The sequence below is a fragment of the Pleurodeles waltl genome, chromosome 7, assembly GCF_031143425.1.
Source record: "Pleurodeles waltl isolate 20211129_DDA chromosome 7, aPleWal1.hap1.20221129, whole genome shotgun sequence".
In the NCBI taxonomy this organism is placed as follows: domain Eukaryota; kingdom Metazoa; phylum Chordata; class Amphibia; order Caudata; family Salamandridae; genus Pleurodeles; species Pleurodeles waltl.
In genome coordinates this window covers 664397230-665550662 of record NC_090446.1, presented here as the reverse complement: position 1 = coordinate 665550662, position 1153433 = coordinate 664397230, and the positions used below count along the sequence as shown (strand labels likewise).

General features: G+C 46.3%; 1 protein-coding gene across 1 annotated transcript; it reads left to right on the top strand.

Annotated features, from left to right (window-relative positions):
* The first annotated feature begins 58901 nt into the window (after positions 1-58901).
* LOC138246951 (uncharacterized) lies at positions 58902-59276 on the top strand. The gene has a single exon (XM_069201697.1). It carries the CDS (start codon positions 58902-58904, stop codon positions 59274-59276), a length of 375 nt encoding a protein of 124 aa, XP_069057798.1.
* The last annotated feature ends 1094157 nt before the right edge of the window (positions 59277-1153433 follow it).

Sequence of the window (1153433 nt, the reverse complement as noted above, 5' to 3'; positions counted from 1 at the left end):
ACCACAATTTCCCTGAGGGGTTTTCAGAGTTCCATGCCAAGACTGTCACAAATCACCTTTACCATCTGGGTTTGGGTGAAGTGCTGCAAGAGAGTCGTGAACGTTTGGCCAACTGCTGCCAACTGCTGTGGGAGTGACTCAGTCGCCTACACGCAGAGGTGCTGCTGCCCCAAATTCAGCAGTCTTATTGTAATACGAGAGTCCTTATGACAGTATAGCAGAAAAGACAACAAAGAGAAGCCCTTGTAGTTAGTGGAACACATGGAACATATAACATAATACCACATATAAACTAATTCATTTATTGGATCCTAAAGTAGACAAAAACCCTTTATGAAAAGCTGTTATTACTGAAATATAAAAAAAAAAATTCAGAACAAATATATTTTAATGATAGCTGAGATAGTGTGTCTGATAACAAATCCCACAACACCTAGAGAAAACTACAGTAGGCAGAAAAAGACAAATCAATTAATGTAAATTAAAATAATAACCATGACTCAACAAACCCAATCACTATTGAGGAAAATTTTGAAAATCAATTAAAAAAAATGTGAACTAATATCTGGTGTCCCTTCAGAGCCCATGGACCCCATATGAGAGCACTGGGGCAGCTGACAAAAATTAGTTAAGTTACCTAAAATTAATAACCATGTCATATGTATTACACCAGTCCATAAACACAATAGCAGAAAATGCAGACAAAAAAGAAAGAGGGCAAAAATGTCCAGGGGCTTCACAAAACCCCTAAAATACAATATTCTGAGCAAAACACTTTTAAAAGTGGCAGAAAAGATTACTTTTTATCCAACACACAGACAAGAATAATAAAGCTGGCCATAAAAGGAGAGAAAGATATCAAAATGTCCCCAGCACCACAAATGACTAATGCCCCTGCAGTTTTGTTCCTCATTACATGGTGTGCGTTATAACCGTAGTCCAGACTGTAGGCCCTCTAGAAACAAGCAAAATAAAATATGTCCAAAAAAACGAGGAAAAACAGGGATATCTTTCTCCTCTCAAACATCAGAATTTCAAAAGGAATTATTTTGCAAGGAACTGAATTACTTGATTGTCCCCAAAACATCCAAAGCTCGATGGCACAGGAGAGAGACAAATGATGAGTGATGCTTTCCCAAAAGTATTAAAATCCAAAGTGGCCAAGGAGTGAACAACAATATGGCAAGACAGGAACAGCAAGTTATTACACTATGTACAGTAGACTCCCTCTTTGGAACATGTGTCCCTTAAAAAAAGGTTTTCACACTCAAAGGTTTGTTCAAATTGTCCTTAAGAATAAAATGTTTTCAGTGTGAATTTTGCCTACTAATTAATGTCTGGGTTCACAAAAACTGTTCATACATTCGCCAGTGCTTTGAAAATGTTCCTAGCAGTGTTCTTGTGTTCCTGTAATAACGTTTCACCGCAAATGAGGTCTTGGGGGGTGGGGGCAGCCAACCGAAGGAAGGGTTTGCCACCTGCGGATCTTTGGGAGTGGGTGCACTCAAAATTGACTGCACTCCACATCATTTCTTTTAAGGGGTTGGACTCCTTTGGAGCTCAGTATGGCCCAAGGATTTTTAATAAAGGTGAAATGGTGGCTGGTTTTTTTTCAGCCCCTGTGTTTTTGTTGCTCTCCTTCAGTGCAGTCCACCTTGCTTCCGTATGGCACCAGCAAAGGAGAAAGTTGCGGAGGCCATGTGGCTGCTGTGTACACCTCCTAGCACAGGGGGGGGCGCCAAACTCTGGCCAAAAGAAATATTATACAGATAACATGCCTTTGTTTTAAGCAGAAGCATGTTATTGCAGTTTTAAAAAGGTAACAGTACTTAACTGCAATGTTTAAATAGGTTTAAACCTATTTAAACATTGCCATCTTTCTAAAATAATAGTGAAAAAGTCTGAGGGGGGCCCAATGATTTATATTTTTCAACTGGGGGGGCGCGGCATAGAAAAGTTTGAAGACCACTGCTGTAAAGCCTTCCTCACTGGCTGCACCAGCTCTACCTGTGCTAGGAGGTGTACACAGAAGCCACATGGCCTCCGCAACTTTCTCCTTTGCTGGTGCTTAAGATCAGGGCCGCTTCCCCGAAGGTCAGAGGAAGAGGCTATGTGGCGCTGCAGCCCTCGGCCTCACATGAGAATGTTTGTGGGGTGGGTGGGGAGGAGGGGGATGCCTCAGCTAAGGCAAGATCAGCCTGCACACCCCCACAGCTTAATTTGGTGCCGTGATGGCGGAAGGGCACTCAGGGCACACAAAGTGATGCGAGGGCACGGCTACATACAGGGCAGCAGCACCTCCTTTGCCTGATTAAACATCGGCCCGGTCACACCAAAAGCATGTCTATGAGCTTGGGACCAGTAATGAGAGTGGTGGGGCATTGGTCTTCCTATGCAAGAGACCGAAAGGCGCTCCACAGGTACTTTGGAAGGCACAAGCCAGCTAATAGTTGGGGGGTGCCGGTGCAACGAGTGGGTCCCTAGTCTGGGGGTCCCTGTAGATAAAGGGGCCCCACTACCTAAACATGCAAAGAACCCCAGTTTGAAGGAGGAAGCAGACAGAGAGAGAGACCCCTGGTTGGGGAGGTGGGACTGCGCCAAGGGATATTACAGGCACTGCAAGTCACATTGGTGGATGGTGGCCCCCAAGGGGTGTGCAACAGCAGGAAACACATCACAGGGCCCAAAAGGGAAGGGAAGGGTGGTTAGGGACTGAACCGCGATGGGTGATGCCAGCAAAGATTTAGGCAGTGGGCTTGAAATGGAGTGGGGTGAGGAGGATGAGGGCCAAGCATATAGAGGTCATGATACTCATGCTGCAGGGGAGCAGATGGCACTGACAATCCTTCATGGGAGCATGGGCCCCGGGGGTGCACAGGCAGAGTAGTTGGGTGCAGGGCTCAGAATCAGGTGCAGGGTCAGAGGCTTGAGAGTGGGGCATCAGCACAGTCCTGTCTTCTATTTTTTAGATCTACAGCCATGTACTGACTCTGCCCCCAGCTGGCTCGAATGCACCAAGATGAAGAGAATGGCTGAGCCCAGCATGCCTTTCCAGACACCTGTGGGGTGTTACTGTGCAGCCAATACAAGTAGGTGCAGGATGACTTTGTTGGCTCCTACACTAGGTAGGTCCAGGGTGACACTCAGGCAATGTGGAACTATGGGCGGAAGGGTGGTGTCCACAGACCAGTATGGTGGGGGTTAAATTGGCCCCCTGGACACCAGATGCATGCCTATGGGTGTAGATATTGTCTCATCCCCAGTACGACATGGAGGAGGGGCCTGAGTCGGGCCAGAGAGGAGGACACATGAAGTGTGTCCTTAGTGGTCTATGGAGAGGACAGCCTTGAGGAGGGCAAAGGGAGTGAGAGGAGAGATGACAGGGAGGGGAGCTGAGCTACTGCTTTGTTGAGTATTTTCCAGACAAGGCAGATGGCAGCATTGGAGCAGAGGAGGCCACTGGCGATGCAGAATGTAGTGACACAATCACCGTACTTTGAGCAAGGTAAAGAGCTTAGCAAAGGGTATGGGCCTTGAGCTTTTATCTACAGGTGTGAATGGGTTGTAGGAGGAGTGCAAGCTGCTCAAAGGTAAGTATGTCACGGACGTGGGGTTAGGCACAGATGCGTAACAAATCGTGTCAGAAGTGGCAGAGTCAAAAGGAACTAGGCACAAGGAAGACATGGCCAAGTGAAGGGGGCTCAGTGGCATCTGGCACACAAAAGGGATAGTTAAAAAATAGCCTAAGAGTAAGGAGCTGAAGGTGAAGTGCTTACACTATATGGGTACGGCTAAGCCTTTAGGGGCACATTTAATGTTGACAACAAAAGAAAAGATTTGGAAAGGGGAATATGTTGAAGCTCATACATATGGAGGTCCACTCAAAAGAGCAGTCGAAAGAAAAAGAATATGAATTAGCCAAGAGGGCACAGGTCTCCCTACAGCGGCATTCCTAATCTACACCAGCATCTATTGTGAGAACTTTCCAGAGCGATGTGTGGCCATGTTTAAGTAAATGGACGTTATTCAGAAAGCCCAGCTGACATTTGGGGTTTATGCAATGCCCAATATGATGAGGAATTCTGGGTGCAAAAGGCATGAGACCGAGAAGCGAAGTGGGAGGAGTTCACACCACTGCACCCGCGAAGTTTGTTAAAACATTCTTTACAGCTAGCGGTGAGCCACTCATGGGCAAGGGACAATTTCCATAGCAGTAGGAAGGAATTAACAGGGCTTCCTGGGATTTTAACAAGAGTTCATGCTCTAGGTAATATTTTTGGTTCAGGCATGAATGCTCTAATTGCCCAGGAAAGCACACACTCATCCACTGCATTTGTCAGGAATCCCCAATGTGCCTTCTGCGTTATCAGTCAGCATCCACAGAGACTGGGAATAAATCATATCTCTGTTCTTGGTTAAACCTTCATGTTTCTAAGTAAACATAATGGCCCTCATTACAACCCTGGTGGTCGCTGCACACATGGAAGTCACAGGAGCCTGAGTAGGGGTAGATGGCTCTTAACACTGGTGGGGTGGTTGCCACATAGCCTGCCTCATGAAGGGACCTTGCCTGCAAAACTCGCCCTGGCCTGGGGTAACCCATTGCACACCTTCTCCACCCAGACACCTTCCATGTGCGCTGAATCAGCTGAATGAGAGTGTACTCACCGCCTTGTGGCTGCTGTGATGCCCTCAAGTGCCCATCCAACTCCGGATATGCCACCGCCAGGATCCGGAACACCAGGGGGGTCATGGTGCGACGGGCACCCCTCCCACGTTCGGAGGCCATCCCCAACTGGGCCTCTGCCGTCTTCTTGCTCCAGCGGCGAATGTCCTCCCATCTTTTCGGGCAGTGGGTGCTCCATCTGTGGTGGACCCCCAGGGTCTGGACTTCCTTGGCGATGGCACGCCAAATATCCTTCTTCTGGTGGGCGCTGACCTACAGGAATAGTACAGGGGAAAAGGAGAAAATACAACCGTCCGGACCGTCACAGTCGTTGCCCCACATTCCCACTCTTGCCCTGACGCACATACACTCACCGTCGTTTCATGCAAGCCTCATTCCCCCCCACCCCCATCTCCCATCCACACCACTCCAAACAGGCATTGCCCATACAGCATGCTCACTGTGTACTCACCTGTTTGTCTGGAGGACAGTAGAGTAGCGTGTACTGGGGGAGGACCCCATCCACTAGTTTCTCCAACTCCTCCGATGTGAAGGCAGGGGCCCTTTCCCCAGACACTGTAGCCATTGTCTCTTCCAGACTGAGGTCACAGCAGCACTTGCAGTGTAGGTCCTCGGCTGTCAAAGATAAGGTGTCAAGTGAGTGAACAGAGAGAAAATGGCGGTCACGTCTGCGGCGGTGCGTACCGTCACCACCGGCGTACATCGTCATTGGCTCCTGGGACCCATAGGGTCCAGTGTTAACCAATGCATGATTGCGCTGCGGTCTTCGACTGCCTACCGCGACGGTGTACAACGCCACCGCAGTTACCTCATATCCCATTGTCCCACCTTACAGGTCAGGCAGCAACCATTTCAGGGGGCCACATGGCATTATTTTTAAATGCGTCACACATATCTAGGCCTTGCATACACACTAAGACAGGCACATAGCGGATTGACAAATGTGAGCAATAAAGTTTTGTTTTCGTACCTCAGTGTTGGCTGACCCTCTGCTTGCTGTTATCATCCATAGAGCACGTCTGCTGGGGCAGGTGAGGCAATGGCGGCATCCTCCGGTGTACAGACCACTGGTGGACCTGTCGACAATGGAAAAGCAACATGTAATTGTGACCTACAGACTTGATCGTGCCACAATCCATGAACTGTGTGCCCAGTTGGAGCCAGACCTGATGTCAGCTATTCGCCATCCCACAGGTATCCCCCCTCTAGTGCAGGTCCTGTCAGTACTCCATTTCCTGGCAAGTGGGTCTTTTCAAACAACAGTGGCCATTGCATCAGGGATGTCCCAGCCTATGTTCTCAAACGTGTTGTCCAGAGTGTTGTCTGCCCTACTGAAACACATGCGCAGCCACATCGTGTTCCCTCAGGTGGAGGATTTGCCTACAGTGAAAGGTGACTTCTATGCTCTTGGACATATCCCCAACATCATAGGTGCCATTGATGGGACTCATGTGGCCTTGGTCCACCCCGCAGGAGTGAACAGGTGTACAGAAACCAGAAGAGTTCAAATTCTATGAATGTGCAGATGGTGTGTTTGGCCGAACAGTACATCTCCCATGTGAATGCCAAGTTTCCTGGCTCAGTGCATGACGCTTACATTCTGAGGAATAGCAGCATCCCTTATGTGATGGGGCAACTCCAGATGCACTGTGTGTGGCTATTAGGTGAGGACATGAACCCTGTACAGTGTGAATAGTTGTCTGGGTCGGGGGTTGTCCCTAAGGGTTAGTGTGTGTCTAACAGTTGTCCCTCAACATTTTCAGGTGACTCTGGCTACCCCAACCTGTCATGGCTACTGACCCCTGTGAGGAATCCCAACACAAGGGCCGAGGGACGCTACAATGAGGCACATGGGCGAACTAGGAGGGTTATAGAGAGGACGTTCGGAATCCTGAAGGCCAGGTTCAGGTGCCTCCATATGACAGGTGGTTCTCTCTACTACTCACCAAAGAAGGTGTGCCAGATCATCGTGGCCTGCTGTATGCTGCACAACTAGGCTTTGCAACGACAGGTGCCTTTTCTGCAGGAGGATGGTCCTGAAGGAGGTGTTGTGGCAGCTGTGGAGCCTGTGGACAGTGAAGAAGAGGAGGCAGAAGAAGAGGACATAGACAACAGAAACACCGTGATCCATCAATACTTCCAGTTAGACACAGGTAAGAAGACATCACTGCCTCCTACATCTGATAGACTTGTTCTACCTCTCATCTGTCTGTCACTTTCACCCAGTGTATGCACCCTGATTTGTCACTTTCCCTTTCGATTTCACAGATGTGGGTCCCACTGTGTGACCTCTGCTATGTTTCGTCATGGACTAGAGCTGTGTGACATAGGTATGTTGACAATACAATGTACATTGCTATTTCCCTCAGTTATTGCAAATGCACATTGGTGAAAGCACAGACTGACTCCAGATTGTTTTGTGATTTGAGGGTGTTTATTTAAGTGCTAAATAATGGAGGGGGTTGTAAAATGGTCAGGGGTGATGGTGGAGGAATGTCCATGGCAGAGTCCAGTCTATTAGTCTCAAAGGTGCATTGTCCAAAGGGGTATAGGAAGTGGAGCTAGGGCAGTTTAAGGATGGACAGGGTGACAAAGTGAGACAGAAGGATGACACTCATGGTGGTCTCATTTCTTGGCGGGGGTATTGGCATTGTTCTCTGTCTTTGTCCTGGATCTCAGGGACCACTTACTGGGTGGTTCTCCATCTGCAGGGGGTGGGGTGCTGGTGTTATGGTCCTGTGGCTTTGCCTCCTGTCCACCAGCGCTGGTGGGGGTGGAGGGCAGTTCATCGTCCAGGCTAGTGTCAGGGGCCCCTTGTTGTGCCACAGTGTCCCTCCTGGTGTTCACAAGTTCCTTCAGCACCCCTACAATGGTTCCCAGGGTGGTATTGATGGATTTGATTTCCTCCCTGATCCCCAAATATTGTTCCTCCTGCAACCGCTGGGTCTCCTGAAACTTGGCCAGTACCGTTGCCATTGTCTCCTGGGAATGATGGTAGGCTCCCATGATGTTGGAGAGGGCCTCGTGGAGAGTGAGTTACCTGGGCCTGTCCTCTCCCTGTCGCACAGCAGCCCTCCCAGTTCCCCTGTGTTCCTGGGCCTCTGTCCCCTGAACCGTGTGCCCACTACCACTGCCCCCAGGTCCCTGTTGTTCTTGGGGTGGTGGGTTAGCCTGGGATCCCTGTAGTGGTGGACACACTGCTGCTTGATGTGACCTGGGGACAGAGATATGGGCCCGCTGGGTGGGTGCTGTGCTGGTGTGTCCTGAGGGGGGGGGGGCTCTGTGGTGGCCTGTGCCAGTGTGAGGGGAACCGACTGTCCCGAGGTCCCAGATGGGCTGGGCTGGTCATCTAGAGCCAGTTGGACAGATCAGCTGTCATCACTGTGGGCCTCTTCTGTGGGTGGAGTGGACATGTCTGGAACCTCCTGTCCTGTGTCGTTGGGTAGGGGTCCTGCAGGGGTGTAAAGGCATGATTATTGCATCTGTGTGTGCCATGGTGTGCTATGGGTCGGTGACCCTGTACCCCAGTGCTTCCATTCCTGTGTAGGACCTTGTGTGCTAATTGTTTAGGGCTCTGTGTGGGTATGTGTAGTGGCCATGCATTGGTGATGGGTGTCCATGCTTTGTTGTTGCATGCCTGGTGTTGGGATGTGTGGTTTGTGATAGTGGGACATCTGTGAGGAGTTGGAGTGATGGGGGTGAGGGCAAGGGTTGGGGTATGTGATAGCATGCAGGTAGGGTGGGGGATGTTATAGTTAAGATTTGACTTACCAGAGTCCATTCCTCCAGCTACTCCTGCGAGGCCCTCAGTATGCAGTATAGCCAAGACCTTCTCCTCCCATGTTGTTAGTTGTGGGGGAGGAGGTGGGGGTCCGCCGCCAGTCCTGTGAACTGTGATGTGGTGTCTGGGGACCACGGAACGCACCTTCCCCCGTAGGTCATTCCACCTCTTCCTGATGTCATCCCGTGTTCTTGGGTGCTGTCCCACTGTGTTGACACTGTCCATGATTCAGCACCATAGCTCCATCTTCCTAGCTATGGTGGTGTGCTGCACCTGTGATCCCAATAGCTGTGACTCTACCCGGATGATTTCCTCCACCATGACCCTGAGCTCCTCCTCTGAAAACTTGGGGTGTCTTTGCGGTGCCATGGGGTGGTGTGGGTGATGTGTGAAGTGGTGTGTGTAGTGATGTGTGGGGTGATGTTTAGGGGTGTGTGGTGTTTTGTGCGTGGATTATGTATGTGTGATGGTGTTGTGTGCCTCTGTATGCTGGTGTTGTCTTTCTGGCATTCATCAGAATTTTTGGTAGTAAGGGTTTCTGGGTAATGTGGGTGTGTGTTTTATATTGTATTGGGTGTGTGGGAGTGGTGTTTGTATGTGTATCAGGTGTGTGTATTTCGATTTGTCCAATGTGGTAGTGTTTTGTATATGTGTGTGTATTTTGAGCGTGGCGGTGTGTACCGCCAATGGAATACCGCGGTTGAAAGACTGCTGTATGCATTTGTGGGTCGTGATTGTGTGGGCGTATTCCTGTTGGCGTGACAGTCGAGGTTTTGTTATCGCCATTTTATCACTGACCTTTGGTGTGGCGGACTTGTGTGGGTGTCTAGATTATGGCGGATGGATTCCGAGCTGTTGGTCATAATACCTGTGGCGGAATTCCACGGCCGCGGCGGTGTGTTGGCGGTCTTCTGCACAGCGGTATGTGGCATTTACCACCAATTTTGTAATGAGGGCCAATGTGCTGTGTTACACAATTGGTTTTATCAATGCTTGTTTTACCAATGCTTGTTTGCTAATGTGAGCAGGTGTAGACATGTGTTTCTAATTGGGTGTGGTGTAGACATGTGCTTCTAATTGGGTGTGGTGACTCATCCACATGTGGAAACTCAACTGCTTTCCTGATTGGCTATAAAGAGCAGAGTGAAGCATGCCTCCCTGCTTGGCTTTGTTTTGCTTCCTGACCTCAACATCTGATTTGGCAGTCCAGCCCCTGCTGTCATCCTCACATTCAGAACTTTTGAGGGAATTCTTTTCTTTGTTCCTGTACCAGCTGACACCAGGCATTCCACCAGCACTCCGGAAAAGACTGCAGCTAAGTGACTAGTATTCTCCAGGGAGTGTGTTCTTGAGCACAGCGCTTTCCTAGAACTGCTGGTGTATTTCAGACCTGTTTATCTTGAAGAGACAAATGCACTTCTGAACATTCTACATTATTATTGTAGTTACTTGCCTAAATGTGCTTCAGGAAATCTGCTTGAGCTCAAGTGCTACAAAAAGTGACAGTGCAATTGTAAAAGAGCATTTAAACTACTTTTCTTTCTCTAATAGCATAACTCTTGGATTTAAATTGTGTCATTCATGCCTGTGTTTCAGGTTTGAGGAATTTGCTTTTGAAGGGATTTTCACACACACAGTTAAACCAAACTAAACTGTGCCACCCTAACTGTTTAAACCCAGAGTGATCATTTGCATTTCTTGGATTGTTTTTGTTCCTTTTAGTTTTACCCTATGCATGCAGGAAAGTTATACATGATATAATTAATGCTCTTTTTTGTCTTTCTTGTGCATGATAAGTGCAACCACAGTTCTAATTGTAGTGTGAAACAGTGAATCTCTGTGAAGCCAGCCCTAGTGTTGCAGTACTTATTGTTATGGTACTCAGTTTGGGTTTTTGCTAATGCAGTGTTAGTAATTGTGCCAGCAGTTATGATTATCCAAGAAAGGTGCTGGAGCAACCCGATGTTCTTCTACCACTCCCGTGCCCATATCAGAAAGAGAGATTCAGTTTCAAGGAAGTTGAGTGCACTAACTCTACTATCACTCTGTCAACAATGACCTGCCCAGCTGAAGATACAGGGTGCCTGGCTGGACCGGCAAGACGTGGCAGTGTTTTGTCTCCTTCTCTCCCACTCCCCCTTTCCTTTTGGGACACCTGTCAGGGTTTCTGTGTCCACCAGGAAGTGCCGAGAGATGTTCCAGGAGGTCGGGGCATACCATCAACCCTGCAGACATCCTGGCCCCGTCTCGACAGCATTAGCGGAGCTACCAGCAATAAGGGGGCAAGAATGGGGCAATGGCAAGAGCACAGTCAAACACAGAACACTCAGCATCAACAGAAGCAGTTTAATAATACGGGAGGCAGGGAGATGCAAGGGCCTGACCCAAAAGGCTGATACACCAATTAAATTGGAAAATTTGGAATACTAGTTGGATTTCTATGACAGATCAGATCGGTTACGTTTTTTGACCGATGGCTTAAGACAGGGTTTTAGACGAGATTACGATGGCACCAGGGGGCAGAGATGGGCAGACAACTTGCACTCAGCAAAAGAGCGCAAACAGGCAGTGCAAGAAAAACGTCACAAAGAAATTGTGGAGAGGAGGATGGCAGGCCCTTTTGAGGATTGGCCTATGGGCAATCTGATCATCACCTCTTTTGGTTTTGTACCCAAGAAAGAACAGGGCCAATTCTGCTTCATCCAACATTTGTCCTGACCTGAAGGCAGCTCAGTGAATGACTTTATCCCAGATGAAAGAGTGGCAGTGCCCTCCTCATCAGTGGATGTGGTCATGCCTCTAGTGGTAGCAACAGTCAGAGGGGCTTAGTTGCCAAAATACAACATAAAGTCTGCATTCCGATTAGTCCCAGTACACCCAGATGACTTCCAGCTACTAGGAATGCACTTTGATGGGAAGTGGTATGTGGACAAGGTGTTGCCAATCGGCTGCTTAATATCCGGTGCACTTTTTGAGTGCTTCACTTCTTTCCTATAGTGGTTGTTCACATGACAGACTGGTCATAGCATGGTGACACATTACCCCTTGACGATTTCCTGTTTGTGGGGGTGCCCGGTTCAGCTCTGCGTCCGGGTATGAGCTCAGTGCTGTCTCTTCTGGGAATAGAATTGGACGCAGACAGGATGGAAGCAAGGCTGCTCAGGGACAAAAAAGAGGCCATGCAGTTTTTGTTAGTCACCTTGCTGTCAAAGGAATAAGTGAAGATGAGGGACATACATGTCCTGTTGGACCATTGCAATTTCACTTGCAGAGTGGTGAGGACGGGAAGAACTTTCTGTAGGAGGTTGGCCTGGCAGGAGGCAAGCTACCACACCCTCATGTATGCCTGTCAGCTGCGATCATGGAGGAACGTAGGATGTGTTTTTTCTTTTTGGACACATTCAATGGCATTCCGATGCCTAGACAGTGGGAACTTGGGACAAACAAATCATTTCTGATGCAGCTGGTGGTTTGGGTGTTAGCCTGCATTGACAAGGCAAGTGGTGTGCAAAAGAGTGGCCGGAACACTGGAACGTGGGTGGCAGAAACATTGCATTTCTGGAATTCTTCCCCCTCATGCTGGCCATTTCACTATGGGGGGAACAGATGGCACACAGGAATGTCATAGTTAGGGTTGATAATATGGCAGTGGTGCAGATAGTGAACAGGCAGTCAGCCAGGGATGAGCAGGACTTGAAGCTGTAGCGAGTTTTCGTCCTGGAATGCTTGCGATTGACATCTCTTTCAAAGCACGGAATGTCCCGGGGGTAGAGAATGATATTGCGAATGCTCTGTCTGATTTTCAGTGGCGGTCGGTGATAAAGTAGCCGTAATACCGCCAACAGGCCTGCGGCAATAAATATGAAATTATGACCATGGCGGAAACCGCTCAGACAGACAGCCACTTTAACACACCGACCACCAGGGTGAAAGTAACAGGCACCACGGCGGCAACCGCCTACAGCCAGGCGGAAGACACTGTTCAACCCACTGTATTATGAAACACCAATCTGCCACTTTTTCTGGGGCGGTACCAACGATATCAAAAGCCTGGCGGAAACAGAACACAGAAGGGAAAGCACTCACCTGTGGAGACTCAGGGAAGAACCACGTCGCCATGGAACCCGAGTTGCATGTGTTCCCCATGCTCTTCTACCTTCTGCTCCATTACGAACACCAACGCTGGTGAAGACGTCCACGGTGAGTACTGCCGCCTAGCACACAGGGGAGGAGGGAGGAAAAAGAGAGTGACACACACACACACAACACACACACCCCAAGACCATACACACAAACAGATGCAGTAACATTACATATTTATGCCGTACCCCTCAGGAATAATGCAAGGACAAAAGGAATTGATTAAAGTGAGTGTAATAAGATAAAATAGTATAAATACATGCATCCAAATCAAAAAGTGTATACATATTTACAAATCTAGGGACACTGCCCAGTCCACAATGTCCGTGGGCCACATGGCCACATCAAATAGTCCAAGGCCCCACCTTACTCCTGCAACAACACTGAGAGAACAGGGGCATCAGGTCAAAAATATCCAGGCACCTCAGGGGGATGGTGAATGGGGGGGCACCTCAGCCGGAAGATGGTACAACGCCAGTGGTTCTGGAGGGGGCAACATACCCTGTGCTTGATCCTGGAGAGTGCAAGGGCACAGTCTCTCAAGTGGATGACTTGCCCACTGGCTCTGGAGGGGGCAACATGCCCTGTGCTTGATCCTGGGGAGTGCAAGGCCACGGTCTCTCAAGTGGGTGATTTGCCCACTGCTTGGTCCTGGGGAGTGTAAGGCCACAGTCTTTCAAGTGGGTGATTTGCCCACTGCTTGGTCCTGGGGAGTGAAAGGCCACAGTCTCCCAAGTGGGTGACTTCTTCCATTGGTTCTGGAGGGGGCATTGTGCCCAATGAGCTTCATCCTGTGGAGGATGGAGTAAGTGGATGGCATTTCCACTGGTTCTGGAGGGGGAATTGTACCCAGTTAGCTTAATCCTGTTAACGATGGGGTGAGTGGATGGCTTCTTCCACTGGTGCTGGAGGGGGCATCGTACCCTGTGATGCAGATCTTGGGAAGTGCAAGGTCACAGTCTCTCACCTGGGTGTCAGACCCACAGGATTTGCATGGGCCAGGCTGCACAACAGCTCATGGATGCAGGACTACACACTGTCCGCCGGCGGTGACAGCTGCTCAGTGGTGGCAGTGGTGCTGCTAATGGTGGAGCTGGCAGTGGTGGGGGGAGGCTCCAGCCCTTCCCCTGCAACCTCGGACAGCTGCCCCTTGGGGCTGCTGCTGCTGGCAGTGGTGCTGGTGGCGGTATTGGTGGCAGTGCTGGCAGTGGTGGGGAGAGGCTCCAGCCCTTACTCTGCAGCCTCGGATGGCTGAACAACCAGGTTGGTGGTGGGGGCTCCGGCTGAGTCCCAGCACCAGGCCTCTTGTCCTTTCTGCCTGCTGGTGCAGGCCCCTTGCCCTTCCTGCCAGCAGCTGGGGGTGGCTCCTCTCTCCTTTTGGCAGCAGCTGGGGACTGCTCCTTTCCCTTCCTTTCAGCAGCCGGGGATTGCTCCTTGCTCTTCCTTTTTAGCAGTTGGAGGTACCTACCTTCCCTTCCCTGCAGCAGCTGGGGGGTGCCTCTTTGCCTTTCTTTGCAGCACTGGGTGCAGGCACCCTTTCAGTGTGGCTTCCTGGTGCCTGGGATCCCGGGATCCTTTCCCACATGGAGTAGCTGTGGAAACTACTGTGCCCATGGACTGGGTGGCTGAGGTGCTTGCCTGTGTTTTGACCACCCTGGCCTGACATGAGGGACTTGGGGCGGGTCTAGGGAAGAGGTCAATGTTGGCGAGGAAAAGCTTCTTAGGGACATTGGGGCGGGAAGAGGGAGATGGTTTGGGAGTGGAGGAAGAGGGAGTGGTTGTAGGACGTGTCAGTCTGCTGTGTTTGGATGCAGGTGCATGGGCTGGATGCTGGTGCGAGGTGGATGGCTGTTGGGTGTCTGAGTGCTTGCGTTTGTGTACTTTGGGAGGAGAGGGCACAGACACAATGGGAGAGGACACAGGGGACGTGTGCATGGATGTGGGGGTGGTGACTGCCAGTGAGGGCCATGTACTGATAGGTGTGCTGGTGATGGTGGTAGTAGATGAGGATGTAGTCCATGCAGGTGTGAGTGGAGATGCAACTGGGAGGGAGGAGGACCACAAGGAGCATAGGGCCACAGTGGAGGCAGTGGATGTTGGTATGTCTGCTTGTGGATGGTGTTTGTGTGAGTGCCTGTGGGATGAAATGTGGTGCTTGTGTTTGCCATGTCCACTCTTGTGTGTTGTCCTAGGTGCATGCTGGTCTGACTGTGTGCTTGGGATAGGTTGGTGTTGAGGGGAATGGGATTGGAAGGAGGAAGCTGGAGGGGGGAGGCTTGAAACAGGGACAATGGCTGCCATCAGAGAGGAGGCCAGAGCCTGGATTGATCTATGTTGGGCCACCAAGCCAGTGTGAATGCCCTCCAGGAATGCATTTGTCTGTTGCATTTGGGCTGCCAGCCCCTGGATGTCATTCACAATGGTTGGCTGCCCAAGAGAGATGGATTGCAGGAGGTCAATAGCCTCCTCACTCAGGGCAGCAGGGTGTCAGGAATAAGGCTGTGCGCGCTCCAGGTCCTGCCCGAAACTCTGCTGCACGTATTTGTGGCGCTTCATGCACACCACTTGTCATCCCCTCTTGTTCTAGAAGCAGTTATCAGCGCCGCCTCCCCTGCGGTAAAGCTCATGTAGCTGCAGGGTCAGGACATTGGTAGACAAGATGCACTAATCAGTGCTATTCAATGAATGGACTACAATTCTCAGGTTTTTAGAGGCAGCAGCCATCTTGGGGTGTGGCAGGCCTAAAAAGCCCAGCCACACCCAAGCACATTGCTCACTATTTTGAAGACTTCGATGCAGTCAGACCTCGTGGGGGTTCCTCTGGAGAAGAGCAGATTTCCTGCATGGCAGATTGACAGCAAATCGGAGTATCCTTGTTTCCATGGTGAATTCAGATACGAGTAGGTCGTACTCGTAGCGGTAAGGTCTTGATGAGCCCAATCTTGTAGGGAGTCGTTACTTCCAAAAGGAAAGCACCCCTTAGCACAACGAGCAAAGCGCTTTCAGTCCAAAGAGTAAAGCGCTCTTGGCACGACAATAAAAGTGCTTCAGGCCAAACGAGTAAAGCGGCCTTGGCGCGATGATCAAAGCGATTCGGACTACAAAAGTAAAGTGCCCCTTGGCACAATGAGCAAAGCGCTTTCAGTCCAAAGAGTAATGCGCTCCTGGCACGACGATAAAAGCGCTTCAGGCCAAATGAGTAAAGTGGCCTTGGCGCGACAATCAAATTGCTTTGGACCACATTAGTAAAGTGCCCCTTAGCACAACGAGCAAAGCGCTTCAGGCCACATGCGTAAAGCACCCTTGGCACGACAATCAAAAGTGTTTCAGGCCACAAGAATAAAGCGACCTTGGCACGACGGTCAAAGCGCTTCATGCCACATGAGTAAAGCACCCACTTAGCACAACGAGCAAAGCGCTTCAGGTCACAAGAGTAAAGCGCCCTTGGCACGACAATCATAGCATTTCAGGCCACATGAGTAAAGCACCCTTGGCACGAGGATCAAAACGCTTCAGGCCACATGAGTAAAGCACCCCTTAGCACAACAAGCATAGCGCTTCAGACAAAGCAAGTAAAAGCGCTCTCTGGCATAATGAATAAATCACTTCATGTATGATGATCAAAGCGCTTCATGAACAACAAACAAGGTGCTTCTGCCCAACTAACAAAGCGCTTCAAGTTCAATGAGTAAAACTTTCAAGCCTTAGTAGTAAATGTGAAACGTTTTGGAGATAAGCAAATAATATTTTCATTGTTTTTTGGGAAGCATAATATGTGAGATACATATTTAAGTCTTTGAGAATTTCTAGGCTGAGATCAAACGTTTATGTTATGAGTGCATAATTGTTACATGATTGATATTTGGAGCATGACCATAGTCCAAAGCTCTTGCCATCTCTAGGTTCAGAGGTTGCAGTTTGTTCTTGTTCCATGATTCAAAGAAGGGGCTACACCCAATTCACAAAGGGTCTCAATCTGATACCACGGAAACGCCTTTATTCAAGAGTCTATAAGTGAATTTATACTGTTATGAAGAGTATATGCATATTTGTTCTAACTGTTTCTTTTCAGATCTCTCTCCCTGCAGTTCCCTACCCTAATTCCCTTCCCCGCCTGGCTTCATCATAACTTTGTGCTCTGATAGCTTTCTGAGTTGGTGACGCCAGGAGGTGGGCCTTTTGTTCAGCAGCATACAGATCCTGAGGAAAGGGCACTGTGACACAGGGCTAACTGGGGCAGGGCCTGAGGTGCCTGGGACGAAGGAGATGCCCACCCTCCTGGGTGAGCAGGCACTGGAAACTCGCTAAGGGACTGCTGGGAGAGTGGTGCTGGTACGGGGGTGCTGGCTGTACCTGTAGCTGGGGTGGGCACAGAGGTGTCCGCCACCACTGGGGAGATTCCATTGGAGGAGGTATCAGTGTCAGAACTGTCCCCTCCTGTCTCCGCTGTGGTGCTCCCCTAGCCCTCCATCCCACTGGTGCTCTCACTGTCGGTGGATTCGGACTCCTGGGTCCTGTGGGATGCAGCTCCCTCCGTCGCCGGTGCCCCTGCTCCTCCGCCACATGATGCTAATGCACATAAGGACAGGGTGACAAAACAAAAAGGGGGGGTGAGACAAAGGATACACTTGGTCAATGACGCCACCAACACCATCGTTGGCGTACACAACACACTCACACATGGGGATCAGCCCTAGACAATGCACTACCAGTCATAATGCTAGTCACCAGCCCATGGATAGGGACACCTAACGCAAATTGCAGCATACCTGAGACCCACAGACCCCTGCCCAGTAGTGGATGCCTACTAGCTTGGTAGGTATACTTTCTCATCAGAACCCTTCCCTACATGGGACCTACCCTGCAATGCCAGGCCTGGCCTAGGGGCACCCACAGGGCCCACACACCCCACCAGGATACCACTCCACCAGGCGTGAGTTGCAATAATGGGCATTGTACTCACCCCCTTGTGGCTGCTGTGATGCCCCCAAGTGCCCATCTAGCTCCGGAGAGGCCACCGCCAGTATGCAAGCAATCAGAAGGGTCAGGGTTCGAGGGGCACCCCTTCCTCGTTGGGAGGCCATCCCCAGCTGGGCCTCCGCCATCTTCCATGCCCAGCATCTCAGGTTCTCCCACCGTTTCTGACAGTGGGTGCTCCACCTGCTGTAGACCCCCAGGGTCCCCATGTCCATATACCCTTCTTTTGATGGGCCCTGACCTGCAGGAAAAATGGACACAAGGAAAGGTAATAGTCCGACCGTCCTGCCTGTTACACTCATGTCTCACCATGCCCCTTCCCATCCCCATTGGCACAGACATGACCCACCATACATGCTGCACACTGCCCAGGGCCCATTCACCAACCTCCCCACATGAGGCCTTCACACACACCACTCCGTGGATTCATGCCCCATGCATCGTTCTCACAGTGTACTCACCTGTTGGTCTGGAGGCCCATAGAGCAGTCGGTACTGGGGTAGGACCCCACCCACTAGTCTCTCCAACTCCACCGAGGTGAAGACAGGGGCCCTTTCCCCAGTCACACGAGCCATGGTCGGTTCCAAACACAGGTCACAGCAGCACTTGCAGTGTAGGTCCTCTCCTGTTGAAGGTCAGGTAGCAAGTGAACGCACAGCAAGAAAATGGCGGTCACGGCCAGCGGCGTACATCACCATTGGACACTGTACCCAATAGGGCCCAATGATAACCAATGAGGAGTTGCACTGCAGTTCTCGACCACTTCCCGCAACGGCGCACAATGTGAGGGGGGTGCAGCCACAAATCTTAACTGTGTCACAGCACACAAATGCACCATTTGGTCATCTCCAACATATTACTGTGACAATCACAACATGCATTGAATTGTAGTGTTTGGAATGTAGAGATAATGACCAGCTGCTCAATTTTTTGCCTCCTAGATTGAAACCGCTGCAGATGAATAGGAGATGGAGACATCCCCCAGTGTATAGACCCCTGGTGGACTTGGCAACAATGGAGGACAGGCACATTATCCTCACCTATAGGCTTGACGGGCCACAATCATTGAGCTGTGTGCCCAATTGGAACCTGACCTAATCTCTGCCATCCGTCACCCCACCGGATCCCCCCTCTTGTGCAAGTGCTTTCAGTGCTCCATTTCCTGGCAACTGGCTCCTTCCAAGTGACTGTGGGATTGGCAGCAGGAATGTCTCAGCCAATGTTCTCAATAGTGCTGACCAGAGTGTTGTCTGCCCTGATTAAAGACATGTGCAGCTACATCGTTTTCCCCCCAGATAAAGGATTTGGCCACAGTGAAAGCTGATTTCTTTGCAATGGGACATATCCCCAACATTACTGGTGCTATTGATGGAACATATATTGCATTTGTTCCCCCCGGTGAAATAAACAGGTGTTCAGAAATCGAAAGAACTTTCACTCCATGAATGTGCAGCTGGTGTGCCTGGCGGACCAGTACATCTCCCACGTCAATGCAAAGCATCCTGGGTCTGTGCATGATGCTTTTATCCTGAGGAATAGCAGCATCCCAAATGTGATGGCCCAACTCCAGCGGCATAGGATGTGGCTCATAGGTGAGCCCTGGTTCCCACCCAGTATATGTTGGTGTATGGTATGGTGTGGGCCCTAAGGGTTAGTGTGTGGCTAACGTTTGTCCCTCAATATTTGCTTGTGACTCTGGTTACTCCAACCTCTCATGGCTACTGACCCCCTGTGAGGAATCCCAGGACAAGGACTGAGGAACATTACAATGAGGCACATGGGCGAACAAGAAGGATTATAGAGAGGACCTTTGGCCTCCTGAAGGCCATATTTCATCGCCTCCATCTGAGTTTAGTTAGTTTAGTTTTAAGGATTTATAAAGCGCGTAGTGACCCGAAGGCATCCCAGCGCTAAACCTAACCTGACCAGTGCTAGCAATAGGAGAATTCAGAGAGATACCTACAGAAAAGAATGGTCTTAAGTTTTTTTCTAAAAAGCAGTTCTGAGTGTTCATGACGGAGTTCAGAGGGAAGATAATTCCAGAGACGAGCGGCCTTGGTGGAGAAGGAGTTGGCCCCCCAGGCTCTCTTAGACCGCAAGATGGTCACAAGTCGAGAGGAGGAGGACCTTAGACTTCGAGAGGGGACATAAAGATATAGCCGCTTTCTAAAGAACATTGGACCCTTATCTTGCAGGGCTCTGTGAACAATGCATAGGGTCTTGAAATAAATACGCTGCTTAATAGGGAGCCAGTGAAGTATGGAAAAAGCAGGCTTAGCGGATAAATGTCTGGGAAGATTGACAAGAAGCCTGGCAGCTGCGTTCTGGACTGTTTGCAGCCTTTTTATGACATAAGCCGGGGCGCTGAGAAAAAGTGAGTTCCCATAGTCCAGACGGGAAAGGATCAGAGTTTGAACAAGGATTCTTCTGGCCATAGGGGGAAGAAGATTAAAGATTTTCCTAAGGACTCTTAAAATGCCAAAGCATGTAGAGGAAACTCTTTTTGCTTGATAATCCATGGTCAGGCGAGAATCCACCCAAAAACCAAGGCTTTTTACCTGGTCCTTGGGAGGAGGAAGATTGTTGAAGGCCTCAGAGTATAGTGAAAGGGGAGGGGCTGGGGGGGCATTGCCTAGTACAATGACTTCTGACTTTCCATCATTAAATTTAAGCTTAGACTGGATCATCCAAACTCCAATGTCTTTCATACAACACGAAAGGTTGGCCGCCGACGAATCCCCAGAACTAGATAGTGACACCACAAGTTGAGTATCGTCGGCATAGGTGACCAAAGACAGATTGTAGGGAGCGATCACTTTAGCCAGCGGGGATAGATAAACATTAAAAAGAGTTGGACTCAGGGAGGAGCCCTGAGGAACTCCATAAGTCAATGGAAAGATATCAGAGAAGTAGGCTCGGTCCAGGACTTGAAAAGATCTACCTTTGACGAAAGCGGACAGCCAGGACAATGCTAGGCCTCCTATTCCTAATTCAGAGAGCCTACAGCAGAGAAGGTTGTGATCCACCGTATCAAAATCTGCGCTGAGATCAAGTAGAATCATGGCTACATGAGACCCTTGGTCCAGAAGTTGCCGGGCTGACTCCGTCACTGTAAGGTGACAGGTGGATCCCTGTGCTACTCACCCAAGAAGGTCTTCCAGATCATCTTGGCATGCTGTATGTTGCACAACCTTGCCTTGCGTCGCCAGGTGCCTTTTCTGCAGGAGGAGCAGGCTGGAGATGGCCGTGTGGCAGCAGTGGATCCTGTGGACAGTGAAGATGAGGAGGCAGAGGATGAGGATGAGGACAACAGAAGTGCAATTATACATCAATACTTCCAATGAGACACAGGTAAGACAGTGTTGATACACATAAAATTGACGGTTTGATGTGTGCATTGTCACTGGCAGGCTGTGCATTCCTATTTCTATGCCCACTAACTGTACCCTTTGGTATCTCTTTTTGCAGATGTTGGTTCCCCACTATTGCTCCTGGTGTGTTCAGTGCAGCCAACTACAGGTCTTCCCAATGTAAACATTCCTGTACAGTTGAATTGCAATGTTTAAACCTTGTTAAACTAATACATACTTGAATCATTTGACATACTCATACTTGTATTTTTGAAAAGGGTGTTTATTTAGGTGCTAGGAAGTAGAGGGGCGAGTGTAGTGGGCTGGGGTAATGATGGAGGAATGTCCGGGATAGAGTCCAGTCTATTTGTATCACAGGTGCATTGTCCAAGGGGGCATAGGAAGGGGAGCAATAGCAGTTCAAGTTGGACAGGGTGACAGAGTGGGACACAAGGATGACAATCAGGACAGTCTTATTTCCTGGCGTGGGTCTTGACAATAGTCTCTGGCTTCTGCCTGGTTCGCAGGGAACGATTGCGGGGTGGTTCTCCTTCTGCAGGGGGAGGGGTGCTGGTGGCCTGTTGTTCCTGTGGCGGGGCCTCCTGTCCACTAGCGGCAGCGGAGGAGGAGGGCTGTTCGGTAGTGTGGCTAGTGTCAGGGGCCCGGTGGTGTGACACTGCCTCTCGAAATGTTAGCCATGTCTGCCAGCACCCCTGCAATGGAGACCAGGGTGGTGTTGATGTCCTTCAAGTCCACCCTGATCCCCAGGTACTGTCACTCCTGTCACTCCTGCTGCCGCGTGTTCTCCTCCAACTTGTCCAGTATCTGGCCCAGTGTATCCTAGAAATCTTGGTATGCTCCCAGGATCACGGTGAGTCCCTCCTGGAGAGTCGGTTCCCTGGGCCTGTCCTCCCCTGTCTCCCAACTACACTGTTGTCCTGTGCCTCTGTCCCCTGAACCGTGTACCCACTGCCACTGACCCCAGGTCCCTGATCGTCCTGTGTTTGTGGAGTGCCCTGGGGTCCTTGTAGTGGTGGACACACTGCTGATTGACGTGTCCTGGGGACTGAGGTATGGGCCCGCTGGGTGGGTGCTGTGGTGGTGTTTCCTGAGGGGGAGGATCTGTGGTGGTGTGAGAGTGTCCCTGGGTAACCAACTGTCAGGAGATCCCTGATTGGCCAGGTTGGTCATCCAGATCCAGGCGACCAGAGCTGCTGTCATCACTGTGGGCCTCTTCTGGGGGGGACTTGATGTTGCTGGCACCTGTGGGGATGTAAATGCACTGTTATTGTTTCTGCATGTGACATATTGTGCATGAGTGGGTGGCACTCTATGGTTGTTATTGCCCTGGCGGCTTTGCCTTGTGTGTGTTGTTATTTAGTGGGCTAGGTGATTGTCTCTAGTGTGCATGTAGTGGTGAAAGGTGTCCATGCAGGTCTGTGAGGGGTGTCCATGCATTGGTGTCGCATGCAGGGCTTGGTACTGAGATGAGTGAGATGTGATGGTGGGGTGTGTGGAAAGTGGTGGAGTGATGGGGGTGAGGGTGGGGGTATGTGATGGCATGCAGGTAAGGGGGTGATAATAGTATAAAGTTGACTTACCAGAGTCCAGTCCTCCTCCTACTCCTGCCAGGCCCTCAAGATGCATGATTGCCAAGACTTGCTCCTCCCATGTTGTTAGTTGTGGTGGAGGACGTGGGGGTCCACCGTCAGTCCTCTGTACTGAACGCTGATGTCTTGCTGCTATGGAACGTCCCTTCCCCTGTAGATCATTCCAGCTCTTCCTGATGTCATCCCTTGTTCTGGGGTGCTGTCCCACGGCGTTGATCCTGTCCAAGATTGTCCACCATAGCTCTGTCTTCCTAGCAATGAATATCTGCTGCACCTGTGATCCAAATAGCTGAGGCTCTTCCGGGAGGATTTCTTCCACCAGGACCCTCAGCTCCTCCTCAGAGAATCTGGGGTGTCGTTGTGGTGCAATGGGTGTAGTGTGAGTGGTGTGGGTGAGGGTGTGTAGGGTGATATGTTGGGGTGTGTGATGTGAGGTGCATGTGTGGTGTATAGGTGATGGCAGTATGTGGCTCTGGTTGTGTGAGTGCTCTTGCTGTCTCTCTCTGGTGGCACTTGTTTGAAGTCGTGAAGGGTTGTGGGTAATGTTGGTGTGTGTTTTACATTGGTGTGTGTGTGTGGTGTGTGTATGTGTGTCAGGTGTGTGTAATTTGAATTGTCCAATGTGGTGTTATTTTGTTTGAGTATGTGTATTTTGAGTGCATCGGTGTATACCACCAATAGTTTACTGCCATTTAATGTCCGCTGTGGTGATTCGTGGGTCATAATGTTGTGGGTGTTGTTCTGTTTGCTTAATGGTGTGGGTTTGGATACTGCCACTTTATCACTGACCCTTGGGCTGGCGGACTTGTGTGTGTGGCTGTTTAGTGACGGATTGGTTTGTGTGTGTCATGATATGGTTGGCAGTTGTCAGCTGCCGTGGCGTTATGTTGGCCCAGTCGGCATGGCGGTAAGCTTGATTTACCGCCAGTGTCATAATGAGGGCCAATGTGTTTTTTGCGCTCCCCAGCCACCATTTTAGTAAAGATGACCTGGTTGCTGGGTTTTTTAGGCTCCTGCGTGTTTTGTTTTTTTACCCACCCTCCCATCCCCTGGGTTGAGTCCATTTCGGCAGGTCCGTTGCTGTTTAATTAGACTAGGCCTTGGTTTTTAACAAGTGCTCAAGGCGAAGTTATTTTGGGATATGCTTTGTTTTCGCTGGAAGCAGGTGCTGAGTAGTGACCTTGAAAGTATGCCAAGAGGTTCACAGAACTTGATGTGGCATTTGCTAGTGGTAAATACAAGAAAGGGAAAGGTGGACTAGGAGTTGAAGGTTAAGAAGGGCATTGTTTTTAAGTTAATACTTGCAGTTTTAGGATGGAGGAGTAGACTAAAGTTGTTAAGGTTTAAAACGTTGCTAATTCAATAAATACAGGCAGGGTGGGCTATTGGCGGGTGGGACTGTAGGAGTGGGCGGGGGTTTGGTTAGTTTACTGATTGTTTAGTGAGGTAGTAGTTTTGTGAGGAAGATTTGCCCAGGTTTATGTAATCTTTGAGCACCTGTTTCAATAATACGGCTTTATCCACACATACAAAGTACTGTAAATGATAGTTTTTACCTGTACCCACAGCTCTCGAATAACTCTTGATTACGAAATCTGGTGTAGTTATACAACATATGGCATTTCACATTACAAGTGTGATGGAAAGTGTTCGAGATTACCATGGCACAGTATTTGCCATTTCCCAGGTAGAATGCTGGTTTGTGGCGGCTTTGGGAGCAGAACGGGCTGTCTTCTCTCACACGTTCCTATATTGCCCCATTCTAGTCATGGCCTCCTAAATTGTGGGGCTAGTTTAAACAATCCTCCCAGGGATAATTTTCGTTTCTCTTCCGGCCCCTTTGCCTTGCCTTCAAAAAACGAATAGCACAGTGACTCAATCTTGTGAAAAATATTATTTACAAGCAATTCATTTTACTACCGAATCGCCAACAGTTGTCTGGCAATACATTTCATATCCTTAGATTATACTATGTGTAAATCTTCTTTCAAAAATTGGCTGTAGAAATTGTTTTGAGCACACAGTCGGGTTCATTATTCCAATCGTTATATTGAAATTAAAACGAGTAGCACTTCTGTATCTTTATCATCTTCCACTTGATGGAATGGAATTTTAGCTTAAAACTCATTTAGATAAATATATATATATTCGCCGTTTTATATACATTTTAAGACAAGAAGCATTTAGGGCCGTATCTATACTTTTTGGCGCACAACTGCGCCAACGCAGTTGTGCGTCAAATAATTTAACGCCGGCTAACGCCATTCCAAAGCGCCATGCGGGCGCCTTATTTATGGAATGACGTTAGCCGGCGGAGCTGCCTGGTGTGCGTCAAAAAAAAAGACTTACACCAGGCAGCGCCGGCGTAGGGGAAAATGGAGCTTGGGCGTCAAAAAATGGGGCAAGTCAGGCTGAGGCAAAATTTTCGCCTCAACCCGATTTGCGCCATTTATTTTGACTCCCAACCCCCATTTAAATGACTCCTGTCTTAGAAAAGACAGGAGTCATGCCCCCTTGCCCAATGGCCATGACCAGGGGACTTCTGTCCCCTGGGCATGGTCATTGGGCATAGTGGCATGTAGGGAGGCACAAATCAGGCCCCCCTATGCCACCCAAAAAAAAAAAAAATAATACTTACCTGAACCTACCTTAAGTTCCCTGGGATGGGTCCCTCCATCCTTGGGTGTCCTCCTGGGGTGGGCAAGGGTGGCAGGGGGTGTCCCTGGGGCATGGGAGGGCACCTCTGGCCTCCTTCCGAGCCCACAGGTCCCTTAACGCCTGCCCTGACCAGGTGTTAAAAAATGACGCTAAAACGGCTGGACGTTATTTTTTTTGACCCGCCCACTCCCGGGCGTCATTTTTGCCCGGGAGTGTAAATACGGCGCACATGCCTCGGAGTCATTTTTTAGACGGGAACGCCTACCTTGCATATCATTAACGCAAGGTAGGTGTCCACGCAAAAAAATGACGCAAACTCCAAGATCTTTGGCGCTAGACGGGTCTAACGCCAAAGTATAAATATGGAGTTAGTTTTGCGTCGGATTTGCGTAAAAAAAAACGACGCAATTCCGGCGCGAACAGAGTATAAATATGCCCCTTTGAGTGCAGACACTTTAAGGTTAAATGTATCGACCTTCACAAACAGACGCTTTAATTTTTGTACTTGTCTTCTACAGGATGTGTTGTGTGCCAGTTTATCTGTCCAGGTGTATCTGCAATATGCCGTCATTATGTTTTGGCATTATTAACTAACCGTGCTATTTTTGCAAGGCCGGATGCAATGGCTTGGTATTATTGCCTGACTCCCAAAATATTTTCTTTCTATAATACTTTTTAGCTATTTTAACTGTATTGTAATTCTGTAGTCTACAATAAGTGAAAGATTGATGAGTGGTTTGATTGACTCATTGACTAACATAGCTAGATACTTATGCTGCTAGGTTCCCCTAGGCAAGTCAGTTTTCCCTAATAAAATTGCACAAATGTTTAGTAATATTTTCTTTGTTTTCTGATGAACAGCACTGAGGGTCCCATTGCGGCCCTGGCGGCCGGCTGTACACCGGTGGTAACACTGCCAACAGGCTGGTGGTGTACCGGCAGTGTATTATGACCATGGCGCATTAGCCACAGCCATACCGCCGGCCCCTCCAACTGACAGCCAGGCTTCAGCCAGGCGGTCATAATCCCCAACCGCCAGCCTGTCCATGGTGGTAAACACCGCCATGGAAAGGCTGGCGGTAAGGGGGACTCGGGGTGCCCCTGGGGCCCCTGCACTGCTCATGCACTCAGCATGAGCAGTGCAGGGGCCCCCAGGCACAGCTGCATTGCGCATTTCACTGCTCGAATTTCGGGCAGTGAAATGCGCGACGGGTGCTGCTGCACCCGCTGCACATCAACACTGCAGCCGGCTCTATTATGAGCTGGCTGCAATGCTGATGTGACTTTTCTGCTGGCCCAGTGGACGGAAACTTTGTTTCCATCCGCTGGCCCAGCGGAAAAGTCATAATAGAGAGCCACACATACCGCCAGCACTGGTGGTATAGTGGCGCCCGCGGCTTCGGCAGTCTTTTAGTAAGACGGGCGAAGTCATAATGAGGGCCTGAGTGTAGCTGTCTCACAGAGCTGCTAGGGCTGTTAGCAATTAACACATACAGCCTTGGGATGTGCCAACTTGCCTACATTTTCCTCCATGAAACTCATAATGTTTTTAAGTTTTTTTCCGATCTTCAAATTTATAGGAAAAATGTCCACAAAATGTGGTTTTCCTGGAAAAAGTCTATGTCAAATTAAAAACTCAGTTATAGGATTTGTTTCGGTGAGGTTTGACAAAAGTTTATTTATTCAAGTGCTAAATATGTCAATTGAGGAAAAGCGTACTGCCATAATTTGACATTTTCAGACCCTTTAAATAGCCTCAAAACCCATGAGCAAACTTTCTGTGTTGAAATTAAAGTAATCTATAACATTTCATTTGTGGATAAATGTGTGGAAACTGGGCTGATTGCAGAAGCCCCCTCACTTTTTTTTAGCCAATACTGATGGTTTCTGACTGTGACTGTGTCCTGGGCACTGCTAGCCAGTTCCGGGGCCAGTGCTCTGTTAAAAAAGGTACATGTAAATTAGGTCTAATTATAATTGGCTCTGACAACCTACATATAAGCCCCTAGCACATAGTAGGGCATTTCGTTTTTTGGACTCCAGTATGGTTAGTACACCAATAGGTGCACTGCTGGGGTGTCCATTGTCATTGTAAAGGCAGGCCTACCTTAAGGCTGCTTTTAAGTTCAAATTAACCCCAAATTCGACTTCGGAATTAAAAGTACTTTCAAAGTCAAAAACTACCTTATTTTTGTATATGTCACCCCTAATGTCTGCCCTAGGTGCCCGAGGGTTGCGTGCAGTGTAAATGTAAGCAGGGGCTTTATAAAATATGTTTTATAAGCCCTGGTGAGGGAAAAACAACTAAGTTAATGTTTCCTCATTGTAGTCAATGGGCTTCACAGGCTAACATTAGGAGACTTTATTTTAAAATAATAATGTTTTATTTCCAATAGAGATGAGCTAAATATATTGTTTGGTACCAAATGCAATGTTATAATACATCCAACAACTTGCCAATGCTGGATTTAATATAACTAGTACAGACAAAGAGTTTTAAAACTTTTTCTGAGTTACCAAATTCAGCCCTGCAGTGCCCTTCCTTGACTGGTCAGCCTCTGGCAGCCTGAGCCAGGCTACCTTAATGAGATGTGAAGTGGCCTGGGCTGAGACAAAGGGAGCATCTGGTGGGAGGAGAACTGCTGCAGCAGATGGCAGAGCAGGATGAGGGAGAGTAGCCAAACTGGTCTTCAAAGAAGGGAAAGCCACTTGGGACAGAAACTGGACCTCCCTCATTCCCTGCCCCAGTGATTAGATTAGGAGGGGGTGGTAAGTGTGTGGTAATGGAGTCTTAGCCACACCAGTGAGTGCGCTCTGCCAGATCTAACCTCCATATTGGATTTTTAGAGAATGTTGCTTTCAGGGACTGATTTTTGCCACACTTCACGGGAGGTGGTCACCCTAGAGGGTGGTGGCTCACACCCCATTGGACAGGAGCACCCCCCTGCTTCCCCACAGAGCAGCAAGGATAAATATGGCAGAGCTGCCCCACGATTCAGATTTGTGCTGGAAGAAGATACTGAAGATGAAGGACTGGTATGTTCGACCCCTCACGTGCACCTGAAGAACTGCACTCACAAGGACTGCACCAGCTGCACACTTTCCGCTTCACCAACGAAACAACTTTGCCTTGCTTCTGCAACTCCAGAAGTGAACTTCCTGCAAGCTAAAGGTACTAAGGAGTTGACCAGAGTCCCCTGCATCAAGTCCTGCAAGAGGAGCCCAGCTCACCAGTATCCAGTGACCATTTGAGGATTCTGACCAGATGCATTCTGGGAATTGTTGTACCAACTCCCAAGGAGCAACTAAGAACTTCTGGAACCATGGATCAAGTTTGTGGACACTTCAAGCACCCAAAAGGACCTCTAGAACAAGATCCAGAAGTTTGGAGAAACTGTTGTAAAAAGCTCGATAAGATAAATAGAGGTGCATTGTGGGAGTTGTAGTCCCAGACCCCAAGAGGCAAACCAGAGCCTCTGAACCCTTGGCTGGGGCTGTGGACCACTTTTTTGAATCAAGAAACACTTCTGAAAGTAAGTGTAAAAGTGTTACATAGTGGGTGGACTGAACTCTGGATCCCTGTCTAGTGGAACCTTTTTTAACCCTTTTAGTGCTATTTGCTTCTAAGTGCTTGTTTTAATTTTAATCTTTAAATAAACATATCTCTGGATCTCTACATTGGATTTCTGTTGTTTTGGTTTTATTTTAAAGATACGGATATGAGCTATATGTATAAACTGGTGTTGGATTTTTATTGCGTGTTGTGATTTAATGTTCTGTTGATATTAAATGCTTTACCCACCTCTCTCCTAAGTTAAGCCTAACTGCTTGTGAGCCAACCTACCAAGGGTTGAGCAAGGATTAATTTATTGAGACCTTCACTAGACCTAGTGGGGGATTGTAGCCTATTGCTAAAAGTAGGTACCTACCTGCCCGCCTTTCCTAATAGTCCACTTTCCAACAATAAATATACAGAAAAATGTAAAACAAAAAAAAAAATGCTTCTGGAATATGACATAGATACTGTAGTAGTAATTACAACATTTATGTCCTGCTGAGTATTTCAAGGGGTGGTGGGGGTATGCTGCAATTCAGAAAAACATGTGGAAAAGACAGTAAATTCACATTGCAGGTTATTTAATCATATTTTTACAGCTGGCAGTAAAGATTTAAAAAAATAGTCACTGTGAGCGTCATTTAAAGAATTAGTAATGTATGTGTTTTTTAAAGATTAGGCTACAGCAAAGGAGAACGATTTGAGGATCTATTTTGATTACTTGCCAATACAAGGATGCCTGTGCCATTTAGCTCATGAAAGAATTCCACAGGTGAAGCTGGTGTAATTACCCTCCCTAAGTGACTTCCCCACATAGCCTCTGAGGACAACCAAAACTTTCTGACTAGCCTGAAGTAGAACTACCAAAGACCTTAAAGGGCATCACTGGCCTGACCAAAAAAGAGCACCTCAGAAATCAAACGTGGATGTGGGTGAGGGGTAGTGCTCCATATCTGAAGGTACCTCATGCACCATGACTGAAAATGATAGAACACAGAATAAAATGTTGTCATGTAATTGTTAGAGTGCCAGAGGAGGGCTAGGGCATGGAACAAAAAAATGGCCCTAAATAGATAGGGTTAATTCCTTTACATGGCACAAAACAACAATTAAGGAAAATACAGTAGACAGTATTACAATATAAGTCAGTGGACTACAGGTAGAACTCTGAAAAAAGAAAAAAAATTATCTTCGGATTATGGTGAAGCATAATGGAAGAAACTAAATCATGGCTATGAAAAAGCAGTAAAAAAGTCCAAAAGTTCACCATTAAGTGAAGCCCTTAGTAGGTGTCCAAAGACCCTGAAAGGTGCAAGAGGGCCCCTTGAGAGAAGACTATAAAAAGTGCTTGTGATGGCATTTCAAACATACTGTTTTGAAAAGGCCATTTCCTGGATAAGATGATGCAAGGACACTGGAGGCTACTCAACCAGTGCCCAAAGCTGCCCCCCACGGTTTTCCCAGAAGGTTACCCAAAGTAAGGTATGTTAAGACAGTGCGAGCAAGTCCCTGTATCAGGCACTAATGAGCACCCCCTAAGAAACCTAAGTAATGCCTTCACAAGTCTCTCCGTAGTTGCTAGTAGTAGGCCATCAAGGGCACTTTGATCAAGAGCTAGTAATAGATACACAATGGACCTTTGGGTGAGCCTTCCTGCAAGGGTAACAGGGTCTTCTCGCATTGTCTAGTGAAAAGCAAGTGAGGGCACCTTTGAGCAGGCTTATTTTATCACTGGTGAAGGAAAAGCCCCAGATAGTGCACCCTGGTGCCCTCGACTGAACACATGCCACTTTCCCATAATTATGGAACAGGATAAAGAGTATGAGGAACAGGGATACCGTGGTTGTAAGATAATTTTGAAGAACTAATGTTGTCTCAAGCAACAGGAATATGTCCGAATGTCGATTTCTCATTCTTATTTGATATAAAAGGCCAGGCTTTGAAGCACTCAATGGCTATTGCTATTAATTATTCTAATCTGCCGGATATAGTCACAGACAAAATCCACTTGTTGTATCAAATGTTGCAATTTGACAGAGGCCGTCTGTCTCGGCAGCATTTCAAAACACTGGGATTTTCCAGAGCGAAGTTACCTGATCTGGTTCATTTCAATAATGTAAATACTATGCTGTAAAGCAACTCCATATTAACATTTCCCATAATTCTAAAGCAATCACTACTTATTCTATATGATTGATACAAGCAAATTGTTTCTATGTGTGTGCACATGTGATATATAAATAATTTCTGCTTGAAGCATTGGACTCAATTTCACTTGTATTTTGTGAGGCATACAAAAATAAGTCATGTATGGTTCATCTGTGATACTGTTGAACCCTAGCTAAATTGATTATACATATCACATCATTGCTTGAAACTATTAATTATTTAAAAAGGCTCTTCTATGCCTCTCTATATCTGCCATAGGGTGCTTTTGAAAGCCTTGGAAGTAGGAAATACTGCATTTCATGACTGTTTTTGTTTCTACCTGCAAAAACTCTTGGAACTGAGGCCCAGATTTATACTTTTTGACGCAAAAGTGCGCAAACGCAGTTTTGTGTCAAAAAGTATAGTACCGGCTTGCGACGTTCCAGGATGCCAGCCGGGGGCGATATTAATGGAAGGGCACAGTCCGGCGCAAAGGATGGTATAGCCTAAAAAAATAATAATAACATTAGCCGGGTGGGGTTGGTGATATGGGAGAAGGAGGTTTTGCACCAAAAAATGACGTTAGGCTGGTTAGAGTAAAAAAAGATGACTCTAACCAGCCTAGCTTCATTTCCTGGCACAAAACCATTCATACCACATGACTCCTGTCTTAGAAAAGACAGGAGTCATGCCACCAACCCAATGGCCAGCACGTGGGTCATGGGTCCCCTGGGAATGGCCATTGCACCCAGTACAATGTGTGGGGGCCCATTTCAGGGCCCCTGACTGCACTTAAAAAAAAAGTAAAATACCTACCTCTACTTACCCATACTTACCTGGGAAGGGTAGCGCCTTTATTTAGGCCTATCTCCCTCCCGTGCACCATTTTTGCACAGGGGGATAATTAAGGCACTTAGGGCCATATTTATACTTTTTGACGCAAAACTGCGCTAACGCAGTTTTGCGTCAAAAAAATTAGCGCCAGCTAACGCCATTCTGAAGCGCCATGCGGGCGCCGTATTTATTCAATGACGTTAGCCGGCGTTAGCCGCCGGAGCTGCCTGGTGTGCGTGAAAAAAAATGACGTACTCCAGGCAGCGCCGGCGTAGGGGAATATGGAGCTTGGGCGCCAAAAAATGGGGCAAGTCAGGCCGAGGCAAATTTTTTGCCTCAACCCGATTTGCGCAATTTTTTTCGACTCCTAACCCCCATTGAAATGACTCCCGTCTTAGCAAAGACAGGAGTCATGCCCCCTTGCCCAATGGCCATGCCCAGGGGACTTCTGTCCCCTGGGCATGGTCATTGGGCATAGTGGCATGTAGGGGGGCACAAATCAGGCCCCCCTATGCCACAAAAAAATAAAAAAATATATACTTACCTGAACTTACCTTAATGTCCCTGGGATGGGTCCCTCCAGCCTTGGGTGTCGTTCTGGGGTGGGCAAGGGTGGCAGGGGGTGTCCCTGGGGGCACGGGAGGGCACCTCTGGGCTCCTTCCGAGCCCACAGGTCCCTTAACGCCTGCCCTGACCAGGCGCTAAAAAACGGAGCAAAAGCGGCTGGACGTCATTTTTTTTTACCCGCCCACTCCCGGCGTGAATTTTGCCCGGGAGTGTAAATACGGCGCACATGCCTCGGAGTCATTTTTTAAACGGGAACGCCTACCTTGCATATTATTAATTCAAAGTAGGTGTCCACGCTAAAAAATGACTCAAACTCCATGGACTTTGGCGCTAGACGCGTCTAACGCCAAAGTATAAATATGGAGTTAGTTTTGCGTCTGAATTGCGTAAAAAAAAACTACGCAATTCCGGCGCAAACAGAGTATAAATATGGCCCTAAGGTCTTAGGGCCAGATGTACGAAAGGATTTTACCCATTCTGTGTCAATGGGAAAAAGCTTTCGTACATATGGCCCTTGGTCACTTCTTTGACTGGAACGCCTACCTTGCATCTCATTGACGCAAGGTAGGTTCACACATCCAAAAAATGACTTTAACTCCAAAAGTTTTGTGCTAGACTTGTCTACAGCCAAAATATAAATATATGTTGGAAATTGCCTTTCTGCATTGTCACCCCCAAATTTTTGGCCTTCCTTCTTCTCTTTTTCTGACCACATTTATGCTGGCTTTAGGACTCTGCACGCTTTACCATTGCCAATCATTGCTAAAGTGCATATGCTCTCTCCCTAAAACATGGTGACATTGGCTCATACCCAATTGGCATATTTAATTTACCTGTAAGTCCATAGCAAAGTGCACTACATGTGCCCAGGGCCTGTAAATTAAATACTACTAGTGGGCCTGCAGCACTGGTTGTGCCACCCACATAAGTAGTCCTTGACCATGTCTCAGGCCTGCCATTGCAAGGCCTGTGTGTGCAGTTTCACTGCCAATTCGACTTGGCATTTAAAAGTACTTGCTAAGCCTTAAGATCCCCTTTTCTGACATATAAGTCACCCCTAAGGTAGGCCCTAGGTAACCCATAGGGCAGGGTGCTTTGTATGTAAAAGGGAGGACATGTACCTGTGTAGTTTATATGTCCTGGTAGTGTAAAGCTCCTAAATTCGTTTTGCACTGCTGTGAGGCCTGCTCCTTCCATAGGCTAACATTAGGGCTACCCTCATATACTGTTTGATTGGTAGATTCTGATCTAAAGGGAGTATCAAGGTCATATTTAGGATGGCCAGAATGGTAATACAAAATCCTGCTGACTGATGAATTTGGATTTAATATTGATATTTTAGAAATGCCACTTTTAGAAAGTGGGCATTTCTCTACACATTAATCCTGCTGTGCCTTATAATCCATGTCTGGCTGGGTTAGTTGACAGCTCCCTTGTGCATTTCACTCAGACAAACCCAAACACAGGATGCTTAGTCACACCTGCACACCTCTGCATACTAAATGGGTTTCCTGGGCTCGGAGGGTGGAGGGCCTGACACTTACATGTCAAAGGACAGTGGCCTGCCCTCACACAATGGACTGCCAAACCCCCTACTGGGACCCTGGCAGACAGGAAGGAACTGAAAGGGGACTTTGTGCACTTTGAAGCCACTCTTTAAAGTCTCCCCCACTTCAAAGGCACATTTGGGTATTCAAACAGGGCCTCTGACCCTACCAACTCAGACACTTCTTGACAAGATACCTACTTGGAAAGGAACTCTGAACCAGACCCTGCAACCTGCCAAGAGAAGCTGCCTGGCTGCCCAAAGGACTCACCTGACTGCTTTTCTGAAAAGGACTGCTGCCATGCTGTTGCCCTGATGCCTTGCTGCCATCTGGCTCTGTTGAGAAGTGCTCTCCAAGGGCTTGGATTGAGCTTGCCTCCTGTTTACTGAAGTCTCAGGGCCAAAAAGACTTCATGTCTGCAAATAACTACTTGTGCGGCAAAAAATCGATGCACAGCCTGCCGGAATCGATGCACAGCCTGCATCTCAGTGAGAAAATCACTGTACACCAAAACCGAACAATGCAGCCTGCTCCCCGAGTGGAGATTGACGCAGCACCAGCGTTGCAACCAGAACTTTGACGCATGGCCCACTGGATCGGCGCATAGCCGAGCCAGAACGACGCAGCCCAACTTCCTGTGATAAGAATCGATGCAGCACTTGCTGTGCAACATAAATTTCCCTGTATCGCCCACCGGATCGACACATCTCCTATGTCTTCGTTACACATGCCCAGGATTTCTCCGCATTGTCCCCGGGGCGTCCAAATACCCCACAACGCAAAGAGGATCCAAGTCCATGCACCGGAAATCATCGCAAGGCCCTTGCTGCGTATATAAATATTGAAATATTGACACATCTGTGTGCGCCCGGAGAAACCAACACACACTTCCCAGTTTTCTATGCATCTCCTTCTCTACGGTCCCTTGTGGATAATTTAGACACAAACCAGGTACTTTGTGCTTGCAAGGGACACTTATTGTTTTTAAGAACCTAAGACTCTTTTTTTATCATTTTCTAAAGTGATATTTCAACGTGTATATATTAGAATCTTGGTCGTTTTGACCTGCATTTAATCAGATAAATATTCTATATTTTTTTCTGTGGTGTTTATATTTTGTTATTGCATGATTTATTGCACAAATAATTTACACATTGCCTTCTAAGTTAAGCTTGACTGCTCAGTGCCAAGCTACCAGAGGTTGGGCACAAGATAATTTGGATTGTGTGTGACTTACCCTGACTAGAGTGAAGGTCCTTGTTTGGACAGGGGGTAACCTGACTGCCAAACAAAGACCCAATTTCTAACAATGGGGTTAAATTTGCACTGAATTATCATCCCAAAAAATTACGCTAATTCAGTGCAAAAAAAGTATTAATCTGGGCCTGAGTGCAGAGATCTGTAACATCTGTCCTGCTAAGTGTAGATAGTTGCAAAACATTGTGCGTGCACATGAAGGTAAGAATCTGGCCCTCTCTAACTTGATCTTAGTAAATGAGTAACTTTACTTGACTCTTATCATAGTCAAAGATGAAGTGCCCACGATGTGACAATGAGACTACTTTTTCCCTCAAGGTTAAATATCTAGGCCACAATGGCCTCTATTCTGCCAACTACCCATGTAATGAAGCAGGCACTCACTTCACAGATCTGTTCTTATGTTTATGGCAACGAAGGCCAGCAAAAAAGTTCAGTATTGCAATTTCTTTACCATTCAGATTTCAACCTTTGCACATTTTTTTCTACAGATGATATGATATTTTGTGCAAGATTCTCAAAATGTCTACTCGCATTCTTGTTGTACTGTGAGCAGCCTCAGCCTTTGTGCTGTTTAGGACTTCGCTAACAGACTGTGGGGCATATTTATACTCTGAGTGCACCGAATTTGCATCATTTTTTTATGCAAATATGGCACAAACCCAACTCCATATTTATATTTTGATGTTAGACATGTCTAACATCAAAATATAGGAGTTTGCACCATTTTTGGATGCATGCAGCTAGCTACCTTGTGTCAATGAGATGCAAGGTAAATGTTCCCATCTAAAAAATTGTGATATCCCCATATTTATCACCCCTGCTAAAATGAACCACGGGTAGGAGGAGGGACCACATTATGGTGCAAAGCTTGCTTTGCACAATTATATAACGCCTGGGTCAGACAAGGTGTTAGGGGACCTGTAGACGCATTTCCGTGGTTAAACACCATGAAATGGGTCCACAGGTGCCCTCCCTAAGCCCCAGGAACATCCACACAAAAGGGACACCAGAGGATGATGGACTCCATCCCTGGTAAGTAGGGTAAGTATTTTGAATTTTTTTTAAGTGCGTTAGCGCAGTTTTGTGGCAAAAAATAGAAATATGGGCCTTAGTTCCTTCAATTCTAAAAAAAAAATTTCTAGAACATAAAAGAGGCTCCTCGTCTGCACTCAGGTTTATGGTTATATTGCCCTCTCTAGGATTCTGTAGGTTCATAAATCATTATGACTTTCTTCTTTCCTGGTTGAAGACAGTGTGACATTCTGTGTAAAATATAATCTTGTAAATTGAGGCAGGTCACCCGTTACTCTATCTATCAACCAGTCGGTGCTGTAATGGATTTTAAATCTGTCTCACTGTACAAAGTCATGTTTATGGAGCTCAGTAGTATCACAAGACGCCCTGCATTTCGCAGATGATTATTTTTCCATCTACATCTGTCAAGCACATGAATTAGATAAATGTCCTTACTATTCAGACTGGGAAGGATGAGGCATGCACATCTAGAAAAGTCCAACACAAGCAGGTGGTAGGCATGACCTGTTTGCTTTCATTAACTTTGACATTATGAACAAGTTGAAGTAGACTGATTAATGGAAACTGTTCCTTCCAGGTTCCACTCGGATCTCTGCTAGAGGAACGCCTCCAACTTAATTATAATACGTGGCTCAAGGTTGTGTTATCTATGATGAACGGTGAACCTCTTTAGGGGGTTAAATCAGCCTTAAATTAATTACCATGTTTTTGCTGGGGTAGTGAGGATGGGTTGTCTTAAATGGAAATTAAAGGGCAATCTTATACATTTTGTTTAAATATGCATACCACCAGGAGGAAAGAACCTCTTTAAAAACGTTTAACGTAGCGACAAGAGCTTGATGGTCAGACAAAGTAGAAATCTAGACATGGAAAAAACCCTTATTCATGCCTTGAAAACGTTGTATCCAGCATTTTTCATTTAGAAGAAGGTTAAATGGAATACCAAACTCTTTCTGTGACCATCATACGCCTTACCTATTATTTTTTTTCTCAAAATCATATTTTAGCATAAGCTCCTTTTGCTGTTCCAGCACACCTCTGTAAATTCAGAAGTTAACTTGTCACTAATTTTATTCTCTTATTAGAAAGTGGTATATGGGCCTTGCTGGCAAAAGCGAGCTCAGCTGTTTCTAGCTCAGTTCAATCATGAGCCGTACTAGTGAGATCCAAGAAGCTTTATCATTAATAGTTCGTATCAATATTGCAGATGCTTACCTTTAAAGATAACTTATTTATACTGCAGGGAACCACAGCCGAGAGAGGCGACATGCAACCTCACAAGAGAGCTGCTACGTATTCAGCCTGCCTATAGCAGGAATTGACACAGGGATGACGGACTAATGCAAAAAATCAGTGAGGGGAAAATTAACATTAATGATAATGAGTAGTGCAGAAAAAGATAAATAAGAACATTATTAGATACCAACCACTACTGAATTCAGTGGTCTAACAAAAACTCGGTTGTATACTGATGAGTGCTGTGGTAGGTTCCCCAACCAGCTGCACAAATAGTGTGTGGGAATAAATTCAGAATTTTTCACCCGCACAAGTGGCTACTCACAGTTTTGTACATGTATATTTTTTTATCAAGTGATGTGACACAAGTCCTGCTTCCTGCATATAGTTCTTTGTCGTCATAGTTCCTTCAAGTGAATGCCTATAACACATAGGTCTCAAGGAGACCTATTTTTCATATTGTACACTGTGGAGGGACGTGCTCAAGGCAACCGCTCCACAATGATCAATCATTCCTTGCAAAAAGCATCTGGCGGCTGCAGAACATGTTTACCCAGGAGTGGCTGTCACTGTGTTTTCCCTGTATTTCTGGGCAGCCCTGTATAGAAACAGGTAAAATATACTCTTCCTGACAGCCAGCGCCTGTCAATGGCCTTTTCTCATTGCTGTACGATTGTTGAATTACCCCTAGACTGCCCTGTTGAAGAGCACATTGGTTGGAATGTTTGGGCAGAAGCTTTAGCGTTGAATGTGCCTGTTGGTTTTGTGATGGCCTGCCTGGATGTCGGTTTGTTTGTGTTCTACTGGAGGTAACAAGTGCAGACATTCACCTGCTTTGTGTTACTGCTATTTGCTACTGAAGAAATTAGTTGTGATCTGTTTTGATGTCTCTAAAGAAGGGAAGTTTGCTATCACTTGTTCTCTTGTCTTTCTTGATTAAAGCTATGACTCTCTGGATGGAATTTTTTGTATGACACCTTGGGACACACAGGTTTTTGGGTCAGAAAACTAGAGCAGAAAGATGTTCTGCTCTTGGTGAGTGTCTAACATGTACACCTGTGATTATTTATTAACGTACTTGGGGCCAGATTTACAAAAAAGTGGCACAGTGCTGCACCAAAATTGGCAGCACAGCGCTACGTCACTATAGAAATGTAGGGATGCACCATATTTATTAGAATACAGCGCAGCCCTGCGTTTTCCCCTGCGCTGGTGCTAAATTTAGCTGCCAGTGCCAACGCATGCATCCTTGCACCATCGTGCAAGGGTGTCTGCATGGAGGGGTTTGATTGTTTATGTGCGGAAGGTGTCCCTTCCTGCACATAAACAATCACTAATGGCAATTTGGCACTTCTTTGTGTACAGCAGAATACAAATTTCATTTTTAAAGATTGTTTATGTGCAGGAAGGGACACCTTCCCACACATAAACAATCATTTGTGGCATTTTGCTCTTTCTATGCGTGCTGCAGAATGCAGCTCACATAGAAAAAGCAAAACAACGAAGAGGAATAAAAGTGTGGTGTGGCATTAGATTTTGGCACTGCCTCAGGTACAAGAAAACACGTAAATCTGGGGCAGTGTCAAAATGCAATTGGTGTTGCTGTGGCACGCCCACAGCAATACCCATTGCATGCCCCTTCCACGCAAAGTGCTGCATGTGAAGGGGCCATATTTACAAGGTGCCATTAAGCCACAAAATGTGGCTTAACGCCACCTTGTAAATACAGCGCAGGGCAAAGCGCCACCGGAGCATCACCTAAAGTGACGCTCCTGTGTGCTAGGGACTCATAAATATGCCCCTTGATTCATACTGCATGAATAGTATTTGGTACTTGAAAGAGAGATTTCTTTCTTATCACACCTACCCTTAGCAAAACAAAAACACACACACACACAGCCATCCATCCCTGTACCAAACAAAACTATCAACGACAAGCACACTGGTAGTTTCTAGGAAATCCTAACTAGTAGTGAAAGAGAATGGGAACTACTATAGCTATGATACACAAGACATAATCAGGGACTTTTTAGCACTCTGCTTGTGAAATGGATAACGGTCAAACATCAAAAGATGTGTGCAAAATATTACGACTGTGCCACACACAGTGAAACAGGACCAAAGGTTAATGGCGGCATAGGGTCCGGATATTTAAGGACGCATAGGAGCACTCCACAGGGCATGCAAAAGAGACAATCAAAATTGAATTATTTGCTGGCTGCACTTTTCAGTGCAAACAAACTGCAAAACATATATCTATACTTCAATACTAATGTAGCTAAAACAACTCTTTCAAATTATCTGTAATTCCTATGCTATCGGTACAATCCAATAGTCTTGGCGTATTATTTTCTTGCCAACTGGAAGTTCTTCATTAATTCACTGTTGTGATTTAATCACCTATTTTGAACAGAGTATCACGTGAGGTATTGCTTGGTGTTCTATTAAAATCACAGAACACATGATATTCTGGTTCACCTGGACCACATTATCTAATAGGTTGTCCGTGCCACGAGAGTAACACCTTAGGTAGTGCTACTGCCTGATGGTGAAAACCATGCTGGTTGAAACATCTCTCCAGCGGCTACCGTTCCTCATCATTGTCAGCCATTCAGCAAAAGTGAGCCCCAAGCCAATCCAGTCCTACCCTGAGTCTCCACTAGTTTCAAATACAAATTCAACGTTATAAAGAAAGTGGACACTATACAAAGATTGCACAGAAATTGCCCGGTAAGCAAGCAGGGATTTGATCTGATCTGGATGATACTTGTAAGTGCCACTGAAATTTCTCCATTACGCCTGCTGGCATTTTGAAGGAGGGCAACAGAATACCACTTAGAATCCTATATATGAGGTAAGTGAGAACACAGGCGGTAGGTTTTACATAATGGAGACTCGTGTGTGGGTTAATCAGAACAATCAAAAATGAAACGCATTTGCTCAGTCTGTGGGAAAAGACCGTCATTGACACCAGGATAGAGGCGTGCATCCACCCTGTACTGATTCAGCTGCAACACAGTAAGACAGTGGCAAAGAACTGTGAGTATATTTTGTAGGATCCTAATTGTACTATATAATATCAACTGACTAACTGACCAATGTGCCCCACTCCTATTCCCGTATGAAATTCACCACAAATGTTAGCTAACACGTGCAAGGGCATTTATGACATTACCCCGCATGGCATTACAATGCGTGCCTTTACCTTGCATGTAATACCACAAGTTCACATTTATAACACACAACATTACATTGTGGACCTTTACTTTGCATGTTGATGTATATATAAATATGTATACTGGTTAGGTTCAGTTATAATTAGGCTTAGAATTTACACACACAAAATTCAACAGTTATAGTTATACTTATCTCAAAAAACCTAACTCTTGTTAAAGCTGAATTTTCCTAATGAATATTCATGTATTCTGAGTGTTGAATTTGCATATAAAATGAATTAATGTCGAAAAATAATGCTCACATTTGAAGTTGTGCCTACTTGAATGGCCGCTAATGTTCACGTAGTGTACTTATTAACCTTTCGGGTGCCTTGGACGAGGTCACCTCGTCCAAGGCACGGGAACTGGGGGGAGCGCTAGCGCTCCCCCCCTGTGCTCCCCACCCACCCCCCCAAGGCAGGGATGGAAGGGGAAGCCCTTCCCCCCCACCCCCCCTGTGACGTCAGCGCGCGAGCACGCACTGATTTGTGACAGGGCCTCCCCCATCGTGCTGGAAGCTCAGCTTTCAGCACGATCGAAAGAGAAATGCTCAGCCTTTCTCTTTCGATCACATCGGGGAGGCCAGGAGAGGCTTCAAAGGGAAGGAAATGTATTTCCTTCCCTTTGAAGTCTCTCCGAGTGTTTCAAAAGCCGGATTGCTTGCAATCCGGCCTTTGAAACGGCCACTAGACACCAGGGATTTTTTTTTTTTTTACTGAAACTGGCATAAGGGAGCGACCCCTTGGGCAAGGGTCGCTCCCAATGGGGGGCATTTTTTTGGAAGGCCTTTTCTGCCCCCCCTGGGGGCAGATCGGCCTATTATTAGGCCGATTTGCCCAAAGGGGGGGCAGAAACCTCTAGGCACCAGGGATCATTTTTTTTTCTTCTTTTTTTTAGGTGGGGAGCGACCCCTTAGGCAAGGGTCGCTCCCCTATGGGGCAAATTATATTAAGGCCATTTCTGCCCCACTTGGGGGCAGATTGGCCTATTTTGATGAGGCCAATCTGCCCCCAAGGGGGGCAGAAACCACTAGACACCAGGGAGTTTTTTTTGTTTTCGTGAATTTCATGCAAGGGGTGCGGCCCCTTAGGCAAGAAACCACTAGGCACCGGGGATTTTTTTTTGGTGCCAATGTCACGCGGGGGAGAGATCCCGTAGGCAAGGGTCGCTCCCGGGGCGGTTTGGGGGGTGTGGGGACAAATTTATTTTAGGCCATTTCTGCCCCCCTGGGGCATATCGGCCTATTGTTATTAGGCCGATCCACCCCCAGGGGGGGCAGTAACCTCTACGCGCCAGGGCAAATAATTTTTTGTATTTTCTTTTTTTTTTTTGGTGTTTTTAGAGATGGGGAGTGACCCATTAGGCAAGGGTCACTCCCCTGGGGGGCAAATTGTATTTAGACCATTTCTGCTCCGCCGATTTTAGGTCAATCTGCCCCCAAGGGGGCAGAAATCACTAGGCACCGGGGATTTTTTTTTGGGCGCCAATGTCACGCGGGGGAGCGATCCCGTAGGCAAGGGTTTCTGGGTAACATAACCCAGTGAGAGCCCCACAAGTCACCCCATCCTATATTTCCCGATGTGTCTAGTTTTAAGAAATGCACAGGTTTGCTAGGTTTCCCTAGGTGCCGCCTGAGCTAGAGGCCAAAATCTACAGGTAGACACTTTGCTAAAAACACCTCTGTTTTCTTTCAAAAAATGTGATGTATCCACGTTGCGTTTTGGGGCATTTCCTGTCGCGGGCGCTAGGCCTACCCACACAAGTGAGGTATCATTTTTATCGGGAGACTTGAGGGAACGCTGGGTGGAAGGAAATTTGTGGCTCCTCTCTGATTCCAGAACTTTCTGTCACCAAAATGTGAGGAAAATGTGTTGTATTAGCCACATTTTGAGGTTTGCAAAGGATTCTGGGTAACAGAACCTGGACAGAGCCCCACAAGTAACCCCTTCTGGGATTCCCCTAGGTCTCTAGCTTTAAAAAATGCACAGGTTTGGTAGGTTTCCCTAGGTGCCGCCTGAGCTAGAGGCCAAAACCTACAGGTAGGCACTATGCAAAAAACACCTCTGTTTTCTTTCAAAAAATGTGATGTGTCCAATTTGCGTTTTGGGGCATTTCCTGTCGGGGCGCTAGGCCTACCCACACAAGTGAGGTATCATTTTTATCGGGAGACTTGGGGAGCGCTGGGTGGAAGGAAATTTGTGGCTCCTCTCTGATTCCAGAACTTTCTGTCAGCAAAATTTGAAGAAAATGTGTTTTTTTTTAGGCCAAATTTTGAGGTTTGCAAAGGATTCTGGGTAACAGAACCTGGTCAGAGCCCCACAAGTCACCCCATCTTGGATTTCCCTAGGTCTCTAGTTTTCAAAAATGCACAGGTTTGGTAGGTTTCCCTAGGTGCCTGCTGAGCTGGAGGCCCATGGGTACCCCTTCCCTTTTGCGAATGGGTTACCCCCAGTGTGACACTGGTGGCAACTGCGATTGCTTTGCGACCGCGTTCGCGGTCACAAAACAATACAGCATTGCGCTGCGACTCGCAGTTAGGAAGGGGAACACTCCTTCCTAATTGCGACTCGCAGTCCCGTTCTGCGAGTCGGTAACCAGGTTACCGACTCGCAAAACAGGGGTTGGGCATTGCAATGTACTTTTTGCACAGCTCAATCAGCGATTTTCGCTGTTTGCGACGTGCAAAAAACTTTGACCATCTGGCCCCAAATTGTGATTTTCCACTGTGCTGACCAAATGCTCGTAGTTGAAATTCTTTCTCATGAGAACTGCTTGCTAAAATATGTTGTACTAGCTAGGGATACATTGTATAACATAATATGTGTAAGAATGACCTTCCCAGGAGAAGACAATGGATGTACTAACTGGAGTATAAGCTGCAACAATATTGATACCTGACAAGCCCAACTTCGGGAACAGGAGAAGAGGAGCCAATCATAGACATGTGAACGGTATAATACTAAATTTGTAGATTTGGGGTTCTATTTTTATTGGACTAAATTTCCTGGCCAGTAAGAAATTTGATAAGGCAAGGCGCTGGTGGCTTTTCCCTCTTTTTAAGGCTAGTGGAGCAAATTCCACAAAAACTGCACTCACACTTTGCCTAAGGCCAGGTAATATGAGCGAGCATAACGCCTCATCCATATGGGCCACTTAGCCCCAACTAAAAGAATTGCTAGCCGAACTAGGGGTGGCTGATTTTTAAAACTTTTAAAATTTTACAAGATCTAATAGGGCCCTAGGCGATAGTGGTATGACGAATTAATGGTCTGCCCCACGCTAACATTAGGGTCCCTCTTTCCCCTCTAAAAGACCATGTAGCTATGTGAGTTATTATTGCCAATATAAAATACTGTGAGCACAAGCACTTTGCCTCCGGGTCCCCCTACGAGTAGAGGACAGGTACTGACAAAGGGCTGCCTTTCTTCCAAGATGTGGATGGGTATATGTGACTTTTTATTAATAGAGTGATTGTTGCTACTATGTTTTAAATTGTGACTATGGGACTATTATTAATTTTTAGTCTTTTATGATGTCTACTTATTCTATTATTGTAAGGATTGTTCCTGATACAATTTAATAAAATTGGATTGACAGCCTCACAGTAGCAAAACTACTGCTTAGGGAACTGATACCACGTTTTGGGTTTCTTATCTCTTTAGAATCAGATAGGGGAAGTCACCTCAACAATGAAGTAGTCAAATTACTATGTGCAGCCTTAAACATTGAGCAGAAGTTGCATTGTAGTTACCGCCCTGCAGCATCAGGACTAGTGGAACAGATGAATGGTACCTTGAAATCAAGAATGGCGAAAATGAGTGCATCCACAAATCTGCAATGGCCTGATGCACTGCCATTAGTTCTGATGACAAAATGAGAAACACACCCCTTCTTTTCAAATTATTATTTTCTGAACTGCCTGAAGATACTGTGCTTTCCTGAACTTTAATACTGAATCCTTGCTGACCGAACTAATGTCCAATTGACGAAGACTGTCAAAGCTTGCTGAACCATACTGAGGCAAGGTGTATGACGATGTTACTAATTGTTATGTCTATTTGCTTTTGTCCCTAGGTACCAACTGCTACTTTTGATAGAGCCATAGTTAGATGTTTTTCCAAATTTGTGTTGACTAAATTGTTTTGCATGAAGTTCAAAAATGCTATTCTACTCTGGAGTTGGTTAGGGTATTCACTGACGATGCTCGCTACATGTAATAACAGTTGATGTCTTTTCCTTGCTGAATCTAAATGTATATAATTTTGTTTGCGCAGTTATTCGTGATATTAATTTGTATTGTAGCCTGTACAATGTGTAGTGCCTCAAGCTATGACTAGACTGAAATTTTTTACGTGCTTTGGTCAGCCAGTATTGTTTCTGTATGTTTATAATTTGATTTTGATACTAAGGGCCAGATGTACAAACCATTTTTCTAGTCGCAAATGGTCTGATTCGCAGAATCGGCCTGTTTGCGACCGTAAAAATGCATATTGGGATGTACAAAGCCCAATCTGGGTTTCGCGATTCGGTATTAGGAAGGGACGTGTCCAGGGCGTCCCTTCCTAATACGGAATCTAAATGGTATGTGTGATTGTTTTGTGACCGTGAATGCGGTTGAAAAACAATCACAGGTAGCACCTATGTCAAACTGGTGTTAACCCATTTGCAAAGGGAAAGGGGTCCCTAACGGACCACTCCCCCTTCGTGAATCCATGCAAAAAAAAATGTTAAGAGCGGGCAGTGGTCCCATGGTTGTAGAAGGAGTGTGCACACTCTGAAGTGAGAAAGTAGGAAAGTCGTCGAACTTCACATGTGTGTGGCAATTTGTGCTCAGAAATTGTCCACGTGGTTGTTGGGATACAAACGGTACACGGTCTAACATTCCAGAATATTTTGAAAAGTGTATTAGACACTTGGGCCCTCATTATGACATTGGCAGTTAATGTTGCTTACCGCTGCAGTGACAGCCGCCAACATACCGTTGCAGAGGCGTGCACCCATTCGCCATATTATGACAGACACACTAAACTGACGGTGTACTGTCACAAACACATATATCCGCCATTCCAAAGGTAAGTGGTAAAGTGTTGGTAGGGACACTTATACCCTCACTCCAACAAAACAACGCCCTTCACATTATAACCCACTAATAACCACAGTAGATATTCAACTGCAGCAAACCATTGCCGGTACACACCGGCCTGGTCAGAATGGCCACCCAAATATAAAACAACACAACATTGGCTAATACCAAAAACACACACCTGACACTGATACACACACCATACCCACTCACCCACATCACTATAAAACACACACCCACATTACCCACAACCCATAACGAACATGAAAAATAGCAAAGAGATAGCCAAGCAAATCACAGCATCAACTACACACACCACTAACACCCAACCATCCTTCACACACCCCACACTGACCACATAATACAACACCCACTGCACAACACACACCACACAACACCCATGTCCCCACAAAGGCACCCTCATTTCACAGATGAGGAGTTGCGAGTCATGGTGGAGGAAATTGTCAGGATAGAGCCACAGCTGTTTGGAGCACAGGTACAGCAACTGTCTATTGCAAGGAAGATGGAGCTATGGTGGAGAATTGTGGACAGGGTGAACACCATGGGACAGAATCCAAGAAGAAGGGACAACATCAGGAAGAGGTGGAATGACCTACGGGGAAAGGTATGTTCCATGGCAGCAAGGCACCAGCTCGCTATCCAGAGGACTGGCAGTGGACCCCTACCTCCCCCCCCACAGCTGACAGCATGGGTGGAGCAAGTCTTCGTAATACTGCATCCTGAGGGACTCATTGGAGTTGCTGGAGGACTGGACACTGGTGAGTCAATATTTACTACCTATCACTCCCCCATACCTGCATGCCATCCCACCCCCTCACCCAGTATCCCATCACTCCACTCCATCCCACACAGTGCACCTACCCATTTGACTAACCCCAATGCTAACTAACAATCCCACAATACATCTCCCTATACAAACAAAGGTGGCAGGGCATCAGCAACAATATTGGGGAAGGTAGGGATGTACAATATGTCACAGACATGAAGCATAATACATCACTTACATCCCCACTGGTGTCCCGGTCAATCTCAGCGGCGAGGAGGTGCCACGACCATCCAGTCCCCCAATAGAAGATGACCCCAGTGATGACAGTATTTCTGAACTTCTGGATCTGGATGAACTGCCTGGTCCATCAGGGACCACTGGTCAGTCGGCCACCCCAGCCTACTCCCAGTCCACCACAGAGCCTCCCCCCTCTCAGTATCTAACACCATAGCACCCACCCAACGTCCCCACACCTCTGTCCCCAGGACACGTCAATGAGCAGTGTGCCCACCTCTACAGGGTCCCCAGTCCACACTTCACAGCCAAGACAATCAGTGTCCTTGGGTCAGTGGGCACACTGTTCAGGGGACACAGGCACAGGAGGAAAGGGACACTCGGAGGACAGCTGTGCACCAGGGGGAGGACAGGCGCAGGGAACCGACTGTCCAGGAGGCACTCACTAATGTCCTTGGGGCTTACCAACAATCCCAGGACAAGATGGACCAGATTTTCACCATCATGCAGGAGAACCAGCGGGTGTAGGAGGTACCCATCATGAGATCAGAAAAGATTTGCAGGCCCTCAGCACCACCATGGTCTCCATAGCAGGGGTGCTGGCTGATTTGGCCACCATCATGAGGGAATATACAGCACACCAGCAGACCCCTCCACTAGCCAGTCAAATGACCAGCCCACCACATCTGCTGCAGCTAGTGGACAGGTGGACCTGCCACAGGACCCACAGGCCACCAGCACCCCTCCCCCTGCAGGAGGTGAACCACCCCGCAAACGTTCCCTGTGACCCAGGTAGATGCCAGAGACAGTTGTCAAGACCAAGACCACAGCCAGAAAATGAGACCCTCCTGAATTTCCCCCTTGTTGTCTACTGTCTCACCTTGTCCAATGTGAACTGCTATTGCTCCCCTTCCTATGGCCCCTTGAACACTGGGGCTGTGCTACAAACAGACTGGACCAATACCCTGGACTGACCTCTACCATCACCCCATTTCATTGCACTATTCCTTCTATAAATTTCACTACAATAAAACACCCTTGAACACAACTTGAGTGATAGTGCTTTTTGTGATGAAAATTTGCAATTATGTTAACAGTTAAATCTTGTGCAATTGACCTGAGCTTTGTGATAGCATACAGAAAATGAACTGTAGCCGTCTGTAGTCATCACATCAGTGCATAGTTGTAATAACACCAATATCTGCAAAATGAGAAGGCATAGGTGACAGCCAGTTGAGATGCAAAGGAAGTGACTGTCATCCCGCTACAGCCACACTGAAAACAAAAATAATCAGAGGAATGGACATGCAGGTAAGGCAGTGGTCAGGTCCACTGCCTTACCTGCATGTCATTGGAAGTACTGCCATATTACTGATGTTATTTTGTCCACATCCTCATTCCCTGCCTCCTCATCCTCACTGTCCCCAGGGTCCACTGCTGCCACAGGTGCATTTCCAATCTCATCCTCCTGCAGATAAGGCACATGTCATCTGAGGGCCAGGTTGTGCTACATGCAGCATACTACAACTATCTGGCAGACCTTCTCAGGGGAGTAGCACAGGGATTCCCCTGTGAGATAGTGGCAACTCTGCAGCGCTTTATGCGCACCATTGGTCATCCCCGCTTGTTCCAAGAATGGCCATCAGCATCGTCTGCCCTGTGGTAAAGCTCACGTAGCTACAGGTTCAGGGCATTGGTGGACAAGATGCACTTATCAGTACTATCCTATGAAGGGACTACATTTCCCATGTTTTTAGAGGCACCGGCCATTTTGGGGTGTGGCAGGCCTAGAAAACCCTGCCACACCCAAGCATGTTGCTCACTATTTTGAAGAATTCGATGCAGCCAGACCTCGTGGAGGTTTCTTTGGAGAAGTCCAGAGTTTCTGAATGGCATAGTATCGTCTAACCAAAGTCCATGGTGCCTTAAAAAACGAGTAGGTCGTACTCGTAGCGGTAAGGCCTTGCTGAATCCAAGTTTGGAGGAAGTAATTACTTCCAAAAGGTAACGCGCTTTTATGCACAGTAATTCGAGGTGGTTCCGTTCACAGATGTAAAGCGCTCTTTTGGCTCAGTAATTCAGAGCATTTCAGTTCACAGAGATAACGCGCATTGTGCACACGTAATTCAAGGTGTTTTCCATTCACAGATATAAAGCGCTCATTTGGCACAGTAATTCAAAGGGTTTCAGTTCACAGAGATAACGCGCTTTGTGGACAAGTAATTCAAGGTGTTTCCGTTCACAAATGTAAAGCGCTCTTTTGGCTCAGTAATTCAAAGCGCTTCAGTTCACAGATGTAACGCGCTTTGGCGCACAGTAATTCAAGGTGTTTTCTGTTCACAGATATAAAGCGCTCTTTTGGCACAGTAATTCAAAGCATTTCAGTTCACAGGGGTAACGCGCTTATGTGCACAGTAATTCAAGGTGTATTCGTTCACAAATGTAAAGCACTCTTTTGGCACAATAATTCAAAGCGCTTCAGTTCTCACATGTAAAGCGCTCTTGGCATGATAATTCAGGCTCTTCAGTTCCCATATATAAAGCGCTTCAATTCACAGGAGGAAAAGGTTCTTGGCACAATGATCTAAGTGATTTAGACTACTTGAATAAAAGCTCTTCCTGGTGTTATTAAGTAAGGCGCTTTAGGTTTAATGAGTAAAATCTTTTTGACATTTATTATCATGAAAGTGAAAGTATTTTGGAGATAAACAAATCAAAGTTTTCTTTGCTCTTTAAATAACTTAAGATATGAAAAACATATTTAAGTCTTTGAGATTTTCTAAGCCATGATCAAAGGTTTATGTTGTGAATACATAAATGTTACAGGATTGATATTCTGTATATAATCATAGTTGAACGTTCTTGCCATCTCTTGAATATGAGGTCGTGTTTCACAAGGGGCTTCAAACTCATTTCAGAAGAGGTCTCCACCTGATATGTCGGAGACACATTTAGGCCGTCATTATGAACATGGCGGGAAAGACCGTCGACCGCTGTGTTGGCGGTGAACAGAATCCCGCCGGCGGCTGCGAATGGAAACCCGTCATATAATGATAGAAAAACCCAACCCTGCCAAAAATTCCCAGACCACCACTCCCCGCCAGGACCCTTTCAGCAGGAATCCCGGCCCACCCCACCCCGCCATGGCCAAGCACACCCACATCCCGCCCTCCAAATAATAATGCACAAATCATCTCGGAGGACAGTGGAGGCCGGACGAATATTGGCGGCTGTGACCGCCAAAGACGGCAAGTGGGCCGAACATCAACAAGTGCACACATTGGCTAGGCCTATCACCCACACACATGACACACATCCAGAACACCATAAAACACCCCCAGACACCCCCCACAATCCCTTGCAACGAAACCAGGACCAGAAGATGGAGAGCACCAGAGCCAGACAGAGAATGCCAGCAGACGGGACACGCATAAAGACCCACACAGGAGCACCCATACCCCATCCCCAGTCCCGACTCCATCCACCACCCTCACCATGTCCCCACCAAAAAATCCTCACTTCACCGAAAGGGAGCTAAGGCCCATGGTGGACGGGATCCTGAAGGTGGAGCCACAAATATTCGGTTCCGAGGTGCAGCACACACCCATTGCGCAGAAATTGGAGCTGTGGCAGACCATTGTCAACAGGGTGAATGCAGTGGGACACCATCCATGCACCAGGGATGACATCTGCAAGAGATGGAACGACCTGCGGGGGAAGGTCAGGGCCATGGTATCCAGGCACCACATTGCAGTGCAGAAGATTGAGGGAGGACCGCCACCAACACTACCCAACTACACCAACTGGGAGGAGAAGGTACTCGCCATCCTGCACCCAGAGGGACTCACTGGAGGAATGGACTCAGGTAATTCATCTACAATTTCCCATATACAACACATCTGCAATTGATGCACCACCCCACCCACATAGACCCACACCCCACCCACCCATTACCCACCACATCCACCACCCTGCATTACCCACAACTCACTACCAGGCCCACATCCCTCCCCCTGTGCACAGCCATCCACCCCTGCACGTACCCACAATGGAATAATAACCCCCACCACAATGTAACCCCACCACTGCCACTAAATGCAATGTCCACCTCACAAAGGCACCCTGGAAGGCCACTGAAAGTCACACGAGCACAAAATTGCACAGTTCTGTACACCTCAAACCCTCAGGCATATGTAACAGACATGTCTATGTCCCCCAATAGGCACCACCACCCATGCAACCCTAATGGAGGGGACAAGGAGTGCCACAGCACTCCAGGGAGACAGAGGCGCATCACAAGACCTTGGCGAAGGACCCCTGGACACTGATGAGCATGCAGGCCCCTCACACAGCACTGGATGCCCCACCCAGGAAAACACTGTCACCCCTAACACCCAGTCAAGAACAGCAGGCCAGGGGAGGCGTAACCACACAAGTGGACCCAGGGCACAGACAGGTGGGACACAGCTACAGAGGCCACAGTCTCCCACTCCCAACATGCAGGAAGGCGAGGGCCCCAGTACAAGTGGCACGCAAGACCTGCGCAGGGGACACAGGCACAGGGGGCCAGGGCAAGGTAAAGTGCCCTAGTGGGTCAGGGGGTAGGGCACCGGATGGATGCAGCAGCCCAGGATGTCATTGGAGAGGTATTGGGGGCCTACCAACATACTCAAGACAGGTTAGCACAGATTGTGTCCACCCTGGAGCAAAGTCAGAGGATGCAGCTGTAACAACACCAACAGGCCATGGAGCAGTGGAAAGAGCACAATGCCACAATGGCCACCATTGCTGGAGCACTGCTGCAATTGGTCAACAAACAGTCAGACACCCACACTGGACAAGAGGCCCCCACAACAGCCCTAGACAACCAGCAACAGATGACCCAAGCAGCAGAAACAGCACAGGAAATACCCTCCCAGGAATCACAAGGGCCAACCATGCCACCCCAAGAAGCTCCACAGCAGGCACCCAAACGGAGTCTCAAGCCAAGGTATGGCACTGGAAACCCAGCTAAGAACAAGCCCCACTCCAACAATTGACACTGCTACTACTGCAATGCAACCATCCCACCCATTCACCAACTACACTTAGCTGAGGGCTAAATAAAGTACCATACTACTAATAGAACCCACCTATGACATCCAACAGGGCTGCCACCAAGTTGGTTTTGAGGACACCCAACACTTATGACTTCCATCACTGTACATAGCACATTTCACTGTATTCGACCAATACACAACATTTCTCACCTGTAACACTGTCCCCTGTCTTCAATGTTCAACAAAGTGGAGTATGGATGCAACTGGCAGGGAACAACTTTATTGTCAATTTGTGCTTGGTGGTAGTAATGTGTGTTTCAAATTATGCAACGATGGAATGCATACATTGTCTGTCAGTAACATGCTGCAGAGGTCCATGTCTCGCCTATCATGACCAATCCCCCCTACATGACATGGCACACTTACAGTATCAGACACTAACCACAATTACAGGCTTAAGTCCCACACAGTTATTGGAAGTAGAATTGTATCAGTTGGTTCCTGGAATTGACATCTTCCCCTTCCTCATCCTCACCATCACTCTCCTCACCTCTCTGAGGTAACTGATCAGGAACCATAGCACCCTCCACCTCCAAAAGGGGGATAGAATGTCTCACAGCCACGTTGTGCAGCATGCAGCAGGCCACCACTATTCTACACTCCTTATCAGGCCCATAGTCCAGGGAACCCCCAGAGATATGTAGACACCGGAATCTAGCTTTCAGGAGACCTATAGTACGCTCTATCACCCTCCTAGTACATCCATGGGCCTCATTGTATTTCCTCTCTGCATCCATCCTGAGATTCCTCACTGGTGTTAGGAGCCACCGCAAGTTAGGATAGCCAGAATCACCTAGAAAAAGGGTTAATACAGAGTCATATTTGTAATGTACCTTAGTCAGACAGGCTGGTTTTCTGCAATGTGTCAGTTGGTGACAGGCAAACTTACCTATGATCCACCCTCTGTCCTCCTGTAGTTGTTCCATCTTCTGTGGCACACTACTGTTCCTCAAAACAAATGAATCATGGCATTCACATGGGAAATGTACTGGTCTGCAGTACATACCAATTGTATGTTTATGGAGTGAAAGTTCTTCCTGTTTCTGTACACCTGTTCACTCACTCTTGGGGGGATGATAGGTATGTGTGTGCCATCGATGGCACCTATGACATGGGGAATGTTTGCAAAGGCATAGAAGTCAGACTTGATGGCAGGGAGGTCAGCACTTTGGGGGAATCGCACATGGGACTGCAGATGTTGTACATATGCATTCAGAAATCTTGTCAGTACCTGGCTGAACATTGGCTGTGAGAAACCAGCACCCATGCCCACTGTCACTTGAAAAGAGCGCGTGGCCAGGAAATGTGCGGAGAGCACCTGCACCTCAGTTGGAATGGCATGCTGATTAAGATTTCCGGGACTCATTGCAGGATCCAGTAATGCACATAGGTCCTGAATAGTTGCATGTGCGAGTCTGTAAGTGATAATGATCTGACGCTCCACCATGGTCCCCATATTCACAAGTGGTCTGTACACTGATGGTGCCCTTCCTCACCACAAGGGTCGGTACCTATGAGGGGTAAGAAAAAGGAGTGATGTGCACACATACATTGACATATTTGCTAAATACATGCAGTGCATTGTTCATAGTAGTGTCTGTACAAAACTACAACCCTACAGATGTACATGTACATCACTAGGAGAGAACAGAGTAAATCATCTGTGATTATATACTCAATGGTTAGAGGCCTAGGTGCTTCATATGGCTAGTAGGCCCAGCATTATGAGTATTATGAATTTCCAAATGCGTAGGTGATGGCAAAATGTCTGCCCACTGTATTTCTGCCCCTTCGTTGTAGAAGTGACCTAATATCGCTAGCAGTTGACGTCAGAGCGTACAGCGGTGTTGACGCTGTTCGCACCCTCATTGGCTAACATGGATGCCAATGGGGAATCCTGGTGTATCATGATCACTGCCGGCCGTGACGGTGCATACCGCTGGGGGACGTACGCGCGTTCGTCATCGTTTGCTCACTTGACTCCCTGATCTTGTGCGGACAAGTACTCCACTCTGTGTACTGCTGTGGCCTGCTATGGATGTTCCATGTGGGGCAGAGGAAATGGCCCCGGCCTTCACCCAGGAAGAACTGGAAAAACTAGTGGAAGGGGTCCTGCCCCTGTACGACAGACTCTACGGCCGGCCAGAAGTACAGGTGAGTCAGGGTTAGGGGGGCACAGTGTGAGTAATGGATGGAGTGGATTGCACAGATGTGTGCTCCTCTGAGCCAGGTTTGGCCTTGGTGCATGGAATGCTGCGTGCCACTGTCCTGCATGTCTGGGAGTACTGTCTGTCCTTTGTTTGACAATCTGCCAGCTGTTGCCGTCGTGCAGGTGCCTGACCTCTGTGTTCCATTTCTGTGTCACCCTACTAGGTCAGCACCCACCAGAAGAGGGCACATTGGCATTCCATCACCAAGGAGGTACGGACCCTGGGGGTCTACAACCGGCGGAGCATCCACTTTCGAAAGAGGTTGGAGGACCTGCGGCGCTGGGCATGGAAGATCAGTGAAGCCCAGCTGGGGAAGTCCTCCCAACGTGGAAGGGGTGCCCGTCGGGCACTGACCCCCCTCATGCGAAGGATCCTGGTAGTGGCATACCCAAACCTGGATGGGTGCTTGAAGGCTGCACAGCAGTCACAAGGGGGTGAGTACTCACAGAACATACTTCATCCTGGAAGTATGAGTGTGTGTGCGATAGGGCTCATGGTGCTAGGAGCAGGGAATTTGACTGGTGTCCATCTACTGTCTGTTCCCCAAAGGGTGTAGGGGTGTCCCGGTCAGGTTTCACCTACCTCAGCTCCAACTCAATTTCAGGGGATGGGTGTAGGTCAGGGGATGGGTGTAGGTCAGTATACTGCTCAGTAGTCAGGGCTATGGCCATGGGCATAATGCATGGTGCTGCCTGTTGGGTGTGTCTGCTGGGTAGATGTATGTCTGGCCATTGTGAGCTACAAATTAAAGTTTCTGTGTGGCCTATGTTTGGGCTGCACGTAGTTCCACCCTATGTATGTTCTATGGTCAAGTTGCAGTGGCCTTCGGTCGGGTACATCCCTATTGTTGTGGGGTGTCTGACTTGTGCTGCTGGGAAGGGTTGGGGGGGCAATGCAGAGTGGGTGGAGTGGGTGGGTATGTAACTTTGCCCTTTCCTCCCTTGTGTCTTAGGTTGCGGTACTTACTGTTGTCGTCTTCGTCAGCGGTCTCAGTCGTGTAGGTATATGGCAAGGAGCAAGGCTGGCATGATCAGCAGCTCTCTGTCCATGGCTGCCGCTGCACGTTTTGTGGAACTCTGATGAGTCTTTCCTTCTATTTGTTTCATTACCGCCTGGCTTAGTGTGGCGGTGGTTCCTGCCCCGGAACTGTCGGCGGAATGGTGGTTCATAATTTGATGGGCGGGTTGGGCCTTTCCGACTGCCTGTGGGCGGACTCTGCCATCGTCAGCAGGACTCCTTTCCTGGCAGTGGGTGGTGCGCGGGATGCATGCGTTTAGTTTGGTTCATTATTTAGCGGTCCGGCCCGCTCCTCTGTTGGCAGTTTCTACCGCCACTGCCGGCGGAGCGGACCAGACCGCCATGTTCAGAATGAGGGCCTTAGTCAGGAGTCTATAAATGATTTACGTTTCTATGAATGAGTAAATACATATTGTTCTAACCTTTCCTATTCAGATCTCTCTCCCTGCTCTTCCCTTCTCTAATTCCCTTCCCTCCGACTGGCTTCACCATAACTCTGTGCTATAATAGCTTTCTGAATTGGTGATGCCGGGAGGCGGGCCTTTTGTCCAGCAACGTGCAGATCCCAAGGAAAGGACCCCATGACAGAATCCAGTCTTCACAGTGGCCAAATCTTCCACTTGGGGGAAAGCTATGTAGCTGCACATGTGTTTGAGCAAGGCAGACAAAACCCTTGCCATCACGATTGAGAACATTGGCTGTGGCATTCCTGCTGCCAAGCCCACTGTCACTTGGAAAGAACAAGTTGCCAGGAAATGGAGCAATAATAGAACTTGCACAATAGGGGGATCCAGTGGGATGATGGATAGCTGATATGAGATCAGGCTCAAACTGAGTACACAGCTCTGTGATTGTGGCCCTGTCCAGTCCGTAGGTGAGTATTATGTGCCTGTCCTCCAGTGTAGCCAAGTCCACAAGGGGTCTGTACGCAGGGTCTTGTCTCCTCCTCCTATACCTCCACAGCAGTATGTATCTAAGGGACACAAGAGTGAGAAGGGTGTCACAAACTGAACAATGGAACCACCACCTCAGTGTTACTGAGCATGTGTGTAATGGAACAATGTGAATGGCAATGTATGTACAATTTACCTCAATGACACAGTTTCCAATTTCTGATTGCTGTCCATCACCATAAAATGGCGACCGCCTGTCCTGTAAGTATGGACAGGTGAAAGTGATGTAACTCCACTGGCATTGTGCGTCATGGTGGAAGGTGGTCTTGCACCGCTGTGCTATTCCTCATTAGCAAAATGGGGCTCTATGGAGTACAGTGTCCACTGGGGAGCACCGTTGGCGGTGACAGTGTCCACCGCCATGGATGTGACCGCCATTTTCTGTCTATAACATCACTTGATTCCTGACTTTCCACAGGACTACACCCACACTGTGTGTGCTGCTGTGACCTGTGTCTGGTCCTGCCATGGCCTGTGTGACAAGGGAAAGGGGAAATAGCCCCTTCCTTCACTTTGGAGTAGTTAGAACGTCTGGTGGATGGGGTCCTACCCCTGTATGAACAGCTGTATGGGCCTCCAGACCAACAGGTGAGTACACCATGGTGGCGATGCATGCAACAAGGTTGCATGGAGATGTGTGTGCTGGCAGTGTGTCATTTGGGTTGGAGTATGTCTGATGGTAGTGCACATGCAGGGCTCTGGATGATGTGTGTGCCAATGGAGATGAAAATGGTATTTGTGGGCCATATGTGTGACAGGCTGGATTGTATGGTTAATAGTATCCTCCTGTCTGTATTACCTCTGCAGGTCAGCGCCCATCAGAAGAAGGGATTGTGACATACCATCGCCAAGAAGTTGCGGACCCTGGGTGTCTATAGCAGGCGGAGCACCCGCTGAAGGAAAAGGTGGGAGGACGCTGGGCACAGCAGACTTCGGAGGCCCAGCTGCGGATGGCCTCCCAGAGAGGGCGGGGTACCCGTCGTAACCTGACCACCCTGATGGCCCGCATTCTGGTAGTGGTCTACCCAGAGCCGGAAGGGCGCTTGAGGGCAGCACAGCAACCACAAGGGGGTGAGGACAGTGAAAACCATTTTTGTTGGCTGGCATGGGATTCTGGTGGTGGTTTCAGTTAGTGGGTGCCCCTTAATGACAGACATTGCTGCATGGTCCTGCTCAAAGTAAATGGGTGTATAGCAAAATCTTGTAAATAAGCTAGGTGGCGCTCCATGTCAGACAGGGCTTAGTAGGTCCCAGGAGGGGTGCAATTGGCGGTGGTTGGCTCTCGTCTTGCTGTGGTACCTAGCCAATGGAATGCCACTGTGATGCATAGTGCTCAATCCTGATCCCTGTGTGTGATGGTAATGTGTATGCCATCTCTGGTGATGGTGCTGTAATTCACCCAGTGCTCCCTTTCTCTCTCCCCCTATTTTTTCTGTCATCCTGTCCATGTGTGCATTTGCATCATCTGGTGGAGAAGCAAGGGCACCAGCGACAGAGGGAGCTGCATCCCACAGGACCCAGGAGGCAGAGTCCACCGACGCCGAGGGAACAGTGGGACAGAGGTTAAGGGGAGCACCACAGCGGAGACAGGAGGTGAAATACTGAGTCTGATTCCTCCTCCAATGGAAGCTCCCTGGTGGTGGCGGACACCTCTGGAACCAACCCAGCTACAGGTATAGCCGCGACCCCCCCTTCCAGCACCGCCCTCCCAATATCCCCCCACTGAGTTGCCTGTGCTCGCTCACCCATGGTGGAAGGCATCTTCTTCGCCCCAGGCACTTCAGGCCCTGCCCCAGTGAGCCTTGCTGCCCTCAGTGAGGAGGCTATTGACCTCCTGAGATCCATCTTTGTAAGGCAGTCAACCACAGTGAATGCTATCCAGGGGCTGGAATCCCAGAAGCAGTAATGCAATGCCTACCTAGAGGGCATCCACGGTGGGTTAGCAGCCCTACAGAGATCGTTCTCTCTGATGGAAGCCAGTGTCCCTGTTCCTACCGTCCCTCCTCCAACTACCACTTCCCAGTCCTAGTCTCCTCAACCCAACCCATCCCATGCACACATACAGACAAGCATGCACCCAAAACATCACACAAGAGTGGCCCAGTCAAACACGGGCAGCACACTTCAGGCCACAAGCACTCACACAAACAATAGACTGTTGCACACACAACATCCACTGCCTCCACTGTCCCCCCCCACATCCTCCTCCTCCTTCCTCACAGTCAAATCCCCACTCACACCTGCATGCACTGCATCAACAGCCACCACCACCATCACCACATCAAGCAGCACACGCACCTCACTTGCAGACACCTCCACAACAGCCATCCACCTCACACATGCACACTGTCCATGCACTTGCACCCAAGTCCAGCTGACGTATACCTCCGACAATCACTCCCTCAACCTCCACTCCCATCCCTCCTCTCACAACCCGCCCCAAAGTCACTAAGAAGCTTTTCCTTGCACATCATGACCTCTTCCATCCCCTCCATCCCCCCTGTCCTGCCCGTAAGAGAAGGGTCACAACGACCCAGCACAGAACATCAGCCAAACAGTCTACCACTGCCCCCATCAAATCATCAGCTGCTGGCACAAAGAGCACCCAGAATTTTAAAGGGAGGGCTAGGGTGGTGAAAACCAAGGGACAGGAGATGGGGACAGTGGAGGCACCTCCTAGTCCTGGAAGCAATGGCACAAGTGACATGTCAAAGGCCAACGAGACCCATCACAAGAGGGGACACATGGATCCCCCTCCACCACCAAAGATTGCCAAGGATCCCACTCCACCACCAAAGAAAGGGAGGGTTCCAATCCACCACCAAAGAAAGGCAAGAGGCCCCCTCCAGCAGCAGTGGGCAAGGAGCCCCAACCTCCAGCAGAGGCAGCCAGGATTACACCTACACCAGCAGTGGGCATGGAGCCTCCACCTCCTGCAGAGGCAGCCAGGGTTATACCTCCACCAGAAGTGGGCAAGGAGCCCTCACTTCCAGCAGGGGCAGCCAGGGTTACATGTCCACCAGCAGTGGGCAAGGAGCCCTCAACTCCAGCAGAGGCAGCCAGGGTTACACCTCCACCAGAAGTGGGCAAGGAGCCCCCACCTCCAGCAGAGGCAGCCAGGGTTACACCTCCTCCAGCAGTGGGCTGGGAGCCCTCACCTACAGCAGAGGCAGCCAGGGTGACACCTCCACCAGCAGAGGGTAGGGAACCGTCACCTTCAGCAGAGGCAGCCAGGGTTACACCTCCACCAGCAGGTGGCAAGGAGCCCTCATCTCCAGAAGAGGGCAAGTAGCCCACCCTCCTGAAACTGTTTGGCAAGAAGCCCCCTCCAGAACCAGTGGCCACGTTCACCACTTCAGAGACTGTGGCCTTACACTCCCCACCACAAACAATTGGGCAAGGAGCCCCCTCCAGAACCAGTGGGCATGTTCCCCACTTCAGAGATTGTGGCCTTACACTCCCTACCAGAGGCAATTGGGCAAGGAGCCCTCTTCAGAACCAGTGGGCATGTTCTCCACTTCAGAGACTCTGGCCTTCCACTCCCCACCAGAGATAAATGGGCTAGGAGCTCCCTCCAGAACCAGTGGGCATGTTCCTCACTTCAGCTGAGGTTCTCCCTCCCCCCTCCCTCCCCCTGAGGTGCCTGGCCATTTCCAACATGATATCCTGCACAGTGGATTCCAGATTGTCAGGAGTCAGGTTGGGCCTTGGACTGTGCCCTGTGTCCATGTGGCACTTTTGTACTTTGGACTGGCTATTGGCCCATTCTGGACATTGATGCCTGCATTTCCTTTCGAATAGACATTATAGTGGCTATTGGCATCAAATTACAGTGTTCATTCATTCTCATTGTGGTCCTTGTTTTAATTTAACATGGGTCCTGTGACATTCGTTTTACTCTGCAGCTGGTTCTGTGTATGGTGTGTGTGTTTTGCGTGTGTGTGTCACTCTCCTTTTTCTCCCTTCCTTGTGTGCTAGGTTGCTGCACTCACCGTCATCGTCTTCGTCAGCATTGGTGATCCTGGTGGGCCATGGCGTAGAAAAGATTCAGGAAGACTTGAATTTCCGGTTCCATGGCGGCGGCGTTATCCTCTGTGTCCCTGAAGGTGAGTCTTTCATCTTTTGTGCAGTGTTTCTTCTAGGCTTTTGATGGCATTGGTACCGCCAGGGAAATCCTGGCGGTTTGCTATGTCATAATATGGTGGGCAGTACCTTGGCTTCTGCCTGGCTGTTGATGGCTACCGCCGTGGCCAGTGATGTTAACGCCCTGGCGGTTGGTGTGGTACATTCGCTGTCTATGGGAGGTATCACCACCATGGTCATAATTTGGCGGTATTCACTGCCAGTCTGTTGGTGGTATTACCACCACTTTAACACTTACCACCACTGTCATAATCAGGGCCTTGGTTTTTGTTGTAATTTGTCGGGTTTAATAGGTAGATCGGGCATGGTCGACAAATCAGAGTGCAAGCCAAAGTGAGCAAAATCAATTTTTCGACTGAAATCTGGTGAGTCCTATGTGCACCAGGACAGACCCACTGATCAGTTGAGAGTCAAATTTGTAGGTCAAATTTTGCTTGTGAATTGGGGAAACTGACAAAGAAGAAGTAGCTGCTAGAGCAAAACACCATCAGTTAAAAATCTGTAAGGTTTCTGAAGCGATTCTGTTACCTTACCTGTAGGAAATGGACAAATTGGGTTTTGATTTTGGGCCAGATGTATCAAAGCTTTTTGCATTCGCAAACGGTGCGAACGGCCGTTTGCGAATGCAAAAATGCCTTTCAATATGTATGAAAGGCATTCACTATGCAATTTTAAGGATTCGCTAAAATAGCGATTCCTTAAAATTGCGACCCAGTTTAAAGAATCGCAAATTGCGATTCTCTAAATAAGAAATCACAAATAAGGAATCCTTATTTGCGATTTATTAACCACATGTATAAAGCTTTTCCTTAATGCAAATTGGGCATTAAGGAATAGCAATTACCGCAAAATACAATTTGGTGGTAACCATGTGGAAATTTTTAAAAATACATTAAAAATGCATTTTTAAAATTGACATGTAACACACACATGCCCCTTTGGCATGTGTGTGCCTTACATGTCCTAAAATAATTTTTGAGGGTGCAGCAGAGGGGGCCTTAAGCCCTCAGCACCCTGGGGTTTGCATTTCTGAAATTGCAAACTCCAGTTAGGAATTTGCCATTTGGGAAATGCAAAAAATGTGCAAATATGGGCCTACAGGCCCATAGGTGCAAATGGGGCCAGAATCGCTATTTGCGATTTGGTAATAGCATTTGCGATTTTTAGAAATCGCTAATACCGAATCACAAATATGATACATACCATCTTGTGACTCAGAAATAGCTATTTCTTAAAAATCGCTATTTGAGAATCGCAAAATGGATATTGATACATCTGGCCCTTTGTTTAGTGCATGCAATAATTTGCATTAGTGTCATGTGAATTTGAGTTTGGGAGGACAAGCCGCAAGACTTTGTCAGCCACTGTACGTGTGACTGTGACTGGAGCAGCGCTTGGATAGGTTGGTTGGTGAGAAGGGTTGCGCATGGATTGGCGGACAACTGTGAAGCACAATCGGTTGAGAAGGTTGGTGAAGAGAATTCTGGGTTTAAAAGTCACTTCCTGATTTGAATTTGAATAACATACAGGTCGCAAAAATGAAATTTTTCAAAGCTTTAAAGAGTGCTTTAAGGGGAGATACGTACCTTACAACAAGTTTAGGAGATATTGCACCATCAGAAGGTACACCAGCTAACATTGTAATCAAAGAAAAGGGTGCTGCGCCATGTCTTTGGCTGAAGCAATGGTGCAAAGTGACAGAGAAAGGATGGGACCTTGCATTTCCTACCCACAGAACATTTCAGCTGAGGAGCTTAAAGAGTCTGAGGAGGGTGCTGTATAATCTGAAACCCCCTCTGAGACCAGCACAGTTCGAGGCATTAGCAATCTGGGAATTAGTAGCTAGACCTCAACAGAAGTTTGAGAGAAGAATGAGAAAGGCAAAGAAAACACTAGTGGAGGCTAGATGGGATAGTGATCAGTGGTGTTGGATAACCAAGACTTTACAGGGGATTAAGTTGTTTCCAGCGATTATACAGGACAACGAGAGAGCAGGAAGAAAAGCTACCAGAAAAACAATTAGAAGCCCTTCTGAGAGTAGGGAGTGGATACAAGAGTCTAGAGGATCTCTCACGTTTGAGGAAGACTCAGACAATGATGAGATTATTTTGCAGTTATTGATAAATTGCCCACCACCATATGCAGCACAAACGAGTGGTCCAACCTCTAGTGTAAACCCTTCAACACTGACAGAAGTTGACATGACAATGAGTCAGTACAGATTAATCCCAGTATGACACCAAACCCAATGCAGAGCAGCCTTAGTGCACCTACTACTCCAGTAACACAAAATCAGGTGCCACAGTCGAAGGTCCTGAGAATTTACCCTAATTTACCTATTGTGGAAACAGCCACAAACTTAATAGTGCCTACAGGACAAGTTTTCCTAAAACCGACATTCATTCAGATAGAGCCAACTCCACTTTTACTGCCCCAAGTGCAGTCACACGCAATGCCAAAGTACAATTTATGTCCGATAATAGGGACACAGTCAGGGTAGGCCTGCACTGATGAGCCAGAATATGGAAATTATTCACCCACGGGACTTAAATGTCAGACCAAGCCCAGATGCTGTATCTGTACCTGTCACCATTGGTCCAATTTTACCTTTCTTTTCACAGGAGAATAACAGTGCAAGTGGACAGGGAGTCTTGAGTCAGAATGCAATGAGGGGAGGACTTAATGAGAATACTAAAGTAGCCTCTCCTATAGGACAGACATTTGACGGATCAAGATCATTCCTAGAACTCAGCCCACTCGGATTTCCTCCGGATACTGTCATAGGGTTGAACGTTAGTCATAGCCTGAAATTACGGACACCCCAGTGTGCAGAGGTAGTTGTGCAACCGAAGCCACATGCCCAGGCCAACAACATTTTGTTGCAAAGTTTGGCTGCCCAACAATTGACTGAATGGTTAGACAAGCTGAATACCACGCAGAGTGCTCCAAGGGGAGAAAAGTACTTGATCTTTGTGAGACTAGGAATTGAAGCGGGTTAGCTCATTGAAGGGATTATGGGGGTGAACAGACTAGAATCCTACACAGAAGCAGAATTGAGATATCTGTGGCAGAAGATTACGAGGGAAGTGAGCTATGTGCATCATAGGCTAGCAGATTTGGAATAGAAGTACAGCATGGAAATAGTGAACACAAAACACTTGAAATAGTGTTACAGGTTGGATTTTGACACAACGGATTTCAAGCACATGATATCTGCAGGAATGAAGGCAAACCTTAGGGAGTTATTCCAAAGTGTCCAGACATGGGGAGCATTAGACAAATGGGAAGGCAGAGAGGTAAAGAAAAGAGATAAAAGAAAAAGGGATTCTGCGGATCATACTGCAAACATGCAGCAGGGTAAGGGTCTGGTGAAAATTTTACCAAAGAGAGGGATTCCAGGAGGTAATTTTGTCAATGTCGCTTGGATCAAAGGTGATATTCCTTCCTTTACAAATGACTATCCTAGGTTGAGAGAGAAGACAGTAGAATGGTAGCAGCAGATGGACAGGTTCGTGAAACTTGCAAAATGCCTGTGGGAAGACTTGAACACTCTATTAGATATAGTAGTTCCAGTTGATTTATGAATGGAGTGCAAGAGGAGTATAAACTGGCTTACAAAAGAGCCAGAGAGAGATCCGGCTAGAGGTGCGCCATCTCCTGAGGTAATGAAATATTATTACAAGGTGATTGAATTCTTGAAAACAAGAATTTTGCACAACATTGACTAGCAGAGAATATACAGCACAGCTCAGGAAGCAAAAGAGTTCATACATGCATATTATGAGAGATTGTTGCAGGTGTTTAAGCATTACAGTGGTACAGAGACAATTGAGCCCAAAGACATGAATCATTTTGTGTTCAGGTTTGTGGAAGGATTGGGACCTGAAATTAACCAGGTGATTAAGAGTCATTTGATTTGCTGGCATGCAAAGCCTTTTGATTATGTATTGCAGTATGCCAAGTACTGTAGGGACAAGACTGAATTGAAGCAGAGAAAGCTGAAAGAAAGGGCAATGATAATGCAGATTAAAGCTGCACAAACAGGGATGCAGGAATATTTTCGGCAGCAACAGCAGCACCAGGGAAATGTGGTATTTCAAAATTAGATGAGAGGTAGAGGTCATGGAGGAATTGGTAATGGAAACCGTAGACCCGATTTGAGTACTGTGGTGGTTCAGAATGATGTGCAGGGAATTAAGAGATTGTTGCCTTGTCATGCGCACAGAGCGGTCGGACATTGGAAGCGGGAGTGTCCGATGATGGTACAAGAAGGTTTGTTCAGCAAACAAGTGACATCAATTAGTTCCAAAACAAGAGAGGACCGAGAATGAGAGCTCATAATCCAAATGTTCATAATAATGTGAATCAAATGCAACATTTTCAACCCATGCAGCAGGTGCAAATGCCATGTGTACAAATGACACAGTTGCAGCCAATGAAAGAGCAGGTTCAAATGGTAGCTAGACAGCAAATCCAAATACCTCAAGCCCCGATGGAACAGCAGCAGGTCATGCTTCCTCAATTCCTGTTACACAGTGAGAATGGAATAAACGATGATGGGTTGAGCGTGAGTTCAGATGAAGGGGAATGTGTGCTCACAGCTTGGCAGTAGATCAGAAAGGCTCATATGTGAAGGGAAAGGTAACGAATGACAAGGTTTTATGCTTGACACATGAGCTACACGCACTACAGTGAGAACTGCAGACGTTCCAAACTTGCCCTTTTCAGTAAAATCAGTCCAGATTGTAGGAGCAGCAAATCAGTATTTGACCAATCTAATCACAAAACCAGTTCACGTTAAAATTGGCAGCTTTAAGGGATTACATAAATTCGTAGTCTGCGATTCAAGTCAGGTATCCCTATTGGGAAGCGACTTGCTGTGTAAAACCATGTGCTCGATTACTTGTTCAAATGACGGAATCGAGATACAGACAAACAGTGATGATGAGAATGACCCAGCTCCAGAGACAGAGTGTAAACTATAAATGAGTAGTACCCCTGATTAATTTCTTTCTAGTATTCACAGTGAAGTAGCTTCCTCCTGATTAACAGGGAACGGTTAAAGAGAGAGAGTGTGGGATCTGACAGGGAAAGAGATTGGCCTGATAAAATGGAGTTGAGCCAGTTAAAGTTCCTGTAAAACCTAATGCAATTTTTCCTCAGATTCCCCAGTATCACATGCCACAGGACATCCTTATGAAGGTTGCTCACATAATTGCAGTATTTGTAAACAAAGGGGTCTTGAAAGAAGTGTTGAGCAGCCCATGTAATTCACTGATAATGTGATTGAAAAAGCCTTGTGGGAAGGTTCGAATTGTTAAGGACTTGAGAAAAATAAATGACATTGTGATTAAATGTTGCCCGTGGTGCCAAATCCAGCTGTGATACTGTTACAGATTCCATGGGATGCTGAATATTTCACCGTTATGGACTTGTCACAACCTTCTTTTCTGTAAGAGGGTAAATTGGTTTAGCCGAATAGTTTGCTGTCTCAAATGGCTATGTTTTATCATGACCAAGCACATGTTGGGAGGGATGCCATGATTAGCCTCTTTAAATAAAATTGGAGCAGTTTATCATCGTTGCGTCATTTGTCAACAAATGAATGAGGGAAAAGGGACAGTGGTCAATTTGAGCCACATTGGAAAAGCAGGAGGTCCATTCAGCAGAATGCAGATGGATTTTATTGAGCTACCAGTGTGTGGAGGATTGAGATATGTGTTGGTGATTGTCTGCATCTTTAGTCATTGGATTGAAGCTCACCCTACACAAAGAAATAACAGCCTAACAGTAGCGAAAATACTGCTCAGGGAACTGATACCACGTTGTGGGTTTCCGATCTCTTTAGAATCAGACAGGGGAAGTCACTTCAACAATGAAGTAGTCAAATTACTATATGCAACCTTAAACATTGAGCAGAAGTTGCATTGTAGTTACCTCCCTGGAACATCAGGACTAGTAGAACAGATGAATGGTACCTTGAAATGAAGAATGGCAAAAATGTGTGCGTCCACAAATCTGAAATGGCCCGATGCACTGCCGTTAGTTCTGATGACAGTGAGAAACACACCCAACAAGACGACAGGATTGTCACCGCACGAGAACCTCATGGACAGAGCAATAACGTTACCAGTGGTTCCTGCAAATGCTCTTGTGAACATAACAGATGATATGTTGTTGGACTACTGCAAAGGTCTGGTTGATGTGGTTTGCTCTTCCTCTTAGCAGGTGGAACCCACCACACTGCACTCGTCCCAAGATCAAGGACCCAGCCTGAGAGCTGGTGACTGGGTTGTGGTCCGAAAATACTTGAGGAAGAAATGTTTGGAACCTAGGTGGAAAGGCCCTTTCCAGGTAGTTCTGGTCACTACCACAGCTGTGAAGTGTGCTGGAGTTCCGAACTAGATCCACGCAAACCATTAGAGAAAAGTGGCCTGTCCTTTGGACAACGAAAAGGAGTTGTGGAGAGTATGAACAAGGAAATGACAAGCCTCAGAGAGAAGAAAGAGGAACTGAGACCGGATCTGAGCACATTGAGAAAGGGTCAGTCATTCCTGTGAGAGACGAAGGAGAAGACCTCCAGGAGAGTGACAGTGACCCAATCTCAGTTGAGGCAGAAGGAGAGTCTAGTCAGAGGAGGGCTCTCCCAGAAGTAGACAAAGTTGAGAGACAAACAGGGCAAACACCAGACCACGAGGGGGAAGGAGTTGAGGCGGATCAAAGCCAATGTGGAGTGACTCCTCCTGAACCAGTTTCGGGTCCATCAGGAGAAAATCATGCAGAGCAAGGAGAAGTTTTGAGTTCAACACTGAAAATAGCATTGAGCAAGGGTCCAATGAAAGGAGACAAGTGGCCGGAGTCACAAGCAAAGAGAAAGGAAGCAGTTGTTGTGACAGCAATTGAGGCAGAATTAGATATGACAAGTAGAGAAGACCTGAGTGAAGGAGAATTAAATGGAGATCGAAAGTTGAAAAGAAAGAGAATTGCAAGTCGAAGGTACGCAGGTCCTGAATGGGCGTATGCAACAACAAGTGAATGGCACAGATAATTTTCGTCTTTTTGTTTTGATTGAGGCATTCCAGGTCAATATTTTGGCACTTGAATGAAATTAATGAACTGCGCTGTTGAGACAAATTTGAGAGAAGTACAAAGAAAAAGAGACTGTTGAAAGTAACCAGAAAATACTTTTGAAACTTGACTTGACAAGCTGCTAAACCAATTTTTGACAAAGGATCCCGTTAGTGAGACTGAAAGCTGTAAATAACTGCTGAAAGAAGATTGTTTTTGATTTTGCTGCATGGTTACTAAATTTTTCTCCTCTACATTCTGATTCTTTACAGATCATGTATAACATTAGCTAGCAGAGTAGGAAGAACAGGTGCTGTAAACACAGTATTGGTTTGGCAATTGTGAGGGTGATATTGCGCTTGATAGTGATTGTGGGTAAGACTGTTCTTGACAAGAGTAAAGCCAACCATACTTCAGCTTTAGAGATAACTACTGCATTAACAGAGATAGAGAAGTTTAGGTTAGATGAGAAGTATCGATACATAGACAATGCACAAGGGGAACTTTTTCTTAATGTCTTTTATCCCTTGTTGAGTGAGTATGTTGATACGATGGATGCGAGGAATTGTTACGTGTGTGCACAGATTCCTTCATCAGTCGAAGAAGGAATTACCTATCATAGTTTGCCCCTTACTTATGGATAAGTTGTAGTATGTTACTAACAAGATTCTATAACCAGGAGCACATTTAGTATTTCTATTCTAACCATGACGTTGTGTTTTTGTTTGTCCCCATAATTAGATACCTGAGTAGAGGAGCAAACAACAATTACATACTATTAGTGAGAGGTTTCTTTGAGCCTACATAACGTTTGGCACAGCATATGCAGACAAGAATAACCTGACATGCTTGGTTACACCACTAGAATAGGGCTTCTTAGATCAGACAGATAACAGGAGAAAGACATTAAGGGAGAAGTAACATAAGGGTTTGGAGAAAAGGACTTTTAGAAATGATTATTCTTTTAGTGAAATAAAAACACAAGGGAAATTAGCTTTAGATGTGCAACATGTAGAAAATCTTTGTGCATATAGACCTAAATCTAGCACTGACACTTTTTTGTGTGGAAACGAGTGAATGTAAGCATGTGTTTTTGTTTCAGAGTAAATGGACATTTATGTTAAATGTACAGGATCCAGCAATTCCTGGTATATCTTACCTTTGTGGACCTAATGCTTATTACCATCTTCCAAGAGGATGATATGGCATATGCTACTTGGGGATAGTTTTCCCAAAGATATTCCATCTTGATGACTTGAAAAGATTTCCAAAAATGACTGTGTTACATCACATTAAACAAAAGAGAGCATCTCCTTCTGGTATAGTGGAAGATATAATTGGAGCAATGATTCCTTCAGTATGAATTGTTCTGAATTCTATAAAGATTTGAAAGTTGTCTACTATTGTGGAAGACATGTTGACAAATTTTTCAGGAGTCATGATCCGAATAGATACAGAAATGGCTGCGGTAAGATCTACGACTCTTCAGAACCGCCTTGCGTTAGATATTCTGTTAGCAAACCATGGTGGAATTTGCAAAATGCTTAATTTGAGGCATTGCTGCTCTTGCATTCCTGATAATAGCAAAGAAATTAGAAGCTTACTTACTAATTTGACTGATGAAAGTGCTAATTTGGAAGAGTTGAAAGAACCAGGGGCCAGATGTAGGAAACACTTTGCGAGTCGCAAACGGCAACATCTGCCGTTTGCGACTCGCAAATGCGTGTTTCCTATGCAGAAATGCATTTTGCGAGTCGTTACCGACTCGCGAAATGCATTTCCGAATTGCAAATAGGAAGGGGTGTTCCCTTCCTATTTGCGAGTCGCAGTGGTATGCAACTCCACGCGGTCGCAAATGGAGTCGCAGTTACCATCCACTTCAAGTGGATGGTAACCCACTCGCAAATTGGAAGGGGTCCCCATGGGACCCCTTCCAGTTTGAGACTGGACCCCAAAATATTTTTTCAGGGCAGGGAGTGGTCCAAGGGACCACTCCCTGCCCTGAAAAAACCAAAACAAAAGGTTTGGGATTTTTTTGAAATGCAGCTCGTTTTCCCTTAGGGAAAACGGGCTCCATTTAAAAAAAAAAAAAAAGCTTTATTGAAAAGGCAGGTCGCTAACATGGAGGCCTGCTGACGTCAGCAGGCCTCCATGTTAATGAGTGCCTATACTCGCAATGGGGCCGCAATTTGCGACCCACCTCATGAATATTCAAGAGGTGGGTCATTGCGACCCCATTGCGAGTTGCAGACGGTGTCTGAGACACCGTACTGCATAGCAATTTGCGACTTGCAAATTGCGAGTCGCAGGGACTCGCAATTTGCAAGTCGCAAATTGCTCTCTTCCTACATCTGGCCCCAGGTGTTTGGGAGAAAGTTGGTAAAGGATTTTTTCAGTGTGAAATTGGCTCAGCAACATTGGTAAAGGGATACTATTGAAAATAATACTGGGGATATTGATTATTGTGATTGGCATAATTGGAGCATGGGGAACATGTAAGTTATGTAGGATGATCAAATTTAAGAAAAAGAAAAATTATCACCGGGGGGAAGGAATGAAAAGGGAAAAGAGGTGACAGATATTAAAGGGGATAGAGAAGACAACATTTTAGCAGATCAGAAAATGTGTGTGGAAAGATCTAAGTATGATGACACCTATCAGAGGAGGGATTGCTAATGCTGAATTTTTCAAATGAATGTTCATGTATTCTGAGTGTTGAATTTGCATAGAAAATGAATTCATGTAGAAAAATAATACACACATTTGAAGGAGCGCCCACTGTAGTGGCCACCAATGTTCACGAAGTGTACATATTAACAGCTTATTAATGTAAAATGTTGAACTAATGTTTGATTAATGTAGTAGTATGTCATATTAAGGGTGATGCATTATGTATTGGCTTTATTAATTATAGGCCTTAATTTAACGAGGTCTTGGGCCTAGTTGCATGGCCTCATATCAAGCTGCATTTCGTAGGTAATTTATAAAACGCTGCTTAGAGAATTAAATTGTGATTTTCCACTGTGCTGACCAAGTGCTCATAGTTCAAATTCTTTTTCATGAGAACTGCTTGCTAGAATATGATGTAATAGCTAGGGATACATTGTAAAAGTAGTATTTTTAAGAATGACCTTCCCAGGAGAGCAATGAATGTACTAACTGGAGTATAAGCTGCAACAATATTGATACCTGACAAGCCCAACAATGGGAACAGGAGAAGAGGAGCCAATCATCGACATGTGAACCGTATACTAATAAATTTGCATATTTGGGGGTCTGTTTTCATTGGACTAAAGGCAAACATGCGATTCTTTGGCCGGAAATCTAACTTAGCCGACTGCACCAAGAGGAGAGAGCCCACTTTTCCAATTATTGTTTTCTGAACTAACTATAGAGACTTTGCTTTTCCTGAGCTTTAATGCTGAATCCTGATGCCTTGCTAACCAAACTGATGTCCAATTGGCGAGGACTGTCACAGCTTGCTGAACCATACAGAGGCAAGGTATAAGACGATGTTCCTAATTGTTATGTCTATTGGCTTTTGTCCCTAGGTACCAACTGTTACGTTTGGTAGAGCCATAGATAGATGTGTTTCCAAATTTGTGTTGACTAAATTGTTTTGCATGAAGTCCGAACATGCTATTCTAATGAGGAGTCAGTTAGGGTATTCACTGATGATGCTCGCTACATGTAATAACAGTTGATGTCTTTTCCTTGCTGAACTAAATGTATATCATTTCGTTAGCCCAGTAATTCATGCTATTAATTCGTACTGTAACCTTAGGATGTGTAGTGGCTCAAGATTTGATTAGATTGCAATTCTTTAGGCGCTTTGGTCAGCCAGTATTGTTTCTGTATGTTTATCATTTGATTTTGAGACTAAGTTACGTGACATTAGCATTGTTAACATAAGGAAATAAACATTTTAACTTTTACATAAAGGTGTGGCTATTCATGGATGTGAGGTCATGGTGTGTGGAACTTACTGACTCCTATTGATTTTTGATGTCATTGATTGTTACTCCTATTGAATATTATTGGTGCGGGGCCACATGATGGGAACTACTCAATGCTCAGTCAAAAGGTCCATCGGCCTACACGCGTCCCCTTCTAAGTTCACTTAATAAGGTCTGATGTGCTAACACTCTTGCCCTAATGTAACTATAACTCACACTCCCACCATACAGTTTTCTCACCAATAATTGTTTTGCGAATGTTGTAGTGATATTATCAATGATGTCATAGGTGAAGTAATGACTGATGTAATATATGGGGTAATTGCCAGTATATTACATGGGCACGAGTCATAGGTTCCTTGCCAACTTGACAGCGGGCAGAAAAACTTATGAAAAGTCTGCTCCCAGCAAGCAGGAGCAGTTTTCCTGCTACTGCATGCTGGGACCAGGTTACAGTTTGCTCTTGCTTGGAGGGAGCTGTCATAGCTCCTTCCTGGTGACAGAAAACTATGTCCCAAGGGTGGGCACCTCTGGACACGGGGAGCTGGTCCTTGGAGTGGCGGTCCCGAGGGCCATTAATGGCTCCAGGAGAAGGTGGATGCACGGCTCCTCTCCTTTGATTTTTTTACAGCAAGTCCTGGGGAAATTGTGGTCCCTGGGGCCAAAAACGTCCTGGAAGGGGGGCTATGTCCCTCACCCACGTCCAAAGTAGCAAAGGCCAAGGGGAGGTGGTGGTAAATGAAGCCGAGTGTGGCCCGGGAGAAGGGCCGCATGACCCATCGCCCCCAATTTTATTATTTATTGCCCTGGGGAGGTCACGGCCCCCATCTGCATAAATTATGCCCAAGAGGACCCCCCTCTTTATTTAAAAACACAGCCCTGGGGATGTAGTGGTCCCTGGGGCCTTAAATGGCTTTTAGAGAGGGGCGTGCGGCCCTACACCACTATATTTTTGTCCTACCCTGGGGATGCTGCAGTCCCTGGAGCCAAAGTTAGCCATGAGGAGAGAGGCCACTTTTTCTCCCTCCCCTAAATTAATAATTAAAACAATTACCTCGGAGACCTTGCCTACTCGGGGGTCAAATTTAAACAAGTACAGGAGAACACACTCGTCTTTAAAAAAAACTAAATGTCATTAGGATTTGCAGACCCTCTGTGATTTTTGCCACAAAAATAAAGAAAAAATAAGGCCCTGCTGGGGTCACTGGACGACCTCAGTACCAGGCCTACGGGTCAGGGTATTCCTACCCTCCCTTCTTTTTTAAACTTTTTGTTTGGGACAGAGTCTGAATTCCAAAATGGTGGCCAACACTTCCTCGTTGAAGTATTAGCAGCCAATCATATTTTAGCATGAAATCTCAGGGATCCATGGAGGATACGCATCATTAGATATACAAATTTGTTTTTCCGATAATATTTCAAAAACTACAAAACAGATTTACACCAAATCACAAAAAAGCACTGTTTCTAAGCCAAGAGCTATCTTTCTGCTAAATTTGGTTTAATTATGTCTAGTGGTTAAGGTAGTAGTCCTCTTTAAAATTCCCTATGGACATTGCCATTGTTTTAGAACCCCCTTTTTAATTTTCCATGCAGCCCCCTCCTCCATCTGATTAAGGCCAGACCCCGGGGGATGGGGTCTCTGGGAGCCGAGATAGGCACACGCCCCTTCTCCATTTTATAGAGGTGGGACCTGAGGAGAAGGGCCACGCTGCCCCCACCCATATATACCATTGTTCTCCCTTTAACTTGCTAGGAATATGCAAATCTGCCAATCACCTGGAAGCTGCACTTGTTTGGGCCAGCACCGTCTACATTCATGGGCTAGATGTACCAAAACTTGGGTTTGCGACTCGCAAATTGCGAGCCTGGGTGACTCGCAATTTGCGAGTCGCAAACCCATATGCAGAATGGTGTCCCAGACACCATATGCGAATCGCAATATTAATTAGGTGGGTCGCAATTTGCGACACCTTTACGATTCGCTGCACTCACAGGGATGGTGGCCTGCTGGAGGCAGCAGACCACCATGTCTGTGACTGCTTTTTAATAAAGCCGTTTTTTTATTTTTTTGTATTGCAGCCCGTTTTCCTTAAAGGAAAACAAGTTGCAATACACTCGAGAACATGAAACTTTTTTCTTTCATTTTTTCAGAGTAGGCAGTGGTCCATAGGACCACTGCCTGCGCTGAAAAAATATTTTCAGAGCCATTCACAAAGGGGAAGGGGTCCCATGGGGACCCCTTCCCTTTTGCGAATGGGTTAGCACCCATTTGTAATGGGTGCTAACTGCGAATTGCTTTGTGACCGCGTTCGCGGCACAAAGCAATTCTGCATCGCGATGCGAATCGCATATAGGAAGGGGAACACCCCTTCCTATTTGCGAGTCTCATTCCCATTTTGCGAGTCAGTAACCAGGTTACCGACTCGCAAACTGGGAATGAGCATCGCAATGCGCGTTTGCATGGTGCAAACAGCAACATTTGCTGTTTGCACCATGCAAAATGCATTGTACATCTGGCCCCAAGTGTTTTCCCCCCTTTTGCAGAGATCATGGGCAGCTTCCCAAAGGGTCCCCCAGTGTGTTTCCGAGTGATTTTGATGGCACATTCTTAATGCTGAGGAATATGAGGACATCTCCACAAAACAAAGAAGCACTTACTTTGACCTTTTTATAGGAGAATCAAATTATCACAGAATTCTAGAGACACAAACAACAGGAACTATCATTTTGTCAAAACATACACAAGGTCATGGTGACATTTCCTTTTGCTCCATTACACAGCTGTAGTGTAGAATACACAGTGAACATTTACCCAAGGAGGGAGAAAAAACTAAAATTTGGTAGATACTTTATGCAAAGCTGTGGGCTCTTGTTGAAGAAAAGGCAGGTGAGGTTGTTCCTTTGTGGCAGAGTCACTCACACAGCTACTGACACACCCACACAGACGCTCACTCACCCACTCACAGGTGTAGTCAGACACTCATGCACCCACTCACATACCCAGAAACTGGCACACCCACTCACCTGCCCACTTACAAACACACACCCACTCACAGACCCACTCAGAGACCCATGCACCCACTCACAGACCCACTCAAAGACTTACACACCCACTCACAGATCCACTCAGAGACTCACACACCCACTAACAGACCCGCTCAGACTCTCACACATATGCTTACAGACCCACACAGGCACTCATGCACCCATTCACAGAGACACTCTCACAGCCACTGTCACACCTAGAGACACCCTTTTACACCTACTCTCATACCCGCTCACATCCACAAAGACCCTCTCACACCCACTCTCACATTCAGAGACATGCTCTCACACCTATTCTCACACCCAGGGACACAGGCAATGCGTCCAACTCCTGCTGCACATGGTCAAAGGCTGTGCACAGCAATGGGCTGCATAGTTAGGGGGGTTGGCCACAGGGTCTGGCCACAGCCCAGGCCCTGCTGACAACCACCACCATCTGCCAAGCCAAAGGTTGTGGGTGGTACAGGGTTAGGTGCTATCGGGGTTTGGCCACAGTGCCTGGCAGTGGGCAAAGCTCTGTGGCCAACCCCCGCCATGCACAGCCAAAGGGCGTGCATGGTGATGGTTGGATTAATGTATAGTAATGAAAATTACTTTACGTTAAAAAAATCACAGAAATTCACAGAAAAATCTAAGGTAACAGGCACATTATAGTTAGGAAATAAAATTTAAAAAACATAGAAATTCACAAAAGGCAGATTTCTGAAAAGTGTTGTTGCACCTAGTGCAGCGCCACTTTTCTTGCGCACTTAGGCACCCCTCTGATACCGCCATGGAAGCGCGTATTTAAAATACGGCGCACCATGGCGGTAGTTAGGGTGACTAGCATTATCGTTTTTTATGCTAGTCTGGCGCTTTGCAGGATTAGCATCAAATGTGATGACACTTATCATGCAAAACACCCAGAAGCCCATTGTAATCATTGGGAGCCTCTATTTAACGCCTGCACTCAGAGAGGCGTTAAAAAATGCAGATAAAAATGGTGCAAATTAATCTCATAGATTCCTTTGCAGCATTTTTATGCCCCCCTAGTGCCGGAACGCCCCACCCTGCATACATTATGCCTGGCGCATGCATAATGTGGAACAAGGGGTTACAAAATGACGCAATGCAAGCACTGCACCACTTTGTAAATATGACGCAGCATTTTTCCCCTTCCAAAGCCATATTAGCGTCACAAAAGTGATGCTAATGTAGCATTGGAACGGCACAAGGCCAGCATGAATCTGGCCCCAAATGTTACAGGGATGTTACAGTTAGGTTCTGAATTTACATGCACAAAACTGGAGAAATTCAGCAGTTATAGTTAGAGTTATTTCAAGTAACTATAACTCACGGCCTAAGGTAATCATAACTCACATCCTCACAATGCACAGCTAATTACCTCAAATATTACAGCACGCACAACAACTTTTATAACGCCAAGTAAACTATCAGTGAAACATTAGAAGTCAAATTATTGAATACACAAAATGTGCCTGGCGATGGCACGAGATATAGTTACATGAAATAACACTTTTTAAGTGAATTTTGTAAGTGAATATATATATATATATGAATTTGTTTCGATAACTGGGATCTAACCAATGGGATCGGTGCAGCCGTCAGATGGTCATCAGTCCATCTGTTGAAGATTTATATATATATATATATATATATATATATAGCTATATCTATATATATATATATATATATATATACATATATACAAATATATGTATAAATATATGTTTATATATAAAATGTTTGTATCAATACGTCTATGTGTATGTATATATATATATAACTATATATATATAAAAAATACATTGGGAGCACTATTCACAAATTAAAAGTCAGATTCTTACAACATTTTAGAGCCATAAAAACCAAGATAGAACCTATCCGTTGGCTAAACATTTCTGGGACACACACAAAGGAGATTGTAGTACATTATCTTTTTACGGCATCAAATCCATCAAAAACAATCCTAGAGCTGGAAATAGAACATTAGAGCTCAGGCAAATGGAATCGAAGATGATTCTATTATTAGGCTCTGAATCTTCTTGGGGGCACAATCTTGATGCTGAGTTATATGTCCATCTTAGATGATACTATAACCATCAATTGTATTCATTTTTGAACTTATAAAGAGACTCTGAATGTTTTTTAATTCTGTAAACATAACTGTGAATATGATATCATCTCACTATTATCATGTTTATGAAGGTAGATGAGAAGATTATAACCATCATAAAATTTAAAAGGGTAACTATTTATGAACTTATATTTATTTTTATCCCCAATTGAAGTTTTAGGAACTTTGTAGAAAAATGGCAATTTTCATGATTATATATGTCTCTTTTTGTAATTGGCTTTAGGATCATACCTTCCTTGTAACTTAAGAAACGTAGAAAATTTAATCAACATATATATACATATGGGATATAGGACTAAAGAGAAACAAAGAAACAAAATCTTTTAAATTAATACTTTAGTTCTTTAACACTTAGTTTCACTTTACATGCACATTTTGCACATATGACTAATTTATCACTTAGCACTTTGCACTTTAAGCCTAGGCCCTGTTTAAATACAGATTAAGTACATGCATTTATAGAGCCACTCTTTATATAGATAAGGACAGAGAAGAATCAATCCAAAATATACTAGTATTAGAGACGTATTTAAGTATCATAACACAATCAAATATGATTCTGATGTAAGGCACCAACTGGCTATATATATAAAATAAATATTAAAAAAGAAATTGTAGGCCAATTGCTAATTGAGTAACTACAACACGAGATCATAGATCATATTTTATTGAAAGTCATTTAGATATTGCAACTTATTATTATCAATATGAGGTTGCATTGATGACACAGAAAAGATTTTGAATATAAACATAATGCAATTGACTGTTGTTATATATAAAAAATTACATATTGAGAAATCTTTGTATGACAAATCGGGGTCTTTTATGATTAATTAATTAATTATTTAATAATCCTGTAATAATTTCCAATAGTTAATCTTTTACAATTTATCAATTTTTAGGATTGATTCATGTATAACAATAAATTATTTATATTGTTTTTTAACATTTTGCAATATTTATAAAATTCGTGACAGGCTGATGGTGTCTATAAATTGAGAAAGCTATAAATAAATATTTATATACCTGTAGAGAAGGATACATTCCATAGAAATTCAACAAACAAAATATACTTTAAATAACATTTGATCAATTTGATTGAATGTAGGTTGACCAGAACAACTGATAACTGTGGTCTCAATGATGAATTAACATGCATTATCATTTATTGAATAGTTAACCTACGATCGATATCAGAATGAATCAATGATATGTATTGTCTCTTTGGATTTTTTTAGGTGACACATATAAGATATCTATGTCGCACTAATTTAAATTATTTAAAATATCTCAATGGATGTAGGTGATTCTGTTACCAATTGTGGAATTTAAATATAGATCTTTGCATGTTCTAAGATGGCCTCCGCTTTAGATCACACTAGGTTGTTATGGAAATAAATGAAGGATTTTAACTTGCATTTAAATGATGCCGGCTTTGTAGCCAGATTTGTCCAGTAGAAGGCGTTTTGCCGAAACGCGTTGACATCATATTTCAGGACTCTGTGTTACCTGTATAAAGAAATAAATTAATGAACTGAATTCGAGCTTGCTGGATATGAATTTGTTTCGATAACTGGGATCTAACCAACGGGATCGGTGCAGCCGTCAGATGGCCATCAGCCCATCTGTTGAAGATTTATATATATAGATATATATATATTCACTGAATAAAACAAAGGTTACAGGGGCGTTATAGTTAAGGAATAAAATTAATAAAACCATAGAAATTCACTTAAAAAAACAAGGGTTAGAGGGGCGTTATAGTTAGGCTCAGATTTTAAATATATCAAACCATAGAAATTCACCAGCTATAGAGTTATCTCAAGAAACTATAACTCTTGCCTAAGGTAACTATAACTCATGCCCCACCATGTGCCCCCAAGGCTGATCTCAGCCCCTAGGATCCCATCCCCGGCCTAAGCATTAAAAAAAAATTCGGGGGGACCTCGTGGCACCCCCTCCCCAGGCCAATCTGACACAGTGAAGCCCATCCCCTAGAACACAGCCTAAACATTTAATTTTTAGGTCATCCCCTATGGCCCAGTGTAAATATTAAATTTCTTTTGGGGTGCCCCCCCAAGGCCGATCTCCGCCACGGGGACCCCATCTGGCGCAGCCTGGCCTACATTTTTTTGGGGGGCTGAGCCCCCCTCCTCAGGTAAATCTTGGCCCCAGAGACCCCATCCCCAGGGGTCCAGACTAATTATTTGTTTATTTTTGGGGAGGGGGGTCGCGATCCCAACCCCGGTGTCCCCATCACCCAGGGCTCAGCCTTGTGACCTGGGTGGCCCACAAGGGCAGCCATTCTCAATGTTGGGGACCGTGGGGGCAGCAGTCGCAATGTTGGTGACTGTGGGAGGCGCATGAAGGTACCCACTGTCCCAGCTACCTCCTTGCCTCCTGCGGAAGCCAGCATTGCTGTCAAAGAGAGGGAGCTGCTTAAGAAGATCCCTCTCTGTGAGGCAACGTTTCCTCTCTCTCCCTACCTGCATATCAGTGGGAGCTGTTTGACAGCTCTCCTGTTCATCGGAGTGTAGTCTTTGCTGTGGCTTGGTGACAGATGTCAAAGCTTCCACTAAGCCACAACAAATAGAAATGTCTCAGGGATGGTAAATTCCAGGACATATCAGTAGCAAGCCCGGAGAGGGTGGGGGTCCCCATGGCCATTAGTGGCTCATTGAGAGGGGCTGGTCAACCCCATTCCGATTAAAAAAGCCCTGGGGAGGTGGTGGCCTGAAATGGACCCCCTTTCTAGCTTTTATGGTATTCCCCGGGGTGGTGGGGGTCCCTGGGGTTGGGGGGAGGGCTATGCAGCCCCCCTGCATGATATTTCTGTGAAACCCCTTGGAAGTGATGGTCTCTGGGGCTGCGGGGGATGGACATGGCCCTTCCACTTTTTATTACCCTATAGCCCCAGGGAGGTGGTGATCCTTGGGGTTGCAGCAGGGCCATGCCCCCCCCTGTTTGAATTACATTATAGCCCTGGGGAGGTGGTGGTTCCTGCAGCAGGGCCTTGTCCCCCCCGTTTGAATTACATTATAGCCCTGGGGAGGTGGTGCTTCCTAGGGCTGCGGGGGGCATGTGACCCCTGCGCATTGAGTTTGACAATAGCCCCAGGGAGTTGGCAGTCCTTGGGGCTGCAGGGGAGCCGTGTGTTGCCCTGCATTAAATGTATTAATAGCCGCATGGAGGTGTTGGTCCCTGGAGCTGCGGGGGGACCACATAAAATTAAATTGAAGCCCCTGGGATGTGGTAGTCTCCACGCCCACCGCATAAATTTACATATAAGCCACAAGAAGGTGGGACTTGACCCACCCGGGGCTTCAGAATTATGAAGAGCAGGAGCCTGTGTTTCGTTTTAAAAAAAAATGTTTGCCATGGATTTGTGACCCCATCGTAAATTTGCTGCAAAAATTTGTTACAAAAATGGTTTTTAGCTCTGAGGGGGTCCTTCTAGGGCACCACCACTAGAGATGAGGGGTCATACTGTCCATACTCTGGCCTTTTTCTTAATTTTTGAATTTTTTCTGGGACTTGGCTGATGCAGAGTCCCAAGACGGCTGCCAACACTTCCTTTTTGAAGTGTTTGCAGCCAATCAGATCTCAGCACAGGATCGGGAGGGGTCACCAATCCTTCACGTCCCTATATATACAAATTTGTATTTTCTTTTATTTATCTTAAACTACTGAATGTATTTACACCACATAAAAAAAGGTTGCTTTCTGGACCAAGAGCTACCTTTCTGCTAAATTTGGTGTAATTACATCCAGTGATTTTGGCGCTATTGCTGCTCAAAATCCCTATGGAAAAAAGAAAGGGGAAAACGCATTTTGCGACACCCCTTTTTCACGTTTCCCACTTGACGGATCACACCGAAACTTTCCAGAGAGCAGCTGACATGACTGGAACATTTTGGGGATTTATTTTTTTTGACGATTATCCTACCGGAGCCAAAGATATAGGACATTAAAAAGCGCTTTTTCTATAAAAACTAGATCCTAACTATAACTACCATGTGGTGATCGCCACTTTATATACAGTTCCACGTCTGCCTCCATTAAAGAATAGAAAGAACAAAGATTTTTGTGTCACCTAGCACTGGCTGACGATGGCTATTGTAATTTTCTTTATGATTATCACATGAATTAATACCAATGGCTGGCCCATCTCAGTATTCTTCAAAAGATCTTACCCATCAAGGAAGCTTGAATGAAAAGACTCTGATGTGGTAGGAGTTTTTCTGAGCAGTTGGCTGCCAGGAAGACTCTGAAGGAAGGTACTGCACAACGACTTTCCCGCTCAAGAAGTGCCTTCAAAGAGCCCTGTGAGAAGCTGGAGAAGGAATTTACATTATGCAGTTAGCATAAAGGTAAACACATTGCCCAGCCCCTCGCTGTGTCTCTCGCTTCAAATAGCGACCGTCCTTTTGTTTTTTTCCACCAACGGATCAACGAATGAGGTCCAATTCCAATCTGTCGGTTGTAAGAACAAATAAGTGTCAATTATTTCACTTTCCACAAGATAATTTCACCCACCACTATCTAGAACCTGTTAGCATAGAAAATTAACATGGTTACACAGTATTTTACAGAAGAGTTTTGCTTCCCGTCATAACGTCTGCCAAAGTCCTGCAGAAAATCTGAATATTACTTTTCCTCTAAAGCAGTGATACTAACAGTAAGGCCTGGGGGCTACATGCAGTCCTCTTCACCTTTACATGCAGCCACCTGGTCAACAGCGGCACTACGCTGCCTTTGACTCTACTCATACTAACATCAAAAAGAGATTACATAAACAGGCAAGCATTTTCTTAAAGGTTAGTTGAAGTAAAAGATAGGAAGTAACTAGGTTGTCCTGCACCAGTTAACTTTAGGAACACCTGAAGTTTTAAAGACACCTTGCAGCAGAAGTGTAAAAATATGTTCAAGTATCATCATAATTCAAAAACTGTATTTCATTAACATGCAGAACCATTTCATCTTAGTACATCAGATTATCAGTCAATACATTGAGAATTATTTTAAAAAAAGTTATATTTTCCATTGATTTGGAAATATTCATTCTTCCTCACTGACAACTATGTCAATAGTGAATTAGGAGGCATTTTATGCACACTTTTTGGGTGGCCTGGGTTTCTATTATACATGTAAAACTTTAAAGTTTATTAAAGCAAACATAGAAACATAGAAGGAGGTTTTTACAGCACACATCCTAAAGTTGTGTATATCAAGGTCCTCTTATATGTGATAACAAAGAAAAAGGAGGGAAAGTGCAATAAAACGTTTGCCTATGATCGCACAATTTGGTTAAGTAAGGAAACTGGGACTAATGCCAGATTTTCTTGTTTCATATTGTGCGATTTAGGCACTAGATTTATATGTTTGCTCTCCAAAACCCACCTTATCGCCAAACCCATCCCCCAAACACCCTCACCCCACCCTCACTGGTATAAATATGCCCTATGTCACATAACAAACCAAACTTTTTTGCCCCTGGGAAAATGTTTGAAAGTCCCCATGACCTAAAGCAATATATAACAAAAAACTTGATAATTTTGCTTACACAAAACATTCTGTCAGCTTGCTCAAAATAAAGCAAGAAATCTTATTTGAAGCCTAATTTCAGGCCTAGTGCATATTTGCTGAGAGAACACAATACAGAAATCAGTACAAAAAAAGAACAATGCGAATATGCACTGGGGCTTGAAATCCATATTAATATTATGAACACACATAGGAGAATGCTGCTCATGAAAGAGCCACAGCAAATAGGATAGCCCATGACAAACAAAAATTGATGGTAGTTTGGTGGTCCCTGGTGTTGGTTAGAGGTTGATACTTCACCATCCAGTGTGCACTTATATATATATATATATATATATATATATATATATATATATATATATATATATATATATATATATATATATATGTTTAACTCTAGGGCAGACCTTGATCAGAAAACGTTGATGATACACAAGACAAACCTCCTAGTGAGCTGCTGTTACCAGGGTGTATGAAATGAGATTCTTTTGAGAGCTTTTTACCTTAAGAGAAAAACGCACAACTATTAACTTGGTTAACTTGGTGAAGCTGCACACAATTCCCACCTCTGGCTATCGGGTTGCACCGACAACGTAGTCCCCTAAGGAAAACAGCAGGAAATCAACAGAGCAAAACACCTAAATGGTTCATAGCAGACCTATAGGAATCCAAGTGCTCCTGCAGATGACTGGAATGGAAATAAAGGATCAGCAAATCAACTGAAACCTGCACAGCCTACAAGAATGCAGTCACCATGCACTACCAGAACATCAAAGGCACCACAGAAGCCACCTTTCAAGCACGCCTCAGCACCAGCACTCACAACAGCAAAGAGCTCTTCGCCATCGTCAATGAGCTCACGAATCCTGGGACAGACGCCTCATTCCATTTCTCCCTCCCAAGACCTCTGTAAATACCTTGCCACCTTCTTTCACTGAAAAATCTAGGACATCTACGAAGGCTCCAGGAACCATATCCCGCCAGCCTCACTCACCATCATGGAAATAGCACCTCACCGGATCCTGAGCTCCTGGACCCCCATCACCAAAGAGGACACCCAAAGACTGATGAACTACATCCACTAGGAAGCATCCTCGGATCTGTGCCCTCATCATATCTTCAGTCTGGCCAGTGCCACCATAGCACGGGAGCCCCGGCAAACTATCAACTGATCCATTGAGACCGCCATCTTTCTCTCAGACTGTAAGCATGCCGACATCAACCCGCTACTCGAGAAATCGCCAACGACCCTAGGGAGCTGATGAACTACAAACTCATATCTCTGATCCCTTTCCCGGCCAAGGTAATGGAGAAGGCCGTCAACTAGGAACTCACCAAATTCCTTGAGACACACCATATCCTAGACCCATCCCAAATTCAGATTCAGAAGCAACCACAGCATTGAAACCGCATTCTTAGCAGCCACCAATGACATATGCATCATAGTGGACCACAGAGGCATGGCAGCACTCATCCTCCTCGACCTCTCCACTGCATTTGACACCGTCTCCTTGTCTGCAACAGACTACACAATGCTGGCATTCGAGATAGAGCACTGGGTTGGATCAAGTCCTTCTTCACTGGAATAACACAGTGTCAGACTACTGCCGTTCACTACTGAACCCAAAGACACATGGTGCGGAGTGCCCCAAGGATCTTCACTTGGCCCAACACTTTTCAAAATCTACATGGCCCTGCTTGCCAACATCATCAAACAACATGGGCTAAACATAGTCTCCTATGCCAACAACAGACAACTGACCCTCTCCCTGTCCCAGGTCTCTGCAAAAGTCAAGAGAAATTTCCACAACAGGATGAGAGCCTCAAACTCAACTCGGACAAGACAGAGATCCCTTTAATCAGCTCCACCGCTTTTGCCTGGAATGATTCCTGGTGGCCCACCGCTCTAGGAAAAGCTCCCATGGACCATGCACACAACCTGAGCATCATCCTGGACTCCTCTCTATCCATGACCAGCCAAGTCAACACCGTCTTTTTGTCATGCTTTCACACACTTTAACTCTTGCAGAAGATTTTCAAGTGGAATCCCCCCGACACTAGGAACCCATGCACTCGTCACTAGCAAACTAGACTACGGCAACACACTCTATGCTGACATCACCAAGAAACTTCAATGAAGACTAGAAAGAATCCAGAATGCAAGCGTATTACAAACAAACTCCTGATCCACACCTACAAGGCACTGCACAACATAGGACAGGGATACCTCAACCACTGCCTCGCTTTCTACATACCCAACAGACATCTCCATTCCTCCCAACTCACCCTTGCTGCCATCCCCAAGAGCCGGAAAAGCACAACAGGAGGAAGCTCCTTCTCCTCCATAGCAGCCCAGACATGGAACACGGTAACTCTCAAGCTCAGGCAGACTGCATCACTGAAGCAGTTCAGGAAGGACCTCAAGGCCTGGCTCCTCAACCGAGCAGCATGCCCACAAACAGCACCCTGAGACCCTATGGGTGATTAGCTGTGCTCTACAAATCTCTGATTGATTGATTGAAAAGCAACAAATAAGTATTAATCACAATTCAGGTACTAGTCTAGAACCTAGAAAGAGACAATGCCTGTATATTACAAACAAATGGCAATTACCATATAATGCCCTGAGAAATGAATTAAGCAAAATGCCCTAAGAAATGAATTAAGTGAAATGTCAACCATACCAGGAGTGATAGCACACATCCCAAGGGCACCACAGGTTTGGCCCCTGTCCCACTGTCAGCCCCGTAATAGTCTCCTGTTTCCTGATAAAGGGTCACGGTAAGAAGTGTTTCATTTGAGCCATTGGTTGCCGGTGGGAGACACTGGCACTTATTTTTGGGGACCAGCACTTATTTTTCCTGTTTAGGCACTCTCTAAAAGCACAAGAGGGAAAGCATACAAAAGGGAAAAAAAGAAGAGAAAGTTGGAAAACCCGTCAACAAGGGAGAAAGTATGATCCTGCAAGAGTGTGATAAAGGGATTCTCTGGCAGTGAAATATAGAGTCCAGAAGTAACTTCAGGACTAGGGATCTTTGGTATTCTGCTGCAGGAATGAACTCCTGACTGTCTAGCTGTGCCTTGGAAGATGTGTGGCGAGCCCACCACCCACTGTATCTAGACTACTACTATTATTCACTTATCCATAAGGTACATACTAGAATTGATAGGTTTGTGTGCAATGGACCCATCAGTGGACAGATAAGACACTCAGAGTATTTAGGCCGCCCATTCTCTGACCACAGCCCGCCTCTGCTGCATATGCAAGTGGCAGATCCACGTCCCCCTATCCCGACTTGGCGCCTACAGCCGACTGCACAGGAAGATGCCAGTTTTAGAGAAGTGCTGTCTGTGTCAGTGGCGCAGTTCTGTTCCTGTAATGAAGGCTCAGCAACACTGAGGGGGATGGAATGGGAGGCCCTCAAGGTAATGGTGCGAGGCCACTGTATAGACCAGACGACGGGCAATAGGGCAATAGGTGAGTATTGGAGGGAGACCTCATGCATCTTGAGGATCAATTGCATGCCTTGGATAATGAACAAGACCACGGCCCTGAGGCTGTCCACTGGTTGTTGGAAGTCCGGGAGGAATACGCAGTGGACCTTGAGAAGCTTAGGTGTCATGAGAATATGGAGTATATGCGCAGGGTTCATGAGGAGGAAGGCAGGGCTGGACGGTTGCTGGCCAGGTTGGTTGGTCCCCACACAGTGGGGACCCCGATTACTGGGGTTACATTGTCTGACGGTTCTCTGGTACATGAATCCCTCAGTACAAACACAGTATTTCGTGATTATTACTTAGCGCTGTATGCCCACCTGGAGACTCCACTACTGGACACACTAGATGACCTATTGACCGAATTGCAGCTGAAGACCCTCACTGAGGAGAACGCTGCACTGCTGGGTGCAGAGGTGACAGAAGATGAAGTGAAATTGGCTATCAAGGACTTGGCGACAGGTAACACTCCTGGGACGGATGGCCTTCCCCCAGAGTTTTACAAATCAATAGTAGGTATCTTGGCCCCAATGCTGGTAGCAGTGTAGGTGGAAGCCTATGGGTGGAGCCTTCTCCCTGTGACGCTGAGGGAGGCCCTGGTGGTACCCCTCCCTAAAACTACAGGTTGACATGCGGGGGGTAAAAGACTTCCAGCCCCTCTCCATGCTCAATACTGATTATAAAATTCTGAGTAAGGTACTAGCCACCAGACTTCTGCCGTATATACAGAATCTGATCCATGATGACCAATGCAGGTTTATACCCACCAGAAACACCTCACAAAATCTCAGTAGACTGTGCACAGTATTATATAGTTCCCCACACCCAACGGACTCAGGTGCAGTGGTAGAGTCAGTAGACCTGGAAAAAGCTTTCGACACGGTGAGATGGGACTACCTTGAAGTTACGATGCAAAAGTTGGGATTGGGAGAAGCATGGATTAAATGGTTTTGGTTGTTATACGGTTCCCCAACTGCAGGAGTAAGAACCGGGCGGCTGCTCTCGGATGAATATGACATCCATAGAGGTGCCAGGCAGGGGTGTCCGCTCTCCCCATTGCTCTTCGCATTGGCTATGGAGCCCCTGGCTGAGTGGTTCAGACAGAAAGGGCATGGTAGATGGATATGTCGGGGAGGAACGGAACATATCATATTGTTATTCGCTGATGACTTGTTGATTTACCTAAGAGATGGGAAGAGAGATTTGCCGTGGGTGCTTGAGCTATTGGAAAGATTTGGGACCTATTCAAGGTTACGCCTTAACAGAGGGAAGACCTATGTGCTTCTGAAAGTTGCTGGCAGTGCCCCACCTAACACTTGCCCGACCAATGTTAATTGGGCTCCTAACACATTCAAATATCTTGGGATTCAAATCTACCATGACATAGTTGATTTGCGGGAGGGCAATCTGGGCAAAGCAATACGATCCCTTAGATCTGTGGTTGTTTTTTGGCATTCCCTCAACTGACCCTTCATGGCGCGCATTTCATTGTCCAAGATGATTATGCTCCCCCGTCTTCTTTATTTCTTTGTTAACCTGCCAGTTACTGTACGGTACACACATTTAAAGCATTAGACACCCTCGTCAGAGACCTAATATGGAATGGAGGGTGCCAAAGTGTTGCATTGACCACCCTCTGCCTATGTCCGGAAGCGGGGATGCTGGTGGTCCCATTCTTTGAACTCTACTATGTGGCGGCACAGCTGCACTGGCTGGTGCGGTGGCTGACTGACCTCGGGTTGTCCGAGGTGTATTGGGATGGGGCTGGACAGCGTGCAGACAAACTAATGGCTGGATTATTCCAGCTGAGACTCCTGTCCCAGCGGGGTGAGTTTCTCATGACTGCGGCCTATAGGGCCTGGCTTAGAGCACTTAGGCGCAGTGGGATCCAGACGCACCATGCGCCTGGGATCCCATTGGTGGGTCTTCCACTTGGTGAACTCCCATGTTGCTTTACAGAGAGACAGATGTCCCCCTGGACGGAGGCGGGTCTGATTACCGTGGGCAACTGCTATGCCCAGGGTGCTTGGCAATCTTTTGCGGAACGACAGGTCCAGCCAGAACTCTCGAGGGGTCAGTTCTTGAGATATGAGACAGTGTCCCGAGCTTTCCAACACTTATGGGGGGAGGGTACAGAGGAGCCGCCCACACATGCAGTGCTCCAGACGATATTCCAGATGGGTGGAGCACCCCACTTGGTAACCTGGCTCTATAAGGCACTAACTGGAATGGCGAGTAGGCCACTACATTCTCTAAAGGCTTGATGTGAGGCAGATGCGTGCAAGGAACTGTCATAGATTCAGTTGGGATAAGTAATTGCATCGGCATTTCACATCTCACAGAACACTCGCCTTAAGCTAATTCAGTTCAATCTCATACACAGGACATATCTTACCCCACATAGGCTCCAATCCATATAAGGTGGGGAACCCCGGGCCTGCCCTAGATGCCGTGCTTGGGACGCAGACTTAGGGCACACGGTATGGGGGTGCCCTACCCTGGGAGTCTACTGGGCTGGGGTGGTGGTGTGCCTTAATCTTGCCCTAGATAGGTCCCTACCTGTGATCGTGGAGGTCTGCCTACTGGGCCTCCTGGTAAGGAAACCTCCTAAAAAAGTGGGGAACAGGTTCATGGAGCTGGCTCTAGTGCTAGTGCAGCGTATGATAGCATTAACCTGGAAAATGCTTGAGGGACCCCGGCTTACAACATGGGTACACAAATTCACACGCTGGGTCGGGGAGAGGACTTTAAGGAGAGAGGAATCACAGGCGCTCTGACACCAACCTATAGTACATCTCTGGGCGGAGATCATGGAAGAGTGGGAAGCAATCAACCTCCCTGATGACGCCCACACAGAGTCCAAAGTTGAGGAAGGCCCAGGATAAGGCCCTATCATTAACGCCACAATGGTACATCGGAGGTTAATGTGGCCTCCCAAATAAAACTTGGGGCTACCAACCCAGCAGCAACAGACGAGCTGCTACTCACCGAATATTGTTGCAGAATCGTTGGAGGTTACACGGCACGAGGACATGGTTAATTAGTTGGTAGAGTTACACCTTAATGTTATAATGTCTATATTTTCAATTGATGTGGTTTGAAATGACATAGATCTGCTCTGGATAACAACAGGGCCTCACCTGAGGGCATGATATCTGGTAATAGAGAAACTTGGTAGAGGTTTCATACAGTGCAGCAGAACACGAACACCAGAGCTTGGGCAAACTAGGCCTATTTGGAAGTAACAAATTATGGTAAGCATATAAGAATAATTATGAGTATGATATACTATGTATGCACAAAATTACGCATTTATAACAGTGATGTATAGTGCCGTGGCTATTGTCAAAACACCAATATTTTTATTTATTTTTTAATGGATCCTTGGTATTCTGCTGCAGACATTTAATAGCACTGCCCATCGGCATCTGAGAATTCATTATTTTACAGACTAAGCACTGTGGGTAAGGTATAAAACCTCTGAGACCAGCGTGTCAAAGGAAGGCATCCCAGTGGTAACAGCTGCTAATATTGGTGGCTGTCATACCTTGGAAACCATAATAATGCTTTGGTGTAAGAATTCATATCAGTGGCAGAGTCCAGTCAATATAGCTTCTTATTTGGCCATAGCAAGATAAGGCAGTTTTACCATATGTTGCAGTGCTCCAGTTTCCAAAAGACTTTTCAGTGGAGTAGGAGTGAAGCTGTTTGAAAATGTTGCAGGATCCTGACAAGGAAGCTTCAAAGGATGTAAATTCTTTGTATGTTGCATACTCAGTAATTCTATCACCAAAGTCTTGCATGCTCCGACCAGGAACCAAACCTCACTGCATTGATTCATAGTCATTTCAAATAAACAACCTCAATTAAATAAATCAAAATTTCAGATATTTATTAGTTTACTGCACAGGCCCTTCAGTGCTTAATTTATGCTGATTTTTGAGGGTGGGTGTGGTGTCGCTAGGAATTGCTATAGTAAATGTCATAATAAGATGTAAGGTTCTAACTTTAAATGTAAGTAGGTCAGTTGACAGGCAGTTGAGTGCAGTCTTCGTTTGTGTGGGTGAACTTTCCTGCACTTCCCCACTACGAGAATAAATGCTTATGAAAAGCCATCCCTCATCCGCCTTGTAACTACAACTTAAAATGAGCCAGGAAAACATACATATGTGCGCATTATTGGACAACATGGGAGGCATGTGAGTGCTGGTGTGGCAGGGGAGCATAGACAGAGAACCCATATCGAGCTGATCCGTGTGGAACCAAGTACCATCACTGTGGAGAGGATCTGTGAGGAGCCAAGTACAATCGCAGTTATGATTTAGATGGTTCTGCAGTTGAGGCACTGCTGGCATTATATCCGTTGTAGGTATTGCCGCAGACTTTACTGAGCATAAGCTCTGTGTGGAGTTTGAGGAGCTGTCACACGCAAGTGCAGATGCCTTGTAAGCAGTGAGCAGCACTGTTGTGTACAGCGTCATCCATGGTGGAAAACTATGTAGTAGAAGAGACTAGTGTGTCGCTCTTCAAGGAACTGTGTTATATATATGTCAACGAACCAAGTCTAGCCTAAAATATTGGGAAATTAGATTTTACTTTCGGTGGCACGGTGCACCTATAGCATGTTGAGTGTGAGGAACGTAGTCAGGAATTTTTTATTAAATGACACACAGTCACACGTAAACCTGAAGCATGTTAATTGAATATACGAGTTCGGCCTTCAACTACAGGAACGTGACCGAATTGGATTTATACCTTTTTAGTGTATCACAATATCTTGCAGTGATAGGAATACTACCAAGTTATCACTATAATACATAGGAAATATCAGTTTTACAACTACAATGACGTTATTCATTTTTAGCGTATCACAATGATGTACTACATCAACAGTGAAATGCACACTACATTTATAGACAAAATATTCAGATTGGTTTAACCGGTTCTGTGCCTTGGACGAGATGATCTCGTCCAAGGCTACAGTTCCCCTGTGCCTTGGACGAGATTATCTCGTCCTAGGCACAGGGGAACTTGGGGGCGCGCAAGCGCGCCCCCCCGTGCACCCCCCTTCCCCCCCCAGGCGGGGATGGATGGGGAAGACCTTCCCCTTCCACCCCCGCCCCCCCCCCACGGCAATCCGATGATGTCAGCGCGCGCACAGCACGCTGACGTCATCTAGTGTTGCCGGCGTGCTGGAAGCCATTTGCTTCCAGCGCGTCTTCGGAGCAGGAGCTCAAAGGTGAGTCCTCTCCGTTTTTGGGGGGCGGGGGTTGAGAAAACAGACACGGTGGGAAAGGAAAGGGTTTTTCCTTTCCCCCTGTGTCTGTTTTCTCAAGATTCCTGCTCCACGATCGCGGGCAGGGCCCGCGATCGTGGAGCAGGAATCTCCACTAGCCACCAGGGATTTTCTTTTTGCCTAAATTAGGGGGCGACCCCTTGGGCAAGGGTGGCCCCCCCCGGGGGCAATTTTTATTTGTATTTCGCCCCCCCCCTGGGGGCAGATCCGCCGTTTTTTCGGCGGATCTGCCCCCAGGGGGGGGGGGGCGAAAACCACTAGACACCAGGGATATCTTTCTTTGTGTGTTTTTGGGGGCGACCCCTTGGGCAAGGGTGGCCCCCCCCGGGGACAATTTTTATTTGTATTTCGCCCCCCCTAGGCACAGGGGAACTTGGGGGCGCGCTAGCGCGCCCCCCGTGCACCCCCTTCCCCCCCAGGCGGGCATGGACGGGGAAGACCTTTCCCTTCCACCCCCGCCCCCTCCCACGGCAATCCGATGATGTCGCTGACGTCATCTAGTGTTGCCGGCGCGCTGGAAGCCATTTGCTTCCAGCGCGTCTTCGGAGCAGGAGCTCAAAGGTGAGTCCTCTCCATTTTTGGGGGGCTGGGGGGGTTGAGAAAACAGACACGGTGGGAAAGGAAAGGGTTTTTCCTTTCCCCCTGTGTCTGTTTTCTCAAGATTCCTGCTCCACGATCGCGGGCAGGGCCCGCGATCGTGGAGCAGGAATCTCCACTAGCCACCAGGGATTTTCTTTTTGCCTAAATTTGGGGGCGACCCCTTGGGCAAGGGTCGCCCCCCCCGGGGCAATTTTTATTTGTATTTCGCCCCCCCTGGGGGCAGATCCGCCGTTTTTTTGGCGGATCTGCCCCCAGGGGGGGAGAAAACCACTAGACACCAGGGATATGTTTGTTTATGTGTGTTTTTGGGGGCGACCCCTTGGGCAAGGGTCGCCCCCCCTGGGGGCAATTTTTATTTGTATTTCGCCCCCCCCCCCTGGGGGCAGATCCGCTGTTTTTTCGGCGGATCTGCCCCCAGGGGGGGGGCGAAAACCACTAGACACCAGGGATATCTTTGTTTATGTGTGTTTTTGGGGGCGACCCCTTGGGCAAGGGTCGCCCCCCCCCGGGGGCAATTTGTTTTGTATTTCGCCCCCCCTGGGGGCAGATCCGCTAATTTTTCGGCGGATCTGCCCCCAGGGGGGGGCGAAAACCACTAGACACCAGGGACATCTTTGTTTATGTGTGTTTTTGGGGGCGACCCTCCCCCGGGGGCAATTTTTATTTGTATTTTGCCCCCCCCCCCCCGGGGGCAGATCAGCCGATTTTTGGGCTGATCTGCCCCCGGGGGGGGGGCAAAAACCACTAGACACCAGGGATTTTGTTTTTATTGTTTATTTTGGGGGCAACTCCTGTGGCAAGGGTCGCTCCCCTGGGGAGCTTTTTTTTTTCTGTTTCGGCCCCCCCCGATGGCAGACCAGCCATTTTTTGGACGATCTGGCCCGGGGGGGGGGGTGGAAGCACACTAGGTGCCAGGGATTGTGTTTGGTGTTTGTTTGGGGGCACCCCTTGGGCAACGGTCGCCCCCCCTAAGGTGGGGAAAATTTGTATTGCCCATCTCTGCCCGTAATTTTGTAGGGCCATCTGCCCCCAAGGAGGGCAGAGACCACCAATACGGCAGGGATTCTTTTATTTTGTGTTGTGCTGGGGGTGCCCCCTTGGGGAAGGGTCGCCCCCTGAAAGGGGGCACAGAGGTGTTGCCCATTTCTGCCCCCCTTGGGGTCAGATTGGCCAATTCTTTTACGCCCATCTACCCCGAGGGGGGCAGGATCCACTTAGGTACCAGGGACAACTTCTAAGTTCTTGGTGGTGGGGTGTTTGTCAACTGGCAAAGTATTTGTATTTGTGATTATAACAATTTATTTCTTCTTTTTCTTCTAGTTCAACGCTTTTGCTTCCTTTGCTGTGGATCTTTGCGGTTTTGGCAGTAGTTGTCCTGTGGTTTGCATAGTTGCATGTTTTAGGTAAGTGAACGCAATTTACTCCAAAGGAGTATTGTTGACATGTTTGTAGGTGGTGTACTAAATGCAGTATTGTGTGTTTGACATTGTCCTTAGATTTGAGCACAGTGGTGTTTGTGTTGACATATGTCTAAATTGCTTTTTTCTTTTTTCTTTTTAGTGGGATATCATTGGTGATTGCTGTCTGTGCAGAGTAGTTGCTTGGTGAGTAGCTATTTCAGGCAACTGTGTGGTATAGTTTTTTGTAGTACATAACTCTTTGTGATAAAGCTACACTTTGTTTATTACTTATTTTAGTGCTAGTTGTTGTTGGCAATCCATTTGTTGTTAGGATCATGGCTAGCCGCAAAGTGACCGCTCAGCAGGTTGTTCGCATGCTCTTTGAGTCGTCTTCAGACCATGATTACGACACTGACTCTGCATCTGAGGCAGAGGAGGAAGCAGGAGATTCTGGAAGTGAGTTTTCTGTCCGAGAGTATTCTTCTGATGAGGAAGCTACTCTCAGTGCAGATGAAGGGCCTGTGTTAGAGGAGGACATTGATGTGCCAAGAGTGCAGCAGCCTGGGGCTGCAGGGTTTTCCATTGGAAGACCTGACACCTGGATTGCCCCAAACATGGAGCAGCCACAGTTACCTGCATTTACTGGTCTCCCAGGGTGTAGAGTTAATACGGAAAACTTTCTGCCTGTCCATTTCTTTCACTTGTTTATGGATGATGTATTTTTGGAAGAGATTGTGGAGCAGACAAATGTGTATGCAGAGCAATATTTGCGGGACAACGCTGCCAGACTTAAGCCTCAGTCTAGAGCTACTCATTGGGTTCCCACATATCTGGAAGAGATGAAAAGGTTTTTAGGTTTGCCTTTTTTGATGGGGTTGATCAGTAAGCCGTCACTGGCTTCTTATTGGTCTACTAGTCCCTTGATGGTAACTGCTATATTTCCTGCAACTATGACACGTAATCGGTATTTGCTTCTTCTTTGTATGCTGCATTTTGTAGACAATGCTTTAGCCTTGCCACGAGATCACCCTGATTGTGACCGCCTTTTTAAGATTAGGCCTGTCCTTGATCATTTTGTGGATCGGTTTTCAGAGGTCTATGTCCCAGGCAAAGAGATAAGTGTGGACGAGTCTTTGGTCCTTTTCAAGGGGCGTTTAGTTTTTAAGCAGTACATTCCTAGTAAGAGGGCACGGTATGGGATTAAATTGTATCTGCTGTCAGAAAGTAGTACAGGATATGTGTATAATTTCCGGGTCTACACTGGTAGGGATTCCAGTATTGACCCTCCTGGTTGTCCGGCCACTTTTGGAGTTAGCGAAAAAATTGTGTGGGAACTTGCTACACGGCTGTTTAACAAAGGTCACCATTTGTACGTAGATAATTTCTACACTGGAGTGCAGTTGTTCAAGGAGTTGTTTAGGGTGGACACTGTTGCTTGTGGCACAATCCGTTCTAACCGGAAAGGCTATCCAAGGGAGCTTGTCTGTAAAAAACTTGAGAGGGGACAGTGCAGTGCCTTGCGGAATAATGAGCTGCTAGCTCTGAAATTTTCAGACAGGAGGGATGTGTACATGCTATCGACCATCCATGATGAGAGTAGTTCCCCTGTGGCTGTTTGGGGTCAGGTTGCGGAAGTGCGCAAACCTGCGTGCATTTTGGACTACAATAGGCACATGGGTGGTGTTGATAGAGTAGATCAGAGGTTAGAACCTTACACTGCTCTTCGTAAGTCATATGTGTGGTATAAAAAGTTGGCCCTACATTTATTTCATTTGGCAACTTTTAATGCCTTTATTGTACACAAGGATTGTTCACCCGAGTCAAGGATGACATTTGTTAAATTTCAGGAGTCGGTGATAGAAAGCCTTATTGTGGTGGAACCGGCAAGAGTTCCTAGAGTAGAAGTGGTGGAGGATGTCCCTAGATTGAAAGATCGGCACTTTCCAGATCACATTCCTCCCACTCCCAAAAAAGACATGCCCACAAAGAAATGTAGAGTATGTGCCCGGAGATTAATCCGGAGGGAGAGCCGGATGTACTGCCCCGAATGCCCTTCAAAGCCTGGGCTGTGTGTTCCCGGCTGTTACAGAAGTTACCATACCCAAAACAAATTCTGGGAAATACCTTGAGCGTAAGCTGTCTGTTTTATATTTTCATATGTTTCACGGTTGGCATCTGTTGTGTATTTAGTTAGAGCTTTTGTGTTTGTAGTTTTGTGCATATTTTATAATTAGTAGTTTCTTTGTTTATAAATAAAAAAAGTGATTGCGGTGTGCGTGGGGTGGCGCTTGGCTGGCGGTGTGCGTGGGGTGGCGCTTGGCTGGCAGTGCCAGCCGAACGGCAGTCCACACTCCCATCAGCTGGTGTGATTCTTGTATCAGGCATGTGGGCGTATGTAAGTGATGGGCCCTTGAGTTGCGCGGTCTGTCGATGTGAGTGTTGTAATGTGCTGGGCCCGTGGCTGGCGGTGTGAATGGTCTTGTGCGTGACATGTATGAAAGGTGTGTGAATGGCCTGTAAAGCGGTTGGTGCCTTGTTGCGGCTTTACAGCTCACGAGCTGTGAGTCATTGGTTCACTTTTTTGCCTTTCAGTTATTAGCAGTGCATTTCAGTTTTGTGAAATCTCTTGTTAATAAAATTTGATCCACTGAACCATCACTCACCCTCGTGCCAAATCCAACCAGTATGTGTTGTAAAAAAAGACAAAACCTGCTCCGCTGTAATCAGGCGTCGCAGCACACCTGTGACACGCTAGGTGCCTTGGGTGGGACCCCGATGATGAAGCATGCCACCAACTTGGTTGGTGGGTGAGGGGTCTTCTTCACATAACCTAAGTGTGTTTCTTTTCACAATTTTAGTGTTTGGCACATCACAGACGTATGTGCACACATCAAAGTGATATATTCCAAAAATGCCTGTGTTTGGGGGGGGGGGGGCACCTATGTTTTTGGTTCAGGGTGCGGCTTTCATGTAGGGAATCCTACAAAACCCAGAAACTTTAAAAAAATAGGCACCCCAAGGAGTCCAGGGAGGTGTGGCTTGCGTGGCTCCCCCAACTATCCCTTCTATCCCTTCAGGTTTTGGGCCTTATTCTGTTGCAGGCACCTGGCCCACCCACACAAGTGAGGTATCATTTTTATCGGGAGACTTGGGGGAACGCTGGGTGGAAGGAAATTTGTGGCTCCTCTCAGATTCCAGAACTTTCTGCCACAGAAATGTGAGGAACATGTGTTTTTTTAGCCACATTTTGAGGTTTGAAAAGGATTCTGGGTAACAGAACCTGGTCCGAGCCCCGCAAGTCACCCCATCTTGGATTCCCCTAGGTCTCTAGTTTTCAGAAATTCACAGGTTTGGTAGGTTTCCCTAGGTGCCGGGTGAGCTACAGGCCAAAATCCACAGGTAGGCACTGTTTTCTCCCTAAATTTTGGATGTGTCCACGTTGCGCTTTGGGGTGTTTCCTGTCGCAGGCGCTAGGCCTACCCACGCAAGTGAGGTATCATTTTTATCGGGAGACTTGGGGGAACGCTGGGTGGAAGGAGATTTGTAGCTCCTCTCAGATTCCAGAACTTTCTGCCACAGAAATCTGAGGGACATGTGTTTTTTTAGCCAAATTTTGAGGTTTGCAAAGGATTCTGGGTAACAGAACCTGGTCCGAGCCCCGCAAGTCACCCCTCCTTGGATTCCCCTAGGTCTCTAGTTTTCAGAAATGCACAGGTTTGATAGGTTTCCCTAGGTGCCGGGTGAGCTACAGGCCAAAATCCACAGGTAGGCACTGTTTTCTCCCAATATTTTGGATGTGTCCACGTTGCGCTTTGGGGTGTTTCCTGTCGCAGGCGCTAGGCCTACCCACGCAAGTGAGGTATCATTTTTATCGGGAGACTTGGGGGAACGCTGGGTGGAAGGAGATTTGTAGCTCCTCTCAGATTCCAGAACTTTCTGCCACAGAAATGTGAGGGACATGTGTTTTTTTAGCCAAATTTTGAGGTTTGCAAAGGATTCTGGGTAACAGAACCTGGTCCGAGCCCCGCAAGTCACCCCTCTTTGGATTCCCCTAGGTCTCTAGTTTTCAGAAATGCACAGGTTTGGTAGGTTTCCCTAGGTGCCGGCTGAGCTACAGGCCAAAATCTACAGGTAGGCACTTCGCAAAAAACACCTCTGTTTTTTTCCAAAATTTAGGATGTGTCCACGTTGCGCTTTGGGGTGTTTCCTGTCGTCGGCGCTAGGCCTACCCACGCAAGTGAGGTATCATTTTTATCGGGAGACTTGGGGGAACGCTGGGTGGAAGGAGATTTGTAGCTCCTCTCAGATTCCAGAACTTTCTGCCACAGAAATGTGAGGAACATGTGTTTTTTTAGCCAAATTTTGAGGTTTGCAAAGGATTCTGGGTAACAGAACCTGGTCCGAGCCCCGCAAGTCACCCCTCCTTGGATTCCCCTAGGTCTCTAGTTTTCAGAAATGCACAGGTTTGGTAGGTTTCCCTAGGTGCCGGCTGAGCTACAGGCCAAAATCTACAGGTAGGCACTTCGCAAAAAACACCTCTGTTTTTTTCTAAAATTTAGGATGTGTCCACGTTGCGCTTTGGGGTGTTTCCTGTCGCCGGCGCTAGGCCTACCCACGCAAGTGAGGTATCATTTTTATCGGGAGACTTGGGGGAACGCTGGGTGGAAGGAAATTTGTAGCTCCTCTCAGATTCCAGAACTTTCTGCCACAGAAATGTGAGGGACATGTGTTTTTTTAGCCAAATTTTGAGGTTTGCAAAGGATTCTGGGTAACAGAACCTGGTCCGAGCCCCGCAAGTCACCCCTCCTTGGATTCCCCTAGGTCTCTAGTTTTCAGAAATGCACAGGTTTGGTAGGTTTCCCTAGGTGCCGGCTGAGCTAGAGGCCAAAATCTACAGGTAGGCACTTCGTAAAAAACACCTCAGTTTTTTTCTAAAATTTAGGATGTGTCCACGTTGCGCTTTGGGGTGTTTCCTGTCGCCGGCGCTAGGCCTACCCACGCAATTGAGGTATCATTTTTATCGGGAGACTTGGGGGAACGCTGAGTGGAAGAAAATTTGTAGCTCCTCTCAGATTCCAGAACTTTCTGCCACAAAAATGTGAGGGACATGTATTTTTTTAGCCAAATTTTGAGGTTTGCTAAGGATTCTGGGTAACAGAACCTGGTCCGAGCCCCGCAAGTCACCCCTCCTTGGATTCCCCTAGGTCTCTAGTTTTCAGAAATGCACAGGTTTGGTAGGTTTCCCTAGGTGCCGGGTGAGCTACAGGCCAAAATCCACAGATAGGCACTGTTTTCTCCCAAAATTTTGGATGTGTCCACGTTGCGCTTTGGGGTGTTTCCTGTCGCAGGCGCTAGGCCTACCCACGCAAGTGAGGTATCATTTTTATCGGGAGACTTGGGGGAACGTTGGGTGGAAGGAGATTTGTAGCTCCTCTCAGATTCCAGAACTTTCTGCCACAGAAATGTCAGGGACATGTGTTTTTTTAGCCAAATTTTGAGGTTTGCAAAGGATTCTGGGTAACAGAACCTGGTCCGAGCCCCGCAAGTCACCCCTCCTTGGATTCCCCTAGGTCTCTAGTTTTCAGAAATGCACAGGTTTGGTAGGTTTCCCTAGGTGCCGGCTGAGCTAGAGGCCAAAATCTACAGGTAGGCACTTCGCAAAAAACACCTCTGTTTTTTTCCAAAATTTAGGATGTGTCCACGTTGCGCTTTGGGGTGTTTCCTGTCGCCGGCGCTAGGCCTACCCACGCAAGTGAGGTATCATTTTTATCGGGAGACTTGGGGAAATGCTGGGTGGAAGGAGATTTGTAGCTCCTCTCAGATTCCAGAACTTTCTGCCACAGAAATGTGAGGAACATGTGTTTTTTTAGCCAAATTTTGAGGTTTGCAAAGGATTCTGGGTAACAGAACCTGGTCCGAGCCCCGCAAGTCACCCCTCCTTGGATTCCCCTAGGTCTCTAGTTTTCAGAAATGCACAGGTTTGGTAGGTTTCCCTAGGTGCCGGCTGAGCTACAGGCCAAAATCTACAGGTAGGCACTTCGCAAAAAACACCTCTGTTTTTTTCAAAAATTTAGGATGTGTCCACGTTGCGCTTTGGGGTGTTTCCTGTCGCCGGCGCTAGGCCTACCCACGCAAGTGAGGTATCATTTTTATCGGGAGACTTGGGGGAACGCTGGGTGGAAGGAAATTTGTAGCTCCTCTCAGATTCCAGAACTTTCTGCCACAGAAATGTGAGGGACATGTGTTTTTTTAGCCAAATTTTGAGGTTTGCAAAGGATTCTGGGTAACAGAACCTGGTCCGAGCCCCGCAAGTCACCCCTCCTTGGATTCCCCTAGGTCTCTAGTTTTCAGAAATGCACAGGTTTGGTAGGTTTCCCTAGGTGCCGGCTGAGCTAGAGGCCAAAATCTACAGGTAGGCACTTCGCAAAAAATACCTCTGTTTTTTCCCAAAATTTAGGATGTGTCCACGTTGCGCTTTGGGGTGTTTCCTGTCGCCGGCGCTAGGCCTACCCACGCAAGTGAGGTATCATTTTTATCGGGATACTTGGGGGAACGCTGGGTGGAAGGAAATTTGTAGCTCCTCTCAGATTCCAGAACTTTCTGCCACAGAAATGTGAGGGACATGTGTTTTTTTCGCCAAATTTTGAGGTTTGCAAAGGATTCTGGGTAACAGAACCTGGACCGAGCCCCGCAAGTCACCCCTCCTTGGATTCCCCTAGGTCTCTAGTTTTCAGAAATGCACAGGTTTGGTAGGTTTCCCTAGGTGCCGGCTGAGCTAGAGGCCAAAATCTACAGGTAGGCACTTCGCAAAAAACACCTCTGTTTTTTTCCAAAATTTAGGATGTGTCCACGTTGCGCTTTGGGGTGTTTCCTGTCGCCGGCGCTAGGCCTACCCACGCAAGTGAGGTATCATTTTTATCCGGATACTTGGGGGAACGCTGGGTGGAAGGAAATTTGTAGCTCCTCTCAGATTCCAGAACTTTCTGCCACAGAAATGTGAGGGACATGTGTTTTTTTAGCCAAATTTTGAGGTTTGCAAAGGATTCTGGGTAACAGAACCTGGTCCGAGTCCCGCAAGTCACCCCTCCTTGGATTCCCCTAGGTCTCTAGTTTTCAGAAATGCACAGGTTTGGTAGGTTTCCCTAGGTGCCGGCTGAGCTAGAGGCCAAAATCTACAGGTAGGCACTTCGCAAAAAACACCTCCGTTTTTCCCCAAAATTTAGGATGTGTCCACGTTGCGCTTTGGGGTGTTTCCTGTCGCCGGCGCTAGGCCTACCCACCCAATTGAGGTATCATTTTTATCGGGAGACTTGGGGGAACGCTGGGTGGAAGGAAATTTGTAGCTCCTCTCAGATTCCAGAACTTTCTGCCACAAAAATGTGAGGAACATGTGTTTTTTTAGCCACATTTTGAGGTTTGCAAAGGATTCTGGGTAACAGAACCTGGTCCGAGCCCCGCAAGTCACCCCTCTTTGGATTCCCCTACGTCTCTAGTTTTCAGAAATGCACAGGTTTGGTAGGTTTCCCTAGGTGCCGGCTGAGCTAGAGGCCAAAATCTACAGGTAGGCACTTCGCAAAAAACACCTCTGTTTTTTTCCAAAATTTAGGATGTGTCCACGTTGCGCTTTGGGGTGTTTCCTGTCGCCAGCGCTAGGCCTACCCACGCAAGTGAGGTATCATTTTTATCGGGAGACTTGGGGAAACGCTGGGTGGAAGGAGATTTGTAGCTCCTCTCAGATTCCAGAACTTTCTGCCACAGAAATATGAGGAACATGTGTTTTTTTAGCCAAATTTTGAGGTTTGCAAAGGATTCTGGGTAACAGAACCTGGTCCGAGCCCCGCAAGTCACCCCTCCTTGGATTCCCCTAGGTCTCTAGTTTTCAGAAATGCACAGGTTTGGTAGGTTTCCCTAGGTGCCGGCTGAGCTACAGGCCAAAATCTACAGGTAGGCACTTCGCAAAAAACACCTCTGTTTTTTTCAAAAATTTAGGATGTGTCCACGTTGCGCTTTGGGGTGTTTCCTGTCGCCGGCGCTAGGCCTACCCACGCAAGTGAGGTATCATTTTTATCGGGAGACTTGGGGGAACGCTGGGTGGAAGGAAATTTGTAGCTCCTCTCAGATTCCAGAACTTTCTGCCACAGAAATGTGAGGGACATGTGTTTTTTTAGCCAAATTTTGAGGTTTGCAAAGGATTCTGGGTAACAGAACCTGGTCCGAGCCCCGCAAGTCACCCCTCCTTGGATTCCCCTAGGTCTCTAGTTTTCAGAAATGCACAGGTTTGGTAGGTTTCCCTAGGTGCCGGCTGAGCTAGAGGCCAAAATCTACAGGTAGGCACTTCGCAAAAAATACCTCTGTTTTTTCCCAAAATTTAGGATGTGTCCACGTTGCGCTTTGGGGTGTTTCCTGTCGCCGGCGCTAGGCCTACCCACGCAAGTGAGGTATCATTTTTATCGGGATACTTGGGGGAACGCTGGGTGGAAGGAAATTTGTAGCTCCTCTCAGATTCCAGAACTTTCTGCCACAGAAATGTGAGGGACATGTGTTTTTTTCGCCAAATTTTGAGGTTTGCAAAGGATTCTGGGTAACAGAACCTGGACCGAGCCCCGCAAGTCACCCCTCCTTGGATTCCCCTAGGTCTCTAGTTTTCAGAAATGCACAGGTTTGGTAGGTTTCCCTAGGTGCCGGCTGAGCTAGAGGCCAAAATCTACAGGTAGGCACTTCGCAAAAAACACCTCTGTTTTTTTCCAAAATTTAGGATGTGTCCACGTTGCGCTTTGGGGTGTTTCCTGTCGCCGGCGCTAGGCCTACCCACGCAAGTGAGGTATCATTTTTATCCGGATACTTGGGGGAACGCTGGGTGGAAGGAAATTTGTAGCTCCTCTCAGATTCCAGAACTTTCTGCCACAGAAATGTGAGGGACATGTGTTTTTTTAGCCAAATTTTGAGGTTTGCAAAGGATTCTGGGTAACAGAACCTGGTCCGAGTCCCGCAAGTCACCCCTCCTTGGATTCCCCTAGGTCTCTAGTTTTCAGAAATGCACAGGTTTGGTAGGTTTCCCTAGGTGCCGGTTGAGCTAGAGGCCAAAATCTACAGGTAGGCACTTCGCAAAAAACACCTCCGTTTTTCCCCAAAATTTAGGATGTGTCCACGTTGCGCTTTGGGGTGTTTCCTGTCGCCGGCGCTAGGCCTACCCACCCAATTGAGGTATCATTTTTATCGGGAGACTTGGGGGAACGTTGGGTGGAAGGAGATTTGTAGCTCCTCTCAGATTCCAGAACTTTCTGCCACAGAAATGTCAGGGACATGTGTTTTTTTAGCCAAATTTTGAGGTTTGCAAAGGATTCTGGGTAACAGAACCTGGTCCGAGCCCCGCAAGTCACCCCTCCTTGGATTCCCCTAGGTCTCTAGTTTTCAGAAATGCACAGGTTTGGTAGGTTTCCCTAGGTGCCGGCTGAGCTAGAGGCCAAAATCTACAGGTAGGCACTTCGCAAAAAACACCTCTGTTTTTTTCCAAAATTTAGGATGTGTCCACGTTGCGCTTTGGGGTGTTTCCTGTCGCCGGCGCTAGGCCTACCCACGCAAGTGAGGTATCATTTTTATCGGGAGACTTGGGGAAACGCTGGGTGGAAGGAGATTTGTAGCTCCTCTCAGATTCCAGAACTTTCTGCCACAGAAATGTGAGGAACATGTGTTTTTTTAGCCAAATTTTGAGGTTTGCAAAGGATTCTGGGTAACAGAACCTGGTCCGAGCCCCGCAAGTCACCCCTCCTTGGATTCCCCTAGGTCTCTAGTTTTCAGAAATGCACAGGTTTGGTAGGTTTCCCTAGGTGCCGGCTGAGCTACAGGCCAAAATCTACAGGTAGGCACTTCGCAAAAAACACCTCTGTTTTTTTCAAAAATTTAGGATGTGTCCACGTTGCGCTTTGGGGTGTTTCCTGTCGCCGGCGCTAGGCCTACCCACGCAAGTGAGGTATCATTTTTATCGGGAGACTTGGGGGAACGCTGGGTGGAAGGAAATTTGTAGCTCCTCTCAGATTCCAGAACTTTCTGCCACAGAAATGTGAGGGACATGTGTTTTTTTAGCCAAATTTTGAGGTTTGCAAAGGATTCTGGGTAACAGAACCTGGTCCGAGCCCCGCAAGTCACCCCTCCTTGGATTCCCCTAGGTCTCTAGTTTTCAGAAATGCACAGGTTTGGTAGGTTTCCCTAGGTGCCGGCTGAGCTAGAGGCCAAAATCTACAGGTAGGCACTTCGCAAAAAATACCTCTGTTTTTTCCCAAAATTTAGGATGTGTCCACGTTGCGCTTTGGGGTGTTTCCTGTCGCCGGCGCTAGGCCTACCCACGCAAGTGAGGTATCATTTTTATCGGGATACTTGGGGGAACGCTGGGTGGAAGGAAATTTGTAGCTCCTCTCAGATTCCAGAACTTTCTGCCACAGAAATGTGAGGGACATGTGTTTTTTTCGCCAAATTTTGAGGTTTGCAAAGGATTCTGGGTAACAGAACCTGGACCGAGCCCCGCAAGTCACCCCTCCTTGGATTCCCCTAGGTCTCTAGTTTTCAGAAATGCACAGGTTTGGTAGGTTTCCCTAGGTGCCGGCTGAGCTAGAGGCCAAAATCTACAGGTAGGCACTTCGCAAAAAACACCTCTGTTTTTTTCCAAAATTTAGGATGTGTCCACGTTGCGCTTTGGGGTGTTTCCTGTCGCCGGCGCTAGGCCTACCCACGCAAGTGAGGTATCATTTTTATCCGGATACTTGGGGGAACGCTGGGTGGAAGGAAATTTGTAGCTCCTCTCAGATTCCAGAACTTTCTGCCACAGAAATGTGAGGGACATGTGTTTTTTTAGCCAAATTTTGAGGTTTGCAAAGGATTCTGGGTAACAGAACCTGGTCCGAGTCCCGCAAGTCACCCCTCCTTGGATTCCCCTAGGTCTCTAGTTTTCAGAAATGCACAGGTTTGGTAGGTTTCCCTAGGTGCCGGCTGAGCTAGAGGCCAAAATCTACAGGTAGGCACTTCGCAAAAAACACCTCCGTTTTTCCCCAAAATTTAGGATGTGTCCACGTTGCGCTTTGGGGTGTTTCCTGTCGCCGGCGCTAGGCCTACCCACCCAATTGAGGTATCATTTTTATCGGGAGACTTGGGGGAACGCTGGGTGGAAGGAAATTTGTAGCTCCTCTCAGATTCCAGAACTTTCTGCCACAAAAATGTGAGGAACATGTGTTTTTTTAGCCACATTTTGAGGTTTGCAAAGGATTCTGGGTAACAGAACCTGGTCCGAGCCCCGCAAGTCACCCCTCTTTGGATTCCCCTACGTCTCTAGTTTTCAGAAATGCACAGGTTTGGTAGGTTTCCCTAGGTGCCGGCTGAGCTAGAGGCCAAAATCTACAGGTAGGCACTTCGCAAAAAACACCTCTGTTTTTTTCCAAAATTTAGGATGTGTCCACGTTGCGCTTTGGGGTGTTTCCTGTCGCCAGCGCTAGGCCTACCCACGCAAGTGAGGTATCATTTTTATCGGGAGACTTGGGGAAACGCTGGGTGGAAGGAGATTTGTAGCTCCTCTCAGATTCCAGAACTTTCTGCCACAGAAATGTGAGGAACATGTGTTTTTTTAGCCAAATTTTGAGGTTTGCAAAGGATTCTGGGTAACAGAACCTGGTCCGAGCCCCGCAAGTCACCCCTCCTTGGATTCCCCTAGGTCTCTAGTTTTCAGAAATGCACAGGTTTGGTAGGTTTCCCTAGGTGCCGGCTGAGCTACAGGCCAAAATCTACAGGTAGGCACTTCGCAAAAAACACCTCTGTTTTTTTCAAAAATTTAGGATGTGTCCACGTTGCGCTTTGGGGTGTTTCCTGTCGCCGGCGCTAGGCCTACCCACGCAAGTGAGGTATCATTTTTATCGGGAGACTTGGGGGAACGCTGGGTGGAAGGAAATTTGTAGCTCCTCTCAGATTCCAGAACTTTCTGCCACAGAAATGTGAGGGACATGTGTTTTTTTAGCCAAATTTTGAGGTTTGCAAAGGATTCTGGGTAACAGAACCTGGTCCGAGCCCCGCAAGTCACCCCTCCTTGGATTCCCCTAGGTCTCTAGTTTTCAGAAATGCACAGGTTTGGTAGGTTTCCCTAGGTGCCGGCTGAGCTAGAGGCCAAAATCTACAGGTAGGCACTTCGCAAAAAATACCTCTGTTTTTTCCCAAAATTTAGGATGTGTCCACGTTGCGCTTTGGGGTGTTTCCTGTCGCCGGCGCTAGGCCTACCCACGCAAGTGAGGTATCATTTTTATCGGGATACTTGGGGGAACGCTGGGTGGAAGGAAATTTGTAGCTCCTCTCAGATTCCAGAACTTTCTGCCACAGAAATGTGAGGGACATGTGTTTTTTTCGCCAAATTTTGAGGTTTGCAAAGGATTCTGGGTAACAGAACCTGGACCGAGCCCCGCAAGTCACCCCTCCTTGGATTCCCCTAGGTCTCTAGTTTTCAGAAATGCACAGGTTTGGTAGGTTTCCCTAGGTGCCGGCTGAGCTAGAGGCCAAAATCTACAGGTAGGCACTTCGCAAAAAACACCTCTGTTTTTTTCCAAAATTTAGGATGTGTCCACGTTGCGCTTTGGGGTGTTTCCTGTCGCCGGCGCTAGGCCTACCCACGCAAGTGAGGTATCATTTTTATCCGGATACTTGGGGGAACGCTGGGTGGAAGGAAATTTGTAGCTCCTCTCAGATTCCAGAACTTTCTGCCACAGAAATGTGAGGGACATGTGTTTTTTTAGCCAAATTTTGAGGTTTGCAAAGGATTCTGGGTAACAGAACCTGGTCCGAGTCCCGCAAGTCACCCCTCCTTGGATTCCCCTAGGTCTCTAGTTTTCAGAAATGCACAGGTTTGGTAGGTTTCCCTAGGTGCCGGCTGAGCTAGAGGCCAAAATCTACAGGTAGGCACTTCGCAAAAAACACCTCCGTTTTTCCCCAAAATTTAGGATGTGTCCACGTTGCGCTTTGGGGTGTTTCCTGTCGCCGGCGCTAGGCCTACCCACCCAATTGAGGTATCATTTTTATCGGGAGACTTGGGGGAACGCTGGGTGGAAGGAAATTTGTAGCTCCTCTCAGATTCCAGAACTTTCTGCCACAAAAATGTGAGGAACATGTGTTTTTTTAGCCACATTTTGAGGTTTGCAAAGGATTCTGGGTAACAGAACCTGGTCCGAGCCCCGCAAGTCACCCCTCTTTGGATTCCCCTACGTCTCTAGTTTTCAGAAATGCACAGGTTTGGTAGGTTTCCCTAGGTGCCGGCTGAGCTAGAGGCCAAAATCTACAGGTAGGCACTTCGCAAAAAACACCTCTGTTTTTTTCCAAAATTTAGGATGTGTCCACGTTGCGCTTTGGGGTGTTTCCTGTCGCCGGCGCTAGGCCTACCCACGCAAGTGAGGTATCATTTTTATCGGGAGACTTGGGGAAACGCTGGGTGGAAGGAGATTTGTAGCTCCTCTCAGATTCCAGAACTTTCTGCCACAGAAATGTGAGGAACATGTGTTTTTTTAGCCAAATTTTGAGGTTTGCAAAGGATTCTGGGTAACAGAACCTGGTCCGAGCCCCGCAAGTCACCCCTCCTTGGATTCCCCTAGGTCTCTAGTTTTCAGAAATGCACAGGTTTGGTAGGTTTCCCTAGGTGCCGGCTGAGCTACAGGCCAAAATCTACAGGTAGGCACTTCGCAAAAAACACCTCTGTTTTTTTCAAAAATTTAGGATGTGTCCACGTTGCGCTTTGGGGTGTTTCCTGTCGCCGGCGCTAGGCCTACCCACGCAAGTGAGGTATCATTTTTATCGGGAGACTTGGGGGAACGCTGGGTGGAAGGAAATTTGTAGCTCCTCTCAGATTCCAGAACTTTCTGCCACAGAAATGTGAGGGACATGTGTTTTTTTAGCCAAATTTTGAGGTTTGCAAAGGATTCTGGGTAACAGAACCTGGTCCGAGCCCCGCAAGTCACCCCTCCTTGGATTCCCCTAGGTCTCTAGTTTTCAGAAATGCACAGGTTTGGTAGGTTTCCCTAGGTGCCGGCTGAGCTAGAGGCCAAAATCTACAGGTAGGCACTTCGCAAAAAATACCTCTGTTTTTTCCCAAAATTTAGGATGTGTCCACGTTGCGCTTTGGGGTGTTTCCTGTCGCCGGCGCTAGGCCTACCCACGCAAGTGAGGTATCATTTTTATCGGGATACTTGGGGGAACGCTGGGTGGAAGGAAATTTGTAGCTCCTCTCAGATTCCAGAACTTTCTGCCACAGAAATGTGAGGGACATGTGTTTTTTTCGCCAAATTTTGAGGTTTGCAAAGGATTCTGGGTAACAGAACCTGGACCGAGCCCCGCAAGTCACCCCTCCTTGGATTCCCCTAGGTCTCTAGTTTTCAGAAATGCACAGGTTTGGTAGGTTTCCCTAGGTGCCGGCTGAGCTAGAGGCCAAAATCTACAGGTAGGCACTTCGCAAAAAACACCTCTGTTTTTTTCCAAAATTTAGGATGTGTCCACGTTGCGCTTTGGGGTGTTTCCTGTCGCCGGCGCTAGGCCTACCCACGCAAGTGAGGTATCATTTTTATCCGGATACTTGGGGGAACGCTGGGTGGAAGGAAATTTGTAGCTCCTCTCAGATTCCAGAACTTTCTGCCACAGAAATGTGAGGGACATGTGTTTTTTTAGCCAAATTTTGAGGTTTGCAAAGGATTCTGGGTAACAGAACCTGGTCCGAGTCCCGCAAGTCACCCCTCCTTGGATTCCCCTAGGTCTCTAGTTTTCAGAAATGCACAGGTTTGGTAGGTTTCCCTAGGTGCCGGCTGAGCTAGAGGCCAAAATCTACAGGTAGGCACTTCGCAAAAAACACCTCCGTTTTTCCCCAAAATTTAGGATGTGTCCACGTTGCGCTTTGGGGTGTTTCCTGTCGCCGGCGCTAGGCCTACCCACCCAATTGAGGTATCATTTTTATCGGTAGACTTGGGGGAACGCTGGGTGGAAGGAAATTTGTAGCTCCTCTCAGATTCCAGAACTTTCTGCCACAAAAATGTGAGGAACATGTGTTTTTTTAGCCACATTTTGAGGTTTGCAAAGGATTCTGGGTAACAGAACCTGGTCCGAGCCCCGCAAGTCACCCCTCTTTGGATTCCCCTACGTCTCTAGTTTTCAGAAATGCACAGGTTTGGTAGGTTTCCCTAGGTGCCGGCTGAGCTAGAGGCCAAAATCTACAGGTAGGCACTTCGCAAAAAACACCTCTGTTTTTTTCCAAAATTTAGGATGTGTCCACGTTGCGCTTTGGGGTGTTTCCTGTCGCCGGCGCTAGGCCTACCCACGCAAGTGAGGTATCATTTTTATCGGGAGACTTGGGGAAACGCTGGGTGGAAGGAGATTTGTAGCTCCTCTCAGATTCCAGAACTTTCTGCCACAGAAATGTGAGGAACATGTGTTTTTTTAGCCAAATTTTGAGGTTTGCAAAGGATTCTGGGTAACAGAACCTGGTCCGAGCCCCGCAAGTCACCCCTCCTTGGATTCCCCTAGGTCTCTAGTTTTCAGAAATGCACAGGTTTGGTAGGTTTCCCTAGGTGCCGGCTGAGCTACAGGCCAAAATCTACAGGTAGGCACTTCGCAAAAAACACCTCTGTTTTTTTCTAAAATTTAGGATGTGTCCACGTTGCGCTTTGGGGTGTTTCCTGTCGCCGGCGCTAGGCCTACCCACGCAAGTGAGGTATCATTTTTATCGGGAGACTTGGGGGAACGCTGGGTGGAAGGAAATTTGTAGCTCCTCTCAGATTCCAGAACTTTCTGCCACAGAAATGTGAGGGACATGTGTTTTTTTAGCCAAATTTTGAGGTTTGCAAAGGATTCTGGGTAACAGAACCAGGTCCGAGCCCCGCAAGTCACCCCTCCTTGGATTCCCCTAGGTCTCTAGTTTTCAGAAATGCACAGGTTTGGTAGGTTTCCCTAGGTGCCGGCTGAGCTAGAGGCCAAAATCTACAGGTAGGCACTTCGCAAAAAATACCTCTGTTTTTTCCCAAAATTTAGGATATGTCCACGTTGCGCTTTGGGGTGTTTCCTGTCGCCGGCGCTAGGCCTACCCACGCAAGTGAGGTATCATTTTTATCGGGATACTTGGGGGAACGCTGGGTGGAAGGAAATTTGTAGCTCCTCTCAGATTCCAGAACTTTCTGCCACAGAAATGTGAGGGACATGTGTTTTTTTCGCCAAATTTTGAGGTTTGCAAAGGATACTGGGTAACAGAACCTGGACCGAGCCCCGCAAGTCACCCCTCCTTGGATTCCCCTAGGTCTCTAGTTTTCAGAAATGCACAGGTTTGGTAGGTTTCCCTAGGTGCCGGCTGAGCTAGAGGCCAAAATCTACAGGTAGGCACTTCGCAAAAAACACCTCTGTTTTTTTCCAAAATTTAGGATGTGTCCACGTTGCGCTTTGGGGTGTTTCCTGTCGCCGGCGCTAGGCCTACCCACGCAAGTGAGGTATCATTTTTATCCGGATACTTGGGGGAAAGCTGGGTGGAAGGAAATTTGTAGCTCCTCTCAGATTCCAGAACTTTCTGCCACAGAAATGTGAGGGACATGTGTTTTTTTAGCCAAATTTTGAGGTTTGCAAAGGATTCTGGGTAACAGAACCTGGTCCGAGTCCTGCAAGTCACCCCTCCTTGGATTCCCCTAGGTCTCTAGTTTTCAGAAATGCACAGGTTTGGTAGGTTTCCCTAGGTGCCGGCTGAGCTAGAGGCCAAAATCTACAGGTAGGCACTTCGTAAAAAACACCTCCGTTTTTTTCTAAAATTTAGGATGTGTCCACGTTGCGCTTTGGGGTGTTTCCTGTCGCCGGCGCTAGGCCTACCCACGCAATTGAGGTATCATTTTTATCGGGAGACTTGGGGGAACGCTGAGTGGAAGAAAATTTGTAGCTCCTCTCAGATTCCAGAACTTTCTGCCACAAAAATGAGAGGGACATGTATTTTTTTAGCCAAATTTTGAGGTTTGCTAAGGATTCTGGGTAACAGAACCTGGTCCGAGCCCCGCAAGTCACCCCTCCTTGGATTCCCCTAGGTCTCTAGTTTTCAGAAATGCACAGGTTTGGTAGGTTTCCCTAGGTGCCGGGTGAGCTACAGGCCAAAATCCACAGATAGGCACTGTTTTCTCCCAAAATTTTGGATGTGTCCACGTTGCGCTTTGGGGTGTTTCCTGTCGCAGGCGCTAGGCCTACCCACGCAAGTGAGGTATCATTTTTATCGGGAGACTTGGGGGAACGTTGGGTGGAAGGAGATTTGTAGCTCCTCTCAGATTCCAGAACTTTCTGCCACAGAAATGTCAGGGACATGTGTTTTTTTAGCCAAATTTTGAGGTTTGCAAAGGATTCTGGGTAACAGAACCTGGTCCGAGCCCCGCAAGTCACCCCTCCTTGGATTCCCCTAGGTCTCTAGTTTTCAGAAATGCACAGGTTTGGTAGGTTTCCCTAGGTGCCGGCTGAGCTAGAGGCCAAAATCTACAGGTAGGCACTTCGCAAAAAACACCTCTGTTTTTTTCCAAAATTTAGGATGTGTCCACGTTGCGCTTTGGGGTGTTTCCTGTCGCCGGCGCTAGGCCTACCCACGCAAGTGAGGTATCATTTTTATCGGGAGACTTGGGGAAACGCTGGGTGGAAGAAGATTTGTAGCTCCTCTCAGATTCCAGAACTTTCTGCCACAGAAATGTGAGGAACATGTGTTTTTTTAGCCAAATTTTGAGGTTTGCAAAGGATTCTGGGTAACAGAACCTGGTCCGAGCCCCGCAAGTCACCCCTCCTTGGATTCCCCTAGGTCTCTAGTTTTCAGAAATGCACAGGTTTGGTAGGTTTCCCTAGGTGCCGGCTGAGCTACAGGCCAAAATCTACAGGTAGGCACTTCGCAAAAAACACCTCTGTTTTTTTCAAAAATTTAGGATGTGTCCACGTTGCGCTTTGGGGTGTTTCCTGTCGCCGGCGCTAGGCCTACCCACGCAAGTGAGGTATCATTTTTATCGGGAGACTTGGGGGAACGCTGGGTGGAAGGAAATTTGTAGCTCCTCTCAGATTCCAGAACTTTCTGCCACAGAAATGTGAGGGACATGTGTTTTTTTAGCCAAATTTTGAGGTTTGCAAAGGATTCTGGGTAACAGAACCTGGTCCGAGCCCCGCAAGTCACCCCTCCTTGGATTCCCCTAGGTCTCTAGTTTTCAGAAATGCACAGGTTTGGTAGGTTTCCCTAGGTGCCGGCTGAGCTAGAGGCCAAAATCTACAGGTAGGCACTTCGCAAAAAATACCTCTGTTTTTTCCCAAAATTTAGGATGTGTCCACGTTGCGCTTTGGGGTGTTTCCTGTCGCCGGCGCTAGGCCTACCCACGCAAGTGAGGTATCATTTTTATCGGGATACTTGGGGGAACGCTGGGTGGAAGGAAATTTGTAGCTCCTCTCAGATTCCAGGACTTTCTGCCACAGAAATGTGAGGGACATGTGTTTTTTTCGCCAAATTTTGAGGTTTGCAAAGGATTCTGGGTAACAGAACCTGGACCGAGCCCCGCAAGTCACCCCTCCTTGGATTCCCCTAGGTCTCTAGTTTTCAGAAATGCACAGGTTTGGTAGGTTTCCCTAGGTGCCGGCTGAGCTAGAGGCCAAAATCTACAGGTAGGCACTTCGCAAAAAACACCTCTGTTTTTTTCCAAAATTTAGGATGTGTCCACGTTGCGCTTTGGGGTGTTTCCTGTCGCCGGCGCTAGGCCTACCCACGCAAGTGAGGTATCATTTTTATCCGGATACTTGGGGGAACGCTGGGTGGAAGGAAATTTGTAGCTCCTCTCAGATTCCAGAACTTTCTGCCACAGAAATGTGAGGGACATGTGTTTTTTTAGCCAAATTTTGAGGTTTGCAAAGGATTCTGGGTAACAGAACCTGGTCCGAGTCCCGCAAGTCACCCCTCCTTGGATTCCCCTAGGTCTCTAGTTTTCAGAAATGCACAGGTTTGGTAGGTTTCCCTAGGTGCCGGCTGAGCTAGAGGCCAAAATCTACAGGTAGGCACTTCGCAAAAAACACCTCCGTTTTTCCCCAAAATTTAGGATGTGTCCACGTTGCGCTTTGGGGTGTTTCCTGTCGCCGGCGCTAGGCCTACCCACCCAATTGAGGTATCATTTTTATCGGGAGACTTGGGGGAACGCTGGGTGGAAGGAAATTTGTAGCTCCTCTCAGATTCCAGAACTTTCTGCCACAAAAATGTGAGGAACATGTGTTTTTTTAGCCACATTTTGAGGTTTGCAAAGGATTCTGGGTAACAGAACCTGGTCCGAGCCCCGCAAGTCACCCCTCTTTGGATTCCCCTACGTCTCTAGTTTTCAGAAATGCACAGGTTTGGTAGGTTTCCCTAGGTGCCGGCTGAGCTAGAGGCCAAAATCTACAGGTAGGCACTTCGCAAAAAACACCTCTGTTTTTTTCCAAAATTTAGGATGTGTCCACGTTGCGCTTTGGGGTGTTTCCTGTCGCCGGCGCTAGGCCTACCCACGCAAGTGAGGTATCATTTTTATCGGGAGACTTGGGGAAACGCTGGGTGGAAGGAGATTTGTAGCTCCTCTCAGATTCCAGAACTTTCTGCCACAGAAATGTGAGGAACATGTGTTTTTTTAGCCAAATTTTGAGGTTTGCAAAGGATTCTGGGTAACAGAACCTGGTCCGAGCCCCGCAAGTCACCCCTCCTTGGATTCCCCTAGGTCTCTAGTTTTCAGAAATGCACAGGTTTGGTAGGTTTCCCTAGGTGCCGGCTGAGCTACAGGCCAAAATCTACAGGTAGGCACTTCGCAAAAAACACCTCTGTTTTTTTCTAAAATTTAGGATGTGTCCACGTTGCGCTTTGGGGTGTTTCCTGTCGCCGGCGCTAGGCCTACCCATGCAAGTGAGGTATCATTTTTATCGGGAGACTTGGGGGAACGCTGGGTGGAAGGAAATTTGTAGCTCCTCTCAGATTCCAGAACTTTCTGCCACAGAAATGTGAGGGACATGTGTTTTTTTAGCCAAATTTTGAGGTTTGCAAAGGATTCTGGGTAACAGAACCTGGTCCGAGCCCCGCAAGTCACCCCTCCTTGGATTCCCCTAGGTCTCTAGTTTTCAGAAATGCACAGGTTTGGTAGGTTTCCCTAGGTGCCGGCTGAGCTAGAGGCCAAAATCTACAGGTAGGCACTTCGCAAAAAATACCTCTGTTTTTTCCCAAAATTTAGGATGTGTCCACGTTGCGCTTTGGGGTGTTTCCTGTCGCCGGCGCTAGGCCTACCCACGCAAGTGAGGTATCATTTTTATCGGGATACTTGGGGGAACGCTGGGTGGAAGGAAATTTTTAGCTCCTCTCAGATTCCAGAACTTTCTGCCACAGAAATGTGAGGGACATGTGTTTTTTTCGCCAAATTTTGAGGTTTGCAAAGGATACTGGGTAACAGAACCTGGACCGAGCCCCGCAAGTCACCCCTCCTTGGATTCCCCTAGGTCTCTAGTTTTCAGAAATGCACAGGTTTGGTAGGTTTCCCTAGGTGCCGGCTGAGCTAGAGGCCAAAATCTACAGGTAGGCACTTCGCAAAAAACACCTCTGTTTTTTTCCAAAATTTAGGATGTGTCCACGTTGCGCTTTGGGGTGTTTCCTGTCGCCGGCGCTAGGCCTACCCACGCAAGTGAGGTATCATTTTTATCCGGATACTTGGGGGAACGCTGGGTGGAAGGAAATTTGTAGCTCCTCTCAGATTCCAGAACTTTCTGCCACAGAAATGTGAGGGACATGTGTTTTTTTAGCCAAATTTTGAGGTTTGCAAAGGATTCTGGGTAACAGAACCTGGTCCGAGTCCCGCAAGTCACCCCTCCTTGGATTCCCCTAGGTCTCTAGTTTTCAGAAATGCACAGGTTTGGTAGGTTTCCCTAGGTGCCGGCTGAGCTAGAGGCCAAAATCTACAGGTAGGCACTTCGCAAAAAACACCTCAGTTTTTTTCTAAAATTTAGGATGTGTCCACGTTGCGCTTTGGGGTGTTTCCTGTCGCCGGCGCTAGGCCTACCCACGCAATTGAGGTATCATTTTTATCGGGAGACTTGGGGGAACGCTGAGTGGAAGAAAATTTGTAGCTCCTCTCAGATTCCAGAACTTTCTGCCACAAAAATGTGAGGGACATGTATTTTTTTAGCCAAATTTTGAGGTTTGCTAAGGATTCTGGGTAACAGAACCTGGTCCGAGCCCCGCAAGTCACCCCTCCTTGGATTCCCCTAGGTCTCTGGTTTTCAGAAATGCACAGGTTTGGTAGGTTTCCCTAGGTGCCGGCTGAGCTACAGGCCAAAATCCACAGATAGGCACTGTTTTCTCCCAAAATTTTGGATGTGTCCACGTTGCGCTTTGGGGTGTTTCCTGTTGCAGGCGCTAGGCCTACCCACGCAAGTGAGGTATCATTTTTATCGGGAGACTTGGGGGAACGTTGGGTGGAAGGAGATTTGTAGCTCCTCTCAGATTCCAGAACTTTCTGCCACAGAAATATCAGGGACATGTGTTTTTTTAGCCAAATTTTGAGGTTTGCAAAGGATTCTGGGTAACAGAACCTGGTCCGAGCCCCGCAAGTCACCCCTCCTTGGATTCCCCTAGGTCTCTAGTTTTCAGAAATGCACAGGTTTGGTAGGTTTCCCTAGGTGCCGGCTGAGCTAGAGGCCAAAATCTACAGGTAGGCACTTCGCAAAAAACACCTCTGTTTTTTTCCAAAATTTAGGATGTGTCCACGTTGCGCTTTGGGGTGTTTCCTGTCGCCGGCGCTAGGCCTACCCACGCAAGTGAGGTATCATTTTTATCGGGAGACTTGGGGAAACGCTGGGTGGAAGGAGATTTGTAGCTCCTCTCAGATTCCAGAACTTTCTGCCACAGAAATGTGAGGAACATGTGTTTTTTTAGCCAAATTTTGAGGTTTGCAAAGGATTCTGGGTAACAGAACCTGGTCCGAGCCCCGCAAGTCACCCCTCCTTGGATTCCCCTAGGTCTCTAGTTTTCAGAAATGCACAGGTTTGGTAGGTTTCCCTAGGTGCCGGCTGAGCTACAGGCCAAAATCTACAGGTAGGCACTTCGCAAAAAACACCTCTGTTTTTTTCAAAAATTTAGGATGTGTCCACGTTGCGCTTTGGGGTGTTTCCTGTCGCCGGCGCTAGGCCTACCCATGCAAGTGAGGTATCATTTTTATCGGGAGACTTGTGGGAACGCTGGGTGGAAGGAAATTTGTAGCTCCTCTCAGATTCCAGAACTTTCTGCCACAGAAATGTGAGGGACATGTGTTTTTTTAGCCAAATTTTGAGGTTTGCAAAGGATTCTGGGTAACAGAACCTGGTCCGAGCCCCGCAAGTCACCCCTCCTTGGATTCCCCTAGGTCTCTAGTTTTCAGAAATGCACAGGTTTGGTAGGTTTCCCTAGGTGCCGGCTGAGCTAGAGGCCAAAATCTACAGGTAGGCACTTCGCAAAAAATACCTCTGTTTTTTCCCAAAATTTAGGATGTGTCCACGTTGCGCTTTGGGGTGTTTCCTGTCGCCGGCGCTAGGCCTACCCACGCAAGTGAGGTATCATTTTTATCGGGATACTTGGGGGAACGCTGGGTGGAAGGAAATTTGTAGCTCCTCTCAGATTCCAGAACTTTCTGCCACAGAAATGTGAGGGACATGTGTTTTTTTCGCCAAATTTTGAGGTTTGCAAAGGATTCTGGGTAACAGAACCTGGACCGAGCCCCGCAAGTCACCCCTCCTTGGATTCCCCTAGGTCTCTAGTTTTCAGAAATGCACAGGTTTGGTAGGTTTCCCTAGGTGCCGGCTGAGCTAGAGGCCAAAATCTACAGGTAGGCACTTCGCAAAAAACACCTCTGTTTTTTTCCAAAATTTAGGATGTGTCCACGTTGCGCTTTGGGGTGTTTCCTGTCGCCGGCGCTAGGCCTACCCACGCAAGTGAGGTATCATTTTTATCCGGATACTTGGGGGAACGCTGGGTGGAAGGAAATTTGTAGCTCCTCTCAGATTCCAGAACTTTCTGCCACAGAAATGTGAGGGACATGTGTTTTTTTAGCCAAATTTTGAGGTTTGCAAAGGATTCTGGGTAACAGAACCTGGTACGAGTCCCGCAAGTCACCCCTCCTTGGATTCCCCTAGGTCTCTAGTTTTCAGAAATGCACAGGTTTGGTAGGTTTGCCTAGGTGCCGGCTGAGCTAGAGGCCAAAATCTACAGGTAGGCACTTCGCAAAAAACACCTCCGTTTTTCCCCAAAATTTAGGATGTGTCCACGTTGCGCTTTGGGGTGTTTCCTGTCGCCGGCGCTAGGCCTACCCACCCAATTGAGGTATCATTTTTATCGGGAGACTTGGGGGAACGCTGGGTGGAAGGAAATTTGTAGCTCCTCTCAGATTCCAGAACTTTCTGCCACAAAAATGTGAGGAACATGTGTTTTTTTAGCCAAATTTTGAGGTTTGCAAAGGATTCTGGGTAACAGAACCTGGTCCGAGCCCCGCAAGTCACCCCTCCTTGGATTCCCCTAGGTCTCTAGTTTTCAGAAATGCACAGGTTTGGTAGGTTTCCCTAGGTGCCGGCTGAGCTAGAGGCCAAAATCTACAGGTAGGCACTTCGCAAAAAACACCTCCGTTTTTCCCCAAAATTTAGGATGTGTCCACGTTGCGCTTTGGGGTGTTTCCTGTCGCCGGCGCTAGGCCTACCCACCCAATTGAGGTATCATTTTTATCGGTAGACTTGGGGGAACGCTGGGTGGAAGGAAATTTGTAGCTCCTCTCAGATTCCAGAACTTTCTGCCACAAAAATGTGAGGAACATGTGTTTTTTTAGCCACATTTTGAGGTTTGCAAAGGATTCTGGGTAACAGAACCTGGTCCGAGCCCCGCAAGTCACCCCTCTTTGGATTCCCCTACGTCTCTAGTTTTCAGAAATGCACAGGTTTGGTAGGTTTCCCTAGGTGCCGGCTGAGCTAGAGGCCAAAATCTACAGGTAGGCACTTCGCAAAAAACACCTCTGTTTTTTTCCAAAATTTAGGATGTGTCCACGTTGCGCTTTGGGGTGTTTCCTGTCGCCGGCGCTAGGCCTACCCACGCAAGTGAGGTATCATTTTTATCGGGAGACTTGGGGAAACGCTGGGTGGAAGGAGATTTGTAGCTCCTCTCAGATTCCAGAACTTTCTGCCACAGAAATGTGAGGAACATGTGTTTTTTTAGCCAAATTTTGAGGTTTGCAAAGGATTCTGGGTAACAGAACCTGGTCCGAGCCCCGCAAGTCACCCCTCCTTGGATTCCCCTAGGTCTCTAGTTTTCAGAAATGCACAGGTTTGGTAGGTTTCCCTAGGTGCCGGCTGAGCTACAGGCCAAAATCTACAGGTAGGCACTTCGCAAAAAACACCTCTGTTTTTTTCTAAAATTTAGGATGTGTCCACGTTGCGCTTTGGGGTGTTTCCTGTCGCCGGCGCTAGGCCTACCCACGCAAGTGAGGTATCATTTTTATCGGGAGACTTGGGGGAACGCTGGGTGGAAGGAAATTTGTAGCTCCTCTCAGATTCCAGAACTTTCTGCCACAGAAATGTGAGGGACATGTGTTTTTTTAGCCAAATTTTGAGGTTTGCAAAGGATTCTGGGTAACAGAACCAGGTCCGAGCCCCGCAAGTCACCCCTCCTTGGATTCCCCTAGGTCTCTAGTTTTCAGAAATGCACAGGTTTGGTAGGTTTCCCTAGGTGCCGGCTGAGCTAGAGGCCAAAATCTACAGGTAGGCACTTCGCAAAAAATACCTCTGTTTTTTCCCAAAATTTAGGATATGTCCACGTTGCGCTTTGGGGTGTTTCCTGTCGCCGGCGCTAGGCCTACCCACGCAAGTGAGGTATCATTTTTATCGGGATACTTGGGGGAACGCTGGGTGGAAGGAAATTTGTAGCTCCTCTCAGATTCCAGAACTTTCTGCCACAGAAATGTGAGGGACATGTGTTTTTTTCGCCAAATTTTGAGGTTTGCAAAGGATACTGGGTAACAGAACCTGGACCGAGCCCCGCAAGTCACCCCTCCTTGGATTCCCCTAGGTCTCTAGTTTTCAGAAATGCACAGGTTTGGTAGGTTTCCCTAGGTGCCGGCTGAGCTAGAGGCCAAAATCTACAGGTAGGCACTTCGCAAAAAACACCTCTGTTTTTTTCCAAAATTTAGGATGTGTCCACGTTGCGCTTTGGGGTGTTTCCTGTCGCCGGCGCTAGGCCTACCCACGCAAGTGAGGTATCATTTTTATCCGGATACTTGGGGGAAAGCTGGGTGGAAGGAAATTTGTAGCTCCTCTCAGATTCCAGAACTTTCTGCCACAGAAATGTGAGGGACATGTGTTTTTTTAGCCAAATTTTGAGGTTTGCAAAGGATTCTGGGTAACAGAACCTGGTCCGAGTCCTGCAAGTCACCCCTCCTTGGATTCCCCTAGGTCTCTAGTTTTCAGAAATGCACAGGTTTGGTAGGTTTCCCTAGGTGCCGGCTGAGCTAGAGGCCAAAATCTACAGGTAGGCACTTCGTAAAAAACACCTCCGTTTTTTTCTAAAATTTAGGATGTGTCCACGTTGCGCTTTGGGGTGTTTCCTGTCGCCGGCGCTAGGCCTACCCACGCAATTGAGGTATCATTTTTATCGGGAGACTTGGGGGAACGCTGAGTGGAAGAAAATTTGTAGCTCCTCTCAGATTCCAGAACTTTCTGCCACAAAAATGAGAGGGACATGTATTTTTTTAGCCAAATTTTGAGGTTTGCTAAGGATTCTGGGTAACAGAACCTGGTCCGAGCCCCGCAAGTCACCCCTCCTTGGATTCCCCTAGGTCTCTAGTTTTCAGAAATGCACAGGTTTGGTAGGTTTCCCTAGGTGCCGGGTGAGCTACAGGCCAAAATCCACAGATAGGCACTGTTTTCTCCCAAAATTTTGGATGTGTCCACGTTGCGCTTTGGGGTGTTTCCTGTCGCAGGCGCTAGGCCTACCCACGCAAGTGAGGTATCATTTTTATCGGGAGACTTGGGGGAACGTTGGGTGGAAGGAGATTTGTAGCTCCTCTCAGATTCCAGAACTTTCTGCCACAGAAATGTCAGGGACATGTGTTTTTTTAGCCAAATTTTGAGGTTTGCAAAGGATTCTGGGTAACAGAACCTGGTCCGAGCCCCGCAAGTCACCCCTCCTTGGATTCCCCTAGGTCTCTAGTTTTCAGAAATGCACAGGTTTGGTAGGTTTCCCTAGGTGCCGGCTGAGCTAGAGGCCAAAATCTACAGGTAGGCACTTCGCAAAAAACACCTCTGTTTTTTTCCAAAATTTAGGATGTGTCCACGTTGCGCTTTGGGGTGTTTCCTGTCGCCGGCGCTAGGCCTACCCACGCAAGTGAGGTATCATTTTTATCGGGAGACTTGGGGAAACGCTGGGTGGAAGAAGATTTGTAGCTCCTCTCAGATTCCAGAACTTTCTGCCACAGAAATGTGAGGAACATGTGTTTTTTTAGCCAAATTTTGAGGTTTGCAAAGGATTCTGGGTAACAGAACCTGGTCCGAGCCCCGCAAGTCACCCCTCCTTGGATTCCCCTAGGTCTCTAGTTTTCAGAAATGCACAGGTTTGGTAGGTTTCCCTAGGTGCCGGCTGAGCTACAGGCCAAAATCTACAGGTAGGCACTTCGCAAAAAACACCTCTGTTTTTTTCAAAAATTTAGGATGTGTCCACGTTGCGCTTTGGGGTGTTTCCTGTCGCCGGCGCTAGGCCTACCCACGCAAGTGAGGTATCATTTTTATCGGGAGACTTGGGGGAACGCTGGGTGGAAGGAAATTTGTAGCTCCTCTCAGATTCCAGAACTTTCTGCCACAGAAATGTGAGGGACATGTGTTTTTTTAGCCAAATTTTGAGGTTTGCAAAGGATTCTGGGTAACAGAACCTGGTCCGAGCCCCGCAAGTCACCCCTCCTTGGATTCCCCTAGGTCTCTAGTTTTCAGAAATGCACAGGTTTGGTAGGTTTCCCTAGGTGCCGGCTGAGCTAGAGGCCAAAATCTACAGGTAGGCACTTCGCAAAAAATACCTCTGTTTTTTCCCAAAATTTAGGATGTGTCCACGTTGCGCTTTGGGGTGTTTCCTGTCGCCGGCGCTAGGCCTACCCACGCAAGTGAGGTATCATTTTTATCGGGATACTTGGGGGAACGCTGGGTGGAAGGAAATTTGTAGCTCCTCTCAGATTCCAGGACTTTCTGCCACAGAAATGTGAGGGACATGTGTTTTTTTCGCCAAATTTTGAGGTTTGCAAAGGATTCTGGGTAACAGAACCTGGACCGAGCCCCGCAAGTCACCCCTCCTTGGATTCCCCTAGGTCTCTAGTTTTCAGAAATGCACAGGTTTGGTAGGTTTCCCTAGGTGCCGGCTGAGCTAGAGGCCAAAATCTACAGGTAGGCACTTCGCAAAAAACACCTCTGTTTTTTTCCAAAATTTAGGATGTGTCCACGTTGCGCTTTGGGGTGTTTCCTGTCGCCGGCGCTAGGCCTACCCACGCAAGTGAGGTATCATTTTTATCCGGATACTTGGGGGAACGCTGGGTGGAAGGAAATTTGTAGCTCCTCTCAGATTCCAGAACTTTCTGCCACAGAAATGTGAGGGACATGTGTTTTTTTAGCCAAATTTTGAGGTTTGCAAAGGATTCTGGGTAACAGAACCTGGTCCGAGTCCCGCAAGTCACCCCTCCTTGGATTCCCCTAGGTCTCTAGTTTTCAGAAATGCACAGGTTTGGTAGGTTTCCCTAGGTGCCGGCTGAGCTAGAGGCCAAAATCTACAGGTAGGCACTTCGCAAAAAACACCTCCGTTTTTCCCCAAAATTTAGGATGTGTCCACGTTGCGCTTTGGGGTGTTTCCTGTCGCCGGCGCTAGGCCTACCCACCCAATTGAGGTATCATTTTTATCGGGAGACTTGGGGGAACGCTGGGTGGAAGGAAATTTGTAGCTCCTCTCAGATTCCAGAACTTTCTGCCACAAAAATGTGAGGAACATGTGTTTTTTTAGCCACATTTTGAGGTTTGCAAAGGATTCTGGGTAACAGAACCTGGTCCGAGCCCCGCAAGTCACCCCTCTTTGGATTCCCCTACGTCTCTAGTTTTCAGAAATGCACAGGTTTGGTAGGTTTCCCTAGGTGCCGGCTGAGCTAGAGGCCAAAATCTACAGGTAGGCACTTCGCAAAAAACACCTCTGTTTTTTTCCAAAATTTAGGATGTGTCCACGTTGCGCTTTGGGGTGTTTCCTGTCGCCGGCGCTAGGCCTACCCACGCAAGTGAGGTATCATTTTTATCGGGAGACTTGGGGAAACGCTGGGTGGAAGGAGATTTGTAGCTCCTCTCAGATTCCAGAACTTTCTGCCACAGAAATGTGAGGAACATGTGTTTTTTTAGCCAAATTTTGAGGTTTGCAAAGGATTCTGGGTAACAGAACCTGGTCCGAGCCCCGCAAGTCACCCCTCCTTGGATTCCCCTAGGTCTCTAGTTTTCAGAAATGCACAGGTTTGGTAGGTTTCCCTAGGTGCCGGCTGAGCTACAGGCCAAAATCTACAGGTAGGCACTTCGCAAAAAACACCTCTGTTTTTTTCTAAAATTTAGGATGTGTCCACGTTGCGCTTTGGGGTGTTTCCTGTCGCCGGCGCTAGGCCTACCCATGCAAGTGAGGTATCATTTTTATCGGGAGACTTGGGGGAACGCTGGGTGGAAGGAAATTTGTAGCTCCTCTCAGATTCCAGAACTTTCTGCCACAGAAATGTGAGGGACATGTGTTTTTTTAGCCAAATTTTGAGGTTTGCAAAGGATTCTGGGTAACAGAACCTGGTCCGAGCCCCGCAAGTCACCCCTCCTTGGATTCCCCTAGGTCTCTAGTTTTCAGAAATGCACAGGTTTGGTAGGTTTCCCTAGGTGCCGGCTGAGCTAGAGGCCAAAATCTACAGGTAGGCACTTCGCAAAAAATACCTCTGTTTTTTCCCAAAATTTAGGATGTGTCCACGTTGCGCTTTGGGGTGTTTCCTGTCGCCGGCGCTAGGCCTACCCACGCAAGTGAGGTATCATTTTTATCGGGATACTTGGGGGAACGCTGGGTGGAAGGAAATTTTTAGCTCCTCTCAGATTCCAGAACTTTCTGCCACAGAAATGTGAGGGACATGTGTTTTTTTCGCCAAATTTTGAGGTTTGCAAAGGATACTGGGTAACAGAACCTGGACCGAGCCCCGCAAGTCACCCCTCCTTGGATTCCCCTAGGTCTCTAGTTTTCAGAAATGCACAGGTTTGGTAGGTTTCCCTAGGTGCCGGCTGAGCTAGAGGCCAAAATCTACAGGTAGGCACTTCGCAAAAAACACCTCTGTTTTTTTCCAAAATTTAGGATGTGTCCACGTTGCGCTTTGGGGTGTTTCCTGTCGCCGGCGCTAGGCCTACCCACGCAAGTGAGGTATCATTTTTATCCGGATACTTGGGGGAACGCTGGGTGGAAGGAAATTTGTAGCTCCTCTCAGATTCCAGAACTTTCTGCCACAGAAATGTGAGGGACATGTGTTTTTTTAGCCAAATTTTGAGGTTTGCAAAGGATTCTGGGTAACAGAACCTGGTCCGAGTCCCGCAAGTCACCCCTCCTTGGATTCCCCTAGGTCTCTAGTTTTCAGAAATGCACAGGTTTGGTAGGTTTCCCTAGGTGCCGGCTGAGCTAGAGGCCAAAATCTACAGGTAGGCACTTCGCAAAAAACACCTCAGTTTTTTTCTAAAATTTAGGATGTGTCCACGTTGCGCTTTGGGGTGTTTCCTGTCGCCGGCGCTAGGCCTACCCACGCAATTGAGGTATCATTTTTATCGGGAGACTTGGGGGAACGCTGAGTGGAAGAAAATTTGTAGCTCCTCTCAGATTCCAGAACTTTCTGCCACAAAAATGTGAGGGACATGTATTTTTTTAGCCAAATTTTGAGGTTTGCTAAGGATTCTGGGTAACAGAACCTGGTCCGAGCCCCGCAAGTCACCCCTCCTTGGATTCCCCTAGGTCTCTGGTTTTCAGAAATGCACAGGTTTGGTAGGTTTCCCTAGGTGCCGGCTGAGCTACAGGCCAAAATCCACAGATAGGCACTGTTTTCTCCCAAAATTTTGGATGTGTCCACGTTGCGCTTTGGGGTGTTTCCTGTTGCAGGCGCTAGGCCTACCCACGCAAGTGAGGTATCATTTTTATCGGGAGACTTGGGGGAACGTTGGGTGGAAGGAGATTTGTAGCTCCTCTCAGATTCCAGAACTTTCTGCCACAGAAATATCAGGGACATGTGTTTTTTTAGCCAAATTTTGAGGTTTGCAAAGGATTCTGGGTAACAGAACCTGGTCCGAGCCCCGCAAGTCACCCCTCCTTGGATTCCCCTAGGTCTCTAGTTTTCAGAAATGCACAGGTTTGGTAGGTTTCCCTAGGTGCCGGCTGAGCTAGAGGCCAAAATCTACAGGTAGGCACTTCGCAAAAAACACCTCTGTTTTTTTCCAAAATTTAGGATGTGTCCACGTTGCGCTTTGGGGTGTTTCCTGTCGCCGGCGCTAGGCCTACCCACGCAAGTGAGGTATCATTTTTATCGGGAGACTTGGGGAAACGCTGGGTGGAAGGAGATTTGTAGCTCCTCTCAGATTCCAGAACTTTCTGCCACAGAAATGTGAGGAACATGTGTTTTTTTAGCCAAATTTTGAGGTTTGCAAAGGATTCTGGGTAACAGAACCTGGTCCGAGCCCCGCAAGTCACCCCTCCTTGGATTCCCCTAGGTCTCTAGTTTTCAGAAATGCACAGGTTTGGTAGGTTTCCCTAGGTGCCGGCTGAGCTACAGGCCAAAATCTACAGGTAGGCACTTCGCAAAAAACACCTCTGTTTTTTTCAAAAATTTAGGATGTGTCCACGTTGCGCTTTGGGGTGTTTCCTGTCGCCGGCGCTAGGCCTACCCATGCAAGTGAGGTATCATTTTTATCGGGAGACTTGTGGGAACGCTGGGTGGAAGGAAATTTGTAGCTCCTCTCAGATTCCAGAACTTTCTGCCACAGAAATGTGAGGGACATGTGTTTTTTTAGCCAAATTTTGAGGTTTGCAAAGGATTCTGGGTAACAGAACCTGGTCCGAGCCCCGCAAGTCACCCCTCCTTGGATTCCCCTAGGTCTCTAGTTTTCAGAAATGCACAGGTTTGGTAGGTTTCCCTAGGTGCCGGCTGAGCTAGAGGCCAAAATCTACAGGTAGGCACTTCGCAAAAAATACCTCTGTTTTTTCCCAAAATTTAGGATGTGTCCACGTTGCGCTTTGGGGTGTTTCCTGTCGCCGGCGCTAGGCCTACCCACGCAAGTGAGGTATCATTTTTATCGGGATACTTGGGGGAACGCTGGGTGGAAGGAAATTTGTAGCTCCTCTCAGATTCCAGAACTTTCTGCCACAGAAATGTGAGGGACATGTGTTTTTTTCGCCAAATTTTGAGGTTTGCAAAGGATTCTGGGTAACAGAACCTGGACCGAGCCCCGCAAGTCACCCCTCCTTGGATTCCCCTAGGTCTCTAGTTTTCAGAAATGCACAGGTTTGGTAGGTTTCCCTAGGTGCCGGCTGAGCTAGAGGCCAAAATCTACAGGTAGGCACTTCGCAAAAAACACCTCTGTTTTTTTCCAAAATTTAGGATGTGTCCACGTTGCGCTTTGGGGTGTTTCCTGTCGCCGGCGCTAGGCCTACCCACGCAAGTGAGGTATCATTTTTATCCGGATACTTGGGGGAACGCTGGGTGGAAGGAAATTTGTAGCTCCTCTCAGATTCCAGAACTTTCTGCCACAGAAATGTGAGGGACATGTGTTTTTTTAGCCAAATTTTGAGGTTTGCAAAGGATTCTGGGTAACAGAACCTGGTACGAGTCCCGCAAGTCACCCCTCCTTGGATTCCCCTAGGTCTCTAGTTTTCAGAAATGCACAGGTTTGGTAGGTTTGCCTAGGTGCCGGCTGAGCTAGAGGCCAAAATCTACAGGTAGGCACTTCGCAAAAAACACCTCCGTTTTTCCCCAAAATTTAGGATGTGTCCACGTTGCGCTTTGGGGTGTTTCCTGTCGCCGGCGCTAGGCCTACCCACCCAATTGAGGTATCATTTTTATCGGGAGACTTGGGGGAACGCTGGGTGGAAGGAAATTTGTAGCTCCTCTCAGATTCCAGAACTTTCTGCCACAAAAATGTGAGGAACATGTGTTTTTTTAGCCAAATTTTGAGGTTTGCAAAGGATTCTGGGTAACAGAACCTGGTCCGAGCCCCGCAAGTCACCCCTCCTTGGATTCCCCTAGGTCTCTAGTTTTCAGAAATGCACAGGTTTGGTAGGTTTCCCTAGGTGCCGGCTGAGCTAGAGGCCAAAATCTACAGGTAGGCACTTCGCAAAAAACACCTCTGTTTTTTTCAAAAATTTAGGATGTGTCCACGTTGCGCTTTGGGGTGTTTCCTGTCGCCGGCGCTAGGCCTACCCACGCAAGTGAGGTATCATTTTTATCGGGAGACCTGGGGGAACGCTGGGTGGAAGGAAATTTGTAGCTCCTCCCAGATTCCAGAACTTTCTGCCACAGAAATGTGAGGGACATGTGTTTTTTTAGCCAAATTTTGAGGTTTGCAAAGGATTCTGGGTAACAGAACCTGGTCCGAGCCCCGCAAGTCACCCCTCCTTGGATTCCCCTAGGTCTCTAGTTTTCAGAAATGCACAGGTTTGGTAGGTTTCCCTAGGTGCCGGCTAAGCTAGAGGCCAAAATCTACAGGTAGGCACTTCGCAAAAAACACCTCTGTTTTTTCCCAAAATTTAGGATGTGTCCACGTTGCGCTTTGGGGTGTTTCCTGTCGCCGGCGCTAGGCCTACCCACGCAAGTGAGGTATCATTTTTATCGGGATACTTGGGGGAACGCTGGGTGGAAGGAAATTTGTAGCTCCTCTCAGATTCCAGAACTTTCTGCCACAGAAATGTGAGGGACATGTGTTTTTTTCGCCAAATTTTGAGGTTTGCAAAGGATTCTGGGTAACAGAACCTGGACCGAGCCCCGCAAGTCACCCCTCCTTGGATTCCCCTAGGTCTCTAGTTTTCAGAAATGCACAGGTTTGGTAGGTTTCCCTAGGTGCCGGCTGAGCTAGAGGCCAAAATCTACAGGTAGGCACTTCGCAAAAAACACCTCTGTTTTTTTCCAAAATTTAGGATGTGTCCACGTTGCGCTTTGGGGTGTTTCCTGTCGCCGGCGCTAGGCCTACCCACGCAAGTGAGGTATCATTTTTATCGGGATACTTGGGGGAACGCTGGGTGGAAGGAAATTTGTAGCTCCTCTCAGATTCCAGAACTTTCTGCCACAGAAATGTGAGGGACATGTGTTTTTTTAGCCAAATTTTGAGGTTTGCAAAGGATTCTGGGTAACAGAACCTGGTCCGAGCCCCGCAAGTCACCCCTCCTTGGATTCCCCTAGGTCTCTAGTTTTCAGAAATGCACAGGTTTGGTAGGTTTCCCTAGGTGCCGGCTAAGCTAGAGGCCAAAATCTACAGGTAGGCACTTCGCAAAAAACACCTCTGTTTTTTCCCAAAATTTAGGATGTGTCCACGTTGCGCTTTGGGGTGTTTCCTGTCGCCGGCGCTAGGCCTACCCACGCAAGTGAGGTATCATTTTTATCGGGATACTTGGGGGAACGCTGGGTGGAAGGAAATTTGTAGCTCCTCTCAGATTCCAGAACTTTCTGCCACAGAAATGTGAGGGACATGTGTTTTTTTCGCCAAATTTTGAGGTTTGCAAAGGATTCTGGGTAACAGAACCTGGACCGAGCCCCGCAAGTCACCCCTCCTTGGATTCCCCTAGGTCTCTAGTTTTCAGAAATGCACAGGTTTGGTAGGTTTCCCTAGGTGCCGGCTGAGCTAGAGGCCAAAATCTACAGGTAGGCACTTCGCAAAAAACACCTCTGTTTTTTTCCAAAATTTAGGATGTGTCCACGTTGCGCTTTGGGGTGTTTCCTGTCGCCGGCGCTAGGCCTACCCACGCAAGTGAGGTATCATTTTTATCGGGATACTTGGGGGAACGCTGGGTGGAAGGAAATTTGTAGCTCCTCTCAGATTCCAGAACTTTCTGCCACAGAAATGTGAGGGACATGTGTTTTTTTAGCCAAATTTTGAGGTTTGCAAAGGATTCTGGGTAACAGAATCTGGTCCGAGTCCCACAAGTCACCCCTCCTTGGATTCCCCTAGGTCTCTAGTTTTCAGAAATGCACAGGTTTGGTAGGTTTCCCTAGGTGCCGGCTGAGCTAGAGGCCAAAATCTACAGGTAGGCACTTCGCAAAAAACACCTCCGTTTTTCCCCAAAATTTAGGATGTGTCCACGTTGCGCTTTGGGGTGTTTCCTGTCGCCGGCGCTAGGCCTACCCACGCAATTGAGGTATCATTTTTATCGGGAGACTTGGGGAAACGCTGGGTGGAAGGAAATTTGTAGCTCCTCTCAGATTCCAGAACTTTCTGCCACAAAAATGTGAGGAACATGTGTTTTTTTAGCCAAATTTTGAGGTTTGCAAAGGATTCTGGGTAACAGAACCTGGTCCGAGCCCCGCAAGTCACCCCTCCTTGGATTCCCCTAGGTCTCTAGTTTTCAGAAATGCACAGGTTTGGTAGGTTTCCCTTGGTGCCGGCTGAGCTAGAGGCCAAAATCTACAGGTAGGCACTTCGCAAAAAACACCTCTGTTTTTTTCAAAAATTTAGGATGTGTCCACGTTGCGCTTTGGGGTGTTTCCTGTCGCCGGCGCTAGGCCTACCCACGCAAGTGAGGTATCATTTTTATCGGGAGACTTGGGGGAACGCTGGGTGGAAGGAAATTTTTAGCTCCTCTCAGATTCCAGAACTTTCTGCCACAGAAATGTGAGGAACATGTGTTTTTTTAGCCAAATTTTGAGGTTTGCAAAGGATTCTGGGTAACAGAACCTGGTCCGAGCCCCGCAAGTCACCCCTCCTTGGATTCCCCTAGGTCTCTAGTTTTCTGAAATGCACAGGTTTGGTGGGTTTCCCTAGGTGCCGGCTGAGCTAGAGGCCAAAATCTACAGGTAGGCACTTCGCAAAAAACACCTCTGTTTTTTTCCAAAATTTAGGATGTGTCCATGTTGCGCTTTGGGGTGTTTCCTGTCGCCGGCGCTAGGCCTACCCACGCAAGTGAGGTATCATTTTTATCGGGAGACTTGGGGGAACGCTGGGTGGAAGGAAATTTGTAGCTCCTCTCAGATTCCAGAACTTTCTGCCACAAAAATGTGAGGGACATGTGTTTTTTTAGCCAAATTTTGAGGTTTGCAAAGGATTCTGGGTAACAGAACCTGGTCCGAGCCCCGCAAGTCACCCCTCCTTGGATTCCCCTAGGTCTCTAGTTTTCAGAAATGCACAGGTTTGGTAGGTTTCCCTAGGTGCCGGCTGAGCTAGAGGCCAAAATCTACAGGTAGGCACTTCGCAAAAAACACCTCTGTTTTTTTCCAAAATTTAGGATGTGTCCACGTTGCGCTTTGGGGTGTTTCCTGTCGCCGGCGCTAGGCCTACCCACGCAAGTGAGGTATCATTTTTATCGGGAGACTTGGAGGAACGCTGGGTGGAAGGAAATTTTTTAGCTCCTCTCAGATTCCAGAACTTTCTGCCACAGAAATGTGAGGAACATGTGTTTTTTTAGCCAAATTTTGAGGTTTGCAAAGGATTCTGGGTAACAGAACCTGGTCCGAGCCCCGCAAGTCACCCCTCCTTGGATTCCCCTAGGTCTCTAGTTTTCAGAAATGCACAGGTTTGGTAAGTTTCCCTAGGTGCCGGCTGAGCTAGAGGCCAAAATCTACAGGTAGGCACTTCGCAAAAAACACCTCCGTTTTTTTCCAAAATTTAGGATGTGTCCACGTTGCGCTTTGGGGTGTTTCCTGTCGCCGGCGCTAGGCCTACCCACACAAGTGAGGTATCATTTTTATCGGGAGACTTGGGGGAACATAGATTAGCAAAACAAGTGCTATTGCCCCTTGTCTTTCTCTACATTTTTTCCTTCCAAATATAGGAGAGTGTGTAAAAAGACATCTATTTGAGAAATTCCCTATAATTCACATGCTTGTATGGTCACCCCGGAATTCAGAGATGTGCAAATAACCACTACTCCTCAGCACCTTATCTTGTGCACTTTTTGGAAATGCAAAGGTTTTCTTGATAGCTATTTTTTACTCTTTATATTTCAGCAAATGAATTGCTGTATACCCGGTATAGAATGAAAACGCACTGCAGGGTGCAGCTCATTTATTGGCTCTGGGTTCCTCGGGTTCTTGATGAACCTACAAGCCCTATAAATCCCCGCAACCAGAGGAGTCCAGCAGACGTAACGGTATATTGCTTTCCATAATCTGACATTGCAGGGAAAAGTTACAGAGTAAAACGTAGAGAAAAATTTATGTTTTTTTCACCTCAATTTCAATATTTTTCATTTTCAGCTGTTATTTTCTGTAGGAAACCCTTGTAGTATCTACACAAATGACCCCTTGCTGAATTCAGAATTATGTCTACTTTTCAGAAATGGTTAGGTTTCTGGGATCCAGCATTGGTTTCATGCCCATTCCTGTCACTGACTGGAAGGAGGCTGAAAGCACAAAAAATTGCAAAAATGGGGTATGCCCCAGTAAAATGCCAAAATTGTGTTGAAAAATTGGGTTTTCTGATTCAAGTCTGCCTGTTCCTGCAAGCTAGGAAGCTGCTGAGTTTAGCACTACAAACCCTTTGTTGATGCCATTTTCAGGGGGAAATCCACAAGCCTTCTTCTGCAGCCACTTTTTCCATTTTTTAAAAAAAAAATGAAATTTTCACTGTATTTTGGCCAATTTCTTGGCCTCCTTCAAGGGAACCCACAAAGTCTGGGTACCTCTAGAATCCCTAGGATGTTGGAAAAAAAGGACGCAAATTTGGCTTGGTTAGCTTATGTGGACAAAAAGTTATGAGGGCCTAAGCGCGAACTGCCCCAAATAGGCAAAAAAAGGCCTGGCACAGGAGGGGGAAAAGGCCTGGCAGCGAAGGGGTTAAAACAATCATTAGAGTATCATTGCAATAGGCCTTCAAAGGTTAAGTATTACCATGTATTAATTGGGTGTCACACTTATAAGGATATAAAATTATATTCAGCCATTGAGGAAGAAGGGTCAGAATAAGTTTCTGCCACTAGGAAGAAGAAACTTCTTCTACATAGCCTTGGTACAGACATATTAAAGTTTTTTTTTGACCAAATGGAAAAAATGAAGATCTGGCGAGGAACAAAATGTATTTAAAAATGCATTAGAGCAGTGGTTCCCAACCTGTGGTCCGGGGACCTCTGGGGGTCCACAAAGCCTCCTCAGGGGGTCCGTGGCTGCTTAGAATTTTTTTTAATATTATCAGATTCCCCAACTTTCAGTAATGACTCACAGGGGTGGGGTCCACAGATTCCAATAATGATTCACTGGGGAACCCTGGGTTTCAATGCTGATAACTTAGGGGTCTACATAAGTCAAAATGTTTGGAACCACTGCATTAGAGAATCTTGATGGGTATTATCAGACCACTGTTTGTGTAGCTATCGATAGTTACAATTTTTTTCAAAGGAAACAAGGGAAGTCTGACCCAGTAGAAGACTATGTTTCATCCTTGAAGAAATTGGCAATATCTTGTACATTTGGAACATTGCATGATGATTACATATATGACCAAATTATCATGCACATCAATGATCCTAATTTTCAAGACAGATATTGGTTGCTGGTGGTTCATCACTAAAGGATATAGTAGCATTAGTCAAAAAGAGCGAACTATCGTAGAGGTGTGCAAAGTCAGCTATGACTAATGCGACAACCTCTTCTGAGTGTAAAGGAAATTAAACAGTTTTCAAAGTATCTAGTGCACGCAGCAATAACATTTAAGAGGGTAAAAGTAATAAAAGGAAGCACAAGGGTCCTTTTAAAAATATAAATATAAATTGTTTTAGAATTGGTAGTAAAGACCACCTTGAAAAAGATAAACATTGTCCTGCACTTAAAGTAAAATGTTTGTTTTGTGGCAGTATAGGACACTAGGCAAAAGTAAGTAGAAATAAAAATAAGGAAACCCAGAGTGTGAAATTGATTTCTGAAAGGTCAGATTCCGATCAGTGAGAGGACGAATATGGGGAGCATACTGGAGTGTTGTGTGTGCATTGCCCAGTACTCAATTTGGAATCATACCAAAAAAATAAACAAATACGTGAGATAAACATGGGTGGTGTATGTATAAATATAAATTCAGATTCAGGCTCACAAACACTATCATCAATAGGAAAATGTGGGAAGAATGTTTCACACAAGACCTAGGTGAAAACATATTCATCTTGTTACATTTACTACAGAGATAATCCCCATGTTAGGTTACTGTGAATTACCATTTGAATATAAGAGCAGGAAAACCATAGGCAAGCTGTATGTAGCTGAGGTTGCCCCATCTGTTTTAAGATGGAAGGAGCAAAAAGCCTTGAATATACTATTGAACCCTAATGGACAGGATCAAGTTTTTTTGTTGGAAGAAACAGAGCAAGTCTTGGTTACTAAACTTGAGACAGATTTTCTTGAAGTGTTTTCAGGGAAAATAGGTAAACTGAAAAACTGGGTACAAAAGATAATATTGAAGAATAAAGCAGAGCAAGTAAGTCATAAAGTAAGGAACATTCCTGTAAGCATCAAGAATGAAGTGTAGGTTGAACTAAACAGAATGGTGGAGGATGTCATTGTTGAGCCTATAGAGTGCGCATAGTGGCTGGCACCCTTAGTAGTAGCCAGAAAAACAAATGGTAAATTAAGTTTGTGCATTAACCTTAGAGACGTTAATACAAAATATTATAGTAGACAAATTTCCCTTACCAAAAATTTCAGAACTAGAGGCAAAGGAGTCTTGTGGTTTTCTACAATCGACATCACATCAGCCTACCACCAAATAACAATACAGGAAGAGAGCAGGAAATTGACTGCCTTCATCACATCTATGGGGTGTTTCCAATTAACCGCATGCCATTTGGATTGGGGTGAGAAAGTAGCCTCTTTCTAGCATGGTTACCCATATTTTTGGCCTGTTTGTCAGTATGTTTGACTGTGTCTCTGGGACCCTGCTAGTCAGGAACCAAGTGTTATGGTTTGTGGCCTACTTGTCATTACGTTTCACTGTTTTTGTCAGTATTCTTGACTATGTCACTGGAATCCTACTAACCAGGACCCTGTTGCTTATGCTCTCTATGTGCCCAAATTTGTTACTACATACTGGTACCCCAGTATTTCATTTCAGATTGGCATACTGGTCACCCCTTATAAATCCCTAGGATATGGTACTTAGGTACGCAGGGCATTTGGGTTTCAGGGGATCTCTATAAGCTGCAGCATTACTTTTCCCACCCAAAGGGAGCCCAAGCAAAGGCTTCTGCAGGACTGCCATTGCAGCCTGCGTGAAATGGTGCATGCACCCTTTCACAGCCATTTTCACTACACCAGGTCACTTATAAGTCATCTACATGTCAGGCCTTCCAAACCTGAAGGCTGGGTGCAAAGAACCTGTGTGTGAGGGCACCCCTACACTAGCAAAGGTGCCCCCATGTCATCCAGGACCATTTTCACAGACTTTATGAGTGTGGGGATACCTTTTTACGTATACACTGGACATAAGTCAATAACTATGTCCAGCTTCACAATGGTAACCCTGAATATGGCCATGTAAGGTGTCTGACATCTGGTAATCATACCCCAATACTGATTCCAGTATTGGTTGCACAATCCCATGAACTCTCGGGGCTCCACAGTGGACTCCCAGTACTGCCATACCAGCCTTCTGAGGTTTTCTAGGCAGCCCCAGCTGCTGCCACCTCACAGTCAGGTTTCTGCCCTCCTGTTGCTTGAGCAGCTCAAGCCTAGGAAGGCAGAATAAAGGATTTCCTTTGGGAGAGGTGGTTACACCCTCTCCCTTTGGAAATAGGTGTTACAGGCATGGGAGGGGTAGCCTCCCAGAGCCCATGTAAATGCTTTGAAGGGCACAGATGGTGCCCTCCTTGCATAATCCAGTCTATACCGGATAAGGAATGCCCAGTCCCTGATCTGGCATGAAAATAGACAAAGGAAAGAGGAGTGACCACTCCCAGGTCCATCATTACCCAGGGGTGGTGCCCAGAGCTCCTCCATAGTGTCCCTAGGTTTTGCCATCTTGGATTCCAAGATGGTGGAGCACTCTGGCAGTATCTGAGAGGGTAATGCCAGCAGCTGATGTAAAACTGACAGGTGCTTACCTGGTTAGGTGACCAATCCACCTTTCAGGGCTATTTAGGGTCTCTGCTCTGGGTGTTTCTTGAGATTCGGATTGCAAGACTCCAGCAGGAATCCTCTGCATCCTTTACATCATCTTCTACCAATGGACCAACCGCTGACCACTCCAGGAACTCCACAAAACTGCAACAAAAAAGCAAATATGACTTCTACAACCTTATGACTTCAGCTCCTGCCAGCAACTACAACAGTTTCCAGGTCATGCATCCTCCGAGGACTGCTTGTCTTCAGCCTGCACCAGAACAACTGAAGGAATCTCCTGTGGAGTGACGGCATCACTTCCCTCTTTCAGCCAGCACTTCTGTGCAGGGACAACCGGTGGCTTGGGTCCCCTCTCCAGATGACAGGTGTGGATCAAGCAACACAGGTGGTAGACTAGGGTGATTCCGAATGTCCCAATGTCCAGCTGTCCAACTTTGGTAGAGGTAAGAGAATGCCTCCCCACGGAAGACAGTAGCCTTGTGCACCATGTGACTTGCAGAGGCCAAGGCTTGTGTGTGACCTTCCAAGAAGTTCTTCATGCATAGCACAGCTTAGGCCACCAGGACTCCATCCTGTGATGCACAGTTTCCTGAGTGGTTCTCCAGTGATGTGGGAATTATTTGTGCTGTGCTGCATGGGCCTCCATTTGCACTTTCTTTGTCCCCGTGCTGTGGGACTCCTGTGCATGCTGCCTGGTCTTCTGAGGACTCTCTGAGTTGCTGAGAGCCCCCTCTGTCTCCCGATCCTAGGGTAACGGTCATCAGGTCCCTCCTGGTCCCAGGCAGTGCCATTTTCCACTAACTGCAAGCTTTGCGTGGCCCAAGACTTGCTGGCGGAATCCAGCGGCGCAAACCAGACTGCATTCATCCATCCGGCATGGGAAATCTTTTGCACCAACTGAGAACCCGCATCTGTCTTCTTTGGTGCAACACTGACTTTGTCTTCTCACCGGTGGTTCTTCTTTTGCCCCTTCATCCGGGTTAGCAGGGGCTCCTGTTCTCCCTGGACTCTTCAGTGCTTCTTAGACTTGGTCCCCTTCTTCCACAGGTCTTCAGGTTCAGGAATCCATCATTGGTGTCTTGGCAGTCTTTTCTGGTTCTTGCATAATCTTCTATCACGACTTCTTGTGTGTTTCAGGAAACTTACTGCAATTTACTCCTGTTGTCCTGGGCTCTGGGGGGAGTCTTTTACTTACCTTAAGTGTTTTCTTACACTCCCAGTATCCCTCTACACACTACACCTGTTTAGGTGAGAAACCAACTTTCGCATTCCACTATTTTAGTGTATGGTTTGTGTTCCCCCTAGTCCCATTGCAACCTAATGTGATTTTTACTATTTACACTGTTTTCTGACTATTTACTTACTTGTTTTTGGTTACTAGTGTATATATTGGGTATAATACTTACCTCCTAATGGAGTATAAGCTCTAAGGTATTTTTTGGCATTGTGTCACTAAACATTGTGTTTTTGTAACATTGAACATTGTCTTTCATGTATGTGAGTACTATGTGACTACATTGGTATTGCAAGAGCCTTGCATGTCTTCTAGTTCAGCCTTGGCTGATCTGCCTATAGCTACCTCTAGATCGCCTGGCTTCTAGACACTGACTATATTTCACTAATAAGGGATATGTGGACCTGGTATAAGGTGTAAGTACCTGTGGTACCCACTACAAACCAAGCCAGCCTCCTACAAATGGCATCTGATGTGGCTGTCTTCCAAAGGTTAATGCACCAGCTTTTGAAGGTAATCTCAGGTGTAATATACTTTCAGGTTGATATTTTGATCATGAGGAAGGATAAAATTGAGGACGATAATAATTTGTACAGAGTGTTAAAGAAACTAAAAGGTTATGGGTTAACAGCGGAATTAAACAAATGCAAATTTTGTAGACAGTTAGTGACATATCTAGGTCATGAGATCAGTGAAGAAGGAATATTACCTAAAAAGAAAATTTTAGAATCTATCAGAGATGCCCTGGCCCCCACATGTAAAGATGAGGTAAGATCATACATTGGTCTCACAGAATATTATGCAAAATGTACAAAAACGTTTGCGGAAAAAACATACAATGTTTGTTAACTATTGAAGGTTAAGAAGAGTTTGAATGGAATAGAAGAAGGCAGACATAATTCGTGAAAATCAAAGAGGATATATGTAATGCTATTCTCTGACAAGAATTTGACCCCAAAGCATGTACAGTTCTTTCTACTGATGCTAGTGGCAAAAGGTTTGGGTGCTGTTTTGACCCAAATCTCAAGCAAAGGAAGAGAGAGTACCATATCCTTTGCTTTCCGATCCTTGACATTTACAGAGGAAAAGTATTCTGTCATAGACAGAAAAATGTTAGCCTGTGTGTGGCAGTTAGGAAGTTCAGACAATTTGTATGGGGTATGAAATTTACCTTACGGACTGATCACAGGCCATTATTAAAAGTTTTAACTACTGAAGGTTCAGTCACAGCCCCTCTTCGTATAGCCAGAATACTTGCAACTACTAGACTATACTTATGAAGTAGAATACATAACAGGAAGGAAGAACAAGGTGGCGGAGTATCTGAGTAGATCACTGATAATGGGGGAAGCACCATGTACCAGCGAATGGAATGACAATAGGTTACCTGTTGTAGGTGGTGAGACGGGCTATTTCAGAGAGTAAATGGAACAAAGGATATGATTAAGATGCCGTTTTGAACACAGTATCCAAATATGTATTACAAGGATGGCCAAATATAAGTAAAATCTCCGAAGAGTATATAACGTTGTGGGAATTGAGAGATGGATTGTCGATCTCTGACTCAGAGTTTCTTTTTAGAGGAAATAAAGTGATTCCTCCACTCAATTTACATCAGAGTATTTTAGAAATAAAGCATGAAGGACATCTAGGAATATTTAAGTCTAAACAGAGGGTCAAGAATGCTTACTGGTGGCCAGGAATAGGTGCAAGCATGGAAAAGTTTGTAATGAATTGTGGGCAATGTGAGAATGCTGATAAAACATGCATAGTTTTGAGACCACCTAGGGGTCTCCATGAAGTACCCACAGGGCCTCGGGAAATATTGGCTATTGACATTTGAAGTCCTATTTTAGATAAGAATGGGAACCCAAAGAACATTATTGTGTTACTAGACACATATTCTAAGTGGCCTGAAGTAGAAATATGTGAAAAGATAGATGCAACAAGAGTTGGTGCATTTCTAAAAAGAACCTTTCTGAGAGAAGGAATATCCAAATCACTTTTAAGTGACAATGGTCCATAATTTGTGGCAGAGAAGTTCACTAAATTTCTCACAAGGAATGGCACTGAGGAGAAAAAAACAGCAGGATATAATCCTGCCAGTTACGGTGCAGTGGAACAATGAAATAGAGTGATCATGGGGTGTATTCAGGCTGCCATTAATGCTGGGAAAAATTGGGAACCAGAATTAAATAAATGAATATGGGCATACCACATAATTCCCACAGTGACAGGGTATAGCCACTTTAAAATGTTGAAAGGATGGGATCCTTTCACTATAGGCAACTCTGTGTGGATGTCACAAAGTATTCAAAGTAATTGGCCACCAGAAGTAGTCAGAAGTAAACTGGAGAATGTATGCCATAAATACAAAATATGTTAAAATGCATAATATGAAGGAAGAAGATTGGGTATGGATTAAATTGGATATAAATCTGAAAAAGGGTGAAAGTCAATTCTCTAATCCAATACAAGTGAACAAAGTGTATTTGTGTTCAGCTAAGCTAAGTAATGGGAACATTTGGCATTTTAGTAAATTATGTAAATGTGATAAGTCTATATACGTGGAAGGAAGTAAATCAAGAGTTTCTGGAACAATGCTATGGGAAGAAGAAGACAACATTGTATCCAGTTCCGGCACTGCTCTTGCCTGTCAAAATAAGTCTACTGTTAATCCTGTGAGCCCACCTCAAGAAGTTAGTTGTGAGACTGCTTCTAAGGATGTCGGCAGAAGAAAGAAATTTAAAAAATTGGATTATGGCATCAAAGAAATGAAGAGTTCCAGCAGAGTTACATCATTACCCACCAAATTTAAAGAGTTTGTGATAGGATGATGCGATCTTATGTGAGCTTAAGCTAGGGTATACAAGTTATGGTCATGTACACCTTGCCTTGCTTGGAGTAATGACATACCTATGAGTGATCATGCACCTACTTTTGTTTAATTTATGTTCTAGTGTAAATATCTAGTTGTTGTTTATTATCTTGTGAGCAACATGTGAAGAAGAATTACAGGTTATAAAGAAGAAGGATGTGTAGTGTCACTAGGTAGTTGCTATAACACAAGCCATAATAAGATGTGAGGTTCTATGTTGGAATGTAAGTTGGACGGTTGATGGACAGTTGAGTGCGATCTTCATTTCTGCGGATGTACTTACCTGTTCTTCCCTGCTATGAGATGAATTGTTTATGAAAAACAGCCTGTGATTCATATCCAAAGAGAGAAAAGTGCAAAAAAGTGGAAAGAAGAAGGTAGAAGAGAGGAAACAGTGACTAAAAGAGATAGCAGGGATAAAAAAGAACTTGCTTAAGTTAGATAAAGAGGCAAGGAAAGACAGCTGCTGGATTAAAGAAGCATCAGGTGGGATCAAATCTACATAGCCTTAGTGTTGATCACCTTGACTGTAAATAGTGCTGGAGACAGTCTTCTGAGCAAAACGTTGGGCACCAGCACTTATTGTTTTCAAAATTAAGCACTGGGGACCATTCATTGTCCCAGTTTGAGCTGTGTGCACATAGGGGCAGATGTATAATTTTTTCATGCAGTGCAATACATCAAGCCACCTTGCTACAGTGCACTGTGTGAAAGGGCAGGAATCTGCCATGCGTAAGATTATACAGTGCATTCCTGTCCTTTTTTAGCATCTAGGCACTTTAGGCTGCCTAGCACCAATGCATTACCAGTCAGCCTGACTTCACGGTCATTCCGGCTACATTCTTCTCTGCAGCAGCAAATTCTGGTCATCAGCTCCTCGCAGAGCATCGTGGAGCCCTTGTCGGCTACAGTCTGCAGCTTTGTTCTGCTGGAGATTTTTAACTTCCAAAATGAAGATTCAGTCCAAATGTAGAAATCTTTACTGTGACTTTGTCTAGCGGCTCCCCGACCTTGACACCTTCTCTCCGGACACCAATGACTGCCTTGCCCCACTGAACTTTCCCTTCTCATATATTTATTTTCAAAAGAGACTGGGCCCAATCCACCCTGCATATCTCAACCATGCTCCATTGGCGTCATCCCTAACTTTTGCCTTTGCCCCGGTCTTGCACGGCCAGATGTTTTAGTCATTAGATTATACTAAAAACCTAGTTTATACTAAAAACTTTCAAAATTCACAACTCTGGCTTTACTCTGCTTCTACTAATTGGATTTTTGTTATTTTGGTGCCAAACATTTTATAAAAATGTTACTCTATTTTCTAAATTGCTGTGGGATTTTTTTCTAGTGTTGTGTTTTCACTTTGTTACTGTGTAAATTCTGTATAAATATTTTCCACATTGCCTCTAAGTTAAGTCTGATTGTTTTTGTGTCAAGCTACCAAGGGGTTAAGCACAGGTTACTTTAGTAACTTTTGTGGTTCACTGTGACAATGATTGTGGTTGTTGCTTGAGAAGAGTTCATACTCTCATCAAACAAAAACCCAATTTCTAACACTGTTGAGCAAAAGTTGCTTTTGAAAAGTTAGTTTTTGTTCTGCCTAAAGTGTGTAGGCATTCTAGTGGCACCTGACAGCTGGATGGCTCTTCTGTGATGAGATATCAATTGTACAGAGGACAAAGGGCATGGGTGTGGACTGTTGCTGTTCTTCTCTTGGTAGAATGGCCTGGGGCTCTGCCCAGTGAGTGGATGCACTTTAAAGGGGCCTACCCTGTCACATGCAGATAAGCTTAACATCAGGCCTGTCCCTTTCCTTTGAACTAGTGGATCTAGCTCCCCTCAATGTGCATGACTGTAGAGGCCGGGAGGCCTGCTGCAGACGCTCTTGGTGGCTAGAACTCATCACAAGGATCAAAAGAAGCCCAAGATCAAGAAAATCAGACCACCAGGGCCTGAGGTATGCACTCTTGCACTCTTGAAGATTGCCAATTTAAATATGCCAAAAGAGGGAAGGTGGGGCTCCGCAGATACTTTTTCAAATTACCCCCCGCGGGGCGGTCACTTCTTGGGATTGCGCATATCTAAGCAGGTGGCCTCCCGCTGCCTTATTACACTGCCTCGACCCTCGTGAATTCCATTGGTTCTGCCTTTTTTTTTTTAGTTGGGTGTTCTAGGTCAACCTTGTTCAACCAGTGTCTTCTCAAGGATTATGAGACCCACAGCAAGACATACTTCAGGGCCCCTTTTTAGAACAACTGCGTATTTTATTACCTATTCTCTAATAATGCAAGTCCCACGATGAAAAACGATATTGAATAATAAGTTAAAGGCTGAAACATAGAAAAAAACAGGTGCGAGAGAAATTTTTTGATTTCTCACGTTCCCCTTGGTTAAGTCCAATCAATCAATCAATCAATAAATTTATAAAGCGCGCTATGTACCCGTTAGGGTTTCGAGGCGCTAGGGGGGAAGGGGGGGCTGCTATCGTTCGAAGAGCCATGTCTTGAGGAGTCTCCTGAAAGTGAGGAGGTCCTGGGTCTGGCGTAGTGAGGTCGGGAGTGAGTTCCAGGTCTTGGCGGCGAGGTAGGAGAAGGATCTGCCGCCAGAGGTCTTGCGCTGGATTCGGGGGACGATGGCGAGGGCAAGGTTGGCAGATCGTAGTTGACGTGAGGGAACGTGGAAGTTGAGTCTGGTGTTCAGGTAGGTAGGTCCGGTGTTGTGTAGTGCCTTGTGTGCGTGGGTGAGGAGTTTAAAGGTGATCCTCTTGTCCACGGGGAGCCAATGGAGGTCCTTCAGGTGAGGGGAGATGTGACATCGGCGGGGTATATCGAGGATCAGGCGGGCGGATGCGTTCTGGATGCGTTGGAGTCGTTTGATGTCTTTTGTTGGGATGCCTGTGTAGAGTGCGTTGACGTAGTCAAGTCTGCTACTGACGAGGGCTTGGGTCACCGTCTTTCTGGTTTCTGTTGGAATCCACTTGAAGATTCTGCGGAGCATTCGGAGGGTGTTAAAACAGGAGGATGAGACTGCGTTGACCTGTTTGGACATGGTGAGGGCGGAGTCGAGGATGAAGTTGTCCCCTTTACCCATGCCGCAACAGTCTGGGACCGATCACTCCCTATACATTAAGAATTAATTGCTATGAAACGGCAGGGGTTCTTGCAGATGCGGGATACTGACTTAAAAACTGTGTAACTCCTCAGTGATGAGTAAGGATAAATATCTCTCTGCCCTCCCTTTAGTCACATCCTTGCAACATGAACAATCACTTAAATTAAACCAGTTTGAAAGAGTATGGGATAACGGTTATAGATAACCTTTTGCAGGGCAATTTATGTTATTTTAAGTCAAGTTTCAACGACAAATATTTTAATTCTCCCAAAAGCAATTTTACCGCAGGCCGTACGTTCAATCAATACGTTTACTCACTCTGCTTGAGGAAACCGTGGATATGTAATGTCTTGGCTGCATTCAGTGACATAGCACGTTTCAATTTGTTTCAGTCCCGAGGGAATGTCAAAGCCCCCAACCAACTTTTTAAGCATAAAGCAAACATATGCTTCTCTAGGTCATAAGTAGGTCAGGAAAAGAATATAGATTTTAAAAGGAAAAGTTACGCAGTGCACGATGGGTAATGTACTATAAATAAATGATAGCAGGCTTCGGCAGAACTCCCGCAAAGGCCGCGCCGGCACTGACATGCACATGCACACATATGCCCTTCACAGCTCATTCCACCTCTCGGGTCCAGGGCTTTGTTGCATCGATCCGGGGCACACAGTCAATTTAGAGAACACACAATACTTTCCCACCGCCACAATCCGTGTTACAGAGTCATATTAAACGCAGTCCCGCGGCCAGCTGAAAGTACACTGACAGGTCGATCTAGAATACACCAGTTGGAAAATCCATTCACTAAGTCCACGGTGTCGTGCCCTCTGCTCAAGGAGGTCGAGGGGGCGAGCTTTATATATTTCCGTATTTACCTATATTGTAAAGTGCTTCAAGGGAAACAACAAATATAACCCATAGTTTAGATGGAAGCAGAACGATTTTAAAGGACGTTTTGTTCTGTTTAGATTTCTTTTATACGTTACATTTCGTTTAAAGTATTATTGCACGACCTTGACGTATTCTCTCAAAATCTACAAAAATATGCAAATATTGTGAAAATCTATTTTATTGAGAATTGAGAAAATTAGGGCTTTTCCATTGCTTTTAATGTCGAATGATCCCTATTTTAACCATTTAGCACATAAATATACTATGGCGTACTGTTCTCTTGTTATTGTGGAGTCACCAGTGGAAAAAAGCTACATACGGCAAGCATTTATGAACAGAATACTTATAAGTCATTGGAGCCAGCGGCAAATATTAGGAAAATCTATGTTGGGCAATTAATAACTTTACAAAAGTTTGCACGCATGATAAATATCTTTACACACCACTACTCTAAAGCGCCACCATTCGCATGTCATTGTGCCTCTGTGCAGCATCTTTCCTAAACAAAGGCATTTTACAATGTTACTTCTCAGGGTCAAGTAATGATCTATTGTGTTTCATTGCATGAAGAATTAGAGATGGGGGCAGAGAATAATGGGAGTGTTTTTCACCTAGGTATTCCGAGTCAGATGATGAAGACAATGAGAGTGAAGCTTGAGTTGCTTATGAAGTAACTTAGGGGGCATATTTATACTCCGTTTGCGCCGAATTTGCGTCGTTTTTTTCGACGCAAATTCGACGCAAAACTAACTCCATATTTATACTTTGGCGTTAGACGCGTCTAGCGCCAAAGTACATGGAGTTAGCATCATTTTTTGGCGTGAACACCTTCCTTGCGTTAATGATATGCAAGGTAGGCGTTCCCGTCTTAAAAAATGACTCCGATGCATATGCGTGGGATTTATACTCCCGGGCAAAAATCACGCCCGGGAGTGGGCGGGTCTAAAAAACCCGCATTAGCGCCGGATTTTAACGCCTGGGTCAGGGCAGGCGTTAAGGGACCTGTGGGCTCAGAATGAGCCCAGAGGTGCCCCCCCAATCCCCAGGGACACCCCCTGTCACCCATGCCCACCCCAGGAGGACACCCAAGGCAGGAGGGACCCATCCCAGGGACATTAAGGTAAGTTCAGGTAAGTACTTTAAAAAAAAAAAAATTGTGGCATAGGGGGGCCTGATTTGTGCCCCCCTACATGCCACTATGCCCAATGACCATGCCCAGGGGACAGAAGTCCCCTGGGCATGGCCATTGGGCAAGGGGGCATGACTCCTGTCTTTGCTAAGACAGGAGTCATTTCAATGGGGGTTGGGAGTGTAAAAAAATGGCGCAAATCGGGTTGAGGCGATTTTTTTGCCTCAGCCTGACTTGCACCATTTGTGGACGCCCATACGCCATTTTCCCCCTTCGCCGGCGCTGCCTGGTGTACGTGTTTTTTTTTTACGCACACCAGACAGCGCCGGCGGCTAACGCCGGCTAACGTCATTCAATAAATACGGCGCCCGCATGGCGCTTCAGAATGGCGTTAGCCGGCGCTAATTTTTTTGACGCAAAACTGCGTTGGCGCAGTTTTGCGTCAAAAAGTATAAATATGGGCCTTAGATCCCTCAGGTGAAAAACACCTGTGTTATTCACTTTTTACCCTTCTTAAATGCTATGTCATGCATGGTCCCCAAAATAAGCTGACCTTAATTTAAAAGGCTATGCGAAGGCAGAGGAGTAATGAAGAAGGCAATCATAACATGGCCTTTCCTCCCAGTTCCAAACTAAAAAATACACGTGGCCTTCTGTCATCCACTCCTACCCCCAAACCGTCTGTGCCTTCCCTCACTCTCTCCACCTAAAGCTGTACTCTATGCTCTCCAGGGAACATGGAACCTGCACAGCACTACCTGGTTCTCGGAGAACCCTGTAACAGCAGCATGGAATTCAGTTATGTAGTAACCATGTGATAGCAGGGAATAACCAGATTTGGAACATGGTATTCATGGTAGTGCTGCTCAATGAGGCCCATACACAACTTGGATATCATAAGATGCCAATTTGCAATGTTTGTCCTTGGGGCGCTATCAAGTAAGTAGTAGGCTAGAAAGGATGTAATATTTTGAGGGGAAACCCAGGCATTGTTCGCTAAACTGCAAGTGGTTCCTTGTGTTGAAGTGGGGTGTGGAAATATAATGTCACAGAGAAGCCTCATCTACACAGAGAAGCCAGGAGTTCTTTCTATGACAATACAAAAGTTTTGATCAGTATGAAACAGCCAGCAATGCACAATGATCATCCTGGTGAAAATATGTGGATCTTCTCACCAAGGCACACTGGACATTGTCCGCATAAACACAATGGACAATGCACACAATTTTGATCTGGACATTTTGACACTGGTCTTCAAATTGAGGCTCTGAAGAAAGGTGTAAAGATGATGTTTCAAATGGATGATGGACGGTATTTTAGGTGAAAGGTTATGTATGACAGGAAGCCAAAATCTGCCCAGCACGTAGTTTACAAAGAAACTGACCCAACTCAGCAATAATAGTTACAAATTCAAAGTCCAGGCACCAGATTCTTTGGTCAGAGGTGTAATCTGATAGCTCAAATTTAAGGCACCATGGGGCTCATTTACAAAAAGGGGCGCATCTGCTCTGATGCGTCCACCTAACGATGCCACAGGAGTGCAAAAGTGTCCACAACAGTGTCAGAAATTCTGATGCTGCTGTGACGCTAACCCTTAACATTGCTGGACTAGCATCAACATTTTAACGCTAGTCCAGCAATGCTAAGGGGGCCCCATAGGAAACAGCACACCCTCACTTTTAAATCCTACCCTGAGCAGGCATTAAAAAAATGACACTATGCTGGTGTCATTTCTGCGGGGCTTTATACGAAGGAACGCACACCTTGCATGCATTATGACTGGTGCAGGTATAATGTGGGGCAAGGCTTTACAAACTGGCGCAATGGTGACATTGCACCAAATTGTAAATATGTTGTGGGGTCAGGTACTGTTTTGCGCCACCTTAGCATAAAGAAAAATGATGCTAAATTGGTGCAAGGGGATTGTAAATGAGCCCCCCCCCATGCCTCTAAAACTGTTAAAATGTCCTGCTGTTTTTTTCACTGTCGGATTAGCCCTCATTGAATTCCTCTAGGCTTTTGATAACGTGCTTGTGAGGGGCTACTGTAGTTGGAGTGGGTGGAGGGCTTTTTAGCTCTTTTCTGTGAGAGAAACAGTCCTCTTTCTATCAAGGTGTTGAATTCAGAATGTTCAAGGAAATGGTTTCCAGGGCCAGGGGCTTTGAGGTTAAGGACTTTCCTGTTAATTTAACAGTATACCTAAGATCCAAAATCTTCTGTTGTTCTGTAATACTGTGTTATGCTTAGCTATTTTGGGTCTGTGTCTAGGTCACTGTCAATCATGTGAATCAAACATAGAGGGTCATTCTGACCCTGGCGGCCGGTGGCCGCCAGGGCCACCGACCACGGGAGCACCGCCAACAGGCTGGCGGTGCTCCAACGAGCATTCTGACCGCGGCGGTTCAGCCGCGGTCAGAAGCGGAAAGTCAGTGGTCTCCCGCCGACTTTCCGCTGCTCGTGTGAATCCTCCATGGCTGCGGAGCGCGCTCCGCAGCCATGAGGATTCCGACCCCCCCTACCGCCATCCTGTTCATGGCGGGAAAGCCGCCATGAACAGGATGGCGGTAGGGGGGGGTCGCGGGGCCCCTGGGGGCCCCTGGCGTGCCCATGCCAATGGCATGGGCACGGCAGGGGCCCCCGTAAGAGGGCCCCGCAAAGTATTTCAGTGTCTGCCTTGCAGACACTGAAATACGCGACGGGTGCCACTGCACCCGTCGCACCTTCCCACTCCGCAGGCTCGATTACGAGCCGGCATCCTCGTGGGAAGGTCGTTTTCCCCTGGGCTGGCGGGCGGTTTTTCAGCAACCGCCCGCCAGCCCAGGGGAAAACTTGTAATACCCGCCGCGGTCTTTTGACCGCGGCGCGGTATTTCGGAGGGGGGAATTCTGGCGGGCGGCCTCCGCCGCCCGCCAACATTGGAATGACCCCCATAGTCTTTTAAAGTTTCCCTTGTGGAAAGAATGATGCTGGCTGTTTAGAAAAAAGCTGCCTGAAAATTGAGGCAGTTGCAGATTAGACCATTTTGGTGGCAAACGAGTACTGAAGACCCTGGAAGGTTCTGAATTAGTTGTTGCATTTGTTTTCTAATGAAAAGATCTTGGCCTATGTTAGAAATGGGGTCTTTGGTTGGCAGTCAGGTTACCCCCTGTCCAAGCAAGGACCCTCACTCTAGTTAGGGTAAAGGAGAATCACTGTCAGCTAACCCGCGCTCACCCCCTTGGTAGCTTGGCACGACCAGGCAGGCTTAACTTCAGAGTTCTAGGTGTAAAGTATTTATACCAACACACACAGTAACTTAATGATAACACTACAAAAGGACACAACTCAGGTTAGAAAAATAGAAAATATTCATATAAACAAAACAACACCAAAATGACAAAAATCCAACATACACAAGTCAAGTTATTAATTTTAAAAGCAAAAGAGTCTCAAATCCTTTTGTAAACAGGTAAAACATTGTTAGCGTTGAAAAGTACCTGGGTAGCGTCAAAATAACACGCACGGGCAAGTGTGTCAAAAAAGGTTAGCAATGCGTCAATTCCGCACCCGCAAGCAAGACTGTGCATCGTTTTTCCTTCTCTCGTCCAGTCGGCCTGCATCGGTTTTCATCTCCACAGGAGAACAATGCGTGGATCCTGGCAGCACTCAGGTCTGGGCAGGCTTTCTGTCGTTTTTCCACGCCGAGCAAGGTTTGCGTAAAAAATCCTGCCACACAGTATTAGCAAAACCGCGCTGTGTGGGTTGTGATGTTACCAGCCTCTGTTTGCGGTTTGGTGTGTTTTTTCTCCAGCCGCGTGCGTCGATCTTCCAGCCGCGTTGCATAATGGGGCATCGATTTCAGCCACAGAGCCAGCGGTGCATAGTTTCTTCAGCCGCATCTCAGAGGTTGTATTGGAAATTTCCCCACACGGCAGTCGGTGCATGGATTTTCAATCTTGGTCTGCTAGCTTCACCTGTCAAAGTCCCAGGAACTGGATAGGGCATCACTTGGCAGGGCAGGAGTCTCAGCAGAGAGTCCAGGTGCTGGCAGGGGAAGTCTTTGATGGCCTGAGACTTCAACCACACGAGGCAAGCTCCGGACAAGCCCCTGGAGATTTCTTCACAAGCAGGAATGCACAACAAAGTCCAGTCTTTGTCCCCTTTCACCAGGCAGAAGCAGCAACGGCAGGATAGCTCCACAAAACACTGTCACAGGCAGTGCAGCACTTCTCCTCAGCTCTTCAGCTCTTCTCCAGGCAGAGATTCCTCTTGATGTCCAAAAGTGATCTAAAGACTGTGGTTTTGGGTGCTCTTCTTAAACCCATTTTGTCCTTTGAAGTAGGCTTACTTAGATGGAAAGTCTCTCTTGTTTGTGAAGTCCTGCCTGCCCAGGCCCCAAACACACCAGGGGGTTGGAGACTGCATTGTGTGAGGTCAGGCACAGCCCTTTCAGATGTGAGTGACCACTCCTCCCCTCCCTCCTAGCACAGATGGCTCATCAGGATATGCAGGCTAAACCCCAGCTTTGTGCCACTGTCTAGAGAGAGGTGCAAACAGCCCAACTGTCAAACTGACCCAGACAGGGAATCCACAAACAGGCAGAGTCATAGAATGGTTTAAGCAAGAAAATGCTCACTTTCTAAAAGTGGCATTTTCAAACACACTATCTTAAAATCAACTTTACTAAAAGATGTATTTTTAAATTGTGAGCTCAGAGACCCCAAACTCCACTTATTTATCCGCTCCCAAAGGGAATCTATGCTTTAATCATATTCAAAGGCAACCCCGATGTTAACCTATGAGAGGGATAGGTCTTGCAACAGTGAAAACCGAATTTGGCAGTATTTCACTGTTAGGACATATAAAACACATTAGAATATGTCCTACCTTATACATACACTTCACCCTGCCAACGGAGCTACCTAGGGCCTACCTTAGGGGTGTCTCACATGTAATAAAAGGGAAGGTTTAGGTCTGGCAAGTGGGTACACTTGCCAAGGCGAATTGGCAGTTTAAAACTGCACACACAGACACTGCAGTGGCAGGTCTGAGACATGATTACAGAGCTACTAATGTGGGTGGCACAACCAGTGCTGCAGGACCACTAGTAGCTTTTGATTTACAGGCCCTGGGCACCTCTAGTGCAATGTACTAGGGACTTACCCGTAAATCAAATATGCCAATCATGGAGATCCAATTACATACACATTTGATATGTGAGCACTTGCACTTTAGCACTGGATAGCAGTGGTAAAGTGCCCAGAGTAACAAAAACAGCAAAAACAGAGTGCAGCACACATCAACAACCAGGGAAACAGAGGCAAAAAGTTAGGATGCCAAGTCTAACAGACCAAATGAAACGTTTTGCATAAAGATTGAGGTTTCTGGAGCCAAGCATGAGAACGAGAAAAACCTACACATTTCAAACTATGGGCCAGACTTAAGAAGCCCCTTGTGCCATCTTGTACCACATTAGCGTCATTTTTCTGATGCTAATGTGGTGTTAGGTTGGCAAAAATGTGTTGCCATATTTACAGAGTGGTGCAATGCATGCATTGTGCCAGTTTGTAAACCCTTGGCCACATTATGCCTGCACCAGGGGGCGTTCCAGCGTTAGGAGGCCCAGAAAAATGGTGCATTGGAATCTATGAGATTCCACTGCGTAATTTCTAGTTCCATTTTCAACGCCTCCTTAAGGCAGGTGTTAAAATGAGGCTCCCATTTTTTTCAATGGGCCTCTTTTCACTTTGCAGAATTAGCATCAATATTTTTGGCTCTAATCCTGCAAAGCACCAAATTGCGTCAACATTTTTGATGCTAGTCCCCTAATGTGCTGTATCATAAATACGGAACACACATGGTGGCATTAGGGGAGCAGAATGGGGTGCATGAAAAGTGGTGCATCATGACATGATGAGCCACTTTTCATAAATATGCACCTAAATCCTATAGTGCTCAATAAAGAGATTGAATTACGTTTTTTGTTGCAAATTATCTTTCTTTTAAAGGCATTTTATTGCCATTTCCAGACATAACCATACATGTGGGGCTAAAAGAACTAGTCTATATTTTCAGCTGAAGAAGGATTGCTTAAACAGATAGGAAACAACCCCATTCCACATTGCCTACTTCCCCACACCACACCCATCCTCCACCCAAAGTGTGGGTGACAACATCCAAATTATAAGCCACTAACAGGTCACAGATTTGTTGATTGTGGGTTCTCATGATCTCCAATTAACTGTGATATGATATGTCTGCCATATGTTTGCCAATGGTACCTCCTTCAGATCACTACACAAATAGAAATCCAGAAACAGAACAGGAAAAACAGGGAATGATCAGGGGTAGTTCCTCTGCTAAGGCGGAGGAGCATCACCACGCTGGATTTCCAAACAGGAACAATAAAATGATAATAAGGTACACTACGTTATTTTCATTTTATTTTTCCTTGTAGTGCGGGCATGACTGGTCTGGAGGGAGGGGGCCGGAGGATAGCTATGTGCACACAAAGTGCACATGTCTGTTTGGCTGGCCGTGTTGGACCAGCCAAAAAGACATGCACACTTTGCATGTTCTGTAGCCGGCAGTATAGTACAGCCAAGGAGAGAACATGCCCAGGCTCCTATTCCCAGTCTGAGAGGAGAAGCAGGCCACTCTGACCAATCACAGCACTGCTGTCAGCAGCGTCATGATTTACTGGGAGCCTGTGCAGCCGGGAGGAGGAACAGGATGGAGGGGAGACCAACACGTATCCCCTCAAAGGTATGTGTTTTGTGTTTTTTATTAATGTAATTTTTTTTTAATGACCCCCCTTGCCTCTTTTCGCCCTGTCCCACCCCACCACCTCTGTTTAGTGGCAGCCACCACTGGTAATAGATCATCAGCTTAATAGAAAAGAATACTAAACAAAATGGTCTTAATTGTGCTACAGCTGAATAATTCTTAGACAACCTAGGGGCATATTAGGAGCTCCTAGCGCCTCCTTGCGCTACATTAGCGTCATTTGTTTTATGCTAAAGTGGCCAAACGAGGCCAAAATCGCAGGGGTATATTTACAAAGTGGTGCAATGCATGCATGGACCCATGACCAAGTGTACCCTTTGCCTCTTCCCCCCTCTTTTTGTTTTGTCACCCTGTCCTTCTGTGCATTAGCCTCATCTGGCGGAGGAGCTGAGGCCCCAGCGACGGAGGGAGCTGCATCCCACATGGCCCAGGAGGCCAAATCCACTGACGGTGAGGGCACCAGTGGGATAGTTGGTGAGGGGAGCACCACGACGGAGACAGGAGGGGACAGTTCGGACAGTGATACCTACTCCGATGGAAGGGGGGTGGCGGACACCTCTTTGGCCACCCCAGCTACAGGTACAGCCGCCACCCGCCGTACCAGCACTGCCTTCCCAGCAGCCCCTCAGCATGGTTCCTGTGCCCGCTCACCCAGGAGGGCGGGCATCTCCTTCACCCCAGGCACCTCAGGCCCTGCCCCAGTTAGCCCTGCTGCCCTGAGTGAGGAGGCTATCCTGCGATCCATCTCTGTTGGGCAGTCAACCATTGTGAATGCCATCCAGGGGCTGGCAGCCCATTTGCAACAAACAAATCCATTCCTGGAGGGCATTCACTCTGGCATGGTGGCCCAACATAAATCAATCCAGGCTCTGGCCTCCTCTCTGATGGCAGCCAATGTCCCTGTTTCTAGCCTCCTCCCTACAACTTCCTCTACCCAATCCTATTCCCCTCAACCCCAACCTATCCCAAGCACACAGGCAGACCAGCATGCACATAGGACAACACACAGGAGTGGTTCAGGCAAACACAAGCACCACACATCATCCCATAGGCACTCAAACAAACACCATCCAGATGCAGACATACCAACATCCACTGCCTCCACTGTGTCCCCCACCTTGTCGTCATCCACCTCCCTCCCAGTAGCGCCACTCACACCTGCATGCACTACATCCTCATCCACTACTTCCATCACCAGCACGCCTATTACTACACACCCCTCACTAGCAGTCACCACCCCCACATCCATGCACACGTCCCCTATGTCCTCTCCCACTGTGTCTGTGCCTCCTCCTCCCAAAGTACACAAACGCAAGTACTCAGACACCCAACAGCCATCCACCTCACAACAGCATCCAGCCCATGCACCTGCACCCAAACACAACAGACAGATACCTCCTACAACGACTTTCTTTTCCTCCACTCCCAAATCTTCACACTCTTCCTGCCCCAATGCCCCTAAGAAGCTTTTCCTCTCCACCATTGACCTCTTCCCTAGCCCTCCCGCTGTCCTTCACGTCAGGTCAGGGTGGTCAGAACCAAGGCGAGCACCTCAGTCATCCAGTCCATGGCCACAGTAGTGTTGACAGCTACTGATGGTGGGAGAGGATCCCGGGAACCAGCCAGCAGCACTGAAAGTGCGCCTGCTCCAGGTGCATCAAGGAAGGGCAAGGAGACGCCACCAGCTGCGAAAGAGAAGGGCAAGGAGGCACCACCAGCTGCGAAAGGGAAGGGCAAGGGGCCTGCAGGCAGGAAGGACAGGAGGCCTGGTGCTGGGACTCATTCGGAGCCCCCCCACCAACCATGGTGGTTCAGCTGTATGAGGCTGCAGGAGAAGGGCTGGAGCCTCCCCACACCACTGCCAGCACCGCCACCAGCACCGCCACCAGCATTGTCACCAGTACCACTGCCAGCAGCAGACCCAGTGGGCAGCCATCCGAGGCTGCAGGGGAAGGGCTGGAGCCTCTCATCACCCCTGCCAGCACCGGCACCAGCACCGCCACCAACACCACTGCCAGCAGCAGCCCCAGTGGGCAGCCGTCCGAGGCTGCAGGAGAAGGGCTGGAGCCTCCCCCCCACCACTGCCAGCACCGGCACCAGCACCACCACCAGCACCACTGCCAGCAGCAGCAGACCCAGTGGGCAGCCATCTGAGGCTGCAGGGAAAAGTCTGGAGCCTCACTCCACCACTGCCAGCACCGCTACCAGCACCGCCACCAACACCACCACCAGCACCACTGTCAGCAGCAGCAGCCCCAGTGGGCAGCCATCTGAGGCTGCAGGGGAAGAGCTGGAGCCTTCCCCCACCACTGCCAACTCCAACACCATCCCCCGCCACTGCCACCACTGAGCAGCCATCACCGCCGGTGGGCAGTGTGTAGTCCTGCCTCCAGGGGCTGTAGTGCATCCTGGCCCCTGCAAATCCTGTAGGTGTGACACCCAGGTGAGAGACTGTGACCTTGCACTCCCCAAGATCTGCATCACAGGGCACAATGCCCCCTCCAGAACCAGTGAAAGAATCCATCCACTCACCCCATCCTTCCCAGGATGAAGCACACTGGACACAAGGTCCCCTCCAGAACCATTGGAAGAAGCCATCCACTCACTCCAACCTTCCCAGGATGAAGCACACTAGGCACAAGGCCCCCTCCAGAACCAGTGGAAGAAGCATCCCACTAGAGAGACTGTGGCCTTCTACTCCCCAGGACCAAGCAGTGGGAAAACCACTCACTTCAGAGACTGTGGCCTTGCACTCCCCAGGACCAAGCAGTGGGAAAACCACTCACTTCAGAGACTGTGGCCTTGCACTCCCCAGGACATCACACAGGGCATGTACCCCCCTCCAGGACCAGTGACGTTGTACCATCTTCTGGCTGAGGTGCCCCCCCATTCCCGGTCCCCCTGAGGTGCCTGTGTATTTTAGACCTGATGCCCCTGTAGTGTTCTCTCCGTGTTGTTGCAGGAGTGAGGTGGGGCCTTGGCCTATGTGATGTGGCCCTGTGGCCCACATACATTGAGGACTAGGCAGTGTTCCTCCATTTGTAAATATGTATATATGTTTGTATTTTGATGCACTTATTCATGTTATTTTATCGTATTACAATCACTTTCTTCCAAACCTTTTGTCCTTGCATTATTCCTGAGGGGTACGGGATGTATGTGTAATGTTACTGCATCTGGTTGTGTGTATGGTTTTCACGGGTGGGGGTGTTGCGTGTTGCGTATGTGTGCCACTCTCTTTTTCCTCCTCCCTCCCTTGTGTGCTAGGCGGCAGTACTCACCATGGTCGTCTTTGCCGGTGTTGATGTTCATAATGTAGGAAAAGGTAGACGAACATCGGAAAAATTTGCAATTCGGGCTCCATGGCGTCGTGGTTGTTCCCTGAGTCTCCAGAGGTGAGTCATTTGACTTCTGTGTTCTGTTTCCGCCGTGCTTTTGATGTCATTGGTAAGGCCCTGGAAAAGGTGGAGGATAGGCCTGTCATAATACAGTGGGCGGTACATTGTATTCCACCTGGCTGTTGGCAGTTACCTCCATGGTGCTTGTTGATATTGCCATGGCGGTTGGTGTGTTAAAGTGGCGGTCTGTCTGAGCGGTTTCCGCCATGGTCATAATTCCTTTTTTTTTTACCGCCGGCCTGTTGGCAGTATTACCGCTGCTTTATCACCGACCGCCAGGGTTTTAATGAGTCCCAGTGTGTCATTCAATCTCTACACCTGCCAATCCTGAGTCCTTATATAGTCCTTATAGATGATACAATAACACAGGAGAACATATTGCAAGCTATTACAGACCTATGTCTTGCAAATCTCAAGGGGAGGACAGGTTCCCAGTAGAATTTTAGAAAAATAGTAGCGCTCCTACACACAGCTGCCAAGCCTTTTCTCCCTCAGGTGCCAAGCCTTTTTTTGGCTATTTGAGGCAGTTTGTGCTTAGGCCCACATAACTTTTTGTCCACATAAGCTACCCAAGCCAAATTTGCGTACTTTTTCCCCAATATCCTAGGGAGTCTAGAAGTACCCAGAGTTTGTGTGTCCCCCTAGAGGAGACTAAGAAATTAGCCAAAATATGGCACAAATTTCATTTTTTTATTTTTTGTCCTCATTTCGCCACCCACGCTTTGGTTAAGAGGAAAAAGGCAATGGTCGAGGCAATACTGGCATGGCATTGTTCAAAAAATGGGAAAAAAGTGCTCCAGAAGAAGGCATGTGTTTTTTCCCTGAAAATACCATCAACAAAGGATTTGCAGTACTAAAATCACCATCTTCCCAGCTTTCAGGAACAGGCAGACTTCAAACAGAAAACCAAATTTTTCAAAACAATTTTGGCATTTTACTGGGATACACCCCATTTTTACTATTTTTTGAGCTTTTAGCCTCCTTCCAGTTAGTGACAGAAATGGGTGTGAAACCAATGGTGGATCCCAGACAGCTAAACATTTCCAAAAAGTAGACAAAACTCTGAATTCAACAAGGGGTCATTTCTGTAGATCCTACAAGGTTTTCCTACAGAAAATAACAGCTGAAATAAGAAATATTGAAATTGAGGTAAAAAAACAACAATTGTTCTCCATATTTTACTCTGTAACATTTCCCTGCGATGTCAGATTTTCAAAAGCAATATACCATTACATTTGTTGGGTGCTCCTGGTTGTGAGGATATATAGGGCTTGTAGGTTCATCAAGAACCCTAGGTACGCAGAGCCAATAAAGGAGCTGCAGCTTGCAATGGGTTTTCATTGTATACCCGGTCTACAGCAATTCATTTGGTGAAACATAAAGAGTAAAAAATAGGTATCAAGGAAACCTTTGTATTTCTAAAATGGTCACAAGATAAGGTGTTGAGAAGCAGTGGTTATTAGCACATCTCTGAATTCTGGGGACCCCATACTGGCATGTGAATTACAGGGAATTTCTCACAAACAGACATCTTTTTTGCCCACTGTCTTATATTTGGAAGGACAAAATGTAGAGAAAGACAAGGGGCAATAACACTTGTTCTGCTATTATGTTGTCCCACAAGTCTCCCAATACAAATGGTACCTCACTTGTGTGGGTAGGCCTAGTCCCGCATCAGGAAAGGCAACATGGACACATCACATTTTTACATTGAAATCTGATGTGTTTTTTGCAAAGTGCCTAGCTGTGGGTTTTTGCCTCTAGCTCATCCGTCACATAGGGAAACCTACCAAACCTGTGCATTTTTTAAAACTAGAGACCTAGGGGAACACAGGATGTGGTGACTTAAGGCGCTCCCACCAGGTTCTGTTACCCAGAATCCTTTGCAAACCTCAAAATTTGACAAAAAAACACTTTTGCCTCACATTTCAGTGATAATTTCTGGAATCTAAGAGAAGCCACAAATTTCTTTCAACCCAGCATATAGCTAAGTCTCCCGATCAAAATGGTACCTCTCTTGTGTGGGTAGGCCTAGTGCCTGTGACAGGAAATGCCCCAAAACACAACATGGACACATCACATTTTCCCATAGAAAACAGACCTGTTTTTTGCAAAGTGCCTAGCTGTGGATTTTGGCCTCTAGCTCAGCCGGCACCGAAGGAAACTTACCAAACCTGTGACCAGACACATATGGGAATCTAAGATTGGGTGACCTGTGGGGCTCCCATCAGGTTCTATTACCCAGAATCCTTTGTAAACCACAAAATGTGGCCAAAAAACCCACTTTTTCCTCAGATTTTGGTGTGGAAAGTTTTGGAATCTGAGAGGAGCCACAAATGTCCTTCCAACCAGCATTACCCCAATTCTCACGATAAAAATGATACTTCACTTGTGTGGGTAGGCCTAGTGCCCCCAACAGGAAATGCCCCAAAACACAACATGAACACATCACATTTTCCCAAACAAAATGGACATGTTTTTTACAAAGTGCCTAGCTGTGGGTTTTTGCCTCTAGGTCATCCGTCACATAGGGAAACCTACCAAACCTGTGCAATTTTTGAAAACTAGACAACTAGGGGAATCCAGGATGGGGTGACTTGGGTGGCTCTCACCAGGTTCTATTACCCAGAATCCTTTGCAAACCTCAATATTTGGCAAAAAAAACACTTTTTGCTCATATTTCGGTGACAGAAAGTTCTGGAATGTGAGAGGAGCCACAAATTTCCATCTACCCAGTGTTCCCCCAGGTCTCTCGATAAAAATGGTACCTCACTTGTGTGGGTAGGCCTAGTGCCCGCGACAGGAAATGCCCCAAAACTCTATGTGGACACATCAAAATTATCAAATATAAAACTAAGGCCCATATTTATACTTTTTAATGCAAAACTGCGCCGGCTAATGCCATTTTGTTGCGCCAAGAGTCAAAATGGATCCCAGATGCCACTACACACCCCAGGAAGATGACAGCAGACCAGGAACTAGCCAGGATGATCCATACAAGAGCCAGGACACTTATAGAAAGAAAAGAAAGTGTTGCTTCAGTGCAGAGGAGCAGGAAATTCTGGTTAAAGAGGTGACGGAACACCAGCACCAACTGTTTATCACCTCAAAGTTGGCAATCAGTAGGAGAGAGGCCATATGGCAACAAATTGTTGACAAGATTAACAGTGTGGCCGAAGTACGCAGAACAGTCACTGAGTGTAAGAAACGCTGGCACGACTGCAAATGCAGGACCAAGGAAAAGATGGCCAGGAACAGGAAGGCAGCACTGCAGACTGGAGGGGAGAGTCCAGCACACCAGGAGGCCCTGGACCACATGGAGGAGATGGTCGCAGCCGTCATCCCTGAGGAGATCGTCACAGGGATTCAAGGACAGGACAGCGCAGACTACCAGGAGACAACACACATGCAGGGTAAGTCGCATGGGGAATTATAATGCAATAATGTCAACTGCAACCGGGGGGCGGGGGAAATACCTACTACACATTGCATGTAAGTCATCATATACATGGAGTGGCATGGGTAAAGGGGCACCACAGGGGGGCATGGCCTGCACAAACAGAAGCTGGGGCACACCATTACACTACACCAACAGTCCCATGGGGTCATGCTGTCATGCCAACGATGGAGCAAAGGGAAAGCCACGACAGGAGGGAAGGCCACTACGTCAAACTTACATCCTGGCACTCGTCAGCCAACATATCTCCTACATTAACTAGGGCCCTATTAGCAATCCTCTAGCCAAACTGACAACTGCAATGTAACTGCAACAACAGTTGCCACTACCACCTCTGATCTCTGTGCAGCTCAAGTAGCCAATGGCAGTAACCTCCCCAAGGAACATCCATACCTAAATTAGGGGGTGAGGATGACATCTGCAACAATCTCCTGAAACAAGACAAAGGCCCCAGTACACTCATATGTCAATGCCCATAGGTGTCACTAACATCAGCCACTGTAAACAACAATAGGAGCGACGCAGCACTAAGGACACACCCATGCTGCATATGTCAGGGTCCATCCCGTGCCTGGCTAACAAGGCAACATCACAAATGTCATACTGCTCAGACAACAGCATTGAGGAGGGGACACATGGAACTGGTCACTGAAATACACCTGCACAGTCAGAGAACAAAATAAGACACTGATAAGACTATCAGGGCAATCCAATGTAACAAACATTACCCAACATCAGCAGGACACATCAACAATGTCAACATCCATATCACAACATAACATTGCAATGCATAGGATATGCTACATGTCAAGTAAAATTAAGTCGATGTGAACGATCAGGGATTGGGGCAGGTCCTGTTAGTTAAGTGTGGTGCCAGGGCCATCACAACACCTACAGCCACTGAAAGGTCTCACCATGAGAATGGATATACACGGAGGGTCGAGTAGGACAAGAAGGTGGCAATTCTCTAGTTGGCATAAATCTACACCTAGAGCCTATGAGGCTTACAAGTCGGATAACTCAATAACATACATGTGACACACAGGTGGGCCATAGGCCTGAAACAATGCCCATCTGAAGGATTGCAGATATAAACACAAAACAAGATCACAAAGTGAATTCATCAAAAGGCAGGCGCGTCATGTCAAAAATGTCACAACACAGACACACTAATTGTACCCTGTTTCATTGTAGAGGAAGATGGATTTCCTGCCAATATGCCTGTCCCAGATTTCCCTGATGACATGGATGACGAGCACATAAACATTCCACAGGAGACCATCCAAAAGGTCCTTGAAACCCTCCAGACCCCACCTTCAGTCACAAGGAGGAGCACAGAACAAGCAGCCATCGCAGAGGACCCACCCACCACCCCAATTGCAAGACCTGCCAGCTCCAATACAGCTGAGGACTCAGACGACACAGGCACCAGCTTTGAGCGAACTGTAGTTGGAGTACAGCGGGAGCTGGCCAAGGAGGTGGGGGTGGGGATGCAAACTTTGGCAGCCAGCCTAGAGGGGGTGCGTTCATGCATGATGTCATCTGCAGATCAGGCAGCAGCTATGCAAGCCCTCACATCCATACTGCAAGTACTACAAGAAACCGTCAAGGAATTCACCACTGCAGTAAGGGAGTTGCCACAACACCTCGCACCCCAAACATTCCACTGCATGCACAAATGCAATCATGACTCCCTCAGGGCCGACCTGGCTGCCTACCATCGTGATGTGGCTGCTATTCTCAAAAACCAGCAGACCCTCCTTGCTGCAGTACTGCCCTTAAGACCTTCACAGGGTGCAGCGACCGGGATGTCTGACTCCACGTCTTCTAACACTGAGGTGTGTGTTGCCCCTTCACAACCAACAACAACAAGGACAAAGCAGGCAACACACACATCAGAAGAAGAAGACATGGAACAGATCACATTCACACTGAAGAGTACCCGGAAGCACTAGTTCCTGCACCATGGCCTACTTTGACCAAGGTCCAACGTTTTGTCAAATGCCAGTCTTACAACAACTATACTCAATGACTGTTCTGCTAACCACTGTATAACTTTTCAGCATCTGTAACATCAACCCAGCATGTCAGTAGCATTACCTACACCCCTTCTGTAGGATCACCATGTAAGATTTCACTAGAATGGACTCAGCAAACATGGACAATGTACATATTGGACTACAGCACCTATCAATAAATAGCACTTGCACAACAAATATGTCTCTGTGTAATTTGACACATCAACTGTGCAGTAGATAACACAAATGTGCCTGTGTTCCAATCATGTAGCTTGTCAATACAATTGTCCTGACATTATGTAGTCAGAACCATCTGCACAGTGGCCAGGATTGCATCATAGCCTGCCCATCCTGGGGAGAATAACTGATGAAGTGAGAAACCACACACCATCATGCTGTGTTGGACAGAATAATAGTTCCTCAAGAGATATCAAAGTCAACTATTAGTGGCTGTTAAATGTTGTCACCATGCAATACTAACAGATTGAACTGTGCAGTCTAATCTAAGCAAACACTACAAAACACAGCATGAATCAATCTTTCTGAGTTAACACCCAAATAGGTAATCATGCTGAATATTGACACAAATGATCTATGTCAGTTATGAAGACAAGAAGACAAGAGTGTTAACAAGACCTCATCTTCGAAGGCGTCCCTGAACATCACACTGCAGTCCGACCTACCACTGTCCCCACAATACCAAGTCTGGAAGCACACTTTGTGACGTAGAAAACATACTCATCGACAAAAATCCTTTGTGATCCATGTCAACTCCGATTGGTGGTTCTAACAAATGGTGGATTCTTACCAAGGTAGCACTGGGGTAGCTGACATTTTACACCTCAGTTTGTATTTGTTTGTAGCATAGGACACAAATGTCATAGAACAACAATCATCTACACTTATGCCAAGGCCATGATCAAGTAGCAGTTAACACATAATGTAAAGGGCTATCTATATATTTATTCAAAACTAATCACACCAGAGGCAACTAAGGGAGAAGTCATACCTACCCTAATCTAACCTGACTACTCATTACCCACAACTGTCCCTAACTAACCTAAGCTAAACTTACTCTTCACATATAACGAATTGTTCTAAACATCAACCCCCCACCCACCATTATGAGGCACGACACATGGAGGACAACACATACTAACCTACACACATACTATACTATCGTAAACAATCATATATTTTTATTTTATTTTATTTTTTTTAAATATTTTTTATTTTTTTATTTATTTTTTCAAACACACAGACACCCCAACATTGCCCCCCACCCACCCACACATTTAATAATGAAAAGTAGAAAGAATCAGGACCCCCCACCCCCTCCCTAACACTAACTAAACTAACAACCTATACTAACCTAACACTAATCCCCCAAGCCCACTAATCATGATAACAAGGAAAGAGGAGGGAGGGGAGGGAATTTTGTCCATAAAAAAAAGTTATTCCTGGATGTTGGCCCTCCAGAGGGTCCGCCTGATCGATTTGACCCGCTTTTTGATGTAGCTGACATCCTGGCTAAGATTGTTCATCTTCCTTAGAACTCTGTCCATCTTACGTTCCAAAGCCAGGAATGCCGCAGGGTCGATTGTTAGTGCTGGTGCCGTTTGTGTCCTGGCTGAGGTGCTCTGTGGCCGTGTGGAGCCTAGCCCACTGGACTGTCCTGCAGCTGTCACACTGCTGGGGCATGGGTGTGCTGCAGATGTAGGGACAACTGTCCCATCTGTGGGTGGGGCCACCTGGGGAGAACCGGTGGTTGTGGTGGCTGTAGTGGGCAACCTTGGGCCACCCTGCGGTGAAGCCCACCATGCTCCGGAGGCCCGATCAGACTTGTAGGTACGGGCCATCCTTTGGAACCCCAACTGCACCTGCAGGATGTGTCTGTACCTCATGGCCCGCCTCTCAAATTCATGCTTCTGGGCAGGTGTCATGTTTGCAGCTGTGAAGACAAAGGGCAACTATTTACCATAGGAACTGCATTGTGTGGAATAGCACAAGTGGTCAATCTGACAATACATCTACTGTACTTGTAACAGCTCATATCACCATACAGATCATTGAAAGTCTCAGAGGAGGTAAATGGAAACCCTGCCTACAAAGGTCATCCCACACATAGCACATACAAATTCTACATGATGGGTAACAACTGGCAATAACTTGTCATCAAAGTACTGACAGTTGCAGCTAACAATCATGCTGCACCTCCTCTGCCTAGTGCCTGGACTACATATGTCAGTGTATGTGATGTTAATCACAAACCTCAAGGTCTGCGATTTGTAATGGGATTTGCTAGTACAGTACTCATGTGCCACACCTCAGTGTGTACACTAGGTTCAATTTTTTTTTCAAATAGTCACAAATATGTGTAACATACTGGTTGCTTCAGTCCTAGGTACCCTATTCACAAACTCATGCCTGTGTTTGAGGGGGGGGGGGGGGAGAACAACAAACAATTCCAAAATACATGCACACCCAGGAGTGTATAGAAAGCTCAGCATGTTTTTGGCTCTACACACACCCCACCAGTAAGGGCTATCAACAAATTGGAGTCAGCTAAACCTTGTCCTATCCAAGGCCCACACATGTCAGAATGTATAGACCTAGGTCAACATCACATACTTCAAGTGAGGCATAATTTTCAACAGACACAGAGGAGCAAGAACACCCATGATCATGAATAGCATGTACACCTAGGCCTTTGGACTCTAGTTCCACACACTTGTAGTACAACTTGTGGAAGTACATGCTCCCAGAAGGTCCAACCTACAGTGTACTCAGTACATTGGTTAATAGGGAAGCAGCAGTCTTCAGAAAAGCCTTTTGCAGAAGCTATCTGGGAGAATGTCAGTCTGACATGCAGACTCAGTCCGAGACAAGTCCCAGTGCAACTCTTATTGTAACTAGTGTCTTCCACATGACTCACCCCAGTTCTCATAGCGGACCCTACAGGAATGGCCTACAAACCCAAGATCAGACAAATGGATAAGCATTGGTCAACTCAAAATATAATAAGAACTGAAATCCCACTAATGGAACAAGACTAAGGATTGGGCAGCGCATCACACCTTGCAATGTGTTAAACACACTGGAGTCCATCACACATCACCAGCAAACACAAAAACAGAACACAGATGTCAACACTCACTGTAGGTGTCGGGGTCCTCAAAACAACCCACCTTTCCCACTGTGTTCGGTGCAGGTCCACCTGTAAAGCATGGAAGGAAGAATATGCTCAGAATCAGTGCAGTAACAAACAATTTTTTAAAAAAATTACAATTTGTAAGCTGACATGGGTAATGAAACACTTTCAGACATGATCATACTGCATGGACTCTTTAATGGACAACATTTACATAGGATGGGTCTCCTGCTACAGTTACACACACTTCTACAAACATGCAGTGGCCCTGACTGTCATGTGGTGGCAAACATGCACCTCCATTAGTGAGCAGCAAGAATATTGGTGTGTATTCGTCTATTCATGTGCATCCAAGAGAGACATCCATAGACTACTTACTTGAGGACTGCATGACCTGTCAAACAGCCTATGTGGTCATGACACATTTGTGACAGATAGGTACATGGTACAGAGGGGCTGGGACTTTGGCAATACCTCATGTTGTAAAAGTGTAATAAATTGATGTGTCCCAACAATGGTGATTGGCACCAAACATAGATGTTTGTACCCTAGTCCATACCTTTGGACTACCATCCCTAATTGGATTTTGGCACAATAAACAAAAAATACCTGTCTAAGATGTTAGCTGAGGGCACCTGACTCCTTTCCAAATATGGTTCATGTTCAGATCTGGTATGTATCAATAAAATATGAAGAGGCACATTAATCCCTAACATGCATAGCACTTCCGTGAACACTTTCCTTACACACTCACCAGACACACATGAGACATATGTCTGGGCCACATTGATATCATCAAATGACGTGAAGGAAGCACTCATTTTCTGCATCATGTAGGGTTTCCAATTTCAGTCTAGCTATAGCGTCAACATATGTAGCTATGATGTTAGTACATCCATACATCACTGGCAATTGTGACCTGTAGAGTCCTGATTGCCTCATTAATGTTTTGCTTGTCTGACACAAAGGCGGCACTAAATTACATTCAGCAACAAGCAACCTGTAAGTGTGCAAAACATGAGCTGCCTGACTGCTAGCATTTGTCATCCTTCACATAGTGCATCAATTACCCTGTATGTTTCCTCAGCATTACACACAGTCAGCTACTTATCTGGCGGATTGTGCACCAATCATCTCATGTCACTACACAGCTTTTAATTGTGCACATTTACATGATTTGTACTCACCAACATGGCCACCAATCATGATTCCCAGGTGGTCCAGCAGATCTTGCTCCGTGGAGATCAGGTCAGCCCAGCGGTGCTTCAGTTGATGCTCATTGCGTTGGCTCCCATACAGACGCACCAAGTGATGGCGCCCCTTCCCCCACTGGACTTTTCGGGCCTCAGTGTGATACCCCTGTATCACCTACCCCCGGCCTCCAGCATCAGTGGGAGGAAATGGCACACCAGCCATATGAACCCCCCCCAATTCCTCCTCACCCATCCTGGAAAGACGTGGCCTACCAGACATTTAGGCACAGAAAAGGGTAAAATGTAGTGGTAAAAAAAAGAAGAAAGGGGAAAATGGGGAAAGTTGGAGTAAGGAAATACAAAGTAAACTTAACAAATAGAAGAGCCCAACTATCCCCTATATTACAGTGCCCACAACAGACTCCCACAGACAATAAATACAACACTGGACTGGACAAATGTAGACAACACAGACTCAGACAGTATTCTACAACAATATATTAATGACAAAACAACAAGTAAGATGGCACTCTGGACACAAAAGCACAAAATCACAGGACAACACTCTGCAAACAGCCACACAGTCTAGAATAATCACAGACTGCAAAGTGAAAGTGAAAGTACACCCACTGTACAGAATCTGTAAACAGGATATCCTATTACATCACATCCTGCATAACATGGCCGGCGTTTTTTTCCATTATGCGTCATATTTTCACGCATACAGCTTGTGCGTCATATTTTTTGACGCACAGGAGTGCAAATAATGCTGAATCAAAATATTTTTAATAATTGGTAAATATTATTTGTTTGCGGCATAATTTACACTTCCAGAGGTGAAAATTAAGCCGCATCCAAATATTATTTACCAATTATTAAAAATATTTTGACTCAGCATTATTTGCACTCCTGTGCGTCAAAAAATATGACGCACAAGCTGTATGCATGAAAATATGACGCATAATGACAAATATGTATTTTACATGTCCAAATGAGTCATGAAATTTTCCTTTACCAAACAGTGCTAAATGATAAATACTGGGGTTAGCGAAAGCAAATGTGCCTTACAGGATGTATGGAAGGTATTCACAGTGCAATAGTAATGATTGGCCAAAATGGAGATTACTGATAATTGCGCACACATGTAGGTAAATGCTGTTTGTGACTTTCCAAATATGAAAGCGCTAACAGGATGTCTTTATTAGCTAATTTGTGAGCACATGTATCAAGCTATTCCAAATTGCAAAATGGCCATTTAGGTAATGCAATTGACGCCTAAACAATTTTTGGGGGTAACCATGTGCTAATTACGAGTTAATGTAGCTAAAATATGTTTCACTATAGACATGTAACGCACACATGCCCCTTAAGCATGTGTGTGCTTCACGTGTCCGTAAAAAGTTTTTAATTGGGGTGCAGCAGAGGGGGACTTAGGAGCCCAGCACCCTGGGATTTGCTGTTCCTGACTTGCGAATAAATCAACGGTTTTACCAATTTCAGTAATGCTAAACCATTGGCAGCAGGCCCATAGATGCAAATTGAGTATGATTCTCTTTTTGCAAATCTGTAATACCATTAGCCCATTTGAAGTTTGCCCTATTACTTCTTTAGAGAATTGTGACATACCATTTATCATTGATTTATTAGGAAATTCTCAAAGTTCCTTATGTTATAATTGCAAATAGTTTTTTGATGTGTGTGGCCCTTTATGCATTACCTGGTTTAGTGGCATGTTTCAATCTTCATGCTAGGTTACAATTGGGACACTACTGTGATAGGCTGCTTGCAACCACTTTGTTGATTGGATGGTACATGTACATGTGTGTGGTCCAATGTTGATCCTGTATCAACTGTTAAGATGTATGTTGTCACTGTTACGTCCAGGTCTCATCATGAGTTAGTGGCAGCTAATCGTGTATCTAATGAGTATCCTTTGGAGATAACTGTGAGTAAAGTCATTGAGGACATGGTAACCTACACGTGGATGGTCCCACCCTGTCACTGAAGACGTGTAATGAGACTTTCAACTGGGTAACCTTGGTGTGCTGAGTGAGAGAATGTCTCAGGTGTCAGGATGCGGCATGTGTCATTGCAACATTTGTACTCAAGTTGGCCTCTGTGGATGGAAATGCATCTGGAAACATCATAGCCTCTGTGCAGAATAATATGGCTGGTATTCACCACACACGAGCCATCTCTATTATTTGGACAATGTTACTCAGTGTGTGAACTGTCAGGGTCCTCAAATGTGTCGACTTTTAATGGACATTATCTGAGGTTGTTGGTTCTGCTGGAGGCCACGTACACCATCAAAGGCTGTGGGCCAGGTACACTGTCACACTTTGTAGTTTAGACATTAATGAGGCCCAGACAACGGATGGGCCATGATTTAGCTATTCAAGGGCACTGTAACAAATATGATACCAATAAGTCAGATGATGCAACACAATGTATTTAAGTATACATTGATGAGGTAAATGACAAATTAGCGTCTGAGGAAAGAGAGGTTTTGAACAGCAAGGGTGGTCCATATGTGGCCACCGGGTATCTTTAGGGTGACCCACGGACAGGTGCCAGTCAGGCTGACAGGATGCAGGGTCAATCAGGATCCAGCTCTTTCAGAATTGACATGATCAGTGGTCTGACTAAGACTGGTCAGAGGGAGCAGTAGACAGTTGACATGTCAAACTTTGTATGTCCTGTGTTGTTCTGAAGGTGACACATGAACCCAGATACAGTGTTACTCGGCAACATTAGTAGCAATGCTTAACGATGTAATTGTCAAAATAACTACATCTATGCTGTAGGAGGCATCAGCATGGACAGTGCATGTAAATTTGGGTGGTGTGCATGGAGGTGATCACTGGTGTGGCTCCATCAGTGCCTCACAAGTCCTGTCGGATGAGAATTGCTTTCAAATGGCCTACAGTACCTTTCACACGGGAAGCAAACTACAGGTGATACCAGGCCTTAAAAACTCCAAGCCAGTGTATTATTTGAGCTGACTCCCATGCAGTCAGATAGTACAATGACAATGGTATACCAAAGGAAAGGGTGTGGCACACTGGATGACTCTTGTTAGTGTGTGTGTGTAGAGGAGGGCATATCAGGGTACACATATTTGTATTCCAGGGACCTCTTCAGACAGGTGGGGTGTGACCAGGCGCTTGGGTGTGTCATGTTTTTAGAAAAGGGCTGACATGTAGATGGGATGTGATGTGCTGGATGCTTGTCATATGTGTGGCACTTGTGCTGTGTATGCTCTGCTTATGTGTAACTCTAGTGACAGATAGTCTTTGCAAAGATTGTATGTAGTTGGAATTACTGCTGCCAAGGGTCTGGTCATACATTCCTGTTCCTGATGCAAAAGCATGTCAACTGCCTGATGTATGAGGCCTGTTTTCCCCTAGTTGAGTGATGGTGTTTTAGTTGTGTGCCATATGCTGCGATGAAACATGTATCCTACATGTATGTGTGTAATAGGTGTGGTCCTCAGCTATTGCCCTTCAAAGGTGAACTGTACAGGATGTCAGTCATTTACATTGTGTGTGTATGTGACCGTTGTATGATAGGCATCACATTTGTAGTGGTATTTTCTGTGCCCTGATTGTTATATCATCAATGCTCCATGAGGCGACACTCTTCTCCTGATATTTAGAACTAAAGGTGTGCAGAAATGATTAGCCAGACCATGATCTGGTGTTTCTTATCAGTGTTTATTTACAATAGTTCATTAAGTGGTGATGGTGATAATATTTTTAAAAAATTGTTCACAATGTGTTGGCGCCTACGCACCCCAGCAGCCGTGTTTGGTTGTTCCCCCTCATGTTGCAGGGCAACATCCTCCTCTTCCTCGTCTTCAGGCATGTATGGGTCTGGTTCCAGGAGGGGAATGTTCCTTTTGATGCAAATGTTGTGCAGGATGGAACATGTTAGTATGATCTTACAGACCATCTCGGGGGAATATAGTAGGCTACCACCAGTGATGTCGAGGCAGCGGAACCTTGACTTGAGGATGCCGAAGGTCCGCTCGACAATGCTGCGTGTCCTCTTATGGGCGTCGTTTTATGCACACTCTGCAGCTGTACTCGGGTTGCCAAATGGTGTCATTATCCATGACTGGATGCCATACCCCTGATCAGCTGCAAGAGAAAAAGAATGGGATCATGTTGATGTAGCTGGCACTATTGAATAGACCTTTAATGGCGGTAGTTGTCTTGCGTTGTCTGTGACTCTTTTGTGTACTGATGTGACATCCTATACTTGTAGGCTATACCATCTGCATTGTGTTGTTTCCTTGGCTGTGCAAGTGTTTGTCTGCTAACCGTTTGTCATCAGTATGTTTTGGGATTTGCAGTACAGTGTGCCCTCCCTAGCATTGTGACTTGTGATACAGGTGTCCGTGTGTCTTCACTTGGGGTGAGATGATAGTTCCATGTACAGTTAAGATAGAAAGTGTTGTTCACACATTCATATGTAAGTACCCTGGACATCCCATACCTTTAGTCTTCTGCAATGTATTAATGTAAAGGTCATTGGGACACTTACAATTTGCAAGGTGACATTTCAGCAACCACACTCATTAATGTCTTCACATTAGGCTGTACAGTAATTTCCAATGTGTGACAGGTTCAATGGTGACTTAAGAAACATGGCTAGTGATGTCAGGACCTCAGTGTGTTCCTGTTGACATGTTGCTGTTGTGGTGTATGTGTTGTGTGTCCTAGAGGGTTGCTGTGCAGTGTGTATATATGTAGGTAATTGTACTTACCAAGTCCATTGCCATACCGTCCATCCTGGAAGTGTTGGTTGATGGTGCAGTGACGGAAGATGTATGAGTCATGTACACTCCCAGGATATTTAGCCACGATGTTGGTGAACATTCCTTGGTGATCGACAATGGCCTGTACGTTGATGGAATGTGTGTGCTTCCTGTTGCAGTAGAGGTGTTCAGTTGCAGCAGCTGGCACAAGGCCTACATGTGTGCAGTCGATTGCACCAAGGACGTGTGGGAAGTCACTGATTGTGTAGAACCCCTGTTTAGTTTCCTGCTGCTTCTGCAGTGTGTTAGGGAAGCAGATGTGGAGGGGTGTCACTCGAATGATGGCATCCAGTACTTTCGGCAGAAATGTGGAGAATGATGGTTATGATATTCCGCCAACCAGGGCACCAGTTGTTTGAAAAGAGCCACTTGCCAGCATGTGAAGTACGGCAAGCAGCTTTATTTCTGTTGGTATGGTGTGGGGTGTCACCAAAGTGGGGGCCAACTGCTGTTCGATATTTCGCAGCAGCTGCTGAATGGCCTGCCAGTTCAACCAGTACCTCTGTATGATGTTGTGTTCCCTGAGGCCCTGAAGGGTTGTTCTTGGGCGGAATATCCTCTCCTGCCTTCTGCGCTGCCTTTGGGGTCCCTGCTGGTGTTGTTGTAGCTGCTGTTGTTGCTGCTGGGCTCTGCGTCTGCGTGCACGCTGGATTAGAATCACCTCCATGGCTCCCTTTTGCTGCTCTGCTGCTCTGCTGTTTGTTCTGTGTGTTCTGATTAAATACAGGTGTGTTTGCCCCATTTTAACGCCTGCCCTGACCCAGGAGTTAATTTTTTACGCAAATCGGGCTGTGCGTCATTTTCTGGCTCCGCCTCCCGGCCGTGCGTCATTTTTGCCCAAAAGCATAAATACGACGCACGGCCGTTTAAGCCATTTTTTGGACGGGAACACCTACCTTGCTTATCATTAACGCAGGGCGGGTTGCCGCATCAAAAAAATGACACACACGGCGGAATTCTGTCGTCCGCGGGCGTCAAAGTTTAAATACGGGGCAATGTTTTCGCTGATTGTGCGTCAAAAATGTTGACGCACAATCGGCGCAAACGGAGTATAAATATGCCCCTAACTGTTTTTGCGGGTGGCACCAGCGTTTGTGGCCCGAGGCTCAGCAGCCATGTAGGGAAAACTATGAAACCCAAACATTTCTGAAATCTAGAAACCCAAGGGAGTCCAGGGAGAAGTGACTTGCACGCATCCCCCAGTGTTTTCTTACCCAGAATCCTCAGCAAACCTCGAATGTAGCTAAAAAATCAAATTTTTCCCACATTTCTGTGTGGGATCACCAAACCGGCACAAATTTCCTACCACCCAACTTTCCCCTCCCAGTAATATGATACCTTGCTTGTGTGGGTGGGCCAATTGCCTGTGACAGGGAAGAGCCAAAAACATGTTGAAAATGAGGGCGAACCAAAGCGGGTCCAAAAGAGCAGTTTGAAAAAAAACATTTTAGGCTGATAAGTGGGGCAGAATTTGTATTGGTATAGATGTGACAATGATGGGTGATAGGAATTTTGTGGACTCCTGCAGATTTTGGAAAGTTCCATCTCAAAAATATGGGAAAAATGTGTGATTTCAAGCAAAGTTGAAGGTTTGCAGGGCATTGTGGATAAGAAAATGGTGCTTGGTGCATGTGTTGCAAACGACTTTAGACTCAACCAGAAGTTTCGTTTTCAGATGTAGCTAGGTAGATTTTTCTACATGGCCGCGTCCCAAAGTCCAAAAAGTGCAGCCCTCAGCATTCCAGGTGGGATGATTTTTAGAGTTAGCCAAACTCTCACGGCCCAAATCTAAAACCAAAAGCCAAAATAATCAAATGTCCTCTTGCTTGCTGTGGGATAAGGTGCTTTAGTGTGTGCAGGGGAGAGCTGAAAAACTGTTACTCCCTTCAGTTGGGATGGGGGCATAACCATTCCCATACTGGTTGGTAATTTTTTTTTTTATTCCCTGGAATCTAGTAAGCTTTCTGCTTCCCCCCCCCCCCCGGGAGTAGAGCAGGGGTAATTGTCCCATCTGCCCACCGGTGGGCAGAACAACTTTGTCCCCATTTATTTCGAGGGGAGGTATGGCCATAAGAGAGTTACTCTTGCCCAAGGGGCTGCCCCCCAAACACAGCACACATACACACACACAAATTCCTGGTGCCTAATTGGTTTCTCTCCCCCCCCGTCAGATGGGCCTAATAGAAATAGGCCTATCTCCCCCCGGGGGGCAGAAATGGCCTAAAATAAATTTGCCACCCAGGGGAGCGAACTTTGCCTAAGGGGTCACTACCCATCTGTAAAATATAAAATCATTAAAAAATCCCTAGTGTCTAGTGGTTTCTGCCCCACTTGGGGGAGGATTGGCCTAATTAAAATAGGCCAATCTGTCCCCAAGAGGGGCAGAAGGGACCTAAAGTACACTTTCCCCCAAAGGGGAGCACCCATTGCCTGAGAGGTTGCACCCCTTATGCAAACCGACGAAAAAGAAAATCTATGGTGTCTATTGGTGACCTAAAACAAATGGGCTGATATGCCCCCAAGGGGGGCAGGAATTTCCCAAAAAATTTGCCCCCAGGGAAGCAACCCTTGTCTAAGGGGTCAATCCACTCATGTAAAAAAAAAATATATATATATATATATATTCCTGGTGTCTAAGTAAAATAGGCCGATCTGCCCCCGGGCGGGGGGTAGAATGGCCTAATAACTTAATTCCCCCCTGGGGAGCGGTCATCAGTCATCAGACTTCACTGGGGTAATGCGGGGGTGGGGATGGAAGGGGAATTTATTTCCCTTCCATCCCTTACTTGGGGTGTGGGTGGGAGGCCCACAGGGGGAGCGCTAGTGCTCCGCCACATGGCCAGGTGTAGGAGGAGCTGGTCTCGTCCACGGCACTGTTTGCAATGCATTGCTAATTTTCAAGACTTTGCTGCAGGATTACAGGGTGTGGTCCTTATTCTAAGCCTTTCTAGAATCCTTTCCTGCAGCCTAGCTGAGTGTGGCACGTGGGCGGGGCCTGGGTTTATTTAAGGGACTCAGCCCAGCTCCACGTGCTCACTATTCAGAGGTCCCGGTGCAGAGCAGCAGTGTTTTCCTGAGCTCCTGTTCCAAAGGCCTACCTAGGATTTCCAGGCCCTGTCTTCATTTCCTTGGTGATCTTCACGAAGAGCGGTGAGGCTGAGGTCGGGTTAGGCCCCCGACTCCGTTTTCAGAAATACTCGAGTTTTGGGCCTTTTGGTTAAATTGCGTATGCAATGGTTTTCTTTGCATTTAAATCTTGCAGTTCGGATTTGCAGTGTACACGATCGTACCTTGGCATTTAAACATTTAAAATCTTGATGGTTGAATCAGCAGCAGGGTGCACGATTCATTCTTGGCATTTAACTATTACAGTTCAGATCAGCAGTGTGCGCAATCGTATTTTGGCATTTTAACCCTTGATGGTTGAATCAGTAGCAGTGTGCATGATTCATTCTTGGCATTTAACTCGTGCAGTTCGGATCAGCAGTGTGCACGATCATATCCTGGCATTTAAACCTTGATGGTTGAATCAGCAGCAGTGTGCACGATTTATTCTTGGCATTTTACCATTGCTGTTCGGATCGGCAGTGTGCGCGATCATATCCTGACATTTAAAACTTGATGGTTGAATCGACAGCAGTGTGCATGATTCATTCTGGGCATTTAACTCTTGCAGTTCAGATCAGCAGTGTGCGCAATCATATCCTGGCATTTAAAACTTGTTGGTTGAATCAACAGCATTGTGTACAATTCATTCTTGGCATTTAACTCTTGCAGTTCGGATCGGCAGTGTGCGCAATCATATCCTGGCAATTAAAACTTGATGGTTGAATCGGCAGCAGTGTGCATGATTCATTCTGGGCATTTAACTCTCGCAGTTCGGATTGGCAGTGTGCGCGATCATGTCCTTGCATTTAAAACTTGATGGTTGAATCAACAGCAGTGTGTATGATTCATTCGTGGCATTTAACACTTGTAGTTCAGATCGGCAGTGTGTGCGATCACGTTTTGACATTTGAACTTTGATGGTCGAATCGGCATCAGTGTGCGCAATTCATTCTTGGCAATTAAAACTTGCAATTCAGATAGGCAGAGTGCGCAATTGTATTTTGACATTTAAATCCTGATGATTGAATCAATGATAGAGTGCATGAGTCATTATTGGCATTTAACCCTTGTGTTTCAGATCGGCAGATATCGCGATCATTTCTAGACATTGAAATCTTGATGCACAGCTTGATATTTAAAGTGTATAATAATTCATAAGCTTGAAAGCCTAGACAGAGTTTATCCTTGCAGTATCATTCATAAGCTTATCACAGTTTATTCCTGAAAACCAATGTGTTCATTGATTACTGTTATAGTGTGTCCTTACAGTATCATTCATGAGTCTAACGCAGTTTATTCCTGAAAAAACTAATGTGTTTATTGATCACTGCTATTAAGTAATTTCTATTCAAAGAAATAATTCAAGTCAGTTCAAGGTTCAGACCATAACATTGAATTCTACAAAAAACTCTCATAAGAAAACTTGCATAATCCTTATTTATTTTCCAGGTACTCAGAGTTAATAAGATCATGACATAGGAAAGCTGTTATCAGTATATAGATCTTATGAACAAAGTTTATGAAAGTCAATGTGAATAATCTGGCTATTGTGTCTTAACTTTGACTTCCACAGGTCTCCATTCCCGATGTTCCCAACCTAAAACCCTATCCCCCACTTTCTCATTCTTTAACTCTGTGCTATAACGTCTAGTAGAGTTTGGATCTGCCAAGAGGTGGACATATTGGGAACAGACGCAAACCCCGAGGATCAGGACTCCTTGACACACCACCACAACCCTCCAACACCCACCTGGACCTACACCCCACCCAGCCATTACCCACCACATCCACCACCCTGCAGTACCTACAACCCACTAACAGGTCCACATCACTCCCTCTGTGCACAGCCACCCACCCCTGCACGTACCCACAATGGAATAATACCCCCACCACAATGCAACCCGACCACTGCCACTAAATGCAAAGTCAACCACACAAAGGCACCCTGGAAGGACACTGAAATTAACACCAGCACAAAATAGCACAGTCCTGTACACCTCCAACCTACATGCATATGTAACAGACATGTGTATGTCCCCCAACAGGCACCACCACCCATGCAACCCTAATGGAGGGGGCAAGGAGTGCCACAGCCCTCCAGGGAGACAGAGGCACCTCACAAGACCTTGGCGAAGGATCCCTGAACACTGATGGGCAGGCCCCTCACACAGTCTTGGATTCTCACCATGCAGCGGCCCCACCCAGGAAACTACTGTCACCCCTAACAACCAGTCAAGACCACCAGGCCAGGGAAGGCATACCCACACCATTGTACCCAGGGTACAGACTGGTAGAACACAGCTACAGAGGCCACAGTCTCCCACTCCCAACATGCAGGAAGGCGAGGGCCCAAGCACAAGTGGCACTGCCAGACCTGTGCAGGGGACACACTCATAGCGGGCTAGGGCTAGTTCAAGTGTCCCAGTGGGTCAGGGGGGAGGCCACCAGATGGATGCCTCAGCCCGGGACATTATTGCAGAGGAATTGGGGGCCTACCAACATACCCAAGACAGGTTGGCACAGATTGTGTCCACCCTGGAGCAAAGTCAGAGGATGCAGCAGGAACAACACCAACAGGCCATGGAGCAGTGAAAATAGCACAATGCCACAATGGCCACCATTGCTGAAACACTGCTGCAGTTGGCAAAAAAAACAGTCTGACACACCCACCAGACAAGAGGCCCCCACAACAGCCCTAGACAACCAGCAACTGATGACCCAAGCAGTAGAAACATAACAGGAAATACCCTCCCAGGAAACCCAAGGGCCATCCATGCCGCCCAATGAAGCTCCACAGCAGGCGCCCAAACGTAGTCTTAGGCCAAGATATGGCACTGGAAACCCAGCTAAGAACAAGGCTCCCTCCAACAATTGACACCGCTACTAATGCAAAGCAAGCATCCCACCCATTCACCAACAACACTTAGCTGAGGGCAAATTGAAGTACTGTTCTACAAAATGGACCCATCTAAAACATCCAACAGGGCTGCCACCAAGCTGGTTTTAAGGGCACCCAACCCTTACGACTCTCATCACTGTATATAGCACAATTCACTCAATTCTACCAATAAAACACATTTCACAGCAGTAACACTGTCCCCTGTCTTCAATGGTGAACAAAGTGGAGTATGGATGCAACTGGCAGAGAACAACTTTATGGCCAATGTGTGCTTGATGGTGGTACTGTGTGCCCAAATTTTGGCAAGGATTGAATACATATTTCTTTTGTCAGTACCATGCAGAATTGGTCCATGTATCGCCTATCATGACCAATCCCCCCTATATGACAGAGCACACTGACAGTATTAGTCACTAACCCCAATGACAGGCTTAAGTCCCACACAGTTATTGGAAGTAGAGTTGTATCAGTTGGTTCCTGGAATTGATATCTTCCCCTTCCCCATCCTCACCATCACTCTCCTCACCTCTCTGAGGTAGCTGATCAGGACCTATAGCACCCTCCACCTCCAAAAGGGGGATAGAATGAATTGCTGCCACGTTGTGCAGAATGCAGCAGGCCACCACTATTCTACACACCTTATCAGGCCCATAGGCCGGGGAACCCCCAGAGATATGTAGCAACGGAATCTAGCCTTCAGGATACCTATAGTATGCTCTATGACCCTCCAAGTGCGTCCATGGGCCTCATTGTATTTCCTCTCTGCTTCCGTCCTGGGATTCCTCACTGGTGTCAGGAGCCAACACAAGTTTGGATAGCCAGAATCATCTACCGAATGGTTCAATACAGAGTTGTCATTGTAATGTCCCTTAGTCAGACAGGCTGGTTTCCTGCAATGTGTTAGTTAGTGACAGGCAAACTTACCTATGATCCATCCTCTGTCCTCTTGTAGTTGTTCCATCTTCTGTGGCACACTACTGTTCCTCAACACAAATTAATCATGGACTGAACCCGGAAAGATGGCATTTACATGGGAAATGTACTGGTCTGCAGTACAAACCAATTGGATGTTCATGGAGTGAAAGTTCTTCCTGTTTCTGTACATCTGTCCACTCACTCTTTGGGGGATGATAGCTATGTGTGTGCCATCGATTACACCTATGACATGGGGAATGTTTGCAAAGGCATAGAAGTCAGACCTGATAGCAGGGAGGTCAGTACTTTGGGGAAATTGCACATAGGATTGCAGATGTTGTACAAATGCATTCAGAAATCTTGTCAGTACCTGGCTGAACATTGGCTGTGAGAAGCCAGTACCCATGCCCACTGTCACTTGAAAAGAGCCTGTGGACAGGAAATGGAGTGCGTAGAGCACCTGCACCTCAGTTGGAATGGCATGCTGATTACGATTTCCTGGAGTTAGTGCAGGATCCAGTAGTGCACAGAGGTCCTGAATAGTTGCACGTGTGAGTCTGTAAGTGATTATGATCTGACGCTCCACCGTGGTCTCCATATCCACAAGTGGTCTGTACACCAATGGTGCCCATCCTCGCCACAAGGGTCGGTACCTACGAGGGGTTACAAAAATGAGTGATGTACACACATACATAGGCACATTTTGCAACATTTATACACTGCATTGTTCATTGTAGTGTCTCTACAATAACTGCTACCTGACAGATATACATGTATATCACTAGGAGGGAACAGAGTAATTCATGTGTGCTACTATACAGAATCGATAGAGGCCTAGGTGCTTCATGTGGCTAGTGGGGTCTGGATTGTGAGTAGTAGGAATTACAAGATGCGTAGGTGATGGCAAAATGTCTGCCCATTGTAGATCTGCCCCTTTGTTATGGAAGTGACCTCATACCACTGGCAGTTGACGTCACAGCGTAAGGCGGTGCTGACCGCTGTTCGCACCCTCATTGGCTAACATGGATGCCAATGGGAAATCCTGGCGTACCATGATCGCCGCCGGCAGTGACGGTGCATACCGCCGCGGAACATACGGGCGTTTGTCATCGTTTGATCACTTGACTCCCTGAGCTCGTGCGGACAGGTACTCCACCCTGTGTACTGCTGTGGCCTGCCTCTGGCTATGGATGTGCCACGTGGTGCAGGTGAAAGGGGCCCTACCTTCACCCAGGAAGAACTGGAGAAGCTAGTGGACGGGGTCCTGCTCCTGTACGGTAAACTCTATGGACGGCCAGAGGTACAGGTGAGTCTGGGGTTTGGGGGCACTGTGTGTGTAATGGATGGTGTGGATTGCACATATGTGTGCTCCTCTGAGCCTGCATGGGTCATGGTGCATGGAATGCTGCGTGCGACTGTCCTGTTTGTCTGAGAGTACTGTCAGTCCTATGTTGGACAATTTGCCAGCTGTTCCTATCGTGCAAGTACCTGACCTCTGTGTTCCATTTCTGTGTCGCCCTTCTAGGTCAGCACCCTCCGCAAGAGGGCACATTGGCATGCAATCACCAAGGAGGTGTGGACCCTGGGGTTCTACAAGCCACAGACCACCCACTGCTGCAGAAGAAAGCATGTGTTTTTCCCTGAAAATAGCATTGACAAAGGGTTTGTGATGCTAAAATCACCATCTTCTTAGCTTTCAGGAACAGGCAGACTTGAATCAGAAAACTGCATTTTCAACACAATTTTTGCATTTTATTGGGACAAACCCCTTTTTACTATTTTTTGTGCTTTCAGCCTCCTCCCACTTAGTGACAGAAATGTGTGCGAAAGCAATGGTGGATCCTGGACAGCTAAAAAGTTCTGAAAAGTAGACAAGATTCTGAATTCAGCAAGGGGTCATTTGTGTAGATCCTGTAAGGTTTTCCTACTGAAAATAACAGCTAAAATAAAATATATTCAAATTGAGTTGAAAAAAACAGCCATTTCTCTCCACGTTTTCTTCTGTAACATTTTCCATCAATGGCAGATTTTTAAAAGCAATATACCATTACATCTGGTGGACTCTTCTGGTTGCGGTGATATATAGGGTTTGAGGGTTCATCAAGAACCTTAGGTACCGAGAGCCACTAAGCGAGCTGTGCCTTGCAATTGGTTTTCATTTCATACCTGGTATAAAGCAATTAATTTGGCAAATATAAAGAGAGAAAAATAGGTATCAAGGAAAACTTTCTATTTCCAAAGTGGACACAAGACAAGGTGTTGAGAAGCAGTGGTTATTTGGACATCTTTGAGTTCGGGTGTCCCCATTCTAGCATGTGAATTACATGGCATTTCTCAATAACACTTCTTGCTTACACACTGTCTTATATTTAGAAGGAGAAAATGTAGAGAAAGACAATGCGCAACAATACTTATTCTTCTATTCGGTTTTCACTCATGTCTCCTGATAAAAATGGTACCTCACTTGTGTGGTTAGGCCTAGTGCCCGTGACAGGAAACACCCCAAAACACAACATGGACACATCACATTTTTACATTGAAATCTGATGCGTTTTTTGGAAAGTGCCTAAATGTGGATTTTGGCCTCTAGCTCAGCCAGCACCTATTGAAACCTAGCAAACCTGTGTATTTTTTAAAACTAGACACATCGGGAAATATAGGATGGGGTGACTTGTGGGGCTCTCAGTGGGTTATGTTACCCAGAAATCTTTGCAAACCTCAAAATGTGGCAAAAAACCACTTTTTCCTCACGTTTTGTTGATGCAAAGTTCTGGAATCTGAGATGGCCACAAACTTCCTTCCACCCAGCATTCCCCCAAGTAGCCCACTTGGCTACTGGTACCTCACTTGTGTAGGTAGGCCAAATCCCCGTGAGAGAAAATGCCCCAAAATACAAGGTGGACACGTCACATTTTCCCAAAGAAAATGGACATGTTTTTTGCAAAGTGCTTAGCTGTGGATTTTGGCCTCTAGCTCAACCGGCACTTAGGGAAACCTACCAAACCCAGACAGTTTTAAAAACTAGACACCTGGGAGAGCCCAGGGAGGTCACATTTTCCTCCCTTTTCTTTGTAGGATCACTGTGCCAGCACAAATTTCCTACCACCCAATTTTCCCCTCGGTCTGCTGATAAGACCAATCCCTCACTTGTGTGGGTGGCCCAGGTGCCTGCAACCAGGAAGGGCCAAAAACGTGTTGAGATTGAGGGGATAGCACACCGAGTTGATAAGCACAATTTAACTTGATACATTTTTTGCTGACTCTGCTTTGGGGACCCACACAAGTGAGGTATCATTTTATTTAGGAGACTGAGGAGAACGCTGGGTGGTAGAGGAGCCTGGGTAAGAAAATGTTGAGGGATCCATGCAAGCCACACCTCCCTGGACTCCCCCGGTTGTCTAGTTTTAAAATGTCTGGGTTTGGTAGGTTTCCCTAGATGAAGGCCACACCCAGGACCAAAAACGCAGGTGCCCCCCCCCTGGAAAAAGAGGTAGTTTTGTAATAGATCATTTGAAGTATCCACATTCTTCTGTGATGTTCCAAACACTAACATTGGGAAAAGAAACACACCTAGGTTATATTAAAAAGAACCTTCACCCACCAAACAAGTTGGTGGCATGCTTCATCATCGGGGTCCCACCCGAGACACCAAGCATGTCACGGGTGTGCTGTGACACCTGATTACAGCGGAGCAGGTTTTTTCATTTTTACCACACTCACTTGTTGGATTTGGCATGAGGGTGAGTGATAGTTGAGTAGTTCAAGTGTTATTAACAATAGATTTCACAAAAAGGAAATGCACTGTTAATAACTGAAAGGCCAAAAAACTGAACCAATAGCTCACAGCTAATGAGCTGTAAAGCAGCAACAAGGCACTAACTGCTTTACAGTCCATTCGCACACCTTTCATACATGACATGCACAAGACCATTCATGCTGCTAGGCGTGCCATTCAAGGGCCAATCACTTTTATGCGCCCACATGCCTGACACAACAATCACACAAGCTGATGGGAGTGTGTGGACTGGCGTTTGGTTAGTTGCCAACAGCAAGTCACTATTTACACCACCAGCCAAGCACCACTCAAGGCACACCGACAGCAAAGTGCCTCTCCGGGCACACCGCCAGCCAAGCACCATTCCACGCACCCCGCCAGCCAAGCGGCGCTCCATGCACACCACCATGACTTTTTTTTAAACAACAAAGAAACCACTAACTAGTTAGAAATAAGTACAAAACTACAAACACAAAAGCTCTAACTGAATACATGATAGTAATGCCAACCGTGAAACTGAACAAATGAAAATATAAAACAGGTAGTTTACGCTCATGGTAGTTCCCAGTAATTTTTTGGAGTGTTGTAACTCCTGAAACAGCCACCCACACACAGCCCAGGCTTTGAAGGACAATCAGGGCAGTACATCCTAGTCTCCTTCTGGATACCTCTTCGAGCACAGACTCTACATTTCTTAGCAGAAAAGTCTTTTTTGGCCATGGAAGGATTGTGCTCAGCAAAGAGGAGATCTTTCAATCTAGCCACATCCTCCACCACTGCTTCTCTTGGAACTCTTGCCTGTTCCAGCCCAATAAGGCTTGCTATGACAGACTCCTGAAATTTCACAAATGTTATCCTTGACTCTGGAGAACTATCCCTGAACACAACAAAATAATTAAAAGTTGCCAAGTGGAACAGGTGAACCGCTAATTTCTTATACCAAACATAAGCCTTACAAGCAGCAGTGTGAGGTTCCAAACTCTGATATACTCTATCAACACCACCCATGTGCTTATTGTAGTTCTAAAATGCACACAGATTTGCACACTTCAGCAACTTGACCCCAAACAGCCACAGGTGAAGTACTCTCATCATGGATGGTAGTTAGCACGTAGACATCACTCCTGTATGCAAATTTCAGAGTTAGCAGCTCATCATTCCGCAGGGCACTGCACTGTCCCTTCTCAAGTTTTATTATAGACAAACTCTCTTGGATAGCTTTTTCCTGTTAGAGCGGATTGTGCCACAAGAAACGGTGTCCACTCTGAACAATTCCTTGAACAACTGCACTCCAGTGTAGAAATCATCTACGTACAAATGGTGACCTTTGTGAAACTTTTTTCTACCAATTTCCCACACAATTGTCTTGCTAACTCTAAAAGTGGGGGGGGGACAACCAGGGGGGGAAATACTGGAATCCCTACCAGTGTTGACCTGGGAATTATACAAATGTCCTATACTACTTTCAGACAGCATATACATCTTAATTCCATACTGTGCCCTCGTGCTAGAAATTTACTGTCTAAAAACCAAACGGTCCTTGAACAGGATGGAAGACTTGTCTACAGATTTTTCTATCCCTGGAACATAGACCTCTGAAAACGGATCTACAAAGTAATCAAGGGTAGGCCTGATCTTAAAAAGATGGCCTTATTCAGGGTGATCTCATGACAAGGCTAAAGCATTGTCAACAAAATGCAGCATCCGAAGAAGAAGCAAATACTAATTGAGTCAAGTCATTAGCAGTGCTTTAAATGGGCCGGTACTCTCCGGTACTGAGTACCGGCACTTTTTTATTTTGAGAGGGAGAGTACCGGCATAACTCAAGAAGAACGTAATACTTTTAATTGGAGAGTACCAGCACTTCTCAGAAACAAGCAGGTACTCTATTACAGAGTACCTGCACTTCTAGTTTTCCATTTAAAGCACTGGTCATTAGTAGACCAATAAGAAGCCAGTGACGGCTTCCTGATCAACCCCATCAAAAAAGTCAAACCCAAGAACTTTTTCATCTCTTCCAGATTTGTGAGAATACACTGGGTAGCTCTAGAGCCTGGCCTAAATCTGGCACTGTTGTCCCTTAAATATTGCACAGCATAAAAATTATTCTGCTCAAAAATCTCGCCCAAAAATACATTGTCACAACTGAAAGAAATTGATAGGCAAAAAGTTTTCCGTATTGACTCTACGTCCCGGGAGACCAGTAAAAGCAGGCAACTCTGGCTGCTTCGTGTTTGGGGCAACCCAGAGTTTAGGTCTTTCAATGGGAAACCATTCAGCCCCAGGCTGCTATACTATTGGTATATCAATGTCCTCCTCTAAAGCAGGCACTTCATCCGCACTGAGAGTGGCGTTATAATCAGATGATTCCTCTCGGACCGAAAATTCACTGCCAGAATCTTGCACTTCCTCCTCTGCCTCAGATGCAGAGTCCGTCTCATAATCATGGTGTCAGGAATCCCCAAAGTGCCTTCTGCATTATCTGTCAGCATCCCATGGATTAGGGTTAGATCATATCTCTGTTCTTGGTTAAACCTTCATGTTTCTAAGTAAACATAATGTGCTGTGTTACACAATTGGATTTATCAATGCTTGTTTTACCAATGCTTGTTTGCTAATGTGAGCAGATGAACACAAGTGCTTCTAATTGGGTGTGGTGTAGACATGTGCTTCTAATTAGGTGTGGTGACTCATCCAGATGTGGAAACTCCACTGCTTTCCTGACTGGATATAAATAGCAGAGTGAAGCATGCCTTCCTGCTTGGCTTTGTTTTGCTTCTTGATCTCAGCATCTGATTTGGCAGTCTAGCCCCTGCTGTTATCCTAATATTCAGGACCTTTGAGGTAATTGTTTTCTTCGTTCCTGTACCAGCTGACACTAGGCATTCCTCCAGCACTCCGGAAAAGACTGCAGCTAAGTGACTAGTATTCTCCAGGGAGTTTGTTCTTTGAGCGCCACGCTTTCCTAGAACAGCTGGTGTATTTCAGACCTCCTATTTTGGCAGAGTGTTTATCTTGAAGAGACAAATGCACTTCTGAACATTCTACATTATTATTGTAGTTACTTGCTGTTAGAAATGGGGTCTTTGGTTGACAGTCAGGTTACCCCCTGTTCAAGCAAGGACCCTCACTCTAGTTAGGATAAAAGAGAATCACCCTCAGCTAACCCCTGCTTACCCCCTTGGTAGCTTGGCAGAGCAGTAGGCTTAACCTCAGAGTGCTGGGCGTAAAGTATTTGTACCAACACACACAGTAACTTAATGAAAACACTACGAAATGACACAACACCAGTTTAGAAAAATAGGAAATATTTATCTAGACAAAACAAGACCAAAACGACAAAAATCCAACATACACAAGTCAAGTTATGATTTTTAAAAGGTTTAAAATAAAAAGAGTCTTTAGGTAGTTGTAACAACACACTAGCGCTGCTAGCGTGTAAATGTACCTGGTTTGCGTCAAAAATAACCCCGCACGGGCTGTGCGCGTCGAAAATAACCCTGCACGGTTATATGCGTCGAAAACAACTCGGCACGGCGATGCGCGTCGAAACAGCCAGCCACGCGACGGTCCGAAAGTCCCGCGGCGCAGGTTGCGATCTCTCAGCCTTCGTCAGCGATGCTGCGCGTCGTTTCTCCTGCTCCGGGCGTCGATTCTTCGGTCGCGTTTCCTGCGGCGTCGTTTCTCAGCTGCGGAACCGGCGTCGCGTCGTTTTCTCAGCCGCGATCGGATTCGCGTCGATCTTTTCTCCGCACGGCGCTCGGTGCGTGTATTTTTGTCCTTAGGCTGCCAGCCTCTCCTTTCAGGGTCCCAGGAACTGGAAGGGCACCACAGAGCAGAGTAGGGGTCTCTCCAGAGACTCCAGGTGCTGGCAGGAAGAAGTCTTTGCTATCCCTGAGACTTCAATAACAGGAGGCAAGCTCTACATCAAGCCCTTGGAGATTTCTTCTTCAAGATGGAAGGCACACAAAGTCCAGTCTTTGCCCTCTTACTCTGGCAGAAGCAGCACTGCAGGAAAGCTCCACAAAGCACAGTCACAGGCAGGGCAGCACTTGTTCCTCAGCGATCAGCTCTTCTCCAGGCAGAGGTTCCCCTTGATTCCAGAAGTGTTTCTAAAGTTTGTAAGTTTGGGTGCCCTTCTTATACCCATTTTAGTCTTTGAAGTCACCTTCCTTCAAAGGGGACTCACACCTTCTTGTGAAATCCTGCCTTGCCCAGGCAAGGCCTCAGACACACACCAGGGGGCTGGAGACAGCATTGTCAGAGGCAGGCACAGTCCTTTCAGATGAGAGCGACCACTCCACCCCTCCCTCCTAGCAGAGATGGCTAATCAGGAAATGCAGATCACACCCCAGCTCCCTTTGTGTCCCTGTCTGGTGTGAGGTGAAAAACAACCCAACTGTCAAACTGACCCAGACAGGGAATCCACAAACAAGGCAGAGTCACAGAATGGTTTAAGCAAGAAAATGCTCACTTTCTAAAAGTGGCATTTTCAAACGCACAATCTCAAAATCAACTTTACTAAAAGATGTATTTTTAAATTGTGAGTTCAGGGATCCCAAACTCCACCTGTCCATCTACTCTCTAGGGGAATCTACACTTTAATCATATTTAAAGGTAGCCCCCATATTATCCTATGAGAGAGAGACAGACCTTGCAACAGTGAAAACGAAATTGGCAGTATTTCACTGTCAGGACATATAAACCACATTACTATATGTCCTACCTTATCCATACACTGCACCCTGCCCTTGGGGCTACCTAGGGCCTACCTTAGGGGTGCCTTACATGTAAGGAAAGGGAAGGTTTAGGCCTGGCAAGTGGGTACACTTGCCAAGTCGAATTTACAGTGTAAAAATACACATACAGACACTGCAGTGGCAGGTCTGAGACATGATTACAGAGCTACTTATGTGGGTGGCACAACCAGTGCTGCAGGCCCACTAGTAGCATTTGATTTACAGGCCCTGGCACCTCTAGTGCACCTTACTAGGGACTTACTAGTAAATCAAATATGCCAATCATGGATAAACCACTTACATACAATTTAAACAGGAGAGCATATGCACTTTAGCACTGGTTAGCAGTGGTAAAGCGCTCAGGGTTGAAAAGCCAACAGCAACATGTCAGAAAAATATAGGAGGCAGGAGGCAAAAAAGTCTGGGGATGACCCTGCAAAAGCAAAAGTCCAACACAACCCCCTACCAGCCTAAAGCCAGGGGAGAACAATCAATACCTTGATGTACTTCCCTGATTGGGGCGATAGAACAAGGACCCAGGCCCACAACAGCAGGGGCATGTTCCAGTTCTACGCCTTCCTGACTCCAGTTGGATCCCTCTGTCCATACTCTCAGGGCCCACTAAGCTAACCCATGGGGAATCCTTCTCCACATCTACAGACACCATCTGTGCAACACCTAACTTTACTTTGCTCACAGATGTATTGCAATGGGCAGATAGTACCACCAAGGCCAACACAGTGGTGTTGCCCACTCCACCCCCGGGGTGTGACTCTCGTCCTCCCCCCCCCAGGGGCAACTCTGTCCACCAGGACAGCAAGCCACAGTGGCCCCAGACAACTGTCAGGGATGAGAGCCCGACCTCAGGCCTCTCTAACCACTGTGACTGTGAAGAGTGGGGGGTGGTAGCCCCAGGTGCCTGGCACCCTTTGACCACTCTCTCTTCCACCAGGTCAGGGATGACAACCTGACCCTGGTCCTCCCCTCTGGGGCTGTGTACCCTCCCTGCAGAAGCGGCACCCCCAGAGTCAAAAACTGTCAGGGTGCTTGTAGAAGCAGTCGTGCACAATTCTTCTATCAGTGCAGGGATGTTAACCTGCAACTGATCCTCCAACCTGGGGTCTGTACCTTCAGGTTGGACCAGGGCCAGGGGTGAGGCTTCCCTCCCCCTGCCCTCTCTTCTGGGGTCCTGAACCACCCAACTAGGAGTGGCCCCCCCAGAAGACAACATGGTAGGGGCACTATTAGCAGTAGCCCCTTCCTCCAGGTCAGGGGAGACACCCTTAACCTGGCCTCCCAATCCAGGGTCTGTACCCACAGACTGGATCACTGCCTGGCAACCCAGGACTTCCTGGGGGGCATACCTACCCCCTACCAGGTCAGAGTTTACCCTCTGAACCTGGTCATCCAACCTAGGGTCACCACCCTGCGGTTGAACCACTGCCTGGCACACCAGGACTTCCTTGGGAGCACACTTACCCCCCATCAGGTCAGAGTTTACCCCCTGCACCTGATTATTCAACCCAGAGTCACCACCCTGCGGTTGAACCATTGCCTGGCACACCAGGACTTCCAGGGGGGCACACTTACCCCCCTCAAGGGACACACGGTCCCGAAGGGCCACACAAGAGTCTGGCTGGCGCAGGTCTCCTGACCTCTGCCCATCTGACAGAGTCTGGATTCCCCCCAGCCCAGAAATGGTCTCACCAAGGTCATTCATGGGGGGCTCTGCTCTCAGAGCTGACCCCTGACCCTCCAGGTTCTCCACTGGGGTCCGCAACCCCCTCTCAACCCTCTGTCTGGACTTCTGCACCCCCTCACTAGGAGTGGTACTGCCAGACACCAGAACTGGTGGGACGCTGGCTACAGCCGCCCCCCCAAGTTCTCCTGACACTGTGGGGTCTCCCTCAACAGATGGCCCTATGGTACAGGCTAGGCTCCCCTCCTGGTATTCCCGCAGGGAACCCTCCAGGACCTGGGACCGGATCTCGGGCACCTTGGGCCTCAACCCATCCCCATTCCCTCTCCTCTGAGACTGGACATGGGGTCCCTCACCCATCCCACTACACTGGGACCTACCTGGGACACTACAATCCTTCCCTACCTCACCTGGTTGGGAACTACCTAGACCACTCCTCTCAGGAGCACCCCCAAATGCCTCTTCAGACTCTCTGGTACTCACCCAGAAGTCTGCCTCCATTGTAAGCTCCCTGGGGTCAGAGAACTCACACTCCACCTGGTGTTGGCATAGCTCTGGAAAATAAGGACTAGACATATGCTCTCCAGCAATTACATCACTCAGCCCCTCACATGAATTAACCAAAGTACCCTTCACCCAACCATCCAGTGACTCTGCCTTGAAAAAGCACCCCACATCACCCTCCTGAGACTGGTGAGACAGTACCTGACTGTCCCTGACACTCAACCCACACTCTTCTGGGATGTCTTCACACTCCATAACCAGGACTTCTACCTGGGGGGAACCCCTCTCCCTGTCACTCTCAACTAGAGTCAGTAGAGTGTCCCTCCCACCAGTAGGAATATGACTCCCCATGCCAGTTCCCCAATCCACCTCAGGGACCCTGTGCATCACTGGAGCTACCTCATACCCCTGAACCTCCTGGCGTGTGTTAACTCCCTCCTTCAAGCAGGGCACCACCTCTCTGGGCATGTGTACTTCTTCAGCAGTACTGGATACAAGATTTTTGCTGCCACCATCTGAACTGGATTCAGCCCTCATGGCCTCCAGCTTCAGCTCCTCACAGCTCAGCTCTTGAGCTGCAATCCTTTCTTTTTCCAGGACTAAGGCTCTCTGCTCCTCAGCCCTCTCAAGCTCTGCATCTAGCTCTTCCAGACTCCGGATTCGAGCTAGGAGCCACTCATCTCTTTCTGTTCCCTCCTCTTCGGAGTAGTCATCCTCCTCAGACTCATTTGGTGGTGTTGCCTGACAACGTTTCAATTCATACTGAAACAGGGCTGACTCAAGATCCTCCCTTCTGGATTTCTTGTTCACAGCCAGTCCTCTTTCCATGCAAAATGCTTTAAGCTGCCACTTTTTATACATAAATAGGTGCCAGAAATTGACTTCCATTCTGCAAAGGCTTCACAACCAAAAAACAAAGTCCAAAAATATCATCAATACTTCCAGGAGGACATCAGAGAACAAAAAGCAGAATCACAAGACAAGTAGTATGTGGTCACGTAGTGGTCTGAGATCAAAACAGTAGTGTACACTTAATTACTGTATGTCAAGTACAAACACAAGTCCAAATCCCGACCGCTGGTCACCAATGTTAGAAATGGGGTCTTTGGTTGACAGTCAGGTTACCCCCTGTTCAAGCAAGGACCCTCACTCTAGTTAGGATAAAAGAGAATCACCCTCAGCTAACCCCTGCTTACCCCCTTGGTAGCTTGGCAGAGCAGTAGGCTTAACCTCAGAGTGCTGGGCGTAAAGTATTTGTACCAACACACACAGTAACTTAATGAAAACACTACGAAATGACACAACACCAGTTTAGAAAAATAGGAAATATTTATCTAGACAAAACAAGACCAAAACGACAAAAATCCAACATACACAAGTCAAGTTATGATTTTTAAAAGGTTTAAAATAAAAAGAGTCTTTAGGTAGTTGTAACAACACACTAGCGCTGCTAGCGTGTAAATGTACCTGGTTTGCGTCAAAAATAACCCCGCACGGGCTGTGCGCGTCGAAAATAACCCTGCACGGTTATATGCGTCGAAAACAACTCGGCACGGCGATGCGCGTCGAAACAGCCAGCCACGCGACGGTCCGAAAGTCCCGCGGCGCAGGTTGCGATCTCTCAGCCTTCGTCAGCGATGCTGCGCGTCGTTTCTCCTGCTCCGGGCGTCGATTCTTCGGTCGCGTTTCCTGCGGCGTCGTTTCTCAGCTGCGGAACCGGCGTCGCGTCGTTTTCTCAGCCGCGATCGGATTCGCGTCGATCTTTTCTCCGCACGGCGCTCGGTGCGTGTATTTTTGTCCTTAGGCTGCCAGCCTCTCCTTTCAGGGTCCCAGGAACTGGAAGGGCACCACAGAGCAGAGTAGGGGTCTCTCCAGAGACTCCAGGTGCTGGCAGGAAGAAGTCTTTGCTATCCCTGAGACTTCAATAACAGGAGGCAAGCTCTACATCAAGCCCTTGGAGATTTCTTCTTCAAGATGGAAGGCACACAAAGTCCAGTCTTTGCCCTCTTACTCTGGCAGAAGCAGCACTGCAGGAAAGCTCCACAAAGCACAGTCACAGGCAGGGCAGCACTTGTTCCTCAGCGATCAGCTCTTCTCCAGGCAGAGGTTCCCCTTGATTCCAGAAGTGTTTCTAAAGTTTGTAAGTTTGGGTGCCCTTCTTATACCCATTTTAGTCTTTGAAGTCACCTTCCTTCAAAGGGGACTCACACCTTCTTGTGAAATCCTGCCTTGCCCAGGCAAGGCCTCAGACACACACCAGGGGGCTGGAGACAGCATTGTCAGAGGCAGGCACAGTCCTTTCAGATGAGAGCGACCACTCCACCCCTCCCTCCTAGCAGAGATGGCTAATCAGGAAATGCAGATCACACCCCAGCTCCCTTTGTGTCCCTGTCTGGTGTGAGGTGAAAAACAACCCAACTGTCAAACTGACCCAGACAGGGAATCCACAAACAAGGCAGAGTCACAGAATGGTTTAAGCAAGAAAATGCTCACTTTCTAAAAGTGGCATTTTCAAACGCACAATCTCAAAATCAACTTTACTAAAAGATGTATTTTTAAATTGTGAGTTCAGGGATCCCAAACTCCACCTGTCCATCTACTCTCTAGGGGAATCTACACTTTAATCATATTTAAAGGTAGCCCCCATATTATCCTATGAGAGAGAGACAGACCTTGCAACAGTGAAAACGAAATTGGCAGTATTTCACTGTCAGGACATATAAACCACATTACTATATGTCCTACCTTATCCATACACTGCACCCTGCCCTTGGGGCTACCTAGGGCCTACCTTAGGGGTGCCTTACATGTAAGGAAAGGGAAGGTTTAGGCCTGGCAAGTGGGTACACTTGCCAAGTCGAATTTACAGTGTAAAAATACACATACAGACACTGCAGTGGCAGGTCTGAGACATGATTACAGAGCTACTTATGTGGGTGGCACAACCAGTGCTGCAGGCCCACTAGTAGCATTTGATTTACAGGCCCTGGCACCTCTAGTGCACCTTACTAGGGACTTACTAGTAAATCAAATATGCCAATCATGGATAAACCACTTACATACAATTTAAACAGGAGAGCATATGCACTTTAGCACTGGTTAGCAGTGGTAAAGCGCTCAGGGTTGAAAAGCCAACAGCAACATGTCAGAAAAATATAGGAGGCAGGAGGCAAAAAAGTCTGGGGATGACCCTGCAAAAGCAAAAGTCCAACACTTGCCTAAATGTGCTTCAGGAAATCTGCTTGAGCTGAAGTTCTACAAAAAGTGACAGTGCAATTTTAAAGAGCATTTTTACGTGACTTTTCTTTCTCTAATAGCATAACGCTCGGATTTTAATTGTGTCATTCATGCCTGTGTTTGAGGTTTGATGAATTTGCTTTTGAAGGGTTTTTCACACACACAGTGAAACCAAACCAAACTGTGCCACCCTAATTGTTTTGGATTGCTTTTGTTCCTTTTAGTTTAACCCTATGCATGCAGGAAAGTTATACATGAAATAATTAATGCCCTTGTTTGTCTTTCTTGTGCATGATAAGTGCAACCACAGTTCTAATTGTAGTGTGCAACAGTGAATCTCTGTGAAGCCAGCCCTAGTGTCGCAGTACTTATTGTTATGGTACTCAGTTTGGGTTTTTGGTAATGCAGTGTTAGTAATTGTGCCAACAGTTATTATTATCCAAGAAAAGTGCTGGAGCATCCCAGTGTTCTTCCACTGCTCCCGTGCCCATATCAGAAAGAGAGATTCAGTTTCAAGGAAGTTGAGTGCACTAACTCTACTATCACTCTGTCAACAACAACCTGCCCCCCCGAAGATACAGGGTGGCTGGCTGGACCAGCAAGACGTGGCAGTGCTTTGTCTCTTTCTCTTCCACTCCCCCTTTCCTTTTGGGACACCTGCCGGGATTTCTCTGTCCACCAGGAAGTGCCGAGAGGTGTTCTAGGAGGTCGGGGCATACCAACGCCCCTGAAGACATCCTGCGTTTCAGGTGAGTGGCCCCGTCTGGACACATGGTCAGAAGATGACTCAAAAAATCATACCAACAACCTACTGAGTGGTCATCCTGGAGCTAACCATGATCCTTTTTACAAAAAGTAACTTGACAAATGTACCACCAACAACCAGCATTGTGTAAGATAAGTAATAAACAAATGCCCTTAATTAGCTCCCCTTTTTTTACGCTAATTCATCGCAAACCTAACTCTATAGTTATACTTTTGCACTAGATACGTCTAATGCCAAAGTTATGGAGTTTACGTCATTTTCTGGGTGTGGAAACCTACCTTGCATCAGTGAGAAGAAAGGTAGGTGTTCCCATGCAGAAAACAATGATTTATATATATATATATATATATATATATATATATATATATATATATATATATGTATATATATATATATATATATATATATATATATTATTTTTTTTCACTCGAGGGCCCTGACTAGAGGCTCCCTGCATGGTGCTGGCCTCATTGACCAGGCCCAGGGGACATTTGTCCCCTGGGCCTGGCCATTGGGGTGGGGGCATGACTCCTGTCTTTACTAAGACAGGAGCCATGTCCATGGGGGTTGTACGTCAGGAAATGGCGTTACACTGCTTAGAGGCATTTTATTGCCTATAAACACTGTAGGGCCTTAATTTGGCGCACAAGCACCGGTTTTCCCTACACCATCTCCACCCGGTTAGCGTCCTTTATAATGACGCTTACAGGGCATTAGCGCTGGCTAGCACCATTCCATAAATATGGCGCCTGGCTGGCATCCAGGAATGGCGCTAGCTGGCGCTATACTTTTACACGCAAAACTGTGCTAACGCAGTTTCGCATGTGAAAGTATAAATATGGCCCAAAGTGTGGCTTTATCACAAAGAGTTATAAACACAAAAACTATACCATTCACTTGCTGGAAAAAGCTAGACTCACCAGCAACTACTCTGCACAGACACAGCAATCACCAATGATATCCCACTAAAAAGAAGAAAAAAAAGAATATTAGACATAAGACAACATAAATATTGTGCACAAATCTAAGGACAATTTCACACACAATCCTGCATTTAGTACACCACTTACAAAAATGTAATTCATGCACGGCAACAATACTCATTTGGAGTAAATTGTTTTTTCCTCCACAAATATGCAACTACGCAAACTGCAGGTCAACCACTGTCAAAAGCACAAGGAGTCACGGCAAAGGAAGCAAAAGCTGTCAACTAGAACAAAAAGGAGAAATAAACTGTTATAATGACAAATGTAAATACTTTGCCAGTTGACAAACACCCTGCCACCAAACATTTAGAAATTTCCCCTGGTGTCTAATGGTTTCGGCCCACCGTGGGGACAGAAATGGCTAACAGTCAAGTGCCCTTTGCCCACACAAAACAAAACAGAAACAGAAACTATCTGTGGTGTCTAAGTGGAAGGCCTAAAAAAATAGGCAAATCTGCCCCCAAGGGGCTCAGAAATGGTTATTAATAATGTCCCCCCCATGGGGAGCAACCCTTGCCCAAGGGGCAGCCCCCCAAACAAAAAACACACACACAATCCCGGGTGCCTAAGTGGCTTTTGCCCTCCTTGGAGGCAGATGGGCCTAAAAAAAATAGGCCGATCTGCCCCCAAGGGGGGCAGAGATGGCGAACAGATCTGTGTCCCCTTTGGAGCTTGACCTTTGCACAAGGGGCCACCGCTGCACCAAAAAAATAACTTTTTAAATCCCTGGTGTCTTTGTGGCTTGGCCTAAAAAAATAGGCCAATCTGCCCCCAACGGCGGGCAGAAATGGCCATTAGTAATGTTCCCACCATGGGGAGTCCCTCCAAACAAAAATCTCACACACAATCCCTGGTGCCTTAGCGCCTCTGCCCCCCTTCAGGCAGATGGGCCTAAAGAAAATAGGCCCATCTCCCCCCCCCAAGGGAGGCAGAAATGGCCAACAGTCCTGTGCCCCCATTGGGGGTGACCCTTGCCCAAGGGGCCACCCCCAACACAAAAACAAAGAAAACTAAAAAAAATCCCTGGTGTCTTCGTGGCTTCTACCCCCCTAGGCTGATCTGCTCCCAAGGGGGGCAAAAATGGTGATAAACACTATGCCCCCCTAGGGAGAGTGACCCTTGCCCAAGGAGCCGCTCCCCTCACATGTAATACACACAAACACAAAATCCTTGGTGTCTAGTGGACATTCCTGCCACCCCATCTTGGTGCGATCGGGCAGCAGGAATTCCGAAAGAGACAGCGAGGGAAAGGAAAGGCCTTTCCTTTCCCCTGATACCTCTTTTAGAGGAACCCCCGCCCCCCGGCCAGAGGACAAACTTACTGTGTTTCTCTCTGGTTGCACTGGAAGCAAATGGCTTCCAGCGCGATGCCCGCCTCTAATGATATCAGTGCGCAAATGTGCGCTGATGTCATTAGATGGGGGTGGAGGGGCGGGGATCGTAGGGGAAGCGCTTCCCCTTCCATCCCTGCCCCTAGGCCCATGAGGGGAGTTCTAGTGCTAATGGTTACAGCTTTGGCACAGGAGCGCTGTGCCACAGAACTTAACGATTACATCCCTGGCACCACAGAAGTTAAGGCACTAACAGAGAAAGTATTTTGCCCCCATTTCAGAATTAGCACACCAATTGAAATCGAGGCCAACATGTCAATCTATTTTGAACTATATTGATATATGTGCATCTCTATGTGTTATCAATTACAGAGTTCTTTGCCTCATTGTTCACTTGGAATCACTGGCATTGCACTCCACTTGTTTCAATCTTCATTCTAGGTACTTTGTTAAATGCATGCAGTTTTACATCTCTGTTTTAGTACCTCTGCCTTTCTCCTGCACACTCTTCCTTTTTTTATTTTTATTTATTTATTATTTTCAGTGAACAGGTGACAAACATCGAAATAGCCCATAGAACAGTGAGTACAGGATTAAGGCAGTGTAAAGTCCCACATCAATATGTAAGAGGCCCAAACCGTGCCACCAGCATCAGTTAGTTCAAACAGGAACACAAGTCCATAGCCATCCAACCGGCTCAGCCAGAACCTCCTCCTTAAAGTAGTAAGCCATTAAGAATCTAAAGTCCGGGGACAAGAAGAGCAATAATGCACGTTCATAGGCCAGGAACATTCAGAACCACCTACAAATAGAGTAAAATAATAACAGGGGAAGAAGGAGGGGAAGGCAGGGCAGCGACCATCACACACAGCAGCCATGGTGCATGAGAGGCCATCATCAGCCACAATACCACACGCGTGGCCCACCAGCTCACATCTAAGAGGCTCTATTGCAGGGACTTCAGATAGGTACGCAGCAGCCCCCAAATATCCTGCGACCGTGCAACATCAGGGGCCAGTTCCCAGAAAGTCGTCAATTGTTCATGAGAGAATGAGCCATCATGCATCATGCAGCCAGTCAGACCCTCGGGGAGCCCGGCCACGACCCCAGCACTTTGCAACCCTGCGCTTCGCAAGCAGCAGCAGTAGGCCTACCAACCACCTGTGGGCCGACATCACCTCCTCAACATATCCTAGCAACGACAGCTTAGGGGAAAAGGGCAGCCACAGACCAGTTATATCCTTGATCGTGTCCATTACCTCCATCCAATAGGTGCGAACATCCCCACAGGCTCAAGCAAGGTGCAGAAATCAGCATCCGGGGCACCGCTCACAGTTCGCATCCGCACACAGGCCCATAGCATAAAGGCCTTGGGGGTGTAGTATATGCGATGTAGAAACTTGAAATGGATAAGGCGCAATCTGTAGTTGGGAGACAGCATCCTCATATGCGCACAGCATTTCCGGCCCATCTCCTCTGTAATAGTCTCTCCCACATCCCCCTCCCAGCGGGCCTTAACAGCCCTCCCAGCGCCGCCCTGCTGATCCTGTAAACAATTATATCATTTAGTAATGAGCTTACACTGCGACTGTGCCTGGCACAGCACCTCCAAGGCCTGACATACCAACGGCATCTCAGAAAGATCTACGCACACAGCATAGCGCAGACACGCAACAGGTATATCCGATGCAGCACGGTATCACGACCCGCCCCCCAGCACAGTCTCCGAAGAGACCAACCGCCCGTCCTAAAATCAGTCCCCTAGCTCAGCAAGATCAGAATCCTGAAAAAAGTGGTGTAGTCGCACATCGCTAAACATCCTTTCGCCTGCGACACCTAGTACTAACATTGAGGGAGCAAACGGCGCATCCACACCGGACCTTCACAGCATCCAATCCACGCCCTAATGGTTCACTGGACCGTGCTCATGCCGCACACCCTACGACGGAGAAGAGCCCCAAGCACCCTGGACAAGCAGTGGCGCCAGACCGCACCACTTTCAGGCACCAGCTGTGGCAAATACCGAATAGGGTGCAACCAGTAATATGCAAAGTGGGCCTGAGCACAATAATAATAAAGCTCCAAGTCAGGGGCGGCAAGCCCACCCAGCTCAAAAGGCATCGTCAGCGTCTCCCAGGAGACCATGGGCTGCCCAGCCGCACATATCAGGCGTATCAGTGCAGGCCGATGGCGCCGCAAAAAGCTTGCAGTGAGAATACGAGGCAGATTCAGAAACAGGTATAGGAATTTAGGCAGCACCACAATTTTCGCAATCGCAATGCGCCCTAGGAGCGAAAGCGGCAACGAGCGCCATGCCTCAGCCCTGCCATAATTAGCCATCCAAAGTGTCTCCACGTCCCGGCTGAGCCAATCTCCCAGATAGCGTACTGGGCCATCCGTCCATCCAATTGGATAACGGGAGGGAAATTCCGCCATCCCCGCCAAGAGGGGCATCACCACTGACTCGGACCAGTTGATCGCAATACCAGTGAAGTTGCCGAATCATACAATCTCATCCAGGAGCACCTCTACATTTTTCTGCAGCTTGCGCACATACAGCGCTATGTTGTCAGCATACAAGGTAAGCAAAATAGGCTGCTGTCGGAACGGGAGCCCCCTCTTATTGTGATGTTGCCTCAGATACACCACAAGAGGCTCCGTCGCGATTGCAAATAGCAGTGGGGAGAGGGGGTACCCATGTCGAGTCCCTGAGCAATCTTAAAGGGTCCAGGATCATTTCCATTTAGTCGCAGTCTAGCCGTGAGTTCTAAATACAGTAGTCGGATCAATTGCACAAAGCGCACACTCATGCTCACTCTTGCAAACAGCGCAAACATATACTCCCATGCTAGCGAGTCGAAAGCTTTAGTGACAACCCAAAAAATCAGCTTCTGCATCGTCCTCAGCCTCAATCGTCCTCGTGATCACAAAATACGTGCGCAGATTATGAGACGTGGATCTACCAGGCACAAACCCGGACTGGTCCGGCAGTACCAATTCCGGAAGCAACGGTTGCAACCTTGTCGCAATCATCTAGGCCAGGATTTTATTATCAATGTTGATCATAGAGAGCAGGCGGTATGGGTCACAGCAATGTGGATCTTTACCCGGCTTTAGAATCATAACAATCAGAGCCTCTCACAGAGAGACAGGTAGAACCCCAGTCTCCAAAGATTCTGCATAAACCTCCGAAAGATAAGGAGCCAAGATATCAGCATATTCCTTATTGAGCGCAGGAGTCAGAACATTTAACCAGGGGCCTTATCTCCAGGCAAACCGCAGATCACCGCCAGAACCTCCTCAACAGAGAAGGGGGCGTCTAAGTAAGACCTATGCGCATCATCAAAGCAGAGTAAGGAGATTTCAGAAAAGTAGTCCCGAGCCGCATTGATATCCAGCCCAGAAGGCGCAGCATAGAGATCTGCGAAGAATTTGGTGAAAACCTGCATCACGCCGTCTGTCCCCACCACTCGCTCACCCTCCGCACTGTCAATCTCAGTGATATAATTACTAGCCCAGAGCCGATGCAACATATGCACCAGCGTGCGCCTGGCTCTCTCGCCTTCAGCATATCGTCCTGCCCTGGCATATTTCCCCAAAAAGCAAACTTCCCGAAGCGGGGCCTCCTCATACCGCGACACAGACTCCCGTAAATCAGTCAGCATGGCACCAGACCAGTCCGCCACCAGACATCTCTCAAGCTTTGCAATCTGGCCCTCCAAGTAAGCCAATTCCCGCCGCAACGTTTGCACACTCTTTCTGCTGGTTTGTCATCACTTTGTTAACATTACAGCTACATTATTAACTTATTCTAACTCAGTGGCAGCTCCTTATCAGGAGCTTCAAATTACAGCCTTGCCTCCCGTGAGGCGCCACCTACTGCACCTTGCAATAACTGCTAATTATTTAACTGAGCATTCTCCATGAAAACATGAATACTGCCAGAATGCCCATAAGCCCCATCAGACTAGTCGCAAGATTCCTGATATCAGGGGGTGGTGGGGGGGGGGGGGGGGGTTACACAGTGTTGTTTAAAAGTACATCACTCTATAGATGGACTTTTGGACTGTGCATATGAGGGGCATAATTCAACTGTGATCCAACACACAGGCACAATACATTTTTTTAGCATTCATACTGTGCATGCCTCGGATAGCACAGTATTTTTAGTAAAATGTTGCTGTCAGGGCACACATAAGTGTATCTCTAAGGCCAATGAGACACCTTATAGAGAAGCAGGGACAAGATGGCCAGCACTGTTCAAGCTTTCGTTTTTTTTAGCTCAGTGCTTCTATCCTTTCAAGAATCTGAGAGAGGACTTGAGGTGGGTCTTGCCTTTTTCAGAACTGGCTTTGCTGCTCTCTCAGGCTCCCTGTTCAGAATTATGGCTTGCTGGTTCCAAAACCCAGTGACAGATTCCTGCTCTGCTGCTGCCATGGTGCCTCTGATGTGCCAGCAAAGAAGCAAGGTAAGTAAAAACAAATGTTTCTCCATGCATGTGTGTATGTGTTTGTGAGTGTATTTGTGAGTTATTTGGAGTGAAACACTGAGTTAGAGTGTGTGTGAGTGTATTGAATACATGAAAGTGAGCATGAGGGAGTGAATGAAGTTCCGTAGGATATAATGGATGGTAATACAGCGGGCGGGAGATCGGTCACTTTTGGGATGGATTAACCCCCTCCACCAAAGTTGTAATCAGGCCCATAGTATGGTACTCAAGTTTGCACTAATCCCTACGGACAGCTGAATGTAAATTGTGCTCCCTAGCTTTGTGCACTGGCTTTTACTTAAAACCGTTTGCTGTATTTGTAATAACAAGTGCAATATCTGTAAGATGCAGTTGCATCATAAAGGCCCCCTCTGCACTCATGGTGCTGGGATTCCCCCCGAGCTCCTGGTGGACACCCACAGCACAGCACCCGGGCTTCACCTGAGTGAGTCTGGAGGGGGGGCCCTCCATGTTTTTTGCAGGGCCCCCTCAAGTTTTGTTACGCCACTGGTAAGATTTGGGTAATTATACTTGCAAAACCATTGTAAAGGCCAATTCTGCACACTATTCCCCAATATTATCAACAATGTTTGAATTGGTTGAGAAAACGCTGAGCCCAGGGTGCAGTTATCATTTACACAGGAGTGCTTATCTGTATTTGGAGTTAAACTGCATTCTCTGTTTTTAAATGATTGAGAAGCACTCTGAATAAAAGTACAATGGCCCTCATTACAACCTTGGCGGGCGGCTTCAGCCGCCCACCAAGATCGGACCGCCGGGCGGCCGCCAATGCGGCGCACTCCCTCCGTGGCCATTTGGAGATCCCCATTGGGCCGGAGGGCGGAAACCTGGTTTCCGCCCGCTGGCCCAGCGGGGATCTCGGGCGCAACACAAGAGCCGGCTCCAAATGGAGCCGGGGGTGTTGCGGCTGTGCTACGGGTGCAGTTGCACCCGTCGCGCTTTTCAGCAGACAGTGAAAAGCTCCATGGGGCCCTGTCAGGGGGCCCAGTGACTCCCCTTTCCGCCAGCCTTTCCCTGGTGGTTCAAACCACCAGGAAAAGGCTGGCGGGAGGGGGACTCGTAATCCCCTGGGCAGCGCCGCGGTCGTAATACCCCAGGAAGCACCGCCAGACTGTTGGCAGTGCTTCCGTCATTTTAGCCCTGGCGGTCTAGTACCGCCAGGGTCAAAATGACCCCCAATATGTCTTAAATAAAGGCATGTTTATTTACAAATGCTTCTACTCTAGGCCAACCTACTAACGGCCAAGGATGTTTATGGCTGCCTGTAAACTGACTCTGGAAGAACTGACTAAACATCTAGGATCTCATGACCCTGATTATCTTTAGAGTGCACTGTCCCACTCTGCAACCTGGTGCAGAATGATAGTGTGCATCAACTTCATGCAGAATGCATGCACCGTATACAGTGCATCATAGAAAGACAGAGCCACTTACCATTTTACTGTTTGAAGCCTTAGTTCTGCCTTTCACTGTAGGTGTATGCTCGTTCTCAAGTTCAGGGGCCGGTTTATCAAGGTTTCACGCAAAGCGGCATGAAAAGGAGAGGGCAGGAATGACCCATATTTAGCATTATATGGCACATTCCTGTCCTCTCCTTGCACTGGTGCTTTTTGTACAGCATTGTGCCAATGCAGGCACCCTTGTGCCATGGCGCATGGCTGTCTGTGTTGCAGGAAGAACTGGAAGGGGTACATTCCTGCACAAAAATGCCCTCAAAAGTTTAGTTCCTCTTTCTAAGTGTGTTGCAGAATGCAGCACATTCAGAAAGAGGAAACAACAAGGAGAAATAAAGATATTTCTCCTCATTTCACCTCCCCTGGGAAGGTGTAGCATTTTCATCTATGCCCAGGTTTATCAATCTTGTTAAATCTAGGAATGCACTAAAATACATGGATGATGCCTGAGAACACCCATGCTCCATCTATGAAATGCCTTCCCAGGGCAGAATATTGCAAGGTTGTAACATTCACTGCCTTGCATTACTCTAGATTTACCAAGGTGTCCTTGCATGGATTGGTAAATCTCTTTCTAGGTTTTGTGTTGCCCTGCCTCACCTTACATGGCACAAGGGTGACTAAAAAAATTTATAAATATGGGCCCTAAAGTGCGACGGGATGCTCCCACAGGTGGGGTCAGTGATGACTGCACCAGACAACAAGGGGAAGACCAGTGGCACCACTTCAATGTGGATCACATTCAGTGTGTTTTTGCCTCTGTGCCCAGGTTTGTAATATGGCACAAGCACAATGGCAAAGGGCTCCCTTATTTGCATAGTCCATGCCGCCACTCAGATGAGGGAATAGCACATGTATGAGTCAACTGGTACAAATTATGCACCATTGCAATCTATATTATGATATGGTACCTCACAAGTGTCTGTTTCTCCTTCTGTGATACCAGAAGTGCCCACAAGGTCCAAGGTTGTTGTGTACCTTTTTCAGGGGTCTATTCAACTTAGGGCCTTATTTATACTTTTTGGTGCAAAACTGCACTTAGGCAGTTTCCCCCAAAAAGTTTTGCACCGGCTTGCACCATTTTTTAGCGGGAAACATCCTTTTTTACGACTTTTTTTTTACGAAGGTCGTGGTTAACGAAAGCGCAGCAACGCTTTTTTTAACCACGACTTCGTTTTTTTGTGCCTTAACTACGTATGTTCTGAACAACGAACATGCGTGGTTAAGGTACAAAGAAGGGACTTGGCGAAGGTAAGTGGTGGGTTTAGGTTTTGGGGAGTGGGTGGGGGGTCACGGGGTTTTAGGTTTTAGGGTGGGGTTGGGGGGTGGGGCGTTTTTGGTTTTGGGGAGTGGGTGGGGGTCACTGGGTTTTCGGTTTTGGGGTGGGTTTGGGGGGTGGGGCGTTTTTGGTTTTGGGGAGTGGGTGGGGGGTCAGGGGGTTTTAGGTTTTGGGGTCGGGTTGGGGGGGTGGTTTGTTTTTGGTTTTGGGGAGTGGGTGGGGGGTCAGGGGGTTTTAGGTTTTAGGGTGGGGTAGGGGGGTGGGGCGTTTTTGGTTTTGGGGAGTGGGTGGGGGTCACGGGGCTTTCGGTTTTGGGGTGGGTTTGGGGGGGTGGGGCGTTTTTGGTTTTGGGGAGTGGGTGGGGGGTCAGGGGGTTTTAGGTTTTGGTGTGGGGTTGGGGGGGTGGGGTGAGGGATGTAGGGTGAATGGTGCCTATTGCTAATGATTTTATCAGGAATGCCTTTACAACGAAATATCGTTGTTAAGGCATTCGTGGTAAAATCATTAGTAGTAGCAACGAGGTCAGTGTTCCGACCTCGTTGTTAAGGCAGTAGTTGTTTTTGCAGTCGTTGTTTCGTCGTATATTCTTTTTTAGCACCAGCTGGGCACCATATTTATGGAATGGTGCAAGCAGGTGCAAAGGGTAGGCTAGCTTTAAAAAAAATGACGCTAGGCAGTTTTGAGTCAAAATAAATGATTCTGACCAGATTAGCATCATTTTTTTACGCTAAGGGGTATATTTATACTCTGTTTGCACTGAATTAGCGTAATTTTTTTTAACTCTAATTCAGTGCAAAACTAACTCCATATTTATACTTTGGTGCTAGACCCGTCTAGCGCCAAATTTATGGAGTTAAATTCATTTTTTGGAAGTGGAAACCTACCTTGCCTTAATGAGATGCAAGGTAGGCGTTCCCGTGCAAAAAAATGACTCTATGGCCTTAACACCATATTTATACTCCCATGTAAAAATGGTGCAAGGGAGGGAGGAGGGGTCAAAGCTTGCTTTGCCCCATTTTTTAAGACCTGGGTCAGGGCAGGCGTTAGGGGACCTGTGGCCCTCTTTCCATGGTGGAACACCATGGAATAAGCCCAGAGGTGCCCTCCCTAGGCCCTAGGGGCAACCCCACCCACACTAGATGGACTGCTAGGATAGGGGACCCCATCCCAGGTAAGTACAGGTAAGTGCATTTTATTTTTGAAAGTGCCATAGGGGGCCCTGAAATGGGCCCCCATACATGGCACCGGGTGCAATGGCCATGCCCAGGGGACCCCTGTCCTCTGTGCTGGCCATTGGGGTGGTGGGCATGACTCCTGCCTTTTCTAAGGCAGGAGTCATGTGGCATGGTAGGTTTAGCACCATAAAATGACGCTAATCTGGTTAGAGTCATTTTTTTTTACTCTAACCTGCTTAAAGCTATTTTTTGGTGCTAAACCCTCTTCTTCTATACTGCCAGCCCCACCCGACTAAAGTAATTTTTTTGAACTCTAGCCTACCCTTTGCACCGGCTTGCACCATTCCATAAATATGGTGCCCGGCTGGTGCACAGAAATGGTGCAAGCCGGTGCTAAACTTTTTGGTGCAAAACTGAGTTAGTGCAGTTTTGCAGCAAAAAGTATAAATAAGGGCCAATATTTTGTACGTTTGCGCCACTTTTGCATCATAAAATGACGTTAAAGCGGTGCAAAAAAAGTTTAAATCAGGGCCTTGGTGCTAGATGGGTCTAGCACCAAAGTATAAATATAGAGTTAGATTTGCAGCGAATTAGAGTAAAATAAATGACGCTAATTCGGTGCAGAGTATAAATATGCCGCAGAGTATAAATATGCCCCTAAATATGGCATTACGGCCATGGAGTCATTTTTTGCAACGGAACGCCTACCTTGCATTTCATTAAGGCAAAGTAGGTCTCCACTTTCAAAAAATGACTTTAACTCCATAAATTTGGTGCTAGAGGGGTCTAGCACCAAAGTATAAATATGGAGTTAGTTTTGCACCGAATTAGAGTAAAAAAAATGATACTAATTCGGTGCAAACAGAGTATAAATATGCCCCTTAATGTATACTGGGAAGTATTACATAGTGCCTACCATAATTTCCCACTTGTGGCTCAAGCCTCTCTTGCACTATTGTACTTCCAATTGCTAACTAAATGCTCCTTTTGTACGCTTGATTCCCTAAGGGTAGCTTTGCTGAGCCCACATGATGTTGCAAGATTCAAATAAATGTAAAAAGATATTTATGATTTAAAAATTCTCAACTAAGAGTGTCAATCCTTACTTTCAGAGATGTGAGCAGGTTTTGAGCTCTGAACAAATAAGACAAAGTCATTCTATGCACTACACTTAGGACCTCATTCTGAACATGGCGGGAAAGACCGCACCGCTGGTGGTAAATACCGCCAACAGGCTGGCGCTCTGGGACGCCAAATAATGAAGCACATGAAAAACAGGCAGCCAGAAAACCACTCACCACCAGCAGAGGAATCTCAACAACAACGGAAGAAGTAGCCCACAGGCCGATGGAAAGGCCGAACCCGCCCAACAAATAATGAAGCACAAGACCGCCGTCAGTTCCAGGGCGGGAACTACCGACACTCAAAGCCATGCGGAAATTAACCTAATAAAAGGAAACACTGACCGGAGGCCCACACAACACGCCAAAGCAGACATGGAGAGAGAGTTGGAAATCATGCCAGTGCTGCTCCTTGCCATATACCTCTGCGACTGTGACCACCGACGAAGACGACGGCGGTAAGTACCTCGACCTACTAAACAAGGGAAGAAAGGGCACAATTACATACTAACCCACTCCACCCACCCGGAAGCACACCCACACCCCCTCACAACATCACAAGCCAAAAACACCTGAGCAAGAGGTACTTACCTGACAAAGGCCCAAGACAACCTGCCCAAAGTACCCACATGTGCCCAACCCCACCCACATGAAATGAGGAACCACGGATCCAGAGTGTGCCAACACCAACACTGGGCACACAAACTTTATTAAAGCTCCAGGAGCAACAGATTGTCCAAATGAGGCCATTGGCCAGTCCATATCCAAAAGGCTGATGGGCCAAAATGTCCCGAACTTGACTCCCACATGTGCACATGGTACTCCACCATAAAGGGGCATCAATGGGGTAGCCAGGCACCTCAGGGAACAGGGACAGCAGGTGGTGGGGTTGGGGACTTACATTTGGGGGGGGCTTAGGCTTCTGTTTGGGAGGTGGAGGGGGCTTTGGTTTTGCTTTGGAAGGTGGGGGAGCGGGCTTGGACAAGGGGGTGGGAAATGGTCCAGGGCCAGCATGAGGCCTCTTGCTCCCTGGGGAAGGGGCATGGTAATGGGGAGGGCGGACAGGGGCGGACTTGGACGTGGAAGGAGTTGACAGAGCAAGGAGGTGTGCACGTTTACGGACAAGACGGGGTAGGCCAATGGGTTCAAAAGGGTCTTCACAGGATAGGAAACGTTTCTTAGGGGCATTAGGGGTGGACCTGGAGGAAGGTGTGGGAGTGGAGGTAGAAGGAGTGGTTGTACCAGGTGTAGGTGTGCATGATGTGGATGCAGGTGCCTGTACAGTATGCTGAGGTGTGGTGGATGTGTGTTGGGTGGGTGTCTGGGAATGTCTGAGTGTAATGGGAGGAGGAGGGGTAGACACAGTGGGACAAGACAGCCTGCTAGTGTAAATGGATGTTGTATGGGTGTCTGCAAGTTTGTGAGTGTGCTGCAAGTGTTACTCAAAGTTGTTGTGGTGAGTACAGGTGTGGTGTCTGGGGTGCATGACTGGATGTCTGATGTTGTGGTAACTGCAAGAATGGGGTCAGCAACAGTGAATGAGGGTGCAGTGCCTTTGAGTGTGCATGTAGAGGTGACAGGCAGGGAGGCGGAAGAGGTGGACACAGTGGGGGAAGTGGATGTTTTTGTGTGTGCCTTTGTATGTTGACTTTGTATATGCCTGTGGTGTGAAGTGTGGTGCTTGTGTTTCTGTGTGTGCTTCTTGTGTGTTGAGGTGGATGCATGGCTGTCTGAACGTGTGCTTGGGATTGGTGAAGGGAGTGGGGTGCTGGGAGGGGTAGAGGTGGTTGGAGGGGGGACAGAAAGATCAGGAACACTGGCTGCAGTGAAAGAAGAGGCCAGAGCCTGAAAAGATCTCTGTAGGCCAGACATAGCACTGTGAATGCCTTCCAGGTATGCATTACACTGCTGCATCTGGGATGCTAGCCCCTTGATGGCATTCACAATGGTTGTCTGCCCTACATAGATAGTCCTCAGGTGGTCAATAGCTTCCTTCGTGAGGGCAGAAGGGCTGACTGGGGAAGGGGATGAGGTGCCTGGGGCGAAGGAGATGCCCACCCTTCTGGGTGAGCGGGTATGGGCAACTGGGTGGGGCGCAACTGGGAGGGCGGTGATGGTATGGGAGGTGGTGGAAGATGGTGAAGATTGGGTGGGCCAACTGGGGTCTGCCACCACCAGGGAGCTCCCATCAGAGGAGGTATCAAAGTCACTACCTTCAGTGGTAGTTGCCTCCCCCTAACTTGGCATACAGGGCTATGACCCCGTCCACCAGCTTCTCCAGCTCCTCTGTGGTGAAGGCTGGGCCCTTTCTTCTGTGACTCATGCCATTTCCAGTACCTGAGTCAGGACACAGCAGCACACTCAGTGGAGTACTTGCATGCACGGAATCTGAGAGTCAAGTCAACCTGGGGTGACGAAATGGCGTACGCTCCGCAGGCCATGTGCACCATCACCGCCGGCGGCGATCATGATAGGCCCATATTCCCCATTGACAACCATGTTAACCAATGAATGGGTGCACGGCGGTGAACACCGCTGTACGCCATTACGACAACCGCAAGCGTTATGAGGTCACTACCACTGCTACATATCTGGATGGGGGGGCTACATTTTGCAAACTAATACGCAGTTATTAATTGATCATGTGCCCCATGCAGGCCCTATGGACCCCAGCCCTCAAACGCATGCCCAAAAGACTATTTACTCACCACAACAGTCCAGATATATCAGTTGAGGACATGTCATTCCAGTTTAACATCCTACAATGCTTATGTGTCACCTAAATGTTTGACTGCAGTATTAAATACACAACATGTTGTGCTAATGGATTTGTGTCCCTCACATGTGTTCTCCACTCCTCCTAGATACAGACCCAGGTGGTGAGGGAGGGCCCCATCTGTGTACAGACCATTTGTTGATTTGGAGATCATGGTGGAATGTCATATCATTATCAATTACAGACTCACTCGTGCTACTATTCATGAACTGTGTGCGTTACTGGATCTAGTACTCAGAGCAGCTAATCAGAATCAGCATGCCATCCCTACTGAGGTGCAAGTGCTCTCTGTACTCCATTTCCTGGCCACGGGCTCATTTCAGGTGACAGTGGGCATGGGTGCAGGGTTTTCACAGCCTATGTTTCGCCCTATCCTGTCAAAATTCCTGGATGCATTTTTACAACATCTGCAGTCATAGGTGAGGTTTCCCCAAAGTGCTGAACTACCTGCCATCAAGTCAGACTTTTATGCCTTTGCCAACATTCCCCATGTGATAGGTGCCACTGATGGCACCCACATAGCTCTATTCCCCCAACAGTAAGTGAACAGGTGTACAAAAACCAGTCCATGAAAGTTCAATTGGTGTGTACGGCAGACCAGTACATCTCACATGTGAATGCCATGTTCCCTGTATCAGTCCATGATTAATTTGTGCTGAGGAACAGCAGTGTGCCACATATGATGGAACAACTACAAGGGGACAGAGGATGGATCATAGGTGAGTGTGTCTGACACTTTCTATGTAGATAGCTGACAGTCAGGCTGTCTGCAACTAAGGATAGTTAGTTACAGTCATGATTTGCCCACTTTTGCAGGTGATTCTGCCTACCCAAACATGCATTGGCTCTTGACACCAGTGAGGAATCCTAGTATAGATGCTGAGAGGAATTACAATGAGGCCCTTGGACATAATAGGAGGGTGATTGAGTGCACTATAGGTCTCCTGAAGACTAGATTTAGTTGCCTCCATCTTTCTGGGGGTTAACTGTGCTATGGCCCTGAGAAGGTGTGTAGAATAGTGGTGGCCTGCTGCATGTTGCACAACGTGGCTGTGAGGAAATCTATCCCCCTCTTGGAGGAGGAGGGTGCTGTATATGTTGACCAGCTTCCTCTGAGAGGGGATGAGAGTGATGGAGATGATGGAGAGGGGGAAGATGAACACGCCAGGAACCAACTGATCCAACTATACCTCCAATGACTATAAGGTACTGTTCGCTGATGGTGTTGTCTGTACTGCATACTGTCAGTCTGAATTATTCTCTATGGGGGCGTGGGGTCTGTAGCCATTTACACTGTAACATGATTTTCAAGTGCCATGTGATATGATTAACAACTTGTTAGACATTTCTGTGTACTCCACATCAAATTGTGCATGAGGTGCAATTCCTGCAATAAAGGTCTGATTACTGAATATAACTGGCAAATGTAATCACACTTTGGTTTGATTCAACATGATAACAGGGGACATTGAAATTGGTGTAAATGTGTTTTAATATGGGTCAGAAATGCATTTGTGCTCTTTACAGTGATGGGAGTGGGCTGATGGTGGGTGTCAATAATAGCTACATCGTCTCAACAATTGGTGGCAGTGGTCACATGTCCATCAGTACTTTACTAGTTTTTGAGTTGATATTGGCCGGTGAGGATGGTGGTTTAGTGGCATATTTGGGAGACAGTTCGTGTCAGAGTCACTACTTTGACAGTGCCTTGGTCTTGGCAGGTGTACCAGTGCCATATCTGGGTCTGAGGGTCCGTTTGAGTGTCTCGTGTCAGGCTGTACAGGTGCTGGTTTCCTCTGTGTCCTTAGACAGTGGCACCAGTCCAGTTGCTGCTGCTGATGTTGATGACTGGTCTGTATCATGGTCTGTGATAGGGACTTCCTGGTTTGTGGGGGGTCTCAGGCTGGGTTGGGAAGTGGTGCAGCAGCGCCCCTGCAATAGTGGCCATGGTGGCATTGAGTTGTTTCCACTGCTCCATGGCCTCTTGGTGGTGTGCTATCTACAGCCTTTGATTCTGCTCCAGGGTGGCCACGATCTGGACCATCCTGTCCTGGGTATGGTAGTATGCTCCCAGGACCTCAGATATCATCTACTGGGCTGCAGGCTCCATCCTTTGGCTTCCCCCCTGGACAACTGATGCCCTCCCACTGGGCCTAGCCCCCTGTGCCCGTGTCCCCTGCACAGGTCTGGCGGTACCACTTGTACTGGGGTTATTGTCATCCTGCCTGTTGGTGGGTGGAGACTGCGGCCGCTGTACTTGTGTTCCACCAGTCTGTGGCCTGGATACACTGGTGTGGGGTTGTTTGCCATGTGCTGAAGTCGATGGCTGGGTGATAGTGGTGTCAGTGGTGTCCTGGGTGGGGCTGCTGGATGGTGACAGTCCAGGACTGTGTGATGGGCCAGGGTATTGCTCACTGTCCAGAGTTCCCTTACCAGTGTCCAGAGTGGTGCCTCTGTCTCCATGTGGGGCGTTGGCACCCCTTGGCCTTTCTGTCAGGGTGGCATGGGTGCTGGTGCCTGTCAGAGGGGAATGGACGTGTATGTTACATTTACAAAATCGGATAGGGTGCACAGGGCAGCCCTATTTTGTGAAGATTTTCCACTTTTGGGCCATGCAGGGTCATCTTGTGAGGTTACCATTGCATTTAGCATGGGATGTGGAGGTGCATTATGGGTGGTGTAGTGCCATTATGATACCTTGCAGGGGTGGATGGCTGTGCACAGGGGGAGGGATGTGGGTCTGTTGGTGCATTTGTGGGCATGCAAGGTGATTGGATGTAGTTATTGGGGCCAGGGAAGGGTGTGGTCCTGGTGGTAGTTGTAGGGGCGAGGTGGTGCATGCATTACAGGTGTGGTGGATATGGGGTAATTGTAGATGACTTACCCAAGTCCATTCCTCCAGTGAGTCCAGTGAGGCCCTCTGGGTGCAGGATGGCCAGTACCTTTTCCTCATAGTCGGTGTAGTCAGAGGGTGTTGGGGGGGTTCTCCCCCAGTCTTCTGGACCGCAATGTTGTGCCTGGATGGCATCAACCTCACCTTCCCACGCAAGTCGTCACATGTCTTGAAGATGTCGTCCCTTGTGCATGGATGGTTTCCCACTGCATTGACCTTGTTCACTATTGTCTACCATAAGTCCATCTTCCTGGCGATGGGTGTGTGCTGGACCTCTGCACTGAATGTTTGATCCTCGCCGTTGAGTATCTCATCCACCATTGTTCTTAACTCCTTTTCTGTGAAGCGTGAGTGCTTAGGGGGTGCCATGGTTTTTGTTGTGGTTGGTGTGTTGTGTGGATATTGGTGTGCGAGTTGTGTGTCATTGCATTCAGCGTCTGCTTGTAGTGTTGTCAGTCTGACTTCTCCTATTGGCGATACAAAGGATTGTGGGGTGTGTATGTGAGTGTTGTTTTATAGTGCTGTGGATGTGTGTCAGGTGTGTGGGTTTCAAACTTTCCAATGTGTGCATTTCTTGATGTTGTGTCCCATTGCTGGCTGTGGCGGTCTGTACTGCCAATGGTTGTTCGGCATCCACTAACCGCTGCGGTGATGTGTGCATCATTGTTTGAAGGGCGGAGGATTTGTGTGCTCGGCAGTGGCGGGGTGGTATGTCCAGCCTTTCTGCCGACAAGGCCCTGGGGGTGGCTGGTGGTAACAAATATTTGTGCAGGTTTTGTTTTTGGCCTCTTTATATGGCGGGTGTCTGTTCACCGCCAATGGCGGTATTCTTTTCATAGTTGCCACAGCGGGCGACGGTGTTTACCACAATGTTCATAATGACCCCCTTAATGTTCAGACAGTGATATGTATTATAAAAATATGTAGGGGTTTTTGGATTCATAAAGGAAATTCAAGGCATGTAAAATAATGAATAAGGAGGCACAACTCACACTAAGGCCTATATTTATACTCCCTTTACGCGCAAATTTAACACCATATTTATATTTTGACGCTAGACCCGCCTAGCGTCAAAATATCAGAGTATGTGTCATTTTCTGGATGAGTGAAACCGCCTTGCATCAATGAGATGCCAGGTAGGCGTTCCCGTTCAAAAAATGACTCAAACCCCGTATACCATATTTATCCAACCAGGCAAAAATGGTGCACGGCTGGAAGGCGGAGGCGGAAAATGATGCAAATCCCGATTTGCGTCAAATTTTAACGCCTGGGTAAGGGCAGGTGTCAAAATGGGGCAAACACACCACTACTTAAGGAAAACTCACACAAGCAACATCATTGCTCAAGAAGGACGACATGGAGGTGCTACTCATGCAGCATGCCAGGCGACACAGAGCACAGGACCAACAGCAGCAGCTACCACCACACCAACATGAACCCCAAAGGCAACGCAGAAGGCAGGAGAGGCTATTCTGGACTAGGACAACCCTTCTGGGCCTCAGGGAACAGAATATCATCCAGAGATACAGATTCAATTGGCAAGCCATATAGCAGCTGCTGAGCCACATTGAGCCACAGTTAGCAGCCAGCTTGCAGACACCCCACATTATTCCACCAGAGACCAAGCTGCTAGCTGTCCTGCACATGTTGCCAAGTGGCTTATTTCAAACTACTTGTGCCCTGTTGCCGGGGTCTCACAGCTCTCATTCTCCGCTTTCCTTCCCAAGGTACTTGATGCCATCATCTCTCTCACACCCGACATCAGCTTCCCCAACACACAGCAGAAGCAGCAGGAGTCCAAACAGGGGTTTTATCAAATTGATGCCATTGACTGCACACATGTCTGGATTGTGCCACCTGCTAAGACCGAGCACCTATACCGCAACAAAAAGCACACACACTCCATCAATGTGCAGGCCATTGTTGATCACCAGGGATTGTTCACCAGCATCATGGCAAAGTATCCTGGGAGTGTACATGATGCCTTCATCTTCCGCCACTGCACATTCAATCGGCACTTCCAGGATGGACAATATGGCAATGGCCTTCTTGTCAGTAAGTCCATAAACCTAGTAATTTACACAGAGCACAACAACCCTGTAGGACACACAAGACATACACCACTACATTTACACGTGGCCGGGAAGACACTGTCATGTTTGATATCCTGACCCGATGGGATACACACCTAAGGACAAATGACGGCTGCAAATAACAATAGATGCCACTCCAGAGCCACAAGGGACCAATTTAAAACCACACAGTGACAATGACATGGCCTTAATTGGCACTACAACTTGGATGATTAACCATTCAATATCACATAAGGCCACAGTCAATCCCATACCCTACCAAGCAATACTTCCTGTGTAACAGGTGTGTAATGTGTGTTACTGCAGGTCAAACACCATGAGACACATAGCATGATGACACTGACTCAAATGAAGGTGACATGGAATTATTGAGGCAGTACCAACATCTCACATCACTCCTGGGGTGACATTGCCAGCTAGCAATAAGGAAGTGGACTGTGCTATGAAAACAAGTTGATGTGACATTAATGCAAAGTGCACACTGCTACACATACTGAATGAGACAATTCCCCATATACATAACAGATGTACAAGGAGATGGACCTTCCTACACTAAAACCTTCACCCCCCACAGCCAAGTTAGCCAGCTCACCTGGAGCAAGTTCAGTAGTGTAGGTGCACAGTTGCACATGAGCCAACTGGGTGAGGGAACAAAAACAGGTTTGCATAGAACTTGTCACACATGGGATAATTGTGCATTGTCAATACTTAACACTTCAGTGCTGCCAACTTATGGAGATGAGTTCTGCATTGTCACCAAATCAAAGGGCCTCAATGTTGCATTTCACCTGCAATTACATATGTCTAATTGGATGGGATGTCCAGGCCATGTAGTGCAACCATGTTACCACCACAGTGGAATCTATTGTGTGTGGAAGTATCATGTCACCTCCAGCGAATGCACACGGACACATCTTTCTCACTACATAACGCAAGGGAGATACACACTAAACTTCAAGTTTCTAAATATACCACAGATATCAGGTCAATTAGCCAAACACCAGTTTTGCTAGACAACCCATTGCAGAAAGAACATCACAGAAGACTACGATCCCACACAATACCACAAACACATATGAGTCACAGACAACACAAGATAACAACTTCCAAGCAAAGTAACATTCCTGGTGCAACCAACAACAAAATACCTACCCCCATTTTTTCTTTTAGCTGATCAGGGTTACGGGATCCAGCCATGGATCATGACCCCATTTGCCAACCCAAGCACAGCAGCAGTGCGTGCCTATAATGAGGCACATCGTAGGACACGCACCATAGTTGAACTGACTTTTGGCATCCTGAAGTCCAGATTCAGGTGCCTGGACATCACCAGAGGCAGCCTCCTATATTCCCCAGAAATGGTCTACAAAATCATTTTGACCTGTGCCATCGTCCACAACATTTTCGTTAGGAGGAACATTCCCCTATATGAACCTGAACTGCCTGAAGAGGCGGAGGAGGAGGATGCTGTCTGGGAAAATGAGGGGGAACATCCTAACACAGCTGCAGGAATGCATCGTAGACAACAGATCGTACAAAAAAAATTCCAACTATAGTCACTATCACCATTTTGTTATGATATGGAATTAAACACCTCACTTCATCACTCAATCATGCTCTGGGTAATTATTTATGCATCACATGATCTCTAGGAATCTTAATTAGAGTATTGCCGAATGGAGCATTGCAGAAAGACACATTTGCATACTTCAGATGCCACATCATATTTGATGTGTATGAATGTACAGCAAACATCACACACAGTTTTTATAAAATACATCCTGTCTATTTCACATTTGAAGGGCAATTTCATAGGTCCACAGCTATGAGACACATCCATGTTGCGAGCATGGTCCATTGTAGCATATGACACCCAACTAAGACACCATCAATCATAAGGTAAAAAAGTGCATCATACATGAGGCAGTGGATGTGCAATTGCATTGGTAACAGGAATGTATGACCAGACTCTTGACAGCAGTAAGTGTGACATTAGCTATCTCTGCAAGGAGCATGTGTGAGAAGAAGTGCATCAAATCTGAAAATGAACAGCACAAGTGCCCCATGTATGACAAGCATTGCTCACAAGACATGCCCTGCACAGTCCATTTCAGGTAATAAGTCCTGCCACTGCCATTTAAGTCTCTGCCCACCCTTCTCTAGGGGGCGCTGTTCATGGACTAACTGTACCCTGAGAATCATCATCTACACTCACCCAGACTCCCATTCTGACTCCTGTGTGCTTCCCTCTTCAGTATGGCATGCCATAGTTCTAGTTCATCAGTCTTTATGGACTTCAGGTCCCATAATGCACTGCCTGGTAGTCGGTTAGACCTGTAATCTGCTGTCCATTGATTCCTATGTGAAATGCCGGTTGGCCCCTTGAACTGGATTCTCAACTCCAGGACTTGTGAGAGACTGAAGGTGCACACACCTGTGAGCACTCTCATGCAGCCCAGCCAGTTGAATCTGCCCTGCCCTTGCTGCTTCCTGGAACTGCTTAGAAGCTGACATTTCTTGAATCTCTTTGTAGTGCATTAGAGTACAATTTATTTGTGTCCCAGAGCCCTTCGGGGATTGTGTAACAATGCAGAGTACACCAGAAACTGTTCTTTGTTCCCACAGTGTTGTTCCTGCTCATCCCAGTCAGACTCTGCTCACTGTGTATTTGCCTTTTTCATGTTTGTTCCTGACAGAGGCTGCATCCTGTTAGCCAGACTGGTTCCAATCTTTGCTTTAACCAGAGACGTTCCCTGTGGCTACATTTGCCTCATAGTTGGTTTCCATTTCCTCTTGGGGTATTGTGTCTGGTAGGTCTACGATCAGTCCTCAAATGTATAGAATAGTTTAATTTGTTTACTTATCATATTTTGTTCTGGGACATGTTTTCAAAGGGGCAAATCCAGCCCCCATCTCTTGTCTGATTTTGCATGTATTCAGTAGTGCCAAACAGTGACAGTGTACTATGGCTGTATGCCTGGATTTGGTACTGTGCCTCCAGCCCAACAAACAAGGGCTGCTAATGTGTATGTAAGGACAATACATGTTTGTGCACTAACGGTCCAGACACAGATTCACTTCTGCTGCCACCTTTTGATGGGGCTTGCATGGTGACTAGCTGTGAGATTAATCAGCACAGAGGCACTGATGTTCCCTGTTGCGGTGTGAATTTTAGAGCCCTACCCTGTGTGCAGATGTAGTGATGAAACCTGCCTGTTTTTCTATTACTGATCCATAATGTATTTGAGCACACCAAGGTTGCTCTGTCGTCAGCCTTCTGAAATCTCTGCTGTACCACAGCTGCCCTCTCCCCTTGTATGCCGTTACCTGATCTGTGGCTTTAGGTCAAATCAGCTTTGAAGGATACTATGTTAATTCAAGGGTTGGCTCCACAGACTCCTGACTAGACCTGCACGTAACTGTTACACCATGGAGGCCAATACTGACACAGGGTACACATGGCCACACACTTGAACAGGACACTTTTGTGCAATGAACCACTGGAAATATGTGAACACATGCAGCATGGTCTGCTGGTCCACCACAGCCACAGGAGCAACATAGGTCATTTACATGAGTCAAACTGTGGTGTACATAACAATTTTATGATTGGATTTGAGACTCTGTGTCACAAACACTGTACCTACCTAGCATGTTCAAGTGCCTGACTCATGGGTAGTATACACACAAGTGACCATGAAGTGGTGTCCAACACTTCATTACATGTGAGGGGTAACATACCTGACTTATCCCTCATCAGCCATCCTCGATCTTTCCTGGGTATAGTTAGTCACAGGAAATGTATTGTCCCCAATGTCAAGCAAGTACACACAGCATAAGAGGCAACAGATATTACAAACACATATCATGACTGATGTACCTCATTGAATGGCATCTGATGGTTATACCCAATTGTAACACATTCATACATGAACATTACCCCAAATATTTTACATGCCGTTCCCACAGAGGCACACAAATAATTTGAACAGACAATTCACACACAAAACACACAGGCCATGATTAATTTTTTAGTAGCATAGCCTTGCTGTCCTCTATTGATGCAACACCTGCGCAAACCTGAACAATCCAATTAAATTTCCAAAGTTTGTTCTGCTGTTGCGTCAGTTAAGAGAGCTAATACTGCACAACAACATAAGTATTATGGGCCGCAGTAGTATGGTTTGCCACATGTGCCCAAACACTAGAACACACACCGCAGGTCATACCGTCCTATCTTTGTCTAGTTATAGGCTGCATGCATGTTAAAATTAGAAAAATGACTCAAACACAGCTTAAGACAGAATTGTTTAAACAAACGCATCAAAAATTATGCTATGCATCGAAAAATGACACATATGTGTTAAAAATGACACATATACGTTAAAAAATGATACATATGTGGTAAAAAATGATGCTCACACACATTATATATCAATTGGTCCCTAGCGTTAATTCCACCAGTGCACCGCAGACATGCGGATATCTATTGAAAATGTATTGATCCATGAATGCGTGGGATTTTAATTCATATGTGCCAAAAAATATTGACGCAAACCCCGTAAGTGTAAAACATTTACACGCAAGGCAAAAAACGGGCAGCAAATGAGACAGGAACTGATGTAATAGGATATCGGGCTTGCAGAAATGGTACAGTGGGTGTACTTTCACTTTCACTTTGCATTCTGTGATTATTTTAGGCTGTGTGGCTGTGTTTTGACTTGTCTCTCTGTGAATATTGTGAATTTGTCTCCTGTGTGCTCTTTATATTGCCTTTTGATGTTTGGTAAGTGTCTTTTGTATCCTGTGCAAGTGCATTTGTGTAATTCATTGTATTTAGATTTGTCTTTATACTGTTGGAAGTCTGTTTGGGGGTAGTATTCATTGGGGTAGTGTTGGGCTGTCTGTGGGTTAGATAAGTTTCCTTTTTCTACATCCTTTCCCTGTTTTTCTCTCCTCACTTTTGATTTATTGTATTGGTGTGATGTTGGGAAGACCACAGCTGGGGCAAATGGGTGAGGAGGAGCTAGGGGCATTTGTTTGGCTGATGTGCCACTTCCTCCCCCTGATGTTGGAGGCTGGGGGCCGAGTGATACAGGGGTATCAAACGAAGGCAAGAAGGCCGAGAAGGAGAAAGGTGCTGTTCCACCTGAGGCGCATTTCCAACACCCAATGCAACGTTCACCAGCTTAAGCATCGCTGGGAGGACCTGGTGGCCTGAGAGCAGGATCTGCTGGACCATCTGGGTGTGGTGATTGGTGGCTCTGTTAGTGAGTACCAAATTGACTGATGTATACAGTACAATGCTCTGGAGTGACAGTAGCAGATGTTGTGACATGCTGCATGCAATGTTTGTGGACATGTGGAATGCAAGTTGAACAAACAGTGAATGTACCAGGAATGGTATGTATTTCACATGGTAATACATGGAAACAATGTAGTCCACAATTTTGTGTAACCATGTCCGAACAGTATTCAGGGCCATTCGTATCAAGCTCTTCATAACTTTCACTATTATCTGAGGCCCATATTTCTACTTTGTTTGTGCTGCATTTGTGTAATTTCTGGACGCAAAAGTAGCGCACACTTGCTACATTCAAATATAATTTGCTAATTTGTGCTCCTGTTGCATCAACAAATGAAGCAAATGTGACACGAAATAAATTACACATCTGGACCTAAGTTAACTGTTTTTGTGCGTTTACGTCTGGACAAATAATCATTCACATGGCCAAACCCAAATGGGCCATTATGCTACCAGATTGCATTATCACAAAACAGGGTCATCTCGTGGCTTTCCGGAGTAGTCGTTGAAATCCTATGATTGAGTAGCAGGTCCCAACAATTTTTTTTTTGCTTGGGCATAATTGCTGGGACTGAGCTAGTGCAGTTACCATTTGTGTCACTTTGGTGCCAACCCATTTTATAACGTGAAAGAGTCAGCATGGGATCCCTGCTCTTTGTGAATGCATGGTCACACACTATTTTTGAGCATGATGTTGTGGAAGGGACCACTGACTGTTTCCATGATACTATTTTAGTGAAGAAATAGTTTGTTATTTTACTTTGAGTACACCCCTGCTGAAATATTGCAGCATTTCTACAAATGTACACTTCTCAGTATGAAGGCAATCACAGACATGGTGGTCTGCTGAGATCAGCAGGCCAGCATTCCTGTGAGTGCCACCATTCCCAAGGTGTTTTCAAATAGAGACCTACATCATCATGTTTGCAGAAGTAAGTCATTTGCTACCCCTTTTTTTGTTAGCGGACAGTGTCAGTTCGGGTATACTACCACTGATCACCCAACTTGGCAATTCTAAGTTGCTGATTCTGGCAATGTGTGATTTACAATACCTGATATGGGTACACAGGGCCCAGAGTAACACATTTCAGGTGCAATGACTACACCTGTGCCTATGCATTCTGTCAACGATGATCAACTAAGACACTGTCAGCATACATCATTTTGCTGTTTTGAATCAGAAAAGTGGCCAATCCAGGTTTAGCGTAACATTGTCATCCAGTAACACACAGGTTCCCTGCCATCATGTTGTCATAGGGGGCATATACGGCTTAGGGTACACTGCCAATGTGGCATATGTAACCTACATACAACACTGGCACACCTATTATGGACCACCGAAAGCAGAATAATTCCTGAAAGCAAATCAACCCACATGACCATCACACAGTTACTCATTGTTCCTTGATGCACAAGCCCCAATACCTGAGTCACTGGTATTGCAGTGCACCAGGAATGTGGCAGTGCATGTGTCTCCCAATTACAAAAGATGAAATGGAGTACCATCTGGAATGTAGTAAGCACAACATTGAGTAATCATGTTTGGCACCACATGATTGTTAGGGCCAGTGCATGTGTGCATATGTGTGTCTATCACTCACTGGAGTGAGAGTGTCAATGCATTCTTGCAGTGGTATGTCTGTTGGGGTGTCTACATGGCTGATGTGCAGCTCAATCATATAAAATGTCACACACAGTGATTTGTTGTTCCAACTTTCGTACAGTGAGCAGACATTGATCACATATTACCCTCCATGTTTTACAGGTGGACCAGCCCGCTACACAATAGGTGAGGTGGCTCGATTCCAGGACCTAGATGTTTCCAGTAAAATGTTTGTCCTGTGTTGTGTTTGCAGCTGTTGTGTGATTGACTCCTGTGTGTTGGACTCATTGCAAGTTATGATGAGCTGGCACGTGATCTGATATGTGACTTGACTGGAGGTAGACACAGTGTTCCATGGAAGAGTTAGCCATTCACTGGCAGAGAGTCATATATTGGGAGTCGAGTGCTGCGCAATAGGCATGGGCAGCTGAACAAGGTGATTTTGTTGCCACATGTATGCTAAAATTTGATTTGGAGGTGGCCAGTGTCATCCTTTAGTCAGCAAGTCATACCCAAATTCACACAGAACAGTGATGCATCAGTTTTACACACCAACTTGTGCATCCCTGTTAAGTAATGAACATGTAGGACTGTATGGGTGACTGTCCCACAGCATCTATCTCCACATTTTGTACTCCATTTACATGGCACTTGAGTGAAATGTCATAGGCGTGCATGCAGGTCAAGGCCAGATGGATGTTTGCATCAATGTGGTTGATTTAGGAAATGTGTCAGTGAGATCTGATGTTAATGGTTGTCCACAAATAGAAACATGAATGTAGATGTGATTGTCCAATGGTTGACTCAATCCTGTTGGCAGGCCTCCTTACCTGTGGTAGACTGACTAAATCCATGTACAGCTGGACAAAGCTTTGTGGTTGTCCTTGATGGTTGAAAATATGTATTGCATGCCCATCCCCCTGAGGCACAGGGTTAGGGGGAGAAAATATGTGTAGCTAGGTGTGATGGTCACAGTGTAGGTGACAGACATGTAAATAAAGCATTTGTGTGTGCCAAATTACAATGCCCCCTTATGATTACCAACTGCATTCCATCCTGCCAGTTCCATATTCAAATCAAAGGTCTTGTGTGCCATGAATTAGATCCAGAAGATAGGGATTAGTTGACCTGGCACATGTTGAGTACTTGCAACATTTGTTATGTGACGAATAGCAGTACAAATATGCACAGATCATTTAATTAAGTACACACCTTGTTGTGCATTGCTGTGCTGTTAAATAGTTGATTGGTAGGCTGCGTTGGCATGTCATTCCTCAGGGAAATTCTATAATCTGTACTGTGATTTGGACTGCATGTGCTATTTGTGAGGAAGTGTTAGATTATCATCTGTACATGTATCACGCAATGATGTCACTAGTGTTTACCTGTCCTATTTTTAGAGCTGCCCACATGAATGCACAAGAAATCCATGAATTTCAGAGGCGGGCAGTGCCGTACCGACACATCCTTGATGTGGAGACTGGGTTCCGTTTGATGGCTAGGCGGTATCGTCATGAGAAAGCCGCAGGAGCATGGGGGGCATTTTTAGCCAAGGGGGGCCAGCATTGGCCACAACTGCCGCCACCACACCAAGTCAAAGCACAGTGGACACTGGGATGACAGCCACTCCCGCTGATCCCTCAGACTCGTCAGCACAAGGCCCAACACCAGAACCTTCTGCACCTCCAACCACGGCACCAGCACCTTCTACATCAAGTGCTACGCAGACCACCACAGCTGGGGTAATGGACACAGCAGATTTCAGAAATCTCCAACGTGACATGCATCGTATGTTGCGCCACATGGACACTCTACAGCAGGAGGTGGCCCGCAACAGCAGGAGACTGCGAGCAATAAAGAAAATCCTGAGGAGGGCCAATCTTTGAAATTATTGATCCTCACCCCTAATTCCATCCCCTCCCTCCTCCCTCCTCTGTCCTCTTACTTTTTTTCAGTGGGTTTAGGGGGCTTAGTGTTAGGTTAGAGGAGGCTGTCAGTTTAGTTAGGATAAGTGGGTTGGGGGGTGGGGGAGTTATAATATTACTTGTTTGTTTGTGGGAGGGTGGGTGGGGGTTGATGCTGGGGTTTATGTGTATTATTAAAAAAATACAAAAAATATATATTTGTTTAACATTAGTTAGTATGTGTTTAGGTTAGTATATGTTGTCCTACACGTGCCCCGTTGTGAGAAACTGGGGCTGATTGCAGAGGCCCCATAACTTTTTGCCCCCATTTTCCACTTTATGCTGGTGTTTTCCTGACTCTGATGGTGCCCTGGGTACTGCTAACCAGTCCCAGGGCCTGTGCTCTGTGTAAAATGGATATGCAAATTAGGCTAATTATAATTGGCTAAGTAAACCTACCTATAAGTCCCTAGTATATGGTAGGGCATGTAGGTTTAGGGACCACAGCATAGGTGGTGCACACCTAGGTGCATTGCTGAGGTGCCCAGTGTCATTTTAAAAGCAAGCCTGCCTTGCTGGCTGCTTTTAAATTAAAGTTATATGCAAATTCGACTTTGGAATTAAAGGTACTTCCAAAGTTTTAAACTACCTTATTTTTACATATAAGTCACCCCTAAGGTGTGCCCTATGTGCCCCTAGGGCTGGGTGCCATGTAACTATAAGCAGGGACTTTATAAAAATAGATTTATAAGCCCTGGTGAGGTAAAAACAGCCAAATTCGTTTTTCCCTCATTGAAGTAAATGGCCTTCATAGGCTAGAATGGGCAGACTTTATTTTAAATTTTAAAGTCTCCTTAAATGTTACATACCAAGAATTTGGTATCAAATTGATTGTTATAATAAATCCCACAACTTCCAGTTGTTGGATTTAATATAACTAGTGCAGGTAAAAAGTTTAGACTTTACCTAAAAAGTTGCCAATTTCAGCTCTGCATTGTTTTTGCTGCTGTGCTCTGATTGGCCAGCCTGCAGCAGCTTCTGCCAGGCTACTTTAATGAGGTGTGAAGTGGCCTGACTTCACACAAAGGAATGTGCTTAGGGGAGAGAATCTCCCCTCAGCAGAGGGTGAGGCAGGAAGGGGGAGGGCTGCCAAACTGGTCTTCAAAGGCAGAGAAGGACATTTGCAGCACCCAGCAACACCCCCACATCCTGCAACCCCAGACAATTAGGTGCCCCCTTGATTAGATTAGGAGAGGGCAGGAGAGGGGTGTGTTTATGATTTTTAGCCACACCAGTGGGTGGGCTCAGCCAGATCTCTCCTCCAAAAATCAGATTCATCCATTTTGGATTTTTAGAGACTGTTGCCTTCTGGGATGGATTTTTGCCACACTTCCCAGGAAGTGGTCATCACAGGGGGACGACCCTGTCCCTGATTGGAGAACCAGGGCCCCCCTGCTTTTCACCCAGGAGCAAGGATAAAACTGGCAGACCTGCACCCACGCCTCAGATCCCCACCAAATTTCAAGAAGAAAGAACTACAAGGAGAAGAAGGACTGCCCTGCTGGACCCCTGGCCTGCACCTGGACCCTGCACTCAGAAAGACTGCACCAGCTGCACACTTGGGCTTCACCACAAGAAGGACTTTGCCTGGCTTCCACTGGTTCAAGGAGGGACTCCCTGTTTGCTACAGGTGAAAAATTGCTAACCAGAGTCCCCTGCACCAACTCCTGAAAAAGTGACCAGCTGACCACTGCCCAGTGGCCAAAAAGGAGTTTGCGCCAGGTGCACTCTGGGAGTTGAAGTCCGCACTTCCCAAGGACCATCACAGAACTTCTGGACCCTTGGGGTGAGCTGTGGACCCCAAAAGAACCTTAAAAGAACATCTGGGTGAAGCCCCAGAAGTTTGGAAAAGATTGGAGAAATTTTGGAAAAAAGCTCCATAAAGTGACCGACCCGACGCGGAAATTCTAGCCGGCTTGCCTCAACCGCGACCCGGCCTGACTTCGTGGTTCGTCCCGGTAAAGAAAAACATCCAAAAAAGAGACTAAGTCCGAACGTAAAAAGTTGACCGGGACCTTCCAGCCATCGTATCCGAGAAGGGCTCCACGGACGTCGGATCAAGATCCAGGTTTACCCCGGTCGAAGGATTTTCATCTCGAAAAAACGACTAAGTCCGAAGGTAGAAATCACCACCGAGGAAACCGACTTCGCGTATCCGGACAAGGGCTCCAGGAGGTCGGATCCAACTGGCAGGTTCGTCCCGGTGAAGAAAAACTTCAAAATAAAGACTAAGTCAGAAGGTAACTTTTTAACCGAGGCTTCCCGCGACCTGTATCCGAGCAGGGCTCCATCGCGGTCGGCCTGAAAGTTTGACTTTGTCCCGGTCCTGGTGCAACCAGATGACCCGGTTGGCGCTTTTTGTTTCTATGCGCTAGAAAATAATAATACTTTAAAAATTCATATCTCCGATTCCCCTGAACCGATTTTAATCGTTTTTGTGTCATTTTAAAGATAAAAATATAAGCTATTTTTATAAATTGGTTTTGGATTTTTAAACTGTTTCCTGTGTTTTATTTAATTACTGTTTTGTGATATTTGAATGCTTTACACTTTGTCTCCTAAGTTAAGCCTTGACGCTCGATGCCAAGCTACCAAGGGTAGAGCTGGGATTAATTTACTGAGACCTAACTGTACTTTTGTGGAGGTTTGTGGCTTGTTGCTAGGTGTAGGTACCTACCTGCCCTACCAATAACCCATTTTCCAACACCCGTCATATAGGGGGGATGGGGGGATTGATGTTTAGAATGTTTAGTTACATGTGGTAAGTAAGTTTAGCTTAGGGTTGTTAGGGCCAGTTGTGGGTACTGTTTAGTTAGGATAGGTTAGCTTAGTTTAGGTGTTTGCCATAGTTTAAGTTTCCTTTCATACATATATAATAAAGTTTGATGTACACCTATACAGTATGTGTCATATGCTTGGGGATCAGGGCCTTTGCATGAGTGTACAGTGTCAAATTTGTGTTTACCTGTGTGTTCCATCCTGCATCCACATTCCATTCTTGACAGGGTTATTCCCACTTCCAAATGAGCTGTCACATTGGCAGCTACAACAAAGCTACTTCTCTATTCATCTGCCATCCATTGAACCCACCACTCAAGGTAACTATGGTTCCCAATGAGTTGTAAAGGTTGGTGTGTTTTTAAAACTGTCATCGTTTGAGTCCTGTGTTTGAGTCTTGGGCACTGTGGGATGTCTGTCGGCAGCCTGAGGTTCATGTGAACTCTGATAAACTGAGCTGGTGACGTTATTGTCCAAACACTCGTACACATCCATTCCTGCTATATGGTGTGGGTGTGGGTTTAAAGTTTCGAGTCACATGTCACATACATAACAATGGTCTTGTAGGGAATCTGGGCCACATTGAGTTTCATCTTGTAGATACTTTGGACCTGACATATACATTTCTACACAGCATTATACTGTTTGAGATGCTTTAACTTCAGAAATAAGCCAAAGGCAGCACAGATGATAACATCCAGACCCTTGTGCATGGATATCAGCCCACATTCTTTCTACACTATTGTATTGACATTCTGTGGCCATTGACATGCTACATTCATCACAAACCTCCTACACAGTTGATGTGTCACATTACACAGAGACAAAGTGGTTGTGTACGTGCTGTTTATTTTAAAGTGCTGTAGTGCAATATTTACATAGTCCAGGATTGTAAGTCCATTAGTGTGACACCTTCTATTGTGACGCAACACAAGTGCAATGGTGAGGGGCATGTCATTGGACATGCTGTGATGGAGTGTCATTCAGTGCAGAGGAAAATGAATTGCCAATTAGGTAGTAAGAGACAATTGTAGTCCATTGTGTTAAGGTAAACAGTGTGTTGGAGAACAGTGCATGTTACCAACTGTAGCAAGACTGGCATGTTAACAAGCACATGACATAGGAAAATCAGTGCCCATGTGGCATGGACTGGTGCTACCGGGTACTTCTACGGCTGAACGTGATCTGTTCCACGTGTTCATCTTCTGTGTGTGTCGTCTCCTCTGCCCTTGGTGGTGGTGGATTTGAGGGGGCAACACACACTTCAGTGTTTGAAGAAGTCGACTCTGAATTCCCGGTAGCTGCCAACTGTGGGGCTATTAAGGGCATTACTGCAGCAAGGAGGAGCTGCTGGTTATTGAGTATAGCAGCTACATCGCTGTGCTAGGCTGCCAGCTGGGCCCTGAGGGGGTCATGATTGCAGTTGTGCATGCAGTGAAATATTTGGGATGCCGGGTGTTGTGACAACTCCCTAACTGCTGTGGTGAAATCCCTCACACACTGTTGTAGTCCTTGCAGTAGGGATTGTTGGACTTGCATGGCTGCTGACTGTTCTGCGGATGACATCCTGCACATGTGCATCCCCTCAAGGCTGGCTGTCATATTTTGCATCCCCACTTCACATCCTTTGCCAGCTCTCGCTGTACTCCAACTACTGTCCTCTCAAAGGTGGTACCAGTGTCATTAGAGTCCTCAGCTGTGTTGGATCTGGCAGGTCATACTATTGGGGTGATGGATGGGTCCTCTGTGACGGCTGCTACATCTGTGCTCCTCCTTGTGACTCAAGGTGGGGTCCAAAGGGTTCCAAAGACATCTTGGAGGGTTTGCTGGCTAATGGTTGTCAGCTCATCATCCATGTCATCAGGGTAGTACAGGACAGGCATATCCACAGGAGAGCCATCGTCCTCTGCAATGAGATATTGTACAATTAGTGTGTCTGTGTTGTCGCACTTGTAATGTAACATCACTGACTTCCTATTAGTGGAACATTGTAGTCTTGGTTCCTGTTCATTGTTCCTATCATTAATATTATCATTCTCACAGGCATAGGCCCCACCTGCTTGTCACATGTAGTGTGGGCAGTTTGGGGAATTGTCTGCGTCACATCCTCTAGGTGTACGTTCTGTCCAAATTGTGTCTTGCCACCTTCTTGTCCTACTTAACCCTTCCTCTACTTCCATTAGCATGGTGAGGCCTTGCAATGCCTGTGGGTATTCTGATGCCACTTGCACCACACATAACAATATAGGACTGACCCAGTCTCAGATATTTCACATACAACTATAACTTGCAGAGACCTAGCACATACCATGTATTGCATTGGCATGACACGATACGGGTATCAGAATTGGTAGTGTGTCATGTTGATGTTTGACAACGGGTGCTACATTGGATTGCACTGATGGGCCTGGCAGTGTTCCATTTCCTCTTATGACTGCGCGGGTGTGTTTCACTAGCTAGACACAATGTCCTCCCCCTCAATGCTGTTGTCTTAGCAGTATGACAGTTGAGATGTTGAAAGGTCGCATTGAAGCAATTGTAACACAGGCACGGGGAAGACCCTGGAATGGGAAGCATGGGTATGACATTACTGCTGTGTACTTCTTAATGTAAGTAACAATACATGATGTTTATTGCGCCTATTAGACATGAGCATTTGACAGGATTGACACTTTCTTAGGAATTGAAGGGGATTGATCACGTCATCATCCTAAACCCTCTATTTTGGGTGTGTTTGTTCCATGGGCACCTAACTGCCATTTGCTACTTGACCAGCATACACACCACAGGTGGTAGTGGTAACTGTTGTCAATGATAAATGTCACTTGCAGAAATGGCCTGAGACTGGACATTGTCCCCTAGTTCATGTTGTGGCAATACCAGGTGTCCTGTGACAGTAGCCCAGTTTTACATTCTACCCTACCCTCCTGGTCTGTCTTTGCCTTTCCAACAGCCTTGGCATGGCAGAGTACCCCCATGCAAAGATTCTTGGTGTTGTGTTGTGCCCCTGGATTCCCCTGCATAGCCCATGCACCTGTGCCGTGCCCCTTTTCCCTTTCCACTGCCTGATTTCCATGGCTGACATGCATTGTGTAGTATGTATGCACCCCACCTTCTCGCAGTTAACATTTAGGCATTTTGGTGCCCATGTAACTTACCCTGCATATGTGTTGTTTCCTGGTAGTCTGCGGTGTCCTGTCCTGCGATTCCTGTGACGATCTCCTCTGGGATGACGGCTGCCACCATCTCCTCCATCTCGTCTGGGGCCTCCTGCGGTGCTGGACTCCCACTTCCAGTCTGCAGTGCTGCATTCCTGTTCCTTGCCATTTTTTCCTTTGTCCTGCTCTTGCAGTCATGCCAGCATTTCTTGCGCTCTGTGACTGTTCTCCAGACCTCTGTCACACTGTTTACCAAATTGCCTCTCTCCTCACCACCTGGCAATTTTGAGGTGACGAAAAGTTGATGCTGGTGCTCGGTCACTTCTCTGACCAGTATTTCATGCTCCTCTGCACTGAAACAACACCTCCTTTTCTTCTTCTCCCTCTCCTGGGTCTTGTCTATGTCCTCTTGGCTAGTTCCTGGTCGATTGGGGTCTCTGTGGGGTCTCTCCTGGCTTCTGGGATCCATTTTGGGGCTCTTTAGCACTGTTTGCTGCGTTTGCACTGATTTTGTATGCTAATGCGGTGGAAAATGGCGCATATCCAGTTTGCGAAGTAGCAAACAAGATTAGAGTCATTTTCCCCGTGTTAATGTCGTTTTGCTTTATGACGCGGCGCAATGGTTAGAGTAAAAAAAAAATGACTCTAACCTGTGCTTTGCGCCACCGTGCGTTAGCCTGCGTTAAAGTTTTTGACGCAAAACTGCATTCGCACAGTTTTGCATCAAAAAGTATAAATATGGCCCTAAAAGCTCACAGGTGTTATCACCTTTATACTGATAAAAGCTGAGCCAGCACATACAACAGCTACAACATTTTGTATTTGTGCTTTTTCAGGAAGATGTTGGGCATAAGAAAAGGTATGACCTTGGTGAGGGAGGTTTGTGGTAACAAAATTATTTCCAGGTCTCTCCATAGGTGGAAAACATTTATTCAGAGCCGAATGCCTGACATCTGGCACCTAGATTAAATCATTGTACATGCTTGCCTTACCAATGGAGGTCAACTAGTTTCTTTGCATAATGAGCACTAGTGACTGAGTGAGCTCATCAGAACCTGCACACCCAGGAGGTTAACAAACAGTCACAAAAAGTACAATATGGACACACTGGACACCCTGAGGGACAGCACCAAGTAGTTAGGACCTCAGTGGGCTCAGCAATTCCTGTAGTTCTATTAAAAAGTAACTTTTATGAGAATAGTGACTGTTTGCTTCAGATACACATGAAGCATCTCCTCAAAAACACAGAGGCCAATTTACAATTATATTTTAGATTATGTAAAGTAGTACACCCCTTTAGTATTTTACATACTCTTACATGGCTTTCTAAATTGGCCTCAAAATGTATGGGTATATACTAGGAATATCCTGGTACTTTTTATATACCTTTTGAATCTTTATTTTGGCTACAAGCCAAAAAAGTACAAGACAAAATATAAAATTGTTAAAGCATTAAAATCAAACATCATTCACCAGGTAGATGAACAAAACCATATATAAATCAATAAATCAAACAAATCAAATAAAACATTTGATAACAGCATATACAGTAAAAACATTCCATGAACTCAATAAAATGGCCACAGCAAAGGAACAACTACACTCTTCATCCACAAATTCTCCAAGTGCTAGCGCATGAGGGAAACAGGGGACTCTAGAAACACACTATGCTTTAATAAAATGTGCAGATACAGTCTTGGACCACACGTCTCAAAGTGCTAGTGCATGAGGAGGAACAGATTGTACAGGAACACCCTGTGCGTTTATGGTATCAGAGCCCATGTTGGACTTGGACAACATGCTCTTAGTTCTCTCCATCATTGGGAGTTACTGGGAGACAGAAAAGACAAGGCTTTGACTCATGTTATATCTCTATATACGAAGAGCCTCAAGATATTGTTTGACCCCCAAAGTTTGACATAATGGGAGTACCCATTTTTTCCTCCCCTTCTCACAGGCAGGGTAGAAAAACAGTGTATGTTCCACAGTTTCCTTACTGGAGCCACAAGTGGGACATGCCCACCTGCCTTGCCCATGAGACCGTCCCCCTGCTGAGGTGAAGGAGGGCAGGGGGAGTGTCATAATGAAACTGGAGGTAGAGTTTCCTAGTTACTGCAGGTTCATTCTCGTCAGGGAATCGCACCGCCTTAAACTCGCCCTTCACCGAGAGGAAAGCATCAGACAGGGGGCCAAAGGAGGGTTGTGTCTGCAGTAGGGCCAATGTATGCTGGCCATAATTGGCTTTAATGGTGTTCTTACTAGTGGACAGAGCTGTCATTGAATCATCCCACAAAACCCCATAATCGACCTTTCTCAGTGTGTCTCTGATGCATCTTTTCCACTGGATATTGCCAGAACCTGGCAAACCCATAATTTCTTCCAACCCCTGATGATATGCTACAAGCTCGGGGGAGTCTAGAACCTCTTCCAATAGAAGATTAGTCTCTACCGTATCCCTTCTGAGATCGGCAGGATACTCATATCCAAGCTAAGTGGGAGCAAGGGGGTGCTAATAGGGTGGCCTGTCAGCTGGCACAAAAAACAGTTTTCCATTAGAATAAGGTCTGCTGCGTCCTTATGACCTGAAAGCTCCACTCTTTAGAGGGCAGCCCCACAGCCTGCTGTTTGTAGATTTTCTGTGTCAGTGAAGTTAGACAGAATTTGGCACTACTCAGCACTTTTAACAACCCCCCGCATGTTGCTCGAGTTTAAGTCTGCACCTACCAATTTGATGAAACCAGTCCAACTGCTCAGTGAGTGAGTCCTAAATACTCAAAGGTATGCGCAGGCTCCAGCAGGGAGCCTTTAAGCCGTGGATTGGGTATGCTGGTGCGGCAGGGGTTGAAGACCAGGTATTTTGTTTTTGAGACAATGACGTCCAGACCCCTCTTACTACAGAAAGTGTCAAAGCTGCCTAGAATCCTCTGCAACCCCTTGGGTGATTTGGATAATAATAAAGTATTGTCCACAAAAATCACATTATTGCCTGTGAGACTTGCGGAATCTCCCTCATACCCACTCAAACAGTAAATCCAATCAGTAATATAAATTGGAAAAAGGGTAGGGGCTAAAACACAGCACTGTCTCACCCCTCTTGTGACAGGAAAATGGTCTGTTAGCTCGCCTAATTGACAACATCTCGCCTAGGCATAATTGTGCTCATGAAGTCTTATGATGTTGGCCAATGAAAATTTAGGAACACCTACATTAGCCATCACCTGCCACAGCGTGAGCCTCAGGACCAGGTCGAATGCGGAGCGGAGATCTACAAACACTACATACAACCTCCCGCTTCCCAAAACCACAGTTTTCCAAAAAAGCATTTGGAGGTGGAAGGCCTGAACTAGTGTGCTGGTGCTTTTCCTAAAGCCAGCTGTAGGTGGGTGTGCACTTTCTCAGCAGCTAGCCATTCGTGTAACCTTCCTAAGAGGATCCTGCTGAATTACTTCAGAGAGCAGTCGATGAGGCTTACAGACCTGTAATTAGACCTAAGTGATGAACAGCCTTTTCTGTAAAAAGGAACAATTTCAGCCACCAGCCTATTAGGTGGAATTGTAGCCCCCTTCAATCTAGCATTAAAAAGAACTGTAAAATAGGGACCCTAGACATCCATCTCACTACAATAGAGTTCAACCAGGATTTTATCAGGGGCTGGGGCCTTGTTGGGGATGATCTTAAGGATCGCAGATTCCACTTCTTGTAACAGAATGCCGGAAGGTTTGTCTCTATTGTACACATATCTCAGGTCCACTAAGGTATCACAACTGGAAGCTACCAAAGCGGAGCCAGCCTCTCCAATTACAGAGTATAGGTTAAAAAAATGTGTGAGCCATTCAGCAGCAGGGACATTGGTCTCCACAATGTGGAATCCCTCAGCAGAACCTGTAGACACCAAGGCTCTGATTTATACTTTGTGATGCACACCAAGGCCCTGATTTATAATTTTTAATGCAAACCTGCGTTAAGGCAGGTTTGCATCAAAAAGTATGGAGCCGGCTAACGCCATTCCAGAGCGCCACCTGAGTGCCATATTTAAGGAATGGTACAAGCCAGCGCTAAAGCCCGGTTCTCATCAAAATTCATGACCCCAAACGGGTGGGGGAAGTGTAGGGAAAACTGGAGGTTGTGCGTGAAAGAATGGAGCTAGTCAAGTTAGGTAAAAATAATGACTTTAACCTGACTAGAGCCATTGTTGGTCATACAATCCTTATGGACATGACTCCTGTCTAAGTAAGAACAGGAGTCATGCCCCCAAGCCCAATTGCCAAGCCCAGGTGACTAAAGTCCCCTGGGCATGGCCATTGGACACAGTGCCATGTAAGGGGCCCAAGTTAGGTTCTCCCTATGGCACTGTACGAGGATGGCAGATTTATGACTCGAGACGGCAGTGTTTTGGTTTCAGAGAACTGTCTTTTATTGTTCTTGAGACAGTATAAACGGTAAGTATTAGAGACAAAAGGCCAGATGTAGCAAACCATTTGCGACTCGCAAAGGGCGAAAATCGCCGTTTGCGAGTCGCAAACGTGAGTTTGCCATGCAGAAATGCATATTGCGAGTCGTTACCGACTCGCAATATGCATTTCCGACTCGCAAATAGGAAGGGGTGTTCGCAGTGGGATGCATACGCGGTCGCAAATGGCATCGCAGTTACCATCCACTTCAAGTGGATGGTAACCCACACGCAAATTGGAAGGGGTCCCCATGACTGGACCCAAAAATATTTTTTCAGGGCAGGGAGTGGTCCAAGGGACCACTCCCTGCCCTGAAAAAATACCGAAACAAAAGGTTTCGTTTTTTTAAAAGTGCAGCTCGTTTTCCTGTAAGGAAAACGGGCTACACTTAAAAAAAAAAAAACTGCTTTATTTAAAAGCAGGTCACGAACATGGAGGTCTGCTGACGTCAGCAGGCCTCCATGTTAGTGAGTGCCTATACTCGCTATGGGGCCGCAATTTGCGACCCACCTCATGAATATTCATGAGGTGGGTCATTGCGACCCCATAGCGAGTCGCAGTCGGTGTCTGAGACACCGTACTGCATAGCAATTTGCGACTTGCAAATTGCGAGTCGCAGGGACTCGCAATTTGCAAGTCGCAAATTGCCGATTTGCTACATCTGGCCCAAAGTTGTTGAGAATAGGTAGGTTGTGGGGTTATTTTCTTGGTTGACTTCTTAGCTCGTCTTCTTCTCTTCTTTCTTCCAGTACCTCGCGGGGAGCGTGGAAAAAACAAAAGAGAATAGGTACGGTAAGTGGGGAAGAGGTTTTAGGCTGTTCTCTCTTCTCTTTCCCTTCTCTCTCCCTCTCCTTCCTTGTCCCTGTCCCGGTTGTCTTCTTGACTCCTTTATTTTTTTCCCTGGTTTTTTCTCTCTTCTGATTCTCCTGAGCTGCTTCTTTCCTGCCTTTTCCCTCTTTTGCGTCTTGAGTAGGTCTTCTTTTCTCTTGTATGTGTTTTTCCGTCTCTCTCTCTCTCTCTCTCTCTCTTAGTTGTTTTGATAATAACTCAAGTGGACTTTTCCGCTGTCTTCATTCCCTTTTCTCTTTCCTGCGTAAGCTCTATCTTCTTGGTGCCTTATTTTCTGTCTCTCTTTTGTCTTTCCTCTATATACCTGAGTTTAGTGATGCTTTCTTACTCCGTTCCCGTTACCATACACTTCCAAATCAGTGCTCCCCCGTCTCCAAAGTGCCCGTTTTCCTTTCCCCCCTCCTTTCCCTACTCTTCTCCACCTCCCGCCTCCCTTCCCCGCTCTTTTCCCTGTTCGCGTCTCCGTACCTGGGGAGGCCACGCTTCTCCTGAAGCGTGGCGGCTCAAGAGTAGGCTCCCCGGGGCCAGCGGTCTTCCGTTCCCCGCTGCGGTCCCTCTGCTCCAGACTGCCCCGTAATCACACTTGTCCGGTCGCCGGTCTCCGTGATACCGGGTTCCTCGTCCTCTTGCTCCTTCCACTCCTTCCGCTCCTCCGCTACCGGTTCCGGGATGTCTCGGCTCCAGCTCACGACACCCTCTGACATAAGCGAAACTCCACTTTTAACCTGCGGCCGTTCCCGCGATTGCTGTAACCAACCAACCAAAGCGTCGGAGTCTCCATTCGTCTCCAGGTCATTTGTGGCAGAGTCAGCACAAGCAATGGAATTGTGTGGGTCGGGTCGGAGCGACCCATCACAGGCACTTTTAAAAAAAGGTAAATATTCACCTCTACTTACTCTACTTACCTCCTCTCGTGTCCTCCTGGTGTGGGTGGGGGTGTTCCTGGGGCTTGGGTGGGCACCTGTGGGCTCTTTCCATGGTCACTGACCATGGAAATGGGTCCACACGTTCCCTAACACCTTCCTTGACTCAGGTGTTAAATAATCGTTCAAAGAAAGCTTTGCACCATTATTTGACCCCTTGTCCCCCGTGTGTGATTTTAGCACGAGGAAAAATATGGCGCTAAGGCCATAGAGTTATTTTGGCACAGAAGCGCCTACCTTGCCTCTCATTGACGCAAGGTAGGCTTCCACATCCAAAAAAACTGACTTTAACTCTATAACTTTGGCGGTAGATGGGTCTATCTATCTAGCTGGAGTTAGTTTTGCACCGAAGTTGCTTCAAAAAAATGATGCAATTTTGGTGCAAAACAAGTAAAAATATGCCACAAAGTACCAGAAGGACTGCTGGTCTCCCTTTTGCACATCATCCAAAAGTCCTTTCCACATCACAACCTCCCACTCCCTTTTGGCTTGCTATATGTCCCTTTCATATGTCACCCTCCTAGTTTTAATCTCATTCCTATCGTGTTGCTTGATAGCTTGCATCAAAGAAGCCGTATCCTGTCTGCAGAAAAGATTGATGCTGGGGGAGACTGCCTCCCTACAGCCTTTTTGGTCCACCCCCCAAAAAAAGTCTTCAAAGCTCTTGAAACATTCTGGGGCGGCCTTTTTCTGTTTATCACTAGAATCACCAGGCCCTAACAGGGATAGTAGGCCTTTCATGTATTCTGCTACATTATGTAGACTACCTCCGCCAACTCCTCAGAGTGAACCAAAAGACACCATTTAAGTCAATGCAAAGCTTTCATATACAATTATTGCAAGCAGGGTTTTCAGTGGGATGAAAAAGGTGGGAAACATTTGAAAAGGGCCGTGGCCTAAGAAGCATAACTAGGAATCCTTTCCAAGCAGTTTGGCCTACCTAATAAAAGACATGTAACTAAAACCTGCACTCCTGATAGCCTTCCACCTGATGAGTATTTTGGTGCCTCTGTGTGAACTTTCTGTTATTGCATCCAAATGCATAAAAACAATGGACATCTGCCTAACACAAACCAGAACAATTGGGTTTGCCAATGAGTAACAATGATTTTGAATTAGAAATGTTTTAACCTTGACAGTAGGATTATGTGGACTAAACATTACTCAGGTCTGTGTAAAGGGTAACAGTCTTCGGAGTCTTAATCACTCCTGTTCTTTCCCTCACACGTCTTTCCTTTGCAATGTCTCTATTAGACACTTATGCCCCTTTTCTCCAAACATCTTTCTGAAATCTTCCATATGCATATCTCACACCTCATCTAGTTTCTCTTCTGCACCCTGTTACCATTTTCTTCTGCATATATTTCCTTTCATTTCCTTCACTTCTCCATTCTTCTGCACTCACTTACCTGTAGAGACTGTCTTTTCTTTTAGTTTTGCCCTGTCTATATTTGAACAACTTGGTTCTTCTTTCACATACTTTCACATAATATTACAACTACAATTGATCCCATCATCTTTACTCTGTGTGCTCTGCAGAGAGGTCAAGGATTTAATGAGCAGGTATTCCAAACTATTTTATGACCCACTGACAGGCACTGTTAGAAACCTACTTCAGACTGAGCTCCATAGCACTCACTGGTACCACATCATAAATGGCCAATCAGAACCTGAACACACAAAGTAACTCAGAGGTGTCTCGGTTCACTGTACTATATGAGATTAATATGATGCATGAAAAAAGTACACAAGCACAACATCATAGAAAAAGAAAACACTCAGAAACTAAAAGATTAAACAAGTAAAATGTAAACAGGGTCTGCAACCCTGACATGATTTACCTTACAGTCATTGTATAGCCATTAATCAGGATTTTTGCCTGTAAAATTAAGGGCATGAATGTAAGACCCAATAGGAATCCATTACAATGTCAGCTTTTAATTACTGACAGGTCTGAGACCTGGAGGGACCCACCCCACTTAAAGGCCTAAGTTTAAATAGGAAGGATTGTGCCAACTTTTGCACTTTTACTAGTAGAGAGCTGAACTTTTTGGGTCAATTCACAAAAGTTTAAATAATTTGTGAGTTTTCTATGTGAAATCGTCACACAAATGTATCCTCACACCCATTTTTTCTTAGCCTACGGAAATTGTTCATACTGAACATATACTGGCAAACCCTTGTGTTAAAATTGTGGATAGTATGGTCGGGTGATATGTGTGCTGATTACAAGTATTGCCATCTATGGAATGCTAGTGCACTGGTTGTATGGACCTTTGTTTGTCAATGTCATGCACTCACCTGGTCCCAACCGCGGAGACAACACTGGAGCTGATGCTGCACCTCCACTCCCTCTCAGGATGATGCAAGATCCAGGCACAGAACTCCTAGATCCCACACCATCCCAAAGGGGAAGGGGACAAACTAATATAAATAAATATAAATAAACTTTCTGTACCGGAGCTGCTCAGTGATGGTACTACTCTGCTTAGCAGGATGCATCACTCCTGAGACCTTCTGGGCATGCAAAGGTAGATGTCTTTGGGACCAGTATCTCTGGTTTTGTGAAGATCCAACAGTGGGAACAACAGAAAGAGGCTATTACCATCAGTACACTAGCAAGCCTCTACATAATTTTGCAATACACTGCTTCTATAACCAGCATTTACAGGCTTCTTGAAAATCACAGCATAGTAGCAGTATAACCAGATTCTTGGATGAGAATTTTCTAAGACTCTTGAGGAAGAACTTGAAATACTGATAGAAGCCTCTGAGACTCCCGGGGTTAACTCGGAACACAGACTAGAGTTACTGGCACTCCCGCTGTTACACGGATACATGGATTGGAGTTAGGGACAGTGCCAAGGCATCCTAAAAACTAGGATACATTCGGTACATAGGCTGGAGTTTAGAGAAACTCCCAAGGTATGCTAGAAACAGGGTTACACTCGGAATTATTTACACTCAGAACAAGGATACACTCAGAGCAAGATTGCAGTTAGTGACACTCCCAAGTTTACACTAGGTTAACAGGTTGGAGTTGCTGACACTCCCAAGGTTACACTCGGTACATAGGTTGGAGTTACTGACACTCCGAAGGTTACACTTGGTACATAGGTTTGAGTTAATGACACTACAAAAGTATGCTAGAAACACAAACTGGAGATCACAAGGTTCATACAAAATCAATCCCTTGTAAAAGAACATTCTTCTTGACACTTCTGTTGAATGGTGTAACACAGAATTAGGTCTCTGGTCCATTAGCAAAAACATTTCAAGCTCTAAAGTTGGAGAGAGGGTCCAGAGTAAGGACAAGCAAGGAATGCTGAAAGAAAAGTGGAGAAAAGGAACTGGAGGCAAGTCTAGAGTCTTGAAGAGGCTGAAGTCAGGCCTGCTTACTACTGGAAAGAATTAGGGGACTCTAACCTGATGGGAAGGTACTTAGCCCTGTCTAGTACTTTAACTTGAATCTGAAGATGGCAGGAGGCTCATTGCAAGAAGCTCAGGAGTAGGCAGAATTGTAGCTCAAAGAGAAAGACACAAGAAGTGTCACAGAAGCCAAGGTCATGGGATCATAAGGAAAGCTTGGAAGACGGGCATGGGTAGTTCTTAGAGACTCAGGAATTGAGTGCAGGGACAAAGCTTATGTAGGACTGGAATGCTGGAAGATTCGGGTGATTCAGAAGGTGAGTGCAGGGATGATGCTTGGGAGTGTGAAATGTTCCAATGAACCTGGGGAAAATCATGTGTTACATACAACGAATATGAGGCCTAGCAGGTGGCAGGTATGAATAGTAATTGACAACAATAAACAAGTACAAAGGAACCCGAAGTGCATGATTGAACAATTCAGTGGTTAACATTGGGAATGTAACTATCCTAAATAGACATGTGGAATGTGCAGGTGCACAATAGACCAAACTTGCATATCAACAGACAGGAGAGTCAATTTTCAGGCTTTCTGAGAGGGGGGCCATGGAGAGCTCGAGACGGGAAGGCTATACAAGTAATGGGTGACATGAGCCCGGTGAGTAAAATCCACAGCACATAGGGCACAAGATGGAGTTGTGACAGTTGACAAGGAGAAGAGAAAATGGCCATCATCTAAATTAAAGCATATAGGCAATAAAAGCACGAAAGACTTTTACTACAGTCAGTAAAATGAATTTGTGTGCCAGTTTTAAAATTTTAATTATTTATTCAGTAAGTATTCGACTTTTAATTATCAGATTAAAAAAGTATATAATCCAATAATCAATGTTTCAATACAAGAAAGAATACAACAATTATAAGTATTACAGATAATATTGTAACAATACAATAAGCATGTTCCATAAAGAAATTTCCCTAACCTAAATTAAACTAGATTGAAATAGAATAAGGTGTCAGATCTGATACCCCTGGAAAGCATTCTCAGCTATAAATCAGCAGACATTAAATAAAACAGAAAATATACTAAGTAATCTCCCATGAAGAAAAATATGATAACAAGAAACTCAAAGATGAGTCTTAAGCACATGCGAGTGAGAAAAGTCCCTCTCTACATACAATATTCTAAATGGTAATGTATTTCACTTTCTAGGTTCACGCCATCCAAGAGGATTTCAATAAACCATTGAGATTAGGTAAACTTCCCAATTTCTGACATCTGCATATTGGGCCATAGACACAAGTCCTTGAAAAGATACCTTGTCCTCATCTTGCGGTTCAGATAGTTGTTCCCATGAATCATCCTTCCTGTTGTCTCCTCTCCTCCGGGTGAGAACCTCTATACCAGTTGTCTAATACAGAACAAATGCTTGTTCACTAACTAGTTGAAGGTGTCTGGAAAATTACTTTTTCTGAAGAAAAGAAAACTATCTTTTGCAAAACAACAGCTCAATGTGAAAAAAATGGCCTTTCGATGTTAGTGAATTATTTTGCAGTCAATGCTGCATTAACAGATAAGCTTAACTTGCATCACATTATTATTATATTATATTTGTATATATTATCTAAATACAATTGCCTATTATAAATTGTATTCAACTATACATGTTACATTACATATACCTTTGCACTTTTTGGTCAAATATGGTATTTTGTAATATGAAGAGCTTGATCAGTTTCCTCCCTTTGATGGTTGATAACCATCATAATTTTCCACAAATTAATCTCTAAGGCACACCTTTGTTCCTTGCTGTGTTATCAATTGTATTGTTCAGCGTTTAAACACCCTTCATCTTCTAATATTTCCTCTTCTTTCTCTCTTCGATTCCTAATTCTTCCCTCATGTCTTTCTCTTTCATAATTCTTCTTCCTAGTTGGTAGCATCTAAATCTTTTATATAAAGCGTATACTCATATTAAACAAATGCAAGGAATCAATGTAGGTTGCATTATAACCTTAAAAAGACCTCCTCCTGCATTTGCAAACCAATTGCTTATGGCAGAAGGTCTTTTGCCTAAAGTTCCTAACAGACTATTTGTGTCTAAAGTTTCTAATTCAGGTTTCAAATCAGAAACAAGTTTGTCAAATTCTTCTTCCTTTCTACTCTTGCCAGATATAGATGGACAGCAATGTTGAGCAGTCAACATTTTACGGACCCTGCCTTTTTCAGCTAATAATATATCTACAGCTGATTGATATTGCAAAGCCATTGATTTGAGGGGTGTAATTTTTTATGTGTGGGAAGGTGTCCCTTCCTGCACATAAACAATCACTAATGGCGCTTTGGCACTTCTGTGTGTGCTGCAAAATGCAGCACACACAGAAGTGCCAAAGCCTGATTTCCAAATGATTGTTTATGTGCAGGAAGGGACACCTTCCAGCACATAAACAATCATTTCTGGCATTTTGCTTTTTCTTTACATGCAGCAGAATGCAGCACACATAGAAAAAGCAAAAATCCATGAGGAATCAAAGTATTCCTCCTCATTGCGCCTTGCTAACGCCACTCACGGGGGTGGCGTTAGATTTCGGCGCTGCCTCAGATTTATGAAATTTCATAAATCTGAGGCAGTGTCAAAATGCAGTGGGTGTTGCTGTGGCACACTCACAGCAACACCCATTGCACTCCCTTTCCACGCACAGTGCTGCGTGGAAAGGGGCCGTATTTACAAAGTGGCGTTAAGCCACAAAAAGTGGCTGAACGCCACCTTGTAAATACGGTGTAGTGCTAAGCTCCACAGGAGTGTCACAAAAAGTGACGCTCCTGTGGCGCTAGGGGCTCATAAATACGGCCCCAAGTCTCTGGTGTTAAGATCGTGGCACTGTTGCTGGCTTGGACTGGCAGCAATAGCTCCATCCTGAAGAGAAACAGAACGCACCAGTAGTCAAGAATCATGTCATCTGTGATGTTTACAAGCACTTTTGAAGACACAGCAAGCAGTTGCATAGCACATCAAATGAGAATTCTCATGAGGAGAAAATCCAGACCTCCTGTCAGAAGTGCTTCGAAGACTCATCAACACCAATGGTAAAGCATCTGGACATTTCAAGGAAGTAGATGCACAGAATTTGGCCAAATGTTATTTAATCACCCCATTTTGCTGTTAAACTATGCCAGAAGCTTCTTGACGATAGCTACAATGAAATTCCTGTCCACTTGAACTGCAACGAGCAGCATTCTAATGACCTCATCATTAAAATGAGTCATTCTGCCTGACTACAGAGAAACTGGGAATCAGAACTGTGGAATGAGTGCGTAACTGCAGCTTGGCCATAGTGAAACTTTTCTCTCTGTTGGTTAGGCTTCCACCCATTGTGAAAAAATGCACAATACACTAGGAAATTTCTCAGCATGTTGCAAACAGGCATTTTGATAAAATCAAACTGCATCTGGTTAAAGGGTCCTCCTGATCTTTCTATGTGGCCTAATGTTATAGGGGTTCCCTCCCTACATCCCTCTGCTGACATGTTACATCCACGCGTCATCGCTCTTCAGCTGAAATTAAGTCCCATATTTATACTTTCTTTGCTCCACATTTGTGTCATTTTTTGACGCAAGTGGCGCAAACTTACAAAATATAATTGCATTTTGTAAGTTTGCGCTGCTTTTGTGTCCAAAAGTGATGCAAATGCAATGCAAACAAAAGAATAAATATGGGCCCAAATACCCATTGATGGGAAGGCAACTAGGAAATGAATTTTGTTTAATTGCAGTCTTGTCAGATAAAATCTCAATTCTAAGTTATCAATCCAATATAAATAAGGTTCTATACCTGACGTGGTAATTAAGGGAACAGAATTCAAAACAGAATTCATATCCAGTGCTTTATTCTATTCTTTCACCTCTCTATGTGATAGATTTTTTTTTATTACTAGTCCTTTGGTTTGTGGATAAATGATATCTGGATTATCGAAAAAACGGGCAATTCCTATGGTATAAAAAGTTATTTTAACATATGCCATCCAAGAAATGCTACCCTCTTTGTCCAAATTTTGGCAGTTATTTAGAAATTTCATTGAGAGAACTGCCTCCAAAGTGCACTAAATTTTGACCCATATTAAAAGCAATGCCATGGCTATTGGATCATCTAAGAAATGCATGCCTAACTCTAAGGGGCGTATTTATACCCCATTTGCGCCTACTTTGCATCATTTTTTAAAGTAAATTCAGCACAAAACTAACTCCATATTTATATTTTGACGTTAGACACGTCTAACATCAGAATTTTGGAGTTTGCACCATTTTTCAGATGTGTGAACCTACCTTGCGTCAATAAGATGCAAGATAGGCGTTCCCATCTAAAAAATGTTGCTAACCCCGTAGCCCCATATTTACTTTTTCCAGTTCTGAAATGATGCACGGGTAGGAGGAGGGGCTAAATAATGGTGCAAAGCTTACTTTGCACCATTATTTAATGACTGGGTCAGACCAGGCTTTAAGGGACCTGTTGTAGAAGGCTGGCTTGGTTTATAGTGGGTACTTTGTGCCAGGTCCAGCTTTCCCTTATTAGTAGATTAGAAGTGTTCTAGCAGTTTAGGCTGATAGAGGTAGCTATAGCAGAGCAGCTTAGGCTGAACTAGGAGACATGCAAAGCTCCTACTATACCACTTATATCACTTAGCACTATATCATAAGAAAACACAATACTCAGAGTAACTAAAAATAAAGGTACTTTATTTTAGTGACTGTATGCCAAAAGTATCTCAGAGGATATAGGCCCATATTTATACTTTTTGACGCTAAACTGCGCTAACGCAGTTTAGCGTCAAAAAATTTAGCGCCGTCTAACGCCATTCTGAAGCGCCATGCGGGCGCCGTATTTATGGAATGGCGTTAGCCGGCGCTAGCAGACCGGCGCTGCCTGGTGTGCGTGGAAAAAAACCACGTAGACCAGGCAGCGCCGGCGTAGGGGGAAAATGGCGTTAGGGCGTCTTAAAATGGGGCAAGTCAGGTTGAGGCAAAAAAATCACCTCAACCCGATTTGCGCCATTATTTTCGACGCCCAGACGCCATTTAAATGACTCCTGTCTTAGTAAAGACAGGAGTCATGCCCCCTTGCCCAATGGCCATGCCCAGGGGACTTATGTCCCCTGGGCATGGTCATTGGGCATAGTGGCATGTAGGGGGGCACAAATAAGGCCCCCCTATGCCACCCCAAAAAAAATTAAAAATATAAAAAATTATACTTACCTGAACTTACCTGAATGTCCCTGGGGTGGGTCCCTCCATCCTTGGGTGTCCTCCTGGGGTGGGCAGGGGTGGCAGGGGGGGTCCCTGGGGGCAGGGGAGGGCACCTGTGGGCTCATTTTGAGCCCACAGGCCCCTTAACGCCTACCCTGACCCAGGCGTTAAATAGTGGCGCAAATGCGGGGTTTTTTGACCCGCCACCTCCCGGCCGTGATTTTTGCCCGGGAGTATAAATACGACGTCATTTTTTTAGACGGGAACGCCTTCCTTGCATCTCATTAACGCAAAGAAGGCGTTCACGCAAAAAAATGACGCTATTTGGCCATACTTTGGCGCTAGACGCGTCTAACGCCAAAGTATAAATATGGCGTTAGTTTTGCGCCGAATTTGCGTCGAAAAAAACGACGCTAATTCGGCGCAAACGGAGTATAAATACGGGCCATAGTCTCTTAGGAGGTAAGTGATATACACAAAATAAACACACAAACCAAAATCAGGTAAGTTAACAGTTAGAAAAGTAGTGCCAACACTGTAGAACACAACAGAATGCAATAGGAGACAACAGGCCTAGGGGCAACACAAACCATATACTCCAAAAGTGGAATGCGAACCACGAATGGACCCCAGGCCTAGTGTAGTGTGTGGAGGGTCGCTGGGAGTGTAAGAAAACACTAAGGGTGTCCAAGATACCCCACCCCAACACCCTGAAAAGTAGGAGTAAATTTACCCTACTACCCTAGAAAAACAGTAAAGTCGAGATAGGGGATTCTGAAAGGCAACAACTGACTGCAAAGCACTGAAGATGGATTCCTGGACCTGAGGACCTGCAAAGGAAGGGGACCAAGTCCAAAAGTCACGCAAATATCCGAGGGGGCAGGAGCCCACTAAACCCCGGATGAAGGTGCAAAAGGGCTGCCTCCGGTTGGAAAAGGCCAAAGATTCTGCAACAACGGAAGGTACCAGGAACTTCTCCTTTGGTCAGAAGATGTCCCATGGTGTGCTGGAGGATGCAGAGTTGTTTCAACGCAGAAAGACCACAAACAAGCCTTGCTAGATGCAAGAGTTGCAGTTAAAGGTTTTGGGTGCTGCCTGGGCCCAGGAAGGACCAAGAGGTCGCCCCTTGGAGGAGGAGACAGAGGGGGCACTTAGCAATACGGAGACACCAGGTAGCAGGAAGCAGCAGAAGCAGGTAAGCATCCTCAGAAGCACCTGAACAGGCGTTCAGAAGATCTGAGGATGATGGTTGACTCAGCACAACAAAAGAGGGTCCCACGAAGTCGGAGTCCAAGTCAGCGAGTTGGGCAATGCAGTACGGAGTCCTGGGGACCTGGGCTAGGCTGTGCACGAAGGAAGTCTTGCAAAAATGCACAGAAGCCCTAGCAGCTGCAGTTCACGCAGTACACAGGATTACTGACTGGCGTGGGGAGGCAAGGATTTACCTCAACCAAATTTGGACAAAAGGGCCACTGGACTGTCGGGGACACTTTGAACCAGCTCCTGTGTTCCAGGGACCACGCTCTTCAAGATGAGAGGGGACCCAGAGGATCGGTGATGCAGAAGTTTGGTGCCTGCGTTAGCAGGGGGAAGATTCCATCGACCCACAGGAGATTTCTTCTTGGCTTCCAGTGCAGGGTGAAGGCAGACAGCCCTCGGACATGCACCACCAGGAAACAGTCAAGGAGAAAGCCAGTAGGATGAGGCACTACAATGTTGTTGGTAGTCTTCTTGCTACTTTGCTGCGGTTTTGCAGGCGTCTTGGAGCAGTCAGAGGTCGATCCTTGGCAGAAATCGAAGAGAGAAGTGCAGAGGAACTCTGGTGAGCTCTTGCATTCTTTATCTGGTCAGATACCCACAGGAGAGACCCTAAAGAGCCCTCAGAGGAGGATTGACTACAGAGAAAGGTAAGCACCTATCAGGAGGGGTCTCTGACGTCACCATATGTGCCCTTCAAAGCATTTGCAGAGGCCAGGAGAGGCTACTCCTCTCAGGCCCTTAACACCTATTTCCAAAGGGAGAGGGTGTAACACCCTCTCTCAGAGGAAATCCTTTGTTCTGCCTTCCTGAGACTGGGCTGCTCAGGCCCCAGGGGGGCAGAAACTGTCTGAGGGTTGGCAGCAGCGATAGCTGCAGAGAAAACCCCAGAGAGTCAGTTTGGCAATACCCGGGCTCTATGCTGGAGCCCCGGGATGCATGGAATTGTCCCCCCAATACCAGAATGGTATTGGGGGGACAATTCCATGATCCTAGACATTTTACATGCCCATGTTCAGAGTTACCATTGTGACGCTACATGTAGGTATTGACCTATATGTAGTGCATGCGTGTAATGGTAACCCCGCACTCACAAAGTCCGTGGAATTTGCCCTGAACAATGTGGGGGCACCTTGGCTGGTGCTAGGGTGCCCTCACACTAAGTAACTTTGCACCTAACCTTCACTTAGGGAAGGTTGGACATATAGGTAACTTATAAGTTACTTAAGTGCAGTGTAAAATGGCTGTGAAATAACATGGACGTTATTTCACTCAGGCTGCTGTGGCAGTCCTGTATAAGAAATGTCTGAGCTCCCTATGGGTGGCAAAAGAAATGCTGCAGCCCATAGGGATCTTCTGGAACCCCAATACCCTGGGTACCTAGGTACCATATACTAGGGAATTATAAGGGTGTTCCAGTGTGCCAATCAGAATTGGTAAAATTAGTCACTAACCTGCAGTGACAATTTTAAAAGCAGAGAGAGCATAAACACTGAGGTCCTGGTTAGCAGAACGTCAGTTATAGAGTTAGGCATCACACAGGGAACACATACAGGGCACACTTTATGAGCACTGGGGTCCTGGCTATCAGGATCCCAGTGACACAGGCAAAAAAAATATACATACAGTAAAAATGGGGGTAACATGACAGGCAAGATGGTACTTTCCTACACCTGTGGACTCAGGTCCATTATGAACACCATGGATTGGGTCCACAGGTGCCCTCCTCAAGAGCCAGGAACACCCTCACCCACACCAGAGTGACACCGGAAGATGGGGAACTCATCCCAGGTAAGTAGGGTAAGTATAGGTAAGTATTTTATTTTTTATTACAGTGCCATCGGAGCCTAACTTGGGGCCCCCTGCATGGCAAAGAGTGCAATGGCCATGCCCAGGTGACACTGGTCCCCTGTGCTGGCCACTGGCGAGGTGGGCATGACTCCTGTCTTTTCTAAGTCTGTGGTGTGGATGGTTTTGTAGTAGAAAATGACACTAGTCTGGTTAGAATCATTCTTTTTTTTACTCTAACAGCCTAACGTCATTCTATGGTGCAAAATCCCCCTTCTTCCATACCGCCAACCCCACCTGGCTAATGTTTTTTTTTTCTACGCTAGCCCACACTTTGCACCGGCTTTGAATTTGAAATGATTTCACTTCCATTCGCACATGTCTTCACCACTGAGCCTATTCATAAAGAAACAGTTTTTAAGATGAATCCAACATTTCAGTAAGTGTTTTAGTAGGTTAGATGATCAAGAAACAACGCTTCAACACTATCTCTAATTATTTACTTGTTACCATAGAGTATTTACATCATGAAATGTTATACTTATGACCATGACACAGGTCAAAACTAAAAAAGAGGAAAGAACTAAGGAAGGAAAGGAAAAGGAATTTCTCTACGTCAGCAGTTTAATCAAGTACATGTTATCGTGCACGCTTCAAATGCAAAGTCATGTTTAAATCATGTTTAAATGCATTGTTAAGTTAAGGCCTTAAAACCCTTTCATACAGGGTAATAATGTAATGTTTTTATTCTTACAAAACCTCCTCTCTCACAACCTAACCATTACATCCCTCCCAGTGTGTGCAGGACCACAAAAATGTTGCATCATGGGGATCTTTAGCAACACAAAAGAATGATGGACGGAGTGCTGCAACTTTTCAAACACTCCCCACAATCACAGATCTAGGTTTAATCCATTGTTCTTTTGCTCACCGTGCCACCCCAGTTTGGACCCAGCCATATGCAAATCAGTCTTGATCCTGTTCCCCATGGGAACAGTCCAGCCCATTCTGTCAGGCCAGGTCCTCCCTGGACTGGAAACAAGAATCCTAGGGCCAGTTTCGGGTTATCACCCTTCATCAGCCAGCCTAGCTTAAATTCAGTAGCACAGTGAATACTGGACTCATGTCTGGACACAACATTCCCACCTAGGGCAACTTTTGCAACACAAAAGGATGATGGACAAAATCCTGAAACTTTTCAAACACTCACCCCCAGTCACAGATCTGGGTTTAATTCATCATTCTTGCGTTCACCATGCCACCCCAGTTTGGAACCCACCATACGCAAATCAGTCTTGACCCTGTTCCCTATGGGAACAGTCCAGCCAGAACTGCCAGGGCGGGTCCTCCCTAAACCAGAAACAATCATTCCATGACTGGTTTCAGAGAATGACCCCTCATCAGCCAGATTAGCTTGAATCCAGTTGCACAGTGAGCACAGAACCCACGTCTGGGCCTACCATTCCCATTTAGGGCAACTTTAGCAACACAAAAAGTTGATGGATGGAGTGCTGAAATTTTTCACTCACTCACCCCCAGTCACAAATCTGGGTTTAATCCATTGTTCATTTGCTCACCATGCCAACCCTGTTTAGGCCCAGCCATATGCAAATCAGTCTTGACCCTGTTCCCCATGGGAAAAGTCCAGCCCGAACTGCCAGGCCAGCTCCTCCCTGGACCAGAAACAAGCATCCTAGGACCAGTTTCATGGTACCACCCTTCATTAGCCAGGCTAGCTTCAATCCAGTATTACAGTGAGCATGGGACCCATGTCTGGGCTTACCCTTCCCATTTAGGGCAACTTTAGCAACACAAAAGGGTGATGGACAGAGTGATGAAACTTTTCAACCACTCACTATCTGTCACAGATCTGGGATTAATCCATTGTTCTTTTGCTCACCATGCCACCCCAGTTTGGACCCAGCCATATACACATCAGTCCTGACCCTGTTTCCCATGGGAACAATCCAGCCCGAACTGCCAGGCCTGATCCTCCATAGACCGGAAACAAGCATCCTGGGACTTTTTTCAGAGTATCACCCTTCATCAGCTAGGTTAGCTTGAATCCAGTGGCACAGTGAGCACAGGATCCACATCTGGGCATACCCTTCACACGTAGAGCAACTTACACAGCACAAAAGAAGGATGGCCAAAGTGCTAAAACTTTTCAAACACTCACTCCCAAACACAGATTTGGGTTTAAACCATCATTTTGCTCACCACAACACACAAGTACGGATCTAACCATGCGTAAATCAGTCTTGACCCTACTCCTCCATGGGAACAGTGCAACCCAAGCTGCCAGACCAGGTCCTCCCTGGAACAGAAACAAGCATCCAAGAACCAGTTTCAGGGTATCACTCTTCACCAGCCAGGCTACCTTAAATCCAGTGGCATAGTGAGCACGGGACCCACGTCTGGGAATACCCTTCCCACTTAGGGAAACTTTAGCAAAACAAAAGAATGATGGATGGATGGAGTGCTGAAACTTTTCAAACACTCATCCCGAGTCACAGATGTGGGTTTAATCCATTGTTATTTTGCTAACCATGCCACACCAGTTTGGACCCAGCCATATGCAAATCAGTCTTGACCCTGTTCCCCATGGGAACAGTCCCAGGATGCTTGAATCCTGCCCAGGGAGGACCTGGCTTGGCAGTTCTGGCTGGAATGCTCTTAAAGGGAGCAGGGTGAAGACTGATTTGCATATAGTGGGGTTCAAACTGGGGTGATGCAGCAAACAAAATAACAATGGATTAAACACAAATCTGTGACTGGGGGTGAGTGTTTGAAAAATGTCAACCCTCCGTTTTCCATTTTATTTTCTGATGTTGCTTTGTGTGCCCTAAGTGGCTACGATATGCCCAGATGTAGGTCCATTGCTTGCGGTGCCGCTGGATTCAAGCTAGCCTGGCTGATGAAGGGACGTACTCTGAAACCAGTCCCAGGATGCTTGAATCCTGTCCAGGGAGGACCTGGTTTGGCAGATCAGGTTGGACTGCGCCCAGAGGGAGCAGGGTCAAGACTGGTTTGCATATATCAGGGTCCAAACTAGGGTGATGTGGCAAACAAAATAAAGCTGGATTAAACCCAGCTCTGTGACTGGGTGTGAGTGTTTAAAAAGTTTTATTTTGTGATGTTGTTTTGTGTGCCCTAAGTGGCTAAGGTGTGCCCAAACGTGGGTGTCTTGTTTGCCGTGCCACTGGATTCAAGCTAGCCTGGCTGATGAAGGGTGATATTCTAAAAACAGTTCCAGGATGCTTGAATCTTTTCCTGGGAGGAAGTGGTTTGGTATTTTCAGTCAAGACTGATTTCACTATAGCGGGGTCCAAACTGGGGTGACATGGCAAGCAAAAAAACAATGGATTAAACCTAAATCTGTGACTGGGGTGAATGTTTGAAAAGTTTCAACACTCCATCTATCATTTTATTTTGTGATATTGCCTTGTGCACCCTAAGTGGCTAGGTTATGCCAAGACGTGGGCTTCTTGCTTGCTGAGCCACTGGATTCAAGTTAGCCTGGCTGATGAAGGGTGATACCCTGAAACCTGTCCCAGGAAGCTTGATTCTTGTCCAGGGAGGACCTAGCTTGCCAGTTCGGGTTGGACTTCTCCGATAGGGAGCAGGGTCAAGACTGATTTGCATATAACGGGGTCCAAACTGGGGTGACGTGGCAAGCAAAAATAACAATGGATTAAATCCAGATCTGTGACTGGGGGTGAGTGTTTAAAAAGTTTCAACACTCCATCCATCGTGTTATTTTGTGATGTTGCCTTGTGCACCCTAAGTGGCTAGGGTATGCCCAGACTTGGGTCCCTTGCTTGCTGCACCACTCGATTCAATCTAGTCTGGCTGATGAAGGGTGATATTCTGAAACCGGTCCAAGAATGCTTGAATTCCCTCCAGGGAGGACCTGGCTTGGCAGTTTTGGCTGGACTGCTCCCATAGGGAGCAGAGTCAAGACTGATTTGCATATAGTGTGGTCCAGACTGGGGTGACATTGCAAGCAAAATAACAATGGATGAAACCTGGATCTGTGATTAGAGGTGAGTGTTTAAAAAGTTTCAACACTCTGTCCATCATTGTATTTTGTGATGTTGCGTCATGTGGGACACCAGGCTATCTGGTAATACTGGTCTTTCATTTGCTGAAACCCAAGTTTCCTTTGAACACAGCCTGCTCTGAACCTTCCTTGATGTTCTGCCTCTAAAACCCCTTTGTGTAATATTTTGATTTATTTCCACATGTTACCAACAACAGCACAGAAAAGGTAGTGTCCTCATCAGAATAATTTGTATACACTGTTTAAAATGTGCATGCTACAATTGCACCACACCATGCAACTTCATCTGCATACCTATTTCCAACTGTTAAATAATAATTTCCACTTATGTGGGCTGCACATTAATCTACAGTAATTTCTTGTGACAATTGTAAAGCTTCCAACAGTTTCATCACACATTCTCCATTTCGTATTGGTGTCATGACTCCCATCTGTGACCACAACTGCCCGAATTCATGGACCACACCAAAGCCTTCCTGACTATATGTAAGTATAGTCACTCACAATTGAGCTGAAGGACTACAGGCTCACGTAAGGATAAATTATTTCACCACTTGGGCAGAGGAAACACTTCAAAGCCAGAAGGCTTCCACTACTTGCTGATTTGTGCAAACAACATAAGCTGCTCTCAAAGAACCCTCATTGTCTCTTAAACATGAGCCATTCACAAAAATTACACAGTCATGCTCATCGAGAGGTTTATCTTTAATGTCTGGTCTTGGCTTGGTGCCGAAACTGTAACATCAAGGCAGCCATGCTCAACCTTATCTACATCCATTTCATTTCAGGTAATGGATACAATGCCTCTGTATTGAGTGTTTGACACCTTTTTAGAATCATATTCCCAGCTGCAAGAACTGATTGTTCATATTTTTGCTCTGCAGTCTGTGAAAATACTGTGTTTTGGTAAGAGTGAGGAATATTTGGACTGAGTGAGGGACCATGACTTTAAGATAGTGTCACATCACTATGTTCTCACTTCTCACCATACTAATGCAAACAGCTGTAACTGCTTTAAGTCAGTCTTGTGGTAACATGGTCAAGAGCAGTTTAAAAATATCCTACAAGTCTTCAAGAGTCTCCATGTAACTGAGTAAGCTCTGAGACAGCCCAGCCCTCCCTCCCTTGAAAAATAATTTGAATGTTTTACTACAATCATTTCTATTGCTGGGGCATGACACAGACTTTCTCTCACCTTAGAAATACCTTCAAATCAATTGTTGTCTCATGGGAGTGGGTCAGGCACTTCCTTTTGAATCAGCCTCTGTAAATATTTGGACACTCTGGAAAAGCTGGGTATGTACTGTCTACAGTAGCCCACCATTCCCAGGAACACCCAGACTTCTCTGTGTGTTGTGGGTGTATGCATTTTTAAGTTTTAGATGCACATTTCTTGCAATGTGCTTGTGAAGTCTCTTGTAAATAAAAACAAATCTTAAAAAGTACTTACAACCCATTCACTCCATCAAAGTGCATTTGTTTCCATACCATCTCCCCTCTTTCATTACACCCTTCCATGTTTTGCTTGCAATCGGAGGCCCCCTTCCCCACATCATTGCTTGCACCCTCTACCTTTCCCTATTGTTACCAGTTTCTTAAGATGTGTTTCGCTCTGTAGGCACCATGATATCATGGTGCCCTGGCTGCAGAGTCTGCAAAAATGACCCAAATATAAATAACTCATACAATAAGCATGGGTACCCAATTCTAATGTAGTATTGAAGTTTGAAAAACTATTAACTCTTCATGATGTGGCTACAGGTTGTGCTAGGAAAAAACAAAGACCAAAAGGCTGCCTAACAAAGTAATAACTTAACAATATAATGGATATGAATTAATAATACAATCAGTTGGAGCAGAATAGCTGCATTGGAGCCAACCAAATATTACAAAAGGTATTTATTAAATAAAATATATTATATTCACCCATAAACGTGACTGCAATACAAAAAGCTAATTAAACATATATGTCTCATATAGACTCCATTCATTATACAAAAACAAAAGAGATGAATATGTATCAGTGGTTCACAAACATCACTCCTCTATATAAAATTTGAACCACTCACACCATTATACCACCATACGTTCTCTCCACATATACACTGACAATAACTATCATACCATTCACCCACAGGTCTGAAACATATAAGGGTATAGAAAGTTCACCAAAATGATACTTTGTCCATACAGCACAATGAACATTTCTTATGCAATTTCCCTTTCCCTTGTGTAATGTGAAGAAAATATGTGCTTTTAGCCAAGGTTTGAGGTTTGCAAAAGCTTCGAGGTAAAAAAGAACTTCTTAAGACCCATGCACATTACACCACCCTGGAGTCCCCCTTTTTGTCTAGTCTTTATAATTGTCTGGAATTGGTCAATTTCCCTGGGTGGCTATGAGCCATTGATCTGATCCGCAGTTACCTATATTGCCAAACTGGGTCTTTTTTCTCTCGGGTATTTTGATGTCTTTAGGTTGTGTATTGGATCATTTTGTGTTGCGACGCTGTGCCCAGTATCACAATTGGGGTACCATTTTAATCAGGAGAAGTGTGGAAACACTAAACAGTAGGAATTTTGCAAACCTCACATCTTTAGAAACATTCTCCCTCAGAACAATGAGGACAAATTGTGTTTTAGCCAAAGTTTGAAGTTTGCAAGTGCTTCTGGGTGAAAAAACGTTGGTGGTCCACATGAGTCATGCCACCCTGTACTCCCCTGAGTTTTCAGAAATAACTATGTTTAGTACTTTCCATATTCTGCAGGTACTCTCACTGTAAAAAAATCATTGATTTTGTTGGATTAAATGTGATGTCTCCAGGTCGCGTTTCGGGGTGTTTTGTGGAGGTACCATTTATTTTCGAGAAATACGCAGGAATATAGAACAGCGCAACATTTGCTATTACTAAATTGATTTCTTTGCATTTTTGGCTTCCAAATGCAAGCCAGTGTTGTAAAAAGAAACATTTTGCAGCATTCCATCTGAATGACGACAGTATTAGTAATCCCACCTTCAGAATTATACATATAACCACTGTTCCAAAACTCAGTATTCTGTGCACATTTCAGAAATACATAGGCTTCCTTCATGCCCATTTGACGTTCATTATACTTCACCATATGAATTGCTGTATGGTCTGTATACAATGGAAACCATTATACAGAGCAGCTCAATTGTTGGCTCTGGGTATAATGTGTTTTTTGGAAATGTACAAAACCTATATATATGCCTAGATCAAAAGAGTCTGTCAGATATAACAGTATATTTTTTCTGTAAATCAGATATTGTGAAAAGATTACAGATGTACACATTGTCAACGATGGGTATTTTTTTCTACTTATTTTCATTATTTTTTAATTTCAATGATTCATTCTTTTGAGAAAACTTTGAAGGATATACACAAATCATCCCTTGCTGAATTCAGAATGTTATCTACTTTTCAGGAATGTATAGCTTTTTGGGATCACCCACAGGTTTTACACCTCTTTCCCAAAGGCAGCTCATCCGCAATGGCGGAGGAGCGCCGCCCCACTGGCTAAGAGTAAGTAGCTTAGAAATAAAACAATATTTTGTTTTACTTTTCAGCTGCTGGCTCAGCTGAGCCAGCATGTGAAGGGAGGGGTGGAGCTGGGCCATGGAAGGGGTAGGAGGAGTGAAGTGCACTAAGGGCCTGATTTGTACCTTTTTACTGCCGTTTGTGCAACATTTGTTGACGCAAAAGCAGCGCAAACTTTCAAACTTCAATTATATGTTGTAGGTTTGCACCACTTTTGCATCAAAAAAGGCACAAATGTGGTGCTAAAAAGGTATAAATCAGGCCCTAACTGCGCATGTTAGTTTTGCTGCCCATCTTAGGCCCACCAAACTGATATGCTCACTTAGGTTTCTCCAACCCGGCTGTATTACACAGGCAGCTTGGAGAAACTGCACAGACTCCAACGCAGTGTCTTAGTGGCATACCAAGCCACTCAGACTAATCCTGGCATTGCTCTCATGCTATGTATAGCATGGGGAGCCTGTGTTGGTGTCCGAGGGACTGTTGGGACACAATCAGAAGAGGAGCGTGAGGCGGCCGGCAGCATCAGTAAAAGTGAGTTTTTTTATTTTTTTTATTTATCCCCTCGTCCTATCCCCACCCTCACCCCTACCCTTGAGATTTGCGGCAGCCACCCCTGCTCTTTCCACCACAAACAACAAGTAGAAGGAAATGACAAAAAATGCGATAAGTAGACTACCTCTTAGACAAATGGGAAAACTGTGGTAAAAAATTAATTATTTTTTTATACAACGTTGCTTGTTTATGAAAGCTGTAAAAACGGTGATCCTAGCACAGCAAACTTTTTGTGGATACCATTTTAAAGGAAAAAAAATACTTTCCTTCACAGCACTGTTTTGTCATTTGTCCCTACAAAAAACATTTAGTTATGTGATGCCTATTTTCTCAGTTCCTTCCAGGGGAATCTACAAACCTTGGACACCTGTAGAATCCTCAATATGTTGGAATTAAAGTAAGCAAAACCGGTGTAGATCTCTTGTCTGGAAACAAGTTACAAAGCCTTGCATACAGATTACTCCAAACACCCAAACAAATGCTTAGTACCAGGACAGGTGATGGAGGAGACGCCTGGGGGGGAGGCTTAGCAGACAAGTGGTTAATAAATCAACTCATTTCCAACAATGGCAGCTTATCAAACACCCCCTTAAAATGGAATATGGCCAGGTGCAGTGAAAGTACCAGGCCTAAGAAATTAGCAAAAAGGCAGCAAAACAATGGTTTTATTCCACATTTTGATTAAGTATTGTTTGCAAAACTAGATCTGCTTCACCTGCTGCTCTGACATCGATCTTTCTTCTGCTTCCTCCTTTTTATGTACAATTTGTAAGGAGGCGTTCTGGAAGGCGGAAGTTTCCATGCCTAAATGAGGAGAGAGAGAGAGTGAAGGGCTTCTACAATCCTACGTGCACTTCGCTCTGCCAAGAAACAAAGAGGAAATTAAAGAAACAGCTGTTGTTAATCGTGGAACCCAGCATTGCTAGACGTGCATTTCTCATATATCCTTCTAAGCAGATTAGTCACTCTAAATTGAAATCAAGGTCAGCACCCTTGGGGAAGGGGAGTCGAAGTAGATGGGTGGTGGTTATGCTTGAATTACTAAACAAGGGATGCAAGGATCCTCTAGAAGCTACTTTCTGGTTCGAAATCGGATTTCACAAACTCCGAGAACAGTTACCATCTCCCCAAGGTCTCCGGAAATGTGGCCTAGGTGCGAAACTCCTTTTCTGGCCGTGCTTTCTCAAAACCCTCATGCTTGAAAAATATGTACAAATATTTGTACATATAGGGACATTTGGTGAGCCTTCTTCATCCATATGCGTGCTTAAGTGCCATTCACTTATTCCCTGAACCCACCACAACAAAAAGCATGGTTCAAAGGGCCATCGAAGTTCAGTCATTAGCAGGTGCGGCTCGGGGCAAGTAGAAGGGGTGGGAGGCGCGCGGAGGAGGGATCAGGGGCGTTCGGACTTAAAATAAAATTAAAAAAGAAAAAAACACTTACCTTCACACCGCGCGCCTCTCCGCTCCTGCTTCTCCTCACTGCAGGAACAGACTCCCAGCCTGCCCTGTGGCCAATCCTGATGCTGCTCAAAGCAGCATCAGGATTGGCTGAGAGTGCCCAGCCAGGAAGCTTCCAGGCAGACTGGGATCCTGGCAGGCTCTCTCCAGCCCAGCAACTGAGTTGCAGGTCTGGAGAGAGCTTACAGCACATGTGTGTGCCTGGCCCGAGATGGCGGGCCAAACACACATGCGCTCTGAGGGTTAGTGCTGTGCACTCCCCCTCACTGCTCATCACCCCGTGGCCCGCCCTTTTAACAAACAATGATAATAAACACAGTCTATTATCACTGTTTGGAAAACGTTTAGCAGCTGTCGCTGCTGGCGGGGGCTGGGAGGGTGACGCTCCTCTGCCCTCATGGAGGAGCCACCCCCGTCCATTAGTTCTCTTTACTGTGAATGACAGCATTTTGGTCTTGAAAATGTACCCACCCACCTATAAAGTGTACAACTCTTTTGCTGGGGCTGGTAAGTTTGTCTCTCCTTTACCCGTCTTCCTTTACAACTCTTCAACCTCATTTGAAATGCTACCACTTATGTGCTTCCAGCTGCTGCTCAGCACGGCCGGCCCTGACTTATAGAGGCTGCAGAATAGCAGTGTCTGTGTTGTTGACACCGGTGAGGCATCTTAGGAGCACACATGAGCTGCAGGCCTCTCGGTCTGTGCCTGTCTCACTGTCATTCTTGGAGGAAATGAAGCCTGTTTTTAAATTCTTCAGTCTTTTTTGATCTTTGGTCATCCTAGGGCTTTGAACTATCTATTTAGGTTACAGTAATGTCCAAGATTAGGTTTTGCATACCATATGCCACGCTATTCCAGCATGCCAGCTGCTGCTATTAAACTGCTCTGCACCTTTCAGGGGCCTGCACTCATTTTCACACTGTTAGGCCACTTCAGATATGGGCTTTACGGCCTCTAGGCAGCTCGCTCCTCATTTGCTCTTTCAAACAGTACAATGCAGGACCTCAGAGAGCATATTGCTGCCATCATTTCTGGTACTTAGTGCCAGATTGGGGCCTGTTTCACTGTGCAGAGCGAGCCCTTGATAAGATAGGGCCCAAGGTGAGAAGATATGCAGCGTCCTCACTGCTGCTGGTGAATAAAATGCGGCAGCAGAGGGCTCGCTTGTGTTCACAGCTCAGTTCTTAAATAAAAACAGCTGTGACTGGCCTCTGAATACAGACACATTCTCTACCCCACCCTAATCACCTGAATCACCCACAGATTACATACCTCAAGCTGATGTCAAATTATTTGTTGGAGGAGCAGGCCTGTGGTTGAAGTGGGTGGGATATGAGGCGCACAACTTGCCCAGGCTTTTTTAATTTAAGAAGAACAGTTCCCCTACTTCTTGTGAAAAGGCAACTGTGCCAGATAGTTAATTCTGGGAGATGAAATGCTTCAGCTGAATTGTAAGTCAGAAGCCAAGGGTAGGTTTAACAATTAAACAAGCCTTCTTGCCAGGGTGCCTGCTTCCTGAAAGAAATGCAACCCGCCACAGACAGGTTACTTGATCCTACTGGGCCTTTGATAGAACCTCCCCTCCACCTGCCCTTCTTGCAATAAGGTCAAAGATTAGTAACATTAAGTTATAAATCATGAGATGGTCATAAATCATCATGACTGTAATCAATCATTGATGTACACTGTAAATCATTGAAGAACATCATAAATCAATCATTAGTCTTAAATAATTGATCCCCAGCCTTCAGCCAATATGGCACCACCGTAAATCATCTTTGACAGCACCATCCGACACAGGTTCATGTCCAAATGCTGGATTTGACAGCCCCTTCAGGTTGCACTCAGTAGCTTCTAGACTTCCCTAGCTACCGATGTGTGACATGCGAGCCCATTTCCAGGCCTTCCTGGGCTGCAAGTGCTGTGTCTGCTCTGACTCTCTCTGTTGACCCCCCTCAATGTCCAAGGACTACTGTAATGGCAACTCTTTCCTTTCAGATGGCCTACCGGCCGCCCTTATGTGTTACTGATGCAGTTTAACTGTGCTGTTTCCACTCCCAGTCTCCCAGCCATTAGGACTCCAAAGGACTATTGCTATTGTTGTGGCAACTCTTCCTATTATGACGTCCTAGTGGCTGCCCTTATGTGTTATTCATGCAGTTTAACTGTGCTGTCTCTGCCCCCAGTGTCCCAGCTGTTAGGCTTCCAAAGGACCACTGTTAAGTAACTCTCCTTTCTCAGGCTTAGATGCCGTCCTTCAGAATTACCAAAACAGTTTCTTCATGCTACTTCATGCAAGCAGCGACTGTGATGCCCACTGTCCTGGAAGGTGTGGGTGTATGGGACAACATTTGCAGCCTACAACTGATTGCTGACTCTAGTCTCGGCCTTTTGGCTTTGGGAGGGGGTCCTACCCTCTTCCCGGTATTTGTTCCTTTAAAAAACCTACATGGCCAATCATGCCCATACATTTTCCAGCATCGATGTACGGCTACTTCCGGACAGCAAAGAATGAGGGGTGGATGTGAAACATCTTGGCTTCCATACCACAGACTCCCCTCACTCTTCCTCAATGCCAGTGCCATTGGGGCTCCTTCAAGAACATCATAAATCAGTCAATAGCCTTAAATAATTGATCCCAGCCTAAAGCCAATTTGGCACTACTGAAAATCATCTTTAACAGCACCATCCGACACAAGTTCCTGTCAAAGCACTGGATCTGACAGCCCCTCAGGTTGTGGTCAGCAGCTTCTCAGCTTTCCTTGCTACTGATGTGTAACATCCAAGGCCACTTTAACTGATTGCTCCACCCTCTGTGTGACTAAGTACAAAACTGGCTCCCATTCTGCAGCTACAGTTTGACTTTACCCAATATCCTATGGAAGCACAGAAGCTTGAGTATGATGGGTTAGCAAATGTGTAATCAACTAGGCAGCCGTTTCGTCTGGGGGACAGTGCTCATCCCCTGGTGTCTCCTAGACTGAGGACTACTGCGCAGTGTGCTGTCCCTCCTTCTAACCATTTACTCTCCTCTTCAGATTCTTACCTCCACCTGCCAATGCCTGCAGCTAAGGGAAAAGAACTAAAGGAAGGTCACTGTATGTGGTGATCTCAAAGCGGCACTCTTCCTTCTAGCAATGGTGAGTTTCATATATTTTCACTTGTGAGACCCATACAAGGGATTATGTGTTTTATGGAATTACAAGGTAGAGCTTTGACTCAGCAGGCATTAGAGCCACCCCTTGACAAGGAGTGGACGAATGTCGTAATATTTCTCATATAATGCCATATTTCACACAGGTAGACAGTATGAACTAATGCTTCATCATGTTGGTTTCAGTATAATCCTGAATAACGCAAGCAGTGATTGGAAAACAAGGACTTAGCTGTTGGCCCATGGTATGCCCCTGTGAAGCCACAGAAGGCTGCACCTTTATTTACTTCTGTTCCATATTCTCTTCTCATGGACATGGTACTGACAGATTAGGTTTAACACACCTAGCTCTCTTTAGGTTAGAGATTAGGTTCTCCATTCTATGGTATTAGGGTCTATTTCACATCTATTTTACATCTCATGTTGTTGCAAGATGGTGGGGGTCTTTATATTAATGACTCTCTTTTTCACAGTTCTGTTTCTTGCATTGTTCATTATCTTAATCATTTCAACCATTGCAATTTACACTAGATTGCAGTCTTGTTGATAAAACCTCTTGAAAACTTTACTGCACCTCCTTCATTGCCTGTGCATGACTGAGACTTGTTGCTCATGTGAGAAAAGGGTAATCTCCCTTTAACCATGACTCCCCTGAGATTGCTCTCTTGAGTCCATGCATAAAGGCTGCCACAAATCACCTTTTACCATTTGGGTTTTTGATGAGGTACTGCTTGTGAGCCGGGAAGGTTTTGCTGATAGTTGCGACTCGTTGTAGGATTGGCTACAAACAAAAGTGCTGTCATTTCTAAACCAGCAGTCTTGCCTAGATCAAGATTCCAACTACGACACTTTCAGTATGAACCTTAAACTTTTAACTTTAAAAGAAACTAAAGAAGGAAAATGACCACAGACACACCTGAAGTAGAACCCTCAGCTTTCAGTGGGAGGATCTGTGACCTTAACTTTTAAGCCACAAGTGACTCCTTGCTGGGGTGCTGCCAGACATACCTATGACAGTCAACACATGCATGTGACTGGAAGGAGACGTGAGTGTTCCATAACTAGGAAGTCTTAACAGTCAAAACACTAGTAAATAAACACACACACTCCCAAGCAATACTAAGATTTGAACATTCAGCCTACTAGTGACAGCACAAGACCTTGACCATTAGCCAGAAGTGACTCTGATCTGCTCTGCATCCAAAAGTAAGTATAACATTTGTGCCAAACATCTTGCTAATCTTACTCTTTTAAGTCATTGCACGGAGAGGCCATTGCAATGTCAATGTCTCTCTTTTCCATCCCATTATGGGATGGAAGTGAGAGAGGAAGAGTGACGGGACCGTGGGGGGAGCCTCAAGGCCTTCACAGTCCTGGTCCTTGGTGGGAGCTGTCAACTCCCATCAAACAAAAGCCAACATCTATGTCCCTGGGGTGAACACCCTGGGACAAAGCAGGAGCTGGCCCTGGGGGTGGCTCTTCAAGCCATTTTTGGCTCCCATCCAAAATTACAATTTGCCCCCGCTTGATGCATCACCCCAAAATTTTCCAGACAGCAGCTGACATGACTGTCGAATTATTTTCAAAAAATTTGTGATGTTTTGTCAAGCAGCACCAAAGATATAGGTAAGTCAAAAAATGCTTTTTCTATAGAAACTAGGTCCTATTTATAACTACCTAGTGATGACAACCACCAGGTAATTAAATATATATGTAAATATATATATAAATATATATATATATATATATTCACTTAAAAACTTAAAAAAACAAAGGTCACAGGGACTTTATAGTTAGACACATTTTAAACATACAAAACCATAGAAATGTACCTGTTATAGCAAGTAACTAGTATAGCTCGTGCCCTAAGGTCATGCACATTTTTTTCATCAACAATTATACTGCAAATATCACATTGATATTATCAATTATGTTGTCAAAGATGTCACGATTGCCGCAATTTGTGTGGTAATTAGCAGTACAGGGCAAGGGCATGAGTTATAGTTACCTTACGGCATGAGTTATAGTTACCTGAGATAACTCTATCTATAACAGGTGAACTTCTATGGTTTTGTATGTTTAAAATGTGAGTCTGACTATAACATCCCAGTAACCCTTGTTTTTTCAGTGATGCCTATGTTTTTTTAACGTAAAGTAATTTTCATTATACTATACGTTAATCCAACCACCATCACACATGACCTTCGGCCCTGCCTGTGGCCAACCCCATATAACCTCCCAACCTTGCAACCCACACATTTATCTCTGCAGGCAGGGAAACAGAGAAAACCCCCAGCTTCCAGCAAGTGAGAGGTGTTTGACAGCTCTCACTTGCTGGAACCAGAGTGTTTGCTCTGACTTGACAGGAGCAGTCAAAAGCTATGTCCCAGGGGTGGGCACCTCAGGACAAAGAAGGAGGCATGAGACAACCCTCGGGGTGGCTCCCCAGGGCCATTATTGGCTCCCTTCCAACATTACAATTTGCTCCAGGGAAATGGGGGTCCCCAGGGTAGGGCTCTACAATGGACACCTATCTTATTTAAATTCTTCCGCCGGAAAGTGGTAGTCCCCATGGTAGTGGGGGGAAAGGTGAGCTCCCCTTTGCACTTATTTGAATATTTACCTTTTAGATGTGGCTATCCCTGGGGCTGAGGGGGAGCGGTGTGCCCCCCCCACATTTAAATCTATGTTAGCTCAAGGGGTGTGGTAGTCCCTGGGGCTGCAGGGGGGCCAGGTGGCCTCTGGCTTTTAATACTACATTTTGCACAGTTTTTCTCCAATAATTTCACTTCTAAAGTTTCATTGATATTTTTATTGATGTTATAAAAGTGCTGTAACATCTGGGGTAATTAGCATTGCATGGTGAAGCGGCAAGTTATAGTTACTTGAAATATCTATAACTGAAAAATTTCTCCGGTTTTGTGTGACAAATTTCAGAACCTAACTATAAAGTCCCTGTAACCTTTGAGATTTTTTTTCACAAATATCTTTTTTTTAAATAATTCTATTTACCAACTATAACATGCCTGTAACCTTTAGTTTTTTTCTGTGAATCTCTTTAATTTTCATTGCTATCTGTTAATCCAACCAATACAAATCCTGCGGCCAATCCACCTAACCACCCAACCCTATTCCGGCATAGAGGGAGTTGGCCACAAGGCCTGTCCCTCTGAATGTGAGACTAGGTCGGAGAAGGTGTCTTTGGGTGCAAGAGTGGCTGTGGGAGTGTCTGCCTGGGTGTGAGAGCGGGTGTAAGAGGGCCTTTGTGGATTTGAGAGTGGGTGTGAGTGTGTCTGATGGTGCTCCAATAGATGAAAGATGCATTCACCTCCAGCAAGGATTTCAGATCATTTACCAATATGGAATCATGGAGTAAACACACTTGCTTTGTCTTCGTTAAGCCCAGAAGGTTGGGGTAATTTGTCCTTTCCAGGAGTGGAGCTTCAATTGGGGCGCCTTCTACATTTATATTTGTAAGTGTTTCAGATTGAGGTTTTATTTCTGTGAAATGAACATCATGGCCAGAACGGAAGCTCACCTGCTCGTTTATTCAACAAGAGTCCACAGTTTTGCACAAAATGCCTATCAAACTGGAGCACTTTCTACTGGTTAGTTAATAAGTGCTACCTGGTTGGGTAAATGTCCAGTGTGGGGGAGGGGGCTGTGCGGCCCATCTCTTGACCGATTTTGCCTTCATGTATATATTTTTTCTTTTTGAGGGAGGCGGTATGACCGCCTCCCTGGGCCTATCTCAGCCCAGGGGACCCCATCCCCCAGGGACCAGCCAGCCTCGCAGGGCACACAGCCTGCAATGGGACCACAGTGGGAGCCTCAGTGCCCTGCTGTCCCAGTTGCTTCCCACCTTCTGCAGGAGCTAGCTTTGCTATCGCAGCAGGGAGTTGCTAAATATCCTTTTGTGTCAGATCAAGAGTTTCATCAGCTTCCCTGCCCACATGTCTCCATTTCCAACAAGTGAGAGTAGTTTGACAACTCTCGCTTGCTGGAACTGAGTGTTTGAGGTGACTTGGTGGAAGCATTCAAAGAGTCCACCAGGTCACAACAAACAGCTATGTCCCGGGTGTGGGCACACTGGGACATAGCCGGAGCCGGCCCTGGTGGGATGGTATTCCCCAGTGCTAATATTGGCTCCTTGAGGGGGATCTCGGACCCCCCTCCAACTTTGAAATTTGCCCCGTGAGTTGGTGGTCCCCGGGGCTGGGAGTCTGCAATGGACCCCTCTCCTTATCTTTTTTCAGTCCAGGGAGGTGGCAGTCCCCAGGGCTATGGGGGGCTGCATGATTGCTCCCTTAATATGAAATGAATTTCCACAGGGAGGTGGTGGTCCCTAGGGGCTGCAGGGGGCCATGCAGGCCCCTTTGTTAATTTAATTCTTTGCCTCAGGGAGGTGGTGGTCCCCAGGGCTCTGGGGTACACCACACGGGCCTAGGCATGTCAATTTATTGCTTTGCCCCAGGGAGGTGGTGGTCCCTTGCACTAATACAAGACCTAAGAGGGGGCCCATGTGCCTCCCTCTTTTTTAAAGTCCTCAATGCCCCTGGGACCTGGCTCGCTCAGGGGTAAAATAAAAGAAAAGGTCAGGAGACCGCTCTTTTAAAAAAAAAAAAAAAAATCTTCTGATCCATCTGCTGATTTTTTTTTTTTAAATGCTTTTTAGCCTTGACGGGGTCCGTGGGGACCCCTTGATGGAGCCCTTGACTGAGGCGAGGGGCTCAGCATGCCCCTACCCTAGCCCCTTTTATTTTTTGTAAAAATATTGTGGGACTTATCTCAAGCCGAAGGTGGCTGCCAACACTTCCTTGTTGAAGTGTTGGCAGGGAATCAGATATTATTACTGGGACAGGTGGAACCACAGATTATCCGCGTGCCCACAAATCTATATTTTTTAAACTCTAATCACTCCAAAACTACTGAACAGATTAACACCAAAGCCAGCTTTCTGAATAATTTGGTATAATTCCATTCAGCAGTTCGGGCTATCATCGTGTTCAAAAATTAGAAAACTCCCATTGATGTATAATTAGGAAAAAGTGTTATGGGACCACTCCTTTTTCTCCTTTTTCTTTTACCAAGTGGCAGGTAGGTGGATATAGTTAGGACCATGTTTCCACAGAAAAAGCATTTTTTTATTTGTCTATATTTGTTGGCCCCTTTTGACAAAACTTCATAAAGTTTTCCCAAAAAGTGTTCCAGAGAATCTTGTCGTACATGGGAATTTTTGGGGTGATCCGTTCAGCAGGGCAGAGAAAATGGGGGGTCAAAAAAGCCTGAACTGATGAATTGAAGTACACCAAATTTGGCAGAAAGATAGCGTTTGGTCCAGAAAGAAGCCTTTTTATTGTTCGATGTAAATCTGTTCAGTAGGTTTTGAGATATTAAAAGAAAAAGAAATATAGGTATCTAGGGGATTTGCGAATAATGACGAGCTCATGCAGAGAAATGCACAGCTCTGATTGGTTGCCAGCACTTCAACCAGGCATCAGCCGAGTCCCACAAACACAATGAAACAAGGGGCCAGGGTAAGGACACTCTGACCCCTTAGCTCTGGTATGGGGTCCCATAGAGACCCCGCCAGGGCAAAAAAAATGTAAGACATTTTTTCACAAATTTGTGGCAAAAAATAATTTAAAATAAACAAGTGCGGTTTCCCGCGCTTGTTAATTGTCAAGCCCCCAGGTGGGCCAAGTCACGGTGGCACTGCTATTGTTAATGTGGGTGAGCCACCCTGCCCCTCCTGCAGCCCCAGGGACTGCTACCTCTCTGCAGCAAAAAATATTATGCATGTGGAAGATCCACCCAGCCACCCCGCATCCTCGGGGACCACCACGGGGGCTTTCCACAAAATAGGTGAAGGGGTCATCTTGCTCCCTGCAGCCCCATGGACCGAACCTCCCCAGAGCTAAAATCTCATTAAATATGGGGGGATGGCATTTACCTGGGGTTTTAAAGTAAATTAATGCGGTGAGGTTGCACGGCCCTCTGCAGCCCAGGGGATCACCTCCTCCCTGGGGCTTTAAATAAATGAATGTGAGGGTGCTTGGCACCCCTGCAACCCTGGGGCCCGCTACCTCCCCAGGGCCTTAAATATGTGTAATGTGGGGGGCTTCCCAGCCCCGCAGCACTGGGGACCGCCGCCTTCCCCGAGCTTTAAACATGTGCAATGCTGGTGGACACCTAGGTCACATGGCTTGGCCCCGGGGGATGGTGTCCCTAGGTCAAGAATGGGCCGGGGGAATGGGGCTGTACAGCCCCCACCCCCATAAAATTAAATATTTAGGCCGGGCCTTGTGCGGCGGGATCTATGGGGAAAAGAGATCTGCCTGGGGCTGAGGGCCACGTGTGCTCCCCCCAAAAAAAACGATGGGCCTGGGGATGGGGACTGTGCAGCCCCCCCAGCCCAAAAACATATATTTTTGAAGACCAGGCCCCCGGGGATGGGTTTGGTGGTTACAGGAATTAGCATATACACATATATTCATAAAGTTGCTTTTGGGCAACCTTATTAATGAATGTGTCTTTTCAAGTGCCCTTCACATTGTGCTTCCATGCACCATAGCATATACAGCATTAAGTAATAGGTGAGCCCACATCAGTAGTGGCCTCTTCACTATGATGACTGCATTTTGCATGTGAACATTCACCTAAAAAGAAGTATTTTGCTGGCACTCTATCTGGGAGTGTAAGGGGGTGGTTCTCAGTTTCTCTACTCTAGTTTTCTATGACCTAAATCTCAAGAACAAGCAAATGCAGTCTGCTTTTAAAGTAGATGTTGCCTACAGTAGGTCTTAAGCGCTCATAAATCAAATTAATTTCTGGCAGGTAATGTTTTAAGATTTGTTGTACGAATGTTCAGCTGGTCCAAACCTTAAAAGGAGGAAGTATGGACATTGTCCGTTAATGATATGGCAGCACCGTGAGAAATGCTGTTAATGTTACAATAAAACTATTTGTTAGTACTAATGTATTTAATATGGGTTACTAAAGTACCTTTCTCTTAAACTGTCATCAATAACTATTATGTCAGCCCTCCTCACCTTTCTCTATAACATAATGTGTTATGTCACGAATAGAAGATTTGTATAGCGCTCTAGATATAAGGGTTTCCTGGCACTTAAACAAACACCACTGATTAAATGGTAGAAGCATTGGCAGAAGAAGTTCGGTTGTTTAGCCCCGTCTTCAGTTTATAGGTGCTTATTTTCCTGTCAAGACACATATAGGAACAGCTGTTGAAAATCTGTTTTTTTTACAAGGGCGGTTATTTCAGAATTGCTGGTTGTGAGCTGCTTTTGCGTGCCAACGGAGTGGCAATGGTTTTACTGTGAGAGGCCCTCTGGAATACTGAACATGCTTTTATTGGCAGGGATGCTTTTCAGCTTTGGCAGACAATTGATAGACAACCATTTTTTCACTGGTGCAATAAAACACCCTTGCCCCTTTCCCTCAGTTCTATGTCACCTTGGCTCATCCTTTCAGCTCTCCTTCTTGCCATTTCATATCTTCTAGCAAAAAAATAATAATCATTAATTACAGAAAATGTCTATATTGGAATGAACATCTACTGTTATCCGCCTTGGTGCTGTCACCACGGGTGAAAGCAGCTTTGGATTTAAAACAGTAGCCTTGAGATGATTCAGACATCTGCAGAGTGTTCTATTTTAAACGAACTGAAATTTCGAGAACGTTTTGAAACATACTTTCAAAAGTTTTAAAGTTTTATAAGCCTCATCAGTTCAATGTGGATCCAGTTCAGAAATTAAACCTCTTTGTTGTTATTTATTTTTACTGTTGCAGTGAAATGTACACTCTAATTACTTTTGCATTTGTTTTTTTATGTTTTTTGAAACACATCTATTACACAAGGGGGCAGATGTAAGAGCCCCCTAACGCAACATTAGTGCAATTTATTTTGACGGTAATGTGACTCAACGAGGCCAAAATTGCGGCGCCATATTTATAAAGTAGCACAATGCATGCATTGCTCCACTTTGTGCCGGCGCCAGGCATAATGTATGTAGAGGGGGCGTCCCCCCGTTAGCGGGGGCAAAAAAATGGTGCTAAGAAATCTAAGAGATTTGTTCACATCATTTAATCAGCACTTTTAATGCCTGCTCAGAGCAGGTGTTAAAAAGAGGCTCCCATTGAAACGTTTCAATGGGCCTCTGGGTGCTTTGCAGGATTAGTGTCAAAATTCTTGACCCTAATCCTACAAAGCGCCAAACTAGCATAAAAAATTCTGATGACAGTTCCTAACTACCACCCTGGTGTGCCATATTTTAAATATGGTGCAGATATGGTGGTGTTAGCGGGATGCCATGGGGTGCAGGAAAAGTGGTGCTGCACTCGGTGCAGCACCACTTTTCATAAATCTACACCAAGGTTTCTTGGTGATGAGCTATATTGTTTGTTAGCTCAACCACTGTATGTGTCAAGAAAGCAGCAAACTGACCACGGGATCCTACGGTGGCCTTAAAGATGAAGTATAGAAAGATGTTGAAGGGGTTTCAGTAGGCAACAAAATAAATATGCCAAAAAGGCAGGAAATAATATCAGAAGGTTGGTCAGATGAATTAACTTGGTGAAAAGACTCCAGAAATAATTAAGAAGAAATAAAGAAATGAAATGTATATGGAGGTATGAATGGACTAAAAAATAACTGGACCAATGCAAGAGAGGCAGGAGAAAAACACTAGAGGTAATAGATCTGAGGATCAAGAACCGGAAAAACTGAAGTCTGTGGAGTTCCTTTACTGTATCAGGGACACATTTGTGAAGCACTCATCCAGAGTTCAAGCTCCATTTGTGCTTACCAAGGACTCATATGCAGTCACGAACAAAATTACCATCTTCACTAATCTTTTGGGCAGATGCATTAGAGGGAAGTGCTTAACATGCAGGATGAGAGCAAAGACAATGCTCTCTAACACATGTGCAGGTCAAAGTGCACTCCTGAAAAGATAGCCTCTTCCCAAATGTTGACACCATTAACCATGTGAGATAAGATAAGGTCATGGTGGCACAGTTAAGATGTGAGACTACGGTCATGTGCAGGCTGGTATCTGTGCATAGGCAGCCTGCCACAGAAGGAACTCTGAAAGGATTGTTACTGACCTGTGGTAGGCCTTATAATATGAATGGCCATTTATAATTTAGGTCTATAGTGCCTACTTGAAAACCTGCAGTATTTTCCGGTTTTATACATATAGGTCATATCTGATCCAAAGTACAGTTTCTCTCCACATGGGCCTGCAGTGTCGAGCAGGGTACCAAACTGAGGTAAAACATGCACATTGAGTTTGAATGTGAAGTTCCCAATAGCCCACATCCACATATTATGGGACTTCAGGATTTGTCATATTTCTCTGGCTCTTCTCATTATTAGACCACAGTCCTTTACCCCTCCATAGGCCAAGTTAATTACTCTGCCAACCCACAGTGGGATCAAAAGCCTCCCCAAACAAAAAGGTAATCAATAGTGATTGACTCAGTTCCTGGGAAAGGAAGGTCTTGGGAGAATATTTGCATCTAGTAATAGGTTTTTCACACTGCACCTCTGCTGGGGCAGCTAAATCCCACTGGATTAAACGAGGAATCCCCAACCTCAGAAGCCAATAGAGGAGGGTTTTTCCTTTGAAATTATGATCACAAGGGATCAGGCAACTGTGTCATCAGGGTGAGAACTGACGCTCTCAGAGGAGCTCTTACCCGAGACAATTTGAAGTCGTCATTTTGAACTGTCCTAGAATGCTACATGAGGATTGCGACAGGGGTGAAAGGAAGATGTGGATCCTAGAATTGGCCAGGAGTGCTTGACCAATAGAACTTTCCACCCCATCTTAAAACCCCCTACACATGGGAGATATAGATGAGAAGTCCTGGCCTTGGGATCAACAAAAGCAAAAGGATGCCCAGTTAGAAGGCTAAGCCACTTGAAGGCCTGCAAGGATGGACTAAGGACTGCGCTCTCAGCTCCTTATTCTACTTGAGAACCAGTTGAGGAAAGGATCTGTTGGGTGCTTATGAATTGTTCCCCTACAACTTCTGTGGACTGGCCCTTAACTTTGCGGCTAAAAACAGAAGTGCCCTCCAAGATGGTCAGGGGACCTGGGGAATGTGGCAAAGAAAGGGTTTGCCTGCTTGGCTGTGGAGAGGCTGTGGATGACACCCCCTCGCCCTTCCCCCCCCACAGAAAGAACCTCAGAACTGCAGACAGTTCTGGTGCATGGAGCCAAAAACTCCAGCTTTCCACACCATGCACCACTTAAGAGACCAGGAGGCCTGCATAAAATGCTACTTGTGGCTAGGGCAGGCCACCAGGAGCAAAGCAAGCCAAAGATGAAGAGAATCTGCTCAACAGGGCCAAAGACATGCTCCTTTAAAGACTGCCTTGTTTACAGGAAGAGTAATGTGAAACCTAGCACATAGCGCACCTCCTCTTTTAAGGTCCCCTCAGAGTGGGCTAGGTCTCTGCAGTTGTAGTATTATTGTTTTCTTTATTCTTGAGGAGAGGGGCATGGGTGTGTCCCCCTCCCTTAGCCCTGTTTCAACCTCTAGAACACCTATGCCCTGGGGGCCGGCACATGGAGAATGATGTTCCAGGACCCTATCCCTGGGACCCAGATGGAGGAAGAGGGCTTGCAGGGTGCCCACCAGTCCCCTCATGCCTGTGTCTTGTGGGTTGGTGGGAGTACTCCGTTCACATTCTGCTATAGCAGGAGGAACACTGTACACTGAACTAGCCAGCTGGAGACAGCATGAGTGGGAAGCTCCAAGAATGGCAGCTCCTGCATGGGGTGCTGGCTGGTGCAGTAGGAGCCATGGGGCTCCCCTGCAGTGCCCACTAACCCCTGCATGGTGGGACTCATCACAGTTTTAAAAAAAACAAGGGAAAAAGACTGCAGCACTTCACCATTGGAGCTCATAAAAGGGTGGCGAGTTGCTCATGAAAAATTCAGAGAAACTGTCGAGGAGCACCTCACAATACCCTGCATAGGCTAATCTGAATATTCTTCTTGCTTTGGAGGTATCTTAGAATGGGCTGGGGATATGATAAAGGTGTTGTGGATGGATGAAGGTGGAGCAGCAGCCCACCCAGGAATGTATTTCCCCTGGGCCAATAAAACATAACCCCAGGAGACGTTTCCCATTTATTCAAGTGTCTTAGAGCCAGAGCTTTTATTCTCGGTTCGGGAGTGCACAGTACCCTTGTGACTGGCTCTATTGCTGTATTTTGTAGCCTGTAGATTGTGAAGAATGACTCAGATACACATCTTTTGAATGTAAATGCTTTTTGGCAATGGATATTAAAAAGAAAAGAAAAAGATTTCTGCATGCTTATGACTGATAGTACTGTTTTCATTAATTTAGCTGCTGTCATATTGAAATATGATTTCAACAATGTGCTGGCACCCTGTGCTTCAACAAAGTACAACATAAGGTTACTGTTTTTAATGTGGCTAACCCCTGCAAAGCCAGCAGGCTTCACTTATATATATATATCACCCCCTCCTTATATTGTGATGTTGCATCTGGTAATAGTGGGGGGGGGGGGGGGGTTGGCATTGTGACTTTGGTGCACAAGACCCACTAGGGTATACTGTGATATTAAGGTGTCACCAAAGGTACTTCCATTTTTCTGATGTACATATTCATAACTTAATAGAGTGCGTGTGTGTGTTTGTGTGTGTGTGTGCATGTGTGTATTACACAAATTGGCCTTCGACTGCTCTGCTTTGTTACCGTGAGAGAGTAAAGTGCTACAGTGGGGTACTTGGTTCCCATTATTAAGACAATTGCATACCTGTTTCTTCGCAACTGACAACTCAATTTCTTTCATGCAAGAATATTATGCTGGAAAGAGTTGTTTTTTATTCTTTCTTTGACATTGAATAACCCAATACCTGAATTGGGCTGATCCAAAGCCCTTTTTGTATGTTGTATTTGTTGTGTGTTGCGTTGACAACCACTATGGCAAAGGAAGCCATCTAGCCACAGCTAAAATGATTTTTTTTAGCTCAGATTGTTTTCAAAACTGTGGTGTCAGCACAGGGAATGAGTGTCCACTCCACTCAACATTCCAGTAGTGGGGGCAGTCAGTAAGTTGACCAGTACAAAGTGGGCAAACACTTCCCCAGTTGGGATAGACCAGGGCTGATGTCTACAAGATGGGCTCAACTATCACCTGTTATATTGTTTAGAGACAGTATCATGGGCCAGTGAACAATTAATAATTTCATGTAAAATAACATCTATATTTGTGTGGAATACTGAACACTTGAAAATAGTTGCAGAAAGTATGCCATTAGACCGCGTACAAGGCTTACTGCACAGCCAGTGCTACTTAAAGCAATGGCTCCTTAATCCTAAGAACCAAGCTATGTGTATGAAACACTGATCTAGTAGGTTGAATATCTTGATAGATATTCCTGATCTTTTGGACAGTAAAAACAACCTTTTTCCAGAGTTCTGTGGAAAGATTTATGATGGTCCCTAAGCCTGAGCCTGAGGAGACAGAAGACACAGTAGAGTACAGCAGAGCCCAAAACTGCCTGCAGTAACCTGGGGTACAGTCTTTATGGGACACCTATTTGGCAAGAAATGACAATATGAAGCTGGGAAAGATGTATAAAACTGACATGGCTTTAAAATCGACCCTTCATTAAGGATTTAGAAATTGTTCGAAAAACGTGAGGTCCAACAAAATAAAAAGAGCACAATATCACCCATAATGGATGTCATGACATCTAAAATATTTCATGTTGCCAAAAGCCATACATGCGGAGACTGAAGATTTTTTGCTTTTATTTGCAATGTGTAGCTGAGAACCTGTGTGGGTAGAAGTATCAGTGGAAGGAATTTGGAAATGTCATTTAACACATCCAACTATGAAGACCATGGTCATGCTAACCACTGAATTTGGAAATGCCACTTAATACACTGAAAACTAATGCAGCAATATTTTGCTAATCTGTGGACAATAAAAAGCATTATGGGAGAAAAGGAGTTCCCCATTGCTGAAAACTGCTGGTGCAGAACTCACATCAACAGCAAAGCTACATACGGAAGCACTCAGCAACTGAACTCCAAAGAGCCCCTATCATCTAGTACCCGCTGATAGTGGTGCATACCTGACTAAAAGCACTTCCCCTGATAGTCCTGCCTTAACCTTAGACTGGCCCATAAAGAAGGTCAACTTGTTCTGTACCTAACTAGGAAAATCCTTTCCACACCTCTAAAAATCAGTGAATAAAACATGAACACAGAGTGGAGACCCAAATATCTATTAGGTTGATGAGCTCAACAGATGATCTCCTTGGTCACTAGAGTAAAATTGCTACATCTCTCTATTACCGGATGACTTATCAGCCACTTAGTACACTTATGATCACAATATTCAATAGTCACCAACTGCAGTTTGGAGCACAAACAAACTCCTCACAGTCACTAAACCAGATCAACTCTTTTCTGCAAAATCACCATTTCAAGTCTACGAACTTCATTTCACTGTCCCGATTGTTGTTATTGCATTTTTAGCCTTTTCTACACTCCTGTCGTCTCCCCCAGTTTTGGTGTTGCACGTTAAACGTTTATTTAACTTAGGCACTGATTTATATTTTGGCAACTGGTGTAATTACAGTCAACATACTTTTTCTCTTGCTATAGCAAGGGTACTCCGCCTGCCGTACTTGGAGATGTCAGCTACACCTGCGGGCATTGCTTGCAGTTTCATAAACCACCATCCTGGCAGTTCCTGGAAGTGCACTACAAGCTTGATGCACACTGCTTTGTCAACATTATGGAGCTGTATATCAAACTTAGAATTTTATTTTTATTTTCAAAAAGAAAATCCCAAATCAGGCTTTTCCTGGTGGTGATGGTCATTACAAGTCTGCCATTTAAATTAAGTGAATGGACAAGTAGCCAAATCTCTGACGGCCCTTACTCAATCAGGACATTGGATGGGTCCGACCATGTCAGAGACGGAATATTCCACTATGGTCTGCCAGCTCTATATCAGGTAGGAAGACCAATATGTTAGCATGTAGGGAACTCCATCGCCATTTTAATGGATTACCTCTCCACCACCATATGCATCAGACCCTTAGTCAATGAAGAGAAAACCTCCCTAGTGGACACCGCCTTCCAGGCTGCAAAAAAACAACGGGACCATGTGCTACAGGCGTATGTGTACACTGCTAAACCATGAGTACAATGACCATAAAAATGGCTAGAGGTAAGAGTATCCTTTTGACCCACAGACTCCATTTTTGAGTTGAAAACTGATGCAAGAGCCAAAAACGTAGGGTTCCTGTTGACAGGTAGAGATTGTCATGAGCATTTCACCCATTGTATGAATGAGAACATGAATAAACACTTACAGAGACCAAACCTAGCTACAAAACAATGGAACAGTATGACGTGTAGACCTGAAAGGGTAACATAAAGCAAGATATAGGTACAATACACTTGTGCCTCAATAAGTATACATTTAATAAAACACCCAGGGAAGTTCAGTAAGTCTAGTTGTAGACTTGATTAATTTTGAACAGGGGCATCTTGATCTTCTTATGGAAGTGAAGGAGGGAGGCAGTTTGCCGGATCTCTGCCAGGATGGAATGCTAGGCTTTGGGACATAGCCAATAGGAATACTTCACCATAGCTGTTTTGATGTTTTGTGGCACACCAACTTTTAAGGACTTTTCCAAAGAAAGTAGAGTTATCGGTCATACTGTAATTAACCAGGCCATCTGGGTCTGTAATGGCTAAGGTTCATTATCACTGAAACTCAGAAATATCTGGGTAAGAAGCATACATTTATTTTTCAGAGATGTCACAGTTCTTTTATTCAGTGACCTCCAGTCTTATCAACCATGGTTGCTAGGTTCAGATGAGTTGGGGCCTCCTCCATGGTGACCTAACATAGTAGATATCTTTGATGTGCATTCTGGGAAAAGCAAAGCTATCTGTTGTGTAAGGTGAACTCATTTCTGTCTGTACAGCAGGTTTCTTCTTCCAGTTCCCCCTGTGCTAGCTACTACTGACACTACGTGAAGTGCTGTTTCTCTTAGTCATGGGTCTATTTTCTTCAACTAGTCTCTCCTTTTACAATTTGTACAGATTTAATATTGATCAGATCTATTACTTTACTCTATTTGTACAGTATCAGAGAAACATGCTGGCCACATCTTTATTAACTTCCAGAAGTGTTAATCAGGCACAGCAATAGGAAGCTGCCTTATCAAAATCCTCCAAGAGACAGCAGACCTCAATTTCTGTATTTATGTTCCTAAAGTGTTTGTACTGCAACCCACGTCCTTAAATAGACACTGTATGCAAAGAAAATTATCACTTTATAAAAGGGGCACAAAGAGAAAGCCTGCAACAGTCCATGGGACAGATGTCAATTCTCCTTAGCCCTTCAGCAATCATCCTCACAGTGTAGCACCCTTTCAATGCCTCACCACCACTGGAGGGGTGACAAACCAATGATACGTTTTCTTTTAAGTCACAAGGATTGGGAAACTCCTCTGTGCTGCCCCCTTTGTCAATTTTTTAAAGAATCCCATGTTGACAGTACAAATCGCAAAAACGTGCATCTCATTACGTCATTTTAAATCATTGCTGTTTGCTTCTCAAAGTCTACCTTTTGCGCAGCGGAGACTTTGCAAAAATGAAAAACATGTGCTATTTAGGCAGCGTATGTCATCAACATGTTCCCTCTACCTCCATGAGCTTTTGAATTTTTGAACTTGAAGGCAAGCAAAGCCTTACTTCAAACCAAGTAAAGCTTATTGGATTTACAAACAAGCTTGTTACTTAATGTTTCATAACCAGTGTGGATGAAGCATACCTCTACCATTTGCACAATACTTTAATGAATTGCATGCATTCAATAAAGTTCTATGATTTGCAACGTGTAGTTGTGTATGTTTGCAGGTTTGTTGAAAATGGTTTGTTCAATACTGAGTTGAATATTGGTTTAAGTAAGTTAATGTGGAAAATAAAATGAATCAGAGATCTTTGTAATGTATTTTGTAAATGGCTGTGAATGACAAGTACTCTGACATATTTTCCATTTTCATTGAGTGAAGGAATGTCTTTAGGTTGGCTGTGGAGACTGTTTAGTGGTCAGATATTGCTAGCCAACTGTCTGGAGTCAGAGACATTTCCTTTATATACTGTTTACTAGACTGTTATTGTGACAATAAGACTGTTATTCTTAGGTTAATGTGTCTGAATGGGGTGATTTTAAGGGATGACTGGAAAGTGCTATTGAGTAAACAACCCTTTACAATAATATGGCAAGTTGGTGTGAGCCATTTCCTTCATTGGTGAGCGTGTGATGGACAAACACAGAAAACATGGGCAGTTGACTCCTGGTACAGGGGACAGCAGGGGCATAAGTTGTTACTTTGGGCCTTGTTTTGCCATCTGCTGGTAAAGGTATTAAGAGGGAGGGAACCAAATATGAACTGCATATAGAGCTTCCTAATACAACACTTCAATATTAGAGCCATTGTCATTTGTGTAAGTCCAACAAAGAGAAGAAGGTGAGTGCTCAAACCTATTAATATGAAGTTGGGTAAGGACAGCTCTATCTTAAATGAAGAAAATGCCCGCTGCTCTAAAAGTTGTAAATGTTTCAAACGATAAAGTGTCCCGAAACTGAGTGTGGTAAAAAACATTCACATTTTCTTCTAATATGAGTACATTGGTACTTTTCTAATCAAAACTGTTGTAATCAATTCTTAAATATAGCAGCATATTTGAGTAGAGATCCATTCTAAATAACTTTAATAGCAACACTTGGCAGGGTGAAAAAAGAATCATGGCTTATTGGGGACTCAAAAAGTTATAATTGAATAGGGTTGTATGTTAAAATATATCAAGTTATAAAAGAAACAGGTAATGGCTATTTCTCCTTTTAAAAGACAAAAGTAGCATTCTCATTTTCATTCCAATATTCTTAAATGTGCAAAATACCTTTTTCTTTCCATTTGTTTTAACTAAAAATACCTATTGCATATTGTTATAAACTTATTGTGCAAAAGTAGACAGTTCATAAAACATGGTTGAAGATGGAATACTCTGTTAAAAAAATATCAGAATGTTCAGCCTCATTTTGAGTTTGGCGAATGGAAAAGCCCATCTGCCAAACTCCCCACAGGGTGGCTGCCGCATTCATGGCGACCACCCTACTGGACCTACAAGGAGTTTATCACTAGGCTGGGGGGCGGAAACCCACCAACCTAGCTGGAAACAGGCTACAGAATTGTTCCCGGCTCGTAATCGAGCCGGCAGCGCTGCTGTAGCCCACAGTGGGCACCAGCACCCTTGCAATGTTCACTGTCTTCAAGGCAACGGTGCTGGGCAGAGGGACTCCTGCACTGCTCATGCCATTTGCATGGATAGTGCAGGGCGCGCTGTGACCCCCTGCATCTGTTCTCCACCAGGCTTTTCATGGCAGGGAAACCGCCTTGAAAAGACTGGTGGACAACGGGGCTATAATCTGCAGAGCAGCACTACCCTGCCGGATTATGAACTCCGCCACTGCCAGGCCATCGGGATCATGGATCCTGGCGGCTCAACCATCAGGGTCTTTATGTGATGGTTGGACCACCACAGCAGCAGTGGTCCTAACCACAACAGTGAGGCTGGCAGTCTGAAAACCGCCAGCCTCGTAATGGGGCCCTTGGACATAGGTGGCCCGATTCACAAAGGTAAACTTAGGCATTTGATCTAAACTTGGACCAAACATCTAAATTTATGACTTTGTGAATCCACTAAAAACATTTAGGAGCAGTATCTTTAGGTCCGCACTCAGGGTGGAGCTAAGATACTACTCCTAAGTGCCCTTTGTGATTTTCCAAAGTCATGAACTTTAACGTTTAGTTTAAGATTAGAACAAATGTATAAGTTTACCTTTGTGAATGGCACCAAAGAATATTATCTTTAAAGATAAAATCAATAACTAGAGATAATTCAAAAATAATCTAGTGCGTTATAAGGCTAAAATTATAAATCAAAGAACAAGACTATCTGATTACAAAGGCAGAATGATATAACTTAAAATGTTCCCCCACTCTCACTTTAAAAAAAATATATATATTTAGATATGACCATGCAAAGGGTTTTGTAATTATACAGAAAGTTTGAACAATTAGTGTCAAGTTGTTTTAATTGTCTTGGATCTAAATAGGAAGCACGGAGGCAACATATAAAATATGAGGTACAATCTTCATTATTAGAATTGAGGTTTCCCCACCAAGATAAGATGCGGACAAAACAAATAGAATTCAAATTCTGTATTTTATATTTCAATGCCAAAAAATGATAGTTTCTTACTATTGGAAAAGAGCCAAAATACCAAGGCAGTTGATCTTTGACGGACACCATTCAAATTTAGAGTTTTTGAATATGGATTGAAAGCACAGAGAGTTCACTAGGAGTACCTCCTTTTTTATAAAATTCTGTTTAGTTCATAATATTGAAGCGTACAATACAATTATTTCTAGAAAATACTTCATAATTAAATTTATTGGACAAATACACCAATATATCATCTGCACATGTAGATAATTTAATGTCTTTGGTGCCATATTAAAAACCAACTAGGTTTGAGTTACATCAAGATCTCTCTCTAGGAAAGATTCTAAATCATAGTACAAAAGGGAAAGGGGATATTGGACAAACCTGTATGGTACCTCTGTTTAGATTAAAACAAGGAAAAAAACATTAACAAATATTCTTGCTGTAGGATTGGAGTATTATACTGTCACAAGGAAAATACACTTGGAGTCATATCCACACCATTAGAGAGTCCTAAATATATATTGCCAGTTAATTTGATCTTAAGCTTTCTCAGCTTCGAGGAATAACACCACCATAGACGTTTATAACCTGTTTGCTTGGCAATTGATAATTGAAAACATCCTTGCATGATCAGCAGCAGGTCTATCTTTGATAGAACAAAATTGGTCAGATTTAATGAGATGGGGTATTACAGATTCTAAACAGGATGGTAGGACCTCTGCGAACATTTTACAGTCATATTTAATAGGTGAATAGACATGTAGATTTTAAAAATGTTAGGGTCCTTTTCATATTTGCTAATAATAGTATTGGTGGTATAAAGTTCCAACAGCCTAGGTGCAAACAAAGAGGACAAAAAATAGATAACATCAAAGGAAAAGCCATGAGGATAGAGTGCTTTGGCTTCCTTTAAATACTTAATGGGACTTAATAATTCTTGAAATGTGATATCAACTTCAAAGTCTTCTTGTTCACCATTTACAGATGACAGTTTAGGAACACTATCAAACAATTTATTAAATCCAGAATCACATGAATGTATATCTCCAGAATGTAAAGATTCATAAAAATATGGAATGACTTTAGCAATTTCAGTAGTATTAACACTTTTATTACAAAATAGCTAATTGCTTTGCATTCTGTTTTGGTCTCTAAATAACTAGCAAGCATATTTCCTTTTTTGTTACAATAACCATTGAATTTAGATTTCAGTCTCATCAAGACATTACAAGCATCAAGAGAAACAATTTTATTTAATTCTGGATTCTTTTGAATTAAATCATGGGGCATACAAGATTATTTAGAAGTAAAATAATTATTGATTTATTTCAAATTGACTATTTAGACTGTTCTTTCTAGCTAGACTACAACAGGGAAAGCTCTAAACAAAGCTTTAAACACTTCCCCATTCTGATTCATAGATGTGTCAAACAGATTGTAAAAAGAAAACAAACATTTAAGAAAAGTACTGGCTTTAGAAAGGAAATTATAACCAGATAGGAGATGGTTATGAAAGCTCCAACTTCCTCTTTGACATCAATTGTGGTGATTTATAGAGGTAAATATGGAAGCATGATTACCAAGACTTGGTAATAATGATTTAGGAAACAAAATGTGGTTGATCCATGAACATGTGTTATGTACACTACAAAAACAAATCAGATTTTTCTGCATAACAAGTCCTCCTATCAAATAATGGTGGAGAGGAAATTGAAGATTAGTATGTTGTATGGCATCTATTTAAGGTTAAAAATCACCGATCATGACATTGAATGAGGAACATTAGTTTGGCTTCGAAGGCATTAGAGATCTCTGGCTCTGATTTAACAGAACCATGAACATTGCACACATTGATATGTTTATTTTTATTAATAACATTAACAAACACCCATGTGCTAATATTATCACATTCTGTGGATAATACATTTAATTTTAAGGTTTTATGACATAAGAAAGTGTTAGACCTGATAAGTTGTGTGTGTTATTCTCCCAGCCCTTTTGCGTTCACTCCTAGATTTTCACTTACTTTTTTGTTGGCTGTAGGAATTTGTGCACTTTACCCCTGCTGGCCAGGTTAAAGAGCTTGTAGTCTGTCACGACTCAATGTGCTGTGGGTATTGTTCGCCAGCTTTATGTTATTCCTTTCCATATCGAGTATCCCATGGCTTTCCCCCTCCCTGCAGGACTGAACCATTGGTCCATCAGTTTTGTTGCTGTGCAAGTTTAGGCCAGTTACCACCTGCAGATATGACATATCTATTTAAGTTTGTTACATTTCTACTGTGAACTATTGTTTTTTTTTGTTTTGGTGTCATTTTATTTTACTTTTGATCTTTTTTAAAAAATTGATCTGTAGTTGTTTGTATTGTTTTTTTAACTCTATTACTGTTTGAGTGCTGCATAAATACTTTTCACATTGCCTCTTGACTGCATTTGCCAAGCTACCAGAGGGTTAAGCACAGGTTTATTTAGTAACTTCTTTGGTTCACTCTGATAATAATTGTTTTATTATTTGAGTGAAGATTCCACCCCTCCTCAACTAACAACCTTCATTTTCACATATAGCTATCCCACCCCTAAGGTAATTTGCGGAAAGAAAACATGACCCATCCAGTGTTTTTTTATATTATAGATTCAACTTCACTACAATGCATCTCCTGCAAAAAGACAATTTTTATATCAATTTTAGCTAAACGGGATGGTACCTTTTTCTCATTTGACTGGGTTTCCAAGTCTACAAACATTTCACAAAAGAAAATTAGATATACTTGAGGAAATGAATTCTTGATCACAGGTGATAATCTGTGGATAAGTGGGAAAAGACAAAATTGCATCAATAGCTATGATGTAAAGGATGATACATTAGGAGAACACAGATTACCATGTGTCAAATAAGGAGGGTAGATCTCCACAGAAGTTATATAAAGAATTTTCTTGAGTCACTGCAGTTCCAACAACAGATGGTAAATAAGCATGTTGCACTGCTTGATCTGCAATTTAGGGCAAGTAGCTTAAAAAGCTCTGAAAGATTAGTGTGAACTGCACAATTTGGTGAGCAATAGCTAACTGCCATCCAAGTTGATTTTGCTGACGTTCAAGTAGAAAATGTACTTGAACAGCAGCAAATCTACTTGAAAAGCAACCCTCTGACTGTGACAGCTTGCACTATTCACGGCCGCCCATGTTAGAAAATGGTGCTAGAGGGCACCAAATCCCGCTTGTTCTTGCATTTCTTGAGACTTATGGGGAATTCTGCCTTGAGGGGATGTGGAGGAATTTAGACTGATGGGGAGTCACCAAATTCCACCAATTTCACAGGCAGAATAAAACAATTCCCCCACCAATGGTATCAAATTAAGGGCCTCATTACGAGTTTGGCGGTGAGGACGCCAGACCACTATGTTGACATTCCTGAATAGACTGCCATGTTGGCAGTCTTTCAGACCACCTACTTGCAAGTTAAACAGGCAGGACCACTGACTGCCAAGCACAAAAGGCAGATCACCAGTGAGGCAGCAGCCTGGAAATAGGCAGTCTGACCTCCAGCACAAACAGCACCAGGACCAACCACCGAGCTCATAACAAGCACATAGCCGCCTGGTGGACCCTTCATGGAAGTCAGTCAGTGATGGTCCAAACCAGAGTGGTTCGAGGTCAGCAAAGTAATACACAACTGCACATTTTGTGATTTTTAAACCACACAGCTGACACACATTGCAACACTGGACACACCTGCAAAGGACACTATAAAACACACCCACTTCACAGACCACAATCATTTGCATTTCCAACGCCAAACACTGAAGCCAGGGCACCTTATATCCCATACACTACATAGATTAAATACCCTTTCTTTCACCATTTCATGGAGCACACTGCACAGACTTTTGTCCATTCACACCCCATTGCACTTACCCTGTTAAGTAAGTCACTGTCACCTGTTTGTTTTTTGTTTCAACATGTCATGGTCGAAAAATGTATGTTTTTCTGAAGATGAGTTGAGAGTCATGGTGAATGAAATCATAAGAGTAGAGCCACAAATGTTTGGAGCTCAAGTCCATCTTACTCATCTGAGTAGTAAAATGGAACTAAGGGACAGGATAGTCGACAGAGTGAATGCTGTAGGAAACACCCTGTGCATGAAGGAAGACATTAGGAAGAGGTGGAATGACCACAGCTGCAAGTTCTGTTCCCTAGTTTGCAGACACCAGCTGCAAGCCAAAAAGACTGGTAGTGACTCTCCCAGTGCCCTATCACACATCTCTTTCCCTAAGAGGAGAAGATCTTGGCCATCCTGCATCCTGATGGCCAAGACAGGAATACCTGGGGGAGTGGACCCTGATAAGTAAGATAAAAAAAAAGTATCACCAAAATGTCATGTTATACGTGCTCATAGCTCATTCATGTTCATAAGTCACCTTTTGCCACTGTCTTGTACATGTCCAGAGGAAGTGAAGGAGAAGTATTTCACGCAATTCCTACTTATGGAAAAACATGATTTGAACGGGTGCGTGACATGGAGGCACGGCAGTAAAGGTGGGCTTCAGTTTTCATTTTTTTTTCTTTTTTCCCTTCTTTGTTACCTTTGCCTGCCCGTTTGAACTGCCATTGGGGTTCGGTCGCGCGGCCCAGTTTGAACAATGCGCCGCGCAACATCCTTTTGTGGATTCTAGCACGTGTTGTGCGCGTCGTGATCGGCGCGCGGTAGCGATCCATCGCATTGTACCGCATTGGATGTCTGCCAAATTGATGATCACATTAGAAATATCCCCTACCTATTTGTGCAGCCCTGTATTGGAGCACAGCTGCTTCCTGCTGTTCCTGCCGTCTTTGCTGTTTTCTGTTTGTTGTTCTGGGCGGAGCCGGGACTTTGACACCTAGACATAAAGAGAGGACTGTTGGACAGTCCCTTCAATCAATGTCACTAAAGAAGGACTTAAAAGGAAAAAGAAGGAAAAAGAACATAATTGTGACAAATAGGGATTAACTTTATGGACAAGAAATTTAGGTGTCATCATTTTTTTTTTTTTTTTCTTTTTCCTTTTTCTATATATTGAAAAAAGGGAGAAAGGATGCAGTTTGAACCTCCCGCAAAGTTTTTACAGAACAAGGGAGAGCCACTAATGCATTGGACTAGGTGGAAGGAGGAGTTTTTGACTTATATGAAAGCGATTGATGATGACGATATGTCGCAAGAAAGAAAGAAAAATATTTTATTACATTGTTTAGGCTCTGAGGGGCAGATGGTTTTCAGAACTTTGCCTCCAGTACTGATACAAGATCAAACGGATGGAGAAGTGGATGTTTTCAAGGAAGCACTAATGAGATTGGAGAAGAGATTCAAACCTACTGCAAGTCTAGCAATAAATAGATTCAAGTTTTATACCAGGGCACAGCAATCAGATGAGACATTTGATGAATTCCTTACAGCACTGCGAGGATTATCTATCTATACATCTCTTTCCCTAAGAGGAGAAGATCTTGGCCATCCTACATCCTGATGGCCAAGACAGGAATACCTGGGGGAGTGGACCCTGATAAGTAAGATAAAAAAAAAGTATCACCAAAATGTCATGTTATACGTGCTCATAGCTCATTCATGTTCATAAATCACCTTTTGCCACTGTCTTGTACATGTCCCGAGGAAGTGAAGGAGAAGTATTTCACGCAATTCCTACTTACGGAAAAACATGATTTGAACGAGTGCGTGACATGGAGGCACGGCAGTAAAGGTGGGCTTTCAGTTTTTCATTTTTTTTTTCTTTTTTCCCTTCTTTGCTGCCTTTGCCTGCCCGTTTGAACTGCCATTGGGGTTCGGTCGCGCGGTCCAGTTTGAACAATGCGCCGCGAAACATCCTTTTGTGGATTCTAGCGCGTGTTGTGCGCGTCGTGATCGGCGCGCGGTATCGATCCATCGCATTGGATGTTTGCCAAATTGATGATCACATTAGAAATATCCCCTACCTATTTGTGCAGCCCTGTATTGGAGCACAGCTGCTTCCTGCTGTTCCTGCCGTCTTTGCTGTTTTCTGTTTGTTGTTCTGGGCGGAGCCGGGACTTTGACACCTAGACATAAAGAGAGGACTGTTGGACAGTCCCTTCAATCAATGTCACTAAAGAAGGACTTAAAAGGAAAAAGAAGGAAAAAGAACATAATTGTGACAAATAGGGATTAACTTTATGGACAAGAAATTTAGGTGTCATCATTTTTTTTTTTTTTTTCTTTTTCCTTTTTCTATATATTGAAAAAAGGGAGAAAGGATGCAGTTTGAACCTCCCGCAAAGTTTTTACAGAACAAGGGAGAGCCACTAATGCATTGGACTAGGTGGAAGGAGGAGTTTTTGACTTATATCAAAGCGATTGATGATGACGATATGTCGCAAGAAAGAAAGAAAAATATTTTATTACATTGTTTAGGCTCTGAGGGGCAGATGGTTTTCAGAACTTTGCCTCCAGTACTGATACAAGATCAAACGGATGGAGAAGTGGATGTTTTCAAGGAAGCACTAATGAGATTGGAGAAGAGATTCAAACCTACTGCAAGTCTAGCAATAAATAGATTCAAGTTTTATACCAGGGCACAGCAATCAGATGAGACATTTGATGAATTCCTTACAGCACTGCGAGGATTATCTATCTATACATCTCTTTCCCTAAGAGGAGAAGATCTTGGCCATCCTACATCCTGATGGCCAAGACAGGAATACCTGGGGGAGTGGACCCTGATAAGTAAGATAAAAAAAAAGTATCACCAAAATGTCATGTTATACGTGCTCATAGCTCATTCATGTTCATAAATCACCTTTTGCCACTGTCTTGTACATGTCCCGAGGAAGTGAAGGAGAAGTATTTCACGCAATTCCTACTTACGGAAAAACATGATTTGAACGAGTGCGTGACATGGAGGCACGGCAGTAAAGGTGGGCTTTCAGTTTTTCATTTTTTTTTTCTTTTTTCCCTTCTTTGCTGCCTTTGCCTGCCCGTTTGAACTGCCATTGGGGTTCGGTCGCGCGGTCCAGTTTGAACAATGCGCCGCGAAACATCCTTTTGTGGATTCTAGCGCGTGTTGTGCGCGTCGTGATCGGCGCGCGGTATCGATCCATCGCATTGGATGTTTGCCAAATTGATGATCACATTAGAAATATCCCCTACCTATTTGTGCAGCCCTGTATTGGAGCACAGCTGCTTCCTGCTGTTCCTGCAGTCTTTGCTGTTTTCTGTTTGTTGTTCTGGGCGGAGCCGGGACTTTGACACCTAGACATAAAGAGAGGACTGTTGGACAGTCCCTTCAATCAATGTCACTAAAGAAGGACTTAAAAGGAAAAAGAACATAATTGTGACAAATAGGGATTAACTTTATGGACAAGAAATTTATGTGTCATCATTTTTTTTTTTTTTTTCTTTTTCCTTTTTCTATATATTGAAAAAAGGGAGAAAGGATGCAGTTTGAACCTCCCGCAAAGTTTTTACAGACAAGGGAGAGCCACTAATGCATTGGACTAGGTGGAAGGAGGAGTTTTTGACTTATATGAAAGCGATTGATGATGACGATATGTCGCAAGAAAGAAAGAAAAATATTTTATTACATTGTTTAGGCTCTGAGGAGCAGATGGTTTTCAGAACTTTGCCTCCAGTACTGATACAAGATCAAACGGATGGAGAAGTGGATGTTTTCAAGGAAGCGCTAATGAGATTGGAGAAGAGATTCAAACCTACTGCAAGTCTAGCATTAAATAGATTCAAGTTTTATACCAGGGCACAGCAATCAGATGAGACATTTGATGAATTCCTTACAGCACTGCGAGGATTATCTATCTATACATCTCTTTCCCTAAGAGGAGAAGATCTTGGCCATCCTGCATCCTGATGGCCAAGACAGGAATACCTGGGGGAGTGGACCCTGATAAGTAAGATAAAAAAAAAAGTATCACCAAAATGTCATGTTATACGTGCTCATAGCTCATTCATGTTCATAACTCACCTTTTGCCACTGTCTTGTACATGTCCCGAGGAAGTGAAGGAGAAGTATTTCACGCAATTCTTACTTACGGAAAAACATGATTTGAACGGGTGCGTGACATGGAGGCACGGCAGTAAAGGTGGGCTTTCAGTTTTTCATTTTTTTTTTCTTTTTTCCCTTCTTTGCTGCCTTTGCCTGCCCGTTTGAACTGCCATTGGGGTTCGGTCGCGCGGCCCAGTTTGAACAATGCGCTGCGCAACATCCTTTTGTGGATTCTAGCGCGTGTTGTGCGCGTCGTGATCGGCGCGCGGTAGCGATCCATCGCATTGCACCGCATTGGATGTCTGCCAAATTGATGATCACATTAGAAATATCCCCTACCTATTTGTGCAGCCCTGTACTGGAGCACAGCTGCTTCCTGCTGTTCCTGCCGTCTTTGCTGTTTTCTGTTTGTTGTTCTGGGCGGAGCCGGGACTTTGACACCTAGACATAAAGAGAGGACTGTTGGATAGTCCCTTCAATCAATGTCACTAAAGAAGGACTTAAAAGGAAAAATAAGGAAAAAGAACATCATTGTGACAAATATGGATTAACTTTATGGACAAGAAATTTAGGTGTCATCATTTTTCTTTTTTTTTTCTTTTTCCTTTTTCTATATATTGAAAAAAGGGAGAAAGGATGCAGTTTGAACCTCCCGCAAAGTTTTTACAGAACAAGGGAGAGCCACTAATGCATTGGACTAGGTGGAAGGAGGAGTTTTTGACTTATATGAAAGCGATTGATGATGACGATATGTCGCAAGAAAGAAAGAAAAATATTTTATTACATTGTTTAGGCTCTGAGGGGCAGATGGTTTTCAGAACTTTGCCTCCAGTACTGATACAAGATCAAACGGATGGAGAAGTGGATGTTTTCAAGGAAGCGCTAATGAGATTGGAGAAGAGATTCAAACCTACTGCAAGTCTAGCATTAAATAGATTCAAGTTTTATACCAGGGCACAGCAATCAGATGAGACATTTGATGAATTCCTTACAGCACTGCGAGGATTATCTATCTATACATTGCTATTTTGGTGATATGACTGATGAGATGATACGGGATCAAAATATAGTGCATGTGAAAAGGAGGAAGATCCAAGAACATCTGTGGGTTATGGGAGATCCTAAATTGCAAGATGAAATTTCTACTGCGAAAGCTCTAGAGCAATCTGAGAAGTGGATGAGATCTGTACAGGATGTCGACAAAGTTAAAAATTTAGAATCTGAGGTGGTGGGTGGTAATTCGAGTAGTAATCCAGGTGTCAAGAATACTAGTGTTGGTAGAAAGTGGGTGAAACAAGATAGGGTGGAGAAACTATCCTGTTTCCGTTGTGGCAGTGTGAACCATCTTGCATCGTCGCCCCAGTGTCCAGCAGTTGGGAAAGAATGTATGAAATATGGAAGGTTGGGACATTTTGCTCGGGTATGTAAAGATTTCAAGAAAAGTAACTATGTTGCCAAAGGAAAGATGGCGTGTGTTAGTAGTGGAAAAGATGGCGATGATTGGCTGAAGTGTGGTAGTGAGCAAAAGGGCATGGTGTTGTCACTCAAGCATGGGGAGGAAATTGTGTGCGAACGGATAAAACAACCTAGATGTGAGGTACAAATCACTGGGAGGAAGCTGGAGTTAATGGCAGATTCGGGATCACCTTGGACAATTGTTAGACAGGATTATTTTAAGCAAGTTTTTGAAGGAATTTGGCATATGACCGATTTGAAGGAACCAGATATTATTGCTGAAAGTTTTGATGGGAGAACTATTGATGTGACTGGTTTTGTCGAAACCGTAATCATTTTGAAAGAGAGATGTGCCAACATTAAATTGTATGTTGCAGTTAAGGGTGTTAATGTCCTAGGATGGAGGGACCAAGGGAAATTTGGTGTAATTTTGAATCCCCGGTGTAGTGAACCAGTGTTAGTGGTAGAGTCAAGAGAGGCAACAGAGTGGATTACTTCTAAGTTTCCACAGGTTTTCACTAGTAAATTGGGCAAATTGACCAACTATAGCCACAGAATTAAAGTCAAGGCTAATGCTAAACCTGTAATACAGAAACTTAGGAATGTTCCTATCAGTGTCAGAGATGAGTTAAAGCAGATCTTATCAGAAATGGTGAATGAGTGTGTGATAGAAGAGATTGAATCTTCTGAGTGGGTTTCTCCGATCGTTTTAGCACGAAAATCTGACAAATCTTTGAGACTGTGTGTGGATCTGAGAGCTGTAAATGCTAACATCATTGTGAATTGCCATCCTTTACCCAAGATTAATGAGGTTATCAGTATGTTGGAGGGGGCGAACATTTTTTCCACACTGGATTTGAGATCAGCATATCATCAAATTGAATTAACAGAAGACTCTAGACACCTCACAGTGTTTATCACCCCGCAAGGTTTATACCAATTTAAGAGGATGCCGTTTGGATTGGCGTCAGCAGCGTCAGTCTTCCAGCGAGCGATGTTTCATCTGTTTAAAGACATGGACAAATATGTGAAGTGTTTTCAAGATGATGTTTTAATCTTCTCAAAAGATGAGGTTGAACACAAACTGCATGTAGAAAATGTTTGTAAAGTACTGAGTGTGAGTGGTTTGACTTTAAGGGAAAAGAAGTGCAAGTTTTTCTCGAAATCTGTTGAGTACCTGGGTCATACGATTTCGGGAGAAGGGGTGGTACCAAAACGATCCCTAGTAGAAGCAATAGTGAATGCTCCTGCTCCTGACAATCGTGAGAAATTATTATCATTCACCAGCTTGTGTGAGTATTATAGCAAGTTTATTGAGAATTTTGCTACAAAAATGGAGCCTTTGAGGGAGCTTGCACATAAAGGAGTCCAGTATGTGTGGACAGAAGAACAGAGTAATGCATTTGAGAGGATTAAAAAAGAAATAGTACAGGTGCCTACTTTAAGGCCTTTCTGTGTGGGGGCACAATGCATAGTAACCGTTGATGCAAGCATGTATGGGATTGGTGGTGTTTTGTCTCAGATATGTGGGAAGGACAAATGGAATGTTACATTTGCCTCTCGCACATTGACGGATGCTGAAAGAAGGGGTATGTAGTAACTGAGAAGGAATTGCTAGCATGCATTTGGGCTGTGGAGCATTTTCGGGACTATATTTGGGGTCCAATTTTATTCTGCAGACAGATCATAAGCCTTTGGTAGGTATTTTACCTCAAGGTGGAGGTTGGAATGCCACTGCTCGTATTGCCAGACTTGTTTCCAGGTTGCAAGAGTATTGTTTTAAAATTGAGTATGTGCCGGGTAGAGGTAATGCTGTAGCGGATTGTTTGTCGCGTCTTCCACAGGATGAAGGGAAAGACGTGGTGAGTATTTTGGAAAGTGACGTAGTATCTACTGTGTCCAGATACATGTCTGCAGAGTTTGGTAGTATACATGAGGATGAGTGGATGAGGTGTGATGAGGAGGATTTGGCTCTCCAAGAGGTTAAGAGATATGTGAGGGACGGTTGGCCAGGAAGGAGTAGTATAGCTGCAGAGATAGAACCATATGGTAAAGTTAGGGATGAATTGGATATAGAGAATGAGTTATTGTTTAAGAATGGGAAGTGCATTCCACCCAAGGGTATGCAAGAGGTGATTTTGAAATTGGCACATGGTGGTCATCCAGGAATGTCCTCTATAAAAAGATTGATATGCACTTGTTTTTGGTGGCCAGGGTTAGACAAAATGGCAGATCGGGCAGTGAGAGGGTGTAGTGTGTGTGTGAATGCAGAGAAAATGCTGAAAACTGTACCTGCTCCTCTTGCACCTGTTCCCTGGCCGAATTGTCCATGGCAGAAGTTGGGCTTTGATGTTTCTGGACCATTTTTTCCCTTCCAACAGATACACGTTATGCTTTGGTGTTAATTGACTACTTTTCCAAATGGCCTGAAGTGAAATTAGTTGCCCAGGCAACATCTGCAGCTATTATTGAGTTTTTCAAGGAAGTATTTGCTAGGGAAGGATATCCGGAGGTGTTGATTTCGGATAATGGTGTCCAGATGACTTCTGGTGAAATGCAAAGTTTTTTTAAATATAACAATATTAAACATGTTACTACCCCTCTATATGATCCTCAAGGTAATGGTCAAGTAGAGAGATTCAATCGAGTTCTTAAGGATAGTATTTTCTGGGCAAGAGGATTTGGAGGAATGTGGAAAGAGAAATTAAGGGAGAAGTTGTGGTATTATCGCATTACCCCGCAAAGTACCACAGAAGTGAGTCCGTTCAAATTACTGAAAGGAAGACATCCTGGCCCTCATTACGACCCTGGCGGTATAGAACCGCCAGGGCCGCGGCACGCAGGAGCACCGCCGACAGGCCGGCGGTGCCCCGCGGGGCATTCTGACCGCGGCGGCTTAGCCACGGTCAGAGAAGGGAAACCGGCGGTCTCCCGCCGGTTTCCCGCTGCCCCCAAGGAATCCTCCAAGCCGGCGCAGCTTGCTGCGCCGGCTTGGGGATTCCGACTCCCCCTCCCGCCATCCAGTTCCTGGCGGTTCTCCCGCCGGGAACCGGATGGCGGGAGGGGGAGTCGCGGGGCCCCTGTAAGAGGGCCCCAAAATGTATTTCACTGTCTGCATAGCAGACAGTGAAATACGCGACGGGTGCAGTAGCACCCGTCGCACCTTCCCACTCCGCCGGCTCGATTACGAGCCGGCTTCATGGTGGGAAGGTCGTTTTCCCCTGGGCTGGCGGGCGGCCTTTCGGTGGCCGCCCGCCAGCCCAGGGGAAAACTCTGAATACCCGCCGCGGTCTTCCGACCGCTGTGCGGTATTCACGATGCGCAACTTTGGCGGGCGGCCTCCGCCGCCCGCCAAAGTTGTAATGAGGGCCCCTGTGTCTAAATTATGTCCGTGGTGGTTTAAGAAGAAGCTGAGTAAGGACTGGGAGAATGTCTCAGTGGAGGAAGTCAGAGAAAGGGTGAGGTGGAAACAAGAGAAATTTAAGAAGAGATATGATGACAAGTGGAAGGTGAAAGAACTTAGTTTTTCAGTTGATGGTAAAGTGTGGAATGTGAGCAGATTGGCAAAGTGTGCAGGGAATAATAAATATCAAGACGAAGATTGTGGAACTGATCCGTTAGTTATGTATGGAAATGGTATGCAATCTTGTGAATGTATAAAGGAAGGGGCAAGTTGTGAACAACAGGAAGTCGTAGAAGATGGGTCTTGTGAAGGAGAGGGTAATATGGAGTTGCATGATAGTGATGTTAATGTTACTATGGATGATAATTCTGTTGCAAATTATCATCCTGCGAATAATAATTCTGTTGCGTCACGTGTAAAGTCCTATGTCAGGACGAGACGTCAGCCTGCCAAATTCAAAGACTTTGTTTAAAAAAAAAAATAATAATAATAATATTTTTTTTTACATTAGGTTTTGATTTACAATATATTTTATGTATTTTGTTGTTATTTGTATTTTAGTGTTTGATATTACATTTGTTGTTTTTGTTTTAAGGAGGGAAAGTGTGTTGTATAATGTAAGTACTGTGGAAGGTTGAGGGGTGGAATGTGGAATGTGGAATGTGGGGAGGTGGAACGGAGTGGGAGGAGGAAAGGGCATTCTGATGATGGTGACGGTTGAGAAAGGATGTGCTGATCTTCGTAAGGAAATAAACTTCAAAAGTACAAATTTACCCGTGTTTTCCATCAGCATTGTTGGACCCAACAGCACAGCTACCAAGGCCCATCACATGCCATAAGTCGAAATGGTTAAACATATAGAGGATATCCCATTAATAGCCCGAAGGACCTGGGTAAATCATATCACACAACTGCAGTGGTCAAACAGGTAATTGCTCGAAAAATAAATTTCATCAATATATAACTTGCAGCACAAACCAATACTTATTTCCTCAAATAATATGAATGCACCAATTCATATGAAAATATACAATGTATTACTTACCTTTCTATGCATAATTTATTAAAAACTATATGGTTTCCCCAAAAAACACACAAAGAAATATTGTTTACAGAAAAGTGCTAGTGAAAAGAAAGAAGAAGACTAAAAGAAATCTATCTCAACAAATATAAAAATTATAAACATGAGAGCCTGTCAATTGACCGTTCTACAACCAACAAAATATATGTCACAGTCAATTATGGAAAAGTGTCCATATCACTATTGCCCCTTGGTAGTCCAAACAAATATTCCAGGCTCAATTGAGATCGTCAACGTTTCGACCCGGTGCAATAAATTGGCCCGACTTTCGCCTCATAAGCAGGTCTTCATCAGGACACAAAACAAATTCAGAACAACCTATTAAAAAATAACTCACACTTAAATCTACTATTTGTCGCAATTTGATGTGCTGCATAATATAAATAATTATAGCAATAATTATTTCCTGCTTACTTAAAATCTTTTGTAGATAAATGATATATCCATTACTTAGTTTTAAATTCCATTTATTCCTGCTTAGGAAAAATCAAAAAAACAAACATCACTATGCAAACTTAAATCCAAAATTCAAAAGACTCAACAAAATATGAAAAAAGCATTCCATCCAATCACTCACCAAGGTTTAGAAGGGGAAACTCCTTTTTCCTTGTGTAATCCAAAGGACTTCTCATCCACAATTTAATTTATCTTTGTACCAGGAAATGGTTCGCATAATCACTGGGAACTTAGTTCCGAAATGATATGTCCACTAAAATACCCAGTGAAATACCAATGAATACATACTACCCCTCCTCCAAAAAATCACATCAAACACATTCCAACAACTCATTTTAAGGGCCATATGTACGAAAGCTTTTTCCCATAGACACAGAACGGGTAAAATCCTTTCGTACAACTTGCCCTAAATTCCTAAACATTGGTACGATTTCTTCACGACATGAAGTACAAACTCAGGTCTAAGTGAGTTTACATGACATCAGAAGTCCCTTTATCAAACTGTTCACCTCCGTATCTAGAAAGTGAGAATACATCCTGTTATATTGTTATGGAATTATCACCTCTATTTTTAAATTTAAAGGTCCGTCTGTGAAAAATGTTCCGCCCTTTTCACAACATAGATTAAAAACCGTCAAAATGAATTCAGATTGCATAAGGGATCTCTGTATCAAAAAAGGTTGTCTCTATATTTAGGAAAGGAGAGCACATTCCATATTATCTCACCTCAATAAACTAGAAAGGTACATCCCTTCTGTTCGTCTTCCAACATGGACTGAAAACTCCCAGCTGGATGAATTCACATCCTGTTCACATCAACACTACCAAAGTAGGAAATGACTTAACCATGTTTACCGACGGGAATTGAAGTTAACCCTTTCTTCTACCACACAGGGAAATCACATTATGCTCACACACAAATTGACAAGGGGATCGATGTTAACCCTCTCTCCTTCAACATGGAGTCAAAACGTTTTTCTAAAAATCAACAACCCCGCTGAAGGAAGACAACCGTTATACATCCTATCGAACACTCATCAAACCTCTCTAGATATAAGTCGTAATGGGGCTTGTAATTCCTTCAATATCAAAAAATGATAATAGGACTCATGGTATGTCTCAATTGGTAAATGTATGTCTAAACCCAGACCAATGTTTACTTGTCCAAATACTCCTGTTTGGCAACTTCCAATTGAAGTTTACTCACAGGGGAGGATACCATATGTATAGTGTGTGTAGTAGAGAGTGTGACATGACTGCAAATCCCAGGAGGCACTGTTTCATTAACTCCAAACACCAGGCCAGTGGTCACTTGTCCAAAACCCATGTTTGGCAACTCCCAATTAAAGTTTACTCACCGGGAAGGACACCAAATGGATAGAATGTGTAGTAGAGAAAGTGACATGACTGCAACTCCCAGGAGGAACTGTTTCATTAACTCCAAACACCAGACCAGTGGTCACTTGTCCAAACATCCCTGTTCAACAGCTGCCCATTGAAGTTTACTCTCCTGAGAGGATACCATTTGTAAAGTGTCTGTAGAGAGAGTGACATGACTGCAACTCCCAGGAGGCAGGGTTTCACCAACTCCAAACATCAGACCAGAGTGTCCTTGTCAATAGACCTCTGGTTTATAACTCTCACTTGAAGTTGACTCACCTGAGGGGATACTATTTGCCAAGTGTGAGAAATAGAGGAAGTGACATGACTGCCAGGGCCTGGAAGGCGCTGTTGCTGTAAATCCAACAACCAGCCCAGTGTTCACTTGTCCAAATTCCATTTCTTGGTAAACTACACATGAAGTGTACTCATCTGAGGAGATCATATTTGTATAGTGTGGGTAGTACAGGGAGTGACATGATGCTGAGGTCAGGAGGCTCTGGTACTGTTACACCACTCACCAGCCCAAATACCATTGTTTAGTTTCTACAAATGAAGTGTACTCACCTGATAGGATAGTATTTGTCAAGTGTGTGAAGTAGAAGGAATAACCTGACTGCAACTCCCAGGAGGCACTGTTTCTCTGACTCCAAGTATGAGGTAAGTGTACACCTGTCTAAAGACTCCTGTTTGGCAACTCTCAACTGAGTGTACCCACCTGGGAGGACACCATTTTCTAAGTGTTTGGAAGTAGAGGAAGTGACATGACTACAAAGCCCAATAGGTCCTGTAACTCTAACTCCAAACACCAGCACAGGGGCCACTTGTCAAAGTACCCTTGTATGTCAGTTATCAAATGAAGCATACACACCTGGTGCTGGTCAAGCACAGATCATGCCCAAATCACAGACATATCTGTCAACATAGCTCCATCTTGACTTGCGAACCCAAGATGAAATACTGGAGGATAGGAATGACACCTTAACCACTGTGTATAACAACTATTCATAAGGCCTCAAGATGCATCACCAGATTGGAATTGGCAGTAGGCACATCACACTGCACTAGGCACATGATGACTCTAGTCACATATATAACAAAGTCCTAGATCTGCCTGCATCACACTCAACTAGGCCTCCTAATGGACAAAGCCACATCTTGCCTAGCCACTGTTTTGCCTGTACTGGTGGCAAGGTGGCAAGGTGGCATATCAGGGCATCTTCCTTAGTGCTAAGGAGCTGCACATTTCAGCAGCAGCTTGAGTCAAAATGAATTGCTACTATTCACACATGTCATGTCAATAACCCAATACCATGGTTACTTGCCACAATAGGATTAACTGCAATTTTACTTTGTACGTGGTCTCTGCTTACGCCAAACCGTTGGAGGTAGATGTCCCAATACAACCAGCGACATTGTACTTTTATATCAAAAGGTTATACAGCTACTGGGCACACAGAGGCCACAGAAGAGAATGCCACTACTCCCTGGATGAAGCCCTCAGTGAAGAAGTCACTCCTGGATGTCTGGATGTTGAGGATGGCTCTGACCAATATGGGCAACATGGTCAGATGGCAGCAAGGAGTCTCACTGTGGCCACTACATCACCACCCAGCCTGGTTGCCTCAACATCACAGGCAGCCACTCACGTCAATCTGTGTACACCATCCCGTGCCCGACAGTCCTGGATCCTGAGTTGCAGCGCAACACTTCGGAAAATCCGGGTCCAGTACCAGGTAGGAGTGGGCCCCCTCTGTCAAGGGGAACAGGCCCATGGTGATAGTGTGAGTGGGAGGGATGCTGTGGGACAGTGGGTTAAGGCTACTGGGGCTGATCTTGGCTAAGACATCATCAGTCATGTATTGGGGTCTATCAGGAGTCCCAAGGTGTGATGGGCCAGGTCTTCACTGAACTCTGGGACATCAAGCAGCTATGGAGGGACATGTACTGAGACATTCAAGAACAGATGGAGACCAACAATACCAACATGGCCTCCCTAAAAGGGGTGCTAAGGGACATTCACATCTTTCTGAGCAGGGCTTTTCAACAGCAGTCTACCCCTTCCTTTGGCTCATCAATACCAGGCTTATCAACATCGGGGCCTGCCACTGGAAGGGGGGCTCTGTCAGAGGAAGTACCCATCCCAGACACCCCTGCCTCTGTAGCAGCAGATCCCCTGCCCACGCAAGCAGGGACATCCAGCTAGGAATCCAGGAGGTGCGGATTGCAAAACACCCACCACTGCCAGCAAGGGACCTCTTTCTTAAGGACCTCCTTTGTGTGCCAAACATTCACTCTGTTGACTGATCCCTAACCACCTGCCAGTTCCAATGGCAGCAGTACTCAGGGCTTTGGAATCCCAATGGTGTGGCATCTACTCCTTTGATTTCATTCACCATAACTGACCCCTTCACTTTAATGTTTTTTTTATTTTATGTCCAACATTTATTTTCAGAGTTAGCATTGTAATAAATTCTCTCACCACAATCTCATTGTCTGCTTGCTTAATTTACACATCTTTCTATAATGTAGAGATGTAAGACCATGTGACCATACGATGAAGACACAAGTTACATGTGCAAGTAGGGATATGTTACAGGTACACATTGTCCTGCTCAGGATTACATACATTACACACCAACACATCAGTACAAGTGTCTGGTCAAACCAAAAATTGTATTCCAGTGCACGGCACATAGGCTGACAATATGTCTGTGCTCTTAGGAACAAGAATGTGTGACTCATTGTGAGAAAAGAGCATATTTCAAGGTACAGATCCCAGACCATGGAAGGAAGGGATTTGTCAGACATTGTCCTGTAGAATAGGCAAACACTGCAGTGGTCAACACCATCATTTGAGCCTTATCACATATCACACCAAAGTTATCCAACATCACATATTCCAAGATACAGACAGGTGGAAGAACAACAGTCCCTGATCACAGGCCCTTCATAATCCAATGCCCATGCATCTGTAGGTATGACACAAACATATGTCATTGTTGTGGCACAGACACTCTAGCCTGCAATGATGAAACATATCTACAGCTCTAGACAAGTCATACAAAAAGAGTGTTTAGCCAATGTGAAGGGAAAATGACTTGATCAAAGGCGAGGACTACACGTTTTCAGACTACATGATGACACAGCATCAGTCCCACCACAAAACACAAAACAAGTGCAATATGCATTTCTGTACTTCCACCCAAACACTGTGTCAACTGTCTTGGTCCAGGTCTCATACATCCAAACGCTGTGACCTACATTTCCTGGAACAATCTTCGCCCACTTTCTATGCCAGAACAGCATCACATACCTACCCATGTCACACCTCTGAAATGCCCACAAGAAGATGCCATGGTGAAGGTACCTATACAAAGAACAAAACAAGGAGTATAGCTGTGAAACCATACCTATGACACAAGTCCCATAGCAAGCAAATGGAAAATAAAGTACCTTGCAAGGAAACTGACACAAACTCCAAAACACTCAGCTCCACACATTCTCACAAATAAAGTTCATCGGACAGTCATGGCATCACATGACATACTTATACTCATGAAAAGTAGCTACTGATGAGATCTTCCTGCAAGGCAGCTCCTTCCTCTTCTCACTGTCATACTCACTGGGCATTTCAGGAGTCTCACCCGGTGGCACTGCAGACCCCCCGTCTTCTGGGATGTATGGGATATTCCTCCACAGGAAGTTGTTGTGGAGCATACTGCATGCCACAGTGATCTGGCACACTTTCCTGGGTGAGTAGAGGACAGTTCCACCAGTCCAGTCCAGACAGCGGAATCTGGTCTTCAGGAGCCTAAGAACCCTGTCCACTGGCTGAGGTGTTTTTCCATGGGCCTCATCAAAGCGGACTTCACCTGGCATAGTTGAATTTCTCTGTGGTCTAAATAACCAAGAAAGGTTCGGATATGCTGAGTCTCCTATCAAGGAATAGGACATAACTGCAAAATTAGCCCCTCACTTCATGGTTATAGCACCTGACATTGCACACACACAATCAGGACAGACATGACTTACCAACTAGCCAGGCCCCCTCTGGCTGCAGTTGTGACATCAGTTGGGGTATGGTGCTGTTCCGCATTATTAAGGAATCATGGGCTGAACCTAGATAACGGGCACAGAGATAACTTGTACAATAGGTGGTATGCTAGTTGGACAACTCATAGCTGGCATTAGATCTGGCTCCAACTGACGGCATAAGTCCACCATTGTTTGCCTGTTCATATTGTAGAGCAGGATGATGTGGTATCCTTCCATGGTCTGAAGGTCTGGCAGTGGACGGTAGATAGGAAGTTGTTGCATCCTTCCTCTCCCAATGTACTTATGTGTTGCAAGAGATGATTTGTAACATTAGTCAGTGTGTACCCAGCAACATACATGATGCATAGTACCAATATAATGTGACAAACCATTTCAAACTGGATAGGCATGACAGCCAACACACATCACTTGTAACCCACATGGTTTTCAAATCATGTGGCCACAACATAGAGTTGGATGAAATTCAAAGTTGTGCTGCACAATTGCCCCTCAAAATGTGACTGTATATTCAGACTGCCAATGAGACCAGTTAACACCGGTGACCCATGCACCACTGTTAAGTGCCATCTGTGCACTGAAACAAACTACAATGGTGGTTGAGTAGAAGTTTCTACATGACAAGACAAAATAAGGATGTTTGTGATGCAAATAAACATAAAATGTAGGTGTGACACAGTTTATAACCTCAACTAAAGCACTTCAGGCTGTCAAAATTGTGGATGCCTGATCTACTCCACTGGACATTAGGAACCACCCGTCACTGCTGGTGGAAGTTGGCAGGGCAGAAGACGATTGCAACCCTGACCTCTTTTGGCCGGAGCTCACTCCCCTGCGCCAACAGCACCATCTTGCTGTGCTGCTCCTCCCCGACCCCCACCCACGCGACTGATTGCGTGTTCGAGACACTCCTCCGCATCCCTGGTGTCCAGTGTACGCTGGTAAGTTTTACTATCTGTGCACTGTGTCTCCTGTTTTCCACTTTTTCCACTGCTTCCACCGCTTTCCGACCTCTACTCCTTTCCTTCTATCCTTCACTGCTAGTCTGTGCTTTTTATTGCCTGTTTCCACCGCTTTTCTGACCTCTTCTCCTTCCTTCTGTCCTCCGCTGCTAGTCTGTGCCTTGTATTGCCTGTTTCCACCGCTTTTCTGACCTCTTCTCCTTCCTTCTGTCCTCCGCTGCTAGTCTGTGCTTCGTATTGCCTGTTTCCACTGCTTTTATGACCTCTTCTCCTTCCTTCTGTCCTCTGCTGCTAGTCTGTGCTTTGTATTGCCTATTTCCACTGTTTTCCACTGTTCCTGACCTCATCCACTTTCCCTCTGTTTTCTGCTTCACTTTACTAGCCTGTGCATTGTGTTTTGTTTTTTTGTGCCTTTTTCACTGCTTTTTTCACTGTTTTTTCCCTCACCGTTCCTTCTTTTCTGGGCCATCTCGACCTTTGTGCGCTCCCCTGGCTCCTGCCTGTTCCCCGCCGCTGCGTCCCTGCGTCCCTGCCCCCTCCCGCCCCCATTCGCTCTCCCGCTCCCGCCCGGATCCCGCCCGGCTCCCGCCCGGCTCCTGCCTCCCAGCTGCCCCTCCCTCCCACCTCCCCCTCTTAATGGCGGTCGCTGCACGGCCCAGGTGAGAGACCCCTGACCTCTTTTGGCCGGAGCTCGCTCCCCTGTGCCGACAGCACCACCTTGCTGTGCCGCTCCTCCCCGACCCCTGCCCACGCGACTGATCGCGTGTTCGAGGCCCTCCTCCGCATCCCTGGTGTCCAGTGTACGCTGGTAAGTTTTACTAATCTCTGCACTGTGTCTCCTGTTTTCCACTGTTTCCACTGCTTACACCATTTTCCGACCTCTTCTCCTTTCCTTCTATCCTCCACTGCTAGTCTGTGCTTTGTATTGCCTGTTTCCACCACTTTTCTGACCTCTTCTCCTTCCTTCTGTCCTCCGCTGCTAGTCTGTGCTTTGTATTGCCTGTTTCCACCGCTTTTCTGACCTCTTCTCCTTCCTTTTGTCCTCCGCTGCTAGTCTGTGCTTTGAATTGCCTGTTTCCACCGCTTTTCTGACCTCTTCTCCTTCCTTCTGTCCTCCGCTGCTAGTCTGTGCTTTGTATTGACTGTTTCCACCACTCTCTCACTCCCGCCCGCCTCCCGCCTCCCAGCTGCCCCTCTTAATGGCGGTTGATGCGCAGCCGCGCAGTGGACGCGCCGGGGGCGCGCCAGAGGCAAGCCCGTCTGTGCCCAGCGCCAGTCCCCCTGGCCCAACCAGCCAAACCCCCCCAGACTACACTACCACCCCCACTATCTCCTCTCCCTTAACCCCGAAGCTCGCCCCAACTGCATTCAAACCAGCCCCACACACACACAAGGCCCCTTCTCCTGCCGCACCTGCCTATTCTCCTGCTCCACCTCCCACGCACCCCACACCAACACCAAACACAACAGCCCCCACACAACAACATCCGCACCCACCAACAAACCCGACAACCCGCACAAGCCCCGCGCCAATGCCACCTCTACCCACAGCAATACCACTAGCACCCCCGCAAACACTATCTCACATCACAACAACCACACCACATGCAACCATCTCAGCTGTCTGCTACTAAACACCCGGTCCCTACACAAACATGCCATAGAACTCTGGGACCTCATCACATCACACTCACCCAACATCGTCTTCCTCACAGAAACATGGACAAACCTCACATCCGAGCCAGACAGAACCACAGCCATCCCAGAGGGCTACAAACTTCAACGCAAAGACTGCCTTAACAAACCTGGAGGCGGCATCACCATCCTTCACAGAGACACCATCAAGGTCACCACCAACACCCTCAACAACGCAGAACACATGCACTTCCTCATCCACATCAACAACACCACCCCCATCAGAGGCACACTCATATACAGACCCCCAGGACCATGCCCCCCCTTCTGTGACACCATCGCTGACACCATCAGCACACACACTCTCACCTCCATAGACTACATACTCCTCGTCGACTTCAACTTCCACCTGGAAAACCCTCACGACCACAACTCCTCCTCCCTCCTGGACAACCTCACCAACCTGGGACTCAAACAACTGGTTAAAGCCCCCACCCACTCAGCTGGACACACACTCGATGCAATTTTCACCTGAAGCCAACACGTCACCTACACCCACACCACCAAACACCAATGGACAGGCCATCATTGCGTCCACTTCTCCTACAACAAACCACCCACACACCACCACCAACACACCAGCCCCTACCACATGTTGGACAAGATCCCCACGGAGCGCCTGAACTCCCAACTGACACAAACCCCCCCAACACCACCAACCCCAACGCCGCCGCACACAACCTAAACAAATGGATCACCACCTGTGCTGACGCTCTCACGCCCCTCAGAAAAAACATCACCACCCGCAATATCAAGAACGCCCCATGGTTCACCACTGAACTCCACGAGTCCAAACGCAAATGCCGCAAAGCAGAGAAAACTTGGAGACAAGAACCCTCCACCACAAACTTCTCCACCCTCAAAACCACCACACGCATCCACCACCAACTCATACGCACCACCAAAAGAGCACACTACAAGGAACGTATTGACAACAACTCCCAAAGCAGCCAATAACTCTTTACCATCATCAAAGAGCTCTCCAAACCCAAAGCCAGCAACCAAGACCCCACGCACACACAAACCCTCTGCAACTCCCTCTCAAATCATTTCCACTGCAAAATCCTGGACATACACAACAGCTTCATACCACACACACCCTCCACACACAACCTCCACCCACCCAACACAAACCCACCACACACACTCCCCAACCCACTCACCACCTGGGCCCCCACCACCGATGAAGAAACTGAAAAGACAATGAACTCCATTCACTCTGGCTCCCCTCCAACCCATGCCCTCACCGAATATACAACAAGGCCAGCCACACCATCGCCCCCAAACTCCGAGCCATAATCAACAGCTCATTCGAAACCGCCACATTCCCTGACCTCTGGAAACACACGGAAGTCACTGCGCTCCTAAAAAAAAACAAAGCCAACCCAGACGACTTCTCCAACTACCGCCCCATCTCCCTCTTTCCTTTCCCAGGCAAGGTCACGGAAAAACTAGTCAACTCCCGCCTATCCCACTTCCTCGAGGCAAACCACACACTCTACCCCTCCCAATCTGGGTTCCGCAAGAGCCACAGCACGGAAACCGATCTCATCGCATGCACCGACGAAATCAGATCCAGAGTCGACATGGGCGAGACTGTAGCACTCATACTCATGGACCTCTCCGCAGCCTTTGACACTGTCTGTCACCACACACCCCGTACACGACTTCACAATGCCGGGATCTGCCACAAAGCCCTGGATTGGCTCACCTCCTTGCTTACCGACAGAACCCAAAAAGTCTGTCTCCCACCCTTCCAATCCTCCGGGACCAAAATCACCTGCGGAGTCCCACAAGGCTCCTCCCTCAGCCCCACACTCTTTAACATCTACATGGCCCCACTATCCAACATCCTGAAACCCCACGGCATCACCATCCTCTCATACGCTGATGACACACAACTCATTTTCTCCCTCACCCGAAACCCCACCACCCCAAAACCAACCCACACACGGCACTCATTGACACCGCTGCCTGGATGACAGCCAACCACCTTAAACTCAACTCCAACAAAACCGAAATATTCATCTTTGGACCACACAAAAACACTTGGGACCCTGCTTGGTGGCCCACCACATTAGGCCCCACACCAACCCCCGCAAACCACGCCCGCAACCTCAGCGTCATCCTGGACCCCTCCCTCTCTATGGCCCAACAAATCAACGCCCTCCCCACACTCCGCACACTGAAGAAAACATTCAAATGGATCCCCACAGAGACCAGAAAGACGGTCACCCACGCACTCATCAGCAGCAGGCTTGACTATGGCAACGCCCTCTACGCCGGCACCACACTAAAACTCCAACGCAAACTACAGCGAATCCAGAACTCAGCAGCACGAATCATCCTCGACCTGCCCCGCCATAAACACATCTCACCACACCTCAAATCCATCCACTGGCTCCCCATAGACAAAAGGATCACCTTTAAGATCCTCATCCACGCACACAAATCCCTCCACAACACTGGCCCATCCTACCTCAACGAAAGAGTGACCTTCCACACTCCCACATGCCACCTCCGCTCCGCCGACCTCTCCCTCGCCACAGTTCCTCGCATCAAACACACCACCAATGGAGGCAGATCCTTCTTCTATCTGGCCCCCAAAGCCTGGAACTCCCTACCCACCCACCTTCGCAAGACCCAGGACCGCCTACTCTTCAGGGAGAACCTTAAAACCTGGCATTTCGAACAGTGATCTCCCCTCCCCTCCCTCACTTCCCCTCCCCAGCGCCTTGAGACCTTCACGGGTGAGTAGCGCGCTTTATAAGTCTCTTTGATTGATTGATTGATTGATTGACCATGGCAGACACAGCCATAGGCTAACGTTGTTGTCTGTGGCGGTCCTGGCCCAATAGCTGTGTTTGCTGGTAGTGATAACCGAGTACATGGCAGACGTGACCTCCATGTTGTGCAGACTCACTCACTTGACTCCTGACACTGCTGCTAGCAACACCACCATGACCTGAGCAGCTGTGTGCCACCTCTGGGTGCAATCATGCTACCTCCAGCAGGTGATAGGGCCCCTGCCTCTCTCCAGAGGAGCTGAAGAGCCTAGTTGATGATGTCCTACTCCTGTATGAACAGTTCTCTGGCTCACCAGAGGAGCAGGTAAGAATCTTACAGTCAAAATTGATGCTGTTCAACATCATGCTTTTCCTCCTGACAGGCTACAATGTGCCCCTGTGTGCCACTTAGACTTCCTGAGTGCCTGTTGTTTCAGTCTGTGTGGCATCAATGGGATGTGCATGGTGCAGGTATTGGTGGCCAGTAAGATATGTTAAGTTCAGTCACATTGTTTTGTGGGGGATGTTTTGTGCCCCTTGAACCTCCTTGTGTTGGAGGCACATAACTAGTTAATGAGACTTTACTGCCATCCACCGACATCTTTTTTAGGATGTTTGTAAATGTTAGACAACATGTATGTGCATGACAGCATGAGCTGTGTACACATTTTGTTTGAGTCATTTGAGGATCTTATAAGCAATGTGTATAGTACCACAGATCTTTCACCCCACATATGGCCTTGCCAAACTGAGGTCTGGAAGTCATGTCATGACTCACTCTGCCCTTCAGGTTGCACACACACCACAGGACAAATTGCTGATGGCCTCATGATGTACTATCATGCATGGAAGTGAGGGGAATGAACTGTCATGTAGGTTCTGCGTGCTCAGCCTGCAGAGACCAGGGCCTCTCAAATGTAGCTCCCAGTGTGGGACATACCCAGGCTGGTGTAGAGTCACTGTGGCTATGCAACTGTGGATCTGTACCAACTCCCTGTACCCCAGCATATCCTGTGGTATGGCCATTATGAGGCTCTAGTGGCACAACTTGCCCTGAATGTCTCAGTCTATTGACAAGATTAGGAATGGGTACTGAGGTTAATACCTGAACTAGTCCATATGAGCATTTAGCATCATTGTCAATTTGTGTTTTTGACTCATGGCTCGTCCCTTAATCCTGTAGCTCTGTTGCCACCTTCACAGAAGTCATATTTGTCCTCTATAAGGTAATTGCAGCGATGACAATCCCACAGTCCAGACAGTATGTTGATTCCTGGGAGGCCATGACATGTGATTCAAAGCTTGGTCACATAGCAGAAATTGTACAATTCATACCTTTGTATGTTGGATGCCATCTCTGTAGGATAGACACATATGTCTAAATGAGTGTTCCATGGTACCACCGTCAACAACCCAGAAATGGTACAAGTCTGCATTTGGTAGGCCACATGTCCACACATGTTATGTGCCCACCATGCCAGACCCTTTATTGTAACACAAGTGTAATGGTGAAGTCTGTACTATGGCAGTTGCTTACAGGGATTGTATGCAGTGGGTCAGTCTCACAGAGTGTGAATGTGTTGGTCCAGTCAGGCCTCAGGAGTTTACACTTCAGAAGCCACATAAGTGCGTAGTGTTTCATTGTGACTCATATCACAGTACATGTTGCTGGAGCATGGGCTACCTGATATGAGTAGGATTGCTTAGTCATTGTAGGCCAAGAGCAGGGTAGTGTGTTAGTCTGCAGATGGATACAAAAGTGTGTAGTCATGTCCCGGTACGTATTAGCTTGTGAGTTTTACTCTTGTGGTCTGTTAACTAATTAAACATTTCCAGCTTGGATTTTCTGACTTGTGTGTGACTCAACCATTTCTTGTGATTGTGAGATCTTGATTTGTCTCTTGCATCCGTGGAGGTCAAAGCCCATCTGAAGAAGGAGATGTGGAGAGCTATCGCCTGGAAGCTGTGAATCCTGGGGGTCCACAACCAGTGGAGTGCCTACTGTCACAAGAGGTGAGAGGACATGAGACGCTGGACCTGGAAGATCGTGGAGGTCCAGCTAGGGCTGCCTCTCAACATGGGTGGCGCGCATGTCGGACCATGACCCCCCTAATGTCACACATTCTGGCAGTGGCGTACCCAGATGTTGATGGGCACTTGAGGGGAGCACACCAGCTACAAGGGGGTGAGTACAGGGCATATTCCTGCCTTTAACATTGCCATGTTAATGTTTTTTGTTCTGACATGTACCCCTGAAGATTAGAGGTGTGTCATGTGTGACACAGTAGATGAGTCCCTGTTTGTGTAGTTATATAATGAGTTGCATAATGATGTGCCTTGCCTATTGGCCCAGGGACCTAGGATACAACTGTGTACAATCCACAAACAATTTGTTCTCCATGTTCAATAGAGTACTGTTTGTTGTTGTTGTAGTGGTTGTAGATTCTATGCAAAAGACCAGTGCTCCTCAGTATTATAGGCAAAAGTAAAGGAAGTGATGGATCACTGCCCTCAACCATTGTCTGCTTAAATTAGTACACTGGCATCTGCCACCCAGAGGCTACTTGTCTACAGAGTGTGATGGATGCTGGTACCTCACTACTGTCCGTAATGTGAAAATGGCATTATACATGTGACAAAGCATGCATTGTTCTTTGCCTGTAGCTACAGATCGATACTTTCCCTTGGAAAGGGGGAATGTCCATGGACATTATTTGTGTGCCATCACTGTTGGCAACATTCCTTGTGCATACATGTTAGCATGCGTCCCTTTCTCTTTTGACAAAATGTGTACACTGCTATTTCATGCATGGTCTACCTCTGTTCATGGGATGATTCCTGTATTCCTTCACATATGTGTGTATGCCAACCTGTATTTGAAATTGGACTTTTGCCATGGGAGTACATTTCATGTGGTGCCACAGACAGGAGTGTGTCAATATTGGTTGTTGGCTGACACACCATCAATCATCATTGCATGTAATATGGCATGTACAACTGCAGTAGGAATGAGGGACAAGGCATGTATGAATATATTTTCTAGCCACAATGTTCATTTCCAAGCCATTGATGTGGTATCATGTTGCAAAGTGCACTGCACATGTGTAATGGGGAAGGTTTTTTAACTGACTGTTGGCATGCATCATGGAATTTCTTGCAGTTATGTTGAAATCACGTGTTTGGGTATAACCATTCATCCAGAGACATCAAGGTTTGCAGGACCAAAGCAGAGACAGTGATGTAGCTTCTCATTAGGCAACACGTTTAGGGCCTTTCAAATCTTTATGTCTCTCCAACATACAAAGGACTAATGGCTTTTACTGATACAATCAGAGTATGTAATTGTAGGGGGTGCTAGACATTAGTGGTGATTTCCCTGGGACATGCTGATTCATTGTGTGGATTTTAGAGATATATCTCCTTCACAATTTGCACATGAGGTCTGTAGAGTACATTTCCATACCTAATGTGTGGTCTATCAGAGCAACATTGGTATTACCTCCATGACTCCATTTGACAAATTTCACTCGATGAAGAGGGCATTGTGGATCTGTTTCCAGTGTGTCATGAGTATTTCCATGTGACCTTCCCCATGCTATTGTACTGTACTGACAGCAGCATGGCATGTTCTGAGACAATCATTTCTTATTGTTGTGTTATTGTGTATATGACAAATGGATGACTGCATTACCTTGTGGGGAATCTGTGGGAATGAAGTTGGCATTGTCCTACTATTGAATGACAACAGGTAAGTGATGTATGCTCCATGAGGCAAAGCATTTAAGGTAATTTGGACTCCTACTTCTTCAGTGGTTACTGTGATTGCACAACTTCTGCCATGGAATTGTAGTTGCCCGAGATCCTGATGTTCCAGTGAACAGCTGTTGACAGTTCAGATGGCATGCATGCCTAATGTATGGTACATGTAGGGGCCACTTAGGTGAAGTTTGTTACTGGGGCCTACTTGACATCATGGTAATGTTTGCTAATCACAGCTGCAGTTCAAGTGTAATAAGGACCATGTGGTGATACTTTTCCTCTTTGTGTTTGCAGAGTCATCCCAGACAAGGGAAGGACACAGGGTGGAAACACTTGGGGAAGCATCTGGCCATGATACTTCCAGTCATGACACCACCAACACGGAGAGATTCAGTGGCCTGGAGGGTGAGGGGAGTGCCATAGAGGACACAGTATCAACCTTGTCATCTTCAGATTCTACCTCAGGTGGCCAATTCCTAGTGGTTGTGTACCCATTAGGACATGCTCTTGTACCATCCTTGTCCACTGCCCCCAGTCCTATCCCCACTCTCCCTGTTAATTTCCATCAAGAGGGTGGGCATCTCCTTTGTCCCAGGCACCACAGCCCTAGCCCCTGTTACCCCTGCTGCCCTGTGTGAGGAGGCCATTGACTTCCTGATGAGTATCTCTGTGGGGCAGACTGCCATTGTGAATGCCATCCATGGGTTGTCCTGCCAACTTCAGCAGACCAATGCTTTACTGGAAGGCAATCGTAGGTCCACAGGCACCACCACAACAGGCAGAGACACACCCACCATACCCACAGACACCACCCCAAGAGACACACAGATATCCAGCACACCCACCAGACCTGCAGTCACCACCCGAACGGACACACAGACATCCACCACATCCACCATACCTGCAGACATAACCTCAACAGACACAGAGACATCTACCACTACAAGCATACCTGCAGACACCACCCCAACAGACACACACACATTCACCACTCACACATCACCCAGCACCTCTACCTCCCAGCCCCCAAGACATGCAAACACCCACACTCACTCATGCAACAGACACCACTCAAACATAAGCATACCTCATACACACACACCCAAGACATACACATCAACGCACTAGACAACCACTCCCTGAACCTCCAAATCCCCACTCCCTTTTGACGATTTTCTCCCTGTTCCTAAAGAAAGTTGTTTTAAACTTACCCTTTCCCCTGTTCTCTCCACCCCATCTGAAACCGAAGAGGCCCCAATCCACATCCCAACCCATCCCTTCCACCTACAAGTCCTCCCCTGTCACACCTGCCCCCTGCAAGCACCCATATTCCTTTCTCCCTAAGAGGAAGCCCACCCCTCCAAAGAAACAGTATACCTCTCCCAAATCCACCTATCCAAAATCTGACCCACCCCTCCCCCTCTGATGATCCCTGAATAGCCTGCCTGTCCACTTGATATCCCTTCCTGTGGAGGTTTCCTGGCAGTAATAGGAGTCAAGTGCGGACATAGTACTGTTCAGTGAAAGCCTGATGGACTGGCCAATGGTCTTGGACATTTTGCATTTGCTATAAAAATAAAACCAAACAGTTGGTCTTTTTGGTGTATACATTTGGCCTGCAATTCTTTGTCTTCCCTTATGTTGTTCCTGGGTAATTTGAGTTGTCTGCATACAGTTCTGCGTGTTTCAGCCTGCTTGCGGATCCATTCACTGTTATTTCAAAATCCGACTTTGTTGGCAGTGCTGGTGTCACCCAGGTCTTAGGTAGATGTTGACTGTATGGATATGTGTTTGTTAATGCAATTGTGGTGTCATTACATTGTGTTTTGTTTGGTATGGTGTGTATTTCATCTTGTGTGTTCCAATATCAGCATGTATGGTGTTAGATTTGTCCCCCTCTTATGGATTATAGATTCATCTCATGTGGGCAGCTTGAGGTTTATTTGTCCAGACATGGAGGGTGTTCAATTGTGCTACCTTTGTTTGCATTTGACTGTACATGTGTCCTTTTAGCTGTGTGTACCTTGCAGCTACTTCACCTAAATGTATGGCCCATGCAGTTGCAGTTGTATGTACTTTCTTTACGACTTGCACTTCCACATTCTGCAGATGAGCATGTCACTTGGCTCTACTATTGTTTGTCCATGAGATACATGCAAGGCCAGTTCCTGTGTAAATGTTGATTTAGTAGCATGTGCAAGGTGTGATGTGTCCCAATGTATCATCCTTCCTTGAGTGCTCCTGATGTCCCATCCCTATTGTGCAGGTATTGTTTGCATAGTGAGCTTTGTATATTCATCTCTCAGTCTATTGTGCATCCCATTGACTTTCCATTGTGTTGCAATGTGGGTAATGTGTGGGTCCATTGCAGGGTTGCTTAATGGAAGTGGTGTTTCTGTTCCATGGTGCATCCATATATATGTGTGTTGTAACTGATGACAGTCCATGGCATGAATGCAATGTGAGGGTGTCAGTTGTATTGGTAAATGTAATGTTGCTGTGTTGGTGTGACACAATGTTGTGTACACCTATGTTATCTACTGTCCCTGTGCCTAAAATTTGCGGATGTGTGTTTTTGTGTAGTGTTGCAGTGCAGTGTGAGTGGCCTGCCCAAAGGGGACATTTCGTAGCTGTGAATATGTCATTCTTTATGAATGACTCCGACTGTGTACTCAATGGCAATTGTCCTTGGGCCACGTACTGTGACCCCAAAATCATCTGGTTGATGGCACGATGATCAGTTGTTGAGCTTAATGACACAGGTAGTTGTGTGTATTTATGGTTGGTTGCACCCATGGCGGCATGGATTTTGGGCTCCATCAATAAGCAACAGCAGCGACAGGACATGTGTGATGGGCTCAATGGCGACACTTGATGTGTAAGGCTGCCTGCAGGTGATTTGTCACCTTTATACTCTCCATTTCCACCTGCTGATACATGGACCACTACAGTCACATTGGCGGTGTGCAACCTCATAATGTGTCCGGTGGCAGCACAGGCTCTGCAGGCCTGTTAGTGCTGCCTTGTGATGGAGCCCAAAATCAATGATGCCTTGGATGTGACCAACCATAAGTACACACACCTTCCTGTGCTTTATTGGATTTGTGATATAACGCATAAAACACACCCTCAGTCTCACAAACTCACATCCCTACCATACAAAATCTTTCAACTACCTCTGCCTACTCCAAGTATTGCCCTTTCCACCTCTCACAACTGTTTCTTCAATACTCTGTCATACCACTTTACCAAACAGCCATCCTCCTCTTACAGAAAACCTCTTTCAACACTCCCATCCACTAATAAGACAGAATCTTCCCCATACTCAGGCTATAATTATCTTGCAAACCCCTGTTTACCCACTGTCACACTACACACTGACTCTCCTTTCACACCCAGGTCACTCACACACCTCTCAGTCATTTCTGAATTCACAGCCATAAAACATAAGCCTCATGGCACACCACCAACCCTGATCCATACACATTCCAACATCAAAATAGGCAAAAAGCAATTGCACAACTCTCGTTATAAGCTTGTATTGCGTTATCTATTACACAACAAGCCTACCTTTCAGACACAACTCCAAACACGTGCAGACCCCAGAAAATGTTCTATCATCCCTCCGCGGGAAGATAGTGACACCACCAAACACATCACACCACTCTCACAACCTCCATAAAACATGGTTCAAACTGCCTATTAATAAATTTTCATAACATTTAAAAAAACAAGTACCACATATTCAACCTATTGATAGACGCATAACCCGTCTTACTTTTCATAACCAAATCATGGCTTAGGGAAGACATGGCACCGTATTGCATGAAGCGGTTCCACTAGGGTATCAAACTATGCAACAAAATTGCAGAGGCAAAAGAGGATGTGCTTTAGCCCTCATATTTAAAGAAACAAAAAACTCAACAAAGTTAAGAATGTTTCTTTACAAAGTTGTAAGGCACTCCTAGTAAGATGTAATCCTGCCCCAACCTTTTCACGTAACTTTCTCCATCTCTATAGACCACCACATAGCAATTCAATATTCCCAGATATTTTCCGAGACACAATCTCTAAACTTGTTACACTATACACAAACCAATGCATCCCTGGAGACATCAACCTGTGGTTTGACAAACCTAAAATGCCATACCCCAGAACCACCCTCACTGGCCTAAACACACAAAACCTACACTCCCAATCCCATGCACATTGCAGGACAAACATTAGATCTCAACTTCGCAAACCTAGACTTAGGGCCTGATTACGAGTTTGGCGGTCAGACTGTCAGACCGCCATGTTGGCAGTCTCAAAAAGACCGATGTGCTGGGGGTCCCCAGACTTCGGTATTTAAATTCATACAGGCAGGACCGGTGTCCGACAAGCAAAACAGGCAGACTGCCAGTGGCACAGTGGCACAGTGGCTTGGATTTACTCCAACCTCTAGTGCCATCGTGCCTGGGCCAACCACCGAGCACAGTCGCTGTGGTGGTCTCCTCATGGCAGTCAGCCGACGGCGGCTGAACACTAGGGTCCGCGGTCAGAAAAGTAACAGACAAGTGCACATTGGATGAATTAAAAAACAGCACAGCTGACACACATTAGCCAAATGGACACACCTGTAAAGGACACTATAAATCACACTGTTAGACTTTTGAATTTATGCAGGGTCATCCCCAATCTTTTTGCTTCCTGTCTCCTATTTTTGTTCTGACCTGTTGCTGTTGGCTTTTGAACTCTGAGCACTTTACCACTGCTAACCAGTGCTAAAGTGCATATGCTCTCTGTATAAGTTGTATGGTTAATTGGTTTATCCATGATTGGCATATTTGATTTACTGGTAAGTCTCTAGTAAAGTGCACTAGAGGTGCCCAGGGCCTGTAAATCAAATGCTACTAGTGGGCCTGCAACACTGATTGTGCCACCCACCTAAGTAGCTCTGTAATCATGTCTTAGACCTGCCCCTGCAGTGTCAGTGTGTGCAGTTTTAAACTGTAAATTAGACTTCGCAAGTGTACCCACTTGCCAGGCCCAAACCTCCCCTTTTCCTACATGAAGGGCACCCCTGAGGTAGGTCCTAGGTAGCCCCAAGGGCAGGGTTCAGTGTATGGGTATGGTAGGACATATAGTAATATGTTTTATATGTCCTGACAGTGAAATACTGCTAAATTTATTTTTCACTGTTGCAAGGCCTGTCCCTCTCATAGGTTAACATTGGGGCTACCTTCAAATATGATTAAAGTGTAGATTCCATTTGGGAGTGGAAGGACATGTGGAGTTTGGGGTCTCTGAGCTGGCAATGTAAAAATACATCTTTTAGTAAAGTTGATTTTAAGATTGTGGCCCTCATTACGACCCTGGCGGTATAGAACCGCCAGGGCCGCGGCACGCGGGAGCACCGCCGACAAGCCGGCGGTGCCCCGCGGGGCATTCTGACCGCGGCGGCTTAGCCGCGGTCAGAGAAGGGAAACCGGCGGTCTCCCGCCGGTTTCCCGCTGCCCCCAAGGAATCCTCCAAGCCGGCGCAGCTTGCTGCGCCGGCTTGGGGATTCCGACTCCCCCTCCCGCCATCCAGTTCCTGGCGGTTCTCCCGCCGGGAACCGGATAGCGGGAGGGGGAGTCGCTGGGCCCCTGGGGGCCCCTGCAGTGCCCATGCCAACGGCATGGGCACTGCAGGGGCCCCCGTAAGAGGGCCCCAAAATGTATTTCACTGTCTGCATAGCAGACAGTGAAATACGCGACGGGTGCAGTAGCACCCGTCGCACCTTCCCACTCCGCCGGCTCGATTACGAGCCGGCTTCATGGTGGGAAGGTTGTTTTCCCCTGGGCTGGCGGGCGGCCTTTCGGTGGCCGCCCGCCAGCCCAGGGGAAAACTCTGAATACCCGCCGCGGTCTTCCGACCGCGGTGCGATATTCACGACGCGCAACTTTGGCGAGCGGCCTCCGCCGCCCGCCAAAGTTGTAATGAGGGCCTGTGTGTTTGAAAATGCCACGTTGAGAACGTGAGCATTTTCTTGGTTATACCATTTCTGTGACTCTGCTTGTTTGTGGATTCCCTGTCTGGGTCAGTTTGACAGCTGGGCTGGTTGCACCTTACACTAGACAGTGACACAAAGGGAGATGGGGTGTAGTCTGCATTTCCTGATGAGCCATCTGTGCTAGGAGAGAGGGTAGGAATGGTCACTCACACCTGAAAGGGCTGTGCCTACCCTCACAAAATGCAGTCTCCAACCCCTTGGTGAGTGTCTGTGGCCTGGGTTGGGCAAGGCAGGATTTCACATTCAAGGGTGACTTTGCTTTGAAGTAGGCCTACGTCAAAGGAGAAATTGGGTATAAGAAGGGCACCCAAAACCACAGACGTTGGAACACTTCTAGAAACCAAGAGGATCCTCTGCTTGGAGAAGAGCTGAAGAGCTAAGGAAGATGAGCTGCCCTGCCTGTGACTGTGCTTTGTGGAGCTATCCTGCAGTTGCTGCTTCTGCCAGAGTAAGAGGGCAAAGACTGGAATTGTGTGCCTTCCATCTTGTGAAGAACTCCAAGGGCTTGATTTAGAGCTTGCCTTCTATTGTTTGAAGTCTCAAGGACAGCAAAGACTTCTCTCTGCCAGCACCTGGAGTCTCTGGAGAGACTTCTACTCTGCCAAGTGGTACCCATCCAGTTCCTGGGAGCCTGAAAGGAGAAGCTGGCAGCCTAAGAGGAAGAAATCCGCGCACAGAACAGCGTGCGGGGAAAAGATCGAAGCAACTCCGATCTGCTGCTGAAAAATCGATGAGCCACCCGCTTTGTGGCTGAAAATTGACACTCGCCTGCAACGCAACCTGAAGACCGACGCACGGAGCTGGAGAAACGACGTGCAGCATTGCTGACGGAGGCTGGTGAGATCGCAACCTGCGCTGCATGGCTTTCGGATCATCGTGTGGCTGGAATTCCAACATAAACACCACTGGGAGTGTAAAAACAATGCAAGGCCTGCCCGAACCCGAGTGTGCCGACCGGATCGATACATCACTCTCCTGCGGAGAGAAGAAACGATGCGCCCGACCCGACGTAAGGAGAAACAGGGCAAGGTCTCGCTCCTGAGTGAAATCGATGCATCGCAAGCCCTTTTTGACGCACAGTCGCCCGTGCAGGGTTATTTTTGATGCACTCAAGGTACATTTTCATGCTAACAGCGTTAGTGTGTGTTTAAAACTACATGAAGACTCTTTTTGCTTTTTTAATTGATAACTCGACTTGTGTATTGTGGATTTTTTTTCGTTTTGGTCTTGTTTTTTCTAAACCAGTGTTGTGTAATTTTGTAGTGTTTTCATTAAGTTAGTGTGTGTTGGTGCAAATACTTTTCACCTAGCACTCTGAAGTTCAGCCTACTGCTCGTGCCGAGCTACCAAGGAGGTAAGCAGGGGTTAGCTGAGGGTGATTCTCCTTTACCCTGACTAGAGTGAGGGTCCTTGCATGGACAGGGGGTAACCTGACTGCCAACCAAAGACCCCCTTTCTAACACACACACCTTCACAGACCACAATCCTTTGCATTTCCACTGTAACACAGCAAGACAGACCACACAGCATTTCATCCATGTTTTTTATAAGGCAGCCCTTTTTTCCCTATCCCATTTTACACCTTTCATACATACCGTCTATCTTGTCCTCATATTTACTTGTCTTGTTTAGTTAGTCACTGTCATCCCCTTTAATTTCCATTCATGTCACAGCCCAAAAACCCACCACTTCCAGAGGATGATTTGAGAGTCAGGGTGGATAAATTCATTAGAGTAGAGCCACGATTGTTTGGAGCCCAAGTCCAGCACACTGCTCTCAGTGGGAAATAGTGGATAGACTGAAGGCTGTAGACACCACCCTGTTCACAAAGGAGGACATTAGGAAGAGGTGGAAAGACCTCAGGGGCAAGGTCAATTCACTTGGCTCCAGGCAGCACCTGGAGGCCAAGAGGACTGGTGGTGGTCCTCTCAGTGCCCCATTAAGACTTTTTCAAAGGGATGCGAAGGTCTTGGCCATGGTGCATCTTGAGGGCTTGCCAAGAATACCTTGGGAAGTGGAGTCTGGTAAATCACACCACAACACAACACTGTCACTAACCTGCAATGTCATGCATGCTCGCAACTCAGCTTTTGCCACTGTCTTGTTCATGTACCTCACCAACATTCAATACCCAGAGTATCTTAGATTTAACACTGTCAATCTGTATAATTGGATCCAACATCACAGTTACCATGGCCCATCACATGCCATATGTCCAAACGGTGCCTGGAAATCTCACAATAACAAAGAAACATTCCAGGATTCATGGCATGTCCCAACATGTAAACATGTGGGGAAACCTAAATGCACCCTGCATACAGATATGTAATACCAAATGTTTGCCATGTTTTGGGGAGTAGAGAGAGTTAGATGGCTGCAACTCCCTGGAGGCCCTGATCCAGTAAATCCAAACACAAGCCCACTGTTCACTTATCCAAATACCCTTGTTTGTAAACTCTCAATTGAAGTTTACTCACCTGAGAGGACACCATTTCTTTAGCGTGCATAGTACAGGGAGTGACTGGACTGTAACTCCCAGGAGGCACTCCTTCAGTAACTTCAAACACCTGCCAGTGTTTACTTGTTAAAAACCCTTGTTTATGAACTCTCAACAGGAGTCTACTAACCTGGGGGCTACCATGTGTATAGTGTGTGTAGTAGAGGGAGTGATTGAACCACAACTCCAGGAGGCACTGTTTCAGTAACTCCAAGCACCAGCCTAGTGTTCACTTGCCCAAATACCCTTGTTTGTGAAATCTCAATTGAATTGTACTCATCTGGGAGAATGCCATTTGTCATGTGTTTGTAGTGTAGAGAGTGACCTAACTGCATAGCAGAATAGACCCTCTTCCAGTAACTTGAAACACCAGCCCAGTAGTGACAAGTCTAAATACCGTTGTTTGTGAACTTTCAATTGAAGTGTGCTCACCTAGGAGGATACCATTTGTCAAGTGTGTGTAGTATAGAGAGTGATCCTAGTGCAAGGCACAATAGGCCCAGTTCCAGTAACTCCAAACACCAGCCTAGTGGTGACTTGTCCAAATACCCTTGTTAGTGAACTCTTAATTGAAGTGTACTCACCTGGGAGGATACCATTTGTATAGTGTGTGTAGTAGAGGGAGTGACCGGACTGCAACTTCCAGGAAGCCCTGTCTCTCTAACTCCAAACATGGGCCCAGTGTTCACTTGTCCATCCAAATACCCTTGTTTGTGAACTCGCAATTGAAGTTTACTCACATGGGGGGATACCATGTGCATAATGTGTGTAGTAGAGGGAGTGACAAGACTGCAACTTCCAGGAGGCCCTGTGTCCCTAACTCTAAACACCAGCCCAGTGTTTCCATGTCCAAATACCCCTGTTTGTGAACTCTCAATTTAGGTTTATTCACCTGGGAGTGATCACTATACAGATCATGCTCAACTCAGAGATGTGTCTGTCTACCTACTTCCATCTTGACTTGCTAAACAAAGATGAAACCATTGAGGACATGTAGGACACCTTACCTAGTCTGTACAACAAGTATTCCTAAGGCTTCAAGATGCATCACCAGATTGGTATTGGGAACAGACACATTGACACAGCACTGTGCGTGTGATGACTCCCGTCATATTTACAACAAAGTCTTGGGTTTGCCTGCATCCCAATCAACTAGGTCTCCAAATGGTCAAAGTGATATTTTGCCTCTCCACTGTGTTGGCTGCATTGAGGGCAAAATGTAATTTTCAGGCCATCTTCCAAAGTGCAACTGTTCTGCACATCTCATCAGCTGCTTGAGTCAAATTAGGTTGGCAGCCTTCACACGTCATGTCAAATCACCAAATACCATGGTTACTTGACACAATTGGATTACCTACAATTTAACTTTGTCCAAGGTCCCTGTTTACTGTAACACAAAACCTTTGGAGGCAGATGTCACAATTCAACCAGTAACAATGTATTTTATTCATCAACAGGTGGATCTGCTGATGGGCACATAGATGGCAGACTACCATTATGCCCCTAGATGAAGCCCTCAGTGACGACAACACTCCTGGACTTGTGGAAGTGGAAGACGGCTCTGACCTACCTGGGAAACCTGGTCAGATGGCAACAGTGTGTCGCACTGTGCCCACAACATCACCTCCCAGCCCTGTTTCTTCAACATCACAGGAAACCACTTGCACCCTAACCTGTGTACCTAGCACAGTTCCCACCATCATGTGCCCTCAGTTCTGGATCCCGAGGTGTAACTCAACATTTCAGTTAATGAAGATCCAGGAACAAGTTGGAGAGGGCACCCTGTGCCAAGGGATGGATGCTGTGGGTCAACAGGGTGAGGCCACTGGGGCTGCTCTCGACCAGGGCACCATCAGCCACATCTTGGGGGTCTATCAGGAGCTCCAAGGAGTGATGGGCCATGTGTTGACCAAACTTCGGGAAATTAAGCAGCTACAGAAGGTCATGCAAAGGGACATGCATGAACAGATGGAGGCCCACAATTCCAACATGGCCTCCTTAACAGGGGCATTGAGGGACATACACACAACCCTGAGCAGGGCTTTCCAGACCTAATTTTCCTCTTCCTGTGGCTTATCAACAGCAGGCCCATCACCATTGGTGGGAGCCACAGGAAGGGAGGCCTTGCCAGAGCAACAACCAGCCAAAGACTTCTCTGCCTCTGTAGCAGCTGATCCTTTCTCTGCAAGCAGGGACGTTCAGTAAAGAATCCAGGAGTTTAAGATGGAAAGACACCCACCACTGCCAGCAATAACCCTCTTAATTAAGGTCCTCCTTTGTGTATTACACATTCATTTTGTGGGCTGATCCTGAACCACCTTCCATTTCCAATGGAACGAGTACTCTAGACCTTGGACTTTCAATGGTGTGGCATCTACTCCAATGATTTCATTCACCATGACTGACCTTGTCACATATTGTTTTTTGGTTGATTTATGTCAAATATATTTTCCGTTAGTCCTAGATTCACAATAAAACCACCCATCACTGACTCATTATCTGCTTATTTTGCTTTCATATTTAGCCATGTCGATGTGTCAAACCATGTGAACCATTTATATGACGATGATCCAGCGTACATTTTCAAGATGAGATATGTTGCATGTACAAAGGTTCCACAACAAGATTACATCCATCCCACAAAAACATATACATAAAAGTGTCTGGTAAAACTAAGAAATATATTACAGTGTTCCGCATCCACAGAGGCTGTCAATATATCTGAACTATTGGAAATCAGAAATGATTGACTCATACTGAGTAAATGAACATGTTTACAGGTACAAACCTCCAGGCCATGTAAGGAAGGTTTTTTTTTAGATATTGTCCTGTAGAACAGACAAACATTGAAGTGGTTGATGTCACCAGCTCAAGCCTTAACACATACCACACCATAGTAATCCAACATCTCATAATCCAAGATTCAGACAAATGGCGGTACAGCTGTTCCTGATTGCAGGGCCATTAAATTCCAATGCTCATGCATGTGGTGTTATGACACAAATATATGTTGGTGTTTTGGCACAGGCATTGTGGATTACAATGATGAAACACATCTACAGGTGAAAACAGATCATACAAAAAGTGTATAGCCAATGTAAATGGAAACTGACTTGATCATGAGGTAGGACTACATATTTTACTACATATTTTATTACCACATGATTGCACATGTGATGCATCAAGCCCACCACTGAAACAAAACAAGTTCAATGGGCACTTCTGAGCTTACAGGCAAACTCTGTGCAAGCTGTCTTGGCACAGGTCTCACACAACCAAACTCTGTGACCTACATTATCTGGAACAATCCATGTCCACCTTTTATGACAGAACAGCATCACATACCTGCCAATGTCACAACTCTGAAATGCCCACATGAAGATGTTATTGTGAAGGTACCTGTAGAAAGAACAAAACAAGTATAGGCTTGAAACCATGCATATGACACAAGTCCCATAGCAAGCATCTTGAAAACAAAGTACATTGCAATAATTCTGACACAAACAAAGGAACATCATCAAGGTGGGGATGTGTCTGAAGCCTTTGGCTGATTTTTGCAGAGAATCAGTTCCCTAGCTGTTTCAAAAACACTTAATTCCACACATTCTCACAACTACAGTCCAGTGTAAAGTCACAGTCATGACATCACATGGCATACACTCATGAGACGTAGCTGTGAATGAGATATTCTCGCAAGTCAGCACCTTCCTCTTCACCACTGCCATCTCCATTTGGCATTTCAGGATTCTCAACTAGTGGCACTGCAAGCTCCCCCCTCCTCCAGGATGTACAGGGTATTCCTCCGCACAGCAAAGCTGTGGAGCATGCCACAGTGAACTGACAAACTTTCCTGGGTAAGTAGATGAGGGCTCCACCAGTCCTGTCCAGACAGCGAAATCTGGCCTTCAGGACCCCAAAAACCAACTCCACTGCCTGCCATGTTCTTCCATGTGCCTCACTTAAGCGGGCTTCCACTGGTGTAGTTCGGTTCCTTAGTGATGTCAAAAACCAAGGACAGTTTGGATATGTGGATTCTCCTGTTAAGGAATGGGACATAGGTGCAACAATGAGTGACTCACTTCATGATTGTAGCACCTGACATTCCTCACACATGATCAGGAAAGATGTCACTTACCAACCAGCCAGGCCCTCTCTGGTTGCAGTTGTGACATCAGCTGGGGTATGGTGCTGTTCCGCATTATAAAGGAATTATGGTCTGATCCAGGAAAAAATAGGCACAAACATTTGAGATATAGAGATCTGCCAAACAGACAACTCACACGCTGATGGAATGGAAGTTGTGATAGACTTGTTCAGTGGGCCTGTGGGGGGCACCAAGCCAAATTGTGTGCCACCAATTGCCCCACCACAGCACTGGCCACATCCTCACTTTTGCGGAACCTGATATAGCTTTCAATGTGTTTATATTATTGCTAATAGGAAATCTTTCAACACCAGACTGACCAAAGGTTGAGACATACCACCAGATTGGGCCACTGTATGTTTAAAGGACCCTGTGGCCAGTAAGTGCAATACTGACATGACTTGAACAATGGGTGGGAGATAGAGTAATGATTACTGTTAGATGGCATCAAATCTGGCTCCAACTCTCGGCATAAATCCACAATTGTTTGCCAATTCACATGGTGGAGCTGGATGATGTGGTGTTTCTCCATGTTCTGAAGGTCTGGCAATGGACAGTAGACAGGAGGTTGTCACATCCTCCCTATCCCCGTGTATCTATGTGTGAAAAGACATAGGTGGTCATTACAACCCTGGCGGACGGTGTTAAAGCGGCGGTAAGACCGCCAACAGGCCGGCGGTAAATATTTTGCAATTATGACCATGGCGGAAACCGCCAACAAAGACAGCCACTTTAACACTCCGACTGCCACAGCGGTACAAACAAACAGCTTGGCGGTCACCGCCAACAGACAGGCAGGAAACAGTGTACCGCCCACTATTATGACAGGCCAATCTGCCACCTTTTCCGGGGCGAACTCACTGCGGATAAAAACACAACGGAAACAGGAATTTCGATAGGGAAAGCGCTCACCTCTTCACACCCCACGAGGAACGAGGACACCATGGACCCGGAACTCCAAATTCTACCTGCCATAGTCTTCCTGCTCCTCTACCAGGTGCACGAACACCGGCGGCACAAAACCACGGTGATTACTGCACCTACGACACAGGGCAGGGGGAGGGAAAAAAGAGTGACACACACACGCAACACGCAACACCCCCAGCCCCACCCACTACAACACACACTAATGCATATTAATACATCACAGTTAAACCCCGCAACCCCCGCGGAAGAATGCAAAGACAATAGAAAATGAGTGTAACCATTGAAATATATGAAAATCAAGTAGGCAAATATATATATATATACACAATTTACAAAATATATACCAAGCATAGTAGTCCAGGTACTGCTCCAATTAAGTCAGTGGAACACTGGGCCCACACGGTATGGGCGAGGCCCACACAAGATCCCCGATCCCGACGGAGAGAACACTGCAGGGGCCTCAGACAGCAACTAAACAGGCACTTCAGGGGGAGGGAAAGGGGGGGCACCTCAGCTCAAATCCACGAGGGGGCCACATGCCCACTGTTACATCCTGGGGAGTGCAAACACAGTCTGTCAAGTCTCTACAGTGGGTGGCATGCCCACTGTTCAATCCTGGGGAGTACAAAGCTACAGTCTCTCAAGTCTCTACAGTGGGTGGGTTGCCCACTGCTATATCCTGGGGAGTGCAAAGCCACAGTCTCTCAAGTCTCTACAGTGGGTGGCTTGCCCACTGTTCCATCCTGGGGAGTGCAAAGCCACAGTCTCTCAAGTCTCTACAGTGGGTGGGCTGCCCACTGCTATATCCTGGAGAGTGCAAAGCCACAGTCTCTCAAGTCTCTACAGTGGGTGGGTTACCAACTGTTCCATCCTGGGGAGTGCAAAGCCACACTCTCTCAAGTCTCTACAGTGGGTGGGCTGCCCACTGCTATATCCTGGAGAGTGCAAAGCCACAGTCCCCCAAGTCTCTACAGTGGGTGGGTTGTCCACTGCTATATCCTGGGGAGTGCAAAGCCACACTCTCTCAAGTCTCTACAGTGGGTGGCTTGGCCACTGTTCCATCGTGGGGAGTGCAAAGCCACAGTCTCTCAAGTCTCTACAGTGGGTGGGTTGCCCACTGTTCCATCTTTGGGAGTGCAAAGCCACAGTCTCTCAAGTGGAGAACAGTATCCACTGGTTTCTGGAGGGGGCCTTGTGCCCAGAGTGCTTAATTCTGCCTGTGACTGACTCAGTAGCGTCAGTGCCCTTGGCGCTCATGGGCCAGAGGTGCTTGAGGTGGCGGTGCCCTGTTCAGCGGTGCTTGAGGCGGCGCTGCCCTGTTCAGAGGTGCTTGAGGCGGAGGTGCCCTGTTCAGCAGTGCCTGAGGCGGCAGTGCCCTGTTCAGCAGTGCTTGAGACGGCGGTGCCCTGTTCAGTGGTGCTTGAGGTGGTGGTGCCCTGTTCAGCGGTGCTTGACACGGCGGTCTTCATTGCAGGGACTCAGCTGCTGGCGGTCCTTCATGGCCCAGCGGGGATTGTGCTGGCAGTCCTTCATGGCCCAGCGGGCTGGCGGTCCTTCATGGCCCAGCGGGGCTTTTGCTGGCGGTCCTTCATGGCCCAGTTGGGCTGGTGCTGGGGGTGGCCTCCTGGGCAGCTGGGCTTGTGCTGGCGGTGGCCTTCTGGGCAGCTGGGCTGGTGCTGGCGGTGGCCTCCTGGGCAGCTGGGCTTGTGCTGGCGGTGGCCTCCTGGGCAGCTGTGCTGGTGCTGGCGGTGGCCTCTTGGGCAGCTGGGCTGGTGCTGGCAGTGGCCTCCTGGGCAGCTGGGCTGGTGCTGGCGGTGGCCTCCTGGGCAGCAGGATGATGGCGGTCTTCTCCGCCGTGCTGCTCTTCCCAGACTTGCCGGGTTTCTTGTGGCCCTTCCCCACCTTGGAAGGTGTCACAGCTGACTCCACACTCCCACTGGGACCCCTGGGAGCGGCTTTGGTGGCTGGAGTCTTCCCCCTCTCCCGCCGGGCACTGGCCAACTTCTGATGCTTCACAGGTGGGGGACTGTCTGTGCTGTGGCTCCGTGCCACACTGGCTGCCCTGGTGGCCGGTGCAATCCAGATTCCGGTGACTACAGGCACCACTGGTCCCGGAGATGTTGTGGCTGAGGTGCTAGATCAGGACCTAGGAGACAGACGGGGTGGGGGAGGTGTGGGAAAGAGGTCAAGTTTGGACAGGAAAAGTTTTTTTGACACACTGGGACGGGTAGCTGGAGGGGGTTTGGGAGTGGAGGAAGAGGTTGTGGTTGTAGGAGGTGTTCTTTTGCTGACTTTGGGTGAAGGTGCATGCGCTGGAGGCTGTCGTGAGGTGAATGGAGGTTGGGTGGGTGTGTTCCTGCGTTTGTGTATCTTCAGAGGGGGCGTCAAGTACACACTGGGAGAGGACACTGGGGACGTGTGAATGGTAGTGGGGGGGTGACTGCACGTGAGCGGGGTGTGGTGGTGGGTGTGCTGGAGAGGGACGTAGTGGCTGTAGAGGTAGTGCATGCAGGTGTGAGTGTAGACGAGACTTGGAGGGAGAAGGGAGATGTGGTGGAGGTGGACACAGTGGAGGCAGTGGATGTTGGTGTGTCTGCATGTGTGTGATGCTTGCATGAGTGCCTGTGGGATGTGTGGTGCTTATGTTTGCCTGAGCTTCCCTTGTGTGTTGACGTGTGTTCATGCTGGTCTGTAGGTGTGCTTGGGATAGGCTGAGATACATGGGATTGGGTCGTGGTAGAGGAAGTTGGAGGGGGGAGGCTAGACACAGGGACAATGGCTGCCATGAGTGCTGATGCCAGAGTCTGAAAAGCTTGCTGAAGGGCTGCCTGACCAGAATGAATGCCCTCCAGGAATGCATTTGTTTGTTGCCTTTCTACACCCTGGATGGCATTCAAAATGGTAGACTGCCCAACAGTGAGGGACCTGAGGAGGTCAATGGCCTCCTCACTGAGGGCAGCAGGGGTGACTGGGGAAGGGCCTGAGGTGCCTGGGGCGAAGGTGATGCCCACCCTCCCGGGTGAGCATGCACGGGGTGAAGGCTGAGGGGCTGCTGGGAGGGCGGTGCTGGAAGGGGGGTGGCGGCTGTACCTGTAGATGGGAGGGGGCACAGATGTTGCCCCCACCAAAAGGGAGCTCCCATCAGAGGACGAGTCCGTGTCACTGGTCTCAGCTCCTGTCCCCGCCGTGGAGCTCCCCTCGCCCTTTCCCACTGGTGAACTCCGAGTCCGTAGTGTGACCCTCCATGGCCATGTGGGATGCAGCTCCCTCGTGCTGTGGTGCCACTGCTCCTCCGCCTGGTGATGTGCCCACTGTCGCAAGAGGTTAGAGGACCTGGGATGCTGGGCCCGAACGATCCCGGAGGTCCAGCTGGGGCTTTCCTACCAACATGGGCGGGGCACACGTCGGCACATGACCCCTCTAACGTCCCACATTCTGGCTGTGGCATACGTGGACCTTGATGAGTGTTTGGGGGAGCACAGCAGCCACAAGGGGGTGAGTACATGGCATATTCCTGCCTGTCTCATAGCCAAGTTGATGTGTTAGGTTACTCACAGAATTTTGTAAGCTAAAATGCACAGAAGCTACCAATCTAATTTCTCAAGATTTGAATCTGGTAAATCATTACACAAACACAGCCACTACGTTCCTTGAAAGAATTATCATCAACTGAATTTCTTGAACTTGTCAAAGCAAGCAAACCAGCCTGCAGCCCCTCTGACCCTAATCAACATCAAAGCTTCAAAAATATTACTTTAATAACTTAAGTGGGTATGGAACACTCATCAGCAACTCCTTAATGACACAGGATTTTCCGGAAGACTTAAAAAAGACATACAGACACCCTTTTTTTAGAAACAAATCGAGAAAGACACCAACACCACAGAACCATACCAAAAACACAATTCCTTGGCACACTTATAGAAAGAGCAGCCTTTGGCCAAATTTCACAATTTATTGAAATTAATTCCATATTTTCCAACGTTCAAATTGGATTCTGTCTGAAAAGAGGCAGTTATTCAACTCTAATCTCATTCTGGGATAATCTTGATTAAAACACTATGCACAAGAATGGAGTTGCTTCCATTTTCATAGACCTTTCAGGTGCCTTTGACACAGTGGATCATGCCACACTAATCCAAAGACTTGAGGAAGCCGGAATAAAGGGCACAATTTTTGCTTGGATCACATCATACCTACTCAATAGAACAAATATTACCAATTCTATTCTAAACCATACAGCATTGAAGCAGACATCCCTCAAGGTTCAATCATCTCACCCATGCTTTTCAATATCTACATGAAACCATTACTGGGTCTGATTAATGGTTTTGACTCATTTTGCTATAACTATGCATATGACACATACAGATACTTTTGAAATTGGATAGGCCAAAAGACAATGGAACATTCAGAACCCTCAGTTGTCTCTGACCGTTGACCAATGGATGACATCGAGCTACCTAAAATTGAAAGCATCCAAAACTTAAATACTCACCTGTGGTGACTGTTAAACCTATACCCTTCTCTGCACCTAGTCTGAAGATCTAGGACCATAACCTAAACTAGCTGAGGTGGTAATAAAGCTCAAAATTACCATGGACACCAAGCTGTCAATGAATGTCTTAGTGAATAATACTGCAAAATCAAACTTTCCTAAAATGCTGATGCTCTGGCATATCTTCCTACACCTGTTATTCCCCCAAAAGTTACAAGCTACTATCTCCCTTGTCTGATCAAAACTGGATTTTTCTATTAGTCTAAATCACCACTCACCTTTAGCAACTATTAGAAGTTTACAGAAAATTGAGAGTGATTTTGCTAGATTACTCCTATATGTAATGCCACAAGAACACGTATCACCTGGCTTGATGGCTCCTACACTGGTTACCAGTAGGGGGGAACAGAATGTTTATTTTCACCTGCAGAATTTGGTGACTCTGTATTAATCCAAATTCCACCTATATTCGTGTGCCAGAATTTTTTCCTGCAAGGCCCCAGAAATGCGAGTGCGTGCAGGATTTCCCAACCACTAGCGCCATTTTCCAAAGCGAGAGACTGTCGATGGTCATGAGTGGTCTCAATCAGTGGGCTGCTTCTCGAATAACTTTGCATCAGCTCAAGTAGATTCAACTTGAAAAGCTGTATGCTCTTTCATGCCGCACAGTGCTGTTTGTACTGATTTGTTAGTGATGTTTGCACTACTGGTGCTAAATTGCAGCGTGGGCAGTGCAAGCAACCTGCCTGTTAGCAGGACCTTCCAGAGTCTTTATGTACCTCCACTGAGGAATATCATTGATACTGGTCCCTTGGACCAATTCTTCTTCCAGTCTTAGGGGATACATATGCTACAAATTATTCAGTCATAATGTCCCAGGTAGAATTCACTTGTGAGGCTTATTCTGGTGGTTTTGTTTATTCAGTGGTAATCAACATTTATGTTCTTTTTGTTCAAAACCTTTCCTGTCCTGATGATGACCCAGTAAATTGCAAGGGGACGAAACGTCATTGATGCATCATTGACAAATTGAGGAAGAAACAGTGGTTGAGATACGCACTGCTAAGTATCATCTCATGCTACCTCAAAGTACCTCAGCATGGCATAAGAAATGGACGTACTAGTGTGGGGGTGCTGCATCAACCCAAAACAACTATTCTGGAGCTCAGAAAGTGAATGAGCATAGATGTTTTTGAATGTTGTTTTCATCATGTCACATTCAGCTGTTTGTTTAAAGACATAGGTGAAATATCAGGCTCTGTCTTCTAATATATCACTACTTATTATTTGAAGGCGAAGATTGTTGTTTACTTTCTTTCTGAAAGCAAAGAAAAATAATTTTGTAAAGTAAACTATATGCCAACCTTGTTGGTGTGAAAGGAAAAGCTGTAGGATCTCATTTTTTCTAACACACAAGAACATTTAAATAATTATCAATGAGCTGCATGAATATTTCAAAATATATCAGCAGCTCGGAAAGAAACAAAGATTTTAAAAGGATCAAAGCAAATGAAGGCACTTTACTTGGCAAAAAACAAATAACAAATATCTGCTGCAACTTGATTTTCAGACAATATTGTGTGTGTGTATTTTATTATTTTATTAGCGAACTATATGTCTGTGCAAAATTAGTGACCTCGCTAATGGAGAATGTTCAGTCTCAAAACGATAGCTGCTGCCACAATTCGCTTTAGCAACAAATTGGCGACCTTGTCCTCCAAAATGCACCATCAGCTACATATTACACCCTTAACACTCTCTTGCTGAATCAGAGTGGCTCATTTGCTATGCTTGTTCTTTATGTGACCTTGAATTGTTCACAACACCTATGACTTCAGTGATGTAACACTGACGGTAGCACCACCACTTTGAAATCTGGTCCAACTCACTGCTGCATAGGGTGAGGCTCAATCACAATCCTTCTTTATTGCAAGAACTCCCCCTTTTGAGGAATGTTTCTAGAGCGTTCTTTGTGGTGAAGTAAGAAGCCTATTGTTATATTACTTTTTCAGTCACTCTATGTGTCACATTCTGCGAAGATAATAGGTTTGCGTTAACAAGCACCTTCATCTCCTGAATTGCTTTTCTGAGCTGCTGCTAAAACTCCCAATTTTTACTGTGCATGTTTCCCTGGCACATAAAACCTGTGCGTTTTTCAGGATTTTTTATCTTTAGGAGGCAATACTGACATGTGACAGAAAATAATTATACGTATGGCTAAAAAAAACTTCCCATTTTCTTCATTTCAGTTGCCTACCTGTCGGCTTTTCTCATTCCTGCTGTTACAGTTCAGCCGGTGGTGAAACTCAGCCACGCTCAGAAAATGTCTACGCCACACAGAATGTATTTGATTATCAGCTGGAGCATGGGCACTGGTAGAAAACCCTTATGAATTAATACAGAAAGTTTGAGTTGTGGCACACCTTTTACGGCCTTGTCTATTCTCTACTGCTATAGATTGAAGAGAGCGTATTTGTGCATTGATTAAAGATGTTCAACACACATCATTATAAACAAGAAAAACTAGTGCGAATTCAACTATGCCCAGACTTTCCCATTCTAATTCTTACATTTGCCTTCCTTTCCTCCATTCCTCTCTTCTCTGGTCTACTTCCATACTTTCTCTATTTCCACTCGCTATTCTCTTTTTTGTCGCACTCATCTTTGAAGGTAAATCTGCTTTATTAAAATCAAAATACATATGGGTTATATATTAACAATACAAGATATCTTTCACAATGATAATGATATAATTTTAAAAGGAATTGTAAAAGCTGTCTAATATTTTTAAAAGTATAAAATGGGGAAGAAACAATGAAAATGGAACAAGACCATTTACAATGCAAAAGATACATTGGATCTTCAACAGCTAAATAAAAGAAAAAGTAATATTCAAAAAAGCATAAATTTAAGTTAAATTAAAATTCACTCAAGAACAAAGAAAATAAAGAATTCATGGTGGCTTAAAATTCTCAGATAATGTACAATTAGTAGAATTACAAGCAACACCATTAAGGTAGTCAGTCAAAGGTAACCAATACAAATCTCTATTTATGGAAGGGCAGCATAAAGAGGTAAAAGCAATATCTAGTCTATGTTAGTGACAAACATTATTCCACCAAGCCTTATAGGAAATGTTGGATTAATTTTTCCAATTGAGAGTAATTTGTTGAAAGGCTAAAGCTAACATGAAATCCAAGAATTTTAAATTATCATCATCTGAAACAATGTCAGCAGGGAGACTACCTAAAAAAAGAACCAACGGAGATAATTGGGTTCGCAAATGAAAAATGCAGGTAAGCTGACACTAAACTTTTCTCCAAAAAGAGACAGTAGGAGGACATTCAAAAAGGATATGCATAAGATCTCCCCTTGGGCTATCGCAGGACCAGCAATTTGAAGTGGAGGATACAGAAAATGTACTATAGTAGAAGGGGTAAAATAAAGTCTGTGATAAAGAAAGAAAAGTGACTGTGTGGTAGAAGCTGATCTAGATATTTTATAAGATCGATGCCACACCTTATTCCAAAAGGAAACAGTCCAGGTACATCCCAAATCCAATTCCCATTGAGATTCAATGTTAGATTTAGGACGCGTCGAAACAGGAGACTGAAAAAGTTTATAGATATTCGATGCCTTAGGATATGAGATAAGAAAGAAGGACAAAGAAAAGGGTAATTCCGAAGAAGAAGAAGGGTAAGGCAAGGAAAAACGTACATCAAGAATAATATTAATAAGAAGAAGATATTTAGGCATAAATGAATTGGGACAATGAAACAGAAGTTGGAATTGTGAAAAAGAAAGTGGAGTATCATTGGAGAATAAATCCTTGACCCACGCTATATTTCTTTGTCGCCAGGATTTTTTAAAGGAAGGTTTTTTATTAATAGTGATAAGACAATTATGCCAAATAGGGGAATTCAGAAAAGAGGAATAAGAGACAGATGGAGGTAAATAGTGAGCACGCAGAAGAGAACAAGTATGTTTAAGAAGCAGAGGAGATAAGTGAAATATTATAGGAAAAGGATACCACCTCACTAGGGGAAAAAGGCAAAAGAAAAGAACATTCAATATCCAACCATAAGGGAGTAAACCTAGGAAAATTGACTCCTCCCTCCTGTTTAGAATGGCGAAGATGGCTAAGAGGAATTCTAGATTTCTTATTCTTCCAGAGGAATTTAGACAATCTGGAGTCCAATTGTGTAAAAAAGGCACCAGGTAAAGGAAGCGGAATCATGGATAGGATATATAAAATGTTAGGAGAAATCATCATTTTAATGGAGTCAACACGACCCCACCAAGATAAAAATAAGGGATTCCATGCCAGAATCGATCTATCAACTTTCTCTAAAGCATCTGAAATATTTACTTCAATGGACTTTTTAATGGATGAGGTGAACCAAATACCTAAATATTTAATCTTGGAAGAATTCCAGTTAAAACCAGTGATATCAAACAATGCTTTAAAACAAAATTTTGTTAGGGGTAGGATTTCAGTTTTATCTGAATTTATCTTATAACCTGAAATCAAAGAAAAATCCTCAATTTCCCAAAGTAGAAACGGAATCGAGAGCTCAGGGTTTGAGATATATAAAAGTATATCATCTGCACATGCCGTTAATTTTAAATGTCTCTCGCCATACTGGAAACCTTCAATTTTAATGTTATTTCTAATACTGAATAGAAAGGGCTCGAGAGCTAGAATAAATAGGTGTGGAAAGAGTGGACACCATTGACATACACCTCGGCATAATACAAAATATCTAGACAATTTCCCATTTACCAATATCAATGCCATTGGGGATTAATAAAGCAAAAAGATAAATTAAATGAAATGAGGCCCTAAACCATGCCAGGCTAAAACTTTTAATAGAAAAGACCAGTCTAACCGGTCGAACGCTTTCTCAGCATCTATGGAAATTGCCGCTAAAGAATATGACAAAGCAGGAGCTTTGCTGAGTACATTAAAGAATGTTCTAGAATTGTCTGAAGCAAGTCTACCTTTGACCAAACCCGTTTGTTCCTTACTTATCAGCGCAAGTAAAAGGGTATCAAGACGTAGGGCTAATAATTTAGCAAAGATGTTATAATCTGTATTGAGAAGAGAGATTGGTCTAAAATTTTTACATAAAGTATGATCCTTACCGTCCTTTGGAATTAGGCAAATCAAAGCTTCCTGAAATGTGCCCCCTGCACAACCAGAACCCATGAAGAATTGAAAAAGCTGGAAAAGTTTGGGAAGTAACATGTCAGAAAAATGTAAAAACAATTCCACTGTAAATCCATCCGGACCAGGAGTTTTACCTTTTTGTTAGAGATTGAAGGGGTTTAAAAATTTCTAGCAAAGTATTATCTGCTTCAAGTGAAGTAGCATCAACCAGTGTCTTATTAGGGTTTGGAATATTCTTTAAATAATCATCAATCTGTAAGGGGGTCGGGACTGACTCAGGAGTATATAGTGTCTCATAATAATTAACAAATTCAGCTAAAATATCTTCATCCTTAAAAAGGGACTCACCAGTATCTGAAACTATAGACTTCACATTATGGCGTTGCTTTCAAACTTTTAAATAATTAGCCAGAAGCTTCCCCACTCTTTTTCGACCTCCATAATAATGGGCACTACTACATAGAAGAAAAGAGGAAGCATTATCTGTTTAGATTTTGTTAAATTGCAGTTTTGCCTGAATAAGTTCTTGTATATTAAAATTGAAGGAGGAAGAATAATATTGATGTTCTAAGCGTTTAATTTTGAGAAGCAGTGCTTGATGATGGGCATTAAAAGTTTTATTTTTATTAGAGACAAAATTTATTATATGACCACGAACCGCAGCCTTAAATGAATCCCATAACAATTGAGGAGAAACGCGAGAATCTTCATTAAATCGAAAAAATTCACCCGCAAAGGCAGCAAAGGAAGTGGAAAATCTAGAGTCAAGTAACAAGGAATTATCAAATCGCCACCTATTGGACTTGGGATGCACTGTGAGCAACTCAAAATCTGTAATGACTGGAGCATGATCAAATATTACACTATGCAAAAATAGGATGCAGCAGGCTCATAAAAAACGCACCAATCCCTATCAGTTTCCAACTATCCACGACAGAAAAGAAGAATTTTTTTATTCTAGTATCTGTAGTGTGCTACTCCACCCAAGCCCCTGCTGCAAAAGGAGCTTAATAGGTAAAAAAAAAAACTAATAATGGAAATGATAATGACGGTGCACCACTTAGTTAGCAATTATTAAATAGAATATAGAGAAAGTCCAATTCTTCTAAGGTATAAATAAAGCAAATTTTCTTTTTATTTTCTTCCAATTCCATACATTTTTTCCACAATGATCTTGTTACAGCATGAAATGCATAATAATGATAGCCAATGCGTTTCACCCTTCAACATAACGCTTCTTCAGGGCTGTAACGTAACATGAAAAAATTATATAGGACAATGGTAAAAAACAATAATATGAAACACACCAACATCACTTGAATACATAATAAAAATGAAACAAAATCATGAGACGGGACATAAACGTGTGTAGACATATATATATATATATATATATATATATATATGAATGAATGTGAAAAAGAAAGAAGGTAGGAAAAATGAGGGCCGTATGTACTTGATGGTATGGAAGCCATAGACAATAAGTCCTGATAGATATAACCCTAAAAAGTATAACTAGCCACTACCCCCCATTAGTAATCATAATATTGTCAGATTAGGTAAAAAGAGAGAGAAAAAGGTATAGCTCGTAACATGCCGGTAAACAGAGGAATTAATGTAGTCATCACACAATGGGCATTATCGAACAATCGGTGATTTAGAGCATAGAGGGTTTTGAAAGTACTTCCACCGCCAATATCGGCAGAGAATGTGAGAAAAGACATGTCTTACCCGAAAGGAATTTAAAATATTGGGTGATATTGTCTGTGACCAATATTACGGTTGGGAAGCATTCATAACGAAAGAGGTCCGGCAGCACCTCGTTGGCCCCAGGTTGGAAGTGTCGCTGTCAACCCCATGTCGATTTGCATCTTGTTGATAATCATCAGAACCCGGAAATCCGGGAACGGTAAGCATGAAGTATAGAGGTAGAAGATGGACCAAAAGTGGCAGCCATCTTGAGAGTACTTAAACAAGCGTCCTTGTTGTATCGAGGAAAAAGTGATTGTCACAGAATCAAAGTTTAGAGGACAGAAAGGGGGGTGAGGGAGCGGTCACATATTTACATACTACAAAAATGCTCAACATACTTTTGGACCAAATAAATTAAATCTGAGGCCTATTTATACATATCATCAGTAGGTAATTCAAACATGCTGGTCACACATAAGTACAGAGATCTTTGCAAATCATAAATTATGTACAACATTATTGTGAATAACGGAAAGAGTTATTGGTGGCAATTTTGACATCAACAATGAAGAAGTGAATAAATACCAAAAACATTGGTAATTCACTGTAATCTCAATACATCCCACTTCATAAATTTGTTAGTGGTTTGATATAAGATATTGTAAATAGTGGTGAGAACCATTGGTGACAAGTTTAATATAATAGTCGGGGAAAAAGATAAGTGTCATTGAATTTGTGGTCACTATAGCCCCATTCATTGATCTTGTTACTGGTTCAAACAAGGTTACAAAAAGTAGAGATACTAAATATTCCTATCATAATAAAGTGGAATATCAAGGGTTGTGCTAGGTCCACATTGTCATTATAAAGCCGTACCTGAACACAAGAATTGAACCTCATAAAATATAGGAAAGTAACACGTTATTATAAAAAATAGTGGAATTCATGGTCTGTGTTATGACCCAACTCAACTGCTTGTAGGCGGCAGATCCAGGCTGCCTCCCTTTGGCGCAATATTAGTTCTCTGTTACCTCCTCTTGGGTGAGAGGGAATATGGTCTATCCCTTGGAACCAGATATGTGCGTCATTTGGATGAACCAGTGTTATGTGGGATGTAAGTGGATATTTACTGTCATTGTTCTTAAAAGCTCGTATATGTTCTTGTATTCTTAATTTTAAAGATTGTATGGTGCTTCCCACATAAATCTTGTTGCATACACATCCTAAGATGTAAAGCACAAATTTTGTGTTGCAGTTGATAAAGTGCTTGATGGTATATGTCCTAGTGGTATTATAACAAAATTCTTCAGACTTTTGCCGGGACAGCAACATAGCTAGGGCATAGTTGGTCCCTAAGTGTCATCCCTCTACGGCAAGTGATCTTAGGTGTTCTGGATAAGTGTCCTTTAAGTCCCGGAATATCAATCAGCAAGTGCCAGTGGCATTTTAAAATTTTGAAAATATCTTGGTTATGAACTGAATAGCGGCTCACAAATGACAACTGCTCCGTGCGTTTCCTTATATCCCTATGAGATTTTACAATCAGAGTTTCTTTCCTAGAGACTACAATTGTAGTGCCAACGACCTATGTCTTACACAAATTCAACATGTCAAACAGAGATTCACTAAGAGAGGATATAATAATGAGATCCTCTCCAATGCGGAAAAACTGATCATGAGAATCTCTAAGATCACTTACCCTCGAGGGATGACACTTAGGGACCCACTATGCCCTAGGTATGTTGCTGTCCTGAACACAACTACATGGCTCTCTACGAAACCGAAAGTTTTTTTTACATGTCATGAATGCAATATTTGTGCTCTGGGTTTGGACAAGTCTAAAGAATTTTGTTATAATACCACTAGGACATATACCATTATGCACTTTATCAACTGCAAGGATTAAACGCCTTGGCTGTCATTATTATGCATTTCATGCTGTAACAAGATCATTGTGGAAAAAAGTATGGAATTGGAAGAAAATAAAAAGAAGATTTGCTTTGCTTATACCATAGAAGAATTGGACTTTCTCTATCTTCTATTTGATAATTGCTAACCAAGTGGTGCACCGCCATTATAGTTTTCATGATCAGATATTACCACAGGTTAAATTGAAGAGTTAATAAGATTTTGGGATAATGATTTAGAAACAAAAATATGGTCAAGTCTAGATAAGGAGCCATGTGGTGGAGAATAAAATGAAAATTCCCTATTATCAGGATTACATGTTCTCCATGAGTCAATTTAAATTACATTGTGAGGAAAAAGCCTTAAATTGTTTATGCATTTTATGGGGAGAAAATTTAATTACAGATTGCCTATCTGCAAAGGGATCAAGAATTTGATTGCAATCCCTTCCAATAAGAAGAAAATCATCTTTATAATGCAAACATTGTTTAGTAATATTAGGCCAGAAAAGATAATCTGAATTATTTGGACCATAAATATTTCCAATAGTCACGGTTATCCCATTAATACTGAGCCTCACAAAGAGCCATCTACCATCAGAATCCGAGTCTTTCGAAATAACATTAACTGATAATTTTTTATGGCAGAGCACAATCACACCATTTTTCTTTGTAGACGAAGGTGAAGTAAAAACATTGCCCACCTAACCTTTTTTAAGTTTGAGAGCTTCAGAATCCGTCAAATGGGTCTCTTGTAGAAGAACCAAGTCTGGATTATATTTAGATAAGTGGGATAAAATTCTCTGCCTTTTAATTGGGTTAATAAAACCTTTGACATTCCAAGAAATAACTCTGAATTTACGTCACATAACCATATATATACATGAAAGGCCTTGTACCATAAATAACTGAAAGCACATATAAGGGAAAAGAAAACAGAAAAAACAAACGGAGAGAAGAGTAAAGGGAAAACGGCAGGAAAAAGGATGGAAAATAGTCAAGAAAAAAAGAAGAGACAGTACATGTCAAATAAAGACGGCTGCAAAAACATACATGAGATGAATGAACAATAGGGGAGGGGTGGTGACAGCACAGACTGAAGACGGCACAGCAAGGGAACGGAACGCAGCAATGGACAAAGGTTACAAGCAAAAATAATGATTATAGAACACCAGGAACCTGTAAAAAGAAAAGAATACATTAACAAAAATGGTCTGTAGTCACGTCAATATAGTATACTGTATAAACTGCTTATGAAGGACCATCAATTATATTGCAGTAATAATGAAAGGGCAGAATAAATTAAGAAATGTATATAGTCAACGTGCAGAAGGACCAGCTGTTTCCATAGAATTTGTAGAGTGTAGTCTTAGAAAATCACGAAGAACTGCAGGAGAGGTATATGAAGTGGTCTTGTTTTGATATGTCACTTTGAACAAACACGGATGGAATAATCCAAAACGAGCTCCCAAGTCACGAAGCTGTGGACGAAGATCCAAAAACTCTTTCCTCCTGTTTGCTGTAGCTTTGGACACATCCTGTGAGATGAAGATTTTACTTCCCTGCCAAGAAATTAGTTTTTTGGCTTTCGCAGCATTAAGAATTCTCAATAAATCAGTAAATTCAAGAAAGAAAATAATCACGCCTCTTGGTTTAGATGTGGAGGAATGCGGAGAACGATGACCAATGCGGTGCGCTCTTTGGATGTTCAATACTGTAGAAGATGGTAGACTCACCAACTGTGGAAAGAATGAGGCAAAAAATGAAATTAGGTCACTCCCTTCAAGGCCCCCAGGTAATCCATAAAGGTGAAGATTATTGCGTCTATTTCTGTTTTCCAAATCCTCCGCAAGTGTCTTCAAAGTTGCCACTTCCTTCTCCAAACTAATAATTTTATGTGTTTCATCCTGCACTTCACTGACTCCTTGTTCCAAAGCACAGGCTCTCACTTCCATTTGAGACCACTTAGAATCAAGATTTTGTATTCGAGAATTAGTTTCTTCGATAAAAGGACGCAATGAGCGTATTTCGTCAAGCACAAGTTCAAGAGAGATCGGCGAGGTGGTTGTAGAAATATTCTGAGAAACTTTAGGCGAAGAAGAAGATGAGGAAGACATCTTTGATATGGAAGAAGACAACGCTGCAGCAGAAGTGTCCAAATGTAAATACTGCAAAAGTTTGTCAGCTGAGGAGGACTGATGCGACAGAGATTTTATTTTATTTTGTTTGCCCATATAAAAATAAAAGCCTTCAATAAGGAAACAAGTGACACAGGAATTCCAAAAATGTGTTAACGAAACAGTAAAAATAAATTACCAGGCTTGCGCAAAAAAAAAAATCAAATATTCAAAGAAGTATAATGTAATGATGAGCAAAATTAGTCAAAATGGCCGCACTCATGAGGAGAAATTGTAGTTAAAGAGTCAGGAAATAAGCTAGGCAGCGCTAAAAACGATGAAAATTCTCACCAAAACATCCCATAGCTGTTATTATTTAAGCGGCATTAAAAAGAAGAAAAAAAACGCCTCCGGCGGTAAAAAACTGCCCGACGATGTGCAGAGCTCCGTAATTAGGCGGCCATCTTGGTCGGCGGCTCGAGCGCGCTCCTGCGCACTCATCTTTATCTCCTGCCTTTGCTGCTTTATTTCTTACCCTTTCCATGCTCTTTGTCACCCTCTTCTCTTTGTTTTTGTGCTTTTTACCTCTTTTCTCTACGCTTACCTAACCATTACTTGTATCTACATCCGGCGTTTCTCTCAGTACTACACTCTGTTGCTCCTTTTCGCCTCCTATCCTCTTCCTCCCTTTTGCTTCTACATCTTGCCTTTGCTTCTCTCCCTCTCATCTCCTTCTAACATACTCCTTCGACTTCCTCCCGTTCTCTTCCTCCTCATTTTTTTCTCCTTTTTTTTCTCTGCCCACTACCATATTTCCCAGTATGATCCCCATGTGTAATGTCACTGTTTTGTTTGCCAATATCTGCCTCGGCCCTGCCCCTCTCTTTGAAACAGCGAGCCAACCGTCAGCTTCCTGAAGAAGAGTCAGCACAGAGCCAGGCCTCAGGAAAGCAAATACAAACAAGCACTGGCAAAACAAATAGAACTTGCCTACGAGAGAGACATCTTGTGCAGCAGCATGGCTGCCAAAAGTAAAAATGAAAACTCTCAGTTGTTTGCGGCTCTCCCAACCACCTTCCCCCTACTCAGAGCAGGGGTTAAAAGTGCCAAAAAGAATTACGCACAGAAAGCGCTTAGATTTCTTTGCGCCATTTGTTCACCCCTCCCCCCCACGGGGGAATGCCACATTTGCATACATTATGCCTGGCTGTAGGAAAGTACCATCTTGCCTGGTATGATACCCCCATTTTTACTTGTATGTATGGTTGTTTTTGCCTGTGTCACTGGGATCCTGCTAGCCAGGACCCCAGTGCTCATAATGTGTGCCTTGTATGTGTTCCCAGTGTGGTGCCTAACTGTATCACTGAGGCTCTGCTAACCAGAACCTCAGTGTTTATGCTCTCTCCCCTTTCAAAATTGTCACTGCAGGCTAGTGACTAATTTTACCAATTCTGATTGGCACACTGGGACACCCTTATAATCCCCTAGTGTATGGTACCTAGGTACCCAGGGTATTGGGGTTCCAGGAGATCCCTATGGGCTGCAGCATTTCTTTTGCCACCCATAGGGAGCTCAGACAATTCTTACACAGGACTGCCACTGCAGCCTGAGTGAAATAACGTCCACGTTATTTCACAGCCATTTTACACTGCACTTAAGTAACTTATAAGTCACCTATATGTCTAACCTTCACTTAGTGAAGGTTAGGTGCAAAGTTACTTAGTGTGAGGGCACCCTGGTACTAGCCAAGGTGCCCCCACATTGTTCAGGGCAATTTCCCTGGACTGAGTGCAGGGACGCCATTACACATGTGCACTACATATAGGTCAATACCTATATGTAGTGTCACAATGGTAACTCCGAACATGGCCATGTACCATGTCTAGGATCATGGAATTGTCACCCCAATACCATTCTGGTATTGGGGGGATAATTCCAAGCATCCCCGGGGCTCCAGCATAGAGCCTGGGTACTGCCAAACTACCTCTCCGGGGTTTTCTCTGAAGCTATCGCTGCTGCCAACCCTCAGACAGGTTTCTGCCCCCCTGGGGCCTGGGCAGCCCAGTCCCAGGAAGACAGAACAAAGGATTTCCTCTGAGAGAGGGTGTTACACCCTCTCCCTTTGGAAATAGGTGTTAAGGGCCTGAGAGGAGTAGCCTCTCCTGGCCTCTGGAAATGCTTTGAAGGGCACAAATGGTGCCCTCCTTGCATAAGCCAGTCTAGACCGGTTCAGGGATCCCCCCAGCCCTGCTCTGGCGCGAAACTGGACAAAGGAAAGGGGAGTGACTACTCCCCTTACCAGCACCTCCCAAGGGGAGGTGCCCAGAGCTCTCCAGTGTGTCCCAGACCTCTGCCATCTTCGATGCAGAGGTATGAGGGCACCACGGACACCTCTGAGTGGCCAGTACCAGCAGGTGACGTCAGAGACCCCTCCTGATAGGCGCTTACCTTTCTCTGTAGCCAATCCTCCTCTGCGGGCTATTTAGGGTCTTCCCTGTGGGTATCTCACCAGATAAAGAATGCAAGAGCTCACCAGAGTTCCTCTGCACTTCTCTATTTGACTTCTGCCAAGGATCGACCGCTGAATGCTCCAGGACGCCTGCAAAACCACAACAAAGCAGCAAGAAGACTACCGGCAACATTGTAGCGCCTCATCCTGCCGGCTTTCTCGACTGTTTCCAGGTGGTGCATGCTCTGAGGGCTGTCTGCCTTCAACCTGCACTGGAAGCCAAGAAGAAATCTACCGTGGGTCGACTGAATTTTACCCCTGCTAACAGAGGCACCAAACTTCTGCATCACTGGTCCTCTGGGTCCCCTCTCATCTTGACGAGCGTGGTCCCTGGAACACAGGAGCTAGATCCAAGTGTCCCTGACAGTCCAGTCGCCATCTGTTCAAATCTGGTGGAGGTAAGTCCTTGCCTTCCTACGCCAGACAGTAATCCTGTGTACTGCATGAACTGCAGCTGCTAGGACTTCTGTGCACTTTTGCAAGACTTCCTTTGTGCACAGCCTAGCCCAGGTCCCCAGCACTGTATCCTGCATTGCCCAACTCACTGAGTTGGACTCCGACTTCGTGGGACTCCCTTTTGTTGTGCTGAGACAACCGCTGTGCTCAGATCTTCTGAATGCCTGTTCAGGTGGTTCTTTGGGTGCTGCCTACTTCTGCATGGGCTCTCTGTGTTGCTGAGTGCCCCCTCTGTCTCCTCCTCCAAGGGGGGACCTCCTGGACTTTCCTGGGCCCTGGCAGTACCCAAAACCTTTAATTGCAACTCTTGCAGCTTTCAAGGCTTTTTTGCAATCTTTCTGCATGGAAACAACTCTGCATCCTCCAGCACGCTGTGGGACATCTTCTGACCAAAGGAGAAGTTCCTGGCATCTTCCATTGTTGCAGAATCTTCAGCTTCTTCCACCCAGAGGCAGCCCTTTTGCACCTTTATCCGGGGTTTAGTGGGCTCCTGTCCCCCTGGACACTTACGTGACTCTTGGAATTGGTCCCCTTCCTTTACAGGTCCTCAGGTCCAGGAATCCATCTTCAGTGCTTTGCAGTCAGTTGTTGTCTTTGCAGATTCCCTATCTCGACTTTACTGTCTTTCTGCAGTAGTAGGGTAACTTTACTCCTACTTTTCAGGGTCTTGGGGTGGGGTATCTTGGACACCCTTAGTGTTTTCTTACACTCCCAGCGACCCTCTACACACTACACTAGGCCTGGGGTCCATTTGTGGTTCGCATTCCACTTTTGGAGTATATGGTTTGTGTTTCCCCTAGGCCTATTGTCTCCTATTGCATTCTATTGTGTTCTACAGTGTTTGCACTACTTTCTAACTGTTTCCTTACCTGATTTTGGTTAGTGTGTATATTTTGTGTATATTACTTACCTAGGGAGTATATCCACTGAGATACTTTTGGCATATTGTCACTAAAATAAAGTACCTTTATTTTTAGTAACTCTGAGTATTGTGTTTTCTTGTGATATAGTGCTAAGCGATATAAGTGGTATAGTAGGAGCTTTGCATGTTTCCTAGTTGCTACCTCTATCAGCCTAAGCTGCTAGAACACTTCTAATCTACTAATAAGGGATAACTAGACCTGGCACAAGGTGTAAGTACCACAAGGTACCCACTATAAGCCAGGCCAGCCTCCTACACTGGTGCAGGCATAATGTAGCGCAAAGGGTTACAAAGTGATGCAATTGTGTGTCATTAGAATGGCGCTAGACCCTCCTAAATCTGGGCCTGGGTCTTAGCAGATATTGGCCTGCTTTTTCAATTACATAAAGGGGCATTTAGCATACTGACCTGGGACGTTTTGATGTGCATCCTGGGCACTGCACACATTACAGGCTAGAATGGTGCTTTGCATGATGAAACATTGAGGATATTTCCCTAAGAAAGGTGCTTTACATACTGGGAAATTGAGGATACAAAATTAAGGAAAGTGATTGGGAAATACTCACCCAGCGCTAGTGCTTTATAGTGCATTGAGGAACCTGGCTTAAGTATGTAGCTATACTGAGGCAACGCTGTCTTGCTATGGTGCTTTACATACTAGTTTACTTTTATTATAGTTAGATCTTCTTCAGAACTGCCCTAAGCTATATTGCATTGTAGCAAATATATTTCATAACTTGTACTCTAAATGTAAGATTTGGCTCAATTTTTCCAAATTTTTCTTAGAAGTAATCCCATACACCCTCCTGATAAGCGTTGACCTCTCTATATTCATCTGTAATTTTGGGCGGTGAAGAAAAAAAGTCCCAGGGTTGTTTTGCATTCAAAGTCCTCGGCTGCCAGTTCCCAGAAGCCCGAACCCCTACTCAGTTTGGAAAGGGCATCTGACTACAAGAAGAAGGAGGGGTAATGCCTAGCTTAACCTTAGATGAAATTTGGTGAGGTGAAGTTTAAAGACTGCACATCCTTGTAAAAGGTGAAGTTCACACAGCCTGTTACACTACAGGCAAAGTTTAAACTTTCCCATCCGTAATATATTCTAATGATTGAACTAGTGAGAATCAAAAGCAGGCCAGTTAAATAAAAAAATTGGAGCAACTGTTCAATGAATAAGAAATGGACAGATATGAATTTTTTCTTTCATACCAATTGAAAGTTGAGTTGCACAAAGCATGCTCTCAAATAAATGTACGCCACATTCCAGTCAATATTCCAGCAGTGACATTATGTATTTGCTTTATTTTTTCCTCGAAACCCTGTTGCAGAACTTTTAATACGACCCTACCTCAAAACAGAACCATGAGTCTTTAACAAATGTTGTAATGGAAAGATTGTGGCTGGGCCCCCTCCTGAAACAGCCCAAGCCACTCTTTGTGATGTACGTCATAGGGGCTGTTGTGCTGCATATCTATTGGCTAGGTGTGGTAATGCGGTTTCAACAGATGTCTTGATGCATGACACCGACAGGCAGGGGGCAATGTACACTGTTGACAAGGATAAGCTCGTTCAAAACAGGCAAATGTGGTTATATTGGTAAACACTGATTAGTGAAAGCTTTCGGCTAGGTAGGGACATGGGAGGAAAAGAGAACACTTTGACTCTCTTTGAACGGCGAATTCAACAACTGTGTTTGAATATTCTCTAGACACGAGAACTAGGAGAGGACCCATTCACTATCCAAGTCCCAGTCCATGTAATGAGATACAACTGACTATACTGTATGGAGTGCTATGCAGGATACCATATTCCTCCTCTTTGGGGGCACTGGGGAAAAAGGAGGATTGCTCAACTGTGCCATCTATGGAAAAAAGTAGAGACGCAGAGTCTAGGTTTGTGCTTCACAAAGGAGCTGTAGCAAATACAGCACAGCAATACCACAACACTCTGGGACATGTCGAGATGACAAAGGGCAGCCTTTGGAAGAAGATCAACTGACCAGATGCTAAGTGGCATAAACTTTAAAATTAACAATTGTAAAATAGCAAAATACATTTTTGTGAAAAACAGTCACTCATGGGGAATCAATTGTATGACATTTTGCATTTGTGCCCGTTTATCAAATTCACATGCTGCAATATTTGTGAGTTTCATGAACTAAACGTTTTGCCCAGTGTAAGGAAACAGAATTTTTGCAGGTTCCCTCCACTTTTTGCCCTCCCCCTAATTTGGACTAATAGCTGCTGTTTTTCTGACCCTGAGAGCGCACCTAAGCCTCCTAATCGGACCTCAGTGACAGTGTTCTTACCGCATGCAAAGTATATGTCGAATTGGATACATCCAATTGGCAAGGCCTGACTTACTTATAGGTCCCTAGTATAGGGTACCCAGGGCAGGTAAGGCATGTCCACTTAGGGCAGCAACACACAAAATGGCATCCAGCCTGCTACTGTAGACTGGAAGGAATGTGATTGCACTGTCAATTTGACTTTGCCATTTAAACCCATGGCAAAACCACCCTATACCATAACATTATATATAAGTCTCCCACAAGGAAGGCTGATGGAGTCCTATGGAAGAAAGCTGTATTTTGTTAGGTCACACATGTTTTATGATACGTCTTAGCAGCAACACTTCCAAATTGGTGTTTTGCTGTGGGTAAGTTGGCAGTCCAGTTGGCTAATACAGAGTTACTGGTGGCATCCCACTGCCTAACGTTTGATTGAGACTACCAAAGTGGGTCAAATAAGGTATCAAATTAATCATGACATCACAAGCAACTTGATGGCCAGGTCAAAATTAATGTAATTTTTAAAGGTAAGCAGCTTTTGCCCCTCTGTGCCCCAACTAGTCCAGTGGCCTCACAAAGGCCCTGACACACAGACAGCTTTCTGCCCACCTGGGTAGTTGTGTGAACAACTCCCAGGCCAGGAACCAGGGTTGCTGCCACACTGGAAGGTCTGACCTCCTCCAACAGGATGGCTGACTGGGGTGTTATCCCAAAAGGCAAGCTTCAAAGGTTCAGGTGGCTTAGAAGGGCTGCTGTGACAACACTCCCAGGCAGGGTGCCTTTTGTTTCCTGCAGACAAAGTAGAGCCAGGGCCAGAGGAGGGAACACCAGTTTACAAACCTGGTGATGGGCTACTGAGGTCCTTACAGCCACGGAAAGGTTCTGCCATGTTGGGTGTGGAAGGAATGTTGCACTCTAGGATAGCCGGATGCCACACATCACAGGAACTGTCTCACCAGAGAGGAGGGAACCAGCTAGCCCATTGGCTAGTTACCGCATTTACTGGGATATAATGGGCACCCCTGGCACCCAAGACCTCAGTGCTCACTGGATTGGAAAGAGTATGAGAAGACAAATACTCTACACTATTGGAATTGCGCAGAGTGGCTGCAATGCCTGAGCCACTGCACCCACTGTACTTTGGGCTAGTGGAGTTTGGATCCTGTTCTATAATCCTAGCTCGAGGAAATGCTGATCCCCAGCCCCAGACCGAGGCAGAGACTCCAAGGGTCAGTTGAATGGCCCCCTAGAACATCACTGAGGACATTAAGGCTGCAGGAGTGTAAGGCGCATCATGGTATCCACTGCAGAATTCCTGCCACTACCAGATGCTAGGCACTTACAAGGACAATTCTGAGAAAGCCAAAAGGTGCACCTGTGTCTGCTGCACTCGTGAGTGTTGGTTGTGACTGGATTCTTCACCCAAGAGGGATACTAGCCTCCACCAAAGATTTGCACTGTGACCGCTATGTTGCAAAAGCACAAGGTCTGCATCGGCAGCCCCTGGAACCCTGCAAAGAGGACTTCGTGGGACCCGGAATTCCAGATTTCACCTTGTGGATCGCACACCATCTGTAGCTTTCTTGAGCATCTTTGAGCCTGCATCATCAGTATCAGGACCACTCCATTATCATCTATGACAGTCATCCTGTAAAGTTTGGATCTTGCTCTAAAGACACTATGATGGCCAGGTAACTGTCCAAAGTATCCTCACTGGCCCCCTGGACCTCTTTTCTGTCAGACTTTGTCACCCAACTTGGGCCGGAGTTGTCAGACAAAAATTTCCAAACTTTTTTGAAGTTTTCAACGTTTTTCTTGACCAGTGCTTGTTTGCGGTTGATACTAAAATTATTTATTCCTCATCTATATCTCATGAATCCTTTAGTGGATTTTGATGATCAAGGTACATAAAGATTAATAAAAATGTAATCTATAATCTATGTGTCTAACCTGGTTTACGGTTTCTTTTGAAACGTGTGATTTTCTTATTCTGGTGTTTGGTTTTGGTAAATGCTTTACACATTGATCCTTGCTGAGCCTTACTACTCACATCCACATCTACAAGGGTTGAGTTTAAGGTTGAGTAAACATATCTGACTGCACCCAAGATGTTAGTTGTAAGGAAACTGCATGGTGAGGTTACCAGCCATACCACATAGTACACCCCAACTCCTCAAACCCAGTCTTATTTGATATCCATTGAATATGTTTCTGAGCATGAAATGATTCAACGTTTCAAACAACACTGAGTGTCATGGTTTGTGTCTTAGTGTTATCTGGGAACTCATCCCTGCTACTCAGTTCCATACTCCCAAGCTTGAAATGCCAGATACCCATGGCTTCAGGGATTTCTAAGCCCTCAGAGACTGTAGGCACTCTTTTCATAGATGCACATGAGGATATGAAAGAGAGCAGCCATGATAAGAAAAATGGGCTCGGTGGCACATGTTTTATCCATAAACATTGTTACAAGCATATAGTGTTCCCTTGATTTACCATCTTCAGTAAATTTGCACTTGGTAGTTACTCGTTTTCCATGTGTGAATGAGTATGTACGTAACATGCAATACTTTTACACATGGATAAGCTGCCACTTATAAGGGTCAGTACTACCACAAATTACATGGCTCTTATGTTAAAAAAAATCAGAATATGGAAGTCCTATTACATTCTCCATTATACTCCTAAATTGTGTTTACCTTGTGATGTTTCCTGACCCAGTCTTAGTGTGTTTTTTGGTGGTAAAGGGAGGTTCTGATTTTAAAATCAGCCCTTTGGTGGGCAGGAAGATATCCACAAAGTGTCCATGGGGTGCAAGTTAAGCAAAGGGGTTTAGACTAGGGCAGTGCTTAATTTGTAAATAAAAATGTACCAGTGCCCAAAGCCCCCCTCTTAAACATGTGGCTGCTACAATTAAATGTGCGAGCAAGGAATACTGAGGCAGCGTAATCCTGAAGCCATCTCGGTCGTCTTCAATCCATTTAAAGCCACTCCCTACCCCTTCAGCTCACTCTTGCAGCTTTCTGCTTTCTCCCATTGTGATGCTTTTTCATTTTTTCTCTTCCGCCTTCTTTCCCACATGTGTCTTTTGCTCGCAGTAAGTGCTTGAGGCAGAAAAATAAGTGCCGGCCCTCAAAAATAAGTGTTGGTGCTCTGCACTGGAAACAACAAGCACAAATTAAGCACTGGAGTAGGGACTTATGAACACAGAGCATACAAAAAGAAATACAAAAATGTTTTGAAGATTGTTCATGAATTGTTTTCTCAGTTTCTTGTGTTCTTTTCCCAGTTCCTCCCATGTTTCATTGTGATTCTTTGGAGTGTTATTCTGTCATGTGATGCCAGATATCTGAAATGGTTTAAGAGAGAATACTAGTTTAAATCAGTCTGATGTTTAGTTCAGCTTAATCATTCCAGTTACTGGTGCAAGTATGCTAGACAAACCACAAACCCTCTGTTCATTTATAAGCAGAAAATGACCCTAATTATTAAGCCAATTGCCTGACATTTTTATGCTCAATCAGCTAAAGACAAAAGAACAAATCAAAGAGCATACATGTTTTGAGCTTAGGGCATAAAAGGAACTCCATTTCAGCAGATCATGGTGTGTAAGCTTGAGAACATCAACAAATGACAACAAAAACAAAGCAGAGTATTATCAAATTGAAATACCTATGCAACCCATAACTACAATTCAATAGTGCAAGAAAATTGTTTTTAAGAAGAAAGGTAAAGTTGAATGTCTTAGTGGATGACTGCTGGACAAAATTACACTACCTGACCCAAGGCTTTACCTTCTATACATTTGGGGACATGGCTATTATAAGAAAAACATGAACATATGCTCCTCTCAGAGATTCCCAAAAATAGAACCATTGCTTTACTTTACAAAGTTTTCAATTTGCTTAACATAAAATATGGCGTTTTTTTTAAAGAAGGGTGATAAGAACTTTACATTCCTTCTGTGTTTTATGAAGCCAGGAGGACTGTTTCCTCCTTGTAACTTTTTATTCTAATGCCATTTTGTCATTCAATGGTTATTCTATGCATGTTTTACAATCTATTTTTGAATTTCTGTTATTAGATCTCTCTCACTGCTTCAGCTATAGTTTTCTAGCAAAAATCTTGTTTTTTTGCTTTTGATGTTGACGCACGGGGCTTTAGTGGAACAACTGTTGTGTGATTAGGAAAGAAGTGATCCAGATCTTGGCACAAAATACCTCGGCCGCAGTTAGCTGGTATTGTCAGAATGGTTCTGGAAAATATTTAGGGCCTCGTTTACAAGCCCTTTGTTCCACCACTGCATAATTTTTCTTGATGCAGTGGTGGCACTCGCAGTTCATCACACTGCTCCACATTTATAAACCAACTCATTGGGGCGAATGCGTCGGTCTGTAAAGCCCTGCGTCACATTATACCTGTGCCAGGTATAATGTATGCAGGGTAGGTGCTCCCACAGGAAAAGCCATACAGAACGGATGCAGTGAAATTTACATTTCACTGCCTCATTTTGCGACTTCACTGCATCAAAATGTTACCCCCTGCTCAAAGCAGGCACAAAATTGATGCAGGGCTTTTTCCTATGGGTGACTCCTTCCATTGCTGGAGTCGCGTCAGTTTAACAAAGCTAATCCAGCAATGTGTGAGTTTAATGCAACAGATTAGTCAGAATTCTGACACATCTGTGAAAACCTGTGCCATGGAGCTCCGTATTGTAAATACAGTGCATCCATGACGTCGTTAGGGGATGTGCAGGAAGCTCTGAAATCTGATGTATTGATGGCAATGTGTCAGATTCTTGTAAATTAGGCCCTTAATTTGACTGGCAAGGAAGCACATCTCTCATAATTTCAGAAACCAAAGATATTTCGAGTAGTGACTCATAAAGTATGTTTCACTGAAATTAAGTTACACATCCAGAAATAACCAAATGGTGTAAAGAATGCACTAGTGTCATGCAGAGATCAATGAATGACACAACTGTGTCCATAAAGATGGAAGAAGAAAGATTTACTATGACCCTCATTAATGACACAACAGAATGACTGGACTCTTTGAATGCACATACATTTTGAAAAAATACAAAATTTGAACACCCACAGCATTAGTGGATTACCGTGAATTAGCTCTGCATGTTATAGACAACTGCATTCTGGAACATGTTTACTTTAAAATGGAATATATCGTCTGGATTTAGATTTCATTAGGATGGAGATATCTTCATTACAATGCTTTTTCATGTTTTATATCATAGATATATTTATCTGCTCTTTCCCAGTAGCATCTGTGGACATGAGTACTGTTGCGAAGAGGAGAGGATTCCGTGTATAGAAGATTAGCAGCATATAATCAGAACAGTAACCTAATCCCTCTTTCTCATCACAGTATGTACTGAATTTAGGAAATTTCAAAGCCAATATAAAGGTGTACCATATTCCAAACGGAAGCCATAAATGGTGCATGACACCCATGGATTTACGTTGAGAACATTCAGGTTGACACTTAATCGTGAACTTGAGAACCGTCTTCTCATCCCTCAGAATCTCCTGTTGCACAGGAGAATATGTGGAGACGCCCAGGTGGTTGTTCTACAAATAACTAAAACTGTCCCTCCTGAACTATCAATAGTACAGAGACATTGGACAACTCATAGATCAAAGCGATTGCCATTCCAACTTTTCTGTTTAGAGTTGAACTTGATGATATTGATTTTTTGGTTGCACATCAAAAAACTGTTACAAAAATGCCCATACTGCCTACTAGCCTTCAGACTGCACGGAACACGCTCAGAGAAAGAATCCTTTCTCTGAGACAGTGTAATCATCTCATGATTAATATAAGGGTGACTAGTTGTTCACTAGTCATCACCCGCAATAAATCACTGAAATACAGGAAGACAGAAATCGAAACCAATCTTTTGGAGGACAAAGCGGCATGAGGCTCTCTGTACCATAAAGATGCAGAACATGCAAGAAATCGAATGACATAAAGCAACAGGAACAGTTGGCAAGAACCACATTCGGCTTGGATTGCTTTTAGTGAAGCTGTGCCAGGGCTGATTTACTTACGGTTGGTCCTTGCATGTATGGGAACAGTGAGCAAAATATGATGGAATGCAATATAGCTCAGAGTAATTACTAGTGGCTGTGATTATGTCAAGCATTCTACCATTCAGGTCTGCTCAGATGCCTTTCTAAGACACTAATTGGCTGCAATTTAGAAGTGATAACCCTCATGTTCTAGGTCTTGGTAGTTAGTAGTATGGATAAAAGTGGGGGTATTGAGGAAGGTATGTCCTGACAGCAGAACTAGAACTGTAAGTGGTCAATATAAGTTGTATAGTTCGTGGTTTTCAAATACAGTATTGAGGAATACCAGACAGCAGCTCTATATCTGTACTCTTGTTGCTGACCACACACAGTAGCCCCTCTGTCAGGTATTCCTCAGTGCTGTGTTTGAGTAACTCCATTCTAAGTAATATAAATGATTAAACACTTAGGCCCTGATTCATACATTTTGACGCAAAACTGCACAAATGCAGTTTTGTGTCAAAAAGGTTAGCTCTCACTAACGCCATTTTTTAACGCCACCCCGGTGTCATATTTATACTATGAAGATGGGTGGGGTTAAAAATTGTTTAGAATCATTTTTTCTGACATTAACCATTGCACCTTGTTGTAAGGCAAAATTACGTTAATGGAGGGAAAATTACTCTCATCCGATTTACGACACGTAAACACGTCGCACAATGAAAATGCACCATTTTTGCCCGCAATTGTGTCAAATACAGTCGAAACAGAGAAAACAGTGCAAAGGAGAGCCAGGAAGCCAGGAGAGAACCAGTGAGACCCCATTCAACCAGGAACCAGCCAGGAGGACACAGACAAGACCCAGGGGAGGGAGAAGAAAAGGAGAAAGTGTTGTTTCAGCGCAGAGGAGCACGAAATACTGGTTAGAGAGGTGACGGAGCATCAAAATCAACGCTTTGGCACCTCAAAATTGCCAATTGGAAGGAGAGAGGCTATCGGGCAGCAAGTAGTGGATAAGATTAACAGTGTGGCAGAGGTCAGGAGAACTGTAACTGAGTGCAAGAAACGCTGGTATGACTGCAAGTGAATGACAAAGGAAAAAATGGTAAGGAACAGGAAGGCAAGACTGCAAACTGGAGGTGGGAGTCCAGCACCACAAGTGCACTTGGACGAGACGGAGGAGATGGTTACAGTGGTTATCCTGGAGGAAATCGTCACAGGGATCTCAGGACAGACTACCAGGAAACACCATGAATGCAGGGTAAGTTGCATGGGGAAAGTTATGCTAAAATGCTAAGCGCAAAAAGGGGGAGGCACATAGGACTCACACAATGCAAGTCAAAGGAGCGCAGAGGGACACAATGCACATTAAGCAAGTTGCACCATGCTGACGTAAGCTACACATGTACTTACACCTTGGTAGTGCCATGCACCATGACACATACACAACCTGGACATACGTCGAACACCAGGCCTGAATACCTACATGTACATATGCAGCACAAGGGATGGATTGTATGTATAATCACTGCGCCACTGGTTGTGTCATCACAACATCCCTTGCATGGAGTCATATCAACACCACCAGCATGACTAAGACCTCAGAGACCAGGTAGTCAGTTAATACCATTCCTGGGGTTATGTTAAAGTGGTGTCCCTTGCAGTAACACCTTGCAATTGCGTTGCCTCATTGCCTAAACGCATGTGTGATGCATGTCACAGCACAACTACTCTGACACAACCACGTAAGACTCCAAGGAATGGGGATATAAACACACACATACAACACATGGGGTATGACTGTGTACATAATGGCATATAATTCCACTATGACAGACGGGGGATGGTAAATGGGCAAGTCCGGTATTGGTAAGACTGCCAGTGCAGTGTACCCTTTGCGCTCGGCAGTATGAGTCACACGTTGGGATGGAGGCTGGAAATCTGTCTGCTCATGGAAGCTCTGTGGGGCACTTAGCACAACATTGTTGATGGATCAAATAGACTTAGTGCCCTTTTTGGGCTGCTTTGGGTGTGACAAGACATGCTGCACTCAGCCCTGCAAATCAGGCAGTGGAAAAGGCAAAGGGCCAGGGCATGGGACCCCCTGTACTGCCCATGCCAAGTGCATGGGCTGTGCAGGGGCACCCAGGGCTACACCACCAACAACCTTTGCATGGGGGTCTCACAGCCATGCAAAGGATAGTGGGAATGGGGAAACAGACCTGGAGGGTAGTGTTGAACATAATACAGGTCTGGTCGCACAGGACAGATGGCATAGTCAGTCCGTACGCTACAGGGAACCTGCCAGTAACAGACCGTTGGCCCATGGGGCATTTCACATTGACAACAGTTGCCGCTACCACCTGTGCTGTTGGGGGTGGTCAAATACACAATGGCAGTCACGTGCCCCTAGGACTGACACACTTGAAATGAGGGACCAGTATGACTACCTGCAGAAACACCTCTAACTAGCTTCAGGCCCTGACCTACGTGGAACTCCTGTTAACTGGCTATGTCCATAGACTCATTTACCATCAGGCACTGTCACATACAGAATGGTGTACACAGCAGCAATTTCATACCCATGCTGCCCATCCCTGAGTCTAACCCTGTGGTTGTGCCAAATGAGCTTTACTGTCACCATGCTGCACTCATGTAGCATAGTGCAAGGAGGGCTGCACTGAGGGGGTGCACATAGGTGTGCAGTAATTCAAGCACTCCTACACAGATAGAAGATGAAAATGAACTCTGCCAGGTCCATGAGTGTCATGCAATGTAGCACACATACAGAAACAACAACATGAGGGTCCATCAATAGTAACAAGAGCATAGTGTCCTGGCAATGCCATCCCTAGGATGGTGAAAGGTCTTAGCACTGCATGGGTGTATGTGAAACATGTAAGACTGTGACAGGTGAAAATTGCCATGCGTGGTGCTGTGGCATGAGCACAGCAACACCCATTGCATTTGGATGCTGCCTCAGATTAATGGAATTTTGTAAACCTGAGGCAGCGCCACAATTTAACACCACCCCACGGGTGGCGTTAGCGGGGTGCAACGAGGAGGAATACATTTATAACTCCTCATTTTTTGCTTTTCCAATGTGTGCTGCGTTCTGCAGCCTGCATAGGAAGAGCAAAATGCCAGAAATGTTTGTTTATGTGCGTGAAAGTGTCCCTTCCTGCACATAAACAATCATTTGAAAATGACGCTTTGGCACTTCTGTGTGTGCTACATTCTGCAGCTCACACAGAAGTGCTAAAGTGCCATTAGTGATTGTTAACATTCAGGAAGAGACACCTTCACACACATAACCAATCACACCCCTCAACGCATGCATCCTTGCATGATGGTGCAAGGATGCCTGCACTGAATTTTGCACTGCCGGGGACAACACAGGGGTGCGCCATATTCACTTACATATGGCGCATCCCTGCTTTTCCAAAGTGACGCAGCGCAGCGCTGGCAATTTTTTGCGCAGCACCGTGCTGCACCACTTTTCCATAAATCTGGCCCCAAGATGACAATGAGCCACAGATACCAAGTCAGTGAGGTGACATATCACCTGTCACAACAAAGATAGACTGATTTTACACCATCTCATTGCAGAGGATGATGGCTCTCCTGCAGATCTGTCTATCCTGGAGTACCCTGATGACCAGCTGGCAACCATCAGCCAAGAGACCCTCCAAGAAGTCCTTGTAATCCTCCAGTCGCAAGGAGGAGTATTGATGCAGCAGACATCCCACAGGCCCCACTTTGCACCCCAATAGTACGACCTGCCAGCACCGACACAGCTGAGGACCCTGAGGATCCAGGGACCAGCTTTGAGAGGACAGTGGTAGGAGTCCAGTGGGAGCTGGGCAAGGAGGTGCATGTAGGGATGCAAACTATGGCAGCCAGACTGTAGGGGATGCCCACGTGCATGGTTATAGCTACTGAAAAGACTGCAGCCAACTGACGCACACACTCCCAAATGCAGTGTTTCCCTTTGCCCTGTGCTTGACATCATGCCAGTGTTAGCACTGTTGTAGATATGCACTCTTCACTGACACACTGTTGGCCTTTCTGCTATGGACTGCAATTGTCTCTAACTCTTCAATTAGCAATTTATGCTCCCCTGCACTGAAAGACACTTTACCCAAGAATGCCCCATGACATGTCCCTCAATCCTGGACTTGTGTTGTGTCACATATGGATGGATTCCACTAATGGGGTCACAGACCTGGACATTGTAAATATTGCACTATGACACTTGTAATAAAACACCACCTACCTATACAACCAGCATGTCTTTGTATGTTGTGACACGTCTACTATGCTTAGGAATTGTGATGTATGTAACATGTATTAAGCCACAGAGTGTCAGTATAAGAGTGCAGAAATATGCGGGCACATATCTACGCAGATGTTATCTACATGACGAGTGTCAATGTTGGTCTCATCCCCTACAAGCAATTGACTGAGCATGTAAAAGATGTTGAACACATGTATGCTTCAACCACTACGTGCCGCAGGAATGGCTGTGAAACACTTGTCGGGCAATATTATCAGCTGGGAGTACCAGTAGAATACACTGGTGTGAAACAGAGGGACTCAACCTCAACTGTAATTGCATATATAATCCAGGGAGGGCCCAGCGCTCTCTTACTTAATGCCCAGATGTAAGCAACATGGATTACCAAGGAGGTGTGGACCCCTTATAAAGTGACCCCAGTATATAAAGTTAAACAACAAAATGTAGGTAAACCCATATATAAGTTAGTTAGTTCATATCTTGCTTTTCACAATTCAGGAGAATGAATATTATTTAAAGATTATTGAATCGTGGTGTGGGATTCATCATGTGAATATTCAGCTCGATAAGTCTGTAAATCGATTGAAAAAGATAATGAGGTCTTATAAGAAATTTTCTTAAGAATATCTGAAAAGCCTTGAGAAAGCCCCAGGTATAAACACCACTAGGGAGCGAAACAAGTGTCGGTGTTTGCTCATCTTTCATGTGCTTCACATGAATCTTCATTCTCCTTGTACTCAAAATAAATTTCTACTGGATGTAACAACCTGACTGGATGTGTTACCATAGGTTTGAACTGTGAAAAGCAAGATATGAACTAACTAACATATATATGGGTTTACGTACATTTTGTTGTTCAACTGTAATTGCCACTGGTCAGTTTAGCAGGATAGATATGAAATGTAGGCTGTTGTCAGATGTCCCACAGTGCCCAACATTCTGACACAGGACCCAAACAATGACAGCTGAATTACCACACCTTTCTGTCCAATACATGGCCAACATAGTCACCTTGAATGGTGGGTACACTGGATGGCAGATGCAAGAGACAGATCTGGAGGGAGGACAGGATCCCTAGGCCAAAACACAATTTTCACTGTATACCCATGGGAAGACACTGCGACCCAAGCATAAGACACATGAAGTAAGGGAGTACCCAAATAATTTTAATTAGAATTAAACCAAAATAAAAAGAAAGAAGAACACCTATCCTAACCTAACTTAACCTATCCTAACTATACATAACCAACAACTGACCCTAACTACTCTATGCTAAACTTACCTAACACATTTAATGACACACTCTAAACACTGGCCCCAACCCCCCTTATATCACGAGACACATGCAGGACAACATATACTAACCTACACATATACTACCTATAACTAAACAAATATATATTTTTTGGTACACTTATTTTTAAATTTTACATATATATATATATATATATATACATATATATATATATATATATATATATATATATTTTTTTATATAACACATAAATGCCCAAACATCACCCACCCACATAGTAAAATGTAAAAAGTAGAGAACCCACAACCAAACCTAATTATCCTAACTAAAATACTAACCTAATCTAACCTGACACCAACCCCCTAAAGCCCACTATAAAACTTTTAAACAAATGAGGAGGGAGGGGATTGAACTGGGGGTGAGAGTCATTAAGTCATTCACAGATTGGCCCTCTTCAGTTTCCTCTTGATTAATTTGAGTCTCTTGGTGTTTTTCTCCCCCTCCTTCTCAATAGTGTCCAACTTTTTAAGGACCAGAGTGACATCCCTCTGTAGGTCCTTAATAGCACTCATATCTATGGCAGCAGGTGGTGTCGGCTGTGGCATGGATGTTAAGGGTGCAGCAACTGGGGCTTTTGTGATGGTGGCAGCTGTGGCCCCTGTACATCAGGTTGGCAGCTGTTAAATTGAGATAGGCAACCAACTGTGTCAGCATTGTGTGGAGTATGTACAGATTATTAGCTTACACTCTACATCCAATTGCACATGCAATCCAACTCATATTTCGGATAATACAATGGCCCTGATGAATGAAATGACAACACTTCCTTAGCATCATTTCATTGACACCAAAGCTACTCACAACAAGATTAGGAAACAAACAAAATTAGGTGTGCATTAATTTTGTGCCAGGCGTAACAATGTAAAGACAGCGTCAACTTCATATAGATCAGGGCCATTATTCCTCATCATCTGTGTCAATTTTCAACCATTCATCACCAATAACTTGAATCTGTTACTGGGAGTATGGGATGCGTTATGGTAACCATAAGGGGTCAGTGTTGATGGGTACACATGCAAGCCTGATCAATATGACTGTACCTATACTGTGAGCATCACATCTACCTACAAATGTATTGTTCCTCACCCCTTGTGCTTCAGGGGGAATGGCCATGCAATCCATCATCTCAAGTGTCCAGGTCATCCACCAAGGCATGCCCATTCATACATGGAGTCAGTGAGTGGACCATATATTAGGAGGGCTGACAACTAGGAAGCTGGTATCCGTAGGTCTTTCACATCTACATTCATGTGTCCAGGTGTAGACACCCATCAATACCTGATCAGCCAATACCATTCCTTACACACCCATACCGAAGCCAGCACATGTGTGGACTTGACCTGCTTGGACACCTATTGCATTCCATATAAGTGTCAATTGAGTGGAGCACAAAATATGTGGCACCATGCTGGGGACAATTGCCCACCCAGTCCTACATGTGCAGTACAATACAGGGATGTACCAATTTGTGTACAAAATGGTGTATCACTGTGTTGTGAGAATTATGGTGTGTCCCAGTGCCAATATTTTCAGAACGATGCACATTTAAGTCACATATGGGCCTACATGTGGCTTGTTATCAACTTGTTCACACAATGTTGCCCATTGAGCACCACAAGCCTTACAAGATATGACTCTCTGCACGTGCATGGGGAACCCTTAAATGGGTCACAGTATCTCCAACCACCCTACTTTGAGAATTATCCAGGTTGAGGACATTGCAACAGAAATACCACTGTAAACTCATGATGACACTGACACTCATGTGAGGGGGGAGTTGGGTGATAGATACATGACACTACCCTGGTGCTCTACAAGACAACTGACTCAGGTATTCTGGCTTGTCCTGCAAGGCACACAGAGGCACTTTGTGAAGGACATGCAGCTCAATTTTTTGTCTGCAATGACCATGCATTGAGTAATCCTCTTTCTTTTCGAAAGCCGATCTCCTTCTATGTTCCCTCTAGACACCTGAGATCTGTTTCTTCCTGACAGATTTATATACCTCGTGTCAAGAGATCATGGGGTGGTAATTCCTTTACCATCAGGGCTGCCCGGTTCTGGAACGCTCTGCCCTCTGAACTTCGCCACGAACCCTAAGAACTTCTGTTTAGGAAGAAGCTAAAAACTATCCTTTTCTGTAGTTAATCTGCTCCCTTTGGTCTTCTGGGATTAGTTGTGTACTTCTAGTGCTGGGATGCCCTAGGGTAGCTATGCACTCTATAAATTCATAAAACTAAACTAAAACTAACTGTGAGACACCAGCAACCAGGGTACCCGTTGTTTGGAAGGTACCACTTGTCAGCATCTGTAGAACAGCTAGCAGCTTTATCATGGGTGGTATGCTGTGTGGGGTCTACAGGCTGGCTGTAATTTGTGGCTCAATACGGTGCAGCATGTGTAGTAATGATTGCCGGTTCAGTATGTAGGTCCTAATAATGACCAGGTCCCTGAGGCCAAGTATGGTTGTCCTGGTTCTGAAGAGCTGCTCCTGCCTTATGCTTGCCTTGGTGGGCCACGTTGTAGTAGTGGTGATTGCTGAAGTTGTTGCTGTCCTCCAAGCCGTCTTACAAGCTAGATCATTATCACCTTCATCTGCTTCTGTGGGTTGGTAATGTTGCTTCAGTGTGTTCTCCTTAAGAAGTGGTATGTTTGTCTCATTTTAATGCCTGCCCTGACCCAGGTGTTAAGTTTTGACGCAAATTGATGTTAATGTCATTTTGTGGGTCCGCCTCCCACCTGTGCGTCTTTTTTGCCTGGGTGGATAAATACGGTGCTAGGGTGTTTGAGTCATTTTTTGGTCAGGAACGCCTATCTTGCATCTCATTGATGCAAGGAGGTTTCACGCATCCGAAACATGACGTTAACACCATATAAATATGGCGTTGAGTTTGTGCTGAATTAACGTTAAAATAAATGACACTAATTCAGCAGAAACAGAGTATAAATATGCCCCTAGGTTTTGCACGTAGTAGAGCTTTGGGCCTGAAGTCCCAGAGACCTGTCTCTCTAAACTGTCTTTTGAACTTGGAATCAGGCTTTGGCTGGGCATAGATTCCTTCTTTTGATGAAGTGAATTGGCCTGTTTCTACATTTACCTTCAATCCTTTTTTCAGCTTTTTTTATATAATTCCATTAGGATACAACCCAATGCTTGGTTGTAAACCCATTGTAGCCTGTCAGTGAACTCGTAGGGTAGAGCACTGTTGAGTGCATTGAAATAGTCCTGCTTGGTCACGACTAAGGACCTTGAAAAAATCTGATTGAAAGAACAGCACAATCTTAGAGAGTGGTTCTGGTTGAAATTTGGCACCTTCTCATTGGTAAGTTGAAAAAGAGGTCCTGATTGAAAATGTGTTTGACTTGGACTAATTGTTGGGGTAGCGGAACTATTGCTTAATCAACATATGGGTTTGTAATACCATCCACTATCTTAAATAACACTTTGGTGGAGTTGCCAGATCAGCAGGCATCATCACTCTGAAGGTTTTCTTGCATAAATCATGTTTTTTGTATTTTTCAAGCAGTTGCTTTTTTAGTTATTTTATACTGATTGTGCCATTTGACTTCCATTTATTTTCCTTGGTTACAGTGAACTACTATAGGTCTTTATGTGTATGTCCTTTTAATTTTCTATTAGGCAGCAACTCATACCCTTATTTACTAACCCTTTGTGCAGGTGCTGAGGGACACCACATGACCCAAAACAGTGTAAATATACTAACCATTTGAAAGGTAATCTTTAGCAAATACGGGTCTGTGTGTCATTTCATCCATTCGTGATTCAACTGCCGTAAAAGCTCACTTCCATACCAGGGCCAAAATCAAGCTAGACTATCTGTCAACATAAGGGCTACTTTTAATCACTTTCCTTTACTGCTATTTTTGAGAACAACTTTATTGTGTATGTTTAATGCTTTTTCTTATGGATGGTTTATAAACTGTGTTTTATACTCGGGGAGTGAATCTGAATTACACTGATGCGTTTATCTGTAGCAATACTTATTGTGCTCCTAAAATGTAATTTTTTGATTGGCTCATCCTCTGTTGCTGCAGCCATCTTGAGACTGTTTATCAAATTGTGTGGTCTAGTTGATCAGTTCTAGAGCATGTACAGGATTATTTAAATTGCCTCTCTGTGGGTTTGTAAAACTGTAGGGCAGCTGGCACACCAAAGCCATGCCAATGGCTAAGCCTGTCTATCCCCATCCACACCTCGGATGCAGCCCCAGCCAAAAATGCTGCCAATGTCTCACTGCTTAGAAGAGTTTTAGACCTGAAAGCCTTAGGGTGGTCTTCATCACAACGTTTGCCTAACTCCTCCATTTTCTCTGATCAAGTTTTTGCTGGCTTTAGGACTCTGAGCACTTTACCACTGCTAATCAATTCTAAAGTGCATGTCCTCGCTCCCTAAAACATGGTAACATTGGCTCTTACCCGATTAGCATATTTAATTTACTAATAAGTCTCTAGTAAAGTGCACTACATAGACCCAGGGCCTGTAAAGGAAATGCTACTAGTGGGCCTGCAGCACTGATTGTCCACCCACAAACATAGCCCCTTAAACATGTCCCAGGCCTGCCATTGCAGAGCCTGTGTATGCAGTTTACACTGGCATTTTACCCAGCAAGGTAAACCTCGTGTCAGGCCTAAATCTACCTTTTAAATACATAAATCACTGTAAGGTAGGCCCTACAGAATTCAGAGGCCAAGGTGAAATGTTCTTAAGAGGTAGGACATGTACATTTAAGCTTAACAAGGCTTGGTAGTGAAAAACTCTCCAATTCGTTTTTCACTACTGCAAGTCCTATCACGTCCATAGGTTAGCATTGGCATTACCTTATTATTACTTATTATTATTATTACATTTTATAAGTGTAATTTTCCAACTTGGTCAATATAGATATTTCGTGTTTGGTGTCCCTGGACTCACAATTTAAAATCACCACTTATGGTAAAGTTGGATTTTAAGTTGCAAGTATAAAAATGGCACTTTAAGAAAGTGGGCTTTTGCCTCACCTAAACTATTTTGTGCTTCTGCCTGTCTCCAATACACACCTGAGGTGGGTGACAGCTAGGCTTTGTGCATTGTCTCCTGACAACCACACACAAAGGGAGCTTAGGTGTGCCTGATGGATCATCACTTCCTGATGGCCCATCACCCGGATGATGGCTCTTCCTGGGCCGGATGGGAGGAAGAAGCTAATACTTATACCTGAAGGGGCTGAGCCTGTCCTCACACATAGAACTGCATATCCCCCTGTAGTGAGTCTGGAGCCAGGACAAAAAGGGCAGGAACCTGGGGCTCTTCAAATATTTTCTTTGAAGTTTCCCTCACTTCAAAGACACAACTGAGTATAAGTACTGGACTTCTGACACCACCAGCTAAGCACACATCTGGACTTGTTATTACTCTACCAGGAAGAAGGACAGCTGTGCAGGAAAGACTGCTACTCTGCTGGACTGCTGCTTCGCTGAACTGTGCCTTACTGTGCTCTTGCCTTGCTGAGCTGCCCTGCTGCCTGCTGCCTGCTATTCCCTTGCATGATTGAGAAGGACTGGACCTGCATCAATTGACCCCAAAGTGTCTCCAAGGACTTGTTGTCTTGCCTCTTATTGCCTAAGTCTAAGGGACACAAAAGACTTAGAACCATCCTGTTCCAACCTTGGGGTCATCTGCCTGTGACTCTGTCCTGCCAAGTAGTACCACCCCAGTCCTGGACCCTTGGAAATGGACTTAGAGGTTTCCTCCTGTGGAACAAACCCATCCTCTTCTGCAAGAGCAGATTCTACGTGTCAACGCTGTTGCAGGAACTGGATCATAGCATCACACTCAAACCTCTGCATCGAAGTTGGAACCACCGCTCCATAACTGATGCAATACTGCCTGTTAGAAATGAGGTCTCGAGTCAAAAACTGAAATTCAGCACACAGTCAAAAATACAGGAGGCAGAGGCAAAAAGACAGGGGAAACCACGCCAAGGATGCTAGGTCTAACACATGTCCCCCCCAGTTGAGACTCGAGAGAACTACCAAACTTCTTGGGATTTCTCATGACTAAGGCAGAAGAATCTGGACAGACCATCAGCATTGGTGTGTTCTGTACCAAGGCAGTGTTTCACTGTAAAGTCAATTCCCTGTAGGGAGATGGACCACCTCTACAGTTTTGGGTTCTCACCCCTCATCTGCATCAACCATCTAAGGGGCCTGTGGTCTGCCTAAACCCGAAAAGAGTTCCAAACAAGTAGGGTCTTGGATTCTTCAGCACCCAGACCACAGCAAGAGCTTTTCCATCAATTTGCGCTCCACCTCTGGGGCGTAACCTCCTGCTAATGAAAGTTACTGGCTGGTATAGGCCCTTTTCCTTTACCTGTGCTAGAACTGCCTCCACACCATGCCCTAGAGTGTTAGTCTTCACAACAAATTCCTTGGAGAAGTTGGGTGCCTTCAGCATGAGTGTTGTGCACATGGCTGCCTTCAGGGCAGCAAAAGCAGTCTGACAGGCCTCAGTCCAGATCACTTTCTTGGGCTGCTTCTTGAAAGTTAGCTCTGTCAAGGGGGCAACAATGGTGCCATAGACCTTGACAAATCTCCTGCAATAACCGCTGAGACCTAAAGAAGCTCTCACCTCTGTCCGGGTCTTAGGGGGTTCCCAAGCCAGAATGGTGTCAAACTTGTGTTGTCGGGGTGCCACCTAACCGCTCTGCACCTGGTGGCCCAAGTACACCAGCAAGCCCTGGCCTACCTGGAACTTACTGGCCTTAAAAGTGAGGCCTGACTTCTGCAGGGCCTTCAACACTTCCCAGAGGTGCTGCAAGTGATCCTCCCGGCTGGAGCTGAACAATGCAATGCCATCCAGGTAGGCAGCACTGCAATCTCCCCAGCCCAGCCAAGACCTGGTTGACCAACCTCTGAAAGGTGACAGGGGCATTTTTGCAACCCAAAGGGCATGACCCGAAACTGGAAGTGCCCATTTGGCATTGAAAGTGCTGACCTCTCTTTGGCCTCATCAGTCGAGGCAATCTGCCAGTACCCAGACGTGAAGTCAAACTTAGTGATGGCATTGAGCCCATGATAGTCCACACAGAACCTGCGTTCAGGGGTGGTACTGGGACAGCAGCCTTTGGGACCAGGACCACTGGGCTGGTCCAAGGACTGCTGGAGAAATCTATCACCTCTAATGCTAGCATCTTGGAGACCTCTTCCTTGATGCTGGCTTTGACCTTGTCAGTCACCCTTTATGTTTCACAGGAGGACTGTCCTTAGTGTCCACATCGTGAGTGCACACATGGCTGACTGCTGGGGTCAAGGAAAACAGACAAACTGTCCCAGCAACTGGTGACAGTCCCTCTGCTGTTCCAGGGTCAGTGCTGGGGAAAGGTTCACACCCTCCACAGACCTATCTTGCTCTTTGACGGACAGGAGGTAAGGAAGAGGTTCATTCTCCTCCTCCATTCCATCATCTGTTGCCAACAACATGGTCAGTTCAGACCTCTAAAAATGTGGTTTGAGGCCGTTCATATGTAGGACCCTGAAAGGGTTCCTTGGAGTCTGCAAGTTCACCAGGTAGGTGACATTCCTCTGGTGCTCCACCACCTCAAAAGGCCCAGCCCAATTGTCCTTGAGAGCGCAAGGCTTCTCAGGGGCCATGACTCACATTTTCTGTCCAGACTGAAACTCAACCAGAGTGACATTCTTGTCATACCATCGCTTATTATCTTCCTGGCTTGTTTGAAGGTTCGCCTGAACGAGTTTAATGAAGCGCAGCAGTCTGGTTTCTGAAGGCCAGCATGTAGCTAAATACATCCTGGGGGTCCTACTGGGGGTTTTCTTTGAGTCCTCTTTCACCATGCTAAAAGGGGCTCTTATGGGGTGCCTGAACAGCAGCTCCAAGGGGCCAAAGCTGAGTCCCTTCTGCGGTACCTCCCTGCATACAAAGAGAAGGCACTGGAAGAGAATGCCCCACTTACACCTCATGGAGACTAACAGACCCATAATCGTGTCTTTCAGAGTATGGTTGAACCTTTCAACCAACCCATTTCCTTCAATCAATCAATCAGATATTTGTAAAGCACACTACTCACCTGCTAGGGTCTCAAGGCGCTGCAGGGGCAGGGAAGGACTGCTACTGCTCAAATAAACAGGTCTTAAGGTGTTTTCTGAAGGTCAGAAGGTCCTGGGCCTGTTAAAGGTTGGCAGGGAGGGTGTTCCAGGTCTTGGTAGTGAGGTGGGAGAAGGATCTACAACTGGCTGTAGTTCGATGGATGCAAGGGACAGCGGCGAGGGCAAGGTTGGTGGAGCGGAGTTGCGGGTGGGAATGTGGAAGGTGAGTCACTCGTTGAGGTAGGCCTGTGTTGTGAAGGGCTTTGTGAGCGTGGATGAGGAGTTTGAAGGTGATCCTCTTGGTGACAGGGAGCCAGTGCAGGTGGGCTGAGATGTGGTTGTGGTGAGGGATGTTGAGGATGAGGTGTGCGGAGGTGTTCTGTATCCATTGTAGTTTCTTCTGGAGCTTGGCTGTGGTCCTTGCGTAGAGCGCATTGCCGTAGTCCAGTCTGCTGCAGACGAGAGCATGGGTGACCGCCCTTGTTTTGGTGGGGATCCATCTGAAGATCTTGCGAAGCATGCAGAGGGTGTTAAAGCAGGAAGGAGAGATGGCGTTGACTTGCTGGGTCATGGTGAGCGATGAGTCTAAGATGAAGCTTAGATTGTGTGCGTGGGTGGTGGGTGTTGGTGCGGTTCCTAGGGTGGCTGGCCACCAGGAGTTGTCCCATGTGGAGCGGTTGGAGCCGAGGATGAGGATCTCTATCTTGTCTGAGTTAAGTTTGAGGGGGCTCTTCTCCATCCAAGTGGCGATGGCGTGCAGTCCGTCGTGGAGGTTGGTTTTGGTGGTGGCGGGGTCGTTGGTGAGTGAGAGGATCAGCTGGGTATCATCAGCGCAGTTGATGATGTTGAGGTTGTGGGATCTGACAACATTGGTGAGCGGTGCCATGTAGATGATAAAAAACGTTGGGCTGAGAGAAGATCCTTGGGGAACATCGCAGATGGTTTTGGTGGCCCCGATAGGAAAGGAGGAAGGCGGACTCTCTGCGTTCGGCTGGAGAGGAAGAACGTGATCCAGTCAAGAGCTTTGTGTCAGATCCCTGCGTCTTAGAGGCGAGTGCAGAGGGTGTGGTGGCATACGGTGTCGAAAGCAGCCAAGAGGTCCAAGAGGATGAGGGCCATGGTTTCGCCCTTGTGGAGCATGGTCCTAATGTTGTCGGTTGTGGCGATGAGGGCGGTCTTGGTGCTGTATTTCCTACGGAATCCTGATTGGGAGATGTTCAGTGTGTTATTGTCTTCCAGGAAGCGGGTCAGTTGGCCGTTGACGATCTTCTCAATGACCTTTGCCGGGAAGGGGAGGAGGGAGATGGGTCGGTAATTCTTGAGGTCTTCAGGTCCGCTTTGGGTTTCTTCAGAAGGAGGTTGACTTCGGCGTGCTTCTAGCTCTCTGGGAAGGTGGTGGTCTCGAAGGAGCTGTTGATGATCATACGGAGTTGGGGGGCGATGATGGGTTTCGCTTTGTTGAAGACATGGTGGGGCTGGGGTTGGAAAGAGACACGGAGTGGATGGAGCTCATGGTTTTGATGGTGTCCTCGTCGTTGATGTGGGTCCAGGAAAGCAAGAGGTTGGTGTGACTGGGAGCATCATGGTTGGTGGTGGCCATGGTGGTGATGGGTGGCGAAGGAGGGGGCTCGATGGAACATGACCTGAGATTGGTGAGTTCTTTGATGATGCTGAAGAGCTCTTTGCTGTTGTAGGTGTTGTTGTCAATGCAGTCTTTATAGAAGGATCTTTTGGTGGTCCAGATGAGCTGGTGGTGTTTGCGGGTGTCAGAAGTGGTGATCTTGTAGGTCAGCCCACTCTCCTTCCACAGAGACTTCATATATGTGGATATGAAGTTGGTTCGCCGGTCTGATTCTACCTCCTTGGGGAACCTTGTGGGAAAAGATCCTCATTAATGCCTGGCCCACCATGGGTGCCATCACTGACCTCAGAGAGAAAGTCTCTGGGTAGCAGGAGGCATGGTCCACCAAGACCAGAATGTACCTGTTGCCCATGGCTGTCTTAGGGTCCAGAGGCCTCACAATGTTGATCCCCACCCACTCAAAAGGTGTGCTCACAATAGGGAGTTGTTGAAGAGGAGACTTGCATTATCCCTCAATGTTGTCACTTGCCTGGCAAGTCTGGCAAGACCTACAATGGGCATCAGAGGGCCTTTGCATTTGGAGCTAGTAAAAATGGGTGATGATCCTCTCAAATGTGTTGTCCTGCCCCAAATGTCCTGCCTATGTCAGATCATGAGCCAGACCCAGTAAGAAGGTTCTGAAGCACTCGGGTACCACAGCAATCGGGCTGCCACAGGCACAGCAACCTGAGGCTCACTATACAGGAGACCATTCTTCCAGTATATCCAATGTGATCCAGATTACTTGCTTGCAGTCTGCTGCCCCAGACCCTTAAAGGAAGGGCATGTCTTATGCACCTACCAGAAATCTTTCTGGTTGGACCACCTTCTTTCTGCCAATGGGTCAGCTCAGGCACATCCCTCAGTTCTACCACCTGTTCCCCTGTAGGTTCCGGGGCATCCCCTTCAAGTTTAGCCTTCTCTCGGACCATGGGAACTTCTGGGGCGGGTTTACTGCACCCCCTACTCCTCCCGGCAGGCACCCGGACCACTCTTTCATGCTCCAGTTCCTCCTGACCTTCCTTACTGGCTGCCATAGACTGAGTGGTCATACATGCCCACTGAGGCAGACGCACCATATCCAAGTGTGACCTGCGTTCCAACTCAGGTCATCACCTAGCAGACAATCAACTGGCATGGTTAGACTCACAGCTACCCTCATGGAACTGGAGACCCCCATTCAAAGGGAACCTGTGCCACCTTGTGCTGGTGCTCAGAGTTGTCCACAGCAGCTACTTGGTGAAACACACTGAGGGCCACTTGCTCTTCAGACACAAGGTGACACCTGACAGTTGTCATGCTGGCTCCTGTGTCTCTCAGAGCTTCCACCCTCTGTCCATTGATGGCAACTCACCGCCTGTACTTCTGAATGTTCTCAGGCCCAAGAGTCCTCTGGACCATCTCACAGTATCCTATGGAGACAAGGGTCATCTTACCTGGCTTCCATAGTTCTCTTTGAACCAACTCCTCCCGAACGCTACACTGGCCAACCCCCACGACTGTACACCTGTGGGTGGTGGTGTCCACTTGAAACACTTGGGATCCCCCTTCCTGATCACATGCATAACAATTGTGGGGATCCTTCTCTGCAGGCTTCCCCATAGAGATCCAAGGCTTCTTCTTCTCACCTTTGGGATGGGAATCCCTACCCTGGGGACTAGGTTGTGACCCTTTAGAGAACTCCCCCTGTTTACCCTTTCTCCACACTTCTTGGTGGAGTCTCCCCCATACCTCTTGTGGACCCTGGTGTAGTGAATCCTAGTTTGTTTTAATGGGATAGCAGGAGTTAGCTTAGCCTCTGGCTTGCAGACTCGTGCCCCCGTCACCTAGTGACTTTCAACCTACTTAACTTGCTCTGTCTTAGCCCATTTAATTATTTAATTCATCTAAGATGGCTGCCTTGTTTATAGTTAGGCCACTTGTTATGTTTTGCATTATCAGTACCACAGTGCTAAGGGGTCAAGATCAAGCAATAAAGACAAACATGCAGTAGGTATTCACACTTAGGGATATTCCCTCTCTATACTTTTGAGGGATTGTTTATAATAATTGCCATCCCAAGCATGTCTGTTATCTACTGTTTGGGAACACATCTACGTCAGGGGTCCTGGTAGATCTGTATAAATACATTGCACTTTAGATAGATAATTAGAGGGAGTCCGACCAGAGGGCATCGCCACCATCGCTGATACCGATGCTGCACGTTGTCTTGACGCTGACCCAGTCTTTGTGACCCTGCGGAGTCTGAGATAGAGACCTCATTCCAAGGTAACAAGGGTTGGGGGCTCCTCTCATGGACATGGTATCAGCAGATTAGGTTTAACAAACCCAGCTCTCCTTTAGGTAGGAGGTTAGGCCTATCACATTAGGGTATTAGGGCATATTACATCATGTATGTCTTTTACATGCATTGCAAGATTGTGGGGGTCTTTGTAATAATGACTCTTGTCTTCACAATTCTGTTTCTTGCATTATTAATTATCCTAATCATTGCAGCCTATGCAACATATCGCAAATTGTAGTTGTGTTTAATAAAAACTATTGACATTTTACTGCATCTTAGTCATTGTCTGTGTTTGTATGAGACATGATATATCTGTGAGAAAGGGGTAATCTCCGTTTAACCACGACACTCCTTGAGATGTCTTATTCTCGAGTCCATGCGTAAAGGCTGCCAAAAATCACCTTTTACTATTGTGCTTCTGGTGAGGTGCTGCTACTGAGCCGGTAAGGTTGGGACAATAGTTGCGATTTGTTGTGGGATAGGCATAGTCGCCTACAAGCAAAAGTACTGTCATCCTTTAACCAGCAGTCTTGCCTAGAGCAAGAGTCCAAACTATGGCATGGCACCACCAACGATGGTGTTTAGGCACTAATTTACGGATACCCCGACTATCACTGTCTCACAGACAACAGGTACCCTAAGTACCATTATACGGAGATGTCCGTGGTCTTTGGGAAATTCCTCCTCTGCTGAAAAGGTGTCACCTGATTAAGCTGTAGGTTGTTCAAGCTCAAACTCATAAAAGGACTTATACTCCCCCTTTTCGTGTTCCATTTTTCTAAACAAAAAGGGCTGCTGCCATTGACATTCCTGAAAATGCTAGACAAGCTCTAACGCAACATTTATTAACGCATGGCCTTACAGATGAGGACGGGGATGGTACTCTTATAATAGAGGCTAATGAAGCATACCAAACAGAAACATTTTATTGTTTGGCCACCTTTCCTGAGGTGGACCAGAGAACACATACATTCCACACATATGAAATTGCAAACGTACCTCCACGGTACCGAGCATACCAGTACCATGAAATATCGCTCACATACCAAGAGCACCAGAACTGGTTTGAAGGCGCCCTACCACATGTACTACAAAGAGTGATGCTAGGTCCCTTATGTAATGATGGACCAACGTGGCCTATGTTTGCCACATACACACCTCACCCAGACACACAAAATATGACAATATCAGATTTGTGAGATTTACATAATGAATTAGTGACATTATATAGACAATTAGTTCAGTTGATAATGCGGACATTGATCACCACACCAGCGTGTCCGACACCGCCGGTACCTGGTGGTTATCAATTGGCTACTGGGATTAATCCACAAACAGTGCATACTATCATGGGTAAAGTACCCTCAGAACAGGAAAAAATACCGTTCTGGATTGCCCAGAAACTGGAAGCTGTGTTTCCCCATACAGGACCACAGGAAAAACATAGACTGCTCACTATGTGCTTGCCCTTTGGGATGGTTCCCTCGGTGGATGACTGGGTCACATAGGGTACAGTCTTCGCTGCTATATACACTACCACACATGGTACCCCAACATGTGCCAATTTACTGAAAGTGTTAAAACACATACAAAATGAGAACGGGCTGCACCAGCCTTGGATTTGGGGATGAAATTAATGTGTAATTTTGATGCAGTTTCCTCAATAATACTCACTAATATTAAAGGGAAAGCGGTAGCACTGGCGATACGCAAGCGTCTCCGGGAAACTCTGCACCAGGAACAAGAGAGACAGCTACCGAAAAGTATTTCCGATACCTATACTAGTATAGGGCAGGATAGTTTGGGGGCCAAGTCAAATAAATTTGAGATACAAGGTACCACCCATAAGGAGGGTACAAAGCAGGCACAAGAGGGCCCTAAGAAGCGCTGAGACAAACAAAAAGATTTTAAAGATAGAAGAAATAAGAGAGCTGATTCTCCACACCCGAGAACTCTGAAAGGAGATACAGTCTCAGAAATCGGGAGAACTTAAAAACTCCAGACAGATATACTGATTCACGTCCCTCTCGTTCCTTTCAGGATGCACCGGATAGACGTAGCGACAGAGCGGGCCGTCCAGATCGACGTCCTGAATATCTGAAACAAAAGAAAGACTTGCCGCAGTCTCCCATTAAAAAAGAAGAAAAGACTCCTCAACAAAAGCCACAGTTTAAAAAGAAAAAGGTGGCAGCACTGACAGCTAAAAATGCCAGTATACTTGAGAACACTGTTGAGGAACAGCGCAGCAGAGGTCACGATATGTCGCCAGAGTCTGAGGGATCATCTGGATGCAACAGCAACTAGTGATTTTATCGCAGTTGAAACAGCGGACGGACGCATTCTCCCACCCGACAGGGTTTATGATTTAAAAATTCAGATAGAAGAAGACGTGGAGCGCACCATTAGTGTAATATTCTGGGATGAACACACAAGTGACATCCTATTGGCCGAAAGAGACTGGCCACCTGAACACGTCCGTAAGCTCCCGCATGGGGAAGATGTCATTTTGCCTTCTTTCTCCGATCTTGTTCCGGAAGAAGAAAAAGAAGCCTATGCTGCTGAATGGGCTTTAGAGCAGGCACCTGCATTATATCGCAATCATGTAGGTTGGGACAAGGAGTCTCCTTGTCATGTCATTCCCGTTAGGTCTACACCCCAACTGCAGCCACACTATCCTGTCAAACATGAAGCGAAAGCTCCAGTGAAAGAGATCCTCACCCAGCTTGAGTACCAGGGAGTTATTGAGCACTGTACATCTGCAATGAATAATCTGTTACTCCCCATTGCAAAGCCGGACCATTCATACAGAATAGTAATTAATTACAGACATTTAAATAGTCATACACGCACATATGCTATAAAAAATTCACATAGCACAGCACCAGTAAACAATATAGTGCGTAAAAGATATAAAACAACATTAGACATATCTAATGGCTTTTTCTGCCAGAACTTAGCACACGAAAGTCGGGACCTGAGGGCATTCTCATTTTGCTCTCAGAAACGCTTTTGTTATTTAACTCAAGGCTATGAGAATATCCCAAGGCTATTTTCAGCCCATGCAACATCAATATTACATGATATTGATTCTGAGGCGTTATCCTATGTGGATGACTTATATCTCACAGACAACAACCTCGACATTCATCTTGCAAGGGTCAATCGGATCATTTTGGGATTTGCAGACCTCGGTTACAAATTCTACTTTAAGAAACGCAAAATCGCCTTTCTCAGTGTACTGTGCCTGGGATTGAGCTATCAAATGAAGGAAAGAGCCTGGACCCGCACTTTCTAGAGAAATGTGCTCAACTGCACCCTCCTAACACCCTTAAGAAACTACAGTCATTACTAGGTGTAGGAAAGTACCATCTTGCCTGGCATGTTACCCCCATATTTCACTGTATATATGTTGTTTTAGTTGTATGTGTCACTGGGACCCTGCCAGCCAGGGCCCCAGTGCTCATAAGTGTGCCCTGTATGTGTTACCTGTGTTATGACTAACTGTCTCACTGAGGCTCTGTTAATCAGAACCTCCGTGGTTATGCTCTCTCATTTCTTTCCAAATTGTTACTAACAGGCTAGTGACCAATGTTACCAATTTACATTGGCATACTGGAACACCCTTATAATTCCCTAGTATATGGTACTGAGGAACCCAGGGTATTGGGGTTCCAGGAGATCCCTATCAGCTGCAGCATTTCTTTTGCCACCCATAGGGAGCTCTGACAATTCTTACAGAGGTCTGCCACTGCAGCCTGAGTGAAATAACGTCCACGTTATTTCACAGCCATTTTACACAGCACTGAAGTAACTTATAAGTCACCTATATGTCTAACCTTTACCTGGTAAAGGTTGGGTGCCAAGTTACTTAGTGTGTGGGCACCCTGGCACTAGCCAAGGTGCCCCCACATTGTTCAGGGCCAATTCCCCGGACTTTGTGAGTGCGGGGACACCATTACACTACCTATGTGTAGCTTCACAATGGTAACTCCGAATATGGCCATGTAACATGTCTAAGATCATGGAATTGCCCCACCAATCCCATCCTGGTATTGGGGAGACAATCCCATGATTCCCCGGGTCTCTAGCACAGACCCGGGTACTGCCAAACTGCCTTTCCCGGGGTTTCACTGCAGCTGCTGCTGCTGCCAACCCCTCAGACAGGTTTCTGCCCTCCTGGGGTCCAGCCAGGCTTGGCCCAGGAAGGCAGAACAAAGGACTTCCTCAGAGAGAGGGTGTTACACCCTCTCCCTTTGGAATAAGGTGTCAGGGCTGGGGAGGAGTAGCCTCCCCCAGCCTCTGGAAATGCTTTGATGGGCACAGATGGTGCCCATCTCTGCATAAGCCAGTCTACACCGGTTCAGGGATCCCTCAGCCCTGCTCTGGCGCGAAACTGGATAAAGGAAAGGGGAGTGACCACTCCCCTGACCTGCACCTCCCCTGGGAGGTGCCCAGAGCTCATCCAGTGTTCTCCAGACCTCTGCCATCTTGGAAACAGAGGTGCTGCTGGCACACTGGGCTCCTCTGAGTGGCCAGGGCCAGCAGGTGACGTCAGAGACTCCTTCTGATAGGCTCCTTCAGGTGTTGCTAGCCTATCCTCTCTCCTAAGTAGCCAAACCCTCTTTTCTGGCTATTTAGGGTCTCTGCTTTGGGGAATTCCTTAGATAACGAATGCAAGAGCTCATCAGAGTTCCTCTGCATCTCTCTCTTCACCTTCTGCCAAGGAATCGACTGTTGACCGCGCTGGAAGCCTGCAAAACTGCAACAAAGTAGCAACGACGACTACTGCGACACTGTAATGCTGATCCAGCCGCCTTCTCGACTGTTTTCCTGGTGGTGCATGCTGTGGGGGTAGTCTGCCTCCTCTCTGCACTAGAAGCACCGAAGAAATCTCCCGTGGGTCGACGGAATCTTCCCCCTGCAACCGCAGGCACCAAAGAACTGCATCACCGGTCCTCTGGGTTTCCTCTCAGCACGACAAGCGAGGTCCCTTGATCTCAGCAACTCTGTCCAAGTGACTCCCACAGTTCAGTGACTCTTCAGTCCAAGTTTGGTGGAGGTAAGTCCTTGCCTCTCCACGCCAGACTGCATTGCTGGGAACCACGTGTTTTGCAGCTACTTGGGCTCCTGTGCACTCACCGAGGATTTCCCTCATGCACAGCCAAGCCTGGGTCCACGGCACTCTAACCTGCATTGCACGACCTCCTGAGTTGTCCTCCGGCGGCGTGGGACTCTCTTGTGCAATTTCGGGTGAACACCGTTTCACTCCACTTTGTAGTGCCTGTTCCGGCACTTCTACGGGTGCTGCCTGCTTCTGAGAGGGCTCCTTATCTTGCTGGGTGTGCCCTCTGTCCCCACACGCAATTGGTGACATCCTGGTCCCTCCTGGGCCACAGCAGCATCCAAAAACCCTAACCGTGACCCTTGCAGCAAGCAAGGCTTGTTTGCGGTATTTCTGTGGGAAAACACTTCTGCACGACTCTTCACGACGTGGGACATCCATCCTCCGAAGGGGAAGTTTCTAGCCTTTGTTGTTCATGCAGAATCCTCAGCTTCTACCATCCGGTGGCAGCTTCTTTGCATCCACAGCTGCCATTTCCTGGGCATCTGCCCACTCCCGACTTGATCGTGACTTTTGGACTTGGTCCCCTTGTTCCACAGGTACCCTCATCTGGAAATCCATTGTTGTTGCATTGCTGGTGTTAGTCTTTCCTGCAGAATTCCCCTATCACGACTTCTGTGCTCTTTGGGGAACTTAGGTGCACTTTGCACCCACTTTTCAGGGTCTTATGTGGGCTATTTTTCTAACCCTCACTGTTTTCTTACAGTCCCAGCGACCCTCTATGAGGTCACATAGGTTTGGGGTCCATTCGTGGTTCGCATTCCACTTCTAGAGTATATGGTTTGTGTTGCCCCTATCCCTATGGGCCCCCATTGCATTCTATTGTGACTATACATTGTTTGTACTGTTTTCTATTGCTATTGCTGCATTATTTGGTATTGTGTACATATATCTTGTGTATATTTGCTATCCTCATACTGAGGGTACTCACTGAGATACTTTTGGCATATTGTCATAAAAATAAAGTACCTTTATTTTTAGTATATCTGTGTATTGTGTTTTCTTATGATATTGTGCATATGACACTAGTGGTACTGTAGGAGCTTCAGTCATCTCCTAGTTCAGCCTAAGCTGCTCTGCTAAGCTACCTTTTCTATCAGCCTAAGCTGCTAGACACCCCTCTACATTAATAAGGGATACCTGGGCCTGGTGCAAGGTGTAAGTACCCCTTGGTACTCACTACAAGCCAGTCCAGCCTCCTACATTGGTTGTGCAGCGGTGGGATAAGTACTTTGCAACTACTTACCACTTTTGTCATTGTACTTTTCATAAGAGAAAAACATACAAAACAAGTTCAGTGTATGTACACCTAACCAAAAAGTTTTGCTTTTCTTCTCTCACTTCTTTTCTAAAGTGCTGAAAAGTACCTCTAAAACTTTCAAAAAGTTCTTTAAAAGTTAAAAAAGTTTTTTCCTGTTCTTTAAAAAGTTCTAAAAACGTTTTCTTTCTTTTTCTATCCCTTAAACACTTTCTATAATGTCTGGCACAGACCAAACTGTTGATCTGTCCAAGACTGCTTATGGTCACCTTAGCTGGAAGGCAGCAAGGAGTCTCTGTGTAGAAAGAGGTTTAGGGGTAGGAAAGAACCCCTCTAGAGAACTGTTAGTTAACATGCTAGTTGAACAAGACAAGACTTTTGTTGGTACTTCTGGTGAGAAATTAGCTGATGGTTCCCACTCTGATTCTGGGGCACCCCTAGCAAAAGAGATGGGAGGGAATCTTTCCAACCTGCACCTTAGCAAGCCACCCAGCATGGCTGGTACTGATGTGAATTCACATCACAGTAAGAGTGTTGTCTCACATCTCAGTAATAGTGTTGTTTCTCATCATAGTAGAAGTGTCACTTCTGTAGGCCAGAATGTTAGTGTGACATCTGTTAGGGCCAGGTCTCCTTCTGTTCATTCTCACCATTCTTCTGTTTCAAGACATGCCCTACCCACCCACCCTGATGACAGAGTGTTAGAACGGGAGTTTAATAGATTGAGAGTGGAACAATCCAGGCTGAAGCTCAAGAAGCAACAGCTGGATTTAGATAGGCAGTCCTTAGAGATAAAAAGAGAAAGACAGAAATTGGGTTTAGAAACCCATGGTGGCAGCAGCAGTATTCCAAATAGTCATCCTGCAAAAGAGCATGATTCTAGGAATCTGCACAAGATAGTTCCCCCTTACAAAGAGGGGGATGACATTAACAAGTGGTTTGCTGCATTTGAGAGGGCCTGTGTTGTACAGGATGTCCCTCAAAGGCAGTGGGCTGCTATCCTATGGCTATCTTTCAGTGGAAAGGGTAGGGATAGGCTCCTTACTGTAAATGAAAGTGAGGCCAATGATTTCAAAGTTCTTAAGAATGCACTCCTAGATGGTTATGGCTTAACCACTGAACAGTACAGGATGAAGTTCAGAGAAACCAAAAAGGAGTCTTCACAAGACTGGGTAGACTTTGTTGACCATTCAGTGAAGGCCTTGGAGGGGTGGTTACATTGCAGTAAAGTTGCTGACTATGAAAGCCTGTATAACTTAATCCTGAGAGAGCATATTCTTAATAATTGTGTGTCTGATTTGTTGCACCAGTACCTGGTGGATTCTGATCTGACCTCTCCCCAAGAATTGGGAAAGAAGGCAGACAAATGGGTCAGAACAAGGGTGAACAGAAAAGTTCATACAGGGGGTGACAAAGATGGCAAGAAGAAGGATGGTAAGTCTTCTGACAAGGGTGGGGACAAATCTAAAAATGAGTCTTCATCAGGCCCACAAAAACACTCTGGTGGGGGTGGTGGGCCCAAATCCTCTTCAAATCAAAACAAAGAAAAGAAACCATGGTGCTATTTATGTAAAATAAAAGGCCATTGGACAACAGACCCCAGTTGTCCAAAGAAAAGCACCAAGCCTCCTACCACTACAACCCCTGCTGCTACACCTAGTGCCCCTAGTAATAGCAGTGGTGGTGGGAGCAAACCTACCAATAGCCAATCCAAGGGAGTAGCTGGGCTCACTTTTGGTAACTTAGTTGGGGTTGGTCTTGTCAGGGAGACCACAGAGGCTGTGTTAGTCTCTGAGGGGGCTATTGATTTAGCCACCTTGGTTGCTTGTCCCCTTAACATGGATAAGTACAAGCAACTACCCCTAATAAATGGTGTTGAGGTTCAGGCCTACAGGGACACAGGTGCCAGTGTTACAATGGTAATAGAGAATCTGGTCCACCCTGAACAACACCTACTTGGTCACCAGTACCAAGTAACCGATGCTCATAACAACACACTTAGCCACCCCATGGCTGTTGTAAATCTCAACTGGGGGGGGGGTTACTGGTCCAAAGAAAGTTGTGGTTGCCTCAGATTTACCTGTAGACTGTCTACTAGGAAATGATTTAGAGACATCAGCTTGGTCAGATGTGGAGTTGGAGGCCCATGCAGCAATGCTGGGCATTCCAGGGCATATTTTTGCTTTAACCAGGGCCCAGGCCAAAAAGCAAAAACAACAGGGTGACTTGGATCCTGGAAAAATGGACCAAGTGCTCCCTAACGCTAGGGTTAGTAGAAGTAAATCACTACCTACTATCCCTCCCTCTACAGTGGATTCTACTTCTGAGGAAGAAGAATTTCCACCCTGTGCAGAACCTACACTAGAGGAGCTGGAAGCAGACACTGCTGAGCTTTTGGGTGAAGGGGGGCCTGCCAGGGAGGAGCTGAGTGTGGCACAGCATACCTGTCCCATACTAGAGGGTCTAAGACAGCAAGCTGTCAAACAAGCAAATGGGGATGTCAGTGACTCTCACAGAGTTTACTGGGAGGACAACCTCTTGTACACTGAAGCAAGGGATCCAAAACCTGGAGCTGCCAGGAGATTGGTGATTCCTCAGGAGTACAGAAAGTTCCTCCTAACTCTAGCCCACGACATTCCCTTAGCTGGACATTTGGGGCAAATGAAAACTTGGGACAGGCTTGTCCCCTTGTTTCATTAGCCTAGAATGTCAGAGGACACAAAGGAATTTTGTAAGTCCTGTGAAACCTGTCAAGCCAGTGGCAAGACAGGTGGCACTCCAAAGGCACCCCTTTTCCCACTGCCTGTGGTTGGGGTTCCCTTTGAAAGGGTAGGGGTTGACATAGTTGGCCCCCTTGACCCTCCTACTGCTTCAGGCAATAGGTTTATCTTGGTGGTAGTGGACCATGCCACCAGATATCCTGAAGCAATTCCTCTAAGGACCACTACAGCTCCTGCAGTGGCAAAGGCCCTCCAGGGAATCTTTTCCAGGGTGGGCTTCCCAAAAGAGGTGGTATCAGACAGGGGAAGCAATTTCATGTCTGCTTACTTAAAGGCCATGTGGAAGGAATGTGGTGTAACATACAAGTTCACCACACCCTATCATCCACAAACAAATGGACTGGTGGAGAGATTTAACAAAACTCTCAAAGGCATGATTATGGGACTCCCTGAAAAACTCCGCAGGAGATGGGATATCCTGTTACCTTGCCTCCTTTTTGCTTACAGGGAGGTACCCCAAAAAGGAGTGGGCTTCAGCCCCTTTGAACTCCTATTTGGACACCCTGTGAGAGGTCCTCTAACACTTGTTAAGGAGGGTTGGGAACAACCTTTAAAAGCTCCAAAGCAAGACATAGTGGACTATGTACTTGGCCTAAGATCTAGGATAGCTGAGTACATGAAAAAGGCCAGTAAAAACCTTCAGGCCAGCCAAGAGCTCCAAAAGCAATGGCATGACCAGAAGGCTGTTTTGGTTCAGTACCAACCAGGGCAGAAAGTGTGGGTCTTGGAGCCTGTGGCCCCAAGAGCACTCCAAGATAAATGGAGTGGACCCCACATAATTGTTGAAAAGAAGGGTGAAGTCACCTACTTAGTTGACTTAGGCACTGCCAGGAGTCCCCTTAGGGTGCTCCATGTCAATCGCCTGAAACCCTACTATGACAGGGCTGATCTCACCCTGCTCATGGCAATAGATGAGGGACAGGAAGAAGAGAGTGACCCTCTCCCTGATCTCTTCTCTTCCACAGAACAAGATGCTCTAGTGGAAGGTGTAGTTTTGGCAGATTGTCTTACTGCTGAGCAGAAAAACCACTGCATAAATCTCCTGGGTCAGTTTTCTGAACTCTTCTCTACTGTGCCAGGCACCACTTCTTGGTGTGAACACACTATAGATACTGGAGACAGCTTGCCTGTCAAAAGTAAGATCTATAGGCAGCCTGACCATGTCAGAGACTGCATAAAGGAAGAAGTACAGAAAATGCTTGAACTGGGAGTGGTTGAGCACTCTGAAAGTCCATGGGCCTCTCCTGTGGTACTTGTACCAAAACCTCATTCCAAGAATGGAAAGAAGGAAATGCGGTTTTGTGTAGACTATAGAGGTCTCAACCAGGTAACCAAAACTGATGCTCACCCTCTACCCAGGGCAGATGAGCTAATAGATACACTGGCATCTGCCAAGTATCTAAGCACTTTTGATTTGACTGCAGGGTATTGGCAGATCAAAATATCAGAAGATGCAAAAGCAAAAACAGCATTTTCAACCATTGGAGGCCATTACCAATTCACAGTAATGCCTTTTGGATTGAAAAATGCACCTGCCACTTTTCAGAGGTTGGTGAATACAGTCCTGCAAGGGCTGGAAGCTTTTAGTGCAGCATATCTAGATGATATAGCTGTCTTTAGCTCCAGCTGGGATGATCATCTGGTCCACCTATGGAACGTTTTGGAGGCCCTGCAGAAGGCAGGCCTCACTATCAAAGCTTCAAAGTGCCAGATAGGGCAGGGGAAGGTGGTTTATCTGGGACACCTGGTAGGTGGAGAACAGATTGCACCACTACAGGGGAAAATCCAAACTATTATAGATTGGGTTCCCCCTACAACTCAGACCCAGGTGAGAGCCTTCTTAGGCCTCACTGGGTATTACAGGAGGTTCATAAAGAACTATGGCTCCATTGCAGCCCCTCTTAATGACCTCACCTCCAAGAAAATGCCTAAAAAGGTATTGTGGACAGCTAGCTGTCAGAAAGCTTTTGAGGAGCTGAAGCAGGCCATGTGCTCTGCACCTGTCCTGAAAAGCCCCTGTTACTCCAAAAAAATCATTGTCCAAACTGATGCATCTGAATTAGGGGTAGGGGCAGTCTTATCACAACTTAATTCTGAGGGCCAGGATCAACCTGTTGCTTTTATCAGCAGGAGGTTGACCCCTAGAGAAAAGCGTTGGTCTGCCATAGAGAGGGAGGCCTTTTCTGTGGTCTGGGCACTGAAGAAGTTGAGGCCATACCTGTTTGGCACTCACTTCATTGTTCAGATAGACCACAAACCTCTACTTTGGCTAAAACAAATGAAAGGAGAAAACTCTAAATTATTGAGGTGGTCCATATCCCTACAGGGAATGGATTATACAGTGGAACATAGACCTGGGAGTACCCACTCCAATGCAGATGGACTCTCCAGATATTTCCACTTAGACAATGAAGACTCATCAGGTCATGGCTAGTCTTATTGTCCTTCGTTTGGGGGGGGTTGTGTAGGAAAGTACCATCTTGCCTGGCATGTTACCCCCATATTTCACTGTATATATGTTGTTTTAGTTGTATGTGTCACTGGGACCCTGCCAGCCAGGGCCCCAGTGCTCATAAGTGTGCCCTGTATGTGTTACCTGTGTTATGACTAACTGTCTCACTGAGGCTCTGCTAATCAGAACCTCAGTGGTTATGCTCTCTCATTTCTTTCCAAATTGTCACTAACAGGCAAGTGACCAATTTTACCAATTTACATTGGCATACTGGAACACCCTTATAATTCCCTAGCATATGGTACTGAGGTACCCAGGGTATTGGGGTTCCAGGGGATCCCTATGGGCTGCAGCATTTCTTTTGCCACCCATAGGGAGCTCTGACAATTCTTACACAGGTCTGCCACTGCAGCCTGAGTGAAATAACGTCCACGTTATTTCACAGCCATTTTACACTGCACTGAAGTAACTTATAAGTCACCTATATGTCTAACCTTTACCTGGTAAAGGTTGGGTGCCAAGTTACTTAGTGTGTGGGCACCCTGGCACTAGCCAAGGTGCCCCCACATTGTTCAGGGCCAATTTCCCGGACTTTGTGAGTGCGGGGACACCATTACACGCGTGCACTACATATAGGTCACTACCTATGTGTAGCTTCACAATGGTAACTCCGAATATGGCCATGTATCATGTCTAAGATCATGGAATTGCCCCACCAATGCCATCTTGGTATTGGGGAGAAAATCCCATGATTCCCCGGGTCTCTAGCACAGACCCGGGTACTGCCAAACTGCCTTTCCCGGGGTTTCACTGCAGCTGCTGCTGCTGCCAACCCCTCAGACAGGTTTCAGCCCTCCTGGGGTCCATCCAGGCTTGGCCCAGGAAGGCAAAACAAAGGACTTCCTCAGAGAGAGGGTGTTACACCCTCTCCCTTTGGAATAAGGTGTCAGGGCTGGGGAGGAGTAGCCTCCCCCAGCCTCTGGAAATGCTTTGATGGGCACAGATGGTGCCCATCTCTGCATAAGCCAGTCTACACCGGTTCAGGGATCCCTCAGCCCTGCTCTGGCCCGAAACTGGACAAAGGAAAGGGGAGTGACCACTCCCCTGACCTGCACCTCCCCTGGGAGGTGCCCGAGCTCCTCCAGTGTGCTCCAGACCTCTGCCATCTTGGAAACAGAGGTGCTGCTGGCACACTGGACTGCTCTGAGTGGCCAGGGCCAGCAGGTGACGTCAGAGACTCCTTCTGATCGGCTCCTTCAGGTGTTGCTAGCCTATCCTCTCTCCTAAGTAGCCAAACCCTCTTTTCTGGCTATTTAGGGTCTCTGCTTTGGGGAATTCCTTAGATAACGAATGCAAGAGCTCATCAGAGTTCATCTGCATCTCTCTCTTCACCTTCTGGCAAGGAATCGACTGCTGACCGCGCTGGAAGCCTGCAAAACTGCAACAAAGTAGCAACGACGACTACTGCGACACTGTAACGCTGATCCAGCCGCCTTCTCAACTGTTTTCCTGGTGGTGCATGCTGTGGGGGTAGTCTGCCTCCTCTCTGCACTAGAAGCTCTGAAGAAATCTCCTGTGGGTAGACGGAATCTTCCCCCTGCAACCGCAGGCACCAAAGAACTGCATCACCGTTCCTCTGGGTCTCCTTTCAGCACAACGAGCGAGGTCCCTTGAACTCAGCAACTCTGTCCAAGTGACTCCCACAGTCCAGTGACTCTTCAGTCCAAGTTTGGTGGAGGTAAGTCCTTGCCTCCCCACGCCAGACTGCATTGCTGGGAACCACGTATTTTGCAGCTACTCCGGCTGCTGTGCACTCACCGAGGATTTCCTTCATGCACAGCCAAGCCTGGGTCCACGGCACTCTCACCTGCATTGCACGACCTCCTGAGTTGTCCTCCGGCGGCGTGGGACTCTCTTGTGCAACTTCGGGTGAGCACCGTTTCACTCCACTTTGTGGTGCCTGTTCTGGCACTTCTGCGGGTGCTGCCTGCTTCTGAGAGGGCTCCTTGTCTTGCTGGGCACCCCCTCTGTCCCCACACGCAATTGGTGACATCCTGGTCCCTCCTGAGCCACACAGCATCCAAAAACCCTAACTGCGACCCTTGCAGCTAGCAAGGCTTGTTTGCGGTCTTTCTGTGGGAAAACACTTTTGCACAACTCTTCACGACGTGGGACATCCATCCTCTAAAGGGAAAGCTTCTAGCCCTTGTCGTTCATGCAGAATCCACAGCTTCTACCATCCAGTGGCAGCTTCTTTGCATCCACAGCTGGCATTTCCTGGGCATCTGCCCACTCCCGACTTGATCGTGACTTTTGGACTTGGTCCCCTTGTTCCACAGGTACCCTCGTCTGGAAATCCATTGTTGTTGCATTGCTGGTGTTGGTCTTTCCTGCAGAATTCCCCTATCACGACTTCTGTGCTCTTTGGGGAATTTAGGTGCACTTTGCACCCACTTTTCAGGGTCTTGGGGTGGGCTATTTTTCTAACCCTCACTGTTTTCTTACAGTCCAAGTGACCCTCTACGAGGTCACATAGGTTTGGGGTCCATTCGTGGTTCGCATTCCACTTCTAGAGTATATGGTTTGTGTTGCCCCTATCCCTATGTGCCCCCATTGCATTCTATTGTGACTATACATTTATTGCACTGTTTTCTATTGCTATTACTGCATATTTTGGTATTGTGTACATATATCTTGTGTATATTTGCTATCCTCATACTGAGGGTACTCACTGAGATACTTTTGGCATATTGTCATAAAAATAAAGTACCTTTATTTTTAGTATATCTGTGTATTGTGTTTTCTTATGATATTGTGCATATGACACTAGTGGTACTGTAGGAGCTTCACTCGTCTCCTAGTTCAGCCTAAGCTGCTCTGCTAAGCTACCTTTTCTATCAGCCTAAGCTGCTAGACACCCCTCTACACTAATAAGGGATACCTGGGCCTGGTGCAAGGTGTAAGTACCCCTTGGTACTCACTACAAGCCAGTCCAGCCTCCTACACTAGGTTTCTTCAATTTTGGCAGAACATACATTCTAGATTATGCACAACGTATCAAGCCACTTAATGACTTGGTTCAGCCCAATTTTTCTAGCAGACACTGGACAGTTGAACACACACGCATCCTTAGGGAAATGCAACAGGACATGCTAGAAGCTAAACACTTACACACACATGATAATAAAACAAATTTGGTCATCAGAATAATTTCTGGTGCCATTGGATTTACCTATGTCACCTTTAACGAAGGTGACACAGTACCCATAGCATATAAATCACATTTATACTCTAATGCAGAACAGCGTTTTGCACCTACAGAAAAGATTCTGATGGCAGTTCAGATGGCCGTCATAAAGGAGAGGCCACTTGCCCAGGGGAAACGTATTATTGTTGTCTTCCCGGTGCCGGCCTTGGAGGCTGTCACCAAAGCAAGCGTTCCTAACGCTAAAGCATTACATCCACGTTAGATTCAATGGGCAACATCTCTGACAGCCACTGATGTCGATTACATTTTTGATCCAAAACTTCAGACACAAGATTTTCTCCAGTACGAACAAGAGTACCCCACTCCTCTAAATATCTTGCCACTAGACAGATGTGATAGTGTCATATACACTGAGGGTTCAGCACAACTGGCTGTAGGTACTAAACATCAATACTCAGCAGCTTGCGCAGCCGTGAGCGGAGTGATGGAAGATGGAGTCTTCCACCATCACAATACCTACACGCAGACCTTAGGGGACTGCACCGCCCAATTGGCTGAACTTAAAGCTCTTATACTAGCGCTCGAACATACTGAGCCAGGATGCCTGACTTTAATAGTCTGTGACTCATACTACTGCGTTCAGTCATACAATGATTATCTTAATCATTGGAAGCTGAATGGGTTTAGAGATTCTAAAGGGAACACCATTAAACACAAAATATTGTAGGGGAGGGTGGCTGAACTTAAGGATAAGCTACCGTGCGTCCATGTAGTACATACATTGGGCCACCAACGTGTAGGAATACACGTTACTGGCAATACATTGGCTGATGAAGCAGCCAAGGCAGCAGTAGCTACGGCTTCTGTGGCTGCAGTGACTCGTTCACAAACGAGATTGGATAACGAAATACTGACTGCCGTGAAAGCTTTGGCTGCAGGCAAACCACTTCCAAAGGGATACCCTACAAACTATACTTACCATATCAGTGCACAGAATGTTGCCTACGCAACAATTCCTGGGGTTGGAGATCATGTGATCCCCAACGAAGACCAGAGATTAGATCTAGTAAAAGCAGCGCATGTGGGTGTCGCTTCTGCACATGCTGGTATGTCGGCCACGATAACACTCTTACAGAAAAGCTTCTGGTGGCCTAGTCTATGCAGACAGCCAAAGAAATATGTCCTTTGATGTGACATTTGCCAGCAGGTAAAGGGCTCTAATATCAAACGCCCACCGCAGACATCCCTCTTAGTGTCCAACAGGCCACTACAATGTGTGTACCTGGACCATTGTGGTCCCTTAAAGCCTGATGGTATTCTAGTAGCTGTAGATTCTTGTTCTAGATTCCTGTGGGTATGGCCACAGTGGTCGGCTGACACTCGGACTGTTATAAAAGACTTGCTGATCTTTATCGGTACATATGCGGTTGCAGCATTCCATTCGGACCAGGGCCCTGCATTTGCCTCTAAGGCATTCAGGGACACCATGGGGACAATGGGTGTTGAACTCCATTACTCCTCACCATACCATCCCGGGGAAAATGTGGTCGTGGAGAGGCAGAATCGTGATCTAAAGCAGTCCTTAACTGCTAGGTTCAGGTTCATGCTGCAGTTGGTTACATTATGTATATGGGGTCCAGAGAGCACTGAATAATCTGCCAAGACGGTCCTTGGGGGGACGCACTCCTTATGAGGTTCTATTTGGGATACCGATGTATGTCCCAGATCTTGATGCCTCTGGTTTGGTTGCAGCAGAAACACCATTTAAAATAAATGAACGTCTCACTGTCTTACAGGAGCTTCAGCAAATTTGTGATGATAAATCATCTACCAGTGCTGCCACTTTAGGAATAAGGGATTTTGTGAAAACTTCGACTGGCTGGATACCTAAAGTTGGGGATCTGGTTTGTGAGAAGATCGCTGTGAAGAAGGAATTCGTCCATCATACAGAGCACCTGTGCCGGTCTTGGGAATTCAAGGTACCAGGACTGTCATCTTACCACCACTGCCTGGTTCCCAAACGAACAGATTTAGCTCCATTGATGACATCAAACTACACCATGTGGCCGATCCTTCACAGTAGACCAAGAGGTCCCTTGGGTGGTTCCCGATCCCCTCTCACTACCCAACAGGACATACATGTACATAGTAGGATGAACAACACTGCTACGGATTATGCAACAATCTCCAATGCTGTTCCAGACACCTCCTAGACCGTGGGGAGGGTGGAAAATGAACTTTTGCTAGTTCCAGTTACCACTTCGATGACCACTCCTGTCCAAGATTTGGCTGTTTTTACACAAACACCTCACAGACTGTTGACACTGTCTACCAAGAGCCTCCACGTGAAGTGGACCAATGTACAGATAATGTACCTGCTCCCGTGTTTGCAGAGACTACCTCTGGCTATTTAATTTACATTGATGACTTTTATTCAGACTCATCCACTACTGTGATTGACAATGTTTCAACAAGAAGTAAGCTTTATCAATGGCTTAAAAAGAACTATTTGATAAACCTGTGGAACTATTTATGGTTCTGTCTGACATTTACAGCATTATTTTTATGGATGGGTTTTGTGACTGTTTTCTTTTTGCTCATAAATGGCCACTATATTCCTAATCGCTCCTCTGTTGAGCTTGTTGATGAAGTTTTAACTCCATATCATTCCTCACATAAGGTCCGAAGAGACTTGTCCCCTGTAAATGTTACAGCAATACCGATTTCTGATGGGATTGTGTGGGACAAAGTTCCCTTTTGATATATACGGGCCTACAGAGATTATTCAAATACCATACGTATTCAAACTTTCTATGACAGATGTAATTACACCTGATATTGTCTCTGATGATTGGGATGTCCAAACAGTTGATTCCATGCTAACTGAAATGAAGGACTATTCCGCATTTGAAAGCGATGATGTGTATGAACATACAATGAATTATGGGGAAATGTTCTGCTATAACAACTGGGGACATTACTAGCTACACTGTGCCACTAGATACAGGCCAGTATTTAACTACACACAGTGGGAACACTGTTCTATACCACCAGTGGGGAGCCCAAAATACTATAGTGATAAATTTACACATTTCTCTGGGCATGATACAAAAAAAGCAGAGTCGTATTATTTCAAAATACATCCAGCACAAATTAGAAAAATGTTGCTAACTGACACAAAACTGATTTATTCAGATCCCTTTGTTTCCCAGTTTGCAGTTGATGGTTCGAATACTGGAAGAGCACTATTGACTTAAAAATTGTATGGGGAACACAAGATTGGCAGATACAGGGTAGGGATTTATTTCGAGCATGCCTGATTCCTGTGCAAAAGATTTTCTTAAATGATACTATTCAGCAGACATCCTGTCTGGGGTTAGCAAAAATTAAAGACATGAACACGACCAGTATCCCCACTCTGGCAAAGTTTAAAGATTGGCAATACTTCCTTAATATCACTGAGGAAAGGCTAGATGCAATGGTTAAGGCTGGTACCTATAATTCTTCACTTTCCAGTCCCGGTGGGTGGTTAATATGGCCCCCTGACACTAATGAGTGTCAAGCGCGTTTCTTGAACTCTTCAGGGGGTTTCCAATTAACAGGCCTGACCCTCGCTTTATATCAGGTTAACATACAGGTATAATTACGACATACAGTGTGGGTAAACTGTGCCAACAATGGGTGCAGACCAACACGTTAGCCGCAGTTAAGAAACATCTGAACACTCTGAAGATGTAGACTTGCAGGATTTTCTGCTGGGACCTAGAAAAAATCTCTCGAAATGTTTCCTCTATGCTATGTACAATGATATCTGGAAACTTTTACAGATTGAGGCTGCTGCGCGTTTAAGGCAATTGGATAAGGAAAATTTAGAGAAGGCTTTAGCGGTTGTCGGAAACGGCATGAATACCCTGTCCAACAGGATTTATTCACTATCAAATATAGTGTAGTCTGCTATTGAGATCACTCAGACAGACTTGTCCCGGTTACACCATGGACTGACGCAGCTATGTTCCATCATGCAGCTGGGTTGGAGTCTACAGACATTGAAAAATGGCCGTATTCCATGGAAGTACATTAACGAGAGTGAATTCTTCACTGCTTTTAATTTTTCCAGAGAACAACAGACAATGGCTAAAAGGGAGTCTAGTTTCACCATGCTTTACGTAGAAAAACTTGATAAGTTGCCCTTCACGGTAGCAGAGAGTCCTTCAACTATCTGGCTCTTTCAAGGCATGATTAATTTACCCATTTCGACCTTTCCTTTCTCAAGCTCCCTGAAACATCTGGCAGTGGGAAGGTATGAGCAACTAGGAGATAGCTATATTAAGGAAGAGTGGGAGTTGCCCTTTGACTATAGATGTCTGAACGACGAAAGGCAGGTCTTTCTTAGTGGAAGCGAATGTGAGTCTGCTGTTAGTCATTCAATGATATGCAAGCAGGTGCCCCTTCATGGTCTTTGCAATGCGGGGTTGCGAACTTGGCCTGTTTGAGGAAGGGTACTCCCGTCCCTTTGATTAATCCGGTATTTCATGTACTTTCCAATGGAAGTTATGTGGTACTGAACGATCAAAGTTGTTGGGGCATGCGACCAGGAATTGCCTACGCAATTTCGGTCTTGAAGGTCGTTACGTGTTTTGGACATGTTTTATTCCCCCCCACACGAGAGATAAAAGTATCTGACATGTGGCCCCACATAGATACTATTAATATGAACTATGACAAGCTGAGCAGGCTAGAGGCGCTATTGTTTCAAAAACAGGTTGCCTTGACATCCGCAAAGGGGACGTATGCTCTCTAGATTGCGAGATCATCAGCCGAGACACAATCCCTATTAAATACCAACTTTCCCAAGCACTTTGGAGAACTGGTATCCAGAATATTCAATGTTTCGAGCACTACTGGGATTGTCCATTTCTTTAAGGCTGTCGGTCTGGTTTTGTGTCCATCTTCCAGACTGTCTTCGGAGTTATCCCGTCGGCCATCCACTCGCTCTTTTCAAGTGTGTTTGGTGGCTTTCCAATTATTTTGGCTTTGATTGGCGGACTGCTACTCCTATTTATTCTGATTTGCAGTGGTTGTTTCTTTCCAGCTATGCAGAGCAATGGAGCTGCTCCCACCAACTCCGTTGTGCTGTGAACGCATGGTTCGGATCTTCGGTGCACCCTTGCTGGTGGAACTGGAGCATGACTGGTCGTTGTTATTTCGTCCCCTTCTCTGGTGCGTACAACCAGTTTACCGCTGCATATGGTGCCTCTTTGAACATCTGCCTATGGTCTGTCTTGCTGTTGCACCGACATCTCCCATGGACCACGAACTGCTGATGTCCCCGATGAGGGTTCATACACGGTTCTGCCTCTTGAGACTGAGGTTGCTCCGCAATGCCACCTATGAGCCTTCCGTTTTGAGATCTACCTTGGACGACAGCACTGCAGCGGATGGCATTACACTAGAAAGTACTGCTCACTACTGCTCTGTGGATCCGATTGTCTGCCCAGCACTCGACAAAACATCAGATGGTGTGGACTCATTTTTTAGATCCTTGGTTGGTGACTTCGATTACGCTATTCGAGATCATGCGTACAGCAAATAATTTGATGAATTGGCTTGCCATTCCCGTTTAAAATTATGCATTTAAATTAACTTGCTTTGGCACTCTGTGCTTGTCATGGTTGACATTAACATCTCTGAATGTATTTTAGCTGAACTATTTTATTTCTTTTTTAACACATTTTTTAAAGACGTTTTTTAACTAGTTTTTATGCTTTTAGCTTTTTAGTTCAGAACAATTTTAGCGTTTGAGTTCCCGTACCTTCATCATACCTGTTACGGCAATGGGGAGGGTGTAGTGAATCCTAGTTTGTTTTAATGAGATGACAGGAGTTAGCTCAGCCTCTGGCTTGCAGACTCGTGCCCCGTCACCTAGTGACTTTTAACCTACGTAACTTGCTCTGTCTTAGCCCATTTAATTATTTAATTCATCTAAGATGGCTGCCTTGTTTATAGTTAGGCTACTTGTTATGTTTTGTATTATCAGTGCCACTGCGCTAAGGCGTCAAGATCAAGCCATAAAGCCAAACAAACAGTAGGTGTTCACAATTGGGGATTTTCCCTCTCTACACTTTTGAGGGATTGTTTATAATAATTGACGTCCCAAGCATGTCTGTCATCTATTGTTTGGGAACACACCTACGTCAGGGGTCCTGGTAGATCTGTATAAATACATCGCACTTTAGACAGATAATCATAGGGATTCCGACCAGAGGGCATCGCCACCATCGCTGATACCGATGCTGCACATCGTCTTGGCACTGACCCAGTCTTCGTGTCCCTGCGGAGTCTGAGATAGAGACCTCATTCCAAGGTAACGAGGGTTGGGGGCTCCACTCATGGACATGGCCTCTGCAGATTAGGTTTAACAAACCCAGCTCTCCTTTAGGTAGGAGGTTAGGCCTATCACATTAGGGTATTAGGGCATATTACATCTTGTATGTCTTTTACATGCATTGCAAGATGGTGGGGGTCTTTGTAATAATGATTCTCGTCTTCACAATTCTGTTTCTTGCATTATTAATTATCCTAATCATTGCAGCCCTTGCAACATATCGCAAATTGCAGTTGCGTTAAATAAAAACTATTGAAACATTACTTCATCTTTGTCATTGCCTGTGTTTGTGTGAGACATGATATATCTGTGAGAAAGGGGTAATCTCAGTTTAACCACAACACTCCCTGAGATGTCTTATTCTCGAGTCCATGCGTAAAGGCTGCTACAAATCACCTTTTACTATTGTGTTTCTAGTGAGGTGCTGCTAGTGAGCCGGCAAGGTTGCCACAACAGTTACGATTTGTTGTAGGATAGGCATAGTCACTTACAAGCAAAAGCACTGTCATCCTTTCACCAGCAGTCGTGCCTAGAGCAAGAGTCCAAACTACGACACTGGTTCTCTCCCAGTTGTCTGCTTTCTGGGCAAGCTTCATGGGGTCAGTCAGCTTGCTGTCAATGAGATGCTGGCACAGCTCTGAAGAACAAAAACTAAACAACTGTTACCATGCAACAGCCCCTCATAATCTGTTACCTTGCTGCTCTTTACTCATCCATCCAGTGCCCTGCAAAAAGAATCAGCACATTCTAGCCAAGTCTGGGACTCTGACTTTGTGTAGGACCTAAACATTTCCTTGTACTGCTCTGGGTGAGACCATACCTGGTGAGTAGGGTGTCTTTCATGATAGAGGAGGTGAGCTCCTGGGGATCCCCTAAGGCTGACAAGTTATCCCTACCCTCTACCTCAATGTGCTTCCACAGACCTGCCCCCCCCCCAGTGTTTCTTAGGGACCTCATTCATGTGGAGAGCTGGCTCATATCCCTTGAACCACAAGTGTATGTCATCCTCCCTCTTATAATCACTAAATCTTTAGGAATGTGCACCCTCCTCTCAGACTGCACTTGAGGTATGCTGCCACCATTAATGCTGGGAACGGACTGCTTGGCTTTGTGGTCCAGTGCCCTAATCTACAACTCATGATCCAAAAGATATTTCTTTTCCTCCACATTACGAGGCCTTTCCCTCTCTTGTTGCTCCAGTTCAAACTTTTTGCTTTCTGCTTCCAACCTGAGCTTCTCAATTCTTAGAACATGCTCTCTGGCCTGTCACCTGTCCTCCAGCTCCTCTGGGGACAAACCTCTGGATGACACACTGCTGCACTCCTGGAGGATACTTTCCCTACAGGCAGATTCTGCGCTCAAAAGTCCCCTTGTTGATTATGTACTTCCACATCCTTATTTTCAGTCTCCCCAGTTTCTCTTGCTGCCCACCAGGCCCCCAGCAACTTTTGCAGCCCCTCTTTCCTAGAGGAACTCTTCACAGGGCATTTGACATCCTTGCGGAACTCTTTCAGTCAAGGCACCATGTAGGATTTCAACTTCTCAATCTCAAACACAACCTTTGCAACTTCACCTGCTGGTCCACCAGACAGAGACATGGTTTTTGGATAGCTCCAATGGTTGTCAAACTCAGAAAAAGATCATAAAGGAGTATGTGGTTGTATAATGTTCTGCACTGTGCAGCAGTCTACACCACAAGTCCTGTCCTCACTGCTGATCACCAATGTTAGGAATGTGGTCTTTAGTTGGCAGTAGGTTACACCCTGTCAAAGTAGGGACCCTCACTCTAGTCAGGGTAAGAGAGGCACACTCCTGAGATTACCCCTGCTCACCCCCTTGGAAGCTTGGCACGAGCAGTCAGGCTTATCTCTGAGGAAATTTGTTAAGTATTTGTACATACACTCAGAAACACAGTGAAAACACTAAATATGGACACCACGTCAGTTTTGAAAAATACAATATTTATCTTAGTGAAACAAGACCAAAATAACAAAAATCCAACATGCACAAGCAAAGATATGAATTTTGAAATATTAAATCTCAATAAAAGCACTTAGAAACACAATTACTCCAACTGGGGCTATCACAACATTGTGACGGAGTCATTCCCAACAGTCTGATGCCATTTGTGAGGGAACGTGTCACAGGTCACGGAGTTGCACAGACCCCAGGTACAGTACCTTAAAAACGAGGCAGAGTCAAAGACGTGACACTGAGACGGGGAAGTGAGTTCCTTACTGCTGCATAAGAGATAAGGTGTTGGTTCCTAACTCCTAACCAGGGGAAGAGAGGCATCGGTTACTTACGGAGGCAGCCAAGGTGAGGCGGCGTCGGCAGCGAGTTGTTGGTTCCTTACGATCTAGCAGGGTCAATGAGTCCAGTGGGTCAGGGCACAATAGGGCAACTTCTCAGGGTCGATGTTTCATCACCAAAGTGCTAGAGTTCCAGAGTTGCCATGGTGGAGTCAGGTGTCAGTGATGTCGGTGACATGGCACTAATGACTCACAATGTTGTGGGACTTCAGAGGTGCTGCGGCAGCATTGGGCCTGCAGTGTCGGTCATGGTGGTCGTACTTCTGCAGAGACCATGACTTTGGGTGCAGGCATTGGCACAGCGTCGGGCAGCAGTGCCAGTTCTGGAGGTGTTCGGGGTTGTGTGCCTGGTTCGTCTTGTTTTATCAAAACACTATAAAGGGGTGAGATGAAATTCCTGTCTGACGTCCCTAAACCAATTATATTCTCACAAAAAAGGACAAGACATAGGCGGTCATTCTGACCGCGGCGGGCGGCGGTCGCCGCCCGCCATGCGGTTACCGCCGAATGACCGCCCCGCGGTCAAAAGACCGCAGCGGCCATTCCAACTTTACCGCTGGGCCGGCGGGCGACCGCCAAAAGGCCGCCCGCCGGCCCAGCGGGAAAGCCCCTGCAACGAGGAAGCCGGCTCCGAATGGAGCCGGCGGAGTTGCAGGGGTGCGACGGGTGCAGTGGCACCCGTCGCGATTTTCACTGTCTGCTAAGCAGACAGTGAAAACCTGTATGGGGCCCTGTGAGGGGGCCCCTGCACTGCCCATGCCAGTGGCATGGGCAGTGCAGGGGCCCCCAGGGGCCCCACGACACCCGTTCCCGCCATCCTGGTTCTGGTGGTGAGGACCGCCAGAAACAGGCTGGCGGGAAGGGGGACGGAATCCCTGGGCCAGGGGAAAACCGGCAGGAAAACCGGCGGTTGCCCTTTTCTGACCGCGGCTTTACCGCCGCGGTCAGAATAGCCCAGGAAGCACCGCCAGCCTGTTGGCGGTGCTTCCGCTGCCCTCCGCCATGGCGGTCATGGACCGCCAGGGTCGGAATGACCCCCATAATGTCTGGTAAAAAGACCAGACTAGTTCAAACATCTGTATGTGTAAAAAATGGCCCTCACCCACAATTTGTGGCCTGCTTCGTCATAGGACCCTGCTAACACACTCCGAGATATAAATCCCCTTCGGAGTGGAGCAGAAGGGGTGGGGGGACATAGAAGCACATAAGCCAAGACCAACAATAATGGCACGGGACCAGAGACGGACAACGGAAAAAAATATGTTATTGGTGGTGTTTTCAGGAATTAATTACCTGTACACCCCAATCTCTGTAGAGGGTTAACATGTTTCGGCCTATTAAAAATGCCAACTTGCATCATGGGCCCTTCGTCAGGACCTTCGTCCTGTCCCCGTATTTATAAATGTCCCTACCTGTCATTCATTCAGGAGGTTCACTGATGCGTGCCTTTTGGTACACTTTTGTTTGTTAGCACACTCAGTTGTTGAGTTTCATTATCACTCGCTTTCATCAAAGCCGGGTGGGAGCATCACCCTGTAGTCACGCATTCGTCAAGGGTCCGGTGCTGCCGGTCACTGCCGCTCCCCGGCTACGCGTCTTCTTGTTTTATGCCTGACTTCACTCCCAAGGGCCTGGAAACTGGAGTGGGCACCTCTTGGCAAGTCAAGATCCTCAGCAAGAGAACCCAGGGGCTGGCAGGTGAAATCTTTGACGTTACCTAGACTTCTTAACAGGAGGCAAGATCAGCCCAAGCCCTTGGGGAACCATCACAAGCAGGATACACAGCAAAGTCCAGTCTTTGTCCTCTCCAATGCAAAAGCAGCAACTGCAGGCAGACACAGCAAAGGAGCAATGCTCCACCTCACAGCTCTTCAGCTCTTCTCCTTGGCAGTCTCTCCTCTTGATCCAGAAGTGTTCTGAAAGTCTGGGGCTTTGAGTCCAATAATTATACTCATTTCTGCCTTAGAAATAGGCAAACATCAAATGAAAGTCTTTGTAGTGCATACGATCCTGTCTTTCCTGCCATGGTCCCAGACTCACTCTAGGGAGTTGGATACTATGGCCCTCATTATGACCCTGGCGGTGTTGCACCGCCAGGGCCAACGGGGGCGGGAGCACCGCCGACAGGCCGGCGGTGCTCCCTTGGGCATTCTGACCGCGGCGCTTTGGCCGCGGTCAGAAATGGAAAACCGGCGGTCTCCCGCCGGTTTTCCGTTGCCCATTTGAATCCCCCATGGCGGCGCAGCTCGCTGCGCCGCCATGGGGGATTCTGACACCCCCTACCGCCATCCTGTTCCTGGCGGTTCGCCCGCCAGGAACAGGATGGCGGTAGGGGGTGTCGCGGGCCCCTGGGGGCCCCTGCAGTGCCCATGCCAATGGCATGGGCACTGCAGGGGCCCCCGTAAGAGGGCCCCGCTAGTATTTCACTGTCTGCATAGCAGACAGTGAAATACGCGACGGGTGCAGTAGCACCCGTCGCACCTTCCCACTCGATTACGAGCCGGCTTCATGGTGGGAAGGTCGTTTTCCCCTGCCCGCCAGCCCAGGGGAAAAGTCTTGCGACCGCGGTACGGTATTTTGACGGCGGGACTTTGGCGGGCGGCCTCCGCCGCCCGCCAAGGTCCGAATGAGGGCCTATATTGTGGAACCACAGGCAAAGCCCTATTCAGGTGCAAGTGTCAGCTCCACCCCCACTCTAGCCCAGGAAGATCCATTAGGATACACGTGGCACACCTCAGCTCCCTTTGCGTGTCTGGCTAGAGTGAATTCACAACCATCCCAAATGTCATCCTGACCCATATGTGTATTCCACAGCCAGGCAGAGGTACAGAATGGTTAAGCAAGAAAATGTCCAATTTCTAAAAGTGGCATTTTCAAATAGACAAGTTAAAAAACACCTTCACTAAAAGATGTATTTTTAAATTGTGAGTTCAGAGACCCTAAACTCCACATCTTCATCTGATCCTAATAGGCAATTACACTTGAGAGATATTTAAGGGTTATCCCCGTGTTAATCTATGTGAGAGATAGGCCTTGCAGTAGGGAAAACCGAATATCACAGTGTTTCACTATCAGGACAATTAAATCACACTAGTGCAGGTCCTATCTTTTAAATACACTGCACCCTGCCCCTGGGGCTACCTTGGGCCTACCTTAGGGGTGCCTTACATGTACTAAAAGGGAAGGTTTGGGCCTGGCAAGTGGGTGCACTTGCCAGATCGACATGGCAATTTAAAACTGCACACTGACACTGCAATGGCAGGTCTGAGACATGTTTACAGGGCTACTTGTGTGTGGTACAATCAGTGCTGCAGGCCTACTTGAAGCATTTGATTTACAGGCCCTGGGCACACATGGTGCACTATACTAAGGACTTGCTAGTAAATCAAATATGCCAATCATGGATAATTAATCATAATCACAATTTGCACAGGGAGCACTTGCACTTTAACATCGATCAGCTGTGGTAAAGTGCCCAGAGTACCAAAGCCAGCAAGAAACGAAATCCAGAACACAGTCAAAAATACAGGAGGCAGAGGCAAACAGACAGGGTTAACCACGCCAAGGCTGCCAGGTCTAACACATGTCTCCCCAGCTGAGAGTCAAGAGAACTACCCAGCCTCATGGGAATTCTCACCACTAAGCGGAAGAATCTGGACAGACCATCAGCATTGGTGTGTTCTGTAACAGGGTCGATGCTTTGCTCTCAGACCCGACGAAACACCACAGTTCCATGCAAAAAGTCAGCACAACACCTCAACTGCATGGGGATCAGCAATACATCTTGTACTGCGACAAGGAATAAGGGAATTGTGCTCAGGGAGCCCTGGGTGGGTGCTGGCTGCGCTCCATTGTGGGTGGCCTGAAGTCTTGACTTTGTCCCAGTCCACGCACCCAATTAACTCTTTTCATGCTATTTACTTCTGAGCACTATACTTGCAATTCATCTTTAAAAATTCATATCACAACTTCTACTGGACGGATTGTTGTCCTTATGTCTTGTTTTAATTATAAAATCATAATCCATTTTTCTACTGTGGAGTGGAATCTTTATGTGGTGTCTTCACTGTGTTATATTTTAAGTATTGCACAAACGCTTTACACATTACCTCTTAAGCTAAGCCTGACTGCTCTGTGCCTAGCTATCATAGGGTAAGCACAGGAGAATTTAAGGTGTGTTAGGCATGGGGTCCCTTCTCGGACATGGTGCATACCCCTGACAAGCAGAGACACTCATTTCTATTTACTTCTGTGCTGCTCTCTTTAATTTAACTCCTTCAGCCCTCATTAGTTTATGAAATACATAATCATTTCTTGGTTTGCAGCATGTTAATATTCACTCTAGCTAGGGCCTGTAAGCTTTGCATGCCAGCCGTTTATGAGAATGCTCCTGAATGTCAGTTCTTTATCCAAACAAAAGATCAATGATTTAATTGGCGACTTTATTGAGGATTGTAGATGTGTAGTTAATAATGCTTATACTTTGTTTAAAATCAATAATAAGGTGTCATAAAAATTAGACACTTTTTTATTACTGAAACCTGCATTAAAGACTCCTCGGCAACTGGTATCCACTACCTCCTTCGAATAAGATTGTACTTGTAGATCACGTGGGTAAGAATAGGAGAGAACTTGCCGTTACATAATGGGACGATCTGCAGGTAAATGTTATTGCATCAATGCATTTCCCCTTCGTCATGATGCTGGCCTTATGTTTATCTCCAACTCCCTCCTCCGCTTCTACCAGTACCCTAGTAATAGCACCTTTTTTTGGATTCATCTTTGTTTTTTGCATTCCATGTCACTCGCGGCCTTGTGTGCGTCAAACGATTTCGCCCTGGATGGTTTTAACAATCAGGTTGATATGTCCTCCTCCCTGGTCGCTATAAACATAGTAATTAATTGCCGAGTCTACTCATTCTGCAGGCCACATGCTAGATTTAATACAATATTCGCTTCTGACATTTTTATTTCTGGCCCTATCTATCCCTCAGTCGTGTTCAGATCATATGGTGCTCACATCCTCTTTAAATATGGTCAAACTGGTTGTAAGTCAGTTACTCCATCTAACCCTCCTTAAATAACGTGAAATCTAGCTACTGTCAAAGCCCACTACCATCAGTATTCTTCTGGAAAGCTCGAGCTGCGGACTGTTTAATAATGCCTAGGAAAATAATACCAAGTTTACTGCGTGGATCATCTCTGCACTATCATCTATAGTGTCTACACGAGCTGTTGACATTCATGAACGTCACCCCATTGTACACCTCTGCCACAGCTATTGTAAAGCGTGCCTGACAACTTTTGGAATCAACCATTTTCAAGGACAGAACTAAATACAAAGCTGCTGTTAAGAACTATGGACAACAATTCAGGCATCACTTCTGCGAGAAAGTAAACATTATTAATAAGGATGAGTAATCAAAACCTAAAACATAGTGCGTACTAAAAGGCCTAGATAGAGAAAGGTGTGCTAGAAAAATAAAACATTCATGTTTAAAATGTGGCTGACATGGTGTCAGTCACCTCTAGTTTAATGTGAAATAATAAATGTCTGTGAAAATGTATTTTGATCACCACAGGTACTGCAAAACTGATGATTTGGAATTAGTATTTATTGAGAAATAATGTACTAAACATGGTTTGAATATTAGAATTGTTGTATTCTTAGTAAAAAGCCTAACTTTTACTATTTTTCCAGAAGCAGGATGTTTAAATGTTATGCTGACTTTACTGAAATGCTTTTGCAAACATTATTTATTAGACATCCTATTGAAAGCTCACAGTGGAAAGCTACTGTTTTCTCAAGTCTTTTCAATGTGTGATTCATTCTGATAAATATTGCAAGTTCTAACAAAGGGCCTTAGGGGCATATTTATACTCCGTTTGCGCCGGAATTGCGTTGTTTTTTTGGACGCAATTTAGACGCAAAACTAACTCCATATTTATACTTTGGCGTTAGATGCGTCTAGCGCCAAAGTCCATGGAGTTAGCGTCATTTTTTAGCGTGGACACCTACTTTGCGTTAATTATATGCAAGGTAGGCGTTCCCGTCTAAAAAATCGACTCCGAGGCATGTGCGTCGGATTTATACTCCCGGGCAAAAATCACGCCCGGGAGTGGGCGGGTAAAAAAAAATGACGTACGCCCGCTTTTGCGCCGTTTTTTAGCGCCTGCAAAAGGCAGGCGTTAAGGGACCTGTGGGCTATGAAGGAGCCCAGAGGTGCCCTCCCATGCCCCCAGGGACACCCCCTGTCACCCTTGCCCACCCCAGGAGGACACCCAAGGCTGGAGGGACCCATCCCAGGGACATTAAGGTAAGTTCAGGTAAGTATTTTATTTTTATTTTTTTGTGGCATAGGGGGGCCTGATTTGTGCCCCCCTACATGCCACTATGCCCAATGACCATGCCCAGGGGACAGAAGTCCCCTGGGCATGGCCATTGGGCAAGGGGGCATGACTCCTGTCTTTGCTAAGACAGGAGTCATTTCTATGGGTGTTGGGAGTCGTAAAAAATGGCGCAAATCGGGTTGAGGCGAAAAAATTGCCTCAAACTGACTTGCCCCATTTCTTGACGCCCAAGCCCCATATCCCCCTACGCCGGCGCTGCCTGGTGTACGTCGTGTTTTTTAACGCACACCAGACGGCGCCGGCGGCTAACGCCGGCTAACGTCATTCAATAAATACGGCGCCCGCATGGCGCTTCAGAATGGCATTAGCCGGAGATAATTTTTTGGACGCAAAACTGCGTTGGCGCAGTTTTGCGTCAAAAAGTATAAATATGGGCCTTAGTTTCTAGTAGGAAGCAATGTTAGGTAAATATCATGTTCTATGTCATTTTTAGGGTCTAGCCTGCGTTGCATGCGCTTGCGAGACGCTTTAGTAATTAGAAAAGGGCTTGGAGCCACGTACATGTCATGTCAGTGTCTTTCATTGGTTCGTAGGTTTGCCTTTCAAAATCTGCTTGCTTTCATTAGTGGAAGGTACGCATACGTCATGCCTTTTCCGGTGGTTAGCCCTACTCGAGCGCAGCAACCAAGTACTGAAAACATGCGAGGCTCGCTGTTTCCTATCAGGTTTGTGGACTACTTTTTACCTTTTTTTCGCAGCGTAATCTCGCTTGGCAGAAGTTGAGTGCTTCGACCCTGTTACAAAGTTAATTGCACTTTTGCCGATAGTTTTCACTACGAGTGAAGTGTAGCAGCGCGATTGCGCTCTTTTTTAACATTTTTTTTTCTACCTGCATGCCATCTTCAACTGTCCATTTCCAGTTAGTTTTTCCCTTAAGGGCAATACAGGGAGGGGTTGTGAGGAATAGGCAACAGAGGCGTCCAATGGCTTCCCAGAACTGTGAAGATCGCTAACTATCGACGGGTGGATTTCCGGAAACCGGAGAGTTTACAGAAGCCCTGAACATTCAGTTTCTGCATAGTGATAGAAAACCATCTTGTGTCGTTTATTGTGCGTGCTTCCTCTTTGGTCTGAAGCAGTCATGGTTTTTGAGGAACCGTTAATGAGAAGTGCATTGCAGAGTTGGAATTTAATATGAATGAGCTGAACGGGGGTAAAACGTAGGGTCTCCTCTTTCTCTAATGAGCCATGCCTTTCACCTTCATACTTGTACATGCTTCTCTCCCATTCTCCCTACACTGACTAGGAGCGATCCTTCAAAATCGTCAATGTAGATTGCAGCGACTGGAATCTCTGCTCAGGTAAGGTATACTCAAGGGGTATAATGCTTACTTTGGCCCACTTCTTTTAGGTTGTGTAGTAACAATCTTTGGCATGTATGATATCATACATGCCAAAGTTCTGGAATACTGAGAATGGGTTTCACAGATATACGCGAGTCTCGCTGAACTGTAGCAGCTTGATTTATCTTCCCTGTTACATAGTTAATTGCACTTTTGCCGGTTACGTCGAAAATTGCACTTTTGCAGATAGGTTTCACTATGAGTGAACTGTAGCAGCACAATCGTGCTGTTTTTTCCATTTAATATGGTAAGAAAAGTCCGGTTGGGAGCTTACAACTGCTAACAGCTCTAACTCGGAGAAATGCGAGACCCTATTACATTGCAAATGCTTGTTTACATTGTTATTATTCCATGGAAAATGCATGAGCCTATCTTGAAGAAGGAATGAAGAAAGATGCACCTGAAGCTCAGACTTAATTTAATTGGTTGCGCACGATCACACCTCATAGTTTTGTCCAATAGAAGCTTACCTAGTGACATTGGGGACTTTAATGTAGCAAAGTTTTAGGTGATGTAAGTTAGATTCTGTTCATTTTCATTCCAGTTCAGTTCTGCTCAGTTCTTTGATGTTTCAATTCTGTGCAGCCCGTTGTCCACCTGCTTATAATTCTGACAGTTCAGTTACATTAGGCCCAAAATTATTCAACTGTTGCCCTTTCCATGTTCCTGATGCTGACGGCTGAAGTCCTGTTGTTCCTGTGCTCCGCTGATGAAGACTCTGCTAGCTGCTGTTTCATTTAGGAGCGATATAACCAATGTACATTTGTTTTTCTTTTCAGGTTTTTCCCTTAGAAATCAAACCGCACATTTTTATAAGCACCATAGTTAGGTGTTTTCCAATTTATTATTTAAAAAAAAATTGCATGTGCAAGCCCCAGCCTCACACATGCTTTCTGAATCCGAATTTGGCAGCTAGGAAGTCTGACCCCAAAATTAAATTGAATATTCATTAACTGATTATTATTGATTCAGCTGCACAATTAATGAAATCTTTAACTATTTCTCGAATAATTCTGTTGTTATTCTGTATAATTCTTTTGGAGTGTTTAATTGTAATTGCTCTTATAAGATTGAGATTCTTCAGACGCGTTGGACAGCCTGTGTTGTTTCTGTATTGTTATCTTTTGTTTTTTGCGCATCATTTATGTAACAGTGGCATTGTTAATATCCGGGCAATAAATGTTTAAACTTTACTAAATTGGTGTGGTGATTTGTGACCACGTAGGTCATGGTGCATATAAATTACTGACACCTCATTGCATACTTTGGTTGTTTATGGCTATCAGTTCTCATTGTTTGATTTGATGATCTTATTACTCCTGTTTGAGTTGAAAGATTTGAGTCGAACTCTGAGGGTAGTAGATGTCACTGCCCTATTATGTGCCATCTTAGCCTAATTTAGGAAGTCACCCCCCCACACTTCTAAAGTGTATACTAACACTGTTTGTAGGAAAGTGCCATGTTTGGCATGGTTACCGCCCCCCCACTTTTTGCATAACATTGATTCTGACTTGACTGAGAGTGTGGTGGGATCCTGAAAACCAGGCCCCAGCACCAGTGTTCTTTCCCTAAAAATGTGCCATTGCCTCCACAATTGGCACACCCTTGGCACACAGATAAGTCCCTTGTAATAGGTACCCATGGTACCAAGGACCCTGTGGCCAGGGAAGGTCCCCAAGGGCTGCGGCATGTATTATGCCACCCTGAGGGACCCCTCACCAAGCACATGCAAACTGCCATAGCAGGTTGCGTGTGCTGGTAGGGAGAAAAATACAAATTTGACATAGCATCCCTCTCAGGGTGCCATGCCCGCAAACCGCTGCCTGTGGCATAGGTGAGGTCACTACTCTAGCAGGCCTTACAGCCCTAAGGCAGGGTGCACTATACCACAGGTGTGAACGTAGTTGCAAGTGCAATATGCCCCTAAAGTGTCTTAATCCATTCTTAGACATTGTAAATGCAGTGTGGCCATACTGAGCATATGGGCTGGGACTTTGTCATTACAAACTCCAGACCTCCAAAGTGGCTTCACTGAAGTCTGGGAAGTTTGGTCTCAAAGTTCTCAGCACAATAAACCCACACTGATGCCAGTGTTGGAGTTACTGTAAAATGCCCCCTGTATTTTACCCAAACTTCTAGTGCAGGACTGACCGGTTTGTGCCAGCCTGCCAGTTACAGACGAGTTTCTGACCACATGAGGTGAGAGCCTTTGTGCTCTCTGGCCAGAAACAAAGCCTGCACTGGGTGGAGGTGCTTCACACCTCCACCTTCAGCAACTGTAACACATGGCAGTGAGCCTCAAAGGCTCAGGACTCTTATTACAGTGTCCCAGGGCACTCCAGCTAGTGGAGATGCCTGTCCCCCAGACAAAGCCCTGCTTTTGGCAGCAAGTCTGGCGGGAAAGTTAGAAAAACAAGGAGGAGTGACCACTTCAGCTAGGACCACCCCTAAGGTGTCCATAGCTGACGTGACCCCACCTTGCAAAATCCTCCATCTTGGTTTGGAGGACAAGGACCAGTAGGGTTAGGTGTGTGTCCCTCTACCCAAAGGGAGTGGACACCTGAAGGATTGGCTACTGCCCTCTGACCCCTGTAACACACCTAAATACGGGATTGAAGGGCTCCCCTTAACCTAGCTTGTCAGATTCATAGCAACCTCAAGAAGAAGACAAGAAGAAAGAAGAAGGACTGCTAAGCTGACCCCCAACTGAGAAGACTGAAGACACCAACTGATTTGGCCCCAGCCCTACATGCCTGTCTCTAGTTTCTGAATCTCTGCAACAAAAAGGCAATGCATCCTGCATGACCAGCAATCTCTTAAAAGCCTCACGAGGACTTCCTGCACCCCAGAGGACCAAGATCTCCCATGGACAGTGGCTCTGTTCAGAAAGAAACACCAACAAAGGACTCCAGAACCGCCCCGGCTCTCTGAGTCCTGCCCACTCTGCACCTGACACCTGCGGCCCGTGTCCAACTGGCCCAACTGACTAGAGCTGGTGATTCTGAACTAGTGCCCACCCTGGGTTGCCCCCTCCTGTCCAACACAATGATGTCTGAACCCTAGATCTGGAGGACCCCCCTTTACCACAAGAGAAGCCGACGAAGATACCCAACGCCCAAAGGTACCTCTGCACCAGCAGCCACTTAGCCTAGGGGAATCCGACCACTGGTCCGAAAACATTCAGCAGGCAGCCCTCCTCCTTGTCCAGCCTGTGGCTCTGGAACCAACCTCCTGGACCTAGCCTGCAGCATCTTTGTGACCCCTAGGTTCCTCCTATTGAAAAGAATTGGGAGCCTGACTCTGTGTTTGCACCCTGCACCCAGCCTTCCCTGTGCTGCTGAGGGGGTGTGTTTGGTGCTGACCTGTGCCCCCCCTCCAGTGCTCACCTAAACCCCCCAGGTCTGCCCTCCAAAGATGCGGGTACTTAACTGCAAATAGGCCTGATTCTGAATGCCCCCATTTAAAAATATACATCAACTTTAATCTTTGCATCCAGCTGGCCCCGTGTTGCTGAGTGTTTGGGACCAACTTGAACCCCAACCTTTGGATATCCTAACCCCTGGAGACTGGAACTGTAAGTCTTGTACTTACCTCAAAACTGTACTAATCTTTCTTCCCCCAGAACTGTTTCTGAAAATTGCACTGTCAACTTTTAAAACAGATATTTGCTATTTTCTTGAAAACCATTTAACTTGCCAAATGGAAGCAAAGTGGTATTAATACATATGTTGGATACTTACTTGCAAATTTACTTACCTGCAACTTCAATCTTGAGGTTCTAGAAATAAAGTAACAAAATATATTTTTGCTATTATAAAAACAATTGGCCTGGAGTTAGTCATTTGAGTGTGTGCTTCATTTATTGCCTGTGTGTGTGCAACAAATGCTTTGCACTACCCTCTGATAAGCCTAACTGCAAGTCCACACTACCACAAAAGAGAGAATTAGTATTATCAACTTTTGCTTCTATTAAGCCTGTGGAGAACCCCTGGACTCTGTGCACACTATGGGGTCATTACAACCCTGGCGGTTGGTGATACAGTGGCAGTAATACCATCAATAGGCTGGCCATAAATACCGTCAAATTATGACCATGGCGGAAACAGCTCAGACATACAGCCGCTTTAACACACCAACCACCAGGGAGGAATCAACAGGCACCACAGTGGTAACCGCCTACAGCCAGATGAAAGACAGTGTTCTGCCCACTGTATTAAGACAGTCCAATCCACCACCTTTCCCGGGGCGGTACCATTGACATCAAAAGCCTGATGGAAACACTGCACAGAAGTTAAAGGACTCACCTGAGAGACTCAGGGAATAACTACACTGCTATGGAGCCTGAGCTGCATGTCTTTCCCATGATCTTCTACATGCTGCTCCACTACAAACACCAACGACGGCAAAGATGACGGCGGTGAGTACAGCCACCTAGCACACAGGGGAGGGGGTTAGGAAAAAGAGAGTGACACACACACGCAACCCCACAACCCCCAACACCATACACACAAGCAGATGCAGTAACATAACATATTTACCACGTACCGCTCAGGAATAATGCAAGGACAACTCCAATAGATCAAAGTGAGTGTAAAAAGAGAACATAGTAGCAATACATGCATCCAAATCAAAAAGTATATACATATTTACAAATGTAGGGACACTGCCCAGTCCTCAATGTTCGTGGGCCACAGGGCCACATTACAAAGTCCAAGGCCCCACTTCAATCCTGCAACAACATCATGGAGAGAACACTGCTGGGGCATCAGGTTGAAAATAGGCAGGCACCTCAAGGGGACGGGGAATGGGGGGCACCTCAGCTGGAAGATGGTACAGCGCCACTGGTCCTGGAGGGGGCAACATGCCTTGTGCTTGGTCCTCGGGAGTGCAATGCCACAGTCTCTCAAGTGGGTGACTTGCCCACTGGCTCTGGAGGGGGTAACATGTCCATTACTCTGTACCGGAGAGTGCAAGGTCACAGTCTCTCAAGTGGGTGACTTGCCCACATGCTCTGGAGGGGGCAACATGTCCATTACTATGTACCGGAGAGTGCAAGGCCACAGTCTCTTAAGTGGGTGACTTGCCCACAAGCTCTGGAGGGGGCAACATGTCCATTACTCTGTCCTGGAGAGTGCACGGCTACAGTCTCTCAAGTGGGGGACTTGCCCACATGCTCTGGAGGGGGCAACATGCCCAGTACTCTGTCCTGGGGAGTGCAAGGCCGCAGTCTTTCAAGTGGGTGACTTGCCCACTGGCTCTGGAGGGGGGCATCGGGCCCTCTGATCTTCATGCTGGGGAGGATGGGGTGAGTGGATGGCATCTCCGCTGGCTCTGGAGGGGGCATCATGCCCAGTGAGCTGCATCCTGGGGAGGATGAGGTGAGTAAATGTCATCTACACTTATTCTGGAGGGGGCATCGTGCCCTATGATCTTCATCCTGGTGAGGCTGGGGTGAGTGGATGGCATCTCCACTGGTTCTGGAGGGGGCATTGTGCCCTGTGATGCAGATCTTGGGGAGTGCAAGGTCACAGTCTCTCAGGTGGGTGTAATACCCACTGGATTTGCAGGGGGCAGGCTGCACAACTGCCCATGGACAAAGGTCTACAGAATGTCCACCGGCGGTGACGGCTGTTCAGTGGTGGCACTGGTGGTGCTGCTGATGGTGGTGGTGGGGGGGGGCTCCAGCCCAACCCCTGCAGCCTTGGATGGCTGCCCATTGGTGCTGATGGTGGTGCTGGTGGCAGAGCTGGTGGCAGTGCTGCTGGCGGAGCTGGTGGTGGTGGTGGGGGGAGGCTCCAGCCCATCCCCTGCAGCCTCGGACGGCTGCCCACTGCTGCTGCTGGTGGTGGGGGGGGGAGGCTCCAGCCCATCCCCTGCAGCCTCGGATGGCTGCCCACTGGTGCTGGTGGTGGTGCTGGTGGCGGTGCTGCTGGCAGAGCTGCTGGCAGAGCTGGTGATGGTGGTGTGGTGGGGAGAGGCTTCAGCCCATCTCCTGCAGCCTCAGATGGCTTCCCACCACTGCTTGTGCTGCTGCTGGTGCTGCTGCTGGTGGTGGGAGGAGGCTCCACCCCATCCCCTGCAGCCTCAGACAGCAGGGGATGGGGTGACTGACAGTGATGTGTGTGTCCTGATAGGTGTGCTGGTGATGGGGGTAGTTGATGAGGATGTAGTGCATGCAGGTATGAGTGTAGGCACAACTGGGAGGGAAGTGGAGGGGGAGGAAGAGGGGGCCATACTGGAGGCAGTGAATGTTGGTATGTCTGCATCTGGATGGTGTTTGTGTGAGTGCCTGTGGGATGAAGTGTGGTGCTTGTATTTGCCATGTCCACTCTTGTGAGTTGTCCTGTGTGCATGCTCGTCTGTCTGTGTGCTTGGGATCGGTTTGGGTTGATGGGAATGGGGTTAGGTAGAGGAAGTTGGAGGGTGGAAACAGGGACAATGGCTGCCATCAAAGAGGAGGCCAGAGCCTGGATTGATCTCTGTTGGGCCTCCACGCCAGTGTGAATGCCCTCCAGAAATGCATTGGACTGTTGCATTTGGGCTGCCAGCCCCTGGATGGCATTCACAATGGTTGACTGCCCAACAGAGATGGATCGCAGAAGGTCAATAGCATCCTCACTCTGGGCACAGGGCTAACTGGGGCAGGGCCTGAGGTGCCTGGGGCGAAGGTGATGCCCGCCCTCCTGGGTGAGCGGGCATGAGAAAGTCGCTGAGGGGCTGCTGGGAGGGCAGTGCTGGTACAGGGTGGCGGCTTTCCCTGTAGCTGGGCTGGGCACAGAGGTGTCCACCACCACCAGGGAGCTTCCATCAGAGGATGTATCCGTGTCCAAAATGTCACCTCCAGTGTCTGTCGTGGTGCTTCCCTTGCCCTCCGTCCCACTGGTGCCCTCACCTCCTAGGTCCTGTGGGGTGCAGCTCCCTCCTTCTCTGGTGCCTCTGCTTCTCCTCCAGATGATGCTAATGCACATAAGGACAGGATGACAAAACAAAAAGGGGGGGAGACAAAGGATACACTTGGTCAATGGCGGCACCAACACCATCGTTGGCGTACACAACACACTCACACACAGGGAACAGCCCTATGCACTAAGCAATGCACTACCAGTCACAATGCTAGTCACCAGGGCAAGGATAGGGACACATACCACCAACTGCAGCATACCTGAGACCCACACACCCCTCCCCACTAGTGGATGCCTACTAGCTAGGTTGGAGGAATTTCACATCAGAACCCTGCCCAACATGGGACCTACTCTGCAATGTCAGGCCTGGTGTAGGTACACCCAGAGGCCCACATCGCCCACCTGGATACCACCCCACCAGGCGTAAGTAGAAATGATGGGCACTGACTCACCCCCTTGTTGCTACTGTGATGCCCTCAAGCACCCATTCTGCTCTGGATAGGCAACCGCCAGTATGCGGGCCATCAGGGGGGTCAGGTTTCGACGGGCACCCCTTTGTCATTGGGAGGCCATCCCCAGCTGGGCCTCTGCCGTCTTCCGTGCCCAGCGTCTCAGGTCCTCCCACCGTTTCAGACAGTGGGTGCTCCACCTGCCGTAGACCCCCGGGTCCTCGCGTCCTTGGCGATGGCACACCATATACCCTTCTTTTGATGGGCGATGACCTGCAGAGAAAATACACACAGGGAAAGGTATTAGTCAGACTATCCTGCCTGTTACACTCATGGTCCACCATGCCCCTTCCCATCCCCATTAGCACAGACATGGCCCAGCATACATGCTGCACGCTGCCAAGGGTCCATCCACCAATCCCCCCACACGAGGCCTTCACCCACAGCACTCCATGCATTCATGCCCCAAGCATTGTACTCACATTGTACTCACCTGTTGGTCTGGAGGCCCATACAAAATTCGGTACTGGGGTAGGACCCCATCCACCAATCACTCCAACTACGCCGAGGTGAAGGCAGGGGCCCTTTCCCCAGTCACACACACCATGGTAGGTTCCAGACACAGGTCACATTAGCACATGCAGTGTAGGTCCTCTCTTGTTCAAGGTCAGGTTGCAAGTGAATGAACAGATAGAAGATGGTGGTCATGTCCATGGCAGTGCGTGCCCTCACTCCTGGCGTCCATCACCATTGGCCACTGTACCCCATAGGGCCCAAGGATAACCAATCAGGATTTGCATCGGCGGTTCCCGACCGCCTCCCGCAATGGCGCACAATGTCAGCGGAATTACCTCATTTCCTCCTGTCCCTCCATACTAGACAGGCGGACGCCATTTCAGGGGGGGGGGGGGAGGCCAGGGATCCTAACTGCATCACAGTTCACAATTTCACATTCTAGACATATGCCACCAAAATATCGTAACAATCACAATATGCATTGAACTGTAGTGGTTACAATGTACCGATAATGACCAGTTGCTCCCTATTTACCCCATAGATTGCAACCGCTGCAGATGAATAGGAGATGGAGACATCCCCCCCGTGCACAGACCCCTGGTGGACTTGGCAACAATGAAGGACAGGCACATTATCCTCACCTATAGACTTGACAGGGCCACAATCACTGAGCTGTGTGCCCAATTGGAGCCTGACCTGATGTCTGCTATCCGTCACCCCACTGGGATCCCCCCTCTTGTGCAAGTTCAATCTGTGCTCCATTTTTTGGCAACAGGTTCTTTCCAAGTGACAGTAGGCTTGGCAGCAGGAATGTCACAGCCAATGTTCTGAATAGTACTGACCAGAGTGTTGGTTGCCCTGATTAAGCACATGTGCAGCTGCGTTGTTTTCCCCCAAGTGGAGGATTTGGCTACAGCGAAGGCTGGCTTCTATGCAATGGGACATATACCCAACATTATTTTGGTGCGATTGATTGAACATATATTGCATTTGCCCCCCCCCCTGGCAAAATGAACAGGTCTTCAGAAATCGTAAAAGTTATCACTCGATGAATGTGCAGATGGTGTTTTGGCGGACCAGTACATCTTCCATGTCTATGCTAAGTATCCAGGCTCGGTGCATGATGCTTTTATCCTGAGGAATAGCAGCATCCCAAATGTGATGGCCCAACTCCAGAGGCACAGGGTGTGGCTAATAGGTGAGCCCTGGTTTCCACCTAGTGGATGTTGATGTATGTGTATGGTGTGGGCCATATGGCATAGTGTGTGGCTAACAGTTGTCCCTCGATATTTGCAGGTGACTGTGATTACCCCAACCTATCATGGCTACTGACCCCTGTGAGGAATCCCAGGACAAGGGCAGAGGAACATTACAATGAGGCACATGGGTGAACAAGAAGGATTATTAAACGCACATTCGGCCTCCTGAAGGCCAGGTTTCGGTGCCTCCATCTAACAGGTGGATCCCTGTGCTACTCACCCAAGAAGATCTGACAGACCATTGTTGCATTCTGTATGTTTCACAACCTTGCCTTGCAATGCCATTTGCCTTTTCTGCAACAGGAGGAGGCTGGAGATGGCTGTGTGGCAGAAGTGGACCCTGTGGACAGTGAAGATGAGGAGGCAGAGGATGAGGATTAGGACAACAGAAGTGCAGTCATTCGTTAATACTTCTAATGACACACAGGTAAGACAGTGTTATTTCACATTTTATTGACAGTTTGATGTGTTACATTGTCACTGGCAGCCTGTGAATTCCTACTTCTATGGCCACTCACTGTACCCATTCACATCTATTTTTGCAGATGTTGGTGCCCTACTATTGCTCCTGGTGTGTTCACTGCAGCTAACTACAGGTCTTTCCTATGGAAACGTTACTGTACATTTGAATTGCAGTTCTGGAACCTTGTTAAACAAATACATTTTGAAATCATTTGACATACTCCATACCTGTATTTTTTCTAAGTGTGTTTATTGAAGTGCTCTGACAAAAAGGGGTAAGTGCAATGGGATGGGGTGATGAAGGAGGAAAGTCCAGGTTAGAGTCCAGTCTATTTGTAGCACAGGTGCATTGTCCAATGGGGCATAGGAAGGGGAGCAATGGCAGTTCAAGGTGGACAGGGTGACAGAGTGGGACACAAGGGTGACAATCAGGAAAGTCTTATTTCCTGGTGGGGGTCTTGGCAATAGTCTCTGGCTTCGGCCTGGATCGCAGGGAGCGTTTGCAGGGTGGTTCTCATTCTGCAGGGGGAGAGGTGCTGGTGGCCTGTTGGTCCTGTGGTGGGGCCTCATGTCCACTAACGGCAGAAGAGGTGGCGGGCTGTTTATTAGTCTGGATAGTGTCAGGGGCCCGCTGGTGTGCCTCTGCCTCCCTCATACTGTTGGCCATGTCTACCAGCACCCCTGCAATGGAGACCAGGGTGATGGTAATGGACTTCAAGTCCATCCTGATCCCCAGGTAATGTCCCTCCTGCAGCCGCATGTTCTCCTGCATCTTGTCCAGGATCTGGCCCAGCATCTCCTGGGAATGTTGGTATGCTCCCAGGATCACGATGAGTGCCTCCTGGAGAGTTGGCTCCTTGGGCCTGTCCTCCCCCTGGCGCACAGCAATCCTCCCAGCTGTTGTCCTGTGCCTCTGTCCCCTGAACCGTGTGCCCACTGCCACTCACCCCAGGACCCTGATTGTCCTGGGTTTGTGGTGTGCCCTGGGGTCCCTGTAGTGGTGGACACACTGCTGGTTGACGTGTCCTGGGGACAGAGGTATGGGCCCGCTGGGTGGGTGCAGTGGTGGTGTTTCCTGAGGGGGGAGGCTCTGTGGTGGTGTGAGACTGTGCCTGGGTAACCAACTGTCCGGAGGTCCCTGATGGGGCAGGTTGGTCATCCAGATCCAGGCAACCAGAGCTGCTGTTGTCACTGTGGGCCTCTTCTGTGGGTGGAATGGATGTTGCTGGCACCTCTTCTCCAGTGACTTTGGCTGGGGTACCTGTGAGGATCTAAATACAGTGTTATTGTTTCTGTGTGTGACATATTGTGCATGGGTGTGTTGTCCTCCATGGTTGTTGCCCTGGCAGCTTTGCCTTGTGTGAGTTGGTGGGCTAGCTGATTGTCTCTAGTGTGCATGCTGTATTGATAGGTGTCCATGCAGGGCTTGGCATTGGGATGAGTGGGCTGCAATGGTGGGGTGTGTGGGAGGTGGTGGAATGATGGGAGTGAGGGTAAGGTTGGGGGTAAGTGATGGCATGCAGGAGGGGGGTGATAGTAATAGAGAGTTGACTTACCAGAGTCCAGTTCTCCTGCTACTCCTGCAAGGCCCTCAGGATGCATGATTGCCAAGACTTTCTCCTCCCATGTTGTTAGTTGTGGGGGAGAAGCTGGGGGCCCACCGCCAGTCCTCTGTACTGCAAGCTGGTGTCTTGCTGCAATGGAGCGTACCTTCCTTCCCCCGTAGTTCGTTCCACCTCTTCCTGATGTCATCCCTTGTTTTGGGGTGCTGCCCCTCGTCGTTGACCCTGTCCACGATTCTCCACCAAAGCTCAATCTTCCTAGCAATGGATATCTGCTGCACCTGTGATCCAAATAGCTGTGGCTCTAACCAGATGATTTTCTCAGGTGCGTGAGTGATGTATAGATGATGGTGGTATGTGGTTCTGGTTGTGTGAGTGCTCTTGCTGTCTCTCTCTGCCGGCAATGATTTGTAATCATAAAGGGTTGTGGGTAATGTGGGTGTGTGGGTGTGGTGTGTGTATATGTGTCAGGTGTGTGTAGTTTGAGTTGTCCAATGTGGTGTTGTTTTGTTTGAGTGTCTGTATTTTGAGCACGGCGGTATGTTCCGCCAATGGTATACCACCATTTAATGTCCACCATGGTGATTCGTGGGTCATAATGTTGTAGGCATAGTTCTGTTGGCGTAACGGTGTGGGTTTTGATACCGCCAGTTTATCACTGACCTTTGTGATTTGTGTGTGTGGCTGAATAGTGACTGATTGGTGTGTGTGTGTCATAACATGGTTAGCGGATATCTGCTGCGGAGGAGGTATGTTTGCGGTAGCCACCATGGCGGTTAGTGGGATTTACTGCCAATGTCATAATGAGTGCCTATATCTCATTTTGATATAGTATATACAAAGCCAGCTTCCTACACTGTCTCTCTAGACAATAATGTCTTGTGAGATTTTTTACATTCTGAAAGTGTTTCCTCACCCCTGTTCTGCTCAGCATATTGTTTCTCCATCCTCTAAGATCTGTGACTCTACATTTTTTTAGTAGACGTTTTAGAAATTCTAGCATTAGTTTCTAGTAAACACAGTTGGATCCTTGTCTTCTCTAATAGGAATGTTGGTAACTGCATTAACTTTATTTGTAGTGAACCCTATTTCTCTGGATGTCATCTTAAAGTTTTTAAAATTGCTTAAATCAGGATCCCCTGACTCCTTTTGTGTAGCTTGCATATCTCATCTTATGGCCATCAATATCAGGGCAGTGGTCTGCCAGCTGAAGATGGTGACATACAGGATTTCCACTAACTGATTAAAGCTAAATTCAGAAAAAACTGAGGTGATGGTGTTGGAATGTTCCCCCTCCCGCTGGTTGGTAATCGAATGCCCTAGGCAATCCCCAATTCCACTTCAGTCAGTGAAAAATGTATGGGGTTCTCTTTAATGATACTCTCTCATCCCATACCCATGTGTTGATTGCTTATCACTTGTGGACCTTGCATTGGATCACGATCCAGAAGTAGATTTCATTTGAACACCTGTGTATTTGTTTCAAGGCAGGACATAACCTTGGACTATAATTCGCCCAGCAGCATTTTTTTTAGTTCTTCCATTGTAAGCGTTTCACTCCTCCTCTGCTTTTGTCTTACACATTTCAAAAATAAAAAAGCATTGGCAAAGACTACAGGTATTGACTATGCAAGATTCATCGGCTTTGTCACATCATAACAGTTTTTTCTTCTTTAAGGAATGTTGAACAGCACACCGAGCTGCTGTGCAATATGTCTTAAAATAGTATGGAGGGAGGTGGAGGGGAACAAACAACAAGTGGGGGGAACAAAGAACAGATGGTGAGAGAAGGGCAGGAGTGTAGCAAACAGAATGGACAGCAGGAGGATGAAACAAAAAGAACAGCGAAAGGAGGATGGTGGTGGGAAAACAGAACATGCAGCATGAGTAGGGCAGAGGGGTAGGTAACCAAAATGAACAGCAGGAGAAGGGTGGGCATAGGGAAACAGAGCAGACAGCAGGAGGAGGGCAGGGGAAACAGAATGCCCAGCAGGAGTTTGGAGGGGTTGAGGGAGAGGTACTGCAGACACAAAGTAAAAAAATAGTACCTGCAGGAGCCTGTAGCCAGTGAAAGGCCACTGGCCACAAACTGGAAGCTGTACTTGGTCCATGCTCGATGGCAGGAAAACACACAAAGCTCAACGAGGAAGCCAAAGGCAAGGATGAGGCGCTGACTAATAAGAAGCAAGAACCGAGTGACATGAAAGGCAAAAGTGAAACGTAATAGCAAGTAATGGGCGGGCTCCAAGCCCATATTTAGATTTTTTTTGTTTACAAGAGATTTGCAAGCACAGTGCAAGCTCTGTGCAGGTGAAATCTAAAAAGAGCTTGGCATCGGCTGCAAATCCTCTGCCTGCCAAATATCCAAAGCTTGAAATTTCTGAGCAATCCAGACTCCAAATGGTACCTCACAAGATTATTTTTGTCGAATTGCAGGTGTGCTTTAAACAGTTATGCAAAATAGTGTAATGTGAACTTTTGAGATAGTTTTCGAATTTCATGACTCGAAATTGAAGATTTACACCAATTTCACCAGCTTATTTAAAATGTTGCAGAGTCCTTCTTAAAACCACTGGCAGACCCTCCAAACATATTCTATAAGAACTATGGTGCTCTGCTGCACCCAGGGGGAGGAAAGCCAGGACATAAACCATTAAAAGTGAATTGAACTTTGTTTATGTTCACATAAGTGCCTTTATATTCCCAGTTAGGACCCAAAGAGAGGTTTAATGAGTGTATAATACTGCACGAATCCAAACGGCACACTGTTCTGTTGTGAGGTTAAATCAAACATAGGTCCATATTTATAAGGGCCTAGTGCCATTCCAACACCACATTAGCATCATTTTTTAATGCTAATGTGGTTCTGGAAGGCCAAAAATGCAGTGCCATGTTTACAGAGTTGGGCAATGCTTGCATTGCGCCACTTTATAACCCCTTGCGCCACATTTTGCCTGTGCCAGGCATAATGTATTCAAGGGGGCATTCGGTGCTGGGGGGGGCAAAAATATGGCACAAAGAAATCTAAGAGATGTCTTTGTGTTATTTTTAACAGCATTTTTAATCCCTGCTAGGAGCAGGCATTAAAGGGAGGCTTCCCTTATTTTCAATGGACCTCTGGGTGCTTTGCAGGATTAGCGTCTACATTTTTCACGCTAATCCTGCAAAGCGCCAGACTAGCATCAAAAATTATGATGCATGATGCTAGTACCCCTGAATACCGCCATGGTGCGCTGTATTTTAAATACAGCACCCACATGGTGACGTTAGGGGCCGCTAAGGGGTGCAAGGAAATTGGCGCTTCACTGGGTGCAGTGCCACATGTCATAAATATGCCTCATAGTGTCACCTGGGCGCAACACTTACTACTTGTTGTGACTCAATGTTATGGATGCCAGTGCCAACCTGTGCCTCCCCATGATTGTGGCTACAAGTACTCAATAGAACAATCACTATGTGCAATGTATGGATGCTGATGCTGCAGGAATAGGGAAGGGGGTAACAATGAAATGGCCTTGTAGAGTCCGCAGTACTGCGAGGCCTTACTCTGAAGTAATCCAAACCACTGTGGGCTCAGAGTAAGGCATCACACATGATGTGAGTAAACACTCCATGAGCAGACACAGAGGAGAGGAGCAGATAGTAGCAGTAGAGTCTCAGGAGCGTATTCCTAGTCGAAGTAAACCTAAGCAAAGAGGAATAGAGGTTTTAACAGGATATCAGCAAGGGGAAACCAAAGGGGGAAACAAAACTGCAAAAGTACTGGTAAAGGGAAGACCGGATCCAAACTGGTATGAGAAGAAAGAAAATCCAACAAAGTGCATAGATGTCAGGCAAGTTGTTAGAAGTTGTGCTGAGATAAATACCGCCTCTTCCCCACTTGACTTGAAACAACCCTCTGCCATCTTTAATGGGGAAGACATTGTACTTTCAGTTGGATCAGGTACCAAGATGGAACGGGAAGGACTCAACAAAGTTAGAACTTCTAAAGTTGTTTTATGGGGCTTCGCAGTCTCTTTGCACTCTTCTGATGCCTGTGAAGTCTTTGTTACAACTCTTACAGTCATAGCTTGGGCTTAGTGGGTGGGAGGGATGCTGATGAAGTATGTGAAAGTAGTTAACTTCCTTGTAGCCTTCCTCATTTGAGCAAGGATTTCAATGGTTGGCAGCATTTAATTTGTTGATGGACCATGGCTTATCCAAATTAGATTTTCACAACTTGTAGACATATCTCTTCAGAGGAAGCATTTACCACGAAAGGATGTTGGTACAGAGATGTGTGCAATACAAAAGATAGCTATCCAACCCCACAATTATATCAAAAGCACCATCACAATCAGGATGGTTCCTACATGTCACCACATCAAAAAATGTGCACTAAAATTAAGTGACTAGGGCTGAAATGGGGCAGGTTGTTTTGAAACAGGGTGATCATAAGCCTTCTTACTCCCACGAAGAAGTATATTTTTTCTGGAAGCCTAAAGACACTTTAAGTGCATTGTACTAGGCCTGCCTTCCTAGTTCAGTGAATTTATCAATCACTTTTCTCCATTTTTAATAAAGAGTTAATCACAGTTCATTCATTCATTATTCAGTCATTCACTCCTTAGGACATCAATGCCTGTCTGAATCCGTTTATCCAATGATTCCTCACCATAATAGATCAGAGTAACAATCCTCGATCTGATAGATGGTAATTAATTCGCAGAGGAGACTGCTTTTTCCTAATCACCACTTCATCCTCTTTCTAATTGATTGGGCCTGTCCTTGAGAGCAAATCCTGGGAGCTGTTTTTCACGGATACAATGAAGTATATTGCTGTTTGCGCTACAAGTACTGCCAATCTTTGGAGAATACTCTGAGCTGCCGCCAAGGCAATATTTGAGCTAATTAGGCATTCTATTATACTAGTAGGGAATGACCACAGGGGGTTCAGGCTTATGTAGAGGGATGGATTATATATGTACTGCCCATCTGTCCGAGTATTCCACGCCGGCATGTAATTTATTTGAATTATTTGAATTTAGATTTGAAATGCAGCCGACTCTATAAGGTAAGCTTCCAAAATTACAGAAATGTTGTTATATAGTAATTGGCCTGCTTTGCCATTCGCCGTGATAATTAATTCAGGAACTAATTATTCGCAAATTTCTATTGATTTTGGCTTCTAAGTGCTGTATGTTAATTGGCAAAAAAATGTATAGGCCAAGGCTGTATTATGAGAGTAGAATGCCCAGAACAAAATGAGAAATGAAAATTCAACAGCCCGCGGTAAGAAATGCAGTGCTCTGTGGTAAAGGTATTACTGGGCAAATGAATGACTGGAAATCTGGCCACATAGTTACAGGATCTTTCACCAGGTAGCGATGACTGCTGCTCTAGAGGAAACATAGGATTTCCAGACTGCTTCTCGGTATTAAATTACACTGGGATGGATCTACCCACCATTAGCAACAACCGCAGGTGGGCACTGTTCAAACCCCTCACGCTGATGGTATCCACCATGTCAACAAGAAAAGGAGTTAATGAGCCTGGAGAGGTTTTCCTCGTGGTCAGTTAACCAGGATACAAGCGTGTGTGTCATTTCAGTTCCCAGCAGCTGATGGCTAATTATAGGCCGAACTGCCTTATACAGCAAACTGGCGACAAGGGCAGGATCGGTGACCCACACCTTGCTCATGAAAACCAATGCATGCTCTTACTATACTAAACTGGCTCTCCTGCTGCTGAGCGAACCAGCAGACACCTTCCATGTCATCATATGAACTTGGCCCAGCTCACAAGATGCGTCTCATACCCTGCATTTTTTTCCCGTAGCAGAGGCAGTTGCTCGTGCATCCAGGTGGCCTGCTCTGCCACAGTTAAAGACAAGCCACTACCCTGGCTGCTGAAACATGTGGTTCATGGCCCTACAGCTGGCAGTGGCTCCGCCCACACACCCACAAGCGCATCCTTTCTCTGGCTGACCACCCCGACTGTATGAGCACTACACCGCATGCCAGCTGCTCTCTGCTCTGGGTGAGATTGCCACTTTGAAAAGAAAAACAATATGATGTAATAAGAAGAGATGGGGAGAGTGATTTCATGAGAACGTATCTACAAATCCAAAGGAAAAGAGCAGTTAACTGTCATCGCAACAGGACATACCACTGTAAAACATTCTGCCTGCCAGCTTGCAGCTACTTTGATGCCAAAGGCAAGTTGCCATCACCTGGGTAAAACATACAACCTTCATTGATAACAACCACCCCTCATCTACCTGGCAGATAGAACAAGCAACAGCAAGTGCTGCCACCCTTCCAGCAGCTGGGGCAGATACTTCTTCTCAATTGCGGGGTCTAAAGTGATCTCTCATGACTTCCATTCTGGCTCTGGAACCATTTGTTGTAGATGATCCCCCCTCAGCGCAAGGGGTTAGATGAAGGAATGGGTGGAGCGTCTGGAGAACTACTTTGGTGTGGTGGACTTGGACAATGTGAGATTATGCCCCATGCTCCTACATCTAGGGGGAGCCATGATTCATAAGCTTGGAAAATCTGTGGCAGATGAAGGTCCACCGCTCACCTACGAGACCCTGAAGCAAGCCCTCACTGCGCACTTCGAACTGCTTGCAAACCCTGACTATGAGCAGTTCCTTTGTCTCCAAGACGAGGAGCTTCTCGACAAATCAGTGGACACTTTTTATGCATGGCTCAAAGAACTTGCAGGTACGTGCACTTTGCCTAATGCTGATGATGAAATCCATTTTCAGTTCATACAAGGATGCCACCTTTGTGAAACTGGGAGAAAATATCCTGCACATACCATGCATGTCCATGACAGACATACTCACTGTGGGACGATCAAAGGAACTGTCAAAGGTGCGCGTGGTGCACACGGGTCCACCACAAGCGCCAGAACATGGTATACATGCAGAAAAACCCTATCCTCATTAAGGGTCGTGTCCTGCATAAGGAAAGTGGTGCACCAACTGCAACAAACCAAATCACTTTGCAAAAGTATGCCATTCCTTGGCACCCTAAAAGAGTCAAAAGGCCAAGTCATTCAACATTGCACAAACTGCAATAAATCCTATGGATGAAGGAGAAATGGATGATGATGATAACATGGAAGGTGAGGTACAATTTATTCATGTCATGCAGCCTGGAGGGCACCTTAGCAGATGCATCTTAAGGTGCACCATTTCCTTCGTGAGCCATAAGATTTCACCCCTCATTGACACAGGAGCATCAAGCACAGTCCATACTAGAGACTCTTCCAATTCGACCCACACTACATCAAACCACAACTCAAGGTTATGCTTTTGGTCCATTGATGCCACTCCCCCTGGCAGGGGTGTTCATAAAAGAAATATTCCATGATTGCAGTCAGCTCAGGCCAAGGTGTACCTTATGAAGACAGGCTCGGGCATGCTGCTGAGCTGTAAAATGGCAGAAAGGCTCAACCTAAATGTCTTTCAGTGTACACCTGGGGAGTGTGGACAAGTTGGTGTCTAAATTCTCGCAGCTATTTGAGGGTATTGGATGTTTAAAGGACAGAATATACATCTCCACATCAATGAATCCATCCAGCAGATGGCACTGAAATATCACCCTGTGGCGTTCCATCTGTGACCGAAGGTAGAGGAAGAGCTGCAAAACTAGAGCAGGTAGACATCATTGAACGAGTGGATGGCCCTACACCTTGGGTCTCCCCGATTCTGGTTGCCAGTCAGGCGAGGTCAGAATCTGTGTGGATATGAGCCTACCTAACATGGCCATCTGACGTGAATGCCACCTGACACCCACAATGGATGACATTGTCGCAGAGGTGAGTGGGTTGCGATGGTTTCCTAAAATGGACCTCCGTGCAGGGTACCATCAACTGTTGTTGGCTCTGGAGTCAAGAGACATTAACATATTGTGGGTTTAAGAAGGTGCAAGTGTCTTAGTGTTGGCATGTCAAGTGCCACAGACCTTTTTCAAGACACCATTCAAGGAGTTCTGGCATAGGTAGAGGGTGTCACAAATGTCAGTGACAACATTTTAGTGCACGCTTTAATAATCTAGAATTAGAATACCCGCGGCGGTCTTATGACCGCGCAGCGGTATTCTGGTGGCTCCCGCCGGCCCTGCGGTTACCGCGCCGGCGGGAGTCAGAATGACCCCCAAAGTGTGCTCTGTACACTTTTCTGCGTGAGCATTGGCTCACCCCCCATGCTTCTACAAAAGTGTTGACAAGCACTCTATGCATTCCCAGAATGGTGGGAGACACCATCCCCCATGTTTAACAACCATCTATGACACAAAACAAAGTGGCAGACGGGTTGCATCAATGCAGTGTCCAAAATGACAGCATTTCAAAGAAGATGCATGCCCAGCGACGCAATATCTGTATTGGTGACCTAGTGCTGGTCAGGAACCGACATCCAGGAGGGAAATTCAGACTTCTTTCTGAGATGGAACCCTGGAAAGTAAGTGATGTCAAAGACACAATGATCACAGATCGACAAGGGTATTACACAATCACAAGGAATGTGTTGTTATTGATACTGTACTGACCCCCAAACCTTGAACTGGAGGATATGGGAAATGACCGGTCCTCAACCCATCTTGATAAGGATGACAATAAAGCCAGCTATCCCTGTGATGGGGCCAGCGAAGCGCCTACTTCTCTACCAACAAACCAGATGGACAGCAACAGTCTGCAGACGTTCCGGGCTCCCGTCTGAATGATATGGAGATGTTCCTCTCATGGGGGACAATGAATTGACAACAGGTGAGGCTGTCTTGCAGAAAGAGGGCACGAGAGATAAAATCTGTGGCCCCAACCTCCATAAAGTTAGAGGTTTTGTGCTGACCTGAGTTGGTGTTTCTCACTTTATGTTGTAGATCAAAGAGGCTCCATTTTGGTCTCATCCCAGTCAAGGCAAATGTTTTTGGAACTGTTCTATTTTCTTTTAGCATTTTTGGGTGGCAGAAGGAGGAATGTTATTTTGGGATGGAGCTTCCCACCATTAGCAACAACCGCAGGGGGAAGACACTAATCAAACCACTCAAGCATGCCGCTAATGGTATCCACCATGATGTGAGGAGGACTTAATAAATAAGCCTGGGGAATTTTTCCCTGTCTTCAGTTAACCACGATACTAGAGTGTGTGTGTGTGTAATTACAGGTCCCCGCTTCGGCATGAAAAATATAGGCTGCACCACCTCATACAACACCAGGTGTCAAACGGAGGAGGAGGGCAATCTGAATAGTTTATTATGACTGGCTTTTTAAACAGCCATTCTCACTTTTTGGAGACAAAAGCCTCTATGGAAAAAAATCCTTCTGCTGCAGATGGGGCATATCTATCCTCGTTATGACAGGAGCGGGAGCACCAGGCCTCGGGGAGTGAGAGCACCTGCAGCCAAATTACAGGTGAATTCAACTATCCATCTGGGAGGAATGGCCTTGCTGGTATTACAGCCCATGGCACAATTGCTTTGCTCCTGCAGTACAAACCAGGAAACGAAAAATTTTAGTTCGTCAGGAACCCCCCTGTGCCCTTGTAAAGCTTCTTGCTTGTGGTCAATATGAATTAAAGCTGAGAGATATGAATAATCACCACTTTCTTATTATTTGAGAGCAAACATTACTGGCGTGTCCAAGATGGCGACGTGAGAGGACACTCAGCTGAGAGCTCTGCTCACGGCCCACTAAAAAGATCCTGAAAATGCCTGTATCCCGGACTCCCTGACTCAAATCAGGTAGAGTGGCGCTGTGACACGCGTCGCCTTGAGTGCGACCCGGACGGGATCCATGTTGGTCGCAGAGTGCAGCCCGTTGCTGGGACTGGCTGAAGTGTAATGCTATCCGGCTGCCAGAGCCGGAGCCGGCGCAGCTGGGAGCGGAAGATGCCTGAGGTGGGGAGACGACGCAGGTGTCCGGCTCCCGCTTTGGACTGACGCCGTCAACATCCTGTGAGGTACCGGGACAGGCCATCGGGCCTGGAGGAACAACCTATGATCCGCGGACGAGCGGACAACGCGATTGTTGAGCCGAGATCGGCCCAGCGGTGCGAATATCGTCAGAAGCTGAAACCAGTGGAACTGAAGGGCCCTAAGCTGCGCAAAAACAATCGCGGGCACCTCCAGGAACAAACGAGACACAAGGTTTGGGCGCGGGGGAAAGAAAAAAAAAAAAGAACTCACCTGCTGCCCAGCGTGGCCCGGGTGGGCCGTGGGAGGTGGTGCGTCTGACCGCAGGGTGCGAGTCGGGGGAGCGCTCGTCGCGGCACGTGGAGCCGCGGGCAGGGGCCCAACCTGGGGGTACCGGAGTAGCGCTCATGGAGGACGCGGGGCGGAGGCCGAGAAGAGGCAGTAGCCTGACCTGATCTGGTGTTGTGGTGCCGCTGAGGGGCTCTTTGGGCACGCGCCACAGCAGGGGGCTGGAGTTCCCAGGTGGGTCCACCCCCAGGGAGCTTTTTGAAGACATCTGGGCAAAGGCTAAAGCACAAGAGAGCCGACACATCCAGAGCTATTACGATTGATCACTCGTCGATCCGCGTTTGATCTGTGGGGCGCACAAAATACAAAACTAGGTAAAAACTTAAGTCCATAATTAATGCACAACGCATTCAAAGCAGACACAAATATGGTGAAACCGAAACCCCCAAAGGGCCAACTTGAACCCAGACCCACAACCCCATCATTAGAAACAGATACAGAACTTAACTCAAACGCTTTATGCAAAGTGACGGAAACATTGGCCAGCCTACTCCACACAAATTGAGAAAGTGCTGCAAGCTGTACTCGATACCAGAACTTCACTAGAGGGCAAAATAGACACAGTGGTGGCAGAAGTCAACATCCTTCGAATGGAGCATCGGAAACTAGCAGACAGGGTAACTACAGCTGAAACAACCCTCGAAACGGCGCAACCAGACATCAAAGAAATGAAACTCCGTCTCCAACACCAAAAGTCTGAGATACCACGGCTGCACAAGCGTGCAGACGAAGCAGAAGGCCGATCACGCCACAATAATGTGAGATTCCTAGGGTTCCCCGAGAAGATCGAACTGCCAAACGTGGAATCATTCCTAGAACGTTGGCTTAAAGAAACCATATTAACACAAGACACCCCACTATTCCTAGTAGTGGAATGCGCACACCGAGTCCCGGGGGCCACCCCCCACCCGGGGGCCCCACCACGTCCACTAATTGCGAGATTTTTAAACTACCGGGACAGAGATCAGGTACTAAAGGGCTTCTGCACATCAGGCCCAATAGACATTGAAAATGCAAAAATCACGGCATACCCGGACTATACAGCCGAGGTACAGCGTAAGCGTGCCACTTTCCACTCAGCAAAACAAGTACTGCGCGATAAAAACTACTCATACTCCCTAATGTACCCGGCCAGACTACGCGTTGTGGATGGCGACAGATCTCATATATTTCCAACCTCGGAAGACGCATGGACTTGGATACATGCGAAGGGACTCGCAGACCCTACAACAGAACCTCAAGAACAAAAAGAGTGGTTGTCCTGACACCCATGCCAAAAGAAAAGGCCAAAGCCCAGAACAGAATCATGCCCAACCAAGTCACAAGCAGCAGATGAACAAGCTCAAGTCTTAAAAATAGTGAACAGATTTTTGTGCATACGCCCACAACCCAATCAAGACACCAACAACTCAGACTCTGACTCAGCGAGCAGTCACCACGGCCCATCGACATCACCGCTGACCTCTGGCCCAACATTCACCCCACGATCAGCAGACGACCTCTAAAATAACACGAGAGGACTACAACCGAACAAATTCAAGTGTCTGCACTAAGGTAAAAGCACAACAAGTGTTACACAAGACCAGTTTTCTCAAGAGTCAATGGCGATAAGTCAAACTCGCCCATAATCCCCTAAGGAACACAAAGAGTAGACATACTAATATACATCCTACTGCAACACAAGAGCAAAGCCCCCAAAAGGCGCAACACAGAGACTGAGCTGGGAAATGGCAATATCCGTATGGGCCGTAAAGCAGAAGCTATCTCGGACCATACATCAACACCCCTGTGAGAAACTAGGGCTGATTGCAGAGGCCCCATAACTTTTTGCCCCCATTTTCCACTTTATGCTGGTGTTTTCCTGACTCTGATGGTGCCCTGGGTACTGCTAACCAGTCCCAGGGCCTGTGCTCTGTGTAAAATGGATATGCAAATTAGGCTAATTATAATTGGCTAAGTTAACCTACCTATAAGTCCCTAGTATATGGTAGGGCATGTAGGTTTAGGGACCACAGCATAGGTGGTGCACACCTAGGTGCATTGCTGAGGTGCCCAGTGTCATTTTAAAAGCAAGCCTGCCTTGCTGGCTGCTTTTAAATTAAAGTTATATGCAAATTCGACTTTGGAATTAAAGGTACTTCCAAAGTCTTAAACTACCTTATTTTTACATATAAGTCACCCCTAAGGTGTGCCCTATGTGCCCCTAGGGCTGGGTGCATGTAACTATAAGCAGGAACTTTATAAAAATAGATTTATAAGCCCTGGTGAGGTAAAAACAGCCAAATTCGTTTTTCCCTCATTGAAGTAAATGGCCTTCATAGGCTAGAATGGGCAGACTTTATTTTAAATTTTAAAGTCTCCTTAAATGTTACATACCAAGAATTTGGTATCAAATTGATTGTTGTAATAAATCCTACAACTTCCAGTTGTTGGATTTAATATAACTTGTCCAGGTAAAAAGTTTAGACTTTACCTAAAAAGTTGCCAAATTCAGCTCTGCATTGTTTTTGCTGCTGTGCTCTGATTGGCCAGCCTGCAGCAGCTTCTGCCAGGCTGCCTTGATGAGGTGTGAAGTGGCCAGACTTCACACAAAGGAATGTGCTTGGGGGAGAGAATCTCCCCTCAGCAGATGGTGAGGCAGGAAGGGGGAGGGCTGCCAAACTGGTCTTCAAAGGCAGAGAAGGACATTTGCAGCACCCAGCAACACCCCCACATCCTGCAACCCCAGACAATTAGGTGCCCCCTTGATTAGATTAGGAGAGGGCAGGAGAGGGGTGTGTTTATGATTTTTAGCCACACCAGTGGGTGGGCTCAGCCAGATGTAACCTCCAAAAATCAGATTCATCCATGTTGGATTTTTAGAGACTGTTGCCTTCTGGGATGGATTTTTGCCACACTTCCCAGGAAGTGGTCATCACAGGGGGACGACCCTGTCCCTGATTGGAGAACCAGGGCCCCCCTGCTTTTCACCCAGGAGCAAGGATAAAACTGGCAAACCTGCACCCACGCCTCAGATCCCCTCCAGAATTCAACAAGAAAGGAACTAAAGAAGAAGAAGGACTGCCCTGCTGGACCCCTGGCCTGCACCTGGACCCTGCACTCAGAAGGACTGCACCAGCTGCACACTTGGGCTTCACCACAAGAAGGACTTTGCCTGGCTTCAACTGGTTCAGGGAGGGACTCCCTGTTTGCTACAGGTGAAAAATTGCTAAACCAGAGTCCCCTGCACCAACTCCTGAAGAAAGCGACCAGCTGACCACTGTCCAGTGGCCAAAAAGGAGTTTGCGCCAGGTGCATTCTGGGAGTTGAAGTCTGCACCCCCCAAGGACCATCACAGAACTTCTGGACCCTTGGGGTGAGCTGTGGACCCCAAAAGAACCTTAAAAGAACATCTGGGTGAAGCCCCAGAAGTTTGGAAAAGATTGGAGAATTTTTGGAAAAAAGCTCCATAAAGTGACCGACCCGACGCGGAAATTCTAGCCGGCTTGCCTCAACCGCGACCCGGCCTGACTTCGTGGTTCGTCCCGGTAAAGAAAAACATCCAAAAAAGAGACTAAGTCCGAACGTAAAAAGTTGACCGGGACCTTCCAGCCATCGTATCCGAGAAGGGCTCCACGGACGTCGGATCAAGATCCAGGTTTACCCCGGTCGAAGGATTTTCATCTCGAAAAAACGACTAAGTCCGAAGGTAAAAATCACCACCGAGGAAACCGACTTCGCGTATCCGGACAAGGGCTCCAGGAGGTCGGATCCAACTGGCAGGTTCATCCCGGTGAAGAAAAACTTCAAAATAAAGACTAAGTCAGAAGGTAACTTTTTAACCGAGGCCTCCCGCGACCTGTAGCCGAGCAGGGCTCCATCGCGGTCGGCCTGAAAGTTTGACTTTGCCCCGGTCCTGGTGCAACCAGATGACCCGATTGGCGCTTTTTGTTTCTAAGCGCTAGAAAATAATAATACTTTAAAAATTCATATCTCCGGTTCCCCTGAACCGATTTTAATCGTTTTTGTGTCATTTTAAAGATAAAAATATAAGCTATTTTTATAAATTGGTTTTGGATTTTTAAACTGTTTCCTGTGTTTTATTTAATTACTGTTTTGTGATATTTGAATGCTTTACACTTTGTCTCCTAAGTTAAGCCTTGACGCTCGATGCCAAGCTACCAAGGGTAGAGCTGGGATTAATTTACTGAGACCTAACTGTACTTTTGTGGAGGTTTGTGGCTTGTTGCTAGGTGTAGGTACCTACCTGCCCTACCAATAACCCATTTTCCAACAACCCCCCTAACTCAGCTGGGTTACTGAATGGACCTAGAAGGAACCAATGTATACAGTTGCACCAGTTGTGCCTGGCAGTTCACAGTTAGATTATTAACTGTAAGTTGTATCTTATCTTCTTCTTTCCCCCTTTTCCCAACATGCTCTACACTCATATACGCGGGAGGGGCGAGGGGGCTCGGGGTAGGACAAAGGGGACTCAAGGGCGTGTCGAGACTACTCCTAGGGTAGGCAACGCGCTACACCATGACTCTCAAACACTATGATGTCATATAACATAATAACCTGGAATGTTAGGGGCCTAGCCAACACAACTAAAAGGCGCAGAATACATGCCTACCTTAAAAGCCATAAAATACATATCGCTATATTACAAGAGACACACGCAACAGCACACAAACTGAGTGAAATCGGCAAAAACTGGTTGGGCACAGTATATGGAACTAAAACATCAACATACGCGAAAGGCCTATTAATTTGGATCACCCCTGGCGTCCCTCATGCAGCTCAAGACGTCGGAGATTTAGATGGTAGACAGCTAACAAGAATCTACTAAAATAAACTACACAAATGCCGCATGACCCGACCATACCTTCTATTTGGGGGGGAGACTTCAACAGTGTGGTGGAAGTGTCAATGGACAGGTCCCATCCCCCACTAAAGGGCACCCAGTGTAGGAACCTGTCTCGTGTGCTGGGTTCCTGGATATGGGAAAGGGAACCACAAGACATGTGGAGATGTCAACACCCCATAGCTAAAGAATACTCCTTTTACTCACCGGCACACCAGCTCCACACGAGAATAGATCTGCTGTTATGCTCAACCAGGTTAACACATATGATACACAGCGCATCATACATGGCAAAAATAGCAGTTATAACAGACTGAGTGGAAAAGGTACCTGTTTTCTCCATTGACTTTAATGCATGGAAAATGAATAAAAGTATACTAGCAATTGGGGCCTGGCAAGATGACTAACTGGTTACTGATAGAGTTGCTGATAACTGGGATTTTAGGCCTACTTCCATATTGATATGTGAGGGGCATTAAAAGACTCATGAATATATGAATGCAAACATGCAAATGTGCTTGCCTAATGTAGTTTGGGAATTGTACTAAGTGCTTACGGATGTTTCATCCTTATTTCATTTTTAGTTGCTGAGGTTTCATCCTTATTTCACTTTTAGTTGCAGAGATGTTTATGATTGCCATGATTATTATTGTTTGCATACTGTATACAAGAATTAGCACATAATACGCTCTAATACACTGCAAAGTCAGATCATTTTTGTGTGGAATGATTCTGAGATACGGGTGGCGCTCTGTAATAGCACCTTCTGATGTAAGAAATTCTCTTGCATGTTTGCTTGATTCCTAACCCCCTTACTTCATAATTGCATTTCACCTTGAGAAGAGACAGAAACACCTATTAGTTTTGAATTTCTCTGAAAAGGTAACAACCGAAGTAAGTTAGTTTTGGGATTGAGAGCATCTACTTGGTGTAGCCCTAAAAATCTTGAGTGGCTCTATTGGTAGAGTGGAAGAGAATGAAGGTGATGAAGATCCAGAATGGTTAGGAGTAAAAGTGATATGCTCATTCCTAGAACTGAGGAGAGTGAAGTTGAACTCAAATGCAGAAGAGATCCTTTACCCTCGATGAGCATGGCCTTAATTAATGTCTACAATGGCAGAGAAAACTCCAAGATAAACACTTCAGGACAAACAGATGGATCTGTCAGCATACTCATGAAATTAGAATGGGTGAAGTCTATGTCATGTTGTGTTGTATTATAGCCTTATAGCCCTCTGCAGCAGGCTTTGCTGTTCATTAAAGGCCCGCTCCAACATTAAAGGCCCAAGTCAAAGGTGGGAGCCTTCAACAAGGGAGCGGGAATTTCATGCCAGTATAGCCCAACTACAGCGGGCAATAAGGCTAATAGAACATTCTGCCACTAATGGACAGATTGTTCTAATATTTTTTTTAAAAGGCCTTGCAGAGCCCGAGGGGATTACAATCCCCATCGGGTTTCCTGAGGTCTTTCTTCAAAGCAACAGCTGCGAACAAAAACATTGAAATGTTGGAGCTCCAAGCTTCTACCAGCCATTAGAAGCCTGGTGTACTCCATTGTTTTCAATGGAGCTCCAACATTCCAATGTCCTAGTATATGTTGTGTTATCAGAACTAGTATAGCATAGAGTTAGAGTCTGCATTAGTAAGCCCCCTTACTGCTTTTGGCTGTTTCAGGGTACCTTTGCATGTGGTTCCAGGTGTTCTGTCTCAGACTGGAGTACAAGTTATTCTGTGATAATGTGTTGTGGGTATTGTGTTCTGGTCTCTCTCTGGCTGGATGGTGCACCCATATTCAAGAAGTGTCTGAGAGATCTGCAGAAGGGCATTTTCCTGTTTTGTCTGCATCTTAGATTGACAACATTCCCTTTGCCTAAGGATTAGAACTAGTCTAGTCCAGCTGGCCGTGTGGCATATTTGAGCTGTGTTGGTTTGTGCATAATCTTATGTCTGATGTGCTCCACTAAATTTTTGTTCATATTGAATGTTTAGCAATTGCACCTTAAAGCAACGTAGTGGTCAACTAGATGGTATATAGGTGTTGTAATGTTTGTTGGATGTTCTAACATCCTCAATAGGATATATCTGTGTGTGATAGTGTGTGAAAGCATGTGTATGTATATGTGAATCTGTGTGAGTGTTTGCAAGCTGTGTATGTGTGATTTCAGGATAGCAAGCTTTTTACATTTATCTACATATAAGTAGTGCAAAGAGCAGTGAAACTATTTGCATATTCACAGAATAAACTTGGTCAATAATCCACATAGTGACACATACAAAAAGTTAATAAACCTTTCACGAGGTGATGAATATATTGAAGAACATCAGCAAGTTACAGCTCATTAGGTATTCTATTTGTTTTGTAGCCACCTAGAAATAAAACCATCTATTACCTGTTGTTGATGATGAGAGATTATTTTTACACCACTACCAAGAGGTTACATTTATCAACACTCTGTGTCACTCAGCAATCCAGCTCAAAATGTTGTTTTTGTATTTACTTTTCAATGCAAACCCTGATGTGCTGAGGAAAGGGACTTAAAGTTACACAAACTATTGCCATGTCCTGCTCCTCATCAAGTTAAAGTTCCTTGGGAGAAACTTGATTGTTCCCATGCAACCATCCATGGGTTTGACACAAATCCCAATCTACTAAGAATGGTAGAAATTAATTATCTCCTAAAATGTATAAATGTATGCCTCCTTGAGGCAAGCATAAGATGTGAGATAACATTTTCTTATCTTAAAACATGAAGGGCTACATGTACGTACGTTCCAATGCCATTTTGGAGTCCCAAATAGCATTGCGATCAATTACCGAATTGTAGAAAATTGCGACTCGCAATTAAGAAATCACAATTTTCAAGTCGCAAACCGCATGTACAAGGCAGTTGCAAATTGCGAATATTCGTAATAAGCCTGTTTTGCACACCCAGATTAGAACAGATTGCAAACAGGTGGTAACCAGAGCCAAACTATAAAAGCAAACCCAGAAGGCGTCTGGTTTCTCAAAATGGCTGCACTCTACATGATTGCATGGAGGAGGATAGCCCATGCTGCCCAGCAGAGCAGGAGGAGGCAGAGACAGGAGAGGATATACAGAACCAGGCAGACCATATTCCAACAAACTGAGGAAATAGATGATAAATATAGGCTAAGCAGTGCAGTTATCTTAGTTATAATCAAACTGCTGAACCCTCAGCTAGAACGCCAGATCTTGCGCAGCTGCTTGTGCACCTCTTGGCCTCGGGTAGCTACCATGGGGTGATTGCAGTTTCTGGTGGGTGTCCCAAAGTGCCCTTTCACGATTTTTTAGACGGTTCTTAAATGCCTTACTCATACACATGTCCAGATACATATACCTACCCAGGAATGAGGAGGAAATACACAACACCAAATTGGACTTCTACAGAATTGCAAACTTTCCCCATGTAATAGGGTGTGTGGACGGGACACATATAACCATTTGCCCATTTGCCCACCTGCAAATCTGGAATATGTGTTCCGCAATAGGAAATGTACTCACTCACTCAACATCCAGGTGGTATGTGATGCCCATAATGTCAGAACTGATATAGTGGTAAATTTCCAGGAAGCACACATGATGCTTACATATTCATGAACTGTGGGATACACCAATGCCTAGAATGTGGGGAGTTTGGTGAAGGATATTTATTAGGTACTGTGTAGTACACACCAATGTCTTGAATACATGTCACTGCATAACCATGTGACGCCATGCTCATATCTGCTGTTTTGTTCCACAGGTGACAGTGCATATGCTCTGAGGCCATGGATACTCACTCCATATCTAACACCTGCCAATCAGAATGAGAGGCGCTACAACACTGGACATCGGCGCACCAGAAATGCGATTGAGAGGACATTTGGCATGTTAAAGTCACGTTTTCGATGCCTGCACAAACGTGGAGGGGCACTTCAGTATGCCCTAGAGACTGCATGCAAGTTTGTGGTGACATGTGCCATCCTACTTAACATAGCAACCAGACGTGGGCTACATCTCACCCTAGATGACACAGATTTGGAAGATGAGGAGCAAGAGCCACCACAACGACAGTCTGGGGATGGTAGAATCGCACTGGAGGGCATACAGAGACGGGACCACATTGCAACTCACTACTTTGGCAGGTACGTGGCAACGTTACAGCACTCACAAATGTAAGGCACACATAGCCAGGTTGTGCAACAAAAAATATTCCTTTAATGTCAGGAGTGTAGTATTGAACTGTTGACGTTTAGCTAGCAGTAAAAAAGTAAACTGTAACAACGTCTGAGACATTAACATCATGTGCCTCAGGTGAATCCCAGGAAAGCAACATCACACCTCCTGCGACTACGCCCACCATGGTCCGTTCCTGGTTGGTCCCCTGATGTCTGGCGGCACTACTACTCTGCAGGATGCATGCATCTGAGGCAAAAACGCTGCTCACGCTTGAGATGTCCTCAATTTCCTGAGTGATCTCACCAATGCCCCTCTTGCCTGGGAGGTCTGTAGGAGGTCCACTGCATGACTGATGTGCCCTAATCCCCTTGCCACATCTCCGGCAAAATGGACAAGTTCCACCTGTAGCGGAACAGTGCGCCTTGACAGGCAGGTAGTTGTGGTTGCGAGGCAGCCAATCGACTGACTGAGCCGGTCCAAACGGGCAGCAGTGTTGCGCTCTCAGCGCCTTGCATGGGCCCGATCCGCTACCATTTCCCTAAACAGGTAATTGATGGCGGTGGTGAGGTTTACCATGTTGTTGTTCATGTTTGTAAAATGTGTGTCAACATTGGCAAATCCCAGTATGAGGGTCTGTTTCAGTCTGTGCAGGTTCTGGTTCATCAACCACATTTGTTTATTTTGCAGGCGGTGACTGCTCAGTAGGGCTGCCTCAAGTCCAAGGAATTGTTCACCTATGACATCCTCCATCCTCCTCACCTGCAGCCTGTGTTTTATGATGCCGTCTCTTCCCAGACCCAGCTGTTCTAAGTGGCCGACTCACACCCATCTGTGGCCCCGGTGTCAGGTTTCCTGTCTCAGTGTCCACATCTTTCTCTTTGTTGGTCTCACATGCATGGTGGACAATTGGTGTGGTCATGCATGCCCCTGCAGATTGGCTGGCTTCCTTATCTGCTGTGATGGTGGCATCTTCATCTCCCTGCACACTAGGGTCATCAGTGGGTACTTGAGGGAGACCTGTGGGACACAGGGGCTACACTGTAAGTGTCTCTCTGATGTGTAGTGTATGAAAATAAATATTCCTCAAAAGTTGGACTACTGTACTACATTGCTCATAATGCTTTGTCCTTTAGGTTGCAATATAGGCATGGAACAAATTTGGATGATGCAGGCTTTTGTGTACTGTGGTTGTGTGCATGGTGCATTGAATGTTGTAAATAATTGAGATTTTCTACTTACTTTTGGAGGTTCCCGGTGCTGAAATGTCCAAGTCTCCAATTCCTACGACAGCCTCTGGCTCCAGTGTAGTCTCCACCATGCTCTCTATGGCTGTATGAGGTGGTACTGTGGATGGTCCTCCACCTGTTCCGTTGGCCTCCCTCATCCGCTCTGCCACCCTTTCTTTGGTTCTGGACCTGAGGTCGTACCACCTTTTGCGGACCTCATTGATGGTGCGATGGCTGACTCCAATTGCATTGATCTTGCTCTGAATGTCCAGCCAGATCTTCTTTTTCTGTGTTCAGGGACACTCATTGCTGCATTGCCAAACAGGACCTCGTGGTTCAGGCAGCACTCCTCAGTCAGGACCTCTAGCTCCTTATCAGAGAATTTAAGTTTTCTCTTCCTCCCTGCAGTGGTTGTCTCCTTGGTCTGAGTTGACATGGCTGCAGTTGCTCCTCTCAGCTGGGTGTGCCTCTGCTGCTGGGTAGACTCCTCCCAGTTCCATGGGGGGTACTTCCTGGTTCTGATGTCATCAAACAGCACCAGGAAGTGTGTTTTCACTTTTTTTTGCACCCGTTTGCAAATTGCGACACAGTCGCAATTTGTGACTCTGGGTCACACCCATGTACAATTTAGGAAATCGCAATTAGCGATTTCTCAAATTGCAATGTGACTCTGCACCAAATTGCAAAATGGAATTAGGATTTGTACTTTCATCCCGTTTTGCGAGTCAGAAATAGCAATTCGCATTGAGTCACTATTTCAGACACTCAATTCTTCAGCTTCGTACATGTAGCCCTTAAATCTTTGCATGTGTGCTGCACTATACAACACACATATGAAGTGGGGAAAGTATTTAAGTAAAGTTTTTGTACTAGGAGTGTCCCCTTCCAATATAAAACCTATGCCTGAAAGAACATACACAACCTTTCATAGTGCAAAGGTGTTTGCAGTGATGCATGCTAGGTCAAAGGTGCACCAGTGCTGGCAGAGACTAAAACAACACCCTGTCTTAATAGATAAGATGTTATCTTTGTCTTTCAGAATAATCCAACACTGCAAAGCAACTTAGGTTGATTTTCTTTACTGCACCAACATTAGTAAATCTACCCCAGGATATCTGCTTCCAGTTTTAAAATATCTATAAGTGCTCCTGTATGAAAATCTTTTTTCGGTAGGCAGCTGGAGGTCATCCAGTCAGAAACGTTTGTTCCTCATTTACAAGACCTTAGAGGCACACTGTGCCACTGGAGCATCATTTTTGTGATGCTCCGGTGGTGCAGTGTGCTGGCTCATGTTTACAAGGCCATGAAAAGCCACTTTTGGTGGCTTTTCATGGCCTTGTAAATATGGGGAGCTTTCACACATAACTCTGTGTGAAAGGGGCGTTCCATGGGTGTTGCTGTAGGTGTTCGCATGCACCACCCTTGCACCACCTCCGGACTTACTCAGGCCAGGTGCTGTGCTGAGACAGCACTGCAAGGGTTTTAGGGGCTTTTTGTTGTGCCCATGGGAACGTGTACCTTCCTGCACATAAACAATCATCCCTGCAACTCAGGTTCCCTGGCACAAGGATGCTTGCCTTAGTGTGCTGAGGAAAGTACAGGGATGTGTTGTATTTCTATAAATAAGACGCATCTCTGCACTCTCAAAAGCAGTGCAGCGCAGCAAGATGGCTTGCAGCACCATGCTATGTCATTTGTAAATGAGACCCTTCCTGTCACAAAGAGTAATGACACCAATCAGTTTGTAGGGCGAGTAAAAGTCAGAAGTGTTCGGCTCTTAACGTTGGAGAAATATGATCAAAATGCCTCATTCTCAGACCTCACCACCACTGCCGGAAAAATATGTCATTTTTATTTGCTGAAACATCCGAAGGAGAAGATTCATCTCTGCCCTAAGACAGTTAACTACTACTTCAGCTGCTATTTTATCATGTTTAGACAATTTTGATGCAGTTTTCATCACATTCATTCTTAATGGTTTGGCGCCTCTCCAAGTTGTCGAAAATTCAGCTTTAAAATGCACCTAATTTACTTTTGCTTATTTTTAATGTTTCTTTAATGTAATTCCCTTCTTTTTTGATAGTGTAACTTTCCTCTAGCATACCGGGGGAGTAGAGGAAAGACAGCTATAATTATATCCAGTTATTGTGACTCGTAAATTATTCAAGTACAATAACTGCACAATGTCACTACCAAAAGGACAATCTACAAAGAAATCACCATGCTGTGCTCCTGCGTCAAATTACCAGTCACGGCTCGTGCAACTTTAAAGGGGCGGGGTGGCACGCCGGGGGATGAGGGAGCAGGGGGTGAGAATTAAAATAAATACAAAAAATGATTTACAAAAATAAAAACACATACCTGCACTCCTGCGCTGCTCCTCTGCCTCCTTGCCTCTTGCTGCAGGCAGGCACAGGCTCACAGAATGCCCTGCGCCAATCCTGATGCGGCTTGGAGCTTGCCCTAGACACCTGGCCAAACACACATGCACTCTGAGGGGGGAGAGCTGTGCACTCCCTCTCAGTGCACATCACCCCGTGGCCCCGCCCCTTTTCCGTAAAAACGATCATTAACACAGTTTATGATCATTTTTGGGAAAATGTTTATGCTGCCGCTGCTGGCAGGGAGGCATCGCTCCTCCACCCCTATGGGGGAGCTGCCATTGCAAATTACTTAAACTAAAAAGTAAGGTTTCCCCCAGTGAATAGTATTGTGCTAGAGTGAAAGCCAATGCCCTCTGATGTACCGACTTGCCAAGTGAAAATGCAATTTCCATTTTAGTAGTAGTAATTATTAAGGCCCTCATTACAAACACAGTGGGAATTCCCGCCTTATTTGGGCTGGCGGTCTTTCCATCGACTGCCAGCCTCCTGGAAAACCCACCGGCCGTATAATGATCTCCCCGCCAGGCCGGCTGACGGAGACAGTGTCTCCGCCTGCCGGCCTGGCAGGGAACACGGCCGCAACAGCTACCCTGGCGGATGGTGTTTCATCGGCGGCGGGAGCATGGCGGTGGGTGACCCTGTTCTGTATATGGTGGTTCGGCCACCACTGCCGGCATGGCGGGCCGAACCGCCAAGTTCAAAATGACCGCCTAAGTGTCCCATTTTCACAGTAAGTTGTTTTATTAGGGTCAGGGCGGTGAATATTCAGCAAGGATTGGTGATCTATGCTCTTATCGAACTCGCACTTTTTGAGGCATAACTTAGCAACATATTAATGTGCATGCATGTGTTTCTCTCTAAATATAATATATATTCTTAAATTCATTATGTTTTCGGGTTGTAAGACCCTAATACAGCAGGTGTTAATATTACACAATGTAACGTAATTCTATATATCAATCTTGGAAGGAAGAATGACTGAGTTCCCTTGTCAAAAATCATACTCACCATGACATCAAAACCAAATCGATGTGTCTAAATTGGGACATAGATAACATAAAATCGTAGCTGACAATAACATTGATTTTTCCACCTAGGGTTTACAAAGGACATGGAAGAAACCATAAGATTCACTGTCCTGGTTTAGCTCATGTCACTTGGAATACCTCGGTGGAAAGCAACCGCTCTGTTTTTTTAGATTTGTTTCCATTTCACCGAGACGGACATCATCCTGCTGAGTGGCGCAGAAAGACAGGACTCAGGACTAGTGCTATATTGAGCTCCCGGTAGGAATTTCCCTTCCAACTCAACTGAAAATAAAATGCAATGAGTGCCAGAATGCAAGGGGAGCATAAATTATTTAGGGGTGGTACTGGCGGTCAGGTGATTAATTTGTGAGCATGTGTTGCTTGTGATAGTGGAGAAGTGATGGAGCTTGTCAGAACATAAATATGTTGACATTCCTGACAAAGTAGAACATACCAGCACAATAACTAGTTTGAAATGTTTTCGTACCTGCATGTCTCGATTTCCAGACTGCTCTGCTGCATGCTCCAATGGAGGCATTAATGTTAGTTTTCAGCTATACTGGAGTGCTAAAGTGGACCACCTTGTCAATAGTGGAGCAAATCTTGAGTGTTATGCAGGAGGGCCTTGGGAGCCGATGTAGTTCTTACTGAGTCGGTGCAATCATGTTGTACTTACAGAGACCGCTAATGAGGCACAATGAGAACAGAGACTGCTTTTTCGTGCAGTATAGGGGATCTGGGGATGCCAAAGAGCATAGGGGGTCATTCTGACCTCGGCGGTAAAAGGCCCTTACCGCCGGTCAGAAGACCGCCATTCTACCGCCGCGGCCGCGGTAAACCGCCACGGTCATTCTGACCTCCAACTGTGAAACCGCCAAAAACCCGACATCCACGGAAGCCCGCCTCATCAGCGGGCAGCGATAAACTGGAGATGACCAAACCTCCACCGCCACGCCAACACAAACACGCCCATGCCATTCTGACCCACGAATCCACGCGGCGGTCTTTTAACCGGGGTATTCTATTGGCGGTACACACCGCCGCGGTCAAAATACACACACATATACAAAACACAGCCACATTGGACAATTTGAAATATACACACCTGATACACATACAAACAACACTCCTACACACCCAATTAAATATAAAACACACACCCACATCACCCACAAACCCCTACGACCACAAATATCTGAGAGAAGGCGCAATACACTGAGAGAGAGCACAGGGAACGCAAAGCACAACACACACAGGAACCCAACATCATCACCCACACCACATCTACGCACACATCACCACGCACATAACCACAAACACCACCCCACACCTCATCCACACCACCCCATGGCACCCCAAAGACACCCCAGGTTCTCGGACCAAGAACTCAGGGTCATGGTGGAGGAAATAATTAGGGTAGAGCCCCAGCTCTTCGGCACACAGGTGCAACACACCACAATAGCCAGGAAGGCAGAGCTATGGCAAAGGATCGTAGACAGGGTCAACGCTGTGGGACAGCATCCCAGAAATCGGGAAGACATCCGAAAGCGATGGAACGACCTACGGGGGAAGGTGTGCTCGATGGTGTCGCGACACAACATCGCTGTGCAGAAGACTGGCGGCGGACCCCCACCCACTCCACCCCAATTCACAGCATGGGAGCAAGAGGTAGTAAACATCCTGCATCCTGATGGCCTCGCTGGAGTACCCGGAGGAATGGACTCTGGTAAGTCGATTCTCAACTACTTCACCCCCCCCCAGCATGCCAAACCACACCCCCACCCTCACCCCCAATCTCAACCCCCCAGCACACATCCTCCCTGCCAATGTCTCACCAGCACAACCCACCCTAAACAACACCAACCCCTGAATGCCAACACAAACCATAGACACCCATCACCTATGCATGACCACTGCACATACCCATCCACCCCCCCCCAACCACCCTCACATCACCTCCCACAAGGGAATGCCAGCACTGGTGGACAAGGGCACTCACAAAATGCAGGCCATGGCACACACAAAAGCAATAACCATACTCTTTTACCCCTGCAGGGCCCGAACACCAACACACCTCCACGGAGGGTCCAGATTTGTCCATCCCACCCCCAGAACAGGCCCCCAGTGAGGACAGCAGCTCTGTCGACCTAGAACCTGATGACCAGCCCGGACCATCGGGGAACTCTGGACAGTCGGTTCCCCACACACAGATCCAGGCCACAGCAGACCCAACCCCCTCTGGGAATATCAGCACAGCCCCCACCCAGCGGGCCCATGCCTCTGTCTCCAGGACGCGTCAATCAGCGGTGTGTCCACCACTACAGGGCACCCAGGCTGACCCAACACCCCAACAACAACAGGGACCTGGGGGCAGTGGTAGTGGGCACACCGTCCAGGGGACAGAGGCCCGGGGAAACAGGGGAACTGGGAGGGCTGCAGTGCGACAAGGGGGGGGAGGACAGGCCCAGGGAACCGACTCTCCAAGAGGCCCTCACCACCATCATGGGAGCATACCACCACTCCCAGGAGACGATGGCGACGGTACTGGCCAGGTTCACGGAGATCCAGGCACAGCAGGAGGAACGCTACATGGGGTTCAGCAATGAACTCAGGAACATCGGTACCGCTATGGGGACCATAGTCCAGGCCCTCAACCGGATAGAAAACACATTGCGGGACCATGTGGCACCCCAAAGGGCCCCTGTCACTAGCCAGGACCAGGAACAGCCTACCACCTCTGCCGGCGCTAGTGGACAGGAGGCCCCACCACAACGACAGGCCACCAGAACCCCACCTCCTGCTGAAGAACAACCACCCCGCAAGCGGAACCTGAGATCTCACAGGAAGACAGAGTAGGATGCCAAGACACCCGCCAGCCTAAGATACCCCCTGATGTCATCCCACTGTCCCACATTGTCACCCTGTCCAACCTTAAACAGCCCCTGCTCCATCCTTCCACAGGCATATGGACAATGCACCTGTGAAACTGAGAACTGGACATTACTCCACCATCACCCATCACCGTTTTAATATCATGTACCAATATCTAGCACTATAAATAAATCACTCATTGCACTGAAATCATTCAGGAGTCAGCCTGTATTTTGTACTGTTCAATAATGACAACATACCGATGTCAATAAGCTTAAGTCCATGGGCTAACCAAGCAGAAGTCACGCAGTGGGTCATACAGCACTGAAAAGGGAAGGCAACATCAAAAATCAGTTAAAAAGAACTGTGGGGAAATACGCAAAGTAGAGATGCAGGAGGCTTAAAGTAAATGTTAAATGGCGTGGGTGATTCTTACCTGTGTGCTACTGAAAATACTGTTGGATAACTGTGTCCCTGTTGTCTGTGTCGTCCCCGTCGTCTTCCTCCTCTTCACTCTCCACAGGCTTCACAGCTGCTACAACACCACCATCTGGACCATCCGCCTGCAGGAAAGGCACCTGCCGTCGCAATGCTAGATTGTGCAGCATACAGCAGGCCACGATGATCTGGCACACCTTCTTTGGTGAGTACATCAGGGATCCACCTGTCATATGAAGGCACCTAAACCTGGCCTTCAGAAGGCCGAAGGTTCTTTCTATGATCCTCCTAGTTCGCCCATGGGCCACATTGTACCGTTCCTCTGCCCTGGTCCGGGGATTCCTCACTGGGGTCAATAGCCAAGGCAGGTTGGGGTAACCAGAGTCACCAATTAGCCACACACGTTGTCTCTGTAGCTGTTCCATCACATAAGGGATGCTGCTATTACGCATAACATACGCGTCATGCACTGACCCAGGGAACTTGGCATTTACATGGGAGATGTACTGGTCAGCCAAACAGACCACCTGGACATTCATAGAATGGTAATTTTTCCTGTTTCTGTACACCTGCTCATCGTCTTTTGGGGGTACTAAAGCCACATGGGTCCCATCAATGGCACCAATGATGTTGGGGATATGTCCAAGGGCATAGAAATCACCCTTCACAGTGGCCAAATCAACCTCCTCAGGGAAAACAATGTAGCTCCGCATGTATTTCATCAGGGCAGACAACACTCTGGACAAAATCTTTGAAAACATAGGCTGAGACATTCCAGATGACATGGCCACTGTTGTCTGGAATGAGCCACTTGCCAAAAAATGGAGGACTGACAGAACCTGCACTAGAGGGGGAATTCCTGTGGGTTGGCGGATGGGGGACATCAGGGCTGGCTCCAGCTGGGCACACAGTTCATGTATAGTGGCACGGTCAAGTCGGTAACGTAGTATGATATGGCGTTCTTCCATTGTCGACAGGTCCACCAGCGGTCGGTACACGCGAGGATTCATCCTTCTCCTCGCAAGTCCCAGCGGACGGTGCCTAGGAAGGACAACATGGAGTATGGAGTCAAGCAAATCACAGGTACGTTCACCACAGCTTGCATAGCACACGGTTATCTATGTATTGAAAGGCGTGTATGTGTGGCAATGCAAGGCCTAGTCCTGTGTGACGCAGTTGAAATGAAGCCATGTGGGCCCTTGAAATGGCGGCTGCCTGACCTGTGAAGTGGGACAATGGGATGTGAGGTCAATGCGCTGGCGTGGCACACCGTGGCGGTAGGCAGTGGAAGACCGCTGTACGAAGACGCATTGGTTAACATTGAAGCCTATGGGTTTCAGGAGCCAATGAGGATGTGCGCCGGCGGTCGCGGTACGCACCGCCGCGGGCGTGACCGCCATTTTCTATCTGCTTAATCACTCGAGACCTGATCATCCACAGGAGAGGACCTATACTGCAAGTGCTGCTGTGACCTCGGTCTGGAAGAGACAATGGCTGCTGCGACTGGGGAAAGGGCCCCTGCCTTCACGTCTGAAGAGTTGGAGAAACTTGTGGATGGGGTCCTCCCCCAGTATGCGTTACTCTACGGTCCTCCAGACCAACAGGTAAGTACACTGGGTGCACATTGAATGGGCTATGCCTGTGTTGAGTGGGGTGGATGTAAGATGGTGGGGTGGGGAGCGAATGAGGAGTGCAACGTACGACAGATGAGAGCATGTGCCACATGGCAAAGTTGGAGAGGGGGGCAATCACATCTAACATGCAGATAAATGATGATATTTACTTTCCCACCCTGTACATGTCAAATAGGTCAGCGCCCATCAGAAAGTCGACATTTGGCGTGCCATCGCCAAGGAAGTCCGGGCCCTGGGGGTCCACATCAGACGGGGCAGCCACTGCCGCAAGAGGTGGGAGGACATCCGCCGCGGGACCAGGAAGACCGCCGAGTCACTGCTGGGGATGGCCTCCCAACCTAGGAGGGGTGCCAGTCGTACCCTGACCCCCCTGATGTCCCGGATCCTGGCGGTGGCCTACCCTGATTTGGATGGGCGCTTGAGGACATCACAGCATACACAAGGGGGTGAGTATCTGCACATTCTGCTATCTATATGCGCAGTGGAGGTGTCTGGGTGGGGGAGGAGGGTTGTGGGTGACATTAGGCCAGTGCGCTTTCTGTAATGTAGTCCTCTCCTTTAGGCATGGCCCTGTGCCCCCGCACCCCACCTCTGTAGGGTGCCAAGTACAGCTATCCATGGTCCTGCATCATCCATGTGTGTATTTGTTGTGCATAGACCTGTAGGCCTGGTCACAAGTACTGAGTAGTATACCCCGATTGCGCAGCGTAGTGCATGAGGCTCCTGTGTCTGTCCTCTCTGCCAACGGTGTTGACATTGCATGCACTCAACCTGTTTTTTTTCTTCTCCCCTCACCCTTTTTCTTAATCTTCTTGTGCATGTGTGCATTAGCATCATCAGGCGGAGGAGAATTGGCATCGGAGCACGAGGGAGCTGCAAGTCACAAGGCCCCGGTGGGCCGTGGTACAGACACCGAGGGCACCAGTGATACGGAGGGCGAGGGGAGCACCACAACGGGGACCGGTGGTGACACCAGCGACACTGACACGTCCTCGGATGGGAGCTCCATAGCGCACCAGCCCCGCCCTCCCAGCAGCCCCTCAGCCTACGCTCCGTGCCCGCTCGCCCAAGAAGGCGGGCGTCTCCTTCGCCCCAGGCACCTCAGCCCCTGCCCCTGTTACCCCTGCTGCCCTCAGTGAGGAGGTCATTGACCTCCTTCATACCATCATTGTTGGGCAGACTACCCTTTTGAATGCCATCCAGGGGGTAGAAAGGGAGGTGCATCGGAGCAATGCCTACCTGGAGGGCATTCATTCGGGTCAGGCTGCCCATCAACGATTGTTCAATTCTCTGGCCTCAGCACTGACGGCAGCCATTGTCCCTGTTTCCAGCCTCCCTCTTCTAACTGCCTCCACCCTGTCTCTGTCTCCTGTTCCTCAGCCTATCCCATCCACACCATCAGACCAGCCTGCACACGCCTCAACACCCAAGGGCAGCTCATCCAGACAGAAGCACCACAGATCCCACAAACACTCACCCAAGCAACACCCAGATGCAGACTTGCCAACAGTCACTCCCACCTCTGTGTCCCCCTCCTCCTCGTCTCCCTCCTCCCTCCCTGTGACGTCTACACTCACACCTGCATGCACACCACCATCAGCCAGTGCTTCCATCACCACCACACACTCCAGTACAGTCCGCACACGTGCAGTCACCACCCCCACTGCCATTTACACGTCCCCTGTGTCCTCTCCCACTGTGTCTGTCACCCCCTCTTCCAAGACACACAAACGCAGGCAGCCACCCACCCAACAGCCATCCACCTCACGACAGCCTACGTCACAATCACATGCACCCAAAGACAGCACACCTGACTCTCCTACAACCACATCCTCTTCCTCCACTCCCATCACCACTACTCCCACCCTTTACCTCTCCAACCTTAACCTCTTTCCCTCCCCTGACCCACCCCCTCCATCTGCTAAGAGTCCCAAGAGCACCTCAGCCACCACCAGCCCAGCTACAAGTGTCACTGTAGTGCATGGGTTCTGGAGTCCACCCTTTGGCAGCAGTGACACATCTGTCAGCAGCAAGGGGACAGCCAGCCCCCCCCCCTGGCAAGAGGACCCGGAAACTCAAGGGCCGCCGTGAGAAGCCTGACACGGCTGCCCCCAAGGACCAAAGTTCGGCCACTTCACCTGCCACAACATCCAGGGGAGGCAAGGCCCAGAGAGCCTCATCTAAGGAGCGAAAGGGCAGCAGGGCGTAGAAGTCAGCCAGCAGGAGCGCGGAGCAGGAGGGCCCCACAAGCCCAATCCCGGGTGTAAGGGAGGACACCCAAGGGCCCAGGACTCCGTCCCCGAAGGGTCCAGCAACTGCACGGTCGGAGGGCGACTGAGCAGGGAGTCCAGGCCAGGTCTGGCTCCCTTGAATTACTGGACAAGCACCGCTGAACAGGGCCCCGCCGTGCAGAAGAGCACCGCTGAACAGGGCCCCGCCGTGCAGAAGAGCACCGCTGAACAGGGCCCGCCGTGCAGAAGAGCACCGTTGAACAGGGCCCCGCCGTCTCAAGCACCGCTCCGCTGGGCCCGCCGTCTCAAGCACCGCTCTGCTGGGCCCCGCCGTCTCAGCACCGCTCCGCTGGGCCCTTCCTGTCAAGCACCGCTCCGCTGGACCCTTCCTGTCAAGCACCGCTCCGCTGGGCCCTTCCTGTCAAGCACCGCTCCGCTGGGCCCCGCCGTCTCAAGCACTGCTCCGCTGGGCCCCGCCGTCTCAAGCACCGCTCCGCTGGGCCCTTCCTGTCAAGCACCGCTCCGCTGGGCCCCGCCGTCTCAAGCACCGCTCCGCTGGACCCTTCCTGTCAAGCACCGCTCCGCTGGGCCCTTCCTGTCAAGCACCGCTCCGCTGGACCCTTCCTGTCAAGCACTGCTCCGCTGGGCCCCGCCGTCTCAAGCACCACTCCGCTGGGCCCCGCCGTCTCAAGCACCGCTCCGCTGGGCCCGCCGTCTCAAGCACCGCTGGCACAATGACAGTTCCGGTTCTGTGTCGAGCTACTGTTCACGGTTCACTGTGCCCACCATGCCTCCTCCATGACCAGTGGTCTCTGTAATCCACCTGATGGACTGTGGCTTTGCACTCCCCTGGATTGAACAGTGGGCATGGTGGCCCCTTCGTGGATCTGGCGTCGTGGACTCATGTGGCTGTGGTGCCCCCCCTTCCCTTCCCCCTGAGGTGCCTGTAGTTTTATCATCAGATGCCCCAGCAGTGTTCTCTCCAACAGACTCAGGTCTCCTGTGTGGGCTTTGCCCTTGTGTTGATACACTTTGGCCCACGGACACTTGGAATTTCGTTAAATGTGCAGGACTAATTGCCTCGGTTTATCGATTGCACAAAATATTTTTTTTCATTTGTATTATTTTTATTGCTATTTGACCATGACTTAACAGAGGCTATTTTTTACATAAATTTTGTTTCTCAATTTAATTATGTCTTTGCATTTTTCCGGTGGGTTTGGGTGGTGTCACTGTGACTTGTTGCTCTGCATTGGTGTGTACATAGTTTGGGGGGGGTGGGGGTCACATATGTGTGTGCCGTAACATTTCCTCCTCCCCCCTCCCCTGTGTCGTAGGTGCAGTGCTCACCGTTGTCGTCTGCGGCGGCGTTCGTACTCGTGGTAGATGAGCAGGTAGACGAGAGCAGGTAGGATGTTTAATTCGGGTTCCATGTTGTCCTCCTTCCTCGTGGGGTGCATAGAGGTGAGCGTTTTCCCGTTCGTAGTCTGTTTCCGCCGTGTTTTTTATCGGCGGGGCTCCCGCCCGGAAAAGGTGGCGGATTGGTGAGTTGTGATAGGGTGGGCGGTACATTGTCTGCCGCCTGTCTGTTGGCGGTGACCGCCAACTTGTTTGTTTGTCCCGCCGTGGCGGTCAGAGTGTTAAAGTGGCTGGCTGTGTTGGCGGTTCCCGCCAGGGTCAGAATTCCATTTTATGGACCGCCGGCCTGTTGGCGGGTTGGCCGCCGCTTTATCACCGACCGCCAGGGTTAGAATCACCCCCATAGTGTTGTTTCTATATAGATGCTTGAAGGGTGGCTGAGGGCCTGAAAGGCGGTTCTGAAATCTGCTTCTTGCAGGAATGCCTGACCCTGTGGAGCATTGGCCAATTGATGACAGGCGGTATTCATGTTGTACATGGTGTGTGCATTGGATCTCATTTGATGTCAATCATGAAACCCAGGAACTTAGTACACAGTCAGTAAATCAGTACAACTAGAACTATCCCACTCTCCACTTTACTATTGACTCTAAAGGGCACTGCCAAATTGTTTGTGTCCCTTTAATCCAAGAGCTGAATGTGTTATACCCCTAATGAAAACACAGTAACCCATCATAAAGGATGCATCACCTCAATGTAGTTACCAGCACAAATCATGAAGTGACCAATAGCACTATGAAAACATCATAACTGAATAATAGATTATATTATGTTGGTGGGTTGTCATGCTCACTCCATAAAATGAATCGTCTCTAAGCCCACCTGTAGAGAAAAGGATCTCAGAGCAGACAGAGAACTTGACAAGAAAGTCAGGTATCAAAGGTGAGAGAAATCAGGGCCCGTCTGTGAGTGTACTAATTTTTGAGCAAAAACCCAACTAATGCTATGTTAATCTTTCTGAACAATTGAAGCACTGACACCATCGAGGAAATAAATGCTCTTTATGGTCCAATCAAAGGGTTGTCCAGATCGCAACACACAATAGGTCCTTAGGGCACATGTGTCCCTGACTCAACAGATCAATCCAAACCTTAACGATGCCAGTCAAAGCTGGAGAGAGGCGAACCCTAGTCTGAAGTCAGAGGTGACAGTAACAGGAGTCATAGCCTAAAAGTGAGCTATGCTTTATGATGTTACATTGATTGATTGATTGATTGATTGAAACAAGCATGGTATGAACTGGATCATCTTGAGTTGGATACATCAGGGAGAGAGACCTAGGGGTCACATTGTGAGACTGTACATTGAATCAGAGGGTGACTCCAAAAGGATTCTTTTTGGTTTGATAAAGAAGCAGATAAGACACAAAGCAATGAGAGAGGCAAAATGGTCTGAAAGAGAGTTCAGAAAAGTTTATTACAGTCTGGTCACACACTGCACCTCTCACAAACTCTTCACACAGGCCTTTCCTCCTACACTGTCCTTTCCTTAATAGATCTATGCACCAGGAGAGCTTTGAACTGAAGAGGGAGCTTCTGTCCATGACTTACTTTTAAGAGTATGGGGGTCATTACAACCCTGGCGGACGGTGTTAAAGGTGCGGTAATACCGCAAACAGGCTGGCGGACAAAAAAAGGGAATCATGACCGTGGCGGAAACCACCAACATAGACAGCCACTTTAACACTCCGACCGCCACAGCGGTACAGACAAGCAGCGCGGCGGTCACCGCCAACAGACAGGCGGAAGTCAAAGTACCGCCCACAGTATCACAACCCGCCAATCCGCCACCTTTCCCGGGGCGGATTCACCGTGGATAAAAACACAGCGGAAAAAGCTTTTGCAATGGGAAAACGCTCACCTTCTACACATCCCACGAGGAAGGAGGACACCATGGAGCCAGAATTACAAATCCTACCTGCCCTTGTCTTCCTGCTCATTTACGAACACCAGCAACTGCGGCGGCGAAGACAACGGTGAGTACTGCACCTACGACATAGGGGAGGGGGGAGGCAAAAGTCAGGGTGACACACACGAAACACCCCCACCACCACCCTCACCCTCACACATTATAACACACACACCAATGCATGTCAAAACATCACAGTAACAACCCACAACCCCCCCGGAAGAATTCAAAGACCAAAGGAAATCAGTTCAAACATTCTAATGTATCAAAATACAGTTACCAAATATATACAGAAATATATATACACATTCAAAAGTATATACATTACGAGAAGCAGTGCAGGTATCTCAAGTCTCTACAGTGGGTGGGTTGCCCACTGTTCCATCGTGGGGAGTGCAAAGCCACAGTCTCTCAAGTGGATAACAGTCTCCACTGGTTCTGGAGGGGGAATGGTGCCCACACTGCATTAGGCTCCCCGTGACGGCTCCTGTTCCGTCCCAGTCCCAGCTGTACATGGGATAACGATGCTTGATGTGGCGGTGATTCCCTTGTTCTACGGTGCTTTGCCATGGCGGTCTCTGATCTGTTCAGCGGTGCTTTGCCCTGTTCAGTGGTCTTCACCATGGCAGTGATTCCCTTGTTCAGCGGTTCTATGCCCTGTTCAGCGGTCTTCACCATGGCGGTGATTCCCTTGTTCAGAGGTGCTTTGCCATGGCGGTCTCTGACCTGTGTATTGGTGTGTGGCATGACGGTCCCTCATTGCCCAGCCGGGCTGTGGCAGCCGGGGCCCTCCTGGGCACTGACTCTGGGGGTGGTCTCCTGACCAGTGACAACACTCCTGCCCTCCTGGGCACTGACTCCGGCGGTGGTCTCCTGACCAGTGACGATACTCCTGCCCTCCTGGGCACTGACTCCGGCGGTGATCTCCTGACCAGTGATGACGGTGCTGGCGGTGGCGTCCCGGCCGCCGGGAAGGATGGTGCCCTTCTCCGCCGTGCTGCTCCCACCAGACTGTGCAGAGTTCTTCTGGCCCTTCACTACCTTTGGAGGAGTCACAGCTGACTCTGTAATCCCCCTGGGACCCTTGTGAGCAGTTTTGCCACCAGGAGTCTTCACCCTGTCCCGTCGGCCACTTTCCAACTTGAGATGCTTTACAGGGGGTGGACTGGCAGTGCTTTGGCTCCGTGTCACACTGCCTGCCCTGGTGGCCGATGCACTCCACACACCTGTAACACGCACCACTGGTACTGGAGTCTTTTTGGCTGAGGTGCTACTACGGGACTTATGAATTGGAGGGGTGGGGATGGGGGCAAAGAGGTCAACGTTGCTGAGGGAGAGTTTATGATGAACACTGGGATGGGTAGCTCGAGGGGGTCTGGGAGTGGAGGAAGAGGAGGTGGTTGTAGGAGGTGTCACTTTAGGTGTTTTGGGTGCAGGTACTGGAGGATGTCGTGAGGTGGATGGATGTTGGGTGTGTGGGTAACCGCGTTTGTGTACTTTGGGAGGGGGCATCACAGACACACTGGGAGAGGACACAGGGGACGTGTAAATGGGAGTGGGGTGGTGAGTGCAGGTGAGCGGGGTGTGGTGCTGGGTGTTCTGGTGCGAGTCCTAGTGGCTGTAGATGTAGTGCATGCAGGTGAGAGTGTAGACAACACTAGGAGGGAGGAGGGAGATGATGAGGAGGGGGACACAGTGGAGGCAGTGGATGTTGCTGTGTCTGTATGTTTGTGATGCTTGTGTGAGTGCCTGTGGGATGTGTGGTGCCTATGTTTGCCTGAGCTACTTTTGTGTGTTGAGGTGTGTGCATGCTTGTCTGATGGTGTGCTTGGGATGGGCTCGGGTACAGGGGATTGGGTCTGGGTGGAGGAAGTTGGAGGGGGGAGGCTAGAGACAGGGACAATGGCTGCCATCAGTGTTGAGGCCAAAGATTTCAGGGTTCGATGAAGGGCAGCCTGACCAGAATGAATGCCCTCCAGGAATGCATTACCGTTTTGCAACTCCCTTTCTACACCCTGGATGGCATTCACAATGGTAGACTGCCCAACAGTGAGTGACCTGAGGAGGTCAATGACCTCCTCACTGAGGGCAGCAGGGGTGACAGGGGCAGGGGCTGAGGTGCCTGCGGCGAAGGTGATGCCCACCCTTCTGGGTGAGCGGGCACGGGCGAAGCCTGAGGGGCTGCTGGGAGGGCGGTGCTGGTAGGGGAGGTGGCAGCTGTACCTGTAGAAGTTGGGGCACAGATGGTGTCGCCACCACAAGGGAGCTCCCATCGGCGGACGAGTCCGTGTCGCTGGTTGGTGATCCGGAGACCGACGTGAAGCTCCCCTCGCCCTCCGTCCCACTGGTGCATTCTGAGTCCGTGGTGTGGCCCTCCATGACCATGTGGGATGCAGCTCCCTCGTGCTCCGGTGCCACTGTACCTCCGCCTGATGATGCTGATGCACAAAAGAACAGGGAGAGCAGAGAAAGGGGGGAGGACGACAGAAGAAAGACAGGTTGAGTGCATGGCTTACCGCTACCGTTGGCGGACAATACAGACACAGCAGCCCCCTCCACTACGCCGTGCTCCTGGCCTCTACAGATGCAATTCCTGGGATATGGCCTACATCGCTATGGTGGACATCTACACACATGGATGCCACAGGGGCATGTGTACCTGTACTTGTTACTCTACTGCGGTGGGGTGGAGTGCCACATGGCCTGCATTACGGAGGGGCCTAGCCTATGGTAGTCGCACTGGCATAGGGAAACCCACAGCCCTCCTCCCACACCCAGACCCCTCAACTGCGCGCAAAGTCCGCTGAATTATGTTGTACTCACCCCCTTGTGTCTGCTGTGATGCTCTCAAGCGCCCATCCAACTCAGGGTAGGCCACCGCCAGGATCCGGAACATCAGGGGGGTCATGGGGCGACGGGCACCCCTCCCACATTGGGAGGCCATCTCCAGCTGAGCCTCCACCGTCTTCTTGCTCCAGCAGCGAATGTCCTCCCATCTTTTATGGCAGTGGGTGCCCCGTCTCTGGTGGACCCCCAGGGTCCGTACGTCCTTGGTGATGGCACACCCAATGTCCTTCTTCTGGTGGGCGCTGACCTGCATGACATGCACAGGGGAAGAAGAGAAGTCATTAGCAAGAGCACCGTCGAAGTGAGTGGCCCACATCCCTGCCATTGCCATGTGGCACATGCATTCACAGTCCTTCATGTTCACTGCACTCTGCCCCCTTCCCTCTTACAACCAGCCCTCTCCACCCAGGCATAGCCCATACAATGTACTCCCTGTGTACTTACCTGTTGGTCTGGAGGACCGTAGAGTAGCGTGTACTGGGGGAGGACCCCGTCCACGAGCTTCTCCAGCTCCTGATCCGTGAAGGCAGGGACCCTTTCCCCGGACGCAGCAGCCATTGTCTCTTCCAGACCGAGGTCACAGCAGCACTTGCAGTGTAGGTCCTCTCCTGTCGAAGATCAGGTATCAAGTGATTGAACAGATAGAAAATGGCGGTCACGTCCGCGGCGGTGCGTATCATCACCGCCAGCGCACTTCATCATTGGCTCCTGGGACCCATAGGGTCCAATGTTAACCAATGCAGCTTTGCGCCGCGGTCTTTGACCGCCTACTGCGACGGTGTACAATGCCAGCGCAGTTACCTCACATCCCATTGTCCCAGTTTAGAGGTCAGGCAGCCGCCATTTCAGGGGCCCACATGGCTTAATTTGCAACTGCGTCACACATACCTAGGCCTACACTCGACACACATACAGGAAGATTTTTGTCTTTGCTGTCGTGTTCTGTGTATCTGTGGGTACATACCTGGGATTTTGTTGACTCTGTGGTCGCTGTTGTCCTTCCTAGGCATCGTCAGCTTGGACATTTGAGAAGAAGGCGGAATCCTCCGGTGTACCGACCGCTGGTGGACCTGTTAACAATGGAGGAGCGACATTTACTCATCACCTACAGGTTTGACCGTGCCACTATCCAGGAACTATGTACCCAGTTGGAGCCAGACCTGATGTCACCAATCCCCCATCCCACAGGAATCCCCCCTCAAGTGCAGGTGCTGTCAGTGCTCCATTTGCTTGCAAGTGGATCGTTTCAGACAACAGTGGCCATGGCATCAGGGATGTCCCAGCCTATGTTTTCCAACGTGTTGTCCAGAGTGTTGTCTGCCCTGCTGAAACACGGAAGGAGGTACATCGTTTTCCCTCAGGTGGAGGATTTGGCTACAGTGAAAGGTGACTTCTATGCCCTTGGACATATCCCCAACATCATAGGTGCTATTGATGGGACCCATGTAGCTCTGGTCCCCCCCCCCACAGGAGTGAACAGGTGTACAGGAACCGGAAGAGTTATCATTCGATGAATGTACAGATGGTATGTTTGGCAGACCAGTACATCTCGCAGGTAAATGCTATGTTCCCTGGCTCTGTGCATGACACCTACATCCTGCGCAATAGCAGCATCCCTTATATGATGGGTCAACTCCAGAGGCACCGGGTGTGGCTTTTGGGGGACTCTGGTTACCCCAACCTGTCCAGGCTATTGACCCTAGTGAGGAATCCCAGGACCAGGGCAGAGGAACGCTACAATGAGGCCTATGGGCAGACTAGGAGGGTGATCGAACGCACCTTCGGCCTCCTGATGGCCAGGTTCAGGTGTCTGCATATGACAGGTGGTTCCCTATTGTACTCACCGAAGAAGGTGTGCCAGATCATCATCGCCTGCTCGATGCTTCACAATCTTGCTTTGCGACGCCAGGTGCCTTTTCTGCAGAAGGATGGTCCAGATGGCGGTGTTGTGGCAGCTGTGGAGCCTGTGGAGCATGTGGACAGTGATGAGGAGGACGCTGAGGAAGAAGACATAGACAACAGGGAGTCAGTCATACAGCAATATTTCCAGTAACACACAGGTGAGAACAGTTTTCTTTTTACCATTACATTCACTTTCACACTTCTACCTCTATCCTGTCTGTCAGTTCATAGCAGTATTTGGTCACTGAGTTGTACCTTTCCATTACGGTTTCACAGGTGTGGTTAGCAACGTGTGTCATCTGCTTGCATCCTTCAAGGACTTGTGATGTGTGACATAGGTATGTTGGCTTTACAATTGGAAACGCATGTTGACACTGTCATTGATTATACATATTTAACAAATCACAGACTGACTCCAGATTGTTTTGTGGTTCAAGGGTGTTTATTTCAGGGCTCAAAAATGGAGGGGGGTAGTAATATGGTGATGGGGGACGGTGGAGGAATGTCCATGGCAGAGTCCAGTTCATTAGTCACACAGGTGCACTGCCCATATGGGCATAGGAAGTGGAGCTGGGGCAGTTCCAATCGGGACAGGGTAACAAAGTGAGACAGTGGGAGGACAATCAGGGTGGTCTCATTTCCTGGTGGGGGTCTTGCCATCTTGCTCTGTCCTGATCCTGGATCTCAGGGACCGCTTGAGGGGTGGTTGTCTGTCTGCAGGGGGTGGGGTGCTCGTGTGGTGGTCCTGTGGCGGGGCGTCCTGTCCACTAGCGCCGGCGGAGGTGGTGGGCAGTTCATCGTCCATGCTAGTGTCAGGGGCCCCTTGGAGTGCCACGGTGTCCCTCATGGTCTTTTGTATGTCCTTCAGCACCCCTACGATGGTGCCCAGGACGGAGCTGATGGTTCTGAGCTCCTCCCTGAACCCCAAATACAGTTCGTCCTGCAGGCGCTGGGTCTCCTGAAACTTGGCCAGGACCATCGCCATCGTCTCCTGGGAGTGGTGGTAGGCTCCCATGATGGAGGAGAGGGCCTCGTGGAGGGTGGGTTCCCTTGGCCTGTCTGCCCCCTGTCGCACAGCAGCCCTCCCAGTTCCCCTGTGTTCCTGTGCCTCCGTCCCCTGGACCGTGTGCCCACTACCACTGCCCCTAGGTCCCTGTTGTTGTTGGGGTGGTGGGTTATCCTGGATTCCCTGTAGTGGTGGGCACACCGCTGATTGACGTGTCCTGGGTACGGAGGTATGGGCCCGCTGGGTGGGTGCTGTGCTGGTGTTACCAGAGGGTGGAAGGTCAGTGTTGGGCTGTGCCTGTGCAAGGGGAACCGACTATCCCGAGGCCCACGATGCTCCTGGCTGGTCATCAGGATCCAGTAGGGCAGAGCTGCTGTCGTCACTGTGGACCTCTTCTGTGGGTAGAGTGGAGTTGTCTGGACCCTCCGGTGTGGTGACGTTCCGTAGTGGTCCTGCAGGGATACAAGAGCATGATTAGTGCTTGTGTGTGTGTAATGGTGTGCAATGGGTGGGTGTTTGTGTACCCCAGTGCAAGCATTCCTTTGTGTGGGTTTGTGTGATGATGGTTAGGGGGTTGTTATGGGTATGTTCAGTGAGCATGCTTTGGTGAGGGGTGACCATGCTTTGTTTATGCATGCGGGGCTTGGTGTTGGGATGGGTGGTTTGTGTTATGAGTACATTAGTGAGGAGTGGGACTGATAGGGGAGGGGGTGAGGGTGGGGGTGTGTGATGGCATGCAGGTAGGGTGGGGGATATGATAGTTGAGATTTAACTTACCAGTGTCCATTCCTCCACCGACTCCTCCGAGGCCCTCTGGATGCATGATGGTCAAGACTTGCTCCTCCCATGTTGTTAGTTGTGGGGGAGGAGGTGGGTGTCCGCCGCCAGTCCGCTGTACCGCGATGTTGTGCCTGGAGACCACAGAACGCACCTTCCCCCGTAGGTTGTTCCACCTCTTCCTGATGTCCTCCCGATTTCTTGGATGCTGTCCCACAGCGTTGACCCTGCCCACGATTCTTTGCCATAGCTCCATCTTCCTGGCTATGGATGTGTGCTGCACCTGTGAGCCAAATAGCTGTGGCTCTACCCGTAGGATTTCCTCCACCATGACCCTGAGCTCCTCCTCGGAAAACAGGGGGTGTCTTTGGTGTGACATGAGGTGGTGTTGGTGATGTGTGGGGTGGTGTAAGTGTTGATGTTGTGGTGATGTGTAGTGGTGTGTGGTGTTTTATGCGTGTAATGTTGTATGGGTGATGGTGTTGTGTGCCTCTGTGTGGTGGGGTTCTCAGTTGCTGTGCTCTCTGTCTATCTGGCCTTCATTCGTGAATTATGGTCGTAGGGGTTTATGGGTGATGTGGGTGTGTGTTTTATATTGTGTTTGGTGTGTGGGAGTGGTGTTTGTATGTGTATCAGGTGTGTGTATTTGGAATTGTCGAATGTGGCGGTGTTTTGGAGATGTGTGTGTATATTGGGCACAGCGGTTTGTACCGCCAATGGAATACTGCAGTTGAAAGACCGCCGCGTGGATTCGTGGGTCGTGATAGCATGGGTGTGTTTCTGTTGGCGTGACGGTGGAGGTTTTGTTATCGCCAGTTTATCACTGACCTTTGGTGTGGTGGTCTTGTGTGGGTGTCTGAATTTCGGCAGATTCCGAGATGTGTGTCATAATAGCTGTGGCGGAATTCTGCGGCCGCTGCTGTGTTTTGGCGGTCTTCTGCACGGCGGTAAGCGCATTTTACCACCAATGTTGTAATGAGGGCCTATGTCTTTATATAGACCATGTATAGTAATGATTTCTGAATAAAATATGGGGAGTAAAAGGAATAAAAGACGTTCCACCAAGCTGCCACACTTAGGGCATATTTAAGAAAAATGGTGCTCGCACCATTTTTTGCCCCCCTAACCTCGGAATGTCCCCTTTCTATACATTATGCGTGGTGCAGGCATAATGTAGCGCAAAGGGTTAAATATGGTGTGTCATGTTTGGCCGTCTAATGCTACATTAGTGTAAAAAAAACTATGCTAATGTGGCATTGGAATGCTGCTACGGGCTCTTAAATATACCCATTAGGTTCCCATGCCCTTCATAGGTGAGCAGTCGTTCTAAGATGTATACTGTTAGTCAAACACCTGTTGTAATAAACCAGGGAGAATACGGTTTATGTTTATCTGTAGTCCCTACTCATTCATTACTGGGTATCCTGGAATGATTCCTTATGGGGGAGGGTACCCTTTTTTCCGAGACCTCTTCTTAGAAAATGGTAATGATTATAAATGCTGCCTGGCAGCTGACAGTATTTGTGATACTATTTTGTGGTGAAATTCATGTCCCTTTCTCTCCAATAAATAGCTTATGAATCTGAATGCCTTCTGTCTCTCCTTTGTTAGAGATAAATGTTTCAATGCATCAAGGTTAGCCCCTTACAAACACACACATGCACAAAAATCCAGTAACACAAAAAAAAACTGGATGCCTGACTGGGTACCACTACTCCTGATTTTAGAACATTGTCTGGAACCTGAAAAGGCAGAATTCTTCATTTAACTAATGTGATCCAGAGGAAAATAATTCCTGTAGTGGGAAATAATGTGATTACGTCTTGTTCATGTTAGTATGTAAAACACAGATGTTCATTCTGGTTGGGGCCTTTAAGCGTGCTCGCTGTCCATACAACCAACCATGCAACACTTGTAACCCTAAACCATCCTGAGAGACTCTTCAACAACTAATATTCTAAGAAATTCAAATAGAATCATAGTGGGCCACGTTTCCTGAAATGTATTCAAAGGCACTGTCTTTGAGGAATGCAATTTGAATGCAATTTGAATTAAAATCATGAAATTGAAAAAAGTTTATTAGGGAAACACTAGACACCCTCAGAACATGCCTCTGGTTACGGATCTGTGGCATGCCTAATATTTTGAGGCCCTTGAACCACAACACGCTGTATTCGACCATTACATTTCCAGGCATGAAAAATCTCCCTTGCATTCACAAATTTCGGTCCATCGAATGGTTGGCAGCGTATATTGAAAAGATGTTAGTGGAAGCTTTAGGGTGGAATGGCAGGAAAGTACTGAATAATATCAAATACAAACAATTCCGGTCCTTTCCTTTTCACACAGTGCAGCAAGGTGGCTTGCTGTGCTATGTAAAAGTCTGAGAAATATACCCCTTATTTTGGTAAAAAGAAAATATTAATATTGGCAGTTTGACAGTAGGAAAATCAGCCACAGATATAGCCCAAAGAGAGTGAATCCATCCAAGAGTTTGAATGTAGGTTCTTTGGGTAGTACTGCCATGAACATCTTTTTGTGGCTGAGAGTTTCCTGACTTCTCTTCTGCTCTTTGTGCTGAATGGTGGTTGTTGCTGTCAAATGTAGGCCCTCATTATGACCCTGGCAGTCTCCTGACCGCCAGGGCCATGGTGACGGTTTCACCGCCAACAGGCTGCCGGTGAAGACGTGGCTGGTCTCTTCCAACCTGCCACATCGCCACTCCGACCGCCAGTACAGTTGGACCCGCTGGCCGGAGATGAGCATCTCTGACCCGGCGGTCCAATGAAGACCGCCGGAATTATTTTGAGCCGGCTTTCCACCAGAGTTTCCGCGGCGGTAGCACCGCCACGAAAACCCTGGTGGAAAGGCTACCGGTGACAGGGAATTTCTTGCCTGTCACCAGCAGATGACTCCCCCACCCCCCTCCATTTCAGAACCCCACTCTCCCCCTTCAGGTACAGCTACCCCTTTCCCCCAACCCACCTTTAGGTACAGCGCCCCCTCCTCCTCCCTCTTACCCTCTTCCTCCACCTTCCCTTCAGGTACAGCTCCTTCCTTCCGCCCTCCCCCCACCCCAATCCACTTTAGGTACAGTGCCCTCCTCCCCGCATACATGCATACGCACACAGACACCCTCATGCACTCCGCATACACTCATTCACCAACACTGACATGTGTGAATTCACTCACATGCATACATACACGCATTCAACCATGCATGCACACACCCATACACACACGCAGACATACATGCAATCACACAAGCAGAAACACACGCAGACATACACCCACTCACATGCACACACAACACCCCCCACCTTCTCACCCCACTCTCCTGTCGGATGTCCGACTTACCTTATCCAGCGAGGTGGTTGTCCATCAGGGACCGACCGCTTCCACCGCCTGCAGCGCCCCACCATCAGGACATTATCAGGCCATATTACCGCTCATAATACAGCTGGTGGAGTCCTTCTAGCAGGGTGGGGCCAGTGGTTGAACCGCCCATGCGCCTCCGCCCACCAGCATGAATACTGCAGGATTTCCACCCAAAATGTGGCAGAAATCCTGCAGTACTTAAAATATGGTGGGCGGAAGACTGCCAGCACTGGCGTTCTCCTGGCACCTGTGGCATTGGAGGTCTTTCAAAAAGACCAACAAAGTCACAATGAGGGCCATAATGTCTCTTTAATCACACAGAGAGGTCCAAGGGCACAGCAAGTAAATGATTTTTGTGTGCTCAATTGGTCAGAGGCTGTTTTTATGATAAGTTTAACACATTCACAAGCTGTATGGTGTGAAAAACATTTTGTGGGATTACCAAGAAGATAGGAAGTTGTACAAAGGACACTGCATATGGAGAAGAGAAAGAAGTTGATGGTTTACCCTGCATCCCTAACAAATTGTAAAGAAAACTGTGGGCACTCTACGCTTGATCTCATATACAACTTATAATACACTTCATGAAAAGGACAAGGACATATGCGCAACAACACGCTACTTATCGAATAGTATTGTTCATTATTATCTATCATTGGTTGATTATACAAATATATAAAACCTATTCATAAAAATAAAACACTTGACATATACATCTAAATTACATTCATACATCTTTCGCATCCACAATAACACACGTCACAGAAACCAAGCTAACCAACTGATTGTTGACACAAATTGAAAAAAATCAGTTTCAAAAGCAAATAATTTTTGCATCACCAGTGATTATAATTGCTTCATTCAGAATACTACAAATGCTCATCTCCATGAATCCTCTTAATGGCTTATATCCGCAAATCAATCCAATGTTACATCACATAATGCAATACTCATCTATGAAAAACCCAATAATCGTTGATGAAGTCCGTGTACCTTCTTGGTGGAACTGCAGCAATCAAATCAATGAGCGTTCCGGCGCAATAGTGTCTTCTTCAGGACATCCACCAGTTAGCTGTTCTTGTAATAAGATATCACAGTTCACACTTGTAGTTCACACTTGCTATTGCCCTATCTTATAAACAAGAATAACACTGTACATTAAAATGAATGTAGCTACTTGACACCAAACCACCACCAAAGAAAAAATAGCATAGCCCAACTAAAAAAATGGGTGAAACCAGATTAGTGAGCAGAAATCAGAATAGTGCAACAAATAAAAAAGAAAGAAAACCAATGGGCTTTGATGTCCTCTATGTGCCTAAAACACCCATGCCTCTCACTTGATATTATAATAACCTATAGATAGCTGCTATATCCAACTCAGCCACTCTCACCCCTGATTTCCTAAACAATCATAATGATGGGAGAATAGAGAATAAAGTATCAACTGGGAAGAATTCGTATCCAGCGACCACGACCTCAGGACAGAAGCCTGCACCTGAATAATAAATTGAAATGACATATCAGATTACCACATGTGAAAGGGCAACTTACTTCACGTAAAAACCTATTCTAAGCACTCACTCAAAACAAAACTTTGTTGATGCACAAATTAAATGCATTAAGAGTACTCAAAGAGCACAAAGCTCACCAGCAAATGTCTTGAAAAGCACCTCTACATTCTGTGCTTGAGACAAGACGGGCTAAAATGCAATCCAACAAATTGTGCCAATATAAATAAAGCTTGCGTCCTCAAGGCTAATGTACCTAGAAACGGAGGATAAGCAAGTTATTTAAACAGTGATCCTAATTAGCCACCCACCTGGCACTTAGGAGACCCTAACTTACCTCTTTAATACTGCATTTATAAATGGACCAGCACAGACTGGCACAAATTCCTGGTACAGACCAACCCACGTACTTGCCTCTGTTTGGTGGATGGAAATTTTTAAAGGGCATGTGCAAGTAGGTGTTGGATACCTTCCTGCTTTTAAGGTGTACTGCGACAGAGACACAGGCTGCACACAGGTAGCTCGACATAGAAACCGGACTGGATGAGGCCATATTGGAAAAGGTATATAGGTGTTGCCATCTGCATCATGGGTCATCAAAAACTGAATTAATTAACCTGAAAAATGCATCGCATATTTACCCTGCATTCCTAAATATAAAAAACTTGTATTAGTCATATTACGAAACCACTGAAACAGTGGCCAAATGATTGCAGGATAACGAAGCTTTGAAGGAAGAGATAAAATAAATACCGAGTCCATAGCAGCCCTCCCACCACATATGGCATGCTAGGTGGAACAACACCACCAATCCATTAAGTTGAAGTAATAGACCTCACCCGTGCTTTCCATTGAGCATCAGTGAATAACTTTTCTCTAGCAGTTCTCAGTACTAAGTGAGCTGGGATTAGAAACAAGTTCCCAACCAAACCTGGATACTAGAGATTAGATTGGAACCCAACTTTGTCATTCATTACTGGATTTGACTATGGAGTGGAGCTTAATTCCCTCAATAGTACTCAAATGAGATGACTGTCGGGAATGGGGGAAGGCAGCATATAAGCCTGAACCAATGGACAAAGGGGTAGTCAGTGTCAGCTACGCAAAGGTTCCAGTCTTCAGGCATTCATATTCTCAATAAGTGATTGACAACTGACTGTAGATCCTCTCAAATGGTAGAAAATACAAGTTTTAATGTTTCAGGTACTCAGGGACAAGGCATTCTCATTACATGTATATATGAAGATACTCAGCTCCATCCCACTCCACAAGTCCCGATAACCATTGGCAACCAATCTTATTCCTCAACAGTAGCTGCCTCCCTCATCTTCCCCAACAGGTGGTTCTTACATTATTCATGACCTCTTGAGTCATAGGTTGTATGTGTCATTTGGGATTATCTTTGCAATCCAAGCACGTTCTGCCATTATCTGAAGCCTACCGAAAAGTGATGGTGCTTTTCCAACTAGCTCATAGTCACTTAATTTGAGGACTTCAGGGGTCTGACAGAAATGCAGCGTATAATCAAACTAACTTTCTATTGTCCAGGACTCTGTGCTGAAATTTAGAATGATTGGAGAAGTGTTCCATCTGTAAATGCAAGGGTAAATGCTATGCACACAAAGCCTCATTGCAGACTTAATTGATTATTAGAATTCCCACACCAACACATGGAAATAGATTTGGTTAGATATTTGCAAATCTTAAGTAGAGAACATTAAATCATCCTAGTCATAGGGGATTATGCAACTAGATATCCAAAGGCTTTCCTCCTGCATGGGACTTTGTTGTCCATCTGTCTGATAATTTGATACCATTATTTGCTATAGTGGGCTTGCCCATGAAATCATTGCATTCCATGTTACAAATGTATTTTTCTATCTAGTGTATCAAGTGTGTAAAACGCTATTAAGCTATTTTAAGACACCCGCCTATCACCTTCAAACAAATTGTTGACGTAAGAGTTAGAACCAGACCATTAAATAAATGTTAAGGAAAGAAACTTGATCAGACCCCAAAAATGGGTAAAGTCTTAAATGTTTTACTCCTTGGCCTTTCTAGTGCTCCACTAGTCTCCACTGTGTTAAATCCATTTAAGCTCCTGTTTGGTCAACCATCCTACAGCCTACTTACTAGACAGAGCCCAAAAGGGATGGAAGGATCAAGAAGAGACCCATGCCTCACAAGTGAACTATGCCCTATTGTTAGAAGACCCATTTTTTAAAAACTTTGTTTATTGGTATTTTCATGAAATCATATTATGCTGCCGGGTACAGAGTTTTATGTACATGGTACAAATACATATGCAAACTGTGCAGCTAAATGATAAACAATAATGTATAATGATTGTGGTTCGGTTTGATACAATGTCATTAATTGCCATACATTCAACAGGCATGCCTTTTCATTATACAGTTCTGTGGTCCTTGTCTTTCTGCAGTTAGTGGGCGGTCGCGTATGTCAAGGCACGTACCATTTACATTAAGAACTGTGGGAAAACAGGGCTGATTGCAGAGGCCCCATAACTTTTTGCCCCCATTTTCCTCTTTTTGCTGGTGTTTTCCTGACTTTGATGGTGCCCTGGGTACTGCTAACCAGTCCCAGGTCCTGTGCTCTGTGTAAAATGGATATGCAAATTAGGCTAATTATAATTGGCTAAGTTAACCTACCTATAAGTCCCTAGTATATGGTAGGGCATGTAGGTTTAGGGACCACAGCATAGGTGGTGCACACCTAGGTGCACTGCTGAGGTGCCCAGTGTCATTTTAAAAGCAAGCCTGCCTTGCTGGCTGCTTTTAAATTAAAGTTATATGCAAATTCGACTTTGGAATTAAAGGTACTTCCAAAGTCTTAAACTACCTTATTTTTACATATAAGTCACCCCTAAGGTGTGCCCTATGTGCCCCTAGGGCTGGGTGCCATGTAACTATAAGCAGGGACTTTATAAAAATAGATTTATAAGCCCTGGTGAGGTAAAAACAGCCAAATTCGTTTTTCCCTCATAGAAGTAAATGGCCTTCATAGGCTAGAATGGGCAGACTTTATTTTAAATTTTAAAGTCTCCTTAAATGTTGCATACCAAGAATTTGGTATCAAATTAATTGTTGTAATAAATCCTACAACTTCCAGTTGTTGGATTTAATATAACTAGTTCAGGTAAAAAGTTTAGACTTTACCTAAAAAGTTGCCAATTTCAGCTCTTCATTGTTTTTGCTGCTGTGCTCTGATTGGCCAGCCTGCAGCAGCTTCTGCCAGGCTGCCTTGATGAGGTGTGAAGTGGCCAGGCTTCACACAAAGGAATGTGCTTGGGGGAGAGAATCTCCCCTCAGCAGATGGTGAGGCAGGAAGGGGGAGGGCGGCCAAACTGGTCTTCAAAGGCAGAGAAGGACATTTGAAGCACCCAGCAACACCCCCACATCCTGCAACCCCAGACAATTAGGTGCCGCCTTGATTAGATTAGGAGAGGGCAGGAGAGGGGTGTGTTTATGATTTTTAGCCACACCAGTGGGTGGGCTCAGCCAGATGTAACCTCCAAAAATCAGATTCATCCATGTTGATTTTTAGAGACTGTTGCCTTCTGGGATGGATTTTTGCCACACTTCCCAGGAAGTGGTCATCACAGGGGGACGACCCTGTCCCTGATTGGAGAACTAGGACCCCCCTGCTTTTCACCCAGGAGCAAGGATACAACTGGCAGACCTGCACCCACACCTCAGATCCCCACCAAATTTCAAGAAGAAAGAACTTAAGGAAAAGAAGGACTGCCCTGCTGGACCCCTGGCCTGCACCTGGAACCTGCACTCAGAAGGACTGCACCAGCTGCACACTTGGGCTTCACCACAAGAAGGACTTTGCCTGGCTTCAACTGGTTCAAGGAGGGACTCCCTGTTTGCTACAGGTAAAAAATTGCTAAACCAGAGTCACCTGCACCAACTCCTGAAGAAAGCGACCAGCTGACCACTGTCCAGTGGCCAAAAAGGAGTTTGCACCAGGTGCATTCTGGGAGTTGAAGTCCGCACCCCTCAAGGACCATCACAGAACTTCTGGACCCTTGGGGTGAGCTGTGGACCCCAAAAGAACCTTAAAAGAACATCTGGGTGAAGCCCCAGAAATTTGGAAAAGATTTGAGAATTTTGGGAAAAAAGCTCCAGAGAGGGACCGACCCGCCGCGGAAATTCTAGCCGGCTTGCCTCAACCGCGACCCGGCCTGACTTCGTGGTTCGTCCCGGTAAAGAAAAACATCCAAAAAAGAGACTAAGTCCGAACGTAAAAAGTTGACCGGGACCTCCCAGCCATCGTATCCGAGAAGGGCTCCATGGACGTCGGATCAAGATCCAGGTTTACCCCGGTCGAAGGATTTTCCTCTCGAAAAAACGACTAAGTCCGAAGGTAAAAGTCTCCACCGAGGAAACCCACATCGCGTATCCGGACAAGGGCTCCAGGAGGTCGGATTCAACTGGCAGGTTCGTCCCGGTGAAGAAAAACTTCAAAATAAAGACTAAGTCAGAAGGTAACTTTTTAACCGAGGCCTCCCGCGACCTGTAGCCGAGCAGGGCTCCATCGCGGTCGGCCTGAAAGTTTGACTTTGCCCCGGTCGAGGTGCAACCAGATGACCCGATTGGCGCTTTTTGTTTCTAAGCGCTAGAAAAGTAATAATTCTTTAAAAATTCATATCTCCGGTTCCCCTGAACCGATTTTAATCGTTTTTGTGTCATTTTAAAGATAAAAATATAAACTATTTTTATAAATTGGTTTTGGATTTTTAAACTGTTTCCTGTGTTTTATTTAATTACTGTTTTGTGATATTTGAATGCTTTACACTTTGTCTCCTAAGTTAAGCCTTGACGCTCGTTGCCAAGCTACCAAGGGTTGAGCTGGGATTAATTTACTGAGACCTAACTGTACCTATGTGGGGGTTAGTGGCTTGTTGCTAGGTGTAGGTACCTACCTGCCCTACCAATAACCCATTTTCCAACATAATTGGAAGCAGCGACGGGATCCTGTACTTGTGTTCAATATCACGTAACAGTTTTGGGTAAAACAAATTAAAAATCCTTTAAATTGTCCTAGTGCAAAAATTGTTTTTAATTTTTAATTTGGATTAATTTCAATTATTGAATTTTTGTAATTTTTCTAAATTCTTGTTTCCAATTTTTGCAAAAAGTTTTCGTTGACACAAAACTAGGGAACCATGGAGCTTGATCTGGCTAGCCTACCCACACTGACAGTAGTCCAGCTTAGGGGGTTGTGTATTGAAAGAGGGTTGCCTGCAACCACTGATCTCAGGAAGCAAATCCTGATCACATCCCTGACAGCATGGGCTGAGGCCCAAGAGGTAGAGTCAGAAGAAGCTCCAGAGGAGGGAGAAAGAAGGGAGGATGCAAGCTCTAACCACTCAGGGGAGCGAAGGCATCTGAGCCCAAGTGAGGATGAGGAAGAACGGTCCTCAGTAAATACAGTCACTAGGGGCAGATCCAAAGCTAGTGGTGGGAAGGGGGTCCTTTCAGGAGGAGAGAACCCATCCATCAGAGAAAGAGAGCTGGAGGCCCAGCTAGCATACATAGCTTTGGAAGCAGAGAAGCTGGCCCTAGAAAAGAAAAAGTGGGCATACAAAGAGAAAAGAGATGGAAGCAGCGATAAAGAAGCTGAGGTGTCCATGGGTGGGGGAGTTTGCCCCAGATTACCCAAGGGGGTAGTTCCTGCTTATGTAGAGGGGGATGACATAGATAAGTGGCTGGGGGCCTTTGAGAGGGCACTCCAAATGAGAAGGGTTAGGCCTCAATACTGGGGTTCCCTTTTGTGGGAGTTGGTCCCCAACTCAGGGAGGGATAGGCTTCTGACCTTAAGGGGGGAGGAGGCAGATTCATACCCTAGTATGAAGAGGTGCTTAGCCAAGAAGTTTGGTCTGACCCCAGAGCAATATAGAATGAAGTTCAGGGACACCCAGAAGGTCAGTACCCAGTCTTGGGTTGACTTTGTGGACATTTCACTAAAGCCACTAGAGGGCTGGATTATTGGTAACAAAGTAGATACTTATGAGGGGTTATACAATCTGATCATGAGAGAGCACATCTTGACCAATTGTACCCAAGAAAGGTTACGCCAGCATCTAGTGGACTCTAAGCAGACCAACCCTAGAGAGCTAGGGGAGGCAGCTGATGAGTGGTTGAGAACCAGGGTGGTTGTCAAGTCCCAGGGGGGAGACTCCAAGAAGGGGGGGACAGGTCCCCAAAAACCTAAGGAGGGAGGTGGTAAGCCCACCACAGAGACTCCCTCTGTACCCCAGAACCCTAAGAAGGAGGAGAGTAAATCCCACTCTGACCAGCAGAGACAGTTAGACCCAGGGTTAAAAAAGCTCTTGGACAGTAGGGCTTGCTTTGACTGTCAGCAGACAGGTCACTTCAGAGGAGATGCAGCCTGTCCAAAGAAGGTGGTTAGCACTGGGCTGTCCAGTGTAGCCATAGAGGAGGATTCCTCAGATGATGAAGTCCTCCTAGCATTGAGCTGGGAGACAGGACCAGATGGTAAGCTGGTGATCCCTGAGGGTGGAAGTAGGCACTTCCACCACATTCAAGTGAATGGGATCCCTACCACTGGCCTGAGAGACACCTGTGCCAGTCACACTATAGTGAGTGACCGGTTAGTGACCCCAGACATGTATGTCCCAGGAAAGACAAAGAAAGTCAGGATAGCCACAGGGGAGGTCACCTCCAAACCTGTAGCCATAGTGCCCCTAGAGAGGGAGGGTATCCTTGACTGGATTAGGGTGGTAGTCAGTGCTGACCTTCCCCTAGATTGTATCCTGGGCAATGACCTCCCAGAGGTGAGTCTGGTCACAGATGGGGTGGTCGCCCAGGGCGCCCCCCCAACCCAAAGTCCTGGGGAGTCAGTCCCTACAGTTAGGAGACAGGGGTCCCCAAGAAAAGGAAAGAAGAAAAGGAAGGGTAGGCCACTCTTAAAGAGAGTTCCAGGGAGCCAAAGGCCTTCTGCCCCAGTAGGGGGGGAGCCCAGAGTTGGCACTGGTGAGGCCTCACCTGACCCCAAGGAAGTCCTGAGTAGTCAGGCAGCTGTCCAGATGCAAGGTGTTGCCCCTGCACTGACAGAAGGGAGAGTGGAAGGAGGGTGTCTGCCACAGGAGGTGGTAGCCCCCCACTCTAGACAGCAAGAGGGGTGCCAGGACCCCAAAGATGCCCCTAAAGCAGCTCAGCCACCTGTCAGTGGAGAGCTTAGGGTGTGGTTCTGGGTACTGACAGCTGTCAGTAGCCTCTGCTGGGTGCTAGCCTTCCTGGCAGCACTGTACTTGGCCTGGGAGGCAGACCCCAGGGCCAATAGCAAAGTAGGCCCCCTGACCCTATTGGTCATGGTGGGGTTGCTCAAGTGTTGGGTGACCTCTTTGGGTAAGCTAGGTGTTGCCCTAGCAAAGTTTGGAGTAGGGGAGGTGGGCACCTCACTACCCAAGTTGGCAGAGAGAAAGGAGGAAGACCCCCCTAGAGGAAAGTTTCAGTTTGAGTTGGGTCCTTTTACTGTTGGGATGGCTTCACTACCCATAGGGAGTGACCCTGACAGGAGGATATAAGGCAGAGTAGGCCCTGCAAAGGGACAGCCAGTTTTCTTCACTGTCTTCCTCGCCTAACAAGCCAGGAAGACTCTCCCAGGGTTGGGCTGAGTCTCCTGGGCGTGTGGGCTGGGGGGGGGTTGTGTGGGAAAACAGGGCTGATTGCAGAGGCCCCATAACTTTTTGCCCCCATTTTCCTCTTTTTGCTGGTGTTTTCCTGACTTTGATGGTGCCCTGGGTACTGCTAACCAGTCCCAGGGCCTGTGCTCTGTGTAAAATGGATATGCAAATTAGGCTAATTATAATTGGCTAAGTTAACCTACCTATAAGTCCCTAGTATATGGTAGGGCATGTAGGTTTAGGGACCACAGCATAGGTGGTGCACACCTAGGTGCACTGCTGAGGTGCCCAGTGTCATTTTAAAAGCAAGCCTGCCTTGCTGGCTGCTGTTAAATTAAAGTTATATGCAAATTCGACTTTGGAATTAAAGGTACTTCCAAAGTCTTAAACTACCTTATTTTTACATGTAAGTCACCCCTAAGGTGTGCCCTATGTGCCCCTAGGGCTGGGTGCCATGTAACTATAAGCAGGGACTTTATAAAAATAGATTTATAAGCCCTGGTGAGGTAAAAACAGCCAAATTCGTTTTTCCCTCATAGAAGTAAATGGCCTTCATAGGCTAGAATGGGCAGACTTTATTTTAAATTTTAAAGTCTCCTTAAATGTTGCATACCAAGAATTTGGTATCAAATTAATTGTTGTAATAAATCCTACAACTTCCAGTTGTTGGATTTAATATAACTAGTTCAGGTAAAAAGTTTAGACTTTACCTAAAAAGTTGCCAATTTCAGCTCTGCATTGTTTTTGCTGCTGTGCTCTGATTGGCCAGCCTGCAGCAGCTTCTGCCAGGCTGCCTTGATGAGGTGTGAAGTGGCCAGGCTTCACACAAAGGAATGTGCTTGGGGGAGAGAATCTCCCCTCAGCAGATGGTGAGGCAGGAAGGGGGAGGGCGGCCAAACTGGTCTTCAAAGGCAGAGAAGGACATTTGAAGCACCCAGCAACACCCCCACATCCTGCAACCCCAGACAATTAGGTGCCCCCTTGATTAGATTAGGAGAGGGCAGGAGAGGGGTGTGTTTATGATTTTTAGCCACACCAGTGGGTGGGCTCAGCCAGATGTAACCTCCAAAAATCAGATTCATCCATGTTGGATTTTTAGAGACTGTTGCCTTCTAGGATGGATTTTTGCCACACTTCCCAGGAAGTGGTCATCACAGGGGGACGACCCTGTCCCTGATTGGAGAACTAGGACCCCCTGCTTTTCACCCAGGAGCAAGGATAAAACTGGCAGATCTGCACCCACACCTCAGATCCCCACCAAATTTCAAGAAGAAAGAACTTAAGGAGAAGAAGGACTGCCCTGCTGGACCCATGGCCTGCACCTGGAACCTGCACTCAGAAGGACTGCACCAGCTGCACACTTGGGCTTCACCACAAGAAGTACTTTGCCTGGCTTCAACTGGTTCAAGCAGGGACTCCCTGTTTGCTACAGGTAAAAAATTGCTAAACCAGAGTCCCCTGCACCAACTCCTGAAGAAAGCGACCAGCTGACCACTGTCCAGTGGCCAAAAAGGAGTTTGCGCCAGGTGCATTCTGGGAGTTGAAGTCCGCACCCCTCAAGGACCATCAAAGAACTTCTGGACCCTTGGGGTGAGCTGTGGACCCCAAAAGAACCTTAAAAGAACATCTGGGTGAAGCCCCAGAAGTTTGGAAAAGATTTGAGAATTTTTGGAAAAAAGCTCCAGAGAGGGACCGACCCGCCGCAGAAATTCTAGCCGGCTTGCCTCAACCGCGACCCGGCCTGACTTCATGGTTCGTCCCGGTAAAGAAAAACATCCAAAAAAGAGACTAAGTCCGAACGTAAAAAGTTGACCGGGACCTCCCAGCCATCGTATCCGAGAAGGGCTCCATGGACGTCGGATCAAGATCCAGGTTTACCCCAGTCGAAGGATTTTCATCTCGAAAAAACGACTAAGTCCGAAGGTAAAAGTCTCCACCGAGGAAACCCACATCGCGTATCCGGACAAGGGCTCCAGGAGGTCGGATTCAACTGGCAGGTTCGTCCCGGTGAAGAAAAACTTCAAAATAAAGACTAAGTCAGAAGGTAACTTTTTAACCGAGGCCTCCCGTGACCTGTAGCCGAGCAGGGCTCCATCGCGGTCGGCCTGAAAGTTTGACTTTGCCCCGGTCGAGGTGCAACCAGATGACCCGATTGGCGCTTTTTGTTTCTAAGCGCTAGAAAAGTAATAATTCTTTAAAAATTCATATCTCCGGTTCCCCTGAACCAATTTTGATCGTTTTTGTGTCATTTTAAAGATAAAAATATAAACTATTTTTATAAATTGGTTTTGGATTTTTAAACTGTTTCCTGTGTTTTATTTAATTACTGTTTTGTGATATTTGAATGCTTTACACTTTGTCTCCTAAGTTAAGCCTTGACGCTCGTTGCCAAGCTACCAAGGGTTGTGCTGGGATTAATTTACTGAGACCTAACTGTACCTATGTGGGGGTTAGTGGCTTGTTGCTAGGTGTAGGTACCTACCTGCCCTACCAATAACCCATTTTCCAACAAGAACATATCTAACTAATATTACAAAACTAAAAAGAAAAAAACTAAAGAACAATGCGCTGTAGGAGCATTTCTGTGTTGTGGTGTGGTTATGGTGGTCTGGGTTACCCGAGCTGCTGGGTTAGGGATGTCAATGTTAGTGTAACAATTTCTCCTTGTAGTCTGTCGAGTGGGTTGCGGTCACGCCAGCTTGTTATGGTCCTTGTCCACCGTTAATTAGAGGGGTTAGTGCAGACATGCTAGCATCTGCCCTGTGGTTTCGGTCTCTCTCTTCCCATGGTGCTAGTGTCAGGGCCTCTTCCCATCTCTTAGCCCGTTCTTTACATATCTCCCCTCCCCCTCTGGTCAGGTGACGGTTTGGTTCGCATCTGGCTCACTCTCCCCGGGTACCTGGCTCTCAGTAGATTCACATATCTGCTTCTCCCAGGCTTCTAGGATCTCAGTCCACAATGGGGCAATCGGACGTGCACGGACTCCCCGAGCCTCCTCCCTTCTTAATGCATGTCCAGTTCGAGACATCCCGTCTCCACTCCATCAGAGAGGGGCCTCTAGGGGATTTCCAGGCCATGGCAACTCTTTGCTTGAGTCGTCTCCTTTGGTTAATAGGAGTTGGAGAATACTATGCGTCTCAGGTTCCGCGTTCACTATAGGCCATAATTTCCTTATAGCATGAGTTAGTGACTGGTGTGAGAGGAATTGTCCTCTTGGGATTCCGTTCTCCTCTACCAGATTCGCGAAGGGTCTCAGGACACCGCCCTGGAAGCAGTCCCCCAGGGTCAACACACCTGCCCGGGTCCAAGTCCTCATCTGGTTCTGCGATGTTATACGGTTCAGGGCTCCCAAAGGCAAGGCCGTCAGACGTATCTCAGGGAAATAGGCCACCGTCGTACCTGTGCGTCTCAGGCATCTTTTCCAACAGGAGAGGGCTACCGTCAGCATAATATTTCGCGCCGGCAGTGTGATTCGAGGATTAATCAACCGCATCAGTAACAGGTCGCTTCCAACCTCCCCCTGGGCTGTTATCAGGTCCAGTTGACTTACATCCGCGAACCACCTGGCAACCCACTGGAGTTGGCACAACAAATAGTATAATTCAAAATATGGTACTCCCAGCCCACCTCCAGAGGTGGGATGTCGCAGGGTGGAAAGGGACATTCGTTGTCAACGCCCGTCCCAGAGGAGCTCTCGGAGGAGCACATTCAGATCCCTGAACCAGCTCATCGGCGCGTTCACTGGGAGATTGGAGAAGTAATATAGAAGGTAGGGCAGCATAATCATCTTGGAGAAGGAGACTTGGGCCATCATGGAGAGCTTAAGGGAACGCCAGAACGTCACGCATGATCTTAAGGCTCTAAGCGTCCTACCCAGGCTGCTGTCTCAAAGGTCTCCTATATCATGGAACACTTGTATTCCCAGGTATTTAAAAGTACGGGGGGACCATGTGATGTCAGTGGGGCTGGGGGGTGGGTACTCCTCGTCTGCCTTCCAGGGGAAGACAAATGTCTTCCTCCTGTTCTGTCATAGGCCCGAGGGGCACCGTATTCCTCAAGCAAAGCGAGCGCCTGGGGATCCCAGACGTACCATCCTGAAGGTAAATCAGTATGTCATCTGCGTAGAGTGATATGCTATGTTCCATCAAACCCCACACCACCCCCCTGCCCCGCCCCTCCACCCGGAACCGAGCAGCAAGGGGCTCGATAGCAAGCGCAAACAGCAGGGAAGAGAGAGGGCAGCCCTGCATGGTGCCTCGATATATGGGGTAGGTATTCAACACTGTTCTGCCAGTTCACACCCTCGCCACAGGGAGATAATACAGTAATTCTAGCCAGTGCACCCATTTCTCCCCCAGTCTTATTCGAAGCATCACTGCTCGTAAATAATCCCACCATACTGAGTCGAACGCTTTCTCGAGGTCGACTGAGATAAGTGCCACGCCAGGTCTATCGGCCTGCAGCATGTGGAGGAGTGAGAATAATCGTCTGAGGTTCAGGGAGGTACTGTGCGCTGGTATGAAGCCGTTTTGGTCCTCATGTACGAGGTGGGGAATATGGCGGATCATCCAGTCAGCCAGAACTTTACTTAGGATCTTGAAGCCGCAATTCAGCATGGACAAAGGTCTAAAGTCAGACACCGAGGCCTCACACGACGTGGTCTTGTGAAGAGGAATCACCAATGCCTCTCTCATCATCTCCGGGAGTACCCCCTGCTCGAATGCCTCCCCATATAGCTCGACCAATAGGGGTGCAATAACATTTGAGTATGTCTTGTAAAACTCTATAGGGAGAACATCCATGCCCGGCATTTTCCCTGCTGCCAATTGTGTAATAGTGCCTGTTACCTCCTCCAGCATCACCGAGCCCCCCAGGGGATCTCTGTCCTAGGGGTCAGGGTTCTCAACGGCAGAGACCCAACGATTGTGGCAAGTCCTCTTCCGGTTGTCTATAGTGTGAGGCGTAGTACAGTTCAAATGCCTCGTTTATTTCGGACAGTGCATGTACCAGGTCCCCTTCTCTCCCTTGGAAACTAGTGATCGGGGCACCCTCCCCATTAAGTCTCACTAGCCATGCCAGCATTCTACCAGGTCTACCTTCCTCTGCGTGTAGCGCTGCTAGGTGTGTCTGGTAACTGTGACATCGTAGTCTCCCCAGGGTCTGAGCAAAGGACTCATTAGATTCAAGGAGTCTCTGCTGTGTGACCTGATCTGTGCTCTGGGTATTGTCTTCATCGTGAACTATCTTTTCCAATCAGTTAAGTTCGAGCTTTAGGGCCTGCCTAACACCTACTGTCTGTCCCATGTAATAGCCTTGTGTCACTACTTTTAAGGTTTCCCTATGTGTCGTGTTGTAGTGGTGCCTTTGTTGATACTAATATGTTCCAGAAGGTGAGACCTAAGTGCCTCCCTGTAGGCCAGGTCCTCGAGTGCCATCGGCTGGAGCCTCCACGCTGTAATGGGAGCCTTAGCTTCGGCACAACGCCAGGTAATAATCAGTGGGCTATGATCGGAGATAGTGCGGCCTAAGTACTCGGAGTGGGTTATTTCGGGGGTATTCCAGTACTCAACATCCAGTCCATCCTAGTATGTAACTGGTGCAGACCGGAATAGAATGAATTGTCCCTGTCTCTTGGGTGTTGTATCCGCCATATATCCTCCCGTCCCCAGTGTGTCATCCATTCCATCAGTCCCTTAGCCGTCTTGTGCAAGACCGCTCCAGGCAGGGGAGGGAGGGAAAGGTCCAATTCAGTGTCAAGCACACAGTTAAAGTCTCCCCCAATCAGTAACCACCCTCCTGGAGGATGAGACAGGTGCCCCGAAAGAGACTGTAAGTAAGGAATCTGCTCCTGATTAGGGGCGTATACACAGCTCAGTACAACATGTCTACCATGCAATCTGCCTTCTACTATTACACATTTTCCGTCCTGGTCTATGTTTACTGAGATGGCCTCGAAGGGGACCCCCGCTCTCACCCATATCAGCGTGCTCCGTGCAAATGCTGAGTATGTGGTGGTGAATATCTTGTCTCTCCATCTACGCCTGAGCTTGTCTACTTCCCTGGAGGTGATGGGGGTTTCCTGAAGCAGTGCTATATGTACCCCCCTTCTTTTCAGATAGGTCAGGACCTTATGTCGCCTGGTCATTGTCCCTATCCCTTGGTTATTCCAAGTTAAGAGCTTATAGTCTGCCTTTGTATGAGGACAGTATCGTTAAGTGACAGCGACTCCCCTCAACTGCAGCTACTTCTTCTCTGTTCCACCAACCAGTCCCCCAGCACCAGATCAGGAACACCCATTCTCCTGCACTTAACAAAAATGTGGAACTTCAATCCCCAAACCCCATCCCCAGGGCAACAGTCCAACCAATGGTTGCCCAATTTGTGTAAAATAAACATAACAGTAACATTAGGTCATGTCGTGTTCTCGTGATTCGTGCTGCTGCGGCCGAGAAACTGGAGGGGGTCCATAGCCGACAAGGCCCCATTTCCAGATATGGTCCCTCGCCGTGGGATCAGGACCGCTCACTTAGAGTCAACCCAGGTCATCGGCTGTTTGTGGAGTCACTCTTGGGGCTTCCTCAGTATGACAGGAGTCTGCATCTGAGGAATTGGTGTATTGGTCAGAATCTCTCTCACCGACATCTACGGGCAGGTCTGCATTCCGTAGTGATGCCACCGCCTCCAGTGCCGCCTTTCTGTCTGACTCATTCTGCGCTGGGGTTGGTCCGATGCCAGTTCGGGGCCTACTACGTTGCCTTCTTGTTCTCCGACGTCCACGCCCTGACATCCGTCTCAGCTTGGCGTTAGGGTACCCACCCGTTTTGTGTGACTCTAGCCATTCCCACGCTTCCTCAGGTGTTTGGAGGAAGATGGTGTGCCCATCAATGATCACTCTCAGTCTGGCTGGGAATAGGAGGGAGTACTGAATGCCCTCCTCCCGGAGTGTCGTTTTACCGCTTCGTAAGAGGCCCGCCTGCTCTGGACCTCCACCGTGAAATCCGGGAATAGAGTTCTGTTCCATTCTCCACACTGAAGGGTCCGGCTTCCCTGGCTCGTTGTAGTAGCATGTCTCTGTCCCTATAATTTAGCAGCTTAGCCCCAACTACCCTCGGGGGTCTGTCCGGGGCAGGTGGTATCTTCAGCACCTGATGTGCCCTCTCCAGTGCGAAGAAGGGACTAAGTTGTTCTGGAGCCACCTCTGATTTGAACCAGTTCTCCAGGTAGGCCACCATGTCATTTTCCTCAACGCCCTCCGGGAGGCTGCTAACTCGCACATTGTTCCTTCGATTTAGGCCTTCAGCATCTTCAGTGCGGCGCTCCAAGCGTTGGACACAGCCCGTCAGTTGGAGGACGGTGGCTTTGATTTCCTGCTGCGCCAGTGAGAGATCCACAAGTGTGGTCTCAGTGCCTGAGACCCTTTCCGCTAATTTCTGGTGGTCAGCTCTCAGCAGGCCCAGTTCTGCTGACACCAGCCCAATTTCCTGCTGTAACGTTGTCTTGGACTCTTCTATGGCTCCCAGGATCTTGTCCAACGTGACTTGGAGGGAGTGCGGAATGGGTCTGTCATGTACAATTGGGCCATGTCACTAGTGCGGCAGCGAACCTACACCTTGACCCTGTTCTGATTTTTGGTGGTCATCCGGCATGGCAAGCGGCACCCCTCGACAGCGCCCAGTTGCCGCCCCTGTGTCTTTTTCCAGATGTACGCGTCGTTCCTGCAGGACTGGAGTAGTCCATGGGGGTTCATTCTTACCATGTGGACTGTCGTTAAAGAGGCCCTTCCCCGGTCCTCTGCTCACTCCTCTCTGGTGTGGAGTGTGGGGGTGGAGGGGCGTATGTACGATCTGTTGCCAGGGACTATAAGGGGGGAGCCCGCCGACCCCCACCCCACCTTGCAATGATTTCAATGGTCTGTTGGAGGGCCAGGTCCTCAATTTCAGCAGCCAAGTCCCCTGTGGGCGGAGGGCCCCCCCAATCGGGGTCGCCCCGCATCCACAGCACTTCCCGGTCACCCGGCGTGCCCCACTTACTCATGGGTAGTTAACCACCGCCCGCCGCACCTCACCGCAAGCCACCGACCTCCAACACGGCACTTCGGTCCTCCGCATGTCGTGGACCGTTTCCATTAGGCCCGTCGCCGTCTTCTGTGTTCGTAGACGGGAGGGCGCGGCGCCTCTCTGTCGGCCCTCTGCATGTTCCAGGGGGTGCAGTATTTTCCTTATCTCGTGGCTTCCCGCAGCCCTCCTGTTCTCTGGCCAATGTCTCCGGGCCGCTCTCGCTCCACCAGTCCCTGCCTGGGCGGGCGCTTCCTCCGGGCTTCTGATTTAATTGCAGAGCGCCCCGGTGTCCCCCAAGCTGCACTGCGGGTCTCCCTGCTGGGTCCCCGTCCCTTCTCCGATGTCGGTGACAGTCCCCAGTCCCAGGCGGGGCAGTAATGGCAGGATTATTTATCGGGCCAGAGCCGAGCGAGAGTTTCACGCGTCTGCCATCTTGCCGATCAGGCCACGCCCCCCTATTGTTAGAAGACCCAGAACAAACAATAAGTAGCTTCTACCAAATTGTGGCAAACCCAAGAAATAAAGTACAGTCAAAGAAGACACTTTGGACCCTTCTAACCTTGAAATAAAGTACTTGCGTTTCTTTCCACATAAGAAGACAAGAGTCAAGTTATTAGCTCAGAGGCCTGCTATCCATTCAGTATTTGAATCCCAGAGAAAGGTAACATACCAAATTGAGAAACCTGATTGGAAACCCCAAATCCAAATGTACCTCGGAAACATGTTAAAATGGCATAAGTCGCATCCAGTTTGCTTTTCTTTTCTAATAAATAACATATGGCCAGTGAACAAATCACACACATAAGATAATTCAGTATTAGGCACAGCCATGTTGACAACTCAACCATCTCTTGACGAGACTTCTGTATCCTTCTAAAACTAATAGGGGATGAATTCTCCATCTCAAATGGCAAAACCTATCTCATAGAATGCGGTATAAGTAAAAAAAATATATATGAGATATCATTAATGTACATCTTACACATTTTCGGAGGCCTGAAAGCAAGTTGCAAATCAAGATACAGATATCAGGTTAAGGCTGAACATAATCAAAAGTGTGATGTAGTAAGTGGCCTTCAAAGTTCCATTTGAAAGTCACAATTGTGAAATACGTTTCAGTACTGGCTTCTGACATATTATCTCTGACTCTGTTGTCTACCCCACGCGCCGGATGGATAGATTAACAGAATAACTTTGAAAGGTAGGTTATATTAGTACCCTGGATCTCTTAAAAGTCTATTGGCTAGTGCTTCTATATCACACAGCTTTTGCAATTCGACAAAGTCTCTATCAGTTTATAGTCCTGCATTTTAAACTACATAAATCCTGTGCCCCTTTTCAACTCCTAATGGACATCAGCCTCGGACCTCATGGAGCATACGAGGCAACCTACCTATAAAATATAGTAATATCAAAGTAGACCAAAGGAGGATATAAAAGTCATTCTTAATGGTGCTATTGGCAGCTCCATCTCATGGCCCTCACCCTGAATGCAACCTATATTTGTTACATCACAGTTAAGACCTCTGTATCAGCTGACACTCTGCACAGTCAGACTATGCCCTTTAATAGACCCCCAGTGCAAGCTTAAATGCAGTGGAGGTAGATTGTCCTAATGGCTGGCTCATCGCTGTAAAACATTCTCCCTCAACACTGTAGTAACTTACCTACTTTTCCAAGTTTTACAGTAGCCTGAAAACCTACCTACTTCAGCGGCCCAGTCGGACCGGCGCCCAGAAACCTCTTCGGAATTGACGAGCACCTCAGAAGTGCTGGTATTTATTAATTTGTGAACGGTTCTTTGAGATGTATCTGTCAACAGAACAATGAAACGTCAAACTGAGAATATAGCGGTGTTACTATGTATCCCAATGCCACTCACTAAAAAGTACTTTCTAGTCTTTCTCGGTTTTTAATTAATTAATTCTTCAGCATTCAAATTTCTCTTTCCCTCCTCAGGCCTTGGTAAAAGAGAGTGCAGGTGATATGATGCGCTGGGGTACTACCAAAGACAGCCCAAAAGAGTCCCATCCTCCAGTTCAGTTATGGAGTGTACTTACCTCAAAGCTTATCTGCTGTTAGAAAGCAATTGTCTAGGGCAGAGCTTGGGGTAACATTGTCCTATGTTATTATGTGTATTTGTATATCACACTAATCACCTGTCAGGGTATCCAGATGCCTTGCCGGTGGGCAGGCAGCTGCCACCTAGTGAGGTTAATCAAAGAACTAGGGCCTTGATTTATACTTTTTGACAAAAACCTGTGTTAGCGCAAGTTTGCGTCAAAAAGTATAGCGACAGCTAGTGCCATTCCAGAACACCAGCTGGGTGGCATATTTAAGGAATGCACAAGCAGGCGCTAAGGCCCGGTTAGCATCAAAATACATGATGCTAACCGGGTGGGGGAGGCTTTGGGGGAATAGGGGATTTAGGGCCAAAGGATGATGCTAATATTGGCAGAGGTATAAATAATGCCTCTAACCAGACTAGCGTCATTTTCTGATGTTAAAACCCTATGGACATGACTCCTGCCTTAGGTAAGACAGGAGTCATGCCCACCACTCCAGTGGCCATGCCTAGGGAAGGTCCCCTGGCAGGGCCATTGGGCCCAGTGCCGTGTAGGCGCCCCTAAGTTAGGCCCCCCAGTGTCACTACAGAAAAAAAAATGACTTACCTACACTTACCTGGGATGGGGTCCCCATCCTACGCTGTCCCTCGGGTGTGGGTGTTCCTGGGGCTAGAGAAGGGCACCGTGGAGTCTTTCCATGGTCTCTGACCATGGAAAAAGGCCCATAGGTCTCCTAATGCCTGCCCTGTCCCAGGTGTTAAAAATGGCACTAAGCAGACTTAGCGCCATTATTTAGGCCCGCCTTCCTCACGTGCACCATTTTTGCACGGGAGGATAAACAAGGCACCTGGGCCTTAGAGTAATTTTTTGCTCTGGAAAGCCTACCTTGCATATCATTGACGCAAGGTAGTTTTCCGCAGGCAAAAAATGACTTTAACTCCAATATTTTGACGCTAGATGGGTCTAGCGTCAAAATATAAATATGGAGTTAAATTTGTGCTGAAATAGTGTAAAAAAAATTACGCTATTTCAGTGCAAACAGAGTATAAATATGCCCCCAGGTCTTCAGCTTCGTGCTGAACTCTGGAAACGATGAGAAGGCTCTGATGTGGTGAGTGAGGCTTTTCCATGATTTGGGGGAGAGATGTGAGATGAAATGGCCTCCAACTGTGGCTTTACATATGTGGGTTATGTGTGCTAGTAAGATTCTGGCTGGGCAGAGGTAGCTGGGAGGTGTGTACATGCATATGTAGTTGTTATTGTATACAGGGCCACAGTTATGTAGTGCTTTGGATGTGTGTGTGTGAGCAGTTGGATATGGGTGCTATTTAAGACTGGGAGCCAGCGCAGTTCTCTGAGGTGTGGGTTGAGATGGTGCAATGAGGTAGATTGAGTATGAGTTTGCTGCAGCATTTTGAATGGTCTACAGTTGATTCAGGAGCCTCTTATTGAGTCCTGCACAGAGTGCCTTGACATAGTCGAGTCTGCTGGTGATCAATGCCCGTGGAACCTAGAGATCCCAACATGAAGTTCAACTGATTTTTTTTTTAAGTCAGAAGCTCCTTGCCCATGAGTTTGTTTACACCACTGAGAAAGATGCTCAGCCATAAAATGAACTGTTGAGGCTTTACACTATTAACTTTTGGATTTCTAATTCACCACCCTCACCGGCCTGCACCCTCACTCAGTTTGCTTGTCATAAGGACTCAGATACACAAAATCATTGTGTTGCAAGGCTTTTTATATACTCTAATGCATCAGGTGATGTTCCTCTAGGGAATGCTGATTTCTTGCACCACCATCAGGATCAGGCTTTGTGGGAAACCACATGTAGCAAAACTTGATGTACCTCCGGCTTTACATGATTGGCCTTAGTTTGCACAGTTGTATGTCAGAATACAATGTACAGAGATATCTCCTTACACATATATTATCCACTACATAGCATGTGCAAAAATATTGTCGCATTGGATGTAGTTTTGTTTCTATTTTAACTTGAATGGGTTCGGATTTTTTTAATGAAATTTCTGACACAATATTTGTGCCAAACTATATTGTGACAATGGCATTCTGATACCATAACATTGGATAAGATTCCCTCTCAGGTGGAGTTTCCTTTTCACTTTATGCTTCCAGAGCTGAAAACCACCCCAAAGTACCATCATTCCGTCAGTCTCTGCTTCATCTACTGGATCTTGGATGAATCCTGTCCTGTAGTAGTTGATCCTGCTGTTGAGTAGAAGCTGCCCTGTGTTGTATCAACCTGCAGAGATATTTTGGGCCATCACTGTCAAAGCTATATGCAGAGCATGTATTCTAAAACCTGAGAGAATGCTGCAATATTTGTCAGCTCCCAAGGGTGGGGTGGCTACTTTCCCATATGGGTCAAAGCCAATTCCGGGACCAAGGCCGTCATGGCCCCTTATGAACAGTTCTTCACTCCTCAGAGACAGAACTACTTTCTTACCTTTTCCTCTGTACATCATGCGGGTGACAGCCATTCCCAAAATAGAGTGGGAAGTAGGCCTATGTAAGGCTGGCAGAGCAAAAGGGGTGGGGCCAATTAGTTCACCTATGGAAAGTCCAACAGGACCCATATAGAAAGATAGGGTGTAACTGTGGCTATTGATATTAGGTGAAGTTAGAGATAAATAGCTACACACTTCCCAATCATCCCTATACAAACTCAACTTTGAGGGCTGTCAAGGGAGGAAACATGGAGTGCAATAAGGAACTGAGATGCCTTCTTTCTGTCTTTCCGAGGTAAGTGACTTCTACAGGGGCTGTGCATTGAGTACTACAGGGGAAGGGCTTTAATGTTGGGAAAGGCAGCAGTAATCCACATCACAGCATGAACAGGTTAGAGATCACTGTTTAATTTGCAAATAGGCAAGTGCAAGGGCTCTTCTCAGGAGGTCACTGCAGCATGCACCACCCAGTGCCCAAGGAAGCACTGCCAATGTCAGTACCAACACAGTTATTAACTGTTACAAACCAACAGGTGTGAGAATTCAGACTGTTGCAGGCCACACAAAGCTTTACCAATGAAGTGTACAACTGATATTATGCATTTTTATTATTAAATCATGTTAGCTCACCTCAAAAATAGACAAGCAGCTCCACCATGTGGTGGACTGGAACAAGTGCTTAAGCTGAGAATTAACTTCCGGTGCCAAGCACCAGCAAATACCGGGTCAAATTAAACACTAGAAGAGATGCTGTCAAATGTGTAAAATGATGCCACATGGATGTGCAAAGGTTTGAAGCTATGTCTTCTGCAAATGCAGCCACAGTGCTAAAAGAAAGTTTGAGTTGGTGGGTGACCAAGTAATCTGATTTCAGAAAGGGGTAATTCCTTTTTTTGTGCATGCCTTCTGCAATTTTTTAGTTTTTCAACTTTCTAGTTGATGCAATTGATTGCAAATCACTTTTTGGTGAGCATTAGGCACCACTAGGTTGTTTAACAAAGTTTCTTCTAGCAATTCCTTTTCCATTCATTCACTGTATGTTGTGATGTCTCAGTGAGAAGAATGTGCATGCCTCGCAAATTGTGTTGTGTTCATCTAGCAATATTTTGAAACCAAAAACAATGGTATTATGTTTATTCTGTGTGAATAGTGAGTAATATATTCTTATTTTTATAATGTAATGTTATTTTTAACTATACATCTTTATTTATATGACTGCTGACAATATAGTGTTGGACGTGTCTTGTATTGACATGACTGGGATAATTTGTTATTATTACATTGTATTTTTGCTTGTGCTGTATTGCATTACTGTAACCTGACCAAACAATATACATTTGAAATTAAATGTTATTTTCATCAATAGCAATGCCATTGGGTGATTTGGATGGTACTAGCCCACCCTTATTGGACCTTCTTATGTGCCTCCTTTCGGACACAACCATAAAACTGTGTTATAGTCAAAATGGGTATTGTACTCATACCATAAGGGTTACAAGTGGGGTGAGGCAGGACTGTATATTGACACTTCTTTGTTTCTATTTTATATTAATAGACTCAGTTTTAGGCTCCCATGCATAGGATGTCCCCAAAACAGGCCCTTGTCTGGTTCTGTACTTTTATATGCAGATGATGCATTTCTAATTGTAAGTACAGCTAATGGACTACAGGCCCTTTTAAATATTTTTAATGAATTTATGAGGAATTTAAACCTGAAGGTTAACTACAGAAAATCCTTCATACTGACTTATGGCCCACAAAATACTAGTTCCAAAAGTTATTTTATTGGGGAGATCGCTATTGCTACGGCACCTAACCTTAACTACCTTGTTATTTTGTCCGTCGCTGATTTGACCTGACATAGACTTATTAACCGCGCTGCACTGATCTCCTGGTCGGCGTCTGCTGCCCTCCCCAGCTCCTCTGGTTGCTGCTGCCTCTGCCTCCTACCTGGGACGAAGTGAGAGTCTCCTGATTCTCAATTTGAGACCCTCCTCCACCCGCAGGCTCGCCCCTGTAACACATCCTTGGTGGTCTAGTGGCCATCATAAGTAAGTGTTTTTCCTTTTCTTTTCTTCTCTCTGTCACTCTTACGCATTTTCTGCCTTTTTCTTCTATCATTTGCCTTTTCTTTTCTTCTCTCAGTTGCTCTTTCACTCTTGCATTTTCTGCCTTTTTCCTCTATCACCCCTCGTTCTTCTCTAGTGCCTCTTCCTTTCTCCCCTCTTCCTCTGTCCCCCTCCCCCACAATCTGTGACTGGAGGTGAATGTTTGATTTGCTCTGCATTCCGTCCATCATCTGTTGTTTTTGCATTTGTTGCCCCAAGTGGGAAGGGTGTGCCCAGACGTGGGTCCTGTGCTTGCTGTACCACCAGATTTAAGCTAGTCTGGCTGATGAAGGGTGATAGCCTGAAACTGGTCCCAGGATGCTTTTTATTGGTCCAGGGAAGACCTGGCCTGGCAGTTTGGACTGGACTGTTCCCATGGGGAACAGGGTCAAGACTGATTTGCATATGGCTGGATACAAACTGGAATGGCATTGCAAGCAAAAAAACTGATGGATTTAACCAGATCTGTGACTGAGGGTGAATGTTTGATTTGCTCTGCATTCCATCCATCATCTGTTGTTTTTGCATTTGTTCCCCCTCCCCCCACGAAGCACCTTTCCCCCACTCCTGCTTCCCCGCTGACTGCTCCCTCCACCCCCTCTCCTTCTTAATGGTAGCTGTGCGCAGTGGCACACCGCTGATGCACCAAAGGTGCGTGTAAGGCAAGCCTGTCTGCACCTGGACTGCGCCCAGCGCCAGGAACCCTGGATCTCTGTTAAACCACCCCCTGGACTGCCTCTGTTACGACTCTGAGACCCTCCTCTGCCTCAACCCATCGCAGGACACACACGGACCCCAATTTCACCTCAAGGAACTGAATCACCATCAAGACCATCTTTACCTCAGATTGGACCGACCACCCCTGCATACACTTCACCATCACCACACCAAGCAGTCGGACCCGCACCTCCAGGACCCACCACAGGGAATGGAATGAAATCACCAACGAGCAACTCACTTCATCACTTGCCAAATCCCTCCAGCCTCCCTATATTGATGCCAACACAGCAGCACGCAACCTCAACGCATGGATCACCAAATGCGCTGACACTCTAGCCCCTCTCCGGCTGACATTGGCCAAACAGGTACCTAAGAATGCCAGCTGGTTCATCACTGAACTCCAAGAATCAAAGCATACCCGCAGACGTTTAGAGAAAAACATAGAGGATCAGCCAATCCAGTGAAGACCTCACCTCATTCAGAGCTGCAACCGCCATCCACCGACAAAAAAAAAGCAAGAACACAAGGAAGGATGCACTCTGGGAGCACATCAACTTCTCTGCACACAACTCGCAGGAACTCTTCTTAGTCATCCACAAGTTCACAGATGTCCCCTCCGAAGCCACCAGCATCCCCCTTCATAGGACCTCTACGACAAACTTGCCTCTCTTTTCCACCACAAGATCCAGGATTTCTACGACAGCTTTCTGTCACCTTTCACCAGAACCTGCCACCGACCCAACCCCCAGAACCCACCCAGACCATCCATGACTGGTCCACGCTCACCACAAAAGAAACAGTCAATATCATTAACAGCACCCACTCCGGAGCCCGCTAGAACCCCTGCCCTCACCACATATACATCAGAGCCAGCGCATCCATCGCTCCCAAGCTTCGTAACACAATCAACTGCTCCATCAGCACAGACACCTTCCCTGAGGACTGGAAACATGCCAAAATATTCCCTGTCTTGAAGAAAAATGTGGCTGAGCCATCAGAACCAATGTATTTCCGGCCCTTATTGCTGCTACCCTACCCCACCAAAGTACTGGAGAAAGCAATCAACGTACAACTACGGAACTCCATCAAGGCCAACAACTCCCTGGACAGCTCCCAGTCCGGTTTCCACAGCAATTACAGTAGGGAGACAGAACTTCTGGCAGCCACCGACGACATCTGATTACTCCTAGACCTCGGACAGACCGCAGCACTCTTACTCCTTGACCTCTCAGCAGCTTTCAACACGTTCTCCCTCAGCACTCTGCGCACCAGACTCCATGATGTAGGAATCTGTGGAAGAGCTCTAGAATGGATCCACGCCTTCCTCTCCAGGAGGACGCAGAGGGTCAGACTCCCGCCCCATACCTCCAGACCCACAGGAGTCAACTGAGTAGTCCTCCAAGGATCCTCACTGAGTCCCACACTGTGCAACGTATACATGGCCCCTCTTGCTGCCATCGTCAGAAGGCACTGTATGAACATTATGTCATATGACAATGACACACAACTCATCATTTCCCTCACTAAAGGAAGCAGGAACTTTCATGCTGGAATGGAAGCCGTCGCCACCTGGAGGAGAGAAAGCTGCCTCAAGCTCAACTCCGACAAGACGGAGCCCATCATCTTCGGAAATGCCACCTCCTCTTGGAACGACTCATGGTGGCCTATATAACTCAGCACCCCCACTGCGCCGACCGAGCACACCCGCAACTTAGGAATCATCCTTGACTCCTCCCTATCCATGACCTGCCAGGAAAACTCTATCACCTCCTCCTGCTGGCACCTCAACTAGGAACATCAAAAAACTTCAACTCATCCAGAACGCCGCCGCCAGACTAACTAGGGACCTCCCTCACAGAGAACACATCTCCCAGCACCTGATGACCCTCCACTGGCTACCGGTCGAGAAGCAAATCTCCTTCGAGCTTCTCACCCACACGTACAAGGTCATACACAACGCAGGACCAGCCTACCTGAACCACTGCATCTCCTCCTAGACCCCTGCCAGATACCTCCACTCCACCCAGATGGCCTTGGCCAATGTCTCTCGTATCCGCAAAACCACCACCGGAGGATAATCTTTTACCTACAGTGCAGCGAAGAGCAGGAACAACCTCCCCCTGCACCTCAGACAAAGCCAGTCGCTCACAGTCTTCAGGAAGAACCTCAAGACGTGGCTCTTCGAATGAGGCCCCTCTCTTCCCCCAGTGCCTTGAGACCCTCACAGGTGAGTATCCGCGCTTTACAAATACTGATTGATTGATTGATTGAACCAGAGAACCCAGAAGTTGGTGGTTTCTTGAGACTCAGTCTGCCGTGGGAACCAGCGGCAAGCAGAGGGACTGCAAATCCCATGAGTCCCAGGAGACTTTGAGCCCAGGAGGTAGCCCTTTCATCACCTTTGCAACCTGTGCAGTGAGAGTGCTATAGAGCACTGTAAAAGTCCCTCTACATGGGAAAACCAGAGGCAGAGGGCCTGCAAGTCGTCGCAGGAGACTGTGGGCCCACGAGACGACCTTTTATCGCCTTTGCCACCTGTGCAGCAAGAGCGCATTTAAAGTGCTGCAAGAGTCCAGCTGCGCGTGGGAACCAGCAGCAAGCAGAGGGACTGCAAGTCCAAGGTGACTATGGACCAAGGAGGGGGCTCTTTCATCACCTTCGGTACCTGTGCAGCAAGAGTGCTAGAAAGCACTGTGAGAGTCCCTCTACACGGGAAAACCAGCGGCAGACGGACTGCAAGTCCCAGGAGACTCTGGGCCCAGGAGGCGGCCTTTTGTCACCTTTGCCACCTGTGCAGCAAGAGCGCATATAAAGTGCTGTGAGGGTCCAGTAGCACGGGGGAACCAGCGGCAAGGAAAGGGTCTGCATGTCCCAGGGGACTGTGCCACTGCATGCTGACAAGAGGCAAGCAGAGTGATTGCAAATCTCAGGAGAACGTGGGCCCAGAAGGCAGCCCTTTCATCACCTCTGCCACCTGTGCAACAAAATCCATATAAAGCAGTGTGAGAGTCCTGCTGAGTGGGGGTACCAGCGGCATGCAGAGGGACTGCAAATCCCTGAAGACTGTGGGCCCAGAAGGTGGACCTTTATTACTTTCACCACCTGTGCAGAGACAGCGCAATAAAGAGTTGTGAGTGTCCCACTGCGTGGGATGTGCCGGGGCAAGGCCCAGAACAAGGGCTGGCCTATCCTGCATCCCTCAGTGACTGGCAGGGGCTGGGCTAGGCCACCTAACTTTTTGGTGCCTCTATGGTTAAATGCAAATCATGCTGTAACACTGAAACTGATCCTGACATTTCCAAGGTGGTCCGGAAACGCACTTCTATTTTATCATACCTTAACTCAGTTATAGGTGCACTATCCAAGGAAATTAATTTGCAGAAGAGACTTTGGGGACAGGGAATAATTCACATAGCCCTACAGAACATCCAGGGAGAGGGGACATGGCAGTTGCCACACAGGGTGTTGGTTTACGAGATTCTGTGGTGTGTGAATCCCCTGCTCATAGAACTCCAGTAATATGGGAAACATTTGTAACTGAATCTTCCTGACCCCCAGAATAGTCCTCTCCAGCAAAAAAGAGCAAGAGCAAATCTCCAAAGGTCAAGGCAGTGTTCATAGGGGGACACCACTCAACTATCAAATATACTGTTGGGGCTCAAGACAAGGGAGCTCTCGTGCCGGCCGATAATTTGACAGACCCTGCTTCCCTCTTGGCCCTGGGTGGCCATAGTCAAACACTAATAGAACCTATGTTTAAAGCACTCTATGAGAACTTTGCGAGGTTACTCCAGAACTCATTAGAAGACTTAAAGGTTAAGCTAGGGGTCATAGAGCTATTGATTTCTGAATTACTTGCGATATGTAGGGAGCAACTAAGTTTGGTGAGGTTACAATCGCTCATTGACCCTCGTGAGGGTTCTCGGTGGGTCAGGTAGGCTCTGAGTCTGTGTTAGGTGTGTCTGCAAGTCAGGCCCCTGCTTCCCTCATAGTAATATCTCCCAAAACCTGTCTGGCACCCAAGGTGCAATCATATCCCCCGGTCAATCATTAGAATCAGCTCAGGCAGTACTTCCACTCAAGCAGTCCTGGTCGGCCACAAACAACATTCCCTCCCTTGCCCCCACCAGATGAAAAAGTGGTCACAGAGGGGGGATACTGGTCCACCCTCAGGCATCAAATGGTTTAAGAGGGATGCACATATATAGCAATTGCCCCCAAATCAATTCCTTTTGTGGCTGCACTGGTGGGAGTTCCCCAGTTGAAAGCAGGGGTGGTTGAGACCACTCCTGAGCTTATACGCAAGGTTTGATTTTAGTGTTCCAACATGTTGGGTGCTGGGGAACAGCTGTCTTCACAAATTATCATGGCTATGCACATGTACTGGGTGGGCCCGAAAGAGAAAGAAGTGGAGGGAGATTGCATAGTATTGAATTTTGGCCATGTGGAAATAGTAGGCAGTCTGTTTAGTCTTACAGTGAACACTCAGCCGAGGTGCTTTAGGGCACTTTCTCTTGGCTCTTTTTATCCACCTTTATTTTTAGGATGTCAACGGTTACTCGGTCCTCATCGTAATAGTTGGAATAATGTTTTAATTCAGGTTAGAAGCTGCCAAGCCGCCCCTATTAAGTTGTCCAACAAGTATCTACCCCTGAGTAATTTGGACCTAAATGACTGACTGTCTCTCCCACAGCAAGGTCTCAACCTATACGATCAGTCGAGCGTGAGCGGCCCCATCTCCTGAGCCTACTTGAAACATAGTTAATCAGTGTAATGCTTTAAAATTGCTTAGCTGGACTGTAGTAGGTTTGAATAGGAAGCAAGAGGATGTGAGGTGGGTTAACATGCTATTGGACCAACACATTATAGGGTTACAAGAAACATGGGATATCAAGTCTGCCTTTTTCTCTGGTGGGTTTACTTCCTTTTTTGAGCCTGTTTTGCCTTCCCTGGCCAGTATGGCCAAAGGGGGTTTCCTCATGTTAATTTCATTAAAACATTCCTGTTCCTTTCAGAAGGTGGACACTAGCTCCAGTAATCACTTGGCGGAGTTGTTTGTTTTTAATAAAGCCCAAAACATACTTATACTGAGTTTCTATAAATCTTTTGTGAGGGTTAGCACCTGCTGTGTATTAAATAATTTTTAGAATCATTTAGGGCAATACAAAACACCTCTTTTTAGGGGAGTTTAATTTGCACCAATGTCACAATGGGTGTAAAATTTACAATGATTCGGATGTGGTTAGCCACCTTGGTGGACACTATGAACATACCCGCAGGGTGCTTTGCTATAGGAAGTCATCGTTGATTTTAATCTGCAGTTTATGGTGGTGGCAGTGCTCTGGGGAGAATCCCAACCTTCTCAGGTAAAGGTCTGAACTCCACCATTGATTATATTTTTAACTCTTATCTAGCTGGGCATTTTCTTTCATTGATTTTAAATGGAAACAGTTTAGGGACCACACCCCTCTATTTCTGTCTGTTGCTTGGGAATCAGGGATGTTAGTGGGCCATTTAACTGGTCCGGGAAATTTAGATATCACTCCGCATGACCAGGCCTGTAGATTAAAGTAGGCAAAGGTTGTTCCAGACCTCCTTACTAATGACCTATTTGCTACTTGTGGAGAAGAGTTAACCTTGTATTTGGACAGCACCACTAATGGGGAATATCTTTGAAGCACTTTCCACAAGATTTGCCAACAAGTAGCAAAAAGCCTTATGAAGCACCCAGTAGCTCTTTGGAGAGGGATGAAAGATGATTTGATCTTGAATGCTCTGCTGCCCATCGAAAGCCATTAGAAGAGCTGAAACAAGAGCCCCAGGACAAGAATGTAATAGACAACAGAAGGAAAACATACAAGTTTATCCTGGCAGCCTGCAAAAAATAAATTAAAGAAATGCCTGTTGTGCTCTTTTACAATAAGATTTTTTTTTTAAATAGTGCAAGGTTCTGGGAAAACTTGAATCGTCCATTTTTAACAAGGGTTTTTAATTCTCCCATTGACTGCACTATTCCTGCTGAGGCATGGGTAGTCCACTGCAAGGTTATTCACGATTCCCTGTGTGCCGACCAAAATGCCCCTTTCCAGGTATAGAGTAAGGGTAATTATGAATTCAGTTTTACAAAGGAGGAAGTGCAACTTGCTTTTTTATCTATGCCCAAAGACAAGGGGCCAGGAGCGGATGGGGTCCTGGATGACATGTATGAGTTCAACCACCAGTTTTACGCTTAAATCTTAACATATCTTTTTAATGCTGCCTGCAAATCACTGTTTCCTAATTCTTGGTCATGGTCCTCCGTTCTCCCAGTATTTAAGAAAGGGGCGCAAGAAGAACCAAAATGCTATAGGCCCATCTCCTTTATTGATTCTGCACTTAGGGTTTTAGGTAGAGTAGTCTTATCAAAATTGATTGAAGGGGTGGAACAACATACTATAATCTTGAAATTACAATTTGGCTTCCGGCCTGGGAAAAGCACAATTGATCTATGTCCTAATGTTCATCTATTAATAAGAAAGTACACAGTAGCCAAGAGAGGCACAATGCATTTGGCTTTTATGAACCTAATGTCCGCTTTTGATCGAGTAAACAGGTTTGAGTTGTGGCCTCTCCTGCTCTCCATGGGGATGGATTATAATATTGTAAACTTCCTGCATGATCTCCACCTGAATCTCTCTGCTGTTTTTACATACAACCACAATGAGTGCCTTTTGCAAGCATTTAGGGCCTTCTTATGAGTTTTGCAGTCCATCAACCGCCATGGCGGCACTGGTGGTTTTACTGCCATCAAGATGGCGGTCGGACCACCGTATTAGGAGTCATACTGCCCTATGAAGCAAAGACCACAGTGATTCCGCCGGCACTGCCAGGCAGCACAGACCGCCAAAGACACGAGGCAGCAGACATAGGCCGGCAGAGCCTGTGTTGCCACCGAACACATTATGAGGTTGCACACCGCCAATGTGACGGTCAAACCACCACATCTCAGAATGCAGAAACAGACAGTATAAGGGGAGACACTCATCGGCAGGCAGCCTCCTACATCTAGTCCAGCTATTTAACCCATCACGCACATCCTGCCACTGTTGTTGATCATGGAAGAAGCACGAAATCAGCACAGCAGTGGACACAACCGACCGTAAATACACCCACCCACCTGTGTACTTAACCATAGCAACACATTGTTGCGCTGTCATCCATTTTATATGTGGGTCACACTACGAGCACCAAGTACTGCTTTTATTGTGTTCACAGTCCAAATCATACATGAATATGGACGCATCCACAGTCACAATTTGCCCCTTTGTGGTAGCTCACTCACAATGCACAGCAACACTGCACAAAAACACACATGTTATGTCATTTTGTATTGAGGAAATAAAGTAATATGGTAGTTATGACACATGTGGGGTTCTGTTCTATTGTGATGATGGTAGGTCAGATCAGCTGAGGCAGCGATGCAAGCAGACCTGTGTCCTGTAGTTGTGCAACTTAATAAACATAAGCTGTGCTAATCTACACTGATTTAGCCCTTGAGTTTTTGGAGTATACATAACAACACCCCCACACATCTCAGGCACAGGGATAGTTAAGGCTATACAACATTGTCTCACACATCACCAACAACACACAAACATCACATCTACCAATACAACTACACAATAACATTCCACACAGGCCAGCGCCTGTCATCACATACAACACACATATGTATCAATGTTGCATGAAGAACAAACAACACTCCCAGTAAACAGCCCTGCAATGGACACACACATCACAGCACAATGGAAGGACAATGGCATACACAACAGACAGAGAGACAAATAGACAAATAGCACTATGCCAACAATACCTGCACAATAGGGATGGTGGCATTAGGATCATTCATGTGAGGAGGCTGCACTGGGAATCATATCACTTTGCACACACCCCTAAAACAGCATGGTCACAAGAATTGGCCCTACATGTGTCTGTGGGACACACAGTACTTGAACCAAATGTAGGCCCATCTGCACAATGTGGAAGTGCAAGTTAACAAAGCACATACAACTCTAGCTGCATGGGACATACCTCCACGGGAACTAGCTGCAAGGTGCTCACAGCTAAATGGGGACATGCACAGTCAAGTGCAAAGAAAGCTAGCATAACTGAACACACTCCATGTCTTCACAAGCAAAACTCAAGATGACACACATCAGATGAATCCATAAGTCATATCAGGGGATGCGTCTAACACCATACAATATCACATTGGACATCGCAAGATAAAATACTTAGCATAACAAACAGGGCACAATGCCATGACACCACAATTGCCTTTGCATCCACATATCCATACACTCAATATGTACCCTCCTCTTGGGGGACACCAGCACTGCCCACAAAGTCAGACACTGCAAACAAGAGCAAACGGAGCAGCAAGCACACTCGAACACACACAACTGTAGCCACACAACAGAAGTCACTCAGGAACAACAAGAATGGTAGAAAAGTAATTGCAGGGCAAATGTATACCCAAAAAAGGTGTTTGGGTTTAATAAACAATAAATATTTGAAGTCCAAAGGCAATTGGCCAGTCCAAAAGTAGTCCAGTAATAGCACAGTGTTGTGCCTAAACGTGATTCCCAACTGCCATGGAACATCCACAGGAAGGAGAATCAAGGGGGCAGGGAAGCACCTCAGGCATTATCTAGGGATTGGGGTCATATTTGGTAGGGGGTTGGGTTTAGGCTTGAGAGGGGTGGTCTTCTTTTTGGAAGGGGTGGTCTTCTTCTTGGGGGGGAGAGGTATGTGTGCTTGAAGCGGGCACAGGAGGCCTGGGAGGTAGAAGGGAAGGGCCGGGTGGGTGCCTCTTGGGTTTGGGATGAAGGGTGGAGAGAACAGGGAAAAGGTTCAGGTTAAACAAAAAAAGTTTCTTAAGTACAAAGGGGTGGTCATCAGAAGAGAATCAGGATTTGGAGGTCGAGGGAGTGGTTGAATTCTTTGTTGGTGTGGATGTTGTGGTTATGTGCTTCTGGGAGGTATGCTTGTGTATTGTGTGTGTCTGTTGGATGGGTGAGTGAGTAAGTTTGTGCATCTGTGGAGACTGGGAGGTGAAGGAGCTGGGGGATGGAGTGGTGGATGTGTGTGTGGCTGTTGCAGTGGTGACTGCAGGTTGGCTGGTTGTGGTGGATGTCTGTGTGTTTGTAGTTGTGGTGTCTGTGGGAGTGGTACCTGTGGTAGATGTCTGGGGTTCTACTGGGGTGGAGTCTGTGGGTATGATGCATGTGGTGGGTGTGCTAGTGACTGTTGGTGTTGTGTCTGTGGGTATGATTGATGTCATATGTATGGTTGGTGGGTATGTTTTTGGAACTTGTGACCGTTGTTGTGTCTGTGGGTGGATGTTGTTTGCTTGCATGCCAGTGTGTTTTGTGGTGCTTGTGTGTTGATGTGGATGCATGCTGATTTGTCTGTGTGCTTTGAGTAGGTAGGGGAAAGGGGGATTTGGATGGGGAAGAGGGGGTGGAGAGGAGATGGAAGGTGGGGGGGGGGGGGTGACTGGCTGCCATCTGTATGGAGGGCAGAGCTTAAAAAGATCTCTGTAGGCCAGCCATTGCACCATGAATGCCTTCTTGGAATACAGAGGTTTGTTTCAGTTGGGTGACAAGTCCCTGGATGACATTCACAATGGCTGACTGACCCACAGGAATTGCTCTCAGGAGATCAATAGCCTCCTCACTGAGGGCAGCAGGCGGCAACAGGGGCTGAGGCAAAGGAGCCTGTGATGAAGTCGATGCCTGCCCACTTGCGTGAGTGAGCACAGCCAACTTTGTGGGGATCACAGGGAGGATAAAACGTGAGTGGGGATAAGGATGGTCCTGGGGTATGCCCCGATGGGTCCACCACCACTAGGGAGTGTCCACTGGAAGAGGCATCTAATGATGAGGAGGATGATGTTGCAGTCTTCCCCGTAGCACCACTTCCCCTTCTAAGCCACTGGGTCCCTCTGTGTCAGTGGTATCTTGACCCAATGTCCCGTGCTCAGATGCTTTCCCACTCAGCTCTGCCCTGTTTTTTTCCATTGTTGGTGCTGATGCTGCAAATACAAAGAGAAATAGGGTCATCACATGTCCATCATCACACTTGAACAACAGATCGAATTAGCAAACATAACAATGATGTAAAGTTGGTCCCTGCAACAAACTCTACCTAAGTGGCTTATAAAGGTGCTATACCATAAGCTTGCATGCCATCTGAAGTGTCAATAGTTGCCCACAGAAAAATCAGGATCTCAGAAAACTACAATTGCAAAGCTGAAGTTGTGCAATTACAATGACCATTCAACCATCAGGAGACACCATCACCTTCAAAGCTTAGTATTAAAGTTGCTCAGGTAGGCCACACATGTGTCATAGAAATGAACACTGTAGACATCATGTGCAAGATGTCTGGGAGAGATGTCCCCAAAATACACAACACAGTGAATCAGCAATCCCCAGGGTAATCACCACTAATATCTGACACCCCTTACAATGACACTCTCCAAGTGCTTCAGCAGAAGCCATTAGTCCATTTCATGTTTGAGAGACTCAGAAATTTGCAAAGACTTGTAGAAGGCCCACAACATGTTGCCCAATGGGAAGCTACATCACTGCCCCCATTGTGCTCTTGCAAACCCTGATGAATAAATTCCTGCATCCAAACACATGTGATTGACACATAAGTGAAAGTCACTCCATGATGTATTTCAACAGTCAGGTTACAAACCTTAACTATTACACATGTGCAGTGCACTTTTCCACCTGATGCCACATCAAGAGCATAGATATTCACATTGTGGCCCAAAACATTAGGCCTCCCTGTCATGTCCCTCATTGATACTGCAGTTGTGCATGCCAAATGACATGCTACGATGTGTGAGGGTATGTGTCAACCAATCAACAACGCTGACACACTCCTTTCTGTGGTACAGCATGAAATATATCGGTATTGTAAATGTACTTTTACACAAACAGCTTGCCGTGCACATATACGTGAGAAAATACAGACATTATCCCATCAACATTGGTAGACCATGCATGAAACTGCATCGTACTAATGTTTTCTAAAGAGAAAGGGACACATGCTGACATGAAGGAATGTTGGCAACAGTGATGGCACATAAAATGTGTTAATGGACATTCCCCACTTACCAAGGACAAGTATTTACCTATAACTGCATCCAAAGAACAATGTACGCTCTGTCACATGTATGTTGTACACCTTCGCATTACAGACTGCAGTGAGGAACCAGCACCCATCATACACTGAAGAAAACTAGCTTCTGGGTGACAGATACCAAGATACACATTTAACCAGGCAGAGGACAGTGATCCATCACCTACTTACATTTGGCCTGAAACACTGAGGAGTTGTGGTCTGTTGCATAGAAATTACATCCACTACAAAAACAAACAGTACCTGATTGATCAATGTACACAGCCATATGTTCTCCCTGCAGAGCATGTGGTTAGTAGATTCCACCCAGTCGTGTCTTAGATCCCTGGTCCAATAGGCAAGGCACATCAGTATGCAACACATGACATGTCAACTCAAACAATCTCTCATCTACTATGTTACACTTTGCTCATCCCTAATCATTATGGGGAGCTGTCAGAACCTAACATATTCACTTGGCAATGTGACAGGGTACTCAAACCCTTGTAGCTACTGTGCTGCCTGCAAATGCCCATCAAGCTCTGGATAAGCCACCACCAGGATGCAGGCCATTAGGAGGGTCATGGTCCGATTGGCATCCTGCCCACGTTGAGAGGACAGCCTCAGCTGGGACTCCCCGATATTCCTGGCCCAACATCTCAGATCCTCCTACCTTTTTCTGTAGTGGGAGCTCCACCGGCTCACGCCTTCTTGGTAATGGCTCTCCATATCCCCTTCTTTTGATAGACATTGACCTACATGGATGCAAAAGATAAATCAAGAGAATATGATCACAAGTTTCATCACAAATGATGGAGTCACATACATGTTAGTAACATCGAGCTAGAACTTTCCTATTTGTTCATTCTCCCCAAGTGTGACACAAACAAGCTAGGAAGTACAGGGCCATGACTACAGACATACATATCCCAATCTGAAGACCACTCTTCAACCCTGCTCAGGGACCTACAATGACTAAGCAGGCTTAGTGACATTATATGGGACATGCTGTAGCAACCTGACTGAGAGGTGAGCCACCACGAGATATATCACACATCTTTGGCTTCAGAAGGGTAAACTCCTTAGGCATGAATGGAACAACATATTAACACTCTGTGAGGATGACTCTCTGCATACCATCCCTACAGGCTTCTGCCAAAGTACAAACTCAAGCATCACACATGGGTAACAATGAAGGGACTGACACGGTGGGTACAGAAAGTGTCTTCGTTGTCCATGTGTGGACATGTGGATTAACAAATGCAGACTCATGCCACTTCAGGGAGTGGGGTTCTGTGGTATGTACCTGTACCACAGAGCACTCCTTTGGACATATGTGTCCATCCTGCAGAGGTGACATCCATCAAACAAAGGTATGCATTTTACCGTTTCTGCTATGTGACCAGACTACAGAGTCATATATCATGACCTCCCAGGAATCAACACACTGTCTGCACTGTGGGACTGTTAGTTGTGCTATACGCCTATACAGGACAAATATGACAGGGTTGTGGAAGGAAGGGACATCTCATGAGTCAAAGACATACACTGACAATGAGGCAAAACACACATATGGACTGGCTTAATGACTTACCTCTGAACACATTCCTATCCTAATCAAAGGAATGAGGCATTTTGGGCAGGAGTGTGCACCAGAGCTTCATATTGTCCATATGACAGGATCTGCTATGTACAGGGAGTGGCCACAGTGCCACAGTTTCATAGCACCAGTGACTCCACCCCAGCCTAGACTTGGACCCATACTGGGAGATACATTTTTCAGGCCCTGGTCTCTGCAAGCTGAGCAGACTGAACCTAAAATGCACTCCATTCCACTTACTTCCATGCATGACACTAAATCAAGTAATTTGGCATGCGGTTTGTGTGGAAACCTGCAGGGCAGAGAGAGTCATGATTTGCCTTCCAAACAACAGTTTAGCAAGGGCAGATGTGCTTAGAAATCTCTGTGGCACCCAACACATTGCTCACATTACTCTCAACTGACTCACACAACATGCTTACTCAGCTCATGCTGTCATGCGCATTCTTGTTGTCTCACATATACAGCAATCCTGAGGAAAGAGATGTCAGTGAATGGCTGTAATGTCACCTCACTTAGTTATTTGCGTCCAACAGAAGGTGAAGCTAGGAACACCAACAAACACACACACCACAATGTGAATGAACTCAACATGGCCATTAATAACTACACATTGTACATCCCATTTTTGCCACACAGACTGGACCTATAGGCACATGTGTAGTCAATCTGGCACACATGGGCACAATCTGGCCTGTGAGGAGGGAAAGGATGATGAAATACAGAGAAGAATGTGCACATGAGGCAGTTACTTGCTCCTCTGATGCACCATAGAGCTGTTCGTATGGGGGAGAACCTCAGTCACCATCCTCTCCAGCCTCTCTTGAGAGAAGGCAGGGGCCCTATCATCTGCTGGATGTGGCATGATTACTTCCAGAGGGTGTACAGATCAGCTCAGTAGTGGAGGTCGTGCTGGCAGCATTGGTAGGAGTCAAGTGAGGGAATCTGCAGAACATGGCGGTCAATTCCACCACATATGCAGTCGTCACTGCCGGCAGAGAAAGCCATTGGCCCACAACTGCCACTGACAACAACCTTAACCTATGGCTGCATACGCCACAGTTGCAACCACCTACCGCCATGATCACTTTCTCTGGCGGTTGCGGGCAGTTCCTAATGTCCAATGGAGTAGTTCAGGCAGCTGCCAATTTAGAGGCCTCAAATGCAGGATTGGGCTTCACAAACTGCGTCACACCTACGAAAATGTTGATTTGAAATCACAAACATGCCAATCCTGTCAAGTCATGAAGTTCCTACTACTCAACCGCCATTATAGTATGTTGCAGGGCACAGATGGCATTTTACAGTGGGGCACAGTTCACTCCCATCAAAGGTCATTTTTGCGGTCAGGTTATCCAGTCACATTTCGAGGGGAATTGGTGATACACATCCTTGAGTTAGGTCCGGATACATGATGTGTGCACTTGTGTGGAAAACCATGGAGGTCACATATGACCCTTGGCTCACTAGAAGCTGTGATGTGTACTGTTTGCCATGTCCATCAGTTCTAAAATGTTTTGTCACATGTTATTATTGACATGCATCATGTATGTAGTTGGGGACACAATGACTAATGTCAGAACTCATTTCTTGTCATATATAGGTACCCAGGGAGAGGGAGGATGTGTCACTACTGTCCACTGCCAGACCTACAGGCCGTGGAAGAACGCCACATCATATTCATATATCGTCTGAATTGGCAAACAATAGTGGACTTCTGTCATCAGTTGGAGCCAGTTCTGATGCAAGCTATTAGTTATCCAACCAGCATACCACCCATTGTACTAGTCATGTAAGTGTTGCACTTCCTAGCCACAGGGTCCTTCCACCATACAGTGGCACTGCCAGCTGGTATGTCCCAACCAATGTTCAATCTGGTGTTGAAGGATGTCCTCTCAGCAATGTTGAAAAACACTGACAGCTACATACAGTTTCCCTGATGTGAGGATTTAGTCCATGTTGAGGCTGACTTTTATGGTTTTGCATGCCTCCCACATGAGATGGGGGCTATTGATAGCACACATGTTGGCCTAGTCTCACCGTATGCCAATGAACAAGTATACCGCAACAGAAAGAACGTCCACTCCGTCAATGTCCGAGTTGTATGTTTTGCAGACCAATACATTTCACAGGACTGTGTCCATTATCTGGGTTCAGTCCGTGAACAGCACTCTCCCCCACTTGATGTCACAACTGTACCCAGAGAGAATCTGACTGGTTGGTAAGTCACCTCTGTCTTGTTTGTGTGTGTGCTATGTTTAGTGCCACACTTCTGATACGAGGGACTCATAGTTGCACTTATGTCCCATTTCTTAACAGGAGACTCCACACATCCAAATCGTCCTTGGTTGATGACACCACCAAGGAATCCAAGTATGCCAGGGGAAGTTTGCTTCAATGTCGTCCATGGAAGAAAAAAGCGGGTAGTAGAGCAGGCTTTTGGGCTCCTGAAGGCCAGATTTAGGTATCTGGACCACACTGCTGGAGCCCTCCTCTACTTACCCAAAAAAGTGTGTCCGATCACTGAGGCATGGTGCATGCTCCACAACATTGCCCCGCAGAGGAATATCCCATACATCCCAGAGGAGGGGAAGACTGCAGTGCCACTAGGTGAGCCTTCTGATATGCCACGTGAGGATGAAAGTGGTGAAGAGGAAGGAGCTGACTTGCGGGAAGATGTAATAAATAGCTAATTTTCATGAGTGTGTCCTGTGACGTAATGACTGTAGAAGAACTGTCATTGTTAGATTGTGTTGGCTAGAGTGTTTTGCCAAGAACTGGGGAGCAAATGCTCTGCAATATTCAGCCAAAGGGCACTTGAATAATTAGTCTTTGACATATCCCCACCTTGATGTAGCTACATTGTTTGTGTCAGTCTCATTGCAATGTACTTTCCTTTCCAAAAGCTTGCCATATCAATTGTTTAATAGCATTTTTTTCAACGTTATATGTTTTGTCTTTGTCCAGTTACCTTCACCATGACATCCTCATGTGGGCATTTTCAGACATGTGACATTGGCAGGTAAGTGATGCTGTTCTGACATATGAAGTGGACAAAGATTGTTTCAGGTAATGTAGGTCACAGAGATTGGGTTGTATTAGACCTGTGCCAAGGCAGCTTGAACAGTGTTTGCATGGAAGGTCTGAAGTGAGCATTGTACTTCTTTTTTGTACTGTGTTAGGCCGATTGCATCATCTGTGTGATCATGTGGCCATGAAATATGTTGTCATCAAGTGCAAGCAAGGCATTCACCCTTCACATAGGCTAAACACTATTCGTGTATGACCTATAGGTAGCTGTAGATTTGTTTCATCATTGAGGACAACAGTGCCTGTGTCACAACACTGACAAAGCTTTGTGTTATACCACCAGATGCATGGTCCTTGTCTTTGGAAGGATATGTGATCAGGGACTGTTGTACTGCCCTCTTTCTGTTCCTTGGTTTATGGGATATTAGATTACTTTGGTTTGGTATGTGATAAGGCTCAAGCTGGTGATGCCATTCACATTCTGTTTGCCTATTCTACAAGGCAATGTCTGACACGGCCCTTCCTTCTGTGGTCTGGGAAGATGTACCTAGCTATATCTACTTTGACACAATTTGAGTCAGTCATTCTTAGCTCAGACAGTCCGGACACATGAACAGCCTATGAGCTGTTCAGTGAAAAAAAAAGTTTGGTGTGACCAGACACTTCTAGCAATGTGTTTGTGTGTGATGGTAGTGATCCTTAGCAGGACACAGTACCTGTTACATATCCCTCCTTACATAAGTATCTTGTGTCTTCCTCGTTTACTTCACATGGTCTTACATCTCTACGTAGCAAAATGTGGAACAAAAGCAAGCAAACAATGATTTTGTGACATGTAGATTTATTGAAAAATTGTGATTTCAAAATCAATTGGTGCATGGTTCAAAAGAACAGTGAAGGGTTAAGTCATGGAGGATGAAGTCATTGGAGTAGATGCCACACAATTGTCTGTCCAAAGTCCAGTGTACTCCTCCCACAGGAAAAGGGAGGTGGTTAGAGAACAGTCAAGAAAGTGACTAAGAGGCACACAAAGGAGTTCATTGTGTAAGAGGTCACTTGCTGGCAGTGATGTGTGTCTTGCCATCTGTACCTCCTGGAGTATCTGCTGAACATCCCACTTGCATGGGGTTGCTAGAGAGGCAGGGGTGTCTGTGGCTGGTTCTTTCCCTGACAGGGCCTCCCAGCCAGTGGCTGGCACAGATGAAGGGTCAGGCGTTGCTGCGCCAAAGGAAGGGGTAGATTTTTGTTGACAATCCCTGATCAGGGTACTCTACACCCCTGTTAGGGAGGCCATGTTGGTATTGTGTGCAAAGTTGAGGCAACCGGTTTGGGAGATGTTGATGTAGCCCCAGTGATACTCACAGTTGGGTTCTGACCAGGTTGTGCAGATGAGCCAGAAGCGTCCTCCACATCAAGACATCTAGGAGTGTCTTCTTCACTGAGGGCTTCAGCCATGGGGGTAGTGACTGTCTCTTCTGTGGGCTCTGTGTGCTCAGTGGTAGCTCGACCTGTTGATGTAAAAGATACAATGTTACTGATGGTATTGTGACATCTATCGCCAAAGGTTACAGTGACATTTTGCAAAGCCCATGTACATAGTTGATTGGCCAGGTATCCTATTGTGACCGGTACCCATGCTATTGGTTGTATTGACCTGGCATTTGTGAAGCATACCAATTCCATTTAAGGCAAGCAGTTGCTGAATGTTGCACTTGGGAAGATAGGCAGAGATTTACATCTTGCCACCAGTGCAGGGAAAACAGTGGCTTTGCAGGATGTTGCTATGACCATTTTAAAGCCTAGTTGCTGGTTATGCAGGCAGACCAAGGACTTTGTTGTATATGTGATTGGAGTCATCATGTGGCCAGTGCATTGTGAATGTGTCTGCTGCCAATACCATTCTGGTGATGCATCTTGGGTCCTTTGGATCATTTTTGCTGAACACTGGGTGAGCTCTACTTCCTGTCCTCAATGGTTTCATATTGAGGTAGCAGTTCATGATTGTTGGACCTGGCTTTTTTGACAGGGTCATCCCCAAACTTTTTGCCTTCCTCCTTTTCTTTTTCTGACCTCATTTTTGCTCGTTTTTAGACTCTGCGCACTTTACCACTGCTAACCAGTACTAAAGTACATATGCTCTCTCCCTCTAAACATGGTAACTTTGGATCATACCTGATTGGACTATTTAATCGACTTATAAGTCCCTAGTAATGTGCACTACATGTGCCTAGGGACTGTAGATTAAATGCTACTAGTGGACCTGCAGCACTGGTTGTGCCACCCACTTAAGTAGCCCCCTTAACCTTGTCTCAGGCTTGCACTTACAAGGCCTGTGTGTGCAGTTTCACTGCCACCTCGACTTGGCATTTAAAAGTACTTGCCAAGCCTAGAACTCCCCTTTTTCTACATATAAGTCACCCTTAATGTGTGCCCTAGGTAACCCCTAGAGCAGGGTGCTGTGTAGGTAAAAGGCAAGACATGTACCTGTGTAGTTATATGTCCTGGTAGTGTAAAACTCCTAAATTCGTTTTTACACTACTGTGAGGCCTGCTCCCTTCATAGGCTAACATTGGGGCTGCCCTCATACACTGTTGAAGTGGCAGCTTCTGATCTGAAAGGAGCAGGAAGGTCATATTTAGTATGGCCAGAATGGTAATACAAAATCCTGCTGACTGGTGAAGTCGGATTTAATATTACTATTCTAGAAATGCCACTTTTAGAAAGTGAGCATTTCTTTGCACTTAAATCCTTCTGTGCCTTACAATCCACGTCTGGCTGGGCTTGGTTGACAGCTCCTTGTGCATTCACTCAGACACACCCCAAACACAGGGTACTCAGCCTCACTTGCATACATCTGCATTTTGAATGGGTCTTCCTGGGCTGGGAGGGTGGAGGGCCTGCTCTCACACAAAGGACTGCCACACCCCCTACTGGGACCCTGGCAGACAGGATTGAACTGAAAGGGGACCTGGTGCACTTCTTAGCCACTCTTTGAAGTCTCCCCTACTTCAAAGGCACATTTGGGTATAAAACAGGGCCTCTGCCCTACCTCATCAGACACTTGCTGGAGAAGAAACCTGAACCAGAAACTACATCCTGCCAAGAGGAACTGCCTGGCTGCTCAAAGGACTCACCTGTCTGCTTTTCTACAAAGGACTGCTGCCTTGCTGTTGGCCTGCTGCCTTGCTGAACTGCCTGGCTGCTCAAAGGACTCACCTGTCTGCTTTTCTACAAAGGACTGCTGCCTTGCTGTTGGCCTGCTGCATTGCTGAACTCTTGTCTGGCTGTAAAAGTGCTCTCCAAGGGCTTGGATAGAGCTTGCCTCCTGTTCCCTGAAGTCTCAGGACCAAAAAGACTTCTCTCTTCCTCTTGGACGCTCCGTGCGTCGAAATTTTCGACGCACAGCTTGTTCCGCGGCAAGAAAAACGCCGCACACCGACGCTGATCGACGCAACGCCTTCGGGACGACCGAAACTTTGACGCACAGCCTCGCAAGGACAACGCCGCACGACTTCCCGGGAGAAATCGACGCGACGCCTGCCGTGAGATCGAAACTTTGACGCACGGCCTCGCAAGGACAACGCCGCCCGACTCCGCAGGAGAAATCGACGCGACGCCTGCCGTGAGATCGAAACTTCGACACGCAGCCCTGCAGAACGACGCGCAGCCGGAAAACAAGCAGGAAAATCCACGCACAGACCCGGGACATCTGGTACTCCCCGCAAACCACAGTAAGAGACTGTCCGCGCGCCGGAAAACGACGCACGACTCCCCGCGTGGAAAATAACGACGCAAGTCCGTGTGTGCTGAGGAGAAATCGACGCACACACCAGTTTTCCACGTACCTCTTCTCCTGTGGCCCTCTGAGGAGATTTTCCACCAGAAACCAGGTACTTTGTGTTTGAAAGAGACTTTGTTTACTTTCTAAAGACTTAAGACACTTTATATCACTTTTCAGTGATATCTTTACAAATTCATATTGCAACTTTGATCGTTTTGACAAGAAGATACCTGGATAAATATTATATATTTTTCTAAACACTGTGTGGTGTATTTTTGTGGTGTTATGCTATGGTGTTGTATGATTTATTGCACAAATGCTTTACACATTGCCTTCTAAGTTAAGCCTGACTGCTCGTGCCAAGCTACCGGAGGGTGAGCACAGGCTGATTTTGGATTGTGTGTGACTTACCCTGACTAGAGTGAGGGTTCTTGCTTGGACAGAGGGCAACCTGACTGCCAACCAAAAACCCAATTTCTAACAATGATGTAGCTAGGTAGCCAGACACATCTCTGAGTTCAGCAAGATCTGTATCTTTGTCCCTTCCATGTGAGTAAACTTCAATTGAGAGTTAGTAGGCAAGGTTTATGGGCAAGTAGCCACTGTTTTGCCATTTGGAGTTACTTGAACAGGGCCTATTGGGCTTTACGGTCAGGTCACTCCCTCTACTTCCCAACAATTAACAAATAGTATACTCCCAGGTGAGTAAATGCCATTTGAGAGTTCACTAACATATGCCTTGGGGCAAGTAAACACTGGACTAGTGACTGGAGTTGGAGAGACAGAGCTTCCTGGCCTTAGCAGTCATTTCACTCCCTCTCCTTCATACACTTGATAAATGTCATCCCCCCAGGTGAGTACACTTCATGTGTGAGTTCCCAAACATGGGTCTTTGGAGAAGAGGACACTGGACTAATGGTTGGAGTGACAGTAAAAGAGACTCGTTGGAGTTGCAGTCATGTAATTCCCTGCACTACACACACTATAAAAGTCACCCCCCCAGGTGAGTTCAATTCAATTGAGAGTTACGACACAGCGGTCTTTGGAGGAGAAGAAATCACTGGTTTGGTGTTTGGAGTTAGAGGAACAGTGCCTCCTGAGAGTTGCAGTCCAGTCACTTTCACCATTCCCCAATACGTGACAAATGTTATCCCCAACTGAGTAAACTTCATTTTGAAATCGACAAATATGTCTCTGGAGAAGAGAACACTTTATTATTGTTTGGAGTTACAGATACAGAACCTGCTGTTCATTGTGGTCATGTCACTCACTCTAGGACACACACTTGACAATGTTTTTCCCCTAGTGAGTACAATTCAATTGAGAATTCACTACAAGATGTTTTGGGCAAGTGCACCCTGTGCTGGTGTTTGGAGTTACAGAAGCAGGGTGTGCTGGAAGTTGCAGTCTTGTCACTCACTCTATTACACACACTATACAACGAATATCCTCCCAGATGAGTACACTTCAATTGGGAGTTATCAAGAAAGGGTATTTGGAGAAGGAAACACCGGTCTGGTGGTTTGAGTAACAGTAACAGTGCTTGCTGGGAGTTGTAGTCATGTTATTCACTTTACTACACACACTATGCAAATGTTATCCTCCCGGCGGGTGGGTACAATTCAATTGGGAGTTCACAAACAAGGGTATTTGGAGAAGGGGACACTGGGCTGGCTGAGTGGACTAACAGCAGCAGTGCCTCTTGGCCTTAGCAGTCATGTCAGTCCTGGTAATACACACACTATTCATATGTTATCCTCCCAGGTGGTACACTACAATTGGGAGTTAACATACAAGGGTATTTGGAGTAGGAAACATTGTGCTGGTGGTTTGGTTAACATTAAGAGTGCCTGCTACGAGTTGTAGTCATGTAAGTCCCTGTAATACACACACTGTACTCAGATGTTGTTCCCCATGTGAGTCTCCTTCAATTGCAAGATGCCAGACAGGGGTATTTAGACAGGTGTACACTATGCTGGTGAGTGGAGTGACAGTGAAGATGGCAAAAGGTGAGCAGTGAGCATGCATGACATGGCATTTTTGTGATATATTTATGTACTGTGACTTACCAGACTCCACTCGCCCAGGTATTCCTGTCAAGCCTTCAGGATGCTAGATGGCCAAGACCTTCTCCTCCCAGGGATAGAGTTGCAAGGGAGGAGCAGGGGCACCACCACCAGTATTCCTGGAACACAACTGGTGCCTGGAGACCAGGGAATTAACCTTTTCCCTGAGGTCTTTCCACCTCTTCTTAATGTCCTCCCTTGTATCTGTTGACTATCATGTCCCACATTTCCATTTTCCCCCTGAGAGGAGTGTGCTGGACTTGACCTCCAAACAATCGTGGCTCTACTCTAATGAATTTATCCACCATGACTCTCAACTCATCCTCTGAAAATGGTACGTTTTTGGGTTGTGACATGAATGGAAATGAAAGGGAATGACAGTGACTAACTAAACAAGACAAGTGAATATGAGGAAAAGATAGACAATATGTGTGAAAGGTGTAAAGTGGGATAGAGAAAAAAGGGCTGCCTTTTTCCTACTGAGACAAGAGCGATGTACTTGGGCCCCTGACCATTGTGGCTATACTCTTATGATTTCATCCACTATGACTCTTAGCTCTTCATCTGTGAAACGGGGATGTTTAGAACATGCCATGGTGGGAAAAAAATGTGTGGCAGTGACTTACTAAATGGGGCTAGGGCAAATAGTTGTGATTGGACAAAAGTGTCTGCTGAGTGTGAAAAGAGATGGTGAGAAAAAAATGGTGCTAGCATAAGTGCTGCATGGTAAAGAATTTGCTCTGGCTTTAGCGTTTCGTGTTGTAAATGCATAGGATTGTGATGTGTGAAGGGGGGTTATAGTGTCCTTTGCAGGTGTGTCCAGTGTGGCAATGTGTGTCAGTTGTGTTGTTTTCAAATTCATCCAATGTGCAGCTGTTTATTTCTTCATTGACCGCAGACCACTGTGGTCAGGACTGCCATTGGCTGGTTGCCATGGGTGCCTGCCACTGCGGCTTTGGGCTTGTAATACGCTCAGTGGTTGGTCACTATGCTGTCAGTGCCTGAGGTTCGACTACCTATTTTGGGCCTTCGTGCTGCTGCTGGCTTGCCCTTTTTGTTTGGCGATCGGCAGTCCTGCCTGAATAATTCTTAATAGGGTGGACTGTAAGACCGCCAACCTGGGGGTCTTTTTGGTACCACCAACATGGCAGTCCTGAGGTATGACCACCAAACTCGTAATGAGGCCCTTAGTGTTCAGAGGGGAGAGAGACAAGATTGTATTTTAGCCCTCCTATTATTTACTTTATGTATTAATAATCTGGGCTCTGCCCTTAGTGCAGCTTGCAGTGATGTTCCACGGGTGCGTAATCAGTTTCTGCCACTGCTCCGCTATACAGAAGATGCTGAGCTGCAGGCCAGGACAGCAATCGGTAGGCAACGCTTATTGAATGCATATTTAGAGTTTATGAATATGTTGGATCTCAGCACCAACTTTACACAGTCCCATACTATGATAATAGCCTGCAAATGTAGAATCCTGAAAAAGCTATATAGTGGAACTAATCAGATTTCAAGAGTCTCCAGCATTTCCTATTTGGGTGTCTTGTTTGATGAGAAGGGCTCCTGTGACCCACTCCAGAAAGTAAAAAGAAACGCCTTGTCAAATGCTGCCGGTGCAGTTCTTTACTTTGCTAAGAGACTGGGGCCCAGACCAATGGAGGCATTGTTGAAGGTTTATAAAGCAAAATGTCTGAATATAGCCTGCTATGGGCGTGAGATATGGGGCCATAAGGATTGTGGGGTTTTACAAACTGTGGAAACATTTTGTGCAGGTTAATTTCGGTACCCCAATCATTAGCCTCATATACTGCTCACCAAGACCAGGAGAAGGGGTACCTCTCAGGCCAGGTGACTTTGTCTTCACTTGTACTTTGGATTAGAATTTGAATGAATCCAGTTCTGGAGTTAAATCACAAAATTTATAAAAAATGCCTGCCCCTAGAGAAAGCCAGCAGTATTACCTTGTCTCAGCACATTAGGTGGCATATGTTAGAGCCCCATGCAACACCGGACCGTCACTTTTCATGATGGTGCGGTGGTGCTATGCACTGCACCGTATTTACAAGTTGACGTTAAGCCCCTACACACGCAGTACTTTGCTTGGGAGGGGCGTGCAATGGTTGTTGCTGTGAGCGTTCCCCCGCAACACCAATTGCATTTTGACGCTGCCTCAGATTTATGCGTTTTTGTAAACCTGAGGCAGCGCCAAATTCTAATGCCACCCCAGGGGTGGCGCTAGAGTGGCATAACGAGGAGAAATGCTTTATCTCTCCTCATTTTTTGCTCTTTCTACGTGTGCTGCATTTTGCAGCAAACATAGAAAGAACACATCTCAATTTAAGATTGTTTTTGTGCAGAAAGGGTTTGCTTCCTGCGCAAAAAGAATATCCTTCTCAACGCAGAAATCCTTGCACTATGGTACAAGGGTAGCTGCGTTGGCACACGGCAGCAAATTTAGCGCCTGCGCAGGGGGAAACACAGGAGTGTGCCTTATTCTAGTAAATACAGCGCATCCTTATGTTTTGAAAATTATGGTGCACTATGCTCCCAAATTTGACGCAGCGCCGTGCACTGTCATTTTCTATTAAATCCTTGACCCAGAAACTAGGTTGCCCTGAGCTCTTCAAGTCCTCAACTCAGCTCACAGAAAAGGAACTTAAATGGGTAAAATGCCACTTTTTGTCAGTTGGGTCTGTGGAGCATGAAGCAAGAGAGTTTACTAAACCATCTGTGCGGTCCTAATTTGTGTTAACAACCTTTCCGACCACAGAGCCCTACCTACTTGAGAATATGAAACCTTACCACAGAATCTTCTATGTTTAGGCTAAATTGTTTAAACTGATTGTTAGCCACCCCCTAAACCAACCCCAGCTGGGATATAAAAATTACAGGATGTGGGCACATGTACCGGAGACAACTTTTCTTTACAAGATACTCTCCATTTTGTATTGTTTTGTGAGCATTATTGCAATGATTCATTGTGCCACTCCTAAGTGGGACTTTGTTCAAGACAGGCCTGCATTGATTTACCTGCAGATGTTAGGTACTGCAAGGAAATAATTTTACATTGCTAGTATTTTAATGGCTAAGATTAGATGTAGGAAAAGGTGAGGCCCGTAAGGACAATACAGAGGACAACTTTTACTTAGCTTTGACTAAGATCTGAGCTTTTAATATTGGATTCTTTGTATATGTATTTAATTGAGCGCTGATTTTATGAATGTCTATTTCTTTTTGTATTTTTTGCACTTGTATTTAATGGGTGATGTTTTACCATGTGATTTGTTTTTATTATGTTAAATATTTATTTATACAGTATAATGTTATATTAGTGTGCTTTTATGGGATTAATCAACTGAATAAAGTTGTTTTGACTGATTGAAAGTCTGCAGTTTGCCAAAAAGCTAGGTCACAAGCCACTTAGACAAATGTCCTTGTTATTCAGGAGTAAGTGCCTTTCAGCTGGAATATACAAAGGAGAGTATTGGGATTTGCCAGACTGTGTAATCCGCAGGCAGCTGAAAATAATTTTTTATGCAGACTCCTGGCAATCCTCTAAACCATTTCAAACTTCATTTCCCATCCTGAACTTGGCTTAGGATATTTAGAGGATCAAGTAATACTTGCCCCCTTGTTATTGTGCCTGAAACTATGGGTTACTCCCAAGACAAGTTTCTCCCAAAAGATATTAGAGGACTGTTTGAAATCAAGTAGTATGACTGCCATTCCATATGTTACAAACACATTCTGTGATCTGGGTTTGAGTGTTCTATTTGACTTCCCCGGGTGCATTGACCCCTATTCCAAGGATCTGGCTAAACAAAGTTTTTTGCTGACAGAGAGAAGGCCAGAATAGTTAAGTCACTTGACTTGGTTTCAATTCTTCAATATGGGGTCATTTCTACCACACCAGGGATGGAACTTTATCGAACTTGGATAGTGAATCGTGAGTACAGATTTTACCTTACACGTCCAAGATTAAATATGGTCCACTTTTTAGTAACATTTCCCCTGACAGGCTCCTGGTTTTCCTTAATTCCTGTTGCCATTGTGATGCTGTTTCTACCCAATCCACAATGCACTCTAAGCTTTTCTGCACATTATGTCACACTTTAAGATCAAATTTTGTACCCCCTATTTTAACTCACATGAATTGTATTACACACCAAGAAGGGCTGCACTTTTTACAATGCTTAGCTTCCCCTACTATTTGTTTTTCTGTTATAAATTAGATTTCTTCTGCTTTAAAACCGAGAAGGAAATATGCCTCATAACTAGACCAATTATAGTTCCTGTCGAGCTGTATAGGATTTCTTTAAAACAATGTTTTGTTCTTAATCAACATGTTATGACTGCCTTTTTATACCGAACAATTTATTTTTACTTTGCCACCCCAACTTAATGGAACCAAATGTAATGCTTTTATTTAGGGATAATGTTTGGAAGGTTTAAAATCAAGAATCAATTTGTTTAGTAGTGGGCATGTCTTTGTGTCTTAAGTTGCAAGGATATTTTGATTGCATGATATATTTATAGTGAAAGCATACATTTATTATTGATAGAGTATGTTTTAGGATCGATTAATAATTAACTTTTATTCTGTGTTTTCATGGTCATATCCTGAACTTATAAAGATTTTTTTACTGATTGACTGACATGGATCAGCAAACTATGCTATCCCTAGCACTATGCTAGCAAACCCTTGGCATTCGGATCATGGGTTGCAATGACAAAGTACCACTGTCAGCATCTCATGTTTTGGTAGATGCCACTACCCCACAAGGAAAAAAAAGAATTGGGCACTCCACAGAGAGAGATCACCAAATGGTGTATGGTTCAAGTCACAAGCTCTGTGAGAGACTCACAGACTTAAATGTCTTGACCTCACCGAAGAATTGAGGAAGGGATAGAGTTAAGGTATTTTGAATCCTTAAAGGAATAAACATATGATCACTACAAATGATTGTCAAGGAAAGCATCTCAGCTTTTCATTCTTCTGAGCTTGATGAACTAAACACTATTGAATTGGGCCATATCAACATCTGTTATGTATATTGCTTAGAAGAAGACGAATTGTGGCATGAAGTGATAAAGAACAAGTTCAAACTCTAGTATGCAGTTCAATCATCACAAAAAGAATCTATCTTAAAAGTGAAGGATCTTGAGCAGGCTCATAAGTAGCAAATGGAGATATTCTTTAACTGAAGACCACATATGAATGTCTCCACAATATGTCACTGTGCCTCAGCTGAACAGTACTAGTACCAGGGAGTAACAACACTGGTAAAGGAATGGTAAATCTGGCAACCAAATATTGTACTACCAGACATCATTTGAGGGGCCACAGGGCAGACAGAGTTTACTGGACCCAAAAAACTCCATGCTCACCGACTGCATTGAAAGCGGAATCAAGGAAATCTTCACCATACTGAAAGACTTCACCACTCCAGCAGCACAATCCAGCAGAGTAATCCCCTGTCTGAAATTCTGCAGCCAGCTGTTCCTATTCTTCAGCAACAAGTTCCTTAGCATAAATGACAAGTTTAGGGCCTCAACCAGATCTCTCCACCCGCCTACTGGCCCATTCCAGGAAACACCCAGTGGACCACCCTCATAACCTAGCCCACCATCAATGACCATGCAGTCCATACACTCCAGAGCACCCTCAGACCCTTGATCTCATCACATCTTCATCAAAAGACAGGACCCCCTGAACGCAGCCCTCACCCCAATCCTGAATGACTCAGTCTTGACAGCAACCTACTCCGATACTTGGACACATGCTACAACCCTCCCCCTCTTTATTAAACCCTCAGCAAATGCAAAGATGCTATCCAATCACCAAAAATCTCCCTGCCACCCTTTCTGGAAAAGTCATAGAAGGGATAATGAAAAATGCCTAGACACACAACTCAATGACATTCACCTTCTGAACACCACTCAATCTAGATTACGGTCCAACCAGAGTTCTGAGACCACTCTTCTTGCCACCACAGGTGATGTCCAGATGATCATGGACAGATATGAGACCACAGCCATCATCCTACTGAACTTTTCCACACAGACACCCACCCCAACCTTTTCCAGTGCCTGCAGGAAGCTGGCATCCAAGCACTTACACTTCCCCGGATTTACTGTTTCCTGACAGGCAACACCCAGTCGGTCAGCCTGGCCTCGTTCAGCTCAAACACTGAAAAACTCATCTGCAGAGTTCCACCGGCTCCACGTGCTGCTCACTCTGTTCTACACCTGTATGACCCGACTCTCCAGCATCAGTCACACCTAAGGAATCAACATCATATCCAGCGCTGATGACACCCAGCTCATACTCTTCCCCTACAACAAGACGTCAAACACTTGGACCATTTTTTCTGCCTGCATGACTGAAGTTCCCAGGTTCATTAAAACCAACATCCTCAAGCTCAACTCAGACAAGTCTGAAGTAGTAATGTTTAGCAAAGACATTGTGCTCTGGGACCCCAATTGCTGGGCTGCTGAATTCAGACCCGTACCTCTTCCGGGAGTCCATGCAAAGCACCTCAGAATAGTAATTGACAACTAATTCATCATGACCAGTTAAGTGAATGCAGTCTCGGTCTCCTGCTTCCACACACTCAAAATACTCCAGTAGATGTTCAAATCTCTCCTCACTAAATCTCACAGAACCATTGACCAAGCTCTCATTACCAGAAAGCTGAACTACCGCAATCTACTATATGCCAGAATCAATGCTGGACTGACCAAAAGCTTCCAGAGCATACCAAACATAGTGGCCAGGCTCACCCTTAACCTTCCACCTTGCAATCACATCATCCTTCACCTCAAAAAAGCTCTGGCTCTCAGTCCACAAATGACCACTCTTCAAATTCCTCAAATACACATACAAAGCCTTACAAAACATTGGCCTCACATACCTCAACAACTGCATACATTTCCACAAACCTACCAGACTCCCCCTCTCAACCAGACTCCTACTTGCACAGCCCCACAACACATGCAGAACCAGACCTGCACATCAGAGCGCTCTCCTCGGTTCTTGAATTCTGTATGAAACTGAAGACCTGGCCCTGACTCGAACCATACAGCTCCATCATCAGAGCCAGAACACCGTCTGTATGAGTTGTGTGCAATACAAATAAACATATTATAACATAACAATATGTGGCTGTGTTCCTGTGTCTCTGGTGTCTTGGGGTCCATCCTGTTATGGCTTAGCAAACTGAGCCAATTACAACCCTTTCTACACTTGACTCTTCAGATAGCGAGTGTGACCAGTCCTAGGCTTCTGAGGTAGGTGTGAGGGGGCCAAAATCACAGCATTTAGTAGACAACCACCAGACACAATAAAGTATTATCCATCCCAGTGCACAGTTTGAGTTAAATAAAGCACTTGAGCACATCCAAAGATGGTTTATCTACAGGATTGTATACCTGCTATGGGGTATGTTGTCCCCTCACTGACATGACTCATGCAAAGGTACGGATACAGGCAAAGTTAGGTACAGGTGCAGGTCGCTAGTGATTACCTGAAAGATTGGCCCATGGATCACTTCAATTATTTTTTAGCTCAACAAGTCTGTGTTGGCAAAGGTTAGCTCTAACAGCAACAGTTTCCCTCTGCTTAATTGAGTCACAGTACCGCGTTACCTGCTCAGTGACACTGGTCAGCCCCAAGTATCGGGCCAATGTGATCAGTGCATTCCTAAATTTGGTGCTGGGGCAGTAACCTATGTGCATTGGTCTGGAACCCTCAGGATTATGGGCCTGGAACAATACTCTGAATGGGCCTGTTGGCATTCATACCTTCAGCAATTGTAGCCGATGGGCAGAAGTAGGTGGACACTTGTCTCTGTCAGTTGTGGTTTTGGAAGCCAATGTATGTTGGCAGTTGTCCTGGAGGCTGATGCAGGCAGATGCTCATCTTTGGCAGCTGATGCCTTGGAATCAGGTGCAGTAGCTCCTCTAAGTTTGGCACCTTGGGTGGCAGCAGCAGTACTAGGTCCTCAGGGTTGATGTTGAGAACACTGGGCCACACAGTGACAAATTTGCGAATATGTCATTGACCAACTCACAGTGGGAGGTGCAACAGAGGACTGGGTGACCCTGCTGACTTTGGGTCGGTATCGGCTTTGCGCTCTCAGCAGTCATCTTCGTCTTGGTGCTGGCTTCTCATCCTGAACAGTCTGTGTTGATTCTCTTGCTGCCTTCCAGAGACAGCCTTTATAGTAAGAAATAGTTTCTTACAGCACGTAGCAATGGGGCTTGTTTCAAGCAGGAATTTCCAAAACTGAAACAATATAAAATGTGAGGGCTAGATATCTGGTTGTCATCAGCTTTTGTGAATCAATAATCATGGTCCTTCCTAGAAACTTTGAACAATGGAAACAGCAGTCCCAGCCCTCACCCCTATAGTCAGCTAAACGATAGTGCTCAGGAAGGACTAATAAGCAGCCTTTTGCCAAAAGAGTTTTGGTAAAATTTCTAAAAGTTTCCCTTTCTCCATCCTCCTCACTAGAGGTGTCTGGGTCTTCAACCCCAGACACAGGAGTAGAGGAAACACACATTTACTGTTTGGGGAAGCTATGCTCAACTACCCTCTTGTGCAGTGCTAAATCAGAGGCACCCAAAAAAGATCACACTGGCCCTAGTGCTCAGACTCATACAACACACATACTCTTACTAGCATATAGGTGCACGCGCGCACAAACAAACGCAGGCACACATGCGTGCTCACACACTCAAAATCCCTATGATCAAGAAAAAAAGTCCAGCTACACTATGAATTTGGGAATTATGGAATACTGGCAGCATCACTTCATGTGATATACCGAAGTAAAGACTGTTGTTCATTGTCTAATATGAGGGCATGCTTAGTGTGCCTCTCCACATCAGATCCTGGAGCTTGCATTTTCACGGGCAGAAAGAGGCCAATGCGAACGCACAAGTTTATTAGGTCTGGAGGGGCAAAATAAGAATCACGTGCATTACGGCAGCCAGGGGGCCTGCGGGAGAGACTGGCACCAGCACCAGCACCAGCACCAGCACCTGGGTAATTAGGGCAGGAGCCCTTTAAATTTCCAGCTTGCGCTCCCGCTCGCGGGACGCGCGAGGGCGGCGCCCGGGCGAAGCCCGGGCCAAGGGAGGGCCCGTCCTGTTCCCGTCAGAGACCCGAGGAGGCTGGGCTGGGCCCCCCTCTTTCACCTGCAGTAAGAGTTTAGTTGATATCCAGGAAAATTGCACAGTTTAACGTGAGTGGCTCTGTTTTGTAGAAAACGGACCCACCCTCGCCCGTCATTGCTTGATTGAGGCCGGGACAGGACGGTCTTCTCAACGGGAGCTCTCAAGTAAGACTATTATTTTGCTTTTTTTGGCTATTTCTGATATTTAAACTATGGGGAAAAGGAAAGCTGTTGACCCCCCAGCACTACTGAATGATATAAAAAAAACAGAAAAAGCGCCCTAGGAAACTAACTAAAAAGCCCGTACAAGGTGGCCCGAAATCACTTAACGAGATTGACCTATTATTTGAAGAGGTGGAGGCCATACTTAATAGTGAACTAGGCACCCGCGAAACCTTGCCTCAGAGGAAGCCTTCACTCCATCCCAAAAATATCCAGGAGTTTTTTAACAAGAAGCAGAAGAGCCAAATAGTTGTCTCTGGGGAACCAACCGATGGTGCAGGAAAACTGCCCATTGTCAATGCCACTATTCCCTCTATTCAGCAGGGTATTGTAGCTTATAGTAGTACCCCCAATTCTCCACACACCCAGGGGTCATTTCACGCAGAGGGAATAGAACGTATTGCCCTACCTTTGAGTCCTGAGATAAGGCTTGTCTCTAATATACCATGCAGAAATCGCTTTGAGCTCTTGACCGAGGAGGGCGATTTGATTGAGACCCATGACCTCCTTTTTGCTAAGACAGATATCGAGGCTGCTATCTCCCCCCCTATTACTGTTACGTGCTCTGAACCACCTGCTAGTAAAGTTAACTTGCCTCTAATTCTTCATAGAGTAGAAGAAGTTAGGAGTCTAGTATTGCAGCTAACTAAACTTTTACAGGGGAAAATGGTCCAGCAACTGAGATGTAAGTGCCAAAAGTTAGAGACAATTGAGGAAGGTGGAATTTTGGCAGTCGAACGAGTTTCATCCAATATCAATGTGAGCAAGGGGCCGGCCGTCTATTCCCAAAGCTCTGGGTTCTATTTGGGCGCCACAGAGGCTAATTTAAATCCTTATACAGCCAATCCTAAAAGTAATTATATAGGGTGTAATAGTTCCATTTCTGGTGGAACTATGGCAGCGAGTGGTGTTGACTCTGTCGGTAGCTCCCTTGCTCCACTGAATCACCATCTTACTACGAGGCATAATGTCACTACCAATATTTTAAAGAAAATGGACTGCCCACCTCCTAATATTGATAGATATCCTATCAACTCTCTGATTAAAGGCTCAACCTGCATCATTCCCTCCCAAAGAGCTCATAGTGCCTTAGACATGCCTTTATCAAGCATAGGCTCTAGGTATGGAGGTAATACTCTTTACTTAACTAATGTTCCAAAGCTGTCATACAGGTCTGCTGAGGACCAAGAGTCTAGGCTTAATAAGGTTATCCACTGGTTGCGTCATCGACAGGAATGTCTTTCAGTTATACGCTCGGATATCCTAAAAACCGAAAGATGGAGTCCCTCTGGGTCAAACTTTGAAGTAATTGCAATTGTGTTTTTGGACAAAATCATGGCAGACCAACTCATTGACTTTTTTGCACGTACGTGCCAGTTCAAGGGACCAAAAGGAGAAGGCATTATGTTAGTCCCCAAACTAGTTGATTTAAAACAGGTCCCTGTGTCTGGTCATAATGCCCATGCTAATATGAGAGACTCCCGGGAGGAAGGTGAACTTATGCAACATGACTCTGTATGACTGTCATCTGCCCAGGAAGCTTTTAATAGTGACATTTTAGAGGAAGCTCAAATAATTAGATTTGACAAGACCACTGATGAGTTGAACTACAAGGATGTTTCTCCCACAACCTATGATACTAAAACAGACACTATTGGTTTATCCATAATGACTTGGAATCTTGCTGGCCTCGCTAGGAAATTGGAAGATATTGATTGGGTTACTTACATAAAGTCCAAAGATGTGTGTCTTTTCCAAGAAACATGGGTTGGGGGTCAAACTAGTATAGATGGGTTCCTTTCCTTTAATGTCCCTGCACTACCCTCTGAGAAAGCAACAGGTCGAGCAAAAGGGGGACTTTTAATTCTTTAAAATTTAAAACTGCAATGTGAGTATAAGGTTTTAAAATTCGATTGTCCTGATCTGATGGGTTTACAAATTTCTTTCCATCAGAATTTTAACATAATTCTTATTAATGTATACGCACGATCTGTCTCACGTGGATCAGAATCACATATTTTAACTTTACTTACAGATTTTTTAGACACTATACAAACTAATTGTTATTTAATTATTGCTGGGGATGTAAATTGTACTTTTGACCCCTTTGAGTTCTTTAGTGATTTAACCAGGGAGGAGGACGAATTATGAGGGATTGCACAACTGAATGGTGATAGCCTCTGCCGACGTTCTCGTGTTGCAGCTCAGCTAGCCTCACTATGTTTGAAATTTGGCCTCAGGGCCTGTAATGGGTGCACTCCTTCTGACTTAAACCTTGCTCCTACATTCCAACGAGGTTCTCTGACTAGTGTTATCGATTATTTTTTAGTGGATGTGCGACTTTGGCCTCTATTGCGGAATAAGAGGGCGGATTCCAGGTGCGAGAGCGATCATTATCCCCTGTTACTCACCCTCTCTGGGAATATTTTTGGTGGAACCTTGAACATGCAATCCACAATGGTCCCTCCCCCTATTTTTAACAATGCTTATTCAAAGGTAGGCTGGCCAAAAGTGATGTCGAATCTTTACTTGTTACGCGAGATGTACTTAATGTTTTCTGATAACTTGTCAGCCTATGAAGATTTTGACCCTGAGGTTATTCCACTTCTTGGTATTCATGCAGACATGATGGTTAAACTCCAAAGTATTTTTTACAAAAAGACTAAGGTAAGCCCGCGAGGCAGGCCCTTGAACAACAATAGATGGTTTAAAGATACATGTATGAGGGCCAAGTCTGGTCTAAAAAAGGCCTTAAAGGTTGGGACTCCGGGGGTGATCAAACAAGCAAGATGTATGTACAAAAAGACAATCTTACATTCAAAGAAATCTTGGGAAGTCTCTATTTGGCAGGAGTTGTTGGATGCTTCAAAAACAAATAATAACAAGCTTTTCTGGGAATTGTTGACTAAACATGAGAGAGGGGATAGATCTAATCTAAGGAATCATATTCAACCTGAATGTTGGGTGGAGCATATCTCTCTTCTTTATGAGGAAACTACCTCCTCTGTGGCCTTTGATTGTGAAAATGTGGGTTTAGACCCACTCACTTTACCAAATGACTCTGAGAGTTATATTTGTTTCTCCTTAGAAGAAACTGCTGATGCTATTAACTCTTTGAAATCTGGCAAAGCCCCAGGACCAGATAAAATCCAAGGTGATCTATATAAATCTGAGCCACTTATATGGACCTGGTATATCAACTTATTGTCAAATAAAATCATAAAAGGAGGTCAGATTCCCGAGACGTGGAAGGGTGCCGAAATGATCCCCATCTATAAAAAGGGTAACCCAAATCTTCCAACTAACTGTAGACCGGTTAGTTTAATTGATAATCTGCAAAAAATCTTCGCAAAACAGCTTCTATGTAGACTATCGAGCTGTGTTACGGAGCACCAGATTCTTTCACGTTACAGGCGGGGTTCCGGGCTAAAATAAGTACGGTACATCTGACCTTTAGGTTGGCTGTGTTACATTGGAAATATGTAGTTCTGGCAAAGCAATCCTTATATGTTGCCTTTGTTGACTTGCGTTCCGCCTTTGACTTGGTCCCAAGGGGAAAACTTTGGGAAGTGCTATATAAAATAAGGATACCAGCTCATACAATTCTCTTATTGAAACGCATGCATGAAGACACATATGCGCAAGTGAGGTGGGGCAAACAAGGTGAATTGACTAATAAATTCCCTATTAAAAGAGGCGTCCATCAGGGATGTGTGCTAGCACCACTCTTGTTCTCCCTATTTATTAATGAGGTGGAGCAAGAATTAAGGGCATGTCAGAATGATGCTCCCACTTTAGTCAATCAAAAAATTCCTATTCTCCTTTTTGCGGATGACTCCTTGCTTATTTCAAAAACCCCTATGGGTTTACAAATTCTGGTGGAAAAATTGAATTTATTTTGTGGGAATTCTGGCCTAGAGCTGAATCTGAAGAAAACTAAACTGATGGTGCTCTGCGCCGGAACTCGGAAGAAATGCACTATAAGGCTAGATGGTGTTATTTTGGACCAGGTTAGCTCCATCGATTACCTGGGTGTGAGGCTCACAGATTTACTTCATTGGGAGGACCAGGTCAGCAAGAGTGCCGGGCTTTTGCAACATCGGGCAGCATCCATATTGCGCCTTTATAGGAGTACGATTGCCAAAGCTGTATCCCCAGCAATAAAGATCTATGTGGCTAAGGCGCAGGGTGCTGCTGCCTACGGTGCAGTAGAATAACTAAAATTGAGAATAGCTTTGCTCAGGCTTTATGTGCATGCCCCATCAGCACCCCATTAATTCCTTTATTTTTAGACTTAGGGCTAAAACGAATGGCTGACTTAATTATTCTACGACCCTTGTTGTATTGGGTGAGGCTATGGGTAGTCCCCGAATTGGTCGTATATAAGTCCTCACTTCTAGTATTGTTAAAATGTACTAATTCTACCTCTATCCCATGGGTCAAACATGTATCCAGCTGGTTTTGCACATTGGGACTGAGAGATTTATGGGAGAACCCTTATCAACTTGAGAAATTCCATGTTAAAGTATTGAAGGAGGCCTAGTGGTCTTATGTATGGAATAATTATATTTCCCACAAATCTAGTGGTCGTTTAACCAATCTTTTCATTGATTTTAAATGGTACCCGGAATTTGAATTATATCTAGATATAATAATACCTGACCTATTAGGCAAAGGACTGTATGTCAGATTCCGTTTTGGAACATTACCATTAATGGCCTTGATAAGCAGATGGGGATCCAATTTAACATCTGATACTTGTCCTGTGTGTGGTAATTCCCCGGAAACAGTAGAGCATTTTATGTTTTTCTGTCCTGCTTATTTAACTCCAAGGTCTAAATGGATCCGTGGCATTTGTCGGGAATTGAAGTTAAGAAAATGTGCTTTAGCTTTGAGGATTCTGAAAAGTCACAATTCAAGTGTGTTAATTTATGCTGTAAGCAAGTTTTTAGTAGAGGCATGGCGTACAAGCAACTTTTATCTATAATGATTTTAACTGGTTTTAGTTTGGGCAGAACGGATTTTACTTTTTTCATAAATTTGGTTAATGGTAGATTTGTATTGTTCTTTTATGATGATTATTTTACTTTGCATTGTATTGCTTTGATGGCCTGCTGGCCGAATAAAGCTTGTGTGTAACCGTAAGAATCACAATACCAGTTTCACATGCTGTGATGCACTTTGGGCAGGAGAACACATCCCGTTTACCATACAGGGGGACATACCTGCCCCAACATGCCTACAGAATTGGCAGGAATAAAAGCTTTTCTGCAAATTCGTTCATGTTTAACAAGGGAAAGCATCTTCTATTAAATTGCAATGGATTTTTTTTGTGGAAGTTATTCAGCAAGCAACACGGAGCAAAAGAATGAAAGACTCTAAATTTTTTATGAGTAAGTCAATTACCGTCCTTTACAGAACTAGTGTCTGCCTGTGCCCGCAGGGAGCTCTCACCTTGCGGCGGAAGATCAGCCATTCTCTTTCAGTCTGCCCGCCTGCCCTAGAAACATCTACATTACAGAGCATTAGATCTATGTTTATAGATGCCCTTTGCTTCCAACATCAATTTGTTCGCATTTTGACACTCAGTCGAATTTTTGTTTTCCGAAAGCACACTCAGTATCGATACTCCTCTTTTTTACTGAATATACAGTGGCAAATCTATTGTTTGTTTGCAAAGCTAAAAATTCCATATACTCTCAGTACTATGGAAATACTACTACTACCATTAATAATAATAATAATAAAATTTTATAAAACACTTTATGCAGCACTTGCAGTTTCTAAGCGCTATAAAACCAGATGTGACTACTATTCACTTTGGTTGTAGCAATTTTAAGAACCACTGAAAGAAGTTGACCATTTAGATTGACCGCTAGAGCATCAGCCACTTCTGTCCTCAATGATTTTGTCAATCCCTTAGGCCGTTTACGAAGTGTTTTCGATCAAGTAAAGAACAGTTGAACACACTTAACACAACGAACACAACACACGAAAGTCCCCTAATGTACATTTAATGACACATGAAAGAATTGTTAATTTTATATCAAGTGCTCAAAGTCGTCTAAATGCAGTATTCTAAAGACAGGGTTAAGCTACATGCCAAAGGAGGCAATACTCTGAAGCCTGCACTCCCTAGAGTATTTTGAGGAACACTCAAGAAGTGGAAAGGAAAGGATATCCTCTAAACCCCATTACTTGCTAATTTTCATCATCAAGGCAACCATGAAGATAATGCTATCACATGTTGCCTGGTGTTCATAGCTTCTGTGTTACACAATTGCATGAGCCCTAGACTGTTTAATGATGGACCACTGCCTATTCCCCCCAGTTTTATTTATGCAAGTATCACAATTTACAAATATTTGCACCAAATGAGAATCTCAGTACGTGAACCATACATCTTATCCTGTTCCATGAACTATAACATTGGTTCAGAACGATTTAGGTATTTGCAAACATGTTCGATGTGTTACCTATAATATACATGGTCAGCTAATACAAAAATACTTATACAGTGTTTCGGCGCATCTACACAACAGTGGCATACAGTAGTGGTGGGCTATCCTGCCCATATCAATACAATGCACAGTATATTAACTTTTAACAATTAAACTCTTATACTGTAGACCATAATACCAGATATAAACGTGAAGAGAGAGAACAGCCGCCGCACACCACCAGACCAGTCAACATTATCTCGTCAGCTAGACCCTTAGTTGGGTCAGCCGAACCCAATATATGGCTACATAAGTGGATTGAACAAGGGGGGGAGGAAGCCGAGTCAACGGAGGTACGAGTCGACTGGAGAGGGGGTGCGTATCATCCTTCAGACACATTCAACCATACATCTCACGCTGCCACTCTACCGCCCAATAGGGTATGACAGCACCCGTTTCTCATTATTGGTGGTCATCAGCTGAGGGTTCCCCCTTGTCCCCCACAGGATCCCCATGCAGTCCTTTGATCATGCCACCCCAGAGTTCCAGATCTCGTTCTGCGTGTTCATCCATGCACATCTTACAGAGGTGACCTTCCTCCGCAGTTGCCCACTCAATGAGGTCAGTAAACCATGCCTCCTGTACTGGTGGGGCCAGAATCACCCATCGGATCGCAATGCGCCTCTTAGCCAAAACAAGCCCCAGCTGCGCAAATCGGAACACCATTTTGCACCCTTTTGTTGGGAGTGGGAGGAGGCCCAGCAAACAGTGTTTCATTGTTACCTGTTTTTTCACAGCCATTACCTCTCTTAGTGTTCGCACTATTTGCTGCCAAAAAGGTATACTAGAGTTACATATCCCTGTGACATGTTCGAAATCGTTGGGGTTTGCACCACATCGAGCACAGCCATCAGAACGTGACAGGAACATTCTATGTAGGCGTTGCGGTGTCAGATATACTCGGTGCAAGTAGTAAAAATGTATCAAATTTAAATCTGGCATTGCTAATCCCTTCCCGCACTAATGAGCAGGCTTTATTCCACTCCCCATCTGTAAGCGGAGATCCCAGGTCTGCCTCCCACATAGCCCTCATGCTGTCTATATCTCTTTAGGGCCTTATAGGTGCTAGAAAATAGCCCACTGTCGCTTCCTGGGTCTAAACTAGCTGTCGTGAGGTGGGATTCATTGGGTTCCACAGGGAAGGAGGTCCAAATCTCCAGAGCTGTCCTCAATAGGCTGGAGTATTGTAGGAATTGGCCGTGGTCTATATCAAAGAGGTGCTCTGCTAATTCATGCGTAACAAATGCGCCATTCTGATATAAATCACCCACATTATTACATCCACCCGCTCGCCATTTAAAAAAATCTAGCATTTAGGAGGCTCTAACAAAAGGGCGAATCCACCAGAGCAGAAGAAGGTGCATGTGTGGTGCCCTCTGCAACACCTGTGTGGCAGCTCTCTCCCACATCCTCGCCACCTGCGGCAGTCTAACTCCACACATGAGCAGGCCTGGTAACCAAGGTATACATATAGAAACTTCTAGGAACTGTTTTTCCCAGTTGGAGGTATCACTACATCACATGGTCGCATATTGTAGCAAGCTTGCCATGTAGTACAGATGTAGGTCGGATAGTTACAGTCCCCATTCAGCTAAATCTAACTTCAGGACCTCGAGACAGACTCTTATCTCTTACCTCCCCAAACTAAGGATTGCAGTAATTTATCAATCTGCCAAAACAGCGAAGAAGGCAGTTCACAAAAAGAGTTTTGTCAGACATACAGACACTGCAGGAGTAATACCATTTTACTGAGTCCTATTCTACCCTTCAGCGGGAGGGTGATCCAAAATTGAACAGAGGCCCAGAGGCCATCCATTATTCTTCCCATGTTCAATTCATATTGAAGCAGAGGGGAGTGGGCTATTTGCAAACCCAAGTACTGAAAGGACGTGGTCTCCCACATCAACCCCACCTGCGGCAACGCAGCTGCCTCAACTCTCGTCAGCCCCGACATACGGTACAATACCATCCTTCAACGAATGACCTGGAGGACAGATATTTCTCCAAAGTCAGACCTCATTTGTACCAAAAGTGAGTTCAATCTTTCCGGGTCAGTAACATACATCAGAGTGTCGTCTGCATACAGCGATAGGAGGTGTGTTCTGTTCCCCACCCTTATGCCCCACCTTTCTAAGCTTGCCCACAGCTGTATGGTTAGAGGCTCCATAGCCAATGTCAACAGCAAGGGCAACAGTGGGCAGCCCTGCTGTGTGCCCCATTCAATATCAAAGGGGTCTGATGCTATCATCCCCGTTCGCACACTTGCCTATGGCACCGTATACAGCAGACGCATCCATGACAGAAAGTTGGTCCAATGCCTATCCTGCATAGCACCTCCCACAGGTAGTCCCAGGACAAGGCATCAAATGTCTTTTCTATGTTGAGGGCCACTAATGTGGTGTTGCATGCCCTTCGCCCAAGATAGTATCCTTGTGCTGCAATATAAAAAAACAAACTTATAAGTAACAAGCAGGTACATGCCGTAGCCAGTTGCGGTAGAAAATAGAGGAGCGTGCCTGTTAGATCGCTCCCATACTCATATGTAGCAATCCCGGGTCCCCGCCTCCCTCAGCATCGGTAGGTAGGAGAATAGGAAGCGGGGGGAGCGAGAGAGAGGAGAGCAGAAATGAAGTCAATATTTCCAGGCCTGGTATGGGTCCCAAACTGGTAATCCTTCATGGCACTTTGGTAGCGTGTTTCAGCTTGCTGAAATGGCTGAGTCCGCTGTCTGGGCAGCATCCCTGTAAGGTGATCTAGAGCGTGACGATGCCTCCGAGGTGACTGATTTCCCTAACAATCTGGCCCCTACACTTTCTTGTCTCTTTCGTTCCAGACTCAGGGGGTCATTACGACCTCGGCGGTCTTGCAAAAAGACTGCCGAGGCCGCTTGCACCGTTGCCCTAGGGATTATGACCGCCAGGTGGAAACCTGGTGGTAAAGTGGAGGGGCCGGCGATATGGCCGTGGCTTTTGCGACACGGTCATAATGGCTGGCAGAACACCGCCAGCCTGTTGGCGGTGTTACTGCCAACTTATCGCCGGCCGCCAGGGTCGTAATGACCCCCTCAGTGCCCCATCCGGGCGCACTCTTATTCTGTCACAACGGCTGGTGCGGCGGCACCTGTTGTCCCTGCGTGTAATGGCCTGTGAGTCCACTGCCCCTCTCTCCTGCGGCTCCCCTTGTGCAGGGTCACCAGGGGTCCCTCACCGGTTCTCAGTTCCAGCCAGTCCCAGACTGCCTCGTGCATCTTAAAGAAATGCGCGCCGCCCACATGTAGTACCTTCAGCTTGGCAGGGTATAGGAGCATATAAGTGTAGCCCATTTCTTTCAGTTTTTGTTTGGCACCTATGTGCGATTGCATTTGGAGCTGCACCGCCCAAGTGTAATCCAGAAAGAAGCATATAGTGTGATTCTCATAGGTGGGGTCACCGAGTTTGTGTATTTCCTGGAAGATAATATCTCAATCCCTATAAATGAGAATCTTGGCAATAATAGTTTAACGAGGAGCTCCCGGCGGCGGGGTCAATGTCCTGTGCACCCGTTCAACCACAAACCTGGGCAATAGGGGGGGCAGTGGGCATCATTTTTTTAATCCATTCTTCTAGAAAGGCCTCCGGAGCCTTCCCCTCCACTCCCTCCGGGATGCCCACTATGCATAAGTTGCATCTCTTCGCTCTCCCCTCTGCATCTTCCGCCCACACCTCCAGCTTGTGCGTTTTAGTCTCAAGGATGGCTACCATGGCTCTCAATGTATGGTTATCCGTCTGTAGGCATGTCACTTGCTGCTCAGTGGCCACCAAGTGTTCTGCCACCACCCTCAAATCTGTTCTCAAAAAGTTAATGTCCACTGCCATAGCAGCAATTTGCATCTGCACTGCCTGTCAGGATGCCTCAATAGCTGCCAAGATCTGTGCTCTGGTGGGCTCGTCTCCCTTGCCCATGGGCAGAGGTGAATCTTTCTGCAGGCTCCCTTCTGCACTCTGGGCAGTGAATTGGACCATCATAGTTTGCTGTGTGCCTTTGTTTGATCTGCCCTTTCCCATAGTGCACAAAGTTCCCATCATCGGTCTCCGAATATCTCACAGGGCTATGGTAACCTCGTTTTGTCGTATTGCAGCCAGCAATAGCGATGCCGTCTTTTGCGTGCCAAACAACCAGTGTGTCCAGTCCAATCCTCCTCTGAGGCACGATTTCTGTCACCACTCCAGGTAGCTTCCTCTTCGAGCAGACAGTACGGAGTTTAGGCACCCATTTCCTGGTGTGGGGCCATCTGGGTCTGGGAGGGGGTAAATGGAGGCAACCACGTTCAATGCATCCAGCAGATGACAAGGCCTTGGCTAACTCCAGTGCTCCTCGACCCCCTCCTTCTGCTCAGCACTGTCTCACACCAGACTGCGGCATACTCTACAAGGCCAAAGCATTGGATCAGGAGCCCCACGTTGCCCCAGCTGCACCACTCTCCGCACCACTGTCTCTCTGCTGGGCCCTCCTCATCGTCGCCACACGTCCCCCTTTAATCCATTCAGCCACACTCAGAGCCCTCCAGGCCCAGGTTCCGTAATTTTCAGGTGGATGCGGGAGTGACAAACAGGCGAGTCACCTCCCCTGCTTCAGATTTCCCCCACCAGGCTCTTCCGAGGCAACACGCCCGTTTTGGGACCGGGCCTCAAAAGCTGACAGTCACTGTCGCCGCTACCATAGTGGAGTCAGGCACTCCTTGCGAGAGTGGCTCAGCGGCTCATCTGTGGCATCTTTTGCTCTTCCTTCTGCCTTCACCACAGTCTGTCACCTCACGTCCACCGGATCACAGGGTCTGAGGAGGATTGAGGTGGCAGGATGGTGCAGGACTTGAATGCCGGGTCCGGGAGCATTCGCTTAGTGCGTCCAGTCAGCCATCTTATTCACCACTGGCTATTCTTGAGTCATCTTCCATAAACTTTTCATTTTTTTTGTAATGTATACCATTTTCCATTAAGGAGAATGGCTTGCATTTTTTTAAGTGCTTTATTTAAAAACAGTCATAGACATAGTGGTCTATTGACCTCAACAGGCCACCATCTCTGTGATGACTGTGATTTATAGTGGGTCACAATTTGCGACATACCTCATTGATAGTCATGAGGTAGGCTGAATTGAGACTATGGGGGTCATTATGACCCCGGGGGTCGGTGGTATTATGGAGGAAAGTACTGGCAACAGGCTGGCGGTACTTTCCTCCATATTATGACATTGGTGGTTTGGCTGAAGCCAAACCGCCAATGTCCCACACTGACCGCCACAGCAGTAACAGCCTCCGGGCTGGTGACATCAATCTCCAGCCTGGTGGCTATCACTTGCCCGCCTGCAGGATTATGAACCCGCCTACCGCCATGGTTTTCGTGGCTTTCATAACGCCACAAAAACCATGGTGGTAGGCACTATCAGTGACAGGGAATACTTTGCCTGTCACTGATAGGGGTCTTCCCCACCCCCTCCCCTTACACAGGTTCCCCCAACCTCCCTTCCACTCCAGACCCCCCTTCATACATGCACCTCCCTTCAAACACGCACAACTCCAGTCTTAGTACATCTGGCCCTAAACTCTTTGACATGACTGAGCACTACTGCATGGCAGTGAAGAACATTTCTTACAGGAAAGTTTTTTCAAGGTCTTTATGAAAGGCAAATGTTAGTCAATATGCCTAAGATCATCTTTTAGGATTGTCACCAGGCATACTGGATTTGCCAGGAGAGTTCAAGTTTGTCACCGTCTTTCAAAGTAAATTTCAGAAGATTCAGCATGCCACGATTCTCAGGCAAGGTAGAGAGAACCCAGAGGGTGGCAAGGTGCAAGCCTTCAGGGCAAGTTTTTATGTGTTTGAAGCCCCAATAAAAGACCAATTTTGTTACAACAAATTATATTGTGTGTATGTTTATTTAAAAACAGACAATAATTCCTTATGGTCTGTATTTTCTTTGTTGGTTAGCACTGCTAATTAAGCCATTCTGTGCTCCATGGTTGATGAAGAATTCCAATCTTACTTCCATATTTGTAGAATGTTTCAGTTTTTAGTTTTCACAATCCCGTTACCCTATATGGTAGCGAGTTCCACGTGGACAACACAATGATCAAAATGGATGCCCCACTTTCCTTTATGTCTGTGGTGCAAACAATAACTTTTTATTCCCATGACCTGAGCATCTTCCAGGGTTATTTCGGTAAAATCAGTTTTTAAGTACAAAGAGCAATACCAAATCAAGACTTATGGTACGAGTCATACTTTAAAAATTGTTTCTGAAGTAGACCAGAAGCCAATGTAGGCTATGCCATGTTGAGGCTGGACCGATTGTGCCAGTGTATGATTTGGTGTTTTCTTGTACTGGTTTCTTACATACCAGCTGACAGAGAGTGAACATCTTTGCTTCTAGCACCAGTAATTATCCTATAAAGTGGAACACGTGAGAAGCAGACACAGAATATATACATATTAGGTGGTTTCTCCTTTGGAATGCACAATGCATTTTTAAAAAGTGTGGCCTTTGCCAGCATGGAGGAATTCAACTAAGCATTTGATCACAGGGACTAAGATCTAACGAAAAGATAAGCACCAACCTGAGTTAGCAGTCATTGTAGGTACAAGGTAGTAGGTAGATAGGCACATTGTGTTATTGAATGTGCATATATAAAAAAAAAACAGGGCATGCTACTGATGTCCTAAAGTTGTTCCATGTTTATAGAATTTCAGAAAGAAATCAAGTTAACCCAGTGTTCTATATTGTTGATGCACAGATACTGACATTCAGTAGGTGGTTAATGATGCCATGAGTGTATCTGTCTTCTTGCATTGAGACGTGTCTCATTGGCTCAATGTCACTGACCAGACCAAGCAGGGTCAAAACTGATTTGCATATGGCTAGGTCTGAACTGACATGGAGAGCAAAAGAATGATGGATTAAACCCAGATCTGTGACTGGGGTTGAGCATTTCTAAAGTTTAAGCACTCTGTTCAGCATCCTTTTTGTGTTGCTAAAGCCAACCTAAGTGGCCAGGGTATGCCCAGATGTGTGTCCCTTGCTTGCTGAGCCACTGGATTCAAGCTAGCCTGTCTGATGAGGAGTGATACTCTGAAACAGGTCCCAGGATGCTTGTTTCAGGTCCTGGGTGAACCTTGCTTGGTAGGTTGGGCTGGACTGTTTCCATGGGGAGAAGGGTCAAAGCTAAATTTGCATATGGCTGGATCCAAAGTGGAGTGACGTTGCAAGAAATATTCTGCGACTGGGGGTGGGTGTTTTGAAAGTTTTAACACTCCATCCATCATTTTATTTTGTGATGTTGCAAACCGATCTTCCTAACAGTCTTGTACACACACGGTTGTCGGAGAAGATGCTATAATGGGTCTTTCCTTCCTTGAGTCATGATCAACAGCATAGCAAGACAGATGTGGGTCCTCATGAAAGGGGACTGGCCCTCATGCCACCCAGATGGGTAGTAAAAGACCAATTATCAGTCAACGCCCTCAGACCTATGAGCCCCAAGAACACTGTTCCTACTTCACTAAAGATAGCTATGCTCGCATACTGGTAAGATAACTAGGCTGACAATAGGAACCAGGAATCTGCGCTCCTTGGATCCTTGATCTATTTTGTCACTTGCATCCTTTGAAGTGCTTTGAATTAGCAGAACTATAAGTTCCATACAAAAGCCTCAAATAAAATACAATTATTACAGTCAATGCTGAATCTGTTGCTCGGTCTTAACAGTACCGGCCATTGAGAAAATCCTCCAACTTCTCAATAAGTTATTGTAAGAAATTGTGTTACCAGAGAGGTAATACCTTACTGAAAGCAGCAACTACCTTTCTTGTCAGGGTGAAGTCACAAGCAACCCCAAATTAACCTGTGCTGAACCCTCTGGTAGCTTGACACAAAAGCAGTTAGACTTAAGTTAGAGTCAATGTGTAAAGTATTTATCCAACACCTCAAACAGTAACAAAGTGAAAATCAACTCGAGAAAAATCCCACACAAATTTATGAAAAGAGAGTATCATTTAATATATTATTTAAGACCAAAATGACAAAAATCCTATAAGTAGAATTGGAGATATGAAATCTTAAGAGTTTAGGTGAAAATAACGCCAAAAAGCATACAAAGCCAAATGTGGTTAACTGGTGGCACCAGACTGGGACCAGGTCCCAAGTTCAGGTCAACCACAAGCCACCTACAGTGACCCAGTTATGCCCCCGAACAAAGTACCTTAAGTCCTGATGGCAAAGTGTTGTGGAGCTCCATTTTGAGGATGGATTGGGCAGCGGCAATTCCTAGGATCTGCAAAGCTGCGAAGAGAAGGCCTCCATCTTCATAGAGGAAGCTGTGGATAAGGGGTTCGAAAAGCAAAGTCCTGCATTGACATGCATTATATGCGTTACACCCGGCTGATTCTGAGGAAGCTGAGGGGCTTGCAATGCAGAGGACTAAGTCGCTGTCGAGGATCCTGTCAATGGGGCTTGCAATGGGAAGGCCTGTGTTGAGGATGCGTAATGCAGTGGCAGTACATGTAAGACTTCAGGTGGTGATGTGAAGTCCTGCACCATAAATGAACCATGGAGCGGTTCTGATGCAGAGTGTGTGAGGCAATGTGTTGCGCAGCAGCTAAGATGCAGTTTCTGGTCAACAATCTATCACCCTGCAGCTCTGATGCATTGGTTCTCCTGGGGCCACTGCAGGCCTGCTAGAGCAACTTCAGGGCCACTTCTAAGGGTTCTGGAATGGGGTGGCACCACTTGATAGGGAAGTACTCACAACTGTTAGACTCCAGGTCCTGGGCAGAAGGTGGAGGTAGCCTGTTATGTCCCTGAGTATTCTGATCAGGAGGCCAGCCAACTTGCCTTTGCAGGCACTCTGGTGGTCCTAGATTCAAGATACAAGTCTAGTCCTGCACTCAGGCAGAAGGGCAGCATCTTTATGTAGCACAGCAGTAGCTGTGGGCAGAACTCCCAGAACTTGACTCAGTGGAATTCCACGGAGTTTCATAAAAGCTCCACATGATTCCACAGAGTTCTGCCAATGGGCAGAAATAGGCATGTTGCACTGAGATTTTGTGGCGGGAACATGTTCCACACTGAAAAATCAGCATGAATTGCACCATGCAATACAACCAAGGGCACAGCTACTCTAATTTGTTTTGCCTCCGCTCAAGTAGGTTTCTCCTTGAGTGGCACCCTTCTGACCGTGAACAGCCGCAACCGACCATGACTGCCCCCATTAGAAATATCTCACCAGATGTTCTCCTAGAGCCCAGAAATCATGCTAGAGAATGCCAAATCACACTGGCCAACTTTCCATCCTGGAGCTCTGCGTTGGGACAAATTTGCACCTATAGGCAATTGGAGGAATTTGACTAGATCTCCATGTCACAGGAGTAATGAAGAGTCACAGAATTTCTACCAGTTCCTCCGTCGGAACAGAATATTTCAGCCACTCCTACACAACAGCATAGCATTCCTTCTTCTGAATCTTCCATAGTTCGAGATTTGTACTGAAGAGTTGTGAGTCTGAGGTCCAATATTTATACATGGTGCTTTCTTTGAAGTAGGAGACGTTTCTAGAGGATTTCGCTCCCTGGTGGTGCTTGTCATTTCCTGCTTCCCTGCTTGGCCCCAGATTTTTGGGGTCACAATAGACTAGTGTTAACCCCTTTACGAGAGTGCTCAGGCAGGGCTGTTGTGATGTGGAAATATGGTAGATGATAGCTCCTCCCCCTTGCCAACTCAAGGTGGCCCATTCTGCCAACAACTGGCTTATCTTTGTCTCACTTTTTTTTAGCTATACACAAAGACCAACTGCCAACTTCACCTAGTCATGTGACTCAGGATACAGGCAGAAGACACCAAATGGTTTGACAAGAAAATTGCAACTTTCTCAAAGTTGCATTTCCAGAATTGTGACTAAAAAGTTTACTTTACCATTAAAGAGGGCCTTTAATTAATGTTCTTGACACACCAAATTTGAACTGACTATCGGCTCCCATTGCAAGTTATCACTTATTAAACATAGTGAGATAAACCAATTTTATTCTTTGTTAAAAGTTGGCCTTGAAGTAGTGAAAAACTATTCTTTTTACTACCAGGACAAGTAAAATGTAAATACATTACAAGAGGATGATTGGGCCTGGCTAAAGGTTTATTCTACCAGGTCAAAGTGGCAGGCCTGAGACACACTTACAAGAGGTACTTAAGTGGGTGGCACAATTAGTGCTGAAAGCCCACTAGTAGCATTTAATTTACAGGCCCTGGGTACATGTGGTACCACTTCACTGGGGACTTACATCTAAAATAAAAATGTCATTTGGGCATAAATCAATTTTACTATGTTTAGGGGAGAGAGCACAAGGCCTTTAGCATAGGCTAGCAGTGGTAAAGTGTACAGAGCCCTAAGGCCAGCAAAAATTAGGTTCTCAAAAATAGTAAGGGTGAAGGCAAAATATTTGAAAAGTTAGTCACCCCAACGCTGACAGTTCAAACAGTTATCTTCCCCTGTATGTGTTTTCACAAATCAGAATAAGATTTAGGACTTGCAATTGGTATGGGAAGAGCTGTGTATATATCCATAAAATATAGTGCAGGGGTTGAGCAGATGATTCTGGCAAGGGATGCTGATGGCAAATTGTCCTTATGGGTGTTTTGATAATGCCCTCCTTGTTTTCTGTCGTTTTTTTAATCACCTTGACAATGAATAATAGTTTATTGTTCCATGTTGCTATAACAAAAAATGTTCTTCCTTGCTGCAGTCAGCAAGCTTGGGCAGTGACATACGTGTGATGGCTGGAGTAAGCTCTGAATCAGCCATCATATTGATTTTCAAGAGCTGATAGTCCCAGCTTAAGGGCCTGTTATACCCAGGTGCTACCCATTAGTGACACACTACAGCATCACTATTAAAGAGAGTCCATCCCATTTTAGGCTTAAGGTGTGCAGGGCCTGGGGCTACGTGTTCATCAGGTTGTTACCTCATCCACCCCGTTCATCTGAGGGTGAGGTCAGGAGCCTCTCTACCCTCACCCCACCCATTGAGGAGCTGGGAGACTATAGGATGAAACCGCAGGAGGCTACAAGCTCTGTATTATGGAGTACATCAGGTTAATATATTTTCTGTGCAGGCCTAAGATCTTTGTTCATGTTTCAATTGCTTGAGGTAGAAAGGGCTTTTTTTCTAAACCAAATGCCAACGAAGCACTAAGCAGCTTAGGAGGCCTTCAGACATCTGAAAGTAAGTTTTACATTTTTTTTCTCAATTGGTGCATGTGTGCGTGTGTGTGTGGGTGTGAGTGAAAGTGAGTGAGTGACTGGAGGAGTGATTGAAATTAAGTGAGATTGAGTGGCAATAACAGAAACTGAGTGAGAATGAGAGAGTGATGTTGAGACTGGGAATGAGTGATTGGAGTTGAGTGAGAATGAGTGTGAGGGAGAGTGTGAATGAAGAAAAGAAAGCAAATACTAGTGCTTATTTGTGTATGAGTATGTTACTCTTGTCAGTCTGCTACTGGCCTGGCAAATGGAGGATAATTCTTGGCTAACAGAGACGTCCATTAGCAAAATTCGGGCATACTGGAGGAAATTCTTGAAATAAGCGGAACCCAGGGCAAAATGCTGGTGCTAGCACACTAGAGGCAGTTCTTGGCATAAGGGGTGTCATTGAAAATGCTAGCATGTTGAAGGTAATTCTTTTCATATGGGGCATCAATGACCTAAATACTGGAACTTGCACACTCAAGGTAATTATTGGCATATGTAACTGCTTTGGTAAAATGAAGGTGCTGCCATACTGGTGATAATTCTTGCAATTAGGGTAGGAAAACATGTTTAATTCTGGGGATGGGTTGAAGGCAACCATAACAAAATGCTGTCACTGGCATAAAATTTTGACTTATGGGCCACCTATCAAAATGCAAAAGTATGGCATCTGCATATTATAGGCAATTTTGGGCATAAGAGGACACCCACGACACCTAGGTCAGTTGCCCTGACAAAATGCTGTCCATGGCATAGTGGACAAAATTATTGACATAGTAGGGGGGCCCTTCCTGCAGACTGTGAAGAAGACAGGATGAACTGCTTGGGAGAAAAGGGCTTCATTGGCTTGGCCCATCATGAAAGTACTTGATTACTTGATTATTTACTGAGTGCCCAGTGAGAGTCTGTGAATTCTGATCACATTTATGTGAAAATTGTACTTTAAAAAGCACTATATGATGACTTTGAAAAAAAATATCTGGATACATCCTCCCTCAACCCTTCTGGTAAAAGTAAGGTTCACTGGCTTGACTTGGTGTGATAATGTTCCAATACTTTAATGGATCATCAGCTGCCACTGAAGAGTATTCTTTTTAGTTTGGTACAGATTTTCTGTGATGATGTCACTGTGCGAAAGTGCCTCTTTTGACATTGTTGGCTTCCACTTTTTGCCTGAAATAGGATGTGGTTTCAAAGTTGTAAGGGCCAGATCTTTTTCTTTCCTTAAACTTTGTGATGCATTGGTACAGATGGCAACACCTTTAGATGTCAAGATAAGTCCCTAGTAAATGTTCTTAGATACCCAGGGCATGGGGTACTAAGGGTAGGCCCCTGAGAGTAGCAGCTCAGATTGTGCCACCCTCAGGGGCCCTGCATCAAAGTACACTCAGCCCTGCCATTGCAGGCAGAGTGTCCTGGTGCCATCCTAAAATGCAAACCTGACATGCCACACAGCCTGTGTGACCTCTCTACTACACACTGCATGCAATATAGGTAAGCCATCCCTGTGGCAGGCCTTACCGCCTAAGACAGGGTGCACTACAATGCATTTATGGGCATAGGTGCATGAACAATATGCCCCTACTGTGTCCTTGCCAAAGCTGGGACACAGTAAATGTATAGAGCAGCCATACGAAATGCATGTGCTGGACACTGGTCAGTACAGGTTTCACAGCTACATGATAGGCACTGTGAACCCTGGGCTGTTTGGTATCAAACAACTCAATACAACAAATCCACTGCCAATACCAGGTACTCCCCTAAATGCCTTCTAAGTGCAGTATTTAGTGGGCATCTCTAGATCTGCAGTTCCAATTCAATGGACACAAGGAGGCCAGTGACAAAGAAGACCGAAGGCTCGAGAACAGAAGTCTTGTAAGAAGAAAAAGGCATCAAACCCTGCCTGCTGCGCCAAGGACTTGACAATCACCACTGAGGAACCAACTTGACATGGAAGGACTCTAAGAACCCACAGAGGACCCCCAACCTTCTGAAAAATATATAAGAACCTCCCTCCAGAGTGAAGGCATCACTCCCTGGAAGCAGTATCCAGTGAAGTTCAGTTCAGTGACCGGCCACTGACCAACGAACCGCATACAGCAGCTGGATCAAATTTCATCTGACAGACCCAGAAGACAAACCCTACAAGTGTGCCAAGTTTAGTGGCACTGCAACCTCCGTGCCTGAACTGTACAATCGCCAGGGGTACTGGGAACCATCATCAGACACCCAGAAGAAAAGTCCACTCCATATTCTTCAAGGACAAAAAGCAGGCACCAATCGAGGGACTTCAGGATATCAAAGAACCACCCCCCAGGGTGGCCCTGCTGACCTGCAATCCACCCTGGTTCCAAAGGCTCCTTTGCACACAGCTCTTAACTGACCTATCTGCTCTGCAACCCATACCCCTGGCCCTTGCATCAGAGAACCATCTGTGCTATAAGGGGTCCCAATCCTTTGCAACCTCTACACTCAAAGAGGACCCACTGTACTCACGTTTAAGTCCACCTGTCCAGTGCATTTCCAAGTGGTCTCCCTCGCCTGTCCTGCAATAGCTCCATGACTTTCAGCCGCTGCTCCCACTTGAAATGGGAAACGCCGGAACCTTTCTGGCTGGCCCTCAGGACATCTTGATAACCTTGACCTAAAACCAGAAGGAGACATTTGTGAAAGCATTGCCTGATTTTATATGCATTTTTAAAGTTATCTCCCATTGATTCTTAAGGTGCATAATTACGCACAAAAACACTATTTTTGTTCAACTTTGAAAAATCATAACTTAAAAGTACTTACCCAATTTTGATTTTTTTGGTCTTTAAAATGTTATACAAATCTGAAGTTTTTTTGTAAACTGGTCTTCAGTTCCATTTTTTGGAGTGTGTGTCCACATTTATTAATACTGTGATACAACAAATGTTTAGCACCATTCCAAGATTGACCTAACTGCTCGACCAAGATACCACAATAATTAGAGTATAAGGCAGCCTAGTTTTTACCTCTGTGAACTAACCTGGGGTTGCTCGGACTCTCTGCACAATGCACATTGCTTTTGTACCCTTAAAGGAGAGCCAAGCTCCTACAGTCAATGAGTGATAAATGCGCAGTTTGGGGGCTCAAATTTAAAAAAATGCATTATGTTATAGACAATCACAAGCAGATAAGCTGTTTTTATATCAGGGTGTTCTGCTCAATGTAAAAAACAAGAAACAGTACTGTGTCACGTCACTCTTGCAAGATAAAAATAGCAGAACAAAAATGCTTTTTCCCCTGTGTGTTTAAGCATTAACGATTCTATTTTAAGAAAAACGGTTGCAAAATACAGCTTGCTTCAAGCTCAGCGCCGAATGCAGGATTTATGGAAAATGTACTGTTTGCATGGGGCATCATAAATATATGTATAACACAGGAAAAGCAATATATTAAATTACTTCACTTATAAAAACTCTTCATGCAAGAAGATGCACACTATTTGATAGAATACGATTCGAAATCGACTTTGTCCCACGCTCTCCCTGCGTGCATGCGTTCCATGTAAGTCCCACCTGGTGTTGTACTAAACAGGGCGGCTCTCTGAGGCAACCCATTATTCTACTAAGGTTCATTGAAAGGAGAGGGGGTGAATGGCTTGACTGTGACCTTGTAAATTAAAAGTTATCCAGACTAGAGGCTTTCCACGGATGCTGAATCCATGAAAGTGAGCCAACCGAAGGTCATAATCCACGCTGTTAAAGCCAGCAGAGAGATCTGGCACGACCTTGGCTACTGGTCCACCATATTCCACCACAGTGGTGGCTGCTGACATTTGAAAGTGGTGGGGCATAAAAGATTGGCATCAATGACCTGTCACGAGCGAGCCCGATCGTCAGAAGGTGGGTGTTGGTGGTGGTTCTACCACCGAGAAAATTATGAAAAAAAGAGTGTGCAAATGGTGCAATTTTAAGTAAATGTGAGAAAGCAAGAATGTAATAAGTCACTTGTGAAACTGTAGTTAAGACTTCAATGAAGAGATTTCATATGAAGTAGGTAGCTGCTTATTCAGTACAACCACAAAACTTTATAACAGACTTTGAGATGACAATGATGAGTACCTCACAAATCTCCCAAAGTATTGATATCACTTTTACAAGTGAAATCTGCTGAGGAAATACAAGTTATTGTGATTTGTTAGACTGGACACAATGAGACAGCAAGGAATAAACATTTAAAGGCATTATGGCACTCTTCAAGGCACTGTACGTCTCATTCAGGGGATGGAGCAATATGATCATATCACCCCTGTTAGACCTGACAGCCTTAGGGTAGTCACCCCTAACTTTTTGCCTGCCTCCCTCCATTTTTTTGGACACTGTTTTTGCTGGTTTATAGACTCTGCGCACTTTACCACTGCTAACCAGTGCTAAAGTGCATATGCTCTCTCCCTTAAAACATGGTAACCTGGAATCCTACCTGATTGGACTATTAATTTACTTATAAGTCCCTAGTAAGGTGCACTTTAGGTGCATAGGGCTGGTAAATTAAATGCTACTAGTGGGCCTGCAGCACTGGTTGTGCCACCCACTTAAGTAGCCCCTTTTTCCTTGTCTCAGGCCTGCCATTGCAAGGCCTGTGTGTGCAGTTTCACTGCCACCTCGACTTGGCATTTAAAAGTACTTGCCAAACCTAGAACTCCCCTTTTTTCTACATATAAGTCACCCTTAAGGTGTGCCCTAGGTAACCCCTACGGCAGGGTGCTGTGTAGGTAAAAGGCAGGACATGTACCTGTGTAGTTATATGTCCTGGTAGTGTAAAACTCCTAAATTCGTTTTCACACTACTGAGAGGCCTGCTCCCTTCATAGGCTAACATTAGGGCTGCCCTCATACACTGTTGAAGTGGCAGCTGCTGATCTGAAAGGAGCAGGGAGGTCATATTTAGTATGGCCAGAATGGTAATACAAAGTCCTACTGACTGGTGAAGTCGGATTTAATATTACTATTCTAGAAATGCCACTTTTAGAAAGTGAGCATTTCTTTGCACTTAAATCCTTCTGTGCCTTACAATCCACGTCTGGCTGGGCTTGGTTGACAGCTCCTTGTGCATTCACTCAGACACACCCCAAACACAGGGTACTCAGCCTCACTTGCATACATCTGCATTTTGAATGGGTCTTCCTGGGCTGGGAGGGTGGAGGGTCTGCTCTCACACAAAGGACTGCCACACCCCCTACTGGGACCCTGGCAGACAGGAGTAAACTGAAAGGGGACCTGGTGCACTTCTTAGCCACTCTTTGAAGTCTCCCCCACTTCAAAGGCACATTTGGGTATAAAACAGGGCCTCTGCCCTACCTCATCAGACACTTGCTGGAGAAGAAACCTGAACCAGAAACTACATCCTGCCAAGAAGAACTGCCTGGCTGCTCAAAGGACTCACCTGTCTGCTTTCTACAAAGGACTGCTGTCTTGCTGTTGCCCTGCTGCCTTGATGAACTCTTGTCTGGCTGTGAAAGTGCTCTCCAAGGGCTTGGATAGAGCTTGCCTCCTGTTCCCTGAAGTCTCAGGACCAAAAAGACTTCTTCCTTTCACTTGGACGCTCCGTGCGCCGAAAATTTCGACGCACAGCTTGTTTCGCGGCGAGAAAAACGCCGCACACCGACGCTGATCGACGCGACGCCCTCGGGACGATCGAGACTTCGACGCACAACCTCGCAAGGACAAAGCCGCCCGACTTTCCAGGAGAAATCGACGCGACGCCTACCGTGAGTGCGAAACTTTGACGCACGGCCTCGCAAGGACAACGCCGCCCGACTTCCAAGGAGAAATCGACGCGACGCCTGCCGTGAGACCAAACTTTCGACGCACGGCTTCGCAAGCACAACGCCGCCCGACTTCCAAGGAGAAATCGACGCGACGCCTACCGTGAGATCGAAACTTCGACGCGCAGCCCCGCAGAACGACGCGCAGCCGGAAAACAAGCAGGAGAATCCACGCACAGACCCGGGACATCTGGTAATCCCCGCGATCCACAAAAAGAGACTGTTTGCGCGCCGGAAAACGACGCCCGACTTCCCCGCGTGGAAAAGAACGACGCAAGTCGGTGTGTGCTGAGAGGAAATCGACGCACACCCCCCTTTTTCCACGCATCTCTTCACCTGTGGCCCTCTGAGGAGATTTTCCACCAGAAACCAGGTACTTTGTGCTTGAAAGACACTTTATTACATTCTAAAGACTTAAGACCCTTTATATCACTTTCCTGTGATAGTTCTACAATTTTCCATTGCATCTTTATTCTTTTTGACCTACAATTATCCTGATAAATATTATATATTTTTCTAAACACTGTGTGGTGTATTTTTGTGGTGCTATATGGTGGTATTGTATGATTTATTGCACAAATACTTTACACATTGCCTTCTAAGTTAAGCCTGACTGCTCGTGCCAAGCTACCAGAGGGTGGGCACAGGATAATCTTGGATAGTGTGTGACTTACCCTGACTAGAGTGAGGGCTTTTGCTTGGACAGAGGGTAACCTGACTGCCAACCAAAAACCCCATTTCTAACAACCCCCATCCAAATGGAACTTCACAAGCTCCCCTTGTAGGTCCAGGACATCATCAAAAACAGCGGGTGTGTCCCAGCAAAGCCATCCTGACCTGCTGCAGCACCCCTTTTGTCTTGACAGGCAGAACAAAGTTACCAAAAAAATAAATAGGTGTTTTGCATCATGTATTTATCTTGCTCTCGTCTCCAAGGCGACGCTATTCCTCCAGGGAATTAAATACTCTAGCACCCAGTCACACCTCGGATATCCTGCAGGGTAGTGCTTACTCAAGAATATTTCATACACACTACCTAATTGCCAGCCGCAGTAACAGCCAGACTCCAGAGACAGGCCATGGCAGTCATCGCCTTGATGTCAGTAATCCTCAGAGAACCCAGTCACACCTCGGACATCCTGCAGGGCAGTGCATGCTCAAAAATATTTCACACACACTACCTAATGGGCAGCACCAGTGACAGGCAGAGACAGACAATCAAATATGTTTTGTCTCAGAGTGACTTATCTGTGCTAGCGCAATGTGCCTGCACATTGCCGCTGCGCATTGCCCTTTATCAGGTCCAAACAAATTGCGAGCTCACAAGATCTGATGGCACCCGCCAGAGATTTGAGATTCTGCTACCAATCAAAGTGCTGTCTTTTTTTAATGTCTTCTTCAGTAGCACCATAAACAGACACCCCAGATGCAGTCCTCTGCTGAACCGTGTATCATCACTGTATCTAAAGAGACCAAATACATACATATCACGTCACACAGTCACAGCCACACTTAGCAAAAGATGCAGGTAGGCACAGCAAGTAGTCAGTACACCTGCCTATCTATCAGCATCATCTCTCCATCTGAGCACTCAGATCCTAGCTTCTACCAGTATGAATGTCAAGTGCAATCAACTATTAACTTATGGAAGTGAATGCAGTGTGCAAAAAAGGCTTCTACCCTACGCATCATCACAAGGGTACTTGTGAGAGTATGAGTCCCTGTGCCGATGAATGATATCCTTTCACAACAATTAAATAGGTTTTTAGATCTGTCCCTGAGTAGCTATGCTACAATTGTATTTGTGTTCTGGAGACTGTATTGCAAGGACTACAAGTTCCAGAAGGCTCAGGTGCAGAAATGTCAGCCCTTTAAAATTGTCTGTGAAGGCTCCCATAGTTTAAGCAAGCTTTTGTTTCTATTAAAATGTGTCCTTCAACTAACATGTTCCTCAGTGTGGCAGATATAACTATTCATTTTAAGCATGGCACCTCACAAAGGGCAGTGTGTAACTGATACATATTATGCATTTATTAGCGCTTGTTAAAAAAGATTTAGCTGGCGCACATCTGAGCGCAAAGAGTGAGCAGGTGCCCCTGTGGTTGTGAATGGTCAGACAGCAGCTTGTTTTCAGGCAGAATACAAGTTTCTTTCAACTACTACATCACAGACACAGCACTAGAGAAGGACATGACGGAGACACAAATGTAATCACAATGAATGCCATGAGCTGCAATTGCTGCTTTGGACTGCTTTGTTGTTTTTACTTGTTGTTTTGCTGCGACAGAGGTGTGCTTTTAAACTGCGGTGGAAAGCTCAGAGAACATGGACAGTCGGCCTTTGTTGTGAAAGTCACCCTCGGTTTCAAATGTTTTCAGATGCGGCCTTTATAAAGAGTTCTGCTGTATAGTTTTCTAGTTCACATTCTGCCTGCAGCACGTTATAGCCTCTGAAATTGCCACATTGTGATGACTCAAGGTGTTCACAGAATCTGTGGAGTCCAAAAGGTTCACAGTGAACGGTGCAGCAGGTGCAGGCAGCTCATTTTCTGGGTACAATAAACTCAACAGCCTCTGAAGACAGCTCACCCTCACAGCCTCTGGAGACGCTCATACAGATCACAGTATTCAGCAGGTGCTAGAGGAAGATCAGTCTCTGAGTATAATACAATTCAACAAATAACACAGCAAACCCTGTGACCGCTGCATGCTGCTCAGTCATGGGCAGTGCTTTAAATGAAAAAATAGAAGTGCTGGTACTCTGTACCAGAGTACCTGCTTGTTTCTGAGAAGTGCCGGTACTCTTCAATTAAAAGTATTACGTTTTTCTTGAGATATGCCGGTACTCTCCCTCTCAAAATAAAAAAGTGCCGGTACTCAGTACCGGAGAGTACCGGCCCATTTAAAGCACTGGTCATGGGTACAATCAATTCATCAGTCGCAGGATTCAGCTCAATGTCTGGGTACAGTAAACCCAATGGCCTTTGGAGGCTGCTCAGTCACGGGAGGCCATTGCATTTAAAATCCAGACAATTTAGCAAAGCCGGTTAGTCAGTCTCAAACACAAGACCTTCAGTCTCACTTCATAAGAGAACTCCTATTAATGGCCAGCAAAGAGTGGGGAACACTCCGGTCAGATGCAGCAATCAACACCTACTTGAATTTGGGGGGCCACCTTCTAAAGGGGCACGGCTCACCCTGGTCAGCTGCAGTGGGTATAAGTGAGAGGACGTAACTCCTAGTGCAGGCTGCACTGGCCCCACGTAGGGTAAAAGCAGATGTATAGAGCTTCTGTCAGTAAAGAAGAGCAAGAAGAAACCCCCAATTAAAGCAGGAACAACCCCTGCACTGGGTAAAAGTGAGAGAATACATTTTCCATATAGCACATCCCCTCAGAGAGCTGTAAAGGGACCTGTTGTTGCTGTCCAAGCGCAATGCCATTCCTGATGCCATTAAACAAAAATGGGCACACCCATAAGACTTTTTGCAGCACACAGAAAGAGCAAATCACCATTGGAGATTGTTTTTTGTGCAGGAAGGTAACCCTTCCTGCACAAAAACAATCTTCACCGCATTGCAGCCATCCTTACACCATGGTGCAAGGGTGGCTGAGTTAGCGATTGGCAGCAAATTTAGCACTGGCAGAGGGGGAAACAGGGGTATTCTTCTTAATATGGCGCATCCCTATATTTCTTAAGTGACACAGAGCAGCACTGCCAATTTTGCGCAGTGCTGCACAACTGTATGTTAAATGAGGCCCTCAATTCAGCCCGCTGGACGATGTACTGGTTGTTTTTGAACAGATATGCAAGGTCCTGCATCACACGGCATTGAATTGCTCTGGCTCTGATATTGCCACCAATGAGGAGCTGTACGGAGCTGCATCGAGTTGCATTGCACTGCATCTGTTCAAATGAGAGCGCTGATCAGGAGCTATAAGGCGCTGCAATGCGAGGTCCTGTATCAAGAGGAGTTGTGTCGTACTGCACCGGTTCTGATGAGGCCACAAATCAGAAGCTTTTATGCAATGTCCTGAATTGCGCTTGATTAGTTCCTTAGGACACCCGACGTTGGGCCTGGAGGAGTACACTCTGATGCCAGTCAAGGATCTAGGACAGGGGTGGCACCCTGGGGATCAGGACTCACTCCAGCAGAGCTCAGCTGTATTGCACAGGTAGGTCCAGTTGAGTCAGAGCAGCTGGATGGATGGAGGACATTTGGTTCTGAAAATGTCCTCATTTTTCTTTTCCATGATTTGAGTTGTCTGGGGTCACAATAGGCTGGTATGAAGTCCTTTTATGTGTATGCTGGGGCAGCCCTTTGAAATGTAACGGTGGCAAGGAACAGCTCACTGTGTAGGAGTAACACTCAAAAGCTAACTGTCAAATACACCTAGTCATGTGAGCCAGGACCCAGGCAGCAGACACCAAATGGCTAGGACAAGAAATTGTCAAATTTCTAAAAGTGGCATTTTCAGAATTGTGGCTTAAAATTCAACTTCACCACTAAAGAGGGTTTTAAATTACAATTCAATTGAGTGTAAACATCATTTATCTATCTGCCCTCTAACTTAAGTTATCCAGTATTAAATGTAATAAGTTAACAATTTAACAATGTTATCCTATGAGACAGGTAAGCTTTGCAATATTGACAAATGGCTTTGGGAGATTTTCACTACCAGGATGTGTGAAACCTAAATCCACATGTCCTACTTTTTAAATATAATGCACCCTGCCCTAGGAATCCTCTAGTGACTAGCTTAGCAGTGGCTTATATGTATAGGAAACAAAGGTTTAGGCTTGACAAAAGGTTTATTTGTGCAGGTCAAAATGGCAGTTTAAAACTGCACTACAGGCTGCAGTCGCAGGCCTGAGACAGGTTTTGAAAGGCTACTGTGGTGGGTGGCACAATGACTGAGCAGGTCCAGTAGTAATATTTAACTTAGGGGCCCTGGCTACATGTAGTGCCACTTTACTAGGGACATACAAGTAAACTAGACATACCAATCAGGCAGAGGCATAACAAAACTTGAGCTAGCCCCCCTGCAAAGTACTTGAAGCGGGCCCCCAGCCCACCACCTTAAACCTCTCAGAGGAAGTCAGTGTACTGTGCTGAGGGCCTACATGAGTTCAGGGGCCCCCGCACCATGGTGACTGCGGGAGCTACTGTTGTGCCACTGCAATCAGGTGTATAAGCCAGTTGTACCATGATTTAGGGAGAGTGCACGCACACTTAAGCACTGGTGAACAGTGCTAAAATGCACAGAGTCCTAAAGCCAACAAAAACAAATCCCGCAATTTAGGAGAACGAAGGCAAAATGTTTAGGGGACAACCACCCAGAGGTGTCAGTTCTAATAGAAAGGAGTGGCAAATATTTACTGTATGATGAAGGAAAGAAGAGATGATTTCACAGAAGGTATGCAAAGTCAATAGAAAGACTATAACAGCAGGATTAGTAAAATACATAGGGGCATATTTATACTCCGTTTGCGCCGGATTTGCTTTGTTTTTTTTTACGCAAATTCGACGCAAAATGAACTCCATATTTATACTCTGGCGTTAGATGCGTCTAGCGCCAAAGTTCATGGAGTTTGCGTCATTTTTTAGCGTGGACACCTACTTTGCGTTAATGATATGATGGTAGACGTTCCCGTCTAAAAAATGACTCCGAGGCATGTGCGCCGTATTTACACTCCAGAGCAAAAATGACACCCGGGAGTGGGCGGGTCAAAAAAAATGACGTCCAGCCGCTTTTGCGTCTTTTTTTAGCTCCTGGTCAGGGCAGGCGTTAAGGGACCTGTGGGCTCGGAAGGAGCCCAGAGGTGCCCTCCCATGCCCCCAGGGACACCCCCTGTCACCCTTGCCCACCCCAGGAGGACGCCCAAGGATGGAGGGACCTATCCCAGGGAACTTAAGGTAAGTTCAGGTAAGTATTTTTGTTTATTTTTTTTTGTGGCATAGGGGGGCCTGATTTGTGCCCCGCTACATGCCACTATGCCCAATGACCATGCCCAGGGGACATAAGTCCCCTGGGCATGGCCATTGGGCAAGGGGGCATGACTCCTGTCTTTGCTAAGACAGGAGTCATTTTAATGGGGGTTGGGAGTAAAAAAAAATGGCGCAAATCGGGTTGAGGCGAAAATTTTGCCTCAGCCTGACTTGCCCCATTTTTTGGCACCCAAGCTCCATATTCCCCTACGCCGGCGCTGCCTGGTGTACGTAATTTTTTTTGACGCACACCAGGCAGCTCCGCCGGCTAACGCCGGCTAACGTCATTGAATAAATACAGCGCCCACATGGCGCTTCAGAATGGCGTTAGCCGGCATTAGATTTTTTGACGCACAACGGCGTTGGCGCAGTTCTGCGTCGAAAAGTATAAATATGGCCCATACTCTTTTAAAATTACTGTCATAAAATTTGTACCATTATGCCCGGGCGTCTGCTTTGCTGGCAGGATTGTTTTTTGGGCAGAAAGTGGTGCCTAACTGCACAAAAATAATCCATGGAGGCTGTTTCCTCTTTCTGTAGGTGCTGAAAAATGCAGCACACATAGAAAGTGGAAAAAACAAGGCAAAATAAGGATATCTCTCCTTATTGCTCTTCCCCTGGCAAGGCATACAGTTTTGACACATTCGCAGGTTTACGGAGCCTTGCATATCTGGGAATGCATCAAAACCCAGGGGTGTTGCATAAGAAAAGCCACCGCAATGCCCATGAAATGCTAATGCAGAGTAAGGCAATCCAGCGACTTGTGCTGCATTTCCTTTTACCTTAACTGTGAGGCCATGAAAAGCCATGCAACCTGGCTATGCGGCCTTGTAAATATGGGTCTGCACTCTGCACCACTTGTGCATTAAATAAAGTGATGTACCGGTGGCACAAGGTGCTTGTAAATATGCCCCTCAGTGCCTAAAAAATGATTGTTTCATTGTGTAATGTAATTGGTGCTCATGTAAAGAACTTCTTCATTTGGGTTGTTTCCTCTATATAAAACTGCAAAAAAACGGCATTGGAGGGGAATATGTGCAGGGTCCAAGGCTGGCATGAATGTAGTCTTTGGTGGTAAACTCTGAGGCCCACATTTATACTTTTTTAGCGCCGCATTTGTGCTGCTTTTTTACGCAAAACGGCGCAAACTTACAAAATACAACTGTATTTTGTAACTTTGCGCCGTTTTTGCATCAAAAAGCGGCGCAAACGCGGCGCTAAAAAAGTATAAATAAGGGCCTGAGTTCTTATCAGATGTCAGAGACTGGGATTGGCATGCATGTTTGTGCTTTTGTCCCAGACCACCTCTAAACCCTCTCTCCACTTCACTCAAGGCCATGTGGATCGTTCTGTTTCCTAGTACTCTTTTCTCATTTTGTTCCTCTTTTTCCACCTCTCTTAATTTCCCAACCCTTACTTGTGGTTCCTTGTGCCTTCCGCAGGAGTCCTTATTCTTAGCTATGGTCAGTCACTTTAGTTCGCTCTGTAAATAAGTTTATTTTAAGGGGCTGGGGCTGGAGGCACAGAAAGAGATGAACATTAGGCAAAGGTTCAGGGTATGAAGAGTGGTGGGCAGGCCTGTATTTCACTGAGACTTTGCACAGAAGTACCGAAGTAGGATCACTGAGGGTTTTTGACATTCATCAGGAGTTCATGCTAGAGGATGGGCAAGTATCCTGTTGATTGCTGCTTAGTCTAAGGATAGCCAGGTAATGGAGGTTTGGTGCTTGGAAAGAGTATTGGATGAGATTGTACCTGACTGCACCCATCATTGTGTATTTACAGTAAAGTCTTTACTTGGTGGTCTTAACTTAAAGACTTCTTGTGAAAGTGAGGAGACCAGCCAATGTCCAGTGCTCATAATGGCTCACAAGAAATGATTGATTCCTTGCTTGTGCTTCTTCCACTTTTTGGAATTATCCAACAACAATAAGGGTGGTTTTAGATATCTGATAAAAACATGAAGGCATGGGGTAATTTTTTCACAGTGATGCAATTGGGAGCATATTGATGCCTTTCCAGGGGTCATAGGTTTTCATCTTTGACTAATGAGAGAGGCCCCATATATAATTTGAGTTGTGGATTGAGCTTTTTCTTGAATATTTTAGATTGTGGGATACAGAATGATTAACTGGATAGGTTGACAGGTAAGTTACTATTGTTTTTTTGCAGGTGTGTAAATACTTTGAGGAACAAAACAGTGGAGGAGAAGATTTCAACTGCAGTGCACAACAGGTTACACAGGTTGTGCCAAACGCAGTTGGTCCTTCTAAGGGAGGGTGTCATTGAGAATCCTTTGGACTGTTGGCTATGATAGTAGGTGCTGCACATACCATTATTGATAATGAACTGGCAAAATAGTTATGTGAGATGACATGCCCACTTCAGACATCTGATTGACACCTGGCTGATACATAAGGGGCTCGTTATCTACTTCTTAAAGTACATTCTAAACCTAAGGCAAAGCTGTTTGGTTGATGGCTGACTGTTGATTCAATGTAGAAGGGAAGAAGCATTTAGGGTAAAATATACCACTTCTAGATTTGAGATCTTTTAGCTCTGTTGAGCTGTACCCAGTAGCTTTTCTACTGATTCATCAGCATTTCATAGAAAACGTCTTACAAACCTTATTCATAGCAAGCTCACACATAATCATGATACTCATTCAACTTCAGTGCACGACACAGAAAAATCTCCTTCTGCATATTAATGTGGCAATTGCCGCTCATCACAAAGAGCACAAAAGGAGGGAGGCAGCTCACTAGTTAACTTCACTAATGCCATGTGAAATGTAATGTATCACTGCATAAAAGATTAGCACACCCTGTGACGGGTTACTAAGACCAACCACTGGAGCCCAGTGTACCAAAGAGTAGCCATCAAACTCAAAAGAGGCAAATCAGAGCCCCAAGCTACAAGACAACCGAGGCAGGCACTCTCTCTCCCACAGTGTACTTCTTAGTGTTCTCCAGTTTGATACTGAGCCATTTGTCTGACTTGTATTGCTGTCTGGCCCACTTACTCACTGCCTTACATTTTCCATTGACCAACATACCCAATTGAAATCTCTGTGGCTGTATCTCATCCCTTCAAATCATTTAGGATTTTACTCCTACTCATTTCTATTTACCTTTAGTGTCTATACTCCCTTCCATTCCTTCCTTCACCTCTTATCTCCTATCATTCTTCAGAGCTCCACTACCATCCTACTTCAAACAACTCACTTTCCTACATGCTCTCAAATGTTCTATATCCACATCCTACAAACCAACCACACCCTTCCAAAACCATTTTCAAACATTGGCTGCCCACCCCATACCTTTGATCGCTTCATATAAATATGCCACCTAAAATCTACTATGCCCTAAAGGTTTTTAACTAACCCTTATGACTCCTCTTCTAAATATTTGGGGGCATATTTATACTCCGTTTGCGCCGAATGTGCGTCAAAACTTTTGACGCACTTTCAGCGCAAACGTTGCCCCATATTTAAACCCTGACGCCCGATCCGGCGCACCAGGAAAATGGCACTATGTGCGCCAGTTTTTGGAAGCGGCACCCCGCCCTGCATTAATGACATGCAGGGTAGGCGTTCCCGTCCAAAAACAGACGCACATAGCGGTGCGTGGTATTTATGCTTCAGGGCAAAAATCACTCCCGTGCGGCAGGCGGCGCAAAAAAATGGCGCAAAGCACGAATATCGTGAAATTTTAACGCCTGGGTCAGGGCAGGCGTTAAAATGGGGCAAACACACCTGTACTTAATCAGAACACACAGAACAAACAACAGAGCAGCAGAGCAGCAGAGCAGCAACAGGGAGACATGGAGGTGATTTTTCTACAACGTGCACGTAGACGCAGAGCCCTGCAACAACAACAGCAGCCACAACAACAACAGCAGGGACCCCAAAGACAGCGCAGAAAGCAGGAGAGGATATTCCGCCCAAGAACAACCCTGCATGGCCTCAGGGAACGAGACATCATCCAGAGGTACCGGTTGAACTGGCAGGCCATTCAGCAGCTGCTGACAAATATTGAACAGCAATTGGCCCCCACTTTAGTGACTCCACGCACTATCCCAACCGAAACAAAGCTGCTTGCTGTACTTCACATGCTGGCAAGTGGCTCCTTTCAGACAACTGGTGCCCTGGTTGGTGGAATCTCACAACCATCTTTCTCCGCATTCCTGCCTAAAGTACTGGATGCCATCATTGGACTGACACCCCGCCACATCTGCTTCCCTAACACAGTGCAGAAGCAGCAGGAAACTAAACAGGGGTTCTACGCCATCAGTGGCTTTCCGCACGTTCTTGGTGCAATCGACTGCACACACGTACGCCTTGTGCCACCTGCTGCGAGTGAACACCTCTACCGCAACAGGAAGCACACACATTCCATCAACGTGCAGGCCATAGTCGATCACCAAGGACTGATCTGCAACATTGTGGCTAAATATCCTGGGAGTGTACATGACACATTCATCTTCCGTCACTGCACCATCAACCAACACTTCCAGGATGGACGGTATGGCAATGGACTACTTGTTGGTAAGGACAAAAATCTACTTATATACTCACTGCACAGAAACCCTCTAGGATAAACAACCCATACACCACAATAGCAACACCTAGACAGGAACACACTGAGGTACTCACATCACTAGCCATGTTTCACAAGTCACCATTGAACCTCTCACACCTTGGAATTTACTCCACAGCTTAGTGTGAAGACATTCATGACTGTGGTTGCCTAAATGTCACCTTGCAAATTGGAAGTCTCACAATAACCTGTACACTAATACAATGCATAACTTTTAAGGGATGGGATGGCCTGGGTATGTTCAATTGAACGTCTCTAATACCCTTTCATGTTTCAACTCTGCATGGAACTATCATCACACCCCCAGTGAGGACACACGGACACCTGTGTCACAAGTCACAATGCAAGGGAGGGCACACTGTACTTGAGAAACCGATACATCCTGCTGACAAACAGTTAGCCAACAAACACTTGCTCAGCCAAGGAAAAAAAACAATGCCAAAGTTTCCACCAACAACCATAGGTTGTCACATTAGTACACAAAATAGTCACAGACAACACAACACAACTACTTCCATCAAAGATACGTACAACAGTGCCTCCTACATCTAATTGATACCATTCTGTGTTTCTCTTTCAGCTGATCAGGGGTATGGCATCCAGCCTTGGCTAATGACACCATATGGGAACCCAAATACTGCTGCTGAGCGGGCATACAATGACGCCCACAAGAGGACAAGCAGCATTGTGGAGCGGACCTTTGGGATCCTAAAGTCAAGGTTCCGCTGCCTTGACATCACTTGCGCAAGCCTACTATACTCTCCAGAGATGGTCTGCAAGATCATATGCACTTGTGCCATATTACACAATATTTGTGTAAAAAGGAACATTCCCCTCCTTGAACCGGACCCAGACATGCCTGAGTATGATGATGAGGAGGATGCTGGCCTGCAACAGGAGGGGGAACAACCTAACACCGCAGCAGGAGTGCGTAGGCGCCAACAGCTTGTGAACAATTTTTTTACTTAAGTTATTATAATCACTTGTATTCCACACTTGTAAATAAACACAGATAACAAACACCACATCATGCTTTGGCCTATTCATTTCTGACCACCTTTAGTTTGAAATAGCTGAAGATGAATGTCGTCTCATTGATCAAGAATGCCATTAAAATTCATCACACCAAAAATAAACATCACAACTGTATGCACAAAGGGTAGGATGTGACATGATACATTATCATACACAGAGCCCAACAAGAGTACAAATGTGACAATTACACATGCCGGATCCAAACAACTGAAACAGTCTCTGATCCAGCCCATAATTGGAGATCATTTGAAAGTCACATTACACGTGTTCAGAGACTGGGTGGGACCATCCATGTGTACGTGACCATGTCATCAATGGCTACTCTCAAGTGTGTGATATGAGCAATACACAATAGCTACAACATCAGCTGCCACTAACTCAGGAGGAGACCTTGAAGTTACAGTGACAACATACACCCAGACAGGTGATAGTGGATCCACATTCCAACACACATGTACACATATGTCATACAATCAATCTAATATTTGAAAGTAGACCATCACAGTTGTGTCCCAGTCTGAACCTAGCAGGAAGATTGTAACATGACACTAAACCAGTTTATGCAGAAAGGGACACAGACAACAAAAATATTCTTCTCATTATCACATCGGGAACGCTGAGAGTCTTGCAAACATAGTCATAGTATAATGGTATGCAAGTTTGCTCCAATTCATCATTACTGCAAACGTCAAATGGGCTATTGAGATGAATGAATGGTCAACAGTCATTCATACCATATGGCCTTACATTAGCCCGCTGCTGCAGGTTTGCCATGATATTATAAATATACTCCATGGATACAGTAGCTATTCTGGATGGTCAAATCCTAGGGTGCTGGTGGCCTAAGTCCACCTCTACCGCCCCCAAAACATACAAGAATCATGTACTTGTGAACCACACACATGCATAAGGCACATGTGTGACCTCCATGTCACAAGTCCAACACAAATCTGAAACACAAAATCATGATGGGACATGCTCAGCCCCATAAAAACTGAAAGTGACTCTCCCACTCCCTGTTAGGACTACAGATAAAAGCATCACCATCATAAATGTGGACACATTTTGGAGACGGAATACATAACGGTATCCCATCCATCATGTCAAAATAGCCATCAGCAATTACACCAAATATGTCGTCAAATATGGTCAATACATTAGTTAACGTATCCCAAACATTACAGTGTGAATGCCTTCTATACATAAAACAACGGACATGTGTCATATACAAACACATATGTGTATCACATCGCACCGTTTGACCATGACAAATCCCCTTTCCAAAGCTAAAAACATGAAGACATAAGGAAAAATTTGCTCCATATTCGACGCATACAGCATGGCCGTCATAATTTGTTCACGTACATGTGTGCACACAATGCAGAGTCAAATACAAATGTATCCAAAAGTGTCTTAATGTTTTGCCTTCAAAGTATAATTTACATCCACAATATTTTTGACTCTGCATCATGTGCACTACTGTACGTGTAAAAAAAATGACGCCCATGCTGTATGCGTGGTAAAATTGACGCTACATGGACAATATGTTGGTCATCTCATGTACATTATAAAATATTAATATTCATATCATATTTTTTCACTCCGCATCATGTGCACTACTGTACGTGTAAAAAAAATTACGCCCATGCTGTATGCGTGGTAAAATTGACGCTACATGGACAATATGTTGGTCATCTCATGTACATTATAAAATATTAATATTCATATCATATTTTTTCACTCCGCATCATGTGCACTACTGTACGTGTAAAAAAAATGACGCCCATGCTGTATGCGTGGTAAAATTGATGCTACATGGACAATATGTTGGTCATCTCATGTACAATATAAAATATTAATATTCATATCATATTTTTTCACTCCGCATCATGTGCACTACTGTACGTGTAAAAAAAATGACGCCCATGCTGTATGCGTGGTAAAATTGACGCTACATGGACAATATGTTGGTCATCTCATGTACATTATAAAATATTAATATTCATATCATATTTTTTCACTCCGCATCATGTGCACTGTAATGCGTAAAAAAAAAATGACGCACAACTGTGTATGCGTGAAAATATGACGCAAAACGGGAAAATAAAAACGGCGGCCATTTTCTGCAGGAAGTGATGTAATAGGATATCCTGTTTACAAATTCTGTACTGGGAGTTAACTTTCACTTTCACTTTGCAGTCTCAGATTTATCTAGACTGTGTGGTTGTGTGAAAGGTGTTGTCCTGTGTTTTACTGCTTTTGTGTCCTGTGTGCCTTGTATTTTGTCTTAGTGTCAATCTATTATTGTTGTATAACATTGTCTCAGTCTGTTTAGTGTTATTTTGTCTATACCTGTGATAGTTTGTATTGTCAGTGGGAGTCTGTTGTGGGTAGCATAGTTTGGGGGGTTAGTTGGGCTATTTTTCTCCTTCTTCTTTTTCTTTCACACCTCTACCTTTCCCCATTTCCCACTTTTACTTTCATATTTATTTTGTCCAGCATTAGTCCTCTCAATATGTCAGGTAGGCCTCGCCTGTCCAGGATGGGTGAAGACGAATTGGGGGGGTTCCAATGGCTAGTAAGCCATTTCCTGCCACTAACGCTGGAAGCTGGGGGCCGTGTGATACAGGGGTATCACACGGAGGCGATGAAAATCCGGTGGGAGAAGGTGCGCCATCACCTGGTCCGGGTCTACGGGAGTATGAGAAATGTACACCAACTCAAGCACCGCTGGGCAGATCTGGTCACCAGGGAACAGGACATGCTGGACCACCTGGGACTCCGGATTGGTGGCCATGTTGGTGAGTAAAAATCTATTAAATGGGAATGATAGAAATCTGTGTGTGAACATGTGATGATTGTTAGCCAATCTGCAAAATAAGTAGCTGACTGTGTGTAATGCTAGGGAAACCTAGGCCCATGGTTATACACATAAATCCCCATATTTTGCAACACATGTACACGCAATAGCAGCATTAAAATCCAACATCTATTTGTATTTTGCTAAGTCGCCCCCTCTCTGCGTCACAAAATGTTGCAAATGCTGCGCTACCAAGGTATACATATGTGTCCTAATGTGTATTTGTTGCAGAATGTGTATGAAGACCTATGCTACCAGTCCAATGGCTCATTTTTGCAACACATACCAGATGCCTGTAGCTGCATGTAATGTAGTGTTGCATTTGTGTCAGAAAAGCAACACGTGAACTGCTCTATTTGTACTCCACTGGTCATAATGGCCAGTGAGTACGTCATGTAGAAACAACATACCTACATATGCAGACGCCATAGCTAGACAGAAAATTGGAAACACATGATGATGCTATACATGTGTGTTGCCTTCACGTCACATGAAGTTAGTCATGTTGTTCACACATATGTCACATGTGTGTCTGGTTGCTGTGTGTTGAACCTGTCCACATAGCCTGTTTGATTGTGAGTGGTCATGCAGTCCTCATGGAACCAGTTTTGGAATGTCTCTCTGGGATGCACATGCTGAGATGTATGGTTAACATTATTGTTGGGGCATACTAATGGAGGATTAACTTGGACGACACATGACTGTCCTGGCCACTGCATGAGTGTAGTAGGGTGTGACACTGGAGCAGGAGACTCATCCAATGATAATGTTGAATACAAAGTTATCCATGCAGGATGAGCATGTGTCAAAGTCGATCATTACCATGTCATATTCACACAGTGTCATTGTAACAGAAATCATTTGTCCGTTCACCCAGTCTGAGTATAATCTTTGTTTCATGCTTTACAGGTGGACCAGCCCCGTACACCGTGGGAGAGGTGGCCCATTTTGACGACCCCGATACCTACAGTGAGTGTCGCCTGAGTGCTATTTACATTGTTTGGTAATGACGCATGATGGATTACTGTGTGTTAAAGAGAATTCATGATTTGATGTGCTGGCCATTCATTGGCTTTGTTCTTTTAGTGTGATATCAAATTTGAATTATGTTTCTGCAAAGCAATACGTAGTCATCTCTCAGATTGAGGGGCTGTAGCCCATTCAATTAGGCCGGCAATTGGGAATGGTATGACTCATTTTTAATTCACTGGTCAATGTTAGACTTGGTCAGGGACTTGCCATCAACTGAGTCTGCATATCAGACTGACAGTCTCCCAGATAGCTTAGGCACATGGCTTTGATGACAAATGCTTCTTCCTAGTTGAGGATGGACTGTGTACACTGTAGGTTGGATCTTCCGGGGGCATGTACTTCCACAAGGTGAACTCGAAGTGTGTGTGACTTGAGTGCAATGCCCTAGGTGTTCAGTTGAATCATGTGAATCGGTGTACTACCTCCTCTGTGTGTGTTGTTAAACATGCCTCACTAATAGTATGTTATGTTGGGCTAAGTCATACCAGTTTGACTTGTGTGGACCTGGGATGTGACAAGGTTGGGCTGACTACAACGTGTTGCTAGCCCTTCATAGGTGTTGTGTGTGAAGGCACATACTTGTTGAACTTTCTGTACACTCCTGGGTGTGCATTGAACATGGGATTGTTGGTTGTTCTTCCCACACCACCCACAAAGATTGGGATCTTACTGTGAAACAGGGTACCTAGGACTGTAGCAACCAGTATGTTACACGTCCTTAATACCTTTTGTGACTTGAGTTAGTACCTTGGGCCAGAGTGAGAAAAATGTCTACACGTTGCAAATGGCATAAATATATGTGTGGGATTTGCAAACGTCTGTTTCCTATTCCAAAATGTATTTGGTGGTCATGTACATATTAGCAAAATGCTTTTCAAAATTGAAATATTAAAGGGTTTTACCAGACCTACTTGCAAATCACAGTGGTAGGCAATCCCATTTGCACCCGAGTACGTGGTTGCAAAGTGAGTAGCTGTTATCATCCACTTGAAGTGGATGGTAACCAACTTGCTGACTGGAAGGGGTCCTCATTGTAAAGCTTCACCTTTGTGAGTGGACTAAAATAATCCTGCGCAAAACAGCCAGTGGTCTAAGGGACCAATAATTACCGTGAAAATTTCCAAGTTGAATTGTTGTGATTGAAAACTAATTGCAGCTCATTTTCCTTTCCGGTAAACGGCCATACACTTGGGGAAAAATAACTTGCTTATTTTAAAAGCAGTCACGTCTATGGAGTTCTGCTGGTCCCAGCAGGCCTCCATCCCCGTGAGTGCCCATGTTGCTAAGGTGGGGCAACTTGGAACCCACATCATTGATGTTCATGAGGTGGGTTTTAGGGACCCCATAGTGACTCGCAGACGGTGTCAGAGACACCGTTCTGCTTTGCAAATTGCTAGTTGATTTTTCTAAATTCCTACATCTGACCCCTAGTGTGGACATATGATTCTGGGCCAGGGGTTCAATCTTAGCACACAACTAATTCCAAATGCTATTGAGTGAGGAGTGTGAGTGTTATCACATAGAATGACATATGTACTGAAGTCAGTATGCGGAAGAGCTGGTGCCATAATGTCAAATGCCTTAGGTATGATTTGGATGAGTAGTTTCGGGTGATGTCATCCATCATGTAGAGACATGGATATGCTATGTGTGATATGACCTTAGGTATGCATGATTCACATGTACTTCCTCTGAGCCTTTCCGTGAACTATGTTGTAACAATTGCTGCAAACAATACATTTCTAGTAATGGACAAATGACCCATTGTGGTATTCAACCCACTGTAAATTCAATGCTCAATATTTCCCTTTTCTATTCACAGCTGCAAACATGAGTGCCGCAGAGCGCAACAATTTTGAGCGCCGTGCAATGAGGTACAGGCACATCCTGCAGGTGCAGTGTGGGTATCGGAGGATGGCCCGCAGATATAATTCGGATCGGGCCTCCGGGGCGTGGTATGCCACACCTCAGGCTCCCCCAACGGTGCCACCTACAACCACCGCCACTACAACCACCAGGTCTGCCCAAGGGGACCAAGCGACGGACCAGGCATCTTCATCAAGACCTGGACCCAGCCGTGTGTTGGGAGCAGGGCTGTCCCGTGGCCACTCCACTCCAGCACCAACATCCTCCTCCACCGGCACGCAGACCAGCACTGACCCTCCTATTGACCCTGCAGCCTTCCAGGCATTGTCTAGAAAATTGGACAGGTTAATTGGCAAGGTGGACAACCTGACGGAGGACATGGCTGAGGTGAAGAAGAAGGTGCGCTCCATCCGGCGCACACTTCAGAATGCAAATCTTTAGTCATTTTGCCCTCCTGAACTTTTACCCCTCCCCTCTCACCTCTTTCCTTTTTCATACTGTTAGTTGGGTTTGGGGGGTTAGTTATAGGATAAGTGTAGGAAATTAGCTTAGTTAGTGTTAGGTAAGAGGGTGGGGGGTCCTTATTCTTTCTATCTAATATTTTTGTGTGGGTGGGTGGGTGGGGGGCAATGTTGGGATTCCTGTTTAATAAAAAAAAAAATATATATATATATGTTTGTTTAGGATAGTATAGTATGTGTGTAGGTTAGTAAGTGTTGTCCTGCATGTGTCTTGTCTCTTAATGGTGGGTGGGGGGTTGATGTTTAGATCGTTTCGTTACATGTGTAGAGTAAGTTTAGCTTAGGTTAGTTAGGGACAGTTGTGGGTTAGTAGTAGTCAGGTTAGATTAGTGTAGGTTTACCTTTCCCTTAGTTGCCTCTTTTATTACTACTTTTAAATAAAAAAATTGTTAACCCTTTACCTGATGCGTTAGGTGCTACCTTTTCATGGCCTTGACATCAGTGTAGCAGAAAGTTTAAGTATGACATTTGTGTTCCATGCTCGCTATCCCCAGGCTTATGAGGTTTAACATGCCAGCTACCCGTGTGCTGACTTGGTAAGTATCCACCATGTTGGAGAGCCACCATTGGTAGTGTGCATTGATCATCAAGGTTTGGGGTTGGTATGTATCCTACTTCACAAAGAGTGCTTCCAGACTTGTTATTGTAGGTAAATAGATAGGTCGGACAGCATTGTGAAGTTCAGGGAGAGCTTTATAGATGATGATTTGTTCACACTCTTGTCTTGTTGCTGTCATTGCTGACCTACATCATGTGTGTACTGATTCAGCATTAATTTCCTTCATGGAAGTATACGCTGTAAGGGTGATTGATGCTGTGTAATTTGTTTATCATTCCTTTCATTCTACAGCATAATTTCAAATTTTAGTATTGCATGGTGCCTACATTTCTCAGCCACCATTAGTTGTGTAGAATAGCTATAGATGGTGCATCATTCTGTCCAACACAGCATGATTGTGTGTGCTTAGTCCCTTCATCAGTTATTTTCCTCAGTATAGTAAAGCTATGATGCAATCCTGGCCACTGCACAGATGTTTCAGTATACATGAAATCAGGACAGTAGTATAGAGAATCGACATGGTTGCCACACAGCCACTTTGGAGTTATCTACTGCACAGTTGAATTTTGAAATGACACAGAGACACAATAGGTGTGCAAGTGATATTTATTTATAGGTGGTGTAGTGCAAAATGTCCATTCACCATGTTTGCTGACTCCTTTCTGGTGCATTATTACATGGTGATCCTACAGAAGGGGTGTGGATGATGCTCCTGACATGCTGGGGTGATGTCACAGACAGTGCAGAGGAACATGAAATGCCAATTGGTAGGAGAGAAACATTCACTGGCAAGGTGGACAAGTCATACAGTGGATTGCCGAACAGTCGTTGAGGTTAGTTGTAGTGAGACTGGCATGTGGCAAAACGTAGGACCTTGGTCAGAGTAGGGCATGGTGCAGGGAGTAGGGCTTCCGGGTACTCTTGCGTGTGAATGTTATCTGTTCCATGTCTTCTTCTTCTGATGTGTGTGTTGCCTGGTGTGTCCTTGTTGTTGTTGGTTGTGAAGGGGCAACACACACCTCAGTGTTAGAAGACATGGAGGCAGACATCCTGGGGGCTGATCCCTGTTGAGTAAGGAAGGGCAGTACTGCAGCAAGGAGGGCCTGCTGGTTTTTCAGAATGGCCGCCACATCCCGATGGAAGGCAGCCAGGTCGGCCCTGAGGGGTTCTATGTTGCATTCGTGCACACGTTGAGTGGCTTGCAGTTGGAGTTGTTGTGTCAACTGGATGACAGCTGTGCCAATTTCCTTCAGTGTTTTTGAAATGTCCTCCAAGAGCAAAGTTCTGGCTTGCATTGCAGCTGCCTGATCAGCAGTTGACAACATGCACGAACGCACCCCCTCAAGGCTGGCTGCCATATTTTGCATCCCCACCCGCACCTCCTTTGCCAGCTCCCGCTGGACCCCAACAACAGTTCTTTCGAAGCTGGTGCCAGTGTCGTCAGAGTCCTCAGCTGTGTTGGAGCTGGCAGGTCTTACAATTGGGGTGGCGTGTGGTTCTACTGTGGTGGCTGCTTCTTCTGTGCTCCTCCTTGTGACTGAAGGTGGGGTTTGGAGGCTTTCAAGGACCATGTCAAGGGTCTCTTGTGGGAGGTTGATGGTCTCGTCATCCATGTCATCAGGGAAATCATGGACAGGCAGATCAGCAGGAGATCTGTGTTCCTCTGCAATGAAACAGGGTACAATTAGTGTGTCTGTGTTGTGACAATTTTGCAGTAAGATACAAGCCTTTGGATGCCTTAACATTGTACTCTGTGTTTGTCTAGGTATTTGCTGTCCGTCATAGGGCATTGTTGTAGGCCTATGGCCCACCTGTGTGTCACATGTTTGATATGGAGCTATCAGACATGTCTGCCTGATCGCCTCTAGCTGTTGCTTTGTAATTATTTAGGAATAGGCGTTTTTTTCTCCTACTCCTCACTCGGTGTTTCACTATTGTTATGGAGGGACATTTTGTAGGGTGGGCTCTCATTGTCCAACATGTGAGTCTTGGCTTTCTAGGCAGCAGGATAGCTAATGGTGTGGGGGACTAAGTTTGACCCACTTGTAAATAACTCTGTCACCCAGATATTCAATTTAGCTAAGACTAACTAGCAGTGCCTCTGGTCTCCCACATCAAAGGAATGTTTACACATCCGAGCGCATGACATCTTTCGAACTTCTCAGGGAAGTGGTGGTCACTCAGGTCCTACACATTTCTATCTTTTCCGGTATGTTCCCATACACAAATGACAAAGACAGTATTAGTTTGATATGAAGTTTCATTGTACAACTGACTTGTAGGAATTTCTGTGTGAGCCCCAATTACACAAACAATACACACTGTTAGAATTGAAATAGTCCGCAGGAGAGTAATACATTAGTACACAGCTTTCATGGTGCCTAACAGTTTCTACTCTCCCTCTGCATGTTCTATGTATGGCACAGCATGTTAAGTTTGGAGGTTGCCTGTCAGAATCACAGGGAAGACATCATCCCTCATATCAGAGGAATGGGCTGGGATCTGGTTGTGCATCAGCAGCAAGGCAGGCAGCATCTAGTTGTGATTTTCTGTTTGGAAACTCCCCCATGCGTGTCTTGGGACAAGGAAGTGTATGTAAAAGACATATGTCATGGTGATGACAAAGTTTCCCTACGCAGGAATGCCAAACCTTAACCCCTACCACATCTATCAGCAACGTACCAGACGGTATCCTTGACTGGGGCACAGAGTGAATATGTTCTGGCAAACTCCAGTGCAGAAGTAGGCAAAACAGTGTGATTTGACTAATTAAAAAAACCCTAGGACTGACTATTTGCTACATTAACTGATAGGAAGGGCAATGAGAATCATTTAGTGCAAATTGCTCTGAGGCACTTAGATGTGAGCAAATGAGTATAAGTACAATCAGGTTAGATGCACAAAGGCCTAAAGCCTGAAGCTAATGCGCAAAGTATACGTTACACTTACAACACTACACTTTGACTGACTGTGGGTGTTGTGACTGCCCTGGCAGCACACTTGCCTCTCAGGCCCTGCCCCATACACTTTTTATTCACATTGCATGATCTGTACATGTCACGTGGCATTACCTATGCATGTCAATGTTAGGATGTGGTATGGATGTAAACATTCTTGATGTTTTGATATGATGTTGGGTGATGTGTATTTAATTGGATTGGCCTGTTTATCGTATGAATGTCCTATTTGTTTGTCCGACTTTGCAGGTGTGTTTCAGTGACCAGTTGCCTGTGTCCCCTCCTCAATGTTGTTGTCTGAGCAGTATGACATTAGTGATGTAGCCTTGTTAGCCAGGCACGTGAGGGACCCTGACGTATGCAGCATGTGTGTATCGTTAGTGCTGTGTGGCTCCTATTGCTGTTTACTTAGGCTTATGTATGTGTCAGTTATGGACATTCGGCATTTGAGTGTACTGGTACCTTTGTCTTATTTCTAGGAGTAGTTGCAGATGTCATCCTCACCCCCTAATTTAGGTATGTATGTTCCAGGGTGGGGTTCCTGCCATTTGGTACTATAGCTGCACAGAGATGAGAGGTGTTATTGTCAACTGTGGTTGCAGTTAAGTTACAATTGTTGTATTTGCTACTGCATTACAGGTAGGGACCTAGTTGATGGGGAATAGATTTTGCAATACAAGTGCCTGGATGTGGATTTGAGGTAGTGTCCTTCCCACCTGTCACTGCTTTCCCTTGGCTCTCTTGTTGTACTTACAGGATGTCCCCGTGGGACTGTTGTTGTTGCTGTATTTTGTCGTGCCCCAGCTTCGGTCAGTACTGGGCATGCCCCCCTGCCGTGCCCCTTTCCCCATGCCACTTCATATATGTCCTGACTTACATGCATTGTGTAGTAGGTATCCCCCCCCTGCTTACAGTCCCCATTGTTGTATTATGATTCCCCATGCGACTTACCCTGCATGTGCGTAGTGTCGTGGTAGTCTGCGCTGTCCAGTCCTTGAATCCCTGTGACGATCTCCTCCGGGATGACGGCTGCGACCATCTCCTCCATGTGGTCCAGGGCCTCCTGTTGTGCTGGACTCCCCCCTCCAGTCTGCATTGCTGCCTTCCTGTTCCTGGCCATTTTCTCTTTGGTCCTACGTTTGCAGTCATGCCAGCGTTTCTTACACTCAGTGACTGTCCGGCGTTCTTCAGCCACACTGTTAATCTTGTCCACAATTTGTTTCCAGATGGCCTCTCTCCTACTGAGTGGCAATTTAGAGGTGATGAAAAGTTGGTGCTGGTGTTCCGTCACCTCTTTCACCAGGATTTCCTGCTCCTCTGCACTGAAGCGACACTTTTTTTTTTTTTTTTAAAGGTCCTGGTTCCTGTATGCTTCCTCCTGGCTGGTTCCTGGTCTGCTCTCATCCTCCTGGGGTCTGTTGGGGCATCTAGGATCCATTTTGGGTCTCCTCTCCTGAAAGGGCAGTTTTCGCACAAAAATGTGACGCAATTGCGTGAAAAAAACAGCGTTTTCACGATTGCGCTGTCGTAAATCGACCCACAGTGATGTGCGTCGCATTTACGTTGGTTTCCTTTACGACAGACCGACGCTGTCTGCGTCACGAAATAATGACTCCCACCTGTTGGTTGCGCCGCCGTACGTCAAAGTATAAATTTGACGCCCGCATGGCATAGCGCAGTTTTGCGTCAAAAAGTATAAATATGGCCCTTGATGTTTCTCAACCTATCCCTAACTCTATTGAACTGCCCCATCTACTACCCAGTATCCATTACTGACATTCTGCAACTCACCCTTTGCATTCTTTCATTCATCATTCTCACAACTATCATGCACATCACTACAGAGTTTCACCTTTTCAGCTTCCCAGTCATGCAACACACAATCTAATTTGTGCCACTCACACATCCCACAATCTTTCACAAACAATTCCCTACAATCTTGTCTCACTCACTCACACGTCTAGTGTTCTCTGACAACTGCCAAAAAGTCACACCTCTATCTCTAACCTCCTGCAAACTACTATCTCTCACATACTGCTGTTTCTCAGGCACATTCTTACATAGCCCTTTACCAGAATTCATATCTTCCATCCTATACCCCATACACCTCTTTCTTATCACTTGCCACCAACTTCATCTGGCACAATTTCACAACATTAGCTGTGTAACTCAATCACACTACTTTCCCTCACAAACTCACCATAATCATCATCTCCCCAGTGCACACAGGTAGTCAAATATCCCTACACCTGCCTCATACTTATTTCTCTCTATAGTCCCCTTTTTTGAGAAACTTTACATGCTGTCACCATTCTTTAATTTCACACTTCCCATGCGAATGCCACCAAATTGCCCTCTCCCACATCTTTCCCTATGGGCACTTTTAAGCTAACTATATGTGGCAGCACCACTCTCTAACAGCAGTTCTTACCCTCCTTCTCATTATTTCAGGATTTTCCACTTTACTACCTTTACTCTTTCTCATCTGACCATCTCCAAAACGACACTCAGCCCATCAGTACTCAATTTCCCCTCACCTTCTCTGTTCTACTCCCTAGAGCCCTTTTTCCTGTCTCCTAACTTCTCTGCATCCTGGGACATCTTTCACTTTGATATGTTACTATACAAATGCATATGATCCCATACAATCTCATGTGATCCGAGGACTCATCTTACATCAAAAATCCCCTCTCCACCAAAATGTTTTCAATCTCAATAATTTCTGCCCGCTGACAACCTACCATACATTTGTGCTACCAAGATTAATGCATACAACAATACAAAAACCATGCAAACGCCACCCAACTGTCATTCCAATCTATTCTGCCACACTCACCAATACACACTGATCCTTTAAGTAATCAAAATGTCCATTGCCACTTTTACTCTTCTAACAAGATGTACAGTATGTTTTCACTTTTCCACCCTTCACCTTCCCACATGGTACACTTCAGCGACTTTTCAAACTATCAGACATTTTTACCCACAAACAAACAATTAAACTATTGTCTAGTGCCCATTACCATGACTACTTTTGGGGGTTACACAGGATTGCTGATTGTACATACTCTAGTCCTTACTTAGAAAGCCAATTCCATCTTCCATATACTGCAATACACACATCTTTCTCCCTTGAATCCATGAGACTGTCCATGCACAGCAGGCGTCAATAGAATAAAGCTATTCTTCAGTTACAAAGGACAGTCTTCCTGCAATCAACCCTACCCCATTGCCCCCTAGCACTTTCAGCTAAGGTCTACTGTATGTACATCACACCAAATCCTCCCCTCCACTATCACCTTGCCACAAGCATCTTAAAAGGTCCCACAATGCTGCATGCAAACAAAGGAAAGCTTTCACCTTCAATACCACATGGGTCTCGGCATCACTTTCTCTAGGCACCTCAATTCAGATAACATTGTGTTAGGTTCCTCAGAAGATGATCATCTGCTTGCATCCTTGGAGCGATGGGAAAATCTGTGTGACCCAGTCTTGGCTGTCCTTGCCTGCCAAAGATATGGGGAATCCCTTCTGATAGCTATGATGTTGCTGATAATGCTTAATGGAGGGCATTAAGCAGATAATGCCCTCCAGAACAAGGCCTCAAGAGGGAAAGCTTGAGAGGAAAACCCTCTGAAGGTAAAGGGAGACTTCCAAGAGGCCAGAAAAGGACTGGACTGGAGTTGAGAACCAGCACTGCAGCAATACTCAGAGAGGCAAGAATCTGGCAAGCTCAAAGCCTAGAAAAAGGAAGAAAAGTTAAGGTTCCTGAAAGAGGAACAACAGGAGCAATGATTCACAAGCAGGAGTGTGAAAACACCATCCGGAGTGTGAACGCACTGGCAGGCATGTGGAAACACCAGCAGGAGCATTGCAACGCAAAGAGGAAGGCAATTCTGCTCCTTTTATACCCAAAAACAAGGAAGTGGCATTGAGAAAGATGATGCAGCAATGATGGATTGGGAAATGCTGTCAGGAATGCATGATAGTTCCTCCATGATGGAGGGTTTTAATAAAGTGCCTTTTCCGGAATTCTGAGTAGAAGAACTGCAGAGAGCAGGAATATTGCCCCCAAGGAGAGGAATGTCTCAAGCCCACGTATGAGTGAGGTAACAAATGACCCCCCCAACCTCTTAAGAACTCTTCTCAGGCCCCAGGATTTTGAGGGATCTGCCAAAAAAACTGGCAAATTAGGATAGGATCCTGAGCAAAGGCAGCATTTTCCCAAGATCTCTCACTAGGGAGATACCCTTTCCAATGATTCAGAAACTGGAACCTGTCTTTAAACAAGGTCTTTCAAACATCTGTTTGACAGCTGCAATGAAGGTTGCATAGTCAGAAATACTCAGGACTTCTACTGCTTCCAAGGGGGTCGCCCAAGATAATGCGGGATCCTATAAGGCAATAATAAGGTACCCACTTTGGCTCTCTCCAGGGTAAATTGACCCTCACAGAAAGTGAACAACAAAGTGAAGGAGTCTAGATATTCTTTAAGTTTATTTGTATCCACAGAAAAATGGGGGTTAGAAGGAGAAATGTTTCAAAAGTTGGATGCTCTGGCACAGGGTCAACTTCTCATGCTGAAGTTGTTGCTCTTCTTGAGTTTGTTGTTGAACTGTCTGAACCAAAGCTTGTGCAGGATGCACCTGCCCAGTCTGAGTTAAATCTTGTGACGTTTCCATGCTTTCACAGCCTGCATTATATAATTATATATTAGGCATTGCAAAATGTCAGCTTCCTCAGAAGGTGGGCATCTGCTTCCAGGCTTGGAGCGATGTGAAAATCTCAATGTCCAGGTCTTAACTGTCTGTGCTGCCAAATATATGGGCAACTCTTTCTGGTAGTAACAATGCCACTAAGAATGAAAAGTCTAAGCAGAAAATGCCCTCCAGAAGGAGCCTCCAAAAGGAATAACCCCAAAGTGACAACATCTCTGGTGTTGAAGGCAGGCTTCCAATAGGTCAGGCAAGGACTGGACTGGAGGTCAAGAACCCAGGAATACAGCAAGACTCAAAGAGACACTGTCCAGGCAAGCAGAAAGCCTAGGAATAGGAATAAAAGTTAAATTTCCTGGAAGAGGAACAACAGGAGCAAAGATTCACCAGCAGGTACGTGGAAACACCAACAGGAGTGCGAAAACAACAGCCGGAGCATGTAATCACCAGTTGGAGTGAGGAGTGCATCAACTCAAAGGGGAAGGCAGTTCTGCTCCTTTCATACCCAATGAACAGGAAGTGACATTGAGGAAGAAGCAAGGCAGCCATGATGGACTGGTAAAGGCTGACGCCAATGCATGATAGCACCTCCATTTTGGATAGGTAAAAGTTCCTTCTTCAGAAGTTCTGAGAAAGAGAACTAGAGAAAGCAGGAATGTGGCCCCTGAGGAGAGGAATGCCTCAAGCCAATCTGACGAGTGAGGTGATGAATGGCCCTCGGCGGCCATCTTGAGAGCTCCCCTGACCGCAAGAAAGTATTAAGGGTGTCCTTCTGTCTTAAGCGGAAAGCAAGTGAGGCAGCCTGTGAGCCACGGGTCACTCTACAACCATTGCACCACAACTACTAACTTCTGCTTACAACAGATGGAAATACATGACTCACTCCATAAACTCCTTCCATCTTCCACTAACCAATGCCCATCTATCACATGTCATCCCACCTGGACACACAAAGAACATGACGAGTGCTCAGCGCATAGCTTTTGTTCTATCTCACACCATGCAATGTAGGTTCCACTCATTATATTTACTAGTAGACACTGCACACTTACCATCTCTCCTCAGTTCTATAGTACACACCTCACACTGCAATGAGTCAGATGGGTTCACCAAGCTCATCCCTGAAGTGGTCCCCCTGCACCCATAAGGGCCTTCTTACTTCTCCTCAGCAATCTCTGTTATCCTGGTCAAATGCACACCCGAAGTGTTCTATTTTTTCCCCTATATCAGTTCTGCCCAACCACCTTTAGCCTCAACAAAGTTCTGAAGGTCCCCTAGGGAATGCAGAATGCAGCACACAGAGAAGTGACAAAGTGTAATTTTCAAATGATTGTTTTATGTGCAGGAAGGGTCACCTTCCCGCAAATAAACAATAATTTCTGGCATATTGCTCTTTTTGCGGCACTCATAGAAAAAGCAAAAAATGCAGAGGAATAAAACTATTTTTCCTCTTTGCACCTTGCTAACGCCACCCCTGGGGGTGGTGTTAGATTTTGCCACTGCCTCAGGTTTACAAAATCTCGTAAATCATAGGCAGCATCAAAATGCAATGGGTGTTGTTGTGGCACGCCCACAGCAACACCCATTGCACGCCCCTGTGACGCAGATAACTGCGTCGGAGGGGCCCAAATTTACAAGGAGATGTAACACCACGAAAAGTGTAAATATGAAGCAGAGGTTAGGGCCACTGGAGCGTCACGTAAAGTGGCGCTTTAAGGAAAGTCCTCCTTTTTGCCCTGGTTACCCCCAAACATTTTGGACGGATACTGGTGGTTACTGACTCTTGGCTGTGCCCTGGGTACTGCTTACCAGTCCCAGGGCCAGTGCTCTGTGTAAGTTGGATATGAAAATTAGGCTAATTATAATTGGCAGTATTAACCTACCTATATGTCCCTAATATATGGTAGGGCATGTAGGTTTAGGGAACTGGCAGGTGCACTGCCGAGGTTCTCAGTGTCATTTTAAAGGCAGGCCTGCCTTGCTGGCTGCTTTTAAACTAAAGTTATATGCAGATTCGACTTTGGAATTAAAAGTACTTCCAAAGTATTAAAATACCTTATTTTTACATATAAGTCACCCCTACGGTGTGCCCTATGTGAACCCAGAGTTGAGTGCCATGTAACTATAAGCAGCGACCTTATAAAAAGTGGTGAGGTAAAATAGCCAAGTTAGTTTTTCCCTCACTGTAGTGAATGGCCTCCATATGTTAAAATGGGGAGACTTTATTTTAATTAACAAAGTCCCCTTAAGTGTCATATACCTTGAGTTTGTATCAAATTAATTGTTATAATAAATCCCACAACTTACAATAGTTGGACTTAATATAACTAGTTCAGGTAAAGAGTTTTAAACTTCACCTGAAAAGTTGCCTACTTCAGCTCTGTAGTGCCCTTCTCTGATTGGCCAGTCTCTGGCAGCATGGCCAGGCTACCTTGATGAAGTGTGAAGTGGCCTGGGCTGAACACAAAAAATGTGACTGGGGGAGGAGAACTGCCTCAGCAGATGGGGAAGTAGGAAAGGGGGAGGGCAGCCAAACTGGTCCTCAAAGGCAGGTAAGGACATTTGGAGCAACGCAGCACCTCCCTTACATCCTGCTACCCCAGGCAATTAGGTAACCTCTTGATTAGATTAGGAAAGGGCAGGAGAGGGGTGTGTTTAGGATTTTTAGCCACACCAGTAGGTAAGCTCAACCAGACCTAACCTCCAAAAATAATTTTCAGCCATGATGGATTTTTGAAGAATGTCGCTCCCTGGGATTGATTTTTGCCACACTTCCCAGGAACAAGGACCCTGCCTCTGATTGGAGGACTAGGACCCCCCCTGTTTTTCACACAGGAGCAAGGATAAATATAGCAATGCTGCAACCACACCTCAGATCCCTTCAAGGCACAACATCAGAAGAAGAAGGACTTCCCTGATGGACAGTCCTTCTTCTGACCTGCACCTGGACACTGCACTCTGAAGGACTGCACCAACTGCACACTTGGGTTTGGGCTTCACCACAAGAAGGACTGTGCCTGGCTTCAACTGGTTCAAGCAGGGACTCCCTGTTTGATACAGGTGACAAGTTGCTAACCAGAGTCCCCTGTCTCAGATCCTGAAGAAATTGACCAACTGATCACTGTCCAGTGGCCAATGTGGAGTTGAGCCATGTGCATTCTGGGAGTTGTAGTCTGTACCCTCAAGGAGCACTCAGAGCTTCTGGAACCTTGGGGGGAGCTGTGGACTCCTAAAGGACCTGCCAGAAGAAGATCCAGAGATTTGGAGAAGATTGGAGAACTTTTTGGGAAAAAACTCCATAAACGGACTGACCAGTGGTGGCAATTCTAGTTGGCTTGCCTCAACTGCCACCCAGTCTGACTTGCAGGTTCATCCCGCTGAAGAAAATCTCCCAAACAATTACTAGGTCAAAACATAGAAAGTTGGCTGGGACCTCCCGCGCAGTGTATCCAAAGAGGGCTCCAGGAACGTCAGATCAAGATTCAGATTCTGCCCTGTCAAAAGATTTTCATCTTGAAAAATCATCTAAGTCCGAACATAGAAATCTTCACTGAGGTCTCCCGTGACACGCATTCGAGGAAGTGCTCCTGGGAGGTCGGATAGGACAGGCGACTTGGTCCCGCTGAGGTAAATCTTCAAGAAAACGACTAATTCCGACGATAAACTTTTGACCAAGGCATCATGCATGCTGCATCCGAGCAGGGCTCCATCCTGGTCAGCATTAAACTTTGATTTTGCCCCGTTGAGGTGCGACTAGATGACCCGATTGATGCTATTCGTTTCTATGCGCTAAAAAACACTAATTCTTTAAAAATTCATATGTCCAGTTCTCCCTATCAGATTTTATTTGTTTTGGTGTCATTCTAAAGCTAAAATTATTTACTATTTTTATAAATTTGTTTTAGATTTTTAAACTGTTTCCTGTGTTTTATATAATTACTGTTTGTGATACTTGAATGCTTTACACTTTGTCTCCCTAGTTAAGCCTTGTCACTTGTTGCCAAGCTACCAAGGGTTGAGCTGGGGTTAATTTATTCAGACCTATCTGAACCTGGTGGGGGTTAGTGGCCTATTGCTAAGTGTAGGTACTTACCTGCCTTTACCAATAATCCACTTTAAAAAAATGCTCCAGTGGCGCCATGTTTATTATTGTTTTCTTGTAAAAGGGGGGGGGGCATGGGTGATGACAGGGACTGAGGGGGAGTGCACTTCACTTCCCCTCAGTGTGCATGCATGTTTTGCCGGCTGTCTCGGGTTGGCCAAACACACATGTGCACTAAGTTGTCTCCAACCTGGCACTGTGTTGCTGGGTTGGAGACAGCAGGCAGAGAATCCCACTGTGTCTTGGAGTGCACTGGCTTGCGCTCTAACCAATCCAAATGCTGCTGTCATGCTGGCAGCAGCATGAAAGCAGTGTTAAGATAGGCTGCAGGGCAGGCTGGGAGCCTGGGGCTGCAGTAAAGGCAAGAGGAGTAGCGCGGTGGTGATAGCAGCTGCTATGATTCAGGTAAGTCGTTTTTTTATTAAACACATTTTTCTCCCCCCCACACACTCCACCTCACCCCCTAAATGGACCATGAGCCACACCTGCAAAAATTAGATTATTTCTGCGTGTTTCTACGCTTCTTGAGTTTCCACAGTTTAAAAAAAAATACTGACTTGTATTGAACTGTTTTTAACATCTATTTGTAACAAATATGTAACAGGTTTTTGTTGTATTTAATCTTGCACTTGAGATTCTATTTTTGTTCTTCATGATGCAAATGTGCTCCCTCTTTCTAAAGGACCCATGCACCAAGGTTTTAAGTGATTGATTTAAAGGTGATGGTATGACTATGTATCATAAGGGCAAATGTACCCCATGCCATATATGCTAAGGATAATGCAAGCCATCTCAAAAGTTCCATATTCTTAAAAGGGAACTTAGGGCTAGATGTTCAAAACCTTTTGCACGCCGCAAACAGCGAATTCCACTGTTTGCGACGTGCAAAAAGCACATCGCGATGCCCAATCCCCGTTTTGCGAGTCGGTAACCTGGTTACTGACTCGCAGAACGGGACTGCGAGTCGCAGTTAGGAAGGGGTGTCCCCTTCCTAATTGCAAGTCGCAGCGCGATGCCCCATGGGACCCCTTCCCCTTTGTGAATGGCATTAAAAATATTTTTTCAGAGCAGGCAGTGGTCCACTGCCTGCTCTGAAAAAATGAAACGAAAATGTTTCATTTTTCAGTTTTGTAATGCATCTCGTTTTCCTTTATGGAAAACGGGCTACATTACAAAAACAACCTGCTTTTTTTAAAAGCAGTCACAGACATGGTGGTCTGCTGTCTGCAGCAGGCCACCATCCCTGTGAGTGCCACCACTCGCAAGGGGGTCACAAATTGCGACCCACCTCATTAATATCAATGAGGTGGGCCTTTGCGACCCCCCTGCGAGTCACAGATGGTGTCAGGGACAACATCCTACATTCTGGATTGCAAGTCACAATCCAGATTTTTACTACATCTGGCCCTTAGCCTTCTGCCTCATTCTTTATATGGTTATGGAACTCCTTTGTGACTTGCAATATCCTTATAATGTATGGGTGAGGAACGTTATCCCTTATTCATACATATCACAACATCCACTGTTTTCATTGAAACTTGCTCCATACTCTGAACTCTGCTGTGCCCACTAGGATGGACCTTTTTCTCACACTGAGGCAGAAATCATTAATTCAATAACATTTCAATGACAAGGAAGAAGATTTTGTCCCTCAGAATCAACAAAGAGAAGTAAATGAAAAAAAAACAGGAAGGATTAATAGCAGATTAGTAAAGTTACAATCTCAAATGGATTCAATGAAGCATAAATCAATAGTTACCTGATATACAACACATATGACTATAATCCAGGAAATTTAATCCAGCAAATGCAAGTATGCATTATTAAAGACAGAATATTCAAAATAAGGCAACTATGTTCCAGTAAGGAGAAACGTCTAACTCTAAATTAAGGTTGTGGGTAAGGGAGGGTAGGGAATATAACATTGGAAGAAGAATCAAATGAATCTTCATATTAATATGAGAAAGTATATTCTTGCTCTTTAAGAAACTAAGAACAGTTAAAAGGACCATTGGGTCTCAAGAGAGGGAAAGGGATCTCAAGGTGGATTTCAAGAGACAGAATGGGGCCAGCAAGGTGGACAAGAGCAAGTGTTCTCATTAAATAAAAAGCTAGCTTCACACAGTTAAAACGTGAAATTTCGTTCAAGTGATACATTTTACAGGTTCTCACCGAGTAAGGACCAATCAAAAACCAGTGTTCCCACTGTGTTTGGTATGGGCAGCTTTCTGACAATACAACACCAACTTCTTTCATTGTCTTGGCCTTCATGATTTTACACAAAGGAGTATTCACCTCCTCTGCCTCCCATTCTATGCGGGTGGTTAAAAACAGCATCCAACCAATTAGTTGTAGCAAATATGACTTTTCATACAGAAAGCTAAAAGAAAACTATTTTAAATGAGAACACAATGATTCTGGGGCCCGAAATCAAAAAGAGAGATTTGCGCAGCAAGCAGGAATGCAGCATTTACTTTCCCAGATGGAGCTGAGCATTTACACCCACTCATGTCAATGTTACGATGCATATACCCTATCTACATTTAAACAAAACATATCAATTACTTTTTTCACTAAATCAAAGTATAATATAACATGTGCACATATGTAATAGTTGTGCATGTAATATATGTTACATTTCATTAAGCACAAATACCTGAGAGTGACACTGTGTCACCAATTTTCCCCCTCTGATGACTCATAGAGCCATCACACAAAACATTCACAATTGTTTTATGAAACTTTCAGAAATCGTTTGCTGTCTGCTGTCTGCTCTTGCTTATGTCTAGATCCTTCTAACTCCTTTAACTCAGCTTGGACACAAGATTATATCTCTTCTAATTCTATTTCTTTCTACTTCCTTTAAACTCACTTGACATCTGCTGATTTTGCTCCATTTTCCTTATATGGACATTTCTCTCATGTAATCAACTTAAGTCCCTTTACCATCAAAAACAAAACGAATCACACAAACTAAAAATAATTAAAATAGGCATTAATATAACACCTAAAAGCCCCACAACCAAGCCCATTAAGCCAGCTACCAATAGTAGACAAGCCTTTTCCAGTTGCTTCGCAAGCACCTGTCTCTTCCGACCCCATCACATCTTTTGATAGATTTGTGATATTCTTTACATACTTGTTGATCTCCTTACTCTTATCTGGTACATTACATACTCTACCTTTTTTATGAGCAAAATATGTAGCATCTTTTCAACCAAAGTGGATAACTTCTAATTTTCACTTCATTCAACATCACTCTATGAAAGGAATCATTGCACCAAAAATATCACCCACTAATTGTGATGCACTGAGAAGAGATCTCCCATGAGAGGTTTTACATTTATGTTCTAATTCACTTACAAGATGTACATTTGGAAACACTAAGGGCCTGATTTATGAAAAGTTAGCACCGCCTTTGCGTCATTTTTTGTCTCAAAAGTGGTGCAAACGCACAAAATATAATTATATTATCAAGTAAGTTTGTGCTCCTTTTGCTTCAAAAAATGACACATGGGCGTTGCTAACTTGCCATCACTCAGGCCCTAAGTCCATGCCACTACTATTAACCCAATTAAATGGCAACTGAAAATAAACATTAGCCCCACATACATGATATACTCCAGGAACCGCACCTGTCTCTTCCAGCCCCAAAAAAATAATTATGAACCTCTACTCCTTGTCACATTTACTCCGTACCACCTCAAATCGATTTGTGATCCTTCATTTTGGTCTTATAAAAGATAACTTCCCTTCCGATCCAGACTCAATATAGAATGCATTCCTTTTCTCATTATTCCTTTTTTCAGCTAGCACCCTTACTGGTCTCTGAATCCTTTGTAATCCATTCCCTTCTTCCCTCCATTTATTCCATACAATTTTTTTTTGCCTATTTATTTACAAATATGATTCTCTTTGTTATAAAATAGAGTTGTTTCACCACCCACGAAAAATGCCATGTCCCCTACATCCCTGAAGGTGAAATTCCACTTCAGTTCTTTAAACATAGGTACCTTATGTATTGGTTTGTCGAAAGCTGAAAAGTGATAACCTAAATTACCTTGTCCATACACAAACTAGCGATAATGATACAAATTAGGGAATAAATTAATGGAATATGGTGGTAGCTCATGCCTCCAGAAACAAACAATGGTAAATAAGTACACTCATAACACTCCATATCATCTATTGGTTGTGAATAGCCATGCAACTGCTTGAAGAAAACATTATTTGACAAATTACACTTTGAACCATTTTCCATGCAGAAGTTCTAAATGAAATGTTGCTGCTCTAGGCTGTGGTATGACAATTCCCTGAAAATCTGCCTCTGTTTAAAATCTGCACATCAGAACTAGACTGCTCTCCTACAGGGGCAGGGGTAGATGCTGCTTCAGGATTAACTGGCAGTGCAGGGACCCTCAAATTCTTAATAGGCATATCATTAACAAAATTAGAAACCAGTAATATTATGATCCCTATTCATCCACACAGGTTTCGTGAAAGGGTCAACATAATTTGTAGAGATTCTGAAAGGTAAAAATGTGAAACTCATAAATAACACAAACAAGCAGTCTACATGTGTCTTTATATTGTGTGTAAAATTCTTGTAAATTGTTGACTTGTGCAAGGGAATATTAAATTCAGCTGCTTCACAATCAATCTCTAGCCCTGCATCAATTGTCTTATAACATGACTTCCATGTTCCTCTACAGGATCCTGGACCTTAAAGCTCATCACAAAGGTTGATTCAAAATCCATTCATTCAGAAGTGTCAGTTGATTGTATTACAATTAAAAACAAAATGTACTCAAAGCCAAAATGTGGCAGCTTTGACTATGGAGGTTTCTCAAAAACTGGTCATCAGTTTCATGTATTCTCAGGTAATCTTCACATTTGGCAAAATATGTTTTTTCAGGAGCTAAGCACTTTCAGCTAGGCACCAATGTTTTTTTTTATCTCCTGACTACTGCCTGTTCAATGCCACTATTACTCTGCTATCTGGTCTCTGACTCTTCAATGATGACATCTGGAATTTGTTCAAAAGACACGTAAATTCTCCATCTATTTTTGCCCTTTGGCCACCATTTGTTTCTTAGCTCTCCTCTTGTAACACTGCTAGCACCTTTTTCAAGGCCCGAGTCTATGCTTACCTATGCTTCAGTATGGTTCACTATGATTGCTCGTGGTTCATTCACCAATTTCTCTGCACCTGTCTCAATATGACTTTGAGACACTTGTATGCATTTTCTTCTTCTTTCCCTGAGCTCTCTGATTGCACTTAGTTTCACCTTTGCATTTAAATAGTGGCAGTCACCACTTCTTCTCCAGATTGTTTCACCCTCTGAGTATGCAATGTGTGAATCCACTCCAGAAGGCCTCTACATTTAACAGCAGTGTTTGTAACCAGTGTAGCTTGATAGGGGCCAGTCCATCTGAGATCCAGGCAAAACTTTCTCAAGTGCTTCTTCACCAAGACCCAGCCGTCAGGGCTGAAGTCATGGCACTACTCTTGCCTTGGGAGGGAGTTTGACAAATCAACCTGGTAAGAGACAGAATGCACCACATCAGCGTGGCCTCTGTAGCACTCACAAACCGTCTCACCAATAATATTTACACATATGTCACAGGCATAGCAGGAAGTCTCATGGCTCTGCCCGTGAGAAATTCATGTGGGGACAGTCCTATCCTTCAATATGGGATGCTTCTCAGACTCATCAACACCAATGGAAGAGTGTCAGGTCATTTCAAATATATTGAGGCACACACTTGATGTGATTTCAATGTCACATTATCTGCTACAAAATACCTGAAGACTCAGGGAAGTAACTACAGTGGAACCTCTGTGGTACCTGCAAATCCACACAGAAACGTTTCATCACCTCATTCTTGAAGTGACTGATTAAAGATAAACAGGATCCCAAAACAGGAAATCACCTCTCTTCACAAACGTTTGGCCACAGTAAGACTGTCAGTTCTCCTAGTGGAGTGTGCCTCCACCTACCTGGAAAAGAGACAAACCAGCACCATAATGTAGTGGAGCCCCTTACAAACAAGCATTTTGATAAAGATGAGCGAAAATTGGTTAAGGGGACCACCTGATCTCCCTAAGAAGCTGATAAGGACTGGAGTACTCCTTCGTGTATTTATCTGTTGGCATGTGGCACTTAGGAGATGAACCTCGGCTGCATCTACACGGAATATGGGTTTAAGCTAAGATTTGCAAAAGAGAAAAAACATAGGCCCATATTTATACTCAGTTTGCGCAAAATTTGTGTATTTTTTTATGCTACTTCAGCGCAAACCTCACTCCATATTTATACTTTGGCATGTCTACCCAGAATTCCTCATTTACACAATTCTTTAATTTGGGCGGAAGGTCGTGTTTTGTCAGAACAAGGAAAGACCAATAACTGGCTTCTAAGTACCTAATTAGTGTACAAAAAACATGCAGTTAAGCTTCATAAAAGGTCTCTTCCAAATAGACTTGCTAGGCTAAAATCGCATATCAAAAACTGATGGTCCTCTTCAAAATGACTTATTTTCACTGGGATTTGACAGAAACAAGAATCTGTTTGTTTGCAATTGTTTTAAGGTTTGTAACTTCCACTGTCCTTTCAGTAGAATGGATAGCACTGGTGTCAATTAAAAAGGACATGGGAGTGTCATCAACCTCCCCTTTTACAGATGGACCACTCTAGTCTACCACGAAGACTGCCACAAGCACACACTCTTCCTCCCCTCTCTGGCACTGTCATTGTGTTTGGTCAGACATTGAGGCCCTCATTACAACCCTGGCATTCAAAGACTGCCAGGGCTGTTTTGACGGAAGCACCGCCAACAGGCTGGCAGTGCTTCACATGGGATTACGACCACGGCATAACAGACAGCGAAAAGCGCGCCGGGTGTAACTGCACCATTGGCGGCCGCGTGGCGGGTTCAACTTGGTGGGCGGCGCTTGCCACCCGCCAAAGTTGAAATGAGGGCCTGAATCTCCAAAAGTGTAGGAGACCTGGAACTGTTGGAAAGTTTCTGGAAGGGGTTCTACGGAGTGTGGGCATTTGCATTGGCATTAAACCTTGGAGAGTCCAGATTATGTTGCATCAAGAGGGCTTGTGGCATATTAGAGTTAGGAGGCCTTCAAATTTGCATATTTGGAGCTGACATAACAATTTTTTTAGGCCTTTGGCCATCAAGCTGTATTCGATTTGGATTTTATCACCTCTCAACTTTACGATGACCCAATTTATTACAATAAGGACACTGGATTGTTTTCTTCAACATAACAATATCCTTTCCTGAATTCAGTTCAACAGGCATTCCTCATCCTCTACCAAGTGTAACACCATTCCTACTCTGCATCATCTGACTATCACTTTAATAGCTAACTCCCTACATTTCATTACGACCACTAGATATATAGCCAGCATTCTCTGGGCACAGGCAACTCTGAAATTCCTACTGGGCTAACTTCATCTGAGCCAACATTAATTCCTCCTTAATTCTTTTGTGTCTGGCTTACAAACCACAATACAATAGTTTGCATATCACAAGATTTCACTTGTGTGTTTTGTACTGCCAGCAAATTACGTTCTGCTGAATGTGTGAACAAATCTCTGGATGCAACCTGAGAGGAAACTCTCAAAATTATTGAGATATCCTCACTCTAGATTTTCGAGGCCACTATGCTGACGAATTACATCCATTAGTCTTTTGTGATAAGCATGCAATGACTTTTTAGATTTCTGTGTGGTCTGTAAGGTTTTCAACCAATCAATCTCTTTCTAAGAAACCTTAGAAAGCTAAACACCTGCTGAAACTTTTCCATGACTGCAGTAGACAGAGCATTAGTTAGGACATCCCTCTGTGTGGTTCTGCATTTGCCATTGTACAGCCATTTTAAACTCAGCCCACAAATCATTTGGAACAACATCAAATAAAGTATTCAGATCATCCCAAGGAACCTTTGAAATGTTCACAAGTCTGTCAACATAAGTATATCACTGATCATGACATCCTTTCACTGGTTTGTGAATGTGAAAAAATAATTATGACTCCAAGGCACATGTAAGGAAGCTCCTCCATGTACTTCTCTCAGTGCGTAATCTTTGACTTGCAGATCACTCTTACACTTAGCCCCTTCTGTCTGCCTTTCATCATCTTTCTTTTTCTTTTTCTGAGCTCACTTATCTTTACACTTCTGTGTGCTGCTTCACAATTGAATGTTACTTATTACTGATTAGTTTCCTTAGCTGCAGCTTTGACCCAGGAGTTCACATGTCCTTGAGTATGCCTTCAGCCATGAACATTCTAAAGATTTGTTTTAGGGTTCTACTTTTGGAAAGGTCAATCCCAAATTCTGTGGCTTCCCCTTGAGACTCCTGTGTCACACAAGCATGCTTACCAGCTTGTTTACACAGATACAAAAGTTCCTTTTCATTGTACCTATCTATGAATCCCAACTCAAGAGTTCTCTTAATGATTTCCTCTAACTCTGCCTTCACCCTTACCACATCTAGCATTCATGAAGTGTTTCGGTCCTTTCAGACTCTATGGTTGGCACACTCACAACAAGAATTGCTCCTGTTCGAGGCCTTTCTCGTCAACTCTTCAAAGCCATCAATCCCAGACACAACAGTGGTAGTAATAATTTTAGGTGTGATAAGTGTAAAAACAGGAACATTATCTTGTGGCGTTGGTTGAGGAGGTAAAGGAATCAGTGGCATTAGCTGTGAAGCTGGAAGTGAAATCAGAGGCATTCTCTGTGGAGCTGAGATTGGAATATGCACCATTAATGGATTTAAAAACAAATCATGTGCCAATTGTGAGACTGAAAAGGTTCCAGGCACACCCCTATCATTGAGGCTCTGATTGACAAGCACACTAGCACTTGTATCTGCGGGCAACGGGAGTCCCATTGATGGTAGATCTCCCCAGGCTTGTTGAATGACGTTGTATGTGTGGTCAGTCAGCCAATAAATCATTCAAAAAGTAGTTCATGGGGTCATTATCACTCCCTTCATCATTCTTTATTACAGTCTCGCCCCTCTCTCGGCCTTGCTTTCTTCCAGTCTTTCCACTAGTTAAGACAGATTACTTTCTAACTCTCTCAACCATCTCTTTCCTCAATGCCTGCTGTTCTGCATCGAACTACACTTCCATCCGACTCTTAACTGAATTTTTGGCCTTACTATGAAACATTTTCTTCTCTCTTGCATGTATCACATGCTCCCATGCATTCAATGTTTCATACTGGGCTAATCTAGGTGGGGGCTTCATTCCATATAGCACCGGTCTCAAATTCTAATTTATTCTCAAATTAAATATACCATGGGGAGTAAATGCAAGGACCCTTCATTTGCAGTGATCGTATTCCATTGTTTAAGCCAAAGACATGTGTGTAACTCAATATTGGTTGTCGTAATGAGCAGGCATACCATCCGGATCTCCTCACCTTCACGGACAGGTATTCTCACATCATCCATAAATAAAGCCCCTAATTTCTTGAAAAATGCAATATTTTATCTATATTCCATACATCACAAATTCAGTTAAATGTGAATTGAACTATTGGTTCCCAGCAAAACACAAATCTACATGCAACAACACTAACCACCAACCTCAGTGCAACACCACAGAAATGCCCACTTGCATCACAGCAGTCTCTGATATAACAACCAATTCCAGAGCTGCACACATACCGGCAGACCAAAATACTGAGGCACTGATTTATACTTTTTTGCGCTGCATTACCGTCATGTTTTGACGCAAAAGTGGCGCAAACTTGCAAAATACAATTGGGGCATATTTATACTCTGTTTGCGCCGAATGTGCGTCAAACATTTTGACGCACAATCAGCGCAAACCCTGCCCCATATTTATACTTTGACGCCCAACCCTGCTGGCGTCAAAATTCCACCATGTGCGTCATTTTTTGGAAGGGGGAACCAGCCTTGCGTTAATTATATGCAAGGTAGGCATTCCCTTCCAAAAAATTACTTTAAGGCCTGTGCCCCTTATTTATACTCTGGCGTCATTTTGACGCACAGGAGGGGGTAGGCCTTAAAAAATGGCGCACAGCCTGATGTGCGCCGTTTTTTAACGCCTGGGTCAGGGCAGGCTTTAAGGGACCTGTGGGCTCGGAAGGAGCCCAGAGGTGCCCTCCCCTACCCCCAGGGACACCCCCTGCCACCCTTGCCCACCCCAGGAGGACACCCAAGCAAGGATGGGGGGACCCATCCCAGGGAAGTAAAGGTAAGTTCGGGTAAGTATTTTTTTCTGATTTTTTTTGTGGCATAGGGGGGCCTGATTTGGGCCCCCCTACATGCCACTATGCCCAATGACCATGCCCAGGGGACATAAGTCCCCTGGGCATGGCCATTGGGCAAGAGGGCATGACTCCTGTCTTTGCTAAGACAGGAGTCATGTCAATGGAGGTTGGGCGTCAAAAAAAATGGCGCAAATCCGGTTTGAGTCCTGAATTTTGCCTCAGACCTGACTTGCACCATTTTTTGACGCACAACCCCCATTTTCCCATACGCCGGCGCTGCTTGGTGTGAGTCATTTTTTTTAACGCACACCAGTCCGCAGCGCCGGCTAACGTCATTCCATTAATAAGACGCCCGCATGGTGCGTTGGAATGGCGTTAGCCGTCGGTAAAATTTTTGACGCACAACTGCGTTGGCGCAGTTGTGCGTCAAAAAGTATAAATATGGACCCATTGTATTTTGTAAATTTGCGCCGTTTTTGCTTCAGTAAATGAAGGTAATGCGGCGCAAAAAAAGTATAAATCAGGGCCTGAATTTGGCTCAATTCCGCACCAGGCTTATAAACTCCAAGCAACGGGCAATGTGGTGGAACAGATGTTATTTTACATACATATATAGCACAACCTCCACCGTTTTTTTTTTTTTAAAGCTTGTTTCTGTACTACATAAAAATATTATATAAACAGAACATCAGTCTTTACCCATGGTAGTTGCCAAAGCCATTACTTTGAGACCTCGTGTAGGTAATTTAACCTCAGTGAAAAACCCATATATTCATGAATGAACTTACACATGGCTTGCCTTCAGCATGTGGGAGCTGGGTCCACACCCAGGCCGCCCACCTCCATATGGGAGTTGGTGATCCGTGCATCAGTCTCCATCCCACTTAGGTCCAAAGGAAAGTGTGCTGAAATTATTTTTCTGAAGGTTGCTGGATCCCATGTGGACTGCTTCCTGTGTTGTTTTCCTTTCACAGTGTCACTTAATTTTACCTCCTTCACCTTTCTTCTATCTCTCCAAAATGTTCAGTACATAGACAAAGAGGACGAGTGTTAGGGGAGCCGCATTTCGCATCGCTCAGGTCGCTCTCTGATCAAAGGCCAGATCTGCGTGAAGAGAGGCTTTACTCGGATGTCTGTGAATTACCGGACAGTCCACATTAGCCCGTTCGGATTCTCATTCATGGTTAATGCAGACTTCCCCTAATCCTAAAAGTTAAATTAGAAAGGATGGGTTACGACTCAGTAGTGACCTTTGCTTTTCATCCCCTTTTTAGTTATAGAGTCAACCCCTTTTAAGTTCTTGGATAGCCCGCGAGCCCAAGAGCACCTGCCACCTTGATCTTGACTTTTAGCCAAGCGCATTGGATAGGGTGAATAAGGTTCTAAAACAGAACAAACAGACATGGTACGAAACTGATGTTCAAAGTGCTGAATAAAATGTGGTTTACATGATAAACGTTGGTTTTCTTGTCACGAAGACAGGAAGAAGATCGCTCGGTAATTGCTCTGCCTATAATAACTGACTGATCTCTTTCTCTCCCCCGTATGTTTCACGTCTTCAAATCCTGCCTCAATGACAGTCGAGAAGTTTCTAGTCTGTTCTGCCACAACTCCTTCTGTCTTTTTAGATTCATAAAATCTTTTGAAGCTGAACGCGAAAAGAAATAACAGAAGACCCTGCCTGGCAGTTCCAGTGGGAGGGAATGATCACGTTTTGGTTTCCATCAGGAATATGCAGAATGGTCAGAACATAAATAAACGTTTAGGCATAGTTCACGTCTGCCATTTTCGCTGGCAAAAAATGTGTAAACAAAATGTCTTTGCCACAGCTTGGCTCTTCAGATGCCCCAATCGCTGGATAGATTTGCCAGACAGTGCACAAGGCTGACTTGTGAAATCAGTAAACGTAGGCAGTGCTTTTGTAATTTGTAAAGGATTGATTGCTGGTGCCCAAAGCTCCACTTAGAAACCTGTGATTGGCGCTAATAAATGTTGATGAACTGAATACCAAGACTACATATTCTTCTATTCATCTTATGCCTCTTTAATCCACTATCAGATAACCCCTTTTCCTTTGGCTCCCTCCTGCAGGGTCCTGCTTTCTCCTTTTGTGACTTTTTTTTTTCTTCCTCCTTCTTTTCACTTTGTGTGTTTATCTCTCTCTTGTTTTCGGGAAATGTTATATCAGAAAAATAAGTGCCATTCCCCTAAAATAAGTGCTGGTGACCCCCAACTACTAGCTTATATTAAGCACAAAACTTAGGGTATGGTTTTTGTGTTGGTGAAAGGTGCTGGGTTGTGAGAATTCAGTACTACCGTGCAAATGTCTCACTTTCACATCAGAGATAGCGCCGCACCATACACAGTGCACAGCGGAGCTAAGAGATTGCCTCTATTACTTACCGATATTGGCTTTACTCCTAGTCCTACTCCCTTACCTTCCTAGAACCAATGAGGCCCCTTGCATCTCCTAGACCTCTCCCTTTCTCCCACCCCTTTCTCCTCCTGTACTTAAACAAGCTGTTAGTGCGCCTGGTCCTTAGTAAGTAAACTTACAAGGGGACGCGTATAGGCCGATTAACTTTTTGATTCGCATGGAGTATCCTAGCCATGTAGTAACCAATGTTCATCAATAATCAATATTCAAATCAATAATCAATTAAGGGAAATATTAGTCTTTGGTTAATAATGTCAACATTTCTTGAATAACCACAACTCAATATACGTTTTAAAGATTTTTATTTACCTATTAGTTCCAATACTATTCTATACGGTTAATTCAAACTTTATTCATCAGCTCAGAATTAGTTTATTAATGACCACCAATAACATAGTCTAATCAGAACTTGAGAAAACATGTGCTCTAATGCTTCAGCATAAGCCAACAAAGATGAGTATATCAGCATTAATAACAGAGTTCAGCAACCAATTTGTCAATCATTTGTCACTGTAAACATCACCCCAGGGAACCTCACCTAACCCAAATTAGCATTAACATGTGGGTCTTCATGCGAAAACAATTTTAGAATATGAGTTTGGCAAAACATCTTACTAGGAGAAAACTATTTAACAGCGCAGTTGGTACCTAGAAGAAAAGGCACAAAAGTTAATCAGTCATATTGTCATAGCTGCCTATCCACAGAATGAATCAGCAACAAAGTCAGTCTTTGTCTTCAGGTCATCAATCGATCAGCAACGCATCAGGCTCTCAGAAGTTGAGCCGAATGACAAAGTCTTGAATCGCATCTTCTGACATCTAACACCTGCAGCAATTCTCCCCCACATCTGAAGTTTTAGCCTCCTGTCACTGCACTTTATTAGAGTTTCCCAGTCCATCCCCCTAATTCCTAATTGATCAATAAATCACCATATGTGACACTACCCAATACATTCAATTCTTCAAATCTATGAATTCTAATATTTTATCGCTCTCAGGTTGTCGATTGGTTCACTGTACAATGTCCTCATCATTCGGCTCATCAGGTATCGAAAATGTTGCATCTTCTTCTGTAGTCAGTGTCTCCATTGTTCGAGTCTTGGGAAAGTATATCCAGACTACTCTACACAGTCTATGTATCATTTTGATTCCATCATCTCCTGTCCGTTGGTACATTACAGAAAATTCTAGCTAAGCAGACTTTATTAACATAAATAGTTCAGGGACAGTTCAACATCTCAGCTTCTCTACAGTGCACGGTTATTCAGCTTCTGCATGAGGCCTGGCAAAACTAGACCCCAATTTCGTCTAAGTTAGCTCTACAATATAAAGTAAAACACACGTTATGCATCTCACTATGACATATTACTACATATTTATTATACATTTTCATTATTTCACGCATTTTAGTCATTTTTAGTACAACTTGTGAACATTGGTAGCCACTCTTCGTGGGCACATTTTCAAACGTGCACATTAATTTTCTATGTTTACTTTTTCTATCATTTTCTTGTTAATAAAAATGCATTACTCATTAGTAATTTCTAATTAACATATCTGCTTCAACAAAGCCAACCAGAAATTCAGTTGTCCTGTACTGGGAGGGCGGGAGGGAGGGAACTGTAAGGAAGGAGAGGGAGTAGGACTAGGAGTAATGCCATTAGCGGTAAGTAATGGAAGTATTACCTCCTGTCCTACCCCCACCTTCCTTAACACCAATGAGACATAGCAAGTAAAAACAAAAAGGCAATTGAGTTGCAATCATCAAACTTTAATAAAGCCTATGGAACAGACATAGAAAGCACCTCTATTACCTCATAGAGGACAAAACCCTGTGACCTAACACAGTATCTAAATGTTCCAACTCAGCAATCCGATAGTGGCGGGCAAAGATAGAGGGGGTAGACCATGTCGCAGCCCTACAAATCTTCTCCTCTGAAGCCCCTCTTTTTTCGTAAGACCAAAATTCACAAAGAATCCCCCTTTTGGAGGGACTTAACCACCTCCAGGTACCACAGCAAAGATCGCCGCACATCCAAACAATGCAATCTGCTTTCCTCCTCGGAGGAAGGCTCAGGACCAAAGGCATGGAGGATCACCTCCTAAATCACATGAAAAGCCGAATTGACCTTAGGGATGAAGGAAGGAACTGAAACCAACACAATCCTATACGGAAAGTCATTGCAGAAAGGGAACTTAAAGTGTAAAGCCCCCATCCCCCTAAACATCTGGCAGATGTAATGGGCACCAGAAAATAGGTTTTAAAAGTCAAAAGCTAAAAATCAATACTCTGCAGAGGCTCAAAAGGAGGACCAGTCAAAACATCCAATACCAACTGGAGATTTCAACTAGGAAAAGACTGAACTGGCTGCGGGAACAAGTTGTCCAGACCCTGAAAAAAAATCTGCATCACTCCACCCTCATCCTTCAAATTCTGCCAAGGACCACGAAACTCCTGAATCACGATCCATTGCACCCACAATGTGGCCAATGACAAACCCATGCTGGCCCCATCCTGCAGAAACTACATCGCCAAAAACAAAGAGGCTGTCGTAGGAGACACCTGCTTCCCCAGATACCAAGAAGAAAAGGCCTTCCAATACCTGGCCTAAGAATGTAGAGTGGACGACCTCAGAGAGGCTTACAAAGTTACAGCTAGCTGCTCATGAACACCCATATCCATCAGACCTTTCCATTGAACCTCCATGCCATCAAATGCAGCAGACTCAATAGAGCCCAGTGATAGACCAGTGGAGATGGCTGAACTGGAAGCACCTACTCTGGCTCACTTTTCAAAAAGAGCAGGCAAGGGAACCAATTCGCTCAAGGCCAACGAGGAGCAACCCAAATCACTTGAGGCCCCTCCTGCCTGACTCACACCAGGAAAGATTTGATCAACTGAAAGGTAGAGAACACATAAAGAAGACCCCAAGGCCAGTGACAGGTCAATCTGTCCACTGCCCAGGCCAGACAACACCAACCCTGGGAAAAGAACCTCCCCACCTTCGCATCCATAGAAGAAGCAAACAGGTCCAGTACTGGAAGACCCCACCTCAATGCCTGCGGATTGAACAGAGACGGGTGCAGGGAGAAATCCCTGCACAGAGTCTCCCTGCTCAAAAGATCTGCCCGCACATTGTCCACCCCCAAATGTATAGAGCCTGAAGGGACAGAACCCAAAATTGAGTCCACTAGAAAATGGCTCGAGCAATACAATTCAGAGACTGGGACCTGGTACCTCACTGCTAGCTGATGTATGCCTTGGTGACAAGTTTGTCCATTTGCACCAGCACTGCCTTCTCTTGCAAGAGCCTCTGCAAGTGAAACAGCAGCAGCGGACCATCTGCAACACCCTCCAGTTCGAGGACCTTCGAGACTCCTGGAGAGACCAGAACCCCTGAACCTATTCTGACCCCAGCCACACACCGCACTCAGAGATACTGACATCTGTTGTAACAATCAGAGGAGCTGGGAGAGACTGGGGAATCCCCTTGACCAGATGAGCTCTTTTCAACCACCACAACATCCCTAGATCCCTAGAGGAAGACGCTCCTGAAGACTCAGAGTCCCAGAAGACCAGAGGGAGAGCATCTAGTTGACCAGATAGAGCAGGTGAAATCTGACCCACAACAAACACAACGGATGCCAAATGGCCCTGCACCCTCAATAATTCCTGAGCCTGGGGAGCAGACTGTTCCAGTAAGGACAGAACCTGCCCCTGCAGGCTGAGCAAACGCCTCTCTGACAAGGACACCAACCCTCCCTGAGTCAAAATGCAATCCCCAATGAACAGAAACTCCTTAAAGGGTTCTAAATCTGATTTCCCCCAACTTATCAAAAATCTGTGCTCCTGCATGAACTGCAAAACTCTAGAAACATAAACCAGGAACTGGGTCTCGTCTGGGACCTGAACGAAGAGCTTGTCTGAATAAGGATGCACAAATACCCCTTCCACATGAAGGATCGCCATTGGAGGTGCCAGAATCTTTGTGAACATCCAGGGAGGGGACTTGAACCAAAAGGGAAGAAAACAGAACAGGAAATGTTTGTCCCCTACTGCAAAGCTGACGAATCTTTGAGAGGGCACTGCAACAGGAATGTGCAGACAGGCATCCTGAAGATCAATGGATGCCAAAACATCACCTGGACCAATTAGTAGAATATTTGCCTGAACAGTCAACATTTGAAAATGAACAGTCTTGATCCAATAATTGACCCACTTGAGATCTAGCACAGGGCAAAAACCCCAGGACACTGTCTGCACCAGAAACAAGATTGAATAAGCTCCTTCTCCCCATTCTACCACCAGAAAGCTGTAGATCACCTCTTTCACCAATAAGTCGTGTACACCTTTAAGAAGAGCCGACCATTTTAACACGGAAACCAGGAGCGATGTCAGTCGAACCCCAGTATCTGGAGGAATTTTGTTGAACTCTATAGCCTAGCCATTTGTCACAATATTCACAACCCACTGATCCGACACATTGTGCAGCCACAAGTGGAGGAAATGACCCAGACTCCCTCCAGCCAAAAGCACCCCCAGCACAATGATAGTCAGAAGCCCTTCCTAGAGGCTTCCTTCGGTGCCAGAACAAAATGTTTGGGAGAAAAATGTGTCTGAAATCTCCTTTTGTTATAGAAGAAGATCCGGATTCATATTTAGGAGGGGACTTAAAATCCTTCCTCCAACCCTTGTCAGTCGAGGATCCCCCTTTATAAGGCAAAGCATTATTATTCCTCTCCATAAAAGCCTTAGAGATCATTGCTGGCAACTGGTCCCTAAAGAGCGCCTGCCCTCAAACGGAATCCTCATGAAAGCAGACTTCTTCCCAGGGTCCACCTTCCATTGCCTCAACCACAGGTAAGTGAATCAAAGCCCCTGACGCCATAGCAGAAGTGCAGAGAATATCAGAAGAAATGTCAGCTAAGAACCTTGCCTGCTACTCCATCACTGCCAATAAGTCTGTGCACTCAGACCCCGTCTGGACTGCCACAGTCAGGTTATCAAAGTCTTGCACCAGGGATTGGGCAGAATAGGCAGAGAACATACTGGCCCTCAATACCAAATTCTGGGCCACAAATACAAAGTAAACCCTCAAATTGACAGCCGTCTTCCCATTTAAAGTAGCCAGGATCGAATCCAGCCAAACAGAAGAGGGAAGGACATCCTCCCCTTCCAACAAATACAATTTCTGAAAGAACCTTGGAAACTGAACCTTGTCCACTTCCTTTCATTCCTGAAAGATCATATCTTTAATGGGACCCTGGAAAGGCATGGCAAAATGAGAATGAGTAACATGCTTTGGAAATAAAGTAGAGGCCTTCACCGAAGATTAAAAAGAAGGAAACCCTAGGTTCTCCCACACATGAGTCAGAATGTCCCACATCTGCTCCCGGAAAACATACTTCCCTCCAGAGGCAGTAGAAGGAGCCTCACAATCCGAAGCACCGCACCCCAACACACGCCAGAACAGAAGAGTCCCGGGCACTGCCATGGCAGAGGAAAGGAGGGAAGTCTCAGGTGAGACAAAAAAGGACAGGAGGGGGAAGGTATGGGAGGCATTTTATATGTGGGTAGGGAGGGGTCTAGGAGAGGCAAGGGGCCTCAATGGTGCTAAAGTAGGCAAGGGAGGAACAGAAGGTAAATAACAGTCACATGTGTGCCCCTGAGGCACTATGGCTTTTGTGATCCCTTCTGTAATACAGAGAGCACTTATTACAGAAGGGGGTGCAGACGCCTGTATACCCCTTCTATAACAGAGATGTCACTGGGGGACCTGTAGCACCAGTGCGTTACTGAGAGGGCATTCCCTCATTCGAATGGGGATGTGGCTAATAAGGAAATCACTTTGCCTCTCCAAATGCACCCCATTAGAGATGCTGGAGCGGAGGCAAATAGGGCCTTATTAGAGGCACTGATACAGTGCTACAAAGAGATGACCATTATTAGTGTACCCCTGAGGATAGCCTCTAAAGGATGATAATGGGTGGCATAAAACTCTCTGGATATCGCCCTGCAGGCGGGTACAGTCACTCACTGCACCCGCCTGACCTGTCTTTAATGTGCAGGCGGGTGGCTTTCTGTATTGTGAAACATAGAGGAGCTTGTTAGAAGCTGCTCTGTATTTCACTCAGTGATCTGCCACCAGGAAAGGCACAGGTTCACAGCTGACCTCAGGGCAAAGCATTAATTGCAACATGGTGCAAAGTCCTTGTTTGCGTCCAGCATACTTCTTTAAAGGTGAACTGTGGCTCAAACGAAGATGGAGTTCCCTGCCTCTAATAGGATTCCTGCTAAAAGCTGTAAGCAGTTGTTCAATCTCTTTTCCCAATTAATCATGGACTATTCTATAGAGGGGTGAAATGTCACAAGCGAAAGACAGACAATGCACCTGGGAAGAGATAGTACCCCTTTTAAAAAGTTGCTCTAAATCTGAGTATGATAGCCCAATGTGCCATTAAACCTACTTCATTTATTAAGTGGGCAAGTGTCACTGTGTGAGAAGGTTACTGTCAGGGTTATGCTTAACTCTGTTCTAAAATGTGTGTTAAGACATATGTGTTATACCACATGTTCTACCACATAGTCTAGTAGTACTAGGGTAGGTTCCTGTCCTTGTATTTATACTGCTGGGCAGTAGTATGACAGGATAATCATCAATTATGATGGTGCTAAAGGACCTGCATGTGTTGTGAGAGAAAACATCAATTCTTCATGTTGCCTCAATTTATGTTCAATGAAGGTACACTGCACAATCCTGTATTATTATGTTATTTAAATGCATTTTTATAGAGTATTCCCTTTTTTTGATAGTTCAGATGCACTTTTGGAATGTGGACACTCTTTACGGTTATGGGATTGTCTTTCCCATTCGGTAGTCAAAGTAGCCTTTTAATATTATATTTGAGTGTATTTTGTTTAGAGGCATGTCATATTCTATAATGGCTGACCGTGTTGAATTGCAGTTCAATAACACTTTTTAGTGACAAATAATATAGAACATTGGCTGGAAAATTCCAGGTGGGAGCTTGGAAAATCCAAAATGTATAAGCTTTCTGCTGGCCTTAAGACACCCAGTAGGGGAGCTTGGAAACGAGCAGGGGGGAAGGAAACTACAATTCAAAAAATCAATGAGAATTTCATATAAACTTAGTAAATTTTTTCAAGTCGATAATAAGAGTTGTAGTTAGAATTTAGAGGTTTTAAATCAAGCATGAATTACGGAACATAGTATAAAGTCTGTCCCATAATCAATCTCTATTCTATAATTTTAAATCAAATCAATCCAAAGATTTATTCCGGCAAAAATGCCCTAAAAGCATATTTAGCAACACTTTTTACATACAGAAACATTTAAGAGAAATCATTAAAATTCACATGAATCTCGGTAAATCTCAGGTCCAAGCTCATCCAAAGCAATATAATACGAATATGTAACAAATCAATAAGATAAATAATGAAAAATTACAAAAAATACATATTGTCATAAAAATGTTAATATATAGCTATAAGTACAGGTCTTTGTGCAAAAAGCAATGTGGGCTTTTCGGTTCAAACAATATTTGAAAAACATTATGGTGGTCATTACAACCCTGGCGGTCGATGTTGAAACGGTGGTAAAACCGCCAACAGGCTGGCAAAAAAAAAATTCAATTACGACCGTGGCGGAAACCGCCAACATAGACAGCCACTTTAACACTCCAACCGCCAAGGCGGTACAAACAAACACCCCGGCGGTAACCGCCAACAGGCAGGCGGAGGACAATGTACCGCCCACAGAATTACAACAGGCCAATTCACCACCTTTTCCGGGGCGGATTCACCACAAACAAAAACACTACCGAAACAGGACTTGGAAGGGAAAACGCTCACCTTTACACATCCCACGAGGAACCAGGACGCCATATAACCGGAACTTCAGATTCTTCCAACCTTTATCTTCCTGTTCCTCTACCAGGAGCACAAACGCCGGCGGCGAAGACCACGGTGAGTACTACACCTACAACACAGAGGAGGGGGGAGGGAAAAAACAGAGACACACACACGCAACACTCCCACCCCCACCCTCACCCACGACAACACACAATCTAATACATCATGAAACATTACAGTTACCCTCCCCAAGCTCCCCTGGAAGAATGCAAGGACAGAAGGAAATGGGGCAAATGATTATAATATATCCAAGGACAGTATTAAAAAATATATACATATATGAAAATATTCACACTATTTTCAAATATATATACCAAGAATACAAGTCCAAGGTATTCCACTATCATAGTCCGTGGACCACTGGGCCCAAAAGGCATGGGCGAGGCTCACACTCAATACACGAACAAGACGGAGAGAACACTGCTGGGGCATCAGATAGAAATAAAACAGGCACCTCAGGGGGAAGGGAAGGGGGGCATCTCAGCCGGATGAGTGCACAACGCCAGATCCATGAGGGGGCTCCATGCCCACTGTTCAATCCTGGGGAGTGCAAAGCCACAGCCTCTCACGTCTCTACAGTGGGTGGTTTGCCCACCGTTCAATCCTGGGGAGAGCAAAGCCACAGTCTCTCAAGACTCTACAGTTGGTGGGTTGCCCACTGTTCAATCCTGGGGAGTGCAAAGCCACAGTCTCTCAAGTCTCTACAGTGGGTGGTTTTCCCACTGTTCAATCCTGGGGAGTGCAAAGCCACAGTCTCTCAAGTCTCTACAGTGGGTGGTTGCCCACTGTTCAATCCTGGGGAGTGCAAAGCCACAGTCTCTCAAGTGGATAACATTCTCCACTGGTTTCTGGAGGGGGCTTTGTGCCCAGAGTTCTTCATCCTGACAGGGACTGATGTAGTGAATGTCAATCTCCACTGGTTCTGGAGGGGGCTTTGTGCCCAGAGTGCTTTATCCTGCCAAGGACTGAGGTAGTGGATGTCTTTCTCCACTGGTTCTGGAGGGGGCTTTGTGCCCAGAGTGCTTCATCCTGCCAAGGACTGAGGTAGTCGATGTGATACTCCACTGGTTCTGGAGGAGGCTTTGTGCCCAGAGTGCTTCATCCTGCCAAGGACTGAGGTAGTGGATGTGATACTCCACTGGTTCTGGAGGGGGCTTTGTGCCCAGAGTGCTTCATCCTGCCAAGGACTGAGGTAGTGGATGTCTTTCTCCACTGGTTCTGGAGGGGGATTTGTGCCCAGAGTGCTTCATCCTGCCCAGGACTGAGGTAGTGGATGTCTTTCTCCACTGGTTCTGGAGGGGGCTTTGTGCCCAGAGTGCTTCATCCAGCTCGTGGCGGCCGCAGTAGCGTCGGAATCTTTGGCGCTCACTGGCCTGCGGTGCTGGTGGCGGTGGTGTCATGGGTAGCGGTGCTGGTGGCGGTGGTGTCATGGGCAGCGGTGCTGGTGGCGGCGGTGTCCTGGGCAGTGGTGCTGGTGGCGGCGGAGTCCTGGGCAGCCATGCTGGTGGCGGCGGTGTCCTGGGCAGCGGTGCTGGTGGCGGTCTTGTCCGCTGTGCAGGTTTTCCCAGACGTGACGGTTTTACTGTGCCCCTTCCCACTTTGGATGGTGGTGCAGCTGTCTCCACACTCCCAACTGTACCCCTGGGAGCGGCTTTGGTGGCTGATTTGTTTCCTATCTCCTGCCGGGCACTGGCCAACTTTTTGTGCTTTACAGGTGGGGGACTGTACGTGCTCTGGCTCCTTGCCACACTGGCTGCCCTGCTGCCTGGCGCACTCCAGAAGCCGGTTACTACTGGCACCACTGGTCCCGCAGATGTTGTGGCTGAGGTGCTGGAGTTGGGACCTGGAGAGGCGGGCCCTAGGAGACTGAAGGGGTGGGGGAGGTGAGGGGAAGAGGTCAAGGTTGGACAGGAAAAGTTTTTGGGGAACACTGGGACGGGTAGATGGAGGGGGTTTGGGAGTGGAGGAAGAGGTTGTGGTTGTAGGAGGTGTACATTTGCTGACTTTGGGTGAAGGTGCACGGGCTGGAGGCTGTCGTGAGGTGGATGGCTGTTGGGTGGGTGTGTGGCTGCGTTTGTGTAGTTTGGGAGGAGGGCTCACAGACACACTGGTACAGGACACAGGGGATGTGTGAATGGTAGTGGGGGTGTGGAGTGCACATGAGCGAGGTGTGGTGGTGGGTGTGCTGGTGATGGACGTAGTGGCTGAGGATGTAGTGCATGCAGGTGTGAGTGGAGACGAGACAGGGAGGGAGATGTGGAGGAGGGGGACACAGCAGAGGCAGTGGATGTTGGTGTATCTGCATGTGTATGTTGCTTGCGTGAGTGCCTGTGGGATGTGTGGTGCTTATGTTTTCCAGAGCTTCCCTTGTGTGTAGAGGTGTGTGCATGCTGGTCTGATGGTATGCTTGGGATAGGCTGAGGTACAGGGGTTTAGGTCTGGGTGGAGGAAGTTGGAGGGGGGAGGCTAGAGACAGGGACAATGGCTGCCGTCAGTGCTGAGGCCAGAGTCTGAAAAGCTTGCTGATGGGCTGCCTGACCAGAATGAATGCCCTCCAGGTATGTATTGGTTTGTTGCAACTGCCTCTCTACACCCTGGATGGCATTCAAAATGGTAGACTGCCCAACAGTAATGGACCTGAGGAGGTCAATGTCCTCCTCACTGAAGGCAGCAGGGGTGACAGGGGCAGGGGCTGAGGTGCCTGGGGCGAAGGAGATTCCCACCCTCCTGGGTGAGCGGGCACAGGACACAGGCTGAGGGGCTGCTGGGAGGGCGGTGCTGGTAGGGGGGGGCACTGTACCTGTAGATGCGGTAAGCACAGAGGTGCCTGCTACCACAAGGGAGCTCCCATCAGAAGAAGAGTCCATATCGCTGGTGTCAGCTCCTGTCCCTGCCATTGAGCTCCCCTCGCCCTCCGTCCCACTGGTGAATTCAGACTCCGTTGTGTCACTCACCAGGGCCATGTGGGATGCAGCTCTCTCCTGCTCCGGTGCCACTGCTCCTCCACCTGGGAGACAGAAGAAAGACATGTTGAGTGCATGCAATACCGCTACCGTTGGCAGACACTACAGACACAGAAGCTCCCTGCACTACGCCATGCACTTGGAGTTCCCTAATCAGTCCCAGGGACATAGGTTACAAGGCTATGCCCGATTGCTGCACACATGGATGTCACAGGAGCCTGACTAGGTGTAGTTGGCACTGTACACTGGTGGGATGGGGTGCCACAGGGTCTGCCTTAAGAAGGGACCTTGCCTACTAAACTCGCCCTGGCATAGGGTAACCCACAGCCCACCTCCCCCACCCAGACACCACCAATGCGAGCTGAATCAGCAGAATGAGAGTGTACTCACCCCCTTGTGGCTGCTGTGATGTCCTCAAGCACCCATCCAACTCCGGGTATGCCACCGCCAGGATCCTGACCATCAGGGGGGTCATAGTGCGATGGGCACCCCTCCCACATTGGGAGGCCATCCCCAGCTGGGCCTCCGCTGTTTTCTTGCTCCAGCGGCGAATGTCCTCCCATCATTTCCGGCAGTGGGTGCTCCGTCTGTGGTAGACCCCCAGGGTCCGGACTTCCTTGGCGATGGCACGCCAAATGTCCTTCTTCTGGTGGGCGCTGAACTACAGAAATAGTACAGGGGAAAAGGAGAAGATATTACCGTCCGCACCGTCACAGTCATTGGCCCGCATCCCTACCCTTGCCATGACGCACATGCACTCACCGTCATTTTATGCACGCCTCATTCTCACCCCCCCATCTTTCATCCACACCACTCCACACAGGCATTGCCCATACAGTATGCTTACAGTGTACTTACCTGTTTGTCTGGAGGACCGTAGAGGAGCGTGTACTGCGGAGGACCCCATCCACTAGTTTGTCCAACTCCTCCGTGCTGAAGGCAGGGGCCCTTTCCCCAGACACACGAGCCATTGTTTCTCCCAGACTGAGGTCACAGCAGCACTTGCAGTGTAGGTCCTCTCCTGTCAAAGATCAGGTATCAAGTGATTGAACAGAGAGAAAATGGCGGTCACGTCCGTGGCGGTGCATACCGTCACCACCGGCGTACATCGTCATTGGCTCCTAGGACCCATAGGGTCCAATGTTAACCAATGCAGGACTGCGCCGCGGTCTTCGACCGCCTACCGCGACGGTGTAAGCCAGTGCAGTTACCTCATATCCCCTTTTCCCACTTTACAGGTCAGGCAACCGCCATTTCAGGGGGCCACATGGCATTATTCTTCCACACATATCTAGGCCTTGCTTAAACACTAATACAGGCATATGTGGATTTGCTAATAATTTCCAATTAAGCTGTGTTTACGTACCTCAGAGTTGGTTGACTCTCTGCTCGCTGTTCTCCTCCATAGGCACCGTCCACTGGGGCATGTGAGGAGATGGCGGCATCCTCCGGTGTACAGACCGCTGGTAGACCTGTCGACATGGAGGAGCGACATGTGATCATCACCTATAGACTTGATCGTACCACAATCCTGGAACTGTGTGCTAAGTTGGAGCCAGACCTGATGTCAGCTATCCGCCATCCCACAGGAATCCCCCCTCAAGTGCAGGTGCTTTCAGTACTCCATTTCCTAGCAAGTGGGTCTTTTCAAACTACAGTGGCCATAGCATCAGGGATGTCCCAGCCTATGTTTTCCAACGTGTTGTCCAGAGTGTTGTCTGCTCTGCTGAAACACATGCAGAGCTACATCGTTTTCCCTCAGGTGGAGGATTTGCCTACAGTGAAAGGTGATTTCTGTGCCCTGGAACATATCCCCAACATCATAGGTGCCATTGATCGGACACATGTGGCCTTGGTCCCCCCACGCAGGAGTGAACAGGTGTACAGAAACCGGAAGAATTACCATTCAATGAATGTGCAGATGATGTGTTTGGCAGAACAGTACATCTCCCATGTGAATGCCAAATTTCCTGGCTCAGTTCATGATGCTTACATTTTGAGGAATAGCAGCATCCCTTATGTGATGGGGCTACTCCAGAGGCACCGTGTGTGGCTATTAGGTGAGGACATGGACCCAATACAGTGTGACTAGGTGTCTGGGTCTGGGGATGTCTCTATGAGTTAGTGTGTGTCTAACAATTGTCCCTCGACATTTGCAGGTGACTCTGGTTACCCCAACCTGTCATGGCTACTGACCCCAGTGAGGAATCCCAGGACAAGGGCAGAGGAACGCTACAATGAGGCCCATGGGCGAACTAGGAGGATTATAGAGCGGACCTCTGGCCTCCTGAAGGCCAGGTTCCAGTGCCTTCATAGGATAGGTGGTTCCCTATTCTACTCACCAAAGAAGGTGTGCCAGATCATTGTGGCCTGCTGTTTGCTTCACAACTTGGCTTTGCGACGACAGGTGCCTTTTCTGCAGGAGGATGGTCCAGATGGATGTGTTGTGGCAGCTGAGGAGCCTGTGGACAGTGAAGACGAGGAAGCAGAAGAAGAGGACATAGACAACAGGAACACGGTGATCCTGCAATACTTTCAGTGAGACACAGGTAAGAAGACAACACTGGCTGCTACATCTGATTTAATTCTACTATCTCTCATCTGTCTGTCATTTTCACCCAGTGTATGGTCACTGAGTTGTCACTTTCCCTTACGATTTCTCAGATGTGGGTCCAACTGTGCTGTGTGACATCAGCTTTGTTTCCGCATGGACTAGAGCTGTGTGACATAGGTATGTTGACATTACATTTGATATAGCATTTTGCCACTGTTATTGCTAATACACATTTTCGAAACCACAGACTGACTCCAGATTGTTTTGTGATTTAAGGGTGTTTATTTCAGTGCTCAATAGTGGAGGGGGGTGTAAAATGGTCAGGGGTGATGGTGGAGGAATGTCCATGGCAGAGTCCAGTCTATTAGTCTCACAGGTGCATTGTCCAAAGGGGCATAAGAAGTGGCACAGTGTCCCTCCTGGTGTTCACGAGTTCCTTCAGCACCCCTACAATGGTGCCCAGGGTGGAATAGATGGATTTGAGTTCCTCTCTGAAGCCCAAATACTGTTCCTCCTGCAGCCGCTGGGTCTCCTGAAACTAGGCCAGCACCATTGCCATCGTCTCGTGGGAATGGTGGTAGGCTCCCATGATGTTGGAGAGGGCCTTTTGGAGAGTGGGTTCCCTGGGCCTGTCCACCCCCTGTCGCACGGCAGCCCTCCCAGTTCCCCTGTGTTCCTGTGCCTCTGTCCCCTGAACTGTGTGCCCGCTACCACTGCCCCCAGGTCCCTGGTGTTGTTGGGGTGGTGGTTTAGCCTGGTTTCCCTGTGGTGGTGGACACACTGCTGCTTGATGTGTCCTGGGGACAGAGGTATGGGCCCGCTGGGTGGGTGCTGTGCTGGTGTTTCCAGAGGGGGAAGCTCTGTAGTGGCCTGTGCCAGTGTGAGGGCAACCGACTGTCCCGAGGTCCCAGACGGGCCGGTCTGGTCATCTTGAACTAGTTGGACAGAGCTGCTGTCATCACTGTGGGCCTCTTCTGTGGGTGGAGTGGACATATCTGGACCCTCCTGTCCGGTGACATTGGGTAGGGGTTCTGTAGGGGTGTAAAGGCATGATTATTGCATCTGTGTGTGCCACGGTGTGCAATGGGTGGGTGACCCTGTACCCCAGTGCTTGCATTCCTGTGTAGGACCTTGTGTGATAATGGTTTAGGGGGGTGTATGGGTATGTGCAGTGGCCATGCTTTGGTGATGGGTGTCCATGCTTTGGTGTTACATGCAGGGATTGGGTTTGGGATGTGTGGTTTGTGATATTGGGACATACGTGAGGAGTTGGAGTGATGGGGTTGAGGGCGAGGGTGGGGGTATGTGATAACATGCAGGTGGGTGGGGGGTGAAGTAGTTAAAGGTTTGACTTACCAGAGTCCATTCCTCCTGCTACTCCTGCAAGGCCCTCAGGATGCCATATAGCCAAGACGTGCTCCTCCCAAGTTGTTAGTTGTGGGGGAGGATGTGAGGGTCCGCCGCCAGTCCTCTGAACCACAAGGTGGTGTCTTGAGACCACGGAACTCACCTTCCCCCGTAGGTTGTTCCACCTCTTCCTGATGTCATCCCTAGTTCTTGGGTGCTGTCCCACTGCGTTGACCATGTCCACGATTCTTCGCCATAGCTCCATCTTCCTAGCTATGGTGGTGTGCTGCACCTGTGTTCCCGATAGCTGTGGTTCTACCCGGATGATTTCCTCCACCATGACCCTGAGCTCCTCCTCAGAGAACCTGGGATGTCTTTGCGGTGCCATGGGGTGGTGTGGGTGATGTGTGGGGTGGTGTGTGTTGTGATGTGTGGGGTGATATTTAGAGGTGTGTTGTGCGAGGTTCGTGGATGTTGTGTGAGTGATGGTGTTGAGTGCCTGTGGATGCTAGTTTGTAGATGGTGGTGTCTCTCTCTGGCCTTCAGTCGCAATTGTTGACGTAAGGGTTTGTGGGTGATGTGGGTGTGTGTTTTATATTGTATTGGATGTGTGGGAGTGGTGTGTGTATGTGTATCAGGTGTGTGTATTTCGAATTGTCCAATGTGGATGTGTTTTGTAAATGTGTGTGTATTTTGAGCGCAGCGGTGTGTACCGCTAATGGAATACCGCAGTTGAAAGACCGCCGTGTGGATTCGTGGGTCGTGATAGCGTGGGCGTATTCCTGTTGGCATGACGGTGGAGGTTTTGTTATCACCAGTTTATCACTGACCTTTGGTGTGGCAGACCTTTGTGGGTGTCTAGATTTTGGCGGATTCCGAGCTGTGGGTCATAAGGACCATGGTGGAATTCCGCAGCCGCGGCAATGTGTTGGCGGTCTTCTGCACGGCGGTAAGCGGCTTTTACCGCCAATGTTGTAATGGCCCACTATATCTTCCACACAATAACAAAGTATGAATAATCACAAAATTATTACATCTAGCTAATGTATTATACTGTGCAGTAAAACTATATATATGCAAAATATAATAACTATAGTTAAAATAAAATGTATGCTTTAGTAGATTTACCTTGAATATGCCCAATTGCCTCTCAAAACCTTGCGAGCGTGCATACCACAATCGCACGCAGACTTGTTTAGCAGATCCTAAGGGCCAAATGATGGTCCTTAATGCCCAAGTACTTGCATAATAGTCTAATCCAACAAGCCCTCTGTTTCTTATATGCCTGGCAAAAAACGTTTGGAATTACTTTCTTTGGCGGCTGCTTGTATCAAATCTTGCCAGGTCATCTCATCCCAGTTAATATTACACGTCTTGCTTTAATTATCTTTTCTCTATTATTTAGCCTTACTGCTTCCAAGAGTATGGTCTTGGCCTGCCTACACTCTTTGTTAAACCATCTACAGTTGCTCCCGCTGCACTGTTTATTCCTCTTGGAGACTCTGGATAATAAATCCTTCATAGAGGAAAAAAAATACTGCATGTGGGTGGGGGGTGAAGTAGTTAAAGGTTTGACTTACCAGAGTCCATTCCTCATGCTACTCCTGCAAGGCCCTCAAGATGCCGTATAGCCAAGACGTGCTCCTCCCAAGTTGTTAGTTGTGGGGGAGGATGTGGGGGTCCACCGTCAGTCCTCTGAACCACAAGGTGGTGTCTTGAAATCTTTGAATTCAAGCCAGATCCTTATGTCTATAAGTACAAAGTCAATGTAGCTGCTATAACTCCTTCTAAAAAACATTGGATTGGCTGGTGTATCAAAGGGAAAGGGCCCATTTCCAGGATGGATTCCATGCGTTACCTTAAAATCAATAACCAGTAAAGCCCTAGTACTAAATTTAGGATGTTTTCTTATTGGCAAAAAGGAGGGGATTCTCCATTAAGAATCCTCTGAATGTATTAATTCAGAAAAGAGGGAGGCATCTCCAGCTAAAAGGACAAAGTGAGAAGAAAGGAATTCCGAGACCAGCGTGCTCAGCAAACTAATGGTGGCAGTGATTTGGCTTGGAGGGCGTGGTCTGTTATAGATGTTAACACACAAAAGCCTAAGTCCCTTAATTAGCTTGATTGAAATTGCCAATATATCACAGGAGTCGACATATATTTCCTTTGATTCACCCACTTGAGAAATATTTATCCAAGTAATAAGGCCCCCTCCAGCCAGCCTGACAAGGGATGGTCTTGCCTTCTTGCAGTATGAGATGAACCCCTGCCTATGGATATTTGAAGTAGACCAAGTTTCCTGAAAAAGAAAGACATTGAAGCTGTCAATAAATTGCCCCCACTCAACATCAATGATCTTATTACGAATGCCAGCCACATTCCATCAAATCAGTCCAGAGTCAAAAGGGCCAGGACCCACAAAATCACTCCTTGGAAACTCATGAGTGGAGATTGTTTTCAACTGATTATCAGTGTCTACCATGTTTACAGTCTCTACTTGGGCTGCACTCCTGAATGTTACCAGTTCCGGATGTGATTGGGGTCCTATCTCATTCTGACCTTTGCCAGGGAATGGGTAGATGGTCGAGGGGGCAGATAATGGCCACAGACAATCATTGTCCGAAAGGTCATCCAATTGCAATGGGGCCTGGGTCCCAGGCAGATGTATGCCCTCAGATCCACACACCTTTGTGTGTGCTTTCAGATGTAAAAATGGGGGCACAATTCCCATACTATTAAGGCCTCTCCTCTCAGTATGTGGTGTCCCCTTACTCCAAGACCCTTGCAGTTCTCCTGATGTGCTCAAAATACCAAACGAGTCGGGCACTAACCGAGGATTGTGGGTTGTTCCTTCGCAAGTACCACTGGAGATGAGTGGCCCATGGTATCCAGCACATTGTTCATGATATTAGAACCCCACAAACCACCTGTGCATCACTTTGGGCAAGAAGACCTAAAAACGATGTTCGAACCATTCCTGAGGAGATTACATAACTCCAAAGATAGCAACCCTTCCACCAATTTGGGACAAGCAAGTGTTATTTCTATAGTGGCGCTTGATGGAAATTATATCAGAATATTCGATAGATCCACACTGCATAACATGCCTTATCCAATGGATGGCTTTATTCTTTAATGTAGTAGTAGAGAGTACTGACAGTACTTTACACACATAAATTAGATGGCCCTTATCGCAATTTTTAAAAGGGGATAATACAGGAAACGAATCACGTGACCTACTCACATGAGAACAGGACACTGACATAGGTCTCTTCTGACCATTGGGTCTGTAGTTAAATGTGGTGGGCAAGGGTGCTCTCATTCCAGCATCCAGCCTTGAAGAGCCTTCACTTGTTATGGCCCTCTGCTTTTCAACGATGGGCAACGTGAAGTCTGTATCTTCTTTTTCATTACCGTAATTAATTTGATTCCTATCAGGCTGTCGTAGGAGGTTAAGCACCTCCTTCATCATTTGTTTAAGCTCTTTCATGTCTTCTCTTAGGCTTAAGATGACTTTGACCATTTCCTCCTGAGGGCACCTAAATCCAACTTATCAGGGTCTGCTAATTGATCAGGATCCACAAAGGGTGTAAAGCGATTAGAGCTATCATAAACAATTCTACTACATAATGATACACCCCCGGGTATCCATGCAAAGAATTCATAGTCCTAATTTCTGCATTGGAATCACCACAATCACCCGGGGTTGGCATCACTGGCGCGGTTATTGCTTTGGAACCAGCTTCTCCCTTGTTAAATGATTTAGGTTTAAAAAAATAAAAGAGTGAACCACTTTTCTTTCCCCTTAGGGATTCGCTGGTCTTTCCCCTTCAGCATAGTTTCAACTTCTTCGATCATTGAATCAATCTGATTGGTGACACAGTTTTGCTTATTACGGGAAGTTGTATGGAGTTAGGAATTTTGGTTGAGGCTGCACCCGCTACAGGGCTCCCTTTAGGCTTATGCTTACCCATGCCCTTGTTATTAGGAATATAAAAATGGCTGGCTGTACTGAGACAATCAAAGAAATCAATGTCCTGTTCTTACCTTAGGCTAAGAAGGGTGGCCCTCCTTCGGTCACTTACGGGCACGGACGGGCCCGCCCTTGGCCCAGGCTTCACCTGGGCAAGGCCCACGTGCGGCCCACATTGAGGGCGGGTTGAAGTGCTGTCATTCCTGGCACCGCCCCCCTCAGGCAGAAGGCTTCCTGGGAAAGAGAGTCCCCCTCCAACAGGGATCCACATTGCGGGCAGTTGAAGCACTTTGAGTGCTGTGATTCCTGGTGCCACCACCCTAAGGCAGAAGACTTCCTGGGACAGAGAGTTCCCCTCCAACAGGGTCTGCTTTGCGGGGTGGACAAAGTGCTTTGAGCGCTGTGATTCCTAGCACCACCCCATCTCAGGCAGAAGGCTTCCTGGGACAGAGAGACTCCCTCCAACAGGGTCCCCCATTGCGGAGTGTTCAAAGTGCTTTGCGCACTGTGATTCCTGGCGCCACCCCCCTCAGGCAGAAGGGCTTCCGGGGACAGAGAGTCCCCCTCCAACAGGGTCCCATGTTGTGGGGTGTTCAAAGCGCCTTGAGACCTGTGATTCCTGGCACCGCCCCCTCAGGCAAAAGGCTTCCTGGGACAGAGAGTCCCCCTCCAACAGGGTTTTAAGTCAATAAGTACATTTAAAATTGAGTAATTTCTGAAGAACTTCCTCGCAAAAGAGTATACAAGGTTCATTAGAAATAAATCATTTTAGTCAGAGAATATCAAGAAATAAAATAGCAAACAGGAAAATGTGTTTGGGGATCAGTCCAGCCAGTAAAGTTATCAATACTCATAAAGAATACAATATCAGGCTATGATAGAGAAAGGTCTAAGGCAGAGATCATATGAGAGTCAAGAAAGTCTATAGCCATGTTGCGTCTGAGTGTCTCTGAGTCTTGCTTGCTCTGGTTTTTCCCTGGGACACTTTTATAATAAAATACAATGTCACGAAGTTATAACAAATGTTTAAGTTAAGTTGTACAATCGACCAATGAACAGGCGAGAACATCATGAGACAGGAACAGTTTCCATCGAGATGGCACATTTTATTAAAGTGAGTTCTAAACACAATACATTTTGTAGAAACTGATGAGCAGATTCAAACATCAATACATTTCTCATTTGCCTTGGTCGCTGAAAGAAAGAACACTCATGTAAGTTTTAACATATTTACATTATATTGCCTCTGCTCTCACACGTCTTCACACTAGAAGCCTATTCATAAAGAAGCAAGTTTAACCCCTTCGCTGCCAGGCCATTTTCCCCTCCTGTGCCGAGCCTTTTTTTGGCTATTTGGAGCAGTTCACGCTTAGGCCCTCATAACTTTTTGTTCACATAAGCTACCCACGCCAAATTTGCGTCCTTTTTTTCCAACATCCTAGGGATTCTAGAGGTACCCACACTTTGTGGGTTCCCCAGAAGGAGGCCAAGAAATTTGCCAAAATACAGTGAAAATTTCATTTTTTTTTTAAAAAAACTGAAAAAGGGTGCAGAAGAAGGCTTGTGGTTTTTTCCCTGAAAAGGGCATCAACAAAGGGTTTGCGGTGATAAAATCACCAGCTTCCCAGCTTTCAGGGACAGCCAGACTTGAATCAGAAAACCCAATTTTTCAACACAATTTTGGCATTTTACTGGGACATACCCCATTTTTACGATTTTGTGTGCTTTCAGCCTCCTTCCTGTCAGTGACAGAAATTGGCATGAAACCAATGCTGGATCCCAGACACAACAACATTTCTAAAAAGTAGACAAAATTCTGAATTCAGCAAGGGATCATTTGTGTAGATCCTACAAGGGTTTCCTACAGAAAATAACAACTGAAAAAGAAAAATATTGAAATTGAGGTGAAAAAAACATAAATTTTTCTCTACGTTTTACTCTGTAACTTTTTCCTGCAATGTCAGATTTTCGAAAGCAATATACCGTTACGTCTGCTGGACTCTTCTGGTTGCGGGGATATATAGGGCTTGTAGGTTCATCAAGAACTCTAGGTACCCAGAGCCAATAAATGACCTGCACCCTGCAGTGGGTTTTCATTCTATACCCGGTATACAGCAATTAATTTGCTGAAATATAAAGAGTAAAAAATAGCTATCAAGAAAACATTTGTATTTCCAAAATGGGCACAAGCTAAGGTGTTGAGGAGCAGTGGTTATTTGCACATCTCTGAATTCCGGGGTGCCCATACTAGCATGTGAATTACAGGGCATTTCTCAAATAGACGTCTTTTTTACACACTGTCTTACATTTGGAAGGGAAAAATGTAGAGAAAGACAGGAGGCAATAACACTTGTGTTGCTATTCTATGTTCCCCCAAGTCTCCCGATAAAAATGATACCTCACTTGTGTGGGTAGTCCTAGCACCCGCAACAGGAAATGTCCCAAAACACAAAGTGGGCACATCCCATTTTTTGACAGAAAACAGAGCTGTTTTTTGCAAAGTGCCTACCTGTAGATTTTGGCCTGTAGCTCAGCCGGCACCAAGGGAAACCTACCAAACCTGTGCATTTTTGAAAACTAGAGACCTAGGGGAATCCAAGATGGGGTGACTTGTGGGGCTCTGACCAGGTTCTGTTACCCAGAATTCTTTGCAAACCTCAAAATTTGGCTAAAAAAACACATTTTCCTCACATTTCGGTGACAGAAAGTTCTGGAATCTGAGAGGAGCCACAAATTTCCTTCCACCCAGCGTTCCCCTAAGTCTCCTGATAAAAATGGTACCTCGCTTGTGTGGGTAGGCCTAGCGCCCGCGACAGTTAATGCCCCAAAACACAACGTGGACACATCACAGAAAACAGAGCTGTTTTTTGCAAAGTGCCTACCTGTAGATTTTGGCCTGTAGCTCAGACGGCACCTAGGGAAACCTACCAAACCTGTGCATTTTTGAAAACTAGAGACCTAGGGGAATCCAAGATGGGGTGACTTGTGGGGCTCTGACCAGGTTCTGTTACCCAGAATTCTTTGCAAACCTCAAAATTTGGCTAAAAAAACACATTTTCCTCACATTTCGGTGACAGAAAGTTCTGGAATCTGAGAGGAGCCACAAATTTCCTTCCACCCAGCGTTCCCCCAAGTCTCCCGATAAAAATGGTACCTCACTTGTGTGGGTAGGCCTAGCGCCCGCGACAGTTAATGCCCCAAAACACAACGTGGACACATCACAGAAAACAGAGCTGTTTTTTGCAAAGTGCCTACCTGTAGATTTTGGCCTGTAGCTCAGACGGCACCTAGGGAAACCTACCAAACCTGTGCATTTTTGAAAACTAGAGACCTAGGGGAATCCAAGATGGGGTGACTTGTGGGGCTCTGACCAGGTTCTGTTACCCAGAATTCTTTGCAAACCTCAAAATTTGGCTAAAAAAACACATTTTCCTCACATTTCGGTGACAGAAAGTTCTGGAATCTGAGAGGAGCCACAAATTTCCTTCCACCCAGCGTTCCCCCAAGTCTCCCGATAAAAATGGTACCTCACTTGTGTGGGTAGTCCTAGCGCCCGCAACAGGAAATGTCCCAAAACACAAAGTGGGCACATCCCATTTTTTGAAAGAAAACAGAGCTGTTTTTTGCAAAGTGCCTACCTGTAGATTTTGGCCTGTAGCTCAGCCGGCACCAAGGGAAACCTACCAAACCTGTGCATTTTTGAAAACTAGAGACCTAGGGGAATCCAAGATGGGGTGACTTGTGGGGCTCTGACCAGGTTCTGTTACCCAGAATTCTTTGCAAACCTCAAAATTTGGCTAAAAAAACACATTTTCCTCACATTTCGGTGACAGAAAGTTCTGGAATCTGAGAGGAGCCACAAATTTCCTTCCACCCAGCGTTCCCCCAGGTCTCCCGATAAAAATGGTACCTCACTTGTGTGGGTAGGCCTAGCGCCCGCGACAGTTAATGCCCCAAAACACAACGGGGACACATCACAGAAAACAGAGCTGTTTCTTGCAAAGTGCCTACCTGTAGATTTTGGCCTGTAGCTCAGACGGCACCTAGGGAAACTTACCAAACCTGTGCATTTTTGAAAACTAGAGACCTAGGGGAATCCAAGATGGGGTGACTTGTGGGGCTCTGACCAGGTTCTGTTACCCAGAATTCTTTGCAAACCTCAAAATTTGGCTAAAAAAACACATTTTCCTCACATTTCGGTGACAGAAAGTTCTGGAATCTGAGAGGAGCCACAAATTTCCTTCCACCCAGCGTTCCCCCAAGTCTCCCGATAAAAATGGTACCTCACTTGTGTGGGTAGGCCTAGCGCCCGCGACAGTTAATGCCCCAAAACACAACGTGGACACATCACAGAAAACAGAGCTGTTTTTTGCAAAGTGCCTACCTGTAGATTTTGGCCTGTAGCTCAGCCGGCACCAAGGGAAACCTACCAAACCTGTGCATTTTTGAAAACTAGAGACCTAGGGGAATCCAAGATGGGGTGACTTGTGGGGCTCTGACCAGGTTCTGTTACCCAGAATTCTTTGCAAACCTCAAAATTTGGCTAAAAAAACACATTTTCCTCACATTTCGGTGACAGAAAGTTCTGGAATCTGAGAGGAGCCACAAAGGTCCTTCCACCCAGAGTTCCCCCAAGTCTCCCGATAAAAATGGTACCTCACTTGTGTGGGTAGTACTAGCGCCCGCAACAGGAAATGTCCCAAAACACAAAGTGGGCACATCCCATTTTTTGACAGAAAACAGAGCTGTTTTTTGCAAAGTGCCTACCTGTAGATTTTGGCCTGTAGCTCAGCCGGCACCAAGGGAAACCTACCAAACCTGTGCATTTTTGAAAACTAGAGACCTAGGGGAATCCACGATGGGGTGACTTGTGGGGCTCTGACCAGGTTCTGTTACCCAGAATTCTTTGCAAACCTCAAAATTTGGCTAAAAAAACACATTTTCCTCACATTTCGGTGACAGAAAGTTCTGGAATCTGAGAGGAGCCACAAATTTCCTTCCACCCAGCGTTCCCCCAAGTCTCCCGATAAAAGTGGTACCTCACTTGTGTGGGTAGGCCTAGCGCCCGCGACAGTTAATGCCCCAAAACACAACGTGGACACATCACAGAAAACAGAGCTGTTTTTTGCAAAGTGCCTACCTGTAGATTTTGGCCTGTAGCTCAGACGGCACCTAGGGAAACCTACCAAACCTGTGCATTTTTGAAAACTAGAGACCTAGGGGAATCCAAGATGGGGTGACTTGTGGGGCTCTGACCAGGTTCTGTTACCCAGAATTCTTTGCAAACCTCAAAATTTGGCTAAAAAAACACATTTTCCTCACATTTCGGTGACAGAAAGTTCTGGAATCTGAGAGGAGCCACAAATTTCCTTCCACCCAGCGTTCCCCTAAGTCTCCCGATAAAAATGGTACCTCGCTTGTGTGGGTAGGCCTAGCGCCCGCGACAGTTAATGCCCCAAAACACAACGTGGACACATCACAGAAAACAGAGCTGTTTTTTGCAAAGTGCCTACCTGTAGATTTTGGCCTGTAGCTCAGACGGCACCTAGGGAAACCTACCAAACCTGTGCATTTTTTAAAACTAGAGACCTAGGGGAATCCAAGATGGGGTGACTTGTGGGGCTCTGACCAGGTTCTGTTACCCAGAATTCTTTGCAAACCTCAAAATTTGGCTAAAAAAACACATTTTCCTCACATTTCGGTGACAGAAAGTTCTGGAATCTGAGAGGAGCCACAAATTTCCTTCCACCCAGCGTTCCCCCAAGTCTCCCGATATAAATGGTAGCTCACTTGTGTGGGTAGGCCTAGCGCCCGCGACAGTTAATGCCCCAAAACACAACGTGGACACATCACAGAAAACAGAGCTGATTTTTGCAAAGTGCCTACCTGTAGATTTTGGCCTGTAGCTCAGACGGCACCTAGGGAAACCTACCAAACCTGTGCATTTTTGAAAACTAGAGACCTAGGGGAATCCAAGATGGGGTGACTTGTGGGGCTCTGACCAGGTTCTGTTACCCAGAATTCTTTGCAAACCTCAAAATTTGGCTAAAAAAACACATTTTCCTCACATTTAGGTGACAGAAAGTTCTGGAATCTGAGAGGAGCCACAAATTTCCTTCCACCCAGCGTTCCCCCAAGTCTCCCGATAAAAATGGTACCTCACTTGTGTGGGTAGTCCTAGCGCCCGCAACAGGAAATGTCCCAAAACACAAAGTGGGCACATCCCATTTTTTGAAAGAAAACAGAGCTGTTTTTTGCAAAGTGCCTACCTGTAGATTTTGGCCTGTAGCTCAGCCGGCACCAAGGGAAACCTACCAAACCTGTGCATTTTTGAAAACTAGAGACCTAGGGGAATCCAAGATGGGGTGACTTGTGGGGCTCTGACCAGGTTCTGTTACCCAGAATTCTTTGCAAACCTCAAAATTTGGCTAAAAAAACACATTTTCCTCACATTTCGGTGACAGAAAGTTCTGGAATCTGAGAGGAGCCACAAATTTCCTTCCACCCAGCGTTCCCCCAGGTCTCACGATAAAAATGGTACCTCACTTGTGTGGGTAGGCCTAGCGCCCGCGACAGTTAATGCACCAAAACACAACGTGGACACATCACAGAAAACAGAGCTGTTTCTTGCAAAGTGCCTACCTGTAGATTTTGGCCTGTAGCTCAGACTGCACCTAGGGAAACCTACCAAACCTGTGCATTTTTGAAAACTAGAGACCTAGGGGAATCCAAGATGGGGTGACTTGTGGGGCTCTGACCAGGTTCTGTTACCCAGAATTCTTTGCAAACCTCAAAATTTGGCTAAAAAAACACATTTTCCTCACATTTCGGTGACAGAAAGTTCTGGAATCTGAGAGGAGCCACAAATTTCCTTCCACCCAGAGTTCCCCCAATTCTCCCGATAAAAATGGTACCTCACTTGTGTGGGTAGTACTAGCGCCCGCAACAGGAAATGTCCCAAAACACAAAGTGGGCACATCCCATTTTTTGACAGAAAACAGAGCTGTTTTTTGCAAAGTGCCTACCTGTAGATTTTGGCCTGTAGCTCAGCCGGCACCAAGGGAAACCTACCAAACCTGTGCATTTTTTAAAACTAGAGACCTAGGGGAATCCACGATGGGGTGACTTGTGGGGCTCTGACCAGGTTCTGTTACCCAGAATTCTTTGCAAACCTCAAAATTTGGCTAAAAAAACACATTTTCCTCACATTTCGGTGACAGAAAGTTCTGGAATCTGAGAGGAGCCACAAATTTCCTTCCACCCAGCGTTCCCCCAAGTCTCCCGATAAAAATGGTACCTCACTTGTGTGGGTAGGCCTAGCGCCCGCGACAGTTAATGCCCCAAAACACAACGTGGACACATCACAGAAAACAGAGCTGTTTTTTGCAAAGTGCCTACCTGTAGATTTTGGCCTGTAGCTCAGATGGCACCTAGGGAAACCTACCAAACCTGTGCATTTTTAAAAAACTAGAGACCTAGGGGAATCCAAGATGGGGTGACTTGTGGGGCTCTGACCAGGTTCTGTTACCCAGAATTCTTTGCAAACCTCAAAATTTGGCTAAAAAAACACATTTTCCTCACATTTCGGTGACAGAAAGTTCTGGAATCTGAGAGGAGCCACAAATTTCCTTCCACCCAGCGTTCCCCCAAGTCTCCCGATAAAAATGGTACCTCACTTGTGTGGGTAGGCCTAGCGCCCGCGACAGTTAATGTCCCAAAACACAAAGTGGCCACATCCCATTTTTTGACAGAAAACAGAGCTGTTTTTTGGAAAGTGCCTACCTGTAGATTTTGGCCTGTAGCTCAGCCGGCACCAAGGGAAACCTACCAAACCTGTGCATTTTTGAAAACTAGAGACCTAGGGGAATCCAAGATGGGGTGACTTGTGGGGCTCTGACCAGGTTCTGTTACCCAGAATTCTTTGCAAACCTCAAAATTTGGCTAAAAAAACACATTTTCCTCACATTTCGGTGACAGAAAGTTCTGGAATCTGAGAGGAGCCACAAATTTCCTTCCACCCAGCGTTCCCCCAAGTCTCCCGATAAAAATGGTACCTCGCTTGTGTGGGTAGGCCTAGCGCCCGCGACAGTTAATGCCCCAAAACACAACGTGGACAAATCACAGAAAACAGAGCTGTTTTTTGCAAAGTGCCTACCTGTAGATTTTGGCCTGTAGCTCAGACGGCACCTAGGGAAACCTACCAAACCTGTGCATTTTTGAAAACTAGAGACCTAGGGGAATCCAAGATGGGGTGACTTGTGGGGCTCTGACCAGGTTCTGTTACCCAGAATTCTTTGCAAACCTCAAAATTTGGCTAAAAAAACACATTTTCCTCACATTTCGGTGACAGAAAGTTCTGGAATCTGAGAGGAGCCACAAATTTCCTTCCACCCAGCGTTCCCCCAAGTCTCCCGATAAAAATGGTACCTCACTAGTGTGGGTAGTCCTAGCGCCCGCAACAGGAAATGTCCCAAAACACAAAGTGGGCACATCCCATTTTTTGACAGAAAACAGAGCTGTTTTTTGCAAAGTGCCTACCTGTAGATTTTGGCCTGTAGCTCAGCCGGCACCAAGGGAAACCTACCAAACCTGTGCATTTTTGAAAACTAGAGACCTAGGGGAATCCAAGATGGGGTGACTTGTGGGGCTCTGACCAGGTTCTGTTACCCAGAATTCTTTGCAAACCTCAAAATTTGGCTAAAAAAACACATTTTCCTCACATTTCGGTGACAGAAAGTTCTGGAATCTGAGGGGAGCCACAAATTTCCTTCCACCCAGCGTTCCCCCAAATCTCCCGATAAAAATGGTACCTCACTTGTGTGGGTAGGCCTAGCGCCCGCGACAGTTAATGCCCCAAAACACAACGTGGCCAAATCACAGAAAACAGAGCTGTTTTTTGCAAAGTGCCTACCTGTAGATTTTGGCCTGAAGCTCAGACGGCACCTAGGGAAACCTACCAAACCTGTGCATTTTTGAAAACTAGAGACCTAGGGGAATCCAAGATGGGGTGACTTGTGGGGCTCTGACCAGGTTCTGTTACCCAGAATCCTTTGCAAACCTCAAAATTTGGCTAAAAAAACAAATTTTCCTCACATTTCGGTGACAGAAAGTTCTGGAATATGAGAGGAGCCACAAATTTCCTTCCACCCAGCATTCCCCCAAGTCTCCCGATAAAAATGGCACCTCACTTGTGTGGGTAGGCCTAGCGCCCGCGACAGGATATACCCCAAAACACAACCTGGACACATCACAGAAAACAGAGCTGTTTTTTGTAAAGTGCCTACCTGTAGATTTTGGCCTCTAGCTCAGCCGGCACCTAGGGAAACCTACCAAACCTGTGCATTTTTGAAAATTAGAGACCTAGGGGAATCTAAGATGGGGTGACTTGTGGGGCTCTGACCAGGTTCTGTTACCCAGAATTCTTTGCAAACCTCAAAATTTGGCTAAAAAAACACATTTTCCTCACATTTCGGTGACAGAAAGTTCTGGAATCTGAGAGGAGCCACAAATTTCCTTCCACCCAGAGTTCCCCCAAGTCTCCCGATAAAAATGGTACCTCACTTGTGTGGGTAGTACTAGCGCCCGCAACAGGAAATGTCCCAAAACAGAAAGTGGGCACATCCCATTTTTTGACAGAAAACAGAGCTGTTTTTTGCAAAGTGCCTACCTGTAGATTTTGGCCTGTAGCTCAGCCGGCACCAAGGGAAACCTACCAAACCTGTGCATTTTTGAAAACTAGAGACCTAGGGGAATCCACGATGGGGTGACTTGTGGGGCTCTGACCAGGTTCTGTTACCCAGAATTCTTTGCAAACCTCAAAATTTGGCTAAAAAAACACATTTTCCTCACATTTCGGTGACAGAAAGTTCTGGAATCTGAGAGGAGCCACAAATTTCCTTCCACCCAGCGTTCCCCCAAGTCTCCCGATAAAAATGGTACCTCACTTGTGTGGGTAGGCCTAGCGCCCGTGACAGTTAATGCCCCAAAACACAACGTGGACACATCACAGAAAACAGAGCTGTTTTTTGCAAAGTGCCTACCTGTAGATTTTGGCCTGTAGCTCAGACGGCACCTAGGGAAACCTACCAAACCTGTGCATTTTTGAAAACTAGAGACCTAGGGGAATCCAAGATGGGGTGACTTGTGGGGCTCTGACCAGGTTCTGTTACCCAGAATCCTTTGCAAACCTCAAAATTTGGCTAAAAAAACAAATTTTCCTCACATTTCGGTGACAGAAAGTTCTGGAATATGAGAGGAGCCACAAATTTCCTTCCACCCAGCATTCCCCCAAGTCTCCCGATAAAAATGGCACCTCACTTGTGTGGGTAGGCCTAGCGCCCGCGACAGGATATACCCCAAAACACAACCTGGACACATCACAGAAAACAGAGCTGTTTTTTGTAAAGTGCCTACCTGTAGATTTTGGCCTCTAGCTCATCCGGCACCTAGGGAAACCTACCAAACCTGTGCATTTTTGAAAATTAGAGACCTAGGGGAATCCAAGATGGGGTGACTTGTGGGGCTCTGACCAGGTTCTGTTACCCAGAATTCTTTGCAAACCTCAAAATTTGGCTAAAAAAACACATTTTCCTCACATTTCGGTGACAGAAAGTTCTGGAATCTGAGAGGAGCCACAAAGGTCCTTCCACCCAGAGTTCCCCCAAGTCTCCCGATAAAAATGGTACCTCACTTGTGTGGGTAGTACTAGCGCCCGCAACAGGAAATGTCCCAAAACACAAAGTGGGCACATCCCATTTTTTGACAGAAAACAGAGCTGTTTTTTGCAAAGTGCCTACCTGTAGATTTTGGCCTGTAGCTCAGCCGGCACCAAGGGAAACCTACCAAACCTGTGCATTTTTGAAAACTAGAGACCTAGGGGAATCCACGATGGGGTGACTTGTGGGGCTCTGACCAGGTTCTGTTACCCAGAATTCTTTGCAAACCTCAAAATTTGGCTAAAAAAACACATTTTCCTCACATTTCGGTGACAGAAAGTTCTGGAATCTGAGAGGAGCCACAAATTTCCTTCCACCCAGCGTTCCCCCAAGTCTCCCGATAAAAGTGGTACCTCACTTGTGTGGGTAGGCCTAGCGCCCGCGACAGTTAATGCCCCAAAACACAACGTGGACACATCACAGAAAACAGAGCTGTTTTTTGCAAAGTGCCTACCTGTAGATTTTGGCCTGTAGCTCAGACGGCACCTAGGGAAACCTACCAAACCTGTGCATTTTTGAAAACTAGAGACCTAGGGGAATCCAAGATGGGGTGACTTGTGGGGCTCTGACCAGGTTCTGTTACCCAGAATTCTTTGCAAACCTCAAAATTTGGCTAAAAAAACACATTTTCCTCACATTTCGGTGACAGAAAGTTCTGGAATCTGAGAGGAGCCACAAATTTCCTTCCACCCAGCGTTCCCCTAAGTCTCCCGATAAAAATGGTACCTCGCTTGTGTGGGTAGGCCTAGCGCCCGCGACAGTTAATGCCCCAAAACACAACGTGGACACATCACAGAAAACAGAGCTGTTTTTTGCAAAGTGCCTACCTGTAGATTTTGGCCTGTAGCTCAGACGGCACCTAGGGAAACCTACCAAACCTGTGCATTTTTGAAAACTAGAGACCTAGGGGAATCCAAGATGGGGTGACTTGTGGGGCTCTGACCAGGTTCTGTTACCCAGAATTCTTTGCAAACCTCAAAATTTGGCTAAAAAAACACATTTTCCTCACATTTCGGTGACAGAAAGTTCTGGAATCTGAGAGGAGCCACAAATTTCCTTCCACCCAGCGTTCCCCCAAGTCTCCCGATAAAAATGGTAGCTCACTTGTGTGGGTAGGCCTAGCGCCCGCGACAGTTAATGCCCCAAAACACAACGTGGACACATCACAGAAAACAGAGCTGTTTTTTGCAAAGTGCCTACCTGTAGATTTTGGCCTGTAGCTCAGACGGCACCTAGGGAAACCTACCAAACCTGTGCATTTTTGAAAACTAGAGACCTAGGGGAATCCAAGATGGGGTGACTTGTGGGGCTCTGACCAGGTTCTGTTACCCAGAATTCTTTGCAAACCTCAAAATTTGGCTAAAAAAACACATTTTCCTCACATTTAGGTGACAGAAAGTTCTGGAATCTGAGAGGAGCCACAAATTTCCTTCCACCCAGCGTTCCCCCAAGTCTCCCGATAAAAATGGTACCTCACTTGTGTGGGTAGTCCTAGCGCCCGCAACAGGAAATGTCCCAAAACACAAAGTGGGCACATCCCATTTTTTGAAAGAAAACAGAGCTGTTTTTTGCAAAGTGCCTACCTGTAGATTTTGGCCTGTAGCTCAGCCGGCACCAAGGGAAACCTACCAAACCTGTGCATTTTTGAAAACTAGAGACCTAGGGGAATCCAAGATGGGGTGACTTGTGGGGCTCTGACCAGGTTCTGTTACCCAGAATTCTTTGCAAACCTCAAAATTTGGCTAAAAAAACACATTTTCCTCACATTTCGGTGACAGAAAGTTCTGGAATCTGAGAGGAGCCACAAATTTCCTTCCACCCAGCGTTCCCCCAGGTCTCACGATAAAAATAGTACCTCACTTGTGTGGGTAGGCCTAGCGCCCGCGACAGTTAATGCACCAAAACACAACGTGGACACATCACAGAAAACAGAGCTGTTTCTTGCAAAGTGCCTACCTGTAGATTTTGGCCTGTAGCTCAGACTGCACCTAGGGAAACCTACCAAACCTGTGCATTTTTGAAAACTAGAGACCTAGGGGAATCCAAGATGGGGTGACTTGTGGGGCTCTGACCAGGTTCTGTTACCCAGAATTCTTTGCAAACCTCAAAATTTGGCTAAAAAAACACATTTTCCTCACATTTCGGTGACAGAAAGTTCTGGAATCTGAGAGGAGCCACAAATTTCCTTCCACCCAGAGTTCCCCCAATTCTCCCCGATAAAAATGGTACCTCACTTGTGTGGGTAGTACTAGCGCCCGCAACAGGAAATGTCCCAAAACACAAAGTGGGCACATCCCATTTTTTGACAGAAAACAGAGCTGTTTTTTGCAAAGTGCCTACCTGTAGATTTTGGCCTGTAGCTCAGCCGGCACCAAGGGAAACCTACCAAACCTGTGCATTTTTGAAAACTAGAGACCTAGGGGAATCCACGATGGGGTGACTTGTGGGGCTCTGACCAGGTTCTGTTACCCAGAATTCTTTGCAAACCTCAAAATTTGGCTAAAAAAACACATTTTCCTCACATTTCGGTGACAGAAAGTTCTGGAATCTGAGAGGAGCCACAAATTTCCTTCCACCCAGCGTTCCCCCAAGTCTCCCGATAAAAATGGTACCTCACTTGTGTGGGTAGGCCTAGCGCCCGCGACAGTTAATGCCCCAAAACACAACGTGGACACATCACAGAAAACAGAGCTGTTTTTTGCAAAGTGCCTACCTGTAGATTTTGGCCTGTAGCTCAGATGGCACCTAGGGAAACCTACCAAACCTGTGCATTTTTAAAAAACTAGAGACCTAGGGGAATCCAAGATGGGGTGACTTGTGGGGCTCTGACCAGGTTCTGTTACCCAGAATTCTTTGCAAACCTCAAAATTTGGCTAAAAAAACACATTTTCCTCACATTTCGGTGACAGAAAGTTCTGGAATCTGAGAGGAGCCACAAATTTCCTTCCACCCAGCGTTCCCCCAAGTCTCCCGATAAAAATGGTACCTCACTTGTGTGGGTAGGCCTAGCGCCCGCGACAGTTAATGCCCCAAAACACAACGTGGACAAATCACAGAAAACAGAGCTGTTTTTTGCAAAGTGCCTACCTGTAGATTTTGGCCTGAAGCTCAGACGGCACCTAGGGAAACCTACCAAACCTGTGCATTTTTGAAAACTAGAGACCTAGGGGAATCCAAGATGGGGTGACTTGTGGGGCTCTGACCAGGTTCTGTTACCCAGAATCCTTTGCAAACCTCAAAATTTGGCTAAAAAAACAAATTTTCCTCACATTTCGGTGACAGAAAGTTCTGGAATATGAGAGGAGCCACAAATTTCCTTCCACCCAGCATTCCCCCAAGTCTCCCGATAAAAATGGCACCTCACTTGTGTAGGTAGGCCTAGCGCCCGCGACAGGATATACCCCAAAACACAACCTGGACACATCACAGAAAACAGAGCTGTTTTTTGTAAAGTGCCTACCTGTAGATTTTGGCCTCTAGCTCAGCCGGCACATAGGGAAACCTACCAAACCAGTGCATTTTTGGAAAATTAGAGACCTAGGGGAATCTAGGATGGGGTGACTTGTGGGGCTCTGACCAGGTTCTGTTACCCAGAATTCTTTGCAAACCTCAAAATTTGGCTAAAAAAAACACATTTTCCTCACATTTCGGTGACAGAAAGTTCTGGAATCTGAGAGGAGCCACAAATTTCCTTCCACCCAGCGTTCCCCGAAGTCTCCCGATATAAATGGTACCTCACTTGTGTGGGTAGGCCTAGCGCCCGTGACAGGATATGCCCCAAAACACAACGTTGACACATCACAGAAAACAGAGCTGTTTTTTTTGCAAAGTGCCTACCTGTAGATTTTGGCCTCTAGCTCAGCCGGCACCTATGGAAACCTACCAAACCTGTGCATTTTTGAAAACTAGAGACCTAGGGGAATCCACAATGGGGTGACTTGTGGGGCTCTGACCAGGTTCTGTTACCCAGAATTCTTTGCAAACCTCAAAATTTGGCTAAAAAAAACACATTTTCCTCACATTTCGGTGACAGAAAGTTCTGGAATCTGAGAGGAGCCACAAATTTCCTTCCACCCAGCGTTCCCCCAAGTCTCCCGATAAAAATGGTACCTCACTTGTGTGGGTAGGCCTAGCGCCCGCGACAGTTAATGCCCCAAAACACAACGTGGACACATCACAGAAAACAGAGCTGTTTTTTGCAAAGTGCCTACCTGTAGATTTTGGCCTGTAGCTCAGACGGCACCTAGGGAAACCTACCAAACCTGTGCATTTTTGAAAACTAGAGACCTAGGGGAATCCAAGATGGGGTGACTTGTGGGGCTCTGACCAGGTTCTGTTACCCAGAATTCTTTGCAAACCTCAAAATTTGGCTAAAAAAACACATTTTCCTCACATTTCGGTGACAGAAAGTTCTGGAATCTGAGAGGAGCCACAAATTTCCTTCCACCCAGCGTTCCCCCAAGTCTCCCGATAAAAATGGTACCTCACTAGTGTGGGTAGTCCTAGCGCCCGCAACAGGAAATGTCCCAAAACACAAAGTGGGCACATCCCATTTTTTGACAGAAAACAGAGCTGTTTTTTGCAAAGTGCCTACCTGTAGATTTTGGCCTGTAGCTCAGCCGGCACCAAGGGAAACCTACCAAACCTGTGCATTTTTGAAAACTAGAGACCTAGGGGAATCCAAGATGGGGTGACTTGTGGGGCTCTGACCAGGTTCTGTTACCCAGAATTCTTTGCAAACCTCAAAATTTGGCTAAAAAAACACATTTTCCTCACATTTCGGTGACAGAAAGTTCTGGAATCTGAGAGGAGCCACAAATTTCCTTCCACCCAGCGTTCCCCCAAGTCTCCCGATAAAAATGGTACCTCACTTGTGTGGGTAGGCCTAGCGCCCGCGACAGTTAATGCCCCAAAACACAACGTGGCCAAATCACAGAAAAACAGAGCTGTTTTTGCAAAGTGCCTACCTGTAGATTTTGGCCTGAAGCTCAGACGGCACCTAGGGAAACCTACCAAACCTGTGCATTTTTGAAAACTAGAGACCTAGGGGAATCCAAGATGGGGTGACTTGTGGGGCTCTGACCAGGTTCTGTTACCCAGAATTCTTTGCAAACCTCAAAATTTGGCTAAAAAAACATATTTTCCTCACATTTCGGTGACAGAAAGTTCTGGAATCTGAGAGGAGCCACAAATTTCCTTCCACCCAGCGTTCCCCCAAGTCTCCCGATAAAAATGGTACCTCACTTGTGTGGGTAGGCCTAGCGCCCGCGACAGTTAATGCCCCAAAACACAACGTGGACAAATCACAGAAAAACAGAGCTGTTTTTTGCAAAGTGCCTACCTGTAGATTTTGGCCTGTAGCTCAGACGGCACCTAGGGAAACCTACCAAACCTGTGCATTTTTTAAAACTAGAGACCTAGGGGAATCCAAGATGGGTGACTTGTGGGGCTCTGACCAGGTTCTGTTACCCAGAATTCTTTGCAAACCTCAAAATTTGGCAAAAAATACATTTTCCTCACATTTCGGTGACAGAAAGTTCTGGAATCTGAGAGGAGCCACAAATTTCCTTCCACCCAGCGTTCCCCCAAGCCTCCCGATAAAAATGGTACCTCACTTGTGTGGGTAGTCCTAGCGCCCGCAACAGGAAATGTCCCAAAACACAAAGTGGCCACATCCCATTTTTTGATAGAAAACAGAGCTGTTTTTTGGAAAGTGCCTACCTGTAGATTTTGGCCTGTAGCTCAGCCGGCACCAAGGGAAACCTACCAAACCTGTGCATTTTTGAAAACTAGAGACCTAGGGGAATCCAAGATGGGGTGACTTGTGGGGCTCTGACCAGGTTCTGTTACCCAGAATTCTTTGCAAACCTCAAAATTTTGGCTAAAAAAACACATTTTCCTCACATTTCGGTGACAGAAAGTTCTGGAATCTGAGAGGAGCCACAAATTTCCTTCCACCCAGCGTTCCCCCAAGTCTCCGATAAAAATGGTACCTCGCTTGTGTGGGTAGGCCTAGCGCCCGCGACAGTTAATGCCCCAAAACACAACGTGGACAAATCACAGAAACAGAGCTGTTTTTTGCAAAGTGCCTACATGTAGATTTTGGCCTGTAGCTCAGACGGCACCTAGGGAAACCTACCAAACCTGTGCATTTTTTGAAAACTAGAGACCTAGGGGAATCCAAGATGGGGTGACTTGTGGGGCTCTGACCAGGTTCTGTTACCCAGAATTCTTTGCAAACCTCAAAATTTGGCTAAAAAAACACATTTTCCTCACATTTCGGTGACAGAAAGTTCTGGAATCTGAGAGGAGCCACAAATTTCCTTCCACCCAGCGTTCCCCCAAGTCTCCGATAAAAATGGTACCTCACTTGTGTGGGTAGTCCTAGCGCCCGCAACAGGAAATGTCCCAAAACACAAAGTGGGCACATCCCATTTTTTGACAGAAAACAGAGCTGTTTTTGCAAAGTGCCTACCTGTAGATTTTGGCCTGTAGCTCAGCCGGCACCAAGGGAAAACCTACCAAACCTGTGCATTTTTGAAAACTAGAGACCTAGGGGAATCCAAGATGGGGTGACTTGTGGGGCTCTGACCAGGTTCTGTTACCCAGAATTCTTTGCAACCTCAAAATTTGGCTAAAAAACACATTTTCCTCACATTTCGGTGACAGAAAGTTCTGGAATCTGAGGGGAGCCACAAATTTCCTTCCACCCAGCGTTCCCCCAAATCTCCCGATAAAAATGGTACCTCACTTGTGTGGGTAGGCCTAGCGCCCGCGACAGTTAATGCCCCAAAAACACAACGTGGCCAAATCACAGAAAAACAGAGCTGTTTTTTGCAAAGTGCCCTACCTGTAGATTTTGGCCTGAAGCTCAGACGGCACCTAGGGAAACCTACCAAACCTGTGCATTTTTGAAACTAGAGACCTAGGGGAATCCAAGATGGGGTGACTTGTGGGGCTCTGACCAGGTTCTGTTACCCAGAATCCTTTGCAAACCTCAAAAATTTGGCTAAAAAAACAAATTTTCCTCACATTTCGGTGACAGAAAGTTCTGGAATATGAGAGGAGCCACAAATTTCCTTCCACCCAGCATTCCCCCAAGTCTCCCGATAAAAATGGCACCTCACTTGTGTGGGTAGGCCTAGCGCCCGCGACAGGATATACCCCAAAACACAACCTGGACACATCACAGAAAACAGAGCTGTTTTTTGTAAAGTGCCTACCTGTAGATTTTGGCCTCTAGCTCAGCCGGCACCTAGGGAAACCTACCAAACCTGTGCATTTTTGAAAATTAGAGACCTAGGGGAATCTAAGATGGGGTGACTTGTGGGGCTCTGACCAGGTTCTGTTACCCAGAATTCTTTGCAAACCTCAAAATTTGGCTAAAAAAACACATTTTCCTCACATTTCGGTGACAGAAAGTTCTGGAATCTGAGAGGAGCCACAAATTTCCTTCCACCCAGAGTTCCCCAAGTCTCCGATAAAAATGGTACCTCACTTGTGTGGGTAGTACTAGCGCCCGCAACAGGAAATGTCCCAAAACAGAAAGTGGGCACATCCCATTTTTTGACAGAAAACAGAGCTGTTTTTTGCAAAGTGCCTACCTGTAGATTTTGGCCTGTAGCTCAGCCGGCACCAAGGGAAACCTACCAAACCTGTGCATTTTTGAAAACTAGAGACCTAGGGGAATCCACGATGGGTGACTTGTGGGGCTCTGACCAGGTTCTGTTACCCAGAATTCTTTGCAAACCTCAAAATTTGGCTAAAAAAACACATTTCCTCACATTTCGGTGACAGAAAGTTCTGGAATCTGAGAGGAGCCACAAATTTCCTTCCACCAGCGTTCCCCCAAGTCTCCGATAAAAATGGTACCTCACTTGTGTGGGTAGGCCTAGCGCCCGCGACAGTTAATGCCCCAAAACACAACGTGGACACATCACAGAAAACAGAGCTGTTTTTTGCAAAGTGCCCTACCTGTAGATTTGGCCTGTAGCTCAGACGGCACCTAGGGAAACCTACCAAACCTGTGCATTTTGAAAACTAGAGACCTAGGGGAATCCAAGATGGGGTGACTTGTGGGGCTCTGACCAGGTTCTGTTACCCAGAATCCTTTGCAAACCTCAAAATTTGGCTAAAAAAACAAATTTTCCTCACATTTCGGTGACAGAAAGTTCTGGAATATGAGAGGAGCCACAAATTTCCTTCCACCCAGCATTCCCCCAAGTCTCCCGATAAAAATGGCACCTCACTTGTGTGGGTAGGCCTAGCGCCCGCGACAGGATATACCCCAAAACACAACCTGGACACATCACAGAAAACAGAGCTGTTTTTTGTAAAGTGCCCTACCTGTAGATTTTGGCCTCTAGCTCAGCCGGCACCTAGGGAAACCTACCAAACCTGTGCATTTTTGAAATTAGAGACCTAGGGAATCTAGGATGGGGTGACTTGTGGGGCTCTGACCAGGGTTCTGTTACCCAGAATTCTTTGCAAACCTCAAAATTTGGCTAAAAAAACACATTTTCCTCACATTTCGGTGACAGAAAGTTCTGGAATCTGAGAGGAGCCACAAATTTCCTTCCACCCAGCGTTCCCCAAGTCTCCCGATAAAAATGGTACCTCACTTGTGTGGGTAGGCCTAGCGCCCGTGACAGGATATGCCCCTAAAACACAACGTTGACACATCACAGAAAACAGAGCTGTTTTTTGCAAAGTGCCTACCTGTAGATTTTGGCCTCTAGCTCAGCCGGCACCTAGGGAAACCTACCAAACCTGTGCATTTTTGAAAACTAGAGACCTAGGGGAATCCACGATGGGGTGACTTGTTGGGTTCTGACCAGGTTCTGTTACCCAGAATTCTTTGCAAACCTCAAAATTTGGCTAAAAAAACACATTTACTCACATTTCGGTGACAGAAAGTTCTGGAATCTGAGAGGAGCCACAAATTTCCTTCTACCCAGCGTTCCCCAAGTCTCCCGATAAAAATGGTACCTCACTTGTGTGGGTAGGCCTAGCGCCGCGACAGTTAATGCCCCCAAAACACAACGTGGACACATCACAGAAAACAGAGCTGTTTTTTGCAAAGTGCCTACCTGTAGATTTTGGCCTGTAGCTCAGACGGCACCTAGGGAAACCTACCAAACCTGTGCATTTTTTAAAACTAGAGACCTAGGGGAATCCAAGATGGGGTGACTTGTGGGCTCTGACCAGGTTCTGTTACCCAGAATTCTTTGCAAACCTCAAAATTTGGCTAAAAAAACACATTTTCCTCACATTTCGGTGACAGAAAGTTCTGGAATCTGAGAGGAGCCACAAATTTCCTTCCACCCAGCGTTCCCCCAAGCCTCCCGATAAAAATGGTGTACCTCACTTGTGTGGGTAGTCCTAGCGCCCGCAACAGGAATGTCCCAAAACACAAAAGTGGCACATCCCATTTTTTGACAGAAAACAGAGCTGTTTTTTGCAAAGTGCCTACCTGTAGATTTTGGCCTGTAGCTCAGCCGGCACCAGGGAAACCTACCAAACCTGTGCATTTTTGAAAACTAGAGACCTAGGGGAATCCAAGATGGGGTGACTTGTGGGGCTCTGACCAGGTTCTGTTACCCAGAATTCTTTTGCAAACCTCAAAATTTGCTAAAAAAACACATTTCCTCACATTTCGGTGACAGAAAGTTCTGGAATCTGAGAGGAGCCACAAATTTCCTTCCACCCAGCATTCCCCCAAGTCTCCCGATGAAAATGGTACCTCGCTTGTGTGGGTAGGCCTAGCGCCCGCGAAAGTTAATGCCCCAAAACACAACGTGGACACATCACAGAAAACAGAGCTGTTTTTTGCAAAGTGCCTACCTGTAGATTTTGGCCTGTAGCTCAGACGGCACCTAGGGAAACCTACCAAACCTGTGCATTTTTTAAACTAGAGACCTAGGGAATCCAAGATGGGGTGACTTGTGGGGCTCTGACCAGGTTCTGTTACCCAGAATTCTTTGCAAACCTCAAAATTTGGCTAAAAAACACATTTTCCTCACATTTCGGTGACAGAAAGTTCTGGAATCTGAGAGGAGCCACAAATTTCCTCCACCCAGCGTTCCCCCAAGTCTCCCGATAAAAATGGTACCTCACTTGTGTGGGTAGGCCTAGCGCCCGCGACAGTTAATGCCCCAAAAACACAACGTGGACAAATCACAGAAAACAGAGCTGTTTTTTGCAAAGTGCCTACCTGTAGATTTTGGCCTGTAGCTCAGACGGCACCTAGGGAAACCTACCAAACCTGTGCATTTTTGAAACTAGAGACCTAGGGGAATCAAGATGGGGTGACTTGTGGGCTCTGACCAGGTTCTGTTACCCAGAATTCTTTGCAAACCTCAAAATTTGGCTAAAAAAACACATTTTCCTCACATTTTCGGTGACAGAAAGTTCTGGAATCTGAGAGGAGCCACAAATTTCCTTCCACCCAGCGTTCCCCCAAGTCTCCCGATAAAAATGGACCTCACTTGTGTGGGTAGTCCTAGCGCCCGCAACAGGAAATGTCCCAAAACACAAAGTGGGCACATCCCATTTTTTGACAGAAAACAGAGCTGTTTTTTGCAAAGTGCCTACCTGTAGATTTTGGCCTGTAGCTCAGCCGGCACCAAGGGAAACCTACCAAACCTGTGCATTTTTGAAACTAGAGACCTAGGGGAATCCAAGATGGGGTGACTTGTGGGGCTCTGACCAGGTTCTGTTACCCAGAATTCTTTGCAAATCTCAAAATTTGGCTAAAAAAACACATTTTCCTCACATTTCGATGACAGAAAGTTCTGGAATCTGAGGAGGAGCCACACATTTCCTTCCACCCAGCGTTCCCCAAGTCTCCCGATAAAAATGGGACCTCACTTGTGTGGGTAGGCCTAGCGCCCGCAACAGTTAATGCCCCAAAACACAACGTGGCCAAATCACAGAAAACAGAGCTGTTTTTTGCAAAGTGCCTACCTGTAGATTTTGGCCTGAAGCGCAGACGGCACCTAGGGAAACCTACCAAACCTGTGCATTTTTGAAAACTAGAGACCTAGGGGAATCCAAGATGGGGTGACTTGTGGGGCTCTGACCAGGTTCTGTTACCAGAATCCTTTGCAAACCTCAAAATTTGGCTAAAAAACAAATTTTCCTCACATTTCGGTGACAGAAAGTTCTGGAATATGAGAGGAGCCACAAATTTCCTTCCACCCAGCATTCCCCCAAGTCTCCCGATAAAAATGGCACCTCACTTGTGTGGGTAGGCCTAGCGCCCGCGACAGGATATACCCCAAAACACAACCTGGACACATCACAGAAAACAGAGCTGTTTTTTGTAAAGTGCCTACCTGTAGATTTTGGCCTCTAGCTCAGCCGGCACCTAGGGAAACCTACCAAACCTGTGCATTTTTGAAAATTAGAGACCTAGGGAAATCTAAGATGGGGTGACTTGTGGGGCTCTGACCAGGTTCTGTTACCCAGAATTCTTTGCAAACCTCAAAAATTTGGCTAAAAAAACACATTTTCCTCACATTTCGGTGACAGAAAGTTCTGGAATCTGAGAGGAGCCACAAATTTCCTTCCACCCAGCGTTCCCCCCAGTCTCCCGATAAAAATGGTACCTCGCTTGTGTGGGTAGGCCTAGCGCCCGGCGACAGTTAATGCCCCAAAACACAACGTGGACACATCACAGAAAACAGAGCTGTTTTTTGCAAAGTGCCTACCTGTAGATTTTTGGCCTGTAGCTCAGACGGCACCTAGGGAAACCTACCAAACCTGTGCATTTTTTGAAAACTAGAGACCTAGGGGAATCCAAGATGGGGTGACTTGTGGGGCTCTGACCAGGTTCTGTTACCCAGAATTCTTTGCAAACCTCAAAATTTGGCTAAAAAAACAAATTTTCCTCACATTTCGGTGACAGAAAGTTCTGGAATCTGAGAGGAGCCACAAATTTCCTCCACCCAGCGTTCCCCCAAGTCTCCCGATGAAAATGGTACCTCACTTGTGTGGGTAGGCCCTAGCGCCCGCGACAGTTAATGCCCCAAACACAACGTGGACAAATCACAGAAAACAGAGCTGTTTTTTGCAAAGTGCCTACCTGTAGATTTTGGCCTGTAGCTCAGACGGCACCTAGGGAAACCTACCAAACCTGTGCATTTTTGAAAACTAGAGACCTAGGGGAATCCAAGATGGGGTGACTTGTGGGGCTCTGACCAGGTTCTGTTACCCAGAATTCTTTGCAAACCTCAAAATTTGGCTAAAAAAACACATTTTCCTCACATTTCGGTGACAGAAAGTTCTGGAATCTGAGAGGAGCCACAAATTTCCTTCCACCCAGCGTTCCCCCAAGTCTCCCGATAAAAATGGTACCTCACTTGTGTGGGTAGTCCTAGCGCCCGCAACAGGAAATGTCGCAAAACACAAAGTGGGCACATCCCATTTTTTGACAGAAAACAGAGCTGTTTTTTGCAAAGTGCCTACCTGTAGATTTTGGCCTGTAGCTCAGCCGGCACCAAGGGAAACCTACCAAACCTGTGCATTTTTGAAAACTAGAGACCTAGGGGAATCCAAGATGGGGTGACTTGTGGGGCTCTGACCAGGTTCTGTTACCCAGAATTCTTTGCAAACCTCAAAATTTGGCTAAAAAAACACATTTTCCTCACATTTCGGTGACAGAAAGTTCTGGAATCTGAGAGGAGCCACAAATTTCCATCCACCCAGCGTTCCCCCAAATCTCCCGATAAAAATGGTACCTCACTTGTGTGTGTAGGCCTAGCGCCCGCGACAGTTAATGCCCCAAAACACAACGTGGACACATCACAGAAAACAGAGCTGTTTTTTGCAAAGTGCCTACCTGTAGATTTTGGCCTGTAGCTCAGATGGCACCTAGGGAAACCTACCAAACCTGTGCATTTTTGAAAACTAGAGACCTAGGGGAATCCAAGATGGGGTGACTTGTGGGGCTCTGACCAGGTTCTGTTACCCAGAATTCTTTGCAAACCTCAAAATTTGGCTAAAAAAACACATTTTCCTCACATTTCGGTGACAGAAAGTTCTGGAATCTGAGAGGAGCAACAAATTTCCTTCCACCTAGCGTTCCCCCAAGTCTCCCGATACAAATGGTACCTCACTTGTGTGGGTAGGCCTAGCGCCCGCGACAGTTAATGCCCCAAAACACAACGTGGCCAAATCACAGAAAACAGAGCTGTTTTTTGCAAAGTGCCTACCTGTAGATTTTGGCCTGAAGCTCAGACGGCACCTAGGGAAACCTACCAAACCTGTGCATTTTTGAAAACTAGAGACCTAGGGGAATCCAAGATGGGGTGACTTGTGGGGCTCTGACCAGGTTCTGTTACCCAGAATCCTTTGCAAACCTCAAAATTTGGCTAAAAAAACAAATTTTCCTCACATTTCGGTGACAGAAAGTTCTGGAATATGAGAGGAGCCACAAATTTCCTTCCACCCAGCGTTCCCCCAAGTCTCCCGATAAAAATGGTACCTCACTTGTGTGGGTAGGCCTAGCGCCCGCGACAGTTAATGCCCCAAAACACAACGTGGACACATCACAGAAAACAGAGCTGTTTTTTGCAAAGTGCCTACCTGTAGATTTTGGCCTGTAGCTCAGACGGCACCTAGGGAAACCTACCAAACCTGTGCATTTTTGAAAACTAGAGACCTAGGGGAATCCAAGATGGGTGACTTGTGGGGCTCTGACCAGGTTCTGTTACCCAGAATTCTTTGCAAACCTCAAAATTTGGCTAAAAAAACACATTTTCCTCACATTTCGGTGACAGAAAGTTCTGGAATCTGAGAGGAGCCACAAATTTCCTTCCACCCAGCGTTCCCCCAAGCCTCCCGATAAAAATGGTACCTCACTTGTGTGGGTAGTCCTAGCGCCCGCAACAGGAAATGTCCCAAAACACAAAGTGGGCACATCCCATTTTTTGACAGAAAACAGAGCTGTTTTTTGCAAAGTGCCTACCTGTAGATTTTGGCCTGTAGCTCAGCCGGCACCAAGGGAAACCTACCAAACCTGTGCATTTTTGAAAACTAGAGACCTAGGGGAATCCAAGATGGGGTGACTTGTGGGGCTCTGACCAGGTTCTGTTACCCAGAATTCTTTGCAAACCTCAAAATTTGGCTAAAAAAACACATTTTCCTCACATTTCGGTGACAGAAAGTTCTGGAATCTGAGAGGAGCCACAAATTTCCTTCCACCCAGCGTTCCCCCAAGTCTTCCGATAAAAATGGTACCTCGCTTGTGTGGGTAGGCCTAGCGCCCGCGACAGTTAATGCCCCAAAACACAACGTGGACACATCACAGAAAACAGAGCTGTTTTTTGCAAAGTGCCTACCTGTAGATTTTGGCCTGTAGCTCAGACGGCACCTAGGGAAACCTACCAAACCTGTGCATTTTTGAAAACTAGAGACCTAGGGGAATCCAAGATGGGGTGACTTGTGGGGCTCTGACCAGGTTCTGTTACCCAGAATTCTTTGCAAACCTCAAAATTTGGCTAAAAAAACACATTTTCCTCACATTTCGGTGACAGAAAGTTCTGGAATCTGAGAGGAGCCACAAATTTCCTTCCACCCAGCGTTCCCCCAAGTCTCCCGATAAAAATGGTACCTCACTTGTGTGGGTAGGCCTAGCGCCCGCGACAGTTAATTCCCCAAAACACAACGTGGCCAAATCACAGAAAACAGAGCTGTTTTTTGCAAAGTGCCTACCTGTAGATTTTGGCCTGTAGCTCAGACGGCACCTAGGGAAACCTACCAAACCTGTGCATTTTTTAAAACTAGAGACCTAGGGGAATCCAAGATGGGGTGACTTGTTTGGCTCTGACCAGGTTCTGTTACCCAGAATTCTTTGCAAACCTCAAAATTTGGCTAAAAAAACACATTTTCCTCACATTTCGGTGACAGAAAGTTCTGGAATCTGAGAGGAGCCACAAATTTCCTTCCACCCAGCGTTCCCCCAAGTCTCCCGATAAAAATGGTACCTCACTTGTGTGGGTAGTCCTAGCGCCCGCAACAGGAAATGTCCCAAAACACAAAGTGGGCACATCCCATTTTTTGACAGAAAACAGAGCTGTTTTTTGCAAAGTGCCTACCTGTAGATTTTGGCCTGTAGCTCAGACGGCACCTAGGGAAACCTACCAAACCTGTGCATTTTTTAAAACTAGAGACCTAGGGGAATCCAAGATGGGGTGACTTGTTTGGCTCTGACCAGGTTCTGTTACCCAGAATTCTTTGCAAACCTCAAAATTTGGCTAAAAAAACACATTTTCCTCACATTTCGGTGACAGAAATTTCTGGAATCTGAGAGGAGCCACAAATTTCCTTCCACCCAGCGTTCCCCCAAGTCTCCCGATAAAAATGGTACCTCACTTGTGTGGGTAGTCCTAGCGCCCGCAACAGGAAATGTCCCAAAACACAAAGTGGGCACATCCCATTTTTTGACAGAAAACAGAGCTGTTTTTTGCAAAGTGCCTACCTGTAGATTTTGGCCTGTAGCTCAGCCGGCACCAAGGGAAACCTACCAAACCTGGGCATTTTTGAAAACTAGAGACCTAGGGGAATCCAAGATGGGGTGACTTGTGGGGCTCTGACCAGGTTCTGTTACCCAGAATTCTTTGCAAACCTCAAAATTTGGCTAAAAAAACACATTTTCCTCACGTTTCGGTGACAGAAAGTTCTGGAATCTGAGAGGAGCCACAAATTTCCTTCCACCCAGCGTTCCCCCAAGTCTCCCGATAAAAATGGTACCTCACTTGTGTGGGTAGGCCTAGCGCCCGCGACAGTTAATGCCCCAAAACACAACGTGGCCAAATCACAGAAAACAGAGCTGTTTTTTGCAAAGTGCCTACCTGTAGATTTTGGCCTGAAGCTCAGACGGCACCTAGGGAAACCTACCAAACCTGTGCATTTTTGAAAACTAGAGACCTAGGGGAATCCAAGATGGGGTGACTTGTGGGGCTCTGACCAGGTTCTGTTACCCAGAATCCTTTGCAAACCTCAAAATTTGGCTAAAAAAACAAATTTTCCTCACATTTCGGTGACAGAAAGTTCTGGAATATGAGAGGAGCCACAAATTTCCTTCCACCCAGCATTCCCCCAAGTCTCCCGATAAAAATGGCACCTCACTTGTGTGGGTAGGCCTAGCGCCCGCGACAGGATATACCCCAAAACACAACCTGGACACATCACAGAAAACAGAGCTGTTTTTTGTATAGTGCCTACCTGTAGATTTTGGCCTCTAGCTCAGCCGGCACCTAGGGAAACCTACCAAACCTGTGCATTTTTGAAAATTAGAGACCTAGGGGAATCTAAGATGGGGTGACTTGTGGGGCTCTGACCAGGTTCTGTTACCCAGAATTCTTTGCAAACCTCAAAATTTGGCTAAAAAAACACATTTTCCTCACATTTCGGTGACAGAAAGTTCTGGAATCTGAGAGGAGCCACAAATTTCCTTCCACCCAGCGTTCCCCCAAGTCTCCCGATAAAAATGGTACCTCGCTTGTGTGGGTAGGCCTAGCGCCCGCGACAGTTAATGCCCCAAAACACAACGTGGACACATCACAGAAAACAGAGCTGTTTTTTGCAAAGTGCCTACCTGTAGATTTTGGCCTGTAGCTCAGACGGCACCTAGGGAAACCTACCAAACCTGTGCATTTTTTAAAACTAGAGACCTAGGGGAATCCAAGATGGGGTGACTTGTGGGGCTCTGACCAGGTTCTGTTACCCAGAATTCTTTGCAAACCTCAAAATTTGGCTAAAAAAACACATTTTCCTCACGTTTCGGTGACAGAAAGTTCTGGAATCTGAGAGGAGCCACAAATTTCCTTCCACCCAGCGTTCCCCCAAGTCTCCCGATAAAAATGGTACCTCACTTGTGTGGGTAGGCCTAGCGCCCGCGACAGTTAATGCCCCAAAACACAACGTGGCCAAATCACAGAAAACAGAGCTGTTTTTTGCAAAGTGCCTACCTGTAGATTTTGGCCTGAAGCTCAGACGGCACCTAGGGAAACCTACCAAACCTGTGCATTTTTGAAAACTAGAGACCTAGGGGAATCCAAGATGGGGTGACTTGTGGGGCTCTGACCAGGTTCTGTTACCCAGAATCCTTTGCAAACCTCAAAATTTGGCTAAAAAAACAAATTTTCCTCACATTTCGGTGACAGAAAGTTCAGGAATATGAGAGGAGCCACAAATTTCCTTCCACCCAGCATTCCCCCAAGTCTCCCGATAAAAATGGCACCTCACTTGTGTGGGTAGGCCTAGCGCCTGCGACAGGATATACCCCAAAACACAACCTGGACACATCACAGAAAACAGAGCTGTTTTTTGTAAAGTGCCTACCTGTAGATTTTGGCCTCTAGCTCAGCCGGCACCTAGGGAAACCTACCAAACCTGTGCATTTTTGAAAATTAGAGACCTAGGGGAATCTAAGATGGGGTGACTTGTGGGGCTCTGACCAGGTTCTGTTACCCAGAATTCTTTGCAAACCTCAAAATTTGGCTAAAAAAACACATTTTCCTCATATTTCGGTGACAGAAAGTTCTGGAATCTGAGAGGAGCCACAAATTTCCTTCCACCCCGCGTTTCCCCAAGTCTCCCGATAAAAATGGTACCTCGCTTGTGTGGGTAGGCCTAGCGCCCGCGACAGTTAATGCCCCAAAACACAACGTGGACACATCACAGAAAACAGAGCTGTTTTTTGCAAAGTGCCTACCTGTAGATTTTGGCCTGTAGCTCAGACGGCACCTAGGGAAACCTACCAAACCTGTGCATTTTTGAAAACTAGAGACCTAGGGGAATCCAAGATGGGGTGACTTGTGGGGCTCTCACCAGGTTCTGTTACCCAGAATTCTTTGCAAACCTCAAAATTTGGCAAAAAAAACACATTTTCCTCACATTTCGGTGACAGAAAGTTCTGGAATCTGAGAGGAGCCACAAATTTCCTTCCACCCAGCGTTCCCCCAAGTCTCCCGATAAAAATGGTACCTCACTTGTGTGGGTAGGCCTAGCGCCCTCGACAGTTAATGCCCCAAAACACAACGTGGACAAATCACAGAAAACAGAGCTGTTTTTTGCAAAGTGCCTACTTGTAGATTTTGGCCTGTAGCTCAGACGGCACCTAGGGAAACCTACCAAACCTGTGCATTTTTGAAAATTAGAGACCTAGGGGAATCTAGGATGGGGTGACTTGTGGGGCTCTGACCAGGTTCTGTTACCCAGAATTCTTTGCAAACCTCAAAATTTGGCTAAAAAAACACATTTTCCTCACATTTCGGTGACAGAAAGTTCTGGAATCTGAGAGGAGCCACAAATTTCCTTCCACCCAGCGTTCCCCCAAGTCTCCCGATAAAAATGGTACCTCACTTGTGTGGGTAGGCCTTGCGCCCGTGACAGGATATGCCCCAAAACACAACGTTGACACATCACAGAAAACAGAGCTGTTTTTTGCAAAGTGCCTACCTGTAGATTTTGGCCTCTAGCTCAGCCGGCACCTAGGGAAACCTACCAAACCTGTGCATTTTTTAAAACTAGAGACCTAGGGGAATCCACGATGGGGTGACTTGTTGGGTTCTGACCAGGTTCTGTTACCCAGAATTCTTTGCAAACCTCAAAATTTGGCTAAAAAAACACATTTTCCTCACATTTCGGTGACAGAAAGTTCTGGAATCTGAGAGGAGCCACAAATTTCCTTCTACCCAGCGTTCCCCCAAGTCTCCCGATAAAAATGGTACCTCACTTGTGTGGGTAGGCCTAGCGCCCGCGACAGTTAATGCCCCAAAACACAACGTGGACACATCACAGAAAACAGAGCTGTTTTTTGCAAAGTGCCTACCTGTAGATTTTGGCCTGTAGCTCAGACGGCACCTAGGGAAACCTACCAACCCTGTGCATTTTTGAAAACTAGAGACCTAGGGGAATCCAAGATGGGGTGACTTGTGGGGCTCTGACCAGGTTCTGTTACCCAGAATTCTTTGCAAACCTCAAAATTTGGCTAAAAAAACACATTTTCCTCACATTTCGGTGACAGAAAGTTCTGGAATCTGAGAGGAGCCACAAATTTCCTTCCACCCAGCGTTCCCCCAAGCCTCCCGATAAAAATGGTACCTCACTTGTGTGGGTAGTCCTAGCGCCCGCAACAGGAAATGTCCCAAAACACAAAGTGGGCACATCCCATTTTTTGACAGAAAACAGAGCTGTTTTTTGCAAAGTGCCTACCTGTAGATTTTGGCCTGTAGCTCAGCCGGCACCAAGGGAAACCTACCAAACCTGTGCATTTTTGAAAACTAGAGACCTAGGGGAATCCAAGATGGGGTGACTTGTGGGGCTCTGACCAGGTTCTGTTACCCAGAATTCTTTGCAAACCTCAAAATTTGGCTAAAAAAACACATTTTCCTCACATTTCGGTGACAGAAAGTTCTGGAATCTGAGAGGAGCCACAAATTTCCTTCCACCCAGCATTCCCCCAAGTCTCCCGATAAAAATGGTACCTCGCTTGTGTGGGTAGGCCTAGCGCCCGCGAAAGTTAATGCCCCAAAACACAACGTGGACACATCACAGAAAACAGAGCTGTTTTTTGCAAAGTGCCTACCTGTAGATTTTGGCCTGTAGCTCAGACGGCACCTAGGGAAACCTACCAAACCTGTGCATTTTTGAAAACTAGAGACCTAGGGGAATCCAAGATGGGGTGACTTGTGGGGCTCTGACCAGGTTCTGTTACCCAGAATTCTTTGCAAACCTCAAAATTTGGCTAAAAAAACACATTTTCCTCACATTTCGGTGACAGAAAGTTCTGGAATCTGAGAGGAGCCACAAATTTCCTTCCACCCAGCGTTCCCCCAAGTCTCCCGATAAAAATGGTACCTCACTTGTGTGGGTAGGCCTAGCGCCCGCGACAGTTAATGCCCCAAAACACAACGTGGACAAATCACAGAAAACAGAGCTGTTTTTTGCAAAGTGCCTACCTGTAGATTTTGGCCTGTAGCTCAGACGGCACCTAGGGAAACCTACCAAACCTGTGCATTTTTGAAAACTAGAGACCTAGGGGAATCCAAGATGGGGTGACTTGTGGGGCTCTGACCAGGTTCTGTTACCCAGAATTCTTTGCAAACCTCAAAATTTGGCTAAAAAAACACATTTTCCTCACATTTCGGTGACAGAAAGTTCTGGAATCTGAGAGGAGCCACAAATTTCCTTCCACCCAGCGTTCCCCCAAGTCTCCCGATAAAAATGGTACCTCACTTGTGTGGGTAGTCCTAGCGCCCGCAACAGGAAATGTCCCAAAACACAAAGTGGGCACATCCCATTTTTTGACAGAAAACAGAGCTGTTTTTTGCAAAGTGCCTACCTGTAGATTTTGGCCTGTAGCTCAGCCGGCACCAAGGGAAACCTACCAAACCTGTGCATTTTTGAAAACTAGAGACCTAGGGGAATCCAAGATGGGGTGACTTGTGGGGCTCTGACCAGGTTCTATTACCCAGAATTCTTTGCAAATCTCAAAATTTGGCTAAAAAAACACATTTTCCTCACATTTCGATGACAGAAAGTTCTGGAATCTGAGAGGAGCCACAAATTTCCTTCCACCCAGCGTTCCCCCAAGTCTCCCGATGAAAATGGTACCTCACTTGTGTGGGTAGGCCTAGCGCCCGCAACAGTTAATGCCCCAAAACACAACGTGGCCAAATCACAGAAAACAGAGCTGTTTTTTGCAAAGTGCCTACCTGTAGATTTTGGCCTGAAGCTCAGACGGCACCTAGGGAAACCTACCAAACCTGTGCATTTTTGAAAACTAGAGACCTAGGGGAATCCAAGATGGGGTGACTTGTGGGGCTCTGACCAGGTTCTGTTACCCAGAATCCTTTGCAAACCTCAAAATTTGGCTAAAAAAACAAATTTTCCTCACATTTCGGTGACAGAAAGTTCTGGAATATGAGAGGAGCCACAAATTTCCTTCCACCCAGCATTCCCCCAAGTCTCCCGATAAAAATGGCACCTCACTTGTGTGGGTAGGCCTAGCGCCCGCGACAGGATATACCCCAAAACACAACCTGGACACATCACAGAAAACAGAGCTGTTTTTTGTAAAGTGCCTACCTGTAGATTTTGGCCTCTAGCTCAGCCGGCACCTAGGGAAACCTACCAAACCTGTGCATTTTTGAAAATTAGAGACCTAGGGAAATCTAAGATGGGGTGACTTGTGGGGCTCTGACCAGGTTCTGTTACCCAGAATTCTTTGCAAACCTCAAAATTTGGCTAAAAAAACACATTTTCCTCACATTTCGGTGACAGAAAGTTCTGGAATCTGAGAGGAGCCACAAATTTCCTTCCACCCAGCGTTCCCCCAAGTCTCCCGATAAAAATGGTACCTCGCTTGTGTGGGTAGGCCTAGCGCCCGCGACAGTTAATGCCCCAAAACACAACGTGGACACATCACAGAAAACAGAGCTGTTTTTTGCAAAGTGCCTACCTGTAGATTTTGGCCTGTAGCTCAGACGGCACCTAGGGAAACCTACCAAACCTGTGCATTTTTGAAAACTAGAGACCTAGGGGAATCCAAGATGGGGTGACTTGTGGGGCTCTGACCAGGTTCTGTTACCCAGAATTCTTTGCAAACCTCAAAATTTGGCTAAAAAAACACATTTTCCTCACATTTCGGTGACAGAAAGTTCTGGAATCTGAGAGGAGCCACAAATTTCCTTCGACCCAGCGTTCCCCCAAGTCTCCCGATAAAAATGGTACCTCACTTGTGTGGGTAGGCCTAGCGCCCTGCGACAGTTAATGCCCCAAAACACAACGTGGACAAATCACAGAAAACAGAGCTGTTTTTTGCAAAGTGCCTACCTGTAGATTTTGGCCTGTAGCTCAGACGGCACCTAGGGAAACCTACCAAACCTGTGCATTTTTGAAAACTAGAGACCTAGGGGAATCCAAGATGGGGTGACTTGTGGGGCTCTGACCAGGTTCTGTTACCCAGAATTCTTTGCAAACCTCAAAATTTGGCTAAAAAAACACATTTTCCTCACATTTCGGTGACAGAAAGTTCTGGAATCTGAGAGGAGCCACAAATTTCCTTCCACCCAGCGTTCCCCCAAGTCTCCCGATAAAAATGGTACCTCACTTGTGTGGGTAGTCCTAGCGCCCGCAACAGGAAATGTCGCAAAACACAAAGTGGGCACATCCCATTTTTTGACAGAAAACAGAGCTGTTTTTTGCAAAGTGCCTACCTGTAGATTTTGGCCTGTAGCTCAGCCGGCACCTAGGGAAACCTACCAAACCTGTGCATTTTTGAAAACTAGAGACCTAGGGGAATCCAAGATGGGGTGACTTGTGGGGCTCTGACCAGGTTCTGTTACCCAGAATTCTTTGCAAACCTCAAAATTTGGCTAAAAAAACACATTTTCCTCACATTTCGGTGACAGAAAGTTCTGGAATCTGAGAGGAGCCACAAATTTCCATCCACCCAGCGTTCCCCCAAATCTCCCGATAAAAATGGTACCTCACTTGTGTGTGTAGGCCTAGCGCCCGCGACAGTTAATGCCCCAAAACACAACGTGGACACATCACAGAAAACAGAGCTGTTTTTTGCAAAGTGCCTACCTGTAGATTTTGGCCTGTAGCTCAGATGGCACCTAGGGAAACCTACCAAACCTGTGCATTTTTGAAAACTAGAGACCTAGGGGAATCCAAGATGGGGTGACTTGTGTGGCTCTGACCAGGTTCTGTTACCCAGAATTCTTTGCAAACCTCAAAATTTGGCTAAAAAAACACATTTTCCTCACATTTCGGTGACAGAAAGTTCTGGAATCTGAGAGGAGCAACAAATTTCCTTCCACCTAGCGTTCCCCCAAGTCTCCCGATAAAAATGGTACCTCACTTGTGTGGGTAGGCCTAGCGCCCGCGACAGTTAATGCCCCAAAACACAACGTGGCCAAATCACAGAAAACAGAGCTGTTTTTTGCAAAGTGCCTACCTGTAGATTTTGGCCTGAAGCTCAGACGGCACCTAGGGAAACCTACCAAACCTGTGCATTTTTGAAAACTAGAGACCTAGGGGAATCCAAGATGGGGTGACTTGTGGGGCTCTGACCAGGTTCTGTTACCCAGAATTCTTTGCAAACCTCAAAATTTGGCTAAAAAAACACACTTTCCTCACATTTCGGTGACAGAAAGTTCTGGAATCTGAGAGGAGCCACAAATTTCCTTCCACCCAGCGTTCCCCCAAGCCTCCCGATAAAAATGGTACCTCACTTGTGTGGGTAGTCCTAGCGCCCGCAACAGGAAATGTCCCAAAACACAAAGTGGGCACATCCCATTTTTTGACAGAAAACAGAGCTGTTTTTTGCAAAGTGCCTACCTGTAGATTTTGGCCTGTAGCTCAGCCGGCACCAAGGGAAACCTACCAAACCTGTGCATTTTTTAAAACTAGAGACCTAGGGGAATCCAAGATGGGGTGACTTGTGGGGCTCTGACCAGGTTCTGTTACCCAGAATTCTTTGCAAACCTCAAAATTTGGCTAAAAAAACACATTTTCCTCACATTTCGGTGACAGAAAGTTCTGGAATCTGAGAGGAGCCACAAATTTCCTTCCACCCAGCGTTCCCCCAAGTCTTCCGATAAAAATGGTACCTCGCTTGTGTGGGTAGGCCTAGCGCCCGCGACAGTTAATGCCCCAAAACACAACGTGGACACATCACAGAAAACAGAGCTGTTTTTTGCAAAGTGCCTACCTGTAGATTTTGGCCTGTAGCTCAGACGGCACCTAGGGAAACCTACCAAACCTGTGCATTTTTGAAAACTAGAGACCTAGGGGAATCCAAGATGGGGTGACTTGTGGGGCTCTGACCAGGTTCTGTTACCCAGAATTCTTTGCAAACCTCAAAATTTGGCTAAAAAAACACATTTTCCTCACATTTCGGTGACAGAAAGTTCTGGAATCTGAGAGGAGCCACAAATTTCCTTCCACCCAGCGTTCCCCCAAGTCTCCCGATAAAAATGGTACCTCACTTGTGTGGGTAGGCCTAGCGCCCGCGACAGTTAATTCCCCAAAACACAACGTGGCCAAATCACAGAAAACAGAGCTGTTTTTTGCAAAGTGCCTACCTGTAGATTTTGGCCTGTAGCTCAGACGGCACCTAGGGAAACCTACCAAACCTGTGCATTTTTTAAAACTAGAGACCTAGGGGAATCCAAGATGGGGTGACTTGTTTGGCTCTGACCAGGTTCTGTTACCCAGAATTCTTTGCAAACCTCAAAATTTGGCTAAAAAAACACATTTTCCTCACATTTCGGTGACAGAAATTTCTGGAATCTGAGAGGAGCCACAAATTTCCTTCCACCCAGCGTTCCCCCAAGTCTCCCGATAAAAATGGTACCTCACTTGTGTGGGTAGTCCTAGCGCCCGCAACAGGAAATGTCCCAAAACACAAAGTGGGCACATCCCATTTTTTGACAGAAAACAGAGCTGTTTTTTGCAAAGTGCCTACCTGTAGATTTTGGCCTGTAGCTCAGCCGGCACCAAGGGAAACCTACCAAACCTGGGCATTTTTGAAAACTAGAGACCTAGGGGAATCCAAGATGGGGTGACTTGTGGGGCTCTGACCAGGTTCTGTTACCCAGAATTCTTTGCAAACCTCAAAATTTGGCTAAAAAAACACATTTTCCTCACGTTTCGGTGACAGAAAGTTCTGGAATCTGAGAGGAGCCACAAATTTCCTTCCACCCAGCGTTCCCCCAAGTCTCCCGATAAAAATGGTACCTCACTTGTGTGGGTAGGCCTAGCGCCCGCGACAGTTAATGCCCCAAAACACAACGTGGCCAAATCACAGAAAACAGAGCTGTTTTTTGCAAAGTGCCTACCTGTAGATTTTGGCCTGAAGCTCAGACGGCACCTAGGGAAACCTACCAAACCTGTGCATTTTTGAAAACTAGAGACCTAGGGGAATCCAAGATGGGGTGACTTGTGGGGCTCTGACCAGGTTCTGTTACCCAGAATCCTTTGCAAACCTCAAAATTTGGCTAAAAAAACAAATTTTCCTCACATTTCGGTGACAGAAAGTTCTGGAATATGAGAGGAGCCACAAATTTCCTTCCACCCAGCATTCCCCCAAGTCTCCCGATAAAAATGGCACCTCACTTGTGTGGGTAGGCCTAGCGCCCGCGACAGGATATACCCCAAAACACAACCTGGACACATCACAGAAAACAGAGCTGTTTTTTGTATAGTGCCTACCTGTAGATTTTGGCCTCTAGCTCAGCCGGCACCTAGGGAAACCTACCAAACCTGTGCATTTTTGAAAATTAGAAACCTAGGGGAATCTAAGATGGGGTGACTTGTGGGGCTCTGACCAGGTTCTGTTACCCAGAATTCTTTGCAAACCTCAAAATTTGGCTAAAAAAACACATTTTCCTCACATTTCGGTGACAGAAAGTTCTGGAATCTGAGAGGAGCCACAAATTTCCTTCCACCCAGCGTTCCCCCAAGTCTCCCGATAAAAATGGTACCTCGCTTGTGTGGGTAGGCCTAGCGCCCGCGACAGTTAATGCCCCAAAACACAACGTGGACACATCACAGAAAACAGAGCTGTTTTTTGTAAAGTGCCTACCTGTAGATTTTGGCCTGTAGCTCAGACGGCACCTAGGGAAACCTACCAAACCTGTGCATTTTTTAAAACTAGAGACCTAGGGGAATCCAAGATGGGGTGACTTGTGGGGCTCTGACCAGGTTCTGTTACCCAGAATTCTTTGCAAACCTCAAAATTTGGCTAAAAAAACACATTTTCCTCACATTTCGGTGACAGAAAGTTCTGGAATCTGAGAGGAGCCACAAATTTCCTTCCACCCAGCGTTCCCCCAAGTCTCCCGATAAAAATGGTACCTCACTTGTGTGGGTAGGCCTAGCGCCCGCAACAGGAAATGTCCCAAAACACAAAGTGGGCACATCCCATTTTTTGACAGAAAACAGAGCTGTTTTTTGCAAAGTGCCTACCTGTAGATTTTGGCCTGTAGCTCAGCCGGCACCAAGGGAAACCTACCAAACCTGGGCATTTTTGAAAACTAGAGACCTAGGGGAATCCAAGATGGGGTGACTTGTGGGGCTCTGACCAGGTTCTGTTACCCAGAATTCTTTGCAAACCTCAAAATTTGGCTAAAAAAACACATTTTCCTCACGTTTCGGTGACAGAAAGTTCTGGAATCTGAGAGGAGCCACAAATTTCCTTCCACCCAGCGTTCCCCCAAGTCTCCCGATAAAAATGGTACCTCACTTGTGTGGGTAGGCCTAGCGCCCGCGACAGTTAATGCCCCAAAACACAACGTGGCCAAATCACAGAAAACAGAGCTGTTTTTTGCAAAGTGCCTACCTGTAGATTTTGGCCTGAAGCTCAGACGGCACCTAGGGAAACCTACCAAACCTGTGCATTTTTGAAAACTAGAGACCTAGGGGAATCCAAGATGGGGTGACTTGTGGGGCTCTGACCAGGTTCTGTTACCCAGAATCCTTTGCAAACCTCAAAATTTGGCTAAAAAAACAAATTTTCCTCACATTTCGGTGACAGAAAGTTCAGGAATATGAGAGGAGCCACAAATTTCCTTCCACCCAGCATTCCCCCAAGTCTCCCGATAAAAATGGCACCTCACTTGTGTTGGTAGGCCTAGCGCCTGCGACAGGATATACCCCAAAACACAACCTGGACACATCACAGAAAACAGAGCTGTTTTTTGTAAAGTGCCTACCTGTAGATTTTGGCCTCTAGCTCAGCCGGCACCTAGGGAAACCTACCAAACCTGTGCATTTTTGAAAATTAGAGACCTAGGGGAATCTAAGATGGGGTGACTTGTGGGGCTCTGACCAGGTTCTGTTACCCAGAATTCTTTGCAAACCTCAAAATTTGGCTAAAAAAACACATTTTCCTCACATTTCGGTGACAGAAAGTTCTGGAATCTGAGAGGAGCCACAAATTTCCTTCCACCCAGCGTTCCCCCAAGTCTCCCGATAAAAATGGTACCTCGCTTGTGTGGGTAGGCCTAGCGCCCGCGACAGTTAATGCCCCAAAACACAACGTGGACACATCACAGAAAACAGAGCTGTTTTTTGCAAAGTGCCTACCTGTAGATTTTGGCCTGTAGCTCAGACGGCACCTAGGGAAACCTACCAAACCTGTGCATTTTTGAAAACTAGAGACCTAGGGGAATCCAAGATGGGGTGACTTGTGGGGCTCTGACCAGGTTCTGTTACCCAGAATTCTTTGCAAACCTCAAAATTTGGCAATAAAAACACATTTTCCTCACATTTCGGTGACAGAAAGTTCTAGAATCTGAGAGGAGCCACAAATTTCCTTCCACCCAGCGTTCCCCCAAGTCTCCCGATAAAAATGGTACCTTACTTGTGTGGGTAGGCCTAGCGCCCTCGACAGTTAATGCCCCAAAACACAACGTGGACAAATCACAGAAAACAGAGCTGTTTTTTGCAAAGTGCCTACTTGTAGATTTTGGCCTGTAGCTCAGACGGCACCTAGGGAAACCTACCAAACCTGTGCATTTTTGAAAACTAGAGACATAGGGGAATCCAAGATGGGGTGACTTGTGGGGCTCTGACCAGGTTCTGTTTCCCAGAATTCTTTGCAAACCTCAAAATTTGGCTAAAAAAACACATTTTCCTCACATTTCGGTGACAGAAAGTTCTGGAATCTGAGAGGAGCCACAAATTTCCTTCCACCCAGCGTTCCCCCAAGTCTCCCGATAAAAATGGTACCTCACTTGTGTGGGTAGTCCTAGCGCCCGCAACAGGAAATGTCCCAAAACACAAAGTGGGCACATCCCATTTTTTGACAGAAAACAGAGCTGTTTTTTGCAAAGTGCCTACCTGTAGATTTTGGCCTGTAGCTCAGCCGGCACCAAGGGAAACCTACCAAACCTGTGCATTTTTGAAAACTAGAGACCTAGGGGAATCCAAGATGGGGTGACTTGTGGGGCTCTGACCAGGTTCTGTTACCCAGAATTCTTTGCAAACCTCAAAATTTGGCTAAAAAAACACATTTTCCTCACATTTCGGTGACAGAAAGTTCTGGAATCTGAGGGGAGCCACAAATTTCCTTCCACCCAGCGTTCCCCCAAATCTCCCGATAAAAATGGTACCTCACTTGTGTGGGTAGGCCTAGCGCCCGCGACAGTTAATGCCCCAAAACACAACGTGGACACATCACAGAAAACAGAGCTGTTTTTTGCAAAGTGCCTACCTGTAGATTTTGGCCTGTAGCTCAGATGGCACCTGGGGAAACCTACCAAACCTGTGCATTTTTGAAAACTAGAGACCTAGGGGAATCCAAGATGGGGTGACTTGTGGGGCTCTGACCAGGTTCTGTTACCCAGAATTCTTTGCAAACCTCAAAATTTGGCTAAAAAACACATTTTCCTCACATTTCGGTGACAGAAAGTTCTGGAATCTGAGAGGAGCCACAAATTTCCTTCCACCCAGCGTTCCCCCAAGTCTCCCGATAAAAATGGTACCTCACTTGTGTGGGTAGGCCTAGTGCCCGCGACAGTTAATGCCCCAAAACACAACGTGGACAAATCACAGAAAACAGAGCTGTTTTTTGCAAAGTGCCTACCTGTAGATTTTGGCCTGAAGCTCAGACGGCACCTAGGGAAACCTACCAAACCTGTGCATTTTTGAAAACTAGAGACCTAGGGGAATCCAAGATGGGGTGACTTGTGGGGCTCTGACCAGGTTCTGTTACCCAGAATTCTTTGCAAACCTCAAAATTTGGCTAAAAAAACACATTTTCCTCACATTTCGGTGACAGAAAGTTCTGGAATCTGAGAGGAGCCACAAATTTCCTTCCACCCAGCGTTCCCCCAAGTCTCCCGATAAAAATGGTACCTCACTTGTGTGGGTAGTCCTAGCGCCAGCAACAGGAAATGTCCCAAAACACAAAGTGGGCACATCCCATTTTTTGACAGAAAACAGAGCTGTTTTTTGCAAAGTGCCTACCTGTAGATTTTGGCCTGTAGCTCAGCCGGCACCAAGGGAAACCTACCAAACCTGTGCATTTTTGAAAACTAGAGACCTAGGGGAATCCAAGATGGGGTGACTTGTGGGGCTCTGACCAGGTTCTGTTACCCAGAATTCTTTGCAAACCTCAAAATTTGGCTAAAAAAACACATTTTCCTCACATTTCGGTGACAGAAAGTTCTGGAATCTGAGAGGAGCCACAAATTTCATTCCACCCAGCGTTCCCCCAAATCTCCTGATAAAAATGGTACCTCACTTGTGTGGGTAGGCCTAGCGCCCGCGACAGTTAATGCCCCAAAACACAACGTGGACACATCACAGAAAACAGAGCTGTTTTTTGCAAAGTGCCTACCTGTAGATTTTGGCCTGTAGCTCAGATGGCACCTAGGGAAACCTACCAAACCTGTGCATTTTTGAAAACTAGAGACCTAGGGGAATCCAAGATGGGGTGACTTGTGGGGCTCTGACCAGGTTCTGTTACCCAGAATTCTTTGCAAACCTCAAAATTTGGCTAAAAAAACACATTTTCCTCACATTTCGGTGACAGAAAGTTCTGGAATCTGAGAGGAGCAACAAATTTCCTTCCACCCAGCGTTCCCCCAAGTCTCCCGATAAAAATGGTACCTCACTTGTGTGGGTAGGCCTAGCGCCCGCGACAGTTAATGCCCCAAAACACAACGTGGCCAAATCACAGAAAACAGAGCTGTTTTTTGCAAAGTGCCTACCTGTAGATTTTGGCCTGTAGCTCAGATGGCACCTAGGGAAACCTACCAAACCTGTGCATTTTTGAAAACTAGAGACCTAGGGGAATCCAAGATGGGGTGACTTGTGGGGCTCTGACCAGGTTCTGTTACCCAGAATTCTTTGAAAACCTCAAAATTTGGCTAAAAAAACACATTTTCCTCACATTTCGGTGACAGAAAGTTCTGGAATCTGAGAGGAGCAACAAATTTCCTTCCACCCAGCGTTCCCCCAAGTCTCCCGATAAAAATGGTACCTCACTTGTGTGGGTAGGCCTAGCGCCCGCGACAGTTAATGCCCCAAAACACAACGTGGCCAAATCACAGAAAACAGAGCTGTTTTTTGCAAAGTGCCTACCTGTAGATTTTGGCCTGAAGCTCAGACGGCACCTAGGGAAACCTACCAAACCTGTGCATTTGTGAAAACTAGAGACCTAGGGGAATCCAAGATGGGGTGACTTGTGGGGCTCTGACCAGGTTCTGTTACCCAGAATCCTTTGCAAACCTCAAAATTTGGCTAAAAAAACAAATTTTCCTCACATTTCGGTGACAGAAAGTTCTGGAATATGAGAGGAGCCACAAATTTCCTTCCACCCAGCATTCCCCCAAGTCTCCCGATAAAAATGGCACCTCACTTGTGTGGGTAGGCCTAGCGCCCGCGACAGGATATACCCCAAAACACAACCTGGACACATCACAGAAAACAGAGCTGTTTTTTGCAAAGTGCCTACCTGTAGATTTTGGCCTGTAGCTCAGATGGCACCTGGGGAAACCTACCAAACCTGTGCATTTTTGAAAACTAGAGACCTAGGGGAATCCAAGATGGGGTGACTTGTGGGGCTCTGACCAGGTTCTGTTTCCCAGAATTCTTTGCAAACCTCAAAATTTGGCTAAAAAAACACATTTTCCTCACATTTCGGTGACAGAAAGTTCTGGAATCTGAGAGGAGCCACAAATTTCCTTCCACCCAGCGTTCCCCCAAGTCTCCCGATAAAAATGGTACCTCACTTGTGTGGGTAGTCCTAGCGCCCGCAACAGGAAATGTCCCAAAACACAAAGTGGGCACATCCCATTTTTTGACAGAAAACAGAGCTGTTTTTTGCAAAGTGCCTACCTGTAGATTTTGGCCTGTAGCTCAGCCGGCACCAAGGGAAACCTACGAAACCTGTGCATTTTTGAAAACTAGAGACCTAGGGGAATCCAAGATGGGGTGACTTGTGGGGCTCTGACCAGGTTCTGTTACCCAGAATTCTTTGCAAACCTCAAAATTTGGCTAAAAAAACACATTTTCCTCACATTTCGGTGACAGAAAGTTCTGGAATCTGAGGGGAGCCACAAATTTCCTTCCACCCAGCGTTCCCCCAAATCTCCCGATAAAAATGGTACCTCACTTGTGTGGGTAGGCCTAGCGCCCGCGACAGTTAATGCCCCAAAACACAACGTGGACACATCACAGAAAACAGAGCTGTTTTTTGCAAAGTGCCTACCTGTAGATTTTGGCCTGTAGCTCAGATGGCACCTGGGGAAACCTACCAAACCTGTGCATTTTTGAAAACTAGAGACTTAGGGGAATCCAAGATGGGGTGACTTGTGGGGCTCTGACCAGGTTCTGTTACCCAGAATTCTTTGCAAACCTCAAAATTTGGCTAAAAAACACATTTTCCTCACATTTCGGTGACAGAAAGTTCTGGAATCTGAGAGGAGCCACAAATTTCCTTCCACCCAGCGTTCCCCCAAGTCTCCCGATAAAAATGGTACCTCACTTGTGTGGGTAGGCCTAGCGCCCGCGACAGTTAATGCCCCAAAACACAACGTGGACACATCACAGAAAACAGAGCTGTTTTTTGCAAAGTGCCTACCTGTAGATTTTGGCCTGTAGCTCAGACGGCACCTAGGGAAACCTACCAAACCTGTGCATTTTTTAAAACTAGAGACCTAGGGGAATCCAAGATGGGGTGACTTGTGGGGCTCTGACCAGGTTCTGTTACCCAGAATTCTTTGCAAACCTCAAAATTTGGCTAAAAAAACACAGTTTCCTCACATTTCGGTGACAGAAAGTTCTGGAATCTGAGAGGAGCCACAAATTTCCTTCCACCCAGCGTTCCCCCAAGCCTCCCGATAAAAATGGTACCTCACTTGTGTGGGTAGTCCTAGCGCCCGCAACAGGAAATGTCCCAAAACACAAAGTGGGCACATCCCATTTTTTGACAGAAAACAGAGCTGTTTTTTGCAAAGTGCCTACCTGTAGATTTTGGCCTGTAGCTCAGCCGGCACCAAGGGAAACCTACCAAACCTGTGCATTTTTTAAAACTAGAGACCTAGGGGAATCCAAGATGGGGTGACTTGTGGGGCTCTGACCAGGTTCTGTTACCCAGAATTCTTTGCAAACCTCAAAATTTGGCTAAAAAAACACATTTTCCTCACATTTCGGTGACAGAAAGTTCTGGAATCTGAGAGGAGCCACAAATTTCCTTCCACCCAGCGTTCCCCCAAGTCTTCCGATAAAAATGGTACCTCGCTTGTGTGGGTAGGCCTAGCGCCCGCGACAGTTAATGCCCCAAAACACAACGTGGACACATCACAGAAAACAGAGCTGTTTTTTGCAAAGTGCCTACCTGTAGATTTTGGCCTGTAGCTCAGACGGCACCTAGGGAAACCTACCAAACCTGTGCATTTTTGAAAACTAGAGACCTAGGGGAATCCAAGATGGGGTGACTTGTGGGGCTCTGACCAGGTTCTGTTACCCAGAATTCTTTGCAAACCTCAAAATTTGGCTAAAAAAACACATTTTCCTCACATTTCGGTGACAGAAAGTTCTGGAATCTGAGAGGAGCCACAAATTTCCTTCCACCCAGCGTTCCCCCAAGTCTCCCGATAAAAATGGTACCTCACTTGTGTGGGTAGGCCTAGCGCCCGCGACAGTTAATTCCCCAAAACACAACGTGGCCAAATCACAGAAAACAGAGCTGTTTTTTGCAAAGTGCCTACCTGTAGATTTTGGCCTGTAGCTCAGACGGCACCTAGGGAAACCTACCAAACCTGTGCATTTTTTAAAACTAGAGACCTAGGGGAATCCAAGATGGGGTGACTTGTTTGGCTCTGACCAGGTTCTGTTACCCAGAATTCTTTGCAAACCTCAAAATTTGGCTAAAAAAACACATTTTCCTCACATTTCGGTGACAGAAATTTCTGGAATCTGAGAGGAGCCACAAATTTCCTTCCACCCAGCGTTCCCCCAAGTCTCCCGATAAAAATGGTACCTCACTTGTGTGGGTAGTCCTAGCGCCCGCAACAGGAAATGTCCCAAAACACAAAGTGGGCACATCCCATTTTTTGACAGAAAACAGAGCTGTTTTTTGCAAAGTGCCTACCTGTAGATTTTGGCCTGTAGCTCAGCCGGCACCAAGGGAAACCTACCAAACCTGGGCATTTTTGAAAACTAGAGACCTAGGGGAATCCAAGATGGGGTGACTTGTGGGGCTCTGACCAGGTTCTGTTACCCAGAATTCTTTGCAAACCTCAAAATTTGGCTAAAAAAACACATTTTCCTCACGTTTCGGTGACAGAAAGTTCTGGAATCTGAGAGGAGCCACAAATTTCCTTCCACCCAGCGTTCCCCCAAGTCTCCCGATAAAAATGGTACCTCACTTGTGTGGGTAGGCCTAGCGCCCGCGACAGTTAATGCCCCAAAACACAACGTGGCCAAATCACAGAAAACAGAGCTGTTTTTTGCAAAGTGCCTACCTGTAGATTTTGGCCTGAAGCTCAGACGGCACCTAGGGAAACCTACCAAACCTGTGCATTTTTGAAAACTAGAGACCTAGGGGAATCCAAGATGGGGTGACTTGTGGGGCTCTGACCAGGTTCTGTTACCCAGAATCCTTTGCAAACCTCAAAATTTGGCTAAAAAAACAAATTTTCCTCACATTTCGGTGACAGAAAGTTCTGGAATATGAGAGGAGCCACAAATTTCCTTCCACCCAGCATTCCCCCAAGTCTCCCGATAAAAATGGCACCTCACTTGTGTGGGTAGGCCTAGCGCCCGCGACAGGATATACCCCAAAACACAACCTGGACACATCACAGAAAACAGAGCTGTTTTTTGTATAGTGCCTACCTGTAGATTTTGGCCTCTAGCTCAGCCGGCACCTAGGGAAACCTACCAAACCTGTGCATTTTTGAAAATTAGAAACCTAGGGGAATCTAAGATGGGGTGACTTGTGGGGCTCTGACCAGGTTCTGTTACCCAGAATTCTTTGCAAACCTCAAAATTTGGCTAAAAAAACACATTTTCCTCACATTTCGGTGACAGAAAGTTCTGGAATCTGAGAGGAGCCACAAATTTCCTTCCACCCAGCGTTCCCCCAAGTCTCCCGATAAAAATGGTACCTCGCTTGTGTGGGTAGGCCTAGCGCCCGCGACAGTTAATGCCCCAAAACACAACGTGGACACATCACAGAAAACAGAGCTGTTTTTTGTAAAGTGCCTACCTGTAGATTTTGGCCTGTAGCTCAGACGGCACCTAGGGAAACCTACCAAACCTGTGCATTTTTTAAAACTAGAGACCTAGGGGAATCCAAGATGGGGTGACTTGTGGGGCTCTGACCAGGTTCTGTTACCCAGAATTCTTTGCAAACCTCAAAATTTGGCTAAAAAAACACATTTTCCTCACATTTCGGTGACAGAAAGTTCTGGAATCTGAGAGGAGCCACAAATTTCCTTCCACCCAGCGTTCCCCCAAGTCTCCCGATAAAAATGGTACCTCACTTGTGTGGGTAGGCCTAGCGCCCGCAACAGGAAATGTCCCAAAACACAAAGTGGGCACATCCCATTTTTTGACAGAAAACAGAGCTGTTTTTTGCAAAGTGCCTACCTGTAGATTTTGGCCTGTAGCTCAGCCGGCACCAAGGGAAACCTACCAAACCTGGGCATTTTTGAAAACTAGAGACCTAGGGGAATCCAAGATGGGGTGACTTGTGGGGCTCTGACCAGGTTCTGTTACCCAGAATTCTTTGCAAACCTCAAAATTTGGCTAAAAAAACACATTTTCCTCACGTTTCGGTGACAGAAAGTTCTGGAATCTGAGAGGAGCCACAAATTTCCTTCCACCCAGCGTTCCCCCAAGTCTCCCGATAAAAATGGTACCTCACTTGTGTGGGTAGGCCTAGCGCCCGCGACAGTTAATGCCCCAAAACACAACGTGGCCAAATCACAGAAAACAGAGCTGTTTTTTGCAAAGTGCCTACCTGTAGATTTTGGCCTGAAGCTCAGACGGCACCTAGGGAAACCTACCAAACCTGTGCATTTTTGAAAACTAGAGACCTAGGGGAATCCAAGATGGGGTGACTTGTGGGGCTCTGACCAGGTTCTGTTACCCAGAATCCTTTGCAAACCTCAAAATTTGGCTAAAAAAACAAATTTTCCTCACATTTCGGTGACAGAAAGTTCAGGAATATGAGAGGAGCCACAAATTTCCTTCCACCCAGCATTCCCCCAAGTCTCCCGATAAAAATGGCACCTCACTTGTGTTGGTAGGCCTAGCGCCTGCGACAGGATATACCCCAAAACACAACCTGGACACATCACAGAAAACAGAGCTGTTTTTTGTAAAGTGCCTACCTGTAGATTTTGGCCTCTAGCTCAGCCGGCACCTAGGGAAACCTACCAAACCTGTGCATTTTTGAAAATTAGAGACCTAGGGGAATCTAAGATGGGGTGACTTGTGGGGCTCTGACCAGGTTCTGTTACCCAGAATTCTTTGCAAACCTCAAAATTTGGCTAAAAAAACACATTTTCCTCACATTTCGGTGACAGAAAGTTCTGGAATCTGAGAGGAGCCACAAATTTCCTTCCACCCAGCGTTCCCCCAAGTCTCCCGATAAAAATGGTACCTCGCTTGTGTGGGTAGGCCTAGCGCCCGCGACAGTTAATGCCCCAAAACACAACGTGGACACATCACAGAAAACAGAGCTGTTTTTTGCAAAGTGCCTACCTGTAGATTTTGGCCTGTAGCTCAGACGGCACCTAGGGAAACCTACCAAACCTGTGCATTTTTGAAAACTAGAGACCTAGGGGAATCCAAGATGGGGTGACTTGTGGGGCTCTGACCAGGTTCTGTTACCCAGAATTCTTTGCAAACCTCAAAATTTGGCAATAAAAACACATTTTCCTCACATTTCGGTGACAGAAAGTTCTAGAATCTGAGAGGAGCCACAAATTTCCTTCCACCCAGCGTTCCCCCAAGTCTCCCGATAAAAATGGTACCTTACTTGTGTGGGTAGGCCTAGCGCCCTCGACAGTTAATGCCCCAAAACACAACGTGGACAAATCACAGAAAACAGAGCTGTTTTTTGCAAAGTGCCTACTTGTAGATTTTGGCCTGTAGCTCAGACGGCACCTAGGGAAACCTACCAAACCTGTGCATTTTTGAAAACTAGAGACATAGGGGAATCCAAGATGGGGTGACTTGTGGGGCTCTGACCAGGTTCTGTTTCCCAGAATTCTTTGCAAACCTCAAAATTTGGCTAAAAAAACACATTTTCCTCACATTTCGGTGACAGAAAGTTCTGGAATCTGAGAGGAGCCACAAATTTCCTTCCACCCAGCGTTCCCCCAAGTCTCCCGATAAAAATGGTACCTCACTTGTGTGGGTAGTCCTAGCGCCCGCAACAGGAAATGTCCCAAAACACAAAGTGGGCACATCCCATTTTTTGACAGAAAACAGAGCTGTTTTTTGCAAAGTGCCTACCTGTAGATTTTGGCCTGTAGCTCAGCCGGCACCAAGGGAAACCTACCAAACCTGTGCATTTTTGAAAACTAGAGACCTAGGGGAATCCAAGATGGGGTGACTTGTGGGGCTCTGACCAGGTTCTGTTACCCAGAATTCTTTGCAAACCTCAAAATTTGGCTAAAAAAACACATTTTCCTCACATTTCGGTGACAGAAAGTTCTGGAATCTGAGGGGAGCCACAAATTTCCTTCCACCCAGCGTTCCCCCAAATCTCCCGATAAAAATGGTACCTCACTTGTGTGGGTAGGCCTAGCGCCCGCGACAGTTAATGCCCCAAAACACAACGTGGACACATCACAGAAAACAGAGCTGTTTTTTGCAAAGTGCCTACCTGTAGATTTTGGCCTGTAGCTCAGATGGCACCTGGGGAAACCTACCAAACCTGTGCATTTTTGAAAACTAGAGACCTAGGGGAATCCAAGATGGGGTGACTTGTGGGGCTCTGACCAGGTTCTGTTACCCAGAATTCTTTGCAAACCTCAAAATTTGGCTAAAAAACACATTTTCCTCACATTTCGGTGACAGAAAGTTCTGGAATCTGAGAGGAGCCACAAATTTCCTTCCACCCAGCGTTCCCCCAAGTCTCCCGATAAAAATGGTACCTCACTTGTGTGGGTAGGCCTAGTGCCCGCGACAGTTAATGCCCCAAAACACAACGTGGACAAATCACAGAAAACAGAGCTGTTTTTTGCAAAGTGCCTACCTGTAGATTTTGGCCTGAAGCTCAGACGGCACCTAGGGAAACCTACCAAACCTGTGCATTTTTGAAAACTAGAGACCTAGGGGAATCCAAGATGGGGTGACTTGTGGGGCTCTGACCAGGTTCTGTTACCCAGAATTCTTTGCAAACCTCAAAATTTGGCTAAAAAAACACATTTTCCTCACATTTCGGTGACAGAAAGTTCTGGAATCTGAGAGGAGCCACAAATTTCCTTCCACCCAGCGTTCCCCCAAGTCTCCCGATAAAAATGGTACCTCACTTGTGTGGGTAGTCCTAGCGCCAGCAACAGGAAATGTCCCAAAACACAAAGTGGGCACATCCCATTTTTTGACAGAAAACAGAGCTGTTTTTTGCAAAGTGCCTACCTGTAGATTTTGGCCTGTAGCTCAGCCGGCACCAAGGGAAACCTACCAAACCTGTGCATTTTTGAAAACTAGAGACCTAGGGGAATCCAAGATGGGGTGACTTGTGGGGCTCTGACCAGGTTCTGTTACCCAGAATTCTTTGCAAACCTCAAAATTTGGCTAAAAAAACACATTTTCCTCACATTTCGGTGACAGAAAGTTCTGGAATCTGAGAGGAGCCACAAATTTCATTCCACCCAGCGTTCCCCCAAATCTCCTGATAAAAATGGTACCTCACTTGTGTGGGTAGGCCTAGCGCCCGCGACAGTTAATGCCCCAAAACACAACGTGGACACATCACAGAAAACAGAGCTGTTTTTTGCAAAGTGCCTACCTGTAGATTTTGGCCTGTAGCTCAGATGGCACCTAGGGAAACCTACCAAACCTGTGCATTTTTGAAAACTAGAGACCTAGGGGAATCCAAGATGGGGTGACTTGTGGGGCTCTGACCAGGTTCTGTTACCCAGAATTCTTTGCAAACCTCAAAATTTGGCTAAAAAAACACATTTTCCTCACATTTCGGTGACAGAAAGTTCTGGAATCTGAGAGGAGCAACAAATTTCCTTCCACCCAGCGTTCCCCCAAGTCTCCCGATAAAAATGGTACCTCACTTGTGTGGGTAGGCCTAGCGCCCGCGACAGTTAATGCCCCAAAACACAACGTGGCCAAATCACAGAAAACAGAGCTGTTTTTTGCAAAGTGCCTACCTGTAGATTTTGGCCTGTAGCTCAGATGGCACCTAGGGAAACCTACCAAACCTGTGCATTTTTGAAAACTAGAGACCTAGGGGAATCCAAGATGGGGTGACTTGTGGGGCTCTGACCAGGTTCTGTTACCCAGAATTCTTTGAAAACCTCAAAATTTGGCTAAAAAAACACATTTTCCTCACATTTCGGTGACAGAAAGTTCTGGAATCTGAGAGGAGCAACAAATTTCCTTCCACCCAGCGTTCCCCCAAGTCTCCCGATAAAAATGGTACCTCACTTGTGTGGGTAGGCCTAGCGCCCGCGACAGTTAATGCCCCAAAACACAACGTGGCCAAATCACAGAAAACAGAGCTGTTTTTTGCAAAGTGCCTACCTGTAGATTTTGGCCTGAAGCTCAGACGGCACCTAGGGAAACCTACCAAACCTGTGCATTTGTGAAAACTAGAGACCTAGGGGAATCCAAGATGGGGTGACTTGTGGGGCTCTGACCAGGTTCTGTTACCCAGAATCCTTTGCAAACCTCAAAATTTGGCTAAAAAAACAAATTTTCCTCACATTTCGGTGACAGAAAGTTCTGGAATATGAGAGGAGCCACAAATTTCCTTCCACCCAGCATTCCCCCAAGTCTCCCGATAAAAATGGCACCTCACTTGTGTGGGTAGGCCTAGCGCCCGCGACAGGATATACCCCAAAACACAACCTGGACACATCACAGAAAACAGAGCTGTTTTTTGCAAAGTGCCTACCTGTAGATTTTGGCCTGTAGCTCAGATGGCACCTGGGGAAACCTACCAAACCTGTGCATTTTTGAAAACTAGAGACCTAGGGGAATCCAAGATGGGGTGACTTGTGGGGCTCTGACCAGGTTCTGTTACCCAGAATTCTTTGCAAACCTCAAAATTTGGCTAAAAAACACATTTTCCTCACATTTCGGTGACAGAAAGTTCTGGAATCTGAGAGGAGCCACAAATTTCCTTCCACCCAGCGTTCCCCCAAGTCTCCCGATAAAAATGGTACCTCACTTGTGTGGGTAGGCCTAGTGCCCGCGACAGTTAATGCCCCAAAACACAACGTGGACAAATCACAGAAAACAGAGCTGTTTTTTGCAAAGTGCCTACCTGTAGATTTTGGCCTGAAGCTCAGACGGCACCTAGGGAAACCTACCAAACCTGTGCGTTTTTGAAAACTAGAGACCTAGGGGAATCCAAGATGGGGTGACTTGTGGGGCTCTGACCAGGTTCTGTTAACCAGAATTCTTTGCAAACCTCAAAATTTGGCTAAAAAAACACATTTTCCTCACATTTCGGTGACAGAAAGTTCTGGAATCTGAGAGGAGCCACAAATTTCCTTCCACCCAGCGTTCCCCCAAGTCTCCCGATAAAAATGGTACCTCACTTGTGTGGGTAGTCCTAGCGCCAGCAACAGGAAATGTCCCAAAACACAAAGTGGGCACATCCCATTTTTTGACAGAAAACAGAGCTGTTTTTTGCAAAGTGCCTACCTGTAGATTTTGGCCTGTAGCTCAGCCGGCACCAAGGGAAACCTACCAAACCTGTGCATTTTTGAAAACTAGAGACCTAGGGGAATCCAAGATGGGGTGACTTGTGGGGCTCTGACCAGGTTCTGTTACCCAGAATTCTTTGCAAACCTCAAAATTTGGCTAAAAAAACACATTTTCCTCACATTTCGGTGACAGAAAGTTCTGGAATCTGAGAGGAGCCACAAATTTCATTCCACCCAGCGTTCCCCCAAATCTCCTGATAAAAATGGTACCTCACTTGTGTGGGTAGGCCTAGCGCCCGCGACAGTTAATGCCCCAAAACACAACGTGGACACATCACAGAAAACAGAGCTGTTTTTTGCAAAGTGCCTACCTGTAGATTTTGGCCTGTAGCTCAGATGGCACCTAGGGAAACCTACCAAACCTGTGCATTTTTGAAAACTAGAGACCTAGGGGAATCCAAGATGGGGTGACTTGTGGGGCTCTGACCAGGTTCTGTTACCCAGAATTCTTTGCAAACCTCAAAATTTGGCTAAAAAAACACATTTTCCTCACATTTCGGTGACAGAAAGTTCTGGAATCTGAGAGGAGCAACAAATTTCCTTCCACCCAGCGTTCCCCCAAGTCTCCCGATAAAAATGGTACCTCAATTGTGTGGGTAGGCCTAGCGCCCGCGACAGTTAATGCCCCAAAACACAACGTGGCCAAATCACAGAAAACAGAGCTGTTTTTTGCAAAGTGCCTACCTGTAGATTTTGGCCTGAAGCTCAGACGGCACCTAGGGAAACCTACCAAACCTGTGCATTTTTGAAAACTAGAGACCTAGGGGAATCCAAGATGGGGTGACTTGTGGGGCTCTGACCAGGTTCTGTTACCCAGAATCCTTTGCAAACCTCAAAATTTGGCTAAAAAAACAAATTTTCCTCACATTTCGGTGACAGAAAGTTCTGGAATATGAGAGGAGCCACAAATTTCCTTCCACCCAGCATTCCCCCAAGTCTCCCGATAAAAATGGCACCTCACTTGTGTGGGTAGGCCTAGCGCCCGCGACAGGATATACCCCAAAACACAACCTGGACACATCACAGAAAACAGAGCTGTTTTTTGTAAAGTGCCTACCTGTAGATTTTGGCCTCTAGCTCAGCCGGCACCTAGGGAAACCTACCAAACCTGTGCATTTTTGAAAATTAGAGACCTAGGGGAATCTAAGATGGGGTGACTTGTGGGGCTCTGACCAGGTTCTGTTACCCAGAATTCTTTGCAAACCTCAAAATTTGGCTAAAAAAACACATTTTCCTCACATTTCGGTGACAGAAAGTTCTGGAATCTGAGAGGAGCCACAAATTTCCTTCCACCCAGCGTTCCCCAAGTCTCCCGATAAAAATGGTACCTCGCTTGTGTGGGTAGGCCTAGCGCCCGCGACAGTTAATGCCCCAAAACACAACGTGGACAAATCACAGAAAACAGAGCTGTTTTTTGCAAAGTGCCTACCTGTAGATTTTGGCCTGTAGCTCAGCCGGCACCAAGGGAAACCTACCAAACCTGTGCATTTTTGAAAACTAGAGACCTAGGGGAATCCAAGATGGGGTGACTTGTGGGGCTCTGACCAGGTTCTGTTACCCAGAATTCTTTGCAAACCTCAAAATTTGGCTAAAAAAACACATTTTCCTCACATTTCGGTGACAGAAAGTTCTGGAATCTGAGGGGAGCCACAAATTTCCTTCCACCCAGCGTTCCCCCAAATCTCCCGATAAAAATGGTACCTCACTTGTGTGGGTAGGCCTAGCGCCCGCGACAGTTAATGCCCCAAAACACAACGTGGACACATCACAGAAAACAGAGCTGTTTTTTGCAAAGTGCCTACCTGTAGATTTTGGCCTGTAGCTCAGATGGCACCTGGGGAAACCTACCAAACCTGTGCATTTTTGAAAACTAGAGACCTAGGGGAATCCAAGATGGGGTGACTTGTGGGGCTCTGACCAGGTTCTGTTACCCAGAATTCTTTGCAAACCTCAAAATTTGGCTAAAAAACACATTTTCCTCACATTTCGGTGACAGAAAGTTCTGGAATCTGAGAGGAGCCACAAATTTCCTTCCACCCAGCGTTCCCCCAAGTCTCCCCATAAAAATGGTACCTCACTTGTGTGGGTAGGCCTAGTGCCCGCGACAGTTAATGCCCCAAAACACAACGTGGACAAATCACAGAAAACAGAGCTGTTTTTTGCAAAGTGCCTACCTGTAGATTTTGGCCTGAAGCTCAGACGGCACCTAGGGAAACCTACCAAACCTGTGCATTTTTGAAAACTAGAGACCTAGGGGAATCCAAGATGGGGTGACTTGTGGGGCTCTGACCAGGTTCTGTTACCCAGAATTCTTTGCAAACCTCAAAATTTGGCTAAAAAAACACATTTTCCTCACATTTCGGTGACAGAAAGTTCTGGAATCTGAGAGGAGCCACAAATTTCCTTCCACCCAGCGTTCCCCCAAGTCTCCCGATAAAAATGGTACCTCACTTGTGTGGGTAGTCCTAGCGCCCGCAACAGGAAATGTCCCAAAACACAAAGTGGGCACATCCCATTTTTTGACAGAAAACAGAGCTGTTTTTTGCAAAGTGCCTACCTGTAGATTTTGGCCTGTAGCTCAGCCGGCACCAAGGGAAACCTACCAAACCTGTGCATTTTTGAAAACTAGAGACCTAGGGGAATCCAAGATGGGGTGACTTGTGGGGCTCTGACCAGGTTCTGTTACCCAGAATTCTTTGCAAACCTCAAAATTTGGCTAAAAAAACACATTTTCCTCACATTTCGGTGACAGAAAGTTCTGGAATCTGAGAGGAGCAACAAATTTCCTTCCACCCAGCGTTCCCCCAAGTCTCCCGATAAAAATGGTACCTCACTTGTGTGGGTAGGCCTAGCGCCCGCGACAGTTAATGCCCCAAAACACAACGTGGCCAAATCACAGAAAACAGAGCTGTTTTTTGCAAAGTGCCTACCTGTAGATTTTGGCCTGAAGCTCAGACGGCACCTAGGGAAACCTACCAAACCTGTGCATTTTTGAAAACTAGAGACCTAGGGGAATCCAAGATGGGGTGACTTGTGGGGCTCTGACCAGGTTCTGTTACCCAGAATCCTTTGCAAACCTCAAAATTTGGCTAAAAAAACAAATTTTCCTCACATTTCGGTGACAGAAAGTTCTGGAATATGAGAGGAGCCACAAATTTCCTTCCACCCAGCATTCCCCCAAGTCTCCCGATAAAAATGGCACCTCACTTGTGTGGGTAGGCCTAGCGCCCGCGACAGGATATACCCCAAAACACAACCTGGACACATCACAGAAAACAGAGCTGTTTTTTGTAAAGTGCCTACCTGTAGATTTTGGCCTCTAGCTCAGCCGGCACCTAGGGAAACCTACCAAACCTGTGCATTTTTGAAAATTAGAGACCTAGGGGAATCTAAGATGGGGTGACTTGTGGGGCTCTGACCAGGTTCTGTTACCCAGAATTCTTTGCAAACCTCAAAATTTGGCTAAAAAAAACACATTTTCCTCACATTTCGGTGACAGAAAGTTCTGGAATCTGAGAGGAGCCACAAATTTCCTTCCACCCAGCGTTCCCCCAAGTCTCCCGATAAAAATGGTACCTCGCTTGTGTGGGTAGGCCTAGCGCCCGCGACAGTTAATGCCCCAAAACACAACGTGGACACATCACAGAAAACAGAGCTGTTTTTTGCAAAGTGCCTACCTGTAGATTTTGGCCTGTAGCTCAGACGGCACCTAGGGAAACCTACCAAACCTGTGCATTTTTGAAAACTAGAGACCTAGGGGAATCCAAGATGGGGTGACTTGTGGGGCTCTGACCAGGTTCTGTTACCCAGAATTCTTTGCAAACCTCAAAATTTGGCTAAAAAAACACATTTTCCTCACATTTCGGTGACAGAAAGTTCTGGAATCTGAGAGGAGCCACAAATTTCCTTCCACCCAGCGTTCCCCCAAGTCTCCCGATAAAAATGGTACCTCACTTGTGTGGGTAGTCCTAGCGCCCGCAACAGGAAATGTCCCAAAACACAAAGTGGGCACATCCCATTTTTTGACAGAAAACAGAGCTGTTTTTTGCAAAGTGCCTACCTGTAGATTTTGGCCTGTAGCTCAGCCGGCACCAAGGGAAACCTACCAAACCTGTGCATTTTTTAAAACTAGAGACCTAGGGGAATCCAAGATGGGGTGACTTGTGGGGCTCTGACCAGGTTCTGTTACCCAGAATTCTTTGCAAACCTCAAAATTTGGCTAAAAAAACACATTTTCCTCACATTTCGGTGACAGAAAGTTCTGGAATCTGAGAGGAGCCACAAATTTCCTTCCACCCAGCGTTCCCCCAAATCTCCTGATAAAAATGGTACCTCACTTGTGTGGGTAGGCCTAGCGCCCGCGACAGTTAATGCCCCAAAACACAACGTGGACACATCACAGAAAACAGAGCTGTTTTTTGCAAAGTGCCTACCTGTAGATTTTGGCCTGTAGCTCAGATGGCACCTAGGGAAACCTACCAAACCTGTGCATTTTTGAAAACTAGAGACCTAGGGGAATCCAAGATGGGGTGACTTGTGGGGCTCTGACCAGGTTCTGTTACCCAGAATTCTTTGAAAACCTCAAAATTTGGCTAAAAAAACACATTTTCCTCACATTTCGGTGACAGAAAGTTCTGGAATCTGAGAGGAGCAACAAATTTCCTTCCACCCAGCGTTCCCCCAAGTCTCCCGATAAAAATGGTACCTCACTTGTGTGGGTAGGCCTAGCGCCCGCGACAGTTAATGCCCCAAAACACAACGTGGCCAAATCACAGAAAACAGAGCTGTTTTTTGCAAAGTGCCTACCTGTAGATTTTGGCCTGAAGCTCAGACGGCACCTAGGGAAACCTACCAAACCTGTGCATTTTTGAAAACTAGAGACCTAGGGGAATCCAAGATGGGGTGACTTGTGGGGCTCTGACCAGGTTCTGTTACCCAGAATCCTTTGCAAACCTCAAAATTTGGCTAAAAAAACAAATTTTCCTCACATTTCGGTGACAGAAAGTTCTGGAATATGAGAGGAGCCACAAATTTCCTTCCACCCAGCATTCCCCCAAGTCTCCCGATAAAAATGGCACCTCACTTGTGTGGGTAGGCCTAGCGCCCGCGACAGGATATACCCCAAAACACAACCTGGACACATCACAGAAAACAGAGCTGTTTTTTGCAAAGTGCCTACCTGTAGATTTTGGCCTGTAGCTCAGATGGCACCTGGGGAAACCTACCAAACCTGTGCATTTTTGAAAACTAGAGACCTAGGGGAATCCAAGATGGGGTGACTTGTGGGGCTCTGACCAGGTTCTGTTACCCAGAATTCTTTGCAAACCTCAAAATTTGGCTAAAAAACACATTTTCCTCACATTTCGGTGACAGAAAGTTCTGGAATCTGAGAGGAGCCACAAATTTCCTTCCACCCAGCGTTCCCCCAAGTCTCCCGATAAAAATGGTACCTCACTTGTGTGGGTAGGCCTAGTGCCCGCGACAGTTAATGCCCCAAAACACAACGTGGACAAATCACAGAAAACAGAGCTGTTTTTTGCAAAGTGCCTACCTGTAGATTTTGGCCTGAAGCTCAGACGGCACCTAGGGAAACCTACCAAACCTGTGCATTTTTGAAAACTAGAGACCTAGGGGAATCCAAGATGGGGTGACTTGTGGGGCTCTGACCAGGTTCTGTTACCCAGAATTCTTTGCAAACCTCAAAATTTGGCTAAAAAAACACATTTTCCTCACATTTCGGTGACAGAAAGTTCTGGAATCTGAGAGGAGCCACAAATTTCCTTCCACCCAGCGTTCCCCCAAGTCTCCCGATAAAAATGGTACCTCACTTGTGTGGGTAGTCCTAGCGCCAGCAACAGGAAATGTCCCAAAACACAAAGTGGGCACATCCCATTTTTTGACAGAAAACAGAGCTGTTTTTTGCAAAGTGCCTACCTGTAGATTTTGGCCTGTAGCTCAGCCGGCACCAAGGGAAACCTACCAAACCTGTGCATTTTTGAAAACTAGAGACCTAGGGGAATCCAAGATGGGGTGACTTGTGGGGCTCTGACCAGGTTCTGTTACCCAGAATTCTTTGCAAACCTCAAAATTTGGCTAAAAAAACACATTTTCCTCACATTTCGGTGACAGAAAGTTCTGGAATCTGAGAGGAGCCACAAATTTCATTCCACCCAGCGTTCCCCCAAATCTCCTGATAAAAATGGTACCTCACTTGTGTGGGTAGGCCTAGCGCCCGCGACAGTTAATGCCCCAAAACACAACGTGGACACATCACAGAAAACAGAGCTGTTTTTTGCAAAGTGCCTACCTGTAGATTTTGGCCTGTAGCTCAGATGGCACCTAGGGAAACCTACCAAACCTGTGCATTTTTGAAACTAGAGACCTAGGGGAATCCAAGATGGGGTGACTTGTGGGGCTCTGACCAGGTTCTGTTACCCAGAATTCTTTGCAAACCTCAAAATTTGGCTAAAAAAACACATTTTCCTCACATTTCGGTGACAGAAAGTTCTGGAATCTGAGAGGAGCAACAAATTTCCTTCCACCCAGCGTTCCCCCAAGTCTCCCGATAAAAATGGTACCTCAATTGTGTGGGTAGGCCTAGCGCCCGCGACAGTTAATGCCCCAAAACACAACGTGGCCAAATCACAGAAAACAGAGCTGTTTTTTGCAAAGTGCCTACCTGTAGATTTTGGCCTGAAGCTCAGACGGCACCTAGGGAAACCTACCAAACCTGTGCATTTTTGAAAACTAGAGACCTAGGGGAATCCAAGATGGGGTGACTTGTGGGGCTCTGACCAGGTTCTGTTACCCAGAATCCTTTGCAAACCTCAAAATTTGGCTAAAAAAACAAATTTTCCTCACATTTCGGTGACAGAAAGTTCTGGAATATGAGAGGAGCCACAAATTTCCTTCCACCCAGCATTCCCCCAAGTCTCCCGATAAAAATGGCACCTCACTTGTGTGGGTAGGCCTAGCGCCCGCGACAGGATATACCCCAAAACACAACCTGGACACATCACAGAAAACAGAGCTGTTTTTTGTAAAGTGCCTACCTGTAGATTTTGGCCTCTAGCTCAGCCGGCACCTAGGGAAACCTACCAAACCTGTGCATTTTTGAAAATTAGAGACCTAGGGGAATCTAAGATGGGGTGACTTGTGGGGCTCTGACCAGGTTCTGTTACCCAGAATTCTTTGCAAACCTCAAAATTTGGCTAAAAAAACACATTTTCCTCACATTTCGGTGACAGAAAGTTCTGGAATCTGAGAGGAGCCACAAATTTCCTTCCACCCAGCGTTCCCCCAAGTCTCCCGATAAAAATGGTACCTCGCTTGTGTGGGTAGGCCTAGCGCCCGCGACAGTTAATGCCCCAAAACACAACGTGGACAAATCACAGAAAACAGAGCTGTTTTTTGCAAAGTGCCTACCTGTAGATTTTGGCCTGTAGCTCAGCCGGCACCAAGGGAAACCTACCAAACCTGTGCATTTTTGAAAACTAGAGACCTAGGGGAATCCAAGATGGGGTGACTTGTGGGGCTCTGACCAGGTTCTGTTACCCAGAATTCTTTGCAAACCTCAAAATTTGGCTAAAAAAACACATTTTCCTCACATTTCGGTGACAGAAAGTTCTGGAATCTGAGGGGAGCCACAAATTTCCTTCCACCCAGCGTTCCCCCAAATCTCCCGATAAAAATGGTACCTCACTTGTGTGGGTAGGCCTAGCGCCCGCGACAGTTAATGCCCCAAAACACAACGTGGACACATCACAGAAAACAGAGCTGTTTTTTGCAAAGTGCCTACCTGTAGATTTTGGCCTGTAGCTCAGATGGCACCTGGGGAAACCTACCAAACCTGTGCATTTTTGAAAACTAGAGACCTAGGGGAATCCAAGATGGGGTGACTTGTGGGGCTCTGACCAGGTTCTGTTACCCAGAATTCTTTGCAAACCTCAAAATTTGGCTAAAAAACACATTTTCCTCACATTTCGGTGACAGAAAGTTCTGGAATCTGAGAGGAGCCACAAATTTCCTTCCACCCAGCGTTCCCCCAAGTCTCCCGATAAAAATGGTACCTCACTTGTGTGGGTAGGCCTAGTGCCCGCGACAGTTAATGCCCCAAAACACAACGTGGACAAATCACAGAAAACAGAGCTGTTTTTTGCAAAGTGCCTACCTGTAGATTTTGGCCTGAAGCTCAGACGGCACCTAGGGAAACCTACCAAACCTGTGCATTTTTGAAAACTAGAGACCTAGGGGAATCCAAGATGGGGTGACTTGTGGGGCTCTGACCAGGTTCTGTTACCCAGAATTCTTTGCAAACCTCAAAATTTGGCTAAAAAAACACATTTTCCTCACATTTCGGTGACAGAAAGTTCTGGAATCTGAGAGGAGCCACAAATTTCCTTCCACCCAGCGTTCCCCCAAGTCTCCCGATAAAAATGGTACCTCACTTGTGTGGGTAGTCCTAGCGCCCGCAACAGGAAATGTCCCAAAACACAAAGTGGGCACATCCCATTTTTTGACAGAAAACAGAGCTGTTTTTTGCAAAGTGCCTACCTGTAGATTTTGGCCTGTAGCTCAGCCGGCACCAAGGGAAACCTACCAAACCTGTGCATTTTTGAAAACTAGAGACCTAGGGGAATCCAAGATGGGGTGACTTGTGGGGCTCTGACCAGGTTCTGTTACCCAGAATTCTTTGCAAACCTCAAAATTTGGCTAAAAAAACACATTTTCCTCACATTTCGGTGACAGAAAGTTCTGGAATCTGAGAGGAGCAACAAATTTCCTTCCACCCAGCGTTCCCCCAAGTCTCCCGATAAAAATGGTACCTCACTTGTGTGGGTAGGCCTAGCGCCCGCGACAGTTAATGCCCCAAAACACAACGTGGCCAAATCACAGAAAACAGAGCTGTTTTTTGCAAAGTGCCTACCTGTAGATTTTGGCCTGAAGCTCAGACGGCACCTAGGGAAACCTACCAAACCTGTGCATTTTTGAAAACTAGAGACCTAGGGGAATCCAAGATGGGGTGACTTGTGGGGCTCTGACCAGGTTCTGTTACCCAGAATCCTTTGCAAACCTCAAAATTTGGCTAAAAAAACAAATTTTCCTCACATTTCGGTGACAGAAAGTTCTGGAATATGAGAGGAGCCACAAATTTCCTTCCACCCAGCATTCCCCCAAGTCTCCCGATAAAAATGGCACCTCACTTGTGTGGGTAGGCCTAGCGCCCGCGACAGGATATACCCCAAAACACAACCTGGACACATCACAGAAAACAGAGCTGTTTTTTGTAAAGTGCCTACCTGTAGATTTTGGCCTCTAGCTCAGCCGGCACCTAGGGAAACCTACCAAACCTGTGCATTTTTGAAAATTAGAGACCTAGGGGAATCTAAGATGGGGTGACTTGTGGGGCTCTGACCAGGTTCTGTTACCCAGAATTCTTTGCAAACCTCAAAATTTGGCTAAAAAAAACACATTTTCCTCACATTTCGGTGACAGAAAGTTCTGGAATCTGAGAGGAGCCACAAATTTCCTTCCACCCAGCGTTCCCCCAAGTCTCCCGATAAAAATGGTACCTCGCTTGTGTGGGTAGGCCTAGCGCCCGCGACAGTTAATGCCCCAAAACACAACGTGGACACATCACAGAAAACAGAGCTGTTTTTTGCAAAGTGCCTACCTGTAGATTTTGGCCTGTAGCTCAGACGGCACCTAGGGAAACCTACCAAACCTTTGCATTTTTGAAAACTAGAGACCTAGGGGAATCCAAGATGGGGTGACTTGTGGGGCTCTGACCAGGTTCTGTTACCCAGAATTCTTTGCAAACCTCAAAATTTGGCTAAAAAAACACATTTTCCTCACATTTCGGTGACAGAAAGTTCTGGAATCTGAGAGGAGCCACAAATTTCCTTCCACCCAGCGTTCCCCCAAGTCTCCCGATAAAAATGGTATCTCACTTGTGTGGGTAGGCCTAGCGCCCGCGACAGTTAATGCCCCAAAACACAACGTGGACAAATCACAGAAAACAGAGCTGTTTTTTGCAAAGTGCCTACTTGTAGATTTTGGCCTGTAGCTCAGACGGCACCTAGGGAAACCTACCAAACCTGTGCATTTTTGAAAACTAGAGACCTAGGGGAATCCAAGATGGGGTGACTTGTGGGGCTCTGACCAGGTTCTGTTACCCAGAATTCTTTGCAAACCTCAAAATTTGGCTAAAAAAACACATTTTCCTCACATTTCGGTGACAGAAAGTTCTGGAATCTGAGAGGAGCCACAAATTTCCTTCCACCCAGCGTTCCCCCAAGTCTCCCGATAAAAATGGTACCTCACTTGTGTGGGTAGTCCTAGCGCCCGCAACAGGAAATGTCCCAAAACACAAAGTGGGCACATCCCATTTTTTGACAGAAAACAGAGCTGTTTTTTGCAAAGTGCCTACCTGTAGATTTTGGCCTGTAGCTCAGCCGGCACCAAGGGAAACCTACCAAACTTGTGCATTTTTGAAAACTAGAGACCTAGGGGAATCCAAGATGGGGTGACTTGTGGGGCTCTGACCAGGTTCTGTTACCCAGAATTCTTTGCAAACCTCAAAATTTGGCTAAAAAAACACATTTTCCTCACATTTCGGTGACAGAAAGTTCTGGAATCTGAGGGGAGCCACAAATTTCCTTCCACCCAGCGTTCCCCCAAATCTCCCGATAAAAATGGTACCTCACTTGTGTGGGTAGGCCTAGCGCCCGCGACAGTTAATGCCCCAAAACACAACGTGGACACATCACAGAAAACAGAGCTGTTTTTTGCAAAGTGCCTACCTGTAGATTTTGGCCTGTAGCTCAGATGGCACCTGGGGAAACCTACCAAACCTGTGCATTTTTGAAAACTAGAGACCTAGGGGAATCCAAGATGGGGTGACTTGTGGGGCTCTGACCAGGTTCTGTTACCCAGAATTCTTTGCAAACCTCAAAATTTGGCTAAAAAACACATTTTCCTCACATTTCGGTGACAGAAAGTTCTGGAATCTGAGAGGAGCCACAAATTTCCTTCCACCCAGCGTTCCCCCAAGTCTCCCGATAAAAATGGTACCTCACTTGTGTGGGTAGGCCTAGTGCCCGCGACAGTTAATGCCCCAAAACACAACGTGGACAAATCACAGAAAACAGAGCTGTTTTTTTGCAAAGTGCCTACCTGTAGATTTTGGCCTGAAGCTCAGACGGCACCTAGGGAAACCTACCAAACCTGTGCATTTTTTAAAACTAGAGACCTAGGGGAATCCAAGATGGGGTGACTTGTGGGGCTCTGACCAGGTTCTGTTACCCAGAATTCTTTGCAAACCTCAAAATTTGGCTAAAAAAACACATTTTCCTCACATTTCGGTGACAGAAAGTTCTGGAATCTGAGAGGAGCCACAAATTTCCTTCCACCCAGCGTTCCCCCAAGTCTCCCGATAAAAATGGTACCTCACTTGTGTGGGTAGTCCTAGCGCCCGCAACAGGAAATGTCCCAAAACACAAAGTGGGCACATCCCATTTTTTGACAGAAAACAGAGCTGTTTTTTGCAAAGTGCCTACCTGTAGATTTTGGCCTGTAGCTCAGCCGGCACCAAGGGAAACCTACCAAACCTGTGCATTTTTGAAAACTAGAGACCTAGGGGAATCCAAGATGGGGTGACTTGTGGGGCTCTGACCAGGTTCTGTTACCCAGAATTCTTTGCAAACCTCAAAATTTGGCTAAAAAAACACATTTTCCTCACATTTCGGTGACAGAAAGTTCTGGAATCTGAGAGGAGCCACAAATTTCCTTCCACCCAGCGTTCCCCCAAATCTCCTGATAAAAATGGTACCTCACTTGTGTGGGTAGGCCTAGCGCCCGCGACAGTTAATGCCCCAAAACACAACGTGGACACATCACAGAAAACAGAGCTGTTTTTTGCAAAGTGCCTACCTGTAGATTTTGGCCTGTAGCTCAGATGGCACCTAGGGAAACGTACCAAACCTGTGCATTTTTGAAAACTAGAGACCTAGGGGAATCCAAGATGGGGTGACTTGTGGGGCTCTGACCAGGTTCTGTTACCCAGAATTCTTTGCAAACCTCAAAATTTGGCTAAAAAAACACATTTTCCTCACATTTCGGTGACAGAAAGTTCTGGAATCTGAGAGGAGCAACAAATTTCCTTCCACCCAGCGTTCCCCCAAGTCTCCCGATAAAAATGGTACCTCACTTGTGTGGGTAGGCCTAGCGCCCGCGACAGTTAATGCCCCAAAACACAACGTGGCCAAATCACAGAAAACAGAGCTGTTTTTTGCAAAGTGCCTACCTGTAGATTTTGGCCTCTAGCTCAGCCGGCACCTAGGGAAACCTACCAAACCTGTGCATTTTTGAAAATTAGAGACCTAGGGGAATCTAAGATGGGGTGACTTGTGGGGCTCTGACCAGGTTCTGTTACCCAGAATTCTTTGCAAACCTCAAAATTTGGCTAAAAAAACACATTTTCCTCACATTTCGGTGACAGAAAGTTCTGGAATCTGAGAGGAGCCACAAATTTCCTTCCACCCAGCGTTCCCCCAAATCTCCTGATAAAAATGGTACCTCACTTGTGTGGGTAGGCCTAGCGCCCGCGACAGTTAATGCCCCAAAACACAACGTGGACACATCACAGAAAACAGAGCTGTTTTTTGCAAAGTGCCTACCTGTAGATTTTGGCCTGTAGCTCAGATGGCACCTAGGGAAACCTACCAAACCTGTGCATTTTTGAAAACTAGAGACCTAGGGGAATCCAAGATGGGGTGACTTGTGGGGCTCTGACCAGGTTCTGTTACCCAGAATTCTTTGCAAACCTCAAAATTTGGCTAAAAAAACACATTTTCCTCACATTTCGGTGACAGAAAGTTCTGGAATCTGAGAGGAGCATCAAATTTCCTTCCACCCAGCGTTCCCCCAAGTCTCCCGATAAAAATGGTACCTCACTTGTGTGGGTAGGCATAGCGCCCGCGACAGTTAATGCCCCAAAACACAACGTGGCCAAATCACAGAAAACAGAGCTGTTTTTTGCAAAGTGCCTACCTGTAGATTTTGGCCTCTAGCTCAGCCGGCACCTAGGGAAACCTACCAAACCTGTGCATTTTTGAAAATTAGAGACCTAGGGGAATCTAAGATGGGGTGACTTGTGGGGCTCTGACCAGGTTCTGTTACCCAGAATTCTTTGCAAACCTCAAAATTTGGCTAAAAAAACACATTTTCCTCACATTTCGGTGACAGAAAGTTCTGGAATCTGAGAGGAGCCACAAATTTCCTTCCACCCAGCGTTCCCCCAAGTCTCCCGATAAAAATGGTACCTCGCTTGTGTGGGTAGGCCTAGCGCCCGCGACAGTTAATGCCCCAAAACACAACGTGGACACATCACAGAAAACAGAGCTGTTTTTTGCAAAGTGCCTACCTGTAGATTTTGGCCTGTAGCTCAGATGGCACCTGGGGAAACCTACCAAACCTGTGCATTTTTGAAAACTAGAGACCTAGGGGAATCCAAGATGGGGTGACTTGTGGGGCTCTGACCAGGTTCTGTTACCCAGAATTCTTTGCAAACCTCAAAATTTGGCTAAAAAACACATTTTCCTCACATTTCGGTGACAGAAAGTTCTGGAATCTGAGAGGAGCCACAAATTTCCTTCCACCCAGCGTTCCCCCAAGTCTCCCGATAAAAATGGTACCTCACTTGTGTGGGTAGGCCTAGTGCCCGCGACAGTTAATGCCCCAAAACACAACGTGGACAAATCACAGAAAACAGAGCTGTTTTTTGCAAAGTGCCTACCTGTAGATTTTGGCCTGAAGCTCAGACGGCACCTAGGGAAACCTACCAAACCTGTGCATTTTTGAAAACTAGAGACCTAGGGGAATCCAAGATGGGGTGACTTGTGGGGCTCTGACCAGGTTCTGTTACCCAGAATTCTTTGCAAACCTCAAAATTTGGCTAAAAAAACACATTTTCCTCACATTTCGGTGACAGAAAGTTCTGGAATCTGAGAGGAGCCACAAATTTCCTTCCACCCAGCGTTCCCCCAAGTCTCCCGATAAAAATGGTACCTCACTTGTGTGGGTAGTCCTAGCGCCCGCAACAGGAAATGTCCCAAAACACAAAGTGGGCACATCCCATTTTTTGACAGAAAACAGAGCTGTTTTTTGCAAAGTGCCTACCTGTAGATTTTGGCCTGTAGCTCAGCCGGCACCAAGGGAAACCTACCAAACCTGTGCATTTTTGAAAACTAGAGACCTAGGGGAATCCAAGATGGGGTGACTTGTGGGGCTCTGACCAGGTTCTGTTACCCAGAATTCTTTGCAAACCTCAAAATTTGGCTAAAAAAACACATTTTCCTCACATTTCGGTGACAGAAAGTTCTGGAATCTGAGAGGAGCAACAAATTTCCTTCCACCCAGCGTTCCCCCAAGTCTCCCGATAAAAATGGTACCTCACTTGTGTGGGTAGGCCTAGTGCCCGCGACAGTTAATGCCCCAAAACACAACGTGGACAAATCACAGAAAACAGAGCTGTTTTTTGCAAAGTGCCTACCTGTAGATTTTGGCCTGAAGCTCAGACGGCACCTAGGGAAACCTACCAAACCTGTGCATTTTTGAAAACTAGAGACCTAGGGGAATCCAAGATGGGGTGACTTGTGGGGCTCTGACCAGGTTCTGTTACCCAGAATTCTTTGCAAACCTCAAAATTTGGCTAAAAAAACACATTTTCCTCACATTTCGGTGACAGAAAGTTCTGGAATCTGAGAGGAGCCACAAATTTCCTTCCACCCAGCGTTCCCCCAAGTCTCCCGATAAAAATGGTACCTCACTTGTGTGGGTAGTCCTAGCGCCCGCAACAGGAAATGTCCCAAAACACAAAGTGGGCACATCCCATTTTTTGACAGAAAACAGAGCTGTTTTTTGCAAAGTGCCTACCTGTAGATTTTGGCCTGTAGCTCAGCCGGCACCAAGGGAAACCTACCAAACCTGTGCATTTTTGAAAACTAGAGACCTAGGGGAATCCAAGATGGGGTGACTTGTGGGGCTCTGACCAGGTTCTGTTACCCAGAATTCTTTGCAAACCTCAAAATTTGGCTAAAAAAACACATTTTCCTCACATTTCGGTGACAGAAAGTTCTGGAATCTGAGAGGAGCCACAAATTTCCTTCCACCCAGCGTTCCCCCAAATCTCCTGATAAAAATGGTACCTCACTTGTGTGGGTAGGCCTAGCGCCCGCGACAGTTAATGCCCCAAAACACAACGTGGACACATCACAGAAAACAGAGCTGTTTTTTGCAAAGTGCCTACCTGTAGATTTTGGCCTGTAGCTCAGATGGCACCTAGGGAAACCTACCAAACCTGTGCATTTTTGAAAACTAGAGACCTAGGGGAATCCAAGATGGGGTGACTTGTGGGGCTCTGACCAGGTTCTGTTACCCAGAATTCTTTGCAAACCTCAAAATTTGGCTAAAAAAACACATTTTCCTCACATTTCGGTGACAGAAAGTTCTGGAATCTGAGAGGAGCAACAAATTTCCTTCCACCCAGCGTTCCCCCAAGTCTCCCGATAAAAATGGTACCTCACTTGTGTGGGTAGGCCTAGCGCCCGCGACAGTTAATGCCCCAAAACACAACGTGGCCAAATCACAGAAAACAGAGCTGTTTTTTGCAAAGTGCCTACCTGTAGATTTTGGCCTGAAGCTCAGACGGCACCTAGGGAAACCTACCAAACCTGTGCATTTTTGAAAACTAGAGACCTAGGGGAATCCAAGATGGGGTGACTTGTGGGGCTCTGACCAGGTTCTGTTACCCAGAATCCTTTGCAAACCTCAAAATTTGGCTAAAAAAACAAATTTTCCTCACATTTCGGTGACAGAAAGTTCTGGAATCTGAGAGGAGCCACAAATTTCCTTCCACCCAGCGTTCCCCCAAGTCTCCCGATAAAAATGGTACCTCACTTGTGTGGGTAGTCCTAGCGCCCGCAACAGGAAATGTCCCAAAACACAAAGTGGGCACATCCCATTTTTTGACAGAAAACAGAGCTGTTTTTTGCAAAGTGCCTACCTGTAGATTTTGGCCTGTAGCTCAGCCGGCACCAAGGGAAACCTACCAAACCTGTGCATTTTTGAAAACTAGAGACCTAGGGGAATCCAAGATGGGGTGACTTGTGGGGCTCTGACCAGGTTCTGTTACCCAGAATTCTTTGCAAACCTCAAAATTTGGCTAAAAAAACACATTTTCCTCACATTTCGGTGACAGAAAGTTCTGGAATCTGAGGGGAGCCACAAATTTCCTTCCACCCAGCGTTCCCCCAAATCTCCCGATAAAAATGGTACCTCACTTGTGTGGGTAGGCCTAGCGCCCGCGACAGTTAATGCCCCAAAACACAACGTGGACACATCACAGAAAACAGAGCTGTTTTTTGCAAAGTGCCTACCTGTAGATTTTGGCCTGTAGCTCAGATGGCACCTGGGGAAACCTACCAAACCTGTGCATTTTTGAAAACTAGAGACCTAGGGGAATCCAAGATGGGGTGACTTGTGGGGCTCTGACCAGGTTCTGTTACCCAGAATTCTTTGCAAACCTCAAAATTTGGCTAAAAAACACATTTTCCTCACATTTCGGTGACAGAAAGTTCTGGAATCTGAGAGGAGCCACAAATTTCCTTCCACCCAGCGTTCCCCCAAGTCTCCCGATAAAAATGGTACCTCACTTGTGTGGGTAGGCCTAGTGCCCGCGACAGTTAATGCCCCAAAACACAACGTGGACAAATCACAGAAAACAGAGCTGTTTTTTGCAAAGTGCCTACCTGTAGATTTTGGCCTGAAGCTCAGACGGCACCTAGGGAAACCTACCAAACCTGTGCATTTTTGAAAACTAGAGACCTAGGGGAATCCAAGATGGGGTGACTTGTGGGGCTCTGACCAGGTTCTGTTACCCAGAATTCTTTGCAAACCTCAAAATTTGGCTAAAAAAACACATTTTCCTCACATTTCGGTGACAGAAAGTTCTGGAATCTGAGAGGAGCCACAAATTTCCTTCCACCCAGCGTTCCCCCAAGTCTCCCGATAAAAATGGTACCTCACTTGTGTGGGTAGTCCTAGCGCCCGCAACAGGAAATGTCCCAAAACACAAAGTGGGCACATCCCATTTTTTGACAGAAAACAGAGCTGTTTTTTGCAAAGTGCCTACCTGTAGATTTTGGCCTGTAGCTCAGCCGGCACCAAGGGAAACCTACCAAACCTGTGCATTTTTGAAAACTAGAGACCTAGGGGAATCCAAGATGGGGTGACTGGGGGGCTCTGACCAGGTTCTGTTACCCAGAATTCTTTGCAAACCTCAAAATTTGGCTAAAAAAACACATTTTCCTCACATTTCGGTGACAGAAAGTTCTGGAATCTGAGAGGAGCCACAAATTTCCTTCCACCCAGCGTTCCCCCAAATCTCCTGATAAAAATGGTACCTCACTTGTGTGGGTAGGCCTAGCGCCCGCGACAGTTAATGCCCCAAAACACAACGTGGACACATCACAGAAAACAGAGCTGTTTTTTGCAAAGTGCCTACCTGTAGATTTTGGCCTGTAGCTCAGATGGCACCTAGGGAAACCTACCAAACCTGTGCATTTTTGAAAACTAGAGACCTAGGGGAATCCAAGATGGGGTGACTTGTGGGGCTCTGACCAGGTTCTGTTACCCAGAATTCTTTGCAAACCTCAAAATTTGGCTAAAAAAACACATTTTCCTCACATTTCGGTGACAGAAAGTTCTGGAATCTGAGAGGAGCAACAAATTTCCTTCCACCCAGCGTTCCCCCAAGTCTCCCGATAAAAATGGTACCTCACTTGTGTGGGTAGGCCTAGCGCCCGCGACAGTTAATGCCCCAAAACACAACGTGGCCAAATCACAGAAAACAGAGCTGTTTTTTGCAAAGTGCCTACCTGTAGATTTTGGCCTCTAGCTCAGCCGGCACCTAGGGAAACCTACCAAACCTGTGCATTTTTGAAAATTAGAGACCTAGGGGAATCTAAGATGGGGTGACTTGTGGGGCTCTGACCAGGTTCTGTTACCCAGAATTCTTTGCAAACCTCAAAATTTGGCTAAAAAAACACATTTTCCTCACATTTCGGTGACAGAAAGTTCTGGAATCTGAGAGGAGCCACAAATTTCCTTCCACCCAGCGTTCCCCCAAGTCTCCCGATAAAAATGGTACCTCGTTTGTGTGGGTAGGCCTAGCGCCCGCGACAGTTAATGCCCCAAAACACAACGTGGACACATCACAGAAAACAGAGCTGTTTTTTGCAAAGTGCCTACCTGTAGATTTTGGCCTGTAGCTCAGATGGCACCTGGGGAAACCTACCAAACCTGTGCATTTTTGAAAACTAGAGACCTAGGGGAATCCAAGATGGGGTGACTTGTGGGGCTCTGACCAGGTTCTGTTACCCAGAATTCTTTGCAAACCTCAAAATTTGGCTAAAAAACACATTTTCCTCACATTTCGGTGACAGAAAGTTCTGGAATCTGAGAGGAGCCACAAATTTCCTTCCACCCAGCGTTCCCCCAAGTCTCCCGATAAAAATGGTACCTCACTTGTGTGGGTAGGCCTAGTGCCCGCGACAGTTAATGCCCCAAAACACAACGTGGACAAATCACAGAAAACAGAGCTGTTTTTTGCAAAGTGCCTACCTGTAGATTTTGGCCTGAAGCTCAGACGGCACCTAGGGAAACCTACCAAACCTGTGCATTTTTGAAAACTAGAGACCTAGGGGAATCCAAGATGGGGTGACTTGTGGGGCTCTGACCAGGTTCTGTTACCCAGAATTCTTTGCAAACCTCAAAATTTGGCTAAAAAAACACATTTTCCTCACATTTCGGTGACAGAAAGTTCTGGAATCTGAGAGGAGCCACAAATTTCCTTCCACCCAGCGTTCCCCCAAGTCTCCCGATAAAAATGGTACCTCACTTGTGTGGGTAGTCCTAGCGCCCACAACAGGAAATGTCCCAAAACACAAAGTGGGCACATCCCATTTTTTGACAGAAAACAGAGCTGTTTTTTGCAAAGTGCCTACCTGTAGATTTTGGCCTGTAGCTCAGCCGGCACCAAGGGAAACCTACCAAACCTGTGCATTTTTGAAAACTAGATACCTAGGGGAATCCAAGATGGGGTGACTTGTGGGGCTCTGACCAGGTTCTGTTACCCAGAATTCTTTGCAAACCTCAAAATTTGGCTAAAAAAACACATTTTCCTCACATTTCGGTGACAGAAAGTTCTGGAATCTGAGAGGAGCCACAAATTTCCTTCCACCCAGCGTTCCCCCAAATCTCCTGATAAAAATGGTACCTCACTTGTGTGGGTAGGCCTAGCGCCCGCGACAGTTAATGCCCCAAAACACAACGTGGACACATCACAGAAAACAGAGCTGTTTTTTGCAAAGTGCCTACCTGTAGATTTTGGCCTGTAGCTCAGATGGCACCTAGGGAAACCTACCAAACCTGTGCATTTTTGAAAACTAGAGACCTAGGGGAATCCAAGATGGGGTGACTTGTGGGGCTCTGACCAGGTTCTGTTACCCAGAATTCTTTGCAAACCTCAAAATTTGGCTAAAAAAACACATTTTCCTCACATTTCGGTGACAGAAAGTTCTGGAATCTGAGAGGAGCAACAAATTTCCTTCCACCCAGCGTTCCCCCAAGTCTCCCGATAAAAATGGTACCTCACTTGTGTGGGTAGGCCTAGCGCCCGCGACAGTTAATGCCCCAAAACACAACGTGGCCAAATCACAGAAAACAGAGCTGTTTTTTGCAAAGTGCCTACCTGTAGATTTTGGCCTGAAGCTCAGACGGCACCTAGGGAAACCTACCAAACCTGTGCATTTTTGAAAACTAGAGACCTAGGGGAATCCAAGATGGGGTGACTTGTGGGGCTCTGACCAGGTTCTGTTACCCAGAATCCTTTGCAAACCTCAAAATTTGGCTAAAAAAACAAATTTTCCTCACATTTCGGTGACAGAAAGTTCTGGAATATGAGAGGAGCCACAAATTTCCTTCCACCCAGCATTCCCCCAAGTCTCCCGATAAAAATGGCACCTCACTTGTGTGGGTAGGCCTAGCGCCCGCGACAGGATATACCCCAAAACACAACCTGGACACATCACAGAAAACAGAGCTGTTTTTTGCAAAGTGCCTACCTGTAGATTTTGGCCTGTAGCTCAGATGGCACCTGGGGAAACCTACCAAACCTGTGCATTTTTGAAAACTAGAGACCTAGGGGAATCCAAGATGGGGTGACTTGTGGGGCTCTGACCAGGTTCTGTTACCCAGAATTCTTTGCAAACCTCAAAATTTGGCTAAAAAACACATTTTCCTCACATTTCGGTGACAGAAAGTTCTGGAATCTGAGAGGAGCCACAAATTTCCTTCCACCCAGCGTTCCCCCAAGTCTCCCGATAAAAATGGTACCTCACTTGTGTGGGTAGGCCTAGTGCCCGCGACAGTTAATGCCCCAAAACACAACGTGGACAAATCACAGAAAACAGAGCTGTTTTTTGCAAAGTGCCTACCTGTAGATTTTGGCCTTAAGCTCAGACGGCACCTAGGGAAACCTACCAAACCTGTGCATTTTTGAAAACTAGAGACCTAGGGGAATCCAAGATGGGGTGACTTGTGGGGCTCTGACAAGGTTCTGTTACCCAGAATTCTTTGCAAACCTCAAAATTTGGCTAAAAAAACACATTTTCCTCACATTTCGGTGACAGAAAGTTCTGGAATCTGAGAGGAGCCACAAATTTCCTTCCACCCAGCGTTCCCCCAAGTCTCCCGATAAAAATGGTACCTCACTTGTGTGGGTAGTCCTAGCGCCAGCAACAGGAAATGTCCCAAAACACAAAGTGGGCACATCCCATTTTTTGACAGAAAACAGAGCTGTTTTTTGCAAAGTGCCTACCTGTAGATTTTGGCCTGTAGCTCAGCCGGCACCAAGGGAAACCTACCAAACCTGTGCATTTTTGAAAACTAGAGACCTAGGGGAATCCAAGATGGGGTGACTTGTGGGGCTCTGACCAGGTTCTGTTACCCAGAATTCTTTGCAAACCTCAAAATTTGGCTAAAAAAACACATTTTCCTCACATTTCGGTGACAGAAAGTTCTGGAATCTGAGAGGAGCCACAAATTTCATTCCACCCAGCGTTCCCCCAAATCTCCTGATAAAAATGGTACCTCACTTGTGTGGGTAGGCCTAGCGCCCGCAACAGTTAATGCCCCAAAACACAACGTGGACACATCACAGAAAACAGAGCTGTTTTTTGCAAAGTGCCTACCTGTAGATTTTGGCCTGTAGCTCAGATGGCACCTAGGGAAACCTACCAAACCTGTGCATTTTTGAAAACTAGAGACCTAGGGGAATCCAAGATGGGGTGACTTGTGGGGCTCTGACCAGGTTCTGTTACCCAGAATTCTTTGCAAACCTCAAAATTTGGCTAAAAAAACACATTTTCCTCACATTTCGGTGACAGAAAGTTCTGGAATCTGAGAGGAGCAACAAATTTCCTTCCACCCAGCGTTCCCCCAAGTCTCCCGATAAAAATGGTACCTCACTTGTGTGGGTAGGCCTAGCGCCCGCGACAGTTAATGCCCCAAAACACAACGTGGCCAAATCACAGAAAACAGAGCTGTTTTTTGCAAAGTGCCTACCTGTAGATTTTGGCCTGAAGCTCAGACGGCACCTAGGGAAACCTACCAAACCTGTGCATTTTTGAAAACTAGAGACCTAGGGGAATCCAAGATGGGGTGACTTGTGGGGCTCTGACCAGGTTCTGTTACCCAGAATCCTTTGCAAACCTCAAAATTTGGCTAAAAAAACAAATTTTCCTCACATTTCGGTGACAGAAAGTTCTGGAATATGAGAGGAGCCACAAATTTCCTTCCACCCAGCATTCCCCCAAGTCTCCCGATAAAAATGGCACCTCACTTGTGTGGGTAGGCCTAGCGCCCGCGACAGGATATACCCCAAAACACAACCTGGACACATCACAGAAAACAGAGCTGTTTTTTGTAAAGTGCCTACCTGTAGATTTTGGCCTCTAGCTCAGCCGGCACCTAGGGAAACCTACCAAACCTGTGCATTTTTGAAAATTAGAGACCTAGGGGAATCTAAGATGGGGTGACTTGTGGGGCTCTGACCAGGTTCTGTTACCCAGAATTCTTTGCAAACCTCAAAATTTGGCTAAAAAAACACATTTTCCTCACATTTCGGTGACAGAAAGTTCTGGAATCTGAGAGGAGCCACAAATTTCCTTCCACCCAGCGTTCCCCCAAGTCTCCCGATAAAAATGGTACCTCACTTGTGTGGGTAGGCCTAGCGCCCGCGACAGTTAATGCCCCAAAACACAACGTGGACACATCACAGAAAACAGAGCTGTTTTTTGCAAAGTGCCTACCTGTAGATTTTGGCCTGTAGCTCAGACGGCACCTAGGGAAACCTACCAAACCTGTGCATTTTTGAAAACTAGAGACCTAGGGGAATCCAAGATGGGGTGACTTGTGGGGCTCTGACCAGGTTCTGTTACCCAGAATTCTTTGCAAACCTCAAAATTTGGCTAAAAAAACACATTTTCCTCACATTTCGGTGACAGAAAGTTCTGGAATCTGAGAGGAGCCACAAATTTCCTTCCACCCAGCGTTCCCCCAAGTCTCCCAATAAAAATGGTACCTCACTTGTGTGGGTAGGCCTAGCGCCCGCGACAGTTAATGCCCCAAAACACAACGTGGACAAATCACAGAAAACAGAGCTGTTTTTTGCAAAGTGCCTACTTGTAGATTTTGGCCTGTAGCTCAGACGGCACCTAGGGAAACCTACCAAACCTGTGCATTTTTGAAAACTAGAGACCTAGGGGAATCCAAGATGGGGTGACTTGTGGGGCTCTGACCAGGTTCTGTTACCCAGAATTCTTTGCAAACCTCAAAATTTGGCTAAAAAAACACATTTTCCTCACATTTCGGTGACAGAAAGTTCTGGAATCTGAGAGGAGCCACAAATTTCCTTCCACCCAGCGTTCCCCCAAGTCTCCCGATAAAAATGGTACCTCACTTGTGTGGGTAGTCCTAGCGCCCGCAACAGGAAATGTCCCAAAACACAAAGTGGGCACATCCCATTTTTTGACAGAAAACAGAGCTGTTTTTTGCAAAGTGCCTACCTGTAGATTTTGGCCTGTAGCTCAGCCGGCACCAAGGGAAACCTACCAAACCTGTGCATTTTTGAAAACTAGAGACCTAGGGGAATCCAAGATGGGGTGACTTGTGGGGCTCTGACCAGGTTCTGTTACCCAGAATTCTTTGCAAACCTCAAAATTTGGCTAAAAAAACACATTTTCCTCACATTTCGGTGACAGAAAGTTCTGGAATCTGAGGGGAGCCACAAATTTCCTTCCACCCAGCGTTCCCCCAAATCTCCCGATAAAAATGGTACCTCACTTGTGTGGGTAGGCCTAGCGCCCGCGACAGTTAATGCCCCAAAACACAACGTGGACACATCACAGAAAACAGAGCTGTTTTTTGCAAAGTGCCTACCTGTAGATTTTGGCCTGTAGCTCAGATGGCACCTGGGGAAACCTACCAAACCTGTGCATTTTTGAAAACTAGACACCTAGGGGAATCCAAGATGGGGTGACTTGTGGGGCTCTGACCAGGTTCTGTTACCCAGAATTCTTTGCAAACCTCAAAATTTGGCTAAAAAACACATTTTCCTCACATTTCGGTGACAGAAAGTTCTGGAATCTGAGAGGAGCCACAAATTTCCTTCCACCCAGCGTTCCCCCAAGTCTCCCGATAAAAATGGTACCTCACTTGTGTGGGTAGGCCTAGTGCCCGCGACAGTTAATGCCCCAAAACACAACGTGGACAAATCACAGAAAACAGAGCTGTTTTTTGCAAAGTGCCTACCTGTAGATTTTGGCCTGAAGCTCAGACGGCACCTAGGGAAACCTACCAAACCTGTGCATTTTTGAAAACTAGAGACCTAGGGGAATCCAAGATGGGGTGACTTGTGGGGCTCTGACCAGGTTCTGTTACCCAGAATTCTTTGCAAACCTCAAAATTTGGCTAAAAAAACACATTTTCCTCACATTTCGGTGACAGAAAGTTCTGGAATCTGAGAGGAGCCACAAATTTCCTTCCACCCAGCGTTCCCCCAAGTCTCCCGATAAAAATGGTACCTCACTTGTGTGGGTAGTCCTAGCGCCCGCAACAGGAAATGTCCCAAAACACAAAGTGGGCACATCCCATTTTTTGACAGAAAACAGAGCTGTTTTTTGCAAAGTGCCTACCTGTAGATTTTGGCCTGTAGCTCAGCCGGCACCAAGGGAAACCTACCAAACCTGTGCATTTTTGAAAACTAGAGACCTAGGGGAATCCAAGATGGGGTGACTTGTGGGGCTCTGACCAGGTTCTGTTACCCAGAATTCTTTGCAAACCTCAAAATTTGGCTAAAAAAACACATTTTCCTCACATTTCGGTGACAGAAAGTTCTGGAATCTGAGAGGAGCCACAAATTTCCTTCCACCCAGCGTTCCCCCAAATCTCCTGATAAAAATGGTACCTCACTTGTGTGGGTAGGCCTAGCGCCCGCGACAGTTAATGCCCCAAAACACAACGTGGACACATCACAGAAAACAGAGCTGTTTTTTGCAAAGTGCCTACCTGTAGATTTTGGCCTGTAGCTCAGATGGCACCTAGGGAAACCTACCAAACCTGTGCATTTTTGAAAACTAGAGACCTAGGGGAATCCAAGATGGGGTGACTTGTGGGGCTCTGACCAGGTTCTGTTACCCAGAATTCTTTGCAAACCTCAAAATTTGGCTAAAAAAACACATTTTCCTCACAATTCGGTGACAGAAAGTTCTGGAATCTGAGAGGAGCAACAAATTTCCTTCCACCCAGCGTTCCCCCAAGTCTCCCGATAAAAATGGTACCTCACTTGTGTGGGTAGGCCTAGCGCCCGCGACAGTTAATGCCCCAAAACACAACGTGGCCAAATCACAGAAAACAGAGCTGTTTTTTGCAAAGTGCCTACCTGTAGATTTTGGCCTGAAGCTCAGACGGCACCTAGGGAAACCTACCAAACCTGTGCATTTTTGAAAACTAGAGACCTAGGGGAATCCAAGATGGGGTGACTTGTGGGGCTCTGACCAGGTTCTGTTACCCAGAATCCTTTGCAAACCTCAAAATTTGGCTAAAAAAACAAATTTTCCTCACATTTCGGTGACAGAAAGTTCTGGAATATGAGAGGAGCCACAAATTTCCTTCCACCCAGCATTCCCCCAAGTCTCCCGATAAAAATGGCACCTCACTTGTGTGGGTAGGCCTAGCACCCGCGACAGGATATACCCCAAAACACAACCTGGACACATCACAGAAAACAGAGCTGTTTTTTGTAAAGTGCCTACCTGTAGATTTTGGCCTCTAGCTCAGCCGGCACCTAGGGAAACCTACCAAACCTGTGCATTTTTGAAAACTAGAGACCTAGGGGAATCCAAGATGGGGTGACTTGTGGGGCTCTGACCAGGTTCTGTTACCCAGAATTCTTTGCAAACCTCAAAATTTGGCTAAAAAAACACATTTTCCTCACATTTCGGTGACAGAAAGTTCTGGAATCTGAGAGGAGCCACAAATTTCCTTCCACCCAGCGTTCCCCCAAGTCTCCCGATAAAAATGGTACCTCACTTGTGTGGGTAGTCCTAGCGCCCGCAACAGGAAATGTCCCAAAACACAAAGTGGGCACATCCCATTTTTTGACAGAAAACAGAGCTGTTTTTTGCAAAGTGCCTACCTGTAGATTTTGGCCTGTAGCTCAGCCGGCACCAAGGGAAACCTACCAAACCTGTGCATTTTTGAAAACTAGAGACCTAGGGGAATCCAAGATGGGGTGACTTGTGGGGCTCTGACCAGGTTCTGTTACCCAGAATTCTTTGCAAACCTCAAAATTTGGCTAAAAAAACACATTTTCCTCACATTTCGGTGACAGAAAGTTCTGGAATCTGAGGGGAGCCACAAATTTCCTTCCACCCAGCGTTCCCCCAAATCTCCCGATAAAAATGGTACCTCACTTGTGTGGGTAGGCCTAGCGCCCGCGACAGTTAATGCCCCAAAACACAACGTGGACACATCACAGAAAACAGAGCTGTTTTTTGCAAAGTGCCTACCTGTAGATTTTGGCCTGTAGCTCAGATGGCACCTGGGGAAACCTACCAAACCTGTGCATTTTTGAAAACTAGAGACCTAGGGGAATCCAAGATGGGGTGACTTGTGGGGCTCTGACCAGGTTCTGTTACCCAGAATTCTTTGCAAACCTCAAAATTTGGCTAAAAAACACATTTTCCTCACATTTCGGTGACAGAAAGTTCTGGAATCTGAGAGGAGCCACAAATTTCCTTCCACCCAGCGTTCCCCCAAGTCTCCCGATAAAAATGGTACCTCACTTGTGTGGGTAGGCCTAGTGCCCGCGACAGTTAATGCCCCAAAACACAACGTGGACAAATCACAGAAAACAGAGCTGTTTTTTGCAAAGTGCCTACCTGTAGATTTTGGCCTGAAGCTCAGACGGCACCTAGGGAAACCTACCAAACCTGTGCATTTTTGAAAACTAGAGACCTAGGGGAATCCAAGATGGGGTGACTTGTGGGGCTCTGACCAGGTTCTGTTACCCAGAATTCTTTGCAAACCTCAAAATTTGGCTAAAAAAACACATTTTCCTCACATTTCGGTGACAGAAAGTTCTGGAATCTGAGAGGAGCCACAAATTTCCTTCCACCCAGCGTTCCCCCAAGTCTCCCGATAAAAATGGTACCTCACTTGTGTGGGTAGTCCTAGCGCCCGCAACAGGAAATGTCCCAAAACACAAAGTGGGCACATCCCATTTTTTGACAGAAAACAGAGCTGTTTTTTGCAAAGTGCCTACCTGTAGATTTTGGCCTGTAGCTCAGCCGGCACCAAGGGAAACCTACCAAACCTGTGCATTTTTGAAAACTAGAGACCTAGGGGAATCCAAGATGGGGTGACTTGTGGGGCTCTGACCAGGTTCTGTTACCCAGAATTCTTTGCAAACCTCAAAATTTGGCTAAAAAAACACATTTTCCTCACATTTCGGTGACAGAAAGTTCTGGAATCTGAGAGGAGCCACAAATTTCCTTCCACCCAGCGTTCCCCCAAATCTCCTGATAAAAATGGTACCTCACTTGTGTGGGTAGGCCTAGCGCCCGCGACAGTTAATGCCCCAAAACACAACGTGGACACATCACAGAAAACAGAGCTGTTTTTTGCAAAGTGCCTACCTGTAGATTTTGGCCTGTAGCTCAGATGGCACCTAGGGAAACCTACCAAACCTGTGCATTTTTGAAAACTAGAGACCTAGGGGAATCCAAGATGGGGTGACTTGTGGGGCTCTGACCAGGTTCTGTTACCCAGAATTCTTTGCAAACCTCAAAATTTGGCTAAAAAAACACATTTTCCTCACATTTCGGTGACAGAAAGTTCTGGAATCTGAGAGGAGCAACAAATTTCCTTCCACCCAGCGTTCCCCCAAGTCTCCCGATAAAAATGGTACCTCACTTGTGTGGGTAGGCCTAGCGCCCGCGACAGTTAATGCCCCAAAACACAACGTGGCCAAATCACAGAAAACAGAGCTGTTTTTTGCAAAGTGCCTACCTGTAGATTTTGGCCTGAAGCTCAGACGGCACCTAGGGAAACCTACCAAACCTGTGCATTTTTGAAAACTAGAGACCTAGGGGAATCCAAGATGGGGTGACTTGTGGGGCTCTGACCAGGTTCTGTTACCCAGAATCCTTTGCAAACCTCAAAATTTGGCTAAAAAAACAAATTTTCCTCACATTTCGGTGACAGAAAGTTCTGGAATATGAGAGGAGCCACAAATTTCCTTCCACCCAGCATTCCCCCAAGTCTCCCGATAAAAATGGCACCTCACTTGTGTGGGTAGGCCTAGCACCCGCGACAGGATATACCCCAAAACACAACCTGGACACATCACAGAAAACAGAGCTGTTTTTTGTAAAGTGCCTACCTGTAGATTTTGGCCTCTAGCTCAGCCGGCACCTAGGGAAACCTACCAAACCTGTGCATTTTTGAAAACTAGAGACCTAGGGGAATCCAAGATGGGGTGACTTGTGGGGCTCTGACCAGGTTCTGTTACCCAGAATCCTTTGCAAACCTCAAAATTTGGCTAAAAAAACAAATTTTCCTCACATTTCGGTGACAGAAAGTTCTGGAATATGAGAGGCACCACAAATTTCCTTCCACCCAGCGTTCCCCCAAATCTCCCGATAAAAATGGTACCTCACTTGTGTGGGTAGGCCTAGCGCCCGCGACAGTTAATGCCCCAAAACACAACGTGGACACATCACAGAAAACAGAGCTGTTTTTTGCAAAGTGCCTACCTGTAGATTTTGGCCTGTAGCTCAGATGGCACCTGGGGAAACCTACCAAACCTGTGCATTTTTGAAAACTAGAGACCTAGGGGAATCCAAGATGGGGTGACTTGTGGGGCTCTGACCAGGTTCTGTTACCCAGAATTCTTTGCAAACCTCAAAATTTGGCTAAAAAAACACATTTTCCTCACATTTCGGTGACAGAAAGTTCTGGAATCTGAGAGGAGCCACAAATTTCCTTCCACCCAGCGTTCCCCCAAATCTCCTGATAAAAATGGTACCTCACTTGTGTGGGTAGGCCTAGCGCCCGCGACAGTTAATGCCCCAAAACACAACGTGGACACATCACAGAAAACAGAGCTGTTTTTTGCAAAGTGCCTACCTGTAGATTTTGGCCTGTAGCTCAGATGGCACCTAGGGAAACCTACCAAACCTGTGCATTTTTGAAAACTAGAGACCTAGGGGAATCCAAGATGGGGTGACTTGTGGGGCTCTGACCAGGTTCTGTTACCCAGAATTCTTTGCAAACCTCAAAATTTGGCTAAAAAAACACATTTTCCTCACATTTCGGTGACAGAAAGTTCTGGAATCTGAGAGGAGCAACAAATTTCCTTCCACCCAGCGTTCCCCCAAGTCTCCCGATAAAAATGGTACCTCACTTGTGTGGGTAGGCCTAGCGCCCGCGACAGTTAATGCCCCAAAACACAACGTGGCCAAATCACAGAAAACAGAGCTGTTTTTTGCAAAGTGCCTACCTGTAGATTTTGGCCTGAAGCTCAGACGGCACCTAGGGAAACCTACCAAACCTGTGCATTTTTGAAAACTAGAGACCTAGGGGAATCCAAGATGGGGTGACTTGTGGGGCTCTGACCAGGTTCTGTTACCCAGAATCCTTTGCAAACCTCAAAATTTGGCTAAAAAAACAAATTTTCCTCACATTTCGGTGACAGAAAGTTCTGGAATATGAGAGGAGCCACAAATTTCCTTCCACCCAGCATTCCCCCAAGTCTCCCGATAAAAATGGCACCTCACTTGTGTGGGTAGGCCTAGCACCCGCGACAGGATATACCCCAAAACACAACCTGGACACATCACAGAAAACAGAGCTGTTTTTTGTAAAGTGCCTACCTGTAGATTTTGGCCTCTAGCTCAGCCGGCACCTAGGGAAACCTACCAAACCTGTGCATTTTTGAAAACTAGAGACCTAGGGGAATCCAAGATGGGGTGACTTGTGGGGCTCTGACCAGGTTCTGTTACCCAGAATCCTTTGCAAACCTCAAAATTTGGCTAAAAAAACAAATTTTCCTCACATTTCGGTGACAGAAAGTTCTGGAATATGAGAGGCACCACAAATTTCCTTCCACCCAGCGTTCCCCCAAGTCTCCCGATAAAAATGGTACCTCACTTGTGTGGGTAGGCCTAGCGCCCGCGACAGTTAATGCCCCAAAACACAACGTGGCCAAATCACAGAAAACAGAGCTGTTTTTTGCAAAGTGCCTACCTGTAGATTTTGGCCTGAAGCTCAGACGGCACCTAGGGAAACCTACCAAACCTGTGCATTTTTGAAAACTAGAGACCTAGGGGAATCCAAGATGGGGTGACTTGTGGGGCTCTGACCAGGTTCTGTTACCCAGAATCCTTTGCAAACCTCAAAATTTGGCTAAAAAAACAAATTTTCCTCACATTTCGGTGACAGAAAGTTCAGGAATATGAGAGGAGCCACAAATTTCCTTCCACCCAGCATTCCCCCAAGTCTCCCGATAAAAATGGCACCTCACTTGTGTGGGTAGGCCTAGCACCCGCGACAGGATATACCCCAAAACACAACCTGGACACATCACAGAAAACAGAGCTGTTTTTTGTAAAGTGCCTACCTGTAGATTTTGGCCTCTAGCTCAGCCGGCACCTAGGGAAACCTACCAAACCTGTGCATTTTTTAAAACTAGAGACCTAGGGGAATCCAAGATGGGGTGACTTGTGGGGCTCTGACCAGGTTCTGTTACCCAGAATCCTTTGCAAACCTCAAAATTTGGCTAAAAAAACAAATTTTCCTCACATTTCGGTGACAGAAAGTTCTGGAATATGAGAGGCGCCACAAATTTCCTTCCACCCAGCGTTCCCCCAAGTCTCCCGATAAAAATGGTACCTCACTTGTGTGGGTAGGCCTAGCGCCCGCGACAGTTAATGCCCCAAAACACAACGTGGACAAATCACAGAAAACAGAGCTGTTTTTTGCAAAGTGCCTACCTGTAGATTTTGGCCTGAAGCTCAGACAGCACCTAGGGAAACCTACCAAACCTGTGCATTTTTGAAAACTAGAGACCTAGGGGAATCCAAGATGGGGTGACTTGTGGGGCTCTGACCAGGTTCTGTTACCCAGAATCCTTTGCAAACCATAAAATTTGGCTAAAAAAACAAATTTTCCTCACATTTCGGTGACAGAAAGTTCTGGAATATGAGAGGAGCCACAAATTTCCTTCCATCCAGCATTCCCCCAAGTCTCCCGATAAAAATGGCACCTCACTTGTGTGGGTAGGCCTAGCGCCCGCGACAGGATATACCCCAAAACACAACCTGGACACATCACAGAAAACAGAGCTGTTTTTTGTAAAGTGCCTACCTGTAGATTTTGGCCTCTAGCTCAGCCGGCACCTAGGGAAACCTACCAAACCTGTGCATTTTTGAAAATTAGAGACCTAGGGGAATCTATGATGGGGTGACTTGTGGGGCTCTGACCAGGTTCTGTTACCCAGAATTCTTTGCAAACCTCAAAAGTTGGCTAAAAAAACAAATTTTCCTCACATTTCGGTGACAGAAAGTTCTGGAATCTGAGAGGAGCCACAAATTTCCTTCCACCCAGCGTTCCCCCAAGTCTCCCGATAAAAATGGTACCTCACTTGTGTGGGTAGGCCTAGCGCCCGTGACAGGATATGCCCCAAAACACAACGTTGACACATCACAGAAAACAGAGCTGTTTTTTGCAAAGTGCCTACCTGTAGATTTTGGCCTCTAGCTCAGCCGGCACCTAGGGAAACCTACCAAACCTGTGCATTTTTTAAAACTAGAGACCTAGGGGAATCCAAGATGGGGTGACTTGTGGGGCTCTGACCAGGTTCTGTTACCCAGAATCCTTTGCAAACCTCAAAATTTGGCTAAAAAAACAAATTTTCCTCACATTTCGGTGACAGAAAGTTCTGGAATCTGAGAGGAGCCACAAATTTCCTTCTACCTAGCGTTCCTCCAAGTCTCCCGATAAAAATGATACCTCACTTCTGTGGGTAGTCCTAGCGCCCGCAACAGGAAATGTCCCAAAACACAAAGTGGGACATCCCATTTTTTGACAGAAAACAGAGCTGTTTTTTGCAAAGTGCCTACCTGTAGATTTTGGCCTCTAGCGCAGCCGGCACCTAGGGAAACCTACCAAACCTGTGCATTTTTTAAAACTAGAGGCCTAGGGGAATCCAAGATGGGGTGACTTGTGGGGCTCTGACCAGGTTCTGTTTCCCAGAATCCTTTGCAAATCTCAAAATTTGGCTAAAGAAACACATTTTCCTCACATTTCGGTGACAGAAAGTTCTGGAATCTGAGAGGAGCCACAAATTCCCTTCCACCCAGCATTCCCCCAAGTCTCCCGATAAAAATGGTACCTCACTTGTGTGGGTAGGCCTAGCGCCCGCTACAGGATAAGGCCCAAAACTTGAAGAGATAGAGGGGATAGCACAGCGAGTTTATAAGGACATATTCTTTTATACATCTTTAGACTGACTCTGCTTTGGGGACCCACATAAGTGAGGTGTCATTTTACTTGGGAGACTGAGGGGAAACCTTGGGGAGTAGGTATTCTGTGCTGGAGCGGTGATCCAATGAAGAAAAGTCAGGAAAATATGCTTTTTTAAGCAAATTTTGAGGTTTACAGAGGAGTCTGGGTAAGAAAATGTTGGGGGACCCACGCAAGCCACACCTCCCTGGACTCCTTGGGGTGTCTAGTTTTAAAAAATGTGTGGGTTTGGTAGGTTTCCCTAGATGAAGGCCGCACCCAGGACTAAAAACTTAGGTGCCCCCCCCCAAACACAGTTAGTTTTGTAATATATCATTTTGATGTGTCCACATACGTCCGTGATGTGCCAAACACTAAAATTGTGAAAAGAAATGCACTTAGGTTATGTGAAAAAGACCCCTCACCCACCAACCAAGTTGGTGGCATGCTTCATCATCGGGGTCCCACCTGAGGCACCTAGCGTGTCACAGGTGTGCTGCGACGCCTGATTACAGCGGAGCAGGTTTTGTCATTTTTACCACACATACTGGTTGGATTTGGCACAAGGGTGAGTGATGGTTCAGTGGATCAAATTTTATTAACAAGTGCTTTCACAAAAATGAAATGCACTGTTAATAACTGAAAGGGAAAAAACTGAACCAATGACTCACAGCTCGTGAGCTGTATAGCCGCAACAAGGCACCAACCGCTTTACAGTCCATTCACACAACTTTCATACTTGACACGCACAAGACCATTCACAGCGCCACTCAAGGGCCCATCACTTACATACGCCCACATGCCTGATACGACAATCACACCAGCTGATGGGAGTGTGTGGACTGGTGTTTGGCTGGCAGTGTGTTGCAGTAGCCAACAGCAAGTCAATATGTACACTCTCAGCCAAGCCCCACTCCACACACAATGGCATCATTTTGGGTTTTTTTAAACAGAGGAACCCCTAACTAAGTAGAAAGAATTACAAAACTACAAACACAAAAAGCTCTAACTAAGTACATAACAGAAATGCTAACCATGAAACTGAACACAAGAAAATACAAAACAGACATGAGTTTACACTCATGGTTGTTCCCAGAAATTCTTCTGGGTGTGGTAATTCTTAAAACAACCACCCACACACAGCCCAGGCTTTGAAGGACAATCTGGGCAGTACATTCAAGTCTCCCTCCGGATACCTCTTCGAAAACACACTCTACATTTCTTAGCTGGAAAGTCTTTTTTGGGTGTGGGAGGAATGTGCTCAGCAAAGTGTTGATCTTTCAATCTAGCCACATGCTCCACCACTGCTTCTCTAGGAACTCTGGCCTGTTCCACCACAATAAGGCTCCCTATCACTGACTCCTGAAATTTCACAAATGTCATCTTTGACTCTGGAGACCTATCCCTAAACACAATAAAAGCATTGAAGGTTGCTAAGTGGAAGAGGTGAATTGCTAACTTCTTATACCAAACGTAAGACTTACGAATAGCAGTATAAGGTTCCAACCTCTGATCAACTCTATCTACACCTCCCATGTGCTTATTATAATCTAAAATGCACACAGGTTTGCGCACTTCAGCAACCTGGCCCCAAACAGTCACGGGGTAAGTACTCTCATCATGGATGGTACTTAGCATGTAGACATCCTTCTTGTCTGAAAATTTCAAAGCTAGCAGCTCATCATTCTGCAAGGCACAGCACTGTCCCCTCTCAAGTTTTTTTACAAACAAGCTCCCTTGGATAGCCTTTCCGGTTACAACGAATTGTGCCACAAGCAACAGTGTCCACTTTACACAATTCCTTGAACAACTGCACTCCAGTGTAGAAGTTATCTACATACAAATGGTGACCTTTGTTGAACAGTCGTCTACCAAGATCCCACACAATTTTCTCAGTAACTCCAAAAGTGGGAAGACAACCAGGGGGGTCAATATTGGAATCCCTACCAGTGTAGACACGGAAACTATAAACATATCCTGTACTACTTTCAGACAGCATATACAATTAAATTCCATATCGTGCCCTTTTGCTAGGACTGTACTGCCTAAAAACCAAACGACCCTTGAAGAGGACCAAAGACTCGTCCACACTTATCTCTTTGCCTGGAACATAGACCTCTGAAAACCGATCTACAAAATGATCAAGGACAGGCCTAATCTTAAAAAGACGGTCAGAATCTGGGTGATCTCGTGGCAAGGCTAATGCATTGTCAACAAAATGCAGCATCCTAAGAAGAAGCAAATACCGATTACGACTCATGGTCGCAGGAAATATAGCTGTTGCCATCAAGGAACTAGTAGACCAATAAGAAGCCAGTGACGGCTTCCTTATCAACCCCATCAAAAAAGTCAAACCCAAAAACATTTGTATCTCCTCCACATTTGTGGGAATCCACTGGGCAGCTCTAGAGTGTGGCCTAAGTTTAGCAGCGTTGTCCCTCAAATGCTGCTCCGCATACAAATTAATCTGTGCAACAATCTCTTCCAAAAACACATCATCCACGAATAACTAAAAGAAATTGATAGGCAAAAAGTTCTCTGTATTGGCGTTACACCCCGGGAGACCAGTAAAGGCAGGCAACTCTGGCTGCTCCATGTTTGGGGCAACCCAGACATCAGGTCTTATAATGGCGAAGCTTTCAGCCCCAGGTTGCTGCACTAATGGCACATCAGTGTCCTCCTCTAAAACAGACCCTTCATCTGCACTGAGTGTGGCTTCATCATCAGAAGATTCCCCTCCAACAGAAACATCACTGCCAGAATCTCTCGCTTCCTCCTCTGCCTCAGATGCAGTGTCCGTCTCATAATCATGATCAGAAAATGACTCAAAAAGCATACCAACCACCTGCTGAGCGGTCATCCTGCGGCTAGCCATGATCTTTCCTACTAAAATTAACTGGACAAATTCACCACCAACAACCAGCACTGTGTAAGACAAGTAACAAAGTGTAGCTTTGTTAGTAAGAGTTATAAACTCAAAAACTATACCGCTCACTTGCCTGAAAAAGCTTGATTCACCAGCAACTACTCTGCACAGACACTGCAATCACCAATGATATCCCACTAAAAAGAAAGAAAGAAAGGCAAATTAGAAATAAAACAAAACAAATATCATTGTGCACAAATCTAAGGACAATTTCACACACAATCCTGCATTTAGTACACCCCCTACAAACATGTCATTCATGCATGGCAACAATACTCCTTTGGAGTAAATTGTTTTTAATTACCTAAAACATGCAACTGTGCAAACTGCAGGTCAACCACTGCCAAAACCGCAAGGAGCCACAGCAAATAAAGCAAAAGCTTTGAACTAGAACAAAAAGGAGGAAAACATTTTTTATCACAAATGCAAATACTTCATCAGTTGACAAACACCCCACTATCAAACATTTAGAAATTGGTGCCTAAGTGGATTCTGCCATAGGGGCAGATGGGCCTACTAACAAAATAGGCCTATCAGCCCCAAGGAGGCCAGAAAATACCTTTAGTAGTGTGTCCCCATGGGGAGCGACTCTTGCCAAAGGGGACAGCCCCCAAACAAAAAAAACAAAAAAACACACAACACTATCCCTGGTGCCTAAGTGGCTTCTGCCCCCCATGGGGGCAGAATTGGCCAACAGGTCAATTGGGGTGCCCCGTGCCCAAGGGGATGCCCCCCCACAAAAATAAACAAACATAAAAATCCCTGGCTTTCTAGTTGTTTCTGCCCCCCTTGGGGGCAGATCAGGCTAAAAATAATAGGCTGATCTGTCTCCAAGGCGTGCAGAAATGGCCTCGGTACATGTGCCCCCAAAGTGGGGGGCGACCCTTGCTCAAGGCCCCCCCATCCACTAACACACACACACACACTATCCCTGGTGCCTAAATGGCTTCTGCCCCCCTTGGGGGCATATGGGCCTAAAATAATAGGCCCATCTGCCCCCAGGGGGGGGCAGAAATGGCCAACAGGTCAATGCCCCCATCGGGGGGGCACCCCGTGACCAAGGGGAAAACCCCCACAAAAATAAACACATAAAAAAAAAATCACTGGCGTTCTAGTGGTTTCTGCCCCCCTTGGGGCAGATCAGCCTAAAAATAATAGCCTGATCTGCCCCCAAGGGGGGCATAAATGGCCCTAAAAGACATGCCCCCAAAGGGGAGCGACCCTTGCCCAAGGGGCCGCCCCCCCATCCACTACACCCACAATGCCTGGTGCCTAAGTGGCTTCTGCCCCCCTTGGGGGCAGATGGACCTAAAAAAATAGGCCGATCTTCCCCCAAGGGGGGCAGAAAAGGCCAACAGTTCTATGCCCCCTTGGGGGGGGCGCACCTTGCCCAAGGGGGCACCCCCCCACATAAACACACAAATAAAACGACATCCCTGGTGATCCAGTGGCTTCTGCCCCCCTTGGGGGCAGATCCGCCTAAAATAGTAGGCCAATCTGCCCCCAAGGGGGGCAGAAATGGCCGTAATTAGTTGCCCCCCAAAAGGGGAGCGACCCTTGCCCAAGGGGCCGCTCCCCGCAAGTCTCAAACACGACAAAAATAGAAAAGAAAAATTCCTTGTGTCTAGTGGGCATTCCTGCTGCCGATCGCAATGCGATCGGGCAGCAGGAATGCTCAAAAAGACACCGGGGGAAAGGAAAACCCTTTCCTTTCCCCCGATGCCTCTTTCTGCAAAGGCCCCCACCCACCGGGAAGAAAAACTCACCTCTTCCAAGGTCGCCGCACAGGAAGCAAATGGCTTCCTGTGCGGCGAGAACCCGATAATGAAGTCAGCGTGCGATCGCACGCTGACGTCATTATGGGGAGGGTGGGGGGGTTGGGGTGGAAGGGGAAGGGCTTCCCCTTCCATCCCTGACTTTGGGGGGGTGGGGGGAAGCACACAGAGGGAGCGAGAGCACTCCCTCTGGGCTGTGTGCCGAGGACGTAGTGGCTACGTCCTCGACACAGCAGCACTGTGCCGAAGGACGTAACCACTATGTCCTCGGCACAGAAGGGGTTAAGTTTTGCATAGCAAGTTTTGAAATTCCGATGCAGGTCAAGCGGTTTATAATGAATAGAAAGTATACCTTCTTTGTAAGTATGGGAGGTTTGAGTCATGAAAAGGACGTTCAAAAGTCACGATAGAAACATTTCTGTTGAGCTAAATCAGTAGGGAATTAGTTATGATTAGCAAATCGACCAATCAAGCAAATGCTGTCCATGCAAAGTTTAGGAAGGAAAGCCTGTGTTTAAAATGCAACATTTAGTTAGGCCTATAGTTCACTCAGACGGGATATTAATTAAATTAATTGTATTTTTATTGACATCTCTAGCACAGGTTATTGATATGTGTGACACATAGGCCTGAAATATTAATGTGGAGGACACTGCATCCCTTTCCATTCTGTTGACAGTTTTCCATTGCAAGAATTGGAGATGTTACGCAAGGTGTTTTACTTAAAAAATCAAATATAATATTTGTACTGGTTTTTCGTGTCGGCTTGTCTGTAGATGTAGCTGAGAAACGTCATACCTGTTGTTCTTGACAAGAGCAGCCTTTGCTTCTTGACCGCATTAAGCTTTAGGCAGTTTTATATGATATTTCCAGTCATCTCCATCAGTTTTCCATTTGGAGTAATGCTGCCAGCCAAATTATTTCACAGAGAACCACTGCAAAAGGTACAACACAAAAATAAGGTGTAAAATGCAGTATTATGAACTAATAATTTTGAGTCTGTTGATTTTTTGGAATTATAACCATGCTGTAAAAACACACCTTGGAGTGAATTGTTCCTGTTTTGTGTAGCATATCATACTTGAAACATTTTCCATATTTTTCTGAATCTATTTAACTGACGTCTGCATGACCATAAGTCAGATACACCCTTATTCTAGTTAGATTGCAGGTTGTCAAATATCAGGTGAGAGGAAGATATGTAGGTGGCGCAATGGAAAAAAGGAATTTGAGAAGCCACAATAGAGGAAACAAAATCATGGAAAATAAATTTTAAGTGGAGTTTGGCCTAGTGAATGGTGTTTGGGTTAAGGGATGAGTGATGTTTAGTGGTAATGAGGGGTTTTTGTAAGGATCATGATGGAAGGAGTTCAAGCGTAGAAAGGGATGTTTAGGGTTCAGGAATGGGAGGAGCTTAGGGGTGGTGAGGGTTTTTTGGGTTCATGAATGGGATGAGTTGAGAGGTTGTGGTGTTTTTTAAGGTTCAGGAATGGGCGGAGTTTAGGGGTGTTGAGAGGTTTTTAAGAGTTCACGGATTTGCAGAGTTTAGGGCTGGTGAGTTTTTTTTTTTAAGGTTTAGTGAATGACAGAATTTAGTGGTGGTGAAGAGCATTTAAGATTCAAGTATTAGTGGATTTTGGGGGTGGTTAGATATCTTAGAGGTTAGGGATGGGTGGAGTTTATCAGCAGAAACAATTTTAGGGTTCAAGAATCGGTGGAGTTCATGGTGGTGAAGGGTTTTAAGGTTTTAAGGATGGGTGGGTTTTAGATGTAGAAAGGCCTTTTAAGGATTAAGGATGGGTGCAGTTTAGGAGTGGAGAATGAATTTTGAGTGTTCATGGTTAGATTGGACTTACATGTATATAGGGACTTATAGGGGTCATGAACGGGTGGAGTTTAAGGGTAGTGAGGGGTCTTAGGATTCAGGGTTGAGTGGAGTTTAGGGGTCAGGGATGGGTGGAGTTTAGGAATGGTGAGGTGTTCTCAGGAGGCAAGGAGGGATGGTGTTTAGAAATGGCGCATGGTGAGCCAATTTTGGAATTCAAAGTAATTGTTTGACAAAGTAAAATATATTAATCTTAGATAATGTTCGCTGCAGTAAAGTGCTGATATAAATGCCTCTAACAAAAAAGTTTCTGAGAGTAAGACTTGCAATTGTTGCATTTGCAACCTAAAAAGCACCCATGCAAAAGCCAATTGTGACATTCTATGAATTAGTTTATATGAACTGATACATGCCATTTATGCAACAAATTTCCATTAAAATGTTTAGGTGAAATGATTTCTCTGTAATGCTATTCCAGGAAATTGATCTAGGACTACAAATATTATGCCTGAGACAACTTGATATGCATTTGTAAGTTAGCTCCTTAACAACGTTTGTATAGGTCGTAGTTTCTCATTGACACTGGAGATCATGGCGCACCCCTACTTCAATATGGTGATGGTATCTGAAAGACAAACATAGCTAGCCCCTGGCCAGGTACTGCAAAGAGAACTGATTCTAACAAGTGTTTATGGACTAAGGACTGGCATAAATCATGAAGTTGCCTGGTTGTCAACATGAACCTTTTTGCACACATTTACCTGAGTGCATCTATTCAATGAAATATATGAGTCTGGATTAGCCACACCCAGAAATACGTCATTACTCTGGCTTATGTCTTGTTAGATCTTCTTAATAAGCTCAACTATTTCCAGGGTTTTAATATGTCTGTTAAAACTCACCCTGTGAACATTATAGATGTTACAATGCTGGATCTTATTCTATTTTTCCTGTTTGCCTTCTGTCAAAGTTTAGACATTGGTTTCTGGGCAAACAATCTAGGAACCAGCACATCTGCATTACAGTATGTAAATTCATGGGGCCACATTTTGTATTGTCACTCAGCACAGCAATTAAAGTAGCTGTGCTGCATGAAAGCGAGAGAGCAGAAGGGCACATAATCTACCAAGATATAGCACTGCTGCTGTCCTCCAATGTGCTGGCACTTTATAGGCTGCCTTGCGCCACACCTACCCTTGCACCATAGTGCAAGGGTTAGCACACGATGTCCACCATAGGTTTTTCACTGGAAGTGTACCCTTCCTCTACAAAAAACTATGCTTAGATGTATATTAACACTTTATCAAGCTTGCATATGTGCTGCACATATACAAACACTGGAAAAAGTTCTATTGCACTTCTTTGAATTACTTCAAGGATGCTTTCCACCCCAAAACAAGTTTTGCACCCAAAACTAAATCTCAATTCAACACTATGAGCCAGTTTGTATCACCTTTCTCATTGTATATTTGGACCATAGAGTGTATGTACACTGAAAACATTATGCTGAAGTCCATAGTATCCCTCTGGAGTAGAAGGAAAAGTTCTTATAGCCCCTTCCCACTGCTGGATATGGTCATGGACCTAGTGAGGATAGCTTCTGTTGCTCCTATTTTGGCTAACAAATAGTAAAGAAATGGTATGGCTGGTGTTCGCCCGACAAAGGCCCTGGGGTGGCAGGTAAGATAAAGCACCATTGACTCTCATCTCATATTATTATCAGGGTTCATGATGGTGCAGATATGTTTTTGTTGAGCTGGCCTGAAGAGATGCCATTGTAGTACTGTTTCAGCAAGTCAACAGCTGTCACACAGTTTAAAAGACTTAAGCCAACTTCTCTCTCACTCCAGATCTCCCTCATCAGAAAGACAGAAGAACAAGTCATTTGTAAAGAGGCCAATAGGGCCGTATTTATACTCCGTTTGCGCCGAATTTGCGTCGTTTTTTTCGACGCAAATTCGACGCTAAACTAACGCCAACTAACGCCATATTTATACTATGGCGTTAGAGGCGAATAGCGCCAAAGTTCCCGGAATGTGCGTCATTTTTTAGCGTGAACCCCTTCCTTGCGTTAATGATATGCAAGGGAGGCGTTCCCGTCTAAAAAATGACTCCCAGGACTTTACGTGGTATTTATACTCCCGGGCAAAAGAGACGCCCGGGAGTGGGCGTTGCTAAAAACGGCGCATTTGCGCCGCTTTTTAACGCCTGGGTCAGGCATGGCGTTAAGGGACAAGTGGGCTCAAAATGAGCCCAGAGTGCCCTCCCCTGCCCCCAGGGACCCCCCCTGCCACCCTTGCCCACCCCAGGAGGACACCCAAGGCTGGAGGGACCCACCCCAGGGACATTGAGGTAAGTATTTTTTTATTTTTTTTTAATGATTTTTTTTGGCATAGGGGGGCCTGATTTGTGCCCCCCTACATGCCACTATGCCCAATGACCATGCCCAGGGGACAGAAGTCCCCTGGGCATGGCCATTGGGCAAGGGGGCATGACTCCTATCTTTACAATGATAGGAGTCATGTTGATGGGGGATGGGCGTCGAAAATAAATGGCGCAAGTCGGGTTACGACGATTTTTTCGACGTAACCTGACTTGCCCCATTTTAAGACGCCCATGCGCCATTTTCCCCCTACGCCGGCGCTGTCTGGTGTACGTGGTTTTTCTCGCGCACACCAGGCAGCGCCGGTCTGCTTGCGCCGGCTAACGCCATTCAATAAATACGGCGCCCGCATGGCGCTTCAGAATGGCGTTAGCCGGCGCAAAACTTTTTGACGCTAAACTGCGTTAGCGCAGTTTAGCGTCAAAAAGTATAAATATGGGCCATAGTATTTCTGATTTACTGCACTCCAGAGTTTAATCTGTCTGCCTGCACATATCATCTGCCCTTTGAACGGAAGGGATAATGGCTCTGAGAACATCTGTTAATCTGCCCTCTGCTGGCTTGAGCAGACCATCAAATTCCACCCAGTCTGTAGTTCCAGGGGCAAAGCCACCATTGGTGCGCAGTGCATTGGGGCCCAGAACCCTGAGGAGCCCATTTTGCCCTGATAATTTCTACCCCCACAGCTGTCTAAGGGGCCATTTTCCTGTTTTGCACCAGGGCCCGTAGCATCATTGCTACGTTCCTGTGTGTATTAACAACACGTTTGATCTTTCTTCCGGGAAGAGTCTCTCTCTCTCTAGGTTCTGCTGGACCGGATGATGGTTAACCCCTGCCGCCCGTGGCAGACACGACAGTGGAAAAGCTTTATAGGGATGGCCCATGTACAGAGAACATGAGCAACAAGAGATTTGTCAAAATGAGGCCCACCTACCCCTTCCAGAAAGTCCAGTCTTTTCATACATCCATAAATCTTTGAAGGTAACAGAGCATTCACAGATTAGGTCACCAATCATCCTGGAATCATAACTGCCTAAATGACTCTTCTTTCTTGAAGTAGATAGATTGGTTGGCTTCTGCAGAGAGGCCAAATACTTGGGGCCAAATTTATACTTTTTGACACAAAGTGCGTCAAACATTTTTAGTGCTGGCTAGCGTAATTTCTTAACGCCACAAGGGCATCAAATTTATACTTTGAGGCTGGGTGGCGCTAAGAACAGGTTAGAGTCATTTTTCCTGACACTAACCATTGCGCCTCGTCGTAAGGCAAAATGACGTTAATGCAGGAAAAATTACTCTAATCCAGTTTGTGACATGGAAAAATGTCACAAAACAGATATGCGCCATTTTTCACTGCAATAGCATCAAAAAGAGATGCAAATGCAGCAAACAGTGCTAAGAGGCCCCAAAATAGATCCCAGAAGCCAGGAGAGAGCCCAGGGAGATCCCATACAACCAGGAACCAGTCAGGAGGACACAGACAAGACCCAGAGGAGAGACAAGAAGAAGAGGAAGTGTTGCTTCAGCGCAGCGGAGCATAACATCCTAGTCAGAGAGGTGAAGGAGCACCAGCATCAACCCTTCATCACCTCTAAATTGCCATTTGGGAGGAGAGAGGCAATTTGGCAACAGATTTTGTACAAGATTAACAGTGTGAGGTCAGGAGAACTTTCACGGATTGTAAGAAACTCTGGCATGACTGTAAGCACAGGACAAAGTAGAAAACGTCAAGGAACAGGAAGGCAACACTGCCGACCGGAGGTGGGAGTCCAGCACCGCAAAAGGACCTGGACGAGATGGAGGAGATGGTTGCAGCCGTCATCCCAGAGGAAATCGTCACTGGTACAACAGGACAGGACAGCGCAGACTACCAGGAAACAACACATATGCAGGTAAGTTGCATGGGGGACAAAAATGCCTAAATGTCAAGTGCAAGAAAGGGGAGGCACATTCCTACCACACAATTCATGTCAGCCCTGAAAATCAGGCAGTGGAAAGGGCAAAGGGGCATGGCATGGGACTCTCTGCACTGCCCAAGCCAGGTGCATGGGCTGTGCAGGGGCATCCATGGGCACAGCACAACACAACACCAATAACCTTTGCATGGGGGCAGAACGTAAAACTGGTCTGTCACAGGACAGCTGCTATTGTCAGAATGTGAACTAGAGGACAATGCTTAATCTCAGGCCATTGCCTCAAGCAGCATTTACCATTGACAACACTTGCCACTACTACCTGTGTGCGCTGGTCAATTAGGAAATAGCAGCTAGGTACCCATGGCACAAGCACACTCAAAATGAGGGTATAGTATGACTACGTAATCAACCCCCATCAATCCCTATCCAAGTGCAACACCTGTCAACTACTCATGCCCATAGACTCAATAACCATCATGCACAGTCACATACATTATGATGTACACAGCAGTAATCTCATACCCATGCTGTCTATTCCAGGGTTTACCCCTGTGCATGTGTCACAATAGCTGCAATGCCAAATCCAACATCTCAGGTATCATAGAGTTACAACAACAGCATTAAAGGGGAGGAAATATGTGTGTAGCTACACAAACACACCTGCACAGTCATAAGAGGAAATGGAAATCTGCCAGGCCCATCAGTGCAATGCGATGTAGCACACATACGCAAACATCAACATGAGAAACTACCAATAGTGACCTCTGTATCGTTTCATGGGAATGCAATAGATGGTATGGTGCAAGGTCTCAGCACCGTATAGGTGTATGTGAAAAATGAAAGACTGGGACAGGGCCATATTGTTATGTGTGGTGCGTGTGGAATCAGCACATCAACAATCATTGCAAGGTCTTACCATGCTAATGGAAGCAGAGGGAGGGTTGATGAGAACAAGAAGGTGGCAAGCCACAATTTGGACAGAACCCACACCTACAAGATGTGACGCAGACAATTCCCCAAACTGCCCACACTACTTGTGACATGCATGTTGGGCATAGGGCTGACAGACTGCAAACAGTAAGGACAGGAACAATGCATGGGAACCAAGATAACAATTTACCACTGATAGGAAGTCAGTGACATCATATTACAACTGGCACAACACAGAAACACTAATTGTACAATATCTCATTGCAGAGGATGATGGTTCTCCTGTGGATCAGTCTGTCCTGGACTACCCTGATGACCTAGATGACCAGCTGACAACTATCAGCCAAGAAACCTTCCTAGATGTCCTAGGAACCCTCCAGACACCACCTCCAGTCGCATGGAGGAGGACACATGTAGCAGCCATCCCAGAGGACCCACCCACCACCCCAATAGTACGACCTGCCAGCTCAAACACAGCTGAGGACTCTGATGACACAGGGACCACCTTTCAGAGGACAGTAGTGGGAGTAAGGCCGGAGCTGGCAAAGGAGGTGCGGGTGTTGATGCAAACTATGGCAGCCAGCTTTGAGGGGATGCGCATGTGCATGATGACGTCCGCAGAACAGTCAGCAGCCATACAAGTCACACAATCCCTATCGCAAGGAGTCCATCACTGCTTTGAAGGAGTTGCCACAATACCTGCCTCCCAATCATGCAGATGCATGCATGATAACAAGTTGGTTTCCCTCAGGTCAGACATGGCTGCCTACCACAGGGATGTTGCTCCCATACTCAATAATCAGCCGCTCCTCCTTACTGCAGTTATGCCATATGTAGTTCCACAGATGACAGATGCCAGGAATTTGGAGTTCACTTCTCCACCCACTGAAGTGTGATTTGCCCCCCCCCCCCCAAACCCACCACCACCACCATCAAGGACAGAGGAGACGGCACACACATCAGTGGATGAAGTTGTAGAACAGATCATATTCACCCATAGGAGTACCTTGTAGCACCAGCCCCTGTACTTGACAACATGCCAGTGTTTGCATAGTTGGTGAGATGCACTCTTCACCGACACACTGTTAACCTTGCCACTATAGACTGCTCAATTGGCAATTCATGGTTCCTTCGCCTTTAATGACACTTCAGCTCAGCATGTCCAATGACATGTCCCTCAACCTTGCACTTGTGTTGCGTCACAATAGAATGCTTTACAGTAATGTGGTCACAAACCTGGATTAATTAAATATTGCACTACAACACTTTAAAATAAACTGCATCCAACACAACCACTTTATCTCTGTGTAATGACACATCTACTTTGCTAGAGATTTGTGATGCATGTAACATGTCTATGGTCACAGAGTGTCAATACCAGAGTGCAGAAATAATGTGGGCAGATATTTATGCACAAGGGCCATGACTTCTAATTCTTCAGTGCTGCATTTGCATAATTTTTGAAGCAAAAGCAGCACAAACTTACAAAATATAATTGTCATTTCTAAGTTTGCGCTGCTTTTTGCGTAAAAAATTGAGGCAAATGCAGTACTGTAATAGTATATTTCTGGCCCAAGGTATCTACAAGATGAAACTCAATGCTGGCCACATCCCCTACAAGAAAGTCATTGTGTATGTGACACTTGCTTTAAAACACACATGCCTCACCCACAACATACAGCAGGAGTGGCTGTGTAAGAGTGTTTGGCTAATAACGTCAGCTGGGAGTACAATTAAAACACATAGGTGTGAAATTTGTATACCTGATCTCATCTGAAATTGACACTACTCAGTTTAGCATTGTTCATATGAACATCAGGCTGCAGGCAAACATCCCACAGTGCCCAACATTCTGACACAGTATCCAAACGATGCCAGCTTTAAAACTACACCTACCTATCCAATACATGGGAACCATAGTCACGTTGAGTGGTGGGTACAATGGATGGCAGATGCATAGAGATTTTGATTTGTTATAGCTGCCAATGTAACAGCTCAGTAGGAAGTGGGAATTGACATGTCAAGAGAGGGATGTGGATGCAGGACGGAATACACAGGCCAACAGACAATTGGCACTGTACACTCATGCAATGACCCAGAGCCCCAAGCATATGACACATGCAGTAAGGGAGTACCTAAATCTTTAATGACTATGTACAGAACAGTACTTAAAAATATGTAACACACCTATAGTAACCTAATCTATCCTAGCTATACATTACCCACAACTGTCCCTAACTACCCTATGCTAAGCTTACTTACCACATTTAACAACATACACTAAACATTTCCCACCCCGTCCCCCTTATAGGACGAGACACATGTAGGACAACATATACTAACCTAAACAGATACTAATTAATACTAAACAAATATATATAGTTTTGTATTTTTACTTATCCTATCTAAACTACTTCCCTACTCTAACCTATCACTAAACTCCCTAAACCCACTAAAAAACTGGATAAGGAATAAGGAGGGAGGGGAGGGAATTAGGGCTTGGGGGAGGCAGGAGTTCAGAGGTTTGCCCTCCTCATAATCTTCTTGATGGATTTTAGCCTTTGGGTATTTTTGTTGACATCCCGCTGTAGAGTGTCAAGCTTTTTCAAAACTTTTTGCATGTCCCTCTGGAGCTGGAAAATGGCAGCCATGTCCAATGCAGCAGATGTGGTGGTCTGTGTTGCAGAGGTTGTTGCTCCTGCAGGTGTGGTGGTGCTGAAGTGGAAGGTGCAGCAGGTGTGGTGGTTGTTGGTCCCGAGGTTGACGGTGCAGCAGGTGGGGCTGATGTCATGGTGGCTGCTGTGCTACTGGGTGTAGTTGTTGTGGTGGCTCCAACTGTTGCAGCCAATGCTGGTCCCCCTTAGCTGAAAGTCCGCCATTCTCCTGTGATTTTCTGTCTCTGATAGCATCTTGCCATTCTCCGGTACCTAAACTTGACATCCAAGATATGTCTGTATCTCACTGCCCGCTTCTGGAAATCCCTCATCTCCTCTACATTCATGTTGGCAGCTGTAAAAATTATACAGGCAACCATCAGTGTCATCACTGTGTGATGCGTCCACAGATGATAATCTAACACTCTCCCTCATTTTGTATATCACAGTAAAGATGATATCACATCCCTGATTAATGAAATGGCAACGCTACCTACCCATCAAATGTTTAACAGCACAGCAAAGCACAACAGGAGGTGTACCAAATAAAGTCTATGCATTAATGTAGTGCAAAAGTTTCACAATGCAAATGCAGCAACTACTTTACATGAGCCAGATTGACTAATCTTTATCATCTGAGTCAACTTCAAGGCACCCACGACCAGTGATTTGTAGATGTAATTGGCAGGATGGTATGCAGCTGTTAATCATAAGGGGTCAGTGTTGTTTGGAACACATGCATGCTTGAATTAGATGATTGTCATCTATACTGTGGCCATCACATCTACCTACATATATGTTCTTTCCGTACCCCTCTGCCTCAGGGGGGATGGGCATACAATACATCATCACAGCTGTCGAGGACAACCACAAAGCCATGTCCACTTGTACATGGATTTAGTGAGTGGAACACATGTGGGGAGGGCTGTCAATCACATCTTCATTCATGTGTCCAGTTGTGGACAACCATCAACACCTGATCTGCCAAAACAATTCCAAAATCACCCACATTGATGCCAGCACACGTCTGGCCCTGACCTGCATGCACGCCTATTACATACCACATAAGTGTCACATAAATGGAGTGCAACTTATGGGCTAGATGCTGGGGGACAGTTACCCATAGGGTCCCACATGTACATTACAATACAGGGCTGCACAATTTTGTGCGAAAAAATGATACATCACTGTCTTGTGAAAATTGGGTATGACTCAGTGACAATATTCTGACACTGGAGCACTTCCAAATCACATGTGGGACTACATGTAGCTCTTAATCTCCTTGGTCACATGATGCTGCCTATTGCGCAGCACAAGACTCCCAAAATGTGACTCGCTGCCCGCAAATATCGAACCCTTGCATGGAACACTATGTCAATATCCACTCAAGTAATATATCAGACCACGTGCCAGCTCATCAGATCTTGCAATGAGTACAACACACACGAGTCACTCACACAACAGCTGCGATCACTACACAGGACAGACATTATCAAACTTACTGGATACTTCTGGGTCCTGAAATCAAGGCACTTCCCTGAATGTATTCGGGGCTGTCCACCTGTAAGACAGGGAAAGGAAATTTATGCTCAATGTCAGATAACTGTACAAATATGTGGACAACATATCACAGTGTGTAACATTTTATATGAGCGAGCTGCTGATCCAGCATGTAGACACTCCAACAGACATACCATTGCAAACTCACATTGACACTGACACTCCAGTGCGTGATAGACACACATCTGCCCACATGGACTGGGCCTAAGAATCATGTGGTGCTAAACCTGACTACAAACATTTGTGGCTAATCCATTTCAGATGGTACTCCATGTCATGATTTGTAATTGGGTGACAATTTCAATGACACTTCCCTGGTGCACTGCAATACAAGTGACTCAGTTATTGTGGCTCGTGCATCAAGGGACACTGAGTTACTGTGTGAAGGACATGTGGCTCAATTTATAGTCAGCAAGTATCATGCATTCAGTGGTCCATAACAGATGTGGCTTAGTTGTATGTAGGTAACAAATTCCCCATTAGCAGTGTCCCCTAAGCCGTATATGCCCCCTTTGCCAACATGATGGCAGGAATCATGTGTGTGTAATGATGACAATGTAGCGCTAAACATGAATAGCCCACTTTTCTGTCCCAATACAGTGAAATGTGGTATGCTGACAGTGTCTTACCTAATCATCATTGACAGAATGCATGGGCACAGGTGTTGTAATTGCACCTGAAATCTGTTACTCAGGGCCCCTTGTACCAAGATTATGTTTGGTGAGTCACACATTGCAAGACTTAGCAACTCACAATTTCCAAGTAGGATGATCTGAGATACCACACTGTCAATGACACTGTTTGCAAATCACAAATAGGGTAGCAAATGACCTACCTCATGAATTTTGATCAGGTAGGTCTAATTTTTCAAACCCCTTGGGAATGGCGGCACTCACCAGGATACTGGCCTGCTGGGCTCAGCAGGCCACCATCTCTGTGACTGCTATCAAATAGAGATGTATATTTTCATGAATGGCAATATTGGGGGGGGGGTGCATTTGAACAAACTTTTTTCCTGACTCAAACACAATAAATCTGAAAACGAGTCCATTTGTGAGAATTAAAAATAGCTTGGTACATGTGGCCCTAAGTAATAGTTGAACATGACTCAGCAAAGCTCAGGACTGCATTGTTAACATGTATAGACATGTGGAATACATCTCAGTACTGGGACACTAACAGTTTGTTTTACTTGCGTTCAACATGGCCACAAAAATTGCATGCAGCACATCAAGACATCTGCTACTGTCACTTAGGAGCATTCAACTGTACACATTTGTCAATGTGATACTCACCAACAGGGCCACTGATCACCACACCCAGGTGGTCCAGCAGGTCCTGTTCTCAGTGCACCAGGTCAGCCCAGCGATGCTTCAGCTGGTGCTCATTCCTTGTTGTGTTGAATACACGTTTGAGGTGGTAGAGCACCTTGCCCCACCATGGCCACCTTGCCTCTGTGTGATACCTCTGTATCACAAGCCCACCCATCTCCAGCATCAACGGCAGAAAGTGGCACACCAGCCACACAAAGGCCCCCTGCTCCTCTTCCCCCATGCGGGTCAGCCTCACGCTTCCCGACATGTCCATGCACAACAATTTCAACAGAAAAATGGTAAAAATAAGGAAAATAAATGTAAAAAAAGGAAACTTACAACCCAAAATAGGAACCCCAACTAACCCAACTAATGTAACCCCCAAACAAACACCCGAAAGTACAAATACAATCCAAAAAACACTTAACTACACAAACGCACTTACACAGGTACAATATACAAATAGAATACACAAAAAGACACAAGAGAGACACCACAAGATACAAGAAACGCAATCCAGACACGAGCAACACCAAGAAGCAGCCACACAGTTAAGAAAAAGGACAGACTGTAAAATGAAAGTGAAAGTACACCCACAGTACCATGTCTGTAAACAGGATTTCCTATGACATCACTTCCTGTCCCCCTTGCGGCCCGTTTTCCGTCTTGCGTGTATTTTTTTTACTCATATGATGTTTGTGTGAATACTTTCGAAGCATAGCCTACATGTTCGGCAAAATGCCACGCATTACCGGGAAACTTCTATTTTAATGGATATCCGCATGCGTGTAAAGCACTGTCGGAATTAACGCGAAGGGCCCGTGTATGTTTAGTTGGAGTTTGTGTTGTTTTTCGACATTTGCTTCAAACCTTTTGACATAAACTGTGTTTGCATGATTTTTTATTATTTAACATGCATGCACCCTGGTGCAAGATGGAGATAGGATAGTATTGCCTGCAGTGTGCGTTATAGTGGTTGGCCACATGTGGTAGAGCATGCAACTGTGGCCCAGATTTATACTATCTTTGTGCCACATTTCCTTCATTTTCGGATGCAAAAGCGGCACAAACATACAAAATACATTTGTATTTTGTAAGTTTGCGCTGCTTTTGTGTCAATAAATGACTGCAATGAATCGCAACGAAAGTATGAATCATGGCCTGTGTGTTTTGTGTGTGAATGATCTGTAACAACAATATGTGTGCTTTTGAAGGAACAGCATGCAATACATTTGATGTAATGCTTGTGTATGAATGTGTTACAAATGGGAATCTACATCAGATGACAATCAGTAATGTACATCAGTCATGATATGTGTTTGTAATATGTGTTGACTCATTTGATGTCTGTAGTTTTTTGACTTTGGGGACATTACATTTCACATTATAAACAAAACTCTGTGATGATTGAGGATAGCTGATGAGTGCTAGGTTGGATATGTTACTTCTCATTTGTCATTAATAGTTGGCTACGACTTCATGGTGACTTGTGTGTGAACTACCCATATGTCGGCCATGTGTACATGTTTGGTACATACAGTGTTTGAGACACTGTGCCATAATTACATCCATAAAAATGTTATGTACATGTCAGTTTGACTCATGAAAATTACCTATGTAACTCATGTTGCTGTGGTGGACCTGCTGCTCTGGCTGCATGTGTTCACATATTTTCAGATGTGCATTCCACAGAAGTGTCCAGTTCAATTGTGTGGGCATGTGTACCCTGTTTCAAGATTGGGCTCCATGATGTTACAGTTTCGTATGGGACTAGTCAGGAGTCTGTTAGGGGCAACTCTTGAGTTCACAGAGTGTCTTGCAAGGAAGAAGTGTACCAAAGCAGAAAATAAAACAGAAAAGTGAATACAGAGCAACCTTAGTGTGGACAAATATGGAACGGGTTAGTAATGGACAAACAAGCAGGGCTTATCATTAAGATTGTACACAGGGTAGGGCTTAGAACTTCCCAGAGCAACAGGGAACATTAGTGCCTCTGTGCAGATTAATCTCACTGCTAGTCACCACGCAAGCCCCGTAGAAAGGTGGCAGCAGGAGTGAATCTGTGTCTGGACGCTTAGGGCAGAAACAAGGATTGTATTTACATACACAAGACTAGCCCTTGTTGGTCGGGATGGAGACACAGTAACAATTCTTGGCATACAGCCATAGCACACTGTCACTGTTAGGCACTAATGACTACATGCAACACTAGACAAAGGATAGGAGCTGGATTAGCCTCCTGGAAACCAGGTGCTAGACCAAATACAAAGTAAAACACTTCTAGACAGGTGAGGACTGATAGGACCCTTACCAGACATGATAACCCAAGGGAACCAACTAGGAGGCAAAAGCAGGCACAGGGAATAGGCTCAGGTTGATGCAAAGGCTGAAACAGGTCTGAGTAACAGAGAGCAGGCGCTGGCTGAAACAAACATGAACAAGGCTGAGAAACAGGGAGCAGACTCTGATTGGTACAAGCAGGGACAGTACTGGGCAAACAGAGAGCAGGTTCAAGCATAATCAGGATTGTAAAACAATCCAAAAAATGGTCTGGAACACAAAATAATCGTACTCCAATGCACAACGAGGAACTTCAGGGAATGGCAGCTTCTAAGCACTTCCAGGCAGCAGCAAGGCCAGGGCAGAGTCACATGGCTGGGCTGCACAAGAGAGTTCACTTCAGGCTCTCACAAGTCCTGGAGGAGAGAATCGAGTATAAAGTGAAAATCTGACTTTTCTCATAGGAAGCAGTGGACAGAAGATTACTAGTCTTACCGACTACCAGGCAGTGCATTATGGGACCTGAAGTCCAGGCGGGCTAATGCAGTTCTTCTATAGCATGGCAAATGTAAAAGGGAAGCAAACAGGTGTCAGAAAGGGAGTCTGGGTGAGTATTCATGATGATTCCAAGGGTACAGATAGTCCATTTACAGTGCCCCCTAGAGATGGGAGAGCAGAGACTCAACAAATGGCAGAACTTATTTCCAGGGATGGATTGCGCATGGCTGGCATGTGTTGTGAACAATGCTTGTCATACCTGGGACACTCATGCTATCCATTCTCAGAAATCATGCACCTCTTGTCACACAAGCTCCTTGCAGAGATAGCAAGTGTGACACTTACTAATGTCAGGGGTCTGTTCATACGTTCCTGTTAACACTGGTATTTCACATTCACTGCCTCATGTACGATCTGCTTATTTACCGTATGATTGGAGATGTCGTAGTTGTGTGTCATGTGCTACAGTAGATCATGTTGACAATGTGGGTGTGAGTCATATTCTGTGGTCCTATGATTTTGTCTTTCAAATGTGAAATTCAAAAGATGAGTATTTTTTATATGTGTGTGATGTTTGCTGTACACTCATACTCATCACATGTGATGTTGTATCAGAGGTTGTCAGATTTGTCTTTGTGACATGCTCACTTAGGTAATACTCACATTCCTAAAGAACATGTGATGGAGAAATAAGTAACCAGAGCAGAATTGTGTGATAAAGTAAGGTGTTGCATTACATATCCTAACAAGGTGTTTATAGTGACTATTGGTTAAAAAAGTGTTGAATAATGTGCTGTCTGCGGCTCATTACTGCAGCTGTGTTTTGACATTCCCCCTCATTTTCTCTGGCACCATCCTCCTCCTCCTACAGACAATGTGTGGGGCATATAGGAGGCTGCCTCCTGTGATGTCCAGGCACCTGTCCAGGCACCTGAATCTGGACTGCAGGATGCCAAAGGTCCTTTCTGCAATAGTGCATGTCCTCCGATGTGCCTCATTATAGGCACACTCTGCTGCTGTGCTTGGGTTGGGGAATGGGATCATGATCCAGGCCACGATCCTGTAACCCTGATCAGCTGGAAAAAAAATAGGAGTTTGTATTTTGTTAGTGCTTGCAACAGGAATGTCATGTAGCATGGCAGTTGATACCTTGTGTCGTCTGTGACTTGTATGTGTTTGTGGTATTGTGTGAGATCTTGGGCTTCTGTGAGGTTTTTTCTGCAGTGGGTTGTTTGACTTGACAACTTGTGTTTGGCTCATTGACCTGGTATCTATGATTTTGTTTCTGAACTGCTAGTCAGTATGTATGTACCATGCGTTGTGTAGTGACCAACATGTTTTAATGCACTTTCACTGAAGGGGACATGATACATCCACACACACAATAGATTCCGATGTGGTGGTAACATGGTTGCACTAGATGGACTGGACATCCCATCCAATTAGACATATGTCATTGCAGATGAAATGCAACAGTGAGGCCCTTTGATTTGGCTTGGTGACATTGCACGACACATCTCCATATGTTGGCAGCACTGAGGGGTTCGGTATTGACAATGCACAATTGTCCCATGTGTGACTTGGTTCTAGGCAAACCTTTGTAGTTCCCTCTGCCAGTGGCTCATGTGCAACCGCGCACCTTCACTACCAAATTTGCTCTAGGTAACCTGGGTAAATGCCTTGTGGAGGTGGATGTATCTGTGCAGGAATGGCCATCTCCCTGTATTTCTGTTATTTTGATGGACAAATTGGCTCTTTCAGTGTGTGCAGCAGTGTGCAGTTTGCATTAGTGGCACATCAATATGTGTTCATAGCACTGTCCACTTCCTTATTGCTACCTGGTGCCGGCACCCCAGGAGTGATGTATGATGTTGGGATTGCCTCAGTATTTCTGTGTCACCTACATGTGAGTCTGCATCATCATGCTATGTGTCTCATGGTGTTAGACCTGCAGCAACACACATTGCACACCCCTTCCACGGTACATATAGCTTGGGAGGGTTTTAGAATGACTATGTGGCCTAATGTAATAGTAAATGGTTCATATTACAAGTTGTATTTCCAGTGCAGGCCATGTCATTGTGAATGTGTGCTTTGACATTGGTCCCTTGTAGCTCTAAAGTGGCAGCTAATGTTATTGGGAGCCGTCATTTGTCCATAGGTGTGTATCCCATTATGTCAGGGTGTACAACATAACTACCTGTGTCACACCTCAGTGTCTTCCTGCCCATGTGTCAATGTAGTGGTGTATGTATTGTGTGTCCTACAGGGGTGCTGTGCCGTATGTATATTGCTAGGTTTATTGACTTACCGATAAGAATGCCATTGCCCTATCATCCGTACTGGAAGTGCTGATTGATGGTGCTGTGGCGAAAAGATGAAGCAATCATGTACACTCCCAGATGTTGGTAAACAATCCCTGGTAGTCACCTATGGCCTGCACATTTATCGAGTGGGTGTGCTTTCTGTTCCGTTATAGATGCTCCGTTGCTGCAGGTGGTACAATCCGGACATGGGTGTAGTCAATTGCACCAAGCACACGCAGGAAGCCGTGTATTTGATAAAACCCCTGTTGAATCTCCTGCTGCTTCTGCTAGGTGTTGGAGAAGCTGATGTGGCGGGGTGTGAGGGAGATGATAGAATCTAGGACCTTGGGAAGTCAGGCAGAGAATGAGGGCTGAGATACCTCAGCGACCAGTGCACCCGTTTGGAAGGAGCCACTTGCCAACATATGCAGGACAGCTAGCAACTTGGCCACCGGTGGATTATTGTGTGGTGTCTACAGGCTGGCTGTTATATGTGGCTGAATTTGGCGTAGCAGCTGCTGGATGGCTTGCCAGTTTAGTCTATACCTCCTGATGATGTCCTGTTCCCTGAGGCCCTGGAGGGTTGTCCTGGTCCTGGAGACCCTCTCCTGCCTTCTGCATTGCCTTTGGGGGCCACGTTGGGGTGGTGGTGGCTGCTGCTGTTGGTCCTTTGCTTTGCGTTGTCTAGCATGCTGCATCAGAAGCACCTCCATATTGCCATTTTTGAGCAAATGATGTTGCTTGTGTGCGTTTTCCTTAAGTAGTGGTGTGTTTGCCACATTTTAGTGCCTGCCCTGACCCAGGCGTTAAAATTTGACACAAATCAGGCTTAGTGTCATTTTTCAGGTCTGCCTTCTCATCCATGCGTCATTTCTGCCCTGTTGGATAAATATGGCGCTAAGGTGTTTGTGTCTTTTTTTAGACGGGAAACGTGTACCTTGCATCTCATTGACGCAAGGCAGTTTCGCACATCCTTGAAATGACGCAAACTCCATATTTTTTGCGCTAGACGGGTCTAGTGTCAAAATATAAATATGGAGTTAAGATTGAGCTGGATTTGCGTAAAAAAACTTATGCAAATCTGGTGCAAACAGAGTATAAATATGGGCCTAGGTTTGCCCAGAAGTCAGCAAAAACTTTAATCTACTGCATTCCCACAGCACTCTGCAGCCACATTCACACATGTGGCCTTTCATGCATATTTGTGAAGAAGATCATCATGGTGAACAGCATCGACTATTTAAAAAAAACCACTCTGCATTGGTTCATAGCACTAATCCCCTACACCCCTGCCATTTTGTAGATGTGAATCACCAGGTAATGTTTATCCCCTGAAAAAAGCAGAGCACTGTAGTCACCAACACTGAGTTAATCTTTTTGTAAGTCACAACAGCCAGATGAAAGCGCTGAACAAATAGTTACTTTTGAATGCATTCTGAAACTTTACCAGCATCAGGAAATTCTAAATGTAGGGTGCCCTTTGGAAAAAAGTTGGTCTTTTTATCACACCTTAACAGTTCATTTCTCAAACACATCATTTTACTTAATAGAGTTGTGCGCTTGATATGTTCTGTCAGGTAAACATGCAGAACACGTAAAACCCATCCGGAAAATCGATGCAACTGGTGTGACTGATGGGGTGCACTACAAGGTGTTTACAACACCCACCTTTAGAAGCCCTGAGGGAGGGAGAAGCAAATTCCTTCTGCAAAAGAAATGTGAACCCTCCGTTTACAACAACATTACACTTTCAATTTATACATTCCATGCTTCAAAGTTGTCTGCTACTGCGATTTTTTAGTTTAATATCTTTCCACGAGTATGTTCTATATGTATGCAGCAGTTTGCCCAGCAACTTCTTGTCTCACTGATCTCATATATGCTCTTCCCCTAAATATTTTTTAGTCTTACCTCAGATCCAGGAGAACGTATTCATAGAGATTATTATTATTTATCAAATTGTCCAAAGTAATTTCCAGAAGGTCGTTTGTAGACCAACACCTTTGCCTAGTCATGTTCTGCTAAACAAATGTAAAGACATGTTGCCTTATCAACAATCAACATGGTGAGCGGGCTAATCTGATAGAAAACTTGGATACTGTAGTTACAGTGATGAGGTGTGAGATGGGCAAAAGTCACAGAGAGCGTGGCCCATCCACAAACATATTAGCAACTTTTCGAATCACAAGTTCATTCCTACAAATTTGGTAAACATATTCATTACAAGGGACTCACAGAATATATACCATGGCATTCATGAAAATCCCATGTTTCAAGGCATACACAAACGATTAGCATGCAGATGTAGATTCTCTGCCTAGAAAATACGTTGGTTTTGCTCTTCATTTCAGATGCGAATGTATTACATTTTGCTTCACTTTCCCGTGGGAAAAAATATTTTGCACTGAGGGAGGAATGCCTTCTCTGAACTCCCATGAAATATAAAACTCTTTAGGTGTTCTTCACATGTAATCAACACATTTGCATCAGCCTTTGCTGTCATCATTTTCACGTATGTTTTATGAATACCCACAAATGTACTGGTCTTAGGATGCTGACTATCTTCCTAACGGCCATGCAACACTTCCCCTGGGAACACCCTGTTGACACCCCTAATTGTAGTAAACAATACAACCTTCTTTCATAAGTGGAATAGACAAGTGGGAAATCTACACATCATGATTATGTAAATGAGAATTTTTTGTAAAAGCACAAAAAGCGTTTTGAGTTATGTCCATTTCCATCTTAAAAGGGGCTGGTGCAGGGACACATTGGAAATGGTTCAAGAGAAGGACATAGTGGTTGAAGGGGAGTGGGACAGAGAGATCGGTATCTGGCTTTGTGGCATCCAGAAACAATGATAGCAGCTGAACAGGTTCAAGTGTGCCAGTGAATTGAATGCCAGGAAAGCTCACTGGGTCTCCCTTTCACAAAGCAGCCCTGTGATGAGCACTCCAGGCAGTCATTTTAAAGGCACTGAAATGTGTTCAACTCTTCACCTGTAAAAACGCTGAGGAACAGATCTTTTTTGCAATAAAGTCAAACAATCCTTTTTTTACAACTAAATGTAGCAGCCCTTTTGTTTGAAATGACCATTATTTGTGTGGTTTAATCCCGAGATTGTTCTTGCTAGCTGTAAGACCCTGTGTACTTCATCAGTGAAAAAGTGCCTGTGCCTTCTTATATGATAAAATTGGCATGCCCTAAATTGGCATATTTAACTTTCATATAAGTCCCTAGTATATGATATAAAAGTGTACCAAGGTGAATAAGTTAAATGGCAAATGGACTGGAGAGCCCAATATGCCAACCCGTACAATGATAGTATAAACATGACTGAAGGGCTACCATTTGTAGCCCGGCTGTGCAATTTTAAACTGCAAATGCAACATGTCAAAATAACCCTGTTGGAACGGACTATGTCTTCCTTTTAAATATGAATAAGTCAACCCTAAGTAGGCATTGTTACTCATAAGATAGGGTGCCTGGTAGTTAAAAGTAGGACATGTGAAAGTTAACGTTCAGAATGACCATACAGTGAAATGGCCCCAAAAGGTATTTTCGATCTAGCAGGTAGCTATTTCCATAAGAAATCACTGTGATACAATATTATATTTACTAATACTATATATCCAGCTAGAAAACAGCTTCAAATTTCATTATTGAACTTTTGGAAATTTTATTACATGCCTAATTCATCGGTGAAGCCAGATCTGTAATAAATATTTTGGAAAAGGTACTTTTATAATGTTACTTTACCCCTGCCCAAAGCCTCTAGTGGTCCATTTGCAGAAACTCTAACTGTCATCTGGCAGCTGATTAGCCCCCTTAAAAAGGTGTGAAAACTTCTCCCCAGAGCAAGCAGGACAAAGGCATTGGGTTTGTGGAGATGTGTCTGTTCGTCTGATAGGATGACCATCTGGCATTTCCCATGAATCTGATTTACTTAAAAAAGGCTTACCCTTTCACAGGCAAAGGTTAGCTCACAATTTGGCAGGGTCCTCCTTTGTTACCTCAGTCAGACAGACATCAATCTCTGTGGGGGAGAAGCTGCCCAGCAGAACTGCTTTAGAGTGACCACAGAGGAGGGCTTGCTCAGTTACTATGCCACACCTCTGGAATGTGGAAAAAAACTGTTCACAGAAGAAGAAGGGTACTGACATCTTGATTTTTGGTAAGGGGGACACTTCAGTAAAGCATACAACAGAGCACACAACAGAGCACTCAGGAAATTCTGCAAAAGTGGGTGGGGCTACCGTTGAGAACATTTTTCCCCAGTGGTTAGGGAGGAGCCTGGAGTCACTCCACCCACAGCTGGTGTTGGACATTAATGTAGCACGCACAGTACTCTCTTGCAACACTTCCTGGACCTGTGAAATAACAGAATTGGGCGAGACCTGCTGTCTGTAACCTGAGAAACACCTAGTGATTTGACATGCTTTCCCTCTTGCTCACAGGACTAAGAAATGTACTCCAAGGGTCATAAAGCTGAGCTGAGCTCCTGTTCAAGCTACGGAGACACAACAAGCTACATTCAATGGGACATTTTTGCAATTGCCTTGCTGATCAGTTAGAACTGGAACTTTTCTGGACCCTGCTGTTGGACTCTGTAGGAGGGATTCTTGATCCCCAAGTGCTGTCCCCAAGGGCCATGAATCCTTGGCTGGTGTCAAAATGTACTCCTCCTAATCTTTAGTGAACCCTGGGACATAGAGCCTCTTTGGCTTCCTGTACCTCTGGAGCACACTGGCGAACCTGATAAGCTGATCCGAGGAAGGTTCGTTGCTGCTGGGTCAAAGATTCAGTTTGCTCCCACTTTGAGCTTTTCCATAGCTGTAAATACAAATCATTGGGTCCTTGTAGAGAAGGTATTTCAGCCTTGTAGGGCTTTCTTCTGCTACAGTCTAAAACTTTGCCCTTCTGGATGAATCCATGCCCCAATAAGAGTGACTAAGTTCCTGATTAAGGTCTTAGCGAATCTGGTCCCGCCTTCAATTTTTCACGGAACAATCAGTTTGCTGACTAGGCGTTCGACCCGCTTAAATTTGATGTTTGATCCTGGTGGGCCTGTAGACCAAAGTCCGTCATCGAACCCCCGCCACTGCCAGACTTTTACACTCACGTCAATGACGCCATAACAAAAGTGGCTGATGGCATGTCCACAGCCAGTATCTTTGCTGGCCCATTCACAATGTGGCAGGGAAACCTCCACATCAGAGTTGGTGGATTGGAAGGCATATTGGCCCTCATTACAACCCTGGCTGTCGGCAGAGAAGCGGCGGTCTTACCGCCAACAGGCTGGCGGTAAACATTTTGCAATTATGACCATGGCGGTTACCGCCAATGGTCATCCGCCACTTCTCCGATCTGACCGCCAGGGTGGAGACGACCGCTGGGCTGGAGACCTGGGTCTCCAGCCCGGCGGTTGTCACAATACCGCCGGCGGTATCATGACCCGGCTGACCGCCATGGATTTCATGGGGTTTGGAACCGGCATGAAATCCATGGCTGTGAGCACTATCAGTGCCAGGGGATTCCTTCCCCGGCACTGATAGGGGTCTCCCCCACCCCGAGTCCTTCCCCTACACCCCCACCACCCATTCCACCACCAAAGCTGGCAGGACTCCCCTCCCCACCCCTACCCCCAACATTACATTACAATTCACACAGACACGCACGCAGGCACCACCAACACACATACCCACACACACACCACCATACATGCCAACAGCAACACACACATTCAGACATACACACACACATCCATACAGACATACATATAGACAGACACACACTCATTTCCAAACACACAACACCCCGCATGCATACACGCACTCACACACCCCCTCTACATACACACACGCACACCCCCATGCACCCACACATCACACAACACCCCTCCACCCCCTGGAAGATCAACTTACCTGGTCCGTTGATCCTCTGGGAGGGGACGGGATCCATGGGGGCAGCTCTGCTGCCAGCACCCTGTCAACAGAACACCGCCACGCTGAATCACAGGACATGATTCGGTGGGCGGTGTTCTGTTGACGGGGTGGTGGAGGTGGAGCTACCTCCACTTCCCCGCCGTCCGCCAGTATGGCTGCTGGCGGCTCTCTGTCCGGAAAAGGACGGAGGGCTGCCAGCGGTCATAATGCGCCGAGCGGAAAACCGCCTGCACTGGCGGTCTCCAGCACGGCGGTCCCTCGGCGGTCTTGTAATAAGACCTCCGAGGTTGTAATGACCACCAAAATGTCAAAACATACCTTCTTTCCTTCTTTTCGCTTCCCCTTCTGCCATGAGCCCAATCGTACAAATCCTACCTTTGCTGCTCCTCCTTGACCAGGATGTAAATCAACCCCATTGTAGCAGGAACCAAGGCCCATATTTATACTTTTTGACGCACAACTGCGCCAACGCAGTTGTGCGTCAAAAAATTTACCGCTGGCTAACACCATTCCAACGCGCCATGCGGGCGCCTTATTAATGGAATGACGTTAGCCGGCACTGCGGACTGGTGTGCGTCAAAAGAAATGACTCACACCAGGCAGCGCCGGCATATGGGAAAATGGGGGTTGTGCATCAAAAAATGGTGCAAGTCAGGTCTGAGGCAAAATTCAGGCCTCAAACCGGATTTGCTGCATTTTTTTTGACGCCCAACCTCCATTGACATGACTCCTATCTTAGCAAAGACAGGAGTCATGCCCCCTTGCCCAATGGCCATGCCCAGGGGACTTATGTCCCCTGGGCATGGTCATTGGGCATAGTGGCAGGTAGGGAGGCCCAAATCAGGCCCACTATGCCACAAAAAAAATCGGAAACAAATACTTACCCGAACATACCTTTACTTCCCTGGGATGGGTCCCTCCATCCTTGGGTGTCCTCCTGGGCTGGGCAAGGGTGTCAGGGGGTGTCACTGGGGGCAGGGGAGGGCACCTGTAGGCTCCTTCCGAGCCCACAGGTCCCTTAACGCCTGCCCTGACCCAGGCGTTAAAAAACGGCGCACATCAGGCTGTGTGCCGTTTTTTAAGGCCCACCCCCTCCTGTGCGTCAAAATTATGCCAGAGTATAAATAAGGGGCACAGGCCTTAAGGTCATTTTTTGGAAGGGAACGCCTACATTGCATATAATTTACGCAAGGCTGGTTCCCCCTTCCAAAAAATGACGCACATGGTGGAATTTTGACACCCGCGGGGTCGGGCGTCAAAGTATAAATATGGGGCAGGGTTTGCGCCGATTGTGCGTCAAAATTTTTGATGCACATTCGGCGCAAACAGAGTATACATATGTCCCCAAATGTGAGTGTCTTTTTTAACTATTACCATCAGAATTGTCTGTGTAAATTAGCTGAGGACTTGAGCATTTATAACAAATACTTACAAGCAATAGTATAATAATGTGCACTGTATATGTGTGTAAGGTGGTAGGTTAAAACATGTAAAGAAACACACTACTATTAACAATTGTAAAAAAGTTAAACATATTTAATTTTGATGTAAGTGTCCGTTATAACAATGAATGCCCACATCAAAATTACCATGTCCATTACAAATGTTCATCACAATTGTACGCACTGTACAAATATGTCATAAAACACTTTTTTTGTTCACTGTCATGAATTAAAATAAGTTTATGTTACTCACATTTTATAATTAACATTGTTTTCATTTCATGACATTTTAAATATAAAACAAATATCAGGACAAACTTTGTGAAAAGAAAAATATTTGTATTTTTAAATGAGATCCATCTCTCACTTTCTTTTTTAATATTAAATCATACTTTACAAGACACAGGATGCACAATATAACATTTTGGGATTTTCTTCATGCCTCCTGATCACACTGTCAAGGGATAACCTCCTCAGGAAGGGACATCTGCTGGGCACAGAGCAAGGATTCTACTTGGGAGGGGTGGGTTTGGTTTTTACAGGGGTCAGCAACAGGAAAGATATCAATTCTGGAGGAGGAAGTCTACAAGAGCTGGGAGAGAATTGAGATGGGTGATGTGTGTGCGTGTCTGTTTTGCAGTTGAATGTGGGTCAGGTGTATGTGGTGTATGTTTGGATGTGTGTTTCTTAAACGGTGCTTGGGTGAGTGTGTGTGTTTGAGTTTGGCTGGTGCTATTGTAGGTGTGGTTTTGTGTAAATGTTTGTATGGATGAGTGTGCTGTTGAGGTGACTGTTGTGGTATGTGTCTGTATATTTTGCAGATGCATGTGTGTCTGGTGTATGTTTGGATGAGTGTGGTTTTGCAGATGTGCTGTATTCGGGTGACTGTGAGCGTTTGGGTTTGGTGGGTGTTGTTTTACGTGTATGTGTGCATGTGTGTGAGTGTGTTTGCTTGTGGGTGTGCTGGTGGTTATGGGTGTGCTGGTGGTTGTGGTGATTGAGGATGTGGTGGTGAATGTGGCTGTGGTGGTGGGTGTGGTGCCTGGGGCTATGGTGGTGTGTGTGGTGGTTGTGGTGCTGCTTGTTGCACCTTTGGGTGTGGGTGTGGTGTCAGTGGTGGTGAATGTTGGATGGGTGTTTGTGTTTCTTGGTGTGTTTATGGGCATGTGTGGGTGTGTTGCTAACATCTGTTGGAGTGGGTGCCTGCAAATAAGTGAGTGTGCTTTGGCTTGGGGTGGGAATAGGGATTTGGGATGAGGTAGGGACTGGAATTGGGGCACAATGTTGGGCTGGTTAGGGAGCTGTTATCAATGAGGCTACTTTAGCAAGCAATCTCTGCATGCCAGACTTTGAACTATGATTGGCATCTAGAAATGCAACCATTTGTTGCATTTGACACTGGATGCCATTCATAATTGCAGTCTGGCCTTCAAAGATGCTGTATAAATGGTCATTAGCCTCTTCAATGAGCACAGCGGCAAAGACACGGATGGGGGTGCCTGTGCCAAAGGAGACTCCAGATCTTTTAGGGGGTGTGTTTGGTCAACTGGGGAGGGAAGCAAGAGGGAGGGTGGAGATGGGAGTCAAGTTGGTGGACAAGGATGAAGATGGTAAGGGTCCTATAGGGTCCACTTCCACTACGGACTGGTCACTTGTGGAGGTCTCCAAAAAAGATGATGAGCTGGTGGCTTCTGTCCCAGTCCCCTCACCCTACATGCCACTGTGTCCATCAGTGCCTGAGGTCTCACCAGCCAACACACAGTGGCTATCTGCTTCCCCACCATTGTGGTCAATGTTCCCTTTGTCTGATGCTGAAGATGCTAAAAAGACACATACAACATTTTTATTATATCTGTGCAAATAAAATTGATCATGAGGATTTTTCCAAAAACATTTTCTATTTTGTAGATTTTACGTGCTTCTAAGCTTTCAAATTTAGCAATAGTTTGCTCGTACCTCATGTATTTAGGGAAAATTTTCAGGACCCATTTGCTGACAGGTTTTGTTATTTCACATCATTACTCTCAGTTAATTTTTTATAATTTCCCTTAATCATTTTCAATTTTCTCCAATCATTGTTTAATACCTCTCAATGGTACACATTGGTGGTTTTGAACAGTGAACTCATGTCACAAAAATCAACATCTAGCAAAAAATCCTTTGTGTATTGTACATTTTACACCTGCAATTGTCCTTTTCACTAGTTTCCTTTTCTTCAATATTGATTTATCAGCTCGACAAAACAAAGGACATAAACAATGTGTTTTGGGCATGTGTTACACTATCATCAATGTGTAAGTGTTCCTGTCTGTATTTTACAAAAATGTATGCTTACCAAAATCATGTTTGAAAAATACAGACTGGCTTAGATGCACCAATGTGAATGAGTTAGGCAGCATTGCAATCAGCAACTTTGAACATAAATAGATTTGAAAAATATTTTTTGAGAAAAAAGGTGTGTAAGACGTTTAACTAAAAATGTTACCATTATTCACTAGTTTCTAGTCATTTTCGCTCACATGCTCACAATTGTTTTTCTATGATACCAACTCACAATCTGATGTTTGGAACATCCACTGTATCATAAGTCTATTTTATGCTAGGCCACCTGTAATTGGCCAACGTAACCTTCTTCACAATAATGATAGAGCATCACACCAGAGACAATCATAAATTGTGCACTGCTTGGTACAACTGCCCCTTATAACATCTGACTAATTAATGTACAACGTAATCATTAGGCAGGCATGTATGTGCTCAAAACAATCATTTGGTACTGATCGGAAATACAGTGGTATCATGTTTCAACACACAATTTACAAAACATATCATCATACACTTTGTGCTAAACTTACACCTTCCAGAACTCTTCGTGATGCCATAATTTGTTGCTGTAAAAATTTGTTATTTAGCAATAAGAACTCAAAAAATAACTTACCCCCTTGATGCTGCTGTTGGGCTCTCCTCAACCCATCAAACTGGGGATGGCCATCACAAGTATGCAGGCCTTCCTATGTTGAGAGGACTGGCCAAGCTGGAATTCTGCTGACTTTTTGGTCAAGTCTCGTAGGTCCTCCCGCCTCTTTCGACAGTGAATGCTGTGCCTCTTGTTGACCCCCAGAGTCGGCACCTTCTTGGCAATGGGCTTTAATATGGTCTTTTTCTGATGTACATTGATCTGTATGAATACAAAAAAGCAAGAAAAAACCTTGTTGTGAGGGTTTGTTTGTTTGTATTGATGTAACACAATTTTGATAAATCCATCACTAGTATTTCTAAGAAGTTAGCTCAGGATATTTAAAAAAAAAGTAACTTTTACTTGAAACTACAAAATTATAGTGAACTAGTGAGTACCCTCATCACTTTCCATGTCATGTTCTCATTTCACTAATCTAGCCCAATAACTTCATCTAGGTCAAGGGTTTGAAACATCTCTTGCAGTGAGAGATACTTCTGATTAGTGTAAATCATTGTGAGCTCCTGAAAGCTAAACAATTTGCACATTGTTACCAAACACTCAGACGCCCAGCAGCATTGGCTTAAAGCCTAATGTCCATAGAGCCACATACTATGGTTTGAACTATATACTATGACTAAGGACACTATGAAAGAGCTGCCACGTGTGTCAGTGAGAGAGTGGTCTTTGGTGATGTATGAATATGTGTGTGCATGAGTGGGGTATATTTGTATGGGTGACTGATAGCCTGTGTCGTATGTACGTGCAGTATAGGACATACCTTTTGCCCTATGAGGCACCGTTACATGTGTGACACAGACACTCATTAGTTTGAAAATGGGAGAAATTTAAAGTGAAAAAAATTATTCTGCAGACAAGTTCATAATATGAACTATTTTTCCGCAGTTTACATTTCTTTCGTTACAACATATGGCTGTTTTTTTTCACCTATACTTGTGGTACAGTGTCTACGGGCTACTGGGAGCAAGGAGCATGCAGGTTGTAAATGGAAAACATTGAAATGTAAGTAAAGTGAAATGAAGAGTTGCCTTAATCCTCATGGTAACTTTTCATTTAAATTTATAGACATGTAAAAGAAGAAACATTATTTTGTTTACAGCTCAAATATAGTGTTGACTACATTCCAATCAAAACACTTCACCCAGGAACTAAAAGGGACATTTTAGCCAGTGTCTTAAAAAACAAGTTAGTGAGCAAAACATTTTCTTTTTAAACATGTATGTGTTTCTCTGGTGTGCCATACAGCTAGCTGTACATGGATACGACCTCTGTGGTCAGCAGTTTCAGCACCTGATCTTCCTGGCATCCTAGCTCTCAGAGGTCAAAAACAGCAGCAGGAGTGGAGGAGGTGTTGCTGGCTGCTCTGTTAAAAAGCAAGTGAGTTTTTTTAATAAACCGCATACATCTTCATGATGTACACACTTGTCAACAGAGACGGATACATCTATTGGCTTTTTTATGTTGCAGTCACACTAGTTAGCTGTGTCTGTTGTGAAGTTTACACTCAGGCCCTGATTTATACTTTTTGGTGCAAAACTGCACTAACACAGTTTTGCACCAAAAAGTTTAGCACCGGCTTGCACCATTTCTGTGCACCAGCCGGGCACCATATTTATGGAAGTGTGCAAGCCGGTGCAAAGGGTAGGCTAGCGTAAAAATATATGACGTTAGTCAGGTGGGGCTGGCGGTATGGAAAAAGGGGGTTTTGCCCAAAAAAATTACTTTAGGCAGGTTAGAGTCAGAAAAAAATACTCTAACCTGACTAGAGTCATTTTCTGACGCAAAACCATCCATATCACATGACACCCCTTTTAGAAAAGACAGGAGTCATGCCCTCCATCCCAATGGTCAGCACAGGGGACCAGGGTCCCCTGGGCATGGCTATTGCACCCGATGCCATGTAGGGGTCCCATTTTAGGGCCCCAAATGGCACTTAAAAAAAAAAAAAAAGAATAATTACCTGTACTTATCTGGGATGGGGTCCCCCATCCTCCGCTGTCTCTCTGGTGTTGGTGGGGTTGTCCCTGGGGCCTGGGGAGGGTACCTATGGGCTTATTCCATGGTGTTCCATCACAGAAATAGGCCCACAGGTCCCCTAAAGCCTGCCCTGACCCTGGTGTTAAAAGCAACCTTTGCACCATTTTTTTACCCTTCCTCCCTCCGTGCATGATTTTAGCACTCAGGATAAATATGGCGCTAAGGCCATATAGTGATTTTTAGCACGGGAATGTCTTCTTTGCATCTCATTGACGCAAAGTAGGTTTCCACATCCCAAAAATTACTTTAACTCCATAAAGTTGGCGCTAGACGGGTCGAGTGCGAAAGTATAAATATGGAGTTAGTTGTGCACTGAATCTATGTAAAAAAATGACGCTAATTCAGCACAAAACAAGTATAAATATGCCCCTCAATGTGCAGTCTACTTCTGCTGATGGCCAATTGATTGCAAATGTCTTGATGGCAAGGTCAGGCACCTGCCATTTTAGTATGTGAAGCAGTGTATTTTTAAATGTTAAGTCCTGCACCACCACTCAAAATGGTGGCTACTTTGTTTACATATATAAATTGCAAACATGTGGTTATTGGGATAGTGGCACAGTTTAATTTATACTTCAGTTAAAATAATTTTAGAGAAAAAAATTGAAACGTGCAAATAATACATTTAAAATTAAGTATTTACACATCAGTTAGATTTTAGATTCTGCATCTCTACATTGTGCTCCCTGTGCAACTGCTTTCTATCCCAGAGCTCTGTAAAGACCTGGACCATATTGTCTTGGGACTGATGCATGGATCCCAAGACTTGGTCAGTGGTGGCCTGGGTGGCAGTGAACTTAGTGGCCTCACTTTGCTGGCCCACAGGTTCCCTCTCATGAACCCTAACTTGACTACCCAGTGCCTAGAGCTGAGCCAGTGTGCCTGATCCCACTGGTTCCTGGCTGAACTGGAGACAGTGGTGGTGGTATTGGCACAATAGCAGCCAGGACTGCGGAGCACAAGGTTGGAGGATGTTACTTTGGGCACAGGAAGTGAAGGTGTACATTGGCTGAGGTATGGTAACAGCCTAGGGGTGTAGGTTTGGGCCAAGTGAGACTCACAGGAGACGTCTGTCCAAACAGACTAGATGGACTACGCAGCTCATCATCATCCGATCTTGCAGCAGTGGAGTCCTCACCGAAGTCTTGATCATGGCATAGAGTGGAGGTACCCTCAGTGGCGGATGGCTTGTCCATGTACTCTGGGTGTAGGTTCTAATATGTTTAACAAGTAAAACAAATTGTAAAAATCTTGATCATGCATCAAATGGGTTTTGAGCTACGAATAAAGCAACTTGAAAAAATAAGAATTTTGGCATGGTTACCCCCACTTATTTCCTGTTGTAAGTATGCTTGGACTGTTTTTACTAGGATCCTGCTAACCAGCACCCCAGTGATTGTGCTCTTTCCCTCTAAATTTGGTTGCCTAGGTCTTTTCACACCTAACATTTGGCATATTACTGCCCCCTACTATGGGGCCATTACAACCTTGGTGGTTGGTGAGAAAGTGGCATTAATACCACCAACAGGCCGGTGGCAATACATGCAGGATTATGACCACGGCGGAAACAGCTCAGACGGAGAGCCACTTTAACACACCGACCGTCAGGACGGAATCAACAAGCACCACAGCGGTAACTGCCAACATCCAGACGGAAGACAATGTTCCACCCACAGTAATATGACACACCTCTCCGCCACCTTTTCCGGGACGGTACCAATGACATCAAAAGCATGGCGGAAACACTGCACAGAAGGGAAACGACTCACCTCTGGAGACCCAGGGAACAACCACGCCTCCATGGAGCCCGAGTTGCATGTCTTTCCGATTTTGTTTTACGGACTGCTCCACTATGAACACCAACGACGGTGAAGACGACCACGGCGAGTACAGCCGCCTAGCACACAGGGAAGAGGGGGAGGAAAAGGAGAGTGACACACACATGCAACACCCCCACCCCCAACACCATACACACAAGTAGATGCAGTTGCATAAAATATTGACCCCCGTACCCCTCAGGAATAATGCAAGGACAACCAAAATAGTGTAAAAAGAGTGAAATAAGATAAATATATTAGTAATACATGCATCCAAATCAAAAAGTATATACATAGTTACAATGCAAGGGACACTGCCTAGTTCTCAATGTCCGTGGGCCACAGGTCACAAAGTCCAAGGCCCCACCTCACTCCCGCAAAAATACGGAGAGAACACTGCAGGGGCATCAGTTAGAAAATAGCCAGGCACCTCAGGGGGACGGGGAACAGGGGGGCACCTCAGCAGAAGATGGTACAACGCCACTGGTCCTGGAGGGGGCACCATGCCCAGTGCTCGGTCCTGGGGAGTGCAAGGCCACTGTCTCTCAAGTGGGTGACTTGCTCACATGCTCTGGAGGGGGCAACATGCCCAGTGCTTGGTCCTGGGGAGTGCAAAGCCATAGTCTCTCAAGTGGGTGACTTGCCCACTGGCTGTGGAGGGGGCTCCATGCCTATTGCTCTGTCCTGGTGAGTGCAAGGCCACAGTCTTTCAAGTGGTTGGCTTCTCCACTGGTTCTGGAGGGGACATCATGCCCAGTGAGCTTCATCCTGGTGAGGATGGGGTGAGTGGATGGCTTCTCCACTGGTTCTTGAGGGGGCATCATGCCCTGTGATGCAGATCTTGGGAGTGCAAGGTCACAGTCTCTCAGATGGGTATCATCCCCACAGGATTTCCAGGGGCCAGACCGCGCAACAGCTCGTGGATGCAGGACTACCCACTGTCTGCCGGTGGTGACGGCTGTTCAGTGGTGGCAGTGGTGGTGCTGGAGTTGGTTGTGGTGAGGGGAGGCTCCAGCCCATCCCCTGCAGCCTCGGACGGCTGCCCACTGGGGCTACTGCTGGTCGCGGTGCTGGCTGTGGTGGAGGGAAGCTCCAGTCTATCCCGTGTAGCCTCGGACGGCTGCCCACTGGGGCTGCTGCTGCTGGTGGAGGTGCTAGCTGTGGTGGGGGGAAGCTCCTGCCAATCTCCTGCAGCCTCGGATGGCAGCCACTGGTGCTGCTGCTGGTGGTGGAGGGGGGAAGCTCCAGGACATCCCCTGCAGCCTTGGATGGCTGCACCACCATGGTTGGCGGTGGGGTCACCGACTGAGTCCCAGCACCAGGCCCCTTGTCCTCACTGCCTCCTGGTGCAGGCCCCTTGCCCTTACTGCCAGCATCTGGGGATGGCTCCTTGTCCTTCTTTCCTGCAGCACTTGGGGGTGGATCATTGAGCTTCCTGAGGTGCTTGCCTGGGTTTTGACCACCTTGGCCTGACGTCAAGGACGGGTCAACAGTGGAGAGGAAAAGCTTCTTAGGCACATTGGAGTGGGAAGAGGGAGATGTTTGGGAGTGGAGGAAGAGGGCATGGGTGTCAGTCTGCTGTGTTTGGGTGCAGGTGCATGGGCAGGATGCTGTTGTGAGGTGGATTGCTTTTGGGTGCCTGAGTGCTTGTGTTTGTGTACTTTGGGAGGAGGGGGCACAGACACAGTGGGTGAGGACACAGGGGAATGTGTGCATGGATGTGGGGTTGGTGATTGCCAGTGAGGGGTGTGTTCTGATAGGTGTGCTGGTGATAGTGGTAGTGGATGAGGATGTAGTGCATGCAGGTGTGGGTGGAGATGCAACTGGGAGAGAGGTGGAGGAGGAGGAGGCGGGGGACACAGTGGAGGCAGTGGATGTTGGTATGTCTGCATCTGGATGGTGTTTGTGTGAGTGCCTATTGGATGATGTGTGGTGCTTGTGTTTGCCATGTCCACTCTTGTGGGTTGTCCTAGATGCATGCTCGTCTGCCTGTGCACTTGGGATAGTTTGGGGTTGAGGGGAATGGGATTGGTTAGAGGACGTTGGAGGGTAGAAACAGGGACAATGGCTGCCAACAGAGAGGAGGCTAGAGCCTGGATTGATCCCTGTTGGGCCGCCAAGCCAGTGTGAATGCCCTCCAGGAATGCATTGGTATGTTGCATTTGGGCTGCCAGCCCCTGAATGGCATTCACAGTGGCTGACTGCCCAACAGAGATGGTTCGCAGAAGGTCAATAGCCTCCCCACTCAGGGCAGCAGGGCTCACTGTGGCAGGGCCGGAGGTGCCTGGGGTGATGGAGATGCCCACCCTCCTGGAAACTCGCTAAGGGGCTGCTGGGAGGACAATGCTGGTATGGGGGTGGCGGCTGTAGCTGGGGTGGGCACAGAGGTGTCCGCCACCAACAGGGAGCAATGGCAGCACCAACGCCACTGTTAGTGTACATAACACACTTACACACAGGGAACATGCCTATGCTTTAGGCAATGCACTACCAGTCACAATGCTGGTCACCAGCCCATAGATAGGGACACATAATGCCAATTGCAGCATATCTGAGACCCATGCACCCCTGCCCAGTAGTACATGCCTACCAGCTTGCTTGGAGGACTTTCACATAGGAACCCTGCCCAACATGGGACCTACTCTGCAATTTCAGGCTTGGCCTAGGGGCACCCACAGGCCCACATTCCCCACCCGGATATCACCCCACCAGGGGTAAGTAGTAATGAAGGGCACTTTACTCACCCCCTTGTTGCTGCTGTGATGCCCCAAGTGCCCATCCAGCTCCTGATAGGTCACCACCAGTATGCGGGCCATCAAGGGTTCAGGGTTCGACGGGCACCCCTTCCTCATTGTGAGGCCATTCCTAGCTGGGCCTCTGCCGTTTTCCATGTCCAGCATCTCAGGTCCTCCCACCATTTCTGACAGTGGGTGTTCTGCCTGTCGTAGACCCCCAGGGTCCGCACGTCCTTGGCGACGGCATGCCATATACCCTTATTTTGATGGGCACTGACCTGTAGAGGAAATATTCAGAGGAAAAGGTATTAGTCCGACCGTCCTGCCTGTTTCACTTATGGCCCACCATGCCCCATACCATCCCCATTTTCACACACATGGACCAGCATACATGCAGCACGCTTCCCAGGGCCCATCCACCCACCCTCCCTACATAAGGCCTGCACATACAGCACTCCATGCATTCACACCCGATGCATCGTACTCTGAGTGTACTCACCTGTTGGTCTGGAGACCCATACAACATTTGGTACTGGGGTAGGACCCCATCCACCAGTCTCTCTAACTCCACTGAGGTGAAGGAAGGGCCCTTTCCCCAGTGACACGAGCCATGGTTGGTTCCAGACACAGGTCACAGCAGCACATGCAGTGCAGGTCCTCTCCTGTTGAAGGTCAGATAGCAAGTGAGTGAACAGATAGAAAATGGCGGTCACATCCGCGGCGGTGCGTACCGTCACCGCCGGCGTACATTACTATTGGCCACTGTACACTATAGGGCCTAATATAAACCAATGAGGAGTTGCAAGGTGGTTCTCAACCGCCTCCCGCAACGGTGCACAATGTCACCGGAATTACCTAATTTCCAGCTGTCCCTCCATATAGGAAAGGCGGACGCCATTTCAGGGGAGAGGGGGCAGGCTATGGATCCTAACTGTGTCACAGTACACAAATACACATTATGGACATATCCCACCATATTATTGTAACAATCACCAAAGGCATTGCTCTGTAGTGGATACAATGTACAGATAGTGACCAAATACTCACTACTTTGCCCCTTGGATTGCAACCGCTGCGGCTGAATAGGAGACAGAGACATCCCCCATGTACAGACCCCTAAGGAACTTGGCAACAGTGGAGGACAGGCACATCATCCTCACCTATAGACTTGACAGGGCCACAATCACTGAGCTGTGTGCCCAATTGGAGCCTGACCTGAAATCTGCTATCCGTCACCCGACTGGGATCCCCCTCTTGTGCAAGTGCTATCTGTGCTCCATTTCCTGGCAACTTGTTCTTTCCAAGTGACAGTGGGCTTGGCAGCAGGAATGTCACAGCCAATGTTCTCAATAGTGCTGACAAGAGTGTTGGCTGACCTGATTAAACACATGTGCAGCTATAATGCTTTCCCTCAAGTGGAGGATTTGGTTACAGTGAAGGCTGACGTCTATGCAATGGGACATATCCCCAACATCATTGGGGCATTTGTCCCCCCTCCGGCGAAATTAACAAGTGTTCAAAAATTTAAAGAGTTTTCACTTCATGAATGTCCAGATGGTGTGCCTGGCGGACCAGTACATCTCCATGTCAATGCTAAATATCCTGGATTTGTGCATGATGCCTTTATCATGCAGAAAAACAGCATCCCAAATGTGATGGCTCAACTCCAGAGGCACTGGGTCTGGCTAATAGGTGAGCCCTGGTTCCCACCCACTGGATGTTGGAGTATGGGTATGGTGTGGGCCCTAAGAGTGAGTGTGTGGCTAACAGTTGTCCGTCCATATTTGCAGGTGACTCTGGTTACCCCAACCTCTCATGGCTACTGACCCCTTTGAGGAATCCCAGGACAAGGGCGGAAGAACGTTACAATGAGGCACATGGGCAAACAAGACAGATTATAGAACATACCTTTGGCCTCCTGAAGGCCAGGTTTCAGTGTCTCCATCTTACAGGTGGATCCCTGTGCTACTCACCAAAGATGGTCTGCCAGATCATCGTGGCATGCTGTACATTGCACAACCTTGCCTTGCGCCGCCAGGTGCCTTTTCTGCTGGAGGAGGAGGCTGGAATTGGCCATGTGGCAGCAGTGGAACTTTGGACAGTGAAGATGAGGAGGCAGAGGATGAGGATGAGGATGAGGACAACAAAAGTGCAGTCATTCATCAATACTTTCAATGACACACAGGTAAGACAGTCTAACTTCACTTTCCATTAACAGTTTATGGTTTCACATTGTCACTGGCAGGCTTTGAATTTCCACTTCTATGCCCACTCACTGTACTGTTTGGCATCTCTTTTTGCAAATGTTGGTGCCCCACTATTTCTCCTGGTGTGTTCACTGCTGCCAACTACAGGTCTTTCCTATGTAAACATTACTGTACAGTTGAATTGCAATGCTTGAACCTTGTTAAACGAATACATTTTGAAATCATTTGACATACTCCATACTTGTATTTTTTTGAAGTGTGTTTATTGCAGTGCTCTGAAGAAGAGTGGGTAGTGGAATGGGCTGGGCTGATAATGGAGGAAAAGCCAGGCTAGAGTCCAGTTTATTTGTATCACAGGTGCATTGTCCAAGGGGGCAGAGGAAGGGGAGCAATGGCAGGTCAAGGTTGACAGGGTGACAGAGTGGGACACCAGGGTGACAATCAGGAGAGTCTTATTTCCTGGTGGGGGTCTTGGCAATAGTCTCTGGCTTCTGCCTGGATCGCAGGGAACGTTTGCGGGGTGGTGCGCCTTCTCTGGGGGAGGGGTGCTGGTGGCCTTTTGGTCCTGTGACGGGGCCTCCTGTCCACTAGCGACAGCGGAGGTGGAGTGCTGTTCAGTTGTCTATCTATTGTCAGGGGCCCGCTGTTGTGCCACTGCCTCCCTCATAGTGTTGGCCATGTCTGCCAACACCCCCGCAATGGAGACCAGGGTGGTGTTAATGGACATCAAGTCCTCCCTGATCCCCAGGTACTGTCCCTCCTGCAGCCGTATGTCCTCCTGCAACTTGTCCAAGATCTGGCCCAACATATCCTGGGAATGTTGGTATGCTCCCAGGATCATGGTGAGTGCCTCCTGGAGGGTCGGTCCCCTGGGCTTGTCCTCCCTCTGTCACACAGCAGTCCTCCTAGCCTCCGTGTTGTCTTATGCCTCTGTCCCCTGGACCGTGTGCCCACTGCCAATGACCCCAGGTCCCTGATTGTCTTGGGTTTGTGGGGTGGTCTGGGGTCACTGTAGTGATGGGACACACTGCAGATTGACGTGTCCTAGGAACAGAGGGATGGGCCCGCTTGGTGGGTGTTGTGCTGGTGTTTCCTGAGGGGGGAGGCTCTGTGGTGGTGTGGGACTGTGCCTGGGTAACCGACTGTCCGGAGGTCCGTGATGGGCTAGGTTGGTCATCCAGATTCGGGCAACCAGAGCTGCTGTCATCACTGTGGGTCTCTTCTTGGGGGGGACTGGATGTTGCTGGTACCTCTTCTCTGGGGCCATTGGCTGGAGTACCTGTGGGGATGTAAATGCAGTGTTATTGTTTCTCTGTTTGACATCATGTGCATGGGTGGATTGTCCTCTATGGTTGTGATTGCCCTGGCAGCTTTGCCTTGTGTGAGTTGTTATTTGGTGGGCTAGGTGATTGTCTCTACTGTGCATGCTGTGGTGATAGCTGTCCATGCAGGGCTGTGAGTGGTGTTCATGCATTGGTGGTGCATGCAGGGCTTGGCATTGGGTTGCGTGGGTTGTAATGGTGGGGTGTGTGGGAGGTGGTAGATTGATGGGAGTGAGGGTAAGGGTGGGGGTATGTTCTGGCATGCAGGTAGGGTGGTGATAGTGGCAAAGAGTTGACTTACTAGAGTCCAGTCCTCCTCCTACTCCCGCCAGTTCTCAGGATGCATGATTGCCAAGACTTGCTCCTCCCACATTGTTAGTTGTGGGGGGGAAAGGTGGGGGTCTACCGCCAGTCCTCTGTACAGCCAGTTGGTGTCTTGCTGCAATGGAACCCACCTTCCCCTGTAGGTCGTTACACCTCTTCCTGATGTCATCCCTTGTTCTTGGCCTGTCCCACGGCGTTGATCCTGTCCGCGATCCTCTGCCATAGCTCCATCTTCCTTGCAAAGGGTATCTGCTGCACCTGTGATCCAAATAGCTGTGGCTCTACCTGGATGTTTTCCTCTTCCATGACCCTTAGAGAACCTGGGGTGTCGTTGTGGTGCCAGGAGTGTAGTGTGAGTGGTATATGTGAGGTTGTGTAGGGTGATGTGTTAGGGTGTGTGATGTGGGGTGCGTGGATGGTGCATAGGGAATGGTTGTGTGTGGCTGTGGTCTTGCTATCTCTCTGGTCGAAAATGTAATCATAAGGGGTTGTGGGTAATGTGGTTGTGTGCTTTATAGTGGTGTGAGTGTGAGGTGCGATTATGAGTGTCAGGTGTGTGTAGTTTGAATTTTTCAATGTGGTGTAGTTTTGTTTCAGTGTGTGTATTTTCAGTGCAGCGGTATGTACCACCAATGGTTTACTGCAATTGAATGTCCGCCGTGGTGATTCGTGGGTCATCATGTTGTGGGTGTTGTTTTGTTGGCATAACAGTGTGGGTTTTGATAGCGTCAGTTTATCACTGACCTTTGGGCTAACTGACTTTTGTGCGTGGCTGAATATTGACGGATTGGTGTGTGTGTGTGTGTCATAATATGGGTAGTGGAAATCTGCTGCAGCAACGGTATGTTGGTGGCAGTCGGCATGGTGGTAAGTGGGATTTACCACTAATGTCATAATGAGGGCCTAAGTCCCTAGTATAGGGTACTTAGGTACTCAGGGCGTTGGTGGCACCAGGGGTTCACAACGGGCTGCAGAATGTATTGTGCCACCCATGGGAGCCCTTGCAAAATGTGTCTGCAGGCCTGCCTTTGCAGTCTGCGTGAAGCATGCACCCTTTCACCACAGGTGACTGCACCAGGGCACTGTAAGTCACCCTTATGGGTGACCCTGCTAGCCCAGAGGGCAGGGTGCAGGTCCCTGTGTGTGAGAGCACACCTGCATGAGCAGAGGTGCCCCTATGAAGTTCAGTCCCACTACACTGGACTTACGCATGTACTTGACACAGGTCAGTATCTCTGTCCAGCTACAAAACGGTAACTTTGAATCTGGGCATGTTTGGTTTCAAACATGTCAGAATCATACCCCAGTACTGTTGCAGTATTGGTTGTATGATTCCATCCACTCTGGGGCCTCCTTAAAAGACCCCCAGTATTGGTCCTATCAGTCTTCTGGTGTTTTCCTGGCAGTCTGTGCTGCTGCCACCCCTCAGACAGGTTTCTGCCCTCCTGCTGCTTGACCAGCTCTCCCTCTAAAATAGGTGTAACAAGGCTTGGGAGGGGTAGTATCCCCAAGCCTCTGGTATGCTTTGAAGTTCACATTTGGTGCCCTCATTGAATAAGCCAGCTTAAACTAGCCCAGGGACTTCCGGTCCCTACTCTGTCATGAAGCTGGACAAAGAAAAGGGAAGTGACTACTCCCCTGTCCATCACCACACCAGGGGTGGTGCCCAGATCTCCTTCAGGTGACCATGTGTTTCTGCCATCTTGAATCCAAGATGGGCACAGGCCCCTGGGAGCATCTGAGTGGCCAGGTCAGGAAGGTGATGTCACAGCCCCCTCCTGATAGGTGGTCACCTTGCAGGTACCCAAGCCCCCTTTTAGGGCTGTTTAGGGTCTTTAGGGTCTACCTCTTGGGTTGGTCCTCAGATTTGAGATGCAAGATTCTACAAGGACTCCTCTGCATTGTTTATTTCATCTTTTGGGCACTGGAACTGCAACTGGGCTCTTCAGGAACCATCAATCTGTAACTTCAGCAATGGCTCTGCTTTGCAACATTGTTTCTCTGGATCCTTTAAAAAACTGCAGTATTTCCCTGGGCGTGCATCTTCTGCGGTAGACCAACATCAGCCTGCACCAAGAAGTAAGAAGGAATCTCCCTTTGAGTGAAAGAGTCACTCCCCTGCATGTGCAGGTACCAACTGCAACAACGGCAAGCTGTGTGGATCTGCTCTCCTCCAGAACTGTATGGATCCTGCATTAAGGGTGGAGGTCTGGAGTGGTCCTCATGGTCCTCTCTGCCACCTGTCTAACCTGAGAGACGGTTAGCCCTTGCCTGTCCTTGCAGGACAGTACCCCTGTGCACTACGACTCTTGCAGCTATCGAGGCTTGTTTGCTCCTGCTTCAAGGGATCTTCAGGCACCATCTAGCCCTGGCCCAAAGCACTTCTTCCTGCTAAGCACATTCTCCTCTCTGCTATTCCAGCTACATGGGACTCCTCTTCCGATGTGCTGACTGGGCCTCACTATGACTTGCTCTGCCTGTTGCCAGTGGGTTGGCAGTAGGGGCTGCAACTGCTTCTAGTGACTCTCTCAACTGGTAAGGGTCACCCCGGATTCTCCTCAAAGGGTCAAGTCCCCTGGACCTTGCTGGTCCTCTTCAGCCTTACAACTCCTCAGTTTCTTCTTTTGCATTTGCCAAGGCTTGTTGGTGGTTCTTCGGCACCACTGACTCACTGCAACCCGACAGCCGATGTGGGACATACCCCTGCATTGCCTCAGGAACTCCTCCTCATCTTCTGTGCTGCACAGCTGGTCTTCTTCCCCCGTCTCCCTGGTCCTGCATCCGTAGAAGGGTGCGTAGTGGCTCTTGCCACTACCGGACACTCCATCATGAACTGGACTTGGTCCCCTTCCTTTGCAGGTCCTCTTCTGCCAGAATCCCCCTTTGGGTCTGGTTCTTGCACAATCCTTTTCCTAAGTCATTCTGTTGGTTTTGGAGAAGACCAGGTAGTTACTTCTGCTCTCCTAGTTGCTGGGAGTCACTCTGGAACTCACCTCTTGGGGTTCCTAGTTCCTCCAGCACCCCTTCAATGATTCCACATCCTTGGGTAGGGGACTATGGGCCTGATTCTAACTTTGGAGGACGGTGTTAAACCGTCCCAAAAGTGGCGGATATACCACCTACCGTATTACGAGTTCCATAGGATATAATGGACTCGTAATACGGTAGGTGGTATATCCGCCACTTTTGGGACGGTTTAACACCGTCCTCCAAAGTTAGAATCAGGCCCTATATCTCACATTCTACTTACTTAGTATATGGTTTTGCCCTCTCCTAGGGCCCACACTGTTTCCTAATACTTTTGACAATGCTTCTTGTTTTTATGCTTCTTACTGATTGCTATTGTGTATATAATTAGTGTGTTTACTTACCTCCATTTGGGGGTACTGCCTATTAGTATTCTAGTATTTGGGTTACCATAATAAGGTACATTTGTTCTTTGTAACACTGTGTCGTTCTTTCATGTGATAGTGCTGTGTGACTATAGTGCTATTGCATAAGCTTTGCATGCCTCCTAGATCTTGACTGCTCATCTACAGCTACCTCTAGAGAGCAATGGCTTCCTAGACACTGCCTACACCTCACTATTAGGGGATCCCTGGACCTAGTATAAGGTGATAACACCATGGTTGCTCACTACACACCAGGCCAGCTTCATACAGTATGAATATACCTTTTAGTAATTACCCAAACATTATACATTGCACACATGCAAACTTCAGAAAAAGCATGTGAAGAGATGAACTGAAGAGAAAAGGATTAATTAGGAAGCATTCATAAAATATATCACCCAACTCAGTAAGGAGGGAAAATGAGAAGCAAACCATTCCAAGGCCTAGCAGGCTACAATGCAGACTATTATATAACATAGTATGATTAATGGCATTAGTCATCATATAAACATTGCAAAGTACATGCATTATCATTACAACATGCATACAAGATAACATGAATTAAATTATTTAAGTCAACATACTTTGAATGGTAAAACAAATTACATCCATTCACTGAAATAATAAGAATGTGACAACATACAAAATTGACAATGCCAATGTTATTCATTGCATAACATCAGGTTTGAGAAACACTTTAACATACGTGCATGTCTGGAAAAAAAGAGACTAACATCAGATTGCAAAAATATTTTCCGGATACAAAAACAAGGCATTGTGGTAGTTGTGGTCATTTCAATTTAACATTACCAACATTTGGAAAATTGTAAGTTGAAAATTCCCAATAAAAAAATGCAGGAGGATGTACACACAATTACTAAATTATAACATATGTGATATATGTTAAAAGGTAAAAAAACACTTACAAGCACCATACATTTATGGTATAATAGATGATCTAAACTACAACAAAATACATTCAAACAAGCAAATGCAAAATATTATCAATGAGGAACAACACACATATTGACCACACATATTGCCCAGTAGTAAAAGCAGAGGTGGTACCATAATGCTACTAATTGGATTATAAAAATAGATTTGTGATTTTTAAAATTGGGTTTTCTATATTTTACAAAGGTGGAAACACATTATTAACAGCTAACATAAGAGCAAAAACTCCATTTATATTTAGTGAGACACTCATAAGTCTACCTTACCAGTCTCCACTTCACCATGGATTCCCGTCATACCTTCAGGATGTAGGATCTATAAAAACCTTCTCCTCCCAGGGAAATGGTTGTAATGGGGGCCTGGGGGAACCGCGATCAGTCCTCTGAACCTCCATGTGATGCTTGGAGGCAAGGAAATGCACTCTCCCTCGCAGCTCATTCCACCTCTTCTTAATTTACTCCTGTGTGCACAGGTTGCTTTCTACAGCATTCTCTGTCAACTATTCTAGACCACATTTTCCTTTTATGAAATATAGTGGTATTTTGTTCTTGGGCTTCAAACAATTGTGGCTCTACCCTAATGATTTAATCCACCATGAGAGACAATTCTCCCTCTGAAAAACAGGAATTTCTCCTACCTGCCATTATTATGAAATAAAACTAAATTAAAATGAGGAACCACTAGTTGACAAATTAAAAAAGACAACAGAAAAAACAAACAGGAGGAGATAAAGTATAACCTGACGTCTGTCAGGCATATTCAGCATCAACATGGTGTTTTGCAGTGGAATAGCAAGCGATCACGGTCTGAAATGCAGTGTGTTTTACAGAGTGATGTGCAGGCCTTCACAATTAGCCTAAACATATCAAGTGTGTGTTGCTTCCATCCATCCAATAGCCACAGACATAGTAATATGTTCACTGGGCCCATGAGAGTCTCCCGCCATCAGGCATCCCCAACCTTAAAACCGTCACCACAGAGGGATGATGGAACTCCTGTCAAAATCTAAAACAGGCCCTAAGTCCCAAGGCAGAAATCTTCCCTGGGCAAAGGCAGCACAACTATCTGGCCGGTGAGGGACATGCTCTTAGCTTTATCACCAAATGTCAATGGCTTCACCAAGGGCTCCATCAGCCATCTTGCTCTTTTTTGATTTCCATTTCAAAGGCCATGTGCGACTGTAAAGCTTCTGACTGGGTGGAACCTGATTTCTCCATTCCCGTCAGCCTAAACTTGCACCTAGGTGCTGGTCTAGCATAACCAATTGTCTAGTTGTCTGTGTTTTGTGCTGGACACTTTTAGGTGCTATTTTGAACAATAAACTTTAAAAATTCATACCTCCTTTTCCCTCTATTATATTTTTGACATTTTGGAGTCATTTTAGTTACTAAAATATACTCTATTTTTCTAAATTAATTTGGCATTGTTTTGGGTCTACATAAATACTTTACACAATGCCTTTAACTGAAGCCTGTCTGCTTTGTGCCTCAGCTATAGGGGAGTTGAGCTCAGGTTTAATTAGTGCTTTTAGTAATTCACCCTGACATGGATTGTCATTATTACTTGAGGTGGGTACTCACCCCATCAAACCAGGATGCCAATTTCCTACACCTTTTTAGTCAAATATTTCACATTTGAGTTTTTGACAATTCTTACTGGAATGTGACAATATTTGTGAGTACTAGTCTTTGATGTTAATTTGCAAGTTGATATTTAGTTCCAACATGTGCCGCAAGTACTTTTTAAGCACATCACACTAGGGTGACTCATTAATCCTCAAAGGGAATGCGTATAAACGTTAGCTCACACAAAAATCCCCAGAAGGAGAAATGTTTAATTAAATGCTTTGCGAAATAGCATCACAAATATCTGCTACTCTAACAATATGAAATAATTCACAAGTAAATAACATATTTAGGGCCTGGAGATTTTCATCTTGTTGGTCACACCGCTGAGCTGCGTTGGTAGCAGACCCGGAAAGAACATCAAGCCAACTATGTACCGCCTGCCGTATTTTGATTTTGCAGTTCTGTAAATGGATTGCTGTCGGAGGAAGATGGCGGAGGAACCTAATGTCCTTTGTACAATGGCAGGGGCTATGGAAGAGAGGTAAGTGATACACACGTACTGTCCTTTAGCCATATGTGTACCCCTGCAAGACATACTACACAACACACTACATTCACACAATAACACATTGCCAATCCAACACAATACAATCCAAATTGCCAAAAACTTGTATTGACATACATTCATGACACAACATGCACAGACCATCAACTCTGCACCCACACATGTCAAAACCATGATAACCAACACAACTACACATCCATCTACACAAGCACACTCATGCACAACTACACACATCACAACAACATCTGCCACACAACAACCACACTTACCTGAATGTGTCACACAGAAACACAACATACACAACAACATCGGTCTCACATGCAAGTGACGCACATATAGACATGACAACATCACCCACTCCAGCTCCCTCCACCTCAACGAGCCCATCATATTGCACATACATTTACACATACTGACTCATACACACAACTTGCAGCACAGCATGACAGGAACAGGTCCTCTGGACACAGTTGACAGGTGTAAATGTATCATCATCATTGTGGTGCCAGCATTAATTTGCCTGTGAATACTGGCACCTTTATTACAGCTGTGTATGTGTGTGACATATGTTGTGCACCAGTGTGCCCCATCAGTATCTGACCTACTCGTGTCCCTGACATATGCATGTCACAGTGATAACAAAATAAATATTGTGACATGTATATATCTGTAGTGACCAGACCTCCCATGCAGTGCCCACCCAACGTACCCTGGCAATGCGGTGTCCCTACCTTTGAGTCCTGCGATGTGGGGGGGGGTCATGTTCTCTCCAATAATCAGTGATAGCAGTGATCGCAAGCGTTCAGTTCTAGTCGTGTCCAATCAAAGACAGGGGTAAAATGGGGGTTGGACCGCCACTTTTTTCTTAGCTGTAAGGCACATCCAAATCTGCATGGCAGAAAGGGTGTCTGGAGTTCCGACTTCAGACACTTTTCCTCAGTGCACTGTCAACGTAGGTGGTCTTTCTTGGTGGAGACGGCGGTAGGAATGCTGGCTTCTTTCATCTATTTGACCACCAGCATTTAAATACAGCTGGTGGACTGTTGCAGCGCCAGATGGGTTTTCAGTCGAAAAGTCGACAGCAGGACTGATACTGTTAACATCTAAATCAGGCCCTTAAGCAAATATGCTGCGTGCTTCCCTGTATACTGAATACCAAAGACAATATATTCATTAATTATAAGGAACACAGTTTGTTGACACACAACTCATTCATAAAGGGTAAAAAACACTATGCCATGGTCCAGATACGATGATAACTTAGAAGACCCAAAAAAATAGATTGATCCAAGGTGCCACAGGGATCACTTAGTATTTGTGGTCCTCCTTATAGTCGATACAAAGTTCTTTAGAGGCTAGGGATATAAGACTCTTTATGGTTGATTACATGTGGTGATCACTGTGTCGACTTTCGGTCCCTAAGGGCCATATTTATACTTTTCGACGCACAACTGCGCCAACGCAGTTGTGCGTCACAAAATCTAACGCCGGCTAACGCCATTCTGAAGCGCCATGCGGGCGCCGTATTTATTCAATGACGTTAGCCGGCGTTAGCCGGCGGAGCTGCCTGGTGTGCGTGAAAAAAAATGACGTACACCAGGCAGCGCCGGCATAGGGGAGAATGGAGCATGGGCGCCAAAAAATGGGGCAAGTCAGGCTGAGGCAAAATTTTCGCCTCAACCCGATTTGCGCCATTTTTTTTAACTCCCAACCCCCATTGAAATGACTCCTGTCTTAGCAAAGACAGGAGTCATGCCCCCTTGCCCAATGGCCATGCCCAGGGTACTTCTGTCCCCTGGGCATGGTCATTGGGCATAGTGGCATGTAGGGGGGCACAAATCAGGCCCCCCCATGCCACAATAAAAATAAAAAAAATTACTTACCTGAACTTACCTTATGTTCCCTGGGATGGGTCCCTCCATCCTTAGGCGTCCTCCTGGGGTGGGCAAGGGTGACAGGGGGTGTCCCTGGGGGCATGGGAGGGCACCTCTGGGCGCCTTCCGAGCCCACAGGTCCCTTAACGCCTGCCATGACCAGGCGCTAAAAAACGACGCAAAAGCGGCTGGACGTCATTTTTTTTGACCCGCCCACTCCCGGGCGTGATTTTTGCCCGGGAGTGTAGTTACGGCGCACATGCCTCGGAGTAAATTTTTTTGACGGGAACGCCTACCTTGCATATCATTAACGCAAAGTAGGTGTCCATGCTAAAAAGTGACACAAACTCCATGGACTTTGGCGCTAGACACGTCTAACGCCAGAGTATAAATATGGAGTTAGTTTTGCGTCGAATTTGCGTAAAAAAAAACGACGCAAATCCGGCGCAAACGGAGTATAAATATGGCCCTAAGTGTCTGACTGGTATATGTGAGCATCCTCAGTACAAAGTGTTGAGTACATTATAGAAGCTTGTAAATAATTACACCTAAAATGAAATATTTTTAATAAATACATAGGGGGTCATTCTGACCTCGGCGGTAAAAGGCGGCTACCGCCGGTCAGAAATCCTCCATAATCCCGCCGCGGTCGCGGAAACCCGCCACGGTCATTCTGACCCGCAGAAGGCAAACCTCCGAAAATCCGACCGCCACAACAGACCGCCAGACCAGCGGTCGGCGGAAAGGTGGAGGTGACAAAACCTCCACCGTCACGCCAACAGAAATACGCCCATGCCATTACGACCCACGAATCCACGCGGCGGTCATTCAAACGCGGTATTCCATTGGCGGGACACACCGCCGCGGTCAGAATACACACAAACGAACAAAACTCAGCCACATTGGACGATTTGAATCCCACACACCTGATACACATACACACACCACTCCCACACACACAATACAATATAAAACACACACCCACATCACCCACAAACCCCTACGCTAAAAAATTCGTAAAGAAGGCAAGAGCGAGACACCAGCATCCAAAAAATAACAGCCACAGCCACTCAACACCATCACCCACACACTATCCACACACAAAACAACACACACCACCACACTCAACTCACTTAAATACACATACTCCACCCCACACATCATACACACCACCCCATGGCACCCCAAAGACAACCCCGCTTCACAGACGAAGAACTCAGGGTTATGGTGGAGGAAATCGTTCGGGTAGAGCCCCAGCTGTTCGGCACACAGATACAATACACCAGCATTGCCCGGAGGACGGAGCTATGGCAGAGGATTGTCGACAGGGTGAACGCAGTGGGACAGCACCCCAGAAATCGGGAAGACATCAGGAAGCGATGGAACGACCTACGGGGGAAGGTGCGTTCCATGGTATCCAGGCACAACATCGCCGTGCAGAAGACTGGCGGAGGACCCCCACCTCAACCCCCACAATTCACATCATGGGAGGAGGAAGTCTTGAACATCCTGCATCCTGACGGCCTCACAGGAGTCGGCGGAGGAATGGATACTGGTAAGTTGAAGCTTCAATACTGCTTCCCCCCCACCTGCATGCCAAATCAGACCCCAACCCTCACCCCCATCCTCGAACCCCACCCTCACCCCCACCCCCATCCTCACCCCCACCCTCACCCCCACCACCATCCTCACCCCCACCACCATCCTCACCCCCACCCCCAGCACACCTATTCCCCGCCAATGTCTCACCATCACAACCCACACATCCCAAAACCTAGGCCTGCATGCGTCCACTAAGCATGGACACCCATCACCAAAGCATGCCCAATGCATATACACATCCCCCCCACAAGCCACCCTCACCAAAGCCCCCACACACGAATGCCAGCACTTGGGGACACGAGAACCCACAGATACACCCATATGCCACTCATTGAAACTATAACCATACCTCTATACCCCTGCAGGACCCGACCGTCAACACACCGCGGCGGAGGGGCCAGAATTCTCCACACCCCCCACCCAAGAGGCCGTCAGCGATGACAGCAGCTCTGTCGACCTGGACACCGATGACCAGCCCGGACCATCGGGGACCTCTGGACAGTCGGTTCCCCTCACACAGGCCCAGGCCACTACAGACCCTAACCCCTCTGGGAACACCAGCACAGCTCCCACCCAGCGGGCCCATGCCTCTGTCTCCAGGGCGCGTCAATCTGCGGTGTGTCTACCACTACAGGGCACCCAGGATAACCCACCACCCCAACAACAACAGGGACCTGGGGGCAGTGGTAGTGGGCACACCGGCCAGGGGGCAGAGGCCCAGGGAAACAGGGGAACTCGGAGGGAAGCTGTGCGACAGGGGGGGGAGGAGAGGCCCAGGGAACCCACTCTCCACGAGGTCCTCACCACCATCATGGGAGCATACAACCGCTCCCAGGAGACGATGGCGACGGTACTGGCCCGGTTCCAGGAGATCCAGGCACTGCAGGAGGAACACTATCGGGGGTACAGGGAGGACATCAGAGCCATCAACACCACCCTGGTTACCATGGTAGGGCTGCTGCAGGACCTCGTAAACACCAGGGCGGACACTGAACAACACCCAAGGGCCCCTGCCACTAGCCTGGACCAAGAACAGCCAACCACCTCCGCCGGCGCTAGTGGACAGGAGGCCCCCGCACAGCAGCAGCCCACCAGACCCCCACCTCCTGCAGGAGAAGAACCACCCCGCAAGAGGGCCCTGAGATCTCGCAAGAAGACAGAGTAGGATGTCAAGACCCCCGCCAGCAATGGATACCACCTGATGTCATCCCACTGTCCCACATTGTCACCCTGTCCATCCTTGAACTGCCCATGCTCCATCTCTCCACAGGCCTCTGGACAATGCACCTGTGTGACTGTTACTCTGGACTCTGCCATGGACATTCCTTCACCATAGCCCCCACCCACTTGAAACCACCCATCCCATTTTGAGCACTTCAATAAACACCTATTTTGCACCAAAATATCTGGAGTCTGGCTGTGATTTCAATAGATTGTAATTGACATGACAGTGCAAATATGTCCTTGTACATGGTGAAGTCAACAAACAGCTGCCACAAAGCTGTAGTCCATGGGGAAACGAAGCACAGGACTCGTAGTGGGGACCCCAGATCTGAAATAGGGAGGGAAAAGCCAAAACTCAGTCATCATACACTGGGGCAAATAGACAGGCAGCAGAGATGCTGGAGAGTAGTTAACATTTACTAAATTATCTTTGAAATGTTACCTGTGTCCTATTGGAAGTACTGTTCAATGATTCTGTCCCTGTTGTCTGTTTCAGCCCCGTCGTCTTCCTCCTCGTCACTCTCCTCAGGTTCCACCGCTGCCACAACACCACCGTCTCGACCATCCTCCTGCAGGAAAGGCACCTGGCGGCGCAAAGCCAGGTTGTGAAGCATGCAGCAGGCCACGATGATGTGACACACCTTCTTAGGTGAGTACATTAGGGATCCACCTGTCATATGCAGGCACCTAAACCTGGCCTTTAGGAGGCCAAAGGTGCGTTCGATCACCCTCCTAGTACGCCCATGGGCCTCATTGTACCGTTCCTCTGCCCTGGTCTGGGGATTCCTTACTGGGGTCAGTAGCCACGACAGGTTGGGGTACCCAGAGTCCCCCACTAGCCATACACGGTGTCTCTGTAGCTGTTCCATCACGTAAGGGATGCTGCTATTCCTTAGGATGTAGGCGTCATGCACTGACCCTGGGAATTTGGCATTTACATGCGAGATGTACTGGTCAGCCAAACACACCACCTGGATGTTCATTGAATGGTAATTTTTTCTGTTCCTGTACACCTGCTCCCTGTCTCTTGGGGGAACCAAAGCCACATGGGTCCCATCAATGGCACCAATTACGTTGGGAATATGTCCAAGGGTGTAGAAATCACCCTTCACTGTAGCCAATTCGCCCACCTCAGGGAAAATGATGTAGCTCCTCACGGATTTCATCAGGGCAGACAACACTCTGGATAACACCTTCGAAAACATGGGCTGAGACATCCCAGAAGCAATTCCCACGGTTGTCTGAAATGACCCACTTGCCAAGAAATGGAGTACTGACATGACCTGCACCAGAGGGGGAATCCCTGTGGGTTGGCGGATGGGGGACATCAGGTCGGGCTCCAGCTGGGCACACAGTTCATGGATAGTGGCACGGTTAGGACGGTAGGTCAGGATAATGTGGCGTTCTTCCATTGTCGACAGGTCCACCAGCGGTCGGTACACGGGAGGATTCATCCGTCTCCTCGCCCAACCCAGCGGACGGTGCCTAGGAAGGACAACATGGAGCACACAGTCAAGCAACCCACAGGTACGTACTCACAGCTAGCACAGTATACGATTCTCTATGCAGTGAATGGCGTGTCTGAGTGGCTATGCAAGGCCTAGGCCTGTGTGACGCAGTTGAAATTGAGCCATGTGGGCCCTGGAAATGGCGGCTGCCTGACCTGTGAAGTGTGACAATGGGATGTGAGGTCAATGCGCTGGCGTGGCACACCTCGGCGGGCGGCGGGCGAAGACCGCGGCGCAAAGCCGCATTGGTTAACATTGAAGCCTATGGGTTTCAGGAGCCAATGGCGAAGGGCGCCGGCGGTGGCGGGACGCACCGCCGCGGTACGCACCGCCGCGGACGTGACCGCCATTTTCTATCTACTTATCCACTTGCGACTTGAACTTTCACAGGAGAGGACCTATACTGCAAGTGTTGCTGTGACCTCGGTCTGGAAGGGACAATGGCTGCTGCACCTGGGGAAAGGGCCCCTGCCTTCACTGGAGAGGAGTTGGAGAAACTCGTGGATGGGGTCCTCCCCCAGTATGCGCTACTCTACGGTCCTCCAGACCAACAAGTGAGTTTAATTCAATCTGGATTTGGGGCCACTGGCTGGCTTGGGGGCCTGGCGGGGGGCCTGGCAGGGATGGGGGGCATGTTGGGCCTGGCGGGGGGCATGGCGGGGATGGGGGGCATGTTGGGCCTGGCGGGGGGCATGGCGGGGGGCCTGGCGGGGATGGGGGGCATGTTGGGCCTGGCGGGGGGCATGGCGGGGATGGGGGGCATGTTGGGCCTGGCGGGGGGCATGGCGGGGGGCCTGGCGGGGATGGGGGGCATGTTGGGCCTGGCGGGGGGCATGGCGGGGGGCCTTGCGGGGATGGGGGGCATGTTGGGCCTGGCGGGGGGCATGGCGGGGGGCCTTGCGGGGATGGGGGGCATGTTGGGCCTGGCGGGGGGCATGGCGGGGATGGGGGGCATGTTGGGCATGGCGGGGGGCATGGCGGGGGGCCTGGCGGGGATGGGGGGCATGTTGGGCCTGGCGGGGGCATGGCGGGGGGCCTTGCGGGGATGGGGGGCATGTTGGGCCTGGCGGGGGGCATGGCGGGGATGGGGGGCATGTTGGGCCTGGCGGGGGGCATGGCGGGGGGCCTGGCGGGGATGGGGGGCATGTTGGGCCTGGCGGGGGCATGGCGGGGGGCCTTGCGGGGATGGGGGGCATGTTGGGCCTGGCGGGGGGCATGGCGGGGATGGGGGGCATGTTGGGCCTGGCGGGGGGCATGGCGGGGGGCCTGGCGGGGATGGGGGGCATGTTGGGCCTGGCGGGGGTCCTGGCGGGGGGCCTGGCGGGGATGGGGGGCATGTTGGGCCTGGCGGGGGGCCTGGCGGGGATGGGGGGCATGTTGGGCCTGGCGGGGGGCCTGGCGGGGGGCCTGGCGGGGATGGGGGGCGTTGGGCCACTGGAAAGGAAAATGCTGAGAAACTTGAACGTGGTATTTCTCCCTCCCTGTACGTGTCACATAGGTCCGCGCCCATGAGAAGATCGGGATTTGGCGTGCCATCGCCAAGGAAGTCCGGACCCTGGGGGTCCACCATCGACGGGGCACCCACTGCCGCAAGAGGTGGGAGGACATCCGCCGCGGGACCAAGAAGACCGCCGAGTCTCTGCTGGGGATGGCCTCCCAACGTAGGCGGGGTGCCTGCCGTCAACTGAGCCCCCTGATGTTCCGGATCCTGGCGGTGGCCTACCCTGAATTGGATGGGCGCGTGAGGGCAGCACAGCAGACACAAGGGGGTGAGTACAAGCATTATCTACTCTGTTGTCGCGCAGTGGAGGTGTCTGGGTGGGGGAGGAGGGCTGGGGGTCCCCCTAGGCCAGGGCGATATCTGTAGGCTGGGCACCCCCGTAAGCCCCTGTGTCCCCAGCCACCACCCTCAGTAGTTTGTCAGTACAGCCATCCCTGGGCCGTGTCATCCATGGGTGCAGTTGTCAACTCTAGGCGTGTAGGGCATGTTCCACGGAATGCGTAGCGGAGCCCAAGTGCGCAACTTAGTGCAGGGGGCATCTGTGTCTGTCATGTCCGCTAACTGTACCGGAGATCCATGTACTCAATATCCCTTTATTTCTCTCTCCCCCCCCCTTTTTGTTTGTCTTTCTGTGCTTGTGTGCATCAGCATCATCAGGCGGAGGAGAAATGGCATCGGGGCAGGAGGGAGCTGCATCTCACATGGCCCAGGAGGGCCATGCCACAGAGTCAGACTGGACCAGTGAGACGGAGGGCGAGGGGAGCTCCACGACGGGGACGACTGGACCCTGCAGCGACACGGACACGTCCTCGGAAGGGGGCTCCCTTGCGGGGGTGGCACCATCCGTGCCCCCCGCCATTACAGGTACAGCCGCCACCCAGCGCACCATCTCCGCCCTCCCAGCAGCCCCTCAGCGTTCGCCCCGTGCCCGCTCTGCCAGGAAGCCGGGCATCTCCTTCGCCCCAGGCACCTCAGGCCCTGCCCCTGTTACCCCCGCTGCCCTCAGTGAGGAGGTCATTGACCTCCTCCGAACGCTCATTGTTGGGCAGACTACCCTTTTGAATGCCATCCAGGGGGTGGAGAGGGAGGTTCATCGCAGCAATGCGTACCTGGAGGGCATTCATTCGGGTCAGGCTGCCCATCAGCGATCGTTCCAGGCTCTGGCCTCAGCACTGACGGCAGCCATTGTCCCTGTCTCCTGCCTGCCTCTACTAACTCCCTCCTCCCAGTCTCCTGTTCCTCTGCCTGTCCCACCCACACCATCAGACCAGCCTGCACACACCTCAACACCCAAGAGAAGCTCATCCAAACATAAGCACCACAGATCACGCAGACATTCACACACGCAACATTCCGATGCAGACATGCCAACAGTCACTACCACCTCTGTGACCCCCACCTCCTCGTCTCCCTCCTCCCTCCCTGTGACGTCTACACTCACACCTCCATTCACCTCACCATCAGCCAGTGTTTCCATCACCAGCACACCCTCCACTCCAGTCCGCACATGTGCAGTCACCACCCCCACTGCCATTTACACGTCCCCTGTGTCCTCTCCCACTGTGTCTGTCACCCCCTCTTCCACACCACACAAACGCAGCCACCCACCCACCCAACAGCCATCCACCTCACGACAGCCTATCCCTCCTGCACCTGCACCCAAAGACAGCAAACGTGACTCACCTACAACCACATCCTCTCCCTCCACTCCCATTCCCACTGTACCTACCACTCTCCATTGTCCCAAGAAGCTCTTCCTCGCCACTACTAACTTCTTTCCTGACCCTGAGCCCCCCCCTCCTTCTCGTCGGGGTAAGAAGAGCACCTCAGCCACCACCAGCCCTGCAGCCCCCTTGACAAGGGTGCAGGGGTATTGGAGCCCGCCAGCCCGCATGTCTGGATCTTCGCCCAGCAGCAAGGGGACAGCCAGCCCAACCCCTGGGAAGAGGAGCAGAAGGCGGAAGGGGCGCCGCAGGAGCCCGGCTTCTACATCCCCCCCGGACACCACCCAGAGACAGTCACCAGCCACAGCTCCAATGGGAGGAAAGGGCCACAGGCCCACGACTAAGGAGGGCAAGGGCAGCAAGTCGGAGAGGTCAGGCAGCAGGCCTGCTGCCCAGGAGGAGCCCACAACCCCCATAGCCGCTGCCCCGGGAGGAACCGGCACAGCTGCCCCGGGAGAGCCCACCACCCCCATAGCCGCTGCCCAGGGAGGACCCAGCCCAGCTGGCCAGGAGGGCCCCACCACCCACAGCCCAGGTGGGCAGTGAAGGAGCACCATCCCCGCTGCCCAGGAGGGCACCACCAGGCAATTAGCAGTTGGCCATAGACCGGCCGCCGTCTCAAGAACCGCTGAACTGGGCCCTTCAAGGCAAGGAGCGCTGAACTGGGCCCCGCCGTCTCAAGCACCGCTGAAATGGGCCCTTCAGGGCAAGGATCGCTGAACTGGGCCCCGCCGTCTCAAGCACCGCTGAACTGGGCCCTTCAAGGCAAGGAGCGCTGAACTGGGCCCCGCCGTCTCAAGCACCGCTGAACTGGGCCCTTCAAGGCAAGGAGCGCTGAACTAGGCCCCGCTGTCTCAAGCACCGTTCCGCTGGGCCCCGCCGTCTCAAGAACCGCTCCGCTGGGCCCCGCCGTCTCACGCACCGCTCCGCTGGGCCCCGCCGTCTCAAGAACCGCTGAACTGGGCCCTTCAGGGCAAGGACCGCTGAACTGGGCCCCGCCGTCTCAAGCACCGCTGAACTGGGCCCTTCAAGGCAAGGAGCGCTGAACTGGGCCCTGCCGTCTCAAGCACTGCTGAACTGGGCCCTTCAAGGCAAGGACCGCTGAACTGGGCCCCGCCGTCTCAAGCACCGCTCCGCTGGGCCCCGCCGTCTCAAGAACCGCTCCGCTGGGCCCCGCCGTCTCACGCACCGCTCCGCTGGGCCCCGCCGTCTCAAGCACCGCTGAACTGGGCCCTTCAAGGCAAGGACCGCTGGCCCTTTGGCAGACGTGGCAGGGCAGGATCTATCTCGGGCAGGGCTGCAGGATGTCCTCTGGCCAACTTGCCTCCTCCAGTGGCAGTGGGGTCTGTTATGGACTGTATGGACTGTGGCTTTGCTCTCCCCAGGATGACCCAGTGGGCAGGCCACCCACTGTATGGACTGTATGGACTGTGGCTTTGCTCTCCCCAGGATGGCCCAGTGGTCAGGCCACCCACTGTATGGACTGTATGGACTGTGGCTTTGCTCTCCCCAGGATGGCCCAGTGGGCAGGCCACCCACTGTATGGACTGTATGGACTGTGGCTTTGCTCTCCCCAGGATGGCCCAGTGGGCAGGCCACCCACTGTATGGACTGTATGGACTGTGGCTTTGCTCTCCCCAGGATGGCCCAGTGGGCAGGCCACCCACTGTATGGACTGTATGGACTGTGGCTTTGCTCTCCCCAGGATGGCCCAGTGGGCAGGCCACCCACTGTATGGACTGTATGGACTGTGGCTTTGCTCTCCCCAGGATGGCCCAGTGGGCAGGCCACCCACTGTATGGACTGTTTGGACTGTGGCTTTGCTCTCCCCAGGATGGCCCAGTGGGCAGGCCACCCACTGTATGGACTGTGGCTTTGCTCTCCCCAGGATGGGCCAGTGGTCATGGAGTCCCCTCGTGGATCTGGCGTCGTGTACTCAAGTGGCTGAGGTGCCCCCCCTTCCCTTCCCCCTGAGGTGCCTGTCCTATTTTCTTTCTGATGCCCCTGCAGTGTTCTCTCCGTGGAGTTCTTGTCGTGGGACTGGGCCTTGCCCCTTTGCACAGGACCCCTGTGATCCACGGACAGTGTTTGGACTACATTTAGTAGCTGTATATATTTTGTACATAGTTTATTTATTTATTGGGATTACTGGTGTACATATTTCAATATATCTGCCCGTTTATGATCTCTTCTTTTGGTCTTTGCATTATTTCGGAGGGGGGTGGTTTGTGGGTTGTGACAGTGATCTGTGGGAATGCATTGATGTGTGTGTTGTAGTGGGTGTGGGTGGGTGGGTGTGTGCCGGTAATCTTTTCCCTCCCCTGTGTCGTAGGTGCAGTACTCACCGATGTCTTCCACGCCGCCGGGCGTGCTCCTGGTATATGAGCAGGAATAGGAGTGCGGGGATGACCTGCAACTCTGGTTCCATACTGCCGGAATCTCGCGTGGAGTGCGTAGAGGTGAGTGTTTTCCCGTTCGTAGTCTGTTTCTGCCGTGTTCTTATCGGCGGTGCTCCCGCCCCGGAAAAGGTGGCAGATTGGTGGGTCGTAATAGGGTGGGCGGTACATTGTCTGCCGCCTGGCTGTTGGCGGGAACCGCCGCGCTGTTTGTTTGTACCGCTGTGGCGGGCGGAGTGTTAAGTTGGCGGGCTGTGTTGGCGGTTCCCGCCAGGGTCAGAATTGCATATTTTAGACCGCCGGCCTGTTGGCGGCTTGGCCGCCGCTTTATCACCGACCGCCAGGGTCAGAATGAGGGCCATAGTCTACTAAACCAATCTATTGGAAGAAAAAGTAACAAACAAATACTCCACCAAGAAACCAAGATGTGGATCAAAATCATGTAAAGTGCAGAAGAAAGCCAGACTAAGTGAGACACCTGTGAGAAAGACTAAGGCCCTCATTACAACCCTGGCGGACGGTGTTAAAACGGCGGTAAGACCGCCAACAGGCCGGCGGTAAAAAATTAGCAATTACGACCGTGGCGGAAACCGCCAACAAAGACAACCACTTTAACACTCAGACCGCCACGGTGGTACAAACAAACAGCGCGGCGGTCACCGCCAACAGACAGGCGGGAGACAATGCACCGCCCACACTATTATGACAGGCCAATCTGTCACCTTTTCCGGGGTGGATTCACCGCGGATAAAAACATGGCGGAAATAGAAATTTCGAAGGGAAAACGCTCACCTCATCACACTCCACGAGGAACGAGGACACCAAGGACCCAGAACTCCAAATTCTACCGGCGACAGTCTTCCTGCTCCTGTACCAGGAGCACGAACGCCAGCGGCAAAGACCAAAGTGAGTACTGCACCTACGACACAGGGGAGGCAAAAAACAGGGACACACACACGCAACACCCCCACCCTCACCCACTACAACACACACACTAATACATGTTGATACATAACAGTTACACCCCCCAAGCCCCCCGGAAGAATGCAAAGACAAAAGGAAATTATTGTAACCATTATAATCTTTTAAAATACAGAACTCCAAAATACATATACACTATAAACAAATATATACACCAATAATACAAGTCCAGGTATTGCACCATTTATAGTCCGTGGACCACTGGGCCCAAAATGCATGGGCGAGGCCCACACTTGATACCAGATCAAAACAGAGAGAACACTGCAGGGGCATCAGATAGAAATACAACAGGCACCTCAGGGGGAAGGGAAGGGTGGCACCTCAGCCGGATGAGTGCATGACGCCAGATCCACGAGGGGGCTCAATGCCCTGGGTGCTTTACCCACTGTTCAATCCTGGGGAGTGCAAAGCCACAGTCTCTCAAGTCTCTACAGTGGGTGGGTTGCCCACTGTTCAATCCTGGGGAGTGCAAAGCCACAGTCTCTCAAGTCTCTACAGTGGGTGGGTTGCCCACTGTTCAATCCTGGGGAGTGCAAAGCCACAGTCTCTCAAGTCTCTGCAGTGGGTGGTTTGCCCACTGTTCAATCCTGGGGAGTGCAAAGCCACAGTCTCTCAAGTCTCTACAGTGGGTGGTTTGCCCACTGTTCAATCCTGGGGAGTGCAAAGCCACAGTCTCTCAAGTCTCTACAGTGGGTGGGTGCCCACTGTTCAATTCTGGGGAGTGCAAAGCCACAGTCTCTCAAGTGGATAACAGTCTCTACTGGTTCTGGAGGGGGACTGGTGCCCAGAGTGCTTCATCCTGTGAAGGACAGAGGTAGTGGATGGATGTCTCCACTGGTTCTGGAGGGGGACTGGTGCCCAGAGTTCTTCATCCTGTGAAGGACAGAGGTAGTGGATGGATCTCTCAACTGGTTCTGGAGGGGGACTGGTGCTCAGAGTGCTTCATCCTGTGAAGGACAGAGGTAGTGGATGGATCTCTCCACTGGTTCTGGAAGGGGACTGGTGCCCAGAGTGCTTCATCCTGTGAAGGACAGAGGTAGTGGATGGATGTCTCCACTGGTTCTGGAGGGGACTGGTGCCCAGAGTGCTTCATCCTGTGAAGGACAGAGGTAGTGAATGGATGTTTCCACTGGTTCTGGAGGGGGACTGGTACCCAGAGTGCTTCATCCTGTGAAGGACAGAGGTAGTGGATGGATCTCTCCACTGGTTCTGGAGGGGGACTGGTGCCCAGAGTGCATCACTCACCCCGTGACGGACCCAGTTGCGTCAGTGCCCCTGCCGCTCATGGGCTAGCGGTGCTTGAGTAGGTGGTGCCCTGTTCAGCAGTGCTTGAGTTGGCGGTGCCCTGTTCAGCGGTGCTTGAGTTGGCGGTGCCATGTTCAGCGGTGCTTGATTTGCAGTGCCCTGTTCAGCGGTGCTTGATTTGGCGGTGCCCTGTTCAGCGGTGCTTAAGTTGGACGTGCCCTGTTCAGCTGTGCTTGTGCTGGCAGTCCTTCATGGCCCAGCGCGGCTTGTGCTGGCGGTCCTTCATGGCCCGGCAGGGCTTGAGTTGGCGGTGCCCTGTACAGCGGTGCTTGTGCTGGCGGTCCTTCATGGCCCAGCGGGGCTTGTGCTGGCGGTCCTTCATGGCCCAGCGGGGCTTGTGCTGGTGGTGGCCTCCTGGGCAGCTGGGCTTGTGCTGGCGGGGCCCTCCTGGGCAGCTGGGCTGGGGCTGGCGGGCCCTCCTGGGCAGCTGGGCTGGGGCTGGCGGGGCCCTCCTGGGCAGCTAGGATGGGGCTAGCGGGGCCCTCCTGGGCAGCTGGGATGGGGCTGGCGGTGGCCTCCTGGGCAGCGGGGATGATGGTGGTCTTCTCCGCCGTGCTGCTCTTCCCAGACTTGCCAGGTTTCTTGTGGCCCTTCCCCACCTTGGGAGGCGTAACAGCTGACTCCACACTCCCAAGGGGACCCCTGCGAGCGGCTTTGGTGGCTGGAGTCTTCCCCCACTCCCGCCGGGCACTGGCCAACTTCTGATGCTTCACGGGTGGGACTGGCTGTGCTGTGGTCCCGTGCCACACTGGCTGTCCTGGTGGCCGGTGCACTCCACATACCTGTGACTACAGGCACCACTGGTCCCGGAGATGTTGTGGCTGAGGTGCTACTTTGGGACCTATGAGATGGACGGGGTGGGGGAGGTGTAGGAAAAAGGTCAAGGCTGGACAGGAAAATTATTTTGGACACACTGGGACGGGTAGCTGGAGGGGGTTTGGGAGTGGAGGAAGAGGTGGTGGTAGTAGGAGGTGTACGTTTGGTGACTTTGGGTGCAGGTGCATGCGCTGGAGGCTGTCGTGAGGTGGATGGCTGTTGGGTGGGTGTGTGCCTGCGTTTGGGTATCTTCGGAGGGGGCGTTACAGACACACTGGGAGAGGACACAGGGGATGTGTGAATGGTAGTGGGGGTGGTGACTGTACGTGAGGGGGGGTGCTGGTGGGTGTGCTGGTGAGGGACGTAGTGGCTGTAGAGGTAGTGCATGCAGGTGTGTGTGTGTAGATGAGACCTGGAGGGAGGAGGGAGACGACAACGAGGGGGACACAGTGGAGGCAGTGGATGTTGGTGTGTTTGCATTTGTGTGATGCTTGCATGAGTGACTGTGGGATGTGTGGTGCTTATGTTTGCCTGAGCTTCCCTTGTGTGGTGAGGTGTGTGCAGGCTGGTCTGATGGTGTGGTTGGGATAGGCAGAGGTACAGGGGATTGGGTCTGGGTGGGGGAAGTTGGAGGGGGTAGGCTAGACACAAGGACAATGGCTGCCATCAGTGCTGAGGCCAGAGTTTGAAAAGCTCGGTGAAGGGCCGTCTGACCAGAATGAATGCCCTCCAGGAATGCATTAGTTTGTTGCAACTGCCTTTCTACACCCTGGATGGCATTCAAAATGGTAGACTGCCCAACAGTGAGTGACCTGAGGAGGTCAATGGCCTCCTCACTGAGGGCAGCAGCGGTGACTGGGGCAGGGCCTGAGGTGCCTGGGGCGAAGGTGATGCCCACCCGCCTGGGTGAGCGGGCACGGGGCGAATGCTGAGGGGCTGATGGGAGGGTGGTGCTTGTAGGGGTGGTGGCGGCTGTACCTGTAGATGCCGGGGCACAGATGTTGCCGCCACCACAAGGGAGCTCCCATCAGAGGACGAGTCCGTGTCGTTGATATCTGCTCCTGTCCCCGCCGTGGAGCTCCCCTCGCCCTCCATCCCACTGGTAAATTCAGAGTCCGTAGTGTGGCCCTCCATGGCCATGTGGGATGCAGCTCCCTCATGCTCCGGTGCCACTGCTCCAGTGCCTGATGATGCTAATGCACACAAGAACAGGTGGACCACAAAAAGGTGGGGGAGACAGAATAAAGACATGTTGAGTGCATGGATTACCACTATCGTTGGCGGACAAGACAGACACAGAACCCCCATGCACTACACCGCGCTGCTGGGCTCTACAGTGCAATTCCTGGGAAATGGCCTACAAGGCTATGGACGACATCTGCACACATAGATGACACAGGGACATGAATACCTGTACTTGGCACTCTACAGAGGTGGGGTGAGGGGCCAAAGGGCCATGCCTTATGGAGGGGCCTAGACTACGGAACTCGCCCTGGCCTAGGGAAACCCACAGCCCTCCTCCCCCACCCAGACAACTCCACTGTGTGCAAAGTCAGCTGAATGAGAGTGTACTCACCCCCTTGTGTCTGCTGTGATGCCCTCAAGCACCCATCCATCCCCGGGTAGGCCACCGACAGGATCCTGAACATCAGGGGGGTCATGGTTCGACGGGCACCCCTCCCACGTTGGGAGGCCATCCCCAGCTGAGCCTCCGCCGTCTTCTTGCTCCAGCGGCGAACGTCCTCCTATCTTCTGGCAGTGGGTGCTCTGTCTGTGGTAGACCCCCAGGGTCCGGACGTCCTTGGCGATGGCACGCCAAATATCTTTCTTCTGGTGGGCGCTGACCTACATGAAATGTACAGGGGAAGAAGAGAAGTCATTACCAACTGCACCGTCAAAGTGAGTGGCCCCCATCCCTACCCTTGCCATGTGGCACATGCACCCACCGTCATTCATGCACGCAGCGCTCTGCCCCCTTCCTTCTTACATCCAGCCCTCTCCACACAGGCATAGCCCACACAACATGCACCCTGTGTACTTACCTGTTTGTCTGGACGACCGTAGAGTAGCGTGTACTGGGGGAGGACCCCATCAACGAGCTTCTCCAACTCCTCCGATGTGAAGGCTGATGCCCTTTCCCCAGACGCATGAACCATTGTCTCTTCCAGACTGAGGTCACAGCAGCACTCGCAGTGTAGGTCCTCTCCTGTTGAAGATCAGGTATCGAGAGTTTGAACAGATAGAAAATGGCGGTCAGGTCCGCGGCGGTCACGTCCACGGCGGTGCGTACCATCACCGCCGGCGTACATCGTCATTGGCTCCTGCGACCCATAGGGTCCAATGTTAACCAACGCAGCATTGCGCCGCGGTCTCCGGCCGCCTACCACGACAGTGTACAACGCCAGCACAATTACCTCACATCCCATTGTCCCACTTTAGAGGTCAGGCAGCCGCCATTTCAGGGGCCCACATGGCCTCATTTTATACTGCGTCACACATACCTAGGCCTAATCTCAACACACATACAGGCCACCTTTTGTGTATGATTGGTGTTCTGTGTAAACTGTGGGTACGTACCTCTGAGATGTTTGACTCTGTGCTCGCTGTTGTCCTTCATAGGCATCGTCCGCTGGGACATGTGAGGAGATGGCGACATCCTCCAGTGTACCGACCATTGGTGGACCTGTCGACAATGGAGGAGCGATATTTGATAATCACCTACAGGTTTGACCGTGCCACAATCCAGGAACTGTGTACCCAGTTGTAGCCAGACCTGATGTCAGCAATCCACCATCCCACAGGAATCCCCCCTCAAGTGCAGGTGCTGTCAGTGCTCCATTTCCTTGCAAGCGGGTCTTTTCAAACAACTGTGGCCATGGCATCAGGGATGTCCCAGCCTATGTTTTCCAACGTATTGTCCAGAGTGTTGCCTGCCCTTCTGAAACAAATGCGGAGCTACATCGTTTTCCCTCAGGTGAAGGATTTGCCTACAGTGAAAGGTGATTTATATGCCCTGGGACATATCCCCAACATCATAGGTGCCATTGATGGGACCCATGTGGCTTTGGTCCCCCCCACAAGAGTGAACAGGTGTACAGAAACCGGAAGAGTTATCATTCGATGAATGTACAGATGGTATGATTGGCAGACCAGTACATCTCCCTTGTGAATGCTATGTTCCCTGGATCAGTGCATGACGCCTACATCCTGCGGAATAGCAGCATCCCTTATGTGATGGGTCAACTCCAGAGGCACTGTGTGTGGCTATTAGGTGAGCCCCTGGAAGCAAGACAGTGGGAATGGTTATCTGGGGTTATCCCTACAGGTTAGTGTGTGTCTAACAGTTGTCCCTCGCCATTTGAAGGTGACTCTGGGTACCCCAACCTGTCATGGCTACTGACCCCAGTGAGGAATCCCAGGACCATGGCAGAGGAATGCTACAATGAGGCACATGGGCGAACTAGGAGGGTGATCGAGCGGACCTTCGGCCTCCTGAAGGTGCCTGCATATGACAGGTGGATCCCTATTCTACTCACCAAAGAAGTATGCTGTATGCTTCACAACTTGGCTTTGTGACGACAGGTGCCTTTTCTGCAGGAGGATGGTCCAGATGGCGGTGTTGTGGCAGCTGTGGAGCCCGTGGACAGTGATGAGGATGAAGCAGAGGAAGAAGACATGCAGAACAGGGACTCAGTGATCCAGCAATATTTCTAGTGAAACACAGGTGAGAATACATTTCTGCCTACTACATGTACTTTTACACTACTACCTCTATCCTGTCTGTCGTTTTCACCTAGTGTATGGTCACTGAGTTGTCACTTTCCCTTACGGTTTCACAGATGTGGGTCCCAACGTGTGTCATCTGCTTACATTCCTCATGGACTAGAGCTGTGTGACATAGGTATGTTGACATTACTATTTCAAGAACATTTTGTCACTGTAATTGCAAATACACTATTTTGAAATCACAGACAGACTCCAGATAATTTTGTGCTTTAGGTGTGTTTATTTAACTGCAAATTATTGGAGGGGGAAGTTAAATGGTGAGGGGTGATGGCGGAGGAGTGTCCATGGCAGAGTCCAGTCTATTAGTCTCACAGGTGCATTGCCCATATGGGCATAGGAAGTGGAGCTGGGGCAGTTTAATTATGGACAGGGTGACAAAGTGGGACAGTGTGATGACAATCAGGGTGGTCTCATTTCTTGGCGGGGGTCTTGGCATCGTGCTCTGTCTTGTTCCTGGATCTCGGGGACCGTTTGCAGGGTGGTTCTCCCTCTGCAGGGGATGGGGTGCTGGTGTGGTGGTCCTGTGGTGGGGCGTCCTATCCACTAGCGCCAGCGGAGGTGGTGGGCAGTTCATCGTCCATACTAGTGTCAGGGGCCCCTTGGAGTGCCACAGTGTCCCTCCTGGTGTTGAGTACTTCCTTCAGCACCCCTACGATGGTGCCCAGAGTGGAGCTGATGGTTCTGAGTTCCTCCCTGAAGCCAATTTACCGTTCCTCCTGCATGCGCTGGGTCTCCTGAAACTTGGCCAGTACCGTTGCCATCGTCTCCTGGGAGTGGTGGTATGCTCCCATGATGGAGGAGAGGGCCTCGTGGAGAGTGGATTCCCTTGGCCTGTCCGCCCCCGTCACACGGCAGCCCTCCCAGTTCCCCTGTGTTCCTGTGCCTCCGTCCCCTAGACCGTGTGCCCACTGCCACTGCCCCCAGGTCCCTGTTGTTGTTGAGGTGGTGGGTTATCCTGGGTTCTCTGTAGTGGTGGACACACAGTTGATTGACATGTCCTGGGGATGGAGGTATGGGCCCGCTGGGTGGGTGCTCTGCTGATGTTTCCAGAGGGGGGAAGGTCTGAGGTGGCCTGTGTCTCTGTGATGGGAACCAACTGTCCCGAGGCCCCTGATGGGGCAGGCTGGTCATCTAGATCCAGTTGGACAGAGGTGCTGTCATCACTGTGGGCCTCTTCTGTGGGTGGAGTGGACATGTCTGGACCCTCCTGTCTGGTGACGCTGGGTAGGGGACCTGGCACTGATAGTGCTTACCTCCATGGATTTCATGGCGGTTCAAACCGCTGGAAATCCATGGCGGTAAGCCAAGTCCAAATACAGCCAGCGGTATAGTGACAACCGCTGGGCTGGAGACCCAGGTCTCCAACCCAGCGGGCGGAACGGAGTACCGGCGGATAACCATGGCGGTAACCGCCATGGTCATAATTCCACAAAGTAAGACCACCAGCCTGTTGGCGGTCTTACCGCCGGTTTAACACCGACCGCCAGGGTTGTAATGACCCCCTTAGAGTTTTTTTTTTTTTTTAAATATGACTAAGTGTAGAAAAAAGCAAGCAAAGTGAACTACCCATGAAAAAAACTATAGTGCATATTTATACTCGGATCTGAATTTGCGTCATTTTTTTTACACAAATTCAGGGAAAACCTAACTCCATATATGATGCCAAATTTCATTAGGAAGGCTTGTGATGGACAGCCACTATGTAGCTCACAGGGAGTTTTATACAAAAGAGACCTTATTGGAAGGGAGTTGTTTTGCCGTCAATGGGATCTATTATTCAAAAAAGATATCCACAAGGTACAAAATACCTTCACTGGGCAACAGCCACATGTAAATCAATAAATCAGAGCCCTATGGTCAGCATTAACTTTGCAGGGAACCATGTACAAACATTGTGTATGGGGGCCATATTGAAAGGGAGTAATATAATTATAAAAATGTTTCAACCGTATGATAATTAAAAATTAAGCCTAGAGAGTGGCACAGGAATTGAGCAGTAGATGAGTGGCCAAAGACCATTCATCAGTATAAGGTTCCTGAGGTAGCTAATGCCTCCTTGATCCATATCAGTTAAACAGCCACATAAATTACAGCCATCTTATAACAGAAAAACAAACTAATAGGTTGCATATCCCACATGTCAATGTATAAACTGCAGAAAAAACACACATAATCATATTGAGGCAAGTGGCACATATTCAATAGCAAAATCATAATTATCTAGATAATGTGTACAGCCATAGGAATAAAAGCAATATCAATGTGGGCAGTTGTCAAAAAGAGAGAGTAAAAATGCCAGAAGGAGGCTCAAGGAGGTAACAGACTCAAAGCATCAGATCCACCTGTTGTCCATTAACGTAACCATGTGATCTGCATCCTGGTTCCTGGTGGTACCTCTCACAACAGCAAGAACAAACCATCTCATCTCATTAGCATTGTGGTTTAACAACTGATAGAGATCAACCATGGGTGTACATTGATATAGATCCTTGATTGATGTTGCAGAATCCGGCGTCTCACTTCTTGAGTTGTTTTGCCAAAATACTTCAGATCACAAGGACATTCAATAATATATGACATTTTAAAAAGCACAGTTGGAATAATGCTTAAATATCCAATCTTTTCCATGAACCAAAACACTTGCAAGTTGGAAGCGAAATTAAAAGCACGGCAATTACCCCATTTGTATTGACCAACCACTAGGCTTATATCCATTAAGTGTGTTAATGTTGTTTTTCTCGATTCTTTATAAGCTTTGACAAAACTGTCTTCAGATTACAACCTCTCTTAAGGCAAACATCGATGTCTCTAAAGAGAAATTAGATCACTCAAGTTAGTGCCAATTTTTCAAAAAGATTTTTTTGATGGCATTAGTCATTGCCCCAAAGGTAGTTACTCATAGTGTTCATGGTAACTTTTCTTTCTCTTTCAGTAGTTCTACTCTTTTATTTTACCATGTCCTTTTAAGGGAACATCTCTTTGATCTAGGTAGGAAGCCCCTTACAACCAGTTTCTGTGAAATTATCTTAGCCTTTGCAGAATATTCTGCTTTATTAGTGCAGTTGCGTCAAATTCTCAAAAATAGGCCAAAAGGCAGGTTGTTTTCCAAATTTCACAGGTGGTGGCTACTGTATTTCAATAGTGTATTCCTTGCCATAGGTTTGGTGTATAGGCTAACTGCAAGGCTAACTGCAAGGCAATCATTATCTGTTTGATCATTAAATCCAAGAAATACATTTGAAGCAACTATGGTATATTGAGAGTTTCAAGTGTAGACTTTGATCATTAAGCCAGTCATGAAATGTTTTGAGTTCACTATATTATAATAATTTACGAATATGAGATGTAAACGTATTGGTAAACTTTCTGGGCTTCGAAATGTGATACAGACAGATTAGCTATTTCTGGGGCAAATATTCTCCCATTGACACCCCTTTAATTTGAGCAAAGATTTCCTTATTAAAGATGAAATAATTATGGGTTAGTGAAATAGAAGCACAATTCACAATAAATGATGATGAAACTCTGAGAGGCTGTTTACCCCCTTGCCCTTTGGAGTTGGTTCCTTGGGTCTGCCCTGCAACTGGGATGGCATCGGCTATGTCTGCCAGGAATGTCAGACCATTTTATGAGACGAGGCAAACAAACTGAAGCAAGGCCAACAAAGACCTGTTTAAAGTTTTTTTTTAAATGTCCTGAAAGAAAAAGGAAACTAAGACATACCCCGAAACTGGTACCTCCCACTTTCCTGTATTTTCTGTGTTGTCTCATCTTTATTAAATAGCAGAGGATTGCTTTAGGATCTAAATATAAACAAAACTGTAGGAATTTGATGTAGCCAAACTTTTAGTGCTACTTTAATGCACAAATGACAATCTACATGTGGCCACAGTGATATAATGGAGTATAATTCACAACAGTAGTTTGTAAAATGGTGCACTGAAAGCTTTTATTAAAGTGCAATCACTGTAGAATAGCAGCTGTGTGGTATAGCCCTAAACTTTTAAGTATAATCATTTGTTTTAATCTCAGATGCTATTCCATTTTGTTTATTAATAGAGTGCACTAAAATAATAATGAATTTCTTTCAATTATTATTTTAAATGTTATATGTAAATAACAGTAATGCAGTTCTGTACTATACCTACTAGGATGTGTTGACAGTGTTATTTCTTTTTTTAAACTACTGTAAAATGAAAACTGTTTATTGATGAGGAATTTATAATTTTGAACATTGTATGTATTCTGATTTATATAATTGAACGTGCCATTTGAATTCATTTTAGTTAGCCTAAGTGAGTCCTTTAAGTCCCTGCTTCATAAACTTATTGAAAAATGTGTAGTGTTTCTTGCAAACATGTCATTCCTTCTTGGTGTCGTCGTTCACAGAAAATGTTATGCCCACAGCAACACCCATTTCACGCCCCTTCCATGCAAAGGGCTGCGTGTGAACGGGTGGTATTTACAAGGTGGTTTTCAGTCACAAATAGTGGCTTAATGCCAGCTTGTAAATATGGCGCAGGGCATTGCACCACCAGAGCGTCACGAAAAGTGATGCTCCCCTGGAGCTAGGGGCTCCTAATTATGCCCCAGTGGTGTTTAGAATTGTTGATGTTAGTGCATTTAAACTTCTTTAGGTGCTTTGGATAGCCTAGTATGATTTTGTATCTCTACAATCTTGGTCTGAGAAATGTATACATTAACTTCAGTCTTCAGTTGTTATAAAACCCTTTAACTTTATTCCTGACTGGAGTCTTCTTGTATAGCTAAATAGCTCATACTGTAAGAGTAAGTTGTAGATATGAGTTTGGACTAACCTTGCAATTCTTACCTCCAGCTGGGTGAAAAGACCTCTCGATCTCAGCAACACCACATTCCTAATGGAAGTGCTGTATCAAGTGCGTGGCCCTTAGGACAACCAATCCCTTCGCCCTGTGGTTTAGTTATAAAATAATGAGTGCTGATGCCCAAAGCATTGCCCAGAAGCGCTGCCAGCGCTATTAAAATGTCATCTTTTTTCCATCTTTGTCTTTCTCCTCCTTTTCCGATTTCGATCTCTTACTCTGGGGAAATGTGTCATTAGGAAAAGTAAGTGCCGAACCTCAAAAATGAGTGCTAATGGTGGTCATCACTGGAAACCACCGGCTCATATTAAGCACTTGCTCAGTCCCCACACCAAATGACAGGACAGAGCACAATGGCACTGAATCATTTTCCTCCTTATATTCATCTGAGACAGAACGAACCACGTTTCCCTGGCTGTAAAATTCGCAGCCTATTGATTATTGACATCAATACATACGCCTGCTTAAATATACAGAAGCTGGGTTTTCTAAACAAGTTCTGAAAGCTTAAATGTCATAATGGAAATTAATATAACCGGCGGAAACGCTTAGCGGGAAACACGTTCTGCCGAAATAATCGAATACCTAATTTTTTGAATCAATTGAATGTATCAGCTTGTCAGAAAAAATAAAATTCAAAGTGCACACGATGAATAAATGTGATTGGGGGCAATAAGGTGAAATGGAATCCTGACTCATTTATTGAAAGTGGCACAAATCTAAAGGAAACAAAAGTGTCAGGGATGGTAATAGGATGGAGGGCCATGCTCTGCTGAAATATATTTTCATAATTTCACAAAACCGATTTTACACAATTGCACAAGACAGGTCATTTTAGAAATATTTCTTTCATAGATTTTCTTAGAGAGGAAATCATTAAAGAATATTAGCGATCATCTGCCCGATTTAAACAGAAAAGTTTTCTAAGCATATACATATTTGGTTTTGCTACGAAAATATGAATTCTATCAAAATAAAGCACATGTATTTTTTTCTCCAGTGAAAGTATTGTTTTGTTGGGCAATGCTGATGACCACACATGGAGTTAAATAGGTTGTAAATCTAAGTGAAACTGAGGGTAAAATACTCCCTAAATATTTTCCAAAAAAGCAACAGACCTTGATCTTCGAATCTACAAAATGTCCATTATTTTTTTATCAACACAATTTCGCACATGTACGCCATCAAGGTTAGCTCTGGGGTACAGTAAATCGCGGTATCGACAGTTATTTTGCCGTGAATTTATTATTAAGTTTAATACGTTATGAACACGTTATTCATAAAAAGTGTAGTTATCTGGTCGAATAATAGAGGGTCCAAGGCTCCTCAAAATATTGTGAGATAGGCCCTCACGTAAAGCGATCAAAAATAATATAATCAACCTGAAGTAATTAGAACATTACATTTATTACATTTAGTTAATTACAATGAACCACACGAATCGCCTTCTAAAGACTGAGACTGCAGGCAAAGAAACACACCTATGACAACAACCTGGGGCAAGATTTACTGGAGCTTCCCCCTCCTTGCTATTGGACGCTGTGTTAAATGTCTTGCCAGAAGCCTGAATCCAAAAAATCAACCATTTGCTTGAAAGTTTACAGGTAGGCTTTAATGGGGCTCCCTTGGTAGGTAGATATGGGTTTTCCTTTTCCTTTTCTTCCCGGTTCTATGTGGCTATTTCTTCCTTTAGTTTCTGTTAGGTTTTCCAGTCCATCATGGGAAGTGTCACAAGGCATCCAGTTTGGGTGAAGAGCACTCACGCCGCCAGTGACCAGATTAACAAAGGCTCACAGCTGTGTCCCTTTAGCAGTTCTTCCTCTCTCCACATTCTGGTCCCTGTTTCTTCTTCTTGGAGATGGTTCTTCTGGATTTCCTTTTTGCGCTCTGTAATCCTCCATTTACTCATTGAAACTCTTCATTCTGGAAGGAGAATTTTTTTGCCTATGGTTTTTTCCTGTGAGACTGTGGTTGCTTCTTATGGGCACTTGTTCCATAGGTGGGACTTCTGGAAAAAGTTTACCATACTTCAGACTGTCCAAGTTCCTGCTCTGAAAGTTAACTCGGGGTCCAGCTCTGAACTGTCTGCAAATACCCGTTATTAGTACTTCATCGCTCAAGTTTACCGGTTATCTCGCTAAATGTAAGACATTTCTGTATGGTCTAGTAGATCACTTTACCTTTCATCCTGGACACTTTTCTTCTGACAGGATGAAGGTTGACATCCTGATTGGGTCCTTTGGAGGGTTCCGCTTTACCTTGGACCACTCTGTTGGGTTCTTGAATACTTACTCCAACTTCTTGTAGAGATTCCGAGGATCTTTAAGAGAGCAGATCGAGAAGCCTCTATCGATGCCTTGCGCAACATATTTCAAGGAAACCCGGATATTCTCACATTTATAAGCCATTTCCGAGAGATGGCATGTGAAACCACTTGAGTGGAGAGCACTCAGATGACCCTGTTTTGGAACAGTATAAAGAAAGACTGGGTAAACAAAACAGCCAACAATGCTAAAGAATGTTTTACCAAGGTACTCAGTGAAGTTGTGAGCCATTGTAGAAATTAAGGAACAATATTTGCATGAAAGATCGTAGATCATAAACTATAAGAAACTCTCACTTTACAAGAAGGATAAAGAAAGCCAGCAAGAACAGACAGGGAGAGAGAGCAAATAATATGAGAAGACTTCTATGAAAAAAGTTATTTTCATCAAGAGAAATAAAACATATAATTAAGAGTCTTAAGGTTTCGGGCCTAATTGCTTTTGTAGTTTTTCCATGGTTAGGTTTTGTTAAGAGAAGCAGGTATGTGACATGCTGTTTACTTGGTGTGTAGGAATATGTAAATGGCATGCAAATAAAGGGAGAGTGATACTGTTTGACTTTTCAACCTTGGCGTGGTCTCCTTTAACTTTTTGCCTCTGTTCCCCAGGTTGTCGATTTGTGCTGGACTCTGATTTTACTGTTTTTGTTACTCTGGGCACTTTACCACTGATAACCAGTGGTAAAGTGCAAGTGCTCCTTTACAAAATGTGTATGTAATTGGTCTATCCAGGATTGGCATATTTTTACATTTACTGCTGGATAAACAGGATTACACATAGTAGAATGCAAAGAAAAACCCAGGGCTAGATCAGCAGCTCATACATGCATCTTGGAAATATGAGAGCTTAGACATTGTCATGTGCTCCCATTAGTGAACTCGTAATATGCAGTAGAATGTTTCTTCTGCATGCTGAGAATCAACTGCGGGTTAGTTGGTTCATGCTTACAAAAATAAAGATTACTTGTATTGCTCGAGACACTTTATGTGGTGTTTATTTAATTAGAAACATAACACACATTCCTCGTTTGAGAACTACCCCCTCAAAATCCTTAAATGGTGGTATTTGAATTGTCCGTTAATTTTTCTATAACAGAAATACCAAGTGTAGAAAATCATTCCCCGGATTGTATCTGCTTTTAAACTCTCATTGCCAAAATCCAGTGGAGTCAAGCAAGCGCTTTGCTCCATGCTACCAACATTGTCCTTCCACAGCCCTCAGGGAACATTACCACAGGTGCTAACAACCACAGAAAGGTCAGTCAGGCGTCTTCTTGGGTCTGGATCAAGGGAATTCTAAGTCTCGGCAAGCACTCCAAAGAGTGGGATCGTCTTCTGTGGGGAAAGCATGGAGAGCGCATCAGGGTCCTGCAGCTTCTGACTGAAATCCAACTCGGAAACAGTATATTAAAGTTAATTGCGCAAGATGATTCGTCAATCCATCACTCCATATTATGTAAAAGGCATGATTGTCCAATGGAGCGCAGACTTAAGACTCAGATCTCAACTTTTATGTATGTGAGAAACAGCCATTTCAATGTTGTCCACTGAGGTTGAAACATTTGTTTTGTCCTGCAGTCCACATTCCACATTCCTGTATTTCCTAGATTCAAGGCTAGTTCCCAAGTCTTACTATATGTAAAAGAATACAATATTTATTTCCAAGCTAGCTTTCTCATGAGAACTAATCCTGAAAGAAAGTCACGTTAACAAATAACGATTAAACATTTCCTCAACAGAATTAACAAATGGCTTAATTTAGGCTAAGCAAAAGTGAGTAAAAGCCACATTTATTAGTGAAATTACTACACAAGGGGGGTCATTCTGACCCTGGCGGTCGGTGAAAAAGCGGCGGCCAACCCGCAAACAGGCCGGCGGTCAAAAAAATGGAATTCTAACCCTGGCGGGAACCGCCAACACAGGCCGCCACTTTAACACTCCGACTGCCACGGCGGGACCGACAAACAGCGCAGCGGTCACCGCCAACAGGCAGGCGGCAGACAATGTACCACCCACCCTATCACAACTCACCAATCTGCCACCTTTTCCGGGGTGGGAGCCCCGCCGATAAAAACACGGCGGACACAGACTACGAACGGGAAAACGCTCACCTATACACACTCCACGAGGAAGGAGGACAGCATGGAGCCCGAATTACACATCCTACCAGCTATTGTCTACCTGCTCATCTACCAGGAGTACGAACGCCGGCGCAGACGACAACAGTGAGTACTGCACCTACGACACAGGCGAAGGGGGAGGAGGAAAGCTTACGGGCACACACATGCGCCATACACCCACCCCCCACCACAAATACCTACACCCCAATGCCGAGCAACAAGTCAGAGTGACACCACATAAACCCCCCGGAATAACGCAAAGACACAATTTAAATGATCTATAAAATATATGTATAAATAGCTCCATTGAAGGAATGGCAAATATGCCATATAAAAGATACAAAAATAAGGAATGAACATAGGCAACAATATATCCTTGGTCAAAAAGTCCAGCACATTCCGTCAAAGTTCCATAGTCCGTGGGCCAATGTGCACAAACACATGGGCAAAGCCCACACAGGAGACCAGATACCATTGGAGAGAACACTGCAGGGGCATCAGATGATAAAACTACAGGCACCTCAGGGGGAAGGGAAAGGGGGGCACCTCAGCCACATGAGTCCACGACGCCAGATCCACAAGGGGCCTCCATGCCCACTGTCCCATCCTGGGGAGTGCAAAGCCACAGTCTCACAAGTCCCTACAGTGGGAGGCTTGCCCACTGTCCCATCCTGGGGAGTGCAAAGCCACAGTCTCACAAGTGCCTACAGTGGGAGGCTTGCCCACTGGACCATCCTGGGGAGTGCAAAGCCACAGTCTCTCAAGTGTCTACAGTGGGAGGCTTGCCCACTGGACCATCCTGGGGAGTGCAAAGCCACAGTCCATCAGATGGATTACCGACTCCACTGTTATTGGAGGAGGCATGGTGCCAGAGTGCTTCCTGAAGCCCTGCTCGACACAGAACCGGCACTGTCAATGGGCCAGCGGTGCTTGAGATGAAGGCCCAGCGGAGCGGTGCTTGACAGGAAGGGCCCAGCGGAGCGGTGCTTGAGACGGCGGGGCCCAGCGGTGCGGTGCTTGAGAGGTAGGGCCCAGCGGAGCGGTGCTTGAGACGGCGGGGCCCAGCGGAGCGGTGCTTGAGATGAAGGGCCCAGCGGAGCGGTGCTTGACAGGAAGGGCCCAGCGGAGCAGTGCTTGAGATGAAGGGCCCAGCGGAGCGGTGCTTGAGACGGCGGGGCCCAGCGGACCGGTGCTTGAGATGAAGGGCCCAGCGGAGCGGTGCTTGACAGGAAGGGCCCAGCTGAGCGGTGCTTGAGATGAAGGGCCCAGCGGAGCGGTGCTTGAGATGAAGAGCCCAGCGGAGCGGTGCTTGAGACGGCGGGGCCCAGCGGAGCGGTGCTTGAGATGAAGGGCCCAGAGGAGCAGTGCTTGAGATGAAGGGCCCAGCGGAGCGGTGCTTGAGATGAAGGGCCCAGCGGAGCGGTGCTTGAGACTGCGGGGCCCAGCGGAGCGGTGCTTGAGATAAAGGGCCCAGCGGAGCAGTGCTTGACAGGAAGGGCCCAGCGGAGCAGTGCTTGAGACGGCGGGGCCCAGCGGAGCGGTGCTTGAGATGAAGGGCCCAGCGGAGCGGTGCTTGAGACGGCGGGGCCCAGCGGAGCGGTGCTTGAGATGAAGGGCCCAGCGGAGTGGTGCTTGACAGGAAGGGCCCAGCGAAGCGGTGCTTGAGATGAAGGGCCCAGCGGAGCGGTGCTTGAGATGAAGGGCCCAGCGGAGCGGTGCTTGAGATGAAGGGCCCAGCGGAGCGGTGCTTGACAGGAAGGGCCCAGCGGAGCGGTGCTTGAGATGAAGGGCCCAGCGGAGCGGTGCTTTAGATGAAGGGCCCAGCGGAGCGGTGCTTGAGATGAAGGGCCCAGCGGAGCGGTGCTTGACAGGAAGGGCCCAGCGGAGCGGTGCTTTAGATGAAGGGCCCAGCGGAGCGGTGCTTGACAGGAAGGGCCCAGCAGAGCGGTGCTTGACAGGAAGGGCCCAGCGGAGCGGTGCTTGACAGGAAGGGCCCAGCGGAGCGGTGCTTGAGATGAAGGGCCCAGCGGAGCGGTGCTTGAGACGGCGGGGCCCAGCGGAGCGGTGCTTGAGATGAAGGGCCCAGCGGAGCGGTGCTTGACAGGAAGGGCCCAGCGGAGCGGTGCTTTAGATGAAGGGCCCAGCGGAGCGGTGCTTGACAGGAAGGGCCCAGCGGAGCGGTGCTTGAGATGAAGGGCCCAGCGGAGCGGTGCTTGAGACGGCGGGGCCCAGCGGTGCGGTGCTTGAGATGAAGGGCCCAGCGGAGCGGTGCTTGACAGGAAGGGCCCAGCGGAGCGGTGCTTTAGATGAAGGGCCCAGCGGAGCGGTGCTTGACAGGAAGGGCCCAGCGGAGCGGTGCTTTAGATGAAGGGCCCAGCGGAGCGGTGCTTGACAGGAAGGGCCCAGCGGAGCGGTGCTTGAGATGAAGGGCCCAGCGGAGCGGTGCTTGACAGGAAGGGCCCAGCGGTGCGGTGCTTGACAGGAAGGGCCCAGCGTTGCGGTTCTTGTCCCGGCGGGGCCCTGTTCAGCGGTTCTTGTCCCGGCGGGGCCCTGTTCAGCAGTGCTCCTCCCGGCGGGGCCCTGTTCAGTGGTGCTCCTCCCGGCGGGGCCCTGTTCAGCGGTGCTCCTCCCGGCGGGGCCCGTTCAGCGGTTCTTGTCCCGGCGGGGCCCTGTTCAGCGGTGCTCCTCCCGGCGGGGCCCTGTTCAGCGGTGCTCCTCCCGGCGGGGCCCGTTCAGCGGTTCTTGTCCCGGCGGGGCCCTGTTCAGCGGTGCTCCTCCCGGCGGGGCCCTGTTCAGCGGTACTTGTCCTGTGTGTCTAGGGAGCCAGACCTGGGCAAGACTTCCCGCTCATTCACCATCCGAACTTGCGGTCGCGGCGCCCTCCAGTGATGGAGTCCTGGGCCCGTGGGTGTCGTCCGTCACACCCGGCATGGGGCTCGTGGGGCCCTCCTGGGCAGCTCGCCTGCTGCCTAACTTCTCCGCCCTGCTGCCCTTGCCCTCCTTCGCTGGAGCTCTGTGGCCCTTGCCTCCCTTGGATGATGTGGCAGGTTACGGGGCAATGCTACTGTCCTTGGTGGCAGCCGTCTCAGGCTTGTCGCGCCGGGCCTTCTTCTTTTTTGTCCTCTTCCCAGGGGGGGGGCTGGCTGTCCCCTTGCTGCTGGCCGATGTTCCTGCCCTAGGATCTGGTGGACTCCAATAGCCCTGCACTATGGTCACACTAGATGCAGGGCTGGTGGTGGCTGAGGTGCTTTTTTTTCTCTTACCAGATGGAGGGGGTGGGTCAGGGATTGGAATGAGCTCAAGGTTGGAAAGGAAAACGACTTGGGAAGGACCGGGACGGGTAGCTGTAATGGGTATGGGAGTGGAGGAAGAGGATGTGGTTGTAGGAGAGTCAAGTGTGCTGTCTTTGGGTGCAGGTGCTTGTGACGGAGGCTGTTGTGAGGTGGATGGCTGTTGGGTGGGTGGCTGCCTGCGTTTGTGTGCTTTGGAAGAGGGGGTGACAGACACACTGGGAGAGGACACAGGGGACGTGTAAATGGCAGTGGGGGTGGTGACTGCACGTGTGCGGACTGTAATGGAGGGTGCGCTGGTGATGGAAGTACTGGCTGATGGTGGTGTGCATGCAGGTGTGAGTGGAGACGTCACAGGGAGGGAGGAGGGAGATGAGGAGGTGGGGGACACAGAGGTGGTAGTGACTGTTGTTATGTCTGCATCTGGATGTTGCTTGGGTGAATGCTTGTGGGATCTGTGGTGCTTATGTCTGGATGAGCTGCCCTTGGGTGTAGAGGTGTGTGCAGGCTAGTCTGATGGTGTGGATGGGATAGGCAGAGGAACAGGAGACTGGGACTGGGTGGAGGGAGTAAGAAGAGGGAGGCTGGAGACAGGGACAATGGCTGCCGTCAGTGCTGAGGCCAGAGCGTTGAACGATCGCTGATGGGCAGCCTGACCCGAATGAATGCCCTCCAGGTATGCATTGCTCCGATGCACCTCCCTTTCTACACCCTGGATGGCATTCAAAAGGGTAGACTGCCCAACAATGAGTGTCCTGAGGAGGTCAATGACCTCCTCACTGAGGGCAGCAGGGGTAACTGGGGCAGGGCCTGAGGTGCCAGGGGCGAAGGAGATGCCCGCCTTCCTGGGCGAGCGGGCACAGAGCGAAGGCTGAGGGGCTGCTGGGAGGGTGGGGCTGGTGCGCTGGGTGGCGGCTGTACCTGTTGTGGCGGTGGGCACGGATGTTGCCGCCACCGCTAGGGAGCTCCCTTCCGAGGACGTGTCGGTGTCGCTGACGTCTCCACGGGTCCCCGTTGTGGAGCTCCACTCGCCCTCAGTCTCACTGGTGTACTCGGAGTCTGTTGTATGGCCCTCTGGGGCCATGTGAGATGCAGCTCCCTCGTGCGCCGATGCCACTTCTCCTCTGCCTGATGATGCTAATGCACACATGAACAGGAAGACAAAGAAAATGGGGGGGGGGGGAGAAATGAAGACAGATTGAGTGCATGCATTGGCAACACCGTTGGCGGAGAGGACAGACACAGAAGCCCCCTGAACTAGGCCGGGCAATGGGGGTACACTACTCAGTTATTGTGACTAGGCCTACGGGTCTATGGATGACAAATGCACACATGGGTGGGGCCGGACCATGGCTAGCTGTACTTGGCACCCTACAGAGGTGGGGGGCGGGGGCACAGGGCCGTGTCTAACGGAGGAGCCTAGCCTACAGAATGCGCCCTGGCCTGGAGATAGCCACATATCCTCCCCCACCTAGACACCTTCACTGCGCGCAAAGATAGCAGAATGTGCTGATACTCACCCCCTTGTGTCTGCTGTGATGTCCTCACGCGCCCATCCAAATCGGGGTAGGCCACCGCCAGGATCCGGGACATCAGGGTGGTCAATTGCCGGCTGGCACCCCTCCTACGTTGGGAGGCCATCCCAAGCAGAGACTCGGCGGTCTTTCTGGTCCCGCGGCGGATGTCCTCCCACCTCTTTCGGCAGTGGGTGCCCCGTCTGTTGTGGTCCCCCAGGGCCCGGACGTCCTTGGCGATGGCACGCCAAATGTCGATCTTCTGATGGGCGCTGACCTATGTGACATGTACAGGGTGGTAAAGGAAATCGCATCAGTTTTCTGCCTGGTCAATGTGAGTGGCCCACCCCTCCCCAACCTTGCCATGTGGCACATGCTCTCATCTTTCGTGCGTTGCACTCCTCATTCGCTCCCCTCCCCACCATCTTACATACACCCCACTCAACACAGGCATAGCCCATTCAACGTGCACCCTGTGTACTAACCTGTTGGTCTGAAGGAACGTAGAGTAGCGCATACTGGGGGAGGACCCCATCAACAAGTTTCTCCAATTCTTCGGCAGTGAAGGCAGGGGCCCTTTCCCCAGTCGCAGCAGCCATTGTATCTCCCAGACCGAGGTCACAGCAGCACTTGCAGTATAGGTCCTCTCCTGTGGATGATCAGGTCTCGAGTGATTAATCAGATAGAAAATGGCGGCCACGCCCGCGGCGGTGCGTACCGCGGCGGTGCGTACCGCGACCGCCGGCGCACATCATCATTGGCTCCTGAGACCCATAGGGTTCAATGTTAACCAACGCTGCTTTGCGCCGCAGTCTTTGACCGCCTACCGCCACGGTGTGCCATTCCAGCGCAGTGACCTCACATCCCACTGTCACACTTCACAGGTCAGGCAGCCGCCATTTCAAGGGCCCAAATGGCATGATTTCTACTGTGTCACACAGGCCTAGGCCTTGCATTGCCACTCATACAAGCCGTTCCATGCATAGCGATTCGTGTACTGTGCAAGCTGTGTGAACTAACCTGTGGGTTGCTTGGTTGGTTGGTTGAAGCGGAGCGGTGCTTTAGATGAAGGGCCCAGCGGAGCGGTGCTTGACAGGAAGGGCCCAGCAGAGCGGTGCTTGACAGGAAGGGCCCAGCGGAGCGGTGCTTGACAGGAAGGGCCCAGCGGAGCGGTGCTTGAGATGAAGGGCCCAGCGGAGCGGTGCTTGAGACGGCGGGGCCCAGCAGAGCGGTGCTTGAGATGAAGGGCCCAGCGGAGCGGTGCTTGACAGGAAGGGCCCAGCGGAGCGGTGCTTTAGATGAAGGGCCCAGCGGAGCGGTGCTTGACAGGAAGGGCCCAGCGGAGCGGTGCTTGAGATGAAGGGCCCAGCGGAGCGGTGCTTGAGACGGCGGGGCCCAGCGGTGCGGTGCTTGAGATGAAGGGCCCAGCGGAGCGGTGCTTGACAGGAAGGGCCCAGCGAAGCGGTGCTTTAGATGAAGGGCCCAGCGGAGCGGTGCTTGACAGGAAGGGCCCAGCGGAGCGGTGCTTTAGATGAAGGGCCCAGCGGAGCGGTGCTTGACAGGAAGGGCCCAGCGGAGCGGTGCTTGAGATGAAGGGCCCAGCGGAGCGGTGCTTGACAGGAAGGGCTCAGCGGTGCGGTGCTTGACAGGAAGGGCCCAGCGGTGCGGTTCTTGTCCCGGCGGGGCCCTGTTCAGCGGTTCTTGTCCCGGCGGGGCCCTGTTCAGCAGTGCTCCTCCCGGCGGGGCCCTGTTCAGCGGTGCTCCTCCCGGCGGGGCCCTGTTCAGCGGTGCTCCTCCCGGCGGGGCCCGTTCAGCGGTTCTTGTCCCGGCGGGGCCCTGTTCAGCGGTGCTCCTCCCGGCGGGGCCCTGTTCAGCGGTACTTGTCCTGTGTGTCGAGGGAGCCAGACCTGGGCAAGACTTCCCGCTCATTCACCATCCGAACTTGCGGTCGCAGCGCCCTCCAGTGATGGAGTCCTGGGCCCGTGGGTGTCGTCCGTCACACCCGGCATGGGGCTGGTGGGGCCCTCCTGGGCAGCTCGCCTGCTGCCTGACTTCTCCGCCCTGCTGCCCTTGCCCTCCTTCGCTGGAGCTCTGTGGCCCTTGCCTCCCTTGGATGATGTGGCAGGTGACGGGGCAATGCTACTGTCCTTGGTGGCAGCCGTCTCAGGCTTGTCGCGCCGGGCCTTCTTCTTTTTTGTCCTCTTCCCAGGGGGGGGGCTGGCTGTCCCCTTGCTGCTGGCCGATGTTCCTGCCCTAGGATCTGGTGGACTCCAATAGCCCTGCACTATGGTCACACTAGATGCAGGGCTGGTGGTGGCTGAGGTGCTTTTTTTACTCTTACCAGATGGAGGGGGTGGGTCAGGGATTGGAATGAGCTCAAGGTTGGAAAGGAAAACGACTTGGGAAGGACCGGGACGGGTAGCTGTAATGGGTATGGGAGTGGAGGAAGAGGATGTGGTTGTAGGAGAGTCAAGTGTGCTGTCTTTGGGTGCAGGTGCTTGTGACGGAGGCTGTTGTGAGGTGGATGGCTGTTGGGTGGGTGGCTGCCTGCGTTTGTGTGCTTTGGAAGAGGGGGTGACAGACACACTGGGAGAGGACACAGGGGACGTGTAAATGGCAGTGGGGGTGGTGACTGCACGTGTGCGGACTGTAATGGAGGGTGCGCTGGTGATGGAAGTACTGGCTGATGGTGGTGTGCATGCAGGTGTGAGTGGAGACGTCACAGGGAGGGAGGAGGGAGATGAGGAGGTGGGGGACACAGAGGTGGTAGTGACTGTTGGCATGTCTGCATCTGGATGTTGCTTGGGTGAATGCTTGTGGGATCTGTGGTGCTTATGTCTGGATGAGCTGCCCTTGGGTGTAGAGGTGTGTGCAGGCTAGTCTGATGGTGTGGATGGGATAGGCAGAGGAACAGGAGACTGGGACTGGGTGGAGGGAGTAAGAAGAGGGAGGCTGGAGACAGGGACAATGGCTGCCGTCAGTGCTGAGGCCAGAGCGTTGAACGATCGCTGATGGGCAGCCTGACCCGAATGAATGCCCTCCAGGTATGCATTGCTCCGATGCACCTCCCTTTCTACACCCTGGATGGTATTCAAAAGGGTAGACTGCCCAACAATGAGTGTCCTGAGGAGGTCAATGACCTCCTCACTGAGGGCAGCAGGGGTAACTGGGGCAGGGCCTGAGGTGCCAGGGGCGAAGGAGATGCCCGCCTTCCTGGGCGAGCGGGCACAGAGCGAAGGCTGAGGGGCTGCTGGGAGGGTGGGGCTGGTGCGCTGGGTGGCGGCTGTACCTGTTGTGGCGGTGGGCACGGATGTTGCCGCCACCGCTAGGGAGCTCCCTTCCGAGGACGTGTCGGTGTCGCTGACGTCTCCACGGGTCCCCGCTGTGGAGCTCCACTCGCCCTCAGTCTCACTGGTGTACTCGGAGTCTGTTGTATGGCCCTCCGGGGCCATGTGAGATGCAGCTCCCTCGTGCGCCGATGCCACTTCTCCTCTGCCTGATGATGCTAATGCACACATGAACAGGAAGACAAAGAAAATGGGGGGGGGGGAGAAATGAAGACAGATTGAGTGCATGCATTGGCAACACCGTTGGCGGAGAGGACAGACACAGAAGCCCCCTGAACTAGGCCGCGCAATGGGGGTACACTACTCAGTTATTGTGACTAGGCCTACGGGTCTATGGATGACAAATGCACACATGGGTGGGGCCGGACCATGGCTAGCTGTACTTGGCACCCTACAGAGGTGGGGGGCGGGGGCACAGGGCCGTGTCTAACGGAGGAGCCTAGCCTACAGAATGCGCCCTGGCCTGGAGATAGCCACATATCCTCCCCCACCTAGACACCTTCACTGCGCGCAAAGATAGCAGAATGTGCTGATACTCACCCCCTTGTGTCTGCTGTGATGTCCTCACGCGCCCATCCAAATCGGGGTAGGCCACCGCCAGGATCCGGGACATCAGGGTGGTCAATTGCCGGCTGGCACCCCTCCTACGTTGGGAGGCCATCCCAAGCAGAGACTCAGCGGTCTTTCTGGTCCCGCGGCGGATGTCCTCCCACCTCTTTCGGCAGTGGGTGCCCCGTCTGTTGTGGTCCCCCAGGGCCCGGACGTCCTTGGCGATGGCACGCCAAATGTCGATCTTCTGATGGGCGCTGACCTATGTGACATGTACAGGGTGGTAAAGGAAATCGCATCAGTTTTCTGCCTGGTCAATGTGAGTGGCCCACCCCTCCCCAACCTTGCCATGTGGCACATGCTCTCATCTTTCGTGCGTTGCACTCCTCATTCGCTCCCCTCCCCACCATCTTACATACACCCCACTCAACACAGGCATAGCCCATTCAACGTGCACCCTGTGTACTAAACTGTTGGTCTGAAGGAACGTAGAGTAGCGCATACTGGGGGAGGACCCCATCAACAAGTTTCTCCAATTCTTCGGCAGTGAAGGCAGGGGCCCTTTCCCCAGTCGCAGCAGCCATTGTATCTCCCAGACCGAGGTCACAGCAGCACTGGCAGTATAGGTCCTCTCCTGTGGATGATCAGGTCTCGAGTGATTAATCAGATAGAAAATGGCGGCCACGCCCGCGGCGGTGCGTACCGCGGCGGTGCGTACCGCGACCGCCGGCGCACATCATCATTGGCTCCTGAGACCCATAGGGTTCAATGTTAACCAACGCTGCTTTGCGCCGCAGTCTTTGACCGCCTACCGCCACGGTGTGCCATTCCAGCGCAGGGACCTCACATCCCACTGTCACACTTCACAGGTCAGGCAGCCGCCATTTCAAGGGCCCACATGGCATGATTTCTACTGTGTCACACAGGCCTAGGCCTTGCATTGCCACTCATACAAGCCGTTCCATGCATAGCGATTCGTGTACTGTGCAAGCTGTGTGAACTAACCTGTGGGTTGCTTGACTCTGTGCTCCATGTTGTCCTTCCTAGGCACCGTCCGCTGGGACTTGCGAGGAGAAGGATGAATCCTCCCATGTACTGACCGCTGGTGGACCTGTCGACAATGGAAGAACGACAGATCATACTTACATACCTGCTTGACAGAGCAACTATACATGAACTATGTGCCCAGCTGGAGCCAGACCTGATGTCCCCCATCCGCCAACCCACAGGGATTCCCCCTCTGGTGCAGGTTCTGTCAGTACTCCATTTTTTGGCAAGTGGGTCTTTCCAGACAACAGTGGCCATATCATCTGGGATGTCTCAGCCTATGTTTTCTAAGGTTTTGTCCAGAGTGTTGTCTGCCCTGATGGAATACATGCGGGGCTACATTATTTTCCCTGAGGTGGGCGAATTGGCTACAGTTAAGGGTGATTTCTATGCCCTTGGACATATCCCCAACATCATTGGTGCCATTGATGGGACCCATGTGGCTTTGGTTCCCCCCAAAGAAAGTGAGCAGGTGTACTGCAACAGAAAAAGTTATCATTCGATGAATGTCCAGGTGGTCTGTTTGGCTGACCAGTACAGTTCCCATGTAAATGCCAAGTTCCCTGGGTCAGTGCATGACGCGTATGTCATGCGAAATAGCAGCATCCCTTATGTGATGGAACAGCTACAGAAACACCGTGTGTGGCTAATTGGTGACTCTGGTTACCCCAACCTGTCGTGGCTACTGACCCCAGTGAGGAATCCCCGGACCAGGGCAGGGGAACGGTACAATGAGGCCCATGGGCGATCTAGGAGGATCATAGAAAGGATCTTCGGGGTCCTGAAGGCCAGGTTTAGGTGCCTGCATATGACAGGGGGATCCCTCATGTACTCACCAAAGAAGGTGTGCCAGATCATCGTGGCCTGCTGTATGCTTCACAATCTTGCATTGCGACACCAGGTGCCTTTTCTGCAGGAGGCTGGTCCAGATGGTGGTGTTGTTGCAGCTGTGGAGCCTGTGGAGAGTGAAGAGGAGGAAGACAACGGGGACGACACGGACATCAGGGATACAGTCATACAACAATACTTTCAGTAGCACACAGGTAAGAAACAGCCACCCCAATTTACATTTACTTGAGGCCTCATGCGTATCCACTGTCTGTGTTTCCCCCCAGTTCCTGTTAACTGATTTGTGACTTTCCCTTCCCTTTTCAGAGCTGTATGACCCAGTGCCTGACTTCAGCTTTGTTTGCCCATGGACTAAAGCTTATTGAAATTGGTATGTTGTCATCACAAAGTAACTGGACATTATTGAACCGTTATGTCTAATACATTTGTTAAGAATACAAGCAGACTCCTGTTTATTTAAGTGGAATAAGTGATTTATTTTAAGTGCTACATATAGGTAAATGATTGGGAAGCGGGGATGCGTGGGGGTGGAGTAATGTCCATGGCAGAGTCCAGTTCTCAGTCGCACAGGTGCATTGTCCATATGCCTGTGGAAGGATGGAGCAGGGGCAGTTCAAGGTTGGACAGGGTGACAATGTGGGACAGTGGGATGACATCAGGGGGTATCTTAGGCTGGCGGGGGTCTTGCAATCCTACTCTGTCTTCTTGTGAGATCTCAGGTTCCGCTTGCGGGGTGGTTCTTCTTCTGCAGGAGGTGGGGTTCTGGTGGCCTGTCGTTGTGTGGGGGCCTCCTGTCCACTAGCGCTGGCGGAGGTGGTAGGCTGTTCCTGGCCTGGGCTAGTGACAGGGGCCCTTTGGGGTGCCACATGGTCCCGCAATGTGGTGACGATCTGGGTAAGGGCCAGGACGATGGTCCCCATTGCGGAACCGATGTTCCTCAGTTCCTCCCTGAACCCCATGTACCGTTCCTCCTGCAGTTCCTGGATCTCCTGGAACCGGGCCAGTACCGTCGCCATCGTCTCCTGGGAGCGGTGGTATGCTCCCATGATGGAGGAGAGGGCATCTTGGAGAGTCGGTTCCCCGGGCCTGTCCCCCCCTGTCGCACAGCAGCCCTCCCAGTTCCCCTGTGTTCCTAGGCCTCTGTCCCCTGGACGGTGTGTCCACTACCACTGCCCCCAGGTCCCTGTTGTTGTTGGGGTGGTGGGTCAACCTGGGTGCCCTGTAGTGGTGGACACACCGCTGATTTACGTGCCCTGGAGACAGAGGCATGGGCCCGCTGGGTGGGAGCTGTGCTGGTGTTCCCAGAGGGGGTTGGGTCTGGTGTAGCCTGTGGCTGTCTGTGGGGAACCGACTGTCCAGAGGTCCCCGATGGGCCGGGCTGGTCGTCTGGCTCCAGGGAGACAGAGCTGCTGTCATCGCTGGGGGCCTCTTCTGGGGGTGGGATGGACATCTCTGGACCCTCCGTGGCGGTGTGGTGGCGTTCGGGTCCTGCAGGGGTATAAAGGTATGGTTATTGCTTCTGTGTGTGGCATTTTGTGTGATGGGTGGGTGTCCGTGTACCCATGTGCAGGCATTTCCTTGTGGGGGCTTTTGTGAGGGTGGCTTGTGGGGGTGATGTGTGTGTGCAGTGGGCATGCTTTGGTGATGGGTGTCCATGCTTTGGGGTCGCATGCAGGGCTTGGTGTTGGGATGGGTGGGTTGTGATGGTGACCCTTTTGCTAGGGGTTGGTGTGATGGGGGAGGGGGTGAGGGTGGAGGTATGATTTGGCATGCAGGTGGGGTGGGGGTGGGAAGCAGTAGTGAAGATTTACCTTACCAGAGTCCATTCCTCCGCCTACTCCTGCGAGGCCCTCAGGATGCAGGATGTGCAAGACTTCCTCCTCCCACGCGGTAAATTCTGGGGGAGTAGGTGGGGGTCCGGCGCCAGTCTTCTGCACCGCAATGTTGTGCCTTGATACCATGGAACGCACCTTCCCCCGTAGGTCGTTCCATCTCTTCCTGATGTCCTCCCGATTGCGTGGATGCTGTCCCACCGCTTTAACCCTGTCCACTATCCTTTGCCATAGCTCCATCTTCCTGGCAATGGTGGTGTGCTGCACCTGTGCCCCGAAGAGCTGGGGCTCTGCACGGACTATTTCCTCCACCATGACCCTGAGTTCGGCGTCACTGAACCTGGGGTGTCTTTGGGGTGCCATGGGGTGGTGTGCTTGAGGTGTGGGGTGGCGTTTGTGGTGATGAGTGTGGTGCGTGTGGTGGTGTGTGGTGTTTGGTGCGTGGATTCTGTGTGGGTGATGGTGTTGTGTGCCTCTGTGTTGTGGGATTCTCTATTCTGTGCTCTGTCTCTAGCCTTCGTCAATGATTTCGGGTCGTAGGGGCTTGTGGGTGATGTGGGTGTGTGTTTTATATTGTGTTGGGTGTGTGGGAGTGGTGTTAGTATGTGTATCAGGTGTGTGTATTTCGAACTGACCAATGTGGCTGAGTTTTCTATGGGTGTGTGTATTTTGACCGCAGCAGTGTGTACCGCCAATGGAATACCGCGTTTGAAAGACCGCCGCGTGGATTTGTGGGTCGGAATGGTATGGGCGTATTTCTGTTGGCGTGACGGTGGAGGTTTGGTCAGCGCCATTTTTTCGCTGACCTTTGGTGTGGCGGATTTTTGAGGATGTCGGGTTTTTGGCGGTTTGCCAGTTGCGGGTCAGAATGACCGTGGCGGTTTACCGCGGCCGCGGCGGTGTTTTGGCGGCCTTCTGACCGGCGGTAAGCGACTTTTACCGCCGAGGTCAGAATGACCCCCATAATGTATTTAAAACTACTATTTCAACATTAACAATCTTTCTCAAGGCTCACAGTTATAATAAATGCAAAACGAAATACATTTGTTATTGCCCTCTATTAAATACTATGTAGAATTGCAATTTTGACTTTTGCATGTGTCATTTAAACATTTTATTTTTCATCATAAATTCATTATTGTTTTAGTGCAAACTATTAATTTGCATCATTAAGCACAACATAAAAACATTTAAAAAATACTTAAAAACATACTCTACAGTGTATGCACATTATTATGGGTTCTCAGTGTAGCATTTGCCAATTAAACTACTTGGACTTTGATTAACAAAATGCATATATTGTCACATGTAGATGATTACTGTGACACTAGAGACAGTACTCAAATTTCTGCAACATCAGTTCCCCCTATGAAGGTGAATCAAGCCATCACACAGACTCCAACTTCCCATTGTCAATGAGACACTCAAAACTTATAAGGCGGATCCAGGTAAGATCTTCCAGAATCCTCTAACTGCTTGATGTCACAATAATATAGGCATAGGCTAGTCTCCATCTCAGTATCCTCTCCTCTCTCTCCTCAACTGGCTCATACTTCTTTCAGCTTCTTGTACAGTTTCTGTTGACAGAGTTATCCTAAACTAACCAAGGCAATTATCAGTATGGTCTCAAAACACTTCCAACAATTCCTCTTCAGAGGCTGTCAAGCCATCTTCCAACTGCTGCAACACCACTACCTATTGCTTACCAGGAACCTGTTGCCGCTAACTCTTTCAGGTCCTTTTTCAGGGTTGTCATGTTTGAAATATACTTTCTCAGATCCTTACTGTTATCTGGAATGTATGTACAACACTGCTGAGCTTGCAATATTTTACAGACTCAGCGCTCTTTTGCAAGAAAGATGTCTAATGCAAGTCTATTTTGCAATTAATTTATCTCATAGCAACCATTTTTTTCTCAGGCACTGACTGTGTCTGTAGAAAGCTTGTCCACAATCATTGACAACTTCCTTATCTTGTGATCATTCAGTATTACACCCACTGGAGTCAAGGCACCAAAAATATCACCTTCCACTGGCACTTCTTCTAACTCAGTTGTTTGACTTCTTATTTCAGACGGGATCATTAGAATTCTCAACATGATAAATCCTTGGAAAGACCACTGCTAAATAACATGTTTCACACAAACCTTTAGGCAGCTTGTAAAAGGTGTTTTCCCACAGAAAAAATAAACACCTGGTATGGTGGGGTCTTCTCCATCTAACATAAATTTCCAGAAACTCTTAAACAAAAATTTATCTACATTCACTAGTCACTACAAATAATAAATCAGCTTTTCATCTAGGCCTGTATATACACAGCTTCCCTTCATATTGCCAATCAAAGGCTGGAATCCTTGACTTCCTGTTGAAATGTGTGCTTCTTCTTTATCCCAATTTGGCAAGGATATAAACTTTTCTACTTTAGCCCTTGATGCTCTACTTCTCTCTTCAACTCGTCCAATAAACTCCTTCTCTACTGGGGTAGGGATACAGGTCAAATTATTCAAATACTGTTCCAAATATCAAAGTAGGCTAAAAGAAACCTCTTATTGTGTCAATTATTTTTAGCTTTGGCAATACTACTCATATGTTTCATGATCGGGCAATTTAGAAAAACAATTGGATTAATAGTATTTATAATATTCATGCTGATATAACAACGCCAGCAACAGGCTGCAGGAAATTCCATAGGTTAAAGACAGACTATAATAAGTAATTCCCTTACTAAGTGATGAGTGCAGCTGGGTACAAACACAACAGTTACTAACTTCCATGGTGTCTATGTATTCATGGAATAGCTTATATAATACATTTGTAGACAAATCTCCTCTAGATCCATCTGTGTGCAAGTCTATCTCATCATATGATAACGTTTGATTTGCTATTGGGCTAATAGAACTCAGGGCACTTGTAGATTTAACTTTCTCTGAAACGACGGGTGTTGGTAAACTCAATCTAATGAGCAACAATATAATCATGATAAATATCACAACTATTTAACCTACACATATGTAATCGACTTACTACACTTATTTTTATTTGACTCCATGAGTTCTCTAATTTCAGACCAAGAGTTCAAAAATGAAAAACAAAAAGTAAAAATAGAAAATGCAGCAGCAAAATATCAACTGCCCTTTTCAGTCATTTTTTCATTTTTGAGCAAAGCAAAAATTGAAAATACTCTCTTTCTCAAAAGTTCAATTTTTAACAAAATGTTCTTGATCTTCTAAAAAGTTCATCAAGTATTTTGACTGGCAATGTTCAAAAAGCTCATAAAAAAGGTTTCATTATCTCTAATAAAGACACAGCTCATAATCACTACCAATCATATCCAAAATATAATGCCTTACTTCCTCGAGCGTCAATGAGATTTAAAAGTTCGGCTTTGCAACAATCTCAAACTCAAGAATGTTCAACTGAAGACAAGTTATTAAGACAAAGCCAGCAAACTCCTCCCATTCATTGGTAACGAAATATGTCCATTCAGGATTTGAGTATTTATGACTCTCTTTAATCTCTGAACCACTCTAACATCAACATTGCTCTCACTTTCACTCTGTTCTTTAGTTTTGTCAGCGATTGTTGGGGACACTTGTACAGCTGGCACAGTTTGTTCACTTGGCCAATTGTGTCTGGGTACAATTCTTCTGGCTACTGCAACTGGTCCTTCATCAGCATCTGAGCTTGGTGGAGCCAACTGATTCTGTCTCAACCCTTCTGTACCAACTAGTGCCATTAACTCACTCAGACCGTACTTGTGCTGTAGCAGCCACTTGTCCAGCCCCAACAGCCTGACTAAGCTGATCCCTGTCACTCATGGTAACTGACCCTTTAGGGACAGGTGCTGTATCATCTAGGGGACTTGGTACTTTGCAAATGTGGCTGACATACACCCAGTTCGGGAGCCTGGCACACTTCACAGCTGTCATAGTAACCACCAGTACTTGATGAGGGCCCCTCCAACACAGTATTTATCAGGACTTCCTCACTTGATTTTTTACCATGGCCCAGTCACCTGGAAATAGGTCATGACAATGTTCCTGCTGCGGCTGAGCTGTAGCTTCTCCAACCAGAATGAACCATGTCAGTGAGTGATATTTACACACGCTTTTGCAGGCACTGTTGGTAACCTCATAGCCCTACCCATGATGATTTCATGGGTGGAAAAGCAATTTTTTTTCTGTCAGATGTAGTGCACATAATCATCAGAACAAAAGTCAATGCATCTGGCCATTTGAAAGTGGTGGGTGCACATACATTTGCCAGTCTGGACTTCAGAGTTCTATTGACTTGCTCCAGAAGCCTCAGGTCTGTAACTGCAATGTAGCCTTTGCTCAACCTGTATTACCGCAAATACTAATTTAAGGACTTCACTGTAAAAGTGTGTTCCTTGGTCTGACTCTAGAGAAACTGGGAAGCCGAACCATGGGATCAGTTCCCTAAGTAATAGTTTTACCACTGTGAGACTGTAATTTCCACTGGTCTGATAAGCTTCAACACAATGAGAGAAAAGGCACACAACAACTAAGACATATCTCATTGCATTACATGGAGGCAATTCCATAAAATCAAACTGCATCCTGTTGAAAGGTCCTCTTGATCTCCCTATGTGACTCAGTGTGACTACTGCACTGCACCTTTCCCTACATTCATCTATTGACAAGTGAAACATCTGTGGTATACAGCTTCTGTAGCAATCTAAATCTGGGATTAAAACATGTTTGCCTAAAAGTTCTGATCATTGTGCCTCAATCCTACATGAGACTGTCCATGATAGTGGCTAGCCATGAGTGGTCACAACATTTTTGGCAACACAACTCTTCCATCACTGGAAATCCAAACAATGTCCTCATTCTTTAGACACATCCTTCTCTAATCCAACTCTGATGTTACTCTTCTGTCACTTCATCCTATAATCCATTGACATCCTCCCATGTATCAACAGCAGTTAACAGGAAACAATTGACTTGTCTCATCATTGAAACTAATTGCATGTTTTACCACTGAAAGAAGTGCAGTTCAGGATGCAATACCTCCCCACTTTGCCTGCATATTTATTTCCCAGTGTTACATAATCATTAGACTTATGGTGTGCACCAGAATTTGAGCAGGCAATTGCAATGCACTCATAAACTTCATCCTCATTTCTGATAGACAATTCAGAAGAAGTCATGAACCTCTCTAGGACCACACCTGTCCAAAGTCATGATCAATACCAAAGCCATACTGTCTATCAGTGAATATTGTCACTTTCAGCTGATCAGAAACACAGCATGCTCTAGTAAGAGCAATCAATTTAGCTACCTGGGCAGAAAAGGCTCCTTGAAGACAGGAAGCTCCAGTTACATCTGAGACTGTGCAAATAGCATAACCAGCTCTCCATGTTCCATCTTTGTCTCTTCAACAGAAGCCATCATCAAATATGAGATTTTCAGATAGGTGAACATATTGATGCAAAGTTCAGTAACAATGAGACAGTCATGCCCAATCTCATCAGAACATTCATCTTTAACAGGGGCAAACAGCATAACCAGCTCTGAGTGTTCCATCTTTGTCTCCTAAATATTAGCCATCATCAAATATGACATAATAGTTTTCAGTTACGGGAATATCTCTAATATCAGGTCTTGGCTTGGTGCACATTTCAGTAATATCGAGACAGTCATGCTCAACCTCATCAGAACATTCATCAGTATTTTTAACAGAAGCAGGAAGTAGGTTGGCAGGATTTAGGATACTGTAGTGCTTTAGATTAACATTAGGTGCTGCAACAATCACCTGCTTATATTTGGTCAATCTTGCGCATGTTGGGTACTCCGTTTTGGTAGAGGTTAACAAAAGTTCTACTGTGCATGGGACAAAAACATTGAGGGGGTGCCCAACAACAATGTCTTTGCACTGTTCAATGCTGATGCTCACAGGAGCAACAGCCTTTAGGCAACTAGGCAAGGCTGAAGCTACTGGATCAAGAATAACAGAAAAATAAGCCACAGGCTTGTTTGCACTTCCATGCAGTTGAGTCAAAACTTAGAGAGTGCACCTCTCCCTCTCACAGCAAAACAAAGAAAAACATTTGTTATAATCAGGCATTCCCAGAGCAGGACATGACAGATATTTTCTCTCAGCTTTGTGAAGGCATGTGAGCAGTTCTTTATGTGCCAGCCTCTGTCAAGGCATGGCCAAGTGAGAAAAGTTTGAAATCCTCTGCCGACAGTAGCCAACCATTCCCAGTAATAGTCTGACTGCTTTTTGAGTTGTAGGGTGATTATTTTTCAGAATTGCTGAGATTCTTTCCTGTGACACCTTCCTCGCACCTTTTTCAGTATGGTGACCTAGATATAAGACAATTTTGTGGGAAAACTTTATGTCCATTTTCTGCCAAATGATTCAGTAGGATAATGGTGTCTCTTCTGAAAGCTTCTTGAGAGTCTGATGCCACAAGTAGGTTGTTAATATATTGAGCTAAAACTGAGTGATAGTGCATTTCTTTTTCAAGATCTGGTTGTAAATTAAGGGAGTCTTTGTATACCATTGTGGAACTCGGCACAATGCCAAAACACAACTGTGAAACCAAAACGTGAAGAGAAACTGGCTTCCTCATGCAACGGTATGGAAAAAAATGCCTGGCAAAGATCAGTCATCGTGAACCACTCTGCTTCATAAGGAATTTGAAATAGAATCACTGATGGATTTGGCACCATGGGACAATAAGGGGTGACAATCTAATTAATCTTTCTGAGGTCCTGGACTATGCAGTATTTTCTGTTGGGCTTCCGCAGTCCTAAAATGAGAGAGTTACATGGACTTCTCATTATCTCGTTCAGAATACCCTATTTAATTAAACAATTTATTAAGGTTGTAATTCCGAAATTGTTTCAGGTGTGATGTTATGTGGGGGAATTGGGTACACTGCATTTAGTTTAACTGTTATTTTTATGGGCTCTACTCTTTAATTAGCTTTATCTCTTTTTCTGAAAAATCGCAGACTTCAGGTGACATAGGGACATATTTATACCCCATTTGCGCCAAATTTGCATCGTTTGTTTCACGTAAATTTGGCGCAAAACTAGCTCCATATTTCTATCTTGATGTTAGCCCATTCTACCATCAAAATATTAGAGTTTGTACCATTTTTCACATGTGTGAACCTACCTTGCATCAATGTGATGCAAGGCAGGTACTCTTATCTCAACAATGGTGCTAACACCATAGCCCATTATTTATCCCCCTGTGCTAAAATGACGTGGGGGCAGATGGGCTAATCAATAGTGCATAGACAGGAGTCATGTGATATGGATGGTTTTGCACCAAAAATGACGCTAGACTTGTTAGAGTCATCTTTCTTTACTCTAACTAGCCAAATGTCATTTTTTGGTACAAAACCCCCTTCTCCCATACCACCAGCCCCATCCGGCTAACATAATTTTTTTTACGCTAGCCCAACCTTAGAACCAGCTTGCGCCATTCCATAAATATAGTGCCCGGCTGGTGCTCAGGATTGATGCAAGCCGGTGCTAAACCTTTTGGTGCAAAACTGCGTTAGTGCAGTTTTGCACCAAAAAGTATAAATATGCTCCAGAGTGTCTTCCAGCTCTTCGGGCAATTCGCATTCTGTAAGCATTCAGTACAATGTGACATTCAGATTCTGGTCTTCAGTTTTGGATAATACATCTTCATCATTGGTTTGAATCTCAATTCCTCTGGTGTGCAGTTAACCTCTTAGCTGCTGGGCCTTCCTCTCCCCCCCCCTCAGTGCAGATCGCTTTTTTGGCTAGTGTGGGTAATTTGTGCTTAGCTCCCCATAACTTTTTCTGCAAACAAGCTATCCACACCAAATTTGCATCCTTTTTTCCACCATTCTGGGGATTGTGAAGTTACCCAAAGTTTGTGGGTTCCCCTGGAGGAGACTAAGAAATTAGCCAAAATACATCTAAATTGTTGTTTTTTTTAAATGGGAGCAAAACGGCTGCAGAAGAAATCATCTGTTTTTTCCCCCTGCAAATGGCATCAACAAAGGGTTTGCTGTGCTAAAATTACCATCTTCCCAGCCTTCAGGAAAAGGATGACTTGAATAAAAAAAATACATTTTTCAACACAGTTTTGGCATTTTACTGGGACATACTCCATTTTCACTTTGTTGTGCTTTCCGCCTCTTTCCAGTTAGTGACAGAAATGGTTGTGAAACCAAGGGTGAATCTCAGACAGCTAAACATTTCTGAAAAGTAGACAACATTTGGAATTCAGCAAGGGTCATTTGTGTAGATCCTTCAAGATTTTCCTACAGAAACAGTTCAAATAAAAACAAATATTGAAATAGAGTTGAAAAAACAGCCCTTTCTGACTATGTTTTCTTCCGTTACTTTTTCCAACTATTAAAGATTTTTTAAAGCAATGTACTGTAATGTTTGCTAGACCCTCTTGGCTACAGGGATATATAGGTCTTGTAGGTTCAACAAGAACCCAAGCAACTCAGAGCCAATAAATGAGCTGCACCTTGCAATGGGTTTTCATTGTATACCGGGTATACAGCAATTCAATTCGTGAAATATAAAGAGTGAAAAATAATTATCAAGGAAACATATGTATTTCCGAAATGGACACATGATAAGGAGTTTAGAAACAGTGGTTATTTGCACAAGACCCAAGAGAGCACTCTCTGTGTGCTTACCGCCGCATGCACCGGTTCTCTGGGTTGGCTAACCCGCTATTGTCCTGCTGCACAGACTGTGCTTGCGAAGGGACAGCACAACTGTCCTCATCACCTCCCTCAGAATCACTGGAAGAGGAGTTGTCGGATGGGACTCCTCCAACTGCAAAATCACTCTCAGAGTCAGCTCCATTGTCCTATCCCTCAGATGCTGCCTCATTATCTGATGTCTTAGCCTCTGATCCTATGTCAGAGCTGTCCTTCATAACCTGAGTGAGGGCTTGAGCAGAAGTCATCAAACAAGGCACCATCTCTGCGACTGGCTAAACCATCCCTCGAAAACACTGGCCTACTTGAGCAGTCAAAAAATTTCTGGTTGATGTGTGATGCGTGCAACAGGAAAGTTCAGTCACCTTACCGTCACTTCTTCCCTCAATCAGCACATTCTCGCAAGACACTCCAAAAAACAAAAAAATACACACTATTACTTCACCTTGTGACATAACCATTGTCACAGTCTTTAGAGCCTGTGACGCCCAATCCGACAGTCAATATTGGTGCTCACTTTCCCATGACCTACTCCTTGGATTCCTTCACTATCACCCAACAAAATTGCCCTTCAGCTCTCCATAGCTCCCTCGCAAATACATTTCATTTGTTTTATAGTGCAGGTAAGGCACCCTTGTGCCGCTTTTTCGCCGTTCTGTAAGTGTTTTTCCACTTTTTTCAGCACCTTGCCTCCTTGCGCTCTTGCCCCCAGTGTGCCCCTTCTGATCGCTGTACCCCGATTGTATTTGTGCATTCATTGTATATTGTGACTGTTTTTAACTTTTTGCCTTACTGTTGTGCCTTGTTTTTTTCTGTTTTTTTCGCCCCTTGGGTGCTCCCCCTTGCCGATCTCTCCTTGCCGCTGCCTCCCTGCGGCCCGCCCCCCTCGCGCCCCTATTTGCCGCTCCCTTCCGCCTCCCAGCTGCTCCTCCCTCCCCCTTCCCTTCTTAATGGCTGGCTCTGCGCATCTGCGCAGCGGGCGCGTCAGAAGCAAGCCCGTCTGCGCCCGTCCGTGCCTGGACCGCGCCCAGCACCACCCCCCCTGGTCCTCACGCCCCCCGCACCACCAGCCTTCGCTACTCAGCCAGCGAACTACTCGCCATTAACCCTGGCCCCTCCACAGCCTGCTTCCAGGCCACCCCGAAGCACACCAAAGGACCCTTCTCCTGCCGCACCTGCAACTTCATCTGCAACAGAACAACAAAGCCTGCAACAACCAACACCAACCACCTGCACTGCATCCTCCTCAACACACGCTCCGCACGAAAGCACGGCATCGAGCTCTGGGACCTACTCGACACCACCGCCCCAGACGTAGCCTTCCTAACCGAAACCTGGTGGAACGACTCCTCAGCCCCAGACATCGCCATCGCCATCCCTGACGGCTACAAGATCACTAGAAGAGATCGCACCAACGGAATCGGTGGAGGAATAGCCATCGCCCACAAATCCACCCTCAAGATCCACACCCACACGGATGACACCCTCAAGACAGCCGAACACCTTCACTTCCAGATCCACATGGACCCCAACACTACCCTCAGAGGAACCCTCATATACCGACCTCCAGGACCAAGAGCCCCCTTCAGCGACACCATTTCCGACCTCGCAAGCACCCACGCCCTCGCCTCGACGGACTACATCCTCCTGGGAGACCTCAACTTCCACCTGGAGAACAACAATGACGCCAACACTGCATCACTGACCACCAACCTCTCCAACCTCGGACTCAGGCAACTTGTCAACACACCCACCCACATCGCCGGTCACACCCTAGACCCACTCTTCACTGCAAGCAACCACATCGTATTCAGCCACACCACCGAACTCCACTGGACCGACCACCACTGCGTCCACTTCAAATTCAAGAAAAACACCGAACACCACCGCACCCCTCTACCGCCACACCGCCGCTGGCGAAAAGTCACCAAAGACCAACTAACCAGCACCCTCACCAAGAACCCACCGCCCGACCCCACCGACCCGGACTCTGCCGCCATCAACCTCCAACAGTGGATCCTCAACTGCGCCAACACCCTCGCACCACTCAAGAGGCCCACCGTCAACCATGAAAAGAAAAAAGCAGCCTGGTTCACAGACAAACTGATCACCTCCAAACGCACCTGCCAGAAACTCAAGAAAAAATTGATTCTCGAGCACACACCCGACAACCTAGCAACCCACAAGGAAGCCAACCGCAAACACCACCATCTTATCCGACTCGCCAAACGCTCCCACTTCACAGAACGCCTAAACAACAAAGCACACGACAGCAAGGAACTCTTCTGCATCATGAAGGAGCTCCCCAACCCCAACGCCAACGTCAACGACGTCCCACCATCCCAGAAACTCTGCGACGCTCTCTCCACCTTTTTCTACCAGAAAATCGCCGCCATCCACGACAGCCTCAACACCACACCTCCGCCAGACCCCACCCCCGACAACTCCTCCCACGCCGATCGCCTCACCACCTGGACCCACGTAGATGACGCCGAAACCCTAATGACCATGAACTCCATCCACTCAGGATCTCCCTCTGACCCCTGCCTTCACCACGTATACAAGAAAGCCGACTCCACCGTCGCCCCCCCAACTCCGCAAGATCATCAACCTATACTTCGACACCGCAACCTTCCCGGACAGCTGGAAGCACGCCGATATCCAACCCCGCCTCAAGAAACCCAAGGCTGACCTCAACGACCTCAAAAACCTTCGACCGATCTCCCTCCTCCCCTTCCCAGCGAAGGTCATCGAGAAGATCGTCAACGCATAGCTCACCCACCACCTCGAAGACAACTCCATCCTGGACCCCTCCCAATCCGGATTCAGACGCAACCACAGCACCGAGACTGCACTCCTCGCCGCCACAGACGACATCAGACAGCAAATGGACAACGGCGAAACTTCAGCCCTCATCCTCCTGGACCTATCCGCCGCTTTCGATACAGTCTGCCACCGCACCCTACTAACTCGTCTCCACGAAGCCGGAATTCAAGCCAAAGCCCTCAACTGGATCTCCTCTTTTCTCTCCGGTAGAACCCAGAGAGTCCGACTCTCACCCTTCCGTTCCGAAGCCACCAACCTCCTCTGCGGCGTCCCCCAAGGCTCCTCGCTAAGCCCAACGCTGTTCAACGTCTACATGGCACCCCTCGCACAACTGGCCCGTCAGCACAACCTCAGCATCCTCTCCTACGCCGACGACACCCAGCTCGTCCTCTCCCTTACTAAAGATCCACACACCGCCAAAGCCAACCTCCACGAGGGACTGAAATCCATCGCCGAATGGATGAGAAACAGCTGCCTGAAACTAAACTCTGACAAGACGGAAGTCCTCATCCTCGGAAGCTCCCCCTCAGCCTGGGACGACTCTTGGTGGCCCACCGCACTGGGCCCCCCACCTACTCCAGCCAACCATGTACGCAACCTCGGCTTCATCCTTGACTCTGCTCTCACCATGTCCAAACAGGTCAACGCAGTCTCCTCCTCCTGCTTCAACACCCTCCGCATGCTCCGTAGAATCTACAAGTGGATCCCAACGGAAACCAGAAAAACAGTGACCCAAGCCCTCGTCAGTAGCAGACTTGACTACGGCAACGCACTCTACACAGGCATCCCAACAAAAGACATCCAACGACTCCAACGCATCCAGAACGCTTCCGCCCGCCTGATCCTCGACATACCCCGCCGATGCCACATCTCCCACCACCTGAAGGACCTCCACTGGCTCCCCGTGGACAAGAGGATCACTTTAAACTTCTCACCCTCGCGCACAAAGCACTCCACGACGACGGACCCACCTACCTGAACAACAGACTCAACTTCTACGTCCCCCCCCGCCAACTCCGCTCTGCCAACCTATCCCTCACCATCGTTCCCCGAATCCAGCGCAAGACCTCCGGCGGCAGATCCTTCTCCTACCTCGCCGCCAAGACCTGGAATTCACTCCCGACCTCCCTGCGCCAGACCCAGGACCTCCTCACCTTCAGGAGACTCCTCAAGACATGGCTCTTCGACCGATAGCAGCTACCCCCCCCCCAGCACCTTGAAACCCTAACGGGTACATAGCGCACTTTACAAATTTAATGATTGATTGATTGATTGGTAATGGCTGGCTTGACTAATCCACCCAGCTATTCACATAAAATACTTATTTGATATTTGCAGCAGGCAGATAAACCTTCTGCATTACTTTATGGCATCAAAACTGCCACTAGACAAAAGTCTGATCCTTCTCTAGCAGAAACATAATCACAAGAGTTAGGTTGACTTTTTTATTGCTGCCTAAAAGCTATAGGACAATGTGAAATGGACTAGACATATTTCTATTTGGACAAGATACATTGACAACCTTTTCATGATCTGGGAGGGTACACATCAGGAATTGCATGAATTTTTGGATCACATTTTCCAAAATACTTTAAATTTGAGATTTACCAGAAAGATACACTCTACGAGAATGGAGTTTCTAGATGTGTTTTTAGAAGTACAGGATATGAAGTTGCAGACAAGGCTATATCGTAAAAGCACAGCGGGTAACAGTATCCTGCATGCTAATAGTTACCATCCCACTAATTTGAAGTGGAGCATCCCGTATAGTGAATTACTTAGGGCTAGAAGGAATTGTAGTACCCTTGAATCATACAAAGAGGAGGAAGACAGGATGATTAATAGGTTTAGAGCAAGAGGCTCTGAATAAGATATTGTGAATAGCCAGTGAGAAAGTGATTAAAACTATTAGGGAAACTCTATTGATAAAAAGAAATAAGAAGAAGGATGATATTCCAGTGATGAGAGTAATAACAACTTATAATCGTGAAAATCGAGCTGTCAAGAGAATTGTGATGAAGCATTGGCATTTAGTGAAACATGATTCTGTAATTGAGAAGACCCTGGCCCCTTGTCCTAAATTAATGTACCAGAAGTCTAGGTCAATTTGTGATATTTTAGTTTGCAGCTATCTGGGGGGACAAAATAAAAAGATTGGATGGTTAAGTCAACAAAAAGGTTTTTTCAAATGTGGGAAGTGCAAGGCATGTAAGAATAGCAAAAATGTGAAAACACATAGAACAGTTTTGGGGGAGGTTAGGAAGATAAATAAATCTATCTCCTGTGGTTCAGATCATTGCATCTATGTCTTACAATGTCCCTGTGGATTACAATATGTTGGCAGCACTATTGGCCCGGTGAAAAAGAGGATTTTAGAGCATTATAGGGTGATTAAAAATTATATATCCTGTTGCTAGACATTGGGCGAAAGTGCATAATTGGGATGCTGATAGTTTTTTTTTTTTTTGGTATAGACAGAATTGAAGGACTATACGTGGAGGTGATAGAGAAAGGCTTTTAAGAGTGAGGGAATCAGAATCTATTATTTTACTTGGGAGTAAATCACCCGGAGGCCTGAATGAGTTCGATGAGCTTTATGTACATGTTGGTTTGATGTGATAAAATTATTGATTTTGGTCTTTAGGAATATTTCCATTTTGCATTGTCATTAGGTTGAATATTAGAATTGAAAACATTTGTGTTTTTTTAAATGAATTTTCACATGTATAAGTTTCACGGGGTGGGTGTGGATATTCCATTATGATGACAGATTATTTATATATTGATTTGTCAATGTATCAGGAATACTATTTGTACCATGAATTATGAAATCTATGTGATTTATGTTTTATTTAATATATTTCTTTTTTGTTTTTGACTGGCCACTTGGCCGGATATCTGATGAAATATATCTCCTTTAAAATGTATTATGGTATTAATTTAGTTGTAATGATATTGGAAGGAAATATAGATTTGGTCATTGTAATGGGAAATGGTAAATGGCTAGTTTGCTGTGGTTTTGGCAATCGTTATTTGGATTTCCACACTTTTGATGAAACTTGAAATTCTTTTGATAAATTGGGGAAGAACAAATAATAATGTGAATCTTTTTTGTTTTTGCTCTTGTTCATGTTTTTTTAGGAATATTGGAGAATAAAAATATTATTAAATACATTTTTTCTTTTCTTTTATGTTGAAGTATTTTTTTAATGTCTATGAACTGGGTGTATTTAAGTTCAAGGGTAATAGAGATTTTTTTTTTTTTCGATTGGGCCATGATGAAGACACTTCAGTGTTGAAACGCATAGCCAAGTTAAATAAAGAATTTAGATTGAGATGCTGACACGTGGGTGTGACTTTTTTCTGCTATAAGGAAAAAGGTGGCAGAAATAGCAAACTGATTTAAAAATGGGGGCCTCGACTGTTGGTCAGCACCAGCCTCGCATGGTGGATGTAGCCAGCTTTCAGTGGAGTTCTTTTTGATATATATGTATATATATATATATGTATATATATATATTTAACCCCTGGGGGGGCATGATCGCACCTCCAGGGGTAATCCAATGGTTTTTTGTTTTTTATTTTTAAATCTGCCCCCGGCAGCGCATTTGCAGAGGGGGCCGACCCCTCCAAGTGTAATCCCTGTTGTCTAGTGGGGTTTCCTGGCTGTGGATCGGCCAGGAAACCATTGCGGGAAACTAGTACGGGAAGGCCTCGATTGAAAGGGAAGATTATCCCTTTTCAAACAAGGACTTCCTGAAGGCTGGGCAGGCCCTTTGGGGCCCGTTTTCCCCATCGGAACAGAAAGCGGCCTTACCTGCTGCTTTGTGCTTTGTGTGGGGAAAACAAACTGTGGGCGACGCACGCACTGAAGAGGTTACTAGAACAATTGAGCTTGCATAACAGGTCACGTCATCACAAACATACAGGACTTGAATAACATACCAGAAACTGATGCTCATCTGCAAGGGAACCTATTTTTAGTGGGACAGAATCTGTTACCAGATTAGACAATCATTTATTCGCAACTCCTACAGCCTGAATTTTTCTTCAGAAGTTGGTAAATTTGGTACTTCTGCTTTTCTGATATTAGAGCGTGTAGCCCCAGTGTCACTGAAGAACAACACATGGTAACCCATCACACTAGCTTCTACATGAGGACTACACTGATTTACTTTCAAGGAATCCTCTTCATCTGAGCAATCCAGTTGGAATATTTCTGAAAAATAGTCATCACTCAAATTAATAGGGTGGTACTGTAATGTCAGTAACAATGAAACAAATTAATATCTTCACTGGCAACCTGACTTACATTCTGTTGAGAACATTTGTCTGTTGTTTAACCATGGGGGCTTGTTGTACCTGCATCTGCTGTCCTGTTGGAACATTCGTATTCTGTGCTCGGAGTCTCTGAACTCTCTGCATTTTAACTTGATTGTTACCTTGTGCCTGCATTACTCCTCTATTTTGCATCTGATTATTACTAGCATTAAGTGGATATTCCCTCTTCCAATGACCCAAATTTCCTCAAGCATGACACAGATTAGTTCTTTTCATAGTCTGAACATCAACAAAACCATTTTGACCCATCTGAACTTCACATTGTCTACCAATAGGCTGGAAAACAATAGCTCCCTGCATTTGCAGTTGGAGTGTATGCATACCACAAGTATTTACCATCAACTGTGGACATTGAGTAACTTTTTGTGCAGCCTTCAGTTGCATGACCATAACCTTTTCCTTCCATTTCTTCTGCTTCAATTGACATTCATTGCTGAAGTATTTTTCATATTGCAGGATTTCATCAAAGGCTTGTTTTGCCAACAAATCAAATGCTGTTGTATCAAGACACTTATGTCTGTCTTTAATCCCTGCACAAAGCTGAACACAAAGTGACCCATACCTTTTGCTCCTATAGTGTCAGTGCCTGCAACAATTTTTCAGAATATGAATGTATACAATCCTTTGATTCTTGGATCATTCTGCCAATTAACACCCAATGAATGTCTTATGGAGACTCTTTGTCCTTTAAAAATCAATTTACAATGTAATATTTTTTCATCACCTCTTCAGACAGCACACCTGTTACTGGATATCTCGGCGGTTCACTTTCAGGCAAATCAACTAAAACTTTGCAGTCAGTCCACAAGTCATTTGAAACCACAATGTTGAACAGTGTATTCAAATCTTCCCACATGCACTTTGAAAGTTTCACAAACCTCTCTGTCTGCTTGTACCATTCAATTGGCCTTTCTCACAACTTTTGACAATCATTTGTGAATGGCAAAATGTCATTTCTACTCCAAGGCACATGAACATATCCTCCACCTGGAATTTCTCTCATGGGAAGAATCTTAACATTTGCCTCAACCTACTTGTTTCTTTTGGAGGCACATCTGTTTTCAGTTTCTTCTGAGCTATTTTCTTTGCCCATCTACCTTCACCCTTATCTAACACTTCATGTGTGTGAATGTGAGTAAATAATTCCTTGATCTGCACTCGCATTCTAGGAGGTTTCATGTTAGCTATGTCCCTGTCAGTGAACTCCAATCTGTTTTACTTCTTTTCAAGGGCTTTGTTTTCTCCAAACCAGTATCATATTTCTCAGCCACTTTTGATGATCTTTCATGAGCCTTTCCTTCACATTTAGTAATGCCTTTGCAAGCAAACCACAGTTCGTCTTCTATGTAGGTGTCTAATTGTTCTGCACCCAGAGTTCACAATATCACTTTGTTTAATTCAAATTTCAGTCTGGATACATTGAATAATCTTTTTCTCTCTGGAAGGTTTTCTGCTTGTGCATTACAACTTGTTACATTGGTCACACCTGCTGAACTGTAATTGTTAAGCCAATTATTCAATTGTTGTGCAGTATAACCTCTCAAACTCAATGAACTGTTCTGTAACAGTTCTGCTCATGGTGGTCCTACAAATACTGTCCCTGGAGTACTCACTGTAAATACACTTTCTGGCGTCCTAAAGGGTGTGTGATGGGCCGACCGCCATGGCGTCAGCCCTGCAGTACCCCAGGGGCACCTGTGGCTCCGGCCTGCCTGACCCGGAGGTACTGCCGCCATCCTCTAATGAGGAGCGACTGCCGGGTGAAGGAGGGATCCGGAAATCCCTCATCAGAGCGTCCGGGAGGCAACGAGAAGGAGATGAGGACAACGAGGAAGACCACTGGGAGCCGCAACAGGAGGAGAAGGAGGATCATGGGAAACGCCTGAAGAATTCAGATGAACCGTCCGAATCCAGAGACCAGCACAGCAGGACCCTGACTCCACAACTGGCACACGACGACAGCAGTGCTTTCTCCAAGGCCAGGACCTGAGGACCAGGAGGCGGCAACATCGAAAATCCAGCCACGCTCTGGGGAGAGCGTGAGCTTGGCAGGTACGGTCCTACAGTGGACGGATCTAATGTATAAGCAGTGTGAGGAGGGAGGCGGGAGGCAGATATACCGGTTGCACACTGACCACTAATTGTAGGATTGGTAGTAGGATTTTGGTTGTTTTGTTATTTGCTGGCTCGGGTTTTATGGGTTGTTTTTGTTCCTCTTTCCTATATTTTGTTTTTGTGTCTAAACCATAAAAATAATAAAAAGAGGTTTTTAGGTTCAGATAGTCGCATAAAACTGTTTCTTAACAAGAAACAAAGGAAAACAAACCAAAACCGCAAGACAGAAGGATGTCCAAACTTTGTTTCTTTTGTTTTTCCTGTTGCACTAAAGTTAACAAGAAAAGCCAAGATGGCTGAATTTTGTTGTATTTTATTTTTATTTTGTAACATTAAGAAGAACAGTGATTAGAAGGAACAGGGACAGGGACAGGCAGAGAGATAAGAGAACCTCAGAAGAGTCGAAGTGAGCCAAGAAGAAATAAGAAAAGATAGATCCAGCGGAAAAATAGCAAGAAAAAGAAGAAAGCTCAAAAAAGTAGAAGATAGCCAAAACGTACATCAGAAAAGTTAAGACCCAGAGAAGGGGAGCAGGATTCAAAGAGAAAGAACAGTAGGCAAGAAAAGATCAGGGAAAAGATAAAACAGTGTAGAGGAAAAAAAAAAAAGAGAAAATAGGGAACCGAGAGAATCTTACCATTCCACCAACAGTTGTGTTTCTCTTCTTCTTCCCCACATGCACGTCCTGAGAATCTATCTGGAAGGAAGAAAAAGACGAAGATGAACACCTTGTGAATTCCAAAAAGCAGACCAAAGAAGTAACCAAGATTATAAACTATGCACCAATGATACTATCAAAATAAAGACAAACTTCACAGCATACCACTGGCTACGAGTCATCATTACAGTATCCCCTGTCACAGTGGTGTCAGAGTGGAATTTTGAAGGAGTTTCCCCAACAGACAAGGGACCATAATGGAAGAAAAACCATCCCTCGCCGATATGATAGCCCAATTAGCAGAAGGGCTGAGACATCTCCAGTTGGTATGGGAGGAGCAATTAAGAGAGGCAAAGGAAGAACGAGAAGCATTACAGACTGCCTTAAAAAGCTAGGCCACAATTATTGCAAAGAACCAACTGGTACATGAAACAGCCTTGGGGAAATTAACAGAAACCATAGCCAATTCTAGGGTGCATCCTAACATCCCAAGCAGTGTCCTTCAAAAATATCAGGATAATGAGGACCCATTCTTTACTAATTTTGAGAGGGTCGCAAGTTCAGCCAATTGGGCTACAGAGAAATGGGGCCAGTATATTGCCCCATTATTAACCGCCAATCTGCAGAAGGCGTATCAGCCTGTCAACCCTAGGTGGTGTCACTCCTTACAGCGAAATCAAGAAAGCTATCCTGGAACGAATTGGTCTGGACCAGGAACGCTATCGGGTTTGTTTCCGTCAGAGGAAATGGATACCATAGGAAAATCCCCGTACTCTGTAATAAAGGGCATACCAAGCAGGGGGAAGGTGGTTAAATCCAACTGAGACTTCTAAAGACGATATGTTTGAAGCCATTATTTTAGACCAATCCCTAGATGCCCTCCCACCCGCTACCAGAAACTGGATCAGACAACTTCCGGACCTCAGTAACCGTTCAGCAATAATCTCGCCTGTGCCTTCTACTGAGCTCCCGAATTTAGAGGCGCCTATTTGAAAAACACTCCCACAACCCCACGGGTCACTGCTCCCAAGCCCCTCTTTACAAAAGAGATAGCGAGTCCTAGTAGTGACAGATATAGTGTCTCTCGTCCGACTCCTTCCAAAGAATTCATGACTGGTCCACAATGCTTCCAGTTTGCAGAGTGGGGTCATATAGCCAGGCACTGCCCAATAAAAAAAGAACAGGATGAACCTATAGAGATAGGCATGACGAAGGGTCCTGTTTTATGGCTAGGACACAACCTGACAAAATATACCACCTCCATGTGGATAAATAAAGAAAGGAGGAACATACTTATTGACTCAGGGTGTAGCCAGAGTGTTGTAAAACAGGCATATGTGCAACCAAATCAGTGGGTCCCCAATACCCAAGTGTGAATTACATGTGTATATGGAGACAGGAAGACATACCCTGTGGCCACTATAGAGATCAATTGGAGAGGGCAGGAGGAGTACCTTTCTGTGGGTGTAATTCCAGAACTAGGGGAAGACATGATTATAGGAACCGACTATGAAGAATTTTCCCAGCTACTAAACACAGCAAATCAGGATCACATAGCCACCTCTTGGTGGAAGGAGGCCCCTTTCGTATCCTCCAACATAGAGGGACCGAACCCCAGGAGGAAACTCAGTAAAAACCAAAAACGTGAACAAAAGCTATTGTTCAAGAAGGAGACTGTTTCCACCACAACCCCTGACTCTGACGTCCCAAAAGCTATAATGCCCATAGCAGGACAATTTTGGCAGGCCCAAAGAAAGGATCCTACCCTGAAGAATGCTTGGCAACTTGAATTAGCACCTCATACACCATCGGTAGGTCCTACTTTTACCCTCACCAATGAGTTCTTGTATAGGAGATGTCCTGACGTTCTGGATAGAAAACCACAGTTGGTGATACTCCAATGTTACCGGGACCAAGTCCTAGACCTAGCGCACGGGGACAATGGGAAAGATCACCTAGGGAGGGAAAAAAACGAGGAAGCTATCCTAAAATGGTTCTATTGGCCCGGGGTATATGGTGATATTAGAAAACATTGTCAGGTATGTCCAAAGTGCCAGCTAATCAACCCGTCCCATGACCGCACCGTTCCCCTTCAACCTCTACCCATAATAGACGCCCCATTCACCAGGGCAGTAATGGATTAAGTGGGTCCATTAACCCCGTCTGTCAAGGGGCGTCAATATCTGTAAGTCATAGTGGATTACGCTACAAGGTACCCTTAGGCCATCCCGCTAGCCAGCATGACCACCAAAACCATAGCCCAGGCCATGATAGAGTTCTTTTCCCGAGTTGGTTTTCCAGAGGAGATCTTTACAGATCAGGGTACTCCTTTTATGTCTCGACTGATGTCCGAAATGTGTCAAACACTTGGGGTGAAACAAATTCAGACATCTGTATGTCACCCCCAAACTGATGGTCTGGTGGAATGCTACAATAGGTTGATTAAAACCTTGTTGAGGAAGGTCATAAGTGACTCAGGAAAGGATTGGGAAAAAAAATGACCCCTCGTGCTATACGCACTCCGAACCCATATACAGTCCTCTACCGGACATAGCCTCTTTGAGCTATTGTTTGGTAGACAAAAGGGTACTTTATTAGAAATGTTGGCCAAGCAATGGGAGGAGACGGAGGATGATCTGAAGGATATCCTCACTTATACTTAGGACCTCAAATAAAACCGACACAAAGTATGGGAAGAAGCACATAAGACTTTGAGAAAAGCCCAGGAGAAACAAAAGACTTACTATGATGCACACAGGTTCCCCTCGTAGCCTAACCGTAGGACAAAAAGTGTTGGTGCTACTACCATCTACCCAGAATAAACTACTTGCACGCTGGCAGGGACCATATACTGTCCTGGACCAAATCACGCCTACCACATATAAGATTGAATTACCCAATCGGTCTGGTCGAGAACAAATATATCATATTAATCTGCTTAAAACATGGCATGATAATAATGAGGCCCCTACTGATATGTATATAACCACTGGAAGTGACAGCGATATTCCGGTATATCCCATGGAAGGAACCACACAAACCGAGATAATAATGCCCCAACTTAGTGAAACGCTCTCAGTAGAGCAAAAGACCCATCTAGAAGGGTTAGTCAAGGGTAGTTTAGATGTCTTTTCCAAAACACCCGACAGAACCCACATGATTCACCACCATATACGTACAATCGGGGATAGAGTGGCCCGACAATGACCATATAGAATACCAGAGGCCAAAAGTCAGGTGGTGGAACAGGAAGTTAGAGACATGCTACATGCAGGTATAATTGAACCCTCCTCCAGTCCTTGGTGTTCCTACATAGTTCTAGTGCCTAAGTCGGACGGGACTACTAGATTTTGTATTGATTTTAGACAAGTGAATGCTCTGTCTCACTTTGATTCCTATCCAATGCCCTGGATTGATGAGTTATTGGAACAACTGGGACAGGCTACATATATGACAACCCTAAATTTAATCAAAGGATATTGGCAAATTCCTGTTAAGGAAGAAGATAGAGAAAAAACAGCCTTTGCCACCCCTCAGGTTTCTACCAATTCACTGTCCTACCTTTCAGTCATCATGGGGCACCAGCCACATTCCAACGACTCATAGATATGGTCCTACATCCCTTTCAGGACTATGCCGCTGCTTATTTGGAAGATGTAGTTATCTATAGCCATACCTGGGAAGAGCAAATATCACATTTACTAACCATAATCCATGCTCTTCGCACAGCCAAGCTCACAGCTAATCCTGAAAAATGTAAGTTAGGCCATGATTCCATTAAGTATCTGGGATACATTATAGGTCATGGAAGAGTATGGCCTCAAGTTGAGAAAGTTCAGGACATCACCCACATTCCCCCTCCACGCTGGAAAAAAGACATCAGGGCTTTGCTTGATATGGTATGGTATGCTATTACAGGAGATTCATCCCACATTTCTTGGAGATAGCTGCCCCTCTCACTGACTTGTTAGTAAAAAATAAACCCAACCATATTTCTTCCCTCACTGACGTCGGAAAGCGCAGCTTTGAGAGGCTGAAGTCCCTTTTGGTCTCCAAACTGGTACTCTGTTTCTCCTGATTTCCGTAAACCGTTCCAGGTGCACACCGGTGCCTCTGATCTAGGGATGGGTACAGTCTTATCACAGATGGACGAGGGTGGCTTTTATCATCCCATTGTGTATTTAAGTCCCAAACTCTTACCCCGTGAATGGCATTATCCAACTCTGGAGAAGGAATGTCTAGCAATTAAGTGGGCTGTTGAGTCCCTCCGATATTACTTGGCAGGACGCCCCTTTACCTTGCTTACTGATCACGCTCCCTTGGTCTGGTAGGCTCGTCATGAGGAGACGAATGCCCGCGTCCTCCACTGGTTCGTGTCATTGCAATCTTTCTCTTTTCAGGTGCAACATTCACTGGCACCAGGCAAACTAATGCTGACTTCCTGTCCCGTTATCCTTTGGCTGTGTGGCTCCATCAGCCACATTCGAGGTTTGGTGACGGGCCGACGGCATCAGCCCCGCAGTACCCCAGGGGCACCTGTGGCTCCGGCCTGCCTGACCCAGAGGTACTGCCCCCATCCTCCAATGAGGAGCGACTTCTGGGTGAAGGAGGGATCCGGAAATCCCTCATGAGAGTGTTTGGGAGGCGACGAGAAGGAGAGGAGGACAACGAGGAACACCACTGGGAGCCACAACTGGAGGAGAAGGAGGATTGTGGGAAACGGCTGAAGAATTCAGACCAACAGTCTGAATCCAGAGACCAGCACAGCAGGACCCCAACTCCGCAAGTGGCACACGGCGATGGCAGTGTTTTCTTTGAGGCAGGGACCAGACGACCAGGAGGCGGCAACACCAAAAATCCAGCCACGCTCCGGGGAGAGCGTGGCCTTAGCAGATACAGTCCCACAGTGGACGGATTAAGGGCCATATGTACAAACACTTTTTCCCATAGACACAGAATGGGGAAAAACCTTTGCTACATCTGGCCCTAAATGAATAAGCAGTGCAAGGCGGGAGGCAGATATACCGGTTGCACACTGAACACTAAATGTAGAATTGGTAGTAGGATTTTGGTTGTTTTGTTATTTGCTGGCTCAGGTTGTATGGGTTGTTTTTGTTCCTCTTTCCCATATTTAGTTTTTGTGTCTAAACCATAACAATGACAAAAAGAGGTTTTTAGGTTGAGATAGTTGCATAAAACAACAAACAAAGGAAAACAAACCAAAACCGCAAGACAGAAGGATGTCCAAACTTTCATTTATTTTGTTTTTCCTGTTGCACTAAAGTTAACAAGAAAATCCAAGACAGCTGAATTTTTATTTTTCATTTTTTTATTTTGTAACAATAAGAAGAACAGCAACTACAAGGAACAGGGACAGATACAGGAAGAGAGATAAGAGAACCTCAGAAGAGTCGAAGTGAGCCAAGAAGAAATAAGAAAAGATAGATCCAGAGGAAAAATAGCAAGACAAAGAAGAAAGCTCAGAAAAGTAGAAGATAGCCAAAACGTATTTCAGAAAAGTTAAGACCCAGAGAAGGAGAGAAGGATTCAAGGAGAAAGAACACTAGACAAGAAAAGATCGGGGAAAAGATAAAACAGTGTAGAGGAAAAAAAAAGAGAGAAAATAGAGAACCGAGAGAATCTTATCATTCCACCAACAGTTGTGTTTCTCTTCTTATTCCCCATATGCGCCTCCTGAGAATCCATCTGGAAGGAAGAAAAAGACGAAAATGAACACCTTGTGAATTCCAAAAAGCAGACCAAAGAAGCAACCAAGATTATAAATTATGCACCATTGATACTATCAAAATAAAGACAAACTTCACAGCATACCACTGGCTACGAGTCATCATTACGGTATCCCCTGTCACAGGGTGTTCTTCCATATGGGGAACAACAATTAACAATTGCATTAGATTCTGGTTGAGGCACAAAATATGGTGAATATCTCTGAGGAAATCCCACGTCCGGGTCAAATCCTGTCTGACTTGTGATTGGGGTTGGTTCTGAAACTTAAGTCAGAATTTAATGTCTTGCAAGAGAACAAATTCCCTCCATCTCTGAACCAAGTACACTTACTCATCTCTGTTCCCTGTTTGGTGTCATCCCAAGAGATGTTCTTGGTGTATCAGGAACAGTCGGGACACTCAATGAATGGGCATTACTTCCAGTCATACCTGGAGCATACAAAGGAATAACTGGACTATGGTTACAGGGACTGTCAATGAACCTGGGCCAAAATAATTTGTCTGGTTCTGTGGGATTGTCATTGCTACTCTTTGTCTTTTCAAGGCAGTACTAAAGCTTTGTCCTGTTTGAGTCAGAGAAACATTTGGAATGGGCTGATTTGGAGTAAACATTTGCACAGGTTGACTAGGATCAAAATTTGGTGCTGTCACATTCACAAGGGATGTTTATACTGACTGAATCACATGAGGATTGGTATATTCTGATTCGCCTGAGGACTCTTTATATATTGGGTTGTGGCTAAACTTTGAACTAATTGATGTACACTAGGAGTGCGTCCTACTGGAACTGCAGATGTATCTGGCACTGTCTGATTCAGAGTTTGTACAACTGGTGCATAGGAGTTGCGGGCATCTTCATTTGTCGTTCTTGTGTCTACAGAATGATACGGGGGTGGATGATACATCAATATCTGATGTATGAATACATCATCAAATCATTATTATATGTCACAGCCTTTTCCTTAATAGATGTTCCCTGTCTTTCTATGTAATTTTGCAAAACTGTTCTAGCCACACACATGCAAGAAGACCTTTTTCGGACATAACATGATGACCTGGAGTACCTTAAGGTGGGGCTTCTAAACCCTTTCACACTGGAATAAATTAATCACCTCTCAACACACTTTTAAATGTTTTAAAGAACTTCATTTTCAATCAAATTAAAAAAATCTCAATACTTTTCAATCAAATCAGGAAGTAACTTCTGTTCCCACAATCCTTTTCACAATGGTTTCAACCAATAGTTACATGGCACTGTCCATCAAAACCAGAGTAACTTTACAGAAACCGAACAATACCAGTCTGACACAAGATGACATAAATCTTGTCTCTTGCAGCAGCTCACTCTCCTTTACAATTGTCTCTCATGCAATCGCCTTTCACAGATATGCAAACCTCATTCACTTTCGAATTTACCTCTCACTCAATCGCTCACACACAACTGATGCTAAATATTGTGTGCAAAAACCAAAAACCTGTCTGCCTACTACAGAATAGGGAATCAAACACTTCAAAGCAGCATGGAGTTATACTTTCTTCTGACTATAGCTTTCACAGTTGCACAATGAATGATACTTGACCTGCAGATCTCACTGTGGTTGATACAGGTCCTCCATGTGCACTCAGGAGTCACTTTATACCAACCAAACTCACAATCACTCAAGGAAATACTTTTGGTGCTCTCAATGGCACCTCATGAGCAATACCTACTGCAGGCAAAAAATTAACCAAGTGCCTTCTAAACTTGTGCATTTTCCCAGAATCTTAAGCCACGACAGACTTGTTAATAACAACAAGTACCACTTAGCATTAGCACTACAACCACACAAGTGCAAACACTCTGCAAAATACTTCACTACATCACACTTCATCTAAATCTTCAGGCCAAAGCAATGCAAATGCGAATCCTAGTAATACTCACACATCCCACTTTTGCAACTGATTTTGCTGGCACTTCATCGATCTTCAGAATGCACCATGGGGTAGATTTCGTGTTGGGACAGTTCTGGAATGGGCTCATCTCCCTAACTCTGAACCTAGGCATTTCTACCACCACTTAGGAGAAACCATTCCTCACCATCCCAGATTTGCTGGAGCATATTTCTTTGCAGGACCATGCTTGAACGAGGTTGATGGGTCTTTTGACCAGTGTCTAAGGACATGAAGACATACCTGTCAAAACTTCATGACAGCCAATTAGGTTACAGTGTGACCAATGTGACCACACAAGGAAAACGCAAGTCTGTATCAAAGTCTAAGGGTTTCTCTTACAGCTTGATATTCAAAACAATGTTAATGATTCTCAAAACAAGACTGTAACGATACTGAATCATAACGAGCTGTCTGAATCACAAAAAAATGTTAAAAACAAATCAACATCAAAAACACAAGGCACTCTATGACATCTATACACAATAAAAATATAACAAATTTGGAAAGGAGGGAACAATCTACACCAAATTCGGTTAATCATTTAGAAAACCTATACCTACACTTCAGTTACCTGCACAGGGGACAACCCTATGGATTAGCAAATCCATAAGAAATGTGCTGGGCTAGGCACATGTGGGCATAAAGGCTAAAAGCACAAAAAGGACAAAAAGAATTTGTAAATGGTAATTCTGGGGAAAAAAATAGTTAAACACAGTTGGGGTGATTCCAACTCTGGCGGGCGGCTACCGCCGCCATGCGGGCAAATTTCCGCGGTCCCCATTCCAACATTCCCGCTGGGCCGGCGGGCGCTAACCAAGTTAGTGCCCGCCGGCCCAGCGGGAATGAGGCCGCAACACAGGAGCCGGCTTCGAATGGAGCCGGCGGTGTTGCGGCGGTGCGACGGGTGCAGTTGCACCCGTCGCGCTTTTCACTGTCTGCTAGGCAGACAGTGAAAAGCTGGCCGGGGCCCTGTTAGGGGGCCCCTGCACTGCCCATGCCACTGGCATGGGCAGTGCAGGGTCCCCCAAGGGCCCCAGGACACCCCTTACCGCCAGCCTCTTCCTGGCGGTGAAAACTGCCAGAAACAGGCTGGCGGTACGGGGGTCAGAATCCCCAGGGCAGCGCTGCTTGTAGCACTGCCCTGGCGGATTCTTCCAGCCGGGGCAAAAACAGCGGAATACCGCCGGCCCCGGCAAGGCGACCGCGGCTTTACCGCAGCGGTCAGAATGCCATTTGAAGCACCGCCAGCCTGTTGGCGGTGCTTCCGTCATTCGTGACCCTGGCGGTCCAAGACCGCCAGGGTCAGAATGACCCCCAGTGTGCCAAAAATAGGTAAAAAGTGAAGGCATCAGCATTTCAAAAGCTCGGTCAAGAGTCTTCTTGGGTCTGGGTCAGGGGAAATCTAAGTCTCAGCACGCATTTCAAAGGGCAGGGCAGAAAGAGCTGTACCTTTCAGGGCTCAAAGGACATTGCATGGAGAGAGCTTCAGGGTCCTGCAGGTTCGGACTGAAATCCAACTGGCAGATGGTATATTAAAGTACATAGTTCAAGATGATTTGTCAGTCCATCACTCCATGTTACGAAAACTACATGATTGTCCAATTGAGTGCAGTCACACGATGTAGACCACAACATTTATGAATGTTTGCACAAAAGGCATGTGAGAAACAGCCATCTCAATGTTGTCCACTCATTTTGAAACATTTGTATCACCCTCCAGCCCCCAGTCCTGGATGTCATAGATTCAAGGCTAGCTCCCAAGTCTTACTATGTCTAAAACAAAACAATATCTATTTACTCGCTAGCAATCTCATGAGAATGAATCCTGAAAGAATGTAATGTTAGCAAGAGTTACTAAACATTTTCTCAACAGAATCAAGTAAAATGGCATTGCAAGCCTCACTTAGACTAAGCAAGAGAGAATAAAGGCCACATTCATTGGTTCAACCACCACACATAATATAATTCAAACTACTAATTCAATATACATAACCATAATCAAGGTTCATGTTTATAATAAATGCAAAATAAAATACATTTGTTAATACCCCCTATTAAGTACAAAGTTGAACTACAATTACTACTTTTCAATGTGTCATTTAAAACATTTTTCATCATAAATTCAATATTGTTTTAGTGCAAACTATTAAATTGCATGATTAAGAACAACATGGAAGCAAATTATTTTGTTGAAGATAAAATTGTAGGACTATACCACATTACACAACACCCTTCACTTCAGTGTATGCACATCAATATGGGTTCTCAGTGCACCATTTGACAATCAAAATACTTTGATTATCGAGATGCATATATTGTCATGTGTAGATGATTACTTTGACACTAGGGACAGTACTGAAAATACTGCTACATCACACCCAACTTTGCACAACACAGGAAAGTGAGGATGGGTGTTATGGGTGAATTGGGTTAGGCAAGGGGCAACATTGAAGCGTCTTGTTTACGTGATCCATGTTAACTTGATACACTTTTAGGGTGCTCTGTTAAATGCAGTCTTGGATTAATTGATACACGCACATTAGGGACTCTGCAAAGGCCCACAATATTGTTCTGATTTGGGGTGAGGTTTACACATCAATGGGCTTGCACTTCAGACAAAAAGCTGAGGTACCTAGTGGATAGGAAAACTCAATCTATATTCATCTGAGTCAGGGAAAGATGATACACTCAGGGCAGCGAAAGAGTCCACTAAGCAAAAATACTTGGTTGCTTTATCATTCACATTTGTTTACGAATAGACGAAAAATCTTTCCTCCTCAAAGAATCGGTTCCTTCTTCTGCTTCCATTTCACACTGGGTGGTTATGAGAGTGCTGTAGCCATTTATTATGATGATCGTGCTTTGTCGACCAGTGCTTGAAATGGAAAAAAATAAGTGCAGGTACTAATCAAATTTAATGGAGGAGTCAGGGATTGGGGTGTGGTTAAAGGCACTGAGACAAGAATGCTAATGGGCTGCAAATACGAAACTCTGCAAATCCACTGAACATATGAAGTTATTTTTTTACTTTGTCAAATGTTCCAAATCTGTGGTGGTGAAATGCTTATAAATGCATAGATATTGCTATGCATATATTTTTTATGGCTTCTATGGACTGGCGTTTGCCCATGACATTTGACAAATGACGGAAATGCCTTTATGAAAATATTTCACCTGATCTCTACTGAAAAAATATCCCTGATTAGCTCCAAAAGACACACAAGCCCACACATTAACAAAGGGGTATGCAAACAAAATAGACAAAAGCAGATAACAGCTCAGATAATCTTATGCAGTGATAACGATCTACACAAATATTCACAAAGTTTCCACACAATCCAGCACAGATTTTTTGTGTTATTTGCTCAGTCTGGGAGTAGATATTGAAGGTGAAGCAGATGCAGTAGCACGGGATGTACCAATGGGGGTAACGTATAGTTCTCGGCTTCACAACTGTGAAGGATTCTGACTCGACAGACCAATCAATAGAAGGTAACATAGCGGAAGTGTGGGTATTGGATTTCATACCACTTTGCAGTGTTGGAATCTGAGAGCGTTATTTGAAGGTAGCGATTTCTCAATAAATGAGCTCCAGAGGCCACCTCACAGGACGCCTGGCTGATCTCTGTGAAGATTAAGGCCTTGACGTTGGTTTACCTGTGAAAGGATGGGCTTAAATAACATCCTGCTTCTTTAGATCTGCCTAGAAGGGCTTTGTTGTCATGTAGGTGCAGATGTCAGGTGGTTGAAGCCACACCAACAGACATGTGGCTGTTAACTGCCACACGTGCGACCTGCTCCAAAGCACAGGAAAAATACCAGAACAGGACAGGTAGACAGATTATACACAGAACTGCCTTCCTATACTGATACAGCTTAACATACTCAGCCAGTGGAAGTGGTTTGTGAGTAGGATGGCAATGCACGCGTGCTCACACTACTCGATCATACTAGCAGGTGAAGACGTTGCTCTCTGTTTGCTGATTGCAGCACAAGTTCTGAAGTCGGATCACACCCTGCAGAAAGCCAATAAGCTGACCTATGGTGCTAAATCGCAGGTCCTTAATAAGTAAATTTACAAGGGGACGGGTATAGGTCAATGAACCTTTTGATTAGTTTAGGGTGTTCTTGCCATGGTTTCAGTAGAGAATCAATAGTCAACAAACACGATAATCAATAATCATTAATCAAAATCATTAATCAAGGGAGACCTTAAATTTTCACACATCATGACTCTTCAGCCATGAATACCCACACCTTTAGTTATAAATTTAGTAATTTATTTCCCTTATGTTAACAATACTAAATCAGGAATCTTAATCATCAACTCAAATAAAAAAATGTTAATAATGCTTTTTAACAGCAAGTCACAAGAAAAATGATCTAATCAAAGCTTGAATCAAAAGACATTCCAAGTCATCAACACAAAACTTTAGTAAAACCCAATTAATTTTAGTTAACGAGGTCCATAAAGTTCAGCAAATTTGTCTATTGTCGTTTGAGTAACCTCAACTAACACAGATTAGCATCAGCATGTGTGGCTTCATGCAAAACAATTTTAGAGCACAAATTTAGGAAACATCTACCTAAAGAAAGTATTAAGGCAGCACAGTTGATACCTAAAAGAAATGGCATAAAAATGCAATTCAGTCAATGTCTTATCTATTTACCCACTGTATGGATCAGCAAGCAGAATCAGTCATTGTCCTCAGGTCATCAATCCATCAGCATCACATCAGGTTCTCTGTCAGAGAGTATGGGCCCAATGACAGAATCTCGAATCTCTTCTTCGCTGTAATCTGAATAAGGTTAAATCTGCCTAGAATCTCCCCAAAATCTGAATCTGCTCTCTCCTGTCATGTTGTTATATCAAAGTTCACCAAACTCTCCCCCAATTTCCAATTGGTCAATTAATCATGCGTTATTACACTGTCCAATGATGTCCATATACCAAATCTATAAATTTTTAAATTTCTCAGTTCACATGTTGTTGATTGGTCTGCTTTACGATGTGCTCATCATCCGTCTCGTCAGGTATTAATTTTGTTGCATCTTCGTCTCCAGTCAGTGTCTTCATTGTTCGCGTCCTGGGAAAGTACATCTCATGCATATTACACATGTTTGCAACATTTCTAGAGACATCATCTTCTGTCCGTCGGTTCCCATAGAAAGCTTCTGCTAAGCATTTTATTAAAGCAATGAACAGTTCACTCTGTCAGCATTTTGAATTAAACACTAAGAAATACAGCTTCTGGATAAGGCCTGACAAAACTAGGCCAAGACACTCGCTAAGTTGGGGACTACAATTAATAAGCAAAACATAATTCATAACCTTCAATATGGCATATTACTTCCATAATCTAGTACATTTTCAATATTTCATATGGATTAATGATATTTTAGTAAATTTCAGGAACACGGGTGGCCATTCTTCGAGGTCACATTTTCAAACGTGCTCATTCATTTTCTACGTTATTCATTTTTCTACATAAGTCATTATTCAAAATATGTATACATTCATAAAAAAATTCTAATTAAGACATCTGCTTCAGCAATGGTTTAGTCAAACCTAACTCCAGAACTACTGCTAGGCCCCTGTGAGTACCGGTACTCTCCCTGTCTATGGGGAAGCCCTGGTACTGCATGGAAGAAAACTGAACAGTGTTGGTACTCCATGCTTTCGAGTACCGACCCATTGTAGGAGGCTGGCCCGGCTTATAGTGAGCACCTGATGGCACTTACACCTTGTGGCAGGTCCAGTTATCCCTTAGTAGTAGATTAGTAGTGTTCTAGCTGCTTAGGCTGATAGAGATAGCTATAGCAGAGCCGCTTAGGCTGAACTAGGAGACATGCAAAGCTCCTACTATACCACTTATATCATATAACAATATGGTGGTCAACACTCCGACCGCCACGGAGGTACAGACAAGCAGCGCGGCGGTCACCGCCAACAGACAGGCGGGAGACAATGTACCGCCCACAGTATCACAACCCGCCAATCCGCCACCTTTTCCGGGGCAGATTCACCGTGGATAAAAACACGGCGGAAACAGCTTTTGCAATGGGAAAACGCTCACCTTAACACACTCCATGAGGAAGGAGGCCACCATGGAGCCCGAACTACAAATACTCCCTGCGCTTGTCTTCCTGCTCCTCTACGATCACCAGCAACGTAGGTTCCAAAGACAACGGTGAGTACTGCACCTACCCCCACCCCCAACCTGACCCTCACCCACTACAACACACACACCAATGCATTTCCAAACAGCACAGTAACAACCCACAACCCCCCCGGAAAAATGCAAAGGCAAAAGGAAATCAGTTCAAACATTGTAATGTATCAAAATACAGTAACCTACTAAATACAGATATATATACACTTTCCAAATATATAAATCACGATTAGTAGTGCAAGTATGCATATTTCAATGTCTGTGGACCACTGGGCCCAAAATGCATGGGTGAGGCCCACACTAGATACCTGTCCACAAACGGAGAGAACACTGCAGGGGCATCAGATAGAAATACAACAGGCACTCAGGGGGAAGGGAAGGGGGGGGCACCTCAGCCTGATTACAGCACCACGCCAGATCCACGACGGGGCTCCATGGCCATTGATGTATCCTGGGGAGTGCAAAGCCACAGTCTCTCAAGTCTCTACAGTGGGTGGTTTGCCCACTCTTACATCCTGGGAGTGCAAAGTCACAGTCTCTCAAGTCTCTACTTTGGGTGGTTTGCCCACTGTTACATCCTGGGGAGTGCAAAGTCACAAGGGCATATTTATACTCCGTTTGCGCCGAAATTGCGTTTTTTTTAACGCAATTTTGACGCAAAACTAACTCCATATTTATACTTTGGCGTTAGACGCGTCTAGCGCCAAAGTCCATGGAGTTAGCGTCATTTTTTAGCGTGGACACCTACTTTGCGTTAATTATATGCAAGGTAGGCGTTCCCGTCTAAAAAATCGACTCCGAGGCATGTGTGTGGGATTTATACTCCCGGGCAAAAATCACGCCCGGGAGTGGGCGGGTCTAAAAAACCAGCATTAGCGCCGGATTTTAACGCCTGGGTCAGGGCAGGCGTTAAGGGACCTGTGGGCTCAGAATGAGCCCAGAGGTGCCCTCCCCTGCCCCCAGGGACACCCCCTGCCACCCTTGCCCACCCCAGGAGGACACCCAAGGATGGAGGGACCCACCCCAGGGACATTAAGGTAAGTTCAGGTAAGTGTTTTAAAAAAAAAAAAAATTGGCATAGGGGGGCCTGATTTGTGCCCCCCTACATGCCACTATGCCCAATGACCATGCCCAGGGGACAGAAGTCCCCTGGGCATGGCCATTGGGCAAGGGGGCATGACTCCTGTCTTTGCTAAGACAAGAGTCATTTCAATGGGGTTGGGAGTGAAAAAAAATGGCGCAAATCGGGTTGAGGCCATTTTTTTGCCTCATCCTGACTTGCACCATTTGTGGACGCCCATACGCCATTTTCCCCCTACGCCGGCGCTTCCTGGTGTACGTCGTTTTTTTTAACGCACACCAGACAGCGCCGGCGGCTAACGCCGGCTAACGTCATTCAATAAATACGGCGCCCGCATGGCGCTTCAGAATGGCGTTAGCCGGCGCTAATTTTTTTGACGCAAAACTGCGTTGGCGCAGTTTTGCGTCAAAAAGTATAAATATGGGCCACAGTCTCTCAAGTCTCTACAGTGGGTGGTTTGCCCACTGTTACATCCTGGGGAGTGCAAAGCCACAGTCTCTCAAGTCTCTACAGTGGGTGGTTTTCCCACTGTTACATCCTGGGGAGTGCAAAGTCACAGTCTCTCAAGTCTCTACAGTGGGTGGTTTGCCCACTGTTACATCCTGGGGAGTGCAAAGCCACAGTCTCTCAAGTGGATGCAGGTCTCCACTTGTTCTGGAGGGGGACTGGTGCCCAGAGTGCTTCATCCTGTGAAGGACAGACAGAGTGGATGCAGGTCTCCACTAGTTCTGGAGAGGGACTGGTGCCCAGAGTGCTTCATCCTGTGAAGGACTGACAGAGTGGATGCAGGTCTCCACTGGTTCTGGAGGGGGACTGGTGCCCAGAGTGCTTCATCCTGTGAAGGACAGACAGAGTGGATGCAGGTCTCCACTGGTTCTGGAGGGGGACTGGTGCCCAGAGTGCTTCATCCTGTGAAGGACAGACAGAGTGGATGCAGGTTTCCACTGGTTATGCTCAGAGTGCATCACGCTCCCTGTGACGGTCCCAGTTCCATCACTGCCCCAGCTGCACATGGGCTAACGATGCTTGATTTGGTGGTGCTTTGCTCTGTTCAGCGGTCTTCACCATGGCGGTCTTTGCCCTGTTCAGCGGTGCTTTGCCATGTCGGTCTTTGGCCTGGTCAGCGGTGCTTTGCCATGTCGGTCTTTGCCCTGTTCAGCGGTGCTTTGCCATGTCGGTCTTTGGCCTGGTCAGCGGTGCTTTGCCATGTCGGTCTTTGGCCTGTTCAGCAGTGCTTTGCCATGTCGGTCTTTGGCCTGGTCAGCGGTGCTTTGCCATGTCGGTCTTTGGCCTGTTCAGCGGTGCTTTGCCATGTCGGTCTTTGGCCTGTTCAGCGGTGCTTTGCCATGGCGGTCTTTGCCCTGTTCAGCGGTCTTCACCATGGCGGTCTTTGGCCTGTTCAGCGGTCTTTACCATGGCGGTCTTTGGCCTGTTCAGCGGTGCTATGCCATGTCGGTCTTTGGCCTGTTCAGCGGTGCTTTGCCATGGCGGTCTTTGCCCTCTTCAGCGGTCTTCACCATGGCGGTCTTTGCCCTGTTCAGCGGTGCTTTGCCCTGTTCAGTGGTCTTCACCATGGCGGTCTTTGGCCTGTTCAGCAGTGCTTGCCTTTGCTGTCTCTGACCTGTGCAGCGGTGTGTGGCATTACGGTCCCTCAGTGCCCAGCGGGGCTGTGGCTGCCGGGGCCATCCAGGTCACTGACTCTGGCGGTGGACTCCTGACCAGTGACGATACTGGTGCCCTCCAGGGCACTGACTCTGGCAGTGGTCTCCTGACCAGTGACGATACTGGTGCCCTCCATGGCACTGACTCTGGCGGTGGTCTCCTGACCAGTGACGATACTGCTGCCCTACAGGGCTTTGACTCTGGCGGTGGTCTCCTGACCAGTGACGATACTGGTGCCCTCCAGGGCACTGACTCTGGCAGTGGTCTCCTTATCCAGTGACGATACTGCTGCCCTCCAGGGCACTGACTCTAGCGGTGGTCTCCTGACCAGTGACGATACTGCTGTCCTTCAGGTCACTGACTCTGGCGGTGGTCTCCGGACCAGTGACGATACTGCTGGCGGTGGCGTCTGACCCGGCGGGGACAATGGCGGCCTTCTCCGCCGTGCTGCTCTTCCCAGACTTTGGAGACTTCTTCGGCCCCTTCACCACCTTGCGAGGAGTCACAGCTGACTCGGCACTCCCCCCGGGAGACTTGTGAGCTGTTTTGCTGGCAGGAGTCTTCACCCTCTCCCGTCGGCCACTTTCCAACTTAAGGTGCATTACAGGGGGTGGACTGGCAGTGCTTTGGCTCCGTGTCACACTGGCTGCCCTGGTGGCCGGTGCACTCCACACACCTTTAACACGCACCATGCACCACTGGTACCGGACTTTTTTTGGCTGAGGTGCTACTACGGGACCTATGAATTGGCGGGGTGGGGGTGGTGGGAAAGAGGTAAACGTTGCTCAGGAAGAGTTTCTGACGAGCACTGGGATGGGTAGCCGGAGGGGGTCTTGGAGTGGAGGAAGAGGAGGTGGTTGTAGGAGGTGTCACTTTAGCTGTTTTGGGTGCAGGTGCAGGTACTGGAGGCTGTCGTGAGGTGGATGGATGTTGGGTGTGTGGGTGTCCGCGTTTGTGGACTTTGGGAGGGGGCATCACAGACACACTGGGAGAGGACACAGGGGACGTGTAAATGGGAGTGGGAGTGGTGAGTGCAGGTGAGCGGGGTGTGGTTCTGGGTGTTCTGGTGCGAGTCCTAGTGGCTGTAGATGTAGTGCATGCAGGTGAGAGTGTAGACGAGACTGGGAGGGAGGAGGGAGACAATGAGGAGGGGGACACAGTGGAGGCAGTGGATGTTGCTGTGTCTGTATGTGGGTGATGCTTGTGTGAGTGCCTGTGGGTTGTGTGGTGCTTATGTTTGCCTGAGCTACTTTTGTGTGTTGGGGTCTGTGCATGCTTGTCTGATGGTGTGCTTGGGATAGGCTGGGGTACAGGGGATTGGGTCTGGGGGGAGGAAGTTGGAGGAGGGAGGCTAGACACAGGGGCAATGGCTGCCATCAGTGCTGAGGCCAGAGATTGCAGGGTTCGATGAAGGGCAGCCTGACCAGAATGAATGCCCTCCAGGAATGCATTACCGTGTTGCAACTCCCTTTCTACACCCTGGATGGCATTCACAATGGTAGACTGCCCAACAGTGAGTGACCTGAGGAGGTCAATGGCCTCCTCACTGAGGGCAGCAGGGGTGACTGGGGCAGGGCCTGAGGTGCCTGGGGTGAAGGTGATGCCCACCCTCCTGGGTGAGCGGGCACGGAGCGAAGGCTGAGGGGCTGCTGGGAGGACAGTGCTGGTAGGGGGGGTGGCAGCTGTACCTGTTGAAGTGGGGGGCACAGATGGTGCCGCCACCACAAGGGAGCTCCCATCGGCGGACGAGTCCGTGTCGCTGTTTGGTGATCCGGTGACCGACGTGAAGCTCCCCTCGCCCTCCCTCCCACTGGTGTATTCAGAGTCTGTGGTGTGGCCCTCCATGGCCATGTGGGATGCAGCTCCCTCGTGCTCCGGTGCTACTGTACCTCCGCCTGATGATGCTGATGCACAAAAGAACAAGGAGAGCACAAAAAGAGGGGGGGGGGACAGAAGAAAGAAAGGTTGAGTGCATGGCTTACCGCTACTGTTGGCGAACAATACAGACACAGCAGCCCCCTGCACTACGCCATGCTCTTGGCCTCTACAGATGCAATTCCTGGGATCTGGCCTACATGGCTATGGTGGACATCTGCACACATAGATGACACAGGGGCATGTATACCTGTACTTGGCACTCTACAGAGGTGGGGTGGAGTGCCACATGGCCTGCATTCCGGAGGGGCCTAGCCTGCGTAACTCGCCCTGGCCTAGGGAAACCCACAGCCCTCCTCCCCCACCCAGACCCCTCCACTGCGCGCAAAGTCCGCAGAATGAGAGTGTACTCACCCCCTTGTGTCTGCTGTGATGCCCTCAAGCGCCCATCCAACTCAGGGTAGGCCACCGCCAGGATCCGGAATATCAGGGGGGTAATGGTGCGATGGGCACCCCTCCCACATTGGGAGGCCATTCCCAGCTGAGCCTCCGCCGTCTTCTTGCTCCAGCGGCGAATGTCCTCCCATCTTTTACAGCAGTGGGTGCCCGTCTCTGGTGGACCCCCAGGGTCCGGACGTCCTTGGCGATGGCACGCCAAATGTCCTATTTCTGGTGGGCGCTGACCTACAAGACATGTACAGGGGAAGAAGAGAAGTCATTAACAACTGCACCGTCGAAGTGAGTGGCCCCCATCCCTACCCTTGCCATGTGACACATGCATTCACAGTCCTTCATGGTCGCTGAACTCTGCCCCCTTGCTACTGACATCCAGCCCTCTCCACCCAGCATAGCCCATACAACGTGCTCCCTGTGTACTTACCTGTTGGTCTGGAGGACCGTAGAGTAGCGTGTACTGGGGAGGACCCCGTCAACTAGCTTCTCCAACTCCTGAGCAGTGAAGGCAGGGGCCTTTCCCCAGACGCAGCAGCCATTGTCTCTTCCAGACCGAGGTCACAGCAGCACTTGCAGTGTAGGTCCTCTCCTGTCGAAGATCAGGTATCGAGTGATTGAACAGATAGAAAATGGCGGTCACGTCCGCGGCGGTGACGTCCGCGGTGGTGCGTATCATCACCGCCGGCGCACTTCATCATTGGCTCCTGGGACCCATAGGGTCCAATGTTAACCAATGCAGCATTGCGCCGCGGTCTACGACCGCCTACAGCGACGGTGTACAATGCCAGCGCAGATACCTCACATCCCATTGTCCCACTTTAGAGGTCAGGCAGCCGCCATTTCAGGGGCCCACATGACTTCATTTACTACTGCGTCACACATACCTAGGCCTACACTCAACACACATACAGGAAGAGTTTTGTATTTGGTGTCGTGTTCTGTGTAGCTGTAGGTACATACCTGGGAATTTGTTGACTCTGTGGTCACTCTTGTCCTTCCTAGGCACCGTCAGCTGGGACATTTGAGGAGATGGCGGAATGCTCCGGTGTACCGACCGCTGGTGGACCTGTTAACAATGGAGGAGCGACATTTGATCATCACCTACAGGTTTGACTGTGCCACAATCCAGGAACTGTGTACCCAGTTGGAGCCAGACCTGATCTCACCAATCCGCCATCCCACAGGAATACCCCCTGAAGTGCAGGTGATATCAGTGCTCCATTTCCTTGCAAGTGGATCATTTCAAACAACTGTGGCCATGGCATCAGGGATGTCCCAGCCTATGTTTTCCAACGTGTTGTCCAGAGGGTTGTCTGCCCTTCTGAAACACGGAAGGAGCTACATCGTTATCCCTCAGGTGGAGGATTTGGCTACAGTGAAAGGTGACTTCTATGCCCTGGGACATATCCCCAACATCATAGGTGCTATTGATGGCACCCATGTAGCTCTGGTCCCCCCACGCAGGAGTGAACAGGTGTACAGGAACCGGAAGAGTTTTCATTCGATGAATGTACAGATGGTATGTTTGGCAGACCAGTACATCTCCCAGGTGAATGCTATGTTCCCTGGCTCAGTGCATGACGCCTACATCCTGCGGAATAGCAGCATCCCGTATGTGATGGGTCAACTCCAGAGGCACTGGGTGTGGCTATTAGGGGACTCTGGTTACCCCAACCTGTCCTGGCTATTGACCCCAGTGAGGAATCCCAGGACCAGGGCAGAGGAACGCTACAATGAGGCCCATGGGCGGACTAGGAGGGTGATCGAGCGGACCTTCGGCCTCCTTAAGGCCAGGTTCAGGTGCCTCCATATGACAGGTGGTTCCCTATTCTACTCACCGAAGAAGGTGTGCCAGATCATCATCGCCTGCTCGATGCTTCACAATCTTGCTTTGCGACGCCAGGTGCCTTTTCTGCAGGAGGATGGTCCAGATGACGGTGTTGTCGCAGCTGTGGACAGTGATGAGGAGGACGCTGAGGAAGAAGACATAGACAACAGGGAGTCAGTCATACAGCAATATTTCCAGTGACACACAGGTGAGAACAATTTTTTTACTATCACATTCACTTTCACACTTCTACCTCTATCCTGTCTGTCAATTAGTAGCAGTAATTGGTAACTGAGCTGTACATTTCCATTACGGTTTCACAGGTGTGGTTACCAACGTGTGTCATCTGCTTGCATCCTTCATGTACTTGTGATGTGTGACATAGGTATGTTGGCATTACATTTGAAAACACATTTTGTCACTGTCATTGCTAATACAAATTTTCAAAATCACAGACTGACTCCAGATTGTTTTGTGGTTCAAGGGTGTTTATTGAAGTGCTAATTATTGGAGGGGGTGGCAAAATGGTGATGGGTGATGGTGGAGGAATGTCCATGGCAGAGTCCAGTCTATTAGTCTCACAGGTGCACTGCCCATATGGGCATAGGAAGTGGAGCTGGGGCAGTCTGGACAGGGTAACAAAATGAGACAATGGGAGGACAATCAGGGTGGTCTCATTTCTTAACGGGGGTCTTGCCATCTTGCGCTGTCCTGTTCCTGGATCTCAGGGACCGCTTGCAGGGTGGTTCTCCATCTGCAGGGGGTGGGGTGCTGGTGTGGTGGTCCTGTGGCGGGACGTCCTATCCACTAGTGCCAGCGGAGGTGGTGGGCAGTTTATCGTCCATGCTAGTGTCAGGGGCCCCTTGGAGTGCCACGGTGTCCCTCATGGTCTTTTGTATGTCCTTCAGCACCCCTACAATGGTGCCCAGGGCGGAGCTGATGGTTCTGAGCTCCTCCCTGAACCCCAAATAATGTTCGGCCTGCAGGCGCTGGGTCTCCTGAAACTTGGCCAGGACCATAGCCATCGTCTCTTGGAAGTGGTGGTATGCTCCCATGATGGAGGAGAGGGCCTCGTGGAGGGTGGGTTCCCTAGGCTTGCCCGCCCCCTGTCGAACAGCAGCCCTCCCAGTTCCCCTGTGTCCCTGTGCCTCCGTCCCCTGGACCATGTGCCCACTACCACTGCCCCCAGGTCCCTGTTGTTGTTGGGGTGGTGGGTTACCCTGGGTTCCCTGTAGTGGTGGACACACCGCTGACAGACGTGTCCTGGGGAGGGAGGTATGGGCCCGCTGGGTGGGTGCTGTGCTGGTGTTACCAGAGGGTGGAAGGTCAGTGTTGGGCTGTGCCTGTGCAAGGGGAACCGACTGTCCTGAGGCCCACGATGGTCCGGGCTGGTCATCTGGATCCAGTTGGCCAGAGCTGCTGTCGTCACTGTGGGCCTCTTCTGTGGGTGGAGTGCAGATGTCTGGACCCTCCTGTGTGGTGACGTTACGTAGTGGTCCTGCAGGGGTATAAGAGCATGATTATTGCATGTGTGTGTGTCATGGTGTGCAATGGGTGGGTGTGCGTGTACCCCAGTGCAAGCATTCCTGTGTGGGGGCTTGTATGATGATGGTTGGGGGGTTGTTATGGGTATGTGCAGTGAGCATGCTTTAGTCCTGGGTGTCCATGCTTAGTTGTGTCATGCAGGGCTTGGTGTTGGGATGGGTGGTTTGTGTTATGAGTACATTAGTGAGGAGTTGGAGCGATAGGGGAGGGGGGGAGGGTGGGGGTGTGTGATAGCATGCAGGTAGGGTGGGGATATGATAGTTAAGATTTGACTTACCAGTGTCCATTTCTCCACTGACTCCTCCGAGGCCCTCAGGATGCATGATAGTCAAGACCTGCTCCTCCCATGTTGTTAGTTGTGGGGGAGGAGGTGGGGGTCTGCTGCCAGTCCGCTGAATCGCGATGTTGTGCCTGGAGACCACTGAACGCACATTCCCCCGTAGGTCGTTCCACCTCTTCCGGATGTCCTCCCGATTTCTTGGATGCTGTCCCACAGCATTGACCCTGTCGATGATTCTTCACCATAGCTCCATCTTCCTGGCTATGGAGGTGTGCTGCACCTGTGCTCCAAATAGCTGTGGCTCTACCTGTAGGATTTCCTCCACCATGACCCTGAGCTCCTCCTCGGAAAACCTGGGGTGCCTTTGGCGTGACATGGGGTGGTGTAGGTGATGTGTGGGGTGGTGTATGAGTTGATGACTGTGGTGATGTCTGGTGGTGTGGGGTGTTTTGAGCGTGGATGTTGTATGGGTGATGGTGTTGTGTGCCTCTGTGTGGTGGGGTTGTCTATTGCTGTAGTCTCTCTCTGGCCTTCTTTCCGATTTTTGGGTCGTAGGGGTTTGTGGGTAATGTGGGTGTGTGTTTTATATTGTGTTGGGTGTGTGGGAGTGTTGTTTGTATGTGTATCAGGTGTGTGTATTTGGAATTGTCCAATGTGGCTGTGGTTTGGAGATGTGTGTGTATTTTAAGCGCAGCAGTGTGTACCGCCAATGGAATACCGCGGGTGAAAGACCGCTGCGTGGATTCGTGGGTCGTGATAGCATGGGCGTGTTTCTGTTGGCGTGACGGTGGAGGAATTGTTTTCGCCAGTTTATCACTGACCTTTGGTGTGGCGGAGTTGTGTGAGTGTCTGAATTTCGGCGGATTCCGTGCTGTGGGTCATAATAGCTGTGGCGGAATTCCGCTGCGGTGTATTTGCGGTCTTCTGCACGGCGGTAAACGGCTTTTACCGCCAATGTTGTAATAACCCCCTATATCATAAGAATCACAATACTCAGATTTTCTAAAAATAAAGGTACTTTCTTTTAGTGACAATATGTCGGAAATATCTTTGAGGATATACTCCCTTAAAATACACAAAATATACACACAAGCCAAAATCAGGTAAGGAAACAGTTAGAAAAGTAGTGCAAACATTGTAGAATACAATAGGATGCAATAGGCCTAGGGACAACACAAACCATATACCCCTTGCCTAGTGTAGTGTGTAGAGGGCCGCTGGGAGGGTAAGAAAACACTAAGGGTGTCCAAGATAAACCACCCCAAGACACTGAAAAGTAGGAGTAAAGTGACCCTACTTCTCCAGACACACACTAAAGTTGTGATAGGAGATTCTGCAAAGACCACAACTGACTGCAAAGCACTGAAGACGGATTCCTGGACCTGAGGACCTATAAAGTAAGGGGAGCAAGTCCAAGAGTCACAAAAGTTTCCAGGTGGGACAAGAATCAACTAAACCCCGGATGAAGGTACAAAATGGCTGCCTCTGGGTGGAAGAAGCTGAAGATTCTCCAACAACGAAAGATGCCAGGAACTTCTCCTTTGCACAGAAGATGTACCACGGAAGGCTGAAGGAGGCAGAGTTGTTTCTTTGCAGAAAGACAACAAACAAGCCTTGATAGCTGCAAAGGTTGCGGTTGAAGAAAATGGATACTGCATGGGCCCAGGAAGGACCAGGCGGTCTCCACTTGGAAGAGGAGACAGAGGGGGACCTCAGCAACACAGAGCGCCCACGCAGAAGAAGGCAACGCCCGCAAAAGTACTTGAACATGGGTTCAAGAAAACTGAGCATGGTGGTTGTCTGAACACTACAAAGGAGGGCCCCACGAAGCCGGTGGTCAACTCAGCGGGTTCAGCAATGCAGGACGGAGTGCTGGGGACCTGGGCTGTGTTGTGCATGAAGGATTCCTCGTAAAAGTGCACAGAAGCCCTAGCAGCTGCAGTTCACACAGTACACAGGATTACTGTCTGGCAAGGGGAGGCAAGGACTTACCTCTGCCAAATTTGGACAGATGGACCACTGGACTGTCGGGGTCACTTGGATCCAGCACCTGTGTTCCAGAGACCACGCTCATCATGATGAGAGGTTGACCCAGAGGACTGGTGAAGCAGAAGTTTGGTGCCTGCGTTAGCAGGGGGAAGATTCCGTCGACCCACAGGAGATTTCTTCTTGGCTTCCAGTGCAGGATGAAGGGAGACAGCCCCCAGAGCATGCACCAACAGGAAACAGTCGAGAAAGCCTGCAGGATTAGGTGCTACAATGTCGCTGGTAGTCTTCTTGCTACTTTGTTGCAGTTTTGTAGGCGTCCTGGAGCAGTCAGCGGTCGATCCTTGGCAGAAGTCAAAGAAAGAGAAGCAGAGGAACTCTGGTGAGCTCTTGCATTCATTATCTGAGGAAAAGCCCACAGGAGAGACCCTAAATAGCCCTCAGAGGAGGATTGGCCACCTAGTCATGTAAGCACCTATCAGGAGGGGTCTCTGACATCACCTGCTTGCACTGGCCACTCAGAGGCCTCCCTTGTGACCTCTAGATTCAAGATGGCAGAGGTCTGGGACACACTGGAGGAGCTCTGGGCACCACCCCTGGGGTGGTGATGTACAGGGGAGTGGTCAATCCCCTTTCCTATGTCCAGTTTCGCGCCAGAGCAGGGCCGGGGGTTCCCTGAACCGGTGTAGACTGGTTTATGAAAGGAGGGCACCATCTGTGCCCTTCCAAGCATTTCCAGAGGCCAGGAGAGGCTACTCCTCTCAGGCCCTTAACACCTATTTCCAAAGGGAGAGGGTGTAACACCCTCTCTCAGAGGAAATCCTTTGTCCATCCTTCCTGGGACTGGGCTGCCCAGACCCCAGGAGGGCAGAAGCCTGTCTGTGGGTTGGCAGCGCGGTAGCTGCAGTGAAAACCCCAGACAGCTGGTTTGGCAGTATCCAGGGTTCATGCTGGAGCCCCGGGGATGCATGGGACTGGCACCCGAATACCAGATTTGGCATGGGGGGACAATTCCATGATCTTAGACATGTTACATGGCCATATTCGGAGTTACCATTATCAAGCTATATATCGGTATTGACCTGTATGTAGTGCACACGTGTAATGGTGTCCCCGCACTCACAAATTCTGCGGAAATTGCCCTGAACTATGTGGGGACACCTTGGCTAGTGCCAGGGTGCCCTCACACTTAGTAACTTTTCACCTAACCTTCATCAAGTAAGGGTTAGACATATAGGTGACTTATAAGTTACTTAGGTGCAGTGTAAAATGGCTGTGAAATAACATGGACGTTATTTCACTAAGGCTGCAGTGGCAGTCCTGTGTAAGAATTGTCTGAGCTCCCTATGGGTAGCAAAAGAAATGCTGCAGCCCATAGGGATCTCCTGGAACCCCAATACCCTTGCCACCTAGGTACCATATACTAGGGAATAATAAGGGTTTTCCAGTGTGCCAATTAGAATTGCTGAAAATGGTCACTAGCCTATAGTGACAATTTTAAAGACAGAGAGAGCATAAGCACTGAGGTTCTGATTAGCAGAGCCTGAGTGACACAGTTAGTCATTGCACAGGGACACACATCAAGGCCACAAACTATGAGCACTGGGGTCTTGGCTAGCAGGATCCCAGTGAGACAGGCAAAAACAAACAGACACACAGGTAAAAGTGGGGGTAACATGCCAGGCAAGAAGGTACTGTTGTCTACTAATGCTAATAGACAGTATGTCTGAGTGAAAATGTTAATAGGCAGATATAATCTTGTGGAAATCCCAAATGTTGCATTACATGAAACGTGTGAAAGTTTCAATATGTCACAGTGAAAGTTTGCATGCTTTTTTGAGGAAGACTGGCTCAAGCAGAAAATGTCACAGAGAGGCAGTATCTTCTCAAATGAGACAGCTTCTCCACTAACTAATCTTTTGCATGTGTCTTTCATAGCTGTTTTGTAGGAGTATATCTGTGAGGAGAAATTCAATCAAGATACTGATGAAATGTATTTCAACTGCTATGCATTCCTGCGTAAAAATCGGCATATTTTGTGCAAGAAATGCAAATTTGGCACCCCTTTGGTTAAAAGTCATAGGGGGTCATTTTGACTTCGGCGGTCTTTTTTAAAGACCGCCGAGGGACCGCCGTGCGGAAGACCGCCAGTGGTGGTGGTTTGCCGCTCGGCCTATTATGACCGTTGGCAGCTCTCCGTCCTTTTACGGACGGAGAGCCGCCAACAGCCATACTGGTGGGAGGCGGGGAAGTGGAGGTTGCTCCACCTCCACCGCCACGCCAACAGAACACCGCCCAGCGAATCACGACCTGTGATTCGCCGCGGCGGTGTTCTGTTGGCGGTGTGGTGTCGGCGGACCTGCCCCCATGGCTCCCGTCCCCTCCCGGAGGATCGTCGGACCAGGTAAGTCAATCGTCCGTGAGGGGAGGTGGGTGGGGGGGTGTTGTGTGTTGTGTGGGTGCATGGGGGTGTGCATGTGTGTATGTAGAGTGGGTGTGTGAGTGCGTGTATGCCTGCGGGGGTGTTGTGTGTATGGGAATGTGTGCGTGTATGTCTGTGGGTATGTCTGTATGGATGTGTGCATGTATGTTTGAATGTGGGTGTGCGTGTATGACTGTGTGTGTGGAAGTACGCATGTATGTCAGCGTGTGTGCGTGTAAGTATGTAGGTGGTGCCTGCGTGCGTGTCGTGTGGGTATGGGTGAAGTGATTTTGGGGGTCGGGGTGGGGAGGGGGGCCCTGCCACCTTTGGGGGGTGGCAGGGGTGGTGGGGGGTAGGGGAGGGAGTCGGGGTGGGTGTGGGGGTGGGGGAGACCCCTATCAGTGCCAGGGAAGGAATTCCCTGGCACTGATTGTGCTTACCGCCATGGATTTCATGGCGGTTCAAACAGCTGGAAATCCACTGCGGTAAGCCGGGTCCAAATACTGCTGGTGGTATAGTGAAGGCCGCCGGGCTGGAGACCCAGGTGAACCGGCGGATGACCATGGCGGTAACCGCCATGGTCATAATTCCACAAAGTAAGACTGCCAGCCTGTTGGCGGTTTTACCGCCGGTTCTCCGCCTTCCACCAGGGTCATAATGACCCCCGTAGTTGTGTTGGAGCAGATTTGATTGCAGTAGAGGTCTGAAGAACAAATGCTCTTCCAGCGCTGTCTGTGAGAGCTCAGACAGAGTAAAGTAACTAAAGCTGTATGATAGACAACAAAATGAATGCCACATGGGGATTACGGCCATACAGTCCTAGAATAAGCTGGATATAATTTCTATATTTTATTTTCAATTAAGAAATAATTTAATGAAACCGCTGCCAGCAAGTAGTATAACAAAGTTAATTAATTCATCAAGTAAAAGCAATTGAACATCATCAGTCAGTTTAATTGAAGCGCAGACGTGACAATCAATTCTAGTTAATTGATGTGCATGGCTTTTTCTTTATAATGTATATATTAGTGTTTAAAACATTATTCAGTTATATAACAGTAGAATATGCAATGTGTTATAAAACATACCCTTCTCAGCATTTTTTATTTTTTACAAATCAAATGTAGCATATAGCAGTAATGTACTTCCTGCTACACATGTTAAATATTAATGTTAGGATGCATCACCTATATATATCTCACCTGATATGTAAATGTCCATTTATTGTTTTTATATAGTCCTTCATACTGAGGCTTAACGTTTTACCAAGTGCTTTCAATTTTGGAGAAAAGGGCAAATTAATCGTTCAAACATGAAGTGATTTTCTCAGTAACACGCATTTTAGTTAAAGGAGCTCCACAGCCAACAATTTAGGCAAAGCACCTATGAGTCATTGTTTCTTACTGTATCGTCAGTATGATTTACCCATCATTTACAAAAGTTAAATATGCTTTTATACCTTTGAATTTCAGTTTTTGAAATCTAATGACACATGCAGGAACGAGCTATGAATGGAATGAAGTGTTTCTCTTAAAGGGCAGTGGCCAAAGAAGCATATGTACATAACGGCGAGAATCAAAACATCTGAACTAGTGCTTGCAAAATAATGCCACCTGACCAGTATCTTGGTGACTGTCTCTGAGTTTTCTGTTATTGCATCCAGCTGTATCACACCAAAACATATGCCTAACCCAAGCCAGACCTATTCGCTTTAGCAGTGCTTGTTAATTATATATGCTAAATGATGAAAAACAAATAAAGATTCCCACTTTTTCTCCCCACATCAAACTGAAATTTTCTGGCTGCAAATCTCCACAAAATAAAATTGATTTTCAAAGGTTGTCTTTCTGCAGTGCACATCTGCATTTACTTTCATACATCAGTTCCCCTTCAGATTCTCTCTCTCTCTCTCTCTCTCTCTCTCTTTCCCATCTCCCCTCTGCTCTTTTTGCTCCCATTATCGCGCTTCTCAACTGTAAAAACTGCATTTTCTTTTCTTTTCATGCTATGCATAATGCTACCACTGTGTATACTTCTTTCACACACTTTAACATAAAATGGTAGTTATGTTTGGAATATATATGACCATTGCGCTGTGTGCTCTGCAGAAACGCCAAGGAATGGATGCGTATGCAATCTGAATACTTCTATGAAGCCGAAAGTGAATCACTGGCATTGTCTTCAACTCCAAATTTCTCAAATGCCCATCCCCGCCCTGATCCTCAAACCAAGCACCTGGAGGCGACTTAGGGCCTCATTAAGACTTTGGTGGTCCTAAGAGCGGAATGCCAAAGCTGAGGGGAGGACACCACCATCATACCAGTGGTGTCTCTCCCAAGCATATTACAATGATCCCACCGGGCTGATCGGTGGGAACAGTGCTAGGATATTGCCCAATATCCTAGCAATCCAGCACCCTCGGAATGCGGACTGTCATCAAAGGAGGACATGGGCAGTGCAGTTCAGTGCATGGGCCTGGGCTGTGTAGGGGACCCCCTGGGGCCCTGGACATTGAGTTTCCACCAGCCTTTTCATGGCAGAGTCCCCACCACAAAAAACTGGTGGAAATTGGGGTTATTATCAGCTAGGCATCACTGATTCAGCATCTCCCTAGCTAGTTAAAACTCCAACTGCCATCACCACGTCAAGACCCATGTTCTCAGTGGGGATGGCGGTCTCCTTGTGAGTCCACCCGCTGAGATCCAAATGTGGCAGTTGGACCACCACAGTTGCAGCAGTCTGACCGTCACTGTGAGTCCTTCAGTTCAGTAATGACTCCATTAGTTCGGGGAATATATCATAGTATATTGCATGAAAAAATACTACAGAAGCACCAACATTTTGAAAAAGAAAAATGCTCTTGCTCGATGCTACATGAAGTAAAACATGAAATATGTATACAGGGTTTGCCTCACTCACATGGAATGAGCCCCTTAAGGTTTTTACAGTCTTCTTGAGAAATCGATCAGTCTTTTTACCTGTTAAGTTAAAGGGGTAAATATAGAGCCCGCAAAGACCTGTTTCAAAGTAACTTGCTAATAACTGCTTCATATTATCAATTGCAGGTCAGACCAAATTCAAAGCCGTACAAATAACCGTATTTTATGATTGTAAAACTACCCTTGCAAGTTATAAAATGTGGCTTTAGACATTTGGAAATATAAATTTTGCAAATATTTTTATGTGAGTAAATATACAAGTAAGAACGAGTGTAAAATGTATTGCTTAGGCTCCCTGATAATTTGGAACATCCACGAACATTTCTGTGACCCATTCCCACTCTAGAAATGGTTAAATGTAGGGGTGCATTCATTAGTGGAGAATGAAAAGAAATGGCTCACCTCCAAAAAAGGTGAAAATGTAGGTGAAGGGATTTCTTCATGAGAAAAAATAGTTAACCTGTAGAGTGAAACTGTACTGGTGAAATAACTTTTTTCATGTGCAAGTTCACATTGTATACAATATCTAATGGGAAAATACCTTTTCAGATAAGTAAATGTTACTTTTATTTCAATTGCATCCAATGAGTCTGAGAAAAAAACACACATTTTAGACCAAATATAGTACAAAACCCATCATTATACTGTGAAGTTGTATCAATGTACACCATAATTTTACATAATCAAACAGCTATAAAAGGAACTCTTGAGGCATTTTCCTTCTTTCTTGCTCCTGGTAGTCAAACAAGTGCCTGCATTTTCTCTCTTTTTTTTTTATCATACAAGCTTTATGCACTCATTGAGCCATCAAAACAGCCAACAAGAATCACATGTAATTACAATAATAAATACAGTGAATAAAAGCCAAGATTAAACTTGAGCAAGGGAATTAAAACCCTATCAGACCCCAAGCCCAGGTCACTAAGCATACATAGTTCTGAACTTAACAACATAATTCATTAAAATTAAAAAAACATGTGTGCACCATACAGAAGAGTTAGCACAATTTGTTAACAAAATTCATACACAGTCTTTTAAAAAACAGGTGCGTATATGCCATGCGGTCACAAGGAACGTGCCAACTGCCAGCACTGTAACAGAAGAAGTATCACTTTTTAGATCCTAAAAGCAGTATTGTCGAGTGCCCGGGTTCCCGCAGATGAGTATTATCCATTTGCGTCAATGGAGAACATCAGCTGTGCAAAAGAGCAAAAAATGTTTAGCGGTCCCAGGGTCTATACCACATGCCGGGCATGTATTTGATACAAGTGTTGCCCTCCAGCTACTTGTAAAGAACATTAGTGGCAAACACCCATAGCGTAAACAAATGTAAAAGCTCTTGACAAGGGGATCAAGGATAATATCTAGGGTAGGTTTGTATTGGGGATACCACTTAAGGTCGAGAAATTGTTTGGTCAGTCGCCCATGAGTTGTAATGAAGAGATGTTTGCACTGAGCAGAAGTCCAATAAACTGATTTCAAAAATACCAATTGGGCTTTAAATGATCCCTGAGGATTTTCCCAAAAGTTCTAAAGACGCAAAATAGGGAACCAATTTGACACATGCTTAAACCATGGACTAGAAGTTACATTAGGTCCATTTAAAAAAGCAGTAAGTGAATTACTATACATACTAAGTTCCAGGGTTGTCCATATCCTTATCCAGTATAAAAAGGGTTTTAAAACTAATATATCTAAATCCGATTAAGTCCAAGAGCAAGGTAAATTGGAACTATGGAGTGCTGTCTGGGCATGCAATTAATCCTCTGACAAAATTGTTCTCGCACACACACAATATATGAGCTTCATAAAACCTCACACCTCTGCACCATAGGTAGCAGCGTACTATGCTATAGTTGTATAAATCTTCAAGGACGAGGATGCAGCTCTTGCACCGGTGCTCTTATACAACCGCAGAATAGAACTTGATCTATGTTGCAGGATAAGAGCCCTCTTATTTATGTGATCCTTCCATTTAAAATTATTTGAAATTGTAACACCAAGAGAGTCTATGGAACCAACCCTGTCCAAAGGGACACCATCTATAGAAATTGTGCACTCTCTTAGGTGGCCCAGGACTAAGCACCATCCATTTAGTTTTGCTAACATTTGATTTGAGTCCATGATCTGTACAAAAAGCTGTAAATCTATCCATAAAGATCTGTTGCCCTTTCAGAATTTTAGAAATGAGGAGGGAGTCATCGGCAAAGAGTAAGATAGGTATTTTTTGAGCATATAAAGCGGGGGCATCATTCTGGTAAGAAGCCAAGGCTTGCACCACCCCATTTATGTATAAAGTGAAAAGCAAGGGTGCCTGAACGCAACCTTGTCGAACTCCCCGCTGGATGGGTATGTGATCAGTTAATTCCCCCCATTTGCCCTTTCTCACCTGGGCGTGTGTATCTTCATAGAGGTGAATTAAGTTCCTGGGTATACCCACTTTGTCTAAAATCTCCCATAGTTTCCATCTGGGAATCAAATCAAAAGCAGACCAAAGGTCACGAGACTTTGTTTGGCAAGTGTTACATATTTCCAATTCAAAATAGCCAGCTGAAAGACTTGGTCTACAGTACTTGTTTTGGTTCTAAAACCCGCCTGGAGATGGGACAGCACATGGTTATCATCTACCCACTCTAGAAGCCTGCCCAAAACCATTTTTGCAAAGATTTTTTGTAGTTTGTCAAGAAGACTGATCGGCCTATAGTTAGCAGGGGAGTACACTTCTTCCTTTTTGTAGATAGGTATAATTTCAGCACCCTTACAGGTAGCAAGGATAGGGCCCCCTGCTGCTACAGCATTGGATAACATATTTATGTAACTACACCCGATTTTTGGCTCAGGTGTATATAAATCCCCAGGTACTTTATCAGGGCCAGGGGCTTTGGAGGATTTCACGGAAGCAATTGCAGTGCTAGTTTCTCCCAGGGAGAAAAGAACGTGGTCATCAGGACTACTATGGCCATCCTCGAGCACACCTGACACAGGGTTCTGTCTGATCTGCCTCGGAGAAAAGAGTTAGTACTGATTTTGCCGTTGTGCCACGCGTAATGATTGGAAAAGTGGTCAACCCAACTTTCTGGCCTCATTAAATCATTGTGCTTTATGAAGAATTTGGCTCTACATTTAAAGTATAAGTGAACTTCAAAGAATTTAGGGCCAGAGGTATGAATATATGGTGGCAAAATACTGGTTGCAAGCTGCGAGAACAGACCCATTCAGTTATAGATTTTGTTTTAATAATTCAAATCGTGGTGGGTCTCAGTTCATTCTAGCTTATGAATATGAATAAGGTAAGTCCCAAATTGTAACTCAATACAATTGAAAGCCTTCTAAAGAACTGTAGCCTGTTGGTTGTCTTTCAATAAAGTAAAAGTAGTTTTTTTAACATGCAGCCCCTTTTCTTTAAAAGAAACAGGACTGCATTTAGAAAAGAAAGGTTTTCATTTTTGGTTTATTTAAGAACTGGCAGTGGTCTTGTAGACCACTGCCTACTCTTCAAGATCTTTTTTTACATTCAGAAAGAGGAAAGGGTCCTCAAGGGACCCTTCACATTTTGGAATTGCATTATCCCCTATCATGAGGAGTCTCGAAAATATCAATCTTTTGCAACTAGATTTTGGTCACAACACTTTATACCCATTCGGCATCTGAAAGGGATACCTAAAACATGTCTATTCCAGACATCAAATTGGTATCCTTTCATAATGCCATTTTTGGAGCTGAAAAAACTTTTCGGACTCCAAAAAAAAAGGGATTAATACATATGAAAGAGCATTTAATGATCACTAATGCTGAATTATAGCTTTCAACTGTTTAAATGCTTAGGACATCTGACTACTCTATTTTTACCTGCTCCATATCAATGCATGCTCCGCACTCAGGGGCTTATATATAGGTCCCTAGACCCACCTTGCACCAGATTAACTCATTTATTTTGATGTTAATGTGGCTTAACGAGGCCAAAATACCTGCGCCGTATTTACAGAGTGGTGCAATGCATGTGCCAGGCATTATGTATGCAAAGAGGGCCTTCCCCCGTTAGGGGAGCCGGTAAAATGGCACAAGGAAATCTATGAGATTTCCTTGCGCCATTTCTTATAGCACTTTTAACGCCAGCTCAAGAGCAGGCGTTAAAAGAGGGCTTCAATTATTTAGAATGGGCCACTATGTACTCTGCAAGAGTAGCGCCAATATTTTGGTGCTACTCCTGCAAAATACGTCAACAGCGTATTAACAAATTACACTATTGCCCCCTACCCTGCGCCATGGTGCACATATAGTGGTGGTAGAGGGGTGCTACGGGGCGCAGGGAACGTGTTGCTGCACTCTGGGCAGCGCCACTTTCCATGAATCTGCCACTCAATGCCCACACTGAGGCTGATTCAGTCTGCTTTTGCCCTAGGTTACTTGACTTTTTTGACTTTGCCTAGCATCCTGCTCTACATGGTTTTCATTTCAGCTAATTTACTTAGGTCATAGTTGGAGCAAAGTTTGTCTTTCTTGTACTGCGAGCTCCTTCTTATTTCTCTAAAAAACAAGCACAACTTCCCAAATGGGAAAGGCTTTGTCAAAAAGAAATGTGTTATGCCTCTGTGAGACAATGGGTTGCTAGTTGACTGGGGTGTAAGCCCTAGTCAAACCACAGCAACATTCCCTTTCAAGGCGAACCACAAAAAGTCACTAATTTAACTTGTGCTTATCCCTGGGTAGCTTTGCAGAAAAGACAGTTAGGCTTAACTTAGAGGCAGTTTGTAAAGTACTTATGCAGCACACAAATGATAATCCAGTGAAAACACAACATACAAAAACTCCCAGACCATTTAGAAAAATAGTGTACATTTTAATAAATGATTTTACACCAAGGTGACAACAATCCAATTAATCAAACCAGAGTTATGAATTTTTTAATTTTACGTTTCAAAATGGCACATAAGTGAGAAAGGCATCACGTACAAAGGCCTGACTGCGAAGGAGGACGGTTAGGATACAAGGAGTGGAGTGAGCCCCGTAACCACTTTCCTTCAGACTTGGAAAACTTTTTAAAAGAAAAGGTCTGCGAAATTAGAAGTTCAGCAGGGCAAGGCTGCTGGAGTGTCTGAGGAGGGAGCTTCATCAGTGGATAGCCATGGAGTGGAGTCACAGTGAAGGTACCTTTGGACTTAAACCCCAAAATGGAAGTCAAAAATCTCCAGCGGGACTGAGCAGAAGGTTGCAGCTGAAGACAGTTCAACAAGGTTGGATACCCCTTTGGTAAAAGACCGCTAAAACAGATTTGTTGCTGTGTGAATTTAGCAGAAGAAGCAGTGAAATCATTCTGACCAGTGATTCACCTCAGGCGGGCAGGCAAGTAGTCTGGTCTTGGTCTCCTCCTGGTTTTCAGCCACATTTCTTTAGTTTTGGTAAATGACCATCTGGGCTCTTTTTGGACCACAACCAAAGGTTCAGGAGTGTATGGAGACATCTTGGAGGTTCAGACCTCACTCAGGTTGTGTCCAGGTGCAGGCTCAAGACGGTGGGAGCCTCTTATGTCCCTGTGTCTGTGAACAGGAGGCAACAAACTGGCCTGTGGAGTATCGCCTGGCAGTTCTAGGTTTAGGTGTAGATGCAGGGCTGAACAGCAGGGCTGACCTCTGATGGTTCAAGGCAGGATCTAGGCCACAAAGTATTCTTTCAAGGTACAGCAGCAGTCCAGCAGAGGGCACAGCAGGTCACAGCAGGATGCAGTCCTCTCAGAGTACTTCCGCAGGTGCAGTAGTGAACGGAAGAGTGGGTCTGAGGGCCCTATTTTTATACCTTGGTACCCTCCAACTAGAAAAGGGGAGACATTTCTGGAAAGGTTCTTTGAAGTTCTAGGAGTTAAGCCTAATGTGAGGAGACAGGACACAGCCTATTCAGGTGCAAATAGGGCTATGCTCAGCCCTGCCACCTCCCCTTCCACTTTCAAGTTGATGGCCCTTTGAGGCTCAGCTAATCCCACTAATCACACTATTGTGTGACTGTCTGGGGGTTTCACAGCTAATCCCACTATTTTGTGACTGTCTGGGGGATTCACAAAGTCTAGCTGTCAGCTACACCCAGTCATGTGACCCAAGACAAGCTGCAGACAGAAAGGTCGAAAATGCCAACTTTATAAAAGTAACATTTTCAGAATTGTAGTGCTAAATTCAACTTTACCATTAAAGAGGGTTTATTATTACAATTTCATAGGTACCAAATATTACATCTCTGCCTCCACTCATTTAGGAATTACAGCTTAATAAATGTAATAAGAAAATCCCAATGTTATCTTATGGGATGGGTAGGTTCCACAGTTGTGAAAAACACATTTGGGAGTTTTTCAGCACTAAAACATGTAAAGCTTAAAAGTGTATGCCCTATCATATAATTACACAGCACCCTGTCCTTTGGGCTACCTAGGGCCTACATTAGGAATGGCTTATATGTAATAAAAGGGGAGTTAAAGCTTGGCAGTGGCAGTGAGACACTGCATTCAGGCTGCAATGGAAATGCTATTTCAGTGGATGGCACACTAAGGTCCATTTTTATACTTTTCTTGCACTTCATTCGTGTCATTTTTTGACGCAAAAGTGGCACAAACTTATGAAATACAATTATGTTTTGTCAGTTTGCACCGTTTTTGACTCAACAAATGACGAAAATGCTGTGCAAAAAAAGTATAAATATGTGCCTAAGTGCTGCAGACCCTCTAATAGATAAGCTCTCAGTATATGGTATAGCACTCAACAAGGGATCTATAGTAAATTAAATATGCCAATCAGTTTCTTTCTGATGGGATAGCTACTGAGAACATTTCTGATATTGTAGGAGCATTGATGGAGCATTGATAGAGTTGAGTTCATCAACAAGTGACAGCGACTGCCAGTCAACATACAGAGCCACCGAGGAAGAGGTAGAATTAAATAAGAGAAAAAGACCTCACTCTGTTATGCAGCAAGATGATTCTGGATGTGAAACAGATGTAGTTATAAGTCCTCTTGATTCAGATTCAGACATAAAGGATGGTGATAACCTCAATTGGCTTGGTCCAAATATGAAGAAACTAAAAATGGCTTTAACATTTTCAAATGAAAGTGACGATATTCCAACTTACTCTGTTTCAATTGGTGATCCACTTTTGGATATTCCTCTATTGTTCCTTTTCTATTTACAGATTGGTCAATCATCCAGCATGCAGATAATTATATATGAGTGTTGTGTAGCCATTTTAATTATAGCTTCATACACGGAATTTAGCAAACTAGGCCTGCCACTGCGCACTTTAACCTAGATATATTTTATTCAGCATCTTTTATTATTTCAACAATAATCACATTTGCGGTCTTGTTTCATTTTCTCGATCTAGCTGCTCTTCGCCTAGGCCAGCGCTGTGTTCTCAAACAAGACATTTCTTTCAATCTGTGCTTTTCTCAAGGCTGCAGTAAGATAGGTTGCAGGTAATCGTGGTAACGTTTGTCTCTAATGTTCACAGAAACATACACATCTTTACGTAGGGACATTTTCTCAGAACATCAGTTGTTTTACTGTAAAAACACTTCTCGGTCCCATGCATACTAGAGGGAGATTACAGCCAGATGACCATGACTGTATGCTGATTGCTGAAATTTGCGCTACAGCTGCTTATGTAGACCCCAGGCCTCTTGCTCAGGTATGAGGGATGATATCTTTCCAGGGAAACCTGAAGAGCATAACTAGAGCTTGACATGCTGTGCTCTAACATAGCCTAGATAGGAATTATTTTAATGATTCTATTGACAATATGGTAGTGTTATTTTTATGCTTTACTCTCCTTGTCACAATTTTAATCCTGTTATGCTTCATCGTCCTGGTTATTTCAGTACATGCTTTATTATCTAAGATGCAGTTGCTTCCTTAAAACCTTATTGAAATATGTACTGCCTCTGATTGTCCTTTTATATATAAGACTAATGTAAATGAGAAAAACAGATCCGATCTGAGTGACCACGATTTCCCTGAGGAGTCAATTGTGTCATGCGCTCAGCTGCCCAATCATCCCTGCCCTTGGGTAGAGATGATGCACTGCTAGTTAGCAGGAGCAAAACCCGGATTAGGCCGACAGTTGTCACCTGTAGTGGGTTCAGACACAGTCCCCCACAGTGCAAGTGATTCTGTCGCTCAAATCCAGTAGTCTCATTAGAATAATGAGAGCCTACAGGACATGACATTAGCCAGAACCTCTTTAGACAAACCTGTTAGTATTAGGTTGGAGTCAGAATGCCTGCTCCTTACAATTGCAAACCTGAGTCTTGTAAATTCATCAATACATCCTAACCTTTTAAAATTCTTCATGAAATACTGAAAGATCCAAAACAGGAATAAACAGACCCTGGCTGGCCTGTCAGTCATAAACTTTCAAATGAACCAGTCACAAAAAACTTTAGAGAGGGATATGCAAACCAGAGATGGATTTACTAAAATTGATCCATCAGTTATCCAATTGAATGCAACAGGTCATTTGTTTTATTGCCAATACCAATCCAGCAATTTCTATGGAATGACACAAGATCTTCTTAATAGGTCTTAAATCTTAAAAGGTTGGCTCAATAGATCAGGCTCCATTATCATTGAGAAAAGTCTTTGGACAACTTATTTTTTTCAAGGACTTGTAGTAAACAGGGCTGTTCTGCCAATGGTTTCCAGTTCAATAAATGGTGCAGTTTTCAAACAGGGACACTACTATAGACTATACTTTTATTGCAGATTCAGAAGATTTATAAGCAAAAGTCACCAATTACAATGTTTATCGTTCAACTGGTTCTTTTGGTACTAGCATTACCCAGAAAGCTCTTTTTTAGTTGAGGAAGAAAAACAAAAAACTGTGCTTGTATAGCCTTCACCACTTCTGTCAGCTTCTTCTATATCAACATGATTCCCCATCTCAGTGACAGTCCATAACCTTCATAATAAATGGTCCATCTGAACCTAAAAGATTTGTATGTATCCATGCCTGCATTTCTTCCATTTGTAAAAAATCTACAATTTCAATAGGGAGCGAAGATAAACCAATTTACAACCTTTCAACAAGCTTCAAACCCTGTGATAGCCAACTTATGATTATAAGGTACTCACATTTTGATCTACCAAGACAACGTTCTCATAATGTCACTAACTAAAGGCATGATCATGTCTCAGTTGCAAATCTCTGCTTATTTACTTTAGAGGTTAAAAGAAATATTTAGGAGCCCCTATCACCATTCCAATGCCAAATTAGTGTAATTTTTATACGCTAATGTGGCATTAGAAGACAAAAAATGCCACACCATATTAACAAAGTGGCACAATGCATGCATGTGTTTGCACCACTTTGTGCTTTATTATGCCTGCAAAAGCATAATGTATGCAAAGGGGGCGTTCCCCTGTTAGGGTGGCCAAAAAATGGTGCATTGAAATCTAAGAGCTTTCCTTTCCCCATTTTTAGCTCACTTTTACCGCCTGCTTAGAGCTAATCCTGCAAAGCGCTGGACTAGCGTAACAAGATCTGATGCATGTCTCCAAACTCGGCCATTCAGGGCCATATTTTCAATACGGTGCACACATTGTAGCATTAGGGGGCGCTAAGGGGTGCAAGAAAAGTGGCACTGCACTGCATGCAGCTCCACCTTTCTTAAATATGCCCCTGGTTTTGTTGCAAATCAGCCAAAAGGTATGTTCACAACTGTTGAGTCCCTGAAGTTTGTATGTCTCGAAGGCCCATATTTAAGAAAAAGTGTCACATCAGAGCTGAGTTAGTGTGGCAAAGTGCAAGGAGGTCCATAGGTTTCTATGGGAGCTTCATTTTAACGCCTGCTCCAAGCAGGAGTTAAAAATGACACAAAAAATGGCACAGTGAAATCTGTTAAATTTCACTTTGTCATTTTTGTGCACCTCCTAGTGCTGGAAGCCCCCCTTGCCTACATTTTGCCCGGTGCAGGAATAATGTGGTGTAAGGGTATACAAAGTGGTGCAATGCATTCATTGCACCAATTTGTGAATATGGTGCATGAAAAAAGCCACATTAGCACTGCCTTAACAGCAAAAAAATGACGCTATGACAGCACTAAGGTGGCAGTAGGGGCTCTTAAATACACCCCTAAGTATCTTGTACTATCTTGTACTATTCACCTTCCAAATGCGAAGGTGGACACTATCAAAATGTGATTGCCTCATTTATTAACTTTTTCACACATATCTCACCATTATCTACCTCAATAGTGGGTTTTAAACATCATGCATTCAAGCTGTGTTCCCTGGGAATCTTCATTGCGGGGCACGTCAAAGGTTAAAGAATCACCATTTAAAATGGGGTCTATGCTCCTCAAATATGATTCCTTTGCGTTTGGAAGCAGACCAAGAGTCTCAGATTAGTGGTTGGATCTACTTTGTGCTTTGGATGGATAAACTGTCTTAAATTCTTCCCCAGATCGTCTATTAGAGTCTGACCAAGTTGGCAACTAGCTACATATGGTCACAGAAGAAGTCTTGTCTACCCATAAATTTATTAGAGCTTCTTGCATGCCCCTTTCTGATTTAAGGGATCACAATAAATGTGTGTTCCTTAGTGTTACTCAGGATGGACAGTGTCACAGTAATGAGGCAGAACAATCATCTAGGCTGCACCTGTTTACAAATCTTACAGACTCTTGCAAAACAGTTTTGGGAGTATTGTTTCTAACACCACATTTCAGTGAAGGTGAGCTACCTTCTAGATCACCTAAACACAGTTGTGGACTGGTACTCTTACCATGTAAGAGAATTCAGCAATTGATAACTCTACATCCCAGTTGTTCAACACCTGCAGAGCATGACTGAGTCTTTCTCAATATTTCCTTACACCTCCAGACTGAATTCCCAAATGTCTTAGTTTTACAGCTGAGAACCAGATCATCTGGCCAAAGCAATAGGTGATTTACTACATCCTTTCAGTCACAGTTTTCACCATGCCTATCTCCATTTATCACAATGGGCCATATGTGTGAAAAAATGGCCTTGCGAATCGCAAATAGCGATTTTTAAGAAATCGCTATTTCCGAGTCGCAATTGGCCATGTAACAAAATTGCGATTCGGAATTAGCGATTTCTTAAAAATCACTATTTGTGGTTTGCGAGGCCTATTTACCGAATCGCAATTAGCATTTTTGCATATTGCGATTTTTTTGCGATTCGGTAAAAAATCGCAAATTGCGAGCAGTTTCGAGAAAGCACACCTGGAGGAGCCTGATGACATCACAAGCAGGAAATGAGTCATCCCAGGCAGTTTCAGGTGCCACACCCAAACCAGCATCCTGAGAGAGAGCAGCCCAGCCACACAGAGCAGCACTCTGAAGGAGCCAGCACACCTGAGCAAGGATGGACACCTCAGCCCAAGCACAGGAGAAGGGAGAAAGAAAGCACAAGCTCAAATTCAGCGAGCAGGAGCTTGAGGTGCTGACAGAGGAGGTGGTTAGGAGCCATGACCGTCTTTTTTGAAAAAGCTCACTCCAGGTGCCTGAGAGTGAGAAAAGGAGACTATGGGCAGATATCCAATCACAAATCTACGCAATTGGAGTGGCACAGTGCTCCGTAGAAGAAATTAAGAAGAGGTGGGATGACCTGAGGTCCCGTGCGAAGGAGAAGGTGGCAAGGAGACTGCAGGAGGCCAGGGGCACAGGAGGCAGTCCACCCACAGAGGCACCATCCAGATCACTAGAGGACCTAGTCGAGTCCACACTCCTCCCTGAGGCTGTGACAGAGGTCACAGAGATAGACACCTCCGGCACACCAAGTACCAGCCAAGGTAAGTGCAATATTGATTTGTAACCCCATATGTGTATGCACAAAAAACCCCTAGGAATTAGCAAGTAATGTTAAACATTGTGAGAAGTAGTCCAGTCCACATCTTAGAAGCAGCACAACAATGCATTATGGGAGTGGCAGTCCACAACCCAGAGCTGAAAATAGCATATACAACATATTTAAGTAGAGTGACACCCAGAGGAACACAACACACACAACACAGTGTAGAGAAGTACCTGTACCTTTAGTACCACTGTGTGACCGTAAATGTAACAAACATAACTGACATGCTGCATATTGTCGTTGCAGGTAGGCCAGGACCAGCAGCTACAGCATCAGCACGCATAGGCGACACTGACACCCATCCGGCCTCTGATTCCAACACCAGTGGGTCTCTCACCATTGCGCCTGTCCGACGCAGGCTCATGGCACTGCCACTGCCAGAGCTCAGCCAAGACTCAGATGAGCAGCAGGAAGGGCCAATTTCCCCATCAGCAACAGGCAGGCGCAGCCAGATGCAGGAGGTCAGGTGTCAGCAGACCACAGCAACCCGCAGGATGGCGACAAATTCTGGGGCACAGCAGCATGAGGCAGGTAAGGGTCCCTCCTTATTTGGTGGTCTGGAAGCTGCTATGTTGCAGCAGCAGCGCCTACAAAACAAGAGGATCCTTGGGTTACAAAAGAATTTGCGCCAACATAACAGCAACATGGTGGGCCTGTATCACCAGCTTGAGTCCCTCAATGCCAACATAGAACAGCTGCATGAGGGACAGGTGCAGGCATCACAGGACACCAGAGACCTCACAAATGCTGTCCGTGAGCTGTGCCAGGAGCTGCGCCATGAGAGGGTGAGCCAGCGCAGACAGGAGCGCAGATTTAGGAAAATGTTTGGCAGCTTCTGTCGTTCTTTGAACAGGTTGGCAAATGCAACTGCACTAATTGCCCGTCATGCAGTGGCTGCACAAGTGGAGGCCGCACACAGCAGCAGGGACATTGTGAACGGACTGGTACAGATCACCAATGTGATCGACCACATAATGGGACAGAGGTCAGCCACACCAAGTGAGCTTGCACTGGGGGACACTCAGGACAGTTCCAGCCTCAGCAGTGTAGCTGTACCAGCATTGGACACCAGAAGGCACAGTGCCAGGCACAGCACTGCCACTGAGGCGAACAATAGAGGTGCCAGTGAGGTAACTGGGCACCCGAGTGGTGTGCGTGGCCGCAAAAAATGACTGTTGCTGCCAGTGGACTTATGTTTTCACTATGACATAATAGTGCATTACTCAGGTCCTTCATTGTTTCTAGTTTCTCACTTAGCCTTTTTTTCAATTCCTCACACGAACATTACCTGACTTAAGGTAATACATTTATTTCACTGCAGGTACAGTTGTCAGAGGATTTCTGTCATTTATACTCACGTCTGAAATGGTTGTGTGTGATGTCGGCACGCCTTTGCCTTCCCTTTGCTACTCTGGTCCTATCTGCTGGATGTAGGGGTGGTATGGGATCATCATCCTCATCAGATTTAGTGTCACATATTTCTAGAGGTATGCCCCTGGTGGTAGCTATATTGTGCAAGATTGCACAAGTAGCCACTATTCTACATGTCGTCTCTGGACTGTACTGTAGTGCCCCTCCACTTTTGTGGAGGCACCGGAAGCGACTCTTCAGCAGTCCAAATGTGCGCTCCACCACATTGCGGGCTGCCCTGCGTGCTGCATTGTTACTCCGTTCAGCAGGTGTTGCAGGATTGAGGTAGGGCGTCATCATGTAGGTGCGCACTGCGTAGGCACTGTCTCCTGGAAGGGACAGAGGGTATGATAAGAAGTGGGCCATCTGACATCAGCATGCCATCAATGCGCCGTTGTATAGAGGGACAATACCTAGTAGATATCCTTCACCAAACTCCCCAGCTAGCAGTCTTGTGTGAATCCCGCTGTGGGGAAAGATGTACGAATCATGTGTGCCCCCTGGGTACCTGGCCACGAGATCAGTAATGATGTATGAGGCATTGCATATCACCTGTATATTCATTGAATGTTGGTATTTCCGGTTTTGGTACACATACTCTGTGGCGGATGGTGGACAGATTGCCACATGCGTCCCATCTATGGAACCTAGGATGTGGGGGAACTGTGCTATCTGGTAAAATTCAATTTTTGTCTGCTGTATTTCCTGTGGGGTGTTGGGGAATCTGATGTACTGGTGTAGTTTGCTCAGCATGGCGTTGATAAATGCATTGAAAAATCTGGAGAGGGTACTCTGTGAGACCCCTCCAGCTGCTGCTATGACCCCTTGATAGCTCCCTGAGGCAAGTAGGTGGAAGGAGCACAATACCTGCACATGGTTGGGGATGCTGTGAGTCCTTAGTGTTCTGCGCTGCAGTATGGGTTGTAGCTCAGCTATCAGATCAAGTATCATGGCTGAGTTCAACCTATACCTCTCATATATTTCCTCCTCTGTCAGGCTAAATAGTGTGATGTGCACTCTGAAAATGCGCTCCTGTCTCCTCCTCCCTCTCCTCAGACCTGCCAAGATTCTCATTCTCCTCACCATGACGTAGAGTGCAGCCAATGTGGAAAAGAGTCTGAGGCATTCTGGGCCTCTTTATATAGGTTGCACCTGGTTACCACCTGGTTTCACTTAGTGGTATTTTGCATGTGCAAAATGCCATTCTGCGAAAAATCCCAATTTGCGATTTTTTGATGCATCTCTTTGCGACTTGGATTTTTCGACTTGCAACTTCCTACTGGAAATACCGAATAGCAAATTGCGACTCGCAAAACCAGGTCCAACGCAAAAAATCACAATTTTTGCGATTTCTTATTTTTGGTCTGCGAATGCATTTCATGCATCGCAGACCACTTTTTTGCACTCGCAAACGGCCGATTTTCATACATCTGGCCCAATATCTCTGTGCCTCAATGCTGCTAAGGCATTTGATTGGGTAAATTGGTATTTTTTATTGTATGTTATGAAAAAGTGCAACCTGTGATTTTTTCCTTTCTCTGGTCCAATGATATTTGCCCTCCTTCTAGCAGGCCAACCTTATATATCTGGTTATGTATTTGGTTGGCCTGGACAACATCATATGTTGATTTATAAGCGTATAGGTGTAGATAAGACCGGGAGCGGTGAGGATATGTGTGCCTCCCCCTTTGTGAGGGGGCACAGGTTGATGACCCTCATTTGGAAGAATGTGCTTTTATGAGGACATAAAATGATTTAAATATATATATATATATATATATATCTCTGTGCCTCTCTGAAATCAGAAGGACATTTTTGCCCCAGTTTAAAATAATTCCCTTTTGGCCATCTCTTACTTCGAAATCTATTATGTCATTTCAACAATGTGGTCCTTACTGGCAATTTCTGCTTAATAGTGTGGAAGGTGTCAAGCCTTCTGAATATGCCCCAGTACATTTGCTTAAGATCCTTAGGCCCATATTTATACTTTTTTAGCGCCGCATTTGCGCCACTTTTTGACGCAAAAACAGTGCAAACTTTCAAAATACAATTGTATTTTGCAATTTGAGCCTCTTTTGCATAAAAAAATTACACAAACGCGGCGCTAAAAAAGTATAAATATGGGCCTTATTATTAACAAAAACGCCTGAGACCCAAGAACAACCAGAATGATCTGATCAGCACATGACTCTTGGTCTCGCTGATGTCTGGAATTTTGTATAATTCCCTTTTCACCAGATATATAATACAGCTGATTTCCTAGATCACTTAACACCTTCAGGTAAGTGTTTTAGGACAATTGGTGCTCCCATACTCACAGATCTGCCCTATCACAAAACCAGCAATTCTTTACAGGAAAACATGTCTTACTCCTGAAAGAGTATTTCCTCTATTTTCGGAAGAGCTATGTTCATTTCCTCAGCAGTAGAGATTCCAGCTTTTCATGACCTTCCAAAACGTTGTGTAGTGAGATATTTTAAAGAATATGAATCACACCCTTCCTCTCTAGGAAAATTCTCATCTTGTTCAAACCCCCAACATTTGCTAGTTTGCTCAGCTACTTTGCGGAGATGGAAGAAATGGGTCATGTCTCAAGCAGACATTGACATATTTGTTTTTGGAGCTCACTCTTCCATCTCTTCTTATAGTCCCTAAAGCCTATTTGGAAGGGGTTAAGTTCAAAGACTTTATGATAGTGGCTGATTTATTATAAGCTTCAACATTCAACACATTCTATTCTAAATAGGTTTCGCATGCTATGTTTTATGACACAAAAACACTTTAAAAATCCACAATACGAGTCAAATTTAGAAAATTCCTACTCATATTATAACATGGAGGAGAATATTATCCCTTCTCTGTAATTCTGTCTTTTAATTCACCATTCATTCTCCTGAGGTTTCCATCCTTTAATAAGTGTTTATTGCTTTTGCAGTTTCACAATCTACAGTACACAGTGTACCTGATTACTTATCTGAGAATAAAGAATGGACCATGGCCATATTTTCTTTTTTTTACTTTATATGCTTCTTTTCAACCATATTTATGTTTCTACACAATATGGTCTAAATGTGCCAACAAGAAAGAGAAACAACTGCTTAAGGGGTTCCTATTTTTGGGAGACTGATTAAACATCTGTGTTGCATATACTGGTTGTTCTTCCTCATTGAACACTGTACGCTAAGGATTATTTGTTCAAAGATGTGTTTTGACTCTGTTACTGACTGGCTGCTATGAAAGTAAACAGATGAAAAGTGGAACATTATACAGGCATCTGGATGTCCATTAAAGGTCCTTTCATACATTAAAAAGTGGGAAAATCAGCGTTCATGTGATGTTTCTATAAAGGATCCTAGAAAGACATAAGGCAGTATTAAGACATAACTGTTTATGCATTATGGAGCTGTTAGGTTTGCCAATGTTTGTTTGTAAAGTTTTCTTCAAAAGTAAAAAATTAAAATACTCAAGGAAAATAAAGTAAAGAAAGATCTATGAATATATTAACGTGTAATGCTCATGAGTTTCCACTTGACTGCACACCAGGCTGGAGTTCCTCAAAGACTGGTCATAATAGTCACAGGATGGAACAAAATCTGAAGAGACGTTTTCTCAGTTTGAAATTGGCTATCAGCCCTAAAGATGCAAAGCAAAATATACAAATGAACACAACTGTTCAATGTAAAATGTATTGACCAATTTCTCTTGTCAATGTTGACTGTAAAACTTTCGCGAAACTCCTTTCTTTACTTTTAGACCCCTTTTTATTGAAATTAACTGGAAAAGAACAATCAGGTTTTACAAGACAGACTCATTTCTGATAACACAAGTTTATTTTTTAATGTCTTAAAAAAGCTCCCTTAGCTCCTTACCCATTAGCAGCAATATAAATTGTCATTGAAAAAGCTTTTGATAGAAGTGATTGGAATTTTATGCGTGAATCTTTAACTTGTCATGGCTTTGAACCTAAATTGATTTTCCCAATCTTTTTGTTGTATACTTTTCTAAAGACCTCTGTCTTGGTCAATAGGAATGACCTCTCTCTACTTCAGACTTCATTGAGGTATTTGCTAAGGATGGTCTTTATCCCCATCATTTTTTGTACTGGCACTTGAACAACGTATTTGTTTAATTCAGAATATACCTTGATATTGGATTTTCATTATTAAGGCTGCCAATTTAAGCTCTCAGCATCCCTACCAGCTCCACATACTGAAGATTCAGAGTTTCCTCTATTTGACAATATATAATAATACTAAGAATGAAATTCTTCGCTCAGTAAATTTTGCCTTTAACACTTCTTAGATTATTTTGGGTTTCAATGGAGTGCTTCTAAGATTAAATACTTTTGAATTTTATTTACAAATTCCAACATAGAATCAGTTGACATTAATCCTAATGAAGATTTGACTAAAGCTGAATCACTACTTTCATCTAGGAATCCCTTGTTTGTATCTTGGTGGGCACATCTTAATTCAACAAAAATAATGATTGCACTTATACTGTTATACAATTTATCCATGATTCGTGTAAATACTACTTGCTCTTATTTTAGTAAAATCAACTCTCTCCTGTCTACAAAAAAGCAAAAGGACGATGGTCAAACTTTTCAGATTTTTAGCCTCTTTCATAAAGCTTCCTGCCTGCGGCAAGCTTTGTTATGGAAGGTCAAGAATTCTTCCCCCTTTTCACCATTATGGCTGGATATTGAGAAATCATGGCTATACATTTTTTTTCCTTGACAGGTGGTTTGTTTTTCCTCACAATCTTCACATTCCTCTTTTACAACTTAATTTTTCAAACACGCATGGAAGCTGCTGAAATCCTGGTATCTCACGAATACCATACAGCATGACCTTTTCTTGCAATCATCTTTCTGGTATAACAATCTAATTAGGCTCAACAATAAACCATTGTATTGGAAATCATGGAGAAATAAAGGTATTATTTGGATGGCAGATTTCTTTCAAGATGGTGCTCCTATAGCTTTTCCTCATTTTCTGAAGTCTTTTAACTGTCCTAAGGCAAATATGTTTGTTCTACTATTAAATATTGTACTGGATGTCCTTCATTCCTTGGAGGATACCTTGGCTCCTTCTTCTGATAGTTCAGACTTAACTTGTATATTGGCTTCTGCTCTGAAAACCTCCTCAATATATAAATGTGTTTGTTCTGCAATTCTTTTGAGACTCCAATCCAAAGAGGAACTTGTTTAAGAACTCGATTTAGGATGTACCTGGTCTATTTAATTCTGGAATAAGATTTCATAAGGTTTCTAGAACAGCCAATAACACCCAAACATTTTTGTTCTTTATCATTGACTTAATGTTTTTCCCTCCTTTACTGTCAGATTATCTAAAGATACTAATTGTACTTCATGGTCATGTGATCAATCCAATAGTGATCTTATGTACACAATATTTTGATGCTCAAATACTTTATCATTTTTGCATAAGATTTTGCCTCAAATTAAAGCAATTTTCTACATCCAGTGCTCTTGTCTATTGTGCATCTTATTTCTAGGAAGTTTGATGATGATCATAATCCAATACTTTCTAAAAATAAATTGTTGGTTATATCACTGGCCTTCGCCTTTCAACAAATAACCCTTAACTGGAATATTTCTTCTAATGATTCATAAACCATTCAGTGGTATAATGTGTGCTACCATTATAGACTAGATACAGCATGTTTTCATCTTCTAGTTCTAAACTACATAGAGATAGGTTCTGGGCATCATGGACAGGTTTTCTAGATGGTAGTATAACAAATGTCTCAAACACAGATTGTATATCATCTGAGAATTTTAAAACTCCATAAATGCCACATTCTCTGTTCTTGTCATCGTTCTCATTCTGATTATACTATTTTTTGCTATCTTTTTGTATTTATAGACTTTATAAAGTTAATCATTGGCCTTCAATTGTATTTTGCTTATTGCATAATACAATAATACAATTGTTTTCTTTATAGTCCTATATTTCCTTTCTCCCCTCATATCTAGAAAACTTAAATTGTGAAAAGCTTATTTTAAAGCAACCAAATTTGTTTTGCATTGTGTTTGACACAGAATTTTAAATCCTTTTACAATGTGCACTATGTGTTGTCCTACTATTCTGGTCAATATTCTGGTTTCAACTTATGATGTTTCTCAATAAAGCTTTTCAAGACTAAAAACAAAATTTTAAAAAACAAAGGACCTGATGCACAAAGGTAAACATACGTGTTTGTGTAAGTTTACTCTTTTTCAGTGTTCACAAAACTCTAATTTCATGGTAAGTTTACAAGTGTGGAAACTCCTCAAATGAAGCAGAGAACTTCATACATAAAAAGATGGAACAGGGATACCTCTTTATGCACAGTTATTCACCAACTGTGGAATCTCCACACTTGTAAAATTACTATTACATTGCTGTTTTGTGAACACTGAAAAATAATAAATTTACCCAAACTGGTACATTTGCCTTCCTGAATCAGGCCCACAGTCTTGCTGAAATGTGGTGACACAACTCATCATGAGAGGCATTAAACATTTTTGTGAGTCTTATCTGTCTACCCTGGACAGCTATTTACTACACATATTATATCACTTTATGAGATGTTGTATGGCATCTTTGATATTATCACTGCAACATTCGCCAAAAAAATTATTGATAAGAAAACTGAATGGCAAGGGCGCAAGTTATAGTTATCTTACGATGTGAGTTATAGTTACTTAAAAGAACTCTAACTATAACTGCTGAATTTCTGTGGTTTTGTACTAGTAAATTCAGAACCTAACTATAAAGTCCCTGTAACCTTTAGGTTTTTCAGTGAATATACATATATATATGCAACTGTATCTCGTTGATCAATTTTCGTTGCACATCGATCATACAACCCATCTGGATACTGGAAGCTGGAAGCTGTTATTTTTAGTGTCAGGGATTGCTATAGTTGGTAAGAAGTCAGCATCAGTCAGTCTTTCATTCGCCATTTAAAGATGAAGAACAATGAAATACAAGCCTCAAGTGAGAAAAGTTTCTGTTAATAGTCTCCCCAGAGTGAAGAGCATTCATCACGTGTACCCTTGGCAGACACCACTTGGAAAGGTTCAGCATCATAGGGAACATCAGATTTTCTTTTGCCTATGTGCTGGGAGGTCACGAAATCTCGTTTTCTAAATGAGATATCTTTTGCATGTCGTATCCTGTCTGCATCTTTTTTTTTTTGCTTTTTAACCAAGTCCCTTGAATGAATCATGTGTTCATGTCTGGCTCTCTTGGTGGGCCACTGAGGTAACTTGATGTCCATTGCTCTCTCAAACCTCAAAGGTCAAGGACTTTCACCGAGCTGAGTGGGGTGTCATGCGATAAGCTTGTAGAGTAGAATTCAATACTGTTTGCAAATTGAGCTTTTCAAGATTTGCTTTCTTAAGTCTGCTCATAAAACGCTCAGCAAGTCCATTGGCTTTGCGCCATAAAGGTGTACGCCATAGATGCTTTATGTTTAGATGCTCCACAAACTCTTTGAATTCTTTACTATGAAAGTGCGGGCTATTATCAGACTTTGCAATGGCTGGGGCGCCCCATGTAGCGAAAAAGCCATCTAGGTATTTAATAACTCTTTCATGAGTCATGGATGAGAGATCTTCAACCAAAGGAAACCGAGTGTTCATCTACAATCACCATTAAATTATGTCCATTATCAAATAACCAAACTAAATCAATGTCTATTCTCTTCCATACATGTCTAGGGAGTTCTAACATGTTTAGAGTATGTTGAGTTACATTGGTTGACAGGCAGTTCCATATGTGGCAGGACTTAAGTTCCTTTTCAACTCTTTCAACTAAGTATGGAAAACAAATCCAGACTTGTAGAGCCCTCTTTGTGGCAACGATAACATGATGTCCTTCGTGAGCCACTTTGATCACTTTCTGTCGCAGACTCTCCAGAATCAGGATTCTTGACCCTCACAGTACAACTCTTTGCTGTGTTATGGGCAATTTTCTGTGACATTTTTGTATTTTTGATATTCACTATCTTTATTGAGATTTTGAATGTGTTTTTTCCACAACTGATGTGTAGCTATATACCTTTTAGTTTCAGCAAGTCACTATCATGGCTTGTTAAATTGACAATCTGGGCTAACGATATGGCACCTGGTGTACTTCACTTAATAATGAAGTTAATGTAGGCCTCAGCCATTTTGGATGGAGTACCATGACCTTGTATATGCACTATCTAAATGTAATCAGCAAGATTCTGATCTTTTCCTGGATAATGCACAATTGCATAATCATACTCTTGTAATTGCAGGCCCCATCGTTCAATGCAAAGAGGCATGTTGGCTCTTCGATTGCTAGAGTTGGTCAGGAAAGTTTGATGATCAGTTACCAGTGTAAAAGGCTGTCTACAGTCAAACCTTCCTTCTCAGGTTGTGAGTAAACATGTTCTGTTTGGGACAAGCGTCTACTAGCATAGGCTACTATATGCCATTAAGCATTTGAGCAGCCACTATGCTGTGAAGGATAGCGCCTAACCCAACTGAGCTTACATCAACCACAACCTCCATATGAACTTTTGGATTGAAGTATGCCATTTCAGTAGCATTTTCAATGGCATGTTTGATTTTCTTGAAACCTTTCTCACATTTTTGTGACCATTGGAAAGGAGCATGTTTCTTCATCAACTCTCATTGTGGAGCACTAACAGTGGCATATTCTTATATGTACCTTGAATAGTAACTGGCCATGCCACAAAAAGAATGTACCATTGAAACATCCTATGGGGATCAGCATTTGACAGAGTTTGTGCTTTTGCAGGATCAGGCATCATACCCCCATCAGAAAAGATATGGCCAAATTATTTCATGATTCTCTTGTTGAATTCACACTTGTCTGCATTTAAAGTCCAAACTACATCATGGAGCAATTAACACACTTGTGTGAGAGCTCTATTGTGTTACTTCTGCGTAGCTCCAAAAACGAATATGTCATTGCTGTAATTGAATGTATTTTACAACAGGTTCCGACCCATTGCAGGCTTTGCGAGATGCAGCTGAAAGAAGCATCAATCAATGAAAATCATGTAAAAAATCAGTGAGTCAGTTGTAAGTGACTTTTTCAGATGGAACACCCACTCTGTATACATCAAAATCTTTGTGATGCAGCTAGATCTAGTGCGTTTTTATTTTCTTGTGCAGGTCCCACAAAACTGACTCATTTGGCCAAATGTGGTGCATTGTAAATTTGAACCTAACAGAGCACAGCAACAGCATAAAAAAATTATGCAATGTCTGCACAAGCTCCTTGTAAATATCCCCCTAAATCTCTTGTATCTAAATAAACCAACATGTGTAGGGAAAGTTGTAATGTACCTGCCGCTTTCTTCAAGTTCCAAATGATGATTACCTTCATTCAAATCAAGTCAAGAAAATACCATGGCACCATTCAATTGGGTTATCATGTCAGCAATGTGTGAGCTGGGTTTCATTCTCATTCAATTGCTTTGTTTGCCTGAACCATGTCAATGCATCTGTGCACAGCTCCATCACTGTCCATTTTAGGCACTACTACAATGGGAGAAACCCATGGTGTTGGACCAGCAGAATGCTCAATAATATCATGCTTAAGTAATACCTCAAGTTTTTTTTCAACAGCTTTTTGTAAATGAACATAAACTCATCTATGTCTCTGAGCAAAAGGACGGACATCCTCATTAAAATACAGATTTTCTTTTGTAGTCTTTATTTTTCCTAAACCATGAAACAATAAGGGGAATTGACTTACTATTTCGTAATTAACATTCATGTTATAATTCACAGAAGTCAGTCCCATAACAGCAACCATGTTCAAACTGAGCGAAAAGGCACTTGATGATGCATTTTGAAGAACATGGATCTGTGCTTGTACCTTTGTTTTTTTATGTTTCACTGTTGCTACAAATTTCCCTTGACTCGATATGAGCATAGATACAGTCCAAGTATACACGTTTGTCTTCTACTTCATAAGCCACAGTAATGGAGACAGTTTATTGTATTTGTCTTCAGGCATTATGTTTATTGTTGCACCACTGCCGGTAATGAAAGGTATCAAACACCCATTTATTTTCAGTGTAATCTTTGGACAGTGTTTGTAAGATTTGGCTGAGGTAAACATCAATATGACATCAACATGACACAATCACTTTCTTCACTTTCACTTATTATTGAGGCTTAAGACCTGTTTGACAATGATTTAGATGACAGTCAACTTCGTTTAGTATCTATTTGCCTCAACTTATATCTCTGCTTGGCCTTGTGTGCATGCATTAAATATTGTTTACGGGGTGTTTTTCTTTGCCATGATTCACTTTTTCATGCAATTTACACACCAACACAAAATGGTTCTCTTTCGCACAACCTTTACAGATCTGTCCAATGCAGGGACACTTTCCTTTGTGTGGAAACAAAAATCCACATCTAAAACGCAACTTCTTTTTATGTGTAGGCATCACTTTGTGTCCTTCAGTCTTCTGCTTCAGATTACTTTTCACACTCATTAATGACTCTCTCGCTCCTTCCTGAGTTCTGGCAGCCATTAACACTCATGCATACAAAGAGTTTCTCTCAGCATTCGTCGTCAGAATGAATCAGACATGCATCAGTCACTGTCTCTAAGTCGCTTGGCATCTTCATCATTAAATTCATTGAACCTACAGTGTTTGATGAGTGTGTTGAGTCTTCACATAAGTTCATTGACTGTTTCACCAATTGTTTTATGTTCTTGATTGAAAATGTATTGTTTGTAATCAACATTTGGCGCTAGATTGGACTTATGGTTCAAAGTGTCTTTAATCTGATGGTACAAGACGTCTTTGTTAGTTCTTGGCATTTTCTTTATGACTTTCACACACTCACCACGAAGATTTTTGAGATATTTTATATTCTTCCTGCTATCAGTGTCTTCAAGTACATCAATGCAATCTTCAAATGTCTCTATCAAAGTAGTACATCTAGTAACAATATTTTGCTTTTAGGCAGTATTGAAAGGTGGTGGTGGTTTCAAGAAGGTAGCAACATTGTAACCGTTAATGGGAGTGGCTGGCACTGAAGGTGGAGCTCTGTCAGATGCTGTTGGCTGTCCCTGGGAATCTGCATCATCACTGAGACCTGACAATGGTTTAGCCTTCGTGGCATCCAGAACAGTGTTTAAAGTTTTGACCTTCTTCTTGGCCAGCATTGGAGCCTGGTCACTTGCGAAGACCACTAGAGTTGTCGATTCTTTTTTACTTGTTCTGTCAGCCAGCACTATTATTTGCCACAGTATATGGTAAGGTATGATTGTCTTTGACTGCACTTTGTAAGCCTAGTTGTATCCACCTTCAGCATTAACGCTCTGTACAATATTTAACTTTATTTTGCATGGCAGTGCAATGCCTTTTAGAAGGTACTTGATCACAACTTCTTGACCAACAGTGCATAGACTTCCTAGTGAAGCTTTCTTTCCATTCAAATGGTTCACAATGGATGGAGTTGCGCTTTGACTTCACAAATGCCAACCAACAACTCAGCAATTTGATGAAGGCACACGAGACACACACAAGCAGTTTGCTCGCAACATGGCAAACTTTCCAGGAAAGCAGTTTCTTCTTTGTGCTGCTTACACCTATCTTGTTGACAGTGGTAGTGTTCTCCACAGTCTGGGTACCTTCCAATGACTACGCCACACAGGGAGATGTAAATCACATCATCTTTATTCCTCTGCATCCACCTGTGAACTGCAACATTCAAAACCAAGCTTTGTTACATTCTATTCTAGCGAATGCACCATACTGATACGAAGTCCATAACAGAAGGTTCTGGCCTAAAACATGCCAGACACTACAATTATGAAGCTTAAAGAGTTTGGAAATGAAGGCAACACAAGAAGGAGAAAATTCAACATCCTGTAACAGAGAATTGTTAAATGTCCATCTATCTAATTTGGGTTGAGCTGGTATTATCCCCAAATCAATAATCACCAGGGCAGGGTCTGAAATTAAAATGGGAACAATAGTAGTCTCAGGAAGGTTTTGGGATCAGTACTCACTAAGAAAGATGTGATCTAATCTAGTGAGTGAATCATGAGCCGGAAAGTAAAACATGTATTCTTGTTATGAGAGGTTGCAAAGCTTCCATGAATCAATCAAAGCTCAATGGGAAACAGTAGACAAAACTGTTTATGCATTTTGTTTGGTGTATATTTGACTGGAGATTGCCAGTCAAGAAAAAGGTCTATAATCTGGTTACAAACATACTCTAAAATTAAAAAAAAATCCTCCTTCTGCAATCATTATTTTAAATATCATAAACAACTTGTGTAGGTCCTTCAACATTCAAGAATTTTAAGGGAATGTTCTGTAGAATAAACTTAACAATAAACCATCTGCCTTTATTATCAGTTCTTGAGAGACAAATATGAAATTTATTTTTTTCTTACATACAATGATTGTTCCATTTGTCTTATTGGCAATGATGGAACTGAACCTACTGAACCACATTTTAGTTTTAAAGCGTTGGGTTCTGTGAGGTGAGTTTCCTGACGTAAAACTAAAACAGTATCATATTTGGCTAGATAAGATCAATTTGTCAGTCTTTTTTTATCAGATTAATTAATTATTTCACATTCCAGGAAATTCCCTGAACTTTACTGAAAAAGAATAATGATATAACCTGAGATGTCTCCAGCAAAAATGGAATACATAATTGTATACAAATGTATAAAAGAAAAATGTAAAACGTTGTAGATCCAGGAAGAAACAAAATAGAAATGAGGTGTGAGGGAGAAATAAAAAATAGTGAAAAGTACGAAGGGATACATAGATACAAAAGAAGGAAGAAAATAAGATTTAAGGAGAGCAAAGTTACATGTCAAACAAATCATGACTGAGACAATGTAACTTGTTGGAAGGAAGAAGAAGATGGTATTGGGGACAGCACAATGTGAAGACAGCATAACAAGGGAGTAAGCACAATGACAAAAGAGTGTATTTTTACAGATTTGAAAAGACGAAGACATAATAATACAATTAACAAGCCTGCAAAATAGAAGAAAACATTACAATACAATGAATTTCTTCAATAAAAACAAAATAGACAATTGAATAGAACGTATCTATAAGGAAGTGACAGTGAAGAAAAAGAAAATACAGACGTATCAATAATAACAATAATGGTTAACTCTTAGCAGGAACAGAGATGTACATTATATATGCTTGTTGACTTCTTAGTATGTTTTTGCGGTCTGCATGATTATCGTAGGTAGTGATTTTACTCTATATGTCAGTTTAAACAGACATGGGTAGCGCAAACCATTATGAACACCTAAACAGTGAAGTTGTGAATGAGATCAAGGAATTCCTTTCTTGTGCTGGCTGGTACTCTGGAAAAACAACATGAGTGAGAAATATGTTCTTCCCAATCCAAAAGAGCTACTTCTTAAATTTAGAAGCATTGAGTATTTTCTGAATAACTGTGAATTTCAGAAATAAAATATTAAAACTCTCTAGGTTTGGTTGAGGAAGCATTTGAATTGATCTCAGTTGGAGATTTCTATTAAATGTAAGGGTTTTGTAATTTCACAGGTCTGGAGATGCAGTCTTTATGTTTGCGAAAAAGCAGGGTCATAAACCTGCGAGGGATATGCTTAACATTTATATAAGCAAATGTGTCTTTATTGACCTATTTGGTGCAGGGATTTTGGAACTCATTAAGTGCACCTTATTGCAGACAGTGTAAATTCATGCGCAGATTACTGGCAGTCCAGCAATGCACTGCAACATCTTTTTGCCACAAGGATGTGGACTGAATATTTTAGAAGAGCTTGTTAAATTACAACCCTTATAAATATGGGCACGTATCTGGAAGAACCCTGAGGCCCATCTGTGCAGAATTATTTTGAATGATTGCCTCAAAATGGATGGAGCTCTGAAGATTCACTGGATGAACTATGTTCGGAAGAGCTTTGAGGGGATGGGGTTTCCATAATTTTACTTTGATTCGGACACCGTGGCATGCATTTGGACACCGACGCATGCATTTCCCTGAGCAGAAAGATGGAACTGTGTTCAGAGTTCATGCTCAATCAACGCTTGCAATCAAACCATGAGGAAGGGAAAGACCCTAGAAATGTAGGGCAAGCGTCCATGGCACGTCATTTACAGGTTGTGAACAATGAGAGGCACAAGTCTTTGCTGACCAGATTCCGTCTTGGACCATTGCACTTTCTGTTGGCTTTCCCTAGTAGAGGGACATGGATTTCATCTACTTCACTATGCCACTGTGAAGCCTCGGTAGATCCATCGACAACACATCTGATTTTATTATGTGCATTCTATGTGAAGGAGAGAAAGTGCTTTCTGTGCCCACTTGGTGGAGCCTTGGCTTCAGGGCTCAAAAAGCAGCTTTTGCCTGTTTGCAAAGCCTGGGCAATGATGAAGTGATTGTGGAAATGTGAATTTTATTTTAGGTGTTTTTAAAATTTGGAGCTTTTATTTAAATATTTTATCTTCTATACTGCACAGTTTTAATGATTTTACAGTGTGATGATTATATGGATTCGATGTATCTTTTATGTCTGATTGCAGCCAAATAATGTATTTTGACTGACTGACTAAAGTAGTAAGTCAAAAAGTGGCCCTTGGGTCAATAAGCTTACAAATGTTTTTCATGCACAGCCTAACTCTCTAGAGATAATGTGTTTCTCGCCCAGGGCTTAGTTGCCGGTTGATTGCATACATTTGTAAATTCAATTTAAAAGTGTGCAAACCAGGGTGATACAATTCAAAGAGAAAATTAATTACAAAGTGGCAACTCGTCATTTCGAAAGAAATTAGACATTTAGAGTAAGGGTTGCTTACACAGGCAATTAACCACCAGAAAGGGGGCAAAGAGGAAGCAGAAAGAAAGCACTTTTCTTTTACACATGTTGCAAACGAAAACCAATGCTTGGTCTTAAAGGGAATATGCAAAACAGGTTTAGCTATCAATATTGAAGTGCATGCAGTGGGGTGAGAGGCCATTGGTTTGTGGGGCCAAAACTACCCAAGAATGACAGGAGCCATTGTCCTTGCTTTCAAATGTGCCCTTGACAACCTTGATATCCCTCTGATACGCTCATTGACTTGCCAGCACACTTGTGCAATTGATTAACTTCACTATGAGTGACAGTGTTATTTCCATTCACAAAGAGCACATCCAACAACAAACCAGTCCCCTTCAGTGCCAGGAACTACTTAAGGTAATGTGAACTTTATTAGGCAAAAAATATCTTTGCATTTAACCACCTTTTTTAAGGTTGACAAGGGACTTTTCTAACAATATTGTTTTGCAAAAAAACAGACAAAACAAAGCACATAAGTACAAAGCAAAAAGGCTGATGGCCAGCTCCGGGCTAAATGTTTTGCCAATGCTTGTTTTTTGTTTTTGTTGTTGCTTTTTACAGCACCAACTTCTGCTTTGTGGCAGCAAAAAAATAAAAAAAATAGTTTTCTCATTTTGTCTACCACAGAGAAAATAGAAACTTGTATTTTTTGTTGTGGGCATAGACACCTACAAATTAATGGGGTGATTTAAATCCTGGTGAATGGTCCATTGTTTTGCCAAGGGGATGCAGTAAATTACTGTTTTACTTCCGGTGACCGGCATTGAAAACTAACCTCTAAAACTATTCATCTAAATCAGGTAGGCAGAATTATAGGTCTTCCTCCGACAGACCATACTCCACGTGGCTGTCCTATGGGCTTAATCACGGCGGAGACATAGTAGTCTCTGCTATAATTAAATGTATGGCCTTCCCTCATCTAAATCAGGAGGTGGACCATTTTCTTGGTGGTAAGGATACTCCACCTCCCTTGCACTGGAGTATAGTTCCCGCCAACATGTACATCGGGTCTCAAGTGAAGGAAAAAAGTACAGTATTTACAGATGTGCAAGAATGCTTGAAAGAAAACAGCCTTGATGCATGTCAGTAAAAATCACAATCATAAACTAAAAAAAGCTCTGGTCCATTTTCAGAATTTTTAATATCTTTCTAGTGGGAAGAAAGCCCTTCTTAATAAACATTATGCTTCATAGTATTCCGTTTTTCTCAATAACAGCAAAAAGTGGAGGTTAATTATTAGTTTGCAGTTTTAGATTTTTCTTTCAAAATGACATGTCAGATTAACAGAAATTGCCTTTGTCTTCTGATTAGTTTTATCATTTTATACTAGCTATATATTTCCTTATTTCATAAACCGTGCTAGAGCTCTTTTTAGTATTTTAGCACATTTGTTCTGAATTACTTAAATGCTTAGTCTCACTGGTAGGAAAATAAAAAAGTGCACTTTCGAGAAAGATACTCTTTGTTCTAGAATGATGGTAGGTAAAGGTTTTGTGTTCCAATTAATTCAAATATTCAAGCCCTGCTCCATCCTAAAGCAAGACAGAGAAAGATCTGTATACCCTTCCCCATGCTTAGTAGAGGAAGAGTTGACACATGTATGCTGTGATCTGTATGTTTGTGTGAATTTTGTTTTACCACAAAGAGGGCCCAGCATTTAACTAACAGCAGGTCATACTTGAAGCAGATAACATCTCCACTAGGAGGTGCAATTGCCTAAATCGAGTGGCCCTGCTTCCTATTTCAGACAAGAATTGTGAAGACAGGGAAAATGATAAGACTGTTGATGAACCAGACCATAATGGCATAGAAGTGACTGGGTTATATGCAAAGCCAAGAAAAGATATTAAAAAGCCATCTTTGGAAATGACTGGTTGAAAATTGTTTATTGATGGTTCTTGCTTGAGAAACCAATATGGAGCATTGAGGGCTGCCTATGCAGTATGTTCCATTTCTGAACCTTTAAAAGCAAATTCTCTGCTAAACGTAACTTCTGATCAAGTGGCAGAACATGTTGCATTTACTAGAGCTTGCTAGTTATCAGAGAATTTGGATGTGATAATTTATTCAGACTATGGTCAATTGTGGTCCCAAAGGGGTTTCATGACATCCCCAGAAGCTCCAATAAAAAAAGAGTGTTTAAGTATTGGATTTGTTGAAAGCAATGCAAAAGCCCAAAAGATTCCTCTAGTAAAATGTAATGCCCAAAAGGCTGGAAATTACACAATCATGCTTGGAAATAAATATATTCACCAGATGGCAAAGTATTGTGCATTGTGGGATGAGACAGTTATCCCAGAGGATGAAAGTGATGAACTGAGAAATAATTCAGTAAAAAATGCAGAAAAAAGTCAAATTGTTTCTTTATGAGTTCAATCCAGACTTCTCTGAATGAATGACGAGATTTATATGATGATGGCCCAGAAGATGAGAAACAAAAATGGAAGAGACCAGGCTACAATAGAAATTACACAGATTTGTATGGGAATGCTGAGATTAAATATGTGCTACCAGATTCATTGCTGTATTCAATGTGCTAGTATTTTCACAACAGTTCTCCTGCAGGCAGAGATAGCATGATTCAAATATTCTAAAAGTACATGGAAAATACTGGATTTCGAAATGTTTCTCAGAATGTTTGCAGTGAAAATATGTTACTTGAATGATCAAGGGAAAAAAACTGTTGCTACTGTTAACCATATTGGCCCAGTTACAATCGTCCAAGCAGATGCCATCAAGTTGTTTCATTGCAATGTTTTGAAATATATCTTGCTGATTATCTGCTTGTTTTCTAAATGATTTGCAGTCTATCCCATCAGGAGATCAGATAGCCTTACAGTTGCCCAGTTGTTGTTGACAGAGTTGATATCACATTTTGATCTTCCTACTTCTAATGGGACAAGTCTCTGTCCGTGTGTATGTGGTGCCTCACACTACCAAACACCTTCTACAAACAAGTTAAAACAATGGCCCAGATTTAAAAAGGCCTAGCGCCTTCTTGCATCTCATTTGTTTACACTAATGTGGCCCAACGAGGCCAAAATAGCCACACCAAATTTACAAAGTGGCGCAATACATGCACTGCGGCACTTTGTAACTCCTTGCACCACATTAAGCCTGCACCAGGCATAGTGTGTGCGAGGGGGGTGCTCCCCCATTAGTGGGGCATAAAAAATGGTGCAAATAATTCTAAAAGATTTATTTGCGCCAATTTAGTGGCATTTTAAATGAATGGAGGGGGCACACCATTGGTAACAATGGGCCCCTATGTACTGTTACAGGTTACTGCCAACATTTTGGTTTGGCACTAACCCTGAACAGTACATCAATAGCATCAAAAATAATGACGCTATTGCTCCCTACCCTGTGTCATGGTGTGCCGTATTTGAAATACGGTGCACACATGGTGCTAGAAGGGGGTGCTAAGAGGAGCGAGGAAAATGGCACTGCACTGGGGGCAGCACCACTTTTCTTAAATCTGCCACAACGTATCTCAAGATCTTGCATTTAGATGAATCTGATACCCAAACCAAATAATAAAGCATCAGAACTTCAAATGCGTGTACAAATATGAATAATACATCAACACAATAGTGGTCAATCCACCAGTTGAGTCCACAATCATCATTGCCTATTCAACAACTCACAACAAAAACAAAATTCCATTTTTCAAACACATTCTCCAACATACATCACAAATACATACACCATGCAAAAATCAATTTTGCACTATTCATACTTATGCTGTAAATCATTCAGAAACACACTCTCTAAAATTTTGGCAGTCTCCAACACTGGCAGAGTTCCAAATATCTGAGCACTCTGTTTTTCACTAGACTGGACATAAAGATTGGGACGCCTAGGGAGAATTCTTTTGGGAACCCAAATCAAAGAGTAGATGCTCTTATACAGGCATCCTCTGCTACCATTTATTTGTGGGAGCAGAGTCTCAAACCCTAAATTGTTAGACAACCCAAAATATTACTTTCAGAGATAATTTTCTGACACCTTCTATCTTGCAATGAGAAGCACCCTCCTCAACATCATACCCAATGTTAGTTTCACAGAATAACAAATATGTAACTGGGACCATTCTGTTCTTGAGTTCTATATCAGGATAAAACTTAAAAGGTTTTATTACAAATTTTAACTAAGTGATAGAGAGAAATGCAAAACAATGCCATGAAAGCTCAGATACAGAGACCATAGTGAGAAAATCAGAATTAACCTAAGTCCCAATAAAGAGCAAAATCATACAAGTAAAGGCAGCAACCCCAAGCTCCTAGATGTTCAAGAAAATCTCTCAACAATCTGTCAGATACAGAAAAAAGATATCAGCATCTTTAATGGGAATAAGGAAAGACTTGAGCTCACCCTCAAGCCAGGGTTTTTTAAGATTTAAAAATATAAAATGCATTTAAATATATTTATATTTTATGATTGTTAATTTTAAGGTATTCATTTATTTGTTTTTTTTATGGTTTAAAACTTAGGAATTGTAGTAAGAAGTTTTCAAAATATATGAGTTGTTAATAGTAAAAATAAAATTCTATTTTAATAGATAAACATATGTGTGTGTGTGAGTGTTTGTAGTTTTGGTTAGTGTGTTTTTATATTAAGTTTAATTACATTTTAATGTAAAAAGTGTGTATGAGTATGGAGTATTGATTGTGTATTTAAATTGTGTAATTTGAATTACCGTGTTTCTATTGAAGTGGATATTGTAAATGTCAGCACTTTAGCCTCCAACACCTTTTTTGATTAGCATTAGATTGGAATGGGAATCATAAATGTTACCCCTTAAGTGTAAGACACCTTCCACAAATTGGTGTAGAGTGCATTCTAAATGTCACCACTTTTGCGTCAAACTCCCTTCCCAAATTGGTTTAAATTGGAGTGGGAATGGTGAATATCGCTCCTTTAGTGTTCACCACATTCCACAAATTGGTTTAGATTGGAGTGGTAATAGTAAATGTCATCCCTTTACTGTCCAAGACCTTCCCAAATTGGTTTTGATTGCAGTGGAAATAGTAAATGTCATCCTTTTAGTGTTCAATACCTTCCCCCAATATGGTTCGATAAGATTGGAAATAGTAAATGTCACCCCTTTAGTGTCTAACACCTTCCCCAAGGTGACCAACACCTTTTCCAAATTGGTTTAGTTTGGATTGGGAATAGTAAATGTCACCTCTTTATTGTCTAACATTTTTTTAATGATTCCTGTTGGAGTGTGACTATTTAACTTTATAATTTTATTCTGATAATAAATATAATATTTTACTTTTATATTTATGTAGTTAGAAATACTTAGAGCCTGAATCAATCAATAATAACTTTATTTTGGCTAAAAAGCATAAAAGTATACAATAAACAACATTTCATAATTATACAGTAGATCAATTATGAAAAGGAGATAAACAAGAAGTGTCACATAATACATTAAGAAACCCTGAGTGAATTATAAAATCGCATTGTTGTTAAAACAACGCAAAACAGGCATTGATCTTAAAATCTTAAAGTCCTAAGATAATAAAAGATTAGAGCCTGAATCAAGTTTGGTGGTCGGACAAGCTGACTGCCAAACTCGCAGGGATGAGACCGCTGTCAACCCAGCAGCCTCTCCCTCAGTTGTATTACGATGTTCTCACCGGGCTGAATGGTTGGAACATCATATTACGATGTTCCCGCTGGTCAGCCCAGCGGGAACAGTGCTACAGTAATGGTCTTGGCTCCCTTAAGCTGCAAAGCAGACATTGCAAATTCTGAGGGTGCTGGGCAGGGGGGTCCTTCAATGCCCATGACATTGTTGTGGGCTTTACAATGGTCCCCCTGTGACCCGCAGCACATCTTTTCCACTAGTGTTTTCATGGTGGTTAAACTGCCATGAAAAGGCTGGTGGAAAGGGAACTCATGATCCGCACAGTGGTGCTGAAGTCAACACTGCAGAGGCTGACCACAAAACCGCCAGGAGTGCAGCAGTCCGACCGCAGCCATGAGGCTCGCGGTCTAAAGACCCTCTATTTTGTAATTTATTTTTGTTATTTTCAATTTCTTTGTTTAGAACCAGGTTGTGTTAGGATGCTGCTGTTCATCAGAACAGGTAAGTACTTTGGGAAGGATTTTTGAAGGGATTTGAGGGTGGGAGGTTTAGGATGGCGGTCTCGAATGTATTAATTTTTTTGTTTGCAGGTTGTTTGAATATGTGGATGTAGTAGTGTTATTGATTATCACTAGTTTGTAGTTTTTTTTTTTTTAACACTATTTTAGTCACTTGTTGCTATTTTATGTTAAATTGTGTTATGTTAGTTACATTTTGATAATTAACTGGTATGTATATGTATTTTTGAGAGTGTAATGTCTTCTGCAGGTGAGTTTTTGAATTTACTATGCACGTTTTTGTCTATTAACATGCCCTATTGGCATTGGGATTTTTTTTTATTTCATTTGCTTTTCTGGGTTTCCTGCAACATTTCTCTTCTTCAGACACATTTTCAGTTTTGTTGTGTTTCCTAGATACTTACGATTTACGAGCTTCCTATTGGATTCATTTTATTTTTGCATTTTCTTGGCTTTTTGAACAATACCTTTTCCATTTTTGGTGGACTACTGTTTTGTATTACATGGATAAAAAGAAAGAACAGTAAGTTTTATGTATTTCAATTATGTTGGGTGGGAAATATGGTTTTATATTGTTTGTGTAAATATTATGTGATTGTTTTGTGGAATTGTTTGGTTAATGTGATATAATTAATTTAAGTGATGGACTGAGTTTGTTGTTTACTTTCTTTATTGGTGAAGGTTACATTTTTTAAATAATTTATATGTAGTGCAGGTAAAGTTTTAAAATGATTGAATCATGGATTGATTTGTGGGTAGCACTTTTTTTTTGCTTTCTGTTCAAGTGTTTGCAGTGCTGCTTTATGTGTTTGGTAATAGGGCTATTTGTGTTTTGATATTCACCATGCATGGTTTATATCTGACTGACTAGTTTGGGACACATAGTGAAGGTCTCATCCATCATTCAGGTTTTACAATGGCTTAGTTGTAGTCAGGGTCATGAGTTAGTGCTATGATTTGTTTCATTCTGAATGAAAATGCAGATTTTTGAAGATATCTCCACATACCCTGATTGAAATGACAGTTACACCCTTGTATGGCTGTGAAATATTTAGAATGGTTTGAATCATGGCAAGTCTATGATTATATTTTGGGACTAGTAATAATTTGTGTTATGTTTGATATGGTTTAAGAGGTTGTAGTAAGTGCAGCTTTGTGTATTTGGCAGTGTGGCACATATAAAAGTGATATTTGTGTTTTGATATTCATCATGTATAGTGTATATCTGAGTGAATGATTTCACAATGGCTATGTTTTAGTACGTTATCTGCTGTAGAGAATAACAGGATTTAATTTTCATTGTTTAGGTTGTCATGTAAAAGGAAAGTTGTATTATGATGTGTAATTGTTAAATGTCAGGTATGTGTATGTCTTAGTATCTTCAAGGGGCTCATAGCTTATCGCTGGAGGCTTTTTTAGATTGTGCAAGTGTAGGAAAGTGGAGAATTATGCAGTGGTGCTGGTTAGGCTTCACTATGTAAGACTGTCATAATACCCCAAAGATGGGCCTTTGAATTCAAGCTAAAAAATCCTTAGCTCACTCCTGGTAGAATGGCAAAGAGCAGTCAGGCTTTACTAGAGGAACACGTGTTAAGCATTTTAGAGTACAAACATGGACAATAAGTAATAGACACAACTCGACAGAAATCCAACACCAATTCATCAAAATGAAGCAGATTTTTATATAATTTCAGAAATCAAACAAGGTAAATAAGATATGTATAATCTGAGTTATAGATTGTAGAGTGGAATTAAAATCAATACATTCACAAGCTGTCAAACTTTACCATTTTGGTCAATGTAAGAAATCTCTGCAGATACTTGGTCACTTGCAGAGTAGGGTGAAATCAGAGGAACCCACCGATAGTTAAGGTTGTGTGGTCCCAGGAACCAAGCCGCAACAGTCGGACCAATTTTCCCTGGCTTGTGGAGCCCAGATGCAGAGGTGCCCTGGCTGTCCTTGTTGCTGAGCGCAGGAGCTGTAGGTGCTGAAAAATGGTACTTGTGACACAGTGAGGGTGGTATGCTGGCTGCCCTTTTTGGACTTTTCCGCTGGGCCAGTGGGTGAAAACAGAGGAAAACTTACCACAACATCGAAGTGGGCTTGTAATCAAGCTGGTTGCAATGTTGCGGTGCATCAGATGTGGCAGCACCCATCGCGCTTTTCACTGCCTGAAATTCTGTCAGTGAAAAGCACGATGAGCTGTTGTTAGATGTGACAGCACCCATTGCGCTTTTCACTACCTGTAATTCTGTCAGTGAAAAGCACAACGAGCTGTTCATGGGGGCCCCTGCACTGCCCATGTAAAGTGCATGAGCAGAGCAAAGGGGCCCATGGGGCCCCTGGCACCCCTTTTCTACCAGCCTTTGCATGGTGGGTTTACCATCATGCAAAGGCTGGCGGAAAGGGGACTCGTAATCCCCAGGGCAGTGCTGCTTGCAGAGCTGCTCTGGCGGATTGCGACTGCCCAGACCGCCAAGCTGCCGACAGGCGGTAACCTGGCAGTGCCGGCTGTCGGACCGTAGCCCATGTGGCATGGTCATAATAGGGAGTCGGACCTCCCTGTCTGCAGCGGTCCAACCACTATCGCAAGTGTGGCGGTCTTGAGACCACCACACTCATAATGAGGGCCTCAGTTACTTGCAGCTTGAGTTTGTGGGAGCTTGGATGGGCCCCTGGATGAGGATTCACTGGGCAGAGCAGCTCCACCTGTGCTTGGCTATACTTGGTCCTGAACGTGAGCTGCGGTTGCTGTTTATACCACTGAGATGCTGCAGGTGAGGAAGAGGATGCAAAAACTCAATAACAAAGCTGCAGGCAATGTCAGGTTATAGGTGTTTGCAGTGTACCCTTGTGTTGTAGTGTTGAGTAAAGGTGGTGATGAATAGACTGGCCACCAACAAGTCTTGGCAGTGGTAAGGTGGAGGAGAAGGTATTGCCCCTTCCAGCGGTCCAGTGTAAAATGGTAGCTGTCTGTAACTTGAAAGAGAGCTGGACTACACTTCCACATTGCACAATGGACTGGACAATCTGTCTTTGGGTAATCCTTTGGAGGGCCTATAGGATAGTGCTTCCAGTAGTTTCATTTTACCTGTGGTGCACAGGGGACTAGTGATACTAATCCAAAGGAGCCTGGTCTTGCCTTTGAATCATAAATGGTTCCGTCTTGCTGGGGGAAACAGTCTTTGATCCGGGACAAGCTGAAGTCAAACAATTCCAGTAGAATTGTTTCAGGTTCAAAGTATCACACCTTTTGTTAGTGCAGGTTCCTATTGTCATTAGTACAGGTCTTCTCTTGTACTTTCTTCACAAGTCGTTGCAGATCTGTGGTTCTGGTGGCAGGGTAGGCCCTTAAATCCAAGATTTAGGGGTGTTATGGGTGTGGGTGCAAGTGGCCAATGGGTTACAAGCTCCAGCGGCTAATCCACCTATGAGGAGAACACATCCACTGGGATGTGTCTATTTTCAAGATGGCAGAAGTCTTCCTCAGCTGTACTTAATAGGCTGCCCACTGTAGAGGTATGGTAAGCCTTCTTTGTGTGTACACCTCCTGACTATCTAATTTTTCCACCTGCCTTGGGTCACATGTGCCTGGGGGGGATTTGTCCTCCACTGGGTGACAGTCTGCTTACATATCAGAAGTGGTGTTCCCTTTGAAGTTAACAGCCTTGATGTGCCACTTCAATGGCCTTCCTGGGAAGGAGGTAGGTGGATCCTCCTTTCCATCCAGGCCATTTTCCTAACTATTGGGAGTTTTGACACACATCTGCCCATTGGGTTAGAATCCTGTCTTGGCAGCAACTGCTGCAAGCTGTCAGCCAGAGCTCAAGAAAACTGGGGTAACTCAGTGGGGAAACTCCAAAGTTGCTTGCTGGGTCCTAACATAGCCTTCAACATGAGATTCATACTAGGGGTGAAAAGGCAAGTTGCTTGATACTAAACATGACCCATTTTGGGTGTACCATAATGGAGCTGGCAACCACAGGTTTGTTTGACTACCAGCCCATGTTCTCCTATGGACCACCCTTCATTTGAAGTAGCCTTAAATGGAAAAGGCCACTATCCAGACACATAAGCTTGCAGGTATATATCCTCACCTTTAATATAATGCACCCTGCCTTCTGGGCTCAGTAGGCCTTCCTTAGGGGTGACTGAGATATATTAAAAATAGTGCTTGGGCTGTGCCACACATCATGTGGGAACAGCTGAATTCCAACAGCTTGCACTCCTCCATGCTGTCAGTAGTTTAGTTGGGTCACTCAGGGTGGCATAAACAATGCTGCAGGCCCTGGTGACTCCTTTAACACCAATGACCTGGGTACTTCTGGCACCATATACTAGGGACTTAGAAGGGGGTGAAAGAACTTGCCAATTGGGTGTGCCAATTTACATATACTAATATAGCAAGAGAGCACTGGCACTGAAGCCTGGTTAGCAGGCTCCTTCACACTTTCAGAGTACTAACCCAGCAGTCAGTATTTTAAATGGGAGCAAAAAGTGGAGGAGAGACCTACAAAAAGCATGTTTCCTTAGAGCAAATAAGGCCCATGTTTATACTTTTTTTGCACCACATTTGCGTCATTTTTTGGCACAAAAGCAGTGCAAACTTACAAAATATAATTGTATTTTGTAAGTTTGCACCGCTTTTGCATCAAACAATTATGCAGATGTGGCACAAAAAAAAGTATAAATATGGGCCTAAGTGCTTAAAGTTGTTACAGGTAGTAGCTAGCCTGTTGTAGTTCGGGATTTTAGGCAGTATATTTTTATGGCACTCAAGGGTTCTGGGGAGCTAGTGCTTGCCTCACATATATTCTGCAATATCTATCTTACTTCTATTTTGGTCACATTTGGGGTTGGTTGTGCCATCTTACTGAACTACAACATCCTTGTTAACTGTTGCCCTCCAATAGCATTCATTAGAATAATATTTAGTACATCTCCAGTTTATGTTTTCTTTTGATGCACTTTCTTGGCTGTAGGTGTAGCCCATGTCATTTAGTAACTGCTTTATGTGAAGTGATATACTTTGCAGTCTCTGTCATTGTAATTGGAAGTAATGTAACAGCATAAATATATATATAATATTTTTAATTTTGTACATTAGTTATTTACATGTAAAAATATTATCCTACTTCTCTTTTGTATACTTGCATTTATGTTCTGTTTAGATGTTTCACATGGTTTCATGACTTTCCCTTCATATGGACGGGGATGTATTTCACATGGATACCAGGTGCTTATACACATACTTCAATCTTCATCATACTCGATCTCTTCCCCACTTTGTACTGGTGTACAGTCTACACATTCATGCCCAAGTGTCTAAAGTGCAAATGATGGACTTTAGTTAAAATCTATGCTGCAAATTTTGCATTCCGCATTTGGCTTATTTTTTCACCTTGAGGGCACTGATTATATTGTGTATGTAACCACAGTTTAGCAGTGACCAAATCCAGGTCTATAGGAATACTTCCTACTTAGTTGAATGTTTTAACACACTCATTCAGACTTAGGTGGTCAATATGAACATGGCGGGTTGTCCCTCCATGCCGGCATTTGTGGCTGAAATCTCCAGCCGGCATGGCAGGACAACCTGCCGCATAATAAACCTGTTGAGGGCCGCCATTACAGCCCTCACTCACCGCCAGGCTTCCGCCGTCAGGCAGCCTGGCGGTGAGCGGAAACACCATCCTACAGGGTAGCTGCGCTACCATTCGGATAATGTTTCTATATCCACCAGCCGATTCGCTGGTGTGTTATCCCGCCAGGGAAAGGCTGGCGGAGGGGGGGCCCCGGGGCACCCCTGGGGGCCCCTGTACTGCCCATGCACTTTGCATGGGCAGTGCAGGGGCCCCGGTGCAGTGCCCCGTCACGCAGGTCACTGCCCGATTTTCGGGCACTGATCTGCGCGATGGGTGCAGCTGCACCCGCCGCACAGAGGCATTGACGGCAGCTTCATGTGGAGCCGCCGTCAATGTCCTGGCCTGGCCTTTCTGTGAGCCGGCGGGCGGAAACAATGTTTCCACCCGCCAGCCCACAGAAAGGTTCTTTATTTGGCCGGCGGGGTTCTGGGGTCGCTGGCGGTCAGTGTTTTGACCGCCAGCATGATCACGGCGATTGTTACTGCCGTGTTCATAATGCCCACCTTAGTAAAGGATATTTGGCATTTCAGGAGTTTTAGCATCTTGAAGAGGGGTCTCTCACTGCCCCATTATTTTTGTGTATTTAATTAACGTGGTGGCACAAAAGTCTGATGCTTTACTTAATTTTATGTAAGAGATGGCCATGCCCTATGACTTACCGACCGCTTCTCTTACCAGTCAAGACCCTTTCTGACCCAGCTCCATGACTGAGATTCCCACCTCAGCATGCTCCTGTACACTCTCTCACACTCCCTCTCTCTTGCTCCATCTCTCTCTCTTTCTGCCTCTCCTGCTTCTTGACATAATGCCTCATTAATCTCTTTTGTGCCTCTTTTCATCACCATTGTGCCTCTTTTGGTCACTGTCTGCCTCATTTATCTCTCTTTTGCCTCTTTTTAGCCGCTTCTGTGTACTTTGTGCCTATTTTTATGACTTTTGTGTTTCTTTTTGTGCTTCTTTTTGAATATTTTCCCCTTTATTTTCCTGTCCCTTTGTGTCTGTTTCTTTTCCTTCATCACTCTCTTTTTTCACCTCGTGTTGTACTTTATGTGCCTATTTTTGTACTTTTGTGCCTCTTTACCCATTGTTTCTCTCACTCTTTCTGTGCCATTTCTCTTTGTGTGACTTTTCCAGTTTGCTTCTCTCTGCTCCTAAGTGCTGCACATCTGTCTTGTTTTTCCTGTCCTTGTCCCCCAAGTCCCACATGCCTTTTTACGCCTCTTGCTCTCCTACATCCTACATTCGCCTCCTCTGCCCCCTTGGCCCACCCAACTGGCCCCTGTGCTCCCCTCTCCTATAGGGGAAGTTCCTCCTCAAGGGAAGAGTAGTGTTGCCGTGCCTGCTGCGAGTGCTGCAGGCAAACACAGAGTAATAAAATGGCATCCTAATGACATTTTAATTCATCAGCACATGTGTGAGGGCAGGGGTTGGTGCTGAGTCCTACGATTGCAGGATGACAGCTGGGTCTACAGTGTACATGTCCAATTGGCTGGCTGATTTGTCATGGCCAACCTGACAAGTGCACTGCAGACCCAGCAATCCCTCCGAAATAGCCGGGGGATTGCTGGCACAGGCCCCCAGTCTCAAAATGAGAGCTGGGTTAGCCTGATCCAACTAATCCTGGAGCTGCTCTCAGCATGATTGATTTGTTTCATGTTCCAGTGGGCAGGAAGACAGTCCTTTCCTTTCCTACTTATGGATGCCAGTATCCGGGGGAGAGGATTCCACACCGGGTGGAAGCAGAATTAAAAGTGAGTTGTGCACCATCGCTCTTACCATATTTTGGGATTGCAAAGTGCCATTACTGTCCTACGACCTATATCTGCCTCACTCTGCTTGTGTGCCCTCTTTCACGCTCCATTGCTCTTCCTCAATCTCTCTCTTTCGCACAATCTCTCTCTCTCTTCTTGCTCTTTTGTCTCTAATATGCCTCTTTTCAATACTCTGTGGCTCTTTTGGTCACTCTGGGCCTCTTTTTATCAATGCCTGCTTCGTTTATCACTCTTTGTTCCTCGTTTTAGCTTCTCTTTAATAATCTTTGTGTCTCTTTATTAGAACATTTGTGCCTCTTTGCATGCCTCTTTTTGCATACTTCTAAGTATTTTTCAGCCTGTATCATGTACTACTTCAATTTCCTTTCAGACCTCTTGTACATTCTGTGCTTCGTAGTCTTGTGCCTCTTTACCCATTGATTCTACTCATCTTTATGGGCCTCATTACAACTTTTGCGGGCGGCGGTTGTAACCGCCGTGCGGCCGCCAATGTGGTTGCACTCCCACCGTGCCCATTCTGACATCCCCCCTGGGCTGGCGGGCGGAAACAGAGTTTCTGCCCGCCAGCCCAGCGGGGATGTCGGGCGCAACATGGGAGCCGGCGGTGTTGCGGCCGTGCGACGGCTGCAGCGCTTTTCACTGTCTGCTTTGCAGACAGTGAAAAGCACTGTGGGCCTGTGCCAGGGGGCCCTGCAACTGGCCATGCCAAAGGCATGGGCAGTGCAGGGGCCCCCAGGGGCCCCGCGACTCCCCTTCCCGCCAGCCAGATAATCAGTTAAAGTCTGAGCATGCATCTAATGGAGGGAGGTGCATGAAAGGCATCTGCTCCTGTGGAAGTTTGATTTAATGGGTAATCTTCTGACACTAATCAGCAAAGTACTCACTTGCATCCTCAATGCCTCCATTGATGAAGCTATTTTCCAGGAAGCCTAGAAATACACTGTAGTCACCACCCTACTAAAGTAGCCCTCAGCAGATTGAACCAAGACCACAAACTACTGACTGGTCTCCGTCCTTCCTTACCTAGCAATGATCCTTGAGAAAACAATCATCAGACACCTCACCAAACACTTTGTCATTCACCACCTCCTTGACTCCAAGCAATCTGGATTCATACCCACTCACTGCACAGAAACTTTCTCATTATAGTGAGAGAAGACATCCATATGCTCCTAGACAGAGGAAAAAACAGAGCCTTTATCAAACTGAACCTTCTGGCTGTGTTTGGCATGGTATCACACCTATCCACATCAGACGACTATACAATATTGGCCATCCAAAGAACGGCCCTGCACTGGATCTGCTCTTTGCTGGCAGTAAGAACACAGGAATTCAACTTGGCTACATATTTTCAGAAGTCTCTAAAGTCATGTACGGAGTGCCTCAAGACTCATCTCTCAGACCCTCCCTCTTTAATACCTACATAATAACTATGGCCAATGTCATACAAGATCCTCTCCTATACCAATGAGGCCCATCTCATTCCGTCCCTTTCAAACAAAATATCCCACATGAGGAACAAGTTCATAGCCAGCATGCTTGAAGTACACTCCTGGATGAATCCAATTGTCTAAAACTCTATACCGACAAGACAGAGGTAGTGATCATTGGAAATAATACCTCCTTTTGAGACCCAATCTGGTGGCCAGCCAATCTCATGCCCACTCCTACCACCTGATCATACACCAGAAAATTAGGAATTGTCATTGACAAAAAGCTGAACGTGTCCACCCATGTCAATGTTCAGAAGACTATCACACAATATCTTATCACCAGCTAGCTGTGGAAACTTTCTGTTCTACACAACAAACCCTGTCTTACCTGTACAGCTGTGTTTCCTTCCACCAACCATCCATAAGTTTAAAATAGTTAATACTTGTAATTAAACAGATGAAAATTATTTAACTTTATTTGCATAGGTTCAACCTGATTCTGATGCTGTTTTGATAGACTTATCAGACATAGGGTGATCTTACTTTAAACATATTGCCTTTCATTTTGATTGCATTTGTTTTTTTGGCTTACACCTAATTGCCACATTTAATATACTTATAAGTCCCTTGTAGAGAGGTACACCATATACTCATGGCCTGTCAATTAAATGCTACTAGTGGGCCTGCAGCACTTAGGGCCAGATGTAGGTAGGTTGTAATTTGCGAGTTGCAATTTGCGAGTCCTTCCGACTCGCAAATTGCAACTCGCAATTTGCTATGCAGAACGGTGTCTCAGACACCGTCTGCAAGTCGCTATGGGGTCGCAAAGACCCACCTCATTAATATTAATGAGGTGGGTCGCAATTTGCGACCCCATAGCGATTCAGGGCACTCACGGGGATGGAGGCCTGCTGTAGTTAGCAAACCTCCATGTCCGTGACTGCTTTTAAATGAAGCAGTTTTTTTTTTTCAAAGTGCAACCCGTTTTCCTTAAAGGAAAACGAGCTGCACTTTGAAAAATAAACCGAAACCTTTAGTTTCGGTATTTTTCAGGGCAGGTAGTGGTCCACTGGACCACTGCCTGCTCTGAAAAATTATTTTTAATGCCAGACACAAAGGGGAAGGGGTCCCATGGGGACCCCTCCCGTTTGCGACTGGGTTACCATCCACTTCAAGTGGATGGTAACTGCGAGTCCATGCGGTCGCAAATGGAATTACATCGCATTGCGAGTCGCAAATAGGAAGGGAACACCCCTTCCTATTTGCGAGTCGGAAATGCATTTTGCGAGTCGGTTCCGACTTGCAAAATGCATTTCTACATAGCAAAGTGGCTTTAGCGACTCGCAAACGGCATTTTTCGCCATTTGCGAGTCGCTAAACCTTTGCTACATCTGGCGCTTAATGTGTCAAACAAGTAAGTAAACCCTAAAAACATGCCCAAGGCCTGCCATTGCAGCCTGAATGCAGCTTTAAGTGGCCAATTCCACCTGATAAAATAAACCCTTTCCAAGTCTTAAACTCACCCCTTATTACATATGTCACTCATAATACGGGCTATAGGTAGACCATAGGACAGGTTATAGGTAACTAAAAGGTTGGACATGTACATTTAAGTTTTACATGTCCTAGTACTAAAAAAACACAATACGATAACTTTGGGTTATCTAAATACATTTATGAATTTTTAATGTTTGATTGGGGACATATAACCATTTCATGTTTGTTATCTATGAAATTGTAAATAAGTCTTCTTTAATGATAAAGTCAGATTTGAATATAAAATTTTGAAAATGCCACTTTGAAAAAGTTGGCATTTTGCTGCCCTTTGACATCAGGTGCCTAGCGCTGTCCTAACTCACATGACTGTGTGTAGCTGGCAGTTGGACTTTGTGAATTCCTCCCAGATAGTCACACAATAAAGGGATTAGGTGTGCCTGAATGGGCCATCTGCTGACAGGATGTGGGGCAGAGATGGGCACAGCTCCACTTGCAGCTGAATAGATTGGGCTCTGCTTTCACACAAGTGGATTGTCACCACTGCATTGTTCCTGTAGCCAGCCAGGGCAGGGGAGCCAGAAAATTCTAAACACTTCAAAGATAAATCTCTTGAAAGTTCTCCTGTTCAAAGAAGACACTGGGGATAAAAATAGGACCCTCATATCCACTCTTCAGTTGACTTTCTGGACTAGAGAAAGGATTCTCAGAGGTCCTACTGTTGCTGTGGCCTGGTGTGCACACCACAGGAATGTTTTGCTGCATCTGGAAGGACTGCTTTGCTGCCTTGAACCTGCCTTGAATCCTCAGATGCTTGCCTTGCTTCTTGAACCCTACATTATCACATGAACTAGGACTACCAGAGTGACTCAAAAGGATAGTTTGTTGGCCTCCAGTTCAGAGCTCCGGAATATAACAGGTTCCCAACATCTTGAACCCGCACATGAACCCAATGTGCATAAGTACTATACCCCCAGGTAGTGCCCCTCTAGTCCTGGACCTGGACCAATCCTGGACCCTTGGTTGTGGTGGTAAAAGTACCCAAGAGCCAAAATACAAATCTTGGGACTTAGAACATTTTTGTCTAAAACCTGCTCTGAGAACCAAGGGAAGATGAAACCAACCTGCTTGTCTGTCTGACCACCCCAACCTGCTCGTTTATCTGCCCAAGGTGCATCGCTTTGACCTTTAAGCATATATTTTACTAAAAACTTAAAAAATTCATATTTGTGGTTTGACTGATTAGATTTTTGCCATCTTGATGTCAAATTATTTATGTAAATGCACTCTATTTTGGCTTACTTGGGAAATGTAGAGGTCCACCAAACAAACTGCTTGGACATTTATGGAGTGGACGTTCTTCCTGTTCTGATACACTTGTTCTTTGGCATGTGGGAGAACCAAGGCTACATGTGTACCATCAATAGCTCCCACTACATGTGGGATGTGTGCAAAACTACAGAACTCTGCCTTCACATGGGCAAAATCCTCACGTTGTGGAAATCGTATGTAGCTGGCCAGGTTTTTCAACACTGCAGAGAGCACATCCTTAAAGACTAGACTAAACATAGGCTGGGACATCCCTGCAGTTAGGGCCACTGCATTTTGGAAGGAACGTGTGGCCAGGAAGTGAAGCACTGACAGGACTTGAACAATGTGTGGTATGCTATTTGGATGACTGATGGCAGGCATCAGTTCTGGCTCCAAATGACGACAGAGATCCCTAATTGTCTGCCTACGCATGCAGTAAATTTGTATGACATGTCTATTCTCTTTGGTCTGCAGGTCTGCTAGTGTACGGTACACAGGAGGTTCGCTGACCCTTCTCATTCCATTTCCATGTGAGGGAAAATAAGAAGGTATGTAAATCACTCACTGTGTCCCTAGTAAGTGACATTATATATGTTATAAAAACTATTACATGCCATTTGATTCAGTGAAAACATGATGCACAGCACATGCCAATGGTAAAAGCGGCACAGTAGTTACATGTCATCTCCTTGCCTCAAATAAGATGTGCACATTTAACCTAATACATCAGTAAGACTATGTGATGCCAACATCAGACAATGCCTATGATTAAATGCCCCAAATCCAAGATTGCCCATAGCTGAGAGAGTGGTGACTGTACCACCAATGATGTGTTGAAATTGGGACACAACATGATCCTTCAATCAGGACATATATACATCTTAAGACAATGCCAGCACTAACATTTATACTGTATAAATGTTGTCCACATTGTGACCCATCAAAAATGACCTTTTCTGACCATCGAAAGGTATTGAAATGGCAACTGCCTGACCTACTCCACTGGACAATAGGAAACAACTGTGACTGTCAGCAGAAGTCGTCATGGCGGTGGGCGGATGCTACCACGGCGGACATTGCCATTGGATAAAATTGATGCCTGGGGTGGTCTTTCATCAGTGGCAGTGTTCCCTGGTAGTGACAGTCCTGTATGTGGCAGACGTGACTGCCATCTCCTGCTTAATCTCACTTGACTCCTGACACTGCTGCCAGCAAGGCCTCCATAACCTGAACTGCTGTGTACTGTCTCTGGGAGTAATCATGCCTCATCCTATAGGTAATAGGGCCCCATCCTTCTCACCAGAAGAGCTGGAGAAACTTGTGGACGAGGTCCTACCCCTATATCTACAGCTCCATGGTGCACCAGAGGAACATGGAGGAGCACCGTGTGCACGTATGTTTTTGTAGCTCTACTAATCTTTTCCTTAGCTTAGGCCTATGGGTAAAATGTCAGAATGTGTCCTTAAAGTCCTGTAGGATGTTATCAGTGTGCTTAAATGGTTGAGTTTCTGGGCATGTACCTAGGTGAAGTGACAGATTTAGAGTCCTGAGATATTGTGGAGAGTGTGCAATGAGTGTTCCCTGAGCCACCTTGTGAATGATGCACATGGTTAGCTGAGGTATCATGACAGCCATCACCAAGTATATCTTATCATTAGAAGTCTAGTCATGTGTGGCAACATGACAGCAGGAGGTGAAGATGCTTGTTGTTTCTGATTTGTCCCCATACTTGTGCCCTTTCTGTATCTGCACATACATCTGTGGCCACATCTCACCTTGATGTAGTGTTTTACTAAACCCAATTAATGACACTCTATGGCCCTCAGCTCTGCAAAATGACAGCCATTAGCAATTGGCTGTGTAATACGTGAAGTATTTTGCTGCATCTAACGTTTTGGGACATGGTATTATGTGTTGATTCTTGTGGTCTGCCTGCAAAGAAAGTTGACTTTTCAATTGCCACTTTCTGTAAATATTGCCATCTGGGTTGTTATTCAATAGCATTTGCACTGCAATCACCCTGTATCCATAAACAGCATGTGAAGGTTGAAAATCATGTCTCACTACTAAGGTTCATCGACTTGAGTCTATGTCCAATGATTACTATTGTCATTGCATATGGGGCATGGTGGAGAGCTGTGACAGATGTGCTCTGATTAACTCTGACCACTTGTGTTACATATCCTTAACAGTTCCATGTTCACATTGCCCTGTTGGCTTCTTAGTCCAGCTCTGATGCGTGCTGTGCATGCTCCTAATAATTTGGGCATTGAACATCTGCAAACAGTGTGTTGTACACTGATGTTGCCTGATATATGAGCCTGTGTTTTTGGACATGATGTGGGTTATGTCTAATGCAAAGCCAGGTGAATCCTACTTTGACATTGTTTTTGTGTACAGTGTACACATATGTTTTTGAAGTATGTTTAACATTTTTTGGACTGACACAAAGACCCCCACTCCCTGAAGTAGCATGTGGGTGCATGTGTAAGAGCATTGGTGCACACATGTTAAGGTTTGCGTCTTTGTGTGCACAACATATGACTCCCTTGCATGTTGACCAATCAATATGGGCCTGTCTGTAGCCTGGCTGTGACCTGTGGGGTCCATATGCAGCTTGTGATCATCAGGGGTTGTTGATGTTTGTGTGCAATGTTTGCTATTTGATGTACCTGCCGCTTACCATTTGGATGTGATATGCTGTATTGTGATCCTAGTCAATGTCCTATGGATTGATCATGTCACACAATACACACTTCTTTACTAACTGGTCAGTGCAGGGGCTGATCTGGAGGCTGTAATGGGTACCCTTATGGGGATTATTTACAGTACTGTCCCCCTATCAATTACTGCTATGTGTCACAGGTGGACAGGATGTTCAAGACATGTTGTTATTGGCTTTTTGGACTTACTTGTAGTTAACTCTGCCTGTTCTTATGTGGGATTTGGGGACATGATTTTTTGTCTTGTCTTTTGCATTCATGCAGGTCACTGCCCAGCAGAAGGGGATTTGGCAAGCCATCGCCAAGAAGGTGCGGACCCTGGGGGTCCACAGTCGGAGGAGCGCCCACTGTTGGAAGAGGTGGGAGGACCTGAGACGCTGGGCCCAGGAGATTGCAGAGGGCCAGCTGGGGCTGTCCTCCTAACAAGAACAGGGTGCCCGTCAGACCATAACCTCCCTAATGGCCCACATCTTGGAGATGGCCTACCCAGAGTTGGATGGCATTACAGGACAGCACAGCAGCCACAAGGGGGAAAGTACAGACCTGACTCATGTTTGCCCCTTAACCAGGTGATTGGGAGAGGGACAGAATGCTAGCTCTGACAACTTGGGAAGTGTCATGTGTCACAGATCTTCTGTGTTCACATATGTGTACACGGGTCATGTATTGCCAACAGGTGTGCACATTCATTTGGGTTTGGTACCTGGTTCTCAACTAGAGAGACCCCTTAGTACTATAGCACAGAATGGAGCACATATGACTGGGTTTTGTGTTCCAGTAATCTGCTTTTACTGCCTTAGTGGGTAGTAGTTTCCACCAACAGCTCACTCCTCCCTAACGTCACACTAGTAAGGTGGGTTGGTTGTTGCTCTCTCTCCTCCGCTATGTATCAGGGAGGATGTCTATGTGTGATTTTAATTCAGGAAGGGTCAATTCATCTCCACTGTATGTTGGTTTCTGATGTGGCACGGCATTCTGTGATGCATGGGTGTCCATCATACATGTGACATGACTTACATAGCTAACATTTTGACACCTGTTGCAAGGTAATTTCCTTAGTAAATGATGAGTGTACATTGCCATGGGTAATGATTATTCAGAGATGACAAAATGCATGTTGATACATGTGTGCATATGCTATATTTCCATTGGGACACATGTGTATGGATCAGATGTAAGCAAGTGATAGCCATACTGATGTCCTGATAGCAAACAGTTATCACATTTGTGTCTATGGGATACTTTTGTAGGTATGATACATAGGCAATGGGTACCCACTCAAAGCTATGCCCATACAGTAATGTGTCAACATCATGTGTATTCTGACATCAAAATCCACACCTTGCTGTTTCTATTTTATCATGTGTGGCTTCTGTGGCTATGAAGGATTTGACACATGAGGCCTGGGTGTTTGGCCACTTCATGGTTGAAGATAAACTTATTTGGTGCTGTTGTGGTAGTTCCTACATACCTGTATGTAGGGTGGGAAGTGTATCCCAACTATTGGGTTGCATCATGGATACTGTACCAGTGATGTTAGCATCACTGATGCTTTTCCTCTGGGTTTCCTACACAGATAGATACTACGCTTGCCATGTCTGATATGTGGGTAGAGATGTTGCTTCTCATTCTGCAACCAATTGGATTACTCATGTTAGTGATTGCAAGGTATTTCTCCCTCCTTCCTTCACAGTACAGTAGTATATTTGATACACACACAAAAATGAGCATTTAAATGTGTGTGGGACAGTGGTGTGAGTTTACTTGGTCCTTTCATTATTGTTTATATTCATTCATCCTAGATATCTTGGACCTGAGTCCATTGTTACTCCTTGCTACATCATAATTGGGGTATGTGTGTGTAAGATGTGTACTACCTCCTTGGCAGGTGTTACAGGTTAATATGTCATATAATGGTATGTGTCCATAGGGATAGGGTTGGTTCAAAATCACTTGATGAAGGTACAGCTTGATTGTAATAGGTTTGCCTGCCTTTACTTGGCAACATATGTTATTGCCTGATACATGACATCAGGGTAAGGGATTTGTGAGGTAAGGATTGGGTCTGTGTATTTGCTACGGTCCCTTACAATAGGAAACCATTGCTAGTCTACGGCTTGACTATGTTGTGCAGAATATGGCACCTGTATTGGGTGGAATAGTCAAATAGTCATGGTATGGTTAGTGCTTGCTCAATTTCATTCCTGCGATGGTAGTTTTCAGACAGCTTGCTTCACTAGTGTGTTATGTTTGGAAATTTGAGAAACATACATTGTATTGTGCTGTTACATGATGTTGGCACTTTGATGGCCCTTCCTGCGGGGGTGTCAGTTGACATGATGGTATGTAATTTATTTTTGATTTGTGATGGAAGAGTTATCCTGACACAACTTCACTATCTATTTTCAGCATCAGCACCCGCAGGCAAAGGAGACGTGGCACAGCTGAGTGGGGAAGCTTCTGGTCACGACACCACAGACACTGAGGAACCCAGTGGCCCAGGGGGCCAGGGGAGTGCCATGGGGAAGACTGGATGTGCAACATCATCATCAGAGTCCTCCTCCGGAGGCCACTCCCTAGTTGTGGCAGACCCATCAGAGACCCCTCCAGTACCATCTCTGTCCGCCACCCCCTTTCTATCACCGCTCTCTTTGAAGCTCTCCACCCAGTTGACCGTGCCTGTTTACCCAAGAGGGTGGCCATCTCCTTTGCCACAGGAACCTCTGCCCCAGCCACTGTTAGCCCTGCTGTCCTTAGTGAGGAGGCTATTGACCTTCTGAGAAGCATCTTTGTGGGCCACTCCACCATTGTGAATGCCATCCAGGGACTGGCAACCCAGGTCCCTCAAAGCAATGCATTCCTGGAGGGCATTCACAGTGCAATGACTGGCCAACAGAGATAATTTTGGGCTCTGTCTTCTACACTGACGGCAGCCAGTGACCCCTTGTCTACTGTTACCCCTCCACCTTCCTCTTCCCATTCCAAATCCCTCATTCTCTGACCCAGCCAAAGCACACAAACAGACTTGCATGCTTCCCCCCCTACAGACAAGCAAAGCGCACATAAACATAAGCACCACAAGGCATACCAAAGGCAAGCACGCAATCAACTTCCACCTGCAGACACAACACCAGTCACAACTTGCCTGGATACCGTCACCACCTCCAGCATCACAGACATTACCCTTGGCACACCTACAGACACCATACCAACATTCACTGATCCAGCCACCACACCTATCCTACCTGCAGACACTACTCCAGTCACCACACCTGGAGATACCACAACCACTGTCACCCCTACATGCAGCACATCCACCATACCTGTAGTCACCACCACAACAGACAACCACCCACCCACCACAGCATCCCCCAGCACCTCCACCCCCTCAGTCCAAGGCACATAAACACCCTCACTCGCCCACCAACAAACACCCAATATATACAAGCACATCTCTCACAAACATGCACCCAAGTAATCTACACCTAAAGGTAAAACAACCACTCCCTCATCATTCTGGTGACCTTCCCCATGTGTCAAAGAAAGTATTCTTTTGTAACCTTGACACCCCCTAAAGAGCTGTTCCCCTCACAAAGGCCATTCTTCTACCTTCAAGGCCTCACCTACCCCCTTTGCCAGCATCCATGCCCCTCCCCTTGACAAGAAGTCCACCCCTCCCAAGAAGGTTCCACCTCCAAAACCAAAAGCAAAACCCACCCCTTCCAAGCCCAACCTGCCTCCACCATCCCCAATAATCCCGGAGGTGCCAGCCTGCTCCCTTGATGCCTCTACCTGTGGAGGTTACATGGCAGTCAGGACTTAAGTTGGGGCACCATATTGTGTCTTTGATGCAAAAACGACTTTTGGCCTGCCCTATGGCCTTGGACTTTCATATTTTCTGCACTTTTATATTTTTAAAACCAACCAGTTGTTGTTTTTTTTGTTATATCTTTGTCCTGCATTTCCTGTACTAGGTTTCTGTTCTTCCTGGCTGACATATGTTGTGTGCCAGTATTTGTGTGTGTGCTGCTTCCTGCTTCATGTGTTTTTTTAGCAGTATGTGAATTTGTGTGCAGTGCTGTTGTCCCCCAAGGGTAGGGTGTGTGTTGTATCATTGGTATGTGTACGTAGCTGAAATGTTGGTTTCCTGGTATTGTGTTGTGTTTGTATTGATATGTGTTTGTTGTAGTGATGTGCGATGTGGTCCTGAATGGTGTATACCTTGTCCCCTGATGTGGCTATTGTGTACATGTGGTGTATGTTCTGGAATTTTGTCAATGGAGACATGGAGTGTGTGAATTGTGCACGTTTTCCTTGCTTTTGTGTGCATTTGAGCATTTAGTTTTGTGTCCCTCAGAGCTGGCTGTTGTCTTGTATTGTGTCTGGAGTAGTGTATGCTTTGTAGCCTTGCCCTTCACCCATATGTGTGACTGTGCATTGCATTTGTTGTTAATTTTGCTTGTCCATAAGATCTAAATGGGGCCTGATAATGTGGGCATGTTTTTGTGGGCCTTGTTCAACATGAAATATGTCGCAGTACAAACAACTTCCATGTCATGTCTTGTTCTGATGTGTCGCCTTGTGCGTTTTTACTGTTTGTGTCTGCGTGTATTGTGCATGGCATAATAGGTCCAATGTGCCGTGTGTGTGATATGTGTTTCGATTGCTGGGTTGTTTGATGGCAGTGTTGTGGGTGTTCTATTACACATGGATATACATTTGTGTTGTATGTGTGTCCAGTCCCTGGCCTGTGTTGGGTGTGAGTGTTTGTAATGTATTTGTATTTGTGCAGTTGTTATGTTGTTGTTACAAGTTTGCATGTTGTGTGGGGTTCTGTGACCCTTGGCCTGTGCTGTGTTGCCATGCGTGTATGTGTGGTATTGACGTGTGGTGTGTGTGCTGGCTGACGTGTGTGTGATGTGCATGTGTGGGTGCCCTTGATGCAGTATGTGAGTGTATGTGTCACTATGCTGTTATGTGTAAGTGCAGCCCTTCAGCCCCCCCGTTCCTACGGTATGTTTTGAAATGGTAAAAATTACTACACTTTACAAAAAAAGCAGGTGAGTGTGTGTACTTAGGGCTGACGTCTAGTTGCGGTTCCGTGGTGGCTCCATACGTATATGGCTTCCTGGAGGTGAGTGTCTTCCTTTGTTGTATCTGTTTCTGCCTCCTCATGCGTGGTGGTTGGACCGCAGCAGTCACATTGGCGGTGTGCAACTTCCTAATAGGCCAGGCGGAAACATGGTCTCACCAGACTGTTTGTGCCTCCAGACAATCACTGTGGTCTGTGCTGGCTGGCAGTGCCGGCGGACTGCTGATAATCTTCTGTGTGCACCACCACCAAACCCATAATTTGGCCACCACCAAGCTCATAATTTGGCACTCTAACTGATTTGGCGGTCTGCTCCACCAGCCTGTTGGTGGTTGGACTGCCACCACTAACATGGCGGTCCTCAGACCACCAAACTTGTAAACAGAACCTTAGTCTTGTTAGTATCAAGACCTTAATATTTTTAGATAGCTCTCCCAGGAGGTCATTGGCAACAGCTGCAATACCATTTTTCAGAACTTTAATTACTACATCCATTTCATCAATGTTAATGTCCTATTTTAATTGATCTTTTATGTTTTTATCTAAATGAAGTTAAATGATCCAAATGTAAATGTATGAGGCTTCTAACTTTCTCTGTGAGGTACACATTTTCACCCTAAATACATTCCTAATTTCAGTTTAGAAAGTTTGGTAAATGTTAGAAATGGGGTCTTTGGTTGGCAGTCAGGTTACCCCCTGTCGAATTAAGGACCCTCACTCTAGTCAGGGTAAGTCACATACAATCCAAACTATCCTGTGCCCACCCTCTGGTAGCTTGGCACTGAGCAGTCAGGCTTATCTTAGAAGGCAATGTGTAATGTATTTGTGTAATAAATCATGCAATAAAACAGTAGAACACCACAAAAATACAGTGTTTAGAAAAATATACAATATTTATCTGGTAAGATGCAGGTCAAAACGATTAAGATGCAATAAGTATATGTTGAAATATCACTGTAAAAATGATATAAAGTGTCTTTAGTTTCTTGAAAAGCAACAAGTGTCTCTTGCACGCACAAAGTACCTGGTGTGCAATCAAATTCTCTGCAAGGTACTTCAGAGGAGGAGATGTGTGGAAAACGGGGAGGTGTGCATCAATTCTTCCGGCGCACACAGATGATGCGTCGTTGAGTTTTCACCCAGGGGAGGCTTTGCGCGATTTCCAGCACGTAGACTGGGATCCTCTTCGGGTTGCGGAGTTTTTGGACACCCCATGAACGATGTGTTGAAATCCGGCGCTTGCAGGACGAAGTCACAGGGGCTGCATCGATCCGGTAGGTGTTGCATGGAAACTTCTACCACACGGTAGGCTATGCTTTGATTCCTCTCAGGAAGTCAGGCTGCATCACTCCGGCTCGGCTTTGTGTCGATCCGGTGGGCCGTGCATCGAATTCCCGGTTGCTACGCATCGACCTTCTCCTTGCAAAGCCGAGCTGTGTTGTTCCGGTTTGGAGTGCAGTGATTTTCTCACTGCATTGAAGGCTGGGCGTCGTTTCTTATAGGCTGTGTGTTGATTTTCGCTGCACAGGGAGTTCACTTGCATGAATTAATTCTTTTTGGTCCTGAGACTTCAGGGAACAGGAGGCAAGCTCTATTCAAGCCCTTGGACAGCACCTCTCAGCACAGGCAGAGAGAGCAGCTAGTTAGCAGGGCAACAGCAGGGCAGTGGTCATTTGCAGAAAAGCAGTCATGTGAGTCCTTTGGGTAGCCAGGCAGTTCTTCTTGGCAGGTTTCAGGTTCTAGTTCAGGGTTTCTTCTCCAGGAAGTGTCTGAATTGGTAGGGGCCGAGGCCCTGTTTAAATACCCAAATGTTCATTTGAAGTGGGGGAGACTTCAAAGAGTGGCCTAGAAGTGCACAAGGTCCCCTTTCAGTTCCATCCTGTCTGCCAGGGTCCCAGTAGGGGGTGTAGCAGTCCTTTGTGTGAGGACAGGCTACTGTCCTTTGACATGTAAGCGTAAGGCCTTCCACCCTCCCAGCCCAGGAAGACCCATTCAATATGCAGATGTATGCAAGTGTGACTGAGCATCCTGTGTTTGGGGTTTGTCTGAGTGAATGCACAAGAGAGCTGTCAACTAAACCTAGCCAGACGTGGATTGTAAGGCACAGAAGGAATTAAGTGGAGAAATGCTCTCTTTCTAAAAGTGGCATTTCTAAAATAGTAATATTAAATCCAACTTCACCAGTCCACAGGATTTTGTATTACCATTGTGGCCATACTAGATATGACCTCGTTACTCCTTTCAGATCAGAAGCTACCACTCAAACAGTATATGAGGGTAGCCTCACAGCAGTGTAAAACGAATGTAGGAGTTTTACACTACACAGGTACATGTCCTGCCTTTTGTCTACACAGCACCCTGCCCTATGGGTTACCTAGGGCCTACCTCGGGGTGACTTATATGTAGAAAAAGGGGTGTTTTAGGCTTGGCAATTACTTTTAAATGCCAAGTCGAATTGGCAGTTAAAGTGCTCACACAGGCCTTGCAATGGAAGCCCTGAGACATGGTTAAGGGGCTACTTAAGTGGGCTGCACAATCTGTGCTGCAGGCCACTAGTAGCTTTTAATCTGTGGGCCCTGGGCACATATAGTGCACTTAACTAGGGAATTATTAGTAAACAAAATAAGCCAATTGGGCATGATCCAATGTCACCATGTTTTAAAGGAGAGAGCATATGCACTTTAGCACTGGTTAGCAGTGGTTAATTACGCAAAGTCCTAAATCCAGAAAAAAACAGTGTCCAAAAAGTGGATGGAGGCAGGCAAAAAGTTGGGGGTGACCACCCTAAGGCTGTCAGGTCTAACATCAATGTATTTCCTGATTTGTACCATCATAATCTTGTAGACAGAGAGAGCTCCACTTGAATCCTTCCATTTAGAACAGCTGGCCTTTTCACTGTTAATTAATTTCTATTTTTATGAAATTATAGCTTATTTCTTTTCACCCTTTCTTGGTCTTATGCAGGACTGAACAAGTTCTTCCTCTTAGTGTCTGATTCCTTAATGTTGATTAAACAGTTCCTCTTTCTTGCTGAATGGAAGACTTTCCACTTTCACCCCAATTGCAACTTTTTTATGTGCCCCACATATTTATTATGTTTCCAATAGCGTGTTAGTTTGAAAATATTCTAAACACATATCTTTAAACTTTTAATCATCTTGGAATTTACAGTTGACATTCAACCTACAATCTACCTCTCTGATATATGTTTTCAAAGTTAGCCTTATTCCTGAGAGGTCAGATATTTTTTTTCATTAAGCAGACTTGTGTACGATTAAAACATATTTGACATCTGCAAAAATAAAAAATGTAGATAGTTTGCTATCAGATTGTGCTCGAAAACACAGGTTGTGCAAAATTAACATTTAAATAATCAAGAGGTAGATACATAAATCCAATGGATTTGATAAAGTGCAAGCGTGGCTGGTTTCGATGTGCAACAAAACTAGATCCAATATATCCTCCCAAAAAAATTTATTAAAGACAGTTGGATGCCAAACTGAACTGGAGAACAGTAAATTGTGACAAATATGCAAATATTACGGCCCATATTTATACTCTGTTTGTGCCGAATGTGCGCCAAACATTTTGACGCACAATCGGCGCAAACCGTGCACCACATTTAAACTTTCACACCCGAGCCCGCAAACCCAAAAATTCTGCCATGTGCGTCATTTTCTGGATGCAGGAAACCGCCTTGCTTTAATGACATGTAAGGTAGGCGCTCCCGTCCAAAAAATGACTTAAACTCTTGTGCGCCTTATTTATGCTACCATGCAACAATCACGCATGGCTGGGAGGCAGAGTCAGAAAATGACGCACAGCCCGATTTGTGTAAAAAAATAACGCCTGGGTCAGGGCAGGCGTTAAAATGGGCCAAACACACCTGTACTTAATGAAAGCACACAGAGGCAACAGCAGAGCTCCAAAAGGAAGACATGGGGGTGCTTTTCATCCAGCATGCACACAGACGCAGAGCACAGGACCAACAGCAGCAGCTTCCACAACATATTCAGGGGCCCCAAAGGCAATGCAGAAGGCACGAGTGGATATTCCTCACCAGGACAACCCTTCTGGGACTCCGGCAACAAGACATCATTCAGAGGTACAGGCTCAACTGGCAAGCCATTCAGCAGCTGCTGCACAACATTGAGCCACAGTTGGCACCCAGCTTGCAGACACCCTGCACCATTTCACCAGAAACCAAGCTGCTAGTTGTACTCCACATGTTGGCAAGTGGCGCCTTTCAAACCACTGGTGCCCTATTTGCTGGGATCTCACAGCCATTATTCCCACCTCCCTACCCAAGGTACTGGATGCTAGCATCTCCCTCACACCCGCCACATCAGCTTCCCCAACACACAGCAGAAGCAGCAGGAGACAAAACAGGGGTTTTACCAAATTAATGGCTTCCCACACGTCCTTGATGCCATTGACTGCACACATGTACGCCTTGTGCCACTTGCTGCAACAGAACATCTATACCGCAACAGGAAGCACACACACTCCATCAATGTGCAGGGCATTGTCGATCACTGGGGTTTGATCGCCAACATCATGGCAAAGTATCCTGGGAGTGTACATGATTCATTCATCTTCCCTCACTGCACCATCAATCAACAATTCCAGGATGGACGATTTGGAAATGGCCTACTTATTGGTAAGTACAGAAACCCAGTTATATACACACTGCACAGCATCCCTCTAGGACACACAACAAATACACCACAACATCGACACGTGGACAGGAAGACAATGAGGTAGTGACACTGCTAGGCATGTTTGATATCCTCACCCAATGGGTTACACACCAAGGGACAAATGACAGTTCCAAATAACAACAGATGCCACTCCACTGACAAAAGGGTACAATTTAAAACAACACAATGACAAAGACATGGCCCCAACTGGCAGTATAATTTGGAAGATTAATCTTTCAATATCACATCAATAACACTCAATCAAACACCCTTCCAACCAATATGTACTGTGTAAGGGGTGTGTAATGAGTTTTGCTGCAGGTCAAATACCATGACACACATAGCATGATGATGATTACAATGAAGGTCACATGCAATCATTGAGGCTGTACCAATATCTCACATCACTCCTGCTCTCACATTGCCCACTACCAATAAGCAAGTGGACTGTGCGAAAAACACATCTTGATGGAACAGTATTGAAAGTGCACATTCCTACACATACACATTGCAACAAATTAACACACACACAACAGATGTACAGGCATACGGACCTTCTGAAACTGAAAATGCCAACCTAACAACCAAGTTAGCCACCTGAAAAAGAAGATGTTCAGTAGTATAGGTACACGTTACAACCTGAGTCGACTTGGCAAGGGCAGAGAAATAGGTCTGCAGTGAACTTGTCACACATGTGAAATTAGTGCATAGTCAATTATTAACAAGTCAGTGCTGACAACGTACGGAGATGTGTTGCACATTGTCACCTAGTCAAATCTAAGGGTCTCACTGATGGTTAAATAATTCTATTGCAATTCTGAAATTGGATGGGATGTCCAGGGTATATAGATGCAACCGTGTTACTACCACTGTGGAATTGATTCTGTGTATGGAAGTATCATGTCACCCCCAGTTAAGACACAGGGACACCTATTTCACATGACAAAATGCAAGGAAGTACACACTGTACTGCAACTCAATAAAAATTCTGCTGACATCCGGTCAACAGCCAAACACCTGTTCAGATAAGGAAACAACCCAATGCTGATGGTACATCCTGGAAGCCTAGGATTCCACACAATAACACAAACACTGATGAGTCACAGACAACACAAGAGAACAACTGCTATGCAAAGTGATAATCATGGTGCAAGCTACATCAACATGTTCTCACTCATTTTCTCTTTCAGCTGATCAGAGCTATGGGATCCAGCCATAGATCATGACCCCATTTGCAAACCCAAGCACTGCAGCAGAGCGTGCCTATAATGAGGCATATAGGAGGACACGCACCATAGTCGAGAGAACCTTTGGCATCCTGAAGTGACGATTCAGGTGCCTCGACATCACCGGAGGCAACCTCCCATACCTACCAGAAACGGTGTGCAAAATAATTTTGACCTGTGCCATCATGCACAACATATGTCTAAGAAGGAACATTCCCCTATATGAACCGGACCCACAAATGCCTGAAGAGGAGGAAGAGGAGGATGCTGTCAATCAGCATTAGGGGGACCATCCAAACACAGCTGCAGGATTGCGAAGAGACAACATATTGTCCAAAATTTCTTTTAACTCTACTCATCCATCACCACTGTCTTACCATATGTCAATAAACACCTAAACTATTCACTACATCATGGTCTGGATAACCAGTTTTGCATAGTATTATCTCTAACTATCAGAATCAGAGTGTAGCCTCATGGAGCATTGCAGAAATACAGATTAGGATACAGAAAAATCCACATCCTATTTGATGGGTATGATTGTACAGCTAACTTCACACACACTGTAAATTACATAAATCCTGCACATTTCACATTTGAAGGGCAATAGCAGAGGACCACACCTATTTCACACATACCTGTTGGTAACATGGTTCATCACAGCAAATGGCACACAACTAAGACACCATCAGTCAATAAGGGAATAAAAAGCCTCATACATGAGGCAGTGGATGTGCTTTTGCATTGGTGACAAGAAGGTATCACCAGACCCTTGACAGCAGTAAGTCCTATATCACCTATCTTTGTAAGGACTATGTGTGACAAGATTTCTATAGAAGCAGCAAATTGATAGCACAAGTGCCCCAGGTATGACTAGCATTGCATTGCTCACATGACATCCCCTGCACATGGCAGCCCATGTCCTAAGCCCAGCCACACCCATGTTCCCTGTCTCAGCCCACCCTTCTTCAGAGGCCCCTGGAATGGGAATATGTGTTCCCAGATAATCCCTCCTCTACACACACCCAGACTCACAATGTTAACCCCATGTGCTTCCCTCTTTAGTATGCCATAGTCATTGTACTTCTGTCTGTATGGACATCAGGTTAAATAATGCACTGCCTTGTAGTCTGTAGGACTTGTAATCACCCTGTACATTGCTTCCCATGTGAAAGGTACTGTTGGCCCTTTGAACTTGAATCTCACCTACAGGACTTGTGAGAGACTGATGCTGCACACACCTGTGAGCACCTCCATGGAGACCAACCATTTGAACATGCACTGCCCTTGCAGCTGCCTGGAACAGCATAGAAGCTGCAATTTTATCTATAACACTGTTATGCATTGCCATAAAAATCAGCTGTGTAACACAGCCCTTGGGTTAATGTGTTACGTTCCAACACACAGGAGAAACACCGTTTTCCATATCCACAGTGTTGTTCCACCTTTGACCAGTCTGACCACTGTGTATTTAACTTGTTAAATGTTTGGATCCTGATTGACACTGCATCCTGTTAGCCTGACTGGTTCCTGTCTTTGCATTACCCTAAAGGTTCCTTGTGGCTATATGTGTATCATAGTTGCTTTCCCAACCCTCACTTTCCTCCTGGGGTATTGTGTCAGGTGGGTCTACAATGCATACTCAAATTCATTGTATAGCATAATCTGTTTATTTATTATACCATGAGGGGGGGCTTGTCTCCAAATAGCCGAATGATGGCCTATCCCTTGTCTGGGTTTCATGTATGCATGAGTGACAAATATTGACAGTGTACCATGGCTTTATGCATGGATTGGGTATGGTGCCTCCAGCACAACAAACAACGTCAGATAATGTGCATGAAATGTCTTCACATGTTAGGACCCTGACAGTCCACATGCTGATTCACACTGCTCCCAACATACTGATGGGACTTGCGTGGTGAATAGCTGTGAGATTAATGATTAGTGAGGGGCACTGATGTTCCCAGATGTAGTGGGAATTTTAGAGGCCAATCTGTGTACAAATGTTGTGAGGACACCTGCCGGTATAAGAATCCTGAGACATCAACTTTGTCAGCACACCAAGGTTGCCCTGTTGACAGTCTCATAACACATCTGCAGTGACAGAGCTGGACTATCCTCTTGTGTGTTCTCAATTCCTCATTGGCTTTCCTTCTATTGATCTGCGAAGGATACTTTGTAGATACAGGAAATTGCTCCACAGACTCATGACTAGACCTGCACGTTACTGTGACAACATAGACCCCAATAATGATACAGGCTAAACATTGACCCACACACATGAACCAGACACCTCTGTGCATTTTACCACTGGAAATATGTGAACACGTGCTGCTTGGTCTGCGGGTCCTCCACTGCCACAGGAGAGACATGGCTCATTTATATGACTCCAACTGTGGCGTAACATTACAATTGTGTATTATATTTGGGACTCGGTGTCACAAACACTGTACCCACATAGCATTATCCCATGCCTAACTCATGGAGGGTAAACAAACAAGTGCCTAGGAAGTAGTATCCAACATTCCAGGACATGTGTTGGCTAAGTTTGGAACATTGCCATGAACAACCGTCTGCTATCTATCCTGTGCATGCTTTGTCATTGGTGTTGCTTATGCTCCAAAAAACCTAGGAAGTGCACACAGCAGTTGTTGCTCCATGTATGACTAACACATGTCCTCTCTCATTTCCACACTGAATAGCATCTGAGGGTTGGACACATTGACTCCACATGCATACAAGCAGATTAGCAAAAATGCATCTTGTGATGGTCACACAGTGGGACAACAACAATAGTAGTAGCCAAATCACACACATTGACCCATAGGCATTGAGTTACTGTATTGAGTTGGGTCGCTTTGATATCCTCTATTGATGCAAAACATGCCCAAACTGGGTAATAACTAATTGCACCTCACACATTTGGCCATCTATTGCGTCAATGAAGAGTGCAAATCCGGTACAACAAGTAGAGGATCATGGTCCGCAGTAGTGTGATCTGCCACATGTGCCCATACACCGTAATGCCCAATGTGGGTGCAATCAGCCTATCTCTGTATTGTCACAACTGTCATGTACTATTACAAATGAGAAATGACCCAAACCCAGTTAAAGACAGAAATTTTGATGCATGCACATCAAAAAAGATGCACATGCGCCACAAAATGATGCATATGTGCCTAAATATGACGCACATTGCCATGAAACATCCTTTGGTCCTGAGCGGTAATTCCCACACTGTACCCCCTGAAATTGGTTAAGTATGAAACATATCTCAAAATATGGATGCGGGGTTATTTCTAAGCATGTGCGTAAAAAACAAAATGATGCACAGACTGTAAGCGTCATAATATTATGACGCATAGCAAAAAAACCACACCACATTTGAGGCATGAAGTGACGTACTAGGATATCCTGTTTACAGAATTGGTACAGTGGGTATACTTTCACTTTGCAGTCTGTGATATTTCCTGACTGTGTGGCTGTGTTTAGACTTGTCTCTCTGTCCATTTTGTGAATTTGTCTCCAGTGGGTTCTTTAAATTGTCTTTTTGTGTTTCATAACTGTCTGTGGTATCCTGCCTTAGTGTTTTTTTGGTCATTTGTGGTGTCAACATTTGTCTTTGTTGTTTTGGGAGTCAATCAATCAAAAAATTTATAGAGCGCGCTACTCACCCGTGAGGGTCTCAAAGCGCTGGGGGGGGAGGGTCACTGTTCGAACAGCCATGTCTTGAGGTTCTTTCTGAAGAGCAGGCGGTCTTGGGTCTTGCGGAGGTTGGTGGGGAGGGAGTTCCAGGCCTTGGGGGCAAAGAAGGAGAAGGATCTGCCTCCTGTGGTGACGCGTTGGATGCAGGAGACTGTGGCGAGTGCGAGATCGGCGGATTGGAGGTGGCAATTGGGAGTGTGGAAGTTAACTCTTTCGTTGAGGTAGGTTGGGCCGGTGTTGTGGAGGGATTTATGTGTGTGAATGAGGATTTTGAAGGTGATCCTCTTGTCGATTGGGAGCCAGTGAAGGGATGTGAGGTGCGATGAGATGTGTTCATGGCGAGGGAGGTCCAGGATGAGGCGGACAGCTGTGTTCTGGATTCTCTGGAGTTTGCGTTTGAGTTTGAGTGTGGTGCTGGCATACAGGACGTTTCCGTAGTCTAGCCTGCTGCTGATGAGTGCGTGGGTGACAGTCTTTCTGGTCCCTATGGGAATCCATTTGAAGGTTTTTTGCAGCATGCAGAGTGTGTTGAACCAGGAGGAGGTGACAGCGTTGATTTGCTGGGTCGTGGAGAGGGAGGGGTTCAGAATAATGCCAAGGTTGCGTGCGTTGTTTGCGGGGGTAGGTGCAGGGCCTAGGGCAGTGGGCCACCAGGAGTCCCATATGGTTTTGTTGGGGCCGAGAATGATTATTTCGGTTTTGTTGGAGTTGAGCTTGAGGTGGTTTGCTGTTATCCATGTGGCGGTGTCAAGGAGTGCAGCATGGAGGTTGGTTTTAGCGGTAGTAAGGTTGCGGGAGAGAGAGATGATGAGTTGGGTGTCGTCTGAGTAGGATAAGATGGTGATTCCGTGTGGTCAGAGGATGTTGGCGAGCGGGGTCATGTAAATGTTGAAAAGGGTGGGGCTGAGGGAGGACCCATGGGGGACTCCGCAGATGATTTTGGTGGCAGTGGAGTGGAAGGGAGGGAGGAAGACTTTTTGGGTTCTATCAGTGAGGAAGGAGGTGAGCCAGTCTAGGGCTTTGTGTCAAATCCCTGTGTCGCAGAGGCGTGTGCAGAATCTATGATGGCAGACAGTGTCAAAGGCAACGGAGAGGTCCAGGAGGATGAGTGCGACGGTCTCGCCCTTGTTGACTCTGGTTCTGATGTCGTCAGTACATGCGATGAAGGCGGTCTCCGTGCTGTGGTTCTTGCGGAACCTAGACTGGGAGGGGTCGAGTGTGTTGTTTTCCTCAAGGAAGTGGGACAGGCGGGCGTTACCTAGTTTCTCAGCGACCTTGGCGGGGAAAGGGAGGAGAGAAATGGGGTGGTAGTTGGAGAGGTCGTCAGGGTCAGCTTTGGGCATTTTTAGGAGTGCTGTGACTTGTGCGTACTTCCAGGGGTCTGGGAAAGTGGCAGTGTCGAATGAGCTGTTGATTATGTCGCAAAGCTTGGGGGCGATGGTTGGGCTGGCTTTGTTGTAAATGCGATGGGGGCAGGGGTCAGAGGGGGATCCAGAGTGGATGGAATTCTTTGTTTTTTCAGTTTCTTTGTCGGTGGTTGGGGCTTAGGTGATTAGTGGGTTGGGAGGTGTGGGGGTCTGTGTTGGACGAGTTGGAGGTGTGTGTGGTGGGTGTGTGTACTTTGAAACTGTTGTGTATGTCTAGGATTTTGCGGTGGAAATGGTTTGAGAGGGAGTCGCAGAGGAGTTGTGTGTGCGTTGGGTCTATGTCACTGGCTTTGGGTCTGGAGAGCTCTTTGATGATGGTAAAGAGTTCTTTGCTGTTGTGGGAGTTACTGTCTATGTGTTACTTGTAGTATGCTCTTTTGGTGGTACGTATGAGTTGGTGGTGATTGCGAATGGAGGTTTTGAGGGTGGAGAAGTTGGTGGTTGAGGGTTCCTGTCGCCAAACTTTCTCTGTTTTGCGGCATTTACTCTTAGAGTCTTGGAGTTCAGTGGTGTACCAGGGGGCGTTCTTGATGTTGCAGGTGGTGATGTTTTTTCTGAGGGGGGCGAGTGAGTCTGCGCAGGTAGTGATCCATTTTGCGAGGTTGAGAGCAGCAGTGTTGGGGTCGTTGGTGTGGGGGGATTCTGCGCAAGTTGGGAGTTCAGGTGTTCTGTGGGATCTTGGCCCATATGCAGTAGGGTGTGGTGTGTTGGTGGTGATGTGTGGGGGTTTTGGAAAAGGAGAAGTGGATGCGGTGGTGGTCAGTCCAGTGGAGTTCGGTGGTGTGAGTGTAGGTTAAGTGTTGTCTCTAAGTGAAGATTGTGTCTAGTGTGTGTCCTTCTGAGTGGGTGGGTGCTGTGACCAGTTGTTTGAGTCCAAGGTTGGTGAGGTTGTCTAGGAAGGATGAGGAGTTGTGGTCTTGTGGGTTCTCCAGGTGAAATTTGAAATCACTGAGGAGGATGTAGTCTGTGGAGGTGAGGGTGTGAGGGCTGATGGTGTCAGCGATGGTGTCACAGAAGGGGGGTTGTGGCCCTGGGGTCTGTATATGAGTGTACCTCTGAGGGTGGTGTTGTTGTTTATGTGGATTAGGAAGTGCATATGTTCTGCACTGTCTAGGGTGTCTTGTGTTTTGGTGGTGACCTTAATGGTGTTTTTGTGCAGGATGGCAATGCCACCTCCTGGTTTGTTAAGGCGGTCTTTGCGTTGGAGTTTGTACCCGTCAGGGGGGGCTGTGGCTATGTCAGGCTCAGATGAGTGGTTCGTCCAGGTTTCCGTGAGGAAGACGATGTCAGGTGAGTGTGATGTGATGAGGTCCCAGAGTTCTATGACATGCTTGTGTAAGGAGCGGGTGTTTAGGAGTAAGCAGTTGAGATGGTTGCGGGGGGTGTTGTTGTTGTGGTGCAAGATGGTGTTGGTGTGGGGGGTTGTGGTGTTGCTGTGGGTTGTGGTGGTGTTGTCGTGGAGTGTGTTGGGGTTGGGGTTTTTTTTGTGGTGGGGTCTGTTGGAGTGGGCGGGGGCTATGCGGGAGTCTGCTGTGTTGAGATTGTGGTGTTTGATGTGGGGAGTGTTGGGGTTGGTGTTGGGCATGTGGGTGTCAGTGGTGTAAAAGGTGGAGCAGGACAAAAATGACAGGCGTAGCAGGAGAAAGGGCCCTGTGTGTGTGGGGGGGTTGGTTTGGGAGCAGGCGGAGCGTGGTCCTGGGTTGAGGGAGTGGAGTGTGTTTGTGGAGTAGTGTTGTCTGGGGGTCTGGGTTAGGGGGACCAGGGTGGACTAGCTCTGGGCGCGATACAGGCACTGATGGGCGCAGATGGGATTGCCTCTGCTGTGCCTCCGACGTGGGAGTCTGCTCTGGGTAGTAGTAGTTTGGGTATAGCTGGGCTGTGCTTTATTTTGCATTTCCCTGTCCTACTTTCCCTCTATTCTCCTTTGTACCCTTTATTCCCTTTTTTTTTGGCGCAAGCATTTTGGGTAGGCCTCGTCTTGGCAGGATGGCAGAGGAGGTGCTGGGTGGGTTTATTTGGCTAGTGTGCCACTTCCCGCCCTTAATGATAGAGGCAGGTGGTCGTGTGATACAAGGCTATCACACAGAGGCAAGCAGGCTCCGGTGGGCAAAGGTGTTGTACCATCTCCAGAGAATCTACAACACACCGCGCAATGACCACCAGCTGAAGCACCGCTGGGCTGACCTTGTTGCCGGGGAGCAAAACCTGCTGGATCACCTGGGGATTTTGATTGGTGGCCCTGTTGGTGAGTACAAATCAGAGTAATGTATACATTTAAATGCTCTGTATTGACAGTAGCTGATTTGTTCATATGCTGCAGGGCCATATTTCTACTTTGTTAGCACCGCAATCGCGAAATGTTTTGAAGCAAGAGCAGCACAAACTTACAAAATACAAATGTATTTTGTAAGTTTGCGCTGTCTTTGAGTCAAAAAGCAGCACAAATGCGGTGCAAAAAATGTAGAAAAATGGACCACAGTTGCCTGTGAGGTATACAATATTTCCTACACATTACCGTCATTTGTTGACGCAACAGGAGCCTGTAAATTAGTGCTGGCTTCATGTCAATTGATGATGGCAATGTGGCTCTAACATATGTTTCATGCATGGTCTGTGAGTGGGTCAGGAAACATATGTTTGAAATCCAGATATTTTCAAGAAATAACGTGTCCCTCAATTTTTTCGGATACATATCTGAACTGGATTCTGACACATACGTAACAAGTTATAGCTGACCTCAGGTAACATCTTAGACTGATATTTGGAGTTTGTAGTGCCTCATTTAAAATAGGGATGGATGGCGAAAGGTATGCACACAGGTTCATATCTCCATGGTTGGTGCAACTTACCATTGCTGTGGCTCATCAAATGAAGAAAAAGATATAGATTGAGGGCTAACAACTGTCCCTGGCCCTCTGTACATTGTAGCTGTGTGTCTTAAATTTGTGTTAGTCACAATGTCTGGGTGATTGGTATTGCAGTTCTCACGGAAAGTGGCTTTGCATGTCTCTCATGGATACACATGATGAGAGGAATACACTCCATGAATTAGTCTGCTAACTAATGAAGGAGCATGTTTGCCACCACATGATAGTTAGGGCCACTGCATGTGTGCAGATATGTGTGTCTCACTCACTGGAGTCCCGGGTCTGTACATGTTTGCAGTGGTATGTAGGATGCAGTATCATCATGTCTGAGAGGCTTGACTTTCTGACTTAATATTACACATAGTATTTGGAAGTGTTGTACAGAGCACAGACATTGAGCACATTTCTCCCTTCCATTCCTTACAGGTGGACCTGCACCCTACACTATCGGAGAGGTGGCTCGATTTGCGGACCCAGACATCTCCAGTAAGCATTGATATTTCTGTTCTGTGTTGTGTTTGCTGATGATGTGTGATTGACTCCTGTGTGTTGGACACATAGCAAGGTGTGATGTGCTGGTCAATTATTGGTTTTGCTCCTTGAGTGGAGTATCATTTTTTCCCCATCTTTGAGTTGGCCAATCCTTATTGTATTGTCATAATTTGGGATTGTAGGTCAGTCCTGTAGGCCCGGCAATGTGAATAGGGATGAGTTATGTCGATAAAACTTGAAATCAGAAAATGCAGCAGTGGACCATATTGGTGATTTAGTCAACCAGGCAGACCCTGATTCTCCCAGAATAGGGATGTCAAAGTCTTACCCACAGACTTCAGATTCCCTATTCACTAATGAACATGTTTGACTGTATGTTTCACTTCCTAGCAGCATGTAGCTCCACATGTTGTGCTACGAGTATGAGGCACTTGAGTACAATGGCCTGGGTATGCATGCAGCTCATGGCCAGAGGTGTGCTTGCATCTATCTGTTTGTTGTAAGTCATGGGTTACTGGTAGGAAATGATGTTGACAATGGTCTGCATGTCCAAAGATGAGTGTTGATGGGATTGTCCAAGGTTTGGGTGTATCCTAGTTGGACTTCCTCCTTACCTGTGGTGTGCTGGCCAAACCAATGTACAGCTTTCCAAAGATTCCTGGGTGTCCTTGTTGTTTGAAATAATTTGTTACTTGTCCTCCCCCCACAGGTGTAAGGCTGTGAATAGTGTACATAGGACTGATGATCCATGTTTAGTACACAGACATGTAAATCTGAAAATTACTAGTCCAAACCTAGGATATCCACTCATCATTAGCAACTGCATTCTATCCTGGCAATTCCATTTACGAACTTGCAGATCTTGTGGCCCTAGATTGTCATCATAGTAATTTGTTGGCCTGTCAGTGGGGAAGGATTTGCAGCATGGTTTTTACCTAACAAATGGCTGAACAATTATGCCAAAATCAAACCAGTTGTTACCCATCTTTTAGGCTTTTGATGTGCTGTTTGATGATAGGACATGTGTAGGCTGGCTTGGCATGTACTGCCTCAGGGACAATCAGTGATCTGTATGATGATGTGGGCTATTTCAGGTACATTAGATGTATTGTCTGATTTACCTCTTGAGCCATTTCACACAATGAAGAACCTAATGTTTGATTTTCTATTTGTCTTAACAGCTGCCAATATGACACCCTTCCAGATTCAGCGCAGGGCAATGCGTTACCACCACATTCTGGATGCGGAGTCTGGGTTCCGCAACATGGCAAGGCGTTATCGCCATGAAAGAGCCTCCGGAGTATGGAGGGCATTTGCCCAAGGGGGCCCTTCCGTGTCCACCACAGCCACCACCACCACCACTACCACCCAGGTGGCACCAACATTAGCAGGAACCTTTGCTGTACCATCAACATCCACAGCTTCAGGACCTGTCACAACACCACCTACACCTCCTCCTACATACATGGCACCGACAAGCCCATACTTCCTCCACTGGCACCCAGACCACCCCTGCTGCAGTCATAGACCCTGCATCTTTTAACCAGATGCAACAGAACTTGGACCGTGTGTTGTGTAAAATAACCAGGCTGCAGCAGGAGGTGGCACAAGTGAATCGGAGGGTGTGTGCCATCAAGAAGACCCTGCAGAGGGCCAACTTGTAGACCTTATACTCAGCCATGATTCCCTTCCCTCCCTCCTCTTTCCTGGTTCTTTAAATTAGTGGGTTTAGGGGGCTTAGTGTTAGGTTAGTATAGGCTGTTAGTTTAGTTAGTAGTAGTGGGTGGGGGGTGGGGGTATCATACTTTTTAAAACTGTTTTTTATTATGTGTGTGGGTGTGTGGGGGTCGATGTTGGGGTTTTGGTGTTTTAAGAAAAACAAAAAAACAATATATATATATATATATATATATATATATATATATATATATATATATATAAATATATATATATTTGTTTAGAAATAAGATAGTATGTGTTTAGGTTAGTATATGTTGTCCTCCATGTGTCCCGTCTTATAAGGGGGTAGAGAGGGTGATGTTTAGATTGTTTTGTTAAAAGTGATAAGTAAGATTAGCTTAGGTTAGTTAGGGACAGTTGTGGGTAATGTGTAGTTAGAGTAGTTTAGGTTAGGTAATGTGTTTCCCCTTGTTTTAGCTTCTGTTTTTACTGTTTAATAAATATCTAGGTAACCCTTTACAGTATGTGTCAAATGCTTGTAGATCAAGACCTTGCATGAGCGAACAGTGTCTCTCTTGTGTCCCATGCTGCAACCATATCCCAACTGAACTGTTAACTTGGCAGCTACACCAAAGCTACTTAGCTAAGATTCAGCCATCCATTGCACCCACCACTCACGGTTACCATGGATCCCAAAGTGTGGTTATTTTGTGATGTATGTTTTCAATGTCACATACTTTGCTACCAGATTTGGTATTGAGGACACTGTGTTAGGTCTGCCTGCAGCCTGATGTCCAAGCGAATCCTTATAAGGTGAGTGGTAGTATGCTCTCATGTAGTATGGTATACATAACTCACACCTATAATTTGTTACAATGTTCAGCCCGGTGACTTATTTATAAGGAAACTCATTCACATCCATTCATGCTGTATGGTGTGTGTTAGCTAAAAATTGGGGCAAATGTAACATACGTAAGTTTTGACTTTCAGAAAAAATTGAAGCCATTATTTTCTGGCTTAGACATCCCTTGAGGAAGCATTATTCTGTCCAACACAGCTTTATGGTGTATAGTTTATATTTTCCTCTGAAATAACCCTCAGGAAGGGCAGATTATGGTACAATCCAGACCACTCTGCATAGTTATCAGCCAAGATTAATTCAGGTCATGTGTATTGACAATCAATAATCATTGACCTGAGGTAAACAGCACTGATGGCCATCACAGTTGATGTGTCACATTACACAGAGACAAAGTTGGTGTGTAAGTTCTATTTATTTAAAAGTGCTGTAGTGCTATATGTACATTGTCCATGATTGTGAGTCTATTAGTGTGACATCTTCCATTGTGATCCTACACAAGTGTAAAAGAACATGTCATTGGACATGCTGGGGTGAAGTGTCAGACAGTGCAGAGGGACAGGATTTGCCAATGAGGTAGTGAGAGACGATCACTGGGCAGGCTGACAAGATAAACAGTGGGTTGAAGAACAGTGCTTAAGTACAGTTGTTGCAAGACTGGCATGTTACAAAGCACAGGACCTTGGTAATAGGTTGCCATGTGGCCGGGACTAGTGCTACTGGGTACTCTTATGGATGAAGGTGATCTGTTCCACGTCTTCATCTTCTGATGTGTGCATTGTCTCCTCTGCCCTTGGTGGTGGTGGTTGTGAAGGGACAACACACACCTCAGTGTTTGAAGACGTGGAGTCAGACATCCCGGTAGCTGCCAACTGAGGGTCTCTTAAGGGCAGTACTGCACCAAGGATGAGTTGCTGGTTCTTAAGAATAGCAGCTGCATCACGATGGTAGGCAGCCAGGTCGGCCCTGAGGGGTTCAATATTGTATTTGTGCACGCGTTGGCAGGATTGTTGTTGTAGGTGTTGGGTCAACTCTATTACAGCTGTGCTGATTTCCTTCAACCTTTCTTCAAGTTCCTGCAAGATTGTTGTTCGCCCATGCATTGCTGCTGCCTGTTCTTCAGTTGACATCCTGCACAAATACACCCCCTCTAGGCAGGCTGCCATATTTTGCACCCCCACCCGCACCTCCTTGGCCAGCTTCCGCTGTACTCCAACTACAGTTCGCTCAAAGCTGGTGCCGGGGTCGTCAGAGTCCTCAGCTGTGTTGGAGCTGGCAGATCGTACAATTGGGATGGTGGGTGGATCCTCTGTGATGGCTGCTAGTTCTGTGCTACTCCTTGTGACTGAAGGTGGGGTCTGGAGGGTTCCAAGGACATCTTGGAGGGTCTGCTGCCTGATGTTTGTCAGCTCCTCATCCATGTCATCTGGGTTAGTCCTGGACAGGCATATCCGCAGGTGAGCCATCGTCCTCTGCAATGAGATATGGTACAATATTGTGTCTGTGTTGTGGGATTTGTAATGTGACATGCCTGCCTTCCAATTATTTTCACATTGTGATCTTGGTTCCTGTTCATTGTTCCTGTCTTTAATATTAGCATTCTCACAGGCCTATGCCCCACCTGCATGTCACATGTATTGTGGTCAGTTTGTGGACTTGTCAGCATCACTTCCTCTAGGTGTTGGTTCAGGCCAAATTGTGAATTGCCACCTTCTTGTCCTACTCAACCCTCCATCTACTTCCATTCTCATGGTGAGGCCTTTCACTGGCTGTGGGTGTTCTGATGGCACTAGCACCACACTTAACAATATGGAACTGCCCCAGTCTCTGATCTTTCACATCCACCTATATGTTGTTGAGATCTAGCATACAGTATACTATGTATAGCATTGTTATGGCACGATATGGAGGTCAGCATTGGTAATGTGTACTGCTGATGTTGGGGAATGTGTGGTACATTGGATTGCACTGATTGTCCTAGCAGTGTTCCATTTCCTCCTCTGACTGTGTGGGTGTATTTCTGTAACCAGTTACATGTGTCTTCCCCCTCAATGCTGTTGTCTGAGCAGTATGACATTTGGGATGTTGCATGGTGTCATTGGAGCTATTGTGACCCAGGCACAGGGTGGACCCTGACATATGCAGCATGGGTATGGCATTAGTGCCTTGTACCTCCTAATGTTTTTGACAATAGCTGATGTTTGTAGCAACTTTGGACAATCACATTTGACAGACTGGAACATTTGTATTGATTTTAAGGGATTGATAATGTTGTCATCCTGACCACTCTAATTTGGGTATGTTTGATCCATGGGGACGTTACTGCCATTAGTTACTTGACCTGCACACACAGCAGAGGTGGTAGTGGCAACTGTTGTCAATGTTACGCTCCACTTGCAGATATGGCCAGAGGTTGTTAACTGGGCCCTAGTTAATGTAGGGAGAATACTGGCTGACGTGTGACGGGCTGCCAGTTTAGCGTTGTACCCTGCCCTCCTAGCCTGGCTTTACCTTTGCAACATACTTGGCATGGCAGCATACCCCCATGCAAAGGTTGTTGGTGTAGTGTAGTATTGTGCCCCAGGTTTCCTCTGTACAGCCCATGCCCCCGTGCCGTGCCCCTTTACCCATGCCACTCCCTGAATATAATGACTTACATGTATTGTGTAGTAGGTATGTCCACCCCCTGCTTACAGTTAACATTTGTGCATTTTAATTCCCCATGCGACTTACCCTGCATGTGTGTTGTCTCCTGGTACTCTGCGCTGTCCTGTCCTTGTATCCCTGTGATGATCTCCTCAGGGACGACGGCTGCGACTATCTCCTCCATGTGGTCCAGGGCCTCCTGCGGTGCTGGACTCCCACCTCCATTCTGCAGTGCTGCCTTCCTGTCCCTGGTCATCTTGTCCCTGGTCCTGCGCTTGCAGTCATGCCAGTGTTTCTTGCACTCGATGACTGTTCTCCGTATTTCTGCCACATTGTTGATCTTGTCAACAATTTGTTGCCATATTGCCTCTCTCCTACTGATTGGCAACTTTGAGGTGACAAACAGTTAGTGCTGGTGTTCCATCACCTGTTTCACCAGAATTTCCTATTCCTCCGCACTGAAGCGACACTTTCTTTTCTTCTTCTCCCTGTCCTGTGCCTTTTGTGGGTCCTCCTGGCTGGTTCCTGGTCTGTTGTCATCTTCCTGGGGTCTGTTCAAGCATCTGTGATCCATTTTGGCTCTCCTTAGCACATTAACACCGGCTCACTGTCATTTTTGCCATGTTAACGTGGTTTTCCTTTACGACGTGACTCATTGGTTTGAGTAAAAAAAAAGACTCACACCTGTCGTTTGCGCCGCCATGCTTCAAAGTATAAATTTGAAGCCTGCATGGCGCAAAGAAATGGTGCTAGACTACGGTAGTATAAATAGGGCCCTAAATACCCAAAGTATAAAGCCATAACTAGTTGGATTCATACTCCAAACTAAAGCCATAGTAAAGTGCATACATGCCGCCTATCTAGCATTGAAAAGTGCAAAATATATTGTAAACAGCCTTCAAAATTTGGTATGGTTAACCACCGAACTGAGGTCGAACATACTGGTTTTGCAAAATTCACATTTAAATAGTCATACATATATGAATCCAATAGATTTGATAAGGCGCCTGCACGCCCCCTGTAACTAAGTGATCTTATGTCATCTATCATAAACCATGATTCGCCTTGGTCTCCATAAGCGACAAACCTACATCCAGAATTGTATAACATAGACAGATATTAATTACCTAGAATATAATAAAATATAATAAAAGGCAGACATAGTACAAAGTTCTAACTAAATAAATCCAGCCACCAACACAATGCCATAACAAAGTGCGTACGTGCCACTTATCTGGCATTTAAAATAGTGTACAAAGAATCTGAAATATTATGACGCTGTCAGGGGAAAATCCTAGCGCACTTAAAGAGCTTCCAGTGAAGTATACCCACACAAACTGTAATCCCTGGCAAAAAGAGGGGTCAAGACATCCTTTAGAATTGATTTAAAAAAAAAAGCACAACCCTTTTCTTCAATTAAATCAAGAAAACACTAAGAGGAGTTGAATCTCTTCAAGCCTCCAATCCGTCTTGCATAGGCTTCCTCAAACTTCTTGGCTCTAAACACTTTGGCCAATATTTCTACATTTTTAGCGCTGCATCTGGGTCATTTTTTGACGTGAAAGCACACAAACTTACAAAACAGAATTGTATTTTGTAAGTTTACGCCTCTTTTGTGTCAAAAAGCGGCTCAAAAGTGGCTCCAAAAAAGTATAAATATGGACCTTTGTTCAACCAATCTTTATATGATGGGACCTTATCAGTTCACCACAACTGTAATATCAAAGAGCGAGCTATGGAAAATGCAATTGATAAAAATATCTGACCCCATTTCCCAATTGTTAAGCACTGTTAATCTAAACAGTAGCATTGAAGTTTCAATATCTGTTCTTACACCAAAACCCAGATGCAGATCCGAGGAAAGCTGCTGCTAAAAAAAAGCGCTAGCTTATGGCAAGTAAACTAATAATGAAGCCAGTCCCTGGTGCCCTGGGAGCACCAAAAGCAACAATCCTCAACCAAAGGAAACATTCTGTGTATTGTCGCCAGGGTATAATGACACAAAAGGATGGTGGACGGAGTGCTGAAACCTTTCAACCACTCACCCCCAGTCACAGATCTTGGTTTAATCCATCGCTCTTTTGCTCGCCATGCCACCCCAGTTTGGACCCAGACATATGCAAATCAGTCTTGACCCTGTTCCCCATGGGAACAGTCCAGCCCGAACAACCTGGCCAGGATGGATTAAACCCAGATCTGTGACTGGGGGGGCATATTTGCATTGTTCAGCACTCTTTCCATCATCAATTTGTGTTGCTAAAGTTGCCATAAGTGGGAAAGGTATACCCAGATGGGGGTTCCGGGCTCACTGGATTCAAGCTAGCCTGGCTGATGAAGGGTGATAAACTTGGCAGTTTGGGCTGGACTGTTCCCATGACAAACAGTGTGAAGACTGATTTGCAAATGGCGGGTTACAAACTGGGGTGGCATGGTGAACAAATGAACAATGGATTAAATGCAGATCTGGGGGTGAGTGTTTGCACTGTTCAGCACTCCGTCCATCATCCTTTTGTGTTGGCAGGGTATAATGAGCCATCCAGCAAGATAAGAACAACATCCTTTTAAAATGTGCTGCCCATAAAGTCCTATAGCCTACTGATGCTATAATCTTCCAATCCTCCAGCGAGAAGTGACACTGCATGTTTACCCACATCTGCTCTAAAAAATGAATTAAATACTGCTGTAGCCCTTGAATGCATACCAATTACCAATGCCCAAAAGTTTGAACCTTAAAATCGAGGATAAGGCTGGATGGATTTCCTGACTAACATCTTAATAATGGGACTGCAAAAAGTGGACAATCTGCTGGTATTCTATAAATAATCGCTTACACTGATCGCCACACTGGGCACGGACCTCTTGCCATGTAACACATTTACCTCGCATAAGAAAGTGCTCTGAGCAGGCGTTAAAAGTAGCCTCAAAAAATGACGCAGTGGAATCAGTTAGATTTTGCAGTCCCCCTAATGGGGGAATGCCCACTTTGAATGTATGTCGGAACAACGCATGCTGGTATAACGCATGCCTGAACAACGAGATCGGAACAACGACCGCGTTGTTACCACTAATGCCTTTACCACGAATGCCTTAACAATGATTTTTCTTTGTGAAGGCATTCCTGGTAAAGGCATTAGTGATAGGCATGCATGGTTCCAGCATGCGTCCCACCTGGCACCCTACCCCTAAAAATTACTGCAACCCCCTACCCCCTCCCCTAAAACCATGCCAACCCCCCACCCTTGCCCCTAAAACTACCCCAAACTCCCACCTTGTCCCTAAAATTACTGCATCCCCCACCCTGCCCCTAAAACAACCCCAACCCCCACCCAATCCCTGAAACCTAAAGTACCTCAAACCCCACCCCTTAAACCTAAAACCACCCCGACACTAAAATTACCCTGACCCCTCACCCCGCCCCTAAAACCTAAACCCTCCCAACCCCCACCCACCCTTAAAATTACCCGACCCCCCAACCCACTCCTAAAACCCACAACCACCCCAACCCCCACCCCTAAAACAACCCCAACCTCCACCCCATCCCGAAAAACCTAAACTACCCCAACCCCCACCCCTAAAACCTAAAACCCCCCCATCCCTAAAACTACCCCGAGCCCCCGACCCTGCCCCTAAAACCTAAAAAAAAACCAACCCCCATCCCGCCCCTAAAATTACCCGACCCACCAACCAAACCCTAAAACCTAAAACCACCCCAAACCCCACCCCTAAAATTACTGCAACCCCTCACCCCACCCCAAAACCTAAAACCACCCCAGCCCTAAAACCTAAACCACCCCAATCCCCACCCCTAAAAACCTAAACCACCACGACCCCCACCCTCAAATACTATAAATACCCGACCCCCCACCCCGCCCCTAAAACTGAAAGTACCCCTCCCCCAAACCTAAACTTCCAGACCCCCCACCCCTAAAACTAAAAATAACCTGATGCCCCACCCTCACCCCTAAAACTAAAAATACCCCTATCCTCCCTCCCCGCCCATAAGCCTAAACTGCCAGACGCCCCTCCCCTAAAGCTAAAACCCCAACTCCCCACCCCGCCCCTAAAACTAAAACCCCAACCCCCCACCCGCCCCTAAAACTAATAATACCCGACCCCCCCACCCCGCCCCTAAAACTAAAACCCCAACCCCTCACCCCCACCCCTAAAACTAAAAATACCACGACCCCCAGCCCCTAAAACAGCCCCACTTACCTGACTCATTGATTCGTCCTCCTCAGCCGACTCCCTTGTTCTGTGCCTTAACCACGCATGTGGTTCAGCACATGCGTGGTTAAGGCACAAAATAACAAAGTCGTAGTTAACAAAAGCGTTGTTCCGCTTTCGTTGTCCACGACTTCATTGTTACAGAGTTGACATTCAGGACATTTCCCTCCACTTTGCAGACATTATGCATGGCACATGCGTAATGTGCAGCAAAGGGTTACAAAGTTGTGCAATGCATGCATTGCCCCACTTTGTAGATATGGTGCAGCGATTTTTTAAGCCTAACATCACATTAGAGTAACAAAAATAACGCTAATGCAGCGCTAGTGCTTCTTAAATGTGGGCCATGGACTTTTGAGTGTAAGCAATATGCATCCTGATGCAATATGATGAGCGATATATAGCTGTCAGTCGTGCACTCAAATCCTGCAATTGTCTGTATCTATTTTTTTGGGGTGAAAATGTTGACACCTTAATAAAAACTTGATGCCGGGTTCCAGCATCCTGCATTAGTATAAGAAATCAATCATCCCTCTTTCATCCATTGCTCTCACCAATAGATCTAAAAAGGCTGCTTCAGAATAAGTGTGAACCCTGTGCAATGTCCAATTGAAGTAAGAGATTTTTGTCTCTACGTACTTTTTTATTCCAAATAAACTGTCTATTAATTAAATCTACATCACTAAAAAACTCCTGTTGATTTTAATGGGGTTGTTTGAAAAGAGGAACAGAAGTAATGGCAAAATAGACATTTTAATAAGGGCCACCCTACCGACCAATGTTACCGGAAGAAGTGCCCATCTATCTAGTATCCTCTTAATCTTGTGAAGCATCGAAGCATAGTTTAATTAAAAATGCTGGGAGTTATTATTTGTCACATAAAATCCCAAATCTAGTATCAGTCTATGGGATTGAGCTTGCGGTTGAAAAGAGACAAGGAGACTATTAACTGAGGTATTAAAAAGGAAGAGCTTGGTTTTCTTTTGATTGTTTTATAACTCCCTATTCTTCTAAAGAGATCAAACTCATTGACCATCTTCTGTTCATTCTCCTTACAAGTCTTCAAGTAGAGAATAATATTGTCTGCAAAACATTTTAGCTTGTCCAGACCTGGCATGGAGGCCTCAATGGCTTTGTTGGCCTGAACCCTGGTTGCTAAAGGTTCTATGAAAAAAGTAAACAAAATAGTAGAACAAGGGAACCTGTGCACTCAGAATAGCCTTGCTTGTGGGCCTAGATATACATTTGCCAACATTCTAATAAATTGGAAAGGAAAGCTGCATTTCTTTAAACCAAAAAACAATGTTTCCCAGTTAACCAAATTGAAAGCTTTCTCAGCAGTGACCATAATACCTGCTGCTCTAGTCTGATGAACTGAGAAATAATCCAGTGCCTCCACAAAGAAACCTGTATATGCTGCAATGAACCTGCCCATCACAAACTCAGGTGGTAATTCTGACCCTGGCAGTCTGAAGACCAACAGGGCCGCGGTGGCGGTCTTACCGCGGACAGGCCAGCTGTGAAGACCGCCTCATTATAAATGTGGCCGTTTGGTCTGTGCCAAACTGCCACTTTCCCGTGCTTACTTCCAGGGTGGGTGGGCTGGCAGGCCAGAGATAAGCGGGCAGTTTAGGAGTCCCCTTTCCACCAGGGATTTCGTGTCAGAAGGAGAAGCACAGCAGAAGCACAGCCACAAAATCCCAGGCGGGAACGCTACCAGTGACAGGAATTTACATTCCTGTCACCAGAAGATGACTCCCCCACCACCCCACCTACCCAAGAGCCCCCTACCCCCTCTTCCCTTACAACATTCCCACCCCCCTGAACCCCCAGTAACCTCCCAACCCCCTGCTCCCAGTAGTGACCCGCTGACCCTCCCTGCATACATGTACTTACTCCCCACCCTGATCCCGTACTTACCCACACATACACGTACGCACCCACAGACAGGCACACCTTGACACTCACTCACACTCACAACACCCTTACACTCTCGTATGAACACACACACACAACACCCCCACTCAAACACACACTCACTACTTCACCCCCATTGATAAGCATACAGACTCCATCCCCAGCCCCTCTTCTCAAAATACATATACACACAACCCCTACCCTTTTCTACATGTATGCACACACGCACCCTGACCCAGCATTCACTTTCACCCACACATGCATCACCATCACCACATTTACACACATACACACACGCATGCACGCACAAACACTCACCCTCACCCTCCCTCGCATACACACACTCACACACATCCATTTACACAAACTACCCCCTCCTCTTGCGGAGGACACTTACCTTGTCCGACGAGGTGCTCCTCCCTGAGGTGACTGGATTCGGCGCTCCCACCGCCGGCAGCATTTCGCCATCAGGACACTGCCAGGCCATATTACAGGTTGTTATACGGCTGGTGGAGTCCTTTCGGCAGGCCAGGGCCTGTGTTGGAACTGCCTCTGTGCCTCCAACCCCATCACGACTACCGGAGGATTTCTGCCCAAATTGTGGCAGAAATCCTTCAGTGATCATAATATGGAAGTCTTCTAGCGACTGCGGCATCGGAGGTCTAAGGAAAATACTGCCAAAGTCAGAATGACCACCTCAGGCTGGTCCTGATTAATTAAAGGTTGAGCAAGGGCGGTAGTACAAATCTCCCATACTTTTATTGGAAGCATTAAGTAAGCTGATTTTTACCTTTCTTTAAGAAGATAACTATCGTGGACTCTTTAAAAATAGAAGGAACCTCACCTGCCTCCTTGACCAAATTTAACAGATCAGTCCAAAAGGGTATTAACTCGGAGGCAAAAGTTTTATAAAATTAAGCCAGAAAGCCATCATTGCAGCAGGCATTCACACTAGGCATAGGGGCGAGAGCTGATTGCACCTCCACCTCAGATATAGTGGAGAAAAACTCTTCAGCATGAGAATTCGAGAGATGCAGTGGCTTGATACATTGAAATTATTGAGATTTATTTGTCTGTGAATTCGCATAGCTAGTTTCATAAACAGCTTAATAATGCTGTAAAAACTCAAGAAACCCTGTTTTATTCCAAGACTGTTTCCTAGTTGAAGGATTCTCTAAATGGATTTAATAGAAACAATATCTGGAAGCAAAATCAGAGTATGTCCTAAAAAATATGAGCTTATTTTGAAGGACAACATGTGTTTGCTAAACATATTTAAACATAGAAGTTCTGTTTAGCTGATTTTGCATGGCACCTGAAAGTATTTCATCTTCTACATTAAAAGCCTTTATGACATTATCACTGGTGAATGACTCTAAGATCACTCCAAAAAACAATGTTTCCCTAGGAATCTTTTGAACATACTTTGACAAATAAACGAGAAACACCAATATAGGAAAGCCTTGCCTTAAACTTAAATAATAAATGTGATTGTTACCAATTTACGAACAACATATATTTTATGTTATTACCATATCAAAAGTACTTGATAGAGGCAGTTTAAAACAAAGTAGGTGCTCCAAGAGACGGCACAGTGCAAGTGAATAACAGTGAACCCAAAATATATGCTACACAGTGTGCAGACAATATAAAAAAATTGGACAAGGGTCAAAGCGAGTGGGACAAATGTTCCACTTAAACCTGGTATCTTGGTTGTTCAGGTTTTATTGGTCTGACAATATATTATATGGTTAGGGCCCAAAAGGTCAATGTTTTGACCCCGGAGAGCAATTTGTATGGAGTTTTCCTCAAGAAAGGAAAAGACGTTGAAGCAACCTGATCAGATAATTCAAAATATCACCCAAGAAACCAGTCACCGTGACCTCTTTAAAATTCACCAAACTCCTTCACAAGCTCATGCAGCTTGTGGTCAAAGACTTCAACAGACCCCACATTCAGTTTGGTGTCTAAATTAATAATGTGCATAACCAGAGATTGCAGTAGATGGTTCCAGAGCTCTTCTTGTGGGTTTGCCACATCAGCAGCTATCAAAAGAGTGTTACTAACAGAACTTAAGATGCTATCTGTTAAGTGGGACATGGTTGACTGAGCATCTAGCTCATTGCCTGTTGGTTTTATGTCTATTCTGTTATCAGTTTGATCTTCTTCTTCAACCACTTTTGTCTTCTGTAGATCGGAATCATCCAATTGGAAACTTTCACTCACTATTGAGCCTTTCCTGCTGTAGACTTCCTGGTCCTGAATGAACACTGATGACTTATTGGGTGATGGTGTTAGCATGTCTGACCTTAATTGGTTTCTTATCTTTAATCTATAAGGGGACACATTAGTGGTTCGATGGACCTTTTGACTGCGTTTAAGAAGTTCCCATCCTAAGCCCAATACATCATACGTATCGTCAAACAAACAGTACATTTCTTTGGAGTCAGTAACTTATCACACACCATGACCCATTTGGTCATGAATAACCACACCTTTAGTATAAATTAGATTATGTATTTCCCTAGATTAACAACGCTAATCATGTATCACGTAATCAAGTATTATCACGTAAATTAGTCACAAAACCATATGATATGCATATAAAAACAACACTGGTTGATCAAATCTTCTAAAGAATCTCAATTTAACTAAAGTATTAATAACTAATCCCTCTAATGCCACAGTACAAATCAACAATAAAAGTCACTGCACAATGGAAATAGCATACATTTGATTCCAGCAACTGAGTAACATCAATGCCAGTTTTAGCTTTATTGACCAACTTCACTAACCCCGGATTAGAATTGCATGATTGGGCTTCATGCAAAACATTTTAGTCAACATAAATTTGGAAAGCATCAAACTATGGCTCTGTCAAAATCAGCAGTTGGTACCTAGAGACAAAAGACAATACATTGCAACAAGAATCATCAGCGTTTGTTATACATCTCCTCATGGATCGGCAAGCTGCCATTGTCCTCGCCAGTTGGACATCAGCTTGGTCAGGATCAGCAACAGGACATAATAAGGGGAATGGTTTGGGGCTCTAAGCTCTCCAAACCATTTGCAAGCAAATTAAGCCTATGAAATAAATCATGCGGAAAGTTTGGCTCCTGCGAGAGATGCGAAGGGGAAGAACCTGTGCTCTATCAAGTCTTGCTCTGCAGCCTGGTTAAGTTGCATCCACCTGAAGAATTTCCCACACTGCCATTGGTTAACGAATCATACGTTTACATTTAGCCCAATAACATTTAACATGCGAATCTGCGATATAACTAAGCAGCCTTTCACACGTTGATGATTGACTCCTCTTCTCCTGTTGCCATCGTCAGGCTTGTCAGGTAACATTTTAGTATCCATCCAAACTCCAGTCAGTGCATCCATTGTTAGCCCCTAGAAACATTGCTTTCTCACACATTAAATTATACAATAGTTCTTCTACTAGCACAAGACATTTTAGCAAGCAGCTCTCCTGAGAAAGTTACAGACATCCAGTAGCATTGGGTCAAATCAGTAAAACAATATATTAATTATTTCTGTGACATATTTGTTTCACAATTTATTAGAACAGTACAGTTTAACATGAGGCAGTGTAACTAGGCCCACACCTTGTTAACTTAAAGAGTATGACTTTTAAAGTGAATAGATATTGCAGATTCATTAGTATAGGCTACTACTACATTTTCATAATGTAAATACTTCGATTAATATCTATAAGCCTACTAATAAAGACACTCCACGATTAATGACTGCCACTCAAGTGGGCACATTTTCAAGTCGCTGAACATGTTTCTTTGTTAATTGATTTCCACTTAAAATCATAGTCAAATACACATTTTATTTGCAAAAGTTCAATCACTCTTCTGGTGACTAAATATGTCATCACTTTACATTTTCCCCACAAAAAACTATTTTTTTGCGTCACAAAAATTTGCACTCTTCATAATTTTTATTTCTTCTTTTCTTTTTTTCGAATTTTCCCTAAGCAGTTGTTCCATTCTAATTTCTTCCCTCGTCTGATCCTTCTTCAATCTTTTCATTTTAATCATATGATACAATTTTCGTATTCTCCATGCTCCAATAATGCAAATTACAAGATTAATATCCTCTGTATTATTATCACTATTATCCCTTTCCCCAGGTTGCCAAACCAATTCCCCACAGAAGCAAATCCTTTGCCAACATTTTCCCACACCCCTGGTTCTGTTAGTTCCTTTAAATCAACTCTATCTTTAGTCAGGTAGTTAACAAGGCTTCTAATTTCTTTACTATTGTTAGGAATATATGAACAACAATGTTCTGAGTTCAGCATTTTACAAACTCTGCCGTCCTTTGTTAAAAGGATGTCTAACGCAAGGCAGTTCATAGGTCTGATTGCAGCCATTTCTGAGTCCGTTAGGTTCATGGCCCCTGAAAAATTTGTAAGCATGTTATCGACAATAGTTGACAACTTTCAAATTTTCTAATAATTCAAAATAACTCCCACTGAAGGAATTATTGCTCCAAATATGTCTCCGACAATACCAGAATAAGATTCTCGCTTTTGTCTAGTATGGTGCAATTGGGTTGCTTTAGGAACTTTGCTCAGGTCCTCAAGTTGGTAAATCTTTGGGAAAACTATCCCCAAATAACATGTTCCATACCATCCTATAGGAAGACCGTAATACACATTTGGTTCACAGATGTATTAAACTCCTGGAATCGCTGGGTCTTGTCCATCCAACATGAACATCCATTTACTCTGAAACAAGAACACATGCCTACATACACTAGTTCCCACAAACAATGTGTCAGTTCTAGATTTAGGCCTATATACACAAGTGTTCCCTATGTGTTGTGCATCTAAAGCTAATTTCCCTTGTATCTTTGTTTCGCTAAATGCATGATCATTTCTAAAGGCCCTTTTCTCTAAGCCCTTCTCTAATTTCTCCTTTAATGCTTTTCTTCTGTCATCAGTCTGATCTAAGAAACTCTTTTCTATAGGTGTAAGCAAGCATGTGAGGTTATTTCTGTGAGCATAAACTATGCCAAAAGTTAATGTAGGTTCAAAGAATCCTCTCACTAGTACTATGCCATTGTCCTCAGCTACTCTACTCAGGTATCTCATTATGGGAACAAATGAAAACACAACATCACAATTGGAATAGAAATATTGAATGTACTTCTGGTCATAGAATCTTGTTAGAAACAGACTAAAACTTATTCCGTAAGTAAGAGGCAAACTATAGTGAGTAACTCTTTCTTCTGATGAAGGAATCTGCGTGCACATGTCACAATCTCTTGCAGCCATTGTATCAACATGCTCCCTCAGTAAGCGATAGAAAACATGTAAAGAAAGCTCTCCTTGGGTACTATATATTTTCAAATATTTCTCATCTATCCTAGTTGTCTCTAAAGCTGAGGAATGGTTGGCCACTCTCTTTTCAAGAAGAGTCATGCCCACATTCAACACCAGACACAATATCATGCACACAATCACCAAACCAATGCCCATATATTTACAACACCTATTCGAAGTCATTCATGATCTGTAAAGAATCAGGAATCAAAAGTGGAAAACAAATTATAGATATGCAGCAAAAATCAAAAACAAAATCTTCAATATTCTTTGGCAGTTATTTACAGCTTTCAGTTTTTCTTCCAGGACCCATTTTTGTCAGAAATAGGTAGCTTTGTCAAAATCAGTTTCAACAGTTCAGTTCATCGATCCCCTACACTTGCCAAAATATTGACCTGGAATATCTTGATCAAAATAGAAAGACAAAAATTATTTCTGCTGCTCACTTTTTGTTGTATATATGCATTCAGGACCTGCGTACCTTCTATTTGCAATTCTTTTTTTCTTTTCAATCTCCATTTAATTCTCCATTGCTCAAGTCTTCTTGTCTTGTGGTGTCTACTTCTTCCTCAATTGTTGTTATGGTAATTGCTTCTTTTCTCTTCTCTTGTGATTTTGGCCACATGTCTCTTTTCGATGGGCCTTTTTGCAATGCTCTTTTCAGTGCTGAATTTGGGATTTCTCTTTGATTTGTAGTACTTTCTTTTGAAGTACCTCTGACTGTTTCAGGAGGAATCAGACCTCGTTGACTTTGATCCGCCTCAGCTCCTTCCCCCTCAGGATATGTTATTTGCTCTGTGTTTGAAGACTGTCTGCTTCTGGGAGAGCCCTCTTCTGATTAGACTCTCCTGTTACCTCAGTTGAGGTTGGTTCACTGTCACTCTCCTGTAGGTCTTGTACTTTGTCTCTCTCAGGAGTGTTTGCACTGGATGTGATCTGCTCAGATTTGATCTCTGATTCGCCTTCTCCCTTCTCCACTTCTGGAGGGGTCCTGGCTGTTGTTGGTACTCTTCGAGTATGGCTGGCATGGATCCAATTCAGAATTCCAGCACACTTCACAGCTGTATTAGTGATCAGCACCACTTGGTCAGGACCTTTCCACTGAGGCACAAACATGTCTTCCTCAGGTGCTTTCTGATCACAACCCAGTCACCTGCTCTTAGATTGTGGCCTTGGTCTTGAGAGGGTTGCGGTGTGATGACTTCCACGTGATGAGAGAAAGAGCGAACCACATCAGCCAGGCCTTTGCAGTAGTCGAACAACATATCATCTGTAATGTTCACAAGAGGATTGGCAAGTACCGCTGGCAACCTCATTTCTCTGACCCCGAGGATTTCATGCTGCGACAATCCTGTGTTTCTGTCGGGTGTGTTTCTCATTGTCATCAAATCTAAAGGTAGTGCGTCGGGCCAATTCAGATTTATGGATGCACACATTTTCGCCATTCTTGATTTCAAGGAACAATCCATCTGTTCCCCAAGTCCTGAGGCTTCAGGGTGGTAACTACAATACAGTTTCTGCTCAATGAATAAAGCTGAGCATAGCAATTTCATTACTTAATTGTTGAAGTGACTTTCTCTTTCTGATTCTAAAGAGACCGGAAACCCAAAACGTGGTATCAGTTCCCTAAGCAGTAACTTTGCCACTGTGAGACTGTCATTTCTCCATGTGGGGTAAGATTCAATCCAATGGCTAAAAATGCAAACAATCACCAACAGATATCTCAGTCCTCCACATACAGGCATCTCAATAAACTACATTGGCATTCTGCTAAATGGACCTCCCACTTTTCCAATGTGGGTCATGTTGACTACTGTCCCTTTACGTTCATCTGCTGACAGATGGAGCAACAATGGCAAACTGCTTCAGAAACCTGTCTAAACTTTAGATTGAACCAAAATTGCTTGAACAATCGAACCATTGCATCCCTCCCAATATGTGCTTGACCATGATAATATCTAGCCATTTGTGTCAACAAACAATTCGTCAGGGCCACTTGTCCCTCCCCTGAAACCCAGACATCATCTTCACGCTGAATACATTTTAACTTTGCCCAACTCCTTTTTTCCTCTTTGTCCACATTATCCTGCAATGCTTTCAACTCTTCTAAAGTATCTATAACATGTAATGCATAGTTAGGGCACATTTCATCTTCATCAAGTAACAATTCCCATTAATCCTTGAATGATATACAGTTCAATGCCCAAATCTTGCAACTTGATCCGCATATCCATTTCCCATTGACACAAAATTTTGCAATTTCAGGTGTGCACTGCAATTCACAACAGCAATCTTTTCAGGTAACTGAAAAGCTTATAATAACTCATGAATTCGCTCACCATTTCTCACTGGTGGGCCAGAAGAGGTCAGGAAACCTCTCTGGGACCAGAGTTGGCCAAAGTAGTGGACTATTCCAAATCCATAATGACTGTCAGTGTAAATGGTACCTTTAACCTGTGCAGAAACCTGGCATGCTCTAGTAAGGGCTACCAGTTCTGCCACTTGTGCAGAAAATACTCCTTGATGCCAGGACGCTTCACGTAGCCCAGAAATTGTGCACACAGCATATCCTGCTCTCATTGTTCCCATGTTGTCTCTTAAACAGGACCATCAACAAAAATAAAATGATAATTTTCTTTTAAAATAGTATGTCTGATGTCAGGCCTTGGTGTTGTGCACAATTTGATTACTTCTAGACAATCATATTCAACATCATCCAGTTTGTCAATTTCACATTTTCTTTTGGGAGCAGAATTGCAGGGTTAAGCACTGTATACCTTTTGATAGACACATTAGGGGACCCCAGAATGACCGTTTCATAATGAGTCAGCCTGGCATTGATAAGCTGTCAGATCTTGGTTCTGGTGAGTAAAACGTCAAGGGAGTGAGGGACCGTGACAGTTAAAGGATATCCCATCACAATGCTCTCACTCTGAGTGAGGCTCTGTTCAACTGCTGCAGCAGACCTCAGACAGCCTGGTAGAGCAGCTGTAACTGGGTCCAAAGTAGCTGAAAAATATGCTACCAGGCAGTTAACACCGCCATGAGCTTGAGTCAAGACAGACAAAGAACATGCATCATGCATCATGCTCATGACAGAACAACATAAAGGGGTTTGTGTAATCAGACATTCCCAAAGCTGGGGCTTGGCACAGACTCTCTCTCAACTCCGTGAAGGCTTTCTTTACAGGCTTGGTCTAACACTAGGGGATCAGTAACTTCCTTGTGAGTTAGTTTCTGCAATTGTTTTGAAATGACTGGAAAATTAGGAATTCGTTGGTGACAGTACCTCACCATTCCCAAAACATCCTAACATCTCTCTGAGTAGCTGGGGGATTCATCTGCAATATGGCAGCAACCCTTTCTCTGGATATTTTTCAAATCCCTTTCTCAATTAGTTGTCCTAAGTATTTCACTTCTTTCTGGCAGTACTGCAGTTTAGTAGGGGACACTTTATGTCAATTCTTCCCTAAGTGATTCAGCGACGCAATAGTTTTATATTTGCCTGCCTCCTTTGTCTTGGATGCGATTACCATTTCATCAATGTACTATACCAATGTCGATTTCCAGCTGCTCCAAATTATTTTTCAAGATCTGGTTGAAAACGGAAGGTGATTCTGAAAACCCTTGAGGAATCCTACACAACCAGTAGACTTAGTTTAAGAATTTGAAATAGAAGAGAAATTGACTATCGTTGTGAAGAGGTACAGAGAAGAATGCTTGTGAAAGGTCCACTACGGTGAACTATTCAGCATCGCATGGGACTTGAAACAAAATTACTGCTGGATTGGACACCACTGGACAACACTTAATCACACTGTCATTTATTTTCCTCACAACCTGAACAATTTGTAATTTCCCATATGGTTTGCGCAATTCCATTATTGGTGAATTACATGGGCTGCTCAATACTTCCTTCAAAACACCTTGTTCTACAGATCCTGCAATTATAGGTGCAAGTACTTCAATTGTCTCGGGTGTTATGTGGTATTGAGAAATCTGGGGGAAAATTGCATTTGGCTTGACTGGGACTTTAACTGGCTCAACACTTTTTATTAGACCAATATCTTTTCCTGTAAAATCCCACACTTTCACCTTGACTGTTCCCTGCAAATCAGAAGGAAGATCTCTCACAGTAAAAACTGGAAAGAAACTAATCAAAGGGTATTCCTTGTTCACAGTGTCACAATTGGTTTCTGCAAGCAAATTGTCTTCATCATCACCATTTGTCTGGATGTCAATTCCATCATTCATGCAAGTGATTGAACATCTTGTTTTGCACAGCAAGTTCCTTCCTAGTAAGGATACTGGACTCGAGTCACAAATCACAACTTTGTGTAACCCTTCAAAATTGCCAGTTTTAACCAGGACTAGTTCTGTAATTTGGTCAGTCAGGCTACTCCTTCAATCTGGACTGTTTTCCCTGAAAGAGGCAGGTTTGGAACTTCTGCATTCCTTACTGTACTTGATTAAGGCTGATAATCTGGACTGTCTTTTTGTTACGGAGACATTGGCTTGTGAAGATTCTAACCCAGAGTTCCTTATTGCATCTCCCCCAGGTTTCTCCTATGTGAGGCATGATAGAACAGGAAAAAGAGGAGGAGGGCTCGCCATTATCTTTAAAGACGAGTTGAGTTGCTCATTAAGAGAACAGAAGGGCCACACCCAAACTTGCGAAAGCACTTATTTCAAAATTAAAACCCAGAATAGCCAGGATATTGAAGGTCTGTTTCTGTATAGAGCTCCAGGCCCCAAGAATACCTTTCTGGCCGCCTGGCCATCTATGTTGGAACCTCTGTTGCTAGCCAAGAATGCTTTGGTTTTAGGCGATTTCAATCTCCATCTAGAAGATTTTGAGGACTCGAGCATGGTAGATTTTACAAACTACATGCACAGCCTGGACTGGCTCTCGGGAGACAGCACACCCTCCCATAGAGCAGGCCATAGGCTAGATGCTATTTTCTCTAGGCCTGGCATGATCTCCAGGAATGATAATTGGGAAGTAGATTGGTCTGACCACTTCTTATTATCATTTACTTTGGCTGGGCCTCTATCACCAGCTAGACCCTTATTTAACACGACCTTCAAAATACCATGGTTTAAAATTAATAAGGGCAATTTCTCTCAGGCCTTAAAAACAGGCTGGGATATGGCTGAGCTATTAGGTGGCTCTAAATTGGAGATTTTCGAATACGGCTTGGAAAGGGCTATTGATGAGCTTGCTCTCGGGCTAAATTTAATTTTAATGGCCATCGGGCATATTCTGCCCCCTGGTTCTCTAAGGAACTGAAAACTCTCCATAGAAACTACTGTAAGCAAGAGAGAAAATGGCTTTTGAACAAATCCCTTGCTGAAAGAGGAACTCTAAGGGAGTGCCTGAGGAAGTATAAAATAGCTATCAAGCTAGCTAAAACGACATATTTTTCCAAAAAGATAAGAGGGGTCTTGAATTCCCTGAACTATTTAAGACAGTTTGTTCCTTAACTTCCCCTTCTGCAGCAGTTACCCCCTTGGATAACTCACTGCAATTTTGTCAGTCAGTGGGGGACTTTTTTCACAATAAAATTATCAATCTGTTGAATAATTTTAATCCCCCACTTCCTGCCTGGACAGATGATGTGAACATAGACCCCTTATGTACGACTAAACCACTGAATACATTGGATAATTTTCAACCGCTCTCTGTAAACATAATTAGAGATTTTCTCTTGGCCCTTAAATCAGGGGCACCTACAGATCTCTGCCCACCACGTGTGCTTAAGCTGGCTCCTCAGATGATGGCCGAGGCGTTGGAACCGGTATATGCAGAGATTCTTCAGGAAGGAATTTTTCCTGAAACTTGGAAGCAGGCCATCGTCATTCCTCTCATTAAAAAATCAGGGAAAGATGCAGCGGACCTTTCCAATCTTCGCCCAATTTTGTTACTCCCGGGGTTGTCTAAAGTCTTCGAAAAACATCTTAATCAGGAGCTGTCTGTTTTCCTACAGGAGAATGGTTGACTTGATCCCTCACAGCATGGTTTTCGGGGTGATCATAGTACAGAAGCTGCGCTTATTTCCACCTCAAACATGATCCGGAGAAGAGGCGGCCTGGGAGAGGGGTCGATTTTGGTCCTGTTAGATCTGTCAGCAGCGTTTGACACCATCTCTCATTCTACTCTATGTAACCGGCTGGCCCAAGCTGGAGTGAGAGGGAAAGCCCTGCAGCTTCTTAGCTCTTTCCTGATGGACAGAACCACTACGGTAGCTTGTGGGGATTATAGGGCATCTCCCTTTCAACTTCCTTGTGGCGTACCGCAGGGATCCTCTCTTAGTCCGACACTTTTTAATCTTTATATGGCACCTTTGGCTAACTTGGTTCGCTCATTTGGGGCGCAGATCGTCTCCTATGCAGATGATACTCAGTTGATTGTGCCCATTTCACATAATGTGAAGGACATAAAGGAAAACTTCCAACGCTGTATGTTAGCAATTAATAAGTGGATGACTTGTAACTGGCTGAAACTCAATGGGGACAAAACAGTGATTATGTGTTTTGGGTGTAAAGATTCCCCTTGGGATAATAACTGGTGGCCACCCGTTTGTGGGGGCTGCCCATCGCCGGTACCAGTTGCAAAAAATGTAGGCATTACGTTTGACGATTTATTGTCTTTCAAGTTACAGATTAATCATTTGGTCAAGGTCTGTTTTTGGACACTAAAAATTCTTAAGAAAATTTTTCATCTTTTGGAGGACAACCTCAGACGTCCGGTCGTACTGGCTCTGGTTACTTCTAGACTGGACTACTGTAACTCTTTGTTGCTTAATGCTAATAAATCCTCTTTGGATACATTTCTGTCTATTCAGAATTCGGCGGCCCGTTTAACTTTAAACATGCCCCATTCTACCTCTGCTATTAGGTGTGTGACGTCTCTTCATTGGCTCCCAATTAGGAAGAGAATCATGTTTAAAACACTCTGCCTTACACATAAAGCACTTCAGTCGTTGGGATGTGACTATTTGAAATCCATCTTGTTGTTTTATCAACCTCCGAGACACCTGAGATTTGCTTCTAAATTTACGATCAAAGTCCCACGCTGTAAAAAAGAGAGATGGGGAGATCGCGGTTTTTCGGTGGAAGCATCCAGACTATGGAATGGCTTGCCTCTTTCGTTGTGACAAATACGGAACCATTTTCTCTTTAGGAAGGGCCTTAAAACCTGGCTTTTTGCAAACTAATTATTAGTGACAATCTGGATTCGCTTTTCTGCATTTATGGTCTGCATAGCTCTTCGATGCTTACGCCGGAATGCGCTCTATAAATAATCTAATACAATACAATACAATAATACAATACTGTAGAGCATGTAGCTCCTGTGTCAACCAAAAATTTTACTTTATGACCTGTTACCTTTTCCTTGACATATGGGCCTTTCTGATCTACCTCTAGTGATGCTGCCAACATGCATTCTTCCTCATCCAAACTATCAGTCACCCAATCATTGTTTATTCCACTCTCACTGTGTAACAGTAATTGGTGTACTGTGTTATTACTCTAGTTAAACCTTTGACCTGTGACCTGCTGAGGAAGCATCGCCTGCTGCTGCTCCATTACGGCTTGAGGTATTTGAATTTGCTGTCTAGGTACCATTTGAACTTGATGTTGCATCTCTTGCGCCTGGGGTATTTGTAATTGCCAGAACTGCACCTGTTGCATGGGGTGGAAACCTTGCATCTGATTCACATTGTTTTTAAAATTTGGATTGTGACCTCCCATTCTTGGTCCGCTGATACTTTGGAAAGAATTGATATCACTCATTTGCTGAACAGTACCTCCCTGATTTACCATCAGGCACTCCCGTTTCCAATGCCTGAGGCTTCCACAAGTGTGACACGGCAACATTCTCTTCATCCCTTGTACATCACCCTGCACTACTATTGTGTTCAAATCAGGACCACGGTTCACACTTCCCATTCCTCCATAATCTCTGGCTTTATTTTGAAACCGCACATTTTCCTGATGTTGCCTTTGTGGAAAATGTCCCTGTATTCTAGTTTGTGCTGCTTTCATCTGCATCACCATCGGCTTCTTTTTCAACTTTCTCTGCTTCAACTCAATCTCATCACTACAGTACTTTGCATATTGCAACACCTCATCAATCGGATTTGCTTGCCAGCAAATCAAATGGCTGTTAATTATCTGACTAATCTCAAGTCTCAATCCTTTGACAAATCTGAACACAAAATGAATTATGTTTATTGGCTCAATTGTTTCTGCATCACTGTAATGTTTGATCGCCTGTAACAATCTGTTATAGAATGCATGTATTGACTCCTTTGCTTCCTGGGCTGTCCTGTCTATTCTTTGCCAGTCAAAATTCTTGGGCAAAATTCTTGTTTTTAAAAATCCAATCATCTTATAGTAATATTTCATTACGTCAGGATATGGTACACCTGTAACAGGATCTCTCACTGGCTCTTTTGTTGACCAATCTACACTCCTCTTGCATTCCACCCATAAGTCTGCAGGGACTACTATCTCTAACAGGGTGTTTAGGTTTTCCCATAGACATTTTGAAAGCTTTACGAATCTGTCTATCTGGTGGTTTCTCTCTCAATCTGGGGTAGTTATTTGTGGATGACAGGATGTCACTTCTGCTCCATGGGACATGGACAAAATTCCCTCCTGGAATTTCTCTCATTGGTAGAATTTTCACTGGATCTTCAGCCTACAACATATTTGCAGGTAGACTTGCAGAATCCCTTTTTCTCTTTTCTCTTTCCTTCACCCATCTACTTTCTCACTTATCTAGTGCGACCCATATTTTAATGATCAGAATTAATTCTATAAGGTGTGATTTCATTCCTGGAACTCTCATGTGTTCAAAGTCTCTTGAGTCAAAATCCAACCTGTAACTACTCTTTAAATGTTTAATTTGATCTATTTCTATGTCATATCAATCAATGTCTGCCAATTTTCGATGTACTATCCCTGCTCTGTTGGTAATTAGTGGGCACAAATATTGCAGCCCATCTTCTTTGTATGATTCAAGTCTGTTTACCCCCATTGTTTCTTTGATCAATTCTTCTTCTAATCTAAGCCTAGTATAATTTATGTAATTTCCTCCGCTGGAGTGACCTTGTGAGCTACTCAGTTTTTTCCAACCATTTAATGAATTGTTAGGATGTCAAACCTTGTAATGAAATGTTGTTGTGCCTCACACTTGGAAACTGCTGTAAGGTTAGATTTGGGGTCTCTGGTGCTACTAAGCTTAGGTTAGGACCTATGTATGACCTCACCTCATTATTTGGAGGGATCCTGTAAGGACTTAAATTGATTAATGGACCTGCTTCATCAAGTGTCGGTCTCATGGGAGTTATCATTCTTGCTTCTGCATTGAGTCTTTCCTTTGCCATACCTCAACTCAGAATGTTCTGCTCACTATTTCTGTTATTTCCCTGGGCAAATAATGGTATGTCAGGGTCTGTGGTAACTAGTACAGATATGGCATCTGGGCTGGGTCTGACATTTGAGTCTCTCGGGTACACTAGTCCTGCGTTCTGACTTGTCAAGATAGGTGTCTCAGGTTGTTACCCTGTTATGAGGGTGTATCTCGCAATCATATGTGTCTGAATCGGGAATACCAAGCTTGGAGTGGACTCTAATTCGGCCAATGTTGGTTTCGGGTAAGCTTGTCCTGTCGGCACTACTAGGTTTGTTCCAATATCTATAATAGGTATGTCTGGGTAAATTCTGGGAATATTCACTTGTAGCGTAGGATTTTGGACTGTTGAAGTAGTAGGTCCAGTCTGGCTCTGGGTCTGTTCCCCTGATATCGGGGCTGTAGGGTCTACACTCGTGCTTGAGCTTCTCTGATGAGCTGCATATGGCGGGGGCGATTTCTCAATAACAGTAAAATGAATTCATCATCATCTGACTCTTCATCGTGTGTCAAAGACTTCCTATACTCTATCGATCTGTCATCAGAAGGATGTGAATCCCTCTTTTTTATACTTTTTCTAGTCTCATTCACGTTCTCTTGGGTAATTGCAGGAAACAACTTAATTCCCTGTCGAGTCTCTGTTCTCGAGAATTTCTGATCACTATCCCATCTAGCCTCCACTAGTGTCTTTTCAGCTTTTCTCATCCTTCTCTCAAATTTCAACTGCTGTTTTTGTTTAGCTACTAGTTCCCAAATTGCTAATGGTTCAAACTCTTCTGGTCTTGGAGGGGGTTTTAAATCGTATATTACGCTCCTCAAATTCTCTAAAATCCTCAGATTAAATGTTCAATGGGCAGGAAACGCTAGGCTCCCATCTTTCTCAGTCACCTTTCACCACTGTTTTAACCAAAGACATGGCGCAGCACCCTGCTCTTCAACAACAACATATGCTGGTGTATCTTCTGGTGGTGTAACTTCCCTTATTCTCATTGCAATATACGTGTCTCTCCTTAGGGCACTCTTTAAAGCCTTGAAAATGTCATCTTCAATAACTTACGCTCTTTTCAATCAAATCAGAAAGTGACTTTCAATCCCAAAATCCTTTCGTCGACCTTCTCAACCAATTGTGCTTCAGGTTGTCTGCCAATCCATGCATGACCCTTCTCACTAACCGACATATCCCAGCGCGGCTCTAATGACGTCACACTCACACGTACAGTGGCTGACAAAGTATTTCGGCTTGCTCTCCTAAATGCAAACTCACACAAAACGAATGCAAAATTATTGCAAGCACTTAAAAAAATCAAAAACCCAATTTGCCCCAAATTGTGTTAGGGTAACACAATTGCTTCAGAAACCTTATGGATTTTTCACTGATGGCCGTTCGCTCTAGCAGCTACTCTTTCTTTCTCCGTTTTCCTGATTCACAAGCAAAATTTGACCTGCAAATTTATACTCTCAACTGATCCTTACGTCTGTCCTGGTGCACATAGGACTTGCCAGATCTCAGTCGACAAAGCCTTTTACTCACCTTAACGCACTCACTTGAGTTGTCAATCACACCCAATTGATCTATTAAACCAGACAAGTTACAACAAAATCCATGTGTCTCATCACTAGTCAATACTCCAGAGTCTTAGGCCACTCAGGGTCTGTATGCCAACAACCATGTGGACAATTTTTAGCACAAAGCTCCACTCACATGTGAAGTTCGATGAATTCCCCACTCTCACACTTCAGAGTACGCAAACTCCTTCAACAACTTCATTTGGAGTACGCAAACTCCCTAAACCCTCACAAACATCACAGTTCACCGACGATTTGCTTAAGCTGAGCAAGCGCAAAACCTAATCCATTCACACTACGTCACTAGAATGCTGAGAACATCCTCAAACAAACATTGGCAAGCTCCAAGGATTTGGGAAAGTCATGGTAGGTTCATAGGGAGACATTCCCTCTCCACTTTCTATAATCAAATCTGGAAATCCTAACCTGTACCAATTTCTTTTCTTACCCTTTCTGTGAATTATACTCTGATCTCTTATGAAGACTACCCATCAAACTTGTTTCTAATTTCGGAGGTAACACTCTATAATGGGACATATCCAATCTACACTTCTACCTTTTCCAGATTGTATGGTGATCTCTTAAGGAGACAAACCATGTACCAGACTTAAGGATGGGTTCCTAAACAGACAGGCCATCCTACTCTGCTACCATTTCTGTTGGGGAGTTCTGATCTTATTTGGTTTCTTATCTTTAATTTATAAGGGGGCACTTTAGAGGTTCCATGGACCTTTTGACTGCGTTTAAGAAGTTCCCACCCTAAGCCCAATACATCATACTCATCGTCAAACAAAGAGTACATTTCCTCGGAGTCAGAAACTTATCACACACCATGACCCATTTGGTCATGAATAACCACACCTTTAGTATAAATTAGTAAATTTACCTAGATTAACAACACTAATATCACATAAAATAGTCACAAAACCAAATGATATGCATATAAAAACAACCCTGGTTGACCAAATCTTCTAAATAATCTCAATTTAACTAAAGCATTAATAACTAACCCCTCTAATGCCACAGTACAAATCAACAATAAAAGTCACTGAGCAATGGAAATTGCATACATTTGATTCCAGCAGCTGCGTAAAAACAATCTTAGTTTTAGTTTGATTGAGCAAACCTCACTAACCTCGGATTAGAACAGCATGTTTGGGCTTCATACAAAACATTTTAGTCAACATAAATTTGGAAAACATCTAACTATGGCTCTGTCAAAAGCAGCAATTGGTACCTAGAGACAAAAGACAAAATATTGCAACAAGAAACGTCATAATTTGTGATATCTCTCCTCATGGATCGGCAAGCTGTGATTGTCTTCGTCAGATGGACATCAGCTTGGTGAGCATCAGCGACAGGACATAAAATGGGAATGGTTTGGAAAATGTGGGGCTCTAAGCTCCAAACCATTAGCAATCAAATTAAGTCTAAGCAATAAACCATCAGAAAAGATTTGGCTCCAATGAGAGATGAGAAGGGGTGAAGCAGTAATCTCTCAAGTCTTGCTCTGCAGCCTGGTTAAGTTGAATTTGCCTAAAGAATTTCCTACGTTGCAATTGGTCAAAGAATTGTATGTTTACATTTAATCCAATAGAATTTAAAATGTGAATCTAAGATATAACTACGCAGTCTTTCATAAGTCGATGATTGGTTCCTCTCCTCCTGTTCCCATCGTCAGGCTCGTCAGGTAACATTTTAGTATCTATCCAAACTCCAGTCAGTGCATCCATTGTTAGCCCCAGGAACATTGCTTTCTCACACATTAAATTATACAATGTTTCTTCTACTAGCACAAGACATTCTAGCAAGCAGCTTTCCTGAGAAAGTTACAGACATCTGCTAGCATTTGGTCAACTCAGTAAAACAGATTTATTTCTGTGACATATTTTTTTCACAATTTATTAGAACAGTATAGTTTAACACGAGGCAGTGTAACTAGGCCCAAACCATGTTCCTATGACTTATAAAGTGAACACATATCACAGATTTGTTAGTATAGGCTACTACTACATTTTCATAACATAAATACTTTGATTAAAATCAATAAGCCTATTAATAAAGAGACTCTGTGATTAATGACGGCCACTCAAGTGGGCACATTTTCAAGTCGCATAATATTTTTCTTTGTTAATTGATTTCTATTTAAAATTATAATCAAATACACATGAATATTTTATTAGTAAAGTTAAGAATCAGAGCACAGTGGTAGAATGAACATTGGGGGTCCTATTATGACGATGGAGAAGTGACACTGTCTTAAGTATTTTCTGGTGTGAAGGCTGCTTGAAAGTGAAATTACTTATGGGAAACTCACAAGGCTCTGATGGGAGGAGCACTCTTGGCTTGCTGAAATGAAGCTTGAGTGTTTGTTTCACAACCAAGTTTCTCGAAGTATTGGGTAACACTGCACCCTGCCTGGAAAGGAGCAATGGTTCTGACCATAGCCATGCAATCGAAAGTCATAGGTTGATTTTGTGTTATGACCCTTGGGTCTGCTACAAGGGATTGTTATGTCTGAGTCCATTGGTAATGTGTAAACTGTTCATTTTCTTTGTCCTTGAGATGAGACTGGCTTTGGTCATTTTGAAACTACCTTCCAGTCAAGTACCAAATGTCAAGAGACTGTGGAGGCTATAACATTGTAGGTCTATTTGAAGAGTATTTGACATGGTCCCCTAATATGATATGCACTGTGCAATACACAGTGCAGTGTGCTAGTTTGTTGAAGCTTGGGTGGCCTGTGTTGCTGGTTCCAGAATCAGTGATAGCAAATTTGGCTGTACTATTCCACTGACATATTACAGATTAAATTGCTCCACTAAGTGTGTGATGTGCACTAATTGGGTCAAACCTTGCGTTTCCTCCTCACGGTTCAAATAGGTTGTGCAAGTTGAGCTGGACAGGTGTGGAGTACTTGATGCTGCTGAACAATTCTGCTGAAGTTTTGAAACTAGTGATGATTGAACCTTTAGATAGAGCATGCTGTGACCTGCCACTGCTATTGCTGCTGTTACAGTGGCTGTGTTTTTGGAGACTTTGTGGGTTCATTTTTTAGTCTGTTTTGACGGGAGGCAAATGCAGCATCTGTACCAAACAATGCCAGTCTTAGAGATGCCCCAATGCTCAACTCAACCCCATGGATTTAAGCATCAGTAACTGCCAACACGCAGGGACCACTAGGTCAATTTTCATGACCCCAATTCCACCAGCCGTGATCACCCTTGCAACAGGCTGCCTAATACCTCTTTTCCACCCTATCCCAGTTCTTACTGGTGTCTCTTGTGCTCCAGGTTGCTTGGCCTATTCGTTGAATTATCAGTAAAGCAAAACATGGCCCAATATCCTGGCTGAGCATGCTAAGTACCAGGGGCCAATGTTTGGAGCTCGGTCTTCAGTTATCACTAGCCTCAGCGGTGAGCATCAGGGAAGTTCTCTCAGGAAGAACTTTGGGCAGCAACAGCCAGGGAAATGTAGACTGGTTGGTCAGAAAAGAGGCTGGTGGCCCGCGATGTGCCCAGTGCACAGTGGACGCAAGTGCTCCTGCAGCTTCTGTGATTGGCATCTCAGGGTGTTGCACATCTAGCTTTGCACTCAGGGGAGGTCCAACCACTTTATCCTTTCACTCAAGCACACTCACACCATTACCCACATACGCCCACTGCGGGCACACACACACACCACATAACACTTACAGACGTTCACTAATATCAGACGTACCCTAACAATTTCTGCCCCGGTGTCTAATATTAGTTTATCAGGGGTGTATTTCACGGTACCACGAGGAAATGTCCTGCGATAGATGCACATCAGAGTACGTCCCCACTGAAGTATACTCTCCTATGGATCTGGCACAGCTTCCTGTACTGATGATGGACACACGGTAGATATTTCCAATTTACAGATGGTAGTTGGCCACTTCAATTGCACTCAAGGTGTTGCAAAGTCAGAACAACATTGCAGTTTGCATCTAAGAAATCTGTCAGGCAGAAGAGTGTGGGCGAAGGAAAAAACACGCCAAAAATGTAAGTTGTTCGTGCCATAAAAGAAACTCCTGGATGACATCTTTGAAAGTATAAGTAGTGAATCGCCTCCGCAGAAAGGTACCTAATCGCCTCACTGTACAAGCGTGGAAATGTGTTTTGAGGAAAAACAAACAAATTGGCAGCCTGAAGTGAAAGAAATGGAAATGCTTATCAGAAAATAAGAGGCTCGGTGACAGGCATCCAGACAAGCCTTTGCTACTGAAAGTCAAAGAGTTGCAATTAAAGATATTCGCTGGCAGCAGGGTCTGAGTCCAGAGAGCACTGAAATCTTTGAAAACTATCAAGGTTTGAGAAAACAACTTCCAATAAAATTCCTATGGGACTAGGCGCGCAGACAATATCCCATCGATCAGGCAGTAGACTGGTGCCACTTTTTAAAGTTGAGGAAAGCAAAAAAGTGATAACTCTACTTTTTGAAGTATTCTCTCAACTGGAAATTACCTAGAAGTCTGGAGCTTTTATTTGCAAATGTTCAGTTTTTTAAAATTTACAAGCAGTGCTCAATTTGTAGAGGTGTTTGTTCGAAGTGGGCACGGATACGTATTTTTTATACTGGACTTATTTAACAGATTCAGACATTGACCAACAGTGAGACATAGAAAGGCAGAAAAAAGCGAAAGAAGTGGTGTAGAGGAAGCTAGAAAAACAGTGGCAAAGGAAAAAACAGGAGTGCAATAGAATCTGGAAGTGTGAGATAAAGAGAGTGAGTGTGTAGGGTGGAGGAAGAAAGAGGTTTGAGCTGGATTACAGAAGGGGAAGCATCAGTATTTGATGAACCTGTCATTTGTCAGCACAAATGCAGGGTTCATAAAAAATTTGGATCCTGCATTTTTTTAACTTTAGCACTACTTACCAGGCAATGGCGTTGGGGTTTACGATAGTCATATGTTGTCCCAAAACTTGTAATAGGGCCTAGTCACCACGACCAGCCATTATCATTATTTGAGTTCTGTGAATACATGTTAGTGATGTTACTCTAGTCAATCCCACAAAAGATGCTTTAGCCACAATGTAAATATTCTAAAGCTACCAGAGTGTTTCTTGCTCCCTTCGTTTATTTCTTGATCGCCCCATAAATAGTAGCTGTATAAAATGTTTTACTTGTGTTTCTGCAGTTCTTTCTACTTATGCAAAGACCACTGTTGGCTAATGAATAGAGATTTGCTTTTTAGTGAAGTAATGAAGAAGTTCACACACAGAGATCAAACATTGCTAACGGAATGAATTAGAAAAGTGTAGGAGAAAGGACATTTCCTTTGATGAGGTATTGTTTAATTCGCCATTGCTATCTAAGACTTAGGCGGTCATTACAACATCGGCGGTAAAAGCCGCTTACCGCCGTGCAGAAGACCGCCAATACACTGCCGCGGCTGCGGAATTCCGCCACAGCTATTATGACACACATCTTGAAATCCGCCGAAATTCAGACACCCACAAAAGTCCGCCACATCAAAGGTCAGTGGAAAACTAACGAAAACAAAACCTCCACCTCCACGGCAACAGAAACACGTCCATGCTATCACAACCCACGAATCCATGCAGCGGTCTTTCAACCGCGGTATTCCATTGGCGGTACACACCGCCGCGCTCAAAATACACACACATCTCCAAAACACCGCCACATTGGACAATTCCAAATACATACAGCTGATACACATACACACACCACTCCCACATACCCAACACAATATAAAACATACACCCACATCACCCACAAACCCCTACGACCACAATTCACGACCGAAGGCCAGAGAGACAGAGAGCACAGCAACTGAGAACCCCACCACACAGAGGCACACAACACCATCACACATACAACATTACACGCACAATACACCACACACCACTACACATTACCACACACATCAACACTGACACCACCCCACACATCACCCACACCACCCCATGTCACGCCAAAGACACCCCCAGTTTTCCGAGGAGGAGCTCAGGGTCATGATGGAGGAAATCCTACGGGTAGAGCCACAGCTATTTGGCTCACAGGTGCCGCACACATCCATAGCCAGGAAGATGGAGCTATGGCGCAGAATAGTCGACAGAGTCAACGCAGTGGGACAGCATCCAAGAAATCGGGAAGACATCAGGAAGAGGTGGAACGACCTACGGGGAAGGTGCGTTCTGTGGTCTCTAGGCACAACATTGCGGTTCAGCGGAAAGGCAGCGGACCCCCACCTCCTCCCCCACAACTAACAACATGGGAGGAGCAAGTCTTGACCATCATGCATCCAGAGGGCCTCGGAGGAGTCGGTGGAGGAATGGACACTGGTAAGTCAAATCTTAACTATCATATCCCCCACCCTACCTGCACACCATTACACACACACATGCAATAATCATGATCTTATGTCCCTGCAGGACCACTAAGGAACGTCACCACACCGGAGGGTCCAGACAACTCCACTCCACCCACAGAAGAGGCCCACAGTGACAATAGCAGCTCTGCCCTACTGGATCCTGATGACCAGCCCGGACCATCGTGGGCCTCGGGACAGTCGGTTCCCCTTGCACAGGCACAGCCCAACACAAACCTTCCACCCTCTGGTAACACCAGCACAGCACCCACCCAGCAGGCCCATACCTCCGTACCCAGGACACGTCAATCAGCGGTGTGTCCACCACTACAGGGAACCCAGGAGAACCCACCACCCCAAGAAAATCAGGGACCTGGGGGCAGTGGTAGTGGGCACACGGTCCAGGGGACGGAGGCACAGGAACACAGGGGAACTGGGAGGGCTGCTGTGCGACAGGGGGTGGACAGGCCAAGGGAACCCACTCTCCACGAGGCCCTCTCCTCCATCATGGGGGCATACCACCACTCCCAGGAGACGATGGCTACGGTACTGGCCAAGTTTCAGGAGACCCAGCTCCTGCAGGAGGAACAGTATTTGGGGTTCAGGGAGGAACTCAGGACCATCAGCTCCGCCCTGGGCACCATCGTAGGGGTGCTGAAGGACATACAGAACACCATGAGGGACACCATGGCACTCCAAGTGGCCCCTGACACTAGCATGGACGATGAACTGCCCACCACCTCCGCCGGCGCTAGTGGACAGGACGCCCCGCCACAGGACCACCACACCAGCACCCCACCCCTTGCAGACGGACAACCACCACGCAAGCGGTCCCTGAGATCCAGGAACAGGACAGAGCAAGATGGCAAGACCCCCGCCAGCAAATGAGACCACCCTGATTGTCCTCCCACTGTCCCACTTTGTTACCCTGTCCATACTTAAACTGCCCCATCTCCACTTCCTATGCCCATATGGGCAGTGCACCTGTGTGACCAATGGACTGGACTCTGCCATGGAAATTCCTCCACCGTCCCCCATCACCATATTACAACCCCACTCCATTTTTGAGCACTTCAATAAACACCCTTGAACCACAAAAAAATCTGGAGTCGGTCTGTGATTTGGAAAATATGTATTATCAATGACCGTGTCATAATGCGTTTCCAAATGTAAAGCCAACATACCTATGTCACACATCACAAGTCCTTGAAGGATGCTAGCAGATGACACACATTGGTAACCACACCTGTTAAACCGTAATAGAAAGGTACAACTCAGTGACCAAATACTGCTATTAAATGACATACAGGATAGAGGTAGACGTGTGAAAGTTAATTGAATGGTAAAAATGAATATGTTCTCACCTGTGTGTCACTGGAAATATTGCTGTATGACTGACTCCCTGTTGTCGATGTCTTCTTCCTCAGCTTCCTCCTCATCACTGTTGACAGGCTCCACAGGCTCCACAGCTGCCACAACACCGTCATCTGGACCATCCTCCTGCCGAAAAGGCACCTGGCATTGCAAAGCAAGATTGCGAAGCATCGAGCAGGCGATGATGATCTGGCACACCTTCTTCGGTGAGTACAATAGGGAACCACCTGTCATATGGAGGCACCTGAACCTGGCCTTCGGGAGGCCGAAGGTGCGTTCGATCACCCTCCTAGTCCGCCCATGGGCCTCATTGTAGTGTTCCTCTGCCCTGGTCCTGGGATTCCTCACTGGTGTCAATAGCCAGGATAGGTTGGGGTAACCAGAGTCCCCTAATAGCCACACCTGGTGCCTCTGGAGTTGACCCATCATATCAGTGATGCTGCTATTCCGCAAGATGTAGGCGTCATGCACTGAGCCAGGGAACATAGCATTTACCTGCGAGATGTACTGGTCTGCCAAACATACCATCTGTACATTCATCGAATGATAACTCGGCCTGTTCCTGTACACCTGTTCACTCCTGTGGGGGGGGACCAGAGCTACATGGGTCCCATCAATGGCACCTATGATGTTAGGGATATGTCCCAGGGCATAGAAGTCACCTTTCACTGTAGCCAAATCCTCCACCTCATGGAAAACTATGTATTCTCCTTACGTGTTTCAGCAGGGCAGCCAACACTCTGGACAACACGTTGGAAAACATAGGCTGGGACATCCCTGATGCCATGGCCACTGTTGTCTGAAAAGACCGACTAGCAAGGAAATGGAGCACTGACAGCACCTGCACTTCAGGGGGGATTCCAGTGGGATGGCGGATTGGTGACATCAGGTCTGGCTCCAACTGGGTACATAGTTCCTGGATAGTGGCACGTCAAACCTGTAGGTGACGATTAAATGTCGCTCCTCCATTGTCAACAGGTCCACCAGCGGTCGGTACACCGGAGGATTCCGCCATCTTCTCAAATGTCCCAGCTGACGGTGCCTAGGAAGGACAACAGCGACCACAGAGTCAACAAATTCCCAGGTATGTACCCACAGATACACAGAACACGACACAAAACACTTCCTGTATGTGTGTTGAGTGTAGGCCTAACTATCGCAGTAGTAAATGAAGCCATGTGGGCCCCTGAAATGGCGGCTGCCTGACCTCTAAACTGGGACAATGAAATGTGAGGTCACTGCGCTGGCGTTGTACCCCGTTGCGGTAGGCGGTCGTAGACCGCGGCGCAATGCTGCATTGGTTAACATTGGACCCTATGGGTCCCAGGAGCCAATGACAAAGTGCGCCGGCGGTGATGATACGCACCGCCGCGGACGTCACCGCCGCGGAGGTCACCGCCATTTTCTATCTGTTCAATCACTCGATACCTGATCTTTGACAGGAGAGGACCTACACTGCAAGTGCTGCTGTGACCTCGGTCTGGAAGAGACAATGGCTGCTGCATCTGGGGAAAGGACCCCTGCCTTCACTGCTCAGGAGTTGGAGAAGCTGGTGGACGGTGTCCTCCCCCAGTACACGCTACTCTATGGTCCTCCAGACCAACAGGTAAGTACACAGGGAGCACGTTGTATGGGCTATGCCTGGGTGGAGAGCGCTGGTTGTAAGAGGGAAGGGGGCAGCGTGCAGTGAACATGAAGGACTGTGAATGCATGTGCCACATGGCAAGGGTAGGGATGGGGACCACTCACATGGGCGGTGCAGTTGCTAATGACTTCTCTTCTTCCCTTGTGCATGTCATGTAGGTCAGCGCCCACCAGAAAAAGGACATTTGGCGTGCCATCGCCAAGGACGTCCGCACCCTGGGTGTCCACCAGAGACGGGGCACCCACTGCCGGAAAAGATGGGAGGACATTCGCCGCTGGAGCAAGAAGACAGCGTAGGCCAGCTGGGGATGTCCTCCTAACGTGGGAGGGGTACCCGTCGCCCCATGACCCCCCTGATGTTCCGGATCCTGGCGGTGGCCTACCCGGAGTTGGATGGGCGCTTGAGGGCATCACAGTAGACACAAGGGGGTGAGTACACTCTCATTCTGAGGATTTGGCGCACAGTTGAGTGGTCTGGGTGGGGGAGGATGGCTGTGGGTGTACCTAGGCCAGGCAGAAATACGTAGGCTAGGCCCCTTCGTAATGCAGGGCATGTGGCACTCCACCCCATCTCAGTAGTGGGCCAAGTACAGGTATAGGTGCCCCTGTGGCATCCATGTGTGCAGATGTCCACCATAGCCATGTAGGCCAGATCCCAGAAATTGCATCAGTAGAGGCCAAGAGCACGGCGTAGTGCAGGGGGCTGCTGTGTCTGTATTGTCCGCCAACGGTAGCGGTAAGCCATGCACTCAACCTGTCTTTCTTCTGTCGTCCCCTCCCCCTTTTTCTGCTCTCCCTGTTCATTGTGCATCAGCATCATCAGGCGGAGGTACAGGGGCACCGGGGCACAAGGGAGCTGCATCCCACATGGCCATGGAGGGCCACACCACGGACTCAGAATGCACCAGTGGGACGGAGGGCGAGGGGAGCTACACGTCGGTCACCGGATCACCAACCAGCGACATGGACTTGTCCGCCGATGGGAGCTCCCTTGTGGTGGCGGCACCATCTGTGCCCCCCACTTCTACAGGTACAGCCACCACCTCCCCTACCAGCACCGCCCTCCCAGCAGCCCCTCAGTGTTCGCCCCGTGCCCGCTCACCCAGGAGGGTGGGCATCACCTTCACCCCATGCACCTCAGGCCCTGCCCCAGTCACCCCTGCTGCCCTCAGTGAGAAGGCCATTGACCTACTCAGGTCACTCACTGTTGGGCAGTCTACCATTGTGAATGCCATCCAGGGTGTAGAAAGGCAGTTGCAACACACTAATGCATTCCTGGAGGGCATTCATTCTGGTCAGGCTGCCCATCATCGAACCCTGCAATCTCTGGCCTCAGCACTGATGGCAGCCATTGCCCCTGTCTCTAGCCTTCCCCTTCTAACTTCCTCCACCCAGACCCAATCCCCTGTACCCCAGCCTGTCCCAAGCACACCATCAGACAAGCATGCATACACCTCAACACCCAAAAGTAGCTCAGGCAAACATAGGCACCACACAACCCACAGGCACACACACAAGCATCACCCACATGCAGACACACCAACATCCACTGCCTCCACTGTGTCCCCCTCCTCGTGGTCTCCCTCCTCCCTCCCAGTATCGTCTACACTCTCACCTGCATGCACTACATCTACAGGCACTAGGACTCGCACCAGAACACCCACCACCATACCCCGCTCACCTGCACTCACCACCCCAACTCCCATTTACACGTCCCCTGTGTCCTCTCCCAGTGTGTTTGTTACGCCCCCTCCCAAAGTACACAAACGCGGGCACCCACACACCCAACATCCATCCACCTCACGACAGCCTCCAGTACCTGCACCTGCACCCAAAACACCTAAAGTGACACCTCCTACAACCACCTCCTCTTCCTCCACTCCCAGACCCCCTCCAGCTACCCATCCCAGTGTTCGTCAGAAACTGTCCCTCAGCAACGTTGACCTCTTTGCCCCCCCACCCCTCCAAGTCATCAATCCCGTCGTAGCGCCTCAGCCAAAAAGACTCCAGTACCAGTGGTGCATGTTCAAGGTGTGTGGAGTGCACCGGCCACCAGGGCAGGCAGTGTGACACAGAGCCAAGGCACTGCCAGTCCACCCCCTGTAAAGCATCTAAAGTTGGAAAGTGGCCGACGGGACCGGGTGAAGACTCCTGGAGGAAAAACTACTCACAAGGGTCCCGGGGGATTGCAGAGTCAGCTGTGACTCCTCCAAAGGTCGGAAAGGGCCAGAAGAAGTCTGCACAGCCTGGTGTGAGCAGCACGGCAGAGAAGGGCGCCATCCTTCCCGGCAGGCGGGACGCCACTGCCAGCACCGTCGTCACTGGTCAGGAGACCACCACCACCGCCGAAGTCATTGCCCAGGAGGGCCCAAGTATCGTCACTGGTCAGGAGACCACCGCCAGAGTCATTGCCCAGGAGGGCCCAATTATCGTCACTGGTCAGGAGACCACCGCCAGAGTTATTGCCCAGGAGGGCCCAAGTATCGTCACTGGTCAGGAGACCACCGCCAGAGTCATTGCCCAGGAGGGCCCAAGTATCGTCACTGGTCAGGAGACCACCGCCAGAGTCAGTGCCCAGGAGGGCACAAGTATCGTCAATGATCAGGAGACCACCGCCACCGCCGGAGTCATTGCCCAGGAGGGCACAAGTATCGTCACTGGTCAGGAGACCACCGCCAGAGTCATTGCCCAGGAGGGCCCAAGTATCGTCACTGGTCAGGAGACCACCGCCAGAGTCATTGCCCAGGAGGGCCCAAGTATCGTCACGGGTCAGGAGACCACCACCAGAGTCAGTGCCCAGGAGGGCACAAGTATCGTCACTGGTCAGGAGACCACCGCCACCGCCTGAGTCATTGCCCAGGAGGGCACAAGTATCGTCACTGGTCAGGAGACCACCGCCAGAGTCTTTGCCCAGGAGGGCCCAAGTATCGTCACTGGTCAGGAGACCACCGCCAGAGTCATTGCCCAGGAGGGCACAAGTATCGTCACTGGTCAGGAGACCACCGCCAGAGTCATTGCCCAGGAGGGCCCAAGTATCGTCACTGGTCAGGAGTCCAACGCCAGAGTCAGTGCCCAGGAGGGCCCAAGTATCGTCACTGGTCAGGAGACCACCGCCACCGCCGGAGTCATTGGCCAGGAGGGCACAAGTATCGTCACTGGTCAGGAGACCACCGCCAGAGTCATTGCCCAGGAGGACCCAAGTATTGTCACTGGTCAGGAGACCACAGCCAGAGTCATTACCCAGGAGGGCCCAAGTATCGTCACTGGTCAGTAGACCACCGCCAGAGTCATTGCCCAGGAGGGCCCAAGTATCGTCACTGGTCAGGAGACCACCACCACCGCCTGAGTCATTGCCCAGGAGGGCACAAGTATTGTCACTGGTCAGGAGACCACCGCCAGAGTCATTGCCCAGGAGGGCCCAAGTATCGTCACTGGTCAGGAGACCACCGCCAGAGTCATTGCCCAGGAGGGCCCATGTATCTTCACTGGTCAGGAGTCCAACGCCAGAGTCAGTGCCCAGGAGGGCCCAAGTATCGTCACTGGTCAGGAGACCACCGCCACCGCCGGAGTCATTGGCCAGGAGGGCACAAGTATCGTCACTGGTCAGGAGACCACCGCCAGAGTCATTGCCCAGGAGGACCCAAGTATTGTCACTGGTCAGGAGACCACAGCCAGAGTCATTGCCCAGGAGGGCCCAAGTATCGTCACTGGTCAGTAGACCACCACCAGAGTCATTGCCCAGGAGGGCCCAAGTATCGTCACTGGTCAGGAGACCACCACCACCGCCTGAGTCATTGCCCAGGAGGGCACAAGTATCGTCACTGGTCAGGAGACCACCGCCAGAGTCATTGTCCAGGAGGGCCCAAGTATCGTCACTGGTCAGGAGACCACCACCAGAGTCAGTGCCCAGGAGGGCACAAGTATCGTCACTGGTCAGGAGACCACCGCCGGAGTCAGTGCCGAGGAGGGCCCCAGCTGTCACAGCCCCGCTGGGCAATGAGGGACCGTCATGCCACACACCATTGCACAGGTCAGAGACCGCCATGGCAAAGCACCGCTGAACAAGGGAATCACCGCCATGGTGAATACCGCTGAACAGGGCAAAGCACCGCTGACCAGGTCAGAGACCGCCATGGCAAAGCACCGCTGAACGGGGCAGAGCACCGCTGAACAGGGCAGAGAACCGCTGAACAGGTCAGAGACCGCCATGGCAAAGCACCGCTGAACAGGGCCAAGACCGCCATGGTGAAGACCGCTGAACAGGGCAGAGAACCGCTGAACAAGTCAGAGACCGCCATGACAAAGCACCTCTGGACAAGGGAATCACTGCCATGGTGAAGACCGCTGAACAGGGCAAAGCACCGCTGAACAGGTCAGAGACCGCCATGGCAAAGCACCGCTGAACGGGGCAGAGCACCGCTGAACAGGGCAGAGAACGGCTGAACAGGTCAGAGTCCGCCATGGCAAACCACCGCTGAACAGGGCAAAGACCGCCATGGCGAGCACCGCTAGCCCATGAGCGGCAGGGGCAGTGACACAACTGGGACCGTCACAGGGAGAGTGATGCACTCTGGGCACCAGTCCCCCTCCAGAACCAGTGGAGAAAGGCATCCACTCTGTCTGTCCTGCACAGGATGAAGCACTCTGGGCACCAGTCCCACTCCAGAACCAGTGGAGAAAGGCATCCACTCTGTCTGTCCTGCACAGGATGAAGCACTCTGGGCACCAGTCCCCCTCCAGAACCAGTGGAGATTTACATCCACTACCTCAGGCCTTGGCAGGATGAAGCACTCTGGGCACCAAGCCCCCTCCAGAACCAGTGGACAAAGGCATCCACTCTGTCTGTCCTGCACAGGATGAAGCACTATGGGCACCAGTCCCCCTCCAGAACCAGTGGAGACTGTTATCCACTTGAGAGACTGTGGCTTTGCACTCCCCAGGATGTAACAGTGGGCAACCCATGCACTGTAGAGACTTGAGAGACTGTGGCTTTGCACTCCCCAGGATGTAACAGTGGGCAAACCACCCACTGTAGAGACTTGAGAGACTGTGGCTTTGCACTCCCCAGGATGTAACAGTGGGCAACCCACCCACTGTAGAGACTTGAGAGACTGTGGCTTTGCACTCCTCAGGATGTAACAGTGGGCAACCCACCCACTGTAGAGACTTGAGAGACTGTGGCTTTGCACTCCCCAGGACACATCAATGGGCATGGAGCCCTGTCGTGGATTTGGCGTGGTGCTGTAATCCGGCTGAGGTGACCCCCCTTCCCTTCCCCCTGAGGTGCCTGTTGTATTTCTCTCTGATGCCCCGGCAGTGTTCTCTCCGTTTGTGGACAGGTATCTTGTGTGGGCCTCGCCCATGCATTTTTGGACCAGTGGTGCACGGACATTGAGATGTGCATATCTGCACTACTTCTCGTAATGTATATACTTTTGAATGAGTTTATATATATCTGTGTATATTTGACACATGTATTTTGATATATTACAATGTTTGGACTGATTTCCTTTTGTGTTTGCATTCTTCTGGGGGGGTTGTGGGTTGTTACTGTGATGTTTGGAGATGCGTTGGTGTGTGTGTTGTAATGTGCGAGGGTGGGGGTGTTGCATGTCCCCCCCCCTGACTTTTGCCTCCCCCCTCCCCTATGTCGTAGGTGCAGTACTCACTGTTGTCTTCGCCGCCGCAGACGCTGGTGTTCATATATGAGTAGGAATACAAGGGCAGGTAGGATTTGTAATTCCGGCTCCATGGTGTCCTCCTTCCTCGTGGGATGTGTTAAGGTGAGCGTTTTCCCATTGCAAAAGCTGTTTCCGCCATTTTTTGATCCACGGTGAATCCGCCCCGGAAAAGGTGGCAGATTGGCGGGTTGTGATACTGTGGGCGGTACATTGTCTTCCGCCTGTCTGTTGGCGGTGACCGCCGCACTGCTTGTCTGTACCGCTGTGGCTGTCGGAGTGTTAAAGTGGCTGTCTTTGTTGGCGGTTTCCGCCACGGTCATAATTCCCTTTTTTTGTAATGACCCCTTCTGTCTCCATGAGAGCATCGAAAGCTGCTTGGTCCATTGGCGAGACAAGACATGATGAGCTGAAACACTGAAATATTGTGTTGTCTGTAACAGTGTGTGTTCCTAGAGTAAAGCATTCTAATTCCTTCAGACCACAATCCACTTTGTCATTCTGAACCTGAACCCATGCTGGAGAATCTACTGAGTTTCTTGTACTTCTCTTCATGAGGTTTGCTTTAATTGATTTAGCTGACTTTTAGTGGTTAAGCTTTATCTGACATCTCTCATGAGCCAGAAATCTTTATGAGCTCCTGCACTGACACCTTATTGTTCCCAATCCTAGAATAGGGATTCTTTCCTTTAGAGAACACACTTATCACATTCTATTTTGATTAATGATTACCTATTGATTCAAACTGTAATGAACTGAGAAATAATCAGGTTTTATTCTGAGATTTGAATAAAGATGATCTACTAAAAATATTTGAAAAATACCGTTGAACTTACACCGATCTTTCATTATTGACTCAAATAGAGTAAGTACATTTTATTTTGATCAATGTGATGAACAGCTTCTTGTAAATCTCAGTCAGCTTCAAAGATGCATCGCCAAAAAATACTGTGGGGAGTCTCCCTGTTGAGTGGTGTTTTTCCAGAAGGCTTAACTGAGATCCCCACTCCAGCACCATTCTCTCTTCCAGGCAATGCAAAAACCATTTTACATCTGGTCAAGGAAAACTTTACATCCCTTATTGACACCAAACAATATTCAACATTAATCAAACCATATGGGTTGCCCGTTTGTTATATAGTGCTCCTATTTGTTTAAGGGAGGCAAGCAATTCTCTTGGTCCAATAGATTTATACCAGTGTACAGTATAAGTCATGAATACTGACTAAATACATGCTAGTACTTAGGACCTCATTTACAAGAATGTGATACATCGTCATCAATGCGTCAGATTTCTTTCACCTGCACACATCCCCAAACAATCCCATGGATGCACTGTATTTACAATACTGTCATCTATGGTGCACATTTTGCAGATGTGTTAGAATTTCTGAAGCATCTGTTAGCGCTAAACTGGCACATTGCTGGAGCTGCATCTTTAAACCGATGAAACTGTCAGCAATGGGAGGAGAGTCTCATATGAAAAAAGCCCTGCCTCAATTTTATGCCTGCTCTGGGCAGGCAGTAAAATTCTGACAAAGTGAAGTCATAGAATGACGTAGTGAAAAGTTGCACATTTGTCTGCGCCATTTCTATGTGGCTTTTTTCATGGGAACGCCTACCCTGCATACATTATACCTAGCATAGGTAAAATGTGACGCAGGGCTATACAAACTGACACATTCGGCCCAATGCATCAGTTTGTAAATATGGAACAATGTAGTGCACTGCTAGCGCCCTCGCAGTGTCAAAACAATTATGCAGTGGTGGCACAAAGGGCTTGTAAATGAGGCCCTCAATGCATCAGTCTTTCATTTAATCCACAACTCCAATGATGTTTACTGACCACCTTTTTCAAGTTGTGATCTTTCCTCATATGTCACAATTTCCAGGAGTTAACTAAGACCAAAATGCGAAGAATGCTTGTAATTAACAATCTAATTAAATTAATTTACTAAATAAATAAAGTAGAAAATGAGCTTGACTTTACAACTTGCAGTTGCAACTTAGCATAGCACGCCAGGAACCGTCAACTTTGCTTTCTAATTTTTAGCTCTCTACTTTTCCCTGTAGTGTTGAATAATATTCAATGGCTCAGCAAGTATCGTGTAGTCAAGGTGCCACTCTAGAGCGTTGTTAACTAACAGGGTGGGACGTAGTTATCAGGCAGCTCCCAACGTGCCTGTTTCCAGTCTTGAATGGCAAGATTGCTCCCTGTCACACAACAGTCATTTTCCAGTGCTGAGCTTTCATTAAACAAGTCCGTGCATTCTGAAAGCTGCAGTCTAGTTTTATTTCAAATGAATACACTAGACATGCGCACAAAAAAAACTCAGATTTGCAAAAGGAATCTCAAGAACTGGAAATGTGGTTCTGCTACTCCCCAGGTTGTCTGTGTGTGAGGTCATGTTGAGAAACGGGTTTATTATTGTTACAAGTCTGACACATATCAACTATATTATTGTGTGCAGCAATTGCTGGGAGTCAGTGCAGGAATAAAAAAATAACTGGATGCCAGAACTTCGTTGCAAAAAATTATTCCTGAATGGCTGGAGGAACTGAAGGTGTCAGAGAGACTGCCTCTATTGATGCTAGTATGGAAGAGTTCCCAGTCTTCATTATGTGTCTGGAATTGAGGTATTTCAAAGAGAACATTTTTGTTGATTTTTGTTCTCAGGCCTGTAAAGTCAACATAAAAAGCACCTTAGTTCGTGCCTCTATATCTTCATTGTTTAGCTTACTACATCCAGAGTGAAGTCAATTTACAGCTTGTATCACTCAAAGCTATCCTAGGTGAAACGAGTTCATTTTGAAAGGGTATCTGCTTCATCAGATTTTCTAAAGACCTAATTTCACGTTTCAAGACACAAATCCATGCACTCAGTGTTTCCAGGAAAACATTTTGAGTTTTAAGAAGAGCTTTTAATAGTATTCAAGCCCTGTGTGACGCGTGTATGCGAATAGGTTAACAGGTGCAGGAGTGTGAGTTATGTAAAAGGGATTGTTTAGGGCATGGCGTATCTTTGGCAATTCGAAGACTAGTGCATTAGTAAAGGAGACAGAGAAGAAGGTCCCGGTTTTGTGTAGGTGGGATGCACCATAATGAATGATATGAGAATATTGGGGGTTATTCTAACTTTGGAGGAGTGGTAATCCGTCCCAAAAGTGACGGTAAAGTGATGGATATACCACCAGCCGTATTACGAGTTCCACAGGATATAATGGACTCGTAATACGGCTGGTGGTAAATCCGTCACTTTTCCGTCACTTTTGGGACGGATTAACACCTCCTCCAAAGTTAGAATAACCCCCATTGTGTTTTAAGTATTGGGATACCAAAATATCCTAACCCACATAGATATGATCAAATATCAACCAGTTAATTTAGTTTTACTATTCTTTTCTCCAACCGTATGTACCCTGGCAGAATGCAAATTTTCAAATCATGTAAATGTCGAGTTAAGAACAGTAACTCGATATCTAGCTATTTGTACTTACTTTGTCAATATTTGGATTTTCGATATTTGTGCTACGATATTTCAGCAGCCAATATTTATACCTAAATATTCTCATGTACTTTGCAGTAATACATGGGTAGATTTGAAGAGGAATAAGCAAATGGTGTTGATTGTGTGACTTCTTGGATGAAACGGTTACCCTTGTTTGAGTATCTCGCCATGGAGGTGTTATGATCTTGAACTTGTTTTAATTTTATTGTCATAGTAATTACTCAAGGATATCTTGTCCCAGCTATCCTGGTTTGGACATGCTTTTTGGGTAAAGTACGATTTTTAGTACGTTTTTGACTGAACTGTTGTTTCACCTTCCATGTTGTTATTTGTCTTGTCTTTGGATTTGTTGGTGTTGGGAGATTTCAATGCATGTATAGTATCTGCCATACCTGTTGTCTGCAATTGCTAATTGTTGTGCATGGTAGCGTAAACACCATCCATGTTCATGATTTATTGGAACGGCACATGCTGACTTAGTGGAACTTAAATGTTGTGAATGAAAGGATATGGCAGGTGGAAGACCCTAGAAGAAGCCAGGCACTTGTGACCAAGGGCCTCATTACAAGTTTGGTGGTCAGACATCCAGACCGCCATGTTGGCGTTCCTGAAAAGAATTCCATGTTGGCTGTCTTGCAGACCACTGGTCTTGCACGAGTTATACAGGCAGAACCACCGACCACAAATCAAACAAGGCAGACCGCCAGCAGCGTAGAGGCATGGGAATAGGTGGTCCCACCTCCAGCGCCAACAGCATAGCGACTAATCACTGACGTATTACAAGCACACATTAATCATGGTGGACCCCCATGATGGTCAACCAATGGCAATCCCTACCACAACGGTCCGCGGTCCACAAAGTGATACACAACTGCACATTGAGTGAATTTGAAAACAACACACCTGACACACATTGCCACCCTGGATACACTTGCAAAGGACATTATACAACACACCTCGTAACAGACCACAATCCTTTGCATTTGCACTGCAAGACAATGAAGCCCCAAACCATTTTTTGTAAAGTACATAGATTAGGCAACCATTTTTTTCACCATCTCATTGAACACCCTGCACACACCTTTGTCCATTTACACCCTATTGCACTTCCCCTGTTTAGTAAGTCACTGTAACTTGTTTATTTTTGTTCCACCATTTCACATTCCAAAAATCCCAATTTTTCTGAAGATGAGTTACAAGTCATGGTTGATGGAATCATAAGAGTAGAGCTACAATTGTTTGGAGCACAAGTTCAACACACTCGTCTCAGTAGGAAAATGGAAATGTGAGACAGGATAGTCAACACAATGAATGCTGTAGGTACCACCCTGTGCATGAAGGAGGACATCAAGAAGAAGTGGAATGACCTCAGGGGCAAAATCTGTTCACTGGTTTCCAGGCACCAGCTGCAGGCCAAGAAGACTGGTGGTGGCTCTCCCAGTGCCCCATTACATATCTTTCCCTTGTAGGAGCAGATCTTGGCCATCCTGCATCCTCAGGGCTTTACTGGAATACCTGGGAAATAGGAGTCTGGTAGGTCGCAACACAAAAAATGTCCCTGAAATGCAACATCATGCATGCTCACAGCTCACCTTTTGCCACTTTTACTGTCACTCCGCTCACCAGCCCAGTGTTCACTTGTCCAAAGACCTTTATTTGGCATCTCACAACAGAAGTGTACTCACCTGGGGAGATGACATTTGTATAGTGTGTGTAGTACAGGGACTGACATGACTGTAATTCCCAGCAGGCACTGTTTCCATAACTCCAAACACCAGACCAATCGTCACTTGTCCAAATACCCCTGATTGTTACTTATCAATTTAAGGGTTGACACATGGGGATGTGACATTTGTCAAGTGTGTATAGTACAGGCACTGACATGGCTACAATTCCCAGCAGTCACCATTCCTGTAACTACAAACACTAGCACAGTCGTCACATGTTAGAATACATATTTTAGTGAACTCTCAATTGAAGTGTACTCATCTAGTAGAGAGAGTGTGTGTAGTAGAGAGAGTGAACTCACAGAAGGCACTGTTTCTCTGACTCCAAACCCAGAACATGGTTTAAATGTCTTAAGACCTCTGTTTGGCAGCTCTCAATGTAAGTTAACTCTGCTTGGAGGATACCATTTATATACTGTGTATAGTAGAGGTAGTGACATGACTGCTAACGCCAGGAGGCTCTGTCACTGTTTCTTCGCTCACCAGCCTAGTGTCCTTTTCTCCAAAAATACCTGTATGGTAACCCACTCATGAAGTGTACTCACCTGGGGGAATAACATCTCTATAGTGTGTGTAGTACAGGGACAGGCATGCTGCAACTCCCAGCAGGCCCTGTATCTGTAACTCCAAACACCAGCCCAGTGGTCACTTGCCCGTATACCCGTTTGTCAACTCACAAATCAAGTATACTCACCTGGGGAGATGCCATTTGTCAAGTGTGTGTAGTATAGGGAGTTACATGACTGCAACTCACAAGAGACTCTGGGGGTCATTCTGACCCCGGCGGTCTTAGACCGCCGGGGCCAGGGTCGGCGGGAGCACCGCCGACAGGCCGGCGGTGCCCCGCAGGGCATTCTGACCACGGCGGTAAAGCCGCGGTCAGACCGGCAACACTGGCAGTCTCCCGCCAGTGTACCGCAGCCCAATTGAATCCTCCAAGGCGACGCAGCTAGCTGCGCCGCCGAGGGGATTCCGACCCCCCCTACCGCCATCCAGTTCCCGGCAGTCCGCCCGCCGGGAACCGGATGGCGGTAGGGGGGGTCGCGGGGCCCCTGGTGGCCCCTTCAGTGCCCTTGCCACTGGCATGGGCACTGCAGGGGCCCCCGTAAGAGGGCCCCTACAAGTATTTCACTGTCTGCTTGGCAGACAGTGAAATACGCGACGGGTGCAACAGCACCCGTCGCACCTTCCCACTCCGCCGGCTCGATTACGAGCCGGCATCCTCGTGGGAAGGGAGTTTTTCCCTGGGCTGGCGGGCGGTCTTTTGGCGACCGCCCGCCAGCCCAGGGAAAAACTTAGAATACCCTCCGTGGTCTTTCGACCGCGGAGCGGTATTTCAGAGGGGGAAGTCTGGCGGGCGGCCTCCGCCGCCCGCCAGACTTAGAATGACCCCCTCTGTTTCTGTCACTCCAACCACTAGTCCAGTATTCACTTCTCAAAATACTCTTCTTTGAGAACTCACAAATGAAGTCTACTCCACTGGGGGATAATATTTGTATAGTGTGTGACTGCAACTCACAGGAGGAACTGGTTCTCTGAATGCAAACACCAGAACAGTGTTCATCAAAGGACCCCTGTTTGGCAACCCTCAGTGTAAGTTAATTCAGCTGGGAGGATACCATTTGTATAGTGTGTGTCGTAGAGGGAGTGACATGACTGCTATGAGCAGGAGGTTCTGTCACTGTTACTTCACTCACCAGCACAGTGTCCCCTTCGCCAAAGACTCCTGTTTGGTAACTCACACATGAAGTATACTCACCTGGGAGGAGAACATCTGCATAGTGTGTGTAGTACAGGGACTGGCATGACTTCAGTTCCCAGCAGGTCCTTTTTCTATTACTGCAAACACCAGCACAGTGGTCACATGCCTCAATACATCTGTTTGTCTACTTTCAAATGAAGTGTACTCACCTGGGGGGATGATATTTATCAATTGTATGAAGCAGAGGGGGTGACATGACTGCTAGGGACACGAGACCCGGTCTCTCTTACTCCAAACACAAGGCCAGTGTTCACATGCCCAAATTCCCATGTCGGTTAATTCTCAATTGAAGTTTACTCACCTGGGGGGATACCATTTTATGGTGGTGGAAAGCAGAGGGAACGTCTGGAATGCAAAGCCAAATAGGCCCTGTTTCTTTAACTCCAACCAAAAAAACAGTGTTCACTTGCCTAAATCCACCTATTTGTGAACTCTCAAATGCGGTTTACTCACCTGGATGGCTAACGTTTGTCAAGGGTGTGTAGTATGGAGAGTGACATGACTACAACTCCCAGCAGGCACTGTTTCTACAACTCCAAACACCAGACCATTGGTCATGTGTCCAAATACCTTTGCTTGCTAACTCCCAATTGAGATTGACTCACCTGGGAGTGACCAAGATAAAGGTCATGCTCAACTCTGAGATGTACCTGGCTACCTAGTTCCATCTTGACCTGCTATCCCAAGATGAAACTATTGAGGACAGGAATGACACCTTACCCTGTGTGCAAAACAATGAATCCAAAGTCCTCAAGATGCATAATCTGAATGGTACTGGCAGCAGACACATTCACACTGCACTGACTACAGGATGAGTCAGGTCACATATACAACAAACTCCTAGGTCTGCCTGCATCACAATCAACCAAGCCTCAAAATGGCCAAAGAGGTATCTTGCCTAGCTACTATTTTGCCTGAACTGGTGGCAAGATGGCATTCTCAGGCCAGACTCCCAAGTGCTAATGATCTTCACATTTCAGCAGTTGCTTGACTTAAATGGTAACGCTGTATCTTTCACATCCACAGGTTGAGCTGCCGCTGGGCACACAGAGGCCACAGAAGAGACTGCCAGTACCCCTCTGGATGAAGCCCTCAGTTAAGAAGACACTCCTGGATGTCTGGACATGGAGGACGGTTCTGGCCCATCTGAGAAACCTGGTCGGACAACAACAGTGAGTCCCACTGTGGCCACATCAACACCTCTCAGCCCGGTTGCCTCAACATCATAGGCAACCATTCACCCCAACCTGTGTGCCAAGCACAGTTTCTACAATTTTGTGCCCCCTTGTCCTGGATCCTCAGTTGCAGAACAACATTTCGGACACTGAGGTTCCAGGACCCAGTGGGAGAGGGCACCCTGTAGCAAGTGCACAGATAGGGTGGTAGGGTGCATGGGAAGGGTGCTGTTGGCCAGTGGGGTGAGGCCACTGGGGCTGCACCTGGCCAGGACACAGTCAGCCATGTCTCAGGAGTCTCAAGTAGTGATGGGCCAGGTCTTGAATGAACTCAGGGAAATTAAGCAGCTGCAGAGGGACATGCAAAGGGAGATGCGAGAACAGATGGAGGATCACAGTAACGACTTGGCCTCCTTAACAACGGTGATGAGAGACATGCAATCAGTCCTGAGAAGAGCTTTGTAAAAGCACTCTTCCCCTTCCTTTGGCTCATCAACTCAAAGCACATCTACATCGGTGCCAGCCAAGGAAAGGGAGGCCCTGCCAGAGGAAGATCCTGCCCAAAACACCCATGCCTATGTAGCAGCAGATCTCCCCTCAAACAAGTGGGACATCCAGCAAAGTATCTAGGAGGTGTGTATGGCAAGACACCCACTACTCACAACAAGTGAGCTCTTCCTAATAAACTTCTTTGTGTGCCACATATTCACTCTGTTGTTTATCCTCAACCACCCACCATTTCCAATGGGAGAAATACTATGGACTTTGGACTCCCAATGGTGTGGCATCAGTGCTTGTTGTTACCAGTGCACAGCACTGACACTTATTTTTTCGGGCTGGCACTTAATTTTCTGCCTCAGGTATTTACTGTGAGCAAAAGACATGTATGGGAAAGACAGAGGAAGGGAAAAACAAAAAAACGTCAGAATGGGAAAAATCTGCAAGAGTGAGCTGAAGGGTCAGGGAGTGGCTTTAAATGGATTGAAGAGGCCTGAGATGGCTTCAAGATTATGCTGCCTCAGTATTCTGTGCTGGGACATTCAATTGCAGAAGCCGCATGTTTAAGAGGAGGGCTTTGGCCACACACATGTTTTTATTTACAAATTAAGCACTGTGTGGCAGCTATTCCAATGGTTTCATGCACCATGCCTGACACCTCCACTTTACCTTTTTGTTCTTTTCTGCCCACATTTAATTTTCTGCATGAGCATTATAATAAAATCACCCATCACAAGCTCATTGTCTGCCTGCTTAATTTCAACATTTTGCTATGTAGAGATGTGAGACCATGTTAACCATATGATGAAGACAAAATGTTACTTGAGCAAGGAGTGATATGTTACAGGTAAAAGGTGTCCTGCTCAGGATTACAGACATTACATATAGACATATACGTACTAGTGTCTGGTCACACTAAACATTTTATTCCAGTGTACAGCACATATGCTGTCTATATGTCTGGACTTTTTGAAACAAGAATATGTGACTCATAATGAGTCAAAGTACATATTGCAATGTACAACCCCCAGACTACGGAAAGAAGGCCTTTGTCAGACATTGTCCTATAGAAATGACAAACATTAAGTGGAAGAAGTCACCAACTTGAGCCTTATCGCATACCACACCAAAGTATTCCTACATCACATAATTCAAAATATAGGCAGATGGCAGTACAACAGTCCCTGACCACAGGCCCATCAACATCCAATTCCCATGCACCTGGTGGCATGACACAAACGTGTCAGTGTTGTGGCACAGACACTCTGGCCTGCAATAATGAAACACATTCATAGGTAAATACAGGTTATACAAGAAGTAAATATGAAGGAAAAATGACTTGGTCACAATCTATGACTACATATTTCATGCCCACATGATGACACACATGATGCAATCGGCCCACCACAGAATGCAAAAAAAGTCCAATGTGCACTTTTGACCCTCCACCAAAACACTGTGCAAGCTGTCTTGGCACTGGTGTCCTACACCCAAAATCTGTAACCTTCATTACCTGGTACAATCCATGCCCACTTTGTGTGTCAGAAAAGCATCAGATACCTGTATATGTCACAACTCTGACCACATGAGGATGTCATGGTGAAGGTTCATGACAAAAACAAAACAAGTATAGGCTTGAAAACATACCTATTACACAAATCACACAGCAATCAACTGGAAATGTAATTACATTGCAAGGAAACTGGCACAAACAAAGCAACATCATCAAGGTGGGGATATGTCAAAAGCTAACTCTTCAAGCAGCCTCTGGCTGAATATTGCAGAGTATCAGCTCCCTAGTTGCTTCTAAAACACTCACGTCCACACATTCTCATAACTACACTTCATTGAACAGTCACAGTCATGACATAACATGACATACTTACATTAATGAAAAGTAGCTGTTGGTGAGATCTTCCCACACGTCAGCTCCTTCATCTTCACCACTGTCATCCTCACTTGGCATTTCAGGATTCCCACTCTTCTGGGGTGTATGGTATATTCCTCTGCATGGTAATGTTGTGGAGCATGCAGCATGCCACAGTGATTGGACACATGTTCCCGGTGAGTAGAGGAGGGATCCACCAGTCCTGTCCAGACACCTAAATCTGTCTTTCAGGAGCCAAAAGGCCCACTCCTCTACCCATGTGTTCTTCCATGGGCCTCATTGAGCGGACTTCCCCTGGCGTAGTAGGATTCCTTAATGGCATCAACAACCAAGGACAGTTCAGATAGGCAGAGTCTCATGCAAAGGAATAGTATATATGTGCAACAATGAGTAACTCAGTTCATCATTGTAGCACCTGACATTGCACGCACACAATCAGGACATTTGTGACTAACCAACCAGCCAGGGCATCTCTGGGTACTTTTGCGACATCAGCTGGTATGGTGCTGTTCTGCCTTATGAAGGAATCATGGGCTGAACCCAGATAAGGAAGTGGAATACTGACATGACTTGTACAATGGGTAGTGTGCTAGTTGCATAACTAATAGCTGGCATGAGAACTGGCTCCAACTGATTACATAAGTCCACTATTGTTTGCCTATCCAGGCGGTAATACATTTTTATGTATCATTTTTCCATGGTCTAAAGGTCTGGCAGTGGGCGGTAAACAGGAGGTTGTCACATCCTCCCTCTCCCTGGGTACCTATGTGTGATTTCTAACATTAGTTAGTGTGCCCACAGCAACATACATGACGCATGTGTAGGAAAGTGCCTCTTTTCGCAAGGTTAGCCCCTACCTTTTGCCTGGTATTTGTTGAGGTTTCAAGGTTGTTGGTGCCCAGAGCCCCTGCAAATCAAGTTCCCTGGGCCAGATTTCTTTCCCAAAACTGTTGTGATGAATTGGCACAATTGGCAACTCCTTTAGCTGCCATTATAAGTCCCTAGTAAATGGTACTTGAGTACCCAGAGGATGGGGTGCTAAGGCTAGGCCTCTGAGGGCAGCAGCACAGATTGTGCCACTCTCAGGGATCATCCACCCAAGTCCATCCAGCACTCCCATCGCAGGCTAACTGTCTTGGTGCAATCCTAAAATGAAAAACTGACAAGGCACACAGCCTGTGTTCCCTGTCCAATACACACTGCATGCAATATAGGTAAGTCACCCCTCTGACAGGCATTTCAGCCATATGACAGGGTGCACCATACTGCATTTGTGTGCATAGCCAAACCTGGGGCATAGTAAGTGAACAGAGCAGCCCTTTTACATTCATGTGCTGGACACTGGTCAGTACGAGTTTCAGAACTACACAATGGCCAGTCTAACCCCTGGTTGTTTGGTATCAAACTGGTACCACTATTGGATTTATTGCAAAATGTACTCAGGGGACACCTTAGAGGTAACCCCTGCAAAAGCTAACTACCCTGGCATGGTTACTGGCTGGTCACAACCAGCCTGCCACCACCAGACAAGATTCTGGAAATCTGGGGTGAGAGCCTGTGCTCTCTGGGTCCAAAGAACAAAGCCCTTCCTGGGCAAAGGTGGTACACCTTCTCCCCCAGGACTGTGCACAGCCCCTGCCTATGAGCTTCAAAGGAATTACCGCATTTGAAACTCGACCCATGGCCCTGCTGCTAACAGCAAATGGCTGCCCCTGGTGCAGTCTTTTAATAGGAGCAACAGCGGGAAAATACACAAAGGACAGGAGGAGTTGTCACCCTCAGCTTGCACCACCCCTAAGATGTTGCATGCAAGGTGATCTCTCCATTTCATTTTCTTCCATCTTGTATGGTAGAAAAACAGTCTATCAGGGATAGGAAGTGACCTCTGCCCACAGGAAGTGGTCACATAGTGGGTTTAGCCACTCTAAGGTAGATGGCCCATTGCTCACTACAAGGTAATCCCCTAAACACCCCTGCAATATTTAGTGACACCACTAGAACTGCGGATCAGATTCCAAGAAAACAACAAATCCTGCAACAAAGAAGACCAAAGGCTTGAGAACTGCATTCCTGCTGCACAAAGGAAAAAATACCAAACACTGCCTGCTGCACTCAGGACTCGACAATTGCCACTTACGGATTGCATGGATATCAGACACACCCTACAAGCCTCAGAGGATGTAAACCTTTCTAAAAATCGCCAAAGATCTCCCTCCAGAGTGAAGGGCTCACTCCCTGCAACAAAGAAGCAAAAGACCAATGAAGTTCAGTTCACTGACTGCCTGCTGACCAAGGAAATGGACATTGCAGTCAGACCAAATTTCACCCAACAGACAGGTAGAACAAAACCTGCAAGTGTGCCAAGTTTGGTGGCACTGCAACCTCCAGTGGCTGAACCATGCAATAGCCTGTGGTACTGGACCCCCAACATTGAACACCCAGAAGAAAAGTCTACTCCAGACTCCAAAAGGACCAGGAGCAAGCCCCAGTCGAGAGACCTCAGGACAAGTAAGAACCACCAACCCCACCCCAGAATGGCCCTGCTGACCTGCAATCCAACCTCAAAGTGACCTGCCTCCTACTTCCAAGGCCACCTTTGCCCACAGCTCTTGGCTCAACTATCTGCTCTGCATCTAGCCTCCCTAAGCCCTGCACTGGACAGCCAGCTGTGCTCTAAGGGTCTCCCACCCCCTTGTGACCTCTACACTTTAAGGCAATCCAACAGACTCACCTTGTAGTTTGCCTGTGCATTGCTTTTCCAAGTGGTCCCCTGCAGTGGTCCTGCACCAGCACCAAGGACTTTTTAGCAGCTGCTCTTACCAAAAGTGGGAATTGCTCAAACTTCCCTGGCTGGCCCACAGGACCCCTGGATGACCTCAACCTAAGAATAAAAGGACACACTGGTAAACCCACTGCCTGATTTTATATGCATTTTTTTAATGTGATCCCATTGATTCCTAAGGTGCGTAATTATACACAGAAACAAGACATTCTCTAAACTTTGAAACATCATAACTTAAAAAGTACCTACCCGATTTTTATGATCTTGGGCTTAAATTTTTTATAAAAATCTGAAGTATTTTTTTTTAATTGGTCTCAAGTGATTATTTAAGTGCGTGTCCATATTTATTGAGTGTAGCAAATGCTTTGCACTTCTTGAAGATTGGCCTAACTGCTCGACCAAGCTATCATAAAACTTCAACCATTATGTGGTCTAGTTTTTATCTCTGTAAACCAAACTGTGGTTGCCCAGACTCTCTGTACAGTGTACCTGATTTTGCACACCGAATAGAGAGCCATCCTCCTACATTTGGTGTCTCAGTGGTGGGATAAAGACTTTGCATTTGCTGATACCACTTTGTCAATTTGTAATCACATGAATAACTTTCCAAATTGCCTTCAGCTTACTTGCATTTTTTTCAATTGGACAAACTTTTTGCACATTTTAAACTAAATGCTAGGGCCCTGGTTAGGTCCATTCAACAACAGAGTTAAAAGTCTTTACCTTAGTTGGCTTTATCCAAAAGGGGTTGCAAATTTATAAGAAGGTCTAACTTTAGTAGCTTAAAACATGTCAGATTCAGAGAACCAGAGCCAGGAGCTCGTCCTGGCCCTTTACATGGTCAACTATGGCCAGTTAAGGAAACTCTGCAAACTGTACAAAGGTCCTACTGGTCCTACATGCTAAAGTTGACCAGCTTATGTTTCTGGTTGCTCAGCATGGAAAAGCTAAGTTCATAGACAAAGTAAACCATGAAGTCTCTGATGGAGAACAAAATGCTGTGAACAATGGGAATGACAGTAGCTCCCCTTCCCTTAGCATTAGTGCACCCACAGGGGAAGACCTGGCTTAAGCCAGAATGACAAAAAGACTAGCCCTAGAGACTTAGCTTTTGGAGATTGAAGCAAAAGAAACGAGTTTGGCCTAGAACCCATCTCTGGTGGCAGCATGCAAGTGTTGAGAGACAAACCTTTCAATCTCAAAATCCCAAAAGGAGTTCTCTCTCCCTTACCAGAAGGAGATAGAATTTTTTTTATCTGCCTTTGAAAGAGCCCGTATTTGGTGGAAAAGAAAGATTAGGACACACTGTTGTGGGAGTTGTTCTCTGGAAAGTGCGGGGAAAGGCTCCTGACACTGAAAAAGGCAGATTTTAAATCTTAAGACCTTACGAAGTGCACCATGATTGAGGGCTTTGGATTTACAACTGCAGAGTACCACATAAAGTTCATGGAGGTTTGAAAAACCCAGAGCAAAACTTGGTTAGGTTTTTTGGACTATTCAGTAAAAGTGCTGTGTGGTTGGTTAGTTGGTAAAAAGGTACTAGATAATTATGGGCTGTATAACCATTTCATGAAAGAGCATCTGATAAGTAATTGTTGCAATGAGAAGCTAAATCAATACCTGGAAGACCTAGGTTCACTTTCTCCTCTAGATATGGGGGGAAAGGCAGACCATTGGGTCAAGACAGTGGTGACCACAACTACCACTGGTGGGGGAGACAAAAAGAAAGAGGCCAAAAGGCCCCCCAGGGGATATTTGGGAGACAATTCAAAAATAGAGCCTTCTCAAGGCCCCCAAAAACCTGCACAGAAGGGTGGGCACAGAGACTCCCCACAGTTTAAGGGTGGGTACAAAAGTAAGAACTTGGATCATAACAAGGCGTGGTGCTATGATTGCAAGAACAGGGGGGACCAAACTGGAGACCGTAGCTGTAAACACAAGAAAAATGCCTCTAGCCAAACTAGTAAATGCAGTTGCTAATCTCCAAATGGGTTCACAGTTGTGGCATGACCATGTCAGTGAACCCACAGAGGCAACACTAGTCACAGAGAGAGGGGTAACATTATCTTGTGCTGCCTGGCCTAGTAATATGCAAAAATACAGGCAGCAAATACAGGCAGAACCCTTTGATAATAGGAAAAAAGTTGAAGCTCTGAGGGACACAGGAGCCAGTGTCACCATGGTGACCCAGCACTTGGTCCACTCAAATCAGTTCCTGGTAGGGAAGTCTTATTCTGTCACCAGTGCCCACAAGGAGACAAAGTTCCATCCCATGGCTATGGTAACATTTGACCGGGGGGAGTAGTAGGTCAGAAGAAGTGGTTGTGTCCTCATCCATCTCAGTAGATTGTCTGCTTGGAAATGACCTGGAGCATTCCCCCTGGGCTGAAGTAGAACTGAAGATCCATGCAGCCATGTTTGGTATTCCAGAATGGGCCTGTGTTTTTTAAGACTAGGGCACATAGCAAACTTCAGAGAGAAAAAGAAGTGTTGGATCCTGAAAAAAGTGGACCAACTTTCTAATAGGGAGCCAGCTTCAAAACAAATCTCAAGTCCGAACCCCTCATCTAAGGAAGAGGACATATTATTCACAGAGGGAACTGAGCTTACTGAGCTTGGGCCTTACGACCAAAATCTCCAAGGCCCAGGGGGACCCTCTAGGGATGATCAGTACCAGGGATAAAGAAACAGTCCCACTCTTGAAGGCCTGAGGCAGCAAACTGCACAGGAATAAAAGGGTAGTGTTGATGGTACCTACGTGGTTTATTGGGAGGATGGATTCCTGTTTATTGAGGCTAGATACCTCAAGCCTAATGCAACCAGGAGGGTGGTAGTACCTCAGCAGTACAGATAGTTTCTCTTCACTGCAGCCCATGACATTCTCCTAGCTGGGCATTCGGACCAAAATAAAACTTGGAGCAGGCTAGTGAATCGCTTTTACTGGCCTGGAATGTCCCAGGAAGTGAAGGACTTTTGTGACACCTGCCAAGCCAGTGGCAAAGTAGGGGGCTACCTAAAGGCCCCTGAATTCCACTACCTGTGGTTGGTGTAGTCTTGGAAAGGGTAGGGGTTGTTATTGTTGGCCCCTTGACCCTCAGACAGCATCATGAAATCAATGTGTCCTAGTGGTAGTGGATCATGCACTAACTAAAGCCTGAGGCTATACCCCTTAGGGCCATCACTGCTGCTGCAGTAGCAAAAGGCCTCCTTGGTATTTTTACCAGGGATGAGTTCCCTAAGGAGGTAGTATCAGGCAGGGGGTCAAACACCATGCCTGCTTACTTAAAACAAATGTGACAGGAGTATGGAGTGACGTATAAGTTCACTATCCTATAGCATCCAAAAGCAAATGGGTTGGCTGAAAGAATTAACCAGACCCTGAAAGGCATGATTGGAGGGCTCCCTGAAAAATTCAGAAGGAGATGGGATGTCTTTTGCCTACAGGGAAGTGCCACGAAATGGAGTAGGATTCTCCCAATTTGAGCTTTTGTTCGGTCATCCTGTTAGGGCACCAGTGAGTCTTGTAAGGAAAGGCTGGGAGAAGCCTCTCAAAGAGCCCAAGCAAGACATAGTGGACTATGTACCTGACCTATGTCAGAGTATATAGGAAAAGCAAGCGAAAACCTTCTGGCCAGCCGAAGCTGCAAAAGCACTGTTATGACTAAAAAGCTGTTTGGGTGGAATTCTAACCAGGGCAGAATGTTTCGGTGTTAGAGCTTGTGGTTCCTAGGTCTCTCCAAGATAATTGATCTGGGCCCTATCCCATACTTGAAAGGAAAAGGGAAGTCACTTATCTAGTTGACCTGGGCAGTTGCAAAAATCCCCCCAAAATAATTCATGTTAACTGCCTAAAACCCTACTCTGACAGAGCTGGTGTGACCATGCTCATGGTTACATATGAGGGACAGGAAGAAGAGAGCGCACCTCTCCCTGATCTCTTCTCCAGCATCCCATAAGATAGTTCTGTGGAGGGTGTGGCCTTGTCAGACACCCTCACAGAACAACAGCAGGCTGATTGCAGGCCAGTACTCAACACGTATGCTGAGTTAATCTCACTGACTCCTGGTGAGAATTATTGGTATACCCATGATGTGGACACTGGTGCCAGCTTGCCTATCAAGAACAACATTTACAGACAGTCAGACCATGTCAGGGAGAGCATCCAGCTGATGAGCTCATAGATATACTAGGGGCAGCCAGATATCTGAGTACTTTTGATTTAACATCTGGGTACTGTCAGATTGTCCTGACCCCAGGACCAAAAGGGTGGTCTGCATTTTCCTCTCCAAGTGGGCACTATCAGTTTCCTGTTACACTTTTTGGATTAAAGAATACCTCTACCACCTTCCCAAGGTTGGTGAACCAAGTCCTTGCTCAGCTAGAATCCTTTAGAGCAGCTTATTTGGATGACCTGGCTGTCTACAGCTCCACCTGGCAGAATCACCTGATCCATCTAGGAAAGGTCCTTGCGACCCTTCAAAAGGCAGGCCTTGCTTTCAAGGCCGGTAAGTGCCAGATAGGGCAGGATAGTTGCTCACTTGGGTCACCTAGTAGGTGGAGGCTGACCTCAATCCCTCCAACCCAAGATTCAGACCACCCTGGCTTGGGAAGAGCTCACATCGCAGACTCAGGTCAGGACATTTTGGCTTGAATGGGTACTATAGGAGATCTGTGAAGGATTATGGCACCATAGTGCCCCCTCCCATAGTTAACCTCCAAGAAAATGCCCAAAAAGGTTAACTGGACAGTGAGTTGTCAAGGGCTTTTGACACCCTAAGAGAATGCAATGTGCTTTGCTTCATTCCTACAAGCTCCAGACTACTCTAGGCAACTTATTGTCCAAACAGATGCCTCAGAACTGGGGGTAGGAGTGGTCCTACTCCAGACAAATGATGAGGGTTGCTTTCATAAGGAGAAGATTACTCACTAGGGAACAAAAATCGAGTGCCATAGAGAGGGAAGTCTTTACTGTGGTCTGGGCCTTGGAGATGCTAGGCCATACCTGTGTGGCTTTCATTTAATTGTTCAGACAGACCACAGGCCTCTCAGATGATTACAACAAATGAAAGGTGAAACTACCTTATTTTGTCATAGTTGGTGTAGCCACCCGAAGGCGGATGACCCATTGGTCACTAATAGTACTCCCGTAAACACCAACTAAATGCAATATTTAATAGGAACCCCTAGCCCTGCAGATCAGATTCCAAGAACACAAGAAGGCTTGCAACATGAAGACCCAGGTGTGAGGACTGCATTCCTGCTGCACAAAGAAAAAGGCACCAAACCCTGCCTGCTGCACCCAGGACTAGTCAAACGCCACTCAGGGTTTGCAGGGACATCAGACAGACTCTACAAAACCTCAGAGTACCTCCACCCTTCGGAAAATCACCAAAGATCACCCTCCAGAGCGAAGGCATCATTCCCTGCAACAAAGAAGCAAAAGACCCGTGAAGTCCAGTTCACTCACTGACTATTAACAAAGATACCGGACCAAGCACCCATGCCAATTTTCACCCAACAGGCCCAAAGGACAAAAAACCTTCAAGTGTGTCAAGTTTAGTGGCAATGGGACCTCCAGTGGCTGACCTGTGCAATAGCCCATTGTGCTGGACTCCCAACATCGGAAACCCAGAAGAAATTATACATAAAAGCAAGACATTTTCTAAACTTTGAAAAATTATAACTTAAAATGTACTTACCCAACTTTGATGACCTTTGTCTTAGAAACTTTATAAATATCTAAGGTATTTTTGTAAATTGGTCTTGAGTTATTCCTTTGAGTGTGGGTCCATATTTATTGATACTGAGAGTACAACAAATGCTTTGTACTTCTCCAAGATTGGTCTAATTGCTCAACCAAGCTACTATAAAAATTAGAGCATTAGGCGGTCTAATTTTTACCTCTGTAAACCAACAAGAGGTTGCCCGGACTCTCTGCAGTGTACATAGTTTTGCACACTACATAGAAAGTCAGCCTCTTACAGCATGTCAATGATATCATGTGACAAAGCACTTCTGACTGTATAGCCATGGCACCTGAACACATCACAGCTGCCAACTACATAAGGGTGGCATGTGACCCCCCTGGTTTTCAACACATGTGGCCACAACATGGCCAAAATCAAAGACTTGCAACACAATTGCCCCTTGAAATGTGACTGTATATCCTGACAGCCAAAATGACCATCAGCGGATGTGGACTGTGCCCCTCTGTTAAATGCCATCTGTGCCATGCAACATACTACAATGGTGGTTGAGTAGTAGGAGCTACATGAGAAGACAGGATAAGGAAGTTTGTGAGGTAAAACAAACAAAACATTTTTTGTAGGTGTGACACAGTTTATAAAGCCCAATACTTCATTTCAGGCTGCCAAAATGGCAGATGTCTGACTAACTCCACTGGACAATAAGAACCACCCACAACTGCCAAAAGAAGTAATCATGGCAGTAGGTGGTTGGAACCATGGCGGATACAGCCACCGGCTAACATTTTTGCCTATGGTGGTCACAACCAAATGGCTGTTTCCGCCAGCAGTGACAACCATGTACGTGGTAAACGTGACCGCCATGTTCTGCAGATTCACTCACTTGACTCCAGACACTGCTGCCATCAACACCTCCGCGATTTGAACTGCTGTGTGCTGCCTCTGGGAGCAATCATGCAATGTTCAGCAGGTGATATGGCCCCTGCCTTCTCTCCAGAGGAGCTGGAGAGGCTTGTCAAGAAGGTCTTACCCCTGTATGAACAGTTCTATTGCTCACCAGTGGAGCAGCTAAGAGCTTCAGGTGCAGAATTTCCACTGTCCTTCATCATCCTTTTTCTCCTCACAGGCTAAAATGTGCCCCTGTGTAACAGTTAGACTTCTTGTGTGCCTGTTGTTGCAGTCTGTGTGGCAACAATGGGATGGACAATGTGCAGGTATTGGTGGCCAGTGCCATATGTTAAGTTCAGTTCCAGTGAGTTGTGTGATGTTTTTGGGGGTCATAGATCATCCTTGTATTGGTTGCACATAACAAGGTAAAGAGGCATAACTGTCATTCATTGACATCTCTTTCCTCATGATTGCTGTAAATGTCAGAAAACATGTATGTGCATGGCAGCATGAGCTGTGTATGATGTTGTATGAGCCACTTGAGAATCATACGATGTTAGACCTGACAGCCTTAGGGTGGTCACCCCTAACTTTTTGACTGCCTCCCTCCACTTTTTGGGCACTGTTTTTGCTGGTTTTTAGACTCTGCGCACTTTACCACTGCTAACCAGTGCTAAAGTGCATATGCTCTCCCCCTATAAACATGGTAACATTAGATCATACCCTATTGGACTATTTAATTTACTTATAAGTCCCTAGTAGTGTACACTATAGTTGCCCAGGACCTGTAGATTAAATGCTACTAGTGGGCATGCAGCACTGATTGTGCCACCCACTTAAGTAGCCCCTTAACCTTGTCTCAGGCCTGCCATTGCAAGGCCTGTGTGTGCAGTTTCACTGCCAATTCGACTTGGCATTTAAAAGAATTTGCCAAGCCTAAAACTCCCATTTTTCTACATATAAGACACCCCTAAGGTATGCCCTAGGTAACCCATAGGGCAGGGTGCTGTGTAGGCAAAAGGCAGGACATCTACCTATGTAGTTTACATGTCCTGGTAGTGTTAAACTCCTAAATTAGTTTTTACTCTACTGTGAGGCCTGCTCTCCTCATAGGCTAACACTGGGGCTGCCCTCATACATTGTTTAAGTGGTAGCTGCTGATCTAAAAGGAGCAGGAAGGTCATAGTTAGTATGGTCAGAAAGGTGATATAAAATCCTGCTGACTTGTGAAGTTGGATTTAATATTACTGTGGCAGTGGGTGTGGCGATAAGAAGGATGAAGGTACTCAGTTGGAAGGGTGAGTAAACGTGATTTTATTGTATAAAGTTTTAATTTTGCAATATCCAATGTTTATGGTCTGTTGGTTAGTGATCCCCACTGTCCTCTTTTTCCCCAGGGTTCCTGATGACTGAAGATGGTTTTCCCCGACGGTGTTTCCAGGAAGACCGGAAAAACAAGAGGAACGAAAAGACCGGTAAGTCAAGGGTTTGTGGCCTGTGTGGTATTCTTTTCGTGATGAGAGAGAGAGTGAGAGAGAGAGAGAGAGAGAGAGAGAGAGAGAGAGAGTGGTATACAAGGGTCCTCTCCCCACAGAAAAGAATAGTGCGATAGTAATAGATTCAGGCGTCCAGTGAAGTCACCTCTGTGGGTTTTAGTCTCGTAGTTTGTGTAATAACTTCTCTTTGTCTCCGTGCTCGTTAGTGGTGTTCAGGTGCCCTTCTCAACCGCCCCCCTTCTCCCTTCCTTATTTCCTCCCTCCCACTCGTCTCCACTAACGCACTCCCTACTCACTATATAGCGAAGTCTGTCCTTCAAGCAGCACCGTACCTGACTTAGACACGTCCCTCCGGGGCCGTGGCGGCAGTTCAAGCTCCTTGGGACCGTCCTGTCCCGTAGTGGTATCGTCTTGACCAGTGCTCGTCTGCTCCTCCGCCGGTGTGTGTCCGTCGACTACCTCCCTTCTCTCGCCTCGTTGCTCATCTCCTTCCTCGGCGTCTCTTGCGTTCAACGTGCCCCACGCGCGTAGTCCGTCATCTCTCTTTAAGCTATCGGGAACCCGGATATCCGGGTTCCCGGCTTCGGCGATTGTCTCCTCTTCCCTGCTTCTCGCAGGTATGTGTTCGGGAATCCGGCCATCCGGATTCCCGATATCTTCAATTTTGTGCCCGCAGGAATCAGCAGAGCGGCGTTCCGCTCCCGATTCTATGTTGGACGTAGTCGGGGAGTCCAATTCCCGGCTACAATTACTGTTTTAGAAATTTCCACTTTTAGAAAGTGAGCATTTCTCTGCCCTTAAAACATTCTGGGGGTGATTCTGACCTTGGCGGTCTTTTCGCAAGACCGCCGACCGCGGCGGTATGCCGCGGCGCGTATTCCGACCGCTGGGAGCGTTCCGCCGGAAAACCGCCAGCAGCCACACTGGCGGTCGGCGGGAAAGTGGAGACTGGTCAACCTCCACCGCCACGCCAGCAGAACACCGCCCACAGAATTACGACCCACATTTCTGTGTGGCGGTCTTCTGTTGGCGGTCTTCTGTTGGCGGTCACGTCCCTATGGCTCCCGTCGCCTCCCGGAGGACCAACGCAAGGTAAGTTGATCGTCCGTGAGGGGAGGGGGGGGGTGTTGTGTGATGTGTGCGTGCATGGGGGTGTGTAGAGGGGGTGTGTGAGTGCGTGCATGCGGGCGGGGGGTGCTGCTGTGCCTATGGGCAATGTGTGTAGTTCGGCGGGTGCGCATGTTGGCATGTATGTGTGCGGGTATGTGCCCCCGTTGTGTATGTGTGTGTGTAGGGGGTGTGCATATGTGCATGTTGGGGGTGCGTGCATGTCGGGGTGCGTGTATGTACATGTCGGGGTGGGGGGGGCAGGGGGTTTGTAACATCTCTGGGGGGTGGCAGGGGGTGGAGGGTGTGGGGGGGGACTCGTGGGGGGTAGTGGGGGGTGGGGGAGACCCCTATCAGTGCCAGGGATGGAATTCCCTGGCCCCGATAGTGCCTACCGCCATGGTTCGCATGGCGGTTCCCGACCGCCAAAAACCGCGGCGGTAAGCAGGGTCATGATGCGGTTGGCGGTCTTGGGTCGACCGCCGGGCCGGAGTGCGCAAACTCCAGCCCGTCGGTCATGACCGCCGTGGCGGTCGGAGTGGGAAAGTGGCGGTCGATCACGGCGGTGACTGCCGCGGTCAGAATGCCATTTTTTGGACCGCCGGTCTGTTCGCGGTCCGACCGCCGCCTCTCCGCCGACCGCCGGGGTTAGAATCACCCCCTCTGTGCCTTACAAGCCACGTCTGGCTGGGTTTAGTTGACAGCTCCTTGTGCATTTACTCAGACACACCCCAAACACAGGATACTCAGCCTCACTTGCATACATCTACATTTTGAATGGGTCTTCCTGGGCTGGGAGGGTGGAGGGCCTGCCCTCACACAAAGGACTGCCCCACCCTCTACTGGGACCTGGCAGACAGGATTTAACTAAAAGGGGACCTGGTGCACTTCTAAGCCACTCTTTGAAGTCTCCCCCACTTCAAATGCACATTTGGGTATATAAAAAGGGCCTCTGCCCATTCCAACTCAGACACTTCCTGGAGAAGATAACTGGAACCAGAACCTGCATCCTGCCAAGAAGAACTACCTGGCTGCCCACAGGACTCACCTGGCTGCTTTCTGTGAAGGACTGCTGCCTTGCTGTTGGCCTGATGCCTTGCTGCTCTCTGGCTGTGGTGAAGAAGTGCTCTTCAAGGGCTTGGATAGAGCTTGCCCCCTGATCCCTGAATTATGAGGACCAAAAATGACTTCTCTCCTGCAACTGGACTCGTTTTGCGGCGAAAATTTTATACACAGCTTGCTAAAACCGATGCACAGCCTGCTCTGCGGTGAGAAATTTACCGCACGCCGAACTGGAATGACACAGTGCAACTTCGCAAGGAGATCGACACGGCGTGTGCATTGCAATCGGAACTTTGAAGCACGGCACACCAGATCGACGCACAGCCATCCTGGGACAATGCAGCCCGCCTTCCAGAGGGGAAATCGATGCAGCGCCTGCTGTGTGGGAGAAAATTCCACGCAACACCCACAGTATCGACGCAGAGCTTGTGACTTCGCGCCGCAATCCCAGGATTCCACACACAGACCCCGGGGCGTCTGAAAACCCCACAACCCGAAGATGATCCATGACCGAGCACCAGAAATCGATGCACAGCCATCCCTACGTGGAATCTAAATGACTCATCGCCATGTGTGGCCCGAGAAATTGACGCACACCCCTTTGTTTCCACGCTTCTCCTCCTCTGCGGCCCTTTGCAGAGATTTTTCATGTGAACCAGGTACTTTGTGCTTGAAAGTGACTTTGTTCGCTTTAAAAAGACTTAAGACACTTTGGCCCTCATTACAACCCTGGCGGTAAATCCCACTTACCGCCGTGCTGACAGCCGTCAAGATACCTTGGCCGTGGTGGAAATCTGCTACAGGTATTACGACCCACATCTCGTAATCCACCACAAAACAGACACCCACACAAGTCCGCCACACCAAAGGTCAGTGATTCACTGGCGATAGGAAAACCTACACCGTCACGCCAACAGAACTATGCCCACACTATCACGACCCACGAATCAACGCAGTGGTCATTCAACCGCAGTAATCCATTGGCGGTGTCCACCGCTGCGCTCAAAATACACACACATTTACAATACACAACCACATTGGACAATTCAAAATACACCCACCTGATACACATACACACACCACACCCACATACCCACAACACTATAAAACACACACACACATTACCCACAACCCCTTACAATGATTTTCTTGGAAGAAGCAGAGAGAGAGAGAGAATAGCAAACACAACCCCAGCATCCACAGGCACACAACAGCATCACTTATACAACATCCTGCACCTCATACAACACATACCAACACAACACATCACACAGCACAACAAACAGCACCTCACACATCACCCACACCACATCATGACACCTCAAAGGCACCCCAGGTTTTCTGAGGAGGAGCTCAGGGTCATGGTGGAGGAAATCATCCGGGTAGAGCCACAGCTATTCGGATCACAGGTGCAGCAGACATCAATTGCAAGGAAGATGGAGCTATGGTGGAGAATCGTGGACAGGGTCAACGCAGTGGGACAGCATCCAAGAACACGGGATGACATCAGGAAGAGGTGGAACGACCTACAGGTGAAGGTGCGTTCCATGGTATCGAGACACTAGGTAGCAGTACAGAGGACTGGTGCTGGACCGCCACCTCCTCCCCCACAACTAACAACATGGGAGGAGCAAGTCTTGGCGATCCTGCATCCTGAGGGCCTCGGAGGAGTAGCAGGAGGACTGGACTCTGGTATGTCAAATCTTTGCTACCATACCCCCCCACCCTACCTGCATGCTATCACAAACTCCTAGCCCAACCCTCACACCCATTACCCCAACACCCCACAGATACCCCACTATCACAATCCACACATCCCAATACCAAGCCCTGCATGTTACACCAATGCATGGACCTCCATCACCAAAGCATGTCCAGTACAGATACTCACCCAGGCCCCAAAATTAACAATCACACAAGGCCAAAGACAATAAGCCAAGCAGGAGTAGAGGGTAACTCACACATTGGACAAGATGGCACACACAGATACAATAACTAAGGATTTACCCCCCAACAGAACCCCTACCCAACATCACCAGACAGGAGGTACCAGACATATCCAGTCCCCCGACAGAAGAGACCCACAGGGACGACAGCATCTCTGCATGCCTGGATCAAGATGACCAGCCAGGCCCATCAGGGACCTCTGGTCAGTCAGTTCCCCTGCCCAGCACCTCAGCCACGAAATCCTCGAGCACTGTGGCCCCTGCAAGTCCAGCAACCACTGCCACCTGCACCACCACCTGCACCGCCACCTGCACGCTCACCTGCTCGTCTGCTGCCTCTGCTACAGTCCCCAGCATCATCTCCAGGTGGCAGCCGTCCAAGGCTGCAGGAGACATCCTAGTGTCTCCCCCCACAGGTGCTGACACATGCACCGCCGCCAGCATCTCCGCCGCTGACACCGCCGCAACTACCGCCACCTGCCCTGCGACATGCTCAGACAGTGCCACCACAGCGGACATGAACATCATCCCCGGTAGGCAGTCGTCCAAGGCTGCAGGAGACGTTCTGAACCCTGCACAGAGTACATGAGGCACCACAACCAGCACTGGCAGTACCAGCAGTTGGCAGGCTATGTCGCCGCAGGGTGGAGTGTGTCTCTGCCTCCATAGAGTATCATGCTACCTGTTCCCAGGATATCTCGTGGCTCTGACACCCAGGTGCGAGAATAGGAACTGCCACAAACCATGTGCAGCACTCTGGACACAAAGCCCCCTCCAGAACCAGTGGAGAGATACATCCCCTACCCCAGTCCTTGGCAGGATGGAGCACTCTGGACACAAAGCTTTCTCCAGAACCAGTGGAGGGATACATCCAGTACCCCAGTCCTTGGCAGGATGAAGCACTCTGGGCACAAAGCCCCCTCCAGAACCATTGGAGAAATACATCCACTACCCCAGTCCTTGGCAGAATAAAGCACTCCGGGCACAAAGCCCCTTCCAGAACCAGCAGAGAGATGCACCCACTACCCCAGTCCTTGGCTGGATGAAGAACTCTGGGCACAAAGCCCCCTCCCTAACCAGTGGAGAACAGCATCCACTACCCCAGACCTTGGCAGGATGAAGCACTCTGGGCACAAAGCCCCCTCCAGAACCAGTAGAGAGACACATCCTCTGGAGAGACTGTGGCCTTGCACTCCCCAGGACCTATCAGTGGGCAACCCACCAACTTGAGAGACTTGTGAGACTGTGGCTTTGCACTCCCCAGGACCAAACAGAGGGCGACCCACCCACCTGAGAGACTTGTGAGACTGTGGCTTTGCACTCCCAGGAGCAAACAGTGGACATGGAGCCCCGTCGTGGAGTAGTGGCGTCATCCCATCATCCTGCTGAGGTGCCACCTCCCCTTCCCCCTCAGGTGCCTTTTTTTTTTACCTAATGCTCCTGCAGGGTTCTCTCCGTTTTGAGGAAGTTATCATGTGTGGGCTTCGCCCATGCATTTTGGGACCACTGGTCCACAGACAATGAATGGAACACTATCCGGACTTGTGTAGTTGCTGTACATATTTGTATATAATGATCTGTTACAGACCTGTTTCCCTATCTGGATTTTCGATGATTACACTTGTTAAACTCATTTCATTTTGTCCTTGCATTCTTCCAGAGGGTTACGGGGTGTACATGTAATGTTGCTGCATGTATTTGTGTGTATGGTGTTGGGGGCGAAGGTGGGGGTGTTGCTTGTTGCGTGTGTGTGTCACTCTCTTTTTCCTCCCCCCTCCCCTGTGTACTAGGTGCAGTACTCACCGTGGCCGCAGCCGCCGTCTTTGATGTTCCTGGTAGAAGAGGAGGTAAACCAACATTGGTAGCACCTGTAACTCGGGCTCCATGGCATCCTGGGTCCTCGTTGGGTGTCGACAGGTGAGTGGTTTCCCTTCCAAGTACTGTCTCTGCCGTGCTTTTGATGGTGTTGGTACCGCCCCGGAAAAGCTGGCGTGTTGGTGCCTTGTAATACCGTGGGCAGTACATTGTCTTCCACCTGTCTGTTGGCGGTTACCGCTGCGGTGTTTGTTTCTACAGCCATGGCGGTCGGAGTGTTGAAGTGGCTGTATCTGTTGGCGGTTTCCACCATGGTAGTGATTCCCTTTTTTTTACCGCCGGCCTGTTGGCGGTATTACCGTCGCTTTAACACCGACCGCCAGGGTTGTAATGAGGGCCTTTATATCACTTTTCAGTGATATCTCTGCATTTACTTATTGCAACTTTGATCGTTTTGACCTGCTTAAATATTATATATTTTTCTAAACAATGTGTGGTGCATTTTTGTGGTGCTATATGGTGGTTATTGCACAAATACTTTACACATTGTCTTCTAAGTTAAGCCTGACTGCTAAATGCCAAGCTACCAGAGGGTCGGCACAGAATAATTGTAATCTCAGCCCACCTCAGAGACGTACACTGGCTTGACGTCACCAAGAGGATCACCTTCAAACTCCTCATCGATGCCCACAAAGCTCTTCACAACACGGGCCTGGCCTACCTCAACGAGCGACTCACCTTCCACACTCCCACCCGCCAACTCCGCTCCGCCAACCTTGCCCTCGCCGTCATCCCTCGCATCCATCGAACTACAGCCGGCGGCAGATCCTTCTCCCACCTCGTCACAAAGACCTGGAGCACCCTCCCCGCCCACCTACGACAGACCCATGACCTCCTGACCTTCAGAAAGCACCTCAAGACCTAGTTATTCGAGCAGTAGCAGTCTTTCCCAACCTCCCCTCTGCGCCTTGAGACACTAGCAGGTGAGTAGCATGCTTTACAAATGATTGATTGATTGATTGATTGTGTGTGACTTACCCTGACTAGAGTGAGGATCCTTGCTTGGACAGGGGGTAACCTGACTGCCAACCAAAGACCCCATTTCTAACATGCAAGCAATGTGTATTGTGCCACAGATCTTTCAAACACATTTGGTCTGGCCAAACTGTTATGTTGAAGGCATTTCATGACTCACTCTGCCCTTAGGTTTGGAACAGACACCACATGTCAAATTGCTGTTGGCCACATGATGCACTGTCATGCATAGAAGTGATGGGCATGGAGTGTCTTATAGGTTTTTTCAGGTCAGCCTGCAGAGCAGAGGGCCTGTCAAATGTATCTTTCAGTATGGGACCTAGCCTAGGCTCTGGGAAAGTCACTGTGGTTATGCAGCTGTGGCACTGTACCCACTCCTTGTACCCCAGCAGATCCTGGCATGTGGCCAATATGACACTCTAGTGGCAAAACTTGCCCTGAATTCCTCATTCTTTTGACAACTAAATTAGGTATGGGTACATAGGTAAACCATTCATCTAGTCCATGTGTTCAATTTGCATCATTGCAGTGTGTGTCTTAGACTCCTGACAGGTCCCTTTCCTCACAACTCTGTTGTTACCTTCACACATGTCATATTTGTCCAATTCAGGCTTATTGCATAACTGACAGGCCCACAGTGCAGGCATGTGTTGATTCCTTGGAGACCATGATATGTGACTCAGTAGCTTGGTGGCATAGCAGAAATTGTACAATGCATGCCTTTGTATGTTGGATGCCATCCCTGTTGGATAGCCACGTATGTCCAAAGGAGTGTTTTGTGGTACAGGTTTATACCAAAGACCCCACACCCTGAAGTGGCATGAGTCTGCATTTGTTTTTCCACATGTCTACACATGGACAAGGAAGACACTTTCTGTACCCACCATGCCAGCCAAATGATTGTTACTCATGTGTAATGGTGAAGTGTGCACCATGGCAGTTGCCTCTAGGGACTGTATGCAGTCAGTCATTCTCACAGTGTTTGTCTGTTCAGGCCTGAGGAGTTTACCCTTCACGGGCCCCATAGGTGTGTAGTGTTTCATTGTGCTTCACATCAGTACAGGTTGCTACAGCATGGGCTAGCTGATGTCATTAGGCTTGCTTAGTCATTGCAGGCCATGAGCAGGGTAGTGGGTTAGTCTGCAGATGTAAATACATATGTTTGTAGCCATATCTCTGTAATTATTGGCTTGTGTGTTTCACACTTGTGGAGTGTTAACAAATAGAAAAAGGTCTAGCTTGGTGTTTCTGACACTCAACCATTTGTGACAAAACTTGTGTTTGTAATCTCTTGATTTGTCTTTTGCATCCATGCAGGTCATCGCCCATCAGAAAAAGGAGCTATGGACAGCTATTGCTAAGAAGGTGTGTACGCTGGGGGTCCACAGCTGGCTGAGTGCCCTCTGTTGGAAGAGGTGGGAGGACCTGAGACACTGGGCTTGGAAGATCGCTGAGGTCTAGCTGGAGATCTCTTCCCAACGTGACCGGGGTGCCTGTCGGACCATGACCACCCTAATGGCCTGCATTCTGGTGGTGGCCTACACAGACCTTGATGGGCGTTTGAGGACAGCACAGCAGCCACAAAGGGGGTGGGTGCAGGGCATATTCCTGCCTGTCACATTTCCAAGTGAATGTGTTAGGTTCTGACAGCTCCCCATGACGATTAGGGGTGAGCCATGTGTCAGACAGTAGATGAGTGATTGTTTATGTAGACATGAGTTGCATACTGATGTGCCATGCCTATTGGACCAGGGACCTAGGACACAACTGTGTGCAAACCACAAACAATTTGTCCTCCAGGACCAACATATGGCTGTGTACATTGATAAATCAAGTGCTGTTTGTTGTTGTATTATGTGTAAATTCTACGCAACAGACCATTACTTCTCTGTGTTACAGGCCATAGGTAAGGAAGTGATGGATCTCTGTCTTCACCCATATGTCTGGTGAAATTAGTATTTTGGCATCTGACAGCCAGAGGCTTGTGGTCTTCTGCATATGACAGGTGCCTCACTACTGTAATGTAAGGCAATCTGTCTATAATGTGAAGATGAACATCAGATATGTGAAAGAGCATACTTTTTTAATGGTGCAGCTACAGATCAATACTTTCCCTTGGTAAGTGGGGAATGTTCATTGACATGATTTATGTGACATCCCTGTTGCCAACATTCCTTGTGCCTACGTGTCAGCATGTGTCCCTTTCTCTTTTGAGAAACTCTACTTGTGTTCATGGGATATTTTCTGAATTCCCTCACATATATGTGCATGCAAACCTCTGTGTGGAATAAAACATTTGCAATGGGGGTAAATTCCATGCGGTGCCACAGACAGCAGTGTGTCACCATCAATTATTGGCTGACACATACACTCACTGGTCATAGCATGTCATATGGCATGGCATGTACAACTACAGTAGCAATGAGGGACCAGACAGGTAGGCCTAGAGTTTTTAGCCACAATGTGCATTTCCATGCTATTGATGTAGAATCATGTAGCAAAGTGCACATGTGAAATGGGGAAGGTTTGCAACCTGACTGTTAGCATGCATCATTGAGTTACTTGCAGTTATGTTTAAATCACATGTGTTTGGGTACAAGCATTCATCCACCAATATCTTGGTTTGCATTACCAAAATGGAGACAATGATGTAGCTTCCAATTGGGCAACATGCTGAAGGCCTTCAACAAGTACTTGCAAATATCTAGGCTGCTCCAATAGCTAAGGGACTAATGGTGTCTACTGATGAACACAGAGTATGTCATTGTAAGGTGTGCCAGGCATTAGTGGTGATTTCCCTGAGCTTGCTGATTCATTGTGTTGTGGAGTTTAGGGACATATCTCCCTGACTTATTGCACATGATGTCTAAAATGTCCATTTTCATGCCACATGTATGACCTATCTGAGCACATTAATACTACCTCCATGGCTTCAGTGGGATTAATATCACTTGGTGTAGTGTGCATTGTGGAACTGCTTTCAGTGTGACATGATTATTTCCTTGTCACTTTCTCCAGACTATTGTACTGTTGTCAACAAGATGACATATTCTGGGAGCATCATTTCTTATTGTTGGGTCAATAAGTATGTGGTAAATAGATGTGTGCATGCCTTGAGTGGGATCTGTGTGAATAGACTTGGCATTGGCCTACTATTGAATGACAACAAGTAACTGAAGTATGATCCATGGAGCAAAGCATTGAAAGTGATGTTGTCTCCTACTTGTTAAATAATCACTGTGACTGCACAACTTCAGCCATGCGATTGTTGTTGTCTGAGATGCTGATTTTCCTGTGGACAACTGTTGACAGTTCAGTTGGAATGCGTGCATATGATATGGTACATGTATGGGCCACTTAGGTGGAGTTTGTTGCTGGGCCCTACTTGTCATCGTGCTAATGTTTGCTAATCACAGTTGTTATTTATGTGTGATCATCGACCTGTGATAATCCCGGTTGTCTTTGTATTTTCAGCATTAGCCCAGGGAAGCAAAGGAGACAGGGCACAGCCGAGTTGGGAAGTATTTGGCCACAGGCTCTCGGGTCAAGACACCACTGACACAGAGGGACCCAGTGGTCTGGAGGGTGAGGGGAATGCCACAGGGGAGACCACATCTACATCAGCGTCATCATCAGATTCTTCATCCAGTGGCTGCTACCTAGTGGTGGCCAACCCATCGGGAGGTACTCCTGTACCATCTTTGTCAGCTACCCCCAGTTCTATCACTACCTTCCCTGTTGCTCAACACCGAGTTGGCTCTGCCCACTCACCCAAGAGGGTGGGCGTCTCCTTTACGGCAGGCACATTAACCCCAGCCCCTGGTGCCCTCAGTGCAGAGGCTATGGACCTCTTGAGGAGTATCTCTTTGAGTCAGACAGCCATTGTGAATGCCGTCCAGGGACTGGCAAGCCATCTGCAGCAGACACATGCATTTCTGGAAGGCCTTTATAGTGCAATGTCCAACCTTCAGAGATCTTTTCTGGCCTGGCCTTCAAACTGATGGCAACCAGTCACCCCCTCTTCCGTCCCTTCTCCAACTCCTTCTTCCCAATTCAAATCCCCCATTCCCCTACTTATCCCAAGCACACAGCCTGATCCTCATGGATCCACCTCAACACACAAGAGCAGCACACATTGACACAAACACTAAAAAATACACCTGCATGCAAGCGGTCAACAGACACCCACATACACAACAACAGTCACCACTTCTCCCAGACACCCCCACCACACCCACTGTACCACACTTGACATCAAACACCCACAGATACCACTATAACAGTCAGTGACACACCCACCATACCCACAGACACCACCCCAACAGACACACAGACATCACCACATCCACCATACCGCAGATTTCACCCCAACAGACACACACATATCCACCACTACCAGCATACCCAAAGACATCCCCCTAACAGACACACACATAACCACCACTGCCACATCACCAAGCACCTCTTCCTGCCAGCCCCTTAAGACACACAAGTGCCCACACTCACATATGCAACAGACACCACGCAAACACAAGCATACCTCACACATGCACACACTCAAGACATCCATACCGACACAACAGACAACCACTCCCTTGACCCCCAAAACACCACCCCCCACTGATGACGTCCCCATGTTCCTATGTCTGATTTTGTGCCTGACCTTGCCCTTTCCCCTCCACCTCATCCCAAACCCAAAAGGCCCACACCCACCTCCCAAAACATCCCTTCCACCTCTAAGTCCTCCCCTGTCACACTTGCACACCCTGCAAGCACCCATAATCCACCAAGAAGAAGCCCACCCCTCCTGAGAAGCAGTACATCCCTTCCAAACCCAAACCCACCCATCCCACATCTGACACCCCGCACCCAAGAATGCCCCTTCCTGTGGAGGTTCCCTGGCAGTAAAGGAGTCAAGTGAGAGTGCAAAGATGTGCCCCAAAAATACCATATGGACTGGCCAATGGCCTTGGACTTTTCAAATTTGGTTGAAAATAAACCTAAATGTTTTTTTTGGGGGGATATATGTTGGGCCTGGTCCTTTTTGCAGGGTTGTCCACAAACCTTCTACCTCCTTCCTCCTATTCTTTTCTGACCAGTTTGTGTTGGCCTTAGAACTCTGGGCACTTTACCTTCTGCTAACCAGTGCTAAAGTGCATATGCTCTCTGTCTTAATTGAATTGGTGATTGGTTTATCCCTGATTGGCATATTTGATTTAATAGTAAGTCACTAGTAAAGTACACCAGAGGTTCCTGTGGGCCTGTAAATCAAATGCTCCTAGTGGGTCTGCAGCACTTATTGTGCCACCCACATCAGTAGCACAGTAAATATGTCTCAGACCTGCACCCAAACTGACTGTGTGTGCAGTCTTGCACAGCCAATTCGATCTGGCAACTGTACCCACTTGCCATGCCAAACCTTCCCTTTTTGTACATGTAAGGCGCTCCTAAGCTAGGCCCTTGGCAGCCCCATAGGCAGTGTGCAGTTTATTTAAAAGAAAGGACATGCACTGGTGTGTTTTCCATGTCCTTATAGTGAAGTACTGCCAAATTCAGTTTTCACTATTATAAGGCCTATCCCTCCCATAGATTAACATAGGAACTGCCTTTAAATATCTTTTAAGTGTAGTTTCCTATTGGGAGCAGATGGAGATATGGAGTTTCATGGTCTCTGAACTCACAATTTAAAAATACATATTTTGTAAAGTTGGTTAATAGAAAGTGGGCATTTTCTTGCTTCACCATTCTGGAGGTTTGCCTTTTTATGGAATCCATGTCCGGGTGAGGCTGACAGTTGGGCTGTTGTGACTTAACTCTAGACAGTGACACAAAGGGAGCTGGGTTTAGCCTGCATATCCTGATGAGTTTCTTAGGATAGAGTGGGGAGAGAGGAGCTGACACTTACACCTGAAAGGGTTGTGCCTGTCCTCACACATTGCCATCTCCAACCCCCTGGTGTGTTTCTAGGGCCAGGCATGGGCAAGGCAGGATCTTGTGAACAACAGAGACTTTCCTTTGAAGTTTTCTTACTTCAAAGGAAGAAAGGAGTATAAATATTGGAATCAAAACCTCAGATTTTTAGATTATTTCTGAATCAGGAGAAACCTCTGCCAAGGAGAAGAGCTGTAGAGCTGGAAGAGGAGTGCTGCCCCTTTGCCTGTGAGTGTGCTTTGCTGGAATGGCCTGCAGTTGCTGATTCTGACTGAGAGAGGAGAAAGACTGGGCTTTTCTGTGTTTTCTTGCTTGTGAAGTGTCTCCAAGAGCTTTGACTGAACTTGCACTATGTTCTGAAGTCTTAGGGCCATAAAAGACTTCTTCTGCCAGCACCTGGACTCTCTTGCTGAGAACCCTAGCCTGCTAAATGGTGCCCAATCCAGTCCCTGGACCCTCAAAAGGAGAAGCTGCTGGAACCAAGACTGAAATACATGCACAAGAGCCTTGCAGGAGAAACAATCGATGCAGTACCTGCTTTGTGGCTGCAAATTCAATGCACCACCTGCATCGTGGCTGGAAAATGGACGCAACACCCGTGTGCGGCTGTCAAAATCTATGCATCACCCATGCAGCGTGCCTCTCCACAACAGTGTGCCGGAATTTGCACACATCATGCCTGGGCATCAAAACCACAGTGAACCTGTGTGGACCTGAGGTTGCTCTTCCTGAAATCTACGCAGTGCTCTCCTGCGGGAGAGAAAAATGACGCATTGTCTACCCAACTGGAGAAGAAACAACACACGGCCTCACTTGTGAGTCAGGAATCAACGCATCGCTTCCATTTCCAACACATACTGGCCCATGCAGTTTTATTTTTGACACAACATAACTGTGTGTAAAAACAACACATCCATTAATTTCTATGGATTAAGACTTGCTTTACTTCAAAAATTCATAACTTTTCTTGTGTATGTTGGAACTTTGTCATTTTGGTTTTGTTTGATTTAGATATGTATGGCTTTTTTTTCTAAACTGTTGTGGTGTCAGTTTTGTGGTGCTTTCACTGTGTGTGTTGTTACAAATACTTTACACATTGCCTCTGAGATATGCCTGACTATTTGTGCCAAGCTACCAAGGGGGTGAGCAGGGGTTAGCCTAGGTGTATATCTCCCTTACTCTGACTAGAGTGAGGGTCCCTGCTTCAAAAGAGTGCAAGTTGACTGCCAACCAAAGACCCAATTTCTAACAGTATACATGTGTCCCTCAATTCTTTTTCTACCTTTATGTTGTTCCTCAGTAATGTGTTATCTGCCTACAGTTGTGTGCGTTTCAGCGTGCTTGCTGATCCATTTGTTGTTGTTTGCAGCATCTGACTTTGGGGCAGTGCTGACGTTCCCCACGACAAGGGTATATGTTGACTGTATGGATATGTGGGTTTAAATGCAGTTGTGGTGTCATAGCTTTGTGTTATGTTTAGTATGGTAGGTATTTCATCTTGTGTTGTCCAATGTGGGCATGTATGATGTTAGACTCGTCCCCCTGATATGGGTTATAGATTCATCTAATTTGTGGCTGCTTGAGTTTTATTATTGCAGACATAGAGGATGTTCAATTGTGCTACCTTTCCATTTGACATTTGACTGTGCATGTGCCCATTTAGCTGAGCGTTCCTTGAAGCTACTTCATGTTTTGCAAGGACTTCAGTTTGAGTTATATGTGCTTTCGTGAGTTGCAGTTCCACATTGTGCAGATAGGCATGTCATTTGGCTCTACTATTGTTTGTCCCAGAGATCCCTGAAGGGCCAGTTCCTGTGCAAATATTGTATAAGGGACATGGGCAAAGTGAAATGTGTCCCAGTGCAGCCTCCTTCCCTAATGCTCCTGGTGCCCCTATTCATATTGTACAGGTATTGTTTGCATAATGTGTTTAGGATATTTGTCTCCCTGTCTATTGTGCATCCCATTGTCTTCCATTGTGTTGCAATGTGGGTGATATGTGTGCATCCATTGCAGGCCTGTTTAATGGGAGTGGTGTTTGTGTTCCATGCCACATCCATAAATACATTTGTTGAATGAGCTGACAGTCTATGGCATCATTGCAATGTGAGTGTGTGAGTTGTATTTGTCAATGTGATGTTGTGTTGTTGGTGTTGTGTGACACAATGCTGTGTACACTTCACTGTCCCAGTGCCTGAGATGAGTAGAAGTTTGTTTTTGTGTAGTGTTGCGGTGCAGAATGTGTGACCTGCCCAAAGAGGGTGTTTTCTGAATGTGAATGTGTCCTTGCTTGTGTATGATTCCGACCCGGGACACAATGACAAGTGTACTTTGTGCCTGTATCATGAGCCCCATATAATGTGGCTGACGGTGTGATGATCTATTGTTGAGTGTAATAGCACAGGTAGTCGTGTTTACTTATGGTTTGTTGCATCTACGGCAGCATGGATTTTGTGCACCTTCAATGACCATCAGCAATGGCAGGACGTGGGTGATGGGTCCCTTTATGCTCCCCCCTTTCCGCCTGCTGAGATGTGGTGCTTGGACTGCCACAGTCACATTGGCATTGTGCAACCTCATAATGTGGGTTCCGCGAAAACACTGACTCGACCGGCCTGTTTGTGCAGCCTTGTGACCACAGTGGTCTTTGATGCCTGGAGGTGCCAGTGGAACCACAGCGGTCTTCACTCTACAGTCCCACATGACTCGTAATATAGTGGTCCGACCACCACAGTCGGACTGTCAACACCACCATGGCGGTCCATGGACAGACTGACAAACTCATAATGAGGTCCCAAGTCTCTGTGCTGCATTAACATTTTGAACTCTAACTAGTGAGTGCCCATTCTCATCAGAGTGGTGTCTTCATGACATTGAGCCACCTGGTGACAAAAATCCTCCACCATTCACAGGATAACACAGACACACTCATGCTCAAACATTCATGCACTCTCTTCCTTGTCCTAAACCTCCATGAACCAGTGCCATACATGTGACAGACTGGCTTAGAGCATCGACGATCGCTAGTGTCAAATGTGATGATCTGAGGGCCACAATTTGGACTACTGCTAAGGCAGACTCAGCCTTCAATTATTCCAAGTCAGTGTTAAGTATCCTAAGCTGAGTACTAGTAATAACTCTTATTTATAGTGCTTAGATTTGACAGGCATGTGGCATGAACTGCCATGTAAAAGCAAGTTACTATTCTTATTTGTGAGATACTGGCTCAGGGGGCTTCAAATGTAGAAATAAGAAGTAAGAGGAAGCTTCAGAAGAAGAGGGTAAAAGAGGGCTAGAGAATCAAAGTTGGAATTAAGAACTGATTGGAGAATGTAGGAATTGGGTGCTTTGGTACTCATCCGCTGAGTCAATGTAATTTTCCTCTTGCTGTGGGCTCCTTGTGTTTCCCAAACCAGCAGAGCTTTCTGCAGAGGCCTGTGTAAACAGAAAAACACTTAGTTAAATAAATGTTGTACAGCCTTGAATTCACTGGAAATAAACACACAACTGCATTTCCTCTCCTCCGTCTTCACCCAGCACATGCAATGAGAAGGCTGTTTTTCAATAAATTAGAATGCAGCTCTCTCTCATGACCATGACTCTGATTGGTTGTCGCCAACCAATCATAGTGAAGGTGTGTTTCACAAAACTGAAAATGTGTTGATATGACTGAGGGATGAGGAATGAGGAGTAGGGATGATCGATGAGGATTAGGGATGATGGACGGAGTATGAGAAATAAGAATGATGGAAGATGGATGAGAAGTATGGATGAGAAGCAGGGATGAGGGATGAGAAGTAGGAATGATGGAAGAGAAGCAGGGATGATGGATGAGAAGTAGGGATGAAGTAAAATGGATGAGATGTAAGGATGATAGATGAGAATAGGGTTGATTGATGAAGAATAGGGATGATGGAAGAGAGCAGGGATGATGGATGAGAAGTAGGGATGATGGATGAGAAGTAGGGATGATGGATGAGAAGCAGGGATTAGAAGTAGGGATAAGAAGTGAGGAATGAGGGTGTCCTAAAATGGATGCTGTAGTATTCATGATTTTTGATTTCTTCATTTAATTCCTAAAGTAATTCCTTAGATTAGTCCTGGACTCACCTTAATGTTTTGCTCTGCGGCCTGCTGTGCTTTTATAAAGAAGGTGACTGCATTTTATCTGTTGGATTTATTTGCCCTTTATGTCCTGGTTATTTGAAAGGCTGTTCCACACTATCACCCGCACTATAAACTAAATTGCTTCCTAACTGCTATAGTTTTCCTATTTGCCCAAAAAACTTTTGGACTCTGTGGATTTCTAAGATTACAACTTTTTGCCTTTTGGAATTTTCCTTATTTGTTGACTCTGGCATGAATTACAAGGGTTCTTAACTGTGCTAACTGTAAACTCTCTATACATCCTGATATTACTTCATATGCAGCACTTTGTGTGGAAGGGGCGTGCAATGGGTGTTGCTGTGGATGTGCCACAGCAACACCCATTGCATTTTGATGCTGCCCTAGATTCCCGAGTTTTCCTAAATCTGTGGCAGTGCCAAAATCCAACGGCCCCCTAAGGGTGGCGTTAGCTTGGCGCAATGAGGAGAAATGTGTTAATTTCTCCTCGTTTTTTGCTCTTTCTATGTGTGTTGCATTCTGCAGCACACATAGAAAGAGCAAATCACCATTGAAGATGAGTTTTGTGCAGGACAGTGTTCTTCCTGCACAAAAACAATCTCTCCCTCAACGCAGCCATCCTTGCACTATGGCGCAAGGGTGGCTCTGTTGGTGCTCGGCAGCAAATTTTGTGCTGGTGCAAGGGGAAACGATGATGCACTGTATTCTTGTGAATATGGTGCAACGCTGCATTTTGAAAATTACAGAGCGCGGCATGAGTGGAGACTCACAGTGGGTGTTTTCAGGCATCCACCCATGTATACTATTGTGGTGCATTCCCAGATTTTCCATCACTGATAAACTTGGAACTGTTTCAAAATGCTACGCCTTACTCACAGAGGTTTGTGAGACGAGGAGAAATATGTTTATTTCTTCTTGTGTTTTCCTCTTTCTAAGTCTGCTGCATTCTGCTGCAGTACACTTTGAAAAAGAAACATGTCCCTTCCTTATAAAATGAAAACAATCCAAGGTGTAACGTGGTACCCTTGCCATTTTGACAAATCTTCATGTTATTTTCCAAACAAAGTGTGCCCAAGGGTCTTGTTGTCCATGGAAAGTTTTGGTGTGATCCGTAAAGTGGGGGCTGAGGAAAGGGGGGTCAAAAAGAGTGTGTTTCCCATTTTAATTCTTGTAGGGGTTTGAACATGACTAGCAAAAAAATAGCGTTTGGGCCCCAGATCACGCTTTTTATTATTTGATATAAATTTGTTCAGTAGTTTCCGAGATAGTAAATGGGAAATAAATATAGATATCCAGAGCCAAGGATCCCAAGGTCTCCTGCTGAGATCTGATTGGCTGCGAGCACTTCAACCACAAAGTGTTAGCAGCAGTTTTGAGACTCGGCTTCAGCCGAGTCCCAAACAAATGTAAAAAAGATAAGGGGGTAGGAAAGTTATACTCTAACCGCTTTGCTTTGCTCCTATGGAACCCCTGGGAACACATCAGGGCTAAATAGTATGTATTTATTAATATTTGGCAAAATGTTTGGGTGCATCTGTGGATTTTGCAGAGAATTAAATACAAATTGAGGTCTCCTTGGCCCTGGGGACCACCACCAACTTGGGGCTACAAAATAAAATGAATAGTAGGGGCCTGCAGACCCCCTACCCCAGGGATCACGATTTCCTTGGTCCTATATCTGACAATTGTGGAGGGCAAGTGGACCCCATCCGGCCCTAGGGACCAGCACCTCCCGGAGGCTACATATTGTGGACCACCACCTCCCCGAGGCTTCAATATTAAAATAAAGCGGGTGCCCCCGGGACCTCCACTGTGCTATAATTAAAAAAAGTTGTGGGAGCTGAGTGGACCCTTCCAGGCCCCAGGGACCACCACCTCCCTAGGGGCCCATTGATCTTTAAAAATTGAGGGGGACCTAGCAGAATCTTCTCCCAGACAATAAACAGCCCCCTGGACCCCCACATCGCTGAGGCCGGTTCAGTGCTGAACAAAGGAGGGAGGCTCTGATGCCCCCTCCTGGAGCCATATATGGTCACTTCTTTCAAAAGATTGCTCCTGCACACAGGGAGGTGCATTTTCAGCAGCTTCCTGCATGTGGAAACAATGATGGATCCCTCAGGAGGCTTGGAGCTGGTTGGGACCACAGGAGCCTTGAGGCTCCATTTGTGGTCCCCATCTATGAATAGTGGGTGTCCTGTGCAAAAGAATGTGGCTGGGCCCCAAGATATGGGGTCCCCATGGCCAAAATCAGACTAGGGACAGGCACTCTGTGGCTTCCTCCCATTTCAAAGTGTAAAAATGGGCCCAGAAGGTGGTGGACTCTGGGGCCCAGGACATCCGTGTGGCCCCCTAACTATTTTAAGTTTGTTGCCTGTGGAGGTGGTGGTTCCTGGGGCCCAGGGATCTCTGTGCCCCCCACAAACTTCTAGTAGGTAGCCCTGGGGAGGTGGTGGTCCCCAGGGTCCATGGGGGTCCACATGGCACCTTAACTATTTGTTGCCCAGGAAGGTGGTGGTCCCTAGGGCCTAGGGGGTCCATCTGTGTCCCCTCTAACTATTTTAAATTTGTTGCCTGGGGAGGTGGTGGTTCCTGGGGCCTGTGAGGTCCCAACAATTTCCAGTAGGTAGCCCTGGAGAAGTGGTGGTCCCCACGGTCTCTGGCGTCCACTTGGCCCCCATAACTATTTTTAATTTGTTGCCCTGGGTAGGTGGTGGTCCTGGGGCCAAGGGGGGGGGGTCTGCGTGGCCTACAACTATTTTTATCAGGTAGCCCCAGGGAGGTGATGGTCCCTGGGGCTCGAGGTAGTCTGTATGGTCCCCCAACAATATTTTTTAGGTAGCCCCGTGGAGGTGATGGTTCCCAGGGCCCACGGGTCTTCATCTGGGCCTCCAACAATTATTTAGTATAACCAGGGAGGTGGTGCTCTGTGGGGCCTAGGGGGTACATGTGCCCTCAAAATTGTTTATTAGGTAGCACTGGGGAGATGGTGGTCCCCAGGACCCTGGGAGGTCCAAGCGTCCCCACCCCCCAAAAAATATTTTAGCTAGTCCCCGGGAGGGGGTGCATGGCATGGGGTTGGGTGTTTATAGGGGGTTGGCCGCTGGATCTGGCAACAGGATGGTCCTGAGGCCAACCCCGGCTACACATGGCCAAAGGCCATGCATATTGCAGATTTGGGTTATTATAGGGGGTAGGTGACAGGGTCTGGCCATAGGCAAGACCCTGCAGCCAACCCCCACTGCAAATGGCTGAAGGCTGTGTCCTGTTGTTGGATTAAAGTACAATAATTAAAATTACTTTATAAAAAAAATGTAAATGCTTGGAGAAAAAACAAAGGCTACATGGAAGTTAAAGTTATAAAATAGAATTTAGAAAACATGGAAATTCACTTAAAAAAATCAAAGGTTACAGGAACATATTAGTTAGGCTCACATTTTAAACGTACAAAGCCATAGAAATTCAACTGCTATTGTAAGAGTTTTTTCAAGTAGCTATAACTCATGCCATAAGTTAACTATAGTTACTTGAAATAACTCTAACTACAACAGAGACTTTCTATGGTTTTGTACATTTAAAAATTTAGCCTAAATATAAAGTCCCTGCAATCGTTGAATTTTTAAAGTGAGTATATAGATAGATAGAAACAAAATAAAAAGCACGACAAGCAGGACATAGAAATTAAGGGTCTGATTTAGATGTTAGCAGTAATGGTCCTGCCATTGACTTTTCGACTGGAAACCCATCCCTGATGCTCCACCCACTGTATTTAGATGTTGGCTGTCCCATAGACGAAAGACTTCATTTGAGCCAAGGTCTCTGCCAAGAAATACCACCCGCGTCAATGGTGTGAAAAGTAAAAGGGGATACCGGCAGGACCACAGGCAGCCTTTCCACTATACAGATTTAGATGTGCCTTACTGCCAAGGAAAAAGTGGTGGTTCCACCACCACTTCTTAGTTGGTGTATTTGGGGGGAAAGGGGATGTCAACTCGCCTTTTCTCCACTTTCCAGCCCCGTTTTCGACTGGACAACACCTGCCATCGCTGCTGCCACCGACCCACAGAGAAAACATGTCCCAGCACTATCAACATACTACAAGGTAGGGACACTGCCTTGGCAGGGTACATTGAGTGGGCACTGCGTTTTTTTAAACTGTGACATGCATATGTCGGGAACACGAGTGCTCAGATACGGGTGGGGATACACTGGTACACAACACATATCACAAACATACACAACTGTCAAATATGGTGCCAGTGTTAATTGGCAAACGAATGCTGGCACCACAATGACGGTGCATTCACACCTATCAAGGGGACCTGTGCATGTCATGTTGTGCTGTGAGTTGTGTGTGTGCATCTGTAAATGTATGTAATGAGATTGGCTGATTGAGGTGGGGGGAGCAGGTGTGGGTTATATGGTTGTATCTGTATGTGTGTCACTTGCATGTGAGACTGATGTTGTTGTGTATGCTGTGTTACTGTGAATTACATTCAGGTGAGTGTTGTTGTTGTGTGACAGTCGTTGTCAAGATGTGTGTATTTGTGCAAGTGTGTGAGTGTGCTTGTGCACCAGAGTGTGTAATTGTGTTGTCTGTTGTAGCTGTGTGGTGTGTGGGTGCAGTGTCAATAGTCTGTGCATGTTGTGGCATGGATGATTCTCAATGATTCTCAATGTGTGTTTTCCGCATGTATAGTTTGTGCTGTGTCGGACTGGCAATGGGTAATTGTGTGTATTTGTTGTGTTGTGTAGTGTGTAGTGCGGGGTTACCCCTATGGCTAAGGGACACTGTGTATGTGTGTGTCACTTACCTGCGTTCCATAGCCACTGCCATTGTACAAAGTCCAATGAGTCCGGTCACTGTCTTCCGCCGTTAGAGAACCGGTGTCTAAACATTGTGGGCAGAAGGCCATCGACATAACATTCTTTTTGGGCTTGTGTCTGATGTGGATTGGTGGTGAGACCGCCAACATCTAAATCAAGCCCTATATCTGTTCACAAGTATAAGTATTGTTCACAATTAAAATACTTATCAGCATGCCATACAGTGCAGTTATAAAGCCACATGGTTACTGCATACTAAAAAGAGGATAACTTTATAAAGAATACTTTCAAAAGGACACCGTTTGGTAGACTGTAAAATAGTAGAAATCAGATAAACAAATTCCACTCCAAAAGTGATTTGCAACAACATTAGCAGGAGACAGGGACTGATAAAGCCAAAATGCGCTCTGTGCTCAGATCTCGTAGAAAGTACCATCCTAACACAATAGGCTCCACACACAAAGGAAACACAAAAGTAATAATAAAGTAAAAGCAAAAACACTAGCAATGACGGGATCTGGTGTGTGTGTGGATGTGCTATTTGATAAAGGAATAAATGCAGTCACAAAGTACAGTTAGCCAGTAGCTGTAGTCGACTGATCCACTGCCCCATGCTGTAGACTGTAGTGGGTGGAAAAATGTTAATGACACAACACCACACAAATGGAAGAAAAGAGCATTTTGTTTTTACGGTAGCCTACTCTTTGCACCAGCTTGCACTATTTCATAAATATGGTGCCCAGCTGGTGCTAAAAAATGGTGCAAGCCGGTGCAAAACCTTTTGGTGCAAAACTGCGTTAGTGCAGTTTTGCACCAAAAAGTAAAAATAAAGCCCTATATGTGCACAAGGCATGTAAATTAAATGATACTAGTAGACCTGTAGCACTGATTGTGCCACCAACTACAGTAGCCCTGTAAACATTTCATGTGCGTGCCACTGCTGAGCCTATGTGGGTAGTCTTTAAACTGCCATTTTGACCTGGCAAGTGTACCCACTTGCCACGCCCAAACCTTCCTTTTTATTATCTGTAAGTCATCCATAAGGGTGGCCTTAGGTAACTTCAAAGGCAGGGTACAATGTATTTTAAGAGTTGGACATGTACCTTTAAGTTTAACCCCCTTAGATGCATCCTTGTTGCAGGTCACATCCATTGGCCAACACCAGGGAGGGCTTTAAAAATCCTCCAGTGCTTTGCACCAGATAATTTTAGTTTTTTAAATATCTTCAGGAGACGTGGAATAGCTGATAGGTATGTGGCAAGTTAAAATAAAAGTGTGTCTTTTTTTGTTTTTTTCAGTGTCTTTAGAGAACCTGCTGTTTGAAGGAAGAAGTAAAGGTAAGGGGACTGAAATGTATTGTTGCACACATCACACACACTCACACACACACACACACACACACCTATCAGCAATTTTGCTGACAACATATCTACCTTCTATGTAGGCTACTGTTTTAGAGGAAAAGTTTAGCCAGTAGCAGAGATGGCCTCTCATCGGAGGACTGCTGCTGAAGCCATAACTGAGGTTAAGGCAGACAGCTTTGTGGCAGGATCAGAGACTGAGATAGCATCTGAGGAAGAGGACAATAAACCAGATTCTGGGAGTGATTTTTCAGTCGTGGAGTCCCATCTGATGGTACCTCTTCCAGTGATTCTGAGGGAGACGATGAGGACAGTTGTGCTGTACCTTTGCAAGCACAGTCTGTGCAGTGCGACAACAGTGGTTTAGCCCAACCCTGAGAGCAGGTGTATGCGGTGGCATGCACAGAGTGATCTCTTGGCAGCCCCCGCTTTAGTTCAGCCCTAAATTCCACCTTTTACTGGTGACGCTGAATGTAAAGTCGATACAGCCAACTTTTCGCACTCTTGGGTTACCCCCCATCTTTGCACCACACATGAGCAGAGATCGTTTTTGCTTTTGCAGCACATGCTGCATTTCAATGACAATTCTGCTGCATTGCCCTGGGACCATCCAGACCATGACAGGTTGTTCAAACTTTGGCCTGTCATGGAACATTTGTCTGCCAGGTTTCCAGAGATATTTGCTCTTGGTTGAATATAGCAGTCAATGAGTCCTTGATCCTGTACAAAAGGGCAGCTTCTGTTCAGGCAGTACATTGTAAGCAAAAGAGTTCAAAATGGCATCAAGCTGTACATGCTGTGTGAGAGCTCTTCTGGCTATGTGTACAGCTTAAGAGTGTACGCAGGGAAGGACTCCACACCACACCCTGTAGGTTGCCCTTCCACATTAGGGGGTCACAGGGAAGATTGTATGGGAGCTTGTCCAGCCACTCCCTCAGAAAGTTTATAACCTTTATGTCAACAATTTCTATGCAGGAATAGTATTGTTCAGTGAGCTCTTCAAAGCTGGTACTGTGGCCTGTGGTACAGTTCATTGTAACTACAAGGGATTCCCGCAGGAGCTTGTTTACAAGAAGCTCCAGAAGCCCAGAGTACTGCATTGTGTTCCAACGAACTGCTTGTAGTCAATTCTTGGATAGGCGTGATGTATAAATGCTCACTACAGTTCATGACGAGAGCACTGCCCCCATCATGGTTTAGAGTCAGATGGCCAGATGGTCAAAGTTCACAGGCCCACCTGTATACTTTATTACAATAAGTACATTGGCAGAGTGGAAAAGAATTACCAAGTTCTTCAACCATACAATGCACGTCGTAAAACTCACACTTGGAACAAGAAATTGCTTACCCTCCTGATCCAGATCGCAACATACAATGCGTATGTTGTTTCTTGTCAGACAACCACAGGAGGACTCATTTCCTTCCTTGACTTCCAGTTGTCTGTGATTGAAAGCCTCACTAATGCTTTAGAAGCAGCAGCCTCCACTTCATATGTTCTGGAGGATGTAGCAAGGCTGTAGAAATGACACTTTGCTGATTGCATTCCTAAAACACCCAAAAAGGATACTCCTTGTCATCGCTGTAAAGTGTACTTAAAGCATGGAAAGTGGCAGGAGACTTGTTATTACTGTCCCCAGTGCCCATCTGAGCCAGGCTTCTGTTTCCAACTTGCTATACGTTGTATCATACTAATGCAAAGTTCTGGGAAATCGACTGAGGTGGAGCTGGAATTGGGTAAACCTTTCAGTGGCTGTGCATGGATAACAAATGTCCATGGGCCACTGCTTTGTTAGGCAAGCAGCCACATCATTTTAGTTCATTTACTTCAGGAAATCATGGACTGCCTTATGGCCTGCTCAACACCGTTATCCTCTATCAGAACGTGGAAGGTGTTCTGTGTGATTAAAGTGAATTATAGTCCCCACACTGCACACACTAGTGGATAGCATATATGTCACATTGTCATGGAGTGTCCTGTGTGGAGTGACTGAACTTAAGTGCTTGTTGGGGAATTTATGTATGCTACACAAGGACCACCCTGATAGTCAACGAGAACCAGAGTAAATGTAGTAAGTCAAACAAATGTCTTATGGGACATATTCACCAATATTTCTACTTGTCTAAAAGTGTGCAACCTCAATTTGGAGCTTCACTTTCAAACAAAAGTAGAAGTGTTGGTGAATGAGTCCCAAGGGATATTGGTTTGGCTTTTCACTTTAGAGACCTTAGGTAGTATTCACCATCATGTCTGACTTAGTTTCAACAGCAGATATGCTTGCTCTGCTTGAGGAATAGGCCTCGCAAGGCATAGTCGAACACCCCCCAACTTGCATCCACAAACTGGAAGGAGTTGGATTTATCACAGAAAGTTTGCTGATATTGCAGAAGAAACATGTTTTCTGGAACTTCAAGTAGCTAGTGGTGGAAGGCATTAGTATAGGTTCACTTGGCAATTATACAGGATTAGTCAGGACTCTGATGAGGACAGAGACATGAGAGGGTAATATAAGCTTATGGTAGGTGTGCTTTCCCAGGGATATTGCAGAGGTAGAAGGCAGATAGTAAAGGTAGTACAGATGCACATCATCTAAACCTATGGATTCAAACCTATTTGTGCCTCGCTACCACTGAAGGACAATGACACATATGGGTCAGTGTTTGACCTACTTGCCATGTTCATCCTCCATCAGAACTTAGCAGATATTCAATTTGCTCTATGATAAGTACATTACAGTGAAAGCACCACAAATAAAGTTGGCTGGGGCATATGATATGTTCTCACGGACTACCCTGTGTGCTAAACACTACCCTTCTTCATAGTTTATGACGTTCTCTTTACATAACTTCACAAAAATTCCCTACCATGTCTGCCTTAGATTCGAAGGTAGATATGCTCGCTCAGTTCGAGGCATAGGCCTCACAATGCATATTCCGAAAGCCCCAACTTGCATCCACAAGTTAAAGGGATTGGATTTAGCACAGTGAGGGCGCTTAAGACGAACGAAAAGCATGTCTTCCTGTGCCTCATGTGGCTGTCATGGGAGCCATTAGTAAGGGTTCCTTACACATGCGTTTGGTAATGTTTGGGAAGGAGGCGGTTACTTGACAGGCGGTAAAATGAAGTCAAATTTATCCTATCCTGTGGTGTATGAATAGGATGGGCCCTTTCTGGTCAGGCGGCAGTAAGTTGAAGTGATTGCAGTGATTGGTTGAACAGGGCCCATGGCTAGCGGTGTGAAAGTGTTGTGTTTTATGAGGGAATGGTGTGTGAAAGGACTATAAAGTGGTTGGTGCAGTGAAGTGGCTTTCTCGCTTACATTCAGAAGGCTTGGTTTCAATATTCAGGAACTTTGATAAATATTCATGCTTTGAAGCCACAATTTCTGAAGGTGTTAAAAGTAACCAGTGCGGGGGTGAATTAACTAGTGCGAGGGGAGTCCAATGGTGCAGAACTTACGTGGCCCCTTGGATTTCTATGAGGGAAAGTCCTGGAATCTGCAGGCAGCCACAAATTTCCTACCACCCAGCATTCCCATAAGACTTCAGAGAAAAGTTTTGCCTCACTTGTGTGGGTGGGCAAGTGACTGCAACAAGGAAGGGCCCAAAATGTATTGTGGAGGCATCAAAATGACCTATCACAAAATAGCCTGGTTTTGTAAGATGGTCACCTGTGTCTTTGGTCCTTAGCTCGGCCGCCCTATTTGGAAACTTACCAACCCCAGACATTTCTGAAAACTAGAGAGGGTAGTCCACAGAGTTATGGCGTATGTGGATTTATGTTCCCTGAATACCTTGCAAAGGTGAAACGTTGATTTAAAGCACTATTTTTCCTTGCTTTTCTGTCATGTAAACTGCAAGAAAGCGCAGGGATCCACAGAATTCCTACCACCAAGTGTTTCCCTACTTGTCCTTATGAAAACACAACCCTACTTATGTGCCTGTGCCTAGTGCCCATGTTAAGAATGGATCACTCCAGGGTCAACAGTAGCCTTCATGCAAGGACTACGATTGACCCTTATGTGATCTATTCCTGTCATGGAACCTAGGCCCAAGAGCACCAGTGGGAAGCGTTAATATTGAAACAAGTTGGGTAACACGAGATGGTAAGATGTTTGTGGATCCATGCATATTCCTGTAATTTACTTCACAGTAATGCAAGGACAAAGACTGTTTTTATTCAACGTTTCACCTTTGCAGGGTATTCTGGGTAAAAAAAACTTTGGGGAACCCACACAAGCCGCACCTCTGTGGACTCCCGCCGGGGTCGATTTTTTTTCAGAAATGTCTGTGTTTCCCTAAATGGTTCCAGATGGTTCCAGATCCCAAGACTAATTAGTACACTCACCTCAGTTATCATTATCACCACAGTACCCTTACCTGTTGCAGGCACTTGGCCTACCCACACAAGTAAGGAACCATTTTTATCAGTAGACTTTGGGTAATGCTGTGGGTAGAAGTTTGTGACTACACCCAGATTCCAGACCTTTGCGTTGCTGAAATAAGATAAAATGTGTTTTTTAAGACAAATTGTGATGTTTGTAAAGGATTCTGGGTGAAAGAGCCTGGTGAAAGCCCCACATTCTGGAATTCCCTATGTGTCTAGTTTTTTTTTTAAATGTATAGGTTTGCTTGGTTTCCCGAGGTGCCAGCTGAGCTAGAAGCCAAAACCCACAGATGGGCACTTTGCAGAATATGTCAGTTTTCATTGGAAAAGTGTGATGTGTCCACATTGTGTTTTTGGGTGTATCCTGTAGCGGGCACTAGGCCTACCCACACAAGAAGGTACCATTTTTATAGGGAGATTTGAGGGAATGCTGGATGGAAGGAAGTTTGTGGCTTCCCTCAGGTTCTAGAACTTTGGATCGCTGAAATATGAGTAAAATATGTTTGTAGAAATTGTTTGAGGTTTGCAACCTGGTGAGAGCCCTGCAAGTCACCCCATTCTGGATTCCCCTATGTGTTTAGTTTTAAACAATGTATAGGTATGCTAGGTTTTCCTAGGTATCAACTGAGCTAGAGGCCAAAATCCATAGCTAGGCACTTTGCAAAAAACGCATCCGTTTTCATTGAAAAAATGTGATGTGCCTATGTTGTGTTTTGGGGCATTTCCTTTTGCTGGCTCTAGGCCTACCCACACAAGTGAAGTACCATTTTTATTGAAAGACTTGGGGAATGCTTGGTGGAAGGAAGTTTGTGGCTCCCCTCAGATTCCAGAACTTTGCATCACTGAAAGATGTATACATTTTTTACTCATTTTGAGGTCTGCAAAGTATTCTGAGTAACAGAAACTGCTGAAAGCCCCACAAGTCACCACATTCTGGATTCTCTTAGGTGTCTAGTTTTAAAAAATGTATAGGTTTGCTAGGTTTCCCTAAATGTCGGCTGAGCTAGAGGCCAAAATCCACAGATAGGCGCTTTGCACAAAACTAGTCTTTGGGGCGTTTCCTGTCGCAGGTACTAGGCCTACCTACACAAGTGAGGTACGATTTTGATTGGAAGACTTGAGGAAATGCTGGGTGGAAGGAAGTCTGTGGTTCCCCTCAGATTCCAGAACTATGCATAGCTGAAATATGAGCACAATGTGAATTTGTATACAAATTCTGAGGTTTGTAAAGGATTCTGTGTGACAGAACCTGATGAGAGCCCCCAGAAGTCACCTCATTCTGAATTCCCCAGGTTTCTAGTTTTAAAAGATGTATAGTTTTTCTAGGTTTCCGTAGGTGCCAGCTGAGCTAGAGTCCAAAATCCACAGCTAAGCACTTTGCCAAAATCAAGTCTGTTTTCAGTCGAAAAATATAATGTGTCCATTGTGCATTTTTGGGCATTTCTTGTCACAGGCACTAGGACTACCCACACAAATGAGGTATAATTTTTATTGGGAGTCTTGGAATGACAGAGAATAGAAGAACAAGTGTTATTACCAATTTTTTTCACTACATTTTTGGCTTTCGAATGTAAGACAGTGTGAAGGAAACAAGTCATTAAAATGCCCTGTAATTCGGTTGTATGACACATCCCCGCATGCTGGAACCACACATGCCTTAACAACGTGGTGGGAACCAAGACTGTGTCTTTTCCATGCTTTTACCATGCATGCCTTTACAATGAATTTTGTAGTAAAGGCATATGTGGAAACTGCATGCGTGGTTCTGTCATACAATCCCTACTCTTAAACTGAAAAACTACCCGAACCCCTCCACCCACCCTGAGATCCAAAACTACCCCACCCCTAAAAAACCCTACCCTAAAACCTCGGCCCATGGTTACGTAAAAAAACTACCTCGAACCACCCACACACCCAGAGCCCTGATACCTCCTCAGCCCTAAAAACTACCCCAAACCCTGCCCCAGCCCCACTTACCTCGTCGTGTCCTCTCCCGATTCATCCTCCTCTCCTCCCGCCCTTCCTTAAACCTTCCCCTAAGAAAAAAACTACCCTGCCCCAAAAACAAAAATTACCTGGCCCCCACAACCTGCTCCTAAAAAATGAACTACCCTGACCCCCCATCCACCCAAGGTCCTAAAAAATAACCTTCCCCAACCCCCCAGCCCCACATAAAAAATAAACTACCCCAACCCTGCCACCGACCCTAAACCCTAAATCCACCCCACCCCACCCCTAAAAACTACCCTCAAACCCTGCCCCAGCCCCATTTATCTCACAGTTCTCCCAATCCACTAGAATGTTCTCTGACTTAACCACATATGCGTTGTTTATGCACATGCGTGGTTAAGGCAGAGAAAAATGCAGTTGTTGGTTAGGCAAGCATTGTTCAGCTTGCGTGGGAAACGTCTTGTTTAGCATGCCTTGTTTTGGACGTTTACCTGTAATTTACATCCTAGTATGGGTACCCTCGAATTCAGAGGTGTGCAAATACTGAGGGGCATATGTATACTCCGTCTGCGGCGAATGTGCGTCAAAATTGTTTACACACATTCGATGCAAACCTTACCCCATATTTAAACTTTGACGCCCGAGCTAGTGGATGTCAAAATCCCGCTGTGTGCGTCATTTTCTGGATGCAGGAAACTGCCTTGCGTTAATCATATGCAAGGTAGGCGTTCCCATCCAAAAAATGAATTATTTATACTACCGGCCAAAAATCCTGCACGGCCGGGAGGCGGAGTCAGAAAATGACGCACAGCACGATTTGCGTCAAAAATTTAATGCCTGGGTCAGGACAGGCGTTAAAATGGGGCAAACACACCTGTATTTAATCAGAACACACTGAAGCAACAGCAGAGCAGCAAAAGGAAGACATGGAGGTGCTTCTCATCCAGCGTGCACGCAGACGCAGAGTACAGCAACAACAACAGTAGCTACCACAACACCAGCAGGGACTGCAAAGGCAACGCAGAAGGCAGGAGAGGATATTCCGCACCAGGACAACCCCTCAGGGCCTCAGGGAACATGACATCATCCAGAGGTACAGGTTGAACTGGCAAGCCATTCAGCAGCTTCTGCACAACATTGAGCCACAGTTGGCACCCAGCTTGCTGACACCCTGCACCATCCCAACAGAAACCAAGCTGCTAGCTCTACTACACATGTTGGCAAGTGGCTCATTTCAAACCACTGGCGCCCTGGTTGCTGGGATATCACAGCCATCATTCTCTGCCGTCCTGCCCAAGGTACTGGATTCCATCGTCAGACTCATACCCACCACATCTGCTTCCCAAACACACAGCAGAAGCAGCAGGAGACAAAACAGGGGTTTCACCTCATTAATGGATTCCCACACGTCCGTGGTGCCATTGACTGCACACATTTATGCCTTGTGCCACCTGCTGCAACTGAACACCTATACCGCAACAGGAAGCACACACATTCCATCAATGTCCAGGCCATTGTGGATCACCAAGGGTTGATCACCAATATCGTGGCTAAATATCCTGGGAATGTACATGACTCATTCATCTTCCGTCACTCTACTATCAATCAACACTTCCAGGATGGACGATATGGAAATGGACTACTTGTTGGTAAGTACAGAAACCTACTTATATACACACTGCACAGCAACCCTCTAGGACAAACAACAAATACACCACTACAGCAACATGTGAACAGGAACAAACTGAGGTAGTGACGCTGCTAGGCATGTTTGACAGGTCTGCAGTGAACCTGTCACACATCTGAAATTAATGTACAGTCTAATGTCAAGACCTCAATGATCACAATGTATGGAGAGATTTGGCTAATTGTCACCTTGTAAAATGTAAGCGGCTCACTGATGTTTAAATTAATCCATTACATATGTCTAAAAGTATGAGATGTCCAGGGTACATAGATGCTAACATGTTACCACCACTGTCAAATTGAATTTGTGTATGGAACTATCATCTCACCCCCAGTGAAGACACAGGAACACCTGTATCACAAGTCACAATGCTAGGGAGTGCACACTGTACTGCAAATCCCAAAACGTACTGCTGACAACCAATCAGCAGGCAAACACTTGTTCAGCCAAGGAAACAACCCAATGCAGATGGTACATCCTAGAAGCCTAGGAATCAACACAATAGCACAAAAGAGTCACAGACAACACAAGACAACTACTGCCATGCAAGGTGATATTAATGGGGCAAGCTACATCAACATGATCCCAATCATTTTCTCTTTCAGCTGATCAGAGGTATGGGATCCAGCCATGGATTATGACACCATTTGGCAACCCAAGCACTGCAGCAGAGCGTGCCTACAATGAGTCACATAGGAGGACATGCACCAAAATCGAGAGGACCTTTGGCATCCTCAAGTCGAGATACAGATGCCTTGACATCACTGGCAGCCTCCTATACTCACCAGAAATGGTCTGCAAGATCATTTTAACATGTGCCATCCTGCACAACATTTGTGTATGAAGGCACCTTCCCCTATTAGAACCAGATCCACAAATGCCTGAAGAGGAGGAAGAGGAGGATGCTGGCCTGCAACATGAGGGGGAACAACAAAACACAGCTGCTGGATTGTGTAGGCGCCAACATATTGTGAACAATTTATTTTGAAACAACTCACCATCACCACTGTATCAACATATGTAAATAAACACCAATAAAAATCACCATATCATGGTCTGGGTAATCATTTCTGCTCACCTTTATCTCTAACTATCAGAATAAGAGTGTAGCCTCATGGAGCATTGCTGACATACCGATCAGGACATAGAAATGTCCAAAGCAATTGTGATGCGTATTATACAACAGTCACATTCACACACACTGTAAATGACATATATCCTGTACATTTCACATTTGAAGGGCAATAGCAGAGGACCACACCTATTTCACACATACATGTTGGCAACATGGTTCATTGCCGCATATGGCACAAAACTAAGACACCATCAGTCAATAAGGGAAAAAGAAGCCTCATACATAAGGCAGTGGATGTGCTACTGCATTGGTAACAGGAATGTATGACCAGACCCTTGTCAGCAGTAAGTCGTACAGCACCTATCTTTGCAAGGACTATCTGTGACTAGAATTCCATCTAAGCAGAACATAGACACCACAAGTGCCACACCTATGACAAGCATTGCACACATGACATTCCATGTACATGTCAGACCATGTCCTATGTCCTGACACTCCCATGCTCCTGATCTCACCCCACCTGCCTTAAAAGGTCCCTGAAATGATAATATGTGTACTGTTTATATTCCCTCCTCTACACACACACACAGACTAACAATAGTAATGCAGTGTGCTTCATCCTTTCGTATGGTATGCCATAGTCATTGTACATCTGTCTGCATGGATGTCAGGTTAAGTTATGCACTGGCTTGTAGTCTCTAAGCCCTGTTATCACCTGTAGTTTGCTTCCCATGTGAAAGGTACTGTTGGCCATTTGAACTAGAATCTCACCTACAGGACTTGTGAGAAACTGATGCAGCACACACCTGTGAGCACCTCCATGCAGGCCAGCCATTTGAACATGCACTGCCCTTGCAGATGCTTGGAACAGTAAAGAAGCTGCCATTTTGTCGATTACACTGTTATGCATTGCTAGAAAAATAAGCTGTGTAACACAGCCCTCTGGTTTATGTGTCACCTTCCAAAACAAAGGACAAACACAGTTTTCCACGTCAACTGTCTTGTTCTTCATCCAACCAGTCTTAGTCAGACCACTGAGTATGTACCTTGTGAAATTGCTGGATCCTGATTGACCCTGCATCCTGTCAGCCTGACTGGCACCTGTCTGTGCATTACCCTAAAGGTTCCTTGTGGCTACATATGTATCATACTTGCTTTCCCAACCCTAACATTCCTCTGGGGGTATTTTGTCAGGTGGTTCTTCAATGCATACTCAAATAAGTTACTTAGCATAATCTGCTTATTTATCGTACCATAATTGCGAACTTGTCTCCAAATACCCAAATCATGGCCTATCCCTTGTCTGGGTCTCATGTATGCATGAGCGACAAAGTGTGACAGTGTACCTTGGCGGTATGCAGGGATTGGGTATGGTGCCTCCAGCAGAACCAGCAACGTCAGATAATGTGCATGAAAAGTCCACATGTTAGGACCCTGACAGTTCACACGTGGAATCACATTGCTCACAACATATTGATGGGCTGTGCATGCTGAATAGCTGTAAGATTAATCAACACAGAGGCTATGATGTTCCCAGATGCAGTGGGAACTTTACAGGCCATCCTGTGTACAAATGATGTAATGACACCTGCCGGAACATGACTACTGAGATATGATCTCACTCAGCACACCAAGGTTGCCCTGTTGACAGTCTCATAAATCATCTGCAGTGACAGGGTGGGACCATTCCCATGTAGGTTCTTATGTCCTCATCGTCTTTACTTCCATTGATCCCCGAAGGATACTCAGTAGATACAGGAATAGCCGCCACTGACTCATGATGAGACCTGGACGTAACTGTGACAACATAGACCCATAAAAATATACAGGATCAACATTGGACCACACACATGAACCAGACACCTCTCTGTAATTGATCACTGGAAATATGTGGCCACGTGCTGCTTCGTCTGCTGGTCCACCACTGCCACAGGAGAGTTGTGGCTCAGTCATATGACCACAACTGTGGCGTGATATTACATTTGTGGTTCACCTTTGGCTTTCCGTGTCGATAACATGGTACCCACTTAGTCTGTACATGTGCCTGACTCACAGTGGGTTCACCAACAAGTGCCTAGGAAGCAGTATCCAAATTTCCAGGATATGTGATGGGCACGTTTTGGACCATTGACATGAACAAGCGTCTGCCATCTATCCGGTGCATGCTTTGTCATTTGTGGTGTTTACGTTACCCCAAAAATAGGAAGTGCACACAACAGATGTTGCTACATGTATAACTAACACATGTCCTCTCTCATTTCCACACTGACTTGCATCTGAGGGTTGGCCAGATTGACTTCACATTCATACAAGCATATTTGCAATGATGCATCTTGTGAGGCACACACAGTGGGTCAACAACTACATTAGTAGCCAATGCACACACATTGAGCCATAAGCATTGAGGTATTTTACTTATGTGCGTCTCCTTGCTATACTCTACTGATGCCAAACATGCCCAATTTATGCAATACAGATATGTAGGCCACACGTTTGGCCATCTAGTGCGTCAGTCAAGAGTGAAAATCCTGTAAATGAAGTAGCGGATCATGGTCCGCAGGAGTATGATGTCTCACATGTGCCCATACATCATCATGACCAAAGTGGGTGCAATCAGCCTATCTCAGTTTTGTCACAAATGTAATATAATATTAAAATGGTAAAATGACCCAAACCCAGTTAATGACCTGAAATTTTAACGCATACGTGTCACAAAATGAGGCACAAGAGTAAAAAAATGATGCTCATGCCCGAAAAACGATGCATAATGCCCTGAAAAAAAACATTGCCTCTTCCACACTGTACCTCAGAAAATTGGTCAAGTGTGAAACTATTTCCAAACATATGGATGCAGGCTCATTTCTACTCCTGTGTGTCGAAAATGACGCCCAGACTGTATGCGTCAAATTTTTTGACGCATAACGATAAAAACGGCCACCATTTTAAGCAGGAAGTGATGTAATAGGACATCCTGTTTATAGATTGTGTACAGTCGGTGTACTTTCACTTTCACTTTGCAGTCTGTGATATTTCCTGACTGTGTGGCTGTGTTGAGAGTTTTGTCTGGTCAAATTGTGCTTTTGTCTCCTGTGTGGTCTATATATTGTCTTTTTGGGAATACAAATGTTGTTGTATCCTATCTGAGTATTTTTTGTGTACAATTGTGTTAGTATTGTCTATGTTTTGTTGGGAGTCTGTTGTGGGTAGTGTTAGTTTGGGGCTAGTTGGGCTGTGTTAGTTGTTTAGTTTAAGTTTTTCCTATTCTACTTTCCCCCTATTCTCCTTTGTTCCCCTTTATCCCCTATTTATCTTTGCTGCTAAGATGTTGGGTAGGCCTCGTCTCGGCAAGATGGGTGAGGAGGAGCTGGGTGGTTTTATATGGCTGGTGTGCCATTTCCTACCCCTTATGATTGAGGCAGGTGGGCGGGTGATACAGGGGTATCACACTGAGGCACGGAGACTATGGTGGACAAAGGTCTTGCATCACCTGCAACACATTTATCGGACACCAAGGAATGACCATCAGCTGAAGCACCGCTGGGCTGACCTTATCTCCATGGAGCAAGATCTGCTGGACCACCTGGGGATTGTGATTCGTGGCCAAGTTGGTGAGTACAAATCATGTAAATGTGCACGATTAAATGCTCTGTAGTGACATCAGATGATTTGTACATTATCTGCCAGCAATGTTGTTGAGTGTGTGGAATGCTTCTGAAACATACAGGGTCATATATCTACTTCGTTAAGGACCACAATTGTTAGGAAGCAAGAGCTCTGCAAACTTACTGAATACTTTTGCATTTTGTAAGTTAGTGCCGCCTTTGTGTCAAACAGCAACACAAATCAGGAGCCAATTATGTATAGGTATAGGTCACACTTGCCTGTGAGGTATAGAAATTTCCAATTAATTACCAACATTTGTTGACGCAACAGCTAGACTGACTTTTGAAACACTACATGAGGCTGAAAATGATGATAGCAATGTTTCTCAAACATATGGCTCATGTGTGTCTGGTGAGTGTGTAAGGAAACCGATCACGGAAATTCCAAAACTCTTAGGGATTATTGTGACCCTCCTTCATTTCGGATACATGTCAGATCTGGATTTGGACACATAGGGAACAAATTCTAGCTGCGCTCAGCTAACATCATAGACTGGTATTTGGAATTTTTCGTTTAGGGATGGCTGGCCTTAGGCATGCACATGGGTTCATACCTCTGTGGTTGGTGCAACTTATCATAGCTGGGCCACATCAAATGAAGAAACTGTAACAACATGAGGGCTAACAACTGTCCCTGCCCCTCTGTACATTGTACCTGTGTGTCATAAATTTGTTATGGTCACAATGGCTGGTTGACTGGTAATACAGTCCTCATGGAAAGTGGCTTTGGATGTCTCTCTTGGATACACATGATGAGACAAATACACTCCAATATTATGTCTGCTCACTAATGAAGGAGCATGTTTGCCCCCACATGATAGCTAGGGCCACCGCATGTGTGCAGATATGTGTGTAACACTCACTGGAGACCCATGGTATGTACATGTTATGCGTGCTATATCGGATGCAGTATCATCATGTCTGAGTGGCTTTACTTACTTATGTAATCTTACACATAGTATTTGTCTTTGGAATTGTTGTACTGTGCACATAAATTGAGCACATTTCTCCCTTCCATGCCTTACAGGTGGACCGGCACCCTACAATGTTGGCGAGGTGGCTAGATTCGAGGACCCAGACAACTCCAATAAGTTTTGATATGTCTGTTATGTGTTGTGTTTGCTGGTGATGTGTGATGGACTCATGTGTGTTGAACACATAGCAAGGTGTGATGCGCTGGCCAATATTTTGTTTTGTTCCATGAGTGGAATTTCATTTTATCACCATCTTTGAGTTGGCCAATCCTTATCCTATTTTCTTATTTAGGGATTCTAGGTCAGTCCTGTAGGCCCCGCAATGTGAATAGGGATAAGTCATGTGGATAACACTTGTATCAGAAAGAGACACACTGGACCTAATTTGTGATTTAATCTGCTTCCCAATTCACTAATGTACTGATTAAACTGTAGGTTGAACTTCCTAGCAGCATGTAGCTACACATGTAGTGCTACGAGTATGTGGCACTTGAGTGCAATGGCCTAGGTGTGCATGCAACTCATGGCCAGGGGTGTTCTTGCATCTCTGTGTTTGTTGAAAGTCATGGCTTACTGGTAGTAAATGATGTGGACAAAGGTCTGCATTTCCAGACATGTGTGGCGCTGGGATTGGTCAAGGGTTTGCGGTCTCCTATTTGGAGATACTCTTTACCTGTAGTGTGTGTGTTGAGCCAAACACATGTCCAGCTTTCCTAAGCTTCCTGGGTGTCCTGGTTGTTTGAAATTGTTAGTTGTTAGTCCACCCCCCCACCCTCAAAAACACGCATGGGTTTGTGAATAGTGTACCTAGGACTGATGATACAAGTTTGGTATAAAGACATGTAAATCAGTGAATCTTTTGTCTGAACCTAGTATACACACTCATGTGTCCCACATGAGTACAATACTAGCAAGTCCATTTACAACTTGCAGATCATGTGGCCCTAGATTTACATCACGTACAATGACACTTGTTTAACCCTGGCATTGGCGGAGGATGTGCTGCATGATTGTTTGCTGACAACTGGCAGAACATAGATGCCAAAATCATGCCAGCTGTTACCCATCTTGTAGGGTTTGGATGTGCTATGTGTGATAGAACCTTTGTAGGCTGGCTTGCCATGTACTTCCTCAGGGTCAATCAATGATCTGCATAATGATATGAGCTGTTACAAGTACAATTGATGTATTGTCTGATTTACTTCTTGTGCCATTTCACACAATGCAGTTACTAATGTTAGATTTTCTATTTGTCTTCACAGCTGCAAATATGACACCCATCCAGGTCTGGGAGTTTCAACGGCGGGCAATGAGGTATCAGCACATACTTCAAGTAGAGTCTGGGTACTGAAAAATGGTCTGCAGATACCGTCACGAACAGACCTCCGGAGCCTGGAGGGCATTTCCACAAGGCGGCCCTTCTTTGCTCACCACAGCCACCACCAGCACCCCTACCACCCAGGTGGCACCACCAGCAGCTGGGACCGTTGCGGCAACCCCCTCAGCAAGTGCTCCAGGCCCAAGCACAGCACCACCTGCAGGGCAGCCCACAGCCATGGACACTACACGGCCCCACACTTCCTCGGCTGGCACCCAGACCACCCCAGCTGCAACCATTGACCCTGCTGCTTTTGTACAGATACAGCGTAAATTGGACCGTGTCCTGTGTAAGATGAGCTGACTGCGGCAGGAGGTGCGACATGTAAAACGGCGGGTGCAGTCAATCAAGAGGACCCTCCAGAGGGCCAACCTGTAGCAGTGTTGACGGACATGATTCCCTCCCCTCCCTCCTCTTTCCTGATTCTTATACTTTGTGGGTTCAGGGGGCTTAGTGTTAGGTTAGTATAGGATGTTAGTTTAGTTAGTGTTAGTGGGGGGGTCCTGAATATTTCTACTGTTTCTTTTTGAGTGTGTGGGTGGGGGGCAATGTTGGGGTTCTTGTGTGTTTAAAAAAAAAAGTATATATATATATATATATATATATATATATATATATATATATATATATATATATATATTTGTTTAGTATAGGATAGTATTTGTTTAGGTTAGTGTCTGTTGTCCTCCATGTGTCCCGTCTCATAAGGGGGGTGGGGGGTTGATGTTTAGAACGTTTCATTAAATGTGATAAGTAAGTTTACCTTAGATTAGTTAGGGACAGTTGTGGGTAATGAGTAGTTAGAGTAGATTAGGGTAGGTAAGGCTTTTCCCCAAGTTTTCACTTCTGTTTTTACTGTTACATAAATATGTAGTATACCATTTACAGTATGTGTGACATGCTTGCAGATCAGGGCCTTGGCATGAGTGTATAGTTTTTCTTTTGTATTACATTTTGTGTCCTATGCTGCAAACAAATCCCAACTGAGCTGTAACATTGGCAGCTACCCCAAAGCTACCTTGCAAAGATTAGACCATTCATTGCAACCACCAATCACAGTTACTATGGATCCCAACATGTTTTTTTCATTAAGTATGTTTTCAATGTCACATACAGTGCTTCCAGATTTATGAATGGGAACACTGTGTTATGTCTGACTGCAGTCTGATGTCCAAGGAAACCCTTATAAGGTGAGTGGTAGCAAGCTCTCTTGTAGTATAGTGTCCATAACTCACATAGATCATTTGTTACACTGTTCAGCAAGATTACTTATTTGGATATAAACTCATACACCTCCATTCATGCAGTCTGGTGACTGTTCACTTATATTTGTGGGCAATGTTACATGTGTTAGTTTTGCATTGAAGCAACATTTTGAAGGCACTATTTAATGGTTTAGATATCCCTTGAGGAAGCATCATTCTGTCCAACACAGCATTATGGTGTGTAGCTTCTCTTTTCCTCAGATATTACCCTCAGGAAGGGCAGAGTATGGTAGAATCCAGGCCACTGTGCATAGTTATCAGCCTACATTATTTCAGGACAGTTGTATTGACAAGCAATGTAATTTGACAGGAGGCAAAATTCAGTGGTCTACTGCACAGTTGAGGTGTCACATTACACAGAGACAAAGTGGTTGTGTAAGTGCTATGTATTGAAAAGTGCTGTAGTGCTATATGTACATTGTCCATGATTGTGAGTCCATTATAGTGACATCTTCCATTGTTATCTTACACAAGCGCAAAAAGACATTTCATTGGACATACTGGGGTGAAGTGTCAGACAGTGCAGAGGGACAGGATTTGCCAATAAGTTAGTGAGAGACAATCACAAGGCAGGCTAACAAGATAGACAGTGGTTTGCTGAACATTGAGTACAGTTGTTGCAAGACTGGCATGTTACGAAGCGCAGGACCTTGGCAATAGGTGGCCATGTGGCAGGGACTAGTGCTTCTGGGTACTTTTACGTGTCAAAGTGATCTGTTTCATGTCTTCATCTTCTGATGTGTGTTGCTTCCTCTGCCCTTGGTGGTGGTGGTTGTGAAGGGGTAACACACACCTCAGAGTGTGTAGACGTGGAGTCACACATACTGGTAGCTGCTACCTGTGGGGGTCTTAAGGGCAGTACTTCTGCAAGGAGGATCTGCTGGTTCTTAAGAATAGCAGCCACATCACCATGGTAGGCAGCCAGGTCGACCCTGAGGGGGTCATGATTGCATTTGTGCATGCAGTGGAAGGTTTGGGGTGCGAGGTGTTGTGGCAACTCCTTTACTGCAGTGGTGAATTCCTTTACAGTTTGTTGTAGTCCTTGCAGTATGGATGTTAGCGCTTGCATGGCTGCTGCCTGATCTGCAGATGACATCATGCACGAATGCACACCCTTTAGGCTGGCTGCCATATTTTGCATCCCCACCCGCACCTCCTTGGCCAGCTCCTGCTGTACTCCCGCTACAGTTCTCTCAAAGCTGGTGCCTGTGTCATCTGAGTCCTCAGCTGTATTGGAGCTGGCAGGTTGTACAATTGGGGTTGTGGGTGGGTCCTCTGTGATGGCTGCTTGTTCTGTGCTCCTCCTTGTGACTGAAGGTGGGGTCTGGAGGGTTCCAAGGACATCTTGGAGGGTCTGGTGGCTGATGTTTGTCAGCTCGACATCCATGTCATCAGGGTAGTCCTGGACAGGCATATCCGCAGGAGATCCATCGTCCTCTGCAATGAAATAGGGTACAATTAGTGTCTGTGTTGTGGCATTTGTGATGTGACATGCCTGCCTTGTGATGATTTCACATTGTGATTTTGTTTCCTGTTCATTGATCCAGACTTTCAGATAGGCATTCTCCCAGGCCTATGCCCCACCTGCATGTCACATGTATTGTGCTCAGTTAGTAGACTTGTCAGCATCACATCCTCTAGGTGTTGGTTTTGGCCAAATAGTGATTTGCCACCTTCTTCTACTACTCAACCCTCCGTCTACTTCCATTCTCATGTTGAGACCTTTCACTGGCTGTGGGTGCTCTGATGGCACTAGCAGCACACTTAACAATCTGGACCTGCCCCAGTCTCTGATCTTTCACATCCACTTATATGTAGTTGAAATGTAGCATATACTATGCATAGCATTGTTATGGCATGATATGGATGTCATCATTGGTAATGTGTACAGCTGATGTTGGGGAATGTGTGGTACATTGGATTGCCCTGATTGTCGTAGCAGTGTCCTATTTCCTCCTCTGACTGTGCAGGTGTATTTCAGTGACCAGTTACATGTGTCCTCCCCCTAAATGCTGTTGTCTGAGCAGTATGACATTTGGGATGTTGCATTGTGACCCAGGCACAGGATGGACCCTGACATATGCATCATGGGTGTGACCTTAGTGCTGAGTAGCTCCTAATGTATATGACATTGGCTGATGTTTGCGGCAACTATGGGCATTCCCATTTGACAGGACTGGAACATTTGTCTTGTTTCAGGGGATTGTTAACGTTGTCATCCTAAACCCTCTAATTTAGGTGTGTATGATCCATGGGGATGTTACTGCCATTGGCTACTTGACCAGCACACACAGCGGAGGTGGTAGTGGCAACTGTTGTCAATGTTACATTCCAGTTGTCGGTATGGCTAGAGGTTGTTAATTGGGCCCTAGTTAATGTAGGGGGTATAGTGGGTGACATGGAATGTCAGTTTGACGTTGTGCCCTTCCCTCCTGGCATGGCTTTACCTTTGCAACATCGTTGGCATGGCAGCATACCCACATGGAAATGTTCTTGGTGTTGTGTGATGGTGTGCCAGAGCTTTTCTCTGTACAGCGCATGCCCCAGTGCCGGACCCCTTTACCCATGTCACTCCATGTATATGATGACTTACATGCATTGAGTAGTCAGTATTCCCCCCCTTTTGCAATTAACATTAGTGCATTTTAGTTTCCCATGCAACTTACCCAGCATGTGCGTTGTCTCCTGGTAGTCTGCGCTGTCCTGCCCTTGAATCCCTGTGACGATCTCCTCAGGGATGACGGCTGCGACCATCTCCTCCATGTGGTCCAGGGCCTCCTGGTGTGCTGGACTCCCAACTCCAGTCTGCAGTGCAGCCTTCCTGTTCCTGGCCATCTTTTCCTTTGTCCTGCGCTTGCAGTCATGCCAGCGCTTCTTGCACTCGATGACTGTTCTGCGTACTTTTGCCACACTGTTAATCTTGTCAACAATTTGTTGCCATATTGCCTCTCTCCTACTGATTGGCAACTTTGAGGTGACAAACAGTTGGTGCTGGTGTTCCGTCACCTCTTTTACCAGAATTTCCTGCTGCTCTGCACTGAAGCGACACTTTCTTTTCTTCTTCTCCCTGTCCTGGTTCTTGTGTGGGTCCTCCTGGCTGGTTTCTGGTCTGTTTTAATCTTCCTGGGGTCTGTACAGGCATCTGGAATCCATTTTGGCTCTCCTTTGCTGAAATGTCTGTGTTTGCGGGGAATTTTGACGCTATTGCGTCAAAAAACGCTACATATCCGGTTTGCGGTGTCATAAATGGGCTCACAGTCATTTTGGCCGTGTTAACTTAGTTTTCCTTTACGACATGATGCTGCGTTGTGCGTCCAAAAAAATGACTTACACCTGTGGTTTGCGCCGCTGTGCGTCAACGTATAAATTTGACGCCCACACAGCGCACAGAAATGGCGTTAGCCCACGGTAATATTTTTGACGTAAAACTGCGTCGGCGCAGTTTTCCGTCAAAAAGTATAAATATGGGCCTTACTGCTTCTAAACTCCATATCTTGTGCCCATTTGGGAAATGCATAGCGGCTGATTTAAGAAAAGTAGTGCTGCTCCCAGTGCAGTGCCATTTTCCTCACACCCCTTACCACCACCCTACCGCCATCATGTGTGTCCCGTATTATAAATACTGCGCACCATGGCACAGGGTAGCGGGTAATAGTGTCAGAATTCCTTGTGCTATTGATGTGCTCTGCAGGAGTAGCAACAACATTCTGGTGCTACTCCTGCAGAGTACATAGGGGCCCATTGTATCCAATAGCATTCTCCCCTTTTAGGCAGGCATTAAAAGTGCTGAAAAAAATGGTACAAGGAAATCTCTTAGATTTCCTTGTGCCATATTTTTGGCCTCCTTGATGGGAGAACGCTCCCTTGCATACAATATATGTTGTGGAGCAAGGGTTTGCTAAATGGCGAAATGCATGCATTGCGACACTTTGTAAATATGGAGTGTGTAAAAAGACACTTTAACGACGCCTTAGCGTCAATTTTTTTAAACTATGGTGGTGCTAAGTTAGTGCTAGGGCCTCTTAAATCAGGCCTACAGTGTGGAAAGTGCAGTTCTCAAATAAGGCTGCTGTACGATTGTATCTTCCCCTTTGATACCTATTTTTCACTCCATAGTTTACCAAATGAATTGCTATATACCCGGTAAACAATGAAAACCCATTGCAAGGTACTGTCTCTGGGTACTTTGGGTTCTTGATGAACACACTAACCCTGTATATCCCCGCAAGAGGAAGGGTCCAGCAGATGTAACAGTATATTCCTTTAAAAAAATCTGCCATAGTTGGAAAACGTTACACAAGAAAACCACTCAATTTCAATAATTGTTTTTGAACTGTTACTTTCTATAGGAAAACCTTGAAGGATCTACACAAATCACCCCTTGCTAAATTCAGAATTTTGTCTACTTTGTAGGAATGTTTGGCTGTCTGGAATCCACCATTGGCTTCAAACCCACTTCTGTCACTAACTTGAAGGAGGCTGGAAGCACAAAAAATATAAACAATGGGTATGTAACAGTAAAATGCTAAAACTGTGATGAAAACTTTTGTTTTCTGATTCAGGTCTGCCTGTTCCTGAAAGCTGGGAAGATGGTTATTTTAGCACCATGAACCCGTCATTGATCCCATGTGTAGGGAAAAAAACAGATGCTTTCTTCTGCAACACTTGTTTCCCATTTTTCCCCCAAAAACAAATTTTAGTTGTATTTTGGCTAATTTCTCAGTCTTTTCCAAGGGGACTCACAAACTCTGGGTACCTTCAGAATCCCCAGGATGTTGGAAAGATGGACACAATTTGGCGTGAATAGCTTATGTGGACAAAGAGTTATAAAGGCAGAAGCGTAAACTACCCCAAAGAGCCAAAAAATAGGCTGAGCACTAGGGGGTTGGGACGTTAACATGTCTTGGTAGTGAAAAACTATCAAATTTGTTGTTCACCACTACAAGGCCTATCTCTCCCATAGGTTAACATTTTGATTGTGTTAAAAATCTTTTCAGTGTATTTCCAATAGGAAAAGGATAGAAATTTGGAGTTTGGTGTCTCTGGAATTACATTTTATAATCACAACTTATGGTGTTGTTGAATTTTAAATTGAAAGTCTGAAAATTCCACTTTTATGAAGCTGCCTTTTTTACTTACTTTAACCATTCTGTGCCACTACCTGTCTCTGAATCCATGCCTGGGGTGGATGACAGCTGTGCCACTGCCTGTCTCTGAATACATGCCTGGGGTGGATGACAGCTGGTCTCGTTGCATTCCTTCTAGACAATCACACACAATGGGAGATTAGGTGTGACTTGATGGGCCTCAATGGGCCATTAACTGGCTTGATGCGGGCAGAGCTTAGCACTGCCTCGTTTAAATCTGAAAAGGATTGTGCCTGCCTCTCCCCACCCAAAGGGCTGCATAACCCCCTGTAGAGTGTCTGCAGCCAGGGAAAAAGGGTAAGGACTTTGTGATCTTAAAATACCTGTTTTAAGCCTCCCCTACGTCAAAGGCACATTTGGGTATAAGTATTAGATCCCAAACCCCACCAAATAAGAACTGTACTGGAACCAAGGACACTCTACTAGGAAGAAGGACTTCTCTGCTACCAGGAGGGACTGCTACTCTGCAACGTCATTGCAACACTGTCCTGCACCATAAAGTTGCAAATGAGCCCCCCAATTTCTAGCAGTTAGCCATTATTCTCCAATTTGTGCGTCACTGCAGACAGAAAGGACAGGAATGCACCTTATGTAATTAATAAGGTGCATTCATGTCCTTTCCTTTTGACCAGGGCAGTGCTGCAAGAAGCCTTGTAACACTGCCCTGCACCATAAAGTTTCAAATGAGCCCCTCAATTTCTAACAGCCATTATTCTCCAATTTGTGCGCCACTGCAGGCAGAAAGTACAGGAATGCACTTTATGTCATTAATAAGGTGCATTCCTGTCTTTCCTTTTGATGCAGGACAGTGCAGAAAGAAGCTTTCCTGTGCAGTCCTGCACCAAAAAGGTGTAAATGAGCCCCCCAATTTCTAACAGCTGGCCGTTGTTGTTTGTGGCCAGTCGAGGGCTATAAATGGTGTGGATGCATAACGAGTGAAGTTTGTTAGCAGCCGTCCATCTTTTCTGTGCTTTCGAAGGGATGTCAAGGTGCTTTTCTGCAGCAGCAATGGATGTTGTCGGCTTTTCGTATGAGTCATTTAGTGCATGCTCTCTCTGCTGTCTTTAAAATACAACAATACATTTGTGGTGTCCAGAATGAATCAAGGTGCAGCAGACTGGCTCCCTCTCCAACCAAGACCTTTCCAAGCAGAACGTGATATCGGTGCTTCAGAAAACAGACCGTCCATCAGCTGTACATCTACTTTCACCGGGAAGAAGATGCGGCATCTTCTTTTGATAAACCAAGGCATCTGAGTGTAAAATTAATCCCATTGCTGTCTATTCTATGTTCATTACGCTGGTTGTCCAGGCGCCACAAGACAGTGATGTGCTCAGGATGATGCTCAGGTGGGCCCCCTGGGCCCACGGCACTGAGACGAAAGAAATTCAAATCCACGGAGAGTGGAAGAGTCCTCCATGTAATCTGAGTGGAGGGAATCTAAATAAAGAGAGGAAAGAGGCCTATCTTTTTATTCAAGTGGGTGCTGACTGTCTTTTAAGAAGGAGCTATACATTTTGCTGCGCCCCTATCCTTACACCCCTTAGCACCCCCCTACCGCCAGCATGTGTGCGCTGTATCTAAGATATGGTGCACCATGGCGCAGGGTAGGACGCATTAGGGTCAACATTTTTGACAATATTGATGTGCTTTTCAGGATTAGCATCAGCATTAAGTCGCTCACTCTGAACAGTACATAGGGGCTCATTGTAAACAACGGTTTACCCTCTTTGAACGCCTGCTCTGAGTAGGCATTGAAAGTGACAAATAAAATGATATAAAGAAATCCCTTAGATTTCTTCGTGCCATTTTTTCGACTCCCCCTAATGGGGGAACGCCCCTTTGCATACAGTATGCCAGGCGCAGGCTTAATGTAGCACAAAGGGTTACAAGCTGCATGCACTGTGCCACTTTATAAATGTGGCGTGGGGAAAGGCCATCTTGGCACTGCCTTAGAATTTTAAAAAAATTACACTAAGGGGGCGCTAACGTGGCACTAGGCCCTGTTGAATCAGGGCTACAGTAAGAAAATGTAGCCAAGCATACATCCGAAGTGGTTAAAATAGCGCTCAACTTTCAGGAATTGATGCTGCCGCTGCTCTGAAGCTGGTGCACTGTAAACTGCGTTGGTGGTTTCACAAAATTAGATGCATATATGTACGAAGGTCAGAAGAGCAACCTGATTTCGAACTTTGACCTTGACAAACTTGCAGACTGTAAAATATAAACAAAATAAATCTCAAAGTGCGGCTGTTGGAAATGGCCATCCGCATACCTAAGACATATTGTGATTGGAATAGATCCTTCATATGTATACTCTTGTCAGTGTTTTGAATAACTTATGCAAAAGAAGACCTAAAATGTCATCGGAAATTGCAAGTGAAGAACCTCTCCTGGTCAGCTGAACTACTGACTACGATCTATGTATCCACAGGAGTTAGATATATAGAAAGATATACGTTGCTTTCCATGTGTAGTTACAGAAAATGATTTGGAAAAGAGTGTATATGGGCATGTACGTGTACCGTACTGTGTATGTGTGCGTGCTTGTGAGTGTGTCATTGTGTGGGGGTTTGTTCACAAACATAACAATGGTGCCACTGATGCAGCTGTTTGTAAATAAAGCTCGCCCTATTACTGCTCATGCTGGATGTGAAGGAATGTTGCCATTCTGTAGTCCTGCAATGAATGGGTGTAGCTTATGCGTGAAGGTGCCTGTCCTACTTCTACAGATGTGTGTAGGATCGTGTCCTATCAGCTGTGAATTTTGCAACATAGCCTTAAAAAATGCCCAGGATCTGTGCTAATGGAAAGCCGCTACGCCTCAGTTGTTTCAACAGTAATGTACCAATTGCCTGTAGCCACTATTTCCCACGCTTAGAAGAGGATTTCATATTCCTATAAGTAGGGCACATGTATAACCTCTGTGAATATGCGCAGAATGCTACAAATCTAGAATGCCTGGTCTCCCTAATTTATGGTGATTGACAGGACATGGTAATATCTGCATTCTTAGGCATGCACACATACATTTCTGTGAAGGGGAATCCAGGAAAAATAAAAGGCAGCAGAAAAGAAAGCTTCTCATTTTTAGGTCGTCCCTACCAAACAGCGCAAACTGTCTGATTAAGAAAGATAGATCATACAGGGGCTTCCAGACGTTTCATTGCTTATCAATGGTTGGTTTTCCTATCACTTTTATTAGGCTGCTTCTTTTTTTGCTCTTTTGTTAGTGTTTGTCATTCCCATAGAGCATAGCCTCTCTACCCATCTTTTTGTATAGCTGGTTTGTTTGCTTCTCCTGCTTGCTTTTAGGAAACTACTCTTTAGGGCTAACCTGGCGATATCATGCACTAGCACATGCGTATTCCTAGCGAGACACTGTTGTAGTTAGAAAAGGACTTAGAGTGTGCCCATGGCTCACCATTTGTTGGTTTGTGAGTCATTCTTCTTTACAGCCTCATAAATTAATACTAGAGGCCATTTCATCATTTCTATTATCCTCCGTGGAGCAGGGACCAAGCACTCATTGATTCAACTTAATCAGTGCCGTCCTCTGCTCCCAAAAGGATTGAAGTAATAGTTTTTTTCTTTTGATTTCTAGTGCCCTACAAACGGAAGGCGTACGACTAACAAAAATGTGCCCAGCAAGAAAAACAAAACGGTGAAGTTGTTTTTTCTATAGTTAACTTTTTTTTAACTTTGCCAAGTCTTCGTTTCTCACTTTACACCCATATATTCTTTTGTTTTTGCTCATGGGCGCTGTTCTCAAAATATGACTTTTATCTTGTTCTAAATAATGCAAAGCAAAATTGTTTCCTTCCTATGTGTAATTTTCCAAATTGTATTTAACACATAATTGTGCAGTGTGCTCCAATCCACCCCGCTTCTATCCAATTTGTCCCACTCCAATCCAAAACACTCAACCCAAACCACCCCAGTCCACCACAGTTCAATCCTCCCAACCCAGTCAAATCTGCCAAACTCCAATCCAAAACAATCTGACCCACTCCAATCCAAAAAAAACTACCCTACTTCAACCTGCCCCACTCCAATCCAAAATAATATGCCCCACTCCAGTCCACAACAATAGGCCCCAGGCCAATCCAAAACAAACAGCACCACTCCAATTCAAAATAATCTGCCCCACTTTAACCTGCCCACTCCAATCTAAAACAATATGCCCCACTCCAATCCAAAATGATCTGCCCCATTCCATATCTAACCCACTGTCCAGCCCCCTGTTCTCTGGTGGAGGTCTCAGGGACATCAAAGACTTCCCACAAGGTTCTTGAACCTCCTACCTGTGACACTGGGAGCAGTGCCCTCTTAAGTGCTCACATCTTCTGGTGAATCCCACCTGGTAGCGGCAGTGTGAGTGTGGAACCCAGTATTGTGCCTTGAAACCGGATTGCCTGATGCAGAACCATAAAGTAGCTGCCCACAATCCAGGAGTGTGGCCCTACATTGTAGGGCCTTGGCACACAGAAGCATCATGTTGGTGGGGGACCCATTATTGAATGCTTAATCGATCATGCCGCATTTCTCTCATGTGACATGCTGACATAATGGTCATTGTGTGCAGTGTCCAATTCACTGGTTGTGACCCTTGGAGGTGGGGGAGTACCCATAGCAGTGCTGCATTCTAACTACTGTGGCACCGCTGACCTTGCTCCAGTGTATGTGACCAGAATTATGTGGTGCGCCTCAAGTCATAATGCACCAGACTTGTGCCTCATTTCCAGGGAGGTAGGAAATTGGTAACCCTTCATTTGTGTGACCAGAGTTGTCTGGTGTGATTCAAGTCATCATGCACCAGACATCTGCCTCATTTCCAGGGAGGTACAGAATTAGTAACTCTTCATATATGTGTCGGGAACTGTCAGTTGCAACTCAAGTCATCATGCACCAGACGTTGTGCCCCATTTCAGAGGAGGTGCTGAATTTGCTGCTATGCACTGTGTGTGATCGGAATTGTCTGATGTGACTCAAATCATCATGCACAAGATCTTGTGCCTCTTTTCCATGGAGGTGTAGGGGAGCCTAGTGTCTGGGGAGGGGAAAGGGTTTCCTGAATTCCAGTCTATGGGGGATGGGGTATTTGAGGTTGGCTTAAGGGTGAAGGAGAGTTTGGACCACAGGGTCTGTGAGTACACTATCTATTGACCTGCCAAATATCAGTGCACCACATTATGGGGCTGTATGTGTGCATGTGTGTATAGGTGTGTACCATACAAACTTGCCTGATATTCATAGCACTGGGTATCAGTGCTGAGTGAGTGTGTGGGAGTGACTGCCTGTGATTAATAAGGGTGAGCACAGGTTATACAGTGAGTGAAATCACCCACCGCTGATGGGAGTGGTAGGTTCTGCCTGCCGCAGGCCTTGCCTCAGTCAACCAGAGCATGCATCCTCTAACACTGCCCCAATCCAATCTGCCCCACTTCAATCCAAAAAAATCTCCTTACTCCAATCCCAAACAATCTGCCCCATTCCAAACTGCCCCACTCCAATCCAAAACAATCTTCCCACTCCAATCCAAAACAATCTGCCTCACTCTAATCTGCCCCACTCAAATCCAAAACAATCTACCACTCAAATCCAGTCCACTTTATCATGATCCATTCCACTCAAATCTTCCCCACTCCAATCAGCCCCACTCCAATTTTACCAACTCCAATCTACTCCTCTCCAATCCAAAACAATCTGCCCCACTACAATTGAAAACAATCTGCCCCACTACAATCTGGCCCACTCCAATCTAAAACAATCCAAAACAATATGCCCTACTCCAGTCTGCACAAATAAAATACAAAAAACCTGCCACACTACAATCCAAAACAATCCGCCCCACTACAACCCAAAACAATCTGCCCCACGCTAATCTTTCCCAGTGCAAACCAAAACAATCTGCCCCACTCAAATCAAAAACAATCTGCCCACTCCAATCCAAAACAATCTGTCCCATCCATCCTGCCCCACTGCAATCCAAAATAATCGGTCCCACTCCAGTCAAAAACAATCTGCCCCATTCCAGTCCACTCCACTTCAATTCCAAACAATCTGCCCCACTCTAATAATCCAAAACAATATTCTCCTCTCCAGTTTGCCCCACTACAATCCAACAATCTGTCCCTCTACAATTGAAAACAATCTGACCTACTCCAATCTGTCCCAGTACAAACCAAAACAATCTTCCCCACTCCAATCAAAACAACCTGCCACTGCAATCCATAGCAGTCTGAACCACACTAATCTGCCCTGCTGCAGTCCAAAACAATCTGCACACTCCATTCAAAAGCAATGTGCCCCCACTCCAGTCTGCTCCACTTAAATCCAGAAGACTCAGCCCCACTCCAGTCCAGTACAATCTGCCACACTCCAATACTCCAATACCATACAATCTTCCCTACTCAATCCACAACAATCTGCCACATTCCAATCCAAAACATTCTGCTCCAAACAATTTTCACTCACTTCAATCCAAAGCAATCTGCTCCACTCCAATGTGCCCCAAAGCAACCAAAACAACCTGCCCACTACAATCCAAAGCAATGTGCCACACTGCAGTCCAAAACAATCTGTCCCACTCCAATTCAAAACAATCTGCCCCACTCCAATCTGCTCCACTACAATAAAAAAAAAACTACCCTACTTCAACCTGCCCCACTCCAATTCTAAATAATATGCCCCACTCCAGTCCACAACAATAGGCCCCAGGCCAATCCAAAACAAACAGCACCACTCCAATTCAAAATAATCTGCCCCATTTAACCTGCCCACTCCAACCCTAAACGATATGCCCCACTCCAATCCAAAATGATCTGCCCTATTCCATATCTAACCCACTGTCCAGCCCCCTGTTCTCTGGTGGAGGTCTCAGGGACATCAAAGACTTCCCACAAGGGTCTTGAACCTCCTACCTGTGACACCCAGAGCAGTGCCCTCTTAAGTGCTCACATCTTCTGGTGAATCCCACTTGGTAGCGGCACTGTGAGTGTGGAACCCAGTATTATGCCCCACGCCAGTCAAAAATAATCTGCCTTCAATCCAAAACAATCTGACCTATTCAGTACGCCCCACTCCAGACCTCCCCACTCCAAACCAGTCCACCTTCACCCAATCTAATCCACCAAACTCCATTCAAATTCACCCCACTGAATCCAATTCACCCCACTTTGATCCACTACAATCTAACCCCAGACCAATCCAACCCACTCCAGTCCAACCCACTGCAGTCCAACCCACCTGACTCGAGCCCACCTCACCCCACTCCTATCAAACTCAACCCATCTCACTCAAAACCACCACATTCCAATCCAACCTACACCAATCCAATACAATCCATTCCAATCAAACCCCCATTCAAATCCAGCCCACCCCAATCCAGTCTAACCCAATTCACCAACTCAAATCCACCCACCTCACCCCAGTCCATGCTATTCCAATCCAATTCACCTTAATCCACCCCAGTCCAATTCAGTTCACCTTAATCCACCTCACTCCAATCCAATTCATCCCACACTACCTTAATCTATCCCACTCCAACCCAATCCACCCAACTCCACACCATTCTAATCTACCCACTCCAACCTAATTTATCCTACTCCGTCCAATACACCAAATTCCAATCCATTCCACCCAACTCCAACACATCCCATCCCACCCCACCTCGTGCAATTCACCTAGCTCAATCCAATCTACCTCACTCCATTCCTCTCCACCCCTCCAGTCAACCGCACTCCAATCGAATTCACCCCACTCAATCCATCTCGCCTCACTCCAATCCAATCCACCCCACATCAATGCATTCCACCTCACTCTAATCCACCTTACCATACCCAATCCAATCCAACCTACCCCAATCCAATCCATTCCACTCCAATCCCGTCCCCCATCCAGTCCACCCCACTCCAATACACCTCGCCCTACCTACACAATCTACACCAATCCACCACACTATATTCTATCTCACTCTAATCCAATCCAATTCACTCTACTTAAATCCACCCCACTCTACTTCAGTCCTCCTCACTCTACTTCAATCCACCCCACTCTACTCCAGTCAATCTGACACCACGTCACTCTATTCCAATCCAACCCACTCTACAGCACTCCATCCCAATCTAATCCATTCCACACTAGTTCAGTCCATCCCACTTCAAACGAATCCCCTCCAGTCCATCCCTCTCCAATCCAATTCACCTTAACCCACCCCACTCCAATACAATACAATCCACCTTAATCCACTCCACTCCTGTCCATTCTGCCCCAATCTACCCCCACTCCAAACAAGCTTAATCCAACCCACCTCAACCCACACTATCCAATCCCCACACAGCAATCCACCCCACAAAAATCATATCTACCCCAATCCAATCCACCCTACTCAATCCAATCAATCCACCCTATTCCATTCCATTCCATTCAGTCCACCCACTCCAAACCCTCCCAATCCAATCCTCCCACTCCAATCCAATTCAACCCACTCCAGTCCAGTCCACTCCATTCCAGTCCAATCCACCACAATCCACCATACTCAAATCCAGTCCAGTCCAATCCACCCACTCCAAAAAAATCCATTCCACTCCAATCCACCCCATCCCACTCTAATCCACCCCTACCCAGTCCAGGCCACCTCAATCAAATCCATCCCAATTGAATCGTCCCTATCCAGTCAACCCCAACTCAGTATACCCCACTCAATCCAATCCAACCCTCTCAGTTCAAACCCCTCAGTTCCATCCCACTCCAGTCTAATTCACTCCACGCCACTCCAGTCCAATCCACTCCACTACAACCTAACCTACTCCAGTCCAATTCATCTCACTCGAATTAACCACACAATCCCCACCCCAATCCAATCCAGCCCACCCCAACACAATCTAATCCATCCCACCCCACTCCAATCCACCACAATCCACCTTACCCAATCCATTCCACACCACTCCATTCCAATCCAATCCACTCAAACCTAATCCACCCTGCTCCAGTCTAACCCACCCCAATTCAATTTAGTCAACCCAACTTTAATCCACCTCACTTCACTGCAGTCCAATCCACTCCACTCTAGTCCAATCTACCCCATTCTAGTCCAATTCACCTCACTCTATCCAATCCATCCCATCCCACTCCAATCAATCCACTCAACTCCAGTTCAATCCACTCCACTATCTACTCCAGTCCACCCCACTTCAGTCCACTCCAATCCTCCCCACTCAAGTCCAGTCTAATCCATCCCACTCCAATTCACCCCGTGAAAACCACCCCAATCAAATCCACTCAACCCCAATCCCGTCCACCCCACCCTAGTCTTATCGTTTCAGTTCAATCCACCCACTCCAATCCAATGTAATCACCCCACTTCAATCCACCATACAGCACTTGAATCCTCCCCCTCCAATCCACCCCACGCCATTCAATGCACCCCACTCGACTCCAATCCACACCGATCTACTCCAATCCACCCCACTATCTCAGCCCACTCCAACCCACTCCACCCAATGTTGCGCTGCAGACCCCGACTTTGGCTGCAATGCAACCTGACTTTCTGCTTCAGGATGTGGCATGGCCCGCCTCACTTCCCTCTTCTGGCCAGGAGCATTGCGGGTAAACACGGCAGCCTACTGTGGCTAATTTGGCACTGTGGAAGAACTCCAGTGCCAGTCTTACATCTATGTCGGGCACATCGCAGGACGGTGCGGCAGCCCGTATTTCATTAAGTTAACACCTCAACTCTTATTGGAAACACAATTTATCTGATCATTTAATATTGCTGTCACCTTCTCTTGGGGGCAGGTTTTGTTCTTTCCCTCTTCCTCTCTTGTTCCCTGGATGTCTAGGGAACAATAGTTACACTCACCTTTCCAACATGGCGACTACTTCCCTATTTCCTATTGCTCCTTCCCTATCCAAAACAGATCCCTTTTACTTCCTGTTGTGTCACTTTCTTTCTATGGGCATATAAGGGGCTGAGTTCTCCATCTTTCTTGTGTTGCAACACTCTTCGTTTCCGTTGTAGGTGTCCCAGCTCCGATGGTTCATCTAGCTCCTGTCTGGTATATGTACTTTGCTGTTGCCTTGTTCTTTCTCCTGGATTCGCTAGAATCTTCTGATTGAGCTGTTTCTGCCTTATCCATCTGATTGCTCTCTTTGGTGTCTCTTTGATTTTCAAACAGGTCCTCTTTTCTTCTCCAAAGTTCCAGTCTGCGCTGAGGTTTTTCCCTTTGGGATTTTTTCCTCTTGGGACTTCTTCTGGGTGGCACAGTCTGCTCTGACGTTCCTTCAGCAGTACCGTGGCTACCTACACATTGCCCTTACCTTGGATTAACCAAATCCTACTAGAATTGAAGTTGTGAATATTCACAAAGACCTGGAGCTTGAATCAACGGTATAGAACATGATACCTATTCCAACCCACACCACTTCACAACACTGACTGCTACTGAACCATTGAACTCTACTCTCTCCCACACAACTCTATGACACTCTACTCCCCCTACTCCACTCAATAACACTTTACTCCCCCACTCCACTATACGATACTCCATACCGGTCTTCGGACAAACTATTGATCGTGCAGCAGAAACATTGAGTTTTTAATATCATGACAAAAAATATTGTGCAAAAATATAGTTGACAAATATATCAATGTTTTAAGTAAAGAAATATAGGCCCTGATTATGACGTTGGAGGTAAATCCCACTTACCGCCACTCTGACTGCCGCCAACATGCCGCCGCGGATATCCGTTCACCATATTATGACACACACACACCAATCCGTCACTATTCAGCCACATACACAAATCGACCAGTCCAAAGGTCAGTGATAAACTGGCCATATCAAAACCTACACCATTACGCCAACAGAACTACACCCACCACATTATGACCCACGAATCACCACAGTGGACTTACGATGGCGGTAAACGATTGGCGGTACATACCGTCGCACTCAAAATACACACGCATATACAAAACAACGCCACATTGGACAGATCAAACAACACACATCTGACAACCATACACATCACACCCACACACCCACACCACTATTAAACACACACCAACAGAACCCCCAATCCTTTATGACTACAAACCATTGGCACAAGACAGACACCAAGACCACAGACAAAACCAGACCCACACACTACTTATACCCATACACCACTCACACACCCCAACACATCACCCCACACACCCTCACCTACACACCTCACACAACACCCATGGCACCACAACGACACCCCTGCTTCATAGAAGAGGAGCGAAGGGTCATGATGGAGGAAATCATCAGGGTAGAGCCACAGTTATTTGGAGCACAGGTGCAGCAGATATCAATAGCTAGGAAGATAGAGCTATGGTGGAGAATCATGGACAAGGTCAATGCCATGGGACAGCACCCAAGAACTAGAGTTGACATAAGGTAGAGGTGGAACGCCCTATGGGGGAAGGTACTTTCATTGCAGCAAGACACCAACTCGCTGTACAGAGGACTGGTGGTCGACCCCATCTCCTCCCCCACAGCTAACAACATGGGAGGAGCAAGTCTTGGCAATCATGCATCCTGAGAGCCTGGCCGGAGTAGGAGTAGGACTGGACTCTGGTAAGTCAACTCTCTACTACTACTACCCCCCCACTTGCATGCCATCACAAACTCCTACCCCTACCCTCACTCCCATCACTCCACTACTTCCCACACACCCCACCATCACATCTCACTCACCCCAGTGCCAAGCCCTGCATGCATACCAATGCATGGACACCACTCACAGACCTGCATGGACACCTATCACTAAAGCATGCACACTAGAGAGATTCAGCTAACCCACCATACACCAACTTTCACAAGTGAAACCTGACAGGGTAAATCCAACCAAGAGGTCAAACCACTGATGCACAATATGTTAGATACAAAAACAATAACACAGCATTTACATCCCCACATGTACCCCAGCCAATGTCAGCAGAGAGGAGGTGCCAGCAATATCCAATCCCCCCACAGAAGAGGCCCACAGTGATGACAGCAATTCTGGTCTTCTGGATCTGGATGACCAACCTGGCCCATCAGGGACCTCTGGAGAGCTGGTTACCCAGGCCCAGTCATAAACCACCACAGAGCCTTCCCCATCAGGAAACACCAACACAGCACCCACCCAGCGTACCCACACCTCTGTCCCCAGGACACGTCAATCAGCAGTGTGTCCACCGCTACAGGGACCCCAGGGGTCAGTGGCAGTGGGCACACGGTTCAGGGGACAGAGGCACAGGTTAACAGGGAAACTGGGAGGACTGCTGTGCACCAGGGGGAGGACAGGCCCAGGGAACCGACTCTCCAGGAGGCACTTGCAGAGATCCTGGAAGCATATCGACATTCCCAGGACGCGATGGGCCAGATCCTGGACAACATAAAGGAGACAGGCAGCTGCAGGAGGGTCAGTACCAGGGGGTCAGGGAGGGCTTGCAGGCCATTGACAACACCCAGATCTCCATTGCAGGGGTTCTGGCAGACATGGCAAACATTGTGAGGGAAGCAGTCTCAAAACAGCAGGCCCCTGCCCCTAGCCAGATATCTGAACAGACTTCTACTTCCGCTGCCGCTAGTGGACAGGAAACCCGCCACAGGACCAACAGGCCACCAGCACCTCTCCTCCTGCAGAAGATGAACCACCCCGCAAATGTTTCCTGCGATCCAGACAGAAGTCAGAGACAATTGTCAAGACCTCTGCCAGGAAATGAGACCCTCCTGATTGTCACCTTGTGTCCCACTCTGTCACCCTATCCACCTTGAACTGCCATTTCTCCCCTTCCTATGTCCCCCTGAACAATGCACCTGTGCTACAAATAGACTGGAATTATACCCTGGACTTTCCTCCATCATCACCCCATCCCCTTGCCCCTCCACATTTTAGCACTTCAATGAACAACCTTGGAAAAAAACAATTTGGAGTATGTCAAGTATGTATTCATCTCAACAGGTACAGACATTGCAATTCAACAGTATAGAAAATGAGCATAGGTGTATGACCTGTAGCTGGCTGCAGCGATCACACCAGGAGCAAATGTGAGGTCACCAACATTTGTAAAATGAATTGCCAAAGGGTACAGTAAGTGGGCATACAATTGGGAAATAACAGCATGCCAATGTAAATAAATTCCTAAAAATTTCATTGAAATGTGAAGTAACCCTGTCTTATCTGTGTGTCATTGGAAGTACTGTCTGATGACTGATTTTCTGTTGTCCTCATCCTCATCCTCTGCCTCCTCATCCTCACTGTCCACAGGGTCCACTGCTGTCATACAGGCATCTCCAGCCTCCTCCTCCTGCAGAAAAGGCAGATGGCGTCTCAGGGCAAGGTTGTTTAACATGCAGCATGCCATGCTTATCTGGCAGACCTTCTTGGGTGAGTAGCACAGGGATCCACCTGTTAGATGGAGGTACCAGAACCTGGCATTCAGGAGGCCAAAGGTCCTTTCTATGAGCCTTCTGGTTCACCCATGGGCCTCATTATAATGTTCTTCTCCCCTTGTCCTGTCATTCCTCACAGGGGTCAGCAGCCATGATAGGTTTGGGTAACCAGAGTCACCTGCAAATATTGAGGGACAACATTTAGCCACACAATATCCTATAAGGCCCACACCATACCCATACACCAACATATACAGGGTGTGAACGATGGCTCACCTATTAGCCACACCCTGTGCCTCTGTAGTTGGGGCATCACATTTGGGATGAAGCTATTCCTCAGGATAAAAGCATCATGCACTGATCCAGGATACTTAGCATTTACGAGGGAGATGTACTGGTCCACCATGCACACCATCTGTACATTCATAGAGTGGAAACTCTTACTATTTCTGAACACCTGTCCATTTTGACGGGGGGGGGACAAATGCAATATGTGTTCCATCAATCGCCCCATTTATGTTGGGGATATATCCCATTGCATAGAACTCAGACTTCACTGTGGCCAAATCTTCAACCTGGGGGAAAACAATGTAGCTGCACATGTGTTTCATCAGGGCAGACAACACTCTGGTCAGCATTATTGAGAACATTGGCTGTGACATTCCTGCTGCCAAGCCCACTGTCACTTGGAAAGAACCAGTTGCCAGGAAATGGAGCACTGATAGAACTTGCACAAGAGGGGGGATCCCAGTGGGATGATGGATAGCAGATATCAGGTCAGGCTCCAATTGGGCACACATCTCTGTGATTGTGGCCCTGTGAAGTCTACAGGTGAGGATGATGTGCCTGTCCTCCATTGTTTCCAAGTCCACCAGGGGTCTGTACACGGGGGTATGTCTCCATCTCCTATTCATCCGTAGCAGTAGAAAGCTATAGGGCAAAAGAGTGAGGAGCCGGTCACAAAATGAACAATTGGGCTACAACAGAACTTTGCATGCTGAAATGGGTGTGACTAGTATTGTGTGTTCAATTTTCTACAGTGATGCAGCAAATATCCAGAGCCTGTCCCCCACCCCTCCTTAAATAGCGTCCACCTCTCTTGTGTGGAGGGACAGATGAAAGTGAGGTAATTCCGCTGACGTTGTCCGCCATTGCAGGAGGTGGGCGGGTACCGCTGTGCAACTCCTCATTGGGTAACATTGGGCCCTTTGGGGTACAGTGGCCAATGGGGATCTACGCTGGTGGTGACGGTATGCACCACCGTAGATGTGACCGCCATTTTCTATATGATTCCTCACTTGCTACCTGATCATCTACAGGACAGGACCTACACTGCATGTGCTGCTGTGACCTGTGTCTGAAACCTACCATGGCCCGTGTGATTGGGAAAAGGGCTTCTGCCTTCACTTTGGTGAAGTTCGAGAGACTGGTGGATGGGGTCCTACCCCAGTACAGACTGCTGTATGGACCGCCAGACCAACAGGTGAGTACATTATGGGCACGATGCATGTGGCAGGAATGCATGGAGTAGTGTGTGTGTGAAGGCCTCGTGTAAGGGGGTGGGAGGAAGTCATCTTGGTGGAATACAGCTTGTGTGCTGGGGTACGTGTGTGCCAGTGGTGATGGAAACGGGTATGGTGTGCCATATGTGTAACAGGCTGGACTTGTTGTCTAATGGTTTTTCCCTGTGTGTATTGCCTCTGCAGGTCAGCGCCCATCAAAAGAAGGGTATATTGCGGGCTATCGCCAAGGATGTGCGGACCCTGGGGGTCTATGGCTGGCGGAGCACCCACTGTTAGAAACGGTGGGAGGACCTGAGATGCTGTGCATGGAAGACGGCAGAGGCCCAGCTGAGGATGGCTGGCAGAGCACCCACTCTCAGAAACGGTGGGAGGACCTGAGATGCTGTGCACGGAAGACGGCGAGGCCCAGCTGAGGATGGTCTTCCAACAAGGAAGGGGTGCCCGCCAAACCCTGACTCCCCTGATGGCCCGCATACTGGCAGTGCCCTATCCTGAGCTGGATGGCCACTTGAGGGCATCACAAAAGCCACAAGGGGGTGAGTACAGTGCCCAACATTACAACTTATGCATGGTAGGGTGGTATCCGGGTGGGGGATGTGTGTCAGTGGGTGCCCCTAGGCCAGGCCTGACAATGCAGCTTAGGTCCCCTTGTGGCTAGGGTTTTGAGGGGATAATTCTGCTACCTAGCTTGTAAGGATCCACTACTGATCAGGGCTGCGTGGGTCCCAGGTGTGCTGCATTTGGTGGTGTGTGCCCCTCCCCATACCTTGGAAGCTAACTTTTTCTCTGGTAGTGCTATGGTATATTGCATAGGCCTGTTCCCTGTGTGTGAGGGTGCTGTGTATGCCAACGGCGGTGTTGGTGCAGCCATTGACCAAGTGCATCCTTTATCTCTCCCCCCATTGTTTTGTCATTCTGTCCTTATTTGCATTAGCATCATCTGGCGGAGGAGCAGAGGCCCCAGAGGGTGCTGGCAATGCTCCAAAACACAACATGGACACATCACATTTTCCCAAAGAAAACTGACCTGTTTTTTGCAAAGTGGCTAGCTGTGCATTTTGGTCTCTAGCTCAGCCGGCACCTAGGGAAACCTACCAAACCTGTGGATGTTTGAAAACTAGACACCTAGGGTAATCCAAGATGGGGTGGCTTCCGGGGCCCTCGCCAGGTTCTGTTACCCAGAATCCTTTGCAAACCTCAAAATGTTCCAAAAAACACTTTTTTCCTCACATTTTGGTGATAGAAAGTTCTGGAATCTGAGAGGAGCCACAAATTTTCTTCCACCCAGCGTTCCCCAAGTCTCCTGATACAAATGGTACCTCACTTGTGTGGGTAGGCCTATTGCCTGCGTCAGGAAATGCCCCAAACCACAACATTTACACATCACATTTCCCCAAACAAAACTGACCTGTTTTTTGCAAATTGCCTAGCTGTGGATTTTGGCCTCTAGCTCAGCCAACACCCAGGGAAACCTAGAAAACCTAAATGTTTTTGAAAAAGCAGACACCCAGGGAAATTCAGAAGGGGTGACTTGTGGTGCTCTCGCCAGGTTCTGTTACCCAGAATCCTTTGCAAACCTCAACATTTGGAAAAAAAATGTCCTTCCACCCAGAGTTTCCCCTAGTCTCCCGATAAAAATGGTACTTAAGTTGTGTGGGTTACCCAGGTGCTTGCAACAGGAAAAGGCCACAAATGTGTAGAGATTGAAGGGATAGCACAGCAAGTTGATATGCACATTTCTTTCTTTTATACATTTTTAGGCTGACTCTTCTTTGGGGACCCAGACAAGTGAGGTATAGTTTTACTTGGGAGACTGAGGGGAATGCTGGGTGGTTGTGGCAGTGTGGTGATCCTACAAAGAAAAGTATGGAAAATATTATTTTTTAAGAAACTTTGACTCCTCCGGATGTCTAGCTTTTAAAAATGTCTGGGTTTGGTAGGCTTCCCTAGATGAAGGCTGCACCCAGGATCAAAAACACAGGCCCCCCCCCCAGAAACACAGGTAGTTTTGTGATAGATCATTTTGATTTGTCTACGTCCTTCTGTGATGTTCCAAACACTAAATTTGTGAAAATAATCGACTTAGGTTATGTTAAAAAGACCCCACACCCACTAACCAAGTTGGTGGCATGCTTCATCATCGGGGTCCCACCTGAGACACCTAGCATGTCACGGGTGTGCTGCGACACCTGATTACAGCAGAGCAGGGTTTTTTCATTTTTACCACACATACTGGTTGGATAAGGCATGAGGGTGAGTGATGATTCAGTAAATCAAGTGTTATTAACAAGAGATTTCACAAAAATAAAATGCACTGTTAATAACTGAAAGGCCAAAAAACTGAACCAATGACTCACAGCTCGTGAGCAGTAATGCAGCGAGAAGGCACCACCTGCTTTTAAATCCATTCACACACCTTTCATACATGACATGCACAAGACCATTCACGGCACCAGCCGCAGGCCCAGCACATTACAACATTCAGATCAACAGACAGCGCCACTCAAGGGCTACTCACTTTTATGCACTCTCATGCCTGACAGTAATCACAACAGTTGATGGGAGTGTGTGGACTGGCGTTTTATTAGCAGTGTGTTGCAGTGGCCAACAGCATGTCACAATTTACACCACCAGCCAAGCATCATTACATGCACACTGCCAGCCAAGCGCAACTCCACTCACATTGCAGGCCAAGTGCCACTCCATGCACACCGCCAGACAAGCGCCACTCCATGTACTCTGATATCACTTTTTTTTAAACAACAAAGAAACCAGTAACTAATTTAGAAAATAAGTACAAAACTAAAAACACAAAAACTATAACTAAATACATGACAGTAATGCCAACGGAACATATGAAAATATACAACAGGCAGTTTATGCTCACTGTAGTTCCCAATAATGTTTTTGAGTGTGGTAACTCCTGAAACAGCCACCCAAATACACGCGCAGGCTTTGAAGGTCAATCAGAGCAGTATATCTTAGTCTCCTTCCAGATACCTCTTTGACCACAGAATCTACATCTCTTAGCAGGAAAGTATTTTTTGGTTGTGGGAAAAATGTGCTCAGCAAAGTAGTGATCTTTCAGTCTAGCCACATTCTCTACCACTGCTTCTCTAGGAACTCTTGTCTATTCTAGCACAACAAGGCTAGCTATGCCAGACTCCTGAAATTTCACAAATGTCATACTTGACTCTGGAGAACTATTCTTGAACACAGCAAAAGAATTAAAAGTTGCCAAGTGGAACAGGGGAACTGCTAATTTCTTATCCAAACATAAGCCTTACAGCAGCAGTGTAAGGTTCCAACCTCTGCTTATTGTAGTCTAAAATGCACACAGCTTTGTGCACTTCAGCAATTTGACCCCAAACAGCCACAGGTGAAGTACTCTCATCATGGGTGGTAGTCAGCATGTAGACATCCCTCCTGTCTGCAAATTTCAGAGCTAGCAGCTCATCATTCCTCAAGGCACTGCACTGTCCCTCCTCAAGTTTTTACAGGCAAGCTCTCTTGGATAGCCTTTCCGGTTAGAGCGCATTGTGCCACAAACAACAGTATCAACTCTGAAAAATTCCTTGAACAACTGCTCTCAAGTGTAGAAATTATATATGTACAAATGGTGACCTTTGTTAAACAGTTGTCTACCAAGTTCCCACACAATTTTCTCGCTACCTCCAAAAGTGGGTCATTATTGGAATCACTACCAGTGTAGACCCGGAAACTTTATTCATATAATTCCACACAGTGCCCTCTTGCTAGAAATGTACTGCCTACAAAGTAAATGACCCTTGAACTGGACCAAAGACTCATCTACAGATATTTCTTTGTCTGTAACATAGACCTCTGAAAACCGACCTACAAAATGATCAAGGACAGGTCTAATCTTAAAAAGAAAGTCAGAATCAGGATGATCTTGTGGCACGGCTAAAGCATTGTCAACAAAATGCAGTATCCGAAGATGAAGCTCATACCGGTTATGACTCAAGGTTGCAGGAAATATAGCTGTGGCCATCAAGGGAGTAGTAGACTAATATGAAGACAGTGATGGCTTCCTTATCAGCCCCATCAAAAAGGTAAACCCAAGAACTTTTTCAACTCTTTCAGGTTTGTGGAAATCCACTGGCTAGTTCTAGAGTGTGACCTAAGTCTGGCAGTGTTGTCCCTCAAATACTGCTCTGCATTCAAATTAGTCTGCTCAACAATCTCTTCCAAAAATACATCGTCCATAAACAACTGAAAGAAATTGACAGGCAAAAATGTTTCTGCATTCACTCTACACCCTGGGAAACCAGTAAAGGCAGGCAAATGCGCCTGTTCCATGTTTGGGGCAACCCAGAGTTCAGGTCTCCGATGGGAAGTCTTTCAGCTGCCGGCTCCTACACCATTGGCACATCAGTGTCCTCCTCTAAAACAGGCACCTCATCAGCACTGAGAGTGGCTTCATCATCAGACGATTCCTCACTGATGGAAAATTCCCTTCCAGAAACTTGCACTCCCTCCTCTGCCTCAGATGCAGAGTCAGTCTCATAATCACGGTCAGAAGACGACTCAAAAAGCACACCAACAACCTGCTGAGCGGTCATCCTATGGCTAGCCATGATCCTTCCCATGAAAAGTAACTGGACAAACGCACCACCAACAACCAGCGCTGTGTAAGATGAGTAATAAACAAAGTGTGGCTTTATCACTAAGAGTTATAAACTCAAAAACTATACCACTCACTTGCCTGAAAAAGCCAGACTCGCCAGCAACTACTCTGCACAGCCACAGCAATCACCAATGATATCCCACTAAAAAGAAAAAAGAAAAGAAAATTACACATAAGACAACACAAATTTCATTGCGCACTAATCTAAAGACAATTACACACACAATCCTGCATTTAGTACACCACTTACAAAATGTCATTCATGCATTGCTACAACAGTTATTTGGAGTAAATAGTTTTTACTTACCTAAAATATGCAACTATGCAAACCCCAGGTCAACCACTGCTAAAGCCGCAATGAGCCACAGCAAAGGAGGCAAAAGCTTTGCACTAGAACAACAAGAAGAAATAAACTGTAATATCACAATACTTTGCCAGTTGACAATAACCCCACCACCAAACATTTAGAACCTTTCCCTGGTTTCTAGTGGTCTCTGCCCCCCTTGGGGGCAGATTGGCCTACAAAAACTAGGCCCCTTTGCCCCCAAGGGGGCAGAAATGGCCACCAGTATTGTGCTGAGTCCGTTGCCCAAGGGGCATCCCCCCACACACAAAAAAACATAAAAAAATCTCTGCCGCCTTACTGGCTTCTGACCTCCTTGGGGGATAGATGGACCTAAAAATTATAGGGCGATCTGCCTTAGGGGGACAGAAATGGTGTAAATAATATTGTCCCCACCTTAGGAAGTGTCCCTTGCCAAAGGGGCCACCCCCCACACAAAGCACACACACACGAGATCCCTGGTGCTAAGTGGATTCTGCCCCCCACTTGGGAGCAGATGGGCCTACAAAAATGGGCTGATCTGCCCCCAAGGGGAGAAGAACTGGCCAACAGTACTTTGTCCCCTCTGGGGGGTGACCCTTGCCCAAGGGGCCACCCCCCCCACACAAAAAACACAGAAAAACAATCCCTGGTTTCTAGTGCCTTCTGCCCTCATTGGGGGCATATTGGCCTAAAAATAATAGGTTGAAATGGCAAAAAACATTATGCCCCCTTAGAAGATCGACCCTTGTCTAAGGGGCCAATCCCCGCAACATAAAAAACACAAAAAACACAAAAAACTATAATCCATGGTGTCTAGTGGGCATTCCTGCTACCCGATCGCATCCCGATCGTGCACCAGGAATGCTGAAAGAGGGAAAGGAAAACCCTTTCCTTTCCCCGATGCCTCTTTTTGAGTGAACCCCCCTGCCAGCAGAGAAACTGACCTCCTCTTCCCTCGAAGTGCTGGAAGCAAATGGCTTCCGGCGCGTCCAGTACCCTCTGATGATGTCAGTGCGCGATCAAGTGCTGACATCATTAGGGGGGGGTCAGGGTGGAAGGGGAAGTGATTCCCCTTCCAGCACTGCCCTCGGGGGTGGGTGGGAGTCCTTCGGGGGGAACGCTAGTCGCTTCCCTCTAGTGCCAGTCCCAGGACGTAATGGTTACATCCGTGGCATCTCAGCGCGGCGCCACCAAGCTAGCTGTTATGTACTTGGTGGTCAAGGGGTTAAAAGTTGTTTTTTTTGTATATATTTTTTGATATTAGTATAAAACAATATTTTTTTTAAATATTTTTATATTTCAATTATTATTATAGGATAACAATATTTTTGTGCTCAATATTTTTGTGCTCAATATTTTTGTCACAATATTTTTGTATCACTATATTCAGGGTTTCGATATTTTATCAGTGAACCATCCACACCACTAACTTTTTAGACATGCTGAACAGCAGCCATGCTGATGTACAACATGGCAAAAAACACATTGCCAAAACCAATAGCTCTTGTACAGGTGAGACCTGTTGGCTTTGCCAGTGCTTGTTTCCTATTGTTTAAGCTCTCCATTTCCAGCTATCTTGGTCATGTGATTCCATCCCACCTCCACTGTGCTCTCTCTCAGCCATGTGCTTCCCTCCCGCCACCCTCCCTTTGTGTTGTTTGCCCACATGTTTCTCCCCTATGCTCCAAGTTGCACTTTTCCTCTTGTTCTCCTCCATGCAGTGTTGATTCTATCCCCCGCTGTGTTGCTCGACCCTCTACCCATTCTCGACGAGCTCAGCTATTTAAAATTATCATTTTTAAAAAAAGCATGTTGAGTGCATTTGCAAGCCTCCAAAATGACACAGCAGCAACTTCAATGTGTTTTTTAGTCATGCTGTACAGCAGCTACGATGCTTTACAGCATAGCTACAAACATTGGCAAAGCTGATAGGTCTTATTGGCTTTGCCAGTGCTTGGTCTGTACTTGGCTCCAGAGCAAAGAAGCAGGCAGTGTGATTTGCTTCTTGGGTTGGAGCTGTCAGGAATTGTTCTGAAACCAATTGAGCAATGCGAGTAGACTCAGGGCACCACCCACTCCTCCTTGTGCAAGACCCACTGCCTGAGCCTTGCATGGGCATGTTGCTGCAGCAACATCATTCCATTCCCATTGTGGACGAGCTTCAATGCTGAAGGTCTTGCCATCTTCATATGAAAAGCTCTCCTTTATGCATCTCAGTACAATGCACACACTGTTTCCAATGTCAGTACTCTGAGTTCCCTTTATTGCATTAGCTACTATTGTGGGCACGGGCATATACTTCTTTATTGCCACTACTCCAGCAGCCACTTTAAAGAATATAGAACGTTAGAAACAGTCCACAAGACAAAAAAGGTCAGATCACCATCCATTTTCCTTCTTTCTTTGCTACTGAAACATGTCATTAAATCTTCTCATACAGGCTCCACTTGTAATAACTTAAAATGTTCCTTTCCTTCTTTCTTCGGAGAACATTCCTTTTCAGAACAGCCAATTCTTTCATTAGTTAACTTGACCAGACGCTGCAAGCCATACAAAAGAATGTTGAATCTAGGGAGGGAATACTCGGAGGGATAATATTAGCCTCCCTGTCTTTAATAAAGTTCAGATTTTCTGTCAAATAGACTGAAGAAAATCTCAATTTTATTGCAAGACATGGAGGCTAACATTATGCTGGTTCAAAATTGTTCAATTAAACAACATGGTTCATTCTCAACTGGTTTGAAATAAAACCTTCTGAAAATGTCATCATTCAACCAATCTGCACACCTCAAAGGGTCCTGTAATGCACCACCCATCAACAAGGCTTTTGAAGTAGCTGCTTCTCTTACAGAATGTATCCCAAACACACTAAAATCACACTACCTCTTTACATCACCTCCTTGATCCACCTGGCAAGATTTGGAGGCAAAACTGCTTTAAAGGGTTTCTCAAAATAAATTAATAGTTGTGACACAACTATAGGACTCATGCTCAAAGTCCTTATTTCATACTCATTTACACAATGCACTACACACAGACCTTTTCTTTTATTGAAAAAAGGATAAAATATAATTTCTAAATTAGTCTTTGTTCTTCTGGTTAAATAAAAACATACCACTTCCAGAGTAAAACTCCAGCTTGATACTTCAAGAGCTTTCACATCAGACACCATTGGAAATGACACCAAACACAACAAAATGTTAACTTCATAGACAAATCCTCAGGAGTTAGAACATCATTCCTTCCCTAGTATTAGACCTGACAACCTTAGGTCACCCCTAACTTTTTGCCTGCCTGGCTCCACTTTTTGGATACTGTTTTTGCTGGTTTTAAGGGTCGGCCCACTTTACCACTGCTAACCAGTGCTAACCAGTGCTAAAGTGCATATGCTCTCTCCCTTTAAACATGATGACATCTGATCATACCAAATTGAATTATTTAATTTACTAAAAAGTCCCTAGTAAAGTACACTATATGTGCCCAGGGCCTGTAGATTAAATGCTCCTAGTGGGCTTGCATCACTGATTGGGCCACCCACTTAAGTAGCTCCTTAACCATGTATCAGGCCTGCCATTGCCAGGCCTGTGGGTGCAGTTTCACTGTCAATTTGACTTGGCATTTCAAAAATACTTGCCTTTTTCTACATATAAACCATCTATAAGGTCTGCCCTAGTAACCCATAGGACAGGGTGCTATGTAGGCAAAAGGCAGGACAGGTCCCTATGTATTTTACATGTCCTTGTAGTGTAAAATTCCTAAATTCATTTTTACTCTGCTGTGAGTCTTGCTCCTTTCATAGACTAACATTGGGGCTACCCTCATATACTTTTTGAGTGAAGCTGCTGATCTGAAAGGAGTAGGAAGATCATATTTAGTATGGCCAGAATGGTGATACAAAATCCTGCTGACTGGTGAAGTTGGATTTAATATTACTATTTTAGAAAGTGAGCATTTTTCTGCACTTAAATCCTTCTGTGCCATACAATCCACGTCTGGATGGGTTCAGTTGACAGCTCCCTTGTGCATTCACTCAGACACACCCCAAACACAGGATACTCGGCCTCACTTGCATACATCTGCATTTTAAATGGGTCTTCCTGGGCTATGAGGGTGGAGGGCCTGACACTTAAATGTCAAAGGACAGTAGCCTGCCCTCACACAAAGGACTGCCACACCCCCTACTGGGACCCTGGCAGAGAGGATTGAGCTGAAAGGGGACCTTGTGCACTTCTAAGCCACTCTTTGAAGTCTCCCCCACTTCAGGGGCACATTTGGGTATGTAAACAGGGCCTCTGCCCCTACCAACTCAGACACTTCCTGGAGAAGAGAACCTGAACCTGAATCTACAACCTGCCCAGAAGAACTGCCTGGCTGCCCAAAAGACTCACCTGACTGCTTTCTGTGAAGGACTGCTGCCTTGCTGTTGCCCTGCTGCCTTGCTGCTCTCTGGCTGTGCTGAGAAGTGCTCTCCAAGGGCTTGGATAGAGCTTGCCTCCTGTTCCCTGAAGTCTGAGGACCAAAAAGACTTCATCTCTACAAGAAGGACTTCTTGTGGGATGAAAATTGACGCACAGCCTGCCAGAAACAACGCACAGCCTGCATTGTGGTGAAAAATTCACTGCACGCCGAACCGGAACGATGCAGCCCAACTTCGCAACGAGAAGGTCGACGCAGCACCAGTGTAGCAACTGGAAATTCAACGCATGTCCCACTGGATTGACACACAGCCAAGCCGGAATGACGCAGCCCGACTTCCAGAGAGGAATCGACGCAGCGCCTGCAGCGTGGAAGAACCTTCCATGCAACACCCACCGGATCGACGCAGTCCCTGTGACTTCATCCTGTCAGCACCCGAAATCTACACATCATCCCTGGGGCGTCTGAACACCCCACAACCAAGAGAGGATCCAAGACCGAGCGCCGGAAATCGACACAAAGCCTTTCCTGCATGAAAACTAAAGGCGCATCGCTGTGTGCGGCCCGAGAAATCAATGGACACCTCCATGTTTTCCACGCATCTCCTCCTCTGCGGTTCTTTGTGGAGATTTTGAATGCAAGCCAGGTACTTTGTGCTTGAAGGAGACATTTATTGCTTTCAAGAGACGAAATACACTTTGGGCCTCCTTACAACCGTGGCGGTCTTTGACCTCCAGGGCAAAAGTGGCGTTAGTACCGGCAACAGGCAAGCAGAGCTGCCCTGGGGATTACAGGTCCCCATCCGCCAGCCGTTCCATGGAGGTAAATACCACCATGGAACACCTGGCGGAATGGGTGACTCGGGGTCCCGTTGGGGCCCCTGCACTTGGCATGGGCAGTGCAGGGGCCTCCATGCACAGCCCCATCGTGCAATCCACTGCACAAATTACGGGCAGTGGATTGCGCGATGGGTTATGCTCCACCTGCCGCACCGCCATATTTCCCCCTGCTCCATTAGGAGCCGGCTGCAAATTATGGCCGTACTCCCCGCTAGGCCGGTGGGCGGAAACAGCCGGCCCAGCGGGGATGTCAAATTACGGCCGGCGGATTTCAGGCCACATTGGCGGCCTGATGGCGGTACAATATTGGCGGGCGCCCTCCGCCAATATTGTAATGAATGCCGTTATATCAATTTTTACAGTGATATCTCAACATATACCTATTGCATTTGAATCGTTTTGACCTGCATCTTATCAGATAAATATTATAGATTTTTCTAAACACTGTGTGGTGTATTTTTTGGTGTTTTACTGTGTTATTGCATGATTTATTGCACAAATACTTTACAAATTGCCTTCTAAGTTAACCCTGACTGCTCAGAGGGTGATCCCAGGAGAAATTGGATTGTGTGTGACTTTCCCTGACTAGAGTGAGGGTCCTTGCTTGGACAGGGGGTAACCTGACTGCCAAAAAAAGACCCAGTTTCTAACATTAGTGATCAGTGGTGAGGATAGGACTTGTATTTGTGCAGTGACATACAATAGCTAAGTGTTCACTACCGACCCACAGTTGAATGTCAGCTTGATTTTTTATCTTTTTCTGCAATTTCATTTTCTACCTGACATTTTTTAACTAAAATCCTCATTCAACATGTCTCTGGCTGGGTCTCTAGCAGGAGATGAAGGTTTTGATCTGGCCGTGCTGGGGACCTACACTGTTAAATAGCTAAAGGGATTTTGCAGGGATATGGGAGTACCTACTCAGAAGGCCTCCAGAAAGGAGGAATTTCAAATGGCGCTGAGGGCCTGGGCAGAAGCCCATTCTGATAGGACTGTTGAGGAGGAGAGTCCAGAGGATGGCCCCTCAGAGGATTTTTTTGCCATTAGTGGAGGACGTTACAACTGTATTGTTCCCCCCCCCCCAAACCAGGGAGCAGTATCTCTGATCAGGGCCTGACCGCAGAGGAAAGGAGAGAGGAGGGAGAATCCCGATTGCAAATGGCAAGATTAAAAATTGAAGCTCAACAGTAGGAGAGGAGGGTAGAAAGAGAAGCAAAAGCAGCTGAGGGAGCCTTGGCTGAAGATAAACTTATGTTGGCTCATGAACTGAGTCTCAAGGAGCTGTAGAGAAAGGCAAGACAGTCTGAGTCCAGCAGTGATGGTGACAGCATACATGCAGAACCTCTTGGGGAGAGAAAGGTTTGTATACCCTGGGGTGGCATGGTGAGCAAAAGAACAATGGATTAAACCCAGATCTGTGACTGTGGGTGTGTTTGCATCGTTCAGCACTCCGTCCATCATCCTTTTGTGTTGCTAAAGTTGCCCTAAGTGGGAAGGGTATGCCCAGATGTGGGTCCCTTGCTCACTGTGCCACTGGATTCAAGCTAGTCTGGCTGATGAAGGGTGATACCCTGAAACCGGTCCCAGGATGCTTGTTTCTGGTTCAGGGAGGACCTGGCTTGGCAGTTCAGGCTGAACTGTTCCCATGGGGAACAGGGTCAAGATTGATTTGCATATGGCTGGGTCCAACCTGGGGTGGCATGGTGAACAAAAGAACAATGGATTAAACACAGATCTGTGACTGGGGGTGAGTATTTTAATTGTTCAGCACTCCGTCCATCATCCTTTTGTGTTGCTAAAGTTGCCCTAAGTGGGAAGGGTATCCCCAGACGTGGGTCCCTTGCTCACTGTGTCACTGGATTCAAGTTAGTCTGGCTGATGAAGGGTGATACTTTGAAACCGGTCCCAGAATGTTTTTTTCTGGTTCAGGGAGGACCTGGCTAGAGAGTTCGGGCTAGACTGTTCCCATGGGGAACAGGGTCAAGACTGATTTGCATATGGCTGGTTCCAACCTGGGGTGGCATGGTGAGCAAAAGAATGATGGATTAAGGCCAGATCTGTGACTGGGGGTGAGTGTTTGCATTGTTCAGCACTCTAGCCATCATCCTTTTGTGTTGCTAAAGTTGCCCTAAGTGGGAAGGGTATGCCAGATGTGGGTCCCTTGCTCACCATCGCACTGGGTTCAAGCTAGTCTGGCTGATGAAGGGTGATACCCTGAAAACAGTCCCAGGATTCTTGTTTCTGGTTCAGGGAGGACCTGGCTTGGCAGTTCGGGCTGGACTGTTCCCATGGGGAACAGGGTCAAGACTGATTTGCATATGGCTAGGTCCAACCTAGGGTGGCATGGTGGGCAAAAGAACGATGGATTAAACCCAGATCTGTGACTGGGGGTGAGTGTTTGCATTGTTCAGCACTCCGTCCATCATCCTTTTGTGTTGCTAAAGTTGCCTTAAGTTGGAAGGGTATGCCCAGACGTGGGTCCCTTGCTCACTGTGCCACTGGATTCAAGCTAGTCTGGCTGATGAAGGGTGATACCCTGAAACCGGTCCCAGGATGCTTGTTTCTGGTTCAGGGAGGACCTGGCTTGGCAGTTCGGGCTGGACTGTTCCCATGGGGAACAGGGTCAAGACTGATTTGCATATGGCTAGGTCCAACCTGTGGTGGCATGGTGAGCAAAAGAACAATGGATTAAACCCAGATCTGTGACTGCGGGTGAGTGTTTGCATTGTTCAGCACTCCGTCCATCATCCTTTTGTGTTGCTAAAGTTGCCTTAAGTGGGAAGGGTATGCCCAGACATGGGTCCCTTGCTCACTGTGCCACTGGATTCAAGCTAGTCTGGCTGATGAAGGGTGATACCCTGAAACCGGTCCCAGGATGCTTGTTTCTTGTTCAGGGAGGACCTGGCTTTGCAGTTCCGGCTGGACTGTTCCCATGGGGAACAGGGTCAAGACTGATTTGCATATGGCTGGGTCCAACCTGGGTTGACATGGTGAGCAAAAGAACGATGAATTAAACCCAGATCTATGACTGGGGGTGAGTATTTGCATTGTTCAGCACTCCGTCCATCATCCTTTTGTGTTACTAAGGTTGCCCTAAGTGGGAAGGGTATGCCAAGACGTGGGTGCCTTGCTCACTGTGCCACTGGATTCAAGCTAGTCTGGCTGATGAAGGGTGATACCCTGAAACTGGTCCCAGGATGCTTGTTTCTGGTTCAGGGAGGACCTGGCTTGGCAGTTTGGGCTCTATTGTTCCCATAGGGAACAGGGTCAAGACTGATTTGCATATGGCTGGGTCCAACCTGGGGTGGCATGGTGAGCAAAAGAATGATGTATTAAACCCAGATCTGTGACTGGGGGTGAGTGTTTGCATTGTTCAGCACTCCCTCCATCATCCTTTTGTGTTACCCAAAGATGTGGTGCAAAGTTATGTGGTGGGAGATGGCATTGATAATTGGTTGGCTGCCTATGAAGTTGCACTAAGGGCTTATGGGAACTCTGAGGAGCAATGGGGGCGGCCTTGTGGTCTTATGTACCAGCAGTGGGGAGGGACACACTCCTTACACTAGATCCACATGATCAGAATGTCTATGCACCCATGAAAGCAGCTTTATTGGCCATGTTTGGGCTGACTCCTGAAAAATACCATCAGAGGTTTAGGGACAAGACGAAAAAACAACCAGGGCACTCCACAATAATAAGTCCAAGATGAGTAAAGTTGTAGGAACTATTTTAATCCTTTGTATTAGGAAATTGAATTAGTCCTCAAAGAATGTTCAAGTCCAAATGTCATAACAGGCACATGTGAATTCCAAAACAGCCAACACGTGTTTCGTCCTCTAGGACTTTTTCAAGGCTCAGCAAATACAGTTGAAGAAGGCAAGTTCCTAGAATCCTTCTGTTAACTTCCAAAAAATCGGTTCTAATCCAAAATAGATTAAGTGATCCATTAATGTTAAGGTCGTTCCTTGTGATGTGGGGAACCGGAGGGTTGTACCGTAGTATAACCCTAACATCTAGGGCCTGAGTAGACCCAGCCTGTGCTGCCACGGAGTTGAAAGGCAGGGGAAAGCCGACGAAGGTGAATAGATGCAGCGCGTGATAACGCTGCAGTGTTCTGTAAAACTTTAGGGACTTTAGGTTTAGGGACAGCACCAAACTTTCCACACAGACTTGGGTAGACTGTCTTTAATTCTCCAATAAGGCACTGAATGGATGGGTACGGGGCAGCAAATTAAATGAGTACAAAGGATTATATGATTTGATTCTGAGAGAGCATATGTTCAGTATTTGTTTTACAGAGTTGGGCCAGCACTTAGTAGGCAGTAAGCTGACTGATCCTAGAAAGCTTTCTGAGGATGCAGACCTCTGGGTTAGCACCATAGAGTCCAAAAAGGTATCTGGTGGGGACACCGACAAAGGTGGTCAGCGTTCCCTACAGAAGAAAGAGGGGGGAGAAAAACTTAAAGATGAGCAACTCTCAAAAGGCCCCTAAAACAATTCCCAAGGGGGGGGGCTAACCATTCCTCATTTAAATTTGGGAAGAAGCCAGGGAACTTCAATAAGAAGAAGTGAAGTTCATCCCCAAATGCTTAGAGTGCTACCAGCATTGACACTCTAAGGGTGACTCCCAATGTTCCAAGAGAACACAGTCCACCACTGGAGAGCCCCCTACTCTGTGCTGTGGTGCGCTGCATTTTAAATATGACGAACACATGGTGGCGGTACGGGGGTGCTAAGGGCCACAAGGAAAATGACGCTGCAATATGTGCAGCACCACTTTAATTAAATCTGCCCCTAAATGCATCCACAAACCTGGGGGCTGATTAAGAGTTTGGCGGACAGAACATTCCCAACGGAGTGGTCACTGCCATGCAGTCGACATCCATTCAGCCCTTTTATGACTTTCCCACTGGGCTGACGAGTGGAAATCAAGGTTTCTGCCAGTCAGCCCAGTAGGAAACGGATGGCAGCATTGTCATCGGCTCATAATAGAGCTGGTAGCAATGCTGCCACATGCAGGGGGCACCAGCCCCCTTGAAATGTGCACTGTCTGCACAGCAGACAGTGCACATTTCAAGGGTGCTGGGAAGGGGGACCCCTTGGCATTGGCATGGGCAGTACAGGGGCCCCCCTTGGCCCCCTGCACCTGTTCTCTGCCAGCCTTTTCATGGCGATGGTACTGCCATGAAAAGGCTGGTGGAGAACAAGGTTGTAATCAGCAGGGCAGCTCTGACTTCAGCGCCACCCTGGCTGATTGCAACCTGCACTTCCGTCAGCCTGTCTGGATCTGAAAAGCAGCAGGTTGGCGGGTCTGCCACCACAGCTGCAGCAGTCTGACAGCTACCTGAAAGCTGGCGGCTTTGAACTGTGACCCTTATAATCTGGTCCTAAGACATTTCCTTTAGCTAGCGCAGTTGTGCGTCAAAAAAATTACCATGAACTAACGTAATTTCCTAGCACCACCTTTATGCCATATTTATAAAATGACACACAATGGCGCTAAGGAATGGTTAGTGTAAAAAAAATTACGCTGACCGCTGCGACATACTGTAGGTAAAAAAAATGGCGTTTAACATTTTGTGGTACTTTTTTGATGGAAAATAAGTTAGCTCCATATTTAACAGCTTTAGCCTCCAAAAAAAAACACGCAAGCAAGAAAAAGAATTTGAAAAGACAAGCTGGAGAATGCAGGCCAGGAGAGACCCCGGGGAGATCCCAATACACCAAGTACCGGCCAGGAGGATTCAGCAAAGTCCCAGGAGAAGGAGAAGAGGAAGCACAAGTGTTGCTTTAGTGAGGAGGAGAAGGACATCTTGGTCAGAGAGGTGACAGAGCATTAACACCAGCTCTTTGTCGCCTCCAAATTGCCAACAGGTAGGAGAGAGGCTTTATGGCAGGGAACTAGATAAAGTCAACAGTGTGGCAGAGGTGACGAGGAGTGTCACTGATTGCAAGAAGCATTGGCATGATTGTGTTAGACCTGGAATCCGTGGCATAGTCTCCCCTGTCTTTTTGCCTGTATTTCCTATGTTTTAACTGTGTGCTGGACTCTGTTTTTGCTGTTTTTGTTACTCTGGGCACTTTACCACTGCTGACCAGTACTAAAGTGTAAGTGCTCCCTATGTACATTGCATGTGTAATTGGCTTTTCCTTGATTGGCATATTTGATTTACTAGTAAGTCCCTAGGAAAGTGCACTGGAATTGCCCACGGCCTGCAAATAAAATGCTACTAGTGGAGCTTCAGCACTGATTGTGCACCCACATGAGTAGCCTTGTAAACATGGCTCAGACCTACCACTGCAGTGTCTGTATGTGCAGTTTTAATCTGCTAATTCGACCAGGCAAGTGTGCCCACTTGCAAGGCCCAAACCTTCCCTTTTCATACATGTAACGCATCCCTAAGGTAGGCCCTAGTTACTCTTATGGGAAAGGTGCAGTGTATGTTAAGGGTGGGACATGTACTTATGTGTTTCACATGTCCTAACAGTGAAATACAGCCAAATTCAGTTTTCACTGTTGCAAGGACCATCTCTCCTGTTGGTTCCACAGGGGCTGCCTTTAAATATCCTTTAAAGTGCAGTTTTCCTTTGGGGGCAGATAGAGATGTGGAATATGGGGTCTCTGAACTTACAATGTAAAAATATATCATTTGGTAAAGTTGGATTTTAGATTGTCAGTCTGAAAATGCCCTTTTTTAGAAAGTTGCAAAAAGTGGGCATTTTCTTGCTCTTGCTGTGACTCTGCCTGTTTGTTGATTCCTTGTCTGGGTCAGACTACCAGTTGGGCTGTTTGTGAATCTCCACTAGACAGTGACACAAAGAGTGCTGGGGTGTAACCTGCATATCCTGAATTGCCATCTGGGCTAGAGTGGAGGAAAGAGTAGCACTTACACATGAAAGGGCTGTACCTGCCCTCACACCAAGCAGTCTCCACCCCACTGGGGTGTGCCTGGAGTGAGGCCTGGGCAAGGCCGGATCATGTAAACAACAGAGACATTTCTTTGAAGTTAGGCAACTTCAAAGACAGAAAGGGATATAAGTATTGGACTCAAAACCCCAGACTTCAGATTACTTCAAGGATTCAAGAGGAACTTCTGCCAGGAGAAGAGCTGAAGAGGAAATGCTGCCCCTGCCTGTGTCTGTGCTTTGTTGGACTATCGAGCAGTTGCTCTTTCTGCCTGAGAAAATAGGCAAAGACTGGACTTTGCTGGTCATTCCTCCTTGAAAGATATCTCCAAGAGCTTGGACTGAGCTTGCTTCCTGTTTTTGAAGCCTCAGGGACAGCAAAGGCTTCACCAAAAGTTTCTGAGTTTGTATGCTGTGGACTAAAGGTTGCCAGTGGTTGTCATTCCAGTTCCTGGGCCCCTGGAAGTGAATTTCTGGTGAAATTCCTGTAGAACGACCCCTGACTACTCCATACGACTTCGCTAAGAATGTCACTGCTCGAAGCCTGCGCCGCCTCCTACACCTGGATCCGTGGACCTCGCCAAGGTGCGACGACCCCACCTTTACCGTCAATGTAGGCTCAACATCGCTGCAGCTGCTGATGTTTACACAAACTCGTGAGTTGGAGTGTCGTACACCTGACGTTTGTGACACCCAACACTCTTGCAGCACCTGTGACCCTGTGACGTGATCGCAAACATGTGAGGTCACCTAACAGTATCGTGACTTCAACAGACTTCAAATTTGCTGGAGGTGCCTCGGGACTGACTCCTACCCACCGACACTGACTCACCTCCACCGCTCTGCAGCAAGAACCCAAAGCCTCTTCATGATGCCTCTGCTTCTTCGCCCCTCAGCACCGGAACCAATGCTGCATCAGATCCAGCCACCTTTCCCCCCGACTTCGTGCACTGGCCTGTTTTCCACATGTTTGGCTAAGGTCCTGTACCTGGGGGTCTGTACGACTCTGTAAATGTCACTAGTGGCATCGCATTGTAGGAAACTACTCTGTCACAACATTGCATTAACATCAGATTGCATTATTTGTCCCTCTAGGCACCATTTTGTTGTTTTTAATGGCTAAAGTCATATTTTTTATTGTGTGTGGTGGATTTGTATTGTATTTCATCTTGTTTTATTTAGAGAAATATTTACTATTTTTCTAAACCTGTATGATGTCCATTTTGTAGTGTTTCACTATATTACTGTGGGGGTTGGTACACATACTTTACACATTGCCTCTGGGATATACCTTTCTGCTCGTGCCAAGCTACCAAGAGGGTGAGCGGGGGTTAACCAGGTGTCTTTCTCCTTTCCCTGACCAGAGTGAGGGTCCTTGCTTGGACAGGGGGCAACCTGACCACCAACCAAAGACCCCATTTCTAACAGGGTGTATGTACAGAATTAAGGAGAAACTTGCCAGGAACCACACAGCAGCACTGCATACTGGAGGTGGAAGTCCTGCACCCCACAAGGACCTTGATGAGCTGGAGGAGATGGTGGCAGCGGTCATTCCAGAGGAGCTGGCCACTAGAATCACAGGACAGGAGAGAACAAGCTATCAAGAACTACCACAAATGCAGAGTAAGTTGCAGGTGGAAACTATCTGGAATCTCACAAATGGCAGAAGGGCACATAGGACACACTAAATGCATGCAAAAAGGTTGCATCAGGACACATAGGATCACTTACTGTGGCTTAACACACCTTATAAATATGGGCACACACACACAGCACTTTGCCTGGAAGGGGGGTGCAATCAGTGTGGCTGTGGCCGTGCCAAACAACACCCATTGCATAGTGTTGTTGCCCCAGATCCAAGAACATATGTTCACCAGAGACTGTGACTAAAGTCAACCCACCTCAGGGGTGGTATCAGGATGGCACAACAAGGCAAAATGATTTCCATCCTCCTTCTGTCATTGCCCTTCTCTTGTGTGCAGCACCCTGCAGCACACATAGGAATGCCACCTTCCTATAATAGATTGTTTATGTGCAGGAAGGGACACCTTCCTGCATATAAACAATATATCCCCTCAGTGCAGACACCCTTGAACTATGGTGCAAGGATGCATGCCTTGGTGCAGTGAGAACAAATCTGCATAGGTGATGGGGGAAAGGTAGGGGTGTGCTGTATTCCAGAAAACACTGCACAACCCTGTGTTTCAAAAGTGGAGCAGCGTGGTGAAACTATTATTGGTGCTGCACGAAGCTGTGCTACTTAAGAGAAAATCAGGGCCTCAGTGTGCATGCACGCAACCTACAAAGGGTGGCCCAACAGCAACTCTCACACACCTCCATGCGCCATTTGGGAATGAACACAAAAGTGAATTCATACAACATATGGGGCATGTCTGTGATCATCATTTGTGCTGCTGTACAAGTAGCTTCAATATCACCATGTAACAAGGTTGTCTGTGTTGTGTGAATGGTTGGTGATGTGCATAGAGGGACAGATTCATTCGTAAGAACTGGCACAAGTGGCATCATTTTTGTACTACAGGCACAATGTCACTAGCCCGTAATGTAATTGTACCATCATACAAAAAGTTGCCCATGTGGATCAAAGCTGCCCATTTCCCTTGTGCCACATTAACAAAGTCTCAAAATGCATGCATTGATCCACATTTTACATCCTTACACCAACGTATGACTGGCAGATATGCTGTATGCACTGAACCCTCCCTAATGTAGGGAGGGACAAACAAATGGGACTGACAATCCATCCATAATGGTTGAACTGTGACACCCAATTAGCACATGTGTGGGGCCTGCCCAAAGCAGATGACCAAGTAACACTAGCCTTGAAAGTAATGGAACTTTGCTTTGCTGCACTAGTGCCACCGTTCATGATGCCAATACAGTAAAGCACCAAAAGAGTGACAACACTCATTACATTACTGTGGGAATGTCCACCATGGTGAATAGGAAGGTAAATGATGTGCTTACCATGATGCCAGCGGCTGGGGCAAGGAGCCTGCAAGGAATATGGTAGTGTGGGATCAATGCATAAAATACCTTGAAAGGCTGTCCCATGTGTGATGCACAATGCAACACATGATTAACAACTACAACCTGGGGTCTGTGACATATCACTGAGCCTCCAGCAGCAAGTAAATGATGAGCCATGTCAATTGTCACTAAAGTCAAAGATTGACATATCACTTTCTCATTGAAGAGGATGAGGCCTTATCTCCTGCCGACCTGCCTGTCCTGGATTTTATAGATGACATGGATGACCAGCTGCCGACCATCAATGAAGAGACTCTCCAGGATGTCCTAGGTTGTCTCCAGACACCACCGCACGCGCAGTGAGGACATACATCACACACTGTTTACTCTGTTACCTAACAAGAGTCATTTCCTTTTTGCTTTTGACTTTTATTCACATGATTTGTGGGTTACCGGATTACCTTCTCGGGTAATGCATGGTAAGTGTTTATGCATTTGTTTTTTATTAGCACCATCACTTCCACATGACACATCCAACTACAACACAGCACCAACCAGTCCTGCCTCAGCCTTTCACTATGAGGACACAGACATCACCTTTAGTTAGTGGTAGGAGTCCAGTGGGAGCTGGCCAAGCAGGTGCAGGTGGGGATGGAGACCATTGCAGGCAGCCTTGAGGGAGTGCTGAGGTGCCTCAGGTCAAATAGGGACAACTCAGTTGCCATCAGAGGCACCCACTACCTGCTACGTCGGCTGTTGTCATGAGGCAGAGGCTTTAACAACTGCCCTCCCAAAGGGGCAGTAGCATGATAGATAACAGGCTGGGGGCTATAAAAATACCCTGGGGTTCATCCAGCAGGAAGTGGCCTCCCTCAGGGAAAACATGGCTACCTACCACTGTGATGTTGCTGCGGTGTTGAGAAAAACGTAGTCCCTCCTTGCTACAGGGATGCCTTATGTGTTCCCACAAATGGCAGCTGCCAGGACCTTTGATTCCACATCTCTATCCACTGATATGTGTGTGGCCCTCTCAGATTCAACAACAGAACCACCCATGCCCCAAAAGCACCACAGACGTCAGAGGATGATGATGTGGAAGGAACAACATTCACACGAAAAACCACCCGGAGCACAAGTCTGTACAACATGGACAGTATCCCCTTAGTTCTTTGCTTAAGATCATGCAGTGTTGTGATAGCTGACAATATGCCCTCTTCACTCAACCACTGTTGATTTATCTGCTACCGACTGTCATTATCTCAATTCCTACATATTGTCAATATGGACAACTCCTCACTATTGCACATTTCTCCAACCCATGTCTCATCACATGTCCTTCACCCTTGGACTCTGAATGTACAACTAATGGCTCAGGATCTCTCATGGGGTCTGCGAATTGGACATTATATTACATTGGAAAATACACTTGCACATGTAAATAAATCTCCTTATTCACATACATCATGTCAACGTTTACTGTGATCCATCAAGTCATCTAAATGTATGCATTATGTGAAGCTATGCCAATGGGAACAGAACCTAATTACATGTGTGGATTACTGTCAGACACAAAGCCACACAATAGGACTCTAAAATGAAAAAGGTGACTTATGGTGCTGTGGTCTACAACCAACTTACATAGGGGGTCATTACAACCCTGGCATATGGTGGAGAACCGGCGGTAAGACCGCCAACAGGCTGGCGGTCTTACCTTGGTGAATTATGACCATGGCGGTTACCGCCATGGTCATCCGCCGGTTCTCCATCCTGCCCGCCAGGGTGGAAACGACCGCCGGGCTGGAGACTTGGGTCTCCAGCCCCACGGCCGTCAGTATACCGCTGGCGGTATTTGGACCTGGCTTACCGCCGTGGATTTCCAGCGGTTTGAACCGCCATGAAATCCATGGCGGTAAGCACTATCAGTGGCAGGGAATTCCTTCCCTGGCACTGATAGGGGTCTCCCCCACCCCCCACCCCCACCCCGACTCCCTCCCCTACACCCCCCACCACCCCTGCCACCCCCCAAAGGTGGCAGGGCCCCCCTCCCCACCCCGACCCCCAACATAACATTACTCACACACACCCGTCACGCATGCAGGCACCACCAACACACAAACGCACACACCCCGACATACATGCCCACAGCCGCACACAGTCAGGCACGCGCACCCACATTCAAACATACACGCACACATCCATACAGACATACCCACAGCCATACACGCACTCATTCCCATACACACAACACTCCCGCAAGCATACACGCACTCACACACCCCCTCTACATACACACACGCACACCCCCATGCACCCACACAACACACAACACCCCCCGCCCCTAACGGACGATCGACTTACCTTGTCCGTCGATCCTCCGGGAGGGGACGGGAGCCATGGGGGCAGCTCCGCCAACACCTCCACACCAACAGAACACCGCCACGGCGAATCACAGGACGTGATTCGCTGGGCGGTGTTCTGTTGGCGTGGCAGTGGAGGTGGAGCAGCCTCCACTTGCGCGCTTCCCGCAAGTATGGCTGTTGGCGTCTCTCCGTCGGAATAACGATGGAGAGCAGCCAACAGTCATAATACGCCGAGCGGCAAAGCGCCTGCACAGGCGGTCTTCCGCACGCCGGTCCCTCAGCGGTCTTGCAAAAAGACCGCCGAGGTCGTAATGACCCCCATAGTCTTAAAAGCATGTATTGAACAGGTACCCATGCAAGTTGAGTTATGGCATTTATGGGTCAGAACCAAGTGTCTGGAATTTTCCCTAATGAGAGCACCAGTACAACTGATATGTGTGAAACAGAAGAAGCAGATGTGACCGGTGACAGGCAGCTGTCTTTATGCCAGGATACATACCCCAAATACGTTTTTAGTGATATGTGCCACACTTTACAAGATTATTTCTGATGGACTTCAGAGATGACAGTTGAAGTTCCATGCTTACCAAAGATTCCGTATGCATACACAATGTGAATGTCAGGAACTGGGGATGACAAATGTTGTGAGTAGCTGATGTCATATTGCAGTCAATCTGACAGATCCTTGGTCATAGGGGATACACATAGAGATTCATATAAATCAATGCAGAAAGCATACCCTAATGCATTCCTCTAACTTGGCCAGAACACAGATGAGAACAACCAGACACTCAATCAACATGGAGACCTAATTGTCTAAAACTAATAGATTTATTGAAATATTAAAACAACACCTTATTAAAAACCTAACCTATCCTGGACGCTATCCTACACTAAAATTACCTATACAAACTTATCTAAACTTACCCCTACAGCTATCTGTCCTAAATTGAACTTAACTTAAACATTTAATGCATCACACTAAACAATGTCCCCCCACTCCTCTTAAGAGACAAGATACAGGTAGAACAACATAAACTGAGGCTACACATATACAAACTTCACTTATATGTTATAAACAAATATATATATTTTGTTGTACATTTTTTTAATGGATTTCTTTATATGCATGGAACCACCTTCATAACCCTTCACCCTACCCCCAAAGCAAAAAACAATACTAAAAAACTATGGGGGTCATTCTGACCCTCACGAATGACGGAAGCACCGCCAACAGGCTGGCGGTGCTTCAAATGGCATTCTGACCGCGGCGGTAAAGCCGCGGTCGCCCTGCCGGGGCCGGCGGTATTCCGCCGTTTTTGCCCCGGCTGGGAGAATCCACCAGGGCAGTGCTGCGAGCAGTGCTGCCCTGGGGATTCTGACCCCCGTACCGCCAGCCTGTTTCTGGCGGTTTTCACCGCCAGGAAGAGGCTGGCGGTAAGGGGTGTCCTGGGGCCCCTGGGGGCCCCTGCACTGCCCATGCCAGTGGCATGGGCAGTGCAGGGGCCCCCTAACAGGGCCCCGGCCAGCTTTTCACTGTCTGCCTAGCAGACAGTGAAAAGCGCGACGGGTGCAACTGCACCCGTCGCACCGCCGCAACACTGCCGGCTCTATTCGGAGCCGGCTCCTGTGTTGCGGCCTCATTCCCGCTGGGCCGGCGGGCGCTAACTTGGTTAGCGCCCGCCGGCCCAGCGGGAATATTGGAATGGGGACCGCGGAAATTTGCCCGCATGGCGGCCAAATGGCGGTTTCCACCTGGCGGGCGGCGGTAGCCCCTATATGTACTCTATCCTACATCTCACCTAATGTATTTAGCTAATCAATCACTACACACCTAAAACCCACTAAATTTGATAACATATACAATGGGAGAAAGGATGGAACTGGGAGGCTGTGCATCAACATACTTAGAGCCTCTTCAGCTTTTTCTCACAAAATGTCAACAACATGTAATTCCTAGCATTGTCCTTCTCAAGCTGGTCAAACCTGGCCATTATGGCTGCTATGTCCTTCCTCATGTCGACCTCACCGTTTGAGGATATGGCTACTGTGGGTGGCTGTTGCAGTGGCTGAATAGGCATAGGCGCTGATGATGTGGAGGTGGTTGGACCAGCTGAGGACTCCTTGACAGCAACTGTTACGCCGATGGGCCCTGCACAGTTGCAGCCTGTTTCAGAGATCCTCAATTTTGAAAGGCAAGCCAAGTCCCTGAAGGTTTTTCACGCTGATACTACCTGGCCATCTTCCTCTACCCTCCATGATGTGGGGAAAACCCTCTGCCGTCTTTTCAAAAGCAAACGTCTGTGCTGTGGTCATAGCGGCAGCTAAAACATGACAAGGACATTACATCAAATACTGCATTGAGTAGAGGTAGAACCAACATGCAATGTACACAGCATCCTCATATGACACATGCTGTCTACCAGACATTACACAACAATGTCAATCTCCAATTCCAGACTAAACTTCCTACCAACCATCTAGAGTGCCATGTACATGTCACTGGGTTAACGACTATTCATTGTTGACCATTAGGACCCGGCGGTAACTGGACTACTGCCCCCTTGTGCAACACATGTGTCATCATACTAGTGAGGATCAAATGGCCCAAAAAGTCCCAATTCCCTGTGCCATTGTCACAAAGTGTTGCGATGCATTCCACCACTTTGACACCACTTGCAGTAAATTAAGCCTTGTCAGGCATCATGGATGCAAGGTGGGGTTCACCCAGTAGAGAACATGAAAAATGACACAGGGAACTCTAAGGAATGTAATGCACCATTCATGCGTCCTTGGGTTAGCACCTGCTCAGAGCAGGTGTTACAAGGGGCACACCATTGCTCACCCTATGTATAGTTCAGGGTTAGTGCCCATTTAGTTTGCCCTAAGCCTGAACAGTACATCTATATTGTCTACAGAGTTTGTACCTATTGCCCCCTCCCCTGTGGTATAATGTGCAAAATGTCTTATGCAGCACACACATAGTGGCTGTATGGGTGCACTAAGGGGTACAGGAAGATTGCCACTTCACTGGGTGTGGCCACTGTTTTCCTTCTTATTGAACTACCTGTGCACATGTATGTCAAACATCTCTCAAGTACAAGGTATGCACACAGCATCCACATTCTTTACACATGTGACGTGACCAAGCTCACTCACAATGATCATGATGGGTAGATCATGTTGCTAAATCTGCACATCTAGTTTGCTACAATTTGTAGACATATCTCACATCCATCTGGAACAGAGTAGTATTCTCATTGTGTTCTCAACTGACTGTTGACCAGCACAATAACACTCCTTGCACGGCCACTGCCTCACTTAATTTCTGAAGAGTAGTGAGGCACCGGTGGTACAAGTGTCTCCTACATAAGCCCCCTAGAGACCTCTACACATGTACATCATCTGTACCATTTCCTGAGTAACTTAAAGCAATGAGTGGTGCACAGTGCTGTAAAAAGTGCTGTCAGGTATATGTTGGCAACAGGCATTCTAATCAGATAAACAGCACCTCTGACACATATCTTGACTGACATCACTGGGTATGTGGGCAAGCAGTTCTGGTGGACTGCAGGGAAATATTAGCTCCACCACCTGTTGTAAACCACTCAAGGAGTCCCAAACTGTCCTTAGTATCCCAACCTCTGACTAACAAGCAGGAAAGTATATCCAATATGTTTAACAAAGCCAGGGCACGGATGAGCAATAAGACCAGCACAGTGCCCCAAGTCCTTTTGGCTCTAGTTTCCAGCACTGGCACTACTCATGACACAGCAACAGCACCCCCTCCCTCCCCATCCCTTGTACCAATCACCTCCTACCACTAACATGTATCCCAGATCCATCTACAACTCAGTATTTTGCAGTTTCTCCCAAGGAAGCTGGGGCAGGTTGCCTACCAAACGACCAGCCACGCCCCTGCTCTCCAAGGGATGACCGGATAGGCTGAATACAAGCACTTAGGTCAGAAATTTCGGCCCTAAAATGCATCATAAGTGACCTTGTGGCCACTGTGGGTCATCTCATGGAAGAGAGGGGGAGAATACCTTGGGAAGAAGTTGCAATCTCAGTCTTGACCAACACCCCCGCTTCGGCGCCCAATGCTCTCACTATGCCCCTCAATGAAAAACACCTTGGATGCTATGCAGGCTTGGTACATGAGGAAACTGCCCCCAGGACACATTTCAGAGCCCACCCCATGGGTTCATGTGCACCTGCAGGTGTGCCAAATGAATCCACTTCCATTCACCCACAGAGCAAAGGTCTCAACCTTTTACTCCCTACATTAGGGGAGGGTTGTCACTTTAGTAGAACACACGTTGCCAGAATGACAACCCCCCCTCAAAATTTGTTTATGACCAATGTACCCAAACTCAACTCCCGGAGGGGGCAGAAGGGGGAGACTCCTTGATTAACAAAGTCCCCCACTGGATTTGAAATAATAGAGAATGTCTCTCAGTAATTAGAAAAGATATTCTCAGGGCCAGACGGCACAGGTCCCCAAACTCTCTGTCTGACTGCATTGAACTTCTTTTAAAAAACGGGCAATTAGCTTACAACTTAGTGGCTCTAGACCAAAGAACCAATTCTCTGGATGGGTCTACTATACAGTTTATACTCAAACCACCCCTCCCTTTTTCTCCACCACCCCTCCATGCTGTTGTAGATGATGGATGTCTGTTCCAATTTAGATTGATCCATAGAGGCTGAGGCACAGGCCTCCAATGATAGCTCCAATAGCTGTGCAAGCCCCAACAACTGACTCATCTCTATCAGTTACTCAGTGGATATGCCCGATGTGAGAGGCAGGAAGGCCACTACGGTACCACCGAATGCCTTTGCACTAGTCACCAAGGAAACCTGTAGACTTTCTGCAGGGCTCTGTAGATTCCCAGGAAAATCCTCCCTTATCACTTAACTCCATGACTATTTGTCAGAAAGCAAACATCATCTCCAGGAATGTGACTGGTCTTAAATCTAAACTTCCATTGCTCCACTGGAATACCCTTACTGACCAATATGATATATGCATTTTCCAGAAACCTGGTTAGCTGAACCTGCCTACAAACCTGGTAATGCAATCTACCACATTCCAGCTATTTCTAGTAAGGTGAGACGCCCATTGGGCACCTCATTATATGGGTGAAAATCGCACTTCAGTGCGTAGTGAAACAGTTACCTACCGATAGCCCTGATATTCTTGGCATCAGTCTCAAGGGACCTGGGACCACCGTCACTGACATATTCAACATCTATGCTAGGATGACATGGGGGCCAAAGTACTCTGCCACCCTGCAGTCTCTCGAGATCTTCCTGGGTGAGAGACCGTCTAATCAAACCCTTATTGTAGCAGAAGATTTCAACGCTACTTTTGAACCCCTCAGTCTGGACAAAATGGGTGATTTCCTAAAAGAAGATAACCTTTGGCATGTACCCAGGCTTGAGCTCCCCCCATCAAGAAGTGGCATCAGGCTACATTGCAACTAAATGCCTTGACCCTTGGCCTAGGCCTGAGGGCAGTCAATGGGAGAACCAAGTCCAATAGGCATGCTGCCCATACCTTCATTGGCACACAGGCAAAGAGTTGCATTGACTACATCCTGATGGACCTCAGACATTGGCATCTGGTAGATGACATGGTAGTTTGAAACCAAATGGACAGCGACTACAATCCACCTTGCCTTAGCCTAGAGCTCCCATGGGGTAGGACGCATATTGCGCCAACCACCGCCAAAGTAACCAGAGTGGTCCGGGCCGAGAACAACAGACTGCGTTTAATATGGAGCAAGGTCGTCATGGAAGATGAAATTCTCTCCACCATCAACTGGGATCTGACACACTGTGGCATTGATATCTTTGATGGAAGAAGAAGAGGGGAACTGCTTCTCTCCATTAGATATACCTACTGGGTTTTTCAAAAGATTGGAACAGCTATTAACTATGCCAACTGCCCACAGCTCATGCAGTTCTCTCCCACGTGAAGGAGCCAGCTGGTTTAATCTCGACTGACTGTTAGCCCGAGCAAACCTAATTTGGGCAGTCAAGCAAAAATATGTTGCCTGTGTTAGGAGTCTATGGTACCAGTGTAAGCAGATGCAGACCAAGGCCTGGAAGGCCTGGGAGGAAGAAAGATTGGAGGCTTATGAAAGTCGCTTGCGAATCCAGGGACTACAAATCCTTCTGACTCATGGTAAGCAAAAGAAACCAAAGGGTAGTTCCTGCAATTGGCAATAACATCCAGCCCACAGACTGGTTCCAACATTTTAACTCCCTCTACAATGCTGAAAGCCAATTCACAACCACCTCTGTTCTTTTACTACCCCCCTAGCTGAGTACTAACTACTAGGAGGGTTTCTTTAACCTGGGAGATATTGGTGACGCAATAAACAACATAGTACACCTGAAAGCTGCTGGCCCTGACGGTATTTAATTTGACATTTTCCTTCATAACATTGACAAAAGGGCCTAGTACATCCTCCTTTTATCCAATGTAATTGCTAGGGGAGCCTAAATTCCCGAGTCTTGGAGGGGTGCCGAGGTAATACCCATCTGTAAGAAAGGCAATAGGTCTCTACCTGCCAACTACAGGCCCATAAGCCTCATAGATACAATACGAAAGGTATTCTGTCGTGTTTTATTATCCAAAATCCACAACTTGATTACTAAGAACAACATCTTGTCACCATTCCAGGCTAGCTTCAGGTCTAAAACTAGTACCATATATCAGGTTCCTGCTTTTGTACTGGAAGGTTGTAGCAATATGGAAGGGGAGTCTCCATGTAGCCTTTATAGATCTTAAATCTGCCTTTGAGCTGGTCCCCTGAGGCAAACTCTGGGAGGTTCTCAATGAGATGGGAATGCCCCAGGGTTTCTTGACCATAATCATTTGATTACACAAAGCCAACTTTGCAAGAATACGTTGCGGTAACCAAGGCAACCTCACCAATTCAATTAGGGTAGCCAGGGGCATCCGGCAGGGGTGTGTACTAGGTCCAACTCTTTTTTCCCTATATCTGAACCAGGTCATTCAACATCTCACCTCACAGCCCTCTGATACACCAGCCCTAGGTAATGAAAAGATCATGACACTCTTGTTTGCTAATGACACCTTGATAGTATCTAAAATCTTGATGGGTCTCCAATCTTTGCTGAACTGATTTGAAGACTTCTGTTCAAAGAGAGGGTTAGAAATTAACACTTCCAAAACTAAATCAATGGTTATCAACCCACACCGATCATATAAGGGGAACGTTTCACTAGGTGGGTCTCAATTAGAACGAGCTAACACCTTTGAATATTTGGGGATCAAACTATCCGCCTCAATGTTCTGGAAAACCCACATTAATTCCATATCATTGAAATGAAGCCAGTTTGTGGGCATTCTTCTAAGGAAGCACTGTGCATCCACTACATGACCAATAGCTGCCGCACTCCAGATTTATGACATGAAGTTGGTCAGTGGCGCACTTTACGGGGCTGGACTCTGGGGCTTCAAGGATGTAAAGGAGCTTACCCACACAGAAAATATATACATGCGAAAGCTCACCTCCCTGCCCCCGAGTACTCCACTCCTACCCTTGCATTTAGATCTGGCCCGTAAACCATTAGCTGCCACAGTTGGTCTTAGGCCGTTGTTGTTCTGGAGGAGAATCATAGCTACTCCCGAAGTGTCTTCCTATGCCATTGCGTTTATGGAAGTTTGTCTGCTTGATACTTCCAATAAGAACAAGTGGATCAATTCAGTTAAGTCATCATTGATCGCCAATAGGAGGGGAGACACTTGGAATGGGTCATTCACGAGGCACCACCTACTAAAGAAAGAGTGAAGTTTTGCTATTGGGAGTGGGTAACCCAGTCTATATCTCGCTCACTTCCCATAGGGTGACTATCTAGCGAGGTTTTGGATGTCAAGTCTACCTGGCTAGAGCCCTATCTGGGTAGTATTCTAGACCCAACTGACAGGAAGCTCTATATGCAATTAAAACTTTCACTAATAGATGGCAGAATAGGGCCTCTACTAACTCATTATGTCCCTGCTGCCACCTGTCCCAGGAGTCTATTCCCCATGTCTTACTCGCATATCCACTTTACACTTCCCTACGCAGGAAATGGCTTGTTCGAGTCTGCACACGGCTGGGGACTCAAGATAATGCCACAGCCACGAGGATTCTAAAATCAGACCCAAGCCCACCCATTGCCACCACAGTTGCCAAATTCCACGGAGAAATGTGGCATATTAGAAGGAAGCTGGTCAAGAATCTTTAGCTCTAAAGTCCCTCAGTAGTCCAACTTGCACTTTTTAGTCCTAGACTGTAATTTGGAATTGCACTTTGATTGCATTGTTCTTCTTCTATTGCTTTTATTTATTTTAAAGTACGTTTTTATGAATCTATTATTTATTGTAGTGCTATGTGACTTTTATGGGACTGGATGCTGAAAGAAAGTTTTTTGGGGCTTTTCTTTTCCTAACACCCACAATTCCATGGAGGCACGGGTTGGCACTTGTGCAATAACCGATTTATTCTACATCCTCACCATTGCAGCAGACTTGATGTCTATATCCTAACTCAGATGATGTAATCTCATTGGTCACACATGCCATTTCAACATTGCACTGCACACATAGGTGACACTTACTGGCCGCATAGGGGTCTTCAAACTGGGACACCTACAACACATAAAAGAAAAACATAGCTTAGTGATTTTTGAACATCTATATGCATGGACAACTGTTACACATTCAACTTGTTGAGCTGAGTAAGCACGTCAATGTTGTCTTAGGAATGAACAACTGTCAAACATTACAATTCTGTCTGCAAGAGAAAGGACCAGATAATAGAGGCCCAGGCACCACCAGAGCATCACTTTCCCTGATGCTCCTGTGGTGTTTTTCACTGCACTATATGTACAAGGATATGCTATGCTGCTTTTGTAGCATAACGCCTCCATGTGCATATGGGGAAGCATGACACAGTATTCTGCATCAGAGGGGCAAGCATACATGCATACATCCTGGTTGTAGCAGTGGCCGTCCACATCTTACTTGCTGGCAGCACCAAAAGCCTAACAACACCCATGCATGCATTGATACATCCTTGGTTCTTGCTTCTTATATGTGTGCGCCATTTGAAGGCACACACAGTAGATGTACAATGCCGTGGATGTTTGCTTATGTGCATGTAGGTGTCCCTTCCTGCACATTAACAAAATAACATAATGGATGTCTTGGCACTACTATGTGGGCTGCATTCTGCAGCACACATAAAAGTGGCATATCTCCATTGTAGACTGTTTATGTTCAGGAAAGGATACCTATCTGCACATAGACACTCCTCTCAACACAGACACACTTGCAGTGTGGTCCATGTATGCCTGCATTGGTGCAGGCTGCTGAGTTATATGCCTGTGCAGGTGCAGACGCAGGCCTGCCCTATACTCGTGGTAATACGGGGCAGACCTGTGTTACAAATTCAGTGCAGCGCAGTGCTGCTGATGTTGGCACAACACTTTGCTGCACCTTTTTCATACACATGTAGCTCATAGTTTTCACACAAGAACATACACGGATTCTGGTGGCAGGCATATGTACATGTTTCAGATACATATGTATAACAATATAGATGGACAGGACACTGGCCATTGGCTAAAATATTGACTCTTGTAGTTGATCTATGTGAAGAAGCAGCCAACCACTCAGAAGCGTGCCTGTTGTCATACACATAGCACCAACACATACCTCCATCATGTGTGTTCCATATGTAACATATGGCACCCCATGGTGTATGTCAGGACACTGATGATCGGAACCCTGTCAGTATGATTCACTTGAGATGTTTGGCACCATACATAAATATGCTACACGTGCAAAGTGGAAATTGGCTACCAGATGACAAGGTAACAGTCATGTAAAATGATATCTAACTTGACTCCAATGAAGGAACAGTGTAACCAAGTTGATGGTGAGGCTAAATGTTTTGGGTGCCACCTATAGCAGGAATACACAACTTCTATTCCTCACGCCTGGTTCTGCCATAATGTGGCACTAGCCTTTCACACTGCCACAATGCTTGCACTTGTGAAATATGTTACATAAGATTAGGTAATAGTTGCCTCCATTAGCAACATTACCCTATAACAATACTTAGACACAGATGTAGCATCATGAGGCAATCACTCCTGTGTACATATGTGTATATGTCATGTCAGTCTGCACATACATGACTCTCAGCACACACACACACACTCATGACAGACAATACTGCTGCATCATGTTTCCCATCACTTCAACTTTACTTACCCCATTTACACAGTTCTAATGACCATGATGGACATGTACTTTTGTGCTTCTGAAACATGTACCCTTCACCATTGCACATGTGTTCCTGATATTTGACACTTTATTGAGTATATGTGATACACAATGTACACAAAAAAAGGAATGTCAAAGTAGTCTGCACCCGGTGCATAGCTAAGCTCTCTTAAATGCTGTTTGCTTATGACACAAAACTTCCTGCCCTGACTCTTGACAAAACATGCTACAGTCAATCTTATGTCCCCCTGTCATGCACATTCAAATAAGGATGTTGCAGTGCAAAAGGGGTACTTACCAACTGGTCTACCAATCCGAAACATTAGGTGATCCAGTAGATTTCAATCTTGTGCTGTGAGGTCTGCCCAACAGTGCTAGATTTGGTGGTCGGTGCACACAACTCCAAAGATCTGGCATAGGTGGTGGAGCACCTTGTACCACCACAGTTTCCGTGCCTCTGTTGGGTTGCCCTGGATGACTTGGCCCCCCATACTCAACATCATGAGAAGGTAGTATTTGACCAGCCAGATGAAACCTCCCAGTTCATCTCCACTCATCCTTTGTGCTTTCCCCTTCCCCAACATATTGCAGTTTCCCTTCACTGCAAATAAAATAGCCCCAAAATAATAAAACACTACACCACCTAACCCCAAATACCCCAATAGACTACACTACCCCTAGAAAAACACCCAACAATACAATTACTAGGACAGGACAAAAACACTACACAAGACTCAGCAAAATTACGAAATGCACAGAACAGCAACAGGACACTGCATAAAACACTCAAAATCCACCACTCCTCGACCAGCACCAGCTCCAAACACCCTCTCACAATCACAGACAAAAAGACTGTAAAGTAAAAATGAAAGTGAAATAACTGTACCATGTATGCAGCAAGGAAGTCCAGTTTCATCACTTCCTGGGTGTATGCATCACGTTATCTGATATGCGTTGTTTTTGTTGACACACAACGGTCATGCGTGGTATTCCTCCCAATGAAGGCTGACAAGGCTTGTCAACTTGCGATTGACACGCAGGGCCAGATGTCATTTTGTTGAATATCACAGTATGGAGTATTGCTGTTTCCGTCGAAAATTTTGAAACATGACAGGAATGCATGGATTTTGTTGGAAAGGCTGACAGTGCACCCAGATTCACATACCTTATTACAGGGGCTATGCATGTATGTAGTCAGTATGGTATGGCTATGTGCTTGTGGATGTGCTTTCATATTGTAACATTAACATGTGTTACCATACGTTTGTATATGTGTGATACATGTGATGATTTATACTGTTTGCATATGTACATATGTGCATATGTTGGTAGACTTTTTCCACATACATGTTACCATATGTGTACATGGAGTGTACATATGTGATGTACACATGATAGTCGGTCTACCACATTGTCATGTCTGATTTCCAAATTTATATTTCACAACACCACTTTAGGTATGATGGGCTATGTCCAATGCATGTTCATGCATGTGACACCCTTGACAAATCGTACTCAGAGGATGCAGTGGACTGCAGTTGTGTTGATTTCACATAACCTATGGCAATATGAGTGCAGTGTGTCCAAACTGTGGTGTGTTTTATGGTTCAGGGTTCATGATGCTATGCTACACATGTAACATATGGTTCCCCATGCATCTATTATGCAGGATATGGTGTACTCGCATGTGTCAATGAAGTTTGTTGTATGACGTGTGTGTGGAAAGACATGTGTAGTGTAATATGAGTAATGAATGCCAACACGGTGTGTTAGTGGCCTATGAAGCCACACACATCTATCTTCCAGCATGGACATATGTTGCCCATAGTTTCATGGCTGTGTAATCATATCAGTGCCAGCTATGTTTCCCTATATTGGAACGTAACTGAAGGTCATTTAAGTCTATGTATGATAATGTGAAACAAAAACATTTTCATTAGTGGAGAGTAGGCTTTTGTGCATACTTCAATACACAATACTAAGCCTGTACCATTCAAGTGGTACATGTGTGCTGAGAATTCAGACATATGTGTGCAAGGCATAGACTTGGTACATACAATCAACCACAATGGCACATAACTGTGGAGCAGGGTTGCAGTCAGGCAGTGATGGCACCACAGCTATCATTGCTCTTGTGGGACTTTGTGTGCGAACACAGACACATGGTTGCATGTTTTGATGATGGTTGATGGTGCTCTATTCAGCTCGGTCCACTGTGCACATGCATCAGGCCCCTGACTGTGTCAAGAGTCAATGTAGACTCAGCATGGGAGTTAGGGTGTGCTGGACAGGGATCTACCCCTATCATGATAGCTCTTCAGCAGCGCAATATGCAGTTCCCTCCAGACAGACATCTGCAGAAATGGTATCCCATGATCTGGCATTATTTTTTTCCTTTGGGGTACTTGATGTCAGGCTTGCTCTATCATGTACTGGTGACTGGCTGCTTGTTCGTATAGGGCATGTCTCATCATTTGGCATGGTCTGACACAAATGAATGTACATACTTTGTATTTTCCATATTCAGAGTGGTTAGTGCATATATCTCTAGTGTAACTTGTTCATGTTTTCCACCCAGGGGACAGATGGTATCATCTGTCACTGCCTTCTGTCAGAATAGTATGCAATGGGCAACTACATCGCTGTTGTTGTTGCAAACATGAATGGGTTATGTACTGACCTAGACATCCTCTGTGAACATATGTTGAGTAATCACATGGTAACATTGTTGTTTGCACAGTCAGTATTGGTCTATATGTGTACCTTCTCCAACATTACTGGCATATCTTGTTTGGAATTGATGTAGTCCTACTTTGCTGGCATTCTTTAGGCTGCTTACTCTTTGTACACATCTTTTACTGCAACATTGTCTGGTCATACAGGGATAGGATGCTACGTGCGACTTGTGTAATTTGAAGATGTACACATCTTCTTCTACTAGCTATGTGATAGTTTCCCTCCCATTCCAGGCTTTGCTAAATTACATGACTTCCACACACACATGACAGTACACCAGCCACAGCACTTGTGTGGTGTCCAAGTGACCTCCACATGTTGTATCTCCAAGTGTATGAGAGAGTCTCTCAGCTGTTCTTCCACATCCTTTGGTGTACATGAGCATGCATTCACATTTTCATTCCACAACCTATGTCACTTTCACTGTATCTTGTTAGTATGTGAAGTCATCTCCGCTATGATTATTTGTTTTGCCACGTGCAACATTTATGTCTCCTTCTTCACCCATACAATTTAGGATGGGTCTGTGACATGTTTGGGTATTGTTAGACTTACATGCACATCCCAAACTGGATTTTCATGTGGGAGACCTAGACATTTTAGGGTATTGGTCCCAGTAAATCACTTTCTCTTGGTCAGGCATGTGAGTGTTAATGAGAGGTGTGTTTTCATATGTGGTGTGTGATGGTATCATACTGACTATACTGGGTTACCTTGCAGACACATATCAACCATTGTAGGTAATTGCTAACCCTTTCCTACCTAGGCCGTACACCAGTATATCAATCTTCACATGTATTTTCAGATTAGCTGCTGGCATATGTCAAGACACAATTGTGTGTAAGAATGTACATTGGAAGTGCTACAGACTTTGCCTACATTTCACCCACACATTCATGTGTTGGAACATTCTCCCAGTTTATTGATCATTCCTGGCTATGTGGCATATATGTGGAGAGTGAATCAGCACCCATTGATGTTCCACTTGTCTTGTGACCCTCCGCGCACTCCACTGCTAACATGTGTGTGCTATATTTGTGAGACAGAACACCATGTGGCAGGGTTGCGGCCAATAGCGCTCACTGTATGTAACACCATTGATATATGGTACAGGGTTAGGGTAAGGCTTTTGTTCCTTACCCTGACCAGTCCATGATGATCCATTGATACCAATGGTGTTCCTCCTTGTCACACCAGCTCAGAGGAGGCATTACAGCTACCTGCCTGATATGTGACACAGTTTAGTTCCTTATTTTCAAGTACACCATTTTGATACAGTCCCTACTGCATGAACGCCCCCCTTGCATACATCTTGCCTGGTGTAACCATGATGTGGTGCAAGTAGTGGGAATTGGCGCAATGCCTACATTATGCCACTTAGCATTTCTGATGCGTGGATCTAGGCCTTCTAGAGCCATATGAGAGTGAGTTAGGTGACACTGATGTGTGACATGGAGGCACTAGACCCTCTTACATCACAACCTATGTTCCAACATTCTTTGCAACTGTTGTGGTTTTCTCCTGGTCTCTGAGGTATGCAAAACTTTCTAATAGTGTATGTAGCAGAGAATGAGTACACCATGGACAATCTGGTGCAAGGTGATTTAATGATGATATTTACAGGGTGATTTATGTTGTACAGTGTCTAGGTGTAGAAGTTCAGTACAAAGTGTTGTCTCCTGTGAACTACTGAAGCAGTGTTTTGTTGTTCCCCCTGTGCTGCACCATTGTCATCCTCCTCCTCATTGGGAACATCTACCAGTTAATCCCAAGGGACATTAGTCAGAATGCATATGTAATGCAAGATTGCACCTACAAAGATCATCTTGCATACCAGGGGTGGTGCATACAACTGGCTTCCTCCTGTCAGGGCCAGGCACCTGAACCTTGACTTCAGGAGCCCAAATGCCCCCACCACTACAATTTGTGTCCTTCTGTGCCCTTCATTGTATGCCCGCTCTTCCTCCATTGTTGGGTTGCCAAAAGGAGTCATCACCCATGGCTGGATGCCGTAACCTTGGTCAGCTGCAAAGGAATGTGAGAACATGTATCTGTCATGCATATTTGTGGTATCATATGTGTCATGGCAGATGTTAGTTTAGGTACAGTGGCGACTCAGTTTTGCATCTGGTATTAGGTGTGTTCTTTTTCTTGTCGAATGGTTGTATTGGTGTGTGGTGGTAGACATTACTATCATGGGTTGTGTCTAAGGAACCTGGCGATTGTCAAATTAAATCTGGGCGGACAGTTGGACCATGCATATTATGTGTTGTGTTGTTTATACTTGAGGCTGTGTCCTAATGTTAGTGGAACCTACCACCTCCTTACACCACAATAGAGTCATTTGTACTGACACTATGGTATCCCTTCAAATGGCAAACTTATGTCATCATGTTAACATGTAGCACTATGTATGCAGTGCAGCACTTAGTGACCCTTTGTGGCAGATTGTGTCTTTGCCACCCAGCATGTGTACAAGTGTGAGATTCACACAATAAGAGGACTAGCAAAATGGGTGCAGAGGATTCTCCAAGGTTCCTAGAAATGATTTATCACAGGCACTTTCAACACTTGCACAGAGCAGGCGTTAGGAAGGGGCACACCACAGTTTTGAATGGGTCCCTATGTACTGTGCATTAAATGGTCAGGTATGTTCTCAATTCTGCTACAGAGTCCAACATCATCTTGACACTATTGCACCTACTCTGCACCACGGGCACCATTTATTGTATACGGGGCCCACAAGGGGCAGTGGGGTGCGGCAAAGGGGCAGAATTACATTGGCGCTGCTGTTGATGCTGGGCCTCTTCCCTGGCATGTGGCCCTCAGTCCCTTCACTTTAGACCTGCAGATGAATAATTCTCTAGGACTTTGAACCTATTTTGTGTGTTGTGTCCTATCACACATGTGATGTGCCCTGTGTGTAGCATGTGATTCCCACCCCTTTTCCTTTTTGAAAAGCTCCCTTGCACACAGTTTTGTTGTTGGCAATCGTTGGCTGCCATACGTATCTGCATGTGGATCATGAACACAGTGTGGCACTGTTGTATAGCTATTTTAGTGATGCATGCATACATTTTCAATCACATGTGTGACAGGAGAAGTAATTATGGGGGTCATTCTGACCCTGGCGGTAATTACCGCCATGGCGGAGGTCGGCGGTAGCACCGCTAACAGGCTGGCGGTGCACCGCTGGGCATTCTGACCGCGGCGGTTCAGCCGCGGCCAGAAACGGAAAGTCGGCGGTGTCCCGCCGACTTTCCGCTGCCCTTGAGAATCCTCCATGGCGGCGGAGCGCGCTCCGCCGCCATGGGGATTCTGACACCCCCTACCGCCATCCAGTTCCTGGCGGTTCTCCCGCCGGGAACAGGATGGCGGTAGGGGGTGCCGCGGGGCCCCTGGGGGCCCCTGCAGTGCCCATGCCAATGGCATGGGCCCCCATTAGAGGGCCCCAAAAAGAATTTCAGTGTCTGCCTAGCAGACACTGAAATTCGCGACGGGTGCAACTGCACCCGTCGCACCTTCCCACACCGCCGGCTCAATTCTGAGCCGGCGTCCTCGTGGGAAGGGTGTTTCCCGCTGGGCTGGCGGGCGGACTTTCGGCGGTCGCCCGCCAGCCCAGTGGGAAAGCCAGAATGACCGCCGCGGTCTTTTGACCGCGGAGCGGTCTTTCGGCGGGAACCGCGTGGCGGGCGGCGACCGCCGTCCGCCGCGGTCAGAATCACCCCCTATGTGTTTCTCTGCAATGCCCTGCATTGCATGACCAGTCCTGCTAAGTCCCATGTCTCCTCATTCACATGCATATCTGGCCTCTCCTAGTACATTTTCAGTAGTCCAGCTCCCACAGTGCCCTGTTAGTACCCTGGTATCAAGTTAGGGAGTAGTGGAATTACCAGGTATGATTGTAGGAGTGATGTGAGGTGTCCATCCCTACACTTGGTCTTTCTTGGCAGCTGTTGTTGTATTCCTATGTGTGTGGCGCAATGCACCAGGCAGGTGAAGGTGGACGTAATGGGTACGTGTGGTGTGTTTAAGTGATATGTAGTTAGAGATGGCAACACTTGGTTGGCATTTGATATTGGTGCTGCCAGAGGCTTCTATACCATGACAAATGTGCGCCTGTGCCTATCTGTGACTTTCTTTACATTGAAATGGGCAATGCCATTCACATCGCTAAGCTATTCCTTGTTAGGTGTAATGTGCATGGGATTTATATTTCGGTGTCAAACAAAGTGGACACTTGTAGTGGTTTGGGCCCAGCTTCTGTATGTAAAGGGGACATTGCACCACCTGTCCTTCATGTGGTGCCTCAGTCAGGTTTTGGCTGTATTATGTACATATGGGTGTAAGTATGTGTGATGTTCATTGAAAGCGGTGTAGTGTGACATGTGGCATATATGTATTGTTGTCTGTATATCTGTGTTCCCCTGTCTGTTGCAACATGGAAATTTATATTATGCCATAACTCGGATGTCTCACCCTTCACTGTCACAGAGGTGGACTTCCCCTAGTTAACCCGAAGGCTATCTGCAGCTCCATAGATGTAGACCTTTTGAATAAGGTGTGGGGTAGACTGTGTGGCTCTGGAAGTGTAGCAGTAGATCATTGGCATTTGATGGGCCCTATTGCATAAAAGGCAATTGGAAAGCATCAACATCTTTGTCAAAGTCTACAGCCTGAGGCAGTCTGACTCTCAAGGTAGCCTGAGCAAGCAAGCAAGATCCACGTGCAGTGGTTGAAGGCAGTGTCTAGATTAGTATTCCTGATGAACATGAAGATATTTTGATCCTTATGTTCCAAGGTAATTATGATTTTGGCAAATTTGGTGGCTAGGACCTTTGTTAGGAATTTTCTCTCTATATTTATTACTGAAATAGGGTGATAAGAAGAGCATTGGGTGCGGACTTACCCTGGGACCCTGTTGTGCTTCTCAATGTCAGAGCCTGGGCATGACCAGAGAGTTTCCTAGGTAGGATAGGCACCTGTGTAATGGCGTGCACTACTGACACCGGAATGAAAATATAACCTATATGGGATTGGGAGTTAGGCGCAACCGAGAATTAAGTGAGGTGTTACTTGTTTGCATTCCACTGATGTAATGTGTCCCAAACCCAGGGAGGTTGCTCATCAACCTAAGACACCTACGTGTTGTGTTGAAGAGGCACTGTGAGCATCTAGTGAGGGGTGCATTACCAAGTTGAAATCCCCATCCATTGTTGTCAACAATGGCAGTACATTAGGGATGAGACTAGAAATTTGAATAACTGTGGTTTCCTGCTGTCCTCAGTAAGATAGACACTAGTACGTGTCCACAATTGTCCCTCCACTTGCCCTCTCACAATCATAAAGTGGCCCAGAGGTAGCATGTGTTTCAGATAAAGCAAAGGGCATGATTTATGCAGAATAATGACCACTGACATAGAGCATTGAGTGAAGCTTGAGAGGAACACATGTTGTGGACATATCTACCATGAAATTCACATTTAGTCCCACTTAAGTGTGTTTCCTAGCAGAGAAGGGCATACAGAGCCCATTTCTAAATGTTAAGCACCACTATCCAATGCTTCATTTTATTATTCAATCTGTTTTTTACATTCTAGGAGATTATAGTGACCAACGTTCATGTCATTTGTGGTTGCATGTGTTACTAGTGAATCCCAAGTGAGGGTCCCTTAACTTAGAAGCGGTCAATAACTCCAGGGTCAATCTTAGCTCCAGGGCTATCTAAACCTATGCTATAGTATAGAGATCATGCGGAAATATTGCACTAGAAAGGTGCCTACCGATTAAGAGGACAGGACATCTTAGAACAGCCAGTGTGGTGTATCTGCACCACAACACATAACTATAGCAAACAGAAGCAACCTCAACTTCAAACAACCACCGCATCCACCGGGGAGGGGGTAAACTTTCCTATTCCTTCCAAGAAGCATCTATTTCCCATTTCCCAAAACAGTGAACATAGAACACTAACACCAAACCTGAGGGGTGTGCAACCAAATATCAAGGTACTACCCCCCGATCCATCCAATAACAGTGGATAATGTCTGCACTGTTAAACACTAAGATCACCCAAGTGGGCCATCTCAATATTACAAACCAGAATCGGTGGAATGACTTTAGGAGGGGCTGCACTTCCATTCAGCAATGTCACTCATCAGACACAACTAGCCATGGATATGTCATTCCTTATGGACAGGGCCAGGTTCCTCCACGTCAGCAGTAGGTAGCAGAGAGGGTAACCATATCTCCATCAGCATATTCTGATCTGCGGAGTCTCTCACATCACCCTCAGTGGTTCTGACGTGGGGCTCTAGTCCCATCTGTTTCTATGCCATCTGGATCTTTTCAACTATGGTCTAGGATATTTTCTGGCTACAACTGTCTCATTATTCACTTCTGAGTCTGCCTACTGCCTACCTAATGGTTTCCACTCCTCAATCCAGTCCCATGGTCTTGGAAGTGTCAAAGTAGATCTAAGATGCATCAGAGCAGATTCCAAGTGCATTGCACAGAGCTTTTGCAGCAGGAAGTGATCATCTTTGCAGCTGCACAGCACAAAGGTAATCTGTAATGGAAAAAGCATTATTATGTGGTTATTGAAAGTGATTGTCCCCAATGTAGGTGGTGTGCTGAGGATAATGTACTTGTCCTTATCGTTGTGTGTGCAGATGTGAAATGACCAGTGTTGGAAATGGCTTTTCTGCAGGGTCACCCTCAAACTTTTTGCCTTCCTCCTCTTTTTCTGACCTAATTTTTGCTGGCTTTAGGACTCTGCACACTTTACTACTGCTAATCAGTGCTAAAGTGCATATACTCTCTCCTTAAAACATGGTGACATGGGCTCATACCCAATTGGCGTATTTAATTTACTTGTAAGTCCCTAGTCAAGTGCACTACATGTGCACAGGGCCTGGGCTACTAGTGGGCTGCAGCACTGGTTGTGCCACCCACATAAGTAGTCCCCTAACCATGTCTCAGGCCTGCCTCTGCGGTGCCTGTGTGTGCAGTTTCACTGCCACTTCGACTAGGCATTTAAAAGTACTTGCCAAGCCTTTAACTCCCCTTTTCTACATATGTTGTCCCCAAGGAAGGCCCTAGGTAGCCCATATGGCAGGATCCTATGTAGGTAAAAGGCCGGACATGACCATGTGTGTTCTATATGTCCTGGCAGTGTAAAACGCCTAAATTTGTTTTTACACTGCTGCGAGGCCTGCTCCTTTCATAGGATAGCATTGGGGCTACCCTCATATCCTGTTTGAGTAGAAGATCCTGATCTGAAAGGAGTAGCCAGGTCATATTTAGTATGCCCAGAATGGTGATACAAAATTCTGCTTAATGTTGAAGTTGGATTTTATATTACTATTTTAGAAAGTGAACATTTTTCTGCACTTAAATCCTTCTGTGCCTTGTGAGACCTGGGTTAAATGAGGGGTGAGCCTGTTGATCCTCTCAGAGATAATTTTAGACGATTTTAGACTTGTATATTTTTTTAAACTGTGAAATTGGTTTTATTTTTATTGTGAGGGGGACTGCTATTTAGGACCCGTGTTTAGAGGTCCAATAGCCCTCACTCCACTCCTTTAATACCCGTTTTGGGGCTGTTCCTTTACTTGCGGCCGCCATGTTTCCTTTGCTGCATTGTGCCTTTTGTGGCAGCCATCTTGGAAGGGTTAGCGGTCCAGTTTCTCTTTTCTGGATCACTAATTGCCGGTTCCAGGACTATTTTAGGCACGATGCGGCGAGCGCTTAGCGGGCGCGCCAAAGGCAAGCCCGTCTGCGTCCATCCGCGCCAGGCCGGGCCTGGGGGTATGTCCCCTTGATCCTTCCTTGGGGGTTAAAGAGGCCCTACCTATTTACTGTTACTCCTCTAAGGATCTGCATGACTTGAGACCCCTAGGGAATAAGGATTGTATCACATGTAGAGAGTTTACCAGAGATATGTGGCGTTGCCCTGCCTGCCACTGGACTTCCGATCCCAAGGGGGTTGAGCTGGATATGGGGTTTAAACCTCCTACCTCTTTTCTCTACACAAACTGCCTCTCATTGGCCGCCCACAAACTCAACATTAATTTACTATTAACCGAGGTTTCTCCCTCTGCATTGTTTCTAACCGAAACTTGGCTGAATGATGCCTCTGACCCCAATATTATCCTGGCATAACCTATAGGATATAGAATTGCTAGACTAGATAGAGGGATGGCAAGAGGAGGGGGAATCGCAGTCATCTACAGGGACTTCCTGAATCTTACCTTTCAGCCTCTTCAGTTAATGGAGGGGGAAGGTATGTTTTTCTCCTTAGCTCTTAACCCTCGCTCTACCGTTTCAGGGATTCTATTATATCGCCCTCCAGGCCCTTCAGGGAAGTTTTTAGATTCCCTGTTAGACGGTACGGCAGATTTTATATGTTCCAGACCTCGTCGTACCATTTTAGGAGATTTTGATATTTGTGGTGAGATTTCTGAACAACCAGATTCAAAGCGTCTACTTGGCGGTATGGAAGCAATGGGCTTTACCCAACTTGTTAAAGGCCCCACCCACGAAAGGGGACATACTATTGACTTAGTGTTTAGCAATACTCCTTCCTTGACATGCATGTCCCCTACTCCACTAGCGTGGTCCGATCACTTTTTAATTCCTATTAAATTAGCTATGGGCATAGTGGAAAGGGGCTGTAAGTCTGTTTTTCAGGTTGGGAGATCATGGAGTAAATTGAATAGAGATAATTTTTTAGCCACTCTGGATTCTCGTAAGTCCAGCTTTATGATCAAGGGGGAATTTGAAGTTGAGACCTTCAGTGACTGGATCACTGATAGTCTGGATATAGTTCTTCCCCGGAGGAAAAAGTCTGGCCCACGTAGGACAGCCAGCGCCCTATGGTTTACTCCCCAACTACTTCTTTGAAAAAAAGAATGTCAAAAATTAGAAAGAACTTGGAGAAAGTCGTATGATCCAATAGATAGGGAAGCATACAAGGGGCTATCAGAAGGTATCACTCTGAGATTAAGGTGGCTCAGAGTGATTTCTACCAACAGAAAATTGAGAAAGCGGCAGGTTCCCCCAGAGTACTTTTCCAAATTCTAAAGGATATTCTTCAAGTTCCGGTGGGAGACAACCCTAAAGAGGCCTCCGTAGAATACAGCAATATGCTAGTTGAATTTTTTCACCAAAACATTTTGGACATCTATGCCACCTTTGAGGATAAAAGTCCCTCACCTGAGAAGGAGGAGTTTTATATCAGTGACAGAGTGGTTGGCTAATCTCATCTTACTCCTCTTTCACAAGCTCAAGTACTAACTTTCTTGAGTGCCCTTAAATCAGGATCCCCCCTGGACCCTGCTCATCCTCATATATTTGTCCAAGGGGCGGAAGCTATAGTTCCTGTGCTGACCCAACTATTCAATGATTCTCTAGCTAAAGGATTAGCATACAGCTCATGGAAGCATGCTACAGTGAAACCGCTATTAAAAAAGCCTACTCTTGACCCTACAGTGTTGAAGAATTTTAGACCCATCTCCCTTCTGCCCACCCGCCAACATTTTGGATAAGTACATCAATCTACAACTCTCCACCTTCCTAGAATAGAATATTTTGCTACATCCCACTCAGATGGGCTTCAGAGCGGGTCACAGCATGGAAACTGCATTAATTGCGGTTACGGAAGAGGGCAGAAAGAGGGTTGACCAGGGTCGTACCACAGTAATCATTATGCTGGACTTGAGTGCAGCATTTGACACTGTAGACCACCACGTACTGATTCAGAGAATGAGGGACATTGGAATCAAGGAACAAGCATTGGTTTGATTGGCTTCCTTCCTTCTTACAGGATAGATCCTTTCAGGTCCTAGACCATTCGTTCCTATCATACCAACTACAATGTAGGTGCGGTGTACCTCAGGGCTCGGCCCTTAGTCCGACACTGTTTAACATTTATATGGCTCCCCTGGCCTCCTTTGTGGAATCATTTGGGTTAGAATTGGTGTCTTATGCTGATGAAACCCAACTGGTGGTCTGCTTTTCTGCCAATGAGACTTCAGAAGGAGCCGCTCTTCGCACATGCATGCAAGCGGCCTCAAGCTGGATGACCCAGAGTAAATTACAACTAAATGAGGAGAAAACAGAAGTGATGATATTGGGTCCAGAACCAAGGCCTGGAATCCTTCGCACTTGTCCTTTGGCACTTAGGGGGTCATTACTACATTGGCGGTAAATGCCGCTTACTGTCGTGCAGAAGGCTGCCAACACACCGCCGCAGAATTCCGCCACAGCTATTACGACCCACAGTCCGGAATCCGCCAAAATCCAGACACCCACACAAGTCCGCCACACCAAAGGTCAGTGATAAACTGTCGATAACAAAACCTCCACTGTCAAGCCAACAGGAATACGCCCACACTATCACGACCCACGAATCCACGGGGCGGTCTTTCAACCGCGGTATTCCATTGGCGGTACATACCGCCTCGCTCATAATACACACACATTTACAAAACACTACCACATTGGACAATTCGAAATACACACACCTGATACACATACACACACCACACACTCAATACAATATAAAACACACACCCACATCACCCACAAACCCTTACGACCAGAAATTTAGACAAAGGCCAGAGAGAAAGCACAGCAAAGACAACCCCACCATACAGAGGCACACAACACCATCACACATACACATCCATGCACAAAACATCACAAACCCCTAAACATCACCCCACACTTCACAACACACACCACCTCACATATCACCCACACCACCCCATGGCACTGCAAAGACACCCCAGGTTTTTTGAGGAGGAGCTCAGGGTCATGGTGGAGGAAATCATCCAGGTAGAGCTACAGCCATTCGCATCACAGGTGCAGCATACCACCATAGCTAGGAAGATGGAGCTATGGCGCAGAATCGTGGACAGAGTCAACGCAGTGAGACAGCACCCAAGAACTAGGGATGACATCAGGAAGAGGTGGAACGACCCTTTGGGGAAAGGTACGTTCCGTGGTCTCAAGACACCACATCGCGGTTCAGAGGACTGGCGGTAGACACCCCTCCTCCCCCACAACTAACAACATGGGAGGAGCAGGTCTTGGCTATACATGCATCCTGAGGGCCTCGCAGGAGTAGCTGGAGGAATGGACTCTGGTAAGTCAAATCTTTCACTACTTATTATACAAGGGTAGGGACAGGGAGATTACTGGTCCAGTGCACTGTCTTCCAAATTAACCTGTTATATGTATATAGGTGCACTGTTCCAAAAAGACAAAAAAAACTAATAGTTATATTGGAAAGCAAGGGCGAGGTTGTGATTAATTTCAGGAGAGCCCTCAAGCACCCAATAGGGTGACAGGTTTTATCATTGGGCTAACTCCTCGTCAGACCGGTGATGCAATGTCTGGCGGGCCACCCACAAATCAGGGTGGCACTCAACCGTTGGCCAATCTCCAAAAGGAGGTCTGGAAAGGAAACTGACTGAAAAAGAAGAGTGAGTGAGAGAAGGAGAGTAAGATAGAAGACTAAAATTAGCTCTGAACCTAAACCATCATTTAATGAGTCAGAGACAAGGTACAGGCCAAGATTAAAAAATAAATATGGGGAGTGTTGATGGGAATAATGTCCCACTACACTCTATAACAAAGGAAAGGTAGTATGCCTAATCCTGTCTAATGGTCAACATGTTTCGCGTCTTTTCTTGGTCACTAGGTGATCCCGTGACGCTTCTTCAGGACCCAGAAAAAATAAACTACTTCTCCTATTCAACAAGAATTGTCAAGTGCTGGAAAGTCACTTACAAATGGAAGGCAAAGTTTGTCAGAGTCAGTTGGTCAAACGGTCGCCCATCCCATATTAGAGATTAGGCTTCCTAGGTCTGCGCTAGCATCAACCAAGGAGATAGTGTTGCTCAATCCTTGGAGTCGCAGGAAACCTACCCCGCGTCGCGCACCTGAAGACCTTCGCGACTCCAAGGATTGAGGAACTCTTGAACACCAGGAGGGACACTGTGGCACAACAAGGGGCCCCTGACACTAGCCTGGACTATGAACTGCCTACCACCTCTGCTGGCGCTAGTGGACAGGAGGCACCACCACAGGACCACGACACCAGCACCCCACCCCCTGAAGATGGAGAACCACCCCGTAAGCGGTCCCTGAGATCCAGGACAAAGACAGAGAACAATGCCAAGACCCCCGCCAAAAAATGAGACCACCCTGATTGTCATCCTTTTGTCCCACTTTGTCACCCTGTCCATCCATCAACTGCCCCAGCTCCACTTCCTATGCCCCTTTGGACAATGCACCTGTGAGACTAATAGACTGGACTCTGCCATGGACATTCCTCCACCATCACCCCTGACCATTTTACAACCCCCTCCACTATTTAGCACTTAAATAAACACCCTTAAATCACAAAACTATCTGGAGTCAGTCTGTGCTTTCGAAAATGTGTATTTGCAATAACTGAGGAAAAATGCAATATCCATTGTATTGTCAACATACCTATGTCACACAGCTCTAGTCCATGAGGAAACAAAGCAGATGTCACACAGTGAGACCCACATCTGTGAAATCGAAAGGGAAAGTGACAACTCAGGGTCCATACACTGGGTGAAAGTGACAGACAGATGAGAGGTAGAACAAGTGTATCAGATGTAGCAGGCATTGATGTCTTCTTACCTGTGTCTCACTGGAAGTATTGATGAATCACCGTGTTTTTGTTGTCGATATCCTCTTCTTCTGCTTCCTCATCTTCACTGTCCACAGGCTCCACATCTGCCACAAGACCTCCACTGGACCATCCTCCTGCAGAAAGGGCACCTGTTGTCGCAAAGCCAAGTTGTGAAGCAGACAGCAGGCCACGAAGATCTGGCACACCTTCTTTGGTGAGTAGAATAGGGAACTACCTGTCATATGGAGGCACCTGAACCTGGCCTTCAGGAGGCTGAAGGTCCTCTCTATAACCCTCCTAGTTCGCCCATGGGCCTCATTGTAGCGTTCCTCTACCTTTGTCCTGGGATTTTTCACTGGGGTCAGTAGCCATGACAGGTTGGGGTAGCCAGAGTCACCTGCAAATGTCGAGGGACAACTGTTAGACACACACTAACCCTTAGAGACAACCCCAGACCCAGGCACCTAGTCACACTGTATAGGGTCCATATCCTCACCTAATAGCCACACACGGTGCCTATGGAGTTGCCATCACATAAGGGATGCTGCTATTCCTCAGAATGTAAGAGTCACGCACTGAGCCAGGAAATTTGACATTTACATGGGAGATGTACTGGTCGGCCAAACACACCATCTGTACATTCATAGAATGGTAACTCTTCCGGTTTATGTACACCTGTTCACTCCTTCGGTGGGACCAAGGCCACATGTGTCCCATCAATGGCACCAATGATGTTGGGGATATGTCCCAGGGCATAGAAGTCACCTTTCACTGTAGGCAAATCCTCCACCTGAGGGAAAACGATGTAGCTGCACATGTGTTTCAGCAGGGCAGACAACACTCTGGACAACACGTTGGAGAACATAGGCTGGGACAGCCCTGATGTCATGGCCACTGTCGTCTGAAAGGACCCACTTGCCAGGGAATGGAGTACTGAAAGCACCTGCACTAGAGGGGAGATACCTGTGGGATGGCAGATAGCTGACATCACGTCCGGCTCCAACTGGGCTTGTGGCACGGTCCAGTCTGTAGGTGACAATTACATGTCGCTCTTCCATTGTCGACAGGTCCACCGGCGGTCTGTACACCGGGGGATGCAGCCATCTCCTCACCTGCCCCAGCGGACATGCTCTATGGAGGAGAACAGCGAGTAGAGGGTCAGCCAACACTGAAGTACGAAAACACAACTTTATTGCACAAATTTTTCAATCCGCTATATCCCTGTCTTAATGTGTATGCAAGGCCTAGCTATGTCTGACGCATTTAAAAATAATGTCATGTGGCCCCCTGAAATGGCGGCTGCCTGACCTGTAATGTGGGACAAGGGGATATGAGGTAACTGCGCTGGCGTTGTACACCGTCGTGGTAGGCGGTCGAAGACCGCAGCGCAATCCTGCATTGGTTAACATTGGACCCTAGGGGTCCCAGGAGCCAATGATGATATACGCAGGCGGTGATGGTACGCACCGCCGTGGATGTGACCACCATTTTTTATCTGTTCATTCACTTGATACCTGATCTTCGACAGGAGAGGACATACACTGCAAGTGCTGCTGTGACCTCACTCTGGAAGAGACAATGGCTCATGTGTCTGGGGAAAGGGCCCCTGCCTTCACCACAGAGGAGTTGGAGAAACTAGTGGATGGGGTCCTCCCCCAGTACACGCTACTCTATGGTCCTCCAGACAAACAGGTAAGTACACTGTGAGCATGCTGTATGGGCAATGCCTGTGTGGAGTGGTTTGGATGGAAGATGGGGGGTAGAATGAGTTGTGCATGAAACGAAGGTGAGTGCATGTGCGTCATGGCAAGGGTAGGAACACGGGCCAATGACTGTGATGGTCCGGACGGTTATATCTTCTCCTTTTCCCCTGTACTATTCCTGTAGGTCAGCGCCCACCAGAAGAAGGATACTTGGCGTGCCATCGCCATGGAAGTCCGGACACTGGGGGTCCACCACAGACGTAGCACCCACGGCAGGAAAAGATTGGAGGACATTCGTAGCTGGAGCAAGAAGACGGCGGAGGCCCAGCTGGGAATGGCCTCCTACCGTGGAAGGGGTACCTGTCGCACCTTGACCCCCCTGATCTTCCGGATCCTGGCAGTGGCATATCCGGAGTTGGATGGGCGCTTGGGAGCATCACAGCAGCCACAAGGGGGTGAGTACACTCTCATTCAGCTGAATCAGCGTGCATTACGAGGTGTCTGGGTGGGGGAGGTGGGCTGTGGGTTCCCCTAGACCAGGGCGAGTTTAGTAGGCAAGGTCCCTTCGTAAGGCAGGCCATGTGGCACCCCACCAGTGTTCAGAGCCAACTACACCTAGTCAGGCTCGTGTGACTTCCATGGGTGCAGCAATCGGGCATAGGCCTTGTACCCCATGTCCCTGTGATTAATTAGGGAACTCTAAGTGCACGGCATAGTGCAGAGGTCTTCTGTGTCTGTAGTGTCCGCCAACGGTAGCGGTATTGCATGCACTCAACATGTCTTTCTTCTGTCTTTCCCCCCCTTTTTTTGGTCTCCATGTTCTTGTGTGCAATAGCATCATCAGGCGGAGGAGCAGTGGCACCGGAGCAGGAGGGAGCTGCATCCCAGATGGCCCTGGAAGGTGAGACAACGGAGTCTGAAGGCACCAGTGGTACGGAGGGCGAGGGGAGCTCCACGGCAGGGACAGGAGCTGAGACCAGCGATACGGACTCCTCCTCTGATGGGAGCTCCCTTGCGGTGGTGGGCTCCTCTGTGCCCCCTGCGTCTACAGGTACAGCCGCCACCCCCCATACCAGCACAGCCCTCCCAGCAGCCCCTCAGTGGGTGCCCCGTGGCCGCTCACCCAGGAGGGTGGGAATCTCCTTAGCCCCAGGCACATCAGCCCCTGCCCCTGTCAGCCCTGCAGCCCTCAGTGAGGAGGCCATTGACCTCCTCAGATCAGTCACTGTTGGACAGTCTACCATTCTGAATGCCATCCAGGATGTAGAGAGGCAGTTGCAACAGACAAATGCATACCTGGAGGGCATTTATTCTGGTCAGGCAGCCCAACAGCGAGCTCTTCAGGCTCTGGCCTCAGCACTGATGGCAGCCATTGTCCCTGTGTCCAGCCTCCCCCTCCAACTTCCTCCACCCAGACCCTAACCCCTGTACCTCAGCCTATCCCAAGCACACCATCAGACCAGCATGCACACACCTCAACACACAAGGGAAGCTCTGGCAAACATAAGCACCACACATCCCACAGGCACTCACACAAGCATCATAACCATGCAGACATACCAACAGCCACTGCCTCCACTGTGACCCCCTCCTCCTCGTCTCCCTCCTCCCTCCCTGTCACGTCTCCACTTACACCTGCATGCACTACATCTTCATCCACTACGTCCATCACCAGCACATCCATCACCGCTCACGTGCACTCACCACCCCCACTACCATTCACACATCGCCTGTGTCCTCTCCTAGTGTGTCTGTGAGCCCGCCTCCCCAGGGACACAAATGCAGTCACACACCCACCCAACAGCCATCTACCTCACGACAGCCTCCAGCCCATGCTCCTTCACCCAAAGTCAGCAAACGTACACCTCCTACAACCACTACCTCTTCCTCCACTCCCAAACCTCCTCCATCTACCCGTCCCAGTGTGTCTAAAAAACGTTTCCTGTCCAACCTTGACCTCTTCCCCTCACCTCCCCCACCCCTTCAGTCCCCTAGTGCACGCCTTTCCAGGTCCCAACTCAGCATCTCAGCCACCACATCAGCGGGAACAGTGGTGCCAGCAGTAACCGGCTTCTGGAGCGGGCCAAGCAGCAGGGCAGCCAGTGTGCCAAGGAGCCAGACCACGAACAGTCCCCCACCTCAGAAGCATAAGAAGTTGGCCACTGCCTGGAGGGAGAAGGGTAAAACACCTGCCACCAAGGGCTCTCCCAGGACTACAGTTGGGAGTGGGAAGACAGCTGGGCCACCATCCAAGGTGGGGAAGGGGCATAGAAAGAAAGGGAAGTCGCCACCAACCTGCACAGCGGACAAGACCGCCACCAGCACCGCTGCCAAGGACACCGCCGCCACCAGCACCGCTGCCAAAGACACTGCTGCCCAGGACACCGCCGCCACCAGCACCGCTGCCCAGGACACCACTGACAACAGCATCAGTGCTGCCCAGGACACCACCGACAGCAACACCGCTGCCAAGGACACCACCGCCAGCAGCATGCTCACTGAGCCACCCAGCAGGGTAGAGAGAGCAACGGTCAGGCACCCTTCACCCCAGACTGATTCAGACAGTAGCAGGCCTCTTTTCTTGAGTCCCAAGCACAGGGATCTTCCAGAACAGTGCAGGACTCCCTCACTGCCCCAGCCCAGCTCTGAGCCAAGTCCACATGGGAATCACGGCCTCCTCCAACAACTGTAGTTGCTGCAGTCACACAAGCCATTGGCTGCTCCCATCCACACTCACGCAGCCAGGGTAAACCAAAGGGTTCGATGCAGCAAAGCTTCAATTCCAACAGCCAAGTGGGTGTAGAAAGGGGATAGGTCCAGGCGTAGCAGGTTGTTTGACCAAACCTCTCACTCAGCTGCCTCCTCTGACCCTAACAACAGCTAGTAGATGCCTTCATGCACCCACAGTAAGTGCACTTTCCCCTACAGCTCAACAGCCAAAACCAATACTCGACATTAAACCGCATCGCACACTGTTGAGCTGTGAAGTGTGCAAGGATCAGCTCCATTTGGGAGCTACCATATTAGCGATAGATGGAGACAGATTGGGAGGATGCAGTGAAAGCACCGAATTAGACATCCACCATCTTGGCCCATTGGCTGCTCCTCCAAGGCTTGCTGTGTTATCTACTAACCAAAGCACTTCGACCAACTTCACTGGCTAAAATATAATGTAATGGTTTCTGGTGGCTAACAATATATCCATAGCAAGACAAGCAGCCTCAATAACCTCTGCCTATAAACACAAAATCCGTCAGTAAGGACATCTCAGCATTTGCTCCATGATAGAAGTATCTCTCCCTATCGATCTTTATAATTAGCCTTCACTGGTACTTTTTTCATAGTTCCCTGAAACCTGCGATATTCTCTCAACTGTGTCGGGTATAGCTGTTTTTCATTCGTCTGAACCCTTCTGCGTTTAAATCCAATATCAGGTCTACTGCAGGTCCTCACTCTACAAATATTCAATTACAATTATGTAAACAATTGTGATTTAAATCACAAATTCAAACTGAGAGAGATAATCTCACATAGACCCCTATATGTCATTAAAGATAAGTTATGCATGATTCGAAAGCAATGGTTGTGTGAACATAATGCATTGACAGCTGTACTCGAGCACCAATCTCTGACTTCAGACCCCAGCTGTCAGCTCTAACCTACAGGTGGATTCTCATTAATGTTTTCTAGATGGAACATTTTCTTCTCATCACACTATCGCTCGCAGAAAGAAAACGCAATCAGAATCGAAAATAGTGTGAAAAACCATCACTTTTATCAACATTAATATTTTTTCAACCCTCCGCATTCCAGAGGACCCGCATATAAGGTGAAACAGCATGTTTGCAAAATTCATTTCAAATAATCTGATTTTACGCCTCCCTTGGATCAGGCTGTCAATTCAAATCTGGCCTCTGGATTGCAGAGAAAGAAGGCGGCAAATTGACACAGACAGAGGTATAAAACCCCTACCACAATTCCTGCAGCTGAGCTGGGAAAGAGTGTCCTGTGTAAGGTATTACATGGGAGGAGAAATACATATTTAGTTAATATATTGTGGTTATTCTATACTATGTTTGTTTGTGGGCGTAATTACATGTTTCAAGATTTGTTTCAGTGTAAATGTGAGTTTTTTGCAGTAATTAAAATAGGAAATCGGTCTGATTATCTACATTAGAAATAGTAACAGATGTCCCAAGCAATAAGAGTGACAGATGCTGATCAATTAGGAAAGCTGGAGTAACACCCAAGGCCGTTATTTCGCATCCAACAATTTAGTCACTGGCCACATCTCCTTTACAATATACTTTGAAATATGGACATGGTTTTCCCCCGAAATGCACTCCCACTAATCTCAAACACAAAAAAATGATAAGAGGAGTGCTTACAATAAGTTTAACCAATGCTAATTGCATGGAGTAGCATTCCAGCCTAATCAGAAGTGGCATGGTGGAATAAACAGTGATTGGTTGGAATGCGACCGCGTATAACAAATTGCAAGCATTTTTCCCATCAGCTTGTATGTGTTTGAAGTCACTTCCATTAACGTACAAACGTACACTGTTCTGAAACGAGGGGGATCAATTTTACCCCGATGCTGAACTGAGGTCAACTAGACACCTCTATAATTAGAAGCAAGAGCCCTTACACTCCCCAATGGGTGTCCTGCTTCATCATTAGGCCAGGCCCTCAATGTGCCAGCACTGCAATGCCTGACGGACCCCTCATGGGGCTCTTTGCGGGAGATCTTTTGATGAGTGCTGTTGTCGGTCGTAGGAATAGACTCAAACCTACAGATGAAGGAAGTGAAGGACTGGAGATAGTGTATTAAAATTGACTCCAGGCCCTAAAACATACATCTTTATTATCCCTGTAGGGTCTATGTTAAAAACATACAGAGGGAGTGGCAAAGTAAATAATGCCCCCCACTCACCAAAAGAGATAGAGATGGGGAAAAAGAAAAATAATCCTTTAACCCACAATAATGGTCAACATGATTCACACCTAGGTTGTCACCAAAGTATCAGTTGGTATATCTTCAGGACCAAAAGACAAACAAAAATCCAAAGTGAGGGGTGGTGTAATGTCAAGAAGAGCGAGGAGGCATGGCACTACTGCCAGAAGTACTTTAACTAAGGTGAGGGGTCAGTGAAGAATCATTAAATGTGGGAGATATATTTCAATTAAAAAAGCCAGTGAGTGGACAAAAATTTGAAGATAAAAATAACAGAGATTATAAGAGCCATTTACTGATGCAGATAGGTTATACAAGTATGGAAGCTCTAGGCCACCATTTAATTTATGAGAAAAAATTGGACCATTGTATGTCATCATTCAATCCAGTCACATGAGTCTTAAGTTTGAACAACCAATGCTGCTCCCTTTTGAGTAGGTGTTGTGAGTTAGTTATATGATCGGTGGATGAATCAAGAACAATCCTCCATAAATTATCAGGGCTCTTTGTCAATGAAGTGCATGCTGAGCTTGGTGGTAAAGCGTGCACATCTGATGTTGCTAGGATGTTCATTAATCCCGTCAAGTCATCATTCCTACATAGCGCAGATCACAGGGTCATGTTACTATGTAGATGCAATTATGAGTATTGCAGTTTGTGTGTTTTCATAAAGACCATCTTCCTATTGGTTCTAGGTTTATGTCATCAACAAATGTTGGTCCATTCTCAGGAGCGGGGGAGAGGAAGTCCAAAAACTTCTTTTTGCGTTCAAACGAACCAAGAATATTAAAAATAAAGTGGTTCACACTCGTCCGAAATGTATTCACCCTGAATTAACAAAGAGATTGTGGCTGCTTCCACCTGCACAAAGACACTCCCTTCCCAGTAGTTGCAATGTCTGCCCCCTCACCAGGAGATTGGACTACATAGACCTAAAACCGATAGAGATGGTATTTAAGAAAACCTCACTTTGACTTGAACAGGGGCAGAGCTTTGATTCCCAGGAGACCCATCTATGAAGTATAATGTGTCAATGTATGTTCCATAGTGCCACTAGTGGACAGTTCTAGTTTTTCTTCCACCCCTCTCACTGACATAATTGGGGTAGTTAATAGTGATTGTTTATGACTCAGCCACAGTATGTACACACATGCTCTGAAGCTTTGACTCTATTGACCGTCCTTGTATTTATCTACTAATTCATTGTTTTGACAAGCTTTATCTCTAACATTGTATGTGTACACCTTGAAGTATGACCATTGTTCTGCATAAGTATTTTATTCTGGAGTTTTGTTTATTATAGTATTGCAGTAGTCCTACAGCTCACACCTTCTCAAGGGGCCTTTTCCTTAATATAGGAGGGAAAGGCAACAATGTATATATGTACTTCATGTGTGCAACAACATTGGCTCTCACACACAGTTTCCACTGGAGACTCCACGGGCAGATACTTGACAACTATTCACATTGCATGTGCATGGGAATATTGAGTGCTTGGGCACCTTAATGTTTTAATATATGTTGATTTTTATGTTGTACCATCTTGTTCATGGTCACTTGTCAGGTCAAACTAAATTTAATTTAGGGCTTCTAGACTGATATGTACATCTTTCTCTTAATATTTCTACACACTGCAGATACACTTAGGGTTTCTCAAATGCGGACTAGTATTTTGTTTGTCTTCTGGTCCTGAGGAAACACCAACTGTCCCCTGGTGACAACATAAGCATGAAACATGTTGACCATTATTGTGAGTTAAAGGATTAATTTTCTGTTTCCCCATCTCTATCTCTTTTGGAGAATAGATTTGCCACTTCCTTGATATGTTTTTAACCTTGAGATAGACGCTATAGGGATAATAAACACATATGGCCATTTTTAACACACACACAATCTCCAGTCCTTCACTACCTTTGTCTATAGGTTTGAGTCTATCATTAAGACTAACAACAGCACTCGTCAAAAGATCTCTGGCAAAGAGTCCCCATGAGGGGCCCATTGGGCATTGCAGTGCAGGCTCATCAAGGAGCAGTCCCAATGATGAATCATGACACCCATTGGGGTGTGTGAGGGCTCTTGCTTCTAATTATAGAAGTGCCTATTTGACCTCTGTTCAGTATCGGGGTACAAATGATCCCCCTCATTTTGAAACAGTGTATCCTGTTGTTTTGTATTTGACTACTGGGAGCCTAAACACTGGACCTTTCAATTCTCCTAGTCCCTCTATTGTATGAAGTACGTCCATTAAAGTGCCTAGTCGACTCCCAAACCCTCCTCCCATCTTCAGTGTAGGGAAGGCCCCCTAGAAAGGGGTCAAGTAAATTCACCTTGCACCCAAATAAGAAAAACATTTCCTTCAGGTGCTGGAATCCTGATTTGTTTGAAAGACAGGAAGGGAAATAACCAGCTAAAGAGATGAGTTTCAATCCTTATGAGATTCCGAGAAATGTAGACCTGCACAGTTTGCAGACAGAATTACAGACTCTCCTGAGTCTTTCTGTCTAATCCACTGCTCGAAGGAATATGGTGCGGGTTTAGCATAATTTTAGTGTCTTAGAACTCTAAGCGTATGAAGGACATTAAGTAATTGATCTGGGAGGTGTTAGGGTGTGGTCTTTAACGGTTATTGGGATATAGAGAGTTCAGTTGAATGTTGTACGCTGATGACTAAAGATATTAACTATGAGCTCCATGTGTGGTGGTTCTTGTGCATGCTACCAGGCTGGGGAGGATGTACCAACTGGTGATGAGTAGGAGATATGTGTCACAAAGAAACAGAAGTGCGCTCCTAGAGAGTTTGAAAGAAATAGCAAACTGCTTTAACGTGCCACATGTGCCAAAGCTGAAATAAAGACGCAAACAGTTGGCGTATGTGTAGTGCAAGCACCACTCCGGCCTGTCCAAGCCTTCGTGGAGAAGTTGAAGGTCCAACATGGGAGCACAGCTGGATAAGTGCTCCAAGACTTGCCGGCCAGGCTAATAAAAAAGAAGCTGTTGTGCCACAACACTGAGTCATCAGCCATACAAATAAAACACTAAAAGGCAGCAACAATCAGCACAAAAAGTGAAGTCTGAGGTGAAAACACTAGAAGGCAGCCACAATCAGCACAAACAGTGAAGTCTACTTACCGGCCTTATGACCTTAGACTGGATGAGGTGACTCAAGAGCAAACACAAGGGTTGTACTCGACAAATTGTTGACTCTCAAAGAAGCTGTTGGGTACAGAGAAGGCAGCAGCTGGTAGCCTTCAGCACAACTCATGAGGTCTTCAAGATAGGGAAGATTTCTTGTAGATGCACCAAGAGACATGGAATACAGTGCTACTGTATTCTTTAAACCTCCTCCACCATTCAATATGCCAAAAAACTGAATATTGCCACCAGATGGGCCACATTGTGCAAGACTTTCGATGATTTCATAGATGTTCTGGAAGAAGTAAGTGATGAGAAAAACATTAAATACTTGAATTTAGTTGGCGACGTAGTGAAAGAAGTGATTAAGAGACTCTCACAAACTGAGAGAGTCATACTGTCAAATCAAAGACATGTTGGGAGCCAAGTTCAATCCAATGCCAAACATCGACTATGAAAGGTACATTTTCAATCAAGCAAGACAACAAGTTGGTGGAATGATGGAGGAGTTTGTTGAAAGACTTGGTGTGTTCACCAAACACTGTAAATTTAGGGAATTTAAAAATGAAGAAGCCATGCCCCTCAGAGTCATTAATGTTTGTTTGTCGGATTGTTATGTAGACGTGTGTTGCAAGAGACACTCAGTCTAGAAAAAGTATTAATGGCTGCAGAAGCTGAGAAATGAGCTGATCGGAAAGCTGCCAACAAGGAAGCAGTTACAGCAAAAGTTAAGTCAGCATTAGTCATGAAGAGTAGGCACCAATAGCAAGCAGATGTCCATAAGTCGAAAACCTCAAAAAAATGAAAGACTGTGTTTCCGATGTGGATTTTCATTTACACACAAGAACAAATGTCTAGCCATTGGACAAACGTGTAAAGGGTGAGGAAAAATGAACCACTTTATAACCTTTTGCAAGCAATGGAAAAACCAAGTGTATCATGGCAGAAGGAGAAGATGGATGCCAGAGGTTCCAGAGCAGCCTCTTCACACCCACAAAGACAAAAAACAACCTAAATTGTGACAGGTCAAAAGTCAATTGTCATCAAGTTCATCATACAACAGTTCCTTGATGTCACCATTGAGCAACAGTGAAGAGGATGAATGTGTGATAACGATAGATAAAAGGGAGCAACATGCACAAGTAGGCCTTGACTCCTGCACTGAAGATGAAAGAAGTGCAGGAAAAAAGTGTGCTGAGAAAGCAAAAAAAGTCATATGGCCATTGCTCCAAAATCAAACTGAAAGTCAATGGTTGCCCTGTCACTTTTGTAATCAATAGTGGTGCATCAATCAACATCATGCCAGTTGAGCAATTTCACAGTTCATTGCCTATACCATGACTCAAAGCCTCAAGTATGAAGGTGTACACCGGGGCTGCTTCCAAACCATTGCAGAGTCAAGGATCATTCATAGTGACTCTACGGCATAAGAAGATGTCTGTGCAGGTCCCAATTCATGCTCCTCAAGGTACTCTATCTAGTGCAGGCCTCCTTAGCTTTGAAACTGCTGTTGACTTGGGGCTGATATCCATCCATTACAATTAAAATACACAACTTGAAATCGTGAGTCAATTCCTGTCACTGTTCTAGGAAGGCTCAACACAATGTAGGTGCAACTTCACAATAATGAAGACAGCAGGCTTGTTGCAAAGCGACACCGTAGGGTAGAATTTTCTATACAAGAAGTTTTCAAGAAGGAGCTAGAAGCTTTGCTGAAACATAACATTATTGAGTGCTCTACTGGTCCCACACCATGGGTGTCACCCACTGTTGTGGTGCTGAAAAAAGACAGTGTAGATGTAATGCGCATCTACATGGATATGGGTCAAGCCAACACAGCAATCAAGAGAGAGAGAGACAGAGACACCCTGGTCGACGCAATGAGGATATGATCATGAAGTTGAATGGAGTCAAAGTTTTCTCCCGTCTTGACGTGAACAAGGGCTACCACCAGCTTGAACTGGAAGAGAACTGCAGGTACATTACCACAATTTCATCTCAAAGATTCAGCTTTGGAATGTTCTTTGCTGCAGAAATATTCCAAGAAGCTATACACAGGATTATTCAGCCTGTGCCACATGCCTTCAATTACAGTGATGATATACTGGTATTTAGTGCATGATATAGCCCTCAAACAGGTGTGTCAATTACGTACAGATGCAGACCTCACTGTAAATGCTGGAAAATGTGAATTTTACAAAACAAAACTGAAGTTCTTCGGACATGTATTTTCTGATGGAGGCATAACTCCTGATTCTGACAAAGTATGAGCACTATTAGCCACCAGTCCCTCACAAGACGTCACCAGGGCACAGCCTTTCTTGGGCATGGCCAGTCATTGTTCAAGGTAAATTCATGACTTTGCCAGTGAACGTCCCTTTGTGAGACCTGACAAAACCAAATGCTTGGTTCCAATGTTGGGCTGAATGTGACTGTAATTTCAAAAATATAAAACAAGCAATTGAAAGTGTGATTGAGATGGTTTACTTTGATCCTAAATTGTAAACTGAGATTACTGTTGATGTGAGGCTGGTATGATTGGGAGAAATTCTTGAACAGCATAGTGAACATCCGAATGCTCAGAGACAAACTGCAGCATAGAACGTGCTCATTCCTATCTGGAAAAGGAGAGTCTGGCAGTTGTATGGGCTTGTGAACATTGCCATGTGTTTCTGAATGGAAAGCATTTCATGACCATCATTAACCATCAGGCATTCTCACTATGTTCAGGAATCCAGAAGCCAAGATGCCCTCTCGCATCACAAGGTGGATGTTGTGCCTACAAAAGTATGACTATAAGGTTGTGCACAAGCCAGACAAGAATCAAATCACCCTGCAGGTTATTTATCAGAAGTACCCCTATAGTGACACAGTTCAACTCCAAACACTGCAGAGGAGTAGATCAACTTCATTGTAAAGTCCAGCATGCCTGCAGCTCTGTCCATTGAAAAGATCATCGCTGCTTCTAATTCTGATAAGGACTTGTGTTTCCTTAAAGACAGTATTGTAGCCCATTGTGAAGACAGAGGGGGTTATTACAACTTTGGAGGAGGTGTTAATCCGTCCCAAAAGTGACGGTAAAGTGACGGATATACCACCAGCCGTATTACGAGTCCATTATATCCTATGGAACTCGTAATACGGCTGGTGGTATATCCGTCACTTTACCCTCACTTTTGGGACGGATTAACACCTCCTCCAAAGTTGTAATAACCCCCAGAGTGTTTAACCTTTAAGGGACGAGGTTGAATTAAAAAAAATCGCAGTGTCCAAGATGAACTGTCTTTCTGTGCTAAGAGGATCCCAGATTGTCATAACTGTGAGTTCGAGACAGCAATTTATTGAACCTGCCCATGAAAGCCATTGTGGCATTGTGGTCACCAAGAGAGCAATGATGGATCACGTGTGGTTCCCCTGTTTGGATGAGGAAGTGGAGCAGGAACTAAAGGAGTATCATCTATGCAACTGCCTGTCTCCCAAGATGACCCAGCATCCCCTGGCAATTTCTGATCTCCCTGCAAGTACGTAGGAAAGAATTGCTGTTGATTTCTTTGAGCCTCTAGCCAATAGACTTCAACTTATGGTGATCATTAACAAACATTCCAGTTTCCTCTGGTAGAAGACATGTCATCCACAACCCAAGAAAAAGTAATTGAGTGGCTAGATAACATCTTTGCAGTGTGGGGCATATTGGACATTCTCAAGTTTGCCAATGGTTCACCATTATACAGCGAGGGGTTCAAGGAGTTTCTAGTTGGTTGTACTGAGTTCTGCCCCAGCAGTGCGCCCAGAGTCTTTGCTTTTCTGTTCACCTATTTTTGGACTTTTTACGGTGGGTGAGCCTTACTGCCGGTGTCTCAGCCATGGTTATCACATGGTAAACAGACTGCATGACTTTTCCCCCACAGTCCGCCTTTTAAGATAAGGCCACTGCTATGCTGAAGAAAGGGACATGTGGCTGGGTACAAATGAACACATGTGCAAATGCATGTGCAGAAGTGTGTGAGCTTCGTGGGGGAGACTACAATCATGCACAGCCCAGTAACAGCCCACGGGTAGCCTTGTGAAATGGAGAAGGCCTCATGAGGTTAGTGTACAGTATTAGGGAAAGTCAGTGTGCTTTACTGTTTTAGCTATAGTGACACCGTCATTATATACATAAAGAGGGTACTGCCTTGAATGTAGTTTCACTTCCCCATGACCTACAGAGACCACTTACATCTTGAAATGATAACTGTATATCTTATGGGTCGTTCGAAGTTTCAACATTTTCCAGACTCAGTTTAAGATCAGGTCCCAGGAATTTTGTCACCCTACCTTGCCCAGTAATTAGATTTCCTCCAGCAGCATAAACAAAGGTCGCCACCACACAAAAGGAGCAATTAACACTATGGGCCTGATTCTAACTTTGGAGGACGGTGTTAAACCGTCCCAAAAGTGGCGGATATACCACCGACCGTATTACGAGTCCATTATATCCTATGGAACTCGTAATATGGTAGGTGGTATATCCGCCACTTTTGGGACGGTTTAACACCGTCCTCCAAAGTTAGAATCAGGCCCTAATTCTCTTAGCTCTTGAGGCAGAAAGCGGTGGGGCAGAAGGATCTGTATCAATCATCCAGCTGTCACACTGCACTCAGGATGGGCCTGGCCAAGCCCACTGAACCAAGGAGAGTGCCCAGGCAACTGGAGCCAACCCACCAGGGGCCTCCCTTTGAAATTCTAGTGTGCAAGTTCCTGGCAGCGATGTCATCAAAGGGTGGAGCTGAGACCACAGGAGCTGATTTGACCAATGGCTCTTGGATGAAGTCATTTTGGATTGTCTAAACATGCTCTGCAGGAGAGTTGGGACACAGGTAGGGAGCTGATGTGACACCCTAAGATTCATTAGGGGTGCTTGTCTTCTGAAACTCTCCCCTTTATAAACTCTTGCACAAGGGTCTCTCTTGTCTGCTGATTCTCTACCTATTGCACTGCTGAATCCTGGGACTGCCATGGAGAACTGGAAGAAAGAACCCCCTTACCCTCACTCAGGACCCAGGACTCTGTCCAGTTGACCCCAAGACCAGTGAGTCTCACCAAGGGCCAGTGAGGCTGCCCCCCTTACTCAGCCTGAGGACCAGTTGGGGAAAGCTCTTGGCTTTTCAACATCCACCAACAAAGCCACAAAGGAAAACTGGCACAGGGACCCTGGAGGACAACACCTATTTTTCCTCCCTTAGCAAGCATGTGTCAGGTGCCAGTGCTCTCCACAGAAGCAGAATTGACATAATCTTCCAACCTCCTCTTATGGGTATCATCCGCCACTGTACTGAACAGATTACACTAGAAGAGGGCAAAGGGTAATAGGATAGAAAAGAGACAACTCCTGATCGTCAGCTGGTAATACTTTGGTAGTCTTCTCAGCTATTGCTACTCCTGTTGTTTCAATAGCAGTCTGATTTCATCATGAAAAGGATACCTAATTCACACATACAAATGATTCATGCAATTATAACATACCCTCATCACATTAATCCAATTACTGTATCTAATGTATTTCATTTCCACATACCCAGCAATCAGAAGAATATTGCCTCTCTTCTAATGGTAATTTATTACATATTTAAATAAGCCATAAATGTTAATGTGATTGAGAATGTGTCTTTCTGACTTCTAACAATTCTCTATAAGCCTTTGAGCTGAAAGAAAACTGATTACTCAGCAATGTCTTTCACAGCATTAAGGCATAAGTTCTTTTAGAAACTGGCTGCAGACTTTGATGCAAATATTGACTTCCTTACCAATTGCGAGGACATCAGCTGTCCGAAATAGAAGACTGAATAAAGGACCAGGGGAAGAGAAGGACAGAGGAGTGTAAGCCTGTGCAGGGGAGATAAAGGGAGCTGATGCTATATTGACTGGTAATTCAATTTCAGAAGGCACTTTTGTTGATGGAGGTGTTGACAGGACAAACTAAAGCATTGAAAACTAGGCAGACGGCAAGAGGAGTACTTGCTGTTTAGGAACATTACTCTTTGACGATGATTGAAGGTGAGACTTGAAGATACAGTTTGTGTCATTTTGGAACTGTCACAATTCACTTTTCCCTTACCGACTCTGTAGGTGGAGTATGGCTTCGAATCTTGTACGTCTTGGTCTGGCCAAGATAAGGACAACCCCTTCCGGTAGCCACGGTGCTGCTGGCAAGATAAAAGCCAAAGCAGTCAGTGCAGCCTATGTTTTAATGCAAAGAAGAAAGAAACTTAAGCCCCTTATATACCAGTAAAACAGGAAGTGAACAAACAGGAAAAGGAACAACGCCATGTTAAGTTGGCAAAGTATCATAGGACAAAATAGGACAAACACCATCTTGGAAAGGTACTAGTAAAAGGAAAGATCAGTGTATGCTAGGATAGATGAGCATTCTAGGACCAAGAAAGCATGACCCCCATGACCAAAAAGGTGAACAGCCAAAAGCCAAAAGCCAAAAAAACCCACATAAGTATTATATAGGCATCGCCGGTGCAACCTTTGACGCAAAGGCAGAGCACACAGCAACCGCAGCAAGATACGCAGCCTGACCCCGGGACGGCCGATCCTGCCGCCGTGCAAGAGTTGGACACTGTGGACAAACAAACATCCTGTGGCAGGCCCGAGGTGCCGAAAAGCGGACCGCAGTCCTCCCCAAGGGACAAGAATGGGGCGCCAAGGGCGGATTACCAATGGGAGGCGTAACAGGTACACTAATGAGGAAGTCAAGGGTGGACTTGTAGACTACTAAGTCTGTGTCATCTAGGTACACTATTCTTGTTCAGGATGCTGGAACAAGCTAAGCCTCAAAATATCTGGTCAGATTTAGGATACTTGAGAGCATACTAATCTCCTCAGAGATTCTCTTATTGAAGTGCGCAGTGATCAGCTTGTGCTACCCAGATAACTTGTTCCATTTTTGTGATTGTGTCTTTCTTCTGGAAACTCATTGTCTGTTTTAAAATGCGGCAGTAATTTTTGACTGGCTCTCAATGTCTATTGTCTACGACCTGCTCTAAAGATTAGAATATGGACATCTACCCACCAGTATGTGTCTTAGCCGTGACTCAACACACTCTCTCCATGACACAACAGGGCAATGTTTGTTTCTTTCCTGACAGCATGGGGCTCCGCTGCCATTTGATCGATTTCCTCTGGGGTGGACCAGGGCTTAGGGGATGGCACAAGACATCTGTATTCGTCATGTTGGGGGGAAAGGGTGTGTGTGGAGCCTCTACCCTGTGTTCCTATCTTGCCGGGACCCCATCTCCAAGGCAGATTTATGCAGGAGAGGGCTGCGGCTGCATCCTGACCCCTGAGTGTTACAAGAACTGTGAAGTCTGTGGTGCTTCCCTGACATTCCATGGAGTGGTCAAAGGACCCCATCCCTGGGCCCTGTAGCCGACCCTGAGGACAGGGGAGTACCTCTGCACCCCCCATGTGACCCGGACTTCCTGATCCCCATGCCCATGTCTGAGAGAGTGGGAGGCAGTCTTCACTAAATACATATGCCAGCAGAAAGACTTCCTGCTCCTGCTGTAGCACACAGATGTGCTAATGGTGTGGAGAGCTGGCAAGGGCAGCTAGTAGTAGGTTCCCCTAGCTGCATTCCTACAGTGCCAATCTTTGGGTGGCTGGATGAGACCAGACACCAACTTCAAAGGCTGCATTATAAATAAAATATAATGGAAAACCTCACCGCAGCTCACCTCATAATGCTTTGCGGGGAATTCTATTTGGAAAACATTTTCACCCATAAGTAAACCTGTGGTGGTCCAGGGACAATGAGACAACCACCAAATCATTCAGAATGACGTGTTCTTGCTTTGCAGGTCATCTTCAGGGTCCTCACCATAAGTTGGGGGGGGTACATTTTCAACTATCCTCAAGAAACTTCTTTTAATTGATAGGGATGTTGGTCAAGATTAAAAACAACACTGAGAGTTTAGGGGGAATAATGTCCCTTTACTCTTTCAAAAAGGTGATTGGGAGTGCTTTTTTTGTCACTACCAAGTTAGTCAACATGTTTTGCGCCTACTTACGTCTTAACAGATCTCTTGGCACTTCTTCAGGACTGCACATAATCTTTTCCAGGATAGTTGAGTCAATTTTATTTCACGTTTAGTTTGCACTTTTTTCTTTTCTCTCCACTGGTCTGTTCAACTTAATTCAGAAGTTGGCCTAGTCACCCCTTTGAGGGTCCTGTCAGACATTGTAGTGCCAGTCTGGTGTGGAGCAAGCCTGATGATGATACCTGAGGGCCCTTGCTTCTGAGAGGGCTCTTACTTATGATTAACTTATATTCCAAAGTAAAGTTTTTTTGGGAACTATTTGTTACCTCTTCTTGGAACAGTGTACCTTTTTTTGATGATTATATTATAGCAAGGAGGACGTACACTGGACCAATTAACCTCCTCGTCCCCATTTTTTGTGAGCCAAAAAATGACTCCTGGCTAATTTTAGACAGGAGTCATGCCCATCATCCCAATGCACACTACAGGGGACCAGTGTCCCCTAGGCAAGCCCAACATACCCAGTGCAAGGTAGGGGGCCCCATGTAAGGAACCATGATGGCACACCACACACACACACACACTTACCTGTAACTTACCTGGGGTGGGCTCCCTCCTCCTGTAGTGTCCCTGTGGATTGGGTCGTGGTGTTGCAGGGGCTTTGTGCCCATTCATTGGTGTTTTCCCATGAAAGTGGGCCTACCGGCATTCTAACACCTAGTATGGCACTAGGCGGCTTAGCTCTATTATTTAGATCCGGCTCCCACCTGTGTTTCGTTTCTGTGTCTGGAGGTAAATATGGTGCTGGGGGGCTAGCATCATGTTTAGGATGGGAATGTCTATCTTGCATCTCATTGACGCAAGATGGGTTCAAACTTCCCAAACATGGCGCTAACTCCAATATTTCGACTGGTCTAGCATCGAAATATAAATATGGAGTTAGGTTAGCTCCATTTTATCACCAAAATAAATGGCGCTAAGGCGACACTAACCATTCATAAATATGGGCCCAAATCTTTTTAACACAGTTTTGGCATTTTACTGGGACAGACCCCATTTTTACAATGTTTTGTGCCTTCAGCCTCCTTACAGTTAGTGACAGAAATGGATATGAAACCAATAATGGATCCCAGACAGCTAAACATTTCTGAAAAATAGATAGAATTTTTAATTGAACAAGGGCTCAATTGTGAAGATATTTCAAGGTTTTCCTATAGAAAGCAATGGTTGAAATTATAAAAATATTGAAATTGAGTTGAAAAAAATAGCCATTTCTGTCTCCGTTTTCTTCTGTAACTGTTTACAGCTATGGCAGGTTTTTAAAAGAAATATACTGTTACATCTGCTGGACCATTCTGGTTGCGGGTATATATATATAGGGCTTGTAGGTTCATCAAGGACCCAAGGTACCCAGAGCCAATAAATAAGCTGCACTTTGCAATGGGTTTTCATTGTATACTGGGTATACAGCCAATCATTTGGTAAAATATAAAGAATGAAAAGTACGTATCATGGAAACCTATGTATTTCCAAAATGGACACAAGATATGAACTTTAGAAGAAGTGGTATTTGCACATCTCCTAATTCGGGGGTACCCATACTAGCATGTGAATTACAGGGCACTTCTCAAAATTATTTCTTTCTTACACACTGTTTTTCTTTGGTAATGCCCAAATGCAGAGAAAGACAGGCAATGACACTTGTGCTTCTATTCTATGTTCCCTCAGGTCTCCTGATAGAAATGGTGCCTCACTTGTATGCCTAATGCCCGCAGCAGGAAATGCACCAAAATGCAATGTAGACACATCACATTTTTACACTGAAAATGGATGCGATTTTTGCAAAGTGCCTAGCTGTTTATTTTGGGCTGTAGATCAGCTGGTGCTTAGGGAAACCTAGCAAATCTGTAATTTTTTTTTAAAAACTAGACACATAGGGAAAAACCAGGATGGGGAGGTAGGAATTTTGGGGATCCCTGCAAATTCCCGTAGTTTACGTGACAGAAATGCAGGGAAAAATAAATAGTGTTTTTATTCAATGTTTCACATTTGCACGGTATTCTGGGTAAGAAAATTTAGGTAATACACACAAGCCACACCTCTATGGACTCCCCTGAGTGTCTAGTTTTTAGAAACGTTTGCGTTTGGTAGGTTTCCCTTTATGGCCACCGAGGCCAGGACCAAACACGCAGATGACTGCCTCACAAAATCAGGTTGCTTTGTGATAAATGTTGATGTGTCCATAATACGTTTTGGGCCCTTCTCTGTTGTGGCCGCTTGCCCACCCACCAAGTAAGGAAGTGTTTTCTCAGGATACTTAGGAGAATGCTGGGTGATAAGAAACATGTGGATGCCTGCAGATTCCAGGAGTTTCCCTCAAGGAAATGCAAGGAAAATGTGTTTTTAAGCAAAGTTTGCGATTTGCAAAGAATACTGGGTGAAGAAAAGCTGGTAAGAACCACGCAAGTCCTGCACCCTTGGACTCCCCTGCTACTAGTATGTTAAAGTTAATCCACCACTCACAATGGTTAGTTTTAGCACCTCCAGAAATTCTAGTTTCAAAGCATAAATGCTTATCAAAGTATAAGAATATTGAAGCCAAGCCATTCGAAGGTGAGCCGTAAAGCCTCTTCCCTGCACCAATCGCCTTATGGTCCATTCACATGTCATTCACACACAACACACAACACTTTCAAACCACTTGCCATGGGCCCGACCCAACTGATTATTGCACTTACATCAACTTACCGCTGTCATACAAGGGCCCATCACATTCATATGCCACAGAACAGAACAGGTTTGACTACATTTTACCACCTGTCAAGTAACCGCTTCCTTGTTCCTAAACATTACCAAACGCATGGGTAAGGAAACTTTACTAATGGCTCCCATGACAGCCACATGACGCTCAGGAAAACCTATCTTTCATGCACCTTTAGCACATTCACTGTGCTTAATCCAACTCCATCCAATTTGTGGATGCAAGCTAGGGGTGTCTGAAAATGCTCTGTGAGGCTGATTCCTCTAACTGAGTTAGGATTCTACCTTTGAAACTAAGGCAGACATGCTGGGGAATTTTTGCAAAGTTCCCTAAAGACAATGTCATACACTGTGCAGAAGGGTAGTGTTTGGCACATAGAGTAGTCTGTGAGAACGTAAAATATGTCCCAGCCACAGTTATGTGCAGTGCTGTGCCTGTAATGCACTTATCATACAGCAAATTGAATATTTACTAAGTTCTGATGGGGGATGAAACTGGAAAGAAGGTCAAACAGTGACCTACATGTGTCCTTGTCATTCAGTGAGAGTGTGGCACCAATGGGTTTGAATCCATAGGTGTAGCTTTACTATCTGCCTTCTACCTATGCAATATTCTTGGGAAAGAACACCTTCTTACCTGTTCATGTCTCTGTTCTCATCCAAGTCCTAACTAATGTTGATTAATTGCCAAGTGAACCTATGCTAAGGCCTCCCACCCCTACCTACTTGAAGGTCAAGAAAACATCTCTTTCATCCGCCATCAGTGCACATACTGTGCTAAATCCAACTCCTTCCAGTAGGTGGATGCAAGTTCGAGATGTCTGATATGCCCTGGGAGGCATATTAGCTAACCACCGTTGAATTCCGTCCATCATCTGTTCTTTTTGCATTTGTCGCCCCAAGTGGGAAGGGTATGCCCAGATGTGGGTCCAGTGCCCACTGCACCACTGGATTCAAGCTAGCCTAGCTGATGAAGGGTGATACTGTGAAACCGGTCCTAGGAAGCTTGTGTCCGGTCCAGGGAGGACCTGGCTTGGCAGTTCAGGTTGGACTGTTCCCATGAGGAACAGGGTCAAGACTGATTTGCGTATGGCTGGGTCCAAACTGGGGTTGCGTGGTGAGCAAAAAAGCAATGGATTTAAACTAGATCTTTGTGACTGGGGTGAATGTTTGATTTGCTCTGCATTCTGTCTAACCTCTGTTCTTTTTGCATTTGTCGTCCCAAGTGGGATGGGTGTTCACAGATGTGGGTCCCTTGCTCACTACATCACTGGATTTAAGCTAGCCTAGCTGATGAAGGGTGATACCCTGAAACCAGTCCTAGGATGCTTGTGTCCGGTCCAGGGAGGACCAGGCTTGAAAGTTCGGGCTGGACTGTTCCTATGAGAAACAGGGTCAAGACTGATTTGAATATGGCTGGGTCAAACTGGGGTGGCGTGGTGAGCAAAAAAACGATGGATTAAACCCAGATCTTTGTGACTGGGAGTGAATGTTTGATTTGCTCTGCATTCCGTCCATCATCTGTTCTTTTTGCATTTGTCGCCCCAAGTGGGAAGGGTATGCCGAGACGTGGGTCCCGTGCTCACTGCACCACTAGATTCAAGCTAGCCTAGCTGATAAATGGTGATACCCTGAAACCGGTCCTAGCATGCTTGTGTCCAGTCCAGGGAGGACCTGGCTTGGCAGTTGGGGCTGGACTGTTCCCATGAGAAAATGGATCAAGTCTGATTTGCATATTCTTGGGTCCAAACTGGGGTGTATTCCTGAGCAAAAAAACGATGGATTAAACCTAGATCTTTGTGAGTGGGGGTGAATGTTTGATTTGCTCTGCATTCCCTCCATCATCTGTTTTTTTTGCATTTGCCGCCCCAAGTTGGAAGGATATGCCCAGACATGGATCCTATGCTCACTGCGTCACTGGACTCAAGCTAGCCTAGCTGATGAAGGGTGATACCTTGAAATCAGTCCTAGGATGCTTGTGTCTGGTCCATGGAGGACCAGGCTTGGAAGTTGGGCTGGACTGTTCCCATGAGGAACAGGGTCAAGTCTGATATGCATGTGGCTGGGTCTAAACTGAGATGGCGTGGTGAGCAAAAAAACAGTGGGTTAAACCCAGATCTTTGTGACTGGGAGTGAATGTTTGATTTCCTCTGCATTCCGTCACTCATCTGTTCTTTTTGCATTTGTCGCCCCAAGTGGGAAGGGTATGCCCAGACGTGGGTCCCATGCTCACTGCACCACTGGATTCAAGCTAGCCTAGCTGATGAAGGGTGATACTCTGAAACCGGTCCTAGGATGCTTGTGTCCGGTCCAGTGTGGACCAGGCTTGGCACTTCGGGCTAGACTGTTCCCATGAGGAACCGGGTCAAGACTGATTTGCATATGGTTGGGTCCAAACTGGGGTGTCGTCCTGAGCAAAAAAATTGATGGATTAAACCCAGATCTTTGTGACTGGGGTGATTGTTTGATTTGCTCTGCATTCCGTCCATCATCTGTTCTTTTTGCATTTGTCGCCCCAAGTGGGAAGGGTATGCTTAGACATGGATCCCTTGCTCACTGCGCCACTGGATTTAAGTTAGCCTAGCTGATGAAGGGTGATACCCTGAAACCGGTCCTAGGATGCTTGTGTCTGGTCCCGCATGGACCTGGCTTGGCACTTCGGGCTGGACTGTTCCCGTGAGGAACAGGGTCAAGACTGATTTGCATATGGCTGAGTCCAAACTGGGGTGGCGTGGTGAGCAAAAAAAACGATGGATTAAATCCATATCTTTGTGATTGGGGGTGAATGTTTGATTTGCTCTGCATTCTGTTTTTCATCTGTTCTTTTTGCATGAGTTGCCCCAAGTGGGAAGGGCATGCCCAGATGTGGGTCCTGTGCTCACCGCGCAACTGGATTCAAGTTAGCCGAGCTGATAAAGGGTTAGACCCTGAAACCAGTCCTAGAATGCTTGTGTCCGGTCCAGGGAGGACCTGGCTTGGCAGTTCGGGCTGGACTGTTCCCATGAGGAACAGGGTCAAGACTGATTTGCGTGTGGCTGGGTCCAAACTGGGGTAGCGTGGTGAGCAAAAACACAACGGATTAAACCCAGATCTGTGTGACTGGGGGTGAATGTTTGATTTGCTATGCATTCCATTCATCATCTGTTAGTTTTGCATTTGTCGCCTCAAGTGGGAAGGCTGTGCCCAGTCATGGATCCCATGCTCACTGGCCACTGAGTTTAAGCTAGCCTAGCTGATGAAGGGTGATAACCTGAAACTGGTCCTAGGATGCTTGTGTCTGGTCCAGGGAGGACCTGGCTTGGCAGTTCAGCCTGGACTGTTACCATGAGGAACATGGTCAAGACTGATTTGCATATTGCTGGGTCCAAACTGGGATGAAGTGGTGAGCAAAAAAACAATGGATTAAACCCAGATCTGTGTGACTGGGGATGAATGTTTGATTTGCTCTGCATTCTGTCCATCATCTGTTCTTTTTACATTTGTCGCCCCCAAGTGGGAAGGGTATGCCCAGACGTGTGTCCCGTGCTCACTGCGCCACTTGATTCAAGCTAGCCTAGCTGATGAAGGGGGATATCCTAAAACCGGTCCTAGGATGCTTGTGTCTGGTCCAGGGAGGACCTGGCTTGGCACTTCAGGCTGGACTGTTCCCATGAGAAACAGGGTCAAGACTGATTTGCATATGGCTAGGTCCAAACTGAGGTAGCATGGTGAGCAAAAAAAATATGGATTAAACCCAGATCTTTGTGACTGGGGGTGAATGTTTGATTTGCTCTACATTCCATACATCATCTGTTCTTTTTGCGTTTGTTGCCCCAAGTGTGAAGGGTAAAGTGTGAAAGGTATGCCCAGATGTGGGTCCAGTACTCACTGCACCACTGGATTCAAGCTAGCCTAGCTGATGAAAGGTGATACCCTGAAACCGGTCCTAGGATGCTTGTTTCCGGTCCAGGTAGGACCTGGCTTGGCAGTTCAGGCTGGATTGTTACCATGAGGAACATGGTCAAGACCGATTTGCATATTGCTGGGTCCAAACTGGGGTGGCATAGTGAGCAAAAAAATGATGGATTAGACCCAGATCTTTGTGACTGGGACTGAATATTTGATTTGCTCTACATTCCGTACATCATCTGTTCTTTTTTCATTTGTTGCCCTAAGTGGGAAGGGTATGCCCAGACGTGGGTCCCGTGCTCACTGCACCACTAGATTCAAGCTAGCCTAGCTGATGAATGGTGGTACCCTGAAACCAGTCCTAGGATGCTTGTGTCTGGTCCAGGGAGGACCTGGCTTGGCACTTCGGGCTGGACTGTTCCCATGAGGAACAGGTTCAAGACTGATTTGCATATGGCTAGGTCCATACTGAGGTGGCATGGTGAGCAAAAAAATGATGGATTAAACCCAGATCTTTGTGACTGGGGGTGAATGTTTGATTTGCTCTACATTCCGTACATCATCTGTTCTTTTTGCGTTTGTTGCCCCAAGTGTGAAGGGTATGCCCAGATGTGGGTCCCGTACTCACTACACCACTGGATTTAAGCTAGCCTAGCTGATGAAGGGTGATACCCTGAAACTGGTCCTAGGATGCTTGTGTCCGGTCCTGGGAGGACCTGGCTTGGCAGTTCAGCCTGAACTGTTACCATGAGGAACATGGTCAAGACTGATTTGCATATGGCTGGGTGCAAACTGGGGTGGCGTGGTGAGCAAAAAAACGATGGATTAAACCCATATCTTTGTGACTGGGAGTGAATGTTTGATTTGCTCTGCATTCCATCCATCATCTGTTTGTTTTGCATTTGTCGCCCCAAGTGGGAAGTGTATGACCAGACGTGGGTTACGTGCTCACTGCACCACTGGATTCAAGCTAGCCTAGCTGATGAAGGGTGATACCCTGAAACCGGTCCTAGGATGCTTGTGTCCGGTCCAGGGAGGACCTGGCTTGGCACTTTGGGCTGGACTGTTCCCATGAAGAACCGGGTCAAGACTGATTTGCATATGGTTGGGTCCAAACTGGGGTGTCGTCCTGAGCAAAAAAACAAGGATTAAACCCAGATCTTTGTGACTGGGGGTGAATAATTGATTTGCTCTGCATTCTGTCCATCATCTGTTCTTTTTGCATTTGTCACCCCAAGTGGGAAGGGTATGCTCAGACATGGATCCCTTACTCACTGCGCCACTGGATTTAAGCTAGCCTAGCTGATGAAGGGTGATAACCTGAAACTGGTCCTAGGATGCTTGTGCCTGGTCCAGGGAGGACCTGGCTTGGCAGTTCAGCCTGGACTGTTCCCATAAGGAACAGGGTCAAGACTTATTTGCATATGGCTGGTTCCAAACTGGGGTGGTGTGGTGAGCAAAAAAATGATGGATTAAACCAAGATCTTTGTGACTGGGGGAGAATGTTTGATTTGCTCTGCATTCCGTCCATCATCTATTCTTTTTGCATTTGTCATCCCAAGTGGGAAGGGTATGCCCAAACGTGGGTCCCGTGCTCACTGCGCCACTGGATTCAAGCTAGCCTACCAGATGAAGGGTGATACCCTAAACCGGTCCTAGGATGCTTGTGCCCGGTCCAGGGAGGACCTGGCTTGGCACTTCGGGCTGGACTGTTCCCCTGAGGAGCAGGGTCAAGGCTGATTTGCATATGGCTTGGTCCAAACTGGGGTGGCGTGGTGCGCAAAAAAACAATGGATTAAACCTAGATCCTTGTGACTGGGGGTGAATGTTTGATTTGCTCTGCATTCTGTCCATCATCTGTTCTTTTTGCATGAGTTGCCCCAAGTGGAAAGGGTATGCCCATACGTGGGTCCTGTGCTCACTGCGCCACTGGATTCAAGCTAGCCTAGCTGATGAAGGGTGATACCCTGACACCGGTCCTAGAATACTTGCGTCCGGTCCAGGGAGGATCTGGCTTGGCACTTCGGGCTGGACTGTTTCCATGAGGAACAGGGTCAAGACTGATTTTTATATGGCTGGGTCCAGACTGGGGTGGCGTGGTGATCAAAAAAACAATGGATTAAACCCTGATCTGTGTGACTGGGGATGAATGTTTGATTTGCTCAGCATTCTGTCCATCATCTGTTCTTTTTGCATTTGTCGCCCCAAGTGGGAAGGGTATGCCCAGATGTGTGTCCCGTGCTCACTGCGCCACTGGACATAAGCTAGCCTAGCTGATGAAGGGTGAGATCCTAAAACCAGTCCTAGGATGCTTGAGCCCTGGTCCAGGCAGGACCTGGATTGGCAGTTCGGGCTTGGCTGTTCTCATGAGAAACAGGGTCAAGACTGATTTGCATATGGCTGGGTCCAAACTAGCGTGGCGTGGTGAGCAAAAAAGCGATGGATTAAACACAGATCTTTGTGACTGGAAGTGAATGTTTGATTTGCTCTGCATTCTGTCCATCATCTGTTGTTTAGTTGCATTTGTCACCCCAAGTGGGAAGGGTATGCTCAGACATGGGTCCCATGCTCGCTGCGCCACTGGATTCAATCTAGCCTAGCTGATAAAGAGTGGTATCCTGAAACCGGTCCTAGGATGCTTGTGTCTGGTCCAGGAAGGACCTGGCTTGGCATTTTGGACTTGACTGTTCCCATGAGGAACATGGTCAAGACTGATTTGCATATGGGTAGGTCCAAACTGAGGTGGCATGGTGAGCAAAATAATGATGGATTACACTCAGATCTTTGTGACTGGGGGTGAATGTTTGATTTGCTCTGCATTCAGTACAGCATCTGTTCTTTTTGCCTTTGTTGCCCCAAGTGTGAAGGGTATGACCAGACGTGGGTCCCGTACTCTCTGCGACAGTGGATTCAAGCTAGCCTAGCTGATGAATGGTGATACCCTGAAACCGGTCCTAGGATGCTTGTGTCTGGTCTAAGGAGGACCTGGCTTGGCAGTTCGGGCTGGACTGTTCCCATAAGGAACATGGTCAAGACTGATTTGCATATGGTTGGGTCCAAACTGGGCTGGCGTGGTGAGCAAAAAAATGATGGATTAAATCTAGATCTTTGTGACTGGGGTTGAATGTTTGATTTACTCTGCATTCCGTCCATCATCTGTTCTTTTTGCGTTTGTTGCTCCAAGTGTAAAGGGTATGCCCAGACGTGGGTTCCGTACTCACTGCGACAGTGGATTCAAGCTAGCCTAGCTGATGAAGGGTGATACCCTGAAACCGGTCCTAGGATGCTTGTGTCCGGTCTAGGGAGGACCTGGCTTGGCAGTTCGGGCTGGACTGTTCCCATAAGGAACATGGTCAAGACTGATTTGCATATGGTTGGGTCCAAACTGGGGTGGCGTGGTGAGCAAAAAAACAATAGATTAAACCCAGATCTTTGTGACTGGGGATGAATGTTTGATTTGCTGTGCATTCTGTCCATCATCTGTTCTTTTTGAATTTGTCACCCCAAGTGGTAAGGGTATGCCCAGACGTGGGTCCTGTGCTCACTGCGCCACTGGATTCAAGCTAGCCTAGCTGATGAAGGGTGATACCCTGAAACTGGTCCTAGGATGCTTGTGTCTGGTCCAGGTAGGAACTGGCTTGGCAGTTCAGGCTGGACTGTTCCCATGAGGAACAGGGTCAAGACTGATTTGCATATTGCTTGATCCAAAATGGGGTGGCGTGGTGAGCAAAAAAACGATGGATTAAACCCAGATCAATGTGACTGGGGGTGAATGTTTGATTTGCTCAGCATTCCGTCCATCATCTGTTCTTTTTGCACCATTGAAACTAAGGCAGACATGATGGTGAATACTGCCTAAGGTCTCTAAAGTAAAAAGCCAAACAAATATGCTGTGGGACTCATTCACCAGTACTTCTAATTTTGCTTTGAAAGTGAAGCTACAAATTGAGGTTGTACATTTTCAAACAAGCAGAAATGTTGGTGTACATGTCCCACAGGATATTTTTTTTACTTATTAAACTTACTCTGTTTCTCATTGGCAGTCAGGGTGGCCTTGTGTAGCATACATAAGTTCCCTAACGAGTACTTCAAAATCGGGTCGCACCTTTACCATCTTGCCACACAAGATACTCTGTGACAACGTGGCATGTGTTCTGTCCATGTGCAGTGTAGGGACTATAATGCATATTAATTGTCAAACATAACACCTACCATGTTCTGACGGCAGATAAAGGTGTCAAACCAGCCATAAGGAAGTCCATGATTTCCTGAAATAGATCAACACAAATTCTTTAGCTCTTTGCCTAACGAAGCAGTGGCCCATGCACATTCAGTATCCATGCACAGCCATTGAAAGGTCTACCCAATGGTAGCACCACCTCAGTAGATTTCCCAGACGTTTGCTTTAGTATGATACAACATAAGCAAGTAAGGAAACAGAGGCCTGGCTGAGATGGGCACTGCGGACGGTAATAATGATTCTACTGCCGCTTTCCATGCTTCGAGCACACTTTATAGCAATATCAAGGGCAATTCTTTTTGGGTGTTTTAGGAATGCGATCAGCAAAGTGTCACTCCTGATGCCTTGCCACATCCTCCCGAACATCTGAAGTGGAGGCTGCTGCTTATGTAGCCGCAGTGAGGCTTTCAATCACAGACAACTGGAAATAAATGATAGACTTGAGTCTTCTTGTGGTTGTCTGACGATAAACAACATAAGCAATATATATTGCCATCTGGATCAGGTGGGTAAACAGTTTTGTGCACCAAGTACCAGTTTTACGACTTGCATTGTAACCCCAAACCGTGATGGGGGAAGGGCTCTCATAGTGAATTGTAGTGACCATTTATATATCACGCCTATTTGAGAACTATGAGCAGTTCATTGGAATGCAATGCAGTACTCTGGGATTCTGGAGGTTCTTGCAAGCAGTCTACTGCAGGAATCCTTTGCATTTACAACAAACTGTTCCACAGGCCACAGTGCCAGCTTAGTAGAGCTCACTGAACAGCTTTACTCCTGTATACAAGTTGTCTACATAAATGTTATAACCCCACAGCATGTACAGCTTGATGCCATAATAAGCTCTTTTGCTCGCAATGTACTGCCTGAACAGCAGTTGCCCTTTTTACAGGATCAAGGACTCGTTGACTGCTATATTCTATTAAGGAGTATAGATCTCTGGAAACCAGGCAGACAAATGTTCCACCAGATGCAATATTTTCAACATTCTGTCATGGTCTGGAATTTCATGGGGCAAAGCAGCAGAATTGTCATTGAAATGCAGCATGCTATGCAAAAGCAAAAAATTATCCCTGCTCATGTACAGTGCAAATATGGAGGTTACCCAAACCATGTGAATCGAACAGTGGGACTGCATGGTGGGTTTCAGCACTAACCCCATTTTCAGTGTAAGGCTCAAAAGCATCTTCAACTCCTCTAGTGAAGTGGGAGTCCACTGGCATGCTCTAGTTAGGGGCCCTAGAGTGCCTCCGTGCTCCCTCAGAAATTGTTTGGCACACAAATTTGTTTGCCGCACTATTTGCAGAAGTAAGTCCACATCCAAAAAGAGATGGACATAGTCAATTGGCAAAAAGTTTGCTGTGTCAACTTTACATCCAGTGTCACCAGTGAAAGGTGTAATTTGGAGCAGAACTAAGTTGGGGGGCTGCCAAGAGAGCACCCTGTACGTACTTGCCGCCACCTGCTGTCTGGGTTGGGCTAACCCGCTGTTGCCCCACTGCACAGACTGTGCTTGCAAAGGGCTACCCGACTGTCCTGATCGTCTCCCTCAGAATCACTGGAAAAGGAGTTGTTAGGTGGGACTCTGGCGACTGAAAAATCACTCCGAGATACTGAAGCATTGTCCTCTCCGTCAGATGCTGTCTCGGTATCTGCTGTCTCACTTTCTGATCCTTTATCAGAGCTGTTCTCCATAACCTGAGTTGAGGCTTGAGCAGCAGTCATCCAACAAGATGCCATCTCTGCTACTGGCTAAAATGTCCCTCTAAAACACTAGTCTACGTATAAGGCAGATATGTTGTCAGCAAAATTGCTGTTGGGTGTGTGTGTGAGTGTGTCTGATGTGGGCAACAGTAAATGGCAGTCACCTTACCTTTGCTTCTTCCTACAATCAGCAGGTTCTCTAAAGACACTGGAAAAAAACCCACACAAATACTCTACCTTGCCACATACCCATCATCACAGCCTTTAGTGCTAGTGGCGCCCAGTGCAACAATAATTTTTGGTGCTCCTGTCCCGTGACCTCCTCCTTGTATTCCCTTACTACACCCCAGGAAAAGGGCCCCTCATTTGTCCATCGGCTCCTCTTACATCACTTTGATTTGTTTTAAGGCACTGGCAACAGCTGCCTTTACTAATCAACTCATGAATTCACTTAAAATTTAGATCTGTTCTTTGCAGCAGGTATGTTAACCCACTGAGCAATTTTATGGCTTAACTACTATAAAACACTGATCTCCCTCTATAGCAGAAACAAAACCACAAGAGTTATCTTGATGTTTTCATTGCTATACAAAAGGGTGTGTGTGTGTGTGTGTGCGACGTGTGTGTGTGTCTGTGTGTGTGTGATGCATAAATTATGCAAAACAGAAAAGAGAACTCTGTTTTTCTAGCAAAGTTTATAAGCATAGGACTGGCACAGTGCCATCCATGCTGAGCTAGAAAGCAACAAAGGGGCATAGTTATACTCTGTGTGCGTCGAATGTGCGGCAAAAATTTGGACGCTCATTCAGCGCAACCCGTGCAGCATATTTAAACTTTACCACCCGCGAACGCCAAAATTCCACTGTGTGCGTTATTTTCTGGATGCAGGAAACTGCCTTGCGTTAATGACATGCAAGGTAGGCGTTACCGTCCAAAAAATGACTTAAACACCCCTGCACCTTATTTATCCAATCGCGCAAAAATCCCTCACGGCCGGTAGGCGGATTCGAAAAATGACGCACAGCCCGATTTGCGTAAACAATTAATGCCTGGGTCAGGGCAGGCATTAAAATGGAGCAAACACACCAGTACTTAATAAAAACACACAGAAGCAACAGCAGAGCTCCAAAAGGAAGAAATGGAGGCGCTTTTCATCCAGCATGCACACAGATGCAGAGCACAGGACCAACAGCAGCTTCTACAACACCAGCAGGGACTCCAAAGGCAACGCAGAAGGCAGGAGAGGATATTCCGCACCAGAACAACCCTTCTGGGACTCCGCCAATAAGACATCATTCAGAGATACAGGCTCAACTGGCAAGCCATTCAGCAGCTGCTGCGCAACATTGAGCCACAGTTGGAATCCAGCTTGCAGACACCCCATACCATTCCACCAGAAACCAAGCTGCTAGATGTACTCCACATGTTGGCAAGTGGCTCCTTTCAAACCCCTGGTGCCCTGGTTGCCGGGATCTCACAGCCCTCATTCTCTGCCTTCCTACCTAAGGTACTGGATGCCATCATCTCCCTCACATCCGGCCACATCGGCTTCCCCAACACACAGCAGAAGCAGTAGGAGACAAAACAGGGCTTCTACCAAATCAACGGCTTCTCACACGTGCGTGGGGCCATTGAATGTACACATGTGTGTATTGTGCCACCTGCTGCAATCGAACATCTATACCGCAACAGGAAGTACATACACTCCATCAATGTGCAGGCCATTGTTGATCACCGGGGATTGATCACCAATATCGTGGCAAAGTATCCTGGGAGTGTACATGATTTATTCATCTTCCGCCACTGCACCATCAATCAACACTTCCAGGAAGACAATGAGGTTGTGACACTGCTTGGCATGTGTGATATCCTGACCCATTTGGATATACACCTATGGACAAATGACAGAACCAAATAACAACAGATGCCACTCCACAGACACAAGGGAACAATTTAAAACAACACAAAGACAATGACATGGCCTCAACTGCCAGTGCAACTTGGAAGATTAATCGTTCAATATCACATCAATTACACTCAATCAAACACCCTTCCAACCAATACTTACTGTGTAAGGGGTGTGTAATGTGTTTTACTGCAGGTCAAACACCATGACACACATAACATGATGATGACTACAATGAAGGTGACATGGAATCATTGAGGCTGTACCAATATCTCACATCAATCCTGGGGTGACATTGCCCACTACCAATAAGCAAGTGGACTGTGAGAAGAACACATATTGATGTGACAATATTGAAAGTGCACATTCCTACACATACGGATTGAGAAAATTACACACACAACCAACAGATGTACAGGCATACAGACCTTCTGACACTCCAAATGACACCCCCACAACCAAGTTAGCCAGCTGAACTAGAACATGGTCAGTAGTATAGGTACACTTTAGAACCGGAGTCGACTTGGAAAGAGCAGAGACATAGGTCTGCAGAGAATTTGTCACACATGTGAAATTTGTGCATAGTCAATTGTCAACACGTCAGTGCTCACACGGTACGGAGATGTGTTGTACATTGTCACCTAGCCAAATCTAAGGGTCTCACTGATAATATTTCTATTGCATATGTAAAATTGGATGGGATGTCCAGGGTATATAGATGCAACCGTGTTGTCACCACTGTGGAATGATTCTGTGTATGGAAGTATCATGTCACCCCCAGTTAAGACACATGGACACCTCTTTCACATGACATAATGCAAGGGAGTACACTGTGTACTGCAACTCTACAAAAAAACTGCTGACATCTGGTCAATCAGCCAAACACCTGTTCAGATAAGGAAACAACTCACTGCTGATGGTACATCCTAGAAGCCTAGGATTCCACACAATAACACAAACACAGAAGAGTCACAGACAACACAAGAGAACAACTGCCATGCAAAGTGATAATCATGGTGCAAGCTACATCAACATGTTCTCACTCATTTTCTCTTTCAGCTGATCAGGGCTCCGGGATCCAGCCATGTATCATGACCCCATTTGCAAACCCAAGCACTGCCGCAGAGCATGCCTATAATGAGGCAAATCGGAGGACATGGACCATAGTTGAGAGGACCTTTGGCATCCTGAAGTCAAGATTTAGGTGCCTCGACATCACCGGAAGCAGCCTCCTATACTCACCTGAAATGGTGTGCAAAAGCATTTTGACCTACGCCATCCTGCACAACATATGTGTAAGAAGGAACATTCTCCTATACAAGCCCGACCCACAAATGCCTGAAGAGGAGGATGCTGTCCATCAACATGAGGGGGACAATCCAAACACAGCTGCAGGATTGCATCGGAGACAACATATTGTCCAAAATTTCTTTTAACTCTACTCATCCATCACCACTGTCTTACCATATGTCAATAAACACCTATACTATTCACTATATCATGGTCTGGCTAATCATTTTTGCATAACATTATCCCTAACAATCAGAATCAGAGTGTAGCCTCATGGAGCATTGCCGAAATACAGATTAAAATACAGAAAAATCCACATCATATTTGATGGGTATGATAGTACAGCTAACTTCACACACACTGTAAATGACATATATCCTGTCAATTTCACATTTGAAGGGCAATATCAGAGGACCACAGCTATTTCACACATACATGTTGGCAACATGGTTAATTTCAGCATATGGCACTGTAGCAAAACGCAGTGAAAAGGACAACACAGGAGTCGTTATTCCAATAGTATAGGGATATTTATTGTTTATGAATGTGGTTGTGCTTTGTTTGTTGACTCTCTTGGTTCCTCCGTCTGTCTCTGTGGGTCTACTTCAGTTCCTGATTCTTTAACCGTCTCCTTGTTTCTCTTCTTTTTCATACGTCTCCCAGGAAGCACATGCGGGGAAAAGAAGGAATATAACGGTAAGTGTTTCGGTTGTTTTCTCTTTTCTTAACTATTCCTTGCTGTCCCTCTTCTTCTGTCTCGTCTTTCTGTTCTCTCTCTCTGTTTCTTGTGCTCTCCTTCTTTGTTTTAACCTTCCCTTTTCTTTCCCTGTGTTTCAACGGGTTTTTCTTCTGTAATTCCCTCTTTCTGTTTTCTTTTTGGACCTTTCTGTTGGTATTGTCGTATGTCTTTTACCCACACCTTCCTTTTCTTTGTAACAGTACGACCTGGTACTTTTCTTACGGCGTTTACGTTTCTTGTGTTGTGATGCCCCTCATCTCACCCGTGCTTCCTGAGTTAATATGTCTGCCCCTCCCTCCTTTCTTACATTCTCCCCACACGTCCTCCCATGTATCTTTTATCCGCACCACCCATCCTCCCTTCCCCAGACCACAACGTGTCACACACCTGCGATTGCCACGCTTCTCCAGAAGAGTGGGGGGCTGCTGCGTTCTTCCTCCAGGTCACTGTTGCGTTTCCGTCTCATCCTCGCCCCTCCTGGTTCAGATTCCGCCGGTCGCGGTGAAACTCCTTTCCTGGATCCCAGATCCTCCGATCGGGGTTCCCGTCTCAGTAGCCTCCTGGTCTCTCGCTCCGTCTTCCCGCTCTTCCTCTCTGTCCTCCGCTTATTCTCCAGATTCCTTTTTCCACTCCTTCTCTCCCAACTCCTTCTCCGCCGATCTTTTTAAGGTCCCGCCTTCTCGTGTTCTCCAGTACGTGCCGCTCTCATTGGCTGAGAGTCCTTGATGTTCTGGCACCCCAGAGGCAGCGACAGCACAAGTGGGCAGAGTGTGTGGGCGGTTCCCAGCCAGCCCGTCACAGGCACACAACTAAGACACTATCACTCAATAAGGTAACAAAATGCCTCATACATGAGGCAGTGGATGTGCTATTGCATTGGTGACAAGAAGGTATGGCCAGACCCTTGACATCAGTATGTGTTACATCAGCTATCTTTGCAAGGAGTATGTGTGACAATAATTCCATATAAGCAACAAATGGATAGCACAACTGCTCCAGGTATGACTATCATTGCTCACAAGACATCCCCTGCACATGCCAGCCCAGGTCTTAAGTCCTGCCACTGCCATGTTCCCTGTCTCACCCCACCTTTCTTCAGAGGGCCCTGGAAAGGGAATATGTGTACCCACATAATCCCTCATGTACACACACCAAGACTCACATTCTGAATCCAGTGTGCTTCCCTCTTTAGTATGGTATGCCATAGTCATTATTCTTCTCTCTCTGCATGGACCTCTGGTTGAATAATGCACTGCCTTGTAATCTGTAGGACCTGTAATCACCTGTACATTGCTTCCCATGTGAAAGGTACTGTTGGCCCTTTGAACTTAATTCTCACCTACAGGACTTGTGAGAGACTGAAGCTGCACACACCTGTGAGCACCTCCATGCAGACCAGACATTTGAACATGCACTTCCCTTGCAGTTGCCTGAAACAGCATAGAAGCTGCCATTTTATGTATAACATTGTTATGCATTGCCGTATAAATCACTTGTGTAACACAGGCCTTGGGTTATTGTGTTACGTTCCAACACACAGGACAAATACAGTTTTCATTTTCCACAGTGTTGTTCCAGCTTTGACCAATCTCAGTCTGCTCACTGTGTATTTGCCATGTTAAAGTTTTTGATCCTGATTGACCCTGCATCCTGTTAGCTTGACTGGTTCCTGTCTTTGCGTTACCATAAAAGTTCCTGTGGCTACATTTGTCTCATAGTTGCTTGCCAAGCCCTCACTTTCCTCCTGGGGTATTGTGTCAGGTGGGTCTACAATGAATACTCAAATACATTGTATAGCATAATCAGTTTACTTATCGTACCATGGTTTGGAACTTGTCTCCAAATAGCCTAATCATGGCCCATCCCTTGTCTGGGTGTCATGTATGCATGAGTCACAAATAGTGACAGTGTACCATGGCTGTATGCATGGATTGGGTATGGTGCCTCCAGCACAGCAAACAACATCAGATAATGTGCATGAAATGTCAACACATGTTAGGACCCTGACAGTACTACACACGCTGATTCACATTTCCCCCAACAAATTGATGGGGCTTGCGTGGTGAATAGCTGTGAGATTAATCAGCACAGAGGCACTGATTTTCCCGAATGCAGTGGGAATATTAGAGGCCAACCTGTGCACAAATGTTGTGAGTAAACCTGCAGGTTTAAAATTCCTGATCCATTAACTATGTAAGCATACCAAGGCTGCCCTGTTCTCAGTCTCATAACATGTCTACAGTGCCATAGCTGGACTATCCCCATGTGTGTTCTCAATTCCTCTTCGGCTTTCCTTCAATTCAGCTGTGAAGGATACTTTGTAAATGAAGGAAATGGCTCCACAGACTCATGACTAGACCTGCACGCAACTGTGACAACATGGACCCCTATAATGACTCAGGCTACACATGGCCCCACACACTTGAACCGGACACCTTTGTGCAATTTAACACTGGAAATATGTGAACACGTGCTGCTTGGTGTGCTGGTCCTCCACTGCCACCGGAGAAACATGGCTCATTTATATGACTCCAACTGTGGCGTGACATGACATTTGTGGATTGTATTTGGGACTCGGTGTCACAAACACCGTACCCACATAGCATTATCCAATGCCTGACTCATGGGTAGTATACAAACAAGTGCCTAGGAGGTAGTATCCAGCATTCCAGGACATGTGATGGCTTAGTCTTGGAACATTGCCATGATCAACCGTTTTCTATCTATCCTGTGCATGGTTTGTCATTGGTGGTGCTTATTTTCCAAAAAAACTAAGAAGTAAACACAGCATTTGTTGCTACGTGTATGACAAACACATTTCCTTTCTCGTTTCGACACTGAATAGCATCTCATGGTTGGACACATTGACTCCACATGCATACAAGCAGATTTGAGAAAACACGTCTTGTGCTGTTCACACAGTGGGACAACTACAATAGTAAGAGGCAATTACACCTATGCATTGAGTTACTGTATTGAGTTGCGTAGCCTTGCTATCCTCTCTTGACGCAAAACATGACCAAACTGGGTAATACCTAATTGTATTCCACACGTTTGGGCATCTATTGCGTCAGTGAAGAGTGCAAATCCAGTACAAAAACTAGAGGATCATGGTCTGCAGTAGTATGATCTGTCACATGTGCCCATACACCGGAATGCACAATGTTGGTGCAATCAGCCTATCTCTGTATTATCACACCTTTCATGTACTATTACAAATGTGAAATGACCAAAACCCAGTCAAAGACAGAAATTTTGACACCTCCGCATCAAAAAAGATGCACATGCCTCTAAAAATGACGCATATGGGTCAAAAAATAACGCTCACTGCCATGATACATCCATTGTCCCTGAGCGGTAATTCCCACACTATACCCCATGAAATTGGTTAAGTATGAAACATATTTGAAAATATCGATGCAGGGTTATTTCTAAGCATGTGCGTAAAAAAAAAAATGATACACAGACTGTAGGCGTTATAATATTTTGACGCATAAGAATAAAAACGCCCCGCATTTGAGGCAGGAAGTGATGTAATAGGATATCCTGTTTACAGAATTGGTACAGTGGGTGTAATTTCACTTTCACTTTGCAGTCTGTGATATTTCCTGACTGTGTGGTCTTTAAATTGTCTTTTTGTGTTTCCTAAGTGTGTGTGGTATCCTGTGTAAGTGTATTTTGTGTCATTCCTGGTGTATAAATTTGTCTTTGTACTTTTGGGAGTCTGTTGTGGGTAGTGTTAGTCTGGGGATAGTTGGGCTGTTTTCTGTTATTTTTTTTTTCATTTCCCTCTCTTACTTTCCCTTCATTCTCCTCTGTACCCATTTATTTCCTTTTTTGTGCAAGCATGTTGGGCCATCCTCTTCTAGGCAGAATGGGAGAGGAGGAGCTGGGTGGATTTATTTGGCTGGTGTGCCACTTCCTCCCTTTAATGATCAAAGCAGATGGGCGTGTGATACAGGGGTATCACACAGAGGCAAGGAGGCTCCGGTGGGCAAAGGTCCTGTACCATTTCAAGCGAATCTACAACACATCGCGCAAAGACCACCCGCTGATACACCTTTGGGCTGACCTGGTTGCCCGGGAGCAAGACCTGCTGAACCACCTGGGGATTGTGATTGGTGGCCCTGTTGGTGAGTACAAATAAGACTAATGTGCACATTTAAATGCTCTGTAGTGACAGTAGCATTTCTGTTCATATGCTGCAGGCAAAGATTTTGGACATGTGGAATGCAAGTTAAACATACTGTTGCCTGTGAGTTATACAATAATTCCTACACATTACCGCCATTTGTTGATGCAACAACTGCACTAACTTACAAAACACAACAGGAGCCTGTAAATTAGTGCTGCCTTCACGTCAATAGATGATGCAAATGTGGCTCTAACATATGTTTTATGCATGGTCTGTGAGTGTACCAAGAAAGACATGTTTTACATCCAGATATTTTCCATAAATAATGTGTTCCTCAATTTTTTCAGACACATGTCTGAACTGGATTCTGACACATAGGTGACAAGTTATAGCTGACCTCAGGTAACATCTTAGACTGATATTTGGACTTTGTTGTGCCACAATTAAATTAGGGATGCATGTCAAAAGTTATGCACACAGGTTCATATCTCAATGTTTAGTGCAACTTACCATAGCTGTGGCACATAAAATTAAGCAAATTATACAAATTGAGGGGTAACACCTGGCCCTGGCCCTCTGTACATTGTACCTGTGTGTTTTACATTGGTCTTAGTCACAATAGCTGGCTGACTGGTTTTGCAGTCCTCCAGGAAAGTGGCTTTGCATGTCTCTCATGGCTACACATGATGAGAGGAATACACTTCATGAATGAGTCTGCTAACAAATGATGGAGCATGTTTGCCATCACATGATAGTTAGGGTCACTGCATGTGTGCAGATATGTGTGTATCACTCACTGGAGTGCCCGGGTCTGTACATGTTTGCAGTGGTATGTCGGATGCAGTATCATCATGTCTGAGAGGCTTGACGTTCTGATTTAATATTACACGTAGTATTTGGAAGTGTTGTACAGTGCATAGACATTGAGCACATTTCTCCCTTCCATGCTTTACAGGTGGGCCTGCCCCATAAACTATTGTAGAGGTGGCTCAATTTGCGGACCCAGACATCTCCAGTAAGTGTTGAGATTTCTGTTCTGTGTTGTGTTTGCTGCTGTTATGTGATTGACTCCTGTGTGTTGGACACATAGCAAGGTGTGATGTGCTGGTCAATGATCGGATATGTTCCTTAAGTGGAGTATAATTTTTTTCCCATCTTTGAGTTGGCCAGTCATTAGGGTATAGTCATAATCTGGGATTGTAGGTCAGTCCTGTAGGTACGGCCATGTGAATAGGGATTACTTTTGTGGATAAAACTTAAATTCAGAAAATGTAGCAGAGGACCATATTTGTGATTTAGTCAGCAAGTCAGACCCTGATTCTCACACAATAGGGATGCCAAAGTCTTACCCACAGACTTCTGCTTCCCTATTCACTAATGAACATGTTTGACTGTATAGTTGACTTCCTAGCAGCATGTAGCTCCACATGTTGTACTACGAGTATAAGGCACTTGAGTACAATGGCCTAGGTGTGCATGCAGCTCATGGCCAGATGTGTGCTTGCATCTATCTGCTTGTTGTGAGTCATGTGTTACTGGTAGGAAATGCTGCTGACAATAGTCTGCATTTCCAAACATAAGTGTGGATGCGATTGTCCAAGATTTGGGTGTATCCTAGTTGGACATCCACCTTACCTGTGGTGGGCTGCCCAAACCCATGTCCAGCTGTCCAAAGCTTCCTGGGTGTCCTTGTTGTTTGAAAGTAGTTGTTGCTTGTCACCCCCTCGGAACAGGCTTCGGGTTGTGAAATGTGTACCTAGGACTGATGATCCAAGTTTAGTACCCAGACATGTAAATCTGTAAGTCACTTGTCCAAACCTAGGATACCCACTCATGATTAGCAACTGCATTCTATCCTGGCAATTCCATTTACAACTCGCAGATCTTGTGGCCCTTGATTGTCATCAAGAAGATAGTCATTAGTTGGCCTGTCACTGGTGGAGGACTTGCAGCATTTTTTTTATGGGACAAATGGCTGAACAATGATGCATAGGTCATTCAAGTTGTTACCCATCTTTTAGAATATTGCTGTGCTGTTTGATAGGACATGTGTAGGCTGCAATGGCATGTACTTCCTCTGGGAAATCAGTGATCTGTATAATGATATTGGCTGTTTCTGGTGCATTAGATTTATTGTCTGATTAACTTCTGGAGCCATATCACACAATGAAGTGCCTAATGTTTGGTTTTCTATTTGTTTTAACAGCTGCCAATATGAATCCCATCCAGATTTGGGAGTTTCAGCGCAGGGCGATGGGTTACTGCCACATTCTGGATGTGGAGTCGGGGTTCCGCAACATGGCAAGGTATTATCGCCATGAAAGAGCCTCCGGAGTGTGAAAGGCATTTGCCCAAGGGGGCCCTTCCGTGTCCACCACAGCCACCAGCACCACCACTGCCACCCAGGTGGCACCAACCTTTGCAGGACTATCGACCTCCACTGCTGCAGGACCTGTCACAGCACCACCTGCACCTCCTCCTACAGGCATGGCACCGACAAGGGGACATACTTCTTCAACTGGCACCCAGACCACCCTGCTGCAGTCACTGACCCAGCAGATTTTCAGCAGATGCAACAGAACTTGGACCGTATGTTGAGGAAAATGACCAGGCTGGAGCAGGAGGTGGCGCAAGTAAATAGTAGTGTGCGTGCGTCGAAAAAGACCCTGCGGAGGGCGAACTTGTAGACATTATACCTTCAGCCATGATTCCCTTCCCTCCTTCCTCTTTCCTGGTTCTTTTAATTAGTGGGTTTAGGGGGCTTAGTGTTAGGTTAGTATAGGCTGTTAATTTCGTTAGTAGTAGTGGGTGGAGGGGTATGATACTTTTTATATCCGTTTTTTATTATGTGTGTGGGTGGGGGATGGTGTTGGGGTTTTGGTGTTTAATTTTTTTTAATAAAATATAAAAATACAAAAAATATATATTTGTTTAGTATAAGATAGTATGTGTTTAGGTTAGTATATGTTGTCCTCCATGTGTCCCGTCTTATAGGGGTGCTGGGGGGTTGATGTTAAGATCGTTTAGTTAAATGTGCTAAGTAAGTTTAGCTTATGGTTTGTTAGGGCCAGTTGTGGGTAATGTGTAGTTAGGATAGGTTAGGTTACATAAGGTGTTTCCCCTGCTTTTAGGTTCTGTTTTTACTGTTTAATAAATATTTAGGTAACCCTTTACAGTATGTGTCACATGCTTGGGGATCAGGGCCTTGGCATGAGTGAACAGTGTCTCTTTTAAATTAGCTTTTGTGCCCCATGCTGCAACCAAATCCCAACTGAGCTGTTATATTGGCAGCCACACCAAAGCTACTTTACAAAAATTCTGCCATCCTTTGCACCCACCACTGCCGGTTACCATGGATCCCAAATTGTTGTTAATTTTTGATGGTATTGAGGACACTGTGTTAAGTCTGCCTGCAGCCTGATGTCCAAGCGAATCCTTATAAGGTGAGTGGTAGTATGCTCTTGTGTAGTATGGTATACATAACTCACACCTATCATTTGTTACAATGTTCAGCCCGGTTACATATTTGTATGTAAACTCATACACATCCATTCATGCAGTACGGTGTGTGTTAGGTAAAATTTGGGTCAAATTTCACGTACGTAAGTTTTGGCTTGAAGAAAAATTTGAAGGAAGTAATTTTTGGCTTAGACATCCCTTGAGGAAGCTTTATTCTGTTCAACACAGCATTATGGTGCATAGTTTCTATTTTCCTCTGAAATAACACTCAGGAAGGGCAGATGATGGAACAATCCAGACCACTGTGCATAGTTATCAGCCAACATTCTTTCAGGTCAGGTGTATTGACAATCTATAATTATTGACCTGAAGTAAACATCACTGATCTACCCCGGTTGATGTGTCACATCACACAGAGACAAAGTTGTTGTGTAAGTGCTATTTCTTAGAAAGTGCAGTAGTGCTATATGTACATTGTCCATGATTGTGAGTGTATTAGTGTGACACCTTCCATTGTGATGCTACACAAGTGCAAAAGGACATGTCATTGGACATGCTGGGGTGAAGTGTCAGACAGTGCAGAGGGTCAGGATTTGCCAATGAGTTAGTGAGAGACAATCACAGGCCAGGGTGACGAGATAAACAGTGGGCTGAAGAACAGTGCTTGAGTACAGTTGTTGCAAGACTGGCATGTTACAAAACATAAGACCTTGGCAATAGGTGGCCATGTGGCAGGGACTAGTGCTACCGGGTATTCTTACGGATGAAGGTGATCCGTTCCACGTCTTCATCTTCTGATGTGTGTGTTGTCTCCTCTTCCCTTGGTGGTGGTGGCTGTGAAGGGGCAACACACACCTCAGTGTTTGAAGACGTGGAGTCAGACATCCCAGTAGCTGCCAACTGTGAGGCTAATAAGGGCAGTACTGCAGCAAAGAGAAGCTGCTGGTTCTTAAGAATAGCAGCCACATCACTGTGGTAGGCAGCCATGTCAGCCCTGAGGGGTTCAATATTGCATTTGTGCACGCGTTGACAGGATTGTTGTTGTAGGTGTTGTGTCAACTCTTTTACAGCTGTGCTGATTTCCTTCAACCTTTTTTCAAGTTCCTGCAAGATTGTTGTTTGTCCTTCCATTGGTGCTGCCTGTTCTGCAGTTGACATCATGCACGAACGCACCCCCTCTAGGCTGGCTGCCATATTTTCCATCCCCACTCGCACCTCCTTGGCCAGCTCCCGCTGTACTCCAACTACAGTTCTCTCAAAGCTGGTGCCAGAGTTGTCAGAGTCCTCAGCTGTGTTGGAGCTGGCAGGTTGTACAATTGTGGTGGTGGGTGGGTCCTCTGTGATGGCTGCTAGTTCTGTGCTCCTCCTTGTGACTGAAGGTGGGGTCTGGAGGGTTCCATGGACATCTTGGAGGGTCTGCTGGCTAATATTTGTCAGCTCATCATCCATGTCATCATGGTAGTCCTGGACAGGCATATCCGCAGAAGAGCCATCGTTCTCTGCAATGAGATATGGTACAATTAATGTGTCTGTGTTGTGGGATTTGTAATGTGACGTGCCTGCCTTCCTATTAGTTTCTCATTGTGATCTTGGTTCCTGTTTATTGTTCCTGTCTTTCATATTAGCATTCTCCCAGGCCTATGCCCCACCTGCATGTCACATGTATTGTGGTCAGTTTGTGGACTTGTCAGCATCACATCCTATAGGTGTTGGTTCTGGCCAAATTGTGAATTACCACCATCGTGTCTTACTCAACCCTCCGTCTACTTCCATTCTAATGGTGAGGCCTTTCTCTGGCTGTGGGTGTTCTGATGGAACTTGCACCACACTTAACATTCTGGAACTTCCACAAACTCTGATATTTCACATCCACCTATATGTTGCTGTGACCTAGCATATACTATGTATTGCATTGGCATGGCACCATACAGATGTCAGCATTGGTAGTGTGCACTGCTGATGTTGGGAAATGTGTGCTACATTGGATTGCACTCATGGTCCATAGCCTACTCTGACTGTGTGGGTGTATTTCTGTAGCCAGTTACATATGTCCTCCCCATCAATGCTGTTGTCTGAGCAGTATGACATTTTGGATATTGCATGGTGTCACTGGAGCTATTGTGACCCAGGCATAGGGTGGACCCTGACATATGCAGCATGGGCATGACATTAGTGCTGTGTACCTCATAATGGTTATGACAATTTCTGATGTTTGTAGCAACTATGGACAATCACATCTGACAGGATTGGAATATTTTTATTGATTTCAGGGGATTGATAACGTTGTCATCCTGAACCCTCTAATTTGGGTGTGTTTGATCCATGGGGATGTTACTGCCATTAGCTACTTGACCTGCACACACAGCAGAGGTGGTAATGGCAACTGTTGTCAATGTTAAATTCCACTTGCAGATATGGCCTGGGGTTGTTAATTGGACCCTAGTTCATGTAGGGAGAATACTGGCTGACGTGTGACATCATGCCAGTTTTACATTGTACCCTACCCCCCTGGCCTGGCTTTACCTTTCCAACATCCTTTGCATGGCAGCATACCCCCATGCAAAGGTTGTTGGTGTAGGATAATACTGTGCCCCAGGTTTCCTCTGAACGGGCCATGCACCCGTACCGTGCCCTTTTAACCATGCCACTCCCTGATTATCATGACTTACAAGCATTGTATAGTACGTATGCCCCCCGCTTGCAGTTAACATTTGTGCATTTTAATTCCCCATGCAACTTACCCTGCATCTGTGTTGTCTCCTGGTAGTCTGCGCTGTCCTGTCCTGTCCTTGAATCCCTGTGACAATCTCCTCAGGGATGACGGCTGCCACCATCTCTTCCATGTGGTGCAGGGCCTCTTGCGGTGCTGGACTCCCACCTCCAGTCTACAGTGCTGCCTTCCTGTTCCTGGCCATCTTTTCCTTGGTCCTGCGCTTGCAGTCATGCCAGTGTTTCTTGCACTCGATGACTGCTCTCCGTACTTCTGCCACACTGTTGATCTTGTCAACAATTTGTTGCCATATTGCCTCTCTCCTACTAATTGGCAACTTTGAGGTGACAAACAGTTGGTGTTGGTGTTCCATCACCTCTTTCACCAGAATTCCCTGCTCCTCTGCACTGAAGCAACACTTTTTTTTCTTCTTCTCCCTGTCCTGGGTCTTGTGTGGGTCCTCCTGGCTGGTTCCTGGTCTGGTGTCATCTTCCTGGGGTCTGTGCAAGCATCTGGGATCCATTTTGGATCTCCTTAGCACATTTTGCTGTGTTTGCGCCACTTTTTAATGCACTTGCATCAAAAAACGGCTCGTTTCCGGTTTGTGACACAGTAAACCGACTCACAGTCATTTTCGCCGCATTAACGTAATTTTTCTTTACGACGTGACGCATTGGTTTGAATAAAAAAAATGACTCACACCTGTGGTTTCCGCCGCCATGCATCAAAGTATAAATTTGACGCCCGCACGGTGCAAAGAAATGGCGTTAGCCGGTGGTAAAATTTTTGACACAAAACTGCATTGCGCAGTTTTGCGTCAAAAAGTATAAATATGGGCAAAAGTCTTTTGCCATTTATACAGCAACACTTTTAAGCATAGGATTGGCCTAGTGCCATCCTTGCCGAGCAGTGAAATGACAAAAGCCTTTCACAACTCCAGGCACAGTATTAGAGCTTTGGAATGGTAAAATACGATCCAAGCTATCCTGGAAAAAGTAAAAGCAAACTCTGACACATGTTTCGGTGTCATTACATCTCTTCAAAGAGGTTTAACTTATATATATATATATATATATATATATATATATATATATATATATATATATATATACACGCACTTTTTATAAATGTGTGGTTTCCCTGGTGGCCGATCATGGCACCAGGGAAAGCAAACATCTAGGAAACAAATTGCCAGATGTATCAGAGGGCCGACCCCCTGACATTTTCACACTTAAACCCCCCCCAAAAAAAACGTATCTTTCATTATCCCCTGGGCGGTGGGATCTTGCCCCCAGGGCCCCAGGGGAAAAAACACACATGCATATATACATATATATATGTGTGTACAATATATATATATATATATATATATATATGTATGTGTGCCCCCAGGGCAATGAACACCAAAGATAATAAAAATATATGCCTTTTGTGGGGGTGGCCAGTTACCACGCGGGCTGAATACCCAACCCCTTGCCTGTCCCAGGTGGCCTAGTGGGCCTAGTGAGATTCTTGATCATGGATCACAGCACGCCGCAATCCATCATCAGGAATCTGTTTGTGGAAGGCATCTCTGGAAAGGGGAGACTCTCCCCTTTCCAGTAATGCCTCCCACAAACATGGGGGCATCTAAACTGCCCCAAAGCCCCACCAGACGTGGGAACAGACCTTTCCTGCTTCCTCTGAGCTGCTCCGGTGGGGGTTTGTGATGTAGAGCCCTCCCTGGTGTCGGCCAATATCTTTGCCCGCACCAGGGAGGTAGTGCGTGTGTCAGCCTCGCTACCTTGTGAGAATCAAGAACTACAGTGGGGTGTTTGGTTCCCACTGAGGACAATTTAGAAACTATTACTTGTACTGGCCACACAACTAATAGCCCAGTTTCCAACATGGGTGGCAGTGGTGGATTATGGCATCCCAGTTCTGGTATGCATTGGTAACATTTGATCCAGTCCAGTCCATTTTTGCCACACATTACCTATTTAATAATGCACAAATGTCAGAGCGCAAGGTTCTGAGAGGGGTTCAACGGTTTGGTTCAGTAAACTCTAGATGCAAGAGGAAAACACCCCTGAACTCATGTATCATGTAAAGGCATTGATCATTGATAAATTAATTGACTCTGTCAGTAAAGGCCAGTTTGCATTTTTGAAATGATGTGAGGTCAGGATAGGCTTCCACACATAGGGGCATATTTATACTCTTTGCGCTGAATTTGCACCAAAATCTTTGACGCAAATTCGGTACAAACCTAACACCATTTTATACTTTGATGCCTGACCCTTCGAACAAAATTCAGCAGTGTGCATAATTTTCCGGATGCATGAAACCACCTTGCGTTAATGACATGCAAGGTAGGTGTTCCCGTCCAAAAAATGACTTTAAGGCATGTGCACCTTATTTATACTCCATCGTCATTCTGAGGCACGGGGGGTGGGCCTTAAAAAATAGCGCAGAGCCTGATTTGCACTGCTTTTTAACACCTGGGTGAGGGCAGGCGTTAAGGGACCTGTGGGTTCATTTCCATGGTCTCTGACCATGGAAGCAGTCCACAGGTGCCCTTCCCTGCTCCCAGGGACACCCCCTGACACCTTAGCCCACCCCTGGAGGATACCCATGGATGAGGGGACCCATCCCAGATAAGTACAGGTAAGTAGAGGTAAGCCTTTTTTTTTTTTTAAGTGGCATAGGGGGGCCTAACTTGGGCCCCCCTACATGCCACTGTGCCCAATGGCCATGCCCAGGGACAGAAGTCCCCTGGGCATGGCCACTGGGCAGGTGAGCATGACTCCTGTCTTTCCTAAGACAGGAGTCATTTCAATGGGGTTGTGCATCAAAAAATGGTGCAAGTCCGGTTAGAGCCATGATTTTTTTACTCTAATCTGACTTGCACCATTTTTGGCCGCACAACCCTCATTCTTCCCTACGCCTGCGTTGCCCGGTTAGAGTCATTTTTTTTACTCTAACCAGGGTGCAGCACTGGCTATCAGCAGTCCATAAATAAGGCGCCCGCCTGGTGCATTGGAATGGCATTAGCCGGCGATACATTTTTTGATGCAAACCATCGCTGGCGCTAGTTTGCGTCAAAAAGTATAAATATGGGCGACAGTGTTTCCACTAAAGTATTCAAGACTATGGGATGTCCTTTGAATCCTTGTTCTACAATCAGGGCCTGCATGAGGAGTATTCTTCTCTATTTGTTTAAGAACTACAACAAGTATCCACACCATAGTTCTAAGTGTAGGGGTAGGCTCTGCTTCTGGGAGTGTAGAAGGTGACTGGGAGCTCCAAGAAATGATTGCGTTTACCTTGGCAGCATAGATTCCTGGTGACGGAGCCCAACGTGAGTCATTCTTTTTTTATCCTTTTTCTCCACCATTGGTGCAGGCCAGAAACCACTGGAAGCGTGGGGTGGGAAGGTACCTAGGAGTAGTGACCCCCCCCAGGGATTCCTACTAGAAGGGTGGGAGGTTCCCGTGAAATTTTCCAATTGTGGGGGTGCAAAACAGTTGTAGTTCCCATGGTCCCCATTGGTTATCTGGTGGAGGGGTGGAGCTAGCCTAGGGTGGCCCACAGAGGTGGGTGGCCCTCTGGAGGGATGGTTCCCACTCTTGGGGGTGTAGTGGCTGACCCAGGAAGATCAGAGAGGGGTCTGTCGATTCCCAGGATGCGTTAGAGGTGGACCCTGAGATGTCAGGGTTGGGTACGCAACTGCCCAAGAGCAGTTTAGGATGTCATCCTAGGGCTGTTTTTTTCTTTACGTCAGGTGGTGGCTGGGGCAATGACCAGCCAGAAGGCCAATTAGGTAGGTCCTGTGGGGTCAGGTCACGGGACAGATGGTGGAAACCCTCCAGCTGGGATGCCTTAAGCAGGACCCTGCCTGGTGCACTGCTGGTGTACAACCTTGTGCAAATGCTCTATGGCCCCTCAAAGTCATGGTTTTCCAGGCAAGACTCAGTAAAAGGGGACAGGCTTGTTGCTGAGTTTGGATGGTGGGTTCTGCACCCGAGTATGGAGAGGGTGAGCTGGGGATTCTGCTTAAAGCTGGCCCCTGCCAACTGGTGCAGTACTGGTGTACCAGCCTTGGGGGGATGTTCTTGGGTCCCCTGATGACCTTGGTTGACAGGAGTTGAACGTACCAGGGAGTGTGGCCCCCAGCCAGGTGCAGAAGGCAGTTCTGCCCATAGTGACCCAACCATGTGGCCAGGTGAGGCCCATCTTAAGTGAAGGGACCCTGTTCTTTGGACTGGGATGGTATGGTCACTTCTGTCAAGGTCAGATACTTTGGGCTTTCAATCAGGTGGCTGTTGAGGACTGGGCCTGCCAGACTTCTGTGGTGTGCCCTTTAGAGGGGTGTACAGGAGGGGTAAATACCCCTGGCGAGGTTGTGCAGGAGGTCATGGAGAAACAGGTGTATGTATTATTGGTGTGTCAGCCTCCAAGTTTTGGTTCACCAGACAAGGGCCCAGTGAGAGGGATAAGCCCACTGCTGAGAAAGCACACCTTTGTGCCGGAAGACAACGGTGTCATGGAACAATTTATGGGGACCCTGGAGCCGGTGGTTCAACATGAATCTATTGAGGGACTTGATCTGAGTCAGGCATTATGCCAAGCCCTACTTCCTTATCGGTCAATTCTTCATTTTACTACGGGCAAGAATCGTACTACTCTGATGTTCGGGAAAGCCAGAAGAACCAAACTACCAAGTGGACCCCTGAGTGAACCATACCTGATGATGTGGTTTGTACTACTGATGCTGCTTGGAAGCATCAGGTGACGGTGTGTGCTGATCGGTGTCATCAAACCTGAGAGACCGTGCTTGATCAGGATGACTTGCTTCTCGCCAAACAAATGCAAAAGATAAAGACAGATCCTCTATTTGATGTTGAACCTTTAAATGTTGTGACACAAAAGGGACACATGATAACGGTGCATCGTCCAGACAAATCCTCAGAAGGGAGTCATCCCACTTCAGTTTCTGATCAGATATTAGACCCTGTACCCTTGGGGTCCACCCCAGATATATTGCAACTACCTCATACCACAAGGTCTGGCCAAACTGTACAAGCACCTAGACAGCTGATCAAAGAAACGTAATGCTGGTATTTGTTCATGTCTTTTGTTTATGTCTTTTTATTTAACAAGGGGGGAGATGTAGGGTGGATTTAAGGAAAGAGGCACTGCACCCAGTGCCCCTCTACCGCCACCATGTGTACACTGTATTTCAAATACGGTGCACCAACGTGCAGGGTAGATGCTATGGTGTCAGAATTTCTGACGCTATTGATGTACTGTTTCAGGGTTAGCACTAAAAGTTTGGCGTTAACCCTGAAGAGTACGTAGGGGCTCATTGAAAACAATGGCATGCCCGCTTTTAGCACCTGCTCTGAGCAGTCATCAAAAATGCCAAAGAAAATGATGCAAAGAAATGTTTTAGATTTCTTTGCACCATTTTTTCAGCCCCCTTTGCAACCATTATCCCTGCCACAGGCATAATGTAACACAAAGGGTTAGAAAATGGTGCAATGCATGCATTGCGCCACTTTGTAAATTTGGCACAGCAATTTTGGCCTCATTGGGCCACATCAGCTTCATGCAAATTACGCTAATGTGGTGCAAGGAGGTGCTAGGGGCTCTTAAATCTGCCCCCAGTGTCTTAGAACTGTAAGTGTTAGGACCACTGGTTAGGGACTGACTTATTAAGGACATTATGTGATCGATCTGGGAGGGCTTAGGTGTGGTCTTTAACCATTATTGGGATATTGAGAGTTCAGCTGAATGTTGTACACTGATGAGTATAGATGTTAACTACGAGCTCCGTGTGGGTTGTGCATGCTACTGTATTAGGGAGGACCCAACAATTATGACAAACCGCTTGCTACTGTGCAAAGAACATTACTATAGCAATGATGTACACCCACAGAATCACCCCTCTGGCAAATGCTCCCACTACTTTTATCATGCTGCTTATTTCACCTTGCAGATGCTGATGTAAGTGACCAGCATATCAGCCCTTGTGATCATCATGGGTGGGGGGCTAAATGTTGGGGAGGGATGAAGTGAAGGCAAGGCATCTGTGCAAGGGAGACACGAAAAGGTCGTGTTGGGAAATTATAACTCATTTGTGTTGGCGGAAAGTACATTTGCAATGTACAGTGACACAATATGAGAGAATGTGTGGCCTAGTTGTTTATTCTAAGGTAGTGATAAGGAATACCTGTCACGTGTATGCAGTGCAGATCGACCCAATGAAGTGCTACAGTGAAAATGGCCTTATGGTATATCTGGGAGCATTGTGAGATAATTAGATAACTATCATCAGGGCAAGGGTCACTATGAACGAATTAATATTCTTCTGTAGTGCAGACTGCATAGTGTAGCACATCCTACCTCTCCCCAAATGTTAGCAGACACGGGAACTGAGCCTTAGACATATGTTTCACTGAGGTTTTGCATACAATCTGGTGAAGTATGATGGGGTTTTGATGTATGCGTGCTACTAAACTACATTTTCCAAATAATGCCAAGTAAATACACCAAAGAATCAATAATGGCAACAAAGAGCATTTATCATTGAATGTACCATTTCACAACCTTTTGAAGTCAAAGTAATGGTAACTTTAAAGAGCCAGTTTAAAAACCTGCACTTTCAAGAAGTCACTTTTAGTAATAAAAGTCTATAATATGCTTTGCACTTTCAGAATGATTCATTTTAAGTACTTCTGTAAAAATATCTCCATATTTCAACTATAAATGTCAAACTAGTAAGATTTCTTCTTAGATGTTGCCCAGTAAGTGTTCTTTAATAGGTGAAAAGATAGAGCAGCTGTGATGCAGAAAAAAAGAGAGCAGCTAACATTGAAGACCATTTTTTTAGTGGACTTGCCTTTAATTAAGCGAATCCTTCTTTGACAGATAAATATTCTCCACCATAATAATATATCTCAACCTTCATCACGGCTAACAATCAAAATCCTTTGTATATTGTCTTATCATTAAAGTTTAAAGTTCATTTCTGGAATGAGTCCCTGAATATCCTTTACTTAATGTGAAAGAATTCAAATTCTTTAGGATTTTGTGGTGTAACTGTAACCTTCTGATTTATCCTACCAGATGTGACCAACTCTGAACCATATAAACTTTGCATCTTGCCACTGGAACATTTGAAAATCACTTAAAAACTGTCCACATTTTTGTTATTCATGAATGCCATCTACTGATAATCAGGTAGACATGTATCCTGCGATAGATATTGTGTGTGTGTCAGAACTTGGGTATATATCGATCCACTTATGTCGAAAGCCGGACTAAAAAAACGTAATTTTTAAAATAAGTACTTTCATCTCAGACTGTTCGAGGGAATTTATTTGGCACTAAGGTATAGTAATTATTCAATTTGGATGATGTGTATTCTTTTATAAAGGATGTGGAAACCAGAAGCATCATTTTGAAGGACTCCACACTTAGCACATCCTTACCACAACCTTCAGGGGCATTTTTTTCATTTCACTACAATGAAGATTGCCTCACATGGTGCGCTGACCTAATTACAATGAAAGTGAAATGATACGATTCGCTCATTTCGCTTTCACTGCTTTGGTGCTCACAGGGCTATCTCAGCCCCAAGCACCGAACTTCACAGGAGAGATATCATTAGAAAGGGGAGAATCTCCCCTTTTTAAATGTACCTTTCCCAAGTGGGTCTCTGCTTGGGGATCACCCAAGGAGGGCAATCTGCGAGCAATGATTCACCCCAGTAGACCACCAGAAATGTATTTTTCTGGAAGGGATTGGCCCCTTAGGCAAGGGCTGCTCCCTATAATGGGAGCATTGTTTAGATGTTTTCTGATCCCCTCCCCTGCCCTTCCCCAAGTGGCGAAGATTGGCCTTATTTATGAGACCAATCTGCCCACTGGGGGGCAGAATACCACTAGACACAGGGGATATAACCAAATTGTGGAAGTTGCTATTTATACAGTGTACCAAAATCAGATGCACTGTGCAAAGAGTCCAAGCAATCCCCTAGAGGTATCACAGAGGCACAAGTGATATCCCAAATGCTCAATATGTGAAACACACACTCAATAAAGAAATCCAACACCAATTTAGAAATAAAACATACTGCTATATAAATTTAGATACAGAAATCACTGAAATAAGGTGCAGTGGAGGGACAGGTGGTCAGTTGTTCCTTGAGGAACAGGTAAAGCAGGCAGGGCACCAGGGTTGGCACCAAGTCAGCTGTGTTCCTTGGTTATTGAGTTCAGCAGACTTCTTGTCCACTCCTTCTTTTGTGTCCAGCGAAGATATGAGAATCTGGTATCAGGGGGTCCCCTAATTACTCAATTTAGGGGGCATTAAGGGGAGTGAAGGGTAGTAGCTAATGGGCTATTTACCCCTGAAATGACTATCAGGAGTGGGCATCACCTTGTCCAGAGTTCCTTAATCCCAACACAAACAAGATAGCGGAATTTCCCAAGTCATGTCCACTTCAGACTGATCACCCCAGGGGTGTTTGCAGTCTGGAAATGTAAAACGCCTCTTGCATAGCTAATTTTCCCTCATGACCTGGTGCCAGATGGGCCCTGGGGCAGTGGATTGGCATCTTCCTCCGAGGAAGGCCAGATCTGTATATTAAAGGCAGTGGGCTTCTTTGAAGCTCCCTGCCTTTGAATGCAGATCACCTGTGGTGAGGGGTGTTCCACACCATAGCCCTGATAGGCTTTTGTCTCTGACCTCCAGAGTGCAAAGGCTCTCACCCTGAGGGGCCAGATTCTCATCTGTTGGTGGCAGACTGGCCAGAACTGCTCAGTGAGCTCACCAGCAGTTGGTAGGTTTTGAGAGGGCACCTCTAATGTGTAAGTATTATTAAACACATTACTGGAACCAGTAGCAGTTTATTAATATGAGATGTTTGATACCAGACATCCCTATCTTTAGAGAAGTTATCATGTAGCTGGGGAACTCGTATTGACCAGTGTCCAGCACAAGTATTTAAAATGGCTTCCCTGCACACTTCGGCCCTTATTTATACTTTTTTAGTGTCATATTTGCACCGCTTTTTAACGCAAAAGAGGTGCAAACTTACAAAATACAATTGTATTTTGAAAGTTTGCACCACTTTTGCATCAAAAAATGGCACAAATGCGGCGCTGAAAAAGTATAAATATGGGCCTTACTATGTCTAAGAATCATGCATATATGACCTCACTGGTAAGATAATGCACCCTGCCTTAGGGCTGAAAGGCCTGCTGCAGGAGTGACTTACAAATATTACAAGCAGTGTTTAGATAGTATGGCACGGAAGTGTGTTCCATGTTGTGTTTTCACTTTTGGGGAGCACCTTGTTGTGCAGCACGCAATTGAAGTCTGGATGAGGTTGGTGCTGAGTTCCTCAGAGTGGCACAAGTTGTGCTGCAGCTCGAAGGGGCCCTCTTCATCCCTCATGCCTTAGGTACCAGGGTTACCATTTACTAGGGACTTACAGAGGGGTAACAGGGAAGGAACACTGGCACTGGGGACCTGGTTAGCAGAAATACAGTGCACTTCGGTCAAAGTTGCATCAAAAACAGGCAAAAAGTGGGGGGAGTACTGCAACCAGAACCTAGTTTCCTACACAAATATATATGTTGGGAAGCAGCCCCCATTATAAGGGCATTATTTTGGCCATTTCCTTCCCCCACTGAGGGCACATTGGCCCTATTTTTAGGCCAGTGTGCCCACGGTAGGGGGAAGGAGGTGCAGAAAACCACTAGACACCATGGACTACTTTTTTTATTAGTAGGGGTGGGGCTGCCCAGCATAGGCATGGCCATTCCTCCCCCGCCGAGAAAAAAAAGGTAAACTGTCTTTCTGACCCTCCTGGGGAGCAGATGGGACAATTATTCCATCTGCACCCCAGGGTGGCAGAAAGCCCACTAGCCACCAGGGATTACCTTTTTTTAATTTGTATGGGTGGGGGCTGCCCAGCATGGGCATGTCACCACTCCCCAAAAGAAAGGAAAACAGAGGTTTCTGCCCCACTGGGAGATGCAGATGGGGGCAATAACCCAATCTGCACCCCGGTGGGGGAGTTGTGGGGGGACAGAAAGCCCAATAGAAACCATGAGTTACTTTCTTGGTTTTCATTTTTATCATTGGGGCTGCCTAAGATGGGCATGGCCATACCTCCACTGCCCCCCCCCCCAAAAAGGAAACAGTCTTTCTGCCCCCCCCCAAGGGGGCAGAAAGCCAATTGGACACCAGAGATTACTTTTTGTTTTTGTTTTTATCATTAGGGACCGATTTGTCCCCAAGGGGGGGGGGGCGAAAGCCACTAGACACGAGGGATTACTTTTTTTCTTTCATTTGTATCAGTGGGAGCTGAGAAACAATAATTTACTCTATCACCTCCCCGGGGGTAGTGGGGGCTGAGAGCCCATTAGACACCAGAGATTACTTTATTTTATCTGTAGGGGTGGGGGCTGCCCAACTCTGGCATGCCATTCCGCACCCTCTCAAAAATGAGGAAACAATATCTCGGTTCCCAAGAGGACTAAAGCATTTCATCCTAATGGCAAGCAAGATGATATTTGATTTTTTGGGGTTTTGTTTTTACAAATTAGTGCAGAACAGTTTGGCTAACTCTCTATATATGCTGCCACCTGGACAAATCTACCAGATCCACACAGTTATGAAAACTAGACATCTGGGGGAGTCCAGGGTAGTGTGCTTCACATCCATCCCACACCATTTTCTTACCCACATGCCCTGCAAACCTCAAATGTTGACATAATACATACAATGTACCTCACATTTCTGTGATGGAAATGTCTGGAATTCGCTGGAATCCACAAAAAATTCTACCACCCAGCATTGTCCCACTTCTGACGATTATTCTGACAGAATTTACGTCACAGAAATGCAAGGAGAACAAGCTATTTTAGTGCATGTTAGAAAGCTTTATGGGATCCATGCAAGGCATGCCACTCTGGACTCTCCTGGATGTCTAGTTTTCAGAAATGTCTGGGTTTGGTAGGTTTACCTAGGTGGCAGCTGACCCAGCCCTGAAATGTTCATCCATTCAGCATAGAAGTAAATTGATATTGGGACTTAGCCCAACTCTGATAATTCTGTGTATGAAAAAAAGACATCCAATATCAAAATGCCCCTTCTTGCCAATAAGTTGGGAATGCTTTAGTCCACAGGGGGGCAGAAAGACTGTTGGGGTCATATTGGAGGATAAGCCTGATATGTGGGTGGGTGGTCCGGACACTCCACACCTCATGTCAATAAAAGAAACCTCCTGGATGTCTAGTGGGCTTTCTGTTTTTCCCAAGAGGCAGATTGTAGGTAAAGACCTCTAATCTGTGCCTGTGAAACAGAAAGACTGTTGTGGGTCATTTAAGGGGGTAGGGTAAAGCCCACTGTCTAGGCAGGTTGGCCCCACCCATTTCTCCACAACAAAAAAACCCTGATGTCTAGTGAGATTTCTGCCTCTTGGGGGAAGATTGGAGGTAGCAACCTCTGATCTGTTCCTGGGGGGCATAAAATATTTGACTGCTGGCAGCCCTCCGTCCTTTTTCGGAAAGAGAGCCGCCAGCAGCCATACTGGCAGGCGGCGGGGATTGGAGGTTGCTCCACCGCCACGTCAAAAGAACACAGCCCACTGAATCACGTTCTGTGATTCGGCGTGGCGGTGTTCTGTTGACGGTGTGGTGGCGGTGGAGCAGCCCCCATGGATCCCGTCCACTCCCGGAGGATCAAGGGACCAGGTGAGTTGATCGTCCGTTAGGGGAGGGGGGTGGTGGGGTGTTGTGTGCGTGCATGGGGTTGTGCGTGTGTGTATGTAGAGAGAGGGTGTGAGTGCGTGTATGCATGCAGGGGTGTTGTGTGTTTGGAAATGAGTGCGTGCCTGTCTGTATGTCTGTATGGATGTGTGCGTGTATGTCTGAATGTGGGGGTGTGCGTATGACTGTGTGTGTGGCTGTTGGCATGTATGTTGGTGTGTGTGCAGGTATGTGTGTTGGTGGTGCCTGCGTGCGTGTCAGGTGTGAATGTGTAATGTTGGGGGTAGGGGTGGGGAGGGGGGTCCTGCCACCTTTGGGGGTGGCAGGAGTGGTGGGGGGTGTAGGGTAAGGACTCAGGTGGGGGTGGGGATTGGGGGAAACCCCTATCAGTGCCAGGGAAGGAATTCCCTGGCACTGATAGTGCTCACCGCCATGGATTTCATGGCGGTTCCAAACCCCATTAAATCCATGGCGATGAGCCGGGTCCTGATACCGCCGTCGGTATTGTGACGACCGCCAGTCTGGAGACCCAGGTCTCCAGCCCAGCGGTCGTCTCCGCCCTGGCGGTCGGATCGGAGATGTGGCGGATGACCATGGCGGTAACCGCCATGGTCATAATTCCAAAAATGTTACCGCCAGCCTGTTGGCGGTAAGACCGCCGCTTCTCCGCCAACCGCCAGGGTTGTAATGAGGGCCAAAGTGTCTTAAGTCTTTTAAAAGCAATCAAAGTCTCTTTCAAACACAAAATACCTGGTTTGCATGCAAAAACTCTGCAAAGGACCGCAGAGAAGGAGATGCGTGGAAACAAAGAGGTGTGTGTTGATTTCTCGGGCCGCACACAGCGATGCGTCATTTCGTTTTCACTCAGGGACGGCTGTGCATCGATTTCCGGTGCTCAGTCGTAGATCCTCTTTGGGTTGCGGGGTTTTCAGATGCCTCGGAATGATGCGTGGAATTTCCTGCACTGGCAGGACCAAGTCACAGGAGCTGCTTCGATTCAGTGGACGTTGCATCAAATTTTCTACTGCATGGCAGGTGCTGCATCGATTCCTCTCTGGAAATTGGGCTGCGTTGTTCCGGCTTGGCTGTGCGTCGTTCCAGTGGGATGTGCATCAAATTTCCAGTCGCTATGCTGGCACTGCGTCAATCTTCTCGATGCAAAGTGGGGCTGTGTCGTTCTGGTTCGGTGTGTAGCGAATTTTTCACTGCGGTGCAGGCTGTGCATAATTTTTGTCATGCTCTGCATTGGATTTCGTTGCACAAGGAGTCCTTCTTGAAGAGATGAAGTTTTTTTGGTCCTGAGACTTCAGCCCTTGGAGAGCACTTCTTCACCACAGCCAGGGAGCCGCAAGGCAGCAGTCCTTCACAGAAAGCAGACAGGTGAGTCCTTTGGGCAGCCAGGCAGTTCTTCTTGGCAGGATGCAGGTACTGGTTCAGGTTTCTTCTCCAGGAAGTGTCTGAGATGGTAGGGGCAGAGGCCCTGTTTAAATACCCAAATGTGCCTTTAAAGTGGGGGAGACGTCAAAGAGTGGCTTAGAAGTTCACAAGGTCCCTTTTCAGTTCAATCCTGTCTGCCAGGGTCCCAGTAGCGGGTATTGCAGTACTTTGTGTGAGGCCAGGCTACAATCCTTTGACATGTAAGTGTCAGGCCCCCCACCCTCCCAGCCCAGGAAGGCCCATTCAAAATGCATATGTATGCAAGTGAGGCTGAGTATCCTGTGTTTGGGGTGTGTCTGAGTGAATGCAGACCGTCGCACTCATCCTCCTAGACCTCTCCGCAGCCTTTGACATTGTCTGCCACCACACACTCCGCACACGCCTTCACAACATAGGAATTTGCCGCAAAGCCTTAGACTGACTCACCTCCTTCCACACTGACCGGACCCAGAGAGTCCGCCTTCCACCTTTCCACTCCTCCGCTACCAAGATCATCTGCTGAGTCCCCCAAGGGTCCTCCCTCAGCCCCACACTCTTCAACATTTACATGATCCCCCTAGCCAACATCCTCCGATCACACGGAATCACTATCCTCTCCTATGCAGACGACACCCAACTCATCCTCTCCCTCACCTGCAACCCCATCACCGCCAAAACCAAATAACACGCTGCTCTCCTCGACACCGCCAACTGGATGACAACTAACCACCTCAAGCTTAACTCCAACAAAACCGAGATCATCATCTTCGGCCCCAACAAAACCATGTGGGACGACTCCTGGTGGCCCACCACCCTAGGCCCCGCACCCACCCGCACAAACCACGCATGCAACCTCAGCATCATCCTAGACCCCTCCCTCTCCATGACACAGCAAATCAATGCACTAACCTCCTCCTGCTTCCACACACTCCGCACTCTAAAATAATCCTTCAAATGGATTCCCCCAGACACCAGGAAGACAGTCACTCATGCACTCATTAGCAGCAGACTAGACTACGGTAAAGCCCTCCATGCCAGCACCACACTCAAACTCAAACGTAAACTCCAGAGAATCCAAAACACAGCCACACGCCTCGTCCTTGGCCTCCCCCACCACAAACAAATCTCACCACACCTCAAATCCCTTCACTGGCTCTCCATAGACAAGAGAATCACTTTCAAGATCCTCATCCACGCACACAAATCCCTCCACAACTCCGGCCCAACCTATCTCAATGAAAGAGTGAACTTCCACACTCCCACCCGCAATCTCTAATCAGCCAACCTCGCCCTAGCCACAGTCCCCCGCATTTAATGCACCACCACAGGAGGCAGGTCCTTCTCCTATCTCGCCCCCAAAATCTGGAACTCCCTCCCCACCAACCTTCGCAAAACCAAAGACCTCCTGCTCTTCAGAAAGAACCTCAAGACATGGTTGTTCGAACAGTGACCCTCCTTGACCCCCCTTAACCCCATCAATTTCTTTGATTGATTGATTGATTGATTGATTGAATGCACAAGGGAGTTGACAACTAAACCCAGCCAGACGTGGATTATAAGGCACAGAAGGATTTAAGTGCAGAGAAATGCTCACTTTCTAAAAGTGGCATTTCTACAATAGTAATAGTAAGTCCAACTTCACTAGTCAGCAGGATTTTGTATCACTATTCTGGCCATACTAAATATGACCTTCCTACTCCTTTCAGATCAGCAGTTACCACTCAAACAATGTATGAGGGCATCCCCAATGTTAGCCTATGAAGGGAGCAGGCCTCACAGCAGTGTAAAAATGAATTTAGGCATTTTACACTACCAGGACATGTAAACTACACAGGTCTTGCCTTTCGCCTACACAGCACCCTGCCCTATGGGTTACCTAGGGCACACCTTAGGGGTGAGTTATTTGTAGAAAAAGGGGCGCTTGGCAAGTAATTTTAAATGCCAAGTCAAAGTGGCAGAGAAACTGCACACACAGGCCTTGCAATGGCAGGCCTGAGACAAGGTTAAGGAGCTACTTAAGTGGGTGGCACAATCAGTGCTGCAGGCCCACTAGTAGCATTTATTCTTCAGGCCCTGGGCACACATAGTGCACTTTACTAGGGACTTATAAGAAAAATTAAATAATCCAATTGGGTATGATCCAATGTTACCATGTTTAAAGGGAGAGAGCATGTGCACTTTAGCACTGATTAGGAGTGGTAAAGTGCGCAGAATCTTAACCCCTTAGCTGCTGGGCCTTTCCCCCCCCAGTGCTGAGCCCTTTTTTGGCTATTTGGGGTAGTTCGCGCTTAGGGCTTCATAACTTTTTGTCCACATAAGCTAACCACGCCAAATTTGCGTCCTTTTTTTCCAACATCCTAGGGATTCTAATGGTACCCAGAGTTGGTGGTTTCCCCTGGAGGAGACCAAGAAAATAGCCAAAATACAGTGAAAATTTTGTTTTTTCCAAAAAAATGGGGAAAAAGGGCTGCCGAAGAAGGCTTGTGGTTTTTTCCCTGAAAATGCCATCAACCAAGGGTTTCTGGTGCTGAAATCACTATCTTCCCACCTTTCAGGAACGGGCAGACTTGAATCAGAAAACCGAATTTTTCAACACAAATTTGGCATTTTACTGGGACATACCCCATTTCTACTATATTTGGTGCTTTCAGCCTCCTTCCAGTTAGTGACAGGAATGGATGTGAAACCAATGCTGGATCCCGGAATGCTAAACATTTCTGAAAACTAGACAAAATTCTGAATTCAGCAAGGGGTCATTTGTGTAGATCCTACAAGGTTTTCCTACAGAAAATAACAGCTGAAATAAAAAAATATTGAAATTGAGCTGAAAACAACAGCCATTTTTCTTTATGTTTTACTCTGTAACTTTTTCCTGCGATGTCAGATTTCTGAAAGCAATATACCGTTTTGTCTGCTGGACTCTTCTGGTTGCGGAGATATAAAGGGCTTGTAGGTTCATCAAGAACCCTAGGTACCCAGAGCCAATAAATAAGCTGCACCCTGCAGTTGGTTTTCATTCTATACTGGGTATACAGCAATTCATTTGCTGAAATATGAAGAGTGAAAAAGAGGTATCAAGAAAACCTTTGCATTTCCAAAATGGGATCAAGATAAGGTTTTGAGGAGCAGTGGTTATTTGCACATCGCTGAATTCCGAGGTGCCCATACTAGCATGTGAATTGCAGGGCATTTCTCAAATAGACGTCTTTTTTACACACTCTCTTATATTTGGAAGGAAAAAATGTAGAGAAAGATAAGGGGCAATAACACTTGTTTTGCTATTCTGTGTTCCCCCAAGTCTCCCGATAAAAATGATACCTCACTTGTGTGGGTAGGCCTAGTGCCCGCGACAGGAAATGCCCCAAAACACAACATGGACACATCCTATTTTTTTTATAGAAAACACAGCTGTTTTTTCCAAAGTGCCTACCTGTAGATTTTGGCCTCTAGCTCAGCCGGCACATAGGGAAACCTACCAAACCTGTGCATTTCTGAAAACTAGAGACCTAGGGGAATCCAAGGAGGGGTGACTTGCGGGGCTCGGACCAGGTTCTGTTACCCAGAATCCTTTGCAAACCTCAAAAAGTGGCTAAAAAAACAAGTTTTCCTCACATTTCGGTGACAGAAAGTTCTGGAATCTGAGAGGAGCCACAAATTTCCTTCCACCCGGCGTTCCCCCAAGTCTCCCGATAAAAATGATACCTCACTTGTGTGGGTAGGCCTAGCGCCCGCGACAGGAAACGCCCCAAAGCGCAACGTGGACACATCAAAATTTTTGGAAGAAAACAGAGGTGTTTTTTGAGAAGTGCCTACCTGTAGATTTTGGCCTCTAGCTCAGCCGGCACCTAGGGAAACCTACCAAACCTGTGCATTTCTGAAAACTAGAGACCTAGGGCAATCCAAGGAGGGGTGACTCGCGGGGCTCGGACCAGGTTCTGTTACCCAGAATCCTTTGCAAACCTCAAAAAGTGGCTAAAAAAACAAGTTTTCCTCAGATTTCGGTGACAGAAAGTTCTGGAATCTGAGAGGAGCCACAAATTTCCTTCCACCCGGCGTTCCCCCAAGTCTCCCGATAAAAATGATACCTCACTTGTGTGGGTAGGCCTAGCGCCCGCGACAGGAAACGCCCCAAAGCGCAACGTGGACACATCAAAATTTTTGGAAGAAAACAGAGGTGTTTTTTGAGAAGTGCCTACCTGTAGATTTTGGCCTCTAGCTCAGCCGGCACCTAGGGAAACCTACCAAACCTGTGCATTTCTGAAAACTAGAGACCTAGGGCAATCCAAGGAGGGGTGACTCGCGGGGCTCGGACCAGGTTCTGTTACCCAGAATCCTTTGCAAACCTCAAAAAGTGGCTAAAAAAACAAGTTTTCCTCAGATTTCGGTGACAGAAAGTTCTGGAATCTGAGAGGAGCCACAAATTTCCTTCCACCCGGCGTTCCCCCAAGTCTCCCGATAAAAATGATACCTCACTTGTGTGGGTAGGCCTAGCGCCCGCGACAGGAAACGCCCCAAAGCGCAACGTGGACACATCAAAATTTTTGGAAGAAAACAGAGGTGTTTTTTGAGAAGTGCCTACCTGTAGATTTTGGCCTCTAGCTCAGCCGGCACCTAGGGAAACCTACCAAACCTGTGCATTTCTGAAAACTATAGACCTAGGGCAATCCAAGGAGGGGTGACTCGCGGGGCTCGGACCAGGTTCTGTTACCCAGAATCCTTTGCAAACCTCAAAAAGTGGCTAAAAAAACAAGTTTTCCTCAGATTTCGGTGACAGAAAGTTCTGGAATCTGAGAGGAGCCACAAATTTCCTTCCACCCGGCGTTCCCCCAAGTCTCCCGATAAAAATGATACCTCACTTGTGTGGGTAGGCCTAGCGCCCGTGACAGGAAACGCCCCAAAGCGCAACGTGGACACATCAAAATGTTTGGAAGAAAACAGAGGTGTTTTTTGAGAAGTGCCTACCTGTAGATTTTGGCCTCTAGCTCAGCCGGCACCTAGGGAAACCTACCAAACCTGTGCATTTCTGAAAACTAGAGACCTAGGGCAATACAAGGAGGGGTGACTCGCGGGGCTCGGACCAGGTTCTGTTACCCACAATCCTTTGCAAACCTCAAAAAGTGGCTAAAAAAACAAGTTTTCCTCACATTTCGGTGACAGAAAGTTCTGGAATCTGAGAGGAGCCACAAATTTTCTTCCACCCGGTGTTCCCCCAAGTCTCCCGATAAAAATGATACCTCACTTGTGTGGGTAGGCCTAGCGCCCGCGACAGGAAATGCCCCAAAACAGAACGTGGACACATCACATTTTTTCATAGAAAACAGTGCCTACCTGTGGATTTTGGCCTCTAGCTCAGCCGGCACCTGGGGAAACCTAGCAAACCAGCACATTTTTGTAAACTAGAAACCCAGGGGAATCCAAGATGAGGTGACTTGTGGGGCTCGGACCAGGTTCTGTTACCCAGAATCCGTTGCAAACCTCAAAATGTGGCTAAAATACCACGTTTTCCACACATTTCGGTGACAGAAAGTTCTGGAATCTGAGGGGAGCCACAAATTTCCTTCCACCCAGCGTTCCCCCAAGTCTCCCGATAAATATGATACCTCACTTGTGTGGTTAGGCCTGGTGCCTGCGACAGGAATAGATCACACAACGGTCAATGTTGGTCCTTACGTGAGGCAGCTGTTGACCCTGGGGTGATCCATTCCTGACACAGGCACTAGGTGTAGGCACTCAAGTGGGGTAGTGTTTTTATCAGGACAGGTGAGGAGTCACTGGGTGGTAGGAATGTTGTGGATCCCAGCATATTCCTGTAGTTTGTGTGACAGAAATGCGAGAAAAATAGAGTTTTTATTCAACATTTCAGCTTTGCAGGGTATTCTGGGTAAGAAAACTTTGGGGAATCCACACAAGTCACACCTCTGTGGACTCCCCCGAATGTCTAGTTTCCAGAAATGTTTGGGTTTAGTGTGTTTCTCTATATGGCCGCCGAATCCAGGACCAAAAACACAGGTGCCTGCCTTACAAAACCAGTTTGTTTTGCCATAGACAATTTTGATGTCTCCACAATATGATTTGGGTGGTGGAATTTGGGGCTGAACTAAATTGGTGAGCTCCCAAGAGAGCACTCTCTCTCTGCTTGCCGCCGCATTCACCTGCTCTCTGGGTTGGCCTAACCCACTATTACCCAGTTGCACGAACAGCTTGCGAAGGGACAGCAGGACTGTCCTCATCACCTCCCTCATAATGTACTGGAAGAGGAGTTTTCGAATGGGACTCCTCTGACTGAAAAATCACTCCCAGAGTCTGCGCCATTGTCCTATCCCTCAGATGCTGTCTCAGTATCTGATGTCTCAGTCTCTGATCCTATGTCAGAGCGGTCCTCTATAACCCGAGTGCAGGCAGCAGTCATCCATCAAGATGCCATCTCTGCTATTGGCTAAACTGTTGCTCTAAAACACTAGCCTACGTAGACAGTCACAAAATCGATGGTGTGTGTGAGATACGTGCAACAGTAGAGGCCACCTTACCTGCGCTTCTTCCCTCAATCAGCACGTACTTTCAAGACACTCAAAAAACACCTTGTCACATACCATTCGTCACAGTCTTTAGCACCTCCTGCGCCCAGTCCAACAATCATTATTGGTGCTCCCACTCCCTCCTCCTCGGATTCCCTCATTACCACCCAGCAAAAGTGCCCTTCATCTCTCCATAGACTTTACTAATGTACTCAGCTATTTACATAAAATACAGATGTGCTCTTTGCAGTAGGCATATAAACCTTCTGCGCTTCTTTATGGCACTAAAACTGCCACTAGACAAGTCGGACCCTTTTCCCCCCAGGGAAACCACACACATATTGACAAAAGTGATGTATATATGACAGCCAACCACCTGAAACTCAACTCAAGCAAAACCGAAATAATCCTCTTTGGCCCTCACCAAAAAAACCTGGGACCCCCCATGGTGGCCCACCACGCTAGGCCCTGCACCCACCCCCGCCAACTACGCACGCAACCTCAGCATCATCCTAGACTCCTCCCTCTCGATGACCCAACAAATCAACGCTCTTACCTCCTCATGCTTCAACAAACTCCGTATACTGAAAAACATTAAAATGGATCCCCACAGAGACCAGAAAAACTGTCACTCACGCACTCATCAGCAGCAGGCTTGATTACAGAAACGCCCTCTACGCCGGCACCACTCTAAAACTCAAGTGCAAACTACACGCATCCAGAACTCAGCAGCACGACTCATCCTCGACCTCCACCGACACGAACACATCTCTCCACACCTCAAATCCCTCCACTGGCTCCCCATTGACAAAAGGATCACCTTCAAGATCCTCATCCTCACACACAAATCACTCCACAACACAGGCCCTGCCTACCTCAACGAGAGTCACCTTCCACACCTCCACACGAAACGTCCGTTCAGCTGACCTCTCTCTCGCCTCTGACCCCCGCATCAAACACACCACCTCCGGGGGCAGATCCTTCTCCTACATTGCACCCAAAACATGGAACGCACTCACAACCCACATTCGCAAGACCCAAAACCTACTTCTTTTCAGGAAGGGCCTCAAAACCTGGCTTTTTGAACAGTGAACCTCCTAGCCCCTTTCCCTCCCTCCCGCCCCCCCCCCAGCGCCTTGAGACCCTCACAGGTGAGTAGCGCGCTTTATAAATCTCTTTGATACAGATCTACCTATATATATATATATAAATATATATCTACATAGATATATCTATAGATATATCCATGTACCTAGATATATCTATCTACATAGATATATATATATAGATATATACATATATTTTTTTTTAGTTGTTGTATGGTTTCCTTGGGGGCCAAAATGGCCCCCAGGGAAACCCTACAACATCTAAAAAAAAAAATGCCCCCACAGGGGGTCACCCTGCCCACGGGCGACCCCCTGTCATTTCATTTTTTTTTTAATTTTATTTTTTTTTTGAGAAAAAAAAAAAAATCCCCTGGGGGGGGGGGCGCGATCGCGCCCCCCCCTCCCCAGGGGGCACCTACCTTTTTATTTTTTTAGGAAAATTATCTGGGGGGGGGCGGCCCGTTTTCCGGGGGGGGGGCTGCCCCCCAAAAGTGAAATCCCTGGTGTCTAGTGGGGTTTCCTGGCCCCCGATCGCAGCTGTGCTGCGATCGGGGGCCAGGAAACCGTTTCAGAAGGCCTCATAAGAAAGGGGAGACTCTCCCCTTTCTTACGAGGCCTTCTGAAACTGTTTCTGGCCCCCGATCGCAGCACAGCTGCGATCGGGGGCCAGAAACAGTTTCAGAAGGCCTCGTAAGAAAGGGGAGAGTCTCCCCTTTCTTACGAGGCCTTTTCAAAATGTTTCCTGACCCCCCCGATCGCAGCTGTGCTGCGATCGGGGGAGCCAGGAAACCTGAAAGTGTTTCCTGGCCCCCGATCGCAGCACAGCTGCGACCGGGGGCCAGGAAACACTTTCAGGAAGGCCTCGTAAGAAAGGGGAGTGTCTCCCCTTTCTTACGAGGCCTTCCTGAAAGTGTTTCCTGGCCCCCGATCGCAGCTGTGCTGCGATCGGGGGCCAGGAAACACTTTCAGGAAGGCCTCGTAAGAAAGGGGAGACTCTCCCCTTTCTTACGAGGCCTTCCCGAACGTGAAAAAGGCCGTTTTCCCCATGAAAGCAGGAAGCGGCCGCAAGGCTGCTTCCTGCTTTCATGGGGAAAACACCTTTGCAACGTCAGCGCGCCTCGCGGCGCGCTGACGTCACAAAGGGGCGGGTGGGGGGCGGGGGGAGACACAGTAGCTTCCGTGTCTCCCGGGGGGGGGGGGGAAAAATAAAAAATAAATCCTCGGGTGCGACGCACCCGAGGATTTATTAATGCCCTTCCTGGTGTCGGCCACTGGTCGTGACCCGCACCAGGGAGGGTGTGTGGGCGTCGGCCAGTGGCCGACGCCCGCATTTAAGAGGTTAAAACCATCAAAAACAGTATCTAAAACGTGGAGGGAGGCAGGCAAAAAGTTAGGGGTGACCACCCTAAGTATGTCAGGTCTAACAGAGTGTCCATGAGACCATCATCAGAACAGTGTGTCAAAGTGGAGTAAATCACAATAATTGTTGCTTTCAACATCAACTTCCTAGAACAACACTGCTTAATTATCTTACGGTACACTCAGCGCTAGTCAGTTACTCCAGTATAAAGAACGGACAATGTAATTTCACCAAAGATAGTAAACTCCCACCGGCCTCAAATTAATCATGATTGTGGATGGTCTCATCGACGGTTTGACCCTTGGGAGACCAAAACTTCGACCTTATACTCTCTATGACTCAATTCTTGGCATAAGCTGCTGGAGTCCATTAGGAGTGATGTTTGATTGTTTGAAAGACCGCATATAGGACTCAAACCTTTTATGGTTGGAGAGTCAGGAAGGTTGGTGCTCGATGCAACCGGATTGTGGACTAGAGGGGTCACCAGCGCATTTGTATAAAAACACTAAAAATTATATTTGTTGCTTTGCTATATTGATGAATATATTAATAGTGAATATATAAAAATTCATAATTTTTCCAGAAACTAGTTACACGCTGTTTGAAGATGTATTGATTTGTGGAATTTGATCTATGGATAATTGCAACATTAATAGTATTTAATATAGTTGAAATATTTGTATGCAAATGATTCCTCCATGAACATTGTGTGCTTTATACTTACAGAAAGTTGGCATTTTCTGATCCTAACCAGTAGGTGCCTGCAACATGTTCCTGGGTCACATGACCAGGAGAAGCTGCCAGTTGGTCTTTGCGGAATGCTCCAACACAATGAGACACAGGGTAGCTAGGTGCTGACAGGAGGGGCCTCTCTGAATTAATGAGATGACAGAGCTGTCACTTACCACATTTGCACATCACAAAGACACTGCCTGCACATTTTCACTAAAGATACCTCAGGAGGGTGGCATCATCTAGAAGCTTCCTCCACTTCAAAGTGAGCACCAGGTACAAATGTTGGACCTCAGACCACAACTCTTCACTACATTTCTAGATCAGTAGACTCTGCCAGGAATTAGGACTGTTGTGCTGCTTAACCCCTTCCCCGCCACGGATGTAATGGTTACGTCCATGGCAGCGCCCGTGTGGCGCCATGGACGTAACCATTACGTCCTGAATGCTACCCTCGGGAGAAGCACTAGCGCTCCCCCCGAGGGCCTCCCCCACATCCCCCCAGGTCAGGGCTGAAAGGGGAATCCCTTCCCCTTCAACCTCTGACCCCCGCCACCCCCCGTGTCGTCAGCGCGCTCACGCGCGCTGACAATCACACAACCTCCCCCATTGCGCTGGAAGCGAAAGAGAAATGCTCAGCATTTCTCTTTCGATCACGTGGGGGAGGCAAGGAGAGGCTTCAAAGGGAAGGAAATGTATTTCCTTCCCTTTGAAGTCTCTCCAAGTGTTTCAAAAGCCGGATTGCTTGCAATCCGGCTTTTGAAACGCCCACTAGACACCAGGGATATTTTTTTGGGGGGGAAGTGACAAAAAGGGAGCGACCCCTTGGGCAAGGGTCGCTCCCAGGGGGGCTTTTTTTTTAAGGCCTTTTCTGCCCCCACTAAAGAAAACAAAAAAACAAACAAAAATAACAAAAGTATCCCTGGTGTCTAGAGGTTTTTGCCCCCCCTGGGGGCAGATCGGCCTATTGTTTTTTTTGTTTGTTTTTTTGTTTTCTTTAGTGTTTTAGGTGTGGGGAGCGACCCCTTAGGCAAGGGTCGCTCCCATAGGGGGCAAATTATATTTAGGCCATTTCTGCCCCCCTTGGGGGCAGATTGGCCTTTTTTTATGAGGCCAATCTGCCCCCACAGGGGGCAGAAACCACTAGGCACCAGGGATTTTTGTTGTTGTTGTGCTTTACAGATGGGGAGCGTCCCCTTAGGCAAGGGTCGCTCCTCTGGAGGGGCAAATTGTATGTAGGCCATTTCTGCCCACTTTGGGGGCAGATTGGCTGATTGTAGGTCAATCTGCCCCCAAGGGGGGCAGAAACCACTAGGCACCAGGGATCTTTTTTTTGCGCCATCACGCAAGGGGAGCGACCTTGTAGGCAAGGGTCGCTCCCCGGGGGAGTGGGGGGGGAAATTTATTTTAGGCCATTTCTGCCCCCCCGGGGGCAGATCGGCCTATTGGTATTAGGCCGATCTGCCCCCAGGGGGGACAGAAACCTGTAGGCGCCAGGGCAAATAGTTTTTTTGTGTTTTTTTTTGTGTTTGTTTGTTTTTTTAGAGATGGGGAGCGACCTATTAGGCTAGGGTCGCTCCCCTGATGGGCAAATTGTATTTAGACCATTTCTGCCCCCCTTGGGGGCAGATTGGCCGATTTTAGGTCACGCAGGGGGAGCAACCGGATAGGCAAGGGTCGCTCCCGAGGGGGGGGGCGGCGGGGTTGGGGGACACATTTATTTTAGGCCATTTCTGTCCCCCCTGGGGCCGGCTGAGCTAGACGCCAAAATCCACAGGTAGGCACTGTTTTCTATGAAAAAATGTGATGTGTCCACGTTGTGTTTTGGGCCATTTCCTGTCGCTGGCGCTAGGCCTACCCACACAACTGAGGTATCATTTTTATCGGGAGACTTGGAAGAACGCTGGGTGGAAGGAAATTTGTGGCTCCTCTCAGATTCCAGAACTTTCTGTCACCGAAATGTGAGGAGAATATGTTTTTTTAGCCAAAATTTGAGGTTTGCAAAGGATTCTGGGTAACAGAACCTGGTCAGAGCCCCACAAGTCACCCCATCTTGGTTTCTCCTAGGTCTCTAGTTTTCAAAACTACACAGGTTTGGTAGGTTTCCCTAGGTGCCGGCTGAGCTAGAGGCCAAAATCTACAGGTAGGCACTTTGCAAAAAACACCTCTGTTTTCTTTCAAAAAATTGGATGTGTCCACGTTGCGCTTTGGGGTGTTTCCTGTCGCGGGCGCTAGGCCTACCCACACAAAGTGAGGTATCATTTTTATCGGGAGACTTGGGGGAACACTGGGTGGAAGGAAATTTGTGGCTCCTCTCAGATTCCAGAACTTTCTGCCACAGAAATGTGAGGAATATGTGTTTTTTTAGCCAAATTTTGAGGTTTGCAAAGGATTCTGGGTAACAGAACCTGGTCCGAGCTCCACAAGTCACCCCATCTTGGATTCCCCTAGGTCTCTAGTTTTCATAAATGCACAGGTTTGGTAGGTTTCCCTAGGTGCCGGCTGAGCTAGAGGCCAAAATCTACAGGTAGGCACTTCGCAAAAAACACCTCTGTTTTCTTTAAAAAAATTGGATGTGTCCACGTTGCGCTTTGGGGTGTTTCCTGTCGCGGGCGCTAGGCCTACCCACACAAGTGAGGTATCATTTTTATGAGGAGACTTGGGGGAACGCTGGGTGGAAGGAAATTTGTGGCTCCTCTCAGATTCCAGAACTTTCTGCCACAGAAATGTGAGGAACATGTGTTTTTTTAGCCAAATTTTGAGGTTTGCAAAGGATTCTGGGTAACAGAACCTGGTGTGAGCCCCACAAGTCACCCCATCTTGGATTCCCCTAGGTCTCTAGTTTTCAGAAATGCACAGGTTTGGTAGGTTTCCCTAGGTGCCGGCTGAGCTAGAGGCCAAAATCTACAGGTAGGCACTTCACAAAAAAAAAAACCTCTGTTTTCTTTCAAAAAATTGGATGTGTCCACATTGCGCTTTGGGGCGTTTCCTGTCGCGGGGTCTAGGCCTACCCACACAAGTGAAGTATAATTTTTATCGGGAGACTTGGGGGAACGCTGGGTGGAAGGAAATTTGTGGCTCCTCTCAGATTCCAGACCTTTCTGCCACATAAATGTGAGGAACATGTGTTTTTTTAGCCAAATTTTGAGGTTTGCAAAGGATTCTGGGTAACAGAACCTGGTCCGAGCCCCACAAGTCACCCCATCTTGGATTCCCCTAGGTCTCTAGTTTTCATAAATGCACAGGTTTGGTAGGTTTCCCTGGGTGCAGGCTGAGCTAGAGGCCAAAATCTACAGGTAGGCACTTCGCAAAAAACACCTCTGTTTTCTTTCAAAAAATTGGATGTGTCCACATTGCGCTTTGGGGCGTTTCCTGTCGCGGGCGCTAGGCTTACCCACACAAGTGAGGTATCATTTTTATCGGGAGACTTGGGGGAACGCTGGGTGGAAGGAAATTTGTGGCTCCTCTCAGATTTCAGAACTTTCTGCCACAGAAATGTGAGGAACATGTGTTTTTTTAGCCAAATTTTGAGGTTTGCAAAGGATTCTGGGTAACAGAACCTGGTCCGAGCCCCACAAGTCACCCCATCTTGGATTCCCCTAGGTCTCTAGTTTTCATAAATGCACAGGTTTGGTAGGTTTTCCTAGGAGCCGGCTGAGCTAGAGGCCAAAATCTACAGGTAGGCACTTCGCAAAAAACACCTCTGTTTTCTTTCAAAAAATTGGATGTGTCCAAGTTGCGCTTTGGGGCGTTTCCTGTCGCGGGCGCTAGGCCTCCCCACACAAGTGAGGTATAATTTTTATCGGGAGACTTGGGGGAATGCTGGGTGGAAGGAAATTTGTGGCTCCTCTCAGATTCCAGAACTTTCTGCCACAGAAATGTGAGGAACATGTGTTTTTTTAGCCAAATTTTGAGGTTTGCAAAGGATTCTGGGTAACAGAACCTGGTCCGAGCCCCACAAGTCACCCCATCTTGGATTCACCTAGGTCTCTAGTTTTCAGAAATGCACAGGTTTAGTAGGTTTCCCTAGGTGCCGGCTGAGCTAGAGGCCAAAATCTACAGGTAGGCACTTTGCAAAAAACAGCTCTGTTTTCTGTGATGTGTCCACGTTGTGTTTTGGGGCATATCCTGTCGCGGGCGCTAGGTCTACCCACACAAGTGAGGTATCATTTTTATCTGGAGACTTGGGGGAACATAGAATTGCAAAACAAGTGTTATTGCCCCTTGTCTTTCTCTACATTTTTCCCTTCCAAATGTAAGACAGTGTGTAAAAAAGATGTCTATTTGAGAAATGCCCTGTAATTCACATGCTAGTATGGGCACCCCGGAATTCAGAGATGTGCAAATAACCACTGCTTCTCAACACCTTATCTTGTGCCCATTTTGGAAATACAACGGTTTTCTTGATAGCTAATTTTTACTCTTTATATTTCAGCAAATGAATTGCTGTATACCCGGTATAGAATGAAAACCCACTGCAGGGTGCAGGTCATTTATTAGCTCCGGGTACCTAGAGTTCTTGATGAACCTACAAGCCCTATATATCCCCACAACCAGAAGAGTCCAGCAGACGTAACGGTATATTGCTTTCGAAAATCTGACATTGCAGGAAAAAGTTACAGAGTAAAACATAGGGAAAAATTGATGTTTTTTTCACCTCAATTTCAATATTTTTCTTTTCCAGTTGTTATTTTCTGTAGGAAACCCTTGTAGGATGTACACAAATTACCCCTTGCTGAATTCAGATTTTTGTCTATTTTCCAGAAATGCTGTGGTTTCTGGGATCCATCGTTGGTTTCATGCCCATTTCTGTCACTGACTGGAAGGAGGCTGAAAGCACAAAAAATCATAAAAATGGGGTATGTCCCAGTAAAATGCCAAAATTGTGTTGAAAAATTGGGTTTTCTGATTCAAGTCTGCCTGTTCCTGAAAGCTGGGAAGCTGGTGATTTTAGCACCGCAAACCCTTTGTTGATGCCATTTACAGGGAAAAAACCACAAAGCCTTTCTCTGCAGCCCCTTTTTCCCATTTTTTTGAAAAAAATTAAATTTTCACTGTATTTTGGCTAATTTCCTGGCCTCCTTCTGGGGAACCCACAAAGTCTGGGTACCTGTAGAATCCCTAGGATGTTGGAAAAAAAAAACGCAAATTTGGCTCGGCTAGCTTATGTGGACAAAAAGTTATGAGGGCCTAAGCGCGAACTGCCCCAAATAGCCAAAAAAAGGCTTGGCACCTGAGGGGGAAAAGGCCTGGCAGCGAAGGGGTTAAAGGACTGCCACTCTGCTGGATTGCTGCTCTGAAGGACTGCTGCCCTGCTGCACTGACCTGATGCCCTCTTGCATGAGTTGACAGGAATGGACCTGCATCTGTTCAAACCTGGACCCCAGCGTGACTTAATTGGCTAGCTGGCTGGCCTCCTGACTACGGTCTCAGGGACAGAGGGCCCCAACAACCTTGAAACCAGCATCTGGTCTCTGCTATCTGTGAGTTCTACCCTGCAAAGTGGTGATACCCCATTCCTGAAACCTTAGCGTGGGTCTGAAGGTGCATTGAAAACCCATCTCTGGATCCAGCAGAACCAACACATCTCTGCTGCAAGGTGCAATCCCGAGCAGAACCGAGCATGGGCTGTCATCACAGATCCATTGGAACTGGTGCTGTGCAATGCATCTCAATGCATAACCTTGCATCGCAAGCCTCTCAGCGGCAGCAGAATTCAAGGTGCTCTTGCTCAGCAGTCCCAGCTGAGTTCCTGTAGCTGGCCCATGCTCTATCACAGTCCGCCTGAACTTGTGACTTTGTCCAGGTCTTTTGTGGCCAGATAGCGACAGTTGTCACTTTGTCCATTTTGGCACTATACTCACTGAAATCTTAAACTTGCATTTCTCTGGTTCTACTCATAAGATTTTTGTCATTTTAGTCTGGATTATTGCAATTTACTCTAATTTTCTATATTGGTGTGGAATTTTTCTTCTGCTGTGTTTTCACTTTATTATTGTTTGAAGTGCTTCATAAATACTTTACAAATTGCCTCTAAATTAAGCCTGACTGTTCTGTGCCAAGCTACTAGAGGGTGGAACATAGGTTAATTTGGGGTTTGATTGTGCCTCACCCTGACATGGAGTGTGGCTCCAGCTTTAGTAAGGTTTCACCCCCTCAACCAGTAACTCAATTCAATTTCTCACAGGTTTCAAATGTAATTTCATGAAAATTAAACTATTTGCATATACAGATGATGTATTATTACATTTGTCCAAAACCCTTCTGTAAACTGACCCATTTTGTGGAAGAAATTAACAGTGTCCTCTATGTTTTGCCTTTTTCAGAGTTTAATATTTCTCTCACTAGCTTTCACTGTATGCCTTTTGTTGAACTGAGTTTCTTCAAGTGTCTTTGCAACATCTTTAAATCTATTGATATGACATCCTTTGTTATCCATCTTTTCTACGCAAATCATCTCTTCCTGGGCATTTTCAATTTTCCATTTATTCTTTTGTCTCATTACTTTCTGTTGCCACTCTCAGTAAGTATTGAGACCTTAGAGTTAAGACAGAAGGTCTCTGGCTACAAAGTCAATTTAAGTAAAAGTGAGCTACTACCATCAAATATATTTTGTACAAGTAACATGTTCCAAGATACTACCGTTTTGTGAAATCTTTGTAAAATTAAACATCTTGGCATTGGGTTTATCACCAACTACAAGCAAACTATAGAATTCAACATCTCCTCCCTGAAATCTAAGCTCAATTCTTCATTAGTTACTTACTTTCCTTTATATCTTTCATGGTGTGGTGACTTTTATACTATAAAAATGGTGATGGTACCTCACATTTTATTTTTGTATCCATATTACCTTTTAAGACCCTATATCAATTAGATATCAAATGTTCTAAATTGTTGATGTATAATAAAACTTCACATGCAGATTTGTCTACGCTTAAGTAACCAAAGGCAGAAGGTGGTGTCAGATTTCCTCCTCTAGACACACCTCCTTCATTGTTAGGCAGGGATGCGCAATAATGTTAAATTATACTGTGTTCCCCACTATGGGTTTAGACGGAGAAGGCGTTCTTTGGTAATTTATGTTTTTATGAAACTCTATATATGGTCAATATTAATATCATTAATCATTTCATGTCATTGAAACTTATTCATAACACGGTTACTAAATCACTCTTCTCTTATTATACAAATCCTCAAATGTTTTTTTTTTCCTTTTTATTATGGCACAACAAATTTAAAAATAAAAAATAAATATTTCTCTATGAAACAATGGAAAGATAAAGGAATTTCCTCGATCAATCAAATTTAGGATGGCTGGTTTATTACAGCTTTTGACACATGCTTCATACCAAATATTATTTACCAGATTACATTGTCATGGATTGCAACAAGGTATGTAAATCTTTTTTACATATCTGCCTAATACCATTATCAATTATCAAACTATAATTAATCCATTAGGAGATAATTTTCAGAAATTACTTTGCAAGTCATGCTATCCTAAAGATGTAATTATTACCAGAGTACTACTAACCAATTTTAAAAAGCTCTAAAAATTCTGTAGACTTTACATGGATGAGTGACGTAGCAAAGATTTGACATATGTATGTTTTCAACAGTTTGGAATAAATTATTTTGTACCTCTAGGTTTGCTGCAATTGCACAATTAATATTTTCATATATGTTTCACTATTGGTTACTCCTAATCAAGCTATGAAATTTGACTCCACTGCATCTAATTTATGTTAGTCTTACACTAAGGAACCAGGAACCTTTTCACATATGTTGTTTTACTGTACAATGTTATCAATATTGGAAGGTCATCTGGGCTAAAAAGTTTACCAATTTTTCAGTTTTCATTGGGTCTAACATCAAGTGACGTCTTTCTTTGTTGTTTTGCTTTCACTGAGTATACACATTAGATAATTGGTAAATTATTAGACTTTTTGCCTGCAATAGCTTTTAGGCAGACTCCTGCTTTTTTCACTAGATCTTGGTGAAATCATATCTGTGACATCATATATGTGAGACCCATAGCAATGAAGCAATTTCTGCTTAGAATATTCAAACCAAGATTAAGACAGATTTATTATGGCTGTCTTTTACCATACATTTTTTTAGTATGGGTCTTTTAGGTTTATATCATAATTGCATTGTTTCCCTATATATATCTCTTTAAGATCACCTTTTATATATTGCAGTACATGTATTCCTTTCTCAATATATATCCTTTCCTCTTTATTTTTCAAGTTATATTATTCTTCCCCTTTGCTTTCTTTTCTTTCATTCACTAAAAAACTAAATTAAATTATGGGGGTCATTACGAGTTTGGCAGTTTGGCAGTCTCATAAATGCCATACCACCAATGGGCCAGAGGTGAAAACCCCCAAATTATGACCATGGTGGTCTTCCCAACAAAACAGAGCCAAACAACTAGATTATATTATGTGGGCAGCACGATTAGATCATTAAGAACGAGAGTAAGTGAGCATTATAGGGCTCTGAGACAAGAGGATGAATGGTATCCTATAGCAACACACATGAAACAATGCCCCAAAGAAGGTCAGACTAAGAGCTTTTAATTTTTTGGTTTTGAGCACATGTATAAGGATCCCCGTGGAGGTAATAGGGAATTGTCCCTAAGGAAGTGAGAATGTATTGGATTCTCAAATTAAGGGCAGTGGAAGAAGGCCTCAACACGAATTATGAAATGGACTATTTCCTGGGTGAATAACTTGGCCATGTACAACAACTGGTTTCTCACATTGATTTTGAATCTCACTGTAAGAGGGTTTTGTAAATAGTTAGCGATCATCTTGCCCTTATTCATGTGGGGTGGGAAAAGGATAAGAAAATGTAAATAAGAAGAAAAAATAGCATTTTTTGTCATTTTAGACTGTTCATTTTGTAAACATTCACATCGTCAGGATTTACTCCCAGCTGATGGCGAATGTCTTTTCACTATGTTGCGAGAAGTATACTATGGCCTGTGGAATTTGTTCATACTGAGGATGTTCTTATGATTGCCATGACACACACGTGAAATAGCCTGCTGTGCATTAGACATGGTCATAGCTCTACTGCTATTTAACTATTTATTAGCCATTATGATTTCTTATATCTTTTTATTACCTCCTTCATTGTTAGAAACAATTATGTTTCGTTTTTGTTACACTTTTTGCAATCCACGATAGACGAAGACATGCTGATATATCCATATTCTCCATCTGTTCAATTTTCTGTCTAACATGGTGCCCACTTTTGTTTAATTCATGGTCTCTATATTTTCTTTTTTTCTTGTTTTCTGCTTTTGTTTCAATTAACCGATCTACAGAGATTAGATTTATATTTTTTCCAGTTGATGCTTATCATTGAGGTTTTATCATTTTCTTCATTTCCTTTTTCAATATTAAAATGTTTTTTTTATAACAGTGCCCACTGACTACATAATACCTTTCCACCAAGCCACTTTGAATAACCGATTCCACAGGGAATTGCTATATACTCATTCAAGATGGCTCCCGCAAGTAGGGAGTGTAGTCTTTTTTTGCTCTCTTATTTCGATAGCCAGCTGTCCTTAAAGGACGGACTCATCTCTGCGCCCGCATGCCTACACGCTGACCAGAGAGTGAGATTTGGCTCTTTGGACACAGTACTCCGTGTCTTACAGTTACCTTTGAGGTAAGCGAATCTCACCTTTTTTTAAATTTTTTGTTGATAGCGTTTTTTTGTGACCGCGAATGTATGAACTCCTTCAAACCTTCACTTTATGTTCTCGTTTGTGATTACAGATAAGGAGGTGCTTATACACACATCCCTTACATACCAACGTGGATTCATTACTACGGTGCTTAATATTGGGTAGGTGTCTTTTCAACATCTTACGTCCGTGTAAACTTGAATCGCTAATCTTATGATAGATCTTTTCGATTGATTTAGCCATTATATGTACCAATCTTTTCACAGATCTTTAGTAATTGGGACGTTAAGGTATGCAAAAAAACTATTTTTCTGCATCGTCATTATTATTGCCCAAACAATTTGGTGAGGCATGAACCTCCTTTTTTTTACTCAACTTTTGATGTTTAGGAATTCTTTTTCCTATTCACTTGGGGGACTTTGGATCACTTTTCTTTAACTCTCGACTATGGGGCCCTCTTATATTACCCCATATCTTTTAACTTTCACGCAGGTGTCATGATCAGTCATGTCTATTTATGTTTTTGGAAATGAATGCTTTGTCAATTTTCATATTGTTTTTTATTTTAATTTAGTACATATTTGGGTGGCTTCATGTGCTGTTTGATACTCACGATTTGTCACATTAATTGAACTTTGGTGTTTACACAATGACATTTATCACAAACTCACTTGGAATTGGTGTTGGAATTATGCTGATAAGGTGCCAATCTGTTGTATATATTTCTTAAGACTTAACACAGACCAACACACACACATGTCACACACCCACAGATCATAGTGCAAGTGCGTATGCGGAATGCTTGTGGGTGCTGGGTGACTGATGGGTGGGTGAGTGTGAGCGTTTATGGTTCTTGGGAGGAGGGGGAAGTAGGTGCAGGGAGATGTCTGGCTGGATGGGTGACTGTCTGTTGGGGTGTCTATGATTGTGGTGGATGCGGACGTGGTCACTGGGGTGGATATCTGCGGGTCTGAAATTGTGGTGACTGTGGGTAAGACAGGTGTTGTGGCTGGATCCGTGAATGATGGTGTGATGGCTGCAGGTGTGTCTGGTGTAGTGTCTGTGAAGGAGGGAGCTGGGGGAGTCAGTGTAGGTAGTGGCTGTTGGTGTGTCTGCAGGTGGTTGTTGTTTGTGTGCATGCCGGTGGTAGATATTGTGGTGCTTATGTTTGTCAGTGGTACCCTTGTCTGTAAAGGTGGATGCATGTCTTTGTGTATGTATGTTTTGGCTGGGTTTGAGGAGAGGGGTTTGGGTTTGGGAAGAGGTAGGTTGAGGGTTGGGCAGTAGACAAAGAGAGACTGGCTGCTGTCAGTTTGGTAGTCAGAGCATAAAAGGATCTCTGGAGGCCAGCCAGGGCATAGTGAATGCCCTCCAGGAACGCATTGCTCTATTGGACTTGAGCTGCCAGTCTCTGGATGGCATTCACAATAGTGGACTGACCCATAGAGATGAGCCTCCTCACTGAGGGCAGTAGGGCTGACTGGGGCAGGGGCAGAGGTGCCTGTGGCGAAGGAGATGCCCACCCTCCTGGGTAAGCGGGCACACACAACTGGGTGGAGAGCTACAGGGAGGGAGGTGCTAGTAAGGGGGATGGTAGACAAAGATGGTGCTGGGGTGGTCCCAGATGCATCTGCCACCGCAGGGAGTGTCTACTGGAGGAGGATTCAGAAGAAGAGATGGTAGATTCAGTCCCCCTCCCCTAGGCACTCTCTTTGCCCTCTGTCCCACTGGGTCACTCGCTCTTGCTGGTTGCACTTTCCTGGATCCAGTGAGCTGCAGCTTCCCCACCTGTCTGTTCCCCTTCTCCCTCTCCTGATGATGCTGATGCACACAAATAGAGAGAGAGGGGGGAGATAGAAAGAGAGAGATAGGGTTCAAATGTGTTAACAAATAGCTCTCATACACACTGGTAAACATGCACATCTGTGACAATACATATCCTGGACAGGCCATCTCAGGTACCAATACACATTACCTACATCAAGCCACAACATGTCACTAATACCCACACCTGTAAATCAACCTCACACCTACATCAATATCTAAGTACGACAGCAAAAATGGAGTCATCCACATGATGACATCTGTGAGAAAGTAGCCTCTTTCTAGCCTTGTTACCCCCACTTTTGGCCTGTTTGTGAGTATATGTCAGGGTGTTTTCACTGTCTCACTGGGATCCTGCTAGCCAGGGCCCAGTGCTCATAGTGAAAACCCTATGTTGTCAGTATGTTTGTTATGTGTCGCTGGGACCCTGCTAGCCAGGATCCCAGTGCTCATAAGTTTGTGGCCTATATGCATGTGTTCCCTGTGTGATGCCTAACTGTTTCACTGAGGCTCTGCTAACCAGAACCTCAGTGGTTATGCTCTCTCTGCTTTCTAAATTGTCACTAACAGGCTAGTGACCAATTTCACCAATTCACATTGGCATACTGGAACACCCTTATAATTCCCTAGTATATGGTACTGAGGTACCCAGGGTATTGGGGTTCCACGAGATCCCTATGGGCTGCAGCATTTCTTTTGCCACCCATAGGGAGATCTGACAATTCTTACACAGGCCTGCCAGTGCAGCCTGAGTGAAATAACGTCCACGTTATTTCACAGCCATTTACCACTGCACTTAAGTAACTTATAAGTCTATGGGGGTCATTACAACATTGGCGGTAAAAGCCGCTTACCGCCATGCAGAAGACCGCCAATACACGTCTGCGGCGGCGGGAGACCGCCACAGCTATTATGACACACATCACGGAATCCGCCGAAATTCAGACACCCACACAAGTCCGCCACACCAAAGGTCAGCGACAAATTTGCGGAAACAAATCCTCCACCTCCACGCCAACAGAAACACGCCCATGCTATTACAACCCACGAATCCAAGCGGCGGTCTTTCAACCGCGGTATTCCATTGGCGGTACACACCGCCGCGCTCAAAATACACACACAGCTCCAAAACACCACCACATTGGACAATTCCAAATACACACACCTGATACACATACACACACCACTCCCACACACCCAACACTATATAAAACACACACCCACATCACCCACAAACCCCTACGACCACAAATTAGAGACGAAGGCCAGAGAGAGACAACACAGAATAGATAACACCATCACACAGAGGCACACTACTCCATCACCCACACAACATCCACGCACAAAACACCACATACCACTACACTCACCACACTCATCAACACATACACCAACCCACACATCACACACACCACCCCATGTCACGCCAAAGACACCCCCGCTTCTCTGAGGAGGAGCTCAGGGTCATGGTGGAGGAAATCATCAGGGTAGAGCCACAGCTATTTGGCTCACAGGTACAGTACACATCCATAGCCAGGAAGATGGAGCTATGGCAAAGAATGGTCGACAGGGTCAACGCTGTGGGACAGCACCCAAGAAATAGGGAGGACATCAGGAAGAGGTGGAATGACCTACGGGGGAAGGTGCGTTCCACGGTATCCAGGCACCACATCGTGATACAGTGGACTGGCGGCGGACCCCCACCTCCTCCCCCACAACTAACAACATGGGAGGAGCAAGTCTTGTCCATCTTGCATCCTGAGGGCATCGCAGGAGTCGTTGGAGGAACGGACACTGGTAAGTCAAATCTTCACTATCATATCCCCACCCTACCTGCATGCTATCACACACCCCCACCCTCACACTCTCCCCTATCACCCTAACTCCTCACTAATCTACCCATAACACCAACCACCCATCCCAACCCCAAGACCTGCATGACACAACTATGCATGGACACCCATCACTAAAGCATGCCCACTGTACAGACCCACAACACCCCCCAACCATCACCACACAAGCCCCTACACAGGAATGCCTGCACTGGGGTTCACGCACACCCAACCATTGCACACCATGAAACACACACATGCAATAATCATGTACTTATACCCCCGCAGGAACCCGAAGGAACGTCACCACACCAGAGGGTCCAGACAACACCACTCCACCCCCAGAAGAGGCCCACAGTGACGACAGCAGCTCTGCCCTACTGGATCTTGATGACCAGCCCGGACCATCGTGGGCCTCAGGACAGTCGGTTCCCCTTGCCCAGCCACAGCCCAACACCGAGCTTCCACCCTCTGGTAACCCCAGCACAGCACCCACCCAGCGGGCTCATACCTCCCTACCCAGGACAGGTCAATCAGCGGTGTGTCCACCACTACAGGGCACCCAGGCTAACCCACCACCCCAACAACAACAGGGACCTGGGGGCAGTGGTAGTGGGCACACGGTCCAGGGGACGAAGGCACAGGAACACAGGGGAACTGGGAGGGCTGATGTGCGACAGAGGGAGAACAGGCCAAGGGAACCCACTCTCCACGAGGCCCTATCCTCCATCATGGGAGCATACCACCAGTCCCAGGAGACGATGGCAACGGTCCTGGACAAGTTGCAGGAGACCCTGCGTCTGCAGGAGGAGCAGTATTTGGGGTTCAGGGAGGAGCTCAGGACCATCGCCTCTGCCCTGGGCACCATCGTAGGGGTGCTGACGGACATTCAAAAGACTTTGAGGGATACCGTGGCACTCCAAGGGGCCCCTGACACTAGCCAGGACGATGAAATGCCCACCACCTACACCGGTGCTAGTGGACAGGACGCCCCGCCACAGGACCACCACACCAGCACCCCACCCCCTGCAGACGGACAACCACCACGAAAGCGGGCCCTGAGATCCAGGAACAGGACAGAGCAAGATGGCAAGACCCCGCCAGGAAATAAGACCACCCTGATTGTCCCCCCACTGTCCCACTTTGTTACCCTGTCCAGATTGGAACTACCCGAGCTCCACTTCCAATGGCCAGATGTGCAATGTACCTGTGAGACTAATAGACAGGACTCTGCCATGGACATTCTTCCACCATGACCTCTCCCCATTTCACAACCCCCCTATATTTTTATGCACTTCAATAAACACCCTTGAAACCTCAATAATATTGGAGTCAGTCAATGATTGTGAACTTTGTATTGTCAATTACAGTGTTAAAAAAGGTTACCCATTGGAAGGTCAACATACCAATGTCACACATCACAAGCCTTTCAAGGGTGCAAGCTGTTGACACGTAGGTTACCACATTACTGAAACTGAAATGGAAGGGGACAACTCAGTTACCAAATAGGGAGTGAAATGTCAGTAGAGGATAGAGGTAGACGTGTGAAATGTAATATAATGTGAAACATGAAATTGTACACACCTGTGTCTCATTGAAAATATTGCTGTATGACTGACTCTCTGTTGTTGTTTTCATCTTCATCAGCTTCCTCCTCATCACTGTCCACAGGCTCCACAGGCTCACCCGCTGCAACAACACCGTCATCTGGATCATCCTCCTGCAGAAAAGGCACCTGGCGTTGCAATGCCAAGTTATGGAGCATGGAGCAGGCGATGATGATGTTGCACACCTTCTTCGGTGAGTAGAATAGGGACCCACCTGTCATATGGAGGCACCTGAACCTGGCCTTCAGGAGGCCGAAGGTATGCTCGATCACCCTCCTAGTCCGCCAATGGGCCTCATTGTACCGTTCCTCTGCCCTGGTCCTGGGATTCCTCACTGGGGTCAGTAGCCAGGACAGGTTGGGGTAACCAGAGTCCCCCAATAGCCATACACGGTGCCTCTGGAGTTCACCCATCATATCAGGGATGCTGCTATTCCGCAGGATGTAGGCATCATGCACTGAGCCAGAGAACATTGCATTTACCTGCGAGATTTAGTTGTCTGCCAAACAGACCATCTGGACATTCATCGAATGATAACTCTTCCTGTTCCTGTACACCTGTTCATTCCTGCGGGGGGGACCAGAGCTACATGGGTCCCATCAATGGCACATATGACATTGGGGATATGTCCAAGGGCATAGAAGTCACCTTTCACTGTAGGCAAATCCGCCACCTCAGGGAAAATGATGTATCTCCTTACGTGTTTCAGCAGGGCAGACAACACTCTGGACAACACGTTGGAAAACATAGGCTGGGACATCCCTAATGCCATGGCCACTGTTGTCTGAAAAGACCCACTTGAAAAGAAATGGAGCACTGACAGCACCTGCACGTCAGGGGGGATTCCAGTGGGATGGCGGATTGGTGACATCAGGTCTGGCTCCAACTGGGTACATAGTTCCCGGATTGTGGCACGGTCAAACCGGTAGGTCACGATGACATGTCGCTCTTCCATTGTCAACAGGTCCACCAGCGGTCGGTACACCGGCGGATTCCGCCATCTTCCAATATGTCCCAACTGAGGGTGCCTAAGAAGGGCAACAGCGAAAAAACTGTCAGCATTCCTCCAGGTATGTACCCACAGTCACACACAAGACTACACCAGACAATTAACCCATCCGGGAAAGGTTTTGAGTTTAGGCCTCGGTATGTGTGACGCAGTAGTAATTGAATGGAGGCTGCCTGACCTCTAAACTGGGACAATGGAATTGTGGGGTAACTGCGCTGGCGTTGGACACCGTCGCGGTAGGCGGTCGTAGAGCATGGCAAAATGCTGCATTGGTTAGCATTGGACCCTATGGGTCCCAGGAGCCAATGAACAGGTGTGCTGGCGGTGATGATGCGCACTGCCGCGGACGTCACCGCCGCAGACTTCACAACCATTTTCTATCTCTTCAATCACTAGATACCTGACCTTCGACAGGAGAGGACCTACACTGCTAGTGCTGCTGTGACCTCGGTCTGGAAGCGACGATGGCTGCTGCGTCTGGGGAAAGGGCCCCTGCCTTCACTGCACAGGAGTTGGAGAAACTTGTGGATGGGGTCCTCCCCCAGTATACGCTACTCTACGGTCCTCCAGACCAACAGGTTAGTACACAGGGAGCATGTTGTATGGGCTAGGCCTGGGTGGACAGGGCTGGGTGGATGAGGGAAGGGGGCAGAGTACATAGAACAGTCATGCATGGGGATGAATGGGCCACAGGGATAGAGTTGGGAGGGGGCCAATTACAACGACGTTGCTGTAGGTAATGACTGTTCCTCTTTCCTTGTGCATGTCATGTAGGTCAGTGCCCACCAGAAGAGGGACATTTGGCATGCCATCGCCAAGGAAGTCCGGACCCTGGGGGCCCACCAGAGACGGGGCACCCACTGCCGGAACAGATGGGAGGACATTCGCCGCTGCAGCAAGAAGACGGCGGAGGCTCAGCTGGGGATGGCCTCCCAACGTGGGAGGGGTGCCCGTCGCACCATGACCCCCCTGATGTTCCGGATCCTGGCGGTGGCCTACCCGGAGTTGGATGGGCACTTAAGGACATCACAGCAGACACAAGGGGGTGAGTACAACCTCATCCTATGGACTTTGCGTGCAGTGGAGCTGTCTGGGTGGGGGTGGTGGGCTGTGGGTGTCCCTAGTCCAGGGCGAGTTAGGTAGGCAAGGCCCCTCCGTTATGTAGGCCATGTGGCACTCTACCCCAGCTCAAAAAAAAGGCAAATTGATGTATAGTTGCCCCTTTGCCATCCATGTGGGCAGATTTCTACCATTGCCATGTAGGCCATATCCCAGAAATTGCATGTGCAGAGGGCAGGAGCACGGCGTAATGCAGGGGGCTGCTGCGTTTGTCTTGTCCGCCAACGGTAGCGGTATGCCATGCACTAAAACTCTCTTTCTTCTGACTCCACCCTTTTTCTGCTCTCCCTGTCCTTCTGTACATCAGCATCAACAGGCGGAGGTACAGTGGCACCGGAGCACGAGGGAGCTGCATCCCACATGGCCATGGAGGGCCACACCACAGACTCTGAATTCACCAGTGGGACGGAGGGCGAGAGGAGCTTCACGTCGGCCACAGGATCACCAAACAGCGACACGGACTCGTCCGCCGATGGGAGCTCCCCTGTGGTGGCGGCACCATATGTGCGCCCCACTTCTACAGGTACAGCCGCCACCTCCCCTAACAGCACCGCCCTCCCAGCAGCCCCTCAGCGTTCACCCCGTGCCCGCTCACCTAGGAGGGTGGGCATCACCTTCGCCCCAGGCACATCAGGCCCTGCCCCAGTCACCCCTGCTGCCCTCAGTGAGGAGGCCATTGACCTCCTCAGGTCACTCACTGTTGGGCAGTCTACCATTGTGAATGCCATCCAGGGTGTAGAACGAGAGTTGAAACACAGTAATGCATTCCTGGAAGGCATTCATTCTGGTCAGGCTGTCCTTCAGCGAACCCTGCAATCTCTGGCCTCAGCACTGATGGCAGCCATTGTCCCTGTGTCCAGCCTCCCCCTCCAACTTCCTCCACCCAGACCCAATCCCCTGTACCCCAGCCCATCCCAAGCACACCTACAGACCAGCATGCACACAAGTCAACACACACAAGTAGCTCAAGCAAACATAGGCACCACACACACCACAGGCACTCACACAAGCATCAGGCCCATACAGACACAGCAACATCCACTGTGTCCACTGTGTCCCCCTCCTCCTCTTCTCCCTCCTCCCTCCAAGTGCCGTCTACACACACACCTGCATGCACCACATCTACAGGCACTAGGACTTGCAGCAGGACACCCAGCACCACAAGCCGCTCACCTGCAATCACCACCTCCACTGCCATATACACGTCCCCTGTGTCCTCTCCCAGTGTGTCTGTGACGCCCCCTCCCAAAGTACACAAACGGCAGCAATCACTCACCCAACATCCATCCACCTCACGACAGCCTCCAGTACTTGCACCTGCACCCAAAACAGCTAAAGTGACACCTCCTACAACCACCTCCTCTTCCTCCACTCCCAGAGCCCCTCCAGCTACCCATCCCAGTGTATGTCAGAAATTGTCCCTATGTCAAATTGACCTTTTTGCCCCCCCCCTCCAATTCATCAGTCTCGTCGTAGCGCCTCAGCCAAAAAGCCTCCAGTACCAGTGGTGCGTGTACCAGGTTTTTGGAGTGCCCCGTCCACCAGGGCAGGCAGTAGGACCCAGAGCCAAGGCACTGTCAGCCCACCCCCTGTAAAGGCTCCGAAATTGGAGAGTGGACGACGGGACCGTGTCCAGACTCCTGGTGGGACAAACAGTGAAATGGGATCCAAGGCGATTGGTGAGTCATCTGTAACTCAAAAGAAGGTGGGGAAGGTCCCGAGGAAGTCTCCCCAACCTGTTGTGAGTGTCACGGCGGAGAAGTGCGCCATCATTTCCGGCGGTCCAGACACAACCGCCAGCGCTGTCGTCACTGGTCCAGAGACCACCGCCAGAGTCATAGCCCAGGAGGGCCCAAGTATCGTTACTTATCAGGAGATCACCGCCGAGTCATAGCCCAGTAGTGCCCAAGTATCGTTACTGGTCAGGAGACCACCGCCTCCGCTGGATTCACAGCCCAGGAGGGCTCAAGTATCGTAACTGGTCAGGAGACCACCGCCACCGCCGGAGTCACAGCCCAGGAGGGCTCAAGTATCGTTACTGGTCAGGAGACCACCGCCAGAGTCATAGCCCAGTAGGGCCCAAGTATCATTACTGGTCAGGAGACCACCGCCACCGCCGGAGTCACAGCCCAGGAGGGCTCAAGTATCGTAACTGGTCAGGAGACCACCGCCAGAGTCATAGCCCAGGAGGGCCCAAGTATCGTTACTGGTCAGGAGACCACCGCCACCACCAGAGTCATAGCCCAGGAGGGCCCAAGTATCGTTACTGGTCAGGAGACCACCGCCACCGCCGGAGTCACAGCCCAGGAGGGCTCAAGTATCGTAACTGGTCAGGAGACCACCGCCAGAGTCATAGCCCAGGAGGGCCCAAGTATCGTTACTGGTCAGGAGACCACCACCACCGCCGGAGTCATAGCCCATGAGGGTCCAGAATCCTACAGCCCCGCTGGGCAATGATGGAACGTCAAGCCACACACCAACTTCCAGTTTGGAGTTCGTCATGCCACACACCAACGTCCAGTGTGGAGTTCGTCATGCCACACACCAACGTCCAGTGTGGAGTTCGTCATGCCACACACCAATGTCCATTGTGGAGATCGTCATGCCACACACCAATGTCCAGTGTGGAGATCGTCATGCCACACACCAATGTCCATTGTGGAGATCGTAATTCCACACACCAATGTCCATTGTGGAGATCGTAATGCCACACACCAATATCCGTACCAGAACCGCCATGGCAAAGCACCGCTGAACAAGGCCAAGACCGCCATGGTGAAGACCGCTGAACAGGGCAAAGACTGCCATGGCAAAGCACCGCTGAACAGTCCATAGCTAGCCATGGCAAAGCACTGCTGAACAAGGCCAAGACCGCAATGGTGAAGACCGCTGAACAGGGCAAAGACCGCCATGGTGAAGACCGCTGAACAGGGCAAAGACTGCCATGGCAAAGCACTGCTGAACAGTCCATAGCCAGCCATGGCAAAGCACCGCTGAACAAGGCCAAGACCGCCATGGTGAAGACCGCTGAATAGGGCAAAGATCGCCATGGTGAAGACCGCTGAACAGGGCAAAGACCAGCATGGCAAAGCACCGCTGAACAAGGCCAAGACTGCCATGGTGAAGACCGCTGAACAGTCCATAGCCAGCAATGGCAAAGCACCGCTGAACAAGGCCAAGACCGCCATGGTGAAGACCGCTGAACAGGGCAAAGACTGCCATGACAAAGCACCGCTGAACAGTCCATAGCCAGCCATGGCAAAGCACCGCTGAACAAGGCCAAGACCGCCATGGTGAAGACCGCTGAACAGGGCAAAGACTGCCATGGCAAAGCACCGCTGAACAGGGCAAAGACCGTGTGGGTATGAATAGTCCGGCACATCAGGCATCGTTCTCCCATGTGCAGCTGGGACTGTGACAGGACATGTACTTTCAGGGGGAGACTCATCCAGTCTGGGCACCAGTCTCACCCAGTACCAGTAGAGAACTGCATCTACTTGCGAAGATGTGTCTTTGCACTCCCCAGGATGGCACAGTGGGCAACCCACCCACTGTAGAGAGTTGAGAGACTGTGGCTTTGCACTCCCCAGGATGTAAAAGTGGGCAACCCACCCACTGTAGAGACTTGAGAGACTGTGGCTTTGCACTCCCCAGGATGGCACAGTGGGCAAGCCACCCACTGTAGAGACTTGAGAGACTGTGGCTTTGCACTCCCCAGGATGGCACAGTGGGCAACCCACCCACTGAAGTGACTTGAGAGACTGTGGCTTTGCACTCCCCAGGATGTAACAGTGGGCAACCCACCCACTTGTTAGACTTGAGAGACTGTGGCTTAGCACTCCCCAGGATGTAACAGTGGGCAAGCCACCCACTGTAGAGACTTGAGAGACTGTGGCTTTGCACTCCCCAGGATGGCACAGTGGGCAACCCACCCACTGAAGTGACTTGAGAGACTGTGGCTTTGCACTCCCCAGGATACATCAATGGGCATGGAGCCCCGTCGTGGATCTGGCTTCGCATTCATCTGGCTGAGGTGCCCCCCCTTCCCTTCCCCCTGAGGTGCCTGTAGTGTTTCTATCTGATGCCCCGGCAGTGTTCTCTCGGATTTTGGTCAGGTATCTATTGTGGGCGTCGCCCATGCATTTTTGGACTGTTGGTGCACGGACATTGTTGTGTACATATCTGCACTACTTCTTGTATTGTACATTTATTTTTGACAGATTTCGTGATATATATATCCGTATATTTTTTAATGAGTAGTATATTGGCACAATACAAAGTTTGACCGCTATTCGCTTTGTCTTTGCATTCTTCCAGGGGGATTGTGGGTTGTTACTGTGTTTTTTGTGAATGCATTGGTGTGTATGTTGTAATATGCGAGGGTGGGGGTGTTTGGTGGGTGTCCCCGTAACTTTTGCCTCCCCCTTCCCCCGTGTCGTAGGTGCTGTACTCACCAGTATGTTCTGCGCCTACGTCGCTGTTGGTCGTAGATGAGCAGGAACACAATCGCAGGGAGTATTTGTAGTTCCGGATCCATGGTGTCCTCGTTCCTCGTGGGATGTGTTGAGGTGAGCGTTTTCCCATATCAAAAGCTGTTTCCGCCGTGTTTTTATCAACGGTGAATCCGCCCCGGAAAAGGTGGCGGATTGGGGTGTTGTGATAGTGTGGGCTGTACATTGTCTTCCGCCTGTCTGTTGGCGGTGACCGCCGCACTGTTTGTCTGTACCGGCGTGGCGGGCGGTGTGTTAAAGTGGCTGTCTTAGTTGGCGGTTTCCGCCAGGGTCGTAATTCCCTTTTTTAGTCCGCCGGCCTGTTTGCGGTATTACCGCAGCTTTAACACCGTCCGCCAGGGTTGTAGTGACCACCTATATGTCTAACCTTCACCTGGTGAAGGTTGGGTCCAAAGTTACTTAGTGTGTGGGCACGCTGGCACTAGCCAAGGTGCCCCCACATCATTCAGGGCAAATTCCCTGGACTTTGTGAGTGCGGGGACACCATTACACGCGTGCACTGAACATAGGTCTCTACTTATATACAGCGTCACAATGGTAACTCCGAACATGGGCATGTAATATGTCTAGGATCATGGAATTATCACCCCAATGCCTTTCTGGCATTGGGGTGACAATTCGATGATCCCCCGAGTCTCTAGGACAGAACCCGTGTACTGCCAAACTGCCTTTCCCGGGGTTTCACTGCAGCTGCTGCTGCTGCCAACGCCTCAGTCAGGTTTCTGCCCTCCTGGGGTCCAGCCAGGCCTGGCCCGGGAAGGCAGAACAAAGGACTTCTTCAGAGAGAGGGTGTTACACCCTCTCCGTTTGGAAATAGGTGTCAGGTCTGGGGAGGGGTAGCCTCCCCCAGCCTCTGGAAATGCTTTGATGGGCACAGATGGTGCCCATCTCTGCATAAGCCAGTCTACACCGGTTCAGGGATCCCCCAGCCCTGCTCTGGCGCGAAACTGGACAAAGGAAAGGGGAGTGAAAACTCCCCTGACCTGCACCTCCCAGGGGAGGTGCCCAGAACTCCTCCAGCGTGCCCCAGACCTCTGCCATCTTGAATTCAGAGGTGTGCTGGCACACTGGACTGCTCTGAGTGGCCAGGGCCAGCAGGTGATGTCAGAGACTCCTTCTGATAGGCTCTTACCTTTCTTACTAGCCTATCCTCCTTCCTAGGTAGCCAAACCTCCTTTTCTGGCTATTTAGGGTCTCTGCTTTGGGGAATTCTTCAGATACCGAATGCAAGAGCTCACCAGAGTTCCTCTGCATCTCCCTCTTCACCTTCTGCCAAACGATCTACCGCTGACTGCTCAGGTTGCCTACAAAACCGCAACAAAGTAGCAAAGACGACAACTGCAACCTTGTATCGCTTCATCCTGCCGGCTTTCTCGCCTATTTCCGAGTGGTGCATGCTCTGGGGGTAGCCTGCCTCCTTCTTGCACCAGGAGCTCTGAAGAAATCTCCCGTGGGTCAACGGAATCTTCCCCCTGCAACCGCAGGCAACAAAAGACTGCATCACCGGTCCTCTGGGTCCCCTCTCAGCATGACGAGCGTGGTCCCTGGAACTCAGCAACTCTGTCCAAGTGACTCCCACAGTCCAGTGACTCTTCAGTCCAAATTTGGTGGAGGTAAGTCCTTGCCTCCTCACGCTAGACTGCATTGCTGGATCCCACGTGATTTGCAGCTGCTCTGGCTACTGTGCACTCTTTCAGGATTTCCTTCATGCACAGCCTGGACTGGTTCCCCGATACTCTAACCTGCAGTGCACAACCTTCTGAGTTGTCCTCTGGCGTCGTGGGACTCCCTTTTGTGACTTCGGGTGGACTCCAGTTCACTCCTCTTCTAAGTGCCTGTTCAGGTACTTCTGCGGGTGCTGCCTGCTTCTGTGAGGGCTCCCTGACTTTCTGGGCGCCCCCTCTGTCTCCTCATCCAAGTGGTGATATCCTGGTCCCTCCTGGGCCACAGCAGCATCCAAAAACCCTAAGCGTGACCCTTGCAGCTAGCAAGGCTTGTTTGTGGTCTTTCTACTTGGGAACACCTCTGCAAGCTTCTTCACGATGTGGGACATCCATCCTCCAAAGGGGAAGTTCCTAGTCCTCTTCGTTCTTGCAGAACACCAAGCTTCTTCCACCCGGTGGCAGCTTCCTTGCATCCTCAGCTGGCATTTCCTGGGCATCTTCCCACTCTCAACACTGTCGCGACTCTTGGACTTGGTCCCCTTGTCTTACAGGTGCTCAGGTCCAGAAGTCCACTGTTGTTGCTTTGCTGGTGTTGGTCTTCCTTGCAGAATCCCCCTATCACGACTTCTGTGCTCTCTGGGGGTTGTAGGTGCACTTTACACCTACCTTTCAGGGTCTTGGGGTGGGCTATTTTTCTAACCCTCACTGTTTTCTTACAGTCCCAGCGACCCTCTACAAGCTCACATAGGTTTGGGGTACATTTGTGGTTTGCATTCCACTTTTGGAGTATATGGTTTGTGTTGCCCCTATACCTATGTGCTCCTATTGCAATCTATTGTAACTTTACACTGCTTGCATTACTTCCTTTTGCTATTACTGCATATTTTTGGTATTGTGTACATATATCTTGTGTATATTTGGCATCCTCATACTGAGGGTACTCACTGAGATACTATTGGCATATTGTCATAAAAATAAAGTACCTTTATTTTTAGTACATCTGTGTATTGTGTTTTCTTATGATATTGTGCATATGGCACCAGTGGTATAGTAGGAGCTTTGCATGTCTCCTAGTTCAGCCTAAGCTGCTCTGCTATATCTACCTTCTATCAGCCTAAGCTGCCAGAAACACCTCTTTTACACTAATAAGGGATAACTGGACCTGGCACAAAGTGTAAGTACCCCTTGGTACCCACTACAAGCCAGGCCAACCTCCTACATTGGTTGTGCAGCGGTGGGATAAGTACTTGCAACTACTTACCACTTTGTCATTGTGTACTTTTCATAAGAGAATAATATACAAAACAATTTCAGTGTATGTACACGTAACGAAAAAGTTTTGCTTTTCTTCTCTTACACTATCTGCTAAGTGCTGAAAAGTACTTCTAAAACTTTCTAAAAGTTTCAAAAAGTTGAACAAGTTATTTTTTCTGTTCTTTAAAAAGTCCTGAAACTTTTTCTCTCTTTTATCTGTCTCTAAACCTTCTTCTATCATGTCTGGTGTAGGAACTCCTCTTATGTTAGTCAATACAACATATAACAATCTTAAATTTAAGAGCCTAAGGAGTCTCTGCATTGATAGAGGTTTAGTGGTAGGAAAGAACCCTTCTAGAGAATTACTGTCTAACATGCTCATTGAGAATGATAAGGCCTTAGCTGGTAGTTCAATTGAGAAGTTAGGAGATAGCTCACACTCTGACTCAGGGGAGCCCCTTGAGAGAGTGGTGCAGGGTTCTCTTCCAAACCTGCCCCCTAGCAGACCTCATAGCAATGCTGGTAGTATAAGAAGCTCCCATCATAGTAGGGAGGGTTTTATTCCTGAAGGCCAGTTTGTTAGAGTGCCTGTTGTTAGGGAAAGGTCTCCCTCTGTTCATTCAAATCTTTCTTCTGTGTCAAAACATTCCCAACCCGCCCACCCTGATGACAAAATGTTAGAAAGGGAACTCAATAAGTTGAGAGTGGAAGAGACCAGGCTGAAGCTTAAACAGCAACAGCTGGCTCTAGACAGGGAATCCCTAGACTTAGAGAAGGAGAGACAGAGGTTGGGGTTTGGACCCCATGGTGGCAGCAGCAGTATTCCTGATAGCAATCCTGTGAGAGAGCATGATTCCAGGAATCTACACAAGATAGTTCCCCCTTACAAGGAGGGGGATGACATTAACAAGTGGTTTGCTGCACTTGAGAGGGCCTGTATGGTACAGGGGGTCCCTCAAAGGCAGTGGGCTGCTATCCTATGGCTATCTTTCAATGGAAAGGGTAGGGATAGGCTCCTTACTGTGAGAGAAAGTGATGCCAATAATTTTGCAGTTTTAAAGGATGCACTCTTGGATGGATTTGGCTTAACCACTGAGCAATACAGGATTAAGTTCAGAGAAACCAGAAAAGAGTCCTCACAAGACTGGGTATACTTTGTTGACTATTCAGTGAAGGCCTTGGAGGGGTGGCTACATGGCAGTAAAGTTTCTGACTATGAAAGCCTGTACAATCTAATCCTGAGAGAGCATATTCTGAATAACTGTGTGTCTGATTTGTTACACCAATATCTAGTGGACTCAGATCTGACCTCTCCCCAAGAATTGGGAAAGAAGGCAGACATATGGGTCAGAACAAGAGTGAACAGAAAAGTTCATACAGGGGGTGACAAGGATGGCAAGAAAAAAGATGGTGAGAAATTTCAGGATAAGCATGGGGATAAGGGTAAAACCAAAGATCCTTCTTCACATCCTAAACACTCTTCAGGGGGTGGGGATAAATCAAATTCTTCCTCTTCTTCACAACATACACGCATTAAAAAGCCTTGGTGCTATGTGTGTAAAAATAAAGGCCATTGGCAAGGGGATAAGTCCTGTCCAGGTAAACCCCCTGAGCCAACCACCACTAATACATCAAACTCTAGTGCCCCTAGCAGTAGTGGTAATAGTGGTGGGACTGCTGGCAACAGTCAAAGTAAGGGTGTAGTTGGGTTCACTTATGCGTCCATCATAGAAACTGGGGTAGTCAGTCCCAAGACAGTTTCTGTCACACCTGGTGGCATTGGCCTTGCCACACTGGCTGCTTGTCCCCTTACAATGGATAAGTACAGGCAGACAGTTTCAATAAATGGTGTTGAGGCCCAGGCCTACAGGGACACAGGTGCCAGTATCACTTTGGTGACTGAAAACCTAGTGGCTCCTGAACAACACATCATTGGACAACAGTATAAAATTATTGATGTCCATAACTCCACTAAGTTTCTTCCCTTAGCTATAGTTCAGCTTATTTGGTGTGGAGTTACTGGCCCTAAGCAGGTGGTAGTGTCACCTAGCTTACCTGTAGACTGTCTCTTAGGTAATGACCTAGAGACCTCAGGTTGGGCTGAGGTAGAGTTTTATACCCATGCAGCCATGCTGGGTATCCCTGATGAATTGTCCCCTCTCATTTCTACTGAAATGAAAAAGCAAAGGAGAGAAAAAGGCCTGAAAACTCAGGATCCCTCTTCAACAACAGGTAAAAAGGGTATCACAGTATCCCCTAACCACCCTGCCATTCAGGATACCATTCCTGTGGTGGGAGAATCCTCTCCTGGGGTGGCACCTGTACCAAGGGAATCATCAGCTGGCATAGCTGTACTCCCTGAGGTGGAAGTATCTCTCTGTGGGATAACTAATATTGGTGAGAAAACCAACATTGTAGTTAACATGGAGCATCCCTCCAACCCTCCCAGAGAAACTTTAGTGCAGAAACCCTGCACTGCCTCACAACACTTAGGACAGCAGCCCTGCCCTAGTGTGGAGCTCATAGGACAGCATCCCTGCCCTGTTCCAACTAAAGAGAAACAGCATCCCTGTTCCCTCTTCCAGCTATATGGACAAAGTTTTTGCCCAGCTATGGCTTTACTGAGACAGCATCCCTGTCTGGCATTCTCATCACTAGAAATAGGTCCAGTGGACAATTCCCACTGCTCTAAACTAAAACTTACTGATAGGAACTCTGAAAATATATCTTCACATTGTTAATTAGCTACAAAACTTCTAACAGGGTGGTTTACATCCCCACAGGGAAGTAACCATATAGTGGATGATAAAGGGAGTAACCAGTCTATTGCAGAGCTACTCTCCACTTATCACCACTTAGACAATAAAGTCTCAACTGGCCAAGGTTAGCCTTATTGCCCTTCGTTTGGGGGGGGTTGTGTGAGAAAGTAGCCTCTTTCTAGCCTTGTTACCCCCACTTTTGGCCTGTTTGTGAGTATATGTCAGGGTGTTTTCACTGTCTCACTGGAATCCTGCTAGCCAGGGCCCAGTGCTCATAGTGAAAACCCTATGTTGTCAGTATGTTTGTTATGTGTCAGTGGGACCCTGCTAGCCAGGACCCCAGTGCTCATAAGTTTGTGGCCTATATGCATGTGCTCCCTGTGTGATACCTAACTGTCTCACTGAGGCTCTGCTAACCAGAACCTCAGTGGTTATGTTCTCTCTGCTTTCTAAATTGTCACTAACAGGCTAGTGACCAATTTCACCAATTCACATTGGCATACTGGAACACCCTTATAATTCCCTAGTATATGGTACTGAGATACCCAGGGTATTGGGGTTCCAGGAGATCCCTATGGGCTGCAGCATTTCTTTTGCCACCCATAGGGAGATCTGACAATTCTTACACAGGCCTGCCAGTGCAGCCTGAGTGAAATAACGTTCACGTTATTTCACAGCCATTTACCACTGCACTTAAGTAACTTATAAGTCACCTATATGTCTAACCTTCACCTGGTGAAGGTTGGGTGGAAAGTTACTTAGTGTGTGGGCACCCTGGCACTAGCCAAGGTGCCCCCACATCGTTCAGGGCAAATTCCCCGGACTTTGTGAGTGCGGGGACACCATTACACGCGTGCACTGTGCATAGGTCTCTACTTATATACAGCGTCACAATGGTAACTCTGAACATGGCCATGTAATATGTCTAGGATCATGGAATTGTCACCCCAATGACCTTCTGGCCTCTAGCACAGAACCCGGGTACTGCCAAACTGCCTTTCCCGGGGTTTCACTGCAGCTGCTGCTGCTGCCAACCCCTCAGTCAGGTTTCTGCACTCCTGGGGTCCAGCCAGGCCTGGCCCAGGAAGGCAGAACAAAGGACTTCCTCAGAGAGAGGGTGTTACACCCTCTCCCTTTGGAAATAGGTGTCAGGGCTGGGGAGGAGTAGCCTCCCCCAGCCTCTGGAAATGCTTTGATGGGCACAGATGGTGCCCATCTCTGCATAAGCCCGTCTACACCGGTTCAGGGATCCCCCAGCCCTGCTCTGGCGAAAAACTGGACAAAGGAAAGGGGAGTGACCACTCCCCTGACCTGCACCTCCCAGGGGAGGTGCCCAGAGCTCCTCCAGCGTGCCCCAGACCTCTGCCATCTTGGATTCAGAGGTGTGCTGGCACACTGGACTGCTCTGAGTGGCCAGGGCCAGCAGGTAATGTCAGAGACTCCTTCTGATAGGCTCTTACCTTTCTTACTAGCCTATCCTCCTTCCTAGGTAGCCAAACCTCCTTTTCTGGCTATTTAGGGTTTCTGCTTTGGGGAATTCTTCAGATACCGAATGCAAGAGCTCACCAGAGTTCCTTTGCATCTCCCTCTTCACCTTCTGCCGAAGGATCGACCGCTGACTGCTTAGGACGCCTGCAAAACCGCAACAAAGTAGCAAAGACGACTACTGCAACCTTGCATCGCTTCATCCTGCCGGCTTTCTCGCCTGTTTCCTGGTGGTGCATGCTCTGGGGGTAGCCTGCCTCCTTCTTGCACCAGGAGCTCTGAAGAAATCTCCTGTGGGTCGACGGAATCTTCCCCCTGCAACCGCAGGCAACAAAAGGCTGCATCACCGGTCCTCTGGGTCCCCTCTCAACACAACGAGCATGGTCCCTGGAACTCAGCAACTCTGTCCAAGTGACTCCCACAGTCCAGTGACTCTTCAGTCCAAGTTTGGTGGAGGTAAGTTCTTGCCTCCCCACGCTAGACTGCATTGCTGGGAACCATGTGATTTGCAGCTGCTCTGGCTCCTGTGCACTCTTCTAGGATTTCCTTCATGCACAGCCAAGCCTGGGTCCCCGACACTCTAACCTGCAGTGCACAACCTTCTGAGTTGTCCTCCGGTGTCGTGGGACTCCCTTTTGTGACTTTGAGTGGACTCCGGTTCACTCCTCTTCTAAGTGCCTGTTCCGGTACTTCTGTGGGTGCAGCCTGCTTCTGTGAGGGCTCCCTGACTTGCTGGGTGCCCCCTCTGTCTCTTCATCCAAGTGGCGACATCCTGGTCCCTCTTGAGCCACAGCAGCATCCAAAAACCCTAACCGCAACCCTTGCAGCTAGCAAGGCTTGTTTGCGGTCTTTCTGCGTGGTAACACCTCTGCAAGCTTCTTCACGACGTGGCACATCCATCCTCCAAAGGGGAAGTTCCTAGTCCTCTTCGTTCTTACAGAACACCAAGCTTCTTCCACCCAGTGACAGCTTCCTTGCATCCTCAGCTGGCATTTCCTGGGCATCTGCCCACTCTCGACACTGTCGCGACTCTTGGACTTGGTCCCCTTGTCTTACAGGTGCTCAGGTCCAGAAGTCCACTGTTGTTGCTTTGCTGGTGTTGGTCTTCCTTGCAGAATCCCCCTATCACGACTTCTGTGCTCTCTGGGGGTTGTAGGTGCACTTTACACCTACCTTTCAGTGTCTTGGGGTGGGCTATTTTTCTAATCCTCACTGTTTTCTTACAGTCCCAGCGACCCTCTACAAGCTCACATAGGTTTGGGGTACATTTGTGGTTCGCATTCCACTTTTGGAGTCTATGGTTTGTGTTGCCCCTATATCTATGTGCTCCTATTGCAATCTATTGTAACTTTACACTGCTTGCATTACTTCCTTTTGCTATTACTGCATATTTTTGGTATTGTGTACATATATCTTGTGTATATTTGGCATCCTCATACTGAGGGTACTCACTGAGATACTTTTGGCATATTGTCATAAAAATAAAGTACCTTTATTTTTAGTATATCTGTGTATTGTGTTTTCTTATGATATTGTGCATATGGCACCAGTGGTATAGTAGGAGCTTTGCATGTCTCCTAGTTCAGCCTTAGCTGCTCTGCTATAGCTACCTTCTATCAGCCTAAGCTGCTAGAAACGCCTCTTGTACTCTAATAAGGGATAACTGGACCTGGCACAAAGTGTAAGTACCCCTTGGTACCCACTACAAGCCAGGCCAGCCTCCTACAACATCCAAAGCCATATTTGCTGGCACACCATGCCCTAGATGCAGTATCAATTGAATGCCTGAATACACATCATACCTCCCCGTACCCCTATCGCCCATTGGATGTGCAGCCGACTGAAGAAAATACTTAAGGCTCTACAGTTACAACACCTGCTCAGTCCATGCCTTCTGTAATATATCCATTACAGTGAAGACAACTCCACTCAAAGACCACACAGCACCTTCCAGTCACATTACATGACAGACCAAACACTCTGCACAGTTATGTCAATATAGAAATCAACACTGATTTAGCCATCACATGTCAGACACCCAAACAGGTTACATCTGATGTGTACACTATGAGTCTGTGGTATAGCCATGTGAATAGTCTGACCCAATCACAGAGCCATATCAGCAGGCACCAAAGACATATATCACAACTTACCACATTGCGAAGTGGATCTACTACAGCCCATACAGCTCATGTAACACATCCATATTCAATCACTGAGTGCAGTTCCACAACAGATGTACTTCAGGAACATACATAGTACATCATGGTCCACTTATAATGCCACCACACATGCAGTTACACCAGTTTGACTGTGCAACATGACAACTCCACCCTTAGACACCATTATAGAAATGACAATAGCTGTCACAGAGCCCAGGCAACACACATCTCAGACGGTAAATGTCTGGATGCATTAGGCACACATGGACCAACTCCACTGCCTGTACACTAATTAAACATTCCACTACCACACAAGGCATCCTGAGAAGACTAAACCCAACATTTGAATCACATCATCATGTCATGTGTCATGCAATAGCCCAACCTCTCCTAATCTGCCCCTTCAGCTGGGCCAAGGCAAGCAGAAAGGTCTCGGCCTATCAGATGTGCCCCCAACTAACCATTAGGACATGATGTAGGCAGTAACTCAGCAATGTAGCATAGCAATTTTTAGGGCTTTGTCATACATGCCATATACATACCATGGTGACAAATACAAGATCTGCCAAGGCACTTACCACCTCTAGTACCATCCCATTGGTTTAACGGTTACATCCCCACAAGTCTTATACCTAGGAATGCATGATTTCTGCAACCAGACCTCATCAAAAGAACACATATCAGTATCCCAGTTTGGCTACCTTCACATACCCTACAGTCAGCAGATCACCTATATATGGATATACAGCTATCAATCCTGTCCCATTAAGCCATATCTGAAACTGTAATGACATCCCCAGATTCAGCCAATACCATTACAAGTACATGATGTATATAGTCCCTGTAAGAAAACAAGAGTCACACAGTAGCATATACAGGTATGCCTCACCGATGGGAGTGAACTGACACAGCAGAACCACAAATGTAGATGGATGGAGCTGGTCATACTCAATACATAGGATGATACAAATACAGCCATTGTACAGGCAGGATGGAGCCACACATGTACTATGTCATTAGACCATCTCTACATTCCAGACTTGAAGAGGTCTAGAAATTGGAGATGTACATCCACAGACAGTAAACCATGGCAACACATCTACTAATTATACAGGGTACTTTTACTACAATATCACATTGCCTGCAGTGAGGCACCTAATCCCATTTAAGCCCAGCCAAGTCCCAGGATACAATCAGTACTCACCACCTTGTGGCTGCTGTGCTGCCCTTAAATTCCCATCCCCCTCAGGGTAGGCCACCACCAAAATGCGGGCCATTAGGGGGGTCTGGGCCCAACGGGTACCCCCTCGACGTTGGATGGACATGCTCAGCTGGGCCTCTATGGTCTTCTGGGCCCAGTGCCTCAGGTCCTCCCACCGCTTTCTGCAATGGGTGCTCCACTGGTTGTGGACCCCCAGGTACACACTTGCTTGCCGATGGCACGCCAGATCCCTTTCTTCTGATGAGCATTTACCCTCATGGATGACACAGACAGGAGGAGAAAGTCATGTACAATGGCACCATACCAATTGCAGTGGACAATAGACATCTGACTCATCAAGTGCCCACACATACCCTTCCTTTTGGATCACACGCCTCAACTCCATGCCCCCTGCATGCATGTACTCCCTCCATGGTACACTTACCCCTTACACCGTCACACACACCTCCATCACTTATGACTCTGCCACTGGGCTCATCTGCTCCTCTGGGGCCCCACACAGCTTTCCATACAGGGATAGGATCCCTTTAACAAGCTTCTCCAGCACTTCTGGGGTGAAGGCTGGGCCCTTCCACCTGCAGGACATTGCATGATGGCTCCAGTACACAGACGCTCAGGTTGTGAAGGTCTTGCTTGCAAGAGTGTCAGGAGTCAAGTGAGCAAGGCTGCAGAAAATAATGGTTATGGCTGCTGTGTACAGGACCGTCACTGCCACCGGTGGCCCCTGTCCCCCATAGGCAGCAATGTTAACCAATGAGAAATTGCACGGCGGTTGCAACCACCTACTACCATGACAACATACGCCAGCAGACTTAGGTCACTTCCAAATGACCTGTGCTGCAGGACAGGCAGCTGCCATTTTATGCACATATCATGCCTTGCTGTCCCTAAATAAGTGTGCCATACACATTTTTACCCAAACTGCAGAGAAGGCCTAGGTTGTCCCATCATGGTTTTGCTAATACATGGGACATGCATGAAACAGTGATGTGATATGTCTGGATGTCAGATGACGTGCATGTCCAGATACTCAGAGGCATATAGGCTGTGTAACCATGTAGGTATATAGCATGACTATATTAATGATCAGTGCAGGACAGGTCAGTGTGCCATATATGGTACATTGCACATGTGATGTCTGTCACTAATGATTTACAGGGTCAGCAATGTGCAGCAAAGATAGTGTCCAAGCCACTTAATGCCCATTATAGTATGTGTCAGCAGTGCAACGCATGTCTACAGTGTTAAGTGTGTGCAATGATGACATGTTCTGGTTTTATGTGTGAAGTGTTTATCACTTTGTACATTTTCTCCTTTCTATCCTAGATACCCTTCCATGAGGAGATTGAGACATGCACCAGTGTACAGTCCACTAATTGAGTTTGCAACTCTGGAGGATAGGCACATCATCCAAACCTATTGTCTGAATCACCAGACCATTATGGATCTATGTACCCAGTTGGAGACTGATCTATTGCCTGCATTACCCTATCCCTATGCCATCCCTCCCACAGTACAACTCCTGTCATTGCTACTCTTTCTTGTCTTTCAGACTACAGTGGGCTTGACAGCAGGGATGCCACAGCCCATGTTCATTCTTCTGTTGAAGGATGTACTGTGTGTCTTATTGAAACATCCGAACAGTTTCATCAGGTTCCCCCAAAGTGCAGGCCTATGTGAAGGCGGACTTCTATGATGTGGGACACATCCTTCATTTGATAGGGGCTATAGATGGCACCCATATAGCCTTGGTCCCTCACAGTGCCAATGAACAGGTGTATAGAAACAAGAAGAACTACAATTTGATTAATATTCAAGTGGAGTGTCTGGCAGACCAGTACATCTTACAAGTGACAGTAACAGTCAAGTGTCCTGGATATGTGCATGACTCCTACATTCTAAGGAACAGCAATGTCCCACACATGATGGCTCAACTACACACAGAGAGGGCTTGTCTCATGGTATGTATGTATTTGGATATATGTCTCCATTATGGCATCTGTCAACACATTCTTCCCTGTGGCTGTATCTGTATTGCAACAGGTGCTACCTTTGTGCACACAGGTGACTCTGGCTATTCTAACCTTCTCTGGCTGTTGACACCAGTGAGGTACCCTGCCAAGGAAAGGGGAAATCCATTTCAATGAGGCCACCGGTAGGACAAGGCATTGAATCGAAAGGACATTTGTCCTTTTGGAAACAGGAGTCAGGTGCCTGGACATCTCCAGAGGTGCCCTCCTCTACAATCCCCAAAAGAAATCCAGATCATTGTTGCCTGCTGCATGCTCCAAAATCCTGCACTGAGAAATCAGATACCATTGCTAGTTGATGATGATGAGGCAGCTGGACCAGTGGCTGGAGGCAGATGAGAAAGGTGCAGCTGACTATAGGACTGAGCTCATCAATCATTACTTCCAGCAACATACAGGTATGCTGATTGTGTATTTGGAAGTGTTGCATATACACATTGATTGGTGACAATGGTCCTCCTAATTTGAATAATCAGTGGTGTTGTAATTTTTCCTATCCTTATGTGTGTTGGGGGAGGTAAGTGATTGATTGTAAGGTGTTGAGTTAAAATGTTTCTTCTCTAACATGTGTACCCACTGCAGGTTGCTAGTTTCACATCTCCTATGTTCAGACCTGTATTGAGCTATGTGTCCTGCATTCTCCTGTCCTCATGTCATTCTTCAACTGACCGTGTAATATCAATCAATGCCTCTGCTACCCATGGCTTGAGGCATTCATGGTCATTAGCCTTTGCTAACTGTTCACAGAATGGTGTTTTGCACATGACAGATGCCAGCTATTGTGATTTGTTTTGACGAATTACCTGCGACTGGTGATATAGAAATAATATCTGTTCTGCCCTGCTTCGGTGGCAATCCACACTGGCCAGGACAACTATGAAGTGCATATGGGCTTTGTTTAGCACCATGCCTTCTATCCTGATGGAACTCTGTCATGGTCTCTTTTCCTGGTTGGATAAGTGAACATACTCTAGTGTGTGCCTGGAATAGTGACTCCCTTACATATGCCCTAGGGTATATCTGTAGTACTATGTCTCCTGCAGATTATACCTCCCTCTGCTGTCCATTACACTGCCAGTTGGTTTTGGGGGCATACACACATAACATTTTGCACACATTACATTGTAAATGTTTTAATAAAGACAGATATGCAGTTGCTGTGATCAATAGTGTTTATTGGGCATACAGGGTGTAGGAAGTTGGCTCTGTATGCACTATTTCAAAGTAAGGAATAGTATGCACAGAGTCCAAGGGTTCCCCTTAGAGGTAAGATAGCGGCAAAAATAGATAATACTAATGCTCTATTTTGTGGTAGTGTGGTCGAGTAGTAATCTTATCAAAGGAGTAGTGTTAAGCATTTGTTGAACACACACAGACAATAAATGAGGAACACACACTCAGAGACAATTCCAGGCCAATAGGTTTTTGTATAGAAAAATATATTTTCTTAGTTTATTTTAAGAACCACAGGTTCAAGATTTACATGTAATACTTCAAATGAAAGGTTTTGCAGGTAGGTACTTTAGGAACTTTGAAATAGTAAAATAGCATATACAGTTTTCACATAAATCACATATAGCTATTTTAAAACTAGACAGTGCAATTTTCAACAGTTCCTGGGGGAGGTAAGTGTTTGTTAGTTTTTGCAGGTAAGTACACCACCTACGGGGTTCAAGTTTGGGTCCAAGGTAGCCCACCGTTGGGGGTTCAGAGCCACCCCAAAGTTACCACACCAGCAGCTCAGGGCCGGTCAGGTGCAGAGGTCAAAGTGGTGCCCAAAACGCTTAGGCTTCTTTGGAGAAGGGGGTGCCCCAGTTTCAGTCTGCCAGCAGGTAAGTACCCGCGTCTTCGGAGGGCAGGCAAGGGGGGGTTCCTCGGGGTAGCCACCACCTGGGCAAGGGAGAGGGCCACCTGGGGGTCGCTCCTGCACTGGAGGTCAGATCCTTCAGGCCCTGGGGGCTGCGGGTGCAGAGTCTTTACCAGGCGTCGGATCTTAGAAGAAGGCAGTCGCAGTCAGGGGGAGCCTCGGGACTCCCTCTGCAGGCGTCGCTGTGGGGGCTCAGGGGGGGCAACTCTGGCTACTCACGGTCTTGCAGTCGCCGGGGAGTCCTCCATGAAGTGATTGTTCTCCACAATTCGAGCCGGGGGCGTCGGGTGCAGAGTGTCAAGTCTCACGCTTCCGGCGGGAAACGCAAGTTGTTTCAAAGTTGCTTCTTTGTAGCAAAGTCACAGTCTTGGGTGAACAGAGCCGCTGTCCTCGGGAGTTCTTGGTCCTTCTAGATGCAGGGCAGTCCTCTGAGGCTTCAGAGGTCGCTGCTCCCTGGGGAGAGCGTCACAGGAGCAGTGTCTTTAGAAGTGGGGAGACAGGCCAGTAGAGCTGGGGCCAAAGCAGTTGGTGTCTCCGTCTTCTCTGCAGGGTTTTTCAGCTTAGCAGTCCTCTTCTTCTTAGATTGCAGGAATCTGAGTTCCTAGGT

What these genes read in the sequence shown, in the direction of transcription:
- LOC138246951 (XM_069201697.1), top strand. Translation starts at nt 58,902, where the DNA reads ATGGAGCCTCCACCTCCTGCAGAGGCAGCCAGGGTTATACCTCCACCA.